Raw genomic sequence first — 1,136,201 nt, 5'->3', positions numbered from 1 at the left:
TCCTGGATGTGATGAGTCAGACTCTAAATGTTAAAGCATCGCCGTGGGCAACATCCATTGCTCAGATCTGCCCTCTGTGGGCAGCGACTCTGGGAGGCTCAGGTCCCCAGGCCCTTATCCACCCTGCCGCCCTCCCCTTTCCCCTTTCAGGGTTCGCCCTCCCCGGAGGCTGCCTCTGCACTAAGAGGGAATCTGCAGATGCACGGGGTGGACTTTATCCTTTTCCGCTCCACCCTCCTCCATCCTCCTCCACCCAGCTGTCCTCCCAGGAGCCCAGCTGCCATCTATTAGCCAATGGGCTCTCCTGGCCTCTTCCAGTTGGATCTGGCCAATGGCAGAAATTGGCAAGACCTGGAGGCCAGGAGGAGAGAGAACAGGGTACTTACCCCCTCAGCCCTTCCTGGTCAGGATGGGCAGTATTGTGTTCCTCTGCCCAAGGCCATGGTTCCTCTCCAGGCCCTTCTCCCCAATGGCCAGTCTCGCTGGGTGGGCGACCTCCCGGTGACCTTGCTCCTGGAGGTCTAGGACAGATGTAAGGGAGTCCCTGCCACGGCAGCCCCAGGATGGGTCCCCGTGAGAGACTGAACTCTGCCCGCTCCTTGTAAACAGTCCCTTCATAAAGCATTCTTCATCGCCCCCGTTTTCTGCCGAGATGCCAGCAATTAATAGGCGTTACCATGGGTGAGTGGGATTGAGACGGAATGATGGACAGTTTACCATTTTCTGCTCGTTATTCAGTTTTATATTTTAAAATGAGTAGGTATTACTTAGGTAATTAAATACACACACACTCCAAAAAAAGCAAAACTAAGCTAAAAGTACGTAAGTAATATTATTGATAATAGGATACATGTAGGATGTTTACCTATTTCTTGTCACCTAGAGGAAGAAGTTCTCACAAAGCTATAGTGGGTTCGTTCTATAGGACGTAAAGATTTGCATATGAGTGTATGTGCTTGTTATATTGACAACAAATACATTTTAAGTCCCTAAAGATGGAATTAATCACCAAGGACAGATTGGTGAGCCAAAAGAAAACTTTAAAATAGATGTTGAGGAGCAAGAAATTAAGTGATATAATATTACACTATTTACTCTGTAAACATTATTCCCAAAACGATGCATTTGCTAGAGATTTAGAGAAGCATCCACACTCAGGTGCAGCTGAAGGAGACATTCTCCCCCCAACCATTTCTGTTCGAAATATGTGCTTGTTGTGAAAGTGACATAGCAACGTTTTCCCAAGTTAATGTTCTTTCTCATTCATATTTAAAAGCACTTACTTATGGTTAAATATGATATTAACTCTGATGTTATATAGCTATGCTTTTAAAAAAAAACCTAGGGATGCATATTTTCAATAAAACATTTACTTAATATACGAGCGTATTATTAAATTCTCTCTAACAAAAAATTAGAAACCCCTAATTAGGTACAACCATTAGTAATCAAGTGGCCAAGTAAAACACATCCAGACAATGGAATACTATGGGCAGTTAAAAGGAGAAGAACTACACCTATGTGTGTCATAGTGACTATATCTCAAAACCGTGTTGAATGGGAAAAAGCAAACACCACACTGAATACTATGCCATTTATGAAAAACAAAATCCACAAACAACTCCATGTTTTCTGCTTTGTTTTATTTTTAAACAAACACCTACTTCATTCCTATCACGAGCCAGGCGCTCCTCTGCGCACTTGACAGAGAGCAGCTCACTTCCTTTCCAGAGCGGCTGCCGGGAGGCTCTCCTGCTACCGACTTCCTGCGGAGGAGCCGATGGGGCCGGAAAGGCGAGGTTCCATCCCAAGGTCACACAGCTGGGAGGGGGAGGCCCTTCCATCCGCGTCAAGGGGGTCAGACTCCACAGTCTCAGCTCCTAACTGCACTGCCTCCGATGGTTCTGGAGAAGCCAGATGTTGGTATTAGACCATGCCTGGCAAAAAAAAAAGGCTGCTCTAAGTAGCTCACAGCTCTACTCTCCATCTCCACACATCTGCCCACAAGCCATTGGTCACTCTCCTCCCTTCTCCAGCCACACCGCTTCCGGGGTAGATATTCAAATGTCTTCGCGCCTTTGAGAACAGAATTTGGACAGCTGGAAAACTCCTACACTCCGGCAGAAATAATGCCGTCCGTTCTAGAATTCCATGTATGTCCTTACTGACTACCAAAGACTATGAAAACCTAGAGTTCCATCCTGTTACTAAAGGGGTGTGCTGTGCTGGAAATAACGCTGGGGTTGGAATCAGAATATCAAGTTGGGTCCTGGCCTCACCACCTCAGAGCTGGTGATGTTGGAGAAGTGACCTAGACTTAGGGATAAAGATGACCAACTGAACACACCTTCCCCAAATCCCACTGGAACTACAGAAAAGAAGAGGAATAAATACTATTGTATGAGACAGGGGAGCAGGTGTGGTGTTGTTGTTTGATCATTTTAAAGAGGAGTCTTCCATTATCACTCACCAAACAAATGCCTAGTGAAGTCCAGTACCGTTGGGAAAAGGGTTTTACAGTCTGCATTGGAGATATGAGACCAATATATCAGAAAGAAAATCAAACATTAAAGATGATAATATGGCCCTGACTCGTTTGGCTCAGTGGATAGAGCATCGGCCTGCGGACTCAAGGGTCCCAGGTTCGATTCTGGCCAAGGGCATGTACCTTGGTTGCGGGCACATCCCCAGTAGGGGGTGTGCAGGAGGCAGCTGGTTGATGTTTATCTCTCATCGATGTTGCTAACTCTCTCTCTCTGTAAAAAATCAATAAAATATATATTTTTAAAAAGATGATAATATGACCTTGCTTCCTTGTGTGGAGGAGGGTCTGATTGCTTGGAAATTTCAGAACAAAAGATCAGGGAGGCCTAAAGTGGCCAGAGAAAGTTTAGTGACAAAGGGAAACATTTGCTAGTTCCGGGGGGGGTCTGGAGCATGGTGTAGACAGGACACGATAGTCCACGGGAAGGAAACATGATCAAGTAGGAACATGTTTGTCATGGATCGGTGGGGACACGAGCCCGACTCTCACGTGCAGGAGACAGGCACACCTGTGCTGCACCTTTATGATCTCAACCCACCCACCCACCCACAGCACCTGGCAATGTGCAGGTCTTAGCTAATGTTTTCCAGAGTGTAACTCAAGACCAGAAACACAGACGCCAGGAAGAGGCCATTTGGACGTGATTCTGGAGGAAATTAATAAATAAATGTCTTGTCAACTGGGGACAGATGTTTCCCATGCTCCTCGGGGAAACTCAGTCCACAGCGCAAGTCACAAGGCAGACAAGGAACAAAGAGAGTCACAGGCACGCGTCATCATAAAAAGCTCTGGTTCTGGGAAGACCTCCTCTGGACTGTGTGCAAATGGAAAAGGGCAAGAAGTCCACGCTAGACAGCGGCCACAGCCACCAAAACCAAATGGTCACTTTCCCATCCGTGTTGTACAGCCCTGAAGCCAGTATTTCCCCATCAGCGACGAGCCGCTGCCCGTGTTCAGAGAGTTCCTAAAACATTCACCTAGCACGAGTCTCCCCTTACAGGAGAGGATGATGACTTCAACTTGGAAAATTCCTCATTTATTACAGACGTACTCACAGTTTTCTGACCATGTTGGTGCTGGCATGATGGACCATAAGGTAGGTGTACATCAATTCCCCTTCCCTTAATGTGACCATTATCATACTGACAAGTTACACAGAACTTGTATCGCTTCATTTTTTCCACCTTATCACCCAACTTTCGTGTCATTTACAGAGAAAATGGGCGCCTAGGAAACCTCTTGGCAATAGCTTCCCACTCGATACATGCACTCGATACACGCGCGGAACTGCGTTTATCCCTGTGAGTCCATCTAAAGAAGCACAGATTTCTACGACCGAGGTACTTGGTGCGAGGTACTCGGAGAACTCTTACCGACCCCTCTTCCCATGTGGGATTCTCACATCAAACCTGGGAGTGTGCATTCTTCTTATGTCTACACTAGAGGCCCAGTGCATGAACATTCATGCACTGGAGCGGGTGGGTCCCTCAGCCCGGCCTGCCTCCTCTCACAGTCCGGGATCCCTCAAAGGTGGGAGGTGACCTGGCGATCAGGGGAAGGCAACACCCCCATCACACCTCTGCTGCTGCCACTGCTGGCAGCACAAGCCTCGGCCAGCCCTGGTTACTTGCACCTCAGGCCAACCCTGGGTGGCTGGGCAGCCGCCATCCGAGATTTGCCTGTGCCTCGGGCCGGCCCTGGGTGGCTGGGGGGCTGAGGGGACTGGGGGACTCCGGCAGGGCTGAGGGGACTGGGTGCTGCCATCTTTGAGGTCATGGCAGTCAATTAGCATATTCCTCCTTATTGGCTGTGGGGCACTGCCATCTTTGTGAGGGTGTGACAGTCAATTAGCATATTTCCTCTTTATTAGATAGGATTGTCTGGGCACTTCTCTAACACAAAGCAGCTTACCCAAGACCTGACTCGAGGTCCATGACACGACAATTTTGCACAGTGCTCTTTCAAAACTCAGAACTCGAGAGAACCAACAGCGGGGTGGCTGTACTGTACACAGTGCCACCTCGGGCCCACAAGCTCACCTGCTCGGGAATTCTAGAGACATAAAACTGCTTTGTTGTTGCTTTCCCTTTGTCGAATGCTTTCATCAAGACATGGGAATGAGTCAACTTTCAGGCCTCGGATTTCAACTGAAAGCTTAACTTGATGCTAGTAGAACTCGGGCCCAGTTAATTGGGTTTGAAAGTCCCCCTACAAAATGCATTTAAGTCTGGGAACCTGGGGCTCTGGCCTGCGCTGGCTCCAGGCCCGTACGGCTGCTCTCCGGCAGCCTCCGAGGCCCAGTGAACTTGAGCTGACCTGTTGCTGCCTCTGGTTCCCCACATGCTAGACATTCTCCTCATGGCTCCCTTCATAACATTACTATTTCTGTATCTTCTCCAGTTTCCATTTTTTCCTTTTATTTTGCTTTCTAAGTTATTTCCTCCCTCAGTGAACATACTTTCTTTCCAACACTCATGAGGGCATTTTAAGTGTGATTCCAAAATAAAACCAAAAAGGGCATAAATTGATCAGCTCAATTAGTAGAAATATTGGTGGAGTTGTCCAGAACCAAAATGGTTCTTTACATATATCACAACCACACACACACACACACACACACACACACACACACACACACACACTTATTCCACAAACACTATTGTGTAAGCACTTCATTTTACATTTAATGCAGTTACGACCCCCATTCTAGGAGCAAGAATCAGGTCTAATGAGAGGAGCAAGAACAAAATGTTCTATACATCTGTGGTGAGTCTGTCTCTCAGTACGTTTTATTCTCGTTCACTCCGATGTGTAAGAAATGTAGCTTTATTCTTCTTTAACCCATAGCACTTTACCTTTCAAGCCCCCATTGCACCATCACCATTACATTAGAAGCTAGATCTCGTCCAGCCCTTTGCTGAGGTTGTGTCCGGGTTTGGGTGGGGGCTACCAGGGGTCATGCAGGATTCCCAGGCGTCCAGGGGGGAGGAGCGTCGCCAGGCCTCGGTGTCGTCTGTCCACACAGGCATCTGCTTAGGCAGGCGTTGCCTCTTGGCCCCTGTCCTTTGGTCTGCACGGGTCATTACAGAAAAAGTTTCCTTTTCATCCAGTTGGGGGTCCTCTCCCTGGATTCTGGGCTCCTCGTGGGCACGCAAGCATCATGCTGCTGTTTCTGTGACACGCGGAGGGGTAGGAAACGTTTTGCCGCTGTCGAGCCCATCCCACAGCCATCTCTTCCCCGGGACCTGGGGGCCTCCCCGGGGCACGAGGAGGGCAGGGGACACATCCTCTCGGCCCTCGGACACGCCGTCTTTGGCTTGGCTGCAGCCCCAAACCGTGATCAGAGAAGCAGAAGCCGGCTCTCTTTCTGGAACCCGCCTACATCTACCCTCGCTGCTTTCTATCCCTTTCATTCTGTTCCTATTAAAGAAAAGCTTGTTCTTGCTTTTTTTTTTTTAAATGGCTAAAGGCAAAGATCAAATTGCAAGGCTGTTTAGATTCCTTTTATGAGAGATATAATCTGTATTTTAAACTACCTGTTGTATAATAATCTGGAAATGAAATCTTATGCAACTATTTAAACGTGATTTAAAAAGTGGGAGTGTCAACGTGATCACCTGCCAGGGCCTAGACAAAATCTTTTCAGGGTTTGTTGGACCGAAAAGTTTGAAGACCAACTACTCCAGAAATGAAAAGAAATTATTCTGAATGGAAGTTGGGAAGACTTGCGTTTGAGATGGATTTTGAAAAGTTAATCAAGCCCTAGCCAGTTTGGCGGACTGAAGGGTCCCAGGTTCAATTCCGGTCAAGGGCACATGCCCAGGTTGTGGGCTTGATCCCCAGTGTAAGGCATGCAGGAGGCAGTCGATCAATTATTCTCCCTTATCATTGATGTTTCTATCTCTCCCTCTCCTTTCCTCTCTGAAATCAATAAAAATATATTCTAAAAGATAATAATTAAATTTCAAAAATAAATATTAAATCAAAGGAAAGTAATCAAACGTTGCAGGGTGGAGATGGCTGGGAAAGAAGGCCCAGGTAGAGGCTGTCCCGGAGCCTTGGGGAATGAGGGTGCGGGCATGCTGAGGGATGTGTGAGTAGCCGGTGTGCCTGGAGCGTGCGCGGAGGGCTTGGTTTTGTCCCGCGGGTGAGCCTAGACTCGTGCCTTGGGCAAAAAGGAGAAATGAATATATCTTAATAAGACCAACCCTTGGCCAAGCCTAAGAGGACACTGGCTGAAACTTCTGGAAATGTAATCTCCAGAACATAAAGAACTCCTACGATTGAGCAACAACAACCCAACTAAACACGAACCAAGTTCTGGAGGCGATGGCGGTGGTGGTAGCACAGCAATGTGAATGTACTAACGCCACGGGACTGTTCGCTTATCAGAGGCTTAAAACGGCACATTTATGTTGTGTGTGTTTCCTGCGATTCTAAAACAGTTTTCAGCTGAAACCGGTTTGGCTCAGTGGATAGAGCGTTGGCCTGCAGACTGAGGGGTCCCAGGTTCGATTCCGGTCAAGGGCATGTACATTGGTTGCGGGCACATCCCCGGTGGGGGGTGTGCAGGGGGCAGCTGGTTGATGTTTCTCTCTCATCGATGTTTCTAGCTCTCTATCCCTCTCCCTTCCTCTCTGTAAAAAATAAATAAAATATATTTTAAAAAAACAGTTTTCAAATGGTTCAACTATAAATTTTAGGGGGTCGGGGGCTGGGTGGAGGTGAGCAAAGGGGCGGGGAATGGAGACATCTGTAATAGTGTCAACAATACAAATAAAGTAAGAAAACAATAAATTCTATGTTAAGTTAAAAAATACATTAAAGGTTTTGTGTGTGTGTGTGTGTGTGTGTGTGTGTGTGTGTGTGTGTGTGTTGTTTGTGAAAACCTCTTCCTTAGGGACTGGAAAAGGCCTGCGCAGGCTGTGCATGGAATTTGAGCTTGTTTTGAACGCACCCCCTTTGCCCTTGGTTAGGGCCCTGGCTCTGTGCTCTCTCCATCGCCGTCTGTCCCCCGTTTCCCTGCCACTGCAGCACCAGCTCGAGCTCCGTTCAGTCTGTCTGGGAAAAAGCCACCGTTACTCCTTAGACATCCCCTCGGCGCCTTCCCACCTGCTTAGGCCTCGTCTGACCTGCACTGAAGCCGGGGCCCCCTGGTCCCCATCTACCTGCCCGCCGACCTCCCTCACTCCTCTCACTCCTGAACAACAACCGCAAAATAAAATCCACACCCCCCGCCACACTGTCCGTGTGCGCGAAGCCGGCTGCCCAGGCCTGTGCGCCGAGGGCTTCTGGTGGCCCGGCCCACGCACAGGACTGCGCTCTGCTCGTGGCGGGGCTGAGTCACGCTGCCTCCACGGGCGATGAACACGGTTCCTCACGGTTTCCGCCGCGGCTCCCGGAGAAACAGATCCACAGGACCTGACAGCCCGGGTCACAGTGCCACCGAGGAGTGGTCCTGGGTGGGTGGGGTGCAGAGGCTGGGGTGTCCCAGGAAGAGGAAGCAGCGGGTGCAGAGCCCAGAGCAGAGAGGCGCCGGCAGGGGAGGGCTCGCAGGGTCCCGCGTGGAGAGGATGAGCGTGGGGGCCCGCATGCCCGGCCGGCGCTCTCCCTGGGCGGTGCCTGGCTCTCCGAGAGGCAACGGCCTCATTAACTTTTCCAGCTTTTCCTGTTCACACGTCACACGAAGCCTGAAGTCAGCAGGAGAGCAGCAGCGCGCGTCTTCTGAGCTTTGACGCCTTGGACGCACGCTGCTGGGAGGGCCATCCATGCCCTTGTGGGCTCCGCGCCCTGCTGTGTTCCTGCTTCCCTGCCCCCAGGGAGGGTGACATGGAGATCACAGGCATACGTGAAACCACCTGATGCCAAAAGCGCGATCCAAGTGCCGGCGTGAGTTGCGGGAGCCAATCGCAGGCTCCGTTCAAGTGGGAAGCGCGGAGGCTGGGATCCAGGAACCACGGGGCTGTCCCCTTCCCCACCGTGGGCAGGAGAGACTTCCAACCTCTCTGCGTCTGGCATTCTCCATCTCACACTCTGCGACCCCAGAGGAGCTGCACCCGACCACACACACACACACACACACACACTCACACACACACACACACACACACACACCTACACACACACATACACACACACATACACACACATACACACACATACACACACACCACACACACACACATACACACACACTCTCACACACATACACACACACATACACACACACACATACACACACATATACGCGCACACACACACACACACATACATACACACACACACACACGATGCAAAAACGGGGGTATGGTTAAAATTCTTTAACATAGATGATATCTGGGGATAAATATACTATTATTTTTATATATATATATATTTTTTTTATTGATTTATTACAGTGAGGAAGAGAGAGGGATAGAGAGTTAGAAACATCGATGAGAGAGAAACATCGACCAGCTGCTTCTTGCACACCCCCTACTGGGGATGTGCCCGCAACCAAGGTACATGCCCTTGACCGGAATCGAACCTGGGACCTTTCAGTCCCCAGGCCGACACTCTATCCATTGAGCCAAACCGGTTTCGGCAATATACTATTATTTTAATCTTCCTAAATGTTTGAGACTTTTATGATAAAATTTTAGAAAATAGCCCTGGCGGGTGTGGCTCAGTGGTTAGAGCTTCTGCCCCCACAGTGAAGGGTCTCAGGTTAGATTCCTGGTCAAGGAACCAAAATGGTTCTTACATATATAGGAGCAAGAATCAGGTCTAATTAGAGGAGCAAGAATAAAATGTTCTATACATCTGTGGTGAGTCTGTCTCTCAGTATGTTTTATTCTCGTTCACTCCGATGTGTAAGAAATGTAGCTTTAGTCTTCTTTAACCCATAGCACTTTACCTTCCAAGTACTGGTCTGGACATGTGCAGGAGGCAACCAATTGATGTGTCTCTCTCACATCGATGTTTCTCTCCCCTCCCCTCTCTGTTTCATCCTCTCCCTCCCTTCCACTCTCTCTAAAAATCAATGGAAAAAAATACCCTCGGGCGAGGATTAACAAACAAAACTTCCTCTCTTCCAGCTAGTCTGGCTGTGTGACCTGTGACCCCCTCCCTCCACGGCACCCTTTCCTGGGCTGTGCAACTTCACACCACCGCTTCCTCCAGTATCAACATCTGCTCAGAAATGCGTAGTTACCCATTATCACATCCCTCTAGCACTTGGGATATCAATGCCAATTCTTATCTGCAACCGAGACCTAATGGCTGTGTGTCCTCTTTAATTCCACCCTGAAGCCGGAGAGGGATGGAGATGGGGTTGTCTTCCCAGAGCCCACAAAGCACGTCACAGAGGCCGTGTCCACCTGTGGACACCCGGTGTGCACAGCACAGCGTCACTAAGCGCATGTCTCAGGTTTAAAGCAGATGCTGGTGCAGGTCCCGTTACCTCTCCGACCCCCGGCTGCTCGTGGTGTGGCAGGCCGTTGTCCCACCTGGGCATCTGACTAACTCAGCGGTCGGCAAACTCATTAGTCCACAGAGCCAAACATCAACAGTACGACGATTGAAATTTCTTTTGAGAGCCAAATTTTTTAAACTTAAACTTCTTCTAACGCCCCTTCTTCAAAATAGACTCGCCCAGGCCGTGGTATTTTGTGGAAGAGCCACACTCAAGGGGCCAAAGAGCCGCATGTGGCTCGCGAGCCGCAGTTTGCCGACCACGGGACTAACCCATCGGGGCTGCATGTTAAGTATACGTAGTTCTGGGCCCCACCTCCAGGTCAGCAATACAAGCAGCACCGGACCGGGTGGCCTTAGGACTCCCCGAAGCTAGAACCTGCCATGGGTTATGACAACCGCTGGGCTGTGTGGCCACAGGACAGCATGTCTCCCAGGCCTTCGCAGCCTTCTTCCCGACACACCCCTCCTCCCCGTCCATGACTCACAGCGTGAACCGATGCTGTCCTTCGCTCCCCGGGACGGGCTCTCCCGGACTCTGCTCACTCGTGATCCTAAAGCAAGAGAGTCCAGGACACAGTGGGGTTCGGGCAGGTATTCTACAATCCAGAAACATGGTTTTGGGTCATCTTTTAAAACACAATGGCTCATCTCTTTCTCATTGCATTACACCATAATGTAATGTAATTGATGTCCCAAATGCATAAACTCCACTGACTTAACTATGGTTTAAGAGGTACTTTCTGTTGTTCAGAACGTTCTTTTTATGCTTTTTCTTTTTTTTTCAAAGAAAAGCTTTGTAAAAGCAGATTTCAGTCTAAAAATATGAATACTTTCCTTTAGGAAATCACCACTCCCTTCCTCTCACATATTTGAGGAAACACGGCAGACCTGATGGTAATGATGTTTAGAAAAAAGGAAACCCAACCAACCACAAACAAGGTCCCTTCCCGTGTTTCCACAGGAGCCAATACAGCCGTGCCAAGACGAGGGCAGGTGGGCGGGGCCTCTTTCCCCTCCGGGTCAGGAACCACCTTCGGAGTTCCGCTGCTGAATGTTAAGGAAATCGAAATGAAAGTCAACAAAGGTCCCTTTCATTCGTGGGGCACACAGAAACACGGGACCGAGGCCTGACGTTCCAAGCCTCCCAGACCTCCCGTGGCTGAACAAGCTGCAGGAATTCACGTAATAATCCTCCGGAAGACCCTCCTTCAGAGCAGGTCTGTGCCCAGCGCCACCTGACCCCTTCGCACTGACCCTCCCTCTCCCGGCCGATCCTGGCCCTGACCCGTCAGGGTTGTGGGATGATCACCCGTCGGCACACGGGGGACCCTCCAAGGAGCCCTGGCGGCTTCCCCTTTCCTGCAGTTGAGAAAAGACTCAGGCCGGGAATACGCACACTCGCTCTCACTGTCCGAGGCATGAAGCCAACAGAACGGGGAGTCACCGGGGCCCGCTCCACGGCACCGTCAGCCACGGAAGCGAGTGTGCATCGAACGTGTGCGTGACACGTGCGTGTTGTCACTCCACTTCTTTCCAGGTGGAGGTCATCCTCAGTGGGCACAGCACAGTCCAAGGACAAAGCAGGGTGAAGGCAAGGAGCTGCTCCCTCCTGAGCTTGCACCTGAAAGGAGAGACCCGGGGAAGGCTTCATGCAGCACAAGCCGGAGGGCAGCAGGCCATGCTACGGGCTTCCGTCGCTAACTGCCTCGATCCAGGGCTGGGATCTGGGTCTGACTGGCTGTGGGACGAGGGCAAAATGCTCCAGCTAGTTCTACAGTGGCCTCATCTGTCATCCTATATAATAAAAGGCTAATATGAAAATCAACTGAACAGCAGAACGACCGGTTGCTATGACATGCACTGACCATCAGGGGGCAGATGCTCAATGCAGGAGCTGTCCCCTGGTGGTCAGTGTGCTCCCACAGGGGGAGCCCCGCTCAGCCAGAAGCCGGGCTCATGGCTGGCTAGCGCAGCAGCAGTAGTGGGAGCCTCTCCTGTCTACACGGCAGTGCTAAGGATGTCTGACTGATGGCTTAGGCCCGCGCCCCACAGGGGAGCCATCAGTCAGAGATCCCCTGAGGGCTCCCACACTGTGAGAGGGTGCAGTCCGGGTTGAGGGACCCCCCTCTGAGTGCACGAATTTCGTGCACCGGGCCTCTAGTATGGAGATAAGTACTTATCTCAGAAGGTTGCAATCATACACACATACACAACATACTTATGCATGTGTACGTATACGGTATATTCTTAATCCATTTTCTCACTACAGTGTCAGCGCCATGACGACAGGCCATCTTGATTCTTTGTTTCTCTGGGGACTGTGCTGTGAGATTTTAGCTGGAGCGTATTCCCAGTGTCTCTCCCCGCGTGTTTCCGAGTCGGGGTTGACCACGAGAGAAATGGGCTCGATACTTGGAAGTCACAAGGGAAGGCTCTGCTGTGTCTTTCTGCCCTGAGGGTCAGCGCGGGGCTCCGAGCAGCGTGTGGGCTCACACGCATGGCCTCTGATCTGCCCACGTGCCCCTGGCGTGGGACAGCAGCCAGGCTGGCTCCTCCAGGTCCCGCCAACCTCCTCCTTCGGCTGCTCCGGGTTCTGGGCCAGGCGAGTGCGAGTGCGCAGCTACGCGGGGGAGCCCTCCGGCGGGAGGCAGTGAGGGAGAGACAGGCCTGGTTTGCTCTCGTGGCCGCAGTCTGCCCCACCGATCCCACATCACATCTCGCTTTCCTTCCTCCTGGCTGCCACTGGGCACAAGCTCGTGCGATCACAGCATCAACACTCATCCATCCTTTTAACAGTCACCACAGCCCTTTTCGGCTGAATCTCCTTGTTCAGTTTGCCAGCATCAGGGATGGTCTCTTCTAAGGCCTCCACGGAGTAAACCCATTCAAATTCCAGCAGCCACTGTGGAAAACAGTACATGGTTCCCTCCAAAATTAATTAAAAATAGAACTGCCATATGACCCTGCCGGTGGTCTTGATCCGGCATCTAGAAGGGTTCAGGAATCTGGAGAAGGCGCTGTGTGTAAATTAAATAAGAGTCCAGAGACGAAACATAATTTTGGAGGGCATTTTGGGGGGCCAGAGAAGACTTAGCTAAAGGAACTAAGTTCTCCCTTGTCTCAGGACCCCTTGCTTTTTATTAACACAAATTACCCTAAGGCAAGGTAGATATACACATCAAAGGTCAGGGTTTAGTACAGAGAATCCCTTGTCATATTGGAGGTATTGCCTTCGGCTGTTCAGGTGTTTGGCCAGTAGGAGGCAATAACATGTAGATTGAAATGCCCTCAGCTGTCTGGCAGCAAGCAATCATCCATACATCCCTTTCAGGTTTGGGGAAATGCCCTCCGCCATTTCCAAATGATTCAGCCCTGCTGACATGCTGGAATTGGCTTCCGGCATGACCCAGCAACTCCACGTCTGGGTATTTATCTGAAAATATCCAAAACACTTTTAAAAAGATAGATGCACTCCTATGTTGGTTGTAGCATTATATACAATAGCCAAGATATACTAGTAAAAGCAACCTAAATGCCCACCAACAGATGAATGCATAAAAAAGCAGTGGTGCAGCCCTGGCCAGCGTGGGCCAGTGGTTAGAGCACCAGCCTGCACGATCCCTGGTTCGATTTCCAGACAAGGGCTCCTATCTGGGTTACAGGTCCGATCCCCATCCATAGTTGGGGCACATGTGGGAAGCAACCAATTGATGTGTCTCTCTCACACTGATGTTTCTTCACATCGATGTTTCTCTCTCCCCCCTCCATTCCACTCTCTCTAAAATCAATGGGAAAATATCCTCACTTTTTGGGTGAAGATTAAAAAGAAAAGCAGAGGTACGTATATACAATGGAATATTACTCAGCAAGAAAAAAAGAACAAAATCTTGCCATTTGTAACAACAGGGATGGACCTAGAGGAGATTATACTAAGTGAAATAAGTCAGACAGAGACAGACAAATACCCTATGATTTCACTTACATGTGGAGTCTAAAAAACAAACAAACTCATAGATACAGAGAATAAATTGATATTCATCAGGTGGGAGAGGGATTGGGGGGAAGGGGGGGAAAAGGTGAAAGGGGATGAAAAGTACAGATTGGCATTTATAAACATAGTTATGGGGATGCAAAGCAGTCAATAATACTGTGATAACCACGCATGGTACTAAATGGGTACTAGATGTATTGGGGTGATCGCTTCATAAGGTATATAATGTCTAATCACTATGCTGCACACTTGAAACGAATATACTACGTACGTCCACTGTAATTGAAAAATAAATTTTAAAAACATTTCCAACAGGCCCCAACAGGTACAAAATATGGCCTGTGAGGGAGCCGAACACGCCCAAAGAACTGATTCATATCAACAGAAACCTGGGAGACATGTGTGTGGACCCAATAAAGGAATCCCAGTGGAAGGAATAAAACGCTGGATTGGACTGAGTTTATCTGTATAAATAGAAAGTACCGTGTGTTATGTAATGTAAGTTGAAACGGAGATTCGATGTGTTCTTGATTCAATGTGTCAGCTCGAGTGGCTGGGAGTGACTCTAAGTCTCTTTATTTGCTTGACTGAAACCTGGACCCAGAGGTAGGCACAATACAACCTTCAAGAAATAGCTTCCGGGACACAACAAACGATGGGAAGGGTAACGCTGGTTTCAAAGACACCCCGTCTTGAAGAATCAGTGAAAAGGAATGGGGTGTTCTCCTTACCCAGGTCTGAGAGAGTCCGTGCTTGTGAGGCCAACCTCTGCCTTTCACACTGATTTCAAGCGTCACCAGCGTGGCTCATGTTCCCCAGCCTTGCGTGCCGTTTACAAATTGCAAACCATCTTGCCTGGGGGGTGTGGTTAATTTTAATGAGAGATTCTAAGGAAGTCAGTTGTTCTTCCGCAATGGACCTAGTCCAGGGAGCATTCTCCCAGTTCCACGGGCTATGGAGTCCGCCAGTTTGTGACTTTTCAGTGTGACACCAAATTTCCTATTTCTGTGAGTTCAAGAAGTTGAAACGTCTTCATTTGTATGGAGACTTTCATTAACAAGCTGGAAGCAGAGTCCAGCAGAACATGTGACCCACACTAGACGGGGAGGAGACGGGAGGGGCCTGGATTCAGCACCAGTTCTGGGGTTTCAGCACTCTCCCCACTCCTGTCCCCAGAACAGAATAGTGCTGGAATTTTAGCAGAAAAAGTCCTATTAATCTAAGGAGTAAAATCAGCTGCCTGAATTATTCTTCTTTTAAGCAGATTCAGGCCCAAGATGTTCTTCATATGCTTAAATTCTGCTTCTTATTTTGAAAAAAAAAAAAATCACATGCTTTCTTTTTAAAAATCTCTTAATGTAAAGGCCTTAGCCCTCAAACGGAGAACAATTATGCAGTCTCATCGTGAATCTAAGAATCTGAATCTCACTGTGGGAACTAAATGAAAAAAAAAAATTGTTAAGTGTAGGTGTAAGTAGGAAGAGGGAAATGTTCTGAAAATCATAGCCCAACGTTTATATCATGTATAATATCCATTACATAGTTGATATCACTTTTGTTCCATAAAATTATTCAAGGAGAAAGGTTTGGTCTCTTTCTCTGAACTTACATGAAATTTGCCAATTTAATTTTAACTTCTTTTAATCTATCATTTTTATTTTCCTTTAGAAAAAAAATCATTGTTTTTTTAATCACACCAATATCATAGTGGGAAAGTTCGGCTATCATACCAAGAGGATGTTAATTTAGCATCTGTTATTTATTTGAAATATTTAATTTTTTAAAGCCTAACTTTTGGTTGTATACCACACCATGTAACCCCAACAATATCCTAATCCCAGTTTATCGAATTACTAAATTCAGAGCAATGTATTGCAGTTTTACATTTTCCCCGTTGTAAGGTATGAAAATAGCATTGCCTGCTGCTATCACTGTCCTGGGAGCACGACAGCTTTGCAGGCACAACCTGCTGGTTAATTGCTTAATAAGCCTGCACAGATTTGTGCTATTGCAGCAGTTTTATGCTGGATTTTCCAGTATCAAAGCAGGGTGTGGCCATCCTGTAGAGATCGCAATTATGCAAACTTAGAGAATTCAGCAAACGGAGGCATCCCTTCAAAACAAGTATGGACTATCCAGAGCAACATATATATATATATATATATATATATATATATATATATATATATATATATATACACACACACACACACACACATATATATATATATTAAACACTTTCCTCAAAGGTGCCTTCATTTTCTTTTGTAAAACATGACAACCTTTATAGTAAATCTCATTGTGTAACCATCATTATGGAATATTTTATAATAACTTCTCATACACTTGAGCAAGTCAAAAGCATTTAAGGCTCACACGTGTGACCTTCCTTCAAACTGTTTCTAATCCAATGGCAAGATTCATAAAATGCAAAGATTAGAGGCTCTTATAAAATATCCAGTTCTTCTTACTTCTAAACACTTTGCATATTTTTTTTGGAAATGTTTAGTAATACAATTTAAACACTATTTCCTTTCTTCCTGATCTCTCTGCCTTGGCAGTTATGATTAGACTAGAGGCCCGGGGCAATAAGGGAAGGTGTCCCTCAGCCTAGCCTGCACCCTCTCCAATCTGGGACCCCTCAGGGGATGTCCCACAGGGATCGGGCCTAAACCGGCAGTCGGACACCCCTCTCACAATCTGGGAGTGCTAGCTCCTAAACACTGGCCTGCCTGCTAGCCTGATTGCCCCCTAACTGCTCCCCTGCTGGCCCGATTGCCCCCAACTGCCCTCCCCTGCAGGCCTGGTCGCCCCCAACTGCCCTCCCCTGCAGGCCTGGTTCCCCCCAACTGCCCTCCCCTGCAGGCCTGGTCAACCCCAACTGTTCTCCCCTGCCGGCCATCTTCTGACAATGTGGGAACGATCATCTTGTGATGACATGGGGGCAGCCATCTTGAGAGGGTGTGAGGATCAATTTGCATATTACCTCTTTCTTATATAGGATTTTTAAAATGGTTATTATTAAATCAGAAGTTCTTGGTCTTGCTTAATTGCTAAGCATTTTGATGCCCAATTATGTAAGGGCCCCTTTAAATCGCATTTAAATGCCATCTCATGAACTATTTCTCCTCACTTTGGGCTGTGGATTCGTGCTCTCTGAGACATTTACTTGAATTATAAGTAGGGTTACCTATAAAGTAGAGGACATCCAGTTATATTTGAATTTCCCATAAACCATGAAAATAGTTTTAGTATAAATATGCCCCAAGTATTGTGTAGGATATACTTATACTAAATTTCTTTTCATGGTATATGCAAAATTCAAATTTAACTTGGTCATATGTGTTTTTAAAACAGCTTTCTTAAGATAGTCACGTATGATAAAATCCCACCACTCTAATTGTACAATTCAATGGTTTTTAGTATAGGAACAGAGTTTTGCACCCATCACCACAATCTACTTCTAGAACATTTTGATCACCCAAAAAGAAGCCCCGTCACCATTATCAGTCACTCCCCACCCCTGCCCCCTTATTCCACAGCCCTAGGCAACCGCGAATTTACTTTCTGTCTTTATAGGTTTGTTCATTCCGGACATTTCACCTACGTGGACTCATGCCACACATGGTCTTTTGAGACTGGCTTCTTTCACTTCACGTGATTTCGAGATTCCTCCACATTGTATTGTGTATTAGTGCATCCGGTACTTTCATTTGCTACATCGGCAACCCTAATCCTAAGGCAACATGGAGGAGAAGCATCCTGCCTCGTCCAAGGCCTAGAATGGTTCTCTACTCCCAGACCCAGGGCCTGGAGCCACTCTTCCACCTTCTTACCCCTCCTTTGTACTCTCAGCATCGGCCCTTCCGGATTTGCAGGCCTGGGTTTGCACCTTTCCTCGGGGTAACAGGACTGGGGCAGTTAGAGGAGACGGTGACGAGAATCAGAGGTACAGGTTGGAGAAGGAGCTGGTGCCCCAGTTGGTGGCAAAAAGGACCTGCAGCAGCCGAATACACAAAACAACGAGCACCAGGGAGTCGGGCTGGAGCCTGCTTCCACACCTCCAGGCCCTTTCGGGTGCCTCTGCCCTCCTCTTTCCTTTAGAACGCCCCGGATGTCGGTGGGCAGCAGATTTCCCCTCTGTGGAACGCTGGGAGGAAGGCTGTCCAATGACACAGTGGGATGGACCCACAGTCGGAAGTTCAGGTTGGGCTGGCCTTGGTAGCGATAGCGGTTCTGGGGCAGGTGGATGTGATTTGAAGGAACAAAGCTGGACAAGTCCAAAGAGCTTGACTTCCCATCTGCCAACATTGCTTTTCCCCCGCGGGGGACCCCAGCCCGACCTTCCCCACACCCCAGCCCCGACTCTCCTACTCACGTTAGCTGCCCTCGGGACGTGCCACTGAAGACCCGAGGCCCCCCCTTTGCCCTGAGCCCCTCCTGCTCGTGGCCTCAGAGAACACTGGTCTGTGGCTGGCAAACCTGGACCTGCTCTGGGACTCTCCGGTTAGACTACAAAGGAGGAGCTTTAAAACCTCAGCCAACAACTTCGCCAAATGATTTCTTTCTTTTGTTCTTTCTCTCTCTTTTTAAAAAATACATTTTTATTGATTTCAGAGAGGAAGGGAGAGGGAGAGAGAGACAGAAACATCAATGATGCGAAAGAATCATGGATCGGCTGCCTCCTGCACACCCCCTACTGGGAACTAGCCCGCACCCCGGGCATGTGCCCTGACCGGAAATGAATCCGGGACCCTTCAGTCCACAGGCCGCCACTCCACCCACTGAGCCAAACCGGCCTGGGGTGTCCTTCCTTTCTTTGTGCAGCTTCCTCTGCCTTCCTCGGAGGTAGAGGATTTGCTTTTCTGATTGGACGGACCTCAGGAGAAGCTGTGTGACTCGCTCCTGAGGGTGAGCGGGCAGATCCTGCCTCTCCGGGGATGTGAGCAGGAAGTTCAAGGCCTTCTCTGCCTCGCGTGCCAGATGCCCTGTGCGCGCCCGACGGAATCGAGGACAGCCCCACGGCCTCCACTGTAAAATACGTTTTTCAGACTTGATGTACCTTTCAGCTAAGCCTCCGCCGAAGCTGCAGGCAGCACCGAGCACGCCCCCGGGGCCTCACGCTAACACTTCTCTCCCCCGCGGAGAGAGTAACCTGCTCACCCCAAACATGCTCAGCTGGCAGAGCGAATTTTTATCACATTAAAGAAAAAAAACACAAACTAGCCATCCCTCTCCGGAAACTCACGCAAAGAGTCCAACGCGTTGCAAGGAACCCAGGGCCTGGCGAACTTGTTCCCAACTTTAGGTTCTTAAGGTATTTTTTCTTGTTTGTTTGTTTTTTAATTCTCACCCAAGGATATTTTTCCATTGATCTTTTTTTTAGAGAGAGTGAAAGGGAGGTAAGATGGAGGGGGGGGGGGGAGGGGGAAGAGAGAGAAACATCAATGACAGAGAGAGACATCAGTTGGCTGTCTCCCACTCGCACCCTGACTGCGACTCAAGTGTGTGCCCTTGACTGGGAGTCAAACCCCTGACCCTTCGGTCTGAGGGCCACTGAACCAAACCAGCTCGATCCTTCAGAGAGAATGAGGTTCTGCTGACTCCTGGATTTCGGACGTCCGGCCTCCGGAACTCGGAGACAAAGCACTTCTGTCGTTGGAAGCCACCCAGCTCGCGGTACGTAGTTTGGCGGCCCCAGAAACATCGCAAAGGTCCGGCTCAGCCTGGTTCTCTCAGCTCCTGTCGCAGTGGCTTTTGAAACAAGCAGGTGCTGTCTGTTGAATGCTTACCATTTTCCGGACAAGCTTCTAAGCATGTTGTCTGGGCCACTTGCTTCGTCTTGACAATAACCTTCTGACGTGGACATTACTGTGATGAGAATAGTTGCAGCTCTGCTGTTACAGATGAGAATATGAGGCAGGAGGAAATTAAGGTCCTAGCTCAGGTTCACTTGACGAGTGAATGTTGGAATAAGAAGCTGGACTCGGGCAGACTGGTTCCAGAATCATGTTCTACTGCCCACACGATACACATTGGACACTGGATCACCCAAATCAGTGGCTTCCATAGAGTAAATGATCCAAATAATTCACTTAGCCTCACTGTGGATAAATCAGGCCAAAAGTTGGCAAAACAAAATGTGGTGAATTTTATGGTGCATTGGTGATTCTCTGCCACTTAACCTTTTACTCTAGCCATAGGGTGCTCGTCATTCATTCACTACCCATTCCGGCCATTCATTGGTGCCTTTGCAATCATTATTTCCATTTTTTCTGGAATGTTCTTCCTGGCTTTGGCGTATTTTAAATTGCATCTTATCTTTCAAGTCACAGCTCACATGCACCAGCGAGGTTAGAAGAACATGCACCTAACAACAGAGCTTCGAAACACGTAAAGCAAAAACCGATAGAACTTAAAAGAGACTTGAGCAAATGCACAATTTTAGTTGGAGACTATAAGACTCCTCTCTCAGTAATGGAGTTAAGGAGTAGTCAGAAAATCAGCAAGGCCTTAGAAGAATTGACCACCACCAACAACCCGTTGGACCCAATTTGACATTTTATAGAGCACTCCATCCAACAGCAACAGGACTCCAGGCCCCCTGGCCGTCGCTAATGAGCAAGGGGTGAACAGCTGACCTCATGAAAATATCTGGGGACAAACGAGAGCTGGCGAGGTTCTTCCATTCCCTCGGATGTTGGATGAAATGGAGGTCTGTTGGCTCTTCTCTTTGCCAAAGGTGTATATTTAGGACAGTTGCTGATCAGATTAGTTTGGGTTCCAAAGAAGCAGACCTGGAAACCCTGAGACAAATATCCAAGGACAAGCAATATATTGGAAAGGGCCCCCGGAAACATCTACGGTGAAGTTTGGAACTGAGGCGGGGAAAGGACGGCAGCCAAAACAGGTGTGTTACCCGGCACATCACTTTGTAGACAGCTGGACCTTCCTCCCAGGGGAGAATTCTGGGAGTCCCTGTAGGGTTCCCCCACCCCAAGGGCCACGGAGCTTTGGCTTGTGTACACCATTGCTGTCAGCCATTGGTTGAGGGCTGCTGGGGTTGGGGTGAGGGCTTCATTCTCCTGTGCTTTGTCTGCCAGACTAACATTCTTGGGGAGACAGGCTCTCAAGCCAAAGAAAGGCCTCAGGCATCAGAAGTCCTGCGGAGTGTGACAGCGGGAAGGGGAGGCGGGAGGAGATAGGTGGGGGTCCCCCATCAGGCACGCCATGGGTAACTCACCTCCTCAGCAAACAGATACCTAATAAGACAAATGTGGACTCCAGGGCTGGACCCACATCAACGTTCGTCTAGAGCAGTAGATAAACCACAGGTTTGGAGCCAGCCCAACTCGGGTTCAGTTATGATCCCTTCTAGTTCCCCGTTTGGTGACCCTGAAAAAAAGTACCTCGGTTCTCGGATTTTCCGTTCCCGCATTGACAGAAGGGTGCACTGCAGAGGGCTGATGAGGAGAGGAAGGTGTGCCTGGCGCAGGGTAGCACCGAACAGGGATCTACAGCCCTCCCCTTCTCCTGGCTTCACGCCAGAACAGCACATGATGGAATCCCAGGCATGAGTGCACTGGAGCAATTTGTATTGAGGGCATGAGGAAAAGGGAAGAGAACTTTCTGGCATTCTTAATTATGGGTGGAGAGAACACCTCTTTGCCCTACTTCCTAGTGTTTTGTTTGTTTGTTTTTTAAATATATTTTATTCGTTTTTTTACAGAGAGGAAGGGAAAGGGATAGAGAGTTAGAAACATCGATCAGCTGCCTCCTGCACACTCACTACTGGGGATGTGCCCGCAACCAAGGTACATGCCCTTGGCCAGAATCGAACCTGGGACCCCTGAGTCCGCAGGCCGGCGCTCTATCCACTGAGCCAAACTGGTTAGGGCCCAACTTTCTAGTTTTAAGTCTGAGTGCCCGGGAGAGTGCAGGACAAAGGACAGAAATGTGGAAACTAGGGAGAGAGCTGTTTCAGTGCAAATATTGGGATCCTTAGTCCCTGAGAGGTCAAAGGTGTTACCAACATAGTAGCTCACCGTCAGCACTGCAGGCCAATGGCCTTACTTTCACATAGATTTGAGTTAGCGAACCCAAGTTCACACCCCAGCTCTGCACTTTTCGACTGTGACTAAACAATCCGTTGGACTTCATAAGCCTCCGTTTCCTCACCCACAAAATGAGGTCACACATGCTCTCTCTGTTTCGTAAAGGCATTCCATGAAAACTATGTAAACTATAAAGTGCCACCATATAGATAAGAACATGCTATTAATACTTTATGAAGACATGGACGTTGTGACTATACACATTAAAGAGTATTTCTGAGGGCTTTCTGTCAGGGCACGATCCTCACAGCAACAGGATACTAACATTAAAAAAACCATCAGACCCTATTTTCAATGAAATTAGGTGACACGGTTGACTTAGGGACCTGCTCACACGCTTGGAGGGTCAGCAGCTACGTGAGGACTTTAAGGGAAAAGGAAGGCGAGTTCTGATGGTGCGGGAGCAGGGGATGTGCTGATAACTGAGCTCTCCAAAAACAAAACAAAGCAAACAGAAAGCAAATGTCCGAAACCAACTTGACTTGTAGCGTTTGCTGATTTGGGGGTACGCCTAGTCCACCATAGTTATTGGTACTGAGAAATCAACACGGCGGCTGGTTTGGGATTCTCTTGTGTCCCTATATCCAGTTCGATCGCTGAGCTAACAAGCAGCTGGTTGTTGATTTTGGAGTTCCTTCCCCATAACTGTCTTTAGTCAGGTCCAAGGACCGCTCTGGCCACTCACCTCTAAGTGACCGCACGGCCACTGATGGCTGTCCCCTGAGTGCTGTGCTAGGCACCGGAGACGAAAGAATTGAAGAAGAAAGAGCTCGCGTGCCGTGGGAGAAAACACTCCCTTTAAAACGCCACAAGGTGGACAGCCCGCACAGGGAATGCTAGAGGGTCTGGAGGGCCTCGAAGGACCCTGAAGGCTGGGGGGCCTTGAAGCGACCCTGTGGCAGCGACGATGCCCTGCGTCCCTTACACCACGTCCTCTGGCTGGGCCCCCCCTGCCTCTCTGGCCACGGAGACATGGGTGGACATCCCAGCGTGGCTTTAAGAAAGAGAATAACAAAATGTCTGTTTTCCTGTCGGTCTCCCTCCCCCTGTGCCCAGGCCCAGGTCTCTGGGTGGGATGCTTCTCGGGCGGGTCCCTCCAGTCACAGCTCACACATACTTATCTGGCCAGGAATTGAGCAGACCGCTCCCTGTCTCAGACACCTCACAGTGCCTGTGCTACCATGGTCATTAGCTGGTTATCAATAACGGGAAAGGGGCAAAGGGAAGGCCAGACATTAGAGGCATGTCATTTGGGCAGCTTCACCAGGGAGCTGCGGTTTCACTCTCCCCAGGGGAAGACCGGCCCCCTCCCCGCAGATCACCAACAAGGGGAGATAGATGCCTGCGCAGCAAAGTCTGGATGGCATAGGGGAGGTGCTTGCTGCCAGTCAAACCTGGGAACGGAAATCACTGGCCAGAGGCAGTAGGGCCAATGCAAGCCTGTGACCATCTGGGGCCGTGGTCAGCAAACTCATTGGTCAACAGAGCCAAATATCAACAGGACAACGATTGAAATTTCTTTTGAGAGCCAATTTTTTTAAACTTAACCTTCTTCTAACGCCACTTCTTCAAAATAGACTCGCCCAGGCCGTGGTATTTTGTGGAAGAGCCACACTCAAGGGGCCAAAGAGCTGCATGTGGCTTGCGAGCCGCAGTTTGCCGACCATGGATCTGGGGACAAAGGAGCTCGCCCTCCTGGCGCTCTGGTTCCCGTGGCTTTGCTCCGGCCCCTGTTCCCTGCACAGCCACGTGGCCCCGCAGACCCCAACGGCAATGGACCGGTGGGCTGCCGCGGGAACATGAGCTAAGCCAGCCCGGTGCTGGGTTAGACGGTGCAACATGGCGCGAAAACTCTGGGCCACGGCCTCCGTTCCAGCCGTTCCCAAGTCACCGCTGCACCTCCGTGGTGGGCCCAGGGCAATGGGACCGTGGAGCCAGGGGTGTCATTCCACAGAAATGAAGCTTCTACCACACCGCGCCTCCTGTGGGGGCCTCCAGAAATTCTTATTCCAGCAGCACCCGAGGACCCCCCTTTCCCCAGCAACTGGAGGGGACGAGGAGCCCTCCCCACCTACAACACTTCCACCAGAAGGGGATTTCAGCGTCCCATTTCTAGGCCGTGGGCCTTTCCAAGTCACAGTGCCAGCCCCCGAGTAGAACGTCCCGAGTAGGAAGGGAGAGTGCAGTGCGGGATGTGACCTGGAGCACTGTCCTCCCCCGGGAGCACTGTCCAGCTGCCACACCCCTCTCCTCCTGGGACTGTCCAGGCCACTAAGGAGCAGGCCAGGCACAGGACCCACCCCTGACTCTCTTCCCACTGCTGCCGGAATGGGTGCCTTTAAAAGTAACGTTCATCACCTGAAACACCAATCGGAAAGAATGTGTGCGCCCCTGTGTCCATAGCAGCGCCATTTACCATAGCTAAGATCTGGAAACCGCCCAAGTGCCCATCAGGAGACGAGTGGATAAAAAGCTGTGGGACATTTACACCGTGGAGTACTGGGCAGCTGTAAAAAAGAAGGATCTCTTCCCCTTTGAGACACCATGGAGGGACCTGGAGAGTATCGTGCTAAGTGAAATAAGCCAGTCAGAGAAAGATACGTATCACATGATCTCACGCATATGAAGAATCTAATGAACAAAATAAACTGATGAATAAAGTAGATCCGGAGACATAGAAGCACGGAACAGACTGAGGAATCTGAGAAAGGCGGGGGTTGGGGGAGGGGTGGAGAGTGATTAACAGGGGAACTTATATGCATATACGCATAGCCCATGGACACACACAGCCATGTGGTGAAGGCCTGGGAGGGGCGGGGGCAGGGGGGGCAGGGTCAATGGGGTGGGGAGGAAGGGGACTTCCGTAATACTTTCAACAGTAAGGACAAATTAAAAATAAATAAAATAAAAGTAACGTTTACCATTTTTTTTTCTTAATAGGAAAGAACACATGTACTATAGAAAACACTTTAAAACAGGAAACATGAAGAAAAAATCACTATAATCCAATAATCCAAGAGGAGAGCTGGTGAGTGCCCGCCCGGTCCTGTCCTTGGGTGTGAGTCCGTGGAGCGTTCGTCTTGGTCCGTCCCACGGACGAGCGTCGCACCCACGTGCTGCTCAGCGCTGGCTTGTTCCTCAACAACATGTCATGCCCATCTCCCCGGATTACTGAAGACTTCTCCGTGCCCAGAGCTACATGTTCGGAACGAAGGCGAGCCCGCCAGGGAGCAGGGCCCTTCTCACAAAGGGAGAGCTGTCTGCCGGGTGCGGGCCCGCGGGGAGCTGAGGCCCTGCCAAGCCAAACAGCAGGGAAGAAGGAAGGAGGACGTGGGTGGGCGGCTCCCCGGGAGCGGAAATGCCAGGGGCGCCAGTTTGCCAGGAGGCCTTGCCACCCACCGGCCTCTCACCCTTGCTGGGGGCTGTCCATGGAAGCATCACTTGCCCTCAGTGGGCAGCTGAGGCCGAGGCAGGGGGCTGGCCGGGGGGAGGGGGGGCGGTGCAGGAGCTCAGGGGGGGAGGGCCCTGCAGACCCAGCACCTTCAGGTGGCGGCATGGTCAGCTTTCTCCCCGGACCATGTTTCCTTCCGGGAAGAAGCTGGGGATTTGATCCGCCTGCGTCCCAGGTGAAGGCGCTGGGCCCGGATGCCTGGGCAATGTCGGGGGGCTGCGGGGGGGGGGGGGGGGCTGGGAAATGCAGCCGCTGGGCCGCCTTCCCGAGTGGCTGCGCCCTGTCTAGGAGAGAGGCGGTCACCAGCGGAGCAGACGTCCCCTGGGGGCTGTGAGGGCCCCCCGCAGCCCGGCCGGGGCCCTGGGGCCGGGGCGAGGGCGCGGCACCGGGTGGGAGTGGGGGACGCACTCAACCAGCCAACCAGCCGGGGCTCCTGAAGCCTTGACAGCCAAGGCCCCCGGGAGCCTTCTCCTTCCAGCTGGGCTCCCATCTCACAGCACAAAGGCTCCTTGTCCTGCGGTCGCCCAGCCTGTCGGACCGCTTTGGAGATTGCGTTCTGCTCCACCAAGCGGAGCCGGCCCCCTCCGGTCCTGGGTGGTGGGAGTTTTCCATGCCCCGGAGCCCCAGCCACGCGCACAGGGGCAGCTGGCCCGCTTTCCAGGCGGGAGAGCAGGCAGCACGGGGAGAAGGCCCTGCCCGCCCAGGGCTCAGACGTGGCCTGGCGCAGTCAGCACGCCCCTGTCTGGGAGGAGGCCTCATCCCGGAAACTGAAGGTCCCGGGGGGTCGTTCTGTGTATGGACAGTCGCTCTCCTCGGACCAGGCTCCTGAGCCAACTGCATTCTGGCCTGACCTTGGCCTTCCCTCCCTGTCCTTGGAGAATCCCGTTGGAGTAAGAGGCCTTGGTCTCTGACCACCCTGGTCGCCTTCAGCAAGTCCTCCTGCCCATCCACTGAGCCCTCCCTGCTCCTCGGCTGTAGTGGGAGTGAGTCCCCTCTCTCCCTACAACCCCCAGGCAGTGACGCCTCTGCCCGCAGGTCCTTAGCAAGTGTCCTGAGTAATGTTTAACTCTGTGTGCGGTGAGAAACCCCTCGGCCAAGGAGTACCTGTTTTTAAAGATTTAGTGTCAAATAACCGATTACACGTAATTCCATCTTCCCTTCACGTCAGGCTCCTGCACTGACTCATTGGGAACATCTGTAACATTGTAATTGTTGGGGCTGAAACGGAATTTTTGGACTGGAACCCGGATTCTTTGTCCGCCGGAGTCGAAGAATGAGTCCACGGACAGAGGGTGGTATAGCAAAGGTGGAGATTGATTGAAGAACAGGTACAGACTCCCACGTGGGGAGCGGGGGAGAGTCCCACAGAATGGATTCTCATTGGGGAGGGGGAAAGGGTCCCACCGACTTCCTGTTTCCATGGTTTATAAAGGCTGCCGCTCCTGTGTCCTGACATCCCTTCTCATTGGTCAATATTCCCTTTTCGAATTGGTTACTATAGTGACGCCTGAGGCCCTCCTCCCTCATAGTCCTTCCATTCCTTCTGAGCTTTCTTCCTTCTTCTTTATTTTGTAAATATAGACCTTTCTTGGCTACTTCCAGTTCCCTTGTCTTACGGAAATGTAGCTGCACCTGGCTTCCTTGTCTTATGGAGATGTACCTTCTCCCAGAATGTAGCCCTGTGTGTTTTTCATGGGCCCCAATTCTAAGAATTCCCTACACCTGCCTATATTCCCCTAAAGTTCCTGCTTCAGCGTCACTGAAAGGGTTAAAGCACCGTGAAGTGATTAGGTCATCTGGAAACCCGAGGGGCTGAGCCCCCACATGGCGTCAGCACCAGGGATGGGGAGTCGGAGTTTTTAAAGAGCTGTAGGTGAGCTTTTTGGAGGGGAGTTCTCTGGGCGGAATCCTCTGGGCAAGACCGGAGGGGAAAGTTACAGGTCTTAGCAAATGGAATGTGGTCTAAGCCTAAGGGAATGTCGCAAAATAATCTGAAGGTCAGTTTCCCAGGGGAGGGGCTAGCGATTCGATTTTTTTTTTTTATCAGACCTAACAGTAGCATCGATTTTAAGTGCAAGGTTGATAAAGGTTTGCAGGACTGGGTGCCTGCTAACAGTCTGTAGAGCTGTCTTCTTGCTTTCATTGTTCCGGCTGGAGTTCCTTGTAAGCTTCATTTTCAAAGCGGAAGCTTTAAAAGGTGGGCGCTGCAGGTGTGACCCTGTTCCCACGAAGCCAGGTGGGGGCGCTGGTCTCCCTCGGAGGCACTGACAGCTGCTGCCTAAGAAGTCAGAGCCATCACGTCCCACCAACCCCACATCCCTGTCTCCAGTCTTCCTTTCGCGATTATTTCCTAGAAAAGGGGAAAACGGGGAAGACAAACAAACAAAACCAAAGCTCCTGAACTGCATTAGAGAGAGCTGCAGGCGCCAACTCATTGCTCTGAAAATTATGCAGAGGAAGAATTAAGTTACTAAGAACTCTATTTTAGGGTGACTTAACGGATCTAATAGATGAGGGGGAGCGTTTCTACACAAAATAATTGCAGCCAATGAATGCAGAAGCGCATTTTAAAGTTACATTTTGCAACTTCTAATGAATTGATGCAGACTACTGCGAGATGGCTGTTTAGCTGAATCTTGTCATAAAGGGACTAGGCTGTCATCCTGGAACCCACTGAGGCAAGGCAACCAGACCTTGCGTGTGGCGGTAGGATGCTTAGCATGCCACCTGTGAGATGTCACTGCAAAAAGGAAAGGCGGGCAGGAACCGGGACGCAGGCACGCTGTGCTCCCTAACTCCAGTCCACAGCAAACACGGGGACAGGGACACAGGCCAGTGACACCCTGGGAAGAATCAGCCGCCACCAGAACGTGGAAAAGTTCAAAGAATGACTCCACTTCAACACCTCAATGACAAGGGATGGAAAGGGAGAAGAGCCCTAACCGGTTTGGCTCAGTGGATAGAGCGTCGGCCTGCGGACTGAAGGGTCCCAGGTTCGATTCTGGTCAAGGGCATGTACCTTGGTTGCGGGCACATCCCCGGTAGGGGGTGTGCAGGAGGCAGCTGATCGATGTTTCTAACTCTCTATCCCTCTCCCTTCCTCTCTGTAAAAGTCAATAAAATACATTTTTTTAAAAAGAAAAGGGAGAAGGGACTGTCCTATAGTAAATGAAACTTCAAAACGACTTGGGAGACATAATGATGGACTTTGTGTGGATGCTGATTCAAACAGGCCAACTACGAAAGACTGCTGAGTGAGGAAAATTGGGTCTATAGTGTGACTTAGACACAGTAAGGAATGATGGGTAATTTATCAACAATGCATTGTGGCTACCTGGTTAAGACGTCCTTTTATTTACGGGTGAAAGCATATAACCAGGGAATGGGTGTAGGTGCAAGACCATGTAGATGGCCAAGTATCAACAGCTACCAGAGCTGAGTACAGGCACCTAAGAGTGTCACAGTCCCTCCTGTTCTGTACGTTTGGAAGTTTCTACAGTAAAAAATGAAATGCAGTAAAGGATGGCGGTGAGGGCGGAGAAGACGCGGCAAATGTGGTGTGAGCGGCGAACAGCTCTGATAAAACCGGGAGCCATCACAGGGCTCCTCCGTGCTGGGCCCACATGATTCAGCATTTCCTCTCCAACACAGGCTTCTGCTTTGTTAAATTTGGTTTGGGGATTCAGCCCTTTGTTGAGACAAGGATGGCTGATTATCACCAACAGCAAACGTTTTTCAAGCGATAATCTCCAATCTGATGAGCATAATAAAGCTAAAGAGAGGCAAGCTTCACCCCCAAATCCTCCCATTCCAACAGAGAGAGCCCCTCCCAGAAACGGCGGCGGGGACAGCAGCTGCATTCTTTCCGTTCTGAGTTCCATCCCCTGATTCTCTTATCACCGAACGTGACCCTCTGGGGCAGGAAAAACAAGCCGGCTTCACTCAGCGGGGGCAGGTCCGGCGACACGGGAAGCACGCGGCGCCCGCCAGCACAGCCCTCATCCCCGGGAAGTACTTCGTGCATTGGTTTGTTCTGCAAACATGCATGTGCCCCCCAACCTCAGCTTCCATCACAGGACCCGTCAGGATGACGGGAATGCGCTTCCAGACCAGAGAAACACAGAGTCACTGCGTGACGGCTGTGAAACAGCTCCAGCCTCCCGCCCGCAGGAAGTCCTGCCTCCGCCGCTCCCTCACGCCCACCCTGCGGTCCCTCCGCTGGGGCTCCGTCTGCCTGCATCTGCTTTGACATCAGCAAAACATTCAGACATGCTGACGAGTACGGTGAAATGGGGCTCCCACGCCCCTTTTGTTCTGCACATTTCTCCCAGCCTGCTTTGTTCGTGTCTATTTCCGGAGCCCTGAAAAGTGAATCCCAGACATCCCCTTAGCCTCCCGTCCCACGCCCGCTCCGGGGCGCTGGTCACCCTGTGCGGAGCGTTTACACGCGGCCTCCTCTGGGCCATGGGTCTTCAGGAACGGGTCCCTTCACGGCTTCAGCACCGAAACTGGCCCCTGGTAGGCGCTCCAGACACTCCCGCTGCTGAGGGACAACCGCGTGAGCGACCCGCCCGGCCAGGCCTTCCTGGGTTCCTGACCCTCTGGAACCACCCGAGAACGCTTGTTGTTCTAGGCCATCTGTCTTGCAGCAATAGGTAACCAGGACATCAAGCAAGTCACTTAGTCTCTCCGTGCCTCAGTTTCCACATCTTTAAAAGGGGGACAGTAACAGTACCCACACCACACTGGGCTTTTACTAGAATTAAATGAGGTAAGCACACCACCACTGGCAGGTTGCAGCTCTCAACCAATGCTGGTGACCACCGTCTGGGGACACGGTTAGAAATCCTGACCAACTGAATACAGCCGGTCGTCACCAGTCCTCTGCCAGGCGTTCTGATTTAGGATGAGGGTGCGTTCCGCAGATGAGAATCCACCTCCAGGTTGCTGTGGGTTTGCATTCTCTCAATGGCTGGGGAGAAGACAGAATTTACCACACTTTGCGTGGCGCGCACACCCTGAAACCGGGTGTGCATGGCAGTTCTGACTTGGGTCCCATCACCCCACCCCCACCCCCACCCCCACCCCCCCTGTGAAACACTTTAGGAAGCAGAAACAGCTGGGTCCTGAGACCACGTCTCTATTCTGAGTGGAAGGGAAGGTTCCTCCCAGATCTGATCTTCGAAGAAAACCTGAACATGGCTCTGCTAGGACTTCCGTTGCCCTTCCATGGACACACGGGACTTTGTCCTTTCGGGGATTGTAGGCAGCTGTTTGCCTGAGTGAGAGGGTGGCTGTGGAGCTCATCGGAGGCAGGCGTGAGCATCGCTGGTTAGGAAAGTTCCAGAACAAACCCACAGCCAGACAACACCCACCTCTGTGCTTGATGTCCTGTACTCATTCGTTCAGCCATCTCTGGTCACGAACGTCGCCCCCACCTGCTTCTGAAAGTTAGTGGTTACTGCTTACTCACGTCACCATTAGAGAGCACACTCCATCTCGAAGGTTTTTCGACGAGCAGCCAGGACACTTTGGGGCCTATTCTGGGCTTTTGGTCAAGAAGGGAGATTCCGCAAGGTGTTTGCTGGGACTGCCTGCGTGAACCATCCCCTCAAGAGTACGAGCTTACCTTTTCCATTTGCCGGGTTTTGGCCTCAAACGTACTGTCTCTCATGCAATGCCAATGTGGGAATTACAACCCGGCCTTCTTAGCAGTATCACAGGGAGAATAGCAACTGGAAGACTTTAATGTTGTGGGCGGAGCTGTAACATGGGCCAGGAAAGAAAGCCCAAGTCAAGACTCTTTCCTTCAAGTGACGGGAGTCACCGAAAGCAGCGGGTCCCCTCCCTGCACCGCATGGCGCCAGGGCTCCAGGGCACCGCCGTGTCGCGGACTGAGCTCAAAGTGAATGAGAGATGTATGCAGGCGCGTTGAAAGAGAACACGTTTATTTACACCACCGTTGCCTTTTTACAATTCCCACACGTTTAAATAATCAACATTTCCAGGAAATCAGGTAGTTTTAAATTAAAATATTTAAACAAAGAGATTTCACAATGTGACTTTTATTTACATGAATTTTCAAGAACCTAAATGGTTGTTTTTAAAGTGCACAACATAACAAAAAGCTCTTATTTAGACCTTGAATCTTTTAAAAACTTTTCTGTTTAGGGAATTATGATGACGATCAGGTCCTTGCAGTCTGGGCCCGTACAGATAGGAGTCTTAATAACACAGACACAAACCCGCCCCACAGACGAGCCTCTGACATGACTTGATCGTAAGCAAAGCCACATGTTAGACAGTTAGACTTCTCCCACCAAAGCTGTCGGGAAGTCTCCTGGGTCGGTCACGGCTGGCTTCTCCGTTCTGTGTCCGCGCTGTGAGCACGCACTGACTTGTGAGGATGACGGCCTGGGGTGAGCCCCGTGGGCTGCTGGGGATGGAGAGCTCTCCCCTCCCGTCCACTCCTGTGAGGGCTGGATTTCCTGACGCTGCACATGCACATCACTTACGTTGAAAAGAATTTACTACTCACCAATGACTTTCAACAACAATGGTCTGACAGCTGTCACGTCCCACTGACAGATTTCAAAGTTTTATTAGTGAAACTATACAGAGGACAGGCTTTGCTAATCTCTTAATGCACGAGTGCCTCTGAATAGTTGGTATAACATCCATTAAAAAATAAAGACTAACGTTCCCCACGATCAGCGCTACAGTTCGGAATGAAACCCTCAGGGAGCTCTGTCCAGCGTCGGCGAGCACGGCCCAGCCCGGCGTGAACCTCACGCAGCGGCGATGGAGGCGTCGTCCCCGAGTCGGCCCTGTGGCTTCAAAGTGGGAAAATCAGATGGTTTACAGAGTAATAATGACCTGTCAGCTCACTTAATTGAAAAGATTTTTAAATTCTTAGAACTGTTCACAAAAACAGTATAAACATGTGCGAGGACCAAAATAAAATGTATTTGCCTTTCATCTTGGCTTCTTTCTTCACTTGAACCTGGGGTCGGGAATGACGTGCTAAGTCCCCTGTTCCTTCTGACGCCTGCACACACCACAGCAACTGCGTGCTAGGTCCCCTGTTCCTTCTGACCCCTGCACACACCACAGCAACTGCGTGCTAGGTCCCCTGTTCCTTCTGACCCCTGCACACGCCACAGCAACTGCGTGCTAGGTCCCCTGTTCCTTCTGACCCCTGCACACGCCATGGCAACTGCGTGCTAGGTCCCCTGTTCCTTCTGACCCCTGCACACGCCACGGCAACTGCGTGCTAGGTCCCCTGTTCCTTCTGACCCCTGCACACGCCACGGCAACTGCGTGCTAGGTCCCCTGTTCCTTCTGACCCCTGCACACGCCACGGCAACTGCGTGCTAGGTCCCCTGTTCCTTCTGACCCCTGCACACGCCATGGCAACTGCGTGCTAGGTCCCCTGTTCCTTCTGACCCCTGCACACGCCATGGCAACTGCGTGGTAGTTCCCGTTCCTTCTGACCCCTGCAGACACCACGCAACTGCGTGCTAGGTCCCCTGTTCCTTCTGACCCCTGCAGACACCACAGCAACTGCGTGCTAGGTCCCCTGTTCCTTCTGACCCCTGCACACGCCACAGCAACTGCGTGCTAGGTCCCCTGTTCCTTCTGACCCCTGCACACGCCACAGCAACTGCGTGCTGGGTCCCCTGTTCCCTCTGACCCCTGGAGACACCCCCAGCTGATCAGGCACCTCCACCAGCTGACCCACCTCAGCCCCTGGTGTTCCAGGGCCACTGCCAATCTGTCAGCACTGTTGGTGGGGCAGAGGGTATATGGGAAATCTCTAACTTCCTCTCAATTTCGTTGTGAATCTAAAACTAGACACTAGAGATCTAAAATCATGAATATGGCTTTTCTGTTTTGTTTTAAACAATCTAATGTATGGAATAGGACAGAAGCTTGGAAGGGTTAATAAAGCAATTTTTCTGCAGATGCAAAAAAGTGTGAAACCTAGAAAAATAAAAGCTAGAACAATTATGAAGGACACATGAGCAGAAACTGATCTGTAATTACCAAGTCCCAGGTAACAAAAACAAGGCCCAGTTCCCCCAAACGTGACAGACAGCAAAAAGGAACTGTGCAGTGGAACCTGCCATTCCCAAAGGGGCACCGCCGGAGAAGAGAGGCTCACACACACTGAGAACATCTGCACTACGGGGCGGGGCCGGGGGGGGGGGGCGGCACAGACTATCTGGGGCAGCCTCCGCTCAGGCACCGCGAGTGGCTGACTGGGAGGCGAAGCGAGAGCCACACGACCCACCTGTGTGGCCACCTCCCTGTCACACACTAGGACCACCCAATAGTTTTCTACTGCAGGAACCTGGAGTAAATCAGAACATTAAACACAGAACTGTGCCCGACAGATGGCCATTTTCAGAAAAGACCTGACCTATAGAACTTTATTAACCAATGTCACCCAATAAATTCAATGAAAAAAAGACTCCAATTCGGTATTACACAGTTAAACTGAGAGAATTAGGAGAATTCAGTGATCATATTTTGAAAGTTAATCCATTTTGATTAAAAATTAGTTACAAATTAACTATAATTTAAAAACATACTTTGTGAAAGCCAAAGAAAAAACACATTTAAGGATACTATAAAGATAAATCATTTACCTAAGGGAATAAACATTTTTTAAATTAGATTCTATAAATATAGTAACTTTATAGAAATGAATAGCAATACTGCCAAATTCATAGGGTAAAAATCAAAACTATCACTGTTAGTCTCAAATTATTGTTTAGCGATATTTACATGAAAAAAAAAACCTTTTGTTTGTTTTCAAGACAGTATATTTAAGAGGCAGGAGATGTCTAAGCCTTACCTTGACAAAAATACTGGTGGGTATGAAACGCCGGAGCAGCTGGTTTGTGAAGGTAGGAAATCTAAGCAAGTTGATGTTGAGAGATGGCAGCTGTTGGTATCCGGCCATGAGAGGATAGAAGTTGTATAACATTTCCTGCTCGGTGCCAGGTAGGATCCGTAATCGAATCTAAATCACAAAATGTCATAGATAATCAATACACAGACCTGCAATATCTTTGTTGTCACTCCTAGACTATTTACAAATGTTTGGACACCCAAATCTCTCTGGTGAATATTTTCTCTCTCCTATTCCATCCGCCATAGATTCCAAAAGGTAAGGCTGAATTAGTACCACATGGATAATACGTGTGTAAAACATATGTGCATGAGCCCGGCAGGTGTGGCTCAGTAGTGGAGCATCGACCAACACACCAAGAGGTCCCCAGCTGGATTCCGGGTCAGGGCACATGACCGGGTTGCAGGCTCGATCCCCAGTAGGGGACGTGCAGGAGGCAGCCGATCAATGATTCTCTCACATCTCTCATTGGTGTTTCAATCTCGCTCTCCCTCTCCCTTCGTCTGTCTGAAATCAATAAAAACATATTTAAAAATATGCACATGATTTCTGTTCTACCAAGACCTACAAGGCAACTGTGCCAGCTTAAAAATGAGCACACTTGACGGAGCGATATATTCTGTGTCGCAGGCCAGGTAGAGCTCACAGTCACAAATGGTAAGGATAACGTACAGAGAAGTATCTCTGTAAACATGATGTCCACATCAGACACACTAGTTGCTTCTTGTGTTTTCTTTTAGGGATTTCACCTTTGTGTTAAGGTGAGTAATTTCAGGGGGAAAAGATGTTTAGAAAATTTGAACAATCCTTCAGAAAAGAACACAAACTGGTAAGATTTTGGTATTTTACATCATCCAATTATTTGTAAGTTAATATGTGAAAAAGATAAAGACACTCAAGAAAAGCTTACTCGTTTGCAAATGAGTGCATACAGGTACATGCCACAGATAATACATGCACATGTGCACCAACATACAGAGCTAAGATTATACTTACTATGTAACAGTTTAAATTAGTGTATGAATTAAAGTATGCATCATATATAACTCTATTTTGCATACGCAGGACACAGATGACTAGTCAGGGTACGTACTTCTAGGTGTTACGATACATGTGTTCCTCTAATTATGTTCTATTACTAAAAAGTACTTACTGACAACAAAAGCCCTGAAACACTGCACTGATAGAGCTGAAGAGAATTAGGCTTTTAATATAGGTAGTCATGCCTCCAGGCCTCAAAAAAAAAAAAAAAAAAGACACACACACACACACACTCATTAGTAATTAAAGGGAAATCTAAGATTTTCAGGAATTCCATTATACAGCCCAAGGATTTGTGAACTCATTTCAAGGACAAAGGACCTACACATGCGATCTCAATGTGGAAAGGCCTGCCCACCGATTCCGCTCTGTAACAACGGACTCGATCCACAGAAGTGCCTGACACTGCACTCCTATCAGAATCCCAGGCCCACCGTCAGTCTGGCCAGTCCACGCGCACAGCTCTCCCTCCCCCGCCGCACCTGGTGTCTCCAGGAGCATCCCAACGAGAGGCGACCTCTACCTGCTTAAGGCCCGAGAACATGAAGGCGTCGCTGGGCTCCACGGAGATCTCCAGGTCCTGAACCAGGCTGGTCTTATTCTGCAGGTGGTAGCGGACGGGCAGCGACTCTCTGACACGGCCGAACGACGGCAGGTCTGCAGGGAGGACACGATCCTCTGGGTTAGAAAACAGCTCACCATCTGTGGGTCCTTCTGGCAAATGAATCTCATTCTACAGGACACGGGCTTATTTAAACTAACGGTATCCCTGCACTCGCGCTAAATAAAATTTCCTGACTGAAAAAGGCCACGGGACTATGAAAAAACAGACGAAGATGACTCAAAATCTCCTTTGAAAGTGACTGACTTAGAAAGGGTGTTGGCTGTCAGGGGCTACATTATATATTAGGAATAATTTTAAAATCTAACATGGTTCAAAAAGGGATGGCGGACACCCCGTGCCACTGATGGGAGCACATGCCATGGACTATGGTATTCCTGCCCCAAACTTGAACCTGAATCTGACCACGCCTACAGATCGAACTACCAATTTATAGGACACAGAAACACTTAGCAGTAATGCAGTGCAATCAGCAAAACCCAGCCTGCAGCAAGCTCCACAGGACAAAGGACTTGGTCCCTAGGTAAACAGACAGAAAGGCAGAGGGGAATGACGGTGTGGAAGGCGATGGCCCGGAGGGCAGAGGGAGTCAGCCTGCCGCCCGGTTTCACGGAGACCTCAGGCCAATAAGGAGCATTCAGAGTCGACTAGGAAAATTTCAGCACTGGAATTCGATAATATTAAGACAATTCTGCCAATTTTTAAAGTCATGATAATGTATTCTGATTAGGTTTAGAAAAATAACCACTAATATTACAGATACACTCTGAAATACTTAGAGATGAAATGATATCTGGGTTTGCTCCAAAGTGAGGGGGTAGGAGGAGTGTGCAGAGGCACAGGAAACGAGACTGGTCACAGCCTACTTTGGTAAATGTCAGGTATTTTTCACAATCAGAAGTTTTTAAAAATCTTAGCAGCTGAAACACCATTCTTCTTGGGTTCCGTTGCCCGTGAGCCTGAATGCGTTACCTGCGCTCACATGCAGGGGGATGTTCTCCACGATCACGTGTGGCAGGGTGATGACGGTGCTGATGGCAGGGAGGCTGTCCCCGGCCGAGGTCCTGCGGAGAAGGGCACCTCAGTCACATGTCACGTGCAAAGTCAATCCATCGCAACAGGGACATGGACATGCACCGGCTGGCTAAGGTTTATTCCTGACGTGCAGAAATCCAGTTGATCTTGTACACTGACGTTAAGCCCAGCCACCGCGCCGGGACTCTTACAATTCTAACAATGTGTTGATTCCCCTGGGACGTCTACGTAGGCAATCCTGCTAACTGCAAATAAGGGCAGCTTCCCCGAATGTGTTAATGGGCCAAGCATCAAACGTGGTTTGGTAAGACTCCCTCAGTGTGCAGGTCACAGATTGGGACGAGACACCGACAGAAGTGCGGTGACCCTTTCTCATCTTCGTGGGTGTGACCATGGACAGTGACAGCCCGTGGCTTCCCCTCCTTCGGGGACTGACAGAGCTCCCAACTATCACAGGACGACGAGCAACTAAGGCATGAGAACAGCACAGACGGCGAGAGAAACAGCGCTGACATATCTTACCTCTTCCAGCAGATGACGTAATGCCCCGTTGCCACTCCACCGTCCACATTCCCCGCCGCCGGGCACCGCAGACAGAAGCACTCGCTCGCGCTCTCTCCGGTCTGCAAGACAACTACAAGCACGAGCCTGTCAGTCCCCGGGCAGGACTCACGCGTGCGGAGAGGCCCACCCGGGAAACAGCGAGAAGAACCCTGGTTATGCATTCCTTAGACTCGGACACTGCGGCTCACAGCGTCCTCATGTCCCCATGCCGTGTCTTTTCCAATCCAGCAGTAAAAGCAGGCGAGCAGCTGCCTGTCTGTGACACGTTCCCCTGGGGACTAATGAGGGGGAGGAGTCTGGAGTCAGAATAACACCCTCTGGTGACTATTTTTATTTCTCCAAATTACTTCATGTCTCCAAAGGAAACATTTCCCAATAGGAAATAAAAACAAAACTGAGTGATTTTAGTTATTCCTTAAAGCAGTAAAAACGGCACTCCAGAGGACTCTGGACTGTCTCTGAACAGGCACATAGTGCTGAGATCACCAAAACGCAATACATCAGACAGTGTCTCACTACTGCCCAACGTGGCTACTTACCTCTCGTGAAAAGATGCGCTCCACTCCCCAATTTATAGCAAACCTCCTGATAACTAGATAAACGTTCCTCTAAACCAAGCCCTGCCTACCCCCCGGCACGTCCTGGCTGGCAATGTCACTCCTGTAAATGCCAGCTGGCAACAGTGCCATCTAATGCCAACTTCAGCAAATCTAGGAGCAACCCCGAGAATGACAGCTAAGCCCTACACATCAGTGACTGTTTCCATGGGTTTCCCAGCAGAAGGCTGTGATGAACTGATGGTTAGGATTGTGGGTCGATACCAGAAACGAGACGGAAAAAAGCTGGGTCAGTCTTTACTTGAATTAACTCCTTTTAATTAATTTTAAGGACTAGGATATGATAATGTACCCCAGTTAGTAGAACTCACATCAATTCAACCCTCTTAGAATCGCTTTTTAAAAAACCTGAGGTGTTCATATTAATTCCCCCAAAGTCCTCCCTAATTCTAAGTTATAACCAAAATGATCACAGACTTTCTTAACAATTAAGGTCAAATTTATGGCGAGGAAAGCTGTGATTTGTAATGTGTCCAACGCAAACCTGACAGTGCACCAGTGCTGGTGTTCTCGGCGGCGGCATGATGAATAATGTCCCCCGCACCCCGAAAGGTATCACACTCTCACTCCCAGAACCTTACGTGTGACCTCCCAGGGCGAAAAGGGCCTCCCAGAGGGGATTAGGGTCCTGAAGCAGGGAGGCCGTCCTGGACGAGCCAGGTGGGCCCAATGCAAGCACAGGCTAGAAGAGAGGGAGGCACCGAGGGGTCCGAGGAGGAGATGGACAATGGAAGCAGCGGGCACAGAAAGGTTTCTGAAGACGAGACACGCTGGCGTTGAAGAAGGAGGGAGGAGGCACGAGCCAAGGAATCCAAGGGGCCCAGACACAGAGAAAGGCCAGGGGAAGGGTCTCCCTGGAGCCTGAAGACACGCAGTCCTTGGTTTGGGGACTTCTGACCTCAAGATAAGAAACCTGGTGTTATCTTAACAGAGGCATTGCTCATTGGTGAACCAACGCCGATGGACTATGAGGATGCAGCAAGAACGGGCTGAGAGGCTGGTGCAGGAGGCGTGCAGAGGGAGAACGGCCACTCTAATGAGACGACACAGAGCCAGACCACGGGCTCCGGACAGAAACAGGATTCGGTCCCTATGGCACCTCATCAATGCTGCAACAACACAACCATGAACGAAGCCATGCTATTCGAGGACCTGCTGTAACCTTTTCAAGTACCTTTTTTAACAAGTAACTTTCTTACCGTAGCAAAACCCTGATTTAAAAAAAAAAAAATGTAACTGAAATTGTAAGTGATGCTGATTCCACCTGAATTCTAAAGGCATCTGTTTTTGTGAGCATAAGTCTCCCATTCCTTTCCTTACCAAAAGCTAACTCTTACATGGCCAGCCTACACACATGCACGCACACATAGGCGGGCAGGGGTGCACACACATGTGCATGCACACAGGCACACCCCTAACTCTTCTGCTAATTTAGTGCAGGATCCGTAGCCCCACCTTTGTCCACCTGGGACTCCAGCTGGTCCACAGACGCCATGGTGGGCGCGAGCTGGAGCTCGCTGGAGACGATGGTGAGGGCCCAGGGGGAGGCGCTCAGCAGGTCCGTCATCAGCAGAAAGGGGATGTCAGCATACACTCTCTCCAGGTGCTCGAACTGTCAGGCATGAAGACAAGGTAAATCCATTTTATTTTTTCTGTTAATTTCTATAACCTAAATGATTTCCAATCTGCTTCACAGGGACCTACCTTTGTAGAAACAAATTTAACTGCTACATCGAATGGAAAGACGGTTTCTATCGTTACGGTTTCATCCTGCAGGAAAATGTAAAAGGCACATGCAATGGTTTTCTAAATCATAAGCGTACGTCTAGTTTTCAAAACAGAAGGCATACCAAACAGTCTAAATAAGCAGTCCCAACATATATAGCAAGAAACGAGGATTTCCCCTTAGATACTTGTACAAATCCATGTAGAGAGACCAGGCTCTTTTTCTAATAAATTATCCCGCGTATTATCATCACACTGCGAAGTGCCTTCTTGCGCATTACTTATCTGAGGACCTAGTGAGGGGAGGCAGGGCAGGCACTGTCGCCATCCCACCGTAGGAGCCAGAGGTTAGGAAGACACTGACTGGCTCAGGCCACAAAGCCCGCGGTGCCAAGCACAGAATCTGGATCTTCTTCTGTCACCTCGACTCAAGATGAGTAAAATGGCAAGAACGATAACACAATGTGAGGCAGTGCTTTAATCACTGCCCGTGTAAAACGCAATGCTCAGAACTCAAGCAAACACATGCCGCTATTACCGCCACATGAAGATGAGATGGGCACATGGCTGGTAAGTGACCACGGCAGAAACGGAACCAGATCGGACCCTGGAGCCTGACTAACCACATGCTCCATCTCCTCCCAAGCGCTGCACAGAACTGTACCATTCTGATTTTACAGATGAGGAAACTGAGGCCAGAGAAGCGACACGGCTCGCCCGAGCTCCCGAGTTAGGAGGCAATGCTGAGACAGCACCCTTACCAGCTAACGCACCATCCAGGGCGCATCTGGTTACATCCCGCTAGGCCAGGAATGCTCAACAGAGCGCCGCAAGCATTTTTTAAAACATGCAATACCAGGCTATTTAGTCAGGGGCACTGACCCATTTCCCTCAGATTGAAAAATTAAAAAATGACAACAGCCAAACAACAATAGCCGTCTGGTGTGAATGAATCAAAATTATATTTTTGTCAGATAGGCAAAAATACGCTTTTTGGTGTGTCACAGAATTTCAGCAATTAGTTTCTGTGTCCACGAGATGGAAAAGGTTGAAAATTGCTGAGCTGGGTGAAATTTTGTTTTTCTTTTGTTAATCCTCACCCAAGGACATTTTTCCATTGATTTTTAGAGAGAGTGGAAGGGAGGGGGAGAGACACAGAGAGAAACATCAATGTGAGAGAGACACATCGATTGGTTGCCTCCCACACAAGCCCTGACCAGGGACTGGGATCGAGCCTGCAACCAAGGTACGTGCCTTTGACCGCAATTGAAGCTGGGACCCCCAGCCCAGTCAGCATGGCTCTGGTTGAGTGTCAACCTATGAACCATGTCATGGTTCGATTCCCAGTCAGGGCACATGCCCGGGTTGCAGGCTCAGTCCCCAGTGGGGGTTGTGCAAGAGGCAGCAGATCAAAGATTCTCTCTCATCACTGATGTTTCTATCTCTTGCTCCCTCTCTCTTCCTCTCTGAAATCAATTTTTAAAAAAGATTTTTTTTTTTAAAGAAAGAAACCGGGACCCTTCAGTCTGTAGGCCAACGCTCTATCCACTGAGCAAAACCAGCCAGGGCTGGATGAAACTTAACAGTACACTCCATGCCTTCCTCCCTCCCACTTGGGAAATACTCCTGATTTTCTTGGGATGGTTTTGCTTCCCAGTAACTTATAAAGAGCCCACTGCCTAGACTCTGCAGTGACCAAACGACAAATCCCCAGGTAACTAGGCCAACTCCCCTGCTGGGCTGAGAACCCGATTTCTAGAAAACGCTGAGACAACAGGGCTGCCAGGAGTAAGATACTAAATAGCACAGTTTTCCACTAATAGACGTAAGCATTACATAAAACATGGTTAAATCTACAGAAAAACATGCCCCCCGCCCCCATCTCTATAAACAGAAAGCAGACCACGAAGAACTCCATCCGAGTGGAGAGCAGCTGCCTCTGGTCACTCTCCTCAGCGTGCACTTACCGAACCTACTTGCCTAAGAGCCTATTTTCATAGAAAAATATCTCAGAAAGGGAAACCTTTCTCCAAAACCTCCTACACATGGGCCAACTCACCGATTTTATCTAGTGTGTGACTCTGTAAATAGCACAGGTTTAGACTCTCAGGATCTGTGTGCATGAGTGCTCAAACCTTTTGAATCTCTATGTGAAGAGCCATGCCGGCCAAACTCCTAAGGTGTGAGCAATGAATGCCTCACTGGACTGTTTATGATCAATTTAAGTGAGAAAAAAACAACCGAGGTTAATGAAAATCTGAACCAGACTATGAGCGCCTGCCTTTTGACAGTAAACTGAAACAATATGGCGCCTCCTGAAGGAGCTGCGGAAAACCATACCTTGTGACACTTGCAGACGATTTCTTTGTCTTCGATAGTTGTAGTGATCAGGTAAGAAACATACACGAGGAACATTCTGGAACCCACTGTTCCACAGCGGATGTATAATGTTTTTTCCAGCTGTAACAAAATAAAAGTATTTTAATTTAATTACTATTACAGATTTCCATCTGATATATTAGGGTGTCCCCCAAAATGTAGACACACACATTCTGAAAAATTATAAAGGCAGTGTTTATTTAAAATACATTTTCAAAATTGAGCTATCAGCTGTTAAAGCGTGCATACATTTTGGGGGACACGCTGTTTATTCGGGGATAATGTCCCCACCTTTTATCATTTACTGTAGCAACTGGTTAAATGCTTGGACACTTTCCACAGGCTGTTCCTGCAGTGTCCGAGTGGGATCTTTACTGCTCCATCTTTTTATCAACATGCCCAGCTCCTCAAGAAATCTTTGGGTTTGGCTTGGAATCAAAAGTTGACTGAAAAGTTATTTCACTAAGTTACACACACAGTGTTATTTAATATTACTTAGTTCTTTTATCAGGCAACTAAGTCTCCGTATCAGGGTCATTTGTTCTAAAATCCCTTGTACAAAAACTGAAGACATTTACACATTTAAGTGTGTAAACTGGCATAAAACATGCATACGTTAAGTCACGTTTCTCGTCTCAGGAAACACTATGAAATGCTCTAAGACTCACTCCATTTAAACTACAAGCTAGCAGCCTTTCTCCCCGGCCTGTCCCCCTGGTTACCTGCTCCCCGGGACGCAGGTCCTCCACGGGAATGTCCGTGAGCAAGGCCGGGCAGGACTCATCGCACAGCTCTGTCCCGTGGAGCGTCACCTGCGTTTTCTGAGTTAGATTGGCATCTTGTCCTGAAAGGGTTAACATTGTTTTAGAATCCAGAGAATTCAGAGCTCACCCTCAGTCAACACTGCACAAAGTGCGCTACGTCATGACATTTTAAACAGACTTCTGGAGCCCACACCACGGGGTTTAGGTGCATTAATACTGACACTGAAAGGCACGCTTACCGGGTTTCAAACCAGCAGTGAGCTTCACGTCGCGGATCTGGGCCTTCTCGTGGGACTGCACAGTCACAACCAAACAGTACATCTCGTTCGTCAGGGCGGGCGGGTCATGCCGCAGATGCACCGAAATGTTGGGGACTCTGGAAATGACCCTTTGGGGGAAACCGCAGTAAGGAACTGGGCGCTTTAGAAACAAACGAGTCTCAGGGAGACTCACACGAAAGGAGCCGCCTGGCACGCCCGACTCACATGGTGCTGGCCTGGACGAGGACGCTGTCCCAGTGAACCTCGCTGTCCGGGAGCTTGGGCCGGCGTTTGAAGGAGCGCGAGGCCTGGAGGGCCTCCTGGGCGGAAGCGGCGTCGCCCCCGCCGCCCTGCCAGTTTAAAACCACGCACCGTCCCGTCTCGTGGCCCAGCACCAGGTCCACGGAGGTGATCTGAAAGGGGGAGGCGTGTCAGCAAGGCCAGCTCGCTCCTGTGTGTCGCCAACCCCTCTCCACAAACTCCATCGGAGACTGCTGGTCGTGGAGTTCATGCAGAAGCCCGGGAGCGAGAGGTCAGACTCCGCTGCCCTGGCCGGGCGGCTCAGCTGGATGGAGCGCCGTCCCGTACGCCAGGCGGGGCACACACCCAGGTTGCAGGTTTGATCCCCAGTGGTCCGGGTGCAACCAAACTGATGGATGTTTCTCCCTCTCCTCCTCTCTCTCCCCCTTCCTCTCAGGAAAACCAATTAAAAAGGAAACAATAGAGAAACTTGCTGTTAAGAGTCTTACCCTGGCCATTGATGAGCTGGGACTCGGGCTAACACTAGGTTTAAAAATCTATGCCTTTAAACAGAGAATAACTTGACTTTTTAGCTAAGACACTGACTGCTATGGTTTAGCACCTGGCATAGTGCCTGACACAACAGGTGCTCCATTAGTGGTTGCTGAGTGAAATAAACGAATGTTTTTGATAACCATTAATATATTCACAACCTCGTTCCACACATTTTTCCTGAAGACATCTCGGTATTAGCCATGAAATTCTTTACTAATTGAACAAATGTTCCTTTCAACTAAATCCACCAACAATGTACTCAACATAATATTATTAATTACGATTGACGTCTAGTAGACTTCCTTAGGTACCTTGTAAAAATATGTAATTAGAGATTTAGTCAAAATCATGAAGATTTCTTTTAAATGAATACACAAAATCTCTGGATATTGGATACTAATAAATTCAAAAGACTCACAGAAATTGTTATGGGAGTATTGGTAGTACAGTCTAAAGTTTCCATCTTAGAAAGGGTCCCAAGTTGACATTAGCCGATCATTCTCATTCAAGCCATGGAAAGCATGCACTTAATGAGTGCTTACTGCATACCAATAACTGTTCCAAGCAATTTATGTTAGCTAACTCATTTAATGCCCACGAAACACTAAGAGGTAGGTCCTATTATTACCCCCATTTTACAGATGAATAAACTGAGACACAAAGAAGTCAAGGAACTGCCCAGGGCCACACGCTAATAAGCTGGAGAGTTGAAATTTAAACCCACATAGTTTGGCTTCAGAGTTTATGCTCAATAAAACATTACTTTCATTGTATATGCCTGAAAGGCATTTAAATTATCTATATTTTATATATATATATATATATATATATATATATATATATATATATATATCTTCCTTTTTATCTTTAAAATATGCAATCAGCAATGTTTAAACATCAAAATGACTGAATTGTCACATTATACAAAATACAATGCTATATTATATATGTTTTGTTTATAATTCCTTAAGGGATTATGTTACTATTAAAAAATAAGGTTGGTCTTATGTACTAACAGGAAATGACGTCTAACATTCACTATGAAGTAGAAAAGCCAACCACTGAATACTAGGCAGTGTATTCTCAGTGAAAGGAAACCCCCAAACCATTATGAATGGATTCCCTTGGCAAGTCCAAGTGGCAGACTTTCTTACTTAATAAACATTTACATCACTTGAATTTTCTCTGGCAAACACATATACTTTTATCATTTAAAATCTCTCTTAAATTTCATAACTAACCTCAATTTTCTTTCCCACATCTTCAGTTTTTGCAACAAATTTGAATACAAACTTCCTCGTTTTACCAGGAACTAAGCACATCTTCCCCTGAGTCAAGTTTTCTAAAACTTCACTTGCTTTGGATGCCTCCTGGATCACACAGAACTGGTTGTATTCCTGAAAGAGAGGTCAGCGAGAGCCACGTTCATAAACATCAAACGTCACGCTGCGCTTGCACTACACACCAGGGAGCTGGCGCTTGTACGGCTGCCTCCGCTGCACGGAGCACGACGCAGGGCTACCAGGGGAGGGAAGTCTGTATGCAAGGCAGGCGCCATCCCCGCACTGAGCCGCAGGCTGCGGTGTCCGCGCTGGGCTCTCACTCTCCTCTGTGCGCTCACTGCACTGCAGCCTCCCGTCTACCTACTCGGCACCTCGGCCATTTCCCACACAGAGGCCTCCCATTCTGTCCTGTTTCCCGCCCCAGAAGCTCACATCCACACTGTCTAGGCCAGTGGTCGGCAAACGCGTTAGTCCACAGAGCCAAACATCAGCAGTACAGCGATTGAGATTTCTTTTGAGAGCCGAAAACCGACTTCCGCGCATGGGCCATGAAGTTTCAATCGCACTGTACGTGCGCGTCCGCACGTGGTATTTTGTGGAAGAGCCACACTCAAGGGGCCAAAGAGCCGCATGTGGCTTGCGAGCCGCAGTTTGCCGACCACTGGCCTGGGGGTAGCTGCACGTGATCCAGATTCAGCACGTCCAGCTGCACGCCCACCGCCCACCTTCCTTCGCACAGCGGCTCCTCTTGCCGACCGCCACCGCAGACCCGCCCTGTACAAACCCGGGACACATCACTCCCGCCCAGACACCAAGAGCGCCCCGGAGCTGCCTGCGCCCCGGCCGGTGAAGTATCTTCCCAGAAAACTCCACAGGTTATGTGTTACCTTCCCTCATTTCATTTCCAATCCACGCTTATGAAATCTAAGAACGAGCCACGACGTTTCCTGTGATTTGTATCTTGAATTTCAAATAACACACGTTCAGAATATAATCTAACTCTAAAACTAACTGCTTTACATTTTAATATTCTTATTAGTTTTTCATTACAGAAATAGTCTATGTTTGTTATTTAATAAAGGAAAGAAATAGGATAGTAGGATATGAGCAAAGTAAAATACGAGTCTCTATACTGACCCTAATTCCGGATTTAGAATATTTCCTGGTGAGCAAAGAAGTTACCTGTCCTGTGGGGCTCATGTTCTAGAAAGGAAAACAAGTCCTTACCGAACAACCCCCACAGTGAAGCCACGGCTGTGACAAGCCCTGGGCAGGGCTGTGGAGCCTGGCGAGCCCAGGGGGGTCCCATGGTCAGGGATGTGACCCCGAGGAAGTGAGACTTTAAGGGGCCACAGCACCAGGAACTGAGCAGACACAGAGAGCAGGGAAGCCAGGCCAAGCAGGGAAGCAGCATGTGCAAACGCCCCACCCCGACAGCGCACCATCCCCCCTACAGCTGAAATCTGTAACCATGGAAACAGGACTCACAAAAACAGCAGAATGGTGGTTACCAAGGGTGGGGGAAATGGGGAGATGCTGGTCAAAGGCACTAACTTGGGGCAGATGTAATACTTTCAACAATAAGGATTAAAAAAAAAAACAAAAAGAGCACTAATTCCCACTTATTGACGGATAAGTCCTGGGGGTGGGGGGGGGGTCTCATGCACAGCGTGGTGACGATAATGAACACCACTGTATGCATCACGGAGAGTGAGAGCGCAGGTCCTCAGTGTGCCACCACACACACACACACACACACACACACACACACACAGAGAGCGCAGGTCCTCAGTGTGCCACCACCACCACACACACACACACACACACACACACACACACACACACACGGTGACTACTACGTGAGGTGATGGATGTGTGAGCTAACCTTACTGTGGTCATCATTTTGTAATACGTGTGGGTACCAAAGCATCATGTTGTACACTTTAAAGTTACACAGTTTATGTCCTATCTCAATAACGCTGTAAAAATTAATTAATCAGAAAGTAAATAAAATGTTTTGGCTCTTTTTACAATGGCCCTGCCCTTTATTCATCCTATCCCCCCTCTTTGTCCTTTATCTACACTCAGGAACCCAGACTATTGAAATGTCTTGTATCCCTCGCCTCCCACCACTGGCAAACTATCCAGTTCCTCACCGGAAAGGTCAGATGCCCCAGGGGAGGTGACCTCTGCACCTGCCTTCACAACAGCAGCCTCCGGTTAGTTTCCATAACATTTCTTTCCCTCTGTTCTGTTACTGGAATAAAATTTCTTAAAGATTTTCCTTTAAAATTCTCCAACTTTTCAGGTTCACCATGATATCAAGAATATTGTAATTCTCAATAAGTGCTTGCTGGTTAAAGGCACCAGACACTTTAGGTAATTATCTACTAAGTGAGCTTATAACTGAAAGTTAGAACGCGCACGTGACTAGACTCCATCACACTCCAGAAGTGCTCACACAGGGAATACCGCGCGGCCCCTTCTGCAGAGCAAAGCTGCTGACGACGCCGCGCCTATTCACGACGGTGACAGTGTGAGCTCGGGGCGGACGTGAGGAGCACCGACTCACGCATTTACTCTGTTTACATCTAGCCCACCTCAACTTCTTTAACTTCACACCTAGTAGCTTACTGATGAAAAACTATACCAATGCTATATGCAGAGCAAGTGATTTGGAAAATTATATTCATTCTGAAGGTATCTTATGTGGAATTCAAGTTACATATTACAAAAATGTATAGACACAAATTCTTAGATGTCATAAGCATGGGGTGAAAAACAAAAATTAATAGTAGGAAAAATGTTAAATTTGAATTACATTGAGAACAACTATACACGTTGTTTAATTTCCTACCAAATCATTAAGACCTACAGCTCACTAAGCTCACTTTCTCTGACCTACGGAAGCTGCACTAAGATTCACACGCGGTGAGGCCCTGTAGCAGGCACCGTTACCTGGTTATTAAAGCTGACGCAGAGCTTAGAGAACCTGATGGGATGCGGACAGTCAGCCTTCAGGTAAATATCAAACTGCACAGGAACATCGACGTGGAAACTGGGGGCGTGAAACTTGGCTTTGCATTGCACTGGAAAGAAGCAGAGGGGCCGAGTCCACACCAGCACACCTGGCCCTCACCATCCTCCGCTGCGGCAAGGACCACCCACAACGCACGCCCTCACCGGCGGCTGCAGGGGAAGTGCGTGGATGCACACCAAGGGAACTCACGTTTTAAAAACCAACCAAATGTAAGTACACTACAGTTCCCAAACCAGCACCAACTTCAAACACGCCGCTGCTCCTGAAATGTAACTAACAGAGCATCTTAAAGGAAAAGAACCATTTTGTTACTTTTCATTTCGTCCAAAATACCTACCCTAGACAGTAAAGCACGTGTTTTAAATAAGACTTTTCAAATAACATCTGAACTACAAATGAACCAAGTAAATTTAAGACAAACTATTTAAAATTTTGATCATCAATGGGGAAAAATAAATAAAATTAGTGTATTTATAAAATGACTATACTTTGAAAATTCTTTGATTTTTATCATTATTATTCTGCACCTATTCGTTTTGTAGAAATAAGGATAATTTCCCTGAAATAACACCACAGGCGCTGGCTACCCACCAAATGGCACGAAGTCCTGTACTCCGATAGTGAACACGTTGCTGCCGGCCAGGGAAATCCGGTCCGCCCACAGCTTCTGAGCAGTTTTCACAGCTGCGCTGTCACAGTCAGGCTCAGGCTCAGGACTTTCGTTCTGCACAACACAGTTAAACACTCGCTCAGCTAGTTAGAGTACACACACATGCCGGATTCAGATCCAAGCAGACACAGCCTCGGAACTCGCTTTACATGAAGAATTCCAACCTACCATTAAAACATTTATGAGGTTCTTCTCTATCCGAGATTTCTGGTCATCTTTCAGAGTTGAAGCTAATATGAAGGAAGAGGAGAAAAAAACCAGAACTGTAAGACAGGCAAGTCCGCCCACCGCCCCCACTGAAGGCACAAAAACATTGCAGCATAAATGTCTCTGCTAAGTATGATTCCAGAAAATTGACAGACAGCTTTCTAAAGTTAACCCCAACACTTTATATATTTGCACTGAAGTCTATGGGAAAACTTATTTTATGACAAGTTTTAAAGAAGCAGAAGAATTTTATTTTTCTCAATTACAAGTCCCTCAGCTATTTAAGTTCCATGAAAGGTATGAATGCCTTCACTTTGCAGTGACCTGCACACAGCAAAAGTACTACTGAATATTTGACATAATTATTCCTCCAATTTTAAGAAGCTTCAAGTTGCTGAGTAACCTTAAAAATTCAGAATTTAACTGGAAGAACAGCACGTTACCCCTTCCAAGGAGTTCTAGGGAATAAGTAATGTAATCTTTTAACTGGGCCATCAGGTAGGAACACTTGAGAGCTGTCGTCAATATCGACGTGAGCAGAGTCCACCAGCCTTCGGTCCGGTAATCACACATCACATAGTCCAGCAACCTGGAGACGATGGAGTGAAAGACAGGCTGAACAGCTTCACAGGATGAAGGAGGAGTGGGGGGGGGGGTGGGGGGGAAGAGTTCTGGGAGAAAATAAAGTGCCCAAACTTCAGAAAATCTTACTGAAATAGTTTAACAAGTATTCTCACATTTAGCTAAATCTGAGGCTCCCTAAGACTTTGAAAAGGATTGTACTAGCAGATAGTACTTGAAAAAATATCACAGAAATGGAGTTTAATAGAAGTAGAGATAAACAGGGAAATATTAAATCCTTCAGTACAAATTTCTAATTGTGCTATAAGGTAATCATAATACTTGTAAAAATACAGTGAGGGGGATGGGGGGTAATGGGGAAATAAGGACACATATATAACACCTTAATCAATAAAGAAATTAAAAATAAAATAAAATGGAAAAAAATAAAAATACAGTGAACATGACTCACTTCAAAGCTTTGGTGTAATCCTTTGCATAGTAATATTCCTCTCCCATCTGGACCACTACAAAAGAAGAAAGATTTGATGGAATAATTTAGTACATAAAAAGCATTCCAACTTGATGAAACTGTGGCAGGTTACGGATACATACTTAGATGACTTTTCATTCTCGGACACTTATACTTCTTAAACTGCGCAACAGCATTGCTCAGAAGAGTTATTATTATTTCCTGTTAGAAAAGATAAAGTGTGAAACATTCTAACAAAAATAATCCCACCTTTTACTTGAATACTGTAAAAAACAGTTGGCACTGGGGAAAAACTTACCGAGTGAACAACATTTCTCTCCTTCAGCTGAATGGCAAGAATTCCCACCTTCTCTTTTTCAGGATCCGAAAGGTCAAAACCTGTATTAGGTAAGACCCAACCCATTTTAGATAGCACATTGAACATAACTCCTCCACATGAAGAGTGGGTGTGCACACTCCTTGAATCCTTACTTCAATATAACGTATTTACAATTCTCAAACATTCTAGAACTTTAAAGATTGCCAGGGACAGCTTTATTAGCGTGGCAACTTCTCTGTGACCTCTGTTTCAAAGAGAACATCACTGAGCTCAGGATTCTTTGCCAAGTGGAATCGACCACCTGAAGAATAACACCAGCATCATGTTCTAGACAGAATATCCTTCCTGGAGACCAAAGTAAATAATTTCTCAACACTTGCCACAGAAATTGCTCCAAATGAATTAAGGATACATAAAACACAGAAAAAGATGCAGAGAAATTATCTTTAAGGTGATATAAGTGCTGTTTTAAAATATCAAACAAATCATTAAAGTTAAGACAACAGATGTCCAAATACTTTAATCCTATCCCATTTTTAATTTTAAATTATTCTGAGGTAGTAATACAAACAAAACATTCTAAAAACTGAAAATCTTTTAAAAAGTATTTTAAAAACACACATTTTCACCTCAACATAATTGCTCTGCCTAAAGCAGCCAAGAGAAACGTTATGAGAGCGATCTTTGCCTTCTGAGGCTGAGAAAGGGAGGGGAAGAGCTTACTCAGTACTCCTTGCCGCCAGGACCGCTGTCCGTAAAAGTCGAGAGCGCCTGTTTGTGTTTCCAACGGGTCAGGACTGGGATACGTCACCGCAGCCTGCGAGTGAAAACACACCCTCAACAGGAGTCCGTGTACCCACCACAAACCAGCTCCCCTCATGTGACAGAATGAAAAGTGTTCTCAAACACAAACACCAGCACACTCAAATAAATACCAACGAGGTACTGCTGATAATATTCCCGTCTTCAGAGAAGAAAACTAAACTTTATGTGAAAATAAACTGATGCCGCTATATGAATGTAAATGTATGCACACACATACCCACCATGTGCTTATTTTAAAGGTGCTTATGGGGAAACCGGTATTTAAATATAATCATCCAAGAGAAAGGTAAAATGAAATGTCCAGTTTAAGAAACTATACAATTAACATGAAGTCTCAGATTCTTAGGAGTCCTCCCCAGGGGAAACCTCGGAAAGAGAAAGGAGTCCAGGCATCCGCTCCGGTGGGTCAAAGTGATGCTCAGGTCTGCGTGCCCTTCCAACTCCTGCAGCCGTGCGCACAGAAACGAAACACTGGACTTACAGCGTGGCACGGGCTGACCTGTGGCTTTTATAAGTAATCTTCTCTTGTCTAAATCACTAGCTTATTGACCACCTAAGTCAGTTCTTCAAAGAAAAACTGCTTAATTCACAGGCGAAATGGAGTACTCAGGCTAAAACGGAAAATGATTACAATTCCTGAAATATAAAAAGCCGATTATATTCAAAGGCTTGGGAAAAAAATTACCCACACCATTTAGTTTATCTTCTTTCAAGAGAAGAGGAATCAACTTCCTAAACGGCAGATCGCACGGGGTCGGTAACTTACTTCATGGCTGCAGAGGGTTTTTGCGAGCTGCTTCCGCTCCTGGGCGTAGTACGCTGCCTGCTGGTAATAGAAACCAGGATTCTGAGTTTGAATAGCTGTCAACCCTAACTTAATAGCTTCATCAAATAAATCTCCAAAGGCCTGGAATCTTAAAGAAAAAAAAAATCAAGAAATAAAAAAAGAATGAAAAAGCAAAAGCAAAAGCTTACTTTTATAATTATTCATCCTGGAACCATAACCTCACAAGACTGGATTAACATGGTGCTACTGATGAACCATAAGTGAGTAGGACTTCCTGCGTAACTACTAATACACACTAGTCAATTACAGGTAACAGATTCTGTATCTAAGTCCACTCTTCTGAGCTGCAAGCCTTTACCATATCCTCCCAAACTAGATGCCAGCATAGTTGCCACCATCAAATACATCCGTGACTCTGGGAACAACTTCATTTTAGCAATTTTTAAACATGGGTCTCAAGTAGGAAGTTCCATGTCAGTAGAGATTTTGTTTTGTTAGCTGCTATATTCTCAGTACCTAGACACATGTTAGAAACTCAATAAATATATACTAAACTAGAGGTCCGGTGCACGACACTCATGCACTGGGCGGGGGGCGGGGTGTTTCTCCCTCAGCCTGGCCTGGGAGCCTGGGGAGCAGGCCTAAGCCGGCAGTCAGACACCCTCCAAGGGGTCCTTAGTGCTGCCGCAGAGGCGGGAGAGGCTCCCACCACTGCTGCACTCCCCCAGCCATGAGCCCAGCTTCTGGCTGAGCGGCGCTTCCCCTGTGGGAACGCACTGACCATCAGGGTGTAGCTCCTGCATTGAACATCTGCCCCCTGGTGGTCATAGTGACCGGTTGTTCCGCTGTTCGGTCAATTTGCATATTACCCTTTTATTACATAGGAGGATTACTAGAAACATACTTATGCAAGACCATTAAAAACCTACTTACTGACAAAAATCTTAGTTTAATTTAAATCAAAGTCCATGCCAATTCTAGCCCTCATATCACACGTATTTTTTTTAAATTGTTGACAGTATTATAAATGTCTTCCATTTCCCCCATCCCAAGTATTTAAAAAAAAAAAGACATTCTAAGAGTACAACTGGAAACATACTGTTTAGACATCCATGCAGCATGCTCAAAGGACAACTCCGCACTTCCGATCTTCTTCTTACACAAGTCTATGTGTTTTCGGAACTGGGCAATTGCATCCAATGGGGTGTTGTGCTGAAAACACAGCCTACAGATCTGCAAAATGTAAAATCAAACCAAAAAGAAAATCAAAGTCAAAAGGCATATTCATTTTTACATGAAAAGATATAAACATTGAGACTAACTTTCAAAGACTATGGAGCTTCCTTCTCTTAAGTTCTTGGAGATAGAATCAATTTTCTCTATGACAAGGGCTATGCTAAAACCAGAGGTTATGCCCCTGTGATAAATGAATAAAATTACTCAGTATTATACTGAGTCTATTCTATGCCTTAGAAAAAAGCCTGGAGTTATCATTTATATTAACCAGTCACTTATTTCTGGGTTGTTTCCAATCTTTTCCTACTACAGGATGCTATCCTCATATGTATGATTTGCAAGTTAGCACACATGTCAGATAAATTTCCTGAAATGGAATTGCTAAGATCAAAGGCAACATCCACTTTAAATTTGTACAGTCATTGAAAAATATTCTCTATGGAAGCTGGACCAATTTACATTTACAGAAACAATGAATTAAAGTTACCATCTGCCCTCACATCACCAACCCAGTGCCAGCCATCTTTAAAATACTGAGTGTGGGAAGATCAAAAATCAAAACAAACAGTTCTCACCTGCCTTCTGGAGGCATCTATTTCTACCATACATAAACTTAAAATGCGTAAATAATATGAATAAAAGTTTCCACTATGGTGAATAGATACACCTTTCCTATGGCTGTGCGTTAAACCAAGGAAGTCTTACATGGTTCTAACATGTTAAACCTTTTAAAATTCAATAATATAGGCAGCTTTCTTCTCTCTCCTTCCTGCTCCCACTTAAAAACAGACAAAGGACCCCCTTAGAACTCTGACACCCATAAACTCAAAACCAAGCATGACAATTAGGCTGCTAAGCACTAGGCGTCCTTGAGATAAAGGACATAAAAGAGGTGCATTATTAATCTAATACTTTTCAGAGCAAGCAGCTGATTTTGGTTTTCAAATTTTAAAAAGATAATGTGATACTTAAAAACAAATTTTCTTTATATGGAATTAGAACTCTTACCTTGTAGTTTATAAATCCTGCAATAGTCTTAATTTCCAGAATATTAGTTTCATGGGCTCTCAATTCATGTACAAGATTATAGGCGGTCCGATAATTCCTAAGAGAAACACGAGGAAAGGGATTAAATACGTTATAAATTAATTTTAAGAAAAGGTTCCCAAGAACAAAATTATTAAAAATAAGAGAGAATGGAGAGTCAACATTTCTTAGCACTCAACAGCTCAATAACATATACATATTAAGCTCTGATTTCCTGAAAAATGATATATGGATTAATAATGTGTGAGCCCTAGCTGCTTTGGCTCAGTGAATAGAGTGTCAGCCTGCGGACTGAAGGGTCCCGGGTTCAATTCCAGTCAAGGGCACATGCCCAGGTTGTGGGCTTGATCTCCAGTAGGGGACGTACAGGAGGCAGCCAATCAATGATTCTTGCTCATCATTGATGTTTCTATCTCTTTCTTCCTCTCCCTTCCTCTCTGAAACCAATAAAATATATTTAATAATAATAATAACAATAATGTCTGAGAAACGCCAATGACTTTTCATTAAGAATAGTACCGTCACCTGCACTTTGTTCTGTCATGAACATCTGTCAATAACTGATAGAAAAAAAGTTGAAAAACTGAAGAAAAGTAGAAAATTGGCCAGAATTACATTTAAAAATTAGCATTGTTGCCCAGCTGGTGTAGCTCAGTGGTTGAATGTTGACCTATGAATCAGGAGATCACAGTTTGATTCCTGATCAGGGCACATGCCTGGGTTGTGGGCTCGACCCCCAGTAGGGGGCATGCAGGAAGTAGCCAATCAATGATTCTCTCTTATCATTGATGTTTCTATCTCTCTCTCCCTCTCTGAAATCAATATTTGTTTTTAAATTAGCATTGTTAAAAAATAAGTTATTTCTTAAAAGCATCACACAAGCTTCTCAAACAAATAGAAAGTGTACTAGGAAAGAAGGTGTTACCAAGTCAGCACAGGTCAATAGCTTTGAAACCCAAGTGTCTCTACAAGGTAAGTGGGTATCACTGGTCTCAGGAGCAGGCTGGAGAGGGGAAATGTTCTAGGGTGGCTGGCGCTGAGGGGGAGCGTGGGACACAGGAGAGTCCGGTAAAGGAGGCCTCCCCTGAACATGGACGGTCAGGAGGAAACCTCGGTCTTCTCCAAAGAAAATGCTCCTGACTGCTCCAGGTGACATTTTTCTTTCCAGAAGTGTTTTTGGACAGAATTGGAATGCAAGGTTTTTAACTAATACCCTGGATTCAAAATACACTACAGTAAAGCCAGCTATAATTATCTGAATTTGTTGAGATTTAGAGAACACAATTTGGTACTTAGCACCTCAATAATAACACACAGAAAAATTTCCTCTGAATAACAGACATACTATATTTTTGTTTATTTCTCTACTAGAGGCCCGGTGCACAAAATTCGTGCACGGAAGCAGGGGTCCCCTCAGCCCAGCCTGCACCCTCTCCAATCCGGGACCCCTTGGGGGATGTCCGACTGTCGGTTTAGGCCCAATCCCCGGGATCGGGCCTAAACCGGCAGTCAGACATCCCTCTCACAATCCTGGACCACTGGCTCCTAATCGCTCACCTGCCTGCCTGCTTGGTCGCCCCTAACTGCCCCCCGCAACAGCCTGATCGCCACTCACTGCCTCTGCGTGCCGGCCTGATGGCCCCTAACTGCTCCCCTGCCGACCTGGTCGCCCCTAACTGCCCCCGCTGACAGCCAGGTTGCCCCCAACTGCCCCTCCCTACCGGCCTGGTTGCTCCTAACTGCCCCCCTGCCGGCCTGGTCGCCCCTTACTGCCCCCCCCCCCCCCGCCAGCCTAATCACCCCAAACTGCCCCCACTGCCAGCCTGGTCACCCATAACTGCACCCCCCCTGCCGGCCTGGTCACCCATAACTGCACCCCCCCTGCCGGCCTGGTTGCCCCCAACTGTCCCCCTCTACCGGCCTGGTTGCCCCACGCAGCCTGCTTGTTCAGTCGTTGGGTCATCTCTCACTAAACCCCCTGCTGGCCTGGCCGCCCCATGCAGCCTGCTTGTTCAGTCGTTTGGTCGTCCCTCACTAACCCCCCTGCCGGTCTGGTTGTAGGCAACCATCTTGTGAGGGCGTGAGGGTTATTTTGCATATTACCTCTTTATTATATAGGAGGATTTTTCTCCCTGTACACTTAGCCTGTCCTGAACTTGAGAATATACTGCTGTTTTTATCCCTTTGTTACACTGCCACTGCCAAAGCTAGAACGAGATCATGTTTTATTAAATTGTGGCAAAGGAATAAAAGGCTTAACCTCTGCCAAGACATCCCCAACTACTCATCAAAGCTCTAAGCAGAGAATTGAATGAAAAATGATGCTACTGACAGGCATTAAAAACTAAAAAACAACTTTAATTAAAATAAAATCATGCCCTTGCAAGTGTGGTTCAACTGAAGTGCTGTCCTGTACACCTAAAAGGTTGCCGTTCGATTCCCAGTCAGGGCACAAACGCAAGCTGCAGGAGGCAACCAATCAATGTTTTCCCTCTTTCTCTGCCTTCCTCTCCATAAAATCAATTAAAATACAAATAAATAAGTAAAATCATAGCTTAAGTGAATAAATGCACTATACAACTTAAATTCATAGTCTGATTTAGATAATGTTTATATGTAAATTTAACTCTGAAAGAAAGCAGTCTTAACACAAGCATTTTACGGAATACACAAATAAGAAGTAGAAAGTGGGGACATTTTAATATTGTTTCTTTAGGTCATATCATTTAATGACAGTAGACCAGAAAGCCTTATAACTTTATGAAATTTACTTACAATAACAGAATTTTTTTAAATCTAAAAATAATATATTCCACTCATCTCTAGATAAACTAAATACTATATACCTGAATCTAAATCAACATAAACATTTTAAAATTAGTTTGATTGTGATTCAGAAGTTGCCATTAATATAGTATTATTAACATCAAGATAAGAAAAATTTAGTTTGACAACTGTTAGAAACTTACTTCAGCGCATTTTGTGTATCTTGTTTCAACTCACTGAAGAAAGCTATTTTAAACTGATGTCTAACAAATAAAAGCTGAAAAAAGAATAGAAAAAACATCATTACACATATTCTCTTAAAAATATAAAATTTTTAATAATTTTTATTGAGACACAAAAGTATAAGAAAATATTAAAAATTAAAGTTCAAAAATTATTCCAACAAATAAGTATAGTTAAGAAGGCTATAAAAGTCTATCTACATTTAAGAACATTAAGTGCAAAGGATACAAAAAAGAATTAGCTCTTAAATGCTTTAAAAAGTCCTGGTCGGGTTGTTCAGTGGTTAGAGCATCAGCCTGCAGACTGAAGGGTTACAGATTCAATTCTAGTAAAGAGCATGTACCTAGGTTGCAGGCTGGATACCCAGCCCCGGTCAGGGCACATTTGGGAGGCAAACAATTGATGTATCTCTCTCACATCGATGTTTCTCTCTGTCTCTCTCCCTCCGTCCCTCTCCTTTCCACTCTCTCTAAAAACCAATGGGAAAAATATCCTCGGGTAAGGATTAACAAAATAAGTAAGTAAGTAAGTAAATGCTTAAAAAAACTTTAAAAGTACTGAAGCCCTTTAAAAACATTAAAGTATTAAAGACATTCACTATCTCCCTCAAATTAATCAGCTCTAAAATCTTTATTATTTCCTTCTTCAGGGAAAAACACGTACCTGGTGTGTTGTTTTATTCAAAAATTCTTTATGAGATTTCACTCTTCTGATTTCTGTGTAGTAATAGGTCTGTGCATGTTCATAAAAGGCATTTTCTAATCTATTAAAAAAAAATAGAAAGTTGCTTCTGTGAACTGGACAATGGTCACATGATTTGTGAGATAAGGCTACATCTGCAGGCTAAGATACGATGGGACTCAGACCCTTCTTAAAAATTATTTAAATATATACATAAACATATCGAAAACGAAGTAAAACACAGGCCAGAAATAGAGACACTGTCATATAAAAGGACAAGTCAGAAAAGGCCATATGGTAGTTACCGAGAAGTATAATTTAAAATATGAAAAAATTTTTTAAATGAAGTTGACCTAGAGGTACATATGGTGTCAATGAGGTGATGTTACAAGGCAGTTCAGTATAAGTTATATGATTATATTTATTTTTGTAAAAAAAGACATTTTTAGGAAGGAAACTTAATTCATTGCTAGTGGAATCACTTCTTAGCCTTTTGGCGAAGATCAAGTGTAGTAAGATGTTGATAATGGTTATCCCAGGGAACTGGAGAAAGTTAAAGAGTGGACTAAGGGAATTTTACTTTTTATCTCATATCCTCAACACCATTTGAATTTTTTCCCCATGAACATGTTTGTTTTTATAAATGGTTCTAAACCTCCAATTTCTCAATGCCTAATGAACTATCTACTAAAGAGAGATATTTCAAAGACCTTCATTTACCTTATAATATACCCCACAAGGTGGTCCGTGTGGGGCAGGACAAACAAAGATTTTCCTGAGAGTTCACACGCATTACATAAAGCTGCGGCCCTTTCTGAAGCCATCACATCCTCTCCTGTTGACACGGCCCACGAAGAGAGAGGAAATCATTAATGTGTTCTTCCCAACGAGCATTTCCCCAAACCTGAGCAGTGGAATTAAGAATAAAAACCCCAACCACTGCCACCATGCCAGGAGTCCTGGGGCCCTTGGGGCACTGTGGGTTCTTAGAAGTGACACAGTACACGATCTGTCAGGAAGACACTACGGAATTTCCTCCTGAGCCAAGATACACTAAGCAATGCCAGCACAGAGCCACATTACTATTTCAAAAACCGTAACTAAAGATGGAAGCAGTAATTCATGAAAGCGGATTTAGGATGCTACAAGTTTCAACACCGAAACAAAAAATATTTTGGCCTCTCAGTAGGTATGTGGCCGGACCGGGAATCAAACCTACGTACGATCTTTTTGGTGCATGGGACAACACTTAAGCAACCGAGCCACTTTGGCTGGGCAAAACCTAGGCATTTTCTAATGAGAAATTAGAAATACTATTGCATTTTCCTTGGCCCTACTGCAAATTAAGAAAAAAAAACATTACACGAGGAATATAATTTTAAACAGATCTCAGATAAGTAAGTAAACAACGTTGTTTAAAAATCAAATGGTAACTATTTTGTCAATTGCTATATGCTACATCAGGAGATAAGTGACGGAGAGCAGGACTTAAGAAGATCTGCACTCTTGAATATTCTTAAATTTTTACAATAAGCACTATGCATGCGTTACTAGTACTTTTTAAGTTAACACACTATCTTTCCCATAACTGAATGCATGAAAGATTTCAACATTAACAATTATGCTTCTTGGTAATAAGAATTGGAGGCATAAAACAATTCATTATTAACGTTTTGATACCTGGGGGCAACGGGGTTTTCTTCTGAATCAGAACCACTGCAACTTTTGTGTTTCTCCCTTGTAAACTCTGCCTGCAATGGAAAAATTTTAACATTAAATAATTAAATTGGTTTTTTTAGAAATATACTAGTATTCAAGCCCAGATGGTGTCGCTCAGTGGTTGAGCATTAGCCCATGAACCAGGAGGTCAGGACACATGCCCAGGTTCAAGCTCCATCCCCAGTAGGGGGCGTGCAAGGAGGCAGGCGACCAATGTTTCTCTCTCATCACTGATGTTTCTATCCATAGCTCTCTCCCTCTCTCTGAAATCAATTAAAACATATTTTAAAAATATACATGTATTCAAGACCTTACATAAAATACATCTGATAATTCAAAGAAAGAAAATTCAACTAAAAAATCCACAAGATTAGAGGAAATCTTTTCCTGCAAACAAAGAAACATATATGCCACAATGATTTCAATTTCAAAAATAAAAATCTCACATCAAGCTTTGAATCCTTACAAAAGTCTGTTTTGGGAAAGTAAAAGTTTAATATATACTTGCATGTAAAAGTTATAATACAAAAATATCCTTATAGTGATACATTACAGAGGAGTCATTCAAAAGAATTATTTTGAAACTGAACTGGTGCTAGAGCAAAAGTATTATGAGACTAACGAGCAAATTACCGTATCTTCAAAAAATATAAATGCAAGAAAAAGCATTTGGAAATTCAGACCAATCTGTCTTCTAATTTCTTCCTCCTGCTCAGCATTATTTAAGTTAATAGGAATGCTTCCTGTTTGGAACTGAACACATTTCCCTGGAGTTCAGCAATCCCCAAAGCGACCGCTGCAGCCTAAACAGTGCCCGGCTGCCATCAACCGAACCGGCCGGCCCGACAGCGCAGACCAGACCTGACGATTTCCACTCGGGTAGCGCACTCGGACTGCTTCTCCTTCCACTGCGGCTCGTCCCAGTCCAGCTCGTAGAACACAACCACCAGGGCGGGCACCAGGTTCAGATGCTTGTTCATCCAGCCCGTCTTCAGGATCCCTTTCGGAATGTACCACTCATAGGAAGTTCTCTGCACGTATTGGCAAAAGTTGGAGAGTTACTTGATGACAACAGCAGCAGAAACCACCTGTTCTTGAGCCCCCGGCACTTTACGGGCATTTATCTCACTCAGTATATACCCAAGCCATCTATAATAATAAAAGCGTAATATGCAAATCGACCGAACGACCGAACAGCAGAACAACCATCTGGACGACCTTCCGGACGACCACGCTATGACATGCACTGGCGCCAGACCAGCCAAGGTGGGTGTGATGCAATTAGTTGGGGGAGGGGGGGGCCGCCATTGCCCCACGATCGCCCCACAGAGGGAGGCCCAGGCCACCCTCTGCAGGGCAATTGATGTGGGGGGGGGGAGGGCTCCGCAATTGATCACCCCAAAGAGGGAGGCCCAGGCCAACGGCCAGCAGGGCAATCGATCTGGGGGCCCCACGATCGATCACGCCATAGAGGGAGGCCCAGGCCACTGGCCAGTGACACTGTGGCAGGTGTGCGGGACAGGCCAGTGATCATCCCACAGAGGGAGGCCCAGGCTAGCCAAGCGATCGCACCCCATTCCGCACCACATCCCCGCAGAAGGAGGCAACCTGTGGCGGGGGAGGAGGGGAGCAGCACCCACACAGATGGCAAGCAGCGGCGGAGGCGGGGCCAGCTGCTGGCAGCCGGGGAAAGCAAAGCCCCGATAGGCCCTGATCGCTGGCCAGGCCTAGGGACCCTACCCAAGGGGTCCCGGATTGTGAGAGGGTGCAGGCTGGGCTGAGGGACACCTCTCCCCCTAGCCCCCACGCACGAATTTCTTGCACAGGGCCTCTAGTTGTTAATAAGATGAGGAAATTCGCCCTAGCCGGTTTGGCTCAGTAGCTAGAGCATAGGCCTGTGAACTGAAGGGTCCCAGGTTCGATTCCAGTCAAAGGCATGTACCTGGGTTGCAGGCACATCCCCAGTAGGGAGTGTGCAGGAGGCAGCTGATCGGTGATGTTTCTCTCTCATCGATGTTTCTAACTCTCTATCCCTCTCCCTTCCTCTCTATAAAAAATCAATAAAATATATTTAAAAAAAAAAAAAGATGAGGAAATTCCAGCTTATAGAGACCAAATAAGAGCTAGAAAGTACTAGAGGTAGGATGTCAACCCTAGAGCTGTGACAATTTTCATTTAAAAAATGAACAAAGCCAAGAGTTTCTAATGATATTAAGTTTCTCAAATACCCTGGAAGCAAACAGCCCTTTTCCCGGTAAATTTGACTTGTATTCCTCACCATTTCAAGTTTCTGTTCTTGTAAAAGCTGCTCAAATAAACTATTATCTGAAACCCAACATAGCTTCATTTGTTTCAAGACATATTGCCAAGATGGCATTTTGCTTTACTTGTAAATTGTGAAGACCATGGATTCTACAACGATACTGGTAATGATGAATGGGGAATGTGAAACCTTCCTAAGCAGAGAGGCCCTTATGGAGATTTGGGTTTTTTTAAAAAACAAAGGAAAAACTAGGCTCATTGTATAAAAAGCTTAATAGTTATAAAGTAATTATTCTGCTGGGTTTAAAAAAATAACTATTATTAAACACTAGTAGTCCTGTGCACGAATCCGTGCACCAGTAGCTCACTGCCCCGCCCTCCTGTAGCTCCCCCCACCCCCTCGCCCTTTTCCCTCCCCCCTCATAGCTTTCTGCCCTGCCCCCTCCTGTAGCTCTCCGCTGCCCGCTTGTAGTTCACTGCCCCACCCTCCTGCAGATCTGTGATCCTGTCGTTATGCGGTCGGTCGTAATTAGCATATTCCTCTCTCATTATATAGGATACCTGTAGTGTATTACAGACTTGACAAAGCCCAGGGTTTTCTATACCCATCACTGTAACCATCCCCTTAATAAACTCAGGGGTTTTCGAGCTCAGACAATAGGAACAAAAAAGATATACGCACATATAGAGGGAGAGAGGGAGGACAGCCCCATGCAATCATAATGCCGTTACCTTGGGTCTACATTTGGGATACTCGTGGTCACCTGGGAGCACCTTGAAAGAAATTGGCACCCGATCAGCCCTCCGATTGGCACAGAAAGCATCCCAGACTGCTCGATGGACGGCATTATACACCACATCCAGGCCAGTGAGAGTAACAAAGGCCATAGGCCGACAACATAATTCCACAGGGAAGTCCCACTGTGTGGGACCCATGTTCAAGGCGTTCTGAAAAATCTAAAATACAAATGGTGATACATTCATAACTCATTTTTCAAAAGCCCAAAGCCCTTTCTAATATGTGAACCTCCACCATTTAGAAAACATTACAAAAAGGCAAGAGAGCCCTAACCGGTTTGGCTCAGTGGATAGAGCGTCGGCCTGCGGACTCAAGGGTCCCAGGTTCAATTCCGGTCAAGGGCATGTACCCTGGTTGCGGGCACATCCCCAGTGGGGGGTGTGCAGGAGGCAGCTGATCGATGTTTCTCTCTCATCGATGTTTCTAACTCTCTGTCCCTCTCCCTTCCTCTCTGTAAAAAATCAATAAAATATATTTAAAAAAAAAAAAAAAAAAAGGCAAGAGACTCTGAAGTGTCTTCAAATACAAAAGAAATCAAAAGTTTTTAAAAACTTTAATTCCTAAATTGACCTATTGAAATTTGGTAACTATTGGTACTGTATTTTTTAAAAATCTTTCATATTACAAAGGTAGTCAACTTTAAGACTAATCAGTATTTTCAGTAACATCTCAAAATGCACACAGAACTTTGGAATGAGCAGAGCAAGAAAGCAGAATGCCATCCAATTAAAAGAGGCCTCATGACCTACTTCAGCTATAAAGAAAAATAATTATTGACATAGATATACAAAACTGTAATTACCTATAATTTCTCTGTAATTGCTAACATCTAATTTCTGAACTCCTGAGATATTATTAAAATAATATGCTAATTATCTAGTCGGTCCTCCATATCTCGGGTACCACATCAGCAGATTCAATCAACCCTACTGTGTAGCTATATGCATACTCTCGCAGTCACACAAGAAAATACAAATAGGTGGAATTAATTTTAATGATATTCTATTTAACCAATATATCCAAAATAATACTTATACTTTCAACATTAATATAAAAGTTATTATCAAGATATTGTCCTTTTTTTGTACTAAGTTTTCAAAATCTGGTGTGTATTGTACACTGAAAGCACATCTCAAATTGGTCTAGGTCAGTGGTCGGCAAACTCATTAGTCAACAGAGCCAAATATCAACAGTACAACGATTGAAATTTCTTTTGAGAGCCAAAAACCGACTTCTGCGCATGGGCCACGAAGTTTCAATCACACTGTACGTGCGCGCCCGCAAGTGGTATTTTGTGGAAGAGCCACACTCAAGGGGCCAAAGAGCCGCATGTGGCTCGCGAGCCGCAGTTTGCCGACCACTGGTCTAGTGACTCTAGTCTATTCAAATGTTCAGTAGCCACATCTGGCTACTGGCTACTATAACGGGCGGTGCAGCTCTAAATTATTGTAATTCTGTCCCCAGTAATGAAAATTGTATCTGAAATTCTTGCACATTCTATCCTAAAAGCTTTGGCACTTGAAATGGGACGTGCTTATTCTGCAGCAAAGGAATGGGAGGGCAAAGGACAGGTACAGAGGGGCATGGGCCTGGCTGACAGCCGCTCCTAGAAGAAGCCAAGGGCGTGGACGGAGGCGCAGAAGGAGTAACACCCTGGACGGGGCACCATGTAGTGGCAGGGAATAATCTGGAAGCTGGCATGCACGATCATAAGGAAGACTCTTGGAAAGAAAGATGGTACAAGGCAAAGGAAGGCGACCTGCTCAAAGTGGAAGATAAATGTATGTGGTCACTGTTTTTTAAATTAACGGAGGTTCAGGGTGTAGGGCAAGGCGAATGAGGATAAGACTCAAAGAAGTTCAACTACAAAACGACCAAAATAGGAACGACAGTTTGAGGCTTGGATGATGGGGGGGGGGGGGGGGGGGGGCGGGGGAGCCGATGTTGAGGATGTGAACCAACAACTGATTTCAGAAAAGGTACCGTCCCAGGATCGCAGAATTCAGGAAAGGCAGAGAAATGACGCTGGAGCCCTAAAAGCAGATTCTGCCTTCCTCCCCAGCCCCCTTCAACCTGGAGGCCCTAGGAACAGGTGCACAGGGGCTAGAGGAGAAATGCCAGCATTGCAGCCGCTGACACCGCTGGAAAACGCAGGCCCCTAACATCAGCCAGCGCTCCCCCAAGGCGGTGTCGCCTGGCCCGCAGGTCTCCGGCCCGGACTCACCCAGGCCGCGTGCACGGCGCCCACTGCAGCTGTGGCCGGTCGCCTCCAGCCGGGGAGGCCGAGGGGAAGCAGGCAGGGGTGCCTGAGACCGCCAGGCCGGGTCCTGCAGCCGCCGCCTCACAGCCGGTTCCAGCGAGCAGGACTTCCCTCCGCCCACCTGCGCATGCACAGGAAGCGCTTTCTGGGCCTGAGTGACAGCGCTCTACACCAATCGCTACTCGGGAACTTGACGCTGCTCCACGAGACGTAGGGAAGACGCTCCATTTCCTACTGGAGCTGGAGCTGGGCGGAGCGAGGCGGAGCCAATAGGAGGAGCGAGAAGAAAGAGGAGGCGGGGCCTCTGCCTTACGGCTCGGCTGTCTCCACACGCCCCGGCGCCCCGCCTGCCACGGCCTCGGGCTCCGCGCCCTCAGCCCTTCCGCGGGCGGCTTCGCGCTGCCCGAGGGCCAGGGGTGCGCGTGACTGCCGTCTGCGGTGCGAAGGGTGCGCCTCCCGCGGCCGAGGGCGCGGAACAGGGACGCCCCGGCCTCGGGGCCACGGCTCGCGTTTCTCTTCGTGGTCGCCAACGCCGTCCGCCCGCTCGGGAGGCGCCCGCGCCCCGCGCGATGAGTGCCAACGAGGACCAGGAGGTGAGTCCGCCCCGCACGCCCCTCTCCCCCGCGCAGGCGCGGGGCCCGGCCCGAGGGAGGGTGGCTGCCTCCCCGCGCCCGGACGAACGGCCCCGCACGTGCGCCCTCGCCCCTACGGCGGACAGAGCCTGGCCGGGGCCCCAGGCCGACCGGTGCCCGGCGAGCCCGGCCGGACGTGCGCCGCCCCCGCCGCCCCAGGCCCCGCCGTGCTCAGTCCCGTCGGCCCGGGGTCGCCCCGACTCCTGAACGGCTGGGATGCGTGTCCTTGGTCCGCGACCCGTTGGACTTGGCCCGCCCGACGTGCCGCGTGTTGGACGCCTGTCCACCGAGTTGTGCCCCATGGGATCCGATCGCCTCTGAATGTTACATCGACGGGCGTGTCATCGAGTTACATCTCCGACGGAGGACCACGTGGCGCCGGTGTCCGCGGGCTCCGGCCGCGTCCTTTGGTGGAATGACTCGTCCATCTGAGAGCCGTCGATTCTGAGCACACGTCACGTTGAAGGGGGTGCGACGTGCCCTCTGGGGGTGCAGGGGGGCCTTCTGGGGGTGTGATGGGGGCGGGTGAAGAGCAGGTGTGCGGAGGCAGGAGCGATGGTGCAGGGGGGCCTTCTGGGGGTGTGATGGGGGCGGGTGAAGAGCAGGTGTGCGGAGGCAGGAGCGATGGCCCCGGCGCGGCACAGCCAGGACGGGGATGGGAGTTTCTTTTTTTTTTTTTTTAATATATATAGATTTTTTTTTTTAATATATTTTTTACAGAGAGGAAGGGAGAGAGAGTTAGAAACATCGATCAGCTGCCTCCTGCACACCCCCTCCTGGGGATGTGCCCGCAACCAAGGTACATGCCCCTGACCGGAATCGAACCTGGGACCCTTGAGTCTGCAGGCCGTCGCTCTATCCACTGAGCCAAACCGGCTTCTGCTGGATCGTAGTTTCTTAAAAAACGAGGAGTTCCCTATATTGGAGGAAAGTGAGCGCTTTACCTTGACGGAGATAACAGAGTCGATGGATGGATGGTTAGCCAGCTGGGATCTGGGTCCTTTCTGAGATGTTCTTGCCAGGCGCGTTTCCGAGCCACGGCATCCAGAGTTCTTCCTGGGAAGCAGGGAGCGCAGAGGGTGATGTTTCTCCAAGTCTGGCCCCCGGACCCTTTGGTGGGGTTTATTTGAGCTTTTCTCCGTGTCCCTTTTATAAAATTCTCCCCGGGTCGTGTGTTTGTGGGCAGAGTACACGTGTTTCTGTGTCCTGTTTTGAAATGGTGGCATCCCAGTTCTCTACAGTTAGAATTACTGTCCACTAAGCCCTTTAGGCCAGTGGTTCTCAACCTTCCCAATGCCGCCACCCCTTAATACAGGTCCTCATGTCGTGGTGACCCCCGTAAAATTATTTTCGTTACTACTTCATAACTGTAATTTTGCTACTGTTAATGGATCGTAATGTAAATATCTGTGTTTTCCGATGGTCTTAGGCTGTACAGCAGCGGTTCTCAACCTGTGAGTCGCCTAAGACCATCGGAAAACACAGATATTTACATTACAATCCATTAACAGTAGCAAAATTACAGTTGAGAAGTAGCAACGAAAATAATTTTATGGTTGGGGGTCACCGCGACATGAGGAACTGTATTAAAGGGTCGCGGCATTAGGAAGGTTGAGAACCTCTGCTTTAGGCACTTTATGCAAAGCAGTTGGCCTTTGCCCTCTACTTGTGTGTTTAGGTATCCAAGGACTTTAGCCTCTCAAGTGTCATCCTGTAGGTTGTTGGGCAAGGACTGTGTGAATTTTCGTTCTGCGACCAGCATGATTCACTATCCCACCAAATGTCATCCACAAAGTTGGGAAGCCTGCCTTCCACTGTCGTGCCTGTCCAGGTCAATCATGAAAATGTAGGAAAGGATTAACGACCCACAGAATAGCACTGTATTTTGTGTAAGTTTGTTCCAATCTAATCTTAGTTATTTTTTGTTTGTTATTATTATTATTGTTGATATTTAGGGAGAAAAAGTGGGGAGGGAGCGAGAGAAGGAGAGAAACATCAATGGGAGAAACATTGATTGGCTGCCTTCCACTTGCGCCCTGACTGGGCACGAACCTGAAACCTGGGCATCGAACCCCCTACCGCCTTGTGGTGTACGGGACGATGCTCCAACCAACAGAGCCGCACTGGCCAGGGTCCTGCTGTTATTCCTGAATCTAGTTTGCATTTCTGTAAAAGTAGCAAGAGAAATTGTGGGGCCTTTCTGTAATCAAGGGACCCTCTCTGAGAGGGGCTGTTGACATAGATGTTGTTTTTCATATGCTTGCTAGGTCTTAGGAACTACTTCTTACTTTCAAACACTTTTTTAAAAAATATATTTTATTGATTTTTTACAGAGAGGAAAGGAGAGGGATAGAAAGTTAGAAACATTGATGAGAGACAAACATCAATCAGCTGCCTCCTGCACACCTCCTACTGGGGATGTGCCCGCAACCAAGGTACATGCCCTTGACCGGAATCGGACCTGGGACCCTTGAGTCCGCAGGCCGACGCTCTATCCACCGAGCCAAACCAGTTAGGGCTCAAACACTTTCTTTAATAATCTGTTCTAAAATGTTGTCCACATAGATCAAATCCGCCCATCTTTAGTTTGTGGAATTCATGACAGGGTTTTTTTTAAACTAAAATATGTATCCAAGTGCAGTCTCTCCTGGCTTCTCTTCTCAAGTGTTCCCCAGTAATCACAACAGCAGCGAGTCTTCTCCTCTAAGCCACGAGGTCCTAAGACATATTTCCAGGCAGAGATTCTTCGTCACTCTTACTATCCTTTCTCCCATCTAGGGTCGGTCCTTGTCAACCTTTTTCTAACTACCATTGTTTCAAAGTTCTTTTTACTGTCCTTAAGTGTTTTTACCGGTTTTATATCATTCTGTGGGAAGGGTTACAAGCATAAGATGTATAAGTAATGCTTTTTCACGCTCTTTGTGTCCAGGCTACTCGTCAGCAGAGAGATCAAGGGCATGTGCTCTGGGGTTGCTTTAATCCTAATCTTATTCCCCCTCTTTGGAAGGGGAAGATAGTGAGATTTTCTTCACAGGACTGATGTGAGAATTAGGTGAGATAATACGCTGTAAAATGCTTCGCAGTGCCTGGCGCATAGTTTTGAAGTATTAGTATCAGTGTTACTGTGTTGTGTTGGTATGTCCCTGTATATTATAAACATCTAAGGCTACGTTAGTCAACTTTTACATAGTCAACTTTTACGTAGTTGAGGGGGCTTGAATCAGACCCTCTACTTCTAACCCATTTGTAGCACTAAACAAAATGCACTTGATTCATTTCTTTCAGATGGAACTGGAAGCATTACGTTCTATATATGAAGGAGATGAAAGTTTCCGGGAATTAAGTCCAGTTTCATTTCAATATAGGGTAAGAGTTGACATAAGTAAGAGCATTTACTACTTTGCTGGAGAAGACTAAAGGTTGCTATAAATGCTGAATTTGTTTTTAAATTTAGTGGTTTGGATTTATTATGCTTTTTGATTTTCTGAAGCATTTAAATGAAGACATATCACCATGGCATCAATTATTTATTTATTTATTTACTTACTTAGTTAAAGCCTCGCCTGAGGATATTTTTTCCATTGATTTTTAAAGAAAGTGGAAGGGAGGGGCTGAAAGAGAGGCATCAATTGGTTGCCTCCCACAAGCTCCCTAATGGGGGGTGGGGGAATGCGCAAGCGCGGGTGTCAAACCTACAACTCAGGTACATGCCCTTGACCAGGAATCGAACCCATGACCTTTGGTGTGCAGGCTGATGCTCTAACCACTGACCTGACCATGAGCATTGGAAAGGATTCATCCCAAAGATCGTAATTAAATATTCTGTCTTTGTATCACTTTTTACAAGCCTGAGATTTCCCTTTTCTTCAGATAGGTGAAAATGGTGACCCCAAAGCCTTCCTCATAGAGGTTTCGTGGACGGAAACATATCCCCAGACCCCCCCAATTATCTCCATGAACGCTTTCTTTAACAACACCATGTGAGTAGTGTTTTATTTTCATTGGGGTTTTTGTTTTACACTCTTGCTTTTCTGCTAGCAATATATTTCTTGTGCACTCCAGATCCTCAGCCATAAAGGAGAGCATATTAGCCAAGTTACAGGAGGCGGTGGAAGCCAACCTCGGCACGGCCATGACCTACACGCTGTTCGAGTATGCCAAGGACAACAAAGAGCAGTTCATGGAGAATCACCATCCCGTGAACTCCGCGGTGAGTGTGCCATTTGTTTTTGCCAGATGTTCTTATTGTTTCCATTTCACTGTTAGTAATTAATTTGAGCTGGTTATTTTTTAATTGGAAAGAGATTGTTAGTTTAAAGTGAGTTACATCTGAGTTACATAAGAACAATGAATTATAGATTTCTTAGCTTCCATGTAACTTTAAAAATTTTACTCTCCATATTTTACCATTCCTATAAAACTAGAATACTTCATGTGCCCACCAAAACTGATATTGTAGAATTCACATTTCCAAGTTTATTTCCTCATAAAACTCAGAAAGGGGATTTCTTATGTAGAGCTAAAATATGTATGACATTTTTTATGAGGATTATTTCATTGTAAGTGGTCTTGCTACAGTTCAGTTTGAAGGTATGGCAATTTAAGGAGACTTTATTAAATGGGAAAAGTATACATTTTTTTCTAGAGTTATTTTAGGGAAGAAGCCTCTTTGATGACCATGAGCATCTGTGTATTAGCCCCTTTGCACCACGTCCTGCTAAAAAACGTTGGTGGTCAGTGCTGAGTTTTGTCTGTGAACCAAGCTGTACACTGACAGCAAAGGCCACGTCCTGTGCTTGAGCAGTTCTGGTTTCCACGGGCCCAGCAGAGCACAGGACACTGGGAGGCAGCTGGAGAAGCAGTGAGGGTGGGAGCTCAAGTCGAGGACGGAGGCAGACCACGTGGGTTCAGACCCTCACCGCACCACTTACTGGGTGACGCTGGGTTCCTTCATCTCACTGCTCAGTTTCTTCATCTGGAAGATGGCAGTTATAGCAGCACCCACCTGATGAGACTGTAGTAAATGACTGAATGTACAACATTCATTGCAATGCCTGCACCTCGTAAGCATTTAAAATTTTGCCTCATAATCTCTGGCTGCATGAACCGAAATCCAGGGGTGGGCAAAAGTAGGTTTACAGTTGCAATACAAATAAATAACTAACTAATAAATGATAATACAAGAATAAACTTTCATGTACTCACAACTGTAGATCTACTTTTGCCCAGCTGTATTTTAAATATTTCCTTCATTTCTTCAGGGAACTAGGGTACTCTTAAGTATTTTTCTAAAGACTTACTTAAATTTCCAAATAATAGCAAATTAAATTGTAAAATTACCTTGGAACTTCAGAGCTTCTGCATCATGCTGGTGTCAGATCTCCTTGCTGAGGGACCTGGTTGCAACAATGGCACTAGTATTGTGCCCGTCAATGTGCATTCTAGTGCATCCAGTACGCTAAGTTCACCTGTACTAATAAACGAATATAACAGTGGAGGTTTCTTTTATTTCACAAGTCTAAAAATTATCAACCCATTTCAGGATGTAGCCATATTTTGTGTAATTCAGTAAGCTTTAAGACATGGGTCTAAGAATTCTTTTTTTCCCCTAGACATCCATAAGCAATATCCTCTCAGTTGAAACTCCTAATGTAGCCCCATCCAGTAAGAAAAAAGACAAGAAGGAACAGCTTACAAAAGCCCAGAAACGTAAGCTGGCAGATAAAACAGGTTTGTGTTTGTTTTTTCCTTTTATAACACTGAGAAATGTGTTGCTTTTTATTGCTCTGTGGGTGCTTAGTAACTAGGTTTCCATTCAGAGGATTAGTCTCCACTCTTTATTCTGGGGACACTTGGATCAGAGATTGTGTCAGGGCACAGACGTGTATTGAAAATACTTTCTCCTTCACCACAAGAGAGAACCATGTGAGAAGGTAGATGCGCGGCAAAGTAACTGTAAATCAGTCCTGACTTTCAGGAGCATTAGAATAGCACACAGGACCCTACCTGGTTTGGCTCAGTGGATAGAGCGTCAGCCTGTGGACTGAAAGGTCCCGGGTTAAATTCCGGTTAGGGGCACATGCCTGGGTTGCGGGCTCAATCCCCAATAGGGGGCATGCAGGAGGCAGCTGATCAATGATTCTCTGTCATCATTGATGTTTCTATCTCTCCTCCTTTCCTCTCTGAAATCAATAAAAATATATGTTAAAAAAAAGAATATCATACAGGTGTGTGTCCTACTTGTACCCTCTCTGTCATGTGTGGGATTTTCCTGTTTGTTTACCTCTATGGCAGATATGTGTATTACTGAAAACTTCTTGAAATATAGCTTTCATATGAAATGAAGTCTGGTACACCATTTGATCTTAGCACGATAAACATTGTAATGTTTTTGTCTATAGTTGACTTACTTACACAACAGCAGTGAAACCTAAGAATGGAATTCCTGCCCTGCCTGGTTTGGCTCTGTGGAGAGAGCTTCGGCCCCCAGACTGAAGAGTCTTGGGTTCAAATCCAGTCAAGGGCACATATTTCAGTTGCAGGCTCAATCCCCAGCCCCAGTTGGGGTGTGTGTGGGAGGCAGCCAACTGATGTGTCTCTCACATGGATGTTTCTCTCTCTCTGTCACTCCCCTCCCTTCCACTCTCTAAAAAATCAATGGAAAAATATCCTTGGGTGAGGATTAACAACAGCAACAAAAAGGTGGAATTCTGTGTGTCTTAAACCAGAGTCATTTCGGGTGGACCTTTAGAAGGGTATTATAAACCCCAGCTTATGTCAGCAATAATGTTTTACCCCTTTTCTTATTTAACCTGAAAATTGGCAAATTATATCAATCCGTAACCCTTTTCTTATTTTAAGTGATACCACCTTGTAGACATTTATATACATGGACACAGTGTGTGCATATATTTACGTCTGTGTGTGTGTTATTGGTGCAAGTTTACAAGCTGCTCTTTATTGAGAAGAACTGATCCTTTTACTTCGGTGGTAAAGTTTTAAATAGTGCCCTTTTTAAATATAGTGCTGGTAGTTTTCTGGTTATCTATGTTTTGTTTAATGTCTGTGGCAGAATAAAAAGATAGCAATCTGTTTTGAACCTCAAAATACATTTTTAAAATTGTAATGGTTTGTGAAATAAAGTCTGGGAATCTGTTATACCAAAGTCAAAGCAGCGTGAAAGTACAGCATCAACAACTACAGCAGCCTGTTTTCTAGAATTTGGGTTCACCGCTTTTTGGAATGTTTAGCTCTGTGTCAGTTCATTACCTGTTGCTTTCCTACCTGATGACCTCTGGTCATTCCCTTTTATTACTGTCCCCTCCCTCCATCTCCTGATGATGCCCTCCTAAGAGCCATTATCTTCCTGTGATTACAACACAGGGGCTGTGACTTGGAGCTCGCATTCTAAGTAGAGCTGTAATGGGACAGCCATGGCGGGCACTCTGAGTAAGTCTTGGTTCCCAAGGCTGGTGATCTGCCTCCTTCCCCTCCTAACCAGGATTCGGGGGGATGAGACTCTTCCTGGCAGGAAGGAGAAAAGAACCATTAGCATCTAAAATTGAGCTCCAGTAATATTGCTTCTTTCCTATAATAATCAAAGAGTTGGTTTCCGTTTCCCTTGCTATAAAATTAATATACTTGATTCAAATACAGATTTTATGTTTTCTAAAATGAGACATATATCAAGCATAAAGGAAATCAAGCCATTTTAAATGGAAAATTATTTAAGTGTACCTATTTATTAAACTGTTCTTTACATTTGAATATTCTATTAAAGGAATGAAATTCTTTTACTTTATAAATTCTTATATAAAAGTCCAGCTTGCCTTTAAGCACTCCCAATAGATTAAAGCCCTGTTTAAAAAAATGTCAGATTAAATGATGACTATTTTATCAGAACACAGGAGTTGGTAAGTTGGCCAGGCCTCCTCTTCATGTTGAGCCGCACGTTTGTGTGTAAGGCCTCTTGTCTTGAGCTAGCTGCCTGGAGGGAAGCGCGAGCACATGGGACAGTGAGCCAACACGGCTTCTCACGGAGATAAGCAGTGCCCGTGAAGGCAGCAGATCCTTTGTGCGAGCACTTGAAGCTGATGAGTTGATGGGTTCCTCTTTCTGGCATTACCAGCGCCCCTCCGTATTTTTCCTGGACACCAGGTTTTGTCTAGAATGAAATTAGGGGACCGTCAGAGGACACACCTGAAACGCTTGGCAGGTGTGCCCAGGAAAGCAGTGCCTCCAGGCACAGTGACGACGGGCTGTTTCAGCTTGGTGTTATGTCACTTAGATTTTATCTGCTCTGCAGAATGGCATATAAATCCTATGTATCGAATATTACCTTAAAAGTCACTGATTGGTCTTAAAAATAGTTTCTGTATTTTCTCCTCTAGATCACAAAGGAGAGCTTCCTCGAGGCTGGAACTGGGTGGATGTGGTGAAGGTACACAATACTTAATTCCAGTCTTCCGACATCCTATGGCATTGCCATCGAATACTGACACTTTTATCTCCCCTTTTCTCCCCTCCGCCTCTGGATTCCCCTGGGACGTCCGTTTCCTCTTCCACATCAGCATGTAAGTATTTATAGCTACAGTGAGGTGTGACTGTGGATGTAAGTACAACGTAGAATGGGCATGCTTACCTGTAACTAAGTTAGTGATGCTATGGAAACTGAAGAAACAGCTCACGGGAAGAAATGCTTTGATTTCTTAGGGGGAATTAAGCATTTTAGTTCGATCAGACCCTAGTTGTAGTTTCCCATCGTTATCAAGGAAGAGTTTCTGTTTTTTGTTGTTTTAAATTGTTTACTTCCATTTTGAGGTTTTCTGCCGACTACTCTCAGTATTTTTCTTGCACGAATTGTAGCTTCAAATGTATTAAACTGATACCTAACACAGTAAGTTCATTCTCTTTGTAGAACTTAATGAAATGAGTTTTGCATGCTGCTTAGTGCCAGTCCTGTCAGAAGTAACTCATATGATCCAAGGAGAGTTAAAGACTAGCATTTTAGTGAGGACCTAATGGGTATATTCTTACAGTTTATTTTAAAGCCAGCTGTTTGGGCCATGGGACGCCCTTTCCATAAAAACTGTGTAAAATAATCTTTGTGCTTCTAGTCTGTAGTATAACAATAGGGGGTGGAAGCTGGAGGTGGTTTAAGTTCCCAAACCTCGCCGTCTCTGGTTCCAGTAGCTGTAAATGTTTACCTTTGCTATGAAGTGGAAATAACTCAATATGGTAGCTTAAACTTGTTGAATATTTCTTTTATCTTTTTTCATAGTTAAGCAAAAGTGGCACTAAAGATGATGACTAGCACTTGGAATTGGAAACAAGGGAAGAGCATCCTTAAAAAGTACACTGGGTTCAAACTCTTGTCACTCTCTTCTGGTATTGAGGTGGCTTTTTATAAAACCATTTTTTGTATGTTTCTTACATAAAAATGTTCTAAGCTGAAAATTCCTGAAGAGATTTGGTTGTATTAAATTATTTTCACAAACTTGCCTTAATAAAAGGTGAAATGTTACTGTTTAATATACTTTGGAAGCCTTTTGAGCTTTGTCAGTGGAATAAGGGGAATGATAAGTAATCAGTGTTAATTTATATGATCTTATTCTAGTGGATGTGATCATTTTTTTAAAAGACTTTTCCAAAACTCCTGTCCCAGAGAATAGAGTACTGAGTGAACAATTATTCCAAAGGATGATCCAGATTCATAGGCTTCTCATCTTAAGTGTTCATCTCTTCTTTCTCTCAATTACTGAGGCATAAATTGCTTCAGAGAAACTTAAATCCTGGTATTTGAGCTTTACACATAACATTCTTTGTAATGCCTTCCCAGCCCCCACCCCAGGGTGAACTGCTTCCCTTTAATAAGTGAATATTGGTTTATGCTTTCCTCTTGGTTTGGGTCATGATGCTTGATCATGAGAGCTTTCCATGGTGTGTGGAAGAGGAGAACATAAAAACGGATCTGTCTAATACATCAGACAGCATCTGAACAGAAGTGCTGCTTCCTATTTAAACGTTTCTCTTCACTGCACTACCAAGATGGGAGTACAAGATGCCTTAATATTTAATTTTTGTATTGTTGGAGCCAGTGGTCTTAATAAATTCCTGTTTATGTGCTATCGTATATCTTCTCGTTGTTTGGTAACTGAGGTCTTGTAAATGACTTAGCATAAAACTATGTTTCATGTTTTGTTCCAAGTATTCAAATGCATTTCTCACCCAGAGCATCATTGTAATAATAGAAGTGTTTCAAATGCTGAACTGTAGTACATGCTTGATTGTTTTTTAATCATTAATAGAGGAAACCGTCAGTGCAGTTTTACCAGGGGGTTACTGATGCCTTTGTGCGTTTCACAGTGATTCTGTTTCTGCTCCCAGCTTTAAAAATACTTAGGGCTGCTGCTGTGGGGTCCCAAAGGGACGTTGCTGGTTCCTCGGCTGCACTGTGCAGTGTGGGTCTGCATTGTTAAGGAACAATTAAGGTTTTCAAAAGTTTCTTTAGCATAAGAGCAGTCTCAGTTGTGTTCATGGTTTTTACTGAGCCAACACTGGCTTCAGTTAAGTCATTTAAATTATGAAGTAATCATAATTATGGTAAAGACATTTAACCTCATTTTTAAAAGCTGAGTAGCATTTTATTTCCTGAAACTAGAGGTCTGGTGCATGAATTCGTGCACAGGTGGGGTCCCTCGGGGTGGCCTGTGGGGATTGGGTCCCAGCTCATGCCCCCAGCCTCACAGCCCCGCAGCCCCGCCTGGTACCCCGCTGTGGCCTGACACCGCCCCCTCACCTGCTCCACCATCCTGCCTGTGGGGCAATCAATCAGGGCCAGGCTCCCCGCCCGGCTCCCTCAGCGCCTGGGAGCTGGGCAGCAGCCCCACGCCCCGTGTCCGCCACTGGTCACCATCTGCGGGGTGATTGGTCGGGGTTGCCGCCCCCTCCGCCCGCTGCCACTGCTGGTTGACATCTGCGGAGTGATCGGCGAGGCAGTTGGGCCCCCGCTCGCACCCCCTTTGGCCTGGTGCCACCCGCTCACCAGCTCCACCATCCCGCCACAGTCCCGCTCTTGTCAGGGCCCATCGGGGTCGGCAGAGCCTCCACTGCCACCTGCTGCCAGCACCACTTCACCGACGCCCTGGTGGCCAGCGCACATCCTGGCGAGCAGTAGAACTCCCGAGGGGACAATTAGTATATTAGGCTTTTATATATATAGATAATATGATAGAAACATTAAAATTCAGGGCCACTGAAATATGCCGACTTTGTTTTGGGGTTGTGTCCGTACTTTTTTTGTTGTGTTGATTTGTCTGTTGTTTTTAAAGAAGCTACTACATCTGCTAGTGCAGTGATGGGCAACCTTTTGAGCTTGGTGTGTCAAACTTCGCCAAAAAACAGCATAACTCGGGTAGTGTGTCACTTTGAGGAAAAAACATTATTTCGCAAATGTTTCATCCTCAGGAGCAGCAAATGTTTCATCCTCGGCATGCGGCCTCCTCAGCGGCCGCGTGTCATCAGAAATGGCTACGCGTGTCAGTGCTGACACGTGTGTCATAGGTTCGCCATCACTGTGCTAGTGGAAGAAAAGCCCTTGTTTTGCTCCGAAGAGTCTGAAACTGTTCAAGCTTATCACGGTTCATAGATTACAAAGAAAAATGCTAGTAAAATGCCAATGAACTATTTTTACTCTTTTATATGAAATGTACAAATTCCGGGAGGCGATGGTGGCAGTGGTGCCTCTACTACCTTATGTGACACTTGAACATTCTCTCATCAATAGTGCCATCACTGTTCAGCACTCCCAGTATATTTTCTCAAGCTGTTTACTTAAAATTGTATGGAATGGCATAATTAATAAGCAATAAAATCTGGACTACACACAATGGTTTTTCTATGTTTTATTTCAAATGACTTGAGGGAGAATTGTTGACTTTGTAAACGTGCATAGTCTTATAGTGCAAAGTGTACCCTCCTACTAGAAACTGTTCAAGCTGTTGGATTAAAAAAATGTTTTTAAAATGAGCTGACGAGAAGGTAAGGAGTACCCAGTCTAAAACATTACATGAAAGCTGGACCCTTGAGGTTAAGGACAGCTTTTTGTTTTCAAGCTTCAGGGGCCCAGCGGCAGGAGGTGAAGTCCAGGGTTAGTCGGGGGGAGGGATCACACATACACCACCCCCATGCTTGAGGCTGAGCACTGTCCCCTCCCCCCCCAGGGGAGTGTCCGTCTTGAACTTTGCTGACGGAAGGTAAAATGTAAGTATACATGCATGTGCTCTCCTGACCACTTGTATCAGGGTGCCTCTCGAATTTCAGCCCAGATTCCTCCCCATATGGACCATCTGAGAAAACAAACAAAAACCTCAAGCCGGGATTTCAGTTTAAAGTGGCACCATGTGGGCAGAGCCCTGACACCATAGAAACGACCACAGTTTCTCTCTGGAAGAACCCACCTTCCGAAGAAGCCCTGCCCATAGAGGCCGGGGACTGTGCTCACGGTCACAGCCCGCAGCACGGACGCGGGCGCTGTGAGAGCCTGCTGAGAAGAAACGGAGTAAGAGCCTCAAGAGTAGACACTCAATTATTCAGAAGAAATTGAATAAGGAACAGCAAGCTATTAAAGTTACCAAGTAGATTTGGAAAAGAACCAAATAGAACTTCTCAAAATGAAAAAGAAATTGACATTCAAGCTGCAGATGAAGCATTGCTGGCAAAATGTATAAATAAATGCCCTGTGGAATGAAATCTGGTTTTGGACTTGCTCTTATTTTGATCATAGCATTAGCATGCCCGTCCTTCCGCGTCCTTTCTCACAGGCCCCACATTTTAGATTAGCTGGGTGGGTCGAGCCTTCACAGAGCTCTGCTCCGACCACAGATATGCCCCACCTGGATCTTGTGTGTTTTCATTATGTGATAGAAGAACAAGGAAGTGATATATGCATGATCTAAAGCGTGTGTCAGGCCCGGCCAGCATGGCTCAGTGGTTGAGTGTCGACCTATGAACCAGGAGGTCACGGTTCAGTTCCCCACCAGCGTATATGCCCAGGTTGTGGGCTGGATCCCCAGTATGGGGCATGCAGGAGGTAGCTGATCAATGATTTTCACTCATCATTGATGTTTCTGTTTCTCCCTCTCCCTTCCTCTCTGAAATCAATATATATATATATATAATTTTTTAAAGTGTTCATCAGGCTGCAGTTTGTGATCCATGAGTGACGGGATCACTGAGGGACTTGACCAGCAGCATTTTGGTGGAATGGAAGAGGAGGAGGAACAGAAAACAGCAGTGTGTCCTGCAAGCCTGAAGGGTATTTGTGTGCGTACGTGTGGATACTGTGTAAAAAGATTTCTTAAAGGGAGTAATGGTGAAAGGGAGGTTTGAACAAGCCATTGTCAGAGTATGCAAAAGATGGAACAAACTATATGACGATCTTTTTAAAAATGCAACATGTGCTGTTCAACGTGTCAGGAACATTAATCATTGATTTTGCATTTTTCCTAAAGACCAATTCAGTAAAGCTACCTTGCATAGTGTAATGGGAGAGGAGCAAAACATTTGATTTTGAGTAGGATCCTTCAACAACTACACTAGTAATGATGAAAATCCTTGCCTGACAGTTTTTGCTTACTGAAGAACTGAGAACATTTTAGAGCTAATGCCTGAGTAAATAATTTTAATAGCTAATTTCTTACTGATAAGAACCAAGAATTATAAAATTTAGTTCTATTATCCCACTATTTCTAGAGGAAACTTATTTTCCTGAGTTTCCTATATAAATCCAGTTCCCAAATTAAATTGTCATAATCGTCAGATGGTGGCGAATAAACAGGAAGCATTCCCACTGCCCATGTCTCCCTATTTTACTGCTGGTGTCTGGGAAGTTGTAGGCGATCTTGCGTATTCTGTGAGGCCTTCTGGACCTGTCATATGTCCCTTTCTGTGGCTCCCACAAATATTTGGCCTGTTGGGACACTGTCGATATTTTAAGGAACAATCCATCTCTGCCCAATTTTCTCCATCAACAAAAGAGAATGCAACTTACAAAAGGAGGAAACTTAGGGAAAAAGGCGCTGATGGAAACTTTTTTGCTTCATAATTAAGTGCTTAGAAATGAACCTTGAATGGTTTAATAGCAGGACTGTTTAGAGTACAGAAAGAGACAAGGAGAAAGAGTTCCTCACTATGTGGACTTGCAGCCGGCAAGCCTCACTGTGTGTGGACTGAGACTTCCCTCCTGCTCCTGCTGCGAAGTAAAACTGAATCCTGGCTCCCCCAGAGCGGGGAGGTATTCTGAATGACTGTCACATTAGCTGTGAAGGGACGTGCAAGGGTGTGGACTCTTGTATCCTGGGAAAATAATCCCACTGAAGTTTCATTGCAAGCAAACACTTTATTAATGTCTACATTCTTTTGACTGTTGTCTTCCTAAAAAATCACTATTTTCAAATTCTACCCAATCCTGTGATTTTTTTCAAACACACAAAAAAAAAAAAGTAAAAAAAAGTAAAGGCGGTTGAAACCGTTTCCTCCTCTGTTCTATTTCTCTAAAGATCACTCCGTCTAGAATTTGCCAGTTTGCCATTTCACTTGGTCAACACGGACTACACTAAAACATTCCTTACCTTCCAGGGGCTGCTCAGAGGTAGCTGTACATTGATGAGTGTTGGTCATTTAGAACCTTGGTGATAACAGAAATCGGGGAGTGTCACTATATCAGTGGCCTGCCATCTGCTGAAGGAAATTGTAACTCCCACGACACGCTGACAAATGCCTTCTGTTAAATTTCCCTTCATTTCTATATTTTTCTTTTGTATGTTAATGTTTTTAAATTCCTTATTAATTTGATATTTTTATCAAAGTCATACATATATGTAGTCTTAGAAGTCAATAGTTCTACACGGCTTTTAACGTAAAAGATCGCTTTCTCTGCTGCACTCTTCCTACTGACTCCTACCCCACAAAGGTAATTGCTCACAACAGTGTTTACTTAGACTGGCCCACCCCCTGGTTGATGAGTCAGACAAAGGGTGTGGGAGAAATAGACATGCATCAAAAATGACTCCCAAGTTTTTGACCTGAGCAAGTGCAAAAAATCAATTGATAGAATTATTTATTCTCCCTACATTATTCTATAAATTTAAAGTGATCCCAGTGATTACAACTGGAATTTTATACACACACACACACACACAAAACAACAACAAGCTTGCCCAGCTGATGTGGCTCAGTGACTGAGCATCGACCTATAAACCAGGAGGTCATGGTTCAATTCTATCTCTCCCTCTTCATTACTTTCTAAAATCAATAAAAATATATTTACCAAAAAAAGCTTATTTGGAAGTTCTTAAGGATAATTAAGAATTGCTGGGAAAAGAAATATTGAAAAGGAAGGGTAATAAAATGAGATTAGTTCTACCAATTATTTCAGACAAGAAGAATTAAAGTGATGAGGTGCTGGCACCTGCTCCCATCAATGACATAAAATATTCTGCAGAAACAGACTAAATCTGTATAGGGATTTGACATGTGATCACTCTGTAGAAACTATAGTGTCTTCAATAAATGGTGTTAGGACAACTGGATAGCCACCTAGGAAGAAGAAAAGAAAAGACACTAGTGGATGTGACACTAGTGTGTCACATCATAGTAACTTCCAGATAGATGGAGAAAAAAGGAAATGTTGAAGAATTTTAAAGGTATAATCTCAGGATGAGACAACCTTCCTTAACTCTGAAGTCATAGAGAAGATTCTAAGTTTGATGACATAAAAGTAAAAAAAGTCTGCTTTGAAAAAAAAATTCCGTAAATAAGATAACAAACTTATTTTCAATATGCACATTATCCTATATAATAAAACCCTAATATGCAAACCGACCAACCAGCGGAAAGACTGGTGGAACGACTGGTGCAACGATCAGCAGAATGACTGGTCGCTATGATGCACACTGACCACCGGAGGGCAGACACTCAACACAGGAGCTGCCCCCTGGTGGTCAGTGTGATCCCACAGCGGGAGTGCCGCTCAGCCAGAAGCCAGACTCACAGCTGGTGAGTGCAGCAGCAGCTGTAAGGAGCAGTGAGCCAAGCAGTAAGGAGCAGCGAGCAGGTAGGTGGTAAGGAGTGTGGGTGCTGGACTGTGAGGGGGATGTCCAACTGCCGGCTTAGGCCCAATCAGGTCTAAGCCGGCAGTCGGACATCCCCCAAGGGGTCCTTGACTGTGAAAGGGCACAGGCCGGACTGAGGGACGCCCTCCTCCCTCAGTGCATGAATTTCATGCACCAGGCCTCTAGTTTATCTATATATATAAAAGCCTAAGCGACCTGTACAACCGATCAGAACGACTGGAACGACCGGTCGACCAGTCATTATGATGTGCACTGTCCACCAGGGGGCAGACGCTCAACGCAGGAGCTGCCCCTTGGTGGTCAGTGCGCTCCCACAGCCAACCTCCCATGGTTCCTCCCCCCAGCCAGCAGGCCCTGATCAGCCCGCTACTCGCCCACGCTGGGCTGGTGGTTGCGCGGCAGTGAGGGAAGGAGGAGCAGGGAGGCGGGAACTGCGCAGTGTGGCAGGGCATTGACAGTGGCGTCGGTGTTCAGCGTCCATTCCTTCCACACCTGGCCCAGCGACCATCGCCTCCTCTCCTGACCCTGCAGGGGCCTTCAGGCCTGGGCTGGGACGGGGAACAGGGGGTGGGTGGCGGTGGACACGGCCCCTTTCCCAGGGGGGCCGAAGACCGGCTCCCTCCTTGGGGCCAGCGGCCAACCTCCCGTAGTCCCTCCCCCTGCCCCTCCCCCCTGCCGGCAGGCCCCGATCAGACTGGCCCCAATCGGTCCTGATCACTGGCCAGGCCTAGGGACCCCACTCATGCATGAATTTGTGCACCAGGCCTCTAGTATATACATAATGTGCATATATATATGTAAAGCTCTTGGAAATTATCAAGAAAAAGAACAACTTAATAGAAAAATGAGCAGAGTATTTGATAATTTCAGAAAAGGAAATGTAAGATAAAATTGTGATAAGATTCTATTTTTCTCATGGGATTGGCAAACACGGAAGAGTTTGGTAACACCATGCATTTTTGAAGGTGTGAGGAAACCGTTCTCCCTTTCAAAGGTTCTGAGTGGAATCTGGCACAGCCTCGATGACAGACAATTTAGCAGTATCCCAATCACACCAGCATTTGGCCCAGAAATCCCCCTGTAGGAACGTCCCACCTCTGCACTGGTCTGTGTGTGAAATGTCCGAGGGCAGGGATAAGGACTGGACTGTGACTTGTCCGTACGCAGTACCAGTTACTGTCTTTACCTGTTTCCTGAGCCAAAGGCCCCAGTTGCACGGGGACCAACGAGAGGCTGCGTGGTGGACCAAAGGGGCACTGGCATCGGGATCAAGCCAGGGCGGAAGCAGGTGTGGCCTACCAGCTGTCTGGGTGAGTTTAAAGGGTTCCTCTCAGCCTCGAGCACTGCAGCTCTCAATGGGGAATTGTTGGGGGCGGCAGGCCTCGCCCAAGCTCGCAGAGAAGGCCAGCCTGCAAGGCTTCCCAGCTCCGCCCTCTTCCCTCTGAGATTCATCAGTCTGTCCCATGTTTCCGTGCCTGTGGTTTCCGCTCCCGCGTTGGACATCTGCCCCCTGGTGGTCAGTGCGCATCATAGGCCGGTCACTTAGGCCAGTGGTCGGCAAACTCATTAGTCCACAGAGCCAAAGATCAACAGGACAACGATTGAAATTTCTTTGGAGAGCCAAATTTTTTACACTTCTTCTAACGCCACTTCTTCAAAATAGACTCGCCCAGGCCGTGGTATTTTGTGGAAGAGCCACACTCAAGGGGCCAAAGAGCCGCATGTGGCTCTCAAGCCGCAGTTTGCCGACCACTGACTTAGGCTTTTATATATATATATACATCTTTGTCACCTTTGATTCTCAAATCAGATGTCCTTGAAGATCAATATCAAGTGTTTGCCCGGTGACAGTCTTGGCCGGCTACCACTCCACCGTACCGATAACTGGAAGAGAGGCAAACACATTGCTAACCCTGTGTTTTCAAATGGGTTCCCAGCCATTAGTGGCTATAAATCAATGCCGTGTGCTTTCGGCAGCATTTGTTTTAATGAACAGAAAGAGTAGAATGGAAGAGATCAGAGCACAGCAGTGTATGCTCTGGCATAGCTCCTGTTTTCCGAAACACGTTCAGCTGTTCCAGAGCCAGTGTGTTTATGTGCTGGGTTGCAACAGAAAATGTACTGTGAGTTCTGTTTTGTATTTTCAGTCCAAAATCACTCTTCTAAATCCTAAGTCGCTGCTTGGCGTAAACATTTATTTGGGTTTCAAGAGACTCAGATCAAGCAATCTTGTGTTTAACCAGAACAGTGCTTGGATGGGACCCACGCTGGAGGGAGGTCAGGAGGAGTGAAGTTTAACACATCAGCCGACCGGAGCGCTTTGCTTTACCCTGACACCCACCTATCTAACAGGGTCCCAGGGAGTTCAGTTGGAGGGGTTGCAAGAAGCAAATTCAAGCGTTTATTGCCCACACGTGGAGCCTTGCTTTAAAATTTCAGTTGCCGCCCATCTGGCGTAGCTCAGTGGTTGAGCGTCGACCAATGAACCCGGCGGTCACTTGTTGGATTCCCCATCGGGGCACATGTCCAGGTTGCAGGCTCCATCCCCAGTAGGGGGCATGCAGGAGGCAGATGATCAATGATTCTTTCTCATCATTGATGTTTCTTTCTCTCCCTCTCCCTTCCTCTCTGAAACCAATAAAACATATATTTAAAAAATAATAAAAATAAAATAAAATTTTAGTTATCTTCTAATGTAGGGGGCAGGATTGTGCGTTTTCATTTAAGCCTCCTGTTTCTTTAATAAACCTGCAGAATTCATTTGGTTCCCACTGTTTCCCACCTGAGCTGTACCTCGGAGTCATTCTAACCGTGCTGTGCTTTATGGCCAGACACCCACTTTATTACTTACTGGGCCGAGTCAGTGATTAAGAACAAAGATGTACTCCATGTTGGCACCCACACTGTGATTCCTTGAGCAGCATGTCCTTCTGCAGCAGGGATAAGCAATTTATAATTTCTCCATCTTTCTAAGTTCCGCCTTTAAACAATTCCCCTTTTCCATACGCAGTGATTTTATTTACTATTGGAAGAGAGGCGGAGAGGCAGTGTTTTAGCAGGAAAAGCCTGCCGGCACCTCCACGGAGCCAACGGGCCCAGGTCTGGCTGCAGAGCAAACACCTGAACCTGTGTCAGGATCTGGCGACATGGACGCTTGTCCCTCTTCCTTAGGCCATTGGGCCGATGCTGTTCCCAGCACAGTTCTTAACTTCTCTCCCCGGGGAGGACTTTACTCTTTCTTTTTAAATATTTATTTATTTATTTATTTTTATAAACACATTTTTATTGATTTCAGAGAGGAAGGGAGAGAGACAAAAAGATAGAAACATCAATGATGGGAATCATCGATCGGCTGCCTCCTGCACACCCCCTACTGGGGATCGAGCCCAAAACCCGGGCATGTGCCCTGACCGGGAATCGAACCATAACCTCCTGGTTCATAGGTCTACGCTCAACCATTGAGCCACACCAGACGGGAGGACTATGCCCTGTTGACCGTCGCTGATTCACTCATCAGAACGTGGTTCCTGTAAGGATTACAGTTGTGACCGAGGCCAGGCAGTCCTAGAAGGTCAGGAAGAGGCCACGTCTGGACACTGCAGGAACAGGACAGTCAACTACGAAGAGTGAGACCTGTGTTCCCACCCGCTGTCTGGTGTCCCCCTGTCTGTCTTCCTCCTCTGTTCCACAGACACTGGGAGCCCAGAGCTGCTGTGAGACCCCAAGTTTCCATGTCATGCCCCCATCCTCTTCCATGCCCCTCAGCCTTATCCAAGTTTCACGTCCCCTGCCCCCATGAAAACTCATACTAAGGCCTCTGATTACATGTCTCTCTTCCGTTGGAAGGAAACCACTTGTTTAAAATAACTTGTCTTCCCACCCTCACAGCCACCCGCCTCGTCCAAGCGAGCTCACGTTCACCGCTGTCCCCTGGCCACCGAGTCCCACACCCAGCTCTTTCTGCGCCCCCTGCCCTGCGGCTGAGAATCCGCCGCCTCTCGCGGGAGGACGCCTGCGGGTCCCCCTTTCTGTCTTGCGTCTTCAGTTGCCATCAGCCCTTATGCCCTTCAGCCAACATCACGCTCCAGCATCTCCTCCCAGACAAGGAAAACGAAAGCCCTTTATGGCGTCCCCCCATCTCCACCTCCTGCCCCTCTGCCACCTGCTCACCATTGCTTCTGCTCATGCCTGAGCTGTGCTGAGTGATGGACAGGCCATCACTCCCACTTTACAGGATCCATTCATTCCAGATCGCCTCTCACCGCCCGGGTCCGTGCTGTCCAGCTGCAAGCTGATGGCACTCTGGTACCTCTGAACCCGTCATTTCCCGGACAGGGCGCTCACTGACAGGCCAGCATCCTCCCTGATCCGAAAGGGACGCATTCGCACACGCAGTGGGACCTGCACGACCAGGAGCCTGTACTCTACTGCGAGGCTGGGATCCTGGGATGGGGGCGGGGGGCTCGGGCCTCCCTGGCTTCTGAACCCCCTGAAGGCCACGAGTCAAGGCAGGTCTTCCTGGTCGGAAGGAAGTTTCTGTGTGCATTCCTCGGGAGATCCCTTCAGCCTGGCGCGCAGCCAGCAGGACAGATGGCCTTGATTTCAGCAAATGCTTCTGGCTGACAGCTTCCAGAAGACGCGTGTCACAGACAGCATCAGCTTCTGCGGGAGGGGGCGGGACACGCGGGAAGCCCGCAGGAGTGCGGGCAGCCCGTTCTCCCTGGCGCATCCCCTCACTCGGAAATGTTATCCAGCTCCGCCTCCCCAAACACGTGGCTCAGGAACAAGGCCCTCCTAGGGGCCTGGGACAGCGTGAGTCCTCCGTCCTTCCTTCAAGCCACCATGCCCCCGAGGACGTGGGAAATGTGAGATCTGCTGAGCACCCGAGGCTGCCAGGTCGGAATTTGCTGCTGTCACCTGGGGTCAAAGGAGAGTCCGACTGAACAGGCGCCAGGCAATCACAGAAGTGACTCAGACAGATGGGGTTTAGGAGAACCACGCCACGCGCCAAGGAAGGACGGGGCCGGGCACTGGGTGCTGCCGCCGCCCTGGGAGGAGGAGGAACAGTACCGGAGCTTTAAAGAAAAGCCGGTGCCCTGGCCGGAGCGGCACCTGCACCCAAGTGTCTCGGGTTTGATTCCCGGTCAAGGGCACATACCTGAGTTGCAGGTTCGAGCCCTGACCCATGTCGGGGTGCATGCAGGAGGTAACCAATCGATGTGTCTCTCTCACATCACTGTTTCTTTCTCTCTCTCTCTCTCTCTCTCTCTCTCTCTCTCTCTCTCTCTCTCTCCCTCCCTCCCCTTTCCTCCTCCTCCCTTCCACTCTCTGTAAAACAATATACCAATGGAAAAAATATCCTCAGGTGAGGATGAACAAAACAAAAAATGACAACAACAAAAACGAAAAGCCCCAAATCTCTATTTCTATGTAGACTCTCCTGAATTGTAACATTAGTAATTAAAATACAGAGTGTCCCCCCAAAACGGTATACACACTTCAACAGCCGAAAGCTCAACTTTGAAAATGAAATGGATTTTAATAAGCACTGCCATTATAATTATTAATAAACACTGCCATTATAATTATTAATAAACACTGCCAGTATAATTATTAATAAACACTGCCAGTTTAATTATTAATAAACACTGCCAGTATAATTATTAATAAGCACTGCCATTATAATTATTAATAAACACTGCCATTATAATTATTAATAAGCACTGCCATTATAATTATTAATAAGCACTGCCATTATAATTATTAATAAACATTGCCATTATAATTATTAATAAACACTGCCATTATAATTATTAATAAGCACTGCCATTATAATTATTCAGCGTGTGTGTGTATATTTTGGGGGCACAGCCTATATTTTAAAAACAGGCCAAGGAAACCGCTGGGCCACGCTTGTGGGTCCCCGCACAGCAGGGCCATCTGGAGTGCTTGTGCAGCGATAAAACCGGGGAGTTCACAGGCGATCTCCCCACGGCCACCACCCAGCCTCAGTCCCCGTGTCCATTCCTTTGGTGTGAACATGGCTCCTTTATATCTGTGCACACTTTCATGTTGAAAGCGAAAGAAGTAATGGGTGTCATAAGATTATTTCTTCTTTTAGTTTTTATTTCGAAGTCATTTTAGATCTACATAAAAATGGCAAAAATAATACAAAGAAATTCCTTATATCCTTCACCCAGATTCGCCAAATGTTGCATTTATTATATTTTACCACATTATTCATGGTATCCCGTTCTCTCTCTGCGCCCCTCAGTCAGTCTCTCTCTCTCTCTCTCTCTCTCTCTCTCTCTCTCTCTCTCTCTCTCTCTCCTCACAGATACATATGTACATACATATTTCTGAGCCATTGGAGACAATGCCCTTTGCTCCTAAATTCTTTAGCATGTGTTTTCAAGGGCAAGGATACTCTGTACAACTACAGCACAGAGATCAAAATCGGGAAATTAACATCGATACCGGGCTATTATCAATACACAGACCCATTATCAATACACAGATCCATTATCAATACACAGACCCATTATCAATACACAGACCCTTTCAGGTTTCATCCGTTTTCTCCAGTGCCCTTCGCAGCGAAAGCAGAGCAGTGTTCTCTGTGCCGGGATCCAGCTGGCACTGTGTTCCCTTGTCCCTTGCCCTCTCGTCTGGAACCCTTCCGGAGTCTGTCTTTGTCCTGCGCGACCTTGACATGGTCTAGCAGCGCCGGCCCGGTTTGTAGCATGGCCCTCGGTCTCGGTCTGTCCGCCGTTTCCTCGCGATCAGACTCAGGCCATGTATTTGGGCAGGAATTGCTCAGAGGTGGCACTGTGTCCTCGGGTGTCCCTTCGGATGGCACACGACACCTGCTCTTCCCATTCCTGGGGGGTCAGCTTTGAGCACTGGGTTCAGGGTGTGTCTGCCAGGCGTCTTCACCACGAAGTGGCTGGCTTTGGCCTTTGCAGTCCTTTAGGAGGAGATGCTTAGACACCATGCGAGTATTTTGTCCCGTCTCCAGTTTCCACCCGTCATTTCTATTGCCGACTCCCGCCTGAAACAACTGTGACTGCGGAGGCAGCCGAGCGGGGATGCTCGCATGCGGGCGCGCCTGCATTCACGCATCGGCACTGCAGGATGGCACTCTCCTCCGCGTTTTTACCTACATCAGCGTGGACTCCTTCCCGTGCTGGGCTTATTCTGCAATCCATTTTATCATTACGTATTTTGCTGTTCAGTTGCCCCCCTATTTGGCCAGTGAATAAATACCCCACCAAGCCGGCACCCATGTCCTTTTGAAAGGGCCCCATTGTAGTCCTAGCCTGTTTGGCTCAGTGGATAGAGCATCGGCCTGTGGACCGAAGGGTCCCAGGTTCGATCCCGGTCAAGGACACATGCCCCGGTTGCAGGCTCGATCCTTCAGTCCGCAGGCCAATGCTCTATCCACTGAGCCAAACTGGCCAAGGCCTCAATTCTTCATTTAAAGGAGCTTACTGTCATTTTAATTTCTATACCCGCATGTGGCGAGTGGCTACCCTGTTGGACACACAGATAGAGATGGATGGTTTCCGATGACCTTGACAGAGGATGGAGATAACTGTATTAGAGGAGAAATGATTAAACGCAGCCCTGAATGGTTACACAGTTAAAGGATGTTTGGAGTTATTGAGCTCCGATCATGTGAGTGTTGTGTGTATGCATTATTTACCGAGCAGATGGTGAAACCACTGTGTCCCATGAGGCCGCTCCTGATGGTGACAGCACCATCCCAGTGTCAGCTTCTGGGTGTTTATCCCGATGTTCTTCCTGCGGGGGCCAAGCATGCGGGTCATCGAAGACCAGTGCCGGCCGGGGCCGTGATGGGAGGGAGGGAGGCAGAAATGAAAGTCTTACTTTCTGTGCCCTTACCTAAATTTCACTTAAGTGTCCCTTATTTATGAATTGTCTCTATACTGATGGAAAGACAAACTGGGTTGTCTGCCGTCGAAGACCTAGGTTGCCTGGCAACAATGTGAATGGTCCAGAGGCCCCGCCCCCCGCAGAAGGGGCCACGAACCTTCCCACAAGGTCAACAGGTGCTGGCAGCAGGCACCCCAGACGACGACCTCGTGAACAGCTGCCATCTGACCTCAGCCTGCCTGATGCCCACACAGACTTTGTGTCCCAGTTGGCAAGGCCACGCTCGTGCTTGCTCTATAAACGGGGAGAGCCGCTGAGTGAGGGTGGGGGTTCCAGTGCTTCTCTCGGAGTCTGAGTCTGACCCGGATCAATGCAACCCACCCCCCACACACACACCCCGAGGTGCCGCCCCCACCCAGGCGCCGCACTCAGAGTGGAGACCTTCCGGCCTGAGGATGGGTGGGACAGCTTGTGCTTTGACCCCCTTCTTCGTAGCTGGGGGGCGGGAGTGAGGCTGCAGAGAGCCCTCACCGTGTGCTGATGAGGCCCCAGGGTGGGAGTGGAAGCCGGACTCCGAGGGCCAGCGGGTAGGACTGGGCGGGCAGCAGCCGGTGCCTGCGGGTGCCTGAAGGTCACACGGCTGCTGGGCCAGCTTGGACCGCCCTCCCCGCTGCTCCTCGGCTGCGGCCAGTCCCCAGGTATTTGCAGCGGAAGCATTTCTAACTAATGCACCTTCTCCATGGGTTTCCCTATGTGTGTATGTACACACGTGTGTGTCTCTGGGTGTGCCTGTTAGTATGTAAGGCTAGTGGATTTTAAATATAGAGTTGGGTCAATCCTCCTACCCACATCGTCCTGCGTGTTCCTCTTTTTACTCCACAGGGTATCTGAAGGCTCTCCCTAAAGCCGTCCTTTAAGCAGAGTATACACAAGCCACCCTGGGTCTGTTCACTTCCCTCTCGATTGTTTCCCATGATTAGCTGTGGCAAGCCACGCAGTGTGCTCTCTTCTTGGACGTGCGTCTTCCGTGTGCATCAATATTTCTTTTTAAAAATATATTTTATTGATTTTTTACAGAGAGGAAGGGAGAGAGAGTTAGAAACATCGATGAGAGAGAAACATTGATCAGCTGCCTCCTGCACACCCCCTACTGGGGATGTGCCCGCAACCAAGGTACATGCCCTTGACCGGAATCGAACCTGGGACCCTTGAGTCCGCAGGACGACGCTCTATCCACTGAGCCAAACCGGTCAGGGCTCATCAATGTTTCTGTAGGAAGGTCCGGGGAGGGGGGCCGCTGAGTCAGAGACCATGTGCGTGTGACATTTGCGGAGCTGCCACCTCGGGACTGTCCCTCAAGCTCCGCCCCACGAAGTCGGAGCCCGTTCACCATAAGCTCAGGCAGCTGAGGGCCGGCTGCTCACTGAGCAAAACAGGGCCCGTTGCTGTCCTTCTCGTGTGCGTGGATCCATCGTTCCCTGGACTTACAGGCCACTGGTATGTCTTCGGACGGTTAGTGTCTGCGAGGCACACGCCTACGGGACTGTCCGCCCCTGTCCCGTGGGTTTGCAGGTCTTTCTGTGCTGGGGCAGAGGCAGTGTTTCTGGCTGCGCACCGTCTTTGAACGAACGCCGTGTGTGCGGCTGCAGGTCCTGAGCTGGAGGGCCCCGGGCCGCCTGCCCCGGGGAGAAGGCTGCCCTCGCTGACAGTCCGCTCCCTGCCCGTGTTGCGTGTGTCTCTCTCCGCCGTGGTTTCTTCATGAATCTGAGGCCCTTTGCTCTCGATATTCCAGGAATCTCCTCCCCACCCAAATTCTGATTCATGAGCAACACCCTTTCTTTTGAAGGGTCTATATTTAAACAAATGTATTGTGTGTCAGGTGAGTCGGGTTGCTGGTGCTGGGAAGGGGCGGTAAAGACAAACACTGACGTGTCGTCCTGCACTGGCCCCATCTCGCCGGCCATTGTCCAGGGCAACTTTTCCAGGAGTGCCGTCAACGAATGGGGTGTCACCCCAGGAGGAAAGCAGGTCACACCCCAAGAGGGGCCAGTGGAAAGGTGTGGATTTTTCAGAAAAGAGGGAAAATGCAAGTCATTTGTTCCGAAAGGTCAGAGCTACTATATGCTTCAGTGGTTCATCATAGACTAATAAATTATTACAGAAATGTCTCTCCCGGTTGTTTTTAATTCAATGGGAACATCCCTGGGATGCTGATAGATGACCCGATGTTTGAATCTTTAAATGCTGGTGAATTTGAACATCAGGATTAGGACATCAAAAATGGAAACTAAGGCAGGTGATTGAAAGTCCGTGCAAGGTGCAGGAGGCAACGTGAGAACTCTCACATGGGAGTCTGTCCAGCAGTACCAGCCTGCACCGGAATGAGGAGATACAGCAGACCCATCGCCTGAGGTGGGAGACCCCGACCCCATCGCCTGAGGTGGGAGGAGCAGACCCCATCGCCTGAGGTGGGAGGAGCAGACCCCATCCCCTGAGGTGGGAGGAGCAGACCCCATCCCCTGAGGTGGGAGACCCCGACCCCATCCCCTGAGGTGGGAGACCCCGACCCCATCGCCTGAGGTGGGAGGAGCAGACCCCATCCCCTGAGGTGGGAGGAGCAGACCCCATCCCCTGAGGTGGGAGGAGCAGACCCCATCCCCTGAGGTGGGAGGAGCAGACCCCATCCCCTGAGGTGGGAGACCCCGACCCCATCCCCTGAGGTGGGAGACCCCGACCCCATCGCCTGAGGTGGGAGGAGCAGACCCCATCCCCTGAGGTGGGAGACCCCGACCCCATCCCCTGAGGTGGGAGGAGCAGACCCCATCGCCTGAGGTGGGAGGAGCAGACCCCATCCCCTGAGGTGGGAGGAGCAGACCCCATCCCCTGAGGTGGGAGACCCCGACCCCATCGCCTGAGGTGGGAGGAGCAGACCCCATCCCCTGAGGTGGGAGGAGCAGACCCCATCCCCTGAGGAGGCAGGGAGCAGGGCCGCATGAGGGCAGGGCTCGGGTTCAGTAAGTTTGTTGGAGAAGATCCCTGATGGGTGTGACATGGCGTGGGCCTGGGGGGCTGCATAGGACTCCGCTGGCATAAAGAAGCACGCTCCAAGCAGATCCTTAAAAAGCCTCCGAGCCTCATAAATTAAATGGCTGTGTGCGCCCAAAATAGCTCAAAGGACAGACAGTGGGTGTGTACGGCGGATTAGTGTCTGCAACCTGACTTTCCGGTCTGGGTCTGTCTTTGAGTTTGTGGCGAGCGGTCGTATTGTGATCCCTTTAATGAATCGACAGCCTCTATCCCTGTGTCGGTGAGGACTGCGCATAACCTGGAGGGACTGGGGCGCGGCGCCTTTGACGCCAAAGGCTTTTGTGCAACTCGGTCAGCTCTGCCTGCAGCATCTGGATTTGAATCGACATTTTATAATACAAATACTGACATTCTGCCAGCAACCAGGAACATGATTTATTTAAGTATCTTGGCCTAATCACTTATCAATTCCTGATTTGGAAAGGTTTTTTTCCTTCGGTCTTGATTTGGAGCTTACCTGTACATATTACTATGCTGATGAGTATGACTGAAAAACCAGATGTGCTCTTTCTGTATGTCTGCATTCCAGAGCGTGGCATTCTCCAAAATGTCACTCATGCATTTGTGCGCACGTGCGCGCGCACACACACACACACACACACACACACACACACACACACAGACACACACACACACACACAGAGCCAACCCTCCCCAGGGCCCCATTTAGAATAAAGGACACCTCTAACCACACTCACCTCTACCCAACACTTACTAATAACTACTTGTGAAGAATACAGATGGAGGCTTTGGCAAAATAGGTAGCTTTGCATGCCCTTTGGAATTTTACCCGCAGGCAGCACGGAGCAGTTAACATTGTAAGTTACCAGGGGCTGAGAATTACGGCGTGCGGGGCACTGTTCTAAGTGCTTTTGTCAACCCATTTAAGCTTCGCAACAATCCAGTAGGTGGATTCTGTTATTATCATCACCGTTGAACACATGAGGCAACTGGAATAATGGAGATGACTTAATGAACCCAAGTCTCACAGCTCAAAGGCCGCCGTGCCTGGGTTCAAACCCAGCAGTCTGGTTCCGGGCCTGGGGCATCAGGAGAAATCTATCTGGTCTTTGCCCCTGGTTCCTGCCTCCGAGTAGAATGGTTGGAAGTTGCTGAGTGGCAGGAATGTCTCTTGTTATTCATAATACCGCCACCCATCCCATCTGGGTGTTCGCTGATGAGGTCACGCGGGGTGGGGCCCTCCATTAGCCTCAGGATGGGGCTGGCCACCAGGAAGGCTGAGTTATTAGACGGTTGGAAGTCCGGCTCCGAATGCCCACCTCTGGGGAGGGTGGGGAGGGGCTGGAGATTAAGCTCTATAAAGGTTCTTGAATAACAAGATTGGATGAGCTTCCCGCTTGGTGAGCATATCCAGGTGCTGGGGGAGGTGCACCCCAGAGAGGGAGTGGAAACTCTGGGGCCCACCCCCACCCCTTGCGCCCCGACATCTCTCCCACCGGCTGTTTCTGAGTTGAATCCTGTGTGTGTGTGTGTGTGTGTGTGTGTGTGTGTGTGTGTGTGTGTGTATTGATTTCAGAGAGAGGAAGGGAGAGGGAGAAGGAGAGATAGAAACATCAATGATGAGAGAGAATCATTGATGGGCTGCTTCCTGCACTCCCCCTACTGGGGATGGAGCCTGCAACCCAGGCATGTGCCCTGACAGAGAATTGAACCATGAACTCCTGGTTCATGGGTTGACACTCAGCCATTGAGCCACACCGGCCCGGCCTGAGTTGAACCCTTTATAATAAACCAGTAAACCTAAGTAAAGCGTCTCTGAGTTCTGTAACATGTTCTACCAAATTACTGAACCCGAAGAAGCGGGGTGATAGGTCCCCTGACTTACAGCCGGTCGTTCAGAAGTACAAGTGGGAAGGACTTTCAACTGGCATCCGAGGTGGGGGCAGTCTTGTGGGACTAAATCCTCAGTCCGTGGACTCTGATACTAACCCCAGGTCGTTGGAGTCCAAACTGAACTGCATCGTGGGACACCCAGTTGGTGCCTGGAGAATGGGCTGTTGGGCTCTCAGCTTCTACCCTCGCCCCTCCCCCAGTGGGGGGGGGGGGGCTGTGAAATGGGTGCTATCTCCCAAGGAAGTGGCAGAGAAGGAAGAAGAAAAGGTAGTTGAGTACAAAAAGTTGTTTTAGGGACAAAAGGCAAAGGAGCCAGGAAAACGGTCCCAGTGCGAGGAGAGCCCTGCACCGCAGCGTCAGAGAAACCCAAGAGCAGTCCATGTCGGGGCTCAAATGCCTCCAAGACTTCAAGAGGGAGGAGGTCCAGGAGAACCCCTCCTGGACTTTGGGGACATGGGGGACTTCCAGAACTGCAGGCCCCGAAGAGGACCAGCGTCAGGATGCACAGTGCAGAGGGCTCGGGGGCGGCCCACGGCGAGGAGGGAGAGACGGCGGTTACGGGAAGAGGCGTCGGTCAGAAACCTGGCTGTTGAACATGAAGAGAAAGTGGTATGGAGACATAAGCTCTGAGCACAGTATAAAATCTCCGTTTGTATGTTCGCTTTTGTTGAGTTACACACTTGAAGCCTCTATAGTTTTGTGAACCAATGTCACCCCAATGCATTCAATTAAAAAAAAAGAAAGAAAGACATAGTAGGTGCTCAGTCAATTCACAAACAAATGGAAATAGTAGCTCGCATTTATTTTGTGCTTTCTATTTGTCAGGCACTATTTCCTAAGCACGTCCTGTGTATTAGCTCATTTATTATTTCCACCCACACGATAGGAAGTACTGTTGTTATGACCCTCATCCCAATTACACACGAGGACACGGGCACAGAGAGGCTGTCACCTGTCCAGGTCTGTGCTCTTCGGCTGCACACCCCGGCCGCCATGATGGATTTGAAGATCAGATGGCGGTAAGACTGTTAGAGGGTCTTAAAATGTAAATCTACAGTAAATTACATTCATCTTCATTCATGATTTCATTCAATATCCAGGGAGTGGGTATGACAAGGAGAGGCATGGGGGAGAAAGCCTGGCAGATGTATACGATACAAGAGCATTATAAAAACCACTCTCTTCCTGCCCACTGTACCCTCAGCACCCAGCACCATGCACGGCATGGGCATCCCATAAATATTTGTTAGAGAATAAATGAGTCCCGGCCGGCATGGCTCATTGGTTGCATGTCAACCTCTGAACCACAAGGTCACAGTTTAATTCCTGGGTCAGGGCACATGCCTGGGTTGCGGGCTCGATCCCCAGTGTGGGGTGTGCAGGAGGCAGCCGATCAATGATTCTCTCTCATCATTGATGTTTCTATCTTTCTCTCTCCCTCTCCCTTCTTCTCTGAAACCAATACAAAATATTTTTAAAAAAGAATAAATGAGTACCTCCAAGCTATGAATGATTATGATCAGATTGGTAATATTTATTGATGATAACATAATTTTTAGTCATGATGAAAAGGAAGAAGTAAAGAGAATAGTAGCTGCTTTTCATTCTTGTAACTATTTTCTCTCTTTTCCGCGTCCAGCGCAGCTAGAGAGCGGGTCCAATTCCTGAGTAGAGGCGGCTGGGGATTGAGAAATACAAGAAAGAGACAAGACACAGAGATAGAAAGAAAAGCTGGGGCCGGGTGGACCGCTGCCCTCTTCTGATGGAGAGACAGGGACCCAGAGCCCAAGCAGCGTGTTTGTTTTATACCCCAAATACCAGGAAGTTTCACCAAAAGTCAAGACAAAGGAGATTATTTGCATTCTTGAGTAGGCCCAAGCATTCCTGGTGCTTGACTCGATTTACATATCAAAACACACTCCCCGAGGACACCTGGGCTGAAATGAAGGTCAAGCTGATAACACTCTTGCCTTTTTGGCAAAGCGTGTCCCCAGGGCGTGGCTTTGCCAACGCCACCGGGTTCAGCTGACAATAATTAAAGAATGCCCATGTGCCTTCCCAGGCGCTCTCTACACATTCCATAACTTCTTTCGTTTTTCACATGACGATTGCTTCTTTTTAAAACCTAAATCTAAACGCTATTCCTCCCCAGCCCTGTCTTAGTCCATTTGGGCCGCTGTAACGAAAATACCTCAGACCGCATGGCTCATAAGCCACAGAATTTAGCGCTCACAGCCCTGGAGCTGGGAGTCCGAGACCGTGGTGCTGGCAGTCGCGGTGTCTGGTGGGAACCCGCCTCCTCAGAGACGGCCCTTCCCACTGTGTTCACATGATGGGGGGAGGGGGGGTGGTGGGTCTCTCTCTGGCCTCTCTTATAGGGACACTAATCACTCCCAAAGTCCCCTCCTCCCACCTGCAGATACCGCCACCTTGTGGGGTAGGGTTTAAACATATGAATTTGGGGGGAGACATTCAGACCATAATCCGCAAATCAGTTTCTGTTCTTTTCCTCTCCTTAGAGTCCCTGGGAGTGTTTTGTTGGTTGGTTGGTTGGTTTTGCTGTGTGTGGTCTTTCGGTTGGGGTTTTTTGGGTTTTTTTGGTGACCTCTGTTGCTGAAACAGCAGAGGGAGCTCACATGAATACACGGAGGTTGCTGCTGTCGTCATCGGTGCTTCCGCGGCACAGAATACTCAAACACCAGCCCCGTCCGTTTCTGCTTCTCTAGAAACAGGGTTTGAACAGGACGGGGAGGGTCACCGTCATTGAAACCAGGTGCTAGAGCCAGAGCATTGCTTTCATGTGTGAGAAAACCCAACTCACCCCACCACACATTCCCGAGGGGACCTGCAGGGCAGTGCTCTGAATTCTAGACCCGCCAACCCACACCCTGAACCTCACTCCCCTGGGAGAGAAGTTGGGCCCAGAGGTCTCGTAGCGTGCTATGTCTACGTCACCTCCACCAGCTTCAGGCCTCCTTGGAGGTGGTCAAGTTAGGAAGAAAGTTCTGGACCGCAACCCATCTCTTTTCACTGCACCATATGCTCACTGCATGTGTCATGTAACTACTGAGCTATTTGGGTTTAACTGTACCTTTCTAGTCGTCCCGTCTGTTTCATATGTTTTTGTGATGGTTAATTTTATATTTCAACTTGACTGGGTGCCCGGATATTGGGCCAAACATTATTCTGGGTGTTTATGCCAGGGCGTTCTGGAGGAGATGAAATTTTAATTGGTAGAGTGAAGCAGATTGCCCTCCAGGATGTGGTGGGCCTCATCTAATCAGTTGAAGGCCTGGATAGACCAAAAGACTCACCCTCTCCCGAGTAAGAGAGAACTATCCAGCAGGTTGCGTCCCGGCTTTATCTGAACCGTAAGACCCTGGAGTCTCCAGGCTGCCAGCCCATGCTTCGGATTAGCATTTGCCAGTCTCCATAATCTTGTGAGCCAATTCCTTGTAATAAACTTCTTTTTATATATAACCACATCTTAGTCGTTTGATTTCTATGGAAAAGCCTGACTAATAAAAGATTTGTTTCTCTCCTTTCATTATTTATCATTTCTACCCTCTTTTATCCTCTACTTGTTGGGAGGTTGTTTCTGTATTTTAGTGGCTATCCAAGAAATCATAAGATATGTACCTAAATTTTCAAAGGCTAATGTTTATGAATCTCTTATTTTCTTCCAGACAATACATTTTATTGTTTTAAATGTTAAGACTTTATTTGTCCCCAGTCTACTTACATTATTAGATTGTGTGTTTTAGTTCTCTGTTGTTTTTTTAACTTCCCAAGTAATGTTCATTTGGCTTTTCCCAATGAAAATCTGATGTCACTGCTTCCCGGAACATGGTAAACCTGCTCTTCCCCACCCTCTGAAATTGGATGTGATCATGTGACTTGCTCTGGCCAATGAGATGTGAACATTACTAACCGGTGTCACTTTTTAGGGGTAGCCATTGAAGGCCACTCTGCATTTTTGCCATTTTCTTTTCTTCCTGCCATGGCAACCGCCGTTCTAAAAAGTGGAGCCAACATTCCAGATGTTGGCTGTTCCCTCAGCCTTCATCCCTGACAAAACTAACATTTCAGAACTTAATGAAATAAGCCTCCGATGTTTAAAAAATACCATTCCCTGATTGTGGTGTTGAATGCATGAGCTGTTAACTACCCACTTGTTAGTCTTCCTAGGCTGCTTACTAGTTCATATCCCACCTCCTCCCAGAAGGAACAAGGCCAAAGCCACCCAGTAAGCCTCGGTGACGTAGGGGGTAAACCTCAGTTTTCTGATTCTCTATTTACTGATCCAGACACCAAACTGATTGAAGCTCCTGCACGAGCCTTTCTTCTTGCTACGTCTGAGCGAGTTCTTGGCATTCTCCATCCGTGTCAGACCTACTAACACGCACGGGTCACTGCGTTGCTCCTATTAATATGCTGAAAATATTTGCTTCCGACATCTGTCATTTTGCATAGCTATGAATACAAATCACAGCCACCATCTGGGATGTCAGAGCAAAGGGGAATGTGACTGCATTTCCCTTCCGATTTAATTTCACAGTTTTTTTTAAAAGCCTTGTTTCCCTCCCATGATCATCCCAGGGAAAAACAAACAATTATCCTCTGCGTGATTAAATTACTACAAATTAAGAGACAGTTATGAGCATAATTTCCAACTAATTATGTCACAGGAGCATGAAAAGTGCAGAACTAATGAAACACACTGAATTCGAGCTACTGAGAGATCGTGTGCTTTTTATTTATCTGTTTTGGTCCCTTAAGGACAGACTGTCTCAAGCTGCTTTACTGCACTGAGAACTCTGATTCCGAAAGAACCCGAAGAGCTCGCTCCCAAAGGGACGGGCGAAGGTGTTGAGTTGCTCGCCAGTGGCGGATGGCTACCGGTCAAATCAGAACCCCAGAAAAACAGAGCTAGCCTAACGCAAACGTAAACACTGCTCACAGGAACAGGAAGTAGCGGCGAAGAATATGATGACGTCTATACCAGTGCTTCCTGTTGGGGCGTTGATGTCAGAAAAATAACAAAATAAGACCTCTGAGAACTATTTCTTCGATAAAAACGATGAGAAAACTCGTTTTTCAGAACATAGTCTTTTCAGCAAATGGTGCTGGAAACAACTTGGACATCCACTTGCAAAAGAAAGAAAAAGAATCTAGACACAGGCCTTACACCCTTCACAAAAATTCATTCAGAATGGACCCTAGGCATGCAGGTAAAATGTGAAAGTATAAAACTTCTAAAACAAGAGAGAGCTTAGATGACCTTCGGTATGGCTGTGACTTTTTGGACACATCTCCAAAGGCACCATCCATGAAAGAAATGATACGCTGGCCTTCACTGAAGTTAAAACTTTGCTCTATGAAAGGACATGTCAAGAGAATGAGAAGACAAGCCACACTCTGGGAAAAAATATTTGCAAGACATACCTGATAAATCACTGTTATCCGAAATATGTAAAGTACTCTTAAAACTCAACTATAGGAGTACATAAACACCAATTAAAATGGGCCAAAGACCTTAACAGGCGCCTCACAAAAGAAGATCGACAGACGCACATAATATCAGAAGATGCTCCTCATCACGTGTCTTCAGGGACCTGCAAATCGAAAGAGCAGTGCTTCTGGTGTTGTCAGTGTTAGGGATTTCCACCATTCCGAGAGGTGTGTCGTGAACACTCATTGCTGTTTTATTGGCGGTCCCCTGATGGCCTATGAGGCTGAGTGTCTTTCCATCTGATCTTCAGGGAGGTGTTCAGATCCTCTGCCCATGTTTTCCTCTTTTAAATAGACTTTCAAAAATCTATATATGTGTTTTTATTGATTTTTAAAGAGAGGAAGGGAGAGAGCTAGAGATAGAAACATCAGTGATGAGAGAGAATCATTGATTGGCTGCCTCCTGCACACCCCCTCCTGTGGATCGAGCCTGTAACCTGGGCCTATGCCCTGACTGGAAATCGAATGGGTGACCTCTTGGTTCTTGGGTCAACACTCAACCACTGAGCCACACCAGTGGGGCTAGACATTATTTTTAAAGCAGTTTTATGTTCACAGTATGCACATAGCCTTTTCAGATTGACTTCCTTTACTTAGTAAATATACATTTAAGGTTCCTTCGTGTCTTTTCGTGGCTTCATAGCTCATTTGTTTTTAGTGCTGGATCACACTTCATTGTCTGTCATCATTTTATATAATACTAGAGGCCCGATGCACGAAGATTCATGCAAGAATGGGCCTTCCTTCCCCTGGTTGCCAGCACCGCCTTTGCTCTGGCCGGAGCCGCCTTTCCGCTCCGGCCCGGAGCCACTTTTCTGCCTTCCCACGCTGCCCAGAGGCCCTGAGCGGCTGGGGTGGTGTGGAACGCCTGCATCATCGCCATGGCGATGACGCAAGCATCCCACCCCGCCCCTGGCTGCTCAGCGCCTGTGTATGCAAATTAACCCACCATCTTTGTTGGATTAATTTGCATACTCACTCCTGATTGGCTGGTGGGTGTCTCGAAGTTATGGTCAATTGGCATGTTACTCTTTTATTAGGTAGATGATGAATAATGGATACTTTAAAAGTGTGCTATCTTGATTGCACATGAGATTTTTCTGGCTTCTTTGCTGTAAATTCATTTATTAGATCACCAAAAATGATCATTTTGATCGATGATGACCCCCCTCATATGTTTTCCTGGGAAATCCGAACAAAATGAGGGAGAACTCCTTAAAAAAATTATAACTAGCAATTTCCTTTTCAATCAATATTATTGAAAGCAACATTAGTCACTCTTGACAAGCACAAGATCACAAATAACTGGCGAATTTTTAATTTTGAGAAGGATGTAACCGCTCCTGAAGCGGTTAAGAGTACTTACGTTCTGACAACATCGGAATAAATGTGGATAAATTATTTTGAAATATAACGTCCAACCAACCTAGAGATGATGATTCTCAGAATAAATTTCCTAAAATAGATGTAATTCTTCATACCAACCAATTTTGTGTAAATCTGAATTAAATTTAACGTTTAAAACCTCCACACTGGTGTTTTGAGGTTTCTCTGACATTTCCTCTAACGTGTGTGGAAGTTTCTGAAACTGGCTTCATGACTTTTGTGTAACTTAAGGCACTCATTTACGTATTCTGCAATGGTATCTTCAATTACAAGGAAAACCTAATTGAAAAGTTCTCTTCCTCATTAGTAATTGGTTCATTGGAAGCTTCTTATGAAAACAGTGCTCTTTCCAGTTGAATGCAACGACCTTTAAATGGAACGTGCAAGGCTGTGGAGATTTGCTTTGCAACATCCCAGCAGTTCTAACTGGAGATCCTCAACTCTGAGAATGCTGCTAGCTTCCCCCGTGCTCTGCCGCCATGCCCTGTGCGTGCTTTCCTTCTGGAACAACTTACTGACAGGCTTACTGCCTGAGCCCCGCAGTGCCTGCCTCACCCCCTCCACCCCCAGGGGCCTGGCACTGCCCCATTCGGAACACTCTCTTCTCCTGGGGCTGCTGCCACTGTCATCGCCGCCCACGAGGCCCAGGTCCTGGCCTCGCCACCGTGGGCCTCCACGTGCCAGACTGTCCCCCCGGCATATCTGTGTGCCTGGCCCCCCAGCCAGGTGCTCCGTGCCAGGGCCCCTGGCAGCTCCCTGCTGCTCACAGGCACGTTCCCTTGTCCCACGGGACTTCACTTACAAAACACAAATGCAAAGACGAAATTATGAAGAATTTCAAGATGGCAACAGCAGAGCGTTAAACCACATGCTACGTGACAGGAGCTCGTCAGAAAGGCCACACAGCATGTGGTTCCGTGTCTACGAAGCCCCGTCTCACACTCAGGAGGCCATCCTGGCTTTCCCCTGCCCCTCCCCCACTGGGTGCCACCTCCCATCAGCAGCCCCTACGGGTCCCTTCAGGGGGCGGCAGGCTTCCTTTACCCCGTGGTCCCCGCCCCCCACCCGCTGTCACCCCGGGCAGTCACCCCACCTGCTCCGGAGGCCCCTGCTGGGCACATGTCAGGCCGTCCTCCCACGTGGCTGTGCCTACCGCCTCCGTGGCTTTCGAGACTCTTCCTCCATGGACCCTGGCAATCCATCCGAGCTTCTGATCGACGCCCTTTCTCGCTCCCAGTCAACATGCTGCCTGTCTGTCAGACAAAGGACTGCCATTCCTGGCATGAATGGGACCACCCGCTCTTCCTACCCGTGGCCCCTCAAGCCTCCCCGGGGGTGGCAGTGTCTGGAAGGGAGGGGTGCACACAGCATCCGAAGAGACCAACAGTCTGGCAACGCAGGTATGGAATTTGGCATCAGCCCAACTGGAATCACGCAACCGTCGTGGTTGGATTCAGTGGCGCCGTGCCCTGAAGCTTCGGGCACCTTACACACAGCGTTTCGGTTCCCCATCCTGGCGGCCATTGCACCCCACGCTCACGGTGGAGGGAACAGACATGGCCGCCTGGTGTCACCCTGTCCGCAGCGGGGGAGCAGGACTGAAAACAGCGCTTGAGTTTCCAGCGCCCCGTCGCCCGTGTCTGAGTGTGGCTGGGGGCCCCTAGGACCTCTAGGTCCTAGGCGCCACTATTTTATTCGGGAGGCCTTCCCATCCGTCCAGGAGCCTCTAACTGCCATTCCGTTCCACAGTGAGTGGCCGATGCCACTCGCCCGGGGATTGTAACGGGGGCTCCTGGGCCGAGGCAGCCATGTTCTGAGTACTCGTGTTTAGGCGAAGAAATAGCACCATTTGTGAAACTGATTACTGGCAGGTGAGCTGCACATCTCTGAAAACATCGGTCAAGGTTATGTTTGCAAATGAGCCCCAAGGTGTCCTTTACAGACAACTAGAGGCCCGGTGCACGAATTCGTGCATGGGTGGGGTCCCTCGGCCTGGCCAGCAATCGGGGCCATTCGGGGCTGATCAGGGCAGCCCGGCCGGGGGTGGGGGGGTGGTGCGGGGGAGAGACCATGGGAGGTTGGCTGTGGGAGCACACTGACCACTAGGGGGCAGCTCCTGCATTGAGCATCTGCCCCCTGGTGGTCAGTGCACATCATAGTTACCAGCCAGTCTTCCGACCTAACGGTCACTTAGGCTTTTATATATATAGATGAGGGCTTCTCGAACGGCCAGTTCAGACCTTGCTCCTCTGCAGCCTGAGACTCCACGCAAACCTCCCCTCCCCGGAGTCGGGACTGGGCCACGTTTGCAAGGCTGGACTCGAGAGACTGGTCTCGTTTGGGAGAGTCTGGAAGTTCCTGGCTGCCTAGGACATCCTTGGGGAAGCATCACCAGGTAAAGCAGGGGTCCTCAAACTTTTTAAACAGGGGGCCAGTTCACTGTCCCTCAGACCGTTGGAGGGCCGGGCTATAGTTTAAAAAAAAACTATGAACAAATTCCTATGCACACTGCACATATCTTATTTTGAAGTAAAAAAACAAAACGGCGAAAACACCCGCATGTGGCCCGCGGGCCGTAGTTTGAGGACGCCTGAGGTAAAGCCTGCAGGGACTTAGCAGCGGCATCCCTGGCAGGCTGGTCCACCCGGTCAGAGCTCTTCAGAACGTGCTGGTCCCGCTGTGCTAAGTGCCACCAGAGGTTGTCAGAAGCGAGGTGAGCCAAGGGCCGAGGGAAGGCTCTGCTCAGCCAGAAACACCCGAAGAAAACACCTCACGTCCTGCAACTCGTTTTCTGCATCCCAATTCGTAGCCGGCCCTCTGGGTGAACTACCCTTCAACTGGGATCTAGAAATTATTTTTTAAAATATATTTTTATTGATTTCAGAGAGGAAGGGAGAGGGAGCGAGAGAGAGAACATCCATGATGAGAGAGAAACATTAATCGGCTGCCTCCTGCACGCCCCACACCGGGAATCCAGCCCACAACCCAGGCATGTGCCCTGACCGGGAATCGAACCGTGACCTCCTGGTTCATAGGTCCACGCTCAAGCACTGAGCCACGCCGGCCAGGCAAGGATCTGGAAATTCTTTCAGAACACATATAACAGACAGCCAAGATAAATGCCATGGCTATACACGAGCCACTATCTTTTCATATATGAACTTTCTGTGTAGGGTGCCCAGCAGCTGAGGAATGGATAAATGCAATGTGTAGATCCACAGAGAGGAATGTCATTCATTCAGCAATAAAAATAAATGAAGTATTGATACGTCCCACTACATGGTGAATCTTGAACACATGCTCCGCGAAAGAAGCCAGACACCAAAGACCACATGGTGTCCGATTCAGTTTCTCTGAAATGTCCAGAACCGGCCAATCTAGACAGACTGGAAGGCGATGAATGGTCACCTGAGGCTGGGGTGGGGGTGGGGGAGAGAGAATGGGAGTGACATCAGGAAGGGACAAAAACCCCTGAGCCCGATTATGATGACGCTTGCACAACCTGGCGAATGTACAAAAAGATGGTGAGCTGTAGACTTTAAATGGATGGTCTGTGCCCTGCTGGTGTGGCTCCGTTGGTTGGGTGCCATCCCATGCACCTAGAGGTCCCTGGTTCAATTCCGGGTCAGGCCACATGCCCAGGCAGAGGGTGTGCAGGAAGCAGCCGATCGATGTTTTGCTTTCATATTGATGTTTCTCTCTCTCTTTATCTCTCTCTCTCTCTCTCTCTCTCTCTCTCTCTCTTCCTCTCTCTCTCAAAGTAAAAATATATATTTTTTATCATACAATCCATTTTTTAAATATATATATTAAAAAAATGGATTGTATGATAAAAATATATATTTATATATATATATATATTTAAAAAATTGATTGTATGATAAGAGGATGCTATCTCCTTAAATATATATATATATATTTTAAAAATGGATTGTATGCTGAGACCGGTTTGGCTCAGTGGATAGAGCGTTGGCCTGAGGACTCAAAGGTCCCGGGTTCGATTCCGGTCAAGGGCATGTACCTTGGTTGCGGGCACATCCCCAGTGGGGGGTGTGCAGGAGGCAGCTGATCGATGTTTCTCTCTCATCGATGTTTCTAGCTCTCTATCCCTCTCTCTTCCTCTTTGTAAAAAATCAATAAAATATATTAAAAAAAAAAAAAGGATTGTATGGTAAGTGGATGCTATCTCCTTAAAGCCATAAAAATTTATTTGGGTTTTAAAGTATCAATGGATTGCTTCAAATTATAATTTGACCCTAAAAATCACAACAGCCTCACTTCAGAGCTGCATGTACATGGATCACCGTATGAGTAGGCCCCGTTCGTAGTACCGAACATGACAATTTAAAAGGGCAAAGTTATAAATAGCCTGTTCTCCTACTCCCCGCCCCCCTCCGTAACGTTACTCCTGTCCCTCCCCGCCTCCCTGTCACCTTCTGATGAGGACGGCGCGACAGCTGTCACAACGCCCAGGAGGGCGAGACGGCGGTGCATGTGCGCTGGGAATGGAAGCTGCTACATGAGGCTGAGAGCTGGTGAATGCACAAGACTCACGGCTCCTGTGAGGGTATGCTAACCAGCCGCACGTGGACACCGACCGGCAAACTGAGCTCCATCTTCTCACACAGCCCGTTTCACCTGCCAGGCACAGCCTGAGGGGAGCACAGCCTCTGGGGAGCACAGCCTCTGAGGAGCACAGCCTCTGAGGAGCACAGCCTCTGGGGAGCACAGCCTCTGGGGAGCACAGCCTCTGAGGAGCACAGCCTCTGAGGAGCACAGCCTCTGGGGAGCACAGCCTCTGGGGAGCACAGCCTCTGAGGAGCACAGCCTCTGGGGAGCACAGCCTCTGGGGAGCACAGCCTCTGAGGAGCACAGCCTCTGGGGAGTACAGCCTCTGGGGAGCACAGCCTCTGGGGAGCAGGAACGGCCGGGTCACATTTACACGGAGCCTCCGGGAACCCAGCCCTGCAGAGGCAGGAGGCAGGGGGCAGGGGGAAGGGGGCAGGAGGGAGGAGGCAGGAGGGAGGAGGCAGGAGGCAGGAGGGAGGAGGCAGGAGGCAGGGGGCAGGGGGCAGGAGGCAGGAGGCAGGAGGGAGGTGGCAGGAGGCAGGGGGCAGGAGGCAGGAGGCAGGAGGCAGGAGGCAGGAGGGAGGAGGCAGGAGGCAGGAGGCAGGAGGGAGGAGGCAGGAGGCAGGAGGCAGGAGGGAGGAGGCAGGGGGCAGGGGGCAGGAGGGAGGAGGCAGGAGGCAGGAGGCAGGAGGGAGGAGGCAGGAGGCAGGAGGGAGGAGGCAGGAGGCAGGAGGGAGGAGGCAGGGGGCAGGGGGCAGGAGGGAGGAGGCAGGGGGCAGGGGGCAGGAGGGAGGAGGCAGGAGGCAGGAGGTAGGAGGGAGGTGGCAGGAAGCAGGGGGCAGGAGGCAGGAGGCAGGAGGCAGGAGGCAGGAGGTAGGAGGTAGGAGGCAGGAGGGAGGAGGCAGGAGGCAGGAGGCAGGAGGCAGGAGGGAGGAGGCAGGAGGGAGGAGGGAGGAGGCAGGGGGCAGGAGGCAGGAGGCAGGAGGGAGGAGGGAGGAGGCAGGGGGCAGGGGGCAGGAGGCAGGAGGCAGGAGGCAGGAGGCAGGAGGCAGGGGGCAGGAGGGAGGAGGCAGGAGGCAGGGGGCAGGAGGCAGGAGGCAGGAGGGAGGTGGCAGGAAGCAGGGGGCAGGAGGCAGGAGGCAGGAGGCAGGAGGCAGGAGGGAGGAGGCAGGAGGGAGGGGGCAGGAGGGAGGAGGCAGGAGGGAGGGGGCAGGAGGGAGGAGGCAGGAGGCAGGGAGCAGGAGAAAGAGGCAGGAGGCAGGGGGCAGGGGGCAGGAGGCAGGAGGCAGGAGGGAGGAGGGAGGAGGCAGGGGCAGGAGGCAGGAGGGAGGAGGCAGGAGGGAGGAGGCAGGAGGTGCTCCAACAGGTGCCTTGGGCCAGAAGAGCGGGCGAGGAGACCCACTAACTCGCTGGGTCCCCAAAGAGCAGTGGGAACCTCGGGCCTTGCGTTTAACTCCATATGATGCTTTCGGACAAGGACAAAGGCGCCATATGCCTCCCCGATGAAAGCAAACCCCGGGGCTCTCAAAGCTTCTGAGCAGGATCCCTCAAGGCCATGGGCTGGGGCTCGTGAGCGTCTCCCTCCAGCGCTGGGCTTCTTCTCTGTTTGTCTAATGCACATCGCAGCACGGAAATGGCTCTGAGAAACAGCCGGAGTCCCAGCCCGCTCTCAGGCATCTCCACGTGGGGGTAACTTTGCCTCCTAACCCTGGTCGGTAGGGCACGAGCTCTCTATGGGGTGAGCCGCGGGAGACTGGCTAAGAGCCAGCCCGCTCCGGACTTCTGTTCTCTCTGTGGAGCGCCCTTGTAGCTGCCTGAGTCAGAAAGGGAACCCACTGCCTGGCGGCGTTTCCCTCTGGACCACCGGGGTTTTGAATAATGACCTAAGGTCCATTTGTGTGCGCACAACCCCTCTGCGTTTTGCATTCACGGCATTGGTGTTAGTGTTTGATGTCCTGCACTTCAAATCCCCACTTCCTGTAGCTTCAAGTGCGTCTGGTCTTCTGCGATCCATCACTAGACGGAGGCAGCTATAGGACAGCCCGCTGTCTTTACCTGCTGCCTCTGCCTCGAAGTTTAAGATTCAGGTCCCTTCTCCCCCGACTTCCTTGTATTTTAAGGGTGTTTTCAGGCCTGATTGACACCGGGTGAGGGCTCCGAGACTCTACCAGCCGTAGGTTTTCCTCTGTTTCCTCCTGCCCACAGCTCTCATTCTCCGGTGCCCCTGTTTTAAAAACTGGCTATAAAATTTAAAAACTTCACTCACTATTCTAGATATATATGCCCTAGGACCATGGTTGGCAAACCATGGCTCGCGAGCCACATGTGGCTCTTTGGCCCCTTGAGTGTGGCTCTTCCACAAAATACCACGGCCTGGGCAAGTCTATTTTGAAGAAGTGGCGTTAGAAGAAGTTTAAGTTTAAAAAATGTGGCCCTCAAAAGAAATTTCGATCGTTGTGCTGTTGATATTTGGCTCTGTTGACGAATGAGTTTGCCGACCACTGCCCTAGGAGACTTTACGTCCCTATTCTTAGTTCAGGAAATGGGTTGATCTAACGTCATGTATTCTAAACTCTTATTCATTAAACAACCTTCTAATCTAATTTGATCTTTTAAGTGAGTTAATTCATACCTGCTACATTAGTGGATTTAGCTTTCATTGTTAGTTAATAAATGAGCAGTCTTGTTCATTTATATGAAAATGGAGAAAATGGAGACAGAACCTGAGAAGGACGATAATGAGATAAAAAGACAAGATGACTAAGAAATCAATTCTAACGGAGGCTCTCTAAGCCCGCGTTTACTATATAGTAGACGAATGGGACATTTCATGTCTTCAAAGCAATACTTATTCCAAAGGCTGGTTGTTATTGGTTTTTATAAAAGCTTTATTAAAATGTATTTCACATACCATACCATTCGCCCATTTACAGTATATAATGTAGTGGTTTTAATATGTGCACAGGGTTGTACAGCCATCACTAGCTAATTATAGAACATTTCACCCCTCAAAGAAGCCCCATCTATATTAGCGGTCATTCTCCATCCCCCCGACCCCCCCGCTGTGGACACCACCAATCTACCCATGGATTTGACTATTCTGGACGATTTATGTAAATGGAACCTACAATATGTGATCCTGTGTGACTGGCTTCTTTCACTGAGCATGTTTTCAGGGTTCATCCATGTTGTGGCATGTATCAATACTTCGTTTTTTGATTATTACCAAATAATCGTCCACTGCAGGGATATTCCACATTATATTCATCTGTTCATCAACCGATGGACATTGGGTTGTTGCGACTTTTTGGCTACTAGTGAAATGCTGCTGTGAACATTTGTGTACACGTGTTTGTGTGAACACATGTTTTCAGTTCTCTTGGGTACATGCCTAGGAATGGAATTGCTGGGTTTCTAGAAACTCGGTGTTCACCCTTTGGAAATTGCCGGATTGTTTGCCAAAGTGGCCACACCATTTCACGTTCCCACCAGCGGTGTCTGAGGGTTCCGATTTTTCCACATCCTTGCCAACAGCTGCTATTATCTCTCTGTCATTCTAGTGTGTATGAGGTGGTACCCAATTGTGACTACTTATTTTTGAGGGGTTGTTGAACATAACTGGACCATTATAGGTGAAAGGAAAAGAAGACTTTAGCAGCTCCAGTCGCCTTTGTCGCCAGGTGGAGTGTATGTTCCCTGAGCTAATCCCATCCTTCTTCAGGCTGGTGTTTCTCCATTTCCCTCCTAACTTATGCTCCCCTTGGGAAAATATTAAAAGTTCATGACACCCTGACATTCTCACATTCTTCCTAGGTTGAGAAATCATCTTAACCTGTTTTCTGAGGCTTTTTTATTTCACAGGTCAGAAAAACAAAGTTCCCCGTTTCATATTTGGCCAATTATCAACTGTAGTGAACATACTTTCATCAAATAAGGAACATTTAACATTCAAAATAGTAAAGGAACTATTTTAGGCTAAAAGTATTTTTTTCCAACCTTATCTGCACACACACACACACACCTATTGTCCTTAATTTCCAATATTACATCCTACTTTCCCCTATGGATTCCTGCAAAACCCTATGGGTTCCTCCCCTTGGGAAAATATTAAAAGCTCACGACACCCTGAAATTCCTCTGGTGAGGACCACATTGAGATGGTGTTGGAGTTCTCACAGGCAAGCGGCCTTCTCTGGCAAGTGTACACACATCCAGAGACAGGCACGTGGGCGGCTGAGCAGAGAAGCCGCGGAGAAAGGGGTGTGCCTGTGCACGAGCCAAGAATACTCCTGCAGCCACCCCTGCAGCCACCCCAAGCAGGTCCGTGCCCAGACCCCCGGCCCTGCTAGTCCTCACAATCTGGGTGTAAAATTCTGCTTCTTTGCCGGAGACCAGGACCATTAGATGAGAGGCTGGTGGGAAGCTTCTGACCGTGGGACAAGAGGTCAGTCATCGTGGGTCACAGAGTGTGATGCGCACAGCACCTCCTGTGAGGGATTCTTGACCGCGACATTGAACCTGAGCCCGTCATGTAGATTCTAGGTCTAACCACCAATGTCCAGGAAACACGGGGGTTTGCAGGGCAGCGAAATGATACCGGAAGGAAACCATCGGCCACCGCAGGCTGTGGGAGCGCCTACAGACCAGGCCTCGTTTTCTCTGACGCGTCGCGGCTTGCGGGAAAGGGACCAGCGTGGAATAAAGAGACTCACGAGTCATAGCAACCACCTGTAGTTGGGGAGACTTACTTGGGTCCTGCTTCAAACAAATAGCCTGTAAAAACACATTGTTAAGCCCTAACCGGTTTGGCTCAGTGGATAGAGCGTCGGCCTGCGGACTCAAGGGTCCCAGGTTCAATTCTGGTCAAGGGCACGTACCTTGGTTGCGGGCACATCCCCAGTAGGAGGTGTGCAGGAGGCGGCTGATCGATGTTTCTCTCTCATCGATGTTTCTGACTCTCTATCCCTCTCCCTTCCTCTCTGTAAAAAAAAAATCAATAAAATATATTTTAAAAAAAACACACCACATTTTTAAGATAAAGTGGGGCATTCCTAATCGGTTTGGCTCCGTGACTAGAGCATCGGCCTGCAGACCAAAGTGGCCCGGGTTCGATCCCGGTCAAGGGCACGTACCTCAGCTGCAGGCTCCTCCCCGGCCCAGGCCCTGGTCAGGGCTCCTGCAGGAGGCAACCCATCCATGTGTTTCTCTCCCATCGATGTTTCTCTCTGTCTTTCCCTCTCTCTCCCACTCTCCCTGAAAATCAATGGGAACATACCCTTGGGGGAGGGTGAACAACAAACAACAAAAGGTAAAGTGGGCGTTTCAAATACGCTCTGGCTACCCGTTTACATGGAGCAATGGTCATTCATCTTCGTAAGTGGTAAGTGCCAGAGTGGCTGTGCTCTTTGGAAACCCTTTATCAGTGACGCACACTGAGGTGCATCTATGGGGCACGGTGTCCGACAGGCTCGACAAAGCTCCGTAACTTGCGGCACAGCCAGGGCGTTCCCCGCAGCGGCGTCCCGCACGGAGGCCGCCCTCAGAGGCCACCCTCGGCTCTCACCCTGCACAGTGTGCTTCCGCATTCCTCTGGGAAGATAATCAGATGCTAACCCACTGATTTAACTATGATAGGCATCCGTGACTCTACCAGCCACCAAAAGATTAAAATAAAACAAACGTCAGCCCCCTGGCCCCGTAGCTCAGTTGGTCAGAGCGTTGTCCGCGTACGCCAAGGCTGTGGGTGTGATCCCCAGTCAGGTCACAAACAAGAACCAACCAGTGAATGCACAAATCAGTGGAAGGACAAGTCAATGTTTCTCTCTCTAAGTCAAAATCAAAGTCAAAAAATAAATAAATGACGTAAAACAGCCCGGCTGGCGTGGCTCAGTGGTTGAGCGTCGACCTAAGAACCAGGAGGTCACGGTTCGGTTCCCAGTCAGGACACAGGCCCGGGTTGCGGGCTCAGTCCCCGGTGTGGGGCGTGCAGGAGGCAGCCGACCGATGATTCTCTCTCATTATTGGTGTTTCTATCTCTCTCTCCCTCTTCCTTCCTCTCTGAAATCAATAAAAATATCTTTAAAAAAGAATAGAAACAAAGTAAAACAAAATTCACCTTTGACTAAATGGAAGGCAAATTACAGAAAGCCTCCCAGGGACCAAGCATGAAAGGGAGGTTTCCTTCTCTCCGTAATTCTCTTACGACTGAGAGCCCAAGATATAGCAACTGTGTAGCCAGTGGGGACAGCCAGATGGGGACAGGGGGAATACAGTGCCAACCCGGAGCCATAACGCCCCAAGGTTGCTAGGTAATGCCTCCCCCCCAGCCCCCCACCCCCGATCCCCTAAACCTGTTACTTCTGAGAGCCACATTGCCTGCTCAAGGCTAGAGTTACCATTTCAGTTGAGCAGAATGGGTGGGCTCGGCCTCCTGCATGCACAGGTCCTGGGATTTCATTCTGTTACCCTGGCAGGAAGGTAACTGGCAACATGTCCAGTAACCTCAGTAACCAGAAACCAGTCACTGGCTCCAGTCCCTACTGACACCTAATTGCTTTCTTGGACAGTGTTGAGGGGGGGGGGGGGGGTTGAGCCACGGGGCAGAGCTCACACCAGGGAGGATGAGATCAAGTGTCCTAACTCAGGTCCCTGGGCCAGGCATTGGTGCTGGGAGACCCGGAGCCGGCCTCTGGGTCAGTCCTGTCTAACAGAAATGCGGGGGCTACACGTGAAGTGTTAAATGTTCTAGCAGCCATAGATAAGATTAACTTGAATAAGATTTGTATGTCATCCAACATCTCCAAAACAGGATCACGTCTATATGTAATCGATAGTTTAAACAGTACTATTGAGATATTTATATTCTTTATATACTAAGCCTTCCGAATCTGGTGTGCAAATGTGCTACAGGGCCTATAGTATCGTATAGGCCCATATCAATGTGGATGAGCCACATCCCAAGTGCTCAATGGCCACTGTATGGGACAGCACAGTGTTCAATGATGGATGGGGAAATTGCTCAGATCTAAACTAGGAAACCGTCAGCAATACGCAAGCACAAATTAAATATTTTTATTAGCAGGGGAAAAATATTAAGTTCTTACATGTTCACTTCTGTCCTGTGGCTGGTGGGGTGGTGGGGGACGCCAGCCAGCATTAGACGCGAGCTACGCCGTCTCCGCCTGGGTCAGAAGACGGGGCGTCGCTGCGGACGAAGAATCGCGAACTCACACGCCCAGTTCCTACAGGCTCATCCACGTGGGTCACGGTGAACGCATAGTTCCTAAGTCCTGAGAGGAAAAGGAATTGGTAGCAACTAGAGAATTACTGAGAGAACTAAGCCAAAGCTACCCCCCACGTTTTAAGGTTGACTAACATTCACAGAGCCCAGCTCTGGCTGAGAACCAAGCTCTGGCGGGGAAGTTACAATGTCCAGACAGACCCTACCCCCCCAGGCTCCATCCTCACGCTTGTAGTTACATTAAATTCACAGCCGCCCTCTCCTCCGCCCCAGGGTCTGCCCGACCTGTGCGCATTTCTCTGGTTTCCAACGAGTGTGTTTTACCAGCTCAGCTCACGTGCCCGGAATCCTGTTCATTGAGATGCAGGAGAAGGCACCTACCTCTCCCCACGGCAGCCCTTGCCTCATTGTACAAAGGACCAGGCAGGTGCCGTGTGCCGGTTCAGTGTGAGCCAATCAGTGGCCACCGGTGCCCACAGGGGCACAGCCGACCCGGCTGTGAACACCACTCTCTTTCTTGGCTGGAGACAATGAGCACAAATCAAAATACAGGGTTTAGGCAAAATTCACGAGGGCCAGATGGGGCAGCCGTGAGCCCAGGGGACTGCGGCCAACGGGGAGCTGCTCTGGTTGGAAGCTCACGTTGATCAAGATCCAGCCGAACTGGCACGATGTTCGCCAACAGCGTTTTAAAACGCGGCACAAACATCTGCTTCAGGTCTGTGAGTGCCGGCTTGCCTCACACCGTTGTCATTGTTTTACCAGTCCTGCGATATTGCTGAGACAAACTCCCCCTTCTCCATTTTCCCCGGGGGGTGGGGGGGGGCCCAAATACAAGGATTTGCCGCCTCCTAAGAGTATCACCCATCTGGCCCCTTCTGCGGGGGACAGGGGAGGTGGGACAGGCCGGGGACCCGCAGCAAAGCTGTGCTGTTTGCCAGTGTGACTCCTTCATCAGGGAGAACGCGGGCCTGCTACAGTGTTGCGAAGTCCCAGGAACGCCACGTTGCAAGGTCCGGGCCGTGCCATTCCCCACGGATGATGAATCTAATTTGTAGCGAAGGCGGGAGCACCAAGGAGGAGGGTGCTGCAGAACTTCTCCCTCCGTCTCAGAAAGCCCCTGCTGCTCACGAGGAAGGAGAGGTCCTGAGAGGGGGAGGGTTGGAAGTGCATGTGCCGCGGCATGAACCCCAGTTATTGTTCAAAGGGCCAGGAGCTCCCCCAGGAAGACAGGGGCCAGGTTACGGCCCGAAGCCCGGCCACGGATGAAATAAATTCTCTGTTGTTTTACTCCGGAGACACAAGGAACCTTCTAAATTTAGACGTTTCGGACAAAGAGAAACCAGCAGAGAGCTGAGAAATTGGTTGTGTATGGCAATCGATTGCAGAGAAAAGAAAAGGGCTCTGTGGGGGGAAAAATGAAATTAGATTTGAACCTTGGATCGTATACTAGACTCCATATGGCTTGAAGCCTTTATTTGTAAGTGATAAGAGCTGTGCAGTTAATAGAGACATTGTAGGAGAACATGTCTGGGCTTAGAAAATGAATTAAATATTCCTATTCAACAGAGAACACCATGAAAAAACTAACATCGCAGATTAAAAGAAAATATTAGTTTATTTCATTGATATTAATAAATGTTATTCATATCCTGACTATTTTAGAAACTCCTGCACATCAACACGAAACCCAATGGTAAATGCACAAAGGATGCGACATGCAGTCCACAAAAGAAAAAGGCTATGTAGCTCGCAAGCAGGTAAAAAAATACTCAAGTTTGTCAGTAACAGAGAACCATCCTATATAATAAAAGCCCAGCGGCCGAACGGCGGAATGACCAGCACGACCGGTCAGCCAGTTGTTAAGATGCACACTGACCACCAGGGGGCAGACGCTCAACGCAGGAGCTGGTGGTCAGTGCGCTATCACGGTGGGAGCGCTGCGCGGCTGACGGGGATGAGAGGCTGCTCCTGCACGAACCCCGGGCCTACGGGCAGGAACCCGGGCTGCGATCATTGCCTCCTCACCCCAGGCTCCTCCTCCTCACCCCAGGCTCCTCCTCCTCGCCCCAGGCTCCTCCTCTGGACGCCTGCAGGCTGCACAGCACCAGCCCCCGGGCTCACAGAGCTGACCACAGAGGCTGGGAGGCGGGTTTGTGGCCACCGTGGGACTGAGGCCTACTCCGCCGCCTCTCAGTGCTCTTGCCCCTGGGCCCGGCCCCGACTGGGTCCCTGGAGAGGCGAGTGCTCCGGCTCCATGGAAGATGCCGGACCAGTGAGCGGCCGCTCAGAGGGCGGGTCCACAGCCGCTGGGCTGACTGGGATGGGCCAATCCCCGCAGGCCACGCCCCCCACCAGTGCACGAATCCCGTGCAACGGGCCTCTAGTAAATAAAATAATGCGATATCGATTTACATCCATAGATGGGAGAAGTAGAAAGCTGGATGCAGGGGAATGCAGGAATCCTTGAGTACCACTTCTAACTGTATATAAGGTCAATAGTGTACAGACATTCCAGAAAAAAGTGTGCTAGCCTTTAGTCACATCAGGTTTGCGCGTGCCCTGTGATCAAGCCGCCTGGTCCTAGTGAGGGAATCCTCACACAGGTGTGGTGAGAACACTCATTAGTGTGGCTTCCATCAGAGGGAGTTGCGGACAGTCTGGGTGACCACCTACGGGCAAATGGACACGGACCAGGAGGCAGCAGCGTGGTGGCAGTGAAAGCCCTTCCATATAGGGTAATAAATGGGAGAAGTGAGAAACGGGACACTGTCTAGAGCACAGCGCCAGTTCTTAAAGTGCCCCATTACGACAGTCCTCAAATCAAAGGATTCACAGCCAACACACTGGAATGATTGCCTCTGACAGCTGGTGGGAGAGGGGGGATGGGAACGAAACAAGCGAGAGGGAGCCTTTAATAGACCACAACGGAAGTGCCATGAACTGGGGGTTATGATGAGCCCAACCCAGACTTCTGCATCTAAAAGTGTTCAGAGCCCTAGCCAGTTCGGCTCAGTAGATAGAGCCCCGGCCTGTGGACTAAAGGGTTCCAGGTTCGATTCCGGTCAAGGGCACATCCCTGGGTTGTGGGCTCGATCCCCAGTAGGGGGCGTGCAGGAGGCAGCCAATCAATAATTTTCTCTCATCATTGATGTTTCTATCTCTCTCCCTTCTCCCTTTCTTTCTGAAATCAATAAAAAAAATTTTTTTAAAGGGAAAATAAAATACAAGTCTATAGAGAGCCCTATCCAGTTTGGCTCAGTGCCTAGAGCATTGGCCTGCGGACTGATGGGTCCCAAGTTCGATTCAGGCCAAGGGTCCATGCCCAGATTGTGGGCTTGATCCCCAGTAGGGGGCGAGCAGGAGGCAGCCAACCAATGATTCTCTTTCATCATTGATGTTTCTCCCTCTGTCTCTCCCACTCCCTTCCTCTCTGAAATCAATAAAAATATATTCTAAAAAAAGAAAGTAAATAAAAGTGGAGGGAGAAAAACAAAGCGGGAAAACCCTTTAGATTCTTGTACCTCTGAGTGCTAAATTTCCGACTTACTTAAAAAATAACAAAAACAGGACAATGATGAATTTCTGGCAGCAGAAGAAGCCTTCCTTAATCTTTGGCTTGAAGATTCCTCTAAAGCATTGCAAACCTATGGAAACTTCTGCATGAAAAGAAGCAGCTCCAGCGTTTGCAGCGGCAATCTAAACAAGGTTCTATCTTTGGAAAGCCCCACAAGCTTTGCATTTTAGTTTGTATTATAAAGACAATTCTGTTTCATCTTCTACAACATGAAATCTATACTAATAAAAGGGTAAGGTGCTAATTAGACCAAGAGACCTTCTGAAAGACATTCCGGACAAAGCCATGGTGGCGGGGCCGAGGCAGAGGCGGTTAGAGGTGATCAGGCCAGGAGGGGGCCAGTTGGGGGCGAGCAGGCCAGCAGTAAGGGGCAGTTGGGGGCAAGCAGGCCGGCAGGGGGGGACAGTTGGAGGTGAGCAGGACGGCAGGCAGAGTGGTTAGGGACGATCAGGCAGGCAGGCAGGTGAGCGGTTAGGAGCTAGGAGTCCCGGATTGTGAGAGGGATAGGGCCTAAACTGGCAGTCAGACATCCCCCGCGGGGTCCCAGATTGAAGAGGGTGCAGGCCAGGCTGAGGGACAACCCCCCCTCCCCCGCCCCATGCACGATTGCGTGCACTAGGCCACTAGTAATATCATAAGAGTGTATGCCTTTTAAGACTGCTTACATGTATATGAATGATCTATTTTTGCATACAAATTACTCCAAAACCTAGTGGCTTTAAACAAGCTTTTTTTCCTTTCATCTCACAGTTTCCAGGGTCAGAAGGTGGGCTTGGTTTGGTTGGATGCTGTGGCACAGGGTCTTCTGAGGTGCAGCCAAGCGGTCATCAGGGCTGCTGTCACCTGAAGGCTGGACTGGGGCTGGAGGGTCTGCTTCCCCGGTGGCCCCTCCCAGGGCTGAGGGTAGGAGGCCTCCGCTCCTGGCCATGTAGACCTCTCCATCAGCCTCTGGAGTGTCCCCATGACATGGCGGCTCACTTCCCTCCTGGTCAGTGAGCCAAAGAGAACACTAGGGGACACCACGGCACTTTTTCCCACCCAGACCAAGATACACTAATGGGTCAAAACCCCAAGTTTCAGAAGCACTGACTAGGCTGTTCTTTCCGGCGCCTGTGCCAGGAGGCCTGGAGGTGGTTGGAGAGGATATACCGTACGGACCGAGAGCCTTCTCGGGGTGCTGGAAGCCCCCCACCATCAGCTTCACTGGTGAGTTCCAGCCTGGCCTGTGTGGCTCGGTTGGTTGAGAATCATCCCGTGCACCAAAAGGTTGCTGGTTCGATTCCCGGTTGGGGCACATGCCTGGGTTGCGGGCTCGATCCCCAGTGAGGGGCATGCAGGAGGCAGCCGGTCAATGTTTCTCTCTCACATCAATGTTCTCTCTCTCTCTCCCTCTCCCTTCCTCTGTCTCTAACATCAATTTTTAAAAAACAAGAAGCTCCAAATCTGGCCCCCACTCAAGGAGAGGGAAATTAGGTGCCACCTCCTGAAGGGAAGAGAGTCAAAGAATCACAGTGAATATTTTAAACCCCCGCCACACTCCTCGGGGGCTGCTCCTGGCCGTCCTCACACCCAGCTCTACGGTAAGCTCTGCAGCACCCCGAGAAGGCTCTCGGTCCGTACGGTTTATCCTCTCCAACCACCTCCAGGCCTCCTGGCACAGGCGCCGGAAAGAACAGCCTAGTCAGTGCTTCTGAAACTTGGGGTTTTGACCCATTAGTGTATCTTGGTCAGTTTTTAAATAGATGAGATGAGAAAATACATGTGTGTGTTCACATAGGAAGGCTAAGTTTCACGAAACATTTATGTCAATGCAGTTCATTCATTTGCTTAAATATTTGTTGAGGACATACAATATGCTAGGCACCATTCGGGATACTTGGGATAAATAGTGAACAAAATAGACAAAGATCCCTGCTCTCCAGGAGCCTACAGGCTGGGGCAAAGATTCAGATCATAAAGATAAACATAATAAAATCAATTATTTAGCATGTCCAAAGTCTTGCTGGGAAAAGGAAAAAGTAAAGCAAGGTAAGGGGGCTCCAGAGCCAGGGGTGTTAGTTGTAATTGTATGTAAGGTAAGTAAGTAGGCCTCCTTGAGAAAGCGGCAAATGAGCGATATGTGTGCATAAGCAAGTGCATACGTATGCATGCATATATATGTATGTGTGCACTGAGCCTACTACAGAATTGATTTCTGGCTGTGAGTGGGAAAGCCACAGCCACTAGCCCACAGTGGGCCCAGGTACAATGGGAAGGAAGAAGGCAGGGAGAATAGGAAGAAGAATATCTTTTCGTCCCCTCAGCTCCCAGCTCCAGAGCTGGTACCTCTATGGTGAAGAATGAGGTTGGTGAAGAACAAACTTGCTAAACCTAAGCCTTTGGGTTAAAAACTCACCCCAACTTTTAGCAAGTTCACTAGTAAGTTCACAATTGCAATGAGCTACTATGTATGTTGCATAAAGAACAAATGATTCATCCCGCTGGAGTGGCTCAGTGGTTGAGTGTTGACCTATGAACCAGGAGGTCACAGTTCGATTCCCAGTTGGGGCACGTGCCCAGGTTATGGGCTCGATCCCCAGTGTGGGGTGTGCAGAAAGCAGCCGATCGGTGATTCCCTCTCACTATTGATGTTTCTCGCTCTCTCACTCTCCCTTCCTCTCTGAAATCAATAGAAATATTTTAAAGAAGAAGAAGAAGAACAACAACAACAACAACAACCCCTGTTATGGTAGGGAAGCATGAGCAGGTTCCAGTCTTGACCAGGTGGGAGGTGGAGCATCATCCCGTTCACCAAAGAGATTCAGGGAATTTTCTGGAAGTTGCAGTTCTGGGGGAGACCGTGGAGGGAGAAGGATTTCTATTGAGCAGGGAAAGTCCATGCCAAGGCCTGGGAGGAGAAAGCGCGTGGTGCAGAGAAGACGAACACTGTGATTCTGAATTATGGGACAGGAAGGTGATGAGATCAGAGCCACACTGACTTTGAAACCCGTGTCAGGGAATGTGGACTTTGTTCTGAGAGTAACTCGGTGCCATTGCAGGATGTTAAACGGGGAGAAGTTTGCATTTTAGATGAGAAAATACATGTGTGTGTTCCACATAGTAAGGCTATATTTCACAGAACATTTATTTCAACTTATGTTCACTCTGGCCAAAGTGAACAGCAATGATCTTCAAAATGCAACACAAACAACTTACAAGGTATGCAAAAGCGTCTGCTAAAGAGTGGAAAGAACGTATTAGGCCGAAACCAGTTTGGCTCAGTCGATGGAGCGTCGGCCTGCGGACTCAAGGGTCCCAGGTTCGATTCCGGTCAAGGACATGTACCTTGGTTGCGGGCACATCCCCAGTAGGGGGTGTGCAAGAGGCAGCTGATCGATGTTTCTCTCTCATCAATGTTTCTAACTCTCTATCCCTCTCTCTTCCTCTCTGTAAAAAATCAATAAAATATATTTTTTTAAAAAAGAACGTATTAGACCTACTTTTCCTGAAAAAACTATATTAAGTTTTACTATTTAATATGTATTTAATCTATTTCATATTTAATCTAGGTATATAATATATAATATTAACATTTAAGCTTCATAATATACTTAATCTATTTAATAATATAGATTTTGTCATAGAATTATATTTATTTATCTTTTTAAAAAATATTTTTATTGATTTCGGAGAGGAAGGGAGAGGGAAAGAGAGATAGAAACACCAATGATGAGAATCATTGATTGGCTGCCTCCTGCATGCTCCACACTGGGGATCTAGCCCACAACCCAGCATGTGTCCTGACAGGGAATCAGACCATGACCTCCTGGTTCTTAGGTAGATGCTCAACCACTAAGCCACACCAGCCGGGGATATAATTTTATTTGTAATTTATAAAAATATATATATTGGGGGCACATGCTCCAAACTTTTTTTACTGATGGGAATGTGCAATCAAACACAGGGTGAGAAGGAGATGGGAAGGGTCCCGGGCTGGCCTTCCCCTCAGTTCCTGTAGGCTTCCTCCCAGCTCTGTGAGGAAGGACTCCAACCAGGGTCTTTCTTTTTTTTAAAGAGTTGGGGAAGCCTCAGGGTTTGTTTGTTTTTTAAACATATGTGTGTGTGTGTGTGTGTGTGTGTGTGTGTGTGTGTGTATACATATATATAATGTATTTATATAGATAATCTTTTTTTAGAGAGAAAGTGAGAGGGAGAGAGAGGTAGAAACATCAATGATGAGAGAGAATCATTGATCAGCTCCCTCTTCGTGCCCCCTCCTGGGGATCGAGCCTGCAACCCGGGCACGTGCCCTTGACCGGAATTGAACTGTGAACTCCTGGTTCATAGGTCGATGCTCAACCCCTGAGCCACACCAGCCGGGCTCCAATCAGGGTTTTGTCACAGCTGAGGAGCCACTGGCTCAGTGACATAAGGACTAGGTGACAGGACTTCACGCCCAGCAGAGGGGTTTCCAGGAAATGGAGGAAGCTGGCGGTCCAAGCAGAAGTCCGGGCAGGACCCAGGGGTGGGAAGCTGGCGGGGCCGCTGGGCAAACACCCTCAAGGCCGAGAGAGCCCCCGTGTTGGCAGCCATTCAATAGCAAGTGTGTGCCGAGGCACAGGATAAGGCCTCTTCACAAAGGAAGAGCTTGACCTTGAACTATATTCTTTTCTAAGAGGCGCCGCTGACGATGATCGAGGCTGTTGTCATGGTTACTCATGTTGGCCATCCACGGTGATAGTGCGGAGCTGTGGCCACCCAGGCTGTCCTGCTGGGAGAGAGTGTTCCACACTGAAACCCCTCCCACGCATTGGATGACCTCTCTCCGGGAGAGCACGCCGAGGTAGGAAAAGACCATTTAATTAGGTGTGCTCCTCGGCGCTGTGAATGCATTGCCAGCGAGGGGCCTTGGGAAAGACACATTTCCTCATTTGAAGCGGCTTTGCATGAAGTTCCCACTTGTATCTCCTCTTCCCTCAGCTTTAGAGTGAGTGTATGCAAAGTAGGATTTTTGCGACCAATTTTTGTGTGTTGGTGCGTGCCCCTCTTAAACATCTGCTCGCTCCGTGCACGATTCCCAGCCCTTTTGAATCTTTCACAATCCTCATCACTTGCCACTAAATAATGAGTAGTTGTCAAGTACACACTGAAGTTTTTCAAATGGCAGCCCTTTTCAGAACACAATTTAAGTGACATGTAACCAATGAATAATGCAAGCATTTAGATATTACAGTTTTATACATTTCTATTTTGCTCATGATATAAAGTGGTTAAGCATCACTTCATTGCTGTCCCGTGGTTCATTATCAGATGCCGTGAAAACCCATGACCACTGGTACCAGCTAAACTGTGGGTAGGAAGGAGGGTAGCTTCAAGAGAGGGGACCTCAAAAAGCCTGTCTGTTACCCGTTTCACTGAAATGCCTTAGAAGTTGTTTAGACTAGAGTGTGACAGTGGAGGACCAAGCAAGCCCCGGTGAGGCGGTTAAATCAGCAGAGCTGCGTTGTGTTGAATTTGGAAGGTGCAAAGCCACAGGGTGAAGACGTCCCTGGTGGGTTCCTGCTTGTGCCCTTGATGGTGGGTCCCGTCCCGTCACGGAGCGAGGAGCCCACGTTTGGGCAGGAGGAGGACCAGCTTTGAGTGGGAAGGCAAGAAATTCAGTGCTGACCCTGAGAAACTTTGAGACCTCCAAGGAGAAAGGCCAAGTCAGCGAGATGTGGAGTTGAGAAGAGAAGCTTGGGCTAGAGAGTCCCCTTGGGGGTCACCCACCAGCACATAGATGGTCACTGAAGCTCTTGGCAGAAGTGGGACTTACCAAGGAGAGTACAGCATGAGAACAGGGCTTACGGCGGGGCATTAAGGAATCCTGACATTTCCTGGCCAAAGGATGGAAGTTTCAAGAAGGAAGATAAAATGTTGTGTTTACTGCTGTTCGGCCATCGGGTAAATGAGCACGGAATGATGCAAAGGCCCGGGAGACCCTGACGTAAACCACAAGGATGTGATGTGAGTGGGTTGAGCACTGAGAGGTGAGGAAATAGAAAACATAAGACTGTTCACATCTATCCAGTGCAGGAAACCGAACATTGAGACATTGGAAGTTAAATGTGAAAAGGGAATCCGGAAGGCTGGTCAACCTTAATCGCTCTGAATGGTCGGAGCTAGTCACTCATTGTTTAGTTGAGACATTGGTAGTTAAAGCAACTCTCACCTGTTAATCATATGTAAATTTTTGCTGATTGTCTATTATTGGAATTTCCTGCCTAAAGGATATGGGTGTATCCCAGAACCCCAATAAAAGGGATGGCAAAGGCCAGGCAGGGGTACTCCTCCCCCTAGAGGTGGACTCCCGCCTGGCCCCCCATTTACCCAAATTAACTCTTTTCCAGTCTCTTTTCATTTTGATTGCGGCCTTCTCCAGAAACCGGACCTGAACGGGAACCCTGAACCACGCGGGACGTGAAAGGGGGGTCCCACAATCCAGAAATGTAGTTATCAAGGAGAGAAGAGAAATGTGGGGGTGTTTGGAGGGTGTGCGAATCAAGACATCGTTTTTTGGTTTGATTTTGCTTTGCCTGAAGATGAAGATGAACAGGCTGGGAAAGGGGGAGGTGGAAGCCACAGAAGAACCAAGAGATCACTGTGAGTGGCCGGAGTGGAGGCCACAGGCCGGGAAGAAAGACTAGCTCCTAATGTACCACAGAGCGAGAGCTGGACTCGGGTGTCAGGTAGTTCGGGGAAGTTGAGAGATTTCTTGAATGAATGCTTCAAGTTACTCTAAGAAGCTGAGCATAAGAAGGGAGGTGACAGGATCAGAGGTCTGAGGAACAGGAGAGAGTTTCAAAACAGTCACTGAACAGAGGGGATACGTGAGGAAGCCAGAGAAACCAATTAGGACTTCCAGGCAGTGAGTCCTTCTGAGATGGGTGATGATTAATTTATGAATGCCCCTCTCACAGGCCTCGGGGAAAGGTTGCCAAATGTTTATTCAATTATGTTCGTATCTTTCTTGATAATCACTTTAAGGAGGACATCATAGCAATTGTTTTCTCCTGCATATCTTTTATTGTGTATCTTTTTCTTTCATCACCCTTGAACATCAAACCCAAGTCCATGAAGAAGAGTTAAGGTGACTGAATCTAATTCTTTTTTTTTCTTCTTTCTTTAGTTAAAAAAAAAAAAAAAAAGTACCAGAGTGGCTGAAAAACTAATCCTTGAAACCTCCAAAAATACTCATCTCAGAATTCGTATTTGAATGCCAACCAGGGCACGCAGGCAAAAAGACAGGGTTCTCCAGGGGTGGGCTGGGGGGGGGGGGGATTAGCTAAAAGGGCGCAGAATTCATGATTCATAAGAAATGAAGGAATCAGTAAAATGTGGTTAAGGAGAGAGTCTGCAAAGCCAAGCTCAGAAAATTAAATAAACCCAGGAATTTGAGTGTCCAAAGCAAAGTAGCTCTGTGGTCTTGAATAGGACTGTATGAGACCTATAGTGAAGGACTGTATGAGACCACCGATGGCCAAGATGGTAATAAAGACAATGAAATGAATGGGGAAGAAGATGGTGGATGTTGAAGAATGGGAAGAAGACGAATATAAAGAGGAACAAAGGCAGATTTACAGAAAATGTTGTAAATGTACCAGCATGCACTGTGTCCTCTGGGCTCTCACCATCAGGAAGTTTCTGTCTCCTGGAGCCCTGGGGAGAGAGGCAGCGAGTGACCTTTTTCTAGGTGTTTCCATCCAATCAGTGCATCCGCTGCCACACTGTTGAAGGTTAGGCGAGTCCTAAAACGGGCCGGTAATTATTTCCATCTTGAGCTTCACTCACTCCCTCCTCTGCATTCTCTGTTGGGAGATGACCTTCTCCTCAGACGTGCACATCCGTCTCCTTTAGTGTCCGTTCAAGAAAAGTCTGAAGGAAAGACCAGGATCTAGGTCAAGAGGTTCCTTGCCATCCATCCACTCCGCTGCCCAACCCCGGAGCCTGCCTGTGCTCAACTCTGCCATCTCCCTCTCCTCCCACCCACCCTCAATCCATCTGCAAGCCCGCTCAGTTCCACCTCTGGAATGCCTTTCAAATCCGTTCACTTCTCCCTCAATTCCCACTGTGTCTACCTCGGACCACCCCTGTTTCTCACACAATCTACCGCTGCCTTCAGATTGGCCTCCCTGCCCCGTTCTGTCCACTCCCTCCCCTCACTCTTCCCCCGTTCGGTGACTGCACGGCCAGGGAGTTCTCCCCAATGCAAACCTGACCATGCTGGTTCACTGCAAAGCCATGCAGTGGCTCCCTGTCAACCCCTTCGATCCTGACCCCCGGGCCCTTGGTCTACCCTGTTGTGCCCCTCCCCCAGCATTTAACACGCCAGCCTAACTGAACGTCCCTCTTCCCTCATCTCACCCCGCCTCTCTCCCCTCATTCCTTCTCTCTCTTCTCCCTCCTCCTCCCCTTCCACTGCGAAAACTCCTGATTCCAGTCTCCCGTAGACACCGTAGACCCCGTTTCCTGCAGAACGCCTTCCTGACCCCAGTCATTTCTTTAGCTTCGCTCTTTTGTCTCTTTCTAAGCATCGATGCCAAACCGCCTACCCTCACCGCAGCTAACACGGCAGGCACATCAGGTATTTCACATTTTTCACTTGTTTATGATAACAAAATGCGACATCAGTTATTTGCTTTTTAATCCCAAATAAACCGATAGAGAACAAAGGAAAGGAACAGTGGGAAAAAGTGATAAGGGAGATAATGGCTTTTCAAACTTGACTTCCTGAAGCTCAGTTTTGAGTCACTCTTGAACCCTATGTTCACCTTTACAGACTAAGTAGGCCACTTTCGTCTTCTTAGCGCCCTCCTCTATATGGCGATATCAGAAGGTTGTGAAGATAACATCACTTGAGCGCCCGGTCAAAATGTTGTACAGAGGTATCCTGGTACGTTGATCTCTTCTTGTCTCTAGACCAGAAAGGCCAGGGTTTTGACATTTCCACGGAAGTCCCTGCCTCCGCTGTGCAGGCCCAGGACCAGCTTCCCTCGGTTGGATACCAGAAAGACCTGGCGACATTTTAAATGTCAACTAACAAAAGGCACACAGATCATCAGTTGTCCTTGGCTGCCATGAAGCTCAGAGCTAAATGTTGGGCTCGACTAAAACTGCCCTTGGCTTAGACCCTGGCCCAGGAAACCCTGGGTTAGAAGTGTTCAGACCGTGTGCTTGAGCGTCTGTAACGTCCTCGCTGTAAAATCATAGAATGGGCGCACAAGGAGTACTTTACTCACGCCACTCAGTCCCACGGTGAGCTCCAGGAGGAACGCAGTCTACACGGATTTTGTTTTCCTCCGTCTCTCATGGAAGTTCACTAATTACTGCCCCACCCCTTTACAGTGGGCATGCTGGAGAAGACACGCTGTGGGACGCTGTGCTTTGTAGCGGTATTTTAAAGATAAACTATACAATTTATTTAACTTATGCATGCTTTTTACACAATGGTCGTGGTTACTGACAAGCATCTTGGTTGGATGCCATTCTCTTACCTCGTAGAAGTGTGTTTTCATGCACACAATTCCGTTAGGTTCCAACAGGCAAGAAGGTCTCATTTCAGGAAAGTAACCCTTCCCCAATCTGGAAACTAAGCTGTACAATTATCTCCCTCCTTCACCACGTGCTTCTCATGAAACTATCCACATTTTAATCATTCTTTGTGTAGCTTTGATTGCAAATTCTTGGAATCTTCTTGAGTGGTCTGGCTTAACAAACGCATGAATTGAAAACAAAATTAACCCTGCATATTGCACGTGTCAATTAAGTCAAAGTTCCTTCACAGACAAGCTGAAATCTTTGGGTGTTGAAGCTTTAGTGGTGGATGGGTCTGTGGCTTACTAGTCATTTCAACAGCGATTTATCTCTGTATTTCTTAACTACCCTCCTGTTTCCTGTAGGTCTGACTAGGCTCAGAGGTGGAGAGCAACATTAAAGTAATAGAATAGAATTTTCTTTTCCTTGAAGGATTATAGCCTGTGGAGGTTAAGGAGGATGGAATCTGGCTATCTGGAAAGTTTTTTTGTTTTTTTTTTTAAAGCAGAATAAATATTAATTATATAGGTTTGCATTTTGGTTGGTCTTGGATTTAGATGAAGAGAAATAAGGAAAGAATTCTTGATCTAGGCCCATGGTCAGCAAACTGCGGCTCGCGAGCCACATGTAGCTCTTTGGCCCCTTGAGTGTGGCTCTTCCACAAAATACCACGGCCTGGACGAGTCTATGTTGAAGAAGTGGCATTAGAAGAAGTTTAAGTTTAAAAAAATTGGCTCTCAAGAGAAATTTCAATCGTTGTGCTGTTGATATTTGGCTCTGTTGACTAATGAGTTTGCCGACCACTGGTCTGGGCGAAGGAAGAGCATGAACAAAGTTTACGTGAAGGAAGTCGGGAGGGAGACGTGGTGTGTTTGTGCCCAGAAGTGGGCTGGGTGAGAGCTCGGGGGCAGAGTTAGAGAGAGAAGGAGGACTCTTCCCACAAAACGCTGGCTGGAGGGCTGCCGCGGGGCTGGGGAGCTGGGCGTCCATCTCTCCGCCCATTTACACTGAAGAGCCATCGGAACTCTTGATCAGGGCGGTGAGCTAGAGGGAAGGATGCTTCGGAAAGAAGCCGATTGTGGAGCGGAGAGGCTTTGTAACTGCGAGACAGGAACAGTGTAGGAAAGCTTCATCAGCGTCCAGAGCTGTCTGGGCTGCAGGAAGCCTCTGACCTCTACAGAAAACTGAGGCTTAGCACAACGGAGAGGAGGGAAAGGGGGGTTCCATGATAATTTTGTTGAAAGACTGAAGTTTCCAGCCAGCACGGGTGACACAGTAAGGCTTCATAAATACCATTGTTGTTGTCATCTATGAAGCACGATGCTCTCAGAGAAATAGGAAGCGAGGGAACCTTACATTTGTTGCCCACCAGCTGGGTAGAATCAGATTTATCTTTACCCCGGAACCCCGATATGTGGATGTTAATATCTCTGTTTTTCACCGTTGCAGCTATAGACTCAGCATGGCTAGGAAACACGCATACTCCCTCTAAACCCGGCTGAATGACGGAGCCTGGATTTGGAACCGGGTCCGCTGGCTCTGAAATCCACGCCTTTTCCTTCCTGTCTCTGAGTTAGGAATCACAAGATCGCCAGGAGCGGGGAGAGCAAACGCACAATTGGAAACGGCGGATGCAACAGGACGTGTCCGTGAAGGGGAGCGCGGGCACGGGGTCCGAGAGGCAGCACGGGGCGTGGACTGGGCCCGTGAAGCAGGAAGATGGAGCTCTGACGGGCACACCCAGGCCGGTGGTTTCCTCTGAAAACACGCGGTGCTCCCGCTCTACTCGCCCGGGGAGCACTGTCCGAGCGGCAGCAGAATGACACGGGGACCAAGGCGTGGCTCCCTGTCGCCACAGCGGACCCGGTCTGCGGGGACACGGGCCTGCCGCCTGCTCCGAGAGGCACAGGGGCCCCCCGCCATGGCATGGAGGAAGGGATCGAAAGAAACCACCCCAAACCCAGGTTTCTGGAGTCCCTGCTGCGGAGTCTGTGGTTTCCAGGGACTGGAAGCACTGGAACTTCGTTTGTTCGTTTGTGTTCACACTTCCTGAAGGAGAAGAGTTAGAGGACAGTTGGTGGGGGAGCTATTCCTTCGGGGCCCAAGGCCTCACTGCCCCCCAGGGGTCTCCTTGTCAAGGGCAGAGAGAAAGCACCAGCCATCGCGGGGGGGGGGGGGGGGTGTTTCATACAAATACACACTGAGTGGCCGGATTATTCTGATCTCTGAACGCATAATCATCTGGCCACTCAGTGTATATCTTATAGAATAAAAGGCTAATATGCAAATTGTCCCCTTGACCAGGAGTTCGACCAGCAGGCAGGCCGGCCAACCACCCATGTCCCCTCCCCCTGGGCAGGCTGGCCGGACCCCACCCATGCACGAATTCATGCACCGGGCCTCTAATACACACACACACACACACACACACACACACACACACACACACACACTGAGCGGGCAGATTATTATGCGTTCAGAGATCAGAATAATCTGGCCACTCAATATATTTTCCCTTTGAACAGGCCTCTCCCAGACTCCCTGTTCCCTCTGCCCCAGTCCCTCCGAGCCAGCAGGCCTGGCCTGTGGCTGTGACAGGAGCCAGCACAGCTCTGAGCCACCCTCCCGGGCCTCCCTCCAAGGGGCCGCAGGTTGTCCCCGTGGGCCTGGGGCGAGGGGGAGGATGTGGACGGACCCCCCTCCAAGGGGCTGCTGGTTCTCCCCGTGGGCCTGGGGCGGGGGGGTGGACGGAGACCAAGTACGTTTCCTGGAGTGGTTTGCCTCCTGGAGATCCTCTCCATGGCCACCCAGAGGTTCATGCTAACAACCCGCCTCCCTGGAGGAAACCCTGCTGACCCCTTCCCTTCTCACCCACCTCCCGCCCTGCCAGGAGTCTCCAGCAGGACCAGCCGCCCCCCAGAGGGAGGACACAGGCCGGGTCCCCGGGAGAGGGTCCCTGCTTCTGCCACAGGCAGCGAGGAACAGACGCATGAGATGGGACTTCACGGGCATGAAGATTCCACATCAGAATAAATGCCTTTGAAGCCACGGAGCGGCCTCTTAGCAAACTCTCCCTCATGCCCATCCCACACTCACGTAAGCAACTGCGTTGAGAACTTCTGAGAGCCCGCATCCGTCAAACATGGGAACAGCATATCTCTGAGAGCCCGCATCTGTCAAACATGGGAACAGCATATCTCTGAGAGCCGGCAGGGTCAGGCTCCAGACTCACAATCAGCGCCCTGACGGGGAGCGAGGCGCCCGAGGCGGAGGTGCTGCCGAGACCACAGGGGCACTGACACCCCAGGGACAGCCCCTTCCAGTTGTTAGGGGCTGGATTTTAGTCTGGCCTTAAAGAAACACTTGTTTTCTTTACTTCTGATAACACAGCTCCGTGGGCATTTGGAAACAATTTTTTTTTTTGGTAGAGGAGTAACTAGAACTTTTTTTTTTTTTTTTTCAAAAAAGAAAAAAATATATTTCCATTTGAAGGAAGTATTAACATTTTCCGGAGGTGTTGGCTCCTAAGGGTGGAATTAGCATTCAGATTCAGATTCGACCCCTGGGGGTGGGCCGGCGCAGGCCTGCAGGCCCGGCTGAATCCTCCTGGGCGGTCGGGAGAGCGTTACTGAGCGAAGTCAGAGGAACAGGGACCGCACATCATCAGCTTAGATCTCATTGTGCTGACACTGACACGAGATGCCATTGCAAGATTTGACACAGAGGAGATATGTATGTATATACACATACACACGTATAACACATACTTAAATCACTCATGAAGGTGGAGTCGTGGAGATGGGCAGACCTGGATGGATTAAGTGCGTGTCTTGGAAGCAAACGAGACCGAATTTGCTGTTGGACTAAGCATGGATGGGGGCGAAGAAAAGAGAAATGAAAGATAATTTCTACCTGTGAGTTCTTAGCCCCCCAGCAAGTCCACCAACTTCCTGGTGTGAACTGTGGGTGGGGACAGTGCGGGGAGCTCTGACATCAAGCCCTCAGCATCTCTGAGATGAAATCCCGGCAATGCAGGTGGAAACATCTCCTCTGACAGGAAGGCCAGGAGATACTTGTTCACTCGAGATGAGTAGACACATTCCCGACTGTCCACGCTGACTGTCCACGTGGTCCCGCATTTGACAGGTGAGAGAGGGGAGCTCACAGTAGCACCAGGATCGGCCTGCGTCTGGACAGCTCCCAGGGTTCCATCGCTGATCGTGGGTCCCAATTCTACGTCCAGGGTCATCCCACAATCTGCAAAATATGTGCCCATTTCGGGAACAAATATTTAAAATTTACATGCGAAATTATAGAGGGGGAAATAAATAAGATTTCCTTTTTTCTGGCCCTTTTAAGCTGTCATTTTACAAAAATTAGTTCTGCGTGAGTAGGTACTACATACACATAATACAAGGCTCAAAATGAAGAGACGGGCACACAGTAAAAACCCATCCCCCTCCCACACCTGACCTCCAGGCCTTTGTCCCCTTCCCTTGTGGCCAGCAGTGACACTGTTTCTTGTGTACCCTTTCAGACAAATGTTAATAGCAATCTTTGCTTTTTTAATCATTTTTTAAATGACAGTAGACATACAATAGAGAGTGAGGGCTAATTATGTTAGCCTCAGGTGTACCCCCAGTGACTAGACATTATATAACTTACCAAATGATCATCTGGATAGATCTCGTACCCATCTGACACCAGACACAGCTGTTCGAATATTATTGGCTGTGTCCCCTATGCTGTGCTTTACATCCCATGACTATTCTGTGACTGCTATTTCGTACTTCTTAATCCCTTCACCTTGTTCACCCATCCCCCCCAATCTTTTAAAAGGATTTAAAATGCACTTTTGTTACTTTTTTCTTGTGATCAGAACCTCCTCTATGGACACTCTGATGGAATAATACATATAGTTGCTGTCCGGGTAATTTCTCAGGAAGGCTAAGCAGTGCCAACCCCGAGGATTTGAAAGTTGCTGTGTTCTTTCGATATTTTGTGCCTAACCTCTACATTTTTCTCCTCAACTTTCTGTGTCCACACACAAATGAACACGCAGAATGAAGCGTTCACAACGTGGCTGTTGAGAATGTGCAGCTTTCAATCACCAACCTTTAGTAGAACAACCAACAGAAAGCCAGTTTGTTTGTTTTTTAATTTCTGAGAGACGAAAGTTCACAGCCTTGTCTTTTCAGATAACTCTTCACGGTCTGTGACCTAAAATCAAGAGCCTTAAGGAATTCAATTAAAGGCAGAAATCAAGGACCAACCCTGTTGCAGCTCTGTCTGAAACGTCGCAAATATTTGAGCACCTGTACAAACACTCCTTACCCCAAACCCCAGCTGTTCCAGCTCACGCCCTCTTTCTTTGCTGGGACTATTAACATAGACTCCCTTTGTTATCCCTGCATATAATCCAGGCTGAATCCTTCTGGGCGATCAGGGGAGCGTTACTAAGTAAAGTCAGAGGTAGTAACAGGGACCGCACAGGAGTTTAGATTTTATTGTACTGATACTGACACCGAGATACCATTGCAAGATTTGACACAGAAGAGAGATATATGTATATACATATACACACGGATAGCGTATACTTAAGTCGTTCATGAAGGTGGACTATGGTAGGAGTAGAGGAAATAGGGAGACCTGGATGGATTAAGTGCATGTCTTAGAAGCAAAAGAGACAGAATTTGCTGTTGGACTAAGCAAGGATGGGGGTGAAGGAAAGAGAAATTAAAGACAATTCCTAGATATTTGACCTCTGCTACTGGATAGATGCAGTTGTATGTTGAATTGGGATGGGATATGGGAGGAAACAGAATTTGGGAAGGGTCGAAAGTTGTGCTTGAGCCATCTTAAAACTTAGGGACCTAGTGGGCATGCTCACTTCCATGCCACCTCACTGGCTCCTTCTCCCCGTCTTTTCTCTGGGTCTTCCTCGTCTCTCCCATCTCTTCCCACTGGAGGGCCCCAAGCTTCTTCCTTAGACCTGTTCTCTGTCCACGCTCACGCCCTCGTTGACTTCCTCCCGTCTCATCGCTTTAGAGGCTACTTTATGCTGATGTCTCCCAAGTGCTAATCTCCAGGTCAAACTCACCCCTGAAGTGCAGGCCCATCGATCCAACTGCCTACTCAGCATCTCTAACAGACAACTCAAACTTCCCTCCAAAACTAGGGTTACCAGATAAAATAAAGGACACCCAGTTAAAGTAGAGTAATAGCAAATAACTTTTTAGTGTAAGTACAAATCATAATACATGGGCCTTATTTTTCAAAAAATATTTTTTTATTGATTTCAGAGAGGGTTAAGGTTAGGGGGAGAGAGAGAGAGATAGAAACATCAATGATGAGAGAAAATCGTTGATCAGCTGACTCCTACACACACCCCCAATGGGGATTGAGCCCACAGCCTGGGCATGTGCCCTGACTGGGACTCAAACCATGACCTCCTGGTTCATAGGTCGACGCTCAACTGCTGAGCCACGCCAGCCGGGCCACAGTTATTTTTAAAGATGTATGCTCTTAGACTGAGAGGAGTGGTACAGTAGAAATGAAGTGATGAGGCAGGGGATGAAGAAGGACACTGGAAGAAATAAGTCATTAACGAGACTTGTTAACCCTAACAAGACAAGCGATGGGACATAGTGGAGAGGTTGGTTTAAGATATGAGCAAACAGCCGAAACCGGTTTGGCTCAGTGGCTAGAGCATCGGCCTGCGGACTCTAGGGTCCCAGGTTCGATTCCGGTCAAGGGCATGTACCTTGGTTGCGGGCACATCCCCAGTAGGGGGTGTGCAGGAGGCAGCTGATCGATGTTTCTCTCTCATCGATGTTTCTAACTCTCTATCCCTCTCTCTTCCTCTCTGTAAAAAAATCAATAAAATATATTTAAAAAAAAGATATGAGCAAACAGGAAGGAAGCAGGGAGTGTGGCTGGAGGCACCGTACTTCGGTGGTTGTGATGATGGGAAGATGAGGGTGGACCTGATTGCTTCTCTGCAGGTGTGTGCGCGTGTGTGTATCTCCCTCTCCGGTTATAAGCTCTGAAAGAACATTTGCCCTGTAGCCCTCTCCCTGCCCACCCCCCTTAGTACTAACACGAAGCAGCATGAGAAGACAAGAGGGTTTCTGTAATGAATCAATGTACAACTGAAGGGTGCGGTACCCCCCAAATATGCCACTTCGGCTAAGGATTACTTTGAGTTAAAGGCACTTAAAGGGCGATTGGCAGAGGGAGCTGGGCCCTCCTATCCCTTCCCGAAGCCAGGCGGTGCCGCGCCAGGTGGAAGATGTCCTCCCGCACCAGGAGGAAGAGAACACCCCATCACCTAGAGGGGAGTCCAGGCCGAGGGCAAGTCTGCACAGACAAATCTTGTTCAACCAGCCCTGCTCTTCCTAGCGACTTCTCCTGACTTCTCCATGATGAACTGCCCGAGCCAAAGTCCCTTTGTCTCATCCCATTCTCACAGTTGACTAATTTGGTATAGTCTTTGTCCAACTTGGTGTATAAGCATTAGGTTCTAACCACTTCTTTAGGTCTTCATTTTCCTACGGGGGCTCCCACATGCGTGTGAAAATCTGTGTCCTCTCCTCTTGTTGCTGTCTTAGGTCAATTAAATTCTCAGGCCCGGCCCCACCAGTATGGCTCAGTGGTTGAGCGTCGACCTATGAACCACAGGGTCATGGTTCAATTCCCAATTAGGGCACAAGCCCAGGTTGCGGGCTTGATCCCCAGTGTGGGGTGTGCAGGGGGCAGCTGATCAATGATTCTCTCTCATTGTTGATGTTTCTATCTCCCTCTCCCTTCCTTTCTGAAATGAACACACACGCGCGCGCGCACACACACACACATATTTTAATTCTCAGGCCCAGCTGGAGACCCTAAGAGAGTAGAAATAACCTTTGGCCGACCTGCCCTACATTACTTTCTTCTAGCAAGGTTCCACCCGGCAGCCCTGTCTAGAAACAACTGCAGCTCACGCACCAAAACTCTCCTGGAGAAAACAAGGTGGAGAGAAGATCCCACACGTTGTAGATGGCACATACCTGGAGCTGCACTTGGAATAGCTAACCGTTATTTAGCTGAACTCCTGCTGAGAGGACCGACAGCTGCAGCAACAGGAGGGAGGAGACGTGATTAAACTGCGTGCTGGGTATAGATGGGGAGCATGGCTGTCCTCCATGCCTCAGTCAGGGTGCCGTTCGAAGTCCCCTGTCTCTGTACACGCTGTGACAATACATGCTCCATTACATGCTAACACAATACTGCATGGTCTCAGAAGGAAGCCGTTTAGGACAATATGGTGAAAGAATGACAGTGGCCCAGCCAGCTTAGCTCAGTGGATGAGCATCGACCTATGAACCAGGAGGTCACGGTTCGATTCCTGGTCAGGGCACATGCCCAGGTTGTGGGCTCTGTCCCCATTGTGGGGCGTGCAGGAGACAGCTGATCAATGATTCTCTCTCATCATTGATGTTTCTATCTCTCTCTCCCTCTCCCTTCCTCTCTGAAAAAAAAAAAAAAAAAAGAATACCAGTGTAAGCAGAATGCACTAGACCAGTGGTCAGCAAACTCATTAGTCAACAGAGCCAAATATCAACAGGACAACGATTGACATTTCTTTTAAGAGCCAAATTTTTTAAACTTAAACTTCTTCTAACGCCACTTCTTCAAAATAGACTCGCCCAGGCCGTGGTATTTTGTGGAAGAGCCACGCTCAAGGGGCCAAAGAGCCGCATTGGCCGACCACGGCACTAGACGAATTGTCCTGCTACTGATAAGGGCCTTCCCTGGAATTATGTTCTGCCTCCACTGGAGCAGACCTAAGGGGTGGGAGGGAGGCAAGTCCTGGGCCTTGTGTGAGTCTCCTGATCCTGCCCCTCCTCTTAGATGGGCCATGTCCCTGACGCCAGAGCAGAGGCTGGTCTTCCTGTAGGGAGGCCACATCGGCGTGAGGAGAGCTGTCCCGCTGGCTGCTGTGAGGGGCAGGACGTGGGTACCTAACTAGGGTACTTTTGCTGGATGGTTGCTGTTCCTACAGCTCCCTTTCCCCAAACCATACAAGACTCTGGCCAATCTGTATCTTCCTGGCTGTAGCATTCTGGGCGTTTCTCCTACCTCCCTACCACCTCGCACACTTGCTGCCTGGTCTTGCTTCTCTAGGTGAAGAACACCTGGAAAAGAACGCCTTTGTACAGACAGCCGGGGTGGCGGGGGGGGGGGGGGGGGGGGGGGCGGGCAGCAGGGAGAAGGTCCTCCCGGATTAGAGCCATGCAGTTTTGATGTCTGGATAGCAGAAGATGGCTTTCTACTTTTTGACACCGGAAATCGAAGGTCGTAAGCTGACCCTTCATCTTTCCCAGTGGAAAAGCAAGCCCTGTGCAGATGGCTTGGACATTAGAGAATCTGAGCTCACAGCAGGTGCCAGTAAGAGTCAGCAAGCCCTGTCTTCCTTTATTCAGGCCCACCTGCCCAGCAGACAATAGTATTTTGTGATGGTGACTATCCATTTCATGCCTCTATAGCCGGTGTGTATTATGTACTATTCTTTGAAGAATTAAGTATCATTAAAATTAATTTCTCATGTCCTCTACTCAACATCAAGTTTTACTTCTTGCTTTGGAACCAAAGCATTCAGGGAACGTGGGCTTGCTTGTAGTCATTGTTTTTCTTTCATGTTTTTAATACTGTAACACTACATGCCAGTAGAAATGTAAGTCTGCTTTCTCCCAAACATGCTTTCTTCCAGAAGATGAAGTAAATACATCAGTTTTTAAATTTAGGTAAAGAACGCAATAGCTAAATGCTCCCATGATGCCATGACAAGTGGACCCCACACCAGAACCATCGGTGTTACTTAGTAATGTGTACAAGCACTTGGTCCTCTCAACATCTTCATTCTAAGGCAATGGGCCTACTGAGAAGGGATGACATGTTTAAAGACCAAAGACAGCCCGGCCTCAGTGGTTGAGCGTTGACCTATGAACCAGGAGGTCACGGTTCAATTCCTGGTCAGGGCACATGCTCAAGTTGCGGGCTCAATCCCACTAGGGGACATGCAAGAGGCAGATCAATGGTTCACTCTCATTGATGTTTCTATCTCTCTCTCTCCCTTTCTCTCACTAAAATTAATAAAAACGTATTTTTTTAAAAGACCAGAGACAGGACTAGATTAACAAAAGTTTCATGACATTCATTAAAAAAATATTTATTAAGGACGTACGGTGCATCTGCACTATTCCAGGCACTGATGACACAGCTGAGAACAACAGACATGGCTCCGCCAGGGAGGTGGAGAGAGAGTCCAATAACCAGAAGCTATGACGGAAAATTAAAGGTAAATGGCAGATAACATTGGGAAAATGTCCCTTTTCCTTGTTGTTCTTTCTTTTCTTTTTGCATACTCGTTATAGACTATCTCAAATTTCCACAACTGCAAGATACGTTTGGATCAATGTCACAGTAGCAGGACTAACGATATTAAAACTCTCTGAGAAGGCCAAGTTCAGGTAAACAGCCTTGCATGAGAGGTTCATAGGTTATGGTCTTCGTCCTAACCTAGGTGGAGCTGGATGGCGTTTGGATGGGTCAGAGGAACCGGAGGCATTCCAGGGCATAAAGAAGGTATCTGTGGAGTAGCTGTGGAGGGAGCGAGTGAGATGGAACTCCGAGCAGTCCATCGCAGGCAGAGGGAGGAGGAAGTGCAAAGGCCGGGGAGTGAGCCACGTGCCCAGGGCACAGCCAGGTGGCCATGTGATTGGAACAGAGTGAGCAAAAGGAGCGTGCTAGGAGAACTCAGAGCCTGAAGCCAGAGTAAGTGAGGTCTTTAAGGCATCGTAAGGACTTTGGATTTTACTATAAGACGGGTCTGTTAGCAGAGGACTCTAGCGTCTTCGTAGGAAATAAACAGAAGGGCAAAGGTGGAAACACGAAGCTGGTGGGAGGCTATTCCAGCGGTCCTGGTGGAAGTGATTGACACTGGTCTCGGGGAGGCCAGGAGCAGAAGCAGCAAGCTGCGAGTATATCAAAGGTCAAACCATCAGAATTTGCAGACAAACTTGTCTTGGAGTATAAGAGAACAGAAGCAGTCAAAGGTGACTCCAAGATTTTGGGCATGAACAACTAAAAGCTGGAAGTGCCTTTTACGTGAAGAGGAAGACTGGGAACTGGGAACGGGTAGGTTCATGGCCAGGAAAGAGTATATAAGTCAGGAGCTACATGTTAAATTTTTTTTTTCAAATACATTTTTATTGATCTCAGAGAGGAAGGGAGAGGGAGATAGAAACATCAATGATGAGAGTCACTGATCGGCTGCCTCCTGCGTGCTCCACACTAGGGATCAAGCCCACAACCCAGGCATGTGCCCTGACCGGGAATCGAGCTGTGACCTCCTGGTTCACAGGTCAATGCTCAACCACCGAGCCATGCCGACTGGGCACTATATGTTAAGTTTGAGACAGCAAAGGAAATGCTGAGGGGGCAACTGGCTATGTAAGTCTGGATGTGGGGCTGGGAGCTGATACACATTTGGGAGTCACCAGAGAACGGAAGTTGTTTATGCCACCAGATGGGGAGATGACCAAGGGCGTGATGGAACAGGCTCCTGAAGTCTGAGCCTGGGGCGCTCGGAATTTGGAGGAAAGGGTTCAGCGAAGCAGACCACGAAGAAACGATCCAGAGCAAGAACACTTTGTACCCCGGAGGCCAAGTGTAAGAGAAGCACTTGAAGAAAGAGTGATCATTGGTGTCAAATGCTGGCAGGAGAAGATGATGGCGAGGACTGACAATGCTTGTGATGACATGAAGGCAGTTTTGTTGGGATGCTGGAGAAAAAGCCAATGTGAAAAGAATGAAGGAGAGAAAGTGAGACAAAAACGGACAACCCTTTTAAGGTGTTTCTCCCGAGGTGAGCAAAGAAAATGGGACGTTAGTTGGCAGGGGACTGAGGGCTGTTTGTTATTGTTTTTCCTTCTTATTTTTTTAAAAATTTAATATATTTTATTGATTTTTTTACAGAGAGGAATGGAGAGGGAGAGGGATAGAGAGTTAGAAACATCGATGAGAGAGAAACATCCATCAGCTGCCTCCTACACACTCCCTACTGGGGATGTGCCTGCAACTAAGGTACAAGCCCTTGACCGGAATCGAACCTGGGACACTTCAGTCCGCAGGCTGACACTCTATCCACTGAGCCAAACCAGTTAGGGCTCCTTCTTGTTTTTAAGATTGGAAATATAAAAACATTACAGGCCAATAGGAAAGTCCAACGGAAGGGAACACGAATAGCTGAGACAGAGGGAAGAGTTGCAGGAACGAAGCTCCTACACACGAGAAGAGGGGCGTTGGCCTTAAAAACACATCCATCAGAAGGCCGAGCGTCTGCTGGAGCTGGCAGGTGACCTCCGGCTCACTCTGTGGTTGTTTTTAGTGAAATAAGACGTGGGTGAACCAGCTTTCATGGTTGTGAAAGGAGGAGCGGTCCTGGAGGGCTAAAGAAGAGAAGAAAGTAGAAGAGGGTCTCAGCGAGTGAAGGGTCGCTGGCGAAGAAGCTGTGGGAAGGTTGCCAGGACACTGCAGAGCCTGCGGAGCCTTGTCGTGAAATGAAGGAACAGCAGTCAGCACCGTTGTGCATTAATCCAGCGTCCTTTCGCCACCCGGATGCGGAAGCGAGGTGGGCTGAGCGGGATTGAATCAGGGCTGAGGGAGGGAGACCAGGGAGCGGAGAAAGCAGGAAACAGGTGGTTAGCATGGTGGACTGAGGAAGGAGTCGGGTGAAGAAGCAAAAGCCAACCTGAGAAGGTGGAAGGCTGTGGGGGGTGGGGGAACGGTTAGTGGGTCTATTTTGGAGGTCCTGGCTCAGGTCAGAGCACAGAAGGGAGTGAGCTAGAACCACAGGGGGTGGAGGTCCGAGGGCAGGATGCTGGGAATGGAAAATCCATTTTTGGGCGGGAGGTACAAGATTTTGCAGAGTCTAAGGTAACACCATGGAAACGGGTGGCTGAGGTAGCATAAACCATGTGAGGTGAGAAGGTCAAGGCCAACGTATTGAACAGATTATTTCTGTCAATGATTTCTACTGATTTTGCTCTACTAACCTAAAAAAACAACCACTGTGTCTTTGCTCACACATATAAGTTGACCTCTAAAATGTTTCATCATACACTTACATGACTGCAAAGAATATATATCCTGGCACATTTTCTATACTGACATTTAAAAATAAAACCAGTATATCACTCAAATATATCCGATGGAATAGAAATATACCATATATTTTAAATATACCAACAAATTAAATTTTAACATTATTTTCCCCCTGAAATTACATTTTTATTCCACTTTCCTGACAAAACAGTATCCTAATGATGTATTTTTATCCTTAGGTGTCATTTCATTACCCTATTATAATTCTTTGCCACAAAAATATGTATGTCTCTAAATAAAAACTTTCTCCCAAATTGAGTATTACAATTATTAGTTCACAATTGATTAAAATGTTAAAACATTGATCATTTATTAAAAATAAGTAAAAATGTATTAAACATGGTAAATATTTGGGAGTGCACGTTATGATGCTCCGAGAAAAGGGGGGATCCCAAGATCAGTATTTCAAATGTTCCCTATGGCGCCCCGGAACCTTCACATTCGAGGCACCAAAGTGGGTTGTTGTCTAACCCAGCACGGAGTTCAAGAGGCTAAGGAGGCAATGGGAGGAAAACTGGTTCTTCTTCACTGTTTTAGAGGCGACGGTCACCGTAAGATGGTGACAGGAGAGCTTTGCCCTTTTTTTCAGTGAACTGAGCATGACTGTGAAAAGGGACATTCCCCCTTGCCCATCATCCTCACTTGCACTTGACACTTTATTCTCTTCGGAATAACCATTAAACTATTCTCAAACTAGTTTTACCCAACACACCTACAGAGACTGACCGGGAGCCTATGACTTCTCAGTAGAGAGACGCCATCAGCACATCAAATACCACTTTGATGCCATTTTCTGGTTTCTAGAACAATTGGATTGCCTCATTCTTCAGTTATTGATCATCCTGACGACCCCAACTAATTTCAAGATGAAACAAACTACGAGATTTCCCACTTTCTCACTAAACGGCTGGACATGCGTTCTGCCAGTGACTGGGCTGGGGCTCTTGGGCAGTTGGCCACCCTTTTCCCTAGAGGCCCTGTACGCCCCCCCGCCCCCCCCACACACACAATTCAGGTTTTGCTTCTCTCTACAGACAATTCTGCCTTTTCAGTAAATGCATTTTACAGAAACCAATTATACTACTATGAAATAACAATGAAAATCTCCAAGGAAAACATCGAGTTGATCTTTACAGGGTCTAGAGCCAAAAGAGTACCATGATATTAAATTCTAATAAATTTCAGAGCCCAGTGGGAGTACAAGATTATTACCCTGAGGTCGCTTCTCACGCCTACTTGACCCGCTTGGCAATAATAAGATTCAGCTTGAATTCAGATCCTCGTTATTACTTGCCCTTTGTGGTCCACGCTTTCCCAGAAACAGGTACAAGATTATGAACAATGGTCTCTTATAGAGTTTCTCTGATCAAATACAAAGGTCACAGTCCCTGTGTGCATAGAAATCTAGGCCAATTCTAGTCAAGAAATAATTGAACGAATTATTTTCAAGACTTAGCAGATAGGCTGTAGAACCCAGTTATATTTGACAGACAACTCTTTTTTAAAAAAATATATTTTATTGATTTTTTACAGAGAGGAAGAGAGAGGGATAGAGAGTTAGAAACATCAATGAGAGAGAAACATCGATCAGCTGCCTCTTGCACACCTCCTACTGGGGATGTGCCAGCAACCAAGGTACATGCCCTTGACCGGAATCGAACCTGGGACCTTTCAGTCCGCAGGCCGACGCTCCATCCACTGAGCCAAACCGGTTTTGGCCGACAGACAATTCTTATTTGAACAGTATTGTTACTCGTTCCATCAGCTTCATTTAATCTGCTCTTGGAAAGATAAATCTAATTGATCTAAGATGAATTTGAATACCGTGAAGACTTAAATAGAAGGAAAATAATGTAGAGCCTTCTTTTTCCCCTTTTCTTAACTAGCCATGGAATTTCCTTTATTTTTTCACCGTCCAGTTAGAAAAGGTCTAGATTGCCAGCTTCACTAAGTCAGACCTTAACGTTAGTCAGAATTATCCCAAAGTGACTTAAACTGGCGTGGAAAATACCCAGGGCGACACTCAAGCACCCAGACACCCAAAGCCAAAGCTACTGCAAACGTTTTGTGCTCAAAACGGAATACCTTTCCAGTCACTATTTCGCTACCGTCTTAATCACTTTTCTTAATCTGTGAGGGTTTACTTTTTTAAAAAGTTGATGGGAAATTAAAGTTTATAACCAAAAAGTAATAGATACTCTATAGATCACAGAGGAAAACTGACAGTTGGGGGATGTTATCGGTCTCAGGAAGGCACAAAAGTGCAATGAAAGTCCATCGTGGAGCCTGGGGTTGCTATTTGCTACCAGTTCACGTTCTGGGGAAGTACAGCGGCAAGTCCTTCTCTGGGCACCGAAGCCATGCCGCCCGCTGGAGGATGAGCCCAGGTCACTCACCTCACGCCTGCCGAGAAAACTGGCCAGCTGGCCTACCCCCGCGGCTTCTAGATGGGAAGTTAGTGAGCTGTATAAATACGTTCAGGGCTCTGGGCAAATAAAGTGATTGGAACTTGCTGTTCAAAGCAAGTCTACAGCAAAACGGTGCTATTTGAACACAGTCACGCACAGGGAAGGAAAAGCCCACATATTTAAAAAATCAAAACCATACATTGAAGCTCAAGCACTAGAATCTACTTGTTGTGAAGCTGGACACACCTCTGACTAAATGCTGTTCCAACACACGATGAGCCAAAAGGGGAAGACAGGCTCCTGGGCAGGCCGTGTTAGCAGCCAGGGAGAACGAAACTCATTCAAAGCAGCCGGACTACGTTAAACGCCAGCCTGGGGCTAGAGTACAGGATGTCGCTGTATGTTAACTCGCTGCGGAGTCCAAGGATGAAGACCCCATGTGCTGAAAGGGATGGAAGGACATATGTAAGACAGGACCATTTTTATTCAATATGATAAAAACGTGAAAGCCCACTTTAGTGCTTATAGATAGATGCACAGCTACCCAACATACCAAAACACACCGCTGCACCACAAATCTCATCCCTTCAGTGCTTATGACAGGCATGGGCCCAACTCATAAGGAGACTGGAATTTTTAAATTAACGGAGACTGCTAAATCAATAACCTGCCAGCAAGTGGGTAGGGGCGGAAGGAGCCTGAAGATTCTAAGGGGGTTTTCAGGGCTGGAAGGCTAGGCCTGGAAGCAACTGTAGACAAGTCTGCCCGGAACTCTGGCTCAACCCCAAAGAACCGCACTGGAAGGCTGCGGTGTTTGTCCTGAGATTAGAGACTCCTGAGGAGTCGGGATAATGTCAGTTCCTCTAATACGGACACAGATAACGCCCGTGATACCTCGGGGTTTGCAGAAACCTTTACTAAGAGGCACATTCTGTCTGCACGTAGCAAGGTAAATGCCTTTAAATTCAGACATGTTAATATTTCTGTTTTAGGCGAATAAGCAAGAAACTGCAACGATTAACCTTTTGGTGCTAAAAGTGCTTCCCAGACCAAGATGACAGTAGTGCTCAAAATTCTCTTCAAATCCTGATTACATCACGCAGAAAGATTAAATTTGCTGTTCCTGTTTTTTACCCTCACCTGGTATTACTTACTAGCCACACCTTTTCATGAAGGGAGGGGAGCCCAGCTGGCGGGGCTCAGTGATGGAGCGTCAACCTATGAACCCGGAGGTCCCGGTTCGGTTCCGGTAGGCGGGTGCAGGAGACAGCTGATGGATGATTCTCTCTCATCATCGATGTTGCTCTCTCTCTCTCCCTCTCCCTTCCTCTCTCTGAAATCAATAAAAACATAGCAAAATATGTTTTAAACATAAAGGGAGGGTAGAGTTGGGGCTGGGTCTTCATAGGCAATACTACATAGCTGGAATTTAATAACTGCTTTGGTTTCATTATGTGTTTACATAATCTCCTGTTCACAGAAAGGGATACCAATTTTCCATTTATCAAAGCGATATGCTTCCTTTTCCAAATAAATTGACATCAGAGTGAGTTGTTCTTAAGAAAATTATTAAGCCCTAACTGGTTTGGCTCAGTGGATAGAGCATCAACCTGCGGACTGAAGCGTCCCAGGTTCGATTCCGGTCAAGGGCATGTACCTTGGTTGCGGGCACATCCCCAGGAGGGGGTGTGCAGGAGGTAGCTGATCGATGTTTCTCTCTCATCGATGTTTCAAACTAACTATCCCTCTCCCTTCCTCTCTGTAAAAAATCAATAAAATATATATATATTTAAAAAGTATTAATTAAACAACACTTTAAAATATAAAATTAGAATGGTATGTGGAAATGTCAGAATCCACCCAGATCGTTCTGTCCGAAGTTTAGAAAGAGCTGCTTTAAAGTCATTACCACACACGTGAATTAAACGCTGTTCCTCTATAAACCATCCCATTAACTGTGACTAGACCCCCTTCCTCTGACTGATGTAAAGGAACGTGAGTAATAACCTTTTCAGGATAACCATATATTAAACCCCTCATTTCACAGTTGACCCAGCGGCAGGGCCAGGACAAGGGACCCAGTGTGGCCCGAGAAGTCCACAGCTCTGGAATTCTGGTCCAGAGCACAGCCTCGGGTGGATGTGGGGTATGGTAAAGGAGCGTGGGTCCTCCTGACTGACGTATGGAGATTAGGAACACAGTAAAGCTAATGGCGAGGTAACTTATACTTGACTTCAAATAGAGTAGGATGACGTCAGTCTCTGAGGACATGGCTCTGGAAGGGATGGAGAGCTGTCTAGCGCATTTATACCAACTGCTCCTTGGACAGGCGCGTCTCCTTTCAATGGGGGAAAGAGGACCCATCTCTCAGGGAAGCCACCTACCGGGTGTATAAGAAGGGCTGGGGAGCTGCGCTTTTCTGGCTTACTGTGAGGTTTTGAAACGTTAAGAGGTTTTGTGCTCTTTTGTCATGCCTGCATCCAGGCAACAGGATGAGTTATCAGTTCATTTGAAGTTATGCGCAAAGACTCCAGCTGATCTCCAGTTCTGACTGGCACTCCTGGTCCATTCACTTTGCTGCTCTCAGTGAGAGTCACACACACGCCTCTCACCTCCTGGAGACTTCCCACAGGCCATCCCCGCCCAGCCCTTCACGGGGAAAGGGAAGCTATTAGAAGAGAATGACCTCATTTCCCCACTTCCAAATACAGCAAGCTGTCTGCCTTCACGCCCATTCACTGCAGAATCCACGTACCTCAAGGCTACAGACTTTTGTCTTGTTTTGGTCACTGCTTTATCGCCAGTGCTTAAAAGGGCGCTTTGTAATAATACCTACGTAATAAATATTTAAATGTGAGTAAAAGCACCGCCTTCCTTTTTGACACAAGAACTGGAAGTGACCCTGTGCCTAGTGAGACTAATCGGTCATGAGTCCTAATTCTAACTTCTGGTCTGCCTGCTGATTTCACTCCTGCAATAATCCACTCCTCCCGACTACATGCACCTGTCCCCTTCCGATGCAATATTCCAATCCGCATATGCTCATGCTGTCTTATCTCCTTACAAGTTAAAACCTTCCTTTAGCTCAGCTATTGTATGTATCCCTCCCCATACATGAAAACTCGAGTTGTCCATTTGCTGACTCTACTTCAATCCCTTTCTCTCCAGTCCAGTCCTTCATCCCTTAAACTTGCATTCTGTTCAACGTAACAATCCGCCAGTCTCATGGTTAATTCGCAATCTTCTTCTTACTGGACAGAACCTGAAATCACGCTTCTTGAAACTTCCTTCATTTTTGTTTCTTTTAAAAATATATATATATTTACTGATTTCAGAGAGAGGGAAACATCAATTATGAGAATCATTGATTGGCTGCCTCAGGAATCGAGCCCACAACCCGGGCATGTGCCCTGACCAGGAATTGAACCTGTGACCTCCTGGTTCATAGGTCAATACTCAACCACTGAGCCACACCGGCTGGGCTCACTTTTGTTTCTGATGTGCCGCATTTTTCTGGCTTGCCTCTCTGAGAGATCTCAAAGTCTCCTTGGCTGGCTCCTTCCTGTTTTATTTTTAAATATATTTTTATTGATTTCAAGAGGGAGAGGGAGAGGGAGAGATAGAAACATCAATGATGATGATTGATTGGCTGCCTCCTGTATGCCCCACACTGGGGATTGAGCCTGCAACTCAGGCATGGGCCATCAGCAAGAATTTAACCATGACCTCCTGGTTCATAGGTCAATGCTCAACCAGAGCCACGCTGGCTGGGCTCCTCCCCATTTTAAATGCTGTAGTACCACAAGCTCCCTTCACCCCCTTTCTGGATCTACATGGTTGCTGCTCAAAATGTGGGTCCCTGCACCAGCAGCATCAGCTCACGGAGCGGCTGTGAGAAGTGTTGCATCTCAGGCCCCATGCCAGACCTCCTGAATCAATCTGCAGTTAAAAAAACAGGTGACTCATAGGCAGATTAAAATTTGAGAAGCACTACTCTACTTATAGGAGTGATTTCAGTCACATGACTGAACTCCTTTCACAGGCTAACTCAGAAATGTTTTATCTCCTGTCCCTGCCCCCAACATCAGCCCCCCACCTCCATGGGCCAGAGTCCTGATGGCTGTACCTTCGCAACATAGGCAGAACCCTACCACTCAGCACTCCCACTACCCTGTAAGTCTAAGTCATCAATATTTTTGGTGCAAGGCTTGAGTCTCCAGAATCTCTTTTCACCAGGCTCCCTACAATAAATTGTCTATGTTGTATCCAGAGTGATCTTTAAAGAACATGGACGCTTTCCAAATTTCCTACCCTGGCTTCCAAGAGCCAACGTTTTCTAGCCCCTCCCCCAGTCAGACGCTCTGCTCAACTCAAACTCACAGGCTCGTCCTACTCCTCCCTCCCCTAACCCTTTGTCTGCCTCACTTCCCAATTTCCTCCTGTGCTGGGCTTCCCTCTCAGCACTGACCGTTCCCTGACATGATAGACACCTGGCTCTCCCACCAGAATGTGCGGCCCACGAGCAGGGACCTTTTCCGTGTTGACACCACCACTCTCGGCGTCTAGCACACAAGAAGCACTCAGGACGGAGTCTTCAGGTGTTGTTGGTGGAACGGTGGGGGGCAGGTACAATTTTTTGTATGTCCCAGCACTTATGCTTGTAACACAAAAATCTGGCTGTAGAGAACCCACCAGCAGTCTTCAATAGGTTCAAATTTCCAATATGACAGCTGGTTCTACATTTCTGTACATTAGAAGCATCTGGAGACCTTATAAAAATTCCAATACTTAAGCTACATTTTAAATGAATTAAATCACAGTTGCTGGGGGTGGGACACAGGTACCAGTATGTTTTGAAGCTCTCAAGGTAATTCCATTGTGAGTTAAGTTTGGGAACCACTGGTATATAGTATGCATTGGTAAGCATGACGTAAGATACAAAATCTAGCCCGGTCAGTGTGGCTCAGTGTTGAGTGTTGACCTATGATCCAGGAGGTCCGGTTTGATTCCCGGACAGGGCACATGCCCGGGTTGTGGGCTAGATCCCCAATGTGGGGCGTGTAGGAGGCAGCCAGCCAATCAATGATTCTCTCATTGATGTTTCTGTCTCTTTCTCCCTCTCCTTTCCTCTGAAATCAATAAAAATAAAAATCATGTTTTTAAAAAAGATATGAAATATATAATACATTAAAAAAAAATCCCAGTCATAATGTTATGCAAACTTAAGACTTCTATTCCTTTTTGGTATAGAAAACAAGAAGAAATTCATGAAAATAAAACTGTTTCAAACGTTAGGTCTTCAAGAGAGCACATCTTTCAGGATTTTCTACATTTGTTTTCCTGTCCAGACTAATCCAAATTTGGGCACTTCCATTTGGAAGTTTACTATTTGCTGATATGCTGAATCAAATTTATGTATTAAAAAGTGTTGACTGACCTAGCCAGTGTGGCTCAGTGGCTAGAGCATCGGCCTACGGACTGAAGGGTCCCGGGTTCAATTCTGGTCAAGGACACATGTCCAGGTTGCAGGCTTGATCCCCAGTAGGGGGCATGCAGGAGGCAGGCGATCAGTCAGTAAGTGATTCTCTCTCGTCATTGATGTTTCTATCTCTCCCTCTCTGAAATCAATAAAAATATATTTCTTTTAAAAAGAAAGAAAGAAAAAGTGTTGAATCCTGTGTAAGTCACATTTAAAAGCTTTTGGAGGTTTTGCACATACTCATATTTTTAATGGCATCAGGTAAATAGCTCTGTCCTGGTAACAGGATGTAATTGTTAAGACCAAATGCTATATTCTCAAGAGAGAAAAGGATTTTAAAACTCAACAAGTTACAATAAAATAAAATCTTAATCATGCTAATATTCCTTGTTCAAGAAGTAATATAATAAACTCTAGTCATCAAATATTGTGCATTTACCTGTCTCTAAGCTTGCCTTTAAAGTGTCTTCAGAAAAAGGAGGACCTATGTATTACTTTCAACAATAAAGATTAAAAGAAAAAGAATAAAGTGTCTTCATACCTCAAAATGAAGGACAAAATTAATGAAAGAGAAAACCAAGTCATGTGATTATTAAAATCCTCACTACAGTGAAAACACTGAAGATTCCCAAAGAACCTTGGGGATATTTAAGCCAACCTCATATTACGTGCACACAAATAACCTGACACCCAGCTGAGGTGGAATGACATGCCTAAAAGTCACACAGGAGAGCTAGAAGAGAAGAAAACAATTTTTTCCCAAACCAGCAGACAGAATTTTTCACATGTTAATAAAAAAGAATCAAGATCATCAGATTAGGAAGAAATGAGAAGTAAAAAGTATGTCAAACATAAATTTAAGGACTAGTCAATCTGCTGCTCCCCCCACCCCCCAAAAAACCCCCCAAAAATCCCCAAATATATGGACATACATCCCTTACCCTTAAAATATTAGGATTTTGGAAAATTCTGTTTACAAACACATTATTAATTGCATTGTTATAATTAGCTAATTAAATGTGAAGACATCAAACAGCACCAATACCAGAAAGTTAAGAAAGTAAATGCACTGTTACTTAAAATAATATATAATCACTGATTGGGACAGCAATGAACTATAGCCACTAGCAAAACTATTTAAGCGACTGTTTGACATGAAGGCAATATTTAAAGACTAGTAGATGCCCTTTGCCCAGCGAGAGGCCTGGGTCTAGGCATCCCAGCAGTGGGTCAGCATAGAAAATATTAAATAGGATGGATTTTTTTTTTTCATTGCTCAACCTTGAACCATACTACATAACCCCAATTTTGCCAATGTAAGTCAGTGACAGCATTTTTGGTATTCTAACCACTCCCTCTTACCTGTCCCAATGAAAACCAAACACAGTCCCTTATGAAGCATGAGACTGGATGTGTCTAAGCAGCAGCAGCAAGGCATTTACAAACGGGCCTCTCACAGTGCATCAAAATGCTACTCATGAAAAGACAGCAGCAAATACCCCTGTAAGAGCACATTATTCCACATGGAATCCCAAGTTATTATCTCTAATCCTTAAATTCTAGGAAGACTAGAGATGAACAAGTGGCTGTATAAATGGGGTCAGGGGGAAAGCTCTAAATGGTATATAGTGTTCATATTTTAAATCACCCACGAAAACTGTAATGCTTGCAGAGAACTCCAACTATTATCTAAAATTTTTTAAGCACGTAGAACTTAAAAAATGCCAGCAACACTTTGGTGTTAACCCAAAACAAAGAATCACACTTTAAGTGAAAATGAAATAGGCATGGCTTGTGAAGTTTTCCTAATGTTCACCCCACCCTCTCCCTCTTCCCTGCTCCTTTCATCAGGTGACCTACAGACCGCCTGGTTCAAAATATTTGGTAATTCAGTGCAGAAAATTAAGGTCACAGACAAAGTACAACAACTTTTAATACATCATTAATACTAATGATTAAAAATTATTGCATAGTCTTATGCATTTACCCTAAAACATTTTCTGAAAGTAAATTCTCAAAGAATTATATAAAAGACAAATAACCCTTTAAAATGTGGATGGCCTTTACTACCTCGATCTTCTATCCTTTTTTGTCTTTTCAGTACTTTTGTCCATTGTTTTCTCATTATCTCCCCTGCACTTTGGGCAATACCATTTCCCCTTTGGTTTATAGGTAAGTGAAACACATGAAAAGTGAAACCACTCAATTGGACACTGTTCATTATCACATCCGATCATCTCCCCATAAGACACTTGGTTACACAGACAGTATGTAGGTTCATTGGGATCGATTGCAAACTCAACAGGTGACGTTTCCCTTTCCTGCTTGGCCTTGGAGCGTTTCTTTTTCTTGGCGGACTTGGATTTCTTTTCTTTCGGTGGCTGATCATCACAGTCTTCAATGCCATTAGTCATGTGACACAAATCACGGCTCTCACTGGTTCGCTGTCTTCTGGGTCTCCTGGAAGATCTTTCTGGTTGGCTGGCATCTATCTTTGCTTTATCTGAGACTCGTTCACTTTCAGCAGGATCTTGAAAACACTGTGAATGTAGCTCCATTTGCCTTGCCCGATTTTCCACCAATTCGAGCATTTGTGTGACAATCTGAATTTTTTCATCTCCCAATTCTTGGCTATTGATTAATGCTCTTTGGAGATGCTGCTGTAGGCGTTTTCTCTGGTTTGAATCATCTTCTTTCTTATATTTTTCATAGACATCATCAATTTCCTTTAATGTTTCTAAAAAAGAAAAGGAAAAATCAGAAGGTTATTGTGTATTAGCACATACAGCATTTTTCAAGTTAGTTATCTTTCACAGAATTGGAAAAGTTAGAATGAACTCAAAGCATAAGACCACACTCTTTAGTATGTGTACATTAAAAAATACATTATTTCTCATACAAAGACCTTATGTTATTAAATATAAAAGTATATTTAGAAATAAACTAATAAAAAAGAGAACACAAAACTCTAATATTCATTAATCAATATTAAAAACAAAACGTGCCCTAGCCAGTCTGGTTCAGTGGATAGAGCGTTGGCCTGAGGACTGTAGGGTACCAGGTTCGATTCTGGTCAAGGGCACATGCCCAGGTTGCGGGCTTGATCCCCAGTGGGGGGAGTGCAGAAGGCAGCCAATCAGTGATTCTCTCTCATCATTGATGTTTCTCTCTCTCTCTCCCTCTCCCTTCCTCTCTGAAATCAATAAAAAGTGTATTTTTAAAAATGTGTGGCTACCTAATAATCAAAAGTATTTTATGTGTCAGCCTGAGGGCCCAAGGATCACAGGTTCGATTCCCGGTCAAGGGTACCTTGGTTGCAGGTTCTCCAGCACCAGTAGGGACAAATGTGGGAGGCAATCAATCCACGTATCTCTCACGTCAATGTTTTTCTCACACCAGTTTCTCTCTCTCTCAATCTCTCTCTCCTCCCTTCCACACTCTCTAGGAATCAATGGAAAAAATATCCACAAATAAGAACTTTTTTTAAAAAAAGTTCACTATATACCACTTTACAGTTTACTTACTTCCATATTGAATCTCAAAAAAATCCTGTATATAAAATTTACAGGCCAGACTCTAGCTGTAAAATTTAAAGAAATTCAAGGACTATGCTGCAGATTACTGTCCAATTGCATCTGCAAGATTTACAGTTCAATCAATGACTTGCATGACTCCAGAGAGACACTATACCTTTATAGATGATTTTTTTAATACATTTTATTGATTTTTTACAGAGAGGAAGAGAGAGGGATAGAGAGTTAGAAACATCGATGAGAGAGAAACATCGATCAGCTGCCTCTTGCACACCCCCTACTGGGGATGTGCCCGCAACCAAGGTACATGCCCTTGACCGGAATCGAACCTGGGACCCTTGAGTCCGCAGGCTGACGCTCTATCCATTGAGCCAAACCGGTTTCGGCGAGACACTATACCTTTAATTTCCTATCATACCCCTGGACTTCCTTAAAGCAGACAGAAGCTCTTAGCTTCCCATCATATTAGTTTTATATTAGTTTTAATCATATTAGTTTTAATGGCTCGTTTATTTTGTCACGAGAGATAATTCTGAAACCTAAACTATTTCCAGAGTAGGTTTAGGTTCATGTTCTGGCATCAACTGACTAAGCTACTAACAATATAGTGACCCAAAGTCAGCATTGGGTCACTATATTTTTGTAGATAACTCAGCAGATGGTTCTAAGTAAGCTTTTGGAATTGCTGATTTAGTTATTGTATAGCACCTGGAACACATTCAAATCAATTAAAAATAGCTGAGTCACTAGAAGGTACACGAAAACTAAAAATATAGCTCTAGGTATCACCAAAATTTGCATAAGATTAGTTTTTATTCAAATCTGTTCTGTTGTTTTTTTTTATCCTTATGAGATTTAACACTATTTGAAAGAGTTCTTAGTGAAGATGGAGCAACAAAAAATTAACTCTAATTTATCACACCACATAGCAGATCACTGTTTCAGATCCCAATATTATTATTCTAATGATAAGAACAGCAATGTCAGACGGGGCTGTGTGCAAGCAAGGTGATATAAAGCAAGTAGCTCCTCCCTGGAAACGGTAGGCACCGACAATGGAGGGACGGCTCTGAGCTCAGACACATGACAGCGTGGCCCTACACCTCTGAGGTTCTCACACCCGCACAGCATACTTCTAAACAACGGTCTTATCTAGCCCGTTGGCCCGGGTAGGTATGTCAGTGGGTTTCTTAAGAACTTAATTTTCCTCCAGGAAAAATAAGGAAGTTATATATTTTCCTGTACAGTCCCCCCCCCCTCCCCGCCCAAACACACACAAAATTTGAAGGCTGAAAAATAAAGGGGAGCCCTAACCGGTTTGGCTCAGCGGATAGAGTGGAGGTCTGGGGACTGAAGGGTCCCGGGGTTCGATTCTGGTCAAGGGCACATGACCGGTTGTGGGCTCGATCCCCAGTAGGGGGTGTGCAAGAGGCAGCTGATCAATGATTCTCTCTCATCATTGATGTTTTTATTTTTTCTCTCCCTCTTCCTTCCTATCTGAAATCAATAAAAATATATTAAAAATAAATAAATAAAATAAAGGGTAACCTTATTTCAAATATTCTTTATCTAATAATCTAATAATCAGGACTTAGAAGCTAATTATAGCATACCAACACATAGAACTATACACGAGATAAAAATTCTCATTTTTAAGACACCTTAATGATGAAGTGAAAGAAACTAATACTGAGACATGTCTATGTGATGAAGGTTTTCTCCTTTAATCCCCACGGCAACCGCACGAGGAAGCCATCACTGCCACACGTACAGAAAATGAAGCTCAAGAGACAACAACCCCAGACTTTGTTTGTTTGTTTTTGGTTAATCCTCACCTGAGGATATTTTTTCATTGATTTTTAGGGAGAGTGGAAGGGAGGGAAAGACAGAGAGAAACATTGATGTGAGAGAAATACATCGATTGATTGCCTCCAGCATGAGCCATGACTGTGGTTCCGGGCCAGGGAGGAGCCTGCAACCAAGGTATGTGCCCTTGACCTGAATCGAACCCGGGACCCTTTGGTCCGAAGGCCAATGCTCTATCCACGGAGCCAAACCCAGTAGGGCAACAACTGCAGACTTTTAACTCTTCCAGATCTGTTTGTCTGGCTTCACCACGTCAGCATTTTCTATTACGCTGAAAGGAAGACACTTGAAATTAAGTATTAAATTTTAGTTCAAAGGTTATTTACCCAGGAAATTATGAACAAAAATACTAAAACAAAAATTGAGGTTCTCTAACAATCAAATCCCATAATAAATACTTCATTATCATAATATTTTCTTCATTTCTCTATTTTTAACCTTTTTAGGTTACTTTTAAGGTTCCTGAGTAATTTCTAATAAAGTGTCTCAACTAGTTAGGAAATTTCTTTGACTGCTTAGGTAATTTGTATCACTAAATATTACAGTATTAGATCCAGAATCAGAAAATACTTGAAAACTCGCAAATAAACTTTAAAAAAACACAAGTATTTAAGGCTAATAAATGTAAAACAGAAAGCTGAACCCAGTACGCATGTGCAAAGTGAAAACTAAATCATTTTATTTATTTAAAATATATTTTTATTGATTTCGGAGGAAGGGAGAGAGAAACACAAATGATGAGAGATAACCATTGGTTGGCTGCCTCCTGCACGCCCCCACTGGGGACTGAGCTTGCAACCCAGGCATGTGCCCTTGACCAGAATCAACCTGGGACCCTTCAGTCCACAGGCCCACACTCCATCCACTGAACCAAACTGGCTAGGGCAAAACTAGATCGTTTTTATATTAATCTTGAAACTAATCACAATCTTAACACAGCTGAAAATTTTTATGATCTCTCAATCATCTAAGGCCTAATACTGTTTCTCATGTTAACAGAGCTACTTTTGACAATTCTAGATGGTCAAGATGAAAGATTTCCCTGTAACAAATTGTCCCTCCCCAAATAAAATGAAAAGAAATAGCTTCACTTTTGTGAAGGCAAATGTAGGTAATACGTTTTTATAGAGATGTGAAAACCTTTACTACAGTGTTATCGGAACAACTAAAAATGCTGAATATACAATTCTTAAGCATGTATGTATCATTTTCAGGTTACAATGTATGTACTGTGTATGTGCTCCAAGTCTGTCAAAAATACCTTTGGAGAGTTTTTCTTTGAAAAAATAAAAAGTTAAAATAGTTCAAAACCAAGCCTGGCCCCCAAAGTAGCCAGGCTGTGGAGTCAAACACTCCCCACCTAATTGAACAAGTTACTTAAACTCCCTGTACATTTTAATTTATCCGCAAATTTTTACTTCATAAGGTTATTGTGAGGATTAAATGAGATAACGTTCTAGACTTGACACAGCACACGACACACGGTAAGTAATCAGCATGAATTCTCTTCCCCCTAACATGGACCAGTCCTATCAGAAGACAGGAGTAAATTATAGATTCTAAAACAGAGACATTTAAGTATCTTAACATGCTAAGGGCCTGACAATGCCACCCCAGAAGTGGGTTCCTTGGAGACTAAATCATTAGATTTACGACGTGTCTGGAAAAACAGGGGATGGGCCCCAGAAGTTCTCTCTCTAATGTCCGCATGGCTGTCTCCAGTTGTGTCCAGGTCTGTTCCTGGGCCCGGGATCAGGAAAAGCACAGCGGCCCCCGGTAAGCGTCTCCGCTCCGGGGAGCAGGTGAGGGGCCCACGGTCAGTGGATGGTAACGGTCCTCTCCGTAAAGGCCGGCTCCCTGTCCCAGCGCCTTGGGGACTGACCACAAAGGGTGGCGTTTGCCTCCACACTTCAACTTGGCGGAGGAGGGAGGGGTTAAGGGACGCCAGGCGGTTGCCGGGTCAACCACCCACTTCCTCCTGAGACCCGGAAGTGAGACAAGAACCGGAACCTACGCAGAGCCAGGGTCAGCGACGCTCCCACTGGCTGACCGTCCCCGTCACAGCTGAATGGTTGGGAGGGAGTCGAAACACAAGCACAGACCTGCCCCGCACACTGACAGTGACTCTGCTGGGGCCGCGCTGACGCCCCGCACGCCCGGCCCAGCCTCCCAGCAGCCAGCCATTTTCGAGGCGGGCGAGAGCGCGCGGCCGCGCCCCGCCCATGCCTACGTCACGGCCCAGGCCACGCCCCCCGGCGCCGGGGGCCCTCCCCGCCACACACACCCCTCTTCCTCCACCCGGGGGACCCCTCCCCTTTTAACCATTGGGCCGAAGGAGCTGGGGAAAGGCTACAGCCCGGAACTCTCCCAGGGGCGGCAGGGGAGGACGGACGCCCCGATGGCCGAGCCCGGAGCGGAGAGCGGAGGGAGGGACCTCCCCCGAGTCCGCCTTCGCGGCCCCCTCTCGCCCCCTCCCCCCGCACGTTCCAATGCATATGCTCCCAGGGGGTGGGGGCCTCAGGGGCTGGGAGAAGCCAGGCCCGGAGACCAGCGGGAGCCCGGCCCCGCACTCCCTGCAGCCCGCCGCCCGGCTGCACGCTCCCTCGCCTGGCAGGAGGCTTGCGGCACGGGGCAAGCCGGAGCCAGAACAAATGCTTGCCACTTAAAATGGCTGATTCCCCTCCACGCCAGCTGCAGCCGCTGGGTCTGCAGCGTGGGCTGACGAGCGGCCCCCACCCCCACCCGGGAGACCCCACCGAAGTCCTCGCCGATCGCGGGAGGGGAAAGGGAGGGCCGCGAGTCCGGCCTCCCGCCCCTCTCCCCGGTCCCACACATCAGACCCCCTCCGCGCACTCGAGGAGACTGTCACCGGAGAAAAGGAAAGTGTCACTCCCTCGGGCTGGCAACGAGCGCCCTGCCCGGAGGCCCGCGGACCCGAGGGCGGGGAGGACCCGCACGGGCAGCCCCGCGGCCCCCTACCTTGATATTTGTTGTCCAGCTCCCGCAGCACGGACACGTTCCTCTGCATGTCGTGGGGCAGCGACTCCACGCACTCCAGGTAGTCCTGCACGTAGCAGGTGAGGAGCCGGCTGCGCTCCCCGCTCAGGATCGCCGCCGACGAGTAGAGTTGCTGCTGCTGCTGCCCTAACATCCTGCCGCCGCCGCCGCTGCTGCTCGCCGCCGCCGCCGCCGCCGCCTCCGCATCCAGCAGCCACACATGCAACAGCCACGGCCGCCGCGGCCACCCTGCTCCGCAGCCCGCGCCGCGGGGACCCCGGCAGCCGCTCGAGAGGGCACCGCCGAGTCCCCCGATCTCCACTCCCCCCAAAAGCAGCCCTCACTCCCCGCCCCCGCGGTAACCAGCCCAGGGGCGGGGCGAGATCAGGGCTCCCTCCTTTTTGTCCGCCCTCCGCGGGACCCGAGCAGCGGGGATCCCCCCAGCGGAGCGGGCGCTGGGGTCTCCGGCGGTGACACTTCCGGCCCCCCTCGGCGTCCCCAGCGGCTACCAATGCCGCCTCGCAGCTCGGATCCCCATGACAAGCCCTCCGCCGCCCCTTTCCTCCCAATCACCCTCGGAGCCTGTCCGAGCGTCTCTCACTGGCCTATCCCCGCCCCTCCGCGGCGGCCGCCACTGCGCCTGCGCAGGGCCCCCTCCTAATAAGGCCGGGGGCCCGCCTCCACCGCCCTACCGGAGGGTTCGCATTCTCCCGCCTTCCCGCCGCCACCCGGGCGATTGGTCTGTCAACTCTCGGCCCGGCCAAACGGCAGGCCGCGCCCCGCCCCCTCTTAAAGGAGAACGACCGGCAGGCCCCCCCCTTTCCGCCCCGGCTCGGGAAGGGACTGGCGAGCGACGGTGGGGTCCCCTGCCTGGCCTCCTTCCCACAGGGCGGGGGGAAACACGGCCCGGGTCCCTCGGCTCGCCATTACCGACTTCTTCCCCATCGGCGGGTCTAGCGCGGCCCCAAGCGAGCCTTAAAAGGAGCAGCAGGCGGCCGCTTTTCGCTGCAACCTGGAGTGAGTGAGGCCGCGGGGACTACGGCGCCCGGCGTGCAGCGCGCGCACTCCCGGCAGGCGCCGCGGCGGTGCTCACCCCGGCGGGGCCGCCGCCGCCGCTGCTCGCCGGGCCGCCGTCTCGGCGCTGCTCTGGGCTCCGCGCCTCCCCCCGCCCCGGCTCTCGGGCCCGCGGGGCAGCGGGGGGCTGGTCGCGGAGGTCGGCGGCGCGCCCGCGGGCCCCCAGAGCGCTCCTTCTCTTCCAGGCGGCCCGCCTTTTAAATCTCCCTCCCGGCCTCCGCGCGCGTGCGTCTGCGGGCGCCCATGTGCCTGGCGGGTTCCGTGCACCCCGGCTCCTCGGGAATCCGTGTAGCCCGGGCTGCCTCTGCCCCGGGAGCGCGTTGGACCCACAGACAACCTTACATTCCCCGCCCCGCCCCGTGGGCTGGATGGTTAAGCATTGAACGCCGGCGAGGGCTTACCGGCGGCGAAAGGCGCGCCCACCAACACCTTTTCCTACCTTTTCACCCTCAAACCGCAGCCCCCGGAGCGGCCGGAGGGCGGGCGGGGTGTGCAGACGGGAGCAAGCTCCTCCGGAATCGGACCCACGGGCTGAGCTGCGCGATCCACGGCCAGCGTTTGGCTTCTGCGCCGTGATCATTGCAGACCCAGCTGGGGGGCGCGTTCCCATCCCAGATGGACGCCCCGTGTGTGACCGCGTGCGCCGGGGAGACAACCGGGGTCCGCGGGGCGCGCACACGGGCGCTTTGATGGGGTGTCTGTGTACACAGGCCCTCCTGGGAGCAGGGCCCGGAGGGAAAGGAGAAAACGTGAGTGGGAGACCATCCAGGTGGCAGCGATGGTACCCCCTGGATGGTGGCCTACGGAGCGCGTGGGACACAGCTGTTACTAGTAAGGAGCCATTGACGAGTCCAGAGAAATTTAGACCTTGATCTAGACGAAGTTTTAAATTTCAGCTCCCCGAAAAGCACTCCAGGAAACTCGAGGTCTTGGAAACAACATATATATATATATATATATATATATATATATGTATATGTATATATGTATATGTATATGTATATGTATGTATCAACATAGATGTTTATATTGCACCAGGACGTGGAGATGGTCTTGCGTTATATCCTGTGGTCCTGGAGGTTCTGACCACTTGGATATTAGTCAACCCAGGCAGGACCGTGCACTGTATTTCTGAGAACCGCGGAGGGATTTTATTGTCGTTCTTTGCATCGTTCAGATTAAGCAGATGGGTCTTGTAAAAAAAAACCAACACAAACAGTCGCAGTTAAGAATAGGAATGGATTGCTTTTTATCTGAACCCTGCTGTTTTTGTTTACTCATAGATTGGGATCGGGTCTTCCTTGAAGGCCCCAAATAATGCAAGATGCCTCGTTTTCCGTTGACCCGGGTAGACTGTGAACGCACCGACGGATTTTTTTCAGCCCGGGAAGTGATCTGCAGGCAGAAGTGAGCAAGGCAGGGGGGCCGAATGCTGAGAGCCCTCCCTCAGGAACCCAGAGCGAGGTGCGAGGAAGGAAGGATGAGTGTGGAGAGGGAGGCCTTTTCTGGCGTTATTTTCACCTTTCATAATCCAGCTGAACAGGCAGAAAGGAAGCAAAATATGCACATGATGATTTTTTTCCAGCTTGTGTTGGTCTAAACCTATAAAGAACACTCTAAGATGGTAATATGTGTGTGTATGTGAATTATTTCAGATGCGCTTTTCTTGCTATATCAATTTATAAACGTTAATCAAAGGCGTGGCTTATTCCTACCGTACTTGTGAAAGCATACTGTGGAGGGATGTACCCACATGGGGAAAGAAATCACCCTGCTCCCCAAACTCAACTTGTGACCTTGATTATTTGCCATGTCCTTTTCTCCTCATTCGTTAGTTAACTGGAAATTTTAGGCTTTTTCAGATTGGGTTCCCTTATTCTGTTAAATGCAATGTTTAAAAGTTCCCAATTCTCGCCCTGGCCAAGTGGCTCAGTGGGTTAGATCATTGTCTACACATGCCAAGGTTTCGGTCTGGCCAGGGCACATATAAGAAACAACCAATGAATGCATACATAAGTGGAATAACAAATCAATCAATGAGTGCAGAAATGAGTGGAATAACAAATCAATGTTTCTCCTCTCCTCCTCTCCCTATTTCAAATAAAGTAAAGTTCCCATTTCTCTGCAACAGGACGTTAATTAGTGATATTTAATCCTGTGAATAAAGCAAAAAAAGGTATCTGATTTGCTCTTCAATATATTTTCTACCATAAAGTAACCCTAAAAAGAAATAGCAACTGAAATCCCCGAATTAGTAGAAGTGTCTGGGATCACCTTTAATTTCTAAGTCAGCTACTTTGAGAAGTACCTGGTAGGAAATGTTTATGCTTCTAAACCCATGTCCTGAAGCCTTTATTTATACTTAGAGAACAAAGCAACAACTTCAAACTCTGATGGAAAACTAGTAGCAAATAGTCCTGAAGAATTACTCAAGACGCCTCCTGAGAAAATTCAGCTACTGCGTGAGTCAGGCCAATTAAATTTGGAATCTTTTATTTTTTCAACTTTTTAATTTTAAAAACTTTTTATTATGGGAATGTCAAACACACAAAAGTAGAGGTAATAGTACAATAAACCCTAATATACTATTCACCTAGCTTGAACATTTATTGACATATGGCCAATATTATTTCATCTATGACCCCCTTACCCTTGCTAGATTATTACCATTTTATCTCTAAATACTTTAAATCTGAAATGAATAATTTTCAAAAATATCTACAATTCCATTGACCCATAAAAAAATATTACCATCATTGAACATGAGACAGTTTGAATTTCCCTATTGTCTTGATACCTTTTTATACTTGGTTTGTTCAGTAGCATCCAAGCAAGTTACACACTTTGCATTTGGTTAGTGAGGTCCTTTCTAAACTAATAAGCAGTTAATTCCCTATTTAATTTAGGGAAGCAGATTGCAGTGTTTCTCTAAGGAAGATATTTAGATGGTTGAAAAGCACTGTTAAAAATATAGGGAAATTCGGGAGGAAAGAGATCAAAGAACTTACATGCATAACCCATGGACATCGGCCATAGCTGGGTGAAGGCCTGGGGAGGGGACAGGAGTGAGGAGAAGGAGGAAGTCAATGGGGAAGAAAATGGGGCATCTGTAATACTTTAAACAAAGATACATTTTAAAAATTATATATAGGAAAATTCAAGAAAATAACTTTAAACAAAATCTTCATATAAAAAGTTCACCATTTGATAGCCCACCGTAGAAATGTAATTGTACCTAATGCAACTAAATAAATCCTTAAAAATCTAGGCGTTTGTTAATTTAACACATTTATACTAATAAAAGAGAAAGATGCAAATTGACTGTATCTTTGTGATGTCCACCAGCCAATCAGGAGTGAGTATGCAAATTAACCCAGTAAAGATGGGTTAATTTGCATACGCAGGTGCCAAGTGGCCAGGGGCGGGACACTTGCCATGGCCACGATGCAGGCGCTCCAGGCCTCTGGGCAGGTGGGAAGGCAGAAAGGCGGCTCCGGCCGGAGCAAAGGCGGTGCAGGCAGCCAGGGGAAGGAAGGCCCATTTTTGAACGAATCTTCATGCATTGGGCCTCTAGTTATAGTATAATGTGTTTTACAAGTCCAGTGAAGCATTTTAAATTGTACTGAAAATAACCTAAAACTTTTAAGTCAGTTCATTAGTATAGCAGGCAACTAAAAAAAACACTGCATTTCCAGTGAGCTCAGTTTTAAAGCGTGTTTAATTGTGTCATTGCATAAGTAGTACACACTAATTATAGGGAAAAATCAAACAAAAAATAGAGCTAAAATGAAGCTTTTAAAAACTGACTACAAACTGCAGATAACTCTTCTCAGTAAATATACCCCTAAGATGCAATTCCATTTTAGTTTTTTGCTTTAAGGAAACACTAGCTAGGACTAAAGGACATAGTTAAGAAACACCAGGTTCCCGAAATAGAATATTACAAATCTGAGCAATGTCAGCCTGTACATTCAATTTATGAAGTAGACAGCACAGAGTTAAAATTGGTTCCTTAAATCAATCCTACTATGGGTTATAGTACTGTTCAGTATTTAGAATGCTAATAGCAAAAGATGGTCCTAAAACATTTTAATGAAGGAACTGAATTCAGACTGGAACTGTAGTCAAGAGAACATTCAGTATAATATCCCTTAACCAAGAAGAAAAACACATATTATCTACTTATCCCAGAGAAAAAAAAATAAACATATGGTATACTTTGCATATTGCTGACCAGAAAAACATTTAAACATTTTCCTAGATGGTTACCATAGTTACTTGAACTGTTTATAACATCAAGATGGGGAACTAGGTCACAATATTGAAGGAGTTTAAATTATGCAATTATGTTTCCTAAACAGGGGGAAAGGGTTTAAGATTTAGGGAAGAAAGATATTATATGTGCAAAGTTCAAACTCTTGTCTAATTTTGATGGTGAAACTTAAAAAAATTTGTCCAAAATTAAATAGAAATAAATTGTTCAACCTATACAAATAATGTATATGTGATGAAAGAGCATTCTGTCATTGTAGATACCCCTTTATCTTAGTGAGCTATCTTTAAATGTTTTTGTAGATAATCAAAGCCAAGCCTTTGATTACCTACAAATCCAACAATAGCCTAGCATCTTGAAGTTGCCAAGACACTGTAAACTGAAGCTTTGACCTCTTACCATCTTTGAAAGCTTGAGATTAAAGTTTAACTCAATGCCCGTCAGATGCTACTCTTAATTTTGGAGATTTTCCTATTAATGTCATCAAATGGACACAGCAGAGCAGTGCGGAGGGAAGATATTGAAAGCCCTGTTAGCATAGACTTCCCACTTCCTTCAAGTTACTGTTCTGTGTTTTTTTTTAATTATTTTTATTTTACTAATAATCTCACAAAAAGATGGTTTTATCCAGGAACCATGTCTGATGTATCGGAGCCGTACACAGTGCTCAATGAAGAGGTTGGATGAGGGAAAGGAAGAGGAAGAGAAGTGCCTTTCAAGGTGGTCCAGTTTCAGGTGGTTAATTGTCTTCTCAGGCGCAGACGTGTTAGAGCTACAAGTAATCTTAGATCAGTGATTCCCCCAGAGGAGGAGAAAGCAGGCCAGGCAGCCTCACTGAGCTGCGTGAGCTGCCGCTGATGGTAGTTGATGGAGACCATCATGCCCATCACGTCTGTAGGGATGGGGAGGAGGCTGAGGCTTCCTATTACAGATCATCTCTAGACCAACTCTTCTTTACAGGTAGGTGGTGATATGAGGACCCAAAGCAGGTAAGCAACCTGCAGAGGGTCTCATAGCAATTCATGAAATAAGTGTATACCTAAAAATTTAAGACTCAAACAAATATTAGTTAACCATATTTTCTGACTGATATTCATTGGAAAGGAAAAAAGCAAAAAATAAAAATAAAATAAATTAAGAACTTGGGATATTATAAAACTTTGCAGAGAAGTCTTGTGGCAAGCTTACCTCTAAGGGGAAATTAGGATTTCCTGAACAATAATATTCAGAATATCCCAAAGGTAGAAGTACTAGAAACCACGTGTGTTTTAGACTTATTTCATTTCAACAGCAAATGCTTTATACCATCAGCTCCAGCTGAAGTAAGAATGGTCTTTTAAAAATACACTAATCCATCCTGGCCGGTTTGGCTCAGTGGATAGAGCTTTGGGCTTCGGACTGAAGGGTCCAGGTTTGATTCTGGCCAAGGGCACATGCCCAGGTTGGGGGCTCGGTCCCCAGTGGAGAGCGTGCAGGAGGCAGCTGGTCAATGATTCTCTCTCATCATGTTTCTATCTCTCTCCCTCTCCCTTCCTCTCTGAAATCAATAAAGATATATTTAAATCCTATCTAATAAAAGAGTAATATGCAAATTGACCATCACTCCAACACACAAGATGGCTGCCCCTATGTGGTCAAAGATGGATGCCCCCATGTGGACACAAGATGGCTGCCACTAGATGGTCAGCAGAGGAGGGCAGTTGGGAGGGACCAGGCCTGCAAGGGAGGACAGTTGGGGGCAATCAAGCCTGAAGGGGAGGGCAGTTAGGGGTGACCAGGCTGGCAGAGGAGGGAAGTTGGGGGCGACAGGGGTTGCAGGAAAGGGCAGTTGGGGGTGACCAGGCCTGCAGGGGAGGGCACTTAGGGGTGACCAGGCCTGCAGTGGAGGGCAGTTAGGGCAATCAGGCTGGCAGGGGAGCAGTTAGGCATTAATCAGGCTGGCAGGGGAGCAGTTAGGTATCAATCAGGCTGGCAGGGGAGTGGCTAGGGGGTGACCAGACTGGCAGGCAGAAGTGGTTAGGGGCAATCAGGACGGCAGGCAAGTGAACAGTTGGGAGCCAGCAGTCCTGGATTGTGAGAGGGATGCCCAACTGCCCGTTTAGGCCTGATCCTACTGGACAGTTGGACATCCCTCGAGGGGTCCAAGATTGGAGAGGGTGCAGGCTGGGCTGAGGGACACACACCCCCGTGCATGAATTTCATGCACCAGGCCTCTAGTAAATAAATAATTAAAAATAAACTAATCCGACTGGCCAGGCGTTTTTTGCTAAATCTTTTTTTCCTTTTAAATGATTCTAATTGATTATTTAATGAAGCTTATTGGAGCTATTGTTACATAATTACTCTTGCCATGGTTAATTTAGTCCAGCATTTTGATGACCATTAATTTATCTTCTGGGGGTAACACATTTTTTTTTAAATTGCTTATCTAGTTTATTTTTATAAATTGAGGTTCTCTAGCTCATTTATATATGGAAACCAGTATATCTCACCTTATATACGTGTTTCTGGAAAATGGTGTTTAAACCTTATTTTGCAACAGGTGATTTTAAGTGTGCCAATTCTTTAAAATAAGACACTCAAGTTCTGAAAATGAAAATATTTATTTAATACAAACAACTAGTCTGATTTCTTTCACTTTCTAGACTGCCTTCAATTGCTTTGTTCTGCTTGAGAACACGGAGGCTGTGTCTTCACTATCGAACTGCGGCCCAGGTGTAGTTACCTCTGCTTGTCCTTCTAACTGGTGTTCATTCCAGATCCTTTAGCATAACGTCCTTTGTCACATCTCCAGGGAGAAGACTTTGTAGAAAGGCCATCTGGCTAAAGTAAGTACTAGAATTAGAGAGATTGTTTTTAAAGATATAAAAGATACGAGGGGAATGTATATGGAGAGTAATAGAGGCTAAAAAGCTTTCTGTTGTGGGAAAAATAGAAGAATCAGAGAAAGAAGTGGTTATTTGAGCCATTAATGATGGTGGTACAATATTAGAATTAAAATTTAGGGACCATAACATATAAATTTTATCTATGGAAACTACTTTTATTATAATAAAAAAAAATACCGTTATAATTCTGTAGGGTTGGACTAATAGCCTATCTGACCTTATCTTTGAAAACTGGATGTTGATTCTAAAATAATTCCAAAATAATAATAATTCCAAGAGCCTAGTGACTTCTTTACATGATGTTCTCTTAGTATTCAGGCAAAGTCTCTCCGGAAGAAGACCGTGTAAGTAATTGCCTCTGATTTAGGGCCTGAGAATCTGGAGGTGGAGGGAGACTTAGTTTTATAAATGCCATTTCGCCTATTTGGTTTCATTGCTATATATGTTACTTTAAATGTATAAGAAGCAAAAAATACTTTCTGTACCTTCTGGAGTAACAAAATGCATATCTGTATTACCTTCTAGGAAAGGAGCACAGAAGCAGATGCACTAAATATGTAGGTTCAGTCCAACTTATGAGAATTGTATACTTTGCATACTGGCATACTAATGGCACACATATTATTATTATACAAAATTAAAATCAAGAAATACCACACTTGGTAAGTTTGAAGCTTTTGAGACTCCCACTTTCGGAACTAATGTAGGCAGTTTGGACACAGAAACACATTTTTTGTGAAGGTTTTCAGCAGTTTAGAAGCTTCAGGGTAGCCTTTCTCTCATTCAATATAGATTTCAGTGTGTTCAGAGCTTTCTTAATTTTTATGTCATCTCAGTTGAGTATTTTAAGTGAAGGTGGAATAATTTTTATCATTTTTGTGAATCGGGTGTTGAAAATTCATAATAAGGCTGATGTTACGTTAATGCCATCTATAACTTCTGCCTGTGGCCTCAGAAGGGCCCTATGAAATGTGTTCACCCAAGAAGGAGTGTTTCCTGGAAGTCTCCTGTTGAACTGTGGTCTTCTCTACAGGCCTGGGATTGAGCAGCAGTGTCTAATGAAGAGGACCTTGGACACAGATAGTAGTTGAGAAAGGAAGACGATTGGGTGGAGGGCCCAGATGGCTTGCAGCAAAGAGGATGCGGTGCAGGAAGCAGCTATTAATATTCCTGTTGTGTAGCTCAAAGAACTCCAAGAAATTAGTTCTATCCCACCGAGCATATTTTTCCATTTGGGATAGAAACTAATGTATTTTCCCAATAAAATAGGTATTAGTAGATGAATATCATACAGAAGGACACTTGGACACAGTGGCCTGAGTGGTTACAGTACCTCCTCTAGGATCTTGCTCAGAAAATTATTCTTCAGTGTTGGTGTCACTTTCTAGGAAAGAATGGGGGTGAAGACTCTGCTGTAGTGAATAATGAATGGCCTGTGGGGAGAAGGAAGGAGAAGCAAGGAAAGAGCAGTTAACGGAAATGAGGTCACATGGAAACAAGGAGAAAGATTCAGGAAGTTTCTGGGAGGTAGTAACTGGATTTAGTGACTGCGTTTGGGGGGTGGGGGAGAAGAGAAGTCATCTAGGGTTTGGGCTTGAGCCGCAGGTAGATCATGGCAAGGCTGTGTGAAATAGAGCGTCCAGGTTTGGGGGAGAGGTGCAACTTTAAATCATATGAGGATTCTAGCCCTATAGTTTTGGCATCTTGGGGCTTAGGCCTCTTACTTCAAACAACACCAAGTAGTGCTTCCTACGTGTTTGTCAGAACATTTGAATAGCCAACCATAGAAATTGGTGACTAGGGATGTGTTCGTTGGGAAGGTTAGCCTAGAGCCCTGGTCAGCAAACTGCGGCTTGCAAGCCACATGCGGCTCTTTGGCTCCTTGAGTGTGGCTCTTCCACAAAATACCACGGCCTGGGCGAGTCTATTTTGAAGAAGTGGCATTAGAAGAAGTTTAAGTTTAAAAAATTGGGCTCTCCAAAGAAATTTCAATCGTTGTGCTGTTGATATTTGGCTCTGTGGACTAACGAGTTTGCCGACCACTGGCCTAGAGGAAATGATTTAGAGATGGAGTGGTCTTAAAAGTATCTTCCCACATGACGGGACTAACTAGCTTTGAGCCGTTTTTCTTGGCGAGCCAGGAGTTGGTAACGGTGACAGCAAGGATGTACAGGCCTTGTGGGGAAGAGGTCACTGCAGCAGGTCTGGTTGCTTGTTCCTCGCATGTCTCCGGGGAACCAGGGCTGCCCCGTGGCCAACCCTGGGAGTTTGGCTTTTGGACTATTCTTTGTGTTCGTGAGGATTCTGTTAGGTACACCTGGGGCAACGTCATGCGCATTGGATTGTCAGGCTGCTTTGCACAAACAGGTTCCACTGTTGGGATGCTGAGTTTCAGCTGCCGTGGCTGGTTGCAGAGCAGAATATGCTGACATTGACTAAGACTCCAATGGGCTCGTAGTTTGCTGCTAGAGAGAATTCCTGTGCAGCTTCCAGCAAAGGGCGCGGGAAGCCTGTGCTGAGCCTCTCTGGACTTCAGAGCATCTTTTTCCTGTTGCTTTTGCTCTCTGTCCTTTGCTGGACTAAATCTTGGCCATGTGGATAGCCTGCTGTTAAGTCTTGTGATTCTTCCCGGCTTCACCAAAGAAAACAGCCATATACAAAGTGCTGAATAAATTTAAAACCCAATTTGTCCATCCGAATCTTGATAGAATTCACTGAAAAAAAGAATGGTCAACATCTGTAAGCATCTGCTGTGTGCGGATTTAAACTAAATCAAATCTTTCTTCCATGTCCCGAAAACATAAAACATTTATCGTCTCTATAGAGATACAATCTTCTATAGACATGTAAAGTGTTGGGAAAATGCTTACAGGCTTAAGTATAAAATAAAAAAAAGTTCTCAATAAATGCAGAAGTGGTAGAATAAAATAATAATTGTTGAACATGTATTGGTTTCTTAATCTTTTGTATACCTATTTGTGCATTAAACTATCATTTTTGAAACTAAAAAAGTAAAATTTACTCTTTAAAAGAAACCTGTACAAATGTATTATAGAATTGTACCCCTGAAACATAATTTTATTAATCAATGTCACCCCAATAAGTCAATTAGAAAATAATAATTTAAAAATACTCGGAAAGGAAGGAAACCTGTGCTTATTTTGGGTTGCACAAATACCTGGTCCGGGAATACATTTGAAATGTGCACCCACAGATGATTTCATTTTCAGTGGAAACGAGGCTAATGCCCTCCTTGTTCTTGTTAAGCTACTAAGTAAGACGTTGAACATTGCAGCAAAATTTCCATTGCTTTGCCTATGAGTAGCAGAATCCTCTTCTTGGGCAGAAATCCAGAACTTGCCTGGGGAGAGATCAGGAATCTTACATAGAGTGTCCTATCAGACTGCAGTTGACCAAGTTCCTTCTCTTCTCTCAATGTCAAGTTCTCCAGCCGAGCAGAAGGTTCAGAGAAAAGGCCCCCACCTGGTCCTCCCGTGGCTGGTGTTGGCATGGAAAACCCTGTTCCACTTGCTTGCATTCTTCCAGGGAGCTTCCAGAGACTCGAGACCGATCCCTTTCCTCACTCTTAGGGTCAAACAGCATGGAAACGTTTCAAGATGTTATCAACGTGATTTTTCCAAAACCCAAGAATCTTGTTACTTTGGAGTCAAAACATTTCTCCCAGGCCTCAGATACCTGCCCAGCTAGATCGTGTGATAAAGTGTTTGCTAAATAGTTTCTGCTGACCTTCTTTATCTACCAAAAATCCGGCTTACTGTGTTCTCAAAAGGAGGCGTCCCCTGTCAGTGCAGACACCAGGTTAGGAACGCTTCCTTTGCCAAGACCCCGATTCTCCTGTGTATCAGGAGGGGGATGTGCCCGTACCCAGGTCTCCACGGGTTTCAGAACACCCGCAAGCGAACTGGCCTTGGTTTACTTGCCGTGTACCCGTTTGTAAATCGCTCCGAACTCTGCGTTTCACCCCATGAGGTTTTTCCCTGAGGCCGCTCTGCGAGGAAAGTGTGTTGTGACATCCTCAGGCTTTCTTCGAGGGGAGGGGAAACTTCTTATGGAGCCATCCGTTGCCGCGACACCCTCAGCACAGACTGTGAACACAATTCCTTCAAGACAGACTGGTTCCCAGAAAGGAAAATACTCAAGGTATCTTGCTCTTTGCTTGTTCCAGGGGGATCTTTACCGCAGGCAAGTAAAGATTTATCACCATTTACAAATCTTACCAGCGCTACACTGTGATTATTTATTGGTAAAATCTGTTGACTCATCAACCTGAATAGAGAAACTATTGATTTTCAGTTCATGACACAAAACTTTTCAGCATCATGGGACATGTCATCATTACGTCAACTGATCATTCTATTGAAAGTGGAATCTTTTCCGTTTCTCCTATTGAATCTTTTCCTAGCATTTTACATGGTGGTCTTAGGATATTTTCACCAACTGTATGACTTCTCCTCTTCTGAGTAATAAGTTTGGCTACTAAATAGTTCCTTGAGCCTTTCTACTGAGTGTAACTTTAAAAAAAACAACAACACTGGACTCCCTTTATTTTGAGTTTCCAGTATTTACTTGAGAATCAGCGCCTTTATTATCAAACAGCTGTGATTTGTCGTTAGGGTCTTTTCAAATTTTTTGGCGGCGCTGCTACATTTTTAAGTTGTTTGACGACACACAATGGAGTAGGCAGCTTGGATTCCAGCCAGCCTAAACTCATCGGTAAGTAACTTTGTGTATTCTTTGTCTTGTTAGTGCAAAGACTCCGAAAGTTGTAATGGGTCTTACTTACAGAATTGTTCACAGGTGGAGGTCCAGAACGTTCCTCTTCAATCCCATGTATTTTCCTAAAATAATAGCCATATTGGACCATCAGCCATTTTAAAAAATCAAACACCAATATAAAACAGAAGCATAATTTAAAAAATAAAATGAGAAACACAAGCCAAAAAAAAGCTAACAATTTACGTCTCTTCACAATCCACATTTTTCTTCCTTTAGGTCATCAAAGCAGCAGGGATTGGGCAGCTGAGTCACAATGCATTCAAAAATGTCCTTCTTTAGAAAGGAAATTTCTCTCCAACATTCTACCTGGAGGAGCTTTCTTACTGCTGTCAGTCCGTGACGTGGGGAGATTGGGCGAGTTGCCATTCAGGATGGAGAGGCTGAAACCTTCTTCCCCTCTCCACTGCCCCTGAATAGTGCTGGCCAGTGATCAGATGGACTCCCTTATACAGTGTCAAAAACCCACTGAGAAGGGCTCCCGTGAACACTGGCCTGAAAGACAATTGATCATTGTGAGTGCTAGCATTGATTGCACAGTGCAAAGCTTTTTAAAGAATGATTTGTTTTCAATCACAGGCTCTTGTGGAACCCCTAATAACATCTTGCAGAACCCAGGGTTCCCTGGAATTCCAGTTGAGAACCCGTTCAAAGATAGTGCAGTTGGATGGGAGCTACTTTATTTATATTTAATCCTCATGAGGATATTCTTCCCATTGATTTCTAGAGAGTGGAAGGGAGGGAGGAGAGAGAGAGGAAACATTGATGTGAGACACATTGACTGGCCACCTCCCGCTCATGCCCACTGGGGCTGGGGAACCTGCAACCAAGGTACGTGCCTTTGACCAGGAATCAAACCCGTGAACCTTCCCTCCACAGGCTGACGCTCTAACCACTGAGCAAAATCAGCCAGGGTAGGGACTAGTTTATTTTATTTTTTTAATTTTTATTTCTTTTAAAATATTTATTGTTCAGATTATTACAGTTGTTCATCTTTTTCCCCCCACCCGGTTCCCACCCCACCCCATGCCCTTACCCTCCCCCCACTGTCCTCATCCATAGGTGTATGATTTTTTTTTAATTTAATAAATCTTTATTGTTCAGATTATTACAATTGTTCCTCTTTTTTCCCCCCCATAGCTCCCCTCCACCCGGTTCCGCCCCCCCCCCACCCTCTGCCCTTACCTCCCTGCCACTGTCCTCATCCATAGGTGTACGATTTTTGTCCAGTCTCTTCCCGCACCCCCACACCCCTTTCCCCCCAAGAATTGTCAGTCCACTCCCTTTTTATGCCCCTGATTCTATTATATTCACCAGTTTATTCTGTTCATCAGATTTTTTATTCACTTGATTTTTAGATTCACTTGTTGATAGACATGTATTTGTTGTTCATAATTTTTATCTTTACCTTTTTATTCTTCTTCCTCTTCTTAAAGAATACCTTTCAGCATTTCATATAATACTGGTTTGGTGTTGATGAACTCCTTTAGCTTTTTCTTATCTGTGAAGCTCTTTATCTGACATTCAATTCTGAATGATAGCTTTGCTGGGTAGAGTAATCTTGGTTGTAGGTTCTTGCTATTCATCACTTGGAATATTTCTTGCCACTCCCGTCTGGCCTGCATAGTTTCTGTTGAGAAATCAGCTGACAATTGTATGGGTGCTCCCTTGTAGGTAACTAACTGTTTTTCTCTTGCTGCTTTTAATATTCTCTCTTTGTCTTTTGCTTTTGGCATTTTAATTATGATGTGTCTTGGTGTGGTCCTCTTTGGATTCCTTTTGTTTGGGGTTCTGTGCGCTTCCTGGACTTGTAAGTCTATTTCTTTCACCAGGTGGGGGAAGTTTTCTGTCATTATTTCTTCAAATAGGTTTTCAGTATCTTGCTCTCTCTCTTCTTCTGGCACCCCAATAATTCTGATGTTGGTATGCTTGAAGTTGTCCCAGAGGCTCCTTACACTATCTTCATATTTTTGGATTCTTTTTTCTTTTTTCTTTTCCGGTTGGGTGTTTTTTGCTTCTTTGTATTTCAAATCTTTGACTTGATTCTTGCGATCCTTTAGTCTGCTGTTGGATCTCTGTATATTATTTTTTATTTCAGTCAGTGTGTGCTTAATTTCTAGTTGGTCCTTTTTCATATCCTCGAGGGTCTCACTAAATTTATCAGCCTTTTCTAGGAAGTTCTTGAAAAACCTTATAACCATCGTTTTGAACTCTATATCCAGTAGTTTGCTTTTCTCCATTTCTTTCATTTGTGACCTGTTTCTTTGTCTCCGCATTTTGGCTGCTTCCCTGAGTTGATAGAGTGGCTTTGTGTGCTAGGTGCACTATAGGGCCCAGTGGCTCAGCCTCCCCAGTTACCTGAGGTGGACACTCTTGGTGCACCCCTTTGTGGACTGTGTGCACAGTCTTGTTGTAGTTAAGCCTTGATTGTTGTTGGTATCACTGGGAGGAATTGACCGCCAGGCCAATTGGCTGTGAGGATCAGCTGTGTCTACGATGGGAGAACTTCTGTGCTGGAGACACCCTTATGAGACAAGACTTGCTTCATTGGGGCTTTGGTGCTCACTGAGTCTGCCCCCTGAGTGTGTCCCTTATGGATCTGAGGAGTTGTAAACTGGATGGTCCTACTCTGACCCCTGGGTACACTGGCTCTTGGATCTCCAAGGAGGTGCTAATTTAGCCTCTGCCTGAGGCCACCCAGCAGGAGCTATGGAGAGAACTGCAGATTCCTCTTCTTTGTTTGGGTTTTGGAGGTGCCCAGATGAGGCCCAGCTGTGAAACTACCAGGCCTTTCATGCAAGCTGCTGTGGGGACTTGGGCCTTCTTTTGGATGTTCTGGGTTTCTCTGACTCAGCTGCAGTTTGTTAGGTAAGTTTAGATTTCAAAGGACCAGGCCATTCATATGCAAAAGCCTCTGCACACAGCTTGGATGGGGCAGAGTCTCAGGGTGGAGCAAACAGCAATGGCTTCCCGTCAGCCCTGCCCTAAGAGGCCCCTGGGTCTCAGTGTCCTTTGGTAATTGCTGCAAGCACCTCTGAGAGGAAGCCGCCCTCGAGTTCTGCCCGCTGCCAGACAGTCCAGTTTCTCCCTGTATGAGTCTGGGTTCCCAGAGTCTTGCCCGGAACTGGAGTTCAGAGCAGTCAGGAGCTTGTGTCTCCCTGCGGATGGAAAAAGCCAGCTGCGTACTCAGTTGCCAGCCCTCTCCGCACGTGTACCTCCGTACCTCTGCCTTTACTTCCGCAGCTCCTCTGAGTCTCAGTGTGCTTTTCTCTTCCCTTCTAGTTGTAGAATTTCCACTCAGCCAGCCTTCCTGTGGTTCTGGATGATGTCCGCTTTGTCTTTTAGTTGTAGTTTTGAAGTGGTTGTGCGAAGTGGCAAGTTCAGGTGTTTACCTATGCCGCCATCTTGGTTTCTCCTTGGGACTAGTTTATTGATGTGGTCAGGTGCCTTCTGAATTGAGACCTGAAGGATGTGAGCTACCAGGCCTTTCATCAATCAGGGTCTTAATCTTAGACTCCAGTTTCTTTCAAAGTTTATGTTTTATTCATTCTCCTCATTGTTTTCGGTAATGGAAAACATTCAGGTGTGGGTTGAAATGGATTTGAATATATAAAAGCAGGGTTCCTCTTTGTTGGCTTTCTATCTGAAGACAGGGAAGCTCCAGCATTCAGGGAAGCCTCAAGCAGTCACTAGTTTTTTTGTAGGTGCTTTTTTATGTGTAAGGGTGGTGGTGCTGCATCACATAACCGCAGTGTGGTACATATACACATATGTATATATAACATGACTGTGTGTGTGTGTGTGTGTGTGTGTGTGTGTGTGTGTGTGCGCGTGCGCGCTCATGTGGTTTTAGAGGCTGAGAAATCCCAGGATCTGCAGCCTGCAGGCTGGAGACCCAGGATAGCCCATGGTTCCAGTCCGAGTCTGAAGATCTGAGAACCAGGATAGCAGATGGTATAAATTCCAATCCAAGTGCGAATCTGAAAGCAAGACTGCCGTCCCAGCTTGAACTCTCAGGCAAAGAGCAAATTCTCTCTACTCCACCTTTTTGTTTTACTCAGGCCTTCACTGGATTGGATGAGGCCAACAATGGCTTTCAAAGTCCGCAGATTCAAATGTTAATCTCTTCCCTCGCAGACACGCCCAGGATAATGTTTAACCAAATATCTGGGCACCTCTGTGGCCCAGGCAAGTTGATAAAATTAACCTTCACAACACAATTATGTATACTATTTCCAGATGATTGATTATGCATACTATTCCCAAATTCATTATTTATTATAGTTGATTATATTCTGTGTTTACCTTTGAACACTTAAAAATGTTTTGAAAGTGGTGGAACAATGAAATATATTCTTTCCAAATAAAGTCTTTCTTTGAACACATAAAATTGGGGCTTGTAAATTTTTTTAAACAATCTCTGATAATCTGGAGTGAAACATGCTGTTATGTTCCATATTATCTGGAGTGAATCATGCTGTCATGAACACTCCCTTTGACCTCTAGGATACTTGCAATGAAATTTTAGGTCTTTAATGTGATTTTTAAATGCCTGGGATGGATTTTACTGTTACGGCTATGAAGAATGTATAATCAAGTGTTTTAATAATTAGATGTGGCTTTTGGCTATTTGTCCAACCATACTTGAGAGCTGTAAATTTAAGATGTATTTTGCTCAGCAGTGAGAAGTTGATATTTAACCTTTAGAGGTCCGTCAGGCAGTAAGTAAACGAAGTTAGCCATGGAGCACTCATTTCACAGCTCTTCCCACACCCTGTAGCTTCATTGTGGCATAGTTGCAATTCTGTCCTGTCCACTGTGCCCCTGAAGTCATCTTAAAAAACTCAACTTGTTTGCCATTGCAGCTGAGATTTTCCTTCCATTACTTGACTCTTAAGAGAAAGTCTTTCTCACTTAAGGACACCTGGCCCTGGAGGCTCCTTTATTAGACCTTTAGGATTCCATGGCAGTGAGTACTTGTGATCAGACATCGTTTAAAGTAAGTAGATCAGTCTTTCAGCAATTACCGAGCGCACGGCAGAACTCATTTTTAAGCTGTGCCACTTTCTATACTGTATCTTGCTCAGAAGCAAGACAGTCAAGTTATTTGTGAAGTTAGAAAGCCAACATTTTAAAGATAAATAGTGGTGGTGGTAAATTCAGACCTCTGTGTGGTAGGCAGAATAACGGACCCCCAAAGAGATCCATGTCCTAATCCCTAGAACCTGTGAATATGCTGTTACATGGCAAAGGAGAATTAATATTGCAGACAATTAATAAAGCTGGTCAGATAACCTTAAAATCTGGAGGTTATCTGTGTGAACCCAATATAATCAATCACAGGGGTCCGTATAAGTAGAAAAGGGAGGCAACAAAAGTGGAAGAGAGGCAGGGAAGTCAGGGTCAGAAGAAGGTGTGACGGCAGCAGGAAGATCAGTGTGATGCAAGGTGAGGCCTCAACCCACCATTGCCAGCTTTGCAGACAGGAAGAGGACCCTGAGCCCAGGAATGCAAGCAGCCTCCGGAGGCTGGAAATGGAAGGAAGCAGGTTCTCCCTCAGCCTCCAGAAGGGAAGCCAGAGCTGCCAATACCTTGATTTGAGCCCAGGGACACCCAGGTTGGATCTAACCTTCAAGTTTGTATTGGTTAAGTCCCAGAATTTGTGGCAATTTGTTAAGCAACAATAGCAAATCAATATGCTGTTAATGTTACTTTAGTTCGTCTACTGTAGGCCAAGGCTCAGTTGGGAAACTTGGCTTTGATATATGGTGGCATGGATTCCCTTACAATAAAAAGGGATAGATATTTAAATTCTAAAAAACCACCAAAGTCTACAAAAAATTCACAAATCTGTTTCTTGGGAACAGAGTTGACCTGACCTTTTATTATTTTCTATGTACCACGCTTCCCCTCTTGCTTTATACTGACAGAGATCAAAAGGGGTCAGCAATTTTTGTGTTGTTTTTTTACCCCCAAAATTCTCCCAGAACCAACATCACATTGAAATTTATAGGGTGTCTGACTTCTGAAGTATTATCTCCTGTGGTTGCAGACAGTAAACATCTTAAAATCTTTAGGCACTGACATTAGCTTACGTCAGCAAAAGGTGACAACCAAGAAAAAAAAATTAATGGAGCCAAGAAAAAGATGAAAGGGAAACTGAGCAAGAGAGGGTAGGTTTACATCAAATGTATAGCAAACGGTGTAATTGAGGGACAATATCTGTAGGAGACCACAAAGCAGACGTGAGTTTTATTCCATTCTTGAGCTGACAATTCTTCATCTGCCTGGTTCCTGAAATTCCTCCAAGGTCTGTGAGTAGAGAGAAAAAAAATCCTTAACCTAACTCAAGCAGCCTTACTTCACTTGATGTAATTTTATTTTAGGTTACCGTCTTGAAATAATTCTCTATATAGGAGAATGTTGGAAAAAGTAATTTGTTATTGAGCATTTATAGTGCCCCCAGCATCAACAAATAACTTTAGCATATGCTACCTCCAAGAAGTTTGTTAGAATTTATATGCTATCCATGCTTCACAGAACCAATATTTAATTCAAATTACTTTAAAATGTGTATTTTGATTTCAGAGAGGAAGGGAGAGGGAGAGTATAGAAATATCAATGATGAGAATCATTGATCAGCCACTTCCTGAATAACCCCCCACTAGGGATCGAGCCTGCAACCTGGGCATGTGCCCTGACCAGGAATCAAACTGACCTCCTGGTTCATACATAGGTCAACGCTCAACCACTGAGCCACGCTGGCCAGGCTCAAATTATTTCTTAAAAGTAAGATTTTTCTCATAAGTTTACTCATATGGCAATTGCAGGGATTCCCAAACTCCAAGGGACATTATCCATTGTATCAAATAATATCCATTGTATTTCATGTGAATGGTGCCCCCTGGTGTTGTGCAGCTCAATGGCTCTGTATTTAAGTTCCTGATGCCTTCGGTATTTCTTACTCAAGCCTCTTCCTTTTTCTCTTGGAACTTCCTAGAGAGTGATGCATTCTTTACTAGTATAGTTGGGGTAAACCAGGGAGGCTCATTAAATGAAAATTGTCAGTACTCCCACCGCTGCAATTCGGACACAAGTGAAGTTCATGTTGTAGAGTAAGTCAGGACCCACCGTCTCAAATGCCTGCTTCCCTTTACACTTGTCAAAACCTCCCAGGGCTGGAATGAGCGGACTTTCACTTCCTCACTATCTCTGGTAGGGACTTCTGTAGTCACATTATCCTTCTCTTTTCCTATGAGTCATAATAGGAAATGACTGCTAACAAATGTGAATCGCAGGGGAAAGGAATAATTTCAAAATAGTATTCTTATTTTACTTGTATTTCTCTTGTTAATTGCATTTATTCAAAGTTTTGAAACCTGAGTACAGAAAGGTGCACATGCTTTACCCCATATTGATTTCCAAACTGCAGGTTATTATGTGTGATAACTCCCTCATTAAGTATGGTCTTCCACCACAGTGCAGATAAACTATGAACGCCTAACATGGACCTATATTAGTTTTGATTTCACGTGAACCATGTCTTCCTTAGCTAGTGTAGAAAAGTATTTAAAAAGCAAATGGTGAAGAGCAATGAGGATTATGTTTCAACTGCTGATTACATCTTTAACTGTAAATTGTTCCTTTGCATTCTACAAGTACACTGTCTAGGAAATATTTTGCAATGATTATTTCAGATACATATTTGAGTAGTTACTTCTTTAGAAGTTTCCTAATTTAAATAAATTTTTTCCAAATTTCCTGTGTAATTACACTTATTTTCTGCAACATAGGAAACAAATATGGGACAGCATGTCTCACTGATATTTACATTCAGTGCCCCAAATTAGAACCAAGTCATTGTTCATCTTCTCTTCAACATTTACCAGTTCTGTGAACTGAGGGAAACAATTCATAACGGTCATCAGTTCCCTCATTTGTAACACACAACCAATACCAACCCACCCGACAGGCTTTGGAAAGCCTTAAATAACACGTGCAAAAACATCAACATATTGTGGGTATTCAATAAACAGTAGCTATTCACAGGTGAGTTCTTGAATTGCTGATAGTTCTGTTTTTTGACCTATGTAAATGTTATATGGACATTCAATTAATAATTGGACGAAATATATAAATGGACCTCATGGACTCCTATATTTCACAATTAAAAATGAATGGTAGCTTTTAGTGTTATTTAATGTTAATTTATGTAATGGTCCCTTAAGCCTGACCTGAGTCCCTACTAATTACAAATTCTAATAGGGCATATTACTTAAAAATAGATTAGTTTCATTTTGTAGTAAACAGATGACTTTCCTCTTACATCCACTCTCTGTTGCAGAAGGAAGCTGGCTGTCTACACTGGGCCTCCTAGTTGCTAACCCCACTCCTGCTCATAGTCCAGAGGTGTTGCAGGAATTGAGAATGGGAAGTAGGAATGATGTAGCCTCATGACAGTTATCCCAGCCAATGGCAGCACCAGCAGCCCCCAAGAACTTGGGTTAAAAACTCACGACACCACCATTCTTCAAAGTCTACTTTCTAACTTTTTTAAAAATATATTTTTATTGACTTCAGGGAGGAAGGAAGAAAGAGAAACATTAACGAGAGAATCATTGATCAGCTGCCTCCTGCACACCTACTGGGGATCAAGCCCAAAACCCTGGCATGTGCCCTTGACCAGAATTGAACCTGGGACCCTTCAGTCTGCGGGCTGATGCTCTATCCACTGAGCCAAACCAGCTAGGGCCCAACTTTCTAACTTTACCATTAAAAAAAAAGAAAATTCTGATTTTAACAATGTTAAGAAAAATCGATCTTGTTTTTGTTTCCCGTCTTAATAACCTATTTTACTCACTAAACCTGATTGCAAACTATTTTAGGATTTATTTTATTGATTTTTTACAGAGAGGAAGGGAGAGGGATAGAGTCAGAAACATCAGTGGGAGAGAAACATCGATCAGCTGCCTCCTGCACACCTCCTACTGGGGATGTGCACGCAACCAAGGTACATGCCCTTGACCGGAATCGAACCTGGGACCTTTCAGTCCGCAGGCCGACGCTCTATCCGAGCCAAACCAGTTAGGGCTATTTTAGGATTTTTAAAAACAAACTTCAACTGCACCCATAAGGGATAATTCCCTAGTTGAGAATATTCAAGACAGGCAAGTACTAAGGAGAAGCATTAATAAAGAGCTACTGATGTGACTCATTTCAAGGAACCGAAGCTTTGAAGATGTGGTCACTAACAATTAACTAGCTGAAAATCAGTCTGAGGGGGATTTTCAAAAACTTTACCATTTGGAGAAGGTAAGCAACACAACATAGTGTAAAAGCTTGGGCTCTGGAATCAGGGGTTTGAAATTGATCTTTGACCAAATTACTTTTTTCAGTTTCTTCATCTGAAAAATGGGCCAAATGAGCACAGCTACTCATAAGGCTGTGAGGAAATCAGAACACATGTCTAAGCAGTTAATAAACTAAGGAATACTGCATTACAGTGGGCACTTGCAGTATATTACCTTGCTTAATCTTCAATGCGCTCTGGGGCAGCTATTAGTCCTACTTTACAGATGACGTTTAAAGGCTCAAGTCCCAGAGGGAGCCTAGATTCTCAATACGATTCCCAAGTTTGCTTTCTTCTGCACTATACTATCTTAAAGAATTACAAAGTATGCATTTTTCTTAAATCATGAATTCTTTAAAAATTTCAAGGGATTGAAGCTTTTAATAAGTTTATAGCAAGTAAATGTTTAAAAATTAAACAGTATTTGTTTTTACACTAAGCAGCTCCCTCCAATTCTACCATATCAAAAGGTTACTAGAATTTAAAATATTTTCAATAACCTTTAACTTGAAACAAGCCAATTTAGGAATTTACCAAACTACCTAGATACATTATAGAAATTTATTCTTTGTAATATTTGGCTCATTTTTCTGACAATCGTCGTCCAACAAAATACACATTCCAAGAATAAGAAAAGCGAGGTAATTAAAAGTGCTTCCACTCATTCATGTTATTGCTTCTCACAACCCATTTATAGAATATGGAGATAACGTCGATATAAAATTTAACATTCTCAAGTCATTCATTTTTAAACGTTATCTGGTGAAACAGAAACAACTCTGATTATTTCAAGTACATAAAGTATCCTTATCTATTATTTCTAGAATATAAAATAAAAATAACTTCTACATATTTAAATTGTGCTACTTATGTTCTGTTTACCTATTCTAATATTACTGGCATGAGAAAGGTCATTTCTTGATTTTTCTCTTACATTATCACTATTACTGCTCAATTTGCAGTATCTCAAAAGCCAGAAGAAAAGCCACAAAGATAACAAGACATCTTGGGCCACTGAAGAAAAATGAAACAATATATCACAATGGAATAATACAATTAGAATCACCCAAGACACAAAAACAGGATTCCATTTCATGACTAACAAAGGTATGTCAATTGAACAAGCTCATTAAAGAGCTGAGCATGGCTCTCTATTCTTCCCTGTATTAAGATTTGTAAACAAAAGACCATCCAGTTCTAGATTGGCCAACTGTACCTTCTCTATTCATAAAGTTGTATATCAGCTATGAAAAACTACTCGGTTGTAATTTACAATGACTAATAGCAGGAAGTTTATTTGTAGGAATTAGTTCTGACTTAAGGGGAAAAAAAACACAACTTCTTGAAAAGGTAAAATAGCTTAAAGCATTTAATATCTAAACAAATCAATCTGTTAATAGCAGTAGTCACAAAATATGTTTAATATAGAAACCCACATTTGTCTTAAGAAAAAGTGTAAATTGTATTTTACCTCAAAACATAAATTATTAACCCACTTAAAGAATCTGCAGTGGTCAAAATCATGAATTTTAAACAACCTCAGAATAAAATAACCTTAAGTACTTTATACTGCTTTATAGCTAAAAAATGCTTACAACTTCTCATAAAAATAGTCTGAGGCAACTATTTTTTCTTTTATTATTTAACAGACACATTCAACATTATGGGCAACATTCTTAAAACCTTAAGCTTCAGACTTTCAAATACTATGGTCCCCTTTTCTTGATGTGGGAGGTTTAGTCCGCTAGGAAAAAAAAAAGCATGGTAGACAACTTAATGTAATTTCACCAAATCAAAAGCAGTACAAAAGTTTTAAGACTCTACAGAACTACACACCGTACCTAATGCATCATTAAAAATAGAAGACAGTATTTCCCTCAGCAAATAAAACAGCATACTGGTATGCTGTTAATGCGTATCTTTTAATGTGCACTGTCATTCATAAGTTATTTACAACTTCTACTGTGTGAAGAGAACTAGAATGTAAATTTTCTGCAAAACTGGAAAAAAGCGATACAAAATTTGTGAAAGCCTGTTTATATGATACAAAAGTCAGTTTTTCTCTTCCAATACCAGATACTGTATGCGGTGATATTTTGCACATATTATAGTAACTCTTGAGGATGTTTTAATGCTGGAGGTAAGTTTACAGGCCTTGATTCTTCATCAAGCAGCACTAGGTCTTCTATTTCACTGCCTCTGTACTTCCTTTTACATATTTTTACTACCACCTTTTTCTTGAGAAATACCTTTAATGCTTCTCTTGATGCAACTGCTTTTGCATTTTCTTTGCTTTTTCCACAGCCAGTGCCCAAATACACAGACTTGCATCTCAATTCACAAACAATACTTTCTTGAGAGCTCTTACTCTGAGGCAGATCGGCCAGTTCTTTTAGCGGGACAAAAAACACATCCAGTGTTGCTTTCAGAGCCTCAATAGCCGCGTTTAAGAGCTCTCCGTGATTCACACTGGGACTAAAGCCACCAACAGCTACCAACTTCCACGCCACCGTTTTATACAGTCTATTGAAAAAAGGTTGCTTCTGTTTCACATCTTCATTGGTTAACTTGCAGTACGAGAATCTGACAGAACTCTCACTCGACTGGGAAGTACTTTTAGAAGGCAACTGGGATGTGCTAGTCTGAGAACTACTCTTAGAAGCCAGTTGGGACACACCTGCTAAGGAAGTGCTTTTGGAAACCAGAGATCCACTGGCCTGTGGGCTGCTCTTAGCAGCTAACAGCGATGCAGCTACCTGCGAAGTGCTTTTGGAAGTCAGCATTGATGTGTTTACTGACGTGCTGTTCTTGGGAGTTAGTAAGGATGTGCCTGATGCAGAACTGTTTTTAGAAACCGATGGTGAAACGTTTGCCTCTGCACTGGTTTTGGAAGTTAACCCACTTGAAGCTGTCTCTGAACTAGGTTTAGAAGACAACAGTGGCAACTCTACTTCTGCGCTTCCCGAGGAGCCCAACAATGGCACCTCAACCTCTGAGATGCTTGGAGAAGCTGAGACGGAAGAGCCTTCCAAAGCACTCTTTTTAGGTGATCCACTTTGCTGACGGGAATCAGTGGCCTGGGTCACATGACTATTCACACTGGATTTCAACAACGAAGAAACAATCGATGCTGAACCATGTTTATCTGGGGCTTCTGACTCAGAAGCCTTTCCAGACCCTGCTGCTGTTACCTGAGAGGAAATGCTGCTCTGGCTGGAAGCTGACTGATCGCCATCACTTGGAGAGCTACTCTGATCTGAGGTGCCAAAGCTCCGAGTGGAGTTCCCACCACTCTCTGATTTGGTAGAGGACCCCGTACACACTGAGTTGTTTTCCTGCTGAGCTGATGCGTGTTCTGTTTTGGCAGAAATCTTTGCATGATCTTGCTCAACTGCAGAATTGTTACTTCCTTCTACAACTCGTTTTTTCGTTGGCTCTTCTACCCCTTCTAAAAAAAAAGAAAAGGAAAACAGATATGTGACTAGTCCACCTCATACACATCAGCTAAAAATTTAGAAGACAGATACTCATTAAAATAAAGGCACAAGGCAAATATATTTTAGAACCAGTAGTTTCTTTAAAACGGGTGGAATAGCCTTGGCCAGTGTGGTTTAGTTGGTTGGAGCTTCATCCAGTACATCAAAAGCTGGCTGGTTTGATTCCCCGTCAGGACACATCTCAGGCTGCAGGTTCAATCCCAGTCAGGGTGCGTGTGATCTGATCAGCAACCGATGGATGTTTCTCTCTCTCTCTCTCTCTCCCCCTTCCTCTCTCTAAAATCAATTAAAAAAAAAAAAAAAAAAAAAGGCGGCCTTCCCCGGTCCCTTAATTTAAAAATAAACAAAACATGTGAAATAACTTCATTAATTTCTTAAACAGCACTGAAGAGCATCATTCATTTCTAATATCAAAAAATCAACAGCAAAGACATTTGACACTTCAAAATCTAAAACCAGTTAAAGGAAAACTATCAAATTCAGAGCCTAAAACACAGACACACAATTCAGTTTTGACATTTCACTTGATCAACATTATATAAATGCCAGACCGTTAAAAAGTAGTAACAATTCCTAATGATATCAAACTTATATTCTAAACTCCTATGTATGTTCACATCTATGATCTGCTAACCATTGCTACTTGATATCCCTCTTTTCTTCACCTTGGCAACCAGTTCGTCTCGTGTGGTATGGATTGGAGCATCTGTCACTTTGATGCCTTCAGCCATACTAAGTATTTTATCCATAACTTTTTGAGGGTACCTGGAAAAGAAGGAAAAGCCACTTTTAAGAGGTGTTTTTTCTCTAAGCTACTACTTCTGGGGTGCCAAACAGGCCGCAGGAACGGCATTTCCTGGTTGCAATGGAGAAAGTGTAACCAACCGCCGGGCACTTTCCCGGAACCTCAGGAACCTCAGGAGCCAGTGCGCCGGCGTCTGGGGGGCGGGCCCCTCCGGATCCCCCGTAAACTCGGTGCCGGTCCCCAAGAGGGTCGTCCGCCAACAACTCCGCCAGCAGCGCCCCCACCCAAGCGGGGCACCCACGGACCGCTCGGCACGTCGGCTTCCGGCAGGTTCGCCCTTCTTACCCTAGAGGGCAGGCGGCCCCGCCATTCCCGCGCTCCCCCTTCCCCTCCCCGCAGCGGGCCCCGGGCCGCCGCCGGGGCCGAAGACAAAACCCGGGGCTGCTCGGGGGCGCGCCCCCACTCACCGGCACCCGAGGAAGACGTGGTTGGCCCAGGCCATGGAGAAGGAGATGAGCTGCTGCAGCTGCCGGCCGCGGGCGCCGCTCTCGGCGTCGGCAGCTTCCTCCGCGGCCGTGGGGGCCGCGCCGGCCGCGGGGGCCAGGTCCCCGGCATTGCGGAGCAGGAACTCCCGGCGGTGGCGCCAGTGTTTGTCCGTCTCGCCGTCGCAGCGCAGCGCCTCCACCCAGGCGGCCGCCCGCGGGTTCTGGCTCAGGAACTCCGACACCTCCTGCGCCATGTTGGGCCTGCAGGTCGCGGAGGCCGCGAGCGGACGCGGCGCCGGGAGCGAGGCGGGGGCGCCGGGCGAGCGGCCCTGTCACTGCGGCCTGCACCGCCGGCCCTCCGGAGAACGCCCCTCAGGAGGCCCCGGCCCCAAACAACAGCGCCCGAGCCGCCGATCCGCCCACTTCCGCCCGCCGCCGGCTCCTTCCCTTTTATAACCTCGCCGCCGCCGAGCGCGTGCGTCCTTCCGGCGCGGCTCTCCCAGGACGCTTTGCGGCGCGCGAGCCGCCGCGACGCCGAGACCCCGCCGGCGGCGGAGGGCGCTCCCTGGGGGCGGGGCGCGCGGGGCGGGGCGGCGGTGCTCGAGCTCCCGCCCGCGGGGGCGGGCCGCCTGGGGGTCCCTGGCGCCGGGACCGCGGCGCCGACCCGAGCGTTCGGCGGCCTTTGTGACGCCCGAGCTCCGCCGCCCTCCCCCGCGGGCCGCCTCGGCGCCGGGAGTCCTGGGTGCAGGGCGGCGGGTTCCCGGCCGGGCCAAGCCCTCCTCGGCGTGCGCCTCCGCCCGAGACGCTGGTTTTGAGCGGAGCCAACCCAAAAGCCCGCCTCCATTTCGTTTTAATTTAAATTCTTATTGTTGAAAGTATTACTTATGACTCTTTCCCCTTTGACCTCTCCGGGGCGGGGGACGATAACCTCGCCTCCCTCTTCGGATCCTGCCGGCTGCGCTCCGAGCGCTGCGTTGGAGGGAGACCCGCGCGGCGCTCCGAGGCCGTCCGTCCGGGCGGCGCGTTTAGGGAGGGAGTCCGTGAACACAAACAGACGGGAAACAACGCGGTTTAACGATTAGCCCGGCTCCGGGGGCCCTGGGAGCCCAGTCTGACACTCGGCCTTCCCCGCAGGGTCGGGTTCCGGGTGGTCTCCGCAGTTCGCCCGCGATCCCCGCTGCCTCCCGGGGGCGATGCTGGTGGTGCCCACGCCGCCTCCGGGGGGAGGGGCGATGCTGGTGGTGCCCACGCCGCCTCCGGGGGCGATGCTGGTGGTGCCCACGCCGCCTCCGGGGGGCGATGCTGGTGGTGCCCACGCCGCCTCCGGGGGGAGGGGCGATGCTGGTGGTGCCCACGCCGCCTCCCGGGGGGAGGGGCGATGCTGGTGGTGCCCACGCCGCCTCCGGGGGGAGGGGCGATGCTGGTGGTGCCCACGCCGCCTCCCGGGGGGCGATGCTGGTGGTGCCCACGCCGCCTCCCGGGGGGGCGATGCTGGTGGTGCCCACGCCGCCTCCGGGGGCGATGCTGGTGGTGCCCACGCCGCCTCCGGGGGGCGATGCTGGTGGTGCCCACGCCGCCTCCGGGGGGAGGGGCGATGCTGGTGGTGCCCACGCCGCCTCCGGGGGGCGATGCTGGTGGTGCCCACGCCGCCTCCGGGGGGAGGGGCGATGCTGGTGGTGCCCACGCCGCCTCCGGGGGGAGGGATGCTGGTGGTGCCCACGCCGCCTCCCGGGGGGGGGGCGATGCTGGTGGTGCCCACGCCGCCTCCCGGGGGGGCGATGCTGGTGGTGCCCAGGCCGCGCCGAGGACAGGACGTCCTGCATCTGTTTGCTGAAACAGGGACTCCAGCTGCACCGCAGCCGGGAGCGGCGTGGGAAAGGGCCTGTGGGTCCCCACCGCCCACACCTGCCCCTCAGAGCTCCTTCCCCCTCTGCCTAGAATGCCCCGCTTAACATGTGCTGCCGCTCGGTTATTCTGTTTCCAATTTCAGGTGTATGTATAATGTAAGATTAACAATAAGCTAAAATAGGTGATATATAATAAGCTTAAATTACGAAATGAAAAAATCTCCTTTTACTAAATGTGGGTTTTGAAAAGTGCTTGAATCAGAATAAGCAAGAAAAAAATGGTCACTTAGGTAACAGTTTTTAAAAGCCACGTAATTTATACAGGGTGGGGCAAAAGTAAGTTTACAGTTGTTTACATGGAAAATAATACAATCATTAAGAATACACGTATACAAGAATAAACGTTCGATTAGACTTTTGCCCCACCCCATATACATGCTGGAATAATAAAAATTCAACTATTATGTGAACATCATATTGCCCACTTTGCTGCCAGGCCAAAAGAAACTGCATAGAAACATAGGCAAACAAATTTTTTTTTTTTAATTTGGGATTTTGCTTCAGGTTTTGCTCTTCTTTTCAGGGAAAATTGCTGAAACTTTGGAGGAGTGAAAGGATGAGGAAATCCTTTAACTTAAGATGCAGTTTAAGATGGAAACTATTATGGTCTTTCCTTCCATGAATTCTTTGGCCAGGGGGAGATCAAGTAAAAGAATCTATGATTACATACCTAGGTGATATTTGTGCTTTTTTTTTTTTTTTTTTAATCCTCACCTGAGGATATGTTCTCATTGATTTCTTTTTCTTTTTTTTCTTTTTCTTGTTTTTATTGGTTTTTAGAGAGGAAGGGAGAGAGAGAAACATGGATCTGCTGCCTCCCATATGTATCAAGACCTTTTTTAGGTTCACGGGGTGATGTTCCAAGCAACTGAGCTGCCTGGCCAGGGCTTATTCGGGCGTGCATTTTAAACCAAGAATGTTCTCACTTTTTGTTGTTGCCCTCTAGCCTTCCACCCATGGTTTTCATTGCCTTGGGTGGAGACCAAATAGAGCCTGAATTTCAAAATTATTTTTTTAACTTATAATAATGGCAATATAATCTGAAAACTGGAGTTCTTATTTGAAAGAACCAGATGCTTGACAGAAAAACTACATGTTTTTTTTTTTATTCCTTATACAGTTGACTTTGCATATAAAGATTCAGGGCGTAGACCATGGACTACAACGTCGGGAAAAAATCACATTCACTTATTTTTTAAAGGCCTTCTCACCCTAAAGAGACGAATTCCAAATTTCCTTCTGGTCTGGAGGGATTCAGAGAGAAAAGATGAGGAGATAACAAGTGAAAATCAATGGGGTTTAGGGTGGGGTGGGGTGGAGGAGGGAAGTGGCTCTGCCCAGACCATTTTGTTTTATGTTAAACCTTAACGTTCTGGGTCCAGGAGAGGCCACGCGCCCCTGGGTCCAGGTGAGGCTGGGTCCCGGGCCCTGGTGAGGCCGTGCGCCCCTGGGTCCAGGTGAGGCTGCACGCCCCTGGGACCGGGTGAAGCCATGCGCCCCTGGGTTCGGGTGAGGCCACGCGCCCCTGGGTCCGGGTGAGGCCACGCGCCCCTGGGTCCGGGTGAGGCTGGGTCCCGGGCCCGGGTGAGGCCGCGCACACCTGGGTCCGGGTGAGGCTGGGTCCCGGGTCCGGGTGAGGCCTTGCACCTCTGATTCCGGGTGAGGCCGCGCCCCTGGGTCCGGGCAAGACCAAACCAGAGGGAATCGAACCTGCATTACCACCATTTGTCCACCATCCAGAACTGAAAAGTCAGTGCTGACATGTACACATAAGGAACTGTTTGACATTGAAATTGGGACTCAAAAGAACTGTTGGCCCAGAAAGACACTCACTACAGACTGATTCATTTGCCTGTCAGCATAACTATTATTGCTCGTCTCACATTCGGTTCTTATAAGTATATTTCTAGTAACACATGATCTCACTCATCTAAGGGAAATGATGAACAACATAGACTGATGAACAAGAACAGACCCAGAAACAAGGAGGCATCGACCGGACTGTCGGGCCTCAGAGGGAGGGTAGGGGAGGGTGGGGGGAGGGGGGAGAGATCAACCAAAGGACTTGTGTGCATGCATACGAGCCTAACCAATGGTTAAGGACAACAGAGGGTTGGGGCATCCGTGGGGAGGGGTGTGGGATGGGAATGGGGGGATGAGGACAAATATGTGACACCTTAATCAATAAAGAAATTAAAAAAAAACAAAAACCTTAACGTTAATAAATGTCAACACATCTGTTTGCTGCTGTGAGAATGAAACCGACATGTGAAGGAAAGTCAGATGTGATTCCGCTGTCCAGGAAGGCCTCGCGTAGAGCCTCATTGAACTTTATTGGCAGATACTGCATTTTAACAACATCGAGGCGAGACCCTCCACCAGCAAAAGGATTACAACTCACTGAAGGCTCAGAGTTTATTTCTTAGCAATAAAGTATTTTTTAATCAAGGATTGTACATTGTTTTTTAGACATGATTCTGTTGCACACTTAATAGCCTACAGATAGCATAGTGTAAACGGAACTTTTATGTGCACTGGGAAACCAAAATATTCATGTGATTCACTTCATTGTGATATTTACTGGATTGTAGTGGTCTGGAGCCAAACTGGCAATGTCTCAGAGGTATGCTATACCTTCCTTTCCTGTGGCATAGCGATTACCTCAATTGTAGAAAGGCTCCCTGGGTACCTACTGATGGGAAGAAATGGAGAACTATGGACTTTCTCTACAGGCTCACAAATTCTAGTTTGACTAATTTCAGTTACAAGTGACAAAAATTATGATTTAAAATGGCTTTTGCTTAAATAAAAAGGGAATTTATTGGCTGTGACTGACAGTCCAGGGAGTGGACTGTGGGCTCCAGGTACTCAAACAATATATTATAATCAGGCGGCCTGTTTCTCCTCATCTCTAGACGTGGCTTTCTTTGTGTTAGCTTCAATCTTGGGCAAGCTCTTCCTACATAGTCCTGAGGTTCTGTTAAAAATCCATTGGTTTTGTTGGGTCATGTGTGTATCCCTTAAATAAACACTCACACCAAGGGTAGGAAATATTCTGATTGTACAGATCTGAGTCATGGGTACCTCCTAAGGATAATAAAACATCTGAGTAGGGTCAATATCATGCAAGGAAAATAAACTCAATAATCCAAAGAATTTACACTCGAGGAAATGGAGATAACAGCCATGTGAATAGAAAAGTCACTAAATACCAGAAAAATTTTTTCAAAAACAGATGGTAGGAAGCAGTTTCTTTCTTTTTTTTTTTTAAAAAAATATATTTTATTGATTTTTTACAGAGAGGAAGGGAGAGAGATAGTTAGAAACATCGATCAGCTGCCTCCTGCACACCCCCACTGGGGATGTGCCTGCAACCAAGGTACATGCCCTTGACCAGAATCGAACCCAGGACCCTCTAGTCCGCAGGCCGACGCTCTATCCACTGAGCCAAACCGGTTTCGGCGGTAGGAAGCAGTTTCAAATGACTAAGGCAGTTCTCATGTGGGAGGGTCTGTTATCAGGATGACTTCTTTTTCTTCACATTTAGCCAAAATGTGGCTATAAAATCTTTTTATAGCACTTATGTTTCTTTACAAATTCGTGCACGGGTGGGGTCCCTCAGGGTGGCCTGTGGGGATCAGGCTGAAACCTTCAGTCCAATGCCACCTGCAGCTGCAACCTGCCGCTCCCACTCATCCCGGCCTCCCTGCACCTGCCTCGGGCTCACACCAATCAGTCCCCATCTAGAGAGGCTCGCCCTGCCACAGCAGCGCTCTCCAGCCGTGAGCCCTGCGTCTGGGGGGAGTGGCTTGCAGGATTAGGATGAAACTGGCTCTCTGACTTCCCCCCGGGGGTCCCAGATTGGGGGGAGGGTGCAGGCCAGGCCGAGGGACCCCACCAGTGCACAATCGGGGCTAGGGAGAGATGGCAGGAAGGCTCCAGAATGTGTTCGGCCCATCTCACTCAATCTCTATAGGCCAGACCCCAGCAGCAAGCTAACCTACCGGTCATAGCGAGTGGTTGAACGGCCTTAGCATATCATTAGCATATTACACTTTGATTGGTTGAACAGTTGACCCAGTCACCAGACGACTGGACACAACATATTAGGCTTTTATTATATAGGATATGAAGAGCCTTCCTGAAAATGATTTTTCCCTTTTAGTCTTCATACTCCTCCTAATACCAACAAGATGAGATACTATTCTATGTACTTTCCATCCCTTTGTGAAACCCTTCACCTGTGCCTGATCCCAGAATGTGGGAGATTTAAATCTGGGAGAAAGATACAGATGGAGATCAGAGAAGAGTTTCTAGTTGAAGAATTACAGTTTAAGTTCCCATAAAATAACAGCTTCATCCTGGTTCTTCAGAATCATGGGAAGTTAGAACTGGTCGGGACCTTAGGACTGTTTATTTTATAGATGAGGAAACTGAGATCAGAGCAGTTAAGTGATTGGAAGGGAAGAATGAGGAACCAAGGAGTGTAGTCTACTGACTTTGGGTCTAGAATTTTGTCTCCTGACACATTTTGCTCCTTGGTGAAGTTTAATGAATTTTGATTAACAAGATGTAGTGGCTGCAAAAGAAATAGGAACTGAGTTAACTCTAGGCTCCCTGACCGGTGTGGCTCGGTTGGGCATCGTCCAGTGCACTGAAAGGTTGACGGTTTGATTCCCAATGGGGGCCGTGCAGGAGGCAGCCTATGGGTGTTGCTCTCTTGCATCAGTGTTTCTCTCTCTCTCTCTCTCTCTCCTTCCCTCCCTCCCTCCCTCCCTCCCTCCCTCCCTCCCTCCCTCCCTCCCTCTCTCCCTCCCTCCCTCCCTGTCTTCTCCTGCCCCCCTTCTCTCTCTAAAAACCAATTTTAACCCTTTGCACTCGCTTGCTTTTTTCTCGATTCCTTTATTCTAATGCTAACCGTGTCGAGTCACACTTGACATCCGAGTGCAAAAGGTTAAAAAATCTTTAGAACTTAAGTCCAGGCACTAAAATTACAACAGTAATCAATTATTGGGCAATTTGGAAACTAGGAGTCGGGAGGATAGGAAATTTGTGTTTGTTTTCTCTAGGGCTCTATACACAAATGTGTGATTGTGCAACCACAGAACCAGCTCAGAATGGCCCTCTCCTGTTTAACAAGAGACTGAGTTGCTTTTAAGAGATAACGGACCACAACCTCATGTCAGGCAGCCAGAGGTTTCACAGATGAGAGAACTTTGACCTCCAGCTGCACCCAGAACCAAAATCTTGCCACTCCCCACCCCCTCCCTACACAACCAGGACATAAGCTAACGGACCAGGACATAACCGTCAGAAGCAGAGTCCACTGCCCAGGAAGATCTGGTGTTGATGCCCCTTGATCATAAACGGCCAAGTTCCAAGGTCCTTCAACTAGAACTTGCCCCACAGCACTTCCCCATACCTGTGCCTCCTAACCCCTTAAAATCCCTTAGTCTAGCCCAGTGGTCGGCAAACTCATTAGTCAACAGAGCCAAATCTCAATAGTACAACGATTGAACTTTCTTTTGAGAGCCAAATTTTTTAAACTTAAACTTCTTCTAACGCCACTTCTTCAAAATAGACTTGCCCAGGCCATGGTATTTTGTGGAAGAGCCACACTCAAGGGGCCAAAGAGCCACATGTGGCTCGCGAGCCACAGTTTGCCGACCACGGGTCTAGTCCAGTAGCAAGATAGATTTGAGGTACCATTAAGTCGCCCAACTTCTCAGTTGGCACCTTCTCGGTCAATAAACCTTTCCTTACTCCAAACTCTGACGTTTTTTATGTTGGCCTTTGAAGAGTTCCTGGGAGCGGGTGCGTTCCTGTCTATAGGACCCGCGCCTGGACGGGTCAGCTCCCGGGTCAGCCGGGGACTCGCGTCCCTTCCGCGCTGGCCGGCAGGGAACGCAGGGAGGTGCTGAGGGCTCCGGGCTTCAGGCCCTGATTAGCTCCATCCATCTGTCCAGCTCCCCTCGGCCGCCTCTGAGGACTCAGGGCTGTCTCTGTGGCAGCGCGTGTCCTGGGCCGAGCAGCAGGTGCAGGGCGTCGGGCCAGAGGCCCCCGGAAGCCAGGCTGGCCTGGTCGCTCCGGCCGTCCTCAGCTGCGTTCAGCTGGGCAGAGGCACGGGGAGGGCGAAGCCTTCCTAGCGGCCTGCACTCCACTCTCCTGGCCGGGGCCTGAGCCCCCCGAGGAGTCAGTGAAGCCTCAAGCCTGCTCCTGGGGGCGGGCCCCAGAGCCCTTTGTCCCAGGACCGGGGAGTCCCCTTCCGCCTGCCCTCCCACCCACAGGCAGGGCGCCTTTTCTCTCCTGCTCCGCAGGGACCCAGGGCAGCCGCACCCGGTGCTCAGGGCACAGGGGTGAGAGGCTCCGGCCCGAATCGCAGGGCAGTTCTCAGGACAGGCCCTCAGTACCCGTCCCGATGCCCCTGAGACAGTCACCTTGGGGCTGCTGTGAGGTGACTGTCCGCAGGAGAAGGCTCTGGTGGAAAGGGACCCACCAGTTAAGCATCTGATGACGAGGAACAAAGCAAGAAGCGGTGGCGCTGTCTCCCTGTCCTCTGGAACCTGGCGAGATGGGGCCAGAGCCCCTGGGCTCCCTTTCTCCGAGGCTGCAGGACCCTGGGTGGAGTTTGCTGGTGGAAGGTGGGGTCTCCGTGGGGCTGGGAGGGTCCTAAAGGGGTTGGTTTTCTGTGGTCATGTCACTCACGCCAGGGTGACTGACTGTCTCAAGGGCGTCTGAAAGGATATTGGTAGCCTGTGTCCTCAGAATTCCTGAGGCCAACCGATCCAGGGCCCGGGCCAGGGGGCCCCCTTCCCTGCGCTCTCCCAGGGGGAGCCACGATCCCTGCCCTCGTGTCCCCAGGGCCAGGCATGGGCAGCGAAGCCAGTCCTCCATCTCTCGTTCTCATTCACTAACCCTAACCCTGCCTCGCCTGCTCCCTCGCCCCACTCATTTCTTCCCACAAAACCCAGAGTGAAGGCTCTGCCTCATGGCCCCCCCCCCCCCCCCCCGCTTCCTCCGCCTCCTGACTGGGCCCCCAGTGGCCCTGGGAGCTGGCGTGCCCCTCCTTTGGGAACTGTGAGTGACAGCTGTCTCCTGTCTGCTGGCCTCACCAGACCTGCATCACAATAATAAAAACCACATCTTACAACATGCCTTTTGTGCGATCCCATTTTATCTTTAAAAGAATCTATAAATACATACGTGTTTGCATGTGTTTCAAAAAATTAACGGAAAGAGACGCAGAAATGGCTCGCAGTAATTCCGTTGGTGGTAGGAGGTGTTTTCCGACATTGTGGGATGGGAGACAAAGACCATGCTTATCGCTTCAGGCATTTCAGTAGCAACAGAATTTTCCAAGGCGCACATGTCCCTTTTGTCAGAAAATCTGTATTTTTTCACGTCCTCAGTCTACCTCATCTCACCTTCTCCCCCTGTGGGAAGAGCTGGGAGTTCTGCAGGGCGCTCGGCGGTCCCCTGGGCCACATCTCCGATGGCAGGTCCCCCCCCGCAGGGCGCAGACCCGTCCCCCCGCCATAGCGTCCAAGTCGCTGGTCTGCTGTGTGCCCCGCTCTGTGTCTCTGACATGGTAGGATCGGTGCTTTTTTATGACCTGTCACCATTTCAGTGGGATCGCCACCAGGGACAGAATATAGATAGGGCCATAAAGGCCTGGAGGTCTGTGCACACAGCACGTCCCCGAGTAAGGGTTGATCACCCAGCGTCTTCTCACACCTGAGGGTGACTCGGTATGGAATGGCGCCACCTCGGACGGGTGGGAGGCGTAGGCCTGCTCTGATGGGGACTCTCACGCTGGGAGACAAGGGACCCTCACTGCCGGGGCCTCAGGGAACCAGTGCCGCAGGCCAGGCCGCATGCAGGTGGAATAGTTGGGGCCCGTCGGCCGGGAGAGGGACACGTGGTGTCTCCGTCTGTGCGGGCTGCTGTAACAGAACGCCCCCCACAGGCTGGGTGGCTTACTAACAAATGCCGACTTCTCCGTGTGGAGGCTGGGAAGTCTGAGGCCAAGGTGTGGCAGATTCGGTGTCAGGGAGAGCCTGGCTCACCAACGGCGGTCTCCTAACCCAGGCCTCTCTGGCAGGGGGGCGGGGCTCTGGGACTCTCGCATGAGCACTCATCCTATCCAAGATGGTTCCACCGTCGTCACCTAATCACCTCCCAGCCCCACCTCCAAATACCACCAGATTGGAGGGTAGATTTAAAAATATATATATTTTGATTGATTTCAGAGAGGAAGAGAGAGGGAGATAGAAACACCAATGATGAAGGAGAATCACTGATTGGCTGCCTCCTGCATGCCCCCTACTGGGGACCGAGCCCACAACCTGGGCATGTGCCCTTGACTGGAATCGACCCGGGACCCTTCAGTCCACTGAGCCAAACCGGCTAGGACTGGAGGTTAGGGGTTTTTTAAAAAAAATTTTTTTTAAAAAAATATCTTTATTGATTTCAGAGAGAAAGGGAGAGAGAAAGAGAGATAGAAACATGAATGATGAGAGATAATCATTGATTGGCTGCCTCCTGCACGTCCCCCAATGGGGATCAAGCCCGCATCCCAGGCATGCGCCCTTAACCGGAATAGAACCCGGGACCCTTCAGTCCGCAGGCTGATGCTCTATCCACTGAGCCAAACCAGCCAGGGCAGAGGTTAGGTTTTAATGTGATTTTTTTTTGGGGGGGGGGGGGCACATCCACTCAGTTTATAGCACATAGTAGGCCAGCAGATGGTGGGGAAAGGGCGGGGCTTCCAATACAACTAATATCCCATCAGACTGTGAGGCAGAGCCGCGGGGTCTCGGGCAGGTGGTTTCAGTGGTCGGGCAGCCTGGATGAGAAAAGCCCGCCCACGTTCTGGGCAAGCAGCCACTTCTATGTCGGATCATAATTTATTGTCGATGTTGCCCGGCCCCAAGCCTCGGGGCAGGGCGGAAGGAAGCCGTCCCGGCGATGGTCTGCGCGGAGCTCGGAGCAGCGTCCGCACCGCTCCTCTGCGCGACGGGCTAGCCTGCGGCTCAGCACACGGACAAGAGCCTGCAGACCAGCCGTCGAGGACAGCGACGCGTGCACCAGGCGTGGGACCGGCAGGCAGCGACTGTCCCTCTCAGGGCCTCATCCTTCTTGCTTCCCAAATAAAAACCATGCAGCAGCTCCTGGGGCTGCTGGGGCACGAGGAGAAATAATACTGCGCCCTGAGCCAGCGCTGCGTTCTGTCACGGAGAGCTCACCAGTGCCCTGGGCGCGGAGTGGCTGGGCCTTGGAGTCCCTGCCTTCGGAGGCTGGGCTGTGAGACCTTGGGAGGCCTGAGTAGCTCATATACTCGGGGCCCCGGGGCCGGGGGCAGTCTGCAGATGTGACAGAGACTATTGCAAAGGGGGGACAGGTCCCCGAAGCTCTCTGAGACAGTTCCACTTGCCCGTCCAGGTGGAATGGGAGGGGAATAATCAAGTCCGTGGCTCCCAGGTCCTCCCTGCGGTGGCGGGTTTAGCACAGACTCGAAAGGGAATGCTGACGGGGCCGTTTGCCAGCGAAGGGTTGATGAATAACAGTGCTGTGTTTATCTGGCTCCTCTGATCGGAGGCTTTCACAGAACGTCAGACAAATGCGGAGCAGCGGGTAAGATGGTTCTTTATCTTCCAGATGGGAAGTTGGAGGCTCAGTCAACGGTAATAGAGCCGCGATGTGATCGAGGTCAAGTGCTGGGCGCGAGGAGGGACGCCGCGGACAGGCCAGCCCAGGGGGTCCCAGCGGAGTGTGTGGGAGCCCCCTGAGCTTGCTCCCCGTGCTCGTTCCCGGGCCACGGGGGCTTCTGAGTCAGAGTCTGGGCCTGGCCCCGGGTCTGGGTTTCGAACCGGACTTGCAGGTGGCGTGTGCATCACACGGTGAGAAACTGGTCCGGTGGGGGGCAGAAGCCATGGCTTCTGTGTGCAGCGTGACCAAGAGGGACGTCTTCACCCACGTTGTCCGGGAACGAAAGGCGTGTCATTTACTCCCGAAGCTCTGTCTTCCGGGGAGAGGCCCGTCAGAACACACACTTGAGTGTCTGGGGCTCGCTCGGTGTTTGTGAACGAGGCAGAGCGATTCCCTGCGAGGGCGGCTGGCCCTGCGGGTCTGTTCCCACACGTACCCGCACCCGGGGCCGCGCCCTCCCTCCGGGCCCGGGCCTGTCCGGCTGTAAATGGCCCCGAACGCAGGTGCTCACCTCCGCCTGCGGCTGGCGGTTCCAGCTAAGCCCTGCCCCCGGCTGCTCTCTGCCCCCGGCTGCTCTCTGCCCCCGGCTGCTCTCTGCCTCCGTCCCCCCCACCCCGCCCCCGGCCTCCTCCTCTGTCTGTCGCAAATCTCCGCCTTTCACTCCGGCAACTGCATGGCTCCGATGGCAGCTTTAACAATATACGTTGTAATAGATGAGCTTACAAGCCTCTACTCTCGTTCCTCAAACAGGTCTTCCAGGTGAACAGGGTGTGAGTCTCACTTCTGTCAAGGATCCGGCCACCAGCAGCCACCACCACCCGGACTCATCTGAGAGGTCGAGTACAGGTCAGTACAACTGGAGTCCCCCCAGGTCTGGGGCGCGTGGGAATTAACCTGGGAGAACCGCCCGGGAAGACGCAGCGCACTGCAGAGAAATGGCAGGCCTTTCATTCGGAATAGATCTTCTTTTTCACCTTCGTCCCCCTGGCCTCTTGGGCGCACCGTACACGGGAGGGCGCACCGTACGCGGGAGGGCGCATAGGAGACTTTGGCTTGGGACCCATTTGCACAGTTTTTCCTCTTGCTCCATAGGCTTCGGCTAGTGTTTTACTTGGAATGTGTGCATCTATCGTAAACGGTATTTATTGGCCTTGTGTGTGTGAAGACTCTTGTCCGATGCAGGCACCTGGGTATGTTACAGGACTGAAGGGGTTCGTTCCCTGCACACATCGAAGGCCAGTCAAATGGGAGCAGGAGTCTGCAGCCCAGAAAGAAGGGTTTTCTAGCTGAGGAAATGGTGCCAGCCCAGAGTCACGGTGAGCTGCGCTCAGAGGCCTGGCTCCCCGACGGCGTCCGGGGAGGGCTGTATGGAAGGGAGGTCACTCATCGCGGTGACTGAAGGAGTCAGGGTCGTGGCGCTACGGACTGGTTGGGCCAGGGTAGCTGATCACGGCATCAGGTCCTGACGTCAGCACGGCGTGGTTCTGTGTGGTTTCGTGGGGTGGTCCCTAGGGTCTTTCTGCTTTCAGGGGCCTGGGGTGACACAATGAAGTCCAGATGTCATCTGTAGCTTGACTGGAACGCTGTTTGTGTGGCCAGCAGGCCTGAGGCTTTGTCCTTAAGACAGCGTGATGCTGCCCAGAAGCCGATGTCCGAAGAGCTCGATGAGGAAGGAAGCGGGGGGGGGGGGGGGGGGAGGACGGGCAGGAAGGAGGGAGGGTCATGGCAGAGAAATGGCGTTGCGGCGAGGTCACAGTGATATTGGCTTCGAGGGACGAGCTGGAAAGCTCCTCGTTCCTGTGCTCGGGCGCGCCCCGAAAGCACACGCCTCCAGGAAGAGCCTCTGGATCCGGAGTCAGCGAGTGTGTGCAAACACAGCGCCGAAAAGGAGCAGCTGGCAGTGCTGCGCGGGCATGGCCTCCTGGCGGGCAGCGGGCCCGTCTCCAGATGTTCTCCAAACGAAACACACGTGTCTGCACCTTCCCCGCTGGCGCAGGAGGGCAACCCCCGGACCGCCTGCTCGCCTGTCAGGGTTTGGCAGAACCCTCCCGTGTACGTCCGAGCCATGCCCCCCCCCCCCCCCCCCCGCCTCTGTGCTATCTCTCTCAGGGGGGCCCCCCTCCGGAAGGCAGAGGAGCCTGAGGGGCAAGGGCGACCGGGCCTCCCGGGCCTGCGAATCGCGGCATTTGCCACGGTTGGGGGAGGGAGGGAGGGAGACTCGGACCCAGGCAGCGGCCTCTGTGCGTGGAGGGCAGGTGTATTGTGCAAGTGCGGAGTTTCGTTGTTGCTGTAAAAGGAATGCTCCCAGCCTGACCGGAATAAAAAGCGCCGTAAGATGCGAGGCAATTAGGCTGTGGATCCCGCTTAGAGCTTTTATCGCCAGCAGGCTGCGAGGCGGCTGTCGACACTGGCTCCATGGTAAACGGGGCGCAGAGTAATAAAAGCCTCTCCCCGCTTTATAGCCGCACCTGCGCCCGCGGACCCACGAGAGACCAGGCACCGTGCGGGCGATGAGAACGGATGGAGGAGGAACAAGAGGCCCAATGCCTGGCAGTCTCTTCATCTAGGGCAGTGGTTCTCAACCTTTTTAATGCTGTGGCCCTTAATACAGGTCCTCATGTTGTGGTGACCCCCAACCATAAATTATTTTCGTTGCTACTTCATAACTGTAATGTTGCTACTGTTATGAATCATAATGTAAATATCTGTGTTTTCCAATGGTCTTAGGCTCTACAGCAGCGGTTCTCAACCTGTGTGTCGCCTAAGACCATCGGGAAACACAGATATTTACATTACGATTCCTAACAGTAGCAACATTACAGTTATGAAGTAGCAACGAAAATAATTTTATGGTTGGGGGTCACCACAACATGAGGACCTGTATTAAGGGTCGCGGCATTAGAAAGGTTGAGAACCACTGATCTAGAGCCTGCTGTTACATGTGACAGGTGAATAAGACATGGAATATATGCTATGAAAAAAAAAATATACATGGGAAGTAGAGAGAGTGCCATTTCTTTACGAAATAAACACTGCTCATGTCAATATATGGACATTTCAGCTAAATTGCATGAAGGTTTCTCTCTCTCAATGTCACCTCTGGGCTTACCAATTCAATGCCATTCTGACATGGTTGCAAATGACCAGATGAAGAGGAATTACAATGTGGATGGAGTGATGCTGACATAGAAATAATTGCTTTTCCACATGTGGTCCTGCAGCTCTGTGATGGGACCCACACATTCAGGGTCAGTGAGCTCCCTGCCTCCCCTACTCCCCGTCCCCTACCCCCCCACCCCCACCCGGCAGCTCCCCTGAGTTCAATGGAGGACGACCTGCTTCTTGGAGACCCGCCTTCTCTGGACCTTAGATATGGGGACAGCGAGGGACCCAGAGTCCCAACGAGACCCTGCAATCGCTTTCCCCACACGACAGCCGTGCAGGTGGTGCTGGGACGGATCCCTCCCGCCCTGCCTTCTACTTTGCATACTTGGTTATGGAGTTTTCCTCTTCGAAGCTGGCGGACCCTTTATTTTGGAGTAGTTTCTCCTGAATTCCTTCATGAGACATTGAACTCTAAGGATTCGGTCGGTGGCCTGCGCTGGAGGGCGGGTTCCTCCGTGGAGAGGGGGATGCTGTTTCCCCAGCAGGAGGGCGAGGGGCAGTTAAGGTGTCACTCATTACACGCCCCAAGCTCACTTGCCCTGCACCTTGCAGGGAAGGGAAAGTCAGGCTCAGCGACAGTAAAAGACTTTCTCTAAAAAAGAAGAGAAACACCTGCAGGCGAGGCCTCTGTAGCAGTTCGGTACCCCGAACAGAACAACCTTTGACACCCCCCCCCCCCCCAGGGGAGCTTAAATATGTCCCCGCTCTCCCCGCAGAGTATGGATGGCGGAGGTCACCCCTGCACCGAGAGGCCACCCCAGCAGCACCGGGGGCTGCTCCTGCGGGAAGGAAGCGGCCTGGTTTCCAGGGTGCTCCTCCCGTGCCGTCCCAGGGCGGTTTGCTTTGGCAGGAAGATCACCTGAGACGGAGGGTGATTTCACCGGGTCCGGGGAGCGCGCCTGATGTTCCGCCCGGGTGCCACTGGGTGGCGCTGCAGGAGCCGGGATGGCGAGGCCCTGGCTTCCCGCTTCTGTGGGGTGCAAACTGGACGCGCCAGCCCCGGGGCAGTGCCCACAGGTGAGCCAAGGCCCTCCCAAAGCCTCTGTTAATGTGACTGTTTTCTCCCTCCTAGATAGAGAAGAAATAGGAGGAAATTCAGGAAAGCTGTTTGTCCTTGAAAATGCTATTTTTATTGGTCTGTGAAAGAGCATCTGTGTGAGTGAGCAGACACAGCCCTGTGCAAAGGCAGGCTCCAAGCAGCCTGGGCCGGGGGTGGGGGCGGCTGGGGGAGGTCCGCGTGCCTCCTGGGCTTCCCCCAGGCCTGCTGGTCTAGGGCTGCAGCACAAATCCCCCCCCCCCCCCCCCCCCACTCCCCTTCACCGATGTTAGCACTGCGAACACTGTACTCCTGGGGTTAGATCGTTGCCGAGCTCCAGGTGAAGAGTAGAGGACAGAGACCCCACCTCTTTTTAAAAAACATCTATTTTTATTGATTTCAGAGAGGAAGGGAGAGGGAGGGAGAGAGAGAAACATCATTGATGAGAGGGAATCATGGATCTGCAGGGAGAGGGAGAGAGAGATAGAAACATCAATGATGAGAGGGAATCATGGGTCAGCAGGGAGAGGGAGAGAGAGAGAAACATCAATGATGAGAGGGAATCATGGATCAGCTGCCTCCTGCATGTCCCCTCCTGGGGATCGAGCCCGCAAGCTGGGAATGTGCCCTTGGCTGGAATCGAACCTGGGACCCTGCAGTCCCCAGGCCGACGCTCTATCCACGGAGCCAAACCGGCCGGGGCAAGACCCCACGTCTTGATAGGAGCATCAAAGAATTGGGGAGCAAGCTTTCAAACAGCACGGCTGGATACTGGCTTTACCCACTCTCTTGCCCCCCGCCCCCCCCCCCCCGTCCTCGGCCCCCCCCCCCCCCCCCCCCCCGCTAACTCTCTGTCTCCATCCTTTAAAGTTGGGGCTGAGTGGGGACAGTCGCTAGACTTGAGTCAGAGGCTATGGCCTCACACCCCCTTTCCTTCCCACCCCCACGTTAGGACACTCCCCCGCGGTGGGGGCCAGCCTGCAGCGGGGAGGGAGGCTGTGTGGTTTGCACAGCCCCTTCCGGAGGGTGGGGAGGAGGCCGGTGAACAACTGGAGCTTCGGGGAGTTCCCCGCAGCCCGCACCCGCGTTCGGGGCAGAGGGTTATGGGGTGAGGGAGCGGGCCAGAGGAGCTGGCTGGCGGGTCAGTGTTTCTGAGGCCTCGCCCAGGCCTGCTACAGGGTCAGAGGTGGGTTGTTAGTGTTGGAATGAGCGGAAGCGGCTGTTGCTTGTTCTGTTGTTGTGCCTCAAAGTAATGGAAATGAGCAGCCACGGCCCGGCCAGGCCAGCTTCTCCCTCGGAGGCTGGTGACCAGGAAGTGAGACGTGCCAGCTCCGGTGAACATCCGTCTCCAGCCGAAGCCACTAATCTCCCCACGGACGCCGCCAAGCCGCTCTGGGTAGCGAGTCTCGCTCGTCCCAGACCGACTTTGAGCCCATGACCTTGCGTGACCCGGTCCCTCCCACAGCCATTCCGCGGAGAGGAGAAGGGTAGCGGGTCAGTGGGGTGGCTCCTCCCCATGTCGGAGGTGATGAGGGGCTCAGCCAACCTTGACAACGCCTGGCGCTCGGGGGCGACGGCCGGGCCGTCTGCTGACCCTTTCACGGGGGTCGCTCTGCCATCCCTTGTACACTTTATGTCCCTCTACATTTACTTGTTCACAGTCATTAAGAAAAATTATTCTGGCCCAGCCGGCGTGGCTCAGTGGGGGAGCATCGACCTAGGAACCAGGAGGTCACAGTTTGATTCCCGGTCAGGGCACATGTCCGGGTTGCGGGCTTGATCCCCAGTGTGGGGCGTGCAGGAGGCAGCCAATCCAGATTCTCTCTCATCATTGATATCTCTGTCTCTCTCTTCCTCTCCCTTTCTCTCTGAAATCAATAAAAATATATTAAAGAAAGGGAAAACTGTTCTGAAAGACACATTGCAATATGACCGTCCCGTTAAAAACAGAGGCCAAATAACACTATAAACGTTGAGTCTTGCTCACCTTCTCCTCCAAAGATCAGGTAACCACAGCAACGAAAGGCAGGGTCCTCGGACTTATCAGGACAGACCACCCAGGCTTCACCTCGAAGGCCCAGGCTCCGGGCTCCCCTGGCCGTGGGCCCTCCCACGCCGTCCCTCCCCACGGGTTTCCCTGGGAAAGGAAAGAGGGCGAGGACTGCTCAGCCTTTGCGGCGTCTCCACAGCTGTATTCTCGCTTCTGCAGGGCTTTGAGGGGCATCCTGAGTGGGAAAGCTCTCGGAAGGGAGGGATGGAGGGATGGAGGGAGGGATGGAGGGAGGGATAGAGGGAGGGGTGGAGGGAGGAAAGGAAGGAGGGAGGGAGGGAGGGATGGAGGGAGGGCTGGAGGGCTGGAGGGAGGGGTGGAGGGAGGGATGGAGGGCTGACTAACAACACACTGCAGGCGATCAGCATCCCTGACCCCAGACATCAAATGCTACTTGTAAAAACCAAAAGCAAACACGAGGAGCTCCTGTACACTTGCAAACACCCCTCGGGCATGTGCTGTGGAGAGCTGGAAACAGACTCTGCCCCGGCGGGAGGGGGTGCAGCTAACTCCCCACCCTCCTGGGAGGCCTCCCAGGCCAGACTCGGGCTGTGGAGATGCCTCTGACGGTCAGGGTGTCTCCCACGGTTGCTGGTGGTCTACGAGTGTCCAGCGAAATGCCGGTGCTCAACAGGCACGCCACAAACAGCCGCTGATTAATTGCCACGTCTGGCTTATTATCATTCGCTCCTCGGAACCAGACATTTCGCATCCTCTGTGCTGTGACAGCCCGCGGTGGGCTTACTCTCAGGCCAGGCTGCTGACACGGGCTCGGGAAACGGTCATCCCTGTTGATGAAAGCGGTGGCTTCTTTAATGCCGATGCAAACCGCCAGGAAGGCCGGCACACCCTCCCTCGGCTGCCGCCGCGGTGGCACTGGGAGAGGCCGGTGGATACAGCCTCACAACCAACCACCTGTCCTCCCGTCTCTGGCACCTGGACCTCGGGCACTCGGGCCACCGAGCAGGTGTGTGGGTGGACGGCAGCCTTGCCTGGCATCTGCAGCAGGGCTGGATTTGAAGGCCTGGGCATCTTGGTAACGATGCCCCAGGAGGAGCCAGGAGCCAGGCCCGGGCAGGCCAGGCCGAAGGAGGGCGGGGTGTGCCGCCCACACCGGAGGCTGGGCGTTACCTGAGCTGGCAGAGGGCTTGGGGCAGGGCTGGGGTCAGCGCGGTGTGTCCCTTCCCGGCCTGGACTCCGTGGAGCTCCCGTTCCACCTGCAAATGCGATCGTTATCTTGCCGAGTGCAGGCCAGATACCAGCTGTAGCCGGCATCCGAATGTCCCTCCCTCTTAGTAAGTCAGCACCGGGGGTTCTCGCTCCCTGCCCGTGGGGAAGTCATGAGAGTTTCACTTCCCGGGTGGTCACTAAAATATGTTGGGTAAATGCACAGTGATTTCTACACAGAAAAAAGCCCCAGGCAAGACTACAGCATTTTATTTTTTAAAATCTATTTTTATTGATTTCAGAGAGGCAGGGATAGGAAGAGATAGAAACATCAATGATGAGAGAGAATCATCGATCCGCTGCCTCCTGCACACCCCCTACTGGGGATCGAGCCCACAACCCGGGCATGTGCCCTGACTGGGAATCGAACCATGACCTCCTGGTTCATACGTTGATGCTCAAACACGGAGCCACGCCGGCCGGACAGGACTGCAGCTCTTTCGAGAATGAATGCCACCCTGAGCTTTAAAACAGAAATCCGCTCTGATTGTCACGAGCGCCAGGTTTCCCTGGGCGCTTCTGTTGGAGACCAGGCGCTCGGGTTCATGGCAGACTTGCAGATTACACTCTCTTTTTGTTCAGCTTCTGACAAAGACAGTAACGTGTGCCAGTGCCTTCAACTCCCTGGTCTGACGCTCCTCCAATCTCCGGCAAAAGCAAGCCCAGTTTGTTCTAAAAATAAACACATAAAAGGCGTGGAGGGTTGTGTTTTCAGTACAAGGTTTACCTTCCCCCCAAGTCCAAACGGCAATTCCTTTTTAATTAGCCAGGGGTGTTGAATCGCAGAAAGCTGTGTTTTCTTCTTCCTTCCGGGCGAGTGGGATGCGAATCAGTAAATTCTGGCCGTTCCTCTTTCCGGGGGATCGAGTGACAAGACCCAAGGCGGGATCCCTAACCCTGCCTGGGTGTTAGTGACTTTGCTAGAGGTCACTGGGAGGGGTGGGAGGGGGCGTGTTTCAAAGACAGGCCGGCGGCAGTGAAAGCTCACACCCGCGCGCTGAGTGACGTCCTGGATGCATCGATAGGCGAATGTACGCAGCATGGGGATTCCTAGGAAATGAATGACGTGTGGAGCCCAGCGTGTCCCTGCCAAGTAGGACGAGGGCACCTGCCCTAGACGCCCGGCCCTCTTCTCTGACCGCGTGGATCGGGGCGCCCCTAGCTGGCCCCTGGGGGTGTCAGCTAGGTGGGTGGGATGGTCAGGATCGCCCACATGCTTGTAGAAAAAGGAACATGCCTCGTGTGTGAAATTCAGTTTGTATGTCTTCCCAGGTCACAGGCCATTCTCGTCTTCGTTTCTTCCTTTGAGTCAAATAGCCTTGGCTTTGAGTCTTGGCTCCGCATTACGTATTCACTATGGAATCTTGGGGGAAATTCTGTAAACAGTCAAGTTCTCATGTATAAGATGAGGGGTGTTAATTTCTACCTCATCAGGTTAGGTCAGCCTAAAGGCTCGTGTGCATAAAGCACCGGCAAAGAGTCTTGGTACAAAGCAGAGGCTCAGAACTGGCAGCGAGATGGCTCTTTGTCCCCCGGCCTCAGCCTCGGGCAGAGGAGGTGCTGCTGTCCCAGGGCCCCGAGGGAACATCTCAAAGGGCGGCATTGTGATGGGGACACTGGCGGGAGCAGGTTCCTGCCGCTTCACAGGTCACTGGGATCTGCTCAGGTCACTGGGATCTGCTCAGGTCACTGGGAGCGGAGCCACGAGACAACGCCCTGAAGACAGCCGGACCGGACCGGGGAGCGTGCCAAAGGGAGGAGGAGGGCCCTAGCTGCTGTGGCTCAGTGGATAGAGCGTTGGCCTGCGGACTGAAGGGGCCCAGGTTCGATTCCAGCCAAGGGCACATGCCCAGTTGCAAGCTTGATCCCCAGTAGGGGGCGTGCAGGAGGCAGCTGATCAATGATTCTCTCTCATCATTGATATTTCTATCTCTTTCTCCCTCTCTCTTCCTCTCTGAAATCACTAAAAATATATTTTTTTAAAAAAAGAGAGAAGAAGGAGGTGCCAGGAAAATGATCTCCCATCACCCCTGTAACGGTGCACCACCATAGTCTACATCACGATTTACCCTTCCCCCGGGGCCCCGAGGGAGGGGCTGTGTTGCTCACAGCTGAACTGGTGCTCGTCACAGTGCCCGGCACTCCGCTGTGGGTGCCTCATCGTGACTGGTGACTGATGGGCAGAATGAATGCCTCCCCCTGCCTCCCCAGGACCCTCCTCCGCATTTCCCTAGCCCCTGAGAAGCAGTGGGTATTTTACAGGGCGCCAAGTTCCCTGAGTGAGTTTCTGAGTGTGTGTTTCTTTTTTATTTATTTTTTTAATATATATTTATTGATTTCAGAGAGGAAGGGAGAGGGAGAGAGAGAAACATCCATGATGAGAGAGAATCATTGATGGGCTGCCTCCTGCATGCCCCACACTGGGGAGGGAGCCCACAACCCGGGCATAAACCCTGACCTGGAATCGAACCGTGACCTCCTGGTTCACAGGTCAACACTCAACCACTGAGCCATGCCGGCCGGCCGCCTAACTCACTTTAAATAATTCCTTCCCATAGCACACGCATACCTGAAGGAGCCATTACACAGGCCGTTGCCAATTTGTGAAAACAGAAGCTTCCGAACCAGCTGACTAGAAACAGCTCCTTGTAAGACGCCTGGGGAGCCCGCACTTGAACGAGGGCCCTGTGTGGCCCTCCACGGAGCGGCACAGGCTGGGCGGACGTGCACGCGGGGGAGCCGAGGAGCCAATCAGGAAGGGACTCGGCCTGGCCTGCTGCTGGGGAGCTGGCAGGTGACCCGGCAGAACTCTGTCTGCAAGAGCCAGGCACCGGCCAGCGCGGCTCGGAGGCTGGGCATCGACCCGTGTGCCAAGAGGTTGCCAGTTCCATACCCAGTCGGGGCACATGCCCAGGTTGTGGGCTTGGTCCCCGGCGGAGGACGTGCAGGAGGCAGCCGATCGATGCTTTCCTCTGACCGATGTTCTAGCTCACTCTCTCTCTCTCTAAAAATCAATCAATAAAAAAAATCTAAAAAAAAAAAAAAAAAAAAAGCCAGGAGCTCCCCGGGGAGAGACTCGCCACAGGAAGCAGAACCTGGTTCGGTTCTACACGCCGTGGCGGGGGCCGTTCCCCAGCTGCTCCCCGTCTCCTTCACACACACGTGCGGAGGGAGGAAGGGGAGAAGGCTGTGCGTCCGAAGAATGGGGAGACCTGTTTCAATCCACGCCGTGAGGGCCTGGGCGGGGCAGCAGTCTGGCTGAGCTGACCCCGTTGGACAGGGTGCTCTCCCATCGGTCGGGAACGGTGTGCGTTCCGGACATCAGCGACCGCGCTGGCGAGGAGCCGTCGGACCGGGGACCAGCAGGGCGGGCACCGGGCCTGGTAGCCCCGTGGCAGCCCAGCGGGCGGTGCCACAGCTGGTGGTTTTCTGAGGGGCCTGCAGAGATAAGCAGATGGGGCTGGGTCCGCACTCACAGCAGCAGGACCCGTGTGAGTCCTGTGTCCCCGGACAACCCTGCCTCTCATCCTTACACCTTGGCCAAAGGATCCGCTTTTAGGACCTTAAAAAATAGGACCTACTGACTGTCTAAGAGCCTGGAGCCTGCAGGTCAGTAGCAATTACTGTAATTGCTCTAAACAGATGAACTGCTGGAGCGTTTTAGTTTTTGTTTTCTATGGAGAGGATTCTCTTTCTTTCTTTTTTTTCTTTACAAACTATCCAACACAGAGAACCAGGGTCTTAAGGGCAACGCATTCCGGGAATTCCCTGCAGGGTCCTGAGTACCCGGAGCTGGTGTCGAAGAGACCATTAAGAGCAGAACAACCCTCGGCTCCCTGGAGCGCCTGGCAATTCGTGTTTAAAGACCTCGACTCCGGCGGAGTTCACGTTTACAGGGAGGTCATACAGTATTCGCGTGGACTCCAGACACCAGAACATCTATAAATTCACACGTAGTTAACCTCCTTCTGCTCCTTCCTTTCTTTACTTTTAAGTCAATTCAAAACCTGGTCTATTATCACACGTAACGTTCTTCCAATAATTTTACCCACAAGCCCTGTAAAAGGAAAATGAAAAATATAAAGGACTCGCCGAATTCTCATTTACTAGGAGGAACCTTGGCAGACTTCAGAGGTGGTGCTGGATGGGTGATAAAAATGTGAAAGAAAACGGCCAAGTTGCCCTTTTGTCCTCTGGAGTTCATGCCAATTGCGGGGGAGGGGGTGGGTTCCAAGGGCTGAGCTCTTTCCCTAGAAAGTAACAGGACATGGCTAAGGATTTCCAGGAGACAAGCGTGTGTGTGCACACGAACAAAGCTCATCCACGAGGGGCATACATCACATAATTACGTATTGTTCAAGAATTCTTAAGCAAGAGTTCTCAACAAGTCATAAGACCCAGCACCTCCTGCAGCAGCTCAGGGCCTCCAGGTGCGGGCTGCCCCCATGTCCCGGTGACTGGGAGCCTCAAGATTGCACCCCAGCTTCATCCAGCTCAGGCGGCATGATCCGCTTACCTCTCAGCTGTGGAGAGCGGCTACCGCGTTTGGACAGGTTCAAGCCTGGGACTAATGAGAGGGCACGATCCTCTCGTGGCAAAGCCACGTGCAACTCCCAGCATAATTATAGCCACAGGCTGTGGTTATAAGCTTGAACCTATGGTCCGAACCCGTGGTCCCACGTGGCTGAGTGATATGGGCTGCGGGAGGTGCAGCAAGGAAACAAAGCTTGACCAGGTGCGTGTAACAGTAGATTCGAAACCTGAGAGAACGTTGTAACCACGCCCTTCCTTTGCCTCGTGGGAACTGGCTATAAAATAAAGACTCGGCTTGTCCGTGGCACTGTCGCTAGCTCTCCATCAGAGAGGACAGCGTCCCGCCCAGACTCAGTTTTCTTCTCTTGTCTGTCTTTTCTTAATCCTTCACCGCCCCCTCTCAGGCTCACCGAACCTGAACCTGGCCGTGCTGGCGCGGCACACTCAGCCACAACAACCAAGAGGATCTCAATTACACAGCGATCAGGAGGTGAAAGTTGGTAAGTGGGGGGGGGCCTGTTGCAAGCCAGTATAAAGGCTAGAGGCGTACACACCAGAACAGGTACATGAATGTTTATAGCATCACTGTTCCTAAGAGCCAAAACCTGTTAACGACTCCAACGGATACATAACATTTGGTATATATAAATGCACAATGAAACCTCACTCAGCAGTAAAAGGGAATGAAGTGCTGATATATGCTACTACGTGGATGGATCACCATGACCAGGAATGAAAGGGTGGTTATCACTACAGATCCTACAGACGTTAAAAGAATAACAAGGTGATATTATGAACAATGTTATGCCAACAGATTCAACAATTTAGATGAAATTGGACAAACTCCTTGAATAATGTATAAAAACGGACACAGGCTAAAACAGAAAACTTGAATAGCCCTCTAAATATTAAGGAAATTTACATTTGTTATTAAAAATTTCAGAAAACTTTAGGCTCATCTTGTTTCACTGGTGAATTCTATCAAATAGTTAAGAAAAAAAATATTTTTGAAAAGATAGTTGGAGGAAACACTTCTAACTCATTTTATGAGATCAGCATAGCTTTAATTATAAAACTTAACAAACATTACAAAAAAAATTAGAGGCCAATATCTCTCATAAATATAGACACGAAAATCCTGGACAAGATATTAGCTTATCAAGTCAAGCGATACATAAACAGAATAAATATCATGACCAGGTAGATTTTTGTCTCAGGAGTACAAAGTTGATTTAACACTCAAAAATCATTTTGTAAAATTAATTATAGTTATGGACTAGAAGACAGATACCATGTGACTATTTTAATAGATGCAAAAATAGTATTTAGAAAAAATTCATCACTCGTGATAAAAACCAAAAGCTACATGCCCAATAGGGGTAGAAGGGAACTCTGTCAAACGGATAAAGAGAATGTCTAACAAGCCTGGGGCTAACGTCACATTTGATGGTGAAATAGTGCATGTTCTTCCCCTAGGATCAGGGACGAAATACGGATGTCCAGTCGCTTCATTTCTATGCGAGGCCCCAGCCCTTGCAAAAAGGTAAGAAAAAGAACAAAGGGCATAAAGATCAGGAAGGGAATGACAATTATCGGTTGCAGATGCAAAAGGGAGTTGTTACTTGGGATAGAAAATTACAAACAGTCCACGTGAGCTTATGTACAGCCTGTGGGAGTCCTTGGCTGAGGCTTTCAATTGGAGGCCAGTGCGGCTCAGGCCTCCACGGCTCCAGGGCCGCCTGGGAAGGCCTCCTGGTACCGAGGCTGCATGTGCTGCTCAGCTCCTGGCCCTCATGGACATGGCGCCCTCCCTCTCTGAGCAACGTGACGGCCCACTGAGTGGAGTGCAGCTGGTGCCTGAGAACTGAGCTGGTGATGGGGAACCCCTTCCTCACATTGGGGTAATTGGTGATCAAAACCTAGTTGGTGTCAGAACCCTCAACACACCATGCACACCACCACACACACCACACACCACACACCACACACCACACATCACACACACACCACACACCACACACCACACACCACACACCACACACACACCACACACCACACACCACACACCACACACCACACACCACACACACACACCACACACCACACCACACACACACACACACACACCACACATCACACACCACACACACACCACACACCACACACCACACACCACACACACACACACACCACACACCACACACCACACACCACACACACACACCACACACACACACCACACACACACACACCACACACCACACACACACACCACACACACTCACCACACACTCCATACACCACACACACACACACACACACACACCACATACCACACACACACACACCACACACACACACACACACCAGCACCTACAGGGTAGGAGAGCCATTAGCTGGCCACAGTCGTGCAATTTTCTGAATTCCCCCAACGTGTTTTCTGACATTGATGGCGGCTTCTCTTTCATGATGGGGGATAGGACGAAAATCATCAGGACTATTTTATGAATAAAGCCATCCTTCTGAATCTTATACTAAAAATATTCACCAAAATAAAAATCAGGACAAAATACTCAGAGGTGCCAGGAAGTGTCTTTCCTTTCGGGTCTGCTGCTGGCATTCAGGAGTGGCTTCTGCCTCACCTTTCTCACCGCCCTGGAGGTGCTGTGGATAGGAGAGCTGCTGACAACCTGTGTGTTCCCATCGCGACCTCGCCCTCATCTCCTCCGACTGTGTTTTCCTTAAAAAAAAAAAAAAATCAATAAAAACACAGATTTAAGATGTTAAGTGAGGACTGACTGCATCTGCAAATCAGCCACTCAGGGAGGGAGAGTGAGGCCAGGGCAGGAGGCAGGCCGCTGGCCACATGGCGCCGGGCTTCCCCTCCCGAGCTCCAGGCCGCCTGGCGGTTCCTCCCCCCGTCTCCCAGCTGTGGATGCGGGGTTGGGGGAGGAGGCGGCCTGGTCAGTGCACAGAGAAGAGGAGAAGAGCAGGGGAGCTGGGGACCCAGGGAACAGCCCCGGGCAGGGAACCTGGGGTGATGTAAGGCCACGGAGGGGAGGGGTCAGATAAGGCCTCAGGGCCACTGAGCGGCTCCCCACCCCCGTCAGGGAGTAAAGGCGAGATCAACCTTAGAGCCACCCACAGGCGAGGGCGTGGGCACGGGGCCCCTGCACCCTGGTGGGCATGGACCTGGAGGGCTGGGAGAAGGGGGGAGGAATCGCTGGTGAGGACCTGGGGCCTGGGCCACCCACAGTCCTCTCCTCCGCCCGTGGGGCACTTGCCCTGCCAACCAGCCACCCCTGGTCCAGCCCTTATCGTACTGTCACTGTCTGTCCTTCTCGGTTTCAGCCGAGAAGACTTGCTCCTGGTGTTATATTGTAAATCAGCAAGTTTAACAGAAGACGCCTTAGTGAGCCAATTAATTTGGAGTCTTTTATTACGCTAGCGGGCCCAGAATGCTCCCGAAGTCTGAGCAAAGCAACATGGAGGAAGTTCTCCCTTTATACCGCCCCCCAGTCCCTTGGTCTCCCAGATATGGAGTGTCCAGACCTTGGCAAGTTTTCAAAGAGCCCCATGTGCGCGTAGTAGATATCTTCTTGCAGGTAGCCTGTGACCTTGAGTACGACACAGTTCTGTTCAGATCACTAAAACACCTGGCCTGAGCGTATGGGAGTATCAGTCCCTCGCCTACAAGGCCAGACAGCTGAGTTTATCCTCCCTATTATTCAAGTAAGCGAAAACGCGTATGTTTAGAGGAGCTAATAAGCAGAGCTAATTCGCAGAGTAAGGGACCGCCTAGGAACAGCAGAGTTGACTCACAGGACAAGGAGCCATCTAAAACAGCAGAGCATTTCAAACAGCAGTTTTACAAAAGAGAGATTACTGTGCTTCCCTGGAAGGCTGTCCCGGACCCCGAATGGTGTCGGGGGGCCCGGCACCCTGAGTTCCTCCCATCCTCCCGTGGTTATCGTACTGTCACTGCCTGTCCACTTCTCCGCGGCGCCACCCTGACCACGAGGGCACGGCCTCTATGCCCATGGTTGGCAGCTGTACCCAGTGCTCAGAACAATTCCCAGCACTCATGTGGGCCCCACCACGGGGCTGCTCGGAGGGTGAGACACCCACCTGCCTCGAAGCCCCCGCCCTCCTCTTCCCTCCAGATGGCGGGTCGAGGCCGACATGCCCACGGCCGCATAGACAGTGAGGCGCAGGCTCGCACCGGGCCCCCGACCGCTGTTTCTCGCCTTCATTACCCTCTGGGCCCATGGGCGAGGATGCCAACCGCGGGCCCTTGGACATCGTGAGCAAGCTGGTACGAGGGTTTGTTCTCCGCTTCCTGCTAGTGTCAGGTCCGAACTGCGCTTATGCGGGTGATGCGTATCGGACCTTTAGTGACAGCAGAGAGCACGGATCCCGCCTCCTGATGTGACCGGAGCGGGATCGGCTCTCACCGATCGCGCAGCTGGCGCTGGGCGGCTGCCAGCGTGTGCGACGTGACTGCTGCTGTAGTGCGCCCGGAGGGTTAACAATGGGACATTTTTAAAGTCTAAAAATAAAAGCCAACCAACAAACAATGAGGTTGTCAAGCTACGGTAACTCCCACACAATTGAATCTTTTTCAGAACCCCGACAGCTTGTTTCCAACGCTGACCACAAACACTGAGCCACGGTTCAAACTGTCCCGGCCCCCTCCGCACGCCCAGGGCTGGTCTGGGCGGCCGCGCTTGCGGCCCGGCGTCGGCAGAGCCATGGCAACCGCGGGCTGGGCTGGGCTTGGCCTGTCTCGGCATCGATTTCCTTCCTTCGGCCCGGCCAGCCGGGCAGACAAAGGCCCGGATTTCCCTGTCAGAGCGAGAGCACCAACAGCCGGTCATCCGTGAGACGTTCATTTACGAAATCACAAGGAGAAAATCGACGACCCAGGAACTGTACTGAAATTAATTAAACACGGAGGCCCTGCCTCTGGGATGTGGCCCTGGGTTCCAGTGCGCAGCTCTGCCTCGAACAGCCCCTCTGTCGTCTCCCCGGGCCCTGAAGCCAAGGGTGTCTTGCGTGGAAAGAACAAAGCCCTCCTGTGATGAAATCAGGGCGGCATCCTCCTCCCACGGAAGTGAGAACCCTCGGGAAGAGCTGGTTCCGTGGGGTGGCAGCCCTGGGGCCAGGGTCAAGCTTCCTGTTCCCCGGTGGGGTCTCCTGTGTCTTGGTGGGGTCTCAAGAGGTCTGGCCACTTCTCAGCTTGTTATTGTGCTATGGGTTGTAACAGGGTGGGGAGAGCTAAAAAAAAAAAAAAAAAAGTAAAAAATAAAGGAGAAGGAGCAAGAGGAAGAGGAAGAAGAATATTATGGTGTGGAGGGAGGGGAAATCAACCGAGTCACGTGGTTTGATTCCTCTGCCCATCCCCACCGAGCTCGGGGGGAGCTCCTCCAGCCCCACAAAAGGAACTCCAGCCTGAGCACCCACAGTTCCTTTCCGAGGTGCCGCACAGCACAGAGGAGACAAGCTGGCATTTTCGAAAGGGCATCGGCGAAGGAAGGCAGAAAGGAAGGAGCTGCAGGCAACACCAGTGTCTGCGAAAGCCACCTTTCCAAGGACAGACTGCTGACCCTCCGCAGGGCAGGGCCACCCCCTGGGCACCAGGCTGTCCTTTTAGACTCCGTCCAGGTCCCCCAGGAGCCGGTCTCCCCTTGGGACGGAGGAAAGCCCCTCCAGGTGCTCTGCTACTGAGGTCTGGTCTTCCAGGTGAGGGACTTGCCAGGTAGACTTTGAAGATGGGCATCATGACCTAGTCACCACTTGGTGGGACCTGCTAACCCCAGTCACTGGAAAATGACTTCCTGAGTCTGCAGGTCCATTAATGTACAAATGGCTGAAATATATAAAAAGTGATCTTCATACAATTAGATAGACACATTGCACCCTCAGACACGGGGCCTTGCACAGAGGAGGAGCTCAATATATATTAGCTGAGCGAATGAACAAATAGCACTTTATTTCCCAGACTATTTACAAAACAGAAATGATTGACATGCCTGTAGCCCAGCACATCTATATATATAAAAGCTTAAGTGACCATTACAACCGAACGACCAGAACGACTGGAACGACCAGTCAACCAGTCGCTATGACACACACTGACCACCAGGGGGCAGATGCTCAATGCAGGAGCTGCCCCCTGGTGGTCAGTGTGCTCCCATAGCCAACCTCCCACGGCCAGCCAACCTCCCCCAGTCCCTCCCCCTGGCCAGCAAACCTTCCGCGACTCCTTCCCACTCCCCACCCCCGTCTGGCAGGCCCCGTCCAGCAGGCCCCGTCCGGCAGGCCCTGTCCGGCCCATCCCTGATTCAGACTGGGTGAGACAGCCCGGATAGGCCCTGATCACGAACAAGGCCTAGGGACCCCACACATGCACGAATTTTGTGCACTGGGTCTCTAGTGGTTAAATAAGCCTGTTGTGGGATTTACCAACAATGCCCAGGTTCTTCTAGACTGGATCCTTACCCAAGCCTTTACCCTTTTTATTGCTCCTTTCCATCCACCCAAAGCCTTCTGCATGGATGCATCTTGTGCAGAAAGAGTGAAGAACAGCTGTGCATTGGCGAGAAGGCCTCATCTGAGTTCTCCAAAGCTGTGGTGGGCGATCAGGATGAGGAGGGCTCTGAGCAGCCCCTGCAGGCATGGAAACACTGCTGCCGGCCACGGAGCATGGCGAAGGCAGGGAGGCTCGGGCCAAAGAGGCTTACAGGGACCATCTTCAACTTCTGAGCAATTTGCTTGAGGAGTGAAATGTAAGCATGTCTCTGGGGAATTAGCAGTTAGCGTTCTGAAACCACAGACGTGTGAAGATAAGGTTGCTAAGTGTCTTTTTACAAATGGACAGGACAACGAAAAGGTAAGCGGAAGCCTGTACACAGGATTGCCATGACCACGACCACAGCGTTAGCCTTTGCGGTTGGCCAGGGTTGAGAAGCATGTGGGTTCACGGAGGTGCCGGGGAAGGAAGGACGGATGCAGGTGCTTGCACACCTGCTGGTAGAAGGCGACATGCACACAGGGTTCTGGGGAAACAGTTGGCGGAGGTGTAGCAAGAGCCTTTTGAAAAGTAATCTCCTTTGAACCAAGTTACTCTGTACTTCCCCCGTGAAACCACTCATCCCACTTCATTTGAGTTCTTTGTCTAATACCCAAGTTCTCTACCAGATTGACAACTCTGAGGGCGGGACCGTCTTGATCATTGCTGTGTTCCCCCCAACAACAGAGATGTGCAGCCCGGCTGGCGTGGCTCAGTGGTGGAGTATCGACCTACGCTCGGGTTGCAGGCTCGGTCCCCAGTGCGGGGTGTGCAGGAGGCAGCCGATCAATGATTCTCTCTCATCATTGCTGTTTCTCTCTCCCATTCTCTCTGAAATAAAAAATATCTATATTTTTTAAAAAACCAGCTATGTATTACCAGGCACTCAATACATGTGTTAATGAATTATGAATACCTCCCACTTCTAGTGTTAATCCCCAGGAACAATCGAATGAGTGTGCAAAAATGTTGGCACGAGACCTTTTATCTCTTTATGGCTTCTAAAATGTCTAAAAATGATAGCTTGGTTAAATAAATTAAGGGAATCTACCCAATAGAACACTAGGCAACTACTTAAAATCATGATCTGTATTAATTGACATGAAAAGTATTCACCATACAGAGCTATTGAAAAAATAAAACCAATTTCACACCTGCGCACCATTATAGAATTTTTATAAAAGAAAAAAACACCTGTGTGGTAGGAAATGAGGTATTTTTTCTTTTTCTCCAGGTTTCTGCATTGTCTGACATAAAAAGAAATTTCGTTTAAAAATTCCTTTTAGAGTGTGAAGAGCCGGTGAAACCACTTCCATTTGAAAACAATGCAATGGTTCACTCGCATGCGGCCTTTCTCCATATAGGGGGCACTTCTGTGTTGCATTTGCGAAAGGAGGAAAGATGGATTCAATTAGAGAACACAAGAAACTAGCACCTCGTTAATCGAAGGAAGTAAAAAGAAGGAACTGAGTCCCACTAGCAGCTCTCTCCAGTGGAGAAACAGAAAAGGCATTTTTTCAAAGCCAAAGAAGTAAGAATGCCTCGTGGGCCATCAGCTGGCTTGGTGCCCAGTGAGGACTCAGAACGGCAGCTCTGGGGTGAATGAGGGGTCCCTTCCTTTTCACCCCCACACACACCATGCCTAATTGTCACCCCAAGTCTTCCAGCCTCCGGCAATCTCCTTTTCCTTTCATATCCAAACTCGCTTGAGCCCGTAGGCCGGGGTCTGGCTATAGAACATTCATGGCCTCGCCCAGATTTCTGATGGCTGCCCAGATTTGGGGGTTGGGGTACAGCTTCTATTCCTACCCATGTTTCTTGCTACAGATTCCTGCTTTACTGCCTGGGCGACCTGTCATCTCCTCACTTCCTAAGTCAGCTCCCTGCTCCCACACGGCTTTGCCCACCCCAAATAGGCTCTCTCTCTCTCATTTCCCAACAGGACCAGACTCTGATGAATGTCTTTACAGCGCTGCTCAGAAGAGGCCACTAAAGATCAACCAACTGGCAGCTAAAGAGCAACCATCACAGCCCTCCAGTCCCTTCAGGTCCTTGCAACCGGGACCTTCCCACGGACTGCCCCTCTCCCTGTCTGTGCTTCCTCTTCTTTCCTAGGCCCTTCCCTTCCACGCCTGCTCCTCTCCCGTCGTGTGGGCCTACGGAGCCTCTTTCTCTGGAGCTGCCAGGACATGCCTGCGCTGTCCTCGCGTCCTTAAGCAGAGCCGTTGGTTCTCTCCCCTGCCCACACTCCCCTGCCCTCTCCCAACCCATCTAAATATACGTTTTTATTGACTTCAGAGCGGAAGGGAGAGGGAGAGGGAGAGGGAGAGAAACATCAACGATGAGAGAGAATCATCGATCAGCTGCCTCCTGCACGCCCCCTACTGGGGGATCGAGCCCACAACCCCGGGCATGTGCCCTTGACCGGAATCGAACCCGTGACCCTTCAGTCCGCAGGCCGACGTTCTGTCCACCGAGCCAAACTGGCTAGGGCCCCAAGCCATCTAGACCGGACAGGAGCTTCATCTTTCCTGACCGAAGGCATATGTTCGCCAACACGGGGTGATGCTTTTCTCCCTGGGATGCAAAAATCCTATAGTAATTTAATTGTTTAAATAGATCTGCCATTCTGAGTCCTCACTGGGCACCAAGTCAGCTGATGGCCCACGAGGCATTCTTACTTCTTTGGCTTTGAAAAAATGCCTTTTCTGTTTCTCCACCGGAGAGAGCCGCTAGTGGGACTCAGTTCCTTCTTTTTAATTCCTTCGATTAATGAGGTGCTAGTTTCTTGTGTTCACCTCACTGCATGGATATCTGCTACAGTTCTGTATTTCTGGATTTCCGTGCTTATGCATGTACAGCTTTCAGAATAAACAAACGCGGCTGGTACACGCTTAAAAATCTGATCCCGTTTCTATTGCACATGCTCCAGGGCTTCCGAGGGCGGGCAGCAAAGCAAGGATGCAGGGGAAAGCCATGTGGGGGTGGCACAGACGTTCTGTAAGAGATCTCAAAGCGGCTGTTTCTGAGTCTCTGCGGAGCGGGGTCTAGGCCCGTGGAACCCGAGCCTCCGAGGCTCAGCCGGGAGGCCAGCCGCCTGTTCCCGCAGGTGGTCCCGGGACCTTCCCCCTCAGCGGGGCTTTTCCTCCCGGACCCCCGTGGGGAGGGCACCCCTGGGACCAGAGGTCCGAAGTGGCTCCAGGATGCAGAGCGACGGCTTCTCCTCGGCTCATTCCAAGCGATGGATAATGTAGGGGTGCATTTGAACCCCTGCTCCCCATGGACTATTTGACACCTCTCTGCTTCCCCCTCATTGTGCCCTGGAAACGTTTAATAAAGTCTCTGGCGTTGGGTCTGTGCCTCAGCATTCAGGGAACACTCCTGAAACCCCCCGAGCACTGGCATGTGCGTTGGCTGGAACCAGCATGAACACTGTCTCGAAGTCACGTCCGGGAAGCATGGCGGACGCGTTGTGGGCATCCACGCTCTGGAGGGACGTTTCTGGCAACAGCGAGAAGGCCAGGCAGTGGCCCCATGCAGCACAGCCACTTAGTCCCGTAAGTACATTTCCTCAGTAAGTCTGCTGATCACCTGGCGTGGCCTGGACGCTCAGCGAGGGCTTTGCCCTGGATGCTGCACAGGCCGCCGTGTGTCCGACCACATCAGGGACCCTGGGAAGAAGCACAGTCGGTGGCCCTGTTTGGAAATGACTGCACAGAACGAGGAAGAACTGGGGGAAAGTCGCAGGAGCAAGCATTCATGGTCTAGCCAGCTGCCTGGATGCCGTCGGAAGTACCGCTTCGGGAAAACCGGCCACAGTCCGAGACCCAGACAGGCTTACCGCAAATGCTTCGACGACAGGAAAACACACGTTTTCTTCCGACCCGCTGTGAAGAGGGGCGGACAGTGGAGTGCTGGTTTGTTAACCCCTCGGGGGCCGGCTGGTTTGAAATCCTGGGGCCTCCCTTTGGCTTCCAGGGTCCGTTCACATTCCGTGGGAGGGAAGGAGAGACCCTGCTGGCTCCGCTGCGTCCTCTCTGCCCTTGGCTGCCTTCCGGGTCTGCCCCGACCTCACAGGTCCTCCCGCAAACGCCTCAGTGCTCTGGAGCTTCCCCCCGCCTGTCCCGCCTCCCTCCACCAGGTGCGGCCTTAGTGCTGGGGACTCTTTCCTCTGGGCAGCCTTCCCCGAGTCTCTCCCACGGTCCTGCCTGACGGGACGCCCCCCTCCTGGCTCCCCGGCACCGGGCTGCCCCGGTCACCTGGGTGGTTTCTGCCCCTCTTCCCGCAGCTGCGAGGAAGGGCCGTGTTCCCGGTGCCGGGAGGGAGTAGGTGCTTGATAAACACGTCTCAGCTGGTCAGGGAGCATGGCTCATTGCCCGCGGTGTGCTGTGCGGCACTGTCCTCACCGTCCCCCCACCCTCATCTCCTCACCCCTCCCGCAGCCTGCGGGGGGGGGGGGGTGGACTAGGAAATGCCTCGCTGTACAGGGAGGGAAGGAAGGCCCGGAAGGTCTGAGCACCACTCCCAGGCCAGGCGTACAGCTAGGAAGGCTTGGGATCAGGATTCGAATCCGGCCAGTTGGGCTCTGAGCCGCTATTTTTACGTACCAAGCTGGGCTGAGTGGAGAAATGGATGAATAAACACGTGATGGGGAGACACCTTGCTGATGTTATTCTCCAGAGCGGCCCAGCTGGTGTGGCTCAGTAGTTGGGAGTCGGCCTATGAACTGGGAAGTCACGGTTCGATTCCCGGTCAGGGCACATGCCTGGGTTGCAGGCTCGATCCCCAGTGTGGGAAGTGCAGGAGGCAGCCGATTGATGATTCTCTCTCATCACTGATGTTTCTCTCTCACTCTCCAAATTACGTATTTTTTCAAAAAGAGAGAGAGAGGGACTGGGGAAGGGGAGCAGAAGCTGGTCCCTGGCCTCAGGCTCCGGTGAGCCCCTCGCTCTCTGCACTCCATCCTCCTGTGGAGCCAGCGGGGTGTGGGGAGCTGCTCTTTCTCTTAGACATCTCGCTCCTTTGACTTCTTGCCAATTAGTTCCTTTTGGGGGTAAATAATGATAGATGATAGGGGTGGTAAAGACTAAGCTATCTCTATATATAAAAGGCTAAGTGACCGTCCGACCTCCAACCGGCCGTTACATATGACGCGCACTGACCACCAGGGGGCAGACGCTCAACGCAGGAGCTGCCGAGCTGCAGTGACTTGGCCGTGGCAGTTCTCGGGTGACGCACCCCGAAACCAGAGAGGAGGGAGCCGATTCCTCGTGGGGCAGTGCAATTTCACCTTCAGCCGTGGGTTATGTTGCTGCTGGGGCGCTGTCGGCCCCGAATCTCACGTGCGCTGGTGATTTAAAAATAAACTTTGACTCGTGCATGCGTGATACATATAAAGCTCTCGCTGGCACCCATCGCACGCGTGTGTCTCAATCTGTCATTGTCAATTGTGAATTTGGTCGACACTTCTATTATAGAGAAAGAGCGAATAGCAATATTAAAATATTTCTTCTAATTAATTTCCTTTCAATGTGCACGAATCTGTGCACCGGGCCACTAGTAACTAATAAGCCCCACTTGTCCCTATTACTCCTACTCAGACACAAAATCTTAGACAAAGTCCCCTCCCTCCCGTCCAGACGTCCTGAGACTGAAACTGCTCCGGTCCCTCCAACGGCACGAGTGCCCCAGCCACAACCCCCGTGCACTGACCGGACCCAGGCTCTGAGGGCCAGCCGCTCGGGCTGGGTGGGGGTGGACTGAGGGGTGGCCGGAGGAAGGGCAGGAGCCAGCCTGGGAGGCGAGGTGGCCGCTGGGCTCCAGGGGGCTTCCCTCTGGTTTCTGCGGAGAGCATGCCTGTGGGACGGGACTCTGGGAAAGGGCAGAGGGCGGACCTGCAGACCATGGCCTGGGGGCATTTCCAGGGCCTCTGCCCCCAGAGCAGTGCTGGGGCTTAGCAGGCCCAGGCGTTTGCTCTCCTGTGGAAGGTGAGAGGGAGGGGAGGGAGGGAGGAAGGGAGGGAGGGAGGGAGGAAGGGCCAGGAGGACACACAGACTTGGCTACTGAAGAGGTGAGAGTTAGATCTGAGGGAAGAAGAGCGTGGCTCATGGTTAAGTCGCATCTGAGGGTGGGGTGGTCTGTAGGATGGTGGGCTGTATTTTCAACTTTAAAAAAATGTATTTTTTATTGATTTCAGAGAGGAAGGGAGAGGGGGAGAGAGATAGAAACATCATTGATGAGAGAGAAGCACTGACCGGCTGCCTCCTGCACGCCTCCTACTAGGGATCGAGCCCCCTACTGGGGATCGAGCCTGCAACCCAGGCAGGTGCCCTTGACCGGGAATGGAACCTCGGCCTCCTGGTTCATAGGTCGATGCTCAACCACTGAGTCATACCAGCTGGGTTTATTTTCAACTTTTTTTTTTGGTTAATCCTCACCTGAGGATATTTTTCCATTGATTTTTAGGGAGAGTTGAAGAGCGAGGGAAGGACAGAGAGAAACATCGATGTGAGCAAAACACATCGATTGGTTGCCTCCTGCACACGCCCTGACCAGGGCCTGGGCCAGAGAGGAGCCTGCAACCGAGGTACGTGCCCTTGACTGGAATCGAACCCGGGACCCAAACTGGCTAGGGCTATTTTCAACTTTTATTTCAACATCTGTTTCCTGTAGCCTGCCTGATCTCCTTTAGGTCTTGGATACATGTTTATCTTCCTGTCTGCAGGACTTGGGTTTTGGTGAATGAACACATTTCTCCCTTGGACGTTTTCTGAGGCATCACTGACATGCAATACCTCGGGGTTTTAAACAGCCCTGGGAGGTCCCACGGTGGCCACGGGGAGACCCCCTCAGTCCCAGCCCTTTCCTGTACGCGCCCAGCGTCCCATGGTCCAGACCTGCTCGCGAAACTTGACATGGGCAGTGCGTTTCCGACAGGCGAGTTTTCCTTTCGGACGGAATTGTGTTTTAAGCAGCCGAGAATGCCCGAGAGTTCAGCAAAGGTTATGGAATGAGGTCACTGTAATGCAATTCCCACCATCTCCCCACAAGGGCCTCCTAATGAGGCGATATCTAAGCATTGCCGAGTTGCTCGTTTTTGTTTTTTTTTGTTTTTTCCCTGATTTGCCCAGATAGCCGGCGATGACGAACCGGACTGGGATGATGTTATCACCGTGAGGTCAGCTCAGGGAGAGGTCCCAGGGCTGAGGCCCGGGAAATGCCATCACTCACTCGCGATCAGGTCAATGTCAGGAGGAAAATCACAAACTCTGTAGTGAGGACAGCCCTCCTGCGGGGGTGGCCATCGCTTTTCAGACATGTCCTTTAATCAGTTCTTCCAAACAATGCCTTCTCTGTGTGCCGGGCCTGCCGCCTTAACCCCGGACAATAATGGCCATTCACTGCCGCAGGCCCGCACCGCCTTCTCCCCGCCGCCGAAATCCCTTCCGCGCTTCACCCTCTCACTGACCTAAACGCTCATCACAAACCATGTCAGCAAGCTCCCGGGAGCCCGAGGAGGGGCGGCCTGGCCTCCTCTCGTGGAGATGCTTTTCTGCTCGGGGAAGCTCCAGTCACCCTGCAGAACGCGAATTTCTTCTGCCCTCACGTTCACAATGGGCGGCTTCGAATTTAGCCGCAAGACCTGGGACTGCTCTGTCATTGCGTTTCCGTGTTTATCCAACAGGTTGCTTAGAACTGGTGCTAGGACCTAGGTTCCTCTGATGCCTGGTGGCCCTGGGGGCAGGGCCCTGACACCTGCCCATCATTCCAGAGGGCACTTTTCCATCAGAAAGCGGTAGCTGTTGCCCTAGCCCCGTGGTCGGCAAACTCATTAGTCCACAGAGCCAAACATCAACAGCACAACGATTGAAATTTCTCTGGAGAGCCAAATTTTTTAAACTTAAACTTCTTCTAACGCCACTTCTTCAAAATAGACTCGCCCAGGCCGTGGTATTTTGTGGAAGAGCCACACTCAAGAGGTCAAAGAGCCACATGTGGGTCGCGAGCCGCAGTTTGCCAACCACGGCCCTAGCCGGTTTGGATGAAGCGTTGGCCTGGGGACCAAAGGGTCCCGGGTTTGATTCCGGTCAAGGGCACGTATCTTGGTTGCAGGCTCCTCCCTGGCCCGGGTTCTGGTCAGGGCTCGTGCAGGAGGCAACCAATCGACGTGCTTCTCTCACATCGATGTTTCTCTCTGTCTTTCCCTCCCTCTTCCACTCCCTCTAAAAATCAATGGAAAAATATCCTCAGGTGAGGATTAAAAAAGAAGCGTGGTAGCTGTTTTGGAATGGGCATCCTCAACGCATTTCAACGTGCCCTCTTGAATGTGTTTCTTCTATTTCTGAATCTCAGTTTCTTCCTCTCATTTCCTCTCCTGGGCACTTCCCACTTTCTGGCACCCCTTGACCTCTGACCCCTGGAGAGGTCCGCAAACAGCAGAGAGGATCTGAGAAGAGGGGTGCTGTGCTTTGGGTCCCCCCCGTCCCCCAGCGTCCCAGGGCCCCACTGTCACGGCCGACCCCAGGACAGAGCTCCTCTTCCATCCTTTGACCCTTCTCTTAGAACCTGAGCGAGCACCTGATTCCTGTTTCCTGCAAGGAGGTGGGGTCCCCTCCTAAGAAGCTTAGCAGAACTCTTTCACTGTTTGTTCCCACGGACTTGGAGGGACCCCTTCTAGCCCCACAGTGAATGGACTCCCCATCTAGCTCACTTGCTTCATAGGGCTGTGCGGTTAGTTGTCGGTTCAATACAAAACGGAAAGCCATTCAACTTGAGCCTGAGGGGTGGGAGGTGACGCCGGTGAGGCAGAGGCAAAGGGGAACCCAGAGCCAGGAGCCAGGAGGGAGGGGCTTGCTGGCAGGGTGAGGTCACTGGGTCTATTCCGCCCTGCGGGGTACCAGTCTGGAGCGCCGTGTGTGTGTGTGTGTGTGTGTGTGTGTGTGTGTGTGTGTGTGTGTGTGTGGTGATGCACTTCCTTTTTAAAAAAATATTTTTTAATTGATTTCAGAGAAGAAGGGAGAGGGAGAGATAGAAACATCCATGATGAGAGAGAATCATTGATTGGCTGCCTCCTGCACGCCCCCTAGTGGGGATCCTGCAACCCGGGCACGTGCTTTGACCAGGAATGGAACCGTGACCTCCTGGTTCATAGGTCGATGCTCAACCACTGAGCCACACTGGCCGGGCTGTGCCTTCAGTTTTCACTCCACTTTAAAGAGACCAAGAGTGGAATTGGTGGGCGCTGCGTCCAGGTGTGGCTCATGCACAAACGTGAGAGATGCTCTGGTCACGTGACCCGTTCTCACAGAAGAGCCTGCCCGGAGGTCGCAGGGTGAGCACGTGAATGGATCTTGATGTCTTCAAAAGTAAAATAATGGGATCAGGTGACCCTGTACTGTTTCCCACGATCCCCCACTTGAAGAGGCTGTTCTCATTAAGCGACTGGCTACCCACGCTGACGGTGTCTGGTGAGGGCTCCCGTGCAGCTCAGCCGGTCACAGGTCCTTGGCCTCCCTCCGGAACGGACTGCACACGTCGGCGGTGGCCGCAGGCTAGCGTGCATCCCTCTTAACCGTCCTTGGCTGTCATCGGCCTCTGAGTCAGGCCTGCGCAGTATTCGGCAGTGAGGTGACACGTAGACACTCCCAGGGGCCAGGCAGGTCACGGTTGTGAGCAAAGTGGGCCAGTTGTAGGGAAAGCCCCACGGACGCGCGTTGTTTTCATTTTAAATGTGCAGGCGCACTCCTTACACCTACAAAAATACACCTTTTCTTTCCCTTTTTAAATGGAGTGTGAATAACATTCCCCAGGTATCTCCTGTTTTCCCACTTTGGCTGAAGACACAGGGACCCAGCAGGGGCAGGTCCAGGTTCTGTGGGGCCGGAAGCAGATACGGTTTTGAGGGTCTACTTTAGGAAGAGAATTGCAATATGAAGCCACACTCATGAGCAAGTCAAGTGCCTGTTTTAAATTTATTTTTTAAAAGTTGTTATTGATTTCAGAGAGGAAGGGGGAGGAGAGAGAGAGAGAAACATCAATGGATGAGAAAGAACATTGACCGGCTGCCTCCTGTATGTCCCACACTTGGCATATGACCTGACCGGGAATTGAACCTGTGACCTCCTGGCCCATAGGTCGATACTCAACCACTGAGCCATGCCGGCCGGGCTCAAGTGCATTGTAAGTTGTTCTTTGTTGTGTTGAGCTGCACAGAGGTGACATGAAGCAACTCTTCGCTGCATCCCTTGGCTTCCTGACGAATTGTGCAGCTTCGTCGCTGGGAATGCTCCTTCCTCGGGGTTATTTCCCTGCGTTCGAACAGCTCTCCGCGTTGTTTCATCTGGAGCTGCCAGACTTCATCATGACAAAGGGTGTATGTATCAGACACACCGACACCAGACATGACATGCTGGGTCCCTCGCGCACGTGACTTCACGCCCGGATGCCCTTTCCGTGCGAGGACCTGCTGCAGGGGTGTGCCCTCCAACAGGAACCGGTGAGTTCTAGCTCACGCCATTTCCCCCCAGGGGAACACGGCCGTTCGCAATGGTGTGCTGTGCGTTATGACTGTATTTCCAGCAGGAGGGACCTTGCACCTGGCAGGGCAGGGCGCCCGTGAGCACTGAGTCCTCGGCTGATGACGTTGTGTGTCTGAGATCGAAGGCTTTCCCAGGCAGCTGCGGCTCGTACATTATTTCCAGCCTGGTTCTCCCCACGCCGCTGCCTCTTTCTGGTGCCACCTGAAATGCTGAAGCAGGAGAGCGTTTCTGGTTGCAATGAAGAGCACCGTCGCCGAGGGAGGGTGCGGTGTCAGAGAGGGCGGCGGAGGGAGCCGTGAGAAGATGTCACTCAGGTCCAAAGCCCCGGGCGGGGCCCTCTGCCATCATAACCACTCCGAATCCGCAGCGGAAGCCAGCGATCTCCTTTAAAGATGTGGACCCCCAGCAACTTTAAAAGTTGTCTCAGTTGGCCCGGACCGGTTTGGCTCAGTGGATAGAGCGTCGGCCTGCAGACTAAAGGGTCCCGGGTTCGATTCCGGTCAAGGCATGTACCTTGGTTGCGGGCACATCCCCAGTGGGGAGTGTGTAGGAGGCAGCTGATCGATGTTTCTCTCTCATTGATGTTTCTAACTCTCTATCCCTCTCCCTCTCCATTCCTCTGTAAAAAATCAATAAAATATATATACTTTTAAAAAGCTGCCTCGGAACGAAATGCTAGGCAAGGCGAAGAGAACACGGCAGGAGCGTCTCTGGGCTCCTGGTGGGCACATTCTCAGGCGCCTGGCCGTGACGTCCTGGTGAATCCCGCGGACTCACCACGTGGGAGGCGCCGACAGCCTGCGTGGCGGTCCTTCACCCCGAGGATCAGTTAGAGCCTGAATAGCTGGAGGTGGGGTTAGCCACACCCCAGCACACAATAGGCTACCATTACCTAAGGCCCAGTTGGTGACAGGTGCTTGCATATGTTATTTCATCTGATCCCACAACCACCTGGACGAGAGCGTGAATAACGTCTCCACGCTACCGCCAGCCGAGGCTCCGGGGGACAAGCAGAGCTGCGCAGACGTGGGCTGGAGACACAGGGTCCTGCGTCGGGTCAGACGTGAATATGCAGACAACAGTGGCCGGACCACAGGTGAAAATCGATCCCTGGCCCGCGGCAGCCAGGCCAGGAGGCCAGCTGCTCCCTCTGAGTCAGACTGGCCGAGGAGCCAACGATAACCCGATAACCCGGGGCAGGCAGCCCCACAGGTGGGAGCTGGATGAGCCACTGACAGCTTTGTCTCTGATTCTGACTGAGGACAGCCAGGGGAAGCCCCGTGTGTACCCACACCCATCACCCGCCCGCACCCATCACCTGCCCCCACCCATCACCCGCCCGCACCCACCACACGCCCGCACCCACTTCCAGTTAGCCCACCTGTACCTCCCGGCAAGCAGCCTCCATTCAGGCCCCCGAGCGGAGCCGGCTGCTTTCCCCCTGCGAAGCTCCCCTCCCTCTCCTCTGCGGCCCTGTGGTGAGTCCCGCCATAGTGCCAGTCACGGCGCCGAGTCCCTCGCCTGTTCTCCATTTACTTCCACAGGCCTCAGGGGGGAAGCTGGATGGTTTGAAATTTTAATCCTACCCAGTAGAGAGGAAAACGTAGAAATCATGAAGAAATTTCTTGATTGAAAAGAAACCTCTCTGATAAAAAAACAAACAAGGAAAAACCCCCCTCTCTCTCTCTCTCTCTTTAACAGCTGATAGCTCAATTTTGAGAATGAAATGTATTTTAATAAACACTGCCTTTATAATTATTCAGTGTGTGCGTAAATTTTGAGGACCCTATAAATAGGTTATTAAAAATGGTGAATTGTATATGGCATATGAAATTATCTCTATATATAAAAGCCCAAGTGACCGAACGACCGGTCAGCCAGTTGCTATGATGTGCACTGACCACCAGGGGGCAGGTGCTCAATGCAGGAGCTGCCCCCTGCTGGTCAGTGCGCTCCCACAGCCAACCTCCCATGGCCAGCCAACCTCCCACAGTCCCTCCCCCAGCCGGCTGCGCCCCCCCCCCCCCACCTATCAGCCCCGATGGCCGGCCAGGCCTAGGGACCCCACCTGTGCATGAATTCGTGCACCGGGCCTCTAGTCCTATCTAATAAGAGAGACATATACAAATTGACCATACCTCTGCTACACCCACAAGCCACGCCCACCAGCCAATCAGGATCAAGTATGCAAATGAACCCAACAAAGATGGCTGCGGCCACGGAGTGAGCAGGAGGCTTGAGTTTCCCTGGTGATGGAGGAAGCCAAGCTTTCTGCACCCCCTGGCCAGCCCTGGACTCCACTCAAGGCTACAAAGTTTCAATTATATCCTATCTAATAAAAGAGTAATATGCAAATTGACCATCACACCAACACAAGATGGCTGCCCCCATGTGGTCAAAGATGGCTGCCCCCATGTGGACACAAGATGGCCACCACAAGATGGCCAGCAGGGGAGGGCAGTTGGGAGGGACCAGGCCTGCAAGGGAGGAAAGTTGGGGGCGATCAAGCCTGCAGGGGAGGGCAGTTAGGGGTGACCAGGCCTGCAGGGGAGGGCAGTTAGGGGTGACCAGGCCTGCAGGGGAGGGCAGTTAGGGGTGACCAGGCCTGCAGGTGAGGGCAGTTAGGGGCAATCAGGCTGGCAGGGGAGCAGTTAGGCATCAATCAGGCTCTCAGGGGAGTAGTTAGGGGGTGATCAGGCTGGCAGGCAGGAGCGGTTAGGGGCAATCAGGAAGGCAAGCAGGCAAGCAGTTGGGAGCCAGCAGTCCTGGATTGTGAGAGGGATGTCTGACTGCCCGTTTAGGCCCAATCCTATCTGCATCGGGCCTAAACAGGCATTTGGACATCCCTTGAGGGTTCCCAGATTGGAGAGGGTGCAGGCTGGGCTGAGGGACACCCCCCACCCCCATGCACAAATTTCGTGCACCGGGCCTCTAGTAGCTAAATAAAGCTGTTAACAGTGAAAGTCTTTGGATTGGAATCTAATTCAATGAAGACAAGAGAGAAATGGTGTTGGCTGTTTTCTGAAGGCCCAAGTGTACAACCAGGATTGGTGCCCATGAGCTTCTGAGTGGGTAGCCCCTAAATATCCTAAATGTCAGGGTGCTGCTCCTCACTTCCCTGTGTGTGACGGCTTCTTATCCAGCACAGCAGATGCCAGCCCTGCTGGCCCGGCTGCCCTGGGGGAGGGGGATTTTAAATCAAATTGAAACCCTCCTGCCTCCCCCTGTCAGTTCCCGCCGGGCTCTGTGTGAGGCAGAAATGCCACGAGCATTGGGCTGGCCGGCCTGCGGGGCTCAGAGAAAGAGACCCGTGTGTCCTGTGGGAGGCAGGGTGCCAGGACCCGTGGGGTCAGAGACCAAGCGATTCACAAACACAGCCTCAGTCCTTCCTTCCTTCTGGGCTGTCTTGTCTGTAGACGGCGGCCATGCTTTAGAGCCATGCTTACACTCAGAGCGCATGCTGCTTTTCTACGCCCTCGTGGCTGAATTGTCCAGCTCTGGACGCCTCCACGCGGCCCCGTACATGTGCTTGTTAATCCCTGGAGTAGTTCACGTCACGGCACAGTTCCCATAGCCGCCTCCCTTACTGTTGTGTGTCTGGGCCGCGTCCAGTTTTAGTCTGTAGATTGCAGCTGCTGTGTGTATATCTGTACATGTTAGGTGTTTATCTTTTCCCTTTGGAGTTATTTTCTTGTAGTGTATTCCCCAGAGTGGAATTCCTGGGTCACACAGTTCTGTGCTTTATTCTTTTATTTTATTGTATTGTATTGTATTGTATTGTATTGTATTGTATTGTATTGTATTTTATTTTATTGATTTTTTACAGAGAGGAAGGGAGAGGGATAGAGAGTTAGAAACATCGATGAGAGAGAAACATCGATCAGCTGCTTCCTGCACACCTCCTATGTGCCCGCAACCAAGGTACATGCCCTTGACCGAAATCGAACCTGGGACCTTTCAGTCCGCAGGCCGACGCTCTATCCACTGAGCCAAACCGGTTAAGGCTGTGCTTTATTCTTTAAAAAAAAAAAAAAAAGTGTGCTGGCTTAATAGCTGGGAGGTTAAGTGGCATTTCTGTCATTGCTGGGGGGTTGGAAGCTATCAGCTTGACGTGGGGCCAGGTGCCCACAGTCTGTGTAAGGATCCCCGCAGGAAAGAACACAGCAAGCTGCACCGGGAGGAGCGGGGTCACCTTGGAGGCAGCCCCGCCCGGGCCCAGTGTCCTTGTATCACCCGTGTGAGGCACTCAGTTGGAGCTTCGTCAATGAGGACTCCATGCATTTTTGTCCCGGGTGGGAGAGTCCAAGAATTCTTTTTCTCTAAATGTGTTTTTATTGATTTTCAAGAGAAAGGAAAAGAGAGGGAGAGAGAAACATCAATGAGAAACATCAATCAGCTGCCTCCTGCACGCCCCCTACTGGGGATCAAGTCTACAACCTGGGCATGTGCCCTGACCTGGAACTAAACTGGCAACCTCTCCATGTATGGGAGGACATTCAACCAACTGAGCCACACTGGCCAGGGCACTCCAAGAATTCTTGATATTGGGTTGGGGGTGGATGGGTGGGTGGATGAATAGGTGGTTGGATGGATGGATGGATGGATGGATGGATGGATGGATGGATGAAAGGATGGATGGATGGATGGATGGATGGATGGATGGATGGATGGATGAAAGGATGGATGGATGGATGGATGGATGGATGGATGGATGGATGGATGGATGAAAGGATGAAAGGATGGATGGATGGATGAATGAATGAAAAGATTCGGGGCAGATGCAAAGCTTTTCACATTTACAATCGCTGAAATCAAGTTTTCTCTTCTTAGGAATAAAATTTTCCTTCCAGCTGAGACTGATGGAAATCTCTGTTGGTAACAGCTATAGCCCTTCTCCCAAAGCAGGGTCCCAGGGGAACTTGGCAAGAAACACTGACTCTGGATCCAGCCTCCCAGCCTCAGCCCCAGGTGGAGCGGGTGGGCCGGTGGCCACAGGAACCACAGTTGATGACTAGGGTATCGGATCCCCTTAATCTAAAGGCCAGTGAGACAGTCCCACAAAACAGCCATGGGCACAGCGTGAGAGAGGGCAGGCGGCGAGGGAGCCATTCGCTCGTGTCTGAGGAGAAAGAACGGGTTTCACAGGCAGGCAAGCCGAGCCAAGGCCGCTTGCCAAGCCTTTCTCGATGGCACAAACTGGGTCCAGGAGAATCCAGTTGCATAAAGACTCCGGGGAAGGCACCTGGTTCGGCCGGTGGGCAGTAACTGATAGTCCAGCACAGAAGAAAGCAGATCCACGCCATCCAGAGACAAAACACAAATAGTAGCTCATTTACGAAGAGCCTCCCGTGTGCGCCCAGGTCTCCGGCTTTATCCCACTCCTCCCAGCCGCCTGTGCGTGCTGGCCTGCAGTTGCTACTGTCGCTACTTTACGGCCGGATTTGGGGGCTCAGAGACGTGAAGGGAGTTGTCTCCCCGCACGTAGGTGTCAGCAGCAGCGTCAGGGCTTGAACCCAGGGCTTTCTGATTCCAGGGCCCACGTTCTCCCAGTTCTTCGGAATAACCTTTGATTCATGGAAAAGTCCCTTCTCTTTTGGGGGAAATGACTCCCAGCGTGGGTCTCCGGCTCAGATCTCCGAGCACCGGCTGCTTTCCCCCAGCGCCTACTCACCTGTGTGCGAATGGCAGGGTCTCGAGTGTCACTCAACCCAGAGGGCTGCTCCTTCTCATCCTTCTCTCCTCTCGGCTCTCCCCATTCTGCCCCTGTTGCCCCTGAGACAGGCTGAGCCTCTCTAGGTGGATGGACGTGCCCTGCAGTTATTATTATTGTTGTTGTTGTTATTTTTGAGCATCTTCTAGAGAAGACTGAAGTTTCTCTTACGGCACCCCCAACACCAACACCTCTGCGCCTGCTCCAGGCAATGCAGCCCCTGCAGGAACCTGGGGAACAGAGGGGTCCCCTCTGCGCCTGAGGGAAGAATCCAGCCTTATAGAAGCCAGACCCCGGGCAGTTTGGGGAGCCATACTCTTGGCTAGTGTGTGCTCAGTAAACCTCTTCTTTTTGAATCTGTTTCGCCTCCTCTATTGAATTCTACCTTGGGGTGGGGGTGGGGGGAAGAACCCCAGCACCAGGGACACCCAGAGGCTAAAGTCTAGGTCCTGAGGGTCACCGTCTGCTCCTCATCCCCCACTCTGGCCCTCAGCAGGACCTGAGAAAGCACCTGCGTTCTCCCATTTCCCATCACCTCCACCAATCCGCCCCAGGCTGAGCAACATCGCCTCCACCCCAGGATCCATTCCTTCGAGCAGCCACGGTCGTGGTCGTGTCATGCTCCAGGCTGCAGCGAAGGGAAGCAAGTCCAGTGCACCCCAGCCCTGTCCCCCCCCACCCCCCCCCGCTCCCGCCCGTGTGTGGTGGGCCCCACCCCCTGCCTGGCCGCACCTGGTCCCGCCGCACCTTCCTCACAGGCCTGCTCCACTCCCCGCTCTCCATGGTTCCCCAAACCTGTCAAGCATGTTCCCACCTGGCTTCGAACTCACAGCCCCTCTGCCTGAAGGGCCCCAGGTCTTGGGTGGACTTCCTTGTTGGTTAACCCTCGGCTCCCATGGTCCTTTCTCAGAGACCTAGACCCGTGGTTGGCAAACCAGGGCTCGCGAGCCACATGCGGCTCTTTGGCCCCTTGAGTGTGGCTCTTCCACAAAATACCACGGCCTGGGCGAGTCTATTTTGAAGAAGTGGCGTTAGAAGAAGTTTAAGTTTAAAAAATGTGGCTCTCAAAAGAAATTTCAATCGTTGTCCTGTTGATATTTGGCTCTGTTGACTAATGGGTTTGCCGACCACTGACCTAGACCATCCTTCAAAGTCTCATTGAATTGGGGATTTTATCGTTCTTTCATTTTCGTTTTTTTATTACCTATCTCCCCACCTCTAACCCCTGGGCCTCGCATGGTGCCCATCCATAGTAGCTGCTCGATAAATCGTTGTTGAATAACTGAATGACCGTGACCCCAGATTACTGTTCTAGTGTCACTCCTGTCAGCCCCCTGCCCACCTCATCGTCCCTCTAGCCACTCACCAGGCTCCTGGAAGAGGGCTCCCTCCCTCCCAGGCTCTGCCCCTGCTGCTGCCACCTCTACCGGGAGTCACGCCCTCCCACTTCTCTGCCCCTCCCCCGGTTCCTAGCCCAGTTCCCAGCACATGGCAGGGGCTCAGTGTATGTTTGCAGTGTAGGTCTCTCTCTCAGAGAAAAGACAGCTACTCTGAGAGGAATATTCGGTGCCCTGACTGGGAACTGAACCGCGGCCTGGTTGAAGCTCAACCACTGCTCCGAAGGTGGGGGTGCCAGCTGGAACCCCGCAGTGCAGGGATGGAGAGCCCGGAATAGGAGCCTGGAGTCCAGAGCCGAGTCTCCACGTGGTCCTGAGCAGGTGAGCCGGGTCTTGGGGCTCAGCTCCGGGTGCAACGAAGCCACGCCGGTGGTGTCTGAGGCGCTGGCTGCCTGGGAACCCCATCAGGTGCCAGGGCTGTCACTGACTAACAGTGGTTTTCCCTCCTGTTACCTGGAAGCTAACTGAGCCACCAGGGTGTGCGCCTAGATTAATATTTAGAAAGGATTTACAAAGAAAAGAAGTCAGTTAATCCTGAGAGAGAGAGAGAGAGAGGGCCTTTCACTTCTGTTTGTGCAGCGGGTGGAGTCCGCGTCCTGGCTGGGACCTCCGCGCTCCTTCCTGTAAGTCGCTGCTGGTCTGCCTGCCCAGCCTCCAGCCCTCCACGGGCCGATGGCTCGGCCTGACTCTGGTCCAAGGCGGATGCACTCGGACTGACTCGGGCTCCATGCGCGGTGGACGCCGAGGTCAGCAGGTGACCTGGAGGCAAACGGGAGGGGCGGCGTGGCAGTGGCCAAAGATGGCTTTCTGCAGCCTAAAGCCATCGCCCGCGGGACCTCGGTGTCCCGCAGGCTGCGCTCAGCTCTCCGCTCTACGGGTGGCAGCTCGCTGGCTTATGTAAGCCTCAGATTCCTTACCTGATAACTGGAGGTAATACTAGTGTCTACATCATAGGGTGCTTGTGAGGACGAGTTAACACAGATAAAGCCCTTGTCCCAGTGCCTCGCAAGCAGTAAGTGCTCAATAAATACTAGCCATTCTTCTTTTTTAAAAAATTACATTTTTTAAAATTGATTTCAGAGAGGAAGGGAGAGGGAGAGAGAAATATCAATGATGAGAATCACTGATCAGCTGCCTCCTGCACACCCCCTACTGGGGATCGAGCCCACAACCCAGGCATGTGCCCTGACTGGGAATTGAACCGTGACCTGGTTGAAGCTCAACCACTGAGCCACGCTGGCCAGGCCATTATTCTTTATTCCGTCTCCTGGGCCCATGGGTGGACACAGGACGGGACGCTCCCTTCACTGTCTGGAACTGGGATCTCGCCTGATTTTTCAAGCCTTAGCCCTTTGAAGGCTTGAATAGACTCTCAGCTGGGGCCGCAGAAGACAGAACGTCAGATCACTCTCCCTGCCCACACCCAGCCATGCAAGGGGCTTTCAAGCAGCCGTCCCCCACACCAGCCCATGCAGGCCACAGCCGGTCCGCACTGGCCTGGGCTCCCTCCTTCCCCTGAAACCGACGAGGGCACCGGGAGGCTCCTGCACCAGCGTGACTGGGGGCGAGGCACCCTGTGTGCACGCAGCCCCTCTGGTCTGGGGGCTGGAGGGCAGCTGTAAGAAGGCCCCTGGCAGGGTCCGCAGACTCCCCCGACGCACCCCCAGATGCTCTGCCAGCTCGGCTCAGCCTCGGGCTGTGGAAAGAGGGTGGCTGAGCTGCACGGGGCTGGCTTCCCCCACCCCTCTTCTCACCTCTGCATCTTGGCTGCGTTGCTCAAGGTGACCTTTCTGAAATATGGACGTGGTCCCTCACGCCTCTCTGTTCCAGTCCCCAAACACCGCCCGCTGGAGGACGCTCAGGCCTCCCGACGTTTAGGATGTTGGCGTTTTAAAACCCACAGCCCTTACCAACGACTTGAATTGCCGGGTTTGATACTGTAAGTGCGAGGCCGTCCATTAGCTGAGTGCCCTGAGGCTTCGGTCTAAGGGTTTTGGGGAGAGGGGCCAACAAATCCAGGCCTTGCCCACCGGAGAAAGCAAGGAAAAAGGGGCGGGGGAGAGGGGAGCACCATGGGACTAAGGAAACACATCAGCAAACACAAAGGACGCAGCCCTGCAAACCGAGCAGGTGCCGGAGACGCGGCCAGGACTTCCTGTGGGGGGACCTAGGAAGTCACTCCCCAAAGTGGTTCCCGCTGACCTGGCACGTCTTGTTCGGACATTCTGGGGGAGAACGGACTAAAGCAAGTTACCTTTTCTTCTTTCACAACATTTTCTGTTTCTTCTTATGAGAATCCTACATGCTTTGTAGGAAGTTTAGACACTATAGTGAAAATGGGGCGGGCGGGGGGATCATCCGTCTCTGGCACCCCGAGAACATCATTGATCGGCTGCCTCCTGCACACCCCCTACTGGGGATCGAGCCCACAACCCAGGCATGTGCCAGCGGCCTCTTTCCCCAGGCCTACCACCTGTCCATCAGCTGGGACAGGACACGCATGTTTGCCACCTGGAGACGTTTTCGGGGGTTGAGCGCGTTCATTCTTTGAGGTTCCCCCCAGGCTCACACACGCCAGGATGGCCACCGACGGCCGTGGGAACCCACTTCTGTGTGGAAATTCTGCATTTACACTTGCCACCACCTACGGACCCTCCTCAGCCACTTATTATGGATCCTGTTTGCTGAAAACACAGGAGACAGGGCGTCGAGCCGTGGAGGCTGAGGGCAGCGTGTCTGGTTGATCACTGAGCTCACGGTATTGATCATGACAATAACACGCAGCAGGACAAGACCTCGTGAGAAAAAGAGTAAACTATGGATGTTCTTTTAATCAAAACAGTTGTGCTTGGCAGGAGGAGCCCCGTCTTTGTCCCGACATCCAGGGGGCAGCCCCGTGGGAAAGGGTGGTTTTTCATGCTCGCTGGAGGGGCAGGGGACTTGCTGGTTCCTTGGTTAATTGTCCCCAGGGCCCGCCTCTCACGGCTGCTTCTAGTGTCTGAAGGCTCAACGGACACCTTTCCCACAAGGGGCCTGGCCACGCCAGCCACATCGTCTGGTGCTCACCCCAAGGACAGGGAAGGCCGCCAGCCAGACTCACGGACATGCGCACTCGTCTCCAGGGCCTTGGGGGTTTTTAGGGATAATTTCAACAACATGGGGTTTGTGTGTGTCTGTCTCTCACTCTTAACGTTCTCAAAAGACACCTTGCACCTCTACCCCTCTCTCTTCCACCCCTCTTCCTGGACTCCTCGTCCGGCAGCAGGGCCACCAGCTGAGAGGTGGGGCTGGAGCCGGCCCTGCCCTGGGCGGGGGGCACCTGCCACCCTCAGCACGTGGGGCTGCAGTGGCTCCAGGTGGCCTGTCTGTGTGGCGTTTGCGTTTTAGATGACACAGAGGAGCTCATCGCTGGAGCCACCAGCAATGCACACACGACTGTGTCACACGTGCACTTATGACCCTTCTAAGGCTCCTCATCACCCGATTCTAAAGTCCGGAAGATTGAGCTGCACATAGCCGAGCCCCGCAGCCTCCTTTCCTGTGGGCGCCCCGCCCTGCCCCCCAGCACCGGCTGTTGAGACCACCAGCTCCCTCACCATCTTCAAGGACCAGCCTTCTTTTTAAAGACATCTCTGCCTGCCTCCTTCCCCTGAAATGGCCAGCCGGCGCCATCCGAGTAGAGTGTGGACACCCCGTCTTAGGTGTGGCTGGTCTGGCCTGAGAACGAATCTTTGCGGCTGGCCCTGGCTCAGGCTGGTCACCGGCACCGAGCAGGAGCCTGGCACGGAGCCGCCTGGGGACTTCCTTCTCTGAGGCCAGCCCTGGACTGGCAGAAAGGGCAGGGGCAGCCGAGGGCAACGGCACAGGCCGGCGGCGGCAGGAGTTGGTGCCAAACCTGTCAAAGTCTGCATAACCCAGGGAAGCTGGCGTGACCCTAGCTCAACCCTGAGCATGAAGCAGAACACGAGAGAAAGGCCATCCCTCCTGGGCCGGCGGGCCAGGCCTCTCCTGGCACCCAGGTGTGGCCGGTGGCTTCATGAACGGGTCAATCTGATTTACTTTTTGTGACAAATTCATTTTCCAAAAATGACCACAAAATATCCCCAGTCCCGGGCCCTTCTAGAACCTTGCTATCCCCGCACCGAGAGCCGGAGCCTGAGTTCCCTCCCTGTGGGCGGGCGGGCCTTTGCGGCTGCCTGTCTAGGAGGGTCTGGCCCAAGTGATGCCCCGTGACTTCCGAGACCAGGTCACCCAGGGGACTCAGCCTCAGCTCACGCCACGGAGCGGAGACGAACGGTCCCTGAGGAGCCACCCACACTGCGGACGCACGAGCAGAACACAGACACGTTGCCCTAACTGGTTTGGCTCAGTGGATAGAGCGTTGGCCTGTGGACTGAAGGGTCCCAGGTTCGATTCCAGTCAAGGGCATGTGCCTTGGTTGCGGGCACATCCACAGTAGGGGGTGTGCAGGAGGCAGCTGATCCGTGTTCCTCTCTCATCAATGTTTCTAAGTCTTTATCCCTCTCCCTTCCTCTCTGTAAAAAATCAATAAAATATATTAAAAAAAAAAGAACACGTGAGTATTGGTTTCAGTGACTAAATGTGGGGACGGTTTATCTGGGGACATTTATGCACCCTGGCCCCGGACTGAGGCTTCTCAGAGTGGGTGGCTTTGGGCCAACGGGGATGGTTGGCCACCTGAACCTTCAGTCCATGAGGAAGGTCCGTGATCTGCTGACTCGCGAGTCTGTTGAAGGTGGTTCCTCTTCTTTTTTCAGGTTCAAGTTCCAGAGACAGAGGTAATGCCGTCCCTGCTGAGCAGGCGTCCTCAAACGACAGCCCGCGGGCCACATGCGGGTGTTTTTGCCGTTTTGTTTTTTTACTTCAAAATAAGATATGTGCAGTGTGCATAGGAATTTGTTCATAGTTTTTTTTTAAACTATAGTCCGGCCCTCCAACGGTCTGAGGGACAGTGAACTGGCCCCGTTTAAAAAGTTTGAGGACCCCTGATGCTGAGCAAAGGTGGTGGGAATAGAATCTGTTTTGTGGCTTAACTTCCCCCTCCCCCGCCCCCACCTCAGGTCTCAGCAGCTAGTCCGTGACCTGACCCGGAGAAGGGGAGCCCCGGGTTGGGGGTGTGGGCTGGGGGCTCCCTGCTCTTCAGCCTCGGGGCTTCCTCTGCCTGGAGACACCCCCACCCACCTTTTCCACTCATTTGAATTCTTTTATTTTCTAGTTTTCCGGTGGCCTCTTGCCCCTGGGACGCGAGCCCCACGGGCAGGGCAGGGCCGGGCTGCCTCCGGCTGGTCCTGGCTGTGTCCTCAGCTCTTCACTCCTGGCCAGAAGGACGGGCTCAAGACTATTTTTTTTTTTAATGCTGAGAGAAGAAAGGAGCCTAGAGGTCACTAAGGTTACTCAGGTCCAACGGCCAGCGCGGCGGAAACTTCTTCCATGAGAGCCCGGACCGGTGGGCACGGCCCTGAACACCGTTGGGATGGAGGGCTCCCCGCTCACAGGCAGCCTGTCCCAGTCCATCCGCAACGAAACATCTCAGGGTGATCTGAAGGCATCCCTGAGCCCTAGCTGGTGGCTCCGTGGTTAGAGCATCGGCTCTTGGACTGATGCCGGGTTGTGGGTTGATCCTGGTCAAGGGCACGTACCTCGGCTGCAGGTTCGATCCCTGCCCCGGATGGGGCCTGTGCGGGAGGCAGTCGCTGTGCCTCTCTCTGTGTCTCTTCCCCTCCCTTTCATTCTTTCTAAAAAAATCCATGGGAGAAAGCATCCTCTGGCGAGGATTCACAAGAAAAGAGCCCCTCCCTGTAGCTGCTGGCCACGCGCTCAGGAGCTCTCTGCATCCCGCGGCTGCTCTGCTTCCGTCATCCCATCTCCCGGTGCCGGGGCCTGGGCAGAGCTCTAGCCCTTCTGGACCCCAGGTCTCTGTGCAGACGGGAGCCATTCCTCATTTTGGTCCACGGGGGCCAGCAGGAAGGCCGAAGGGATTCTGAAAACCTGTACGAGTTAGGAGACTCCATCTTCCAATGGTGGAGGATGCTGAAGCAGCCACGGGGCGGCTAGCCCGGCCCTTCTGCTGAGTTTGGAGACAGCAGGACGGCCTTCTGTCTGATCTGAGGAACCTCACACAGCTCAGCTCAGGTGCGGGACTAGACTCCCGCGCGGGCGAGTGCCGGAGGGGAATCTGTCCCTGAGGGTGGGCCCAGGCAGGGGCTCTGCAGGTCTCGCAGGCCCATCACCCCGCCTCCCAGCCGGGGGTGCCGGACGCCCCAGCCCTGGAGAGGAGCCACACCCTGCAGGCCCTGCAGCCGCCCTGGGAACCTGGCCCGGCCTCTGTCCTGCCTGAGGGGCCAGATCTGCAGTGTGTGCTCAAGGTGTGGCCTCAATCAAACACCAAACAAGACGAAACCTCAGAGGGCAGCCAGGTGGCCCTTGTTTTCAGAGTCTTGTGTCCTGAACGGCGGGATCTTCATGCGGGCGGCTTCGTCTCCCAAGTGGCTGAACAGACGGCTCAGCTCTGGGCAGGAAAACACCTCTGGGAGAGTAAAAACCAGGCTGTACCCCAAGTCCCTAATGAGGACCGGGGCATCGCCCAGGGACACCCAGGACTCCGGGACGCTCCCTTCCTCGCCGGGCACCTCTGGGCACCGGCCTCCGTCCTGCGGTTTTCATTAACCCAGGGAACCCGTGCCCACCTTTCAAAGGAATCCGAGGGCACCGCTCCTGCCAAGTCCTGACCGCGTCCCCGGGACCCTGCGGAGCGGGGCCAGGCCTGTGTAGGCTGAGGAAGTCCGCGCAGAGCGGAGATTAGAGGCAGAGCCTGCCTTTCCTCGCGGGGGCTTGTTCTGCATCCTGAACTCTCAGGTTCAGCTGCCACAATGAAGTCCTGTTACCCAGAGAGCTGGCCCTTTATCACCACTTAAATCTAATTAATCCATACGGGGGCACAAAGATTCCTGTTGTCCTTTAGGGTGAGGGTCACAGAGGCCCCTTTGTTCACCCGCAGCCTGCGTATCCCCGAGCGTTGGGGGTATAGTTTCACCAGCAAATCGGAAGGCGGCGGGTCAACTCCTTATCAGAAGGCCCAACGCGCCCCGTCTCCACGGAGCCCCTCATCCTTTACATGAAACACTATATTCCAGAACAAACACGCACTTCAGAGCGGCCAAGGAGCCATGACCCAGGCAGCGATGCCCCGCGCTTATATCCCAGGCAGCATCGCCCCGGGACCGGCACACGCCGCCCGCCACGGACTGCGGTTCCCAGAGGGGCGGCGGCAGGCGCGAGGTCGGCTGCGATGGCTTTGGTCGTGAGAGTGGGCATGCAGCTCGCTGGACTTGTGCTGTCTGTGCTGGGGTGGGTTTTATCCGTGATCACAGCCTACCTGCCGCACTGGAAGAACCTGAACCTGGAGCTGAACGAAATGGAGAACTGGACCCTGGGGCTGTGGCAAGCCTGCGTCGTCCAGGAAGAGGTGGGGATGCAGTGCAAGGACTTCGACTCGTTCCTGGCCCTGCCCGTGGAGCTCCGGGTCTCCAGGATCCTCATGTTCCTGTCCCACGGGCTGGGGCTCCTGGGCCTGCTGGTCTTGGGGTTGGGGCTGGACTGCTCGAGGGTCGGAGAGGGACAGCGAGAGCGCAAGAAGCGGCTGCTGGTCCTGGGAGGGGTCCTGCTCTGGGCGGCGGGCACCGCGGCCCTGGTGCCGGTCTCCTGGGTCGCCCACGTGACCGTGCAGGAGTTCTGGGACGAGACGGTCCCGGAGGTGGTGCCCCGGTGGGAGTTCGGGGAAGCCCTCTTCCTGGGCTGGTTCGCTGGGTTCTCTCTCCTCCTCGGGGGGTGCCTGGTCACCTGGGCCGCCTGCTGCGCCCGGGCCCCGCGGGCTGCGGGCCGCTACCCAGCGGCAGAAGCGCAGGCTCAGTGTCCATGCCTGGAAAACGGGGCTGCGGCTCCGATAGTGTGACTTGGACAAGACCAGGGAGACCTACTTTCCGCACCAACCGCGCCGCAGGGCCCGCGCGGGAAAGGCCGCTGTGTGGTGTAACTCCATCTGTGCGGCTCACCTTCTCTCACTGAGTAATTACTTCTTTGTCCTAGACCCCCCTCCCCCCAAAAATCTGGAGAAGAGGCAGTGTCATATCTAAAAGGAAATTACTCTGTTAAACATTACATAGGTCTGAGCAAAAAGAAAAAAAAAATGTCATTGACCTGGTTATGGAAATAAAACTGTGGTGGTGGTTGTCCGAGATGGTCCGCATGAAGCTTTAATGTGTTTATTTTACATTAGAACCGCTTTCGTTTGTTTTTGTTGGTACCTGGAAATGGTAATTGCTTTGTTTCCTAAAGAGAAAGACAAGAGATTCTACACTGGCAAAGCCACAGGTTAAACTCATTCCGAAGAGTCATTTCCACAACAGCGACTTTGTTCTTTGATCAGAGGTGGTTTGTGTTTAGGAAATTACAGGGCAACGGGTGTGAGTGACAGGGTTTATGAGGCTTTTACATCAGGATGCTCTCAGATCCTAAATCCTGGCCAATTTCCTCTCTTGTCTCTTCCCGCAAAAGCTTCACATTAAAAAAATAAACCATGAAACACTTTTGCTTGATATTGAGATAGTGACAGTTCATTTGCCCTGAGAAAAACTTTCCTTTGTTCAATCAAAGATTACAAGCTTTAGCCCTAGAGGGTTTGGCTCAGTAGATAGAGTGTCGGCCCGCAGACTGCAGGGTCACGGGTTCGATTCTGGTCAAGGGCACGTACCTCAGTTGCAGGCTCAATCCCCAGCCCCGGTCGGGTGGTCGGGGGGAGAGGGCATGTGGGAGGCAACCAATCGACGTGTCTCTCTCACATGGATGTTTCTCTCTCTCTCTCTCTCTCTCCCCCCCCACCCTCCCTTCCACGCTCTCTGAAAATCAATGGAAAAATATCCCCAGGTGAGGATTAACGACAACAAAACAGACGGGCAAAATTACAAGCTTTATACTTTAGCGTGGCAGCAAGAGATGCTGGCGCTGATCTACAAAGTCCCGCTGCTTCCCTCTGCCGCTGCGGGGCGAGCACACGGCAGCCAGAAGAAACGCGTGCTCGTGCACCTGGGCGTGCTCTGGCAGAGCGGAATGTGGGTAAACAGACTCGAGAGCGTGTTTCGTATGGTTTCAGATGTTATGTGGTATATGTGGCCTGAGGAATCTTTAAAAAGTAGGCCTGATTTAAGATCTAGAGACATTTCTGGGGAGATCGATTTGGTTAAGAAATACTTTTCTTGAACCTCTTTTTTTTTTTTTTTTAATGCTAACACTCGGTGTTACCCCAACCCACGTCCTGAAATGTGAGAGCCGTCACGGATGGAGGCCCGGCAGGTGCGATTAGCCAGAGAGAAAGCGGCAGGAGCTGAACCCGAACTGTCAATTACACGTTTTGCATTCAGACTTCTTCTGTTCTTTGACTTGCAAGGGAGGCTGGGAATCGGACGCAAGCCATTGAGACGTTAACAATGAAAGGAGGGTTCTCACTGCTCCGTGTTATTTCAGGGACACACTGCTTTACTAGAAAATTGATCTTGGCCACTCCTTGACATGACTGGCTTGCAGAATTAGTTCCCTTTCCTTTCCTGAAACCCATTCAGCATGGAATCAAACAATAGCCACTCTGGCAAGACTCCTCTTATACACACAATGAAAAAAGGTTTCTGAGCTCTGCAGGTGATAGCCAGAGTCCGTCACACTTTTCACAGCAACCGAGAGGCAGCAGTTCGTTGGGCTAAAGCTCACGGGACCTTCCTAATAATGGCTTTCGTGTTGAGAACCGTGGCCCAATTAGCCGGAGTGTCGTTATCGTTGCTGGGGTGGGTTTTAGCCTGTCTCACCAACTACCTGCCGCACTGGAAGAACCTGAACCTGGAGCTGAACGAAATGGAGAACTGGACCCTGGGGCTGTGGCAAGCCTGCGTCGTCCAGGACGAGGTGGGGATGCAGTGCAAGGACTTCGACTCGTTCCTGGCCCTGCCCGTGGAGCTCCGGGTCTCCAGGGTCCTCATGTTCCTGTCCCACGGGCTGGGGCTCCTGGGCCTGCTGGTCTCGGGGTTGGGGCTGGACTGCTCGAGGGTCGGAGAGAGACAGCGAGAGCGCAAGAAGCGGCTGCTGGTCCTGGGAGGGGTCCTGCTCTGGGCGGCGGGCACCGCGGCCCTGGTGCCGGTCTCCTGGGTCGCCCACGTGACCGTGCAGGAGTTCTGGGACGAGACGGTCCCGGAGGTGGTGCCCCGGTGGGAGTTCGGGGAAGCCCTCTTCCTGGGCTGGTTCGCTGGGTTCTCTCTCCTCCTCGGGGGGTGCCTGGTCACCTGGGCCGCCTGCTGCGCCCGGGCCCCGCGGGCTGCGGGCCGCTACCCAGCGGCCGAAACACAGTATCTCCGTCACCCCCTGGAGATGAAAAACACTCGCCTGACAGTCTAAGCCCGAGGATCCGGGCGTCCAAGCCTCAGGGGACGCCTGCTCCACCCCGGACCGGGTAGGAATCCCTGCTACCTGGTCACCCAGGCACTATGCTAGCAACATTCTAACAGGCATTTCCCCCCGTGGCGACTGGCTCCTTCAACTGTGATTTCTTTCTAAGACGATAAACCACTTGTATCTTCTACTCTGAGGCCAAAACCAATCAAGACTTAACAGTAATCCTGCTCGTTTCTGTGGAGGCGTTTCCTGGGTTTTAAAACAGGTCCAGTGATTGCTCAGAACTGGTAAACAGAACATTCTACCAGGACTTACGCCCCTGAAGGTGTTACTCATAGAGACGGGTCATTCTGGCCATGGGAAATGTTACTGCTAGCCGATCTCTCCTCTCAAGTGTTGAAGATTACCTACTATCCAGAAACAGGCTCACGGCACATTTATTTGCAATGTATGACACCTGCTTATACTGAAAAAATGGCTCTTCTTTGAAAGCTGGAGAGGGGAGAGACGTGGGCACATCATGTCTTTAACCAGAGACCCCAGGGCTCCTGGCCACTCGCTTATGCCTCCGCCCCAGGCCGGGGGCCGAGGAGGGCAGCCTTGTGTATTGGAAGGGTCACTGAAACCCACCCACCAGCCTGCTTTTGCATCTGAGCCCTGTGCTCTGCAGCAGATGGTGAACGCTCACCCACCCCCTGCAGGGGGCGCTGCAGGCCAGCCCGGTCTGGGTGTGTGGGCAATGCTCAGATGGAGGCCTGGTTTTATTTGCACAATGAAAATACTCTGCTTTTTTTTTTTTTTTAAATCAGCAATGCATATCGTCCAACCAAGAAGTATTCACAACAAACTGCTGGCTTGGGGGATTCTTCATGTAAGATTTTATATGTGTTCTGTACACAGGCCAAGTCAATTCTTGTGTTTTGAGCCAATCAGGGAAATTACCTGAACAACAAACGACACAAATAACGTCTTAGGGAATATGTATCTTTGTTGAAAAAAACAAAAGCAAAAAAACCCCACTGAATATTTTCCACCCACAAACACATGAAAAGTGCAGAAACCAGTTAGTCTATGTGATGTATTTGCACACTTTTACAAACAAGACAAATTAAAACAGAAACATATTCAGAATTTAACCTGATTAAATATTTAGTTCAGTCCTGAGCTTTTGATATTCAATACAATATAAAGTAATAGCAAAAAAAAAAAGATTTTAAATTTATTTGATTTGCATGCGACAGAGATTCAGCTCAACTTTGTTCATTTGGCTAGCAGTATGCTTTTTGTACCTGTAACACTTAGATTCTGATATACAAAATTGTAGTAACATGTTGATAATTCAAACTTGAGAACTAAATATTACATTCTTTTTACCCTGTGCAGAATAAATTCTACCTTTAAAAAATAGCATTTATAATATTAAAATTCATATTGTCCATATGGTTTTGTGATCAAGTTATTAAAATGTGTCACTGTGAATCATTTGGGTTAGTACAAATATGACAGGATTGTTAAAAGCTTCCTATAAATGCATAACACTATTGCTGATTTTTAAAGTGTGGAAAAGGATTATATTAAAATAAGTTCATCTCTCGTGTTAGAAATGAGCAAATTTTGTAAAATAAAACTGAAAGCTTCTTGGTCACAACTGTTAACTACCAGCCTGAGACAGATTTTATTCTTTTATACTCATCTGATGATTTATAAAGCTGTAAATATTCCAATATAGCTTCTTCTATGTCAAACATTTAAAATGACCAGAACCGAACTATATATTAAACAGAACATAAATAAGACCGTAAATAAATAAATGAAGAAAATAAAATCGTACGGTACAACTACACATAATTCTATAAACATTTCCACGGTCAAACTAAGAAGCTGAAAACAGCTGACCTTCATTTATCTCTACATTAAATAAACTTCTCTTTCACATTTGACCTTGACAAGGATGAATGGTATTCTTTTCTAGTTTTCCTCAATCGGCTGAGAGAATGAACTGGGCAGACCCGAAGGACTGTATGTGGTCAATTCCTAAGGCTGGTGTTTGCTCAAAGTAGTGTCACGTCCAGTTACAGCTTCAAAGACATTTGTATAAAGTGGTGGGACACTCAGGAAATGGTAAAGTTCAAGGCTCAGAAACTGCTTCATTTGAATTTTGATCCTGGTAAAATTCACTTTCTAAAATATGTGTAATTGCTTTCAAGAAAATAAAAATTCTTGCTATTGAGGATTCTTGCTTAAAAATAGAACGTGTGTGTGTGTGTGTGTGTGTGTGTGTGTGTGTGTTTAAAGGGGCCTGTTCCTTTAAGATGATTTTTGCATCTCTAAAAAAAAAGCGTTTAGTTTGCTATAAAAGGTGGCTGGCCAAAAATTGCCTCTTCCAGTATTACAAACTGAGTATTAAATTGCATAGGACTATTTAAACGCCTTCATGCTGGTGGGCTACACTGGGGTTCCTTTTAGGGAGGGCCGGGCTGGGCCAGCTGAAATCCTACACTGGGAGACGCTGTAGGGACGCTGAGACAGCTCTACGCGTCCATCTGCAATGGCTTTTGAGACAAATGGCTTAGCCAATCCTTCAGGTTAAGTCTCCCAGGCACCCTCTTCTCTTTGCCTCCCAGCTCCTCCCCAAATAGACAGGATCCCCTCAATGAGGGCTGCAGGGAGCTGCTATGAAATGTTACAAATCTGTTTAATAAAGGACTTAATTTTTTTTTTTTGGCACCTTTATTCAATCAGGATACCCTTTCCTCTGTTCCTGGTTTCACCACACGGATGCCGATGGGTTTCCCTCCCCGTCCTCAGTGTCTGTCCTTAGGATGAGGGCCACCGCGTTCCTCTATCGACACCATCCCCACACCTCGGAGAGCCAGGCTCACACCTGAACGCCCCCCACCACCCTGCGGGGCAGGGGAGCCTGTTTCCGTGGCTGCAGGGCACCCTCCTCCCCGCCCTCGGGGTCAGAGGCCGCGAGGCCTTCGTGCAGCCAGGAGCCTGCTCCCAGGTCTGCATCGGATGTGCTTGATCTCAGCATTTGTTTTCTTTAGACAAACGAACAAAAAAAGACAAAAAAGACTCTGCCTTGAGGAAACAGGTGCTCCCGCATAGGTGACGGAGATGAACACAGCACCTGCTTCCGGGGGCCCTGGAGCGCTGCTCCGAAGCTCGTTCACGTGGAACTCGCCGCTCTCGAGTGCAAGACCCCGCGGGCCGGGCCAGCCTCCCGGCCGTCGCAGGGAAACCAGGAAGAGCAAGAGCCGCCTGTGCGGGTTCGACAGGACAGCCCTGGGCTCTGCCCGAGTCCATGTTTCCAACCACTCCTGCTGTACACATCTGGGTACCAGACTCGCCCGCTTTGGTTACCTGATTTTTCTTGCTTTTTATATGAGAATTATATTCAAAGTACTTTAAAATTAGCATGTCGGAATTCTGATGAGAAATAACAGCTCTTTAGAGTTGACAATTACACACCCTCCCCCAGACAGACCCACCAGACCACTGCTCAGTCTTTCCTCCCTAAGGGGCCGGGAGACGCTCATTTCCGCAGGACGCTGTCACACGTCGTCGGCCGGCAGCGATGGGATGCTGATCTTGGCTCGGGTGAAGTAGGCGATCTTCTCCCTAGGGTCAGGGCGAGGAACAAACACGCTCAGTGGGTGCTGGGCGCACTGCGACCAGCAGGAACGGTCCCGGCCTCCTGCGGCGTCCCCGGGAGCTCCGGTCCCAGGGAGACCTCTGCTAAAGTCAAGGGCCTCTGCCCTTCACGGTGGGCCAGGGACACCAGCTCTGGCTCCAGCCCGTCACCAGCAGACCACGCCCTCCCCGCAGACCGTGTCCATCGCCCGCAGACCACGCCCTCGCCCGCAGACCACATCCGTCACCCGCAGACCGCGTCCCTCACCCGCAGACCGCGCCCCTCGCCCGCAGACCACGCCCTCGCCCGCAGACCACATCCGTCACCCGCAGACCGTGCCCCGCAGACCGCGCCCCTCGCCCGCAGACCACGCCCTCGCCCGCAGACCACATCCGCCACCCGCAGACCGTGTCCCTCACCCGCAGACCCCGACAGTGACAGGGCCTTCCTTGCTGGTTCCCAACGTGAGGCAGCTTTTAAACCATCGGGGTCAGCCCAAGTAGAAGTGTTCCTGAACCCGGGAGGAGAGGGCTCAGAGGCTGGCACCCGAGGAAACTTTGCAGGAACCTCAGAGAGAATTCCGTGGTGCCGGGAACACTTTAAAACCAGGACGGCGCAGCTGCAGCCCCGTGAGCGCACCGTGCCTCCGAGGGAGAAGACGGGAACGCTGCGCCCGGGGCAGGACCAGCTGCAACCACCCGAGGGGGCAGCTGAGGAAGAGGCGGCTGGCGGCTCTCCAGAGGTCCGGGAGGGGAGCAGGGAGGCTTGGGGACCCTCTAGCTGCCAGACAGGAGCCCCCTGCCCTTCCCCACAGAACCTTCCCCCGGTACGCACCGTCCATCAGCACGCTCACTGAGCGGGTCTAGTTCGCGGACCCGCTGGGAGCCAGGAGGACAAGGCACCGCCCACCCGAGAACCACACGGTCTGGACGGGGAGCAGGTCGGGGGTGGAGGCCAGAACCAAGGTGGAAAGACCCCGGAAAAGAGACAGCAGGAAAGGAAGAGGGAAAACGTGATGGAAACTGGAGCGAGAGTCGTTTTGCGGTGTGAGGTCCTGGTGGTTTGTTCCGTTCCGTAAGAGAGAAGCGTGAGCATCGAGAAAGGCAAGCGGGCGTGGTCGGGATGCCGCTGAAGCCAGAAGGGCCGGCTGGACACGGGGACCCGGGAACGCGGCCTGCGGCGTTGGCTCGCGTGGGGCATCTGGCTGCTCGCTCAGCTGCCAGCCAGTGAGAGACCCTGCACGTAAGACTCCCGACTCCTCACTTCCCCGGGCAAACCCCAGACCAGGGACCCGGGCTGGCTCTTGGCTCCAAGTGAACGGCAGCCGGGGTGCAGTCAGCCGCCTGCACGCCAGAGCGCCCAGCCCTGCCCACCTCAGCATCTTTATCACCTGCCGGGGGGTAACGGGCTTGGATGGTAAGGAGTGGGGGAGAGTTTATAAACCTCTGTTTTGGGTTTAGCAGCAGCCAGGTCGTGCGATTTCCCTGCTGGGCTGCCTCCTGGTCCCACAGCACGGAGGGCGGACAGACCCTCTCTCAGCGGAGCGCCAGGAACCGACTCCTCACCATGGAGTCTGTGGCACAGACTCGTCTTTCAGAGTCTGAAGCCCACGTCGCCTCCCTGCCTTTCCCTCCGTCGGGCGCACCCCGCCGGCACCCCGCCAGCTCCTCTGGGCCCGGGAGGAGCAAAGGGAAACTCATCCGTCCCACCCGGGAGGAGAGGGTGGGGTGTCTCGCACCCTGACACTAAGGCCCAGGGCACTCCGAGGGGACCCTCCCCCACGTGCCCCGGGCGGCCGGGTACCTGAAGGACTGCACCTGCCGGGGCACCTTGCGGCTCTGCTCCCGCAGCCGACACACGTCCTTGGAGACCTGCCTCAGCAGCTTCTCCGCGTTCAGGTCCTGCTTCTGCTCCTCTTTGGACTGCTCAGCCTGGCACAGGAAGCGAAAACACAAACCCCCACACGACACGAGTCAGAGACGCCCAGAGGCGCCGCGAGGCTTCCAGGATGCGGGCACCTCAGCAGCCGGCGGGTGGAGCCGTCTCTCCACCGGGAGACACCACGGGCCAGGCCCTGCGGAGGGCGGCGGCCACGGATTCGGGGCTTGTTCGTGGCAGCGCACTAGAAACGCCCTGTTACCGAGGCAGGGTGACTGCTCACGCGCCTGGAAAACCTCAGAGCCCGCAAAGGGGAAATGAGAAGCTGCCACAGCAGCGTGTCCACGGAATGCCCACTGCTGACGTTTGGGGAAACACACTTGCACCCCCTTATTCGTGTTTTCAACCCCCTTTCTCTCTGTCTTAGCCGTTTATAAGCTGTTAACGGTAGACTTCACATTCCCAAAAGGTGACATCAGTGTACAGCTCAGAGAACGTCTACAGTCTGGACACCCCCAGGCCACCCCACCAGATGGGGAAACAGAACACCCCAATTCCCAGCCCCCTGCGCCCCCTCAGGGACCAGCCTGAGGTCACCAGCCCTGACTTCGAACAGCACGCCAGTTTGAACACCATGGCGGGCTTGTTTACAGAAACGCGAAGGTGTGAAGTCCTGCTCAGGTCTACAGTCGTAAACTCGAACCCAGCTGTGCAAACCTCTGACCCATGAGGGTTAGAGACTGCATCGCTTCTCCAGGATGGTAAAGTTGGTCAATGTCAACCAACCGTTTGGAGTTAGTGCTAATGCTGAATTAAAAGACTCGAGAGAGTGACGACGACGATGGTCATTAAGGTCACAAACACAGGACTAGGTCATTTCAGCCTTTAACGCCACACCCCGTTTTGCAGAAAGACTGCTGTCCTACAGGTTCCGCCCGGCCCTTCCCTGCCGGGAGCACTCTGGGGCCTGGGCTGTTAGTGCTGGGACCCACCTGCTGGCCTCTGCACCCTCGCCTGGGACGAAGTTCCACCACCCACTTTCCAGGCCAGGGAATGCCACTTCCTCCAGGAAGCCTTCCTGGCTCCTCTCCTCTAGCAAACCACAAGCCCTTTAAGGGCATGACGGTGTCTGATTACCCTGTTATCCGCTGTGGCATCAAACAGGAGACCTGCCATTCAACTCCCCGCTGAACAGACATTCCCTGAGATCCTATTGTATGTGAGGGTTCTTTCTCTCAGGTGGGATATAATACAGATATGTAATGGGTTTTGTTGCTTAAACTTTCTTTAAAAGTCATTGGTACCAGTTTGATCTCTGAAATTCATACGTTAAGTTTCTGAGTTCCATCTAGAATTAGTAGTGCTAGTCAGTTAAATGACTCAAAGTTTCACTAAAGTACCAGACACTATATGATTAAGAAATCGCTTTGGGCCAAAAAGAGGAGTTTATATTATGGACAGAAGCTTCTATTACATTTAAGGAGGCGACGAATCTATTTCAGATTTCCATCCGAAAGGGTTAAAAGAAAATAATGTTTTGGCAGTTGTAGTATTTCAGCTACGTGGAAAATTCTATTTGTATGTTATATATTGACAAGAGGCCCGATGCATGAAATTCGTGCAAGGGGCGTGGCCCCCACCGCCGCTGTGGCTTCATCTGGAAGGACAACCGGTCTAATTTGCATATTACACTTTTATTATTATAGATTATAGATGTAAACATATGCTCCTAATCTAAAATATAAACTCTACCCTTGAGAGAATAAACCAATGTCACCAATATGAAGGCTCTTGAACTTTTTACTTAGGAGGGAGACTAATGGAAATATTCCTTTAAAATACCCTGTTTTTAAATCGGTGATTTTCTATGCTGTTTTATACAGTTGTTTGTAGGATGAATGTGTGGAGGGAGAATGTGTGCAGCGTGACCTTCCTTGAAGGTCACAGAACGTGAAAACTCAGGAGCGTTAACATTAGCGGTACATCCACAGTGATGTGGCCACGCAATTTCAAACGCAAGCGACCACGTGTGTTAAAAGCTTTACTGTGTTTATCTGCCAAGTCTCATGTAGAGACGAAGGAAAACGCTGAGCAGAAGTGACGGCCCTGACTGGTTTGGCTCAGTGGACAGAGCGTCGGCCTGCGGACTGAAAGGTCCCAGGTTCGATTCGGTCAAGGGCATGTACCTTGGTTGCGGGCACATCCCCAGTGGGGGGTGTGCAGGAGGCAGCTGATCGATGTTTCTCTCTCATCGATGTTTCTAGCTCTCTATCCCTCTCCCTTCCTCTCTGTAAAAAAGCAATAAAAAAAAAAAAAAAAAAGGAAGTGATGGCCGCTGCCCTCGCTGCCATGCCCCCTGGGTCAGGAGGCCGGTGCCCAGAGCAGCAGCTGCGGGACGGGGGTGCGGAGCGGCGGGCGGGCACCTGACGGCACCGGGTGGAGGGACCACCCTCAGCCACATCCTGGCTTAAAAAGGCCACGACAGAAAGTGCTCCGAGTTGTAGCAGAGGAATTGAAGAGCCGAGCAAGCTGAGGAGGGAGCTGGCACCTCCCCATGGCGGCCTTGGAGGGATGGCTCTGCCCCCTCCTGCCCCCCCCTCCTCGCGCCCCGGGACTGCACCTGCTTCTCGGCCTCCCGCAGCAGCCTCTGGAACCGGTCGTCCTCCAGCACGCCGGGCGGGAGGTCCGTCTGCCCCTGGGCCTTCAGCTCCTCCAGCCGCTGCCGCAGGTCCCGCAGCGCCTGCAGCTCGTCGTTGAGGCGGCTCTGGCGCGTGAGCGAGGCCTGCAGGTCCAGCTCCAGGTCCAGGGACGTGCGCACCGGGCACTCCGGGGCCGCTCTCCGGAGACGGGCTGGCACACCGCCTGCGGGGTTGGAAACAAACCACCCAACACCTGAGCGCACGGCCCTCACCACCCGCCGCCCCGCTCCCGGCACCACCCTGAGCGCACGGCCCTCATCACCCCGCCGCCCCGCTCCCGGCACCACCCTGAGCGCACCGCCCTCACCACCCGCCGCCCCGCTCCCGGCACCACCCTGAGCGCACCGCCCTCATCACCCGCCGCCCCCGCTCCCGGCACCACCCTGAGCGCACCGCCCTCACCACCCGCCCGCCCGCTCCCGGCACCACCCTGAGCGCACCGCCCTCACCACCCGCCGCCCCGCTCCCGGCACCACCCTGAGCGCACCGCCCTCATCACCCGCCGCCCGCTCCCGGCACCACCCTGAGCGCACCGCCCTCACCACCCGCGCCCCGCTCCCGGCACCACCCTGAGCGCACCGCCCTCACCACCGCCCGCCCCGCTCCCGGCACCACCCTGAACGCACGCCCTCATCACCCGCCGCCCCGCTCCCGGCACCACCCTGAGCGCACCGCCCTCACCACCCGCCGCCCGCCTCCCGGCACCACCCTGAGCGCACCGCCCTCACCACCCGCCGCCCCGCTCCCGGCACCACCCTGAGCGCACCGCCCTCACCACCGCCGCCCCCGCTCCCGGCACCACCCTGAGCGCACGGCCCTCACACCCGCCGCCCCGCTCCCGCACCACCCTGAGCGCACCGCCCTCATCACCGCCGCCCCGCTCCGGCACCACCTGAGCGCACGGCCCTCACCACCGCCGCCGCTCCCGGCACCACCCTGAGCGCACCGCCTCACCACCCGCCGCCCCGCTCCCGGCACCACCTGAGCGCACGCCCTCATCACCCGCCGCCCCGCTCCCGGCACCACCCTGAGCGCACCGCCCTCACCACCCGCCGCCCCGCTCCCGGCACCACCCTGAGCGCACGGCCCTCACCACCCCGCCGCCCCGCTCCCGGCACCACCCTGAGCGCACCGCCCTCATCACCCGCCGCCCCGCTCCCGGCACCACCCCTGAGCGCACGGCCCTCACCACCCGCCGCCCCGCTCCCGGCACCACCCTGAGCGCACCGCCCTCACCACCCGCCGCCCCGCTCCCGGCACCACCCTGAGCGCACCGCCCTCATCACCCGCCGCCCCGCTCCCGGCACCACCCTGAGCGCACCGCCCTCACCACCCGCCGCCCCGCTCCCGCACCACCCTGAGCGCACCGCCCTCACCACCCGCCGCCCCGCTCCCGGCACCACCCTGAACGCACGGCCTCATCACCCGCCGCCCCGCTCCGGCACACCCTGAGCGCACCGCCCTCACCACCCGCCGCCCCGCTCCCGGCACCACCCTGAGCGCACCGCCCTCACCACCCGCCGCCCCGCTCCCGGCACCACCCTGAGCGCACCGCCCTCACCACCCGCCGCCCCGCTCCCGGCACCACCCTGAGCGCACGGCCCTCACCACCCGCCGCCCCGCTCCCGGCACCACCCTGAGCGCACCGCCCTCATCACCGCCGCCCCGCTCCCGGCACCACCCTGAGCGCACGGCCCTCACCACCCGCCGCCCCGCTCCCGGCACCACCCTGAGCGCACCGCCCTCACCACCCGCCGCCCCGCTCCCGGCACCACCCTGAGCGCACCGCCCTCATCACCCGCCGCCCCGCTCCCGCACCACCCTGAGCGCACCGCCCTCACCACCCGCCGCCCCGCTCCCGGCACCACCCTGAGCGCACCGCCCTCACCACCCGCCGCCCCGCTCCCGGCACCACCCTGAACGCACGGCCCTCATCACCCGCGCCCCGCTCCCGGCACCACCTGAGCGCACCGCCCTCATCACCCGCCGCCGCTCCCGGCACCACCCTGAGCGCACCGCCCTCATCACCCGCGCCCCCGCTCCCGGCACCACCCCTGAGCGCACCGCCCTCACCACCCCGCCGCCCCGCTCCGGCACCACCCTGAGCGCACGGCCCTCACCACCCGCCGCCCCGCTCCCGGCACCACCCTGAGCGCACGGCCCTCACCACCCGCCGCCCCGCTCCCGGCACCACCCTGAGCGCACCGGCCCTCACCACCCGCCGCCCCGCTCCCGGCACCACCCTGAGCGCACCGCCCTCATCACCCGCCGCCCCGCTCCCGGCACCACCCTGAGCGCACCGCCCTCATCACCCGCCGCCCCGCTCCCGGCACCACCCTGAGCGCACCGCCCTCATCACCCGCCGCCCCGCTCCCGGCACCACCCTGAGCGCACCGCCCTCATCACCCGCGCCCCGCTCGGCACCACCTGAGCGCACCGCCTCACCACCCGCCGCCCGCTCCGGCACCACCCTGAGCGCACCGCCCTCACCACCCGCCGCCCTGCTCCCGGCACCACCCTGAGCGCACCGCCCTCATCACCCGCCGCCCCCGCTCCCGGCACCACCCTGAGCGCACCGCCCTCATCACCGCGCGCTCCGGCACCACCCTGAGCGCACCGCCCTCCCGCCCGCTCCGGCACCACCCTGAGCGCACCGCCCTCACCACCCGCCGCCCCGCTCCCGGCACCACCCTGAGCGCACCGCCCTCCACCACCCGCCGCCCCGCTCCCGGCACCACCCTGAGCGCACGGCCCTCATCACCCCGCCGCCCTGCTCCGGCACCACCCTGAGCGCACCGCCCTCATCACCCCCGCCGCCCCGCTCCCCGGCACCGGGCTGGCGGCTCCTGGCTCCCGAGTGGCGAGCCCTGCCAGTGACGGTCAGCGGGTGTCACGCCCAGCGGAAGCTTTCCAGTGCGTGTTCAGTCTGCACGCTTCTTGCACCTGCTGCGTCCAGAGACGGGTCCCGAGTGAGGACCACAGCACAGGGCCCCAGTGAGCGCGTGCTGAGCGAGAGGCAGGCCTTCCCGGCTCCAACCTCAGGCTTTCCGTTACCACCACAGGGAGCCTGCTCGGCCCGCCCACTCGACGGCACGAAAACAAACACGTGTGCCCTTCGTTTCAGGACACGTACTCCCCCCGCGCTCACACCTGCTTTCATGCCTGTGAGTGCCGGCCGGAAGGCCGCGGGCGGCGGGGCTCAGATCTGACCCCTCCTCTAAGCGACGCGTCAATCCCGGCCCCTCCTCGGTTTCCCATCGTCTAATATCAGCTCTCACCCCCGCATGTCGGCTGTTCTTCCTGCAGCCAGTCTTATCGGTTTAATAAGAAATAACCTGAGTATGTATGAATGAATGTCTGCTGGGGGTCTGTAGGCAAAACCCTAGGGAGAGGACAGTGTGTGACCTTGAGGCGGAGTTAGAGGATGTGGGAGACTGTGAGGTGGGGACCGCAGTGCCACAGGACTCTGGGGAGGGGAGGTCAGAGTGTGACCTTGAGGAGGAGTTAGAGGAAATGGGAGACTGAGGTGGGGACCGCTGTGCCACAGGACTCCGGGGAGGGGAGGTCAGAGTGTGACCTTGAGGAGGAGTTAGAGGACATGGGAGACTGAGGTGGGGACCGCTGTGCCACAGGACTCAGGGCAGGGGAGGTCAGAGTGTGACCTTGAGGAGGAGTCAGAGGACATGGGAGACTGTGAGGTGGGGACCGCTGTGCCACAGGACTCCGGGGAGGGCGGTCGCTCAGCCTGGGCCGGACTGGCCTGGGGACAGGACTTCAAAGGAGGCCGGGTGAGACCATACGCAGGGAACAGGAGGGCATTCCTGCCTACAGAGCCGGCAGTGGGAATGGAAAATAGGAGATTCCTAACAGAAGCTGGACCATCTGACAGAAGAGAGAAGGGACTGAAACGTGAATATTCTGGCTCGAAGCTCTGGAACATCGGCATCCCTGTCATCACAGCGGCTTCACGCAAGAGCCCACGGGCCAGTCGGCGGCGACGCGTGGCAGCCAGGACTCCGGGTGGGGTAGGCCTGGGCTGGTGCTGACGGAATACGTACCCTTTTGACCCTCAAACTGCGCCGTTCAGTGGAGTTTCTCACAAACAGAGACTTTTTAGCCAGGGTTGAGCTGTCACTGTCACTTCGATTTAACTGGCAATAAAGGATAAAAAAAGAAAGTCACTGCATGACAGGCTGCTGACAAAGGGGCGTCCAGCAGATAAAGGGGTGGCGATAACAGTTCATCTCGGACAGAAAACCCTCCCCAACACGCTTTGCCCTGCTCCATTTTTTCTTAAATGACATACTCTCCAGGAATAATTTAAACAAGTGCCTTCTGGTGGCAGTTATCAGAAGTCATGGTTAAGATAACTGCACAGACTCTGACATAAAATGATCCCTTTTGTTTTCAGCTAATACGCAACATTTATTTATTTTCCCCGCAACATTTATATAATTTTATTTTTTTAAATTGATTTCAGAGAGGAAGGGAGAGGAAGAGATTAAAAACATCAATGATGAGAGAGAATCACTGATGGGCTGCCTTCTGCACGCCTCCTACTGGGAATTGAGCCTGCAACCCGGGCATGTGCCCTTGACCAGAATCGAACCTGGGACCCTTCAGTCCATAGGCCGATGCTCTACCCACTGAGCCAAACTGGCTAGGGCCCACAACATTTATTTTTAAAAGAAAAGCTGATGTTCAGGTTGGAGCTGTGACACAGTTTGCACAACGGAGACAACTCTTAGCCCAGAAATCCCATCCTCTCCCCGTCGCCGGCACCAGGGAGCTGCTGAAATGTCACCTCACTAGTGAAGGCCACTCGAACCTACTTAAACCTGCGCCCCTCGCCCTCAGCATCCCAGCCCCTCGTCTTCGCAGCCCCCGTCCCCATCCCAGACACATCGTGTCCACTGCTCATCGCTGGGCACGACCCACCAGGACGCAGCTCTGCAAGGGCAGAGCTTGGGTCTCTGGTTCAGACCAATCCCAGGGAGCTAGAAACATGCTTAGCAGCAGGTGCTAATACACACATCTGTTGGATCAAACGAACACACTTTAACAGTTTTCTAACCCATTTTTTAAACATTAAACCTATATTACTAGGAGTCATAAACTCCACTGGAAATAGAATTGGGTAAATTGGTATGAATCCCACAACCATTCGCCACAGAACTATGAATCTGATTCTGTGCCTAGCGCCATGACTAAAAGATGACTTTGTTCTAAAACCCAATTCACAGTTTTGGGTCCAGCAGGACCAACGTGGCATATAATGTACACAGAGATCTACAAAAGATAACCCGCAGATCACCTGAAGCTTCTAAATACAGACGGAAGTCCAAGTATACTTAGTAGCCAGATCTGCAATTTCACGTATTTGCCAAATAAATGGCCCTAGAGCCAATGAGACATTACATTTAGGAAATGGGGGGAACCCCAAAACCAAACTAAAACGAACCACAAGAGTGTGATATTTACGAGTATCTTAAAGAAACATTTCTAGCGGTTCATATCTGTGGTCGGAGTCTGAGATGCCCACCACATGTGCATGTCCCGGGCATGTCCCATGTTCCGCCTGGGCAGGGGCCGGTCCTTACCCGGCAGATGTACTGGCTGCGCTCCCCGGGCGAGAAGGTCTGCGAGCGCACGATCACGCTGCTCCTCACCAGGGGGCGCTGCCGCGCGCTCAGCCCACTGCGCTCTTTGGGCCGAACCGCCAGGCCAGCGTCCTCGGCCTCCTCTGTGTTGGTCTCCTTATCAACCTGCAACAGAAGGCCTTCGTCAGGAGCTGACACACGTGGACACATTCACGCCCCGTTCTTCCAAGGACACGAGAAAGACCTGACCTTACACTAGCGACCCATCTAGCACTCGGGCCTCTTCTGAGGGAAGGACCTCTCGACTCCTGATGGGACCCCAACCGACGACCCACAGAGCCGGTGGGTAGGGTGATACCTGTCCTAACAGGTTAGGCCTAAAGAGTGAAGGCTTCCATTCACAGAAGGTAAACGTGGCGCTATAAACAATTTTATCTGGGCACGCCTCATCATTAAATAGCACCCAACTGATTAGTGCTTTCTCCAGAATCTTACCTAATAATAGACAAGCATGTAAATTGACCGTACCTCCACTACGCCACCAGCCAATCAGGAGTGATATGCAAATTAACCCAACAAAGGTGGCAGTTAATTTGCATACACAGGTGCCGAGTGATGGGAGCGGGATGCTTGCATTGTCGTCATGGTGACGACGCAGGAATTCTGCCCCACCCCCGGCCTCTCAGGGCCTCTGGGCAGCGTGGGAAGGCGGGGCCAGAGCGGAAAGAGGCAGCTCCCTGAGTGGAAAGGGGCTGGGCCGGAGTGGAAAGGCGGTGCCGGCAGCCAGGGAAAGGAAAGCCCATTCTAGCACGAATCTTCGTGCATCGGGCTTCTAGTAAGTGATAAAGGTAATTAAACATGAAAATGAAATCTACTGTAAAGTTATAGGTTTACGTAGACTCTGCAATTACACGTATCCACCCACACGAAGTCTTCAGTCAGGGACATGCGGTACTGCTTTCTCAGGATAAAGGGATTGTCTAAGCTTGTTACAGCATCCCACGTTCGCCAGCATCCTCAAAGCCTGAAAATAATGGCCCCTCAACGTGTCTGCCACTTAACGAGCGCCTGTGCCCGGTCTGGTCCTCTGCCACCTCCAATCAGAACACCCTCCAAAGGCGTGAACTGTAAACGCTCACTGCATGTTTGAATGGAAGTAAACTTACAACATTTATGAAACTTAATACTATTAGGTCATCATCCCGGTGTTACCCAGGAAACTCTGAAAATGCTTTTAATGAACACTCACAGAGCAGTGACCAGATCTAAGTACCACTATTTACCTTCTCACAGAAAAGCTAAGTGGGGAATGAATCTTTGGGGCCCATTTAAAATTTTAAAGCATTTACGATGCTTCTGATAGCCAACTCCACCAATGCCTCTGGCGATCAGCTTCCGCAAAGCCCTGGTGTGGAGTTACACCCGAAGAGACAAACGCAGCCGACGGGGTGCCGGTCAGAGCCCTGCCTGGGGAGAGTGCAGCGGAAGGAAGTACTCACGAGGGTGGGCATTCCCGGAGGGGGCTGGCTGCCAGGGCCGTTGGCACAGCTGTTCTCTCCCCTCCTCGTGCCTTCAGCTGTCTCGGGCACACTCGGGCATGAGCTTAGGTCTCCCATACACCTGCTGCCCCCTGGCAACGCCACGTCGGCCTCTTCCTCAGCCACCACTTCGTCAGAGGCCTCTCTCAGCATCGCCAACCTTCGGAGAAACGAAACAAGACACACTTTAATCCCAGCCGACGTGTCCCAGCACAATGCAACCTGGGACATCCACCCGGCACCAGGACAAGGGACCTGGGCATGTCCACCCGGCACCAGGGCAGGGTACCTGGGCACGTCCACCCGGCACCAGGGCAAGGGACCTGGGCACGTCCACCCGGCACCAGGGCAAGGTACCTGGGCACGTCCACCCGGCACCAGGGCAAGGTACCTGGGCACGTCCACCCGGCACCAGGGCAAGGGACCTGGGCACGTCCACCCGGCACCAGGGCAAGGTACCTGGGCACGTCCACCCGGCACCAGGGCAAGGTACCTGGGCACGTCCACCCGGCACCAGGGCAAGGGACCTGGGACATCCACCTGGTGCCAGGGAAAGGGACAGCAGACACAGATCACGATCCAAGCCCTTTCTACTAAAATGATCGTGAAATATAAAGTTATCTCTAGCAATCGACAGCGAAGTCACCATAGTTAGGTACTAAAATGTCAAACTCATGAATGAAATTTGACCTAATTCCTAAAGATTAAAATAGAAATATACAGAAAATCAAATATTAAGGTTAGCCCCGCCATTTAAAAATATTGTCACTTCCTAGAATAAAACTCGGTGTTAGCTGTCCGTGTCTTGTAAGAAATTTTTTTAAATATATTTTTATTGATTTCAGAGAGGAAGGGAGAGGGAAAGATAGAAATATCATTGATGAGAGAGAATCATTGACTGGCTGCCTCCTGCACGCCCCACACTGGGGATCAAACCCGCAACCCAGGCCTGGGCCCTGACCGGAAATCGAACCATGACCTCCAGGTTCTTAGGTCAACACTCAACCACTGAGCTGTGCCGGCTAGGCCGTGTCTTGTAAAATTAATCGTACAATGGAACAGAGTGACTCTCTGCTAAGAGTGGATAAAGACATGAGGAATAAAAATACCCATGACCCCCTGTGCTCACGGTCCGCAGGGGTGGACCCCGTGGGAAGGGAGTTTTACTACTGAAATAACAGAAGACCCTTCAAGCCGTGTGACCTTGTCGTCAACAAAAGCCATGGCACGGGTTTGGGTGCTGTGGTAAGTGGGGGCTTTACAACACATATGTGTTCTGTACAAACTCCACTGACAGGAGAGCAGGAGCCCCGTGTGTTTAGAATGTCTCATGCTGGGTTGTGTTTCATGTTCTTAGAATGCGAACATTTTCTCTACTGGTAACGAAAAGCCGAGCTTTAATTGTGACTGGTGACCAACTGGCACAGACTAGACATGAAACGCCTAGTCACGAAGTGAAGTCGGTGGAGCTAGCAATGAATACTGTGAGTTGCAGATTTCTTTATGGTACATTCCAAGTGTATTTTTGAAATGCGTGTGAAACAAATTGCACTTTACATGCACAGGCAGGCTCATCATCTAAAGGAACCTTAATGAAACACGTCCTCACTCACATGTCCTTTGTGTGTGTGCTTTTGCAGTCTCTGATTTTATTCACTGTAAGGGCTTGTAATGAGAACCAAGTGCACCTGTACCTTCTGCCATCACTGCAGGACGCTGCGCCTGCCACGTGCCCATGATCTTATTTGTATCTTGTTATTCTAACTTGTAAAGAGTTTTCTACACACACACACGCACACAAATGCATGCTATATATGTGTACGCACATGTGTTAACAGTAGCTCGAACACTCTAAGTAATTATATATAAAAATTAATTCAAGTAATTTTCCATGTGTACTTACAAAGCAGATGTAGTCACTAAAATTGGTTTTTAGAGAAAACAGTACAAACCAAGAAAGATACCATTCTTCATACAGACCTGAATCCAGACAAAAGCTGTAATAACCAATCCCCCCCCCCAACCTTTTTTTAAAGGATGGGGTGTGAGTAATGAGATGAGATAGCAAAGGAAGGTAAAGGTGATAACAAATAGCGAAATGGCTGCTCAGAAGTCGTCCCCTAACATCTGACTGGACTCACCAAAGCCTGAATGGTACTTGCAGTTTAAAGGAAAAGAGCCAGTTTTTAAACTTATCTATAACGCCACAGTAAACCACTACACCTCTCAGAATCGATCGTTTGGACCTAGAGTTAAAAAAGCTCAGGAAATAGTGTTAAAATTACCAAAGATCTCGAGTCTCGCTGATGTGTTAACTTTGCTGACAATCTCCCATGACCCCCTTCCACCTCTAGGGACCGAGGACGCCGCTCCTCGGGGGGCAGCTCCCTGAAGCTACCCGCTGCCCCTGATTCCAGAATGAGGTCTGGTCCCACAAAGGTTTCCCTGAAAGTTTCTTTAAAAAAAAAAATTTTTTTTTAATTGATTTCAGAGAAGGGAGAGGGAACGAGAGATAGAAACATCAATGATGAAAGAGAATCATCCACTGACTGCCTCCTGCACACCCCCTCCTGGGGATCGAGCCTGCAACCTGGGCATGTGCCCTGGTCAGGAGTGGAACCGTGACCTCCTGGTTCATAGGTCGACGCTCAACCCGTGAGCCACAGGCCGGGCTGAAAGCTTCTTATGAGAAACGGAGCGTCCTCCCTGAGCTCCCACCGGCTCAGGAGGGCAGGCCTTACCAATCTCCCTCCGGACCCCGGAGCTCTTCCCCCGGCCCTGCTTCTTCGTCGTCTTCTTGTGCTAATTCCTGTTCCACGGCCAGCAGCTCAGCCGACGTTCTTGCGAGTAAGGCTGACACTGCATCCTGGGGAGAGTGAAACAGATGGCCATGAACAGACGCCCTTCCGGAAATAAGGGAGACACTCATCAGGTGGGACTTCCAGCTGTGAAGAGGGAGCCGGACTCGACCCGATTCTCCTGCTGAGAATATGCAAGATGAACAGAATAAAACCAACAGAAACTCCAGGTGTTTTAAAGCGATGGAGAGCCACCAAGGCTATGGGGACCAGAGGGCCAAGGCCCTGGCCGAAGGGGAATGCAGGCAGGCGGACCGACCACCACTGCACTCTTTTCCCGGGGAAGTGGGGGGGCACGTGCCAATTCCGGTGGGAGGCACTCAGACCAACAGACGGTGCTGGCAGCACGCGAGGGACCGGAGAAAGCGACTCTAAAGTGAGCCCAGTTCCTGCAGTTCCCACAGAGGCACCTCCAACGTGCAAGCAAGGAGCTGAGAAACAGCAACACCCAGCAGCTGGAGGCATGCCCGTCAGCTCGCCATCCTGGGGAGAGGAAAACGGGGACTGCGGTTCCCCCCCCCCCCCCTTGTGAGCTGCCTCCAGGAGAAGAGCACCCCTCTCTGGAGGAGGCCTGCACCAGAGCCTCCTTTCACACGTGACACCCAGCACCACTGACCACAGACCGCGACCGAAGCCGAGAGAAACAGCAGGCCAAAGAGGCAGACTCCCCGGTGATCTCCACACGGCGTGACTCAGAGCAGAAGTTTGTAACTTCACAATTAATATGTTTAAGAAAGCAGAGGAAATGATGGAGAACTTCACTAGAATAAACACACACACAAATCATATGAGCACATCAGAGTAAAACTGCTGGAAAAAAACCCTAAATCTACTAACATATGAAAAGGATTATACACCATGACCAAGTGGGGATGCAAGATGGGCTTACTACCTGGAAATCAATAAACCATATGAATAGCATGCAGGACAGAAACCCCATGATCACCTCAATCAATGCTGAAAGCTCCTGTCCCACCCAACAACCTGTAAGGATAAAGACACTCAGCCAACCAGGAGGAGGGCTTCCCCAGTCCGAGGAAGGGCATCTACAAAAACCCACCGCAAAATCCCACTTAGCGGCAAGAGACGGCAACTCCCCGCGAAGGTCAGGCACAGGACAAGGAGGCTCTCCCCACTTCTCCCAGTACTGCGCCGGGAGCTCCAGCCAGGGAAACGAGGCAAGAATCAGAAACACAAAGTGACTGGGAAGGAAGAAGCAGACGAACCCTGTTTTCAGAAGATATAATCTTATGCATAGAAAATCCTAGGGAATCCACTAAAAAACACTATTAGCACTAATAAATGAGTTCAGCAAGATCGCAGGATACAAGATAAGTAGATAAAAATTAATTATGCAACGAGTAATCTGAATATGTAATTAAGAAAACAGTTCTATTTACAAGAGCATCAAAAAGAACAAAATTAACAAAAGAAGTATAAACTGGGTCTCTGACAAATACGAAACCGTGTTGGAAGAAATTAAGGAAGACCTAAGTAGATGGGAAGACATCCTGTACTCACGGATCAGAAGACGAACACTGTTAAGGCAACAATGCCCCCAACTGACCTACTGACTCGGTGTAGTCTCTATCAAAACCCTATTTTTTTTGTGTGTGGAAATTGATAAACTGGTGCTAAAATTCATATGGAAATGCAAGGGACCCTGAACAGCCCAAACCATCTTGAAAAAGGAAAACAAAGTGTGATGACTCATACTTTCTGATTTCAAAATAATTACTAAACTACAGTAATCAAAGCAGTGTGGTGCTGGCCTAAGTACAGACATGTAGGTTAGTGGAACAGAATTGAGAGTCCAGAAATATAAATGCTCACACTTACGTTCAATTGATTTGGGCAAGATAATTCAATGGGAGAAAGAGTAGTTGTTGGTTTTTCTTTTCAATAAATAGTGTTAGGACAATTGCATGCCCACATACAAAAAGAATGAACCTGAACCCACTTGTTACATCACACATAAAAAAACAAATGAATCAGAGGCCTAAAAATAAAACTAAACTTTAAAACTCTCAGAAGAAAACACAGGAGTAAATCTTTGTGATGTTAAGTTTGGCAAAGCCTTCTTAGATATCACATCAACAACATACGCAATAAAAGAAAAAAATATATACAATTTGATTTTTATCAGAATTGAAAACTTGACTGCAAATAAAACCATCAAGAAAATGAAACGATAACCCACAGCATGAGAGAAAATATTTGCAAATCATTTACTGGATAAGAGACTTCTATCAAGAATATATGAGGAATGCTCATAACTCAATAATAAAAAGATAAAATAACCACATTTAAAAAGCAAACAAGGGATCTGAATAGACAGTTCTCAAAAGAAAAAAAAAGACATACTAATGACCAGCCATGAAAACATGCCCCACATCTTAGTCATTAGGGAAATGTGAATGAACCCAGCCATCCCCCTTCCTCCCCACTAGCCTGGCTGGAGGGAAGACAGATTAACCTCATGGGCGAGGCAGTGGGGAGCGAGCCTCAGACCGTGCTGGCGAGAACATAAAATGGGGCAGCCACTTTGGAAAACAGTTTGTTAGCCCCTCAACACGTGAAACATAGAATTATGTCCAACATTTGACCCAACCATTCCACTCCTAGGTATGTCCCCCCCATAAATGAAGACACACGTCCATGTAAGTTGATACAAATGTTCATAGCAGCATTATTAGTAAGAGTAAAAAAATAGCAACCGCCCAAATGGCCATGAGTTGATGAACAGATAAATAAAAGGTGGGAGATCACTACAACCGAGTATTACTTGGAAATAGTATTACGTGGACAAAATAATACGTTACTTTATGGATGGATCTTGAAAACGGTATGCTAAGGGAAAGAAGACAGTCACAAAAGAACAAACACTGTGTTACTCCATGTATATGGAGTGTCCACAATTAACGTACTTTCCTGCGTATAAGACGACTGGGAGTATAAGATTTTCCTGGGTTAAAAAGCCGTTTTATATGCTGGAAAATACGGTATATTGGACTATATTGATGGGATTAGATATAATGGACTAGATATATTGGAGGCATATAAGATGACTTTTTAACCCAGGAAAATCTTATATGCCCGTCGTCTTATACGCCGGAAAATACGGTAACTAATCTATAGAGACGGAAGGGAGATGAATGCTTGTCTTGAGTACAAGGGTCGGAACTGGGAGTGACTGTGGGCTAAAGGCGACGCGGCTCCTTTTGGGAGGATGCGATGTTCTAATGTTAGGCGTGGTAAGGAAGGCTGTGAATCAACTAGAAACGACTGGACTGTGTGGTCCCGAAGGGGAACCGCATACTTTGAGTGGGTGGGCTGTGTGGTACGTGACTCATCCGGCATAAAGCTTATTGAACAGCTTGCACTCGGGGACATGATGGGAGCGTTCTGGCAGCCTGAGCGTCGACCACGAAGCCGGTGTGTCACGTGGGCTCTCCCACACGTCTGTCTCCCTCCGCCGCCCACCAGTGCCCACGGGTCCTGCGCAGATGAACAACTGAGCTCTGGGCTTTAACCATCTGCCTCAGGCTGAGCGGGGTCTTCCCTCACAGACAGTCTGACTTAATGTGACTCAGCAGCAGCCACAGATGCCACGTTCTGCGAAGTGGTGAAGTATGACTATTGGTGACAACGCACTTTGTAATAGAAAGCATTTGTGGAGCTCGATGTTACAAACGGAAGCTAAGGTTATATTTTAACCTTTGCAAAAAATGTAAGTTTCAAATGTATAACTTGACAGTGAACACCATGTGTAAAAATATAAACTTAAATCAAAAGGTTGCTCATGTCACCCAAAGCTACGTGCCTCCACGTCAGGTGATAGTTATGGGAGGAAGTGTGAGCAGAAACAAGCGATTCTTTTATCAGCTTGAAACAGCGGGAGATGATCTTTCCTTCTTTCAGGAGGCGGGAGGAAGGAAGGATAGCGAGGGAATAAAGCACGCTGGCATCACAGCTTCTGTCCCGTGTTGGCTTATTAAACCGCAATGACTTTCTTCTCTCATTCTGACTCACCAAGTCTATGGGCTCCACCAATGGCTGGCTCGGCTGGAATACCGAATCCTCGTGTTCTTCTTCGTTCGTTTTGGGAGGCATTTGCTTAGAAGGAAGCAGATTATACCACAGAGTGAAAATCTCACTGGAAAACGGCAAATCGGCCAGACTGATCTGAGTTCCAGCCTATGGGAGGTGAGAGGAAAAAGAGGAGATAAAGTGTTTAAATCCATATTTGCTCCTGATATAATTCAGATTATGGGGCAAGCTTGTTTTAGGATTAAAAAAAAAAAAGCAATAATCATGATATAAAGCATTACATTTTTTAAAAGCCTGAAGATGTCTTATGTTTTCAGGTGTGACTGAATAAGAAATGATGCCAATCTAAAAGCCAACTCTGACCCAGTCGGTGTGGCTCGGTGGTTGAGCGTCGACCTATCAACCAGGTCACTGGTTTGATTCTCTGTCAGGGCACATGCCCGGGTTATGGACTTGATCCCTAGTGTGGGGCATGCAGGAGGCAGCAGATCAATGATTCTCTCTCATCATTGATGTTTCTATCTCTCTCTCCCTCTCCCTTCCTCTCTGATATCAATTAAAAATATTTTTATAAAATATTAAAAAAGTAAAAGCCAATTCTGGGATTGTTTTGTGAGATACTATTTTGCCACAACCTAATGACTAAGCATGCAACATTTTGTAAGTGTGAAATTATTATTTTTTAAAAAGTTTAAAAATAAAAATACAAATGCCTACGTATAAACCATAATACATCTTATGTTATGAGTGATCTGATTATTATTTACAAAAGTCCATTATCTACTGAAAAATGTAAAAACTAACAAATAAAAAACTCCATTGTGGTTCTTAAATGAGAAATTAGAAAAAATTTTCTTTAACTAAATTAGTAGAATGTAAAAAAAAAAAAAAAAAGGTTAAAAGCTTTTATATTTCACCAAATCACACTTATTAGCCAGGATCTAAATTAAACTATCATTTTATAAGAAGGTCACTTAACATATTTATTAACCTTACGGAGCTGCTAACACATATATTTATACTAAGCCTTTCTGACAGCCTAATTAGTCTATCTTTGCTTCTTGCTTTTTAAAATATTTTGTTAATCCTCACCCGAGGATATTTTTTCATTGATTTTTTAGAGAGTGGGAGGGAGGGGGACAGACAGAGAAAGAGAAACATGGATGTGAGAGAGGCACATGGATTGGTTGCCTCCTGAACATGCCCAACCAGGGCCGGGATGGAGCCTGAAACCGAGGTACGTGCCCTTGACTGGAATTGAACCCTGGATCCTTCAGTCTGTGGGCCAGCGCTCTATCCACTGAGCCAAATCAGCCAGGGCATCTTTGCTTCGTTCTAACTGTCTTCATTGTCAGACAATACCAGGTATTTTTGTAGACAGACAAGATATTAACCAGAGATCTTTCACTCTCTTCCACTTCGTGCGTCTGTGTCTCCCCTGTCCTGCAGAGAAGGGCTGGGTGAGAGACCCACCGTTCACCTAGCGCATTTGAGCACCGCGTTTTACTGGTGTGGAATGGCTGTCTGGTATGACGCACACAGTGCGTTAAAGTCGCTGTCAGCTGTACGCAGTCTTCCGCTTTAGCGTTTAAATATCATATTTACCTAACTAACAGCGCACTTATCTTCCTCGATGCTCTGTTACCAGGCCGGGAGAGTGAGCCGAACACAGGGACTCTATACTCAGTGTCTTGCTCAATTTAAGTTTGTGACAGTGACTTATGTGTGGGGTTATTTGGTGGCTGTATGTTACCTCTCTCTGCAGTTCTTTATTGAAATCTCATGGCCCGATGCACGAATGAAGATTCGTGCAGAATGGGCCTTCGTTCCCCTGGCTGCCGGCACCGCCTTTGCTCCGGCCAGAGCAGCCTTTCCACTCCGGCCCGGAGCCGCTTTTCTGCTTTCCCATGCTGCCCAGAGGCCCAGAGCGGCTGGGGTGGTGCGGAATGCCTGCGTCCTGCCCCATCCCCGGCTGCTCGGTGCCTGTGTATGCAAATCAACCCACCATCTTTGTTAGGTTAATTTGCATGCTCACTCCTGATTGGCTGGTGGGCATTGTGAATGTATGGTCAATTAGCATATTACTATTTTATTAGGTAAATAGGGGCAACCATACCTTTTTTATAAAAGTGATGAGGTCTTCATGAGATACTATGTACAGAGCACCCAGCACAAGACTCGTACTGAGCAAACATGCTCCAAGGTGACAGTCAGACAGAGGTCAAAGGGTGGAAAGGGAAAGCAGCCTTTAGAGAGTCACCATGCAGAGGCAGAGGTCAAAGGTGTGGAATAAGAGAACGGAAACCTGAGATCATCCTTCACATGGAAACCGCGACAGCCCCGTGTCCGGGGCACTGGGCGGGTTTGGGTGACGTCGGGGCTGGCCCACGGCAATAGAAACACAGGGATGTCCGGGCGAGGGGGGTGCGGGAGCAGGGCCACCCACCAGGCACTCCTCCGTGCGGTGCGCGCGGGCGCAGCACAGGTCCACCCGCAGCGTCTTCTGCTGCAGGGCCGCCTGCGAGATGGCCACGCGGAACATGTCGTTGAACAGAAGGGGTTCCGTGGCCGGGTGCACCTTCGTTCGGAACAGACAGCTGACGTCCGTGGAGGAGGGCAGCAGAGCGACCCTGAAATACCTGCAGAGACGGGAGAGCAAACGACTCAGGGCTCTGCAGCCACGGCGGGTTCACGGCGCCTGAAACTATCCGCGGAGAGACACGGGGGCGGGGCCATCGCCACGTGGAGCCCTGCGGCCGTCCTGGTCCTGGTCCTGGTCCTCCCGCTCAGCGACACGGCCCTGCTCCCAGCCGCCCGCCCACCCGCCCGCCCGCGCCACCAGTGCCCAGCACAGGCCCCGGCCCGCCACCCCCCCTCCCCGGGCCCCAGCCCTCCACACCCCCCGGGCCGCAGCTCTCCACGCCCCGGGCCCCAGCCAGGGCACATGGCAGGAAGGCGAAGGCAGACAGCACCAGGGGACAGACATGCTGAACGTCCCACCCGCCCAGGTACAGCCCACTCCACTGTGAGTGATTTCTGAGCCTGGGGCGTCGGGACACTAGGTGATGTGGTTCCGAAGAGCATCGTCCTGAGTCCTTAACGAGAGACGGCGGTCAGCACGTCCCCGGAATTGTCCTGCCAGAGGAGAAGGCCCAGGAGCATTCTGGGACAAAGTTTAAAACAGATGGACTTCCACAGCCCAGGCTAGCATCTCAGAAGTATCAGAAATGACAGCCTGTTAGACGATGCTTTGCAAAATTCAGAAGCTAGAGAGAAATAACGTGTAATGCGACCTTAAAGTAACTTTCCCGAGCACACATTATATAGGACTCATGACTCTAGGAAACAGCACGAGGTACTTCCTTTTAAATCCCAGGAAGAGAACACCCACCGAGCCCCCCGCCCACGGCCAGGCCTGTGGATGCTGTTCTAGGAGCTGCCCTCCACGATCCACTCTGCAGACGCACATGCGTGTCCTAGGAGCTGCCCTCCACGATCCACTCTGCAGACGCACATGCGTATCCTAGGAGCTGCCCTCCATGACACACTCTGCAGACGCACATGCGTGTCCTAGGAGCTGCCCTCCGCGATCCACTCTGCAGACGCACATGCGTGTCCTAGGAGCTGCCCTCCACGATCCTCTCTACAGACGCACATGCGTGTCCTAGGAGCTGCCCTCCGCGATCCACTCTGCAGACGCACATGCGTGTCCTAGGAGCTGCCCTCCGCGATCCACTCTGCAGACGCACATGCGTGTCCTAGGAGCTGCCCTCCGCGATCCACTCTGCAGACGCACATGCGTGTCCTAGGCGCTGCCCTCCGCGATCCACTCTGCAGACGCACATGCATGTCTAGGACGCACATGCGTGTCCTAGGAGCTGCCCTCCACGATCCACTCTGCAGACGCACATGCGTGTCCGAGGAGCTGCCCTCCACGATCCACTCTGCAGACGCACATGCGTGTCCTAGGAGCCGCCCTCCACGATCCACTCTGCAGACGCACATGCGTGTCCTAGGAGCTGCCCTCCACGATCCACTCTGCAGACGCACATGCGTGTCCTAGGAGCTGCCCTCCACGATCCACTCTGCAGACGCACATGTGTGTCCTAGGAGCTGCCCTCCACGATCCACTCTGCAGACGCACATGCGTGTCCTAGGAGCTGCCCCTCCACGATCCACTCTGCAGACGCACATGCGTGTCCTAGGAGCTGCCCTCCGCGATCCACTCTGCAGACGCACATGCGTGTCCTAGGAGCTGCCCCTCCACGATCCACTCTGCAGACGCACATGCGTGTCCTAGGAGCAGCCCTCCGCGATCCACTCTGCAGGCGCACATGCGTGTCCTAGGAGCTGCCCCTCCACGATACACTCTGTAGACGCACATGCGTGTCCTAGGAGCTGCCCTCCACGATACACTCTGCAGACGCACATGCGTGTCCTAGGAGCTGCCCCTCCACGATCCACTCTGCAGACGCACATGCGTGTCCTAGGAGCTGCCCTCCACGATACACTCTGCAGACGCACATGCGTGTCCTAGGAGCTGCCCTCCACGATCCACTCTGCAGACGCACATGCGTGTCCTAGGAGCTGCCCTCCACGATACACTCTGCAGACGCACATGCGTGTCCTAGGAGCTGCCCCTCCACGATCCACTCTGCAGACGCACATGCGTGTCCTAGGAGCTGCCCTCCGCGATCCACTCCGCAGACGCACATGCGGCCTGAGGAAGGGCGCGCGGCTGTGTTACGTGCACGTTGATCATGGACTTCGGCGCGGGAACCTGCGGGTCCGGGCTGCTGCCGGGGCGGGGTGGGCAGAAACCGTTCCCTGCCCCGGGGACTGGCGAGGAGAGAGCTGGGCCGGGGAAGCGTGTGCTCCTTCTCCAGACCTCATGCGCCTGTACCAGCGGCCTCACTAACCACTACGCATCCTAAGACGTTTCCTTGGAAACTGGTTCTTCTGGGTTAGAGCCAACGGCACAGGGGAGAGGAGGGGGTGCTTTCCTCTGTCTGCGGGGCTCCCCTCCAGCCTGCGGTCAGCAGCCCCCACAAACGCTGGCCGCTGCGACCAGGCCCACTCTGCAGGCGATAACCCGCAATCAACAGCGAGTCCGGACGTTGGAGGAAAAGGAGCTGTTTTAAGGCCACGCCATCCTGTCGCCGTCTTTGGCGGCCGTTTTCTGGGTCAAGATCAAGGCTAAGCATCGCAGCTCCTGCCACTCGCAGCCAGCATTTTACAGAGTTTCTGCTTGAAAAGTGAGATAGAAAGTCCTGGCTCCTGTTCTTCATAATGAGTCGGTTGAATAACCATCAAAACCCCAAATGCTTTTCCGCATTCTCCCTGTCTCTGGTCTGGATCTGCTGCTGGTAGGTCGGGCGGCCCGGCTCGGTGCCGGCCACACCTCCCCCGGAGGGACCGCGTGGTGACAGTGTAAATGTCACCTGTGGGGTTTGATGGCCGCCATTTGCTCTTCACTGATCTTACTTACACTTTTGAAGTATGAGGTATCAGGAAGGCATGAAGATTCCGGAGTTGTGCTATAATCACCATGAAACTGGCCCTTTTCCCGTCGTATCTGTGGAAAGAGAAGCGGATGAAGCGGGGAGAGCCCAGGCCGGTGGTCCCCGCACTGAAGGCTAGGCCGCCCCTGCCCGCGCACAGCCTTTACCTGAGCCCGATCTGCACCTGCGCCGTCTCCATGACGACGCCAGCATCCTCTTCACCGTAGGCAACGTCCCCCACTTCACTGGGCCTGGGAACCGGAGACGGGGCGCAGGAGAGCGGCTCATTACGGGGAGCTCGGTGGTGCGGTTACCGTCTGCCCCTGGGCCACCCGAGTGAAAACCCCATTCCCAGCACCCCTCCCCCGGCTGACCCCGGGCGCTCACCCAGCTCTCCCTCACCTTGTCGAGAGGGTCTGTCTCCGACCCTTTAGGGGAACGGCTTTCTGGTGCCTCCCTGGGGTGCACTGCACCCCTGCCCACGTTCCCAGCTCCCGAAACCTCCTCGGGAGCTGATGGCCACGCAGGTGGCCAGCCCCTCAGCATTCCCATCCAAGTCAGGTTAGGAGATGTATCCGAGGAAGGACAGCCCCTGCTCGTCCCTCCCTGGCTGACGTGTCTGTCCCTGCCTGGCTGACATGCTGATCCTGTGACATGCCTATCCCTCCCTGTGACATGCTGCCCCTCCCTGTGACATGCTGTCCCTGTGACATGCTGTCCCTCCCTGTGACATGCAGTCCCTCCCTGTGACATGCTGATCCTGTGACATGCCTATCCCTCCCTGTGACATGACTATCCCTCCCTGTGACATGCCTATCCCTCCCTGTGACATGACTATCCCTCCCTGTGACATGCCTGTCCCTCCCTGTGACATGCAGTCCCTCCCTGTGACATGCTGTCCCTCCGTGACATGCTGATCCTGTGACATGCCTATCCCTCCCTGTGACATGTTGCCCCTCCTTGTGACATGCTGATCCTGTGACATGCTGTCCCTCCCTGTGACATGCCTATCCCTCCCTGTGACATGCAGTCCCTCCCTGTGACATGCTGTCCCTCCCTGTGACATGCTGCCTCTCCCCGGCTGACATGCGTGTCTGTCCCTGGCTGCAGATCATCTTTGACACAGAGTGACATGTCCAGGCACACGTTTCCTCAGTGCTGCCCCTGAGGCTGCGGGAGCGGCTGACGGTGGGGGGACACCTTGGCCTGTGACCCACACACGCACTGGGGAGGGGTGACGGGGGAGCCCCCGCTGCACGGGAGCCTTACTGTTTCACGAAGGCTTCGTAGACGCCACTGTCTCCCGCCACCGACTCGTCAGACACGGCCGCCGACACGCACGCCGTCCTCTCCCCGAGCAAGTGCGCGCCTCTCCTTTTTGGGGCCGCCTTTTCCACGTCTGAGGGGGGAGAGGGGCGCAGTAAGTATAACATACACACAGTGCAGTTCTGAGATCCAAACCGCAATCCCCACCTGAGGAGCAGGGATGTTACCATTCCAGCCCACGGGTGTGGGGCCCGAGGCTCCGGACTCACACGGCCCCGGGCCAGCTCCGGGCTGTCTGACGGAGATGTGGCTTCCTTCGCCGGAGCCAGTCCGGGGAGGGACCTGCACACGCTCACTGTCCTGTGTCTGGTTGGGCACTCACCGCGGTACCACGCGGGGGGAGGGGGCACCGCCCGCCCCCAGCACCAGAGAGGTTTCCCTGACCGCACCCAGCGCCCCGGCAGGAAAGGACCCTCGGCTCCCCCTCGCCACACGCACGGCCACACCTCCGCAGACGGCAGAGAGGAAAGCCCTCCACGTGGAGAGCTGCTCACCGGCTACCGCCGTCCCAACCACGAGACCCTCTGTGCTCCTGGGCCCGGGGCACCACGACCACCGGGCTGAGCTCTCTGACCGGCCGGTGTGCCCGCTCCTGCTCCTGACTGCACTCAGCGAGAGGCTGGGGTAAGGCCTCAGAGGACGCCGGTGGCTGGGGGCGGGGGGCTCTTTCTCTCAGGAGGGAGTGCCTTCGCTCCATCCACCCCCACAGGAGGGGGAGGGTGACGTGACTTATCCACCAGCCCCAGGAGTCCCCGGGCAGCCTGAGACCGACTGACAGAGAGAGGCTGACCACGGAAGGACGGGGACTTGTTCCAGCTCCGCGTCTGTCACCAGCAGGGGCTGCTGGGAGCAGGTGAGTATAAAAGGCCCCCCGGCTACACCCGCAGGAGACCCCAGGGCACGGAGGGTCAGACGGCGCCCCTGGTCCCTGGCTGAGCCGCCCGCCCCACCCGGAGGTCACACATCCCTGACACGTCGGAGACACGAAGGCCCTCCGGCCCCAGCACAGCAGAGGGGCCCGCAGCACCTGCTTCTTCCCGCCCCTCGCGGTGCCAGGGGTTAGCGGCAGGACCAGGGCCGGCAGGGTGACCACTCTCGCCACACGTCATCGTAACTCCCACGAGGCGAGGGCGGCCCAGCGCCGCTGGAGACCGCACCCCCCCCCCCCCACTTCAGTTCCCAGACGAGGAACCACCCCTGGAGAAACGGGGTACATGGGGCCAGGACACGGCAGCCAGCGGGCAGCCACATGTGAGCAGGTGAGGCTGGCTCCGGGGAGCCCCCCGCACCCCGAGGCAGAGGGGGCCCCTCGGCTTGGCGTGAGCACCTCCTGCGCTTATTTCCTCGCGGCGATGATCTCAGAAAAGCGTGACGTGGGCTCTGGCACCCGCCAGGCAGCAGCACGGGAGCCACAGATTCTCCCGTGCCCGCCTCTGCCCCCGCCCCGGGCCCCGGGGGGTCTCAGTCTCCAGGGATTGAAACCACGCCAACAAGATGGATTCTTCTAACTCTTTAACCATCTGAACTGGCCAATCCAGTAACACTTAGAGCCCTAGGACCACGAATACCAATTAAATATGCTCCTTGAAACGCAAGAAAACGCTCGCGAGGAGGCCGTGCTCCTGCGTGTCGCACACACAGTCCCGCGTGCAGATGCGGACAGGGCTCCGGGGCCCCGCGGGGGGGGGGCTCTTTCCGTTTGGTTTCAGGCCAGCGCCACGACAGACGCCCTCCTCGGCCACAGCTGCTCTGTGTGCCAACAGGACACCACCCTGTCCCTCTGCGGCCACATCCGCTCCGCAGGGGGAAACGCTCAGGGAAACAGAGATCTCAGCTGCTGTCGGGGAGCGGGAAGCAGAGGAAGAGCTGCTGCCTCCCCGGGCGGCAAGGAGCCCGCAGGCCAGCAGGTGGCAGCGCGGCACCGTGTCTGCGGAGCGTCTGGCTGGAAACAAACCCGTGTTTGTACAGGACCCCTGGCAGCGTGAACACCGCGCCCGGCACTGATGAGCCGACTGCTAACGGCCTGGCTCCTGTTTCGGGCCAGCTTTGCACAGAAAGCCCTCTCTGGGCCGTGTTCTTCCAGAACCGGAGGCTGCCCCAGTGTCCCATGTCCACAGAGCACGTTCAGGTCACGGCCACACACAGGGTGTCGGACAGCAGAACAGAAGCCGGCGACGAGATCACCACCAGGGACGGCGATGCTTATTTGATGGAGAAAAGTGTCTAGGGGTATCACCTAACACTCCGGAGACGAAGCGAAATAAAAAGAGCAGCGGGAAGAGGGGGACCCGCACCACTGGTTTAAGTGGGAAAAGGAACCCTCCCATCTTTCCCCTTAGCACGGCTCCGCGGGGACCAGGCCGGCGAAGCCCACGGGTACCTGCAGCGCCTTCGTAGAACGGCTCCCTGGCGCCTTCGCGCAGGTCTTTGTCCTCCGACAGGGCCGGGGGCGCGCCTCCCGCGTCGGCGTCCAGCAGGGTCTGACTGTCGCCGAGGCCCATGTCTGCGAAGTGGCTGCTCACGTCACAGTCGTCGAAGTCGGCGGTGAACCGGTGGAGGGGGACGTCGTGGGAAGACATGGGGAACGTGCCTTCCAGCACCAGCGGGGAGCCGGGAGGGGACAGGGAGGACAGGGAGGACCTGGAGGACAGGGATGTCACAGACTTGGGGGCCTCGGTCGGCGGGGGCGCGGGGCCCGTGGCGGCCGCCCCGCTGGGACCGCTCTGGCCGGGCGACTTGACCACCTCGTTCTCATGGATGGTGGTGATGGGCCCGGAAGGAACGTAACCGCCCTTCTCCTGCAGGAGGAAGTCCAGTTTGTACTGATAGTCCGCGTCCAGCTGGTCGCCCGGACTGGTGTAGTAGAGCTCGCTGGAGCTGAGGGAGTTGAGCGAGCCCCTGCTGGAGGTGTTCAGGGAGCCCCGGCTGGAGGCCAGGGAGCCCAGGCTGCTCCCGGACGACATGGACAGGGTGCTGGCGGAGAGGCTGCGAGAAGAGGAGCGCAGGCTGTCAAAACCGGACTCACCAGGAAACCCAGGCCCAGCCCCGCCGGCTCTCCAGGCGCCGTGGGGACAGCGAGAGAGGCTGACCACGGAAGGACGGGGGACTGTTCCCATGACGGGTTTCTTCATGAACACTTCAACCTGGCTCTCTGCTACTCTTGAAGCAATAGCCCTACTCTGATTCACAACCATCCCTCTTCCGCAACGGACACAACAGCGGGGGAATCAAACCCCTGCTGGTAAACCCACCTGCACAGGTATCCAGAAGCAAGGCTGTGGTTTCACACACAGACGGGGTGCACAGTGCAAAGTGCGAGTGCAGCCACTCTGCTGAACAAATGACGCTTTTTGAGGGAGAAACGAGGTGCGGTGCGGAAGACAGAGCTTCCAGAGGTGGGCTCACCCTCCTCCCTCCTCTGTGTGTACTGAGATAGTGACTGTGCTCTCTGACGTAGCGCCCCCCCCCCCCCCCTTTAAAAGAAGGGCTGATGCGGAGAAAATAGGTCATTCCCGAAGTGTGTCCTCAAGCTGATGCACCTGCTGCCCACTCCATGTCTCAATGTGTTTCAAACGCAACCCTGAGGCTCAGGGAAGAGAAACCTGTGCGACCTTCAGTTCGGCCGTGCGCGTTCCCGTTGTACTAGCACAGTGGTCGGCGAACTCATTAGTCAACAGAGCCAAATATCAACAGGACAACAATTGAAATTTCTTTTGAGAGCCCAATTTTTCAAACTTAAACTTCTTCTAACACCACTTCTTCAAGATAGACTCGCCCAGGCCGTGGTATTTTGTGGAAGAGCCACACTCAAGGGGCCAAAGAGCCGCATGTGGCTCGCGAGCCGCAGTTTGCCGACCACGATACTAGCAAAACTTACGTTCTTTTCTTCTAAACGGCCGAGCATGAGAGGAATGAACAGTAATCAGAGGTGACGGAAACACTCCGGAGCGGAGTCAGGAAGACGGCCCCCGAGAGCCGCGGAGACTTGCCTTTTCAGCTCTGAATGCAGGTACGTGGTCAGTCTGGTCGTCTCCTCGAGTTTCTGGAGCAGCTCCTTCCTTCGCTCTTCCAGTTTCAATCTAGAAAAACCACAGAAAGGAACGCATATTTTCAAACGACGATGATAAAACATGGAGACTGAAGGGAAAGGTTATCTTCACACAGACATTACGTGCCACGGCGGGGGGGGGGGGGGGGGCGGGCAGTGAACCTGACGGAGAGGGAGCAGCCGCAGCAGGAAGCGAAGTGGGCAGAAGCGCCCAGGGCCGCGCCTCGTCAGCACACCTGAGGATGCTGTGAACGTGGTTCTCTACAGATTTCTTTCTTTTTCTTTTAAAAGATAACCCATAGAATGGGAGAAAGTATTTTATTTATTTATTTATTTTATTGATTTTTTACAGAGAGGAAGGGAGAGGGATAGAGAGTTAGAAACATCAATGAGAGAGAAACATCGATCAGCCGCCTCCTGCACACTCCCTACTGGGGATGTGCCCGCAACCAAGGTACATGCCCTTGACCGGAATCGAACCTGGGACCCTTGAGTCCGCAGGACGACGCTCTATCCACTGAGCAAAACGGGCCAGGGCTCTATACAGTTTTCTTCAACGGGTGAAAAACCTCATGCTCGTATGAATTTCAGGAAGAGAGCGAGAAGGAAAACAAGACACTAACCAAGATCACAGGCTCCCGCAGGCCGTGCTGGGCTCACGTTATTGAAGCAATGCGACAGCAGTAACAGTCACAGAAGGTCACCCAGGTACTGAACACGGCAGAGACTGTGCCAACAGGGTATTTAGCGATAACAGTGCCAATCTTAATTTGACGAGAACGTTAGCGATTAAGGAACCAATCAGTCCAAATGTTTATGCAACAGAGACGTAAGTACGACGTTCCCTCCGTCCGCAGGACCACCCATCGCCCGCACCAGGTCGTCACGGAGCTCCGTGCACTCGGCTTCAACGGCACTGGTGTCAGAGGCTGGTGGAAATCAGTGTCACGGAACGGTGTCCGCGAACAAGCCGTCTGAACACACGCAGCTCCCCGGGGTGTATGCAGCTGGAGCCTGTGCGAGGGCCGCCCGTCAACTCGGGGTCCTCAGGCGTCATGGAAACGAGCCCTTCGGAGCGGTGCCCGGCCTGCAGCCGGGGGCGCGCAGCACCTGGGACCCAGGCCGTGCACCCTGAGGAGAGGCCCTCGCCCAGGCCTCAGCCTTCTCATCTGTGCAATGGGAGCACAGTGCCCCTGAGCCTGCCTGCGAGGCTGTGGAGGCAGCCAAGTGGGGAGAGTGTGTGTGAGGCGCTCGCCGATGTCAAAGCAGACCCGCCCGCTCAGAGCCTCAGCCCTGCAAGGTGGTGACATAAACAGGAACGCCTCTCCTTGGAAGAAAAAGAAAATTTCCCTAATTTTCAGCTCCTTTGAAATTATGTATGTTTTAGGCAGTAAGAACACATGCCCATGTTTTATTTATAGGTATTTTTCCTTTGATGTGCCACCAACACAATTTCATTATAGGTTAAAATAAAAAAAGTAATTCTTGTCATTTTGTTTAGGACTTCAAAGGGTGGTAAATTCTTAATTCACAGCTTTCGAAGGTAGATTTTGAAAAGGAGCACAGTCCGTACTTTTTAAATCTCTTAAACATAAATCAGAACCCAACAAGGAAAAATATTAAGACAAAGCAGATGAAAGGAAGAGAGGACTGGAGAAGGCCCACGTCTCCTCTGAGCCGAGTCTCCGAGGCAGCAGAAGCGCTTCTCAATTTCGCCTTAAATCTCAATAGCGCACAGGAACGAAGGCTCCTTCTGGCGTGTTGAGGAGGCATCGGCATGATGTTAGTGTGCTTCACGCTAAAATGTAAAATCCGTCTGGCTGGCGTGGCTCAGTGGTTGAGCATCGACCAACGAACCAGGAGGTCACAGGTTCAACTCCCGATCAGGGCACATGCCGGGTTGCGGGCTCGATCCCCAGGGTGGGGCGTGCAAGAGGCAGCTGATCAATGATTCTCTTTCATCATCGATGTTTCTCTCTCCCTCCCTTCCTCTCTGAAATCAATAAAAATATATTATAAATAAATAAACCAACAATAAAATGTAGAACCCTGGCCCAGTCACACGCAACGGTCCCCTCCCGCCCGCTGCTGGCCGTGGCTCAGGTACCGCCCGGGGCCGTGGCGCGGGCACTGAGCTCTGAGGCCCTCTCTGTGTTCTGTTCGTGCGGGCCCATCGGATCCGCTCCCGGAAGGCCCTGTCACTCTCGCGCCGGCACCCCCTTTCGGCGGGGTCTAACCTACACCTTCCTTGGGAGGAGCCGCGTGAAGACCTGGGAGCCACGGGCCCTGCGGGCGCCCTGGCGCTGCCCTCAGCTGGGCGCTCTGCGTCCGTCTCTGATGGACTCAGTGAGCCTGTCCCAGTGGGGGCGCAAGTCACCCTCAGATTCCAGCTTCCTGCACAGGAAGCGACCTCCCCCACCCGCTCCGGGCCAGGAGCCAGACCTGCTCCAACATCACCCCTTCAGAGGGCGCGTGCCTGTCTCCTCGCCTTTCTCCGCTCCCTGTCCTTTAGTCCTCCTGGGGGGACAGATCTCCTCAGCTGGTCCCCGAGATTCCTCCCGCTGGTGCTGCTGCCCCAGCCATCCGTGCGGCTGCCCTCGGCACGACGAGGGCAGGTCCCCGCTCCCTGCTACCGGCCCCTCCCGATTCGGACCATCCAGAACTTTCCTTGTAGGCACGTTTTCAGGTCACCTACTGAAACACTAAGTCCCTTTACGTTAAAACATAAGGGACACTCATACCCCACCTACTCCCTTTAAAATTTTCTCAGGATCAGTGGCAAAAACATTACACAGTCACACGCCACGGGTGCGGATGCGTTCTGAGAGACGCACTGTCATTCACGGCCGTGCAAACACGGCCACGCACAGGCACACAAGCCTGGTGCGCAGCCCGCTCCACGCCCAGGCCACGCGGGGCAGCCCGTGGCGCCGGGCCACAGCCTGCACAGCAAGCCGCTGCGCAGAACCCGGAGCAAACCCGGCACGAGAGGAAACGCTGCGAGGGAGACCCCTAAGCACCAGATGTGAACGGCTACGATGGTGTAACACGCACGCCGGCGGTTGTTTTGAAGTGCTCTTTTTTGAAGTGCTCTGAAAATGTTGGTTTTTAACAGCAAACTTTTAAAAGTACTCTCTCTAGAGTACACGCAAACGTAACGAGAAGAGTCTAATACGGGGGTGTACGCCGCCAGGAGCCTACACGAGGGCCGTCTGCGTCCTCCCAGGGTCCTCAGACGTCACGGGAACGGGCCACTCAGAGCGGTGCCCGAGCTGCAGCCGGGACCCGGAACATGGGTTCGAGGCCTGGGTGTGCTGTGCTGGCTGTGCATCCTGGGGAGAGCCACTTGGTCCAGGCCTCAGCCTTCTCATCTGTGAAATGGGAGCACAGTCCTACCGAGCCTGCCAGCAAACTTTTTCAAAGTGCTCTTTCCAGAGTGCGTGCAAATGTAACGATGAAAAGCACAGTAGGGTAAATACACGCGGCAGTCACAGCCACTCAGCGCCATCATCAGCTCTTCTGTGCTGTACATAGCTGTGGGTGCTCTGTGCTCACACGACGGGCAGCGCCGTGGGCTGGTTACGCCGGTGTCACCGCAAACACATGAGTGCCGTGTTGTGCCACAACCCTACGATGGCTGTGGCGTCGCCAGGTGTAGGAATTTTTCAGCTCCATTACAACTCTGAGACCACCTTTGTATATGGGGTCCATCACTGACTAAAACGTCCTTATGTGGTGCATGACTATAATGAAGAAATAATGAAAACATCTGGGCAAGATGTGAGATAAAGCCTCTAAGATTTGTGAGAAAGTAGGGAGCCATGTTAAGACCTAGTCAGTTAGGGACAAGCACAGAGTTTAAGGCATCTTGGTAACTGTTTGGAAAGAATGTGGAAAGTCCCACACTTCTTTCATTCGGGAGCAGTTTCTCTTGGCTGGGGGTCCCTCACTGAGCAGGCCTCTTTCCGATATGCTTTGCCACCACCAGGGGGCGAGCTCAGCCACCGCTGTCCGGAGTCAGGGAATCCGGGACGTGGGGACAGTGCTGGAGGGCACCGGTCACGGATTCCTGACAGTTATCATACGTGTGCGAACCAAAGCTTAAAAGCCAATGTCTAAGCAGTTAGAACAAAGTAAATATTGAGTGCAAATCATCAGTGATCTTTAAGCTCCAGCCGACAGGAAAGCTGATTACAGCAAACAAACAAATGGCCTGCTTCTCTCTCTCCCAGGACACAGGTGGGGGCCGTGTCCCAGCCCCACAGTCTCCGAGCAGAGCCCGAGGACTCAGTCTTCCGGCAGGTGGTCCGTAACCTCAGCAAGTGCTATGCACCCCTCCAAATATCACCGGCGTTTTGTCCACGGGGCCGCACGAGCCTGCCCGTTCTTCACCGTTACTGATGTCTGTCACTTTCATCCTAGGAATGAAAGGCACCCAAACGCACACACCCACCACAGGAAACAACCGACTCCTCCTCACACCCTCCCTTTTCGTTCCTTCCGTCTCGGCCGCGTGGACCCTTCCCCGCCCGCTGCTCAGTCTGCCTTGGGCTGAGCTCCACCAGCTCCTCCAGACGCCAGCGCAGGAGCAGGGGCAGGAGAGGGGCCGGCGAGGTGCTGCGGTCCTCTAAGACAGGCCAGGGACGGCATCTGCAGAGGCTCCCCGGTCACACTGTCTTCTGCTCCCTAAGGGGTGAGGCTGCAGCTGCGCCTTATCTTGACCAACCTTTTCCCTTACCAAGGCCAGTTCTCCCAAGGCGGCATACGATGCCACCTAACCTGGGAGGTCGAGATTTATTTTCCCCTTCCTCCATCCTCCCCACCACACTGTTCTTATCTTTATTGATGTCAGAGAGGAAGGGAGATGAGAGAGAGAGAGAGAGAGACGTCAATGATGAGAGAGAATCATTGATCAGATGCCCCTGCATGTCCCACCCTGGGGATCGAGCCCGCAACCAGAAATCGAGCTGTGATCTCTTGGTTTATAGGTCAACACTCAACCACGGAGCCACGCCGGCCGACTCAAATGTTTTGATAGTACGTAGACACATGGCCTTAAACACTTATTATAGAGCACAAGGAATTAGAAGGCAAGAAGCCGAGAAGTTACAAACAACAAGGGATTGGGTACGGCTGGGTGTCGTGTAGGTACTTCCAGGTCACTTGGAATGACAGGAGTGCGAGTTTCCTGCCTGTCCCCTGGGACGGACCCTGCTCCTCCCTCGTTGGTGAGGGTGTGGGGGGCTCCGGTGTCGGCCGTGTCAGTCATCAGGTGCACGTGTGCGCCTGTCACACCGACACCCGGGGGTCCCCTGCCTAACAGCCCTGCTCATCTGATTGCAGAACCGGGTTTTTAAGATTAAATGATCAAATTACACCTTCCCGCAGAGAAGAGAAAACTGCTTCACATCTCACCTACCTCAGAGGAGGGTTTCAACGGACAAAGTCCACGAGGACATTCTGTGACCTGGTGAGAGGGTTGAGGCCGCAAGCTGACCTGTCCTTGTGAAATGAGGAGTAATGCCTTGTGCATCCTTGTGAGGAATACGCCCAGAATAGGAAGCCTGGGCTGCTCCAACAGCCCCGGTAACTGGGGCATCAGGGGCTTGGTTTACAGCTACAGCTATCACCGCAGTCCGCCGCTCTGGGGCCCTGCGCTGTTCGGTCAGCGTCTGCCTCGGCGTCTCCCCGACCCTCACAGGCCAGGGGAGCTGCGGGACTCGGGACTCGGAGGGACAGCAGGACGGGAGCTGGATGGCTGGACAGGAAGAGCCGCTGAGCGCAGCGCACCCGAGGGCTCCGGGACCGGGGGCCTGGCACCAGCACGGCTGAGACACACCCACAGGTTCCCGGCCCGGCCCCGGGGACACCCACCTCTCGGCCAGCGCCCGGCTGGGGGCGCCCCGCACGGACAGCAGCTCCGCCTCCAGCCGCTGCCGGTCGGCCTCCAGGCGCTCCAGCTCGTCGCGGGTGCGCTTCTGTGGGGTGACGAACTGAAGCTCCTTCAGCAGTTCTTCTTTCTCGTGGATCAGCATCAGCTTCTCCTTCTCAACATCCAGCGCCCCGGGCCAGGCTTCGCTGTCCAGTTTCGACAGCTCGATTTTCAGGTTGGCCATGCTGGAACAGAGGAGAGGTGAGCGTGAACGCGGAGCTCCAAGAAGAGGGAACAGGCGGGCTAAGGCGGGCGGACAATGGGTTCCTGGGAGCCTCGCCGGGGGCGTGAGCCTCGCCAGTCTCTGGGCCCGGCTCTGTGCTTAGCTGTCACCGTGTCCCTGTCCCACCTTTAAAGTGTGGTGAGCGCACCCCCTCTCTGAGAAAAAGGTGAAGGTCACAGCACACAGAAGCTCCAGCAGGGGGCTCTGGGACCCTGGCAGGTGGCGGAGAAGACCCGGAGGCCCCCGTTAAAAGCTGCGGTGCCCCAAGTTACAGATTTGTCCTGTAGGGAAGACGCTGTCCCCAGGGTCGGGAAGGAAGAGGGAGAAGAGCGGCGGGTGGGCGAACTGGGATTAAGACCATCAACCCACCCAGCTCCACGGCACCGAGCGTGGGCCAGGCCTCGCCGCTGTCCCCTGGGCTGTGCCCGCGACGCCCTCCCTGCCGTGCTGGCGTCCACGCCGTACGGAGCAGCGCCGGCATCCCTGCCTTCGCCGGCTCTCCCCGGCACACAGGCACCGAGGTGCCCAGCAGCAGACGGCCCTGTGGCTGCATCACCGAGTGACGACAGGTGTGAGTGGGGGGCAGGAAGAGGAGGAAGGAAAGCAGGAAGGGAAACTCGGCCGGTTTCATAATCTCGCCTGACCCTGCATTTCCCTGTGCAGAGCCTTCCCCTCAATGGTCGAGTGACCTCCCGACTCACGGAGGCTGCTCGGACCACCAGCCAGTAAGTGGGCTGCGGCCCGGGGAGGGCGCCGTGGTTCACACGGTCAAAGGCACGGGGCCCCTGGACCATCGGCACAGGACCGCCTGTGACCACGGCCGGCCTCGGCACACGCACGCCAAGTCCGTAAAAAGTGTGACGACTGCTTCGGCTTGTTCTAGAGCACGCCAGAATCTGAAACCCAGAAACGGGGATTCTGTTTTTCCTTTTTTATGGGAGAAGTTGCAGAAGAGGAGGAAAAAGGTGAACAAACAGGAAATAGTATCAGGACCGAGATGGAAGCGGCTCCACAAACTCGTGCCAGTTTCTTGTTTTCGTTAAAAGTAAAGTCGCCTCCTCCAATGGGCACGTGCCTATCGCGGACTCTGACTCCACCCCCGTCTGCACTGATGGATGCGGCATCAGCAATTCCTCAGCGGCAGCCGCTGAACCACACACAACCGCCTCAACGTGCAGGAAAATTAGTCACCCAGATGCTAAGTAAGCACCGTGTCATTAGCTTCATTAAGCACAGACGAAGGCTGGAGGAGAGAGCAGCCTCCAGACACACCGCCGCCTCCGCTCGTCCAGGATCGGGGAGAAACAGCGTTTCCAACACGTGCGCGGACCCTCGCCGTGCCCTCGTCAGCACCGCTGTCACTGAACACAGGGCCCGAGTCAGGGAGCAGGACAGCCGCCCCTCACGGGCAGAACCGGCCTCACGCTTCCACGGGACCGAGTGAACCAGCTGAACCCGGAGCGACAAGGCACCAAGGAAAGAGGGCGCCTGACTCCGCCCCGGCACCAGGCAGGTGGGGTTTCATCTGGAGAGGGTGCACCACGTCTGGGGACAGAACAGGAAACGCGGGGACCCCTGGAGCAGCGCTGTGAAGCTCCCGATGGAGGAACTGGTCGGAACCGAAGTGCAGCGAGCGCTCCAGCTGCCCCGAGGGAAGTTGGGTCGAGCCCCAGAACTCGGAGCACGGGCCTGGCTCTCAGGTTCATTCTGAGTGTGGCCGTCTCCCTAGAAAACCAGGCGCCAGTCCTGGCGTGGCCCACCGCAGACCCGGTGCCGACGGCTGATGGCCTGGCGTGGCCCACCGCAGACCCGGTGCCGACGGCTGATGGCCTGGCGTGGCCCACCGCAGACCCGGTGCCGACGGCTGATGGCCTGGCGTGGCCCACCGCAGACCCGGTGCCGACGGCTGATGGCCTGGCGTGGCCCACCGCAGACCCGGTGCTGACGGCTGACGGCCTGGCGTGGCCCACCGCAGACCCGGTGCCGACTAACGGCCTGGCGTGGCCCACCGCAGACCCGGTGCCGATGGCTGACGGCCTGGCGTGGCCCACCGCAGTGCCGACGGCTAACGGCCTGGCGTGGCCCACTGCAGACCCGGTGCTGACGGCTGATGGCCTGGCGTGGCCCACCGCAGACCCGGTGCTGACGGCTGACGGCCTGCTTGCTCACAGCCCAAGGGCTGCAACCCTCCTCCAGCTGCTTCCACAGCCCGGGGCCCCGAAACCAGAGGGTCCGAGCCTCCGCCTGGGCGCTGAGGAGCAGGCGGTAAAGCCCACAACACGCTTCCCGACCTCGGGAAGCTGACCACCTCCCGGGACAAAGTCACAGGCATTAAAACTAGTCGGTAAAGTGTTGTTGGGAGAGACCAGGTGACCTGCTCAGCTCACGTGGTTAATAATTTGTGGCGCAAAGCCGAGGACGCGTCCAGGAAACTGAGTCACGTTCGTAACAGAGGCTGTGCAGAGGCAAACAGTGTCTTTAGGCGGATCGAGCGATCACTTTGTTAGTCAGGCAGCCTCTAAGAACTCTGGTAACGCTTATAAATGACATCACCGACAGCAGTGCACACACGTCAGTATCCCCCCCACCCCAGGCTCCCAGCCACAGGACCAGGCGCTCAGCAGGTTCTCTGTCGCGTGCCGAGTGATAATGCAGCCCACCCCGTCTTCCTAAATGGCACATCAATAGCATTATTAAAATCTTAAAAGGAAAACCACGACATCCAACGTTTCAGTGCGGCTCTCGCCCTCCAAGTATGCCAGGTGCCCTGTATCGCGGGAACAAGCTGCGTCTGCCCAGCAGGCAGGAACGGCGAGTCCCTACGCTTCCCTCGCAGTCACAGGGAGAAGACGCGCCGGGTGTGACGGGGCTCGGGAGGCACAGGAGAGGAAGAAGGTCTCCTGTCCTCCTCCGGGAATTAGGCACCGGGCAGTCCCCTCGGACCTTCGAGGACATTAGCAGGAGCTCCCCCACAGAGGAGCATGCTGGACACTGTCTACCGTCTACCTGGGGCCCGCACGTCGCTACCCAGTCCTGTACCGGAGCCGCTTTTAACTGCCAGCACGGTGCAAGCTCAAACCTCCTCGCTTCCAGAAGAGGGGGAGCATTTCGCCCCCACACTTCTCATGAATCCTCCAGGTTCTTCGGCTTCTCGGGGAGGGGAAAGGGGAAACAGCGAGCAGAGAGGGGCTCTGAGCCCTGACTCCTAGACACCAGGGAGCCTGAGCGAGTGTGTGTGAGCGCCCAGCAGATGGCACTGCAGGAGCGGAGGTGAGCCGGACGCCACGCTGGGGGAGCCGCACGCTGATGGAGCCCCGGCCGCCGGCTGCACCCTGCCCAGGCTCACCTTCTTTTGGCTTCTTCATACTGTAGACTCAGCCTGACCTTCTCAGCTAAATTCGATCTGCTTCTCACTCCGATCTAGTGAAAAACAAAAGGGAAGAAGTCCATGACTCTGCTCAGGAAGTAAGTTCACCGGTTCTGTTTCTGGGAAGCCCGAGTCCTGGAAAAGCTCAAGGGGACGGTACCGACACAGAGACTCCGGTGGGAGAGGCTGAGGAAGGCACCTGCTCTGCAGTCTCCGTGGGGCAAACGCTGCCTTTTTAACTCACACTTGTCTGTCTTTCAAAGACTTTCACGTCGTTTTCTCCACACATTAAACTTAAGATTAAAAATATCAGGTAAATGTTTCTGGTGCCCAAGCGTTTATGAAGGTGCACAGGTCGATAAAATTTATGGACTGGAGCTAATTTCCTCACTTAGCACAGGGGCCACATTTTCCATCCTTTAGCTCCCAGCTGCATACAATGTGAAGTAAATAACTTCAGAAACTCATTTCTCAGACAGGCAGGCCCTCTGCTGACCTCTAACTGTTTTACTGTCACAGCACATAATTCAAAGGCGCCCGAGAGAACACGAAAATCACCAGGGGGGGGGGGGGGAGGGGGCTCATTGCAGATCTGCGGATGGCACCCCGAACGGGACAGCACCCCTACGGGCGGGGCTCACCTCTCCGGAAATGCTGGTCTGGGACCCGGCGTCCAGCGTCTGTCTGGAGAGAGAGAGGTGAGAGCTGGCGGGACTGGGCCTCAGGTCTGGCTCCGATCTGCCGATGCTCTGGCCCAGGTGGAACCGCTCCTGCAGCTTGGCCAGACTCTGTTCGGGAAACACACAGGGTCCGTAAGCTCGGCGCGAAGGGCACAACGCCCCACCGCAGAAGCAAATGCAGAGAGAGAATCTTCATGGAAGAAACCATGGCTGCATGTTAGCGGGTACCTAGCACTTTAAATTATTGAAAAAAGAAGAGCAGAATATAATTTTGCACATACACGTGTGACTCTGGAAGTACGTGAGAGCATATGAAATGAGTTATCTTAACTTTCCCAAGATACCCTGGGAGTTCTTCGCCCTGCGAATAATGGTATCGTTGTATTTAATTCAGATGTTTCTTATTTTTGGAATTTCATTCTGAAGAAGCCTCTATTTTAATAAGAACTGCTCACTTCACACAGCCGAAAGGAGGGAAGCACGGAATCCCTATAAGGCAGTCTTGAGACACAGCAAGGGAACGTCGTACTTGGCCGGCGTCTCGCAGGGCGCCATTCTACACCTGGACCGGACCCGAGGGATTATGTGGCTCGCATAATGTTAGAGATGGGGAAACTGAGGCCCAGAGGTCCCGCCACGCCGTCAATCTGAGCCCGCCTGTGCCGACTGCACGGCACCGCTACGGCGACACGCTTGGCTGGGAGAGTGAGTCAAGGGCACGTGCCTCTGTCAGCACCGGGGGCGGCGGACTGGGCTGGCCTTAGCAGGAGGTGCGAGCCAGCAAAAGGCTGGAAAAGGAAAAACGGTCGCTAAACGGCCACCAATGCAAAACAAACTCACAAAACAGTAGTAAAAATGGTGAGAAACTTACCAACTTTATGAAGAACCAAGACTTGATCCTGATATTTAAAATTCTCGTAAGAAATTAGAACCATCAGATATCTGATATATATATATATATATATATATATATATATATATATATATATATATTTTTTTTTACCTAATTTTCTCTATTTTCTTTCAAAGGGATATTTATACAAAATGTGAACACAAGAGGGATAAACCTTAAATGATCACATCAAATAAGATGTCACAGAAAAGAACCCAGAAATTGCTTAGTGACGCTGGTAAGTCTTTTCAATTTTTCCATCTGTGCAGGGAAAAGACTAGCATTTTCCAAACCTGCCTGTGGTGACAATGCACTCGACCCTGACTAGTTTTTTTTAAGAAACAGAAGGGCCCAGGAAAGGAAGCCTGAGTGCATTACTGCCACTAAGCGCAGGCCTGTTTCTGTGAGATTTGCTCTGTGTGTACCCACAGGGAAATATATCTGTGTGTGAGTGGGTTTGGACATTAAATATATTTCTTACTGTGTGTTGTGGGCAAAGAGGTTTGAAAGTCACAGAAGATACCCAATGCCACTTCAGCTCTACTGCTGATTTCTGTATTTACTGATTATTTTATACTAGGGGCCCAGCGCGGGATGGAAATCGCACGAGGAGGCACCTCGCCTCCCACCTTCTCGCGGGGCCACCCTCGCGTGCCTCGCTGCGCACGCAGCCTCCTGCTGATCGGTCGTTACGGCGTGACGACCGTTAGCATGTTAGCTCTTTATTATATAGGACACTGGAGAAATTAAAAGGGAATCTTTTCCTTCCATTTAATCTGGCTTGTGTATAAACCCAAAGTTTATAGGAAGAATCAAAGATGACCTAACATTGCTGACTACTATGAATTGGTTCAAGTTCCATTAACTTTTTTCAAGTGACCTATATTATGTGCATTTCAGAAATTATTGATTTAATCAGCAGGACCACTGTGAAACAAAAGCAGAATACATCCAAATAAAGTCCTGTCTGTGTTATGATTGTGGTAAAACCACTGGGTGTGAATTGGAGTCCTGTCATCAGCTGTGTGACTTTCAGTGAGTTACTTACTTTTCTGTGCCATGACTTCCTTGTCTGTAAATTTGGGATAATAAAAGTGCCCATCTTTAGGTTGCTGTGATAATTAAGTGAATTATTTCTATGCAAGGTGCACAGAGATTGCCTGGCACAGAGCCAATACTTTAAGTATTTGTTATTATTACTGTTGTCTTTCCTATTTGATCTCTCAAATTATTTCAAAACTGCCATAACGCAAAATTATATGGGTTCAAGGATATTTACCTATGTTCAGCTAGCATTTTGAAAACTGGCATGAAGTAGCTGAATATAGTATTTAAGTTTAGAGGTTCTATTAGGAATGCAAACATCACCACTGGCTCTAACATTTTCCCAAAGACACAGACGAAAGCCTCATTGGGCTGGGGGAAGACTCCAAATATCTGAAATACAGAGACTTCTCCGCGCTGTGACGGTCATGGATGGAGGAGGGGCGGAGGCAGGGATATCTGAAATACAGAGACTTCTCCGCTGTGACGTCACGGATGGAGGAGGGGAGGAGCCTGAAGTTTCGGGGAGCCGCAGGGCGGGCACGGATGCTAATCTCCTTGTGTGGCTCCGGGACCCACCACTCCCTGACTCACAGGTCAGGGACCTCGGAGCGGCGTTTCCCTCCAGGCAGCGCTGGGGACATAACCATCTGCTCCGGGCCACACGGAGGGAAGGGTGACCCGGACGGAGAAGCCTGCCTCCAGGGTCCTGGGCCCCGGAAGGTGGTGGTCGGACTGGGCAAGGTGCCCCTAACATACCTGCATCAGATCCTGCTTTTCCTTCTCTCCCGAGCTGATAGCCTTTCTGATGGACTTCAGTTCCGTGAGAATGGCTTTGGCCTCACTAAGCTCATAGCCACTCTGGCCTCCAGACATTTTTTTATCAATTCTATTAAACGAAGAAAAAGAGAGAAGGAAAAAAAAAGTTAAAGAATGACCGAGTACAAGTTCAACAGGCAGGAGGGACTGGTCTGGGTTGGGTTGGCTGGCTGACGGTTTAGTCCTTGACTCTCACAGGCCAGGTCTTCCTTCAGAGAGGAGAGCGCCTCGGTCTTCCAGCCACTTCCACCGGACTGCACCCTCCCCGCCTCCCACCCCCGCCTCCCCCAGGCCCTTTCCCATCCCTTTCCTGCCTCTTCGCTTTCCGTCTGCTGGGTGACCCCACAGCCAGCAGAACTCAAACCGCATCACCGGCTGGCCCCGACTGGCCCTGACCGGCCCTGGGAAAGGACCTGGCAGAGGAGCAGGCACAGGGACCCCGGGCTCAGACGGCGCCGAGGTTACCGCGGAAGGAAGGCCCGCAGCCCAGCCGCAGCCCAGCCGAGCCCTCCTACACGGCAGCGCTTGCTGCTCACACCGGCGCGCGCCCCAGGACCTCTGGACCGTGCGGCGGTCTCTCCTTCCTTCTAAATACACGAGGCGTGTCTGCCCCGCGTTTGTCAGGGCGCTGAGTGGGGTAAACTGCTCGCCTCGCTGAATGAGGTCAAGGCCAGGGGTAAGGCGGAGGGCAGGCAAGCGCACGTGTCCACCCCACTGACGGGTCTTCGGTGGCTGCCGTCCTGCCCGGGTCTGCTTCCCCAACACCCTCGCAGTCCACCCGCCGCCCACGTCAGACCCAAGTCTGTGTTTGAGGGCTCACCCGGCTGACCCGGCCCTCCGCAGGCGATGTCAGCACCCTCCCTCTCACTCCCGGCTCTCCCACCACCTGCCGGGGGCCACTGGACACAGCCCTGCCTGTCCGCAGCCCCGGCCCTCCTCTCCGAAGTCTTTCCACAGCGAAGAGCCGGCCGTCACGTCACGGAACCCGGGCTCTCCGCTCGCTGGGCTTCAGCATGGAACCATCTATGTGTACTTCAGTGAGACAGGCAGCACCGAGGAAACAGCCCAGGCCTTCGCGTCCCTCGTCCAGGCTCCTCAAACAAGCAAACCTGGTGCGAGCTTAGTGAATGTTTTGTGCTGCTCAACAAGCAAGTAAAGTCTTAAGGAGCCTAGGAAAATACAGTCAGTTTCATCAGGAGGCCACGTGGAAATGGAGTGCAGCGAATGAAACCACCGCTTTAAGCCCGCACAGTGTTGGGGGGGAGGGACCCTGAGACCCCCATCACCTCCTCCCAGTGAGGACGCCAAGGCAGAGGGGATGCAGACTTCGCCCCGAAGTGGCCTGGACACGCAGCCGCTCAGGGACTCCTCCCAACGGCAGCCTCGGGTGTGGGGTCTTCGGACCGTGACCCTGAGAGCGTTTGATGAAAACACGGGGAGCACTCTGGGTGTTGGTTAATTCCATTGATTTGGGAGGGATTGATCGGTGAAGTCCATGGGTCCCTGAAGTATTCAACTTAGTGGAGGCAAAATTCTTATTTTGATTTTTTAAAAATTCTGTTTGATTTTAGGAAATGGCTAGTAATAGGTATCTCAAACTGTGTCAAAGTAAATTTCTAAAGCCCAAGGAATTTCTCCCTATTTGGGTAAAACCTTCAGAATTCAACAGTAAAACAAATCTCTAATTCAGAAATCAACTTTGACATTTGAAAATAAAAAAGCAGCCTGGCCAGGGTAGCTCAGCGGTTGAGCACCGACCCAGGAACCAAGAAGCCACCAGTTCAAGTCCTGGTCAGGGCACATGCCCGGGGCTGCCGGCTCCATCCCCGGTGTGGGGTGTGCAGGAGGCGGCCAATCAATGATTCTCTCTCTCTCATCATTGATGTTTCTATCTCCCCACCCCTTCCTCTCTAAAAAAAAAAAGAAAAAGAAAAAAGTCAATAAAAAAAAAAAAAAAGCAGGTAAGCTGTTTTCAGGAATAAACTTTACCTTTTAAAAATAAAAGCAGAACTCCCTCAAGACTGCAAATTTAAATGTCAGCGAGCATCACAAACAGAAGAACATGGCCTGGCTGTGGGCGGCTCACCGAATGCTGAATCTGAAAGGCAGGCGCAGCCCAGCCCGTCCCGCAGGACCCTCGGGTCCCTCTGTCTCCCCCACTCCGGCCCCTGGAGCCTCTCTGCTCTCCCTGTCCTCCCCTCTGCCCCCCGGAGCAGAATGTGGGGGGCACGTTACCTCTACCTCTCTTCCCTTCCTCCTCCACCTTTCATCTCTTTTGACCCTAACTGACAATATAATAAAATATTAGCATTATTTGCTGATTTCTAAAACAAAGTACTGTTTTTTTGTTCTTAATTTGAGAAATACCATTTTATATTTCTCCCTAAATTTTTTTTTAAAGACCTTTAGGTTTGTGTGTCCCTGTAATTAATGTTATCGGTGTCGTAGTCTTTGCTGGAAGAGAAGAAACTGCCATCTGCACGCCTTCCCGGGAAGTAAGTCCCCGGAGCCAGGCTGCCTGGGACCTGTGCTCTCTTGCTGGGGCCTCACCATCTCCCCTCCGATCCGAGTGAACACGCAGGGGCAGGGCAATATGCCTCTTCCTGGTCTCCATCTGCACTCACGCGACACTGTCGCTTGGGCCAAGGCCACAGAGTGAATGACACGAATAACTTAGCGGATAAAACCCCATTCACTCACCCGGCATAAACGACGGTACCAAGTAAATGAAAGCCCGGGCTTACGTTACACTGTAACTCCAGATTCAACAAAAATGCTCCGTTCTATTGTAAGTGAAACGTTGCAAAAGCCCGCACTGGGATTCTATTGAAATCTTTTCTTGAAACATACTTTCTGTCCTAACCCCAAGGAAAAGTCCCTTGATAGCGCCAGGAATGTGGTTTCTTGAAGAGTATGGTCTCTGGGCTCCATCGATTTCTATCCAATGTCCTGGCGGTAGGGGGCTGAGGCGGGAATGGGGACAGCTGCCCTTTGTCGCCGGGGGAGATGGACCAGGGAGGCTGCTGATGTGAGATACCACCTCCTCCTCCTCCGGCTGGCGGGACCAGCATCATGGCAGGAGAATGCCTGCATTTTTACAACAAGCGGCTATTGTTTCCTTGTGGAATGTTATTGACAGATTCTTAAACATGCCTCAGATTCCTATAAAAACGGAGACAATACGGCTTTGTTTCATCAATATAACAAGACAGCAAGTTTGGCTAACCTTCAGCCCCCCGTGGTGACGCGGGTTACACTTTCACGTGCCTGGAAAATGTTTAACGTGTGGCTCAGCATCGGGCGGCGCTCTCCCCAATCTGTCTCCCTCCCCACTCCTGCCACAAAGCCGCCTTATGCTGCGACGCAACTACTACACCACACATGGGTGTCCCCTGGGTCTGCCCGCATTTCAGGGGCCCTCAAGCCACGGAACTCTTAGAAGAGCTCCATTGAACCCCGCCTGGGGCTCCTGAAATACACCCGGGGCCAGACCAGACACAGGGTATTTTAGCCCGCCCCCCCCATGACTCTAACATGTGCTCATATCTGAGACCCACGAGGGTGGGCGTGTCTGAGAGAACATCGCGGCCGGGATTCCAGGAGGTGAGTGGGCAGAAAAGACGAGCCACCAAACCACGTCTGAAAGTCCAGTCACATGACTGGTGGTCCAGAGTGACTGGCCTCCGAGATACAACTCACCGTCCAACACGTGAACCATCAGTGTGTCTGCCCGGCCACGGCACGGGGTCTTTAGAAGGGGGGCGCCCTGCTAGCTGGGCCAGCCACTGAGGGAGACACGGGGGGGGGGGGGGCGCTACGGGATGGAGGAGATCCCGGCCAACACTGCCCGTGGCGGGAGCACGAGCCCTGCACCACAGGGGAGGGGAGTCCAGGCGGCTGAACGCCTTCGGGGACGAGCCCTCCAGCCTCTCCGTGGTCACGGGCTGTGAGCCATGCTTCCTCCTGCATGGGAGGCCCTGTGGGTGGGGGCGGGAGGCCCTGTGGGTGGGGGCGGGAGACCCTGTGGGTGGGGGGCGGGAGGCCCTGTTGGTGGGGGGCGGGAGGTCCTGTGGGTGGGGGGCCGGGAGGCCCTGTGGGTGGGGGCGGGAGGCCCTGTGGGTGGGGGCGGGAGGCCTTGTGGGTGGGGGCCGGGAGGCCCTGTGGGTGGGGGCGGGAGGCCCTGTGCGTGGGGGCGGGAGGCCTTGTGGGTGGGGGCCGGGAGAGCTGGGGGGTCGGGGGCCGGGAGAGCTGGGGGGTCGGGGGCCGGGAGAGCTGGGGGGCCGGGGGCCTGTCGGATCAGCTGGGTCGGCCTGGGCAGCAGGGGGAGCAGTGGCTTCGGGGCCGGGAACGGGCCTGGGTTTCGGGTTCCCGCACCCTGCGTCTCGTCCTTGAACCCGCGAAGGGCCTGGGAAGGACAGGGCACCGGGAGGTGGGGGACTCCTCACCTCCTGTGTTGACAGGCCCCTGCCCCCTGAGGCCAGCCCCGGGGAGACTCCAGGCCACGCCCAGGGTGAGGGGGGCAGAGGCACCCGAGCCCCGGGGATGCGCTCAGTGCAGCTGGAGGAGGATGTGGGGGGCACGTCCCTGCTGTCTCTCAGCCCCACACCTCGGTCCTGGAGCAGCCCCAGCACCAGGAGATGAGCGAGCTTTCCACTGCTTTCCCTGGTCTCCGATGAGGAATACAAACGTCAGCCCTTTTCAGAGGACACAGATTTCCCCACGTGTGTAGGCTGTTGGTGGATTTTGTTTCTCGGTGCAGAGCTCTGAGCTCTCACCCGTGTTTCCCTGAGAAATGTCATGTGGGACCTGCACTTGGTTTCCTTTGCACGAGTTCGGGGGCTGGGGGGTCCCCGAGGCCAAGTTCAGGATCGTATACTCACTGCTGCAGGGTCTCGAAGCCTTGTTCTTTATAGAGCAGCTCCTGCTTCATCTGCGACAGTTCCCTCTTCAGCTTTTTAACCTTTTGTGAGAAATCAACGTAGATACGCATGTTTGTAAATAATTAGCAGTGCTGTTTTAAAAGATAACCCGTTAGTAAACTATTAAACATACGAACACAGCCCTTAGTTGAACATTCACTCTGCTGGTTTCTCCTTGGCATACATTCTGTGCCCGGCAGATTAATTATGTATAAGTTATCAGTGGCCGGCGTTACTGCTGACATTAACCGTCAGCGTCCACTTAGCAGCGTTCCTGTGAGCGCCACATCACCACTGTCTCCCGTTTGTGATGAACAGCCGGGAAGGGAGAGGCGGGCTTTCAACCAAGGCATCGCTAACTCTAGGAGCTTGGACGCCTCCTGCCCGGGCTCCAGGACCTCTGGCCACGCCTCTGCCTCTCGGACAGGCCAGCAGGGCCGCCTCAGGACTCCCGCACATGCTGTTCCCTCTGCTGGAGCGCCCTCCCCTCAGATGGCCAGTCGCTGACCCCTGGTCACCCAGGTCTCAGCCACACGTCACCTCTCCTAGCCACCCACGCATGCACTGCTCTGTTTCATTCAGTTCCCAGCATTTTTCAAAAGCGACACTTTGCTGTGCCCTGGCTTACGGCCCGTCCCCGTGGGAAAGGACCCCGCACCACACCAGCTGTGGTCCCGGCTTCCAGAACACGACCAGGCTAACAGATATGTGATGTCAAACTGATAAAAAGTATTTTTTTTTTCCCTACTGCCAAATACATTCCTTGGTAATAACACCACTCAGGTCTGGTGGGTCAGACGAGCAGCGGCCTGGAGCGGCGAGATCAGCCGTCTCCGCCGGCCGTCACGCTTGCCTCGAGGCTAAGGCACAGCCTAAGTTTCAGGCACTTCCCGTTACACATTATTTCTATGTGCTTTTGGACTTTTATTTCCTGTTCATTCTACCGATTCCACAAATATTTACGGACTCTGCACCGGGTGCCAGGTCCTGGGTCTGCTGTGTGAACAAAACAGACACAATCTTGGCCCTCAATGGTCTTCAAACAAACAAAACTTTATAACTATCTGAACTTTCATGGGTACTTACGGTGTTTGTTTGTTTTTATATTTTTATTGATTTCAGAGAGGAAAGGAAAGAGAGATATAGAAACTTCAACAATGAGAGAATCATTGATCAGCTGCTTCCTGCATGCCCCCTACTGGGGGTTGAGCCCACAATCTGGGCACGTGCCCTTGACCTGGAATCGAACCCGGGACCCTTCAGTCCGAAGGCCGACACTCTATCCACTGAGCCAAACCGGTTAGGGCTCAGTGTTGTTGTTTTTATAATTTTACTTTTTTTCAACAACATCTACCCACTTTGCCCTCTTCGACCTCCCACTCCCACCCCTGCCATCACCACACTGACGTCCATGTCCATGAGCTCTCTCTCCCCCTTTTGTGCTCAATCCCTTCCCCCTCACCCCCCTCAATGGTCTTCTAGAGCCATGGGGCAGGCAGACACCGAGCAAACAATTACCCAGTGAAATGAGTCTCGCCAGGGACCACAGGGACATAAAGGGAACGTTCAGGACACTTCAGGACACAGAGGGGCTTGGGCCCTGATGTGGTCTGAGGTCCCAGACGGAGCCTGCTGAGGAAGGGATGGGTAGGCTGAGAGGCTCGGTGGCCTGCACGTGGTGGGAAGGGTTCTCAGAAGGCAGAGCTTGTGGACAAACCCCTGCCCGGGGGAGGGGGAGCTCAGCAAACCTCTGGGGTCCCACAGGTGGCGTGTGACATGAGACGGGGCTGGAAAAGGAGGCCTGGTTACATAGGGCTTGCAGCCATGTGAAGGAATTCTGTCTCATCCTCCGAACAGTAAGAATCAAGGAGGAATCTTAAAGGATGACCTGCTTCAGATTTTAAAGGTCACTGTGGTGACTGGTGAGCGGACCAGAGGGGCCAGCAAGGGCACCAGCACTGCGGGCTGGCACACGGGCCGTGCCATAGAGGCAGAGCCCAGAGGAAGAGCATCATGGATGTAGGTCACCAGGACGTGGTGATGGACCCGGTGTGGCGGGTGGGGGAGAAGATGTGGCAAAGGGCACGTCCAAGGTCTTGACTTGCCAGTTGGGTGCACGAAGGTGCTTTCCTGAAGACTGGGACCAGATCGGGGGAAAGAGCAGGGTCTTCTCTAAGACATTTTCCGGAGACCCGTGAGACTTCAAGGCAATTGGAACACGTGGACCTGCTGCTCGTAAGAAGTGTCTGGACTAGAGATACGAAAACAGGACTTCACTGCTACTACGCAGAGCAGAGAGCAGCTTAGGATCCGGCAGAATTTTTTAAAAACTGCAATTTTAAGTTTTACTAGTATCCTGGCATCACAGTGCTTGTAAGATCCAAGACAAACGGGGATTGTAGCAAAATGACCCAAACAAATCTCTGGCCCTCATTTTAGTTTAGGAACTTCGTTATTCCTAGATCCCACCCCAACTGAAGACATGAAGAGCCCTCAGCCCTGGAGCCTGTGCTGTCTTCCCTGACGTACTGGACTTTCTGCAGCCCCAGCCAACGATCTCATTGTCCAGACCGCTCCTAAGGAATCAGATCTCACAGCCCAGAACTCTGAAGTGGAGGCGAGAGAGCCGTGACTTCACATCCCCTGCTTTCTATGCTGAAGACACCGAAGCAACTGGCATTTCAAACTGATTTTCAAGCTATTTCTGAAAGCCAGGAAGTAGCTGTGATTAAGTGTGATACCGTCTCTCACAACCCTAGCGTAACAAGTTTTATTTCAGAGGAAGGAGAAAGATGATGACAATGAAGGAGAGAGTACATTCCAGAAATGTGTGGATCCTGGAAGGCTCCTGAGACAGGCAGGTTTCATCTGTCTGCCTGACAAGGTAACCCTGCAACAGTAAAGCCAGGATGAGCCGACGGCCTTTTGCTGATGACCTCGTCCCTCTGCACCCTTTTTCCTCGGTCTTGCCGGGGCCTCTCAGCAGGCCAGCACAGGGCCCCTGCAACCTGCTCCTCAAAGAGCCTTCTCCCCCTTCCATCCACATCACTAACACCCTCACACTGAATGGAAACGAGACGTCAGCTCGACAGTCACAGGATTAATAATGAAGACATTTCTGCCCTGACTAAGGCACAGAGGCAAACAGAATCCCAGGTACTCTCAGAGCCACCTGTGATGATGAATGAATGAATTCAGTCATCAACAACAGAAAGGAGAAAAAAAAAAACAAAAACACACACCCACAAAGCCAATGAGAAATATTATATGAAACATTTATGAAATAAGCTACTTGAGATACAAATAATAGATAAAAACATGGAAAGTCAGTGCTAGATTTCTGCAATTCAAATAAACCAGTACGTTCCCATAGGACTCGGCATAGCCTAGAGGGCGGCGTCCTTTGTAAATGTTCCACGTGCACCTGAAAATAATCCGTATTTTGTTATTTTGAGGTGGTATGTTCTACACATGTTCATTTCATTAGGTTGGATGATGATATTGTTCACAATTTCAACAACTGTGCTAACTTTTGTATATTCTATCAATTACTGAGAGAGGAGTGTTGATATATCCAACTATAATTGTAAATTTGTAGTTCTCCTTTCAGTTCTATTGGTCTTTTTCAGATCTTTAAAGCTCTGTTATTATATGTATAACACTCTAGGGTTATGTGTGTATATATATCATTATGTCCTTTGATGAACTGACTTATTAGTAGAAAATTTCTAGTAATATCCTTGTTCTAAAGTTTACTTTGATATTAATATGGCAAGTGCAACTTTCCTTGCATTTGTATTTTCATAGTATGTGGTTTTCATTCATTTAATTTTCAACCTATCTGGGTATTTATATTTAAAATACATCTGTTATAGCCATTAGAGAGCTGTTTCTTATCTTAACCATTCTGATAATCTCTGCCTTTTGACTGAAGCATTTAGACCATTTACATTTAGTGTAATTACTGACATAGTTGGGTTTAAATCTACTATATTTTTTAATTGTCACATATGTTCTTTTATACTTTCTACTTCTATTCCTGCCTCCTTTTGTATTGACTGCATCTTTAAAAATTCCATTTTATCTCCACTGTTGGTAATACCTCTGTATTGTCTTAGTAGTTATTCTAGGGCAGGGATCATTAAATGATAGCTTGTGGGTCAAATCCACCCTATGGCCTAATTTTTTATGGCTCATGCGTTAAGAATGGTTTTCATGTGTTTACTACTTTTCTCAGAAAAAAAAGTGAAAAGAAAAATCTATGACAGAAACTGTATGTGGCCTGCTCTATCAGTTTTCTGTTGCTACAGAACAAAATATCCAAATTAGCAGCTTAAAATAACACTCATTTAACAGATCACAAGAAAGGTCTGGCTGGTTCTCTGTTCAAGGTACCCAAACACTGAAACTGAGGCGTCGGCCAGGCTGAGCGCTCACATGGGGTCAGGGGGAAAATCCGCTCTCAGCTACATTCCGGCTGTTGGCGGAATTCAGTTCCCGTGGCTCCAGGGGGGACTGAGACTCGGTTTCCTTCCTGGCGAGCGGCACAGGCCCCTCTCAGGGCCTTTTCCTGTGGGTTATCCACCTTCAACACAGCAACGATGCCCTGGGTGCTCCTCGCACTTTGAACTCTGGCTTCCTCCTCGCCAACCAGCTACAGAAACGCTGGCTTTTGTTAATCCTCACCCAAGGATATTCTTCCCATGGACTTCAGATGGCACAAGCCCTGACTGAGTTAAAACCGTAGGTCCCTGGCCTGACCTCCTACAAGAAGCAAAGCTAACTTCTCTCTGAAGGATGACAAGATCATCCCAAACCTTACATCATCTTTACGTGTTTTCATACATAGGGCTCTTACTACAAAGCAATCAGCTGTCAGAGGTCAAATACTGACCCCAAATCAAAACCATTCTTCAGACCATATTGAAGAATCCGACCTATAAGAAACCTAGGTATTATCCTAATCAAGACAGGAAACTGAAAAAGTAAGTGCGATTGTTTTGTTTAAAAAAAAATTACATATCAATGTTCAGAATTTGGGAACTTACCCAAACAATTAAATAAAAACTTTAGAACTAAAATCTTACCCTTAGTCGCGTGGTGGAGATCTCCGCTTTCAAAATGTCAGGATCGTACTTAGTACTCGACGAAGACCCGGAGAACACTTTCCAGAGAGAAAGGAAAAACAAGGCTGCATAACCAGAGCTCGGCTCAGAATTCACAAACTAAAAACGAGTCACGTGCTTTCACGGGTACTTTATCATCTCGTTATGTCATTTATCAGACACCTAAATATGAAAAGTAATCTTCAAGCCTTCATAATTTAAAAAAAAACACCTCAAGACACGTGTCCTAGGGACCCTGGTACTTGTTTTCTTCTGGGTTTACACCGAGAATAAAGTCTGAGCGGTCCCTGTGGCACATGCAGCCTATCAGCTTCGTATTACCCGGAAAGCCACCGTTTCAGGGGGACTGCTGAGCCCCGGTGCTGCTGCTTTCAGCAAGGCCAGCCCGGTGCCCAGTTTGGGAGAGGAGGGAGAGCCAAGTCAGCTCGGTGGTCAAGGGAAACGGCATTCCAGCGAATGGCTCCGTTTCCTCCCACTACAAACAGTGTAAGGGTAGCCAACGGGCTACTTACTTGCCTCCCTCTGAAAGGGTAAAAACGGACTCGGAAATAAATAAAAGGCCAGCAGGCAGAGGGGGAGCAAAAACAGAAAGGATGCGTGATCCCCCGAGAGGAGGCTTCCGTCGGAATGTGGCCGCGGGGCCTCACGGAGAGGTCTGCGGGGTGCCTGCCCCTCTCCCCGCTGAGAGGGAACAGGACCCAGAGGAACCCCCACGGAGCCCCAGGGTCCTTCCCTCCCTGCAGTTTGGCCCGTGTTCCCGTGAGCGGCCACGCTGCACTTACAGCTGGTGTGGGAGCTGGACTTCTCCTTATAGGCGTCATTTAACCGCACGTACTCGTCGAGGGCCAGGGCCAGCCGCTGCTCCTTCACGTGGTACAGCTCCTTCTGCGTCCGCAGGGCGTCCTGAGCCACCGAGAGGTAGTCCTTGAGCATCTTCTCCTGCTCCCCCCGCCATTGCTTCCTGGGGTCTTCGATCTGTGTGGTTTCTGAAAGCACATTAGGCAGGTCATTCTTTAGCATTCATGCTATTATTATTATTTAAGCTTTTTAAAAAAGTAGCTGGCTTTAATTCTTACAGCCTCTAAGTAATGCATTAGCATACGCGAAGGGACGTCTACAGGAATTGGACAGTTTTTGTTTTGTTTTGCCCAGTCCCCCCTCCCCGCCCCCGCCCCGGCCTCCCCTTTCAGGTCCTTGTCAACAGTGTCTTGTCCCTGTGAATCCATCAGACCCCACTGTCACAGTGACAGCGCCCACACGGAGATGGGGTCCTTCCTCGCAGAGTTCCCCGGCTCCCTGGCTCCCCAGCCCCTAGGAAGAAAAAGCCTCCTGTGCCAGCATTCACGGCCCTGCATGGCCCGAACCCGCCCACCTTCCCGGGCACACGCTTCCACGTGCACACACGCTTCCATGCACACACACTTCCATGCACACATGCCTCCATGCACACATGCTTCCATGCACACACACACCTCCATGCATGCACACACCTCCATGCACACACACACCTCCATGCACACACACGCTTCCACGTACACACACGCTTCCATGCACACACCTCCATGCACACACATGCTTCCACATACACACACGCTTCCATGCACACACACACCTCCATGCACACACACGCTTCCACGTGCACACACTCTTCCATGCACACACATGCTTCCATGCACAATGCCACGCTGCCTCCAATCAGCGCTGCGCAGGGTCCCTCTGCAGACCAGCGCCCGGCCCGGAACTGCCACATGTCCATGGCGATGAGTAAGGCACCAAGAGGGAACGTTTACACATTTTATACAGTTACTGTTTAGCTGCTGACTCTAATAACACTGGGGCTTACCGTCTGTATTTCCTTCCCCAGCCCAGTTTTCAAATAATTAATTTTTATCGTATTTTACAAAGATAGTCACTCCACAGTGGATTAGCAATTTAAATGCGAACAAAGGAGGAAACCCTGGGCCGGTCCCAGGCGAACGCTGGGGGCACGGCTCTGGCTTCCGCCCCTCTGTCCTCTAGAAGCACCCCGCGCGCTAAAGCCCCGGCCGGTGGGAGTTCCTGCGGGCGGAGCCCAGGCCACGGCCGTGTCAGAGCCCCTCAGAGGTTCCGTGAGCAGCCGAGGCCGAGCGCCATGCTCTGCCCAGCCGGCACACTGCTCCGCCAGGAAACCACTCAGACTTCCCAACCGAACCTGCTCGCACTCCCCTCCCCGCCGCACCCACACCTCCCGTGGAGGCGCAGTAAGCCCTGCCCACGCTCTCTCCCCTGCCCCTTCCGTGTCCGGATCGGTGCTTCCCCGCGCCGCCTGCATGCTGTGCATGCCCTTCTCCGGGAACTGGAAGTTGTATGACGCTTTGGATGCAGTCTCTCTGTGTTGTCACTGCAAGTTAAATCCAGCTACAATCGGAACAGGCGGGTCATATGGGCTGGCCACTGTGTGACTATGAGAACCTGTTCTTGACAAATTAGGAAGAAGACTCAAGTTCCCAGTTTGCTGGAGTGTCTCGTGGCACGCCCTGTCTCCAACCTGGTTGAGCCCAAAGGCTGCAGTGAGTCAAAACCCAGAGACTCGGGGTGATCTGCTGTGACCACACGGGTCACTGGCTCTGGGAAAGATGAACCTGGTGTCCAGGGATGAGGGACAGCACTCAGCAGTTCCGGCTGAGCAGCCTGGGTCCCCTCGGGGCCAAGACAGGCCCGGGTGGCTCTGGAAGTGGCCTGGGTCAGCCACACAACTGCAAGCGCTGCCTCAGCCCGGCCCTGCTTCACGGTCGCTGGGTCACCGAGGGGAGCTTTCTCTAAAGCGGCACGTGTTCTGAACACGCGTCGTCACAGACGTAAGTATCCTATCTAATAATAGAGTAACATGTAAATTACCATCACTCCGCTACGCCCACGATTGGGCGGCGGGAGGCTGGGGGGTGGGACTCGGGGTGGCCTATCCAGCCATTGAGAGGCACGGATCCGCTGCCACTGAGGGGGGCTACCCTGCTGTTGAGAGGCGCAGGGGGCGGGAGTCCCGCCCCCTGCGCCTCTCAACGGCCAGATCCGCGCCGCTGAGGGGGCCTGCCACGGACACCCAGCTGCTCCTCTCAACGGCAGGGTAGCCAGGTGTCCGTGGCAGCCCCCTCAGCGGCCGCGGACCATCAAAAGCGTGGGAGCTGGGTGCCTGTATGCTCTGGCACCAGGCCTTTCAGAAGCCTCCGCCGAGCCGGAGGCTTCTGAAAGGCCTGGTGCACCAGCGGACAGGCACCCAGCTCCACCGCGAAAAGCGAAAGCGTGTAGGGGACCCTACACGTGCATGATTCAATCATGCACTGGGCCTCTAGTTTCAATATGAAAAGGAGAATAGCTCATGTGGTGTGGGGGAAATGGGCTAGAGTCCATGTCTAGAGAAGAGATCCGAGGGACATCCCCACCAGCCAAGAATTAAGAACATCATCACGGCAGGGGTAGCCCAGCCACACGGTGAAATGAGAACAGGCAGAGACCAGCCAATAAGGGCCTAAACTGCTCCCTTTTAACTATCCTATCTAATAAAAGAGTAATATGCAAATTGACCATCACACCAAGACACAAGATGGCTGCCCCATGTAGTCAAAGATGGCGACCCCCATGTGGATACAAGATGGCTGCCACAAGATGGCTGCCACAAGATGGCCTGCAGGGGAGGGCAATTGTGGGAAGTTAGGGGTGACCAGGCCAGCAGAAAAGGGCAGTTGGGGGTGACCAGGCTGGCAGAGGAGGGCAGTTGGGGGAGACCAGGCCTGCAGGGGAGGGCAGTTGGGTGGGGACCAGGCCTGGTCTCCCCCCAACTGCCCTCCTCTGCCGGCCTCGTCACCCCCAACTGCCCTTTTCTGCTGCCTGGCCACCCCTAACTTTTCAACTGCCCTCCTCTGTTGGGAGGGAGACCAATGGGATCGGGCCTAAACAGGCATTCAGACATCCCTCAAGGGGTCCCAGATTGGAGAGGGTGCAGGCTGGGCTGAGTGACACCCCGCTCCTCTCCAACCTCCCGTGCACGAATTTCGTGCACCGGGCCTCTAGTTCATTATAATAAAAGGCTAATATGCAAATCGACTGAACAGAGGAATGACAGGTCGCTATGGTGTGCACTGACCACTAGGGGGCAGACGCTCAACGCAGGAGCTGCCGCCTCATGGTTAGTGCACTCCCACAGGGGGAGCACCGCTCAGCCAGAAGCCAGGCTCATAGCTGTCGAGCACAGTGGTGGTAGTGGGAGCCTCTCCCACCTCCGAGGCAGCACTAAGGACATCCATCAGTCGGACATCCTCCAAGGGCACCCGGACTGAGAGAGGGTGCAGGCCGGGCTGAGGGACCCCCTCCTGAGTACATGAATTTTGTGCACCAGGCCTCTAGTTCATTGTAACTCAGGTCTCTGGCTATCCAAACATGTACTATTTATAGTCCCTTCCGACAGTGATATATACTAATGCAACCCGCCTCAAACACTGAACTCACCCTCTAACACACAGAAGTGTTCGGTCTTCCCAAAGCTTCGTACCTGGCCCACAGTAACGCTCCCCTCCTGGCACCCACGCCCTCGCACGTGGGCTGGGCCTCCTGACCTGTTTCTAGTGACTAAGGGACGGGACGCCCCTGAGATGAGGCTCCACAGCCAGTGATGGCATCTCGCTCTCGCCCTCTCCCTGGCTCTCGGCTTTCCTGCTCCAATGAAACTGCCAGGTCCTGAGCCGCCCTGTGGAGAGGCCCGCGTGGCAGGGAACGCGGGGCCACTGGCCCGCAGCCGGGAAGGAAGGGAGCCTGCCCCAAGCACAGGAGCATGGGGACCAGGCCCCCTGCGGCCGAGCCCGGGCCACCTCCTCGAGCCTCGCGTGGACGTCTGAGCCAGAGGGTGCAGCTTGGTCCTGCTGGGGCCCCTGACCACAGCAACCAGGAGGCAACGAATGTATCTTAAGCCACTAAGTTTGGGGTAATTTGTTATACTGAGATACAGAACTAATGAATGAGATAAAGACACAGCGAACGGAAAGTGTACGTGAAAGCCCAGCCCGTGTGGCTCGGTGGTTGAGCATCGACCTAGGAACCAGGAGGTCACGGTTCGATTCCTGGTCAGGGCACATGCCCGGGTTGTGGGCTCGGTCCCCAGTTGGGAGCGTGCAGGAGGCAGCCGATCCATGATTCTCTCTCATCATTGATGTTTCTATCTCTCTCTCCTCCCTTCCTCTCTGAAATCAATAAAAATATTTTTTTTAAAAAAAAGGAAAGAAATGTACGTGGAAAACTTGAAATGTTTATGTTGTCACAGTTATGCTAAGATTTGTACGCGTGGTTTCCTCTCAAAATCTTTATGGCTTTATCTCACCACCCCCCTACTTACTGGGGAACTGGCATCCTTCCAGTAAGATGCCTGTCAGCAGCTGCACGGCCACAGCGCCCTGATGCCGACGGCTGTAGTGCAATTATAACAACAACAACAACCGTCGTGGTAACAACCGTCAGCGCTGGTTTGGACAAAGCAGTGGCTGCGGCACCGCGCATGCAGGAGACTCGGCAGGAAACCCCGCACAGCACCAGCGCCCACGGGGGAGCGCGCCCCCGGAGCCAGGACGCTCCACACAGCCCAAGGCTCCGTCTCCATCAGCCGTATTAGCCGAACAGATTTGTGAATATTTATTCCACGTAAATATTCAGAAAACTCTACTACACAAGCGTGGTGTTTCTGTTGTTGGTAAGACCGGGCGGCCTGGGGAGACCACTGTAGTCCAGTGCATCGAAGGGCCCCGTGTCGCTGTGTGAGGGACACAACGTAGGTCTTCCTGTGCCCGCCCAGTGCCCCCAGGAGCTCACCCCACACAGCCAGGCCACGTCGGAGCTGGGGCACCTCTGTGAGCTGGCGTTCCCCATGGAGGTGACGGCAGACTCTGCGGAAGAATATTATTTCTGGCCCTAACCAGTTTGGCTCAGTGGATAGAGCGTCGGCCTGCGGACTGAAGGGTCCCAGGTTCGATTCCGGTCAAGGGCATGTACCTTGGTTGCAGGCGCATCCCCAGTGTGGGGTGTGCAGGAGGCAGCTGATCGATGTTTCTCTCTCATCGATGTTTCTAACTCTCTATCCTTCTCCCTTCCTCTCTGTAAAAAAAAATCAATAAAATATATATATTTTTAAAAAAAGAATATTATTTCTGTCTGCCGTGCCTGTTTCTGTCCCTGGCGCTGTGCTCAGGAGAATGAATGACATGAACAGGAGCAACGTGCCTGACCTTCCTTTCTGGAAACCGTCTGCTGTGCCTGTGTACGATCCGTTTCTACAGACCATCACGGACCACCCCACCCGCAGCAGGGGGACAAGAGGCCCAGGCACGACCCCCCTTCCTAGAACTTACATGGGAGACCCCGGGACGTGAGGATTGTAAAAACACGGAACCGTCTTCTGCAGGAGGAAGTCAGGAGCCTCGGGAGGAGCCTGGTAAATGCCAGGGCCGCTCAGAGACCAGGGCTTCCTGGACGGACAAGCAGGTCCCCGGCACAGGCAGCGCCTGCAGGGCTTGGAGGGCTCCCAGACAAGGGCCCCGCCGGCCCCGCCCTCTTCTCTCTCCAGCCCCCGCCGCCCTCAGCGGCACCGACTTCCTCTCCTTCCTCGCAAGCCCTGCCTTCCGTGGCCTCACCAGGCCTTTGCCTCCGCTGTGGTCTCCCTTCTTGCCGGAAGCTTCTGGTTCCCCCGTCCCCTTGTTCTGGGGCCTGGGTAGCGCATTCTCGTCCGGGGCCCACGCCCCTCCCTAAGCAGCCAGCTGCCCCTGGGGATGGCAGGAGGCTTTGTTCCATCCTGCGATGGAGGTTCCTCCATCCGCATTCCACTGCCCTGCCTCACTTCCCTCCTCCAGGAGGGACCAGCCTGAGGCTCCTAACTCCAGGTGAAGGGAGACTCCTGTGTGGGCCGCTGGGTGCCACGGAAGGCGCCAGGGCAGGGCAGGGTCTCAGCGGGACTGCAGGAAGATCGCCTCCTAAACCTGTGAGGTTCTGATAGGATTGATCGGACGGTTTTTTTGATGGAAGATTGTGCATTAAGTGAAAAAAGCGGTTTATAAAACCGTATGTATAATATAATCCCACTTGAGGTATATTTAGAACTGTGTGTGTGTGTGTGTGTGTGTGTGTCTCAACATGGAAAAGTCTAGAAGGATACACACTAACAGGTTTAGGCTACTGAGTTATCTCTGGGTTGTGTAACTATGGATAATATTTTATTTTGTTATTTACCTGCATTTTCTACTTTCCGCCCATGCACATCTATTCCTCTTACACAATTTCTTTTTAAAGGGAAAAGAATAAAAGACACAAGGTAAGGAGGGTCTGAATTAGGAAAACGGCTGAAGGACCGAATCTGAGATTATGTAACAGAGAAAGATCATCAACGACCGACAAAATGGTTCTACATTTGTCAAGTCAGTAACCGTGAGGACCAGAACATTCAAAACAAATCATACAATCAAAGGGGAACTGAAGAATCCCATTTTGTATCTGTCTGTTTTGAAGTTTTGACAACAGAATAGGCCGCCGTGTCCTAACCTGGAAATGTCAGCCAGGACACCCAGGATCAGCCAGGAATCCCGGCGGGAGCGGCCCTGCTGTGGGTGAAGGGCAGAGGCGAGGGGGAGGGCACACCTACGGGGAGTGACGGGACACAGGACTCACCAAGGAGTGGAGGCCACTGAGGAGAGAGAACAGCGTGAAGTGGGGTGAGGGCGGGTTCAGGGGACGGCGTGGCCGCCTGCGTCACCCCACACCCAGGCGGGGAAACGGGGACCCCGGAGAAGAGTCCCTGCCTTGGACGACGACGGGAAATTTGTCAATGTTCACACGGTAGTGACACCGCTACCAATTGTGAGTCATCACCACCCGGTGTAAACTTCTTCTTTATAAAACACCGTAACAGCTTATGCTCCCAGGAAAACATAAAGGATGAAACAAGGCAGGGATGAATAGACGGGCCCGTTTTATTTTCTTCCCTCTAAAGCGGGGGTGGGGGACCTGTTCTCTGCCAAGGGCCATTTGGGTATTTATAACTCCATTCGCTTAGTTTCAATGTGCGCTGCTATGAGAAAGCTCCCGGATTTGTGGAATTTCGAGTCCCGCCTGCAGTTGCCTCGGCAGGGCCAGACCAAACGATTTCTGGGGTCTCACACGCCCCCCACCCCGGGCTCAGGGAAACCACCCCACAGAGTGTCACCTAGCTGGAGGAGCTGCACCAAGCCAGGCCCTCCTGCTGCTCTGACGCTAACACAGGGGAGCTGGTTGGGGTGATAAGGAGGCGGCACACACCACCCAAGCTCTCCCACTGACGACACCCCAAAACCACGGACAGAGGACGGAAAACACTTGGAGCCAGGCTCTGCAGAGCCATCATACGCCGGTGCCTGAGGAGGGAACTCGGGGCTCACACAAGGACCGCTGGCCGGCGGCTTCCCCGCAGCCCTGGGGGGCAGTGAGGAGTGTGGCGGGCTGGGCCTCAGGGGCTGGGCCTCGGGGGGTGCATGAGCCAGACACCAGGAAAGAGGCTGTGGGGGCGCAGAAAGGAGGGGAGATGAACTAGAGGAGGGTGAGGGAGTTTCTAGGTTTGTTGCCCATTTTTAATTTGGGTTGTCTTTTTAATGTTGATTTTCAGGAGTCAGTCATCCGTCCCGGATCCGGGTTCTTTGTCAGATATGTGTACTGTAAATATTCAACCCGGATATTGTATTCAGTAGTACATCCTTGAGAATATGTCGCGTGAAGACTCCATTCACAAAATCAAACACACTCCCTCGTGTGAAGACTCTATTCACAAAATCAAACACACTGCATCTGCATGAAGGTCTAGGCCAGGTAAAACGAAGCTGCGATGACAGAATTTAGGACACCTGGCCGCACTGGAGGGGGGTGGGCGATGGGAAAGGGGCAGGAAAGAACTGACTGAGGTCGTGAGCACACTCTGTATCTGAACCAGAATGGCACTTGTCAAATTTCACTGAAATACACACTTAAAATCTGTGCATTTTCTTATATGTCAATGAGACCTCAATTACTGAAGAAAAGACAGAAAATTAGGGTATAAGTCTGACCTTACCAAAAAGTTATTTACTTCTGATTTTAGTCATAATATCGAAATCTTACAAACAGTATTTCATGATTACCTTCTGGTTAGTTAACCTCCCCCACCAACACCTATACCCCCACTCCCCCTCCTCACCCACTCACAGGTGGATTCCGCCATCAAACACAAGACCTATGACAACTACCACTGCCAAGGTCAAACCTTCTACTTACAGACATTCAGTGGTGTTACACAGAAATGGTATTAAACAGCCAAACATGCTCTACTTCATTTTTTATTAAAATGAAGAGGAAATAATGCTGAAACCATACAATGTCAAGACACAACATATGTGTGGACAGCTGTTCTGAGAAGATAGCGCCGGGGCTGTCTCTGAGATTAATGAGCTCCCGGAGCGGGCCTATTAGTGGGGAACGCCGCCTGTGCGGAATCGGGGCCCTCAGGGCCAGCCAGCCCCTCAGGCCGCTGGGAGACCTAAAAGCGGATATTCTGATCATTAAGGTTTTAAACATTCCGAATGGTGCTTTCCGAAGCCCAATTTTACTTGAAATGCACTTTAATCTCTTCAGAAACAAACGAGAAGCTTCCCTCTCATCTGTGAGTTAAACGATACGCTTTCTCCCTCCTAACCTGTGAGAGGTTATCATCACACCAAGGATAAAGAAAGATGCAGTCCCTGGCCTCAGTTTAGGAGAGAAACATACGAATAGGTCATCTAATCCAACATGAGGAGAGACTTTTAAAACCCCTGAGGACCTGGTCCTACAGCAATACCGGGACCGGGCACCTCAGTCGGAACGGGGTGGGGACCTGCGGGGTGGGGGCTGGGTACAGAGGGCCTGGGCGGGCGGACCCCAGAGGGCGAGGCAGTGGCCAAGAGGGAGGGCCCAGGGGTGGGCAGACAGCGCTGGGGCTACAACCAACAAATGAAAGAAAGGCCACGGAGGCCCGGGCACAGCTGAGTGCCCTCTGTGCCAGGCGGGCAGGGCGGGCAGGGCAGCGCGGAGAGGGCCAGGCCGGCCTGAGGGAGGAGGACTGCGTAGAGCCTTCCGGAAGGAATCAATGCACCTGTCCTCTGGACACGACCTCAGAGACCAGCTCGCCAGCCGCCAGCCTCAGGGAGAACTGGGAGTCATGGTCCCAGGAGACGTGCGGTGCAAGCAGCAGACTGCTCCAGCCCGGCCCAGGCCCGGCGAAGGGGGACAGGGCAGAGGAGACCGGGCGGGGCAGCCAGCGAGGTAAAGAATGCCAACATGGCACCATGAACTCCAAAGCAGTGAAGAGCCAGAGTGACGGGGACGGTCAGATCCAGAAGACGATGGACGAAGTGAAGTCCCCGCAGAAGGTGGTTTCAGCAAGTCTCACGGCGAAGGGGAAAGAGGACCCCAGTGGGCAAGGCATCTGGGTTGAAAGATGGTTTTGAGTGGGAGTGAGTGGGAGGGAGGGAGGGAGGCAGGGAGAGGGAGAGGAGGGAAGGAGGGAAAAGGGAGGGAGGGAGGGAGGGAAGGAGAGAGGGGGAAGGAGGGAGGAGGAAGGCATGTATTGAGAGTTTTATATTGAGAGTTTCCAGTGTTTAAATACTAAGACAAAAGAACCACTAGAAATAGAAACATAGAAATGGTGGAGAAAATGTCAAGACGGGGAAATAATTGGTAAAGATACCAAGGGGAGAGGAGGTGGGATATAAAGTTACTAAGAGGGGTCTGGGTGCGGGGGAGAAGGACACCTCTTCTGCTGACACAGAGAGAAAGCCCGGGGGGGGGGGGGGGGGGGGGATGATGCTCAGAGACCCGGGTCTGCAGCAGGTGGAGGGATAGGAGGGAATCCGTCTTCTCATTGTGGTGCCACAGAGCTTACTTCCGTTGAACCAAGACAGGTCGGTTTGTTCCTGGTTCCCCAAATTATTTAAGGGGGAAAAGTTAAATTCTTATGGATAGAAAGTACGTATAAAAGTGAGATTTAAATCGTTATACATTGCGGACATTCCACTGCCTTGTTTATTTTCAATGACAGAAAAATGAATTATCACTTAAAATGAACTTAATTTTAACAAAATTAGTCCCTTCCACCGTAACATTAAAGCATTTGGCTGTCCATCATTAATAAGCAAGAACATAGCACCGTGAAGGGTTATTACAAATACAAAGGAAACGCTAACTTTAACGCCCACGATTACGAATCCTTCACGGAACCTGCAGAAGCCTCCGGAGCGACAGCGTCTCCGGACGCAGTGGCGTTTCTCCAGGCGGTTTGTCCTGAGCGGAGGCAGGACGCCCGCGGCATCGGTGTTTGTTCCGCGCCCTCTGCCCCGAGCTGCTCCCCGGCAGCACCCGTTCCACCGGGAACCCCCGCAGCCTCTCCCTGGGCCCTCGGACCGGCTGGCACAGCCCAGGGACCCCAGTGCCGCCCGCGTGCCCGGGGCGGACATTCACCAGCCAGGCTTCTCCACAGCCACCTCCTCCAGGCCCGGCTGGGGGCGAGCGTCTTACTGTCTGACCTGGTTGTCTCCTTTCGGTGGGAAGTGCTGGAGTGCGACCTTCACCCCAACCCCACGTTTCCCGGAGCCTCGCGTGGGCTCACCGGGGACCCGAAGCCGCCCACCCCGCCCAGCGCGCAGCCAGGCCTCCAGCCGCTGGAGCTCAGGCGCCGGGCGCGCGCCCATCCCATCGGCCGTCCTGGGAGAGGAAGGTCCGCCCGGGGAAGGAAAGGCCCGGGGAGCCAGGCACGGACAGTCCCCACCCGGTCTGAGCGGTGACAGACCCCGCTATGCACACCCTCAGCTACGAAGAGGCCCCGTTCCCACGGCTTTCTGTGCCCCCAAACGCCACGGTTTACACAGGCCGCTGCACGGCCTCGCTGATAAACGAGCACCAGCTAAATGATCTCCTACTCGACGGCGTTCCCAACGACCTAACATGGGCTCTGTTATGTAGTTTTAACAGACCTAAGGGGTTTAAGATAAGAGAATACAAACTTACCAGGTATTCCTCAACATCTATACAAGCAGAATAATGATTCGTAAGTGAAATAAACAAAATACGTATCAGTGAGTGTCATATGCATGCAACCGTCTAAACAACATCTCCAAGAGGTAAACAGCTTACTATAATATAAACACACACGTAAGCAAGCACATAAAACCCTTCAAGCAGGTGTTCAAAAGCGTCCATGGCCGTGCCAGGGGCGAGACGGACGGAACAGCTCTCAAAGTGAGAGGTGCTCCCCCCGCCCCCACTCCGCCCCCCAAACCACAAAGAACTCAGGAAGCAGAGGCAAGACGGGGGCAGGGCTTCCCCACAGCCACCGCCGGGCTGCCAGGCTGGGCACAGGGCAGGCCTCCCTCCAGCCCACCCTCACCGCCCCCCCACACACACCCTCACACACACACACACACACTCACACACACACACCCCCACCCCCCCACACACACACCCTCACACACACCATCAGACACACCCCCACACACACCCTCACACCCCCCCACACACACCCTCACACACACACAACCCCACACACACCCTCACACACACCCCACACACACCCCCACACACACCCTCACACACACCCCCACACCCTCAGATACACCCTCAGACACACACAACCCCACACACACCTTCACACACACACCCCACACACACCCCCTCACACCCCCCCCACACACACACCCTCACACACACCCCCCACACACACACCCTCACACACCCCCTCACACCCCCAAACACACACCCTCAGACACACCCCCACACACACCCTCATACACCCCCTCACACACACCCCCGCCACACACACCCCTCAGACACACACACCCACACACACCCTCACACACACCCCCACACACACACCTTCACACACACACACCCTCACACCCCCCACACACACCCCCTCAGACACACACCCCCCTCACACCCTCAGACAGACACACACACACACACACCCTCAGACACACACACCCCTCAACCCTCAGACACACCCTCAGACAGACACACACACACACCCTCACACACACACCCCACACACCCCTCAGACACACACCCCACACACCCCTCAGACACACACCCTCAGACACACACCCCCCACACACACACACCCACACACACCCCTCACACACACACCCACACACACCCCTCACACACACACCCTCACACACACCCTCACACACACCCCTCACACACACACCCTCAGACACACCCTCAGACACACACACACCCTCACACACACCCTTAGACACACACAACCCCACACACACACACCCCCACACACCCTCAGACACACACACCCCTCACACACCACACACACACCTTCACACACACCCCTCACACCCACACCCACCTCACACACACACACACACACACACACCTCACACACACACACACCCACACACCCCTCACACACACACACACCCCTCACACACACACACCCACACACCCCTCACACACACACACACCCACACACCCCTCACACACACACACACACACACACACCCCTCACACACACACACCCCTCACACACACCCTCTGCTGGGCGGGCAGACAGACAGATAGACAGACGGCCCCTTTCTCTCTCTGCCCCAGAACCCCAACCCTACACACATGCCCCGAACTCCTGACTGGACGTCCCGCTGAGGACCAGTGCTGAGAGCGGGGCCGCCATGAGAAGCCCCCTGTGGAGGGCCCCCTCTCTGCGTGGCCCGGAGCACTGGCCCACACGCCGCGCCTCCCGCAGAGGAACACTTACTGTTGACGTGGTCGATGTAGTAGACACCGATCTGGGGGTCAAACCCCGCTTCCCAGCCCCACGGCAGCTCATCCCCAACACAGTCCGCAAACGACAAGGGCTTCGTCAGCCTGCAAGACAGCAGAACAAGGCCGTGACTCTCCGTCCACGCACCCAAGCAGCCCGCCCCGCGGCGTCCACGCGGCGGCCCCTCTCCGTTCCGCTGTTTCCGGAGTTTGCACCACTAGTTTGAAATCTTAAAGAAAAAAAGGGAGAACATCCAAAAAGTAGCAATAAGTCATAACACCCTTCGGAACGCTCGCAGCTTAGCACTGGGCGATGCCTGTGGACAACAGACCAACGAGGCTGCATGAGGAGCTCCCCGCGCCGAGAGCCGGAGGGGGCCAGCTCTCCCAGCTCTGCGGTTCCACGGCCACCGTCCCGTCCCGTCCCGTCCCCCCACCAAGAGAAATCCGCCCGACGTGAAATCCTCCTCCCAGCACCTCTGTGGCAAGGTGCCTGCGGGCCACACCGACCTCAGGTTAGGACGCTCTTAGGTAAGTCACGGTCCTGAACGCTCGATGGTGAGGTCCACTAGTTCTTGCGAGGAGACACAAGTACCTATTTCTGTAAGTATCTTGTATGTAACAGTCATCGAACAAAAACAGTTCCTTTAGCCCTGACCGGTCTGGCTCAGTGGACAGAGCGTCGGCCTGCGGACTGAAGGGTCCCAGGTTCGATTCCGGTCAGGGGCATGTACCTTGGTTGCGGGCACATCCCCAGTGGGGGGTGTGCAAGAGGCAGCTGATCGATGTTTCTCTCTCATCGATGTTTCTTATTCTCTATCCCTCTCTCTTCCTCTCTGTAAAAAATCAGTAAAATATATTTAAAAACAAAAAAGTTTCTTTAATATTTTTTATTAATTCCAGAGACACACCAAGTATTTACACATCAGTGTGGTCTCCGCTTTTGAAACTGCCTCGTACTGTCTCTTTAAGCTGTAAAACCAGCGGGAAACTAGTTTCCGAGGCAGAGGGCAGGTTTCAGACCTAACTGTGGCTGATTTCCCCTCTCCCCTCCCCCCATCATTCTGAGACTTCCCTGGGCTGCAGAGCAGCGACCGCCACAGACCAGGGATGTCCTGTTGTGGAGTGACCAGCAGCAGCGGACACAGCTTCTAATGGCACCCAGCACGGCTCCCTCTAAATCACCTGGAACCCTATAATCCATGCAAATGAACACCAACTCTCGTGTGGCCCAACTGAAACACGCGTCGCTTGCAGCATCACACCATCCATCAGAATAACACGCTGCGCCGTCTGCCCTCAGGATGCTGGGAGAACAGTGGAACGAGGGAACCCCTTTCTCCCAGGCCCAGCCCGCAGCAGCCTCCTCCAAGGACCTCCCCCCCCCCCGCCCCCGCCCAAGGATGGAAGGAAGGACGCGTCTCTCCTTCTCTCGGTCTTCCCTTCGCATGGAGCCCACTCTGAGGACGCCCCAGAGCTATGACCTTCAAAGCCAGTGCAGCCACGGACTCGCTCCCGGGGAGCCCCTCCCCGACTCCTCCCTGGTCCTCAGCTTGCTTCTCTGGGTGGGGAGCACGCCATCCTGTCCCCACGCTCTCCCTGCCTCCAGCGTGGATGGGAGGAGAGGAGGGGATTGCTCTAGCACGGTGCCTAGGACACGGTAACGGCCAGTGCACGTTGGAGATGGTTAATGCGAGCACGATGCGTGCACGGTCTCACGTACGCTCCAGAGGAACCGAGTCAGTCTGTCCTCACCGCCGGCCGCATCGACACCCGGGGACTGGCTGGAATTGACCTCCCTGGACCTGCAGGCGGCCCTCGGATCCCGAACCCCCGGGGCCCAGCAGTGCGTGCTTCGTCCGGCTCTCCAGGGAAGGCTGGGGGTTGGGAGTGAAGAGCTTGGAGTTTGGGCCGGAGAGACCTGCGTGGAGCCCTGCTCTGTCACTTACCTGCTGCACAGCCCAGGCCGGGTCTGCAACCTTAGACGCCCGTTTCCCAATCTATTTCCTAAAAAGGCGGGGAGGGGGGGGGGGGGGAGGAGTTTAAATGAGAACTGAACAGAAGAATGCCTGACAAGGGCTAAGCTTCAATATATACTGGGCGAGTAAAATGAACCTCAGACACGGTAAGCAACCTGCCCGAATAAGGCAATCTGCCCTATTTACTTTGCAAACCTGGAGTCCATTTGAACTCAATCTGAGTCGGAAAAAAAAACACCCTGCGTTCTTAGAATTGTGCTCAAATTCCACGTTGTGTAAACTGCCCGGGAAAATTGAGTTTTCTCCTGACAAAGGAATTGGATACCACAGCCAAACATCCCCTCGCCATAGGAAGCGGCCTGGCTCCGTGCCGTCTACACGGCTGGTCTCTGACCACTCGATGAAGCCGGGCAGATAAGCCCTGAGCAGGGAGGCCTCGCATGGCATTCTGTCTGAGGATTCTCTCCCCCGACGCCCTCAGCATCGCTGTCGGAGAGGTACGTGTGTCCTCAGAGAAGGACGAAGAGGAAGCCCCGGGAACGGTGCGTTTAAACGACAGGAGAGATGCTGTGCGGGCCCAGTCCTGGCGCCAAATGCACGCAGAGGCCCGGATGGGACATGAGCATGACCAACCGCCGGCATCAGACGTCACCCACCCCGCGACACCTGCTCAGTTACAAGCCCCGGGAACACGACTCTCCTTGGAAAGAACCCAGCTCTCCCATCAATTGTGCAGCAGTAATAAGCCGTTTATTGCCTGTCGCTGTTCTAAGGTGGAATTACATCTCCCAGGTACGTGTCCCTGTGAACGCGGTTAAACACTCGGACGTCCCCATTCCTGGAAAGTCTCACGTGAAAACTTGTTCTGCAGTGTCGCTTCCAACATACAAGCCATCCTTTATTTCCTGCGTCTGGGTGAACACGTATCTTTTCTCCACACTCTGTCATTCAGTAAACCCATTGAATAAAAACGGGTTCGTTTCAAAATTTTAGGGTTTAATTCCTGAGAGCTTGTTTGGAGGTTCTAGCAGAGGGAGCGCAGCTACTCGTATGCCCCTGACCGAAGACCGGTCCTCTCCTCTGGGGGGAAGGTCGTCCTCTTCGACCGAGCGCGCAGCTTCGGGAGGGACGCACGTGGATCGGTGAGGGAGGAGGGGGACACCCGCCTAGCCAGCCAGATCAGCCGAATCAACCCTGGCGATCAGTGGGGTGACAGATGTCGCAGCCAGATCGCCCTCACATCCGTCGGGTTTAATCCTTATCCAAAGGACAAGGCGTACACAGAAGAACATTCTCAGGGAGCAAACAAAACCCAGCACTGGGTTATGCTGCGATCCTGCTAAAAGGGACACATAACGATCACACACGAAGGAGAAACACAAAACAAAAAGAAGTCATGGATGTGTTCCAAAGTGAAAAACAACGTGAATCCCAACAAATACAGCAAACAGAGAGCAACAGTGTCCATGAGCTTGTGTCTTCCTCTTGGTTTGCGCCCAGAGGCCCTGACGTATCCCACCTCCTTGGCCGTTAAGGGAGGAAGCATGGACGGAGCCGGTTTGCGCCGTTTCCCGCAATGCAGCAACATCCTGCAGCAGGCCCAGAGTTAACAAGAGCCTTCCTGCAAAGTTCCAGAGACGACGATTTGCTTAACGGTGTCCTCCTGCGCACCGTGACCGAAGTAAAGAAAATGGTAACTTTCTGCAGCTCTTTGCCAAAGTTTACGCATACAATTTGAACGTCACGTGGCATTTCCTCTCCGTCGGGCACGATCTCCTTCTTTTACACAATCTGTCCCTGAGTGTCACTGTCACGTCACGGATACCTGTCCGACGACATGAGGGGCCACACGTACACATATTTACTCGCCACGATTGCATGAGGTGAACACCACGCGTGGGCAGGCACACGTCCCGGAAAACCGAGTGTGCGCTGACTGCACTACGTGAAAAGGCACGTGACGGCGAGAAGCCGTTTCCAGGTTAGTGACACTCTTGCCACGCTTCAACCCTCCCCGGGCACGGTCCAAGGTGAACGTGACAGGTCTTACCGGCTGCCTTTCCTGGGCAGCACCTGCCACTGTCCAGCCCATCAGCTCGAGGACTGTCCACTGTCTGATGCCAACAGAATCGCCACGTGAACTCCACGGGGAAGACGGAAGGATGGGGTTTGCAATTTGAATCGTAACGGGAGGGGGGGTACTAGGAAGATTTCCCCTCCCAGGAATGGTGTTGATTAGCTCCTCAAAACGACTTCTGTCTGTCTGTCTATTACTGTTCCGGCCAGAGAAACCAGCCGCACCCAGGAACAAAAAGCTGGGGGTGGGGGAGGGGAGGGGGAGGGGTGGGAGGGGGCCAGAAAGAGAGGATGGGACAGCAAGAAAGCAGCCTTTAGGAGAAATCACACAAACTGGCCTACCAAGCGCAGCTCTGTGTCTTGTAGAAACGAACCTCCAAAGGAACCGTGTCAGGCGTGCCCGGGGCCGCGGGCCAAGGCGGCGGCTGCTCCCAAGGCAAAGGACTCGCCCCATGAGCACAGCGGGCAGCAGCGCGCCGGTGGCCTAACCGGGCTCCTTTCCTCAGGTTTAGTGGGTCATCGTGTTGGCCCTGGCTAGGCCCACCTGCCACAGCCTCACCACTGGTGCGGAGAGAACTACACGAACCCCGCTTCCTCGCGAGGGGCTCAGATACTGGAGCGCGATGACCTTGTTTCCCAGCCCGCGCTCCTGGAACCCCAACGCCATTCCCCGCTCACCGGCTCCCACGTCCCTCCCCCCTCAAAAGCCTGCGGCCTCCTGCCCTTCACCCCCTCCCTCTCTCCAGCTCGGCAACTCCCCTCCATCCACGCTATCAGGTATTCCTCTCCTCTCACAGTTCCTTCTCCCTCCTCCCACCGGCCTGCCCACCCCTTCCTCGGATCTTCTGAGGTTCATTCCCAACCGTTCCCTCCCTCCAACCTGCACCCTCACACCGGGAGCACTTCAGGAGGCCCCACCCACATCGCCCTGATGCCAGCCAACGCGTTCCATGATTGCTCGTGAGTATTACTTCTGAGAGGCGGTATTTGTGGGTGATTCCCCTTGGTCAGAGCACCTTGCTTATGCTGTTGCTATGGGGATACATATGTTATTTGCAAAAATGTCAATACTTATAATATTTTATGTAAAAAAAGTCCATTTTTCTATCATCATACTAATGATATGAAGCACTTCCCGAGTGTTTACCACGTACCCAGAGCGTCAATACGTATGAGCGTGTGAGTTAAATCCTCATGAAACTCTGCAGGGCAGGCAGAACTATCATCACCATGGGAATGGCCTGTGAGAAAACAAAGCTTCCGGGAACCAAGTAAACACGTGATGCTGCAGCACACGCCTCGCACGGGAGGGCACCCGTGGGTTCCGCCAAGTTCACGGTGCAGGCTACGGCGCCACCGTTACCGGTGCACGGGCGTGGCTGCTGATACCCCACTTAGATCTGACCGTCACCCGTTTCCGGAAGAGGCGTCAGGAAAGGGGTCCCCTGGTAGGTTCTGGAGGGAGCAGACGGGAGCGGCCTGGCCTGAAGATGGCACTGGCTGCCCCGAGAGCCGCTCTCCGAGAGCCGCGGCTGCGTGCGGCTGCCCAGGCCCACCGCCCCACCTCCCAGCAGAGGCGCCGAGGGGTGTCAATTCCGATCACAGATCCAGGACACGCAACTCTTCAATTCCTTAGAGCGTTAGCCAGAGATCAAAAGTAGCTTTTAAAACACATTTCTCTCTTAAATCCAGTGAAGCCTCGTTTCTCGAAGGCTGTTCACGAAGCGGTCTGTTCGAAAACTGGATCGTTTTTCCCATTAGAAATAATGGGAACTGAGTTACTGTCCCAGACCCCAAATGACCCCATGTTTCAACCTTTCTTACATGCAGTACACGTCTCATGTGCTGTTTAGTTGATAAACAAACACTTCTCTTATTAAATTCACAGAACCACCCGTTACTAGCCTTGCAGGAATTTTCATCGGTCACTGCCTGGTCAATGCTATCACCGGCTAACGGCGTTTCCTTTATCCAAGCAGCAACAGGGCTTCCACCTCTTCAAGCGCCTGTGATGGCCGTGTTGTGAGCACTCTCACACTCTTAGATACATTAGCACTCTTGATGGCCTTGTCACGTCCTAAAGCTGCTAATCCTCCATTTCTCCTTCATTGGTTGCCTTTGAGATTTTTTTTTTGCCATGCTGAGGTATCTTTTAAAATATATTTCAGCCCTAAACGGTTTTGCTCCGTGGATAGAGCATCAGGCCTGCGGACACAAGGGTCCCAGGTTCGATTCCGGTCAAGGGCATGTCCTTGGTTGTGGGCATATCCTCAGTGGGGGGTGTGCAGGAGGCAGCTGATTGATGTTTCTCTCTCATCGATGTTTCTCTCTCTCCCTCTCCCTTCCTCTCTGGAAAAAAAATCAATAATATGTGTGTGTGTGTGTATATATATATATATATGTGTGTGTGTATATATATATATATATATATATATATATATATATATATATATTTTAAGAAAAGAAACAGAAAATAAGCCTTGATGCGGACGGGAAACATGGGAACCTGCACATTGCTGGTGTGAATGTAAGAGGTGCAGTGTCTGTAGAAGGCAGGATGGCAGTGCCTCAAAAGGCTGCACACGGATCTGCTATATGGCCCCGCCATCCCACTCTGAGGTCAGACCTAAAGGACCTGAAGACAGGTACCCAAACAACTACATATGCACACGTGTTCATGGCAGCAGTGGCCACAGTCGCCAAAAGGTAGAAACCACTCAAATTTCTGTCACTGGATAAGTGGGTAAACGAAGTGTGGCACATACATGCAATGGAGTATTATTCCCTGCTACAATGTGGACGAACCTCCAAAACATGCTCAGTGAGAGCAGCAGACACGGAGGGTCCCACAGAGACTGAAGTATGGCTGTACATACGTGGAACATCCAGGACCGATGGATCCAAGAAGACAGAAGTACGTCCGTGGCTGCCAGGGGCAGAGAGGGGCAGAGGGAGAGAACCGACCCCCTGGGCGTCGGGAGTGTGGGAAGCATGTTGAACTAGCTGGATGGAGCCGGTGGTCGCACAACACTGCGAATAGACTGTGTCAGTTTAACTAATGAATTTGTGGTATGTGAAGCTCACCTCAATAAACTGGTTTTTTCACCTTTATCATTGAGATTATTAGAGGTGTCCCTCTTTTTCCCCCCACTGCCCCCCTCCACCAGTTCCCGCCCCGCCCCAGGCCTTCGCCACCCTCTTGTCCGTGTCCATAGGAAATGCATATATGCATATAAGATCTCTGAATAAACTGCTTTTTAATAGTAATAAGTTAGAACAATGCTAAGACTCCAAGTGAATAAAATATTTCCACAAGAGGAAGTAGAATAATAAAAACATGGGAAAATGTTCAACTTCACTAGAATAAAACAAAACGCCAAATGAAACAATAATCAGGCTTAATGGTAAGCTTACACGACGATCAAATTTTGTTTTGTCTTAATAGTAATGAAACTTAGCTCTGGTGAGGATGTGAGTAAGCAGACACTCATTCATTGCTGGTGATTCAGTAACTCGATACGATCTTTTTAAGAAACAATTTGGCAATATTAAAAGCCATTCAGATGCTGATTACACGTAACCTAGGAATGCTATTCTCACACGGTGCTCCTGCATCCTGTCCCACCTGGCACCCTCAGGAAGACTCAGCAGCCACACACGGATGCCCCTCCCTCCAACCCCCAGCTTCTCCTGGGCCCGGCCCTGCTCTGCTCCCCGAATCCCTGCACGTGCCTGCCCTGTAAATAGTCAGCAAGTAATCCATGTCGACCAAATGCATGCACCTTGGACAGGAAGACAGCGATGAAACAATTATATCATGGAAGGATGGTCACTTGTTTTTAATTTTCCATGTATGTGTATGTCACGGTAAGTGCATTTACTAAAAAGACTATGAGGGCTGATGTTAAGTTGAAAGTTGATAAATGCGTTTCCTGACAATGGGACCAGGCAGGAGAAAAATCTTTCCAGACTGCATCGAGATCAATGGTCCTGTGAAAGTTTAGTTTATTCTAATTTACATTTAGGCATCGTCAGTGCATAGCCAAGTAGAACACAGAATTTTGGTAACAAGGAGGTAGAAGAATTTACCTCAGGTGTTTCAGTAATTCAGAAGGTGCTGTTTTTAAGGGTTTACCCTTCAGAAGCAAGCAGCGCGCTCTGCAAACACTTTCACCCCAACCTCTCCTCTCTCCTCAGAGCCAAGAAATGTTTGCTTGTGAGATAATCTGGTTTTGGGAAATAGTTTGAGAATTTAAGTGGCTACGCCGGCAGAGAAGGTAGGAATGTTTGAGAGAGGAAGAAGGCTGAAAAGAATGTTGTCTAAACAAACCACCAGGCCTGTCTCATTCTCCCACCTACGGTTCCAACAACCCGCAGCCGCTCCGGGTCTCAGCTCAGCGAGCAGCTGCTCCGGGGCCAGCCGGAGCGTCACTGAGGAGGGCGCTCGGCCAGCACAGCGGGGCCCGCCCTGGCACCCCGCTAGGCGGAGAGGGCCTTGTGCTGCTCAGCCTCCCTCTTAACGAGGTTCATCAAAAGGAGCCTACACCACTTTCATCCGCGTGAGGATCTGGGAAGACGGTGTTTTCAGGCCTATAACCTTATTCCGTAGGCACAATCCCAGTGAACACTTCCATTCCCAGCTACATTTTTTCTTACGTAAATATATGCATATGTATACTGATGCACAAATAACACGATACACATTTTGGCAAGATTAGTATTAAACTAAATAAACTATACATATACTATAGTTTTGAGTCCTGCTTTAAAAGACACAAGTATTGCCCTAACTGGTTTGGCTCAGTGGATAGAGCGTCGGCCTGCGGACTGAAGGGTCCCAGGTTCGATTCCGGTCAAGGGCATGTACCTTGGTTGTGGGCACATCCCCAGTGGGGGATGTGCAGGAGGCAGCTGATCGATGTTTCTAACTTTCTATCCCTCTCCCTTCCTCTCTGTAAAAAATCAGTAAAATACATTTTTTTTAAAAAAGACACAAGTATTATATTCTCATTATGAGGAATACACAAAATAGGATAAACTATTAGTAAAGTCCCTCTTTCATTTCCCTATAGAATGCTATATATATTTCCCCCCAATATTTTGATATCTTTTCAGTATATAAATTCATATACTCCACAAAGCATACAAATAGGCTGATACTACGTGAATTTTACACAACTTTAATCAGTTGGCATGCAAGTTAGAACTCTTTCAAAGATCACACATAGTTTACCTTCATCTTCCTCTATATACATTGCGTAGATTACAGTCTACCATTCAACTAACAGACATTAGTTTCCATTTCTTTCCAGAGAAACTAATTTCAATTAATATGCCTGTAAATATTTTCAGCTGTTTATTATTTTTAGAATGAATTTCTGGCAGTGAGTCAATAAATATATACACTTGCTATTATTTTTATTATATATTTTCAATCCTCAACCAAGGATATGTTTTTACTGATGTCCGAGAGAGGGAGGGAGGGAGGGAGGGAGGGAGGGAGGGAGGGAGGGAGGGGTCTACAAATACTAAGCATCAGAAGGAAGAAAAGCCATCCAGTACTAACAAGATGCCCCGTTAACACCAGGAATTCACCAGACAAGCTGGCACAGGGCGGCAATGTCCCCTCAGGGCTCAGAAGCGGGCCTCTGCCCGGCAGATGCCAACTCCCGCTACTGAACACCCTACCGAGTGAGAGCCGGGACAGGGAAGGAGCCGTCAGCTCGGCACGGGAGGAAAGATGCTTTTCTCCTGCGCTCCCTCTGCCGGGAGCATCCTCCCTGCACCTGCTGCCTCGCCTCAGGGCTGGTCTCGAAGATTCCGCGTCCTCCAAAGGGAGCCCTGTCCCCTCGGCTGTCACTGCTGAATGGCACCGGGTGGGCTCTGACTGGGGAGGTATTTTCCTGCTCAAACTGGGCTCTTTCTTTAGTTTACCCGTCCATGCAGCTCGCTGGGCTCCTGCTGGCTTTTCCTCTCTGTTTGCCATGGGTCAGCATGGCGCTTGGCTCACAGACATTTGTTGGAGGAAACTCAATTACAGAAGAAAAGCAAGTGGATTCTAGCCGGACGCTCTGTGGAGATCCAGGCTACTCAGAGCCAACATCTACCTGATCACTCGGGGTGCCCGAGAGCCACGTCCGTGTAACTCGGAGAAAACACAACTCCTGACCCCTCACCCCCAGCCAGTTCCCCCAGCCCCTCCTTCCCCCGACTCCCCATCTCAGAAAATGACACCCACCCACCCAGATGCTCAGTCACAACGCGAGGCAGGCACCCTCGATGCTTCCCTGTCCAGCACGCCCCACGCTGGATCCACCATAAACCCTGCCGGCTGGACCCCAGCACGCAGCCTCGGCCCAGCCAGGTCCTCGGCCACATCAGCCACGCCACCAGCACCGCACGCCTGCACCGCAGCCTCACTCCCGCCGGCTGTGCTCTACTCGTCACCCTGCAAGCCGCTCTCCACGCAGCAGCGGGCGATGTTTCTTACATAAAAGTTTAGTTAGAAACTACGGGGATCCGTCCTCCGTGTAGAACTCGAAGAGACGGCCAACAATGCTCAGGCTCGTTCCCTCGGCCACCAGCTCCCCTGCTCCCCTCCTCGAAAGCAGAGGTCTGTGTCCGGGTCGCCGAGACCTGCAGGCTGCCCGTGACCGCAGCATGGCCGACCACGGCTACCTAAGGGAATCGCGTCCATCGCACCACCCAGCTGGCTTCTGGGATGTTACCGGCATGTCTGGTGTCTCTTGTTTATCGCTGTCGTCTCTCCTCCTCACCCCGCAGCCCGTCCGCCCACCACGGGGTCCTCAGTGCCTAGAACACGCCGGTGCTCATCCGCATGTGCGACCCCCACATCTGTACCGGCCACCCCGTCGACCCGTCAGCTTTGCATGTGAAAGCACCTCATCCTGGCTGGCCCTGAGCACAGCGAACACACAAACCAGAAGAATCAGGTATTTTTTTTTAAAGCTCGAGGGCTGGAATTTCAGGAATCAAATATCAGAAAATAAGACAGGCTCCTGCGCAGCCCCAGGGATGGCTAACAGGCTGCGATCGATCCCACTCCTGGCACTGGCCCTGCTGAGCACGCGATCGGGTCTGCCGCTCGGAGGAAGGCTTCCCTGGCGGCATTCCCTCGCGCCCTCCGGCCCGCTCCCCTCCGGCGCAGCGCCAGGTCCTCCGAGCACTGAACATTGGACGTATGGCATGGCAGGAATGTCTGATCACTATACTAACGGCCGAGATCAGCCCTTAGTCATAAACAAAAATGCATGCCCTTCGACCTTCGACTCAAATTCAACTGGAAGCAAACAAGAGCCAAGAGCTGAATGCAGGCTCAGGGTGCGTGTCGAGGGGTGGGCGGGGAAGGCTCTAAATATAGCTCCTCGTCGCTGAGGAGTTAAATACTGTTTATCTGTCTAAAGTGTTAATGCACCGCCATCGCAAAGCACTGCTTGGTTACCTCTTAGATGGGCAGCGCCTGAGTTGGAGAAACAAGCCATTGAAAGCACTTGATAAAATAAGGACCAGCCCATCTCCATCTGCCCTCACGAACAGGTCCGTACCTGGGCCTCATCTGGAGTCACTGACCCAGTTCTGTAGGGGCCGGTACAGTTCAGGATCGTGCCTTTCTAAGGCCACGCCACCAGATGAGAGGAGACACCAAGGAGGCCGGGCAACGTGGGACAGCCAGGAAAGGCAGATGGGACCTGCACGCCGGCAGGAAATGGAGGCTCCGTGCGCCTACCACCCGCGCAGCAGGCAGAGCGTCCACTGATCTGGATGGGAGACGGGGGCACGAGGAGCGGGCGAAATGGGTCCCACACCTGTTGTGTCTGAATGCCCTGAAAGGAGGTTATAATTCTGGCAGCAAGTTGGTGACAGGGACATAAAACGTTAAACCCATGGGGAAAAAGAGAGAATGATTAACTATGGAGAAAGCCAAAGGAAACTCGATTACAGAGCATTAGATTGGTCATCCGGAAACAACATTCACACAGTCATAAAAGTGTACACATCGAGGAGCGATTTCTCTGCCAGGTGACACAACACGCCAAGGTGACTGGGGAGGGGAAGTGTGTGGACGGCGGGAAGGGCGCCAACTGGAAAACCAAGATATGTAAACATGTTGTTTAAAAATACAGAGGTGACCATTCAGTAGCCAGTGTGGCTGGCTCGGGGGAGAGAATCGGGTGTGGGTCAGGGGACTGCCGTTTGGCCTTGGGAAACCATTTCGTGTTTATTAATCATTTACAGAGACAACTTTGATTAAAACAAAGTTGTAAAATCTCCCACAAGCTTCCAATTTTGATTTCAAAAGTCAAAAAACTTTATCGGCTGTTGCTACTCACTGATTCAAATGTATCCCTAAAGAAATCTCATACATTTTTAAAGTTACGTTTGCTCAAAATTCACATAAAGCACATCTTCTGTTTCTCTAAAGCACGTAACCTAAACATGTGACGACATTACCGATGTAGTCTCTTAGTATAAACTAAGTTACAGCGAACCTTAAGTAAAATTGAAAATATAAGTATTATACCTATTTCTTCTAGCTTTTATTTAGAAGTCCTGTTACAGCCAATACAGAGATGCCAGGTAATATCTCAGTATTGTTTCCTTGGCCCTGTCTCAGGAGGCCACCGTGTGATTGGAAGGACCCGGCTTGGGAGGGGCACCGCCCGGCAGGGGGGCTGCGGGCCCTGTGGATGGAGGGATGCAGAGATGGGGCCGGTGGTCAGCAGCTCCGCTCTCCTCAGCTCCCTCCGCTCTCCATGTTGTAAAGCAGGAAAACGAAGCCACTGGAAGGAAGTGCTCTTCTAAGATGTCATCATACAATGACCGTCTTCCTGCCCTCTTATTTCTAGCATGCGCCCAAAAAACAGGACTGAAGATCATTATCCGCCCTAACTGGTTTGGCTCAGTGGCTAGAGCATCGGCCTGGGGACTGAAGGGTCCCAGGTTCAATTCCAGTCAAGGGCATGTACCTTGGTTGCGGGCACATCCCCAGTAGGAAGTGTGCAAGAGGCAGCTGATCGATGTTTCTCTCCCATCAATGTTTCTAACTCTCTACCCCTCTCCCTTCCTCTCTGTAAAAAATCAATAAAATATATTGGTTTTTTTTAAAAAATCATTATCCATGAAAAGCTAGGTCCAAAAAGTGCTTTTCAACGTCTGAGGCTCCACCTGGCTCACCTCCAGGGTGCCGTTTTCCCTCCCCCCTCCTGCCCTGGGCAGACCTGACCTGTCTCTGAGCTGCTTCCTTACCACCCACCACCACCCCGCCTTCCCCACCACCAACACGCCAGGACCTCAGAGCTGGCAGGCTTGCCCACGGGAGCCCCTGCGAGTCAGGCGTGTGCAGGTCATACTCACGGGAGGTTGGCAAGGTTTTCTGTCTATACACCCTGAGCCTGTCCCCCATAGTGACGTCCCGTCTGCCTCCTCGCTCTGAGGGCCAGCCGACGTGGATCAGAGGACCCAGTGTTTCCTGGAGCGCACATCATCCTCTGGCCCAGGGCACAGCAACTGCTGTTCCCCGGTGTTTGCCTCTGCGGGCTGCTAAGCATCGGGAAGAATCCTCCAGCATCATCACTTCTGCAGCGGCTTTGTGTTCGTTTTACCCAAACAACCTACTATTCGCTAAGTAACTTGAAAACCTATTTTCCAAAGAAAACAAGATCATCCTTTTGAAGTGCACTCTTCTTTTGAAGCCCAAATTGGTGCCCACGTATTGATTTCATAGCAATTTCTCTGCCTCCCTTAACATCTACCTGATTGTTTAAAGTAAACCAGAATCAGGTTTCAAAGGTGTTCCTGGAATGAAAACATAAATCTACACGGTATGTCTGTTTGATGACGAAACAATTCATTCTTGAGTAAATCACTGGTTTAAGAGAAGAAGATGTAGCATTTGATTTATTTACAACAAGTCCTGAATCTCCAAAAGGACTTAACTCTTTTAACACAAATTCAATGGGACATAAACAAATTGGGTTTGTATGCATACAGATATGCATCCCATTGTTTGGGTATAGCATGGTAACTCCAAAATTGTATTCCCATAAGATTTCTCAGAAGGACATCCAAAAACGTAATGATAAAAAAAAACAACACTCAACTTTCCATAAAGGTATAAAAAATATACAAAACATACTTGTCAGTCTCCCTCAAACCTTCACAGCTAGTAACATATCTAATTTCAATGAGTATCCATAATTATTACATGTAATTACAATAAAATATAGTTCTCACATGCCAATGATTTGTAAGTTTGTACTTATTTGATCTGTTTTGTTCATTTTACTATTTCAAAAGTGTTTTAAAAATACAAAGATACTGACTTAATACTTTATGCTGTAAAGAGATGAATTTCACATTTAACGATAATTTTTTAAAACTCTTGTATTTCTTCACATACCATAATTTAAAACCCCATTTTAATATGTGAAAATGGTATTCAATGTCCTTTTTAATTTTTATACTTAAGGATTTCTACCACAGCCAGTGTTCACTCGGACACTCAATGGCATACAGGGAGGGAACAATGGGTTTAGCAATCTCCCTTATTTTTTAAAAATATATTTTTATTGATTTCAGAGAGGAAGGGAGAGAGAGAAACATCAATGATCAGAGAGAATCATCAATCAGCTGCCTCCTACACCCCCTTCACTGAGTATCAAGCCTGCAACCCGGACATGTGCTCTGACCGGGAATCAAACCAATGACCTCCTGGTTCATAGGTCGATGCTCTACCACTGAGCCATGCCAGCCAGAACTTTTTTTAAAAAAATATATTTTTATTGATTTCAGAGAGGGAGAGGGAAAGAGAGAGCGAAACATCAGTGATGGGAGAGAATCACTAATAGGCTGCCTCCTCATGTCCCCTACTGGGGATCGAGCCCACGCCCCGGGCATGTGCCCTGACCAGGAATCTAACTGTGACCTCCTGGTTCATAGGTTGACGATCAACCACTGAGCCACGCCTGCCGGGCAACAATCTCCCTTCTTCATGTTTGCTCTCTCCAAAGAATTTCTAGGCACTAGAGATCCTTAAAAATAAGCTTCAGCAGCCTTGAAGTAGAGTAGACCTCTTTACTGTATCACAACTAAGCCAAGGCACACAGACCCTGAGGGGGCTGGGCCGAAGTTCACCACAGAGTCCCCCAGACACAGCTCTGTGGGGAAGTGAAGCACCCAACACGAAGAATCAGAGCGCCAGGTGCCCCGGGCTCTGCCGCGGCTTACTGGGGAGCGTCAACTCGGAACAACCCCTGTGCACGTTGGTTTCCTAACCCAGAGAGCGACAGGGTTTGAGTCAAAGACCCAAAGTCAAGCATGCTCTGAAGCTTAGTGACTGTTTAGGTTCTGCAAAACTTCACCGGAGCTGCGGGCATTCCCGCCTTCCTTTCCCACTGACCTACACAGGAATCTAAACCAGCCTCAATTGGCACTCGCCCCGACCATTCTGTTGGAAACCCAAAGGAGCCCTGTGCTGTATCAGGCAGGAAACACAAGGGTCTTTTTAAATCTTTAAAAACAGCAACTGTTCACTGACTCCCACTGCTAACGGCATAGACTCCGAGGTGTCTGGTCTGCACTGGGACCTCAGCATCTGGCCTCAGCTCGCCTTCCCACCTTCTTTCTAGGGATTCCTTTTGCTGTTCCGAAGGCTCCCAGCTAAACGTGCTTTCCCCAACTCCACCAGCGCCTTCTTCTCGCTGCCCATGTTGTTGTTCTTGACCGTCCTCTCTGTCCTCAGAGGCAAGTTTCACCTAATCCTCAAAGACAGGAGCCCACGTACTTTGTCATCCAAACTGGGACAAAAATTTTTTAAATATATTTTTATTGATTTCAGAGAGGAAAGGAGGGGGAAAGAGAGATAGAAACATCAATGATGAGAGAGAATCACCGATCGGCTGCCTCCTGCACGCCCCCTACTGGGGATCAAGCCCACAACCCGAGTATGTGCCCTGACTGGGAATCGAACCGTGACCTCCTGGTTCATAGGTCGATGCTCAACCACTGAGCCACGCCGGCCAGGCCAAAGTGGGACCATTTTGACAGTGAAAGGAGATATTAATTGGATGGGACAAGGGATGCTAGCCGTAAACTGGGGCTTAACACACAGGCGGGACCCATGAGGGTTCTACACAGAGCCCAACTCAAAAGCACAACTGCTGGATAACCTGTCGTCTCACTTTACATCTGCACCCCCTGAGTATGCTTCTGCTGTGCATCTGAGCTGTACGTCCAGTAGGCTAACCAGTCTGCGTCCTGAATGATTCAGCGTTACACTTCCCACAATGCCTCGCTTGTAGTGGTAGGTTCCCAATAAACACTAGATGCAGGCCTGAGCTCTAGGCCTGTCTAACTCTCATATATAAAAGTCGCTGCTTCAGATCAGGGGGTGCCTTTTTAAATCAGCACCAGCCACAGAGAAGAACCACACTCCGTGGCCACACCAACGTCCTCTCACTCAGAGATGTTCACAAGCTGTGATGGCGCGTGTCCTGATAGGAAACGTCCCTGGTGCATCTGTCAAGTGCACATGCAATGGATCCACCCACGTGGGGCCTTGTTCACAGCTCCACAGACTCTGCTTCCCATCGCGAGGAGGCCCTTGAAAAGCGAGGCTCCACTTCAGGAGCGCTTCTGGTCACGGGATGGAGAGCCGAGACACTACTCCGACCCCGCGGGGGTCCCTGCGTCGCACCCCACAGCATGTCCTCTCTTCCTTTCTTCAGACAGTGACTACCTCCTGGTTCTACATCCCAGCCACCTCGGGGTTCAGACCCACACTCGCTGATCTCGGTGTCCTCCAGAGTGCAGAGACCAACGCACGCAGTACATACTCAACAGACACTGAATTAATATTTAAAAACCAACGAGTAGATGGCTTGAGGCTGTGCAGCAACGAGAAACAAGAACTCCATGGCCCTGCTGAAGCGTGCTTCACCCACGCACGGACTCAGACCTGCTCCGGCCACGTACTCTCACGCCTTAGTGTGCAAACAACCCGGGGAGGTCACAGGAGCCCCCACTTCCCAGAGAGCGCTGTCCAGAACGAGCTGCGACGTGATGGAGCCAGGTCTCCAATCCAGACACTGAGCAGCAAGACTGCTTGATCCACAGGGACACTGCAGTGAACTGGACAGACGTGGCATGTCCATCAGAGAAAGTATCTACACGCCGCGCGTTACTCTCGTCCCCGAAGTCCACAGGCCACCACAGACAGCTGCCCCACGTGTTCTCTTAGTTTTCTGAAAACGAGACGGAAAAAGCTTTCGTTGGCTGCTTCTTCCAGCCACTGGTACAGGCAGGCCTGGCTAGGTCAAAGCAGGGAGACACAGCAGGAACATAACTGAGCGAAAAAAAGAGTCTCACACACGACGAGACGAGAAGTGGAAGCCCAGGCCGTAACCCCAGCCTCGCACTTTGTTCCCCCAAACACACATGGCACTATTGCTGCGTGAACGCACCGAGTTTATTTTTGGGTCAAAATAAAAGAAGCCCTTTAGGATCCGGAAGGTCCACCCGGAGATGGACTCCTTGACTAAAACAGAAAGTCTTATGCATTAAACAAAGAGCACTTAAAAAAAAAAATCCAACACTTATTTTTGCCCAAGTGCATGTCATTCTGCCACGTGCTCCGACGCCACATACGGGGATTGGCTGAGAAATGGGAACGCACGCTCGGTGCCAGCTTTCCAGACTCCTTCGTTACCTACACAGTCCTGCAGTCTTTCTCTGCAACAGCCATCGCATGGACGCCTCAGCGGCTTCCTGCCCGCTGGCTGCGCGTCTGCAGGCACGAGAAGCATGCAGCATTTATATAACAGGAAATGTCTAAAAGCATTCTGCTGCGATTTCCTTCCCCCACACCCCCTTCCACGCCCGTTCCTTAAAGTGCCTTCCAAAGGCCTGCTGTGTTCTCGCAAACTTAAACTCGAGTCACAAACAGAAAGAGCGTACCCGTCCTCAGTGTGTGTGGACCCACATGGCCACGGAGGCCGCCCCGGGCCCGGCCCAGCGGCCCCTCCCCCGGCCCCTGACCCTTAACGCCCGGCTGTGTCAATGCCACGTGGGTCAGACGTGCTTTTCTGCCGTGATCGGGGTGGAATGCGGGAGGAAAAGAGGCAAGCTTCCCAACCCGGCTCCCCGGTCTCCGCATACCAAGCCCTGGTCAAGAGGCCCTGGCAGCGGGGCACGAATGTGGTGCTGACTCTCGGGTCGGCCCCACCCACCCTCACAGCAGCTCTGCCCGACCCAGGTCTGCGTTCCCACGGGCGTTTCCCCAGGAAAGGCGAGGCTCTGGATGGAATGGAATGCGAAGGCCCGGCTCGGGGTGTTTGTCCGTGGTCTACGAGCAGGAAGGCGTGCTCACACGGGGCCTACCTGAGTCTGACATTCATTCCTTATGAGGACCCCACCCCGACAGCAGGCCCCAGTGACAGTTCTTAGTCCTCCTGGTTGGTTAAATGTCCAAAATGTGCCTTTCCTACAGGATGTCACTGGACACAAAAGTCACTCTGGTCACGAGAACGTGGGTGTCGCCGTGCCAGAGGCGGGCACCTGGAGCTGGCACGCAGCCGACCATACATGGCCTGGTGTTCTGAAACACCTAGCCGTGTCCCCAGAAGCCAGCCAATGTCGGGGATGCCTGGAAGGTCTGGCCCCACTGAGCAGCATCCTCACAGGCGGTGGGCCGAGCTGGCCGCCCCCCGCCTAGTCAGGGCCACACCCACAGGAAGGACGTCCTCTCTGCCAGCTCCAAAGCCACACACAGCACACAGCTCCTCCCCAGAGCAGCCTGGATTAAGAGCTTCCCAGACTGCCTTGATTAAAACAGAAAGAAAAAAAGAAGAATCCCTTCGTTCTAGCTTTCTCTGTCTTTTGAAGATCGACTCCCAATCTCTCTTTTCTCTTCCCATTACGTTAAAGCACACACACACACACACACACACACACACACACCCAAATCAACAATGACAAAAAAGCACAAATCGCATAATGCAGAGGACACTGGCCTGCAGAAAGTCACACATTTCCCCGTAACGGGGACCCTGGATAACTAAGTCTTACTAAATGAAATTTAGAGCAGAAAGTGAATTTCTCACATGAACCTTCTTCGTTGCTGCTCACAGAAATTATTTTGTCCAAACTGCAAGAGAGAATCTTAATTTCAGGTCCATTTTCTCATAACTCTACAAGTACCATTTTGTTAAACTGAGTCAGTCCCAATTAAATAGCATAATTCGGTAACGTGGCTGTCCACAGGAACGCTCATTTCATTTTATCTAAAAGTAATACAACCTGCACCAGCCAGGCCCACCACACCCACTCCTCTTGCTCCCTGATGCGATGACTCACGTCTGTATGTACCTGTGCTAGGAGACCGTGAGGCCCAGTAGCCAGATCCCAAACCTCCTTTGGGTTATGACCTAGAAAATACCCAACAACTAACTCACCAGATGGAAAACATCTGTCATCTCCAAGGTTTCTTTCACGGGAAGATGTTAGTGGCATCACTTCCTCTGGGGCATCTTCACGCTCTCTGTCACAGACAGTTACCTCATTTCTAGGAAGAGGACCTGACTCCACTGAGTCCCTGTGGCCACGTATCTCCCGTCTCTGGAACGGTGGCAATGTCAACATGAGCATGGCCAACTGCAAGGGCACATGCCTTTATCCTCACTGGCACCTCCTGCCATGATGCCTGCGTGTATGAATCTAATGTACGTCATCCTCCTTTCAAAATTCAGCTACAGAAAATGCCTGAGCTCCAGCTGTGGCATCAACCGTCCGGCCCGAGTCCCTGTGAGACAACAGGCTCGGAGAGCGGGGAGAACTCCTCGGCCACCGTTTCTTCCAGCGAAGTTGTATTTGCTCGTGAAAAGCAACTTTTCACTCGAGTCCCCAGGAGACTCAGGGCGACCACGAACAGTGGTCACTGTGCTTTAGAACAGAGAGCACCGCCAGCAAGGGGACACGCGGAGCTCACGGGCCCGAGGGACGGCTTGGGAGCACGCAGAATCACTTCTGGGTCTTTGTAGCAAAACGCATAACCTGAATCCAATCATGATTAAACACTGAGCAAACACAGATTGTGGGCCATTCCTTATACCAAATAAATAGCCCGGACTCCTCAAAACTGTTAAGTTCACAAAAGACAAACACGAAGAAACCATCCCGGGTTAAAGGAGAGTAAAGAGGCGTTACAACCACATAAAACAGGGGAGCCTGGCTTGTAGAGCGGATGGGGGAGAGGTCCTACAGAGGACAGTATGGGGGCAGGTTAGCACAATTTGAATGAAGTGCATAGGCCACATCCTTGCACTGTGACTGTGGACGTGAATGTCCTCATTTTGAGAAAATGCAAACTGAAGTATTTAGAAGTAAAGGGTATTATGTCTGCAACTTACCCTCAAATGGTTCAGAACAAAAATTGTGTATCAGGGAGTGTGTGAGTGCATGTGTGTGAATGTGTGTGAGTGGGGGTGTGTGTGTATGTGAATGTGCATCAGTGTGTGTTGGGGGAAGGGGGAGGGTTGTGTGTGTGTGTGTGTGATTGTGTGGGGGTGGGGGTGAGTGTGTGAGGATGTGTGTGTGTGTGTGTGTGTGTGTGTGTGTGTGTGTGTAGAGGGAGGGAAAGGGGAGGAGGGAAAGAGAATGATAGAGCAAACATGGTAAAACGTTAACATTTGTGGAATCTGGGTGAAGGGTGTATGGGGATTCTTTGTACTCTTTTTGCAACTATTCTGTAATTATTTCCAAATAAAAAGTTAAGAGAGAGATAAATTATGCCTGGCCTTCCAATGTATACTCTGGTTAGGTTCTTATTCACTGAGAACAGCAAGGTCATGGCAGAGTAGATGGGAGTACAATTCAAGAGCAAAGAACAAAAAGGAATGGAAATTCACAAATAACACCATGACATCATCTTAAAATGTGAATTCAGAAATTAAAACAAATAAACCTGCAAAGGAACCGGGCTGTCATCATACAGGCTGGGAGCCCCTGGTCTGAACCACCAGCCTGGCCCGGTGGCATGGGGACGATCACGCGGCCTGGGCTTGGGTCTCTGGGGCCAATGGCCAATCAGTGGGCACCCCCACAGAGAAGGGCCCGGCGGAGGGCTCACACGGTAAGGCACTTCCTTAAAGCGCACCTTCTTCCTAAGTGGACGTGGCCCGAGCGACTGCGGACGGAGGAAGAACAGAGTAACCGCCGCACAACTTCCTTCCGGGGCCAGCGCTCGGCCCAGGCGACCGCCACCCCTGGAGCGCAGCGCATCTTCCTGACCCGTCTCCCTGCCTCCAGTCCCCCTCCCCCTCCGGTCTCCCTGCCTCCAGTCCCCCTCCCCCTCCGCTCCCTCCAGCTGCAGCTCCCAGCCTCTTCCTTCTGAAATACACCCTCCATGCCAGCACTCCTCTGTCAAGGCCTTCAAAAGAGCCTTAAAGATTCAGGCTCAAACACTGACCCTCCATACCCAGGGTCTCCTACCATCTACCTAGTCAGTGGCTTCTTTTCCAAACTTACTCTCTAATCTCCCTCCAGCCAAAACTAGCTGCCCTGTCTCTGCCGCCCCCTAACACGCCCTGCTGACCCTCAAAGCCCCCCTGTGGGCCCACCAACCCCAGAAAGCCTTCCATCCTCACCACCTCAGCCACCCCCTCTCCGTGGAGGGTGCGGTAACGAGGCCCTGCCGCCTGTAAGGAAACGGAGTATCGAGAAGCCCTGCGAAGCTCTGCTCTTTTTGAAATGAATGCCCTAATTCCCGCCCATCAACCCCCTCATTCTTCCTGCTCCCGCTCTGCCCGGGCCTTAGCCCACACTCACCCTCCAATGTGGCAGGAGAGCAGCTTAGGGCACAGACATATCCAAGGGACTGCAGTTCTCAAGGGAGCAGAAAACCCCAACCGGTGCGGGAGAGCTGGGGCCTGGGGCCTGGAGGGGCAGAGTGTAGGGAAGGCAGCAGAGCCTGCAGGGTGAGCCCGCCCTGGTGGGCACGCTGCTTCCAGCTGGGGAAGGGCGATGGTGGGTCAGCAAATAACGCCACCATAGCCGGAAGGCTGAACTCCTTCCTCATCAGTCCAAATTATTAAAACTTATCATTAGAGCCCGGCCAGTGTGGCCCAGTGGTTGAGCATCGGCCTATGAACTAAGAGGTCACCAGACAGAGTCCCGGTCAGGGCACATGCCTGGGTTTTGGGCTTGATCCCCAGTAGGGCCAGGCAGGAGAGGCAGCCGATCGATCTCACTGATGTTTCCATCTCTCTATCCCTCTCCCTTGCTCTCTCTAAAAAAATCAATTTAAAAACGTATTTAAAATTTATAATTCAAGAAATGTAAATTAATGAGGTGCTTGCCACCCTGCGGGGGGCGGGGGGAGAGACACTAAGACTGTACCTGCCCCTCCCCCTCTTCATTCAGGACAAGGGCTTCCAGGTCAGCTAAGATACTCCCGGGGGTAACTGTGTGGTGATGGATGTTAACTGGACTTACTACAGCGATCATTGTGCAATATCTACAAACATCGAACCATTAGGTTGTCCACCTGAAACTAATACAATGATATATGTCAATTATATCTAATTGAAAAATAAATTATTTTTTAAAAAGAAATAAATTCTGGTGATTTCAGTCCAGTTCTACAAAATCAAAAGCTGAGCTCAAAGAGGGACTTTTTAAAACGTGTTTTCCTCTTGCAAAGGCCTTGATGCTAAGAGGAGATTAAAAAGCAGCGAGTGGTGACGGTCTGCAGCCCCCCAGAGTTCCCCAGGACACCCTCACCCTAACCCGAGGTTCCCCCTTCCCTCCCCAGCACGGTCCAGGCCTGAGAACCATTCAGACTGCCTGCTACTCGTCCCTCTGTCTGCGGCTCCCAGCCCATGTAGGGCGCAATAAACGTTTGTTACAAGAATAAATATTTATCAAGAATGGCGAGATTATAGCAAAAGCAGCTGAGCATTTGGATTTAAAACATTTCATCAAAAAAGAACGAGAAAAGGAAAGAATCTTCGGGAATGGCACATCACCCACATGCGCAGCCTTCACAACTCCAGGTCACCACAGTCTCAGGTAGCGCACGCCGAGCAGCTGTCTATCATGCAATCCTCTCCGCACACCTTTGAGTCATGCAAGCCTAGGGCCTAGCAGAGGAGGAAACTGAGGCTCAGAGAGGATGAGTGACTTGCCCCAAACCCCACAGCCAGCATGGGGCGGAGCCAGCATTCAAAGGCAGGCGGTATCTAGAGTTCACATTTTCAACCATTGCCCAAACACAAATGATCAAAAAGGATAAATAAAAGCATTCTAAGAATTAACCAAAAAGTAAAAACGATGGGTTAAACATTAGAATGCAGCCTAATTTAAACAGTACTAAATGATGATTTGGATTTTTTTTGTGTGTGTTTGCTTTTAAAAGCTACCTTAAGGCACTGTTAAAATGGGGAGCCCATTAATTATAACTATTTGCAAGGCAATAATACTAAAAACTGGCATTTCAATTATTAGCTTAATCAAGATAACAATATAGTATGAATATTTTTCTTAAATAACAGCAATCATTTTTTAAATAGGCACACATTTTAAATGTTAACTAGTAATAAATATAAAATTATAGTGTCTTTTAAAACCAAAATGAAATGAACACAAGTGAAATAAAATATTTTGGCCGGGTTTCCAAGAAAAGTATCTGGTATATGACCCAGTCTCCATCCCCTTTTTCCTGGAGGCACGGGACTAGGCCCAGGCTTTGAGGCACTGCTTGGCCCCCAGCGGGTCCCTTCTCCAGCTCTGTGACCTGAAGACAAAAATAACACAACAGCAGACCTAAAAGAAATAAGTGCTAACTCCTTTCCTTCCTTGTAAGAGAAACAAGGCCAGCTGACTTCGTCTCTGGGCATCAGGAAATCCAACCACATTCACACTTTCCAGATCCATGAGACAAGCAATGCTGTCCCATCCCAGTTTTCATTAATGAAACTTTGGGGAAAACAAATGCATTAACATTTCCCAATTCCAGATTCCAATTAATGCGGATGACTCACACAAAACTGTCTGTTCTAAAATTTCATCTTGGAAATTATTTCATTAAGAAATGTTTCCTTTGACAAAGGTAGGGCCATAAGGTATTGAGTGGTTTCATGCAGCAACATAGATTTTCAGTCTTTCAACAACAGGAATAGATCCAGAAGCACGGGGGGCTCGAAGGGAAAGGTACAGCGTCCATTCTTTGGGAAAAGGACTCACCAGCAGCAACGGAGTAAAGACCGACAACTTGCAGCCCAAGAACAGACCATCCAATGGCCCCTCCAGACGGCCGGGAGACCCCTCAGCTAGGAGACCTGCAGCCCCAGGAGCAAATGAAGGGCAACCCCTCGTTACAGGAACAGTCCAGCTAACGCATGAATAGGAACGACTACGTAAGATCATCATTTTGCAACCCCCAATTAATTCATAGATCAGACACTGAACATCACCCAACCCCCAATTAATTCATACATCAGACACTGAGCATCACGCAACTCCCAATTAATTCACGGATCAGACACCGAGCATCCCTGGCTCAAATACTGATCGCTTTCTCAGTCTCACTGGGAACATCTCAAACACTGTGTGCTCTCACCACCAAATTACCTGTAGATCTGTATCTACATCTGTGAATCCTGAACCGGAACGCACCTCTAGACCTGCTATCAGTTTATAAGAAACACGAAATAGAGCAATGGGAGAAAAGGGATGAAGAGAGAAGCTGTGGATTAAAAAATACTTAGGGGGCAATAAAAAGAAATCTCCCCCCGGTGTTTGTAGTTTTATCGGGATGATTACTTTCATGACAGGGGCTGGCGAAGGCTTCTCATGTCCGGGGTGGCGTTAGAAGGGTATTTCTCTTTAGGACAGGTCATTAAGCCATGTGTTTGTTTTATGTGGTGTGTGTGTGTGTGTGTGTGTGTGTGTGTGTGTGTGTGTGTGTGTGCATGTATACATTCTGCAATAAAGAATAGTGAGATTCTCCAACAGGCAGATTAAGTATGTGCTGAGGTACTCAGAGGGTTAATAATAGACTCCTCCGCCTCTCCTGCCCCCACCCCAATTTGCTAAGCATCATTTTTATTTAATACTTCAAAAAAAGTAACTGAAGATGTACATGAGAAGTCAGAACTCTGCGGAGGCCCTCACAATTCCTCTACCATTTGGTACCCTATGTGGAGTTACACTGAAGGGACCCCACATAGTCTTTATAATGCCTGGGGCCCCTAAACGTGTGTATCTGCCCTGCCTTTTCCTCAAAACAAAACCTCTCCCCTTAGCTGGGTGAGAAGGAGCTCCGGTGAGTCTATTCTCAATTGCTCATCTATCCTAAATGCTTTTCAGATCTTTTCTTCTAACTCATTCCAGACAGCCTGGCTTGGGACGGAGAGAACTTCTTCCAGACATTCGTTCCCGCTGATGAAGCACATCCTCCTGCAAAGGGTCGGGCTTGGGAGGGAAGTGGCAGAGAACACGGATCTGGACCATGAGCTACGCGCCGGAGCCAGGACGCCCAGAGGAGCAAGCTGAGCCGTGACTCCCGCAGGCCCGAGCCCGCTGTCGCTGGTCCAGGGCCACCGCCGAGGGGAGCCGGCCCGCTGGCCTCAGAGGGACATGAGGAGGGAGGGAACATGAGGCAGACACGGGTCAGCATCACACCAGCTTAACCGAAGTGCTCCATGTGCGTTATCTAGTATTCAAATGGGAAGGAGCACATCGAGGCAGCGTGGTAACCTCCAATGTGATCAGTTACAAATCTTACCTCCTATAAATGAGGCTAACCAGGCTTTTCACTCCGAGGTCATGAAGTTTCAATACTCATTCCTTAGCAGCGCTGCAGATGGGAGGTGCCTCCTGACCGGAGGAGGCCGCGGCGAGCTCTGTGGGCTCTTTCACAGTCCTCTCCAGGAGCACTTTTCATAAAAAACAAACCAACCACTGTTTCGCCAAAACCGACATTTTTCAATGAAGGGGAAACGTGCATGCCTAGCGAACTGTGAGAGCCACGGCCTCACACACCACATACACCTCTTGTACTCGGAGGCAAAGCAGAATGTGAGGGCGGCTTTAGGAAGATCAGCTAACTGCAGAGTGTAATTTCACAGAGTTCTAACATTTCTTACAACCGGCTTTTGTTTGTTTACTCAAAACAAAAGGATTATTCAGTACGATCATGCTAAGTATTTTTTTATAGAGGCCGTTCCGATTCATATTGAACAAGGAAGCAGAATGAAATATATTAGCATGTTTCACCTCACTCTTCTTTTCATTTGCCTTGATATGCTTTTCTGGTTGTCTTTATGACATTTCAGAACACAGAACTTGAAATAAATTATTTGGGCAATCCTTTGTTTTAACATCATTCCAAGTCTCTCACAACAAAATTGAACTCCTAAATCTAAAACATGCCAGAAATGTCTACACCATCTTCAGATTGATCTTAAACTTTAAAAAATTTCATTATTTTCTTTTTTTTAATTTAAATTCTTTATTGTTTAAAGTATTGCATGAGTCTCCTTTTTCCCCCATTAACCTCTCCCCAGCCACTCCCACCCCCCAGCACATGTCCTCACCCCCCTTACTGTCTGTGTCCATTGGTTATGCTCATACGCATGCATACGAGTCCTTTGGTTGATCTCTTACCCCCTCAACCCCCGCCTCCCCTCATAGGTTGGACAGTATGTTTGATTGTTTTTCAACATCACCTTTATATAACATGGTTAAACAAAAAGTTGAAGGGCTTTTACCAACTCCAAATCTCTGCGATTCACTTGGTACCTGCCAGATTCTACATCTTTACTTTATAAATGATGATTTCAATACTACAAAGCATGCATGCAAATGAACTATAATCCTATCTAATAAAAGAGTAATATGCAAATTGACCATCACTCCAATACACAAGATGGCTGACCCCATGTGGTCAAAGATGGCTGCCCCCATGTGGACACAAGATGGCCACCACAAGATGGCCAGCAGGGGAGGGCAGTTGGGAGGGACCAGGCCTGCAAGGGAGGGCAGTTGTGGGCGATCAGGCCGGCAGAGGAGGGCAGTTGGGGGTGACCGAGCCTGCAGTGAAGGGCAGTTGGGGGGGACCCAGGCCTGCAGGGGAGAGCAGTTGTGGGGAACCAGGCCTGCAGGGGAGGGCAGTTAGGGGTGACGAGGCCTGTAGGGGAGGTCAGTTAGGGGCAATCAAGCTGGCAGGGGGAGTAGTTAGGGGGTGATCAGGCTGGCAGGCAGAAGCGGTTAGGGGCCATCAGGAAGGCAGGCAGGCAACAGTTGGGAGCCAGCAGTCCTGGATTGTGAGAGGGATGTCCGACTGCCCGTTTAGCCCGATCCTACTGGAATCTGGGCCTAAACGGGCAGTCGGACATCCCTTGAGGGGTCCCATATTGGAGAGGGTGCAAGCTGGGCTGAGGGACACCCCCCCCCATGCACGAATTTCGTGCACTGGGCCTCTAGTTAGAATATAACATGTGAACACTATTTTTAAATATTGAGTATACGGATAATTATTTTTAAATTCTTCAGTACTGCTGATCTGTCATCTTTTCAACAACAGTGAGAGAAAAAGTGGTTGCCATGTACATTTTCAAATAGCTTGAAAATAAATATGGCCTGGAATTTCCTTTACTTAGTTAAAGTCATTTATATCCACTCCCTAGGGGGTGGTTGTGATCCTGTTTTCTAAACAGCACACACTGAATCCCTAGGAGCAAACAGGCAGAGAGACTTGCTTCGGGGCCACACAGTCAGAGACCCCCAGTGCAGGCCTGAAACCACGCTGTCCGCCACCAGGCCACTCTGCCTCGCACCTGCCGTGACGTCATTAAACCTCCTCTCCATCCCTGGTCCAGAGAGAGATCCTAGGAGCACACTCCCTCACCTATGACTGTATTTCCTGGGGCCGCGATTTCTGTTAGATTGCATCAGCTACATAAAACAAAACCTAACCAGTATGCAGAAATACCAAAAAGACGCACAGTGGCTTCAAGAATGCCCAAGATGCTCCTGAGGTGACACTTCTTTCCAATGTTGAAACAATAATTGTTTGTTTGCATATTATCTTCTAATTACAATGCAATGTGTATTTACAATGAATGGTGTTGCATGTACAATGAACATTATTAAACAAATCGTGTCCTATTAGCATGAAAACAACTGAAACCAATATAAGCTCCTATTAGTAAGACATTTCATGAATGAATAACGGCATCTGGGATCATACATTTTCTCTCTACGAAAATTTCAATTAGTCCTGGCAGCCACGGCCCTAATTATGATTTTCAAATATTAATTTTAACCTTCAAAAGAATGATTTAGCAATGCTCATGGAATATGAATGAATGCCAAGCAGTTCTTTTTGCCTTAGTACATTTCAGCACTAGTCTTTTAGTAAAATACTCTCTAAATTAGTGAATTTTTTCAATTTGCAGTTGAAATTCCGAAACAGAATACTGAATGAAACACTAAGGTTTCACAGTAAACCATTATTATTTACTCAAGTCAAAACGGTGACATTTCACAAAATTCGTAAGGCAAAGAGCTTCTGCAAACAACTCAAAGCGCATGCATGCCCCCCAGAGGCAGGCACCCGGGTCAGACTGAGCCTGAAGTACTGAGATCACTTAACCAACTAGCTAACAGAAACTTCACCTTGTTATTTTTCAAACACTAAAAACTCAAAGTAGGGAAACAAGTCATCCGGAAGTCCTGAAGATTCGCAAATGGCTTATCAATGGTGCCCATTTCCACAGGAATCTGAAATACAGGCACCTCAGAAGACGCCTGAAAAGAGTTTCTTACAATGTCCTTCTTTACACCTCTGTACCCTGTATCTTCGTTTCATAGTCACTGTGTCCGGCCTTTCCATTAAGAAAGAGCTCATGTCAGGAACATCCATCCATAACACAAGGGGAAGTTTCTGTTAGCTAGTTGGTTAAGTGATCTCAGTACTTGCACCGTTTGCATTTTGAGGAAAAACCTTCCGTGTAGTGAGTTTAATAGTTTAGAAATAAAGAACTTAACCTGATTCTTGCCGGAAAGTGCTGGTATATTATTAAAAATGTGTGAAACATAACCAGTGGTAACGAGAGTCCACTACTTACAGCTGGTTCCCAGTTACCCACAAGTTCATACACACTCAACACGACCGAGCTGGCCGTGACCAGCTGCTGGGCAGCGCCAGTCAATGAGAAGTTGGCGAGAAAGCCGTGGCCACGCAGGGGCAGGGTGCGGTGGCCTGGGGGCCATGAGGCAGCCACACCCACTATTAATAAATACCCAGAGACTCCACGTTCCTTTTAACATGACTTCAATGAACGTGATTTGAAAGAGGAAATCAGCCTGCCAGCGTGACTGGCACCTTATAAATGCCAAAGCCAAGTGGAAGTGACTGGGGGACGTGCTTGCGGCCTCGACTTCCCCTCTTGGGACTCTCTTCCCGCAGGGAGCCAGGAGGAATGCCACTCTTGGGAGGGGACTGCGTGTCCTTACGCTTCTCTTCACACTGCTCGTCTGGGAAGAAAACGGCATTGCTTGGTTTTTACTTTATATATAATTTATGGAAGGAAGTGGAACATTCTTGTGTTTCGCTTTACAGGATACTAACAGCAAAGCCGCCCAGCCACACCCGCGTCCCCCTGGTGACATGAGCCCGCGCTGAGCGCCGGCCGGGACTGCACCACAGGGCCGCCGGCCAGGCTTCTCCTGCGGCGGGGACCGTGCCTGGAGGCCAGGCTGTGCACACCCACAAACAGACACGGCATTGAAAACAGCATTTCCACAGCAGAAGGGACACAAATGTATTATTTAGGAGATCACAAATGGGCATGCATCTTCAGAAGAAAACAAGAGTGTGCAAAGAAACGTTCCCTTTATGGAAAGATCTAACACACACACACACACACACACACACACACACACACACGGGTTCAATCCTCTTTGCATTAAGAACACTCTGGGGGCAACGCAGAGGCGCACACGTGGCTCCGTTGGTGTGCATAAACTGAGGACTGACCTGGAGGGTCCCAGCTCCCAGGATTTTGAAAGGGGAGGAGGGTGGCAAGCTGATCCCTGTAACCACAGCTGCCCACAGGGTACATGTGGGCAGAAAAAGGTCTGTTTACTGCAGTTATATCTGCACCAGGATGACATGAATGACAGCAGTACTTCACATTTATTGAGCATTTCGAGGCAAGATGACCCCAGATCGTGGAGGTGTCACGCACCCTTACACGACTTGCCAAGAATATTCCAACTAGTAGGCTCTGTACTTCCTATAACACCCCCTCTGTCCAGAATGTTCCCCTGGCCCAGGCCTTTACCTTCCCACCGTTTTCCTAAGCCAGCACCCCACCCGAGCCCACCGACGGCCCCTCAGTCACTTCCCTTCTGCACGTGTCTTTACGGACGCAGACGCTGCACTGTGCGCTGCTTTGTCTACCTGGTCAGCAGGTGTCCCTGCTGTGTAAACACGCCACAAGGGCAGCACCTCGTTCTGTCACGCCTCTCACCATGTTATCAAGCCTGCAGGCAGTGCGTGGCATGCAGCAGGACAACGGGGCATCTGTTCAACCAACAGTACCAGACTGATGGACTTGCTCACAGATGTCTGACATGAAATGGAAGGTATCAGATGTGTACGTCCACCTACTGATGCCGGAGAGCCATCCTCCCCCCACCCCCAGTCCCCACGGCAATGCCACGCCTTATTTTAGCAACACAAGACTACCTCCTTGCCTACACCAATGCTGTGACGCAAGCCTGTTGGTGGCACGTATGTGAACCTAATCGTTCTGGTGATACCTTCTTTAAAAAGGTATTTCACTGAATTTTAGAGAGAAAGGAAGGAGGAGAAACATCCGACTGGCTGCCTCCTGCATGCCTCCCACCAGGGATCGAGCCTGCAACCCAGGCATTTACCCCGACCAGGAATCAAACCTGCAACCTTGCGGGGACACGGGACAATGACCAACCAACGAAGCCACACTGGCCAGGGCTTTTTTAAAAACGGCTGACACGCACTAGAAGGTAGTAGAGAACCTAGTGGGCGCAGAAGATGTCATATTTGTCCCTCAGGGTGGTTGTGGGTGCTATGGACTGAACTGTGTGCCCCCAAAATTCATTTGTTGAAGTCCTGAACCCGAATCTGACTGGGTGTGTGGGAGTTAATGAAGGTTAAATGAGGTCATCAGGGGGAGGCCCTCATCTTGGAGGACTGGTGGCCTTAGGAGAAAAGCAGAGAGGTCTCTCTCTCTCCATGCACACCCACCAACACAGGCCACGTGAGGACAAGGGAGAAGGTGGCCATCTGCAAGCCAGGGAGAGAGCCCTCCCCAGAAATCAAAGGGCCAGCCCCTCATCTTGGACTTCTAGCCTCTCGAGCGAGTGGGATTTTTAAAATATATATATATATTATTGATTTTTTACAGAGAGGAAGAGAGAGGGATAGAGAGTTAGAAACATTGATGAGAGAGAAACATCGATCAGCTGCCTCCTGCACACCCCCTACTGGGGATGTGCCCGCAACCAAGGTACATGCCCTTGACCGGAATTGAACCTGGGACCCCTCAGTCCGCAGGCCGATGCTCTATCCACTGAGCCAAACCGGTTTCGGCGAGCGAGTGGGATTTTGATAGGACAACCTGAACTAACACACAGAGAGAATGGAAATCAGATGGTCGTTAACAGCCCTGAAATCCTTCAGAAACCATTCCTCTTCCCGTTCATCCTCCCCCAGGGGGCTCCCCGCAAACCTGCCCATCCTCAGGAGGAGGGTTCACTCGGGTCAGGATCCCCCTTCAGCAACAGAGGTCAGCCGTCCTGGCAGGGCTCTGGGGCTCCCTCTGGCTCTGAGCCCCGGCACACCGACTAGTAAAACGGGGATGCTGACAGTACACTTCAGGGTGACGTTTAACCCGTGGTAAATGTCCACAGCGGGGTGTGGCGCAGCGTGAATGCTGCGTTCTATCGGCTGCTATTATTAGGAGCACGATGACCCCATTTTGCTTCCAAAATAACAACATGCTGTGGGTACAACCAGCACCCTCGTTCCGGGAAACTGAGGCACAGGAAGGGCAGCAGCTAAGCAGAGGAGCCCAGATGCGCAGTCAGTCCGCCTGACTCTAGGGTGAGACTCTGAACTCAGGGCCTGGAAGGGTGAGAGCTGACCATGTGCTGCTTTCACGACGAGGTCACACTCCCATATTCGGAAGGCAAGCACAGGGGCCTAAATCAGGAAAGCAATGTGCTTTTCCTTTCCGAAGCGGCTCTGAGGGTCACATCGATCATTTCACCTCACGGTGTCTGCGTACTGAAAAGAGTGCTTCTTGTGCACACTAACCACAGTCACTCCCCAATGTATCCTCGGAAGCCTGGAGAAGCTCTAAGCTCGTCGTTCATATGCATGACTCCTGTGTGAGTCCATGCCTTCCCGCCCGTGAAATGGCAGCAAACCTGCTTCAGCCCTCCCGTCTGTGGGGGACACGGCCACTTCCCTCCGAAGCAGTGACCTCCCGTTCCGTGGGGAGTCGCTGTGCCAGCGGCCTGCGGAGACACACGGCTCCGGCACACACGCAGTCCTCACCACGACAGCCACGTGCCGGGCCAGCACACACGTTTCCGCAAAGTCAAAGGACGGGCACGGGACACACACGTTCTCTGAATCCCATTCAACTACATCAGAATCAAAACCAGTGACAACGGGCCGTCGGAAAATCCAGCAGGATACATCCAAACAGTCATGGGTAAGAGAAAAGAAAATAGCTAGATACAACTAAAGTCGTAAAACAATAATAAAGAAAAGCCTGCATGAAAAATACACGGGTTTCACGCACAGCACCGTGTAGATTTACTACCTAGTAAGTGCATTTTTAAAAAGAACAGACCGAAATCTGATACGTTAAGCGTCCCCTTAAGAAGTTTTCTTTTTTTAATAAGTAAAGTCAACCCAAAGTAGAAGAACGGAAATAACAGGTGCAGAAAATAATGAAACAAACAAACAAACAAAAAACAACAGATAACGAGAGTGGACAATGTCAATACCAAAACTCATTTCTTTGGGGGAAAAACAAAACTGACTAACTCTAACAAACAGTTAGAGGGGGAAAAAAAGGATGAAAATATAAACTGACAGTGGCAGAAATGAAGAGGGGACAACTACAGATGCTACTTACATTAAACATAAAAATTTAGCCTAACTCACTTTATGCTAACAAATCTGGACATATGGATAGAATGAAAAAATTTCTAAAAAGTAAAACTCAAACCAACTGAATGAGAAGAAATAGAAAACCTCAAGTTTCATGAGCATTAAAGAAACTATACCAGCAGTTAAAATGCTGCACCCATATGGTCTTACCGGCTTGTTTAACCAAAGAGTCAGGAAAGAAATAAGCCAATATTACATCAATTACTCAATAGTACAGAAAATGCGGGCACATTCCTCCCCTCATTTTATCACGTGTGGTGCATAACCTTAATACCAAAATTTGATAAGAAAGAGGAAGGACAATTGTAGGTCAAGTTCACTTACAGACACAGATATAAAACACGAAGCAAGAGGACAATTTACTTGGCACTAAGACATACATGTTAAGATATTTTAAGATCTCTGAAACCAGAATATATTTTACAATCTAAAACATTTTATAATCATTATTGGCCACCTAAAAAGAAGAAAATTTCACATCCATGAAATACGAGTGTATCTTATCTAAATGGCATTTAAAATCCTTTTTTAAAAAGTATTGGCAAACCAAGCTCTGGCAATAATAATAATAATTCATAACCAACTTGGGTTTATCCCAGGAATACAAGGTTGGCTTAACATTAAAATATCAATTAATGTAACTCATGCCATTCACAGGGAAAAGAATCATTTGATTATCTCAAAAAGAACAGAAAACCTTTTGACAAAATTCAACATCATTTAAAAAAAAAACCAAACTCAGCATGCTAGGAACAGAAGGGAACTTCCTTAACCTGATAAAGGAGTCTACAAAATACCTATTTACATTGAACGCGTTTCCTGTAGGATTTAGAACAAAACAAAGATGCTCATTATTACTACTTCAATTCAACACTGTATTCCAAGTCCAAGCCAGGACATATGGCAGGAAAAAGAAATAAAAGGATTAAGGATAAGCAAGGAAGAACAAAAGTGCCATTATTTGCAAGTGTTATCATTGTTTTCATATAAATAACCTAGGAGACTTTCCCTACCAAATATTAAGATTTGCTATAAAACTATAATGTGTAAGACAGTGTGATAATGGTGACAGAACTGAATAAACAGAATAAAGGAATTGCATAGCAACACAAAAATAGACCCGCACAGAGACTGACATTTGATCTACAGAAACTGACATGGAGGAGAATCATTGCTGCGGCAGGAAACGTTGGGTTTCTGATACACAGGCTGTGGCGACAGGTTAGACAGATGCGGGGAAAGGGAAAGTGTTCCCCTCCCCCTCCCATACTCAAAACCAAGCCCCTGTGATGTGAAGACCCCAATGTGAAGGGCAAACCTCTAAAGCTTTACCAAGATGACGTAACAGAATACCTGGTGACTTCAGGACAGTCTTCCAGAAGATGGGCAGATCTGACTATATTAACTTAAGAACTGCTATTCATCAAAAATTCCATGAGGCTCAATTTAAAAAAAACCCTCATGGCTCAGTGGTTGAGCGTCGACCTATGAACCAGGAGGTCACGGTTCGATTCCCGGTCAGAGCACATGCTCAGGTTGTGGGCTCGATCCCCAGAAGGGGCCACGCAGGAGGCAGCTGATCAATGATGTTTCTATCTCTCTCTCCCTCTCCCGTCCTCTCTGAAATCAATTTTTAAAAAATTCCATGAGGAAAATAAATATTTTTTAAAAAGCAACCAACTGGGAGAAGATATTTGCAGCATATAAATGTCACAAGGATTTGTTTCTAAAATATATAAAGGACTTTTAACAATTAATAAAAAACTATCAATCCATTAGAAAGATGAGTAACCCCAAAAACAAACAAACAAACAATGCGCCCAAGTATTTCAAAGAAGGAAACAACTGGTCTCAGAACATACAACGATATGCTCAACCCCATTGATAAGGAGGGAAATGGGGCATTAAAACGCAATGGGGCACCGGTTCCAACCCGCCCAAATGAAAATCATTTAAAAAGCAAATTTCTTTTGAAAAGTTGGCTTTACATAGCAAGGCAGCCTTTGCAACCGTACAACCCAACAAATCCACTCCTAGACGGACACTCTGGGGCGTGTGCTCGGCACACGTGCCCGAGGAGCCGTGTGAAAATGCTCACGGCATCGTTCCTAGAAGAGAAAAATGGGCACACTCCAGTGCCACCCCGGGACCTACGGGAGGCGAGACTACAGAGCAGTCATTGCACATGAGCAAGCCATCCTCATGGGCAAATTAAAAATTTTAATTGTGTTCACCTTATTGTGTTCCTTTTGTTATTACCCACGAATATGTCTCCCCATTGATTTAGGTATTCCTTGATTTCCTACGTCAGTGTTTAGGCATTTTAAAGATTACAGTTTCATGTACATGAGGTTTACACCTGAGTATTTCATTTTTTAAGCTATTATAAGGATACTAGAGGCCTGATGCATGAAATTTGTGCAAGAGTGGGCCTTCCTTCCCCCAGCTGCTGGCACCGGCTTCCTGCTGGCACCTGGGACCCGGGCTTCCCTCCTCCGACTGCCGACAGGCACCTGGGACCCAGCTGCTTCCTCCCAGCCACCCGCAGGCACCAGGGACCCAGGCTGGCTGCCCTCTTGGTCAGGAAGGACATCCGGAATGACATCCAGAAGACGTCCAGTCTAATTAGCATATTACCCTTTTATGATTATAGACTGTTTTATTTTATTTTTTATTGAATTCATTGGGGTGACGCTGGTTCACAAAACCATGCAGGTTTCAAGTGTACAACTCAACAACACATCGTCTGCACAAGGTATTGTGAGCCCACTGACCCCAAGCAAAGTCTCTTTCCATCCCCATTTTCCCCCTTTGCCCACCTCCACCTACTTCCAAGCCCCTGTCCCTCCGGCTGGCCCCACTGCTGTCTGTGTCCACCTGTTTTAGGCCTAATCCCTTCACCTTCTTTCACCCCAAGCCCTCTCCCTGGTACTTTTTAATTTCGGTTTTCCAATTGTCCACTGCTAGCTTACAAAAATACTGCTTTACATTTACTTCATACTTCCCCCTCAAGGAGGTAGAACATCACTCCAGCTCCCTAAGTGAGGGCTGTACATGGTGGCCTCTGTCCCAAAGGGACACTCTGCGAAGGGGGAAAAGTAACTTCACAAAAAACAACGGACAGGCACCATCTCAGCCCAGGAAGGCCAACGTCACCAGAGAGGTCTCACAGGAGCACCTGTGCTGAGGCGGCCGGTGACAGGTTAGGGGGCCGGGGGCCCTCAGGTCAGTGGAACAGCGGTTAGGTGTGAAGACCGCGTGTCTTCAGTTTCACTTGTATCCTCTGTGTTTCTAGAAAAGTGTTCTCTAACCCCACTTGTTGGTAAATATCCACCAGCAGCACTGACAAGAATCCGTGTCCCTGTGGTCGCTGAGGGCAGCATCTCCTCGTGACTTTCCGAGACACGGGGATACGGACCGTAGGGCGGGGTCCTGATCTGTGCAGTGGGCGACGGCCTTTTCCACAGGCCCGGCACCTACCACTGTGGGACAGAGATTACAAGCAGCAGCATTTCCTTATGCCACTCTGTGGGAACTGCCCGAAATACCCGACAGCACAGTAAGGGCTTTCAGAGGGGAAAAATAGCTCATTTGTCACCAGATCGCTTAAAATACAACATTTGGCATCGGAGTCAGATGCTTACAATGATTATACAGAAGAACCTTAATGGAGGAGGAAACTCCATTTCTTGGCCAACACCTACAAATTCAAATGGCTTGTTCAAGGTATTCCGAAGGCCAAACCTGTATTTCCACCACCCGTTTCTCTCCGGCTCCTCCGGATGCGAGAGGAGGGCACACTCACTGGAGCGGGCAGGAAGGGAGAGAAGTCGGCTCTCACTGTAAAAAAGCAAGTGCTGCATTAAGACGTGTTCCCCTGTTGGCTGCCAGAGGGACTGGGGAACTTCTACTAGAGTCAGACTGAAAACAACAAGCCACTCCCACCGAGAAACAGGGGCAGCTTTGCTTCAGGCCTTTCTCTTTATGCAGATTACATCTCCACGTGGCGTCAGCAACTCCCGGGGAGACAGGACTTCCAGAGTCCAGACCGGCCTCTGTGCTCAGGGGCCGGGCCCCACACCTTAGACACCCCACTTACACGATTCTCTCACTGCCCCTTCAGTGCGACGTGTGTGTGTGTTTCCTTGAAGGTTTTTGGCTTTATTATGATTTGTATGTGACTCTTTCATCATACAGACCACATTTGGGGATAGATGATTCCAAAATGATCAGCTTCGGATGCTTCCAACCTTCTCACTCCCATTACGATTCAGAGTTGACCCAGACCACTCTGGAAAAGTCGGGCTTATTAAAGGTATAAACACCATAAAATTCACCCTTTGGGGGGACAGTTCAATGAATTCTGACAAATGCGTACCACTACACAACTACCACTCCAGCCAAGGAACAGAACGTTCCCATCACCTCCCTGAATTCCCACATCTGCTCAGGGGGTCAGTCAACCCTCCTCTACCCCTGGCAACCACGATCTGTCTCTGCTGATAGCATTTCCTGTTCAAGAACGGCAACTAGCCCGGCCCGCTAGCGTGGCTCAGTGGATGAGCGTCGACCTATGAACCGGGAGGTCACGTTCAATTCCAGGTCAGGGCACATGCCGGGGTTGTGGGCTCAATTCCCAGTAGGGGAAGTGCAGGAGGCAGCCGATCAATGATTCTCTCTCATCATTGATTGATGTTTCTCTCTCCCTTTCCCTTCCTCTCCGAAATCAATAAAAATGTATTTTTTTAAAAATTTCATGAGGGCAATGGACAATTAGAGGGGGAAATACGTAAAAGGGATGGGGATGAATAAGAAGAAGGATGAGAAACAGAGATTTAGCACAATACATCTGCAATTCATCCATGTTGTCCCAATAGTGTGTTGCTTTTCTGTTGATAGTACCTTGGCACAGAAGTGCCAGTTTGCTTATTCATGCGGTAATGGAGGATGGCATGTTTTCATGTCTTCTGAGTAAAGACCGAGGCGTAGGGTTGCTGGGTTGAGAGGTAAAGGTAGAATAAACTCTTCACCAAAGTAGGCTGTACGACATTGCATTCCCACCAGCAATGTGTGCGAGTTCCAGAAGCTCCCCATCCTCACCAGCACTTGGTATGATCAAGTTTTTGCTTGTCTGCTTTTTTCTTTAGCCGTTCCCATAGCTGTGTAGTAGTATCTCATTGTGGTTTTAATTTGCAGTTCCCTGGGGACTACGGTTAGCATCCGTTGTGCATTTATCTTCCATTAACATATCTTCTTTGGTCAAGAGTCTGCCCAAATCTTTTATTAGGGAGTTTGTTTTTACTATTACTGTGTTGTGAGAAAGGGGTCTGTTTTAATATGGTTAAAATTAAAAGCGTCTTAGAAAGTTAAGACTGAAAGGAAGGAATGTTTATAAAATAATAAGCTTAGCATCTACGATACTACTTTTCTTATGAAACTATTATACTTTAACTACCATAGTATTAATAGTTCTTAAATAGTTACATAATGTTTTTGTTTTGTAATGTCTTTTATTTCTAAAGTATTTTTGTTTTGTTTCTTTCTAGGGTAAGGACAAAGCCTGTATCATCTTTTTAAGTTAACCCTTAGGTCAGAGTTGATGGGCACCACACTAGGTAAGCCAAGGTCTCGGACATCTTTGACTGTAACCACTTTAAAGAACCTAAATTCCTCACGAGCCATCTCCTCCGCCCACCGTTTCTACTCTTTTGTGGAAAAATAGCTCAGTACTAACAGTAACATGTGACTATATAAGAAAAGTCTTGGGAGACCATTATATATATTTCCCTGTTTAGAGTACGCATATGTACGGGATGTTTTATATTTTAACCACAATTCATGCATGTCTGAAGTTTTGTTAACAGAAAATCCTGGGTAAAAAAATACCATCGTTGTGAACATGCGTCACTACATTGAGCTAAAATAACTCAGAGGACTGAGTTAAAGATAATGACACTCAGCTAACTGAAATTAATCACTAGAAAGCAAAAGAAGCCACTGGAAACAATGACTACCCCAAAACAACGCTGAACGTGAACGGGCCCCGAACACTGCGCTGGACAGGAAGCCAGGCCTGCTCAGTCTGCGTTGAGTGAGTGAAGGCGTGACGGGGAGAAAACCGCTAACTCCGAGCCGTCTGCTCGGCACTGGGCATAGACGAGCTTTGCAGAGTTGTGTGGCAGCCAACTTCTTGGCAGACTCCTGAATTGAATTCCTCAGAAAACTCCACTAATGTGCTAATTGTTGTTAACAAACAACAAATTGTAATGCTCTCCACAAACTCATTCAGTAGGCTTCAATAACAGCCCTACAGAATTGTATGTCGATTTCTGAAAGACTAAAGGGACATGCCCTTTTTTAAAAATATATATATATTATTGATATTTTACAGAGAGGAAGGGAGAGGGCATAGACAGAAACATCGATGAGAGAGAAACATCGATCAGCTGCCTCCTGCACACCCCCTCCTGGGGATGTGCCCACAACTAAGGTACATGCCCTTGACCGGAATCGAACCTGGGACCCTTCAGTCCACAGGCTGATGCTCTATCCACTGAGCCAACCCGGTTAGGGCGGGACATGCCTTTTTTAAGCACGGTCCGCCACACGGACATTTGGACTAGGTCACTGACCAGGATGATCTCAACCATTCCCAAAAGTTCAATTACCACAGTCATAGAAGTGCATTGCTCCACAATAACATCTCCCGGATGTACGTCTTCACACTAACCCTCTCTCTTGAGACTAGACTCCAAGAGCCAAATGGCCACTCCACATCTCCACCTGCATGTTTCACAAATGCTTTCAACTCAACAGGTCTGCCATTGAGCTCGACTTGGGCCTTCGTTTAGTGTTAACCAACTCACTAGATGGCCTCATCCAACTGCTCAAGCCTGAAAGGCCGGACGTCACCCCTGTTTCACCCCTAACACCCCATCGATCCACAGATCCTCTTGTTGCCTAGTGGTGAGTCTCTTTTACACACAGCTACTTCATCTCCGTCTCCACGGCCACTCTCTGAGCCAAGTCAACACACCCTCCTGCCCTAACTACGGAGATGGCTCACTAGTTATCTTCTGCCTCTATCTACCATCTTGCCCTTCTCCCTCACTCTGTTTTCCACTTCCCGTAGACTGGCTGATCTAGAGGGTATATTTGCAATGGAATATGCAGCCATAAGAAACAATGAGACAGCTCTATACCGCCATAGAATGGTATCTAACATACATTAACTGAGAAAAGTAAGGTACGTAGAACAGGCATATGATATTTTACTATTGTTTCAAAAGGGTGATGAAAAACAAAGAGTTGCGTATTTTCCTGTATGTGCACAGAATACCTGTGGGAGGGTAAACAGGGAATGGAAGCTTGATGTCTCCAGGGAAAGGAATTGGAGGAGGAAAGACAGAGACAGGAAGGAGATAACAGTGCTATACCCTTTGTTATCTCCTGAAAATTATTTTATGTTATACTTTTACCTATTCCAAAAATAAGTAACATCAAAAGGAAAAGAAAAAACATGCACTCAGGTTAAACTACCATGACCTTGATCTAGCCTTTGCCTAACTCTCCAATCCTGTATCAAGCCGCCTCCTCTCTCTCCCTTCTTTCTCCTCTCTCTCCCTCCCTCTCTTTCTCTTTCTCTCTCTCTCTCTCTCTCTCTCTCTCTCTCTCTCTCTCTCTCTCTCTCTCTCGATTCTTTCTGAGCCTCCAGGGCATCAAGTTTCTGTGGAGATTCAACACATGCTCTCTCTTCTCTGTCCCCACAAATGGTCCCATCTCATCCCCTTTCTAGCTCACTCCTATTACACTTCAGGTTTCCATTTAAATGTTGCTTCTGCTGCTCTGCAGTGAAGAATGAATGATACACCTGTATAGAACTGCTGCTCTACATGAGTTTAGTGCTCTGGAGTCCAAACGGCGTGGCAGCAGGGGCGGGCCTGTCTCACTGACCAGGCAGGAACGAATCGGCAGCCCGAAGCACAGGAAATGCCCCTGTGGCCACCGTGTGTGTCTGGGGAGGGGGAAGGTGACTTATGAATCCGTTCCGATGCCTCGCACCTCCAGGCTCGGACGCTGGGGGATGAATAAACACATGGACACATGCAAAGACCTGGGTTCGGATCCCGCTTAGACACCCACCTCCTGGCTGGGTCCCCTTCCTAAAGCTCATTTACAAAATGCGGACAGTCACACCTCCCCTTGGAGCCGCTGTAAAGGACTAAGCAGGCTCCCGGGAATCCCGCGCACACCGGTGCCCTGGGGACGCCAACGAAGGACCTAGGCAACACGTCGAGACGGAACAGACCCGAGTTCATGTCCCCGAATGTTTGAGAGCTTGCTCTGCCCTGAAGATGAAAAGGGACATCTTCCATGGAGCATACAATCCAAGCCTCACAGAAATGAAAATAAAAACGCAGGCGCTTAGGAACAGAAAGACGCTCTGTGAACAAGGCAGGGGCAGGAGAGGCTACAGCGGCGTGGACGTAGGCCCCCGGGCAAGAGAGCAGGTGCTGAGAGTGAGGAAAAGGCCAGAGACAAAGGCCTTGCGGCCCTGCGCTCTGCTGAATGCAGGAGGGGGCTCTGCCCCACACAGAACGGACGCTCCTGCAGCTGCCACAGAAGATCAAAGGAGTGGGTCTGTCATCGAGGCCCCCAGAGACCTGGAGCACAGCCTTCTCCGTGAAGGGAGCACATAAGTGGTTAAGCTACAGGGAATGAGAAAACGGGCATCTGCACAGTGCCTGGGACGGACACGTACACAAATATTTGATAGATTGTACAAACTGATTCACCTGAGCTGTGCATTATCGAGACTGTGAAAGGGCAGCGACACGAATTCTTGGCATCTGCAGTGATGGGAAACATACCACCTTGCCAGGCAAGCCAGTCCCTTCTTCAAGAACAATCAGACGGTGGCTCCTCATAAGGAAAAAGATGCCTGTCTTGTAGCTGCGTCTCTCCCGCGGCTGAGGGCTAAGCTTTCTTTCACATAAGAGACCTTCACATATTTGAAGACTGTTGTCACCAGGTGACTATACGTTCCCATTTGCCCAGGACGGTCCTAGTTCATGCCCAGCAACCCAGCAGGATTGCCAGCAGTTCACTCGTTCCCTCTCAGAGCCCTGGTTTGGACAGTGAATGATATGATCACCCACATGTGGGACACCTCCCCACCCTCCTGCCCCCGGGCACGCTTCTTCAGGCTGAGCACCCACCTTCTCCCCACCCCCTAGCTCTGAGTCTGAATGAGCTCCAGGTGACTAGGATCCCTAAACCAAGGACAAATATAAGCTAGGTAGAGTGTCACAGGAGAAAACAGAGTTCACTCTCCCGATCACGTAGAGCCCCTTCGCATTTCCAGAAGCCGAGTCGCGCTGTTTCCTTCTATTGAGCCCAAGTGATCCATGAAAACTTTCCGGTCCTTTCCCCTGGTATTTCCACCGGGCAGGGCTGTACTTACTCAGCAGACTTTCAGATTCTAACGCTAGGCCTTACATTGCTGCATTAGATTTCATTTAGTGCATCACTTCAACCAAGTCTACAGTACATTAGGAAACTGATTCTGTCACATACTTCATCTTGCCCCGCTTTATCCTATCTGCAAGTCGGATAAACACACGTTTTCCTCTAAGATAGTGATAAACAAGACTGAACTTAAAGCGATGATCAAAACCCTAAGACAAGCCAAAGAAACCCCTTTCCAGGTACCACTGACCCCCCACGGACACCCGAGGGTGCAGTCACTCCATTCCTACTCTGCCCAACTAAAAGGTTAACAATCCACACTTCACCATGTTCTTCCTAAGATACAAAACATCTTGTTTTATGGCCCGGTGGATGAGTTTCATGGTTCAATTTCCAGTCAGGACACATGCCTGGTTGCGGGCTTGATCCCCAGTAGGGGGCATGCAGGAGGCAGCCGATCAATGACTCTCTCTCATCACTGATGTTTCTCTCTCTCTCTCCCTCTCTGAAATCAATAAAAATATATTTTAAAAATCTTGTTTAGACATTATCCCCCCCTTACCTGCAGGGAATACATTCCAAGATCCCCAGTGGATGCCTGAAACCATGGATAGTACTGACCCCTATCTATACTATAGTTTTCCAATTATAACAATATATCTTAATAGAAGTTATGTAAATGTGGCCTCTCTCTCTCTCTCTCTCTCTCTCTCTCTCTCTCTCTCTGATAGCTGAGACAGCTCTAAGTGATTAATGGGTGGGTAATGTATACGGTTCAGATACACTGGACAAAGGATGATTCACATCGCACCGGGAAAGCATAAGATTTCATCACGCTACACAAAATGGTGTGCAATTTAAAACTTATTATTTGTTTATTTCTAGAATTTTCCGTTTAACATTTTCAAATCACAGTTGACTGCAGGTCACTGAAACCATGGACAGCGAAATGGCAGATAAGGGGGGACTACTGTACTATGTCCACTGCCTGAGACTATTTTGCAATATGTTATCTTGGAGGTCACATCTGGATGTCCATGTGGACACACCGTGAATACAGGAACAAGGACAGAAGTACATTCACCCACAAATATTCACCAAGCCATTCAATAACTACAGCCCCCCTCAGGTGGCAAGCATTTTGGCTGGCCCTGATGATACACAAAGGTAACAAGTATGGACCTCGGGGAATTACAGCGTCCACACGCCCCGAAGGCAGACTGGTCTGCCAAGGAAAGGGGAGAGTATGGCCTGGACTATGTTCAATGGTCACGGGGGAAAATATTCCTGTTGATTTGAAGAGTAAATGTAAAAAATAATTCCTTTTAAAACATACTAGAAGAAAATAACATGAGTATTTTCATAATCTTCACATAGAGAAAGCCTTTCAAGGCATTTATAAAATTCAGAAGCATAAAGGGAAAGACTGGGAAATTTGATTAAATAAAAATAAATTCAAAACATTCAACCCTGCACCTACTCAAAATGCAACTAATCTTCCAGAGTAGTAGTAAATAACAGAGAATTTCGGTATAGCATTCTGCTTCCTAATTACAACTCTCCCCCCTTTCTCCCACAAAGTAAAAATAAACTAGTGTGTGTCCACATGGGCTGCAGAAGTCTTTCCAGATCAGTAATGCCTCATCTTCACCCAACCTGGTGAGAGGCACAAGCTACTCTGTCCTCTGACCTGAACACATTAACGTGCAAATCCCGGGAGGTGCTAAGGACTTGGCTCCCATCCCATCCCCAGCAGCTCCTCTGCTGTTCCTAAGACGCCCCTAGCTTTACTGGCCTTGGAAATGGCAGGAGTGGGTGGAGAGAACACTGCGTGTCCACCACCGATCACACTGTGAGGTGAGGCAGGTCCTGAGTACTCTGAGGAGCCCAGATGCCTGCAGAAGGACAAGGCTCATCGCATCTGACCCCTTCTCGCCCTGACAGGATCCCGGGGGTGAAATCCACAGGAAGCTCCCAACAGCACGTCTCCACCTGTGAACACACAATCCCGGGAGAGGAGCACGGAGCGCGGGCATCACCCCCAAACGATGCACGACAGTACCTGGTGCTCACCCAGCTCTGGTCCGAGGTGGGCAAACGCCATCCGAACGGACAACTGGCGGCTTCTCGGTGGCTCTGAGGAAAGGGAGGCTCAGGAGACAGTGTCTGCAGAGCAGGAAGGAGCGGACGGGGGAGGAACTCACAGGTCGAAGGTGAGCCAGGGGTCCAGGCCGACAATGTGAGGAGGCTCTGGCCTTAGAGCCTCGCAATGCTATGGTGACCTGCACTCACACCCGCACCCGCACCTGCACCCGCACCTGCACGAGCGGACAGTGGGTGCCTTACATCCTGCGCCCTGGCCTCGCCCGGTGAGGTGCGGGGCCACCCTGGTCCAGCCTGGGCGGTCCAGGGCCAGCACTTGCCATCGCGCCAGCAGATGCGTCATTAGAAAGTCCTGAAGGCTTCCCCTTGGGCCCGCGGGGGCGCGGGGGTTACTTCCCTCTCCGACCTCGCCGGCAGGGCTGTGGAGAGCATGGGTCCTGCTGGAGCACTGACCACAGGGAAGCCTTCAGCCCAGAGGAGGGTCAAACAGGAAGGAAAACACTCCGAAAAGGGCACACTCCGCTGAGCGTGAACAGGTTTACGTGGGGGCAGCAGGAAGAAGCAAAAACCCTAGACAATCTGATAAAGTTTTAGAGCAATATTAGGTAACATAAATAGCTCTCATTTTCTTTCACAACTGAACACATAAGCAACTGCCCTAAATCAAGTAAGTATTTGACTGACGGGAAGGATTCATCACGTTTTTCACTAATATTAGCATTTACAAAATTTTTAGCATTCATTTTTAAAGTACATCAAATTAAAAATATTTCAATAAGTATGAACTATAACATAATAACATATATTACATATTTATATAATAAATACAACAATATAATAATTATGAAAACAGTGCTTCATAGGCTTCGATACCAAAACAGGACGTTCTTAGGGCGCACCCATAGGCAGCTAAAACTGTCTGTCATCCTCTGAACTCAGCATGTGAAGGCAGGTTCCACGGTGCCCTTGAACTTGAAAACAGAACTAGCAGAACCTGAGGATGCACCTGCACCTGGGTCCCAGAAAACATGCCTGTTTCGTGTGAGAGCTTCGAGCCTGGGCATGAGGAGGACTGAGAGGGAAAGCCTGCAGTTGGAGACCAGCCTTTCCCCTCCCCAATCCCCACACACAGGAAAAGCAGCCGTCACCACCCCGCTCAGCTCCAAACCCAGGGCAGGGGCCAGGCACTGGGGACATGTTCTGCCCTTGGGACAATTTCTTTGAGCAAACATTCCATCAGGAACATTGAGTGCGTCCACTCATTTCTATGCTTTGTGGAGACCTTTGTGCTACCACAGATTCTAAAGTCTGGCAAAAAGAGGAATTCAAAACCAAATATGGATGAATAAATACAAAACAACGATGAAACCGTAACGTATCAGAAGCTCTGAGACAAGTAAAGCAGTCATCAGTGACCGGTAAAGAAGGAAAGAGCTTTAATCCACCCCCCTCAGGGTCCCCGGCTAGGACTGGAAATTAATCTGACAAAGACAGATTAACAGGAGAAAGCACACGTTTATTTATTTAATAAGTTGTATGTAACACCGGAGCCTTCATAAAGGGAAGAAGACCCAAAGGAACAGTTAGACCCGAGTATTTTTTATGAAGGTTTGATGAAGAGCAGACAGTTGGGGAGGAAAGACTATGTTGGGATAATATGTCCTGAACCTCATCAGATCAAAAGAATATTTAAAATACTTAACTATTAATATCAATAAATAATAATGAAAATAAAATAAGCAATCTCAAATAGTTACCCAAAAATGAAAGAGCAGAAGGAATGAAAAAACATAAAAACAAAAACTACAAAATTATAAAAACAGTAGTTAATAACAATAAATTCAAGAGCTGGCTGCTTTAAAAAGAAATACCCAAGTAACTGAGCCATTAGGTGACCTAAACTAGAAAGAAAAAAAAAAAAAAGAAGCACAAATACACTGAGTCACAAATGAGAACAGGAAAACAACCACAGATGCAGTAGAAGGAGAAGAGCATTAAAGGATTATCTTGCCCAGCAAATTGAAAAACACTGCTGAGTGTCCAGGTGGTATAATAATCAGCCCTATAGATACCAAAAGATGCCGATATCCAAGAACGAACCTCCCTGGAAAAGTGAAATCAAATAAGTTATAAATGTGAGCTCCACCAAACTGCCAGGCACATGCGGTTCAATGACGTTTCAGCTGTTCCATGAGAAAGAATGAAAGCCTCCAAATTCTTTTTAGGAAATCAGCATAACCTTTGAACCACAATCTAATCAAAAAAAGAAGACAAAAAATGACACTATTCTCCTGAATGTAAGTGTAAAAATCCTAAATGAAATGTTGGCAAACAGAATCCAGCAATACATTTTTTAAATGTCCAAAATTCAAAACTAGGACATTCCTTATATTCACAGCTTCAAGCACAAACTATCTGTCTATGGTCAAAAGGCACGTGGAAAAATTCAAAATGTATATTTAATATGTATCAAAAAAATACAGAGACAAATGAACACCATGTTGCAACACCAAAATTTGGGTAATGCTTTTCCATTCTTGCCTGCAGACTTAAAAACACAAAGAAATATAGATGTTAGGACGGAGCCCCTGCGCCCTGCCCTCCTCAGAGGCGATTACGGTCCTGATGTCAGAGTAGATCGCTGCTGCTTTTCCACCCTGACCACACGCACCCATACATGTATCCTCCAGGTGTGGGGGGTTTAATTCTTACATGAACGGTAGACATACTATGCATATGATTCTGAAACTCGCTTTGTTTCTCTGAACACCGCCCTCCTGACTGGTCTGTGTTGATACGTGTAGGAAGATCCCAGGTCTTTATTCTAACCGCTGTAATTTATCCGTTATATGCAAACTGTTTCCCCCTCGTTTTTTGTCTTTTCATTTGTGCCTTCTGTCACGTCCGAGTTTTCCTGTAGTCGAACGTACCCCTGCTACTATGTCATACGGACACCCACCTACCGACAGCTTTCTAGTGGCTTAAATTCTGTTTCTCCATGTTGACTTGCCACAAGTTCTCGCCCGTGGGAAAGCAGAGAAATCCAAGCTTCATTTTTTAAAACAGATGGCCAACTGTACTAGCACCGCTTACGGAATAATTCACGCTTGCCCTCCTGACTTGGTAATTCGACTCATTTGTACATACTGTTTACACATCAGGAGTAAAAACAGCAGCCATCCAACAACAAAAAGTAAAGAATACGAAGACTTAGTTCACAGAAGAGTCTTTTTCCCCAACCCGCAGCCTCACTCCCCAGAAGTCACCTCTAAGAAAGATCCCTTGTGCAAAACCAGCTGGTGGCAAAGGTCGGACCACGTGAGGGGATCAGTGCCTGATGCGTGTTTTCCCGCGATGAAGTCACAGAGGAGACCTTGTCTCAGCACCCATCCGTCTTTCTTTATCAATCTGTGCTATTTCCTTCTATGCGCCATGATTACTTAACACGAAGAAAGGTGTTTTTTCAATAAAATTTATATATACACACACCCCCTTTCAGGCAGCCGACCTTGGCGATTCTAACATAACTGGTTTTCCAACAAAATGTTCTTCATTTTCCTCTTCAAGACCAGAAAAGGAAAACCAACTTTCCTGTATTTTCAATCCTCAAACTGTTCATTAATTTAGAAGGATTTAATCTTAAAGTGGTAAAACATCCTTTTTTTCACTTGCAAGGGTAACTCTTCATCTCCACAGCTAGGACATCACTGATTTTTTTTCCATACATTTTTTATTTTAATTTTATTTTTTGTTGTTGTTGCATATAATTTTAAACTTCTCCTTTTTTAATATTTATTAAATTGATTGGGGTGACATTGGTCAACATGAACATACAGGTTTCGGGTGTGGGTCTCTATGTTCCAAGATCTGTATATTGCACTGTGTGCCCACCACCCAAAGCCAAATCTTCTCCTTTCACCATAGATTAAGATTCTTATTCCCCGCACCCCGACATCACCTCTGATATCTTGATGAAACCAGATGTTCAGATGATTTCCATTTCCACTGGGACTTGCTTTAAAACCTACCAAGTTTTTTTGCCCTAGCTAGTTTGGCTCAGTGGAGAGCGTTGGCCTGTGGACTGAAGGGTCCTGGGTTCGATTCCAGTCAAGGGCACACGCTGGGGTTGTGGGCTCAATCCCCAGTAGGGGGCGTGCAGGAGGCAGCCGATCAATGACTCTGTCTCATCAGTGATGTTTCTATCTCTCCCTCTCCTTTCCTCTCTGGAATTAAGAGAAAAAAAAAAGTTTTTTGGATGGACTGCTTAAGAACAATATCATTATCACTATGGATGAATATCAGAATAAAGAATATGGATGTTTAAAGACGAACCGTGGAACGAGAAGTGAGAATAGTAGAAAGGAAGTGAACTTAGTCTACAAGAGGCACAGTCTGCAATGATTTACACGTAAGAGCTCTCTTTAATGGTTCCAGAACGTCCATCTCAAATACCACATGCTCACTTTACGTTCCCACTCTGATCCCAGAGAACCTTTTAGAATTAACACCCTAACACTAGATCTGTGTTTAAAACTGCAGGTGCCTCTCGTTGTCCCCTCCGCGGTGCCCTGGACCCGTCTCTGGCTTCCACAGTGTTTGGCAGAACAGACCCAGGGACGCCCCTCTTCCAGCCTCCGCCCACCCTCCGAACTCCTCCAGTCGCCACCTTTGGAACCATCTCAGCCATCCTTGGCCTCCGAGACCAGCCAACGCCAATTTTTGAGCTTATCTCCTTACTGCCAAGGAACCATGAGCTCCCAAATCCACCAGAACTGTCCCACCCAGAAGGAGGCTGCAGCAACCGCGTGGAGCCTGACATCTGCGGGCCTCCTACCCCTTTCTCTCCCTGGGCTTCCATTTCCCGGGACCACGCGGCCCTGGAGGGCGTGGGCCCCTTCTTCCGAGAGCTGGGCCCAGGAGCAGCCCAGGGCACTGAGCATCATCTCTTAAAGACGCATAACCAGCGTGCGGCCACATCCTCTTCCCAAGATGGCAGGAACTTACCCCAGATGAGTGGGGCAAAACGCGGAACGCCAGGGAAGCCGGCTGCCAGGGTCCTAGAGCAGAACCTGAACCAGGCCCTTTTGGAGCTGCAGGCCCTGGGTTCTGTCTGCAAAGACCGTCAGCTCTGTGACTTCCCGGGGAACCGCTTCCTGGATGAGCAGGTGAAACTCCTCAAGAAGGTGGGCCACCCCTGGCTCACCCCTGCAGGCTGGGCTGGGCCAGCATCTCTCCCAAAGGGGCACACAGAGGCCTTCCAGGGGCTCCTCCCCGCCCCGGGGTCTGGCTTTGGCCTCTCCCTGCAACCACCAGGAGCCTTGTAACCACCCAGAGCCCGCTCCATGCTGTGGGTCAAATGGATACAAATAGCTTTTTGCAGCAACAAAACAACAAAAAACCCTGGTATTTGAGCAAAAAAACATAAAAATCTAATTTAAATTTTTAAAATTAAGACTTGTTATTTTTTTTTAAATCACTGTTTTCCAACATACCACGTGTATGGCAAATAGAGATGCAGGTGGGGGAGCCTGACTCCCCTCCTGAAGGCTGACTCCCGGTTCCTGCAAACTGTGCAAGGACCAGGGCTCCAGAGCCAGCGGTGGGAGAGGGAGAATGCGGGAAGGTACAGGGCGCTTCTGGGCAGATCCCCGTATTCTCAGAGGGAGAGCGGATTACATTATTGCTCAGTCCCTACACCAGCCCAGTCCCAGACCTCCTGCCCCCAACTGGGGAGCGAGCCTCCGTGGTCCGGCCAAATTCCCAGGCCTCCTGGAGAGGGACTCCCTGGAACCTACCTAGCGATATTCTTGCTTGAGCAGGGCCAGGGCAAGGCACTAATTTCCCTCAAACGGACCAACCCTAACTTAGGTCAACACCGCTAGTCTGACCGGCACAGGGGAGTAAAAATAAAAATAAAAAGCTCACACAGCAGAACCTGCGGCAACTGGAAGCCACCTCCAGGGGTCACCAGGAAGGGTAACGTTTAGGCTGAAGTGGGGTGGAAAGCAAAGAAGCAACAGGGCAAAGACGTCTTTAGGAATGAGATCAGGTGGCGTGTGGGGAGGACGGGAGACCAGGTTTACAGAAAGAGAAGACGTCGGGCCGGTTCAGATAAGTCCCGGCCTTCTGTGCAAACCCCACGGGCCACAACAGTAAACCCCGTCAGAGCCTGGCTGAAAGGCCTCAGCGCCTGGCTACCCAGCTGCAGGAGGGAAGTCTCCTCATTTGAATAGTATTTTAGGAATGTTTTGTCAATGTGCTGGATGATTACTCACTTCTACTGCATTCTTCCCCTCACCGAGATAATTATGGCCGAAGTAGCCATTTAGTTTACAGGCAGAACATTCACGAAGCTAAATGATGACTTTTTTAACCTGCTGGAAAATGCATATATTTTATGTGTCCACACTTCCCTAAAAAAAGGAAGGCTAACTTGAACAACTGTTGCTCATAGCAACACAGGAACAAAAGATTTTTCACATGCAAAAATCTAAGCATTTAATTAAAATTCACAAACTTGGATCTCAAACCAAGCCAAAAGTAGAAATGTAAGACTACTAGATTCCCAAATAGAGGCCGATACACAATACATTGCCAGCTATGACAAAGACAAGATAAAAAGCGCAGCTCCCGTGACGAGTTAAAAGAGTCCTTTATAATCACCGTGTTAGTGACTGCTTGTGTTCTTACAGGTAAGCTTCACGGCATCAGTAAACCGAAAGGAAACACGTTACCCTCCCGCTTGGTTTCTGTCACTGCCTATTCATGAAGCTAGAGCCTGAATCCAAGTCTAAGCCACTTAAAGAAAACTATGTAACACGGCAATTTACAGAGATTATTCTTCCCCCAAGACTTAAACTCAACTACAAGAGTCAAGGTAAAAAAGAATTCCCATCAAGGTCTGTAATGAACACATTTGTGGTGAAACCAAGGTATTCTCAGACAACAGATGTCCACTAGGGTTTATCAGGGGTGGGGAACCTTTTTCCTGCCAAGGGCCATTTGGATATTTATGACATCACTAGAGGCCTGCTGCACAATATTCGTGCAAGAATAGGCCTTCCTTCCCCTGGCTTCGCTCCTGGCCACCTGGGAGCCTGCAAGTCCTCACTCCTGGCCAGAGCACCACTCCTGTAGCTCCCTCCGCCCCCCTCTTCCCCTCATAGCAGGTGTCCTGCCCCTCCCGGCTGCTCCGCATATGCAAATTAACCCGCCATCTTTGTCTGGTTAATTTGCATACTCCCTCCTGATTGGCTGTGGACATAGTGGCAGTACGGTCAATTTACATGTTTGCCTATTATTAGGTAAGATTCTCAGGCCATAGGAAGTGATCTACTTAGAAATTAGCCTCCTCCCCTGAAAGGTCCTGGGCTCGATTCTGCTCAAGGGCACATGCCCGGGTTGGGAGCTCCATCCCCAGTAGTGGGGGGAGGGGGGAGAGAGGGAGGGTCGTGCAGGAGGCAGCCAATCCAATGATCACTGATGTTTCTATCTCTCTCCCTTCCTCTCTGAAATAAATTTTTTTAAAAAGGCATATAATAAACGTGAAGAAATACAGGAAAGTGACATACTATAAAAAAAGAAAGTTAACCTGCTATATTTGGCCAAACATTTAATTAACTCACCCCTAATACCTGGGCAGGGCCAGACCAAATGATTTCTCGAGCCTTATACGGTCCGTGGACCGGCCATTCCTCATCCCTGGTTTAGACGAGCGCTCTCTCTACAGAGGAATCTGGAAGAGCTGGGACTCAGCCTGATCGCTCGGAAAACTCTCCCTCCTCGGTAATCAGTTCCCCTGTCCTCAAATGGGAGAGGGGGCGCAGAGGGCACAGCAGTGCAGGTGGCATACTGTATTTAGGAAAGCCTGGGTTGGGAGAGGCTGGGGTACAAGGTCAAGGGTTTTAGAACCAGAGACAGGGATAAAGGATGCAGAGCACGTGAGACCTCGGCCTCTGAAGAAACCTACAGCACGGGCCGGCGGCCCAGGGGACAGACCCAGGCGGACGTGGTGTGGGCGTCCTGGGAGGGGCGCAAGTCAAGAGCCGGGTGCGTGATTCCGCCAGCGGACACTACCGACGTGTTTGGGAAAATAAAAAATTCTGAAAGAGCAATAGTTCAATTTGAAGAGTCAGCACGTGACGGATTGGTTTTAATACAGATGCTAAAACAACTACCACGAGAGTGGAGCGCTGGGGACTGGGTGTGGCCAACGGGCTGAGGGAAGCTTCCAGCATCTGCGACTTCCTCACCCCAGGAAGGTGGCCAGGAGCCCCCTGGGCAGTGGCTGGAGGCAGTCCGTAGTTACAGACACAGCTCTGAAGTCAATGACCCGGCTGAAACCTGTCTCCACTGCTCCACCGCTTTGTGCCCTGAGACCAGTCACTTAACCTTTTAAGCCTCGTTTCCCAAAGTGGGGGCAACGGCAGTGCCTACCAAAGGCTTCGCTCATTCCACAAACACGCGCCGAGAGTGTGCACAGAGCTGGACGCTGGGGCACAGCAGAGAGAGGCAGACCGGGGCGGAGACAACGTATGTGAAGGGCTCGGCAGGCGGTACCTGCACATGATCACCGTCCCCATCACCGCTTCGGCGCAGTGGGGACGGGGTGCGTTCCATAGAGAACGAGTAAAGCATCCTAGGTTTCACATGACCTAAGACCTCTTCCTTCTCTCCCAGGAATCCCATCCCATCCCATACGTTTTAAGCCCTGCCCATGTGGACCCAAACCTAACATCTGAGACAGTCCAGCCGGCTCCCAACCTCCAGGCTCTGTCCGCCGCCTGCGAGGCCCTCGGAGGCATCTCAGAGCGAGTCCGGACCCACCTGGACACGAGCCACCCCACGTTCCTCCTGGTCCTTCCCCATCGGTGACCAGCAAATCCTTGGTCCTTCTGCCCCCATCCCCCCAATGCTCTCCGCAGCCACAGCCGCCATTCCAGCTAAAGATCTGACTGTTCTCCACTAGATTACCTCACTGCGGCAGCCTCCTCGGTTGCTTCTCCCAGAGCAGCGAACTCTTGCTTAAAAACGGGGAGACTCTATCACGCACACACAAGCCCCATCATTCCTCCATTCAGCTTAAAACTCCCCAATGCTGACTGTCTAGAGCAGTGGTCGGCAAACTCATTCGTCCACAGAGCCCAATATCAACAGGACAACGATTGAAATTTCTTCTGAGAGCCCAATTTTTTAAACTTAAACTTCTTCTAACGCCACTTCTTCAAAACAGACTCGCCCAGGCCGTGGTATTTTGTGGAAGAGCCACACGCAAGGGGCCAAAGAGCGGCGTGTGGCTCGTGAACCGCAGTTTGCCGACCACGGGTCCAGAGGGTGAACAGGGTCGGGCCCCTGAGGGGTCCGCACTGCCCCCGTCTGCTCGGGGTGCCTTTCCGTACTTGGACGCAGCACCATCGCGGGCTTTAGGCAGCGCACTGACGGGGGCGTTCGGTCCGCCCCGGGGCTGGTGACCCGAGGAGCTACATGTGGATGGACTTGTGACTGAAGCGGCCACACGCTCCCCGAGGCTGGTGCGCGGCAGTGCAGTGCGGGGCCAGCTTCTCCCCGCGGGGCTCGTCTCCTCCCAGATCTCCACGTGGACGGCTCGCTCTCGTCCTCTGCCCGGCTCGGCCAGCTCCTCGGCACAGCCTTTCCTGACCTCCCCACCCAAAGCAGCCCCCACGAACCCCATCATCACGTTGCCGTGTTTACTGCCATCAGAACACGTTCACTAGCATCTTCATGATTTGTCTTCGCCAAACTAAAAAACCCACGAAAGTAGGAACCTTGTCTATTTTATTCAATGCCATGTCCCCTATATACTGGTATGTGCTTGGCATAGAGTGTCTTCATTGGATATCTGATGAAGTTGAATGAATGAATGAATGAATGAATGAATGAGGGAGTGAATGACTAGGGCAGGGGCGGGGAACCTTTTTACTGCCAAGGGCCATTGGGTATTTATAACGTCATCCGAGGGCCATACAAGATTATCAACTTAAAAATTAGCCTGCTGTATTTGGTCAAACATTTAATGAACTCACCCCTAACGCCTTAGCAGGGCCAGACCAAATGATTTTGAGGGCCTTACACGGCCCGCGAGCCGAGGTTCCCCATCCCTGGACGAGGGGGTCAGCTCAGGAAAAGCAGGCCGGGACAGACACGTGGCTGCCAAAGAAGCCAGGGTCCCTCCGGAACTTGCATTTCACGGACATGGGCCCGGGCCCTGCGGTGTTGAGCGCTGCGGGGACAGGCGGGCTAGCAGAGCAGGAAGTAACGGTGCTCGTGCCACGCAGGGCCCAGCCTCGACGGCCGTGAACCCACTGAGGACGTCAGCGGTGCAGACACACAGGCTCCCCACGCCAGAGACACCGGGGAGCCTCTAAGGAGGTGTCTAGCTGCACACCCTCCACAGGCGTGCCTTCCAGGGGACCAGGACCGAAGGGGCCTCAGACAACCAAGTTAGCCGTGTAGTCTCCGGATCTGCAATAGCGAACCGGGTGTCGATGTGACGTTAACCACTCGGCCAGGCTGGACACGGGCGTGGGGCCACACCGGGCCAGGAGAAAGGTCATTAGCAGAAAAGGAGAAAGGGAGGCAATGAGGGAGGCAGGCATGGCGTGTGTCCAACCAGCTCACACACCTGCTGATGAGCAGGCGGGAAAGGACGCCGCGTGGACAAGCCTAGACGTAAAAGCCGACAAAACTGACGGCCCGGGAGACTGTGTACAATATGGGTTCCACACATCCACTCACTGTCACCATTTCCAGAAAGGAGCCTGGCATTGTAATGTATCGCGATTAGAAGCAGGGAAACGCAGGGTGGGATTCTGCACCGCATGGAACCGCATGCGCTTCCATCTTTGGCAGGAAACGTTGCCCACCAGGCTTTATTTTATTTTATTTTTTTTAAATATATTTTTATTGATTTTCCACAGAGAGGAAGGGAGAGGATCGACCAGCTGCCTCCTGCACACCCCCCACCGGGGATGTGCCTGCAACCAAGGTACATGCCCTTGACCAGAATCGAACCTGGGACCTTTCAGTCCGCAGGCTCTATCCACTGAGCCAAACCGGTTTCGGCATCCCCCACCAGGCTTTAAACTTGACCGAATACCAAGGCCACTGCTCCTCCAATGGAGCCATGTCCCTAGTGCACACACGCATTCCCCAGGCCGCCACTCAGCGGGGATGTGATCAGGCATTTACACTGCAGATGCCTGCAGGTCGATGTGCACCCCTCACCCCGCCATCAGCACGCGCGAGCCCTGACAGACCCCCGAAGGCAGCGCCCCAGGAGCGGCCCCTGGCACCTGCAGGCAGAGCCTGCGCGCCCGCCCAGCCCCACACCCTCGCTCCGGTTACAGAAACGCCAGCGACACTGTCGAGCCACAAGTCGGTCGCTATTTTAGCCATCAAAATAATGTCTGCGTTTCCTTCACATGGAATGTCCCACCTCCGGCCCCGGGAGCCCGGAGCAGGTTCAATGCCCGCCTCTGTTCACAGCCTCCGTCCGGCCTGGGACTGGGTGCCTGTGACGGGGAAAGGGCTCCCTGCGCCTCACTGTGTTCTCACTGCGGCCCTGTCCGCCGCCCGCCCGCTCCGCCCCAGGGCACGCCCCCCCGGGCACCCCCCACTGTCCTCCGGGATCCAGGACGTCTTTACTGCGCAGGAAAGATGATTCGGAGTTACACAATTTTACTTTTCACGGCATCTTTGGGAGAGCCTTAACTGCAACAGATACCTGCTTTATAAAGATAATACGTGGAGGTATTTTCTACTTGATCAACGGTGATTTTTCTTTTTCTTTTCTTTTCTTTTTTTTTTTTTTGGTGTTAATCCTTACCAGAGGATATTTTTTCCATTGATTTTGAGAGAGAGTGGAAAGGAGAGAGGGGGCAAGAGAGAGAGAAACATGGATGTGAGAGAGATTCATCGATTGGTTGCCTCCCCCACACACCCGGATTGGGACCGGGGGCTAGAACCTACCACCCAGGTATGTGCCCCTGACCAGGGATCAAACCAGAGACCCTTCAATGCTCAAAAGTGGGTCTACAGAAAGCAGAATGGACAGGGCTCAGACTTGCTTTCGCTTTTAAATGATGATTATGCAAACTGGATCGTGAGCAACCTGAGCTGGGAGGAATCTTATCGGCTCTTTATCTCCCCGAGTCCAGGGGACCGGGCTGGCTGACACCATAAAAACTATCGGTTAATTGATGTCTACACCTTCAGAGTTAAAATCATCCCGAGCCTTCGGACAGGGAGGAGCAATGGGAGACTCGGGAGAAGGAATTTCTCTTTCCTAACTTTTCTTGGTCAAGAGGGCACGGGAAGGTGGGGACAGTGTCCAGGCGAGAGGCTGGAGCAGAGGGGAAGCCTGGGTCAAATGAAGGCCAGCAAAACACTGACGAGGGAAAGGCAAATGCAGACCACAGGAAGACACTACCTCACGGCCGCCAGCAATGCTCTGGGAAAGAGAGAAAATAGCCAGTGCTGGAGAGGACGTGGAGAAACCGGAACCCGCACACACGGCGGGTGGGGTGTAAAGGGTGCAGCCCCTTTGGACGATCCTCACCAAGTGGAACCTAGAACTGCCGTATGACCTAGCAATTCTACCTCTAGGTACAGTTCCCAGAGGACGGACACATACATTCGTACAAAACGACAGGAATGTTCATGCAGCATCCATCTCCATAGCCCAAAAGTGGAAACAAGCCGAATCCAATCAGCTGAGGGGTGGGTAAACAAAGTGTGGTGTGTCCATACGATGGCACGTTATCCAAAGTCTTTATATAAAGGAACGGAGTGCTGACACATTCTACAGCATGGATGCACCTTGAAATAGTATGCTCAGCGACCGAAGCCAGACACAAAAATTATATGATTCCGTTTATGTGAAATGTCCAGAATAGGCAAAACCAGAGAGACAATAAATAGATGAGTTAGTGGCTGCCAAAGGTAGCAGGGGTGGGAGAAGAATGGAGGATGAGCTCATTGTGGGTACGAGGTCCCTTTTTGGGGTGATAAAAACGTTCAGGAATTACACAATGGTCATGGTTGCGCACTGTGAATATAGCAAAAGCCACTGAATTGTACACTCTACAATGGTTAAAATGGTGAATTTTATGTGATTTTTTTAATATCACAATAAAAGATAAAATAATGGAGAAAAAAAACACTGAAGAGGTTGAAAATATTCTGAGCCTCTATATCCAGTAAATCATTTTTAACCCACAACTTCTCTATACACCATGCCCTTAAATATCCCCTTCCACCTGGCCATCCTGTGCACGGCCAGGTTGCCGGTTCGAGTCCCAGTCAGGGCATGTACGGAAGGCAACTGATGGATGTTTCTCTCTCACACTGATGTTCCTTTCTCCCTTCATCTCTTTAGGATGAAGAAGTCAGTCTACAATTCTAACAGGAAATCAGTTCAACCAGCATCCATGATGTGCATAGGCTGGAACATACACAGACCCGGGCCCTGTCTCAAGGTATTTCTACTGTGCTAGGCTAACATAACAGCTTCCTGCCATTTCAGGAACTCCCTCATCAGCGACGTGAGGCGGACACGCCCCTCAGTGTCGGCATCCCTTTCCCAGACGCCTGCTCGTGCCACGGACCGGGCAGCACGGCCAGCTCCCACGGGCACGGCTCCCCCCAGGAGCTGGAGACAGAGGCTGGCTTGGAGCCCTCCCTCACAATGGCTCACTATGCAGCTCACAACTTAGTGACGTGCGGCTCAAAACTTACCTATGAATAATCGTCTTTCTTGAAAAAGCAATTTTTGCCTTCAGTCTCCCAACCAAATTAAACTGCAAACTATGGGCGGTTCAAGTCACCGAAGAAATCTTAGCCGTACACGGAGCAACCACAGCTCCCTCCAACAGGCAGGATAGCAAACTGCTGAAAGCAAGAAATACTTCCTGGGGAATTTGGGGGAGACAGTGCAGTTTCATTTAACTTAGTGCTTCCCAGAGTGATTTTTTATTCTTAAAAGAAACCTTCTTTTAACAACCTCTCCACACTTCACATGCTGGCATCCCTCAGGTAATCCATCAGGAACCGCTCGGCGCCCAGGCGGGGAGCCGGCTGTGGGAGGCTGTCCGGCTACGGCCATGGCACTTGCGATGCAGACGAGGAGCGCTGATTTTGTTTCCTTTGCTCTCATAAGCAATTCACATCCGCGTTAGTACCATTAGACAGAATGTAGCGGCTATTTCTCTCACTATTATTAATCTAACTGGAATATCAATGGTTTCCAGTTGTTGGATGGTGATGGGTAACATTTTTGAAAGTCCAACAATAAGAACTGGAAACAAGAGAGTAGCTCCATTAATATTCCTTCATTTACTTAATATTAATGAAGAAATATTAAGTGACACGCAGGTAACACCTGCCATACACAGGATACAGAGAGCAGCAGTAGGAAACCAGGTAGGGCTCGAGTTCACACTCGAGCAGGAGGGTTAGCCAAATTCCTCGCTTTGACCGTCTTTCAAAGTCAAAGCTCCCCAACGATGTGCCAGAAGTGACCTCAGTCATTGATGACACCCAGCTGATCTGATCCCCTCTTCCTCCTCACTGTCACCTCCCCGACCACAGCATTTCTTCCCTTCCATTAGAAAGTACAGGTTGCCTGGCCGGTCTGGCTCGGTGGATGGAGCGTCGGCCTGCGAACTGGGAGGTCCCAGGTTCGGTTCCGGTCAAGGGCACATGCCTGGGTTGTGGGCTCGATCCCCAGTGGGGGGCTTGCAGGAGGCAGCCAATCAATGATTCTCTCTCATCAATGATGTTTCCGTCTCTCTCTCCCTCTTCCTTTCTCTCTGAAATCAATATATATATATATATATATATATATATATATATATATATTAAAAAAAAAAAAAAGAAAGTACAGGTTGCTCAACATGACACTAGCCATAGGCCAAAGAGGACGATCTATTGGCAAGTTTTAAGGTACAGTCGCTTTGTGTGGTGGTAAATCTTCTAAGTTCAAGTACACAACGTTATGGTCCACTTGGGTAATAGTCAATCCGAGAATAGAAAAGGGGGCAGAATTCTCCTGGGAGTTTGTAAAACCATTCACCCCGTCTCTGAGGCCTGCCTACCGTGGCCCCTTCCTCCTCCAAACAGCAATGAATCCATCCAACCTTTTTCTCCCGTGTTGAATATAGCTTTTTTATTTTTTTAAAGCACCAGGCCGTTTGGCCATGATCGATGGCCCACCATAAACACCAACTGGTGCAGTCAAAGGGTGTCCCTGGTGAGCCAAATAAAGGTGAAGGAGGGAGCAGACCTCAGAGCAGCGCTCCTGGGGGAGTGGCTCTTGGGAGGGGGGAGTCAGGCCGGGGCAAGAAATGAAGGATGGGGAGATTTCCCCAGGATGAGTGAGAGGGGGGGAGGAGGAGGGCAACGTCAGGACTGTTTACAGTAAAACTGTAATGCATTCAGGGGTGAGGCAGAGCACCTAACTCTTCCCCTAAATAGAACTTCTGCTGTGGTCAACCTGATGGGTCCCCAACCACCCACACCCCCAAGGCATTCATGAACCAGACCCTTCGTGCGGCTAACTCGGGGGTCACAGGATTGTCAAAAGCTGAAAGGGACCTTAAAGAGTAGTAAGGACTGGCCAATCAGCCGGGAAGACCAGCTGGACAGACAGGCTGTACCCGACCGGAGGGCTGCTGAGCGAGCAGGTGGCCAGGCAGCCCAGAGGCAGGAAAAGGGCACCAGATCGGGAGCCGGACTCCCTGGCTTCAAATCCTGGCTCCACCGTCAGCAGCAAGAGCAGTCTCCCCGGGACTCCATCTCCTTCTCTCTAACTGGGAGAGGGGAACAGCGCCTCCCTCACAGGACTGAAGGGAGGACGGAGTGAGATCACAGTTAGGGAGCTCAGCTCAGTGGCTGCCCCACAACGAACGCTGAGAAGTGTGTGCTGGTGTTTCTACTCTTTTCCGAGGGAACCCGAACTACCGCTCAGTTCCCAAACTGGAACAGCACTGCGACGACTGCTATTTGGCTGGGCCCCCCTGATGGGCCCCCAAGCACCCCTATGAGGCAGGGGCGTTATCTTCATCTTGGAGTTGAAAAATGGACGTCTGGAGGGATTCAGAACCCCAGGTAAGCTGACTCGATCAGGGGGAGCGATGAACGCTCTGATGGCGCCCACAAAGTCTGTGCATTATTTCACCCACCTCCAAAAGCTTGAACGTATTGTATTTTACTTTTTAACATGGTTTTTTAAATTGATTTTAGAGAGAGAGGGAGGGAGAGTCGTAGTGAGATAGAAACAGCGATGAGAGAGAGAGAGACATCAGACCAGGAATCGAACCGGGGACCTCTTGGTTCATGGATCTACGCTCAACCGCTAGAGCACACTCGCTGGGCTTGAAATAATTTTAAAATGATACTTCAGTATTCTAAAAACCGCAACGTATTCAATGAAATAATGTTCCTATGAAATCCCCCACCGTTCCCGCATGAAATCTGCATTATTATTTATACAATCAGAAACACCTCTTAAATTCTGACAGACCATCAAAAGCACAAAGTTCTTTTTCTTAACATAAATATGGATAAATAAATCATCCTGGTCATTTTAATTAAATGGCTTTAAACATTCAAAAGTACTGCGGACCCACAGTGCCTCAAGCCACTTTTCTTTCAGGCCTTGTCCCTGGACCCTGTAGAAGAACCGGCACCTCCAAGAGGCCCGTGTAACCTCTCCTTCCACATGTCTGGTGAGTGTGCACCAAGATTGCCTAGTTAAGAGCGACTCCGAAAAGCCTCTCCCAACACCTCTTACACTATTTAGCCAGACCTGCAGACACTTCATTGTCCTAAAAGGAAACACAAATATGTCAGTGTTGACTCTGTTAATCGTCTTTTAACACTCGGATACTGAGATCCAGAAATAATCGGTCCAATTGAAAAATACTCAAAAAAACCCAACAACTTCAAGAAAGCTGGAAGGATAAGTCATCTTAGTCAAAACTGTTTGCCTCCATCAAATGAACTGGTTACCCAGTTTCTTGAAAACACAGTTCCTAATCATTGGTAATCCATGGACAGTTTAAAATAACAGACATGCTGGACTTGTTTAAGACGTAGTAAATATGGATAAGCCAAGCCATATCACTTAACTTCCCTCCACTTCCTATTTGCTTTACCCAGGCATTACATATGCTTATAGCCCTTGTTGGTAAACACAAATAAGATGACATAGTAAGATCTGGGAATGGAAGCAGAAGAGAACTTGACGTGCCTGGAACATTTCAAGAATCCATTGCAACTTCAATAACCCGACACTCCAAGGATCAGAAAGCAGAAAGAATTCCCACGTAACTGTCAAGGTCAGATAATTACCCAGGTGCCTTAAGAGACACCGCTGGGTGCACACCATCATCACGGACATTACTGTCTGTTACGTAGTTTCAAAGCGCAATCCCTGGCCTGGAGCAGGCAGTTTATGGCCACAGCCCTGCCTGGGGCAGCTGGGGAGGTGCGATGCTGGTCATCACTCTCAGGGGGCGGGTAACTGGCGGCCAGGCGCACAGCTGCCTGCCTGCCTTCCCTCTCCTCCGGAGGGAAACCGACACTGCTGCCTTCATGGATAATTCAGTAAGGACTGCCCCGTACATTGATAATGTAATTCATGACTTTCTATAATTGCTCTGTAATCGCTTCCAAAAACAATACTCTTAGGATAAAAGTAACTGGGAATATCAAGTGTGAAATGATTTCAGCTTCAGTTTGAAAAAAAGGGTAATGTTTTGTGGAAGCACCTAGAAAAGGTTATAAACCCCTAAGGCTGCATTCCATAAAGAGCTGGGAAAGAAGTTTCAGAAATGTTGAAGTTATCCCTAATAATATATGTATTGTTTAAAATTACAATTAGAAATACCTCCTTAATGGACAAATTACAAGTTTGCAATTAGGAGTATCTCATATTATTCTTATAATAATTCTAACTATACAAGTTCCCTGCACTGGCCCATATGGATCAGTGGTTAGAGCGTCGGCCTGCGCACCAAAGGGTCACAGGTTCGATTCCCGGTCAAGGGCACGCAGCTAAGGGGTTTTTTGGGGGGGGGGGGGGGGGGGCGTGCGGGAGGCAACGAGTGGATGTGACTCTCTCACTGTGATATTTCTCTCTTCTCTCCTCTCTCTCTCTCTCTCTCTCCCTCCCTCTCCCCCCCCCCCCCCACTCTCTCTCTGAAAAGCATGGCAAATGGCAAAAATATCCTCAGGTGATGATTAACAAACAAACAAAGTTTGCTTTTAAGAATTTAAACAAAAAAACAACCACGATGGGACAGAGGAGTAACATTTGTGGACATTCAGCTACACTGAAGCTCCTGAACCTCTGATTTTGCCATGCTTCCGCGCTGCACCTCCCGGGGGAATAAAAGTGAGCTGGTAACTACAAGAAATCAAGTGAGAACCCTTCTGGAACCCAGGTTCAGCGCCAGTATGCATTTCACCACTTCTCACTGCAAAAAAGATCTGCCTTTTCAAGGTCTGGAGTCAGGTCAAGTCTTCAGGTGAAGACGAACAAACAAATGTTTCCAAAATCCGAGGGGCAAACCCAGGGACACCACCACCAGGGGCCTGGCCGGGGCGCGCCCCGCCGGAACCTCCCAGTCCAGGTGGGGAGCCAAGGACGGCCGGAGCGATGCCCCAGGTGGCCTGGACGGCGGGCTCCCCCCTTCACCGAGGCCTCCGCCGGGGCCCAGGGCCGGTCCCCTCCCGCCAGGCCCAATGTGCCCTCCGGTCTCACTTGGGCCAACTTTAGACGCCGGGGAGCTCGGAACGGGGCTCCGGTGCCCCTCTGGGTCCGTTACCCAGACAGGGGGCCCGCCCCAGGCGCCCATTCCAGCCGCCCCTCGGGGCGCGCAGTGCCCAGAGGTCCTGGGGGGCGTCGGGAGGTGGGTGGGCAAAGGGGCCCCGGAACAGGCGGTCCCGAAGGCCCTCCTCCCAAGTGCCTGGCGGCGGACTCAGCCCGGCCCGGGCAGACCTTCCCGCGCCTTCTCCCCGGACCCCTCCCCGCACCCGGGGCCCGCGCCGCCCCACGCCCCCCGCGCCGCCGCCCGGCCGGGTCTCCCGGACAACAAGCCCCCGCCGCGCTCCCCCCGAGGCGGGTCCGCGCCCCCCGCGCCGCCGCCCACCTGTCCCGGGGGTCGATCCAGCTGGTCCTCCGGGTGTTGTGGTCGATGTAGAAGACCTTGCCGTCGTAGTCCCTGGCCTCCTCCCAGCCCCGGGGTAGCGGCAGCTGCCCGCTCCCGGCCCTCCTAGGCATGGTCGGCGGCCTCGCCGGCGAGCGGCGCCTCCATAGGGACCGGGCGCGGGACGCGGCGGGAACGCGACTGTCCGGCCCGGACGCCGCACCCGACGCGGGCGCCGGCGAGGGGCTGCGGGGCGCGGGGCGCGGCGGGGCCACGCGCGGGGGGCGCCTCGGGAAGCAGTCCAGGAATCCGCCGGCGATCAGTCCACCATGTCTGCGTCGGAGCCCGAGATCGAACCCTCCTCCTCCTCTTCCTCCTCCGCCGCCGCCGCGCGGCCGCCGCCGCTGCCTCCGCCTCTTCCTCCTGCTCCTCCGCCCCGTCCCCCTGCGGCCGCCGAGGGTCGCGGTGCCCGGGCTGCCCGCGCCGCCGCCGTCTGGGGCTCGGATCCGGGAAGCGCGGCGGAGCGGCGGCCGCGGCGGCGACGGGCCTCCTCATTTGCATGCTATTTGCATGCGCCCCGCCCGGGCCCGCCCCCCGGCCCGCCCCGCCCGGCTCATCTGCATGCACATTCCTCGCCGCCACATTCCAGGGCTTAACCCTGCCGCTCCCGGGGCGGCGCGCGGGGAGCGGGGCCGGCGGGCGGGGGAGGGAAGCGGGCCCAGGTGGGAGGGAGGGGCCTGGAGGGCGCTGCCCGCTCCCTCCGGGGTCCCCAGGGTCTCCCCCGGGCCCGGCGTCTCGGGGGGCTTCGGGTTTGGGGACTGGAAAGAGCTACGGAGAAGTGCGCGCCCTGCTCAGCCCTCTCCGACTCCAGGGAAAGCGCAGGACTCGCGGCGGAAAGGGGTGGGGAGCTCGCTCCCTGCGGAAGGAAAAGGCCCGGCAAACGCCGAGGGCACAAAGGGCCCCCCGCGCCGCGCCCCGAGCCCCCTCGGACCCGAGGGCGGGCCCAGGCGGCGGCCAAGTGTGCAAAGCACCCAAAGCGCGACCGTGGCGCGTCCGGGCGCCGTCGCCCCGGGGGCCTCCGCAGGGCGCCTGGCCCTGTGACCTCAGCCCGGAGGCCGCGGCCTCGCGGCGCCAAACGGAGACGGCCCCACGGTCCGGAGCGCCCGGCACGCCCGCCCTGCCGCCCGCGAGGAAACGCCGACCCGACCCCAGCCCCATCCCCCGCGGCCGCCGGCGCCCCTCGAGCCTCCCCACGGGGCCGTGCGCCCCACCGGGGTCGGCCGCCCCCGGCGCCCCCTCTGCCGCCAGCCCCCGCTGCAGGGGTTCGGACGGCTGGACGTGGACATGCCCGGTGTCCAGCCCCTTCCGTCCAGCCCTCGCCCCGGGAAGTCCCCGCCCGGGGAAATCCCCCACCCCAGCCCCGCCGAGGCCGAGGAGGCGAGGGCGCGCCTGGAGCAAGCCCGGGCGGCCGCAGGCCAGGCCTCCAGGCCCTGCTGTCCCCCGGAGGACCAGGGGCTCCGCATGCCCCAGGCTCCGGTTTGTGCAGCAGCTGCTCAGGCCTGGTCAGCGCGGAGCAGCGGCCGGACACCGGGCTCCGGGACGACAGGCGAGGCCTGGGCACAGCATTCACCGCCTCCAGCCCCTCGGTCTTGGGGGGCAGCCTCCCAGGCCCCACACTCCTCCCCGGCAGGGTCCACACCACCGTCGCCCACTCATATTCTCCCGAGCTCAGCCACTCTCCTGGTGTGGGTCCTGCCAGCTGGTCAGTGATGACGCCCCCCCCCCCCCCTTGTGCAGGGCACGCATTGGGCAGGGGCCGCACCTCCCCTCCTGGACTCAGACCTGCAGGGGGGCAAGTGCATTGAGACTCACTACAGCCCGGCGCGGACTGACCCTGGGTCCCCAGGCGGTCAGGGTGCCTGCTGTCCACCCCCAGGGGGTAGGAGGGTGGTCCAGGGGAGCATGGAGGAAGGGCCGGCTTGGGGCAGTTCCCCTGCAGCGGGAACTGGACCTGCCGCTTCTGCTTCTGACGAGGGCCTTAGAAGCGGCTGTATTTGCCCCTGAGCTGCCTCGAAACCACCTGAACTCTGGAACGCTGGGAGTCCCCAGAATGGGGTGGGGAAGAGTCACCCCAGACCAGCTAGCTCCCTTTCTCTTTGGGGGCCTGGCTTTTACACCAGGAAGCTATGCTGGGCCCTGGGAAAGAGAAGCCGCCCCCTTCTGGGCCAGGCCTCTGCCCACTCCATTCGTCAAGAGGTGACAAGTCTCCCCAGTCCCCACTGAGATGCGACCTCCTTGTAGGTAATCTTAAGGTAGGACTTCTGAATGAATGCTAGGGGGTGAGGGGGGGGGGGGGGGGGGAGAGAACTGTCTAAATTAATCTCTCACCCTGAGGGATGTGCTTTATTTTGGACCCCCCCAACTGGCCCACTTGCATTGTCAACATTTGCATGATGGTATACTAGTAACACGGCTAGCAACCCAACAGACCCTTCCGGTTTATTCCTTGCTTTTGGGCACCCTGTCCCCCAACAATGAGGAAACATGTATTATACTAAAATGTCCACATACTACTATTTTTTTTTTTTTTAAGGAACCTACTTTGCTGCTGCCACAATTTGATTTGTTTCTCTGGGACAAATCGCAGCACAGTACTTCTCCGTGTAACTTCACATTTGGTCAGCTTTCAGCTAAACATTTTTACCCCACTCCTAAAACCGTCGGGAAATCCCAAATAGCACGCAGCGGTAAATGGCGTTTATTGTTCCATAAATCCTGAGACTTCAAACAGGAACGCTAAATAGGAAAACAAAACTCCAAAGCAGTTAAAAGAGGAGCGTGTGTCTTCCCTCCCTCCGGCTGGCACAGGAACGTTTGGTCGCACAAAGGCAGTTAAGAAGACAGAACGGGGAGTGGCTGCTCCGGAGACTTCTTTGTCTTGAACAGGTTTGAACCCTGCTGTTCCGAGTTCACACGTTCTACATCCATCCCTTCGGGACAATTCCTAGTGGTTCAGACAATGAAGTCTCATTTCCTTTATGTGCGTATCTGTAAAAACAAAGTAAGTATAAAGACCATTCCTTTTCGATAGTCGGGTACATTTCGATTGGATCAGGGCTTCGGTCGATCATTGGCAAAGAAAGGTGGGTGACACACTCTGCCAACACAGGCCAGGTCCCCCCATTCTGGAGGCAGACACGAGCCACCGAGAGTCTGTTTTCTGACCTTCAGTTCCCTTTTCTCTTGCTTTACATTTTCTCCCCTAATTCTGGGTGGGAAAGAACCGCCCTTAAACAAAGCTCCCCCCTTTGTCAGTGTCCAGATCCTGGGTGGCAGGAAAATTAGTGATATCCAAAATGGGGGCGGACAGTGAATATTATTTCAAAAGGTCATTTAGTTATGTCTACGCAAATTTAAGATGTACATATATGCTTTTTAAAAATGTGTTGTTTTTTAAAAAAATATTTTTTTATTGATTTTTTTACAGAGAGGAAGGGAGAGGGATAGAGAGCTAGAAACATCAATGAGAGAGAAACATCGACCAGCTGCCTCCTGCACACCCCCTACTGGGGATGTGCCCGAAACCAATGTACATGCCCTTGACCGGAATTGAACCTGGGACCTTTCAGTCCGCAGGCCGACGCTCTATCCACTGAGCCAAACCGGTTTCAGCTGGTTTGTTTTTTTTTTATAATTGATTTCAGAGAGCAAGGGAGAGGGAAAGAGATAGAAACATCAATGATGAAGAGAATCACTGGTCAGTGGCCTCCTGCACGCCTCCTACTGGGGACTGGGCCCCCAACCTGGGCATGTGCCCTGACTGGGAATTGAACCGTGACTTCCTGGTTCATAGGTCAGTGCTCAACCACTGAGCCACACCAGCCGGGCAAGATGTACATATATACTTTTAACCCTGCAACCCCATTGCTACAGTTCTACCTATGGCTCTTAAACTTTCTCAAGATATGCAAGGGTGTTCACTGTAGCATGTTTGATAATAACAAAGCTGCAGAAACCACCAATGTCCATCAGCAAGGCACTGGTTAAATGAATTATGGGATGTCCATACTCAGCAGGTGTTTAAAAAACATCAGATAAACATACATGCGCTGATAAGGAAAGATGCCCAAGATATGGTACGTGAGAAAGCAAGGTGCAAAAAGGCACTTGCTTACGTCACTGGAGACAGGGACAACCATTAAATGTAAAGAACAACACAGACGCCTACGTAAGTCCTGGTGTCAAAAGGATTCAGAGAGTGAAATAAGGGAGGTGTTGCCGTGAATGGGGGCCTGTCCGGGAGGTCCCATCGAAGACGTGTGAGGAAAGGGGACATTAATGAAAGGGGATGGGGCAGAGATGGGCGCAGACACGACTCCAAAGCAGACAGGCGTAGCGGGCATGCTTGTAGAAAGACTTGGCCGTGCAGAACGCAGAAATGAATCTGGCGTGAAAGAGCCCAAGACTGGCTGGAGCCATCTGGTTAGGAGGCTGGCCTGTGATAGTGTAAGTATGAGACAGATAAAGGTCTGGATTAGAAATAAGGTAAGGCAAGGGGTGGGGGTGGGAGGGATGAAAAGGAATGATCTGGCAAGAATTTGCTACTGATTAGATTAAGAAGGGAGAGGTGAATAGACCAGCAGGAGGAATCTGGCATGGTGCCAAGAGTTTAGGCTGTGGAGGGAGACTCAGAGAGCTGAAATAAAGGCGGAAGTCCAAAGGGGGATCTGATAGGGCCTGTGCTTTTGGAAATCAGAGATACCCAGCAGAAAGTTAAAGGTCAGGACTGAAGCTCAGACAAAAGGTCAGGGCTGCAAATATGTGACTGCATGTCCCCATCCCGAAGTCTGCGGAGGGCCGAGGGCTCAGCACTGAATCTTGGAAGGGCAACCTCAGGGCAGGTGGAATAGAATTAGGTGACCCACGTATAGTTCTATTTTGAGCCCATAACTCTTCGGCAAACTCTTCGGCAATTTGATGTGAGTTCGTTTATTTCTTTGTAAAATGCGATCTCCATTTCCAGCGATGTGTGTGAAGAATCGGTTGCTATTGTGTAAACCATCTCTGAAGGAATTCGTGTTATAACCTTTGTAGTTAGGCTGGTGAATCAACTCCCGTGTAGGACAAGATGGACTGATTTTCAGTATTTCAGCACCCCTGTTTCCTCGAGGAGATCGGGGATTATATAAACCGGGACTTTTATAGGAAGAGAACGCGGCTTTTTTTCCTGAGTCACACTGGTGACATTTTTGGTTTTGTTTTTCTTCTGCAACCAAACTGATGAAAGTAAATAACATCTCTAATTATTGAAAATGGGTAACCCTAATCCACAAAAGTTTTATTGTCTAGACAGTCCTTACGAAGACAGGCATGTGATCTTGAAGAATTCCCAGTTCTGGGCCAAACCAGAAACCTCCATTACCCTAACCACTTCCCCTCCAGTTAATTATTACACCAACACCTTAGGCAACAACAGTCATTCCAACTCCGTAATAAACAACATCAAACAGATTGGTTTTACCTTCCTCACGGCAGACAGGAGACCCACGCTGAGCAAATTCTGTGGTTGCTCACAAGATACTGAGCATTTAAAATCTCTTATTAGTGAAAAGGAGCAAAAGCTCAAATGCCATGTTTAAATGTGTGAGGCTCTCAGAGGGTGCCTTGCATTTCCTGTGGGATAGACTCCTAGAAAATATTATTCATTTACATCCTTTCTTACATAATAAAACTAGAGGCCCGATGCACGAAGATTCGTGCAAGAATGGGCCTTCCTTCCCCTGGGTGCCAGCACCGCCTTTGCTCCAGACCACAGCCACCTTTCTGCCTTCCCACACTGCCTAGAGGCCCAGGGTGGCTGGGGGGGGGGGGGGAGTGCAGAATGCCTGCCCCCAGCTGCTTGGTGCCTGTGTATGCAAATTAACCCTCCACCTTTGTTGGGTTAATTTGCATGCTCACTCCTGATTGGCTGGTGGGTGTCACAAAGGTATGGTCAATTTGCATATTTATCTTTTATTAGTGTAGATAACATGAGGTTCTATTTTCCTTTTACCATTTTTAATTTGCATTTTCCCCCATTCCAATTTGCAGTCTAAGCAAAACCCATCCTGTCTCTTAAAACCATTTTATATCTCCTTTCCAATCTTCTGGATTTTCCATTAAAATGTTTATTTTTTACTTACTATTTATCCATCTATCGCTCTTCTCTACTTCATCTCTCTCTTCCCTTCAGTTCTTGATTTCCTGATGTTGACTCAATACTGTGAATTTGGCTTTATGAAGTTTAGCTAAATTATAATCTCCCAAATGTATCTGATTTGGGGATATTCAAATGGAAGGGGGGGGTCTACATAACAAAACATGCTCAAAGAAATATAGTTTGCCAATAAACGTATGGAAAGGTACTCAACATCATTAGTAACCAGTGAAATGAAAACTGAAACCACAATGAGATACTCAAACAGCCACTACATTGGCAAAAATTTTAGCAGTTAATAATGTCAAGTATTGGCAAGAATGTGAAGCAACAGGAATTCTCATCAATGATGGGGTGGGATACAAACTGGTTCAGCCACAATTTGGCCTTATTTAGGAAAATTGAGGATCCATATCCTATGACCTAGTGTTCTACTCCTAGGAATATTCCTAGAGAAACCCATACACATGTGCATCAGATCCACATACAAGAATGCTCATCTACACTAATAAAAGAGTAAGATGCAACTTGACTGTACCTTTGCGATGCCCACCAGCCAATCAGGAGTGAGTATGCAAACTAACCCAACAAAGATGGCAGGTTAATTTGTATACACAGGCATTGAGCGGCCGGGGGTGGGCGGGACGCTTGCGTCGTCACCATGGTGATGACACAGGCGTTCCACACTGCCCCGGCCTCTCTGGGCCTCTGGGCAGCATGGGAAGGCGGAAAGGTGGCTCCGGTTGGAGTGAAGGCGGTGCCGGCAGCCAGGGTAAGGAAGGCCCATTCTTGCACGAATCTTCATACATCGGGCCTCTAGTAGCAGTATATAGCCCCAAAATGAAGCATGCAAATGTGCAATATGAGTGTCATGGATAAATACGTTGTAGTATCTTTAGACAATGGAGTGCAATATAGCAAAGATAAAAGAATGAACTGCAGTGATACAAAATGCCTAGGGTGACTCTTTATAAACATAATGTTGGGTAAAAAAGAAACAAGAAACAAAAGAATTTGTAGCCCTAACCAGTTTGGCTCAGTGGATAGAGCATCGGCCTATGGACTCAAGGGTCCCAGGTTCAATTCCAGTCAAGGGCATGTACCTTGGTTGCAGGCACATACCCAGTAGGGAGTATGCGGGAGGCAGCTGATCGATGTTTCTCTCTCATCGATGTTTCTAAGTCTCTATCCCTCTCCCTTCCTCTCTGTAAAAAATCAAATATATATATATATATATATGTATGTATATATAAAGAATTTGTATAGTATGATTTAATTCATACAAAGTTCTCAAAAGCAGGTAAAACCAAACCATATTGGCTAGGGATGCATACACAATAGATAAAATTATAAAGAAAAACAGGAAATAATTACCACAAAGATCAAGATAGTGGCCCTAGCCAGTTTTGATAGCATGTCGGCCTGAGGACTGACGGTCCCGGGTTCGATTCTGATCAAGGGCATGTACCTAGGGTGCAGGCTGGATCCCTGGGCCCATGTGGGAGGCAACCAATCAATGTGTCTCTCTCACATCGATGTTTCTCTCTCTGTGTCTTTCCCCCTCCCTTCCACTCTCTCTAAAAATCAATGGAAAAATATCCTCAGGTGAAGATTAATAAAAAAAAAGGAAGAGAGGAAGAAAGAAAGAAGGAAAGATCAAGATAGGGCTTACTTCCAAAGATAGAGATAATGTTGAAGCTGAGGAACAGGATGTCAGATGGGAGATTCTGATCATGTTCTATTATTTTTTTTACCAGTTCACTTTATATTTATTTGTTAAATGGTATGTGCACATTTTATACACTTTTCTGTATGTTATATTTCTTTCTTCTCTTTGTCTCTCTGTCTCTGTCTCTCACTTTCACACACACACACACACACATACACAGAAATACTATAGTTCTACCTTGAAGTATGAGGACTACCCAGCACCCATCCCAACACCTGGGAAGTCTGCTTTAAAGGACAGATGAAATATCTATACTAATAAAAGGGTAATATGCAAATGGTCGTGACGCCCTCACACCGTAAGGATCGATCAGCAGGAGGCTGCATTCACGGCAGGCGCGGGTGGGCGGGGCTGCCTGCCTGGCAAGGCTGGGGAATGTGAGGCTGTGTCCCACAGGTTGAGAACCGCTAGCAGGGTCGCCTAAGACCATCGGAAAACACAGATATTTACATGATTACAGTTATGAAGTAGCAACGAAAATAATTTTATGGTTGGGGGTCACCACAACATGAGGAACTGTATTAAAGGGTCGTGGCATTAAAAAGGTTGAGAACCACTGCTATAGAGGATCTCCTGAGGCAATTGGGGAAATTTGAGCATGGACTGTATATAATATTTATTATATCGATTTAAATTTGTTAGGTTTGACAAAAATACCTTGGTTATGTGGGAGAATGTCCTTATTTTTAGGAGATATGTACTGAAGTATTTAGGAGTCAAATGTCATGATGTCTGTAATTTCCTTTCAAATGGTTGAATGAAAACACCTACGTCTCAAAGGACTTGTATGCATGCATATAAGCATAACCAATGGACACAGACCGTACGGGGTGAGGACGTGTACTGGGGGGCGGGAGCAGGCGAGGTGGGGAGAGGTCAATGTGGGGGAAAATGAGACATATGCAATACTTTCAACAATGAAGAATTTAAATAAAAAATTATCATAAGCCCTAGCCAGTTTGGCTCAGTGGATAGAGCCTCGGCCTGCGGACTGAAGGGTCCTGAGTTCAATTCTGGTCAAGGGCACATGCCCAGGTTGCAGGCTTGATCCCCAGTAGGGGGAATGCAGGAGGCAGACAATCAATGATTCTCTCTCATCATTGATGTTTCTATCTCTCTCTCCCTCACCCTTCCTCTCTGAAATCAATAATAAAAATATATTAAAACAAAACAGGACACAGTCAAGGACAACATATTGTACTTAGCTGTCCTGTCTTTTTAGTCTTCTTTCATCTTGAACTTCCCTCTGGTTTTTAAAAAGTCTTTCATGACGATGACAGAGCGAAGCCAGCAGTTTTGCAGAAGGTCCCACGATCTGGTTTTAGACGAGTTCCTCTCGATTGGCTCCATATTAAAAGTCTCGTCAAGGAAGCTCCATGGGTAGGTGTACACTTCTCTGTTCATCTCATCAGGAGGCGCATGCTGTCCGTTTTGTCCCATCAGTGCTGGGGCTCCATTTGATCCCTCAGCTAACGTGATACCTGGTACCATTCTGGAGGGACTTGGAGACCACACGCACAGCCTGTCCCCAGCAACTCTTTCACCCACCGGGTCTACATCGTCAGTTCCAAATGGGTTTTTCTTTTTCTTTTTTAATATTTTTTATTGATTTTTTACAGAGAGGAAGGGAGAGGGAGAGGAAGAGAGAGTTAGAAACATCGATGAGAGAGAAACATCGATCAGCTGCCTCCTGCACATTCCCCACTGGGGATGTGCTTGCAACCAAGGTACATGCCCTTGACCGGAATCGAACCTGGGACCCTTGAGTCTGCAGGCCGACGCTCTATCCACTGAGCCAAACCAGTTAGGGCAGAACTTTATTACTTTTGCCACTACTATTATTTTTTTTATCATTAGGGATTCATGAATTACTTTTAATTCAGTGTGTTACAAACCATTAGCACCGTTTCTTACTGTGGTAAAATACACATTACATAAAATTTACCATTTTAACCAACTTAAATGTATAGCTCAGTGGCATTCAGTACGTTCACATTGTTGTGCAGCCAGCACCACCATCACCTCCAGAACTGTTTCATCTTCCCCAAATGAACTCTGTACCCACTAAACACGAACTCCCCATCCTCCCCTCCCCCAATTCCTGGCAACGACAGCATCTTTGTTTTTATGCTCAGATTGTCTCAGATTTGGCCCAGGGGAGCGCCCCCCCCCCCCCCCATCTGTTTCCTGTGCCCTCTGACATGTCCCCATCATTCTTTGAGCACTTCCTTGTTTTCTGGCACAAAAAGAGATTGCGAATTCCTATGCACGCCCCATCCCGGAGCTGGAATCCGCCATTTCTCCAAGGACCCCGTGGCCTTCCAGTGGGATGTGGTTTTGAGAAAATACCGAGCATCCGGGTGAGCCCACTGCTCTTGGGATGCCAGCTGGGCCTCTGAGAGACTCTGTCACACGTCCATTCATCTCACGCAGTGGTCGGCAAACTCATTAGTCAGCAGAGCCAAATACCAACAGGACAACGATTGAAATTTCTTTTGAGAGCCGAATTTCTTAAACTTAAACTTCTTCTAACGCCACTTCTTCAAAATAGACTCGCCCAGGCCGTGGTATTTTGTGGAAGAGCCACACTCAAGGGGCCAAAGAGCCGCCGTTTGCCGACCACGGATCTAACGTATGAGAGCCATGAGGTCACTGGGACTCCTTCCGTTCAAATCCCACGTTCATCCCAGTTTTGCTTCCTTTCCATGTCTGTAACTTCCTTCTTGAACAGGGAGAAATCTGACTCTCCTCACCCGTAATGTCCTTACGTGTTCGATCAGTAGCCCTGAATGTAACCGACCTCCAGGGCTGCCACTTGCCCTCCCGCGAGGAGCTCTCCTCCCCTCTCACCAGCACACCTCCCGCCTAGGGCCCCCCACCCCCAAAGCCTTTCTTATCCTTGGTGCTGGGCCCCAGGGCTGTGCGGGAGCCCTCCTCACCCCACCTGAGCTCCACCTTCCCATACCAGGACACCCTGCCCCTCAATGAGACCTCTCGTCTGCTCAGGCTCTGACGCCCCTTTCTAGGTGCCCCTCCATGGGGACACTGTTTGCACCTTGCTGGTTCTAGTCCCCACCTGTGCGCACACTTTTCTTACCCTCTTGGGCTCTGTTACCCACACCAGCGGCCCTTACTCTACCAGGGCGCTGCCTCCATGCCTAGGAGGGCAGCACTTCTTTTCTTTCTTTCTTTCTTTTTTTAATATATTTTTATTGATCTCGGAGAGGAAGGGAGAGGGAGAGAGAGATAGAAACACCAATGATGAGAGAGAACCATTCACTGGCTGCCTCCTGCACTCCCCCACAGTGGGGATGGAGCCTGCAACTCAGCCATGTGCCCTGATCGGGAATCCAACCGTGACCTCCTGGTTCATAGGTCGACACTCAACCACCGAGCCATGCTGGCTGGGCTAGGGCAGCATTTCTTTCTTTCTTTCTTAAATATATTTTATTGATTTTTACAGAGAGGAAGGGAGAGGGATAGAGAGTTAGAAACATCGATGAGAGAGAAACATCGATCAGCTGCCTCCTGCACACCCCCCACTGGGGATGTGCCCGCAACCAAGGTACATGCCCTTGACCGGAATCGAACCTGGGACCCTTGAGTCCACAGGCCCGACGCTCTATCCACTGAGCCACACCGGTTAGGGCTAGGGCAGCATTTCTTGAAACGTTGCTGAACAGAAGGAGTTCCTGCTGACCTTGTTAAAATGCAGATGGCCAGGTCCCACACCCAGAGATCGGATTCAATCGGTTGAAACGAGATGTTGAATGCCCACATCTTCCACAGGAGCCCCAGGCTGCTTCGGAAGCAAGTGGTCCGAGGGACCCTGTACGAGATGCTGCTTTGCTCTGGGAGGACGGGGTCCCAGGAGAAGCACGCTGACTGTCGGACACGTGGCGCGGCACTGCCCGCTGCAAGGCTGCACCGACTGGCAGTTCCGGCGGCAACGCATCGAGTGCTCCGCCCCAAGCCTGTCTGTGGCTCTCTCCCGGGCCCTGGCGCAGGTGCTCCATGAATACTGGGGGGTCCTCTTCCCCGGCCTCCATGTCCTTATAAAACAGGACCGGGGTGAAACCAGTGTTTCTATCTTGCCTGACGGTGCACATCGCCTGGAACACTTGTTAGAGATTCATATCTGTGCTCAGGTGTGCTGGAGCGGGCACTGCAGGGGAAGGAGGGGACTCTATGTGTTGACAATAGTCCTGAGCCTCTCTTGAATAAGCCCCACGTTATTCCTTTGCTGGAATTTTGTAAAAATTGCTCTGAGGGACTCTGTGTGTTCTCTCTGGTTCTATGCTATGTTGACTTTGCCTTACTATGCAAGACCTCATTTAATTATAAACCAGGAGCCATGAACTTTAAAACAAAATGTGTGGGATTTGTGCAGAGCAGCTATGGTGCTCAGAGGAGATGTGAATGAAGGGTATAGTCAGAACATATCTTTTATATTTTTGTTGGGGCTGAATACTTTAGATATTTTTCATTTTTAAAGAGAATGCCACTGCAAGGATAGTCCTAAAATGTGAAGGTTGCATGCCGACACTCCTGTGTTGCTTTCGCATCGGGAATATTGAAGCGATGGAATGCTACATCCCATATAATAAAAGGCTAATATGCAAATAGACCGAACGGCAGAACAACCAAACAACTGAACAACCGAACAACTGGTCGCTATGACGTGTGCTGACCACCAGGGAGTGTGAGCGAAACATGGTGGGCATCGGCCGAGGCAGGATGGTGGAGCAGATGAGCGGGGGCGCCAGACCGAGGCGGGGAGCCAGTCGCTGTCATCGGGGCAAGCCTCTGGTGGTCACTGAAAATTCTTTGCTTCTGTGTGCCACAGTCCCACCTGGTGCTCACACCTGCTGCCAGCACCAGAGCCGCCGCTCACACTCGCTGCTGGTGCCAGCCCCAATCACTCGGCATCATCAGTGGGTACAAGTGGCTGCCAGCCCCGATCGCCCCTGAGGCCTTCTCCACCTGCCCCTGCTCCTGAGGGGCCATCAGGGCAGCAGCCGCCACTCACACCTGCTGACGGCATGGAGTGACTGGGGCCGGCGCTGGGTGCCGTCAGCCGTGGGAGCAGCGGCAGCAGGAGCAGGGCTACCGGCAGACAGGGGACTGGGGGCCGCAGCAGAGGGGCCAGGTGGGGGTGCGGAGGATGGGCCGAGACCCGCCCCTGTGCCCACTGTAGCCTCGTGGCCCACAGTTCCTTTCAAGGTGCACGAATTCATGCACTGGGGCCCTAGTAATAAAATATAAACTTCAGACCCAAAGGAAGATCTGACTTCAAGGTAAAACATGTCAACTTTCTCAGCAGAAAGGAAATATGTCTAGTAGAAAACAATAATAATGATAAAAAGGGATTGGAGGTAGATCCCGTGACAACATGCTGAAGGAATGAGGTGTAATTTGAAGAAATTACAGTTTACCGGTGTGCCACAGAGGGAAGCCCTGATTCATACAGAGCAGATATGAAACCGCTGGAGATTTTCCAGACTGAAATCATTTTATGCACTGTATTGAGTTATAGCTCATACTTACAAACACTTTTAACATTCAGAGGCACAGGTTCTAGTTGGCTATTAGATACTTTGGCCAGATACATCTCCTGGTGGAGGCTCGTTCATCAAAGTTCATTACGGAGCACTTTCCATGAGCCTGGCACTGCTCCAATTGCTTTACTCACATAAGCTCATTTCATCGCCCCATCACCCCTTCGGAGGACGCGCTGCTGTGACTCCTGTGGGAGAGGGGAGGGACGGGAGGCACAGGTCATTTCGCTTGTTGACCGGAGGGCCCACGACTGTTACGCGGAGAAGCTGGGGCCCATCCAAGGAGGCGGGGTGCAGTGCCTGTGCCCTTGGTAGAGGGGTGGTCAGTTGGGCAATTATTGTGAGCAGCACACCGGCTCTTTACTTCCTGTCTTTATTCAAAATGGCGTCCTGTTATTAGTAAAGGTCTGGGTAGACCTGAGCCAGGTTTCTCATTGTCAAAAACAAACAAACAAACAAACAAACAAACCCCAAAGAAAGGAAAAGGAAGTTACAAAGAAGCACGGGGAAGTCTAGGATGAACCTGGGTGCTGGATTAGTGTTGGAGACTTCAACATGAACTCCTGTTTGGTTTCACATAGGCCACGAGACAGACGGACAATGTAAAATATGGATGTACTTATGAGTTTAGATACACACACGCGTCTCAGTCCGTCTTCTTAGAGAGCCTAGACATAACGACACCTCAGTAGCAAGGGCTGTACCTAGATATTGGGTCAAATGCTCAACCATTATAATTCTGAAGACCGAATACACTGCATTACTTAAGACATAAACATGAGGTGTGTATAAAGGCCGGTTTAAATACGTAATGCAGCACATCTGTGTGCACAAGCCTCCGAGACAAGCGTTTGTTTGTCCTTCAAAGTTTAGTATCATGTAGAGCAAGCAGAGTCCAACCATTTAGGCAGCCAAATAGCAGATGAACAGATGGACTATGAACTGTCCTAAAGGCCAGGAAATTCTCCCGACTGCGTCGGCTCTTATATTGTAACTGGCATGGCAAGTCCATCCTTCTGCCACTGTGATGGTCAGCTGCATAGCCGTATGCCTTCTCATTCTTTCATGTTGACGGCATGGAGTGACTGGGGCCGGCGCTGGGTGCCGTCAGCCGTGGGTAACGGCACCCAGCGCCGGCCCCATGGGTAATAGAATAATGACTTATAAAACATTCACTTAAAAGTAAATATGGGAGCCCTAGGTGGTCTGGCTCAGTGGACAGAGCATCGGCCTGCGGACTGAAGGGTCCTGGGTTTGATTCCTGTCAAGGGCACATGCCTGGGTTGTGGCTTGATCCCCAGTAGGGGGCATGCAGGAGGCAGCCGATCCATGATTCTCTCTCATCATTGATATTTCTATCTCTCTCTCCCTCTCCCCTACTCTCTGAAATCAATAAAAATATATTTTAATAAATAAATAAATATGGGAGATCGAGCACCATAAGACTAATTTGGGCACAATGCCCAGAGGAAGCGCATGTTGAGATGTCCTTGACTTAAATATATCCATTAGGCTACATAATAGCTAACCCTCTTGGTGGGTTTCTGTTTAACTCCACAAAGGCAGAGAAATGCATCACAGGTCCAGTAGTGATCTACATGCAAGTGTAGAAAGGTTGTCCGTGATACAGTGATTTTGTATGTGAATATACACAGGCAACCTACATGTATATCTGCAAACACGCAGGAAACGACACGGTCACCTGATCACCGCTGGCTTCTCAACAACCTGGCTGGTCTTTGGCTTTTGAGTGAAACAGCTACAAAGTTCACTCCTATGTTTTGCTCTGGTTTCTCAATGCAAAAAAAAAAAAAGAAAAATGTGTTGACAAGTGACAACAAAAAGTATGTTGACCGGGGCTTTTCTGTTAGCAGAGGGCACTCTCGGACTCTAGAAAAACCCAAGGTGAAAGTCGGAAGACTCTCCCTCCTGCGCGTTGGCCTGGTGCAGCCATGGGGTCCACAGCGATGTTGCTGGGTGTGAGGCCTTGGCTGAGCCGGCTTCTCTGGGAATCCGTGGCTGCCCTGCTGGAAGTCTCTGCAGGTGTCCGGGTCGGGACCACACAGGGGCGGGGCCAAGGGCTGCGGGGGGACTTGAAGAACAGACCAGTCCTAAGAAGGAGTGAGCCCAATCCCACCACCCTGGTACCGGCTTCTCCCGGGAAAGTCTAACTATCGTCAGAGGAGTTCACACCGTTATCTCTGATTCAAGACCAATAAAACCCAAACCGTGGAAAACCCAGGATTCAGAGATGCTTGTGCAAACCACAATTTAAATTTCCCTTTTTATTTTAGGCACATACGTTCACTGTGAATATATTCTCGCTGCATTTTACAGTCACTGTGCGATGGCAGCCACCAGGCAGGAAGCACACTTAAATAGCCTACAGTCATCACAGATGGGATACAGCTGAAGCCATAATAGGGTTGCCTTCTTTGCATTTTTCAATCAGAGGCATCTCAACCATCTTATTAGTAACTGGTTTTTTTTTCCTTCCTCCTCAAGCTGCTGTACGTCACCACCAGAATTGACCTCCCACTCTGGGAAAGCCTGCAGTCCGTGTGAGCTCGGGAAAGGACGCTGTTCCCCTTAGGATTCGGCACCACCCCCACTTCCTTAGGTCCCTGCTGCCGATGGCAAACTAAGAGAGCACTGACCCACACCCCGTGCAGAAGCCACGCTCACGGGACCTGCCAAGCTGTGACCTCGGCGGGTGACCTCTCGGTGCCTTCGGGTCCTCCTCTGGAAAGGCAGGCGATGGTGCTACGACCCCAGCTCCACGGGGTTGCCGTGAATATTGTTTGAGTTGATTCGGGTGAGAGTCTCCCAGCTTGGCGCAGCCTATAGCCTGTGCTCAGCAAGGGTTAGCAGTGACCATTGAAATGCACGGCCCTTAGTTCACCAGTGAGGAGGTCTCAGCTCTCCCTGCCTGCGACGGGCCAGAGTTTGCCCACCTCAAACTCAGATGTCCAGGTCCTGAGCTCCAGTGCCTCGGAATGTGACTGTATTTGGAGAGAGGAGCTCTGGAGATAGTCAGGTAAAATGGGCCCTAATCCAATGTGACTAGGGTCCCAGTCAGAGGAGATTGGAGCTCTAGCTGGGTAGCTCAGAGTTGTTTGGAATGATGAAGGTTTTGGGTTCGATCCCCAGTCAGGGCATATACGAGAAACAACCAATGAATGCATAAAATCAGTAAAAATTAAAATAAAGTGAAAGAGGAGATTAGAACAGAGACCCACACGGAGGAAGGACCCGGCGAACACAAGGGGAGAAAGTGGCCGTCTACCCGCCGAGGAGAAAGGCGTCAGAAGAGGCCAACCTTGCCCACAGCTGGGTCTCGGACTTCCAGCCTTCAGAAAACACGTTTCTGTCGTGTAAGCCGCCCAGCCCGCCGTATCCATCATCCGATGCTCGGTTATGATAACCCCGGCAAATGGCCGCACAGCCCAGCCTCAAGCTGCCCTGGACCCTCGCTCCCCCTTGGGTTCGCTGTCCTGGAACCCTGCGGACTCTCCCTCTGGGGGCCCCGCCCTTCCCACTGGTTCCTCTGTCACGTTCTCTGCCCCGAACGTCAATGTCCCAGGGTTCTTTCTCAGGTTGTCTCCTTCTTCCTACACGTGCTTTTTTCTCTCACCAGGTCATTATCCATCTTCTGGGCTCTGCAGCATAAAGGCTGAAGAACTCCAAAGTAATAGCTCTCGTTTCACTCCCCCTAGATCTCCACCTGCCTTCCAAATGCCCCTTGGAATCACTTATCAGCGAGCTCATCACTCCCCAACCAAGCCCACTGTCTTCTCATCTGCACCCTCTCCTCCCGTTCCCCTCCCTCCCTAACCACCTTCTTAGGGGCCCAACTGAGAAGTCGCTCAACTGTTGTTTACTTTCTTCCCTCATCGCCCTTTGTCCCCATAACTCATACTCCACCGTTTCCCTTACTTTTCACCTTCTCCCCTTTCCCGGTCACGGTGCAAACCAGGACTCATCATCATCTGCCCAATATTCTGCCTGACTTCCTACTTCCCTCCCTTCAGTGTTAGACCCTCATCCTCCAATGCGTTATATTCCTAAGACACAAATGACATTATTTTCCTCTCAAAGTATCAGAGTGGTTCTTTGATATGATAGGTTCTTCGTTGCCCACGTTAACAAATTAAACCCAAACAACTGCCATTGGCCCTCATGATTTGCTGTGATCCTTCCTTTTAAACTTTAAAGGGTATTTTTTAAAAAATCCACAAGATCCTCAACACTTTATACTCAGAATCAGTTGTCAACCCTGCAAACACCAATCATTTATATCCTGCAAATATATTGCTCTTGACTTCCCTTCAAAGTAGGTCCCATATGGTAAGTGAAACAAAGGAGAATTCTGATATTTTTAAATAAATGCTATTTTTAACTGTAAAAACTTTTTTTTAAAACTTCATTACATCTTTTTTTGTCTTTGTTTTTCCTCATTTTATTGAGAGGTATTTGACATACATCTCTGTATACATTTAAGGCATACAACATGATGATTTGAATTGTATATATCATAAAATGATTATTATAATAAATTTGGTTAATATTCATCATCTCATATAGGAACGAAGAAAACATTTTTCTCCTTGTAATGAGAACTTTTAGAATTTACTCTCTTAACAACATTCAAATACACTGTACAGCAGTGAGCTAGTCACCATGCTGCACATTACATCCGGTACTTATTTCTACTGTCACTGGAGATGTGTGCCTCTGATCACCTACCTCCAGTTCCCATCCCCCAAACCCCAACTCTGAAAATCACAAACCTGATCTCTTCTTTGAAATTAGTTTTTTTAAAAATATATTTGTATTGATTTTAGAGAGGGAGAGATAGAAACATCAATGATGAGGGAGAATCATTTATCAGCTGCCTCCTGCACGCCTCCCACTGGGGATCAAGCCTGCAACCTGGGCATGTGCCCTGACCAGGAGTCGAACTGTGACCTCCTGGTTCATAGGTCGATGCTCAACCACTGAGCCACGCCGGCTGGGCTCTCTGGTCTTTTTTGACAGAGGCCATTTTAACAGGCATGAGGCGATATCTCTCTGTGGTTTTGACCTCATCACATCTTCTCCACATTAACCCATAGAGATGAGGGTAATAATTTGCGAATATGTATGTCATTCATTTTTTTGGCCTATTCCCAACAGTTCAAGGATACATGGCCCTGCACCTGCTATTTCACGTGGTCGGCACCGGTACCACTCTGTGGAAAGTGTCAGGAGTGCAAGACCCTGGTTCCTTGCCATCCAATGCATTTCCAAGGAGGCCCATGACTCTGGCACACGTGTTAGAGTTCCTGCGAGAAATCCTGCATAGTGGCGAACAGGAAGTGGAACCTCACTTCTACCTTGCTCTTGGGGGATCCCAGCGGCAGGTGTTGGGGTGACAGAGAGCCCAGTCTCGGCAGAGAAGAGGAGGTCTGTGTGAGGCATGCCATTTTGGAGTTTTCTACACCAGGAGATGAACAGAAGGGTGCCGATGGGCGCACTGTTAGCCGAGGGGCGCGGAGGAGAGGAGGGCCTGCACCTTCAGTGTGCACACGGGCGAAGGGGGATTCACAGAGAGTGACCCCGAATCACGCAAATTTCCCTGATTGGGAAGAGTGGTCCCAATCTAGCGATCAGTGCTTAGACCAGTGATGGCGAACCTATGACACACGTGTCAGCACTGACACGCGTAGCCATTTCTGATGACACGTGGCCGCATGCCGAGGATGAAACATTTGCTGCTCCTGAGGATGAAACATTTGCGACTAGAGTCTTGGAGTTAGTTTTTTCCTCAAAGTGACACACTACCCGAGTTATGCTCAGTTTTTTGGCGAAGTTTGACACACCAAGCTCAAAAGGTTGCCCATCACTGGCTTAGACAAACGAGAGATTAAGATGAAAAAAGGCGTATCTCTCAGTTACGTTTTCTCTCTTCTTAAGGGTTTATCCAAATCTCAGTCAACACATTCTAAGAACATTTTGTTTTACTTTCTCCTTGACTTGCTTTAAACTTCCAAACTCTGTGTTTGGTCTCCTTCTCTGGCATGGGCAGAGAGAATGTTTTTGTGAAAAGCGGTTTCTTTGGGGACCATTAAATATAGTTTTTAATCGGTTTCACCTGATTTTTATCTTAGTAATACCCAGAGGAACATCCATGTATGAACCAGCCCGAACTAATGAAGCCTGGAATAATTGTATTTTGGGGAAATAGGTCAGTTCACAGCTACCGTGAACAAGGTGACATCTTGTAGCAATAGTTCTCTGTGAGTGTGGGTTATCAAGGCTATGGCTCTGTTACTCATTCCATGTGTTTTTAATTTGATTTTAATATTTAGAAATGTAGAAACGTAGGTTGTTGTTGTTTTTTTTTTTTTTTTGAGGGGCAATTTTTGAAGAACAATGACTTAAGGTAAAAATATGTAGGTAGTTTGGGGCCAAAATTCCATCAATAAGATTACTTCAACCTTACTTCATGGATTCTTCCCAACTTATGAATACTTGACTAATGAACACCCATGCACAAAAATCCGTGTTTGAGCCCTAGCTGGTTTGGTTCAGTGGCTAGAGCATCGGGCCTGTGGACTGAAGGGTCCCGGGCTCAATTCTGGTCAAGGGCACATGCCTGGGTTGCGGGCTCGGTCCCCAGTAGGGGCCGTGCAGGAGGCAGCCAGTCAATGATTCTCTCTCATCATTGATGTTTCTCTCTCTCTCTCCCTCTCCCTTCCTCTCTGAAATCAATAAAATATATATATTTTAAAAAATCCATGTTTGAAGGCTGGCTGCATCCCTGTCCCCTGGGTTTTACCTAGGACACTGGGGGAGGAGGGTGTGTGTGTGTGTGTGTGTGTGTGTGTGTGTGTGTGTGTGTGGTGGTGGTGGGGTCTTAAGATAGTGCTGCCACCTGGTGGTCAAAGGGCTAACTAACACCTACCCCCAACCAATTTTTTCCAGGGCATCCTACATCCAGTTCAGTTGGATGTTGCCCTGTTCATAAACATTCATTGAGCTTACATGAGGGCCAGCCAAAGTGACAATTACTCAGGGACAGACCTGTCTCGACCTACTTTTCCTTTGCTTTTTACCATTTACAATCCAGTCTATTTAATCTCATGCAATTGCTCTCTTGGGGCAGACATGCTATTGCATCTTCCCATCTCCTTTCTCCTCTCAGTTCTTGCCAGGTTTCCTTGGAAATGGTCATTTCCCTTCTCTTTCTTTTTCAGGTTCCATTTGTGCACCAACAGTGACACTGATCATGACTTAACCCTTTGCACTCGCTTGCTTTTTTCTCGATTCCTTTATTCTTATGCTAACCGTGTCGAGTCACACTCGACATCCGAGTGCAAAAGGTTAAAGTAAAAATAGTACGCTGTCAGGCATTGTTCCAAGAAAAAAAATCATATATACTTTTTATTTTTCTAAGAACTTCCAAAGGCCTCAGAAGGGCTCAGAGTTTACCAAGAGGCTTTCTGTCTTCTTCTTTTTTAAAAAAAATAAAATATTTTATTGATTTTTTTACAGAGAGGACGGGAGAGGGATAGAGAATTAGAAACATCAATCAGCCGCCTCCTGCACACCCCCTCTGGGGATGTGTCTGCAACCAAGCTACATGCCCTTGACTGGAATCGAACCTGGGACCCTTCAGTCCACAGACACTCTATCCACTGAGCCAAACCCGTCAGGGCTCTTTCTGTCTTCTTATCTAATTGGGTCTATGCCACCTTTACCCACTTTTCCTGATACACCAACATTCGAGAAAAAGATTGCAATTTTCATCCATTTTTTTTATTTTCTAACAATAGTAGATGTTACTTTTTACTAGCTTTCATCTTAAGTATTGACCATTTAAGTACATTGTGGGTTAAATCTTGAGGAGGTTATTGGTAAACATCCTATCTAATAAAGAGGTAATATGCAAATTGACCATCACTCCAACACACAAGATGACCACCCCCATGTGGTCAAAGATGGCCACCCCCCCTGTGGACACAAGAGAGCTGCCACATGATGGCCAACAGGGGAGGGCAGTTGGGAGGGTCCAGGCCTGTAAGGGAGGACAATTGGGGGTGATCAGGCCTGCAGGGGAGGGCAGTTGGGGGTGGCTAGGCCTGCAGGGGAGGACAGTTGGGGGGACCAGGCCTGCAGGGGAGGGCAGTTGAGGGCGAACAGGCCTTCAGGGGAGGGCAGTTAGGGGCGACCAGGCTGGCAAGGGAGGAAAGTTAGGGGCAACTGGGCCAGCAGGGGAGCAGTTAGGTATCGATCAGGCTGGCAGGGGAGTGGTTAGGGGGTGATCAGGCTGGCAGGCAGAAACAGTTAGGGGCAATCAGGCAGGAAGGCAGGCGAGGGGTTGGGAGCCAGCAGTCCTGGATTGTGAGAGGGCAGTTGGACATCCCTCAAGGGGTCCCAGATTGGAGAGAGTGCAGGCTGGGCTGAGGGACACCTCCCCCCCAATGCATGAATTTCGTGTTCTGGGCCTCTATTAATGGTGATAAAACTGTGTTTAGGGAAAATTCATTTTGAGTTCCATCAAGTAGTCAAGGGCTTTTGAAATACAGTCCACTTCAACACAAAAATTTTCTACAATTAAATTTTGTTTATAATATAAAAAGATTTTCTACTTCTTAGATTAATTTATCATGGAACCTGTAAGTAAAATAATCTCTTGAATGCCTTTTAATTGTGATTCAGCTGTAAAACATTTAGAAATAGAAGCCGTTATAAATCTAGTGGGGATAAACACAGATAAAGCCAGTAAGAATCAAAGAATTTGGTAAGAATTACACAATTTCAGAATCTGTTAGTTCCACTAAGTGCACACATATCTGAAATATCCTTACCTGCAATAAAAAAAAATTGGGAATACTAATTATTATAAAAAAGATGTAACCTTCAAATAAATTCCTAGAATTCCTGGTGGAATTGCTAAATCAAAGAGTACAAGTATGTACTGCCCTGGCCGGGTTGGTTCAGTGGATAGAGCATCAGCCTGCCGACTGAAGGGTCCAGGGTTCGATTCCATTCAAGGGCACATGCCCCGGTTGTGGGCTCGATCCCCAGTGGGGAGTGTGCAGGAGGCAGGCAATTCATGATTCTCTCTCATTACTGATGTTCCTATCTCTCTCTCCCTCTTCCTTCCTCTCTGGGGGCAGGGAGGGGGGGGCGGGGAAGAAAGCCCATCCTGTGTCTTGGGGCTTCCTGTGTGCCTGGTGATGAGTCAGCCTCAGTCTGCCTGCCACTCCTGCCGAGGTAATTCTCTTTTCCCCTCTGGCTGCTTTAACACTTTGTCTCTTTGGATTTTGAAAATAATTGTTATTGTTTTAACAAAGTTTTGTTTAGTTTTCGTTTCACTTGATGCGTGTAGATATGAAAATTTTTTTTTCCTGCTAAGGGTCTGATGAGCTTCTTACATTTGTGGATTTGTCTCTTTTTATCAGTTATAACCATTTCCAATATTATCTTTTGCTAGAGGCCTGGTGCACGACATTTGTGCACTCGGTGGGGGCATCCATCAGCCCGGCCTGTGCCCTTTCAAAGTCCAGGAGGGCTTGGGGACATCCTTATCCCTGCTGAGGAGGCAGGAGAGGCTCCCACCACTGCCACTGCGCTCACCAGCCATCAGCCCAGCTTCTGGCTGAGCCGCCCTCCCCCTGCGGGAGCGCACTGACCACCAGGGGGCAGCTCCTGCATTGAGCGTCTGCCCCTGGTGGTCAGTTGGCATCATCGCAACCAGTCATTCCACCATTTGGTCAATTTGCATATTACCCTTTTATTCTATAGAATTATCATGTAGGATTCTTTTTATCCTGTTTCTAGACTCTCGTTAAGAGTATAGTAGACCTTCTTATTCTAACTTCTATGACTTTTACCCGCTTTTCTGTGGTTTCCGTCTCCTGTGACGCATTCTAGAGAATTCCTTCTGGCCAACATCCAGCCCAGGCATCTTCCCTCGCTCCGGCTAGCCTGCCTTTGGACTGTGTTGGAGTAATGGATTTCAGCTGTTGAGTGTTTCGGTGTTAGAAGTTCTGTTTGTTTGTTAACGTGATGCTTATGGTTTCCGGTTCCCTGGAGGTATTTTCAAGCTAATTTTTTACTTCTTAATACACAAAGCAGTCGTTTCACAGCCTGCACCTGGGTCCTCCAGGAGGCGGTGCCCCTGCGGCACGTGAGACCGCACCTGCCACCTGCCGCTCGGCTGCGGGAGGCGGAGGAGGGGATGGCGCGGGCTGCGGGCCCTGCCTCCATCTCCACTTTCACGCGGGCCCTGCCTCCATCCCCTCCTTCACGCGGGCCCTGACCTCCATCCCCTCCTTCACACGGGCCCTGCCTCCATCCCCACCTTCACGCGGGGCGCGGCCAGGCCCGGGGGAAGCCTGTGTCCAGGAGCCTCGGGCGGGCGAGCTGGCCTGAAGGACTCCCGTCGCCGCTGCCCCTCCGGGGCCCGCCTGGCAGGTATGGCTGCTGCTCAGTGGTGCTGACGCCCTGAGCGGGATGCGGGGCACTGAAGGCGATGACAAGCAGGTGGGGCCCAGCCTGCGCCCAGGGGTCTGCCCCCCCTCCCCCAAGGGCCATCCTGCGGGAGGAAACCTGGGCTCTGAAACGGGGAGGGACATGGCATGAAGGCCCCTGGGTGTTGGCTGGGTGATCCCCACCCCATCCTCTGGGCTGTCAGCGTGGCCCACCCTCCCTGGTAAGCTAGCGCGTCTGCTATATTGGGGGTGTGTGTTAATCCCCACCTTTCCATTGATTTCTATTTGTTTATTTATTGTTTATGTATATTTTATTGATTTTTTACAGAGAGGAAGGGAGAGGGATAGAGAGCTAGAAACATCGATGAGAGAGAAACATCAATCAGCCGCCTCCTGCACACCCCCCACTGGGGATGTGCCCGCAACCAAGGTACATGCCCTTGACTGGAATCGAACTTGGGACCCTCAGTCCGCAGGCCGACGCTCTATCCACTGAGCCAAACCGGTTAGGGTTCCATTGATTTTTAGAGAGAGGGAGAGGGAAGGGAGGGAGGGGAATCGTAATGTAAATATCTGTGTTTTCTGATGGTCTTAGGCGACCCTGCTAGCGGTTCTCAACCTGTGGGTCGCGACCTCTTTCACAGGGGTCGCCTAAGACCATCGGAAAACACAGATATTTACATTACAATTCATAACAGTAGCAAAATTACAGTTATGAAGTAGCAACGAAAATAATGTTATGGTTGGGGGTCACCACAAATGAGGAACTGTATTAAAGGGTCGCGGCATTAGAAAGGTTGAGAACCACTGACCTAGATAGTTCTAGTTTGTAAATAAATTAGAATGTAAACCACCCCCCCCCGCCCCCCACCAAAAAGAGGCGCTTGGTCCAGACTAGTAAGCATTTCTTGGAACTGGGATTTCATGTCCTGGCAACCGCACCCCCCCCCCCCCCCCCGCCTCGCCGGAGATGGGGCGCACTCCTTGCCGGGGCGGCTCCTGTTAGCCTGGGGAAGGGGTGACCTTGAAGACACCTCTCAGGGGAAACGCCTGATGGCAGGATGTGCCACCCCTGGGGTAAAACAGGCCGCGGATGGTAAGGGTTTGCCTGATGGTTATCACCCCCAACACAGGGGAGAATGGAGGAGCAGGGGGCCAAGGGCAGGCATCCCCAAAAAAGGCCACAATCCCCTGCTCCGTTCCCAGACCTGAGGCCAGCCTCCGACCCAGAGCCCAGGACAGAGGCGGCCAGGGCTCCGGGGGAGGCCCCACCCGCCATGTGGGGCGCAGATGGCACCTTAGTTACTCAGCCCCTCCCAGGAGGGACCTGCGGCCGATTCACTTACTTCCTCTACGGTCACTCTGCCCTGTTTCATAGACGGCCTCCTCCAAAGCCTGGCATTACCTCTGTGCTCTGCAGCCCCGCAGCCCAGGCGGGCCAGCTCCCTGAAGACCGTGGCCACAGCGGGTGCTGCGTTTATGTTTCCCACGCAGGGACGTCTGGAGTCGCTCAGGCTTCTCTTGAGGTTCCTGGAAGGCAGAGTTGCTTGGTTCCTAACAAATACTATTTTCAAAGTCCTCCCCCCCTCCACCCCCCTGCAATCCCAGCACAGGGGGGATCAGGCGCTGGGGCTGTGTCAGCACATTCCCAGGGAGACAATCCTGGCGACCCCTGCTGGTCACCGGCGGCACTTCACCCCGGAGTCCCCGTGAGAGATTTCTGTCCACAGGGACCTGAAGGATGATGAGTCAGAACCGTCCCGATGATGCTTTCTAACAACGGAACAGGTGTGCCTGTCAGAGGAGGAAGGAAAGGAGGATCCAGCCCCAGATCCAGGCAGAGGCCCGGCTGGCGGCCCCTCCAGCTCCCCCACCCCTCCCACAGCGCCCGGCCACGCGTGCACGGCGTTGGTGGCTGGAGAGCTGCGGTGCAAAGCCGCAGGCAGAAGGGAAGGGAGAAGCCCAGCGCCATCTCCGAGGCTGCGGCTGCCAGCGAACCCCTAGCTGCTTTCCCCGCAGCATCCTCTGATGGTGCAATAATCGATAGCAGTCAAGTGCTCTCAACGTTTCCTTTTTACCTGTGCAATGCCTCCAATAGAAAGGATGCCTGCAGTTTATGCGCAGGGAAAGCGAGCGACAGGACAAACATACTTGCAGCCGCCTGAACCAGGAAAGAGGACTTGGCACCCTGGCCGGTGGCTCAGTGGTTAGAGTCTCCGCCCGCGGACTGAAGGGTGGGGTTTGATTCCTGGTCAGGAGCAGGAGGCAACCAATCGAGGCGTCTCTTTCCCATCACATCGATGTTTCTCCTTCTGTCTCTCCCTCTCCCTTCCATTCTCTCTAAAAATCAATGGGGAAAAAAATATACTCAGGTAAGAATTCACGAGAGAGAGAGAGAGAGAGAGAGAGAGAGAGAGAGTAGATAACACCCCCAAAGGCCCTCTCGTGCCCCTCCTGTCTCCAGCGGAAACAATACCCATTCCTCTGGACTTTTCCAAGAATCATTTCCGTGCCTCTCTTTGCAATGTTACCATCTGTGAGAGCATAGTTTTGCCTGTTTTTGAATTTTATTTAAGTGGAATTTTAGTGTATGTGTTATTTTGTGATCTGCTCTTTTTTTAAAAAAAAAAACGTGGTAAAAACACACAACAGACAATTGACCATTTTTAAGGGTAGAGTTCAGTGGCCCTGCGTGCAGGCCTATGATCATGCTGTGACCACCACCATCCATTCACGAACTCTTCTTCGTCTCACAAAAGGGAAACTCTGTGCCTGCGACCGCACGCGAATTCCTCATTTCCTCTCCCCCCAGGTCCCTGCCAGCCACACCCTACTTCTGTCTCTGTGCACCTGACCACTAGGTGCCTCAAGTAAGGGGACTCATCCGGTATTTGTCCGTTAGTAACTGGCTTATTTCACTTCGTACAATGTCCTCAGGGTCCATCCATGTTGTCGCATGTGCCAGGATTTCATGACTTTTTAAGGCTGGAGAACATTCCATTATATGTGGAGACCACATTTTGTTGACGCATAGGGAGCTTCGGCCTCTTGGCTATTGCGAATAATGCTGCTGTGGGTATGGATGTCCGAGTCTCTCCTCAGGTCCCTGCTTTCAATTCTTCTGAGTCTATACCCAGAAGGGGCACTTCTGGGTCCCACGGTGGTTCCAGCGTTAAGATTTGGAGGCACTGCCACACTGTTTTCCACGGCAGCTGCCCTGTTCCATGTTTCCACCAACAGCACCAGGGGTCCCCCGTCCGTCCCACATCCTTGCCAACACCCGCTGTTCCCTTTCTTAGAATGCCATAGTCACCATCCCGGGGGGAATGCCTGTCTGACTGTGGGTTTGGTGTGCCTGTCCCTAAGTGACTAGGGATGTTGAGCATCTTTTCATGTGCTTTTTGGCCATTTGTATAGCTCCTTTGGAGAAATGTTGATTTGAGTCGTTTGCTCATTTTAGTATTGGGTTGTGGTTGTTGTATTGTAGAATTTCTTTATATCTTCTGGATATTAACTCCTTATCAGATACAGTATTTGCAAATACTTCCCCCATTCTGTAGGCTGCCTTTTCCCTCTGTTAGTTGTATTTTTTGATGCACAGAAGCTTTATTTATTTTTAATTTTTAAATAAAGTATATTTTTATTGATTTCAGGGAGGAAGGGAGAGGGAGAGAGAGAGAGAGAGAGAGAAACATCAATGATGAGGGAGAATCATTGATGGGCTGCCTCCTGCATGCCCCCTACTAGGGATTGAGCCCACAACCTGGGCATGTGCCCTGACCAGGAATTGAATCGTGACCTCCTGGTGCATGGGTCAATGCTCAATCCACTGAGCCATGCCGGCTAGGGTCAGAGGCTTTACATGTTGATGTAGTCTAGTTTATCTAATGTTTTCTTTTTTTTTTTTGTCTGTATTTTTGGTATTCGTTAAGTGGCTGAATGTGTGTGAATAAATATTGCTATTTTTAAGACTCAAAGACAGATAACTAATGAACTATCCTGTTCATTACAGAATTTTAATATTTACAGACATCTGTCACTTCGCATTTTAAGATAGTCTTAGCATACGTGCATGGCGGCAATGAGAGTTCGGGAACATACACTGTGAAATGCAGCCGTGACATCGTCAAACCGATTGTCAGGAGGCTTTCTCACTGATAAGCTGTCTATTTCTAAGAGGGGAATTATTACGAAGATTAAGCTTGTCCTAGAACTCTGCTCCCCTTCTGTTAAAAAAGTTTGTTGTCCACTTTTCAAGTCTCTTAAAATTCAGCCTAAACATACACCCCCAGCCCCGGGGAGGTGGCTGCGCGGGGGTCATGGCTGTACTGGGTGTCATTATGTGTATGTGAAAGGGGTCAGGAACTGGCCAGGATTCCTGCCGACTGAGGAAACGCTTGTCATTCCGCATCCTCACTAACCTTTCCGTTTCTCCCGAGGCAGCTCTGAGCCCTCCAGGTTGGGGAACACCCTTCCAGGCGGGGACACGCCCTCCCGGCTGCCGTCACTGCCCACCTGGTGGGTGGGGGGAGGGTTGTTTCTCTCTTTCTGAGCTCGTCGGAAGTGCCACCCCAGTTTGGATTTGAGTCCCAAATCCAACTTAGATTTGAGTGAGCCCTGAAGCTTTAAAAACACTAGACATATTTTTATTGAAGTTTGAGCAACCAAGAAACGGATTTCTCAATACAGCATGGGGATCCTATGCAGTACCGACTCTCCCACAGGGAACGCCGGCCATGTATGCAGGTGCCACGCACTGGAAGGAGGGGAACGCCCAGGTCTCCCCGGCTCTCAGGGGCAGCACTAGAGTTGACGTTGAAACGGGGCCAGATGTTCCTGTCACCTCTCTGTCATTGCAGGGAAACGTGATTGTCAGAAATAACGTCCCTGATAAGGCCCGTGTCACATCGGGCCCATGGATCCTGCCCACTCCCTCGCCTGCACCTTCTCCCCACCCTGCCGTGGTAATTCCCTGGTCTCACCACACATAACCAGGAGGTCGCACGTGGCCGCGGCAGGGCCTCATATTCCTTGACTGAGCTGTAAGAACTATCGTAGCGGGAAAGGCCACAGACTAGGTGTACCGGTTAATAACAGCGGATTTTGTAATCAAAGAAAACACGATAATTTCAAGGGAAACATAAAAAGTGCTTTGTTTAAAGTGATGTCCATCGCTAGCTACACATTTCCCCCATCTTTCAGGTAATTTGTGGATACCGTCCCAATAGAACTTTTCTTGTTTTGAGGCAAACCATTCAGAGACCCAATTTTCCACTTCTTCGTACGTTTTGAAGTGCTGCTCAGAAAGTGTGTGTGCCATCGATCAGAACAAGTGGTCATCTGAAGGAGCAAGGTCTGGTGAATATGGCGGGTGGGTTAATACTTCCCAGGCAAGATCTTTTAACATGTCTTTAACTGGTTTTGAAGTGTGTGATGGTGTGTCACCATGAAGAAAAATTACTTTGCCGTGTCTTCTGGAACATTCTGGTTGTTTCACGATCAAAGTGTGGTTCAAATTGATTATTTGTTGTCGGTAGTGATCAGTATTAACGGTTTCACCTGGTTTTAGAAGCTCATCATACACCACACCTTCCTGATCCCACCAAACGCAGAGCATTGTCTTCTTTCCGAAGCGATTTGGCCTTGCAGTCGATGTTGATGGTTGACCTGATCGAGCCATGATTTTGTGCATTTGGAATTCTCAAAATAAATCCACTTTTCATCGCCAGTCACAATTCGATGCAAAAAAGACTTTCTTTTGTGCCGTTGAAGCAACATTTTACTGATGACTTTTCGGTTTTCCATTTGTCTTCCGTTCAGTTGATGTGGCACCCGTTTTCCTTCCTTTAAAATCTTTCCCATTGCTTGTAAACGATCAGAAGTTGTTTGCTGAGCAACGTTTAATCTTTCTGCAAGTTGTTTTTGAGTTTGACACGCATCTTCATCCAATAATGCTTGTAATTGTTGGTCTTCAAACTTTTTCAGTTGACCTGGACATTCTTTGTCTTTCACATCGAAACCATCACTTTTAAAGCGTTTAAACCAGCATTCACAAGTATCTTGAGATGGAGCATGTTCACTATAAGCTTCCCGAAGTATTCAGCAGCACTTTTCTTCAAAATAAAGTAATGAATTAAAACTTCCTGCAAATGCTCTCTTTTTGGCACAAAATTCAACATTTTTAAGTGTAAAAATATCTATGGTGTTAACACCTTCAGAAAATTTAACATATGAGGTTTTGAAGTTTGTTGTCAATACAACAAAATAGCATACATATCAAATCGCATATATATCAACATATGTGTAACTCCATCTATTGAAAAAAATCCGCATTATTAACCGGTACACCTGGTAGAAGCTCTTTAAATGACCCTCCTGACCGTGATATCTCATTTCAGAGGGAGAGAGGAGATTCGCACCACCCTCAAAGACCTAAATAATTCAAAGTTTGACCAAATAATTCAAAATGATGATCCTCATTGGAGCCCCATTTATCACCGGTCTAACTCCTACAAAATCTGGGCGGATCCTGGCAGATAACGGACCATCACAAACCTAACGCCATAGCCCCATGTGAGCTGCCGTTCCGGAATGGTGTCCTTCCTGGAGCAAAGGGTCTACGGTGTGCAGCTGTCGCTCTGGAAAATGTGCTCTTTCAGTGCCCACCAGGACGGAGCGTCGAGTCTCACTCCTGGGAACTCCGGGTGCTCACTGTCTGGCCCGGAACTCTGCCCTTCTCTCACCCTGGGGATTCCTGCTCAGTTCCAGGGTTTCAGGCAGCAAGCACCTGACCGAGTGTCAGCCAGGGCTGCGTATGAAGATGGCACACAAACCTAGAACGTGCGATGAGCTTTTCAGCGAAACCTGTGCTCAGTATTCCGTGGGTGCTCACCCAACAAACCTCTCATATGTACCTTACACACAATTCGGGGCCCACTCATTCCAGCCCTGCATGCGGGCCCTTCCGACGTTCTGTTCCACGCATTGATCACTCATTCTGTTCTTGCGCCCGCACTCCACGACTACATGTAGCTTCATATGCTTTAATATTTGGTAGTGCAAGAGCCACTTAATTTAAAAAATAAATAAACAATAAACATTTAATGGTGTATTTTATTCTTTCCCCAGGGATGTGTGCATTACTTAGTGGTTTTTTGGTTTTTGTTCACCAGGCTTTGGAATAAGTGAGAAGGAAGCACTTTACAGATAGGAGAGATTTTCCCTCTTGTTGTCTTATTATTACTATTAACAGGAGAGTTGAACAAAATAAAAAGTATTACCTCATTTTTGACCCCTCAGGTTCTGATAGAGCGAGAAATGCGGAACATTTTATAAGAACCCCTTCCCACCCAGCCGGTGTGGCTCAGTGGTTGAGCGTTGACCTATGAACCAGGAGGTCACGGTTCGATTCCCGGTCAGGGCACAGGCCCGGGTTGCGGCATCGGTCCCCGGTGTGGGGCGTGCAGGAGGCAGCCGGTCAGTGACTCTCTCTCATCACTGATGTTTCTCTCTCTCGCTCCCTTCCTCTCCGAAACCAGTAAAAACATATTTGAAAAGAATGAAAAGAGCCCCTTCCTACTGTGACCCTAAGTTTCCTGGCCCGCGATGTTGAGCATAACGAGCGGACGTGCACGTTATCAATGAACGCGTCGGGCCGGGCGGTTTCTCGGGCGGACGGTGGGAGTTCTGCCACAACACGCGGACCAAAACCCCGCGGCTCAGGCGACATCTCCGGGATGCTGAAACTGCCTGTTGAAAAGTAAAAGCATTCGGACAGCCCAGCGGTTTCTCTGTCTCTGTGATGCTAGCCCAGGGGTCGGCAAACTCATTCGCCAACAGCGCCAAATGTCAACAGGACGACGATCGAAATTTCTTTCGAGGGCCACATTTTTTAAACTTAAACTCCTTCTAACGCCACTGCTTCAACATAGACTCGCCCAGGCCGTGGTATTTTGTGGAAGAGCCACACACTCAAGGGGCCAAAGAGCCGCATGTGGCTCGCGAGCCGCAGTTTGCCGACCACGGTGCTAAGCAATCAGTTTCTCACATCCTCCCCTCCTCCTAACTGAATTAAGTCACTCAGCACGTTGAGTTTGGGCCCAGGGAGGCCCAGCTTTAAAGTAGCACCTTACTACACATGCACACACATGCACACGCACGTGCACACGCACGCCTGTGGGTCTGATGAAGCCCGCGCATGTTCTGGAGTGCCTCAGCAAACATCTTCGCGGGCCAGGTGGCTCCCGAAGCATCTTGTGACGAAGGGATGGGAAGCAAAGGGCCCCTCGATGGCCTGGGGTTGTGAGGAGTTAAATCTGAGTCGGCGTCTGGACTCAGAATTCATGCCATGAAAACGGGGGGATGCTGTGGTTTGTACTGGCGGTGCCACGTTAGCGTTCTCCGTGGGCTCCGAGCGCTGTGCTTCCGTGGTGTTTTATTACATTGGTAATTAGCCCGTGAAGACAGGCTCCTGTGATTCTGCAGCGAGGCATTGCAGCTCGCAGCACAGCAAACAGCCGTGACCCCGCTGCCTCCCGTGAACGCGATAGCTACTGGCCCGGCCTCGTTAGGAGCCGAGCAGATGGCGTATGGAGTCCTCGTTGGTGTGTTAATCCGCGTGCGGCTTGCGGTGCACGAATGTTTACCTTTAAACAGTGTAAACCGTGTCAGAACGGTCTGCGTCCCGCTTTCATCGGCTTTAATGAGTCGGATCCTAACAGGAAACATTTCTGCGGTTGCACCTTCTTTGTTGTTTGCTTGCTTACTCTATGCGAAGCCATTCTCCGATTTTTTCTTTCCTGGTTTCTTACTTTTTAGGAGAACAAACAAACGTTTGCCAACTTCTTCCTTTTAACCTTTACTCGTGCTACAAGTCTCTGCTGAGCTGCTAAGGCCAGCCAGGCTAACCCAGGAGAGATGGAACGATGGATACACTGTAGTAGGTGCTCCACAAATACTTGCTGAAAGAATGAAGCTAAAGTTAACGGTTAGTTTTGTTTTGTAGAATGACTAGAGGCCCGGTGCATGAAACTTCATGCACTGGGTCGGGGGGGGGGCCCTCAGCCCGGCCTGCCCCCGCTCACAGTCTGGGAGCCCTCAGGGGCAGGAGGCGATGGGCGATCAGGGGAAGGCGACGCCCCTATCACACCTCTGCTGCTGCCACTGCTGGCAGCACAAGCCTCGGCTGGTCCTGGTTACCTGAGCCTCGGGTGGCACTGGGCAGCTGGGCAGGCACCATCTGAGGCTTTTTTGCATCTCTGGCCGGCCCTGGGTGGCTGGGGGACTGGGGGACTGGGGGACTCTGGAGGCAGGCGCACCTGCCACCCCAGCGGGGCTGAGGGGACTGGGCGCTGCCATCTTGTGGCTGTGGGTGCCGCCATCTTTGAGGGCGTGGCATTCAATTAGCATATTCCCTCCTATTGCCTGTGGGCGCCACCATCTTTGCGATGATGTGAGGGTCAATTAGCATATTCCCTCTTTATTAGATAGGATGGTCTCCAGCTAAAAAGGACTTGAACACTACTTCGTAGACACAGGACCATATCCTGTTTGTCTAGAAATATTTCCTTTAAATGACAAGGTGTTAGAAGCTGGAGAAAGTGCTTTGTGTTCAAGACCTTTCTTGGTCCAACACACGAAGTTTTCAGCGGTAAGAGTTGACCCTGTGAAATCACGGTGGACTTAATTAAGTACCTACTAGGTGTCCCCGCTCAGTGCTTCACAGCCTGGCTGTCAGCAGCTGTTGCAGAGCTCAATCTGGCCTGGACTCCTGCCCTCGGCGCTGCCTTCCACCCGTTTCCAGCTGTTCCAGCTGCCGCCCCCGGGTGCCCTCGGGCAGATACAAGGATCTGAGATAGATCTCTGTGTTGGAAAGCTCAGTAATGGCTGCTGAGTATCCATGCTGACTTCAGGATAAATAAATGAAAGGATTCATAGGGTTCAGTGAAGAACCCTGTGCAGTCAGAGATGGCGTGAAGAAAGTGGGCCGTTCTGTATGCACTGACCACGCCTGTCCTCCATGGAGTCGGGGAGGGCCGCATGGACTTACACGCAGCAGGAAAAACCGTGCATGGTGGGCTCAGCCCCTCTCACCTCTGTTGGAGAATACCACGCTCAGCTTGGTGTGTTTACGAGTGATCGCACGTTCTATTTATTCCTCATTCATTGATGTAGCAAACAGTTTATTGATCTCCAACCACGTCCCAGGCATCATGGGTGAGGGGGTGGGGCCCTGAGGTTACAACAGCGAACAAGATACAGTTCCTGCCCTTAAGCAGCTCAAGAGCCAGTGGGAGAGGCAGGCCGTGAAAATAGATGCACAAGAATGAGAACGAGGAGGGGGAGAAATCAGGGGAGGCGTCATGGAGGAAGAGGCATCTGTCTCCTTTATCTCACAGTGAAGTCTGTATTTTCCAAGGCGACCCTCCGTCTGTCTGATTGGAAGGGGGGATGGCCAGGCCTGAGACATGGCTTCCTTCCAGAGATGGGAAGGCAGGCTGTCCCAGGAGGTGTTATTAGGATAGGGTTAGCGGCTCCTGTGGTGCTCCCCACCTCCTCCAGGGCAGGCCCTATCCTGAAGGCACTATGGTTTGGGGACCCCCTGGCCTCTTCCTGCGTGCCCCGGGATCTCTCCATTCCTCTCCTCCCCCCTCAGTCTAAACTTCTTTGTACGGTTCTCACGGCTGCCTCTTGCTCCGACTCTCTCTCTTTCTCCCTTTGCTTGCCTCTCCACCGCTCCCTCACTGCTTCGGAGGGGAGGGCATTTCCTTTCCTATCAGGGTCTGGGGTCTCAGCCTCCTGGTCCCCGGTCCCCTGCGGCTGGGCTTAGCAGCCAGGACTCTGCCCTGCTCAGGCCAGGGGCGCCCTGCAGGGAGTTCGCTGGGGGAGCGGCCCGTGGGAGAGGAAGTCTCTTCTCTGAGGCATCTGCCCCAGCCTGGCTCTCTCTGGGGGTGCCGCGGGGGGTCAGGCAGCCGAACTGTCAAGCAATGACTCTGTCCCAAGGGGAAAGGCTGCCCGCGCACGCACGTCCCGCTCAGAGCACCATTGTGCTGGCGGCTCCTGGAGAAACGGCGGCTATTTTAGAGGAAGCGCAGTTCTTAAAATAGGAATGCTCACTTCCAGGAATTGGAGAAAGACCAGGATTCACTTCTAGGCACCACGTGGGGGCAGGGGGAGGGCTGATGGAGGGAGGGTCATGCCAGCAGATGCTGGGCGTGGGCCAGGATGGGGGTGGGGAGAAGGGAACTAATGACTCGGGCTGGAGTGAAAACAAGAATGAAAGGCTCCGGCTCCGTATTCGATTTCCTCTCCCTTGAAACACCCCCCCCCCGGCAGGGGGGGGGCATGCATAATGAGTGATGCTGCCCCGCAATGCTGCAGGAGGCCTGCGGAGGCCACTCCTTCGGGTGGATCCTTTTTCGTTTTGATTGCTCTTTCCCAGTCTGCCAGAAAGCATTACACGTTCCTAGGAGGAAAAACGTGGCTTCGCCGTGACTGACCGCAGACCTGAACGTGCGTTCGTGGCCCCCCGCTCCCCAGCCCTCTGCGCTTTGGGACCGTCCCACTTGTCGCTCTCGGCCTTCCCAGAGGTCTGGACGTCCCGACACACTCTTGGGTGGGGGTATTGGCCTTTTCCAGAGGCAACGTGGTCTCGGGGGACTAAGACCCATTTGATTCTAGAAATACTCTGTGGAAGGAATAGACATTGGTAAATAAGATGCTGAAGGTGTCCGCCGATGAGCCTTCATTAGATCAAGAAATACTGATCGATACTTCAAGCTTGCCTTTCCATCCTCATTAAGACTCCCACAGAGCGGACTGCACAGGAGCTGCGCCCGGGCCAGCTCACGGCTCCCACTGCTCCCGCCAACGGCGCTGAAATGTTGTTGCTCAAAAGCAGGCCGGGTGCAAAGCCCTGTATGCTACGTATTTTGGGGGAAATAGGCTTCCAATCCTTTAATAAATAATTCTAGTTAGCCCTATCTGGTTTGGCTCAGTGGATAGAGCGTTGGCCTGCAGACTGAAGGGTCCCTAGTTCAATTCCGGTCAAGGGCACATGCCCGGGTTGTGGGCTTGATCCCTCTTTCCCTCTCCCTTCTTCTTTGAAATCAATGACAATATATTTTAAATAAATAATTCTAGTTGGTCTCCCCTGTCCCCCAGCACGCACACACCATCAACAGGAGGCACAGTGAGGAGGAGCCTCACGAGGCACAGGCCACAGCCGGTGACCAGAGTCTGTTGCTGGATTCAGCCGGACCTGCTCTCCGCCTCCTTGGGAACGTCACCGGTGGGTCTGTCTCCCTCACAGCAATGGCAACCAGCTTCAAGGAAAGGAACAGCGGCTCCCTTCCTTACGCAGGTGGGGACACCTGACGTGGGAACGCTCTCCAGGGCAAAGACCTCGCCTGTCTCCCGTTCACGGAGCCCCCAGGGGTGGCATCGGCCGGGGCCAGGTGCTCTGGCCTCCGGCTGCTCGGCTGTAACTGGCACCAGGAGTGGAGTCAGAGGAAGGCTTTTCAGAAAATGAAACTGACCTTTAGGGCTCCCCGAGGGTTCCTCCTGTGAGCGCTGGGTCCGTCCTCTCCTACAGGGGCTGTGGAAATGGCTACAGGAACTTATTCTTTTGTTGTTGTTGTTAATCCTCACCAGAGGATATTTTTTTCTATGATTTTTAGAGAGAGTGAAAGGGAAGGGGAGGAGAGAGAGAGAGAGAGAGAGAGAGAGAGAGAGAGAGGGAGAGAGAGAGACATTGATGTGAGAGAAACACATCGATTAAACCCATCTGCACCATGACCAAGGGTGGAGAACAAACCTGCAACCCAGGTGCATGCCCTTGACCGGGAATCGTAAGCTCATGGGGCTGATGCTCTCACCATTTAGCACACCGGCCAGTGACTGATTCTTTCTTTTAAAAATATATTTCATTGATTTTTTTACAGAGAGGAAGAGAGAGGGATAGAGAGTTAGAAACATCAATGAGAGAGAAGCATCGATCAGCTGCTTCCTGCATACCTCCTACTGGGGACGTGCCCACAACCAAGGTACATGCCCTTGACCGGAATCGAACCCGGGACCCTTCAGTCCGCAGGCTGACGCTCTATCCACTGAGCCAAACCAGTTAGGGTGTGACTGATTCTTTTGACAGATCAGAATGTAAGGCAGGCACCTCTGGATTATGGTCCTGCCCTGTTGTCATTTTAAAAATGGCATCAGCCCTAGCCGGTTTGGCTCAGTGGATAGAGCGTCAGCCTGTAGACTGAAGGGTCCCGGGTTCGATTTTCTGTCAGGGGCACATGCCTGGGTTGGTTTTTAAAATATATTAAAAAAAAGTGACATCCACGGTGGTCCTAGGGACAATAAAAAAGAAAAATCAGCAAGAAATGAAGCCAAGGAGCGCCTTCCAGGCCTGCCTCCCGCGCTGCGGCGGGCGCGGTGCGTTCTCCCCGCTCATCTCTATCTGGAAGGAGGAGGACAATGACCATCGTTTAAACGGGAGATAAAGGAAGAGCGAGTTAATGGGGGAGGAGAACGGGACATTCAGGTCACTCGCTCACACACTTGAAAGAAAATGTCTCCGGTGACCATAAATAATTGGATTTCTTGCGGGGCACAGGCTCAGAGGACGCCTCTCCCCTTTATCTGGGTTCCGCTACCTGGCGGGGGGGACAGAGGCAGATGAAAGGGAAGATCTGACGTTGCCATACTCACCGGGGTATCGCTTACCTCGGCCAGGGTCCCTGACATGCAGGGTCACCGCCAGGCCGGGGGAGACGGAGTTCACACAGCCCCCCGCGGGGGTCGGGGGGGCTCATCAAAGTGGACCACACACAGGGGGGACCGCACACTGTGGGGACCGCACACTGTGGGGACCGCACACAGGGGAGAAGATCTGTTCGGGGGCAGAGAGCCAGAGGACAGGCTCCCCCCGGCAACATTCGGCTGCTTTGGCGGGAGGGACGCTTTGAATTTCTACATCCGTTCTCTCCCAGCTTCCGAGAAGGAGCAAACACAATGAAGGGTAGAGAGAACTATTCCTGTTCCTTTATTTTTTTTTTTAACTTTAATTTAAAAAAAAATCTATTTTCTTTGATTTCAGAGAGACAGGGACAGGGAGAGAGAGAGAGAAACATCAACGATGAGAGAGAATCATCCATCTGCTGCCTCCTGCACGCCCCCTACTGGGGATGGAGCCCGCAACCTGGGCATGTGCCCCTGACCGGGAATTGAACCATGAACTCCTGGTTCATAGGTCCATGCTCAACCCCTGAGCCACACCAGCGGGACTACACTGGGGGTTTAGAATGTACCCCCTGCACTATGTTATTACTTGATTTATTCCGTTAAAAAAAAGGTGAGTTTCTGTGTTCCTGAAATCCCCCTTAAGGGCACACTGAGCTCATGGGGTCACGGGCCTGTCCACTCCGCACCGTCACTTGGACGTCGGTGCAGGGCCCAGCCATCCCGCAGGACCTGGGGAACCAGTGCTTTCTCCTCACAGGGCTTCTTGAGGTTGTTCTGACAACTCCAGACGGTTCCAGCCCCACGGCTCTACGGATGGATGCACGAGGTAACTGTTTCCCCTGTGGCCATGGCTAGAGAGAAGAATGGGTTAAATTAGGAGACATCGTGGGCCCACTTCAGCCTGTATCGCATGTATTTTAACATATGCTAGTCGGTTATTATTCTATCCTGAATATTTTATAACTTCTATTATGGTATCTTCTTTGAACTTGTTTAGAAGGATGCTTTGTATCTCCAAACGTATGATGTTTTTCTACATTCTTGTTATGGATTTCCAGTGTAATTGTCTAGTGGTATAAGAATATGTTCTGAATAACGCCAACCCACCGGAATTTATTTAGGTTTCCTTTAAGCCTAGCATGCAGTCAGTTGTTTAAGTGGGTAGATGTCTACTTGATAAGAATATGTATTCACAGGGAGAAAGAGAGAGACTGCAACTGGGGATCAGGCCCGCAACCCGGGCCTGTGCCTGACTGGGTATTAAACCAGTGACCCCTTGGCTCATGGGTCGACGCTCAGCGCCTGCCTGAGCCGCCCCGGCTGGGCAGGCTGCGTATTTACAGTGCTGTTCAAATTTTTCACATTATTACTGCTCCCGCCGGAGTTCAATCTGTGGAGTTACACCTTCTGACACTAGCCTCCTCTCTTAACTTAGCTTTCATGTTTTTCAACTCTTGGTCTGTTTGCTCTGTAGTCTGGGTTTTTCTCTGACTCTGTCTCCTGGATATGAAGACAACCAGACATGTCTGTCTTCTTATTAACTTCCCATTGCGTTTGTAGTTCAACCATTAACTTGTCTCTGTAAAAGGTCAGAGAATTCTTACTCCAATTCACTGCTTCTACCATGTACATCCCCACATTCTCACCAGCATTTGGTGTGCTCGCATTTCTATTTTTTGCCATTCTAGTGGATGTGTAGTGGCCCTCAAGGTTTTCATTGACATTTCTCTACACACCGATGATGTCAAGTATCTCTTCAGGTATATTTTGGCCATTTCAACATCTTACCTTGTGAGTATAAAACACGTGCACCTATTTTAAAAAATTATTTGACACTAAAGGCCCGGTGCACAAAATTTGTGCACGAAAGGGTCCCTAGGCCTGGCTGGCGATCAGGGCCAAGCTGTGGGGCAACCAGCAGGCAATCAGGGGGCCCCCACTGGCACCCGCCTCGCCGGCCAGACCTGCCTCCCCCCCCCCCCCCCCCCGATTGCCCTGCCACCAGTCACCTCCCTCTGTGGCCCACTTGCCGGCTGGCCTCGCCCTCTGCCGCCGCCTGCTCACCAGCTGGCCCTGCCCCCCGCCACCACCGCTGTTCGCCTCCCTCTGCGGGTGACTGGCGGGGTGATTGGGGAGGTCCCCCCACTGGCACCCACCTTGTCTGGCCTGGGGCCTGCAGGCTGGGGGCAGCTCCTGCATCGAGTGTCTGCCCCCTGGTGGTCAGTGTGTGTCATAGCAACCGGTTGTTCCACCAGTCATTTTAGTTTTGGTTGATTTGCATATTAGGTTTTTATTATATAGGATTATTATTGAATTGTATGAGTTCTTTATATATTCTGTATACAATTTCTTTGTCATATATGTGTATCAAAATTATTTTCTTCCAGTTTGTAGTTATCTTTTAATTGTTTTTGGTCCTTTTTTTTGGCTTTGTTGAAAATATCTTCATTATTACTATAAAGCAGGGGTAGAGAACCTTTTTTTCTGCAAAGGGCTATTTGGGTATTTATAACATCATTTGTGGACCATACAAAATTATCAATTTAAAAATTAGCCTGCTATATTTGGTCAAACGTTTAATTAACTCACCCCTAATGCCTTGGCAGGGCCAGACCAAATGATTTCATAGGCCTTATATGGCCCACAGGCCAGATGTTCCCAACCCCTGCTATAAAGTTATATTCATTGTAAGAAAGTTGAAACAATTCAGAAAAGTATAAAGAAGTAATATTTTAAAGTATATCTTTTCAAATATCTTCCTGCATATATATATATATAAATACATATATATAAATCCTATCTAATAAAAGAGTAATATGCAAATCGACCATACCTCCACTACACCCTCAAGCCACGCCCACCAGCCAATCAGGAGCGAGTATGCAAATTAACCCAATCAAGATGGCTGCGGCCACTGAGAGAGCAGGAGCCTTGGGTTTCCCCGGCAATGGAGGAAGCCAAGCTTTTCGCCTGCCTTGGTGGGCCTAGGCCACCGCTTAAGGCTACAATGTTTCAATTATAGAAAATAAATAAATTCCAACAAAAATGGCTCTCTGCACCCCAGAGGCCCACCCACGTTGCTTGCTCTCAGCAGCCACGTCCCCCCTCCTCCCTTCCCCCGGGACTGGGGGACTCTGGCAGGGCTGAGAGGACTGGGCGCCGCCATCTTGTGGCTATGGGCACCGCCATCTTTGTGACAGATAATTTGCATATAACCCTTTTATTAGATAGGATGTCCTAATTGAATTAAAAAACAACAATGTAAGACGTGTGATATTTCCAATTATTCTTCATTTATTGCGGAAATCAGATCGAGTTTGGTCTTTAGCCAGAATATATATGAAATATGTCCAGTGGATGCAATATCAGTTCCCTTTATTGTACGTATACATCTTGGTTAGAGGAAATAACTGGATTTATTGAGTGTTACACAGAGGAGAAAATTAGTAAATTATGGCTTGCCAGGGCTCTTCCTTCACACCTTTTCTGGAGGAAAATTGTCAACTCAGAATTTCTCTTATGGGTCTCAGAGGCTAGTAACTTATTGAGTACAGAAAATGTCTTGTTTTAAACTTATATGCATGTGAAAAATCACCTCCTGAAAGTCTCCAGGGTGACATAATGTACAGCGTTGCCACTGCTGCAGGTAGATTTAACTATATTTATAGAGATGCACAGAGATATATTCTGGAACTCTCCACACGCCTTCAAGAATGTTCCTTCGGAGGCCATTCCCAAGGCCTTTTGTTTAAATGAAAGGAAAGATGACGGTTTGGCCTTCGCTGACAGTCCCATCATTGATGAGTTTCCGTCTGAAATTTGGTCTGAAAAGCCATGCTCGCTTTGGCAGCACAGAGACTAAAACTGAGTCTGAAAAGCAAAACGATCCTTAGGAAAGGCTCGAGGCATTGACTATGTATAAGGTTTTGGAAACTGAGGATCTGTATTCGTAGATTTAAAAAAAATATATATATTTTTTATTGATTTCAGAGAGGTAGAGAGACAGAAACATCAATGATGGGAGAGAACCATTGACTGGCTGTCTCCTGCCTCCTGCAAGCTCCCCACTGGGGATCGAGCCCGCAACCCAGTCACCTGACGGGGATTCAACAGCAACCTCCCAGTTCATAGGTCAACACTCAACCTCCGAGCCACGCCGGTGAACAGGTGCACTAAGAAGGAGGGTTTTACCCTCCTAACATTGACACCCTTGGTGCTCCAGCTGTTGGATGGGCTTCTACCGTCTCTGGTAATGAAATGATGATTCAGAGTCACGGTTTCGCTCAGGGCCCCCAGGAAGAGGTGACCAGACAAATCTTCCCTGGGTTTGATTGGCAGCCATAAAGCTCTGCGGTGCAACCACACCATCAGGCATTCATTCATGTAAAGACGTGCCGCTGGCAGGGACTGATCCTTCTCGGGTGTCACCCTCTCACACAATATTAACCTTAGGAAATATGGTTACATGGGGCTTTATGTTGGATTCTGATGACCTAAGCCTTTTTGTCCATACACAAATAGAAAGGATTTCAGGACTGCAATGTAATTTTCGCAATCCTGGGAACTTTGTACTCACAAGAATACACCCTCAAAAGCACCCCCCTTCTTGTCTGTGCTCAGATTTTTTTAAAGGAGTCCTCCTTGAAAAGCCTCGCTGGATTCCAAGTGCCTCCGGCCGCGTGGCGAATGCCAATGGGAAACGGGAGGTTCCCTCGCTTCTCATCTGATAGTAAAGGGACCATGAGGATTCCGGCCCAGTGTCCAGGTGCCACGGGAATGAGCTCAGCCAGCTTCACGCACATAGAACCCACCTGCCCATGGACACACTGAATGAAATAAAACCGTAAAAGAAGAAAAGGCGAGAACTAGAATCAATGTATTTTTGATTTCAGAGAGGAAAGGAGAGGGAGAGAGAGATAGAAGCATCCATGACGAGAGAGAATCATTGGTTGGCTGCCTCCTGCACGCCCCACATTGGGGATCAAGCCTGGATCCCTGGCCGAGAATCGAACTGTAACCTCCTGGTTCACAGGTTGACGCTCAACCACTGAGCCACGCCGGCCGGAGCTAGAATAAATATTTACGTAACAAAGTAGATTTGCTTGGAAAAACTCACGTTAGACTTGTGGGCACAGTAAGAGAGGCAGTTTCTAGCTCTTGGTTTGGTGGGAGAGCAGAGAAAAGAATTGCAAATATGAGGAAGGAAGTCTCCCATGACAGGTGTCATTGATGTTGGGGAGGAGATGGAGAGCCTGTGGAGTCTGGCTGGATGCCAGCCACACGGTCTTTTTTCTCGTTCAGTAGCTGCTTCCACCCCTCCTGGCTTCCAAGGGGGATTTTCCTGCTGATTGATGCCTATCAGGAGCCGTAGCTTCAGGGGAGGGATTGATCTTGAACTCCAGGTTGGATGAGAGGATGTCGCCAGAAGGCAGAGGAGTTACTTTCCTTCCTCTGTGATTCTAAAGAGTATTCTTAGGGTAGAGTTACCTGCTGTCCCTGAGGGCACAGAAAACTTGGTGCCTCCAACAAAATAGCCGCTGCCATTCCAGTCGCAGTCCAGGGCTCGTGCTGTGGGCGGCCTGGGCCTCCTCCCGCGTGGCTGTCATCCAGGAATCAGGCTGACAGGGGCTTTGCCATCTTCAATACATGACGTTGCGGGTCAGTCAGGCTTCGCTGTCCTGGCCGACAGGAACCGTGGAACATGTCCGGGGTGAGGGATTGTCTCTTAGGCAAGTGAGAAAAAAATGGCCCTCGTTACTTCTGATCTCATTTCTTCAGCAAGAGCTGGATTGCCTGGGCACACCAGATGGAGGAGGGCTAGAAAGAGCCGCCCCTAGCTTGCGCCATCTTTGAGAAAGTCTCTGCACTGCCTTGTAGATCCGTGCATGGGAGGTTTCCATAAAAATGTTGACTCGAAAACTGTGCTGGGTTGGAGATGTTACCTTACTTCCTTACACAGTTACACACACACCCTCTCTCTTTCCCTCTCTCTTCCTCTCTACATTTGACCTCTGGATCAGAGGGAAAAAGTGCTTATTTGCTCACAGAACATTCCCGCTCCAATTCTTAGGAGATGTATTCTAAAGTATTTAAGGGTAAAAATGTCATGATGTCTGGAATACCTTTTTTTTTTTTTTTTTTTTTTTGGTAACAGCTTCATGAGATAGAATTGATCCATTTAAAATGTACAATTCAATGTGTTTTTTGGTATACTTACCAAGTTGTGCAACCATCGAGACAATCCATTGTAGGACATTTTTATCGTCCCCCCAAAAGCCTGTACCCTTTAGCTATCATACCCTATATCCCCTCTAGCCTTAGGCAACCATTATCTGCTTTAGTTAACATCCCTTAGAGACTCCCCTGTTATGGGCATCCTATCTAATAAAAGCCTAATATGCTAAGTGTCCGGTTGTCCATTCAACCAATCAAAGCGTCATATGCTAAAGATATGCTAGGGCCGCTCAACTGCTCACTATGACATGCACTGACCATCAGGGGGGCAGAGAGGCGATTGGTCAACCAGTCGCTATGATGTGCACTGACCACCAGGGGGCAGACACTCCAACTGGTAGGTTAGCTTGCTGCTGAGGTCCAGCTGATTAGGACTGAGTGAGATGGGCTGGACACACCCTGGAGCCCTCCTGCAGTCCCTCCCCAGCTGGCCAACCTCCCGCATCCCTCCCCAGCCCTGATTGTGCACCGGTGTGGTCCCTCTGCCTGGCCTGCGCCCTCTCGCAGTCCAGGACCTCTTGGGGGGTGTGTCGGTTTCAGCCCGATCCCCTCGGGCCAGGTCAAGGGACTCCACTGGTGCACAAATTCGTGCACCAGGCCTCTAGTTTCATATAAATGGAATCAAACAATATATGTTCTTTTTGTGCCTTTCTGCTTTAACTTAGAACAATGTTTTTAAGGTTCATCCACGTTGTAGCATGTATCAGTACATCATTCCTTTTTATTGCCAAATAATATTCCATTGTATAAATATGCCACATTTTGCCTCTCCATCTATCCATTAATGGACATTTGGGTTGTTTTCATCTTTGGACTCTTCTGAATGATGCTACAATAAACATCCTTATACAAACTGATGGATGGACATGTTTCCATTTCTCCTAGGAGGGGGTTGCTCTTGAGTGTTTTTATCATGAAAGTGTACTGGGTTTTCTCTAAGTTCTCTCTCCAACTACCCAGATGACCATGTGGTGTTTTTCCTTTCTTCTGTTGGTAAGGTGTATTACATCAATTGATTTTCAGATGTAAAACCAATCTTGATTTCCTAGGATAAAACCCACTTGGTCATGGATTATAAATCATGTTGCTGAATTCGTTTACTAGTATTATGTTGATGATGTTTGCATCTATATTCATAAAGGATATTGGTCTGAAGTTTTCCTTTCTCATGATGTTGTCTGACTTTGGTAGTAGGGTATGTATGACCTCATTGAATGAGTTGAGCAATTCTCCCTCCTCTTCTGTTTTGGGAAAGTGTTTCAAAACACATTTATAATTATGTTCTTACAGCATCTCTCAGCCCAAACTAGAAATAGCCAAAATGCCCTTAAACAATGGCATGGATGAGTAAATTGTGGTATCCTCATCTGATGGAATGCTACCAGTGATGGGAATGAATGAACTATTGTTTTACATAACAGTGTAATCTCACAGACATTGCTGAGTGAAAGAAGCCAAACACAAAAGAATATATGTCTACTTATGAGTCCATTGCATGAGAATACCTATGAGTCCATTTATAGAAAGTTCAAACACGGGCAAAACAATCCGTGATGCTAGAAGTCAGCGTGGTTGGGAACCTCAGGCAGAGGGAAGGCGTGATTGAGTGGGAGCAAGGTCAGGGGTTCCAGGGAACTGGTCATTTTTACTGACCCAGGTGCAAGCCACATGGGTGTGTTCACTTGGTTATAGTTAATCAAGATAAACACTTATGACCTGTGCCCTTTCCCACATAATGCATACATAATATCTGACCTGTGCCCTTTCCCGCATAATACACACTTCATGTATGACCTGTGCCCTTTCCCGCATAATACACACTTCATGTACGACCTGTGCCCTTTCCCACATAATACACACTTCATGTATGACCTGTGCCCTTTCCCACGTAATGCATACATCATGTATGACCTGTGCCCTTTCCCACATAATACATACGTTCTATGCTATAACCCAACAGTAAAATGTTTTTTTAAACTAGGCCTGAAGAACTGAGCAGAGTTTCAGCTGAAAGATGCAAATCACTGTCACTTTCAGTGACCAAAGCCTCGCCTATTCCCAGCTGCCAGCAATTTAAAAAAATGTGAGGATATTTTCTAGGAGTGAACACACTTCTAAAGGTTGATTCTGCATACCGAATAGGCTATGAAATGATGACCAACATCACAGGTCTTCACATGTGCGCTAACATCCAGACACAAGGATCACTGAGAAACATCTTGGATGAAGTTCCTTAACTTTCTTACCCATTTCTTTTCTTTTTTAAAAAATATATATTTTTTATTGATTTCAGAGAGGAAGGGGAAGGGAGAAAGAGAGATAGAAGCATCAATGATGAGAGAGAATCATTAATCGGCTGCCTTCTTCACGCCCCCCACCGGGGATCCAGCTCGCAGCTGGGGCATGTGCCCTTGACCGGAATCGAATCCGGGACCCTTCCATCCACAGGCCAATGCTCTATCCACTGAGCCAAACCAGCAAGGGTTTTTACCCATTTTTTTGAACTCTGGGTTACTTTTCAAATCTGCAAATGGCTGCTGAGCACATACCAGCATTAAGTACATTAACATTCCTCAGAACAAATGTCGGCGTGAATACAAAGCCTGTCCCCTTACCTAGAACATATGGCTTTGACAACAACACTGCTAGTTTTGCACGTGCTCGAGATGAACAGTTTGGCTTGTGCCTTTTTTTAGGAATTCAATCTGTTCCTGGTCCCCAGGCTGTAGTCTGCCTCTTACTTCCTGAATGGCTCTCACAGATGAGAGGACAATATGTTGATATCTCCCTTCCCCACCAAGGGTTCTAATCTTCTGGAAGACTCGGGGACAGATGAGAGTGTTTGGTGCTGGGAGTGGGAAGTACAGATGGATGGAATCCCACGACAATGAGCCTCGCTGGCATTTCCTACGGAGCAATTAGCCCGTGTTGAGTGGAAACGCTTCCCTCCATGTCCTGAAGGGAGTGAGGCAATATGGGCTCTTATTTATTCCAGGAAAACAAATATTTTGTATTTCCAGTTTCTTTACATTTCAGATAGATGCGTTCTTTTGCTAAAAGGATGCTTTTTCACATTGAAGGCTAAGGCTGTGTGTGTGTGTGTGTGTGTGTGTGTGTATACACAGTGTGTATCCCTTTTCTTGTGACTAAACTATAAATATGACAATAAAGAAAAGGTGTATTGGGGGTACTTCTTTTTTTCATTAATTTGTTTGATCTAATCATTAAAATCCAATTTAATCTAATTTTTAACCCAGTAGAAGCTACGTGCCATAAGGTTGCATGACAAAACGCTGTATATGATCACTCACAGCAAGATTTTTAAAAAATATATATTTTATTGATTTTTCATAGAGAGGAAGGGAGAGAGACAGAGAGTTAGAAACATCGATGAGAGAGAAACATCCATCAGCTGCCTTCTGCACACCCCCTTCTGGGGATGTGCCTGCAACCAAGGTACATGCCCTTGACCAGAATCGAACCTGGGACCCGTCAGTCCGCAGGCCGACGCTCTATCCACTGAGCAAAACTGGTTAGGGCTCACAGCAAGATTGTGTAAGTGTCACAGGCACAGTAAAAGTCTCCAGGTGCCTCTTCTGTGGGTAGATGCTGTCTTTAGTCAAAAGTAAACAGACACGCAAGTAAAAATACTCACAAAGACTTACTTGTGCTGAAACCGGTTTGGCTCAGTGGATAGAGCGTCGGCCTGCGGACTGAAGAGTCCCGGGTTTGATTCCGGTCAAGGGCATGTACCTTGGTTGCGGGCACATCCCCAGTAGCGGGTGTGCAGAAGGCAGCTGATCGATGTTTCTGACTATCCTTCTCCCTTCCTCGCTGTAAAAAAATCAATAAAATATATATATATATTTTAAAAAAAGACTTACTTGTTTTGTGAAACTGACCAAAATATTGATGGCATACCTCCTTTCTGTGGATGCCCCGAGGCCTTTTAGAATAGGGGTCCTCAAACTTTTTAAACAGGGGGCCAGTTCACTGTCCCTCAGACCGTTGGAGGGCCGGACTATAGTTTAAAAAAAAACTATGAACAAATTCCTATGCACACTGCACATATCTTATTTTGAAGTAAAAAAACAAAATGGCAAAAACGCCCGCATGTGGCCCGCGGGCCGTAGTTTGAGGATGCCTGTTTTAGAATAAAGGGTATCCCATACTTCTACGAGTTTTTCTTGGTCTTTAAAGGCTGTATGCTACTACTCAGACACGCAAAGAACACACGGCTTATTTTTACAGCTGACAGAGTCTTGTTCTCAAACCTTAGTCTAGGTCTGTGGTCGGCAAACTCCGGCTCGCGAGCCACATGCGTCTCTTTGGCCCCTTGAGTGTGGCTCTTCCACAAAATACCACGGCCTGGGCGAGTCTATTTTGAAGAAGTGGCGTTAGAAGAAGTTTACGTTTAAAAAATGTGGCTCTCAAAAGAAATTTCAATCGTTGTCCTGTTGATATTTGGCTCTGTTGACGAATGCGTTGGCCGACCACTGGTCTAGGTATCCAGGAGCCTTGTGGGAGGGGGAGGAAGGACTGGCCAGTTAAAGCCTTCTTTTCCGGGTTAAAGAACTCCCACCCAGGTGAATGCCCAGGAGTTCAGCGTTTGCTCCTTTGCCCTCTTCTCCCAGGACTGTGTGTGTACAGAGAGATGCTCCGGTGCCCTCAGGGTGGCCCGGAGAGGGGGCCCCAGGTCCTCAAGTTCAGCTCGTTGGGCTGCCCCTGAGCCTTCGCTGGCCTCAGTGTCGATGTCCCCATCGCCTGCTCCCTGTGCCCTGTGGGCAGTCGCTGCTGACACCTGTGGGCTGTGCTCTTGGCGTGGTCCCTTGCTGCCCCTGCAGGGCCCCTCTCCACGCAGCTGCCTCAGTGCGACCTTAGCTCTTCCTGCCTTTGCTGGCTGTTTGCTCAACGGTTTCCTCCTTCTTCTCATGCTTCCTCTTGTTACTCAATGGTTTCCTCCTTCTTCTCATGCTTCCTTTCCTTTCCTTTCCTTTCCTTTCTCCCTTCCTCCATTTCTCTCTCCCTCCCATCTATCTTCTCCTTCACTAGTACTTACTGCGTACCTACTATGTGCAATGCACTATGTGAGGCACTTGGAATAATGGATAAAACTGAGATCCCTGCCTCCTTGGTTCCTGTGTTTTATTTTTTTAATTATTTTTTTAATTAGTATTTTTAATACTAGGGGCCCAGTGCACGAATTTGTGCACCTTGAAAAGAACTGTGGGCTGTGAGGCTGCAGTGGGCACAGGGACGGATCTTGGCCCATCCTCCACGACCCCGCCCAGCCCCTCCCGCTGCGGCCCCCAGTACCCTGTCTGCTGGTAGCCCTGCTCCTGCTGCTGCTGCTCCCACACACTGACGGCACCAGCCCCACTGGTACCCACCGATGTTGTGGAGTGATTGGGGCGAGCGCCATCCGTGGGTGTGAGGTGAGGCTGCTGCCCCAATGGTCCCTCAGGAGCAGGGGGAGGTGGATCAGGGCTGGCAGCTGCCGCTCACACCCACTGATGGCGCTGAGCAACTGGGACTGGTGCCGGGTGCCAGCAGCAGGTGTGAGCAGTGGGTGCAAGTAGGGCCATCACCGGCAGTGGGTGCAAGAAGCGGCTGCTGGCCCCGATCGCCCCGCAGGAGCAGGGGTAGGTGGAGAAGCCCTGAGGGGTGATCGGGGCCGGCATCTGCTGCTTGCACCTGCTGATGGCACCAAGCTATCGGGGCCAGTGCCAGGTGCCGGCAGTGCATGCAGGCGGCGGCTCCAGCACCAGCAGTGGGTGCGAGCAGGGCCAGCGCCGGCAGCAGGTGCGAGTGCTGGGTAGGACCACGGCGCACGGGAGCAATGAATTTTCAGTAACCACCAGACGCTTGCCCCACTGACAGCGACCGGTGCCCCGTCTTGGTCTGGCGCCCCCGCTTACCTCCACCATCCCACCGCGGCCGATGCCCACCATGCTCTCCACGTGCCCCCTGTTGGTCAGCGCACATCATAGCAACCGGTTGTTTGGTTGTTCCACCATTCAGTCTATTTGCATATTAGCCTTTTTATTATATAGGATGTTTTTATTGATTTCAGAGAGGAAGGGAAAGAGAGATAGGAACATCAAGGATGACGGAGAATCAGCATGTGCCTTGACCGGGAATCGAACCGTGACCTCCTGGTTCATAGGTCGACCCTCAACTACTGAGCCACGCCGGCTGGGCAGTGCCTGTGTTTTAAAGAGGGGAGTTAGTCAGAACCAAGAAGCGAAGAATTGTATGGTGCACTCAAAGGTGATGTGCGCTGTGGGAAAATGGAAGCAGGGTGAGTAAGATCGGGGGTGCCAAGAGGGGAAGGGCAGGTGTGGGTGGGAAAGGCAGGGCAGCCAGGTTTCGTGGGACCCACAGCTTGTACAAGCGGGCATCCTCCTTGAGAGTCAAACACAAAACTGTGAATCAAAACTCAGCCCCGGAGTGAGTCTTTGTTTAGAATGAGAAAAGAATCTAAGACGTTACCGTCACCTTGGAGCTGTAGGTCCCTAGCTTCTGCCTGAGCAACTTCCGAGGGATGTTTCCATAGCGATGCTTCCCATCTGTCAACAGTGGCCCCGCTCCACGCAGCACAGCCCTCAGCACCGTCCAGCCCGCGCCGGGGCTCATGGGAGTGACGCTTCCTGCAACTTAAGCTCAAACCTAAGTCTGCCCCCAGGTGTCTCACTAAGAAGAGGCAATTTGTCCCGGACTGGAGGCGGGAGGGAGTTCTTCCCGGACAGAGGTCTGGAAGACTGTCCAGGCAGAGGGAACAGCTCGAGCAAATTCCGTGAGGGCCCTCCATCTGCGCCACAAGTCTGTGCTGTTCAGGGGCCCCCTGCAGGCGCTGGGGTGGCAGCGACACAGCTGGCTGGCATCAACCGATGAGCCGCGCCACCTGCCTGGGTGTTGTTGGTTTGTTTGTTTGTTTTTAAATATATTTTTTATTGATTTCAGAGAGGAAGGGAGAGGGAGAGAGAGAGAGAAACATCCATGATGAGAGAGAATCATAGATCGGCTGCCTCTTGCACGCCCCACACCAGGGAATGAGCCTGCATCCTGGGCATGTGCCCTGACTGGGAATTGAACCGTGACCTCCTGGTTCATAGGTCGATGCTCAACCACTGAGCCACGCCGGCCGGGCTACTTCAGTGTTTAAGGCCTCTTTTGTAGTAGAAGCTCTTCGGTAGGCATTACCATGCCTTGGGAAGGTCTTCGCATCTTGTGTCCACGTCCCTCAGGTGTCTGCCCTGGACCTCCTTGTCTCCTTCCAAACATATTCCTTCCTTGCCCTTAACAAACCTTCCCAAACCACTCACCGCTGTGCAAGAGACAGAGTCCATGCGTACTCGGGACCCCTTCTCTCTCCATCCAAAGGGGCCACTGGGGAAGGTGCCCATTGCCCGCCCAGTGGGGGGTTATTCCGCGTCACCATCTCTCAGGGCCGGTGGGTGCATCTGCCCGGCACCAGCAGTCTATGTTTGCTCGCTTCCACACCCACCCCCGTTGACTCATCTTTGAACCAGGCCACTTCTACTTGTCGGTCAGTGGGCCACAGGAGTGAGAGGAGGGAGAGGTGATGGTGCATGACGGCCGCTTTCCAGAGTATCACCAACTGGGTGACTTAAGGTAGCAGAAAGTGGGCACTGCCCAAGGGTGTCTGGCCAATGGTGAGCATGGCACGGAAATGGATAGTACTTTGGGGGTGACATCTGCACGAGAGGGGGACCTCTTTATTTGCACATGGCTAGCAGAGGTGCTGGGGGAGGTTGAGGTGCACTGTGGTCGTGTATTGTGTCCCACTTTATCATGGGTGGAGCCAAGGGTAAGGTGATTTGACAGTTACCCAAAGATTTTTAATCTTTTTTTAAAATATATTTTATTGATTTTTTATAGAGAGGAAGGGAGAGGGATAGAGAGTTAGAAACATCAATGAGAGAGAAACATCGATCAGCTGCCTCCTGCACACCCCCCACTGGGGGTGTGTCCGCAACCAAGGTACATGCCCTTGACTGGAATCGAACCTGGGACCCTTCAGTCTGCAGGCCAACGCTCTATCCACTGAGCCACATCAGTCAGGGCAAGATTTTAAATCTTAAACATCCAAATTATTCTGTATCTTTGGAATCACAGGAAACCCAAAGCAACATATCCACATTAAAAATCAGAAGGAAATTTGGAGGAAAAGACTCAATGGCAACAACAAAAAACTCTTTTATTATATGTTTACTAACAGAAAATAGAGGCGAATTTCAAAGCACATCTTGAAAACAGGAGAGGAAGAACCTGAGCAGTCTCCAGTGTATCATAGCCGGCAAATGGAAACTAGTTTATAGTCATTATTATTACCAATTACATATAGGTACATTGTATTGACATTTCCTTAATTGGTTGCTGTTTCTTATCTAATATTTATTACTTATATCTAATATTTAATATTTATTTGCTCCATAATCCTATGTGGTTTTTTTTCCCCTGTAAGGTTATTAAGTTATTCAACTATATATTTCCTACTGTGGGGATTTTTGGGATCTTAACTCTTAAGTTCAAGAAGATAATACTGCAGATTCTATATTATTTGTGGGCCTTTTTGTCATTGTCAATTACAGCGTGGTCCGAGTCCCATAACCGACGCCCCTTGCTTTTTTCCCGCTGAGCTGAAAATGGCCACACATTCGCTGACCTTTTCCCACTGCTAATACTTGAGAGTCCTCTTCTGCAACACCTCTTGCAACTAAGGCTTTCTGTTTCCCCAAGGCCACCAACGTAGTTGGTATTTAGATTCCCGCAACAGCCTTCGAAGTAGTCTTCGGAGCGCCAACACTTACTCTTTGCCGTCTCGCCTCTGTCTTGCTCTTAGAAGGTTTTTCCTACAATTCCCCTTGCATCGTGTCGTTACCCTGGCTGACATTTCCAGTGGTGCCCCGTCATCTCTAGTAGCAATATCAAAACTTACTGGATATTGATAAAAGTATTATGAGCACCCTGGCTGGTTTGGCTCAGTGGATAGAGCGTCGGCCTGCGGACGGAGGGGTTCCGGGTTCGATTCTGGTCAAGGGCATGTACCTTAGTTGTGGGCACATCCCCAGTAGGGGGTGTGCAGGAGGCAGCTGATCGATGTTTCTTTCTCATGGATGTTTCTAACACTCTATCCCTCTCCCTTCCTCTCTGTAAAAAAAAAAATCAATAAAACATATTTTTTAAACAAGTATTTTGAATATACACCCTTAATAAATAAGCATCCTAATATATATAAAGAGCTAGGTGGCGTCACGACCGAACGGGCGACGGGTCACCATGAAGTGCATGGAGCACCTCTCAGTTCCCCCTCTCCCCCAGCCCCCCCCCCCCGAGCTGCTCACCATGAGGGGGGGCTGGCGGTGGGGTGGGACTGGGGACTGTTGAGCGGCGGTGGCGTGCTGCTTCGCGGGGTGGCCATGAGCTTAGCGGAGCAGTCACCCAGGCAGCAGCAAGTTTTGTGAAGCAGTCGCGGAGCAGGGGAGTTTCACGGAGCAGATGTGGGGTCAGGGAGCCTCGTGGAGCAGTGGTGGGGCGGGGGGAGTTTTGTGGAGCAGTTACGGGGTCAGGGAGCCTCGTGGAGCAGTGGCGTGGCGGGGGGAGTTTTGTGGAGCATCCAGCAGCGAGCTTCGCAGAGCAGTCGAGGGGCTGTGAGCATGATGGAGTATCCCAGGGGTGGTGAGACTCACGTAGTGTCACAGGGCGGCAGAGGCCATGTGACAGAGGCCAGGCTGGGCCTAGGGACCCTAACCGTGCACGATTTCGTGTGCGCTGGGCCTCTAGTTTATTTATAAGTATACACACGTACTCCTGTCTATTCATCTTTCACATCACTTAAACTTAACTTTTTCATTCTTTTAGATAACAATAACTATAAATGGAATTTTTAATATTTTTCTTCTGGCATCCCAAAGGATCACTGAGTGCAATTGATTTGGGCTAATGGTATGTAGGCAGAACTTTATTAAAAGAGAAGAAAACAACAGGGATGGGGCAGTGGCCTGCTGTCCCCCTGTCCGTGGTACTGAACTGTCATTGCGCCCTACCCTATCATTGTGTCTCCTGACCTATGCACACTGGAGACCCCTGTCTAACGTTTCCCATATTTATGAAACAAAAGGAAGTGTTACCAACTATAACCACAATAGGATTCTAGCTCCTAAAATGGCATCTCACAGGAGAAAATAAGGATTCCCTCTGTCGTTCGTGCTAAAGGAACAAAGTGCCTCTTTCCCGTGGAAAGAAGCAGATTGATAATGAAAGAGAAGGGTTTGACTACGTCTCCATATTAGCTGAATCATTTCACTTTTCTCTTGAAAAACGTAGTCTAGGAAACTGTTAAAAGAAGGTTCTAGTCCTCATATTTTCATCATTTTATAGCTTCATAACCAAGAAAGAACTGCTGTCAAAGTTTGTATAGTACAATGAAGTTGTACAGCGAGGTTCAAGAATATAAATGTGAGCAGGTACATGAATACTTCTGTAGCTGTTGGCTATTAGAAGCAAGGTGTAAATTTCTTCCTTGAGGAAGATTTTGATGATCTATAAAATGTCAACGGGTGTTGTCAGAAATCAGTGGTTCATATGGCTCTCATAAAGATTATAGAGACAGAGCACTTGTTATATAAAGATGAAAGAGTATTTCCTCCCTAAATCTCCAGTTGGCTACCGATCAACTGAATGCAAGTCAGAAAGCTTAAATGATACCTAGAGTGTTAAAAAATAGTTACGTTTCTTGTATAAGTAAAAATGTACTGAGAACTTGGGAAAACAGAACAATACCTGTTATGAATAGTTCTACCATAATGCCATTAGAGAATTTATAACCATTATAGCAGTTTTCTGTAGACCATTTAAAACGTACTTTTTCCTTTCTGTGTAACAAATCTCTTGTGACTTGATGCTGAGAAGAAAATTGATGTTTGATTGTGGGAATCATCACCATTGTTCAATTTCAAAATCTATATATATAAAAGCCTAAGTGACAATCGCAACCAAATGGATGACCGAACAGGCTGTGTGGCGCGACTAGGCCAGCAGGGGGGTTAGTGAGGGGCGACCAAACGACTGAGCAGCAGGCTGCATGGGGCTACCAGGCCCACGGGGGGAGGGGGGGCAGTTGGGGGCTACCAGGCTGGTGGGTGGGGGCAGTGAGGGGCGACCAGGCTGGCAGAGGGGGCAGTGAGGGTGACCAGGCTGTAAGGGGGGAGCAGTAAGGGGCAACCAGGCTGCTGTGGGGGGGCAGTTAAGGGCGACCAGGCCAGTTGGGGGGGAGTTGGGGGCGACCAGGCTGGCAGGCAGGTGAGCAGTTAGGATCCAGTGGTGCCGGATTGTGAGAGGGATGTCTGACTGCCGGGCCTAAATCGGCAGTCAGACATCCCCCGAGGGGTCCTGAATTGGAGAGGGTGTAGGCTGGGCTGAGGGGACCCCCCCATGCACGAATTTTGTGCACTGGGCCTCTAGTTAACCTATAATCCTTGAATAACCCAATGCACTGAAACTCTTCTTGCAAATATATATATTGATTTCAGAGAGGCAGGGAGAAAGAGATAGAAACATCCATGATGAGAGAGAATCATTAACTGGCTGCCTGCCTCCTCCACGGGGATTGAGCCCGCAACCTGAGCGTGTGCTCTGACCGGGAATCGAACCATGACCTCCTGGTTCATAGCTCAACCACTGAGCCACACCAACTGGGGCTTCTTGCAAGTTTTTAACATAGATTTCCATTAATAAATGTTTGTTTGCAAATGTTATATGTCAGGCCATGTAGATATAGAGATGAATAGGAAGAATCTGACACTTAGGAATTTTACAATTCAGTGAAGGATACAGATTAGAAGATAAACCAATATCCTTATATTGCATTGCATGATGGATGTATAAACAGAACAGGTCACAGCACCTAGCGAGATACCTAATCAGACTGAGCTAGTCTTCCCAGAGGAGACGATGCTTAGGCTCACTCTTTCGAGGACAGTAGGAGTCAGCGAGGCAAGCGAAGGGAAGAAATCATTCCAGAGGAAGAAAGCAGTGTGTGCAAAGAGGTGAGGAGCAGTAGAGGAAGATCTGGAAATTAGATGCAGTTCACTCTCATGGCACCATAGGTGTGAATGGGCAAAAGGCAAGACCAGAAATAGCTGTGTAGAGTATTGGAAGGAGTTTGGATATTTTTCTGAGAGTAAAGGGAGGTGTTAAAGGACCCTGCACAGTGAAAGGACATGACATTGTTTGCATGTTAACAAAATACTCCTGATAAGAATGTAATGAGTAGATTCACAAATAGTCTCTAAAAGAGGAAGACAGTTTTGAATATTACAGAAATATTGAGTCATCAAAAGTGAAGATGGAGAATAGAAGAAAGATTTAAAAGGTAATGTAGAATCACCATGTTATACATCTGAAACTAATGTAATTAATATTGTATGTCAACTATAATTAAAGATAAATAAAATTTTAAAAATATATTTAGGCTGTCACTTCAATAGGACACATTAAACAATTCGTTTTGGGGCAAGGAATAGAGAGAGGTCTCAGATCACCCCAAGGTCTCATGTTAGGAAAAGGATATGCCCGCTGAGCAAGTAGATGCAGAAGGGGGGACGTATACGTGGGGGAAGATGACACGGGTTTTGTACATTTTGTGTTTGAGGTGCCCATGGATCATAGAAGTAGAGATGTTCAGCAGGAAGATCTTCATTGTGAAGATCGGAAAAGCAATCTTGGCTCAAAGAAGATATTTGGTAGTCCTCAGGGAGAGGTAAGCCATGAGTGGGAGCCTCAGCGAGAGTGTGTGAAGTGAGGAGAGAGCAGGTCAAGTCTGCAGGGAGAGGTAAGGTTTAAGTATAATTGGAGGAAGAGGTGGCATCAAAGGAGAATAAACGATGCAGAGACAGAGGTCAGAAGAAAACAAGAAAATGCATATCACGGAGGCGAGTGGAGGAGGAGTTTTCAAGAGGAGAAATAATCACGGCGAATGGGAAGACTGCAGACGGATGCACCTCACTCACCTTCATTGTAATTTCTGGACCAATTAAAATGTCCCGTGGTATGAAAATAGGTTTAAATAAATTACATAAACGATGCAGTCGTATTCTATAGATAGTGCAGCTAACCATTGTGGTCATATCAGGCCACACCTTCGTCCTGTGTTCCTATGGTAATGCCAGAGGCATTCTTTTCCATTGTGCTCGAAGCAGAGCCTGGATCCATATAAAGCAACCGTTCCTGAAATTCCCCGGAGTGAATGTAAAATTTTATGTTATAGAAGTGAACTCTAATATATGACTGAATGGGTCCTTTTGAGAGATGCTTTATAACGCCATAATGTAACTACTTTGTACTCACAGGTTCAGTCATTCGGGCTTTTATATTTTTCATAATGTCAGAAATTACCCAGAGGTGTCCAGAGAGTAGAAATACTTTGAACACGGTGAAAACGTATTCAGAGTTCTCAACCCTGTCACATAAACGTTGAACCTAAATAATTGAATGAGGAAAATACATTTGAAAAGGTTTATTTCATGAGTTAAGGTCACCGCATTTGAGAAGAGCCTCAAAAAGAAGGCTGGATCTAAATCTGGGGTACTGGTCTTTCGGGGCTGAAAGACAAATTAGTTGAAAGTCAGACAATTCCTTGTTAGGTGTGGTGTTCACATACGTGTGTATGCAGGTTTTATGGGAGTCTGCCAGTGGTACACCTGAAGTCTAGATTGCCTCAGAGGCAGGAGGACATTTGTGAGCAGCAACTGGTACACGCTTCCCCAAGGATCTAAATTTTAGGTGGGTTGCCCTAGCTCAGTGGTCGGCAAACTCATTAGTCAACAGAGCCAAATATCAACCGTACAATGATTGAAATTTCTTTTGAGAGCTGAAAACCAACTTCTGAGCATGGGCCACGAAGTTTCAATTGCACTGTACGTGCGCGCCCGCACGTGGTATTTTGTGGAAGAGCCACACTCAAGGGGCCAAAGACCTGCATGTGGCTCGCAAGCCACAGTTTGCCGACCACTGCCCTAGCTGGTTTGGCTCAGTGGATGGAGCGTCGGCCTGCAAACTGAAGGGTCCCAGGTTCGATTCCGGTCAAGGGCGCATGCCTGGGTTGTGGGCTCGATCCCCAGTGGGGGGCATGCAGGAGGCAGCAGCTGACCAGTGATTCTCTCTCATCATTGATGTTTCTCTCTCTCTCCCTCTCCCTTCCTCTCTGAAATAAATAAAAATATTCTTAAGTTTTAGGTGGGTGGCCTGTTCCCTGCTGGTTTCTCAAAGGGAATGTATTCTTATATCTCTTATATCCACCCACTTCAACAAGATGTGGCTTGAACAAGTCAACCAATTTGTTCAGAACTAGTTAGTTTATTAGAAAATGCAGGCTTCATGTTTGTGAAAATGTGATGGTTGCCACAAACCACCACCCACGAGAAATGTAATAGTTCCTCCAATTTATTATGTTGAAAATTTTAAGAACTACAGAAAAGTTGAAAGAGTAATGTATATATACCTTTCGTCTAGATGACCAGTTGGTAACCTTTGGCCACATTTGCTTGATCAGCTGTATATGGGTACATGTGTGTATGCATTGATTTCTTCAAACCATTTGAAAACAAGTCGTAGACATCATGACATGTCTCTCTTAAATACTCTGTACTCCTAAGCTTGAGGAAATCTGTGTAAGCATAGCATCATTCGCAAACTCAAGAAGCTTAACATTGGTACAATACTATTATCTATCCTTCTTCAAATTTCTCCAATTGTCCCTTTAATGCCCAGGAGCTAATCAAGAGTCACACATTGCATTTTTTTCCAAAATACGTTTTTATTGATTTTTAGAGAGAGAGGAAGGGAGAAGGATAGAAACATCAAAGAAAGAGAAACATCACTGATGGGCTGCCTCTTGCACACCCCCTACTGGGTATTGAGCCCGCAACACCAGCACATGCCCTGACCGGGAATCAAACTGTGACCTCCTGGTTCCTGGGTCAGTGCTCACCACTGAGCCACACTGGCTGGGCTCACACATTGCATTTAATCATCATGTCTCTTTAGTCTCCTTCAGTCTGGAATAATCCCCCATCCATTTCTTGTGTAGTTGTTGTTTATGACATTAATATGTTTAAAGAATTAGCCTAGGGCTTCTGTGACAAAGTACCGCGGATCTGGGGGCTAACACACAGAAATGTGTTGATTCACAGTTCTGGGGGCTCGAAACCTAAAATCCAGGACTGGGCAGCATTACACTCCCTCCAAAGGCTCCGGGGGAGAATATGTTCTCACCTCCCCCAGCCACTGGTGGCTGCCGGCGCTCCTGGGTTTGGGCAGCATGGCTCCAATCCCGTCTTCTCTTCTGGGACACCAATTCAGTATTTTGGCTAACCAGAGCTCCCTGTTTTCTGGTGAGCTCCACACGTTCAGTTAACCTCACTTTCTAAAAACTGTAAAACTAGCAACGCAATTGGCATACCTTGGAAACAAACGTAATGTTTAAAAACACCGTCATCATTGATCGCTAAGAGTTGCTGAGCACTTCACGTGTATTATTTCAGTTAGTTATCATAACGCAGGAGAAATATAATTATACCCATTTCACAGATTAGGAAATTGAGGTTATAGATGTTAACTCACCCAAAGTCACAGAGACAGTAATGGTGGAGTCAGGAGTGGGTATTTTGACCCGGGCGCCTTCCACTTTGCTATGCTGCCTTAGTTTCTACTTTATGTCCTTTGGTCATAAGGTAATGGCACAGACCCCACAACAATCAATCTCATTATTTTTGAGTCACACCTAGAATGCTTACTCTCTCCTGGAAATGAGAAGTTTTGGTGAGCCTATTGATTATGTCCTGGGTGTCAGTTTATGATGCATAAAAGTACACACATCTATTAATATGCTCTCTGGCTTCAAGCCTGCTTCTAAAAATATAATGTAGCATATGTCATACTGGTTTTCATGTGATCACTGAACTCATTATTTCCCCCAGATATAATCTCCTATTTGATGACTCAAGTACTAATGAATTCGGTACAATATCTGTTATTGTCAGAGAAAAATCCTGGTAGGTTCTTAGTTATTATGTCAGGTGATAATATCAGCCTGAATTCAAAGATGGGATTCGAGTTCTTTGAAGCTGTGGGAGCTGTGTGCTTCATCTTCTGCTCCATACACGGAGCAATTAACTCTGGTTATAGTAATAGAACAGAACACTGTCCCGTACTAAAAGGAAAATCATTCCAACTTTCTTCAAACGTCTTAAAGTACTAAATTCATAGAATAGACCTGGAAGCATCAAAAGTAGTGGCAGGCAGAACTTGGCCAAAGGCAGCACAGCAAAGACACTTAAAACTGCTGCCCGCCAGCCGCTGGGGCGCTAACCCAGGGGTGGGAGAAGATTGTGCGCCTCTCGCGCCCCTCCTTGGACGGGTCTTTTCATGGAAACACCGATGGAGAGCATTTGCACCTAATGGTGAAGGCTGTGCCTACATGAGGCCAGGAAGTGGATTGAATTGTTCAGAACGGTCTGCAGTCCATGGTTTCACCTTCTGTCGTCCAGAGTCGTAAAAGCATCATGTGTAATGATAGATTACCCAATGACCCTACGATCGCTAAATGGGGCTCGATTACATTCACTGGAATAAGAGCCTGTTTCCAGATGGCGGTAGAACACAAAGAGCAGAGCCTGGTGCTAGGACAGCAGCTGTTGCCACAGGATGGAGCCCACAGGGCCCAGGACTAGTTCTCAGTCCTGGGTGTGTGTGTGTGTGGGGGGGTATTGAGGGGGGCGGGGTGCTGCTGCCCGTGTCTCCTCTACGGAGTCCTTTGAGAGTTTAAACATCCTCATGACAGAGGTGACTGCGAAAGTACATTTGATTGACCCTCAGGTCTGTGATTTGTATCGGTGAGTTTTTCCCTTTTTCTTCCTTTTTTTAAAAAAAAAATCTCAATTGTTCCATATTTCTTCTTTTCACCGATTTCTTCTATTGTCAAGACTCCAGGCAGGCTTCCCTCCCCTTGTGTGTGGGCCTGGCATCTGTATACATTTTTGACAAATATTTGCACCTATAACCCAGGTGAGGCCTGGACCTGGCTATGTGTTGGGTGTCCAGTGAACACACATGTGCTCAGTGCTTCCCAGTACACAGCGCTTGAACCTCATCTCATTCCCCAAAACAGTGACGTCCGCTCCCAAGACGGTTTGAGGCGCAGCAAGGGCATTCGCGCCGTCAGATGGACGGACAAGCTAGATGTGCTTCGCATTCGAGTCAGAAATGCCTTTCACTAATAAGCCTCCTGGACCAGCACGAGGATTCATTTAAACCCAAATGCTTCCCCATTCGTTTGATGATGCACAGTATGAAATTACACAGCAGAGTTTAACTGGTTGTAAGTGTTTTATGGGTAGCAATACAAGGACTGGAAAGGCACGTTTGCTCATAAAACCTTGGCAGAGATCCAGGCGGTGCTGGCTGCAGCGGAATCGTCCCTACCTTGCCTTTCCAAGACACCTCCAGGGGTGAGTCCCGGCCACAGTCCCGGAGCATCGGAGAGTTTACGTCCCTCCGGCCACTAGAGAGCACTGGGAGACTACCAAACCTCGGCGTGGGCACCGGGCCTCCGTCTGAACCCCGGTCTCCCGTGACTCAGGAGCTGCGCCGTTCCGTTTCGGCTCCATCTCGCTGGGGGTGGCTCACACATGGCCATCAGGGCTGATGGATGCCTTTGCTGAAGCTCAGTGACCTGTGGTGGTGATAATGAAGCATTCCGCAGGCCAGACAACATTTTATTCTGTCACTGCGGTTTTCCGCCTCTGGTGACATCACCGAATTTGAACTGCCTCCCGGCGCGTTGGGAAGGCAGGCCTTGGAGCCCGGGCCGGGTCCCTGGCTGCCCCTCTCCTCCTGTCAGAGGGAATGTCTCTCCAAGAGAAAGCAGTGCGTGCTACTGACGCCAGGGTGCGGGATCCTTTCAGGTTCTCCCGCAGCCCCGTTAAGATCTTGACAAGGTTTTCCCAGGCTGAGGCGCCGCCGTTCAAAGCACAGCCCTTCCCTGTGTTTAAAGGGCCCTCGGCAACGTTTGCTGGTGTTTCATCAGCCTTTGCACCGATGCACTTTCCACTGTTATTACAACCGAGCCCTATCACGGGGAGTTGTACCAGCAAGACCATCAGTTTCCTAAAAGGCTATCAAGTTTTGATGTGTGCTGGCCTGTGTCACACTGTGCTCTGAAACGCGTTTGGCTCTGAAGGCCTGCACGGTGAAAAACTCTTCGAGTGGCCGGTTAGAGCTGCCGTGTCTGCGAGGCCTGCAGCGGGTGAGATGCTGTTTAGATGAAGCAGGGGGAGGGGTGTTCTCTGTGGCGGGCCTTGTGAATGAATAATAGCAACTGTCGTGGGCCTCGGCCCATCAGTGCTGGCGTCTGGCTGTGGATGTACGAGCTGAATCTGCTGACCCTTTTGCTGAGTGTTTCCCTGAGCCATTCCATTCCGGTGTTATTGTTTGCATCAAAGCAAAACCAAAGCTGTGGGTTCCATCCCTGATGCCTACCCTGAAGGAGCGTTGGTGAGGGCGGTTTGCAGGGGACACCTCACCTTTGATGTTGTAAGAAAATCCTAAACACGGCTCCCCCGTGTGGATGACACTTGACTTTCAAGTAGAGAACATGTCTGCAGGTGAAATGTCAGTTCTGTCTGATAATCACCTGCTTCACATGCCCCTGAAGTCACGGAGAGAACTTGCCACCGTGTTTCTAAAATGAAGTTCTTTCTTGCCTCCGGGTGCCCGGCTGGTAGAATCTGGTTAGGACAGTGGCAGATGGTTGCCAACAGATTGCTTCCCAAGGAGATGACACGCCACGAGGTAAACGTGCTGCCTCACCTCTTGCCAGCACGCACCGTTTGTGATGTGGCACCAGAATAGCAAGGCGACGAACAGGCTGTTAACAAAGCCTCCCAGGAAGGAGGCTCCTCTGGCGTCACAGGAGCCGTGGATATGAAGACAGAAAGGCGTGGGAGGCGGAGATGAGGCGTTAACGTGGGGTCTGTGCGTCATTGTGTGGTATTGTTGCTTTTCTGCAGCCAGACTTCCTTTCCAGCTATAGGCCTCCACGCCCGACTCAGACACAATCCTCTCCTGTCCTAAAGGGGGCTCCCTGCACCCTCTTATTCCTTTATTTCAGGTGATGCTTTTTTGGGGTGGGTGTGTGAAAATAGTGGACCTCTATCGACGGGGTAATGCTATCCCTGGGATTTCAACAAGGATTGAGTTAAAGATTACAAAGCCGAAAGAGCGCATGCTGGCGTGTCTGTGTATATATTCCCTTGCCTGAAACGGCAGATTCTCAAAGGCGATGATTATGCGGATGTTTAGGGACAGCACCCACTCTTCCCTGTGGCCTTCGCCGCAGCTCTAGAGGCAAATGAAGAGTTCCCGAGATGCGATCTTGTCCCCAGGTTGTTCGGACTTCGGTTCAGGCAACTTCTTAGAATCAAGGCTGAGATGCGAATGTCTGTGCAGACTCTGTATGTCTGTGCAGGCTCTTTGCATCTTGTATTTGCACTTCATAAAAAACACACACAAAAAGCTGGGTTATAAACAGATGTTGTACTGAAGGGAAGTAATAATGTCGGGATTGGGGGAAACTGTGTCCATAGACTGCTTCCTGGGTGGGCAGAAAGGGTTTTTAGGTAGAAGACACAAGACATGCCTACCTTGGGACAGCTCGTTTGTTGTCTTGCGCTGCTACGCAACCACTGATTGGTTAACCTGTTACGTAGCTTTATCTTCTCTTAGGCAAGTAATCAGAGAAAGCTGGGTCAGCTTTCTGATGTTCCTAGAAGGCTTAGCAGAGTGCCCGCCAGCGGCTGCCAATAAACAGCTGTGGTTTGATTCAGAAATGCCACGACGGGGGCTGGAGGGGGGTGGGGGCGAGCAGTGGGGCAGGGAGGAAACGCCACCAGATCAGCAGTGGGGATGGGGGCAAGGCATGCGATCTTCCCAGGCCACTCGCTCCTCATCTGTAAAGGGAAAGGGCTGGACTCGGCGTTGCTGAGGTCACTGCCAGCTCTGTAGAGTCTGTGCTTTCAAAACTGCTCGCATCCTGAAAGAAGACAACCTTCGTGGGTTTCCCGACAAAAGAGCCCAGAGTGTATTTGTGCTTGACCTCCTCCCACGTAGAAAGTAGACTTTCCACTCTAACGAATTCAGGTTTATTCTTCAGTGAAGTGGCTCAGTTCTGGGAGCCCTGGGTGTGACTCTAACACTATGTAGATATTGGTTTTTCTTGCAGGATAGTGGCTGCTGTAACCCCCGAACCATTCACGCCTTCCCATTCTTCTAAGGATGATTTCACCAGTGTCATCCGGTCCCTTTGATTGATATTTAGCTCAACCCAGGACTCATTCGAAGATAGCATCACTATCAAAGTATCTCAGAATGCTTCGTGGCTGACAGTGCTGCACAGTTGCCCATCTCCGGGTTGTCCATCAAACACAGCATCAGCCAGAGGTTGGTAAAAACGAGGCTGTGGGAAGACCCTGACCTTGTCACTGTCATGTTCTCCTCCATCACCTCCTCCATCACAGCTTAGAATTTCTCACTGTGAACAGCGTCTACAGCTACTCAAATGGAATAGGCTTCCTTCCTCCTTTTGTTTGCTGGTGCCTGTGGAAGTTGACTTTTCACCTCCTGGCATTGATTGTTGTTGCCGTGTTGGGACCACAGATGTTACCCTCCATGCACGCAGACTTAGTGGGCTGCAGTGCTGAAATATTGGAGTCTTGATTTCTCCTTCTAGAAGTGGGAGCCCCCAGTGAGCTCCCCAGTGAGCTGATGGAAGGCACGACATGTCAATCAGGTTATGATAGCCGTTGACTTCCAAGTACAACTTAACAGGGGCTCTCATTATTACAGTGACTCTCGGGCACTCGCCTTGTTAGAGCAGTTAAAGTACACACCACGAAATGAGCGGGGACTTCGATGTCGGTAAAGAATTCCACATGCAGAACCATAATATCCTGTTGATTACCGTTCAGTGGATTCCACCCTGCCCCCAGAGAAGAGGGGATAATGTAATGATCGCGAATATTTCTAGGAAACCAGCAATCCGATCCATTCTCCTTTGGTTGGCACTTCGCAGAGCCAGCATAAGTGATGGTTCCGCACGAAGCATTATCTCTTCTTGTACAACACTGAAAGCTTACATGCTGCTTGACAAATGTGAATTTTAAAAAGTAAGAATGATTGGCACTTGGTAACTTACACAGAAATATAAAGTGGTACAAGAAAATTGCCCATCTCTTTTAGATTTACATTTTATATGTGTTTTTTTTTTCTTTTAAGGAGTGATAAGACATGTAATTTCCATCAACTTCAACCAGTTATGTCTGAAAGAGGCTACAAGTTCAGCTCCGCAGAGGAAAAGCAAGTTGTGGAGGAAACCGACGAATCACAGAAAAGCACACGGCCTTCCCACTGCCTTCCGTCCTGGGACCAGAGCTGCTTATTTGCAGGCAAGACAAATCCCGAGACTGAGATGCCACCCGCCTTGAACACAGCGCTGCTTGCCCTTGCTTCTGACCCACCAACCCCAGTGTCTCACCTATGAAATGTCTTCCCAGATCCATTAAATGCAAGGAGAAAAAGGAAGCAGATAGGGAGGTATAACTACAGTTTACAGATATGCATTGCTGTCAAGCAGTATTGTCTATTAATTCCTTTATTTAATTAACAAATATTTATCTACACCAATAAAAGAGAAATATGCAAATTGACCATCACTTCACAATGCCCACCAGCCAATCAGGAGTGAGTATGCAAATTAACCAGACCCCCCAGCCGCTCCAGGCCTCTGGGCAGCACACATGCAGGCGTGGAGCAGCCGGCAGGGTGGGACGCCTGCTATGAGGGGGAGGGCGGGGGCAGAGGGATCTACAGGAGTGGTGCTCTGGTCAGAGCGAAGATGGAAGGAGGCAGCCAGAGTGAAGGCCTGGCACTATCAAAGTATCTCAGAATGCTTCGTGGCTGACAGTGCTCCACAGTTGCCCATCTCTGGGTTGTCCATCAAACACAGCATCAGCCAGAGGTTGGTAAAAATGAGGCTGTGGGAAGACCCTGACCTTGTCACTGTCATATGCCGGAGGAAAACCGGTGCCAGCAGCCAGGGGAAGGAAGGCCTATTGCACGAATCTTCATGCAACGGGCCTCTAGTTGACATATAATAGCAAAGCACCCAGCTCTATGCAAATGACAAGTGAACATTTCCTCATTGACCCTCACTATGGTTTTGAAGATGTGTAATGATAAAGATAATGGGCCCTTGACTCCTAATACAAACCCTATTTAGGAATCTTGAATTTTCAATAGGAATATCCTGGCATATCAATTTGTAGTCTGCATGTCTTTTATTGAACATGAACAACTGACCTCATGCTTTAACAGTGAGGTCAAAATACATTTAACAAAAATGTATTGACAAGATCATCTACTTAATTTTTTCTAGCATTTCCATTGACTTGTTTTCTGGCTTAGCAGATCTTCCAGTCACCCCGTTGCAGTTACACAGGGCTCTCTCCTGTGGACAGCTGCATGGAAACATGAACAACTCTTCCTTTGAAAAGCGGGCAGAGCGGTGCTTGGCCTCTGAGCACAGTTGCTGGGCTAGGAAAAGAAGTTTTAACTCCTGACACCCACTGGATTGGGGACAAGGCTCTTCCCAGAGGCGATTTATCCCATGCTAACGGGCATTGTGTTCCCTGAGCCAGCAATGAGGTTCATTTATTCAGCATTTATCGGAGACGGGGAGTGAGAGGGCAAGAACTGGTTTATTTCCTTCATTGCTGGTATCCACAGCACCTAGCTCATAGAGAATGAATTAAAAATGATGGAATGAATGAATGTTGTTGACTTACAGATGAGAAAACAAGGAACCCAAGAACCCAAGTTCCTTCTGAAGGTCACTTGGGTGGTAAGAAGTGGAATTAGAGGCCACGTCCGGGTAGATCCCAAGGCCTGTGGCCTTTCTACGATGACTAACTCGACGAACAGGCAACTTTCCAGGCTCCCTGCCTCTTTCCCGGTCGCCAGTCACACCCTTTCCTGTGCCAGCAGAAGAGACGTGGTAGGGGCATCTTGGTAGACGTCCATGAATGCCATCGAAGCCCCATCGGAGGTAGCCCCAGAAGAATCTCACCTTGACTTCTTTTCAATCTGGATCCCCTACCTTCACGGCACTGAAATATATCAGACACAGAGAACCTGCAGGCCTGTCAAAAGAGGAGCCAGCCAACGCCGAGACAATAGTCCTTACAAATGTCCGATTGTGTTCACGCCTATCGAAGCCCCTCCGTGCCCTGGAGATGGCTGAAAACACAGCCAGCCGTCAGGACAGAAAGATCCTCAATGACAAACCAAGACACAAGGTATTGACAGGAGAGATTTCACACCTACGGTCACATTTGGACTTACAAAGTGTTAACGAGCAAGATAAACCAAGAAATGCATCTCCCCCCTTCTTGGCGGCCCGGGTTTGCTGTGGGTGCAGAATAATTGAAACCTCAAACTGTGGAACTATGAATAGGAGGGTTTCCTGTACGAAGAATGATGTCATCTTAGGAGATGGGAGACTCTCAGCGAAATGCAGGCACATTCAGGGTAAGGTGTTTGCAGCCAGCAGGGCCCTGAATTTATTGCGGAGGGGAGGGCGTGAGTTGACCAAAATGGAGAATGATGAGAAGTAACTAAATTATGTATGGCAGTCCTTACAGAGCAGACGAAGGAAGAAAGCTTAATGATGTTGTGGTTGAAGGACCAGCGGCAATGGGTGATGTATAGGCTGGAGGCTGGGAAGGAGAGAAATGGATCTAGGAAGACTCAGACACTCATGACTGTGACAGAGACCAAGCAGTAGATGTGGGAGTGGGGGAGGGGAGACGGGCGCTGGGCCTATCGTACATTCCCGTGACAACAAGACAGCCAAATAAAGTTAACCTGACATTAAACATCATCATCTTAATCTATGTCGCCCTTTCAAGCCCGAGCCTTATCAAGGAGAGAAAAAAAAAAAAATCTACAGTTAACGATGAAGTATTTCCCCGCTTTGCTTTCCCGGCATCCACCAAATGCGGTGCATGATTTAATTATGGAGCCTACCGGCTGGACCCTGGAGATGAAGAGGGATGTGTCTGCGGCGGTGAGAAATGAGATAGAACCAACTGCTTATTCTCATCACTCTTCCCCCGTTCGGCTAAATTAATATAGTTAACAAGCTTTTGTTTGGATTAGTGGCTCAGATCTGGGCTGTGCCCATCCGAACCGTGGCTGTGAGAGTCGCTATTATTTATGGGGCGCCGGGGTCTCCTCCAGCCCCGCGTGGGGCTCTGTCAGGTTCTGCGCTGGAGCCCACGCTCCCGTCAGACTGAGGAGCTCGACGTGGGAACAGAAGAAGGCGGTGGGAGAACGTCAGGTGTAGATCCTCGGGGCACAGGAGTTCAGAAACATCATGGGGGGCCTTTCCCGTTGGCCTGTGCCACGTTGTTCTGATCTTTAAAACAAGAGTTAACAACATAAGCACCATTTCATAGCCGGCACGCGTTCCCTGAGCAGTACCACGACGGGTGTGTGGACAGGGGCGGGGTTGCGCGGGGGGCGCAGGCTTTAACCTTTTGCACTCGGATGTCAAGTGTGACTCGACACGGTTAGCATCGGTAGCAGCTCGTATGTCGAGCCACACTCGACACGTAGTTTCACCGCGGGGGGGGGGGGGGGAAGGGGGATTTTTGTCTATTTTTCCAGTATCTTTTCTTGTTTTCATGAGCATGAAAGGGCAAGTAAAATGTAAATGCCGTCTCAACTGATGCCAAAAAAGAAAAAATGAAAACCCGATAATGCATGTGAAATTTATTAGGAAACTAGTACATGATCTTGTTGGAGAATTCAGAGATGGTACACTCACTTCCAGGGGTAGATTATTATTATCCACTAACTTAGAGCAACGTTTAGATGGAAAGCTCCATATAATCACACCTCACCCTAACAAAAAACACAAAGATCGTGTTGTTTGTTCTAACAGAAAAATCAAAGGAGGAAGAAGAGAGACGATTTATATTTGCGAAACATGTGAATGTAAACCAGGTCTTCCTGTGGGTGCATGTTTCAAAAAATAATCACACCATGAAAAATTATAGAGATTAAAATTACTCTTTGAATGTATCAATAATTTGAAATATAAAAAAATCCAAATAAATAAGTTTGTATGAAAAGAAACTCCAGTTTTTTATTCTACTGCCACGCTTTGTAAAATCTGGGGTATTTAAAAAATTAAATCCCGAGTAGAATAAAGGAATCGAGAAAAAAGCAAGCGAGTGCAAAGGGTTAACACACATCTCCAGCTCTCCAGCTCTCCCACAACATGTGAGCAGAAACAGCAAACAGAGCACAGATGCAAAAGCAGCTTCCAGGCATCTGCACCTGGAGGCACCTGCACCTGGAGGCACTGGTCCCCACCTGATCCCGGACTACCCGCCCCGAATAAGACTGTGAGGCTGCGCGCGGGTCAGCATTCCCAGGAGCACAGGCACAGCGCGGGCCCACGGTGTGTGTGTGGGGGGGCAGGGGGTGGGTGGAGGGGGGTCACACCAGGCCTCCCACTTCCTGCGCCTCCCGTTTCCCTGCACTAGCCTTTTTCATGTCTTTTATTCACCTATTACATGTAATTACAGCGAGAGTTTTGAGTAGGTGACGGTAGATTCAGGTGTGTGTGTGGGGGGGGGGGGGGAGGGGACCTCACCATCAACGACAACGACCCACCCCTCCGATTCAGAGACCTGAGAAATGCCATGACTATGAAGCCAGATCCTTGGAGCGGCCGCGAGCAGTGCCCCCCGGCGCCGCCCGGGGTCCCGAACGCGGCGGAGGCTCCGGGGTCCTGGGACTCGGGGAGGCGGGGCGACCGCGCGCGCCCCCGTCCGGGGGCCCCGCCGCCTCCAGCGCAAAGTCAGGGGCAAACCCGAAAGCGGGGGGGTTCCCAACCCGAAAGCGGGGGGAGGTTCCCCACCCCTAACCCCACCGCTAGTCAGACCGAGGGCTGAACGAGGTACCCGCGTGCCCGGGAGCCGGAAGCGGAGGGGACCCCCTCCCCGGGGCGCGCGCCGACCCGGCCCCCTCTCCAGGGCGCGCGGCTGCCGGGCCGCCACCTTCCGGCCACGCGGCGGCCCCGCCTCCTCCCCCACTTCCTCCCCGGGCGCGGCGGGGTGAGCCGGCCGGAGGTCGCCGTGCGGGGCCGGAGGGACCCGCCAGCGCGCCACGTGGCGCAGCCGGGGCGCAGGGTGCGGGGCGCGGGCTCGCGGCCGGGCCGGGGGCGGGGGGCCCGAGGCTGTTCCCCTCCCGGGCCCAGCGGCTCGGCTACCTCCGCGGCCTCCGGGAGGTTTCCCCCTCGGGGCCCCGGGGGAGGGAGGTGCCTGCGGGACCCTGCAGGTGGCCGTCGCCGCTGCGGCCGCGGGCGCGGTGGGTGCGCGTGGTTCGTCCCGGATCGGAATCGAGGTGGTGGGAGGAGCCTGCGTTCTGTCCCGCGGGTGAGGGGCGTCTCTCCCTGGACGAGGTGTCCCTCCTGTTTCTGCAGCTGGGTTTGGGGCACCGCTGAGCCTTAAACCAGACTCCGGGAAAGCGCCCCCGAGAGGATAAGTTCATTTCTTGCCTCTCCTTCCCCTCCCTGCCCCCTCCCCCTCCCCCTCCTGTGTTGTGTTTGCAGGATCTTTCCTGGCACCCTATGGCAGATAGGGTGCCAGCCCTTGAGCCGGTGCTAAACCAGTCCTGTCCGGCCTGGCTGGCTGTTGAGAGGGTTCCCAGGACTTGGGCAGCATCATCACTGGGTGACCCTGGTTCCCAGACCGGCCTGTTCCCGGCATCTCCGTCCCGGCTGCCTTCCTTCAGCCCCGCTGTCTAGGCTTTCTGGAGACTTCTCTGACACCCACCCAGTTCTTGTGCTGACCTCCTTCCTTGTCCCTGAAAGGACCCTCTCCCCTCTCTGCCTCCGGGGGCTCTCCCTGCTGTAGAGGTTGTGCCACTTGCCATGCCCATCTCACTAAAACCTGGGTTGAGTGACAGCAGGTGGCACTTGTCAGAGTTGCTCCTCCTTTGATTCAGTCCCCACCTGGGGAATCTAAGGGGGCAGGGAAGGGACGTAGGATCTAGTTAAGGTCAGAGTTGGGACAGAGCCAGGTGGAATCCGACTGGCATGGATGATAATCCTGCGTGATTTAGGGCGCGTTACCTCAGTTCTCGCCGTCCCTAAGACGGGGTGGGACTGTCTGCCTTAGGAAGGCAGCTTGAGTGAGGTGATGGATAGCCTTTAACCGTATCTGAGATGTATTAGGTGATCAATAAATGTTCTCTTCCCCACCCCTCCCCCCTCCCCCTTGTCCTGGCCCCATTTTAGAACTGAGGTGCGGGATGAGGACGATTTGTAGGGCAGGCATTTGTATTGACTTTTTAAAAAGTGACAAAGCAGTACATAGGTGTACTCTTTGGGAATGTGAAGCTCTTGTGTGCCAAATGCAAACTTCTGAAATAGTAACTTAATTTTTTTTTTTCCAGAGACCAGAGACGGGCGGGGGCGGGAGGGGGGGGTCCATGTCCTGTGATTTCTGACTGGTACACGCACCGGAAGTTGTCCGAGCCCGGCTGTGCACAGTCTGAATGGGGTTGGGGTGGACTGGAGAGCGGATTTACCCGAGTGCTCTTCCCCGCTGATGTTCGCTGTGTGTTTCCTTCTAGACCCAGCATGAGCGACGTCCCCTGCAAGAAACGCGAGGACTATTTGGAATGGCCCGAGTATTTCATGGCCGTGGCCTTCCTGTCGGCACAGAGGAGCAAGGACCCCAATTCCCAGGTAAGACCCCAATTCCCAGGTAAGTGACCTTCACAGGAGGGCGATGGGGCCCTCGCTGACGCAGGGAGGCCCGCACATGAGCACGATGCAAAGGCCGTTTACGGGGCAGCGTGAAGCCGCTGCCCTCCGTGCTGCCCCCCTTCGCGTACGTCTTCCTGTGGTCGGTGCCTCTCCACCCCCCTGGGGCCAGGGCCGCTCTTTCTCTGGCTCCTGGGAACCGCCACCGAACAGAGCGAGGACGCAGAGCTCCTCGCACCCGCTTTTGCAGCTCTGCGGCCTCTGGTCCCATGTACCACCTCGAGCGTGGCAGCCCGGCCAGGCAGGCCGTCACCAGGCCTTGGGGCATGTTTCGCCGCAGGTGGGAGCCTGCATCGTCAACGCAGAAAACAAGATCGTGGGGATCGGGTACAACGGGATGCCGAACGGGTGCAGCGACGACCTGCTGCCTTGGAGGAGGACGGCGGAGCGGAAGCTGGACACCAAGTACCCTTACGGTAGGGCGCGCCTGGCATCCCACCCTGCTTCCGTCAGAGGGCGGCTTTCCCCGTTCCAGTCAGCAGCAGCTGGAAAGAAAGAAAAAAGGCCTATTGAACGACCCCAATTTCCTGTCCCCGCCTCCTAAGTCCCACAGAGAACCAGTGAATGGGAGGGAGCATGGTGGTGGCACACAGCCTGGCCCTGAGGGCCGGGGCTCTGCGGCCTGCGTGGGCCGGGTGTGTTTCAGTGGAGACCCGCCCGCTGTACCCGCCCAGCATTGGGGGTGGCTTCTGTGCAGAGGGCCGCCGCCCCGGGGAGGACTGTGCCCGGGGAGGACTGTGCCCCGAGGAGGATTGTGCCCCGGGGAGGACTGTGCCCCCGGGAGGACTGTGCCCGGGGAGGACTGTGCCCCGGGGAGGACTGTGCCCGGGGAGGACTGTGCCCCGGGAGTACTGTGCCCGGGGAGGACTGTGCCCCGGGGAGGACTGTGTCCCAGGGAGGACTGTGCTCGGGGAGGACTGTCCTGGGGAGGACTGTGCCCGGAGAGGACTGTGTCCCGGGGAGGACTGTGCTCGGGGAGGACTGTGCCCCGGGGAGGACTGTGCCCGGGGAGGACTGTGCCCCCGGGGAGGACTGTGCCCGGGGAGGATTGTGCCCCCGGGGAGTACTGTGCCCGGGGAGTACTGTGCCCGGGGAGGACTGTGCCCCGGGGAGGACTGTGCCCGGGGAGGACTGTGCCCCCGGGAGGACTGTGCCCAGGGAGGACTGTGCCCCGGGGAGGACTGTGCCTGGGGAGGACTGTGCTCGGGGAGGACTGTGCCCCGGGGAGGACTGTGCCCCGGGGAGGACTGTGCCCCCGGGAGGACTGTGCCCGGGGAGGACTGTGCCCGGGGAGGACTGTGCCCGGGGAGGACTGTGTCCCAGGGAGGACTGTGCCCGGGGAGGACTGTGCCCGGGGAGGACTGTGCCCCGGGGAGGACTGTGCCCCGGGGAGGACTGTGCCCGGGGAGGACTGTGCCCCGGGGAGGACTGTGTCCCGGGGAGGACTGTGTCCCGGGGAGGACTGTGCCCCGGGGAGGACTGTGCCCGGGGAGGACTGTGTCCCGGGGAGGACTGTGCTCGGGGAGGACTGTGCCCCGGGGAGGACTGTGTCCCGGGGAGGACTGTGCCCCGGGGAGGACTGTGTCCCGGGGAGGACTGTGCCCGGGGAGGACTGTGCCCGGGGAGGACTGTGCCCGGAGAGGACTGTGCCCCGGGGAGGACTGTGCCCGGGGAGGACTGTGCCCGGGGAGGACTGTGCCCCGGGGAGGACTGTGCCCCGGGGAGGACTGTGCCCGGGGAGGACTGTGCCCGGGGAGGACTGTGCCCGGGGAGGATTGTGCCCGGGGAGGACTGTGCCCGGGGAGGACTGTGCCCGGGGAGGATTGTGCCCGGGGAGGACTGTGCCCGGGGAGGACTGTGCCCGGGGAGGACTGTGCCCGGAGAGGACTGTGCCCGGGGAGGACTGTGCCCCGGGGAGGACTGTGCCCGGGGAGGACTGTGCCCCGGGGAGGACTGTGCCCGGAGAGGACTGTGCCCCGGGGAGGACTGTGCCCCGGGGAGGACTGTGCCCGGGGAGGACTGTGTCCCGGGGAGGACTGTGCTCGGGGAGGATTGTGTCCCGGGGAGGATTGTGTCCCGGGGAGGACTGTGTCCCGGGGAGGACTGTGCCCGGGGAGGACTGTGCCCGGGGAGGACTGTGCCCGGGGAGGACTGTGCCTGGGGAGGACTGTGCCCGGAGAGGACTGTGCCCGGGGAGGACTGTGCCCGGGGAGGACTGTGCCCCGGGGAGGACTGTGCCCCGGGGAGGACTGTGCCCCGGGGAGGACTGTGCCTGGGGAGGACTGTGCCCGGGGAGGACTGTGTCCCGGGGAGGACTGTGCTCGGGGAGGACTGTGCCCCGGGGAGGATTGTGTCCCGGGGAGGACTGTGCCCCGGGGAGGACTGTGTCCCGGGGAGGACTGTGCCCGGGGAGGACTGTGCCCGGAGAGGACTGTGCCCCGGGGAGGACTGTGCCCCGGGGAGGACTGTGCCCGGGGAGGACTGTGCCCGGGGAGGACTGTGCCCCGGGGAGGACTGTGCCCGGGGAGGACTGTGCCCGGGGAGGACTGTGCCCCGGGGAGGACTGTGCCCGGGGAGGACTGTGCCCGGGGAGGACTGTGCCCGGGGAGGACTGTGCCCGGGGAGGATTGTGCCCGGGGAGGACTGTGCCCGGGGAGGACTGTGCCCGGGGAGGATTGTGCCCGGGGAGGACTGTGCCCGGGGAGGACTGTGCCTGGGGAGGACTGTGCCCGGAGAGGACTGTGCCCGGGGAGGACTGTGCCTGGGGAGGACTGTGCCCGGGGAGGACTGTGCCCGGGGAGGACTGTGCCCGGGGAGGATTGTGCCCGGGGAGGACTGTGCCCGGGGAGGACTGTGCCCGGGGAGGACTGTGCCCGGAGAGGACTGTGCCCGGGGAGGACTGTGCCCCGGGGAGGACTGTGCCCGGGGAGGACTGTGCCTGGGGAGGACTGTGCCCGGGGAGGACTGTGCCCCGGGGAGGACTGTGCGTGACGGCCCTGCAGGTTGGTTCCTGGCTCCTTGGACGCAGGGCCCGCTCAGCAGGCACGGCCGGGCTTGGTGCTGGGGAGAAGCCGGGCTCCGTCAGCCGCTCTCCCGCTCAGGAAAGGCGGCTGGAGCTCCCCTCGGCGAGGCTGGGAACACACCGCGCTGGGCCTGGGGAGGAGGAGGATGCCGTCGCCGCCGGCCGTCCTGGGGGCTCAGCAGTCCCAGGTGGGCTGTGGTCAGAGCACAAGCCAGATGGGTGGGACCGGACCGCCTGGGCCTGGCCGTCTGTTTTGTGTGTTTAAATTAGAAAAAAGTCCCTCTGACTCTCATCCTGTGCGGCCTACCTGAGCCCCAGGGAGAGTCACTTCGGAGAGTGTCGGGGAGGGACAGGCTACAGCTTCACTTTTCCCTTAACTCCTTGGAGATTCGGGAACGGAGGCGTAAACGAGGTGAAGGGGGCTGCATGTGCTTCGTGTCGAGTCTTTGTAGTGTCGGGACCTGCACGGTGTCTGGGAATGAACAGGCCGGCCCTGGGGGCAGTTGGTGGGCTAAGACCAGCCCTCAGGGGAAGCGTGCGCCTCGGGGGAAGCGGTCCCGGGCGCGAGGGGAGACCTTTCGCTCGTGGGCTCTTCCCTGCAGCTTTCCTTGGGGTTTTTCTCCTGCGGAATCCCAGGTCTGCAGCTAGCCTGACTTACGTACTTTTACTAATGTTCTCGGACCTCAGTCATGTTAACTGAACCCCATCGATTTCTTGTCAAACTGCTTCAGGCAACTGCTGTGTTTTGGAAAGAAAAAGAAAGATGCCCAGGGGTGGAAGAGGAGCTGAGGAATGCCGGCGGGGAGAACGACCGAGCACTCAGGGTTTCCAGGGAATAAAGCACGGTTTAGTGATTACGGGCATTTCATAGTCAGACTAGAGGCCCGACGCACGAAATTCGTGCAAGGGGCTCGGCCCTCGCAGCCACGGCGGCTTGCCTCGGCCCTCGCAGCCCCGGCTTCGTCCGGAAGGTCGTCCGTCCGGCTGTCCGGTCTAATTAGCTTTTATTATTATAGATGAGCCTTCGTAGGAGCAGGACTAGTGGGCCCCACTGGTCGGGAGAATGTGAGGCTCCGGCTCAGCCTGCGCTTTCCGGCTGCGTGGAGTGTGTGAACTGGAAAAGGTGCTAACGTAGTTTGGAAACGTTTTGTCATCCTGCTTGGATCGTAAGCTTTCGGTGGTGGGAAAGAAGGGAAGGGATTCGTCGTTGGTCGGTGCGTGCAAAGGTTCACGGCACAGTTCAGTGTCCGTATACGATCGCAGACTGAGAGGGTCCACGCGTTCGGTCAGCAGCGGCACTGAAACGTAGGGCCACAGTCGTTCCTTCACAGAATCCAGACGGAAACGTGGGTCCTTGTGCTGAACACCTGCACAGAGGAATCCTCAGGGCGTCAGTCTGTGGCATTGAGGCTGGTTGCAAAAGATGTCAGTGAGGGGAGGGGGGGCGGCATAGAGGGGTCCCTGTTGGTTCCTGAGGGGTCCACCGCGGGGGACCCATTCTGTCCTGTCACTGTGGGCCCCGGGCAGATGGGTGGCAGTGACCCAGCAGCCAGAGGCCTGCAGCTCCTGCACAGTCCCGGCTTCCCGGTGTGCTGGGATCTCGAGAGGAGCTGGTTTTGTTTGCCAGACACACTGCCTTCTGCCCGAGTTGGAGAGAGTACCTGTCAGAGCTCCTTTCCAGAAGGAATTAAAAACCCCCACCCACACAGGCATTGGCCCAACCTCACAGGTTGTTGTTTTTGAATAGTGGCTGAGTTTCTGGTCCCTGGCTGGCTGGCTGCGTTATTTTTTACTCTCCGAAGGATACCTCTAGGTTTTCAAAGCTCTTTGCCGTCACTTACCAATTATCCATTTTACACGCGGCTGTGTTAGAATGTCGACCGTTTTCTTCCACGAGAGCACGCTTGTAATTTGATGTACCATAAAAGTTATGGAAGGTATTAAATGGTTTCTAAAAGGCATTTAGTGTTACTACAGTCGTGAAATACACAAAGACGGGCTCTCCGTCTAGATAACGATGACTGGCTGTAAACCAGTCTTGTCTTTTCCAGGGATTTCCGCCCGCAGAGTAAAAAAGGTTTAGAGCCCCTCCAGTGTGGTTCAGTGGTTGAGCGTCGACCTATGAACCAGGAGGTCACGGTTGGATTCCTGGTTGGGGCACATGCCCGGGTTGCAGACTCGATCCCCAGTGTGGGGTGTGTAGGAGGCAGCCAATCAATGATTCTCATCATCGATGTTTCTATCGCTCCCTTTCCCTTCCTCTTTGAAATCAATAAAAATATATTTTAAAAAAATGTTTAGATAGCCTTGGGTAGAATAGAAATGTTTGGTGATAACTGACTAAAATGCAAATTCTCTTTACTTTGTTTTAAGACTTCAAACATCCTATCTAATGAAGAGGGAATATGCTAATTGACCATCACACCTTCACAAAGATGGTGGCGCCCACAGCCAATAAGGAGGGAATATGCAAATTGACTGCCATGCCCTCAAAGATGGCAGCGCCCACAGCCACAAGATGGTGGCGCCCAGTCCCCTCAGCCCCGCAGGGGCAGCAGGCGCGCAGCACAGCTGGGCCTGACCCCAGGCAGGTCTGGCCACTCGGCGCACCTGCCTCCGGAGTCCCCCAGTCCCCTCAGCCCCCCAGCCGCCCAGGGCCAGCCTGAGGCGCAGGTAACCAGGGCCGGCCGAGGCTTGCGCTGCTGGCAGTGGCAGCAGCAGAGGTGTGATGGGGTGTCGCCTTTTCCTGATCTCCGGGTTGCCTGAGGGCTCCTGGACTGTGAGTGGGGGCAGGCCGGGCTGAGGGACCCCCCCTCCAGTGCATGAATTTTCATGCACCGGGTCTCTAGTTCACTTACAAAAAGAATCGCTGGTGTCTGGAATTGGGGAGGCTCACACTTTCTTTCCTCCCTGACATCATGGTGGCTGCGCTGCTCTATCAGGGTCAGAGATGATGTGTAAATCCCCATAAGGACTGTAGAGATTATCCGAGCTTGTAAGACCAGTGACTCCTACGTCTTGAATATCTGGGGACCCTCTCAAAAAGCGTTCAGGCCCCCCACCTAAGCAAGGCTGCCTTAACTTCCTCCTCGGAGCCATTGTTCAGGCTCCCATTTGTAACAGGGCTCACCTGGCTCATCGGGCTCGATGCCTGTGTTCGCACACCTGTTGGTGGGGGGTTGTGGGTAAATGTGCCTCTGCCTGGCCTTCCCTTCCATCCGGGCACTCCAGAAGCCGGGGTGGCTTTGCCGGTGGCATCACACTGCTTCCCCGCGGGAGGGACCGGAGTCCTGATGTCCCCAGAGTGGGCGGTCGCCACCCTGTAGACGCATCGGGCAGATGTGGCGACTCGGGCTGTTTCCGGCGTCAGTGCGTATTTCTGCGGGAATGCTCTGGAAGGCCATCGTGCCGGGAAGGGGAACGCTGGGCCCATCAGGGCGGGAATTCCGCACGGCAACCTTGAACCCTTCTGCCAGTGTGAAGCAGCGTGCCTTTACATTTTATATTTAAATTTAATCTTTCTCTCTCAGATTTAGCATATTGCTAAGCATGCACAGATGTCATGTTAGTGATTCCATAACCGTTTACCTTACCCGCTCGAACACTGGCGTTTTCCTCACTGCCATGTGTGTGATGTATCCAAAAGGTTCGTCTTGAGAAACTAATTTATCAGGAAGTCAGGAGGCTGATCCTGGCTAAGCTGTGTCTTCGTCAGGACTTGTAAGAGCTTCTTGGTAATTAAGATGGAATTTGTTCCTGCAGCCGGCTGGAGTCCAATGCCCCCTGGTTTTGTTAGGCAGATCTGTGGATTTGATGACTAGCTGTTTCTTTTCCTGCAGAATTCTTAATTTCACTTATGGCTTCCCACCATCCCTCCCCTGCCTGGCCAGCTAGTGGTTGCGGCCCGACGGTGGGTTTCATTAGGGATTTTGTACAAAATAATCAGCAGAAAACCTTCAAGCAAGTTTACAGGAAAGAAGTAAAGTAGGTGATTTTTATGAATCAAGAAGCAAACGCAGGTTTCACTGTGTGATGTTTTAGATAAACAGGGAAACCTGATGGCTTATGTATGAGGCTCCACCCCGCCCCCCCAAAAATATATTAATCAGCTTGACATAAGCATATTCCACTTTCAGGTATAATTGTTTGGCAACAGTTTGTTTTTTTCCAGAAAAAAATGACTTTTTTGTTTAATTTATTTGATTTTCATCTATATATTTAATCTGTGGACTCTGGGTTAATTTTTGAGGCGCTGGAGATCCCTGTTTGTTTTTTTTTAAATATATTTTATTGGTTTTTTACAGAGAGGAAGGGAGAAGGAGAGAGAGTTAGAAACATCAATGAGAGAGAAATATCAATCAGCTGCCTCCTGCACACCCCCTCCTGGGGATGTGCCTGCAACCAAGGTACCTGCCCTTGACCGGAATTGAACCCGAGACCCTTGAGTCCTCAGGCTGATGCTCTATCCACTGAGCCAAACCGGTTAGGGCTGGAGATTCCTGTTTTACTCTGAACATCTACAAGGGACCTACACTAACAGCTCACGAGCCGGAAGAGCTGAGATGTTCGTCTGTAGGATCTAACCTACCCGAGAAACGACACATATTTCTCTGTTTTGTGAAGAGTCAGATTACCTCGTGGAAGTTTGTAACAAAACTTGAAATAATTCATGGTTAGGGATTCCCACGTTGATGGTCCGGGAAGTGACCTTCATCTTATCTCTCAAAAGAAAGGGTTTGTTGAGAAGTTAATCTCCTCAGAAGCATTCCAGGGTCGCATGCAACCGACTTCAGGTTGTAATGTTACAGAAAACCAGAGAAGAACCAAGCAACGCTTAGAGAGATGGAGTTACATTTATTATTATTATTATTATGTGCGGGCCCAGAAGAAAATGTCTCTCAAATTCTGGGTGAAGTCACACAGGAAGTTTCTGGTATTTATATGTTTTTACCTTCTTTGTCTCCCAAATAAGGATTTTTCCGGTCCCCTTTGCAAGTTCTTAAAGGGCCCTATGTGCTGGGGCTTTGAGACCTCAACCAAAGGCTTGGCCTGGCAGCAGCACTGATAACTTCATCTGGGGAAGGTTAATGGCCTCTTTGGAACAGGGAGTAGTCTTATTTCCTTATTATTTAAGCAAGCAGCATTTACAGAAGCCAAAATAGCAGGATTAAAATTTCAAACAGCAGTTTTTATATAAGAGGGATGCTTCAGTAGTATGTGAGCACAGGACGTATCTGAGTGCAAGAGGCTTTTTCTGGAGATAAATGTAACTTCTTTAATTTCTTAAGTCTGGGAAGTCTTTGCTGAGACGCTCTGGGTCCCCACGCAGCGGGGTACAGGGGGACCCTGACAGCGGTGAGCCTCATGGTCTTTATTCTGTTCATCGGTCTCTGGCCCTTACGCTGATGTTGACTGATCTTCTGGCCTGAATGACTTGTCTTATTTTACTTTGCTTTGTGTTTTCAAGAATCCTTCCTCCGTCAGCTTTGCTGACACTGGTGTTAACGTGGGACGTGTAATACTGTTTGCTCCCTGCAGGAGGCGCTCAAGCCTGGTTCCTGGAGATATCCGCAGGTATTTGTACTGGTTTTTGCTTTTACCTCTGAGGACTGGGGTTTCCTGTTTGGAGGGGAGGACACGTCTTTAATATGCACAGCAGCTGGTTACCACGGCAGTGACCAGATTCCCGGGAAGGAATCCCGGCCCCGGGCCCTGGGTCCGGGTGTGGTGCGTTTGAGCCCAGTGCCCGTGGGCTTGTTTGATTCGTGGCTGGACGTTTGTTTCTCAATGTCTTTGTGAAATAAGTGACCCCCGAGGACTCCTCCCGTTCTAGAATTCCGAGGGAAAATTAAACTGTAGCTTTGGTCGCCTTAGACTACGGTGCTTTCCCCCTCCCGGTGGCTTTGCGGGGAGTCCTAAAGCATCCTGGGGGGAGGGCGGGGGCCCAAGCAAAGCAGCGGGTGGCGGGGGCAGAGAATGCGCCTCTGCATGTGGACGGGTGAATAGACCCGGGCTCCGTTCCCCCCTCCTCGGAGGCGCGGATCCGCTCCTGATCTCAGGTGAGTGTGAACCAGACAGAGACGCGCGCACACGCAGGAGGGCCTGGGGCGAGCAGGCCCCCCACAAACACGGGCTTGGGAGACGGTGAGTGAGGAGGAAGGCTGGAGGACGCAATGAGGAAAAGACGGTTCCTAAGGACAGGAGGACGTCGGACTTCTATAACTTATTTATCTTCTGTAACGGAAGAGGCACCCTCAGAACCCTGCGGAGACAAGTGGCTGTTCTGGAACCAGATAGAAAGAAAGGAGCAGCGAAATCCGTTTGCAGACCGGTCCGTGGGACAGTGTTTGTGGAAATACAAGACTTGCCTGGCGTCCGGACCGAATGGAGAATCAGTGGGAATGAACCCGAACGCGGAGAAGGCGGAGAAGGCCGGTGCGCGGGGCGGGGCATGTGAGGGGCTCGCTGTCCCCGCAGCTGGCGGGGCCGGTGCCAGCCACTTAGCGGAGGTGTGACTCTCATCTCTGCGCCTCTTCCAAATGATAGATGCCATAGCACATTTAAAATACCGCGTATGATAACGGAGCATGAATTTTTAAATTCTGCAATTAAAAGACTTTGTCCCCAACGCCATTAATTTTGCGTGTAGGTGGAGAAGGGAAGCAGAATTCCTCCCTGTCGTTTTCCCCTCGGTGAGCGAGTTCTAACTCTAGGAATGGGAATAAACACTCAGGAGCCACCCGTTCTGTTACCGGCGAGCGTCGTCTGTGGGTGGCGGGGGAGTTCCGCGTCCGCTGGCTTCCTGTGGAGAAAGGATAGCGACTTGTCCTGCGTCACGTCCCCGTCCTCGTTCACTCACCGCGGCTACTCCCCGGCGGCTGTCCTGTGCGGTCTGCGCCAGGCGCTCTCCGGGGCACAGTGTCCCCAGGCCCTGTGGGTCGGGAGTGTGCAGGCTGAGCGTGGGGGAGGCAGACACGAAGGAGACACACATATCATTGAACATTCCTTCCCGAGGAGGTGACTTACACAGGGATGTGCTGGATTGGATGGGCCCCGGCAGGGAAGATGGGTGGGCGGTGTTGGGGGATGGGAACAACGGGGCAGGGCCTTCTCTGCAGCGAGAGTGCGGGGTGGGGTGCGGGGTAGGGTGCGGGCCCTGGGACCTGAAGGCGCTCGGAGCGTCCTGTGGAAGGAAGGGGCTTGGCTCAGACTGAGGGGGTGAAGCTGGAGGGTGAGGTGAGGTTGAGGGCCAATAGGGTGAGGAGTTTGGATTTAAAAGATGACACGGGTTGTGCGTGGGAAATGGGTTGTTGGGGGCAGGAGGGGAAACGGGGAGCCCAGCAGTGGGGTGACGCTGCAGACCTGGTGGGGAGCCTGGGAAGGTGGGCGTGCTGGAGACGGGGAGGCTGGGGGGTGCAGGGAGTATTTTGGAGACACATCCAGAGGGCAGGGGGGCAGGGGCGGGGGATATAGGGTGGGGGAGGGAGATGGACTTCCCCAAGCAGTTCAGCCGAGCACCTAGGCTTGCGGGGAGACCAAGGAAGACTTGGGCCCTGAAGTTGGGTGGCCTGTCAGGGAGTCGGGTTGGGTCGAGGAGTATGGGGGGATGTTAGCAACTGCAGGTTTGGCATTTGGGTGACATCAGTGCTGTGGAGACGGGGGAGGTGACCTGGGGAGGGTGTGCCAAGGCTGGGCCTGGCCTGGTCCCCGAGAAGAGCAGCGCTGAGTGGCTGGGTGGGGGAGGAGGGGGAGAAGGGGCCTGCGGGGAAGGAGAGGGACACGGTGGAGCACAGGGCAGCCCTGAGGGAAGGAGGGAGGTCCTCCTCGGACCCAGCTCCCCTGCTAGCCACGGCCCATCGGTCTTGCCCTCGTCACAAACATCTCACACCACCTCCATACACCTCTGTCCCCACTTCCTTGTGCTCCTCCTGCCACAGGCTCCCATCTGCCTTCCAACCCAGCTGCTGAGAGGTCTAGGAGACTGGGACACGTCCTTGGGTTAGCAACCCGGGGTCCTTGTTGACGTCTCAAAGAGCACCTCTGATGGAGTGGCAGGGTTGGAAGGCAGATGGGAGCCTGTGGCAGGAGGAACAGAAGGAAGTGGGGACAGAGGTGTATGGAGGTGGTTTGAGATGTTTGTGATGAGGGCAAGACCGATGGCCTTGGCTAGCATGGGAGCTGGGTCCAAGGAAGGTTTATGTTGTCTGCAGGAGGGGAGGGCCTGGTGTTCGTTGGTTTTTGCTGACATTGTTCGCTGATGGGAATAATCCAGTCGAGAGAAAGAGAGATTGCTGAAGAAGAAGGGGAAAACCTGGCCAGCATGACTCAGTGGTTGAGTGTCCACCTGTGAACCAGGAGGTCACGGTTTGATTCCGTGGTCAGGGCACATGCCCAGGTTGCAGGGTCAGTCCCCCATGTGGGGCGTGCGGGAGACGGCCCATGGATGGTTCTCTCTCATCAGTGATGTTTCTGTCTCTCCCTTCCTCTCTGAAATTTAAATATATATATATATGAGGCCCGGTGCATGAAATTCATGCACAGGGGGGAGGGGGGTGTCCCTCAGCCCAGCCTGCACCCTCTCCAATCTGGGACATCCCTCTCACAATCCAGGACTGCTGGCTCCCAACTGCTTGCCTGCCTGCCTTCCTGATTGCCCCAACCACTTCTGCCTGCCAGCCTTATTACCCCCTAACCACTCCCCAGCCAGCCTGATTGATGCCTAACTGCTCCCCTGCCAGCCTGATTGCCCCTAACTGCCCTCCCCTGCAGACCTGGTCACCCCTAAATGCCCTCCCCTGCAGGGCTGGTTCCCCCCCAACTGCTTTCCCCTGCAGGCCTGGGTCCCCCCCAACTGCCCTTCCCTGCAGGCCTGGTCACCCCCAACTTCCCTCCTCTGCCAGCCTGGTCCCTCCCAACTGCCCTCCCCTGCTGGCCTGATCGCCCACAACTGCCCTCCCTTGCAGGCCTGGTCCCTCCCAACTACCCTCCCCTGCTGGCCATCTTGTGGTGGCCATTTTATGTCCACATGGGGGCAAGATCTTTGACCACATAGGGGCAGCCATCTTGTGTGTTGGAGTGATGGTCAATTTGCATATTACTCTTTTATTAGATAGGATAGAGGCCTGGTTCATGGGTGGGGGCCAGCTGGTTTGCCCTGAAGGATGTCCCAGATCAGGGTGGGGGTTCCCTTGGGGCGTGGGGTGGCCTGGGCGATGGGCCTGTGTTGGTTTGCAGGCCGGCCATGCCCCCCAGCGACCCAAGCGGAGGCCCTGGTATCTGGGATTTATTTATCTTCTACAATTGAAACTTGGTAGCCTTGAGTGGAGGCCTGGGCCCACCAGGGTGTGTGGAAAGCTTGGCTTCCTCCATTGCCGGGGAAACGCAAGCCTCCTGCTCGCTCCGTGGCCGCAGCCATCTTGGCTGGGGTTAATTTGCATACTTGCTCCTGATTGGCTGGTAGGCGTGGCTTGTGGTGTAGTGGAGTGATGGTATATATATATATGTGTGTGTGTGTGTGTGTGTGTGTGTGTGTGTGTGTATATGTATATATATTTTTTTTTTAAAGGGGGAAAAGAGGAAGGTGTCGGAGGATGTGAGCGGGAATGGCACACTGCTTAGTAACTGGGACGCCAAGTGGGGGCAGGGGCAGCTGGCACGCAGGCTGTGGGGTCGCGGGTGGGGATGTGATCAGTTCAGCATTGCCGGGGAGGGCGGACGAAGCCGGGGAGGGCAGGATGAGGCTGTCGGTGGGAGGCGGGGAGGAGGGTGAGCAGGCTCAGACACGGGAGAAGCAAGGAGAGAGTGTACCCCGCCCTGGAGCAGGGGTGCTGGAGAGACGTCCTGGGAATGTAGGGCCCTGTTGGGAGCTGACCTGGTCCCCGAATCCCGGGTTAAGTCAGCAAGGCCCCGCTTTCTGCCTGCTGGACGGGACCAGGGAGTTGCCTGGGCTGCCTGCGGCGCTGGAATTAATTGGAACACGTCCGGCTGCTGCTCCAGCGCCCACTGCTCGGGCCGTGGGCCCTGTGAGCCTGTTAACACCAGGAGGGGCGGGGCCTGGCTTCCTTCTCCCGGGACCTGTAGCACAGAGCTGTCGAGCCTGGTTCGTGTTGCTTCTAGTGGTGTTTCTTCAGGGCATGTGGGCATCCAAGCTGTTCCAGGGACAGCGGGGAGGGCGCTGGGCCTGGCTCACCCGTCCGTCGCCGAAGACACCCGGCATTTCCACGCCCCCCTCCTTCGGACCTGGGTGTGCGCCTGGCACCTCGGGGAGCAGTGTAGCTGGGGTTCCGGGGCTTTTTATCCATCATGGAGGCACTGTGGTCAGAAGTCCCTTTAGCCCTGGGCACTGCCACTGCGGCTGAGTGCCTCCCCCGGGTGCCCGGAGCTGCTGCCAGCAGTCTGGCGAGAGGAGCGAGGAGGGGCCTGGGGGGGGGAGAGCAGGAGAGAGAGGAATGTTTGTTCCCCACCGCAGAGCCCAGCAGCCTGTGCTGCCTGGCCTCAGGTGGGCGGGCAGGAGAGGCGAGGGGCACTGTGTCTGTCTGTCTGTCTGTCCTCCACAGGCCTCTCCTCCCCCCTTCACAGGTCCAGGCTGAGGCCTCACCAGGTGGAATGTTGCAGAACCAGCAGGTGGGGAGGCGGCACAGAGAGAGGCAGAGCGTGGGCGGCTCTGAGGACTCGGCGTGTTCCCACAAGCCCACGCTGGGTTCCAGGAGCGCCGACGGGACGGGGACCTGCCGTGGTGGGGCCGGGAGCGCCGACGGGACAGGGACCTGCCTGGTGGTGGGGTCGGGAGTGGAGACGGGGCGGGGACCTGCCTGGTGGTGGGGCCGGGAGTGGAGACGGGAGGGGGACCTGCCGTGGTGGGACCCAGCCATCCCCAGGTGGGCGCCCTCAGAGCCGGGCTGCCCGTGGAGGAGCCTGGAAGGTTCGGCCGCTTTTTCCGGGAGCAGCTCCTCTCCTTCTCCAGGCCCAGCTCTGGCCAGAATGCCTTCCTCTGACAGACCTCCCCGCGGGCACCGGGGCGCAGTGCCAGCTCAGACGTCCTCCAGCGCAGGGCGGCTTCCTCCGCGTCACCGCCGTGGCCTGTTGAGTTTCACCTGCCAACGTGCACTGTCCTGTGAATGTCTCCCGCCCCCTGGATGGCACGCCCCTCGGTGCCAGAGCAGCGGCTCCATTACCCTCTGCAGGAAGGCCGCTGCTGTGCATGGGGTGGGGCGGCCCGCAGTGTCGCCAGGACCCGAGGGGTCGCCAGGACGCCAGGACCCGCACTGCCCGATTCTGAGCTCATGCAGGGGGGTGGCCTGTGTGCTCAGGTGGCACCAGGCGCGGTCACCTGCCACCTCTGCGAGGGAGACCCTGTCCCGGCTCCCCTCCCCGCTCTCCACAGGGAGGCCGCGGGGCTGGGACTGTGGGTCCTCGGGGAACAAGCCCAGGTCTGACATGGGCAGCTTTCCCCGCCGTTCGCCTCGCGTGCTCTGCACCGTGACGGGCGGCGGGGAGGGAGGCGATCATTCCCGGTGGCGGCCGAGCGAGGCTGGGACTCGAACCCTCGTGCAGGCGGAGGCTTAGCCGCCGCCGTTCTGAAAAGCCGTGTGTAATCCAACCACATTTTCCTATAGAAACAACATCACCTGCAGGTCCAGGTCCCCGTCCGCCTTCAAAGAGGGCGTTGAACCCCTGTGTCCCGGCTCTCCCCAGCGCTCCCCCTGTCCGTGCTGTGGCTGTGCCTGTGTCTGAGCGTGGACACCTGTCACCTGCCCGCCCCTGCAGCGGCGGCCCTGAGGGTGCTGTGCCGGGGCCAGCGATGTCGCCATGAGGTCTTATCACTGAATATGTATGGGAACCGTGTCCAGTTTGAGCCCTTTCCTCTCCCGGCCGCAGCCCAGCACCAAGGGGGCGCCTCTGCCGGGGGGTGAGGGGGGCAGGGCTCTGGCTGAGAAGCCACGGGAGTGAATGGGCTTTGCACACCAAGAAGTCGTCAGGAGGGGAGACGGGGGGCGGGTGTCTCTGGGGCGAGGAGTGGGGAGCAAAAGCCGAGAAGGGCTGCGTGTGGCTGCTTGGGGGGCCCTGGAGGAGGGCCAACCTGTGGGTTCCCAGGTTGCTTCTCCCGTCCCCCTAATCCCCCGTATGCCAGGGCCTTGGAATCCCTGACAATGAACCCCACTGCTGCCTTACGGATGTGGACACTTCATTAGGGGGATGGTGGAGGAGCGGGATTGTTTGGGGCCAGATTCTAGAAACGTTTGCTTTGGGTTTGGGGGTCCCCATAATAACGAACATGGTATGACCTTCTGGGGAGGGTGCTAGAGGTGGTGGGGGTTGGAGGGGCTTACATTTCGAGGCGACCCTATCGTTAATCACCGTCTGGAAGGATCGGTACCTGGAGGCTGGCGTGATGTATGAGGCCCTGCCAGGATATCTTTCAATAATTAAGAAATAAGTCCTTGAGATTCCATTTTAGCTTCAGAAGCTGCGAAAGTTCCCGAAATGGATCTGAGAGGAGCGAGTGCATGCCCTCCCCGCTGCCCCCGCCCCCGTGTGTGCCCATCAGGCGTCTGAGGCACCCAGGGCAGTGGTGTGTGTGTGTGTGTGTGTGTGTGTGTGTGTGTGCGCGCGCGCGCGTGTGTGTGCGTGTGTGTGTGTGTGTGTGCCGTGCCCGAGGGAGATGTCCTGCGTTTAGTGACTCTAGAAGTGGGTATACTTAGACCCGTACTTCAAGCAGTAATGACACACGTTTTGTCATCAGGACAGGAATATCTTACACAAACCGGCATCGAGTTATTTTTAAAAATGCACAGGCCGACCTTGGCCTGGGGTACCCCCTTCATGTCCGCTGTTAACTGCGGGGTGAGGCCTCCCCCCTCACCTTTCTTCCAGAAGGCCGTGAGCAGACGCTCCGGGCTCCGGGGTCCTGGCCTCTGTCGTGTCCGGGAGCCGCACTGTCTGTGCCGTGACCGAGGGTGGCCCCACCGCCGAGGACCTTCAAGGTCAGGGGCAGGGGCGCTTCCCCAGAGGAAGTGTGTTGGCAGAGGTGGTGCAGGGCCGGGCTAAGAGGCCCAGGGGCCCCTCGCCGGGCCCTCTCACCTGACCCTCGCAAAGCTGCCACTCCACCTCCGCTCCGCCCTGGCAGAGTGCCCTTCAGGCTGAGGGAGGCCTTTCTTAAAGCGCCACGCCACTGAAAGCGGGGGATTTTAACAGTCCGGAGAGTGTCTTTACCTGGAGGAGAAGCTTAGTTTTCCCGTCTCCAGATCTCCTCTGGCCCCGGTTCCCGTCCCGTGCTGGGCGCACCTGCCGGTCAGCGAGGGCAGCCACACGGTTCCTGCTCAGTTACATGTGCAGCACTTAGCATTTGTTCAGCATTATCCAAGTTTCTGGGTATTTTTAGAGAAGGTGCTGTGTTTTAAACACTGTGCTTTTACTGATTTCATAGCGTGAGGAAGGGAGAGGGAGAGAGATGGAAACATCAGAGATGGGAGAGAATCACGGATCGGCTGCCTCCCTCACGCACGGCCCTCCCTGGGGACTGAGCCCGCAACCTGGGCATGTGCCCCTGACTGGAAGTCGAACCATGACCTCCCGGTTCATGGGTCAGTGCTCAACCACGGAGCCACACCGGCCAGACAGGTGTTTTTTTGATTAAACCTATTAAAGTGACCTTAGAAATACTGCTGTCTAAAATAGATATCGTGTGAGTCTTATATCAAATGAGATGCAAGTCAAATTTATAAAATGTCGAATCTCTTAAATCTAAATCGAACCGAGGATGGAATGTATCCTGTTAATTTGTCAAACTTGCAGCCAACCGCCTACCCGAGACAGTAAGGATTAATCAAGCTCTGGGGAGAGGGAATTTGAAGAATAACAGTTTTCTAATTATGCAATCTCTGCTGCGCGGTCCGAGGTTCATGCAGTGCTGCACTCTGACCGTGGGTGATAGAAAAGAGGGAAGGACAAGACCGAAGCAGAGGAACTGGCCCGTAACTACCCGAGCAGAGGCCCGCCCCCTGGCCGGGGAGGACTTGGAGTGTTGATCCGATAAGCTCGGCATTTGGCTCTGTTCCCTTCCAACAACGTTGAGAATAATCGGAGGGTTTTGCGGGACGCTTGGTGCTTAGCAAATACACTTGTCGTGTTCGGGGAGTTCTTTTGCTTATTGCCTAGCCATTGATGAGTAGTTCTAGGCCAGTGGTCGGCAAACCGCGGCTCGCCAGCCACATGCGGCTCTTTGGCCCCTGGAGTGTCCTAACGCCACTTCTTCAAAACAGACTCTCCCAGGCCGAAAACCGACTTCTGCGCATGGGCCACGAAGTTTCAATCTCACTGTACGTGCACGCCGCACGTGGTATTTTGTGGAAGAGCCACACTCAAGGGGCCAAAGAGCCGCATCTGGCTCGCGAGCTGCGGTTTGCCGACCACTAGTTGGAAAATTTGCCTTTTTTTTTTTTTGACAATTTAACTATCTTACGAATTACATCCTAGACACTCTCTCGTTGGGGTCCTGAGTCTTTATTCCTATGACTATAAAACCATGGCGTTCTCAAGATGCCTGTGAGAACCCTTCTCCTGGGTTGGCTCTTGCACTCATCTGCGCGTAGCTCTTGCCAAATTTATCCCAAGGCGGTCAGAATGCCAGCACCAGAAAGCGATACGTTTATGCTCGACCTTCTTGCTCGCAGGTCGCTGTGGAGTGTGTGTCGTAGTGAGAGAAGTGATGGAGAAGACTCGGGCCACCAGGGAGAAGGCCTGAGGAGAAGAGGGGACATTGGGGTTAGAAATGTAGATTTGGGGGGGTTTACAACTCGATCTGCTCTCCGAGAATCTGAGAATGAACGCATTGAAGAGCAGGACTGAACCTGGGGACGTGCCTAGAAAGTCGAGAGAGAGAAGGACCCATTGGAAGTAGGAGACCCCAAAGGCCCCGGTCCAGAGAAATCGAGTGTGCGTGGACACTCCACGAGTTTAATTTTCTTATATTTATTTATTTCAGAGAAGAAAGGAGAGGGAGGGAAGGAGAGAGAGAAAGATCAATGATGAGAAGGACTCGGCTGCCTCCTACACGCCCCACCCTGGGGATGGAACCCACAACCCGGGCATGTGCTCTGACTGGGAATCGAACTGTGACCTCCTGGTTCATCTCCTAGTTCATAGGTTGACGCTCAACCACTGAGCCACGCCGGCCGGGCTGTTTTCCTCATTGTCTAGCTTGACTTTGTGGGTCGTGAACTGTTCCTTTGAGAGAGCCCACGTGTGCCTGGCACCAGCCCTCAGGTCGCCAGCAGACCTCATGTTTTTCAACAGGAAGCTTATCGCTTTCATCTTGCGATGTTGTGGGTCAGAGAGGGGGGAAGTCTGTGTATGGTCCTGCATGTCATTTCTCTGAACCACCCTTTACCCAGGCGTGTTGGACGTTGCCCAAGAAAGGCTGCTTCCTATGGTAATTTTCTTCATGCACCCAGGCGCACAGCGTTGCCTTTTGCCCCAAAATGAACTTGAGGAAGACAGTTGCCGTCCACGGGACAATGTAGAAATCAAGAGAGGACAGTGCACTGGGTTTTCTCACAGATTCAGGAACTCTGTAGCTCTGGAGTAATACCAACACCACCGAAAAGCCTTTATTGGGCGGGAAGGCCTGTTTTTGATATTTGAATTTAAGAGGACTGTCTGTATTTCCCGGCGTCGGCATCAATCACTAGGATCTGCATTACCCCCCTTTATTCATTCAATAAATATTTAACACCCATTATGTTCATGGCGTCGCCTTAGACTCCGGGGGAGTCACAACAAACCTAGAAGACTGGTCCTGCCCTCGAGGGGGAAATAGAAGAAATAATTACATCTAATTGTTTTTAACGCCGAGCGGGGTTATTCCGGGCTTGGGAACGTCTTGGTCGTGGGAAGGACGTGGGGGCAAGGGGACTTCTGTGAGGCCGGCATCCTCCTGGGCCCTGAGCCTGGAGCCCATCTCTCCTTCCTGTCCTCCCCTCCCCTGGGGGGTGTATGGACTGGGGGGCTCAGGGGGCTGGCTCAGGCCCCTCTGGCCCGCAGGGGTTCTCTGGTGGGCTGCCGTCTGATTAAGTGCAGCTTTTCTTTTCCTTGAGATTTTCTTCCAATGCCTGAGACTGTTGGTTCCCACACACGCCTGAGACCTCCTAAATGGTGGCCTTCGTGGACTAAAAGGAGTGCTCCCAGTGTTTCCTAGGAGGGCCTGGTCAGCTTCCTGCCCGCAGCACCGCAGAGCTGCTGCCGGACACGCACAGTGGCCACCCCACCCGAGACCGGGAGGCCCGGGAGGAAGCTGGGCCCGAGGAGGCCCTCAGTAAAGGCTCGTTGACCGAGGAGGACGTCACGGCCCCAGTGTGCCCGGGCCGAGAGGCGGCCTCGGCACGCCTGGGGGAGGACGTGCGTAGGCTGGTGGTGGTGGGAGAGGGCGAGGAGGCCCTCGGAGCCCCATGTTTATAATTCCAGGAGGTTTGTGTGAGTTGGACCAGGGCCAGATAGTCATTAATTCGTTCAACAAACATTGATTTTAGCACTTGCATGAGTAACGTGTGTTGTTAAGTCACCTTGGGGCTGCCAGAGGGTTCTGTGAGGCAGTGTTTCCTAGACGCATCTGCATGTTAGAAACACGTGAGGGAACCGCTTAGACTCTAGGTTTCAAAGCCCAGTCCACACCCAGGCCATGTCAGGTTCCGGGTGTGGGACCCCGACAGCCGTGTTTTGGAACATCCGAGGATTCCAGCCTGCAGACATTGGTGAACCACTGCCTCAGGGAGATATAATATAGTCTTAGATAACGCACCCAGAAAAGGAAATAGCAATGAAGAGAGCATACAGTGCCCTGGCCGGTTTGGCTCAGATTATAGTGTCAGCCTTCAGACCGAAGGATCTCGGGTTCGATTTCCGGTCAAGGGCACGTGCCTGGGTTGTAGGTTCGATTAATGGCCTCGGTCAGGGTGCATTGGGCAGGCAACAAGTCAGTGTGTCTCTTACATCAGTGTTTTTCTCTCTCTCCCCCTCCTCCCTCCCTTCCACTCTCTCTCTAAAGATCAATGGAAAAAATATCCTTAGGTGAGGATAAAGAAAAAAAAGATAGCATATATATATATAAAGGATAAAGAAAAAAAATAGCATATAGCCACCGCGCAGAGCAGGCAGGAGATTCCGAACTAGATTGGAGTGGTGAGCACAACTCCTGCCTTGAGGGGAGCGCCCCGTGGATTAGGTGGTGCGAACCCCCAGCCCAAGGCCCTGGGAAGGTGCGTGGGCTTTGGCAGGTGCGGGAGGGGAGAGGAGGGAGCTCCCTTCATCCTGGAATTCTGGCAGGTCTGGGGATGAATAACCTTGGATCCCGTGTAGAGATCTTAGGTGGAATGAGCCAGTATAGCAAGAACTTGACTTTTCCCACGACCGGCGTGGCCCAGTGGTTGAGCGTTAACCTATGTATGCACCAGGAGGTCACAGTTCGATTTCCGGTCAGAGCACATGCCCTGGTTGTGGGCTCGATCCCCAGTGTGGGGCCTGCAGGAGGCAGCTGATCCATGATTCTCTCTCATCATTGATGTTTCTCTCTCTCTCTCCCCCTTCCTCTCTGAAATCAATAAAACAAAACACAAAAACAAACTTGACTTTTCATTGCCATTGAGTGGATGCATGTTTTTCTTATGAAAGACGAACTCCTGGGCACCCACTGGGTGTGCGTGTGGGCCGGGAACCATGAGGCCACGCAGATCCCGCGGGTCAGGAATGCTCAGCTCCACGTCTTGATTCTCTTGCTCTTACCATTGCTCCTGCCCTCTCAGTGGCCACAGAGAAAGCACATCCCTGCGTGTGCATGTCAGCGCACCAATGAGCCATTTTGTGTGGGCAGTTCCACGCCCCAGGGCCTGTGGCTGCGCGTGGGGTGGGGGAGGTGTCCGACCCCGGCCCCTCCTGGCGGCTCTAGGTGCTCACAGGCCCTGGGCTGTTCAATCGCCAAGCCTTCGGGCCACATGGCCCTCATTGGCATTCTCAGCACTTCTGGTTTCTAATTATTATTATTTTTTAAATCGAGTCTGTTATATGTTATTTCAGAGGGCGGAACGGAACGCTTCGGCCCTCTGTGTGCATTCTTCCTGAGCCCCAATCTCAGTGTTTCTCTTTCTTCTCGCTCCCGCCCGCAGTGTGCCACGCCGAGCTGAACGCCATCATGAACAAGAACTCGGCCGACGTGAAGGGCTGCACCATCTACGTGGCCTTGTTCCCGTGTAACGAGTGCGCGAAGCTCATCATCCAGGCAGGTAGGCGCGGGCGGCCCCTCTGTCACGCCTGCGCCGCGGCCTGCCCCTCGCCGCCCCTCGCCGATGGGTTTGATCCGACATTGCTGCTGTTTAGATCTAAGTTAATTGCACGATCGACTTCGCAGGATGCTGCCCGTGTTTTGTTTCTGAACGGTGCCAGGTATTCTGCGACTAATTGCATCCTCTGCGATTCTTAACATGCTCCTAATTTCGTTTGCAACTTCTTAAACTGCAAGCTGCCGAAAAGCAACGCGGGCTTTGCATATCGTTACTGTCAGTTTTCTGTCCTCTGGCATATCGTGCATAGATTACGGGGTGGCGGGGGGGGGGGGGGGGGGCGAGAAATGAGTTTCTGTCAGATACAAGGTCAGCTGGGAGGCTGTATGTGAAATTTTAATGTGTAGCTAATGTAGGGTAGATATTTGAGGACCTAACCATATCTCTGCGTTTTAATGTCATAAGACTCCAATGGTACCGTGTTAGAGGCGTGTTAAGTTTTTCTTACCCCAAAGCGACAGCATTGTGTTCTGAACAGTTCACCTTTTTCAAATTGTCACATCTAAGATTCAGCCACACTCTGTCTCCATAAAACTCTCGGCGTGAGATTTAAAGGCTCACCGTGTGGGCCAGATGTGCGGCTTAGAGGGGCTGTTTGTCACGAGCCTGTGGGTCTGTGAGCAGAGGGGGTCTGCCGGCGTTAGAGCCGGGGTCTCTGTGGCTCCCCCGCGGGCGCTGGAAGGTCCTTGGGGACACAAGCACGAGACGGTGCAGGCGTGGGCAGAGCCGCGCGTGTCCTGGGAGGCCAGCCCCCCCCTCCCCCCCCCGGCTGTCCCTGGGAGCCGGTGTGGGGAGTGCCGGCCAGGCCCCCGCCTAGGGTCAGCGCTGCTGGGGAGACGGGAGAAGCCCCAGGTGGGTCTGCAGAGCCGTCCAGGGAAGGCGCTGGTCTCTCCGATTTTGCCAGCACGCTCCCCTCCCGCCATGAGCCTCTCGAGTTCAACAGTAATTGCCTCGTGAGGAAAGAATGTCTGATTGCCCGCAGTAAAGGAAATTTGGAAATTTGTTAATCGGATCGAGGCTTGAGGACTTGACATGTTTTCACTTTGCATTTGTTAAAAAAAAAAAAAATCCATAAAGGCTGGAGGGCAGATTCCACGCCGCCTGTCCTGTCCGCTGCTGGACCGGAGCGGGCTCCTGGTTGCAGCCACTGGGCGGTGTGGACGCGCCCTCGGAAGAGGCGGTTCGTCGCAGACCCCGCCATTAGGTGGATGCGTGCTTTTCTTACAGAAGATGCACTGCTGGGCACCCACAAGGCTCCGGGGCAGCGCTGCCATCCGTGGCGGCGTCACTGCTTGTATTAATGGGGCTTCTTGCCTTGTTGCCTTTTAAGGTATCAAAGAAGTGATTTTCATGTCTGATAAGTACCACGATAGCGAGGAGACCACCGCCGCCAGGCTCATGTTTGATATGGCTGGGGTCGCCTTCAGGTGAGTGGAGGGCCCGAGGCCTGATGGAGAAACGGGGTGGTCTGAGGCCTGATGGAGAAACGGGGAGGCCCGAGGTCTGATGGAGAAACGGGGAGGTCTGAGGCCTGATGGAGAAACGGGGTGGCCTGAGGCCTGATGGAGAAACGGGGAGGTCTGAGGCCTGATGGAGAAATGGGGAGGCCCGAGGCCTGATGGAGAAACGGGGTGGCCTGATGGAGAAACGGGGAGGCCTGAGGTCTGATGGAGAAACGGGGAGGCCTGAGGTCTGATGGAGAAACGGGGAGGTCTGAGGCCTGATGGAGAAACGGGGAGGCCTGAGGTCTGATGGAGAAACGGGGAGGCCTGAGGTCTGTTGGAGAAACGGGGAGGTCTGAGGCCTGATGGAGAAACGGGGTGGCCTGAGGCCTGATGGAGAAACGGGGAGGTCTGAGGCCTGATGGAGAAATGGGGAGGCCCGAGGCCTGATGGAGAAACGGGGTGGCCTGATGGAGAAACGGGGAGGCCTGAGGTCTGATGGAGAAACGGGGAGGCCTGAGGTCTGATGGAGAAACGGGGAGGCCTGAGGTCTGATGGAGAAACGGGGAGGTCTGAGGCCTGATGGAGAAACGGGGAGGTCTGAGGCCTGATGGAGAAACGGGGTGGTCTGATGGAGAAACGGGGTGGTCTGAGGCCTGATGGAGAAACGGGGAGGCCCGAGGCCTGATGGAGAAACGGGGAGGCCCGAGGCCTGATGGAGAAACGGGGAGGCCCGAGGTCTGATGGAGAAACGGGGTGGCTGAGGCCTGATGGAGAAACGGGGTGGCTGAGGCCTGATGGAGAAACGGGGTGGCTGAGGCCTGATGGAGAAACGGGGTGGCTGAGGCCTGATGGAGAAACGGGGTGGCTGAGGCCTGATGGAGAAACGGGGAGGCCCGAGGCCTGATGGAGAAACGGGGAGGCCCGAGGCCTGATGGAGAAACGGGGTGGCTGAGGCCTGATGGAGAAACGGGGAGGCCCGAGGCCTGATGGAGAAACGGGGTGGCTGAGGCCTGATGGAGAAACGGGGAGGCCCGAGGCCTGATGGAGAAACGGGGTGGCCCAAGGCCTGATGGAGAAACGGGGAGGCCCGAGGCCTGATGGAGAAACGGGGAGGCCTGAGGCCTGATGGAGAAACGGGGAGGTCTGATGGAGAAACGGGGTGGCCTGAGGCCTGATGGAGAAACGGGGTGGTCTGAGGCCTGATGGAGAAACGGGGAGGCCTGAGGTCTGATGGAGAAACGGGGAGGTCTGATGGAGAAACGGGGAGGCCTGAGGCCTGATGGAGAAACGGGGAGGTCTGAGGTCTGATGGAGAAACGGGGAGGCCCGAGGTCTGATGGAGAAACGGGGAGGTCTGAGGCCTGATGGAGAAACGGGGAGGTCTGAGGTCTGATGGAGAAACGGGGTGGCCCGAGGCCTGATGGAGAAACGGGGAGGTCTGAGGTCTGATGGAGAAACGGGGAGGTCTGATGGAGAAACGGGGAGGTCTGAGGTCTGATGGAGAAACGGGGAGGTCTGAGGCCTGATGGAGAAACGGGGAGGCCTGATGGAGAAACGGGGAGGTCTGAGGTCTGATGGAGAAACGGGGAGGCCCGAGGTCTGATGGAGAAACGGGGAGGTCTGAGGCCTGATGGAGAAACGGGGAGGTCTGAGGTCTGATGGAGAAACGGGGTGGCCCGAGGCCTGATGGAGAAACGGGGAGGTCTGAGGTCTGATGGAGAAACGGGGAGGTCTGATGGAGAAACGGGGAGGTCTGAGGTCTGATGGAGAAACGGGGAGGTCTGAGGCCTGATGGAGAAACGGGGTGGTCTGAGGCCTGATGGAGAAACGGGGAGGCCCGAGGTCTGATGGAGAAACGGGGAGGTCTGAGGCCTGATGGAGAAACGGGGAGGTCTGAGGTCTGATGGAGAAACGGGGTGGCCCGAGGCCTGATGGAGAAACGGGGAGGTCTGAGGCCTGATGGAGAAACGGGGAGGCCTGATGGAGAAACGGGGAGGTCTGAGGTCTGATGGAGAAACGGGGAGGCCCGAGGTCTGATGGAGAAACGGGGAGGTCTGAGGCCTGATGGAGAAACGGGGAGGTCTGAGGTCTGATGGAGAAACGGGGTGGCCCGAGGCCTGATGGAGAAACGGGGAGGTCTGAGGTCTGATGGAGAAACGGGGAGGTCTGATGGAGAAACGGGGAGGTCTGAGGTCTGATGGAGAAACGGGGAGGTCTGAGGCCTGATGGAGAAACGGGGTGGTCTGAGGCCTGATGGAGAAACGGGGAGGCCCGAGGTCTGATGGAGAAACGGGGAGGTCTGAGGCCTGATGGAGAAACGGGGAGGTCTGAGGTCTGATGGAGAAACGGGGTGGCCCGAGGCCTGATGGAGAAACGGGGAGGTCTGAGGTCTGATGGAGAAACGGGGAGGTCTGATGGAGAAACGGGGAGGTCTGAGGTCTGATGGAGAAACGGGGAGGTCTGAGGCCTGATGGAGAAACGGGGTGGTCTGAGGCCTGATGGAGAAACGGGGAGGCCTGAGGCCTGATGGAGAAACGGGGAGGTCTGAGGCCTGATGGAGAAACGGGGTGGTCTGAGGCCTGATGGAGAAACGGGGTGGTCTGAGGTCTGATGGAGAAACGGGGAGGTCTGATGGAGAAACGGGGAGGTCTGAGGTCTGATGGAGAAACGGGGAGGTCTGATGGAGAAACGGGGAGGCCTGAGGTCTGATGGAGAAACGGGGAGGTCTGAGGCCTGATGGAGAAACGGGGAGGTCTGATGGAGAAACGGGGAGGTCTGAGGTCTGATGGAGAAACGGGGAGGTCTGAGGTCTGATGGAGAAACGGGGAGGTCTGATGGAGAAACGGGGAGGCCTGAGGCCTGATGGAGAAACGGGGAGGTCTGAGGTCTGATGGAGAAACGGGGAGGCCCGAGGTCTGATGGAGAAACGGGGAGGTCTGAGGCCTGATGGAGAAACGGGGAGGCCTGAGGCCTGATGGAGAAACGGGGAGGCCTGAGGCCTGATGGAGAAACGGGGTGGCCCGAGGCCTGATGGAGAAACGGGGAGGCCTGAGGCCTGATGGAGAAACGGGGAGGTCTGAGGTCTGATGGAGAAACGGGGTGGCCCGAGGCCTGATAGAGAAACGGGGAGGTCTGAGGTCTGATGGAGAAACGGGGAGGTCTGATGGAGAAACGGGGAGGTCTGAGGTCTGATGGAGAAACGGGGAGGTCTGAGGCCTGATGGAGAAACGGGGAGGCCTGAGGCCTGATGGAGAAACGGGGAGGTCTGAGGCCTGATGGAGAAACGGGGTGGTCTGAGGCCTGATGGAGAAACGGGGTGGTCTGAGGTCTGATGGAGAAACGGGGAGGTCTGATGGAGAAACGGGGAGGTCTGAGGTCTGATGGAGAAACGGGGAGGTCTGAGGCCTGATGGAGAAACGGGGAGGTCTGAGGCCTGATGGAGAAACGGGGTGTCCTGAGGCCTGATGGAGAAACGGGGAAGTCTGAGGCCTGATGGAGAAACGGGGAGGCCTGATGGAGAAACGGGGAGGCCTGAGGCCTGATGGAGAAACGGGGAGGTCTGAGGCCTGATGGAGAAACGGGGAGGTCTGAGGTCTGATGGAGAAACGGGGAGGTCTGAGGTCTGATGGAGAAACGGGGAGGCCTGAGGCCTGATGGAGAAACGGGGAGGTCTGAGGTCTGATGGAGAAATGGGGAGGTCTGAGGCCTGATGGAGAAACGGGGAGGTCTGAGGCCTGATGGAGAAACGGGGAGGTCTGAGGCCTGATGGAGAAACGGGGAGGTCTGAGGCCTGATGGAGAAACGGGGAGGTCTGAGGTCTGATGGAGAAACGGGGTGGCCTGAGGCCTGATTGAGAAACGGGGAGGTCTGAGGCCTGATGGAGAAATGGGGAGGTCTGAGGTCTGATGGAGAAACGGGGTGGCCTGAGGCCTGATGGAGAAACGGGGAGGTCTGAGGTCTGATGGAGAAACGGGGTGGTCTGATGGAGAAACGGGGTGGCCTGGACCCGTGTTTCGTTTCTGCCTGTGATGCCCGCCTCCCCTCCACCTCTGGCGCCTCTTTCCCAGGGCGGTGGGCTGAACCTCTCGGTGTGTTTTAGGGGCGGGTCGTTAAGAGCAGGGATAGAGGTAGTTGAAGCCGATCTGGCTAATAATTGTGCTTTTAAAAAAAGATTTTTACTGATTTCAGAGAGGGAGGGACAGGGAGAAAGAGAGAGAAACATCAAGGATGAGAGAGAATCATTGACCCACTGCCTCCTGCACGCCCACACTGGGGGCTGAGCCCGCAACCCGCGCTCGTGCCCTGACCGGGAATCGAACCGTGACCTCCTGGCTCATCGGTCCGTGCTCAGCCCCTGGGCCATGGCGGCCGGGCGGGTTGCGCTTTAATGTCAGGAGCTTTCCAGGGCTTGAGCTGATGGCTCTCCTAGCGAGAAACTGTTAAAAACTCACAAGTTTGACAATAGAACATTAAGCCTTTGTACATCTAGCCAGGGTGACAACTCCTGCACAGAGCATTCAGGGTGACAGTACGCTGCCGGGGGAGAGACAACAGGAACCCTCTGGACAGCAGCGTTTGAGACCGCGACTGGAAGCCACTTAGACGTTTATGATTGTCTCTGCCAGGCAGAGCGTGGGGGGCAGGTTTGACCTGCAGGTGCGTTCCAGCGCCTTCGATTCATGGTGGACACCTGTTCTGAGGCTGTGAGCTTCTGAAGCAGGCTCTTTGCGGTACTTACGGTCAGCAGTGGGGCTCTTGGAATCAGTGACACCCCTGGCCCCTCGCGTCCGTCATTAGGGATACAGGTTGTAGGCTGTGAATCTGTTACGCTTTTTGAGACACTAAATCCACATTTTTTTTTTTTAACGTACTAATAATTAGACATTGACTCTTTATTGATTTTTAAAAGAATATGTGTGGTCCCCAGATATTTTCTTTTTAACTGTTACAGGAGGTACATCAAGGAGTAAAGAAATGATAGTGGGTGTATTTCACGTCTGCATTTTTTAGAACACGCGTTTAAAAAAGACTCCTCGCTAAACCTAGCTGTTTTCTGGCGATATGTGTAAGAGGCAAAAGAAAATGGACTCTTATTTGCGTTCGAGTGATTTCACGTTGGCTCTAGAAATTTCCTAGAAATCAGATAAGTCTGGTAGAAAGGTAGTGATGGGATATCATGTTGTGCAGCTAACTTGTTAGGGGTCCTTTGCCCCCCAATAATTCATGTGCTCAGCCAGCCGAGGAGCCTGCAGCCACGCCCCCAGCATCGCCTGGGTCTGAGTCTTAGGGGCCGTGTTCCTGTCTGCACGGGGCCCTGAAATTGGCTCCTATAGGAGAAAGTGCGTCCCCAGAAAATGTGTGGGTTAAGCCAAACCTAACAGATAACTTTAACTACTCACTGGATAATGCCATTATATATATATATTTTAATATATTTTTTATTGTTGATAGTATTACAGATACCTTCCATTCCCCCCACTTTACACCCCTCCTCCTAACCCCTACCCACCCCCCCGCCCCCAGTCTTCACCACCCTGTTGCCCGTGTCCGTGGGTTATGCCTGTAAGTACACAAGTTCTTCAGTTTATCTCTTTCATTATATATTTTGCTTCTTCCATTTAGGAAATTCACACCCAAGTGCAGCAAGATCGTCATTGACTTTGATTCCATCAACAGCAGGCCCAGCCAGAAGCTTCCGTGAGTCCCATCCCATTACACCGCCGGGAGTGGGGACCCCCTCCTCCAGGAGCCGGGGCGCCTTTCACCTGGAGTTACACGCAGCCTTCCCGTCCGGGCGGCACTCGGAGACGCACATCTAAAGCACGCAGAGCCTCACCTCCCCGACTCCCTCCCGTCGCCCGGAATCTGCGTCTGATTAAGCTGTTGCTTTAGGGTTAAGATAACGGGGCCCGTGCCCGGCCCATCTCGAGGGGCTGGCGCGGGGTGCCTGCCCCTTTGGGTGCTGGTTTTCTGGGGTGCAGGAGAGCGTCCCCACGCGCGCCGTCACCCACCGCACGTCACCGCTACTGCACGCGGTGGGCTAGGCGGACAAATCATAGCCATCGTGTTCCTGCGGCAGAGCCGGCACGCTGATGGGAACATCTGGCCCACATGAAGCAGAGCGTGTAGTGCCCGTGGGAACACGGAGGGCCCGCATGGCAGCGGCATTGAGCTGTGTGCTTGGGAGTCCGGGGTCCCCCCAGACACCCGGAGAGGACGGCCGCCGTGGTCATGGTGGTGGCGGAGCTGAGTTCTGGACCCTTTCTTCGCTTTGCTGTCCTGCTCCCCCCGGGGGAGTGGCCTCCTGTCCCTCTGGGGGTGGGGACTCTGGTGCTTTTTGTTGTTTTTTTCTGACTCCTGTGTTTTTATCTCATTTTTGGTTTGTGGGTCACATATTACATCGTCGTTCCCGAGCAGACAGCTCATCTTGTCGCCCCCAAGACCACATCCTGCTGCGGGGGCGGGGACTGTGTGGAGGGGCGGCCATCACGGGTCATTCCCAAGACCACTCCCAAGGCCTCTCCCAAGGTCATTCCCAAGACCACTCCCAAGGCCTCTCCCAAGGTCATTCCCAAGACCACTCCCAAGGCCTCTCCCAAGGTCATTCCCAAGACCACTCCCAAGGTCATTCCCAAGGCCTTTCCCAAGGTTATTCCCAAGGTCATTCCCAAGGCCTCTCCCAAGGTCATTCCCAAGGCCTCTCCCAAGGTTATTCCCAAGGTCATTCCCAAGTAAGTGATTCCTAACCTGTAAGTGAGATGTGCGGAGATCCAGGTGCCTCCAGGCGGTTTTCGCCAGATCTGGTGGCCAGGCCTCATCTGCGCCCCCGGCTCCAGGCCTTCCTCCTCGGACACTGATCGCACCTTCCTGTCGCTGTGAGCGGGGGTGAGGTGGGGGGGGGGGGGTGGCTGGCTGGACACTTGTCTCTAATCCCACTTAGTTTTTATTGAACGTGTTCAGTCAGCCCCTCTGTGGAGAAAGTGGTTTCTTTACCCTAAAGATGATGACTGGCTTTAAAGGGCTCTTATATTTTTATGAGTTTTTATTTTGTCTCTGAGGATTTGTACTCCGTATTCCGGAGCATTTTGTAATTTGGCTCCTTACCAACATTATTAAAATCTTATTAAAACCTACCCCAGCGAAGGATGTTCATTTTTATCTTGTAATTATGTGCCTGGTTCTCGGTTCCCGTCGTCCCTGCATTGTCTGCGAAGCACATTACATGTGTTTTAATGCTCGGGGGACAGTCTGAGACGGGACGCCGCGTGCTGCCCGGGGCTGGCGGGCGGCAGCGCTGCTTCGTGGACCAGACGGAAGCCGTGAGGAAGGTTCTCTGACGCCCCGTCCTGGGCCCCTGCTCTCAGGGAGCTGAGTCCGAACTGAGCGGCCTTGCAGCAGCCCAGCGGGCGTCCTGAGAAGCGCTCGGAGGTGCGGGGTAAAGCCATCCCCTCCTCAACGTGGAAACTGGGTCCAGGAGCCCCAAACAGCCCACTCTGCCAGCCTCTGCACTTTGCCAGCGGCCTCCACCCGCATTCACTCTCTCGGGGACCGAGTTGTCTGCCCTTAGTGTCCACATCCGAGTGTGGCCCGTGGGGGGGTGGGGGGGGCAGGGCTCAGAAGTGAGTGTCTGCAGGTGCCCAGCTATTACTCATTTCCAAGCCAGAGATTTTTTAGAAAGGTTTAAGAAGTCTTCGTTAAGTTAAAAGAATTGGAGGAGGGGTTGTGTGCACTGCTTACCGCTCAGTCGTGGAATTACGAGTGGAGCCATGGGACTCACAGGCCTGGGGCCCAACACAGGGTCACCCTTATTTTTGGCACCCAACTGCCACCTCTCCTCTGGAGCTCTGAGCTCCCTCTTGAACCCCAGTCTGTGTCTTTGCTTTCCTCCTGCTATTCTCTCTCACTCGCTCGCTCTCTGCTTTTCAATGTATCCTATATAATAAAACCCCAATATGCAAATCGACCGAAGGGCAGAACGACCGGTCGCTATGACACGCCCTGACCACCAGGGGGCAGACGCTCAATGCAGGAGCTGCTCCCTGGTGGTCAGTGCACTCCCACAGGGGGAGCACCGCTCAGCCAGAAGCAGGGCTCACAGCTGGTGAGCGCAGTGGTGGTGGCGGGAGCCTCTCCCACCTCCACAGCAGCGCTAAGGATGTCTCACTGCTGGCTTAGGCCTGCTCCCTCCCCTTTCCCCCTCTCCCCCCCCCACACACCTAAGCCATCAGTCAGACATTCCCTGAGGGCTCCCGGACTGCAGAAGGGCTCAGGCCAGGCTGAGGGAACCCCTCCCAAGTGCATGAATGTCGTGCACCGGGCCTCTAGTATGTTTAAAATGTGGTAAAATACACATCACATCTTAGCTTGAACCATTTCTAAGTGTGGTGTTAAATACATGCACTCTGTCGTTCAGCCATCGCCACCACCCATCTCCAGACCTCTTTTCCTTCACAAAACGGAAGCCCTCTGCCCTGAACCCTAACTCCCCACTCCCTCTCCCCCAGCCCCCGGCCGCCCCCGTTCTGCATCTCTGTGTGTGAATTTGACGGCGCTAGGTCCCTCCCGGAAGTGGAACCCTACAGAACTTTCTCTGTGACGGGCTCATTTCACCAGCATCATGTCAAGGTCTGGCCATATGGAGAACTTGTCCATGTTGTCAGGACCTCCCCCTTTTTGAAGGCTGTCGACCACCTCTGGTTAGTCTGCTCATGTTGATGGGCTCTTGGATTACCTCCACCTTTTGGCTGCCAGTGTCTTTTGAACGTCCAATGTTCCTCTACCATCACCCCCCTGGCCCTGCCTCCCTGCCTACGCCATCACCCAACGTCCCAGAGGGTTCCTCACTTAAAAAAAACACACAACAGGAAACAGGACCAGCCCTCCTGAGAGGCTGTTAAAATGCTCCCTTTGCTCACCCGCAGGTGTCAGTGCCTCTTGGAAGACTGAGCGGGGATCCCGCTTCCCCTAGTTCCCCCACGCCGTCCTCCGTTCAAGGTGATCTCTCTGAAATCCTCCGCAGCGCCCGTCAGCAGCAGTCTCCGTGGCCATAAATCATGCATGGGTGATGCCATCGCTTCTGCGTCTCCAGCTATTACGGAGGCATTCCATTGACCTTCTCTCAGGGACCTCTCCCTGCTCTGCCGGGACGGTGAACCGAGCACGTGTGTGTATCTCAACGCCCACCTGCCCCCCTCCCACCACTGTTGGCCCCGTATCTCACGCAGAGGTGCTCAATACATCGGCGTCACACTCCCATTTAAAGGTTAGGAACCCGATCGCCCTTTGATTCAGTCAAGCAGCTGATCAGCAGCCAACTCCCTAAATTATCTTTCCGTGTTGATTTCCTCGTGAATGGCTAAAAAAAAAACCAAAAAAAAAAAACCAGTCAAATAGACTCTAAGAGAAAGAAGTCTCCCTGTGAGCCTCGGGGTTCATGGACACATTTGTCTCTGAGAGAGAAGGGAGGTTACTATTTAAATGTCTTCGTTTTAACTTCTGGGTTTCCGTTGACACATTCTTATCTGTGGTTTTGAATTGGGGATTTGGCAATAATACAGGCTCTTGGCAGGACGCCCAGAGATGAAGTTCCCGCTTAAACCCATCTGGTCAGGGGATGTCTTGATCTTTGCGGGTCTTCGATTCCTGTAGAATGCCAACCGTCGCCGGGGCTCTCTATGTTAACGTTTGCTGGTGAAAGTTCTTATATCTTGATGTTGTCAGAGATGCCATCGGCCCCGGGTTGCAATGGGCATCTTGTTACGGAATTGCTTCCTTTGGTGCGTGCCACGCGGCCTCTGTATTTCTCCTGCCTTTCCCCAGGTTTCCCCAGATAAGCAGGCATCGGTCATCTACGCAGCTTTACCAGACACCTGACTCTCCGTGGCTTAAATAAATACCACTCTAGTTTTCTCACAGAATGAGTACAGTTGTGAGCATTGGTTGGAGTTGGTTCCGTTGCTCAGTGATATCGGCAACGACGGAGACTTTATTTCTTTTCACTCGGCTCTTCGGCATCCTGTCTCCCAGCTCGAGGTGTCTGCATGAAGGGCAAGAAGGAGATGGGAGGTGGGGTGGACATGAGGTCTCTCCCTTCTTTACCAGGGAACTTCCAGCAAGCATTCTTTTATGTCTCCTTGGCCACAGGTGGACCACGTGGCCACCTTAGCTGCAAGAGAGGCTGCCAGGGTGCTTGGCATTCCAAGTTCCATGGCGGAGGCTGCATGGGGGCAGGGGGTAACACCTGTTACTAGTCATGCGCTGCGTAATGACGTTGTGGTCTACAGCGGACCGCATATATGACAGTGGTTTACCCTACAGCCTGGGCGTGGCTGTCCCGTCCAGGTTGGGTAAGTGCGCCCTATGATGTTCACGTAATGATGAAATTGCCTAATGATGCATTTCTCAGATTGCTCCTGATTGGTTAATTCTTGGTACCAGAAATCCTTATGTTCCTGTAGAGGTACCTTATTTTTCACAAAGTGCCTTTGGAGCAAAAAGGGTAGGTAATTACTAATATATATATATATATATATATATATATATATATATATATATATACAGTACATTTTTTTGTAAATCAATCAAAATTACACCTATTTTGTTTTCAGACCAGCAAAGAAGATACTTTCTGGTGTGCCTCAGAACTCAGGAATTAGTTTATGTGTACCATCAGACAAAAAAGGTTGAAAATCAGATTTAAAACAATAACTCCTTTACATGCTAACATAAATAACATATTTTTTATGGAAAAAAAGCTATTTTCCAGAACAGCAAAAAACATATATTTAGAGAAAAGAGTAACGTCTTACTTTTTGATGTCTGACTTCAGAGAAAACCATTAGTGTCATTTCTGTGCGTGTTTTCTCTCTCTCGTGATAAGTTACTTTGATGGGAGTACATGAGGAAAATCCTCCCACAGAGATGTCGTTAGAAAAAGGCAGGGGTTCTAATAGCCTTTACAGAAAACGGGAAATGTTCTCCTTGGATACCACACCACCACCTGACGCGTGGCGGTTTCTCACAGCGCAGCTGCTGTGTGGCATCGGAAATCATATTCACGACCGTTTCCCGTTATTTTACATTAAGATCCATGGGTCTCCCTGCTCCTTGGAATGGGTGTGTTACTCATGCACGGTACGATCTCCTTTGGAAAAGCATGCTTCGCCGAGTGATGTAGTTTTTCCGAACGGGGACACATTTCATTGTACAACATCCCCAAATCACGGTGGTAAAGAGCACAGCTGATCTCATCAGAAACATCTTCTAAATACTGAGGTTGTCAAACTCACGGCGCCGGTCACAAGGTTCCCCAAACTCTGCGTTTATTTTGAAAGCTCGAGTTGCGTTACTTCATTGCCCTTGTAGTGACAGGCTTACTTTGTTCATGTTCAAGACAAAGTTTGTCCTGTCCCCGAATCTGCGTAACCGTAGCTGTCGGCCTTTCTAGAAAAAAACGCTCTTTCGTGACCCGAGAGGCGTGTGGCGCTGGGGATCCAGCAGTGGAGCGGGTGCTTTCCTGTCGCCAGAGGCGGGGAGTGCAGACCAGTGCGCCCTTCTTCTCATCCCGGGGGGCAAGTGGGGGGGAAAACGACCCAGGGGTGGGCCCTGGCCAGGGCTCGGCTTGGTTGGTTGGAGCATCATCCAGTACACCGAAAGGTTGCGGGTTCGATTCCTGGTCAAGGTGCATGCCCACATGGGTTTCTCTCTCTCATGGATGTTTCTCTCTCTCCCTCTCTCTGTCTCTGTCTCTCTCTCTCTCTCTCTCTCTCTCTCCCTTCCTCTCTCTCAAATCAAGAAAACATATCCTCGGGTGAGGATGGGAAAAGAAAGACTCGAGGGTAGAGACTTAGTGCAGGTCCTACTTTACTCAGGCGCCGTCCAGGACATTCTCAGGGGGAACCGGCCCCCTTTCTCCCTCCTCTCTTTCTTCTCCCCCAGGTGTGTGGCGAGGAAGAGCACTCACTTGCACACGCTGGTGCCGCGGCCTCGATTCACCCACCAGCACTGCAGCCGCCACCGCCTTTGTGACATCGGTGCAAATGTCAGCGCACTGACGGGCCAGTGGCACCTCCGCGGTGTCATGGCAACCGCGTGGACAGCCGGAGCCCCTGGACGTGTCGGCAGGACCCTGCTTTGAGAACCGCTGCCTGAGGTCAGCACCTTTCAACCTCTTGCATCTCCGGGCACGTGAACTAATTACTGAAATTCTGCGGCACGCCAAAATGTATGTTTGCCACGCTGGCAAAAAAAAAAATAGGTATAGTTCTAACGCATTCACGCCGGACGGCATTGTTGCGTTGGCTAATGTCCTTTCTTTATTGGGCCATCCACGGGAAGACAGGTGCGTGCCCCGGACTCAACAGTCAGGTGCTCCGTGTTTGAAAACGCGTGCGGCACACCGGCTGGGAATCGCTGCCTTAGCTGTGACACCGGTCTGATGGGCACTTGGCACCCTTCCCCTTCTATTGATGCATTTCTGGGCCTGAGTGCCGTGGCCGAGATGTTTTCAGAGTCGATCATTTCCCTTCCACCCGTGCGGTCCCTCCCGTCACATCACAGTGCGAGGACGGTGTGGTGAACATCATCGCTTTAAGGAGAGAAGACAGGAGCCGGGGAGATACCGCCTCTCCTGCTTCGCTCCGTTGAACCGGGTCACAGTCTGCTAGGGCAGTGGTCGGCAAACCGTGGCTCGTGAGCCACATGCGGCTCTTTGGCCCCTTGAGTGTGGCTCTTCCACAAAATACCACGGCCTGGGTGAGTCTATTTTGAAGAAGTGGCGTTAGAAGATTAAGTTAAAAAAATTTGGCTCTCAAAAGAAATTTCAATCGTTGTACTGTTGATATTTGGCTCTGTGGACTAATGAGTTTGCCGACCGTTGTGCTGGGGTTTTGCACGTTAGAAGGCCACAGGCGCTCTTCTCACTCACGCCCGTGTGTGGAGGTGCCGGGGAGGGACAGCAACTGAGTTGTTTCCAGAGGAGGGACTTTCAGCATCATCTCCCCGCGGCCCCGGGAGCCCCCGGAAACGTGGGCTCTGAGCTCCAATGAGAACTCTGCCCGCACCCCCACCTTCTTGTTTCTTGCTTTCTTTGCAAGGCGTGGGGACAAGAGCTTTTCTTTCTGAGTCCAAGGAGGCTGATGGGCCATCTTCGTGGCAGTCGGAACTTCTCACTCTCGGCGGCGGCCCGAGAAGAGGCGTAAGCACAGAGCCATCAGCACCTGCACGTGGGGCGCTGACGAGCGCGGCTGGTGAGTGTGGGCTAACGAGGCTGAGGCTGGGGACGCGGCCCGACAGCCCAGGTAGCCGGGCTGCCCTCCAAACTGCCGCCAGGCCCGGCCGGCCAGCTGCCTCGCAGATGCTCGCTGCCCCTGGAAGGGGGCCAGGGAGGCACCAGCCAGCACCCAGCACGCGCTCCTCTTGTTTAAGACCAAATGCAATAAAAACGGGTTCTCCACTGTACCTCCCCCTGTGATCCCTCCCGAGGAGTATCACACTCAATTATTTAAATTTAATTTGTTAGCCAGGCGGTGGCGAATCTTTTAAAAACCTAATGATTTATTAGCATTTTTTATAGTAAGCCGCATTTCATATCTATTAATGAGAGTTCAGATGGTTCAACTACGCATTTCTTAATAAAATGCATCAGAGGAGTATTACTTAGGAGAAACTCCCTACTGTGAGCATGTTCTCCGCGTGCCGGTGACCTCGGCTCTTTCCTGCGAGAGGAAGCGGGCAGAGACGGGAGCGGATTGGCCCTGGTGCAGCAGCTCTGATTCCAGAGGGGAGCGTGGGGCTGGGGAAGGGGTTTCCCTTTGGTCGACCAGTAGCCCAGACTTGGGACAGCCGATGGTGTCGGCCGCGTCCCCTCCCCTCTCTCTTCCACTAAACACCAATGGTTAGCTGGGGCAGGCTGGGCCGTGCCACACCCAGCAGAAACCGGCAGAGGAAAGGGCCTGACAGCCTACCGCGCGGCTCAGCTGGCTAGAACGCCGTCCTCATGCGCCAAGGTTGCAGGTTCCATCCCCAGTCAGGGCACGTACGAGAAGCAACCAATGACCGCATAGGTAAGGGGAATGAATGACACATCGATGTTTCCCTCTCCCCCCCTTCCCCTCCCTCTCAAATCAAGAAATAAAATAAAAACGTAAAGAAAACAGAGAAGAAAGGGGCACGCACACCCAACATGAACGTGGGTCCTCATTGGCTAGGAGTCGTTAAGCAGCTGCTAAAATCCTGGAAAAGGGAGGCGGCAGGGAGTCGGTTCCAGCTGGTGGAAGTCAGAGGAAGGAGGTACCGAGCAGCCTCGTGACTTGGGCCTTCCCTGCCCCCCAAACGGGGTTATAGGGTCCCGTGCCAGCAGCAGCAGCGCCCGATTTAAACTCAGCGTGGCACCATCTGGCGGGGTAACAGGTGTGGGCACGGAGGACCCACTGAGCAGGTGTCTCCTACCACAGAGCCCCTGGTAAGCACCGTCCTCTCCTGGGTGGCGAGTGGGCGGAGCGAGTCAGAGCAGCGCAGGGGGAGGCGGGCCGAGCTGCAGGCTGGGGCTTCGCAGCCTGGACGTGGGTCTCCCTCAGGCCCTCGGTCCTCCAGGGAGAGCCCACCTGCCTCCTCCAGAACCCAGGTCACTGAAGGACCAGCCGTTTCAGCCCTGGAGGTGGTGCCGGTGAACGGTGCGTCCGACCTCCGAGGCGCCTTGGCCCGGTCAGGGAGTCGGCGGCGGCCTGGGCGCAGCAGCCGGGCGCCCGCTGTCTGACGTGTGCCCACTCGCTGTAGGGCAGTCACTTGCTGGCCGGGATGATGTTTCAATTTAGACGCCCGCCCGCCCGGTCAGGATCTTCAGCCGCATTGTCTGGGGCGGGCGTCCTGCCTGTCGGCTCCCTCCTCCTGCCTGTCCGCTCTTGGACGCGGCCGTGACACCGCTCACCGCCGAGTGAGTTGTCAGTGTCCCCGCTGCGCTGGCAGGTTTCCACTCCCTGGAGCGGGCAGGCTCGCCGGGGAGATGCCAGGCTCTTCGGATGCAAGCGTGGGCCTGACGCGGAGTCCTGGCGGTCCTGGTGGCCTGCGTCCGCCCCGGTGTGCCGGAGGGTATCAGTGTTCGCGCCCCTCCGGTCTCCCGTTCTCTCGTCGATGAGGAGAGGCAGTTAAAGGGCTTACCCAGCTTTGAGGTAGCACCGGGATGAGAATGCAGACGGCCCCATTGGGGCCCGGATCCTGGGCTAAGCCACCTGGGCCAAGGGTGGGGTCCTGGAGCTGGGCCTGGAGCCGGCCCAAAGTGTGATTGTAAACATGGCTGGTGCCAGGGGCCGGAGGGGAGGGAGGGGTGAGCAGGCAGAGGACAGGATATGAAGGGGAAACCCATAGAATGCACAACACCAAGAATGAAAACTATAGGCTTTAGTTCATAATAACGTGTCAATATCTGATCATCAGTTGTCACAAATGTGCCACACGAATGCAAGATGTTAATAATAGGAGTGTGTGCATGTGTGTGAGTGTGTGTGCGTGTGTGTGTGTGTGTGTGTGTGAGTGTGTGCGTGTGTGTGTGTGTCTTGGGGGGCAAAACTGAGGGAATCATATGGAACTTCCTGTACTTTCAATGTTTCTGAAATGTACAACTGCTCTAAAAAATAAAGCCTATTCATTTTTTTAAAATATATTTTATTGATTTTTTACAGAGAGGAAGAGAGAGGGATAGAGAGTTAGAAACATCGATGAGAGAGAAACATTGATCAGCTGCCTCCTGCACACCTCCTACTGGGGATGTGCCCGCAACCAAGGTACATGCCCTTGACCGGAATTGAACCTGGGACCTTTCAGTCCGCAGGCCGACGCTCTATCCACTGAGCCAAACCGGTTTTGGCTATTCATTTTTTTTTAATCTGAAAAAAGAAAAAAAAGCTGTGGCTGGTGCCACAGGGAACAATCCGAGAAGCCGCTTGGAAAAGTGCGAGGGGCCCAGAGAGAAGAGCCGTGAGCCCGTTCCCTTTGCCGCTTTTCCTGGTCGGAGACGACACACCGCGAGGACGCACCTGGCTCCGGGGAGGGCGGCTCGCGGTTTGGCTCGGTGGCCACAGTGCAGAATTGGGAGTTCCCCAGGGGGACAGGCATACCGCCAGCTGAGCCAGGAAGCCGAAACCACCAGAGTGACTATCAGGACCACCGGCCCACTCGGCACCCTGTGTCTGTTGAGGTCCGTCCACCCCTGGGTGTGAGATGGAGGAACACGAGACAAGCCTGACTTCCAGGGAACGTACAAGAGGATCTTCGAGGTGACAGGACGGGAGAGGCAAGGGTGGTGCTGCTGAACTCAGAAGAAGGGCTTCAGGGGAAACCGGCCGAGGGGGCCGAGGGGGCCGAGGGGGCCGAGGGGGCCGAGGGGGCCGAGGGGGCCGAGGGGGCCGAGGGGGCCCGGGGTTGAGGACGACACGGGAAAAGGTGGCTCTTCGGCAGGCCTGGCACAGGCAACGATGGAGACACTGCGAGGGAGGGGCGCCCGGGAAGAAAGAAGTCACGATCGATCGGGATCCGCGCCGACCAGGCTCCCGGCTGCTCCTCCCCACACCCCTCCTGCCTGGGCACCCGGACCGCCTCGGAGCGCCTTTCCGTCTCGCCAGCTCCCTCCCTCGGACCCGGCCCTGCAGATGCCGCTGTGACCACCCCGGGCCTTCCTCCCGGGCCAGCCAGCCGCCTTGCTGTCGTGGCATCAATACGAGTGCAGTGTGGCTGCGCGGCACCCGGGGGGTGGGGGGCGCAGGCCCTGCGCGCTGGAGGATTCCAGGCGGAGCGGCGATTCTATTGTCACTTCGTAATTGGAGTTCCACAGGCTCGGGAGTCCTGCTAATGGGAAGCAAATGGGCTAAGAACCCAGAAATAAGCACTCGGGCAGCCAGCACCTCTCAGGAAAGCCAGGAGGCTGTTCTGCCGCTTTGTGTGGCTAGAGAGCATCGGCGCACACCTAGAGTGACCAGCACAGACCGTCTCAGCCCCTAGACACGGTGCCCCCTGGCTGCCCGGTGGCCCTGCCCTCCGCGCCTGGAGCGGGGAGTGGCTGCCCGGCTAGGAAGCCTGGTCTGCAGCGTGGCCAGCTGCCCGAGGCCTGGGGGCCCCTCCTCCTCCTCCTCGTCCTCTTCCTCCTCGTCGTCCTCTTCCTCCTCCTCCTCCTCCTCCTCCTCCTCTTCCTCTTCCTCCTCCTCCTCCTCCTCCTCCTCCTCCTCTTCCTCTTCCTTCTCCTCCTCCTCCTCCTCCTCTTCCTCCTCCTCCTCCTCCTCCTCCTCTTCCTCCTCCTCCTCCTCCTCCTCCTCTTCCTCTTCCTCCTCCTCCTCCTCCTCCTCCTCCTCTTCCTCTTCCTTCTCCTCCTCCTCCTCCTCCTCTTCCTCCTCCTCCTCCTCCTCCTCCTCCTCCTCCTCCTCCTCCTCCTCCTCGCAGGACCCAAAGCACTTCCACACGCTCCTCAGACTTCCCGAGCCTTGTCACCAGCCACGGCCTCCCCTCCCCCCGAGGACAGCCGGTGACTAGCCCGGGATGGGGCCGCGGTGGGCAAGGAGCCCAGGACAGCGGCTCTGACTCCCGGAGAGAGAAGCGGGCACGGAGTGACGGTTCCCCGGGGTGCTGACCCGCGGGCTCCGGCGGACCTTGCCCTTTCTCCTGCGTGGGGCCGTGTCACAGTCACACATTTACATGAGGGGCCCTTCGCCCACAGATCACGCCTCCCCCTTCCCAGTGGCTGAGAGGCCATTTAATATGCAGACGCTCCGCGAGAGCAGCAGCAGGTTCTGACACGAGGAAATGGAAAGCGAAAAAGCGAAGGGCAAACTCTGCCCTTCAGCTGTCCTGAGCGGGCGCTGGCGGGGCCAAGGACAGCGCCGTGCGTGCGTGTGCGTGTGTGTGTGTGTGTGTGTGTGTGTGTGTGTGTGCGTGTGTGTGTGTGTGTGTGTGTGTGCGTGTGTGTGTGTGTGTGGTCCTGGGGCCAAGCAGACGGGAGGGAAACTGAGGCACCTTCAGCTGTTTGCCAAAGACTCCAGACTCAGGTGAGCTCTGTGTTCACGGCGGTGTGAGGCCTGGAGGCCCAGGCCCTGCCCCCTGGTGCTGGCGGGCGCGCGGGGACATTGCCAGGCAGCCTGGGGTCAGGGGGGATGGGGGGGGGATGCTGACTGGGTCCCTGAGCCCCTGGGAAAGGGGCTTCTACTCCGGGGGACACCTTGCTGAGCCATTAAATGTCACCGCCGCCGGGCACGCAGGGGGAGAAGCTACATCCAGCGGTAAAAGAGGCGATGAAACGGACGTTGTGAAATGATTTTTTTTTCCAGCAGGTTTGTCACATCGCCCGCCTGGAGGGAAATTGCTTTCCGTAAATCTTGGTCCAACAGAACAACACCCCCATTTCTTTCCCTTGGGGAGACAGCCGTTCTCCCGGGGAATGGAGGTACTGCGAGCGGCGACTCTTACCAGGTCGGCGGGAAGCCACGTGCGGGCTTCCCAGGCTGCGCCGGCCGTTCCTTTAGGCCAGTGATGGGCAACCTTCTGAGCTCGGTGTGTCACACTTCGCCAAAAAACTGAGCATCACTCGGGTAGTGTGTCACTTTGAGGAAAAAACTAACTCCAAGGCTCCAGTCACAAATGTTTCATCCTCAGGAGCAGCAAATGTTTCCTCCTCGGCATGCGGCCGCGTGTCCTCAGAAATGGCTACGCGTGTCAGTGCTGACACGCGTGTCACAGGTTCGCCATCACTGCTTTAGGCCAAGCGAGGCCGCAGTCAGTTCAGGAGCGAGGCCGGCCGGCGGGGTGCGAGCCGGGCGCGGGCCAGGCGGAGCCGCCCCTGTCGGAATTCGCGTGCCGGTGATTTTAAAGGATTTATATGAAGCTTCTCTTTCATTTTGAGAGTAGATTAAAATCCTAATGGAAACCGTTTGTGTGCATTTGTTGAACTGAATGGTATTTACGGCCGTGGGAAAGAAAACGCTGCTGAACGTTGCCGGTAACGAAGCCGGCGGAGCGAGAGCCAGCGTGCCAACAGGAGGAGCTCCGTGGAACCCGCACCGTGCCCCGCGCAGAACGAGGGCGGAGCCGAGCGGAACGGCCGGGGATCAGGCCCCCGAACGCAACAGCGTTCCTCATTCAGTGCCAGGTTTTTATAGCCCTTTTATGACTTAAAACCACATTTAAATTTCAAACGAGGCCAGGTCGGTCCTCACAAATCCCACGGCCGTGTCGCCCTTTCCCGTCATTCCTGAACCCTGACCCGTGTCCGGGACACCGGGGCGGGAGGGAAATGTCAGAAGAGATGCTGAGCCCGGGGGAAGACGCCACGCTGCTCAGAGGAGGTGGGAGCTCAGCGAGGAAGGCGCGGGTCCGAGCTCAGGGGTGTCACACAGGTGGAGGGAGGCAGCCTGGCGCCTTCCGGGCAAGAGCAGGGACGCCTGCCGCTCGGATCTGTCCCTGTGCCCCCGGCACCTGCATTCATTGCCTGGGGCCACTTGCCTGGGGCCTGGACCGGAGCCATGGCAGTCCCCGCTGCAGGGGAGGGTGAGGCTCCAAGGGCCGCCCGGGCAGTGGCCTCGCGGGCCACCCGAGGGGCCGGCACCCACGCAGCGGCGGCCGGGAAGGCTCAGGGTCACCCTTCCCCAGAGAGAGGCAGGAGGCACCCTGCCCCCTTGCTTCTGGGAGGCAGCGAGCCGTGACGTCCTGCCAATGTCCGTCTCAGAGCCGAGAGCAGGGGTTCCCCAGGAAACGTCACCGCAAGGACGGCGGGGAGAGCATCTTGGAGCCGCGCCCCCGGGCGCGATGGGAACGGCGCGAAGTGAGGAGAAGTGGGAATGTCCCCGAGCCCGCACAGCCGTGGTCCCGGCTGCGCTTCCCACCCAGCTGCCAGCATGTTCTTTTTAAAAAATTTATTTAAATATGTTTTTACTGCTTTCAGAGAGGAAGGGAGAGGGAGAGATAGAAACGTCAATGATGAGAGAGAGAGAATCATGGATCGGCTGCTTCCTGCATGCCCGCTACTGGGGGTTGAGCCTGCAACCCGGGCATGTGCCCTTGACTGGAATCGAAGCTGGGACCCTTCAGTCCGCAGGCCCGCCGAGCCACACCAGCTAGGGTGCAAGCATGGTCTTCAGCAGAGCTGCAGGGGTGTCCTCACGTGCCTTCTGATGGAGGAGAGCGGAATTGTGCATGAGCAGATCTCACATGCAAAGCCGTGCGGCTCTCAACAGAAGCTGCATGGAAAATCAGGGGGACCTTAAGAAAGAACCGTCTTCTCAAAATTACACCAGAGCCGGAAATGCAAGAGTTCTGGCCTGGGCGTGTTCTGGGGTGAATAACACGCCCACACTGCCCAATGCACAGGCCCCTGGTGGCTCCGTGAGTCTCATCGGCCTCAGAGTCCGGTCACTTCTACTCTGTTTAGTTCATGCTGTCTGTGAGGCCAGACAATGGGTGTGTCTGGCGTATAGCACAGTTCCTGGCACACAGTAGGTGCTCAGTACCTGCTTGTTGAGCTAAACCAATATGTGCAAGGCCTCATGGGAGTCTACAGAAGGAACCAGTCCTGCAGACACCTCAAGTTTAGTCCTGTAAGGCTCTGACGTCCAGCACTGTAAGAGAATACATTTGTGTTGGTTTTCTGTTTGTTTGTTTTTAAAATATATTTATACTAGAGGCCCAGTGCACGAATTCATGCACAGCAGGGTCCCTTGGCCTGGCCTGCAGGATCGAGCCAAAACCACTCTCCGACATCCCCCAAGGGGTCCAGGATTGTGAGAGGGTGCAGGCCAGGCCGAGGGACCCCACTGGTGCATGATCAGGGCTGGAGAGGGACACAGGAGGTTGGCCAGCCAGAGAGGAACCGAAGGAGGGCTCCAGGGTGTGTCCGGCCCGTTTCGCTCAGTCCTGATCGTCTGGACTCCAGCAGCAAGCTAACCTACCGGAGCGTCTGCCCCCTGGTGGTCAGTGCATGTCATAGTGACTGGTCGACCAGTTGACTGTCTGCCCCCTGTTGATCAGTGCACGTCACAGTGAGCCGTTGAGCAGCTTTAGCATATCATTAGCATATTATGCTTTGATTGGTTGAACAAATGACTGGACGACCAGACACTTAGCATATTAGGCTTTTATTATATAGGATTGATTTCAGAGAGGAAGGGAGAGGAAGAGATAGAAACATTAATGATGAGAGAGAATCATTGATCAGCTGCCTCCTGCAGGCCCCACACTGGGGAATCAAGCCTGCAACCTGGGCATGTGCCCAGACTGGGAATTGAACTGTGATGCTGGGCACATCTGTGTTGTTTTAAGCCACTAAGTGTGTGGTCGTTTGTTACAATAGCAATGAGGGAGCTAGTTCACCACATACCTTCTTGTGTATATGTTCATCACCTGTCTTCCTCCTGGCATATGAACCCCGGGAGGCCAGGGACTCTGTCTCTTGTTTTGACTGTTGAGTAGTTCCCGGGACAGAGGTTGTACAAGAGTGGCACCCATGAGTGCCTGCTGCACGAACGAAGACAGAGGCCATGGGGGAGAGGGGCTGCGGCCTGGGTGGGGGCCCCGAGGTAGGATGCTCGTGGTGCTCTCACCGTGGCAGGTGGGCGTGGTTCTTTCTGGGCTGAAGTGAGGGAGGTGGCGGGCGTTGGAGACTGTGGAGGGATCTGCAACTGAGGAAGGGCTGGTGATGGGTTTTCTGGAGAACAGAGGCTTGATCCTTTTTGATTATTGCTTTTAAAGTAATTTTCCCTGTTTAATGTTAAAAATTGGGAATATATAGAAACATGAATGAAATTATAAAAATCCCTCATAATCTCACTTCCTAGAGATAGCCCCTGCTAACATTCTGGTGGGTACCTGTGCACGTGGGTGTATTTCTGCCTTCAAGATTGGGATTATTCTTTATGTAGTTCTCAGAAACTGGCTGTGTTTCTCCGTGAATTTTTCTGTGTTATTAACTACTCTTCCAAGAACATGGTATCTAATAACTACATAGTATTCTGTCATACAACCATAACTGAATTTATTTAACCAATTCCAATTGGCTGGTTCTTTAATCCCCCCAATATTTTGTTATTATAAGTAATAACGGTAGTGCCTGGCCTATAATAGGCATTCAATAACTGTGGAATAAGTGAACAAATGATTCAGAGAATATTCTCATAATAAACCTATGCCTCTCTGTTTCTCTAGGAAAAAAGCTCTCCCAAATACAAGTGCTGGGTCAAAGGCTGCCTTTTGAGTAGCAGCCAGTGTCTCCGAGGGCGAAGGAGGGCAGAGCAGCAGGTCCAGTAAACATGCCCCCTGCCTACTCCCATGGGGGCAAGTGGGGGATGACTCGGGGTTCCATGGATAACAAGGCCTTGTTTCCCCATAAAGCCAAGGAGAGCAGCCAGGGGCCAATCCCACAGGCTCCCAAGAGACCAGAGACCTTTGCTGGCAAGAGTATCCGATCTAATAAAGAGATAATATGCAAATTGACCATCACACCATCACAAAGATGGCGGCACCCATAGCCACAAGATGGCGGCACCCAGTCCTCTCAGCCCTGCCGGGGGGTGGGGGTATGGCAGGTGCGCGGTGCGGCCGGACTTGCCCTCAGTCCACCAGCCACCCAGGGCCGGCCGAGGCTTGTGCTGCCAGCAGTGGCAGCAGCAGAGGTGTGATGGGGGCACCACCTTCCCCTGATCGCCCTGTCGCCTCCCGCCCCTGAAGGCTCCTGGACTGTGAGAGGGAGCAGGCCGGGCTGAGGCCCCCGCCCCCCCCCCCCCCCCCCCCGCCATCCAGTGCATGAATTTTCATGCACCAGGCCTCTAGTTACAAATAAAACAACAAAGCAAAGGCTCTTCACAGGAAACTGAACTGGCCCCGCTGGCGTGGCTCAGTGGCTGAGCATTGACCTATGAACCAGGAGGTCACAGTTCGATTCCCAGTCAAGGGTACATGCCCGGGTTACGGGCTCAATTCCCCAGTGTGGGGCGGCAGGAGGCAGCCGATCGTTGATTCTCTCTCCTCATTGATGTCTCTCTCTCTCTCTCTCCCTCTCCCTTCCTCTCTGAAATCAATAAAAATATTTAAAAATATGAACCGCATGGAGGGATGGACCTGTGGGTTCGGACAGGCCTGAGCGGAGACGGCATTTGCTCGTGGACATGGGGACCCGGGTTCGCGCAGCTGAGCTGGGACTCACTCCTGCACTGAGGAAGCTCTGTGGCAAAAACCCTGTGAAAAGCATAGCGTGGTCTCGCTGGGCTGTGGGCAAGTGGTTTTCCTTTCAATAGAAAGAGAGAAGCAAACAGAAGCCATGCGCCTTTTAAATCTTTCACTGTGAATTTGGACTTGGAAAGTAAGGAGGTCAAATTCAGAACCAATGAAAAGCATCTCTTTGTTTGCCCATGGAGATCGGAGGTTGGCAAAGTTGGGAGGCCTGAATTTGGGGGGAACTCTGCTTGCCCCCAGCCAACAGACCTGGGGCTCCTAACCGCGTCCCCGGGAAAGCGCTCTGGGGCTCAGAGCCTCCCTGCCTCGGGGTATGAACTCCGCAGGCCCAGCCAAGGCAAGGCTTTGTTGACTCGATTTTCTGCCTTTGGGGCCGTAGCAAGTCCGTAGGTGCTCACCCAGATGTGCTGGGTTCTAGAAAGGAACCGGGAATGTTTCTGGCCGGAGAGAGGGGCTGGCGGCATTGACGGGGATTTCAGGTTCGAGGACAGAAGATGAGGGAGTGTGGCCTTGCTCCTGACAGCATGCGCTTGTGTCTGTCCCGTAGGCTTTCCTCCTGGGCAGGCACCTCCGGCTGCCTCCCTTGGGGTGGAATTCCTCTATTTTACGATGGAGGGAGGACAGCAAGGCCGGTGGCTGTCCCCTCCTCCCGGATGCGGCCGGTCGGCGCTATGAGGAGATGGGGACGGAAATGGTTATTAACTCCCTGGGCGCCCAGTCAAACCCAGCTGTGACCTCCAGTTCCGGGGTCTGTCTATGGCTCCCCATGGCCTCCCAAGAACAATGACTTCCCCTGTCCTCCTCGTGGGAGGAAAACGAGCTTCCCGTGTCCTCTGGACGGGGAGGTGGTGGGGATGAAATGACCGCGTTTCAGTCCGTAACTCAGGCCGTGGCTGCCCCGCCCTGTTCTGATGGGTCCTGACTTCCAGGGGCTTTTATTTGGGGCGTATTTTCTGGCGCAAGTGGAGAGGAAAGCTGGCGTCTGTCTTAGACGCTGAACTTGGCAAAAATCGAAGGGAGCGTGTGACGTGGCTCCCGGCCCCTTGGCGTCTGTGGTCCTTGCTGGGGTCGGACGCTACGTGGCACCTGAGGTTTTCGTAAGAAACCTGGGCACCGCGGTTCCTTTTCTCCAGCGGCGTTTCTGGGACTCGTCTCCGTGTGAGCGGAGCACAGGGTGCGTGAGCTACCAGGTGTGAGCTGGCCCATCTGCCAAACCTGGGCAAGACGCAGTGTGTGCCCGGCCAGGCTCTCAGGGGGTGTCCGGTCCCCGGCTCACCTCGTGCCGTTTCTCTAGTGTGGCTGCTTATGGTCCCCCCCGCCCAGTCACTGCTGTCACCATGAACACATATGAAGTGGTTTTGTTTTTGGAAGGTGGTTTTAAAGCTGAGATCCTTAAACATTTTTTTCCCCCCAGGGACCCCGTGGCAGTCTATGGATTCTTTTTCAGACAATATTTTAAAGTGCATAAACAGAGCCCATACCGTGACAACGGAAACCAGTCACAGTGACATATAGTTATCAAGATATTTTTAAAGCTTCATCTGTGATAAAGTACATGTCCATGGGGTTAAAGGACAAGGTCTGGCCCAGGTTTAATGACCGCCACCATTTTGGAGTGGTGACCGGGGTGAATGCAGTTTTGGGGTATTTGCAGCAGTTGGTCACAGGATGTGAGGAGATGGGCGGTTTCTGTTGGGAACAAACCGCAGGAACTGCCGAGCCGCCTGTGGGTCAGCCCCACGTTAGGAACGGGAGGAAGGGCCACGTTTCAGCCCAGGTTCGTGAGCCTGAAGGCGGATTGCTCCCCTACCCGAGGTGGATCTTGGCGTGGCCAGGATGTGGCCTCGGGCGGAGAGGTGGCTGCCGCGATGGGAGAGAGGTGGACGCAGGCGGAGCGGTGGATGACAGGTGGCAGGAGGAGGCCGAGTCCGCGTTCCGCGCTGGGGCGACCTCCCTTCGAAGATTCGAACACTCTCCTCGCCTGGCTCTCAGGGCCCCTCAGGACCAGTGCATTCTGGGATGGTCCCTTTTGTGGTGTCCTAGCGGTGTTTACACTCCAGGCGACTTGGGACGGGTGAGAGGAAGGCCTTACTTTTTTGTTCACGGAGAACACAGACGTGCAAGGGGATGAGTTGGGGCGGGGGGAGGAGGGAAACCCCATATAATTCTGGCAGCTTTTTGAACGGATCAATTGCAGACGCTGAGAAGCTGGAAATGGGGTCCCTTAAAGCCACCCTCGTCCGCGAAAGAGCCTTAGTGGGTTTGATTTCTCTGAAGACTCGTGCAATAAAGGGGCGCAGTCCCCTCCTGATTCACCTCTTTATATCCATCACGATGGTGAGCACTATGCACTTCTTCGTCACCGGAGATTCGATGAGGACCTACCATGTGCCAGCATGTGCGGGCTGGGGGGAAACCCAGCCACAGCGTGTGCTCTGTCTGCAGAGTCAGGGTGGGACATGGAGCACAGAGGAGAGGCACGCAGCTCAGGCGGGTGGCCGGGGGTGCTCTGGGGGGCAGGGGGACCCCCAGGGAGAGGGTGTCCACTCTGAGGCCTGAGGGCAGGTGTGACCAAACCAGGGGCGGGGGGTGGGGGAGGGGAGTGGGGAGGGCTCTGCCAGCAGAGGAACCAGCCCGGGCACAGGCTGGGCGCTGGGGAGTGAACTCGAAAAATCACAATGTGCCAGGACCGCCCATTCAGACAGCAGGACGTGGTAAGGCAGACAGTGCACGGCCCGCGGTGCCGGGAGCCGGGAATGCCGAGGCCACGCCCTAAAGTTGGTGGCTCGTCTTGGGTTATGATCCAGACATCTTAGCTGGAAGGCCAGAGCATGGCCCCTCTTCATGAGAGGTGCTATGTATTTTAGCACTTTTTTATTGTTAAATTTCAAGGCATTTAAATCGCTGCCAATTAATTAAGCTCAAGACACAGGAGTGTGGATAGAATGATCTCTCCCTGGACGGTGTGTTCAGTGGTTAGAGCTCCATCCCTGAGCACGGAAGGGTCACAGGTTCGATTCCCAGTCAAGGGCACGTACCTGGGTTGCAGGCTCGATCCGCGGCCCCAGGTCGGGCGCATGTGGGAGGCAACCAATCCTGGTGTCTCTCTCGCGTCCATGTTTCTCTCTCCCTTCCTCTCCCTCCCTTCCACTCTCTCTAGAAACCAATGGGAAAAATATCCTCCAGGGAGGATTCACAAACAAAAGACAGGATGATCTCCAGCTCGGAGAGAAGGCAGGTCCGGTCCACCGGAGCGGCGCAGCCTGACCCAGATCGGCTTCGGCTGGGGCACCGGGGAGTCTGGGATTGCTCTCGGCGGGCGGCAATCCTGGTAGCTCCCCGGCCCCGCCTGAAGGGTTGCAGGTGCAGCTCGCGGTGAGGCGGAGGCCTGGCCGGCGCTGCTCTGACCGCTGAGAGCAGGCAGCCTGCCACCCCCAGCCCGGGCCCCGCAGGCTGGCGCCTCTGCTCCTGCGTTTGCTTTTCTTTTCTGAACTTGGCACTGAGGAGCCGGTCCCGGGAGGAGCACGCTTTCCCAGGAGGAGGCTGAGCGTGTTGGCTTCGGTCTTAAATACGACTGGCTTCCCTTCCACTTCCCAGAGCTAAGCGGACGTCCCACGGGTGGTCAGCTCTTGCCAACGGACAGGAGCGCCTGGGCCTTGCCAACAGGCCGGAGAGCGGTGGCCAGGTGGCCAGACACAGCCTGAGCCGCTGGCCGAGGTCACAGACGCCGGGCGGGGGGGTGGTGGGTGGTGGCTGGGGTTGTGGGGACCCTGGGGGACACCTGGGGAGTCCTGTGCTTGGACGGGGTGTCCCGGGCGTGAGCCGCAGCGGTGGCTTTGCCGTCCTGTCCCATAAAGGCTGTCAGCGGGTGCACGGCGGGGTCCATGTTCGTCGCCGGTCTGCGGGAGCAGCTGCCTCTGGGCTGAGGTGAGACCAAGGCCTCCCCAGCTCCCCGTGGCTGTGCTCACCCACGTGAGGCAGGCAGCGCCACGCTCTGCCAGAACTCAGGCCTTGGCACGGGGCCTGGCGGGGAGGCGTCCTGGAGCCAGAGAGGTGCTTTTTCTCCATTTGGCATCCGAGTTGCAGGCGAGCAAGCCGCCTTCTCCGTAGCAACCTTGGCTTTGCTGGGCCACCTGCCGGGACCTAAAGTGGCCGCAGCCACAGGCCAGCGCAGGTGTGAGCCGGGGGTGGGCGCGGGGGATGGATGGCAGGCTCGCTCGCCTCTCGCCGCCCTGGGCCGGCCTCTGTGATGGGCTTGCCCATGGCCCTCCGCCCGGTGCCCCCGGAGACAGGCGTGTCCTGGAACAAGACACCACGTCCAGCTCCCTCACGTGCATGCTCTTCGCTAAGTCTGGGGGCTTTAACAAAGCACCTCCCAGCAATGATGCGGACGAGGGGCTGCGTGCTTCCGTGAACGGGTGAGCAAACTACAGTGATGGCGTGCGGCATCTCACGTGGCCTTGGACGCAGGGTCCCAGAGCTTAGGGCCGTGCGGGGGACGGGCTGTGTGAGCCCCTGGCACATGGAAACGGGAGTTTTGTAACGTTTTCGATGATGATGACGATTAATGCTGCGATACCGCTCTAAAGAATGAGGGAACAGCGGCGCTTGCAAAGGAAGGCTTGTGTGTATTCCTAAGGAGAACCGGATGGAAAACCGGACATCAGGGCATCCCGGGAAACACACGAGCCCCAGACAGGGGGCCCCTCAAGGCGCCTAAGGGTCACGTGCTTCCTTTCTCTGTCCCGAGGTATCCCTTCCGGTGGCTCCACCCACAGGAAGGTACCGCCTCACCGGGTCCGGGTCCGGGTCCGGGGCTGGGTTTCTCTGGGGGCTGGAGGAAGAAGCGTCCATGCCTTCGCCCCGCTCCTGGTGACCTGCTGGCCCTCCTGGGGTTCCTGGGCTTGCAGGAGCCTCACCCCGACCTCGCACTTCATCTCCCCATGCCATTCTCCGTGTGTGTATGTGTGTGTATGGGTATGCGTGTGTATGTGTATGTGCATGTATGTATGTGTATGTGTGTGCGTGTGTATGTGTGTGTGTGTGTGTGTGTCCAAATCTCCCCCTGTATAAGGACACTGTCATATTGGTTTAGGGCGGCTCTCCTCCAGTGTGACCTTATCTCAGCGTCATTAATTATACGTGTGGTGACCCTGTTTCCAAATGCAGCTGTATTCTGAGGTGATGGGTTAGGGCAGTGGTCGGCAAACCGCGGCTCACGAGCCACATGCGGCTCTTTGGCCCCTTGAGTGTGGCTCTTTCACAAAATACCACGTGCGGGCGCGCATGTTCAGTGCGATTGAAACTTCGTGGCCCATGCGCAGAAGTCGGTTTTCGACTCTCAAAAGAAATTTCAATCGTTGTACTGTTGGTATTTGGCTCTGTTGACTAATGAGTTTGCCGACCACTGGGTTAGGACATCGACATGAATATGGGGGACACAATTGAGCCCCCAGCAGAGCATTTCACAGCTTTGAGAAAGGAAGTGGGAGGCATGTAACAGGCAACTGCAGGTGAGGGCGATGGGGGAAGGAGGGAGACGGGGAAGGAGGGAGCGAGCAAGGCGGCGGCCGTGGTGGCAGGAGGATCCATCCCTCCATCCATCCCTCCATCCATCCCCCCCTCCATCCCTGAGCCCTGCTGCCTGCCAGGCAGGATACTAGACAGGGAGCATGAGGTCCATTTCCTCAGCGAGCTTCTCATTGAGCTCATTTATGTGGTCATTAACGTCAACGGAAATGAACGAAAATTAAAAATTCACTTCCTCGGTCTCACCAGCCTCACTTCAGGGGCGCCCCGTGATGGCCATGCTGGGCAGCGCAGACACAGAGAACGCCCGGCATCACGTTCTACTGGACGGGCCAGCCCAGAGGACTGGACATGGGAGATGGGGGGCGGGCCAGGCTCCAGGGAGGGACGTGTGGCTGGGAGGAGGGAGGAAGGGCTGGGAGGCGGGGAAGGGTGGGGTGGGCAGGCCACAGCTAGCCTCGAGCTCCCGGGCCAGGAGTGAGCTGCAGGGTTCAGCCATCAGCGAAGAACCGATGTAGCCGGGGAGCTGGAGGTGGGAAGTAACGGGCTGAGAGGCTGGGTGACAGTCAGGTGACCTTGGACTTGTGCCTTTTTTTGTAAATTGATTTTAGAGAGAGGAAGGGAGAAAGAGAGATAGAAACATCGATGAGAGAGAATCACTGATTGGCTGCCTCCTGCACGCCCCCTACTGGGGGTCAAGCCCACAACCTGGGCATGTGCCCTGAAGGGGAATCCAACCGTGACCCCCTGTTCCTAGGTCGACGTTCAACCACTGAGCCACACCGGCCGGGCCTTGGACTTGTCCTTTATTTCTCAGCCCACTTCTGAGAACTGTTTGCTTTGTCATCATGACTGGGGACGCTCTGGAAACACCCCAGAACTCCGGCGTGGGACACACCCGGCCCAGAGCGGAGCACAGCAGGGTCGGGGCCCTGGCTGGCCACCGGCTTCCCCGAGGTCCGGAGACCTGCAGCCGGGGGTCCCCTGCCAGGCTGGGGAGGCGGCCACGTCTTTTCCACGCGCTCCTGCAGGAGCCTCTAAATCGGCCCGGTTCCGAGGACAGAGAGAAGCCAGCGAGGCCTCGTTCCGGCAGACAGACGGCTGCTGAGTCATAAGGGGCCTGTCAGTAATAACACGGATAACATGCGTTTCAGGACTGGCTACAAGCTATTTTCTGCACATGCAGGTGGGAGACAGTCCAGCGGACAAAACCTCGGGGACTGTTGGGGCTTGGAAGCAGGACGTAACGGCCAGTGCCAGGGGGTACTGACAGAGGGAGCGAGGGGCCCGGGATGAACCGTGACGCGGGGTCGCCGGGGGCAGGCCGCGGGCTGTGCGGACACCGCGGAGGTCGGGCTCGGTGACAGGACCTCCCGCTGCGCTCTGCGCTCTGCATTTTAAGAGCAATAAAGTGAAACCGCAGCAGATCACAGGCAGAAAGGAGCGAAGGTGACAGGGGAGCTGAAGCTGTTGAACTGGTAAAAGAGAAATGCAAGTTGCATCGGAGCGTCTTACTCGCCCGGCGTGAGGAGCTGAGGAGACGGAGGACAGAGGGTCAGCGAGCTTCCGTGCCTGCGTGAGGCGGCGTGTGGGTGGCAAGGGACCCCGCTGAAGATGCCAACGTCCGTCAGCGGCATCTCCTAGGGACAGCTGAAGCTTGGGGCCACCTGGGCCCAGTGCCTGGCAATACATTAAAAAATATATATATATTTTGTGTATATTTCAGAGGTATATATTCCTTCCCCCGGCTGCCGGCACTGGCTTCCCTCTGGCACCCGGGACCCGGGCTTCCCTCGCAGCCCCGGCTTCGTCCTTCCGGACGTCCGATCTAATTAGCATATTACGCTTTTATTGTTATAGATGGGGCCATTGCAGATGCAAAGTAAGGTGAGGTTACAGGGTGGGCCCTCACCCACCATGGCTGACGTCCTTATGAAAGGCGGACACTTGGACACAGACACGCAGAGGGGGACTCTGCGAAGGGACGCGCTGCACGTTAGATCCCCTGTGCCTATCACCGGGTTCCCGGTGTGCACCCTAAACAACCTCTTCCGCGTCTCCTCCCCCCGCCTCTGCCAGCACCCTCCACTCTCTGCTCTTGCCAGTGTGGCTTTTCTTGGGTGCCACGTACGAGCCATACGTGCATATTCATCTTTCTCTGCCCACCTCCCTCACGTAGCACAACGCACTCCGGGTCCCCCATGGGGTGGCCGATGGCAGGCTTTCCTGCTTCCCAGGACTGAGTCTATCCCACTGAAGGCACACACAGCACCAACCGCTTTGACCCTTCGCTCCCTGACAAGAGTGGGCCCTCCTTGACTTCACTAAGAAGTTTCTGTTGTCGCTTTCATTTGACCTGCTTCTTATCTCCTCCCCGTCTCCTGCCCTCCTCTCTTCATCGCTCAGTCTTCGCTTGATTAAAGGACTAAGGAACTGGATGGGGTGGGTGGCTGACCCCCGGCCAGGTGCAGCCATTCAAGAGAGGGAAGGTGGGCGATGAGATGGGGAAGGAGCAGGTGGTCGGTGTGACGGACAGGCCGGTGCCCTGGCGGGGGCTGGGTGACCCCTGGCCTCAGGTACCCCCAGTATCTGTGTGGAGTGGACACTGACTGCCGCTGCTGATTAGTGGGGCGCTGGTGACGGACACTCTTGGAAAAGGAAACAAACAGGGGACAATGGACTGGGTACAGAGAATTAATTAAAACCAGATTGCGGTGGCGGACAAGAGGAGGAAGACGCCAGGATAACTGAGAAGCATGGAAGGGGGTCACGGAGCGGCCGCTGTAGCAGCACCTCAGCCATCGCCTTGAAGGGTGAACCCACCATCGTCGTCAGGGTGACCCCACGCGTCCCAGTTAGTTAGTGACCCAGCCGGAGCCAGGTGCTCCGGTTCACCGGCTCCCCGCGGAGGGGCAGCCGGGACCAGCTGTCCCTGCGTCACCAGGTGGCCCACGCGCCCCCTCTTTTCCAAGTGAAAACAGGAGCGTCGCTATTCTGAGGCTCTCCAGCCGCCGCGCCGGGGTATCCAGAGTTTCGCCAGCTTCCCCGTCCTCTGCACAGGCCCGCTCTGGGGAGAGCGGACGGGACGTCCTCTGGAAGGAGGCAGACGTGCCTAACTTGGACTCGCCCTCTTTTGATCTCTCTGAAGGCGCGGGCCCTGGATAAATCAGCTCCGCAGCTCGGGTTCCGGGGGTGACTGGGAGGGAGAGGGAGGCGCTGCTGAGAGGAGGGGTTGGGAGAAGCTCATGTCCAGGCCGCAGCCGCACCTTCCTGCCGGGGTGCTGGCTCAGCCCGGCCTCTGGGGTGCGTCCTGGCTGGCAGGCGAGTGGGCACCGGCAGGGCCAGGCCCCTCTTGGCAAACATGGGGTTTGGGTTCATTTCCTACTGGACGCTTCTGTGGCGGCGGCTTGGCCTCTAACCTAGCTCCTACGCTGTGAAACGGGGCCAGTGGCGGCGTTTAGGGCCCAGGCTTCCTGAGCGGCCGCCTCGGCCAGGTGGCTGGCCCTCCCGGTCTGAGGTGATGTTCATGATGGCTTTCTGAGCCTGCCCACGTCCATGAAGCCCGAGCCGCCCACAGGGGTAAGCCGGCTGGGGCTGGCGCCCAGAGGGGCATCTTCCTCTCTCCGGTCACAGTGCCAACCGGGCTGTGCCCTAACCTGGCCTTGCTTCCCGCCGGGGGCAGGGGGTCGGGCCACCCAGGAGCCTGCCAGCACCGGCCCAGCCAGTGGCGCTGCCTCAGTGGGCAGCTTGGCCTTGGGGAGCAGGCCAGCCCAACCCCATCCGCACGGAGGGAACGGGGTGAGCCCCACAGACGGGTGCTCCCTGGCGCGGGGCCTGCGTGGCGGGCCCCGGGGAGGTTAAGGCAGTCGCGCTGTCTTCCCCGCAGCAGGCGCATCTGTCTTCATTGAAGCAGGCGCTCCGTAAGTCCGCTGTGGGATTTCCCGCTACAAAGTGTGATTAATTCCATAAATATTAAGATAAGACAGATAATTAGAACCCAGGTACTCGCTGTGCCACACAAGCAGGGAAGTCTGCACTAAATTATTATTCTTCTAATAAGCACTCACACCGCAGTGGTAATAAATGCACAGGAACAAAGGCCGCAACCACAGTTATTAACGTGGCCCCCCAGGATAGTCTGGAGGGGGGTACAGCGCGGGGAAGGCACGGGCTGGGACGAGCAACATCGACGTGAGACGGACACATCCTGAGGTTGCCTCCTGTTCGCACCCCGACGGGCTGGGGATCAGGCCTGCCACTGAGGCACACGCCCTTGGCTGGGAATCGAACCCTCGACCCTTTGGTCCTTGGGCTGACGCTCTAACCACTGAGCCACTGGCCAGGGTGGATGTCTCCTGGCACAGGAAGTGGGCAGGCACTCAAGGCCCCGTGACGGCAGAAAGCCTGTGAGAAGATGTGGAGATGAGTGCGTTGCGCGGGTCCAAAGGCATTCATTCCAGACCCTGTCGGGGGTGGGAGAGGCTGAGCAAGCGGGGAGCACGGCCAGAGCGCACCCCTGCTCTGGGAATGTGGCCGTAGGCCCGCGTCCGCTGTCTGTCCGGGGGAGGACCTTCAGGTGAGAAGGTGGAAGACAAGGTGAGAAGAGGAGAATGAGCTCCCAGACAGGAGAGGGGGGCGAGAGAGCTCCCGATTGCTCTAAATGTGCTCTGCCAGCCTGGGAGGCCGGAAGTGGGGTGGGGCCACACCAGGGCCCCCCGAGAGCCCCGGAGAGCATTCGGCTGCTGGCAGTCTGGAGGGACGATGGGGCCCGAGACCAGTTCTCTCCAGCTGTCAGGAGGAGAGGAACGTGGGACCGCCCGTGAGGATAGCATCATGTGGGTTCCAGTCAACTACTTACACACCAACCCAGCTCTGTGGTCATCCCGAGAGGAGGTGGTCAAGGTCAGCGTGTGGTTGCCAAGGACAAATCCGGTTGGAGAACCCTTCATATTTCCGGGGCTCTGAGCCTGCGAGGTGGCAGGCTCATGATAGAGCTTCCCGATCCATCTCCTATCGCTACACTTGCCCTTTAAACAATCCTGGTCACTGACCTTTCTTTTTCTTTTCTTTTTTAAAAGTATTTTTTGACTGCTTTTAGAGAGGAAGGGAGAGGGAGAGATAAAAACATCAATGATGAGAAAGAATCATTGACCAGTTGCCTCTTGCACCCCCCCCACTGGGGACGGAGCCCGCAACCTGGGCATGTGCCCTGACCAGGAATCAAACCGTGATCACTGAGCCACACTGGCCAGGCCACTTACCTTTCTTTAAACCACTGTCTGAAGTTACCTCATTGAATCATTTACTTGTTTGTTGACTCCACAAGAGAAGGAACAGCATCCGTCCTTTTCAATACAGTGTCTCCGGCCCTGAGAACAGGACTCAGCACAGAGTAGGAGCTCAGTCACCGTTTGTTGAATGAATAATGCATGAACGAGTGAGTCTGGATTTCGGCAATGAGCAATTCTGATGTACAAGACAGAGAAGGAAAACAGACAGACGGCACACTTACGTGGCCAGTCCCCTGGGTGAATGGATAAGGAGTGTTGCCGGATGGGTCCGGGGGTCGCTAGTGGGATACCACAGGGCTCTGGGCACTGCCCATCGGCTGTCAGCGACCTGTGTGTGGGCATCTTCGGACGTAAGAGTTGAGCTGGTTCCCAGGCGACCCTTTTAAATGGGCAGACATCCCGGAGAGAGTGCTGGGTAAGGAATGGAGGAAGGGCAGACCTGATGGGGGTGGTGGCTGGTGTGGGAGGTCATGGGCAGCCAGGCCACCCCGGACCTTTGTGGAAGGGGGATCAGACTTCCTCCGTGGGGTCCCAGGCTGCCAGTGAGGGCCAGAGGTTGGAAGTGGCAGGTATGCTTTGGGCCAGTACGAGCCGGATGTTTCTCACCATGGGCGCTGGCGGGCACGGGACCGGGACCCCTCGTGGGGTTGAGAGCTCCTGTCCCTGGGCACCCAGCCCGAGGGCCACCCTGGCGGGGATGGGTGGAGGCAATCCTTCCTCTAAGAGGGGCTCCCCGGAACCCGCCGAGGTTCCTGCGCAGTAAGTTCATCTGGAGCCCACAGCAACTGGCGCTGTCCTCAGCAGAGGTCTCCTTGACCTTGGGCCACAGCACGCCTGGCGGGGGAGGTGCCTCTGGAGTGCGGCTGTCCCCCGGGCAGCCTGCTTGAGTGGCGATCCGGCTCCGTGAGAAGAATGTCCGCGGCCACTCCGTGCTTTCCTCTCCTGCGAAGGAGGCACGCGAGGTGGGGAAATGGAAAACCCTCAGAAACCTCTCCCTGCTCCCCTTCCTTTGTTCTGTTTGCTTGTTCTTTTCTTAATGAACAAACTCTTCTAAAAGACCAGACATTCCCCCCAGGAGCCTGAGCGTCTTCACAACCAGAGAATTTTCCAGATTAATGAAGCGTTCTGAAAATTTTGCTTTTGGGGAAGGGCGGGGGGGAGTTGGGGGGACTGAGTGGAGTAAAGGGATTTGTAAGAGAAAAAGTGCATTATTTTTCAGGGCAGCGGTGAAGGTCTTAAAAGCCCACAGCCTGGGGCCCCGGATCTGGGCATCTGGGGCTCAGAGCCAGGGCCAGGCTGATGGTCCCACATGTCACTTGTTAGCCAACGACGCTGAAGGACTCGGGGGATGTGAAAGACGCAGGCGTGGTGGCAGGAAGTCCCTGGCTCGGGCAGCACAGCGCCATTTGCGTATGATATCCGCACGGCAGGAGATCCATGTGTCTTTAGCCTCTTCTAAGACTCAGTGTCTCCATCTGTAAATTGGGAAGAAAAGCAGCTCATTTAAGGGTTGCTGTGAGGATGGAATGAGGGAAGGGAAACAGCAGGCTTAGCCCAAGGCCTGGCGGCGTTCAGGGCCCAGTTTCTCCAGGAAGGGGGTTGGAGGAGTTTCGTTGACCGCCACTAGGGGGAGCGCTGGCCCAGTGCCTGCCGCAGGGTCCTGGGCGAAGTGCACTGTGCATCCACAAGATGAGTGGAAGCAGAAGGCAGTGGTGGTGCCAGGGATAAATATAGATGTGATGCCCTGGGGACCCAGGGCGTTTGCAGAACCAGCTGGCAGAGACGGGAGGATTAATGGTGCCGGCGTCTCCGGGAATCGCCAGCAGCGCGCAGAGGAAGCCGGTCTCGGGGGCCCAGCCGTTCCCTGCCCTCCACGCCCCTGCCACCCCACTCCTCACGTCTGAGCCAGTTTGCAGCGACCTCCATCCATAGCGTTGGTTTAAAGCTCACGTTTCCTGTGAGGCATGCTTCGTAGGGTGGTGTTTTGCAAGCGTCCGGCAGAAGGAAGTACTCTGCTCTCTGGTAGCCGATTGCAAACACTGTGGATGCTCCGGGCGTTTACCCCCTCGCCCCCCCCCCCCTCCTGCCCTCAGCTCTGGGCTGCTCGGGCTGGGCCTGCAAATGCATTTCTTCTCTGCAGGTGACGCCTGTTAGTCCAGCCAGAAGGGCCCGCTGGGAGCCAGACAGGGACTTCCTGGCTCTCCTGTGTTCCCTGTTTGCCACGATGCTCCAGCAGAGGCACCGTGTCCTGTCCTGGCGGCAGCATCCCTCGCCCCAGCTGCCAGTGTCTGCCAATGTCCCAGAACCAGTCTCGTGGCGCCTCCTTAGAGGAGAGGCCCCAGCCGACCGTGCTGGCGGCACCGCGGCCGGGAGCTGTGTGTGCCAGGCCTGTGAGGCAGGCCCTTCTCCACGCCTTCCCCTCGCCCCCGGGCACGACAGGCACCTGCTTCTTGTAGGTTTTGTACTTGGGTGGCCCTCACCTGTCTGCTCCCCCTCAGCCCTCCCTTCCCTGCAGGACCAGCTCTGTGCGCAGTTCCTCTGCTGAGAGAACTGGTTCCTGACGCAGCCTGCGGGGTTCTTGTTGTGGTTAATCCTCACCTGAGGGTTTTTTTCCATTGATTTTTAGGGAGCGTGGGAAAGAGAGGGAGAGACAGAGAGAAACATCCATGTGAGAGAAACACATTGATTGGTTGCCTCCTGCACGTGACCAGGGCCTGGGCCGGGGAGGAGCCTGCAGCTGAGTTATGTGCCCTTGACCAGAATCAAACCCGGGACCCTTTGGTCCACAGGCCGATGCTCTAGCCACTGAGCCAAACCTGCGAGGGCCCTGCTGGGGTCTTGACTCTTGCAAATGGAAGCGGTTGACACCAAGGTCGCCTGTCTGGAGGTCGGGAGGAGCTCTTTGGGGTCGGGAGGTAAGGGGAGCGGTTCAGAGGGGCAGGCAGCGCACACGGACACACTGGGCTAATTTTTGGTTTTGTGCAGAGGGAGCGTGGCCAGGTGGGACCAATGCCAGCTTTGAAGATGGTAAAATTTATTCCCCAAAGTACTCATGTTTCTCACATGAAGAAAAGGTGAGAACAAGAACAAGAAAGGACAAGAAGAGGAAACGGAGATGTGTCCTTTCAAACCCCTCCTTCATTTTTTATTCTGTTGTGAATATAGGAACATACACTGTTGGGAGACCTCCTGACTCGGGCTCAGCTTTAGGAGAAAGGAAGTTTTGGGGAAGGGAGAGAGAGAAAAAGCAATTAGGAATCACAGGGCTCTGAGAGAGGCAAGGGCCAGGTGGGGGTGGGGAGGGAAGCGTGGACAGGTGGGGGCGGGGAGGGGAGCATGGGCAGGTGTGGGCAGGGAGGGGCGTGTGGGCAGGGAGGGGCGTGTGGGCAGGTGGGGGCTACACAGAAGCTCTGGTTTCAGAGAAGCAGGAGAAAGAAGATGGAGTTGGGGAGATCTGAATGTTGGGGAGGGCGCCTTCAAGAACACACTTCACTTTGAAGTTTTGATACAGCCTTGGTTTCTCTCTAGATATCTACACTAATAAAAGAGTAAGATGCAAATTGACTGTACCTTTGCGACGCCCACCAGCCAATCAGGAGTGAGTATGCAAATTAACCCAACAAAGATGGCGCATTAATTTGCATACACAGGTGCCAAGCGTCCGGGGAGCGGGATGGGACGCTTGTATTGTTGCCATGGCAACGATGCAGGCATTCCACACCGCCCCAGCCGCTCCGGGCCTCTGGGCAGCGTGGGAAGGCAGAAAGGCGGCTCTGGCCGGAGCGAAGGTGGTGCCGGCAACCAGGGTAAGGAAGGCCCATTCTTGCACGAATCTTCATGCATCGGGCCTCTAGTACTAGATAAAAAAGATAATAGATTTTTTAAAAAGGCCAGATACAAAATCCTTCCCACCACATATTTTCTGTGGGGTACCATCTGGAATTCCTCTACGTCTGTGCTAACACAGAGGCGGCGCTGGCCAGGCGGGGTGGTGGCCTTTCCGTTGTTCGGGACGCTGGGCACGAGGTGCGGGGTGGCTCTCTGGTTAAACAGGGTCACTGAAGGCGACGGGGCTTCGACAGGTGCACGGACAGCCTTCCTTTAAATGACGGTTCCTTCTTAGTTTCTGCTGGGAGAGTTTGCAGGGGAGCAAAGGCAGGGGAGCCGGAAGCTTTAGTTTTAGTTCTGGGGGATCCTCACCCCCAGTGCGGGAAGCTGGGGCCTCGTGTGTCGGGAGACGGTGACGATGCTGCCGGCCTGGGTTCCCGCCACAGACCCAGCGAGGCGGTGTGGCAGAAAGGCACGTAATTGCAGGCACTAGGCACATGACTACCACCAGGCTGAGTGCCCGCAGCTCTGAGGCCCCGGCCCAGCGCCCGTGTGGAGGGCCGGCTGGGAGCTCGATCCGATCACCGCGCTCTCCTGCCTCGGCCCCGCACACTCAGGTGCAGCCAGTGTGCCCCCGGCTTGTCATGGCCCCAGGAAGGCCTGTGCCCGCCCGCGCTCTGGGAAGCGGCTGTCACTTCCCCCAGAGGACAGTCCCTCGGAAAGGAGGTCCGAGGGAAGCCGCGCCCTGGAAGTGCAGAGCGTGTTACTCAGAACCACGGCTCCTCTGACTGTGAAAGTGCGCCCTGCATTCCTCCGCCGCGCTCACGTGGCGGCTTTTCCATGGACGCACAGTCGTGGCGCCAGGTGCCGCCCTGCCAGCTGCTGTATCTGCTCCCCCTGAGGCACGAGGACCCCGCCAGGTGGAGGGAGGCAGAGGGTCCCTGAGAAAGAGCTGTCCACGGTGTGTGTGTGTGTATGCCTCTGTGTGTGTACACGTCCTTGTGTGTGATTATGTGTGTACATGCCCCTGTGTGTGTGTACATGTCCCTGTGTGTGTGCATGCCCCTGTGTGTGTACATGTCCCTGTATGTGTGTGCATGCCCCTGTGTGTGTGTATGCCTCTGTATGTGTGCATGCCCCTGTGTGTGTGCATGCCCCCGTGTGTGTATGTGTCCATGTGTGATTGTGCATGTACATGCCCCTTTATGTGTACATGCCCCTGTGTGTGTGTACATGTCCCTGTGTGTGTGTGCATGCCCCTGTGTGTGTGTACATGTCCCTGTGTGTGTGTGCATGCCCCTGTGTGTGTACGTGTCCATGTGTGATTGTGCATGTACATGCCCCTTTATGTGTACATGCCCCTGTGTGTGTGTACAGGTCCCTGTGTGTGTGTGTGCATGCCCCTGTATGTTTGCATGCCCCTGTGTGTGTGTATGCCTCTGTATGTGTGCATGCCCCTGTGTGTGTGCATGCCCCCGTGTGTGTATGTGTCCATGTGTGATTGTGCATGTACATGCCCCTTTATGTGTACATGCCCCTGTGTGTGTGTACATGTCCCTGTGTGTGTGTGCATGCCCCTGTGTGTGTGTACATGTCCCTGTGTGTGTGTGCATGCCCCTGTGTGTGTGCATGCCCCTGTGTGTGTGCATGCCCCTGTGTGTGTGTACATGCCCCTGAGTGTGTGCATGCCCCTGTGTGTGTGCATGCCCCTGAGTGTGTGCATGCCCCTGTGTGTGTGTACAAGCCCCTTTATGTGTGCATGCCCCTGTGTGTGTGCATGCCCCTGTGTGTGCATGCCCCTGTGTGTACATATCCATGTGTGATTGTGTGTGTATGGGCCCTGTGTGTGTGCATGCCTGTGTGTGTACATGCCCCGTGTGTGTACGTGTCCATGTGTTATTGTGCATGTACATGCCCTGTGTGTGTACATGCCCCTGTGTGTACATGCTCCTGTGCATGTGTACATGCCCCTGTGTATGTGTGTACATGCCCTGTGTGTGTGTACATGCCCCTGTAGTGAGTACATGCCCCTGTGTGTGTATGTGCCCATGTGTGATTGTGTGTGTACATGCCCTGTGTGTGTACATGTTCCTGTGTGTGTACATGCCCCTGTGTGTGTGTGTCCATGTGTGATTGTGTGTGTACATGCCCCTGTAGTGTGTACGTGCCCGTGCGTGATTGTGTCTGTCCAGGGATGGCTCCTGGCCCACAGGGCTGCTTCTAAACCTACTCATGCTGCCCCTTGGGGCTCCCTGAGCCTGCCCGCCGCCTGCAGTCTGAACATCATCCCTACCAGCTGGAGACAGGCCTGGCAGGATCGGAACAGACGGGAGGAGGCAGGAGGCGAGGCCCTGGAGCGGGAGGAGCCGGCCTCCCTCTGCGGATTCCCGCCGAGCCACCTGCTGAGCCGCACTGGCTCTGCCTCTGCTCTTTGCTTTGTTCTGCTCTAAAGCGGCTTCACCTCCCTCCTGGGAAGGAGGGGTAGGCCCTGGGGGGTTGGAGTGAATGGGGACTCTGCGCAGTTGGGAGAGCGGCAGCCAGTGCGGAGGGAGCTGTGTGGAGTGGAAGGAACGGGGTTCTTAGGCCAGGGTCGGAGGAGGGGTCGGTCGGTGTGGCTGGAGTGGGGGTCCCCGGGGGGCTGGGGAGGGAGCCAGTCCTTGGCTGAGGGGACGTGAGCGCCCACGCCTTTCGGAAGGAATCTGTAGGGCGTGGTGACCCATTGGGCTATGGGCTCGGGGGACGCTGAGAACACCAGCCTGCGTGACCAGGGCACGGTGGTGCCGTTTCCCCAGAACCAGATCCAGGGGAAGAAGGAGGACAGTTAGAGGCCGAGGGTCCATCCCAGCGGAAATGCCCGCCGGCGGGTCCGGGGCCACACAGTTAATCGGAGGCGGCACCTTCCGAGAGCCCGGGCCGTGGAACGGGCACCCACCGTGGGGCTGGGTGAGCCCCGCCTGCAGCTGCCCAGGCTCACCTGTGGGCGTGGGAGGCCCGCGCAGGGCTCAGGGCCCGCAGGGCCAGCCCCTCCCGTGAGGAGGACGCCTGGCGGAGGGCACCGTGAGGAGGGACCCTGGTACAGTGCGTGGGGGGTGGTGGTTCTGCAGGCATCGCCGTGGGCCGCAGAGGCACAGCCCCAGGCCTGGCGCAGGGCTGAGGGGGAGCTCCTGGGGAGGGGGGGCTGTGGGCTTGCTGGCTGGTCCCTCACTTTTACTAAAACTGGGAGGGGCCCAACCCCAGGTGGAGGAACACATCCGAGCCCGCCCTCGCCCCCCACGGTTCAGTTTGTCTTCTGTGCGTGGTGTGTTGGTGGCACCTTAGCGCCTGGAGTCCCAGCCCGGGTGGCTCCCGGGGCGGGGTCTCCGTGCCCAGCAGGGCCTGCTCCCTGCAGACGAAGGAACTGAACTGGCACGAAGACCCACCCCGAAAGCCCTTAGGATCGGGGGACGAGGGTTCTCCGTGGCTCCTCGGGCCCTGGGCTCCGCACGGTCCCCTCTGGCTTCCTGGGATGAGGGGCCAGGGATGGAGGTGGGGGCCGCCTGACGGCCCGGGGCCTCCTTATCTGGGGGCGCAGAGAGCTGCTGGCTCCCTCCTGACAGGGACAGAGGCAGACAGGAAGGAGAGTTGGGTGGCAGCCCAGGGCCGTGGGCGGGCCCGGAGGGAGCCCACGGGGCTGGGGCCTGGGTGAGTCGCCCTCAGAAGCTTCTAGCAGGCAGCACCGCGCACCCCACCGCCCAGTTTTAGAGAAACAGGAGCTGTTGTTTACTGACGTCACAAGGGAACAGAAGGGCCCCACACGATGCAGTGTCAGTGGAAGCTGCCAGCTTTTGCTCCCTTCCCGGCCGGCCGGTCCAGGGAGAGAGGAGACGGAGGAGGAGGAGCAAACGGGGGCTCCCGGGAGCGGGGAGGGGCCCGGAGAGGAGCCCACAGCCCCGGCTGGGGCGGGGCCTGCGGGAGCTCCGGTTCATGCCCCCCCCCCCCCCCCCGCCCCCGTGCAGCTAGCTGTGCCCTTCACTTGGAGCTGGTAACTGGCTCTTCAGTCATTTAGACGGCTGCTTTCTAGGCCATAGACGGCTGATGTTTTCAAACTTAAAGTGTGTCTTTGAAATAAGGGTAAAATTTCCCGATGCTTCGCAGAACCGCAGTGTCTTAGGATTTCAGTGTGATTGGACCCCCGCCCCCGTGGGGCGTTTCTAACCACGCCCCCCCCCACCCCCCCCCCCCAGGGCCAGCGCTGCCTCGTGGGGCGGAGGAGCCGCTCCTGCTCGCTGCCGGTGGGCGGGGCTGGGCTTGCCACGGGCCACCACGCAGGTGCCAGTCCAGGGGCGCCCGGCCAGGTGGGCAGTGCCCCAGCCAGGCAGGGGGTGTGGCACGTGGGGAGGCCCGGGTGTGAGGGCGGAGGTGGCCTGGGAGGTGGGGGAAGGCCCGCTTTGTTGGCGTCGGGCAGTGTCCAGCGCGTCCTGGCCGGGAGGGGCCAGAGAGCAAGTCGCCTGGGATCTGCAGCGGCGTCCGACCTGAGGCCCGCCCAGGAGCCCGGCCGTAGGGGCGGCCAGGTGAGTGGAAGCGCGTGGGTTTGGAGTCAGTGCCCTCAGCTCCCGCCACTCGCCCGCCTTGGCCCGGTGCTCCCCTGGGAGGTGGGGACGCCTGGCAGGGAGCCCAGGGCCACCTGGACCAGCGCCCGGGGCACCCGCCCCCTGCCCCGCCCCCAGCGAGTGCCCACGAGGCCCGCCCATAGACCAGGGCTCTGTACCGCGTGGCGCCAGTGCGTGGGGGGCCCAGGCTGCACTGTGGGGGACCACATGCCAGGGCCACACGTACCACGCCCTGAGCCTAGGTGGGCGCTGTCCCAGCCTCTAATTCTTTGAACCTCACAACGGCCCCCATGGAGCCATAGCCCTTAGTTTACAAAAAGGGCAACAGCCACAGAGACGTGAAGTAACTCCTTCCAGTGGCGGAGTGGGGAGACCCAGGCCCCGGCCTCTGCCGGGGGCCCCCAGTTCCAGCTCAGCCCCAGCTCAGCGCCTCTGCCGGGGTCCGCGCCCAGCAATGGCACCCCGTTTAGAAAGGACTGGAAGGAGCCCAGGTCTGCCTGCGGCTGGACGCGCAGTCCTCGAGGCCTGGGTCCTTCTCTCCTGGGCCCTCACAGCGCCTCCCCGTGGAAGGCCCCGCCACGCTCCTTCAGGCCCAGCCGCTGGGCCTGCGTCTGCGGCTCCGTGGGAGCCAATCGGCCTGGAGGCCCACAGCTGCGAGCCGTGAGGACCACGGACCGGGGTGCTCCAAGGCCCCTCGGCGGGCCCCTCTAAGGCCCCCTTGGCTCCCTGTGGAGACAGACACCCGAACCCCAGGCAGGGACCCCAGGCCACCCAGGGTGTCCCTGGTCACGAGACCATCACGGAGGCTTTTCCTGTGGACAGGCCCCTCAGGACCGCCACTGTCGGGAGGGAGGTGGGGGGAAGGAGCTGTGCCCACCAGGGTAAGGAGGTCCCCAAGCCACCACGTGTCCCCCCATGTCTGCCCCTAGGCACCTCCCCTACAGGGGCCAAGGCAGCTGGTTTAATGACTGCAGCCTGGGGCGGCGGGAAAGGAGGCTGGTGGGAACCCTCGGATCAGCATGGGCTCTCTTCTTGAGTGTTTTCTTCTCTCTTTGCCACACACACACACACACACACACGCTCACACACATGCACACGCACACGCACATGCACACGCACACTCACTAACTCACTCACACACTTTCTGGGCCTGGGAGGGTGGGAAGGCGGGCCAGGGGCAGAAGCTGCGCGGGTGGGAGAGGGGCAGAGCTCAGGTGGTGGCCGGCTTACCAGCCCCACTTCTCCCAGCTCGCCGCCCCTCCCGGAGTGGCTCAATGGCTCGGCCTGATGAACCCCCACCAGCTGGGGGAGGGGAGGTCGCAGGAAGGGCTCTGCCTTGTGGCCAGGCTGGTCCTGCCTCCCGCTGATGGAAAGAGGGAGGCGAGTCTGCGCCCCTCATTTAACAAGCACCGAGTGATCGGGAGTAATTGCTCCAGGAGCCCGAGCCCAGCGTGCCCCCCACACAGGCGGGCTCCTCCATGCCGGTGGGGTGAGGGGGGCGGGGCGCCGGCGGGGGCAGGTGTGGGAAGGGGGCCTCCTGTCTGGAGGCTGGGCTCTGCCTGCGGGGTGAGAACCTGTGCTGTAGGACGGTTTCCTGAGCAGCCGCCAAGCAGACACTCAGACACGGAGCGCTGGCAGAGGCCCGGGGAGCGAGGCCGCCTGGCCGAGGCCACGGGTTCCTGGGGGCCGCATCGGGGCCCGAGGGTCTGGGAGCTGGTGCTCTGTGCTGGGTCCTGCTGCTTCCTGAAAGCTCCTAGGGTTTGTGTGTGCGCACGTGTGTGTCCATGTGTGTGTGTGTATGTGAGTGATTCCGTGCCCGGCCTCTCTCCCCAGCACTCAGCCCCGGGGGAGGGACAGGAGCTCCCCGCACTGGGAATTGGGAAGGATGAATGAACAGGGCACTGGGCTCCTGCAGATTCGGGGCCACCAGGAGGGCTGCTGTGGGGGGGGGGGGGCAGGACTGCCAGGGGAGTGGGTGCCATCTGTCCGCCCCCTGTCACAGGAAGCTCCATTCTCCAACCCGGGCTTGGTCTGGCCCAGTGGTCGGCAAACTCATTAGTCAAAAGAGCCAAATACCAACAGCACAACGATGGACATTTCTTATGAGAGCCAAATTTTTTAAACTTAAACTTCTTCTAACGCCACTTCTTCAAAATAGACTCGCCCAGGCCGTGGTATTTGGTGGAAGAGCCACACTCAAGGGGCCAAAGAGCCGCATGTGGCTCGCGAGCCGTGGTTTGCCGACCACGGGTCTAAGGTGATGCTTCAGCTTTAACGTGCCCGCTCTGGTCCTCTTTCTCAGTCCCGTGAAAACTCGGGTAGGAAAACGGGGGCTCCGTGTTGGGTCCCCGCAGCCTCCCACAGGGACCGTGGGCTCCGGCCACGGACCGCTGCTGAAGTTCGGCCACCGCTCAGGCTGCCCTGCCGGGGGGCACCCACTGCCTTCTCTGGGCGGCCGCGCCGGGCCCTGAGGTCGAATCCCCGATCCTCCCGGCCCTCTCCCCTGGTGGCCGCTGCAGGGCTGGGCAGCGGAGGGAGGGAGATGGTGCCACGGCTGGGAGGCCAGGGGCCGGGCCTGCTCAAACCAAAGCGGCCCCGAGAGCCAGCAGGGCGCCCCCTTTCCCAGGCTGCCACTCCCCAGGAGACGGGCTCCCTCAGGAGGAAAGCGCCACCCTGCATGCCAACCACCTGCCTCTCGGGGAAATCCCTCGGAGCGACAGGGCTGTTCCAACATGAAAAGCAAAAGGGAAACTGTGATGGCTCAGAAATGGCTGTTTTCGGGGCTGCAGACCCCCCGGCGCCCGCGGACACTTCCGGGGAGGAGAGCCTCGGTTTGATCTGCCAAGCGCAGGGACATGGACAGTTTCCACGTGACGTGAAGGGAAATCGTATGGGAGCGATTTTTGTTTTTTTTTGCAAGGATCGGGCCTGAGATGGCACATGGGGCAGAAGCAATGGTTTTATGTGGAAACTCTGCGGGCAGAACAAAGATGGGAAAAGAGAGGCCATTTGGAACTGCCCTGCCAGGGAGCAAGCGCGGAGGGTGCCCCGCAGGTGGTGTTTTGGGTTTAGGTCCCCGGAGTGGCCCCTGCTGCTTCTCCAAGGATGCGTCCCACCAGGGGGCGCTGGAGCCCTTCGGAAGGTGCCTGGGGCGCCCGGGTGACCGGGAGGGATGCGGGAGCACAGGCCGCTGGCCCCGGGCCTCCCTGCCCCGCATCCTCCTCCTCGGGATTCCAGCGGGAGGAAGGGTCCTCTCGGCCCTGTCCACGGGCCTCCTGATGTCAGGACAGCTTTTCACCCCGCAGGAGCCAGTCCCCGGAGACGGAAGGGGAAGGCAGGAGGGCCATCTGCGATGGAGGGCGAGCCTCGGCGAGGTGCTGGGCCCTGTGGCACCTCCCGGGGCCGCTTCCCTCCGTGCCAGCCACCCTGGCCAGTTCTCCTTCCCTGAGAGATCCTGGTTAATTATTGGAAGCCCATCTGGTCTACCCAGGGAGCCCTATGCTTGTGCTTTTAAGCCTTAGAACGACCTGTGGTTAGACACCTGAGCAGTTGCAGCCAAGACAGTTTTCCCAGGGTAAATCCGGTAAAAGAGAGAGGGAGAGAGGGAGAGAGGGAGAGAGGGAGAGAGGGAATCATGGGTGTAGAGACAGGAGCCTTGTGGGAGAATCTCCGGGTAATTAACTGTGGTGGAAGTCTGGGGTAGGGCAGGATCTTCCCTGATAAGCTCATCAGTCTCCGTGTGATAAGAACCCCGGGCGGAAGGGAGCTGTGGGTGAGCTTCCTCGCAGACTCCCCCCAGCAGGTCCATTTTCAGCCTTGCAGTCACACAAACACCTTGTCACTCGAACTCCGTGGGTATTTGCGCTCCCCTCACCCCCCACTGATGAGTGAGCCTGTGAAAATGGTGAAGGATTCATTCTGACCCAGCGGACCACTTGTGTGTCCTGTCGGTTGTACACGGTGAGTTAGGCTACACAGAAATGGGCACCGTGTGCCGAATCAGGAAATCTCCGTGTGCGTGTGAGATCTCCGTGTGCGATTTCCCTCCCTACACACAGGCCGCACGCCCGTGGCCAGGGCCGGCTCACAGCTCACCCCGGAGGAGGCAGGGAGACCCGGCCGAAGCCATGCCACTGTCGTGCCCCGGAAGTCACAATCTATGCTTCTAATTTTCATTCCCTCAGCCGGGGTCCCAGGAGGATTTATTGAATTTGCTTTGTGGAGCCCGTTAACTCTAAACCGAATAGTGGTGTTACTCTGGGCTTAGAATCAGTGTGCAGCACATTCTCGGTGCACAGGACTCTTCCTCCATGACGGAATTTTAAGTCCGTTGGTCAATGAAAAGCTTGACTCAATTCACCTGAAAGTTAAATTGATTATGTGGCTTCACTGAGCAGGTAGAAAACTCCAGTGGCCGATCAGTGCCTCCCTGGCCCGCTGGCTTCCCCTTGGTGAAAACAGGGAACAATGACTACCGCTGATTTTCATTCTGTCCTGGGTTTGGTAGGACGACCCAAGCCAGGTGAGGAATTTATAGTGAATCTAGCCGACTAGCCCAACACAGGCATTATGCACGTCAGTGGTCTTTCTTTAGAAGTCTTTTCGGATGTTATGAGGTCATTAGCACTGCATAGCAGACTTTCTTACCCAAGACGGGGAGGCGGGGCGAGGGGGTGGCCGAGGAGCTAGAAATCCCAGCGGGCAGAGGGGACTGAGGACACACCGTTCATGGGGCTGGGGCATCTTCACATGCGGGCTGTGACTCTATCTGACGGCAGCTCTGGACAGACCTAGGGCTCCCGGGAACGGGGTGGAGAGGGAGAGTCCCAGGAGCTTCCTGGGAAGTGTTCCTAGACCAGGACGTCGTGCGAAGTGCTTGCTGATGGGCAGTCTCTGCTCGCCTTGGCTGAGCTGCGTCGGTGAACGTGGACAGCTCACCCAAACGTCTCTCAGCCCCTTTGGCTCCAGCTGCTAGAGTTGGAGGCGTTCCAGTGCCGGGTGCTGGAACCGGCTGGCTCCGCTGAGGGAGCGGAGAGGAGACTGGGTGTGTGTGGGAGGGGGGAGGGCTAGGCTTCCCGGATGTGGGCTCGCTGGGCTTGGGGCAGTTCTTGGTCCCAGGGGGCCTCTTGCTCCTCGGAGTGACAGCAGGTGAGCTGTGTCAGCACTGTCCACCGACAGGTGGGATGTAGGCCAGGGCTCCCCAGGGCCCCCCTTTTGGGGTTCCCCATTTCAAAAGCACCCCCGCTGAGTCGCCGTCTTCCTGTGAGAAAAACAGCCTCCCGTGGGAGCAGGCCGGACAGGAGGAGAAAGGAGCGGTGGTGCATTGAAGGCAGCACCCCTCCTCATCCCTGGAGGTGCTCGGGGGGACCGGGTGCACTCGAGGTGTGTACACTAGCAGTCAGGTGTCGGGCTTATGTTCAGGCCTGGCACTTAGCCCCGCGCGCCTACCTGGTACTGCGTGGGGCCCGTCATGGGATGCATGTGGCGTTGGCAGGGAGCGGCAGCAGGACAGCTCAGAACATTCGCCCCTAAAACACAGTTGTTACTGACAGTGTTCCTTCGCATTGGTGCAGATGCTGCTTTTAAAGAGAGCGCCGCGGACACGGAGAGTAGGAATTCACAGGCATGTTTCTGGATTTCCCCGGGTCGGGCCTGCTCCACTCGAATGTGACGAGAAGACAAATAGGCCAGTGTGCCAGGCGGGGTGCCCCGCTTCTGGCTGGATCAACATGGGATCCAGTGGGGGTTGTCACCACAAGGCGAGGGTGACGGATCTGCCTTTCTGACGACGGCCACAGCCCCGGCCCGCGGCCGGCCGGGAGCTGCTGAGCCACACGCTCGCATCGCTGGTCTCCACGCGGGTTTAGCGGTCTCAGGGCTGGGAGCCCGCCAGGCCCCGACCATCGCTCTAATCAAGTGTCTCAATTAAGCACGGAGTGCCAGGACCACAGAAACAGCCAGCCTGCTCTCAGGCAGTATTATTATTATTATTATTATTATTATTATTATTTGTTATTCTCCTTCCCAGTGATAATGTTTGGTGCTGCGGGCGTGTATTCAGTGTTTTCCTAAAGTAGGCCACAGGAGAGTCCCCTGCCAAGTGCATTCTGCTGAGATGGCAGGCTGGCCAGAGGACAGGGACATAAAAAACAGGCTAAGAGCGATTACCAACCGGGTCGCCGATGAACCACTGCCCCGGCAACTGTAGATGTCTGCGTCCTCCCTCCGCTCACACACAACAGCACTGCTGGCTAGCCCGGATTTATTTTTTTTAGAAAAAAAAAAATATAAACACACACACATCGGGTTGGCTTTTATTGGAATGCCTAGATGCAATCTATAGTCATCAAGTTATGGAAAATTCAGGTCACATAGAAAGTTAAGAAGGCAAATGAAAAGAACAATACAAATCAGACAAAATTTACATCTCAAAATATCATGAAAGCATTTGGACTGGCTTTGCCTAAAATACTTGGAATATCAGTTTCTTTTTTTTTTCTTCCTGTCACCTAATTCTTTTTCATGACACAGTCCCCCCCCACACCCTCAACTCTTAGAAAACGGTCTTTTGTTTACATAGTCCCCAAGGTCACTGTTTCTCGGAAAAGCTCGTCCAGATCACAAGTCCTTTTTTTTAGAAAGAAATAGGCTCATGATACCTACGAACAAGACACGAATTGGGTTGGTTTGACTTCATCTAAAATAAGCACCAGGAGGGACTGTAAATCTGTCGGTCACGGGGCCAGGGGCACGGACCGGTCTGTCGGGAAGAGGGGAAGATTAGGATTTCACCTCTGAGATGCGGCACGAGCTTCTCAGGGTCAAGACGTCAGGAGCGTTTCTGAGGAGTGAGACTCGGAGCCCATTCCAACCAAAAGTACGTACAGCATGCTACGCAGTCCCGCAGAGGCGGCCCCGCAGAACGGCAGACACCTAAGCTAACAGCTGAAAAAGAAAACGGGGAGCAGCCGTGGTGCTGTGGTCTGAAATCTCATAGTTTTCTAAGTCGGGGCTTCGTAATACTCGCAAAGGATCTCCAGAATAAAAAATACCAATGCTAATCTGTGCTTTCATTCTAATAAAATATCAGCATTCATTAGGAGATTAATGACCTCAGTATGCTCTACCAAATACACACAGACAGTCATAGCACTGAGACGGTCAATTCAGCAGCTATTTCGAGACTCTTCCCAGCCAAACCTGTTTAATAAACACGCCTACTGTGCAATTTCGAGTATGTGATACATACAAAGCAGTTAGAAAATTATTTTCAATACATCACTTGAACCTTTATAGTTACGACATGTTCACTTGCTATATTTTATCACCATTATACAGAGAGGGAAACAGTGTGTACTATAGCTCAATGAACTGGGAAATCTTTTCTAAAAATATTTTTGTGGCTGAATTTAGTGCTCACGAAAGAGGTTGGCGAGAGCGGCCGGGCCGGCACGGAGGTGCAGCCGGCGGCTGTGCGGGGCCCGCGCACACCCGAGCGGGAGGGCACAGCGGCCGGTTCAGCTCCCGCTGCATCTGCCGCCCCGCTGCCCCAACGGGCAGAGGCCGCCGTTCAAAACGGCTCCCGCGGTGGCTGGGGCCCGTGGGCTGACGGGAGCTTTGGTCTCGCCTCTGGGGTCCCTCTTGGTGACCCCGGGGTCCACACCCAAGGCTAGCGGAGGGACCCTGACCTACCCCATCTAGCTCTCTCCCACCTGCTGCGTTTCTGCTGTCTTCCCTAGACCTTAAGCCACATGTTTATGGTCTTGGCCACATCGGATCCTTTCCGTCTCACGGTTTCCTGGAGCACCTGATGTGGTCTCTCAGCTCCATCAAGGAACGGAGCTGGAAGGAACCCTGTGGTTAAATTCTGTCAACCCCCCACGGACTTTTAGGGCCCAGGGACGGCAGCGGGAACGCCTCCTGCCTGTTCTGTTTTTTATTTTATTTCGTATCTTCCGTTACATTCCACCAGCCTTAGTTTTCTAGGTGCCTCTCAGCGGCTCTTGGTGAGGACAGCGGCCTGAGAGAGAGGGAAGAAGAAGGAGCAGGTCTCTGGTGCGCCACCCACCTAGGATTGCACTGTCCTACCCACCTAGCGTTAGAAAGCTGCACGTCTCTTCAACCGAATACAAAAATATTAACACTTCTGGACATTATAGGCGTCAGTCGTTATATCTCTACAATATAGTCATTTATACTGTACAGCTATAACCGATAACAAAAGGTGCAATCCTTTTATTTTTTTAAAAAAATCACACAGTTCACATGTTTTTATCGTTTTATTTTTAAGTATAAACTTTTTAAACACTTTACATAAATTAACTCCTCTGAGACTAATATTTGATGTACAGTAAATTGTAATTCATATAAAAATCCATAAACAACTTGTCTCACATAATTTACAAAAAAATCAGGGTTTCCTTTGCTTATCGGTGGCAAGGATTGTATTTGCCAGTTTTTTTGTTTTTGTTTTTTTTTTTTGCCCCTGCGGCAAGCCACCGGAGCACTGTGAGATGCCGCAGGGAGTCCCCTCGGAGCAGAAGTCCTTTCACAAAGCAGCCCAGGCGCGTAGTCGGGTTGTCTATCGACTGGAATTTCGTCCCACATTGTAACAATGAACACAGATATATATCACATCCTATGCAGAGACTACTTCCTTGTAAGCCAAGGTCGACCACGCGGCGGTATGGGGGAACGCTGTACGCATCTTTACCCTCTTAGACACAGCGCCCCCCAAGGAACAGAGGGCCCAGGGCAAAAACGGTGAGGCCTCTTTGTCCGTCCTCTTCTTATTTGTTCCTTTGATTCGTACCTCCCGTCCAACCGAGTGCAGCGATATGCATATGTAAACATATTCGTTAAAGCCGATCACCTTTAAGGTCATTCAGAAAAGGGGTTCTGTTTTTGTCTTTTTTTTCTTTCCCCCCGTGAAATGTTTCTGTTTAAAATAGCGGTCTCATTCTGGCGGAAGGCTCTTCTGCGCCGGAGAGAGAGTCCCAGTCGGATTGTGCTACAGACAGATCTGAGCCGTGGGGGGGTGCGGCGGGCCGTGCGCCCCCCGCCCGCAGACCGTCCCTGTGCCCGTCCCCGCGGACAAGGGGTTACCTCTTGCCGATCTCGCTCTGCCGCAGGAACTGGATGTTGTTGGCGCTGTCGGCCAGCTCCGGGTACTGCTCCACCGACAGCACGTAGTAGCCATCGTAGCCCTGCACCTTGCCCGCGCTCAGCAGCTGCCGCTTCTCGCCCTCCGTCCAGAGGCGCGCGCCCTCCTCGCCGTCGCGCACCCGCTGCTGCTCGCGCGCCCAGGCCCGGGCGAGCGCGCGCTGCCGCGCCTGCTCCAGGATGCGCGCCTTCTCCTCGTCCAGGGTCATGCCGTAGCGCACGTGCAGCGCCAGCGCGCCGAACTGCATCTCCACGTCGGCGAACCTGCGCGTCCTGCCGTTGACCACGGTGGTGGACTGCGACACGGTCACGTTGATGCCGTTCTCCAGGGCCTTGCGGCCGCTGGTCAGCCGCAGCGTGCCCAGGTCGCTCTCGGGCGTGCTGGTCTTGATGAAGTAGTGCGTGTCCTTGCCCTCGATGGTGAAGTGCAGGTTCTCCAGGTAGAAGGCGTTGTTGAGCACCGCCGCCACCTTGATGCAGTCCTCGTTGGCGATGTTGAGCACGTTGGTCTGCACGCGGCCCTGGCTGACGGCCAGCATGACGCCCTTGCCGATCAGCGACTTGACGGTGGCGAACCACAGCCACGACGGCGCGCCGCCGCCCTTGCGCCGGCTCACCTGGACCTCGGCCATCTTCCCCAGGGACAGGAAGGCCTTGGCCTGCCTCGCCACTTGTTGCTGGACTCCAAAAATGGGCTGCAAAGGGAAACAGAAGGGGGTTCGGTTTAGAGAACAGCGGTGGCTCCGGGTGGGCGGGGAGCCGGGCTGCCTGGCGGCGCGCCCACTCCGGACAGGAGGGGGAAGGGATCTGGAGAGAGCTCCAAGGCACATTTATTAAAACCTCCGTCCGTTCTTTCGAGATGAAAAGGCTTAAAAAAACCCTGCGTGGAGGAATGCACTCAAGATGCACACCCCTCCAGCTGATCCAAATGTGTTTTGAAAGGCAGGAAGAGCGCACGCCATCGCGGATTCAGAGCTTTTTAGTTTCTAACGTGGGCAAAATGCTCATGTTTCAGCTTTTCTCTTTCAATTTCTAGATGCCCGTTTCCTGCGTCCATCCCATTTGGGGCACCCAGCTTAGCGGGTCCGTCATCCCAGCAGCGCTGTCCCCGGGAGGGTGAGGAGCAAGCGGCAAACGGGATGTGCAAAGCTGGGGGTGTTCAGGGCCAGCTCACTGCGCCCCAAGTCACATGCTCTTGACTTATAAACTCCCTAGCCCCTCCCAGGGAACACGGTTTCAATAGCATTTCATCAGTGAAACTGCAGAACTGAAACGTACAAGCTGAGTGTGCCGTGGGACAGCTGAGGACGAGGATTTATTACTTTGGGAAAACATTTATTTTTTTGGAGACTTAGGGACAGGGCACAGACTACTCTGGCAAATGATTTATTTTATTTATTATTATTTTAAAATATATTTTATTGATTTTTTTTACAGAGAGGAATGGAGAGGGAGAGGGATAGAGAGTTAGAAACATCGATGAGAGAGAAACATCGATCAGCTGCCTCCTGCACACCCCCTACTGGGGATGTGCCTGCAACCAAGGTACATGCCCATGACCAGAATCGAACCTGGGACCCTTCAGTCCGCAGGCCGACGCTCTATCCAGTGAGCCACACCGGTTAGGGCCTGGCAAACGATTTAAACCAGGGGGCATCTTAACTCAGCCATTTCCTGTACTACCAGATGTCTGTCTGGACAGCGTTCCCCAAATGGAAACATCTGTTTTATTTGCAGCCGTGAAAGAAACATTTGTTCTCCCGCAGGTGGGGCGGCCTCCACGTCTCTGCCGGAGATCCCCTAAGCTGTCCTTATGGTGCGTGTCTCTCGACAGACAGCCCGAGCCGTATTTAAAAGGCCGCCTCGGAAAAAGAGTTGGCAATTCCATTTGCACAGTCAGACGTAAGTGTTTTCAGACATGTTGGGGAGTCGCACACCATCAGGACACGCTTGTTCAAATGCACCGGGAAACTCCAGTATGTCTGCATGGCACCGGCATCAGCGGGGAAGCATTTGCAATCAGAAATGTTAAAATGGCCCCCCGGCCCTGGACGCCGATGGCTTTTTGCTTTTTGAAATGTAAAGATGACATCTGAAAAAGGGAACTGCTTTTATGTTATGAAACATGTACCAGAAAACAGAGGTATTGACGCGGTATATGTGCTGTGTGTGTGTGTGTTTTAGCCACGGTTGCCTTTTCTCTTCGTAGTCATTGAAATTACAGGAAATTGCTCAAGGGGCAGGGGGATGAGTCTTTCTAACAATCTGCCCTCTCGTCTTACCGTTATGGGGAAGCCCAATTTCTTGATCTTTCCTTATTCTTGCTTTAAGCTAGAATTCTGTTGTTCTGTTGTGTATTCCTTTCTGATCTTTGAATGGTGCCGAATTAAAAGTAGCATTTTCCGAAAGGGCAGCTTTGACTTTGCAATTTTCCATTCTCTTTTCCCTTTTATTTCTCAGAACAGTTACAGGCCTCCGGATCTGTTATTGTCAGGAAAATTCCAGAAACACCGCGTTGTGGGGGGAGCCTTGCATTTTCTTTTTTTCTTTTTCATCGTTTCCCACGAAACGCGGTCACTACTTTTTAAGAGGTGAACTCGGTGGTGTTGTTTGTGGGCTGCTAATTTGTAATGGGGATCCCCTGCCCTCCTGTTTATTGTGTCTTTGCCTGCAGGTCCCAGGGGCCATAAATGTGCTTTCCTGGGGTGCTCTGTAGAAACCCTGCCGTTTATTACCTTTTGATAATGTCTTTCTACGTTTTTATTAGCATCGCTAAAAACAGATTGAAGCCCGTTTCATGGGCCCCTAGTTTACTGAGCAGAAATGTTGTTTTTTCTTCCCTCAAAGAGTCAAAAAATGAAACACTGTTTTTGGTACAGGTTTCACAAGTACAGTTTGACTGCATACGTGGGGAAACAAGACCCACGTAAGACATCTGTCACCTTTTCCTAGTTTTGCTTTTCCGGTTCTTACCGGGACATCGTCCCACTGCTGACTCTTCACCAGCTCGTAGGAAGGCTCCGTCAGGTCGAACTTGGGGACCGGGAACCCAGGGATCGCGTTGTGCAGGTGGAAGCCAAACGTCACCAGCCAGCTGTTAACATCTGGGAGGAGAACGTTACAAAGGACAGGCGTGAGGGTTTATTCCGTGCCTTCATACATTTAAATTCTTACCTGAGAGAAAGGCCCGGTTCACAAGTAATAACCAGGAAAAGCGCACATGTTTACCGTCACCCTACAATTCAAAACCAACTCTCCCCTTTCAGACGTGAGGACAATAACCCCAGCCAGGGCCGTAGGACACGCGGAGTCACAGACTCGCACGGAGACAGACGGAATACACGGCCACGTGCGCCGGCTGCCTCCCGAGTGGGTAATGGCGATGAAGCCAGGCAGGCACGGCACAGCAGTGGGGGAGAGCCAGGGTTGTTGAAGACAAATGGGATGTGTAGTGTAGTTAGCAGAGGCTGGTCTTACAGCGAAGCTGCGCGTTACTGTCGTTCAGAAGGCATGGCCCAAGGATATGCCGCGGCCCCCAACCCATTGTCTAAGAATCAAAGCCCTGAGTTGAGAGAGTGGAAAACAACGGTAGATGCTTAATCAAAGACCAAAGACGGATGCTGAAAGCCGCCAAGGGCGCAGCACGCTGATCAACCTCAGCGAGGCCTTCAAAGGCGCACTCTGCACAGGTGGGAACACACTTTTGGGGGAGAAAACCTGGAAACCTTTAAGATGGTAGTTAAAAACATTTGCACGTGACTCTGAAAGCCAGGAAGGTCAGGAGAAGGCGTCTCTTCTCCGGGAGGTGATGCTCTTGCAGACCCGCTCACGGGCTTGCAGCTGCAGGAGGCCGGTGGGGTGTAGATGGTTTTATCTATTAAGCTGGGAAACGGGAAACTGCATTTCACCGGATAGGGTTTATGTTAGTCCATCTCTCTTTGGATGTTTTTAAGAAAATGCTGCTGTGGCATTCCCCGCAGTCCACGTTGCTAGGAGAGGAGGAAATCGGGAGCTGTGGGCGTCCCCGCCTTCCAGTCAGCCCCTGTCAACACCTCTCAAACAACCCGGGTTAACTGCCTGTCACAATGCTGGAGTCACTTGTCTCCTATCTCCTTCTCTAGGAAACCAACTCTCACCCCATTGCAAGGCCGGCCGGCTCTTTGTCCAGGTATCATATGGCTCCAAAGCCAGCGGTATTCTCCCTCTTTTAACCCTTTGCACTCGCCTGCTTTTTTCTCGATTCCTTTATTCTAATGCTAACCGTGTTGAGTCACACTCGACATCCGAGTGCAAAAGGTTAAGTGGGGATGGTGGTGGTGGGAGAGATAAACCTCAAGTTCATCATGTAGGACAGAAAGTGATATCTATCTATCTATCTATCTATCTATCTATCTATCTATCTATCATCTATCTATCTATCTATCTATCTATCTATCTATCTATCTATATTTCATCTATCTTGTATTTAGAGAAAATCCTTTCTCATGATTGATGGAGTGTTGGAGGTAAGGACTCTCCTACTACAAACAATGTCTGTGTAGCAGTGAGAATCAGAGGGTCTTAAGTGTTGAAAAGCATTGCCCCAATAACGGGACATGAACATGGAGGTAGACTGAAGAACCCTGAAAGAGGAGGCCGTGAGGGCGTGGCTGAATTAGGACACGGAGTGAAGGGACTTCCAGCGGGTTCACATGGCAGACAGCTACGAGTGGCTTTAGGAATTCAGGAGAAGCAGGAGGCAGACGTAGAATGAACAGGGGGCAGCATTTGGAGAGCCGTCCTGAGAACTGAGAAAACAGACATCTCGGTGCACCTGAAATGCTGAGCAAGAAAGTGACAGCCCGAAGGAGCATCTATCTAACACGAGCAAAGGCACAACAGAAAAAACCCCAAACTAAACCGAACCAGACGAAAGACAAAAAAAGAAAAAAAAGAAAACGGAACACACAGCAGGGAACCGTAACGGCGGAGTGCAGCTCAGGAATGAAAGGTGGAGGCAGAAGGATTCAGAGTCTTGGCGTGGAGGAGGAGTGGAGAAGGCAGCTACATAAGGGAAGGAGGGCATGCTTGCTGGGTCCTGTCTCTGTTTCATGGTGGCAGAAGTGGGATCTGATGCTTTCAATCAGATCGTGCTCTAACCCTGGAAAGATCTTAAATCTATGCCCCGAAGACCAGTGTATCTATTAGTAGTCCCAGGACTGCACCCCACGGCAATGAAGATGGTAGTATAAGGGGACAGGAGCGAGGACAGACACAGGGTCCCCTGGCTAAGCAACTGATGGGAGCAATTCCTCTGTTGTCCTGAGGTGATGGTGGTGGAGAGTTAGTTCAACTCCTCCCCGGGATGAGATGCTGAGCCACCCTGTGCTGTATTTCACATCCATCCTTTCCATTAGAATTGACACGACTTGTCTACAAAGCCACACAGCTGGTAGGAGAGGGGGTGGGCCTGGAACCCCAAGTTCTAGGGTTTCTGCATCTCCAGGTCACTTCCCTTCAGTGACTGGATTCCATGTCATTTCAGAAAATTGTGGCCTTGGGCATTGGCAGGCAGAATAGAAGTAACAAACTATGCCTCCGTTTCCCTTTTTGGTTTCTCTGTGGTTCCACAGAGAAATGAATACATGTAAGAGGCGGGGCATTTGATTTCGCATGAGTAAAGTATCAAGTTAAAAAGAAAGCGACTCCCAATTATTGTGTGCATGAACCTAAGGATTAAGGTAATTCAGTCCCCGGCAAGGAAGTAAGATTACGCTCACCTGTGATGTAGTCTTTCACATCATGGATTTTGCTTGCAGGATTGTTATTCCGGAACATGTACAGGTTAAAAGGAGCCGGGTCCTTCCCGATTCTCCTCCAGATTTCTATGTCGGGCGTTGTCCACCGTCCTGCCAAAATGTCGTAATCCCTTTCTCCAAAGTGGATTAGTTTTGTGAGTGGGTCATACAGGCCACCATGAAACCCAATGACCAGCTGAAAGTCAATATTGGAGTCGAAGTAGATTTCGCCGTAGGCGGTGTACTGAATCTGCTTCAGCATGAGCCCGTTGCTGCTGAAGACGGCCAGCGGTGTCCCGGTGTTGTCGGACGCGATGTAGAACTCATCCCCGCTGCTGATTTCCATGGCAAACAGGTGTCCCTGGAGATCGTAGTAGAGGGAGGTGATTTCTGAGCTCGAGTGGTTGTAGACGTGAGTGATCCTCGTGGGGTAGATGAGGTCGGCGTAGAAAAATTGCAGGTGCTGTCCCAGGCTGGTCTTGCTGGAAACGCGCCTGCCCAGGCCGTCGTAGCGGTAGATCACGGTCCAGCCGCTGCCTTTGCTGTAAACCCGCGTGAGGAGCCCCTTGGAGCTGTACTCGAAGATCTCCGTGCCTCTCTGTCGCAGGAAACCGTCTTCGTCCAGCCGGTACTGGACGTCCCCCAGGCGGGTGATCCTGTCTCGCAGGTCGTAGCGGAGCGGGGTCAGGCGCGCGCTGTTACTGGGGTTCAGCAGGTGGAGGTTCCCGTTCAGGTCGTAGTTGTAACGCCACATGATCTTCTCGTTGAGATACACGGTCTGGAGCTGGCCATCCACGTCATACTCGTACGCGTACTTGGTCGTGTTGGCGAAGGGCCCTATTTTGATCTCCCTCTTGGTGACCCGGCCCATGTTGTCATACTGGATGGTGATCCAGTACATGAGGGACCGGAAGATCTCGTACTGAATCTCCTTGATGCGGCCGTGGGCGTCGAAGTGCTTCGTGTACGTCATCACGGCCGTGGAGATGATCTGGTTGATGTCGTAGTAGATGACGCCGAACTTGCCAAACTGCTCGACTTTGCCGGAAATGTCGTCGAACTGGTAGAGGTCGATGGGCAGCGGCGTCTCGTTGATGACCCCCTGCATGCTGGTGACCCGGAAGCTGTTGTCGTAGCTGTAGTCGAACCGCGCGTTGACCATCCCGTCCTCGCTGAAGCGGAAGATCTGCCTGTCGATGAGGGGGCCGATCTGCCGGTACCGGATGGTGCAGATGAAGCCGTCGCTCTGCAGGTTCACCGTCTTGAGGACGCCCGCCGCCTCGTCGTAGGTGAAGCTGACCCGCGTGCTGTCGTAGAGGATCTCGGAGAGCCGCGTCTGCCGCCGGTACTTGAACAGCACCCGCCGGCTGGTGCCCAGGAAGGCCGTCTGCAGCAGCAGCCCCTCCTCGTTGTAGTCCGTGATGACGGAGGCGTTGCTCTCCGGGGGGTTGTAGATGTTGCGGTAGTAGCCGATGGAGCGGACCGTCTGCATGGTGTGGCGCGCCACGCTGGGCATGGTGATGGCCGACAGCCGGTCCCACAGGTCGTACTCGAAGATGTACTGGCGCTGGCTGTGCAGCAGGAGCACCATGGACTGCAACGAGAGGACACCCCGTTACCCGGCGCTGTGCGCGGGGAGCAAACGCAAGGGCCCGCGGCCACGGAGACGCGGAAACATGCCACCCGGGAAAATGATTTAAAAAAATATATATTTTTATTGATTTCAGAGAGGAAGGGAGAGGGAGAGAGATGAAAACATCCACGATGAGAGAGAATCACTGATCGGCTGCCTTCTGTACGCCCCCCTTCCCCCCACTGGGGATCGAGATCGCAATCTGGGCATGTGCCCTGACCGGGAATCGAACCCTGACCTCCTGGTTCATAGGTCGACACTCAACCACTGAGCCACACCAGCCGGGCTGATTTTCATTTGAATCGAGTTACCTTTGACCTTGCATACTGCTAACGATTCCCTGCCTGCTTTGCTTAATTGGGGGGGAGGGGAGGGAGGGGTTCTGCAATCAGTGGCTCAAGATTCATAATGGGCCACGTGTCAGGACGCACCCTCCTTCCCAGGCACGCCCCCCAGTGGCGGGCTGTCGATGGGTCTGGGTAAATCGGAAGGCCGGCCTGGGCCCAGCTGCCTCAGAGACACCATTTCCAGGTGCAAACGGCATCTGGGAACGGCGGTGCTGTTCACAATGAGCAATTCCTCAGGAAGGTGGCTTCCCCCTCACTTGACTGAAGAGCCACTCAAATCAGGTTTCCATTTCCAGTGGGTTTGGGGGAGGAGCAACACCTTCAAGACATCATTTTGTGAAGAAGAGACATACAGCGAGGCCCACGTGGATAATGTGTCCGTAAAGCATCGGCGTCAGCGGCATCGCTAACGTGAGCACATGGCGAGCGAGAGCCACACACTCCCTCCCAGACACGCGGGCCCGGACGTGGGCTCTGCTTGCTGGTTTGCAGCCCCTCGCGTGACATCTGTCACCGCAACGCCGCCTACATTGGGAGTCGCCTGTTGTGCGCCCCACCTCCTCCGGACCTCAGGGCCGTGAAAGGCTTCTGGGCTGCACCCCGCTTCGGTGGTAACGACCAAGTGCACAAATATGTGCCTAGACGTGAGCTGTGCCCGCAGGAAGACACAGGTGCCTCTGCTGGGCCGGCAGGCGTGGGTGGGTCAGTGACGTGCTCGTCACCCCCAGGGCGGCTCTTCCTCCAGGGAGCCCCCTCCGCCCCCGTGAGCCCGGAGGCAGGGCTGCAGAGCCGAGGTGCTGCGGGGGGGGGGGGGGGGGAGGGGGGGGACTGCTGTGTGCATGACACGAGAGGAATAACCTCTGTCCACCATTTTGTGTTGTCCCCACTGTCCCCCACCGGCAGAAGCAGCGGGCTCTGGACCAGCCGCTGTGGCACCCCCGTGGGCAGGTCCGGGGTCCCCTGGGCACAGGCTGAGCCGGCGGTGTCTGAGCGTGGCTCCGGTGTGTGCGTGCCTCCGAGGGGCTGGGCGGCTGCGTGGGACGGGTGCGCGGTCCTGTGGTCGCTCAGCATCCCCTCCGAGGCAGGTGGGGGGATGCTCCCGGTTTCGCTCTGACGGAGGCTGGCTGAGTGCCCATCCCGGCGGGAAACGGAGCGGGTCCGGGTGGCTGGGGGGTTTGGGGAGATGATGAGCGAGTCCCCGCAGGCTTTCTGACACCGCGGACGTGTGACGGTGACGGTGACCTCGGTGACGCCGGGGTCGTGGTCAGTGACCTGCTCCCAGGCTGCCCGTCCGCGTTCCCGTCACCGCTGATCCCTCTTTGCAGGTTTGGGGTCTGGACACGGTGTCCCTGGAACTCTGTCCCGTGTCCGGCTGGGAAGGGTGTTCCAGGAAGAAGCCATGTCCTCCCCCCGCTTCCCCAGGAGACGTGTCTTGGGGCGGGCGGGCGGGTGAAATGTTTTCCAGGGTCAGGGTTTGTTCCGGGCAGGCAGGCGTGTTGGGGGTTTACTCTGTGGTTTCTCACCAAACAACCAATAGCGTGACTGTGCGCAGAGGGACGGCTGGTGTGGGGGGGAACCCTCATCTCAGGGCGCAGACCCTGTCCTCGGGGCGAGTCTCCTCTAAGGAGGTCACATGGTGGGGTTGCCAGAGGCCAGGTTGGCAGGCAGGCCCTCGCTGGGGCGTCCCGGGTTGGGGGGCTGCAGCTGGTTCTCAGGGAGGCCAGACTTAGACGGGGTGGGTGCAGGGCAGGGGTGGGGATGGGGTGGGTGCAGGGCAGGGATGGGGACGGGGTGGGTGCAGGGCAGGGGTGGGGTTGGGGTGGGTACAGGGCAGGGATGGGGTTGGGGGGGCGGCAGGGCAGGGATGGGGTTGGGGGGGCGGCAGAGCAGGGGTGGGGATGGGGTGGGGGCAGAGCAGGGGTGGGGATGGGGTGGGTGCAGGGCAGGGGTGGGGATGGGGTGGCGGCAGGGCAGGGGTGGGGTTGGGGTGGCGGCAGGGCAGGGGTGGGGTTGGGGGGCTTCAGGGCAGGGGTGGGGTTGGGGGGCTTCAGGGCAGGGGTGGGGTTGGGGGGCTGCAGGGCAGGGGTGGGGATGGGGTGGGTGCAGGGCAGAGGTGGGTACAGGGCAGGGGTGGGGATGGGGTGGGTGCAGGGCAGGGGTGGGGATGGGGTGGGTGCAGGGCAGGGGTGGGGATGGGGTGGGTGCAGGGCAGAGGTGGGTACAGGGCAGGGGTGGGGTTGGGGGGCTGCAGGGCAGGGGTGGGGATGGGGTGGGTGCAGGGCAGAGGTGGGGATGGGGCGGGTGCAGGGCAGGGGTGGGGTTGAGATGGGTGCAGGGCAGGGGTGGGGATGGGGTGGGTGCAGGGCAGGGGTGGGGATGGGGTGGGTGCAGGGCAGGGGTGGGGATGGGGCGGGTGCAGGGCAGGGGTGGGGTTGAGACTGAGGGGCCGCACAGAGCACCTCTGGTGACAAATGAGTGTGTGACGCGCCCCACAACGATGCGGACATGAGCTGGCAGCCAGCGTGGAGGCAGGAGCTGCGGGAGCGGAGTCTGCGGCTCGGGCCGCCGTGTCCCGGTGGCGCCGGAGGGCGGCAGGTCTCAGGACTCACACGCAGCCGTTTCCCAGGCTGGCGCTCAGGGCCCAGGCGAGGCGGCGTCCCGTGAACATGCTCTTCGGGGGCCGTATTTCTTGAGAAGGAATTATAGGAGACAGGCCTTCCCTTCTCCTCTTCCTTTGCCCCCACCCCTCGGGCCCGTCACTGCCCCAAACCCCGTGCCGCCTGGCTCTGCGCGTGGAGCGGGGACTGTTTGGAGCCGCGCCCTTGCTCCCGTGCTCGGGAGGGGCCAGGCCTGAGCGGGACGCTGGCCTCCTGCACGCGGAGGAAGGAGAGCGGCTCAGAGGACTGAGGGCAGCCTGCGGTGACCAACGCATCACCAGCGCCCACACAGGGTCTCCGCTCTCCACGGCCATGTCCACGCCCGCTGCGTTCCCGTGCCGATGGCGGGCTCTTACACCGCAGACCCTGCTGGAGGTTATTCACCGACGACCCACAGGCCCAGCGTCTCATCTGCGAAGGCGGGCCATGGACCAGCTTGGAGGGGACAGGGTTACGGCGCGTCTGTTTACAGCCTAATCAGGAGTCCTCAAACTGTTTAAACAGGGGCCAGTTCACTGTCCCTCAGACCGTTGGAGGGCCGGACTATAGTTTAAAAAAAACTATGAACAAATTCCTATGCACACTGCACGTACTCATTTTGAAGTAAAAAAACAAAACGGCAAAAACACCTGCATGTGGCCCGCGGGCCGTCGTTTGAGGACGCCTGGCTAAATCACTTAACAGGGTCTCAGCGAGGGGGACCCCGCTCGGGAGGAAGTGCTTCGCTCACGCGGACTCATCTCTGCTGCACGGCTGAGACCACACAGCGATGCCAAGGGTGGTACCCGGGGCTCAGGCGGCGTCGCTGTCCCCTTGTCGTACGTAGTGCTCTGGGAGGTGGCTGAAAAGGACTAGTCACTGCCTCCCTAGTTGTCTTTAAAAAATATGTCTTGTTGATTTCAGAGAGGAAAGGAGAGGGAGAGAGAGACAGAAACATCAACGATGAGCGGGACTCGTGGACACGCCCCACACCGGGGATCCACCGCACAACCCGGGCGTGTGCCCGACCGGGAATCGGACCGGGAATCGAACCGTGACCCCCCGGTTCACGGGCTGACACCCAACCCCCGAGCCGCACGGGGCTGGGACCGGGAGCGGGCAGACCTACCTTTTCCAAGTAGGTGTAACTCCACGTTTTACCGTCCGCGAAGACCCGGGACACGATGCGGCCCTGGCCGTCGTAGTCCACCTTCTCGCTGGTGGTGCCGCGCTGGATGCTGGCGATCTGCCCCGTGGACGCGTAGGTGACGTTGACGGCCATCAGCTTGCTGCTCGGCAGCCAGAGCGTCGGGTGCCCCGACGTGTCGTAGGCGATCCGCAGCAGGAATTTGCGGTGGTCGTCGTAGATCTTCTCTGTCTTCGTGGTTCGATCGAAGTCGACGGAAAGGAGGTTCCTGCCGTTGACCTGCGAGAACAGCCACGGGGCGACAGGATGAATCACGCGGATCCAGTTCCCGCCCCTGGTTACCCTTCGGCGCCCCCACCGTGGTTTAAACACCATTTATGGTGATTGATTCTCTTTGTCAGTAAATTAATTTCGCAACTTCTCGGGTCCAAGTGCAAGGCGGTAGATTAACTGCTCCTTTAAAAGGTTTCATTAAGCAGAAAGACAGCCTGGCATTTGTTCAAAGCCCTTTCAATTAAACTTGGTAAACTCGAGCAACCGATAAGAACAGCACCGAAAGTTTGCCTTAAAGTTGGTTCAGACGATACGACCGTGGGAAATAGGACATCGAGGCAGACGGCTCCCGGCCCCTCCCACGGGCACCGGGAGGGACCTGCTCAGCCGGGTGATCGGGGTTGCATTACATAGAACCGTGGTGGGCGGGACGGTAGCCCTCTCCAGAGCAGCTGAGTGTAAGCTGGAACCCACATCACCGTAAATTATTAATGAGCTGAAATAGCAGGAGGCTACACACACGATCATTGCTTTTGGCCGAATGCTGTTACTGTCGGTGCTCCGCGGCACACCCAAACCAGTGAGCGTCGCAGCCGCGGGGATGTGGCCTCGGGTCAGTTCTACCTCACAACGGCCCACGGTGTTCGCGGCCTGGGGACCCCCTCAGGGTGAGGCCGGGACCTCCACTCTTAGGTCTGCCATGTGGCCTGGTGGCTGGTACATAACGGAAGTCTTGTTGACTGTTTGGATTGTTAAAAATTCAATGGGGAGATCTTAATTTCACGCGACCATGTCCTAGCTCGAACTTTCAAAATGGACATCAGCAATCAGTTATGCACACACACCCGCCCACACCATATATGTGTACACACACACACACACACACACACACACACATGGCGGGGCAAAAGTAGGTTTACAGTCGTGAGTACACTAAAAAAGTCTGTTACACAAGCCACGGCTTGAACCATTCTTACTTTTCCAGCCACCAGCCACTGTGATTCAACATGTAAAATTTCAACAGATACCAAAGAAAACCCATTTTCTTCCTACCCCTCCCAAACGTGTCCGAACTTTCTCCTCTGGGTTGTGAACAAAGTGCGGAATTCAGGGGACATCTCCATCGTAGGACACAGTCCCGCCTGATCACACCTTCATGATGTCATGGCAACGGGACAGTCGTATGTTCCATTGCCCAGTGGCCTTTGAAAAAATGCTTTTAATATACAAATACCACGTTCAATGGGATAGTTCACCTACGATAAAAAAAGATCAGATCATTCCTCCAGCTACGCGAGTGACCCCAAACGCGGGTCTGGAGGAGGATCCCGGAATTCCTTTGTGACGTCCAGCATTCCTCTCGGGGAGCATGGAAGGCCCCCTTTCCCACGATCAGGCGCAGCACGCCCGTCATTAACCACACGAGCCTTCGGTGCTGGGGGGGGCCTCAGTTGCCCGTGGAATGCTGGCAAAACGAAGGCACAAAGACGTGAGAGCACGTCTTCATGCTTAAAGACACACGCACCATCGGATCCTATTCACGTGTCCGGACGTTACGGAGGGGAGGGAGGGCCGGCTCCTTGCCCGGTGCTCTCGGCCACAGTCTCTCGACGCCCTGGTGTCCCTGTCGGAACAGCCACGGGCTGCAGACTGGTTTGTGTCTGCCCACACGCCAGCGAGTGCTAACGCTCCCACCCTAGGCCGTGCCACGCCGATTAAAGGGACAACCAGGATGCCACACGGCGTGCCCGGCGTCGTAAGGTTTAAATGTGCCGTCATGTTACGTGTGCCTTCAAAGGCACTTTTGTCTTGCAAATTCTGAGAATTGCTTTTTAAAGAATTGACTGATTTTTTTCCCCCTTTTAAGCATCTGAATTCTGGGCAAGTGTAGAAGGTGAATTTTCTGATTGGAGTGCCACTTTTTTTTTTATTTATAATTGATGACAAAGGCCAGTTCCAAAGTCTAACCCTGAAAAAAAATAGAAACATTTACTAAACGTTATAAGACAGCGGCCAGCAACTATTATGCACGTGGCTTCTTAAAACCAACTCAAAGGAGTAAGGAGCCGTCTGATCTCCATTCTGCTGTGCCTGCCCTGGTCTCCGTCCCGATCTCACTGGTGGGTTACTTCACAGAAAGGGCTTTCACGCTGCTAGTGCCGTCGGCGTGTTTTCCTGGTCGAATCCTCGCCTTTCTTTACCGTCTGAAACGACTGCATCCAGCGCCCTAGCTGCTCTGTCCACGCGATCTCCCGCCCGGGGCCAGGCTTGTCGGTGGCGGCCAGGCGTTTGCAGGGGTGAGCGCTGCGCAGAGCCCTCTCCGGAAGGTGCAGATGCAACGGGAGAAAGAGCCAGAGGATACCCTTGGCTGGTCCTCCTCCTCTCCGTCACCAGGTGCACACGGGAGGTCCCCCTGCGCCAGGCCCCGGCCTCCACGGAGGCCAGAGTGGAAGAGCGAGAAGGACGTCCTGCTGGGAAAGACCGAGGGAGAGAGGAGACGGTCTCCCTTCCAGGGAGGACTCGAGGCACACGGTGGCTTTCGCCGCTTCCCACGACCCTTGGCCTGGGGCTCCCGGCACCCCTCCCCTCCCCAGGCAGATCCAGGGCCAGTCCTGAGGCCAGACTTTCCCTCCTAGCGCTTCCCTCTGAGTCCACCGAGGAATGCAGCGAGCAGGCGAAGCTGGCACACCCAACCTTGTCTTGGAGGAAAGCAGGGTCCCTGGTGGTACGGGCACTGTGCCTGGAGCCGGGCACACACAGTGGGAATCGGCCCCTGGTGGTGCGGGCGCTGTGCCCGGAGCCGGGCACACACAGTGGGAATTGGCCCCTGGTGGTGCGGGCGCTGTGCCCGGAGCCGGGCACACACAGTGGGAATTGGCCCCTGGTGGTGCGGGCGCTGTGCCTGGAGCCGGGCACACACGGCGGGAATCGGCCCTGGTGGTGCGGGCGCTGTGCCCGGAGCCGGGCACACACAGTGGGAATCGGCCCCTGGTGGTGCGGGCGCTGTGCCCGGAGCCGGGCACACATGGCGGGATCGTCCGAGCGCGGCCACACACCCGGGGGACAGTGTCCTCTGCAAGCTCTCGTCCGCCCTGTGGCCAGCGACGTCCGATCGGACTTCCCTTCTTTCCCTCTGCTCTTCCCAATTTCCTTTTACGTCTAAAAAAGCAGTGCTAATACACAAACAAGGATACACGTATACACAGCTCGGCACCAAGAACAGCCACATGTGCTCCGGTGACTGGCCTCCTCCTCCCTCCCGGCACCTTCCTAACCTGCGGCCGAAACAGCCCCTCCCCGTCCCTGCGCTGTGAGGGTCTAAAAGCCGGCGTCCGCGGACGGGGGTGGGATTCTTCAGGGTTGGGGTTAGGAACAACCAGGCCTCTCGCTGAAAGCGTACTTGCCCACCGTCTCGTGTGATTCTGTGACAATGGTGAGGAACAGGCAGGGGAGGGTACATTTCTTTTATCCACAATACAGCTCTGTCTGTCATGTCTGCTTCGTAAGGGAGCATGTAGATGATATGTTACTCAGATCATGCTATAGACAGCCACACTACAGATAAGGAAATGAGGTTGACGGATGCGATGATTTCCCCAGAAGGCTAGTTATTAGTAAATAGTGGAGCCCGGTCCAGAACCGCGGGTTCTGAATTTCAGGTGGGGCTGTCTCTGGGGTGCAGAATGGGGAGCACGCGTGGGAGCGGCGTCCTTGCGTGTCTGATGAAGGCAGCCCTGTGCCTAAGACTGTGTGTGTGTAATCCGCCTGCTTTAGGGACAGTGAGTAGGAGACAGCCTGGAGCTGGCTTCTGGTTTGCAACGGCCCCAGGAGGCAGGGCCTGGGGAGAAGAGAGGGATGCAGGCAGAGGGGTGCAGGCAGAGGGGTGCAGGCAGAGACGGGTGCAGGCAGAGGGGTGCAGGCAGAGAGGGGTGCAGGCAGAGGGGTGCAGGCAGAGAGGGATGCGGGCAGAGACGGGTGCAGACAGAGGGGCGCAGGCAGAGAGGGGTGCAGGCAGAGAGGGGTGCAGGCAGAGACGGGTGCAGGCAGAGGGGCGCAGGCAGAGAGGGGTGCAGGCAGAGGGGTGCAGGCAGAGAGGGGTGCAGGCAGAGATGGGTGCAGGAAGAGGGGTGCAGGCAGAGGGGTGCAGGCAGCCACTGAGGCCAGGCTCCGCCGAAGGAAAGGCGGCAGCTGGAGTCGACTGTGGCAACAGCCTGAGCCCCTCGCCAAGTGACCTGGGGCAAGTCCGAGCCTGCTTTCTCGCCATCACCTCACCTCCTCCTGGCGCCCCACTGTTCTCCCTTCTCACTCCTCTGCCCGAACCGCCCTCCCCCCGCCTCCCCAGCCCCTGCCTGCCTCCTGATCCGAGGGGCGGGGCGCGGGCATCCTGGCTCCACAGCCTGGGTGTGGGTGGGGTGTGAGCACGTGGCACTGGTGCCCGAAGACCCTGGCTTCAGTCCCAAACACCGGCATTGCTCCTGAAGCGGAATCAGACTATAACCCGTAAGTGTCATACACACTGTATTTGACCCATTGGTTCTTTTCTCACTTCATTTTTGTTTCTTGGGAATAGAGACAGGATTGTGGTCAGTAGCTGTGTTTTTTTTCCCCTAAAGGTCTGTCAAGGTACATAATGTTGGATTGTGATAATAACTTAACCATTTTTGGCATGGAAAACATGGACATTTTAATGGCATGCTCTGTGTTCTGTTCTCTCTCTTTGATTGTAAGTACTTCTGCTTAACGGCAAGGCAAGTGATTTTAGGAATAGTTACCTAGTTACCTGGTAAACTAAACCCTGTTTACTGGTAGAAAGAATGGGTCAGGTTCAGTTCGTGGTGGTCTGAAGGTGGTTTCCCTGGAACCTGTGGTTTAGCCCTAAGTCTATGTTGTTTTAGATTAAGCACTAAATAGGCGTCCCACACCACAGCATGCTTCCCAGATATACACGGCTCGGTGTGAAATGGTCATGCAGAGAACACTCTGCAAAGACCAAGGTCACCAGCATAATCAGGAATGTCATTACATTCCTCTTCAACGTTACATCAGTAGCGAGGAGGTGGGTGTTAGGTCTGACGCTGATACTCTCCCATGTGCCCAAACTGTACTTTAAAAAAGCCTATCTAATAAAAGGGTAATATGCAAATTGACCATCACTCCAACACACAAGATGGCCGCTCCCATGTGGTCAAAGATGGCCACCCCCACGTGGACACAAGATGGCCTGCAGGGGAGGGCAGTTGTGGGTGATCAGGCCAGCAGGGGAGGGAAGTTGGGAGGGACCAAGCCTGCAAGAGAGGGCAGTTGGGGGCAATCAGGCCAGCAGGGGAGGGCAGTTAAGGGTGACCAGGCCGGCAGGGGAGCAGTTAGGTGTCGATCAGGCTGGCAGGGGAGTGGTTAGGGGGTTTTCAGGCTGGCAGGCAGAAGCGGTTAGGGGCCATCAGGCAGGCAGGCGGGCGGGCGGTTGGGAGCCAGCAGTCCTGGATTGTGAGAGGGATGTCCGACTGCCCGTGTAGGCCCAATCCCCAAGGATCGGGCCTATACGGGCAATTGGGCATCCCTTGAGGGGTCCCAGATTGGAGATGGTGCAGGCTGCACCATCCTGCATGCATTTCGTGCACCGGGCCTCTAGTTGAGAATATAAAGAACTAGCCCACCTCCCACTGGCCAGCCCTCCTTTCAATGCGTGTCTTTATGATCTGGAAAACTTTCCATATTGAAGTCCATTCTTAAGGACCCCCAGCCCCACATTAGGGTGCAGAATGGGGAGCACCATCCTGAGCGGGTGAAGGAGAAGCTAAGATTTAAAGAAAACATTAGTAAAATAAGAATCAGTCGACATCCGGGCTGCTGGAAGTTGTGCTCCATGCCATTTCCCGACCTCCCGGAAGAACCATTTATCGTCACAGACACCGCTCTCCGACACGTACCCTGAGCTTTCGGCCAAAGACGTTGACTTTCCCTTGGGCTTGCTCCTTCCGGAACCTCCACTCCACCAGGTTCTGGCCGTTCTCCCCCGGGAGGGTCATGTTCCTCTTGGCCATGGTTGGGTTGGCGGTGCCGGCCAGCACGTGCGGCTCCGTCTGGTAGTGGGAGTCGAGCCCGCTGGCGTAGATGATCCTCAGGGAGCCGTCGTAGCCGATCTGGTAGCTGTTTCTCAGCTGGTCTGCGGGACAAGCAGCAGAGAGCGTGAGCCACAGGCGTGGATGAAACACTCGGCCAGAGGTGCCGCGAGAAGTGACACCGATTTCTAAAATGCCGACCGAACTGCATTCGTAAGGAAGTAAAAACGTGTAAGGACGTCCGCTTAGAAAACAGTAAGACCACTCTGATTCCTGGCATTTCCCTGGTGTGGCCGACTGCGAGAGGAAACGTAGGGGGTTTACAGGCTTCTCCATGTCAATGGGTCCCTGTCCTCATCTGCCTGACAAGCTAAATGGGGGCCCAACCTCCGAGGGTCGGGCAGTGAGCGTTCTGCAAAGAGCCGCGTATGTGCTCTTCCGGAGGGTGGTGTCACCCCCAGGGTCTAGGGGACCCTCCTCCCCCATCCCTGTACCTTTTACCAAAGAAACATTATGTACCTTGACAGACCTTTAGGGGAAAAAAAACACAGCTACTGACCACAATCCTATCTCTATTCCCAAGAAATAAAAATGAAGTGAAAAAGAACCAATGGGTCAAATACAGGTTGAAAAGATTTAATAGCTATACCCTCTCTACCCCAAATATAATGTGATTGTTTGCCTGAAATGGACTTTAAAAACAAGAGACTCATCTTATATTTGGTACCAAAAACATTTCATATTGTAAGCTACTGCTTCAGCTTAAAATGCTCGCCTAACATAGACCAGTGGTCGGCAAACTCATTAGTCAACAGAGCGGCAAACCGTGGCTGCGGCTCACGAGCCGCGGTTTGCCAACCACTGACATAGACGACTTGGAGAATAAATGAATTCAAGCAATACTAATGTCAGATGATTGTGCAGACTACCTGACAGAATTAGTAACGAACAAAAGAAAATGGGTCGAAGAAGTTTAACTCAGAGTTAGCAATTCCTCTCGGGGCTACGACCTCACAATTGCAGTTGTCACTGGAAACGGGCTTTTTCAGGAGTGCGCCGTAAAGGACTCTGGCGGGAGGTCCCGTCACGGAGACGTCGGGCTCAGATGCCTACGGAGCGAAGAACTCAGAGTGCAGACATGACGTACGTGCGTGTTTGGAATTGGGATAGAATCTCCAGCGACCACACCACAGGGCCATTCGGAGACCGTGTCCCGGATTCCCAAAGCGCCGTGCCTCCAACACGGGATGCCCGGCGGTGAGGGTGACGGGCTCAGGACACCAACACGGTGACCCAGGCAGGGTCTGATGACGCCCGTGAAGCGTGGGAATAAACTGTTTTATTAAATGGGAATGGAAGGTTTCCAGGTTAACATATTGTTTTCTATGCTACATAACTTTATAATATAATGTATTCGATGTCCCCAAAACTGAATACACACTTTAACAGCTGACAACTCACTTCGTGCTCATTCCTTTTCAGGTTTAACTGATCTGAAATAATGGGTGAAGCCAGACTAAGCTTTGAACAGAGGAAATGTACCCTAAAGAGCCACTAGACTCTTTTTTTATGGGGATACATAGAAGATAAAGTTCACGGTACAAAACAGGCAACAGGCAATGCACGGAATGATGCTTGATGCTTGTGATTCCATAGCTTTGCGTGATCAGCAGCGTCTGGACCGGAACGGGCATCCGTGTGAAAACAGGCATTGATAGAAATAATTATTCATGTCTGTAGATGCCTGTACATTTTGAAAACGAACTGCATGTTAATGAACAGTGACTTTATAACCATTCAAAATGTGTATACATTTTTCTGGGACACGCCTGTATGTACATATAACTCGACAACCATCGCATGCAGACATGAGGCCGGTTCCTCACTACCTCTGGAGGTTTCTACTTTCACCTCCCCTGGTTCCCCTGAGACCATGAGGTGGCCGCACTCTCTCTGGGGGCCGGGCCTGTGCTTATAGGCTGCGTTCGTGTTTACCTTGAACCATGGTGTAGAAAGAGTCGATGGAGGACAAATTGGAAGTGATGCTGACATCCTCATCTCTGCTGGACGACTCCAGGTCCACGGTGATGGCCCTGTCCATGTCGCCGTGGAGGTTGGTGACCACGCCCGTCGGAAAGGTGACGTTGGTCAGGCGACCTTCGCTGTCGTAGCTGCAGACAAAGGCAGGGGCTCGGTGTTAAGTAGGAAACGGGGTTCTCCTAGAAGTGTCACGTGCAGCTCCATCAGCTGCACCAAGTGGGAAGAATGTTTGTCTTCGTGCGAGAGCGATGCAGATGGAGGACTTCCAACATGCTTTGAAGTCACCAAAGCCCGTTTAACACAGAAACCCGCCCCGGCGAGCGCGAGCCAACAGCACGCTCGCCCTCCCAGCGCACCGGTCTTGGAAGTGTGACCGAGACCTGCCTGCACATCCAATGCGCTGTTTCAAAGGGAACCTGTTTGCTGATGTTAAATTCCTAAGTGCTCCCCCACATCGCCCACAAAGCAGACTTAATGCGCTGTCCTATCAGATTTTAAAGTTTGACTAACTTCTGCTCTATATGGCCGTGCAACCCGAATACATATACAGCTTTGTGAACTAGTGTGTATACATACATGTATGTATTTGTATTTCTACACATACTCTTTGAGTATCTTGGGACATCTTTAGCAAACTACTAAGATAAAAGTCTATTAAAGACTTTCTTATTTCTCAGGGATTGACATGGTTTATCCTGGTAAACCGGAGCGCAAGTGTTGGGTGGGATAGTGAGGCTCTATCTTGTCCACACTGACATGGTAGGAATGGGAGGCATTTTGAACAATCATCCTATATAATAAAACCCTAATATGCAAATCAACTGAACGGCAGAATGACCAGCCGCTACGACAGGCACTGACCACCAGGAGGCAGACGCTCAATGCAGGAGCTTCCCCCTGGTGGTCAGTGCGCTTCCACGGGGGGAGTGCTGCTCAGCCAGAAGCTGGGCTCATGTCTGGCGAGCGCAGCGGCGGTGGCGGGAGCCTCTCCCGCCTCTGTGGCAGTGCTAAGGACCCCTCGGGGGCTCCCTGCAGGGAGCGGGCCTAAGCTGGCAGTCAGACATTCCCGGAAGGGTCCCAGACTGCGAGAGGGTGCAGGCCGGGCTGAGGGACCCCACCCCCAGTGCACGAATGTCATGCACTGGGCCTCTGGTTTATTATATTTACTGAAATGAGGTATAGTGTTTACTCACATTTAATGATTACTTGCGTTTCTATTATACTTATTTTACTTTTTATACCTTTATTACTTTTTAAGCATATAACATCAGAGGCACTTATAATTTAAATGTTAAGATACATTTTATTTATTTTTTAAAAATATACCTTTGTTGATTTCAGAGAGGAAGGGAGAGGGAGAGAGAGAAAGATCAATGATGAGAGAGAATCACTGATCGGCTGCCTCCTGCCCACCCACCACTGGGGATGGAGCCTGCAATCCAGGCATGTGCCCCAGCCAGGAATCGAACTGTGACCTCTTTGTACGTAGGTCTATGCTCAACCACTGAACCACACTGGCCGGGCCTTAAGATACAGTTTAAATAGCTGTCCCATAATCATAAATATGCATTACAGATGCAACACTTCACTAAAGAATTGATTTTTTTGGTGACTTTTCCATTTGTGGTAGCATCAGAGAACATTTCAAAAATGACAATGTGGTTTGAAGAAAAGCAAAAGCAAATTATGGCTGAAAAAGTAGGGATTTCCTTGGGACAACCATATCCTTAAGATTGGCTTTCAGATGGCACTAAGGCTGCCTCACTAATAAAAGGTCTAAGCGAACGGGAGACTCTAACCAAGCCCTACCTGGGTCAGCCCAGATGTGGACCTTCATAGTGACAGGCAGGGGAGAGAGCGTGGAGGGCATCTTAATCATAGGTGTGAGTAGGGGGCAACAAGGGGTAGGGGGTAGAAGAAGTACCTGAATGATATCTATATATATATATAAAAAGCCAGCGACTGGAACGCTGTAATGACGGGAATGACTGGTGGCTATGACGCCCACTGGGGCCAGTGAACCAGCCAGATCAGGGGTGGGGCCGGCTGGCCAACCTCCCGTGGCCCCTCCCCTCGGCCGGCCCTGTCCCCGATGGGCCCCCACCACCCTGATTGGCCTGAAGCCCCTACACCCAGCTGGCCCCACCCCTGATTGCCCCCACTACCCCAATAGGGGGCGGGGCCAGCCGGCCAACTTCCTGAAGCCCCTCTTCCCACCCGATCCCACCCCAGATCGGTGCCCCCACCCTCCTCAGGGGCAAGGCCAGCCAGCCAACTGCCTGCAGCCCCTCCCCCAAGCCAGCTTCACCCCCGATCGGCCTCCCCAACACCAATTGGAGGCGGGGCTGGCTGGCCAACCTCCCACAGCCCCTCCCCTGGCTGCTGACCCCCGATGGCCCCCTCCACCCCAATCAGGGTTGGGGCCTGCTGGCCAATCACCCTCGGCCCCTCCCCCTAGCTAGTCTGGCCCTGATCGGGCTCCGATTGGGGCAGGCCGGCTAGCCAACCTCCTGCCATCTCCTCCTCCTGACAGGCCCGGCCCCAATCTGCCCCGATTGGGGTCAGGCCAGCCAGATCCCACCCGTGCACGAATTCGTGCACTGGGCCTCTAGTTCTGTTATAACAGGACAGAGAGCTTTTAACCTTTTGCACTTGGATGTCGAGATTAAAATTACTCTTTGAATGTATCAATAATTTGAAATATAAAAAAATCCAAATAAATAAGTTTGTATGAAAAGAAACTCCAGTTTTTTATTCTACTGCCACGCTTTGTAAAATCTGGGGTATTTAAAAAATTAAATCCCGAGTAAAATAAAGGAATCGAGGAAAAAGCAAGCGAGTGCAAAGGGTTAAAGTGCAAAAAATTAGCTTTGATAGCTTGGTTAATAATTAAGCGAAGGTTCTAGGCCATGAGAGTAGAGAGGACAGCGTCACGGCGGGGCTGGGTGGGGAGACGGAGGGAGAGCACGGCGTCTGCTCAGCCCTGGTCGCTGACCCAGTGCTCCCGCGGCGGCTTCGGTCAGATCACGGTCGGACCGACGTGTTCTGACACTCGGCCACGCCGCTCAGCCAGCAGCAGGGCCGGCCCCGAGGAGAGAGCAGCGCGAGGGAGGAGCGGAGAGAAAGAAAATGCGCCTTCAGTGTGACCACTGGGCCCGTAAAAGGCAGAGCTGCAATACAAGGGGAGACCCGCCCTCCCCCCGGCCCGCACGCGGGAGCCCAGCCCGTCCTGGCTTTCCTGGAGAGATGGCTGCTCTTGAAGACACACACACACACACACACACACACACACACACACACACACACGCAGGTTCTTTACGCAGAGTCACGGATAACACCAGCCGGCGGGCACACCTCACCCTGGCCGTACTCTTAGACCATGGTACATTGCTCCCAGCACAGCGTGGAGACGCCGTGTTGTGAAGGAATGAGCATCCTTCTGAAGGCTCCTATGGAACGTGGCATTGATACCGCGTCCTCCCCGCCCCGCCTTTTCCACGCCACGTGGACATGGGCGGTGGTCAGGCGAGCGGGTCAGCCTCTGGCTGCATCTCACGCCCGGGCCGTCCCTGGAGCCTTCACGCCTGGGCCCAGGCCCATTATCCTCGTGCCAACCTCGTGCTTGGTGCACAGGGAGACCTCGGCTCCCCGCAGCCACGCCACCCGCCAGCGCTCCGCCCCCTCACCTGCCCCCTTCAGCCCGTGGGCTGGCGCAGGTTTTCCGGCTCCATTCAATCTAACGCAGGAACAGCCCGTCTCCTGCAGAGAGCATCGCCCCAGCCTCCGCCTCGGCTCTTCACGGCTCACCTGGCGGCTCACCCCTGTGCCGTGTCCCGCTGGCGGGCATCCCTGCCACAGGCAGCCGGGCACATGGCATGGAACAGGGTGCCGGGCACGCAGACCCTAACCCATCAGCCCTGGCCCCCTGGGAAATAAAAAGGAGTCACGCTGGCAGGCGGGGCAGGTAGTGACCCGGGGGAGCTGGGGTCTTCGTGGCCGCGGCGCGGTCTGGCCAGGCAGTTCTGAGTCGGCCCTGGAGGAGCGGCTGAGCGTCAGGGGAGGCACCAGGGGGCTCCAGTGCACAAGGCAGGCCTGGCCGGCGTCCAGGCGCGAGGCCCCAGCGCTGCCTGCCCGTCCCTCCCAGCGTCTCACTAGGCGCACAGGGCGAGGCGCTGCGGACACCAAGAGCGACTGAAGACGAGTGCCACGTGGGCCTGGGGTGCACGGGGAGACGTCCCCACGCCGAGCAGCGCGGGGGGCCCACCTTGGCGGGGACCTCGCCGAGCCTGGACCTCGACGCGGGATTTAGGCAGAGAAGGCAGGACGGCATTCCGGCCACGGCCACGGCCACGGCCACGGCCACGGCCGCAGCAGGTGAGGGATGGAGAAGGAGCGTGGAAGGGCAGTGAGGTCAGGGAGAGGACAGCCCGGCTGACGCGGAGGGTCCTCTTAGGGTCCATTCCGCGGTAGAGGGAGGCCCGGGCGGGTTTCACCAGGGGGGTGGGGGGCAAGGGGGACCGTGGGAGCTGAAGAGCGCCGTGAAGGAGGAAGCGTGGATTGAAGGAGGCTGATGATGGCAGCATGCGCAGAGCCTGGGGCGAGGGGCGGGTCAGGTGGAGAGTGCCTCGCAGACCTGGCGGTTTTCCACGCCAAGAAATCCTGTCTATTCATGCGATCGTGTGTAGTGATTAAGAATATGGGCATTGCCACCAAACAGATCTTATTTAGAACCTCTAATTTATCAGTACTGGCAGTATGAAGTGTGGCAAGTCACTGATCCTTTCTGCAGCTTTGTCACTTAGGAAATGAGTGTAACACCTACTTCGCATGTAGTTACTTTACCAGGTAGTTCTAAGTGCCTGGTGTATCGCTTGTACAAAGTTTTCAATAAATAGGAATAATTATTATCCTAGTTACTTTATTTTTTTAAAATTTAATAAATCTTTACTGTTCAGATTACAAAAAAGAAAAAAGAAAAAAAAAAGAAATAAAGCCAGCGACCAACACGGGGTTTTAAATGACAACGATCACTGGCTTCCTCCAGGGTTCCCTCCAGGGTTCCCTAAAGAAAGGCCGGCAAACAGATCAAAGACAGAGGGCCTGACTCAGGGGGAGCGCTCTTTCCGAGGAGTAAGTAAAACTGGATAAAAACTCCTCCCGTCGTCATTTGTTTCATTTCAGTGGGGACCGGGACAGCTTCCCCACAGGCCAGCGCCCAGGTCCGGAGAAATGAAAGCAAAGCAAAGCGGACGAGGCCATCCGAGGCACCGGGGGCCTCGGGACTAGGGCGTGAGCCAAGGCGTCACGGGCGACTTTCGGGGACTTTCCGAATGCCCGTGACCCCTTCCTCACCCGACAAAGACAGAAACACAACGCCCAGCAAACGGCCACCGTCCTCTGAAATACGGGGACCCTCAGGACGGAGGGAGGCCTCCCCCAAACCTACGCCGGTGGACAGGCTCCCCACTTCCTGCGCTCTGCGGCTGCCTCACTGCGGCCTGCGGTGGTGAGCAGCCCGGCCCGGCGTCGGTTTCTGTCTGAGTGCACTTCCATTTGCTCTGGGTCCTCACAATGCGGCAGCCCCAGGGAACTGGAAGGGAACAGCAGCTTCCCGGCTCCTTCTATTCATGGGGCCCAAGCCCCGGGCTTCCAATTCACGACCCAGCACATCCTCTCCGCTCAGATGCCCCCTCCCAGAGGCTGGCTGGGAAAGAGCTGCTCCCAGGCCTCAGGGCCTCCGCTCGCTCACTCACCACAAATGCCCTTCTCTGATGCTTATCTGCTGTCTCTAATTTTGTTGCGTTTTTGCCTAGCCTTGCTGTTCTAGCCTTTGTGGGATACTCTACTACACTCTCTTTTCAAGTTTCCTAAGCAGGGGGATTACGGACAAATGCCCCAGAGATCGGGCTTCGGCCTTTCTCGGTGGAAAACGATGTATTCCTCCAGGAGGGACATTCTCTCTCTCCCCCTCACAGACGCGGAGTTCCCCATCCTTCCCTTTGTCTTCATCACGTCTCTCACGGCTTCCCACCCCCACAGCTGCCCTAGATTTAAGGCTGGCCCTGCCTCTCCCCGTCGTCACGGGAACGCCAGGCGACACTCCTCTGTGAAACCTCCGCCGCGGCCCCTCCCCTGGGAGAAGATTGACAGACTCAGACTGTGGCCCACCCATGTCAACCGACGATGGATCCCGCCTTTATTCACGAGGCAACGTTCTGCAGGATTTCCTCTGGTCCTGAGTGCTTCCCGGGGAGTAAAACCCTTTGATCTCCTTTGATCAAATGTTTTTAAAATTCATCTTCTTTTTTTAGAAAAAACCCGTGTAAATCAGAGCAGGGATCGAGAGAAGCTGGAGAACCCGGGACGAGAACGGGAGGTGGAGGACGGGCTCACCCCTCGGGCCGCGTGTCGGCCTCTGAGGCAGCCCGACGCTGAGCGGGTCTGTCTGCAAACGAGGCAGACTTCTGTACGGATGCCATAGTCTTGGCAGTGCCCCGCGCCCACCCCTTTCTTCCCTTCGCTGTGGAGGAGCCCATGAGAGCCTGCCCGGTGTGTGTGTGATCACCGAACGGTTTCTCAGGCAACACGCCAGTTCTGAGAAGGCAGGACGGCAGCAGAGACTGGCTGGGCACAGTCTAGGGGCCTCGGGTTGGGGTCATGTTCCTCTGTGTCTTCCCCACCCCGGCACCAGCCTGCCCTGAGAGCTGCTTAGCCGGGGACACCCGTCTTCCTGCAGCCTGGACCCAAAGCGAGGACCCCCACAAAAGACCCACCTAACCTGTCTTTCCCCCCAGGGCCCCCTCACGCAGAGCGATACTCTTTTCTTCCATCTATTGGAGTCCCTTAGGTTCAGATTTCCTTCAGCTGAACAGCCAGCGAAATCCAGAAAAGCCCCCTCCATCTTGCCACCTGTTGGGCAATGCTTTTTCCACAATGCTGACGTGTAACAGCCTCTCGTCTGCCATTGTGAGGTAGACACACTCACTAACCCAGTGGTCGGCAAACTCATTAGTCAACAGAGCAAATATCAACAGTACAACGATTGAAATTTCTTTTGAGAGCCAAATTTTGTAAACTTAAACTATATAGGTAGGTACATTGTTATTAACTTAATTAGGGTACTCCTAAGCTGGCCTTTGCTAAGAACTCAAGGGGCCAAAGAGCCGCATGTGGCTTGCGAGCCGCAGTTTGCCGACCACTGCACTAACCCATCATAACAACAACGCACGCGTCCATCACACCTGGATCCCCGTTCCCGAGGAAGGACGCGCACCAATAGCAAAATCAGAACAGAATCCCATATAAACGCGGTGGGCGGGATTGGGGTCCTAATGCCGTCATGTGACTTGTAATACTAACACCCGGAGGATTTACCCTGGAGCATTCCCGTTCTGAGTCTGAGATTCACATATCCTGGCAACGATCTCACGTATCCAACAATGATCTTGCAGACAAATCGTAACTTCTTTGAATTCTGCAGCTGAGCTGTCAGTGGGGAACCCTCAAAAACGAGGCTCTGTTAGAATACGCAAACTGCTTCCGTCAAGTGAACCAGAGTGACCCTCCGACTCCGGGGTCATGGGCTCATCGGGTACTCAGTTGACTGCTATCTATGTTCTACCAAAGGAGACAGGGAAAACGCAAAACAAGGCAGCATTTTATGTGATTTTCATCTCAAGGGCTAAGAGGATCTCAATGAGAAAGGGTCAGGGTCCCAGGGGTGGCAGGGAAGGTGGTTAACACCTGCTAACATTTCTGTGTGGCGGCTGCATGTCTCTCAGAGGACCCCCCGGTGGGCCAAATTCCCGCCAGCACTTGGCTCCATAAACCAGAGAGGGCAGAAGCCTGCAGTTCCAGCCTCTACTCTCTTTTTCAAACACCCCAGACAACACGCGTTCAGGACCACAGCCAAGGACAGCTCCTTCCTCCTCCCCGCGGGTCCCGCCCTTTCTTGGAGCATGGAGCCTGAAGAGAGATGGTTATAGATAGGACATAGTTTTTCAAAACTGAATAGAAAAAGGGACCCTGTGTCCCTGCCTTACATAACCACATCCGGGATAAATGGCCGAGGGACGAAGCCCGGCTCTGAAATCCGGAGGCCTCGAGAAAAAGGCATCCACGTCAGGACGTTCCGGAATGAGCTCCCTTTGGGGTTGGGAAGATTCTGGGCTGGCCGTCATTATGGGGAGGACCGTCATGATCATTGATAAGTCATTAAGATATTTATTGACTGAGGACGGTTGACATGAGCAGGACACAACTTACTTGTTTAGATAACAAGTCGTGGGCAGGTCCTGAAATGTACACTTACTAGGCAGCGGATGGCAAGGGACATTTTTGCTCCAAAAAAATCTGTGAAACAGAACTGTGCATGCCCTCATCCTCCTGGACTTATTCCAAGGGGCCCCGAATGTGCTGAGGACAAACTCATCTTTCTCTCTTGTCTTCCTCTCTGTCCCCTGGCTGTGTCTGTCACACACAGAGCCCCACGGGGAGACGGCTGTGCGGGGAGAGCAAGGAGGCACAGGGGCGGGGGTGGGGGGTGGGGGTTCTCCCAGTAAGTCGGAGAGGCTTACATAGAAAAGCAGGGAGCCCACTCGGAAAGAGAAACCTAATTTATTATTATGATTTGCCACCTCAAGCTCGGGCATCATAAAAAAAGTGCGATGTTTGACAGAAAGGCAATACACCTAACCATTTCCACAAAGGAAATGTGGTAATTTGAGAAATGATGCTTCTTTCGAAACAAGCCTTGGTAGGGGCCTAAGCAAAGTGGAGGAGAAACACCAGAATCACAGGTTTTCTAGCGTCGGAAGAGAGCTTTAATGATTAAGCAGTCTCTCCTTCCACAGGCGAGGGCGGCACGTGTTGGAGAGGGGCTGGGACTCGCCCACAGTCACCCTGTTAGGGGTACCTGACACTTCGGGGCAGGAACTCAGGATTTCAGTCTCCTGTGGTCCAGTCTGCCTGTGCTGCCTCTCGGGAGAGAGACCAAAGAGAGGACAGTGAGGGAGGAGGGCGCCGTGGACAGTGAGGGAGGAGGGCGCCGCGGGCAGCGAGGGAGGAGGGCGCCGCGGGCAGCGAGGGAGGAGGGCGCCGCGGACAGTGAGGGAGGAGGGCGCCGCGGACAGCGAGGGAGGAGGGTGCCGCGGGCAGTGAGGGAGGAGAGAGGAGGGCGCCGCGGGCAGTGAGGGAGGAGAGAGGAGGGCGCCGCGGGCAGCGAGGGAGGAGGGCGCCGCGGGCAGCGAGGGAGGAGGGCGCCGCGGGCAGCGAGGGAGGAGGGCGCCGCGGGCAGCGAGGGAGGAGGGCGCCGCGGGCAGCGTGGACGGCATCCCCAGTCATCTCGTCTCCTTCATGGCCTCCCCCGACCCTGGGAGGGAGTTCGGGAAAGAACAGTGCCCACCCCGTGCTGCCCTGCAGCCCCCCGACTTTCTGAAACCCTCCCAGGACCCCGGCACCGGGGCGAGGGCCGGGGAGGAGGGCGGCCAGGAGCAGGGCTGCTGGGCTTCTCGGATTGAGGTCACGGGAGGAGCCAGCGATGCTGACCGCCTCCAGAAAACCCCAACTGCCCACCTCCAGTTCCGTGGCTGTCAGAGAAAACAATGAAAACCTCCCTTCCACGGCTGCAGCGTGTCAGTTCCTGCTCGGTTACCCAACAGTCCTTTACAACGGCGGCGGGGGTCGCCCGGTCTCAGGGTGAGCCGTGTGACGGCACTGAGGACCGTGACGCAATCAGTCTGAGGAGGGAGTCAAACTCTTGGCGACTGCATCGCTCACTCCTGGACCTTCAGGAGCAGTTCTGCACAGCAATCCCCAAAAACGGTACCCAGGGCGAGAGTTCGTGCAGCCCTGTGACCAGTGCCACCTGCCACGTCCACCAGAGACCCCCGAGACGTTGGTAACTTACTGTGTGCTGGGACAGACAGGGACTAGCTGACGCATCTGTTCCTTTTTTGTGTTTTTGGATTTTTTTGAATAATCTTAGGAACATACAATCTCCTCATTTCCCTTTCTGCTTGGACACCTGCACAGAACGAATTATTTCTTAAAACTGGACTGCGGAAGGGAACTGTCTCACATCAGGTGTTAGTGACAGCACCACCGCGGTCGCGTTCAGGCTGTTGTCTGAAACGGACAGCGGCCCTTCAATCAATTGCGTGCACATTTTTTTAACGGATGTTCCTGGGATTACACATTCTGGCTAAACATTTAAAGCAAAAATCATTTGTTACTGTTAATGGATCCAGTTTAAAAACATATAGCTATTAAACCCTAACCAGTTTGTCTCAGTGGATGGAGCGTCGGCCTGCGGACTGAAGGGTCCCAGGTTCGATTCCGGTCAGGGGCATGTACCTTGGTTGCGGGCACATCCCCAGTAGGGGGTGTGCAAGAGGCAGCTGACCGATGTTTCTCTCTCATCGATGTTTCTGACTCTCTATCCCTCTCCCTTCCTCTCTGTAAAAAAATCAGTAGAATATATTAAAAACAAAACATGTAGCTATTAAACAAAATAGCAAAATTGGAAATCAAGCACAGCATTTTCCATGCTTTTAAGTGATTTGCTGCTAAAAAAATCTCTCAAAAATCATTCTGAATGCCCCGAATGTTTTTTCCATGAAGGCAGAAAAAAGAAAAAAAAAGGGCCATAGAGGAGGTGAGCCGAGTGCCATACTTGGGTCAGAATGTATCCAGCGGGCCGTTCTATCTTTAACGCAGCTCTGGCAGAAAGAACAACGGACGTGGTTTGGACGTTGCGTCCTCGGGGCTGGATGTCGGCGTCTGTCTAAGGAAAGGCGACGCCCTCAGTTCTGTCCGGGGAAGATGCTCCATCGTCTGCTAGCAGCGCGGTTACGGCAGCGCACGCACACGGAGAACACAGCGGGGCCCCCACGGCCGGCCACTCAGACGGAGGCAGGACCAACGCGCGGGACACGTGGGCCTGGTTTGCAATGACTGCCGTCGGGCTTCCCCAGCGACCTGCGCGGTCGGCACCGGCCCGTGTGGCAGACCCTCCTCCCCGCCTGCCCTCCTCCGCTGAGACCCTTTCTTACATCGTCTCAGGCCGGTGCCAGCGGGAGCCGCGGGCGGGCCGCGGGGGCAGAGCTGACTCGTCCTAAAGAAACGGCTCAGAAGCTCGTTCCGGAATGGCTGGGCCTGAAGGAGGGGCAGCAACGCACCCCGCCGCGCAGCCCGAGGCCCACGCACCCCCGCACACACGTGCAAAGGCGGACACGCAGCTGTTCGCTGTGAACGCGACGGCAGCACACACACCACTACACGCAGCTCCACACACGGGAAGCTCCACGCGTTCCAGGTCCCGGGTAGCAAACCTGCCACCACCCGGGCGCCACCCCCAGACCACTGGAACGCGGCTCCCCCCCGCCGTCTTCTCTCCCCAGACACGGGGCCGCTCCGACGCCAAGACGCTTGCATTTCTGGGGGCAGCAGCGGGGAGCCGTGCAGCGCCCTTCTCTGGGAGATGACGTTCCTATGGCCCCGGACGCTGCCCTGCCTGTGCTTCTGTGCACTGGGCCGGACGAGCTGTGGTGTCACGTGTGAACTTTGTGAGTGACACATGGTCAGCAGGTGAGACTTTCTGTTTATATCAGTGGTCGGCAAACTCATTAGTCAACAGAGCCAAACATCAACAGGACAACGACTGAAATTTCTTTTGAGAGCCAAATTTTTTAAACTTAAACTTCTTCTAACGCCACTTCTTCAAAATAGACTCACCCAGGCTGTGGTATTTTGTGGAAGAGCCACACTCCAGGGGCCAAAGAGCCGCACGTGGCTCGCGAGCCGCAGTTTGCCGACCATGGGTTTATACTAATTCCACCAGTGGAGCCTCGCCCTCTCTAGCTTTGCGAACGTGGTGAACACTCACTTGCAGGCCCTGGGAGGACCCCTGCGACCGCGGCCAGACGTTCCTGTGTCAGTGGTGGCCGCACGGGAAACCGCTGTGCGGGGTCCAGGCCTGGGAGCCAATGACACCTTCAAACACGGCCCCAGAGCAGGCCCGTGTCCTGGACTGCATCCCCCCTGCTTTCGCCCAAGCTGAACCGCTCGGCACCCCCACTTCCCGAAGGTCTTACGGTCCCAGTGCTTTTCTGCCCAGTCTCCCCTGACGGGAACACCCTCTCTGTAATCTCCCCCAACCCCCGCTGTCGGCAATACAGCCTGCTCCCCCTTTGAAAACGGGGCACAGGTGTGCCGTTTTATAACTCCAATCTATTCCTTCCCTATTGCAATCCTACATTTCTAATGTAACTCAGTGGAAAGGTTTGGTCCCGACAAAATCAAGCTGCTGGTCACATGCATTTTACTAAAGGGGAGTTTGTCAAAGAAGAAAAGCAGACCAGCTGGTGTGGCTCAGTGGTTGAGCACTGACCCATGAACCACAAGGTCACGGCTCAATTCCCGGTCAGGGCACATGCCCAGGTTGCAGGTTCAACCCCCAGGAGGGGGTATACAGGAGGCTGCCAGTCAATGATTCTCTCTCATCATTGATGTTTCTAACTCTCTCTGCCTCCCTCTCCCTCTCTCTGAAATAAATAAAAACATATTTAAAAGAAAAAGAAAAGCAATTTGAGCTGCCGTGGGACTATGCTTTACATTAAGACCCACTGGAGCAGTGGTGTGGAACGTATTTGTATATTGGATCGTTTCTCCTACTGAATTTTACTATAATGTCCGAGGCGTGTTCCTACCGAAAACAGTTCTGCCTCGGCATCTCATGGTAAAGACCACACTAAGGAATTCAGTGCTCATTGCCGGGGTGATTCCGCACTTGTCAACACGCCACTTCTGGACATCCCATCCCCCTCGCGGTGTGTGCCGTGAACAAGGGACGACAGTGACTTTACACGTGCGTTCCCCGCACAGTACACGTCCGGCCACTGTTCCACACGCTGGGGAGGGTGCCGGGCGGGATGGACACACTTTTCCACGTGCTTTCAGGGCGACCAGCGATTCCTGATTTGCGTTTAGTGGTCAGGTTCTTTTCAGCTGTCAGACTCTATGGTGACTGATTATCAAAAGTTCAGCTCTTCTATTTGATAAGACTAACGTGTGTGGGCGGGGGCCTGAACACACACTTCTCCAGAGAGGACATACCGGTGACCACAGGTATATGAGAAGCTGCTCCACATCACCAATCATCGGGCAGACGTAAATTAAAGCCACACCTGTCAGAACGGTGTCATCAATAAATCAACCATCAGCAAGTGCTGGTGAAAACACGGAGAAAAGGAAACCCCGTGCACTATCAGTGGGAACGTCAACTGGAAAACAGTATGGAAGCATGTCAAACTCGCGGCCAGCGGACCACAGGCATGCAGCCTGCCGGCCACGAGTTTGACGTGCTTGGTATAGAGGTTCCTAAAAACATTAAATACAGAACTTCTATATGACCCAGCAATAACACCTCTGAGTATTTATAAAAAAAAAATCCAAAACACTAATTTGAAAAGATATAAGCACCCCTAGGTTAACTGCAGCATTATTAACAATAGCCACGATATGGAAGCAACCTAAGTGTACATCAGCAGACGCATGAATAAAGAAGATGTGGTGCATGTACACAACGGATATACATATACATCATTCAGCCATAAAAAGAATGAAAGCTTGCCATTTGTGACAACGTGGATGGACCTAGAGGGTGTTATGCTAAGTGATACAAGTCAGACAGAGACAGACACATACTACATGACTTCACTTACGTGTACAATCTAAAAGACAAAACAAATAAAACAGAAACAAACCTATAGATACAGAGAACAAGTTGATGGTTGCCAGATGGGAGGGGGGGCGGTTGGAGGGCCGAGTGAAAAAGGTGGAGGGATTACGAAGTACAGATTGGCAGTTATAAAATAAATATGGGAGTACAGTGCGGCATAGGGCAGTGGTTGGCAAACCGCGGCTTGCAAGCCACATGCGGCTCTTTGGCCCCTTGAGTGTGGCTCTTCCACAAAATACCACGTGCGGCGCGCACGTACAGTGCGATTGAAACTTTGTGGCCCATGCGCAGAAGTCGGTTTTCGGCCTGGGTGAGTCTATTTTGAAGAAGTGGCGTTAGGACACTCCAGGGGCCAAAGAGCCGCACGTGGCTCGCGAGCCGCGGTTTGCCGACCACTGGCATAGGGAATATAGTCAATAGTGTTGTGATAACGATGTAGGCTGAGAGATGGGTACTAGACTTCGAGTAATCGCTTTGTAAGCTATACATGTCGAATCACTATGTTGTACACCTGAAGCCAATATAGTATTGTATGTCAACTGTGATTGGAAAAGAAAAGGGAAAAAAGGAAAAGAATACCATTTATGGAACTGATGCACTAACCAGCTAAGTCACTGCACGTGTTTTTAAAGTTCCTCTTCACTGACAGTCACAATAGCCTTAGCACATGGCGAATGTAAATCCACAGGGTTCGGCCGAACCAAGGCTGTAGCGTGCGCCGCAAAGGCCTACGGCTAATATATCGGGGCTGCACGCAGGCAAACGTGACACGGCAGGCAGGAGTGGCCTTCCCTCTGCGAATGGAACGTGGGCTTCGGGGCGTCTCACTGTATCCCGGGTCCCTCCCAAGACCCTGAGTCCCTCTGTCTTCCTTTTTAGAAAGGAGGAGCCCACGTTCTAGGGCAGGCGTCCTCAAACGACGGCCCGCGGGCCACATGCGGGTGTTTTGGCCGTTTTGTTTTTTTACTTCAAAATAAGATATGTGCAGTGTGCATAGGAATTTGTTCATAGTTTTTTTTAAAACTATAGTCTGGCCCTCCCACGGTCTGAGGGACAGTGAACTGGCCCCCTGTTTAAAAAGTTTGAGGACCCCTGTTCTAGAGGCTCCAGGATCCCCCAAACCTGGATCCCTGGAAGGGATTATTATTTCCTATCAGATCACCATATTATTTCCTATCAGATCACCATATTATTTCCTATCAGATCACCATATTATTTCCTCTCAGATCACCATATTATTTCCTCTCAGATCACCATATTATTTCCTCTCAGATCACCATATTATTTCCTCTCAGATCACCATATTATTTCCTCTCAGATCACCATATTATTTCCTATCAGATCACCATATTATTTCCTCTCAGATCACCATATTATTTCCTCTCAGATCACCATATTATTTCTTCTCAGATCACCATATTATTTCCTATCAGATCACCATATTATTTCCTCTCAGATCACCATATTATTTCCTCTCAGATCACCATATTATTTCCTCTCAGATCACCATATTATTTCCTCTCAGATCACCATATTATTTCCTCTCAGATCACCATATTATTTCCTCTCAGATCACCATATTATTTCCTCTCAGATCACCATATTATTTCCTATCAGATCACCATATTATTTCCTCTCAGATCACCATATTATTTCCTCTCAGATCACCATATTATTTCTTCTCAGATCACCATATTATTTCCTATCAGATCACCATATTATTTCCTCTCAGATCACCATATTATTTCCTCTCAGATCACCATATTATTTCCTCTCAGATCACCATATTATTTCCTCTCAGATCACCATATTATTTCCTATCAGATCACCATATTATTTCCTATCAGATCACCATACTATTTCCTATCAGATCACCATATTGCACCGTCCAAGTATCATCCCGATGTACTTACTCAAAGAAGGTCGTCCACCCGGTTTCGTCGCTCTTGGTGGCCAGCAGGCCGCTGTTGCCGTGGTACGTGAACAAAACCAGCTCCAGCCCTTGCGCCGTCATGCTCTTCAGACAGCCGTTCGTGCCGATGGTCAGCCATATCACCTGGTTGTCCGGCGACACCACGCGGACCGGCATCCGGTTGGGGTCGCGTCGAATCCGCAGGGTGTTGCCGTTGCTGTCGGTCACGGCGGTGACGTCGTTGTCGTTGCTGTAGCTGAAGTTGTACAGGTAGTCCCCGGTGACCAGGCTCATCGTGTACTGGTGCGTGCCGTTGATGTCGAAGATGTAGAGCTCCTGGTCGGTCGGGGAGGCCACTTCGTAGAAGTTCATGGAGTTGAGGAACGGCCTGTTCTTGGACACCGCCCGGATGCGGATGTTCCCCAGGTCCGCGATGTACAGGGTGCCGTCCGGGGAAGCCGCGAGGGACGACGGGGCGCTGAGCTTGGCGTCTTTGGCATAGCCGTCGCCCGTCTGGTAGCAGTCGCAGTTGGCGTCGTTCTTGCAGTCGCACTCCGACGGGATGCCGGCCACCAAGGAGATCTCGCCGTCGGTTGTGACCTGCCGGATGCGGTTGATCTTCTTCTCGTCGGTTTCCGTGATGTACAGGACCCCGCTGTAGGACACGGCGATGGCCGTGGCGGACTCCAGCGTCGTCTGGACGGCGTGCTTGCCCACGGAGTACTCCACCCCCGGCACCTGGCAGTGCATGGGCCGGCCGGCGGCGATGCGCACCTGGCGGTTCTCGGTGATCTGCAGCACCACGTTGTTGTCCAGCACGTAGATGGAGTTGTCCATGGGGTTGATGGCGAGGTCGGTGGGCCACTCCAGACGCACCTTCGTCCGTAAAACAGAAACGGTCTGGTTAGTCAGCGGCTGCGCTGCCGTGAACGTGCCAGACGTGTAAATGAGACGGTTTGGGAAAACGACACTTCACGTGAGAAGCTGTTTCCAAGTTGTCTTTTGGACGGCTACCGTAAAATAAACTGGAAAAGTGTGCATGAGCACAAGGGTAGGGAACCGCACTTTATTTAAAAAATGCAGCTAATTGAAAGATTTGCAAGTTACAGCCAAACAGCCGATGAGCCTCTAAATGGAGAGTTAATAGATATCAATGAGGTATGAACACAGATGTTTCCGTTAGCAGTGATAACCAGCAAATGGCAGGCGTTCTACCTCGTAAATACATTCAGGTTCTATTGCATTTCCAGTAAGGCCCATAGTGAAGTTCCTAACTCTAAAAGTAAGTCCCTCGGGGCCAATCGTAGTGGGCTCTCTCTACTGCCTAAAGAGGTCGTGCAATAAAAAGATTCCAGGTTTAAGTGGTTTTGTGCTTTTTGGAATCTCTGCATGCTGCTACTTTACTGGTATTTTATTACAAATGCTTAGCATTTCTTAGTTGTAATTATTCTGTATCTCATTGAATTCATCAAATGCAGAACTATAGAAGAAAGTAACTTGTGCCCGGCCAGCGTGGCTCAGTGGTTGAGTATCGACCTATGAACCAGGAGGTCACTGTTTGATTCCTGGTCAGGGCACATGCCTGGGTTGTGGGCTCCATCCCCAGTGTGGGGCGTGCAGGAGGCAGCCGATCAATGATTCTCTCTCATCATTGATCGGCTCTCCCTCTTTCTATCTCGCTCTCCCTTTTTCTTCCCCTCTAAAATAAAAAAAATATATATTAAAAAGGAAATAATTTTTTATTAGCTCCTAAGATACACTTAAACGGGACCGCTTTATCACAACACTGCCAGCCATGATACCGGCAGTGTGACCCGGTGCCGCCACAGCCTGCTGACTCAGCAAGTGAGGCCCCAGAGAAGAGAAACCGTTCGGCTGAGTCGGAACTACCTGGCTGATGTGCATGCTCGTGTCACAGGTTAAAGGTCTGGCTGACGTCAGGTCATTAGAGCCCAGGAGGGTCGAGATGATTCCGTTCTGATCAACTTTTCTGATCATGGTTCCATCAACGAAGTAGATCAATCCATTCTTATCCACTGCCATTCCTTGATCCAAGAGAAGCAAGGGTTAGTAAGGTTTCCAAAAACGACTCAACGTTTGATCCAACGTTTAGGCCCATCACTAAACCGAACAGCTCACCCCAGTGATATCGTGGGCGGTAGGCAGCAGGTAGGGCAGTAGACTGCGAACACATTGGGAAAAAACCCAACATGGGTGTGTCCACAATACAAATACATGTAAGCGGTAACAAAGAAATAACCCACCTTTGTGAGAATTCCCACGTGGTGTGTGAAACATATTCGTAGTGCTTGGGCGTTAAACATAAGACTATAACGTGGGGGTTAAATATAAAACTATAATGTCTGTATAATGTTGTCTATAAATTATAGAAATAGGTCAAATTCAGTCACATCGAGCTCACAGTAACTAGCATAGTCCAATGAAAACAGATGCGAGCCAAGGTGAGTATTCTGTTGACCTTGCTACAGTGAAATTGGCTATTATGAATAATTCAGGGCAGCAAATACTTTTTGCAGTCGCTGTTCACAAAAGCAGCTGCTAGCTATAATGAAAAGAAATAGAGCCCTCAACCCCAAACACCGTAATGAATGGCATAATACACGAACCAGGAGTCGGTCCCCTCGGGCTTAAACGCTAGAAACCTTCATCACATAGAATACAAGCTCTTGTTCTCTCCAGAAATTCCTCCCAGCAAGCATTTTTCCCAGGGCATGGAAACAAAAGTCTAACAGCTCCAAACGGGGTGCGGGCGAATAGGGCTGCTCAGTGGTGGTTTTCAAAGAGGCCTGGGACTCATTCACGACAAGGAAATTCCAGGACAATGAAAGAAGTTGGGCACTTCCTTGACATTTCACGGGATGTGACTGAGTAACAGTGGCTGCTTTATTCTTCGCAACGTTGAAAAAAAAAAGGTATGACAATAAAAAATTGCCAAGAACCTAATATTTACTGTAACATCAGCTTAGGATTCTAGCAGGCTCACGTTCAAGTTCAACGGCTTTTACAAACGCTGGGTGAGCAGCAGCGTCCTAGACAGAGCTGAGGGTGAAACGTGAGACTCAGCAGTGAGCCCCACCCGTACTACGTGGGTTGTCTACCTTTTTATTTTATTTTATTTTTTAAATAGAAGGAAATCCCCAAATTGGTAAATGTCGGTACCTTTGGGACTCATGAGTGTTGCCTCCACAGCCTTGCCCCCGTCCCCACATCTGGCTTCATCGAAGGGCAGGCATTGCTCCCCCGTCCCCGCGACCACGTCTGCATTTTTCGTCAAGTCCTTCGCCCCCGTCAGCGACTTGGGGCGATAAATCCTGCGGGTGTTAGTGTCCGAAACGTACAGGTCTCCGGTGACAGGGTCGGTGGCCAGGTAGTATCTATGAGCTGGGTTGCTGCTGTAAGAAAGGATCATACGTGAGCCCCACCATATATGGGGAGTTACTCCTAATATGCAGAGAAAGAGCAAAACAGCCCACCCTGGGCAACACTGTAGCAAAACAGCCCACCCTGGGCAACACTGTAACAAAACAGCTCACCCTGAGCAACACTGTAACAAAACAGCCCACCCTGGGCAACACTGTAGCAAAACAGCCCACCCTGGGCAACACTGTAGCAAAACAGCCCACCCTGGGCAACACTGTAACAAAACAGCCCACCCTGGGCAACACTGTAGCAAAACAGCCCACCCTGGGCAACACTGTAGCAAAACAGCCCACCCTGGGCAACACTGTAACAAAACAGCCCACCCTGGGCAACACTGTAACAAAACAGCCCACCCTGGGCAACACTGTAGCAAAACAGCTCACCCTGGGCAACACTGTAGCAAAACAGCCCACCCTGGGCAACACTGTAGCAAAACAGCCCACCCTGGGCAACACTGTAACCTGAAGTCAGTACCAAAGACCTGAAGATGAGCAGCGTACTCACAATGACCTACAGGAGAGACTTGGTAGCAGCCTAGCCGGCGTGGCTCAGTGGTTGAGCATTGACCTATGAACCAGGAGGTCCTGGTTCGATTCCCGGTCAAGGGCACATGTCCGGTTGCAGGCTTGATCCCCAGTGGGGGAAGTGCAGGAGGCAGCTGATCAATGATTCTCTCTCATCATGGATGTTTCTCTCTCTCTCTCCCTCTCCCTTCCTCTCTGACATCAATAAAAATATATTAAAAAAAAAAGAAGTGGTAGCAACTTCTGACATGACTGTTCCTTCCTTCCCATCTTAAAAATAATTACCTTTAGAAGATGATCTGCTTCTTGCTTAAAAGACAGACGCAAGTTCTCTAAATCTTTGTGGTTTGGGGCAAAGCCATTAAAAAGTCGCCCTTGAGTGACAGGCACAGAGCTCCAGGAAGGTGCTGCTCTCAGACTCTCCCGTGAAGTCAACACACCTTCAATTTCACCTGCACCTCATCACGGGGGCTTCTCCTCTCTTCTCCCCACAAAACCCAACCAAAGAGCAGCTGCCCCTCAAACACCGTAGCATCATGTCTGTCCTGGTTGCACTATTGTAATCTGGCAAAGTCAGTTTCAGAACTATTCGCTAGTGCAAATATACACTATTTTATGTCCTGCTAGAGGCCCGGCACATGGAATCCGTGCAAGGGGCTCGGCCCCGCTGCTGCAGCGGCTGCCTCTGCCTCGGCCCTCGCAGCCCCGGCTTTGTCCGGAAGGTCATCTAGAAGGACGTCCGGAAGGTCGTTTGGCTGTCCTGTCTAATTAGCATATTACACTTTTATTATTATAGTGAGAAATGGTAAGACCAACATCATCAACAAATGGACTAATTCTGGCAGCTCCCTACAAACACAGCCCCACGTTCTTAGAATTAATGTCATTTTGTACTGTGTGCAAATACGGCCTCTGGGGGAAAAATTCTCAAGAGTGTCAGTGACTGGGAGTCGGAACAAAGATGACAACAGGTAGGAATCCACCGGGTTCCATGTGTCTCCTGCTAACAAACTTGGTCTTACTGCTTCTCATCCTCTCTCTCCCTCCCTCCCTCCCTCTCTCTCTCTCTACACACACACACACACACACACACACACACAATTATATGCTTGTTTCCATTTAATTCTCACAGGTGGCCCATGTACTCTATCGCCCCTGCAAGATTCCATTGTTACAGTAACGACTCTGGTTTCCATAGTGATTCCCACGCTGGCAGGGGCCCTGCAGACCCGACCTGGTGTCTGGGAGACGCACCGCAGCCCTGGGGCTGAGGTGATGGTGCAGAGAATTGAGGTCTCCTTCCCAGTTTTCATCTTCCGGGGACAAGGGACAGATGAGGGCCAGAGCCTTGCATGTGAAAACATGTGTGAGGAAAGGGCGAAAGAGAGAGGAAGAACTCATCAAGAGATGCCTGTCCTTTGAGGGAAAGCCATTTCAGGACTTGGGGTTACACCAAAGGACCAACGGGCGCTGCTGAGAGCCGGGCTCCCGTTTTCCTACGCGGGTGCCTGGAGCTTTAAAGGCAGCACGACACAGCGTGCTCCTCACCGTGGCTGCTTCTTCCTTTGTAATGATGTGAAAAGTCACGCACGAATGTAAACATTCGGAACAACTTTACAGACTCTCCCTTCTCCCCCCAAACAGTCTGATATTGGCAGCCCTGGTCTGTCAGGTACACAGAGCAGGTGACAGGTCGGCGACTCAATCAAGCCGGGTCTATTTTGGAAGACATACATTGGAGGGGTTTCTGTACTAATGATTATGTACTAATGATTATGCACTAATGAGGAGTGGCTGTACAGTTGTTATGAATGCACATGCGCGTGCGTACACACACACACACACACACACACACACACACACACACACACACTTTCTTGTCACCTGTACGTCTAGGAGCATGACTTCTAGACCAGGTTGCCTGGGTTTGAACCTCACTTCATCACAAACTGTGAGCTTGGGCAAGTAACCTCGCTTCTCCGTGCCTCAGATTCCTCACTGGCAATGGCGGTGATAATAATCCATATTCCATAGGCTGCACGGATTAACCCTTTGCACTCGCTTGCTTTTTTTCTCGATTCCTTTATTCTAATGCTAACCGTGTCGAGTCACACTCGACATCCGAGTGCAAAAGGTTAATCCATGTAAAATGCTCAGGACACGGCCTAGCACACCATTCACACTCCGAAGCCTGAGCTACCCTCCTGTCTGCTTGTGTCCCAGCTCCTCGTCCACGGCCATGTATCAGTTGCTTTGTAGCGCTGTTCCGTGTTAACTGACATACGATTTGCCCTCTGAAAATCTTGGTAAGAAAGAAAGGAATGACCTGCACTTGGACAGGTCCGGGTCTGCTCCCTTAATCCTGCTGTTGCAACAGCAGAAACAGCGGGACAATGCCGACCCTTTTACACACGTCCGCTCTGGACGGTCTGTGTGGTCCTGCTGGGAACGGTGCACGAACGACGCCTGCTTTGGGATGCTGTCTCTCAATCTGAGAAAAAACAACGGGCGCTGGAGCTGCGGCTTGAGCAGCAGTGGCACCGCCGTTAGCGATGGGACATGACTGTTCCTGGTGCAAAAATCACGGACGGACACTCACGCCATCGGCTGTGGCCGTCTCGGCACCGGTGTCACCCGGTAGGACAGGGATGAGGGAATGTCCAGCGTGGCCTGCTGTCGCACCTCCTGCTCTGAAGATGGACCTGTCTCATCCAGCAGCACAGGCCGGCGGCTTCCACCATGTCTGCCCAGGAAAGCGCTGACTCTGCACCAGGCCGCTGCCCAGAACAACCCTGGAGGGGCACGTGACCCGGGCAGTGACTGTCCCACAGAAGGGCAGGGGGTGAACTGAATGACCCCCTGCAGGGCAGCCTGGAACAGCAGAGAGGGCTGCTCAGAGCCGGCCCCTCCGGAAGGAGGGGGGTTTGTTCCTGATGCACCAAAAGAAAAAAAAAAACCACACACACTTGGGTTTGGACAATTTTGTTGCCAGACCTGTGGCAGGAGGCTCTGGGTCATCTGTGCTGGGCCTGGGGTTCAAGGACGCCCACTGAAGCCCGGGCTTCCTGACAGCTGGCGTGTGGGCACTGGTGGGGGGCGTGTTTAGATCAGTCATTGATCTCGTGTAGAAACGGGCGCCACACTGCCTGGGAACAGCGTGCTGGCGGCGGACGGCTGGAATCCGTCGGCGGGAGGGCCATGGTGACCTTCCCGGGGGTGACTGAGGCCCCCATTCCAGAAAGGTTTCCGTTCGCAGTGAGATCCCCACGAAGAAAAGCAACATCCGAGAAACCGAGGTCCGGTTTAGACCTTCTAGCATTGTGCGCCTTGGTTCTTCACTCACCCCAAACCGCCTGGGCTATCCTCACTGCCCAGCCATCCCTGTGGCCTCGTTCCACTGGACCCGGGCCCAGGGGGAAATGCAAACTAGAGGTGCTCACTCGTTCGGCCATAATTCAACCTCTTGGACTAGAGAGACACCAGCCCAGAACAGGCTTCCCACCGGCATTATCAGCACTTGCATCTGCTTAGTCGGAAACGGTGGGGAGCCTGGGACGCAGAGCATTTGAGGGAACAGGAACCAGACTTACATGTGAAGGTACACTGTTTCCCGGCTGCCACACGATGGCTGAGGTCATGGAAAGCAGGGGTGTGGGTGGAATTCTGGGCCTGCTTCGTGCTTTACATGTGAAGCTGATAAAACGTGTGGTTTTATAATTTGTATCTCAACTTTAGTTGATTCCGAGTCACAGACCTGTGTCCTTTTATCTTTTAATAGCGATATAAAATCCACAAGGTTGATTTTCAGTCCCTACATACTGAAATGCCCCCTGGCTTTGGCTCGTGTCAATAAGTTTAAGTTCCTTTATTCCAGGAATTTTAAGAATTGTAATAGAGTTAAAATTTACTACCTGCAAAAAGGTTTTGTTAGCAGATGAAAACTACAAGCATCGTACGGAGAAATTTTAGCATATCTAAGAGAAACTTATCTTGTAAGCATCTCAGAAGCTCCCACCCATATAAAAAATTGAACATGTTGATGGGGGTAGTATTTATATCTATTTATTCATTAGAGCATCGCTAGGAACTTTTATTTGATATAATAGCCTGGCAGTACTTACTAACTTTGGTATGCGGAAATATTCCAAATTTTAAAATAATAAGACTGTGTTTTTGTATTTAACATTTAACATTCATATTAATTAGTTCCCCCACTAGTGCAATTAATGAGATGGCTGATAGTATATGAAACATCATAAGAAAACCAGAAGCATGCATTTTTACATTTTAGTTAATTATTAACAACTGACTACACCACTCGTTTTTATAGAGGTTGACACATTTTTCAATTTATTTTTTTTCCGGTCACCTACTCCTCAGTCTTTCGTGACTTTTACGCTAGCCAGGAAAGAGGGGAAGGACAGGCCAGGGGACCCCCCCAGCCAGTATCCCCTCAGCTGTACGAGGAAAGTGGTCTAGGCAGACAAATAGGAAGAAGCATCTGAAAGGAATTTTAACTTTTAAAGCTAAATTAAGAAGCTCCAATGAGCTCCAATATCCTGGCTTTGATTAATTAATTAGCTAATTAATCAAGTATCAATTTTGATTGATTACTTATTAAGCAAGTGGAATTCCTATTCTGGTCAATGATTTATCATCTGATGACTTGGGCTCAAAAACCTTGGAGAGTTTCTACATCTCCCTGTTCCTTATCGCCCATATACAGTGTCCACTCCCTTCATTTCTTCGTTTCATTGGTTGATTTCCTTCATGACAGCCATACTAGTGTAGGCACCTAGCATCTCCTAGTTCCCTAACTCATCACCAAGCCACCCTGACCTCTGACACCAGACTGAGCCAATCTTCCTGGAAGGCTGCCTTGAGTACGCCGCCACCTCGTTCAAGGTCAGGAAAGGGTTCCCACCGTCTCTGCTATCCTCTGAGAGAAGAGCAATTCCTTAGGGCGCTCAGGCCCTCAGCAACCTGCCCTTACCTGCCTGGCCCCCCCCTCATCCCCCCTCCCCCGTCTCCCTCATTATTGCCAACGTGAGTCCCCTGCTCAGATTCAGGTGGGTCCGAGTCCCCCAAGACATATCTTGTTGGTCTCTTCCCCAGACCCCAGTAACTTCACTTGCTCTCTCTTCTTGCTTCATGACCCCCCCGCTCCTCTCTTCTGGTTGTTCCATTTAAGACTTCTTTTTTGTTGTTGTTAATCGTCACCAGAGGATATTTTTCCATTGACTTTAAGAGACAGTGGAAGAAAGAGGGAGAGACAGAAACTTCGATGTGAGAAAGACATATCGATGGGTTGCCTTCCACACATCTGGACCAGGGGCTCCAAGGAGCGAACCCACAATCCAGGTACCTGCCCTTGATTGGGATCGGACCCCTCAGTCCGAGGGCTGATGCTCTATCCACTGAGCCAAACCAGCTAGGGCCAGACTGCACCTATTGACTTACATCGAATACCAACCCAGCAAGGAAACTGCTCCTCACCACACTCGCCCTCCCAGGACCCTCTTCCTCCCCAGCACTGCTCTCTCCGCACGAGCCGTGGATGTGATGAAGTGTCAAAGAATGACACGGAAATACATGGTCTGTTACATCTCTATCTTGCTTCCCCTACGACAGTGAGCAAACTCATTCGTCAACAGAGCCAAATATCAACAGCACAACGATTGACATTTCTTTTGAGAGCCAACTTTTTTAAACTTAAACTTCTTCTAATGCCACTGCTTCAACACAGACTCGCCCAGGCCGTGGTATTTTGTGGAAGAGCCACACTCCAGGGGCCAAAGAGCCGCATGTGGCTCGCGAGCCGCAGTTTGCTGATCACGGCCCTACGCGATTCCGAGGCCTGAGAGCATGGACTTCGTCTTCTACTATTGCTTGTCAAAGTGGTTAAGTGATGGGTTAACATCGATTGAGTAAAGAAGAACACCAACACAGAACCCGGACATGTACTTCCCGTGCAGGCACGCGGAGGTAACAGGCAGGAGCACGCACGGGGCCGGGATGACGTGCAGAGGAGGAGGGGGGGGGGCTCGGAGCATCATGAGAGAGGGACCAGGAGCATCACCGCCAACCACCACGAGTCAGTGCAGCACGGGGTCATGTGTAAAGTGCTGTTAATATGTAAAGTGTTGTTAATATGTTGTTAGTATGTAGCTCTAACCACAGGGACTTCTTCCAGAGAAAGAGGTCAGAGTGCTGACGAATTTGTCACGTGATTATGAAATCCATCTAGCCTTTTGAAGACCCAGGGAATGACCGCACAGAAACCTAGCCATCTGGGCCCATAGACACGTGGTGCAGTGGGGAGCACACGCCCTGTAGAGTGGTTCAAACCCCCGTCCCCCACTTCTCAGTCTGGATCTTGGGGAAGACAGGCGCCCCCTCCCCGAGCCTCAGGGACCTCTCGTGCACCCCGAGGACGGTGGGGTGGCTCTGCGGTGGGTGTGGAATGCCTGCCCCGGGCCTGGCAGGCAGCAGGCGGCTGGTGAAGAGGGCGCTGATTTGCTAGTTTTTCCTGCGTCGCCTCCGGCACGTCCACGTTCAGGTGGAGCCACGCCTGTGTGTGTCCCCTCTGTCCTCCGCAGCCCCCAGGAAGGCAAGGCCAGCGCCGTGCTGACGTTCTGCTGGGCTCTCACGGCGCAGCACGGCCTCGAGGACCTCCGTGTCCATCTCGGCCCGCAACTGAGCCGACAGTCCCGACCCACGGGGGATCTGCAGAGGCCCGGCCCACGCCTGCTCACATCGGCATGCGACGGCCACACCCTTCCCGGTGGGGTTTATTTCCTAGTTGCCAACCTCTACAGGACCCTGAAAAGGTCACGTGGACTTATCCCTCTCAGGGGTCTCAGGTAACTCACGGCCAATCTTCCCATCCGATACCATGCATTAGGTATTGGCATGGCCACGCTGGGCCTGGCGGTCTTGCTTTGTGCTAGTTTTACTTCAAACACTGTTTTCGCCCCTTTCCTGCTGCCCGGAGGAAAGGGTTCCGTCAAGTGTCCCTACACAGCACCTCAGACAGAACCGGAGAAGCCGAGCCTCCGTGCTTGCTCAACTACATGCATCCCGGGCTTCGAGGGAAGTCTCCTCCTCCGTAAGGAAATGGGAGCAGGGCTTCTTCCTCCTCCCATCCGGTACCCCTCTTGGCTTAGGGAAACAGAAACTGCACAGTGAGAACTCCCCGGGGCTTAAACACGCGGGAGCCCTGGGGAACCCACACGCGGAGGACTTCCGAGCCCGGCAACGCCTGTGGCGGCCGTTCCCACGATCTCAGGTTTTTAAGGACTTGCCAAAGTAAGACATTTGGAGATGCTTTTTCTCGACCAGGGTGCCCTACACTGAATCCGCTTTGGGCCCCCTAAACCGGGCTCTGCCCCGGCTGCTGGTCAGACTCCCCTCTCCTTCACCTCCCTGCTGCGCATCATGTTTGTTCCGCGCAGTAGGCTCAGCTGCTGTGGGTCCGTAGCGGAAGTTTGGAAGTGTTCTTTGTTATACGAAGATGTTCATTATAATAATTTTTGGTAACAAAATTTCATTGATCGACATGAAAATAGTTTTCAGATCGTATGACGTAATTTGCTCTGGGTCGCATGACGCTAGTTCATTAAGTGGTTTTACTTCCTCAGATGGCCTGTGATACCGAGTGTCCTCTCTCATGATGAAACAAGGTCAGAGCATCACACGGAAATGCAAGGACATTTGAAATATACAACGGCCTTTACGCAAGGAGCTTACCTATGTCTAAAATCTTTATTTCTTGGTGGAAGCAGATAAAAGAGGTGAAAGAAAGCACAGTTAGAAAAGGTTTCTAAAATATAATGAGTCGAGTACTGAGGTTTAAGTTATTTGTATGGAAAATGGCCAACGTAAGCAGAAATATCACTGGAAATTAATTGCGTAGGTCAAGGCTCATCAAATAACGTACAGTATAGAACGATTTTGATAATCGCACTGAAATGAACAGAGCCGAGACAACGATTTGCTACTTTCACTATTGGAATCATCGCTAAGAACGTACGAAAGTAACTGTAGGAAAATACTGTATGCCTTAATTTCACTCACTGTGACATAACAGAGTAACAATATACAGCACAAGGTTATTCGAAAGACAACTAAAGAGATTTAAAAATCGTAGTTTCATTGTCTGGGAGAATAGAAAATTCACTAAAACCAGTGAGACATTTTATAGATTAGGTGACTTCATACTTATTTATATATTTGCGACTATATATATATTGCTTTCCCCCAACTTTAACCAAGAATCCAACTTCCATTTCTGGGGAGAATTGTAAACATTGGGAAGGCATGTTTAGATCAATAAATTAGGACAACCAGATTGACCTTTTACGAAGGCATGCTCAGCTGTCACGAAAACCCCAAACGGAGGAAAGACATACCTTAGCTCGAGAACGCTCGTCACGTTTCCGGAGGGGAGTATGCGGCGAACGTAGTTGAAGTCCCCGACGTACAGGCTGCCGTCGGTCCCGCAGGCCAAGGCCACCGGGGCCAGCAGCTTGTTCCCGTCCGCCTGCCCGTTGCAGCTGGGGCAGGAGATGCTGCGCCTGCGCCCGTTGCCCATGATGCTGCTGACCACCGGGGGCTGCTGGGAGATGAACTGGTTCTCCCCGTTCCCCTTGTACAGGATGCCTAGGAGGAAGGAGACGCGACCTCACAGCGCACAGATGGAGAGCCAGCAGGTCGCCACAGCTCCGACTCTCACCCAGTGCCACCCAGGTTGGGCTGGGAACACTTAAAAAAGTAGATTTTTATTGATTTCAGAGAGGAAGGGGGGGGGGGGGAGAGAGAGAAACATCAGTGATGAGAGAGAATATTCTATGTTATTCTGTTAGAGGCGTGGGCTTTCCCCGAGCTCTTGGCCTGTGGTCTCCCAGCCGGTTCAGTCTCCTGGGGGAAGTGCTGGGCTAACTGGTCATTAACTTCCCGCTCTGTTCTCACAATGACGGAGGTGCATCGAGACGGCGTTCCCCTAGGTGTGTTTGTAAAGAACTTCTGAAGGCATAGAGCCATCTGCCAAACTGTGTGAAACGGAATCTAAATAATCTAATCAGGAGCGGTTCCGGCATGGCTGGGACGTGGCTCTGCACCCTGAAAGGCCACCAGGAAGCCCGTGTAACTAACCCCGCGCACCGCGGCGCCCGCACCGCGGCCAAGAGAAGGAACGCAGACAGCACCTCCTGGGCTGGGAGGCGCACTCCTCCAAAGCGCGTGCTGCAGGGGCACCGGCTCGCGGCTCCGCTCCCAAACCTCTGAGGTGCCCACTGAACTGCCCTTCCTGCCCAGGACCCAGCGGGAGGAGGAGCGGAGCCAGGACTGCTCTGGACGGGGCCGTGTGAGGGCTGTTCGGTCCCGCTTCTTCCTGTTGGTTTGCTGTCGTGTTCTCTTCGGGAGGGACGGTATCGACCGGCATTTTCAAGCACTGGCTTGGACTCTGCCTTAGACTGAGCATGTTTGGAGGTTTATAATGCATCCTCTCCAAAGTGAATACATTAAAAAAAAAGAGAGAGAGAGAGAATGGCTATCAAAGCCACCTTAATCTGAAAAAGTGACCACTAATCACACTCACGTATTTAGTTCTATTGGATGCTAAATTCATTCTGAACTGCCCCCAAACCTCTGCAAAGCCAAAGCCGGACTCTGTCATCAGGGCTGAAATCTCTCGAGCTGCTGGCAGGACGGGAGTCCGGAATAAGGCACCTTAAGGTCCTGGTCTTCCAGGAGAGGATTCATAAAGGGTCTGAGCTGGAGCCAGCATGTGGACAGTAGGTAAAGGCAACAGAGTTTGCTTAGTGTGAGTTATATGCTTTATGAGATGAAGCTGCTCAGAAAAAAAGAAATTAAGCTGGTCAACTTTTGCAAGTAATTTGTTTCTTTTGTTTTGTGATAGCTAAAGTATGTTTTTTTCAAAGCATATTCACTTGTATTTTACATTAGGTCTACGACAAGTTTTACTCTGGATTCTTGCTTTTTCCCCCCTCAGATTCTGGATTCTTGCTTTTTTTTTTCCCCCTCAGAGTATTCTTCCCCCCCCCCCCCCCCAATATTTGAAAAGTCAAATAACAGTATATGTGACCCAATTTGAGTGCAAGAATATTTTTTTTCCTCAAATACACTCTAAGAAGAACTGAAAAACAATTTAATAGACCAATTAACTAAGGATTAAGATCTATTAAAAATATCTTGGAAAAGTAACACAGATTTTTATTTTTTCTTTAAAAGAAAACCTCCCTCTCTCCGTTTTGGGTAAACCTGCAGAGAGCACTTCGGATCAGTGACTCAGTGACTTGCTGTAGAAGGAGACACTCCTGGGCGCATCCGTGGTGAAGATGCCTTTCAATGCAGCACCGGCCCAGCCCCTTCCATTCTAACGGGAACACTACTTTGGTGATAAATAGCTGAACGTTTACAAAGTTGATAGAAGACTATTATGTAGTCCCCACTCCAGGCTTTTATAGACTTCAAAAGTACAGCGGACCCTTGAACATGGATTTGAACTGTGCAGGTCCGTGATACATGGATTTTTTTTTTGTAATAAATACATACAGTGTGTAAATGTATTTTCTCTCCCTTATGATTTTGTCTTTTTAAAAAAAGAGTAGACCGTTTGAAAAATAAATTTAATTGATGTTTTTAGAAAGAGAAGAAGGGAGACGGCGAGAGAGAAAAACATCAATGTGAGAACAAAACCCCTATCAGCTGCCTCCTGCACGCTCCCTATTGGGGATTGAGCTCACGCCTCGGGCTTGTGCCCTGTCTGGCAATGGAACTGGCGACCTTTCAGTGCATGGGATGACACCCAACCCACTGAGCACACTGGTCAGGGCCCTTATGATTTTCTTCATAAGATTTTCTTTTCTCTAGGTGACTTATTGTAAGGATACAATATAGGACCTACATAAAAGAATAACATGCTAATTGACCGTACCTTTGCGATGCCCACCAGTCAATCAGGAGTGAGTATGCAAATTAATCCAACAAAGATGGAAGGTTAATTTGCATATGCAGGCGTTCTGCTCCACACTAGTGGCTCCGGGCCTCTGGGCAGTGTGGGAAGGCGGAAAGTCGGCCGCAGCGGAAAGGCGGCTCCGGGCCAGAGGGAAAAGGCGGCTCCGGCCAGAACGAAGGCAGTGCCGGCAGCCAGGGGAAGGAAGGCCCGTTCTTGCACGAATCTTCGTGCATCGGGCCTCTAGTACTAATATAACATGCAACATCTATGTTAATGGACTATGTTATCGGTAAGGCTTCTAGTCAACAGCAGGCTATCACTAGCTGGGTTTTGGGGAGTCAAAACTTATACCCAGACTTTTCACTGAGCAGGGGGTTGGTGTCCCTAATTCTGTATTGTTTAAGGGCCGATTGTGTATCCTTACCTTTCCTTACTAACGCTAATCCCATCACACATAGAATAAACTGTTGCACAATCTAATCAGTGTGAAGGTGAGCAATAGTAACTAGGAACAAGACCTTACCGTTCTGAACATCCAACACGTGATGTTTATCCAGTGTCCAGCCGCCCATGTTGGAAGCGTCCAGTTCGTAGCCTTGCAAAATGGCAGTTCTCTTCTCCCACAGGGTCAGGTCCAAGCATGACTCGTACTCATATCCCACCGACACTGCAATGGAGACAGACCACGTCCCTCTGTCAGCGACAGCGGAAATACAGCACACTTCCTTATTTTCCACAACTGTGTGCTGAGACTGTATTTCCACTGATTTATGGGCAGAGTGTAGTTTTTTTTTTAAAATATATTTTATTGATTTTTTACAGAGAGGAAGAGAGAGGGATAGAGAGTTAGAAACATTGATGAGAGAGAAACATCGATCAGCTGCCTCTTGCACACCCCCCACTGGGGATGTGCCCGCAATCAAGGTACATGCCCTTGACCAGAATCGAACCTGGGACCCTTGAGTCCGCAGGCCGACGCTCTATCCACTGAGCCAAACCGGTTTTGGCCAGAGTGTAGTTTTTTATATGAGAAGATTTGATCGCATAAAATATTTTTTCCCCTAAAAAAATGACCGCCAAATATTATTTTTGCACTGGTTTTGTTGAAAACTAGTATTTTTACTTTACCATAGTCTTCTTTATTGGGGGGTCATAGCACACAATGAAGTTCAGGTTGGGCACCTAGTTAAGTAGTTAGATCAGATAAATCAGCCCCGAATGGTGATCAGTTCATAACAACTATAAATCTTACTTGCTATCTGAATTATTAGAGCTATTTAGTGTCCAAGGGTATTAAGTTATGGGAAACATTTACAATAAGTAAGACTCAGTACAGCAAAAAAGCCATATTATGACATTATATTCACGTTGTCAGGAATGAACAACAGAATTAACAGTACATTAATATGAACAAATCACAAAGAACCTCAGAGTTCACAATGCAACATGAATTTTAAAGTTCAGAACAAAGCGAAGGGAGTAGTGGCAATTATCTGGCTGCTTTGAATTAATTCAAGTCCACATTATAGATTAACTTCAGAATACCATGTTTGCTCTATGAAAAATGAGTAGAAGGAAGCACATTATCCTTAGTTTTTGATGTTTTCTGAGCCAGAGTTTGAGCTATTTTAAGTATATCTCCACATGTCAAACTTGGATTACATCATCCAGTCACTCTGTAAAACAACTGGTTTGGCTGATGTTTTAAGAATAGCCTCTCCTTGAATCGATCTTCTGATCAAAAGAGTTAAAGTAATTTTTAGGCACAAATGTTGTCTGATACCCTGATAAATATCACTATGAATCAAAGTTACACTAGTTGTGAGATACAGAAAGACATGAAAAAATAAGGAAAGCCAGGGAGTTAAAATTATAAAGAGGAAAATAAAAAAAGGAAGGGACACAATAAAGAAGAAACATGAAAAAAAAAAAAAGATTATCTGAAATTTCTTCTAGAACCTTCTTCTAAGATATAATTTCAGCCAGAAAAGATGATGACCTTTTCCTGGCCACCTGGAATACATTCCTTTTCCTGGTGCATCTGAGCCAACCAGTGGGCAACTTCCCTCTGACAGTCCCACTGCCTTCCTGTCTGCTCACCCATTGGTTTCCATGGGTTACAATTACTTTTAGGTTAATTCTGAATGAAGACAATTTTTCGTTGTTGTTGTTAATCTTCACCTGATGATATTTCCCCCCCATTGATCATTATAGAGAGAGAGTAGAGGGGAGGAAAGGAGGGAAGAGAGAGAGAAAGATCGATGTGAGACTGACACATCAATGGGTTGCCTCCCACACGCCCCTGACCAGGATCAGGGATCGAACCTGCAAATGAGGTACATGCCCCTGACTGGGAATCTAACCCACAATGCCTTGGTCTGTGGGCCAACACTCTGACCACTGAACAAACCAGCCAGGGCAAGACAATCGGTTTGACGCAGGATATATTTACACGGAACTCACCGACAGCTTCAGACAGACCATAGACCTTCTGATTATACGCGTCTGTTTTGTCCCAGATGAAGGTGTAGGCCAGGTTGGGCGAGGCGGGAAACCACTTTTGAAAGAGTCTTCCTACCACAGCTACCATGAGGTGGACCTTCATCAGATTGAAGGGTATCACGGCCTGGGTCATGGTGACCTTGAGGACGGACTTGTACCCGGCAGCTCTGGAGCTCAGGTAGGACAGTCTCAGGTCTGTCCCCGGGATCGTGGTCTCTTCATGGAGCACCTGATGTGGATAAAGCACAAGCCCACACTGGGGTCACCTACAGCCACCAGATAAAATACATGGGAAAGAACCGCGTAGAGCAACCGAGACACCAAGGAGGCACTGTTCCTAAATGCCCAGGTGAGCTGTGATCTTGCTGGACAACCAGGGATGCACCTGCGGCCAGCCCAGTCTCACTCCTGCTCCAAGCCTCTGGTCATTCATTCTGAGTCCCTCCGACCTCAGGGGCTCCCCCTACAGGAGACACTGTGACTGCGCCACCGGGTGACGTGCACGGACCTGCTGGTTTACAGTCACCCGGAGTCTCGCGAGCCCGTTTTTAACCCGTTGCCCGGGAGAACCAGAGCAACGTGTGTAAGATGGTTGGCTCAGAACAGGGATGTGGTCTAGGCCGGAGAGCTGGTCCCCCCAGCTGCACAATTGGGGATTAAACCTCTGCTCTGGCCTCATCACCCGACTGGTCCCAGCCTACAAAGGCAGGAATGATGACAAAAAAGGTCAATTCATTTGGGTTCAATTGTCGCACATTCCAGATCCATGTGGAAAGGTAATATAATAACAGCACATCCTCATAATTAGCTCAACACTGAGCTAGGACTCACCACTAATTTTTATTTTTATTTATTTATTTATTTATTTATTTATTTAAAAAATATTTCTTTATTGATTTCAGAGAGGAAGGGAGAGGGATAGAGAGATAGAAACATCAATGATGAGAGAGAATCATTGATCGCTGCTTCCTGCACGCCCCCCACTGGGGACCGAGCCCACAACCCGGGCATGTGCCCTTGGCCAGAATCGAACCTGGGACCCTTCAGTCTGCAGGTCGATGCTCTATCCACTGAGCCAAACCAGCTAGGGCTGATTTTTTATATGACAGTAAATGAATTAGTAGTTTAAAGCTGTGAAAAACTTCCTCTGTGAACAATTAATGTGTTATTGAATGCACAATAAGACACTCAATATATACCTTTTGAATCGAAACCGGACTGTAAAAAGTTAATACAATTATCCGCATAAGAATTATCTACTGTACACATTAAAAAAAATTCTTAACCCTACCATTTACCCATTGATGTGACTAGTTCAATGAATGCCAACAAATGTATACTGATGCATACAAAACATTACTTATTTTGAAAAATATACTTAAGTAGCATATACAAGTCTTCCTAAATGGTTCAGACTCTCCTTGCCAACACTCCTATGAATTTGGTAATAATGGCAGCCCTTCAATGCCTTACTACATATACTGTAAGGTGCAGGCTCTCTCTGTCCCAGAACCTGGGCAGGAAACGCCCCTTTCTCAACTTAGAATTACGTAGTGTTTTCTTTTTTTTGTTTTGTGAATCCTCACTGGAGGATATTTTTCCATTGATTTTTTTAAGAGAGAGTGGAAGGGAGGAGAGACACAGAGAGAGAAACATCGATGTGAGAGAGACACATGGATTGGTAGCCTCCCAGCCTGCAACCGAGGTATGTATCCTTGACTGGAATCGAACCCAGGACCCTTCAGTCTGCAAGCCTACGCTCTACCCACTGAGCCAAACTGGTTAGGGCTGCGTAGTGTTTCCAGAGGCTTCCTCACGTTGCCCTACCAGGATTCATTACGCAGACAGAAAGGATCGCCTTTTATGTTACAAAATCATGGAAGGGAGAGTCAATGTTCAGAAGTGTTTCTCTCCCCCAACTCCTCTCACACAGGACACAGGAATGATGTACATCTGTCATCTCCAAATTTTAATAACTTAAGTAGAACACTGGACCCTGGGGGGAGGGGGGGGAGCTGTCAGTGTCAATGGAAACAATGGAATGGCTGAACTGGCACAAAAGAAGGAGCTCAACGAGCTTCCCTTCCGGTGTGTGAGCGGAGTTGGCATGAATCTACAACAGGGCCGTGCCGATGCCCTGCGGGAGAGTAAGCAGGCATTGCTACACTTTAACAGACACGCCACGTTGTTCCAGTCGGGGTTCTTTACCAAACACACGGACTGAGCTCAGACACACACTGTCTGAAGCAAAACAGTTCTGGAGCATACAGAAACTTTCTAGAGCTCACTCCACTCCGGGAGACCACGGCGTTAAAGATCGACTGTGGGGTATGAGGTGAATCCACGAAACACAACGCATGGTTCTCCCCTCACTGGGTGGAATATCAATGGGTTCGTCTGAAAAACAGGTTCTGTGACTCCTGAACAGCCCTGAAAATGTAAGCGATTGAAACCTAAAGCATACACTCTATTTCCTCTTAGTTTATTTTGAAAATAACTTCCCATACATTTGACTGGTTTTCTATGTGGAAGGCAAGCTCTCATTCATGTATTTCCTGTGACCTAGAAATTGCTTTTCTCTTTCAAAGTAGCATGTGTTATCCTAATTTTAATAACGGATTACTGGCTTGACCGTCATTGACCTACTTTCATGGAACACATACCTGTGGTTTAGCTCATTAAAGCATGCTTTCTCCCATGTAATTTAACGGGACCCCGTTATTCTGCATTAGTGGGAAGGGCAGTCCAGCCAGAGGGGAAACAAACCGTTGAGCACACTTTTGGCAGCCGCGTGGTCTGTGAGGCCTGCTCTGGACCCCACTGCACATCCGGTTAGAAGCTACATCCTGCCCATTTTACCGTCCAAATCTCTGTCTAACCCACTCCCTCGTCTCCATTTCCCTCACCGCCATGATGGTTGGGCCCCCTCCACCTGTGCGCGGGATATGCATGGAGCTACGGGGAACGCTAGCCTGCTCACTGATCTCTGTCGCTTCGTTAGCTGTAGAGAAATGCTAAAAAGACTTCATTGGTCCTCTGGCTCCCTATTTTTTTTTTTTTTTTAATCTTCACCCGAGGGTATTTTTTCCATTCATTCCTAGAGAGAATGGAAGGGAGGGTGGAGGGGAAGAGAGAAACATTGACGTGAGACAGACACATTCACTGGTTGTCTCCTGCATGTGCCCCTCCCGGGGCTGGGAACCTGCAACTGAGGTACATGCCCTTGACCGGGAATCAAACCTGAGACCCTTCGATCAGCGGACCGATGATGCTCCAACCACTGAGCCTGGTTCCTTATTGCCTAAAGAATGCAAGGTCTCCATCGTATGGCCTTTCAGGGCCATTCACAAACTCCCCCACTCTTTCCCCTTATATGCTCGACATTTAAATTGCTCATCAGTTTTTATACTACACTAGAGGCCCAGGGCACAAAATTCGTGCACGGGGGTGTGTCCCTCAGCCCAGCCTGCACCCTCTTCAATCTGGGATCCCTCTCACAATCCAGGACTGCTGGCTCCCAACTGCTCGCCTGCCTGCCTTCCTGATTGCCCCTAACCGCTTCTGCCTGCCAGTCTGATCACCCCCTAACCACTCCCCTGCCAGCCTGATTGCCCCTAACTGCCCTCCCTTGCAGGCCTGGGTCCCCCCCAACTGCACTTCCCTGCAGGCCCGGTCGCCCCCGATTTCCCTCCTCTTCTGGCCTGGTCACCCCTAACTGCCCTCCCCTGCAGGCTTGATTGCCCCCAACTGCCCTCCCTTGCAGGCTTGGTCCCTCCCAACTGCCCTCCCCTGCTGGCCTGATCACCCACAACTACCCTCCCCTGCTGGCCTGATCGCCCACAACTACCTTCCCTTGCAGGTCTGGTCCCTCCCAACTGCCCTCCCCTGCTGGCCATCTAGTGGAGGCCATCTTATGTCCACATGGGGACAGCCATCTTTGACCACATGGGGGCAGCCATCTTGTGTGTTGGCGTGATGGTCAATTTACATATTACTCTTTCATTAGATAGGACTGTTTTTACCACCACACCGCTGCTCATACATTTTCTTCAAACTTCCTCAGTGACACTTTCTTTGGCTTCCTTGGGAGTTGACCTCTCTTTTGACCTCCCATAATTCTTCATTCACATCCTGATCCTATTTAGCATAGCAAGATGCGTGTCTTAGTATTCTTTTATCCTAGCGGAGTGCCTTGTACATAATAGGCTCTCAGTACATTTTGCTAAATGTTAGATGTCTGTATGATGGAACGGGGAGAAAAAACCCCCACCCTCCATGTATTCCTGGAACTGTTGACTACTTGAAACCTATTTCAATGACCTGGTTTGCTAGACATCTGCCACCAATGGACAGACAGTGCCTCTAGGTTAAGTCTATTTTAGGACTGGCTAAGGAGGTCAGTAACTGCCAAGTGGACTCTGGGGAGGAAGGACTAAATTGAATAGGTTGCAATGAATTCCTTAAAGCTTCAGCTCCAAGTCTGCTGGACTGATACGCAGCAAATGAACGAGGTTTCTCGTCTGCAGCGTATTTGCCTGTGAGCAATCTCATATTGTGTTCTCACCTCCTCTCATCTCCACCTACACTTCCTCATCCCAGGCTGTGAATGTATCTGTAACGCCGATGACTCCCTCACACAGCCTTACTTCCAACCTCCTCCCTGGACTCCACTCTCACACGGTCACCTCTTACCACCTCACCCCTCACGTCTGTCCAGGCCACACCACTTCTCCTGTGGACTCATCTCGCCTCCTGTCTGGGCTCCTCGTTTCAGCCTCCAGTGGCCTCTCACTCAAAGTGAGCAGCTCTTACCCGCGCCGTGGCCGTCAATGACTTAGGATTGGTGCACCACGACCTTCACTCCAGCCACACCTGCTGCCTCTGTGCTCTTCCTTGAACACACCAAGCAAGCTCTTCCTTCGGAGCCTCTGAACTTGCTCTCTGCTCTGCCTGGAATGCTTCTCTTTTTAAGGTTTATTCTTTCACTTAACGTTTCTGCTGGAATACCATGTCATCAAAGGGATCTTCCCAAACCACACGCTGTAAAATTGCTCTCCAACCACATTACCCTGCTTCATTCTTTAAAAATAAGTCTTATTCACAACCTGACCCGTCTTTGCACCTTTGATGTTTCTCTCTCCCTCTTAGCTGGTAAGCCCTGGAGGCAGGTGCTCCTCCGACTGGTTTCTGACCTGCTCCACTCGGACAGTGCTGGTGCAGAGCAGGTGTCCCATGAACACTCGAAGAACGGACGTGACGAAGCAGCGGTGTGCTGCTGTATTTTTGAAAGTTAAGTACTTTTACTTAGCTTTTTATGAATAAAGTCCATCATTATGGTGCCAAATGTCCTGCCTTTAATATCTGAAAGTATTACTTTTTTTGTTTAATCTAAAATATATTTTTATTGATTTCAGAGAGGAAGGGAGAGGGAGAGAGAGACAGAAACATCAATGATGAGAATCATTGATCGGTTGCCTCCTGCACATCCCCTATTGGGGATCGAGCCCACAACCCGGGCATGTGCTCTGACAGGGAATTGAACCATGATCTCTTGGTTCATAGGTCAACACTCAGCCACTGAGCCATGCCGGCTGGGCTGAAAGTATTTCTAATTGTAACATATAGGAAAGAAAAGAATGCCCAGATAGTTCAGTAGATAAAATGAGTAGTGAAAATATGGCTGTTTCAAAGAAAATTATAAGGCTTTTTTTTTAACCTGTGAGAATAGGACTTTATAAATTACGTATCATAGACCTTAAGACAGAATATCAAGTTTTAAAAGTGTTATCTTGAGAAAATTAATGAACATTTTCTGTCAAAAATAATCTTTTTGAAAACTTTTTTTACTTATAATAATAATCATCAAATGGTGAGTTATTAAGAAATGACCTTGGGCAAGGCAGTCAGGAGGTCAAGTACCTGTAGGCACTAAAACCTTTTCCCAACGAATGAGTGAATTCACGAGCAAGGACGTCATTGCTATTGCGTTGAGGTTGTTTTTCCATCTGGCTACAACTGCTACATTTATACAGATGCAGCCTGAAGGAAAATAGACCTTTAAGAAATAACAGAGATCCTACTATAACAGTATCTAATGCATGCATACGGACTCACCCCCCCCCCCCCACATTCTATAGTTCACTCTACAGAATGACGAAGGGCAGCACCAGAATGATGCAGCCCTGTTTAAACAGCCTTCGGACACCTCATGACCTGACGTGGCTTACTGAGAAGAACGGCTAGCACATCTACCTGCGTTTCAGGGATGATGGGACTGTCTTCGGGAGAAGACCGGAAGAAGGTGGATAAAGGCGATGACACGATGATAGGATTGGGCCTCACAAACCCACTCAGATCACAGCTGGGGATGTCATTCTCCTCTTTCTTCATGACCAGGGTGTCCATCACGTAGAAGACGTTCCAGGGGATCCACACGGTGTGGTACTGAGTGAGGAACGGGGATCGCTCAAACACCAGAGTGAGAGAGGCCCCGCCATTTGCCACCAAATCAAACCTAAAGAAAACAAGATACACCTAGTGAATCACCTGGGTCCCATGTAACGACTCCCAGTCCATCTAGTTTAACCTCCTCCAATTAATATGCTTGACAAAGAAAGTCAACTTCTCCTCCCAACTTTCCTATGAAATAGTTTCAAATCTACAGGAATACGAAAAGAATGACCCAACAAACACTCATATACCCTTCACTTAGACATACCAATTTATTTACATTTTTCCACATTGACTTTATCATCTACCTATCGTCTCCTTTCTCAGGACCACCTGAGCTTACGTTGTACATATTACGCAATGTCACTCCGAAATATCTCACCCAGAATCCCCCAAGACAAAGAACTTGCTCGTACAAAACCACAACACTGTCATCATGCCTTAGAAAAGGAAATCAGCTCTTGAAGAACGACATGAATAGATGACTCTAAGTTTCTGCCCCGTGTACCGTCACAGATTTCTGGAGCCTAAACGCTGATGTACTTCTCTATCACGAGGGACAATAAAATGTGCTGGGTGATTGAAGAATGTCTAGTTCTTTTTTTTTCGATTTAAAAAAATATACATTTTTATTGATTTCAGAGAGTAAGGAAGAGAGAGAGAGATAGAAACATCAATGATGAGAGGGAACCATTGATCAGTTGCCTCCTGCACATCCCTCCACTGGGGATTGAGCCTGCAATCTAGGCACGTGCCCTTAACTGGAATCGAACCCGGGACCCTTCAGGCCGCAGGCTGACGCTCTATCCACTGAGCCAAACCAGCTGGGGCAAGATGGTCTAGTTCTGCTTCTTAAAGTACGTCAGAGACTGTGCACTAGGACGAACTCACATGCCGTCCTGCCGGGTGATGGTGTAGCCATACTCTGGGTAATGGAAAAACGAGACGTTGACGCCAATGAGTGGCGTGCCGTCCGCAGTCAGCACTTGGCCTCTGATGACGGACGCGAGGCTGTGGGAGACGAGAAGAGCCGGAGTGAACAAGTGTCTTCTCAGCCCCACCCACGCCCGAGTTAGAGATGATTCCACCTCAGGTAACATCACACGCAATGCTTATTCACAAAGCCAGAGCCCAGAGGCTCCCAAGGCTGTGTCCCCTCTAATTCCCTGTAACCCACCTCCTCTACATGCCGAGTGTCTGGCCCTGGGTTTTTAATTCGCTGCAGTCTGGTTTTGGAGACTTATCCAAACCAGTAATTTAGAGATGAATTTTAAAGTGATAAACTGCCCCCTTTTTTTCATAAGTCATATGTCTGGTGCTTACATGAAGAAAAGTATACTTTCCAATTAATTCCGAGGCAATCTGTAAATCTTCAGGGAGCGAGCGATACAAGATTTAAGGGGCAATAAGGAACATTCGTGCAACAACTTTTAATCAGCCGCTGGGTCTCGCCGCATTAAGGCTGCGAAATCGCTGCAGACCCAGGAGTCCGGAGGCAATCACCCCCGGGCGCAGTGAGACGCGGACCCCTGCCTCGCCGTCCCGGGTCCGGCCGGTCATCAGCGCCCCGCACAGCACAGCCGCGGCCACAGTCTGCCTGCCGTCCCCTCCTCAGCATTTATATCACCGGGTGAGCTCAGCTAAAAGTGAGAGTGCGCTTCTCTTTTGCCTTTTGGGGTTTTTCGTGGCCTCTTTCGAAACATTTCCAACTGTGCCAACGAGCTAAAGGACGATTTACTGACTCCCTAGTGGGTGTCCCGTTATGGCGTGGGCCCTGAAGTTGACAAAGTACAGGAATCGTGTCAAGGACGCTCGCAATGCGAGGTTTGGGGAAGACTTTGCCGGAAGAGGAAAAACTGCCTTAAAAAAACAAAAGCACTTTCCTCATCTGCACAGCCAGCAGCAGATCCGTGTAAGCTCCCTAGGAATCCGTGGAAGCTCACTGGGCACCCGTGTCAGCTCACTGGGAACCCGTGTCAGCTCACTAGGAATCCGTGTCAGCTCACTGGGAACCCGTGTCAGCTCACTGGGAATCCGTGTCAGCTCACTGGGCACCCGTGTCAGCTCACTGGGAACCCGTGTCAGCTCACTAGGAATCCGTGTCAGCTCACTGGGAATCCGTGTCAGCTCACTGGGCACCCGTGTCAGCTCACTGGGCACCCGTGTCAGCTCACTGGGAATCCGTGTCAGCTCACTAGGAATCCGTGTCAGCTCACTGGGAATCCGTGTCAGCTCACTGGGAACCCGTGTCAGCTCACTAGGAATCCGTGTCAGCTCACTAGGAATCCGTGTCAGCTCCCTCAGAAGCCGAGTCGGGAGGAGGTGCCTGACTCACCTCTTGTTGAAAGGACTCTCCCCGGGGATCACGTGGGTGCTCTCAGCCCCAGTGAGGAAGCCGATGCGCTCGTAGAAGGACTTGGCCGCCTGCTGGGACGGGGACTGCGGGCTCTGGCCGATGACGTCCTGCGGGTCGGGCCGCCCGCGGCAGTACGGCTGGTTCTGGCAGGAGCTCTGCAGGCAGCAGTCGGGGTCCATGCAGTCGGCGAGGCCATCTGCGGAGAGAAGAGTCAGCGGTGAGAGAGCCCCTCCCACGCCGAGGTGTGGACAGCGCGCTGGTTGTTGGTGGGTTTCCCCATCCAGCGCTTTGTCCCTCCCACCCCCATCCGAGAGTCATTCCCGTGAGGTCTACGTCTGGAACCGATGGAATACAAACACGACCCTCGCAGCTGCTTTCGTCGGGAGTAAATGTTTAGATTGGAGACGGCTGAAAAGAACATGTTGATTCTGAGCAAGAAATAAAAAAGGACTAATTAGAACAGTCCATGAGCAGGGTGAAGCAATATGGACTAGCTCTCTGTGCAATCGCTCCAGCCCTCTATAATTTAGAGAAAACGCACGAGGAGGTAACACAGTGTGTGTGGCGAGGGGACGGGCCTCCACGGGCGACGTTGTAATTTGGGAAAGGCTCAGGAAATACGGTCTGTGGGATGAAGCCAATGCAAACCAACACCAACGAGATGAGGCGAGCCCACCACCTCCCGAGGATCCTGCTCTCCCAGGGAAGATAAAAGCATGTTCCAAATAAAACGAAGGCGTCTCTCAAACTTTAAACAGGAGCCTGAGCCCCGGGTATGCCTCCCCATAATGGACATATTAATTTAAAACGTGGCAAATGTAAAAATGCTACGTATCGGAAACAATGAGACACTACCTCAAAAAACCGACCAATAGCGATGGGGACGTAAAACAGTCATGGACAGACAGGCTTTGCCGGCCTTCTCCAGGAAGCCACACTCCATGTCCATTTAAGCATTTTGTTTGAAACATGTCCACCAACCCATTAGTGGATAAGGCTGCCGCACGCCCCACACTGGGGATTGAGCTCGCGACCCGGGCATATGCCAGGACTGGGAACCGAACTGCGACCTCTGGCTCATAGGTTGATGCTCAACCACTGAGTCAGGCCGGGCTAAGTTCATTTTTCACTGAGCAGTTGATACCCAAGTTTTCACCTGCCTGCCAATTACATTTTTCAATATACTAGAGCCGTGGTCGGCAAACCGTGGCTTGTGAGTCACATGCGGCTCTTTGGCCCCTTGAGTGTGGCTCTTCCACAAAATACCACGTGCGGGCGCGCACGTACAGTGCGACTGAAACTTCGTGGCCCATGCGCAGAAGTCGGTTTTCGGCTCTCAAAAGAAATTTCAATCGTTGTACTGTTGATATTTGCCTCTGTTGACTAATGAGTTTGCCGACCACTGTACTAGATTAATAAAAAGCGTTGGTTTTTGAAGACTTTAATCACTCTTGGGAGGATGGATGAAATAGTTTTAAAATCTTCAAACACATGTAGCAGGTCTTGGTGTGACTCTCTTAGGGCAAATCAGTTGAAAGTATCTAGTTGACCTATATATTTTATTTACACAAGTGTTTTTAAAAAATAACTTTTATTTAAAAAAACAACACACTAACCATTTTCTTTCTTTTCTTTTGCTTTAGGCTACTCTTATTAATCCTATATAGTAAAAGCCTAATATGCTAAGTGTCCAACCGTTCGTTCGACTGTTCGCTATGATGTGCACTGACCACTAGGGGGCAGACGCTCCTACCGGTAGGTTAGCTTGCTGTTGGGGCCGGCCAATCGGGACTGGGAGAGATGGGCTGGACACGTCCTGGAGCCCTCCCGTGGTCCCTCCCTGGCCCCGATCGTGCATCGGTGGGGTCCCTTGGCCTGGCCTGCACCCTCTCGCAATCCGGGATCCCTCAGGGGATGTCAGAGAGCCAGTTTTGGCCCTATCCCCACAGGCCAGGCTGAGTTACCCCACCGGTGCATGAATCCGTACACCGGGCCTCTAGTAGAATATAAGCTTGCCCTTCGTTATTTGACAGCAAACTGAGACAAAAGCCAACAGACTACATGAATGGTACTGCGCATCTAGAAGTGGGTGAACAGCAGCCCGGGAGGTGAGAAGCGGAGATCGGGGGTCCTGGCTCGGTGTGTTCTGCCCGCCTGAGGAAGACTGTAGGGAGCCCTTGTGATTTCCCCTGACACCCATTTCCCGTCTTTGGGCAGCAGCTCTAAACTCTCACTGGGTGCTCATCTTTCCCCGCCTCAGTCCAGGCACACAGGCCTTCATGTGTGCATCAGAAACGGACATGTGACCTCCCTGGTCTAACCGGAGTGAATTTCAGGGGCGATCTCCGAAGAGAGCCCCGGTCCCCCCGGCTTGGAGCTGCCAGCTGTGGAGCTGCTGTTACCTGGGAACCCAGCCATCCCAGAGGACGCAGAGCCAGAGGCTGGAGGGGACAAGCGGCAGGTCCCGGGGGCATCTTTGGGGTTTCTGCACCTGACCTGGCCTCCTGGGCTCTGCAGTCCCAGCAGCGAAGGCCTTCTCTTCTCCCTCTGCTGCCTGGGTTGGGCTTTCTGTCACTCGAAACTGCAAGGACTTAGTTCATCAGGAGACAGTAACCACACCTCTCTCACTGCTGTCCTTGTGGTTCGAAGGGAAAGCTTACGGGGCGAGTACTTGCGTTACGGTGATGCTGTTGGACTGCCTTTACATGAGTATTTTAATTTCTGTCTGACCACAATTTCTATACACATGAAAACATGGTCAGAACTGCCCACAGGCAGATCTTATGACATACTGTTTCCTTGCGGTAGGTTTTCATGTAGATGTCTGTTACACGCCTGAAAATGTGTTGCATGTGTTGCTAATCTTCTGACACTGCGTATTAGTCCTCTGGGAAAAAATATAAAATCATGTTTTAATAAAATCAAATGAAACTGAACTTTGAAACTTAATATGAATTCATCGAAATATTACTTTCTTAGCCAAAAGGCCACGGAAATGAGAAATGTCTAAATATTTCTCAATATTTCTAGTGGAAGAAAGATGAAACTACGCTACAGGCTTATTTTTCATGAAGATAAATTCTAAGAGTGCAATACAGCGCATTTCCCCTCCATCTCTTTCAAAGCAACAGGAGCACAGTTATTGCGATTCAGACTTTAAAGTAGTCAACTGTTGAACCATTGCCCCAATATCACTACTGACTTAAAAAAAAAACAATTAAAAATAAAACTCCATGGATTGAGAATGCATCTGGCATGGGAGAGCTATTTAACGCAAACATTTCCTAATATTCCTGCAGGTTCGCCCTTACATTCATTCTTTAACATGAGTAGAAACTAATCAACAAAGTACTTCCAAGTACTGTATTATATTGTATCTCCATTATTCTGATAAATTAAGGTTTAAACGTCCCCCACTCTCTTTTTCCCCACCACACTCCACCGTGGCTGCCTGCAGGCACTGTATGGCTCAGTGACTGAGGAGGAGTGCTCGAATTCAGCCATTCATCTTTGTTAGTTTATAAAAAGCACATGTACATCTGGCATGCAGTCCGCAGGTCATAAAACTGCATGAGATCGACACCTTCTGAACGAATCAGCTGGGAATGCATTTTTACAAGCCTCTCTGCGAACATCCATCAGAGAAGGAATCTCCTTTTCAGCAGCCTAGATGCAGGGACACACTGTTTGTTATTTTTTTCCGCGGGAGTTGATCAGTAACTTGCCCAAGCAAATGAAGGATGGTTATGAATCTGGCTCCCCACAAATGGGGAAAACATTTTTCTTTCTTTGTCTGTACTTATATGGCTGGGCTATCTGGTACCTCCAAGCTGATGACCCACTTGCCCAAACGTATATTGTGGCAAAATTGTCCTGGTGGAATAGCTTCTTAAAATCATCGAGATTCCATTTGAATCTCAAGAATATTAGGCTGGCTTAAGTTTATATTGGTGTAGAAGCCATATCTAGTAGAATGAATCATAAAAAAATCTCCAGAAAATCAGCAATATTCAGACGCACTGAACAACATCAATAGCAATTAAGAGCCTTGCTCTTTTCAGTTGAAGCTTTGCGATATAAGTGGTACTTTGAGGTAAAGTAGATAATATCATTTATGCTTTCGCTCAACCTTTTCTTAAAAATATATTTTTATTGATTTCAGAGAGGTAGGGAGAGGCAGAAAGAGATAGAAACATCAATGATGAGAGAGAATCGTTGATGAGCTGCCTCCTGCACATGCCCCACTGGGGATGGAGCCCGCAACCCAGACATGTGCCCTGACCGGGAATCGAACCGTGACCTCCTGGTTCATAGGTTGAGGCTCAACCACTGAGCCACGCTGGCTGGGCTCAGTCTTTAATATTGTTGCTCCCGTTTTCATTTTTAAACATGTTCTTGTCGCTCCTTAGGCTTCCATTGGGCTTTTAAACAGTGGTTGGGAAGCTTATTTTGCAAAGGGCCAGACAATACATATTTTAGTCTCTGTGGGCCACTGAGTCTCTGTTGCAGCTCTTGAGCTGCCTTTAGAGCAAGCACTAAAGCAGCCCAGCCGTAGAAGGCATGTAAACGAATAGGTGTGACTATGTCCCAATAAAACTTTATTTACAAAACCAGGTTTTAGCTTAGGGGTCATAGTTTGCCAACCTCTGGTCTTGCTTTAAAGTTTCTACCCTGCTCTATTTCCTTGTGTGTGTGTGTGTGTTTTTTTTTTCCAAATCATTCTTGATTTTTTTTTTTTTAACAAGGCACACTTTGCCAGATCACTAAAGCTTCTGACTCCTCGTCTTCCCTAGGCTACCCTCTACGCTGGCTTTAACCTGCTTGTCCAGGCTCTCGCTCTTCTTTCAAGCAGCTTTGGCTATTTTCATTGGTTTCTCAAAACCTTGACATACTGACTGAATAACAAGTCATAAATCTCCTTTTAGTGAATCTTCATCTTTTACTCAAAAGGTAATGCCCAGCCCCCACCTCACCCTCTATCCAGTCCAAGCCAGAGGGAGTGGTTGACTTGGCATCATGTTCAGTTCTCTGTATCTTCTTGGTTTGTCTGTAGTGGCTTTCTTGGTGATTTTAGTCTCTATGTTCCATGCTAATGCCTCCAGGCCGATCCTTCTCCTGAACTCCATTTCCACAAGCTGCCTTCTAGGGCTTTCCACTCGGATAGCACACAGACATCAAACACGTAACATGCCTAAAACACCTGTACTTCTTCTGTACTGCCCACATCAGCGGGCGGGTCCACCATCCGCCCACCCAGTTTCTCTACATAGAACACGAATGTAATCCTCGCCTCCTCGCCTCCCTTCCTTTTTCTCTGCACATAATCAATGACCAATTCCTTCTTTTCTTCACCCCAAACATCTTTTGAATCAGTGTTACTTCTTTCCATTTCACTGAAATTACCCTTCAGGCCACCGGGGCCACCTTCTGACAAGATCTCAACAATAGCTAGGTTTCTCAGGTTCCAGTCTTGTCCTAAATTTAATATTCATTCTCTACGCTGTAGTCAGAGTAATCAAATCAGATTTCATTATTCCATTTCTTTGGCTGAAAGGCTTCCTTTACTTGGTCCCCGCCTCCTTCTGAGTAGTTAGAACTCCTGAACACAGCGTACAAGACCTTTCATGATCATTATTTCCTCTGCCCGGAGACCTGCTCTCACTCCCCACCCCGCATCCTTCCACACTCAGCTCCATGGCCTCAGGAAGCTCCGTGAAGGGTAATCTAGTTCCCTGCTGTATCCTCAGCATCACGTGGCCCCAAGCCGGGGTACAATATATTTGCTGAATGAAGAAAAGAGCGACTTTAGTTCCTAAGGATTGTGAGATCTGAACAAGTCAGAACAATGTCCTAAAAGCACATTAGAAACACCGACTGGTTTGCCTTTATCACCTTTACTCTACGTTTAGGTACGATGCCACTCCTTGGTTTTGTTTTTACTACAAGAGGTATTTTTAAATGCTCAGTTGGTTGAGCGCCATCCCATGCACTGAAAGGTCACCAGTTTGATTCCCTGGCATGTGTTTGGGTTGTGGGCTCTATCCCAAGGTGGGGCATGCAGGAAGGCAGCCAATCGATGTCTCTCTCTCTCTCTCTCTCTCTCTCTCTCTCTCTCTCTCTTTCCCTCTCAAATAAGACATATTTTAAAAATGTTCTTGATTAATTGGACATTAAGCAATCCACACAATTATAAAAAGCATTAAGACAAATTATATGAAAGACTATAATTTTACAAAGGAAAAGTCCTTGTTTATGAAGACTTATAATTCAGAATTCATCAACGAAAAGATAAATGTTATGAAAATTTACCTCATCTGAAGCAAACACTTCTGCATGACAAAGGACACCATAAACAAAGTTAAAAGATAAACCAAAACCTGGGATTAAATATCTGCGACACGCCTAACAAAGAGTTAATAAGCTGAATAAACTAAAATGAAAAAGGAAAAGTTAAGCAACTCGACAGAACAAAATGGGCAAGAGAAATAAATAAGTAGTTAGCAAAAGAAGAAATACAAATGGTCAAGAAATGTATATAAAGATCATCAATCTAACTAGCAATTAGGGAAATGCAAATTAAAACAATAAAAATGGAGTCGTTTTGAGCTGTCAGACAAAATTCATATTTTTCATTTTGCTGGACGGCTTTGTTTATGTGAGGAGCAGGAACAGGGGACATAAACACGCTCATGCTGATGAAGTAGAGAGTGTGAAAGCCACTTACAAGGCAATTTGGCAGCAGCTATTGAAATTAAAAATTAAAAAACCCCTTGACCCAGCAATTTCACTTCTAAAAATCTGTCCAAAAGAAATATTTGTACATTTACAAAAAGATTTATATGCAGATACACACAGATAGAGAAATACACAGATTCACTACAGATTTCTCTTTATACTAATAGCAAAAAGTAAGAAACAATTGAATTATATTTTTTTCCCTTTAATCGTCATGCTAGGATGTTTTTGTTGATTTTTAGAGAGATAGAAAGGGGGGGAGAGAGAGAGAAAGAGAAGGAGAGAGAGAGAGAGAGAGAGAGAGAGAGAGAGAGAGATATCAGTTGCCTCCTGTACATGCCTGAACCTAGGTATATGCCCTGACAAGGAATTGAACTTGCAACCTCTGGGTGTATGGGACAACGACTCCAATCAACTGAGCTACCCAGCTAGGGTCAACTACGTTATTACTAATGTAGTAGTGGTAACATTAACTAGTGCACCCGTATTTCTATTAAAAAGAATGAGAGACGCCTACAGGTATTGGCATGAAAAAACCCTTTTGGGTATACTCTTTGGCAGAGTCCATTTTGGGACGTACCTATCCCATTTAAGTTTAAAAACATAGCTACGCATGTAAGTTCACTGAAGGAGGAGAGAGATGCACACCGAGTTGCTGACAGTGGTCAGCTCGTTGACAACGAGAATGTCGTATCCGTGCACGACCATTGATGACAACCCTCCCACCAATGCAGAGGCTCTCACCGTGAGCCAGGTGTGACAGGAGGCCCACTTCTAAGAGGCACTCCGCAAGGCCCATGTCTACCCTCGAAGCTCGAGGAGGCAGCTAACGGCGGTGGGTGCAAAATGAGGGGGGGCTTCTAGTGCCAGCCTGTGGGGCCGAGTTCCCTCCCCTTCTACAGCTCACTCAAAAAGCGCGAGAACCCCCATGCTCCTTGTCAACGATCAGGGAGCTACTGGGGTCCTCTGCTTGTGAGCGCACAACATGGACTTCCCTAGAAGGGGGCTGACCACGCTCCAAATTCCGTGGAGAGTCAAAGGCTCAGACCCCCCTGGCTCTCTCCCCTGAAGGAGGATCCAGTAGTAACCCGGTCCCCCCAGGCCCCCCAAATCACCTCTACCAGGAATGTATTCTCATGCCCCAGACCCCGAGTGCCCCTCTGTGTTCCGTTATCTGATCCTTTCTGGGAAGTGCTCCTGAGACCTGGTAATTCTGTCTCTTCCTTTTGTTCTTTTAACTGCTTTCCCTCTCTCTTCCTAGTTCTGTTACTCTCATTTTATTTAGTTTCTATTTTTCAGTATGTTTTTTGGAGAACACAACAGTATCACCTTCCTGCTAGAACTTTAAAACATATATTTCCCAATAGTTCCTTATTTTCACTTGGTAATCTCCAGACTTAGCCCAACCCTACCATCCGTCCTACTCATTCTGATGCTTAGTTTTCATTCATTTCTGTGCTTCTCTTTTATACTCCTAGGCACATTCCTACTTTTTGACCCTTTGCAGTTTGACCCTTTCATTTGTATTTTCTTTCCCTCCCTCCCTCCCTCCCTCCCTCCCTCCCTCCCTCCCTCCCTCCCTCCCTCCCTCCCTCCCTCCCTCATTACTGTTTCTATCTTTCTAATTTCTGAATAACCTCACTTCAATTGTGCTCTCTTCTGTACTATTACCATCTCCAAATCCTATATAATAAGAGGGAAATATGCTAATTATCCGTTACTCCGTGAGGCGTTAACGACCGACCACATAATGACCGGATCACGAATCTGCAGGAGGGTGGGGCAGCGAACTACAAGTGGGTGGCGGAGAGCTACAGGAGGGGGCAGGGCAGTAAGCTATGAGAGGAGGGAGGGGGGCGGGGAGAGCTACAGGAGGGCGGGGCAGCAGGCAGAGAGCTACAGGAGGGTGGCAGAGACCTACTGGCACACACGTTCTTGCGTAGGGCTACTAGTACTTTAATAAAAAGCCTGTTTTAGGTACATCTTCCTGACACATCCCCAAAGGACAAACACAACGCTCTCTACTTACAGGTGAGATGTACCGCTCCTGCAGGAGTTACACAGTGGCATTCCACCAGGCTCACACAAGGTTCACTGTGAGGCTTCAAGTCAGGGTTGTGCCCTCAACCATCCAATACCCACGTGGGCGTCCCCAGAGAGCAGGCGGATGAAGGAGGGCGTGCGGGACACACACCACCCACAGAGCAAGGGACCGCAGGGGCCCAGCCCCGCTAAAAACTCATCCCGCAGGCATGTCACGATGGGGCAACTGCGAGGTCTCGCCTGCCTCTCCCCGTCTCTGACACTAACCCGGCAGCACAGGGTAGGGGGTGTGCACCGCGGGGAGAGGGATCCTCTCCCACCGCCTCCACGGCCCAGCAGCAGGACCCTTCCCGCAGGGAGGACAGGGAAGGGTAGGACAGGGAGGACAGGGAAGGGTAAAGACAGGGAGGACAGGGAAGGGTAGGACAGGGAGGACAGGGAAGGGGAGGACAGGGAGGACAGGGAAGGGTGGGACAGGGAGGACAGGGAAGGGGAGGACAGGGAGGACAGGGAAGGGGAGGACAGGGAAGGGGAGGACAGGGAGGACAGGGAAGGGGAGGACAGGGAAGGGGAGGACAGGGAGGACAGGGAAGGGTGGGACAGGGAGGACAGGGAAGGGGAGGGCAGGGAGGACAGGGAAGGGGAGGACAGGGAGGGCAGGGAAGGGTAAAGACAGGGAGGACAGGGAAGGGGAGGACAGGGAGGACAGGGAAGGGGAGGACAGGGAAGGGGAGGACAGGGAGGACAGGGAAGGGGAGGACAGGGAGGACAGGGAAGGGTAAAGACAGGGAGGACAGGGAAGGGTAGGACAGGGAGGACAGGGAAGGGTAGGACAGGGAGGACAGGGAAGGGTAGGACAGGGAGGACAGGGAAGGGTAGGACAGGGAGGACTGGGAAGGGGAGGACAGGGAGGACAGGGAAGGGGAGGACAGGGAGGACAGGGAAGGGGAGGACAGGGAGGACAGGGAAGGGTAAAGACAGGGAGGACAGGGAAGGGTAAAGACAGGGAGGACAGGGAAGGGGAGGACAGGGAGGACAGGGAAGGGGAGGACAGGGAGGACAGGGAAGGGGAGGACAGGGAGGACAGGGAAGGGGAGGACAGGGAGGGCAGGGAAGGGGAGGACAGGGAGGACAGGGGAGGGTGGGACAGGGAGGACAGGGAAGGGGAGGACAGGGAGGACAGGGAAGGGGAGGACAGGGAGGACAGGGAAGGGGAGGACAGGGAGGACAGGGAAGGGGAGGACAGGGAGGACAGGGAAGGGGAGGACAGGGAGGACAGGGAAGGGGAGGACAGGGAGGACAGGGAAGGGGAGGACAGGGAGGACAGGGAAGGGGAGGACAGGGAGGACAGGGAAGGGGAGGACAGGGAGGACAGGGAAGGGGAGGACAGGGAGGACAGGGAAGGGGAGGACAGGGAGGACAGGGAAGGGGAGGACAGGGAGGGCAGGGAAGGGGAGGACAGGGAGGACAGGGGAGGGTGGGACAGGGAGGACAGGGAAGGGGAGGACAGGGAGGACAGGGAAGGGTAGGACAGGGAGGACAGGGAAGGGGAGGACAGGGAGGACAGGGAAGGGGAGGACAGGGAGGACAGGGAAGGGGAGGACAGGGAGGACAGGGAAGGGGAGGACAGGGAGGACAGGGAAGGGGAGGACAGGGAGGACAGGGAAGGGTGGGACAGGGAGGACAGGGAAGGGTAAAGACAGGGAGGACAGGGAAGGGGAGGACAGGGAGGACAGGGAAGGGGAGGACAGGGAGGACAGGGAAGGGTAGGACAGGGAGGACAGGGAAGGGGAGGACAGGGAGGGCAGGGAAGGGGAGGGCAGGGAGGACAGGGAAGGGTAGGACAGGGAGGACAGGGAAGGGGAGGACAGGGAGGACAGGGAAGGGGAGGACAGGGAGGACAGGGAAGGGGAGGACAGGGAGGGCAGGGAAGGGGAGGACAGGGAGGACAGGGAAGGGTAGGACAGGGAGGACAGGGGAGGGTGGGACAGGGAGGACAGGGAAGGGGAGGACAGGGAGGACAGGGAAGGGTAAAGACAGGGAGGACAGGGAAGGGGAGGACAGGGAGGACAGGGAAGGGGAGGACAGGGAGGACAGGGAAGGGGAGGACAGGGAGGACAGGGAAGGGTGGGACAGGGAGGACAGGGAAGGGTAGGACAGGGAGGACAGGGAAGGGGAGGACAGGGAGGACAGGGAAGGGTAAAGACAGGGAGGACAGGGAAGGGGAGGACAGGGAGGGCAGGGAAGGGTAGGACAGGGAGGACAGGGAAGGGTAGGACAGGGAGGACAGGGAAGGGGAGGACAGGGAGGACAGGGAAGGGTAAAGACAGGGAGGACAGGGAAGGGGAGGACAGGGAAGGGTAGGACAGGGAGGACAGGGAAGGGTAGGACAGGGAGGACAGGGAAGGGTAGGACAGGGAGGACAGGGAAGGGGAGGACAGGGAGGACAGGGAAGGGGAGGGCAGGGAGGACAGGGAAGGGGAGGACAGGGAGGACAGGGAAGGGGAGGGCAGGGAGGACAGGGAAGGGTGGGACAGGGAGGACAGAGAAGGGGAGGACAGGGAGGACAGGGAAGGGGAGGACAGGGAGGACAGGGAAGGGGAGGACAGGGAGGACAGGGAAGGGTAAAGACAGGGAGGACAGGGAAGGGTAGGACAGGGAGGACAGGGAAGGGGAGGACAGGGAGGACAGGGAGGACAGGGAGGACAGGGAGGACAGGGAAGGGGAGGACAGGGAGGACAGGGAAGGGTAGGACAGGGAGGACAGGGAAGGGTAGGACAGGGAGGACAGGGAAGGGGAGGACAGGGAGGACAGGGAAGGGTAGGACAGGGAGGACAGGGAAGGGTAGGACAGGGAGGATAGGGAAGGGGAGGACAGGGAGGACAGGGAAGGGTAGGACAGGGAGGACAGGGAAGGGGAGGACAGGGAGGACAGGGAAGGGTGGGACAGGGAGGACAGGGAGGACAGGGAGGACAGGGAGGACAGGGAAGGGTAGGATAGGGAGGACAGGGAAGGGGAGGACAGGGAGGACAGGGAAGGGGAGGACAGGGAGGACAGGGAAGGGTAGGACAGGGAGGACAGGGAAGGGGAGGACAGGGAGGACAGGGAAGGGGAGGACAGGGAGGACAGGGAAGGGTGGGACAGGGAGGACAGGGAAGGGTAGGACAGGGAGGACAGGGAAGGGGAGGACAGGGAGGACAGGGAAGGGTAAAGACAGGGAGGACAGGGAAGGGGAGGACAGGGAGGACAGGGAAGGGGAGGACAGGGAGGACAGGGAAGGGGAGGACAGGGAGGGCAGGGAAGGGTAGGACAGGGAGGACAGGGAAGGGTAGGACAGGGAGGACAGGGAAGGGGAGGACAGGGAGGACAGGGAAGGGTGGGACAGGGAGGACAGGGAAGGGGAGGGCAGGGAGGACAGGGAAGGGTGGGACAGGGAGGACAGGGAAGGGGAGGACAGGGAGGACAGGGAAAGGTGGGACAGGGAGGACAGGGAAGGGGAGGACAGGGAGGGCAGGGAAGGGTAAAGACAGGGAGGACAGGGAAGGGGAGGACAGGGAGGACAGGGAAGGGTAGGACAGGGAGGACAGGGAAGGGGAGGGCAGGGAGGACAGGGAAGGGTAGGACAGGGAGGACAGGGAAGGGGAGGACAGGGAGGACAGGGAGGACAGGGAAGGGGAGGACAGGGAGGACAGGGAAGGGGAGGACAGGGAGGACAGGGAAGGGTGGGACAGGGAGGACAGGGAGGACAGGGAGGACAGGGAAGGGGAGGACAGGGAGGACAGGGAAGGGTGGGACAGGGAGGACAGGGAAGGGTAAAGACAGGGAGGACAGGGAAGGGGAGGACAGGGAGGACAGGGAAGGGTAGGACAGGGAGGACAGGGAAGGGGAGGGCAGGGAGGACAGGGAAGGGTAGGACAGGGAGGACAGGGAAGGGTAGGACAGGGAGGACAGGGAAGGGTGGGACAGGGAGGACAGGGAAGGGGAGGACAGGGAGGGCAGGGAAGGGTGGGACAGGGAGGACAGGGAAGGGGAGGGCAGGGAGGACAGGGAAGGGTAGGACAGGGAGGACAGGGAAGGGGAGGACAGGGAGGACAGGGAAGGGTGGGACAGGGAGGGCAGGGAAGGGGAGGACAGGGAGGGCAGGGAAGGGTAAAGACAGGGAGGACAGGGAAGGGGAGGACAGGGAGGGCAGGGAAGGGGAGGACAGGGAGGACAGGGAAGGGTGGGACAGGGAGGACAGGGAGGACAGGGAAGGGTGGGACAGGGAGGACAGGGAAGGGTAGGACAGGGAGGACAGGGAGGGCAGGGAAGGGGAGGGCAGGGAGGACAGGGAAGGGTAGGACAGGGAGGACAGGGAAGGGGAGGACAGGGAGGGCAGGGAAGGGGAGGGCAGGGAGGACAGGGAAGGGTAGGACAGGGAGGACAGGGAAGGGGAGGACAGGGAGGACAGGGAAGGGGAGGACAGGGAGGACAGGGAAGGGTGGGACAGGGAGGACAGGGAGGACAGGGAGGACAGGGAAGGGGAGGACAGGGAGGACAGGGAAGGGTGGGACAGGGAGGACAGGGAAGGGTGGGACAGGGAGGACAGGGAGGACAGGGAAGGGTGGGACAGGGAGGACAGGGAAGGGTAGGACAGGGAGGACAGGGAGGGCAGGGAAGGGGAGGGCAGGGAGGACAGGGAAGGGTAGGACAGGGAGGACAGGGAAGGGGAGGACAGGGAGGGCAGGGAAGGGGAGGGCAGGGAGGACAGGGAAGGGTAGGACAGGGAGGACAGGGAAGGGGAGGACAGGGAGGACAGGGAAGGGGAGGACAGGGAGGACAGGGAAGGGTGGGACAGGGAGGACAGGGAGGACAGGGAGGACAGGGAAGGGGAGGACAGGGAGGACAGGGAAGGGTGGGACAGGGAGGACAGGGAGGACAGGGAAGGGTGGGACAGGGAGGACAGGGAAGGGGAGGACAGGGAGGGCAGGGAAGGGGAGGGCAGGGAGGACAGGGAAAGGTAGGACAGGGAGGACAGGGAAGGGGAGGACAGGGAGGACAGGGAAGGGGAGGACAGGGAAGGGGAGGACAGGGAGGACAGGGAAGGGTAAAGACAGGGAGGACAGGGAAGGGGAGGACAGGGAGGACAGGGAAGGGTGGGACAGGGAGGACAGGGAGGACAGGGAAGGGTAGGACAGGGAGGACAGGGAAGGGGAGGACAGGGAGGACAGGGAAGGGTAGGACAGGGAGGACAGGGAAGGGGAGGACAGGGAGGACAGGGAATGGTGGGACAGGGAGGACAGGGAGGACAGGGAAGGGTAGGACAGGGAGGACAGGGAAGGGGAGGACAGGGAGGACAGGGAAGGGTAGGACAGGGAGGACAGGGAAGGGTAGGACAGGGAGGACAGGGAAGGGGAGGACAGGGAGGACAGGGAAGGGGAGGACAGGGAGGACAGGGAAGGGTAGGACAGGGAGGACAGGGAAGGGGAGGGCAGGGAGGACAGGGAAGGGGAGGACAGGGAGGACAGGGAAGGGGAGGACAGGGAGGACAGGGAAGGGGAGGACAGGGAGGACAGGGAAGGGGAGGACAGGGAGGACAGGGAAGGGGAGGACAGGGAGGACAGGGGAGGGTAAAGACAGCGGGTGCAGCTCCAGGGGATGCTTCCCATGTCACCCACGTCCTGCAACCGAGGCTCCTGGGAAGACCTGGTCTCCCGGGCCGTTGTATGAAAACACTGCTCAGAGCCCGTTCACAGGGCCCTGATCGCCGTGGCGAGGACCACCGTCACCGGGGATTCGGAAAAGGGGTGGAGACCGGCTCGGTGCACAGCAGCCTGGCGACCCTGCCCTTTCCCCGGACGGTAACCAGCTCAGGGAAAAGAGCAAACAGAATCCCTCAGCCCTCGCACATCTTGCAATCAATCTAATCTACAGGGGTCTGATGTTTTTTGTTTTTTTTGGGGGGGGGCGGCTGGTAGCTACGCACTCGCCGTACCTTCTACGCCCCTGCCCCGCACACCGGTGCTCTCCGGCTCAGCGTCGCCTACCTCCTTCGTTGTCCTTGCTGTCCGTGCAGAGGGTCTCCATGGCCACGTCGCAGCCCGCTCCGCGCCAGCCTGGCTGGCAGACGCAGTGCCAGCCGTTCTGGTCCAGCGTGCACCTGCCGTTGCTGTTGCAGAGCCCGGGGCAGCCCTCTGTCAAAGAGACGAAGAAGGAGAAGGCACGGGAGTTGAGCATGGAGAGTTTCCGCAGCCCGGGCACACAGATAAGGGACACTGAGTGGGAACAGGCCTTGGTCAACAGCACAGAGACTGTAATTGCACACGGATAGGAACAGCAACCTTGTCCACGGAATCTCATTCGCATCCAAGTGGCATCTTTGATTGGCCTGACCCTGAGACACCACTTACCTGGGCAGGGCCGAAATATATGCAACGGCCCGCTAAGTCGCTGCAGGCCAGACAAAATCAACTTTCTTTTGTTCCCCCCTTTGGCAAAGCAACAAGGCTGATGGGTTGATTGCACGGCGTGCCGAAGCATCTCCCCACGACAATTTCGGAACCCCCGGCCTGGATTTTTTTTGAATCTGTTGTGAACAGACACTTGGCCACTCCTTAGGACGTGCCTGCTCGGAGCGCCTTGTCGCTTTAAAAAAAACCCCTCTCAATTCAACGGCACGGAAGCGGGCACGAGGAGGCTCTGCGCGATGCCAGCGCGAGAAGGTCCATTTTATCTGGCCCCAGAGTTGCCGTGTATTCATGTGGAATTACAGTGCGTCAAGTTCACTGCACAAAGTATAGGCCGGTGCCCGTGGCTATACTTTATGCCCGGAGTACATTCCTCGTCACAGGAGAAGCACAGCCCGGGGAGGAGAAGCAGCTCAGCGTCTATTCTAACAAACATCGGGGTTCAGGCTGCAGACGGATGGGACAGGACCGACAGGATTTCCAACTCAATGTGGCAGCTGTGCAGGTCTGAGTACTGAGGACGGACGAAATGAAATACCAGGAGGACCACAATAAAACATCGATAGACTGAACAAAAACACGGTAGTGACTGACGTGCTTCAAGACAGAGCGCGGAGAGTGATGTCTGGTGACAATCTCCCTAAGGCTTTTGTGCTGTTACCTTTATATCCTATCTTGTCTGCTTTTATGGGCAAGGAGGGAAAATTTGGGAAACGATTAAAATAATTTAATATATCCAGAAGCTATCATTGTTTCAGTCTAACATGACATTTAAAAAAAAAAAAAGAAGAACAATTTTTGTCACTTTCTGATGATGGTCTCTGGCATGCGGCCACCGTGATCTGCTCATGAGGATGACCCCCAGGGAGGCCCTGGGCTCGGAGCTATGAGTTTGACAGGACACTGACAGAAACAAGGATCTAAATGCTCGGAAACGGGGATAGATACATCAGACCTCTTTGGACAGAATTATTTGTAATTTGGTATGAAATATGTACGAGTAAAAAATACTTGCTCTAACAATTGGGGTTTGTTATACAGCTTCTTAAAATCAGAATGCTACTCTCGGGCTGGGGACAACATGTGAGGGGACGATCTGTTTAAAGATGTTTATTTTAGGTCTGTATAAAAAGAATTATTCATAGGGTGGCTTCCCCTCCTCCAGTGCGAAATTGCAAAGTATCTCAAAGAGACCTTCTGCCTCCTAAGATTAGCATTAACAGAAGGCTTTTCGGACAGTCCTGGCGGGAGGTGGGAAAATCACTCTTACGGACATCATCGGGTCAAGATGAGATTAATTTTGCTGCTTCTTTTCTTTCAGACAATTATTGTCTGCATTTCTAGACTGTTTAATACCTAGGAGGTGAACTTTCTTTATGGATGCCTTTGTTTAGTTTAGTTTTTTTTTTTTTTTTAAAGGGAAAGGAAGGCTGAAGTGCAGCGCTGACGGGGTGTAACAGGGGTTATTATATGAAAGCCTGGATATTGCCATGAGTCTTTTCATATTCTAATGAAAAGCACGAACAAGGACTAGAAAATAGGTAATCTGAGGAGAAAGGGAGAGGGAATTTTCTCTTCGGGAAAAATGGTTTTCACCTATTTCTACGATAACTGAAGACATGGGAATCTGCTGTTTTCTGCTCATCACTCTTTATTTTATAGAACCCATGATATTTTAGAGTTTTTAAGGGAATAACAAAGCAGGTTATGATACTGCATGCATTTTGATACATTTAGAAAAAGCCAAAGGAATTTTCATGTAAGTATAAATGGGATTCCTCTTAACATATGTTAACCAAAATCTTTAGATTGGCAATTTCTTTTTCTGCGATAAGAGAGTGGGCCATTGCGAACTTTAATTTAGAATTTAAAGCTCATTAGCTGAATTGCCAATAATGAAAATCTTAAAACAGAAACAAAAGATAATAAGTAAACAGAAAACAGCAAATGCACTGTTATCTTCAGTGTTTTTTTGTTTTGGATTCCGGTGAAGGCCTTTCACATAGGAATGAAATCTGTGATAACCCAAAATTATAAAAATGAGACACAGACATTTAAGTCTCACTACTGAAAATCCAAGGCATTTCACATCATTGAGCCTCACTCATAATTCACAAAAAACTATGCATGAAAACCAACCTATTTTCATGGCTAGTGCAATCGGATACATGGTTCTATAGATAGATATGGAGAAACGTGAACAAAGAGCAAGCATACAGTACCTTTAACTATCTTATCCAAATAGTGAGCTGGAGGAATTAAAAAGGAGAAAAGAACAGACAGACATTTCAGAAGTGTCACATGGGACAAGGAAATTTTCAGAATTTACATGCAAATCGAGTCGCTGCGGCTGACACGAGACTCACATCACATGACAGATGCACCTCGGAGCTTCTCAAAACGCAACCGATTCATGTGTGAGCCCACGCGGTCACGGCTGCAGGGGACACCCAGCATTTGCAAGCCGCATGTGCAGGTCAGCGGCCACCCCCTTCCCAGGCCGCTCAGAACACGCCCCCCACCCCGAGAATTGACACAGTGGCCTCCATTCTTTAATGCTAGAGAATTTTGGAAATTTATAACGATGAGATCTACCAATAATCAAACTTAAATTTTGTTTTCTTTGGGGGGAGGGGGAGGTTTGAGAAAAGACTTCTGTGTTTTAAAAGTCTGTTTTGGACAGAGTAGTTGCACAAGGGTTCCTCCACAGGGGAAGGGGGGAGACCACCGCCCGGGAGGGACCGTTTCTGCGGCTCTGGGCTGGCGTTCCCCACCCGAGACAGACCCACACAAGTCCTGCTTTGCGCACCTTCTCCCTCCAGTTACTTGCGTATTTACAAACTGTCAAGCTATCGTGGTTAATCAATAAGCAAAAAATAAAAATACATTGAGAATCCTTGAGCAAATGGAGCAGATGTAATCTATTATCAGAAAGGTAGGTTGTGTAGAGAATGATTGCTCAGTAGCCTCAACTCCATGGCAGGTGGGCAGTAATGTGCCACCTGGACGGCCCATGGGGAAATGTTCTAAGACCCCGTTTCTTCGCAGGATTCTCAGGGGAGCAGGCTCCGTTTCCCACACAAGCTTTGCAGAAACAGCTGGGACGGAGACTGTCTTTTCCATCGCTGTCCACCGACTCTCGCATGAGGTTACAATTAGCTCGCACCTCTCTCTCTCAAAGGGGCATGGATATCTCTCTGCCTTCAATGTAGAGATCCAGCATATTCTTCTTTAAAAAATATATATTTCTTTATTGATTTCAGAGAGGAAGGGAGAGGGAGAGAGAGCTAGAAACATCAATGATGAGAGAGAATCATTGATCGGCTGCCTCCTGCACTCCCCCTACTGGGGATCCTGCCTGTAACCCAGGCATGTGCCCTTGGCCAGAATCAAACCCAGGACCCTTCAGTCTGCAGGCCGATGCTCTATCCATTGAGCCAAACCGGCTAGGGCCAACATATTCTTAATAAGCCCCAAATCTTCTTGCTTTGTCAAAATGCATACATCTTTAATGACCTAAAATTGCTTTTCAAAGATGCTCCTGTGGATTGTTTTTCATTACTGACACATGCAAGGGTAGCAGGACTCTTCAACGAAGGATTTAAACTAGGACTTGCGGTTGAGCCTCTCAAGTCTGCCGGTTCTGTCATGTGTGTAAGCGAAGCCGTAAGTGGTTCTGACACATCTGTAGCGTGTGTGTGAGAGGCTGCTGCACGTTGCCACAGGAGTCCATTAGCGGCTCCTGAGCTGCGGGGAAACATGAGCGTGTGTGCGGCTAATTGACAGGAGACTCGGGTGGGGAAGAGCAGTGAGCGTTAGGCACTACTCTGAAATTCTATTTTCATAAAAATACTTCCATTTTCAAACATGACAATACAAATGTATTACTGAATAACATCACCCACAGAGTTTCTTAATAATTCATTCTGCACATTATGTAATCTGCTAGAGCCCCTTAGTAGCTCCCTGAAAACCCCGATTTGGATGGGGTAGGATTTCTGAGGGAATTCTTAGTTCCTAAGAATTAATAACACCGGTCATAGTTGGAGAGTAAGCCTTTTGCTTTCACACCAGGTCCACTCCAGTTAACACAACCAAAATGAGGAACGCAATGAACTCTGGCCGGGATTAGCAGTCTTAAAGTAGGAATAAATTATTTCCCATCTAATTAATCCCATTACTTGAGCGAACAGAATCAATTATGCAGAACTGTGGATGGCAAAACAGTGGTAAGGGCGCGTTTGTCACGGAGCCTAGAGAACAGCAAAAGTGAAGCTGAAATGAGAAAACACATTGAAAATATACAGAAGGTCAAAATGTGCAGAACACTTTAAATAGGAAAAATAAGTAGCACAAGTTTTGCAAAAAGCTAAACATGGGCCATAAGAAAATATAGGTACTGAGCAAACGAGAGCAAGGTTTGGCATGTGCATTTTACATCAGCGGCAACAATGATGAGACGGAGAGTTTAAAACTAAGAAAGAGGGCAAACCACCACCACCAACTTGGCCTTGAAGAGTAACACTTCTACAAGACCACAAAAGCCTGGTTCTAAATAACAAAGACGGTAAAGGGAGAGGTCGACATAAGAGGTTCAAATAATGATTAAAAATGATCATTGCAACAATACAAACAGCCTTTTTAAGCCACGGCAGGAAACAATCAGAAAAACGCGGGCATGCTGTAAGAAGCCATTAGGCACAATAGTCGGAAAGATACTACAGTGTATTTAAAAATTAAGATGCCTGGCCAATGCTGACATGCACATTACATTGCCACAGAAATTACGGATGCTCAAGTAGCGTCATACCTATTCGGTCTACTAAGAAGTGTTCCATTTGTTTTACGGAAGAAAACTCCTATAAAAACGAGTGCTAGACATAGGAATTGGAGCCTTTAAGAAAGGATTCTCCAGGGAAATGTATGCCCGACATCCTTTCCCTGGACCTCCACTTGTTTGTCTTTTAGGAAGACCCGCGTGGAACACAGCGGGGCAGCATTCCCGTATTTCCTGTAAGATGGTGGTTCTTGACCTCTCTGGGGTGTCAGATCTGAGGACAGTGGAGGAAGTCATGGATTCTCCCCCAGAAGAAAGGCACGCATGCTCACAAACACAAAATGCGGCCCGTGGTCCCAGCGCCTCCAGGGGCTCTCGCTCCACACCTGCCGCCTCTGAACACCCGGCTGATGAATGAACGAGCTCACATCTCCACCCACATCTCCAGCTGCGGCCGGCGAGGTCTCCTCTGGCTCAGAACCATCCAGGACACACCTAACGGCTCTGTCCCAGCCTTGCTCCCTGGAGATACCACACAGGCTTCCACTGCATCAGTACCGCCCGCGTGCTGTGTGCTATTCTCTCCTTTTACCTTCCCACCATCCCTGGTGCCCACATGGCAGGTACCGTCAGTGCAGACGGACAAACTGCCCCGGGGAGATGGGCAGGCCGCATGGCCCGGGCGATGGGCTCCCAAGCTTGCTCTACACCGTGATTCGGCTTCTCGGAGATTTAGAAAACATTTTTCCAGCAGAAGAAATGGATGGAAGGATCGAGAAACATGCGCAATCAGCTCTGACCTACCAGGAATTTAAGCAGCTACGGGATTTCTTTCCCTGAAGCCACAGGGTAGCACCCCCCATCTTTTCGGGGCCATCTTCGTGACCTCCTTGGGAAAGCGCAGGGGGCTCTCCTTTAAATGGCATAACGCAGGTGTTTTAAATGCCAGGTGTGTTTTACAATCTCGGCCTCCATCATATCTCTCTCTCTCTCTCTCTCTCTCTCTCTCTCTCTCTCTCTCTCTCAAAATACATTCAGATACACAGTCCTCCCTGATACAGATGCTAAGCCCAGGCACTGGAGGTTCTCGGTCTACCTGCTCTCCAGGTAGATAAAGGCTCAGCAATCTTTTCGATGTGGGACAAAGGTTTGGATCATCAAAAATGTTATTTATCGGCCCAAACCGGTTTGGCTCAGTGGATAGAGCATTGGCCTGCAGACTGAAGGGTCCCAGGTTCGATTCCGGTCAGGGGCATGCACCTTGGTTGTGGGCACATCCCCAGCAGGGGGTGTGCAGGAGGCAGCTGATCGATGTTTCTCTTTCATCGATGTTTCTAACTCTCTATCCCTCTCCCTTCCTCTCTGTAAAAAATCAATAAAAAATATATTTAAAAAAAATGTTATTTATCGTATTTCCCCGTTGGCATTCTGGGGAAGATGGGTCGGGGTGGACACAAAACGACTTTCTCTTGTCTGTCCCCTTAGTTACGGACGGGGATTCTGAGGTCCCGTAGGAGGGACTGGCTCAGACATCGTCTCCTTGTAGATTAGGGAGGAACCGCGTCTTTTAGGAAATTCTCCCTACATCTTGGTGCCTCATTTGCTTCTCTCTCAAAACTGTGGGCAGCCCTCCCTCCATTTCCTCCAGTAACCCGACTCCCCCCGCCCCCCAGCCCCCTGAGTACTTCTCGTGGACGGAGTCCAGGAATACGAACACCAGGTAAGCGCACAAAGAGAGGAGGGTCAAGAACGAGCTGTGGTCATTTCTCTGAAGAGATTCCATGACAATACCTGGCTTCAAGGATGGACAGACACGTGGGACCGACGTGTACGTCTTCTCCGCTAGAAATGAAAGCTCTGCGGCGGCCAAGCTAACCACGGTGTCTTCACTGCCGGCTCAGCAGGGATTCCCAATGTCTCCTGACTAAAACCATCACGTGTACCTATTATGGTTGTCCTAGTAGGCCGGACACGTGTTTGCAGCTTTTGAGGGAATTCTATGAACGATACAGGGCTATCTTTTAAGAAAGAAGCACATACGAGTAGTACCCCATTTACAGCACCCCCCCCTCTCCGTGGTCCATCAGCTCCTCTTCCCTCGCCCCATCCCTCCATCCCAACGGCAGGCAGGAGCATCAACTGTAACTGCCGTTTCCTGCCTCTGACTAGGTGCTGGAAACGACGCTAAGCTGACTTAACGTTCACCACTCCCTGGGGTCCCAGGCACTAGGAGTATCTTCTTTACTTCCCAAGTGAGGAAACCGAGGCACATGAAATTAAATAACTCTCAAGGTCAAGATCATAACACGTGACAAAGCCAAAATTCCACCCAGGGAGTCTGCGGCCAGAGCCCCTATGTGCAGTACGTAAGCTACGCCGATGATTCAGCAGAACCGTGCACGTGCGTAAGGTCGATTAGAAGCGTCGTCTCTTTTTGGATTGGTCAGTAAATTTACTTGAACGAAAAAATAAGACAAAGAATACGGAAATTCTCAATTCAACACTGACACGTAAAGGGAGAGGCCAGGAGATAAAATTAAAATCCAAACTAACTTGAAATATTAATCTGTTGACACAGCCTCATAAATCGAGTACCGTATTTTCCGGCGTATAAGACGACTTTTTAACCCAGGAAAATCTTCTCAAAAGTCGGGGGTCTTATATGCTGGAAAATACGGTAAATCTATCTTTTGTGGACCTGAGAAGGCTTCCTGAGAACTGCTGTAGCCTGTCCTAAGAGCCCACAGCATGGAAAACCAATTGGCAAGATACTAAAACGGAGGGAAAACAGCAGGAAAAAACCACAAACAAACGAGTCTGAAAAATCAGAGAAGCAGCTCAGTGGGCAGATGAATGCTGTGTGAGCAACAGCTGCCGAGGAGTCCCAGAGAAGGCTGCTCCTTTACAAGGAGGTCAGAGGAGTGTAGGTGCCTGCTTGGGGAGGGGCTGGGACAGTGGGAGGTGGATACGGAAAAGCACTAATTCCAAGTTTGCTTTCCTTTTGCTCTCCAACTGATGCTTAAAAACACAGAGAAGAGACAAAGGCAAGCCAGGCGGTTATGTGCACGTGAGGCAGCGCACAAAGGGAAAGTACCAATGGTCGGCCGGTGTATACGTAGCTGCTGGTGCGTGTAGTCATGAACGAGTCGCACTGTTTCTGCTCCCGACAGTGTGCGTGGTTAGAGCCTATTCAATAGTGCGGTCTAGTCCACTGGGCCGCTGCACTGACTCCTGGGGATGGCCGAGACACAGGCAAAGAGCACAGCATCCGGAATGCTGAGGACCCCTCTCAGCTTCAGTACAACAGGAAGATCTTGGAGGCCCATCTTTGAAAGAGGTTAATCCAGTCAGAGACGCGCATCATGAAATACGACATAGTCTCCACTATGGCGATGACGGAACATCCTCGGAGTCCAGGACACATTTTTATTTCGCAGTGTGCGTTTCCTAATACTTCCTAACGCAGACTTTAAAGAGTGACCCCCATGAGTATCTCGCTAAAGCCATAAGTAGGTTTCATTCTCAGGTTACTCACATGCCAGTTCCTGCAGGATGGCAGGAAAGCTACCGTCTGAAAACACGTGCACGTTAAATCTGTTTATTCCCATCAGCAGCTGTCTGAATCAGCATGCGGTGGCACCCCCTTTGATTTGATGTCCCTTCATTGGCACGCCCTGCGCTGTTTTATCACTGATTACTCTGGCATAAAGGATTATGACCCTGGACATAATTTTGCACATCATAAGACAATTTACGCAATTTAAAGTGTTCTCTCTCTCTATGGAAGCCTCATTCTAAGATTAGGACCAAACATTGCTAATATTTTAACCCATTTAGGAGAGTCCATTCATTTGAATTCTAACAACTAGTGAGCCCGGGCCAGTGAAGAAAAACTGTGTGTGTGTGTGTTCATGTGTGCACATGTCACAGAAAGAGCGTTTGCTCCTTTGACATTGACAACACTTTTGAAAACCTGCTTCAAAGAAACTGTGTTTGAAAGTCTGCAGATTTCACTCCTTTTACAGTTCGGAAATTTGGTGTAAAAATTATCTGTACAAGTACCTCGCTTCTTACACGCACCCACCCGAGCAAAACACCACACTTCAGCTGGGAACATGATTTATACGAAGATATTCCAAAACAATGAAATAATATTTTTCTTGCGTGAAGTCAGCCCTGAAATATCTGCCTTCTAAGGAAACGGTGCTCTGAGATGAACCACATTCTGTGAAGTCAGCAGTGCTGTAAAGTGCCATTACAAGCGACAGAGCTTTGAGCATTCAGCGGGTAGAACACTGTTTGGTAGCTTCCTCCCGTTTAGGATTTCACGCCTGGCTGTGGACCGCATCTACATAATGGGAATAACGGGAACACTCGGGGCTGGCCGGCACGCTGCAGATGCCGCGCCTGCATGCCTATGGGCAGAGAGGACTACTGTTCGCCGTGTGATACAGGAGCTTTGTGGCAGTCTTTGCACATGCGTGATTTGTTACATTGGACCACACACGTCAACATGTTAGTAACCCAGGTCTCCTTTAGATTTTTACTTCCTTTAAAAAAAATGTTTTTTATTGATTTTAGAGGGAGAGGAAGGTGGGGGTTGATTTGAGAGAAGAGAGAGAGAGAGAGAGAGAGAGAGAGAGAGAGAGAGAGAGAGAGAGATCTGTTGTTTCCTGCATAGGCACGCCCTACTGGGGATAGAGCCCACATCGCAGGCACGTGCCCTGACCAGGAATCTCACTGGTGGCAGGATGATCCTCAACCAACGGAGCCACGCCGGCCAGGGCTAGATTTTCACTTCTTGTTTGAATTCAATGAATGACATAAGCCAAGTCACATTTAGTGATTTAGTCTAGGACTTCCTAGACTAAAAAGATAATCAGATCTATTTCAGCACTCTGATTCGGGAATGAAACTATCCGAGAGAGTTCTTAACACTACTAAGCAAAAGTTCTAACAAATATTTTTTAGACTAAGTGAATATTTGGGTCTTTGACATTTTGATCTAATGAACTTGGTTATGACAACTAGTGAACTGGTCACTGAGCAGTACTAGTAAGTCTAATGGCAGGAAACCATAAAAATGGTTTATCTGCCAATCAGCTATGCTGATTAGGTCAATGTCAATGAGTAGAATTTCTCATCTATCATCACTATTTTTGTGTTTCCATAAAATTTGATATTTAAGAAAAATGTGTAGAATGAGGCCGGATAAGTATGTAAAATATACCGAGGGCTTTCTTTTGCTAGTTTTCTTGAAGACATCAGGGAAAATAAGGAACAACATTGAACAGTCCTTTGACCTCACCTCTGATAGACTAATTTATTTGGGAAACACCAATAAATGGCTCTTTTCAAAGGTGAGTCACAGAGAGTAATTTTTCTTTATTCGTGGGTGAGAGTGCCCGGATGTTGGGCAGCTGTATTGGGGCGCTAAGCTCTCCTGAGCCCTTTTCCTGAGCTGAGCCTGGCTCTATGGGCACCTGCCCACTCACTGTGTTTTCCACGGTTGATGTCTGTACACGGCATTTGGTCTCAGCTGATGAAAAAACTGGAAGTAAATTTAAATTTTAGAAGGTGCTATGTCAAGTTTTCAATAACTACTTTACACTTTTCTTAAATCCTTCACAGTATAAATAGATTTTCCTGGAACCCTTTTTTTGTTATTATAATTGCTATTATTATTATTTTTTTGCCAACTATGTGTCCTGTTATCAGTTATAATTCAAACTTTCCTGAATAAAAAAGTGACATCTCATTATTAAGACATCATCGACATCATTACTAATGCGTCCACTCCTATGACAATCCAATCTTTTGGTGACAGAAACATAGATATTACTTTCTCTTTATCACAGGGAAAATTTAAATGTCACCGATTCCGCTAAACACACACACACACACACACACACACACACACACACACACACACACACTGAACAACTGGAAAGTACTGTGGGAGGCGGCAGGGTCTAGTGCTTCAGAGTATGGGCTCGGGAATGGTTCACGCGGGTTGGGTTCTGGTTCCGTTACTTCCTTGCTGAGCCTGGGTTCCCTCCCTGGAGTTTTAATAACGCCCACCTGCCCAGGCTGTTGGGCGCATTCTGGAAAATAAGGTAGGCAGAGAAATCCTGCTGTGTGCCTCGGCACGTAGCAAACACTCAGTAACTATCAGGTACCATTAATTTATTGTGTCAACAAAGGAAGTTTGGAAAGCTGCACATTCATGAAGTAGCTGGACTCTCTTAAGAGACTCGGAAGCAAGGAAGGAAGCTGGCTTTAAGCAAAGGAGCCTGGCCCTGCCAGTGAGGGGCTCCCTGGGCCAGCAGGGGCACTCTGCCCCAAGCAGGCCGGGTGAACCCCGCTTGCTCCGCTCCTCAAGGCACCCTCTCTTTCATGGGAACCTTGCTTACGTGAACAAGCTAGCGCCCACAGTGGGACAGCTCCCCTTTTGTGGGGGAAGTTTTCTCATTCCCTCTCTCACATAGCCCCCTGCGGGTGCTTACGCTCTGTTCCCCATCAGAGCTCGAACTGTCACGCGGTGAAGGGACGGGAAGTGCGGATCGGTAGTTATTAAAAAAGGTACAGTGCGTGGGGAATAGAGGCAATAACACCGTCATAACGAGGTTCGGGGCCAGGTGGGAACATATGGGCGGAACGCTGTGTAGAGTATGTGACTGACTGACCACTAGGAAACTATACAAAATAATACTGGATGTAAACGGTAATTGAAAAATTAAAAACAAAACTTTAATTACAGAAAGGAACACATCACAACTTGTTCCCATATGATTTGTGTCCCCTCCTTAGTAATCCTGTCTGGGCAAGGTACACTCATCCTTCCTCAGGAAGTGTACACCTCTGTGTCAATAGTCACGTAATCTGCCCCCAAACTTAGAACTGCAAGTCACCTTTACAGTAACTACTTTCGAACTCAGGCATCAACACTTCACACATTACATGCGTAGTTCTGTCCTTACATTGACATTCTGCTGGAAAATGTTCATTCTGGAATGTACTGGGCAGAAGCGATGGGATACAAATGGCTAGCTTTTGCAGCAGGAGGATGTGTGTGTGTGTGTGTGTGTGTGTGTGTGTGTGTGTGAGAGAGAGAGAGAGAGAGAGAGAGAGAGAGAGAGAGAGAGAGGACATTCCTAAACCCAGGAGGAAACCCACGCCCCACTCAGAGACGCTTTCTCGGTAGCTAGTGGCACTTCCAGTGGGTGCCATGCAGGTAAGTGAGGCCAGGACTGCCCGTCCGGGCTGTTCCCAGGCACCCACACGGACCACAGTTCAGGGAGAATATACCGGGCAGGAAGGGTTAGGGGCCCCTGAGGTAGTTTTCTCTTTGCTTTGATGGCAGCGGCCGGGCGATCTCCCCTTGCACACGCCCAAGCATTTGGATGGATCGCTCCCAGGCCCAGTCACCCACACAGGGACTCGTCCGAAAAGCCAAGAGTTGGAGTGTCTGTAAAAAGCACTACTTGACGCTTCCTTGTCCACGTGGGGACTGATGAATGAATACCTAATGCCATGAATGCACAATTAGATCACGTATGTTTAACCACATGCTTTCCATGCGTACATCTATAAATATTAATTCTGGAAAGGATGATCATTCGGCACCATAACAATTAAACAGCTGTAACCTGTCTCCTGTGTTAAGTGATGGAGCTGCAGGAGAGCTGGGCAAGCAGATGGTCTGACCCACCCAGGCTTAATGTTAAAGACTTTAAAAAAGCAACCAAAAAAGAGGTGTTGACAAATCAGAAGAAGTAGGCGTAGTTTTCATGCAAATTGGCCCATTTGCAATGTAGATTACCCTGAAAACTAATTTGGTGGATAGGGGAAAAAAAAATTAGGCTCTGTTGTTAAAGGAAGACGCTGTATTACATTGGGATATGGTAGATTCCCCACCAACATAATTATTTCCTAATTTCATTCAACCAACAGGGTTTAGTGGAAAAGCAGCTGGCAAAGGACTCGTATTTATGGACCTCCTCTGACTGCTCCTTAATTTATCCAAGCCACATGTCTGTGAACCCCCAGAAATAGTAGCCAGATTCCAGACAGCTGCTCTCCAGCTTCTCAGAGGCGCTCAGAGGAGCGAGAGGGTCAAGGACCCTGTCGCGAGGAGGGGCAAGAGAGAGACGGGCTCTCCCACTCTGGACCGGAGCAGAGAGGGTGTTCAATGTGAACGGGGAGAGAGAGGAGCCGTAGCCTTTGCGTGGACTATACCATAACCAAACTTGTATTTCCAAAACAGGCGGGGGGAGGAAGGGGGAGGGGCTGTTTTAAGATGAAAAGAGGCAATTTTCAAATTCATATTCAAGAAAAAAAAAGAGATCTATCCCACCACTGAGAGGATACTAATGTGCCCTGTGGGACGGAGTCATCATAGTCCTTGAAATCGTGGGCGCATTCCCTCCACCCTGACATGGAACCACATGCAGAGTCCCGCCTTTTCCTTTACCCCACTAGGGCCGTGGTCGGCAAACCGCGGCTCGCGAGCCACATGCGGCTCTTTGGCCCCTTGAGTGTGGCTCTTCCACAAAATACCACGGCCTGGGTGAGTCTATTTTGAAGAAGTGGCGTTAGAAGAAGTTTAAGTTTAAAAAATGTGGCTCTCGAAAGAAATGTCAATCGTTGTGCTGTTGATAGTTGGCTCTGTTGACGAATGAGTGTGCCGATCCCTGGGCTAGGGGAACAGGGATCTCTGCACGTGATGAACACGACTTCACATGCACACGGACACTTCACTGGGTCTCAGTTTTGGGGAGAATGTGACCTATTCATCGGCTGGCGCTAGCCACACCCCTTCTCTCCCTGGCTAACACTGGAAAGCAGCCCACAGCATATTGGCACCCGGTTCACTCCCAAATGCCTGGCGCCCGAACTTCTCAATCACAGGCTTCTTCCCATGAGCGTGGGGAGGATGGAGAGGAGTGATTTTCATCGTCAGTTCTGGGCAGGCTGTGTGTCCAGTCCACTGAGCCTGAACACCGCCTACATTCTAGATTTTGGTGGAAATTAAGATCTCCGGTGGTTTTTAAAAGATGCAAATCAATGAGGTGTTTCAAAGTGAAAAAGATCCTGGGTAGTATAAGAGTAAAGGTACACAATGGCACACTTTTAATAAAACAATATAATACAAATTTGACATGTAATGTACCTGGCTTTTATTGAAATATGTCTCTCCATAAGTTTTTTTTTTTTTTTAATTTAAACGGACTGCAGCTGAGAAATGAGGTTTAAGGAAGCAGAAGGGAATGCCCAAGCTCAGGTATATCCATATTTTAGAAATCTGTCATGGCAGATAATATTCCAATTCCAAAGGACAGTTACAAAAACCTCCTCGGGATGATATAGTGTGTGAACTGCCCCCCTAAGACACGGAGCACCGACATAGCACATTCCTTTGAGAAGCTCAGACTCGCTAGAAAACGACTAAGTTCGTGGGTTTAGCAGAAAACTAAGAACCACAAGACTAGGAAGACAGGAGGCAGGTTCGCGCAGCCTAAAGAAATGAGGAATCTTACAATCACGCCCACGTGATCACAAAACAAAGCCGATAGCCAGCACCGCCTTCTCCCCTTCTCCCCGCCGAGAGCAATGACAGGGGCTAACCTTCATGTTCCGAACACAGCTGCCTCCAAAGCCCGTAGGCCTGCGGTAAGCCGAGGAGAAATGCACTTAATGTAGAGCAACGACTGAGGCCAAGTGATGCCACAGGCGGAGAGTGGAGAGAAAACCTGCCCACTAACAGCCGTCGTCGCATAGAACTCATTCTCACGGGACACCGGAGGAGGTTTCTCCTCATTCTCCTCCTCCCCGGTGATCTGGAAATCAACTCCATGGAAAGATACCTGTTAAATCCAGATGTATTCACCCACAAAATAACCGCCTACACCCAGCACTGAGTTTTAGAAGTCCTAAAAAAAAATGCCCCTTGTCTAAAGCACAGAGCACATGGGACATTGCCCAAAGCAATACCACCGGCGCTGAAACTGACCTTAGCCACGCACGGGGGCGGTGTCAAACCCTCGCCGCCGGGGCCCGAAGCCTTTCCGCAGTGTAACTGAGCGGCCTGCAGTGCTCTCTGAACCCACGACCCTGGAGAACTACCTGTGATGTCCTCGGGCGGAACAGCAGGAGTGCAGGCTGTCTTTGCCAGCATCAGTACTGCATGTTCCCACAACTCGGGGTGCACTGGGACGCGTGATGGGCATGGCCTCTCCCCCCACCCCCCCGGGAAGCTCACCTTTCTGGTACTATTTACTGTTATAGGCTTGTGCCCCCCACATGCAGGAATTCCGATGAATCCCTCACAAATATTCACCCCACCGAGGAGATATAAGCGTGTAAGTCCCATAATCAAGCCTGTTTCCGGCAGGAGAAAACGGCTTCCATCAGGCATGTTACCACCTGTGCGATGACAAGAAGGGTTTCGGCAGGTTAACTTGTTTCTGTACATTTCTGATGTGCTCTCTCCTCGACCAGACCAACCACCTACTTCGTGGGCGGCTCCACAGGACACGTGCAGAGCCTCACGTAACCTCTGGCCCTTCCCTGCATCCGGCCGGTCCGCGGTGGCAGGAACAGTCCTAGTGGCCAGCGCAGACAGCCGTGACTTCCCACCGCACACTTCCATCCAGCTACCTCGGAACTAAATGCACCCCCGCCCGGTCTCCTCAGTGCACCCCGCAAGTGCCAGCCACCGGAGCCCCCCCAGCCCCAGGGAAGTGGGAGGGGAAGACACTCAGTGGACAGAGACACAAAGGCCTTCCATGAACACAGGACCGCATCGCCCAAGGCCCCCGCAAGACCTGAGACGGGGCCGGTGCAGCCAGGAGCCTGGAGCCAAGCTTCGCCAGGTTCGGTGAACACCCCCAAGCCTGCAGGAACCAGGCAGGGGGCGCCAGAGACCCCTTTCTCATCTGCTGAGTCACACTGCCACACGGGAGGCCCAGTGTCCCCCAGGTGGCCCCTGGCAGGTGTAAACGCCACCCTATGTCCACTTGGGAAGGGGAACCATAAAGCTTGCGTGAAAATGTAAAAAAGACAGATTCAGACTGTCCCTGTGCTATATTACTATGAATACGATCACCAATTTGGGGACATGACAAAAGTTACAAAAAATATTGATTTTGTAATCCAAGTAGTGAAACATTTCTCAGAGTGTCTTCTCCCCCGCCCCCTCCAAAGGGTCACCCACTTTGGAAATTTAACCATTACAATACGACCCCTTCACCATTTCCCTGAGAAAAAGAACACCAGACCGGGGCTTGTCCCCGGGTACAGTTTTGGTCTTTCTTTTACCCCCTGTTGTTCAGTAGGAAACTCCCCAACGGTGTGAAAGGAGGTGTGCTGAGCGCTGTGTGCCTAAGTTTCCCCTGAACACACAAAGCATGTCTTTGTGATCAGTAATGATCGTGTTTTCCCGTGTACTAAAGAGTTGGAATAAAAACAAATAGCTGGTCTTTTGTAGCTTAGAGGAATTAGGATTTCCCCTAGGCCACATTTCCATTTGAATTGCCTGAAAGTACATGGGAATCAATGCAGCTCGATAAACAGCTCTGTGTGTGAGGCATGAGCAGGAGGAAACACCACACAGGCGCCACCTGGCTCACCACCAGGATTTTAAACGGCAGCGTCTCTCTAACCCCGACTGGACGACAGGGTGGGCAGAAGTGGGCTTATAGGGGTGAGTACGCAAAAGTTTCTCCTTGTATCACTTAGTAATTATTGCATTATTTTCTATACAAACAACTGCAATCCTACTTTTGTCCACCCCTGTATGATTCACGAGAAGAAAATATGAGCATCCTAATAAAAATATCAGGAACCCTGCCCAGCGTGGCTCACTGGCTGAGCATTGACCTATGAACCAGGAGGTCACGGTTTGATTCCTGGCCAGGGCACATGCCCGGGTTGTGGCTCCCCCACAGGGGGCGTGCAGGAGGCAGCTGATCAGTGATTCTCTCTCATCATTGATGTTTCTATATCTCTCTCTCTCCCTCTTCCTTCCTCTCTGAAACCAATAAAAATATATGTTAACAAATAAACTATCAGGAGCCAATCCTTTCAGATAGATGGTGTGTTCAGGGAATACTCCAAATTCATAACCTGTTTTAGCATCAAAATCCCTATGGTTTTATGAAAAGTGTAAACAGCTATGAAGATGGGAAGACGACGGATGACGAACATCCTTTGCTTTCTACTGGGAACTTCGGTGTGCTCCTAACTTTAATTTCTCCTTCATCTCTCTTTCAATCAAGCTCCCTGGTTGTATTCAATGAGCGACACATCCTATGGCAAAAGGAAAAACAGCCTGGCTGGTGTATGAGGAGTCTCTCACAAAGTGGCAGCGCCTTCCAGACGGATGCCCGCGTGCTGAGACAGCGGGAACGCACCGCGCAGTGACCGTCCGGAGCGAGAGCACACTCAGCTCCCTGGGCTTCTCATCAGCGCCCCTCGAAGGCCAGCCTGCCATGGCCCCTCAGCGTCACCGTGGACAGACACCCAGGCGTGTCTAGGGGACCCCCAGGGGGACCCCTGCCTGCCAAAACCTGGAGCGATACTTCTCATCGTATGAAAGAGCAACAACAATGCTTTCCAGGTTCTCTACTACTTTAAAAGGGTCCGCTTCTAGGATTTGTGCTGAAATGACGCAGGCCCTTTATTTCCACGTGGTTACTTACAGGGACGACAACAGCAGCCACGTAGAGGGAAACAGTAGGAGCGGAATTGGGAAGGACCGCGGCGAGACGCGTTACCCGATCACAACAATCCCGCTTGCTGCCAGACACGGAACCGCTGTTCAAGAACCGCGCAGCGTGAGAAAACTAACAGTGTGGCCTCGCCAAGGTCAGTGAGGGCGGCAGTAGGGTTTGGTGGCTGCTGGGCGGCACGTTAAACCTGCCTGTTCACTTTACAGTTCGCTTCCCGGTCTTCTCCACTAGATACACACGCGTGTGCTGCTCTCCTGGGACACAGACACTCAAACAGGCAACTTGTCTCCAGCTGGAATGGATTCACTGCTGACCGGGCAGGGAGGGCGTGGGGTCAGAACATACAAACACGGGCAGAGCCCTTTCCCCGCCCTCCGCTGGTACGCGGGCATCCTGGGACCTGCAGTGGATCTGCGTGGGCACAGGGGCATTGCGCGGTCTTCTGTGCGTCCACAGGACGAGACACACACGGTGGCTGTCAGCCGTTCTCTGCCTCCACGTCGTTCCCATGGACAGGAGGCGGCCACTGCCCTGCGCGGCCTCTCCGAGCGCAGGGGCGGGGAACGCCGCGCGGAATCGTGGGCTGAGCACCCATGGGTGCTGGGCATCCCGTGTCCCCAGGGCTGGCAGTGAGCTCATCTGGACAGTGAGCCCTGAGGATGCCTCTCGGGGGGAGGTGACCTCTGGGTGTGCAGGCTGCCCTGGCTGCCACCCGGGGGCTGGCTGTTCCCTCCCCACGAGGCTCATTTGTCCACCCGAAGCCTCACAGGCCCGCTTTCCTGTGGAGCCCCTGGCGTGTTGGGGGTTTGCTCGTGGCCGACAGAGGCTGCCTCTCTGAGCAGCTCCATCAACACCTTTCACCCCGAGTCTCCAAGGGGCTGCCCTGGGCAGAGCCATGGCCCGCGCTGACGCATGTCACTGCTGGGGAGAGGCACGCTGCAGGGGACCCCTGGGGGGGGGGGCACGCCTGTGGGTGGGTTTCCCTGACGCCCCCTGCTGGCTCCTGTGCCTCTGGTAACTACTAGCTGTGAGCCCGGCTGGTGGGCACCGCAGGGGGTGGGAGTGGGATCCTGGAAACAAACGCAGGGGCGTCAGCAGGATTAGAGAGAACCCCGTGACGTGTTACAAAGACACAACCGGGACAGTTTACAGGACGAATGTGGTTTCAATGTTCCCATGAAAACTTCCTGGCTGACCAATCCCTGTAAGCAAAAAAGCGAAGTCCTACTCCTTATAGGTGCATCAAAGAAGAAACCTTTCAAGATAACAAGACTCCCCGAAAGCTTTATCAAGTTCTACCCTACAGCCACAAACCGGTGTGGAGAAACGCCGTCCCTCAAGGGTTATGAAATCGCTGTAGGCCTGTGCATTCATAATTAATACTGCACACTGTCACTGAGCTGAGGTACACATCGGTTACCCTGGACCCTTGAATGATGCACGGCTTGGGGGCACCGACCCCCACGCAGCCAGAAACCCACATATAACTCTCGACTCCCTGAAAACTTGAAGCTGTGACTCAGGCTCCACGCAGGCCTGGTTCCGGGACCCTCAGCAGATGCCAATCTCTGTAGATGCCCCGCCCCCTTCGAACCGGGGGAGGTCGATGCATGCATTCGGCCCTCTGCATCACGGACTCGCAACTATGGGTCAAACACAGTGTAGGGATTTTTTGGAAAAAAAAAAAAATCCACCCACACAGTTCAACCCATGTTGTTCCAGGGTCCCTTGTACTTATTTTTGTTGTATTTTTTTTAAATTAAATGTTTCCATTTTAGTGACTCAAATGGTAAAAGCAAAACAGACCCTGAATACCCTGAAAATGGGGTACTAGGTTTATTACCCAGTGCAAAGACGTGGGACTCTGCAACCTATAGAACCCAAAGGGGCACGCGGACTTTTCCTTAAAATAAACATAGTTTTTGTTATGCAGGTGCAGTATGGAACACTAAAAGGTAACATCCAATGAACGCTTATTTGTAGGTAAGAAATGAAATCGCCTTTACGGGCGTCCATTTTTGTGGCCATCACAAAGAAACAATGGATGACAATTCCTTATACTTCGCACTCACATCAGTTGTTCTAAAAAGAACTAAACTGCCATTGTAACATGAGAACGTTACCGAAAAACAATTCCTGTTTCATAAAGGTGAGTAAAAGTTCATAAGAAGAAACCAGCTTTTCCTGTTTTTGCAATTAAAAAAATCAAAAATGTTAATTAAGTGTATTGGTGTGACGTGGGTTAATAAAATTCTGAAGGTTTCAAGGGCACATTTCCATCATGTCACCTGTATGTTGCACTGTGTTCACCCCAAGCCGAATCTCCTGTCACCATATAACGACCCCCTTTACCTTTCACTACCCCCAGCCCCTTCCCTCTGGGACCACCACACGGCTGTCTGTGTCCACGAGTGCGTGTGTGTCTGTTGTGTTTACTGCTTTTCGGGGTAGAAACCCAGCCAACACTAGCTCTTCCCAGGGCGCGGGGGTGCGCTGGGGGGGGGGGTGCGCGGGGGGCGGGGGCGGGGGGCGCAGCCTACCGATGGTGCAGTGCTCCCCGTTCCAGCCCTGGCTGCACTCGCACTTGCCGTCCTTGCAGGTCCCGTGCTCCGCGCAGCGAGGGTGGCAGGCTCTCTGATTGCAGGCGGGGCCCGTCCAGCCTTCCTCGCAGCGACACGTGCCCCCCATGCAGACCCCGTGCGAGCCGCAGTCCACGGAGCAGATTTCTGCAGGGAGAGGGGAGCGGACGGGAGAGAAAGGCAGCAGGGAGTGAGACGGGAACGAAGAAGCCCTGTGAAGGTGAACTTCACCAGCACTGAGCAAAAGTCACAGGACTTGTGTACTAAGTCAGTGTCGGTGCCACCTGCCACGCACAGATATGGTAGAAGTTCAGTTTTTGTCCATCATTTAATTCTACGTGCTGCTGTAACTGTGCATGAAATACACATGGCCGTTTTACACACCATTTCCTATATTATACATACGTGTATATACACATATGCACGCGGGCTACTAACGAAACAGAACACGTGATGCGTAACCAGAGGAAAACACACACATATGTTGCCGAGAGTACCTTTTGGCAGCCCAGAGCGCATGCACACGTGTGTTACCGCCTCACATGAATAGAAAGTCAGTGAATTATGTCAGGGCCTAAGCGGGCGGCTAACAGTGGTTGGGTTTCACCCCTCCAGCAAGAATGGAAAAGGTGTTATTTCTTAATCCTAGAGTTTAAAATTTTAAAATAGTCAGGAACTTTAATTAAAAAGGGTCTATTATAGTGTGCGCGTTAGCTTGCTTCTGAGGCACAGGCATGCTGGCTGAGCGAGAGGAACGGCCTTTTTCCTGTTCAGTAATGTGTACTGTTGACAGATACAAGCCGCCTCGCAGAACCACGGCGGAAAACCAGGTTAATCACAGAACTACCGAGTGTGCTGTTCCGGAGACACGGCTTCCAGGGACTGGAACTGCTGAATGGAGCACAGAGACCAAAGGACTTAAAGACTGTAATTGGCCCTGGCCGGTGCTGCTCAATGGTTAGAGTGTTGGCCCGCGCACTCAAGGGTCTTGGGTTCGTTTTCAATAAAGGGTGTGTACCTGGGCTGCAGGTTCATGCCCCGCACCTGTTTGAGGCGTGTGAAGGAGGCAACCAATCAATGTGCCTCTCACATTGATGTTCCTCTCCCTCCCTCTCTCCCCCTCCCTCCCTCCATTTCCTATATTATACATATGTGTATATACGCATATGCACATGGGCTACTAACGAAACAGAACACGTGATGCATAACCAGAGGCGTGTGAAGGAGGCAACCAATCAATGTGCCTCTCACATTGATGTTTCCCTCCCTCCCTCTCTCCCTCCCTCCCTCCCTCCCTCCCTCCCTCCCTCCCTCCCTCCCTCCCTCCCTCCCTCCCTTCTCCCCTTCTACTCTCTCTGAAAAGCAATGGAAAGGCTATCCTCAGGTGAGGATTAACAAAAAATGTGAACACCCCTGAAAAAAAACCAGACAAAATGAAAAAACAAAACAAAACAAAACAAAACAAAAAAACACAACAACTATAATCATAGGTTAGGTCTTTAAAAAGAATTCAGGTACAGAATTTTTTTTTTCTTAAAAAGCTTTCTTTTACTAGGATCCGACTGAGGGAGAGACAGAGACAACTCGGAAGGGCGTTTTATTTTCTACTGTCTACATAGAAAGCTAAAGAAAATTAACTGTCACTCTTTTCTAAGATCGAAAAAACGATCCTTTAGTTTTGACTTCCTTGCAATAGAAATGCTGAATGCTAAAACCCTGAAATCATTCCGAACACATAGAAAATGGACTACAGCACTCTTTTCAGACTAAAAGATGGTAACTGTTTATTTAGGGCCCCGTGTCCCCCACTCGCTGCCCAAATGGCATTTCTCAGACACCACCCTTCTCTGTCTCAGTGCTGCAGGATTTCAACACCCCGATCAGGGCGGGAGGTGGAACGTTTCTTACAAACAACAGCCGGGGCGGCGAACTGGAAGGGAGCGGGCGGTGATTTTTTCGTGCTGCGTTTTCTCGCTCGTAGGAATTAAATTTTTGATTAAGAGATCTAAGATGGTTTGATTAACTTCAGAGGAACAGAACCTCAACCGAGCGCCAGAAGAGAGGGTTTCTTTCCGAGGCCCGTTTTCCTTCCATCTAATCAATGTTTCATTAGGGCCAAGGTGTTTATCAGCGTTTAGCACACTAGCTTTGAGCAAGGTGCGTCGATCTTGGTAATGAACTTATTAATTAGAGTTAATTTAATTGAAGTGGAATTGAAGGGCTAATTAATGGGCAAACTGCTGATGGAGATAGAGGCGAGTTCTATTGCTTCCAGACCCATAAACTTTCCGAGGGAAAGAATTCCTTTCTTCTCTTTTAGCAGCTTAACCAGGTGTTTCTTTGGGGGTAAATTCTTGTTGAATTTAGGTGCCTGAAGGTCATTTCTGCAGTGGCAGCAGGGAAAGTGCCTTGCTTTAGGATTCGGTTAGACATTCAGTATTATTCTGCTAGTTAACTTAGCCACAAAGGTAAATTAACAGCATTTTTGTAAGCTGTCAGTGAGAACTGTACAACATGTAGCTACATCTGAGGCGCATGATTCCAGTTATTTCCCCAGGATGTGTATATGCATAGATGAGACCCTTACTAATAATTCTAAGTGAGTTTTCTGCTTTTTTTTTTTGCCACTAATAGAAAAGTTTATTCCATGTTCCCTTTCCTCCAAAGAACAGGACTATTCTCGTCATTCAGCTCTATGTAATGAGAGAGTTTAATACATGCTAAGTTTCTGCTTTGCAATGAAGATACAGAGACAAATAGGATGAAGTCATTTTTGTATAGCGACAAAATTAGATTTTCCAATAGCAACAATAATTACATCAGCATAACAATTAGTCTAAATATGTGAAATAATGACTTGCAGTTGTGGCAGCCAATCTAATATTTTGATGAACGCTTGCATCTCTTTTTGCTACTCATAGCAATATCATTTTATGAAGAAGACTGAACTGCCTTTTGAGTTGTTTACTGGAAATTACAAACAGCCCTTTGCCCAATAATTCAGGTGATGTCAAATAACTTTAGATGAAATAAAAAAGGGCTATTACGTTATTTCTTTTCTCCTTGTATGATTGTGGGAAACAAATTAGAAGGATGATATTTCAAACAAGTATTATTTAAAAGCAGGATTATCATGCCCGTTTTGCTGACTGAGGCATAAAGGACCCAAACCAATAGTTTTACGGTACAAGTGATTTTATCTATAAACTTTAAGTGGATATCTTGGTGGGGTGCATTTTTTTTTCTTGTTGTTGTTTAAAAGCTGGAAGTGTAAATAAAAACTCAACAGAAATAACTAAATGCCTATTTTGATTGTTGTAATTATAAACTGTATTTTGAAGGACAGAGGGCAGGACAAGTTGGAGTGTTATTTAAAATAATGCCACGCAGCCCGGCCAGTGTGGCTCCGTGGTTGAGTGTCCACCTATGAACCAGGAGGTCATGGTTAGATTCCGCAGGTTGTGGGCTTGATCCCAGTGTGGGGCGTGCAGAAGGCAGCCAATCAATGACTCTCATCATTGATGTCTCTATCTCTCTCTCCCTCTCCCTTCCTCTCTGAAATCAATAAAAATATTTTTTAAAAAATACAATACAATATCATAGTGCCATGCCCCTGTTTGAGAATGCTGGTTGGTGATGATTCCAGAAACCTTCCGTGAGACCTCGCAGCCCGCTCCAATGCAGCCCCCAGGCCCAATGTTTGCCCTTCTTCACCCTGGATGTTACTTGCTCTGTGAGTCACGCACTTTCCAACAACTTTCTCTCTTCTCCCAGCTTCTCCTCCACCTCCACCGCTCCTTTCCCTCCTGCTCCATCTTCCTCTTCTTTCTTTGTACTATTTACTTGTGCTCAGAGAGTCTGAGCATCCAAGCAGAATCCATCATCTCCTGTTTCTCACCTATCTCCCCATCGCTGCTGTGACATCCTGCTGACCCCGAGCCTCCGCCCTTCCCAACTTTCTCGCTTCATTAGAGACATTCACGTGAACACCCATCTCCTTGCTTCAGACTCTCAGCTCTTCTCACCCCTAGCGACACTCTGCGTTCTTAGCGAGTCCTGTCTCTTGCCTTTACTGTGCCCCTCAGATGTATCCTGCTCGTTTCTGCCAACTCCAAACGGATCCATCCTCTGTCACCTCGCCCTGGGAGGAGCTCTCTGCCGTGTCTCCGGTCGGCAGCCTCCCCGTTCAGACGCTGACATATATACAGCCTCTCCTCCAAGGTCCTAAAACACTGTTCTCATCACATCAGTGGGTGCACATCTTTACTGCGAGCCAATTCCCCGCGACCTAAACCATCATTTCTAAACTGCATCCCCATAACGGCCCAGCCCAACTTCCACCTCCAAACACGCCGCCCTTGCTGTCCCACGCTGTAGACTCTCTCACGGTTGGATCTTCGCTAATGTAGCAGTGCTGGCAGCTACGTTTAGAATTCACTACGAGCTCAGCGCTGTACCTAAGTCCTTCATATGCATAATTCAAGGAATCCCCACAGCATCGCTGCGAAGACTGTCTTACGAGAAAGTCCATTCTACAGGCGCGGAAAACTGACGCCTACAGTCACTGCCTGAGGTAGCACAGCCCAGCAGCAGGGACTGGATCGGAACCCCAGCCCTGATGTCAGAGGCCGGGCTCTTATGTACTTTGTAATATTTTTCCTGAGTCAAAAAATACACCTCCCCACCCCTACACGCACTACAACCTGTAAAAGGAAGGAAGGCACACTGGTAAAAGTCTCTCTGAGAACTCTCAGTGGGCATCCAGGCGCCGTTCCTCTGGATGGTGACTGAATTTCGCGTATCTTTCCATGTGAAACCCAATGAGCTTGAACTGGAATGGACTCGTTTCTACGCGTTTCCTGTGTGTTCCTCTTAGTTCCCCAGTTTACACTGTCATTTTCTAGACCAGGACAGCCTCCTTTCAAACTGCGGGACTCATGAGCGGCCATGAAATTAAGTCATGGGCTGCAATCAGAGTTTAAAAAGCAGAACAGACTTGTAAAAAAGTATCCGTGTATGTACCCCATTGGACGGCTTTTCCTTCAGTGATGTGAGCATATGCACACATATGTACACTGGGTCACAGTACACATGTAGTTAAGACTGTAGGTCATTTAGGTCAAACATGCGAAAGTCCCCCTGCTAGAGGCCAGGCCTGATTCATTACCCATGGATCCCTGAAGGCCCAGCACAGTGCCAGGCACACAGCGGGCACTCACCAAGAACCGGACTGATCAGATGAAATGACTGCCTGCCATTTCTATTACAACCACATTACAGGCAGACCTCATTGTATTGCGCTTCACAGATGTTGCATTTAAAAAAAAATATTTTTATTGATTTCAAAGAGGAAGGAAGAGGGAGAGAGAGAAACATCAATGATGAGAGAGAATCATTGATTGGCTGCTTCTTGCACGTCCCCCACTGGGGATCAAGCCCAGAGAGGAGGGGAGAGGGATAGAGAGTTAGAAACATCGATGAGAGAGAAACATCGATCAGCTGCCTCCTGTACACTTCCTACTGGGGATGTGCCCGCAACCCAGGCCTGTGCCCTTGACCAGAATCGAACCTGGGACCTTTCAGTCTGCAGGCCAACGCTCTACCCACTGAGCCAAACCCGCTAGGGCAGATGTTGCATATTTTACACATTGAAGGCAAGATCTTCCGCCACCAAAGATTATAACCTGTTTTCTTGCGATATTCGCATTACTGCAGTGGTCTGGAACTGAACCCACAATATCTCCGAGATATGCCTGCATTATAATTAAACACTCAGTGTTGAACCATTATATACGTCACAATACCTACAGATGCATATCCTTTAGTATGACCATGGTTAGCCTTAGGTTGTCAAATAATTTTTAAGGGCGGCTTCTTCGTTATGAGATCATGTGCTTAGATCCCCACGCTGGACACAGGCCTTGAGAGTGCTTTCCAGAAGTGAAAGATTATTCTTTACAATGTTGCTAGAGAAGAAAGCTTAATGACAAATTACTAAGCCCGTTTCTTTCCTTTTTATAAGACAACAAATTTCATTACGTTTAATATTTATTTCTATAAACAATCACTTTAATGAAAATCTACATTAAATTTAATAAGTGTGCTGTAAAATTTACAATATCTCAGCCCAGCCAGTATGGCTCAGTGGTTGAGCGTTGACCTATGAACCAGGAGGTCATGGTTTGATTCCTAGTCAGGGCACATGCCTGGGTTGCGGGCTCCATCCCCAGGAGGGGGTGTGCAGGAGGCAGCCGATCAACGATCCTTTCTCATCATTGATGTATCTCTCTCTCTCTCTCCCTTTCTCTCTGAAGTCGATAAAAATATATTTAAAAAAATTACAGTATCTTAATCTTTAGCTAAACAGTCGTAAGCCCGCCATGTGCTGCATTCAGGGACCTCACCGTTGGAGCAGTCTGGGCCGGTCCAGTTGGGGTCGCAGGTGCAGGAGCCGCTCTCCTGAAGGTACGTCCCGTGCCCAGAGCACTGGTCTGGACACATGGTCTTCAGGATCTCACAGTGGCCTCCTCCCCAGCCCGGGTGGCAGTGGCACTCGCCGTGGATGCACACGCCGTGATTCGAACAGCCGGGGTCGAGACAGTCAGCTGGTGTCAAGAGCAGAGGACATTTTGGTGATCAATCTAGAAGGCATCATACACAGGACGTGCAACAGAAAGAATGAAATCCCAACCTAATTTCTATAAACATTTTGGATCCGCTGATATATACCTGCCATTTTCAAGAACTCGTTGCTGAAAATGCCAAGCATCATCCAACCAAGCACGGAGAACCGTGCCACTCAGGGAACCGAGCCTCTTGCGAGGATCTGTGACTTTCATGAACCACACACACACACTCTGGGACTTGGGGCCACTGCTCTCTGTCCTGCCTCATCAGGGAGCCACCCGCATTGGCTTCTCGGTAACAACGCGGGGCTGGCTGACCTGACCCACGGCCACTGAGTGCCGGCCGCGGTGCGGCCCCTCGGACTGTGTGAGAAACAAACGAGTTGCATACTCTCTGTCTCTCTTAATCCACTTTAATGTGCTTTAGATGACGAAATTTAATTTAGCAATTGGACTCAATAAAACTTTACACTTATGGGGTCAATGGCCTGAAAATTTAATTCCGGGGACTTAATTGTATTACTTTGTGTGTGTGGATCTATAAAATCAATTTGATTGAAGACCAGAAATGGTGTTTTTCTGCTTTTTGAAAACACACTTCGACCGCACTGCACAGCGGAGTATCCCGACGATCGCCATCACACCCAGGGTGGGACAAAGCCATGGCGTCGTCCTTTTGTTCACTCGTTACTCGGTTCAATAGTCGTTCTGTTCGCTAGTTGCTGTGTCTTTCTAGAGATGCCAAATGCCCGATGGAAACGCTGGCATCCATGTGAACATCGGTACCAAAAGCACCCATAAAACAGGCTGCTCTTGGTTTCTAGACACAACTGTTTGCTTGCTTCCTCAGAGTTACAAGAAAGAGAGTCATTCACACGACTGAGAGAGAGCGAAGGGGCCCTGGGTATTTGTCTTTTATATCAGCTCACACGCTGATCCAAGCGGCGCACCCCTCAGTGTGGAAATCGAACTGACTCTCACCAGGAGGCCAGCGAAAGGACTTGTCGGCCACCGTGGCGGTCACGCGTTCAATCTGTTTCTTTCCACGAGGGTGACAAGGGGCCCCTGCCCACACGGACGTGCTTACCTTCCTCGCAGTTCTCGCCTTTGTAGCCCGAGTTGCAGGCACAGGAGCCCATGATGCAGATGCCGCGGCCCCCGCACTGCGGGTCGATGCACTGCGTGGCGGGCACGTCGCACTCGGTGCCCTTCCAGCCGCTGAAGCACAGGCAGCGGCCCTTGGAGTACTGCCCGTTGCCGCTGCACAGCACGGGGCAGGCTGCTGGGGAGGGACACGCACAGGTCAACGGTGCCCCTGCCGGGGGCTTGGAGCGAGAGGCAGGCCGGGACAGGGGTGCCGGGTCTCCCCCCTCCTCCCCGGCTCGGGGGCTTCCTGGATGAGCCCAGTTGCCAGGGCGTAGGGACACAGGCTTTAGGAGAAACAAGGGGACTCACGTACCTCTCGAACAATCCGGACCCAGAAATCCCGGGAAACAATGGCAAGTGCCCGACACACACTCTCCGTTTCCATGGCAATTTCGGGGGCATTCCACCACAGACTCTGAGGCAGAGAGAGAGGAGGAGGGCTTACTGGGTCGCCTGCCCCTGGCCCAAGGTGAGCAGTGGCTCTCCGGGAATTTTAGCTGCACGTGACCAAAACAGGCCGCAGGAGCCAGAGTTTTTACTTATGGAATCTACAAGAAATATACTTATATCGATTTCAGAGAGGAAGGGAGGGGGAGCGAGAGAGAAATAGCAACGAGGAGAGAGAATCATTGATCAGCTGCTGCCTCCAGCACGACCCCCCACGTGGGATCAAGCCCACAATCTGAGCATGTGCCCCGGCCGGGAATCGAATGGTGGCCTCCTGGTTCACAGGGTGATGCTCAACCACTGAGCCACACCGGCTGGGCCGATTGTCTAGTTTCTAACCAGCGAGGCAAGGGGCGGCCATTCCCTGGCAGAGTTCTTAGGGGCTAACCTGATGCCAGGCCTTTTCAGATGCGTCCAAACCACACTAATCCTGGTGCTGCATGGTCTGTCCCACACTCAGAAACGAACAGTTCTAAACGGTTTCTCACATCTCCCAGCCGGCTTCTGCAGCCCAGGGCCCACTCCGTGTCGCCAAGGCCAACGGCGTTTCCACCCAGCGCGGGGCGGGGCTGTGGCCCGGAAGGGGGCCCGAGGCCCTTACCTATGACGATGGTGTTGAAGGACACCTGCTCCGCGTTCTTCCCGTCGTTGTAGAAAGCCAGGTGCCAGATGCCAGAATCCAGGTACTGGATGAAGCCGGCCTCGTGGAGACTCACGGACCGCGCCCGCCGCCCGGCTCGCTCTGATTCCAGAAGGTTCCGCTCTCTCGCGATCAACCTGCTGCCATCCAGGAGCTCGACAAAGTCGTACTGAGGACGGGACAAGCAGAACGGTTCAGTGGTCAGAGACACTACGATCGTGGCTGCTCCTCCCTGCTGCAAACTCTTCTCCTGTGCTCTAATGAGTAGGGTATTAGGACAAAAGTTCTGGGGGGCAGGTGTCCTGTGCAGAGTTCTACCGAGACGGGAAAACTACCTACTGTGCACACTCGTTGCCTTTACACTGCACACTTTAAAAAATACGTTTTTATTGATTTTAGAGAGAGAGGAAGGAAGAGGGATAGAGGGATAGAAACATCCACGAGAGAGAAGCATCGATCAGCTGCCTCCTGTACGCCCCCCATTGGGGATCGAGCCAAAACCCTGGCATGTGCCCTGACTGGAAATCAAACCAGAAGGACCTCTTGGTTCATGGATTGACACTCAACCACTGAGTCACACCGGCCGGGTGCATGTTCTTCCTGATGGGCACCATGGCTCCCACATTTATGTAATTCATCGACGCGTGTGGGCAGTTTGGGGATAGGAACCCAAACCCAATGGCCTCCTTTCCCGTAGACCACTAGATAACCTCAAGTTGTCTTAGTTCACACTCACGTAGTAGCAACCACTCTGGAATGCTCCCTCTGTGCCAGGAGTATTTGTAATCCCCTGCCCCCCCCACACCCAGCAGCCCTCCTGGGAAGGCATGAATGTCACACCTCACAGAGGAAGGAGAGGGAAACTTCAGGAGCGTGGGCAGGGTACAGGTCTGGTACAAGGTGGTAGAGCTGGGACGTGAACTCAAGGGCACCTTCTCAGAGCTTCGACTTGTCCTCCCCCACCCGCCACCCACCTCCACGGACACACACATGGGCTTTGACGGTGGTTATGGCTATGGCTCGATAACAATATGCCTTTAGATCTTTAACAAAACAAAACAAAACAAAAAAAACTGCCCTGGCTGGCGTTGCTCAGTGGTTAGAGTGTCGGCCTGTGCATTGATGGGTCACGGGTTTGATTCCTGGTCAAGGGCATGTACTTGGGTTGCAGGTTTGATTCCCTGCCCTGGTTGGGGTGCATGCGGGAGGCACCAATTGATGTTTCTCACATTGATGTTTCTCTCTTTCTCTCTCTCTCTCTTCTCTCTCCCTCCCTCCCTTCCACTATCTCTAAAAATTAATGAAAAAAAATATCCTCCAGTGAGGATTAACAAAATAAAAAGTAAAACAAAAAATTACACAATGGAGGGCTTCTGAAGGAACGGCAAACACAGAAGCATGCCCAGCTATGCTATGACTATGTCACTCATCTTTACACGTACTTTCTGTTTTAGCAAGATCTGTCGTGAACATTGGGTAGCTAGGATTTAACTGGAGAACTTGAAGATAATGGGAAGTATGGGCTGTGAGTGGTACCAGTGGGGTAACATCTTGTAACCCGAGATAATGCAGTGAATTTGGAAGGCATCGCAAGGACTTTCCAACATGGTTTTAATAAACTTGCTAGATAAGTTTCTTAAAAGCAGAGGGATTTTCTTAAAAGCAGAGGGATTGGGTTTCTAGAACCTCCTACCTAGTTTCATTTTATTCCTGAGGCACGTGCTTATGTGTAAGTATACTCCAGTACTATATATACCAATCATTAATGCTGCAGTACTGTGCCTGTGAACTATTAAAATTCCACTTTCAGATCTCCTCCTTAAATGGAATTTCATCAGTGTTCTATTTTGAAAAAATGGTTATTACATGAATCCCTTAATGCAATCAAACAGGAATAAAATCAGTTGCTGGGATTCTGAGAGTCACAGTTAAACACTGTGCTGATCACAGACCCTCCCGTCACCACTGAACAGAATTTAGAATATCTAATTCAGTTTCTGACTTAGTAAAGATTTCACTTTAATACAAAAGCATCTTTCTGTGTAGTAGGACGGTACAGTTTAACTGTGAGAAATATAAAAAGCTACAACTTAATTAACATTCAAAAATTTTTTTTATATTTATATCTTAACAAAGATGAACATAATGACTAGTGTGGCTATTTGACCTGCAAGAAATTCACCAGGATTGTATTCCAAAATTATCAGAGGAAAATTAATGCCGCCCTTTTCAAAGGTGCTTCTACCTCAAGGAAGCCCTTCATTCCTCCTCAGGTTGAAATGTTTGACGAGCCTGGGCCCAGGGCATAGAAACATCATGTCCACTGACATTCAACACAGTCAACGAGAAACGAAAGGGAGAAGATGCCGGGCTTTAACTGGTCTCTCAAACCCTTACTCCTAATGATCACCTTTATCACGGAAAATACCATTTGCATCACGCTACCAACAGCAGGATGAGGCTGGAGTGCCAGGTGTGGTGGTGGTGGTGGTGGGAGTAGCTCACAGGTGTTGAGTCTCTGCTCAGTTTCAGGCCCTTCTGTCAGCACAGTTCACGCATTTCAGGAGGTTACTCAACTACCCAAAGACAAATTCCCTACTCAGTGCTAAAACCATCTCTATGGCAAGTAAATACATTGTACGGAGTAGAAATATTTAAAAACTTTTGTTCTGAGGCCGCAAAGCAATCACTTATGGGCCAACTCGAGAGACCGAGGTTTGCGTTGTGTACCTGTTCACGACGTGGAGACGAGGATGTTTTGTGCAGCTGAGTCTTAAGATCTTAGGCTACTTTTAGGACAAGATTCAGTTCCACCACGTTAGGGAGTGACTATGAAGACGATGCTTATAGCCGATAAAGATCTCTTGGTGGTTCATTGTCTGAATAGGCTGTCCATAGGCTTAACTCAATTTAGTTATTATAATGAAGAGAACTCAGAATCTATGAATACTCGACTGTGTTCTCCAATCAGCTGTGTGTGATGGCGGCATAGTCTCGCTGCAAATCTCTGGAGTAGAGAGGAGGAAGCGATTTTACAGATCACCTGATCTAAGCCTTTCATTTTACAGGGAGACCCCAAGGTGCAGAGATGTTAAGTGATTTGTTCAAGGTCACAAGGTCAAAAAGTGGGTGGTGTGTGCTTGGAACCCAGGTTTCCAACACCCATTCTAAACTAGCCTTCATGCACCTAAATGAGACAGGACACTATTAAGTGTAGGGCATTAAATTGCCTCCTTGGGCGCCTACCGCCAGGAGCATGAACTGGACTTCAGGGAGAAGGAAGTCCCTGGATTCCTCGGCAACAATCAAATGGACAGTTTCATAAAGGATCACAAAGACTTTCAACACTCCAGCAACTCTCCTGAATGGCCACTTTTAATTATTTCAGGTTGATTTATTTCATGTTCCCCAGAAACAGAGAAATGTTCAATTTGGGCTGCTTTATAGCATATTTCATGATTAAACAGCGAAGTCAGAAATAGATGTTGGCTCTGCTGATCTCGAATAAACCAGAGAAAGGACCTCTAATAACTGTGGGGCTTAAGAAAACGTGTAACCTACTTAAACCCACACATGTGGTAGCAGAGAAAGTAGACGTCATGCATACTGTGTTTAAATACCAGAAGAATGATGAGAAAACCTGAAACTGCACCTTTTACTTCTCCCGTCTTATAGGTACATGTAACTTGCAAAGAATCCACCCCAAATCTCTGAATAAACCTTTGAAGTGCATGACATGTAGAAAATTATTTTTTGAAATTATTTTTGGAATTTATAGGTTACATGCTCACTGTTGTGTTCTCGATGAACTTACAGGTGTGTGTCTTGAGTTATAAAATAACTTAGTCATGTATGTGGTTCCAATGATTAAAATGTGTTTTTTCCTATCTCACTGTAATCTATAATAATAAAAGCATAATATGCTAATTAGAACGTCCGGCCGAACAGCGGAATGACCCTCAGGACAACCTTCTGGATGAAGCCGGGGCTGTGAAGGCCGAGGCAGCCACCGAGGCTGTGAGGGCCGAGCCCCTTGCACAGATTTTGTGCACCGGGCCTCTAGGATTGCTATACATTCCATCTATCTGTTACACGTGAAGTTACAGAGGCCCCCTTCCATTTGAGAAATTCTGGCTATTACATCCTCAGTGTCGCCTATAAGGGGAGTCAAATGTAGTTTAAAATTTAAAATTGAATACTAATATACAATGGGAAGTATTTTATGTCTAAGGATTAAAGACATTTACTTTAATAATCTAGATTTGGAAAATGTTAAATTAGAAAAATGAATACACCAAAGCACGATATTCAAAAATTTTACAACTATGTAATTTATGTATGTACATGACATTTCCCCTGAGCCACAATGACATGAGAGAAAGCATGTTCAAATATTGTTGGCCACCTTTTAAAAAACATGTAATTTTTAATAGTATATGACCAACTTTTCTTTATAATTTCCTATTTTAAATTTCTGTTATAGAAAAAGCCTTTCTCACAAAGTTACATAATATAAAGAGTATATGAAAATCTTCCAGTCTTCATTTTATAAATCCAATTAAACTCAGCATGAAATTCCATGGGTGAAAAAACTGATTATCAAGTATAACTTCAAGTTCATCCAACTGTCAATTTTAATTAACCATCTATTACATTTTGGGAATTCCTGTATTTACTAACATAACAGTTGATCTTGGGAAAAGTCTGAGCTCCTATTCATGGTAATTTAAATAATTCCTCTTAGACATCATGGGGCCTCCTTTAAACCGCCATTTCCCTCTTATACACCACTGATGCTGTTGCAATAACCGAGTTATTATTTAACAGCCAAGGAGGAAAAGAAGACCGGCCAGACACTTGCCCAGTAAGGTCTGAGTGAGGTGGGAAAGTGCTTGTCTGTCAATCACACCTGGAAACAGGTAATTGGCCAGGATGGGCGTGGCCAATGCAACATCTGGAACCCTGAATATTACAACTTCCAAATTTCTCTCTCTTCTCCCTCTTGGGACTCCTGTGGCAGGGGATGCTCTCCCTGAGCCCACGTGGTGCATGGCCCTGTGGGGCTCCAGCCCCGGACTAGTGGGCTTTAATCGGCCTGGATGCTGAACTGCACCGGGTGCAACATGCAATGGACACTCTGGCCCCTGGCCTTGTGTCTGGCTCTGCTGGAACCCCAGCTGCATCCTTTCCAGGCCTGGCCTAAGGGACAGGGACTTTGGACCCGAGAAATGCAACTCCACGCCAATACAATCTTCCACATCCCATCCTCCCGTGGGGGCTTCTGAAAATGCTTGTTTCAGCGGCGCCTCAAGGACCTCCACCTCGCTCCCCCAAATGAGAGGGGAGTTTCATTCTCCGGACCCAGTATTAGATGATGATAAAGCCTGTGGAATTACTGATAGCGCCTAGCTGTGACTGTGACTGTGAAGGGATCTTCCTGCAAGCAGAATGACTTCAAGGTTCTTTGAGTCTAGGATGTACGAATGTTTGAAGGGTTTTGAGTATCACACTCAAACATGTGATCATCCTTGGTCATCTATGAAGCTCTTTTGCCTCTTTATTTAATTGTTCATCATGTGTTGATGAGAAATTATGGCTTGAGTTAATGAAATTCATATTATGGTATTTATGTTTGTGTCCCAATAATTTCTTTACTAAGAGCAAATCTGGCATAAAGTAAAAAAAAAAGTAATATCTTTTCAATAGAATCAATACATGTTTGAGATAAAAATGTAATGCATCTATTACATGAAAGGAATAAGATCACCCCAAATGACCATAGAATCTTTGTAAAACACTTGAAAAATCCCTGGTGTTTTACTAGGTGCTGAGCTGATGTTCAATATTCATTAAGTTGCTCACAAATTTTGGTACATTTTAATCAATCAATAATGGTTAAAGCAAGCCAGGAAGAAAATGGTGTTCTTCCTACTAATTCAAAAACCTCAAGACACGTGTAACCCTCCATCCGAAATTCTTCTCACCGTAAAGGATCAATACAAAAGTGGTCAAACAGTTAAACAGCCCAAGTTAAGAAACAGAATAACTTTAAAAATGCACACGGGCAGTTTCACTTTATTGACAACGAAGCCTACTTTTACCTGAGTATGGGAAGGCGGCAAGCCTTTTCGGCCGTACACTCCGATCAATGCATCCTTCTGAAGAGAGATATTGAATTTCAGAAACTGTGGCTGGTCGATAAAGAGCTGTGATCTCCAGAAGACTCCGGGAGGCACCTCTTGAATCGCTCTCCGGCCGATATCAAGTTCTCCGGAATCTATGGTGTTATTTTCTTGTGTGAATCCGCCTAATTTTCCTGAATGGAAGAGATCCAGGGAAGGACAAAAAAATTAAAACGGAAACAGAACACAAACAGCCTGCCTTCCAGAAAGTTCTCTGCGCGCGACGCTCTGACAGCTCATCGTCCTCGCATAATGAAATACTCTCATGTAATGTTCACTTAAAAAACCTTTTTTGGTTAGCTGCTGTGATTTCAACCAACACATTCTTGAAGATACTTAAGTCAAAATCCTTTGACTTCCCCCAAGGTATGCCTATTACGGAAACTGTTTCCACACCTACAGTGTTTCTTGATCACTTCAAACATAATTATCTTGCAAACGATATGTCTTGCTATTTCTTGGGAGAGATTAAGTCTGGTAGTGATCAGTCATTCTAAACATACTGAAGTGTAAATTAAGGCGGAGTGGATTATGGAGATTTTCAAATCAATCCTTAAGCAAACAACAGAACCAATCAATGGCACTGATTCAAGTAGTTCCCTCTAAACTATTTATTAGATTGAGTGAGAAATCCGATGCTGGAAGGGAAATAGACAGGGGGGGCTGTGGGAAGACCATGGAGAAGGGAAGGAGGCGCAGAATTAAATTCTTACAAAGTTTCTGACGTAGGCTGCTACAACTTTTCCTTTCTTTTGACCCTCACCTCAAATTCACTTTCAGCCCTAGCAGTGCACTTGATTACCCCTCCCAGTGACCTTCAACCTATAGGAACAAAGACTCCGCTGTCGGAATGCCCCCCCCCTCCGCAAGCCGGGTTTTCGGAGACAGATCCGAGTCCTCCTTTCCGTAGGGTGCTCCCTTCCCCTCCTTGCTGAGGTTCTTTCTCAGTTATCCTCGGGGGATTGGTGAGAGAAGCGGTTTTGTAATTTTCCTTAAACGGAAATAAAATCACACTGTTTCTCATTCAGAAAGGGACTGTGAAGACTAAGGAACAGAACGAAACTGGGCAAATGATCCTCTGTAGATTCAGTCTTTTTACTTTTTATCTTTTAAAATATGTTTTTATTGATTTTTAGAGAGAGGAAGGGAGAGGGATAGAGAGATGGAAATATCGATGAGAGGAACATCATTGATTGGCTGCTTCCTGCATGCCCCCCACTGGGAACCGAGCCCGCAACCCGGGCATGTGCCCTGACTAGGAATCAAACCCGTGACCTTTCGGTTCCTGGGTCGATGCTCAACCACTGAGCCACACCAGCCAGGCAATTCAGTCTTTTTAAAGTCACAAAATTGACTTACTACTAAGTTTATCTTTTAAAAACATTAATCTGATGGTTATTTCAGATATTACATCATATTATACAATACCTGTTACATAAGGGCCTCCAGAGAAATGGTCCATTCAGCATTTGGAGGCCTTAATGTCAAATCAGAGAGTTCTGAGCGATCTTAGTTTAATGACAATCTAAAGTAGCATATGATTAAGGGTCAGAGGAGGTGACAGCACTGTGGGCTGAGAGATGGCACAGGTGAGTTAAGCTCTAGGTCAACTCTGAAGGTCGTGCAGGACACGGTTTCTGAGTTGCGGTGAGCATCAGGACTAGTCACATGGCACAGGTCAGGCTGCTCCTGAGACAGAGATCCGTGTGGCTGCAGCAGTTAGGAAAACTGGCTTTGGAGGCAGACGAACCTGGGTGTGAGTCCTTGCTCTCTCACTAACCAGCTGTGTGACCGGACGGAAGATACTAAACGTCGTCTGCAAAATGCGGACAGATATTATATCAAGCGCTGGGCCCGCGGTAGGTTCTGAACGAGTGGAAGACAGCGATGGTTTGTCACGGGAGGAATGGGAAGGAAGGCTGGGAGGGAGAAGGGCAGCAGCTTGTGAGGGCCTGGGATGCCAGGTTAAAGAATTGGGTCTTTATACTTCATGCTGGGGATGTTTTCGTATCTTGTATTTTCATCTCTGTCCATAGTGTTATTTTACCCTTTTTCCTGCAGATGCATATATTTACTAGCATTATACTACTACTACCAGAGGCCTGGGGCATGAATTCATGCACGGGTGGGGTCCAGCTGGCCCACCCTGATTGGAACCGATCGGGGTTGGGCCAGCTGGGGAGAGGGGCTGCCGGAGGTCAGCTGGCTGGCCCCACCCCTGATCGGGGTTTGGGGGCTGATCTGGGCTGCAGTGCATGTCAAATCAACCGGTCGTTCTGGTTGCTTGGCTTTTATATATCTAGATGCATATAATGTACGGCGTGTTCTAAAAAGAGATACTTCAAGTAGAATTAATATGAGTACATTGTATTTCAATGCCACAAAGACACTTGCTTGTTCCTGTGTTGTGTGTGTGCGCATGTGTGTATGCGTGAGTATGCGTGTATGTGTGTGTGTGTGTGTGTGTGTGTGTGTGTGTAATCAGGAGAAACAGAATTCAAGATTACTAAGGGACATGGCTTGCAATCACCCATGAGCATGGTGATCTCCAGTTTATGGCCATTAGGATCCAACGTGATTCACAACATATTCACGGATAGATGCATGTGAAGTTCGAGGGAGAGGATATTACTAGGAAACGTTGGGATTGTTTTCTGCCTGGACTACTGAATCCTGTACCAGCAGCTGCGAAGGAGAGCTAGAGGGAAAGGAGACTCGTTAAAGGTGTGGCCAGGCTAACGGAGAGACGAAGTCACTGCTCCAAGGACATTGGAGGCCGCAGCGGGGGAGCCTGGGAGTGGAGAGCCGTTAGGATGCAGCTGCCGATGACCAGGTAGAGGCAGGGGGAAGGGATTGTCCAGGAAAGTTTAATAAAAATACATTATTTACACCATCGATTCCTCTCTTTTTCCCCTCGATGTCCATAATCCTGGCAGTGAACAGCTCCTTAGCTATCAGGGTCTGTTTATCTTGAACTAAATTCGTAATATAAAATGCTCTAGGGAACCAGAGTAAAAATTGGGCTATAGGAATCGTCATTTTTCATGTATCAACTCAAAGATTATACATTATGCATCACTCACTAAAATTTTAAATATTTCTCTTACAATAGTTATACATATTCATGCTTGCTCAATCAGAACATATCCTATATAATAAAAGGCTAACAGGCAAATAGACTGAACGGCGGAATGACCGGTCACTATGATGCGCACTGACCACCAGGGGGCAGGAGCTGTCCCCTGGTGGTCAGTGTGCTCCCACAGGAGGAGCTCAGCCAGAAGCTTGGCTCATGGCTGGGGAGCACAGCCACGGTGGCGGGAGCCTCTCCCACCTCCAAGGCAGCGCTAAGGAACACTCGGGGAATGTGCGCCTGCCAGCTTCATGGGGAGCGGGCCTAAGCCGGCAGGCAGACATCCCCTTGCAGTCTGGTCTGAGGGACACCCCCCCCAACCCCCCTCCCTGCTCAGTGCACGAATGTTGTGCACCGGGTCTCTAGTATTTAAATAAAAAGATAAAGAATACAGTCCTTCCACGCAGACCAGAGATGGCTGCTTCCCGTCTAACCAGAGAGCTTCCTTTGTTCATAGAAAATATGAAATTTCGGAGCCCAGTCCCTGCTTTTCGCTTTACACGCTTCTGCACAGGCACCTACCCTTATCCTAAATCAGCTTCTACAGAAATGGTGGAGGAGAAGAGACGTGAAAGTAACCTGCACCGAGGACCTACAACATGCCCGATGGTTTCACCTCTATTATCTGTTTGACAAAAAATACTATGAGGTTGATGGTATTTTGAGCTGAGCAAACTAAGGCTCAGAGAAATAAATTATGTGGCCCAAGTGCTGGGTAGAGTCAAGAGTCAGGTCAAGGTCTGCATGATGCCAGAACTAAGTGTGTTCTATACAGTCATAAGAATAATCCTTGCTTCTTATTACAACAAACGTGTTATTTTAAACTACTAAGTTTTACATTTGTCTATTTCACATGAAATCAGACATATGAACCCATTGAACCAAACTGAGACACCTGCTTAGCCTTAACTTTAGGACAAAGTCATACCTATTTTTGCTGTGAAGAAATGACCAGTCTTGTGACATAAAAACAACCATGAATACTGTAACATCATATTCCTTGTGCTGTAACTTGTAAGAGAGTCCTAGTAAGTTCTGTTTTTTGGTTGACTTCCACATGGAAATATTTTTAAAATACTGGAGTGTTAGTTCTTTTCACCCACTAAGATCTGTTAGTACACAAATCATAATTAAATATGGAAATGGTTCGTATTTGGACACATTCACCAAGTTCATACATTTCTAAGGCTATTACTGTACTTTACTGTTATTAACAACTCTACTGCTATTCTCTAAAGCCAGTGTGATTTCATCGACTCTGTGGAGTTGATAGTGTCTGTGGCCGCCATTGAGGTTTTTAGCGGCTTTGGTGGAGACCTGTGCTCTGAGAGCTGGTAAGCATAAACGTGCGAACCACAGAATTTCCCCCTAAAACATCAAGCTTGGGAAATAGCAATCAAGTTCTGACTTGTAGAGTGTCAGGGTTTTGCTTTATTGGTTTCTCCAGCTACCGATTTGAAGAGGTTAAAATCTTTGTCACTGAAATATGCCTGCCCACTGTTGTTAATAAGTGTATGTCCTTATCCAATTATTCCCACAGCTCATTTAACAGGTGGCCCTTTTTCATTTGTTAAAAAAAGAACAGGAAAAAAAGAACCAAGGTTGACTACATGTGCTTGAGTAGGGCGCAGTATTACAATAATTGTTTTTTTCCTCCAATGAGAAAGCCTCACTAGTCATAACATCGTAGAATCTCAGAGCTCAAGGGTCATGGAGGGCATTGGTCCAGGAGTCCTCCAACGAGTGCAGTCACACGCTGCGGAATGAAGCCTGCATGGAGACGTGCCATGAGGAGAGGGTAGACTGTTCTAAGGGCATCGCTTTCTAGAACTTCAACAACTCCCACACGTGGACTTTGTTTGCACATAAAGGCTTGCCTCTCGCACACCCAGGACCTTCCCATGCACCCTGGCGGGGAGCACGAAGCTTCCAGGGTGCCAAAGACACGCTCTGAAGTGTTTTTGCTGACAAAGCCTCTTTTATTCTAGACACCATGAGTGCAAGGGGAGGGTCAGTGTCTTTCCCCGCCTTACACGTGTTTCTATCCAGGTCCAAGTGTGGAGTTAAGCAATGCAGCGGGAAGGCTGGTCGTGGCCCTGAAATAGGCTGTATCAAGAGGGAGGGAATACACTTTTGTTCAGTGCCCGCATCACCCACTCCGGCTGGCGTCCAAGAACCATTGTCACCTGCAGAGGGCTGCATGACTGCACAGAGAACATCAGTAAAGTAGGAAATACCACGGCAGTGAGGCATCATGTAATCCAATTACAAACTGTGTAAAGATTCCTGGTCTATCTATCTATCTATCTATCTATCTATCTATCCATCATCTATCTATCTATCATCTATCAACTATCTATCTATCTATCATCTATCTATCAACTATCTATCTATCTATCTATCTATCTATCTATCTATCTATCTATCTATCTATTATCTACCTAGAGTAGGAATTCAGAACTGAGATGCTTGTGAAAAATGTCCATTAATTTATTTGAACTGAAAAATATAAAGTCAGACTCTTTCTGACCAAAAGTAAGTTGGTTTTAATGAGTACATGCTCTGCCAGTAAATTACATACAGATACTTCCCTAAATTAGATGAGCTAATTAAAGAGAGATATTTAAAGCATGTAACATGATAAAAAGCCTTCCAGAAGGATTCTAATAACAAAGGTGAGTGTAAATGAACAATAGCTCAATTTTCTAGCAAATTCTGTGTGTGCCAGTGTAAACCGAGTGCCGCTTAGTAAAAGTACCACGTGTGAGGAGTAGCATTGTGCTCAGCCTGGGATACTTCACAGAACCAGAAACGGCTTCAGAAAACTCCGTGACAAATCTTTCTGGAAGCAGGCAGGTGCCAACTCATTGCTTTCACTAAAATGGAAGAGGAAATGGGATGGAACTGACAGCTTATAGACCGTGGCACACACTTTCTGGAAATAAATCACAATGTGATTTCTGAAATACGAGTACTAAGGATGTCACATAATGGAATGGCACAACTCTAAAAAACATCCTTCCGTTTCCATCTGCTTCTTTTATCCCAGACTTCTTAAGTTTATAATAACGGAAACAGGAATAGAGTGGATACTGCATCTTGCTTTGCTCTTATAAGAAGCAATATTCATCCACGAATACATAAACTATTTGAAAAAGCCCCCGTTCATTCATCTCATTCAAGTGGGGATTTCCCACTTTTGATGTTGAATAATTATTAAAATATTTAACCTATTTAAGTAATACTTAGGTTGAATTCCGTTGTGTGTGCAACTAACGAATAGTTACAAGCATAACTCAATGTAGAAGCAAACAGGTTTTGTACAACACGTAGGAGTTTTACGGTCACAGGAAATCAAACTTAAATTTGTGCCTCAATGTCTTAAAACGCAGTTGTCAGAGTGTGAGAACATAAGGAGACCACGTACACAGAGCCACTGCCATTCCTCTCCTGACTCCTGTGACACCCCGCTTACAGGGAAACACATCCGTAAAGTGGGATTTTCAGACAATGCCATAAAAACGGTACTTGGGCTCAGCCAGCGTGGCTCAGTGGCTGAGCATCGATCTATGAACCAAGAGGTCATGGTTCGATTCCCGGTCAGGGCACATGCCCAGGTTGTAGGCTGGATCTCCAGTAAGGGGCGTGTAGGAGGCAGCCGATCAATAATTCTCTCTCATCATTGATGTTTCTATCTCTCTATCCCTCTCCCTTCCTCTCTCTTTAAAATCAATAAAAACTTATATAAAAAAAGTACTTTGTATTCTGAGATATTTTATAGGTAACAGTTTAGCAACACTAGATGTCGTAATGACACAACAGAGTACTTATAATCAGACTGATAAATCAGGAGGTTTGGGACTGTTTGATCATCATCCTGTGACATCAGAAAACCCACCGGAAGTTAAAAAATACTAAATACCTTTCCATTTAGCATACATTTGCTGCTTGCCTGTGATGCAAGCGAACAAGCGTAGAACGATTACAACGGAAAGGCAGGGAAGAAATCCAGCTATAAAAGTCTGACTCAGTTGTTGAAGAGGGTAAGTGATAATATCTTAAGTCCCATGGAGGCACGGAAAATGAAGATGGCAGGAAGCCAGGCTAGGCATTTACAGCCCGCAGCCCACCCTGCAATCCTATGCTCTAACCTTGGATTCCTTCGTTGACTCTCAGATCTCTGCGTGAGCAAGTCCGTCTGTAAACCACCACGGGCCAAACACGGACACAGCACATTACATCCCGAGTGACGTGAGAGAAGTCGTAACTGCCTTGCAATGTAGCCTGATGGCTGGAAGCAATATGGCACCCAATGAAGGGACTACTCTGACTTGCAAGTTCTATAAACAATATTAAACAAACTCGACGCTCCTGCGGACACTCGTCCCAGCGCTTCAATTCACAATCTTCCACCCGCTCAACTCTAATTTTCTGAAATTGTCTAGTATTTGAGAGAATCGACACACGATGAACAATAATGAAAATTTAAAAGCAATTTGAATTATTTTGTTTAAACAGTATAAATCACACACACACAGATATACACACATGTACACTCATACAGATGTAGTGTTTCAATCTGTACTCACACAAGAGAGCATATATATAAAGTCATTTGCCAAAGTTATTACTAACCAAAATTTATGGATTTTCTTTTGTCTTTACACTATCCCAAATGATCATATACTAAATGCTGGCATTTGTCTCAATGCTTTCTTCATATAAAGTTCATGTTGAAATGCCCTGGCATGGCACGCTCTGCTTTTCCCTGCTGTGCATTTGCTAACACACTGCCACTGCCTGCTCCGCGTCGGTCCTGCCTAGAAATTCACTTGCTCTGGGGACAGCTGCGGCTGTCTCTTTTTCACTGCTCTATTCTCTGAACCTTGGTCTGTACCTGGCACATAATATGTGCTCAGTAAGTGAATGCAGAATGAATGAATACTATGCATTCAAAGCAAGAGCCAAGAGAAGCTTCCTTTCATACAATCCAAATAAATAAAAACAGAAATAACTAGTGACAGGGATTCCTATGATGGCTTCCGAGGATATTATGGATGCTGATTTAAGGACCTTCCTTCGTAAGAAATTTGCTACAAAAGTACAAGTACATGATCATGACTTGTAGGAAAAAGAGTGAACGGATAATTACCGACACGTATCAAACACTTGTCATGTTCCAATCACTGCCTGGCAGCCTGCATGCATTACCTGGTTTGAATCTCACTACCACCCCGGGAGGAAGCGGGTTAGAGAAGGTACTTTGCTCAGAGCCATCCCGCGATGGCAGAGCTGCTGTTCTTACCCACGACACTGCATCGACACCTGCTTCCTGTCTGCTTTACAGAGGGCACTTCCTGTCACTGGACCCTTTATATACTTTATATCGCTTGTCATGCTGTTTCCATGTACTCACTCAACACACGCTTGTTGCGCACCTATTACACGCCAGGAACTATGCTAAAAGCGTAGGACGGAGCAGGAAAAATAATCTTTGCCTCATACCCTAGCAAAGAAGGCATACATTAACTAGGGATATGAATAATCACCGGCGTTTTCCAGGCACTTACCAGGTACCGCACACCATTTTAAGTATTTACAATGAATCCGCAGCACCACTCTAACTGATGAGAAACCAGGCACCAAGGGGCGATGGAACTCGTCCCCAGTAACAAAGGCATGAACGGTCGGAACAAGGATATGAAAGCGGGTGGTCTGGTCTCTCCCTCGGCTACACCGCTTCTGCATGATGGCACAGGGCCATGCACGGCCACTCATGGAGAGCGCTGTGAGCCACTCAAAGGCATCAGGTCAGCCTCTAGCCACTGAGGGGGGTCCGGCAGGGCACTGGTATCTCAGATTTGTCTCTGAAGAATGGGTGGGCGAGACTAAAGACATACCTTCCAGAGAGAAAGTGGCTCCTATGATCCAGGTGAGAGCCCGTGGGATCCGGGAGATACTCTGGAGCTAGAATTGGCAGGACTTGGTGACTGATTGAACGTGGGAGGTGAAAGTATAGAAGGAGTCAAGTGTGACACCTAAGCTTCTGGCCTAGGTAACGAGGTGAACGGTGATGCCCCTTGTTGACACAGAAAGCCCCGAAAGAGAGGCCGATTGGGAAGAAAGATGAGACGCCAACTGTTTACCAAAGACGGTCACAACGTCGTCTCCCCCTCAGGCCTTCATGAAACGTGTCCTTGCCATTTCCCCAGTCAAGAGGGGAAGGTTTTTTTTTAAAAAATTTTTTTTTATTGATTTCAGAGAGGAAGGGAGAGGGAGAGAAAATGGAAACATCAATGATGAGAGAGAATCACTGATCACCTGCCTCCTGCACACCCCGCGCTGGGGATCGAGCCTGTAACCTGGGCATGTGCCCTGACTGGGAACTGAACCGAGACCTCCTGGTTCCTAGGTTGACGCTCCACCACTGAGCCACGCCTGCCAGGCTAATTCTCCTTTCTATAAACCTGGGCTGATCTCACTGAATTTTCTGACGGACAGGATGTGCTGGAAAGGACACCCGGGAATGTCCACTCTCCTAGAAAACTGTCTCTGGGAACGATCCCTCTTGGACACGCTTCTTCGGAACCACCGGCTATGCTCTGAGAAGCCCCAGACACACAGAGGGCCGTGCTCAGATGCCCCAGCCGCAGCCACCGCGCAGCTGCAGCCGACAGGGAGCCCACTGCCGCCGTGTGGACGGGCTGCCGCCGTGTGGACGGGCTGCCGTGGACTCCAGCCCAGGGGCGCTCTCAGAGACCAGCGGGCATCTGGAAGCAGCCGCCTGAGAGACCCAAGCGAAAACCCAAGAACTGCCTTGTCCATCTGCAGAACCATGCGAGATGGTCACAAATTGGTCTCGGAAGCCTGAGTTCGGGTGCGGCTGGCTCTGCGGGAGCAGATAACCAAAGCCGGGGTGGGTGCAGCGTAGACACGGAGATGCCAGCTGGGTGCACGTGTTCCAAAGCCTCTTGGTCCGGTTGCGTGGCGTTGATGCCCGGACTGAGGGAGCGGGTCTAGGCTGCACTTACGGATCCGGGCGCCCACGGCCTGTAGCACAGCACGCAGAAGGCAGCTGGAGCCGGAGGAGGGAGAGGGACCCAGCGTGATTCTATTGTGAAGAGAGCAGAACCCAGAGACACAGCCACGGTGACGGATCGGGTAGAGGAAGATGAGTCAACTGAACACACTACAACGTCCCTGCCGAAAAGTCAGGAGCAAGTGCATGACCGTGGGGTCACAGAGGCCGAGGAGAAGACCATTTCAATGAGGAGGGCTGGGTTCACCGTCACATGCTATAAAGACAGAGGGGGATTTGATGATGCCCCTGACACAGCGACGGATGACTCTGGAAGGCATCAGCTGCGTGAGTGGTGGGCAGAGGACAGCCAGGAGAAAGGGGCAGGCTGGAGGGGTGTGTGGGCAGTAAGTTCTGAATCTGCACACTCTGTTCCAGAGGGCTGGCTGCAGGGGGAAGAGAGAGACGGGGCTGCAGGGGAAGAGAGAGACGGGGCTGCAGGGGAAGAGAGAGACGGGGCTGCAGGGGGAAGAGAGAGACGGGGCTGCAGGGGGAAGAGAGAGACGGGGCTGCAGGGGAAGAGAGAGACGGGGCTGCAGGGGAAAGAGAGAGACGGGGCTGCAGGGGGAAGAGAGAGACGGGGCTGCAGGGGGAAGAGAGAGACGGGGCTGCAGGGGAAGAGACGGGGCTGAAGGGGGAAGAGAGAGATGGGGCTGCAGGGGAAGAGAGAGACGGGGCTGCAGGGGAAGAGAGAGACGGGGCTGCAGGGGGAAGAGAGAGACGGGGCTGCAGGGGAAGAGACGGGGCTGAAGGGGGAAGAGAGAGATGGGGCTGCAGGGGAAGAGAGAGACGGGGCTGCAGGGGGAAGAGAGAGACGGGGCTGCAGGGGGAAGAGAGAGACGGGGCTGCAGGGGGAAGAGAGAGACGGGGCTGCAGGGGAAGAGAGAGACGGGGCTGCAGGGGGAAGAGAGAGACGGGGCTGCAGGGGGAAGAGAGAGACGGGGCTGCAGGGGGAAGAGAGAGACGGGGCTGCAGGGGGAAGAGAGAGACGGGGCTGCAGGGGAAGAGAGAGACGGGGCTGCAGGGGGAAGAGAGAGACGGGGCTGCAGGGGGAAGAGAGAGACGGGGCTGCAGGGGGAAGAGAGAGACGGGGCTGCAGGGGGAAGAGAGAGACGGGGCTGCAGGGGAAGAGAGAGATGGGGCGGAGCTGGCCCAGGAGGCAACTCGAGGGTCTATGTATGGATCTTCTCGAGATGGCAAGTGGCCTCAGAATGTCCCAACGCTGACTGGATGTTCAGGTAGAGTGGGGACACGCTGAAGCACAGGTTGGGACCCAGAGTCCCCACGGGAAGACGAGCCTTGGGTACGGCGCGGGAGGATGAAAGAAAACACCCGGACACAGGAGGACCGGAGGGTTAAGAGGACTCCCTCTGAAGGCTTCGCTTCTTTTGTGGTTGCTGCTGTTGACCAGGGAGCCAGGTCATCAGCTGAGGAAGCCGACGGGGCCGTAGGAAGATTCTAAGTGACTGTTAAGAAATGTGGAAGAATTTGCAAGGGACATAGAGTAGGGCAGCCAGACGGTGGGAGCTGGTGAGCCAAGAGACGGGCATGATTACTCCCTCTTCACGTGCAAGGAAATGGACTCAAAGAGGTTACGTAACTTGCTCAAGGTTATACACTCAATAAACGCAGGCGCTACGACTGGATCAGAGGACTGTGTGGTTCTTCCCAGCGCGTTAGGCTAACGGAATGCCCTGGTCCAGGGGAATAACTGCAGTTTCTGGAAGGAGACTGGTGTTGGAGCCAAAAACTCCGTTCCCACCCCCTTCCCTCAGGTCTCCTGAGACCGGTGCTCCTGACCTCATCTCTGCAATCTGCAGTCTAAGAAGGTCTCAGGGATAATCAGTGAAGGCCCATGGCACAGGCAGAAATTCCTCTTTAACTATGAAACACCCTTTGGAAGTGTCTTCCGTCTTCGCTTAAAAGCAAGCAGGGAGTTCACTGAACCCTTAGCACCAAGGTTGTGCCTGGGAATCTCTCTCTATATAAAAGCCTAAGCGACCATCCGACCGTTTGACAGGGTACCTATGATGCTCACTGACCACCAGGGGGCAGACGCTCAACACAGGAGCTGCCAAGCTGTGGTGACTTGGCAGCTGCGGTTCTTGGGTGACGCACCCGGACCCAGAGAGGAGGGAGCCCGATTCCGGGGTGCATCACCCGAGAACCGCCACCACCCTCTCACAATCTGGGGCCCCTCGGGGAATGTCGGAGAGCCGGTGTCGGCCCAATCCCCACAGGCCAGGCTGAGGGACCCCACCTGCCGGAGGGACCCCGCTCACTCCGCAGACGCCTGTTGAGCCCCAGCGCCGCCCCAGGTGTGGCTGGCCGGGGAGGGACCGCAGAAGGTTGGTCTGACCCAGTTCTGCCCCGCCCGCCACCTTTCCATTAATTTACTTTCAATGTGCACGGATCCGTGCACCGGGCTCTATTTGTCGTTATGAGAGCCAGGCTACATCATAAGAGGACGGCGTTTAGAAGCTGAAAGCAATCTGCTCATGACGCTCAGCACAGTGATTCTCCGGGTGAGCTCTGCTCAGGTCAGGCCTGCTTACGGGTGTGAGCTAGAATTTCTAGGGACGAGGTGCGAAGCTCGGGACGCTGAAGTGGGGAGGGACGCTGCGGGTCCCTCCTGGAGACTCGCCGCGGTGTTTTTGAGGTGTCCCCTTCTTGCAAATAGAGCCCCTCATGCCCCCTGCACCCAGGACTATACGTATTTAAGAGATAGATGCCAAGAATCTTTACTTGGAAAAGTGAAAATAAGATTCCTTTCAGTTTAGTTTTTTTTTTTTTTTGGCTGTTCCAGAAAAAACAGAAGAGACACTAGTGACTCTGATTCGGACAGGGACTGAGCCCAGACGCAGAGGAATTCCCGCAGACGGCCCAGTCTGGCTGGCGGCTGGGGGGTCGGCTCTGCAGCGCCCACTCGTCCTGGGGCATCGCTGCCTGCTCCTCACCTGGGCGGCGAGGAAGAAGGTACCTGCCCAGGAGCACACGGCCGCTCCGTGGCGCACGGCACTGCACGCGGTGCCTCCAGGGCGCGTGGGCACCTGCAGCCCCTCGCAGAAGGGCGCCGCAGCAGCGTTTGTGAGACGGTGGAGCACAACCCTTTGTGAACTGTGAGGTTCTCTGAGTGAGTTCCAGCTGGCTTTTGTATACCTGGCAGAGACCATAAGACAGAGAGCACCCAGGGTGCCTTCCACACAGGGGGATGTGTGTTATCCTGGGAAACACTCACACGTCTGTGTGCACGCATTTGTGCTTTCGATGCAGCAGCACCTCCCTGCATGTGGTGAGCGGTTTAGAAGCCCCTCAGCTCCAGAGAGCTTTCTCAAGCCGTCGTTATGGGACGTCTTCCAAACGCCTGGGGCTGCGGTGCCCCGGACAGGCTTTCCCGGGCTGCCCTACGCTTTCCTGCAGATCTGAACCATGGACCAGGGCCCAGAGTCCAGGGAAGGAGCCGGGGTCTGAATGTGGGCTTCTGGGAGCCGAGGCCTGCGGATCCGAGCAGAGGCTCCTGGCAAAATCCCGGCCCAGCAGCAGGCTGGGAAGGGCCTGGTCCCGCAGCTCTCTGAGGCATGCCTGTCTGCTCCAGTTCAGTCACAACAAATAAATGGTTAGGGTGTGTGTCTTCTTAAGTAAAACATTTACATACACATTTTCCTTTTTAGTATACTTCAGCTGATAAAGTCCCCTACATGTGCGATTAGTAAGTGCTGAGAGAACATCTAAATTTCAATCTATATAAACCGGAAATAAATACTATTAATTTCCAGGTAGTGACCCGGTCTGTTCATATGTGTGTCATCACTGCCTAAAACAACAATTGTTTAAGTAACTGTATTTTATTTCACTGAGATTTCCCACCGACAGTGTTAGTGAGGAAAGATGGCTTCACGCCTCTTTACTCTGCCCGTTTTCCTCAGGTGCAGTGTCGTCTCAATCACCAGCTTAGAGTTTTGAGGACATGAACTTGGTGTCAAAAGGCCCCATACAGGGGTGGGACGGGGTACTTATAATTACTATGAAAATCTTGTCCAATTCCTCAGCCTCTTTGAGAGAGAAGAGAAGCATCACAAAGTATTACTGTTAAAATAAAACAGAAGATGGGAAAGCAAAGAACAAAAATACAGTCCATGTGAACCACAACAGATACATAAATACTAGAGACCCGGTGCATGAATTCGTGCACGGGTGGGGAGGGCTAGTCAGGGTGACAGGAGTCTGGGGGCAGGGCCAGTCACGGGGAGGGGTCGAGGTCGGTTGGCCGGCCAGCCCCACCCCCTGTTTGAACTCCGGTCGAACTCCCGGTTGAGGGGATAATTTGCATATTAGCCTTTTATTATGTAGGATAAGCAAGTATGTTCTATATAAAGATACAGTAGCTTCTTTTTAATCTCTCATGGAAACCCGTCCCAGGAAGGGGACCTAACTGATGTGGAAGCAGAATGCAAACATAAGAAGAAAAAAAGTGGAAGACACAGCAGGGAGATGCTAGAGGCAGACGACATATTCATCACGTGGCAATAGGTGGCTTTGAGATATGAAGTATTATGACATTTTTGCAAAAAGTCAGAGGACGTCAAACGCCAAGACATATCTGCATACCACAAACATATATAAAAACAGGAACACATAATGTAAATATTCATTCACATGAATACATTTTCCTGCGTGTTTATACTGGAAAAATGAAACACAGCATTCTGGGTGTTTACGTTGAAAAAAACTAGCTACAACCTCTTAAATTCCACTTTTCAGTCAGAGTCAATTGATCTGCAAGCCTGTCAGGTCAAAGGGCAAGCTTGTGAAGGTCAGAGAAAGGGCAATACATTATAATGCTTTAGTGTGTGCTGTACTTAAAAGCTCTCAGATCAAAACTAATACAGTATTCCAACCCACCCAGGCGCTGAGTGAGAAAGCGTCACACACCCAAGGAGACAGCGATGATACGCTGAGTTACAATCTATTTTCAGACTGAAAAATAAAACAAAATGCACATCTGCAGGAGGGGGAGGTGGGGAGGCTTGCTGTCTAACCAGAGGGCACACAGTATTATTCCCATAATAACAGTGTACATTTTCAACTGTTCACGTAAATGAGTAACAACTGCTCATTAAAGTACGACATCAGCAATTTCAAAACCTCTTCTCTCCTCCACATAACACGGGGTAAAGACAAACGTATGGAAAGAGACGTCCACAGAAACACACAGGACACGCAGCTCTCTGCCTTACCGCTGTCGCCGGCAGGCAGCGCCACGGTGTGCGTGGGCACGGTGTCCGAGTTCACTTTCCCGTTTTCAAACGTGTCGTTCTCCGTCTGCTGCAGCTGCCAGTTGAGGCCGAAGAGATGCATTGCTGGGGGGAAGGAGACAGGCTGGTTAAAGGGCCGCTGATTTCGCTGCAACGCCGATGGCGAACATGTTGATAACAAGTCACGTAAAGTTAAAATGCGACACCCAGTGTAACTGCACGACGAAGATCAGAAAACAGGCAAGCCTGTGCACGAATGCAGCGGAGGCGGCGATGCGGTACACACGTGCTCTGCTGCTTCCCCGTTAACTGTACCAGAACTCCTAGGCAAGAACGCTTACCTTCTCTGCTTTGTCGGCGTTCCATCCCCCCCACCCCGGAACCATGTGGTGGGTGCTCTACAGCAGCACCTGCCAAACTGCGTGACCCCGGGCCACGCCCGCGTGCATAACACTTTGTTGTAAAACCTATAGGTTCTCAAGAGACGCGATGCTATTCGTTGGATTAAGGTAAAACTAAAAACTGGGCTCACAGATGGATTAGTTGGCATATGAAATGATCAGAATGGATACTGATGCACAAAATATAACATTTTAATATTCTAAATTTAAGAGGACTTTATAACATAACTCAGCGATGATCCAGATCAAGCCACCTGTATATCTGTCAGGTAGCTTCCTGGAGGATTTCTGTATGAGCGTGATCCTCCTATATAATAAAACCCTAATATGCAAATCAACCAAACGGCGGAACCACTGGTCGCTATGATGTGCACTGACCACCAGGGGGCAGACGCTCAAGGTAGGAGCTTCCCCCTGTTGGTCAGTGCGCTTCCACAGGGGAGTGCTGCTGAGCCAGAAGCAGGGCTCAAGGCTGGCGAGCGCAGCGGCAGTGGCGGGAGCCTCTCCCAACTCTGCTGCAGCACTAAGGACCAGGGAGCGGGCCTAAGTCGGCAGTAGGACATCCCCTGAGGGGTCCCGGACTGCAAGAGGGCATAGGCGGGGCTGAAAGACCACTCCCTAGTGCACAAATGTCGTGCACCGGGCCTCCAGTAATCTTATAAATTGTAAAAATGTTGTTGACTAACTTTATTTATATAAAATATTTGGAAAAGATAACTATAAGATATATAGTTATGCATTTCTAAATCTAATTAAAATTGTTATATGTTATTTAATAACATCCGATATACGTAGTAACACAATTATATTGGCACAGTGTACAAACCTTGGCTGTGTCCTCAATCGAGGATTTAACCCTGGACAAGTGACGTGATATTGTTAAACACTGGGTTTACTTAAACAGTGAGGCTGGCTGCCCAACCTTATTTAATCGATGTGAACTTCCTAGGCAGTGCATATGGAGGGCAGCAGGACAGTTCTCAGGGTAGAGGCATTTCATTTATTCATTCTTTACCCCAGATGACTGAGCTACTGGACGTCACCTGACCGACCATGGTACCTCCCAAGTAATGGTCCCTCTGACCGCGATGCGTCCCATCCCCTGTGGAACCCCTGCACCTCCCTCAGACGGAAGGTGCCCACTTCCTGGGGAACCTGCACGCCAGGATGGAGCATCTTTCCCATGACTGTTCCATTCACTGTTGTATTTCATTTACCTTACACAGTGCCTGATACCTAGTAGGTTTTCAAAAAACATTTTTGATTTCAGAGAGAAAGGGAGAGGAAGATAGAGATAGAAACATCAATGATGAGAGAGAATCATTGATCAGCTGCCTCCTGCATGCCCCACACTGGGGAGCGAGCCCGCAACCTGGGCATGTGCCCTAACTGGGAATCAAACCATGACCTCCTGGTATATAGGTCGATGCTCAACCACTGAGCCATGCTGGCCGGGCTACCTAGTGGGTCTTGATAAATATCTGTCAAATACATGAATTTTATTTCCTGAGGTTTTAAAATCTAAGAAAACACTTGTGTATAAAAATATATAGTCAGTCAAAGGAAATTTTAATAAATATAAAACAAATAAGTGGCTAAGACAAGAGTACTATATTATTCATTATTTGACTGCCTTAGGGCAGTGGTTGGCAAACTCATTAGTCAACAGAGCCAAATATCAACAGTACAACGATTGACATTTCTTTTGAGAGCCAAATTTTTTAAACTTAAACTTCTTCTAACGCCACTTCTTCAAAACAGACTCGCCCAGGCCGTGGTATTTTGTGGAAGAGCCACACTCAAGGGGCCAAAGAGCCGCATGTGGCTCGCAAGCCTCAGTTTGCCAACCACGGTCCTAGGGCATATGAAAAATAGTGAGTGAAAGTCCCCTAGTATTATGTATAATTGATTGAATTTTTACAAAAAGATGCAACAGCTTGGGGACCTTCCATGACCAGTCTCCCGTTTTCCTGTTGCCGATACCTGATATAAAATCATGACCTAGTACGAAGTATAGCAGACACAGATGCCAACGTAGCTACATCTACCCTGTGTATGTGTCACTAACGTTTATACGTATGCTCCCTGCTTCAATCGCAGTCTGTCAGCAATTTCTTTTAAACTCTGATTTTTCAAGGATTAAGATATAGGTTACGGAATGCTTGAATTTACAAATTGTCAATGGGCAAAGAGGTATAACTTCGGATGTCATTTTTGCATTAGACTTTGCAGTGTTTGAGTGGCAAAATGTCAAGAGCTATCTAAACACTTATCACGTCATACGTTTGTCAAGCTTCAGCTATTTCCGCGAGTTCTGAATAAAACAGTGGGAGCTACTTGGGCACAGAGCAAAGGTCTGACATACTTTGGTGGAGCAACAATAACTACCCCCTCAGGGTCAAGGCTCTCACACAAAATAACGTGTCATCACCGTGTGCTTTCATGGAGCATAAAAAGTCCTCTTAGAGATTAGCTCGTTTTATTGGTCTTAACAGACTTTGAAGAGGAGAGATAATCCATAGATCATACACAGATGTCAAGGGTTAAAAGTAATGTTATGTTTATGTTTGGAGAGCTATTTTATTTTCTGCCAGATGGGCAACATCTTATTATATATATTCATTATAGAAAATCTCAATGAAACGGGATTTCAGTTCTACTTAAGACATCATCTAATGAGAACCATACCCAATAATATCACATCTTGTTTAACACTGCATTGAAATCAGAGGCCAACAAGTTGTCTGGCCTTAGAATATTATGTACTTTGAAAATAATGCTGGTTGGAATTTAGTGAAGCCCTTGGCACTTACTATATGTAATTTAAGATATTTATACAAATTCAGAGTGTCAGGGAGATTCACTCCAAAGGTAGTGTGAGAGAGAAGAAGAAAAGAGGAGGAGGAGGAGAGAGAGAGAGGAGTAGAGGCAACGAACTCATAAAAGTCAAAATGCTCCAGAAATTACTAAGCACCAGTTAGTAACATGGCATGCAATGTCTTGGCAGACAAACAAAGAGAAAAGTAGTGAAGTAAAACACATCTGCAGGTGAAGGAGGATGAGAACAACTCGGCCACGCCCGAGCGGGAGGGCAGACGTGAAGCCACAGGGAGGCCTGTGCTGCCAACCTTCAGGGTGGTACCACGGATCCCTGGCTGACGCAGGACTGAACGGAGGGCGTGGGACGAGGGTCAGAAGAAGCTGGAAGTCCGACTGGAAATATTATCTCAGTCCATGAGAAGGCCACGCAGGCAGGAGCCTAGCTACTGAAGAGAGGCCACATGCAACTACAGATACTGTCACGACCAAGAGTCAAGGAAACGGTCCATTTGGAGAAAACTCTGAGGAGGCTTATGCAACCAGGGAACAAGTCCGAGAAGTCCACGCTGGAGAGACGGGCGCTCATCCAGAGCCAGGACTAGCAGAGGTGGAAAACGGACATCGCAGAACTATAGTATTTCAGGTCTGAAAAAGAGCAAGGTGACAAAACGAGAGGTCCAAGCAACGGTGCTGAGACCCCGATGCAAAAACCAGGGAGGGCTGCCTAGTTCGCTATGAGGTGTCCACTGCCCCGCCCTTGCGAAGTGTACAAAGGAAGCTGTGCCCTGGCCGGGGTGGCTATGTTGGCTGGGTGTCATCCATGCACCAGGAGGCACCAGTCCCCATTGTGAGCCCCATCCCTGGTAGGGGGTGCGCAGGGGGCAGCTGATCAATGTTTCTCTCTCTCTCCACCTCCCTCTCTAAAAAATCAATAAACTATTAAAAACGCTGCGGTGTGACAAAATAAATTCTACATGGAAAGAACTGAAGTTTCTAACACCAGTTAGACCTTCTCAACGTCTTTAAGGCAAAACTTCTAAATTGCCAGGTATGTTCAAAGCCCGTAATCCCTGTGTGCCTCCAGCGGAACAGTTCACAGCGCTGGGAGGTGAAAGTGATGCTTTTACCTGCCGCCCCAGTGCAGCTCTGTGCCGATGGATTTGAGACTGAAACAACAGAAGACAGATCAAGCCGTAATAAGGAAAACGCAAACGGATGTGGCTGGGAGCCCTGTGCGCTCCGGGTCCCTTACCCTGCTGGGCTCATAGCCGAGGTGGGGAGACCCGGGCTGGCAGCGGAACCAGGCATCTGTCAGCCACAGACCCGTTCTCCGGCCGCTGTGAGAACACCGCGATGCGGTATTTCAAAAATAAAACAGTCACGAACACCTGCTCTGTGTCAAGTGCTGTGCTAGTGTGACCTGCATTATCTCATTCAATCTTCACAAAGACACAACAATAGTGGATGTTACCTTTTTTTTCATGTTAAGTCTCAGAAAACTGAGGCTTTTTTTGAGAGTTTAAGGTTCCAAACAAGTAAGCAGTGGATCTTGACCTTGAACCCAGACCTTCTGAGAACAAAGGTCACACCACAGCACTCCTCTCCATGCCACCACAGGGTTTCAGAGTGAACCCACAGGGAAGGAAGTGAGATAGGACTTCCCCGAGGCCACAGGCTAGACACAGCTTCTCCCCGGGGTCTGGGAACCCGGGGCAGAGACAGTGTGTGGGGTGAGGGGGCAAAGGTCACACCTGTGCAGCTCAGGCACTCTCCTTCTGAACAAGTACTTCCCCATATACCTATATTGTCCTAAAAGAAATTTTTACAATAATAATATGATGCTGATGATGAAGCAGATACTGTGGTTAACCCAGAGTCTTAAAACAACAATTTAAAACTTACATTAGTGAACACTAGACTTATTAAAGTTATAGAACTAGTATTTGTGTAGATTTAATGTTTAAAAAGTTTATGGTATTACGTTTTGTAGTTTTATACTGTTATTTCCCCATATTTTTAGGAGATTTTAATGGGGCGGGGCTGTATTCATATCCTAAATGTTATCCGAGGAAGAGTGGAATTGTGGATGCCAGCGATACTATTCTATGTCTAGTCAGTGCGCTTTTCAGATTTTAAAACACCTTGAAGTCTGCAATCTATACTAATAAAAGGGTATTATGCTAATTAGGGTGGATGTCTTCCAGATGTCCATCCACACGTCCATCTGGACAAAGCCACAGCGGCTGCAAGGCCCAGGGCTCAGGCAGCTGTGGGCTCAGGCAGCCGAGAAGCCCAGGGCTCAAGGCCTCATAGCCGCCGCGGCGGGCAGTGGCAGCAGCAGCTGGGTGATGGGGGCGTCGCCTTCCCCTGATCAGCCCAGTTGCCTCCCACAGAGCGGTCAGTAGGTCATCTCCTGAGGGGTCCCGGACTGTGAGAGGGGGCAGGCCGGGCTGAGGGACCCCCCTCCAGTGCACGAATTTTCGTGCACCAGGCCTCTAGTCTTTCAATAATGTGCATGTGACAAGGATCATTGTCCCCACTGTATGAGGATGAAACACAGGCAGAGAGGGTGAGTTACCCAATGTCTTAAGTTACTGTGTAAGAGGACTCATGATATCAGATTCCTGACCCAATTGCAGGTTCCTTTATCTACACTGTGCTGCTTTCCTACTTATCAGAAGTGTATTGAATGAAAATTGAGCATTCACATTAAGGAAATTTAAAAAAATTTAACACAAATTGATTGTAGCAAGTATAATCACAAGTTATTCATTTGCTAAAATTGGCTTCTACATACAAGATATTTACCAACTATAAATGGTTGCATTTTGCAAGATTATTGGTAAGCTGCTTGTTTGGAACGGAATTGTATTTGCTCTATATTAAAAATCTTAGAAATGGTGGCTGAAGTCCCCACTGACTTCAAAAGTCTGCCTACACCCCCTGCAGAAATATGCACACACGGCACCCAAAGGCAACGAACAACAATGTTCGCAGAAGCGTTATCTGTAAAAGCCCCGACTGGAAACTCCCCGATGCTGCCAGCACTGAGCGGATTCACATCTTATAGTGAAGCCACCAATGGCCTCCACACAGCACGCAAAGGGGTTCCACACAGCACGCAAAGGGGTTCCACACAGCAACGCAAAGGGGTTCCACACAGCAACGCAAAGGGGTTCCACACAGCACGCAAAGGGGTTCCACACAGCAACACAAAGGGGTTCCACACAGCACGCAAAGGGATTCCACACAGCACGCAAAGGGATTCCACACAGCACGCAAAGGGGTTCCACACAGCAACGCAAAGGGGTTCCACACAGCACGCAAAGGGGTTCCACACAGCAACACAAAGGGGTTCCACACAGTAACACAAAGGGGTTCCACACAGCACGCAAAGGGGTTCCACACAGCAACACAAAGGGGTTCCACACAGCATGCAAAGGGATTCCACACAGCACGCAAAGGGGTTCCACACAGCAACGCAAAGGAGTTCCACACAGCACGCAACGGGGTTCCACACAGCACGCAAAGGAGTTCCACACAGCAACACAAAGGGGTTCCACACAGCAACACAAAGGGGTTCCACACAGCAACACAAAGGGGTTCCACACAGCAACACAAAGGGGTTCCACACAGCACGCAAAGGGGTTCCACACAGCACGCAACGGGGTTCCACACAGCACGCAAAGGGGTTCCACACAGCACGCAAAGGGGTTCCACACAGCACGCAACGGGGTTCCACACAGCACGCAAAGGGGTTCCACACAGCAACACAAAGGGGTTCCACACAGCATGCAAAGGGGTTCCACACAGCACGCAGAGGGGTTCCACACAGCAACACAAAGGGGCTGGCCACTGCCAGCTGCAACAGCATGAACACATCTCACCAGCATAACATTCGCCAGACAACCCACTCACAACAAGCGTGACTCCTGGGCAAGTCCATGTGCATTCGGTTCAAAAGCAGGAACTATCAGCTGGTGGGAACCAAAGTCACCGGAGTGATTGACTACCTGCTGGGAGGGGAGCAGGTGGAGCCGGGCGAATTCTCGGGGCTTCTGGGGTGCTGGGTAACATCCCAGTTTTCTACCTGGCGGGGGGCTCCCTGGCTGTGCCCACTATGCGCTGTGTACTTTTCTAAATGTGTATTACGCTTAAATTAAAATTTCCATCTAAAAGTAGTCCATCTAACATGGAGCTTAGCTCAAGAGGGTATGTCCCTACCTTCCCTAAACCCTTTCCAGGATAATTCCCAGGCACGGATCTTCTAAATTGGTTGTAATAGCTGACATTTGCCATCTACACTCCAAAACCAATAAGCATACATTTTACACGATCACCCATATCAGCGATAACACAATCACAACGGTGGCCACGGTAGGAGAGGCTCACATGCACGCTAACCCATCAATCACTATTGCCACCTGTTTTGCTAACAGCCAAATAGCTTACTTTAGGTTACATCTTCTTGGGTTGCTGGTGGCATCCTTAGAGTGTAACGGATTAGGAACACATTCCCTGCAGAATTCAAAGGCATTCATCCCACAACCTCTTACAGTCTTTCTTTCTGTAGGCTTTGCCAGAAAATGTTGAGGAAAAACACCTCATTAATTGAAATAATTTTGAGACCGCATGCTTGGAACGATCCATCGGTGCAATTGTCTGAAGACTGTTCCTTCCGGGCGCCAAGCCCAGGCAGGTGAGAGCAATTACCGTGCGCCCTCCTAGCGTCTTCAAGGCTGATGGAGAGGCAGGGCCCGGTGGCTGCAGATCGCGCCTCCGCCCGGAGGAGAAGGGCACGTCGTTGTTTCTAACCGATAGCGTGTTGGCTCGAGACTCAAAAGCCGGCGTGCGGAACACTGGAAACCAAAATGTGTCATTAAAGAAAATTGCCCGGCACCGAGGAGCGACGCCGTGCGGGTTCAGCTCCCCGTGAGAGAGGAGGTGCCAGAACGTCATCGCGTCTCCGGGGACCAGGCCACGGGCGGGAGCTGTTCTCACAGCGGCTGCTCTTTCCACGGCGAGCCCCCGCTCTCGGGCCTGGTCCTGCCAAATACCGATGCGAGGCGGTGGGCGGGGGGGGCCGCTGCTGACCAGGTCCAGCGATCTGCCAGGACCCTGGGGCACATTCCGGGGGACATGTGGAGCAGGCACAGAAGCAGGCACCCTCCCGCCCCAGGCCCTGAAGGGAGCTCATGCCACCAGAACCCTGAAGACTGCACTCCGGTTCTGGCAACTTAAGAGTGTCGTTCCCAGCATGACTGCCATTACTGGCTAAACGCGGTTGAATATTACTAGGTCAAGCATTCTCATAAAGACAAAAATATGAGACATGAGAAAGAAAAACCGGTAAGAAAAACCCACTTAAAAATATCCAGAAAATGCCTGCAATTCCGTGTTGTTTAGCCTTCGAACCCTTGAGCGTTCACTCACGCAACTTTGGGTGTAAAGTTTCCCTTTCTTGTAATTCACCTGGGGGTCCACTGTGGTACATTCCCCCCACACACCCTTCCCGAGAAAGATTCGCTAAGAGCATGTTATCAGAAGTTGCAAGCAAAGGAAATCCGGATCCGAGGTTTCAGAGGTAAGAGCACAGTTTTTAGCAGATTGTCCGGGCGTCTGGGAGAGGAGCCTTCTGTTTGTATGAAAAGAGACGCAGGTCCCGGTCTCCATTCGGGCTCCACCTGGGGCGGTGGTTTGGGAAGTCGCCGGGCCGCTCGCAGGCTTTCTCATTCACATGAACATCTCAAGTCCACGCCAGAGGACCTCTGAGGTCTCTCCCAGATCTCCCACTGAGATGTCGCTCTATGTCAAAGTACAAATATTTCCCAGGCGAAATCATGGAGCCTCAGGAAAACCCCACCAGGCGTAGGAAGGATATCAGTGTATCTGAATACAAATGCTGTTCCTTTGTTTTTATTTTAAAATAGAAATGTAATTACGTGAAGTCCAACTATCATTGCACGCATATGTTGCTTCGGTACCTTGGGTTTTGAAAACAAAATTTCTTCGTTTCATGTTTTAGTTTCATGAATATATAAATATACATAATGCACATGTGCAATGGTTAGGTTTTACAAAAAATATAAAAATACCTTTTACATATGGGGCGATGATTTGAGGTGATACACGCTTCCGGAATGCAGCCCCGTCTCAATGCAAGATGAAAGCAGGTTGGGTAACGGGTGTGGTGGAAGTTGGGACCCCCTGCTGGCCTAACGTGTCATTAGAAATACATAGTTTTCCATAAATTAGCTTTTGTTTTGGATTTCCTGCTGTGTTCACATACATGCTGACGGAATGTGTTAGGCAACGTTCTGGCATTCCACTCCATTATTGTTCGTTATGAGCTCTAAGGCTAATCTAATATCAACAGCTCCGACCTTGCTCACCCACATAAAGTATTTTAAAATCAATATTTCTTTTTAAGGCTTTCACATTAACACATCCTCTCATTGTCATTAGGAGGAGGGAATTATCCCAACTATAAGGTGTTCGAATATTCCCAGCAACGAACCACCGGTGCAGCAAGTTCCCCTGAGTATTTTAAGATAACATGTGAAATCATAATTTTTATGAGCTATTTTCTCAGGGTGGGGTAGGGGGAAGGAAGAAAATAAGAGGTAAAAAAATGATTGCTAATATTTTCTGTTTCTATGCTGTGTATTTTTCCTTTCTCTCCTTTTGGCATGTTGTCACTCATAAAGGAGAATCACATTGGCTGTCAAAGTATCTAACGGTCATGTAGCTGGGCAGGCTTGCTTCTGCCAGAGTATTCGACTCATCCTATCTAATAAAAGAGTAATATGCAAATTGACCATCACTCCAACACACAGATGGCTGCCCCCATGTGGTCAAAGATGGCTGTCCCCAGGTGGACACAAGATGGCCGCCACAAGATGGCCAGCAGGGCAGGGCAGTTGGGAGGGACCAGGTCTGCAAGGGAGGGCAGTTGTGGGCAATCAGGCCAGCAGGGGAGGGCAGTTGGAAGGGACCAGGCCTGCAAGGGAGGGCAGTTGGGGGTGATCGAGCCTGCAGGGGAGGGCAGTTAGGGGCGATCAGGCCTGCTGTGGCCGAGAGAGGCACATGGAGATGAGGCTGGGTCTGCCTCTGGGGGGAGTCAGGATTTCCCCGGCAGACAGCTCTCCTAATGCTGCCTCTGTTCCCCCATCTCCGGGTTCTGTTCTCCAAGTGACGGAAGCATCCACGCTCCACTCGGATGGGAAGCATGGAGTGTGCACCATCCCGAAGAGCTGCCCAAGGGGGCCAATCGTGATCAAGACGCTGGAGGGTCTTTGAGGTGACAGACGCCAACATTCAAGAATACGGGAAGAGGACACAGAAACATTCCGAGTGCAAAATGAAATCGTTCACAGGGCTGATGGGTAATTCCCTGCTTCCCCCAAACACGGGGTTTGTTGTGCCGGGAAATGTACGTAACAGAGGCTCTTGAGTGACAGGCGTCAGCAGCTCTCCCGCCGAAGCCCGTGGTTCCAGTTGGTCCAGAGGCTGGCGTACTGACTCCCTTTCACGACTCCTCTCCTCCCGAAGAGCTAGCAGGGCCGCAGCCTGCTGGTAGGGAACGGCCTGTATGTACGCTGATGACCTGCTCACGCACAAAAGTTCCTCTTGGCTTGGTGTGACTTTGTACAAAAGTAGACTAGACCTGAAAATCAGAATTCTTCGAAAATTTACGGCACTTAAACCATCATTATTCAAAGATCCCACCATTAGGGATATGGAGATGGTTGGCGGGAGGTTGGTATATTAAAATGTGGCAAAATCCAGAAAATTGTCCCCTTCCTATTAGTCCACGTCTCCTCCAAAAGTTTACGTTTGAGAAGGGTAATATGACCTGTGAAGTGTGTGTGTGTGGGGGGGGGGAGGGGGGGTGCTGGTGCATTTTTCTAGTTGCAACTTTAAATAAAACCAATGACCTTTTAGAAATCTGGGCACAACTCATCCATGTAGCTTGCTGTTCGTCATTCATTCATCAACAAACCCTTCGCCTGCGTCGCCCTTACCCAGTCTGTTTCTCAAGAGGAGCAGGGTGAGCTGCACCCACATCACCACCTGTGGGACCCGGTCGGGAACGGGAACGGTCACACGGGTCTCCCCTGACCACCTCTCCCCCCAGGCGGGGCGGGAAAGACGTGAGCGCCCAGGGTTCCAGCTCCCCCCACCGATGTGGCTTCGGGAGAGGAGTGACCCTTGGTTACACACTGGCCGTAACTATTACTAATGGGCATTTATGTGACATCTGTGGACATTTATCTCAAAGCAACATCCACAGGCAGGTGTGGTCGCTGGTCCCCAGGCGGCGGCTCCCACTGCCAGCTGGCCTCCGTGCTTGCTGGGCTCGGCCTCCCTTTCTGAAGGTAAGTGGCCACCTTCCCCGCTGCCAACTTGCCTCGCTTCTCTGCTAAGATCTCAAAGGCTCTCTTTGAAGAAGGAAAAATCCCCTAAAAATATCTTTATTCTAAAAATAGAAAATGATGGTACAATTTGGGGTTATTTGAAGTGATTGATGTTTCCATGTACAAATTCGATGTAACTCACATAGGCTCACTAACTCCATCGTGCAGTGAGCTTGGTAAAGCCACCAATGTAGTTAATGAGGGGAAGAAGGGTCTAGAATGAGGTTACAAGACCCAAAGGAAATGCCTACAGCAGCTCCAGTCCCCTCAGCAGTGATTTCTATACTTTTTTAAAAAAAAAATGTGTTTATCACCTTTATAATTGTAAACATTCTACGGTATAATTATACTATACACATGTTTATATTTGCATATTTAATTTATTTTTTCCTTGAGATAACTGGCATGTGGGCTTCACTCGCACAATGGGAGGGTCTCACAGGAATTGCCTTTCTGCTTCCAGCCCCGCTCGGGGCTGGCACTGGCCACGCTGACCTCTTTGCTTATCAACTGCAGAGCGGCATGACCTCTCTCTCCCAACAACTACTGACATACAGAAACCATGTATGCCTTTAAAATGTCGTCAACACAGATACATCGAGCACTCATACATGTTTGGAAAAAATCCAGAGATAACATTTCTTTGCACAGTTTTGAAACTATTTTCTGGGGATATTTTATAAATAAGAGTAGAAGCCCGATGCACAAAGGTTCGTGCCAGTATGGGCCTTCCTTTCCCTGGCTGCCAGCACCGCCTTCGCTCTGGCCGGAGCCACCTTTCCGCCTTCCATGCTGCCTAGAGGCCCGAAGCAGCCGGGGTGGTGTGGAATGCCTGCGTTGTCGCCATGGCGGAGATGCAAGCATCCCGCCCCGCCCCCAGCTGCTCAGTGCCTGCATATGCAAATTAACCCGCCATCTTTGTTGGGTTAATTTGCATACCCACTCCTGATGGGCTATTGGGCATCGCAAAGGTACGGTCAATTAGCATGTTACTCTTTTATTAGGTAGATGCTTAACACATGCATGCCTACTCTCTACAACCCAGGGGAAGGAACATACAGGAACAGACTGCAAACCCTCACAGTGGTTTTCCATCTCATTCCAGAGCCAGCGTTCCCACAGTAAGGTTCCTTCCCGCTTCCTACTGTGACTGCTCCCTCCCTGCAAAAAGGGCTGTCGCTGGACCCACTCAACAAAGAAAACCGATGAGCAATGCAACCCGTTCTCCTCGGACACAGCGAGGCGTTCTTTTTACTAATCACACCATATTGGCCTTGGTACTCCTGAGGATTGATTTTTCAGGCCACCTTCGGCTTATGTGGTCACACTTCCAATTTGTCCGCATGTCAGCATCTGTCAAAACACACAGCCCTCGTCACTGTCCTGGTTTTGCAGGAAGGCCTTTCTGTGGTGCTCGGGCTCGCTCAGCTCTGTCTTCTGTGCCCTCCTCCAGCCCCCTTTTAAACAGTCATCGTGGTTATAACTAAGTGCCCGGTGTCTGCTTCCTCAAGGTACAATCTATGTTGTTCCCTGCTGTGTCTCTCATCCTGCCTCCGCCAATAAATGCCGTCACTCAATAAACAAATGTTGAATGCATGAAGGATGGATGGATGGACGGTCCCTCCTTTTTCTGGTGTTATATCAGTAATTTAGTACGAAATCACCGAGTAGAAACCGTGGAGTCTCATTGTTGAGGAAGAAGGACGAGGTGTGTAGACATTCTAAGATTATGTAGGACAATACATAAACTGAAAGAGTATATGCATTTGGAATTTATTTTATCTCAGATTCCAGGATAAGACCTTTGTTTGAATGCAGATCCAATGGAACGTAGAGGTTTTATGCCGAATTCATTCCTAAGATTGCTAGCAGTCTGTAGTTTTTTCTTTTTAACCTTATATATGCCAGTTACTCTTCCTTTCACTCCTCTTGATGTCCATTATGCTCTGAAAACACACTGCCTTCAGTACCACCAAGGTGAAAGCAAGTGACATACGCAACGCCGATTCAGTATTTATGTAACGTAACATGGACATGGTATAAATGCTGTATTGTGCTTTCCTCTTGACATTAGTGGGGAAATGCAGCTACATTCTGAAGAGATGAGAGCCCCAAACAGAAAACAGCACCGCCTTTCACACGCAAGGTATTTATGTTCCACACATGCTCAAGTTCAGCTGATGCTAAAGGTATACAGTATATTTACTGATTTCAGAGAGGAAGGGAGAGGGAGAGAGGGAGAAACATCAATGATGAGAGAGAATCATTGATCGCCTGCCTCCTGCACACCCCCTACTGGGGATCGAGCCCGCAACCTGGGCATGTGCCCTGACCAGCAGTCAAACCAGTGCCCTCCTGGTTCATAGGTCGACACCCAATCACTGAGCCACGCCGGCCGGGCTAAAAGCATTTCTTATTGTCAATGTCCTTGAACCCTTTTCAACTCAGGAGCTCCTCGTAGCTGAGTGGCAAAGAACAGTCTGTTTGTGCATAGAACTCCTCATGTTATTTACTCCGCTGACCTTGTATCGAGGTAACAGTAAAATAAGTCATTTTGGGGAAGGAGAAGAGGAGCATACTCCCTACATTTGCACCCATTTGGCAGTGACTTCTTCCTGATGTACAGTAATAAACACATACCAGGGTAAGCGCAAAGCTCCACATGCTGCTGCTGTCCTAATAAAAACCAACAACAATGCGTAATGTGAAAAAAACTGAGGGTGCGATCTACCAGTATAGCTTTTTCCCAGTGTAGGGTCCAATTCAGACATCGCCTATATGCTCGTACAGAGCTGGCTATCGAGTGAACTGGATTTTAAGTCTCCTCTCGATCATTTCTGGGTCTCTATACGATATGCTAGGCAGAGAAAACTGGTATTTTCTGCAAATTAATAGAGCCCACACTGAAGTTAGGACAGAGTGCAGGCATGGCAGGACCGCCAGCATGCCTGTGGGTCGGAGTGTGTGTGTTTGTACGAACACATGCACCATTTCACCGCACGCGCCCCTTTCACGGGAGGAGTGCCGCCATCCGGAACGGGTTTCAGTATATTGTCTCCTTTTTGCATTGGCAGAATCAGAGTCCTGCAGGGGTTGCTTTATCATATCACCATTTCCTCCTCTCCCAGGGGTAAACGGGTTTATTCTGAGTCTTCCTTCACCTTTGAATCAGGTTTAAATATGTCTTTAATTTCATATATCCAAGGATAGCATAAAACACCGATTTGTAAGTTTTCCTTTACAATGTTCAATCCTCTAAACTACAGGCAGTATATTTTCCTCTACAAAGTGATGAAGTCACATCAGCATTAAAATGCTACCGTCGCATCTCAGACAAAATGCATTTTCCAAATGTAATGCAACTAGGAGTTAGGGAGGAAGCTGCAGTGAGGAATGGTGTGTAATTCATTGCTCAGCTGTGCTCTGTAACCTAATAAAACAGCGCTTTCACTGCACAAACATGTCCGAAAAGAAAAAGGAATGTCACAACACATTTCATTTTGCCATATATATTGAAATGGCCGATTTTTCACGAAGCACAAAGGGCTGGCGTGTTTTTCTTTCTGACCCTGCGTTGCATATAGATAGCTAGTAGCATAATCAATCTCAAGGTACGCAGAGAGGTACACTGTTCATAAAATGCAAATAGACCAAGAAGTAGGACAGACAGCTGCTGCCGAACCCCGACTGCAATGAAGCTGCACTTGACGGGTTACCTTTTGCTGGGCCTGCGGAGTGCTCGCGCTGTGACACCGCCTTGTTAGCACACACATGGCAACAGCTATTTTAGGAGTCACTTGGTAGCAGCTGTTCATGTATGTTTTCAATGAAACAGAATATTGAAAATGCACGTCCTCCTTAGCAGCATGCGCCAGGAGTTCATCAGAGAAACGGTGCTGAGTTATTTCACGTCATTGGGAAAGGAATTAACAACCAATCCCTTGAAAGTCCAGATATTTTTTTTTTTTGGGGGGGGGGGGAACAAAAAAACAAAACAAAACTAAGGAAGGTTTAGAGGGAATGGGAATATTGAAGAAGGCAGGGTTTTTGTTTTGGGGGATGGAAATGTTGTTGAAGAAGGCAGGGTTTCTGTTTTGGGGGATGGAAATGTTGTTGAAGAAGGCAGGGTTTCTGTTTTGGGGGGATGGAAATGTTGAAGAAGGCAGGGTTTCTGTTTTGGGGGATGGAAATGTTGAAGAAGGCAGGGTTTCTGTTTTGGGGGATGGAAATGTTGAAGAAGGCAGGGTTTCTGTTTTGGGGGGATGGAAATGTTGTTGAAGAAGGCAGGGTTTCTGTTTTGGGGGGATGGAAATGTTGAAGAAGGCAGGGTTTCTGTTTTGGGGGGATGGAAATGTTGTTGAAGAAGGCAGGGATTCTGTTTTGGGGGGATGGAAATGTTGAAGAAGGCAGGGTTTCTGTTTTGGGGGGATGGAAATGTTGTTGAAGAAGGCAGGGTTTCTGTTTTGGGGGGATGGAAATGTTGAAGAAGGTAGGGTTTCTGTTTTGGGGGATGGAAATGTTGAAGAAGGCAGGGTTTCTGTTTTGGGGGGATGGAAATGTTGAAGAAGGTAGGGTTTCTGTTTTGGGGGATGGAAATGATTTAAAGTTGATTGTTAACACTGTGTGAATATAAACATCACTGACTTGTGCACTTTAAATGGGTGAATTGTAGGGAATGAGAATTGTATCTCAACAAAGCTATTATGAAAATTGTCAAGAGAATTATTGGTTGGGGATAAACTGAGCCAAAAATCGAGAAAATGTGCGCGCACAATAGAATTTGATGGCATTTTTGTCTTCTCCAGTTTTCCTTAAATATAAAGAACAGGTGCAAATACTGTTGGTGCTACCGCACGTGGGAAATTGAATTTTCAGGTTCTGCCTCGCCATATCCAAAATGTTCATGAGGTGAAATGTCCACAGTGGTGTTATCTGGAGTCTGACTTGACTTTGTTGCCGTTTCTAACGGTGCTAATCTAGTAACGCAAACTAGATTTCCCTTAATGTTTCAATAATGTTCATGCTTGATGATAAGATTTCTGGGCATTTTAATATGTTTACAGGTTATCCCCACCGACTGTGAGTACAGAACAATAACCAAGCCTGTGACTCATCCCATAACCAAGCCTGTGACTCATCCCATAACCAAGCCTGTGACTCATCCCATAACCAGGAGCAGAGGGAGAAGCAAGGGTGACTAGTAGGCTCCGCCTCTTTAATCCATTCGTTGGCGAACCACCGCTATCTACTACCCTTCCTTACGATCTTCTGATCATTAGAGCAGAAGAGAGAAGAAGCGAGGGCCCAGAAAAAGTAAGGACAGGTCATTTCTTTTAATCCTCGCCTGAGGATATTTTCCCATTGATTTTTAGGGAGAGTGGAAGAGAGGGGGAAAGACAGAGAGAAATATCGATGTGAGAGAAACACATCGATCGGTTGCCTCCTGCACGAGCCCCGACTAGGGCCTGGGCCAGGAGGACCCTGCAACCAAGGTACATGCCCTTGACCGGAATCGAACCCGGGACCCTTCAGTCCGCAGGCTGATGCTCCATCCACTGAGCCAAACCAGCTAGGGCAGGACAGGTCTTTTTTTTTTGATAGGTCTGTATCACTAACTATTATCATCAAACATAACGTGTGTGTTTAGAAATCAGCAGATTTTCACTGTGTAAAGACACACCAACGTCAGTACTAGAGATGGTTTGTTTGTTTTAAAATATATTTTATTGATTTTTTACAGAGAGGAAAGGAGAAGGATAGAGAATTAGAAACATCAATGAGAGAGAAACATCGATCAGCTGCCTCCTGCACACCCCCTATTGGGGATGTGCCCGCAACCAAGGTACATGCCCTTGACCGGAATCGAACCTGGGACCCTTTAGTCCTGAGGCCAATGCTCTATCCATTGAGCCAAACCAGTTAGGGCTAGAGATGGGTTTTAAATATATTTTATTGATTTTTTTTTTTTTTACAGAGAGGAAGAGAGAGGGATAGACAGTTAGAAACATCAATGAGAGAGAAACATCGACCAGCTGCCTCTTGCACACCCCCTACTGGGGATGTGCCCACAACCAAGGTACATGCCCTTGACCGGAATTGAACCTGGGACCCTTGAGTCCGCAGGCCGACGCTCTATCCACTGAGCCAAACCGGTTAGGGCTAGAGATGGGTTTTAATTGGGAGCTCAGCACTCTACAGTCACAACGTGGCTGTTGCAAAGAGGTTTGCCATCTGTCCAAGTGTGGACAGTTGAGGTTTAAGAACAAGAGATGCTAACCGCTGGCACGTCTGTCCTGGGATGGGTCAGCGGTAGCTTCTCACTCCTGCTCACTCCTCTCTCCCCACAGGGCCTCGTGATCGCCCACTGAGGGGAGGGTCTAACAGGTTGTCTGTGCTTGTCCAAATGGTAGCCAAGAGCCACACGTGGCTGCTGGAGTTTAAGTTCACGAACAATAATAAAACTGAAACTCCAGTTCCGTAGCTGCATTAGCCACATTTCGAGTCCTCATGAGTCACACGTGTCAAGTGGCCATTGCACTGGACGGTGCAGATTCAGGGCGTCTCCCTCACGAAGAGCAGCGTCTGACGTGCTGGCTGGGCCTGCTGCTCCAGGTGGGGTCCGTGGCCACCGCAGCGTCCCCCGGGCCTGTCTGAATGCGGACCCGGGTTCCTACCGCAGACCTGCTCCATCAGAAGACGCACTTTTACAGGGTCTCCAGGTGACTCCTGGCACATGGAAGTTTGAAAAGTACAAGTCTGGACTTCCTCTCTTCAAATTCCATGCTCTGGAATGCCACTCAAGCAATCTTTTAAGAACATAACGGCTCTAATTTCTTAGTTTCTTCTCTATGGCACGTCTTTTGAAACCTCGTGGGGGGCGGTCGAGTGAAACGGGTCCTCCATAGTTTCTGGTCCAGCTTCCTCACTGACAGGCGGTGTGACTTCACACCGGGGGCCCCTCTAAGCAACAGACTCCTTTTTGTTCCATGGAGGCAGGAACTCAGGGGCTGCTGGGAAAATCCAATGAGGCGATTCCTACGCAGCTCTCAACGTGATGTTCGGTGCCCTGTGAGCAGCCATCACCACGCAGACCCTGTGAGCAGCCATCACCACGCAGATCGTTCATGCTCCTTCCTTTCCTTGCCTTGGATGACCTCTTCTCAAGGTCATCGCCCACTAACCACGTTGACATGAAACCCCGTGAACTGACCTCCGCTTTACCTCTTAGGGATCACCTGCTAGATCAAGTCATTTTCCCAACATCTTCAGCCTGAGGGAGTTTTCTTTTCTCGTTTATGCTTTGCTCATATGGACCTTGCAGCTATGAGAGCATACGCCGTCAATAGTATGTTTACGTTATTGTCTGTATCACCTGATGATGAGTTTCTAGAACGGAGAGCTAATCTGGGCCTCTAATATCTGTTAAGATTGTCCAGAAAAATGTTGACCTAAAGTAGTTATTGAAAAACCATAGAACTGAAGAAAATAAAAAAAAAATACTTAGAATAAATAAGGACTTTACAGGTATAATAGGAATATCACAAGTTATCAAGAAAAATTGATAAATGTGATGAATTAAAAAATTCTATATGGTAAATGGCATAAAAATCATGAACTAAGTTAATAACAAACTGGAAAAACTACATAACATATATGATAAATGATTCACTCCTATATAATAAAACCCTAATATGCCGATCGACCCAACGGCAGAATGACCAGTCGTTATGACATGCACTGACCACCAGGGGGCAGATGCTCAACGCAGGGAGCAGGCCTAAGCTGGCAGTCAGACATCTCCCAAGGGATCCCAGACTGCAGGCCAGGCTGAGGGGACCTCCCCCCCCCCCTGCAGTGCACGGATGTCATGCACCAGGCCTCTAGTCCTTAAATAAACACTTGCAAGTCATAAAGAGGAGAATATACCCAACAGAAAAATGGGGAGGGAGGGAAACTAGGCTATTCACACACACAAAAAGAAATACAGATGGCCAATAAGTATAGAAAAGATATTTAGTACTACTTGTAATAAATGAAAACAACAATAAGATGTTCAGCCTAAGAGACTGGCAAGGGTTAAAAATACTGATAATGAGCAGCATCGGTAATTGTGAAAAATGGGGGTAATTTGGCCATGGTTTGCAACATTTAAAACATGCCTATCCCTTGGCGCTGCAAATTTCTTTCAAAGAATTTATTCTGATAAAAAATTTGATCAACTGAACCCACATGCACACATAAACACACGGGTGTGTAAGAAAACAGTCAGTACATTTTTGGGAACTGGCAAATTAAAAACAGCCACTAAATAAGATTACACACACCCATTATCAGCAAGAAAGCCTGGTACAAATGCATTAAAAAGCGTGGGACTCCAGATGTACTTAAGCATGGAAATATCTGTAAGGGTATACACCAAAACGTTAACAGTGGTGACCTATGCAGAGTTCACAATGCTCGATGGGGATTGATTTTCACTTTCTTCTTCCTCTTTTATTATCTCAAAATTGTATGGGAATAGAAAAGCAACAAAACCCCTCCCCCTCCCACCGCCCCTCCACTTCAGAAGTTCCACACCTGGCCTCTCCTGAGGTAACGTCACCTTAGAGAAGAGACAAGTTAAAGCTACATCCTCATGGCTTCTCACGACCTCACTGGAAGGCGAGAAAGAAAATTCTGGGGTAGAAGTGGTTCCTCAACCCTTTTAGTTGATATATCTCTTTGACTTCATAGTGATGGTCAATGTGAGAGGATGGGGGAGCGTTTAAGGAGCCTGCGCTTGGTTAACAGTTGTGAGGTCACGCTGACGAGGACACTGGTTTCCCCACCGATTCGGGGTTTATCGGAGGGATCCCCCTGGACAGGCAAGCGGCCCTTTTCCTCCTCTGCGTTACTCGCACACTCAGGGGCGTGCACGCCTTCCCGGAGAAAGGTGCCCTATTCTACTTTTTCCAGAGGTAAAGGCGGCATCTTCAGTCCGAAAAGATGTGCGATGCTAACGCACGAAGAAAAGAAATTCTTTAGCTGATTTAAACTACAACAACGGAAACCACTGCAGAAACGTGTGCCAGCTACTTAAGCACAGGAGGAACAGTGAACACTGGAAGTATATTGGAGATTAATTAAAGTCATCAAACATATGAGATAATTCTTTGATGATAAAGGTAATTTTTAGGAGGTAAGCCTTGGGTTGCATCACCTTGATTTCTAGCACAATAACCAGACCATCAGAAAAACGCTCCACTAATACCTGTGCATGAGTAGATGAACTATGTAATTTGTACGTTTCCTTGTGGGGAAAGATAAAGCCAGAGGGAGAATTTTCGGAGTGTGGTACTCGGAGGAATATAGGATGATGCTAACTATTAAACAGCAACAACGGGCCATTTGAAAAAAAAAAAAAAAAAGAAACACTGAGTTTTCACTTAGAGCTCTAATACTCAATTATATTTATGAAAGGATCCTTGAAAAGAGTACGTCTCACAAACAGCAGTGCCCTAATCACACATTAAAGCGCTATTTTTCCTGCCTCTCACACGGGTAAATAAAATTGAAGGGTGTCAGAGCCGATACTCAGAGGTTTAACAACTGGGGGGACCCCAGGCACTTACATCAGAAAGGATGTCCGACAACACCTGGGCACCACCTGGGCACCACAGACATGGCACCCCGGCCCTGGGCACCCCCTGGGCACCACAGACACGGCACCCCGGCCCTGGGCACCACCTGGGCACCACAGACACGGCACCCCGGCCCTGGGCACCACCTGGGCACCACAGACACGGCACCCCGGCCCTGGGCATATCTATCTGTTCGGCACGCACTGGAGTTCAAATCCCCCCCACCAAAAACATAGGCTGAATTTATTCCATCCCACTGATGACTGATGGTCTCAGGACCCTTTAAGATGCTCCCGCAGCACAATGCTGACAAATGTACATAATTTATCCAGCTAACTAGAAGAGGCCCTCCTAATAGATGGGCATTTTCAGGCTGAACACGAGCAATCCATCTCTAAAGAGTGATGTCTGTTGTGGGGTCGCCCTCATTGACCTTGAGCGTTATGAAACAGTGTAGCGTGGCTTCACGGGCGTGTGATCTCGGCCCAGGGAAACCCCTTTCGGTGGCTGGTTTGACCCTTTTTACAAGGAGGGAGTTCCCTGAGATGGAAAACTGACGAGAAGGTGCCATCCCGACCGACGGTGGCTCCCCGGGGCTAAGGAGGCTGTGCCCAGGGTCCGGGGGAGAGAGGGCCTGATGGGGGAGTGATGTCGGCGGGGTCTAAGGACCGGAAGCTGGTGTACACAACCAGCCCACAGCTACCGTCCCTGACTCCATTCTCTCTCGAGCTCCTTCACGCTCTACAATTCTATTTCTCTCTTCAACGTTGCGGCTCAAAACGGCTATTTCCGTCTCCAAAGCACGTGGTTTATAACTAAGGAGTGTTGTAGCCGAGGACAGAAACCGGTCCACCGCACACGCACACGCACACGCCTGTTCTAGACGCAGCTCTGGGGCACCCTCCCTCAGCGACAGAATTTCACGGGGCAGCACCCATCGCTCTGCCAACCTGAAAATGCACCGGGGACCCTGGTTCTTGTGGGACCCGCCACGCAGCCCGGGCTTTCTCTCGGTGGGCACCATTAGCATTTCAATGTCGTAGGCCTCTCCCTACACCTAGAAGTCCGTCCACATCGGAGGTGGTCCCGACAGTTAAACAATCTCCCGCAGGTTGAGGGCTCCTCTGTGGGACAGAGGCGGCAAAGGTAATGGTGACCACCTCCACAGCCCTTCCAGCAGGTGGGTGCTAGGCCGTGGAAACCTTGGCCGGGGCTGTGTTAGAAGAGCTGACCAATCCACACCCAGGAGCAAGTCGAGCATCCTTTCACGGATGCCCGGTTCTCAGGAGAGTGTTCCTGAGGGGAAACCACGGTCCCCAGGGCGGGGACTTACACTCAGTGATGGATTAAAGCAACAACAAGTCTGAGATAACTCTGGGAGCCGAGCTGGCGGGAGATGGGGACGTGGCCCGTCACAAGCAGCAGAGTCGTAGGAGACGCCTGCCCCGCGTCCATCCTGGAGTGCGCGGATCGCTTTGTGAACGTGGAATGGCACAGGCCACCCATGTTTCCTCGAGGGGTAAGCCAAAAGCAGACGTACAGACCCTAGAGTTTGCTTCCAAGAACATAACTTGCTCTCCATGCAAATGCAGCTTTTTCTATTTACCCAAATTTGCTGAAAATCACTTAAACTACCCTGTAATTACAATGGATCACGACCAACTCCTGCCCCAGAAAACATAACCTCAGCATAGACTTCTGGGCCAAATAAACAGATCAGTGCAACAAAACGACAACACGCGGCGCTCACCGATGAAGTAGGACAGGAGGACGGCCAGGAGCACGGACACGCCTAGGGCGCACAGGGCCGTGCACTTCCAGCTGCAGTACTTGGAGGACTTCTTGAACTTGAAAGCGCTTCTCGACAGCGTGTTTCTGGGCAGCGGCCGGGTAGGCGGCGAGTACACGGAGCCCGAAGCCATGGTGTATCCCGGGGTCGCGGTGCTGAACAGCGGCGTGGTCCCCGTCCCTGTTTTGAAGAGGAAATGCCTGTGGGACGGGAGAACAGCGTTACACATCACTATCAACAGCAAGACACACGTGTGTGGACACGTGGAGACAGGCGGCCAGGCGTTCGCTCTCCTCTCTGTCTCTTTCATCGTTTACTTCCAATAGTTTTAAAAAACCTGGAAATTAAGGAAGTATTTTAGCCCAGCTGGTGTTGCTCAGTGGCTGAGCGTTGACCTATGAACCAGGAGGTCACAGTTTGACTCCCCATCAGGGCACATGCCCGGTTTTCGGGCTCGATCCCCAGTGGGGGGGCGTGCAGGAGGCAGCCGATCCATGATTCTCTCTCATCATTGATGTTTCTCTCTCTCTCTCCCTCTCCTTTCCTCTCTGAAATCAATAAAAATATATTAAAAAATAAAACTATAGGATTCTTCTAAACACACACACACATACACACTCCACCCAAAGAAAATATTTTAACCAAAAAAAAAAAAAAAAAAAGCCAACTCATGAAAAGACTCCGAGGAAAGAGGGTTTGTAGTGCAGACAGCGTGCTGAGGCCCGACAATGCCGGCTGCTGTCCCCTACATCAAGCAGGGAACGCGGCAGCCTGGGAAGTTATTCTGAGCGGACCATTCCTGCACAAACCATCCTGGAACTGCCCTGTACGAATTCCCTTAAGGACTTCTTCCCATTTCCCTGCAGACAACTCATCTTCCGACTTGACGGCACATGGGTTCTCGCTACCACGTGAGAGCACGCACTCCTGTAAACACACACAAGTGCGGCGGCCGCGCTCAGGCCGCGGGCGGGTTCATTCCTGGCGTCCCTGACACCTCCTAATCCTAGCCGCTCTCCGCGAACGGGACCATCCGGCTGGGTGGGTAAAAGAAAGGAAATAATTAAATTCTATGTAACGCGTGTTTTTCCTCCTGAAATTTCCCGTGTGCCCCGGCTCTGCCCGGCCTCTCAATGCCAACAGCCGCTCCGCTGCCTCGCCGCCAGGAGACACGAGACAAGATGAGAAATAGAAACAGTCTGAGTGCCTGCGGGTTTCCTAATGCCCAGACTATGGGGGGGGGGGGGGGGGGGATGGAGCAGCTGGGGTATAACCGTGTAGTTTGGGAGAAACATGGTGGGAGATAAAAGGGGTCCCCCCCTGACCAGGAGAGGGGACAACAGCCACAGGTTCCCCAGCGTGGGGAGCGAATCTGCCCAGTGCTCTGTGGCAAGTCTGGGGGGTGACGGGGAGAGTTTCCAGAGATGTTTGAGGCTCTCGCTACCACTTCCAGGACACACCTGAGGGCTGAGGGCACAGAACGAGCAGAGAGCAGCCGATGACGCCAGCCACACAGAACAAGTGTGACAGCCAATGTGTAGGTCCGGGCCAAACGCAGTCCCTAGTTCTAGAAAGGATTTCTGCAGGAAAGGCGAAACAGAAAGTATGGGGACATAATCAAACCATTTGAAAGACAAAGACTCCAGGAGGTAAAGATTCCCCCCAGATGAGGATACTTCCTCAGGATGGGTCCGGGAGAGGGACGAGGGGGAGTGGCTGAGGGCAGGAGATGGCCTGGTCCCTGGAGACAGAGGCCCCGCCTGGCTCCCCTAGAAGACGGAGCCTGGAGAATGACCACCTGGTGCGTCAGGAGGCCAGGACATCGGAGAGCTGCAGAGGCGATGGCATCCCATCGAGAAACGTGACGTGTGGAGTGTCTGGGGCACATTGCAGAGAGCTCCCGAGGCTCCTGCATCTCAGCATTAAGTGTGCGAAGTAGAATTACATCTATGGCTTCCAGAGTGGCAAAGACATGGCAGAGCGCGCCACTGGCCCCGAGAGGCCACACGGAGAGCAATGCGGCCACCTCGGCAGCAACGTGGGGACCGATAAGGAAGGAGCACGGAGCCGTGGAGACGCAGCGGCTTCCCGGAGAAGGCCCGAGCACCAGGCACCCCCGCCCTGCGACTCGCTGCCCGGGAGGAGGGAGAGGCCCAGGCTGTCTGAGATGAGGGCTGCGGGTAAAACACAGGGACGTGAAAAGAGCAAGTCGGTTAGCGTGCCGGGCCGATGGAGGAGAACGATCTAGCCACTGCACACACCTGTCGTCTGTCTGCTCCCATGTAAGCGCTAGCACTTCCTATTTCCCTGAAGGAATTCCAGGACGACAGGAAGTTCCTGGGACACAGTAGTTGCTCAATAAATATCCTACCTAATAAAACAGTAATATGCAAATTGATCGCACCTCCGCTATGCCCAAGCCACGCCCACCATCCCAAGCCACGCCCACCAGCCAATCAGGGTGAGTATGCAAATTACCCAACAAAGATGGCGCCTAATTTGCATACGCTGAGGGAGGGAGGAGTGAAGACTGAAGACAACTTAGAAGGAAGAGGGAGGAAAAGCAGAAAGCAAGGTGGCTGCCAGAGGGAAAGCCAGGGCGGGGCGGGGCGGGGCGGGGCGGGGCGGGCGGCAGCGGCCCACGGGTGCAGGCGCGGTGGCCGCAACAGCCGTGGCAGTGGCAGCGCACACGGCCGCAGCAGCTGCTTGCAGGATTCTTCCTGCAAATGGACTACTAGTTGTAAAATAAATAGAGTGGTGACCATTGTGCCGATGCAAAACGTGAGTCCGGGGGAAGTTAAGCACCTTGGACAAGGAGCCACAGCTAACAATAAGTAATTACAATCTATAATAATAAAAGCGTAATATGCTAATTAGACCGGATGTCCTTCCAGACGAAGCCGGGGCTGCGAGGGAAGCCCGGGTCCCGGGTGCCTTTCTTCAAATAAAGAAAGAACTGGACAAAGTCTATGAAACATCTGTTTGCAAGCACTGGACAACTGGCAATGCAGAGTTTTGATCGCTGAGAGAAGGGAAACAAAGGGAGAGAGCCCTAATACGTATGTCCCTGATTTTCTGCATGGAGAAGCTGTCTGGATCATACACAGTACGTGGAAGGGGGTTCTAAACAGAGCACGGTGGTCTCCCTGAGTTGGGGAAACAGGTCCGGGATCAGGGAGGCTGCAGTGGCTGGACTTTGTGGGTCAGTGTATCAGAGAGAAGGCATTGCCCAGATAAAGAGCCCCAAACATGCATGGGGTCTCATTGCGTCTCTAGCTGAATACTGTGCCCTGCAAACTTACAATGAGATTTCAAGTGGTTGGTCAAAGAACAATTAATTACTGAGAACGGAACAAACTACTAGGAAGCTGTAGGCTAAACAAGTCCCAGCACTAACAAAGAATTGAGAGATGGTCAAGTTCTGATCCCACACAGTAATGAGACCTTTTTGAACATCTGGTACAGTTAACAGAGACGCCAGAAGGGCCATGCCTTGATATTAAGGCTAAACAGCCCTAGATTAAAGGCCACTGTAAGTCCATACCAACAGAGCTTACATTCAAGTCTTGAAAGCTGATCTGTAGGCAATTTAACTGTCTTCCAAGTAAAGCTGCTCTTTAAAGGAAGAACAAAAAATTTAGACACTTAGCACTTACTGGGAAGAAGCAGGAAAGTGGGAATCAAAATCAGGAAATATAGACTAAAAAAAACCCAATAATGATCGAAAGCAGACAAGAATTTTAGACAGCTATTATAAATATGTTGAGGAACTTAAAGAAAAGCATGAACATAATAAGGAGATAAAGAGAAGATAAAAAACAACGTGTGCCCTAGTTGGTTTGGCTCAGTGGATAGAGTGTTGGCCCATGGACTGAAAGGTCCCGGGTTTGATTCCAGTCAAAGGCACATGCCCGGATTGCTGGCTTGATCCCCAGTGGGGGGCATTCAGGAGACAGCCAATCGATGATTCTCTCTCATCATTGATGCTTCTATCTCTCTTTCCCTCTCCCTTTCTCTCTGAGATAAATAAAAATATATATAAAATAAGAAAAAAGAGCAAAGTGGAACTTCTAGAAATAAAAGATCCTATATAATAAAAGGATAATATGCAAACCAAACCAAACGGTGGAACAACCGGTTACAATGACGCACTCCCACAGGGGGAACGCCACTCAGCTAGAAGCCCTGAGCCGGGCTCACAGCTGGTGAGTGCAGCAGCATTGGCGGGAAGCCTCTCCCACCTTCACAGGAGCGCTAAGGATGTCCGACTGACGGCTTAGGCCCGCTCCCCATCAGCCAGACATCCCCTGAGGGCTCCCAGACTGCAAGAGGGTGCAGGCCGGGCTGAGGGACCTCCCCCCTCCGAGTGCACGAATTTTGTGCACTGAGCCTCTAGTAATAAAACAAAAAACAGACAACTAAAAGTTGGCAATCATAGGGACCAAAATGAAGACCTTCCCTGGGAACTATGTTATCGTTTTATTCAAAGACATTTGGGTCATTTCTTCATGGGAGATGGGATTTGAACCCGGGCCCGTGGGACTCTACCACATTATTTTAGCCTTGACACTAAAAACATGTTCTTGCTGTATGTAAACACAATGAGCTGGACACATGCCAACTTCAGCTTAGAAGTTGTTTCAACTCCGGAAGTTTGTGGAATTAGTACCAGATGCTCATCTGCTTTGGTGATCACGGCAAAGCACTCTTACAAGACCTATGCTTGAGTTAGTGTGAAATTACTTTTCTTAGAGCAAAAGGCAACTTTGAGATATTGCCAAAAATAAAGATGTAATAATATTAAAAATCCACTATCTGTAATAATAAAAGCGTCATATGCTAATTAGACTGGACAGCTGAACGACCTTCCGGACGAAGCTGGGGCTGCGATGGCCGAGGCAAGCCACCGTGGCTGCGAGGACTGAGCCCCTAGCACGAATTTCATGCATCCGGCCTCTAGTTCATCAATATTAGTGGAACTGAAGACTGCTTTATCTTAAAAGAGTTTCCAACTTATTTATATACAAATTTACTTGTGTTGTTGCAAGAGACATATTTTGGCCACTGACTTTCCATCCCAGGGTACACTTCCCCTTGCTCTAGTGCCCACCCGTCTCAGGGGCCATGAGGCAGCTGTGTGTCCTTAATAAACACAGAGACACGACGAAGCATTGAAAGACGAGCCAACTCACCAATGCACTGTATTCTAAATTCACTGTCTCCAACATTTCCAGGGGGCCTTCTAGTGAGGAAGTATAGAAAGAATTTGCAAAGATTGTTTAAATTGATGTGTCTTTGAAACCCATCATCAAAAAAGGGTGTCCCACCTGTGAGAACAATTTATTTGGGTAAAATCAGCCCTCAAAATAGATGTGTGAAAATACACATGTGAAGGCCGCTCACACACACACTAGCGTGGTGGGAAAGGCCGTGTCCGCATGTCCGCAGAGGAGAACTCTGCCTTCAGAGCTGGGAGAATGGTGCGATTTCCTGGATTCGGACAGGAGGTCTTCTCTCCAAAGTCAGCCATGTCTCTCTTTCCACTGCACCACAGAGAACACGCAACGCTGGCAGGTGTGTCCCGTGACGACTGCCCGTCTCCAGCCCAGGACTCCTCTTTCACCGTTCACGGGCCACCACGGAGCTTAGCTGGCGCCTAGACCTCCCCAAATACTTTGAGGGAACCAATACGTTAATCCTGAAACCCAGCTGCGAGAAAGTGATTCGACCCCTAATTCTTTATAAGGCACATCATGTGTGGTTCGTCCCCATCCTGTGACTCCGGCCAGGTCCTCCAGCCTTGGGAATATGCTTCTCACGTATGAAAAATTCTGCAGAAATGACTACCAGACACCTATGGTTGTGATTGGGCATCCACATGAGGTTTACAGAATAAAGGCCCAAATTCCCTTTACTTCTATGACCATCTTTGGGAATGAAAACCATGAATCCGGTGAGACTATCCGCCCCTGTATCGTGTGACAGAGCAGCGGCGGCGACAGATGACATGGAGCAGGCGGGGCAGGCTCTGCTCTGATGCCCCTAATGATGCCCGCGTGCCGCCTGCCTCCAGGGCCTCGGCGATCGCACCCCATCTCCCCCCTCCCCCCCCCCCACCCTCCGGCGGGGAACCGGAGGCTCACTCCATGGCAGGCGATCAGACACCGAGATGAGGAAAATCCATTTCAAAGCCCAAAGGCAGCAGGGCAGGAGGTCACTGAACACTAACAGCTGCGGGGTGGCTTGGGATCTGGCGGGGATCCCATTAACAGCACCGGCCGGGGGACGAGGCCGGGGGCCCCGGGCATTCACTGAGCCACAGACATACACGGCAGGACGGTTCCACGCCGCGTACCACCAAGAGTTGCGTGTTCTTCTTCCCGACTCGGAAGGCCTGTTTCTTCGGGGATCGGCCTCCCGACCAGCCTCTGCATTTGGGCTCCCACCTTGCTATTCTTCTGACGGACTCTCTGATGCACCTTTGTAAGGGTCGTGCCACAGATTTAAATTAGTGGGACACAGGCCGGAGCTGCTCATCCTTCCTGCTGCCCCCTCCCGCCCCTGGGCCACTGTGAGCGAGTCTGTCCGAGGCGCAGGGGTCATTGTCCATGACCCCTCCATCCTGCCGCCCTCCTCCCGCCCAGCATCCCGCCTGCCGGACAGTGAGAATCGGGCATCCTCTCCTTTCCAGCGTTTCTTTCTTTCTTTGCCTTTTTTTTTTTGGCCGGGCTGGAGGAGGTCTGGGTTCTCAGCCTCCTCTTTTTGTCTATTTGGCAGAGAAGAGACAAGAGTAACATCTCCATTGCAAACTTCCATCTTCTCTCAAAGGCAACGTCACGTGTCAGACGCTGGACGTGCCCAGGACACGGAATTGCTTCTGTGAGTCCAGTCATAATATCTGTCTCTGAGCTCAGGCCGCTTAGAAAATTTTTTTTCCCCAGCCCCCTCTCTTGGCAGATATGCTTTGTTTCTGAGTAATTCTTCACTTTTGATTGACTTTTGTCTTTCAAAGTTATAATCATCAAATCACAGTCCTAAAATATTTAGAAAAATAATCAGATTTTTGGCGGTAAATTGAACTGTGCCTTCCTATAGGATATTAGATATAATATCTACGTATCGATGCTCGTTTAAAAAGATCCTAACATCAAGTACAACATTAAACACATTCTAGCAGGAAACAACAGGTTCATAGTGGTGCCTTGTTCAGGAGGTTAACCTCCTTTGATAAACCGGAAATGATACGGCCCCCAATGAACGGCATCCCTGCACCATGTGTTACCCAGCACGATCCAAAGTGGCCCGAGGCATGTCCTCCACGGGACGTTAGAACAGGAAAGTGAAGTCAGAGGAGCGTGTGTAACCGCTGAACTTTCAATTCGTTTGACCTCATAAGTGGTGCTCTTCACTGAAAAGAGGCTTGTTTCTTCCATGTTTTCTGCAGTGTCAAGAACCTTCGAGATGAGAAAGCGGATACTTAGAATAAAAAGAGTGTAATAGTTACAGCGTCCAGTTTCGGTCCCTCAGGCACATTGGAAACCTCTATTAGTGATACGCAGACCCTGAAGAAATTCTTCTGTTGCAGGTAACCTGTTATACCTTAGGAGGGGAGAGGCTCTACTACACAGGAAATATTGGTGTTTCCTCCTCCTCACGTTCTTCACTGAACAAAGAGAGCAATTCACACCAAACTATAGCTAAACGGCTTAAATAAAAGCTCTGGACGTCCTGCATTCTACCTGTGTTTCTAGGCAAATCCATAAATATTTTATCTAGAGCACAGACTGCTTGCTTCAAATGAGATGCTCTGATTTCAAAGACAATGGTGCCAACCAGAAGATAGATTGGCTAGATTTGGTCAAATCCAGCGCTTCCAGAATCCAAAGTTCTTACCTACCAGGCTAAGAGCAAAAATATTTTAAGGGATGGGTTCCTCTCCCTTCAGGCAAAATATACCTTCCTGGATTTAAGAGGCTTATGAAAGGTCTCACAAGATTGCCTCAACATCAAACGACTCTTCCAAAATGCCATTTTCAGACCCGAAGGAAATGAGTCCCACACTTGTGGATGGAATTTACCTTGGAGTATATGAAGGCTAAAATTAACTACAGAGTTCAAAAGAGTTTCAGTCACTCCATCATTCCAAAACAACAGATGGTGTGCCCAGAATTCACTTTAAGATAAAATACATCTTAAAATTTGTCAAAATACTACTAATAATTGTGTGTTATCTTCCTTCCATATTGCCCATTACCACTCATTTAATTACTGGTCTGTAATTGAGAGTATGGTTGCTAAGTACTGCATGAGTTAACACAGCCCCACATACTTGTCAGTGTACATGTTTAAAAACGCTCTCCCGGGAAGATGGAAAGGTGATGGTAACTGCCGCCCCAGCATTCTGAACCCCTCTACTGCATGGCCACAGGCTTCCGAGTTTTCACTACCCAAGCCTGAGTTTTAAGTTCCACAGCCAACTGGCTCATCTGTGGAATGTTTATTTAGCAATGTGTTTATAACTAATTAAATAGCTGAAAAAGCAGTTCATTTCGACGGCGTGCTTTAGATAATGAGGCAAGGAAACACGGAATTCCTGGCAGCTCAAGAGGCAGAAAATGAAAGGAAGAAAGCCTAAGCCCCTACCGAGAACCCCCTGCTCTCAGTCGAGGCGGGCTCGTTTGTTTTCCTTCTCTTTTAGCAACCGATTCTCAACAGACACCCCGAGACACCTCGTGTGGCCGCTCACTGTGCGCACACACCTACCCCCGGGAAGAGGCCTCCCTCTGTGCGGGAGGCCCGCACAGCTCCGCACGCTGCTGAGCCCAGAGATGGCCAAGGCTGCTGCGAACGTCCCTAGCATCTGCCTAAGGCTGCAAAGGGATTCATTCCGCAGTCGCGACCTCTCCTGTGCAGGGTGTCACAGCCGGACCCAAAGCGGGCCCTGATCCGGGACCAGTCCTCCAGGCTGGCTATGGGATCGCGGGTCTAGGCAGAGCCTGGTGAGCTCAGGTAGTGGAAGGTCAGGTCACCAATATGAGGGGAAGGTACGCCACATGCCCATTCCATACGTTAAACCAGGGGTTCTCAGATGGGAGCCCGCATCCCGACTCCTTGGGAGCCTTGCTGAAAGGGAAGGTCTGGGGGCCTGGCCCGGGGACCCCACTTGGAGGACCACGGCAGTGAGGACCAGGCATGTGCGTGTCTCAGCTTCCATTTCACTTCAAGACGCGCATCAAGACTGTGGAACAAATCGGCGCATCAATTCCAAGGGCGCCTGCTTAGCCAGTCACCGCTGGCAGCTCCCTTCCAGGCGTCAATTTAGGGTAAATGGGATTTCTGCCCCACGGAGCTCAATCCGCCTGACCCCAGAATCAAACGGCTTCGACGGTCTCCCCTGTTTATGTCACCTCACTCTTAATTTTCACTTCCAATATCCCCTTTATTGTTCCTCCCTTGGAACTCTACCTGTTTGCTGAGAAATCCGTTTCCTCACCCTTTCTAATCTCATTGCTATCTTCAAACATCTACCACCTCGATTTTCAACCAAGAATTTTTAAGACATGCAATACCTAACTATTTAGATGATCAAACAAAAAAAAAACGACAACATGCCCTAGCCGGTTTGGTTCAGTGGATAGAGCGTCAGCCTGCAGACTGAAGGGTCCCAGGTTCCATTCCAACTAAGGGCACACGCCTGGGTTGTGGGCTCCATCCCCAGGAGGGGGCGTACAGGAGGCAGCCGGTCAGTGATTCTCTCTCATCATTGATGTTTCTACCTCTCTCTCCCTGTCCCTTCCTCTCTGAAATCAATAAAGAAATATATATATATATATATATATATATATATATATATATATATATATATAAATGACAACAGCCAACACAACAATAACCGTCCAGTGTGAATGAATCAAAATTATAACTACTTTTTGTCAGATTGGTAAAAATATATTTTTGGCATGCTGCAGAATTTTAGTAATTAGTTTATGTGCCACGAGATGGAAAAGATTGAAAATTGCTGATCTACCATATTTACTGGCCTTTATCTCTAAATGAGACACCAGTTCTCCTTCGGTTTTTCTTCCCTGTATTTGTGGCGATAGTTCCATGTGCTTATAAAACATTTGCCAACATCCTCTCCTATTCCACAAGTACCTTCTTCAGGGGCTCTCTTGCTTGTCTCTTTGAACTTGATGCTTGGGCTTGTGAGCACACAGAAGTCTAGCTGATAACTCACCTACAGCTTCCCAAGGTTTCACCTGTCTTCACGCAGACCACACTGTCTCTCCTCCCTTACCCTCTCTGGCTGGAGTAGCTTTTATATATTCTTTTTTCCTCTGAAAACTTGGGTTCAATTTATTGTATTAAAATGTATCTAGGCAAGAAAGAGCTGCCTCTACTCATTCCTTTTACTATTAGCAGAGACTTCTGGAAAACTCAGTTCTAAGTATTTTAAAAGCACTGTACACACACACACACACGCACGCACGCACGCACACACAACCTCCCTACCCCTTTCCACATCTGCTGTTTTGAAGGGAAGGAAAAGAGAAGTATTTTTCTGTACAACTTCCCTTCCCCTTAACGTTCCTCCTGCTTTAAGGTGCCGAGAACAAAGAAGAGACCATCGAGGCGATGTCCCCAGCGCGGGCCGCAGGGAGGCACTGCCACCCCTGGCCAGGCTGCAGAAGTGGTAGTCTTGGATCTACCCAGCAACGTAAGGAAAAAATTCTCTTATCGAGCTTCCGAGGGAGCAGAAATACAGCAACATTGAAAAAAAAATACACCCACACCGAATCCTCATTATTACAGTTAAAGAGAAAGGTTTTTTCCCTTCGTCCTGTAGATACCATTTTAAATCATGCTTTCAGGGGTGGGAGCAAGAGAACCTTGGGGAGCACTGGACTTGAATGAGGAAAGTAAGAAGTTTGGGACCGTCTTTAATTAACCCTTTGCACTCGCTTGCTTTTTTCTCGATTCCTTTATTCTAATGCTAACCGTGTCCAGTCACACTCGACATCCAAGTGCAAAAGGTTAAGTCCTTCAACAACCACTGCGCTGGCCGTTGTACTTGACAAAAGCTATCACCAAGAACAAAAATTAGCAAGTGGAATCTAACAACTGAAAAGGCCCGTCTCAAGAACGGAAAAGCCCTGGCCGGTTTGGCTCAGTGGATAGAGCGTCGGCCTGCGGACTGAAGGGTCCCAGGTTCCATAGGGCGCATGCCTGGGCTGCGGGCTCCGTCCCACGTGCAGGAGGCAGCCAATCAATGATTCCCTCTCATCACTGATGTTTCTATCTCTCTCTTCCTCTCCCTTCCTCTCTGAAATCAATAAAAATATATTTTAAAAAAAGAACGGATAAAAATGCTAAAACACTTAAGAAATGATACAATTTACCTACACTTCACTGTTTCTCTCTTTGCATTTTGGTAATTTAATTTCTGCTGTTTTTTTAAATAGGATGAGTCCAGAAATGGTTTATGTGCACGTGGGGGCACATTTTCTAAGAACGGGCTGGGGCCTGTTCAAAATGGGCGGATTAAAAAAAAAGAAGAAATCACACATAGAAAACAAAATGGGTGGATTGTTTTGCTTCTAACATCAAGGAATACATGTATTACAATAAATTGAAAATCCTTTACAGAAAGTAATATCCTATGCACCCCTGAATGATAAAAAGAAAAGATTTGAGACTCTTCCTAATTAAAAAGACTCTTCTTTTACAACTTGTAAAGTAATTACGGTATGCATTTTGAAGAAAAATATTCTAACTAAGGAAGTGAAACACCCCCAAGTGAGTAATCAACATTAGGATGCAGATTGTATATTTTGACGTGGAAACAAAAGAAGAAAAGTGTAATGATTCTAGCTGGGACACAGCGAGTTAGTGAGACTGATAAACTGCCTCTTCGTGCCGAGAGCATGTGGTGATCTCAGATCTATTACCCTTCTCAATTGATGTGCTATTATCTTTGGACCACTTTCATGCTAGGAGGTGATCCCTGCACGAAAGATGTCTTAAATGAAAAGCTTATAAACAAGACACATTTCACTGCTGGTACCAGAATTAATATGAGCGATCAGTGATTGAACTAAAGGTGATTTGAGACAAAAATTATTTTAATTGTTTACCCAAACAATTGCAATATAAATGAGTGAATAATTATACATTTTAGCAACTGCCTCTGTATCAATCTGTAATTATGTTAAATACTAGAGGCCCAGTGCACGAAATTCGTGCATGGGGGGGAAGGGGGTGTGTGTCCCTCAGCCCAGACTGCACCCTCTCCAATCTGGGACATCCCTCTCACAATCCAGGACTGCTGGCTCCCAACTGCTCGCCTGCCTGCCTGCCTGATCACCCCCTAACCACTCCCCTGCCAGCCTGATCACCCCCTAACCACTCCCCTGCCAGCCTGATCGACGCCTAACTGATCCCCTGCTGGCCCGATTGCTCCTAACTGCCCTCCCCTGCAGGCCTGGTTGCCCCCAATTGCCCTCCTCTGCTGGTCCGGTCACCCCTAACTGCCCTCCCCTGCAGGCCTGGTCGACCCCAACTGCCCTCCTCTGCTGGCCCGGTCACCCCTAAATGCCCTCCCCTGCTGGCCCGGTCACCCCTAAATGCCCTCCCCTGCAGGACTGATCACCCCTAACTACCCTCCCCTGCTGGCCTGATCACTCACAACTGCCCTCCCCTGCTGGTCATCTTGTGGTGGCCATCTTGTGTCCACATGGGGGTGGCCATCTTGTGTGTTGGAGTGATGGTCAATTTGCATATCACCTCTTTATTAGATAGGATATAGATACGCTCATGGTCGGTACAGCAATATGTGTTCATTGATGTCTGGAAACTGGGAAGCAAAATTCTAGAGACTATTCAGGTGATGTGTGGGAAATACACTTTAGTGAATTCTTCACCATCTTTTACGTTTACTTCTCAGTCTTAAGTGTGTGAGAGACATGTCTAGTGCAAGCATAAGCACAGCTGTGTAAACATATAGGGCTACGACAAGAAGCAGGCCATTGTTATAATGGCTTATTTTCACTTAGAGGTGTCTAGAATCAAGCACCGAATCACGTCACAGAATTTGTTTGGGAGCATTAAGAACTGAACCACAACTAAACAATATTAATTCTGAAAATATGAAGTGCTGTTTTTTTCCTATTATCAAGAAGGCTAAAATAGCCTCGCAGTCTTTGCTTCACATTTCAGTTATTTTGGTGGGGTAGCCACGGCATCAATGCTCGAGTCTATAGTAGACATTTTCTTACATGTTTTAAGGTATCAATTACCCCTACGGCTGGTAGGTAGTGCACACTAAAAATATATTACACTTAAAATGGAAATGAAAAGGAACATCCTAAAATTCCTACGTGCTATCTGGACACGACTTAATATATTTAATTATTAATTCATTTAATTATTGATGGCCACCCATGGTTAAAAGTACTCAGCAAAGTTCTTTCTGTAAATTCGAGACGGAAGTGTGAACTAGATGCAGAGAAGAATTTCGGGTGTAGATGTGCGTTTAGGAAGAATAAAAGAATGTCAAGGTTGTAAGAGACTTTGGAGCTGCTGTCCATCTTAGCCAATCAGATGAGTGATCGTGAATAGTAGTTAACAAATCAAAATAGAAAACCAGTCCAAAGGGTGGGAGGTGGTTTAAATTAGGCTTATTAAACACCTATTCTCTGTGTGCAAATAAAATACGGGATTTCCCAATAAAATGGACACACACTTTAACAGCTGATAACTCACTTAATTTTCATTCCTTTTTAGAAATAATGGGTGAAGCCAGACTAAGCTTTGAACAAAGGAAATTTACCCTAAAGTGCCACTAGACTTTTTTTTTATGGGGATAAAAAATAAAAGATAAAATTTATGGCCAAACGGGCAACAGTTTATGAATGGAGGGCGCACAAATACCAGATGAAAAGATTCTTGATGTTTGTGATTCCATTGCTTCGCGTTATCAGCAGTGCCTGGACCAGAACACTCATCAGTTTGAAAACAGACACTGACAAAAGGATTGCTCACTTTTGCAGATTCTTTTAAATTTTGAAAATGAACTGTATGTTAATAAACATTGGCTCTGTAATCATTCAAAGTGCATATACATTTTTTTGGGACACCCTGTATTATCTAATTTAAACATCAAAGCGTCGTGTGTGGGGTGAGGCTGGGTCCCGGGCCCGGGAGAGGCCACGCGCCCCTGGGTCCGGGTGAGGCCACGTGCCCCTGGGTCCGGGTGAAGCTAGATCCCGGGTCCGGGTGAGGCCATGTGCCCCTGGATCCGGGTGAGGCCACGCGCCCCTGGGTCTGGGAGAGGCCACACGCCCCTGGGTCCGGGTGAGGCCACGCGCCCCTGGGTCTGGGTGAGGCCACGCACCCCTGGATCCGGGTGAGGCTGGATCCCGGGTCCGGGGGAAGCCGCGTGCCCCTGGGTCCGGGTGAGGCCACGTGCCCCTGGGTCCGGCCGAGACCCAACCAGAGAGAATCGAACCTGCATTACCACCATTTGTCCACCATCCAGAGCTGAGGGGTCAGTGCCGACATGTACTCATAAGGAACTGGTGGACATTGATATTGGGTCTCAAAAGAACTGTTGGTCCAGAAAGAAACTCACTACAGACTGATTCATTTGCCTGTCAGCATAACTATTATTGCTCATCTCACATTCAGTTCATATAAGTATATCTCTAGTGACACATGATCTCGCTCATCTAGGGGAAATGATGAACAACATAGACTGATGAATAAGAACAGAACCAGAAACAAGGAGGCATCGATCGGACTATCGGGCCTCAGAGGGAGGATAGGGGAAGGTGGGGGAAGGGGGGAGAGATCAACCAAAGGACTTGTGTGCATGCATATGAGCCTAACCAATGGTTAAGTTCAACAGGGGGTTGGGGCATCCGTGGGGAGGGGTGTGGGATGGGAATGGGGGGATGAGGACAAATATGTGACACCTTAATCAATAAAGAAATTAAAAAAACAAAACAAAACAAAAAAAAACACACAAAAAAAACACGTCGTGTGTGTGTGTGTGTGTATGTGTGTGTAAAAATCTACTTTTTTAAGATAAGGAAATTGAGCGGTAATATGCCAGAACTGACACAGAGATAAAGCCAGGTCTGTTTTGCCCCCAAACTTATGTTTTTAACCAGGTACCTAAAAGAGTAGTAGTTTCTATAATGAGGGATGTGCCTTAGCACTGGTATAGAACACACTTCTTTTTTTTATTTATTTTATTTATTTTTTATTGATTTCAGAGAGGAAGAGAGAGGGAGACAGAGAGAGAGAGAGAAACATCAAGGATGAGAGAGAATCATTCATTGGCCGCCTCCTGCACGCCCCCTACTGGGGGTCCAGCTCACAACCCAGGCATGTGCCTTTGATGGGAATCGAACCCGGGGCCCTTCAGTCTGCAGGCCGACGCTCTATCCCCTGAGCCACCGCGGCCAGGGCTAACACACTTCTATTTGTATTTATCGCTTACCTAAGACGTAAGCGATGTCAGCTGTTGTCATTTAACGCGCTGAGGACACTCAGCCTTCTGTGGTGAGGCCTCGGGTGGCCGGGAGGCGTCCTGAGAGAAGAGGTACAGGAGCTGTGAGCGATACCCCGCCCCTGGCTTTGCAGCTTGTGGGCGATTAAGCACAAGCCTCTCCGTAAGACTGAGGGATGGGTTTTGCAGTAATCTGAAAATCTTGTTTAACCACATAAATGTTACCCAGTGAGCTCAGGGCAAAGTGCTCCAAAGAGTTATAAACCTTAAAAAACGAGTTCAATAACTAAAAAGGAGAAGGCTCCAAACTGGCTGACCTTCTCTGTGATGACCAGCGGCTGCGGCAGTAGCTACGAGAATATATATATATTTGATCAAGCCCATTTTATGGGGGGAAAACACAAGATGCAAAGGTATGAGCACTCCGCCCCAGGTTTCGTAGCGAGTAGGGTGTTGAGATTTGAACCCAGATCTGTCTGTCCCCAAACCGAAGCTTTTTCTAGTACTCTAGTACTTTCCTTATCTGATGGAAAGAAGCGGTATTATATTCGTGCAGGATGTCACCGGCACACGATGACTTCCGGGGGTGTTTTAAGTGGGTCAGAATATGAGGTGAGGTGCTAAGAAGTCATAAAGAGAGTCAAAGCAGAATCAGAGGGTTATCAAGTGAAATTTGTGAAGCTCAGTTGGTTAATTGCATGTCCCAGGATTTAATCTTATGGTGTAGAAAACAGGCTTGAAATTAAAGGACGACGACATGAAAGAGGCAAACACATGTCAAGGCACAACAAAGAAGTGCAGGGAGAGATACGCCATTACCTTTGGCAGGGTCCGTATGAGTTGGTAATGAAGCCAGAGGATGAAATTTCAGAGGAAAAACACACCACAGTTTTAAAAATGGATAAAATTTAATTCTAGGCACAGGTAAAATCACCAGGCAGTAATGACGTGAAGTAGAGATAAAACACTCGCATTTAAGGAAAAGGACTGGAACGCATTTTCACAGACAATATGAGTGAAGAGTAAAAACATAAGAGAAATCTCACAGAACAGTTACTGAGAAGGAGAAGTACCCAAAATGAACAGATCCCACTCAGAAAAAGACCGGATTAAATCCTCATTGGCTATGACCAAAGTCCTACGCTGAGACCCACGGCTGTCCACTCTGATCCTGTTCTCAGCGACCAGAGATGTGTTAGGAGTGAAGAATCCACTTCCCTCTGTCCCACGGATATCAAGGTCATTATATGAATATTTCATACAGATGGCTGGTTATCCAAGACCGAACATGATCAGAGTGTACAGTATTTGCAATTTCTTTCTTTTCTAATCCTCCCCCGAGGATATTTTTCCATTGATTTTTTTTGAGAGTGGAAGAGAGAAGGAAAGACAGAAATATCGGTGTGAGAGAAACACATCGATTGGTTGCCTCCTGCACGAGCCCTGACCAGGGCCAGGGAGGAGCCTGCAACAGAGGTACGTGCCCTTGACCGGAATCGAACCCTTTAGTCCCCAGGCCGACGCTCTATCCACTGAGCCAAACCGGTTAAGGCGATTTCTTAAAATTAACTCTCTAAAAAGCATTTAGGCCTATTGCCTAATGCCTAATGACTAGTGTATACTTTCTTGGTGTCTTCATTGCTCTGAAAAGCAAGCTGGTTCACTTCAATGAAACAAATGAACACCCCCCAACCCTAGCTGGTTTGGCTCAGTGGATAGAGCGTTGGCCTGTGGACTGAAGGGTCCAGGGTTTGATTCTGGTCAAGGGCATATGCCCGGTGGTGGGCTCGATCCCCAGTAGTGGGTGTGCAGGAGGCAGCCAGTCAATGATTCTCTCTCATCACTGATGTTTCTATCTCTCCCTCTTCCTTCCTCTCTCTCTAAAAATCAATAAAAATATTTTTTAAAAAAGAACCCCCTCGCTCTAAGTGCGGTGCCTTCACCACGTGCAAAAGCTGCCAAGCCTGAGATGCCCGAGACGCGGGGGCTCTAACTTCTGACCAGAGGGGAGACCGCGTGACTCCCTCCAAGCATTTCCGACCTCCGCTAACGACACCCTCAGGGCTCTGAGGAGCTGCCTTTCATGATAATCTGAAGGTGTGTGTTTTTTCGTCTCAAGAACAAAATTAGCAGACATGGGGTTCCTTCCTTCAAACATTCCCCTACTTTTTGTTGAGTGACAGGAATCGTGAAAAACAAAAGAGGTTTTATTCCGATAAGAATATGGTTTGTGCTTGGCCTGCCTAGCACATAAAGGTAAATTTGTTATTTATTACTATACATCAGGGATCCTCAAACTTTTTTAAAAAAAATATATTTTATTGATATTTTACAGAGAGGAAGAGAGAGGGATAGAGAGTTAGAAACATCGATGACAGAGAAACATCGATCAGCTGCCTCCTGCACACCCCCTACTGGGGATGTGCCCGCAACCAAGGTACATGCCCTTGACCGGAATCGAACCTGGGACCTTTCAGTCCGCAGGCCGACGCTCTATCCACTGAGCCAAACCGGTTTCGGCAGGGGTCCTCAAACTTTTTAAACAGGGGGCCAGTTCACTGTCCCTCAGACTGTTGGAGGGCCGGACTATAGTTTAAAAAAAACTATGAACAAATTCCTATGCACACTGCACATATCTTATTTTGAAGTAAAAAAACAAAACGGCAAAAACACCCGCATGTGGCCCGCGGGCCGTAGTTTGAGGACGCCTGCTATACATATTCCAGTTATGACAAATATTTTCCTTATCTGCTGGAAAGAAGAGAGTTACTTGATGATAAAATATATTTTGTTCAACTGTTAACCAATTAGGTTATTTAATCCTATGCAATGGCTGTTGTTGTTGTTGTTATTATTATTGTTATCTGGTCATATTTTAAAAAACATTTATGGAGCATCTATCACATGCCAGGTGCTTTACTTATAGTATTTAATTTAATACAACACTCTTTTGAGTAGGCATTATTATTGCATTGAAATGGACCGCAGATCTCAATAATTTATTACATAGTTTAAATGATGGGTCCAGGAAGTGGTCCCCAAGGTGGGGCACACGCCCCAGAGGGGGGCAATTTAAGAATGAGTTATTAACAGTGATTTTTTTTGCATTTCTTATGGTTCTAGGGGCCCATATACAGTATATAAATATTTATGCACTTTTATGAATTTTTGTGACATATTTATGCATTTCAGTTCTCTATTTTATGTTTTGAAACTTTATTTGCTATTTTTCATGCAATTTCATATTGTTATCATTATTTTTAATTTCTTAGTGATTTCTTCCTCAGGACTTCAACTGTCCTTTCATTCTTTTTTGTTTCTCTTCCATGGATGCCATGTTCTTTGGAAGCTTGTTTAGACCAAGTTAATGGCCTTTTAGGCTTCCTCCACACGAGTAGAAGTTCACTTTTTGAATAATAAGAATTATATGTCATGGGGGGGCGGGCAGGGAGCATCAGGATTTTTGAGATGCTTAGGTGGGGCATGGCCAAAAGAAGGTTGGGAACCACTGGTCTAGGATTAAAACCAGTCTGTCTGCCTGCACAGCCATGTTCTTCTCACGATGCTAATCTGTGCTTATGTTCCCACATGGATCTACTAAGATCTACTCATGAATATTCATGGCAACACTGACCTTGGGGAATGACTCATTTTGATCATGGATGCTGCCTGCTACACAGCCAGGCGGAGGCTGCAGCATTACGATCCTATCTAATAAAGAGGGAATATGCTAATTGACTTCCACGGCTTCACATCATAGCGGCGCCCACAGCCACAACATAGCAGCACCCAGTCCTCTCAGTTCTGCCTCATCCAGCTGGAGTCTCCCGTCCCCCCAGCCCCGCCTCACCCAGCCAGAGTCTGACAGTTCCCTAAGCCCCGCCTCATCCAGCCTCAGTTCCCCAGTCCCCTCAGCCCTGCCTCATCCAGCCAGAGTCCCCAGTCCCCTCAGCCCCGCAGGGGAGGGCAGCTGGGGACGATCATGCCGGCAGGGGAGCAGTTAGGTGTCAATCAGGCCGGCAAGCGAGTGGTTAGAAGCCAGCAGTCCTGGATTGTGAGAGGGATGTCCGACTGCCGGTTTAGGCCTGATCCCTAAACCGGCAGTCGGACATCCCCTGAGGGGTCCCAGATTGGAGAGGGTGCAGGCTGGGCTGACGGACACCCCCCGACCCCATGCACGAATTTCGTGCACCAGGCCTCTAGTTGGTTAATAATCATCTCACACTGAAAAGTCATGCTTTCGCCGTCACTTCCCTGAGGACCCCTCCGTGCATCTCCATTGCACACTTTGTAGAATGAGATCTCGACTTCGGTGACTGGTTGGGAAACCAAATCGTAGGGCTGCCCGAGACACACAGATCTTGTGCTTTGAGTGGACTCAGGACCAAATCTTATCTTTGTTTCACATTTTAGTGAAAATAGGGTTTACATTTAAATCTAACATTTTACATTTAAGAAGTGAAACTGGACTATTTTGGAAAAATCTTTATTCAGTACAATGATTTCAATAGACGCTCCCCCTTGTTTTCTTAATAATGTGAGGAGAAAATAAAGACGCTAGTTTATGCACCATTTTAGGGGTTACATGCTTTGGTCCACAGAAGCTTTTCTGTGAAGGGGATGACAATGGGCTGAGTATGTGCTATGAGCTGACAAAGGAAACTGGAAAAGTTGGAGCTGGGGTCACACCTGTGTTCGGCTACTGGCTGCGTGCCCTGCTGCCCCTGCTCTGTCTGATGATTTCCCTGAGGCGTAAGGCAGCGTGGGCCTCGAAGCGACTTCACCCTTGGGAATAACGTTTAGCAGGACAACCGAATGCCCTTCTTTGCCCGGGGCAGCCTCAGTCCGTGCTGTCCTTCCGGGTAAGTCTTCACTTCTCCTTTCACTCGCAACCTGTCCTGGTTTGGCGATGAATTACGGTTACCATAGTGCCAGGTAGCCCCCTCCTCTCCCTGGGAAGTGTGTAAGCCACAGATCCACGTGAGGCTTAAACGTAAACACCTTCCAGCAAATCATTAAGACACCACGGCTCACGCTCCCCCTTTCGGCCTATTGCTCTTACAGGTAGGTGCACACACATCTCTTCATAGGCCTTTTAAGAAACACCGTAAGTTATTAAAGATGAAATATTTCAAAAGATCTAGGACCCAGTTGACTTTGACTATTTATTAGTATGTAATTTTACAGGAATTTTCAGGGTTTTTTTTATGCTGTTGTTTGTTTCTTTGTAATAAATGCAGATGATGAGATTCTCAAAGATGAATTAAGAATTCTGAGCCTGGCTGGTGTGGCTCAGTGGTGGAGCATTGACCTACGAACCAGGAGGTCACCATTCGATTCCTAGTCAGCGCACCTGCCCGGGTTGCGGCTCAATCCCCAGTAGAGGGCGTGTAGGAGGCAGGCGATCAATGATTCTCACTCATCATTGATGTTTCTATTTTTTCTTTCTCTCCCCCTTCCTCTCTGAAATCAATAAAAACACATATTTTTGAAAAAGAATTGTTAGCCTAGGAGGCCTCCGTACAATCTTAAAGTTTGTGTTCAGTAACCTTACTTTCTTCATTCTTGCCTCTCTTTTCCACATTCTGGGATAGTCTTTCCCCACAGGTACCCTGGGTCTCCCCAAACTTCAACAAAAGGGTAAGGCATCCCATAGTGGACCTACGTCAGTGGGGGCTTCCCCGGAATATTCACTGAGCATCTTCAGTCACGGAGACTCCGACTCCTCAGCACTGGCGGCAGGGGGCTGGCCATCAGCACGTGGGCGGGGGCCAGCTTTTCAATGGGGAGAGTGCTCCCCCTGCCTCAGTGGGCAGGGCGCTGCCTACGCTTCTGATTGGCGAGGCTGCCGCGGCCCTGACGCTCCTAGGATTTCTCGCTTGTGTCTAGAACCATTTCGATTAAAATTAGGGGAAAAGGGAGTACCAGTTTAGTCCGTGATACTTCTGGTTAGGGATTTTATTTGTTTTTAAAGATGCAGCCATTGACTTCACGTTAAAAAAGCCCAGGACCCCTCGATACTTAAATTAAACATGCAATAATAAAAAGGTCATTTCATATGCAATTTCATACATTAATAATTAGCAAAGCATTACTGAACTGCAAGGTAAAAAGCTATGGGAACATAACTAATGAACTACCAATGCCAAAGTACACTTTATAATAAAACAAGACGTTAATAAATGTTTTATTAAACGGCTACAAATGAACCGTTTTGTTAACATCTAGTAGGGAACTACTAGGCTACTTAATTCACCTCCACAAACGAGGGCCTCGCAGGCAATTAACTTCACAATTGCTGAAGGTCAGGGCTTCCGAGGAGAGTTACTGAGCTACACCGTTAAGTGCCGTGCTGTGGGGGTCAAGTCTAAGCCTTCCCTCAGCCGCCTGGAGTCTGGCTGTAGCTGCGATTGTGCCCAGAAGCAGCTATCGGATGGCCTGCAGGTGAACTACAGAAAGTATAAGGAATACTCAGCTCAAAGAAAAGGAACTGTGAGGAGGAAAATTCCACGCGCGTGGTCACTGTATCTGGGCACCGACTGTTATTTGTAGGCGATGGGTGATGAGGAACCAGACAGGTGTATCAACTGCAGGTGCTTGTTTGCGTCGTACTGTGACTGCAGGGGATCTGGAACTCACCGAGAGTATCGACCAGCACTCGTCTACTTTCTGAGCAGAAATGTGCAATACAGAGGTATCGATGGTCTCCCGCAGCAACACATGTTAGATTCATCAGAGAAAGGAAATACACATTTTTATGGACGCAAGCAACTGCTGGTGAAAAAGCCTGCTTTTTAAAGAAATCCAAATGAAAGCTATGCTAAACCAGACAGGACAAGGTAGGAACTATTTTACGTCTGCTCTCCAATTTACATAAACCGACCGTCTACACAGGACTGCGATTTTCCTGGATTTATTACACGCCCATGTGTGACCACCCGCTATCGATATACGCTGACAGGAGAAAAGGGGAGGGGCCGAAGGGAAAGACACAGAGATTCTCAGCTACATAAAGAATTTGGCACTTTATAGTTTATATCTTTTAATTATTTTTTTAAATATATTTTATTGACTTTTTACAGAGAGGAAGAGAGAGGGATAGAGAGTTAGAAATATCGATGAGAGAGAAACATCGATCAGCTGCCTCTTGCCCGCAACCAAGGTACATGCCCTTGACCGGAATCGAACCTGGGACCCTTGAGTCCGCAGGCCGAGGCTCTACCCACTGAGCCAAACCGGTTTCGGCTATAGTTTATATCTTTTAAAGGGCAGTTTCGGGACAGCCAGAATCAGTAAAATGAGTGTATAGAAATAACAGAAATAATTGCCAAAGATGAAACTCTACAGTAGATTAACAACTTGTTAAAGGCAGACACAGTGCAGATAAAGTTGTTCACGTAGCTGAAACGGAGCCTGAGACTCCTGCTCAATAGGGAACCTTAACTAAAAAAAGGAAAAAATCAATGATAAGGAAGGCCGGTTCCTCCTCTCAGGAGTCCCAACCAAGCGAGACTAGGGAAGAAGCCACCGCTCGGCTGTGTCAGTGCCCCGTCCTGCTCAGGCTGGTGCCACTCGGTGCCCGCAAGCGGAAACGCCTCGTCTTTTTTTTTTTAGTCCTCACCCGAGGATAATTTTTCCATTGATTTTCAGACAGAGTGGACGGGAACAATGAGGGGGATGAGAGAGAGAAACATCGATTGGTTGCCTCCTGCACATGCCCTTGACCGGGAATCGAACCAGCGACCCTTCAGTCTGTGGGCCGACGCTCTAACCACTGAGAAAACTGGCCAGGGCTAAAATGCCACATCTTTTTTTTTCTTTTTTAATCCTCACCTGAGGAAATTCTTTCCATTGATTTTTAGAGAGAGCGGGAGGGAGAGGGAGAGACAGAGAAACACCGATGTGAGAGAGGTACATGGATGGGTTGCCTCCCGCGTGCCCCCACCAGGGCTGGGAATCTGCAACCACGGTACGTGCCCTTGACGGGAATCGAACCCAGGACCCTTCAGTCCGCAGGCTGATGCTCTGTCCACCGAGCCAAACCGGCTAGGGCTGGAATGCCTTTTGATCATCAATAGTTATAAGGTGTGAACATTAAAAATGAGAAAATAAAGCCATATTACAAATTAACATTTTTAGCATGATAGACAATTTTTAGATTCATTATTTGTTATGCATATATGAGATAACTAGAGGCTCAGTGCATGATTGAATCATGCACATGTAGGGTCCCCTACACGCTTTCGCTTTTGATCACGGGGAGCTGGGTGCCTGTCCGCTGGTGTACCAGGCGCCGGAGGCTTCTGAAAGGCCTGCTGCCTGAGTGGACAGGCACCCAGCTCCCACACTTTTGCTTTCGATTGCGGGGGAGCTGAGTGCCTGCTGCCTGAGCGGACAGGCACTCAGCTCCCCCGCTTTTGATGGTTCGCGCGGCGGGATGTCAGCTCGCTGCCCCAGAGGCCCCTTCTGTGCCGCAGCACAGCCATGGCGCAGACGCTGAGCTCGTGACACTGCTGGCGACGCAGCTCAGCATCCCGCCGGCCCAATCAGCTACCCCGGCCACCACGAGTCCCGCCCCCCCGCGCCTCCTGGCCAATCATGGGCATAGCGAAGGTACGGTCAATTTGCATATTTGTCTATTATTAGGTAGGATACCATCGGGTAGATTTTCTACCTATGTCAGTTCATAAAACCTAAGATGCAATTCCATTGGTGGTTCAATAACTATATTGCTCTGAAACGGAATTTCCAATGGTATTGCTTTGCTATCACCCTCAGAGTGATTTCTGAATACAGAGATATCAGCTACGATTTCACACACAGCCCCAATGGGCTGCACTCTGAAGAGCTACTTTCTTTCCTGACTTTTACCAACCAAAAATTCAGTAGTATAACATGACGAATAACAAGAACACAGCTTATCTTCTTGCAAATTATTCCAGATCTCGTCACTCTAAGACATGGCCTGAAGGAACAGCGACCGTCCTCATGACAATAGAATTTTTGAGTCTCCTGTGCTACAGAGAACACCCCTGAAATTAAACATGCTTCTGATGACTCAACCGGACATATTTCAAAAAGATTTATCAAAGCAATAAACACCAACTACAACACAATTATCCATATTCACTTGTATGACTCCACTGTAAAATTCCTTCTTTCCTAATAAAATTTTTCCAAGTGACAATAGTGAGTCAGCACTGATGAGTGGTTCGGTGGGCGCTAATCAATGACACTGGGTAGAGTTAGCTCTGTGCTCGGCACCTGGGTTGGGGGGGGGGGGAGGTGTGTGCACATGACTCCGTGCTCAGTGAGGAAATCCGCCAATCGGCCGACTTCTCCTGTACTTCCTCTTTCTAATTCCTCAGGAAGAGGGTCCACAGTAGAAAACAAACAATACAACTGCAGCTACTCCTGGCTGCACTACAGATAAAGGTACAAGAGTACCTGGCACTTCCCAGGTCAAGAGTAAAAGAAAACACAGCAAGATTTTTATTGTTGTGTCCCAATTTCAATGTCAAACAGTTCCTTATGTGTACATGTCAGCAATGACTTGTATGCATGCATATAAGCCTAACCAGTGGTCACGGACAACAGGGGGGGTGGGGGCATACATGGGGAGGGGTTTGGGATGGGAATGGGGGGATGAAGACAATTATGTGATACCATAATCAATAAAGTAATTTTTTTAAAAAAAGATTTTTATTGTTGACAACTAACTGTGAGGCCCTCCTGTCCTGCTCATCCTCAGGGCAAAATTCCTTTAGATGGTGCATTTAATGGCAAAAAAAAAAAAAAAAAAAAAGGAATTGATGCATAGTGAGACCATTGTGTCATCCAAGCCTGATTTAGATGCTGACACCCACAAAGGGGGGTACTCAGGAGCAGGCACTGTAGGGGACACTCTCCCTGGGTATCCAGTCCTCTGTTTCTGGGTTTTATATGGTGACCATGCTTTCCCTCTAAGTCTAATGGGAACTCAGGGCAGAGCAGAACTAAATACTCATGGGACTGTCAGGGTCACGTGGCTGCAAAGCTGCCGATGAGAGCCATGCGGCGGGACCCCGCCCTCTCTGCTTGTGTCGCACATGATGAACGGAGACACGGCCGTGGAGGTTCGGGCCAAAGACAGAGGTCAAGCCTCCTGCATCTGGAGACATTTAATCATGAAGAGGATCGGCTCCCACCGCTCTCCCTGGTCTGCACTTTGGTACGGACAGGCTGCCAGCCCCGGGCCCGCCGGTGCCGCGGTTCACGGAAACACCAGCGCGTGTGCAGACCGAGCACGCGGCCGGCGCAGCTCGGGAAGAGCGGGAGACGGGCCGGCACGCAGAGGCGGGGGGAGAGACTCCGCGGGTGACAGGTCGCTAGTGGCCTGATGACGCCCGAGGATGAGTTTCAGAAAGGGAGCCGAACCGTTCACCATCAGGAAGGACTGCAAAGGCCCTGCCGAGGGGGAACGGGGTGTTTCAGGCAAGAAAGATGGAGAGCAGGTCCCACCCCTCACCCTGCAGAAAACGATAATGTCCCAACCGTCCCCTGACTGGTGCTCAAGTTCCGTACGTGGGAGTCCACCTCGAATTTACGACGGAATGGACACGGTCCAGTTGGGGAAAGTAGGGATGTCTAGTACAAGGTAGACACGAACCGTGTTCACAGAGCCCTGAATCCCATTTTCCATCTCTGTCCTTGTCTAAACATATGTGATGATTTGTGCACAAGGAAGAAAAAAACAAACAAAAAAAAGGTAGTAAGGGAGAGTTCACTGGCCCCATCACCTGGAACCGTTCTTAGAAAAGAGAAAACAGCGTACGCAAGTTTGGTAAGTTGCTTTTCCTACGAAAAAGGCGGGGCGTGTTTAACTGAAACTCTCCGTGTGGCCGTACTAAGCGTGTGGCCCTACTAAGCGCATGGCCCTACTAAGCGGGCGCCCCGAGCCGCGGGAGGAGTTACCTGCTTTCCAGTGGAACATTACTGCCAAGGACCCAGCTGTCCTGCAGCTGGACGGACTCGGGTGTGGTTTGCAGCTCGGCGGGCAGCGCAGCCGGCGGGGCCGGGCTCTGGGTCCTCCTGCTGGTCAGGGAGTTCCTGTTGAGGGAGGTGACGGACGGGTGGTGCTGGGCGGCGTGCTGCTTGTGGGCCGGGGGCAGCGGCTGCAGCGTGGACTGGCCGTGGCCGTTGGCAGGTGGCTCTGCAAACGGAGAAGGAAGCTCGTTACAGGTGTGTGTGCGCAGCCACACCTCCGCACGCGGCCCCGCTTCCCGGGGATCCGCTGGGCGTGAGTCAGAATGGAAAACGGCCTATGAACCCACGGCCTCGTACATGTGCATGTTATTCTATTAAGCGGGCGTTCGGCGACATTCTCTAAGCGCGGCTTTACCCTTGATACGCAGAGCTCTAATTAATATACAACAGATGGCAAAATGGCTTTTGGTTCTAATTTGCTTCAGACTTTTTTTTTTTTTCATCTGGCTTTATTCACACCTACAGGAAACACACCCGACAGCTCCCCTAATGCGCCTTTTGATTCCAGCTTTATTTAAACAAACCAACCCTGAAATTAAATGGGTAGTTTCGGTAGAACACAAAGGTTTTCGAAACGCGTATAATCTCTATAATTATTTGATGGCTTTTTTTTTTTTTTTAAAGAGTTATTTAACCGCAATAAATTATGCCAAGCTCGCTGCTCGACAGCGGCGGATCTGCTTTAGTGCGTCCCGGACGCGCAGGTCTGCGCCGCGACCCGCTCAGAGGCGCCCAGGGCTCTCCAGCAGAAGGTCGCCGGGAAGCAGACGCTGTTTCATGGATGTTTAACAGAATCACATCTGGCTACCGCGTCACAACACCCGGAGACGTAACGACCGTGACACTCGTTAGGACGCACAACGGATTTGCCGATTTCACAGCGGGCGGCAGGACTGCGGGCGGAGTCAGTGCAGGTGGCCAGAGCGGCGTGCGCCCCTGTGTCAGTGGTACAGAAATTCTGTCCTAAACCAGAATCCTAAGAGATCCAGAAAACGTCCAAATATAAATACAACGTTAGGCTGTCACCAGAAAAGGGTTCCCTCACGCTAAGATGTCCTAAGTTAAAGGTTGCAGATTCTGAGCCATACTTTTCAACCTCATGACCTAGCGTTGGAAATGCCAGAATTCACACATACGACATTTTAGCAAGCAGACAGAGGACTCCTTAATTTCATGCTAAACTTATGATGGCTCCACACACACAGATGTCAATTTTTTACTAAATGTAGTTCAAAGGGCAATATAATTTTAAAGTGATGTATTAAGCCATGCTATTAATATAAATGCACCTATTAAAAGGGAATCGGAACCACAGGGACTATCTTTCATCGACAATGTGAACTCCAGCAGTGAGGAAGCCAAATAATACAGTCAGGCATTATAATTCTGGTCACATGAAATGAAGGCATGCTATATAATAGTCTAAATATATCTTACTAAAGCTCTTTACAGGGTACACCAATTAAAATAAGCCCCCCCCCCCCATAGCATATAATATCAGTCATTACTGGGTGCTCCGATTGGTCTCAAATAATCCATTTCACATCATTTAACAAGTAATAATTTCTTACTCTTGAAACGAGGGCCAGAGATACCGCCTAAATATACGAAAAAAGCTGCTTCCCCGCCAGTCTCTATTCGTGACGATCCCATACCAGACACTGGAGAGACCTTGCCCAGTCCATTGCTTTGGTGCTCATGAAAAATTATGTGTCTAAACCTCAGTTAAATTGAAACTAGCCTTTGGGGGAAACGGCAGAGTTAAACCAGCACACAGTTTTCATGGTGTTAGAAAAAATGAAACGGGCAGTTTAAAATTCATAGAAGATTTATCACTCAGGTACACTGAGTAATTAACTAGCTCTGCCTTCCCAGCATCCGTGCATGTGCGTGTCGCTAAGGGACATTTCAAGCTGCTTGTTGGACGACAGAATAAGCCACAGTTACCGGGGCCTCAAGGGTGTATACACCACAGGGTGGGGTCAATGGAATGGAAACAGGGAAAAGTTCTAAGATTGTGTCTGAAAAGAGGAAGAGGGCTGGGTCAGATGACTCCGTGTTTTTAAGCATAGTGCCGTGAAAGAGTGGTACTGTAAAATACATAATGTATTCTCTATCTCACATATAGAATTATAATAATTTGTTCCATATAATTCTATATTACATGTACTGTGTACTAGAGGTCCGATGCGAGAAATTCGTGCAAGGGGCTTGGCCCTCACAGCCGCGGCTTCGTCCGGAAGGTCGTTTGGCTGTCTGGTCTAATTAGCATATTACGCTTTTATTATTATAGATGAGCTACAGGTTGCCCCCAAAATGTATACACACTTGAACAGCTTACAGGTCAATTTTGAAAATGAAATGTATTTTAATAAACACTGCCTTTGTAATTATTCCAAGTGTGGGTATGCATTTTTGGGGAATACTCTATGCAGAATAAATTATAAGTAAGGTATTACAATACATAAAGGAAAGAGCTGTGTAGCAGCAGCCACAATGCCACATTAATTTCTAACTCTGTCAGCAGCACGACAGGGGGCCTCCGTTTCCTCATCTGTAAGATGGAAGTCACACTGCCCCATCGAGCTATTAGTGCAACCTAAGGATTCAATGAAATACACTCATTCATTCATTTATTCTCCCAGCCATCCTGCATACATATATCAGGTCTCTATGTTCCAAGGATATGCTGTTAACAACAGGTGAACGCACTGTGTCAATGGGAAGGCATTATGAATGTTCAGATTGTTATTGAGAATTAAATGATTTTAAGATATATTATCACTGTCAAATATTTCAACAGGTTGAACCTAAGATTCTCAATCTTAAAGCAAATAAAAAGATAAACAGCGAGAAAAAGCTTCCATAGAAGGTTTCAAAAACAGTTTGGGCCACTGTGGCTTCCTCTAGGTTCCCTCGTTCCCTCAGCACCGATGTCTGGGAACGTAGAATGTACATCCTGCAAAGACCCACGCTCTTGCCAGCTGTGTGTCCGGGCTATTTCCGCTCAGTGCGTCCTGCCTGCTGGGACCTCGTATGATCGGACTACGTAATCAGGAGACCTACCAGCAACACAAATCCAGATGATAAAAGCTCGGGCCCATCTAAAATTTGATGGAACAGAGTTAAGGGCAGCGCCTGAGTGGATGAGCTGAATGGCCAGAAATGTAAACTCTGCAGCAGCCCACGAACAGAAGCCAGGCCGCGGCCTCGGCGGGCGGTCAGTGCTACCTCCGGCGTTTTGGACTCATTAGGACACAAACCTGGTTGCGTATGTGCTTATCTATACCAACGTTTTCAAGACAGAGTAAGTTCCCACAGGAGAACAAGATAAAATAAAACTAAACGTAGCCCAAAAGGAAGACAGAATAACAGAAAACGGAAAGATAAGATAAAGCCAGGTGTGAGGTGAGCGGGCAAAACCCCGGCTGTGTAGTTCTATGTATTTTTAAAGTAGGATACAAATGTGGCTCTACATTATCTAGTTGTCAAAACAAGGAGAAAAACAAGTCCAGTTACATAATTTGGAGTGTTTTCGAGATTAAAGAGTTTGCTTAGAAAAGTGGAACTATTACTGGCACTGAGAATGGAGAGAAAATTCTCAAGTCCTCGTACGAGGAACTGAACATCCAGGGAAAGTTTTTTTTGTTTTTTTAAAATATATTTTATTGATTTTTTACAGAGAGGAGGGGAGAGGGATAGAGAGTTAGAAACATCGATGAGAGAGAAACATCGATCAGCTGCCTCCTGCACACTTCGTACTGGGGATGTGCCCGCAACCAAGGTACGTGCCCTTGACCGGAATCGAACCTGGGACCTTTCAGTCCGCAGGCTGAGCTCTATCCACTGAGCAAAACCGGTTTCGGCTCCAGGGAAAGTTTTATGACCGAGCTTCAACACTGACAGGAAGAGGCAGGAAGCAGGGACGAGACTGGGAGACCAGCCCCAGAGTCTAGCACAGGCGGGCAAATCCACACTAGAACCGCCTAACCGTTAACTGCAGGCTTTGCGGTAAGCTAGGCCACTGACACCGGCTTTGCGCTGACGTGGGAAGAAAATCGGGATGCAATGGCTGTTCCAGATGGGACAGCACATCACAGTCACCAGGTTTAATGCTCCCGAAACCTAGCTCTCAACAGGTCACTTTACTCCAAAAGGCCCCCTTGGCCTCGGACACCTAAAGGTGAGTGGTGTACTTGTTCAGAGAGAGCCCCAAACATATTCTTGCAAATGTTTTCCCATGAACCCTCTTATCTTTGTTCACGTCAAGCCTGCTGTCCCCCTCGTGTCCACTGATGCTTAGTTGCTTCTCCCCAGAAAGACATGTTCCTTCTTCTTTCTCTACCCAAATCCCAGCATTTCAAACTCTAAGGTGACAGCCTTCCGGTTCTCTTCAACAGAGGGCAGTGATCGCTTCTCTGAGACTTATTTTAATTTTTGTTCATCTTCACCCGAGCTTTTTTTCCACTGATATTTAGAGAGAGTGGAGGGGGAGGGAGAGACAGAGATACACACCGATGTGAGAGAGAGACATCGATTGGTTGCCTCCTGCTTGCACCCCGACCAGGGCCCAGGAACCTGCAATCAAGGTGTGTGCCCTTGACCGGAATCGAACCCGGGACCTTCAGTCCACAGGCTGACGCTCTAGCCACTGAACCAAACCGGCTAGGGCTCTGAGGTTCATTTTAGCTGTTCCTTTTCTCACGGCTCTCTCCACTTTCCCCTCGGTATTACAACTCATCTTAGGGGTCTCATGTCCCCTGCTAGAGTCTCCATGGGACAGGTTCATGTCCACTTCACTTCGGAACCCCCTAAAGCAGTGATGGCGAACCTCTGACACGCGTGTCAGTGCCATTTTTGATGACACGCGGCCTCTGAGGCGGCCGCATGCTGAGGATGAAACATTGATGTTATTTAAACTATAAATATCGCGAAATAATGTTTTTTCCTCAAAGTGACACACTACCCGAGTTATGCTCAGTTTTTTGGCAAAGTTTGACACACCAAGCTCAAAAGGTTGCCCATCACTGCCCTCAAGACCACACAAGGATAAATACTCAATAAATTATTTGCTGAGTGAATGGTGATTTGTGAAGAAGTCAATGAAGAGAGGCTGAGGTGGTGAAAATTGGAGCCTGCCCATACTGTCTTTAATTGTAAAGCAATTAATTACAAACATGTCTTATTTCCCCAACTAAATTCTTTTTGGAAAAAAGAATATTTTTATTGACTTTTTCTTTTTTTTTTTTTAAGAGAGGAAGGGAGAGGGATAGATAGAAACATCGATGAGAGAGAATCATTGATCGGCTGCCTCCTACTGGGGGTTGAGCCTGCAACCTTGGCATGTGCCCTGACCAGGAATCGAACCGTGACCTCCTGGGCCGACGCTCATTCACTGAGCCACACTGGCTGGGCCCCGACTAAATTCTTAGATCCTGAAAGGCAGGGACTCTCACTGCAGTTTCCTTGGATTTCTCAGGACCTTCACGAAGCCGTGAACTTCAAAGACTCCTAGAAATGTGCTGACTGGTTAGTGACATGAATACAACAACAGCATCTTGGGGAGACGGTGGGGGGGGGGGTCATCTCATCCAGGCAGGGTCCATGCCACCCACCCAGAAACTGGCTTTTAGGAATATTTCTTTGGAACCATGACAGATGTCCCAATATTTAAAATCTACCTTTGAAGTGCAAATAATGGGAAGATTATATATAAAATACACCGAGTCTTAAATATCATTATATAAGATGTAATATATAAAGTATATATTATCAGTTACCAAGTAAAGTATGTTTTTCTTGTAGTTTAAAGCTTATGATTAGAAATGCTCCAAATTAAATATTTTAGAAAAGGTGCAGGTTCTTTTTTCAAAACAGTCTTCCCTGCCTTTCTGTGTTTAAAATAAAAATTTTGGCACTCTGCTGACTAACAATTATGTTATCATATCCAACCAGTGTCTTAACTCAGTTCGGTCTTCCTTTTGCAAGTTCCTACTGCTTGCTTTTATTGGATAGATTGAGCAAAAATTAATAAATATCAGACAAGCTATTGTTCATTTCGCTCAGCCCTTCCCCACCAAACAGTTCAGCTTTTCAACAGTCATGAAGGCTGGCCCCTGACCCGATCCGCAGGGGTAGCAACTTGGGTCACAGTCCACACTCAGTACGTGTGGGGACCATTAGGCCACAACAGGGCTGGTGGCTAACGGGGTACACATTCCAGTTTAAGAACTTGTAAACCCCGCCTCCTGACAAATGCAGCAAGTGCTGACTGACCCTGCAGGGGAAGGAAAGAAACGTTTGACACGGTTCCTAACCAGGCTGCGGTCATGAGTCAGGGAGGTCAAAGGTGCCACGGAGACAAAGGGCCATGGATGTGGGATTTTCCGTGTTCCTGGGATACTCAGTCTTCTGTGGGGTGCTGCCCCGATAAGCTCCCCATCGCCAGGAGCCCCATTTCTTTGACTGTGCTTACTGAAAGGAGGTGAGAGACTGGGCCTGGGCACAGAGTGGTAACTTATCAGGGGCGGGAAGATACGGGCACGTGGTGAGGAGAAGAGAAGCCACTGAAGAGCCGATCACAGGAAGTGAGAACACAATCAGATAGGTCTGCGGAGCAAATGATTTCCCGTTAACAGGCAAGCAAACAAGACTCAGAAAGGTCGTGGGAATAAAAATGAAACCAATGTCCTGCCGATTCCCACACAAGAGGAATCTGATCGCATGATCCTGACGCTGGTCCGTCCCTCCCGTCTTGTATGACCGCAGGACCGTGTTGAGGAATAAAAAGGGGACACCTGGTGTTTTCATGTATCCGGGCGCATGTGCTGGTTTGAGTTTTTAAATGAAAAGCCGCCCTGGCAGCTTCCAGTGTGTGCAGTGCAGCTCCCGGCTGACGGACGGCCTTGGGCTGTGGTCTCCGGGGAGCAGAGCGAAAATGGGCTTTCAAACAGGGAAGCTGGGGGGAATGATACCTGCAGGCAGATCAAAACACTGAGTGTGGGCGCGCTGGAGTGCGGGCCTCTGCTCACCCCGGGGGATCGGCAGAGGGGCTGGCACTGGCTCTGAGCAGGGGTCCCATGGCCACAACCCCTGCTCGTCCGCCCACTCCCTTCGCTCTGTCCTCCTCTTCCCTCCCTGGATCGCCCTCCCTGGAAGGCAGCTGTGGGCTGGCTGCAAAGGTCCCCTGGGAAGAAGTGAGGGAGAAGCTAGGGGCGGGGACCTGGGCTGCTGGGAAAGAACTGTCTGCAGTTGAGTCAAATCTGCAAACAAAAGACAAATGGGAGCTGGAGAGAGGGAGCTGGAGGGAGGGCAGGAGGGGGAGAGGAAAGGGGGAGGGGGAGAGAAACACAAACGAACAAAAACGTTTTTAACTTGACCCAACTGAGAGGAACATTCATCCGTGCTTCGTCTTGGCTACTAACGGTTGCTTGTTTCTATTTGATAAAGGGAACAGAAAGTATAGCGGGTGATTTAAGCACTCACATGACTGCCAGCTGAATCAATGAATACGCTCAGCTCCAGAACGAGACACAGTTAGAAGGAGCCACGCCCATGGGCTGGTGATGAGCAGGGGTGGGTGGATGTCTTTGCTTCTGTATCAGGAAATGGACTCACCCTCACTTCACTTCCTGGCCACACCGTTACCTGTCCTCCTACCCGTCTCAGAGGAAATGCAAGTTTTTTCCAAAACTCACCTCTCCCTAGAGACAGGTCACCCACACAAAACCCAGAAAGCTCTTCTGTTGTCCACTTCACTGTCACGTTAGTTGTGAGAACCCTGAGAAGGAAGACACCTACCAAGAAAGGCTCCTGGTGGCCAACCGGGCTCAAACGTGCCAAAAAGCAGAGCCTAGCAGCCACTGCTGCTCTGGGGCATCTCCCCCAAACTGCACATCAGGGAGAGGCCTGCCTGCAGGGCCCCTGCCATCGGAGCCAGCCCTCAGGAAGGAGTTCCCGGGGCCCTATTTCCACCAATAGGGCGGAGGCTCCCTCTGTCCAATCAGAGCTCCACAGCTCTGACCAACACCAGCAGCTCTATTCTGACCAATCAGAGCAGCGCCTTGTGGACCAATCGGAGTTTGAGTATTTGGAGTCCTCGTTTGCATGAGGATGGACCCATCAGGCGCCCAGGGTGGGGCCTTGGGTCCATGTAAGCCAGCTCCCCGCTGCTCTGGAAACCCACGTCCCCTGCAGACTGCTCTTCCCTGGCTGCGCGGGCACCTGCCATGTCTCCTCAGCTCTGTCTCCCTGCTCTGCCTGTCACTATGGAGCTGCTCTGCCCTGAACAGTTTCCTTCTTGGGGATTCCTGTTGACACTGAATGGGCGCCAACAAGCACCCGTTAACAGTTTTGACTACAGTGGCCAGCTCCGAGTACCAGGACAAATCACAGCCAGCTTTTGATCTTGAAAATCCCAGTCTCAATGTGGGGTTTGGCTTCACCTTTTGTTCCATTCTCGGCGAACTCAGCGACCGCACAGAGGAAGGTGCTTTCCTGGATTTTCTGACGGGAAATTTAACACCACCCCCTTCCTCCGGCTACTTCTCAGGATTTATCCGGAAGGATGTGTTATACATTCAAAAACGTCATGACACCGAAAAGAGTGAATTAGATATAAAAACGTCTCCTTTGCCCAGAAAATAACCTATGTATTGCAGGCCATTCGTTGCCACTGCTTCCCTAGGAAGGAAAAAATTAAGTAGCAGGAGTTTTCCTTATACATGGGGAGAATCTGAGTCAGGGAGATATGGGATTTCAGCAAGACTGCAACTCAGCTGAGTTCCTACTAGAGCAAAACATTTAGACGGTCAGAGCGCTTTCTCCTCTCCTTTCCCACCTGCCCTCCCAAATCCTATGTTAATAAGATAACCACCTGCAGTGGTATAACGGAAACTGGGAAAGAAAGACCTCGCCTCACTCAGAAAATCACTTTCCCATAAACCTGCTCCTCTGGATCATTATTTTATCCAGTGATTCTCACACAAGACAAGTATTCGGAAATGAATTGTCCACTGACGTACCTCTGCAGGTCTCTGGTTAAAATAGCGTAACAATTTTCACCACTCATTATCTGCCACAGACATTTCAGATAGTACCATACAAGTCAAATGAAAAATTTTAAAAATGTGCTTTAAAACCATAAAATCCCGTATAAGTAAACAATATCCTTCGTATCACCATCATCAGCCGATTGATTGCGAGGCTATTTATATAAAGACGCATGGTATGAAAAAAAAGCCCAGAGCTGTGGAAGGAAGCCGGGTACTGACCAGAGGACATTATGTAAGTGAGCACAGATGGAGTCATTTACCATACCCACTGAGTTAGTGAGAATTTGGTTTAGTTTCTCTAGGGCCATGCTTTGAAGATTAGAAGAAATCATCAAAGGACATCTTTAAATCTTTGTATTCTCTTTTTTTCTTTGAGAGTCCATTGTACTCTCTATTTCAAGCAATGTGGTAACCTAGATTACCTAGCATCTCGTTGCTATAAAATACCCAGAACTTCCCTGACCGGTTTGGCTCAGTGGATAGAGCGTCGGCCTATGGAGTGAAGGGTCCCAGGTTCGATTCCGGTCAAGGGCAATGTACCTTGGTTGTGGGCACAACCCCAGTAGGGGGTGTGCAGGAGGCAGCTGATCGATGTTTCTCTCTCATCGATGTTTCTAACTCTCTATCCCTCTTCCTTCCTCTCTATAAAAAAATCAATAAAATATATTTTAAAAAAATACCCAGAACTGCTGGGTAGAATATAATAAATACCTTTTAGGTTACTTGCATTTAGTATATCTATTGAGTGTCTAACATGTGCCAGGCTTTGGTTCAGGCACTGAGGATAGAGCAGTGAACAAAACAGCCAACAATTTCAGCCCAACAGCAGAACTTACACTTTAGGTTAATACAGCTGAACTGAGAAGAAAGGATTGGCCAGAATCCGAGGGGGGAGAAAGGGTGCTGAGAGCCTGTGAGGAGACACTGTCGCTTCCCAGTGGAGATTGGCCAGTCTCTGTAACCATTTCATGATGAAATCGGAGAGAATGCCTCCATTGTTACTAAGACCCCCTACCTGACGTGCTATACTCTCAGTCTAAGAATAGAGTTAAAAAAAAAAATCTTCTCATGGCAGCTGGAGCAATAAGGAATCTTGCTGTGTTGTCTTAAGCTCTGGCCGAGAACAAAACAACTCTTGAAAATGTTAAACACTGGCCTGGCCTTCCCTGGGAAGTATGAGGTTGAAACTTATACTATCCAGGAATTCTGGAACCCCCCGGGCCAAGCAAGTCGTATAAAAAGGGGTCCTGGGCTGGTCGGTGTGTCTCACCTAAGAACCAGGAGGTCATGGTTCCATTCCCGGACAAGGGCACATGCCTGGGTTGTGGGCTTGATCTCCAGTGGGGGGCGTGCAGGAGGCAGCCAATCAATGACTCTCTCTCATCATGGATGTTTCTATCTCTCTCTCCCTCTCCCTTCCTCTCTTGGAAATCAATATAAAAAAAAACACACTTTAAAAAAAGTGGTCCTGTATCAGCAACGCTCCTTCCCAGTGACCTGGCAGAAGCAAACGCAAACCTTCTTTAAGAGACTCTGTGCTGGGCCCACGTCACAGAGGATTCCCACAGACAAAACACTGCTTCAACGCATTCACAACCCAAAATTACAAAGCTCAAGAGGAAACAACCCATGCGGAGCCAAATGCCACATACGAAGTAGACAGCAGGGATTTTCATCGAATCAGATAAAACCACAAGCATGTTTAGAATAATGAAGGGCTTAAACGATTTAACCAGTTAACTGCCATGACATTTTGAATTTAATTAAAAAAGGCCCGCCGCTTGCGTCTATGGACGCTTACGGCGTACAAATGGTTAGTAATATACGCATAAGGCATTAAGAAAAATAGGTGGTAGTTTTGAAACAAAGTAAAATGTGTAAAAATATGAAAAATGCGGCCACTGAAATTAGAAATGTATTGGATGGTTTAAACAGCACATTATTAGACACAACGGTAGAGGCGGCCAGTAAATTGGGAAAGAGATGTAGGAAACTCAGTGACGTGGCATCAGAAAGACCCAGAATGCTTAAATATGTAAAACAGTCCAATGACCAGAAAGCTAGGCTGAGAAAGTGCAATACACAGCAATTAAGAGGTCCAGAAGGCTAGAAGGGCATATTCCTTAGTTACTTAAACGTTCCTTCAAAGTTCCTAATATGTGTAATGTAAAATTACATAGACCATGAACTTACTCATCTCTTTCTCATTTCATATGGATTATCTCTGCTACTAGAGGCCCAGCGCACGAAATTTGTGCACTGGTAGGGTCCCAGTGGCTGCCGGCCACCGGCTGGAGCCTCCCCTCCCTTCCCTGGCTGGCCCCGCCCCCCTGGTCGAACTCCCGGAGGACCTCCGGGTCGAGGGGACAATTTGCATACTACGCTTTCATTATATAGGGTTCTTTTTTGTTATTGGGTAACAGCTGTTTTGCTTGTTTTATTTAAAAGGTAACTTCTCTTGAATGGCAATAGGTTCTCTTTGGAAGATATTCTGGCTTCTATGGTTGCTGCTCAAAAGGGCATAGTTCATCTCACGTGCCAAGCACCCTGGCCTATCCCAGTGGTGGGAACAGACGTCAGGTACCTTGCTTGTTAAGCCGTTCATCTTGCGCTGTGCGTACGCGAGCAACGCCGCAAACGTATTATCCTCCACTGAAATTCTTGGCTTTGCGTAATTATTTCTTACAGAAACATACATAAAAGCCACCTATTACGCATGCATACAAACGGGATAAAAAATACCTTTGAAATGTTTCAGGTGTATATTTCAGGATATTCTCCTACCCATTTAAAAAAAAGTCACCTGAGAGTAATAAGCCAAAGAGGAAGAAGCTATCCCAATCTTGACAATAAAAAATTGTGGATATACAATCATTAACACTCTTCTCTCCTCTCTCATTACCTAATAAACACCTGATTTTTGCGCAAATAAATTTTACTGACGTTAGTGGAATATCTGATCTGATATAAATGAAGCACATGTTTGACTACGGATAAGGACAGACTATAAAGACAACTAAACCCATTACCATGTGACCAGTGGCTTACAAAGAATAAGAAAAGCAAATCAAATATTCGAAATCACGCAGAATTTGCAAACTTTTCAGATAGCTTACCCCGTGTCACAGAGAAATGTGCGGACGGGAGAAAGCGCTGGGACAGGGTCGCAGGGTGGAGCGCTCGCTTTCACTAACCGAGGGGAACCGCACACAAGCCGACCTCAGGGCCGCAGTGCTTCTGCTCGGAAAAAGACGGCCGTGGGGGCAGGCAGGGGGCTCTGTTCAGTGAGTGCTAAAGACTTTCAGCTTTGAAATTCTCTTTACACAATACGTAATATTTCCTTCAAACATATTAGCTTGTGTCATAAATATTAAACATTAAGATAATTTTTAAAATCCATAATATCTTTAGTTATGCATATAAAACAGTTACAAAAAGTAAATCACTGCTACAGCCCTGGCCAGGTGGCTCGGTTGGTTGGGGCATCACACTGCACGCCAAAACGGTTGCGGGCCGACGCCTGGTCAGCGCACACACCTAGGCTGCGGGCTCAGTCCCCAGTCAGGGTGCATGTGGGAGGCAACTGATCCGTGTTTCTCTCTCACATCGATGTTTCTGTTTCTCTCTCCCTTCCTCTCGTTCTAAAATAAAAAAAACATATGCTCTGGTGAGGATTAAAAATGTAAATATTATGAAAAGTTCCCCATGGTAACTCATGCCATAAATACCCTCCCATGCTATCTTATGTTAAAAATATTCAAAATAAACCACTCTGCCTTACCTGTCGTTGTAGCCTGGAACATCTTAAGGCATAGCTAGTGATACTCACTTTGCACCAAATTTAAATTTGCTTCAGATTTCAATATTAAAATGGCTTGTGAAAACAAGTATGCAAAAAGCCAGGATGCAACTTTCAACCTTAAATGAAAACTGACCTGTTTTGTAAATGTTCTGATGACAATTATAATACGTTTTTAAAATTACAATTAATCAGGAAAGAGATTCTGCCTATTTTACCTGAACCTTATTGTAAATGTTATTTTTTAAAATATTTCAGCAACTATCGGAGAAATAATTGATCTGACAACAACCTGCTCATCGTCCTTCCCCCAAATGTTAACACTGCCATTGCTTGATATCGTATTTGCTACCCGCAGTTTACGGAGTCCATGCTGTCTGGAAATATCGTACCTTAAACTATAATCAATTTCTTAAAAAATTATTTTAATATATTTTTACTGATTTCAGAGAGGGAGGGAGAGGGAGAGAGAGGGAGAGAGAGATAGAAATATCAATGATGAGAGAGAGCCCTAGCCGGTTTGTCTCAGTGGATAGAGCATTGGCCTGCGGACTGAAGGGTCCTGGGTTCGATTCAGGTCAAGGGCACGTACCTCAGTTGCAGGCTCCTCCCCGGCCCAGGCCCTGGTCAGCGTGAGTGCAGGAGGCAACCAATCGATGTGTTTCTCTCACATTTATGTTTCTCTCTGTCTTTTCCTCTGTCTTCCACTCTCTGTAAAAACTAAGGGAAAAATACCCTCAGTTGAGAATTAAAAAGAAAATGATGAGAGAGAATCATTGATTGGCTGACTCTTGCAAATAAGGGGATTTTTTGGGATTAAGCCCCAACTTGGTCATGTGCCCTGACCAGGAATCGAACCCTGACCTCCTGGTTCACAGGTCAACACTCAACTATTGAACCATGCTGGCTAGGGAAACTATCATCAGTTTTAAGCCATATCCTAGCCAGTGAGCAGGATATTCCTTCCAGATCTTTTGCATTCTTGCCATTTGCAATGGGAGTGACCTTTTAAATGGAAACCGAGTACTGATGCTTTTTTAGTTTTTTCCAAAGCTATGTTTTTATTGATTTTTGAGACAGAGGAAGGGGGAGAGTCAGAGAGAGAGAGAGAGAGAGAAATATCAATGTCTGAGAGAAACGTTGATCGGTTGCCTCTGGATTCACCCGGCTGGGGATCAAACCCACACCCTGGGCCTGTGTTCTGACCAGGAATCGAACCAGCAGCCTTTTGGTGGAAGGCAGTGGTTCTCAACCTTTCCAATGCCGCGACCCTTTAATACAGTTCCTCATGTTGTGGTGACCCCCAACCATAAAATCATTTTCGTTGCTACTTCATTACTGTAATTTTGCTACTGTTATGAATCATAATGTAAATATCTGTGTTTTCCGATAGTCTTAGGCGACCCTGCTAGCGGTTCTGAACTGCTGCTGTAGAGCCTAATATATTTTACCATATATATTTTTTTCGGCCAAAGATGTTTATGTGTGAATATGCTCATAAGATAATTTCTTCCTATGAAAGTCTTTAAAAACATTCTTTTAAAATTTCTAAATGTGTGCAGGCAAATATATACACCTAATTAATTTTCAAAAGTGCCTCTCACCATCATTTAGAGTGTTTACTTAGGGTGATGTTTCCCCAGAATAAAAGAGAGAAGGAATGTACATTATTACAGAAATAATTCCCTGTGTATGCAGAACGGCTGGTTAAAATTGGCTTCCATCCTGCTTCCTGAACTCATACATTTTAAATACTGAATTTGTATTCTTTGCATTTAAAGGAACATACTCGAAAATCCCACCGAAACATGTGAAAATGTAAAGATGAATGAAACAACTTTATGTTTTATGGCATTTGCTTTGAAAATCTGATTAAGATAGATGTCTTTAGCTGGTAATTCTTCAATGTCACGTTGTCATAGTTCCCATCAGCAAGATGTTTTAAAGGCTTTCGATTAATATTGCATGCCAGAACTGAAATTACATCCTTTGTCGTTTAGTTCTTAATGGTGCAAGTGATATCTATCAAGTAGAGTTTTATGAAGCGTGTGTGATTTTTATTGCAGGCTGTTTTCACAAATCTCTTTCAGGTTTCAGAAACGCTGCTTGGGGTTTACAATAAGTGTGCCTTTCTGCTGAAAATCATGATGATCCTTAAAACTAAGGGGAAACGTATGATCAGTATTTACTTATCAATAAAAAATCTACTTCAATTGGTTGCATTCTCATTTGCACAGTCTTAAATATGCTTGCTTTCACCCAAATATTTTAGTAAATCACCTTATATGATTATAATATAATCAGAATATGTGCCAAATTCACAGAGCTCACAAAACCTTCATTGGCGTGCATGCACAGTATCTGCCTAGTAAGAAAAATATAGTACACATTGTTGACTGCTGACTGGTTTATGCTGCAAAAGCACGTTTTATTTAAAAAATACAATTACTAATTTATGTTAAAGGGGAATCTAGTGTCCTGACATTAATTCCTAAATCTCTGAAACTCAAGCATACCAAATATAAGTCATTTTCATGGATTAAAGACCCAAAGTCATAATAAAATTTTACCTATAAATAAGTTAGGAGGATACAAGTGGGGAAAAAAAAAGACAATTCTTATATTTGATGTTGTTTGGTTGTTGCTATTGTTTTGCTTTAGACATAAACCAACATATTTAGGTCCTGGCTCTGTCACTAGTGTGTCCTACTCTTCCAGTCTTAGCTCCCTTCATCTATAAAATTACGGGATAGATGATGATTTCTCCAGTCCTTTTCCCAGTTTAAAGAAATAACCCATAACTCTGTAGTGTTTTAAGTGTGTGTGTGCACACAAACACACACAGTTTAAAGCGTTGGTTGCTAATTTTAAGTCTCAAATGCTGTTATACTTTATCACTTTGCATTTTACAAAATATAGACTACTTAAGATAAACCAACTGATCAAAGAAATAAAAGAACAATAGCAAGGGCTTATTCTGGGGTGTTGCCAGAGCTGTGAGGTGCTGGCCATCTCTCCGGGGCCGCTGTGACCTGTAGGGCCCCGTCAGACCTGTGGCTTTGGCCAGTACAGGCCTCTTCTAAGGGAGAATTAAAATGTTCACATTAAGATCGCCGTTCTCAGCCGGCACGGCCCTGCACGTTCATCTTGTTTGGATAATTGCACATTTAAAATTAGAATCTACTTATCTGGTTCTACACGAGGGAATAATGTGCATGGAAAAGGGTTTTCAAATTCCAATGCCCGTGGCAGATCACTGCGGTTCTCGTTAATTCTGTCAGGAGAGCCCCCCACCCGCCCTGCAATGCTTATTTGAATTTTTTTCTGCTGTATGTGGTTCACTTTCAAAACATTCTCTCCATTAGATGGCATCGATTTTTTAAAGCATCCCAACATGTCCATACCCAGTCTGCAACAATTCCTTTAACCCCTGATACTCAAGAACACTGTGCTTAAAAGATAATGCTCTTTCCTTAATAAAAGAGAAAGAAAAAAGAAACTAATGTACACATTTCTCCTCTATGTGTGTGTGTGTGTGTGTGTGTGTGTGTGTGTGTGTGTGTGTTTTGCTGGCTATAAGTAAATAGTTAACCCAATAATTACAGAAAGGAATTACTAAAAATCTAAGATCAATTCGACATCACAGACCCTAAATGCAATAAGGGGGTGCACAGCCGGGGCAGGAACCCACAAAGAAAATTCACACCCATGAAAGCCCATGAGACTCATTACGCTCTGTGCTCCACATACACTTTATTTCCTCTCACAGCCCACTGACGTTGTCAGCACGTATTCCTGCTTCCCACGTCGGGGAGAGAAAGTCTGGAGACACGGCGGGCTCTGGCAATGGTCACAGAACAGGACTCCGAAGCTGTCCAGACTAATTTATACAGGGATGTTTGTTTCAAGCATGTTGTCAAGAAGAAAATGAAGAAGAGGAGAAGTTAGCTTTAAGACAGTATGTACCTAGCTCTGGCCGGCTGCTCAGTGGTTAGAGAGCTGGCTCATGAACCCAAGGGTCGAGGGTTTGATTCCCAGTCAAGGGCACGTACCTCAGTTGCAGGTTCCCCAGTCCTGGTTGGGGCATGTACAGGAGACAACCAATTGATGTGTCTCTGTCACATAGATGTTTCTCTCTCTCTCTCTCTTTCTCTCCCTCCCCCCCCCCCCCCCCCCGCACTCTCTTACCTCCCTTCACTCACTAGAAATCAATGGAAAAAGCATCCACCAGTGAGGATTAAAAAAAAAAAAAAAGATGGTGCCTTAGAAATTCCATTTTAAATGGAAGGAGTGTTTGCTTTGAGTCTGAGGTCAGAGGGCCAACTAGGAAAGGCCGGAGTGAAGAACAGAGGGTGGTGATGGAAGAGCCTGCATCCCCGGAGCGCTGTGCTGCATGTGAGATGGGGACAGATGGAAAACAGCTTGCACGTCATTCTCCCGCCGCACAGAGAGGGTAACGTTATTTCCTACCTGGGCGGTGTGGAGTGTCATCTTTTAAGGTTTCTGAAGCCGGTTCCTCTCTTTCTCATACTGGGAAATAAAAATGTACTAGGCCAAAAAATATCTAAAATTAATCAACAAAAAATTACACAATCCTAGATATTCTTCCTTTTCTTCCTGTCCTTATCATACATATCGGGGTTGGCAGATTATTGCACAAACGCACAACGGTTGCTAATGGAAGCATGAAACACTTTTCCTGCATTCTGCGGGGATTCCTGGGGTTACCAAATCAAAGGGCCCCCAAAGCCCAGTCCCCAAGGCTTAGCTCATCAGCAGCACAATCAAGACAAATATTTGAGACTGCATGAGTAAGAGTTAGTGGCCCTCGGGTTTATAAGGAACCGTTAACTCTTTAAATTCTTACTCTGATTCTATATTGCCCTGCTTATTTCTATTTTTGTTTTTAAAGATGTTTAATTCATTTGTGAGGGCCTCAACATAGGGTCAATTTCATATACTATAGTTAAAACAAATTAGTGCCTGCTTCCCTTCTTAATTTCCTACATTTTACCTAATTATGTGAACATACTGGGCAATTTAAATTTTTTAACTGATACATGCTATAAAAGCAGTGTTAGAAAAGAATAAAAGTGAAACTTACATTAGCAATGGCCTTTTCGCATGCCAACGCAAGTAGGGGCAGCACACGACAGATATATAATTTGACTTAAAAAGGCAGCAGAATCAAGTTCCTCAGACAGATGTGATCACATGATTCCTCAAGCAAAGTGGGGGCTATTCCGACAAAGAACCCTAATTAACTTGGAAACAATGGAGATGGTGAAATCCGAGTGCACGTGACACATGGCTGCACGCACCGACATGCCAAGTGGCCCCAGAAACACTGTAACTTCTGGAGCGTCGCGCACCACTGGCAGGCAGCGCCGCATCCCCGGGGTGGCAGCCGGCACCGCCAGCACCGCCTGCAGCCGGAGGGGCCTCCGGGCGGCCCGGTGTCCCCGCCTTCATTCCTGCGTGCTGCTCACCGAGACCAGCGCAGCGAAACACTTTCTGATTTCCAGGAAGTCAGAAATGTGAAGATTTATCACTGGGCCGAGCGAATGGGACTGTAACAAGGCAAGTTACACTCACAACGGAACGGTCACATTGTGATCTGATTTTCATCCTCATTGGAAACAAGTTCCTATGAGAAACACTCTCCAAATGTCTTTGTTTTTTCTTAATGAGGTCACATTTCTTTTCATTTTTTAAAATATATTTTTATTGATTACAGAGAGGAAGGGAGAGGGAGGGAGGGAGAGAGAGAGAGAGAGAGAGAGAGAGAGAGAGAGAGAGAGAGAAACATCAATGATGAGAGAGAATCATGGATCAGCTGCCTCCTGCTCGCTCCACACTGGGGATCGAGCCCGCAACCTGGGCATGTGCCCTGACCGGGAATGGAACCGTGACCTCCTGGTTCATAGGTCGGTGCTCAACCACTGAGCCACGCCAGCTAGGCACACTTTCCAAATGTTGTTGCTAAAAGGGGGAGATTAAAAATAGAGCTGGAGGCTGAGGTCAGAGATGATGTGGGGCGCAGGAGACAGTGGAGTAGTTAGGACCCTCCTTAAATGCCTCCCTCCCCTTTCCCTTAGAATCCAGAGGAGTCAGAACAGGACAAAAGGAAAGAACCCAACTTCCAGAATAGCATTGCTCCACGTTATTAATAGTGTCGCACCGAGAGCAATGACAGCCGGGGAGAGTGCTTTTGTCTCTACTTAAATTAAGCTCCCTAGGCTTTACAGTGAACTTGAACCTTCCTTTTTTAAACAGAAAAAAAACCCACACATCAAGCCTGATGAAGATCTGATATTTGTCCTCCACTGGCCCTCAAGCCCCCTCATGTCCTACTTAAAGCAGCAGCCGCCTCCGCAGCAGAAACAAAACTCTGCTCCACGCAGTTTTCTCCCAGGAACCAAGATGTCATGGGCTGCCCCTCTGCCCTCTCACAGGTACAGGAGTTCCCGGTGTGTCCTGCCTCTGAGGCAGGAACCGATCCCTCCTATCTGAAAGGAGAATTACCACCGAAGTACACGTCCATGGATGTTTCCATGAACTCTCTACCAAGCACCATCAGAACCTTGCTTTGAAATGACGAATGCGACTTTTAAAAGATCGGTGTAAAGTAGGTTCCCTGAAAATGGATCTAGATAGCACATCCATACTGGGGGGGGGGGGGGGGGGGGGGTGGAGAGGGGGGAAGAGAAGTTTTCAAACCTGTGGCCACAATTAAAAAAACCCACTTCAGCGAATGTAATGTCATTATTCTTATCCTAAGACACCTCAAAGTGAAACATATTTTCTGACTTCTGTGTGCAACCTGCCCCAGACCAAGTTCATCCTCCTCCTGCCTGCCCCACCCAGTCCGTCTCTTTCTCAGCCTTTCCACTTTTCCAATGAAATCACCATTTGCTAATCAAAAGCTTGGGGACACTTTGACGCGTACTCTCTCTCTAATCACCAATGCTGCTTGCAGCTTACTGGAACTGTGTCTTGGTCATGTACTCGCACCCTCCCCCCCGCCGAATTCCTACTGCATCGCACTATTCTAGACCCTTCCTCTCGACCTCTCGTTTATCAGTTTATTAAATACAATTTGTCTGTGGAGTAGGGAGAGATCCGGAAAAAAAACTGTATGCTGACCTCTTTGCCTATTGCCTTTTTCCATGCCAATCTCCCCTGCATACACCTGACTACTTCATTTTCATAAACTCATTCTCCTTCTTGACCAGCCATGGTTCGCTTCTGCCAAGCCACAAACCCAGATTTTATTGACCCAGTTATGTGCAAGCACTGAGGAGATTCAGGGAGAAGACAGGTTTATTGGCCAAAAGGAGCTTATGCTCTTTTTGGAGCCAGGACTTAACACACCTGACGTAGCTAGAACACATATCTCAGACAAGTGCAACACACACACACACACACACACACACTCAGACTATGAGAGAAGAGTGAATAAGGGATACTGGGGTAGAGCAGAAGGCTTGCAGTGAATAAGGGATACTGGGGTAGATCAGAAGGCTTGCAGTGTAGGCTCCACTTCAGCTGAAATTTGAAGGGAGAAGCAAAGATTGATGAAAGTCAGGCAGTGATATGCTGTGGACTTGAGTAGTGACACCGGTTTGGAGAGCACGTGGGGAGAGTTCTAGGGAGACCAAGTGGGGCCAGTGTGTACTCCATGCGGCAGGCCATGTGGGGTCCTTGGATGGGACTAATGATGAGAAGTCGGAGGAAGATGAACTGGGGTGCTCTTCCTGGCTACAAGGATCTTGGGGCAGCAATTTAGCTCCGAGGTCACGGCTCTCTTTTTAAGTGTGTGAGCTGAGCAGACTCATTTGGTCAAAGTTCATTCATTCACCCCACCGATATTTACTGAGCACCTACCACAGCATGAGGGACATACTGGTTTAAAGAATAATAAATTAGGTCTTAGCTATGTTGATAATAGTTTAGAAATGTTCATGTATTAGTTTATTTTGGTTAAATATCTTAAAGGTCGTTGAATATCTGGTGAACTGTAAAGAGTTGAAGATGGAAACAAAGAAGTGCTATTATTTACGTGCATGCTAACCACAGCTATTAATGCGAAAACCAATGTGTTCCCCAAGTTTATATTCTTTCCCAGATTCATTATATTTTCTGTTGTTAATATAGCAGAGCCACTTGGTTACTGAGGACTCCATTGCCATTTCTAAAATTAACTAGCAGAGTTTCCGATGTAACCCACTGAAGGATTAGAAATTCCCTGTAGATAGCCATTCCTTCACTACAGCAATACTACAGAACAAGCCCTCCGTATCTTTAGAAGTGCCTCCGAGGCTGAGACTCCATTCAGTTCCAGGAAGTAAGGCACAAGGATCTCTTCCACGGATTCACTCACTGATTCCTCCCTCTGACACCTACGCCCTGAACGCCTATGTCAGGGCCTCGCCAGGTGCCAGTAATGCAGTGATGACTTAAACAGTCACTCGCCTGCCCTACGGAGGCTTCCACCATGCCTGACTCCGCAGCTTTCTTTCCATCGCACTGCACGGCCTTCCCCCTCTCCAGTCTACAGCCATCGAAGAGACCAGCTAGTAGGTGGTACGCAGTCTGAGAGATGAAATGTGCTCAGGTCTAGAAGGTTCACACAGAGCTCTGCTGACAAGACCACACTCTGACGAGACCCCACTCCTGGCTGGAGGGGTGTCTGTCAGGAAGAGAAGCCTTAGGAGAACTGGGACAGAGGCCCACACACGCGGGTGAGTGGGTCCCAAGGAAGCCAAGTTCACACCGGCTAGAGCGGAAGGGTGTGGGTGGATGTTGGGACAGGGCAGGAGACAGGCAAATGAGACAGGAACTGAAGGTGGAAAGACAGGAAGAGAAAGATTCGGATGGGCCTTGCCTTGTGCACTGACCAGAGAATTTGTGTGTTATTGTATTAGAAACAGGGGGTCGCTCTATGGTTTTAAGCAAATGAACGACAAGGTCGCAGATGTATTTTTTTTAAATTGATTTCAGAGAGGAAGGGAGGGAGACAGAGATAGAAACATCAATGATAAGAATCATTGATCGGCTGTGTCCTGCATGCCCCCCACGGGGGATCGAGCCTGCAACCAAGACATGTGCCCTAATGGGGAATCAAACCCATGACCTCCTGGTTCATAGGTCAATGCTCAACTACTGGGCCAAGCTGGCCAGGTGGTCACAGATGTATTTTATGAAGATTTCTCTGGCATTAGCATGGAGGATGTGTGTGTGTGCGTGTGTGTGTGTGTGTGTGTGTGTGTGTGTGTGTGTTGTTGTGTTTGGGTGAGTGGTGGGTAATGAGAGTTAGTAGCTATTTGCAGTATTGCATTGAGCACATAATCGAAAGCCCTGGCAATGGGGATAAAATTGTCGGGTCAGATTCAAGAGATAATCAAGAGGCAGAATACATCGATTGCCATTAGCAACAGATTAAATGGAGGATAGGGTAAAAGAGAGGGATGTGCATAGAATTTTTAAAGTATTTTCAAAAATACCTTTCATAGTTTAAAATTACTTAAAAGTCATGAGAACTCATCTGGTTAACTCCATTTGCCTCTCACTGCTCTAATTATTATGCAAATCTATACAGGATTGACTTAAATTTCTATTAACATATGGCCATTGAAAAACTTCCTTTTCGCACCAGTGCATTGTAGTGTTTGTATTGCCTTTTGAATTACAAAGTCTATCTTTATTTGTAACCCTCCACAGCACTGAGTGAATACTCAACACAAAAGGTTCTCTAAAGCAAATTCTTTTCATTTTATCCCACATTCAAGGTGCTTTTCCACGCACACTATTCATATTAAAACCAGGTGAAGAAGTGTAAGGAAAAAGGAACACTCTGGGAGAGAGAAATTTGAGATTGATGGGAACCAATGTGACTTCTTAAAACAGCTCACGAGGTGGCAGGGGGGAGAGAACACAAACGTTTACCCAGAAGAACTGAATAAACATAAAACCATGGAGTAAATACCTTGTAGATTTTCTGAGCATTGTCTGAAACATAAGCCCAGTGCACTCTTATTTAAAGTTAAACTCTTGCTTGTTCATTTGTTGCTTTCAGTTATATATCCCACATGAGTGAAATCATAGTATTCTCAACTTTTTCCGCCTGACTTATTTCGCTTAGCATGATGTCCTCAAGGTCACACATAGCGATGTTGCATTCTCTCTTATGGCTGAGTAGTATTCCATCGTGTATATGTACCACCACTTCTTTACCCAATCTATGGAAGGGCACTTCAGTTATTTCCAGGTTCTGGCCACTGTGAAAAACGCTGCCATGTGTAGGGGTGGATATATCTTTTACAAATAAATGTTTTCAGATTTTTTGGGTAGAAACCCAGAAAGGGGGGGGGGGGGGGCAGCTGGGTCATATGTTAACTCTATTCTTAATTTTTATAAAAAGTATATATATTATTGATTTTTTTACAGAGAGGAAGGGAGAGGGATAGAGAATTAGAAACATTGATGAGAAACATCAACCAGCTACCTTCTGCACACCTCCTACTGGGGATGTGCCCGCAACCAAGGTCCATGCCCTTGACCGGAATCAAACCTGGGACCCTTGAGTCCACAGGCCGACGCTCTATCCACTGAGCCAAACCGGTTAGGGCTATTCTTAATTTTTTGAAGAACCTTCATACTGTTCTCCATGGTGACCTTACCAGGTTGCATTCCTACCAGCAGTGAATATGAACAAGTGAGACAAACATACTTCGCAGGCTCAGACAACAGTATGGTGGCTGCCAAACGGAAGGGGGTGGGGGTAGTGAAGGGTAAAGGGGTCAACTCCACGGAGACAAAGGAAGATCTGACTTTGGGTGGTGAACACACAATACAATAGACAGATGATGTATTATAGAATTACGCACTTGAAACCGGTTTACTTTTATTAACCAATGCCACCCCAATACATTTAATAAAAAGTAAAGTTCAATTCCGCTTAGAGTGATGCGTCATCACACTGAAAACGAGAATGACTGAGCACAGCCTCAACTCTTCCAGGGGATGCTCAGCGGGCAGACGTTATAGATAAAAAGGAAAGGAAAGCACGGAAACGTCAATGTTTTAACTGGAAACCTTGCTCTTTAAATGATCACTATTCGTGTTTAGAAATGAGAATTTTAGGGTAGAAATTCCATGTTATTTCTTCCCTTAATACAGTGCTCTAAAAAAGTTTTCTTATTTTTCTAAAATAAATAACTAACTTATTTTGATTTCCCCAAATAGAGAAACTTGACACCAGGCACTGCTTTGCAGAGTACTTAAAATAAATGGCAGTGTATGTGTAAACTTCACATCTAAATACACATGCAAATCAGGAACGTTCTGCAGACGGAGGTAAGCTGCAAATTAAAACATTCTAAATATATACTTAGCTTTTAATATTTTTTTTTTCTGCAAGGGAACAGGAGATAGACTTTCCAAAGCTCCTGTCTCCTTTTAAATGAGGCCTGGGTACTTCAAGTTTACAGCTGGCTGTGTTTGTAAATAGTTTCCAGTGAACAAGCCCACACCCATTCCTTTGTCTGATGGCTTTTGCTCAACAACAATGGATCTGAGTGGTTGCCAACATATGCCCTGCTCCCCAACCAAAGGCCTCAACTATTACCATCTGGCCCTCTAAGGAGAAGTTCGCCAACCAGCTAGTGTTTTTAACTGGAATTTTGGAGAAGACTGTAGACCCACATGCAGCTTTAAGAAATCGTAACAGAGATAAGTGTGTTCCCTTCACTCAGTCCCCCCAAGGTAAAGTTCACGGTAGCTTCAAGTTTAGCAGAAGCTGGGGAGGAAACCTGCCTAAAGACACTCAAGGTTTAGGCCTAAACGGTAAAATCATTTTTTAAGAAAGGAGATCCATGCTGTGTCTGTGAGCCGAGTGAACCGTGCTACCACCTGAAATCGCACCTGAGACCGCGTGGGGGGGAGGCGTGCAGAACACAGGCCGGGAAGAGGACAGAGAGAGCAGCGAAACTCACCCAATGAGGTGTGTTCCTAAGTTGTCACGTAAAATTCAAGCTTTATCTATAACTACCGTTTGAAATCATTGTCAGAAAGGCACAAATAATATATGGCACTATGTGTTCCATTTGAGTTTAAAATACATAAGAGATAGCACCTATAAATGGATCCATAAGGTGCTTTAGCATTGAAAATAATTTTTCTATAGTGGTTCAGAAGAATCCATTTGCTTAAAGATGTTTTCTCATTAATTAATTAAGTAAGTAAGTAAGTAGGAGCTTCCTCAATACAGTTTAGTCGAGACGGCAATAAATAACTGCACGAAGTAACGCACATCGAATTAAAACAAGCCCTAAGTAAATTCTCCCTGGGAGTATCCTTTCTGGAATAAAGTGGAGAATGAATGAATGAATAAATAAACAGCAAATAATAAAGCGGCGGAAAACTGCAATTGTGATCAGAACAGAAAGGCGCTGGTTATGGGGATCAAGTTGGCATGACCAGACATCTTGAAAGATTGAAAAAACGCACTGGAGAGGTCACCAAACTGAACTGTCATGTGTGTTGGAATAAACATGTATGGGACGTTGGGTAACTGGTGAGAAAGCATTTTGAGTCACAAATGGATAAAGCAGCGTGTTGAAGCAATATGTCTTTTTGAATTAAAATATTTTTCTATGCTTGAAATGAAACAGAAAATACCTTGAGCTAAAGGCCTTTAAGAAGAATTCATTTTAGTTGCTGATAGTATTTTATTATAGTTAACCTATTTATTTTTATTCCTGAACAACAAAATATATGTTTTCAGCTCTGAAACATAAGTAATAACAAATACTGATGAATGTGAAAGAATTTCTTCTTAAGTAAAATCATTCCAATGATGTGTGAAATATGAATTTCAGTATTTTCCTTTTTTAATAAATAAACATTACAGCATGGGAATATCTGGAAGTGAACGATACATAAACTTTCTTTTAAATATTAAATCACAAAAAATTTCAATTCTGATCCTATATCTGTTTTGCTATTCCTCATCCCAAATCCTTGAGAAAATCCCCAGGAGTTTTAATAGATACACTGCGTTGAAGTCATAAATATGTGTGGCATTCATTCAATGCAGAAACTAGGCTAAGACACAAATATACTGGATTTTCAATATTTCTTTGCTTTCATTATCTCACTGTTTCTTTTATAAGTAGTTGTTTCTGTTGGTGTCTCACGGAATTTCATCATTATCTTCTTGTGATTCTCTCCTAAAATATGACTGAGAACAAAAAGTGTGAACCAAGATTAAAAACAACTTTCACCAATGGGAAAAAAATATGATTGAGAGACTTGATTCCCACGTCAAAATGCTTACTTAAATGTTTACTCAGAGAAATATACTTAAAAACTTGCCGAGACACTTTATAGAAATCTCTTCCCAATTAATATTTTAAGTTAATTTGATAAATGTATGCTGTCATGATCAGATATAAGTTCAGTTCATTTGGGTGCACACATTAGGGGCTATGTTCCTCAAAGTCTCACTATCAGGTGCGTCCTACTACGCAAATCTCAGCAATACTGAGATGCAAACCCTGAGCCAGGTCTGGATCCTGGGCGGCATTAAACCTCTGAGTCTCCCTCTTCTAAGGCAGAAGATGTGGATTAACAGCTACTACCTCTGGAGAATTTCAAGGAGAATGAAATTCAACGAAACAATGTCTAGCCCAACTTGTAACTGATAGCAGATGACCAATAAATGATTGTTTATGAAATTACTATTGGACCTACTCAGAACCAGGAAAGCCCTAGAACAGAGCGGGACTAAGGAAGCCCTTATTATCCCCGTCATGGCCTCATTCTCACCCTAGGTCTGTGACCTTAGCATGTATTATTAATATATATAGTGCTCTTGGCCCCTAACAAGGCCCTAAACATTTCTCAAAACCCTGGATCAGGTAGTTACCAACAATGAATTTGAGAATGTGAATTTAAGCTTCTTCAACAAGCCTAGGGCCAACGATTTCTTCTGTCTTTTAAAGCCGAAGAAGTTTCTTTAACCTGAATACTTCTAATTTATTTATTTTTGATGTTGTTGTTTTGTTTGTTAATCCTCACCTAAGGATACTTTTCCATTGACTTTTAGAGAGTGGAAGGGGGGGGGGGGGACAGAAACAACGATATGAGAGAGACACATTTTGAGCCCTGACTGTGCCTATAACCAAGGTACGTGCCCTTGGCCAGAATCAAACCTGGGACCTTTCAGTCCTCAGGCCGACGCTCTATCCATTGAGCCAAACCGGCCGGGGCTCACTTGGTTTTTGATTTATCTCTAAATAGAAGTAACGGAAATATCAGTTTGGTAAAATATAGGGAGAACCCTAGGTCACTGAAAACAGGTACATCCATCTGCAAGTCAGTGGGTTTCTCCACACGATGCCATTGAGGTCACCTCCACGGTAGGAATTACTCAAGGGCACTGTGGTTCTGAAGGAACTAACTACTATCTCACGGGAGACCTGGGCCCGAGATGACCACCACGGCTGCTAGGAGACTCTGCACTGAAGGATTCGAGTGCCATCGCTGGCGTTGTAATAGATGCTCCTTCAGACTGACAGCCGCTTATGTGTGGCTGAAAAGACAATGTGAGAGATAAGCAACTGTCTCTGCAACAATGTCCCTTCTCGCTGTGAGACTAATCTTCGGCTGTTTGTAAAATGTGCTTTTGCACGCAAACCTGCCACTCACTCCCGAGTCGTCGGAAGTCTTTGTTTGAAAATGGGTCACATCATCCCTAATTGCCCTGTGCCGGAATGGTCTTCGGCTTGGGTTTCAGAGCCATTTGTAATTATGTCACATTGTTTGAAATCCTGCAGTCTGGTGCGTTAATAATACACATCGGGGAACGTATTCTTCTTAAAGTGCGCATACCAGTGGTTTCTTAGATAGGTGTTCTCCAGTGGCAATGTATATTGTCTGCAACATAGATCGCATTACCAAAATGTATTACCAGGAAAAATCTAGCTCTAGTAACTAGAATTCTCAGTTAACTGGGATTGTTTTTCTATCCTTCGAATTTTTAAAGAGGAGGAGATGTAGTATGAATTATAAGTATTGAAAAGAACATGAATTACGTCGTGCAGGTCCCCGTGATAACAGATTCATGTTCATAGCCTGTATGTTTACCTCTAAGATCATAATAAGCACAATACTTCTTATTTACCGTTTAATATAGGCAGTGTCCTTTACATGTATTTGTTTGAGCTGTTTGTATAAAACAGTACAGATTTTGTAATTTTGCCCTGAGTTAAGAATCACCCCCCCACACCCCCCGCAATGAATCTTGCCATTTCTGATCATTGTATTCCGGATTCATATGTCCGTTCTTACAACAAACTCCAACTATGGTCCATGGCCCTCTCCCAACTGTCTCAGGATATGCACCCCTGTCACTACTTACAGAACCCCCATGATCACCTGCTCATGGACCACCCCCAGTTTTTAAAGTCGTTTAGAACCAGCACTGCTGTAGGCTAGAATCCTAGGTCAACCGCTTTCTAGCTGACGGACCTTGGACAATGTTCATCGCCTCTCTGGGTCTTACATTTGCAGGCAGAGGTTAAAGGGATGGAATGCATGACAGGTGGGCGGTGTCTGGAACTCAATACCTGGCCGTACTCTCCTCCTAAAGCACTTCCAAATCTGCTGCTTCTTTCCTGTGTTTTCTCTGATGTGGTGTGAGACGTCCCACCCCAGCCGGCATCATTCCAGTGAGAAATCTCAGAGCGACCTTTGCCTCGTCCCCTCTACAAGCCTCCACCCACCAGATGGAACCACTGACTGAGGCCAACCAATTCCGCCCTAAGAAACAACTCTGCTGTTTACTGCTCCTCTTTTCCTGCTGCCGTGTCTGAGCCAGGCCCGCATCATCGCTGGATGAACGGCAGTTGTTTAACTCACCGTCATGCCTCAAGCCCAGCATGGCTCAAAGAACTATACTGTGAGCTACATACATATGCTACCATTTTCTAGGAGTCAAAGAAGGCAAAGAGAAGCAAGGGGAGTCGATTTTAATAATAGTTTGTGATTGCCTGCACTTTCTCTATGTAGTAAAATTCACCTTATTCTGCAAGGCCAAGGTCACACCTCACCTCTCCTGAGAAGACTTCCAGAAAGACACCAATACCCCAGATCCCAATGGCCTTTCTGACTTCCTAACCAGCAGTCACCGAACTCCTTCGCCCTTCATCACAGCATCCTGCTGACCGGTCCCTGCGGCAGTCACCCTGTCTGCCCGGGCCAGGCCGCCCTTCTGCTCACTGCTGCTTCCGTCTGGTCCTGCTGACTTCCTGTCACGTTCCGCAGGGAGCCGGTCTAGGCCTCCTCTCGTCTTCCAATCTGATCGCTCACACATCAGGCTCCGGAAATGGCTTTGGTAGCTTCAGATGTGAGTTCTTACACTTTCCTTCCTGCTGACCCCGGAATCTCACAATATATGCTCAGACATTTTCATTATGAAGGTTTTTATTGAGGTATAATTTGCATAAAGGACACCGATCTTACGTGCTGAGTTTGGTGATTCTGGCCATTGTGTACACCGCCTAACTACCACCCAAAACAAGACAGCAAGCATGGCCTTCACCAGGAAGTTCCCTGTGCCCTTTCCAGACGATTCTCTTCTTCCTGCCCACCCCGACTCCAGGCTGTGTCTTCATGTGAGCGGGTCATACAGTGTGCATCCTACAGTGTGCCCTCTCCCACGTCTGCCTTCATTTGTTTGACGTGATGTCTCTGAGAGGCAGTTACAGTGTTGTGACCGGCAGCGGGTTGTCCTTTTTTATTGTTTAGTAGCATTCCGCTGTATGCATACACCACAGCCAATGTCTGCGTCGTTTCCAATTTTAGGCTATGATGAATGAGGTGTAAACATTTTTGAACAAGTCTTCTTAAATATATGGTTCCCTATCTGTTTTAGTAAATTCCTGGATTACTGGATCATAGATGCCGAGCTTTATAAACAGCTGTCAATCAGTTCTCTAAGGCAGGGGTCCTCAAACTTTTTAAACAGGGGGCCAGTTCACTGTCCCTCAGACCGTTGGAGGGTCGGACTGTAGTTTAAAAAAAACTCTGAACCAATTCCTATGCACACTGCACATATCTTATTTTGAAGTAAAAAAACAAAACGGCAAAAACACCCGCATGTGGCCCGCGGGCCGTAGTTTGAGGACGCCTGCTCTAAGGTGTCTGACCCACCTAATCCTCATCAGCAGCGACCAGGGAGGGACATGAGAGCTCCAGTTCTGCACATCCTTCCCGATATTTGGTGCTGCTCGTCTCTTTGATTCCTCGGGGGTAAGATGACTCAGACCTTCTCCGTCTTCTCAGGCCATCCCCTAACAGCTCCAAAGAACAGGCAGCCTGCTCTCTCTCTCCTTCTCTTCCCGATCTGAGCTTCTCCAACCGCCTTCCAGACACCTCTCCCCTAACTGTTCCCTCTCTCCCGCAGCTCGGCTGCTCCCCCCCCCCCCCCCCCCCGCCACCGCCCGTCCTTGGTCCTTGCCTTCCAACTCACCGTGTTGAGCTTATAACATGGTGAGCAGAAAGGGCCAAATCAGGAAGCTGGTTATGGGTGCTGGTGCGATCGAACAGGTGGGAATGACGTGGCTCGCGTGAGCGTGACGGCGAGGGGGCGAACAGCGCTCACTTCCGAGGAGAGGGAGGTGGAGCTGGTAGGGTTGGCTGGTGCATTAGAGGCACAGGACTCCCGTCTCTGCACCTACAGCCCTCTCCCCTTCCACAGCTCTACTGCTCACTTCCAACACCGACACGGACCAGACTGAAGGCATGTCTTTCCCTTAAAACCAACTCGTCGGCTCCCCGAATGGATGTGATTCAATTCATCTCTCAAAACAGTATTTCTGAGCCCAGTACGCCCTGTGTGTGTGCCAGGCACTTTTCTAGGCACGTGGGTCACTCCTGGGAACAAAACAGAGTAACCTGCTGACTTGTTGAGAATGGTATCATTTTGAGGGGAAAAGAGTAAATAATAAATACAATTACAGAGTAAATTATGTGATAATTTCGGAGGCAGCCAGTGCCTTAGATAAAAAAGAGTGGGGGAGGGGGACTCCAGAGTGTGGAGGGGATGGGCTGGAATTTAAACGGGGAGGTCAGGGTGAGCTCCCACCAGCAGGGCCCGGCTGAGGGCATGAGAGAATCACACAGGAAGGAAGCTGGCTGAAGGCCGTTCCAGGTGAGGGGCCAGGACCGCACCAGTATGGAGGCCCAGGCGGGACCAACCTGGGGTGTTCCAGCACCGGAGGAGGGCAGCACGCCGAGGGGCACCCGTGGGCAGGAGGGGGGTCAGAAGTACGAGGAGCCACGTCACAGGGGCCTGTACGCCGCTGGGAGAGCTTCTGCTCTGAGGGAAGGGATCTGGCAGAGAGTTCTGGGCCATTTCACTTGTACTGGAAGAATCTCCCCGGCCACGGTGTTGAGAAAGGAGGGGGAGGGGAGGACAAGAGTGAGAGACAAAGTCCAGGGCTGACCTTTCTCTGGCTGAGGGTACCATGAGAGCCGCGGAGGTGGTAAGAAATTCTGATTCTGAACGCATTTGGACAAAAGAGCTGAGCTACTCAAAACTTACATAGGCAAGTCATTCCATCACACAAAAAAGTAAACCAAGTTTTAAAAGCAACCTCTATTCCGAGTTCGACTACCTAAATGTAAGTTTCAAGGGCACATAGACTAAATAATGCCTCTTACATTACCTCTTTATTGAAAAGTTATGATTATTTTATTTCCCTCTCCCTGTACGCTTTGTGGTATAGAGTAATACAGGCTTCATTTCTTTCAGACATTCTTTAGGGGGAAAAAAACCCTCATCACAGTAAAGAAGAACATGGCTTTTCTAAGTCTTAAAACATGCCACTCTATGTACCAATCCATGTAATCTGCTTGCCTGATGACTTCTTTATAGCGAAGGACCATAAAGAAGATCAGTGTCCAGGTGAGCAGTTTACTGGGCATCTGCTCCAGAGAGAGTGCAAAGACATTTGGCATCCGCTATTTGAGAAAATAGCGTTAGACGTAAGATTCGTGAATTGTGCAGACTTGAGAGCATATTCCAAGAGAATCTATCTTCCCACATCCACACTGACCCGCGGGAGGCGGGCTTCAGAGGGAGGGCACCCGTCGTGCCAAGGCAAGGGCTCCCGGGCTCTGCCCACAGTCGCCAGGCGACACAGCCACTATGACCCGGGAGACAGAGACAGCACACCGACCCCCGCGTGAGAACTCAGCGCAGCCATCGCTTTGGAAGCAGGCAGGATGTGATGTTCACATTCAGGCACTAAGAGGGTGTTTCCCAACGAAGGGCCGGAGCTGTGAGCCTTGGCTTTGCATTGCTCATTCCGAGCCACGTGGTGTGTATCCCGGGGTCAGACTCTACTCCGCGGCGACAAGAGGTCACGAAGCCAACAGCAGAGAGGAAACCCTCAACATGATGAAAGCCACCGGGGAGGACGCACAGCTGTTGGCACATGTGTCTCTGGCAACACGACCAGATCATGTTCCCAACAGAAAACCTGCTCCCTTTCCTGAACTGTTTTCCACTGACTGCAGACATCACACCGGCAGTGACATCTTTTTAAAATACATTTTCTATTGATTTCAGAGAGGAAGGGAGAGGGAGAAGAAGACAGAAACATCAACGATGAGAGAGAATCATTGATCGGCTGCCACCTGCACGTCCCACACTGGGGATCGAGCCTGCAACCTGGGCCTGTGCCCTGACCTGGAATCGAACCGTGATCTCTTGGTTCAACCACTGAGCCGCACCGGCCGGGCGTGATAGAGAAATCTTCCGCAACCGAAGAGACAAGCGCGGGCACGCGCGAAGGCTGAGGCAAAGCGCGCCGGGCGTCTGGGCACCCACCCACGTCACACACAACTGGGAGCCGAGACTATCCTCAGAGGCACCATGAAAGCAGAGGGAGACACGCTCCCTGACCTTCCACAGAACACTTCAGAAGCGGCATGAGCCCGGGAGGAAAGCTTCAAACACGGGGCGGACCGAGCCCTGGGTTCCTGTGATCAGGGTGGTGGAACGGCGGGATCCTCTGCGAGCTTCAGAAATACCAGTCATCCAGGGGCCCTCAGGTTCACTTCACCAGCTGGGCTGACGTTGGGAGGAAGACAGCAATTCAGTCCTACATGCTAATGATTATTTAACAGATGTGCGAACCCCCTCTCCCCTCCCTTCCTCCTAATGCACGCCGAGAAGAATTCTCTGTAAGGCGGGGACCTCGGGCTGCCTAATCCATTTACGTGTGCAGGCAGGAAATGTGCTTTCCCAGTGTTTCACTTCCGAGTAATCTGTGCGCTGGCAAGGGCACTCTAACACGAGACACTGTGATTTAAGACAGAAGGTTTGAGAGCACCTTGGTAAGTGGCCGGTGGTAGGAGGGACGCGGATTTCAAAGGTGCAGAGTAATTTAAAGTAATTTCTCAGGATTTTGGCTTCGTATTTTTCTTTTAGACATTCTACTGTTGAAGAACCAACTTAATTTGCAACACTACATTATACCCGTAGAGTGGACTTAAAATAGCTGCTCCTGAACAGTAATTATAAGAAGTTCAACTACAGCAAGTTTTTGATTATTTGTGATAATTGGATGTGGGTATGATTAAAAGTCACATATAACTTAATTTGTAGCTTCAGTCTTCACAGCCGATACACTTATCAGAAAATAATTAACTGACTTATTACTTCCCCAGCTATTTTTGGTTTTATTATCTTGGAGGTAAAAATAAAAAAAAGTCTAGACAGTAGGAAAAATAAGCAAAGGCAGGTAGTAATCAAGACTATAATTTCACCAGGAATAGCTCTTACAACTTAGTCTTATTGCACTTTATAAATTGTGCAATGTAGTGTCTTTACTAATATATTAGCATTATTTTACTAATGATAATATAGTAACATATATTTTACTAATGAACATGTGAACAAAGCCTTATTGCCTTCTTCTGGAGATGGCCTAGTTATATATGAACACTAATGAAAGTGGGACTTGTCACACTCTGGGTAAAAACTCCAGCCAAACCAGAAATATTTCCTGTATGGGAGATAAATAAGACCGTACATATTCATGTAGGGCATTTATACTTTAGTGTGGGCATGTGCTGTCCAAAAACAACAGATAGGAAAGCAAAGAGAGGGAAGGAACCTACAGATTTACCAATGACCCTGGCACAGGAATACCTGGCATTTCCGTGAAGCTAAAAAGGAGAGAGGAGCAGGTGTCACATCACCACAGGAGTTGCCACAGATCACCTGCCAGAGGGAGGGAAGGTAGTGACACTTCCCTTTACAGATGACAAACCCAGGACCCAAGCCATACTGTGGCGGCAGGACAGGGACCACTCAATTCGCTCCCCAAACACATCGGTATTGTATGGTTATTTTTGCTGAAAGACTGTCATCTAAAAGAAAGACTGGACTCATCTTGCGTGGAAGTTACAGGGAAACCCTGGGCAGAGCAATCAGAAGGAACCTTCTGACGCTTTCACCTGGCTAAACACAGGACCAGCAGCCTCATCGAGTAGCTAATCCCTAGCCAGCCGCTGGAGACAAGGCTGGAAAAGCACATGCCAGGGGTCCCCGGGACAAGAAGCCTGAGCTACGTGAGCCGCTCTGATGATCACATGCTCCCAGCCATGTTTCAGTAGCGGCCCCGGGGGAGGAATGCACCAGAGCAGGATGAAGAGCAGTGAGAAAGGCGATGGCGGCGGCTGAAACATGAAGCCCTGGAGACCGGGACAGAGAGATACCTCTGGGAATGAAAGGATGGACGCGAGCTGTTTCCACGGAAACGTCGATCTACAAAATAACCTGGGAATGCTTTGTCATCAACAAGGGCTTACAGAGACATGAGGGGTTCGAAGACCTTTTTAGTAGCTTCTTTCCGAGCACGTGCCTTACACACTGAAGACGCGCATTACGTTTACCCCCCATTTTTTTCTGACTTGTCCGAGATGAAGGATAATTATAATTTGCATGAATGAACTCATTCCTTCATCTGTTAAAATGGAGACAATAGTAACTGCCCCGGCTACATCTGAGTATTATAACAGGGATCAACTGACATGAAACTCATGGAACTGCTTACTTTTTTATTAAAAAGGGATGATTATTTTTAGCAACTATAGAATTATATAAAGAAGTGGAAGTCCTTCCTTCCCTCTCTAATCCTAAATTCTGAACATAACCAGTTGGACCAGAGTAAAAACCTGAAATATTAATGCTGCTTCCCTACCATCACCTCCATTGCCTTTCCCCGTTATCTTTCTTTGTATCCCGAGACTACATAGGATCTTAGGGAAAAGTTGTTAACGCAGAAGCAGAGTATAAATGAATACATAATTCAGTCCCTAGCATTCTGCTCCTGGTCCCCCAAATCCATATCCCTCTCACATGCACAATGCATTCATTCCAACCCAATAGCCTCAAACATCTTAACTTTTTCCAGCTTCAACTCTAAAGCCTAAAGTTCCAAGTTTTACCTAAATATCACCTACATCAGGTAAGGGGGAGACCCGCAGTAGGATTCATCCTGAGGCAAAATCCCAGCCTAGAATCTGTGAAGCCAGACCGGTTCTGTGCTTTCAAAACACAGTGGCGGGCAGGCATCGCATAGGGTTCTTGTCCTAAAAAGGAGAGCAGGCCAGCGTGTGGCTCAGTGGTGGAGTGTCCACCTATGAACCAGGAGGTCATGGTTGATTCCCAGTCAGGGCACAGGCCTGGGCTGCCTGCTTGACCCACAGTGGGGGGCATGCAGGAGGCAGCTGATGGATGATTCTCTCTCATCACTGATGTTTCTAACTGTCTCTCCTTCTCCCTACCTCTCCCTGAAACCAATAAAAACATATTTAAAAAATACATTAAAAATAAATAAAAAGGAGAAACAGGAAAGAAGAGTGGGGTGATGGGTCCCGAGCTAGTCCCAAAGCTAGCCAGGCAAGTGCGCCGGATCTGAAGGCTCTACAGGGGTCCTCAAACTTTTTAAACAGGGGGCCAGTTCACTGTCCCTCAGACGGTTGGAGGGCCGGACTATAGTTTAAAAAAAAAACTATGAACAAATTCCTATGCACACTGCACATATCTTATTTTGAAGTAAAAAAACAAAACGGCAAAAACACCCACATGTGGCCCGCGGGCCGTCGTTTGAGGACGCCTGCTCTAGAAGGATCCTCTTTGCTTTGATGCTCTGGCCCTGCACCCCCGGGGTAGTGCTTGGCCCCAGCTCTGCTGGGTCCGGCTGTGCACACCCCCGGCTCTGGGTGGGGTGCCTCCGATGCTTCGAGGACAGACCTCTGGCCGCTGAAACCCAGGCCGTGGCCCTGATAACCCCTCTTCCCGTTTCCTGAAGAACAGTGCGGGGCTGCAGCTGACCAGCGGCCTGTCCAGGACCGCAGGGTCTCAGAAGTCTGATGGCCCTCCTCGATTTTGTCTCCGTTTTCCCTTTCCCATCCATTCCACCGGCCAGTGTCCCGCGGGAATAAACCCCTCTTTGTCTGGCTGCTGGTGAAATGGCTGATTAAATCCACACCCTCAGCGCTCTCTTCAGAACACGCTCTCTCGTTCTCTACCACACGGGTGGGCTGAGAATCTGCCAAGTCTTCAAGTTTTGGTTGCTTTCTGCGCAACAATTCCTTCTTCGGTCAGCTCTTCCTGAAGCTTTTCCCCATGAGCACGGAGAAGGAACCGAGGGGATGATGCTTCAACCCTTGGCTCAGACGTGTCCTCTGCTAAATATCCAACTTCATCATTCGGGGTTCCACCTCCCTCCAAACCCCAGGACACGTTCAGCCCCGTTCGCGGCCACTTTACAGCAAGGGTGGCCTTTCTGCCAGTTTTCAGTGCCATGTTCCTCCCTGTCACGTGGGACTCACTACAATCACTTGAACATCCCTGTTTCTAGCCTGCAACTCAAACCTCTCCCAGCCTCCGCCAGGACCACATGTTTAGGTGTTTGTAATGGCCGTACCCTATCTCTTGGTACCAACAATCTGTATTGGGCTGCTACGCAAAGTACCATGATTGGGTGGCTCAAACAATGTACATTTACCGCTCACAGTTCTGCAGGCCGGGAAGTCAAGGTCAAAGTGCCGGCCAAGTGGGTTCTTCCTGAGCGGACAGCTGCCTTCCTGCTGTGTCCTCACTCGGCAGAGAGAGCTCTGGTGTCTGTTTTTCTTATAAGGGCACTAATGTCATCATGAGAAATCCACCCTCAGGACCCCACCTAAACCCAAACACCCCCCCAAAGCCTCACTGTATACCCTAACTGGGAGTCAGGGCTCGATCACGGCACTCAGAGGATGACGTTCACTTACCCCTACTTCCTAGGCGGGGATTAGAAAACCGATAAGGAACCCTGATTTGACTATTTGAATGGGGGGGGGGGGGGGAGGAGGGGTCAAAAGTTAAAGCTTATTTTATTATTATTTTTTTAATATATTTTATTGATTTTTTACAGAGAGGAAGAGAGAGGGATAGAGAGTTAGAAACATCAACGAGAGAGAAACATCGATCAGCTGCCTCTTGCACACCCCCCACTGGGGATGTGCCCGCAACCAAGGTACATGCCCTTGACCGGAATCGAACCTGGGACCTTTCAGTCCGCAGGCCGACGCTCTATCCACTGAGCCAAACCGGTTTCGGCGCTTATTTTATTTTAAACAATAAAGACAGTTATGTTTCTTCTATAACCTCACTTTGCCCACACAATACATATATGTTCTTGGAAGGCAAGCAATCTTCATATTTAGTTTGGCGAACTGCTTTGTAACCCACTCCACAACAGAACATAGGTGCCCTTCCAAGTTAGTGTGCGCACACACACACACACACACACACACACACACACGCACACATGCTTGTTTACATGCATATATACACAGAATATCTTATATATACTTTAGAAAGTTCTCTTTTATAACAACTGAATAGTATTATTAAATAGCATGAATTACCTTTTGTTGAGCATTTAGGTTGCTTCTAATGTTTAGCTGTTACTTCCACTTCTTTTTAAAAAAATATATTTTTATTGATTTCAGAGAGGAAGGAAGAGGGAGATAGAAACATCAATAATGACACAGAATTATCAATCAGTTGCCTCCTGTATGCCCCCTACTGGGGATCATGCCTGCAACCTGGGCTTGTGCCCTGAGCAGGAGTTGAACCGTGACCTTCTGGTTCATAGGTCAACTCTCAACACTGAGCCACACCAGCTGGGCCCTCCCACTTCTAATCTCTTATGTAACTACAGGGTGCCCTGCCCCCCCAAATGAATACACACTTAATACCCGATAGCTCAATTTTGAAAATGAAATGTATCTTAATATACCCTGCCTTTATAATTATTCCAAGTGGGTGTATACATTTTTGGGACACCCTATCTTTCTATAAGGTGCAACCAGCGCAGTAAGAAACTGAGACATAGCTCATCCATAGAAACAGTTTTGATAGGTACTGACGAAAGCTTTCTCATTGAAAGTTTTTTTCATGACAAAAACATTCCATGGTCCACAGAAGAGCTGGGGAAAACAGAACTACAGGAAAATAAAGAAAACCAGGAGAAGAAAACAAAGAGCATCCACCCCCAACCCACATACCCAGAAGCAGTTCGGATTACTGCTTTCCCGTCTTTTCTTTCTCATACAAACGGCGATCATACTATATAGTTCTGCTTTGCTATTTTCTATGTATTATCGTGGCATAAGCATTTTCTCATGTCGTTAACTATTTGGAAGAATTTTTTAAACTGTAAAGGACAATGAAGATATACGCTAATGTTTAAAACACCTTTACTTAGGTATCATTTAGATACTATATTACTGTGAAATCTGAACTCATAAATTCAATATTTAATAAATATACAGGCTTTTCCAACCATTAGCCAATCCGGTTTTAGAACATTGCCCCCATCAATGCTGCCTTAAGCCTCTCTCCTATATTCCACTAGTTCAATTATTAATTATAGCGGCTAAATCCTGTTTGGCTCTTACACTTTGCCTGCCACGTCTCTTCTCACTTGCAGAGTGACAGCAAAGGCCTGGCAGTCACCCCAGCTGGAGGTGGCACACAGAGGACTCCACGCTTTCTTCCACTCAGGCCTACACCTTCCCACACCTACGGACAGGCAGATGCACCCAACCTTACGCCACTAATTCCACAGAACACACGCACCCGATGTTCATGGCAGCATTATTCACAGCAGCCAAGATAAGGACGCTGCCCAAGTGCCCATCAGGAGATGAGTGGATAAAAAGGTGATGGTATGTCTACACACTGGAATACTACTCGGCCATGAAAAAGGAAATCTTACCTTTCGTGATAGCACGGATGGACCTAGAGAGCATTATGTTAAGTGAAATAAGCCAGCCAGAGAAAGACAAGTATCACATGATCTCACTCAGATGTGGAATCTAATAAACAAAATCAACTGACACATAAAATAGAAACAGACTCCCAGATACAGAGAACGGACTGACAGCTGTCCGAGAGGAGGGTGGTGGAGGGGCTGGGTGAAAAAGGTGAAGGGATTAAGCAAAACAAACAAACAAACAAACAAAAACACACAACCCAAACTCACAGATACAGACAGCAGTATGATTATCAGAGGGAAAGGGGGTGGGGAGGTAGAAGAGGGTAAAGGGGGGACCAATGGTGATGAAGAGGCTTGACGTGGGTGTAAACACACAATATCAGATGATGTGTTACAGAATTGTACATCTGAAACCTAAATGATTTTATTAAATAAAGTCACCCCGAGAAATTCAATAAAAAAATAAAAGACAAACACTCAGACCTTACCCCACACGGGGAGGCGACCTCCCACACCTGCCTTCCTGACCAGCTGTGTCGGCCCATTTCTCTTTTCTCCGCCACGGTGTTTGCATGTGGCTGTCCTGTGACACGTTCTCTCCCACCCTCTTTCCCGGCAGGACCTCTTCATGTATGAAGCCCTCGCCCTGTTTCTCTCCTGGTCCCGTGAGCACTGCCTGATCTACGTGGCGCCACCCTGGGGCTTGTGGGAGCCAACCTGGGGGCTTGGGGGAACCACCCTGGGGGTTGGGGGAGCCACCGTGGGGGCTTGGAGGAGCCACCCTGGGGCTTGGGGGAGCCACCATAGGAGCTTGGGGGAGCCACCCTGGGGCTTGGGGGAGCCACCCTGGGGCTTGGAGGAGCAACATTGGGGGATTGGGGGAGCCACCTTGAGGCTTGGGGGAGCCACCATAGGAGCTTGGGGGAGCCACCCTGGGGCTTGGGGGAGCAGCCTTGGGGGGTTGGGGGAGCCACCTGGGGCTTGGGGGAGCCACCCTGGGGCTTGGGGGAGCCACCCTGGGGCTTGGGGGAGCCACCTTGGGGGGTTGGGGGAGCCACCTTGGGGGGTTGGGGGAGCCACCTGGGGCTTGGGGGAGCCACCTTGGGGCTTGGGGGAGCCACCTTGGGGGGTTGGGGGAGCCACCTGGGGCTTGGGGGAGCCACCCTGGGGCTTGGGGGAGCCACCCTGGGGCTTGGGAGAGCAACCTTGGGGGGTTGGGGGAGCCACCCTGGGGCTTGGAGGCGCACACGGAACAGATGTGATGCTGGTCAGTGTGATTCCTGCTGCTTTGTCTAAGAACAGAGCAGGCGTGACCATCCACGATGGCATTAACCAGGGACGGAACGGGGGAGCTCTCTGCCTCCTGGGAAGTCTGCTCCCTCTGAGCAGCTGCAGGAGCTGAGCCTGTGCACCTGCTGGCTTCCCCGGGAAACCCCTGTCCCTGTGGGAGCAGGCGCGGCCTCTGGGGAGGACCCAAGTTCGGAAACGGTAAACGGCTGCCTCTCCTCCCCATGGACTCCCCTCTCCACTTAATGTTTAAGAAGAAATCTGAGAAAAAATTGTGGGTTGCGTACTATGATCCCAATTTTTCTTGGCATTTTTCAGTGTCTTAGCTATTCACTTCTGGTTTTTAACGAACAGAAGTGTGTGTGTGTGTGTGTGAGTATATGCAGTTGTGTGTGCTTAAGAGAACGTGCTTTTGGAATTTTAATTTTAAGGAATGACTTGTGTGCACGGCACTGTTGCCAGGATTAAGGTGTGTGTGTGTGTGTGTGTGTGGTATGTATGTGTGTGTGTGTGGTGTGTGGTGTGTGTGTGTGTCTGTGTGTGGTGTGTGTGGTGTGTGTGTGGTGTGTGGTGTGTGTGGTGTGTGTGTGTGTGTGTGGTGTGGTGTGTGGTGTGTCTGTGTGTGTGGTGTGTGTGTGGTGTGTGGTGTGTGTGGTGTGTGTGTGTGTCTGTGTGTGGTGTGAGTGTGTGGTGTGTGTGTGTGTGGGGGGTGTCTGTGTGTGTGTGTGTGTGGTGTTACATCGCGCGTAGTGCTATGGTATGGGATGATTCCTCCTGATAGATGGTAGGAGGATTCCCACTTCTCCATTTCTCAAATTGAATTTCAATAAAGGCGTGCGCTTGAAAGTCATTCTGAATGAAATAAAGCTTCAAGTGACCAGTGGAGTGAGAACGCTTTAAGAATAGAACACGGCAAAGTGCGGGCGTTCGAGGAATCCACGGGAAAACCTGTTTATTGCGGGCACAGCCTGAGGGCGCACAGCCTCCTCACTTCCGGCTCGGGCTCTGCTGGGGGCCAGGAACCCCAGGAAGGCGGGCGGCCCCTGCTCAGGGGAACGGACCTTGAATTCTAAACAGAACAAAGCGTCTTTCGATGACTGTTACTCCTCTATTGTAATTAAACAAAAGCAGTGTGAGCTGAGCAAGGACCAGAGAGCAAGAAACTCATTTCTATGGCAACGGGCAACGTGAGTCCTTGCAGAAATTTTGGAAACTTCGCCTTATACCACTTTTGACAACTTTACTTTAAAAAACTCAACCCTGTACACTCTGTAATTTGCATCAATAATACATGTATGTGTATATATAGGCTGCTTTAAAGATACACATCAATGTAAGACCCACCAAACTCTTCCCCTAGGTCCGTGGTCAGCAAACTGCGGCTCATGAGCCACATGCGGCTCTTTGGCCCCTTGAGTTTTTAGCAAAGGCCAGCTTAGGAGTACCCTAATTAAGTTAATAACAATGTACCTACCTATACAGTTTAAGTTTAAAAAATCTGGCTCTCAAAAGAAATTTCAATCGTTGTCCTGTTGATATTTGGCTCTGTTGACTGATGAGTTTGCCGACCACTGCCCTAGGTTGACACAAGGAAGGTTGCTTTTCGTAATACAAAACTAAGATATGAAGAAAAAAGACCAAGAAGTGGAAGGAAGAGAACAGACAGAAAATGTGGAGAGGAGCGTACAGGGAGGAGAATCTGACGGGACTGGAGACGCGTGGTCCCAGCCGACAGCCCGGAGGTCTGGCCGCCGACCACGCCTCCCTGAGGGGCCCTCACTGGCCCGGCGGGCCCCGCACACTGCGTGTGCCTTCTCATGCTGGCAGACTGCCCATTGACCCGCTCTACAACGATAAGGTCTCCAATTAAAAAAAATAAAAAACCCACGAGGCATTAAGCTTCTCCGGAAAAAGCATAAAAACCGATTTCTACGTAATGACATCTCAGGACCCGGGTCCGAGAGCCCACAGATACTACGGAAACACAGAGCTGTTCTTTGCATGGGGACACAGAGTCTCACGTGAGCCACTCGGTATCACAGAAGATTAAAACTGCCGTCTCTTTCATGGTGTTGCCTGGGTGAGGTTAACATCAACCGTCTTTGCTGAAGAACAAACGCCTCCTTAAGCATCCCCAGTCCCCGTCCTCTTACCGAATGGATGGACTGTGTCTTTAAGAAACCACACCTCCCAGCTTTGCCACTTTTATCACCTGCACCTGGCGTGGCTGCTGCGTGTCAGAAACGGCCGAGGGACAGGAAGGCACACGCGTGTACACTGCCTGATGCTCCCACCACGCCGTGGATTTCGGTCACTGAGCCACGAGTCCTTCCTTCACCCCCGTGTTGTGCCCCTCCCCCCAGCAGCAGCCACAGCCGGTCCGCTGTGGCCCTGACAGACACTGCGGGGACACGTCCCCGAGCTCCGCGGGCTTTCCGCAGCGTCCCCAATGCAGGCGTGCGGGGCAGGCCCGGCCCCTCCGCCCTGCCCTCTCCTCCGCTCCCGGGGCGTCCCCTGAAAGTAACGGAGAAACGCAAGGTCATCTCCATGCCACCGATGCCCTTCCCGATCACTTAGGGACGTCAGTCCCACCGAGGGGAGCCCAGCCTGGCAGAGGCCAAGCCGCCACGCCCGGCCTCCAGCTCTCTCTTTCTAATCCCTCCGGAAAAACACCCAACAACGGGGCTCTATCCCATCAAGCCAGAAGCAACCCGCGTTTGCAACTCGGCAACAGGCAGCCAACTCCAGGGAGTTTTGCGGTAAATAGTGCAGATGGTGCAACATCCAGGGAGAGTGTTTCGGATGCACACGAACCCTTTTATGCCCGAGCTTAGCGGAGGGACACCCTCCATTCAGAGGTGATTCTGAGACTCAGTGGGGGTGGCGACAGCAGCAGTGGGAGGGGGTGGGGAGCAGAGGGGGTGCAGGGCTGAGGATGCGCCTGTCTGGCCTGGGGGGTGACTAGAATCTGTAGCATGAGGAAGGAGACTGTGTAGTTTGAACTCCAACTCCCCTCCTTTTGTGCCCCGTGGCTTCTCTGGGTACCACTGGATGGAGACCATATGCCCACGGAGCGAGCAGGGGGCGAGGTCATCCATAAGGAACTATTAACACGTGGATTAACAAGGTCTTGCTTAGGTTCTTTGTGAATGATGGCTCACTTGTTATCTTACATAAGATGTTAGTGCTTTATTAAAAGAAATAAGCATTTGAGCCCTGGCCGGCATGGCTCAGGGATTAGAGAGCATCGGCCAGGGCACCAGAGGGTCTCGGGTTAGACTCCTGGTCCAAGGCACGTACCTGGGTTGCAGGTTCCATCCTCAACCCTGGTTAGGAGGCATGTGGGAGGCAACCAATCAATGTGTCTCACATCAATGTTTCTCTCTCTTCCCCTCTCACTCTCTCCACAAAAATCAATGGGAAAAATATCCTCTTGTGAGGATTAACAATAAAACTAACTAATTAACTAACTAACTAAATAAGTATTTGAAAATATTAAGGTCTGAGCCCCAGCTTAACAAAATTCGAAAAATAAACATAATTGCAGATATTCAAATATATTGTAATTTTCTTATCAACAACAACTTTAATGAAGCTCAGAGAGCTCAGTTCACACAAACAAGTGATTTCAGCTGACATATGAACAGTGAACAGCGTCCAGTTAAATGTGTTAATCATTACGTACAGTTTTGCTAATATCCCCTTGAAATTTGCAGTTTAGCCGGACTAGTATAAAGAGGATTGATTTATACACCGATAATCACTAGAGGTTCGTTGAGTGGAAATGAGAAAAATCATTTCATTTTACAATTTACATGAGAATTTATAATTTTTTAAAATATTCCCTCCCCTAAAAGAAAGCCCAGATATAGAACTTAAGAATCCAGTAGAAATAATAAAGTCTGGTAACCATATTCAGTAGCTCAGGCTCAGCACACAATAAATGCAGGTAAGATTTGGCTGCAGGAATAAATGCTATCGCTGACTGAATTAGCACAACTGTGCTTGCCTATCTTCTAGGGACGCTGGTAACGTGAAGGGACGCAATGTGTGAGCCGTTTTACCTCGCTCCGCATGGCAGCTAAACGCTTTGGTACGTCCAGCAGCTGTGCCTCTCTCTGCCTTTTAATGTAAGAACATGGGGCTGGCGTGGTCAGCCATGCATCCAGTACGAGGGGGTCATCCCCATTTCCATGTTTGCCTTGTGATCTAAGGCGCCCCCAGATTCACTCAAACAAAGGTCAGCTCCGGGGCAACGGGCAGGGGGAGGGGGCACTTGCAAAAGGAGGACCTTTAACCTCAACACTTCATCAGGAAAAACTTTTGAGCGATACGTTGTCCTTCTCTAAATATAAATCTTCTGGTGATTCTCCAGAAAAGAAAACAGTCACTATTTTAAACAGGACATTTCTTACTTACGAATTCTAACAGCCACACGATTTCGCTCATTACTTGGTTGCGTTCGATTTGGAGTAATTTGCAGAGTTGGGTTTGTGATGCAGTAAACTGTGCCTGAACGGTGTGCCGACGCCACTGCCAGCTGCAAGCAAAACTCCTGTTCCTGAAAGGACTTGCCTCCTTGAAGTGCACCAAGTGGCAAGAAGCCAGGGGGAGCTGGTGCTTGAGCAGCCAAGACGGAGCAGTGCCCGCACCCGCCTCCGCAGCCAGCCCAGGGGATGTCACTGGAGCTTTTGTGCAGAAACGGCTGCTCTCAGGCCACTGCGTCCGTCCCACAACGGGAGTCCTTGGTCACAGGGCCCGGGGGTGCGTGCCCGGGAGTCCTTGGTCACAGGGCCCGGGGGTGCGTGCCCGGTAGTCCTTGGTCACAGGGCCCGGGGGTGCGTGCCCGGGAGTCCTTGGTCACAGGGCCCGGGGGTGCGTGCCCGGGAGTCCTTGGTCACAGGGCCCGGGGGTGCGTGCCCGGGAGTCCTTGGTCACAGGGCCCGGGGGTGCGTGCCCGGGAGTCCTTGGTCACAGGGCCCGGGGGTGCGTGCCCGGGAGTCCTTGGTCACACAGCCCGGGGGTGCGTGCCCGGGAGTCCTTGGTCACAGGGACCCGGGGGTGCGTGCCCGCCAGCAGATTTCTCCATTCCGCGGGAAGGGCGCACCAGGGGGCAAACTCCTGCGCTCCAATGGGCCTGCAACAAGGAGGCTCAGGCCAGGGGCGCATTTGGACAGAGAAAGAGACTAAACAGAAATAAAGTGCTTCGGTTATTGGTTTGCATCGAGTATTGGGAAAGTTATTCTTTCCCAGTAACTTCCAAGAGTTTGTAAAACAAACAAAAAAATTAACCTGGGAGCGTATCAATGAATTGTTCTTTTAAATTGAATTTTCCGAAAAATTTTAAAGTATTAGACTTTACAAGTCATAAAATCAAGACAAGTGCATTACTGAAGTTTGAAGGGTGACAACTTAAAAGTTTGTATAATGCATTTAATATCTGTGCTTGTTAGAGATTACATTTCCTTGACATGTTATTTACTTGTATGGCTTTTTGGTTTACGTTAATATTTTATTAGAGCATTCATCTATTGCTCATTTACTCAGCTCCTCCTATGAAGCAGGCACAAAATTTCATTTATAATGTTGCAGTTTTAAATGTATTTTAAGACTCAAATCTATGTTTAAGCCTTAAGCCACACAGATAATTATTTTCTCTTAAAAATAAAAAAAAATTTTTTTTAAAGCATCCACTGGTACTATCAGACAACTAAATTTTTTTTTTTCTGAATTATGGCAACATAATGTCTACCCCATAAGCATGGTATTTTAAATAAGACTTAAATAGCATTAGAAAAAACACCTTATGATACGTTGGCAGTGGTTACAATACACAGGTGAATTTATACCTGATATCAAAAAAGAATTGTACTGAACACCATGGAATAATCTGGAATCACTTGCTTCATTTAGCCGATGACTAATTCTATTAGAATGGCTGGTTGTGTCAATTGTGCCCTCACTTTACATGTACCAGACACGCTCAGCCAGGCCACGCATGCGAGCGAAGTAAGTAACCACGTCCACTGCTTTTTTTGGAAAACGGGGGTATTATGGCATTGTGCGCTCGAGGCTTTAAAAACAGAGACCACAATAGATTCCGCCTTCCTATTCTCTTTCTTCCTTAACCTTTTAAGCTGTTCACTGCCTCGGTTTTAGAAAGGGTAAAGGAAAAGAGACGCGTAAATCACAAGAAAAGAAAAAGGAAGCGTAAAAGGCAAAGGAGAGAAGTGGAAATAGAATTAAAGCTGCAAAAAGACAAGTCAGACTTCATTGTCTCCCGAGTAGGCCTGATGACGGAGTGGGCTTTGTTTCCCGGGTCCTCTGAATATCCCTTTCTCAGTGGATTTTAGGGAGATCTGCATTTTAACTGCCACTTAACAATCCTATGACTTTGGGCAAGTTATTTAACCTTTCCACGCCACAGATTCTTCATCTATAAAACCGGGTTAATGATACCAAATCCTCAGGGCTGTGACACGAAATTAAATCGCACACACACTGCCTGGCTGCTGGTGTGCTGATAGTAGGCAACCATAAATCATCTATCTATCTATCTATCTATCTATCTATCTATCTATCTATAATAACAAGTCTAACATTTCACGAATTAGCAAATCAGTAATGTTTTTAACCTAACTTATTTGAAAGAGTAAAAAAAGATTAAAATTAATAATCATTTTGAGTGTTTAAATGTGAGATTCAGAATTAATTTGGTCCTCTTAATTACCCCTCTAATTATGGAGGCTTCTGAATTTTATATTTTACTGCACGTAATTCCCCCCCCCCCCCCCCCCCCCCCCGCACATTTCAGAGTAGCTCCAATAAAACCTGAGCGGGTAGCAAGAGTAGTACAGATACATGCATTTAGCTTCAGCTCTCTGAGTCGATATTTGGGGCCAAGTTTCTGGTTCCTATCCTCGTTAGTATTTGCAGATAATCTTGCCCTGTTGTTTGAGTGTCTCTTTTAAAATCTGAGTAGATATCACTTCCGCTATAGAATCAATTATGGCCTTTCTCGAGTCTTCTGGATCTCACCTTTTCTCATTACATGTTAATGGGACGGTATGTTTGGATATTATCCTGTCTCTAGTATGTTACACTTCTGACAGGTTGGGCCATCTGGTGACAGACATCTCGTGGAAGGAATCACTCGCCATTCCAACTTGTTGATCTGTGAAAGGGCGGAATTCATTCTTAGAGCGAGACATGCCTTTAATGGTAGGTGTGTAGGGAACACTTGTCTCTGAAAGTGGAGAAGCCCACAGTGAGAGGAGAAAGAACTGGTCTCTATCAATAAGGAGAAGAGGTAGAAGGCTATAATTCTTCAAAAATATGAATTACAAGGATGATGTGGTTCAACTAATTATTCATCCACGCTACGCAATGAACATTTTTGCAAGTCAATGGTCAGATGTGATGAGGACAGTAATTGCCTATTGGCAAAAGTTGGAATACTTAATTAAACGGAACAAATGTAGTTTTCATACATCAGAAGAACAGTACAAATGACTCTGGCATTGAAACTGAGGACTAAAAACAAAACAAAAACAATCAAACCGGAGATCAAAAAGAGATTTTCAAAAGTGGGCCGATCGTCGGAAAGCCTTAGTCATGTGTCAGTGCTGCTCTGTTCTCCCCAGGCATGAGGAGGAAAATGAGCAGCTTTCCCGCCACGGGATCTTCCCCTTCCCACTCACTTCCCGTCGGTGCCAGACAGGCACCCGCATCCGCGCCTCAGAGCAGCCGAAGTGAAAGGACACAGAAGGTGTTTGCGAGGGAAAACGGCAACCCTATCCTGAGCATGTCCCTGCATCAGCAAGGAGAAGACACACAGCTGTTTTCCTGGTAAACAGGAAAGGTGGAGGGAAGGGGACCTGTGCTCTGAGGGAATTTGGCACTTGAAGCAAAAATCAGAGGCTCTGAAGTCAGTTAAATCAGCAAGCAGGTGAGCTCTCTCCCTTTTCTTGGAAGGCTGGGCCCTAACCCACTTGCCCCGCTTCTGTCATCTGAGTGAGGGCTCAGACGCCCACAGCCAGGAGGCCTGCCGCTTCTGAATGACAGGGTTCACTCTTTAGCCAAGATCTCCCCTAGCAACCTGCCGCTGAGCACAGGAATGAGAAACGGTGTAAAACAAGCCGTAGTCGTGAAAAGGATCAAAATCATGCCCTCAAGTCGATCCACAGTCAATGATTTCAATTTCCTAAATGATTATAAAGATTATAAGAATCTTACGACAGGGCCGCCCCTGCTGTGCCCGTTTTTTAAAAACGGATTGACTGTCCCGCACGCCCCGGAGCCAAGGCTGGTTGGCTCCCCGTGGGGGCTCCCTGCTGTCCCGAAGGGCTTCGGCGAGCCAGGGCACTCGTCCGCGGCTGATCCCTAAACTCAGTCCAGTTTCAATTTGGGAAACAAAAGGTCTTTTGTATAATTTTAAAATATCCTTTTAACATGTCCAGAGTACATTCATTCATAGGGCCCATATTAAAATAATCTACTTGATCTTAAACCTCCAAGTCTAACCTAAATATTTCATCCTGTAGTTCAATCCACTTTTCCCTTTTCCCATCCTTGGTCACCAGGGGGTCACCATCCATTACATCTTCAAAAGACAACTCCCTCCAGCTCTCTCTCCTCCCTGTTCCACACTGCAATTCTTCCCGAGCTCTCTTCACGCGAGTCTCCCTGGCCAGCGCTCTCTGGCCAGCGTGGTGGGCCTCGGATCGCCCTTCCAGTTTCTGAATCCTGACACAGGACCGGCCAACACCAAGGCGTCCTGTTTACGTATCACTCCGCGAGGCTGGGAGGCCCCTGGAATTAGAGGCCAAGCTCTGTACCTCTTTGCGGCATCGGAAACACAGGAAGTGTCAACAAAAGAAGAATGGATGCGCCCGCCGTCATTGGGACTCAAAGGTTAGCTCCTATTGTAAAACAATTCAACGGGCTTTGTTGTTGTTGATGTTCTTTTTATTTTATTTTATTTTATTTGCATTTTCACATCTTGATTGTTGAGACTATTACATATGTCCCCCCTTTTCCCCATTGCCCCCTTCTAGCCCGCCCCTGCCCCCCGCCCCAGGCCTTCCCCACACCATTGTCGGTGTCCATGGGTCTTTGGTTGATCTCTTCCCACCTCTCCTCACCCCCACCTCAGCAACAGTGGGGGGAAACGCTAACACTGAGGAAAAGCTGATGAGCAGTCTTGTCACTCCCAAATGTCACATGTCGTTTACGGGCAGTAAAAGATGCGACCTTATCATCCTTCCGCACGATCACCAAGTTTTACTAGTCTGCATAATGAACAGGGGTCACACGAGTCGGGTAAGGCAGTAATTACATTTGGGGTGAGTCTGATTAAGTTATATTTACATGATTAACTTTATCCTTACATTATGAAGATCATTACTCGCTCCTTTTGTAAACGGTGTAACAGATGCAACGCACATCATCAGCACCGCTGCTGATCACCAGAGTTTGAAAGTGACTCCTAGTTGAGCGTGCATCTGTGCAGTTTACATGGCTGACCTGCGACCCCTGCTCTTATATTTTTATAAAAATGACTAGAGGCCTGGTGCACAAAATTCGTGCACTGGGGGTGGGGGTCCCCCCCCCCCCCAGCCTGGCCTGTGCCCTCTCACAGTGCGGGAGCCCCACGATCAATCGCTCCAAAGAGGTAGGCCCCGCCCACCCGTTCGGGGCTCCTGGATGGACTGCCCCAAAGAGGTAGGCTGGAGCCGGGGGTCCCACCTCTGCAGCGGGCGTGGGGCTGCAGGAACCCCAGCGGAAGCTGTGCAGAGCAGCAACCAGGACCTGTCCCCTCCGTGCGAGGTGGCGGGGACTCTCCACCGGGCCCTGCCTCCACTGCGCACGCAGCCATCTTGTGACAGCGTGACGACCACCTAGGCTATTATTAGCATAGATGATGAGCACAAGCAGACTGCTGTCAGAGTCAGAAAAGTTAGCATGAGCGTTCAGTTTAAAAAAAGAAGAGGTAGCGTCATCGTCTTTGTCTGACTGAGGGAGGACAGAGGTACAATTATATAGGAAGATTTTTTTCCAACAGAATCTACTTAAACCAATTCCCAACGGGCTTGCTCCCCGGAGCACCGCTCACCCCCCGCAGCAGGAGTTGGAATGAACACCTGTCTTCCCCATCCCAGCACCTCGGGACACGCGTTCATTCAACAAGCCCTCACTCAGTTCAGTGACTACGCCAGGCTGAACTCGTCTTAGGCCCTGGGGTTACAAAAAGAGACACCTTCCATGCTGACCTCAAACAGTTCACATCACGGGAGGGCAGGTTTATAGGATTAGGGAACAGAAGGTCCTCCAGGTGTCCGGTAGCCTGTCTCCAGCCAGGGAAGCCCGGGACACGGACATAAACATTTCAGGCAAGCTTCAGAGACTAACAATGGAAGCAGAAGAAGGCTTCACAGAGCAAAGCCAAGACCACGTCCTCCAGATGCTGACAGTACTAACATCTGCAGAAGACGTTACCACCTGCGAGAGGAGACACAGACGTGCCTAGAGCAGGAAAGGGGACGGGAGGCAGGCGCTACTCCAGGAACTGGGACCCCCGTTTTAGTTTTCGTCACAAGAGAGAAGCGGAGTGACAGCCCTCTGTGACGTTATTCTGTGACGTTATTCTGTGACATGACTCTGTGACGTTATTCTGTGACATGACTCTGTGACGTTATTCTGTGACATGACTCTGTGACATTATTCTGTGACATTATTCTGTGACATTATTCTGTGACATGACTCTGTGCGCTGGCCCTCAACAAACAGGCTGTGAGCACAGCTACTTTTCGTGTGTTTGTGAATCAAAATCCACTGAACCTCTTGAGTCCGGCCATTAAATTATAGGCTCATTTGCATACATTACATACATACGACCAGGTGAGCTATTCCAGGAATTGCTACTTTCTGTTCTGAATCCCGTATTAACAGTTTACGCGGAGGATTTTAATTTAAATTTTCCAAAAAACTCTACGGTCATTGTGGATAATGTTTTAAAGCTGCTCTTTGTCACATAACAGGTGCTGGGTTTGAGTAGAAGTCTTTAGAGACCTTTAACTATCTCCATGTGCCAGTACGACCCCAATACGGAACTGTAACCCTGAAGAAGGGGTTCCACTTTGATTTCCTAAGGAGCTAAATATATTACAAAACAAAACACACTGCAAACCCTCAAAAAAAACCCCAAACCCAAAATTTCTCATTCTCTTTGCCTAAACTCCTCTACAGTCAGACTAGACCAGTGGTCAACAAACTCATGAGTCAACAGAGCCAAATACCAACAGGACAACGATTGAAATTTCTTTTGAGAGCCACATTTTTTAAACTTAAACTTCTTCTAACGCCACTTCTTCAAAACAGACTCGCCCAGGCCGTGGTATTTTGTGGAAGAGCCACACTCAAGGGGCCAAAGAGCCGCATGTGGCTCGCAAGCCGCAGTTTGCAGACCACTGGACTAGATTAAAAGGAGGGGGCATGGGTGTGTGGGGGGGGGGTCGATTGGGGAAAAAGGAGATGTATGTAAAACTCTAGACAATAAAGAAGAAAAGGAGGGGGAAGCAGGGTTATAATTAGCCGCTGAGTCCTCCTTCCGGAGCCTCGCTCTCCCTGGCCTCCAGGCCGAGGTGTCCAGCCACACTTGACAGATTACAAGAACCCCGTCCCTTTATCCTGCCTCAAAGACCGCCGCCGCTGAAGGAGAATGCCCCCATCTTAAAAAGAAAACACTTGTGAGGGAACCTCAAAGGCGAAGAAAATTAAGCAAAGGAAATGCTTCAAAAGCAGGCTCGTCAGGCAAAGTGCTGAGCCCGGAGAGCCCCCGGACAATGGGGCGCGTCTGCTCCCAGCCTGACAAGCCCAGCGTTTGCCCCCCATTCTCCACCTCACACCTCCGGATCCCCACCACCAGGGCTGAGGCTCAGCGGCAGACCCCGACCCCAGATGAGCCAGGACTGGAGGGATTGGGAGCAGGGGGTGGGGGGGGACCCTTCCCTGCAGGCCGCCGGGGTTCCGCCCACCTCTCCCTGGCAACACTTTCTTTTTGAAATGCCAGTTTCCAAGTCAGGAATTCGCCTTTGAACAGACTTAATCCTTGAAAGGGAACTGTTCCGGTCTGTGATCACCACGCTGACGTACTGGATGGTAACCGCCACCCATGTGCACACACAAATCCACACACGTGCACACACACAGCCACACACGTGCGCACACACAGCCACACACGTGCGCACACAGCCACACAGCGCCCTGGAGGAAGCGGGCTGCGCTGGGTGTCCCTGGCCTGTGAGGATCCACCTGGGACGGACTTGGCAATGCTCTCTTCCCTCACCCCCCGCCCCCATGACCCCATGGAATTATTCCTGCATGTTACTGCCGGGTGAGGTACTGCCAGCTGCAAAGTAGGAGACACAAAATCACATCCTCTCTGTTTCTCATTCTGGAAAAGCCAATGGCAGGTTGCTCAGGAAATACTGTAAGGTGACCCTGGGGCGGAGAGTGCAGGGGCCGAGGGGGGACAGGGGAGTGAGGGGGGCCGCCCCGAGCAGAGATGGGTGACGTAGGGCTTCGGGCTGGGCTGTGAACCAAGGCTGGCGGGTGGTGGCGGCTGCTGCTAAGGAAGGTTCCCTGGCGCATAGGAGAGGCCTCAGGGCCCATCGCTGGAATCTGCTACGGGGGTGGGGGGGCATATGAGACCCTTGGAATCCTTTGGTCTGGCCCCGCCAAGGCAACCACAGGCGGGACTCGAAATTCCATAAATCTAGGAGCTTTTTTCATAGCAGCATACATTTCCATTAAGTGAGTTGTATGAAGCGAATGATGTTATAAATATCCAATGGCCCTTGGCAGGAGAAAGGTTCCCCACCCCCGTGCCAGAGCGCCCGGGGTGGGAGTGTTGACCCTCTGCCGCGCATCTGCCATCCCCGGAGCAGAACACCGCAGTCCGGTGAGGAGCCGGAGAATGCCCCCGTCACGGGCCCCCCGCTGGACCACACGGTGCCTACTCCCCCGCAGAGGGGCAGCGGCCGGGAGGCAGGGAGGTCCCGAGTCTCATTCCGAGTGACAGCCTGTCGGAGCTGTGAGTCTGTCCTACATTCGGACTTTCTTCAAGTTCCTAAAACTCCCGTGTTTACTGGGAATGCCGGGAATCTGAAGGCCTGCCATGCTTTTCTAAAACAAGAGGGGCTGGGCTGGAGGAATTCTGAATGGGGGGCAGTAGGTCTCTTCTATTCCAATCAGATATGGGAGACATTTTTTTTTTTTTTTAGGGAGATGGCAAAGAAAACTGCTCATGTGGCTACTTCTTCTCCATCCCTTGGTAGCTATAATATCCCTAGGATATTTTATATTGACATCATGTACGTTTAAAATAACCTTTTGGTTTCCTACATGATGTGAAAAATAGAGAATTTAGTCAAACTCTGAGTGAGATGCCATCTTCTTTCAGTGGAGCGGCTCTCTGACCAGAACGTCCCAACCCACACGGAGAGGGGCTGGTCCTGTGCTCTGTCCGCACTGGCATCCAAGGGCCTGGATGAATCCAGCACGAGCAACCACCTCAGGTTGTCATGGAGACTGGATCATGGAGAAAGGGAAAGTGTAAGTTCAACAACTGATGCACCAGAAAAAGAAGATGATGTAGAAGGAACCAGGGGAAGAAATCCAAGAGCTAAAATATGGGGTAGGTTTTATACAAGGGAAAGAGCGCAGGCTCACCATTTTATTTGGAAGAAGTGTTATTGATTAACACTTAATAAAAGTGAATTCACATTCATGATATCCTATAAATGACTTATCAAACAGTTAAAAAGCACAGTGAGAAAAAGTAACTATAGTGTAGTTTAGAAATGAATCTATAAAACATTGTACTCCACTTCCTATGACCAACAAATCCAGGAAAACCTAGAACCAAGGGCTCCCCGCAGGTTCTGGACTGGAGAGGGGAGGTGTTTGCAGAGCAAACGCAGACCCTGGTCCCGTCCTCCGCGTCCCCCGGAGTCTCTGTTCCACTGAACAAACAGGCAGATGCAGCAGCCACAGGTCAAGATCCCTGCTTGCTCACGAGAATTAATCACAGGAGGAAGATCAAGAAATGGAAGAGGAGATATGTATTTGGTAAAAATGTATATATTCAATATTTGGAAAACTCACATATAGGAATAATTCCATGGGATCATGCATATTAGGCATCCTATATGATATCCTATACAATAAGAGGCTAATATGCAAATTGTCCCCTCGACTGGAGTTCGACTAGGAGTTCAACTGGGAGTTCGACCAGGGGGCGGGGCCAGCCAGCCAACCGCCAGCGGCCCCTCCCCCAAGGCAGCCCCCCCCCCCTGATTGGGGGTGGGGCCAGCCCACCAACTGCCCACGGCCCCTCCCCCTGGCCAGACCAGCCTAATAGGCCCCTGGTCGGGGTTGGCCAGCCGGACCCCACCCATGCACAAATTCGTGCACCAGGCCTCTAGTATCTCCAATTAAGAACTTGGTCATAGCCCAGCGGTCATGGCTCAGGGGTTGAGTGTTGACCTATAAACCAGGCGGTCATGATTTGATTCCCTGTCAGGGCACATGCCCGGGTTGTGGGCTCGATCCCCAGTAGGGGGCATGCAGGAAGCAGCCGATCAATGATTCTCTTTCATCATTGATGTTTCTCTCTCTTTGCCTCTCTCTTTCTCTCTAAAATCAATAAAAATACATATTTTTAAAAAAGACCTTGGTCCTATGTGCTGGGATGTCAATATGCACCTTTTCTGAAGTGCCCTCTTCTCAGTAAGAGAAGGGGCGTGGGTAGAGCATTTCGAAAACAGACACCTCTCGGTCATTCTTTGGATTGTCCATGTGTAACTCACCCACTTTCTGAATGAGCTGTGGACAAAATAAAACTCTGGCAGGCTTCCCTAGTTGTGTGTGTGTGTGTGTGTGTGTGTGTGTGTGTGTGTGCGCGCGCGCGCCCATTTCCAGACTATTTCAGTTGCCTGGATGGGCTAGGTTTTCAGAGAAAAAAAGAAACTTATGTTAATTAACTGAAGGAAAACACAACAAATATTTGTGGGGCACCCGCTGTGTCCCTGGCATGGTGCCTGGTGCTTGGGGTACAGAAGGGAACAAAACAGACACGGTCCCTACTATCAAAAGCTCTCATCGTTCTCAGAAGGAAAAAAATAGCAAATTAATATAACTGCCATGAAAAGAAACACACAGGACAGAGGAATGGAGCAGAAATGGAGGGTCCACCTAGACAGGGCAGTGACGGAAGGTTGCCATTCAGAGCTGACATTAAGCTGAGCTCTAAACAGAGAGAGGTACCCTACCACGTGGTGGCTACAGTGGGGCTGAAGGCGTACTGCTAGATTTGAAAGCTATTACGGAGGCGCTCACAGGTTTCTTGAAATATTACCTATAAAAAAATATTCATTAACGAATTCTTACAAACCAAAAAGAGGTATTTCCATGCAAACCACAGGCACATCCAATAAATCAATTGATTTTTGTTGTTGATGGTGGTGTCTTAACATTTTCTTTCTCAATTTTATTATAATCATGTGATGGAATCACCGCTCCGTGACTGGAAAACTGGCTGGCACCTCAGAAATCACCTTAGCTAAAGAATACGCCTATCTGCTGCGGGGCAACGACATCCCATCGCTTCTTATTTCTTCCGAGACATAAAGTAAGCACGTCAACCCCCGAGGGGACTTAGTCCAAAGAGGGCCAGCACCACGTCACCTCTCTATACTGCTGGATCCTGATGCCTGCTGGGGAGCTCCTGAGGGGACCCACCTCCTGCTCAGGTGAGGACGGTGATGCTAGGAGGGTCCAGAGATTGGCTGCCATCCACGCAGATCAGAGCTAATCGCACACTGCGTGAAAGCCGTCTCATCTATCCCCCCGGCTTCCGTTACCCTCCACCTAATGATCACGTCCAAATGTATGCCCGCAGCCCTGGCATTGCCCTTGAGCTACTCAGCTGTCCGTCTAGCTGCTTCTTTGCTATCTCCACTTGATGCTGCAAAATGCTTCATTCTCACTGTGTTAAAACAGCACTCCTGGCCGTCCCCCTGCCCCCACACTCTGCCCTTGTCCGGTGTGCTCCGAATGAGGAAACGGCACCCTGCCCACCCCGTCGTGCGAATCGTAGTGGGGGTGTCACCTCGGAAATCCCCCCCCTCACTCCTCTATGCGGTCTACATTGCTATCTTCCCATAACTATCTTCTAGACCCACCCACTTCGCTCCATCCCCACTTCCACCTCTTTGCAGTCTCCAATGTGTTCTTCTACATTGTAGTCAAAGGGATAGATAATTCAAAATACGAATGGAGCCCCATCCTTCTTCAAGGCCCAGCACTCTTTCGTGTTTTTGGCTCAAGATCCAAACCCTTGGACACCGCCCACCACGGCATTAGGCTCCGCGCCGCGTTGCAGCCACCGTTCCCGTCTCTCCGTTCCTCGAAGGAGCTGCTCCCTCCTGCTGCCTGTGCGCACGCCCTGCCCCTCTGTGATCGCCTTCCTCCTCTGTCTCCTCTTCCTCCTCTTCCTCTCTGCCCTGGATATGCCCACACACCCTTCGCCTCTCAGCGCAGGTGACAGCGCCTGGGGAGGGGGCCCTCTCATGGCGACGCACAGGTATTAGGGAGACATTTCACTGGCATGCCTTGTTGGATGAGAGCCCCTTCAGGGTGGGGACCCTTGTCTGGACGGGCTTAGCTCTGTATTCTCGGCACTTAGCACAATGCCTCGTGCTCTGAGCCCTCCATACATATTCATACATAATGCTGTGTCATCGCACTTCCTGGAGACCTTTGGGCAAAACAGCTGTGTTTCGGCCCAGGACAGTCAATTACTCTAACCTGCCAAATAAAGGGCATGACCTACCTGCACGAAAAGTGAATTTTAAAGAGGTCCACTGAGAAGTTTACATCGGATGCATGCACCTCTCCGTTTTAACATTCAAATGCCAGGCAACCCCCGCATGTGAACTCCCGCTGGAGAAGGACAGTTAAACTAAGCGAATGGGAGGTGCTTCAGAAGCTCCCCGTGTGGAAACTGGAGCCACTGGGAAGGTTGGAAACAGCACGCGCCCCACGGCGGCCAGGGCGCGGCCAGACCTTCAGAGGACACGCCTGTGTCCTGGGAAACCTAAGAGGGCACTGCAGCATGCAACATACCGGACAGGCACACACGGATCCACACGCAGCCAATGCAAAGCCCACATGAAGTCTCTCGTCGTAGCTTTATCACTAAGCACCAGCGGAAAATGCAGAATTACTGGGGGCAGCGGGACTACGGGGACAGGATCACGGGGGAGTCTGGAATCAAGGCTAACAGGGTCTCTGCTGGGGAGAGGGGAGGGTCCGCACGTGGGGGAGCGGGTTTGCAGGAGCAGAGGTGGAGGAAGAGGAGAAGCGGGCGGCTGAGGAGGGCACGGTAAAGCCACCGCTTCTGAGACCGACGTTGACAATCTGGTTTAAGAGACAGATGGAGTAGCCGGTGCCAACGGGCACACTTACAGATCCCCCAGGGCACAGAGCCCGCCCGGCAGAGCAAGAGCCCGCGCTGTAGGAGGTGAGCGCTGAGGTCCTGGGCTTACAGTCCGGCTCCGGGTGAGGGTGCAGACAGGGCGGCCCTGAGGCCGAGGAGGGAGACCCCACGGCCACTGAGATGGATGTGAGAGCCGCACGGGATGCGGAGAGCAGGACCAGGATGAGGCTGGGAAGGCCGAAACAGAACCAGGTGTCCTCGCAGCCAGAAAGTGGCGGATTTGTACAGAAGCTTCCGGAACACGTTATCCATGCTCTACTCCTTTCTAACGGAAACATGTCCTTAGCTGCATTTCTGCCTTCCATGCCCCTGGACCCTCCTTCACAGCATCTAGCCTGTCTATCCCTCACCAACGACCAGCTCTTCGGGAACAATCCCTGAATACATGGACACTAAAGAAGCGGGGGGAGGGGGGGGGGGGCGATGAGGTTCCCTGACAGACGGGAAAGAGGGAGCTACTCCACCGAAGAAACAAACAAACAAACATCTCATAACGAAGCGAGTCCGACCTAAGCTCTCCGAGACCAGGGGAGGCGCGAGGGGACACTGCCAAGCAGCGACTCCACAGAAACTCACCCCTCGAGTGGGCAGGCCGCCCCGGGCTAAGGAGCGAAGCCGAAAGGAACCCCAAGCGTTTCCAAGCGAACAGGGTTCCCTAAGTCATCAGAGCAGGGAACGGGCCGGGAGCCCAGCCCGAAGGCCCGCACAGTCCCTGCTGCTCATGGTTTCAGCAACACGATGTTGTTGTTTTTCCTTTCTTTGCAGAAGGAAAGGGGGAAAGGGCAGGCTTGCTCTGGCAGCCAGGACGCGATCGGGATCCTCTGACCCACTGGGGACGGCACCCGCCGCCGGGAGCCCTCCCAGGGTCTCTGGTGAGGTCCCTGGAGCTGGAAGCAGGCAGCCTCCGGCAGCTGTTGGCTCAGATGCGGGGCCGAGGCCTTCGAGGCGACATCCCCCTTCAGCGGCCGCGGCCCTGCTGCTGGAACTGGCCACGGGGTACAAGAAAGACTGGAGAGGCCACTGGGATGGAGGTTTTCTCAGGATGGCTTATAACCCTCAACCCGCGCCTCCTGGCCTGTGCCACTCGACGCTGGCGGCCCTCACCCAGTGACAAGTGACAGACTTGATGGAGCCACAAGCCACGCGTGGGGGACAGAGAAAATAAAAGCCGCAGTAGTAACAGTAACAATGGGAACAACAGTGAGCTGTGCAAATCTAACGTCAGGACAAACACACGGTGCTTGGTGTTTGTGGCACTAACTTATCCTCCGGCTGAACAGCATTCTCCATCACCGGGAAGGGAACACACTTTTTAGAAACACGGCTCAGCGATGCTCCGATAGCAGTGGCTGTGTACCATCACTGTTCCACGTGTTTTACATATATTAGCATATCCTAACTCATGCCCACCTTAGTTCTGAGAGGGAGGCCCTTCTGCGAGGGGGTGATATTACTATGAACATTGTAATATATAACAATTCATTACGAAGCAAATGCCATTAGAATAAAAACCCTTCATAAACATTATAAAGATCTAGAACCATACATGCCTTGCCTATATATTTTAGAAATACATGCTAACGCAAAATAAAACACCGCCACCACCAAGTTAACAGTCACTGGAGAGAAATAACACGAGGTTCTCTCTTTGGCCCAAACCTGGCTCATGCAGTATTGTGTCTGCTGTCGAGTCTACTCAGAACAGTTCTTTCAAAAAAAAGTGTAAAATACCAGTAAGAATTTCAGGGCAAATAACAATATTTACCCCAATACATACTGGGGATAGTGAGCAAAGAGTAAGCACCCAGTCCTACTGCGAGCCTATTTCCATGGGAACGGGGAAAGCTTTCCTGTCTGAAAGTCCACCCCGATGCCCCGAGGCTGGGCGACCGTGGCCGCTGTCTTCCTAGACTCCGCCCCACGATCCTGCCACATACATGTATTCAAGGGCTGATGGGCAGTGTGAGGCCAAGGGAGCAAGTTACACGCCAGAGCAGGCCTGAGTCAGGTAACAGAGCAAAGACGCTTGTCCAAAGCAGGACTCGTTCACCAAACTTCAACCTGCTTGGACAGTGAAGAACGGCTATCCCAGGGACAGACAGATACACATTTATTTGTTTACTAAATATGTACTTCATATAGATTTAAGTAAATATATATTACTATGTTCTTATAAATATATACATATATATTTAAATCCTCACTTAAAGATGGAGGATCTTTTTCCGAATGATTCTAGAGAGAGTAGGAAGGAGGGGGTGGGAGGAGGGGGTGGTGAAACATAGATGTGACAGTAACACATCGATTGATTGCCTCCCACAGGCGCCGAACCGGGGTCCGGGATTGGACCCGCAACCCAGGTACGTACCCTTGACCAGGAATCGAACCCGAGACCCTCCAGGGCACAGACCAACACTCTAACCACTGCACACACCTATATGCATAGAAGGTAAAAAAAAAGGTCCTTTTTGTTATCTGCACATCTTTAAAACCATGATCACTGTGACATCAATGACTGCCCCACTTCCATTCCTAATCAATTCAGCTACAAATAGAAAACATGGTGTGGTCTCCCTTTGCAAGCCAGCATCTCTGTCCCCCGCCCCCCAACCCCCGCCCCCCCAATCACTCTCTGTTTTAGTGCTTACAAACCTGACTTCTGTATAGTGCTCTAAGTCCAGGGCGATCATGTAATTTATTACCCCACGGAGCGTGAAAGCTGGTGTTGTTAGCAACAGTGCCAGCCCAGCAGGTGTCCGTGGGCACGGGCCAGGGAAAGCCGGCTCTGTCGCCAGCGTGCCAGACCACGTCCCGCTCCAGCAGCCCAGGCGAGCCCGGCGCTGTGACTGCCCCCTCGCTCAGCTCCCTAAAAAGAATCCATTTTCAAAGCTACCCTCCTGCAAGGAAGGAAATTAAACGGAATCCTTGTTCAGCCACTCACTACGTCATCCTGGGCAAATTATTCAATGTCTCTGGACCTTGTGTTCTAGAATCCCGCAGGACTGAGTCCCGCCTTCACCTTTTATTGTCTCTGCATCCTTAGGGAATTTACGTACTCCTTCTAAACAACAGGTTCCGCATCTGTAAAATGGGAGCTGTAACAGTACCTCCCTCGTGGGTTTGGGGGGGGCGGGAATTGGGTACAATAAGGGACTCCAGGAACCACGCTTAGCCACACAGAGTATGGCGTATGTATGTACATGCATTACTTCCTCTCTCCAGTCAGGTTTAAAAACCCCGCAGATGGAAACCAGAGTGTGACCCTGACCGGACGGGTCCCTCCCGCTGCAGCCTTGCTTTCTGCTTTGCAAGTGACGTTCGCAAAGCCAAGCCAGGACGGTCCCGCCAGCCCGACGCCCGCATCCTATTTCTCAACGTTGCGCCTTGGGACTGTCCTCTCGGGAGGAAATGCCGTTGTCCTTAGATGATCCCCATCGGCGCGGTGGAGTCAGCTCAGGGCACCCCCTGCAGGTAACTCCCTGACTCCTGCAAGCCCGGCCAGGTCTCCCGCTCTGACCTGCCTAGGTCGCTGGGCAAGTTCCAGTTGGCGCACTGCTACAGCTGCAGCGGTGTTACGATGTCATCGTCCATCATCTCCCCGAACCAGTGGTCGGCAAACTCATTAGTCAACAGAGCCAAGTATCAACAGCACAACGATTGAAATTTCTTTGGAGAGCCAATTTTTTTAAACTTAAACTTCTTCTCACGCCACTTCTTCAAAATAGACTCGCCCAGGCCGTGGTATCTTGTGGAAGAGCCACACTCAAGGGGCCAAAGAGCCGCAGGTGGCTCGCGAGCCGCGGTTTGCCGACGATGGCCCTAAACCAAACTTCAAGTTCTGTGACGCTTCTGGTGCGTCCTTTCAGAGCACACTGCACACAGCGGGTCAGGAAGTGAATATGAAGAAATGACTGAGCCAGCACGTCATACATGCTCCTGGGTCACACCAAGCACTTCACAGGGTGTTACACACATCGTGAGGACTCAGTCAATAAATCCTTAGTGCCCCCTGGGTTATCAGACCGTAACATACCAATGAAAAGACAACCTTTTACATGAAAAAAAAAGCTACTATTTCAGAATTCAAGTACTCTTTCCAGGGAGTGGGGAGGATTTTTCCAGGATACCTGAAATAATGTTTGCGTAAGAGATGTGATCTGAAGAGCTGACTGCAGGTCTCTACCCACGAGAAAGGAAGGGCCATCATTGCCGAATAACTAAAAGCCGCATTAGAATGAGTGGTGAAACGCCTCCACGGGGGGCTGGCCACGTGTCCATTATGAAAAGGCAGGGTCCCTGGCACACGATGCCACATACACTACCACAAGGCGTCAGGCCCTGGTGCTCGAACACTTCGGCACATCACCGTGCCCTCTCGCGCTCACATCATGATCCCAGGATCCCCTGCGCCCTCTGAACACAGTGCCCGGTGGGTGACAACTCTGTGAGACGCATGTGTCATCCCCGTCGGGTTTAGCTCCCCTCTGACACAGTCACCACCAGCACCTGCGTCCCCGTAGGAGGCTCGTGAGTGACCTCGTCGCACCTCCTGGAGCGCAGGAGGTCTCTGAGAAACAAATACCTGGAGCCACTATTTCATCCTCAGAGAAAACGGCAATCACAGGAGGAGAAACACTTACTGCCACGAGACGGAGCTGACGGCGAGCAGCCGTCACCGAGCCGTCGCGGCTGCGTTATTAACTCCTTCTGGCCGCGCGGGGAACATTTCCGGTGCTGATCGGAAAGCGGTAATTTACGAAACGGCCCCCCCGGGGCCAGAAAGAGTTAACGTGGCAATCAAAGATGCGCCATTCGCTCCTCATCAACTAATCAAGCTCAGTAAAATTTTTATTAAAATGCCTCTGATACTGTTCAACTGAAGTTTTAATTGAAAAACGGAAAGCCATTTAGCTGGGAACGCGGCGGCGTGGATATCACCGCCAACTCATCCAGGAGAGAATGGCACGTCCCACAGAAGACCGATGGTCACAAACAACCAGCCTGCAATGATGGCACCAACACCAACGCCACCATGTTTCTGAATGCCTATTACCTGCCCATCACTCGTCCAGACCGGGTCTCCAAAACGGTAGGCTTCATTACCAGAAACGGAGGTGCCGAGAGGTGATCAGGGGCTGAGCCATGACCAAGAGCCAGGCTTGCCGGGTTATCGCAGCCTCCGATGATTTTATTATAGACCGAGCTGCTTCTCAATACTTAGAGACCACGTGTTTAGCTCCCTAGCGATCCAAACGACCTGGCATTTGTTGGACAGCTGACTCATCAACTGTCCGTCCCCGAGGAATCAGATGAGGGTTAGTGCTGATTTTCCCCTGGTTTTGGACAGGAGAGCGACCACAGCAGGCTGCGAGGGTTTCCTCAGCAAGGCCTGCCTGTGTGATGGGCCTGCTGGAACCTGGGAGCCCGGATTTGGGGTGAGTTCCCACCACTCCCGGACGCTAAGAATGGCTCGCTGCGCCTAATCCGCTTTACGAGCAGGGTGCTTTAGGGGACACCCGCTTTCCTCCCGTGAGTCTGGGTTTTGGGGACACGCTTGGCTGAGGGCGCCTCTGTGACCAGCCCAGGGAAAACCTGGGCACCGAGTCTCCAAGGAGCTTCTCTGTAGACAGTTCCACACGCCGGTCACGCTCCCGACCACGGAGTGTAAGTGTGTCCTGTGTGACGAGCAGCAGAGGACTCCTGGGCGCTTGTGCCTGGGTCCCTCTGGGCGTGGCCCCGAGCGCTTTTTCCTCTGCTGATGGTGCTTTGGGTCCTTTCGCTGTAAGAAATCTTAGTTATAAGTGTGTCTGCAGACCGGATCCTGCGAGTCCTCCTAGCAGATCATCCAGGCGGGTGGTCCCGGGGCCCTGGCCCCACCACGGTCTGTCTCTACCTTGTGGGTACCGTGAGCATAAGCAACTACCAGCTCCTCGTACGAAGCTGTAGGGCAGGGGTCCTCAAACTACGGCCCGCGGGCCACATGCGGCCCGCCGCGGACATTTATCCGGCCCGCCGGGTGTTTTTGCCACCACTGCCTGTCCTGCTTAGCAGCCGACTTAGCAGTGTGCATAGGAATTTGTTCATAGTTTGTTTTTTTTAAACTACAGTCCGGCCCTCCAACGGTCTGAGGGACAGTGAACTGGCCCCCTGTTTAAAAAGTTTGAGGACCCCTGCTGTAGGGTGTGGAGGGACCAGGTGTGCGGGTCTTTGTGACGTCAACTTGAGCATTTCAGTTTCATATCATGGCCCATGTACGTCTCCATGACTGTCTTTTACTTTCTTTTGGACCTCATTTTTTAAAGGCTAAAGATAATTTTAGTTACGTAGAAGGATAAAATAATAGCTCACATGTCATACTGAATGTCTCAGAAGCCTTTAACACAGGCCACCACTCCCCCTGGACAGCCTTTCCTCCCGGGGTTTCCCTGGTGGCAGGGCCTCCTCCACGGGCGGTTCTCTGCTCTTCTGACCACGATCAGGGCGCGGCTCCGAGGTCCCCGTTCCGCTCCCCTCCATCTATACTCGCTCCACAGGTTTCTCACCTAGTCCAACTGCTTTAGGAAAGTCTCCCGTGAGCTTCAACTAAAATTCCATTTGACATCTTTCTTGGAACTTTTTAAAATCCTCACCTGAGGATATGTTTTCTTTAGAAATATTTTTTATTGATTTTTAGAAAGAGAAGAAGGGGGAGAGAGAGAGAAATACTGATGAGAGAGAAACATTACTGACTGACTGCCTCCTTCACACCGCACACTGGGCATTGAGTAATCCAGGCATGTGCTCTGACTGGGAATCGAACTGGTGACCTCTTGGCTCCCAGGAGGATGCTCAACCACTGAGCCACACCAGCTGGGCTTCTTTCTTTTTTTTTTAAGGGAGAGGGAGGGGCTGGGAGAGGGGGAGTGGGAGTGGGAGACAGACATTGATTGGTTGCCTCCTGTACACACCCTGACCAGGAATTGAACTAGCAACCTGGGTATGTGTTCTGACCTGGAATCGAACCTGTAAGACACAAAGTATATGGGACGACACTCCAACCAACTGAGCCACCGGGCCAGGGACCTTCTGTATTTTTAATACACCTCTTAAACTTGGTATACCCAAATCAATCAAAACTCGTTGTGTATAATGACGGAAGTATAGAAGCAAACTAGATGCCCATCAACAGACAAATAGATAAAGATGTGGAACACCCATAAAATGGAATATTACTCGGCTATAAAACAGAATGAAATCTTACCATTTGTGACAACATGGGTGGAGCTGGAGCGTAGCATGCTAAGTGAAGTCAGTCAGACAGAGAAAGACAAATATCATGGACTTTAAAGAACAAAACAGATGAACAAAACAGAAACAACTTCATACATACAGATAACAAATTGATGGAACTGGGTCGGAGGGGGGTTGGAGGGGACAGGTGAAAAGGATTAAGAAGTACAAATTGGCAGTTATAAAGATCGGCACGGGGAATCAAAGTAATAATTGTGTAATAACTATGTATGGTGTCAATCAATGGGCAGGAGACTTACTGGGAGATCATTTCATAAGGTATGTAACTGTCTAACCACTATGTTGGACACCTGAGACTAATATAACATAGTATGTCAACTATAGTTAAAAATTAAAACACAACCCCGCCCATCCCCATCCCACCTGGTACTCCCCAGTCCTCCCTATCCATCTATGTCTAGAAAGCAACACTAGAATCCACTGAGCACACAAGCTGAGAATTAGGACTCATTTCTGACTCTGTCTTTTCCTCAGCCTCCACAGGGAATCCATCAGCAAGTCGTGCCAATTACACCTCCAAAACAGACCCGCTTCTCTCCATCTAAGCTCGAGGCCAGCAGCTCTCAGCCGGGCAATTCCGCTCCCCGGGAGGCCCTGGCCATCTGGAGACATTACTAGTTGTCACGACCAGGAGGGTGTCGCTGGCATTGGGTAGGGAGATTTCAGAGACGCTGCTGACCACCCTTCAATGCGCAGGACACCCAACAATAGCACCTGAGCAGCACAACGTGTCAGTGATGCTGAGACGGAGGGAGCCCGCGCGAGCCCAGGGAACACCGGGTACGGCAGCATTTGACCGCTTCTGAGTTTCATGTGCGCATTCTGGGTCTACTTTACATACCCTTCCAGGCTAGCGCCGATCCTGTCTGGAACAAGACAGAGTGGAAGTGAAATTGATATTATAAACAGGGAAAGGAAAGTTCATCTAAAATCTATGGCGTTTCTAAGAGCAATACATTAGAGAGATATATAGAGCCTGTTGAGAAAGTTTGACGCGCATGAAATTTAGAGATAGTTTCAATGACAGAAAGAAAATATGAGCCTGCTATCTTCGTGCCTTTGGGTAATATTTTTCCACATGGACCAAAAACAAAACAAAATTAGGGAAAAAGTCACTCAACCTGCGATGGATGTGTCTGTGAGCAAGTTGAGATAGAAGCCACACCGAATATGTAACTTTCACACAGAGGAAATTTCTCACTGACCAGTCTGAGATTGCCAGTTATCTCAGAGAGAAACCGTCCTGTGCTGGTTGACATTAGGGTATCCTGCTTACACACATGCCAAGTGAACACACACACCTGCTGAGGCGTGGGGCGGAGCAAAGGCTTAAATTAAAGCGATGCTGGTCTCTCCCTCACTGACTGGGTGTAGGTCACCGGCACCCACACACACTGCGCTTACCACACCGAGGGCAGTTGTTGGCTTCCTTTTCTCTCGACTGGACTAGGTGCCATGACTGTGGGGTCAGTGGCTAATCTGAATTTCTATCAGAACATTGGGCCCCTGCGTTGCTGCCGAACAAACGTTTATTCAATGACCATGCCAACGGATAAATGAACAGATGAGTCAATGAGAAGGTGGGTCGGAAAGAGATTGCTCACTGGTAAAGGCAAGGGAGGGGTCTGGGGTGCCTCCCGTGTTATCTGGGCTCCTGAAGCAAATGGGATGGAGCGGGGAAAATTTATCCAACTCCAGCAGAAAGCAAGAAGAATGAAATGGGACCTAAAACACGTCCTGGGGCCACAGCTCTAGGTAAACATTACAAGTTGGTATGCCCAACCGGTGTGGCTCAGTGGTTGAGTGTCCTCGTATGAACCAGGAGGTCACGGCTCGATTCTGGCCAAGGGCACATGCCTGGGATGTGGGCTCCATCTCCAGCAGGGGGCATGCAGGAGGCAGCCGATCAGTGATTCTCTCTCATCATTGATGTTTCTATCTCTCTCTTCCTCACTGACATCAATAAAAGTTTGTTTTTTTAAATAAGTTGGTGGAGCACAGCAGAGAGAAGGGGCTTGTCTCTCTGACAGCCTCATAGACGCCGACGTGATTAGAAAGTGTGCAATTAGTAACCAGAGGAAGATGGACAGGTTGGGCAATTTTTATACACACGGAAGTACAACGCCATTCATCCATAAAACAGAAAATAAGACATGAAGATGATATTTTACAAGACCAAGTGATATTTAAATGTTGGTTCATGTTGGGGTTCCTCTCTAGAACACCCACCGCCCTAGTGCTCGTCTCCATCTCTCCAACTCCTTTCAGGTTCCATTACTGCCCTGACCCCAATCTGTCAGGTGCTTCCCCTTTCGTGTGAACATTCCGGAAACGGCAATCTACCCTGAAATCACTTCGAAATGAAAGGAATGGAAATCGGCAGGCTTGGGCCTCGGTGAGGTTTAGCTGCAAACACAGCAATCGCAAAAATTTGTCACTGCACTGAGCACTGATGGGTTAAACGGGGCACAGCCGTGTCCTCAGTACTGAGGGGGCAGCGTACGCGTGAGCACCGAACTTCTAGAATCAAAGCAGATCCTCTAAGTAACCCAAAGTCACACTCCGAGGGGTTCATATTGCTACAAAATGGGCTTGTTTTAGAATTAAAACATAATCTGCCACGATAAATCACTGTGGTAATAAAAGAAACATCCTGGTAGGAACAAATGTGACCCCATGCGTCCTTAGCCTTGAGGTTAAGGTCTTCGTTGATCAAGAGTCCTTTCTGGCTAAGTTTGGTTTACTCATTTTGAACATAAGAATAGATGAGTGTTAGGTTTGAAGGGGTCTTGAAATACCCTTGGCCTAACTCCTTCTATATAGATAAAAAAATAAACATGAAGGTTAAATTACCAATCCAAATTCACACAACGACTACATTCCCTCTGTGTGTGACATCATGGATTATAACCTCAATCACTCATTCAATCAGATTTTGTATGGGCTAAAATGCAACATTAAGTGTGCACAGTGGGACCTGCCCGGGTGGCTAAGTTGGTTGGAGCATCCTCCCGTGCACAGGAAGGTTATGAGTTTGATTCCCGGTCAGGGCACATACCTAGGTTGTGGATTTAATCCCTAGTAGGGGTGGGCATGGGAGGCAGCCGATCGATGTGTCTCTCTTACATTGATGCCTCTCTCTCTTTCTCTCTCTCTCTCTCTGGAATCAATAAAATAAATGTACAGAGTTGTTGTGGGTTTTTTTAAAATATCAACAGGCAATAGCTACCTTTAATCCATATAATTAAAATACCATCTTTGCTTTGGTAACATGATCACACGCCTTCTCCTCATTAAAGTCTAATGATTCTTCTGAATCACGTTTGATCATCTGTAATTAGGCACAGCTCCATGGTGACAACCGTGTCACAATTTACTCCTCTACCTGGCAACAAGGCACGTTTCTTATTTAAATGTCAATTAATAAAATACATCCCAATTCCACAAACTTCAAACGAAAGCACAGAGATGTTTCAAAACGGAGGGAAACTAGGAGGTGCCGGCAAAGACCTGGAGGACACTTCTCCTCGCTTCTTCTCCAGCGTGTTCCCTCCTTTGCCTGTGAACTGCCTGGACTCCTTTCATGGGGATATTTGCTTTCAAATCTAACACTGCAGACACACATGCTTACGCTACATAAAAACCACCCATTGATCCAAATTTCATTTGTCAGAACGGATTCTGCACACGAGCAAATTCCACCCATTATTAGGGGCTCAGGAAAAGTCAAACAACTCAGGAAGGAGACATAAAGGCCAGTCTCGGCGATACAAGAGAGACTAGCGACCGCCTCAGCCACACGTGGCGGCGATTCACAGGCACCACGACCGTCAGGTGGACTCGCAACCAGGTGAGTCATATGCAGTTCAACAGGCCAACACAAGAGCGGCAATTTCCTGCATGTTACATCAATCAAGATGTGTTGCCATGGTGAATCTGCCAGAAAGGAAAAGAGGAGAGAGCTGAGCAGCTAGTGAGGCTTTCTGGTAAATGAGTACAATTCATTCATTCATTCATTCATTCATTCATTCAGTGTGTTGACCAAGAGTCAAGTAACTGTAGGCCTATCAGCTTTTGCAGGATGGTAAAGGGACACAGTGAGTTACAGGCATGGAGGCACAGGAGGCTGGCGTCACGTGGAACATTCATGGCTCAAGATAACTGCTACAGGCAGATATTAGTGGACGGGTAGACCTAACCACCGCTCTAGGCTACTTTTCAGGAGTTTGACATTCTTATTCAAGTAGACGTACGTGTTTTGTTTCGTAAGAGACTGATTTTGTGGGAAGGATCAAGTCCAAAGGGAAGAAAGCGGAGGTCACGGAAAAGTGTTGGCTCGGAAGTCAGACAGGATCTGAACCCTAAGTTCGGGCCGCCGTTATTGTACGACACTGGATGGACACATCGTCCAAGCAATGCCCTCTCCAGGCTCCATACCCTGACCTGTGAAACCGGCCGTGACCCGCAGCGAAGGGCCCGGTGGTGACGGTGACCCGCATGCCGGGGACCAGCAGCTCCTGGCAGTGACATCGTCCACGCGCCGTGGGGGTCTGCCCCGGAGAGGAACCCGGGGTCCGTCCTCGTCAGTGTCCTGAGGACACGTTTGTCCTTTCCTGAAGTCAGAGGCCCGGGGGCAGGGACAGGGGAGCCCAGCGATTGTGGGGATCACTGAGCTCACCTGGGTCAGGGGGAGGGGAGGTTATTTGCCTGGAATTTGACGGACTTCCTCTTGTTTTAAGAAGCTCCGACTCGAGGGCTGGATTTACAAACGCTGGTTTGGTGCTGGAAGAGCTTCGTCCGCGTGGAGGTGGAGTAAGTCATTTTTCTGAATGGACGGAAGGGGGGTGTTCCGGCTTCCCACGCGAGGTTTCCGATGTCACCGTGGAAATGGCCACACGGTGAAGTATTTGGCAAAACAGCAAATTGCGTAACTTGACTTTCGCTTTCTTGTTGTAAGCGTGTTCTTCTTCCTCTTGTCCCAACAGGCCTGAGTAACCGCAGCCTCTTAACCAACCGTAAACGCGAAAGCATGGTGACTTCATCCCAGTTCCAGAAAAACGAGGGGGGGGGCAGCGGTGGGAAGACGGCACGAAAGGGATCAGGGACAGCTAGACTTCTCGCTTTCCCAGCTCCTTTTATACCCCATTCTTCCCTCTAACCTGGTTTTCTTCCCTTGTCGTATGTATGATTCATATGAGGAGACGCAACACGCTGCTCACATATATCCCAAGAGGAAGTAACAAAGCAAAATGCCTTGTCTCTATCCCCTCCAATCACCCGGCCTGTCTCTCACTGTAAGAATCATGTTCAAATGAGAAAGGAGCGAGGGTTGGCTCCAATCCTATCCCCTGCAATCGAGTGTGCTGTGATACATCCAGAAAGGCTCAACCCAAACCCAAAGCCAACCAGAAGACACCAGAAGACACACTGCTATCAACACAAACATTCTCAAGTCGCCCAATACCCTCTCGTGAGGAATACAATTTGCCATAATATTACACTTCGATCGAGAAACGGCAGATTGTGTTGTTAAATTTAAGTTGCTATGGCACGGCACGGCACGGCACGGCGATTCTTTTCTCTTCTTCGTTCCCTCACATTTACTGCAAGAAGAGGGGTGGGGGCCGCCCCACCACCGGACTGCGCATAGAGGGGCCCTCGCTGCTCCAGGAGGGTGTGCTGGGTAAAACACGGAAGACAAAGCAGCAGGAACTGCTCGGCTGGCGGTGAAGGCAGAGGAGAAGAGGGGGCTGGGACGTCCCAGCCCCGAGGCGAGAGCATCTTCTTTGATCTGTGCGCGTGCAGGCTGGCTTCAGCCTGGAAATCTCAATTAAGCCTTATTCAAAAGGCACCGAAAAATGGGATAATAGGCCCCATGAATAAATAATACAGAATTATTTCAACTTCATTTCCCCCTCTTACTTATAAAATATTCCTCGCCACCAGTTCTGGAGAGCTCGTCTGAGTTAGAACGTCTTAGGGGTCTCTTTTCTGGGCGATTTTTTCTGGGAAGTAAATGAAGACTATCTTCGCTTTGATCTAAATCACTGGGTACGAAAAATTCTTTTGTGAACACGGAAGGACAATCCTGACGCTAATGAATCAGAGAGAAATGAGAAACAGATTAAATGTACTTGGATCAGAACCTTCGTGTCTAAGATTTATTACCCAGTTTAGAAAACAAATCATGAGCTGGAAAAAAAAATCTACAGGGGCAGCAACATTCAGAAGACTTTCAAAAGGCATTCGAAGGAATAGCAATTCTTAAAAAAAAAATCTAAGTGAGTGCAGGTCCGTATTTTGGAATGATGCATTGAATGAGGAAGAAGGGACGGTGATGCTTGTAATCACAGACCTATTTCATGTTCCCGACCCCCCATTTGCTCCCCAACCTGCGGGACTTGGCACGGGCACCGCTCTCCCTCTGCGGGGGATGGTCGCCTTCTGCAGCCAACCCGCGGCGACGGTTATCTCTTAATTAAAACTCTACATGCGAATAGAGCGGGATTAAAATGTGCTGTTGCAAAAACACACACAAAGCATGACCAGTTACACTGAGTGGCCAGATTATTGTGACCTCTGAACGCATAATAACCTGGCCACTCAATGTATATCCTGTATACTAAAAGGCTAATCTTCAAATTGTCCCCTCAACCAGGAGTTCGACCAGCAGGCAGGCCAGCCAACTGCCCATGTCCCATCCCCCTGGCCAGGCTGGCTGGAGCCCACCCATGCACAAATTCATGCACCGGACCGGGCCTCTAATACACACACACACACACACACACACACACACACACTGAGTGGCCAGATTATTATGCGTTCAGAGATCATAATAATCTGGCCACTCCGTGTATAACCGTACAATCCCTTTCATCCTGTGTCTTAACCCTTTGCACTCGCTTGCTTTTTTCTCGATTCCTTTATTCTACTCGGGATTTAATTTTTTAAATACCCCAGATTTTACAAAGCGTGGCAGTAGAATAAAAAACTGGAGTTTCTTTTCATACAAACTTATTTATTTGGATTTTTTTATATTTCAAATTATTGATACATTCAAGGAGTAATTTTAATCTCGACATCCGAGTGCAAAAGGTTAATACCTTCTTTTTTTTTTAAATATATTTTATTGATTTTTTACAGAGAGGAAGGGAGAGAGATAGAGGGCTAGAAACATCGATCAGCTGCCTCCTGCACACGCCCTACTGGGGATGTGCCCGCAACCAAGGTACATGCCCTTGACCGGAATCGAACCTGGGACCCTTGAGTCCGCAGGCCGACGCTCTATCCACTGAGCCAAACCAGTTTCGGCTGTCTTAATACCTTCTAGCGTGGGTGGGGACCTAGCCTGCAGCGAACCTCTGCAATGCCAATTCTTCCCACAGACATGAGAGCATGAGGCAGGAGGGTCTTCCTGCGGCCATGTTTCCCTGCAGGAGATGGCACCTAGATATGTGACAATCCTACCGAGCACGCAACCCTTCCTTCCACAGCCGACGGTGACCCGTTTGGCCCTGAATTGTGAAATTTGTTTTCTAAGTTTGAGATACTTCACGTGCTAATGTACTGTCCTTACCTATCTGATGCAAGTCTGAAATAGAAAAGGCAAGCCACCTTTCACGGGCCTCTGTACCCTGAGCATTTATGTACAGAAGAAGTACGTCATTTTGACATATATTTGAACTTGGAGGTTTTTTATTATTCCCATGAAAGCTAAGAGCAAAAAAAAAAAATTCTATAAAGCTGCAACAGCAAGGGAATTCACCTGGTTATCAATTACCATTAGAAAAAATAATTAGAACTACGGCCCAGGAGAGAAGGCAAGAGCTGATGTGTGACTTTCATGATACCATAATTATTTTTCTTTTAAGCCACTTTGTTATAAAAATAAGAAGTCACACACCCTGGAAAAGACACCAGCCTGCAAGAACTTGTCCCAAACGGATTCATAAAGCAGGCAATTCAAATCTAGGGGAAAAGTGTGTGTTTATTGTGAAATACCAGCATCTGTTGTGCAGTAAAAACAGGAGCAAATGTCATGCAGGCTCCCACATTTCCCAGGAATAATTAATGCCTAACTCTTAAGTGTTTGCTTTTTGGAAAAGCTAGTGTGGGAAACAAGCTACTCAGTTAAATTCAGAAATGCATACTCAAACTGCGTCATATATATTCTGAGATCAAAGCCACAGGCAACGTTTTAATTTGAGGGTAAAACAGCCGAAATGCACACCTCAGGTGCTGTGTGGACACGGGAGGGTTGTATCAGCCTGGGGCAGGAAGGAAGCTGCCAATCCCAGACTGGACTCACTCCTATGAAGGATTGTTTCCTTAATATTGTTTTCAGATGGTTTGTTGCCAGAATATAGAGATGCCGATGATTTTTTTTTTTTTTTTTTTTGGTATATTGGCTGTGTGTCTTGTGACATTGCTAAGTTCTTATTAGTTCTAGAACTTTCTAAAAAGCTTTAAGATTTTCTACAACATAAACGCATGCAGTCTGCAAATGAAGTTTCAGTTCTTCCTTTCCTATCTGGATGCCTGTCATTTCTTTTGCTTCCAAATTACATTTTTAAAAAATACGTTTTTATTGATATTTTTAAAGAGAGAGGGGGGGGGAGGGAGAGGGATAGAGAGATAAAAACATCACAACCCAGGCATGTGCCCTGACCCGGAATTGAACCACGATCTCTTGGTTCTTTGGTTGACGCTCACCCACTGTGCCATACCAGCTGGCCCCAAACTGCCTTTTAAAAAAATAATTATCTCTAAAGCAGTTATTTAATCCAGCCGTTGCCAACCTTTCGGACCTCACAGACCACCAGTGGTCCGCGGACCACCGGTTGGTGACCGCTGACATGATCAATTGTATACATACCTAGAAATAACTGTTAGCTTTAACAAGCAAAACCGATGATGATCAGTAGCCTGCCCACCCATACCTCTTGAATATATTCTAGAAAGAAAATTTACAATCAACAATATAAACATTGGTGACTACTTAAAAATTCCAGAAATATAGCTTTATTTTTTCCAAATAAAATATTCCTAAAAAACTGCAGGCCCTGTTGAGTTTTCTCTCTGTGTTGACCACTTCCTACAATGTAATACAGGGAGTTATCTTTGAATTTTTCCTGTGAAGATTTTCCAGGAGACGTATGGCGGGCGGTAGAGCAAAGAGAACATGGATATTGGAGACAAATGGATTTGGAGCCTCAAAGACAATGGATTGGATTTCAGCTCCTTCATTTAACAAATGTAATATCTCAAGCAAACATTTTAAGGTCCCTGGGGTTTCTTTCTCTTGCCCTAAAAATGTCTCTTGATATACTGGAATAAACTGTGGAGGGAGAGAAAAAATAACGGAAGTACAAAAAAATATTAACAATGGTTATTTCTGGGCAGCGGGATGGGAATTTTGCATTCCTTTTTATTTTCAAATTCTCCTCTGTCCCATAGAAATACATGAGAACCACATATATAACTTTAAGCTTCAGAAGTCACATTAAAAAAGCAAAAATAAATAGGTAAAATTGATTGTAATAATATTAATAAATTTATGAATAAACTTATTCTAATTTATCAAACATGTCATTTCGGCATGGAATCAACATCTAAGAATGATTACTATCTTACGTTCTGGGGTCACTAAAGCTTAAAATCCAGCGTGCATTTCCCACTTAGCATCTCCTTCAGCCACGCTCCACCCCGAGGGCGCCGCTGGGAGCTGAGGCCAGTGAACATCACTCGGCAGGAACGCAACACACGCAAGTTGTTTCTCTGAATATGTTTGGGATTCTCCTGTCATCTCCGGTTTTATTCTCAGCGTTGCTCCATTAGCTGTCTGTTGCTGAGTAACAATTTGCCACTTGATCTTAGCTATTAGAAACTATTCTCTCACCGTGGATCAGGCTGGCCCAGGTCTGGCTGCACGGGGACCTCACCAGATTGGAATCGAGGTGTCAGCCAACCTGCCGTTCTCACCTGGCCCTCCAGGTCCCTTCTGAACTCCCTGTGGACAGAACTCAGTTCCCTGCAGCCACAGGACCGTGAGCCCCCTCTCTCCACAGGCAGCTCAACCCCGGCTGCTTTGACCCGGAGGCTTCCTGGACAGCATTTCCTGATCAGGTCAGGCCCACCCAAGGTCATCTCCCACGAGATGGATGACTGACTACCTGATGAGGGACCAACATGACATCTGCAAAATCCCTCCCTTATAATGCAACCCGAGCATGCGCTCTGACCAGGAATCGAAATGTGACCTCCTGGCTCATAGGTCGACGCTCAACCACTGAGCCACAACGGCTAAGCCCTTTGCCTTATAATGTGAAATAGTCCATCCTCCTCTCACAGCCTTCTCCCACTCCTGGGGAGGAGGAGAACGTGTACACCAAGGGGCGGGAATCTGGGGGGTCACTCACAGGTCTCCAGACTCATTCATCTCTGGTTAATGACCAGTGTTTGCCGACCATTTATTTCGGCGTCTCCAGGGGGCCGGATTCAGATACTATTCCCAAAGGTTTGGATGGCTGTGAGGCACCAGGATCATGGTTAACACTCCCTGTCCCGCCCCCCTTTTCTGGACCTACGTCCGTGCATGTGGAATTGGAGGCTCCCAAGGACTCGGGATGTGATGAGAAGGAACCAGAGCAGGAAAGGAACAGATCAAAGAGAAGAGGATCTGGGGCCTTTGAATGAGCAGTGTCCGGGGAAGCCAGCAGGCAGGTCACTAGTCTGGACATGTGGGGATTAGCTGTATTTATTCCCGTGTAGATTAATACCGTATTTTTCCATGTATAAGACGCCCCCCACTTTTCCAACCCAAAATTAAGAAATCAGTATTTTAAACATAAAACAGAATACATTTTTATTTAGTAACTAGAAGTCCGGTGCACAAAATTCGTGCACAGAGGGGGGTTGTCCCTAAGCCCAGCCTGTACCCTCTCCAATCTGGGAACCCTGGAGGGATGTCCGACTGCCCGTTTAGGCCTGATCCCACCCACCGGGATCGGGCCTAAACGGGCAGTCGGACATCCCTCTCACAATCCAGGACTGCTGGCTCCCAACTGCTTGCCTGCCTGCCTTCCTGATTGCCCCTAACCACTTCTGTCTGCCAGCCTGATCACCCCCTAACCACTCCGCTGCCAGCCTGGTTGATGCTTAACTGCTCCCCTGCCAGCCTGTTTGCCCCCAACTTCTCTCCTCTGCCAGCCTGGTCATCCCGAACTGCCCTCTCCTGCAGGGTTGATCACCTCCAACTGCCCTCCCTTGCAAGCCTGGTCCCTCTCAACTGCCCTCCCTTGCAGGCCGGGTGCCTCCCAACTGCCCTCCCCTGCTGGCCATCTTGTAGTTGCCATCTTGTGTCCACATGGGTGCAGGATCTTTGACCACATGGGGGCAGCTATATTGTGTGTTGCAGTGATGATCAATCTGCATATTACTCTTTTATTAGATAGGATAGAGGCCTGGTGCACGGGTGGGGGTCAGCTGGTTTGCCCTGAAGGGTGTCCCAGATCAGGGTGGAGGTTCCCTTGGGGCGTGGGGCGGCCTGAGCAAGGGGCCTGTGGTGGTTTGCAGGCCAGCCACACCCACTGGCAACCCAAGCGGAGGCCTTGGTATCTGGAATTTATTTTCCTTCTACAATTGAAACTTTGTAGCCTGGAGCGGAGCCAAGCCTGTTGCTCCCTCTGCAGCCAGCAGCCATTTCTGTGGCAGTTAATTCACCTTCTATAATTGAAACTTTGTAGCTTGAGTGGAGGCTTAGGTCGGCAACAGCTCGTGGAAAGCTTGGCTTGCTCTGTTACCTGGGAAACCTTGCTCTCTGTGGCTGTAGCCATCTTGGTTGGGTTAATTTGCATACTCGCCCTGATTGGCTGGTTGGCGTGGCTTGTGGGCGTGGCTTGTAGGTGTGTCGATGGTACGGTCAATTTGCATATTACCTTTTTTATTAGGTAGGATTACCACAGGTAATGTTTACATACCAGTGCTATGATATTATGCAGCATATCATTTTATCCAGCCTCTGCTGCATCACTGCTCTCTTCTTCATCACTATTAGTTCCAGACATATCACTTTCTTCAGCTTCTATCGTATCACTGCTGTCTTCTGAGTCACTGTCTATATACACTGAGTGGCCAGATTATTATGACCACCCCATCAGTACTTCGTTTGGCCACCTTTTGCCTTCAATGCTGCAGCGATTCTTCTTGGCATTGACTCCACAAGAAGTTGAAAGGTGATGCTAGGAATCTGACACCGTGCCTGATGAATAGCACTTTCCAGTTCTGTGAGATTTGATGGTTGTGGAACCAGCTGCCTGATGGCTCTTTTAACTTCGTCCCACAAGTGCTCAATTGGATTGAGATCTGGTGATTGTGGGGGCCACCTAAGCAAGGTAAAGTCTCCCTCATGTTCTGGAAACCACTCCTGCACAGTACGAGCACCTGGCATGGCACATTGTCTTGTTGGAAGAAGCCATCTCCATTGGGATACGCCATCACCATGATAGGATGAACTTGATCAGCAACGATACTCAGGTATGTTGTGCTATTCAGACGTTGTTCCACACGAATTAAAGGGTCCAAATCATGCCAGGAAAACACGCCCCAAACCATATCACTGCCCTCACCAGCTTGAAGGGTTGTACTCATGCATGTGGGGTGCATGCTTTCATGCTGTTTCCGCGAAATTCTCACTCTGCCATCTGCATGATGCAACTGGAAATGTGATTCATCAGACCACATGAGTTTTTTCCAATGCTCGACTGTCCAATCCTTGTGTTCCTGTGCAAATTGGAGACGTTTTATCTTGGTAACTGCAGACAGCAAACGTGTTCGAACAGGCCTTCGGCTTCCATATCCCATTCAATGCAATGTACGGCTAATTTGCCTACAAACGTCAGGTGGTCATAATAATCTGGCCACTCAGTGTGTGTGAGATCATCCTTAGAAACTGGTGGCATTTTCTGAGCTAACTTTGTCCGTGTTCTCATGGCCAACCCTTCTCCCTCATGAAACTGAAGCACCATTTTGCCTTTGCTGTGAAATCAACAATGTTCATTTCGCTTGCACACGTTCTTGCCTGACATTGAATAAGCTTGGTTCACACACATAAGCCACTCTGGCGCTGCTCCACAATCCAAGTCTTAAGCCTCTGCTCCAAGTTCGCCCATTTTGCTGGTTCTCCTCTTAAGGCCTTCTTCTTTTTTGGCATCTTCAGGAGTTGCTCTTCCTGTTTTCTCCACAGCGGGAGGAGGTCCAAGTTCTCTCTCTGCAGCTCCATGTCCATGCTCTTTGGCATAGCTGATTATATCCAGGTTGAATTTTGCAGAGTAAGACAATCCGCTGACCGGTATTTATCTTTTTATTTTTTGACATCTTTATGGGCTCTGAACGCTCCGGTCCCTGTTGCATCTGTGCACTCTCCACCTCCACCTCTAATTCGGGCATCCGCTGACGTCAGTAACAATAAGGCTCGTGATTGGACGAAGCCAGTTTGACAAGATATGGGCAGCTATGCACGCGCGGCTCCCTCCTGGGCTGACTTCTGTGTATAAGACGCCCCTTGATTTTCAGTCTAACATTTTAGAAAAAAAAATAGCATCCTATACACGGGGAAATACGGTACATTGTTCTCCCAGGAGTTACAGTCTTCTCCTTCTGCCCCAGGTGCATTCTAAGAGTTCAAATAGTCAGGGGACTGTTGGCAGCATGGGCTTTGAAGGGATTGAAGACCAGTGTTACCTTTCGGTAAACAAAGTCTAAAAACTGGCTAAACGTTAATTTCTTCTCTTGGATCTGCATTATGTTGACCCTCAATCTATTACATTACGATGAACTGTGCGTGTGCATGTGTGCGTGTGTGAACGGTAACAGGCTACAGAAAAGAGGAAAAGGACTCCGCGGGCTCCAATGCTGCTCTGAAGCTCTGAGATTTCCAACAACTTTGGGAGTTCTCCCCCTACTTCTAAATTATGGCTTGAGCAGCTCCCAGAAGTTTGTCCAACTCCTATTTTTTATACTTTTCTTGGCTGGCTTTGGACATATCTTTGCTTCCGGCTGCATGTTAAGATGATGAAAGAAGTTGTTTAAAAATTCAGGGTTTATTTTATTCCCCCTCTCTCTTTTCTTTTAAAACCCTAAGAATCATTTTACCTGCCTCGTGTTTTGAAATCCTGTAGGAATTCCCTGTCTTGAAATTCTTCGTTTTCTGCTATAAAATGCACTCATTCTCCTAACTCCACGAGCCCAGAGAAGACATGGAGAAAACTCGAATCAGTTGCTTCCCGGGTTTGTCCCTGTGATACATGCGAAGCCTCCACAACATTTTCCACCTGATTACATGCCACACACTTCGTGAGCCACCACCCACAGAGCCCTGTGACCTTCTCCCCCCACTAATGCTTAACAGGGAGGGTCTAGTGCCTCTGAAACAGCGCAGGGTGACCTTGACAATGAACCTGGTGAAAGCCTCCGGCGACATGGGATTCAGGCAGAGGATGAGCCAAGCCTGCCTCCCTGTGATGAGCGAATCTGACCGTGGTGTTTGCGTAGATCTAATCAAGATCATCACAATACCACTGCCATTCAATTAACTAATTACTTCTTCAGCTATTGCTCTCTTTGTTTACAGGTCTCCACAGTCATTAACTTATTGAATCACAAGCCTAGAAGATAGGAAGTGCAATACAACGATGACATGACATGACTCGCTTGAGGTGGTGCAGAATTGCACCTGCCTCTCAATCCAATGCTACTTCAGGCAACATCCCCTACTTCACCATTCCCTTCTCCCCTACAGAGGGGGTGGGGATCTCTAGCCAGCCCCGCCCAGGATCACCGCTGACCGATGGTACGTTTACAGATGTGGTGAATGGACAGTTACCTTAGACTTTCGCATCCACACGCTTGTCGCTTGTCTCCATCAGTCGGCAACGACCTTTGAGTTCCAGCAGGACCAAGACACGCCTTCCATTGTGGGTTAAAGCAAGAGTGGCTCTGATAAGAGTGCCTTCTACAGGATGTGTGTGAAACCACAGACATTTTTCGTTTACAACGTGAAAACGTCTAGAAGGTAGGTTCTAGTTAAACCTTTTAACCACTATTAGGTTAGACGTTTACTGTAACCCAGAGAAGATCACAGACTCCGAGAACTGTAAATAACTCACAGCAGTAATTTATCACTTCCACTCAGTAACTGATTCCAAATCATCCAAAACCTCCGTCTCCATTAAACCTCATTCCTGTGCGTAACAAAGCTTAGAGTCATTAGCTCTCTCCATGTATGTATAAATGTATATGTTATATATTATTAATAAAAACATTCATGTATGTACACATACATATTCAATTTCTATTCATCTAACTAGACTGTTTTTCATCTTTCTTAATCTGCTGCCATAGCTATTATATGATTCTTGCTACTAGCTTCTAGGTTGTCCATTTCTGAGCTAAATAATTAAATAATTATAATCTTATTTAAGTTTTTCTACCTATTGGTCACTCTCATCTATTTCCTCTGAAACTCTTTAAATTTCCTTTTCAATAAAAAGTCAACAAACATTTATTCGGCCCTTCACAAGCTCCCTGGCAAACAAACCCGCCCGTTTCAAGGAATTCACTTAAAGCGTTTTTCTGCCTCTCCCAGTTGCTGTCACCCACATATATATTCCCCTTTAAAATCAAACTCTCTGGCCCGGCCGGTGTGGCTCAGTGGTTGAGCGCTGACCTATGAACCAGAAGGTCACAGTTCTATTCCCAGTCAAGGCACATGCCCGGGTTGCGGGCTCGATCCCTAGTAAGGAGCGTGCAGGAGGCAGCCAGTCAATGATTCTCTCTCATCAATGGTGTTTCTATCTCTATCTCCCTCTCCCTTCCTCTCTGAAATCAGTAAGAAATACACGTATTTTTTAAAAATCACACTCTCTGAAAAAGTTCAACTTCTTTGCCTCCCTTTCTTTACCTCCCATTCATACCCCCCCCGCCCCCCCTCTGCAGCCCACTCTTCCAGGGCACCCACTGGAATGTTCCCTCCCGACCACCAGTGCCGTCTGCGGCTGCAAATCCATCTTGCCATTCTTCATGCCACCTGGTATCAGGGGCCCGTGCCACGCCTACGTATTCCCTCCTGAAGTGCTCCTCTTTCTCACTCCTCCACATTTCCGCCCTGAAATTAGGATTTACTCTCCTTCCCCACTTTCTCTGGCGGCCTGCCCTTCCTGCATCTGCGCGGGCCTTTTGAATGTTTGCATTTCACAGAGCTCTAGTCTGGGAAACGTGCTTGCTTCCCACCGTGGTCCTTAGAAAACGTCCCACAGCTTCAGCTGACATCAGTCTGGGCAGGGCCTCCTAACCCCTTCAGGTCCGCGTTCCCTTTCTGCTCCGCACCAGTGTTTTGCAGAGAACGGCGTGCGACCTTTGAGTGGCTCCTGAGCGTAGCGGCTTCTAACACAGGTTTACAGTAAAAGCAAAAACAAAATGCATGGCACAGACAGAAACTCTCAGAGCGCATCACACGAAGACAGGGTCCTGTTCTGTGGAATCATGCCCTGGTATAGAGTCGGAGGCAAAACGCGTCGGTTACCATGTGTCATGCTCATAAAAGATCCAGGAGAAGTACTTATTACCCTATTTTCCGGCGTATAAGACGACTTTTTAACCCAGGAAAATCTTCTATACGCCCAGTTGTCTTATACGCTGCAAAATACGGTACTTCCTGCTACATATCTCTTCATGGAAGTCTTCTGGGCACCTCAACTCCACAAGTTCCAAACCAAGTCCATTACCTCTGCCCCTCAAAGCTTCTTCTCCTCGCTTCTCACTTCTCACGGTTAATGTCATAAAGCTAGATACCTGTCCGTAGTCATCTCCATCCACTTCCTTATTCCTCACACCCACCCCCTGTGGAGACCTGTCATTCTGGCTCCTAACCATCTCAGTCTTCCTCTCTCCCTGCGTTCACTGCTTTCATTCAGGCCCACACAGATTGCTTTAAAACAGAGAGCTCTAACAGGAAGCTTGAGGTCGAGTAAGGACAACAGGGCAGGAGACGATGATCACTGACCAGAGGTTGTTACCCACAGTTGCCAAGAGGAGGGGCACGCCACACCCTGGGGAGTGCATGGGGAGCATCAGGGCCAGCCAGCGGCCCAGGGGAGTGGGAGTGGCAGGGGTCTCCACTGTGGTTTTCACAGCAAGAAATGGGCCAGGCTGGTAAGCGAGCTGAGGCTGTCTGGTTTAAATAACTCCTGCTGGCTCTGGGGAACAGGGGCTATCCCCAGCTGTCTGGTATGTGGCCTGGGGGGGACTGGGTCACTTGGATGACAGCCCAGAGTCTGAGAGCCTGACAAAGAAGGCAATGCGCTAAGCTCTCAACTGGCTGGTTTGCCTCTGAAAAACGTGCTCCTGGGCCAGTAGTTTATTATGTCTAGTGATTGGCCAACCCTGGGAGGGACGGTCCCTCTAGGCCAGTGGTCGGCAAACTGCGGCTCTCGAGCCACATGCGGCTCTTTGGCCCCTTGAGTGTGGCTCTTCCACAAAATACCACGGCCTGGGCGAATCTATTTTGAAGAAGTGGCGTTAGAAGAAGTTTAAGTTTAAAAAATTTGGCTCTCAAAAGAAATTTCAATCGTTGTGCTGTTGATATTTGGCTCTGTTGACGAATGAGTTTGCCGACCACTGCTCTAGGCTAAGCAAGACAGAATGAAATCCAACATTTCCCCCCATTCCAGATCCTTTAATCGCCCCTAAGCTCGTTTCTAGCCTCTTCTCTCATTTGCTCTACAAATCAATTGAAAGGAAAAACATTTCCATAATTCTATCACTAACTTATCAAACTACTTCCGATTGCCCTTTTAATTCTTTAGTAAGTGGAAATGAAACATTTCCAGATCTCTAATAAAGACTCAGCTCCAGTTTTGTGTTTGAGTTATTCATACCCTAGTATAGTTTGTGTTAACCTTTTTTTTTTTCACTTATTTCGTTTTTACTGTGGAATAACTGACATAACATTCCATTAGCTTCAGGTGTACACCATCATGCTTCAGTGTCTGTATATGCTGCAGAACGAGCAGCACAATAAGCCCAGATGACATCCACCGCCGCACACCGCTCCAGTGTTTTCCTCTCGATGAGAACTCCATAGATCTACTCTGCTACCTGCCTTCCAGCATGCAGTGAGGTCTGATTAACGACAGTCACCTTGAGTGACTTACCTTTCCACAGCAGGAAAACTGTAGCAAGTGAGTCTGCCGTACGTGACCACATCACGCCATTAGATACTTAGACTATTTCCAAAGGCTAAAGCAAGGCTCTGTGACCCTAGCCCAGTGGTCGGCAAACCGCGGCTCGCGAGCCACATGCGGCTCTTTGGCCCCTTGAGTGTGGCTCTTCCACAAAATACCACGGCCTGGGCGAGTCTATTTTGAAGAAGTGGCGTTAGAAGAAGTTTAAGTTTAAAAAATTTGGCTCTCAAAAGAAATGTCAATCGTTGTCCTGTTGACATTTGGCGCTGTGGACGAATGAGTGTGCCGACCACTGCCCTAGCCTATCGCACTTCTTTTGCTTGGATTATTCAGACATAATGTTAGATGTTAACACTGGGCCAAGTGGAATAGATCTACCTATGGCTTTCGGTTAAACATGCTTTCTAGAAGGATATCATGCTCTGTCCCACCAGAAACCCATCCACCGGACATCACACATCCTCCGTGCTGAAACAGCACACGTGCCGACACACAGATACACTGAACAGCGTTCCCACGGGCCAGAGGCAGACCCACCCCCGGACTTCCGCACAGGACCAGTCTAACCAGTTCCCTGCCATCGGAAAGAGGCCAGGTTATTCCATTTTACAGCTTTGGAAACATAGACTCGTAGAAATTCAGTGACTTGCTCAATTAAGCAGAGTCAGTTCATGGATGAGGTGACGACTATCTTGACACCACACCCACTACACTCGTGTTTTCAGAGTTCTTTTCTTTTTATAAAGGTAATAACGACATTTATGCTTTCACACATGCAAGGTAATAATCTAATCTTCTCGAGGTCTCAAAAACAACTAATGCCATCACTACTTCATCAGACACTCACATATCTTCTAATGCTCCTAATGGTGATATTTGATCATTTCCGTTTGTACCAGTAATGTGACCTGCTGCACTAGATAAACTCTGGATATCAGTGGTGTGACTCAGTCACAGGTTTCCTTTTTTATTCTGTTAGCTCGACACTGGTGTTGAATGGGGTGGCCATCCACATGATGCATCAGAGACCAGTGCTCTTTCCATCTTGTGACTCTTCCACAGTCTTGGAGGTCTTTTGCTTTTAGCAAGGAGGTAGAAAAACAGACCACAGGAAAGACAAACTTTTGTCCTGGAACATTATTTCTGCTCACATACCATGTGTTGACTTAGCCACATGTCCAGATGCAAACGGGAGGAGCAGGGTTGGGATATGTAGTCTTGCCCAGGAAGACAGGAGAACAGGGTCTGGTGAACGTGTACCAGTCTCTGCCACATCTCCCTCCACTTTATTACAGTAGATGAGAGTTAATGCTGAATTGCCAGGAGCCAATTCTAGCATGTCATAATTGCAAGAGTTCCATCAAAAGGTTGATGGGTCTTAGAAGACTCAACAAGGGCCGAGTCACATATGTAATTACCTGTAGGAACGGCTAAATGGCACTTCCCCCAAACCTGAATAGGATTGCTTGCTGCCAGACAGTTCAGGGGATTTTATTGCCTCCTGTTGACCAAACACCAGAACAGCTGTAGGCTATTCCCCCCACTGACAATGCTTCTGTACCCTACCCTTTGAAACTCTACCCTTTGAAGTGTATTATCTCCACCTTGCCTCTTGCCTTAGGACAAATTGTGTTAATAAATAGCACGGGGACCTGAGTCAAGGGGTAGTCTTTCAGTTTCTTTAGGTGAAGCTCCTCTGACCCCCAATGCCTTTCAAAATTATCTTTTGTCCTTCGACTCCTTCTTGAATCTGTGCATCAGCCCCTTTCTCCAGATTGCTGAACCCTATGTAAAGCTGGGACAAGAACCCCGGCACTGAATTGTCTTTGGTGTTGATGGCTAATCTACCTGGGTTGGAATCAATATAAACTTGGGCTGGTTACCTAACTCTAAGCAGTTGACTTTTCCAATAGTCGGGTTTCTTCTAGTAATACTTAACTCTTTGATGACTTGGGGAGTTAATGATGTGATGCAGGTATGCACTTCACAAGGCCCTGGTCCTTGCTCAGTGATCCATCAATATTCATGCGTTCACACCTCAATCCTTCAGAGGCTATCTGTGATTTATTTCTGTGCTCATAATTTCCTTTTTTTCTTTTAAGGCTAAAGTTTAAAAAAATATCTAAACACTTTAAAAACATATGCTTTTTATCCACATAGAAGTGCTACATTCTCAAAACTGCAGTGAAAATGAAAATCAAAATATGACCAAAAAAGGGGATAAAGGGATGAACACACTTAGGTAAATAACAAAAACTCTTAATTCTGTACTGAAGTGCTCTTCAGAAACCTCCCCAGAAGAAAGCTGAAGTTAAATGTATCCTCTAGTTACCTTTGTGATTGAAGCAGAAAAGTCCAAGCAATTTTAATAGCTTGAGTATTCTCAATGCAATTCTAAAAAATGACCAATTTAATTATCATTACTGCTGCCATGAATTTATAAAATACAAGCTCTGCACAGCACAGTTAGTATATCCTTACATCGAATTACATACTCAACATGTTTAGGACAGTGCTATGCACAGTGGGTTTGTTTAAAAGGCTCGAAACACATTTATTCCTATCAATTTATAGAATCGTTTCTATCTTTCCATAAGGCATGGTTTGCTCGAAGATTTCCTTTGTCTGAATTATAATCTAACAAGCTAGCCTGTTGCAGCCATCAATGTTGACAGGAGACATGCAGCTGCCAGGTCCGAGGTAAAGGACTTTATTACGGGACAGCCAGCAGCATGAACATCAGCACGTGTGTGTGTTCCTTTGGGTTCTGCACGCCAAATGGATGCTGTACGCACAGTAGGTCTGTATCACAGCTGAGGAACGTCGAGCTTGGGGAACCCACTGTTTTATAGTAAGCAGTAAGCAAGCCTGCTCTTAGTTAATGCCCCATCCCTCCATGTTTCTTGCTATCAACACAGCCCCGAGAAACGGTCTGGGGAAAGGGCTCCACCTTCGGCATAGCCAGCAAGAATGTGCAGAGCCACGGAGGGCCCATGGGAGTGATCTCTCCGAACAAGGATCGGAGGTGGCTTGCAAGGAGACAGACGCTACAAGGAGGTTTAAAAATGAGAAGGAATTGTTGCCAAAGGGAATCACTACCATTAAGACAATGCTGCAGGGAAAGTTAACACATAGAAACGAATAGCGAAGATTCTCTGCAATTACTAAAGATCGACCAATAACTCAGCCCTTTTAAGAGCAAACAGAAAAATGTCATTGATTTTCAGACTCCCATTATCCAGAAGTTAAATGTAATTAAATGTTAAATTGATGCTACACACACTATGGGCTAGAGGATTTCAGAGCATGGGATTACCAAGGAGACCTGGAATGATCAGAAAATTAATCAGTCCTTGGGGCTGATCCTGAAAGGATAATGAGGATTTCAAATCTGAGAGCTGGAGGGAGCGGTCTTTTAGGCAAGAGCAACACGGCATAATCGTATTGGAAAAGGACCGAGCAGAAGCAAAGGGGTTTCGTCTTCAGAGTAAATAAAATAAGGTTGGGAGTGAGTGGAAATAGATGAAGAAAGGCTTGGACCAAGGGAAATATTTAGTATTGATAAGGAAGAAAAAAGGCCACTTGTGTAAATTTCTAAGCAAGGTAGTGAGGGATACAGCAATATTTAAGCTAAATTAGCATGACCTTTTTATTAGGGAAAAAAAATCAAACCTATGTGATGGATTGGACCAAGGTGGTGGCAATGAACTAGAGATTTAAAAAATGGCTAGGAGTGATCATTTGAAGAATATTTTATAGGATTTGGTAAAAACACAGCTAAGATCTTAACTAGCACATTTGTATTCTTGTGTCAAATGTTTTCATGTCTTTTGGTTCTGATGTACAAAGTGTGTGTCTTTATCTCCCTGAGCCAAGCATTCTATTTTCCAAACAATTCTATTCTTCTTGTTTTTAGACATGGTATTTGTTCAAGAGAGAGATTCAGTTCTCTAACAACAGTTATTGAAATGAATTACACACTTGAAAATAAAATTGTAGTATTTTCCTCGAGGTATCTTAGAAAACAGGAATAATTACTTACAAGTGTGGTTTGCATATTATCATGGGAGCCCCACATACTGGTACACGTACAAAAAGGACAGTTAATAAAGAACTACCAATGCTTATTATATTATTATATTATATAGTATTAGAAGCTCGGTGCACGAATTCGTGCACGGGTGGGGTCCCTCTGGGTGGCCTGCAGGGATCGGGCCGAAACCCACAGTCCAACACCACCTGCAGCTCCTACCTGCTGCTCCCGCTCATCCCGGCCCTGCTGTGCTTGCCACAGGCTCTCGCCCCATCAGTCCCAATCCGGAGAGGTTCGCGCTGCCACAGCAGTGCTCGCCAACCATGAGCCCTGCATCTGGCACCCTCCCAAGGGGAGTGGCCTGCGGGATCGGGCTGAAACTGGCTCTCCGACATCCCCTGAGGGGTCCCGGATTGCGAGGGCACAGGCCAGGCTGAGGGACCCCGCTGGTGCACAATCAGGCCGGAAAGGGACTGCGGGAGGGCTCCAGGGCGTGTCCGGCCCACCTCACTCAGTCCCGATCGGCTGGACCCCAGCAGCAAGCTAACCTACTGGTCGGAGCATCTGCCCCCTGGTGGTCAGTGCATGTCATAGCGAACGGTTGAGCAGCCTTAGCATATCATTAGCATATTACGCTTTGATTGGTTATTTGGTTGTTCTGCCGTTCTCTCTATTTGCATATTACCCTTTTATTATATAGGATTATAGTGCTTATTCTATTATTCTTGCTAAGGAAGGCAAAACAGTTTAAAACAGACTTTAGATCTCCCACTAGAACATGTAAGTAGAAATTACACACAAAAAAAGATGGAACTGTGACTGACAATCAGTGGTTCCGTGCTGCCTGTCACTACTTGAGCCAATTAAGCAGATTCAGGGTTGATCATATATGAGTGTTTATTCCAATACTGCCGGCAGCATGGGAGAGCAGCAGGCCATCCACAGAAATGTGCTCTGCCTCTCCCCTTAAGCCAGCTGCTTATATTGGGTAGAAGGACAAAGATTACATGGGGAGTAGGCAAAAGGGAATGCCAAATGGGCAGTTTATAGGTAATGGGGGCTGGCGATGTGCAAAGGCCTGCGGGCATGCAAAGGCTGGGGGTCTTCAAAGGGCTGGTGGCTCTGGTTTTTGCAACAAGGTTGATTTTTCCATGATGATGGGGAGGATGGGCTGCATTTCCAGGTGAGCTCCCAGGTCCCACGTGCACCTCCGAGCCAGGTTAGAATGTGCCTTCTTCAGTCAGAACAACACACTCCTGGTTCACAGAGCATGATGACTGCTTCTTAAATCCTAGCTACTCCCAACATTCTATGTCTGCCCCTCTCAGAACCACGGAAATGGAGTGAAACACACCCGGGGACTCGGTGGCTGGCCCTTGATCCACGTGTCTGGCTCCCTGTCAGCAAAGGTAATTTCCACGCAGTGCGGTGAGAGAACCTTTGTCCTGGGCCGCGGGGCGGGCTCCTGCACGCTTCAGTGACTCAGAAAGCATCCCGCTGGACCGTCACAGTCATGGCCACCCCCGGGTGCCGAGGGAAAATGGTAACTCACTGATCCTTCTGTCCCATTTACTCACATCACAATTCACACGCGCATCAGAAGCCAACATTGGGGAATTAACAGTAAGTAATTATGGACTCTTACTCCGACTGCCACATTTCTACAAGCGAAAGGAAATTTACTAGACGGCTGATGTCTCATTATGGCCGGCATGTAATTTATTTCCCTGTTGGAGTTGAGTTTATCAACTGTTTCTGTCCATGCAGAGAAAATGTGCCTACCTCAGGAACCAATACAAGAGCACAGGCGGGGAGCTGGAACGCTTCGCTGAACGTCTAAGTTAGGCCGTGGGTTTGATGCAAAGAAAAAAGAACCTGGTTTCAGCATGTCTTATTCACCTGCACAGAATCCTGCGGTTCACTGTGTACTGACCGGTATACAGTACATTAACACCGAGTCTATCAGAATATGCTCATATACAATATATCAGAAGAAAACGATCACATTATATTATTTATTATTCAACTAACTGATATCCGAAAGTAAACTATACTGATTGGCTATAAAGAAAGACACATGATTTATGAATTTCATGAAGTTCAAATATTAACAGTGATCCTTTTGACCAAACAGCCTTTCTATAGTTGTTGACGGCAGGGCACCGTTCAGGTAGCTCAGCCTGATCTATGATTATCACATTATTGGTGCTTCCTCGCCCAACTTCATTTATACCACCACAACCACAATGGAGCAAACTCTTAGAACAGTCATTTTAATGAAAGCTACCTACCGCTCTGAAAATCCCAAATCGAAGAAATCATTCCTTGGGAACGTCGGAAACCAAGGTCCATAAAAGCGCCCGACAACATATTCATAACTAAGAAAAGGCAAGCTCACCCCTCCAAGTCCATCAACACCAACAATGAGGGTGACGACTGACCATTGTACACTGCCTGGGAGCCATTGTTGATTTCCTGAGTTCTCACCCCCAGCCTGCCTCCGTGGGATAAGCAGTGTTAATCCCCGTTTTACGCGGAGAAAAGGGAGGCTTAGGGAGGTGAAATAACTGTCTCAGATCACCCAGTTCCTTAGTGACAGGACCGGGATTCCAACACACGAGTCCCAGGCCGAGAGGCTGTGGCACCCACCCTGCAGGGGCCCCTGAGCACAGAGGGCCACGTGACCAAACCGGTCTCTCAGGGGCAAACTACATTCACGATGTAAGCATGGGGACGAGTCCGTGGACAACATGTAAAGAAGTTAACGTATTATCTTAAGATATCGATGTTAAAAAATGATGCTCCCGAGAGACAGCCCTCAGATTTCTATTTGCCAGCATCTGCAAAAGGAAAAGACAGGAAGGATACAGGTGACTTTTAGGGACCTGGGCTTGGAAGCACTGTTATTTCAAAGGTGAAAGTTGCCCAGATACTTGATCAAATGTTCCGCAGAATCTCCTTCCCCAAACTGAACATCGATAAACCTCTGCTTCCAAAACTTCACCCCTAAACGGAGTGCACCCCGGCGATACGCTGTGCTCCCCGCTCTGCGGGCAGCTGCCTGTCAGCAGCACCCGCTCGCAGCTTCCGGGCCAGGCTGGGCGCAGACACCCGCTGCCCACACCCGGGTTTGCAGTGAAAGCGGACGCAACTGCCCCCAATTGGAGAACATTATGCTAAGTGAAATAAGTCAGTCAATGAAAGAAAAATACCACATGATCTCACTCATTTATGGATAATAAAGAACATTATAAACTTGAACAAAAAGATAGATACAGAGACAGTAAAGCATCAAACAGACTGTCAAATTACAGGGGGAAGGTTAGGGAGAGGTGGGGGAGATAAGAGATCAAACGAAGGACTTGTATGCATGCATATAAGCATAAACAATGGACGCAAAACTCTGGGGGGGTGAGGGCATGTATGGGTGTGGGGTGGGGGGGGCAATGGTAAGATATGTACACATATAATACCTCAATAAAAATAAATAAATAAATAAATAAATAAAAAGAATGGCCCCTAAAAACAATCACACTGGGGAGCGGATTCCGTTCTGAACTGCCCCCGAAAGATGACCCCTAATCACACTGGGGAGCAGATTCCGTTCTGAAATACTTAAGTCCCGAAAACTGATTTTTTAAACACATTTGGCAACAAGTTTCTGGAGTAGAAAGAAGACACAAGGGCACAAGGAAGAAAATCGGAGACACAAAGCTGGCCGATTCTCCGAGATCTTGAGCCCTGACGCTCCATGAACCCCACTTGGTCGGCATGACAGAAGAAAAAGGCAAAAGGAACATTGTACAGCCTTTCCATTTTGCATAAGTCAGTCTTTATTTGATCTAATTTCCCTGTGCTTTTTTCTCAGCGATAGCCTGAACCCTGAAGACGGGGGGGGGGGGGAGAACCGCTTTTCCATTTCAGATGTGGATCCGGGGTGTCTCTCAGGACCGTGACCTACTTCGGAGCTCCACCTTCTGTGACCTGCCGCCTCTGCCGAGCCGCTCCTGGCCGCCCCGTCGCAGGGGCCTCTAAAGATTGAACACAGATGACCTAACAGCCCAGACGCACCAGCATCCGGAGACTAACGGCCAGGCATCCTCAGCGGGAGGAACCACAGGACGGACAGTGCTGCTGTCAAAAGCTACGGATGCCGGCGAGGAGCTCTTCCCTGGGAGATTTGGGGCGGCTCCTACCCCACCTCCTCCATCCTCCCTAAAAGGTGATCCTTTCACTTTAGTTTTTTATGTACAAAGCTATTAGTTCACTTAAGAAAACCTACTTAGAAATACACTGGGAGTGTATGTGCTTATGTTCTATCCCAACCAGAGTTTAAAATACTTGAGACCAGGCATTTTCAGCTTTTGATTATTTTTCATTTTAGCACAGCATGTAAGACAGAGATGAATAACTACACACACACACACCCTAACCTTATTATTTACCAACTAATAAATAAGGCACAGGGCAATAGCCTGACATTTTAAAGCACCCATCATTGTACCAGGGCATTGCTTAAAACAGGGGTCCTCAAACTTTTTAAACAGGGGGCCAGTTCACTGTCCCTCAGACCGTGGGAGGGCCGGACTATAGTTTAAAAAAAACTATGAACAAATTCCTATGCACACTGCACATATCTTATTTTGAAGTAAAAAAACAAAACGGCAAAAACACCCGCATGTGGCCCGCGGGTCATGGTTTGAGGACGCCTGGCTTAAAACTTCTGAATCTTAACAGACATTGTTTTCACTTACTAATATTTAACTCCCTTATGGAGATGCTATTACGCTCATGTTGCAGATGGGGAGATTTAGCCTCAGATGAAAACAAGATAAAACCTCTGGTTTTCTGATTCCTAGACACGCACTCTCCCGACCATATGAAGTCTCTCTCAGTACTCAAGGCATTTCAGATGAAGCAGGAATCGGAAAACAAAACCCAACAACGGAAGGACCTTAGGGTTATCAACACGGTCTCGGGCTCATTCGGGGAAAGGGCCGGGCGCTGCTGGTGCTCACTGGGGCTTTCTCCTTGACTGTCTCCTGCGGGCTCAGCGAGGAGTTTCCATCCCCTTCCAGAACGGAGCTGCTCATTTATCCTCATTAGCAATCACCACGGGTCCCTTCCAATTCTAACATTCGGGGGTTTTACTTTGTGAGGCCTCGTCGCTGACGTTCAGTTCCTATTCAATTCCTACCTTTCCCGAGAGAAACTTAACGCTTCGGTTTTCATAAGAAGAAAGCAGAGCCCTGCCTACCGGCCGTGTTTGGAGGGCGCGTCTCAGTAAGCACAGAGGACCAGGCCAGCGAGGGGGTGATGTATGCGGTCGGTGACAGCATCGCGGGAAACGGGGAGTGAGGCTTGGAGTGTGAAAATGAAAGCAGGAGACAGAATGAGTGGCTCAGCGATAGAGTGAGGAGATGTTTTTAAAAAGCAAACGTAGTAACGCAGGCATTTACTGAGTGTTTCCTTTGCAGGGAGCGCTCTGGCACGCTCTCAGGCAGCTTGGAGAGCTGTATCACACTGTTTTATGTACGAGACAGATCTCCATCTCTGTGGAACGGGGTTTATTTTTCCAAGTTAAAAAAAAAAATGCTGGGGAACGTAGATGCTCGTCGTGTGTTAGCATCGCTTCATTGGTGAAGAGAGGCGGGAACGTAATAACGAGACATAAAATGTGGCCTACACGCCGACTCTAAAAGTATTTCTACAGGAGGCGTTTCAAACTGTTGGGTTGATACTGAAGACACTGGCAAAAGTCTATGGCTCCCTTGACTGTAAACAAATAAACATTATGATGTTATCAAAAGACGGCAAACAAGGTTCATCCATCTCTCCCAGGAATAGCAGGAATCGGGTCACCGTCACCGTCCCCCTCAGCTGACTTGGGCAGAATATGCAACAGCCTGGTGCCCACACATCTGCTGCCCAGCGGCCCGGCTGGGGGGCCACAGGCAGTGAGGACCGAAGACCGGGCACGAAGCAGCCCCTGAAACACAGGCTGGGGGATGAGGACGACCTGCTGGGGGCCCTGGAGCTGCGGCGCCGGGCGCTGAGCTGCGGGGCGGAGCGCCAAGGAGCAGAGTTGCTTTCTGCCTTTACACAGTTAGAAGCCACGCCCCATCGCCAATAGTCCTTTGAATACAGATTACAAATGTTATATGTGTAAGTATAAAAATGTTCTTCTTTAAATACGTCTTTACTTATCATTTTTTAGAGGGAGGGAGAGGGAGAGAGAGATAGAGACATCAATGACGAGAGAGAATCACCGATCGGCTGCCTCCTGCACGCCCCAGACCGGGGATCGAGCCCGCAACCCGGGCAGGTGCCCTGACACGGAATCGAACCGTGACCTCCTGGTTCACAGGTCGTCACTCAACTGCTGAGCCACACTGGCCGGGCAGTACAAAAATATTCTTGATTACATGTAGGCCCTTCACTCACTGCTGCACAAGAATGAATTCATGTTCAAGTGGGTTGCCTATAATGCTAATTTTTTAATTGAAGGGCAATCATAAATCACCCATTCTCAGGGGGCGGCATCACCAACCCAAACATCTCGTCACGGTTATTATGTTGAGCAATTTATTCACTCCAGCCTTGAGAGAGGACCTAACTCTGTCTCCTTTTCTTTGGGAAAAAAAGATCCCAACCAAATCTGTGGTTGGTAGTTACTTTGTACGAGAGCCAGCAATTTAAGAGTCTTTATTTAATAAATACTTAAGAAGTCAGATTTCTCCTGAAGGATGGCCTATTTCATAAAAAGTGTTACCTCCTCTCCCTTTGCAGACCCTTTAAAGGAACAGTGGCGGTAAGAATCACAAAGTCAAAGAGAATGGAAGCAGATACCCCAGTGGGTGAGTGATTTCAACACACTGTCCAACAACAAACATCAGCCCGCGGGGGGTGAAGGCCTGAGGACCACGCAGCGGCTCCCAGCGAAGATGGGGCCTCCAGATCAGGACATTGTTGAGCATTTCCTGTGGTCCAGGCACTGTCTCAGGCGCCGAGGAAACAGCAATGCACAAAACGGAACATTTCTGCCCCCACGGAGCTTAGAGATATTCTTGTAGGGGAGACAGTCAATAGGAAAAACAAATGGCCAATTGTAAACTACGTGGGATGCTATGAGGAAAGTGAACCGGGGAAGGGGAATAGGAAGTGAGCGATAATAGAACTTTAAGGAAGGGGGGAGCTTGAGAAGGCACCACGGAGATGATGCTATTTGAACAAAGACTTGCAGGAAGGGAGACAGCACGTCAGGTGATATCTGGGGGGTAGTCGGTTGAATGATTTGTTCACAGTTACGTCTTCCCTTGCTGGCCTCATCCCATTTCCCGGGTATACTGATGTTGGGTTTGGTTATGTGACTGGCTTTGACCTGTGGAATATGAACTTAGGTGAGGCAAGGCACATCTAAGTAGATGCTTTCAATGCACTTGCCAAGTTTGGTTCTGTCCCCCATTTCGTGTTTACCCTTGACCACCAACCATTACCCAAGACAGACGAACTGGATCTTGCAATGAGATGTGTGGGGCTGAGCCTAGCCAACCCCAAGTAATACAAATCCACGGGGTTCTGGGGTTGCTGGGGCAGAGTAATTGTAGGCGAGGGCATTCTGGGCTGCGGGAACAGGGAAGGCAAAGGGCCTGGGCAGGAGTATGCCTAAGCTACGTAAGACAGCAAAGGGCCAGCGCCATGAACGAGGAATAAAGAGCAGCCGTGTGGGACACTGAGTCCACGGAGGCAACAGGGAGAAAGTGGATTCAGTCCTTGCCGCTCTGGAGGAGCTAAAGACTGGGGGGTCCAGGGTAAGACACATGGCAGAGGGAATGTTGGGGGCAGAACACTGAGGAACAGGATGGAAGTCTACGTACAGAACCAGTCGATTCCCACCTCCGCCCCATGCAAAGAACCCCACAGCCCTTCTCCACTCGAGGCAGAATCCCAGAGGTCCCCTTTCTGCAGACAGAGAACGGGGGGAAGACATGGGACTTGAGGGCACCAGACACGCTGGGAGGCAGCGGTGGGAGGAGACTAACACACCATGGACTGCAGCTCTGAGGACTGCTGGCTCAGGACTCCCCTTCTCACTCTCTGCACGGCAGCATCAGCAGGGGGCGTGTGCAGAAGACTCTTAAATAAGCCAGCTTCAGTCAAAAGAGGTTCACATAGACTTAGGCCTAATAAGGGGGGAAATGGGGACTCCCACCCAGTCATGGAACGAGGAACTCCACCAGTTAAAATCTCTAACCCACGGACCTTGGTCCGTTTGCGCTGCTGTATCAAAAATGCCACAGACTGAGTGGCTTTAAACAGAAATTTATTTCTCCTGGTCCAAGAAGATGGAGTCCAGGATCAAGGTGTTGGAGGTTAGTGTTTGCCGAGAGCCCTGCCCCCTCCCTGGTTTGTACTCAGTGGAGGACAGCAGAGAGAGTTCCCATGGCTCCTCTCTTTAGAAGGGCACTAATTTCATCATGAGGGCCCCACCCTCAAGAACCCAATCTAACCCAAATCCTCTCCCAAAGGCTCCAACTCCAGATACCAGCAGATTGGGGGTTAACATTTCAACAGCTGCATTTTGAGGGGACACAGACATTTAGTCCATGACACCATGCCCACAGAGCTCCCAACTGGCTTTAGTATCTCGTGGTTTAACACCCATAAATCACCAAGGAGCACCTGAAAAGATTCCAGCATGAACAAAAGACTAAAATGAATGATAATTCAGGGAACGGGAAAATTAAACCACCAAAATTCTAAACATTGAGAGTTAAAGAGACCCTACGCCCACATACAAAACCAGTATGCTATGATAAATACATAATCAGAAAATATGAAAGAGCTCCTGGAAAGTAATGCCATTATGTCAAAATAAAAGAAAGTTCAATAGAATCCCAAGCAAAAGCTGAGAAATCTCTGAGAATGTAGAACCAAACCAAACCAAACAAATAAAACAAAACAAAACAAAAACAACAACAACAACAACAAAACAACCCACAAACCTGACAGGGAGAAAATGTGACAAAGAAGAAAAAAAGGGGGCTCAATATCCAATGAATAGGAGGTCTAGGAAGAGAAAAGGAAAGGTGGAAATTACCAAATTCTCTAAGAAAATCTACCATAACAGAGAACGTGAGTCTCCAAATTAAAGGACCCAAGAAACAGCAAACCCAGTGAATGAAACACACACACATACACACACACACACACACACACACACAAACACACACACACACATACACACACATACACACACACACAAACACACACACAAACACACACACATACACATACACACATAGACACACATACACACACACATACACACACACACACACACACACGCTCCCCAAGGTAAGTTGTCATGAAATGTCATTATTCCCAGAACAAAGTTACCACCCTAAAAGCTGCCATGGGAGACAGGGTGGGTGTAAGTTGAAGATAAACAAAGAAGAATGAGAATGGCATTCAATGTCTCAACAGCTGGAGTGTGAAGTAGGAGAGAATGGAGCAACACCTTCACAATTCTGTTGGGAATTCCATGCAAACTATCCAACAAATGTGCAGGCAGGGAAAAGGACGTGCTAGAGACACCAGACTCAGCGAATCTGCTTCCCTGTACTGAGTCTTCGGAACTTGAGTATGCGCTCGACCACAAGAAGGTAAAACAAAGAGCACCCACTCTCTGCTCTGAAGCTAACACAACCTACTCAACGACACACGTAAAATAGCCTGTGACTATGTAGGAAGAACGGAGGGAAGGAAGAGGAGACAAACCAAGAGCAACGTCCTCATGTCAAGTCAACAGATCACATCTAAAACTGATAAATGAGGAAGGGATGGTATATTATCTAGTAACATGGATTTAACCATCAAATAGCAGCTCCAAGTGTTAGGAGTAGGAGTAGCCGTTTCTGGCCATGGAAATGGGCTGGGTGAGGGACTGCCTTTCTCCTTGAGGGGTCTGCACTCCTGAACTTTTAACTATGTACTTAAATTCCTGGAATCAAAAATAATTTATAAAAGAACAAATACTCTAAAATATGACCCAATTCATTCCCACAAAAGACCCACCAATAATATTATCTAGTAGATATTTATAACATCTGAGTATATCACCCTGTCAATGCCCCTAAGATGTCATGAAATAAAATAAATGGCAAAGGCTAATTATATGGGACTAGAGGCCAGGTGCACGACATTCGTGCACTGGGGGGAGAAGGGGTCCTTCAGCCAGGCCTGCACCCTCTCCCAGTCTGGGACCCCTCAGGGGATGTCTGCCTGCTGGCTTAGGCCCGCTCCCTGTGGGAGCACACTGACCTCCAGGGGGCAGCTCCTGCATTGAGCATCTGTCCCCTGGTGGTCAGTGTGCGTCACAGCGACCGGTTGTTCCACTGTTCGGTCGATTTGCATATTAGGGTTTTATTATATAGGATACAATGTTCAACAAGTATCCTTTACTTTAGATATAACCTTTAACTATTTTTTAATCAATATATTTTCAAACTGAATTTTTCTCTCTTCATTTTCTTTCAATGTCTATCAACTGATTAATTCAATGTTGATTATCAGTATGGCTCTGATAGGCCCTTTGCTAAACATAACCAGGTACCACTCTTGAAATAAAGAAATCTGTATTATTGGGCTTTTACTACCCAAGCCAGACAAATACTTGGTTGGCATAACTTTTTGGAGGTGATAAGAATGGATTAAGTCATCTGATCACCAGCACTGAATGGCTTCCTCTTTTGTTACCTATATAAATGCTCACCATTCTAAAACACTTAGAAGAGACAAAGAAATCAAAAGACAAAATAAATAAATAAAATCTCCCCATCTCTCCGCCCTGAAATATATATTATCACTTAGATGTTCTCATTCAGACTTTCCCCATTCAAATAAACACAGTATATGCATTAAATAAAAGCATACTCTATGCACTCTTCTATAAGCTATTTTTCTACTTAGTAGATCATAAATTCTTTCAAAAATTATTAGAGGTCACACAGCTCTGAATCAGTCCTTCGAAGATTATGTGATGTTAAATTGTGTACTTTTAAAAAAAATATCTCTTATTTTTCATTATTCAGGTTTATGTGGGGCTTTTTTGGCATTACATACAATGCTGACAAATGTTCTTGCACACACACAAATAAACACACAAATGCAAACACACACATGTGCAAAACACACATGAACAAAAACAAGCAAATATATATAAACATTTTCTCCCATTATTTACTTAAAATTGCAAATATAAATCTAAATAATTTTCCAATTATTTACTTATAATTCCAAACTAAACCAAATGATACATACTTCAAAAGATTTTAAACAAATATTGCTAAATTGTGCTCCTTCAACTCTTCACCGGGAAACATTCTCACTAGAAGTGTAGGAGAGTGGCATTTTAGTAAGCTTTTAAAATGTTTGCCAATGTGAGAAATGAAATATGGCGTGTCACTGCTGCTTTACTTCCATTTCATTGATCAGCAATAATGCTGAGTACTTTTTCATGGCTCTTAGCTATCCATATGTCATCTTCTATAAATTTGCCATTTTTCTATTCTTACTGAATTGTAAGTGCTCTTTATATATCAGGAATATCAACCCTCTGTCATATTTGTAAATAATTAACTCATTTATTTGCATCTTTCTGAAGCTTTTTTTTCCCCTCTTAGTCGCTGGATGAAGAGTTTATGACGACAATTTAATGCTTTCTTTTCAGTACGCAGAGCTATTTTGACTAGTGTGGAGTTAGGCACCACGGACCTGTGCCTTTGATGAGCAGCACGTGATACGTCAGAGTGGGTATGGCTGCTGCATCACCGTAGGCCTGCGGTGTGTCTATGCCGAGGTGCAGGAAGGTGACATTGGTCAACCACCATCACTCCTCCACCACTGGACGTCCAGTTTCTCCTAGCCTACAAACCTACGTGGCGCAAGAGTTTTCAGCATGAACCATGACTCAGGGACCAGAAAAGAACGAAGGTAAACAAAGAAGTAGGTGCTAAATCTAGTTTCAGGAGTAAAAGTTAAAAATAACTGCTAGGGCCCTAGCCTGTTTGGCTCAGTGGCTAGAGGGTCGGCCGGTGCCAATTCCAGTCAAAGGGCACATACACCCCGGTTTCGAGCTCGGTCCCCAGTAGGGGGCGTGCAGGAGGCAGCTGACCAATGATTCTCTTCCATCATTGATGTTCTAGCTCTCGCTCCCTCTCTGAAATCAATAAAAATAAAGTTGCTAGGACTGGCACAATGAATTATTTAAGGCTGTACTAGCTTACTCCTTGGTAAAAAAAAAAAAAAAAAAAAAAAAGACAAGGATTCCCTTTTGGGGGAGAAGAGATGGAATGGGAAAGGAGAAAATGCGTGCCAAATCCAAATATACATAAGATAGAAGTAAGTTATAACCATGTGAGAAAGCCCTTTAACTTTTATATATATTGATTTCAGAGGGGAAGGGAGAGAGAGAGAGAGATAGAAACATCAATGATGGGAGAGAATCATTGGTCAGCTGCCTCCTGCATGCCCCACACTGGGGACCAAGCCTGCAACCCAAGCATGTGCCCCTGCCCAGAATTGAACCCGGGACCCTTCAGTCCACAGGCCAATGCTCTATCCACTGAGCCAAACCAGCCAGGGCTACTTTAACTTTTAATCCGTTGGGCAATATCATTGTTAAGACGGTCTCTGGAACAGGCTACCTTCTTAGTGTTCACAATAATCCCACCATCACTGATAAACTCCCGAGTCGCCCAGCTCAGCATGTCTCAGCTACTGGAACATTCCCTCCCGGGATCCACACCGCTGTAGCCGCTCCAGGCCCAAGCCAGACCACTGACACTCAGGAACAAGATTTTGACAGTTATATGAACCAGAAGCCACATACGTGTCTTCTTTAAAATAAATATTTCCCACTTCTTTTGGATTCCGGCCCTGTCTCTATTTCAAGAGGTACATGCTTTCCTAAGATTCCTTTTAAAAACACATAAATACTTTATGATGGCATGTGTTACCCAAGGTCTGCGTATCCCGCGTTATTATAGTCTGTAAACGTTTAAAAGAAGAAAAGAATTTATCTTGGGAGAAGGGCTGTAGGGGTTTTCGTAGCTGGGAAGCTGGCCTGTCGTTGCTGTATATACAATGTTCAGGTAGTCGGTAAACACGATTAAACGGCATATCCTGGTATCTATCGGCTGCCTATCTGTTTTAGTTCCCCGGCGCTGTGAGCAGGGAGAGTTCTAGAACTTCCAGCGGAGGCTTGTGGAGTTGTCTTGCAGATGCATGTGCTCGGAGAGCTCGCTTTTCGCTGAGACGTCACTATGTGCGATGACGCTGGGGCGAGCAATGAGGGTCTGGGGGAAGAGCAGGGCGCGTGGCGATGAGAGGAACTTACAGGAGAAACAGGAGCAGAACAGGTTCCCTTTCTTAATATTTCTCCGTGTCGACACCGACGGCCCGGTCCCCGGGGCCAGGGAGCGTGGGAGGCAGCTTTGCACCGAACCCTTTGGAGACAGACCCAGACCGGGGTTCAAACAGGACCAGCCGGTCTCATCCGTCCTGTGATGCTGGGGACACCGCACCCCTCCTGGGAGGCGTGCTCCTGCCCTCTGAAAAGTGGGAGCGGCACCTCGGAGGGTGAGGGTGAAAATGAAATGTCTTTTCCCATTTAATTTGTGTGCTTCTCTATGACCCTCCACGTTAGGTCCGAATGCGTCCACCTTCCCCGGTCCACGCTCCTCTCCAGCTCATCCGGCCTGCACCACCTCGGCCACCACGCACTTCTTCATGCCCAAGTTCACGACCACGGTGGATCACAGACCTGCCACGGTGGATCACAGACCTGCCACCGTGCAGGTGCCCGGGCGAGGGACTCTGCCGGGCCAACACTCTGCACGCTCCCTTTCAAGCTTCTGCAGGAATTCCACCACAGAGCACCAGCAGGTTCAGGTAAGGGCGTCCTATCCCTTCAGACGAAAATACTTCTTCTTCCAGGAAACGTGCCGATGGCCAAGTTCACCAGCTTACTGCTGCCTACACCATCTGGCGCTTTGTACCAAATCTAGACTTTAAATGAAAATCATTTCATAAAGTCCGGAGAAGATCACTTTTAATAGGATTTGAGCGTGCACAGAAGCCGCTGGAAACAAAAAACTAATCGGAGACAAGTTTTAGCAAGATTTCGCCCCATTTGGGGCATCTCAGCAAAACACAACTGGTGTGCTCAGAGAGGACCATGGCACAGGTAACTGAGCCCCAGAGCAGCCTGCCCATCCTCAAAGCGTAACGTTTCTCAGGGAGTGAGCATACAGGACGAGGAGCAGTTTGCCTAACAGCCCTTCATTTCTGAGCTCAACGTAACGTGTGTCAATTATCATCAAAGTCAAAGCTCTTAACATCCGGGTGCTGGGCTGGCTGTCAGAGAGAGAGATGGCAGGAGCCAGCGCCTTCCTCCCACGAGGTCTGTGTCTTCCATGTACTTTGATCCCACAAACTCTGGACTGAGAACCTCAACTCTGGTGACTATAACGTGTCATGTAGCCATGATGCTAAAACACAGAGAGACAGACAGACAGACACACACACACACACACACACACACACACACACACACAGCCCTCTATTATTCTGCACAGGAAAAGCATCTTAGGCATCCATGCCTAAATCAGCTTCAAACCATCCCTTCCTTATTTTTCATGACCCTGGGTTTTCATTGCTCAACTATTGATATAAAAGCATTCACACACTGGACTGACATATGGGACCTCTATCAAGATTCCTTTTTAGGAAAAGTTATACAGGGCGGGGCCAAAGGAGGTTAACAGTTGTAAGTACATGAAACAGAGTTTATTCTTGTATTACTGTTTATTCTTGTATTCTTTTCTTTTCTTTTTTATTTTTTTATTGATTGTTTTATAGAGAGGAAGGGACAGGGATAGAGATTTAGAAACATCGATGAGAGAGAAACACTGATCAGCTGCCTTCTGCACACCCCCTACTGGGGATGTGCCCGCAACCAAGGTACATGCCCTTGACTGGAATCGAACCCGGGACCCTTCAGTCCACAGGCCGATGCTCTATCCACTGAGCCAAACCGGTCAGGGCAATTCTTGTATTATTTTCCTGCCGAACAACTGTAAACCTCTTTTTGTCCTACGCTGTGTGCGTAGGACTCTGCAATTCCCCCTCATCTGTATACGTCTATGTTTAAATGTGTCCCTCGGATGGCTTTTTATGCAGAAGAATAAAACCTGACCGCTCATGGACTGGTACAACTGGTAACTGTGCCTAATTGGATCAAAGCATACAACCGTGTTTTTAACTTAGGTTTCCTGTAGTCAGTCTGCTGATACTAGAAACATAATTCCTGTGCCTGTTTGAATCGATTAGGAAAACTTGTGCGTCCATTTCATACCTCTAACCACTCAACTGCTAGGTGGGACTCCATATTTTTTACGAAACTACTTTCAAAAAAGGTATTAAAAGACATACTTAAATCCAAAGATTTTTCCTGTTGTTATTTAGCATCCCATCCACAGTAAATTTCTGGAACTAAGCATGGCTGACACTATTTTGAAACAGCTGTAGAGACACCACTCCCAGTAGACGTTACTAGAAAACGCAACTGCTTTTCGGGAACCCAGCACTCAAACACACTCATGAATGCTTTGACGTTACAAAGTCTACATTTCTTTTCCTTCAATCTGTTGTATTCTACAAGGCGCCTCATTAGAAAATCCAGAAAACATCCAGGATGTGTTTTCATCCAGGGCTCACAACCGGCCAGTCCCTACCAATGACGGCTACTTGTCTGCAGAATCGAACTCTCCCCGGCTGGCCCGGGCGCTGCCTCGGCCCCTGCCTCGCTCGGTCCTGCTGCAAGTCCGCCGGCACACGCAGCCGGCGCGGTTCTGCGAAAACAAGTAGCCACGCTTCCCCGTTCAAGAGTTTTAACCGCACGAGACAGATTTTGAATGAAGTGACAACTGAGAAAGAAAACAAGTAAATGAAAGCTAGCGGCTACGCACGCACTGACATTCCCAATGACCATCCCAGCCGAAACCAGTCCGGTCTCTCATGGGCACCACCTCTGCTTTCTTCCTCAGCACCACATCGCTCGAGCTCAACAGACCACAGACACTAACCTGGGGGGACACTCGCGGCCACGGATCCAAGGCCGAGTCTCCCCAACAGGAGAGCATGCTCCCTGTCTCTCCGTGTCTGAGGAAATGCATGCTTTTCCCTCTTTCTGTGGCTTGAACACATTCCTGTGTACCATTTGTGTGCAGGGGGTGGGCAGGAGGGAAAAGCAGGCAAAATAGCATTCCTCGTCCCTAAAAAAAAAAATTAGCTCTGTTTAAAAGGGCATGACTAATTCACCCCTTTTTCGGTGGCTTCCATTAAGCCGAGGCGGTAAGATGAAACCGCTTCAAACTCCCAGCAGAATCCCAGTAAACCAAGAAGAGTGGGACTGGCCCCTTTAACAAAAAAAAAGGGGGGGGGTTGTCTGGCCAGACACACCAACTCTAATCCCATTATGCAGCAAGAAAACGCTGAATAAATGGGCTTTTGCAAAGGGCCATTATAGCGCGCTCCTCATCACAGAGCTCATTACAGACTGTCTGTCCCGCGCTCACCTGACAACATCGGGGCGCCGGCTCCCCGGTCACCCCAAATCAGAGAACAGCCGCTATTTACAGCAGAGGGCCAACTTCTCTCATTGAGGCGCGGACGCGGCTCACCCCGGAGTTGAATGTAATTAGGGAAGGGATATTCAATTTACAGTATCCACGAGCAACGATAATTAAATTGATCCAAAAAAGCTGTTGGTAAGCATAAGATACCTTTGTAATTACATCCCGGTTTCCGAAATGACTCCAGTGCTGTGAACTTGAAGCATTCCAGCAAATGAAGGCCAAGTCAAATCCAAGGAGAACTACAGTGGCTTCAAAGCCGGGCTGCTGAACGTAATGAGCCACACGACCGGGGGGCTGGGGTGGATCTGTCACTCACCGCGGCGGTCTATGCTCTCTCCACTCGGCTCACACACATCCATCCAAAACAGGCACGATGGTCTTCATTTTTCACCCAAGTCTTCATTAACAGCCCCCCTCCAGCCCCTCCACGGCGAGAGGAAACGGAAGCACCCGGTCTCCTTCTCTCTCTGTTAGGAACGTGGCCGGTCCTACCCTTTGGTTGGGCTGTGTTTGTGTTTGAAAGAGCAGGCGAGAGCTATGAATGTGAAACCGTGTTCCCGGCGAGCCCGGAAGATGAGCTAGGTCAGCATTCCCCCAGGACCAAGGTGGGAAATAAACAAATAAGCACGCTCCAGCCGCGGCGCAGTCTCTGGGAACTCACCCCGTTAGGAGGGAGGCGATCTGAAACGCGCCACTTGCAGCCGCGGCGCTCCGCATAGTCACATCGGCAGAGGGATGAGCACTTACGGGTATGGTCAGAGCGCTCGCCCACCGGAGCATCTTCCATTAAGTTTTCGTCTTGGAGGGAGGAAGGCGGGAACCTCTGCCTGACAGGCAAAAGGCTTGTCATAATTCATTAGGATCACAGCCCTGCTCAGCTCAGGCTCCTTTCAGCGCGCCAAGAAGCCCAGGAGAAAGTGCTGAGCCCGCGACTTCTCCAAAGACGCTGCTGGAGAGACTGGGTACCACTCAGTCCTGCGCCCCAGAGGCTCCAGTACTTCACTACCGAGTGCCTCCCGGGAGCAAGGTGAGCTGGTAAGCGCCATCTCACTGCTGTGTCAACCACTGATTTCTACCCCCAGTTCCAAAAGGGTGGGGAAGAGAAATAGTTTTTAATTTATTTTTTATTATTTAAAAATATTTTATTGATTTCAGAGAGGAAGAGAGAGGGAGAGAGAGATAGAAGCATCGATGATGAGAGAGAACCATTGATTGGCTGCCTCCTGCACACTCCCTACCAGGGGATCGAGCCCTCAACTCGGGCATGTGCCCTGACCGGGAAGGGAACTGTGACCTCCTGACCTCCTCATAGGTCGACGCTCCACCACTCAGGCACACCAGTCGGGCAGAGAAATATTTAAAACACTGCCAAAATAGGAATGTAAGTAACACACAAATACAATGTGTTAAGTCAAGGAAAAATGACCAGTCTTAAAAAAAAAAAGACAGGAACCATTAAGAATAGGGTTTCTCTATATTGCCGTTTCTCTTGACAAATAAAACTATTTGAAGGAATTGTAAAGAAATGTTAATTCTACATCATTTCAATTAAATGAACACTTTAACATAAAATACATTCTATAACAAAAAACCCATGTAGTATTACCCATCTGTTTGCAAAACAGAATGTCATATTTTGGTATCTTTATTTTCCTCCCCCATCTTCTTCCTTAACATACTGAAGAACCAGGAACCTGTTAAGTGTCTTCATGTATGTGGCAGGAAGCAGGAAATTAGAAAGTGGACGAGTAATAGACCATCTGCAAATCAGCAGCAGTACAACTAGTTATAAAAATGGCAGCAGTAAAAGAGGAATAGTATAAAGACCCACATTACAGTTTTACTAATTTGTTTGTCTATTTACACCATGTAGCAAACAGTACACTGACGATGTATAGCTCCACATTTTTTTGTTGTTTGCTAATACTTGCCTGAGGATATATTTTCCATTTATTTTTAGAGAGAGTGGGAGGGAGGGAAAGGGGGGAGAGAGAGAGAGAAACATAGGTGTGAGAGAGGGAGAGAGAAAACATGGGAGAGAGACACATTGATCAACTGCCTCTTGCACGTGCCCCAACGGGGGCCTGGGGTCGACCTGCAATCCAGGTACGGCCGACTGGGAAATCGAACCCGTGACCCTTCGTTGTGCAGACTGACTCTCTACCACTGAGCCATACCAGCCAGGGCCTAGCGGCATCAACGTTATTTTATAATTCTACTAAACATAATCTTGACGAGTAAACCAATCAACAGGATTTCTTTTCCGTAATTGTTATTATTTTAACCTCATTGTAAGCTCTAAGTTCAAATATGATATCTATTATTTAAAGTGCATGAAATCCAGACGGAGCATTAATGTATACAATGCTCATAAAATGAAGGTACGAGCTAACGGGCCGAAGAGAAATCAATAATGGCATTCAATGACTTCACGGGGAACATAAATGACCCTCGCACCCTTAATGGATTAATGTGGGTTCTGAGCCACCCGGCGTGGCGGAATGCTGACGCAGTGGCACGCGGAGCGCGGTGGCTGCTGCGGGAGGGCCTGCGCGCCTTGATGAACGGAAACTGTGTGTTAATGCTATTTGGGACGAAGTTTTGAGAGGATTGTTGCCATCCCAGAGCATAAAGCATGCTCTGCATTGTTCCGAGGGGCTTTTGTCATTGGCGCACGCCCTCAGTCACCCTCTGAAAGCTTCCCAACGAAATGAAATCCTAAATATCTGAAAAGGGTAACAGCTCCACACAGGATTCCCACACCCAGGGGTGGCTTGTCTTCCTGAAAACATACGCCCCCATGTGACCCCAGAATTCCCCTCCCCCCAGGTAAGGAGAGAAGGCCACGCTATTTGTTTGCCTCGTGGCCAATGCCACAACCTGAAACACACGTGCTTCACGTAGAAACTGCTTGATGGTCAAAGCCACACACCCTCGCCGATGACTCGATCTACGGCGATTAATTGGCGACGTCATCACATTTCCCGGGAAGGGCGCACAGGGCGGACTTTACTTTTTTTCTAGTAACTTCCTGTCCTTCGAAGGAAGAGCAGCATCTCATCTGGTTGTGATAGTACAATCATGGGAAAGTCCAGACACTCCTTTTCAGTCTATACATCGCTAACGCACCCAGCCTTCCAGTCTCACTGGCAGATGCTGTGGCTTTTACCTGTTTAAACCAGCTGCAGGTCCCATGTGAAAAAGGAGTTAATGCACATGCAACCTTCTGCATTTTTCGTTTCTGTGGGGCCTGAGAAACCCGCCCCAACAGGAGGCCCAGCGATGTCTGAGGCTGCGGCCGGGCTGTCCCTGTTTTCTCCAGCGTGACTCACAGCGCGTTCTGACCGATTCCGCAAGCACCGGGCAGAACTTCCAGGAACCTCGCTGAGGACCTGGCCCGGGGGAGCGGCTCAGAATAGGAACAAACACACGTCCAGAAGCCAGGACGGTTCCTGCTAAAAATAGCCGGGGCTCCGGCCTCCAGCGGCACGGGCGGCTCCCGGAACGCAACCGAGATGCGCTGAAGGCAGAGCCGGGAAGCCGGAGCCGAGGATCCTGAGTGACACGGATATTACTCCCTTCATCCCAGAGGATGGAAGAGCTGCTCGCGCGAACGCAGCATCCTAATTAGCTGTAATTGACTTTGCCTTTTAATTTCTAAGGCAATCTATAAATTATGGATTGTTGTGTCAACCAGAAGACAGTTTCTGACACCAGACCGTATATCTCGTTATTGTCATCAAAACCAGGGTTCCTAATGGGATAACTTCACAGTCGGCTGGATTTTAAAACCGTCTCAGGGAAACGTTAGCTTTACGTTACTAAAACCACGCGGCACGATGTTAACACGGGCTGTCGTCATTCGAATGTGACTTCACATGCCACAAAAGGGCAGTGTTCGGGATGGCAGGGGAATTACTAAGGGCAAGCTCGTCAGGAGAGATCTGCCCCATGGTTTGCTGCTTTGAGGACCACGCTCTCTGGGCTACCTCCGCCCTGCTCTGACCTCCGCCCCGAGGCCTCAGTCTGCCCGCTCATCACACCCGCTGGGCGGACGCAGCCCACCGACGTTCCTTGGAAATGAACGGGATGCCAGCATGGACCTGCTCTCAGCCGCCCAGCAGGGGCACTTCACCTGGAACACCGGGAACCAGTGAGGCAAACGAAAGGGAGGGATTTATTTCTCCCTTTCCAATTACTGCTCCGCATCCCAAGCCCTCCCCGCTAACGTGTGCCGATGTCCAGGGCAGCACCTGCTGACAGAGTAATGCAGTCCTACCCCAGCCTTCCCCGGGTCAGAAGTGGATTCTGTAGGTGTCCCCATTAAAGTCTGTGGGACACAAGTTAGAGCTACTAGAAAGTACTCCCCCGAGACTTCGTACAACCAACTGAATGCATTCCACCTTGGAAAGATAATGTTGGGGGGAAAAACAATTTTCGCTGATGTGTTCCACAAATTTCCATGAAATCCTTGAACAATTTGAAAATACACCCTCCCTTTAACATGAACAAAATACACTGATGGAAATATAAATACTCTGATGGAAATATAAATACTCTGATGGAAATATAAATACTCTGATGGAAATATAAATACCCAGAAAATAACAGAGTACCACCTTATATGAGTTCGTTAAAAAATCGGAATTTGAGATTAGAATAGGGGCATGTACCACGATATGAAACATAATCAAAATGAACCAAATAAACTAACAAAGTGGAGACAGACTCATGGATACAGAGAACAGATTGGCAGCTGTCAGACAGAACGGGGTAGGGGGCTGCGTGAGAAGGGTGAAGGGATTAAGCAAAGAAATAACAGAAAGACTCATGGACACAGACAACAGTATGGTGATTGCCAGAGGAAGGGGGGTGGAGGGAGGGGGCAGGCAGAAAAGGGTAAATCGGGGATAGATGGTGATGGAAGGAGACTTGACTTGGGTAAACACACAATGCCATATACAGATGATGTACTCTAGAATTGTATACCTGACACCTGTATAATTCTATTAATCAATGTCGCCCCAGTAAACTCAATTAAGAAATAAATAAAACTTAAAAAAGAAACAATCAAAATGATACAGAAGAATATCGGGTCATCAAAATCCTATGGCTAATGTCTGATTAAAACTTGTAACAACTTTTTAAATATGTGGAAAATATATATAATATATTTTCATATACAGTTTCATATAATATGAATTTCACTGTAAATTTTTAAGGTGATGAAATTAAGCACATCCTATCTAATAAAGAGGGAATATGCTAATTGACTGTCACGCCCTCACAAGATGGTGGTGCCCACAGCCACAAGATGGCAGCGCCCAGTTCCCTCAGCCCCGCCTCATCCAGCCGGAGTCCCCCAGTCCCCTCAGCCCCGCAGGGGAGGGCAGTTGGGGATGATCATGGCGGCAGGGGAGCAGTTAGGCGTCAATCAGGCTGACAGGGGAGCGGTTAAGGACAATCAGGCAGCCAGGCAGGTGAGTGGTTAGGAGCCAGCAGTCCCAAATTGCGAGAGGGATGTCCAACTGCCAGTTTAGGCCCGATCCCTGTGGGACATTCCCCAAGGGGTCCCAGATTGGAGAGGGTGCAGGCTGGGCTGAGGGACACCCCACCTGTGCATGAATTTCATGCACCAGGGCCTCTAGTAGTGTTAATAATATCCACTACATACATGTGGTGAGATTCCTTCATTCATCTGACAAACATCCTGTTCCAAACTGAATTATGATAAATATCTCCCAACGTTTACATAAAAATATTGTCCTTTAATCAGTTTTCAGGGTAATTTTTGCCTTACAGTTTACTTTGTTAATGAATAAAACTACTGACCACGTTGCATTCAAAGAAAGACATCATTACAAACCTTTCTTTGAAAAACAGTATTTAAAAACCAAGAGCTGTATTCCTTGCCTCCCAACTGAGGTCAGTAAAATGTGAATTTCTTGACCTGGCCAGCACGGCTCAGTAGGTGAGCATCGACCTATGAACCGGGAGGTCACGGTTCGATTCCCAGTCAGGGCACATGCCCAGGTTGTAGGCTCAGTCCCCAGAGGGGGGCGCACAGCAGGCAGCCAGTGGATGGTTCTCTGTCATCATTGATGCTTCTATCTCTGTCTCCCTCTCCCTTCCTCTCTCTGAAATCAATAAAAATATATTTTTTTAAAAAGCGAATTTCTTGTTGAGTCATTGGAGTATTATACTAGTAGATATAAAGGGCCATATACATCTGCAAACGTGTTAAGTTCTTCCTCTTTTCTCAGAATTGTTCCCGTATCTGTTCTGTGCACTAGATTGGAAAGCAGGAGGAAAGATGAGGAAAGCACAATTAGGCACGAAACAAACTGGTGGGGGCCTGAGGCTCAGGACACAGAGTTTGCAGCTCGGCATCCATGCTGCGTGGGAGGCTGCACAGCCTGGAGCTGGTAGGGTAAGCTCCTGCAATGCCTCAGGTCACCTGGAGTCTCCATTCTTTCATCACGTACTAAAAGTGCCTAGGAACCACCCCAGAAACCCTGCCACTCCCCAAATCAGTTAACATGTATTTGTTTAGCCATTATTTGATATAAAGTAAATAATGAAGATATCTAACCTCACACAACACACTGAGCACAACCCGTCCAATTTATCTTTCCACGAAATCAAAAGTTAGAGCCTCTCAGAGCCACCCCTTTTCCCCGAAACGGACGTATTGTACGCCGACTACATGTGACTTCGTGTCTGGTGAGCTCCTGACTCCCAGCCGGCATGGGAGAGAGCACGGGGTGCTGTGAGCCACACCATCCCTCCCCAAGGCAAAGAGGAGGAGGACGGCATTTCAAAGATAATCAGAGCACTGCACAGACGTACAGACGCAGAAATCAACCACAGGGTAGCCTGCGTCAGCCCTGCAAATGTCGGATGGTCATTGTGGCGACTTACTCAAATGGAAACGAAGCTATCTTTCTTTTGTATAAACACTTGTGTATTAATGAAATATCTGAAGAGAGTTATCTTTTGTATAAACACTTGTGTATTAATGAAATATCTGAAGAGTTATCTGAAAAGTATTTTATAGAACAACTAGAGGCCTGGTGCACGAAGATTCGTGCAAGAATGGGCCTTCCTTCTCCTGGCTGCTGGCACCGCCTTCACTCTCGGAGCCGCCTTTCTGCCTTCCCACGCTGCCCAGAGGCCTGGAGCAGCTGGGGCAGGGTAGAACACCTGTGTCATTGCCATGGCGACGATGCAAGTGTCCCACCCCGCCCCCAGCCGCTCAGCGCCTGCGTATGCAAATTAACCTGCCGCCTTTGTTGGGTTAATTTGCATACTCACTCCTGATTGGCTGGTGGGCGTCGCAAAGGTACAGTCAATTAGCATGTTACTCTTTTATTAGTGTAGATATAATAAGTATAAAGATGTCATCCCCCAGATGTCGACAATTTATAATCCTGCGTTGTCAGTCTGGCGGTCAGAAACGTCTGCTGGAACATGGTGAGAACTATTGGACTGCACTGCGTTAGGTGCTGGCTTTTGTGTTTCACCATCAATTCGTAGTCTGCTGTATACACAAGGAAGTGGTGACTGGTTTACCAGTTTCTAAGTAGGAGAGAGGCCCCTGGTGAGTCCCCCTCCCCCCCCCCCCAATAATAGTGAGACCAATAGCAACCACCACGGAGTGTTATGCTTTGACATGAATTCCTGGGTTAACTGATAACTAACATCTCATCTACCCTCTCTTAGTTCATACACATAGAAAAAAAAAAAAAAAGCCAGGCCATGTAGAGAAGAACTGTGTTCAACAGTGTATATTGACTAGCAGCAGCAGGGAGGAGGCATTCGGAGCCTTGGCTCAGCTGGCATTGTGGATGTGTTTGAAAAGCGAGCCCACAACACGGGGGCCCACAGAGCCGGGGCCAGGGCAACAGAGAGACCCTCACCGCGAGTAGTGCTGTCTGCAGACTGTCCACCTCTACTCCATGCTAACGTAAGGTGACCAGATTTTAACATTGGTAAAGCGGGACACCATTGATCGGGGGGGGGGGGGGGTGTTCTTGATTAAAAATTTGGTCTATATGGAGCAACAAAAATTTTCATAGAACGCAAAAATAGTATTGTAATATATTTTTTTAAATTTCAACATAAGTACAATTTACAAATATAATAAATAAAAAAATTATGTATAGTATTATTTTATTCTTAGGCATATTTCTCATTTGAGTGAATTTTTTTTAGTAGATTGCTGTCGTTGTTTAAAAGGTCATGAATTTGCCGTAACGTAAGTGTCACTTTCAAGGCCGGCGCTAGACTTTTTGCCGCCACTATAAAATATAAATAATACAAGTACTGTCTGCTAAATTCAAGAAAATTTATGTATTTATGAAATAAATAAATAAATTACTTACCTAAATTATCTGAATAGCTGATTTGTAATGACATCGCTTGTTTAACTAGCTTACTAGCACGCTGTACGATGTGTATCGTCTGAGAGACAGTTACAAATGTTTTCGTCGTTGCCAATCCCAAAAAATGCCATTGTTCATTAAGTCCAAACAATGGTGGTCGAATTCTAACAACTGATCAACAATGCGAACTTTGATAAGCAGTTCTCGATCATCAGTTCTCAACAATTATTTGTTATTATTAAAGTTTAACATTATAAAATTAACAAAAATAATATAAAACTCATATCCTGGCTAAATAGCCACATGGCCGCCAAAAAACGTATATTCCCTTCCCGTTCTCCCGCCGTCCCCTAGCTTGTCGTGCGTTCTTTCCAAAAAATCGGGACTTTTTTAAAACGCCGCGGGACGCGGGACAAATTGTTAAAAAAATCGGGATTGTCCCGCCAAAAGCGGGACGTCTGGTCACCTTATGCTAACGTGATGAATGGGTTTAACCGCCCTGCCCTTCAGAAATCTTTCTGGTGTGTATTGTAGCGAAAACCACAGCGTTTTAAAAACAACAGGGACCGAGAGGACAAAGACCAAACCGAGCAACCTGGCGCCCGGCTGCAAGCTGGTCAGCAGCAAAGTTAACGCGGACGCCCCCCGTTTACCCACCTTCCACGTCACTCACGTCTGCGAGGCGCCGCCACCCCATCTTCCCGGCCCCGCGGCTCCCGGCGCGCTCCAAACTCCTAACCTGGGGTTCCAGCTCCTCCGGGACCTGGTCCAGACGCGCTTGCCGCTGAGCCCCCCTGCCAGGGGCTCCATCCAGTGTTTTCCCGTGTCCACGCGTGGCACACCGTTCACACGTGTCTCCGCTGACCTGTCCCGGTCTTCACCTCTCTTTCTCGGCCTGTGACTGTCCACTGCGCATTCTGTGACACGTGTGTCGTGCACGTCCCTACTGCACCGGAACGTCGGCTACGGCGACACCTATTCCACCTCGACCCTTCAGTCAGAGTGATCTTTTAAAAACACGGGCCAGACCGTATCATTCCCTGTTTAAACCCAAACCCTTCGGAAGCCTGGCACAGCCTGCGTTTTCCATCCCTCCCCTACGCCGCGTCCCGCAGGCCCCTCTGCCCGGCTCACTCCTCCGCGGCCACTCTGGCCTCCTCTCATCTTCCTCCAAGTCCCTTCCTGCTCCCAGGCTTGTCCGTGCGCTCCTCCCTCCTGCCCCCTCCCAGGTCTTCGCGGGGCTGGTCCGTCCTCACCCTGCAGGTGCAATGTCACAGCCACGCAGAGCCGTCCCCGACCACCCCATCGGCTGCGTCCTTTGCTCAGGGCCTCCGCTGCCTCGTGGCCTCCATTACCAGGAGTCCTAATAGGATTACTTCTTTATTATCTGATTGCAGAACTGGAATACGAGTTCCATTACGGCAGGAACTTACCCCGAGTTGTTCAATGATAAATTACCACTAACTGGCACAGCAGGCACTCAGAGATGGCACGGAATTAATGAATTAATGAATTCTCACCCGCTCTAACCACTCTGGGCATCGTATTTCATGCGTGCCAGTGCTAAAAACAGCTATCTGGGAAAGGAAGAAGTCAATCATTTTAGTTTCCTACCTTCCATTACAGCTTTCCTATGAAATATTCAACAACTAAACACATTTACCAAATTACATTCTTAAAGATTTTTATCAAAACAAAAATATAAAATAAATTTTAAACTCCAAAATCAGAAAGAGAAAGAAGGAAGGAGGGAAGGAAGAAGAAAAGAAGGAAGGAAGGAAGGAAGGAAGGAAGGAAGGAAGGAAGGAAGGAAGGAAGGAAGGAAGGGAGAGAGGGAGGGAGGGAGGAATGAGGAAAGGAGGGAGGGAAGGAAGGAAGGAAGGAAGGAAGGAAGGAAGGAAGGAAGGAAGGAAGGGAGAGAGGGAGGGAGGAATGAGGAAAGGAGGGAGGGAGGGAGGAAGGAAGGAGGGAGGGAAGGAAGGAAGATCTTGCGTAGGGAGAGTATCCTGCTATCTTTACTGCAAAAGAATTGCGGATAATTGTAAGTGGTAAGCAACCGTTTTGTGAAATTACGTTAGTCTGTTACACTGAGGAGCGAACCATCCATCATGCCAACAGCGTGCTGTTCTCACTCACACTTAACTCAATGAAGGCTGGGTTTCCCTCCTCTCACAGTCTACACATCTCATACATGCCCACTCTGTGACTCCGCATGCTCTCCCACCCGCAAGCCCCCCAGCCCTGAGCGCTCACTGCACTAAAACCACAGAAGGCGAGTTCAGAGGGCATGGGAGACACCGTAGTGTTTTGGAAACTTCTTTCACCGCCTTACGTTATCGTAATATTTACCTGGTAAGAATAACTTTGGAAGTGAACTTTGGGAATCATGGAAACACAAGAAATTAGAGAATAAATTACATTATTTTGCAAGGAAACATTTCCCTCTTGGTTTGGCAGAGCGCATTACAAAAGGGAATAGCTTTCCTAAGCTTTTGCTCTTCCAAAATAAAATCGTGGCTCCAAAAGTCACCTTAATATGTTTATTACCAATTTCAGGGTCTCCCTCGACCTGAAAGATGAAGCAGGAAATGTCAGGAATTCCAAACACTTTATGTCCATAAAGGCCTGGCTGCTCTCAGGAGTGTTAAAACCACTTTCCAAAAAGTAATGCATTCATTTAAAACGAAGCATAGAAAACGATCTCTTAACTGCCGAATAACATTTATGTGATTAGAGTCATTCCAAAGTGAGGATGAAATGAACACATTTGTCAGCAGCTGCAAAGCACTGTCACGCCCAATTCCTTCAGCTCCTCACCTCCCGCTACCTCGCCCCATGGCCTATCCCCCATCCCCCAGACTGGTGTCTGACCCTGGCATTCTCCCGAACTTTTACATGGTTAATACCTCCCGCTTTCATTACACTTCATTACAGTAGATCTTACATACCTTTCTGTATATAATCTCCTTTTTAAAAAAAAATTTTTTTTGTTAATCCTCACCTGAGGATATTTTTCCACTGATTTTCAGAAAGAGTGGAAGAGAGAGGGAAAGACAGAAATACCAATGTGAGAGAGACACATCATCGATTGGCTGTCACCTGCACAAGCCCGACCAGGGCCTAGGCCGGGGAGGAGCCTGCAACCGAGGTATGTACGGTCAGTGCCCTTGACCATACATGCTCTTGACGGGAATCAAACCCGGGACCCTGTGGTCTGCAGGCCAACGCTCCATCCACTGAGCCAAACCAGCAGGGCTATAGTCACCCTTTTAGATCCCTCAGTTGAAATGAGAGCCTCTCTCCTGACAGCCTCCGTCTTAGCATCCTGTAACCCTGGACGGTCTGAGCCAAGTTCCAGAATGGCCCTGGAATTCACTCGCTGCCACTTCCCACCTTCCCTTGATTGGATTTCCTTCCTTTACTCGTCTTCTTGGTTTGATTTCTCTCATGACTTCCTATACGCAATATGAGTATACGAACGACATACAATGAACGCCGCCCCCCCCCCCCCAGACTCCCCAGCATTCTGTCCAGTGTCTGTTTGCATAGAATACATTTACGTAGATAACGTGCCAGTTCCTAACCCTGAGCTCTTTATTCCCGCCTCCCATTAGCCACCCATCTCGTCAGTGACTCGCTCTAAAGCACACTCCCTTCTGCATGGAACTGAGGACCCCACCACCCCGTGCCTCCCCTCCTCCAGCACCTGGAGCTGGTGCTTCCCGCTGGGCCGCCGCCCTCCGCACTGCGGGCCCCGCGCCTCCTCGGCAGACCCGGGTCCGGGCTCCCGAAGCCAACTCTCCCAGCCACGACCCCCCGTGAGTCACACACCCGCTTCTTTGCACTTGTCAACGCATCCTCGCCCATGCCTCCCCACGTGCGATGCAGATGGCTCCCTGCACCTGGAAACAATCAATCGCCACCATCTCCATGCCTTTGCCATCTCCTGCCAAACGCGCTCCTTCCTGATCACCCGCACCCTCTCTCCCCGCCCTGCGAGGCCCGGCTCACAGCGCGAGCGCCACGCGTGCCTCCCAGTTCAAACCGGCGCGCTCTGGCATCCGTGACGTTCTGCCCAACAACTTAAAGGCTCTCTCTGAACTACAATAAGCGATCTCCCCGCCTGTAATTAATATGCACGGAACACCTCCTGTGTGCGCCGAGCAGACCCGGAGATGCAGGTGGGAATAAATCCCTCGAATCTCACCGAGGTCTCGTTTTAAAACGACCTCAAGCCTTTCCCGGGCACGTTGCCTCCATTAACTCCTGGAAGGCCGAGGAGAACCTTCTTACATGTTGTGGAACACGCATGGGCGGCCCGCACCGGCGCCCTGAAGCTGCGGCGGCCGATGGCACTGTGCTCCAGGGGCTGGCTGAGGGGTACCCGCCACCCGAACAAGGCCGGCACGCCGACGCTGCCACGCCTGCCGGACAAGGTCTGCACCATGAAAAGAAAATCACGTGAGTTATCCTCAGAAACTGTGGTTTTACCAACTGCTGCCTCTGCAGGGGATCGTGAGACACAATGAACTCATCTTCCGTGGAAACGCCAAGGAAACAGACAGAGGCAAACGCACCCACTGGCGATGGCCAGCCCCACCGAGAAGGCAGGGCGGGCACACGCCTCGGGCGCGGGCTCCGTTAACCCCGGCTCTCGGGTCCGGCGACGGGCACACACAGCCGGGGTGACACTGGTCTGCAGCGTCACCTCCGAAGCCTGGGATCGGTGCGGAGCGCGGGCGGACGCGGGCAATGGCACCGTGGCTTCCCTCCGCCCGCAGCCGCAGGGCTCAGCTGTGACACGGGAGGGGGACCACGGGACCCCGCAGAGGGAGGCAACGAGGAGGCACAGGGCGTGTGTCCAAGCGGGGAACACAGTGTCTGTCGTGTTCTGTGCTGCCCGGAACTGGATCCTTCCTAGGGTAGGTAGCTCGCACCTTCTGGAACACTCGAGGGACTAGACGGGTCATGAAACCCTTGGGGGAACTCCCCTTGTCTTGAGGACAGGGCTGTGCACGTGGAGGGCCACCTGCAGGAAGGTGAGCCCTGGAAAACAAGGCAGACCTGCCTCCCCCCACCCCCCACCCCCCGCCCCCGCCCACCCCGATGCACTTGGCTCGGCGGGACACGGGGTCCAGGCGGAAGCTCTGGGCTCCCCTGGATGGAAGGAAAGCAGGTGGGAGTTCTTTCATCCCCGTGTTCTGTCCGTGGCCTCTGTGACCCTGGACCCTCTATGAAGTTTATCACCGAGGTTTTTGCCGGTTCACTTTGCTCAGCCTCATGCTCTGGGAGGAGCGGTGCATGGAGGCAGCACTGCCTTCGAGGCTCAGGCCCCGGGAGCAGCCACTGCAGCTGCGAACCAGCCCCGTGCCCCGTCCCACAGGCGGCGCCCCGGGCCTCAGCCATCCCGCCAGGTCACAGTTCACCGCTCCCAGGAATCCAAACAATGCCCACCAAGGACCTGCACCACGGGGAAACACTGCTCCCGCTTTCTTAGATTTGTCTTTTCAAGTTTACTATTTACAGGTTTTAAAAAGCCTTAGATGGCGGCTTGAAATCCTCAATGGCTTTCCATCAGCGTCAAGAGAAAGTCCCGCATCTCAGGCCGGCCTCCCGCACCTCGGGCCGGCCTCCCGCACCTCGGGCCGGCCTCCCTCCCGCACCTCGGGCCGGCCTCCCACATCTCAGGCCGGCCTCCCACATCTCAGGCCGGCCTCCCTCATCTCAGGCCGGCCTCCCACATCTCGGGCCGGCCTCCCACATCTCAGGCCGGCCTCCCACATCTCAGGCCGGCCTCCCACATCTCAGGCCGGCCTCCCTCATCTCGGGCCGGCCTCCCACATCTCGGGCCGGCCTCCCTCATCTCGGGCCGGCCTCCCACATCTCGGGCCGGCCTCCCTCATCTCGGGCCGGCCTCCCACATCTCAGGTCGGCCTCCCTCATCTCGGGCCGGCCTCCCACATCTCGGGCCGGCCTCCCACATCTCAGGCCGGCCTCCAAGGGCCTGTAGGACTGACTGCGGCGGCCCAGCCTCCTGCCGGCCGTCCTGCCCCACCCCCCCACGCCCTGCACCCCAACCACGCTCCTCCCCAGGCGCCAGCTGTGCTCTGCCTTCACTTCTGGGAGCCAACAGCACACAGGCACCAGCCTGCCTGCCTGCTCCTCCTGCTTAGGTCTTCCCTCACCTGTGGCTTCCTCCCCGCCTCTGAGCCCACCTGCCCTGTTCCCACTGAACCCCGTTACCCCTCAGATCTGGTGGCACACCCTAAAACCTTCTGTTCCCTCCACTGTGTTTATGCGGAGACGTCATGACCTTGAGACCCGAGATTTTGTCTTCCAAGGCGATGCACCCCCGTGCTCACACAATCCCGAACGCCAGCAGTCAGTCAATGGTTATTCGATATATTAACAGTGTTAAATAAGCCTCCAAAAAAAAACAAAAACAAAAATGTAAGTCATATCCAACTACATCTCTCTTTTTGGCATCTATGTTGACTGTTTACTTCTAGGGCCAACTATCAAATATTGAAAACTTTACTGAGATTCTAGGGAAACATTTATTTATGGTTAACTTGATTAAACTTATTGATTGCTTGGTCAGGATCAATTGCTTGAAATTGGGTGTGAATAGATATATATTATTAGATATCTGGACTTGCACATGATACTTTTTTGAGTTGGGGAATGAAGAAATAGAATGTGATATCTGAAATGTGCATTTTCATAAAGTTGTCATTAGGCAAAGGGTCCTCTATTACACTCATTTTTACAATTAAGCAGTTATTAATGTTTAGGATACAAATGAAGCATTAATAGCTCTTACAAGTCTTAGTATGTTTAGTGATATAAAGAAAAAATGTGATGATAAACGCTTATGTATGTTGCTCCTAAAAATACTGCAGTGTTGTGCAAGCCATTTTCATATCCATTACCACAAAATACTGATGTGCACACTCTACCAAATTTTGTCTCGATCTGAAAGGTACATAGTTACACATTTATTTATAGCACATGTAAAATAAAATATATTCTTGAAACTACTTGAATTATTAATATAAAAAACTATAAAAAAACATAGCATTTAAGATAAAGGTATTACATTTCTAAGTTAAAATAAAACATGAAATTTCTAATAAGGCTTAAAACATGGGGGGATTTGTGCCAGTTAGATGTGTCTTAGTTATCACTGTATATGAAATGATAATTGCATTCTTATCAATCATACTGAATAAAAAGTTAATTTTGTCTTTAATTTTTTAAATAAATAATTCAAAGATAATATAAACTCTGGTAGCTTTCAATATCATTAGTGGTAAACCACCCAATTACTTATAACTCTAATAAGGAGTAATTTGCAAAGTAATTTAACATATTCTAAAACAGCTACCAAATCCAGAAATAACACATGATCAACATTAATTTATCATTATTGTTTCCTTTAAAAAATGCATATTGCCTAATATTGATCCTATTTTATTTTTTAAATGATATTTTCTAAATCACTTTTTATTTTTCAAATACAGTTGAATACAATATTATATTAGTTTCGGGTGTACACCCGTGATTAGACAGGATATAACTTACTAAGTGACCATCGTGGTATTTTATCTCGAACCCATCTGACCCCAGACAGACAGTTATTAGAATATTACTATGTTCCCGATGCTGTACTTTACATCCCCGAATACATCTTCAGGACCTATCAAATTTTAACAAACGTTCTCCAACTACCAGTTAAAGTGAATCCTATTCGTAGGGCAATTTACAGCAAGGAACTTTTAAAACTTGTCTTCATGCTCTCTATGAATGCGAAATAACCATGTAGAAAACACAAGGTAAAATGTAATCACCATTTTATCGGTCGCAAAGCCTCTGAACTGCTGTGGAACGGCTCACTCCCATCACTGTGAACTACTGGGTCAAGGTTAAGAGCGCAGACCTTCAAACCGCACCCTCAGGGTTCCCACCCCGCTCCACCTCTGACCAGCAGTGTGACCTTGTCAGTGCCTTAACCCCTTTGTACCTCGGTGTCCAGTCAAACGGCTGGTGAAAATACTGCCCGTTTTCTAGGGCTGATGTAAGGGTGAAATATCTTAAACTCTGCAGAATACCTAGAACAGTGCCTGGCACCCAGTGCTTCCTGTTATCACCACTTACATTTCGCCGTATGGCAGGCACTATGCTACGTGCAGAGGAAAAGACTAGCCATACGGGATGGCCCCACCATCACCAAGTTCTGACCCAGATACGGATGGACAGACGGACGCTTCTCTCACGGCTGCGCTGCTCGGGGAACCTCCCTGCCCACGGGATGGGATGGTACTGAGTAGGGCACAGGGACACACCGACCTTTCTGCTATGCGTAGTTCCTTCTCTAATTCCTAAACATCGGTCTGGTCACCTCCACGAGAATCAGGGTCTGACTTCTCAGTTTCTTTGATGTTAGAATTAGGGTCTAATATCAAATAAACTCAGTTGGTTGATCACTTAGGCCAGTGGTCGGCAAGCTCATTAGTCAACAGAGCCAAATATCAACAGTACGACGATTGAAATTTCTTTGGAGAGCCACATTTTTTAAACTTAAACTTCTTCTCACGCCACTTCTTCAAAATAGACTCGCCCAGGCCGTGGTATTTTGTGAAAGAGCCACACTCAAGGGGCCAAAGAGCCGCATGTGGCTCACGAGCCGCGGTTTGCCAACCATGGACTTAGGCCATTCCATTTACATGTTGGGCCGTAGACAGCATCGAGCAGGTGGGTTGTAACTGCCCTTGGATGGCATAACGTGTTGTTGTTTAGTAAGGACCCTGGAAAATCATACTTCACACACACTGACACGCACTGACATCACACTCACACACATGCACTCACATGCATACACTCACACTGACACACACTCTGACACGCACTGACATCACACTCACACACACTGACATGCACTTACACGCACTGACATGCACACTGACACACACTGACATGCACACTGACACACACACACTCACACACATACACTCACAGACACACACACTGACACACACTCACACACATGCACTCACACAGACACACACTGACACACACTTACACGCACTGACATGCACACTGACACACACACACTCACACAGACACACATGCACTGACACACAATGACATACACACACACACATGTGCGCGCGCGCACACACACACACACACACACACACACACACACACTGTCCAATCCTCATCTACTACTTATTCCTACCATCGACTGTTTGTCCTGCAGACGCATTAGAAAGTGCGGCGTGGAGAAACAATAATGCTGTTTTTCCACTTAAAACCGGCATCACTAGTTAGAGCAAGTACAAGATTCTGCATTTGGGGGAATCCTCTCCAATAAAATGGTAATATGCAAATCAACCATCACTCCACTACATAAGCCACGCCCACCATCAAAGCCACGCCCACCAGCCAATCAGGGCGAGTATGCAAATTAACCCCAATCCAAGATGGCTACAGCCACAGAGAGCAAGGTTTCCCAGGTAACAGAGCAAGCCAAGCTTTCCATAGCCGTTGCAGGCCTAAGCCTCCACTCAAGCTACAAAGTTTCAATTATAGAAGGTAAACAAATTCAAACAAATGGCGGCAGAATGGAGCTTGAGAGAGCAGGCCAGGGTTGCCGGCGGCAACAGGGGAAGCAAAGCTTTCCGCACACCCTGGCCGGGCTCACCCGCTTAAGGCAACAAAGTTTCAATTGTAGAAGGTGAATTAACTGCCACAGAAATGGCTGCCACCCCGGAGGGAACAGCAGGCTTGGCTCCACTCCAAGCTACAAAGTTTCAATTGTAGAAGGAAAATAAATCCCAGATACCAGGGCCTCTGCTTGGGTTGCCAGGGGGCGTGGCTGGCCTGCAAACCACCACAGGCCCCTTGCTCAGGCCGCCCCACGCCCCAAGGGAACCCCACCCTGATCCGGGACATCCTTCAGGGCAAACCAGCTGGCCCCCACCCGTGCACCAGGCCTCTATGCTATCTAATAAAAGAGTAATATACAGATTGATCATCACTGCAACACACAATATAGCTGCCTCCATTTGGTCAAAGATCCTGCCCCCATGTGGACACAAGATGGCCACTACAAGATGGCCAGCAGGAGAGGGCAGTTGGGAGGCACCCGGCCTGCAAGGGAGGGCAGTTGTGAGGGACCAGGCCTGCAAGGGAGGGCAGTTGAGAGGGACCAGGTTTGCAAGGGAGGGCAGTTGGAGGTGATCAACCCTGCAGGAGAGGGCAGTTAGGGGTGACCAGGCTGGCAGAGGAGGGAAGTTGGGGGCAAACAGGCTGGCAGGGGAGCAGTTAAGCATCAACCAGGCTGGCAGCGGAGTGGTTAGGGGGTGATCAGGCTGGCAGGCAGAAGTGGTTAGGGGCAATCAGGAAGGCAGGCAGGCAAGCAGTTGGGAGCCAGCAGTCCTGGATTGTGAGAGGGATGTCCAACTGCCCGTTTAGGCCCGATCCTGGTGGGATCGGGCCTAAACGGGCAGGCGGACATCCCTCCAGGAGTCCCAGATTGGAGAGGGTACAGGCTGGGCTGAGGGACAACCCCCCGCCGTGCACGAATTTCGTGCACCGGGCTTCTAGTGCATATATAACATGCGTTAGTGAGCCCTGTTTTGAAGCTAGACTACAAGATTCATAAAGAAAAAAATCACACGAAGAACAAACAAGTACCCTTTTCCTGTGTGGGTTCCTAATCTGGATAATATCCTAGTTTGAATGCAAACATGAAGAAAGCGGAAACAAACCCAAAAATGCTGCCTTTGGAGATGGATCTAAAAGTCTAAGGCCGTTCACAGACTGCAGATCTGCACGGGCGCCTGCTTCCCCGCTCCTTTCCTTCGGTCTGAAGTCTTTGGAGTCCGTGGCCACGTGTCACACCGAAGCATCCCGTGGGAGACCACGAAAATAAACCCCGTCCTGCGAGGGTCTCCTGGACCGTGTTTCTGAGGAACCGACACGGATGTACAGAGCTCAGCCAGGGCGTGGCTCCCAGAGGCCGCGCCCCCTGTCCCCTACAAGAGAGCACTACAGGTCGGTGTTCTCAGTTAGCAGTGGAAATCATTCTCCAATTGCCAAGGAGTAAGAAACACAGACCCTTTATCTTCTCTTATTCTAATGTAAAATGCAATGAGGACTCTGTCTGCAATGCCCCAAGTTAACCACATGAGTATTTCAACAACATCAACAATATCTGAGGCTCAGACTTAGCGTAATGCGTGTTTTTTATAAAATCACAGTTCGCGGTGGTACCTCCACATTACCTTCTGCCCACGTCATTGGAAGAAAAATAAAATCAATCTGCACCATTATGTTCATAAGAGTAGATCACAAATTTACAACAGAAATACGCATATTAATCATTGAGTTTCCTTTGTTATTTTGTAAAAAAAGGAGCTACGAACTCAAAAGCACTAGGGTGACAAAAAAGGTGTATTTACAGTAAAACGGTAATTATTCTCCCGAACTTATTAGATGAGCGCTTAGTCTAGTTCAGTTGGTTCAAGTAGAAACTATCCTATTTTGACAAGTTATAGATAAATTCTATAAATATATTCCCACTAGTTCAAGTGTAAGGTTTAATAACCGTCCGTTGGTAACGGATGGCTTCTGCGTTTAGGTTAGCAGAGAAGGACTAAGCTATAAATGTCATTCACGCTGCACTTTAACGTGATCCCACTGAGATGCAGTGTGCGCATTTGCCGAACTGAGCGCTGTGCAAGAGCAAGTCCCTTCTCGGGCACACTGCCTTTCCCCTCAAGGAAAGCAGCCGAGGAGGGAGGGAACGAACAAGAACAAAGGTCGCCTCTTTACTTTTGATATAAAGTTAAAAAAGCATCAAATTATTATTAGAAGTAAATTACATTTTAATTAGACATAAACTAGCATTTAAAAAATACTCAACATACATACAAAGTGGAGGATTCACCTAGGAAAAGGAATCTTTAACACAAAAAATCGTTTGCATACCACAAGAAACAACCCTGAAAAAGTGACTGTATCAGAATACCAGAAAAGTCAAAGTAAATGAAAAGAGGAACTTAAGTGCCTTTTTTATTGTTAAAGTGTAATATAAAGAAAAGCAATATAAATTTTATGTTTATATCAGGATTTTTTTTGGTCTCTTTATGTACTGTTACCTTTAAAACTTAATTTAGAAAATCTTAGTCTCCCTCTGAAAATATTTTTCAGTCTATTTAAATTACATTTACATTTTGACTTAGAACATACAGGGGGAAAAGTAGGTTTATAGTTATTTGTATGGAAAATAATACAATAATTAATAAATAATACTACAAGAATAACCTCTGTTTCACACTCAGAATTATAAACCTACTTTTGTCTGCCCTGTATTAGCCTCTCCTTTATTTTTCAGAGTTTGTATTGTAAATACTCAATGATTCACTTTGACAAAATGAAATTTCTTAATCCAAGGTCTCAGGAAATAGGTAATTCTTAAAGGTGATTATACTAAAAACAAGTATTTTTCAAAAACACTAATATTTAATAGAAAGAAAAGGGAATTAACTCCTGTATCTTTCAAAATCAACAAAATGGCTCAGTATACATCTCAAAATCGCTCCCTGGATACCCAATCCTCCTTTCTCTGAAATAATTACCTAAAAAGAAGTCAGCTGAGATTTGACATATTAAAACCATACGATAGTCACGGATCAAGAATTCGTTTTGCATCTGAAAATCCACCAAACCAACCCAGAGTTAAAATAAGAAGCCTCAGAATATTTCACAAAATACTTAAGTGTTTGGTTTTTTAAAAATGTAAAAGAAGAAAAAGGACACAACGAAATGCTCACTGAATCAATCATTCACTAATGTTTTCAAAGACGCACACTTCCAACTGAATTAGAATCCAATGTTCGCGTCCTTTTCCCACAGTCTTTTCAAATAAAAAAAAAATGAGATTTCTAAGGCACGTGGGACACGATTTAGATATTTAAGACCTGCAAACAAACGCGACAACTGTATTTTTCACAATGCTTCCTTCCCCCGTGGGCAGAAAGCAAGCTGTCATTTTGAAAACCCCGTTAGGAAACTGGCCTGCTGTACTCCCAGGGAGTTGAGCAAATCCTTGCTGGGCCTCCAGCTCCCGGCTGCGTCCCTGGCGACCCTGGAGAGGGAAACTGAGGCTGTTCTGTCAAAATACCAAAACACTCTGAGTGCCACCGAAGATTTTGTTAAATAACATGATTACTGGGCTTTGCATTATTTTTAATACCGATTTCACAAAGCGTAGTGTGACCAAACGAAGTGGATCTACCCAGCCTGCGGAGAAGGAAAAGATGATGGCTTGAAAACCACTTCCAATTCTGCAGGAATCCAGAGCAGACCTTCTCACGGCACAGTCACTGCTGAGACGCATTTTGAAAACATAGCGAAGTACTTCCTGTTGTTATCAATCAGATCCCCCCAAAAGGAGTGTAATAGAGATTTCATTTTCAAAAAATCACTATGCCTTGCTTTTATCTTCTCTCCTTATATTTTCTAAAATGTGCAGGCAAAACTTCAGGAGAAAAGACTCGTTATCATTCTATCCACTGACTTATCTTTAAAGAATTCCTACCATAGCATCAAAAAATACTTTCTTATGGACTGGAAATCCTACATGAATATATGGGTAGGTCCATCAGAAGAGGGTGACACCCCATTTTAGAGATCAACAATGTTCCCTTGTAATTTGGCAGCTCTGTAGGGTTCTCCATGGAACAAAAAAAAAATGACCAAAGGCAATTTATTAGTAGACAAAGTAAACCTATTTCTTGCAAGCCTGGACTCTTAACCCTTTGCACTCGCTTGCTTTTTTCTCGATTCCTTTATTCTACTCGGGATTTAATTTTTTAAATACCCCAGATTTTACAAAGCGCGGCAGTAGAATAAAAAACTGGAGTTTCTTTTCATACAAACTTATTTATTTGGATTTTTTTAATATTTCAAATTATTGATACATTCAATACAACTCGACATACGAGCTGCTACCGATGCTAACTGTGTCGAGTCACACTCGACATCCGAGTGCAAAAGGTTAACGTTTATTTATAAAGAATGAGAGTATTGTAAAAAATAATATTTTTCAACACTGCATCTGAGATTACCTCAATGTTAAAGAAATGCCTCCCTCACTGCTTTCTTCCCACGTCTAAATCCCAGCTTAATAAAAACAAATGGCATTCCTCATTTCGTCAAAATTGCACACTCAATATCACAAGCTCTGCTTCTGTAACAAGGCTCTAACACTTCCAAATTCAGTAATTAGGTATTCACAGCCTGAGTGCGGGCTGCAGTGTTTGGGGGATGATGGACTGACTATGAGAAATACCTTTATAACTTTCAAACTAATGAATTTAAATACAACAAATAAAATAAGAAGGTAAGATAAAATGGTAAAATGCACAGGCTGGCTAATCCCGAAAAGCGGTTTTTGGTATTTCACGGGACTAAATAAATCAGGAGAGTATGTAGTACGACTGGAGATTTTTAGAATTTTTATCACTCAGTAATTTCACTTCTGAATTAGAGAGCAGTAATACTCAAAATAACAGAGACTTTGAGCTGTTCAAGCTAAAGAAAGGCATTTTCGTGTCTAACGAGAAACTGAACACTTACTATATTGAGTTACTGAAAAATATGGATAAGCATTGGGCTTCCAATTATTTTACTTAGCCGGTGTGGCTCAGTGGGTTGACCATCGCCCCTTGTACCTAAAGGCTGTCGGTTGGATACCTGGTCAGGGCACATGCCCAGGTAGTAGGTTTGAGCCCTGGTAGGGGCACGTACATGAGGCAGCTGGTGATGTTTCACTCTCACATAGATGTTTCTCTCTCTCTCTCCCTCTCCCTTTCTCTCTAAAAAAATCAATGAAAAAAATGCTAGTCAATATGCCAAATAAGAATCTATCCAAAAAAATTTTGTCAAAAGCCATCCATCCTAAAGGCTTTCAATTCCTAAAATAAACCCCAATGTTAATAAAACAAAAGGAATACTTTAAATCATGAATTGCTAGGAACTCTGCACTATTAAATAACCTTTTTTTCTGGAACCATGATTCACTTAATACCATTAAAAAGATTTTAAATTACAATCTATGAAGCTACGCAGATACATTTCACTCAGGTTTGTGTGTTTCCTCTCCGACAGCAAAGCAGACACCCAGATACACGTTCCTGGGGGGGGGGATCATCCTAGAACAATGGCATAAGAGCTTCAAGAAAATGCTACAAATGATGTCTAATAACATCAGTTTTGTTACTGCCCTCTAGTGGCAGAGAGTCAAGTCACCGTATGAAGAGGAGAATGATTTGGAAGGCACGTGAGGGGGGCTATAAAAAGATCTTGGAAAACGGTAAAATTTTGCACCATATGTCATACTTCTTTTCAGGAGATTGACTGTTAAACAAAAACTCTCTGTATGAAAGTCTAATTTTATGCGATAAAAAATTAAAGAATTACAGGAGGAGCATGGATAATAGCACACCACCACACCAACCACTCAACACAGCCAGTGTTTATCTGGCCCTACAGCAACTGGTTAAACATTTAAAAGCTCAGTCACATTTGTCTACCCGACATTAGAGAATATTTTACTGGAGTGGTTACTTTTAGGCCGTGGAGGCAAGCTGATAAAAGTTATTTTTAGTGTTCTCTAAAATTCTACATTCGAAACAAATGAAAATGTAAAGGTATTTAAATTCCACAGAACCAAGTAAACTAAATTTATATTCAGATCTGCTCAGGGATGATATTTTACAAAATCATTTTTTTAAACACTTATCACCAGGTATAAAATTGACATTTGGTATGATAAAAAAAGCATATATAATTCTCAAAGTAAAGTAACTTTTGTTCTGTGTTTTTTTTTTAATGAAATAGGTCCTCTCCAAGTATTTTCCAGTGTATCTGCATAATTTTATTCATTATGTGTGGTTTTATTTTTCAATATTCATCTTCCATAATCAGAAACAATAATTTTAGAAGGACATAACACACTTTATTTATGATTATTAAAAATAGATAATGCTAAAGTAATAAACTGGGATCTTTTCACATATGAAATTTCTTAAATAGCTTTACTATATTAAAAAAAAGTGTAATCTTGTAAATGTATGTAGTTTGTTCACATAACCTGTCTTAGAGGAAAAAAAAATCATAGAATGCAACAGAGAAATGAGCCAAAAAAGGAAATAAAAAGCTATAAAACCCGACAGAAGCTACTAGCAGGGCCTCCTTTTCAGGTTTCTAATTTTCAGGAATTCTACGACTGCAGGCGATAAATTTGGGCTCGTTATTTTTACTTATTTTTCACACAGCGCCCGAGCACGGTGCCAGCATCTCCTTCGGGGGTCTTACTAAGTGGTGGAGGCTGGCCAGGTCAGGGGGGGAGGCGCGTCCTTGCACCGCCTCTGGCCCAGGCTCCGGACACCGGCAGCGGGCACGTCCCTGGCTGTGTCTACACCGGCTGCACATCCTACCGAGCGAGGGAGTCACTTCGGGGCTCAACAGCCTGAGGCGCTTGCCTAACCGTTGAATGGAAAATTTGAATGAAAAAGAACATTTTTAAAGCACTGCCTTTAGCCATTCTACCAATACACACCACAGACAAAGACACTGCTAAACATTTCCTCAAGAATATTGATGACGGCAAGGCCCTCCACAGTAACGTGTGAAGTAAAAACATCTCAAGGAGGTGCTGTGTCCCATGCACGTTCTGCTGCAGGAGCAGCCTCCCTGGGGGGAGCTGAACACGGAGCCACCCCACCGAGCTCAGGCACATGTTCAGGAATGGAACAAGACTGTTAGCAAAAAGCTGGTGATTTTCTGATTGCAAACTTTCTACAAGGTGTGCCAGAACTAAAAAAACAAAACAAACAAACAAACAAAAAACAGCCTATAACAAGTAAGTTATTTATAATCTGTCTTTAAGAAAAGCACATACACATTAAAAATCAGTTGTCAATCAAATCTAGACAGCAAAGCAAGACTAATGAAACAAGAATGAGGAATTGAAAGAGCAGACACAATTTTGAACTCTCTCTACGCAAATTTCAGCAAAATAATTTAGTTTCAGCCCTACGTCCACTTTCTAAGATGCAGTGTATATGACATTTAAAGTGAATTTAAGAGTAAGGATGAAAAGATAGCTCAAACTAGCATGCAAATGGTTTTGTTTTTTTACCTAATACTCTGTATCTCATAATTAGAATACATAGCATACATTTTGCTAATGCATTTCCCCTGCACCTTGCACTAGTTAAACACATGAACTCACAAATGTAAGATCTGGAGGAATGTAGCTTTAAGAGAGTGTATCTGAAACAGCTCAAACATTAAGAAGTGGACACTAGTAACCTTTCTGAAGACTCAAGTGTGAGAACCAGCATCAGCAAGGACTCCTGGGAGACGCTGGGAGACGCTGGGAGACGCTGGGACAGCTGCTATTATTCTATCACAGACATCCTGGCGGCATTTGGAACATCTGGTTTCCAATGCCACCCCCTCCAGCCTGGGCAGGTGCTCACCTCACCGTGGGACCTCAACTCTCACCCTGCAGGGGGGTCAGGTCCTTTAAGAGCATGAATGAGTGCATGCAGAGCATTAACTCGGCACAATAACAATTAAATATTCATATACGTATGTACACGTGTATACACACACGTGTGTGTGTGTGTGTGTTTATAAACCCTCAAACACTGCTATGGGCTGCTGACATGTAATGCTCTTAAAACAACTCTTCACTCTAAACGCCAACATTTCCTAATGCTTGAAAAAGGCATGTTGAAGACATCATTCCTCCAGCATTAAGGAAATCAGCAACTTCATTTCTTCACCAATTCTCTTCTCCTCCCCGAGCCCAAATAACCCCAAAATCAGGCACAGCAGCCACGGCGCATCATGCACTTGCTGTACCGACAGGACACCGAGAAAAGAAATGAATCTGTGTGTGAAATCTGAAAACGGGGGGAAGACAGAGGTTTGGTAGGAACTAACATGGCCTTGGATAAAAGCATTCGTCTGCAACCGCGCTCGCGGTCTCCGAGGAGGGTGAGCGAGCACACGAGCCTCCACGTCATCAGGGTAGGGCACCGTGCACTGAGCCCGGGATGCCAGCAGGTCACACTGAGGAATGTCAACGCCACTTTTGCAAAGCAAAGAGGTTACACTCAGTGGCTTCTCCGAAATCTGTTCTAGGTCACTTACAGCAAATGGCACCTCCAGGAATCCCACTTGAGGAGGAGTGGCCTGAAGGGTACAAGACGGGCAGAAGCAGAGTGCGCAAACTTTGGACAGGACCGTCCCACAGAGCTTCAATTCTCTTTGGAATCTAATGGGCTCGGTATCTGTAACTTCATCATATTGGTGACGTCCCTGTAGTATTTAAGGGGCCATAGCCACAGGTTCTGGGAATTAAGACATACACAGGGTGTGCGTGGACATTCTTGTGTCCACCACAATGCCCATTTTATTATTTATTTGTTTCCTTATTTATTTTTAATCCTCACCCGAGGCTATTTTTGCATTGATTTTTAGAGAGAGAGTGGAAGAGAGAGGGAAAGACAGAGAGAAATATCGGTGTGGGAGAAACACACGGACTGGCTGCCTCCTGCACGCCCCCCGACCAGGGCTAGGGAAGAACCTGCCATCGAGGTACGTGCCCTCGACCGGAATCAAACCCTTCAGTCCACAGGCCGACGCTCTACCCACTGAGTCAAACTGGCTAAGGCGATTTCTTAAAATTAACTCTTTAAAAAGGCAGTATTAACATCAGACAAGGTAGTGCTTACGATATAAAAAACATTAACTTGGATAAAAAGGATGTATTAAGGTTGCAATCTACAATAAATATACACGGAGTGGCCAGATTATTATGATCTCTGAACGCATAATAATCTGCCCACTCAGTGTGTGTGTGTGTGTGTGTGTGTGTGTGTGTGTGTGTATTAGAGGCCCGGTGCATGAATTCGTGCATGGGTGGGCTCCGGCCAGCCTGGCCAGGGGGATGGGACATGGGCGGTTGGCCGGCCTGCCTGCTGGTCGAACGCCTGGTCGAGGGGGCAATTTGCATATTAGCCTTTTATTCTATAGGATATACACTGAGTGGCCAGATTATTATGCGTTCAGAGATCATCATAATCTGGCCACTCATTGTAGAGTAGGCATGAATGCAGTGTATCAAATAAAGCAAAGTGGTAAGGAACATTAAAAAATGAACCGAAACAAAATAATAGTGGAAAACTTTAAAGTTTAAACAGGCCTTGCAAACAGATGAAAAAGCCAGCAGGCTGACGAAGAATACTGAGGATTTCAATCCATGGTTTTCCATCAGGGGCAGTCCCAGTTACCTGAGAATGTCCGGTAATGGGGTGTGGAGAGGGGTGTTTGGGGTGGCACTTCGTCTGTTAATGCCTAAGAACAAGAGTCAGGAACACCAGGTACCCTGAAACACAAGGGACAGTTCCTCAAACAGAGAGTTCGCCCCATCCACAATGCTAAACAGTGGCCCTACTGGATTACACTCAATCAATCATCCAATAACTAATAAATATGAGTCTGGCTAAATAAATACAGAGCAAAGGCTGACACCTACAAATAAAGATTATGCTTTTAAAGAAGAGTACAACACATCTATATAATAAAAACCCAGTGCTCGTAACGCCGCAGCGACCAAAGACAGGTCCCCAGGAGGCTGCGTGCGCGGCGGGGCTGTGTGCACGGCAAAGCGCGCACAGGTGAGCGGGGCTGTGTGCATGGCGAGGTGCGCACGGGTGGGCGGGGCTGCGTGATTTCGCGTGCTGGGCTTCTAGTATATTCATAAACTCATTCCTAAATATGTACCATGTATCAGACAAGCGGCAGCTGGAGTCTGGAGGAAAGGAAGAAAACTTTCCTGAGGGGTCTGCAAACCCACGTCAACGTCAGGCCTGGATACTGATTTGCCTGAAGAGGTTCCTGCAGACGAGATTTGCCTTTCCTACCTTCACCCTAAAATAGGAAGACGCTGCCCTGACACCTGCCATAAACACTCCAGGCAGCAAAACAAAGAATAATGACCAATTAGAGGGGTTCCCAGTCAAACACACACTGCAAAGCCACCCTATTCCATTGAGATACATCTCCAATAGTATATATATATTTTTGTCAATACATTTTTATTAAAACATGCATACTTGTTTTCAGATTTGGGATTACATTATATGAAAATATATACTAATAATAATTATATAAAAACTTCAAAACTGAAATTTGGTTTCTATCTCTTAGAACCTTGTGGCCACAGGAAATTTTTTTAATTAAATTTTTGTTTATATATTGATATGTGTGTTGCAGAAGAGTACAATAGGGTGGACAATAAAGAACTTGCTAGCGTAAAGGTAAATTTCATTAAAATAAAATACTCTATGGGAAGTGGAATTATAATACAAGTTTCAAAGAGAACATGACATCATGTAAAATAGCCTACTATCAAAGAGTTTAATTTATCTGTAAATAAATGATGGTGAGCATAAAATTTATAGGACATTTATTATTTATTTATTATTAATGGACATTAAAATTATGATGTGACAGCTTTATTTTAAAATGTCAGTATTTGTCATACATTGTAAATTAATCCTTTGCAACTATTTTTACTTGCAATAAAAAAACATAAGATTTCCACTAAAAATATAAGGGGAGATTTAGCTTATCAAAATTCTTTTAGTGAGAATGTAAGCAAAATGTTTGAAGAACACTGTAAAAAAATGCAAAAAAAACCCTCAAATCCTTAAAAAACTAGCATTCAAGTCACATTAACTGATTTAAATGAATTAAACCGAGAAAAATAAAATCTGCAGTCACAACTGTATGCAGAATGATTTTTTTAAAAAAAGGAATAAAAAAAGATTACCCCCACGTAGAATGGGGACAAAGCTGTATTCAGCAGCATATTAAGAGCCATAATTATGTCCACGGGAAACAAGCAAAGGGATTAATTAGATTAGAACAGAGGTTACTAATTAGTAAAGAGAAAAAAGATAAAAAGATAATTATCTAAGGACATAAGGCTTGAAAAAAAATATGTAACACAGAGACCTACGGCTAGTCTAATCAAGAAAAAAAATAGAAACAAATATAGAAACGTCAGGATAAGAAAAAGGCAGTTACATTTAGGCAGAATAATACAAAAAGTGCAAGGTGCTAGAAAGAATGGAAAACCAGGTTCTAGCCTCTACTCTAATGTCCCACAAAGCAAAAATCTCTTGAAATTTCTAAAACTAAAAAGTCCACTCAATCAACTCCCCCCACCCCCACCCCCACACACACACTTGGGTATCTTTAGTATTAAAATGAACTACTCTTTGAACTTTTACAGAAATTTTAATTGGAAGTAGTGATAAAAAGGGAGAGTCCAGAGGAAAGTATTTCATTCAAATGAAATGTGACTATCTTAATCATGGCTGGTTTTAATAATGATTTAATGAGGTTTTCTAAATAAAAAATGGACTTCTGAACGTATTTTTAAGAAAATGACCAAATAAGATATGAAGCACTGTGATATCATGAGGAATGACCGATTCACTCTGATTATCTCAATTACCTTTATATTAATTAAGAAGTACTTATCTTGGTAAGCATCTAATTTAGAAGAATAGACATACGGAAATGACAGAATGCTTGCTTTTATGTATCTGAGAACAATCGTTGTCGTATAGATACAAAATACACGGTGGCCTGTTGACTCTCCTAACTGTGGCAGGGGCTTGGAAATATTTTTATTTCATCGGAATGTCCTTGCACTTGCCCTAGTACAGTGAAGTTTGTATTACACGGAGGACCATCCGGCTTGTTTTAGAATCTCTTTCTTTTCCTCCCCCTGGCTGTCTAGCGCTCGGTCATTTCCCTGCTCACTGGGGTGGGAGGGGGGAGGGGGGTAATGGGGGAATAAGGACACATACGTAACACCGTAATCAATAAAGAAATTAAAAACAAACAAACAAAAAAGACATGGTCAGAGAAACAATGCACAGGCACTCTGAGGCCAGCACACTACTTCTCCATCGCCATGGTAGCTCCTGTCCTGAGGCTCCTGTCCTAGAAAAACAACACCCAGCTTTGTCTAAGCCACTGACAATCCTGTTCCAAATCCAGTTTACTTCCAGCCCCGTCACTGTCTCATCCCTGTGAGTAACCCTGGACGTGGGAGCTCTGCTCTGAGCCCGGCCCCTAATGACCGGCCATCCCCAGGCCTCCCTGCCCAGGCCTCCCTGCCCAGGTCTCCCTCCCCAGGTCTCCCTCCCCAGGCCTCCACCCCAGGTCTCCCTCCCCAGGTCTACCTCCCCAGGTCTCCGTCCCCAGGTCCCCACCCCCAGGTCTCCCTCCCCAGGTCCCCACCCCCAGGTCTCCCTCCCCAGGCCTCCCTCCCCAGGTCTCCCTCCCCAGGCCTCCACCCCAGGCCTCCCTCCCCAGGTCTCCCTCCTCAGGTCTCCACCCCCAGGTCTCCCCCCCCCAGGTCTCCCTCCCCAGGCCTCCCTCCCCAGGTCTCCCTCCCCAGGCCTCCATCCCCAGGTCTCCCTCCCCAGGTCTCCCTCCCCAGGTCTCCCTCCCCAGGCCTCCACCTCCAGGCCTCCACCCCAGGCCTCCCTCCCCAGGTCTCCCTCCCCAGGTCTCCCTCCTCAGGTCTCCACCCCCAGGTCTCCCCCCCCCCCCAGGTCTCCCTCCCCAGGTCCCCATCCCCAGGTCTCCCTCCACAGGTCTCCCTCCCCAGGTCTCCATCCCCAGGTCTCTGAGGGCCCAGGCCAGTAGTCTTGCACGAGGGCTGCAGCCTCGGGAGTGAGGACACACTCACCCCAGGGCAAACCTTGTGTTACAAGGGTTAAACAGGAGTTCGTGCATAACCCTCCAAACTACGGGACTGTGAGGAAATACTTTCTGAGTTCCAAGCTGACGTTTAAAATACAGATTCACCTAAATTAGGGTTTGCCTTGATTTTGATAGCTTTACATAGTTTTTGATCATCAAATTTACACCACAGTATTTATATATGATTCTCACTATTTAATAAGCAATCACTTAGGAGGTCAGGATAGCCAGAGAAGTGACTTTAAGGGCACAAAACTAGTTCTTACAGAATACGGAAAAAGTCCGTAAGTTTTAATGATGACCATACCCAGGGGATAAGTCCGTATTCATGGCCACTTGAGATTCTTCCCAACTCCCATAATTCTATTACTTATTTCTAAAAACGGCCCAGTCCCAGCTGGATGTTTTGTAATTAAAAAATTCAAATTTATAAGAACTCTTCCAAGTGTCCTGGGATATCACACAACAGAAGAAAAAAACGTTATTAAAATCAGTCCTGTATACTTATGTGATAAAGCAGGATTTCACATATAAACAGGCAAGAAAGATAGCTATTGTATTTTCTCTAAGGCAGGCGACGTGACTTGAACGAAATGCTGGTACAATAAACAGAGAGACTAGGTACCTCTCTACCGACACCCACATGTCCACGGTCAGATTTCTTAAGCTCCTGGGTGGTGAGTTCCTCGTGGCCCTAGAATTGTGATTCTTTTGAACTTCCTCATATGAAGTATGAATGAGGTGAATTGAAAACGTGGCAATTAATGCTTTACTTTTATTTTATTCCTGTCAAGTCATGAAACCGGGGTATACGGTAGCAGAGCTTAATACTAAACAAACAGCTAAAACTCCCGCTTGTACGCTAACTCTGGCTTGAAGAATTCGTTTGTGCAGAAACTCAAATGCTTATCAGTGACATTCACGAATAAAAACTGCTTATCAGGAACGGGGCTTCCACGGGAGATGTACACCAATAACCGAATGTTTTTAAAAACCAGCTGATGACCCTTCTGGTTATATATTTTAAAAACCCTACAATCCTATCATCATCGTTGATTTACTGATCTTTGCTTTAGATCACTTATTTTAGACATCTATTTTTTAAGCTCAAAATAATTGGCTAATCATTCAAAATATAGGTGAATTAATGACTACTATTACTGAAAACAAAGGAGATAAAATGTTAATAGGCTAATTAAAACACACATGTGCACACACACACACACACTCACACATACACTCTCACACACACACTCACACACACACTCTCACACACACACTCACACACACACACTCACACACACTCATACACACACTCACACAAACACACACACACACAGGATCTTTTTGTTTGTTTTCAATTTACTTAAAGGCTCCTGGGAAATAACTAAAGAACTGTGGGCACGAAGCCTAATGGAGCACTAAAGGGGGGCCTATTAAAATTAATGTCAGGTTGGGTGATTTATTCCTAAACAAACCTACACAACCGAGAAAGCAGTTCCTGAAAAGGGGGTGTTTTCTTTGCATCATCGGGGCGTGCCGTAGGTGCGGACAAAGAACCCGGTCTGTTCAGCCAGAGCACACTTGAAAAGGGGGACGCCGTGTCCCAGTTTAAATGAAAGGGAATGGAAGCATTTCAGAGCTAAACGCATCCCTGGCACCTCACAGTCCAAACCACGCCCCTTTTGAAGGTCTGTCCAGGCGTTATTTGGGACTCTGTGGTCCGACCCACGTCAGGTTGTTGGCATCAGAGCCCAGGGTAGACCCATAGCGCTCACGTCTGACATCACGTCCTGGCATTGCTCACGGAAGGCAGAACCCCGACCAACGTCAAATACCCTGGGATCCTCATCCCGTAGGGAGACAGGGTAACAAAGTGACTTTTGTTTTTCAAAGAAGTGTGAGAGGTCACAGGTTTGATTCCCAGTCCGGGCACATGCCCGGGTTGAGGGAGGGGGTGGGGGGTGCAGCAAGCAGCCCATCGATGATGTTTCTCTCTCCCTGATGTTTCTCCCCCTCTCTCCCTCTCCTTCCCCTCCCTCTAAAAAAAATCAATAAAAACATATAAAAAAATAAGTGTGAGAACCTGGGTATTTAATGAATAAATGGTGGTAAACCTTGTATTTGTTGCCTCTGAGCTTACAACATGGTTAAACTGGCAAATGTTTTTTTTCCCCTCATGTAAATTTAATGACTATGAACATTATTAGGAATTTAAGTTTCGTAGGTCAGATTATCACCCCTTCCTCCTCTTCCTGGGCAACCTGCAGCAGGAGAGCCAAGCCCTGGTCCCCTGCCTTCCGGAGAGCCCTGAGCTTCAAGGTCAAGGAACATTACATCCATGCACACAGCACAGCAGAGAAGTGCGCTGAGCGCCCCAGGTTCTCCCAGCCCGTCACGGTTCAGCCGCCCGGTCGATGAATATTCTGTGGTCGGCTTCAGCTATAGCCTCTCACAGAGTCATCCAGCATACTTCTTTTAGAAATCTGCCAAACATTTTTTAAAACTAATGACTTACTTAAAATTAATTATACCAAGCAGAGTGGGAGTAAAGGGGGGGAGGGGGGGATGGGAGACATCTGTAATAGTGTCAACAATTAAAAAATACTTTAAAAATAAAACCGATTATAACTGAGAACGGTATTACATAAACAAGGAAGGAAGAGAAAGGTGTGTAACTTACAACACACCCCCGCCCGCCCCCAAGCGGTGCGTGGGCTGACATTAGGGAGCCGTGAGCACGTCACGCCTGGGGAGAGCGTGGGCTCCGGAAGGCGGGGGGCTGCGGGGACCCCCTGCCTCAGGTAGGAAAGCACCCCGGCGGCTGAGAGAGGGCTGACTGGTGATCCGGAAACGTAGTGGGCATGCTCTCCTGTCTGAAGGGGAGGCCTCATCGATCAGCACGGCAGAGTATCTGACTGGTGGCCAGTTCCTGGGTCTGCCCCCCTCCCATTCGCCACCCCCCTCTGCGAGCGAGGTGCAGACTGTAACAACACCGGGGAGACTGGATACGGGCAGGGCGCCCGTTCACAGAGGGTTAGACTGTATTCCAATGATCGCATCTCACAACTGTACTACTGTACCCCCCGACCCGGAGGGGAACAGCGGCAGCTGCAGGGAGCGCCCCCTGCTCCCCCGTCTGCAGCCCCCCTGGCCCACCCCGACAGGGCCTTTCCCACGTCTACGCGGCCCCCAGCTGCTCTCGGACAGACCGCAGCCAGCCTGCCCTGGATGCAGCACGCGGGCTTCGGGGTGGCCTTTATTGTCTTGAGCGGTGATGACAAACCTCCGGAAGTCCCTGGCCTAGACACCCATTCATTCTCACAGAGACACAGCTCACGTGCCGATGAAAACACAGTTGGTTTTAAAAAGCTGTTTTCTGGTATCTATCTCCGGATATTACCATTTTGCAACTCAAATCGAAAGCCAGGGGTAACTGTGTGGATAAATGACAAATAAGCGTTGTTCTTAATCGTAACATTTCTTTATCGTGCAGCTTACTTTTCTCATTAGAAAGCGGTTCACAGGTTTAAAACTTGGCGGGAACTGGAGGCCACACCCCACACCCAGGACGCCTATCTGACCTCCTGACCACGGGCTCTGCCGGGCGCACTACCTGCGGGAGGAAGTCTTAACAGGGTGACTGCTGCGTAACCTGTCAAGTTGCCGATTGCGGTTAAAATGGCCATCGGACGAGGACAGGAGAGAGATGATGCGTCAGCGACCGCAGAGGGGCTCTTTCCGGCCTGGTCGGGGTGCAGGTGAGCACAGGTCACAGCTGGGCTGCCCTCAGACACCCTCTTCACCGGCTCCGATGGGCATCGTGTGGGTAACGGTGGGCTTCCGGGGTTTTGATGGGGCATCTTGGTAGCCAGGTACCTTAGTCTGCTCTCACCTAATTCTCACAAGAACCGCGGGTGGGGGGGGTGGGGGGGGTCAGAGTCTCCTGAAGCACAGGATTCATCAGGAGTGACCTGGGTCTCAGTGCAGGCTTGAATTTCCATTGATTCCAGGAAGCAGTTTGGGATGGGGGGGGTGAATCGGGGCTTCTCAGGTACCACACGAGGAAGAGGGGTTCTGAGCATCAACCAGGAGCGAGGCGGTGGGTCTCCGCCAGGTTCTGGACCCGCGGTGGCGGCGGCACCACCCGGGACCCGTTAGAAGTGCTGTTCTCGGCCCCACCCCAGACCCACGGGACAACCTCGGGGGCAGGGCCCGGGGACCCCGCTCCCACAAGCCCGCCGGGGTTTCCAACGCCCAAGCACGGAACCCCTGGCTACAGGACAAACTCCACCCTGCTATACAACTCCGCATCGGTTTGATAGTCAAGACGCGATATGCAAAACATGCGAGTTTTCCAGGACTGGGAGGGAGATGGGGAGGGGAAAATGGCTAAGAGAATCCTTCCTTTTTAAAAAAATTATCTGTATTGATTTCAGAGAGGAAGGGAGAGGGAGAGAGAGAAACATCAATGATGAGAGAGAATCACTGATCGGCTGCCTCCTGCACGCCCCCCACTGGGGATGGAGCCCGCCACCCGGGCATGTGCCCCAACCAGGAATCGAACCGTGACCTCCTGGCTCACAGGTCGACGGTCAACCACTGAGCCACGCCACTTGTGGCTGCAAAGAACTTCTTTCTAGAACAGTGGTTGGCAAACTCATTAGTCCACAGGGCCAAATATCAACAGCACAACGACTGAAATTTCTTTGGAGAGCCAAATTTTTTAAACTTAAACTTCTTCTAACGCCACTTCTTCAAAATAGACTCGCCCAGGCCGTGGTATTTTGTGGAAGAGCCACACTCAAGGGGCCAAAGAGCCGCATGGGGCTCGCGAGCCCCAGTTTGCCGACCACTGTTCTAGGGCCCTGGCTCCTCTCTGGAGCCACTGGGAGACTGTGAGAACGTTTGCCGCCCAAAAAATACCTCAATGACATGACCACAGACATTCTGTCTCTAAAATATGCTTACGGACCTTCAGAAACTAAAACCCAGTTAATCCAGGGACCAAACATCCGAGAATGAACACAGGCGGGTAATGCTGAGCACTGGGCGGAGGAGGAGCTTATTCCAAAAGCTTCTAATTCAACAAACAAAAGTACAAATATATCCATCTTCCCTACATACAAAACGATGTTCACTGGCGATGAGGGTATGGGTAGACAGTAAAAACGAATACCACGTGCCGTTCTGATTCACAGAATCTCCGAGAGCGTATCTGTCCCTGAGACCGTCTTTCTCCAGTCCGGGAGCCTGACACGGTTCCCTCTGCGATTTCAGAGCTTTTGAACTTCTAAAGCAGCGCCTTGTAGAACCACAGTTCCTACCACGTTCGCCGGAAGCCCGGCTCCTATTTCAGTACTTTTAATTCATTCCGAGATGAGATGAATTGTAAAATTCTCTCTAAAAAAGTTTTACATCTCAAAAGTTACAGTGATGTCAGGACTACTTTGAATCACAGATGAATATTTCATATGATGGAGAAACTCATTATTTCACGAGAGCAGTATTCCCAGCTTTTCTCCCTTCAACTGTGAGGGAAACATCTGTAACTCGAAAAGTTAATGATTCACTGACAATTATAAATGTTTATAAACGTGCGGCAATTTCTTGGTCTATTTGAGAACATTTATTCCTTAATATTTTATTAATCATAGTAAGAGCCTCTGTTATACTTAATGAGTAACTCTTTTTCCAGGAAAGAAAGAATAACAAACTAGTTACACAATAAGAGATACTTGGGTTAGAGCACTCCAGCAATTGGTATTCCACTAAAATACAGTAATACATTGACAACAGAGTGAAATTCTTACTGAGTAAAACCCAGACAATATTAGTGCACCACCTATAATTTTTGCCATGGTTTCAAACAATAATTCCCCTCTATGTGGCATTATATTTCAATGTGGTTTCACAGATTCGGATGGAATAACACTCTGAATTGTTTTAATTTTGCTTTTAACTTGAAAAATAATAAAGTAGTTATTTCAATTCAGAAGACTATTGCTTTGAGAGCGAGAAAACCCTTAAACATTTCATTATTTATTTCAACTATTACAAAAAATATAGTATATATCAGTGATCCTTTACCAACAAAATTAACTTTAACTGTATGCTTGTAATTCCTCAAGAACTTGAACTAAAAGACAGACTTGAAGGTTGCTAATAGAATCCTTCCTTTTTTAAAAAAAAATATCTGTATTGATTTCAGAGAGGAAGAGAGAGGGAGAGATAGAAACATCACTACCCTGCTCAGACAAAGGTGTCTTGAGTACAGGGGGTCTGAGAGAGGAGGGTGCTGAAAAAAACACACACAAAAAACAGCAAACAACAGAAAACACAGTCTCTGACCTCGGGGTGGTCACCCCCAAAAAGCGACAGAGGAAAGCATTTAACCAATTCCATATGGGTGTGAACGCAACCTCAGAGGAGGTGGTCGTGAGCATACAAGGTCGTGTGCAATTATTTCTCGGAAGAAACGAGTTAAGAAGCTAAGATAAGAGATGACGAGGAGGAAAGAAGCTTTGCTCACAGAAATGGCCTGCGTGCTAGCTTAGCATGTCACTATTAGCTGTGGAAACTCAGAAACGTCACCGGATCTTTCTGGATCCCGTGTGTCCTCATTCATTCAAGTCAACGAGAGTTCCCTGAGCAGCGCCAAGGCCCAGGCGCTGTCCTAGGCTCTGCGGATACTAAAGTGAACAAAGCGCCTGCCTTAGGGAAGCGTTCACGGGAAAACTGCCACATTTAAGACATTTAGGCCCAGCCGGCCTGGCCCAGTGGTTGAGCATTGACCTATGAACCAGGAGGTCACGGTTCAATCCCAGGCCAGGATACATGCCCGGGTTGTGGGCTTGATCCCCAGTGGGTGGCCTGCAGGAGGAGGCAGCTGACCAATGATTCTGCCATCATTGATGTTTCTCTCTCTCTCTCTATCTTCCTTCTCCCCTGAAATCAATAAAATCTATTTAGAAAAAACACACAGAAATTTAGAGAAAGTCATGAAGTGAAAATCAGAGTACGAAAAGCCCACTATTGGTTTCCGACTTCTATCTCCCTTTCATAATTCATCTACCAGGGAGGTCTTACCCCAAACACACTCTACATTACTGTGTTCTTTGCCGAATCCCCAGTGGGTCCGAAATGAACCTCTCTGCCCTTTCATCTGAGACTAGAGGCCTGGTGCACGAAATTTGTGCATGGGACGGGGGAGAGTCCCTCAGCTCAGCCAGCACCCTCTCGCAATCCAGGTCCCCTCGAGGGATGTTCGACTGCCGGTTTGTGGGTTTGGGCCTAAATCGGCAGTCGGACATCCCTCTCGCAATCCGGGACCACTGACTCCTAACTGCTCGCCTGCCTGATTGCCCCTAACCACTCTGCCTGACTGCCTGATCATCCCTAACCACTCGCCTGCCTGCCTAATCTTCACTAACCACTCTGTCTGCCTGCCTGGTCGCCCCTAACCACTTGCCTGCCTGCCTGCCTGATCGCCCCTAACCATTCTGCCTGCCTGATTTACTGCCCCTAACTGCCTGTGCCTCTGCCCCTGCCACCATGGCTTTGTCCAGAAAGACGTCTGGAAGATCGTTCGGCTGTCCAGTCTAATTAGCATATTACACTTTTATTATTATAGACTCAAGGTCCTCCATGTCCCAGCTTCAACTAACTTTTCTAGCTGCTACCTTCCAAAACTCTCTTTCATGAACCTCCTGAGCCAAGTCGACTATTTGATATTCTCACAAACATGCTTCACACGTACCAACTTTATTTAAAACCTTGCTATGTGCCTCCCTAACCCGGCTGACTTATGTCTGTCACTTGTCCATAATCCTACCCCTTCTTCCACCAGCTTGATACTTTCTGGGTATGATTTTCTGAGCAGGAGAGAGAGAAACACCAAGGTGACCCCAAGAAAGAAACATTTGCTTTTTTGAATTGAAGAGGAAAGTTAAAGATGGGGAAGCCCGTGAGGAGGACGTTATAAAATATAACCACACTGACATTATAACAGGTATTTCCAAAAACAGCTGGCTTGTAGACTCAGCAGTTTATGATTACTGATTGAGTACATTCACAAATGGGAAGAATTGAGTCTAAATCAGCGATGTTCACCCGTTGTGTTGCATGAATTTTTAAAACATGCAGTACTTGAGTATTTAGTCAGGGGCACCGACCTCTTTTCCCTTAGCTTTTCAAATAAAAAAAAAATGACAACAGCCAACACACAATAGCCATCTGGTGTGCATGAATCAAAATTATACACACATATATATGTATGTATATATATATGCACACACATTTTTAATTTTTTGTCAGAGCAGTAAAAAAATCTAACATATTTTTTGGTGTGCCTCAGATTTTCAGTAATTAGTTTGTGTGTGTGATGAGTTGAAAAAGGTTGAAAATCACTGGTCTAAATGAACTCAAAATTATATGATTATAAATAGCACTACAGAGCATTTCATATCATAGAATTATATACCTGATACCTATATATTTTTGCCAACAATGTCACCCCAATAAATTTAATTTAAAAAACAGAAAAAGAAAGAGCTTTCCAGGTGGCACAGTACTTTTGTGATTTTTTTTTTTAATTTATAAAATGAATTTCCTCAAGAAATTAGTGAATTCCTAAATTACTCTTTAAATATTCTATATTGAGTTTTAATTTTGTAGACAGATATAAAAAACAAACTTTGCTACAGGAATCATGACTATGTAAAACTTAAACTCACTGATTCCTGGGTTACACAGTATCATCTTAAAAAGAAATAGGGTTCAACACTAAGACTTCCACGGAAATCTATAAAATGGGTGCCATTCCAGTGAAGTCAGGGTTGTGTGACAAATAGCACACACAGGACGATATCACCAATGGTTGGTGAGTTTAGATCTCTTGATTGAAGAGGAATAAAATGTTATTTTATGAGAGAGAGAGAGAAAGGCCACTCCATTCCTCCCGTCTCTCTCCTCTCCTCCCGCGGCAGCCTCACAACCACTGACTGGACTAGGTGTGCGCCCTCCCAGCACACAACCTGAGCGTGTTCGCCTGGAGTCAAAGCAGGCCGATTTTCCTGGCGGATGTATATTTTGGCAATCAGAATCAGGCTCTCAGACACTGACATTTCACTGGATGATTAACTAAATCCTGAAAAAAAAAAAAAAGGGGGGGGGGGACATAACAGAAGAATTCTCCTAAACACAGCAGTCTAATACAGAATTTTATTCTTGGTGAATGTAAGAAATGAAGAGATAATGTGATATGTTGTCTCAGATATGCCTTTATTAAATCCTAATGATTTGATGACAATCTATTGTTTGATCAGAGCCTAGAACTAGTGTTTCTGTTTCCCAGGGTTTCCATTCCCGCGCGGCAGAGATTAATACAATCCTCCCGAGGTCGCCTGCAATGAGGCACCTCATTAGAGTCTGAGGTACATCCTGGGCATTGCGAGGTAGATACCTTGTTATTGCTAATTGAGGTATTCCTGCAAATGGGGGCCAGACAGAAGGTCTGTAAAATACACTCAAGGAGATGTTTTGTTTTGTTTTGTTTTTAAAATATATTTTTATTGATTTCAGAGAGGAAGGGAGAGGGAGAGATAGAAACATCAATGATGAGAGAGAATCATGGATCAGCTGCCTCCTGCACGCCCCCTACTGGGGATTGAGCCGCAACCCAGGCCTGTGCCCTTGACCAGAATCAAACGCGGGACGCTTCAGTCCACAGGCTGATATGCTCTATCCACTGAGCCAAGCCGGCTAGGGCAAGGAGATGTTTTTTAAATGAAAAGATACTATCAACTTTCAATTACACTTTGAAAATCTTTAATATTTAATTCTATCCATGTTCCGCCTCACTGAAGGTGGAAAGATGCTGTAAGTTCACAATTCCAATGCTTACTTAGCTCATGAGAAACTGAGGCACTACTGAAATAAATGAACATTATTAACCAGCATTTTAATAAACTAGGTGTTCATACTGATATCTGAGCATGAAAGTAAAAGAATTTGCTTCAATTTATGAAAACCCTGGTGCCTGGAATCCGCATTCCTAACTGGAAGCATAAACGTAAAGATTGAGTGTAGTTTTCTGTAAGAAATGTAATGCGCATGAAATTTAAATAGAGCTTAAGGAAATCAAACATGTTATCATGGACTCACAGACCCGAGCAGTTTGAAAAAGGCAAAGAATCCTTAAAAATGAACAACGGTACTTTAAAAACAACTATCAAGTTTGTGTTTCAAAACTTCATTGTTCTGCCCATTGAGGACACCATTTGGGTTCAGTCCTGAAGCTTGACCTGTGTACCAGGGGCCATAATGTCATGTCACTCAACTCTAAAATGCACTACCCTGAGTGGCCAGATGATGATGGTCTCTGAACGCATAATAATCTGGCCACTCAGTGTGTGTATGTGTGTGTGTGTGTGTGTGTGTGTGTGTGTGTGTGTGTGTGTATGAGGCCCGGTGCATGAATTCGTGCATGGGTGGGGTCCAGCCAGCCTGGCCAGGGGGAGGGGACATGGGTGGTTGGCCGGCCTGCCTGCTGGTCGAACTCCTGGTCGAGGGGGCAATTTGCATATTAGCCTTTTATTATATAGGATATACACTGAGTGGCCTGATGATTACGCGTTCAGAGATCATCATCATCTGGCCACTCAGGGTACAATTCACCCAGGTGAGTATGACTGCCTTCGGAGTGAGCCTCTCAGGAGTCACTTGCCTGTTACAGTTGACACAGTCATTTCTCAATAAAACATGGACATTTCTCTTTTGAAAAGGCCTCAAAAAATATCTTCAACTGCAGTAAATATGCTCTTTCTCTCCCTCTGAATATAGATCTAATTTTCTGAAATAGCCCACTGCTGGTTAGGAGAGCCTGTGAGGGAAGGTAAACAATGAAACTAGCTCAATTGGTATTTGATCAAGACGAGACATGCCTATGCAACACCAACTATTTTTATCTGTGTCTTGCAAATAAACTTGATTTTAAGAGACTGGCTTCGAAAGAGTTTCCATGAAGGTAAAGATGGAACGTGGGGATAGTAATAATTATTCGTGATGAAGAGCAATAATCTATTCAGGGTGAGGGCAACCAAAGACCCAACGTAGCAAGCGTGCATAGTCCATAGTCCATGAACCACTTCCCTGGTGAGCAACGGTGTTCCTTCCTACTGTTCCTCTGCGGGGGGCGCTCTCCCTTCTTATTCCTCAGGCAACGGAATCAAACAAAAAGCCAGCACAGAGCCTGGACTTTGCTAGCCAATGACATCTTCACTGGCAAACACACTCACAGAAGCAGCAGGACGTGGACATAAGAATAAGCTAGCCCAGTAGCACAAAATGTAAAAAGTTATATAGTTCATTGTGCAGGCTTGTTTTATTACCATTTTTAGTTTGATTCCCCCCCCCCAAGAATCTTGAATCAACTGAAGATATTCTAGAGAACCTCTACGAGAGTCTATATTGTTTTATCTTATTTTTTAATGTTTATCTTTATTGTTGAAAGTATTACAAATGTCCCCCTTTTTTGTCCTATTGACCCCTTTGAGCCTGTACCTGCTTCCCCCATCCCCAACCCCACCCCTGGCTCAGGCCTTTACCACACTATTGTCTGTGTCCACGGGTTATGCATATGTGCATACACATCCTTTGGTTAATCTCTTCCCACCCACCCAGCCCCACCTTCCCTCTGAGATTCCTCAGGCTGTTCCCTGCTTCTACGTCTGATTGTATTTTGTCCGTCAGTTTATTTTGTTCTTTAGATTCCACAGATGAGCGAGACCACGTGATACTTGTCTTTCTCTGACTGGGACCTGGTTTCCTCCCTATCCTCTTACATCTACAACTGCTGAAAGCCCAGTGACTTTTCCAAGGTCATACACCAGCTAATCGTTGAGATGCAAATTTACTGAAGTTCCTAAGCAGAAGTCCTCAGCAGACCAGAACTATAGAAAAACAAACAAACAAACAAACACACCCACAAACCCACCCACCAATGGTCAGCCTTGGGCACAGAGGCCTAAACGTGACTTATCATTTTACCAGCTTCCATAAATACCATTCTGATGTGTTAATAGCCTTTAATAGTGAAGGCATGAGCTATCAATTAAATAAACAAACCATTAAATAGGGAAGAGACCTGTCAATAAAGGCATAATCTGCTAATTTTCTAATCAATGATGCTAGTCATTGCTGGGCATCGACCAGGGAGTGGACGTCAGCCACGCCAGAGAATCCATGGCACGGAGGATCCTTCATGATCATGCCTCACCACAAACAAACCTGGAGACGGTGAGAAACAAACTCCGAGGACAGCAGTAGACGCATCCTTCCTCAACAAGTAATGCTGGTGAGCGTTCACTTTGAACAGAGGCGCAGGAAAGTATCTGTAACATTCAGTGGTTCCAATGTTTATGAAAGGTTGCATATTAGCGTAGTTCTAGTCTACAACAGTAAAGGGAATTTACACGCAAAGCAAAATGAGGGTTAAAGTGAAAACAAAGCTATCTGGCAGGTAAACAGGAGGCAGAATTCAGTCAAGAAGGACATCAATTTCAGAGTAGGCCCCACATTCCTTTGTGCTTTAGTAGCTGAATAGCCTTATACAAAATACTTAATCTCCTTTAACCTCAACTTTCTCATCTACGAAATAGGGCCCAAGAATCTTTACTTCAAAAACCACCCGCTATGTATGAGGTGTTTTAACATGTCATAATCAATATCTTTTTAATGTATTTTTATTGATTTCAGAGAAAAAGGGAGAGGGAGAAAGAGATAGAAACATCAATGATGACAGAGAATCATTGACTGGCTGCCTCCTGCATGCTCCAAGACCAAGCTCACAACCTGGGCATGAGCCCTGACAGGGAATCGAACTGTGACCTCCTGGTTCATAGGTTGACGCTCAACCACCGAGCCACCACGGCCGGGCATAATCGTTATTTTTAATGCAAAAAGTGAACTGGAACTCAGGGGCTTGGGGTCCTTACTTCTTAGGGGCGGGGTGCGGCCTTCCCAGCCATTCCCAGGGGAGACAGAAGTGGGTCTTAGGTATGTGCTCTACCTCTAACTAGCAACTGCCTTAGCTCTCCCAAGCCTCGGTTTCCCCATCTTTACAATGGAGGGTGTAAGAATATGGAACTCCATGAGTTGTTCTGAATTCAAGCTGAAACAATGCTTATATGAAGGTTTTAGCACTGAGACTAGTACTCAGCAAATACCTAGTAAATGTTAGCTATTGCTTCTCCTCCTATAAAATGTGTCCTCTGGATTAGATTAGGTGACTTGAAGACTCCTTTCAGTTCTGAAAATCTCTAATTTATTCACTTCCAGAGGAGAAGTTAGTAAAATTGGTGTTTAAATTTCTTGAGTTTGTTGAAGGTCAGTAAAGATAAGGCAAGAGAGTAGAAATGTGGGGGGTTTGTTATGGTTGTTTTATCCTAACAATCCCCCCCTGTAATCTCTGAGTAGCCAAAACACCGGATTCAAAGCACTAAGTCTTGCTCCAAATTATCATACTAAAGATATATCTTCCCTACTTTCGTCACCGAGAGTCTCATTAGATATAGTGTTGAACAGTTTTAAAAAATTAGAAGAAAAAAAACCAAACTCACAAATGACAATGTGTTTAAATTTCAAATGTATCCATGCATGCAGCTTTAGCCTATTTTTTCTGACTCAAATTTAGTGTTATGATTCCTTGAACTACTGGCTTCTTTTAAAAGCCCTTCACTGTGGAAACTAACATTTTGCTTCACCTAAACCCCTAGCACCTAATTGGAACTCAGCTACCCCAAAATCTCACCAGACAAGAAATGCGAAGAAATGGAGGTATTAGGTCAGAGAGGCTTCTTAAGAGACGAGAGGAGGAAAGCTCCCAGGATCAGCCCGGAGAGCAGCCTTCGCCCAGAACCGCTCATTCCCACCGAGATCACCACCCCCGCCCCCCACTAACCAGCGGCTTGGTGACCAACAGTGACTGGAGGTGGCGGCTGACAGCCGAGGGCGGAAAACGCAGCACTCACCTTGGAGATGACACCGGGGCCTGCGCTGCTCGTGTCTTTGGAAATGCTCCCGCGCGGGGAGTGTGACATTTGGAACGGCTCTGGAGCCACATAGCACCTCACTGAGGTCACCCTTTCACCATTCGATACCGTGCAACCTCGAATTTACTTAACCTCTCTCAGGGACCTTTCCATCAGCAGAAGGGAGAAATCCCTTCTGGAAGGAATGCTGTGAGAATAAAATACAGTGGCATGTATAAAGCATGTTGGCCCGTGCAGGGCTCAGAAATGGCAGGTACCAGTCATGCTAGACTGTCCTAGGGGCCTTCGATGGGGGACACGGAGCCCTCTTCAGCTCCTGAGTACATTACTCTGTTGTAACACAAAGTAACTGATGCTCATGACCATGATCGTCTATTAGCAATTACATGGACTCATTCGAGACGCACTCAACAAACACCACTGAGTAACTTCTTTTCTCAGCACCGGGGTTAGTGCTGGGACACAGAGGTGAGTAAGGCCCGCTGTGACCCCACAGGACTCGCCCCCTAGTGGGGGAGCGCGAACTGTGCACGGGGACTATTGTCCACAGGCTGAGAGCTGCAGGGGCAGGTGCACCTGGCGCTATGGAGGACCCAGGGGGCAGCCAGCGCCCCCTCCCTGACCCCCCCCCCCCCGCCCCAGGGCCATGGGTGAAGGTTTGGAGAAGAAACCCAGCAAGGACGCTCTTGAAAGAAGTGTGAGAGGCCGAGCAAGGGCCAAGAGGCACTGACCGAGCCGGGGTGTGTGGGTGGAAAGGGATCAGCCCAGAGGAGAAGTGGGCAGAGGGGCCATCACGAAGGTTCTGGTAAAACATGCTAGGGGATTCGGACGGTGCCCAGGCACGCCATGAAGGCTTTGGGCCGCGCCGTGCCAGGCTCGGGGCTCTGACGGGGAATGACAACTAAGAGGACGCCGTGGAGGCCGGACAGAGGCAGCGACACGGGTGAGAGGCTGATGAAACCGTCCGGGGACGAGAGGGGAAGACCTGAACTCAGGCCCTCACGGAGGGACAGAGCAGGGAGCGGTGAGGGCGAGAATAAGTCATGGTAAACGTATTTCAATTACAGTTCTTAAGAAATCCGCACCTGAGGATATGTTTTCATTGATTTTCAGAGAGACAGAAAGGGGGATGCAGGGGGGGGGGGGGATATTGACTGGCTGCCTCCCACAAGCACCCTGACCAGGAATTGAACCCGAAACCTTCTGGTGTATGGGAGGATGCTCCAACCAACTGAGCCACCCGGCCAGGGCCAATTGCATTTTTATTTCCGTAAATAAAAAGTTCTTAAAGGAATACGTCCTTTGTAGTCAAGAAACCGTGACTCTCCCGGTGGAACCGTTTTTGGTGATCTTGAGTTCCTCACACTGCAGCGTGACATAATTCATAGCATGATGAGAGGGTGGTATTGCTGAGGACGTTTAAAATAACATTTTAGGTATTATGATAATGGGCCAAGTTTTTTTTTCTTTCTTATGATAAGATTGGTATTTGGTTCTGGTTAATTGTAATACGAGTTTCAGTAAAAGGCTAAACTCCAATCGGTAACGTTTAAACCCTTTTACGTAGGAAAAGCTTGCACGCAGTGCTTAATTGTTTTAACTGGAGTTTCCAAAGAGGTTAGATCTCGTACTGTGTTTAGTAAAACTCTTCCTATTATTAAACAAGACTTGTTCAAATATTTAAACAAAAAATGCTATTTTAATGGAGCTGATATAAAATGCACCACAAGGAAAACATTGGCCATAAAGCGAAGACATATACCCTACAAATCTTCCGGTTTTGTTTGAACATCTTGGGGGAAGTGATTACTAAAACAGCAGCCACGGAACTACTAAAACTCGAACCACCTTCAAGTAAACATACGCAGGCACGTGTGAGCAGTACTCCCGCTGCTAACGCCGAGATGCCCAAGTCTCTCCCCCGATCAGCTGACCAGGGAAAACCACCTGAAAAGGAGCAGAACAGTGGCCTCTTTGCGAAGAGACGGATCGTCATCACGAAGCCATTCTTAAAAGCCGGGACAGAAGCGTGGTCAGCCCGGCTGAGCCCCCTCATTTTTAATGAAGGCCTATCTCCATACAGATCAACGCGTGAAATAAACTCACGAAGGAAAATCTATCGCTAAAAAGAAGCTAACTGTCATGTTCCCCTCCATGCTGAAGATCTACAATCCGAGGGGAGAGTCGAGAACAGAAGTCAAGAACCAGGGTAAAGGGGCATGTGACCGTCTGCCGGTGCTCAAACAAGCCGGGCGGCTGCCGTGAAACAGCCAAATGGCTCTGCCCACCTCCCTCAAGGTCACGTTCCTGCTGAAGCGCTCACGGCGACGAGAACGCACTTAACCGCTTCCCCTGCACCTGACCTGACCTCACCGACCCAGACGGCCCTGGCTGACTACCCAGCCCTCCCAGCGTCTCCCGGACAGAGACGGACAGAGACGGTTAAGGAGAAGCTCTGCCCTCATTGCCCGGGAACGGAAAGACAAACAAACTCTGAAGAGCACAGCCAGGTGTCCGCCTCACGGGGGCCCCACGTTCAAGCAGGAGGTGAAATCTCACCATGGTCAGGGAATGATAAGAGAGGAACCATGTTAAGTGTGCTATGTGCGGTCACTCTGTCTTATTTAAAAGAAAAAAAGCATGCCGAAACCGGTGTGGCTCAGTGGACAGAGCGTCGGCCTGCGGACTGAAAGGTCCCAGGTTCGATTCCGGTCAAGGGCATGGACCTTGGTTGCGGGCACATCCCCAGGAGGGGGTGTGCAGGAGGCAGCTGATGGATGTTTCTAACTCTCTATCCCTCTCTCTTCCTCTCTGTAAAATATCAATAAAATATATTTTAAAAATAAAGAAAGAAAAGAAGTAAATAAAGAAAAGAAAAAAGCACAGGAAGAGGTGCGGGCACACTGCACAGGTCTCCATACAGCAGGCCCCCCGCCGCCGCCGAACGGTTCACCGGGGCTGTGCAGAAACAGCCAGCAAACGGAGTCGCTGCAACTCCCACACGGCATTTCGATTCTTTAAAATTTCAGCTTGATACGTCTAAATAGGAAAAATGGATGTGTTTTCCTGCATCGGTGCTGGATTAGTCATTTTGGTATGCTCTAGAATTCCATCTGCCTTGTAAATGAATAAAACGACGCGTTTATGTGAAAGAGTATTTAATAGTAAGCGCGGGGAAGAGTCCTACTTAAGAGAGAAGCTCTTTCTCTCTGAACCACTATCGTCCGTGGTTCCCCAAAGCTATTTCCAGACGTGAAGGGCCCTCAAATATCTGTGTGTGCTTTTCAATTGTTAATCTTCCCTCGTGAAATGCATTTACCATCAGTAACGCTTACGGCATGAACTGTTTCTAGGTTACCGAAGAGCGATTAATTTTCACCCTATTGTAAAAATTAAGAGCAAATATTTCAAAATTTAAACACACAGGATTTGTAACTTAATAGCTAGGTTTGTAACTAAAATAAAAATATAAACACCAATTTTAAAACAACTGGTTTCTTAAGTATTAAAATATATGCCATCTAAAATAAATGTGATCAAATACTTCTATGCATCCAATTGTTATTCTCTATGGAAAATACTAATCTTGACATTTCAGAAAACAAACAATACATTTCTAATACATAATCTCTAAACTGAGACTTCAGTTTAAAAGGCCTTAGATGGAAATATGACATGATTTTTCATTTTAGACAAGACTACAAGTCGTACAAACTTCATTCATTCTACATTACCTATTGCTGGAGAAATCGATAATAGCAAGCAACCTGATAAACCCGATGAATAAATATAATGAATTTCTAATGTAAAATAACTTTTAAAATAAGTTTTGTTTTAAAATGTTCAATGTTTGAGGATATGGAATGACTTCATGTATCATTACAGCCAAAATAGCATTTGGGATTGATAACTTAGTATTGGTAATTATATGCAGAGAATTGTCCAGATCAATGTAACAGAGCAATAATCTTGCTAATAACCCTGCCTAACCCTTTGGGAGCCCTCTTGCTCCGCCCTCCTATTCGTCCAACAGTCCCTGGCCTGCTACTCCTTCCTCTGTGGCCAAGTCCCCCGCCTGCACTGTGACTGCCCCCACCTGCCTGTGTGACTGCCCCCACCTGTATGTGTGACTGCCCCCACCTGCCTGTGTGACTGCCCCCGCCCGCCTGTGTGACTGCCCCCGCCCGCCTGTGTGACTGCCCCCGCCCGCCTGTGTGACTGCCCCCGCCTGCCTGTGTGACTGCCCCCGCCTGTATGTGTGACTGCCCCCGCCTGTATGTGTGACTGCCCCCGCCTGTATGTGTGACTGCCCCCGCCTGTATGTGTGACTGCCCCCGCCTGTATGTGTGACTGCCCCCGCCTGCCTGTGTGACTGCCCCCGCCTGCCTGTGTGACTGCCCCCGCCTGTATGTGTGACTGCCCCCGCCTGCCTGTGTGACTGCCCCCGCCTGTATGTGTGACTGCCCCCGCCTGTATGTGTGACTGCCCCCGCCTGTATGTGTGACTGCCCCCGCCTGTATGTGTGACTGCCCCCGCCTGCCTGTGTGACTGCCCCCACCTGCCTGTGTGACTGCCCCCACCTGCCTGTGTGACTGCCCCCGCCTGTGTGACTGCCCCCGCCTGCCTGTGTGACTGCCCCACCTGCCTGTGTGACTGCCCCCACCTGTATGTGTGACTGCCCCCACCTGCCTGTGTGACTGCCCCGCCCGCTTGTGTGACTGCCCCCACCTGCATGTGTGACTGCCCCCGCCTGCCTGTGTGACTGCCCCCGCCTGCCTGTGTGACTGCCCCCGCCTGCCTGTGTGACTGCCCCCGCCCGCCTGTGTGACTGCCCCTGCCTGTATGTGTGACTGCCCCCACCTGTATGTGTGACTGCCCCCACCTGCCTGTGTGACTGCTGTCCAGGAGCCAAGAACCAGGTCATGGGAAATCTAGCTCTTTAAACATCTAATAGTTGTGATTTAGGTTTTAGCCATAACTATTTAAAAGTTCCGGTCTAACCCAGAAGAGTACATAGACTACTTTATGGTAAAAAAAAAATTAAAAAAAAATTAACTAACAGCCCTGTCCGGGTAGCTCAGTTGGTTAGAGCACTGTCCCCATACACCAAGGTTGTGGGTTCGATCCCAGGTTAGGGTACATACAAGAAGCAACCAATGAATGCGTAGATAACTAGAACAATAATCTCTCTCTCTCTCTCCCTCTCTCTCTAAAATCAATTTAAAAAAAAATAGTATTGTCTCTAATTTACTTTCTCACTTCCACATACCACTCTACCTCCTTCACGGTACCAAATTCACAACATCCAAACATGCTTAGGGAAGAATACCCTTTCCCGGGTGCTCCGTGCTAAAGCACTCACATCTACGGTAAGAGGATAATTACCACTCCGCTGCAGTTTAAACTACAAAGACGTGTGTATGTATGTGTACATGCACATATATTTGCAAAAGACACAGTAAGGAATGCACAGGAGAGCAGTAAGGTACCATGTCAGTGTCTAATTTAAACTTTGCTAAAATGAGGGAAAGTTGTATTTTTTTAAAAAATGACTCCTCTAGTTAAAAATCTCAAACAAAGACACTGCCCTTTATTTAGCATTTACGTTTAGATTGCTAGGAAGATGGTTTGTTAGAAATCTTTATTCAGAATTGTTTCAAGTCTAGCAAACAAAATACATTATAAAGAGACTGATGTTCCAAAGCCCAATCTCTTAATTGCTGATCAGAGCTGAAAATAGACCCTTTTTCCTCCACTAATTGAGTGAGTCTTGTTAAAACCTTTTGAAATGCACTTTAGAAAATGCAAGAATACAGCCCAGAACGGGTTCTGTAATTTGGGTCATTTTCTGTTAACGTGCAGTAGTGACGGGTGCTTAGCAACGTGGTGTTGGTGGCCCTTTTAAGGAAAACGAATACCTGGAATACAGCATTTTAATCTATTTTCTGGCATTAATTATCAAGATCACCGTGTTTGGACAGAGCCTCCTTGGCACCTCCCCGCATTGTGAGAGCACGGAGTCCCGTGATAAATGGAACCCATCATCTCAGATGACAGCAGGCCCGTGCCCGCCCTCACCGAGCGAAGAAGCGTAAGGACATGACAACAGCAAACAGACGCCACAGAAGGGCCCGGGTTTAAATGTTTCGAGGAGGCTCTGACGCTGGAAATCGGCGCCAGACACCTACAAGGATCCATGTTAAGTTGCTTCCCTTCCCCTAAATCTTTGCCGAGAACTACATTTTGCTGAGCCACACACGAGGCCACCGCTATCTAAGAAACAGGATGGGGCACAGCCAAAATGTAGGCAGATTTGCTGAAATTTAAAATGTGGGTTTCATGGAAGAGGACTTCCACACGGGACATGCTAACACGAATGAGTATCACTGAGATCATGCCCGACCTAGCCACTTCAGACTTATTCCCATGTGCTCTCACGATGAGCAGGAAGACGGCAGCCAGGTGAGCTGTGGAGCGATCGAGTCGCTTTTTTAAGAAAGCAAACTGCCATGTTACCCGGTACACAAGCCCGTTCACACGTCCTTCATCATCAGGACAGCAGGTTTGAGAAACCAGCCATGAGGAGTATCAGTGATGTTTTTCTGATCTCCGCGATCAGTGTTAAAAGTACACGTCTTCTAACTTTTTCCTCGTGACCACACAATTCATCTCGGATTTCAAGTCCCGGAGAGGGGGCCCGGGAGGCTCTTAGGTCTCACCCTTCCTCTCTAGCTGCAGGGCTAATAGAGAGATCAAGTGACTCCCCCTCTTTGTCTAGCAGCACCCTGATTTCAGTCTCCCATCGTCCCATTTTTCAAAAGCGTTTCCAACTTAGCCCCCAAAGATGAGAGAAGAACCAGGGTGACCACTTGCAATCACCTTCGCTGAGTTTCAGACCGCCGGTCCCTGTACAATCAGCGCCCCTTTCCATGAAACACACTCCGTTCCTGATTTCAAACGCACCGTCCAATTTTGTCAATCAACAGCATACAATGGGATAACACCAACATCTCCCAAGTTTTTCAACCTCTGAATAATAGGGCGTCTGCTTGAGGTGTGGGGGGTTTAAATGCTTAAGAGTTGCATTTCAATGCGTGAGAGTCTGCTGGGGACACACACACACACACACACACACACACACACACTCACACACACACACACAGTGTGGCACAGCCCGTCCATGCGGCACTAAGACCTTCTGGAGGGCTAAGTTGGCTGTGTTTCCCCGGTGCCTCCCGGGGTAGCTGCGTCCTTTCGGAAGGCCCCCTTTAACAATTAGCGCGCAGGGGTCCCTGGATGGCTCCCTGCAACATTTTTTAAACCAGAGAACAAAAGGTTTATTTTTTAAAAAAATGAAAACCTTGGCTTGTCCAACTCCAGACGCGGATCTGCTTTCAATTACTGGGAGAATTTCCACTTCAGGGGAAGGGGATCAAATCTTCAGCGACACCATCTCCCGGCGCTGAACCTGATGAGCGGCGGCTTGCGGGGGACAGCGGGGCTGTGATGGGGACACGGAGCCCGTGGCGGGAGGGATTCCGGAGGGAGGGAGGGGGACGCCGGCCGGGGAGGGGACCGCGTCCCCCCGAGAGCGGGCTCCGACCTTTGTTTCCCGTTATTAAAACGCACCGCAGGCGGGGAAAGGGCTCGGACTCCCGGACGCAGCACAAGTTGGTCCGCGGGAGGGACCTGCAGGGGCGGCCGCCGCTCCAGTTGGATTTCCCTTCCAGACTCTGCCCCGCAAAACTCTCTCCCTGGACACCCGCCACGCACATCGCCGTTCGCGGGAGGAGATCTGCTCTTTGATGAGCGAGAGGACTCTGTACCTTCCCCCGTTAAGCAGTCAGGACGACGTTGTTAGCTCCGGGGCGCACGGGCTGGCGGGTTTCTGCGCCGCTCAGCGCTCAGACACAAAGTCTCCAAACGCACGGCGGCTGGGGTTTGCTCCCAGGAATCCAACACCACACGGCGCCCAAGTCACAGGGCGCCGGGGAGCAGACCGCACCTCCTCGCAGCCGGAGCCGGCGGGGCTCCGCTCCCCACAAACCCCCCGATTCGAAACTGGGGAACAAAAGGCGGCGGCGCCCGCGGCGACCTGTGCGTCTCCGGGCGCCCCGCGGCCGCGAAGTTCAGCCCCCGCCGCCCGCCGCGCCGGCCCCAAACCCGGCCCCGCGGGGGTTAACGAGCCGCCGGGTTCCACGGGCTCCGGTCGCCCCGGCCCCGGTGCCCCGCGCGGGCCTCCTCCCCTGCCCGCCGCCCCGGAGCACCGCGGGGCCGCCCAGCCCGCGCCCTCACCCACCTCGCCGGGCGCCTCCGGAGCGTGCGGAGCCGAGCCGCCGCCAACTTGCTGGGTCTGAGCGCGTCGCGTTACAGCGCCGGGCGCGGCGCGGGCTGCGGGGGCCGCCGGCCGGGATAGGCTGAGCCGCCGTTCGCCGCGGCCGCGGGCGGGGGGCGGCGCCTTAACCCCTGCGCGCCCGGCCGGCCAGCGCCGCCCCGCCGGCCCCCTGCCCGCGCCCGCCGGCGCCCGCCTCCGGCCCCCTCCGGCCCCGCTCACACGCACTCACACACACAGACACGCATTCGCACACACAGGCACACACAGACACACATCCGCACACACACTCACGCCACTCGCGCGCGCCCGGGCACGCCGCAGCCAGGCCCGCGGAGGGGAGCGCTGCGGGGAGCGGGGCCGGCGGCTCTCCGGCCCCGGAGGAGGCAGGACGCGCGCGCGCGCGGCCGGGAACACCTCGCTCTGCCCCCAGCGCGGGGCTCCCGGGCTCTGCGGGTCTGCGGAGCGGATCTCCCCGCAAGCGCGACCCACGCTCTCCCGGCGCGTGGATGAGCCAGCCCCGGCCCGCCACCATCCACGCAGCGCCCAGCTGGGTGTTTACTTAGCGCGGAGCTGGAGCGCGGTGCCTGGACCCGCTCTCGGCCCAGCCAAGCCCCCGCTCGCCGGACACGCTGCGGGGAATTCCGGTGGGCGGGCGGGTGTCCCGGGTGCGGGAGGGGAGGCCGCCCTGGGCCTGAAGTCCCGCGCGGGGCGGGAGCTGTGTGAGTGGGGGTGTCGCTGGTGCACGCGGCAGGGACCCGCTGGGCCGCTGGCCCCGGGGCCTGGGCTGCGGGCGGGGCGCTGGCGCTGCGGGACCCTCCTCCGCGCTAATGAGAAAGCCAGGCCCGCACCGCAGGGACCGGGCTCCTCGGTTGGTGGCAAGGGGTCAAGGGGTCCGAGCTGGACAGCCCTCATCCGCAGCAGCTACTGTGGGGCCCCAACTCGCTTTACTTTTAAAATTACAGACAACTTAAGATCGCGGCTCTGAAATTTGTATGTAAAAATTGTCTTTTTGTCCCTTCCAGATCCACTTTTATCATTATTTTTGCATTGCCTCCAAGCCAAAGTCCCTCCTTCCCTTAATTTCCCTTTTTTTTTTTTCTAGAACATTCCACCCCCTTCAGCGTCTTCCTCCATTAAACTGAGAATTGAATGAATGTTCCTGGGATTTTTTAGATTCACCGGTGTTTTCTTCCAGGTGCTCCAAAGCCCTCAAGTATTTTTATCCATAAATAAACAAGAAGAAAACCAGGAGCACTGGGGTAGCAATGCCAATATCTATCAGCAGCTCTATATTATGTGCAGTCATTCCACATTTCAACCATCATCTAAATACAGACCTAAAACCAACCAAAAAAATGAACACATCCGAGAATCAGTGCTCTCCCTCATCCATAGGTCCAAATAACGACTACATTCCTCCCTCACTCCCGTGACTCAGTGACAGTCCCTGCCTTCTTCCTCTCTGGCATGCTGCCTTCACCTGACTTCTGTCACTTTGTACAGCTAATGCTGCTGTGACGGGAGACAGTTCATCTCCCTTTTCCCGGGTACTTTTCCTTCTCAATTTTCACCACCATCCAACACACCCATCATCATACATGGAAATGTCTGATGTTACTTGTTTCAGCAAAGTCTCTACACCTTAGTTTGTGTGTGGGGTTTTTTTGTTGTTTTTTTTTTTTTTTAACAACAATGGCTCTTGGAAAATCATGACTCACAAACACATACTAATACAACACAATGAGCATAACCATAATGTCGCTTCTCCCCTGAAGGATCAATATGTTTTCCCTTTAACGAGGACATTAATAAGATATCATAGACGTTATTTAAACATTCCTTTGACACAGTCTAAATGATATGTTATTTCGGGGTTTTGAAAATCTCTTTAGTAAAATTGGGTCAAAAAAACAGAACAATCGATACTTTGTGGGGCACAGAGGGACGTCTATGTTCCGAAGCAGATATCTTCCTAAACCGAACTAGTTTGCCAAGGATCCTTTCCCAGGTCACTGGGAGGCATGTCAGGGGGCTGGGGGCCGGACGTAACTGCAAACAAACGCTGGATCCCTTTCAGGCCAGACTTCCGGAAGGTGGGGTTCACCTGGAATCCAGAAGAATTAAATAGGTGGCACTAGCAGGTTGCATGAGTAGGATTTGCCAGGACTGGGGGGAGGGGGGCGAGTTAGAGGAGGGGGCTTGTCTAGGTTTCAGATACTTTCTCCTGGATTTTTGATGACACAGATAGAAGGTTTGGGATTTAGACGCGAACATTAGAAGACAGAAAGATGAACATTCTAACGGAAGAATGAAAGGCATTAACATCTTAAATCCCTGTTCCAGTCAAGACGAATCTCAAGACTGGTATTCGGCATGCTCGTTTCCCCAGATAAATGCTATTATGTACATCGGTCGGTGATTGATAGCATTTATCAAAATTCCAATTTGCAATGCTGATGAAGCAATGCCCATCTATAGCAGATCAGGTTAGGTACATTTTTATGTTGGGTGATATTGGAACACAATATACTAGTATAATCTTTTCTGAGTACAAAACTAATTATTTTCAAAGCGGACAAAGTATCCCTTGGGTATAATCAAGGAGCAGCGTGGCAGCAGCCCATGGGGGGGAGGGGGGGGCGGGGGGGGGAAGAGAGACTCCAGCCTGCCATCGTTTAATATAGGCGCCCACCAAAGGGGTCTGTGGAGACCGAACGAGGCACACTGAGCTTCTGTTTTCTCTACTCCAGTTTGCCTTGCGGATGATGTCAGGGATAATTAGCTTCATCACACCGCCTTCTCTAATGAAGCATTTCTCGTGGAAGAGCTGCAGAATTCCCCGCCGTTCCACGCGCAGATACGACCCTAGAGGCCGAAGTATGTGGCTGTGTTATGTTGTGAATAAATGGCGTGGATTCAGACCTGCACTGCCAACTGACTTGTACTTATAGCTGAACGCACTTCTCTAGGCATAAAGGCCCAGTGACTGCACACCACCAGCAACTGTTTTTGAAAGGCTTGAGCCAACCAAATGAAAGCAAACTGCATTTTTTATTTTTTTTTTAAAGTTCACGAATGAGCTGTTACTTCAAACTGGCACCAACTTTGCTTTCAAGTAAGAGCTCTCCCGGCCTCTCTCTGCTTAGCCCAAAACCCCGAAGGAGAACCAGAGTTTAACCCAAAGCAGAATGATCAAGCCAGAGATGCGAGCAGGAAATCGAAATCCAGCCCTTTTAGCTCACGGAGGGTCTGACATCAACACCAACACGCTGCGCGGCTCACTCTGCCCAGCATTGGACACATGCTGTTTTTATTCTCTCTCTGAGGCCCTACGGGGAATCACCGCATCATCCCACTTTACAGATGAGGGCATTGGAGCTTACAGGGGTGAACCGTGTGCACCCACAGTTACAGAGCACCAGGGCCCGGCGCCTGCCCCTAATCCGATTTCCCGGAAAACGAAGCGTCGGCTCGGTCGCTTAAACGGGTGTTAGGAGTGCAGTTCACATTCTAAGTCAAGTTCACGGGGATGAGCCACACCAAAGGTTTGAAAACACGATATTCTGTTTTCGAAATTGACAATTTGTTGACTTGGGATGGGGAGCGAAAGGCACGGCTCCCGATTCCTCCCGTTTCAAAGCTACCTTCCGCTTAGGAGTGAAGGTAACAAGGCACACACAAGTCAGTGTTCCCCGCAGGCCTGGAGCTTCGCGGGAAGGACGGTAGGTAAGAAACACGCCTGCACGCCTGCCCGAGGGGCAGTTTAGGTCAATGTATACGTGTCACTCTACAGTGCAGCTCATCTAAATGGACTTTGTTAAAAATCAACACATTTATTTTTAAACATTTTTTTTCTGTCTTAAAGAACTATGTCAAAGAAACTGTTTATGTCACCAAAGTTACAGAGCACTGACATCAACCGGTACCTGGTAACTGTGCCATGAGTTCAGTCCCACGCTGTGAGCAACAGTTTAGGTCTCATCTCGTTCCTCGGTGCTACTCTGCCAGTAGCACGGAAGTCTCTAACAGTTATGTGGGCTACGATAGAAGCTAACATAAAACTGTACTTAAAGTCATATTTCTGGGTCCCTTTCCAATAAAGTTAAATTATCATTTACACTGGAGCAGAAGGAAAGGTTTGGAAAGCGAAAAGGCTTGTAATAAAGGCCAATTGGTAATCTTTCACAGATGGCTACAGAAAATCTAAAAGGCTGGCGTAAGATCCGGCTAATTCTTTGATTGAACCCACGGAAAAAATCCACCCACAATATAGCTATTTATTTCACAACTGTCTGCAGTGACCCACATCCCAAATCGTTTCTACAAGGTAAGTTCTTTTTATTTTTAAAGGTGTTAAATTATTTCACCCAAACCACAACCGCTCTCTGAAACCCGATACACGAGGAAGACCCAAGACTCTGCTTTAGAGCTCCAGTCCTGTTTGTTAGGTGTCAGGAGAGCGGGTTCTTGTTTTTGTCCTGATTCGGGTGACCTTGGGCAGGGGCCTGCTGGGTCCTCCACAGCCTGGGCAGGCCGGGGGAGCAGGAAGCAGGATCTGGGGGGGGGGGGGGGGGGGGGCGGGTTGGAGGTCTGGGCTCCTCGCAGGGGGCAATCAAGCAAGGCACTGCATCCAAGAGGCTTGAGCTTCGGCCCTTTGCTGGAGGGTATCCAAGAGGGAGGGAGATCATCCCTCCCTAGTGGTGGGAGCAGGGCAGGGGCGGGAGGGCAGAGCTTCCAGAGAAATCCAGATGGCTAGCAAAAGTTAGCTGGAGCCGGCCTGCCAGGAACAGAGCACATGGTGTGAGCTGAGGACCCGCGTGGTGCCACCAGGTGTCCACCAGCACGCGCCGAAGGCCCTGCAGCAGGGCAGTGCATTGAAGCTTCTTGTAGGCGGGGAACCCCACCTCCAGGATTGGGGAGGCCCGGGAGGGGCCAGGATGGAGGGAGCAACAGGCCCTGGGCAGGGCGAATGCAAGGCCTGCACGCAGCACGGCGAATTCCCAGGCCTACCCAGGGAGGGCAGTGTTTGTCCATGCTCGGCAACTTACGGGGCTTAACTTAAGTTCAGGTTTTGAAAACAAGAATGTATTTTGGGAGGTGGAGGGTGTCCTTTGAACACACTCCTTGAGCGCCCATGGTTAATGTGATAAATGAAAATGATAGAATTGTTTTAACGGTGGAGTGATTGCGTCAATCCAAGCTATCGGCTTCAACCATCTTTCCATGCACTGACACCCAAAGCGTCTTTGAGTGTTAGCTCTCGAAAACACGCTTGCAGTTAAATGTCAAAGAGCTAGGCGACACATCGTTGAAATGAAATCTATTACTGGAAATGCGCTGTTTGTTCAGACACCAGGAAGCAGTTATCCACGGATGGCCAGAGATGGAGTGATGTTGTCCGGTGGGTAGATGTCTACAGGAACAGTAGCATGTTGAGGGGTGAAGCTGAGAACCACAACCCCGGGGCTCCCGGCTCTAGAGTTAGAGATCTGGGCCCAGCCAGGGAAGGAGGCTCAAGGACAAGACAGAGAGAAAGCAACTGGAAGGAAGCGAGCGTCTCATTGGCTGTCAATCTTTCCGGGTGCCGGCGAGTAGGGCAGAGATGGGAAGAGGGATTCGGCTCTGCCCTGGGCCTCTGCTCACCCGTTTCCGAACAGTGGCCCTCCTGACCGCAGACGGTGAGCACCAGGAGAGCAGCTGAGATGAAGGGAAGGGGGTGCCCCAAGAGAGCAAGGGGCCAAGGCTCAACCTTGGCAGATGCTGACATCCGGGCTCACCCAGAGGAAGTCCAGGCGCCAAGGGAGATGAAGGCGGGTTTGGGAAACTGGGGAGAACCAGCAGGGGAGCCCCACAAGGCCGCCCTAGAGGCGCGCTTGCCAGAACTGAGGCAGGGAGTGAGGTGGGTGAGGGCGAACACGGCCACACGTCACAGACCAGCACTTCCGGACATTGGCAGGAAGAAGCAGCTTGGGACCTGGAGGAGAACAATTCCCAGCGGGGTGATGGGGTGGATGTCACATGGACCGGGGGGTTGGAAAGCAAGTGGGTGGTTGTTCGGAAATGGAGACAGCTGGCGCCCAAACCAGTTCTTTTCGTCCAAAACTTTTAGGTTTGAATTGGACTCAGTGAATGCCTATTATGTGCCCAAAACACCTTCAGTGCTTTCACATGAAATGCCTTTCCTTAAACCGCACAGGGAAAGACTAGTTTAAAACCAGTGCAGAAAACTCTATTTCCATTATTTACAATGCTCTTCAGGGGAAAATAAAACTAACATCTCCGTAGGCAAAAGTATACTGGTTCTTTCAGGTGAATTTCTACCTGGGGTCCGTCTCGGTTTGTAATAAGCGAGGGTCTTGCTAGGGGTGACCGCAGCAGCTGACGGGAAATCGCGCAGATACACGTTGCGTGCCGTGTGAGAAGAACTGAGCTCTTTAAAAAGTGGGGGGTGGGTAAGGGGGACAATGACAGGCAGAGGCGGAGGCTGTGGGTAAGGAAAGCTCCTAGGCAGGTGCATCCGGCCTGGGCCTTCGAGCCTCTGAGTGACAGCAAGTTCAGGGACTGTCACTTTCTTCTAGAAGAACGTTGCAAAGGGAGTTGGGTCCTTCCAAAGATCTAGAATCATTGAAAGACGAAACAAGCGCATTTCATCGATGCTAAGCAAGGAGAATATCAGTCCTGAGGCCATGGCGGAGGACAGATCCTGGGCATGAGCGTGTCAGAGCCTTCGGGATGGAAGTCGCTGTGCAAACATGTAGAGTTATATATATAGTGTCTTTGGCCAAAGGCCTTTGCAAGATCTTCAACAAGAGGTCTGTTGTACAATATGATCATTCAGATGGATTTAAAGGCAAAGGCAGATGAGTTGGAGTATTTTATAATTAATTCCATAATATGACTCATTAGATCAATACGCCATGGTGTCATTTTAACTACAGAGTCTAAGATGGCTTTCCTTCAGAGGACATCAGCCAGGACAAGCAGGAGGGTTCTTGTAGTCGGGTAGATGTCTATGTTGAATAGCTGTACCTTTTCGGCTGGTATTCCAGGATAGATGTCGGGTCAATTTATCTTCCAGGAAATTCTGGCATTGTGTTTCAGAAGGATGGTTAGAAAGAGGCGCTTTCTAACAGAAAAAGAGCAGTTAGGTTAGGCCAGTGGTCAGCAAACCGCGGCTCGCGAGACACATGCGGCTCTTTGGCCCCTTGAGTGTGGCTCTTCCACAAAATACCAGGGCCTGGGCGAGTCTATGTTGAAGAAGTGGCGTTAGAAGAAGTTTAAGTTTAAAAAATTTGGCCCTCAAAAGAAATTTCAATCGTCGTACTGTTGATATTTGGCTCTGTGGACTAATGAGTTTGCCGACCACTGGGTTAGGCTGTGATGAACAGCAATTGGCGATTAGGGAGAAAGGTCCTAAATTAGAGCTAAGGATCCCATGGAAAGCTTTTTAGACCTCTTGGTGATTATTTCTAGCGATTTTAATAAAAACACGTAGTGTCATCATCAGTGTCAGGGAACCCCAGGGCTGTCACTCGGATAAGCAGGCATCGTTTGGGCCCTGCCTTAGATTACGTGAATCGGCACCACTGAGCCCAATGCTAGTGCGCTCACTGCAAGAGAGAAGACCGGGAAGGGACAGAGTGGCCTCAATGGTTTGCACTCCGAAACCAGTGAAGAAACACCCCAGCCCGCCTTCCGGGGATTCTGCACTTCTCTACAAACTCTCGAGGCGCCGGGACATCGGGGGGCCAGACAGGACCCTTCTAGCTGGCTGTAGGGCCTGGGGAACCTCATCTGGGCGTGCAGTTGCCCTCTGTGAGAAGGAAGCCTCTCAGGTCTCTTGAATCCTTTAAACAGCCATGCAGGAGTCTCTTCCAGCGTCTTCAGTGTCTGAGGATAATAGGTTTCAGTCACTGGATATTTAAATTCACTCATTTCCTTAACGATTTTCTTGTTTCAGTCTTGGTTTCCCACTGTCCTGATTGTTTTGTTGCCTGTCCATCCACGATCAATGATCAACTTACTGACCAAGCTTTTCTTTGTTTATTGGGAAGGATGAGTTAAAGGGCCCACTGAGTCATTCCCAAATGTTGACCTATTAATGCAGAGGTGAGTGGAGTTTAAAAACAGCCATTTTCATCTTTATTCTACTCCATAGATCTACATTCTGTGTAAGATGCTGGCCACATTCCAATGCCTAGGAGAGGTGCATCGGTGTTTTTTCAGCAGCCAAGAGGGGTGAGGGTGTGTGGAAGCTATCTATAACAATAAAAGCGTAATATGCTAATCAGACCGGACAGCCAAACGACCTTCCGGACAACCTTCCAACGACCTTCGGGACGAAGCAGAGACAGCTGCTGCCGCTGCGAGGGCCAAGCCCCTTGCATAAATTTCGTGCATCGGGCCTCTAGTATTATTATATGTTTGGTGTCACATGGTTGGTGGCAATCATGTGTGTTTATCTTCCTAGCTAAGTGTTACATATCTTGCAAGATCTCTTTCTTCTAATGCCTCGGTCTCCTAGGGCAAACTTAAGGCCTTCTCCCACCAGGAGGCACGTGCAGAGATCACCTGCCATCCTCACCAATGCCAGGACCTACAGAAACACAGAGCTCACTGCCTATGTGCAGGCAGCTGGGGAGTAGGACCCTAACAACAGCCATCTCCCTATTTATTAATTATCCTAAATATTATAAACACGCCCCCCACCCCAGACTCCCTTCAGCAAACGAGAGCGAGGTCTTACGGTGTGCCTGTTGGCATCTGTTCAAGCAGAAGAACCGGGGTCAACAGGAAAGTTAGAATCCCCGTGACCTTCCGTCAAACATGAAACCGCCCAGCCCCCTGTGGTTAGTGTGCAACTTAATGAACGTCCTTGTCACTAACAGGGAAAAAATATAAACTCTTCCTCAGCCTAGCATTAAAACGTTTCTAATGTTTCACGTCCTTTTTCACGTCTTAAAGGATCAAGAAGACTTTCCAAAGAGTAGAAGACAAATCCACAGTGAACGGTCTTCCAATGAGGAAGAAATAAGCCAGCGTCAGGCCCTTCGTATACCTGTGCTGACGGGGAATCTGCTGCCCCCGACTCTCAGAGGGAATACTAACTGAAGACCCATCCTCTTCCCCGGCGGACACAGCAACGACGGATGCCTGGAAAGGGCATCTCTGGAAAAGTCTTCGGTTCACGCCTCTGCCTCTTTCCCGGTCCTGTTTCAAATCAGTGTCCTATTCTCTCTCTCCCGCCCGGCTGCCTGGCAGCTGCTCCGGCTGGGCCTCTCTCTGGGCCGAGGACGGCGGGCAGCGGCCGTCGCCTGCGCAGCCCATGCCAAGCCCTGCTCCCAGGCCGGACCGGAATGTCTAATCTCCATATTCCAAGCAGCTTCCGAGGGCCCCATCTTCAAAAGCATCTTCACCCTTGGGCCCACAGGCTGGGGTCCCCTGTCTCCCTTTTCAATGAGAATCAAAGCCTCTTTGTCTGGGAAGAAAGGCTCTGCCTCCGAAAGGGAAACCATAACAACCACCAGCGCAGGAGTCAAGTCGCTGAAGAAAAGAATTCACCTGCGTTGCAAACGCGGGGGCCGGGGGAGCCGTGTAATAAACATCGTATTTGCAGACTGTCTGAGGCAGCACAATGGCAGGAAAACGGCTCTCTGTGTCGGTCTGCCAGGGAGAACGGACTCGCCTGAACAAAAACGCAGCTCGCGTTAAACCGTGGAGCCGCCGGCCACCAGCGATGGCCCTGCGCGGCCGCCCTCCCCGCTCAGAACAGACAGCCCCTTGCGTGGAATTGGCAGCCGGCGCTCTGGATGTTGGACTTTGCAGAAGGCTCCTGTTGGGGCAGACCCAGAATTACGTTTTCACAGACTTCGAAGATGCCAGTAAAAGGACAACCTGGGTCCCAGCGATTCACGCCCACATCGGGGCTGCGCGCATCCTTTTATTGATCCCAGAAGAAGGGGTGCACTCGGACTGCGCGCATCCTTTTATTGATCCCAGCAGAAGGGATGCCTGGCTGCTCTTTGCCTCCCCCCCCCCGAGGGGCCCCGCCCAGCAGAGACCACTGACCCGCCGCTTGGTGAGGGCCACTGAGTCCTCTCATTCCCGTCTCTCCCCCGATGGCCCTCTAACGCTTTAGTTCTCTCGTAGTGCACAGCCAAAACAAGGAAACAAAGAAAACAACCTGGTCTGATTGATGGGACATTGTTTGAAAAGCTCAGGGAAAACAGGAGACAAAAAACACTTCAAAAATAAAATCGACAAATACGCTATTCTTCTCTTTTAATTCTGTGCGTATAACCACGGAGTTCCACAGGCAGCACAAACCACGTGTTTCCTGAAACCTGGTCCTCTTCTGACTTCCCCTCAAAGTCACCAGGATTTTCCTCGTCATCTCCGCCCCGATTCTACCAGGGTCAGTCGGAAGTAGCTGGAGCATTCTTGTTTTTACAAGGACCCCCCTTCAAAAGCTTTCATATGATTTCCCATTAGTCGACATGCTGCCTTACATTCGTTCCAGGTGCACATCAGAGTGATGGGACCCAAGAGAGCCAGCGACCGGCAGGCCCAGCGCCAGGCAGCTCCGCACAACACGGTTGGCCCTGTCTGTTCCTGAGGGAGACCGGACTGGGGGGCCAGGCCTGCCTTTGGGAAGCAGGGTCCGGAGACAATTCGGGGGAACATCAGTCAGTGGTGGTGGGAGAAACAGAGACAGAGGACACGGGACCTGACCGGGTAGCTTCGACTGGGTGGGGAGGGAAGCTCAGTGCTCACTGCACCGTAGCTGATGTATCCTGATCGAAATCGGTCTCTTCCAGGCTTTTTGAAACGGGACTCTGTGTTACTCTTTCTTTGCCACGTGCCTTTATCATAATTCCGCATCTCCTAGGCCAGTGGTCGGCAAACTCATTGGTCCACAGAGCCAAATATCAACAGCACAACGATTGAAATTTCTTTTGAGAGCCAAATTTTTAAAACTTAAACTTCTTCTAATGCCCCTTCTTCAAAATAGACTCGCCCAGGCCGTGGTATTTTGTGGAAGAGCCACACTCAAGGGGCCAAAGAGCCGCATGTGGCTCGCGAGCCGCGGTTTGCCGACCACTGTCCTAGGGTAACCTGGGTACCTCTACCTCCTTCCATTCCAGAGGCACCGGGCGCAGCACCCATCAGCATCCAGCATGCACGCGGGCTTCCTCCAGGCCTTCGGTTAGTTACTATTTACCCCCCAAAACCCAGCTTATGAGTGATGTCTCTTTAAGGATATGTTGCATTTATAGCAAACACATTAGCATGCATTTTTTTTTTTCCAATTGCCAAAATGTTTTGAATAGTCATCTGTCAGTCACATTTTCCTTTGTGGGAACAGAAAGGTCAGCAAGTTGGCAAAAAAAAAAAAAAAAAAAAAAAAAAAAGTGATCGCTCTGGACAGGGTTTTGGTAGGTGGGATAAAAAGTCACTTTTCATGTACACAGCTGTGTGTAATGAATGCAACATGTTTGAGGCCTGTTCTTGGACCGGTTCCCCTACGTTTGAAACTCCACTTTTCTTGGCAAGCATGCCTGGGCCATACTGTGTGTGTGTCTGAGTTCCTCCAGCCAAAACCTCTGAATGTGAAAATTCAGCAGGATTGCGTTTTGCGTAGATGCCGTGGCTCCACACCCGGCCTGTTTCGTGTACCGCCTGACGCGGGGCCGACCTCTGCGTTGCTCTCTGCGTATTTTTAGTGCCGAGTGGCATTTGTCTCTGTCATTTCCTAGAGCCACAGATAAAGAGGGGCGCATAGATTACCCCGCGGACGTACAGTTCATGGGGGACACATATGGAGGGAAAGCATTTGTAAGTGAATTAACAGAAAGTACACATGTCCCAAACCACAGGCTGACTTTTACCGTAATGAGTAAGGATTCTGCTGCCAAAGAGAGAGCCAGGGAGTGCATCCGGGGGAATCCGGCTTCCTCTCTCTCCCCCAGGAGACGTTCCTCTCGAAATGTGACCGCCCCTCCCAGAAGCAAACAAAAGCTCCCTCTCGCCTGTGCAGTTTTTTTTTTCCTCTGTATTCTGGAATTAAAGCTTTATTTTAAAAAATAAACTTTCAGCCCAGCCGGCGTGGCTCAGTGGTTGAACATTGACCTATGAACCAGGAGGTCACGGTTCGATTCCCGGTCAGGGCACAGGCCTGGATTGCAAGCTCGATCCCCAGGGTGGGGCGTGCAGGAGGCAGCCGATCCACGATTCTCTCTCATCATGGATGTTTCTGTCTCTCCCTCTCCCTTCCTCTCTGAAATCAATAAAAATATATTAAAAAAATAAACTTTCAGAAAGATTGCATGCTCATAATCATGAATATATTTGAAGATCCAAGTGTAAAAACAAAACAAAAGTAACAACAGACCCTGTGTTTAATGGGTATAAGCAAGATGTTGAATATTTTCCCAAGTGAAAAAAACCAAACATCCACAATAATGTTTCAAGTTAAAAATTATGAACCTGAAAAGCATTATTGATGAGGTCTCCAGAAGTTGCTCAGCCCGTAAAGAATTTGAATATCAAATCCAAACATTAACCCAAAAAGATTTTGAAAATAAGCTAAAATCATGAACAGATGCCTCAGCGTGGAAGGAAATTAGACATACAAATATGCAAAACTGAAAGGCAAATATTTGAAAACACGTTCGGAAATTCAATATTTTTCAACAGAGAACGAGCATGGAGGTATTATAGCTTCTATCTGAAAGATTGGGGATTATCTTATAAATTCAATAGTTAATCATGTAATTTTAACTTGTACATGTCAAAGTATTAGGTCTAGGTTCAGGATCACGTGAAGTTTAAAACAGATCAGTTAATGGGATCATAATGTGGTTTTATACAATACTAGCAAAGGAAAATGATCTGGGTGCTAAAGATATTAAGATATTGGAATAAGGGCGAACTATTCTGAAATCAATTACTTTACTACAAAATAACCAAATTAATAATAATTAATAATAATAACTAAAGTAATCCCTATGTGGTTTTAACCTCTGATAAAAGTAAGCTCCTAATTGTCCAGAGTCACTGGACAACACAATCAAAATGGTTGATAAATCACTCACGCATGTTTTCCTTTACGGTATATTTCTGCAGCGATTTGCCTAAGTGTCAATGATGGAGTGAGTCGTCAGTCATTATCTGTGGTAGCCGTCGTAACTGTCTTCCGGTTGTCACTTTGATTTTATAACTTTCTAGGGTAGGGTCTCCGTTCCTCATTTGTTTTTCAAAGTCAGAGATTCGAACCTAGTCGAACACTGTGTTCTCAGTGGTTCTCCAATATGGACTATTGGCTCCAATACCCACGCACCCAATTATTTTCTCAAGCAAACGCACGCTTTGTCACCGTAGAACATTGCGAAATAGCCATGAGAACTGAATTGATGGTCCATGTGTAAATACCGGCACTGCTAAAGCCCAGAGAGACATCAAGTAGGAAACCAAATTATATTTAAAACATTTCGGAGGGAAGTATGTAATGGACCATTGTAGACATTCTTACATGTTCGATGTGCCCTTGGAGGATTTTGATTCAAGCTCAGCGGAGTTCATTCAGCAGGAGAAGGCCATGCATTTTGATCGGAAGGAGGGAAGCGTGAGCTTAACCGGGGACCGATCTGATCCGGCTAACCATCCTTGTGGGCACAGTGGAACATCTGTGTTTCATCAGAAACTCCGGAGAACGCAGCGCATACCACAATGGGAACATTTCCCCCAACCTCTCTCCCTTCTTAATGGAATGCTTGACCAAGATTTGTTTTCTATGTTTGACAGAAAATAAATTACTAAAATACAGGAGATTATCTGAAGATTTGTGATCCTTACGGCGAAGGTTAATATGCATTAGAGAAGGTCGGCATTTGGGGATGTGAAATAAATTTAAATGCTTCCAGGACCTGTCCTAGGCAAGCAGAATCATTTGGGTTGTTTGACCTTTTCTTTTTTGGAGAAATAAAAACAACAAATATCTTCCTTGATTGCTCCGGAGACTATAATTGAGTTGCATACAATCCCCCCGACGTGATATAAAATGTTCTTTATTTTCTGAAGCCATTATTTAAACAGCACCACGGCTGCGGTGGAATGAAAAAGAAAGAGTTAATGAGTCCTCCGGTTATTTCCTTGGGCGATTTTCTTCATTAATAAAAGTCAAATAATATAGGAAGTGGATGTTCTCCAAAAATCGGAAAACAAGGATAAATGTGCAGGCACTAAATTTTGATGAGACATCGCAGACATCTTCCTTTTCTATGTCGTCAAAGAGAAGAGCCAGTTTTTACATAACGTTTCTATATGCATTTGGTGATACCTAGTGGGGTTAAGTGCAATTTTAAGAGACAATGTCAGCAAAAATTTAATTAGCTCACATAATGGCACTGTTCTCTCCATGACTATTTCCCCCTTTTAATTCCTCTTGACCTCAATTATTTAAAACAACAAAAATTCTGTGGCTGGAGTGGGGGGGAGGAGGATGGTGATACCCTCTCTTGCCGCCAGCAAACATCCTTTTCAATGAGATTAACTTAAAAAGAGGTCAATTTAGTCTATTTTAGGCAGTTTCGTGATTTGTCCATGCATTATTTCGTTTAAGGGTGGTAACTTGGCAAGATTTGTTCAAAATCTCCAGATTAAACACGTGCTTGAACATTCTTACATTAAATATTTTGGTCACATACATTTAAAAAAATTAGGCCTAAACCAGTAAAAATATCAATAAAACTGTCAAAATGGAAAAAAAAGGTGTAAAAATATTAAAATCAACAAGGAAAATAATTTCCTTCACTATTTCCTTTCTAAGGGGTAAATGCTAGATAGAATGACTTTAACTGAAAGCCTCAAGCCTGAGAAAGATGAAAATGAATATTGCCTTTAAAGATTTATTAAAACAGTTTCCCATGAAAATGTATAGAAAACATTCCACTTACTTTTTTTTTGCTTTTTCACGAAGAGTTCCTACTTGAATTGCCACATTTAATGTGTGTTTTTTTAAAAAAAATTTTAGTTAGCTTTTTCTATTTAATGGTAGACAATCATCGTATTTCACCCAAAGAAAATATAGGAAAATGGGTCAAGTCAGTCCTGTGAAATGGAAAGGAATGACTCCTCTTAGATTATTTAGATTATTTACCTATAGGGTCTCTTTTCTCCTGTGTTTTATTTTAGCACTTATACACTTTTACAAATGAGAACTGCTTTTTAAAAAATATCTTGTATTGCCTGGTGGCTTAGCTCAGTGGTGAGCATCATCCTGTGAACCAAGAGGTCAGGGCTCGATTACTGGTCACGGGCACATGCCCAGGTTGCGGGTCTCGATCCCTAGTGTGGGGTGTGCAGGAGGCAGCCAATAAATGATTCTCTCTCGTCATTGATGTTCCTATCTCTTTCTCCCTGCCCCTTCCTCTCTGAAATCAATAAAAATATTAAAAAATATATATTGTATTACTGGGTCACTGATAATCCTGCCTTATTTTTTTTTCCTTGAGAAATAGAATATAGCAAGATAAAATGATAGAACTGTTAAGTTTCATTTTTCATTGATTACAATTGTAAAATAATGACTGAAGTTGATGTTAGTACACATTTAATACTCAATAAACTTAACTGAAAGCTAAGAAACATCTAAATATATTTCCTCATGCCTTCGAATATATTAAAAAACCATTTTAAGTCTTAAAATATGGCTTGTTAGCAACTGCCAAGAAGACTTGCTCAAAATTAAACATATTGTTATGGTTGATAATAAACAGGTGTTTCTTATTTCTTGCTTTAAAAATAAACTGGCCGGCTTGGAGTTTGGGGCATGAGCATATGAAGTTTTGCTGATGTTTCAGAAAACAAGGGCTTGTTGCAGTGTGATTGTCCTCTCAGTCACTGCCGATCCCTCGGTCTCAGCTACCATTTCACTGGGCCCCGTGGACTCCGCTCTGGAGGTTTATGGAGTGAGCGGGGATTTTCAGAACGCACATCCTTCACACAGGACATGCAGACAGCCCGAGAGGACGATGCGGCCATATTGACCACAGCTGTGCAAACGGCTATGCATTTCGTAGGTTCTGAGCTATTCCGGCCTAAACTTGAACTTGTGCAAATACACGGTGATCTGGAAGAAACCATTTTCAAGATTTGAAGGAATCATAGTTTTTTTTTTTTTTCCTGCCTCTCTCCCTACCTCTGTTCCCCAAGTCCTACAGAGAAAACTCTTCCTACAACCTGAGCAGAACCCGGAAAATACAAGGACAGCAATGACAATTTCTAAAGACTCTCTCTCTCTCTCTCTCTCTCTCTCTCTCTCTCTCTCTCTCACACACACACACACACACACACACAGAGAACAAACACACACGGAGAAGAGATGTGGACAGATTTCGGAAGGTGCAAAACCAATGAACACATGCTAAGTGGCGAGGCTGCGAGAAGAAGGTCAAGCTCAAGGGCTGGCCAGCCGGAAGGACAACCAACCAAGGGCAAGCGGGTTCCTGCCCCATCGCCTCAGAAAGGCCTGGGGAACGGACACGTGGTGACCCGAAGTGCACTGTGGGAAATGAATTTACAGTAATCTTATTGGTCACACCTCAAAAACTATCCACCACTTGCGTTGTAGGCATAATAAAGGAGAGTGCGGAAACTGAGTCAAATTGTGGAGGCGGTATCATCCCAAAGTTAGGAGCCAAGACGATAAAGTGACTGTCCCGTACCAGCGCCGTGCCCTCCACCAGTGGAACTTCCCAGGACTCAGTTGCATCATCCGTGAAATGGGAGTGACAATCATTCCCACTTCCCAGAGCTGCTCTAAGTCTTAAAGGAGCTTACCCGTGGGACACCCTTTGAATAGCACATGCCAATCATTAGCGAATATCTTTTAATAAAGCTGTGAGCATTGTGCCATGAACGGCAAAATAAAATAACAAACGTGGTCCACACACGTGTGGCACGTTCTTTCCCAGGAAGGTCGATGGGAATGCGCAGTGAAACAGGAGGCAAGCCGCTTCTAATTTCCAGTTCTCCCCCCAGCGGGGCGCTTTCCGGGTCTCCGCCAAGCCCGGGGAGAATTCCTAAATTGGTTTCTTGGGACCCTCGGTGCTCAGTGATGCCCTAATTTACACTTCCTCATTTGCAGCCCGCACGCGAGGCGTTTGTGAACAGTCTGAACTGAAAAGACACTCTTCTCATAATTAATTTTTAAGGCAGCAGGGACTTGGTGAGGAAGATACCTGAAGCCAACAACGGAAGCAGCGATGTTATCGTTACAGCTGGTCAAAAGCACGCACAGATGCCTCCCACGTCACAGGGAATGAATGAGCCTGGGTTCAAAGATGCCATTCTCAAAGGACTTGCCCGTTGCTCGCCTGGCTTTACTATCTTCTAACATTACAGCTCCCACTCTTTTAAGAAGTATAGCTACCCATATATATGATAACAAAAGTGTAATATGCTAATTAGACCGTACGTCCTTCCTGACAACCTTCCGGACGAAGCCGGGGCTGCCAGGGCCGAGGCAGCCACGGTGGTGGCGGGGGCCAAGCCCCTTGCAGAATTTCGTGCATTGGGCCTCTAGTTGGTAAATCAGCACCTTCATTGCAGGGGAAAATTTGCATGCACGGCTTCAAAATGTTTGACATCAGAGGAAGGAAGACATTGGCATTACAACTCGTGTTTTACACAGACACAAAGGGAGACTGAGACGGGAGATGAGGGGGCATTTAACCAGAGCAGTGAAGAAGTTACAGCTTAAAACAGGCTCCTCTAACCACAGTGGGATTTGTGTCCCAGGGCAATTGCCTGGCCGAGCAGCAGAGGTGCAAAGCCTGGGTTACATGTGACCTTCAGGGACTGGTGACCCACAGGATGCGCTCCTGCAGGAACCTGGGGGTCCTGAAGGGCCCGTGGGATCCCCGAGGTCATGGTTGGGAGGACGTGGGTTAGCTGGTTAGACCCAGTTAAGTTGCAAATCAAAAACTGAACACTCCCTTGCTGATTAGAAAGAGCTGTGATTGTTGCTTCTTCCTTTTTCATGGCTCATTTCACTTTATTTTCTTTTGTTTTAAAGAATCATAATAAGCATAAAAATAGAACTGGTTCATAGGACTGAGAGCAGAAATCCCACTTTCCTCTGATTCTTAGTCACACTTGGCTTTCTGGCCTGCCCACACTGCACCAGCAGGAGCACAGTGGTGAGCAGAGGCCAAACGTTGCCCACAAGCCCTCTCTTCCAGATGCTTTTGGAAATAGTCAGAGTAAACAGCAGCAAATGGGAATTAGACTATGCACCTCTTATTTATTTCATCTTTCAAAGTCACAGAGAAAGCTTGAAATGAGGGGGGATCTTTGATTGAGCAGGAAGAGTATATTGCACCAGGGCTTAAGTTTATTCCCTCGGCCACTAGCTCAGGTTGGTGACACGATGCACCCATGCATCTCTATGTTGTCCCTCTCTGTCTACTTTTCCCAGTTTGGAGTGAGGAGACCATCCTCTATAATAAAAGCCCAGCGATCCAATGGCGGAACGACCAGAACGACCAGTTGACCAGTCGCTATGACACACACTGGCCACCAGGGGGGCAGACGCTCAACGCAGGAGCTGCCCGCTGGTGGTCAGTGCGCTCCCACAGTGGGACAGCTGACCGGGATGAGCAGCTGCTCAGAGGGCAGGTCCACAGCCACTCTACTGACCGGGATGAGCAATGCTCCCACAGCGGGCTGATCCCCGCAGGTCACGCCCCCCACCAGTGCATGAATCCCGTGCACCGGGCCTCTAGTGAAATAATAAAGGATGATGATAATGAAGGTGAAGATGGGTGAGAATGATGGAGAGATACAATGGCTCACAGAATTTGGGTTCTAACTCGTCTAACTGTGAAATGTGTACAGCATTGTCACTTCCCTCGTGACACTAGAGAATGACATGATTTCAAAATGACCTTCTGAAAGCTGTTGTGCAAGGTGTCCACCGAGGAGACCTCTCCAATCTCTGGAGTAACTGGATTTACTTCTCTGGCGCTCACCTTCCCCCCAGCTCCCTGCATTTAAATCAATCCCTGGTCACCAGGGCAATGTACTGGCAAAGCAAGTGGCTTCCAAGATGGAGTGGAGTGATGCACAGGCATAAGGAACCTGCTCACCACTCCAACGTGTCTTCTGAGTGGGTCAGACAAAAAACAGAATTTTGAACTGACGATTTATTAACGGTTTGATGTTACAGCTCTAACCCAGGATATCTTTACAACAGCCATGACCTTGGACAAACCTATAGTTTAGCGCATGTCCATTTATACATCACCATATGAATGTGAACGGGGTGTAATCATAGCCACAGATTCTGCCCCCGAAGCAGCGATAGCTAACATTTTCTGTTAATTGCTCTGAGCCTATCCTTTTTCAAAGGATTTATCTCGGCAAGTCTTACCATGAAACAATTGTCCTCACGTTCCATTTTTTAATTTTATAAAGATTCTAGAAATTTCTGGACAAAACTCTTCATTTTGCAGATGAGTCCGACAGGCTATGGCTCTCAAATAGTGGGCACATGTGGCAACCAGTATAGTACACCAGTGTGTGTGTGTGTGTATGCGTGCGCACGCATGTGTGTGTATGTGTTTGAAAGAGCGAGAAGGGGGAAGATAAAGAGATGTGTATGAATGAATTATTCTGAGTGGATAATTAAGGTCAATCATGCAGCAATCTAACTGACAGTGCCTGAACCAAGTCAACTGTAGTTGAGTATTAATTTATTTCCTGGCCACACATAGATTACATTAAAGCAATATTTCACTCATTTTACAACTGCAGAATACCTGCTTTCCAAGCACCAAATTCATATTTGTAAGAACTAAAATCCATTCAAAATAGGCTGCATAGCACGTTGGGCAACATTCTAATAATCAGACAGACTTGCTCAAATCCCCATTTCTACCACTTTCTAGATGGATACGATTGGCCACATTTCTTATTCTTTCATAAGCTCAGTTTTCTCATCTGCAAAATGAATATAACAATAGTATTTACGTCAAAGGTTTTATGTAAACATTAAATAAGATTGTGAGTAACATACATTTAGGATAGACTAGTACAATATGCTCAGGAAGTATTTATTTGCTATGATGATTATTTTTTTAAACATTTTTTTTATTGATTTCAGAGAGGAAGGGAGAGAGAGAGAGATAGGAAAATCAATGATAAGAGAGATTCATTGATCAGCTGCCTCCTGCACGCTACCTCCTGGGAATCGAGCCCACAACCCAGGCATGAGCCCTGACAGGGAATCGAACTGTGACCTCCTGGTTCATAGGTCGACGCTCAATCACTGCGCCATACCGGCCAGGCTGATGATTACTTTTAATAATAAAAACCTTACATAGAAAGCTCATGGATTGGAAGGATTGTACTGTTACGATGCTCTAACCACCTAAAGCAATATAGAGATTCAATGCAATTATCAAAATACCAGTGGCATTCTCAGAGCTAGAATAACTAATCTTAAAACTTATATGGAACCACTAAAGAGCCTGCATAGCCAGAGAAACCTTGAGAAAGAACACAGTGAGAGGTTTCATATTTCCTGATTTCAAAATATACTACAAAGCTACAATAAGCAAAACAGTATAATACTGACATATAGACAAATATATAGATCAATGGATTAGAACAGAGAGCCCAGGAGTAAATTCTCACTTGTATGGTCAATTAATCTATAACAAAGCAGACAAGGATGTACAATGGGGTAAAGACAGTCTCTTTGATAAGTGATGCTGGGCAAAGTGAGCAGACACATGCAAAAAAATGAAATGGGACTACTTTCTTACACCCTATACCCGTGGTCGGCAAACTGCGGCTCGCGAGCCACATGCGGCTCTTTGGCCCCTTGAGTGTGGCTCTTCCACAAAATACCACAGCCTGGGCAAGTCTATTTTGAAGAAGTGGCGTTAGAAGAAGTTTAAGTTTAAAAAATTTGGCTCTCAAAAGAAATTTCAATCGTTGTACTGTTGATATTTGGCTCTGTTGACTAATGAGTTTGCCAACCATTGCCCTATACCCAAAATAAACTCAAAATGGCTTAAAGACTTACATGTAAGACCCCAAACCATAAAAATTCTAAAAGAAAACACTGGCAGTAAAATCTTTGACCAATTGGTCTTAGCAATATCTTTTTGAATATGTCTCCTCGGACAAATCCTCCCTAAAGTAAAATATAATGTCCAAGTATTTTAAACATTTTCCTATTTATTACTAAACAGGTTCACATTAGTAAAAAATAATTGTTTGTTTTTGCTTTTGTTGGGCAAGGGCAACAAAAGCAAAAATAAATAAATGAGACTACATCAAACTGAAAACGTTTTGCACAGCGAAGGAAACCATCAACAAAACAAAAAGAGAATCTATTCAACAATGATACCCCTGCTAAGGGATTAACACCCAAAATATATAAGGAACTCATACAACTTAACACCAACCAACCAATCAACCAACTAACCGACCAACCAACCAACAAACAACGGATCCAATTAAAAACTGGGCAGAGGACCTGAGTAGACATTTCTCCAAAGAGGGCACCCAGATGGCCAACAGACAAATGAAAAGATGCCAAGCATCACTAATCATCAGGAAAATACACACCACAACCACAGTGCATACCACCGCACACCAGTGAGAATGGCTATCATCAAAACATCAATCAACAAGTGCTGGTGAGGACGTGGAGTAAAAGGAACCCTCCCACCCTCTTGGTGGGAATGTAAATCGGTGCAGTGACGACGGAAAACAGTAGGGCGATTCTTCAAAAAATTAAAAACAGAGCTGTTCTACTGCCCAACAACAACGCTTCTGAGTGTTGGAGCGAAACAGACACACTACTAGGAAATTATGTATGCAGCTCTATGTTCACTGCAGCATTATTTACAATTGCCAAGATAAGGAAGCAACCTAGCCGTCCATCGACAGATGGATGGACGGATAAAGAAGCTGTGGTATATCTATACGATGAAATATCACTCACCCATAAAAAAGAACAAAATCTTACCATTTTTGACAACACGGATGGACCTAGAGCAGCGGTCGCCAACCTTTCAGACCTCACGGACCACCGGTTGGCGACCGCTGACCTAGAGGGTATTGTGCTAAGTGAAACAAGTCAGAGAAAGATAAATACCACATGGTTTCACTGACATGTGGAATCTTTAAAAAAATGAACAAACAAAATGAACCAGAAATAGACCCATAGCTAAAGAGAGCAAGCTGATGGTTGCCCAAGGGGAGGGGAGCAGGGCAACGGGTAAAAAGAAAAAAAATAAAGAAACTAGTGCTGCCCACAAAAGTACTATTACCCTACATTTTGAGGCTACTTGGGTCACATAAAAGAATTTTTAAAACTCAAATAATTTCATAGACAGAAGGTCCTTGTCACTCAGCATCGTCAACATTGATGTGAAGACTAATTTTCCAAAGACGACTTTCAAAAACCACCTTCTGTGTGTGCACTCTCCTTGGGACTCCCACGCATACCCTAAGGCCAGGACGGGAGACAGATGCGAGGGCTGTGAGAGGCGGCAGGTCCCGTCACTCAGGACGGGTCTCAAATGTCCAACCCTCAGTCCCCAAGGCCTCAGTTCCTGTGTCCCCGGGGTCCGTCCCTCTGGAACCCTATCCCTACCACCAAGCAGCAGTAATTCAGGTGGGAATGACTTCTGTGCCCCGGAGCCCTAGAAACTCCGAAAACCCGCTTTCCGGATGAGTGGGGGGCACCAGGACTTCCACGGGAGAGCGGAGAGACGGAAGGCCCAGGAGCTGCAGCTGGCTCCTGCGCCCGGACCTGGTGCCTGACTTGTAATTTGAAAGCAAAGGTGAGCCTGTGCCCGGAGGAGCGGTCTCACCTCTCAGCATCCTCGCCGTCTGCAGGGATCCCGACCAGCTATACATTTGGGTTGAAATGTTTCCCTGCCTTTTTGGCCCGCTTTTGTTCACCAATGTTTTCATAAACATCCGTTCCCAAGGCAGATCTGGGAGCGCGGCTTCGTTCCTGTGCTAGCACCTGCACAGAGAGATGTTTCCGAACCGCCATCACGACTCATTTTTACTGTCCTGTAGGCCCACGTTGTGGATTCCTCTTCACAATCAGGAATCTAAAAACACGAACCCGTGCCCACGCATCTGCGGGCAGACGTCCAGCTTTGGAAGCGTACGTCTTCCTTTTGGAGAGAGGCACAGATCGCGAGCCTCTCGTGACAACGCGGAAGAATGGCCTCGATCGTCTACATGTCCAAAGAGCCGTGTGAGAACATAAACAGGGATCAAAATGATGGACTCCCGGCGTTTCCTCGGCGCGGTCCGGGAGCGGGGAAGGTGACACTTCACTAAGCTCATGTGGAAACTGAACTATCACTTAGAGAAAAAACCTCTATTCTTGTCTGATCGTTACTTTTCTCTTCGCTTCTTGATCCTTGAAGATGCCAAAGGGACAATTTTTTCGTCTTAAAGTGACTTTTAGGCCTTTATTGGATAGTAAGTCATTTCTGGCATTGATTACTTTTAACTACAAGAGACGGTGTTTTATGAAAGCTTTTTTCTCTCATCCTGCACATCGATGTTAGCAACTACAAAAAGATGAACGCAAGCAAACTGGAAGCCAAAAATGCCATGTAAGGGTATGCTATCCACTATAGTTAAAGGTTGGATACATTTTTGCATTGGTAATAACAGTTTTTATATTTGATTTACTGAGAAACGAACGAACATTAAAATGTTACATATGATAGACCAATGAAAAGCGAAGTCAAGGATTGATTCACGATTATGTTTTCTATTCTGCATACTCTATTGGATATGGAGACTCACTACCTTGGAATTAAGTGTTTTGTCATTCGTATGAACAATCCACTGAGGGACAAAATTTTGATCGAAACATAGTTTGATACAGACAGTTACACAGGCAACGTGTTACTGTAAGATTAAAATAAACTGCTCTCTCAGGCCTAGGTGTTTCTTGACCAATAAAATCATCTCCATGTTACTGGTAGCAAGAACACTTATTCGAGCGTGCTTGGCCTAACTGTATAGACAGATTTATCATTTCACAACAAATTCTACCAGAAATCATTTCGTTACAGTTGCTTTGGGATGTTATTTGTGACCTTAGGAACTGCACTGACTTGGTCACAGGCATATAGTCAATGATCTGATTTAAATCATGAGTTATTAACCTCGAGTGAACTCAGGAGTAAAATCTCATAAATACCTTGAAAAATGTACTGAATCAGAAGAAATGTTAAACTGAAATAAAAACAATCATGAGACAGCCAGATCATGAAAAATTGCCCGATGCGGAGAACTTTAAAGGTTAAAGCTGTATTACAGGTTTCAAAAAAAGGAAAGCAATATGAGAGGAAAATACAAAGAAGAAAAAAGATTAATATGCTAGCTGCCTACTTTTTGTTTTATTATGCTCATTTTTTTTTTCCTAAGAGGTTACCACTTTTGCAGCTGGTCAGAAATATCACATTCCTTGATGTCTCCAAAGGTTTTATATGACTAAGCTTGACCAGACTTTAACTTGAATAACACATTAAGCAGCTGTTGAAAATAAAAATGCATTATGGATCTTCGAATGGGGACCCCGACGGGAGGAAAGCGAGTTCCTCTGGGGTATGAATTAAGACTATTTCACTAGACTATCCATTTCCTATAATATTCAGATTTTCACAAACATTACACGACTAACCATAGGTATTCTGACACAGGGGCTCCAGGTGCTTTTAAGGCGAGACAATTTCTTGGTGCTTCCACAAGTATAGTTAAAAGTTTTATTTTTAATTAATTTGCCATGCGGTATATTGGGGAGGTAGGGGGATTGGATTTATTATAAGGTGTCTCAGGATGACATGCATACCAGAAAATTCCATTTAAATGACTACAAGGAGCTTAGTATAACTGTACTCTCTACTAGTAATGTGAAAAAAGCATATCACATAGGACTGAAAAATCCATACTTAAACATGTCCATGCTCACCCTGAACTGTGTTTTGTAACTTTCAATCAGCAATTTATTTTATCGTTATGCATTCTATGTTTTTCTGTTTTCAGACATATTGGCAACTTGGTGTATTTAAAGCACTTAGACTTGTACGTGATTTCATTCACTGTCACGTATGAAAGCAGGTAAACGGGGCCGCTATGCCCATGAACCTTCCTTTACATCCGTTTAAACGTTTCATATGGAATTTCCTTGTTTCCAGCATTGCCTTCTCATGCCAAATGCATGCATGGATACATGCACGTTGATTTCTAGTAAAGAGAAATGTTCAAACCTGGCTGCCAGGCCAAGGATTTGGGTGCCACATGATAGATGCATATTAGCTCCTCTCCATTTCAGAGCAACATAGTTTCAGATACTAATTTTGCTCCTAACATTATATATTTCATAAAGGCACGACAGTCAAACCCGGTTCCTTGTCCTGCCAAGAAATCTATAGCACATTTCCGACATTTGAGATGCGACGTTCCCGCTGGGAATCGAAGACTCTGGTGCCAGAATGAGGAGGAGGCGGCCAGCAAATGGCTGTGGCCCGACAGCAGCGAAGAGGCGAGGAAAAGCTGCCCTCTCCCCACCCTCCTGCCAGGGCCCCGGCGGAGAAGCACCGCCCAGGAGACACAGACTTCAGGGCATTCAGAAACTGCGGAATGGCAGGCTGGTTAACGGGGTGTCACCAATTAGTGTTCCAGGCAGGACACGCACCCACGTCTTCAGACGATGCCGCAGGTGGGAAGCCAGGGCAGCGGCACAAATGAAATCACTGAAAAGCTAGACATTGTTTGAATCTTCAGTCACATTAATAGAAGATTCCAGAAATCAAATGGGAAGCTGATATCTATTTTTTTTTCTCTCTACGTGAGTTTGGCCTCTACATGTATCTCCGTGTGTGTGTGTGTGTGTGTGTGTGTGTGTGTGTGTGTGTGTGGTGAATGTTCTGAACAATACAAGGATTTATTTCACACATTTCTTCGGGTTAGTCCAATGTCATCCATGTTCTAAATGAACTACATTGCCATGCAAGGGCAGCATCAGAACTCCTATGTTAAAGAATTCCTATTTCAAACTATTGCTTCAAACCCAAACTGCTGTGGTCATTTTCGGAAATGTAGTTTCCCGGCTATGTTAAAAAATAAAGCTCATGTTTCTTTTTTCTTTTTTTTTTTTAATATATTTTATTGATTTTTTACAGAGAGGGATAGAGAGTTAGAAACATCGATGAGAGAGAATCATCGATCAGCTGCCTCCTGCACACCTCCTACTGGGGATGTGCCCGCAACCAAGGTACATGCCCCTGACCGGAATTGAACCCGGGACCTTTCAGTCCACAGGCCGATGCTCTATCCACTGAGCCAAACTGGTCCTAGCCAAGCTCATGTTTCTTTTTCTCATGCACACACATCATGAAATAACTAGATTACTAAGAACTCCTTTTTCCGTAAAGCGTGGCATTTTTTTCCATACCGGTTATAAAAATGGTAGATTTCGCTTAACTCTTCTTTTGGAAGGAAATTAATCTCAGTGTCCCCTTCCAAACGGATTGCGGGGACTTTGCAAAGCTAAACAACATACACAATACACAACATGCACAACTGGGGATCCGTTTTTCCAGAGCTTCAGGCAGCAAGGAGCATGGGCTGGCAGCAAAACCAATCCTGGTCTGGTCTGGTGTGAGCTCCAAAAAGAGCAGTCCCCACAATTATGCACAACGTTTGACGAGGAGCTTCTCAGCTTTTACAGGGAAAATTAAAATGGTACGTGAGACAGTTCCCACTTTATGACGGAGGAAGTCAGATTTATTTGTAAGGATAACGTTTCCCAGGAACTGACCTCAGGAAGGAATATAGGTGACTTCTCTGATTGTCTCATTATGCTGTTTTCTAACCTCCGCACACGTTGGCGCCGATGGAGTAAATTCCATTCTCGCTGACATTATTACCTACTAGATTGCAGGCATTAATGACAGTCAGTCTTTACAGGAATGAGTCCCCAACTTGGTCCAACGTTCCTCTAGGACAGGAACTGGCTTGGGTCTGCACCCTTCGCTGCGTTTATTAAATGAGAGATTATTTCCCCTGTCATTAGGAGGCTGCATTCATAGCCTTTGTGGCAGTTTAGCTGGGAATAAAAATCACTTCCTTCCTCTCTGCACTTCAAAAGCATGTAGGCAACATCGTTTGTTTTCTACTAATCCTCATGAGAAGACTTCTGCTGGAGGGTTGTTCCTTTGGAGGTCAGCTGTCTTTCTCTCAAGTTGTGTTAATATTCTTCTCTCTAATCTCCGCGTTCTAACTGTCCTTATCAAAGGTGTCCTGTGTTCCCTGCTCTGCACATGGTATGTGCATTCAGCATGCGGGTCCGTGTCATACTGCCGTCCGGACACGCCTCGCATTATCTCTGAGTGCGGCATCCCCTCCGTGGCATTTATTCTCTTTCTGGTTTCCCTGAAACTTGTGTTTTGTAACAGACGCGTTCAATCTCTGTATTTCTCTGTGCTCTATTCTGGTTGACTTCCTTAACACTACCTTTCTGTGCCAACTATGCTGAGTCTACAACTAATCTACTGAAATGTTTAATTTTAATAACCATACTTTTTCAGAGTTTGAAATGGTACTTTTTCATTTAGTCTGCTCTTATTTCATTCCTGTCTGTTTTGCTTCACCATTTCTTACCCTTTATGGATGTTATTTCTTCCCTTATCACTTGGAGGGCAACAGGCATATTTACTTAAAATGATTTCATTCCATAGGCAGTAAACTCATTTCCCAAACATTCGTTTCATCGGGTTTCTTAGCATTAACCTTACTCCTCTATTTTGGGATTTTGTTGTGCATACTCATTTTGAGTAGTATTTCATCTCTCTCTCTCTCTCTCCCTCCTTCTTCATCCATCTCCCCCTGCTTGGTGGTGTTTGGTTGCCTTCACCCACCCCCCTGCACCCTGTCCAGAACCAGATCAGTACCCGGGAGCCCTAGGTTGGCCATGGAGCTGGAGGTACTACCCACCCAGCAGCCACGTCAGGGAGTTTGCTGGCTACCAGCCTGCGTCTTCTCCATCCAGCCACTGGGGACTCCGCTTTCTAGGGAGCAGTGTACAGGCCTTTACCTTCCTGAATCCTTTTGCTACTTTTCATCTCCAGCTCAGTCCCGGGTTCAAGCACAGAGGCTGCCTCAGGTCCAGGCCTCTGAGGAAGCACGTGAGCCCTCGTCCCCCTGAAGGAGGCAGACTCCCGCCTGCTCCGCCGGCCTTCCCCCCACACTTCCGCAGGGCCTCGCCTCAGCTTCGCTGACGGCATATTTCTGTGAGTTTTCTCAGCCACAGAGCTATTTCTCTGGTTTTTGGTTACAGATATGGCTTCAATACCACACCCCCCTTTTATATTTTGTTACCAGTTTTGGTGTTTAGAAGCAAGGAGGCAGTAAAGAGTGTATGAGTGTGGGAAGGCTGGAAGTCCGAACGTGAACATGCAATGCCATCTTCCCAGAACATCTTTATTGTCTTTTTAAAAAATATTATTTTCATTGATTTTTAGAGAGAGAGGAAGGGCGAGGGAGAGGGAGAAACCTCGATGTGAGATGGAACATCAATAGGCTGTCTCCTGCACACCCCCTACCAGAGTCCCAGCAGCAACCCTGGGCATGTGCCCTGACCAGGAATCAAACTGACAACCCCTGGGTACCCAGGAGGAGCCACAGGCCGGGCTCTTCACCGTCCTTTAAATTACAACGTGAACCTATTAGCACCGTGGTCGGCAAACCACGGCTCGCGAGCCACATGTGGCTCTTTGGCCCCTTGAGTGTGGCTCTTCCACAAAATACCTCGGCCTGGGCGAGTCTATTTTGAAGAAGTGGCGTTAGAAGAAGTTTCAGTTTAAAAAATTTGGCTCTCGAAAGAAATTTCAATCGTTGTACTGTTGACATTTGGCTCTGTTGACTAATGAGTTTGCCGACCACTGGGCTAGCATAATGCAGACCCGACAATGTCACCTCCTGGCTCTGAGCTACAAAGGAGCAACAGCTCCATCCTCCCTCCCTTCCCCATCAGCTAAACCCGGGAGCCCACAGGACTGGCCTGAGGATCAGCCCCAACGCTCCTCTGAAAGGCGGGCTCTGGGCCCGCAGGATTGAGCGTGCGGGTGTGTGCGGGGTGTGTGCGGGGTGTGTGCTGGGTGTGTGCGGGGTGTGTGCGGGTGGGAGCCCAGGGCTTCACATTTCTAATGGCACTGACGCTGCGGCCTTCTGCAAAGGGAAGTCTGAGAGCCGGGCACAGCCAGCAGCTCCTCACGGGACGTCCCGTTCCCACGAACCCGCCACGAGCCCCTCGTTCGATCCCAAGCAGGACAGCGAGGGCACCGGGCCCAGAAATCACCATCCACCACACTCCTGACTTCGCACGGGAAAGTAAACACGTTCTGTCAAAAACCTTCCGTGAAGTGTCTTAAAAGCAAGGAAGTGCGCTCACACGGGTATCTCGTGGGTCCCCATCAGGAAATCACCTTCTGTGTAATCAGCGGGCGCTGCCTGGAGACAGAGCCCTGAACGCTGGGGAAGGAGAAGCTGGGAGGGGCGGGCTGACCACTGGGCAGGGCTCAGGGCTAAGTCCACGTGTCAAAGACCGCAGCTGCCTGCCTGGCGTGGCTCAGTGGTTGAGCATCTACCTAAGAACCTGGAGGTCGTGGTTCGATCCCCGGTCAGGGCACATGCCCGGGTTGCAGGCTCGATCCCCAGTGTGGGGCGTGCAGGAGGCAGCCGATCCATGATTCTCTCTCACCGTTGATGTTTCTCTCTCTCTCTCTCTCCCTCTCCCTTCCTCTCTGAAATCAGTAAAAAGATATCTTTGTAAAAAGCCCCACAGCTGATGGCACTCATGGCAGGTTGATGCCGGTCCTAACTCCCTCCCCTACGCCTGCTCGGGGCAGTGACATGGGAAGAAACGTGAGTGAAACAGTAAGACAGGATGGCAAACACGGGTCCCTGCACATGAATGTGCGAGCAGAATGCCTTTTAAGGAAAAGTAAGAGAAAATAGTAAAACTATACTTGAGTTCAAATACAGCGGGGATTTTCAACGGGTGAGCCCCAAGGATGTTTGAAACACAAAACACCTGACTGTGTACTAGTCAGGGGCACTGGCCTCTTTCCCCTCAGATTGTCAGATTTAAAAAATGACCACAGCCAGCACAACAAGAGCCATCCAGGGCGAATGCCCGTGTGGAACCGTAAATATATAGGTCAGACCGCAGAGGGCATTTTATTGGTCACGTTGCATAAAAAAGTGGTGTCTGATTGGTTAATTCTTCGTACCAGAAATCTTTATGTACAAGGATAGGCATCTGTTTTTTGTTGTTTTTTTTTTTTTTTTTACAAAGTGACTTTGGAGCAAAAAGGGTAGGTAATGACTATTATTATTATTTTTGTAAATCAATCAAAACCATACCTATTTTTTTTCAGATTGGCAAAACATATACTTTTTGGTGTGCCACAGAATTTCAGGAATCAGTTTACGTGTGCCATGAAATGGAAAAGGTTGGAAACCGCTGAGATAGACGGAATGGAAGCCAATGTTTCCATCCTGCCCACTGGCATGCAATATGGCGTATCAAGGAGAAACAGGGACGCTTATGCCCGACTATTTCCATAGCGTGGGGACACTTTTCGTTTTTGTCCGAGCGCCTTCCACTGGGGTCCTCATTTAAGGCAGTTTCTCCTCCCGGTCCTTGCCTGCGAGCCCCTCCTCATCCCTCGTCACGTTCCTGAGCCACCGACGCTCCGAGTTGAGTTTCCAAGTAGGGAGCGAGCCCATTAGCTATGGCAACGGGAAAGTGGCAGAATTACCTTACGTGAGAAGAAAAGAAAAAGCCTTTAAGAAACCCCGCGTGGCAGCCTGCCAGCGAGAGCTCCGCGTGAGCAGGACCCAGCAGAGGGGAGGACCGAGTCCGTGCAACACGACGCCTGCCTCTCAGGGTCCCTCGTCCTCCGTCACAGCTGCCACGGAGGGAGGGTTATTGTCATGTCAGTGACCAAAGACAATGTCCTTTTATTTATTTACGTACTAGTGGCCCGGTGCATGAAATTTGTGCACGGGGGGGTGGGGTGGGCGGGGGGGTTTCTCCCTCAGTCCGGCCTGCACCCTCTCCAATCTGGGACCCCTCGGACATCCCTCTCGCAATCCGGGACCACTGGCTCCTAACCGCTCTCCTGCCTGCCTGCCTGATCACCCCTAACCACTCTGCCTGCTGGCCTGCTTGCTCCCAACTGCCCCCCCACCCCACCAGCCTTCTTGCCCCCAACTGCCCCCCTTGCCAGCCTGCTTGCCACCAACTGCCCTCCCCTCCTGGCCTGATCACCCCTAACCACCTCTGCCTCTGCCCCGCCACCATGCCTTTGTCCGGAAGGTCTCCCGGTCTAATTAGCCTATTACCCTTTTATTAGTATAGATTTATTTGTTTATTTACTTACTTATTTTGCAGCTCATAATATTGCCAGGACGGTATTATCACTGGGATGGATTTAAACATAGAAAACAAACAAGTCCCCCTCTGGTTACTATGCATCGGACCAGAGCCCGTCACGTGGCGGGCAGGGCGGGTGGAGGCGGACGGCTGTGCTGGGAGCACGCGTGGTCATTGGTGCTGGGAGCACCAGCCGCGCCTGGACCCGTGCCCAGCAGGGAAAAGGCGGCAGCCAAAGCTCCCGGGGCTATTTCAGTTGAAACGAGACCAGAGGCCTCTGTTTTGGCTGCTGGGATGAAAGGAAATATGCTCCTTGTAGCTCCAACTGGGCTGGGAACTGCGTTTTCTCAGAGAATCGTGTTAGGACAGAAGGATTACATTGTTCTTTTTTATCCAGGGCCCTGACCGTCTCCTGAGAGGTGACCCAGGGTGCTGGTACCCCGATCAGACAGCAGCCAGCGCGAGGCTGGGAGGCAGGACCACAAACGTCCGGTCCTGATGGGGCGAGTGGCCTGGGCCTTCCCTGGACATAAGGGTCCCTGGGAAGCCGACGGTGCTAGGAGCCACATGTATGTCCACTGCTCCTTCCTTTCCTTCCTCTCCTCTGGCGTGTCCAGTGCCCCCGCGTGGAGGAGGCAGGTTTTACTTCTCTGCAGCCTCTGCCTGGCCTGCGTGGTTTATCTGCTTGCCGCCGGCCCCCCTGCTCCCCCCGCCCCCCTCCAGCCTCAGTTATCTGGAACTGAACTCTTGGCGGAGGTCTCACTTCTTCAAACAACGCCCAGACTGCTGAGCCAACGGGACCAGGGCTGCTAGGGGTACGCAGGCCACCTCCTGCGGTGCTCATTGTGAGTTACACTGGCCAGGGGCATGGATTCTTTTTTTAAAATATATCTTTATTGATTTCAGAGAGGAAGGGGGAGGGGGAGAGAGAAACATCAATGATGAGAGAGAATCTTGGATCGGCTGCCTCCTGCACGACCCCCTACTGGGGATCAAGCCCGCCACCCAGGCATGTGCCCTTCCCTGGAATCGAACCTGGGACCCTTCAGTCTGTGGGCTGAAGCTCTACCCACTGAGCCACACCGTGGAGAGCGAGGTATGGGTTCTTAAGGGAGACCGCTTCTTGAAGGAATGGATACGTTGCTTCATCCACACGGAACCCCCTGAATTTTAATGGGAACAGAGTGTACCATAAAAGGTGACTCTGTATTCTCAACTTTTCCGCCGCTTATGTTCTCTTTGGTTTTGTAAAACAAGAGCCAAGTGTGAAGGGACATTAACCCAAAAGCAGGCTTGTCATTAACCCCCCGCCATCCCACCTCTGCCACGCCCTCATGTCAACAATTCTTCCCTTTCCTCCTCTTCCAGGACTGGCCCCTTTTGGTCCGTGGAAGATAAATATTTGCACTTGGTCCTGAGGTTTTTCTCTAGGAGAACTGAATCTTTCCAGCCAACGAGCTTTCAAACCTTTGCCCCCAATTCCCAGGAATATGGTATATATTTCTGCCTGATTTTATTTATGTTTTATTGTCACCGACGGAAGTGTCTACTAAGGAATTTGGAGGAAAAGGCCTCTGGGAGGAATGGTTGATAAATGGGTGTCTTTTCTGTGTATGGAATTTGGAAGGGAAAGTTTAAATACGACTAAGTTAATATTTATCTCTACCCCTGCAATGATTTACTAAGAACAGGACCCGAGAAGGCAACCCCCCGCCCCATCAATATCCTAACTCCCACTGCACACTGGGGTGTTAGGTTTCCACCGTTTGCCTTTTTCCCAGGGTGAGTTTATGATTATACTTCTAGAAGGCTCGCCCTAAGATAGGATTAAAGATGAATTCATTGCCGAAGAAAGAATCCACAGGTACATTCGAACTCAGTGGTTCAGGTTTATAAAAGGGGCAGGAGTTTGCACTAAACCCTTAAGGATACACGTGTATGGATCCTGAAAGGGACTGTCAATGCATTGGCATTGCCATTGTAGCACTTCTTAATACTTTTTGATAAAACAGAAGGGAGATCTGGGAGTGAAGAATTGATTTTTAAAGATAGCATACAGCAGCCAAGATATTATAGAAAATCAAGTCATTTGCTAGCTATCTATTGGGTTGTCTTTTTATTTTTTATTTTTTTTAAAGGACGCAGTGTATTGTGAACAAATGTCAACTTCATTATTGGAACTTTTAAAATTCAGAGTCATTCTTTACAGCTTTAATATCTTCAGTCCCCAAGTCTTTCTCCTTAGTGAAGGTCCGTGAGTAACAAAACCTATTCATTCATTCATTCATTCATTCACTCAACAAATGCTTAAGGTCCAGGGCCCAGCACCAATGTCACTCAGGTTAAAATGTTATAAAAAGTAACAAACAATGTGACATTTTCTTTCTCGTGGGAATGACATCATTTAAAATATCTGAACTACTTACTACCAGCTTGCTCTTCATAGAGGTTCCCAGGGTCACACTCCCCTGTAATATATTATTTTGACATATTTTGATAAATTTAGTTGCTGTGAAAGGAGGCAGCTGACCCAAGAGTCTCTGTCCATCTTTAGGTGAATATCTCCTGGTTGTATTAACATTTAGCCTAAAATGGTAAGAACCAACCTGGGGATACAAAATTAGTTTTCTAAATTGATAACCAAATGTTCATTTACTCCGTCTCACATTATTGAGTTTATTTTACATGAGATGGGCTTTTATGTTATAACTCTCTCCACCGGTACTGGATTGAGATATTAATGGAATGAGGCTAAAGCAAGAACACTGAGTTCCAGACTAGACTTCAAACACCAATCCTCTTCCTTTATGGTCCTCCCCTGGACAGAAAGCTCCTCAGATTGCCTCCCTCCTTATCATTCTAATCAGCGCGCGCACGGAATAAACACATTCTGATGCGAAGGTCATCGTCTCTTTGTTTCCCACCAAACCTCTAAGTTTGTTTCATCGCCTTCCTTTCTCCTAAAAATCTGAAGATGGCAAATCTGCTCGCGACGAACGGGACAAGAATGAAACAACGGAAATGCAAGCAATCAAACATTTCAATCCCCTTTTGTTAGTGGACTCGCAGGCACACATAAAAAAACGTGCTTTTGCAAATTTCCTCGTTCCCATTACAGCCCTGCCTTTGGCATTTCTATCTCCCTAGGCTCTCGGGGAAGTTACATCGAATCTGATGTTGCGACAATAACAAGCCACCTTTAGAGGCATCCCATGACTTTAAGAGGAGGAGGAGTCTGTATGGGTCATCTGAAAATGCTGACAGATGAAGAAACTGAGGCAAGGTGCTCATGCTCAGAGCGGCCTCAGCCAGCAGTGTATGCTGAGTTCCTCTGGGGGGGGGGGGGGGCTGTTTCTTACCACTGGGTACCTCCTGAGGTGCCTCATGGTCCCAGGCGCTCAACATGCATTCGCTGTATTCCCGTTACAGGCACAGCCTCCAGGTAAAGGCTCATCCGTTTACTAGGACCCGGGGCGGGGAGGAGAGGCCTTTGGAGGACGATCCCCCCCTCACCACAGCCGCACACCATGGAGGGCGCACAGTGAGGGAGGGCGCACAGGAGAGCCAGCGCAGTGCGCAGGGAGGCCTGGCGCCGACTCCCCTTAGGGGAGCCCAGGTGGAGACCACAGGGGAAAAGGAAGCCTTTTGGTGGGGAGTCGTGAGCAACCTTTTCCAAGTCTGGCGTCGGGTTTGACTTCTCAGACACAGATCCACAAGCCAGGGAGAGTTAGCAAACAGAGCGCCCCGTTTCCATAACCCTATGAGCAGCAACTCCCAGCGGCCTTCGGGGCTCTCCAAGCCGCTTAGGGAGGGGACTGCCCCCCCTGGGCAGTGTCAGCGCTGGCGGTGACCAAGGGGATCCACGGAGAGCGAGGCCAGTGACTGCGCCTCCGCCTCCACCTTGGCCTCCGCCTCCCTGGCCTCCAGCCCAGCACCCGGTGAGGGTGCCCAGGCTCCTGGGAGAGGCGCTGTGCAGTCTCATCCACAGCAAGCTCACGGGATGCGATTTAGGCGCCCCGTCTGAATCACCGCCCCAAAGCGCACTCAGGAGTACACGTGCCGTGTGCGCTGCGCTCGGCGCCCCGGGGACGCAGAACTGGGGCAGAGGAGGCATGCGCCGCACAGCGGCCCCGACACCCTCCCCAGCCGGCCGCCTGCCCGCACACACGTGTGTCCACATGAGAAGGTGGAAGCGCCACACACAGCAGCCCTGACACCCTCACCAGCCGGCCGCCTGCCCGCACACACGTGTGTCCACATGAGAAGGTGGAAGCGCCGCACACAGCGGCCCTGACACCCTCACCAGCCGGCCGCCTGCGCGCACACACGTGTCCACATGAGAAGGTGGAAGCGCCACACACAACAGCCCTGACACCCTCACCAGCCGGCCGCCCGCGCACACGTGTGTCCACATGAGAAGGTGGAAGCGCCGCACACAGCGGCCCTGACACCCTCACCAGCCGGCCGCCCGCGCACACGTGTGTCCACATGAGAAGGTGGAAGCGCCGCACACAGCGGCCCTGACACCCTCACCAGCCGGCCGCCCGCGCACACGTGTGTCTACATGAGAAGGTGGAAGCGCCGCACACAGCAGCCCTGACACCCTCACCAGCCGGCCGCCCGCGCACACGTGTGTCTACATGAGAAGGTAGAAGCGCCGCACACAGCAGCCCTGACACCCTCACCAGCCGGCCGCCTGCCCGCACACACGTGTGTCCACATGAGAAGGTAGAAGCGCCGCACACAGCAGCCCTGACACCCTCACCAGCCGGCCGCCTGCCCGCACACACGTGTGTCCACATGAGAAGGTAGAAGCGCCGCACACAGCAGCCCTGACACCCTCACCAGCCGGCCTCCTGCCCGCACACACGCGTGTCCACATGAGAAGGTGGAAGCATGTCTCCAGCTTCCGCTCTCAGCGCTGCCCAGGCGCACGCCGTGGGCTCCTCGCTTTGCGTGTCCTTCGCGTGCCCTTGACCCATGGAAGGAGCCGCGTGCTGATGCTCCCGCCTTTCTGGCAAGCATGACTGAGGCTGGGGGTCCGAGCTGCCTCTGCTTCGGGGGTGACCTCCAGTTTGTGTCTTTAAAGGGGCGGGTGACTTCGCTTTGCAGACGTGCCTTCCCGTCCCCAGACCATGTCTCTGCCGGCAGGATGGAGATGGGACACCCCCTGTTAGCCCCTCTCCCCCCCCGCCCCCACACACGCACCCGGGGCTCCTCACGGCCAGGCCACTGTTAGGAGCGTCCCAGGAGCGGTCTCCCCACATCCCGCCGCCTGACTGAGGCTGGGCTGTCGCTTCTCCGCGGGAACAGAAGGGGAAACATTTCAGGATTTTTTTTTTTTTAATCAGAGAGTATGGACCGTGATTGAAAAAAAGAATTAGTAAATTCTAACGCACAACGCTGTCTTGGTTTTTATGGCTAATTAAGAAAATAATGTTTTACAAGAGGATCGTGCGCTTAAGGGAGCGCCGGCCTGGCCAAGGCCCCTGTGGCCCCCGGGGGGGAGGATCTGCCCATCTTGGCCGCGCCCCGCCCTCTGGCTGAGAAGCAGGCTCCTCCTCTGAAGAGCAGATCAGAGATCAGACGGGAGCATCACTAGGCTGCGGCTCCGGCTCCCTATCCCGCCCCGTCCTCAGACTGGCGGGTGGCCCTGCTGCCCACATCCTTCAGGGTGAGTCCCCACGTGGCCCCCCTCGACGCACAGCCCAGACCCCCGCATCGGTTTCCAGGAGGCGCAGCCCGAGGTCTGAGCACACAGAGGCCGGCCTCTTCCTTCCTGCAGACCTTCCCGAGGTCACCCTGACCGGCATTCTGCTCCAGCATGGTCCTCACGCTGCTCTCCTGGCTGTGAGCACGGAGGCAGGGAGTCTTCCCGGGGAACTCTCACTCCTGAGCCTCCCACCGTGGACTCCAAGCCCACGGCAGCTGCCTGCCTGCCGTCTTCCCAACCCGGGTCCGGATCACACGGACACGGCCGCGCCAGCTGAACGCTCAGCTCCAGGTGGCGTTTGCGTCCTATCTTGGGAACAAAGTATACATGGGCCCGAGCGAGCATCTACAATTCTAAAAATAATGTTGAAATAATTGAACCCACAGAGATCTAAGACGCAAATGGGCTTTGGGATGGAAATGCACTTCCATCCCGGTTCTGTGTTTCCTTTTATTCTCAAATCAAATCTGTCAGAAACGACAGAAAAATCCTTTCATTGAAGAGAAAGTTAGGTTTTGAGGACATTTTTAAAATTTTATTTTAGGGCTTGTCTTTTCCACTATAGGCACATATCATTTTAGCTCACAAAAATGGGAGTTGTCTCCTGAAACACACATGGGGCCCACGGAAACGGATGGAATAACGTCTCTCCGGCCTCCACGTTCACACCATCCCTGTGGGATCAGAACCTCTTAGGAAGGTTTATCCACGTAAAGATGCCGGTGAAAGCCAAACCGCCCCCTTCACCCACCCAAAAGAGAGGTGAGGCTGATTCGGTGTCCTGTAAGTGCGGTGGGAAGTTTTCATTATGTCCTCTTTCGTTTATTTTGGGCCATGGAGGCGCACAGGTATTTTTATGGTGGGTTATGTCTACGTTGACCTAGAAAACAGACAAACTTACTAACATCCGTGCACAAACACGGTGTGTTGTTTTTACTGTCAGTCAGTAGGTGGAATGACTATACAAAAAAAAATAGTGTTACGCTAATTAAGTGAAATAAGCCAGTCAGAGAAAGACAAGCATCACATGCTCTCACTCATAGGTGGAATCTAATGAACAAAATACACTGATGAACAAAATAGATCCAGAGACATGGGAGCATGGGACAGACTGTGGGAATCTCAGAGGGAAGGGCGAGTGGGTGGGTGGGAAGAGATTAATCAGAGAACTTGTATGCGTGTGTGCATGACCCATAGATACAGGCAATAGGGTGGTGAAAGCCTAGAGGTGATAAAGGGGGTCAAGGGGGGAAAATGGGGGGGGGGGCACCTGTAATACTTTCAACAATAAAGATTAAACAATTTCTAAAAAACCATACACTGAAGGAGTCTGCATTTTGGCAAAGCTGGTATTTGCTCATTACATTAGAAGCAATTAAAGGACTTTCCCTACAGCTTTGAATGAAAGAGTGGAGAATAGCAAAGGAAAGGCCCCTGCACTCTGTTCCAGCACAGGGCGCAGAGCGAGGTCAGTCAGACGCCGGCCCGTCACCTGGACCAGGGCAGGGGTCGGACGGCCATCCGTGCAGCGCAGGAGGCGCTCGCAGGTGTGCGAGAGCCAGCGTTCCGCAGCGTCACACGGCGCTGGCGCCTCTGCCTCTCCTGACCTGCGACCATTTGTCTTTGTGAATCACTATCAGCAAACTCTGCTGAGCTCAGAGAGGAAGAGTTACGGCGACGGGGGCTGGGAAATAGATAAAGGGTCTCAAAGCGGAGATGGTCGCAACGGACCACGCCGCCCCCTTTCCACCCGCCGCCGGTGCACTCGTTAGGTCTTTGTCTAAGTTTGGAACGCTGATGGCTAACAGAATAAAGAGAGCAATACATGCAGACGTTAAAGGAATGTCTTTAAAATGTTAACCCCACAATACCAGACAAAAATAACCCCAACTCTACCAGGCTCAGCCATTGAAGGAAGCCGGTAGTTCTGCGGCGACGTATAACGGAGAAAGGCAGGGGCCATTTGCTTATGAAAGATGTGACTCAGTGTCTCACTTAATATTCTTACTCATCTGTGGTCCTGAAAAAAACACACGCTGAAAACCATTTTGATTAACAGATGTTGAATGGTCTCAGTGGAAAATGATGGAAGGCTTGCACCGTGTAATTATTATGAAATATCACACATCTGGTACAAAGTTTGGCCTCTATCAAAGGGCATTTCGGACAACATGAGCAAGGGGACTTCTGGTCTGGTGGACGTCTGAGCTTGCAGTTCCCAGAACGATTTCAACCCTAAGTTCCCTCTTCAGGAAACGTAATCGATTGCAGGACGGAACAGCCAGTTTCTCCAAACCACCAAACAAATAATTAGGATATTAAAACCGAACGACTGCGAGCTATTCATTCAATGAAAATATAGCAATGTAAAAGTGTACAAAGCAATCTGGTGCCGCAGGGAAAAAAAAATAATGAAAGTGTGTAGAACATTACAAACGACCTTTTCATTCATGAAAAGCTAAGGTCTCGAAGGAACTTTGGGAGTAACTTGCATATGAGTTTATCACTAATCCATCATCAGGAGAAAAACTCGGAGCTGAGAGAGGACCGTGCTAATGTATTCTGCGCCCACTGGAGCAGAAGCAGGAATGTCTGGCGGTAATATTCCTCTCCCTCGCTCCAGCCATCTGCCCGTCATGGGTCACATCACTATGTACCCTCAGCAGACAGTTGCTTTGAGTTTATATTCATCAAAAGTTTGATCTTGAAACTGATGATGCGTTGCTTTCCTTCCACCCTCCAAGTGCAATGAGTCCTAAATTAACCTGATAAATAAAAATTCCAGAATATTACTATGTCACCCCTTGTAAATAAACATGTCTTACAAGAGGTGGTTTTACAGGGGAAAGAAGAAAGCTTTTCGTAAAGAAATGACACCAGTAAGAGTGAGTCAGAAAAACCCTTGGAGCTCCCTATTTAATAAGAAAAACTGAGCTTAAAAAACTGTTTGCCTTGTGAGTGGTTTTTTTTTTTTTTTTTTAGATTCATTTCAAATACATGATTTTCCTATGTATTATACTTCCTTAGACTGCTAAATTGTTACAAGTTTATCTGGCTTCTGAATTTTATTTTTCTCTTCCACAAAGATGTTACATCTTAAAAATAACTTTAATGTTATATGGAATATGCTAACTTTGCAATATCAACAGTACTTGGAAATAAATGAAACGTGCCTTATTTCACCAACAGAGAGTGTTTTATCAATATACAAACAGGAAAAAAAATGTCATGTAATGAGATGATTAAAAAAAACATGCGCTTTGTGTCTTAAAGGTTATCCATTTTGGGTTGCAGTAATTGATCCCAGTCACTTCGAATGTTTAAAACATTCCAAACCCTCAGCCAAATGCTGGGGAAGTCGTGCTGCCAGGATTCCAGCCGAGAACATTTCAGATGGCTGCTTGAATCCAAAGAGAGAGAGAGAAATATATATCATTGCTGAGCGCCGTACGCGCGCTCCGCTCCCAATGAAAACCAGCGCCAAATCAGCTTTCATTAAATTGGAACAAGATGACAAACACCGAAGCTGGAAATGCATACAGTCAATGGAAACGTTACACATTACATAAGGTCTCTCATGGATAACGGGGGGGAAAAAAAACCGAGACAGCAAAGACAAGAAAATATTTTCAATATCTTAACAGCTGTCTCCTCTTTCCCCGGAGACACACAAGGAACAGAGGTAATGGCCCTGGAAGCCAAACTTCAGTTCTTTTAAACAGCGAAGGAGGAGGATCGGTGGATTCATGAATTTCACGAGGAGAGGCTACACGTGTAGGAACATGTACAAGAGTTGCAGACACAGGCTGCCTGGAGGCCCTTTTCCCGGAATCAGGTGGGGGAGGGCCTCGCTGGCTATGAACTTGCCCTTCACAACAGTCACACGCGCGTACGTGAGACGACACGCTGCAGGCCAGCAAGGACCTGACGGCGCAGCGGTGTGGGCTCCACTCTCCATCCCCTGCAAAGGTCCACACACACGGGTGAGTGGTGCGTTGTGCAGCTCAAATGGGCCGTGGCCTGGTCCAGAGACGGCAGGGGAGACCTAGTCTGCAGGGGCCCGCAGGCCCGCACAATTTTCTTCTGACCAGGTAGTTGAAATAGCACCCATCGCTGATGCCAACGGCAACCCAGGCTACTTCCCGCACGCAAAAATATACACTGGTAAGCGACTTGTACCAACCGGGGAGCCCGCTGCTCACTGGCCCCGCGCGGCCAAGGCACCTCCGTGACCGGCTTCGGCCTGGCTGCCGGCGCTCTCGGGCACGGCTCACCTCCTGGCAGGACGAAGCGGGACAGCACGAGATGTCATCATGTTTGAAACAGCGCACAGAAAGGACGTGTGCACCCCTGTGTTCATAGCAGCACAGTTCACCAGAGCTGAGATTTGGGAACAGCCTAAGTGCCCATCAGCAGGTGAGTGGATTAGGAGACTGTGGTACATCGACACAAGGGAATACTACGCTGCTGTAAAAAGGAAGGAACTCCTACCATTTGCAACAGCATGGATGGACCTGGAGAGCATTGTGCGAAGTGGAATAAACCAGTCGGAAAAAGGTATCACATGATCTCACTCATTTGTGGAATATAATGGACGATGTAAACTGATGAACAAAAACAGATCCAGAGACATAGAAGCATCAAACAGACCATCCAACCTCAGAGGGAAGGCAGGGGAAGGTGGGTGGGCGGGGTAAGATATCAACCAAAGGACTTGTATGCGTGCGAATAAGCATAACAAATGGACACAGACAGTAGTGGGGTGAGGGCATGTGCTGGGGGTGGCAATGGCAGGGAGAGGTCAATAGGGGAGAAAGGAGGCCCATAGGTAATACTTTAAACAATAAAGAATTAAAAAAATAAAAAAGAATGAAAGAAATGGGGCTTTTATAGATACTGAGCAATGTATTAGTGTTCAAAATACCTTTATAATGTGGAATATGATAAACTGTATGGATATCATATTCCACATTTATCCATACTCCTAAATATCCATTCATTGTTAACCAAATTAAAGCATCCGTGTCTACTTCAATAGTGCTGTTGATAAAGGCATATGAGTAGAAGAAAAGAAAAACCAGCGTGGATTTAAAACTCACAAATTATTTGTTCTGAAATTTTCCTTTTACTATTTTTGGGTGGAGGTTGACCACAAGTGACTTAGCCCATGGAAAGCAAAAGCCTGGACGTGGGGGAGGGGGAAGGTGGCTACTATACCCTTCTACTGCCTCTAGGAATACCAGGCTTCGTCCTTACAGGGACCACTGACTCAGCCCCCCACACTCCACAGAGGTGTGGGGAACCTGGAAGGAAGCCAGGGATCCATGCAAGGTGATGAAAGGAATGCGATGAATGACTTATGAAAAAATGAGAAAAACCCAAATGTGCTTAGATTGAGGGGGAAAAAATGAAAAATGACATAACTGTTTATGGAGCACAATGGAATTATTATCGTGATTTAAAATAGCCTAATCTAGGAGAAAGAATGGACTGTTTCGAAGAAAAGAATTTGTAGACGAAATCTTCCCCTTCCCTAGCCACCTCGGAGGGCGTCTGGATTTTAGCAACTTCAGAAAGGAGTGAAAATGATCTCTGGGCGCATGTCAGACATTCCACACAAATGTAAAAAAAAAAAAATGATAGCAGTTCTGCAGAGGCAGGGAGAAAGTGAGGGACCTCCTGCTTCTTGTCAAACGTTAATTTTTATGTTTTACAAATAAAACGTGTTTAGTTTTTAAGAGTATATGCATTTATCCTCCCAGCCTCCAGTCTCTTTGCTAAACAGCATTTTTAACTTGGAAGGTTTTCATTCTCCTTTTAATGGGCTTAGTATGTAAGCCACACCCACAATGCATAGGGAGAGCAGCAGAAAAACACAATATTTGAAGTATAACATCTCAGGCTAGCGGCTAGAAGTGGTTGGAATAGTCTTGGTCCAATTGGACTTTTTGGTGTATGAATTTAGTACTTTCATTCTGCATATGTAGCCATGAGAGCAGCATTTTAAAGTGATATTTGAAAAATGATTCATTAATACCCCCCCTGCCCCCCCGCCAAAGCATTCTGAATCTTTAACATTTTCCTTTTTATTTCTGTGGTAACAAACATTGGTTGCGATGACGTGTTGGAAGTTGCTAGACACATCGGCTAAGGGGTTAATTTTCTGAAAGAGCCAGGCGGTACGGACGTCCCAATGCCATTCCTAAAATGCTTAGTATATGCATTTGTTCCAGAAGTGTCATATCAGGGACAAATCGATGGGCTAGGCGTTGTCTGGCCATATTGTGGGGGGATTAATCTCGCAGACTAGATCCTCAGCACGCTTGCCGCTGGCATTCCGTGTGCGCACGGTTCCATTTTAAGCATGAAAAGCCTCCTCGGGCCAGGCGGCGAGAGCCTGCCCACGGAACGACCCGCCGCCATTCAATATTCAATCCTGCAATGGAGGCCACTAACGGGATATCGCGAAGTAACAAGATGAATGGATCGTGACCTCAAACTGGCAAAAAGACAACCCAAGCGATTCATCTTTCCGGCCCGCGTGGCATTTTTTTATCCAATATTCCCATCACTTCTGCTCAGTCTGGGAATGGTGGATTGATCGATGCCACATTAGCAAATCCTGGAAACGAGAGCTGGGAATTGAGGCAACCCATTCCTTAGGCTTCAAGAATATTCTGGTTTTGTTTCGTTTATCAAGTCTAAAATCAGGAACTCATAATTAAAGATCAATTTGATCCTCTGGACGTACTGTCAAGCTGCTGCAGAAAGGACAACGTAAAATAACCCAGCGTCCATGAAAGAAGAAATATATAAACGGCGAAAGCCCACAACTCAGAACTTCCTGTCTCAGCGCTTACACGGAACTCTTTGAAACTGTACTGCTCTCAAAAGAAATAACACTTCAGTTATGACGAGCATCAATTCCACCCCAATTCACTGGTTAATTGCTTAACACCACGTCGCTTCAGCGTGCAATCTTATGTGCTTCACAAGCTAAGTGGGGTCAACCGGATGTACATGTGGGCAATGCTAATCCATATCACTCTTGGTTTCCGTCTGCATGTATGTTTCCATTGTGCAAGGTTAGGTTTCTTAGTTTTTGTTTTTTTAAATATTTTTATTGATTTCAGAGAGAGGTAGGGAGAGAAAGAGAGAGATAGAAACATTCAAGATGACAGAGAATCATTGATTGGCTACCTTCTGCATGTCCCTTACTGTGCTCTTACTGGGAATCGAACCGTGACCTTCTGGTTCATAGGTTGATGTGCAACCACTGAGAAACACTGTTCAGGCTAGTTTTGCTTTTATAGTTAAGTTGGGGGAGGGGGGAGGTAGGTCAATGTGCTTTTCCCTTCTGCTAATCAAGTCTCCATAACAAAAATCATTCTCAGACCAGTTGTCTAGATGCAAACATCAAGCAGGCAGAAAGAGAAACCAGTGGGTTGTTCCCCAAGAAGGTACAGACTAAACACAGCTCACCTTAGATGCACGCATGACTTTCCTAATAAAACTACATTGCGGGTTTTGAAATAGCCTGAGGGTGGTGTTTATTGTATTCTATTACTAAATTTTGTTGTGAATCACCGTGTGCTAACTACAGACGATTCGTGGCTGGGATTGCGACTATAAAACTGTCATTATTCTCTCCGCCTGGTGTGTGGTTTCTGGTCAGTGAATAGGAACTCTAAATGACTCATGTGTCATCATTCTGAGCTGGCCACCGTTCAGTCGGTATCTATTATATCCAAGAGTTTTGAGATGCGGAAGGAAACTGTTAACGTGTATTAGAGGTACCATTATTATTATGAACATGCCAGCAAGCCTCTGTGATAAAGTGTCATTGACTTCCTGCCAACTCTCATGGATTGATGACATTTTGTTATTCAGTCTACTAAAAAAATCCATAGCAGGATATTAGAGGGTATTTAAAAATAATACCAAAGCCAGGGATTAAGGTAAAGGAATCTTGCATCTTAAAAAATAGTAACTGCAAAGTCCACTAATGATGTTGTTCAATGTCTCCTCTGGCTAATTTAATTAGTGCATATTATGAAACTAGAGGCCCAGCACACAATTGAATTCATGTGAGGCCTCGCCTCCCGCCATGCGAGGAGGCACCCCGCGGGCCACTGTGGGAGTCAGGCCGGACCAGAGCCGCTGGTGGCTGGGACCCGCACCTGCCTTCCACCCCAGGCCCCCCCTGCCCCCTGCCTGTGTCTGCTCTGGGCCACTGGAGCCACTGCGCCGGCTCGGGCAGGTCCCCCGTCTCTGTCTCCATCTCTGTCCGGGCCTCACCTGTACACACAACCTCCTCCTGTCCGGTCATGACCCTTTATGACGTCCAGGCCTAATTTGCAATATATATATATATATATATATATATATATATATATATATATATATATATATATATTTATATTCTAGAGGCCCGGTGCACGAAATTTGTGCATGGGGGGTGTGTCCCTCAGCCCAGCCTGCACCCTCTCCAATCTGGGACCCCTCGAGGGATGCCCAACTGCCCGTTTAGGCTCGAGCCCGGTAGGATCGGGCCTAAACGGGCAGTCGGACATCCCTCTCACAATCCAGGACTGCTGGCTCCCAACTGCTCACCTGCCTGCCTTCCTGATTGCCCCTAACCACTTCTGCCTGTCAGCCTGATCACCCCCTAACCACTGCCCTGCCAGCCTGATTGATGCCTAACTGCTCCCCTGCCAGCTTGTTTGCCCCTAACTTCCCTCCCCTGTAGGCCTGGTCATCCCTAACTGCCCTCCCCTGCAAGCCTGGTCACCCCCAACTTCCCTCCTCTGCCGTCCTTGGTCACCCCTAACTGCCCTCCCCTGCAGGCTTGATCACCCCCAACTGCCCTCCCTTGCAGGCCTGGTCCCTCCCAACTGCCCTCCCCTGCTGGGCATCTTGTGGCAGCCATCTTGTGTCCACATGGGGGCAGCCATCTTTGACTACATAGGGGCAGCCATCTTATGTGTTGGAGTGATGGTCAATTTGCATATTACTCTTTTATTAGATAGGATAGAAGCCTGATGCACGGGTGGGAGCCAGCTGGTTTGCCCTGAAGGGTGTCCTAGATCAGGGTGGGGGTTCCCTTGGGGCGTGGGGCGGCCTGGGCGAGGGGCCTGTGGTGGTTTAGAGACAGGCCATGCCCCCTGGTGACCCAAGCAGAGGCCCTGGTATCTGGGATTTATTTATCTTCTATAATTGAAACTTTGTAGCCTTGAGCAAAGACCAAGGCAGGCCAGGGCTGCGGAAGCTTGGCTTCCTCCATCGCTGGGGGCAACGCAAGCCTCCTGCTCTCTCCAGCTCCATGGCTGCTGCCATTTTTGTTGGGATTTATTCATCTTCTATAATTGAAACTTTGTAGCTTTGAGTGGAGGCCTGGCCAGCCAGGGTGTGCAGAAAGCTTGGCTTCCTCCATTGCCGGGGAAACCCAAGCCTCCTGCTCGCTCTGTGGCCGCAGCCATCTTGGTTGGGTTAATTTGCATATTCACTCCTGATTGGCTGGTGGGCATGGCTTGTGGGTGTAGCAGAGTGATGGTTTATTTGCATATTACTCTTTTATTAGATAGGATAGATTCTAAGATACAAATCTATTGGTAGCATATATACATTAAATAAAGTACACTTGTGAAATGATTATTTCTAATCTTTGATTATATGATGTTCGCATACATCTTTAGCCATCTAGTTTTTAAGTTCTCTAGTTTTCTACTTTATTCTTCTCCAGCTTCTTTTCTTGTAGGTACCACTATAGACGCATATATGTATGGCTTGGAATAGAGACAGGGCCATTCACAGCATTTTTGCTTTTTGTTTTTAAAGTAGTATTACTCCATCACATTTTTATTTAAGCAGCACAACCCTCTTAGATGCCACATACTACTGAACTAAACACTCTTTTTCCTAATGACTTGTCAACAAGTGCAGGAAAATAAGTAGGAACAGGATTCAGATGCAAAGACCGAAGTAAACGAATGTGTCACTTAAAAGGACGTTTTCTGTTAGTTATTTTTAATGATGTGCTACACAGAGATGGTGATGGAAGGGGATCTCATTAGGAGGAAGCTCTCTGATAGCATCTTATCCCACTACGACAAACTGCCATTCGTTATTCTTTACTCTTTCTTTCTCATTAGACCTTTAACCTCAGCCTGCACAGACACTCACAAATCTCACGATCCTTAAAAAAATAAATTCCTCTATCTTCAATTTTGCACCCCAAATAACCCTCCCTATTCACTATTAAACTTTATTTTAAAATAACCAGGGCATTTCTCATTGTTTCCTCACACCCTACATTCTAAAGACCCACTTCCTTAAAAAATTAATTTCTCTTTTTTTTAAAAAAAAATATATTGTTATTCATTTCAGAGAAGATAGAGGGAGAGAGAGATAGAAACATCAATGATGATAGAGAATCATCGACCAGCTGCTCCCCACACTCCCCCTACTGGGGATTGAGTCATAATCCTAGCATGTGCCCTGATTGGGAATCTAACTGGTCCACACTCATCCATTGAGCCCCACCAGCCGGCCTAATTTGTCTTTTAATCTGTGTATCACTGTACTCTCTGTAGTCTCTCCCTCTTTCTCTCCTGTTTGTCACCTCTCTCCTTTTCTGTTTCCACTCCTACCCTCAAAGGTTGGTGGCTGACACTCTGTCTTCTTCCTACCCCCACAGAACCCCCCACCAGAGCCATCAATCATGGCTCCCCAGCTGCGTCTGGCACCCCAAGTCTGCAGCTCCAATCCCCACCACTCTCCTGACCACTGCTCTGTTTCTCCAAAAAGGCTGGCTACAGATCGGTGGCTGGATGTACCAGGAAGCCAAACACATATTTCAAGTGGCATGTAATCAAACCCATTAACGTGACGTTGGCCTGTGAGCCGCCCATTTACTTCATCCTGCAGAAATGACTCAGGTTGGGTGGTAAGGTGAGAGACGGTGAGTGAATCACTGTGACCGATTCACAGTTCCGGCTGGCCCACTGATTTCGGGTTCTCCCTCTCCCCAGTGATTCCAGACGTGCTAACGCCTCCTATTAGTTGCCTCAGCTCTGCATGGCCAGGCAGGTGGCTACAATGACGTAAAGCAGCCCCCAGGAGGAACTACCCTTAACGGTTTAAATCCCATAGCTCTTATACCGAACATATGATTTTTAAAATATATTTTTATTGATTTCAGAGAGGAAGGGAAAGGGAGAGGGAGAGAGAGATAGAAACATCAATGATGCTAGAAACTCATTGATCGGCTGCCTCCTGCACCCCCTTCACTGGGGATCGAGCCCGCAACCCAGGCATGTGCCCTGACCAGGAATTGAACCCGGGACCCTTCAGTCTGTAGGCTGATGCTCTATCCACTGAGCCAAACCGGGTAGGGCTGAACATGTGAGTTTCTAAAAAACTTGAGATAAAAGGACCTAACAGATAAAACAGCCCCCCAACGTGGTCTATCATGGACCTGAGCATACATATAGTTGAATGACAAGCACCTAAAAGGCAGGGAAAACTCTAGTCAGATCCTATTCTCCAGAGCATTTTTTTTTTTTTAAATTGCGGGATAAAACATTTGAACCATGTGGTCAGCTTATGCCTGAAATTGCTTTAAACTAAATATGCCCAACTCCCCCAACTTCAAAAGTCAGCCTTTTTTGTCCATTTTGTAGAGAAAGAAAGCAATTATAGAAAGGATAAACACAGAAACCTAGAAAACATCTCTAGGGAGGTAGCTCATAAACACTGACTAAGTGCCAACTGAGCCAAACGGCAGGGCAGTGCCATTACTTCTTCACCGTGGACAGTCTCCTTCGCCTCTGATCCCCGTCAGGGACAGACAGGAAGCAGTGCACAGCCTGTGGGAGCGGAACTTTGGGTAAAGGACGCCACACGCTGAATAACCACTCAATGCCATTAACGTGTTGGACCCGCTCAGTTACTGAAATGCCTGCTGCCTCTCCGTGGGCACGAGCCTGGGCCCCGACGACCATCCACAACAACCAAGCCCAGCGCTCTGCTCACAGGGGCCTCCGCGGAGGTCCTGGTGTCCCTGATGTTCCGGCTCCGCAGCATCACACAGACTCCACTGGGAGGAGGCGCAGCCTTCCTCAATGGCCAGCAGGACCGGGCAGGACCAAGGCTGGCCCGGCTCCGTCAGACGCAAAGGGGTCTGTGAATCTGAGAGAATTATCCGCGCGAAGGAGCTGCTGGCCCGGCAGATCCCAGATCCCACCTGTGACCCCCGCCCTGCAGCCTGTCACTCTCAAAGAGCTTCATGCTGGCGCAGTCCATGAAACCTGACACAGACAGGGAGGTGGGCCAGGGCCCCCCTCAAGGGTTTCATCTGATGCTTCGTGAAATTCCCTGTAAAGAGTCATCCAGTGACATGGGGCTTTGGAACTACGGCGTTGTGCCTGCGCAGAAATCATGTAGTAATTGATATCGGTGACTTCTTTATAATAGGATGCACCGTTGGCCACGTTTCTATTTTGTCCTATTTCTCGTCACAATGTCACATTTCAGATGTGTTTGCCTGTGCCAGAGCCTCTGTGGAAAATGACTAATTCTTAAAATGATAATGTCATGTGTTTTCTCCCAGACAAGTGGAATGGCTCCAAAATGACCTTAGCCACTTCCGTGGCCTGGGCGTGGTTCCTGAACCTCTTTCCTCCACCCACCGAACCCACACGGCCGCCCTGTGTGACCGGCTCTGGCTCTGACCGCTGATGGAAGGTGTACGCTCAGAGCAGAGCCGGGGCAGGTGGGAAGGCCGGCTGGTGGGGGGATCAGATTAGTGGAAACACAAAACTGGGACTTTCATCTGTGCCTCCCTCCCTCCCAGGCACCAGCCACTCCTCTTGGGGTCGGGATGAGAAGTGGGAGAGCGTCCCGGTCTCATGGGAATGGGAGAGGAGACCCGACATGTTGATGACGTGGCGTGCATTGAGCTCATCCTTCCTTCTTCACTGACGACTGTAGCCATTGCTGTGGGGCATTACAATGTAATTTCCGTGGGAGATGTCAGTTAGGAAAGGGACCAGGTTTAATAGCGCTGGCCTGGGCTGGCCACACGAAGGGGCGGCTTCCCGCGGCCCGTGCCCACGGCGTCGTCCTCATCTATCTTGGGGCGGGTTATCTGTCCGCTCCTGCCACGGGGTCAACGACTTTTGGTCACAGATTCCCAACCCTTTCAAAACGGTTCTCGGGCTTGTGATATAGATAAATGTCTCCGGGAAATTGAGGTGGCGAGAGAGCTTCCCACTCCGTTTCATTTATGATCTAAACTTGAGATGCAAAGGCATGATAGCATGAGAACGTAACAGCACACATTCAGATGCTCTTCCAAGTTCATCTTCCTGCGTCCCAGTCAGAAATCCCACACAAACAGCAAGCGTGTTGCTAGGTGAGCGGGATGGGTGCAGGTTCTGTGGATGCTGGGATTCCAGGGAGGCGGGCATCTTCCCTCCCGGGGGGAGAGCAGGAGGGCGAAGGCTCCCGCAAAGGCCCTGACCTGCGGAGCCTCCATCGGCACTTAGTGAATGCGGACTCCTCCACCCTGCCTGGAAAGATTGTTTTGAGGATTGAATGAGATAACCTATCGAACGATTTAATACAGCTCAGTGCACAGGGCTGCTCAGTAATTATTTATTGCATTATTATTGTTATTACCATCTTCATCGGAACACTGTTTTCCAGGGAAATCACAGGATAGAAACAACTTTCAGGAAGCGTGACGTGGCCCTGGCGGCGGGCTGAGAGCGAAGAGGTCAGGTTAGGGGGGCAGGTAGGAAGGGGTGCCTGGATTCCAGGGAAGAGGGGACGGATCTCTGACCTGGGGATGGGATGGGTAACCTTGATGGAGGGGAAGAGAGGGCAGCCACACAGAACAGAGCAAAACAAAACAAAACACCCAAGATATCCAGCCGGTCGAAACCACCGTCATTCCCGGGCGTTCCCAAGCTCCTCCTCACGGGGAAGCCCGTTCTCCACCGGGGCAAACCGCTTACACATGCCCTTACCCACACAGAGGAGGACCCCACAGCCAGCCCAAATTGTTATCCCTTTCATTTCCAATTATCATCCCTCACAGCCTAGAGTCCTATTTTATATGTCGCTCTTTCTCTTCCAAACACAGATACTCCCGCCAACATCACAGGTTCACGTTCGATCCCTCTCCTGGTCACAGAGGGCAGTCCCCTGGGAGTCCCCTTTGGTGAGCGCCTCCCCGGTGGGTGCGCTGTCACTGACCGCTCACGTTCCTCGCGTCCACCCCCCCTGAGCTGTGTGCACTGAGGTTCCTAAGCCAAAGGGGCCAAGGCCCTCCCGTGAGCTCTGCCCGATGTCACGACTGACGCCCTCCACACGGCCGCTGCCGCTGTGGGCAGTGCCCTCCTCCTCTTCCGGCCTCGAACCCAGGCCACACGGAGACCCCGCCACGCAGGACAGAGCACACGTATTCCAAATACAGTTCGGAGGCTCTTGGCGGAGCTTTTATTTGTAAAGGTAAATGCTACTTTTCCCAGGTCTAGGATCAAAGGCGACACGCTTTTCCAAAAGGCGGCGTGGCTCTCAGTGTAGTGGCTTTATGAGCATGCCACGGAAAAGCGTGATGTAGACTGTAACAATTCATCCTTTCAAGAGGAAAAGAAAACCTGCCTCCAGTGGAAGAATTTACACACACACACCTATCACCTCCTAATCGTTTTAAGAAGCTCTCCACTTAGATCAGTTTCCTGAGGAAATAATGTATCGATGAGGCAGAGAAAAGAATAAACAGATTAATTCATAAGAATTCCAAACTTTTTACATTTTACTTTTAACTCCTTTTTTTTTATTTACTTAAAAAATAACTTTCGAAACTAAGAAAAAAAAAAACCAAAAAACTTTTAACGAAAGCCTGTCCCAAATATTATACCAAGTATCCCAATAGATTTGTTTGTCCAACAGAGTGACCCTCACTGGTTATTTTGTAAGATACACAAGAACACGTCCAGCCACCAGCATTACCTCGTCAGGTTCCTGCCGGGACAGCCGCACGCCCTCAGCATCCTCTCCCTCCGTGTCTGCACCGATTCTCACCGGCACATGGCAAAGCAGAGGCCTGCTCCCCGGGTCCCGCTCCCAACCAGGCCCGCTCCCAACCAGGGCCAGCTAAAGGCTGAGTAATTTCCTAAACGTGAGAGGAGTCTGGGCTGCAGAGCCCTGAGCCCCGCGCACCCCCAGCCCTTCCCCTGGGCTGGCCAGCTGCCTTTTACATTCCTCTGCGCTGAAGCTACAAGGCTGACTTTTTCAATAGAAAATCCCTAAAACTGTTTGGTGGGAGCGGGGGCTCATTCAGCTTGGAGATGAAGAGAGGAAATACTAGTCCTAAGCACTTGTACCCAAACAAGGCGGGGGGAGGGGGGCGTGTAGGCAAGAGGGAATTCAGGGGAGAAGAAAAGAGAGGCCTGAAGAGTCTGAGAAGGGAGAGCCATGAGCGGAGGGAGCAGGGAGCGAGCAGGAAATCCCGGAGACAGGGACGCTGCGGCCGGGCTCAAGTTGCAGGAGGACTGGAAGCTGTATTTTCGGAGAACACCCACCGTCCACTCTCTCCTCATCTGTTATGTTGCTGGCACCGCAGCAAGGAAAACACCAATATTTCAGTGTCGGTGGTGTTTTCAGAAGCTGGTGGGAAGGAGCGAAGGGCCATTTCTCCTCCCTATTTTCTAGCTTGTTCAAGGGCAACTCAAATGCCAGTTGTTGGGGGGGGGGGGGCAATGCATACAAGGGATGCGTCTCCTGGGTTACACTCATTGTCCAGAAACACACGTGACCATGAGATTCTCACCGCCACCTGCATTTACTCTGCGGTCCAAGGAAGGCTACTAAATGAAGAACAGTTCGTGCTTTCAAGAAAAAAAAAAGAAAGAGAGAAATCAACAGCACACGTCTTTTTAAAGAAACCTAGGCCAGTTTTTCTGAGTGTAAACACACGGACTCCTTTCCCTTGTAATTTGGCTCTGAATAAAATGTCACGGGGCGGGGGCATGTGTCTTCATCTGATAAAACCTACGTGGCGGGGTGACTATGAAAGATCTGAGCACCATCACTGAGCCATTCGCCAAGGCTATTCTCAGATCCTGCCCCACAGACACTCGTCCTCACTGGAGCCTGAAAGCTGCCCCCCCGGCCCCCCCCGCCCCCCCGCCGCCCAGTGAGGAAGGCGGAAGGCGGAAGGAACCCCCAAAGTGCCGCTGCCTGGAGAGCATTATGCTGAGCAAAATGAGCCAGTCAGAGAAATACAAGGATCACATGATCTCACTCCTATGTGGAAGCTAATGAACATAAACTGATGAACAAAGTGGATCCAGACCCGTAGAAGCATGGAACAGACTGTGGACTCTCAGAGGGAAGGCGGGGGAGGGTGGGAAGAGGTCAACCGAAGGACTTGTTTGCAGGTAAGCATGACCCAGGGACAAGGCAATAGGATGGTGGAGGCCTGGGTGGGGCTGGGGTGGGCTAGAAGGGGTCAATGGGGGAAAAAGGGAACATATGTGATACTTTCAACAATGAAGATTTTTATAAAAGACTAGAGGTCCGGTGCATGAAAATTCATACACTGGTGGGGGGGGGGGCTCAGCCTGGCCTGCCCCCTCTCACAGTCTGAGAGCCCTCAGGGGCGGGAGGCGACCCGGTGATCAGGGGAAGGCGACGCCCCATCACACCTCTGCTGCTGCCACTGCTGGCAGCACAAGCCTCGGCTGGTCCTGGTTACCTGAGCCTCGGGCAGCCCTGGGCGGCTGGGCAGCCAACATCTGAGGCTTGCTGTGCCTTGGGCTGGCCCTGGGTGGCTGGGGGGCTAAGGGCCGGTCCAGCTGCACCATGTGCCTGCCACCCCCCTGGCTGGGCTGAAAGGACTGGGGGACTCTGGCGGGGCTGAGGGGACAGGGTGCCGCCATCTTGTGGCTATGGGCGCTGCGATCTTTGTGATGGTGCGATGGTCAATTTGCATGTTCCCTCTTTATTAGATAGGATGCCGCTGCCAGAGGGTGGGAGCATGTTCCAGGGACGTGCAGAAGAACAGTCCTTCCACGGGCAGCACTGGAAACAGCTGCATTTATAGACAAATACTTAGGATGAAACTGCTGCTCCTCACACTGACCTAGACGCTCTCCTTGCCCGGATTGGCCAGGCTCTTCTGAGCCCGCCTCCCTCCCCATGATGTCCACTCAGAGGGGCTCTCTCACACTCCCTATCTGAGCAATGCCCTCATCCCCACCTCCGATTTATACATCCTGGCCTGCCTTCAACAGGGGACCCTGTGAAGTCGGCTTAGCAAGAATCTCCCTTCCCTGAAGGTCTTCTCTTAGTCACTTCCCATCTCCCAACCCCCTAACCTGCTCCTTGCCTAGAAATTCCTACTTGTTCTTATTTTATTCAGAGCTCAACCCAGAGGCAACACTTCGATCATGCGACACCTGGGGCTGGTGGAAGGATCAGGCCTCTATCCTGGATCCCGGGGTCTGGGACCTGAGAGGCAGGCTGAGCCCCGGAGAGCAGAGACCTGAGCAGAAAGCAGCAGGAGTGAGCACCCTGATGAAGAGCTTGGAGAAGGAATAGGCCACAAAGTGAGAGAGTCCCTCTGAATACTTCTCGCACAAGCCCTTCACCCCCCGCGTGAACAGGGAAGGGCTGAGGGGGACGCTGCTCAGCTGTGATTTTGGATGTGAACTACGCCACGAAAGGACTGGGTGTGTTTTGAAAATATCCAAAAAAAAAAAAATGAAAAATGAAAAAAAGTACCAGACAATCCAAGTCAGTTCACTTCATCAGCCATCTCGTTTAATGGGATTAAAACCAAGATAAATTGCACAATTCCTTTGAGGATTAGCTCCCTTTTTCTTCTTATCAGTGATGAAGTCTAAGCAGGAGAGAACCAATTCAGATTCCATTCTCTATCTCTACTTGCACCTAAATATGATCTTATCTTTGGCAACAAAATTCGTTGGCTCTCCTACATGGCTGCAGAGAGTCGGTTGCCATGTATTTCACCTTCCAATAGGCTCTTGACTAAAATCTACCAGAGCACCATCCTACGGCGTTTCTCTGCTCTCATTATTCCAAAAGCAACATGCATATTCTTAAAAAAAAATGTTTTTATTGATGAAGAGAGGAAGGGAGAGGGAGAGAGAGAAACACCAATGATGAGAATCATAGATCGGCTGCCTCCTGCACGCCCCCCCACTGGGGATCTAGCCCGAAACCCAGGCATGCGCCCTGACAGGGAATTGAACTGTGACCTCCTGGTTCCGAGGTCGACGCTCAACCACTGAGCCACACGGGCCGGGCCACATTCTAATTCTAATCGTGCAATGTCAGAAATATTCTCTCACAGCTTCACTGTGGCAAAAAATGAGCAAACTCTGAGCAAGACCCCCTTCTTCCCTTTGCGTACGTGAGACTCAGCGCTTCCTTGGGAAAACAGTGAGCACAGACCCTGGCGTGGAGGTTTCCATCTCTACTCCAACCTTCAATCCTAAGAGTAAGGATTCTTCTTCCTCTGAGTTACTATTCCTTTGACGGCTACGGATTGTGTCCCCCCCGCCCCCCCAGGACCCCACTCCTCCCACTGCTCTGAGTCTTCGGTCTCCATCCCTGTCCCCTCCGCCTCCCGTATGGACATAGATATCCCGGGGTGGCCCGGGAGCTAGGAATACACACGAGGGACCAATTTACCGCGGGCAAGGGACTTGACTAATAGGTGTTTTCCTGTCTCTAATGTCTGCGCTGTCCCTTTGTCAGGGGCATTCCCAGACCCATTCTTTCCTGGCTGTCAAAAGCACCTGCTGTCCGTCTTGGCCCAGCACTGGGCGGCCAGCTGTCTGGTCTCGTCCCCAGTCACAGCGCTCACCCTCTCCCGGGGCCACGTCGGAGGAAAGCCTGGGGCCCAGGGTCACGGGCAGACGTGCGGGCAGTGCTGGCCCTGCACTGAGCACGGAGCAGGGAGGGCTGCCCATCGCACGCTCGCAGGCCTTGGTCAGCCACCCCCCTCCCCCCCCAGCCCCGAGCTCTGAGGCCAAACCAGAGGAGGCTGGAGGCGAGGTCGGGAAGGCAGGGGGCAGGCAGCGGAGATGTCCAAGGAGCTTTCACTAAATGAATCTGGGCTGCCGGCCAGCGCCTGGGTTAACCTCAGTTGCGTCACTGGGAAGCTAATCACCCTCCCGCTGAACTGGGAAAAGCAAGCTGTGGCCTTGGTTCCGTTTCGGGAAAGTGGCGAACTGCATCGCCTCTCAGCATCGGGAGATGATTGCATCTTCCTCTCTGTTCGTTACCGTTGTGCGTGGTTCAAGGCGTGTGTCCTGATACTGTAAAAACTAATCATTATCGTCGTCAGCATGTGCCTATGCTATGCACAGGCATCAGTATCACCCAACTGACCACGTACGCAATTATGAAACACCATTTCTGAGTCAAGCCAAATGCACGCATGTGTACCGCGTGCTTCCTCCATGTAAAGGGGGCAACGTGGGCGTGGTGCCTGTCTGTGGAGTTTCCGGTCCCATGTCATCCATCCTGTCCCTGCCTCCCTTCCCCTTGGCCTCCGCTCTGCTTGACCTCGCCGTGCCCTTGCGGAGTTGCTGCCCCGGGCCCTCTGTGGAGCAGCTGATATGCATGGAGGCTGACTGCCTGTCGGACACATGGTGGCACTTTCCCTGGCTCGCCCGGTCCACTCCGCCCAGCAGCCTTCGGAAGTGGCTCCCGTTATCAACCGCACGTAGGACGAGGGGACGCACAGCTGCCTTCCCTTTACTGTGTGGGTCATCCGCAGGCCTGGACACAGAGCACACACTAAGCTGAACACGGGTCAGAGGTGGGGTGACCACTTAACTTCATGACCGGACAACGCAGTGTGAGGGGGAGGGGCAGCGTGGGCTGCAGACGTCGCCTGATCGTCCAGGCTGCTGACTGGTGTCCTGGATTTGTGGGACACCCAAGTCTAACCACCCGGCCCCCACAAAAACGAAGGTGTTTATTTCCCCAGCGCTCTCCCTGCTTCTAGCATCTCAACTGTTGCTGCTTCATTCCCTTTTGATGGTATCATAGTAGGACAGCATGCAGCATAACATATCATCAACATAACAGCGGATCCACCCCAGGTGAAGTTCTCAGAAATAAAAAAAGTCACTTGACCCCAAACCAAGCAGAACCGGGTGAAGGAGAGGTGTGCTGCCCACCCCTCCTGTAGGGCACTCGGGGGCTCAGCCAGCTCCCCGCCCCATGCCACTGCTGTGTCCCAAGGCTTTGGGGCCCAACAGGGCCGGTTTGATCACCCAGGAGAACAAACCTCAGCTTACCCCTGAATTTGCATTTTCAAAGCAGGTAGGCTCATTACAAGATTGCATTTCAAATGATATTTAAAACGGAGGTAAATAATTGCAAGAGCTTGAGATGGATATCTGGAACTCTAAGGCCACCAGGTAGATGTGTCTGTGGTTTGGGGACAGGAACGTGGCGAGACTGAGTAACTACTGACAATTAGTCAGAAGATGGAGCAGAGGTCTTAGGAAAATGACTCCCAAGTGGCAACATATTGAAAATTCAATTAGACTCTGTTTATTATAGGCTTACGCCAGCAACTATATTCCTAATAAAGACCTGGATAATAAACAAATTAATGGGAACACAGGGGAGTGCTTTTAGAAAAAAAATTTTCTCCTCATAGTATTCTACAATATTGATTTCTAAAGTGCACCCGTGATGTGTGAAGCTTGCTGAAGAAATTTTTAACATAAATTATGTGTATAAGAAGATAGAGATGAAAGCACTCAAGATTATGAAAATAATTCCAATATGTAATGACAATGTGCAATACATTTAATGTTGAAAATGTCAAGTTATGCCAGTCCACAAATCCTTTAGGAAAGAAAACCTAGCAAACGCAAATTGGAAGAAGCCATTATGAGGGACGCACACGTGGTCCGGATTCTAATGAAAGCAGTACGTCACAGCAGGTCAGGCGTTCTTTCTCCTTTTTACAAATGTGCTTTAGAAAAAATCCACGCCCTGGCCGGTGTGGCTCAGTGGGTAGAGCATCGGCCTATGGACTGAAGGGGTCCCTGGTTCGATTCTGGTCAAGGGCACATGTCTGGGTTTTGGGCTTGATCCCCAGTAGGGGACGTGCAGGAGGTGGCAGATCAATGATTATCTCTCATTATTGATGTTTCTATCTCTCCCTCTCCCTTCCTCTCTGAAATCAATATATATATATATATATATATATATATATATATATATATATATTCCACAAGATAAAACTCTTTGTAAAATATTTTTACAAGTCCGAGTACACAATTATCTACTTTCCCAACGAGAAGATCAAGATGCTTGTCTGCATAGACCTAAGATTTTCTATTTTTGCCTCCCACCCTTTTCTGACATTATGCCCAGTGCAATGGACACTTCATTCATTCATTTATTCAGTTGTTGTAAAAGCTTAACTGGGCACCTGCTTTGGGTGTAGCTCTAGTGCTACACAATCCAAGGAATAGAAGCCTAGTTTCTCTGTCTAGACATTTATGATCTCACGTAGGGAAGTAAGACAGACACAGATAACTTCACAATTGTGTAGTAAATGCTAAAGGTCGTGGAGGGGTGAGGGCGCGCAGACACTGTGGGAATTTACGGGCAGTCAGCTCAGTTACCCTTTGGGTTATAAGGACGACGCAAAGGAAGAGGTATTTAAGCGGAACCTCGAAAGATCGGCAGGATTGTGATACATGAGTAATGCGGGGGAGGGGGGACGGTATTGCAAGTTGTCAGCACGCCATCAAGGCAAAGAGGCAAGAAGGCACGTGGTCTAGTCACGGGATGGCGAATGATACAGAAGAGTCCACGGTAATGTCTTCACAAGAAACCTCCAGGAAGAGGAAGATAAGATTATCTGGTGTTGAAACAACAGGAACAAATAAGCTTAGAGAATCTGTTTCCTAAGAAGATTGATTCCATTTTGTCTGTCTTCTCCGGTGAACAGATGTTTTAGGGGCCAGAAATCAAGAGAACTGGCAGAAAGAAACGCAGATTTCTAGATGAAGGGAAGAACAGAAGGAGGACAGAAACGCGAATTAAGGAACATACAGGCTCCCTGTAAGCCGGAGAGGAAGGAGCGCTTTGGAATACATAAACCATGGGAACCAGGTGGAAGTAGATGGCAGTGGAAGGATCTCAAGCAGGGAAGTAAGGCTGAGTGACAAGCTTGTGGTTTGGGGAGTCACGTGGGAATGGTAAGCGGGGAATGAAAAATAGCAGATGGAGCTCCACTTGGGCAGGTCAATGCAAGTGATGTGCGTTCATGATGTTGGAGCCTTTTTATAGAAGGTTATGGTTGAAACACTTGAAAAATGTCTCACTGTGAAAGAGATAACGTGTGTAGCTCACCACTTGGGCAGGAGGATGCTCAGTAGGAAGAAAAATAGGAAGGATAGCAACGCAGCACCCCGAGTCCCACTCAAAAAAAGCAGAATTCAAAACCAAGCACAACTCAAATTCAGTCTAGGAAATAAAGAAGATTTGGTGACTCCCTTAGTAAAAATAAAAAAAATAAAAAAATAAAAACCCCACTTTGTGAAAGGACTGACCTTCAGAGAAAAAAAAAAAAGCTATCTGAGCGATTGCTGTATTGCCCCAAATAATGAGAAATTAATTCAGAAATATTAAGAGAGAGAAACATTTGACTAAAGGGCTTTGAAACGCACAGGTGATTCTAGCCTCTATTAGAGTCATTTCTAAAATACACAGTCTAGCCCTAGCAGGTTTGGCCCAGTGGATAGAGCGTCAGCCTGTGGACCAAAAGGTCTTGGGTTCGATTCCAGTCAAGGGCATGTACCTTGGTTGCAGGCTCCTCCCCCGCTCAGGCCCTGATTAGGGTGAGTGCAGGAGGCAACCAATCGATGTTTCTCTCACATCAATATTTTTCTCTGTCTTTCCCTCTCTCTTCCACTCTCTCTAAAAACCGATGGAAAAATATTCTCGGGTGAGGATTAAAAATAAAATAAAATAGATCAAATAAAAAATAAAATACCGCAGTCTACACCCTGGTAGGTCCTGGTTTGCAGCTGTAGCCCGTGAAGAATCAGAAACAACGCCTTGGCTGTGCTTGGTGAGTGAATACACACAACACAAAGTCAACTTGGATAAGGATGTTTTTGCAAAGTGAGGGCGTCTGAGATAAACTCCAAAAATGTTTTGCAGCTGGGAAGAGAATTACAGCGAGATGCTGAGAGGACTCCCTCTCAATGGGGTCAGGATGCCAAGAGCTCCCCACAGGGATCCCTGGGAGCCGGCTGGATGCAACCCCGCCCTGTCTGCCTCCGGAGATGCAGAGGGGAAGGCGGACAAACTTGTCCAGCAAGACCAGGCTCCAGGGAGAGCTGCAGCGGGCTTGCCTGCCGGCCCTCCCAACCCACCAGGGGCTTGTTGGTCTGGGTGTTGCAGAAGCAAAGACAAGGGAACCTTCCTCTCCAGGCAGCTGGAGAAGCTACAGAGAGGCAGCTCTTCTCTCGCTCTCTGGGGGTGGGGGGGGTGGGGTTGCTCAAGGTATGACAGATGCCGAGCAGCGCCAGGGCACTCCAATTACAAAGCAGTTTACTAACTTAATAATCAACGAAGCAAGTCATGGTGGGGTTGGGTCCCCGTGAATGTTCCTTCCAAATGGGTTGTTTGTCCTTCGGGACGGGACAGATCACCGCTATTTATCGCAGAAAGACAACATGGGAGCACCCTGTATTTATAGTGACTCTGATAACGTTTAGAAATGTGTTTTATAACATGAGCTATGTTAAAATGCGCCCAAAGGCTTATGGTTTTTTGCATGTCTCTTGTACGTTTCACCACAAAAAAAAAAAAAAATCCGACCTGTTTCATTGGTCAAATATCTGTTTGCAAACAAATTGCTCTTGGAATGATATATTTTCCAAGCGAACTGTGAAAGAAACAGAAATAATTAAAGTACATTTCAAGCATAATAAAACAATTTGAAGCTTTTAATGATGAAAATCGCTCTGCCGAGTATTCCTTAAAAACTTGTAAAGATGTCACTGTCATACTTAATATAGAAAATATGCAAAGTATAGTTACAAGAAACAGACTACTGGCTTATCCTTTTCACAGCATAATGAATCTGTTGACAGTACGTATATTACTGTTATTTATAATCCCATAGTGACAAGAAAATGTCACCAATTACTGGCTACAATGACAGAACACAATTTATTCCTAATGATTTATACCCATTGGGGGTGGGGGGAGGGAAGAGGCTACTAAAAGACAGCAACCAGTCTATTCCCCGAGAGGAGTCTTCTAAATGAACGTGTATTTGCAAAGGAAGGCACGTTATTTTTGTTAATGAGAGTTTGCATAATTCACCTATGTGACACCTGAAACTACAGGCTGAGATGACACCCTCTAAGGTGTATTTTTAAAACAGATATAACAGAAGCAGCATGCTTGGGTTGCAGGCTTTCACCAGCTCACATACTGGATTCCCTTCGAAGCCCAGATCTGCCTAAAGCGCATGGGCTGTTAGTGTGGGAAATGAGATCTGGAAAGGTACTAAGTCGGACCTTCACCTAGATCGGTGCTGCTCATCCTGCCTTCTGAAGAACCGCAGGTTGAGAGAAACATACATTCGAATACCCCAGCTGCACAGGCATTTACAGTGAGGACGGGAGAAGGCAGCGAGAGGCTCTGATAAGGACACAGAGGATAGTAACCAGACAGGACAGGACAGCTTTACAGATCAGCAAGTTTAGAGGATGCGAGAAGGGAGTTAACAGGAAAGTCTGACCTAGTCATCTACAGTAGGAAATAAAAATCTGAGAAATCAGAGTTTTATGGAAAATTCTAAAGAAATCCAAAGTTGAAATTCCAAAGAAATTTGTGAAGGAGGAGGAGGAAGGGAAAAGTAACAAGCGATGGACTTTTTAATGGTTACAGTGACAGCACAGTAAGACTTAGCTCAATAAAAGGGCCATAAAGAGGGGATTTAATCACTGAAAACATATTTTGAGGACAGACACCTTGTTGTTTTTTTAAACCCTCACCTTAGGATATTTTTTCTATTTATTTTTAGAGAGAGTGAAAGGGAGGGATGAGAGAGAGAGAGAGAGAGAGAGAGAGAGATCACAACCATGTAAGAGGGATACATTAGACACATTGACTGGCTGCCTCCTGCACGTGCTCCAACCAGGGCTGAGGATCAAGCCTGCAGCCCAGGTAGGTGTCCTTGATTGGGAATCAAATCCACTACCCTTTGGTCTGTGGGCCAAAGCTCTAACCACTGAGCCGAACCGGTTAGGGCAACACCTTGTTTTTAAACATACTGTTGATACACAGCATATGAACTCAAAATCACGGGGAGCAGAAATTTGGTGTTATTATCATTAAAAGGGTAAGAGGAAGTGTGTGTGTGTGTGTGTGTGTGTGTGTGTGTGTGTGTGTGTTCTGAGGTCACCAAGAAAGTCAGGAGACGTAATGAATTGGGGGAAAAGCTCAGTGAATAATGAAAATGATTAAGCTTAGGTGGTTGAATCCATTTATCAAGGAGTGAATATCGGGCCTAGCTAGTTTTAAGGAAAGAAGGGCATCAATCTTGTTTCTCAGGTATGAGAAAGATTATGACATGAAGCTGAGGGCCAAACGTTTTCCACTTCCTACCAAGAAGCTAGGATAAAAAAGTCAGGGGACTTTTCTCATGAAACACAGATGCAGGTCAGCTCATGAAGACCACGCCATCTAGCCCAGCGGCCTCTGCCCAGGCTTCCCCCAGAGAACAGAACGCGTCTCCCCGGGTCTCTGCTAGACCTACGATGCTGCCCAGTGACCGGGCAGGTCCTTCAGCAACTCGGAGCATCTCCCCCGGAAACCAGCCGATCATCACAGGACCTTCCTGCCGGGACACGTTAACTGAACCAGACGGTGTTTGGAGAGCCTGCGGTATCTCGGGAGAGACACAGAGAATAACACCGTGCATGGGGAAATCGGGGCAGCGGGTGGGGAGGGGCAGGAATGACTCAGTACGGAAATCATGTGTGACGACGGGTAAAACAAAACAGCCTGTTCCAAACCAAATCTTCCTCTTTGAAAAAGTGCATGAAAGAGGAAGAGAAAATGGCATTGATTATGTTTTGCTTGTTAAAACGGGCTTGATTATCTTTGTGAAAAAGATGGATGGAAATATTTAGCCAATGTCAGCTATGTTTGTATTCATCCGTTAAACATTTCAGCTCCTGGTGAGGTATGGCAAGGTCTTCACCAAAAACATTCCTTCCCGAGTTACCACTATGGAGGAAATTTTGTAAACTTACATAATAATATAGCATAGAATCCTTAATGCTTACTTAGATAAAATACTTCACACCAAAATGAAGTTATTTTAGCAATCTGCGGTAACTGAGTAATATGTAGGGTCCCACAAAAAATGTACACACACACTGTGAATAATTATAAAGGCAGTGTTTATCAAGATACATTTCATTTTCAAAATTGAGCTGTCAGCTGTTGACGTGTGTATACATTTTTGGGGGACACCCTGTAGATGATATGTCAGTCAAAACGAAAGATGAACTGGGTAGGCAACAGTGTACCTTGTATTAGTCCAGGGTCAGGATCCCATTCTTGGCAGATGTAATGCTTGTAAGAGACACACACAGAACAAAGGAAACTTGGATGATGTTTGATTAATACAAATGATAAATCTAATTTTTTTTTTTTGCCACTTTAGGTGGTTCATTAGAGTTTTATGAGTCATATCTTCACTTTGCTGGACCTATTTCCTTGAGGGCAATCCTCAACAGAAAACGTTGCAACATTAGCTTTGTAAAGTTAAACAAAGATAAAACAATGCATATTAAAAATTATGTATAACAAGGCACAGTTTGAAAAAAAAACTCAGGCCCAAAGATACTGGGTGAATTATCCAAGATAAAACATCGAGTCAATGACAGAACCAGAATAAGAAACTAGATCTCCTAACTTCTAATCAAGTGTCATGACCATCATGCCTATGAAACTCTTTTTTTTAATATGGTAGGATTACATCTATATATATAAAAGCCCCAACCGGACAACTGGCTGGTCACTATGATGTGCACTGACCACCAGGGGGCAGATGCTCAATGCAGGAGCTGCCCCCTGGTGGTCAGTGCGCTCTCACAGCGGGAGCGCTGCTCAGCTGACGATGGGTGCCAGATGCCGGGCTCACAGCTGGCCAGCGCAACTGTGGTGGTGCAAGTCTCTCCTGCCTCCGTGGCCGTGCTACCGAGTGGCGGCAGTGGGGGCATCAGGCACAGCGGGGCCAGGATGAGCGGGAGAGGCACGGCGCCCAGCCCGGGCTCTTCCCCGCCCACCCGCTGCTTCGTGCACTACTACATCCCCCAGGGGTCCCGGATTGTGAGAGGGCGCAGGCCAGGCTGAGGGACCCCACTGGTGCACGAATCCGTGCACTGGGCCTCTAGTCTTAAAATAAGAAACATGAGACAAACGTAACTACCCAGAAGCTCACAATGATATGGAAGACATTTAAATGCACAAGGCTTGTTCCTTCTCATTGAAAAGTAAGTGACTTGAAGGGACCTACACCCTCCCTCTTATTGTCTGGACACCAGTATTTCCACACAAGAATAGGCAAGGTTCTCTAGTGGGTCTTGAAATGAGACCATGGCTTTAAATCTTGGCTTTGTCATTGGGTGTCTGTGTCACCTCGGCAAGATATTTAGAGTCTCTAAGGCTTCTTTTTTGTTCCTTGGTAAAATACGGAAAATAGTGCTAACCCCAGCATTTGGTATGTGGAATATAATAGGTGCTCAATAAAATCCAAGCATCTATCTCTGCTTCCACCTCTATCAGCTTCTCTACCATGTAGATCCTCTGTCGTGAGTTTTCTAAAGAATAACAACATTCGCATTCAGAATCCTTAGCAATCATCCCTGGGATTGTTACAAAACGAGTGCTTTCGAATACTTCCGTTCTGCACGGACCCTGACCGGGGGAAGCCATAGGGTTTTGGAAGGAACCCAAACTCGTCCATACAAGAACGGCATCCTCAGAGCAGAACCAGCATTGGCTGGGGTAAGAGGACATTTCCGGGGAGACATTCCTAATCGAAGTAGAATAAGAAACGTTCCTCATGGAAGGGGCGACCTAAGCTCCCACCTTTCTGATGCTTTTTTGGGGAAAGAGGTCTCCTGCCAGCTGCCAGCTGAGGATGAGCTGCACCTTCAGGGCAAACTACCTGAACGGGGGGCAAGGAGCCAGGCCTCAGGGCGCACATGGGCAACATGCTCCTCCCAAGACGCACCAGCTTTCACCCCCACGTGGAGCCCTTTCCACCAATTGTGTCCCATTAGAGATCCACCTTGGAACCGACAGGGAAAGATCTGACAACACTTTAGAGAAACACTGCCCCCCAGGCTCCCTTCACACCGTCTGGGCTCCTCTCTCCATGTTCTGAGGTAAAATGCTAAGCGCACTCAGGGTGCCACATGGTGAAACCAGGAGGCCACCATCTAGACCCTCGAGGATGCAAGTGCCGCAGTCAGGCCGCGGGCCTTCAAGTCCTTGGCCCTGACCACATTGAAGGGCTGGCGACTCTATCAAGCCCCCTGGCACTCCAGCGTCTCCTTTAAAGTCTCCATCAGGACTGAGCCCCACGGTGGAAGGGGAGGAGGCCTCGGGATGACTAACTCTGCAGCCGCCCTGCCCGCACCTCCTCACTCAGATCCCGGGTTCGCAGGTAGTTCCTGTGGAAAGCGCAGCCACTAACCAACTGGCCTCATGACTGTGGTGACCAGAAACGCGGTCAAGAGAACAGGAAATCAACTTTACGCAGCGATGGTGCTGGGATTTGGCAGGAAGCAACGGAAAGGGATGAAGATAAAACATGTTCAGATGCCCCCTTCAGCCGCCCAGGCTCTCAGTCTAGTCTCTGAGGAGCTTGCCCGAGGGCACCTCAGGCCGGGGAGGTGCGGGGGGCAGGGGGGTTTAGGGGGGGTAGGTGCCGGGCCTCAGCGCCAGCAGCCTTATTGCAGGCTGGCTGACAGCTGGGAGACATGGCCCCACCCGACCTGCCATCACTCACCGCCCAGATCACTCCCTAACGAAGCCCTTACCTGGTCCATTGAACCCATAAGGATTGTCAGTTTTCATGGCGTCCTTTCCAAGCTGTTCGCTATCGCACAACGTGTGATGGGAACTCTTCCGTGCTGTGGCTTTCAGCAACTGCGCAGCCGTCTATTCTAACGATGTTCCTGTTTGTTCCCAGGTTCTGCCCTCACAGCAGGAGTCCTCTTGGCTCCTTGCTCTACCCTCTCACATGGCGGGGCCCAGCCCGCACCTCTACAGCCAGTCCTTCCCTATTCACACACCACCATGGGCTCACGCACGACTCTGGCTCCTTGACGGTCCGTGCACCATGTCTCATCTCCGCTCTGGGACGTGCACGGGACAGAACCCATCGAGGCGACCTGACACCTCTGGGCGGGACACTCACAGCTCTCCGCAGGCGGTCCCACTCAGCCACCCGCTTCCCACGGGGCTCCTGCCAGGCCAGCCGCCTCCTCACACCGCCCCGCTTCCCCTTGTTGCTCCAACTGCAAGCGCCACCACTCTTCCCGCCACCTCAACAGGTTTACCGCCTCGAAGTCCTGCTGACATTCAGTAAGTTCTGCAAACCTTTCCTCGCTGAGTCTGTGCTGCGGCATGGACTCACTGTGCCATGTAGCTGTGTACTTACTTCACCGAACATGTACTTCACCTCGCATGTACTTCACTAAGCATGCACTTGACCTCCCTGTGTACTTGACCTCCCTGTGTACTTGACCTCCCTGTGTACTTGAACTCCCTGTGTACTTGACCTAAACTATACTTCACCTAGCTTGTACTTCACCTAGAGTGTACTTCACCTAGAGTGCACTTCACCTAGGGGGTACTGCACCTAGCATGAACTTAACCTTGCGTGTACTGCACTTCAGGTGTACTTCACATAGCATGTACTTCACTGAGCTGCTCTGTCTTCTAGTTGTCCCCTCTGTAGAACCCTGTATCTCCAAGTCTATAAGCCTGACAGCCAAGGGTACATTTTCTTCCCTAAAAGCATCTTAAAATAGTTCATAGCAGGATGTTCACAAAATATGTGCATAATACACCCAGACTTTTCAGGGTTAATGCTTTATTTTTTAATAAAAAACTGGATCTCAATTAACTGCTGCTGACATCCTATCTAATAAAAGAGTAATATGCAAATTGACCATCACCCCAAGACACAAGATGGCCGCCCCCAAGTGGTCAAAGATGGCTGCCCCCATGTGGACACAAGATGGCTGCCACAAGATGGCCACCACAAGATGGCCAGCAGGGGAGGGCAGTTATGGGCAGTTATGGGTGACCATGCCAGCAGAGGAGGGCTGTTGGGGGAGACCAGGCCAGCATGGAGGACAGTTGGGGAGGACCCAGGCCTGCAGGGGAGGGCAGTTGGGGGGAATCAGGCCTGCAGAGGAGGGCTGTTTTGGGGGGGAAGGCCTACAGGGGAGGGCAGTTAGGGGTGACCAGGCCAGCAGGAGAGGGCAGTTATGGCCTAATTGGGCAGTTGGACATCCCTCAAGGGGTCCCAGATTGGAGAGGGTGCAGGCTGGGCTGAGGAACACCCTCCTCCCCCCCTCCCATGCACCGGGCCTCTAGTTATATATAACTTCCATAGGCCTGTTTAAATCTGTTTTTCTACTAGTAGATATTTTGCAATGACGAAAGGTTATGTATTTCATGGCCAGTGGCTAATTGTGTATTCCTGAAAATGCTTATTTTTCAGTTAGCATTCTAGGTCTCTCAGAAACTACCAAACCTAAATCTAGTATGTAAAGACTAATATTTATAGAAGATATTTCACAAATATCATCCCATCCCACTTCTTTGCAAAGATTTAACAGCACCATTCTTTATTGATGTCTTCTTGCTGAAAGTTAAGTAGATGAGAATACTAGTATACTTATTAGATATTACAAGCACCCACTAATTAGATTCAATGGCATTTACAAATGTGAATTGTGTGAAGAAAATCAATTTAAATTCCTATACCACAGATTACCTTAAAAGTTTCAGATAGACTCAATGTAAAAAGGAGGAAAGAAATATAAAATATAAAAGTAAGAACATTTAAATTATGATTTGCTCTGGGGGTAAAAGTCAGTATTTCTAAGCATAAAAAAAGCCCCGTGTAAATAATATAGTTGACTATATTACATTCTTTTTATATAAAAATATCTTAAACAAAATCAAACTGAGGAAAATATTTGCAAAAGATTAAGATATGGGTCTTTTAAAAGAGACAAAGTGTAATTAAGATGCTTTTTATATAAAACCACTTGCAATTCAATAAGAAAAAAGTATATCTATCTATAATAATAAAAGAGTAATATGCTAATTAGACCTAACATCCAACCAATGACTTTCCAGATGAAGTGGGGGCTGTGAGGGAAGCCCAGGTCCTGGGTGCCAGAGGGAAGCCAGTGCCAGCAGCTGGGGGAAGGAAGGCCTACTCTTGCACAAATTTCATGCATCGGGCTTCTAGTGTATACATATATGTCTATGTCTATCATTATATAGTTTTACTAGAGGCCTGGTGCACGAAATTCATGCACGGGGGAGGGGGTGTCCCTCAGCCCAGCCTGCACACTCTCCAATCTGGGACCCCTCGGGGGATGTCTGACTACCTGTTTAGGCCCGATCCACCAGGTAGTCGGACATCCCTCTCACAATCGGGCAGTCGGACATCCCTCTCACAATCCAGGACTGCTGGCTCCCAACTGCTCGCCTGCCTGCCTTCCTGATTGCCCATATCCGCTTCTGCCTGCCAGTCTGATCATAGTCTAACCACTCCCCTGCCAGCCTGATTGATGCCTAACTGCTCCCCTGCCAGCCTGTTTGCCCCTAACTGCCCTCCCCTGCAGGCCTGGTCACCCCTAACTGCCCTCCACTGCAGGCCTAGGTCCCCCCTCAACTGCCCTTCCCTGCAGGCCCGGTCACCCCCAACTTCTCTCCTCTGCTGACCTGGTCACCCCTAACTGCCCTCCCCTGCAGGCTTGATTGTCCCCAACTGCCCTCCCTTGCAGGCCTGGTGCCTCCCAACTGCCCTCCACTGCTGGCCTGATCGCCCACAACTGTCCTCCCCTGCTGGCCATCTTGTGGTGGCCATCTTGTGTCCACATGGGGGCAGGATCTTTGACCACATGGGGGCAGCCATCTTGTGTGTTGGAGTGATGGTCAATCTGCATATTACTTTTTTATTAGATAAGATAGAGGCCTGGTGCATGGGTGGGGGCCAGCTGGTTTGCCCTGAAGGGTGTCGTGGATCAGAGTGGGGGTTCCCTTGTGGTGTGGGGCGGCCTGGGTGAGGGGCCTGTGGTGGTTTGCAGGCCGGCCATGCCCCCAGACGACCCAAGCAGGGGCCCTGGTATCTGGGGTTTATTTATCTTCTATAATTGAAACTTTGTAGCCTGGAGCAGAGCCAAGCCTTCTGCTTGCTCCATGGTGGCAGCCATTTCTGTTGGGGTTTATGTATCTTCTATAATTGAAACTTTGTAGCCTTGAGTGGAGACCAAGGCGGGCCAGGGCTGCAGAAACTTGGCTTCCTCCATCGCTGGGGGCAACCCTAGCCTCCTGCTCTCTGCAGCTCAGTGGCTGCCGCCATTTCTGTTGGAATTTATTTGTCTTCTATAATTGAAACTTTGTACCCTTGAGTGGAGACCTGGGCCTGCCAGGGTGTGCAGAAAGCTTGGCTTCCTCCATCTCCAGGGAAACCCAAGCCTCCCTCCTGCTTCGCTCCCTGGCAGCAGCCATCTTGGTTGGGTTAATTTGCATACTCGCTCCTGATTGGCTGGTGGGAGTGGCTTGTGGGTGTAGCGAAGTGATGGTTAATTTGCATATTACTCTTTTATTAGATAGGATGTATATATATGTATTTGTACATGCATATATTGGCATATCTATATACAGTTATATGTGTATAATTTTTATACTTGTATATGTACATGTATATGTATATGTGTGTATGTGTGTATATATATATATATATATATATATATATATATATATATATAATTGTATATCTCCTGCACTTCTCCAACAAACTATGGATTGATGGAAAGACATGTACTCCCCCCTGCTATTATCACCTGCTTAATGTTTTTAATTTATTTGATAAGGATACAGCAACGTTGTGGCCATGCATTTGCACTCTGAGCTGGAGTAAATACAGACTTTCTTGGCATCTAGAATCTCTAACAGGAGTGTACAGTGTAAGCAAGGGGGGGGGGGTCCTGCTAGACTTGAGGAGCACATGTTTGGGCTCTGCCCGCTCTTCTGCACGATGCCTGACCATTCATCACTACTGTGCACCTTACACATGTGCCCCAGAGCAGAGGCCTGCATTTAGGGAGATGTTTACACATACCAGATCCTACTGAGACCGAACCTGTCTCACCAAGGCCACCTGAGTACAAGGGGGAAAAGCAGAGTCCACGTCTCTCCCTTCACCGCCCTTATGTCCTGAGACCCATTTCTTCACATACCCCAACAGGATGATGCACAAAGGGCATAAACTGGCAATCCACAAAAGAAGCACAAATAGTACACACACCTATAATGTAAGAATATATTCAACCTGTTAATCAAATGGATATAAATTACAACAGTAACATATAGGTCTCAGCCATCAAATTGCCAGAACTTAAAGCATGACAACATTGGTTGTCAATGGCGTGTGGGAAGAAGACACCTTTCAATACCGCTGGTGGGAGTATAAATCGAAACAAGTCTGTCTGCAGGTCATTCTGACAGTGTATCAAAAGCTTTAGATTGCATATACCCTTTGGCTCTGATGTCCCACTTTCAAGAATTGATCCTAAGGTAATAATAGAATTAGTGGCAAAGATTTAGCCACTAGGATAGTTATTACAACACAATTTATAATAGTGAAACGATCTGTAATGAGGACGTTGCAAAATTTTAGATGTCCAGAATAGTGGATATGGGAAACAAATTATGATCAATCACAGCATGAAAAAGTATTATGCCGTAGAAGACTATCTAATAACATGGGAAACCTAGGTCAAAACAGAATGTGCAAATTTAAGATAAAGATGAAAAGTATAAGTACCAATATAGAGACTGGTTAATATTATCCATTTTCTTCTTCGTGTTGTCCAATAAACATAGAATGCTAAGTAATTAGAATGGATAAATTAAGGACATGAATTTAAACGTTCAAATATTTTATACTTAAATTTGTTTAACCTCAAGTTCCATGTTTATCATTCTGTCCTTACCTATCATTTTAATTGGGTTATTGAGGCAGAACAATGAAAATGGTGATTAAACACTTAAAAGATTCTAATGAGTATTGGAAGCATGAGACTCTAAGTAGGCTCATGTAGACAATCGCGTTCCCTTATACGCCCACTGGGTACCCTACAACCCATGCCACGGTCTTCCTGTCACAGTAAATGACACAGTCCATTACGAGGGGATGTTTCAGACTTGTTTTCTGCAGCAACTGACATTTCACTCAAGCGCTTTCAAATCCCCTAGGAGCCGCCATCTGCTGTGTGGAAATTTGAAGGTCTCTCTCCGTGAACTTTAGCACCTACAGAAACCATTTGGAAGGGAAAGTTTACTTCCATTGATTGGTATGATACTAACCAATTCAAGACAAACCGATTATTCCATTTAGTCTGATAATTCTTTCACCAAGACACAACTTTCCAAATGCCACTGGGCAAACAGCTACCAGGCTGGCTGTTCACGGCCTGTTTCCCTTTCTCCTGGGCATCCCACTTGTGTAACACTGTTGTGTCTCTCGGTTGGTTTATGATTTGGTCCCCTCTGGTGTATTTTTTAAAAATTAATGTTTAGTAATGTCTCAAGAGTGTTTCTTGAAAATCCAATCTGTTATATAACTTTATGTTTGTAGGCATGCATCTTGTTTTTAAGCAAAAATAGACATTTAATATAGCTAGTGCAAAACCGTGTGGCAGTTACTAAGGTGGAAACTCTTATTTTCTAGCTATTAATTTAATCTTACCTGTTTATATGTGCCTGCTTACTTACTACATATCTGTACATTTATGTATAGACCACACACACATCAAGGATCAAGGGATGGAATGAGAAGGTTCCCTGTATCTGGGGCAGGACAACAATCCTATTAGTTCAGGCCCCAGAGTTGAAAACTATCTGTTTTCCATTAGACAATATGTGCTATGTTGTTGTTGTTGTTTAGTTTTATAGAACTATTTAAAATAAAATATCAATTTTGAATAATAATGTACTTTCTCCAAATATTGTGATGACACGATGACATAGAACCTCAGTTCCATCGAATACCATCAATACCACGTGACTTTATATTTTCTATGATTTTAAGCTGTATAAATAGACAGGGATCTCTTTAAAGCATACGTTTTCTAGGGCAAACACTAAACTAGTTATGTACACAAAGTTGCGAGATAAAAAGCTACCTTAAGAGATAAAAAGCTTTGAAGAATGCATAGCTGCATACATTTATATTCTGAGGATGCTCTGCTCCTGATCCCTCAGAAGCCAGACTCTATTAATTTCCTCCTGAATCGTCTTTGCTTTCACCTTCTCCCTACTGCACTTGCTCCTTGCCTTTCCTCACAAAGATGCTGACACGTCCTCCAATGGAAACACATCCCCGCCCCGTGGTCGCCTGGAGGTTCCAGCCCAGCCCCCGGGTCCTTAGTTGAGCTTTGGGAAGAGGAACCTACACTTGCTGGCGCCACCTTCTAGGCTTGTGTCCACCTCTCCGCCCTCTGCACTTTGACCCCCATTACCATGTCCACTAGTCAGAACTCAATTCCTCCCTCGCAGCCCAAGCGACAGGGACATTGCTGGCACTTAACCTGCGAGGCTCTCGGAAGGCGTGGCTCCGCTGATCAGGCCTGTCTCTCCAGTCTTCTCTGAACTGACGTGGTTGGTTCTCTTTTTGTCTCTATGGACGGCGCCTCTGTTTCTTCAGAGGGTGCACCCTCTGTTCCCCGTGCTAAACAGTGATGGCCTCGGGATTTCCTCTTCTTTTCTCGTTCTGTTTGCTTTGAGAGGTTGAATCCTGCCCCACGGCATTCACTACAGTCATGCACCTCCCTCAGTACAGGGCGGGCAAGAGTAGGTTTACGGTTGTGAGTACGCAAGATTCTTGTGTTTTTATCTATTAATTATTGTATTACTTTCGCCCCGCTGGCGTGGCTCAGTGGTGGAGCATCGACCTATGAGCCAGGTGGTCACAGTTGGATTCCCTGTCAGGGCACATGCCCTGGCTGTGGGCTCCATCCCCAACAGGAAACATGCAGGAGGCAGCCCATCAATGATCCCCTCTCATCATTGATGTTTCTCTCTCTCTCTCCCTCTCCCTTCCTCTCTGAAATCAATAAAAATATATTTGAAAAATACTGTATTAATTTCCATATGAACAACTGTAAACCTACTAGTATACATTTTTAAACAAAATATAACATTATTTATATCTGTAAATACATGTATATAGACATATACATGTATAATTGCTTAGTAGATCCTGAACTTGGTGTCACGCAAACGCCTTAAACGCAACCTGTCCATGCCTGAATTACTCACTTTACCATGAACAACATACTCTAACCTCCAACGTGGATGATACCATCACTACCCAGTCTTGCATATTCAAGGTCTTTTAAAATGTCTTCCTCCTCCCCAACCCCAAAGCAATGAATTAATCATCAAATCTTCATTCTATCTACCTGAATCCATCTTCCTTCCCCCCCAGATTCCGGATTCAAACTTTTATATGTTATCACTTTGATCATTGTGATATTACTTAATGGATGAGTTTGATTTCAAGAGTGACCTCCAAATCCATTCGATTTTCACTCGGCACCAACTTCGGTTCCAGGTTGAGGCACTGGCCGAGGAGAGCACAGAGCTACACCCCTAGAGCTCACTCTGTGGGAAAGGCCCTCCACCCTCCACGGGCCTCTGAGCACTTTGTAAAATGTAAGCATGACCCTAAGATTACGCTGTGAGAAATCCTTCAGGGTCTCCCCATGACCGAGGGTGGGGGGGAGGGGAACGTCTGGCCCGGGGGTTGCATAAGGCTTCTCAAGAAATCATTTGGTCTGGCCCTGTCAAGGCATTAGGGGTAAGTTAATTAAATGTTTGGCCAAATATAACAGGCTAACTTTTAAGGTGATAATTTTTTACAAGATATTGTGTTATTTATTTTATGTAGTTCTGAAAATCTCTTTTCTTTCTTTTTTTGTTAATCCTCACCTGAGGATATTTTTCCATTGCTTTTTAGGGAGAGTAGAAGGGAGAGGGAGAGACATAGAGAGGGAGGCATTGATGTGAGAGAGACACATTGATTGGATGTGGGTCGAGCCTGCAACCGAGGTACCAGCCCTTGACCGGAATTGAACCTGGGACCCTTCAGTCTGCAGGCTGATGCTCTATCCACTGAGCCAAACCGGGTAGGGCTAAGGTGCTCATTTTGTATGGCCTGGGAATGATGTTATAAATACCCAAATGGCCCTTGGCAGAAAAAAGGTTCCTGACCCCCGACCTAGAAGAAATTCCTCAGCAGGCCCTGAAGGCCCTTTGTGATGTGGTCTCGGCCACTTGTGCAGCCTCAGCGCTCATCCCTCATCCCCACACCCTGTCCCGGGCTCCGCACAGCTCAGGGCTGTTGGAACAGCCCTCAGGGATTTACACTTTCTCCTTCGCTGTTTTGTCTACATCTTGAGTTGCTACACACCCTGTAAGCCTGAGTGCCAATGCCACCTCCTCCTCCATCCGGCGACCTTCTCTCCTCTCTGTTGGCAACAGCGTGCTCTGTGCCGACACTGACTTTGCATATTGTAACCCCACGTACCACACTCACCTACAGTTACCACGTCTACTTTCCTGTCTGCCCAACCAGCCTATGGATTTCTGGAAGCCAGGGGCTGTCTGACTCACTGTTTCACCAGCACCTGGGACAATACCCAGCATGCATTAGTCATCGAATGAAGATCCAGTTGATCCACTAAAAAATCACAAGAAACCAGAAACACCAATCAGAAGGGATATGTGCACCCCTATGTTCGCAGCAGCACAAATCACCATAGCTAAGATTTGGGAACAGCCTAAGTGCCCATCAGCAGATGAGTGGATTAGAAAACTGTGGTACATTTACACAATGGAATACTACGCTGCTATAAAAAAGAGGGAACTTTTACCATTTGCAACAGCATGGATGGAACTGGAGAGCATTATGCTAAGCGAAATAAGCCAGTCGGAGAAAGATAAATTTCACATGATCTCACTCATATGTGGGATACAATGATCAACATAATTTGACGAACAAAAATAGATACAGAGACAAATGGCAGGGAGGTGGTGGTGTGGGGGTGGGGGGCGTTAGAGAGCAACCAAAGGACTTGTATGCATGCATATTAGCATATCCAATGGACACAGACACTGGGGTAGTGGGGGCTTGCCCGGGGTGGGGATGGCTGGGGGGGGTGGTCAGTCGGGGAAAAAGAAGACACATGTAAAATGTTAGACAATAACAAATAAAACAAAACAAAGTGTACAATTAAAATTAAAAAAATCAACTCAAAAAGTCTCCCCTCATCTTTGTTCAGTTTCAGTTTCCGTGTGACTTGAAATTATATTTAAAGTCAAGGTAATATTCATAAGACATTTTTAATTGACTTTTTCTCAAGTTTATATGCATCTGTATCCATTTTAATAGGCACTTAAAAGGCTCTTACACATAGTTCATGTACAGTCTATTCATTACAAAACACTATCTCAAGTCAACTGATAAATACAGCAAAATCCCAGTACGAAGAGACCATTATTCACACCGCTCAGTAAGTATGTGTAAGATTTTCATGGGGTGGGGAATGTCCGGCCCAGGGGTTGTATAAGGCCCAAGAAATCACTTGGTCTGGGCCTGCTAAGGCATTAGGGGTGGGTGAATTAATTAAATGTTTGGCCAAATATTGCAGGCTAATTTTTAAGTTGGTAATTATTGTATATGTATGCAATGTTAATAGCAGAATTATTATGACTTGTGAAGGTAGCTATTGAGGTATAGCTCTCACACTTCTTTTTTTCTGGGTCAGTGATAATCACATCAGTAAACCTGATTCAGCATTCGCTGATGCTCAGTTCGTTCATTGAAACAATGTACTGCTACCACTGTGGTTTTGAAGGATATAAAAACATGCTCAAAAATCAAAGTAGTGACCATCACCAGTTTTGATATGTGCATAGGATGCTTGACTCTGGATTCAAATCTACAATTAAAAACATTTAGACTTTAAACAGAGCTGGCTTATGCTCTAAATACTTGGAGCAAAAGCACCTAGAACACACGTTGAATTTTGTAGAAATGGCAGTGCTCTTGGGAAGATCTGCCAAAGGCCAAGAGCAGGGGTCCTCAAACTTTTTAAACAGGGGGCCAGTTCACTGTCCCTCAGACCGTTGGAGGGCCGGACTATAGTTTAAAAAAAACTATGGACAAATTCCTATGCACACTGCACATATCTTATTTTGAAGTAAAAAAACAAAACAGCAAAAACACCCGCATGTCGCCTGGCCAAGAGGTTCTGAAAACCCGCTCGGCATGGACGATATTAACGCATGTAAACATGTCAGTGATAGCAACGTGGTAGGAGACTTTACAGTCCTCTCCATTCCAGTTCCCTGATATTAAGCCGAAAAAGTTCATTTAAATCATAACTTGCTGTGCTCAAGCGACTTGTAACAGGTCCAAGAAATGAATATATTTCATCCTTAAATGAAATATGAAAGTTTTTGCTAAAAGAGTGACAAGTTGCAATTGAAACTATAAATGTATCCCTATCAAGGCACCACAATTTTTTAAAATATATTAGAAACTATTGGGCTATACTTTTGCAAAGCAGCACTTTAATGCAAAGCTTGATTTAATAACCACGCAACATATTACTTTTGCGATTTTTGACATCCCAGAGCACCTAAAACATAAAATATAATTTACAGCCGTTGAACATGCCAGAATTGACCATTACATGCCAGAAGAGCGCCCATAATGGAATTTATATTCAAGTTACAGTTTAGTATGTGTAATGGAATCTCATAAAATTAGAATAACACTGAAACACCATTTATTTCTCGCAGCAAAGGAATTCCACCTTCATTCTCACAATCAATTTCCAAAGTGGGCTGAAAGGTTCTTGGAGGAGGTTTGAAGAAATGGGATTAGGATAGTTAGGCAAAATAATATACTCTCTTCACATTATCCTCGGGAAACCCAAACAGTACCCCCTCTGTGACCAGAGCCAGGAGAGAAGTGACGGGTGTCCCTGTGGGGAGGGTCACGGGTACGTGACATCACAGGGCGCCCCAATGCCACTAGCGGTTTCTCCCAAACTAGGCTGGAACTGAAGTGGAAATCGACTAGCCACCAGTGCGCCCATTTCCTCTCTCTCACTGAACACAGTTGCTCAGAAAGAGAACAATGTACACTGCCCGCCCTATCTGAGAACGCGCTCGGCCTGACGTGGTAATTTCAATGGCAAAATGGCTCAAGGTCTCTGTTGAGAGACTGAAGCAAGGTTATCACCACAATAGTTCACCCAGTGGGTTGAAGGGGCATCCCCTTTTCCTTCTAAAGTACAATAACTTGCCCTAGCCAGTTTGGCTCAGTGGATAGAGTATCGGCCTGTGGACCGAAAGGTCCCAGGTTCGATTCCCGGTCAAGGGCACGTACCTCGGTTGCAGTTTTGATCCCTGGCCCTGGCCGGGGCATGTGCAGGAGGCAACCAATCCATGCGTCTCTCTCATATCTATGTTTCTCTCTCTCTGTCTCTCCCCCGCCCTTCCATTCTCTCTAAAGATCAATGGGAAAATATCCTCCGGTGAGGGTTAACAAAAAACAAAAGAAACAAAAATAAAATAAAGTACAATAACTCAACACTTAGACTTTATCTATCCACACGCAAAGTCAACTCATTGAAACACTTTTGAAAAGACAAGTCAATTGGTTCCTTGAAGTGCTTTAGTTGGCAAAGCAAGGATCTATTGCATGTAAAAATACTGCCCTTCAATGTCAGACCTTCTGTGAGGCTAAAGAGCCCTTGGTACTTCAGTACGGTGCCTGGTTAGCGTGGCATGAGTGAGGTCCTGTGGTAGGTGTATTACCAAGAGCCCAGGTGAGAGGCAGTCTTCCAGGACTGGTTTCTCTGATGGTGGGAACTGCTGAGCATCAGTGAAACTGTCTTTTAATGGACGGCTGTCTAAGCACCATGCCTTCCAGGGAACCACTGCTTTTGAAACGCCCTCTGGCCAGGAGGGGAGGGAGATGCTACCGCCTTTGAAGTCTACCGCATCACACTAATTCTCATCACCACTCAATGTACAGCCACTTCATTACAGTAAACTCAAAGGATGTGGGGTTTTGGAGAAAAAGAAAAGAATCCATCAATGGTGACAGAAATACCTGAGTCTGCAGATCACCAGTGCCCGCCCTGGAGGAGACCGGGATTCCCCCTCATCTTCCCAACCATACAAACACCCCTCTAATGCGGACAGAGGGAGAGGTGGGGGCATTTCCTGTGGGCCAGAACTGTATAGGTGCCTGACATTCTTTATCTAATTTAAACTTTATAACCATTTAGGATGGAGATATAAAAATAATTTCCCAGCCCGGCCGGCGTGGCTCAGTGGTTGAGCATCAACCTATGAACCAGGACGTCCTGGTTTGATTCCTGGTCAGGGCACACGCCCAGGGTTTCGGGCTCGATCCCTAGTGTGGGGCGTGCAGGAGGCAGCCTGTCAATAACTCTCTTATCATTGAGGTTTCCTCCTCTCTCTCTCCCTCTCCCTTCCTCTCTGAAATTGATAAAAATATATTTTAAAACATGATAATTTCCAGCTTTTATAAATACTAGGACCACACACTTAATCTGGAATTCATCCGACGCCAGGCTCTGTTCTGAGCGTGTTCTGAACCTGAACTCAATGAAGCCTCATAACAAGCAGTAAAGACTGCACACTGTTTACCACGGTCTCTATTTCAGCCCTGTGGAAACTGTAGCACAGGAAGGTCAAGTAACTTGCCCAAGGTCACACAGCCCGGAGGTGGGAAACCAAGTCAAACCCAGGTGGTCTGCCCACTGCAAGGTGACATTCTCAACTCTGGTCCCCAATGGAGGCTCTCGAGGTCCCGAATCACCATGAGGCACAAGAGGCGTGCCAATCCTCCTCCGGATCTGCCTCACCTCACGGTCATGGCTCCTCCAGGTGGGGAGGAGGCTGGAGACAGGGAGGAGGAGGAGGAGGAGGAGGGCCTGCAGGGGGAGGGAGGGCACGCATCTCTAGAACTCAAGGTACAACCAGGCAGGGATGGGAATTTGGGAACTTGACCTTGGGGTGATTCAGAAACAAAGAGTCGGGAGTTAAAGAAAAGACTGAACCCCAACTGGTGTGACCCAAACCCAGGCATCTTCCAGACACCACACTGCGAGGTGGCAAAGGACGCCCATAGATGCTTGGCTTCTTCTGGGAAAAGATGCACAAGCTGACATTTTTAAAGCTTAAAGGTGGATGTTCTGAAAAAAGTTCTTCGTTCCCGGCATCTATGGAGATAGTGGGAACGGAGGCCAGGTCACTTGCAAAGCTGAACAGTCGGACGTCAGTCAGGGACCTCCGATGAGGACAGATGCGTGCACCAGCCCAGAGCAGACTGCTGGAGTACCCTGGAGTAGGGCCTGCCCTCAGCGATTCCGCAACCTCGCCACAGCTTGCTAGGACCGCTGCCACGGGGTGGTCACCCACCACTGGCCCTCCGTGTTTGCCCTGGCGCATGGCGGTGTCTCAGGACAACAAAGACAACCACGGCCATGGGTCTGGGTCAAGAAAGGACAGACTTCATATCCTTAATTTAGAACAAAATTAACACTTGGGATTCCATATAAAACTCAATAAATACACTGGAACAATTTTGCCTCCTCAAAATGCTTCCTCATTTCAAACCCCCATGGTCGGGGAAGAGTTAGTTTTGTGAAAGAATACATTTTATCGCTTGTTTTCAAATCTCTGCTAGCACGGAGACGTGTGACACGGTCCGAACATTCTTCCACTCTCGGGGGATGCGCAGACCATCAAAATTTCATTAGCCTCCCAGCAGTTCCAGCGCCGTCTTCACTTGAACTGGTGGCCTCCTTATCAATAAGTAAGTGAAATTTAATCCCTGTTAGTTGCTAAACTCTTCTTTGAAGTTATAACTAGAACATCCGGCACGCGGCTTGCATAATTTTACAAATGTTGAATAACATTTTTTTTTTCCTGGGGAAAGCAGCCTTATTCACGCTTATTTCAAATGATGAACATAGTCAAGCAAACTCCCAGGCTTAACAGAATGAAAACAAGTCCATGTCTGGTCCCCAAATTCCTCTCTTTTTGGTAGGATGGCCTGCACGTGGCCTTCCCCTTTCAACTTTAGTCACGCAACGGGACTTTCAAGGACACAACTCAAGCTCACGCACAGACTGGATAAAATGGAACAATGACAGTAACTAGAAGCCAAAGGCAAATGGAACTGGAAAATGAACCGTCTTTCAAAGCTGGAGCAATGGACATACCCATGGAGGATAGAACGGAATTGTTTATAATAATTTTAGATTGGAAATATTTGAGAAGGAGCAGTGATGCTAAAACACTGTATGAAATAATGTTGAGGATATCTATATATATAAAAGGCTAATATGCAAAGTGTCCCCTCGGGAGTTTGACTGGGAGACCGGGAGTTCGATCGCTCGCTATGATGTGCACTGACCACCAGGGGGCGGTGTGGAATGAAGGAAGGCCCTGGCCGGCAGCCGTAAGGCCCAGATCGGTCCCGATTGCTGGCCAGGCCTAGGGACCCTACCCATGCACGATTGGTGCATCGGGCCCCTAGTTGTTTTACAAAGCTGTGAGAAGACCGTGAGTATGATTGCAACTTTTAGTTTTTACCATAACCTAGCTTGAGGAAAAAAAAAGTCATCTTTTTATATGAGAAAAGAAATCCTAAATTCACTTGTTTAATTCCATAACTCGAAATTCTAAGGTCCACTAAACACCTCAGAAAAGGATGCTTCCCCAGATCTTAACATAATTAATGACTTTAAACGGAATCTGGTTCCTCCCGACTCGTCACTGGGAACTCAGAACAGATAAATTATTCTGAAATGTTGCCGTGGACACACAGCGGAAATCTAGGACACAGCAGTGGGCAAAGCAGCTGTATCTACCGCATTTCCTCTGTTGTTTTCTTCCGTCAGCTGGCCTCCCTTGTGAGGAGTTCTTAGACCATCACAATGTTTACCAAACAACCACAGCCAAGCCTCGGGAAGAGAGGCCACACAAGCGCCCGTCATCACTGCCCCACTCCACACACATTGCTTTTGACACTTTATCCCCTTCCCTTCGCGACCTGTTTACTCTCCACAAAAGCTGCCAAAGGCTCTGCATTTCAGCGTGAGGCCCCGGGCACCCTCCTCCGCCTCGCCCGCGTCCTAGCAACCTGGGCCCCTGCGAGGGGGCGGCCCCTCCTGCCTCCCAGCCCTCCGAGCACACGGCCCAGGCGCGTCCTGGGAGCCAGGTCCTCCTCTGGGTAATAGTCATCCGGCCACGGGGAGAGCTGGGGGTGTGGGCACGCCCAGGTCTCCCCCTCGCTTCCCAGGCATCCGGATGTAACACCCTGTTCACTGAAGTTTGCACAGTTTGCAGTTTTATATTTTCTGCCCCCGGATGCGCCAGCCTCCCGCTCATGCTCTTCCTCCCACAACCGTCATCAAGGCTGTCCTGCATTTAGGGACACCCAGTGCCAAATGCCACACGGGAATCTAAGCATTGTATCTGCGCTCGCCCAGGGACTGTTAGGGGCAGACACGGGCGGACAGGAAGCACAGGTTAGGCCAAATCGCACGTGTTGACGGCGAGTGGCTTCTGAGTCCACCATGCACACGGGTGGAAAGCTGGTTTGCCCGAGGCGGATGGGTTAGCGGGGGACATGGAGGTGGCGGGTCCTAAGACGCATGCTGTCAGCAAGCACCGCCCTGTGATCTCCTTGGGGCTGGAATAAAGGCCACCTCCATCCTGACACTTCCAGAATGAACAGAGTGAGTGCGTGTGGTGAACTGATCTTGACTTTGGTCTAACCCAGTGGTCGGCAAACTCATTCGTCAACAGAGCCAAATACAAACAGTACAACGATAGAAATGTCTTTTGGGAGCCACATTTTTTAAACTTAAACTTCTCCTAACGCCACTTCTTCAAAACAGACTCGCCCAGGCCGTGGTATTTTGTGGAAGAGCCACACTCAAGGGGCCAAAGAGCCGCATGTGGCCCGGGAGCCGCGGTTTGCCGACCGCTGCGCTAAAGGATGCCACATATGCCACTGCTCCCGCTGGCTGAGACTGCACTGCCGTTTCAGGACCAGGAAGAAGATGAGGATGCTGAAGGGGGCGAGCGCTGGGTACCACCTCCCACTGTCCCCGGGCTGAAGCGGAAACAACACGCCGGCTTTCCCATCACGAAGCGAAGCGGCCAGATTCGCTCACAAATAATGAAAAGGGAACATCATTGGCAAAACAACGGGCCTTCTTTTCAAAGGGCACGCGGTTCCTTCATTTTAATGTTCTCTCTGCTCTCTGAGGCAGGGTGCCCCAGAGCAGCCACAGCTGGACCGAGGGGCAAGGACGCTGCCCACACGCAGTGCGGACGGAGAGACGCCGCTCTGCCGTCGGAGGCATGGGCACCGACTGAAAACCAAGTTTTCCTTACAATCTATTATCGCCTAGACATTAGCCGTTCTGCTCGCCGGCGTTGGGCGGCAGTCAGAAAAGAAGTCCCAGTACTTTCTAAAGGCGTTTTTCCTTCCCACACGCACAGCTGCTGTCGGGACGGCCTGGAATCCAATTTTGTGCGTGGATTTAATTGCACAGTAACCCAGCCCCCAAAGCACATCAAAGGCCACGCTCCCCCGCTTCCCCAAGATTTCAATTGCTCTCATCAACCAGGAAGTTTGCAGCATGATCAAATTTGTTCTTCAGACACTTGAGCCCGGTTAATAAACTATTCTGTGTGCTCACTCATCCATCCTAAGATTCTGCAACTTCTTTGAGATGTCTTCAAGAGGAATCTACAAAGACGTGTTTGATTGCAAGCTGGCTCTGGGGGGGAACTCTATCGCCTCTGGCTTTGAGGCCCCACAGAGGATAATAGGTGACATGGTCCAAGATAAGTCAAAGCTAATCTCTTTTTTTTCTTCTTCCTCTGTACACGATTAAACTGTTTTTCAAAACGATAGCGAACACATCATAGACCCCTTGCGTAATTGAACCATCTCATTTTGAATATTGATCTTTTTTTTTTTCCAGGGGAAAAAAAAAAAAGCATTCGTCAAGGTCACCTCTCAAGTTCTACTGCCTTAGAAACAAAAAAGCAGAAGGAAGAAAGAGAAGGCAGGACAGGAGGAAAGAAGAGAAAGAATACCGAGCCGCCATCGCCCACCAACACAGAAGCCCTGGACGCCGACATCACCAAGCCCACCGTGGACTCACCACTCTCGCTGTCCGACTTGTTCTCGTGCTCCGTGTCGGTGAGCGTGAGGGCCGAGTTGGAGCGGCTGGACAGGCAGGAGCTGCGGCCGGACTTGACGCCCCGGCCCCACAGCCGCATGGCGTGCTCCGGGGACATCGCCGCCTCGTTCTCGGTGTCCGCGTCGGACCCTGCACTGAGAGAGTAACCTCTGTGGGGCAGCCCCATTTCCGCACAAAAGGCCAGTCCTCGTCGAGTTGCTGGTTCGCACACGCCTAACTGCCTTAGGGTAAAATTCTGTCCTGATCAGGGGGAAAAAGAGACAACAACCAGTGAGTATATGCTCAGCGGTGGCTGCAGTGCTTTTGTTTTCTTTAAAGAAACCCTCCAAAACACACCCCCTCAAGCATCCAGCTTTCTCAGCTAGAGGCACCCGGTGTTTGCATGAACACGGCATGGCACAGGGTCAAGGGGGTGCGCTGATGGAGGGTCGGGGGTGGGCCTCCCCGCTGACTCTGCACGCACCCCACCTAGAGCTCCTTGGTCAACCGGAAGCACCCGGAGAGGTGGGCTGGTGAGCCCGGGACCAGGAAAACCCGGCCCAGAGGAAGGAGCTGCTCTCAGGGATGGAATCGAGCTCGGCAGACTTCCGAAGCAACAGAAAGCGTCAGAATTATTTTCTGTGTCCGGGTGCTCGTCTCAAACAATAGGGTTTTCCCACCCAGATGTGACCTCTTTGGAAGAGAAAAGATTGCCCTCAAGAATAAGCAGAAAAAGGGCCTGGCCAGTCTTTCGTGTTCCTTCTCACCTGATGTTCACCCCCAATACAAGCATGTAGCATGGGTGTACGTATCCTCAATTTCAGAGTATTATACCTTGAAAATTTGCCGACATCTGACTTTCTAAATGTTTTGCTTTAATCAACACCTGGACATTTGTATTGATTAGAGTAAACCAGTTCTTGCCAATAAAGTGGAACCTGAACACATACTGGGAGTGTTACGTACTTAAAAATTAATGATAAAATCAGGTCCCCCGCAGAATAAATGGCTGTGAACTCTGCAGGCCTCCCCTAATAAATGGAGCATATTAAAACTCCTGACACGGCAATAAGTTAAAGCAAAAGTGTTTAAATTAGGTGACACTTTCAAATGACCGCTGTTATTAACGACGTTCCCAATTCTGAATTTATTTTTGAAGTTTTGCATGTCTGTGATACTCTGGATGAGAAGACAGGGAGGTGTTTGCTTGTAGGATGTAGGTACAGGTGGCTCTTCCGTGTCTGTTGCTGGCATGGGAGAGCCTGAGACTTAGGCGCCACCCAGAATCAAAATACATGGAAAGAATATAGTATATAAAGACTGATTTAAATGCTGCCACATGATACAAACCGTTTAAGAATAGTGAGCATTTATAGTACTCCTAGATTTCATCTTCCTACGGCTATTGCTTAAAGGTAATTGGCTGGTGTGAGAAATCACATAGATTATACAGGGGTTGCAAAAGTAGGTTTGCAGTTGTAGTACCAACAAATAATACAACAATTAATAAATTATAAGACAGGGATAAACTCTGTGCTTCGCATACTCACAAACATAAGCCTACTTTTTTGCCCACCACTGTATATTAAGGTATTACGTAGTGTTTGTGATAAAATAATATGTAGAATCTTCTAGAAAATGAACCAAACCTGATGCACGATACAGTAACTATGTGCTGGTAAAGACATTAGTGCCCTCCAGACCTCCGCACATTTGAACCGTGTGGTTAATCGCTTGACTCTGTGGTCATATCAGAAGCTGGAATCGGCTGCATCTCGGCCAGACTTCCAAATGGATTCTGACAATGACACTCATCAATAATGAAAATCTGCTGCTGCAATTAGCTACCAATCAAACTGTGCTTATCAGACAGATGCGAATAAGTATCTGAACCAAAAAGTATGCACAAAAAGGAAGTAGCAGAAAAGAAAAAAATGGGGAGGAAAACAGGGAAATAGCCTGCTAACCGTGAGCCCGGGGCCAAGCTTCCTGAGGCGAGACCCGGCTGCGGGTGTAGTTAAGAGTTAGTGTGGATGGTACTTATAAATCCACATCCAACAAAGGTCAAGGTCACGGACAGTTAATGGAAAGGCTGTGGAAGAGCTTCCCTGTTGTTACTTGTACTGTATATCACATGTAAAGTGGGGAGAGGGGAAGAAAGGGACTAAAATAGTTAACTATTGCCATCCGACTTGCTGATGTTTCAAAATAAGCACACAATCTCCTGTTTAAAGGGTGAACATGAATGATAGGATCCTTGGCATCGTTCCTGTATTTGGGGAGGTGCCCACATTTAGAATAAAAATAAGAGAAGTTAAAAGACAATAAAAACTCCCTTCCGAGTCTCTGAAATGTAACTTGAAACGTTTCTACATTATTGACTTTTCACACTGTTGCCATCTTGATGCAAAAATCTATGAGGTGAAGGAAAGCAGAAAACGGCAGTCTTTGCTATTGGCTATCCGGGTACGTAAACACAATTCCCTTTGCAAATGAGTGTCTAGCCGATGATGCCTATGAATTGTTATGTGGTGCATCCCAAACTCCTTAAACACCAGAGCCTGGGAAATCAATGTCTCAGTGACTCAAGACTGCTCAGGGCTGCTTCTGAAAGGCAAGCTAGCAGGCAAGCTGTTGGGTTCCCTTGCCGAATTCAAGTTTGCTTTTGTTTCCACTAGGAAGGAAGACTGAACTTGACCTCCAATGAACCTAACTTAAAGCCAGTTACTAGCTGTGTTCCAGTCACTGTATCACCCTACTTTTTCATCTTTCTGGGCTGCCATGGCTTGGTTTAAGCGATGCTTTATGTAAATGTGACAGCATTAAAGAAAGGCTTAAAGAAGACACAGGTTAAAAATAGACCCCTGGGTAAATGACAGTAATGATCATAGAGAAATGTACAGTTCGAGGGTGGACAGAGGATCATTGTCAAGTCACTTCAGAACAGCCACCCCGCCCCACTTTCAGGACATCTTTCTTCGCCAGGCCTGCCTCAGCACTTCAAATTCTGCTGTTGTCATTAATCCTTTTGGGTGACAGATGCTTGCTTGTGGGATTCTGTGCTTTGATACAAACACCTATTATACTAGAACTAGAGGCCAGGTGCACAGACTCGTGCACTCGGGGTGGGGGAGGGGGTCCCTCAGCCCAGGCTGTGCCCTCTTGCAGTTCGGGACCCCTCGGGGGATGTCCACCTGCTGGCTTACTGGCAGTCAGACATCCCTTTGGCAGCCCAGGGGCCCTCGGGGGATGTCTGACTGCAGCTTAGGCCCGTTCCCCGAAGCAGGCCTAAGTGCAATCGGATATCCTCAGCACTGCCCAGGAGGCAGGAGAGGCTCCTGCCACCACCACTGCACTCGCAGCGTCAGCTTGGCTTGTGGCTGAGCGGAGCTCCCATGTGGGAGCACACTGACCACCAGGGGGCAGCTCCTGCATTGAGCGTCTGCCCCCTGGTGGTCAGTGCGTGTCATAGTGACCAGTCAATTTGCATATTACCCTTTTATTATATAGGAGGACTAGAGGCCTGGTGCATGGATTTGTGCACCGGTGGGGTCCCTAGGCCTGGCCTGAGCCCTCTCACAATCCAGGAACCCTTGGGTGATGTCGGACTGCCAGTTTTGGCTCCATCCTTGCAGGCCAGACTGAGGGACCCCACTGGTGCATGAATCCATGCACCGGGCCTCTCGTATGCATATAAGATCTTTGGTTAATCTTTTCCCGCCCTCCCCCCTCCTCCCTTCCCTCTGAGATTCATCAGTCTGTTCCATGTTTCCATGCCTGTGCGTTGAGCATCTGCCCTCCTGGTGATCAGTGCGCGTCATAGCTACCGGTTGAACGATCGAACGGTTGGTCGGTCGCTTAGACTTTTATATATACAGATAAATTTGTCTATGAGGTTATTTCCCACAATTCAGCAGTGTTTAGCAAGATGGGCCAGACAGCTAGAAAGCACACGCAGGCAGTGTTAACCAGCAGAGGGAAGATGAGCAAAGACAGTTGACTGAAGGTCATTGCAGCCAGAGGGTTGGGGGGTAAGGGGATTGTTGAGGGAGGACTTCAAGCCACTGCTAAGTGGAAAGACAAAGGCAGAAAAAGGCAGCAAAGATGCGTCTGAATCCAGGCTAAAACCTGACCATCATGTCTTACGTCAGCTTTGGCTTTAATAGACCAAGAGATAAGGATGCATTTGTCTTATTTGCCATGGCTTCTTCCTATTGAGGTCTTTGCAATGGTTCTAATGGCATTTCCTTAATTTCTTTCTTTGCCCTTTGGAGTCTCCATGTGAAGTCGGTTTGGCTGAGGCTGGTGAAATAAGTACTAATGTCCTGCATGTTGAATGTTGGGTGACCCTGATCAGCAGGGCCAACACAGTTTCCCATTGCAATTTGAAACAGTCCCAAAACAATAAATTGCAGCCAGAGTCAAGTCCACCCGAGGATGAAATCCGTTGTGATTAAAAGGTAAGTTTAGCTTGGATAAGATTAGACATTTTTGTTTTATGACACTCATACATTTGAACATATGTAAAAGGAAAACTGAATGAACACAACCTAGGAAGGCTGTATCATTAAAAAAAAAAAGCCCACATTTTCAAAAATGGGTGAGGGTATGTGACAAGGTGGAAAAGACCATGAGAGAACAAATGTTGTAAGTGAGCCTGGCACACAGCACAGCTGGCCCTTTCACAGAAGAAGGGGGTTGGATAGCGATTTGGCCTCTTCCTCATGTAGTGTCTACAACCTAGTCGGAGCAGGGACGGCTCTGTCAAAGCTGCAGTGCAATGATGTTCACCAACAGGCAAGACATCTACTTGTGAGTTCAAAAGAACAAGACTCTACATGAGGGACACAAGTGCAACTGTCATCACACTTTTGTCACCCTCCAAAGGAACCTTGTACCCGCAATCAGTCATCTCCCATCTACCCTCTTGTTCTCCCTTTCTCACGAATCCTAGGTAACCAGTAATTTACTTTCTGTCTCGATAGATTTTCCTATTCTGGACATCTCACATAAAAGTGATTCTACAACGTGTGGGCTTCTGTGACTGGCTTCTTTCACTTAGCACAGAATTTTCAAGGTTTATCCATATTGTAGCATGTGTCAGTACTTCATTCCTTTCTATGCTCGCATAATATTCCATTGTATGGCTAGACCACAGTTTATCCATTCATCCGTGAATGGGCATTTGAGTTGGTACCACTTCCGGGCGATTTCAATAAAGCGCGTACAGATTTTGATGTAGACATGTGCTTTTCTTTCTCTTCACTATAAACCTGTGGGAATGTCGCTGGGTCAGGTAGTTGCTCTAGGTTTAGCCTTTTGAGGAAGCACCAGACTGTTTCCCACAGTGACCGTGCACTTTGACATTCCCACCAGCAGCCTGTGAGGGCCTTGATTTCCGCATGTCCTCACAAACACTTATCAATGCTATTGTCGATTCTCTCCTGTGCCACACAGCAACTCTGCAATGAGGAGGTGGGCTATGGGGCATGGGTATTTGAGATCTGGGGGGCAAACCAAGAATCCCTGTTCTCCTGAAAGCAGGTGATCCCATGGGCCTGCTCTGAGAATCCATTATTACTTTATGCTATCATTTATTTCCTTTGCCTGCTATGCTGCTTTAGTACTTGAAAATATTTTTTTCTATTAAAATTAAAAATACGTTCTAGATTAAAAAGTCTATTTTATTTGAGGTGATATCCTATAGAAACAAAATCACCTGATCTTAAATATACTGGTTTTCTATGCACTGTTGCAAAAATTAAATTAATTGGAAAGTGTACCGTAGAGGGAGTGACTGAGTAGGCTGTAGACCCCTTGCATGTGGCTAGCAGACAAGACAGAGTGAGGCTGCGCCTATATCCTCAGATCTGGAGGGAGGCCTATTCCATATATTTTAAGTAAAAAGACAAGTTGCGGAGTATGATCCCATTTTTGGAAACTAAGGTAGAGAGCCAACGAATTACATAAGTGCTTCTGGGTTTGAGCATGAATAAAAGTGAGAAAAGTTAAGTAAGTGTTCTGAAGGGTCATGTAGAAGGAGCTGTAAGTGAAGGAAATTAATAATCCTTTATTTTATAGCTCTGAATTTTTACTTTTCATAATTTCACTAGTTTAAAAACATAAAGAAAAATGAAAGTCTATCTTCTTTTTAAAACGATGTTTTCCTGACTTGCTGCTTAATAGCTTCTGTTCAGTAATTAGAAATAATTAATTCATTACCTTCTCTTGGAGATGCTGGGCTTTTAAAACCCTTCCTCATTTATGGTAAAGAAATGAAGTAGTGTAAGAAAGAGAGGAGCAATGTTCATCTCTCATCAGTTCTTGAAATATCATTTCAATTCTTCCTTTCCCCATTATCATAAATGGATTTTTGAAAAAGGTAATATACTTATTATATGATAACAACCACTTATTATATAGTAACAACCCCAAAACTGAGTATGGGAAATGGATAGAAGAATCAATAGGAATTTAATACACAGAAATAATCTAGACTTGTCTTCACGTCTTTTCCTTTGTAATGGTGAGCTTGGAATGGAGTTATCTGTTCTCAGACACGGAGTGACATTCCCTCCAAGGGTGCAGTGTAACACAAAACTACAAATTGGGCAAACAGCCCGTATTTGATATTTGTAGAATTAGTGTCACCACCACCTTATCTGGAGTTACCTTTCCTGCTGTGTTTGCAAAATGATAAGGAGATCACACAGTAATAGAAATGTATGTAACTTTTCCCCTTCAAGTCCTAATGCATATTTTATGGGGCACTCCAAACGCTTTAACCTTCTTAAGTTAAATTTGTCAACTGTTTGAACAGCACACCCATCTTTGAACATGCAATAGAAATTTCAATGAGGGTATAAATCTTTACTTATAAGTCCCTACACAAAACTACATTTTAAAAATGACTCTACCCAGCAAAGCTATCATTTAGAATCGAAGGACATATAAAGAGCTTCCCAGACAAGAAAGAGCTAACGGAGTTCTCCATCACCAAACCTGTATTACAGGAAACGTTGCAGGGTCTTCTTTAAGAAGAAGGAGAAAAAAAAAATATGAACAATAAAATGGCAATAAATACGTATCTATCAACAACTGAATCTAAAAAAAAAAAAATAATAATAATAAATGAACAAGCAGAACAGAAACAGCCTCATAGATACTGAGAACATTTTGAGGGTTGCCAGATGGGAGGACACGCGGGGGATGGGTGAAACGGTGAAGGGATTGAGACGTACAAATCGGTGGTTCCGGAAGAGGCACCAGAGGGGCAGCTCAGCATAAGGAATACAGTCAGTGACCGTCTCTTAGCTGTGCAGGGTGTCAGATGGGCACGAGAGTTATTGGGATGATCCCTTAGGAAGTTAGATAATGTCCAATCCCTGGGTATACACACCCGAAACTAATATAATAGTGTAGGTCCAGTGTTGTTGAAAAATAAAAAATGGTTTAAATTAAAAAAATAAAATTAGCCCGGACCGGTGTGGCTCAGTGGATAGAGCGTCGGCCTGCGGACTGAAGGGTCCCGGGTTCGATTCCCGTCAAGGGCATGTACCTTGGTTGCGGGCACATCCCCGGTAGGGGGCGTACAGGAGGCAGCTGATGGATGTTTCTCTCTCATCGATGTTTCTAGCTCTCTCTCCCTCTCCCTTCCTCTCTGTAAGAAATCAATAAAAATATATTTAAATAAAATTAAATGAACTTGATGAGAAGCGTGAGAAGGAAAACCCGAGTATGTGTGCGAGGAGAGAACGCAGGATTGGAATGAAAGCCCCGAGCAGAGGCCTCTCCTTCGGGATGAGACTTGGGAAGCCCCAGGGGAGGGCAGACGCATGCACCGCAGGTCTGAGGGCTCCAATGGGAGCACGCAGGCGCCCCTGGGAAGGAAAGCATCTTCTTAGGCACCCATCACGAGGATTTCTATTCTCAGCCACAAGAGCGCGGGTTTCTGATCCTGGCAATCCCTTGGCCACTTTCGAACTGGTTTTGATCAAGTGCATCCTGGAAATGAACTTGCTTCTTACTTTTACTTAGTAATTACCGCTGTGGAAGAATCCAAGACGCAGGGATGATCACATGCCCACAACAGACCTGCTGCCGTCTGCCAGCGACGCTGCAGGAGGAACTGGTATAAATACGCGTGGGGTTTGGCAGGAAGCAGCCGCTCTGCAAGAATTGTGACGGAAGCCCTAGCCGGTTTGGCTCAGTGGATAGAGTGTCCCGGGTTCGATGAGGGTCAAGGGCATGTACCTTGGTTGTAGGCTCAATCCCCGGCCCTGGTCGGGGTGCATGAGGGAGGCAAGTGGTGGGTGTGTCTCCCTCACATCCATGTTTCTCTCTGTCTGTCTCTGCCCCTCCCTTTCACTCTCTCTAAAAAAAAATAGTGAAGGAAGTTGTGCAGTGATTCACAGCGTGGATCCCCACCTGGCCATGTGGCCAGGAACCAGGTCCAAGTTCAGCAGTGAGCAGGGCGCTGTGTCAGGCGGAGGGCTCGAAGCCATCTCTATCTCCTCACTCCTCTGCTGGGTCATCTACAAAACCAGCTGGCCGCCAAGCCACAAGGAAGCCCTGGCCCACTTAACAGCCCAAATTAGTTAACCATCAGTGGGCAGGGGAGCTGGGGAGGGGGCCAAGGAGGGAAACATTAACTGGAAACAGTGATAAACCGGGGCTATTTAACTTGTGTCTTTGAGTGCAGAAGTTTAAGGTTGGGCAAACATGACCCTCTAAACCCTTTAATCCGGCCGCTGACATTTATAGGGACGGAGGCGGATTCATCATTGTGCTCTCCACAGGAATCACTTTAAGGAGTTAATATTTAAAAGTCATAAACCTCGGCGTCGCAGTCATTAGCCCGGCGGAGCTGATGCGTGCTGCAGGTTTCGGTCTTTCTTTTTACCACCCCATTTTCACAAAGAAGGCCAGGAAGGACAGTTTCAGAAAACGCGGAGAAGGGTGCAGATTCCTCTCGTGTTTGCACGATGACAGAGGTGAGGAGGCACGCCGGGAAGTGAACCGTTTGGGGCCGAACTGGAAATTCAGCGCAGCATTAGGAGCTGAATGGGAAGACCATCTGGTCATATTTCTTTTGAAGTCTAGGATCGGTTCCCATTATTCACCATAATGGCATCCAAGACTAAACTAAATCGCAGTCTTTAAAATTAAAAGCATTTTGCTCTTGGCTCTCAAATCTTCCTCTTTCGCGATTTCCAACATGCCCGAATGTGTCATCTATTTTCATAATGCAAAAAACGCAAATAAATAACACAGAAATAAGAAGAGTAAGAGAAAATAACGTATCTCCGTCTCACTTCCAAAGCGGAATAAAATGGTACCGGAAGACACAGAATTAGTGTCCTTAAAGCCTTTATTCGTATTATTTTCACATCTGTCCAAGGCCACCGGTGGAATTCTAAAATGATATGCACTCCTTTCATGGTTTGTATTGAACAAGGAGGAACTTCATTCTGCTGACCTGTCTGGAACAGGTAGCATGGAGAAAGATTTTAAAATTATTTAGCATTTTAGTGCTATTCTGGCAATAAAGAAAATACTCTATATCTAAGAGCTAAAAATGGGCGTTTATTTTTTTCTATTTAGAAATTGATGGAAATATCTGAAAGGCACAGTTCCACGTGCATGCCACCAGCCCCTCATTCTCCCTCAGCACAATCCTGAGTGGGCTGTGGATGCTACTGCCTTGATGGGAGACATGTCTTTATCCAGCAAAATGTTACACGCAATGGCAGCAGCGACCGCGTCCAGGCGGACCGAGGCTCAGCAGGGACGGCGTGAGCCCCAGCACCGAATGAAGCCTCACGGTTCGTGAAGCTGGAGGACAGGGCGAACTCGAACCCCAAACATTCCATGAGCAACCACACCCGCTTCACGTGCTTATTGGCTTTGGTCCTTTAAGGGATTGCTGCTCAGGTAAATTTTCTCTGCAGGGAAATCCACAAATCTGACCAGCACACTTCAGTGCATTGTACCAAATGTATCCACCAGGAGCCCAAACAAAATGGGGCACATCTACCCCCCCACCCAATTCTCCCATCCCCCACAGTCAACCCCCAGCCCCACAGGCAACCGGGGCCCTAACTTCTTGGACTACAGATTCGTTTATCTCTGTTCTTGAACTTTGTATAAACGGAGTCAGACAGTATGAACTCTGGATCCCTTCGCTTACTGGAATGTTGTTGAGATTCTTCCCGGCTGTGGGGGTATCAATCAACGCGTCCTTCTTTTGTACGGCCAAGTCGTAGTCTACCGCGTGAATATGCTACAATTTTTTGCATCCGTTCACTTGGTGATTCCAGTTTGGGCCGGCTATGAATACAGCTGCTATGAAGATAAGCTTTCATGTGTCATGAGTAAATACTTGGGACACAAATTGCTAGGTCAAGGGGTTGGGGGAGATGTTATTTTTGACTTTATATAAGAAATTGCCAGTTTCAAAAGAAATTGTGCCTTTTTTTTTTTTTTAATTTTACACTCCCATCAGCAATGTATATGAGAGTTCAGCTATTCCACATCCTCACCAATATTTGGTGCTTTGGATCTTGTAATTGTAGCCATTCTCATGGGTGAGTGGTAGTGTCTTATTGTGGTTTTATTTTTCAGTTCCCTGATGGCTAATACTGTTGAGCATCTTTTCATGTGCTCATTAAACATTTTTGTCATTTCTATGTAGTTTCTGTCATAAGATTTTTGCCCATTTGAAAACTGCACTTTTGGTCATTGATTTATGGGAGCTCTTTATATATTCTGGATACAAGTCCTTTGTAACACATGTATGATTATGTACAACTTTCAGATTGCATCTTGCCTTTTTATTTTCTTAAGGATAGCTTCTGATGAGTAGAAGTTTTAATTTTGATGAAGTCCGATTTATCTTTTTTTTTTTTCTTACGTTTAGTCCTTTTTATGACTGCTTCAACTACCCATGCTTACTCCATGGTTGCAAACACACTCAAGAACACATTTACTTGTTTGCTGTGGCTTTCAAAAAGTTTTGTAGAAATGAGGTGAAATAATCGGAAATGATGGGCTTTGACCCCGGGTATTTCTGGCTCTGGAACTCACCAGCTTTGGGCTGAGGAATGTTTTAAGTGAAGTTTGGTCTCAGTTGGATTCATCTGAGTCAATATGGACTTAGAGGACCTCGCAGACCTTCCATCAGATCCGTCTGTGCAGACAGAGGCAGAGGAGGGCAGCCATGGGACCCAGCAAAGCTGAGAACGTAGAACAGCATTGCGGTCCAGGGAGGAGGAAACGGAGGGATAAGCCGCGGGGGGAAGTGTGAGTGAACTTGCCTTTAGTGCCCGGAACTCTTGGTTTATATTTCTCCCCTAAACTAATTCAGAACCTTTGTCATCTCCCGCCTTCGCTCCCACAGTGGAGCTCACCCCGAGTTGAAAACCACGTGCAAGACAGCGGGACATTAGCACCTGCATCTGCCTAAGAGGCGCTTCTTCCCGCTCACTGCATGCAGACCCGGCCTGCGGGCTCCAGCGGAATTATTGTTGGCCTTTGACCTTCGGTGATTTAAAATCCGCAGGTTTTCCCTCATAGCCCCACTCTCCAAAGACAACCTGTCAATATTTTGCCTGCCCGCCCTCCCTTCCTCCCTCCCCATATTTCTACACATAGATTTCATTGTGTTTATTCCACATACTTTTAAAGCAATTTTGGGTAAAGTTTTGAGTAAAGCAGTTGATAAGTAAGTGTTGCTCTTTTTAAAGATTCTTGCTAAGCCAAAACCTCACAACTGCGCAGCAGGTCCTTGCTTTAGGAATGCATCCTGTTAGCTGTTGACATGGATGGGTATGTATTTTCCCATGAAAATGAGATGGAGGAAGCCAGGATGGAGCAGGCACATCTGTGCAGTGACCTGTCTCCTAGGAACTGACTGACAGCACTAGAGCGGGACTCCACCCCATGAGGCTGTGGCTGAGAAACGCTGGCCCAGCCAGGAAACCCTCTCACCACAGCAGCCTCTGCCATTACTTTCCTGCTTCCCAGGCGGAGAGGTTGGCCGGCTGGCCCGTCCCCTGGTCGAATGCCTGGTGGAACTCCCGGTATAGGGGACAATTTGCATATTAGCCTTTTATTATATATATATATATATATATATATATATATATATATATACACACACACACACACATATATATATGTATACCCTACCTAATAATAGACAAATATGCAAATTGACCATACCTCCGACACACCAACAAGCCACGCCCACAAGCTATGCCCACCATCCAATCAGAGCGAGTATGCAAATTAACCCAACCAAGATGGCTACAGCCACAGAGAGCAAGGTTTCCTAGGTAACAGAGGAAGCCAAGCTTTCTGCCTGCCCTTGCCAGGCCTAAGCCTCCACTCAAGCTACAAAGTTTCAATTATAGAAGGTAAACAAATTCAAACAGAAATGGCTGCAGAATGGAGCTTGAGAGAGCAGGCCAGGGTTGCCCCCGGCAACAGGGGAAGCAAAGCTTTCCACACACCCTGGCTGGGCCCAGGCCTCTGCTTAAGGCTACAAAGTTTCAATTATAACCCCAACAGAAATGGTTGCCGGCCTCGGAGGGAGCCCCAGGCTTGGCTCCGCTCCAGGCTACAAAGTTTCAATTGTAGAAGGAGAATAAATTCCAGATACCAGGGCCTCCGCTTGGGTTGCCAGGGGGTGTGGCCAGCCTGCAAACCACCACAGGCCCCTCGCTCAGGCCACCCCACACCCCAAGGGAACCCCCACCCTGATCCAGGACACCTTTCAGGGCAAACCAGCTGGCCCCCACCCCTGTACCAGGCCTCTATCCTATCTAATAAAAGAGTAATATGCAGATTGATCATCACTGCAACACACAATATAGCTGCCCCCATGTGGTCAAAGATCTTGCCCCCATGTGGACACAAGATGGCCACCACAAGATGGCCAGCAGGAGAGGGCAGTTGGGAGGCACCCAGCCTGCAAGGGAGGGCAGTTGAGAAGGACCAGGCCTGCAAGGGAGGGCAGTTGAGAGGGACCAGGCCTGCAAGGGAGGGCAGTTGGAGGTGATCAACCCTGCAGGAGAGGGCAGTTAGGAGTGACCAGGCCGGCAGAGGAGGGAAGTTGGGGGCAAACAGGCTGGCAGCAGAGTGGTTAGAGGGTGATCAGGCTGGCAGGCGGAAGTGGTTAGGGGCAATCAGGAAGGCAGGCAGGCAAGCAGTTGGGAGCCAGCAGTCCTGGATTGTGAGAGGGATGCCCCAGATTGGAGAGGGTACAGGCTGGGCTGAGGGACAACCCCCCTCCGTGCACGAATTTCATGCACCGGGCCTCTAGTATGTATATATGTATATATATGATAGATGATATATGGACTGTAAACACATTCCCAATACGAATACTAATTTTGCTTATGGCACTTCTATGCACATATAAAAGATTTTAAATTACAAAAGCCTTTGAGGCCTTTTCTTCCGGATTGCCTGTTTCTATTGGAATGGCTCCCCCCATTCTCGGGCGTGCACAGAGTCCCCAGGGCAGGCTGCGTAGACTCCCTGCCACTTCTCCCGGGCCTGCCGCTCTTATGAAAGCTGGAAAATAAACATAGTAAACGCTCCCTCTCCTCCTGCAGCTCGGCGTAGCCAAGTGGAACGGCTCTGAGAAAGAGATGTCGGCGGAAGGCGCAGGGGAGCAAGAAGACACAGCCTGCTGCCGGCGCCTTCTCACCTTCGCGGTCTCCATCTCACCCAGGAATACAGAACCCAGCAAACACCTGCGCATCCCCGGACAAGCCCACAGGCCAAGGATGGCGGAGCAAACACCCCCGGGGGGAACCTGGGTCCTTGACAGCAGCCTCCGGGCTTCCGTTTGATGAGAAAGAGATTGTGTTAGGTGTTGAAGCCATTGCTTCTGGAGCCCCTGCGGCTCCTGGTAGAGTCCTTCCTGTGTTATTCAGCCTCTCAAGCCAACTTCTAGAGTTCTTACTGCTTTATTTCTCACGTTTGACTTTAACCCATCTTAATTTATTTTTGAATATGCTGAGATATATGGGTCCAGCTTTATATTCTTCCAGATGGATGGCCAGTTATGCCAGTACCATTTATCAAATCCTACTGAATAGAAAAAACATTTTTTTGTTTTATACCAAATTTTTCTATATACTGAGATCCATTTCTGAAATTTTAGTTTATTCCATTGATCAATTTGTTGTTATTTATGCCAATATCATATAGATGTGATTACACTGAGTTTATAGCATATATATATATATATATATATATATATATATATGCCATTTGTTCTTCACTATTTATTTTTAAAATATATTTTTGGCTATTTTCAGACATTTATTCCTCCACATGAATTTTAAGATCACTTTCTTCAATTAAAAATTAGCCTGACTTCTATGCACTTATTTTTTTGAGAATTGATATTTTTACATCATCCTTTCTATCTAAAAACACTATCTTTATATTTATTCAGACCTTTCATTTTTACATCTTTCAGTAATATTTTATAGCTCCCTTCATATTAGGTCCCACACCACTCTTATAAAATTTGTTCCAAAGAATTTTATAGTGTTTGTTACCATTCTGTAGATACTGTGTTGACTTACAAGTTAACCAATTAGTGCTTAATAATTACTTAAAAATAGTATGGGGCATGCATCAGATATTATTCTAAGTAGCTGACCTATAATAACTCATTTTATTGTCAACAAACTGCAGATGGAAAACTAAAGCACAATCCACATAGGAGAAGACTGAAGCCCAGAGGAATGAAGTCATTTGTCCACACATGTTGCTTGGCCAAGAATGTGTCACTTGCCACTCAGCTAATGAATGGCAGATCTAGGACTCAAACACAGATCATTTCTTAACTGCTGTGCCACAGTACCCGTGATGTCCATATACGTACCATGTATTCATTCAAGGAACAATTTGCTTCAACTTGTATTGCTAGAGACACATGGTTTTTGTATGTATACAATGACTCCTATATTTAACAAAAGCACTAAATTAGCTTTTCCCAAATAATACATATTATTTCATTATCTTCTCTTACTAAAATTGCTAACATGCCTAAAACAATTTTGAATACGAATTGTGAGAGGAGATGAGCCTTTCCTAAGATCCCGATTATAACTGAATGCTCATAGGGTCTCACCATTGACAAAGCTGTTTAATGTTTTCAATGGGCCCCCGTACCTATGATTAATGTCTTTGTTTTTCCTTCTCATGTTACTGAGTTTTATGGTCTCTAATTTTTACCCCATACCTTTTCATCATCTATTGATAAGATCACATTTTTCTACTTTGATTTATTAATCGAACCAGAGGCCCGGTGCACAAAATTCATCCAAGAGCAGGCCTTCCTTCCCCCTGGCTGCCAGCAGGCACCCGGGACCTGGGCTTCCCTCGCAGCACTGGCTTTGTCCGGAAGGTCGTCTGGAAGGATGTCCGGTCTAATTAGCATATTATGCTTTTATTATTAGAGATTAGTTTGGTGCATTTCCTAACATTGGGAAAAAAAAACTTGCTTTATCATAAAAAAACAACAACTTGCTTTATCATCAAATCATTAATTTGGTCTAGCCTATTGCTCCTTTTACACAGTGCTAGGTTCTTATGTGCAAGTATTTATTGAGGATTTTACACACCTATGGAGAAGAGATTTTGGTCTAGGTAGCTTCTTTTATGTTCCGTTTTAATCAAGTTTTTTAATTAAGGGCATGTCAACTTCATGATGCGTACTTTAATGCTTTCCGTTTTTCTTGGTGTGTGTTGTGTTGAATAGCTTTTTGGACATTGTACTTGGTTGTGCTTTGAAGGTTAAGTAACATTCTCTTAGGAACCTGGGAATCTACCTTTTCCTTTTCCACCGTGCCCCCTTTCATGGCCTTTTTAATCTTCTGAGGTAACTGATTTTGACAAGATGTGGCCATGTTTTGAGATAATTTTGGGTTAATTACATTTTGCTAAGAAAAAAAGAAAAATTCCTCTAGAGCTTTAAAACTTGTTGTAAGAATAGCCTCTTGTAGTTGTTGCAATGTCCCCTGTGTCTCCTTACTTTCTTCTCCTTATTCTTTAACAGGAATCATGAGGGGCTTTCCATTCCCTTAGTATTTTAAAAGAATCAGCTTTTATGTTTGCTTTTAATTTTAGTTTTATCTTGAATAGCTACCTCTTTCCGTTTCCTTTGGTTTATTTTTTCTGATATTTTACTCATGTCTTAAGATGTATGGTAAATTCTTTTTGTTGGTCTTCAGTCTTTAAATATGTTATTTGACAAAATATTTTCCCTCTGATTATGGCTTTCAATGACTCCTTATACATTTTGGAATCAGATTTTTATTTCATTGCTTAGCAGGGTCTAAGAGTGTCATAATCCAGGGGGAGAGGTTTTATTTGTTTATCTTTTTGTTATCTATTTCTAACTTTACTAAATTAATATGAACAAATATTTTGATTTATAAAGTGTCTACTTTTCTGATATTTTAATGTTTCTTTTTGTGATTAAATGCACATTGGTTTCTGTAGATATTCCAGTGATATATGAGAAATAGCGTCACTTCTGACTGTTAACAATTTCTGTATTTATATCTTTGCTGAATTTTTATTGATAGTGTATAATTGCTCTTATTTTTGAGATTTACCTGATTTTGAAAGAAGCAGACCAAACTATCCCACAACAAATGTATTTTAATACCAATTTTTTAAGAAAATAGTTTTTGCTTTACTAAATTAGCTACTATTATATTGTTTAATGTATGCAATTTAAGAGTGTTCAATCCTTCTATCTTTTATCCCTTACTCACTGGTCCTCTTTAACCTGTTTCGTGTTTTTAATTGTAAATTCTACTTTTCCTCATATTGAAATTGCTATTCCTGCTTTCTTTTTGTTTGTATTTACTTAATATATCTTTATCCATCTCATTATTCTTTTAATTTTTTCTTTTTTCATTTCTGTTTTTTTTATTAAAAATTTTTTATTGAATTTATTGGGTGTGACATTGGTTAATAAGATTTTGTGACAGCATGGATGGACCTGGAGAGCATTATGATAGCTGAAATAAGCCAATCAGAGAAGACAAACACCATATGATTTCACTTATATGTGGAATCTAATGAACAAAATAAACTAACAAAACAAAACGTAAACAGACTCATAGATACAGAGAACAGACTTGACAGCTGTCGGAGGGGAGGGTGGTTGGGGGCTGGGTAAAAAAGGCGAAGAGATTAAGCAAGAAACAAACAAACAAAAAACTGCAATAGTCATAGACACAGACCACAGCATGGCGATTAGCAGAGGGAAAGGGGTGGGAGCAGGTAGAAGAGGTAAAGGGCGGATGAATGGAGATGGAGGAAGATTGACTTTGGGGGTTGAACACACAATACAATATACAGGTGATGTGTTATAGAATTGTGTACCTGAAACCATCTCATTATTCTCAACTATTTCTTACCATTGTGTCTGTTTCTTATGAACACCCATAACTTTTATAAACAGACTGAACAGTTTTGGTCAAAGTCCAGCGCATGTTCATTTCATGTACATCTACATTCGACTCCTTCCATCTTGTTTCATGGTGATTCATGATCTTACAGGTTTCCTTTTTCCTTGGAGCTGTTGTTGCTAAATCGATTGGATTGCTATTCGTTCCCCTTTCCCCCTGCTAATTAGCTAGGTCTATTGTGCTTTTTTAAAAAAATTCCACTAATGATTACCTGCCTTTTCCTGACATTCATATTCAAATACATGTTTTTCATTATTACGTGAGTGCGAGATAGCAATTATTTCCCTGCACTTGGGCTCCATTCCATAACCCGCCCCCCACCTCCCTTTTCAGCTTTGACTTTGGAGCAGCTTCCCTCCCCCTTCCCTCCCCCCGCCGGATCTTGCTGGGAGGGGGGAGTAGATTTAGTTGTAGTGTTTTTGTGTTTCCCTTCTAGTGCTTCGTACACATTTCTAGTTGTGCTGTCATCACTGGCATTCAACAGCGTATAGGGTGGGGCAAGCGTAGGCTTACAGTGGTGAGCACTCGAAACAGGTTATTCTTGTGTTATTAATGATTAATTATTGCGTTACTTTCCATACGAACAACTGGAAGCCTACGTTTGCCCCACCCCCCCTATAACATTTCAGTTTGTAAATCACTGTTTCCCCTCCTTTTCAGAGCAGAGTGTCTGATTCCATTCCGGTGGGATGACTTCTTCAGTGCTTCCTTAGATCCGTGGTCGGCAAACTGCGGCTCGCGAGCCACAGGCGGCTCTTTGGCCCCTTGAGTGTGGCTCTTCCACAAAATACCACGGCCTGGGCGAGTCTATGTTGAAGAAGTGGCGTGAGAAGAAGTTGAAGTTTAAAAAATCTGGCTCTCCAAAGAAATTTCAATCGTGGTACTGTTGGTATTTGGCTCTGCTGGCGAATGAGTTTGCCGACCACTGGCTTAGATGGTAGACATTGGCGATGCAGTCTCTGAATCTTCACCTGCTCTGAAATATCTTGCATTTACTCTGGGAGATGAAGGATACCGTCTCTGTCTATGAGATCCCTGAGTGGTAGATGTTATCTCATTGTCTTCTAGCTTCCATTGTTCGCAGATGAGAAATTCAACCATCTTGCTTGTGTTTCTTTTGTAACTAACAAGAAAAGTAACATTTTCTTTTCTCTCTGGATTCTTGAAAAATAACTTTATCCATGAAGTTAAATAATTTTTCTAGGATGAGCTTAGGTGTGTGTGTGTGTGTGTTTACTTCTTAATTTTACCTGGAAATTTATTTTCTGTTTTGAGTTATTTCTTCTCCATCGTCTTCCAAACTATTGATGTGAAGTTCAGCATTGACCACCCTCTCACCTTCAACTAAGTCAATGAATCTATTATACCCTTGTAGTTTGTAAATTACAGCGTTCTCCCTAGCATTTAGCTGTTATTGTTGGTTTTGTTGCTTCCCCCCCCCCCCCATTCTCTTATATAACTTTTTATTTTGGTTCTCATTTCCTCTCTCGTCTCCATTGCTCATTTTCCTTGGGCGCTTCCTGGTGTTTGTTTGTATCCTACCCCCCACCCTGCCCCTCCTGTGTGCTGGGTGCCATGAAGCAGGTGCAGCTCTCCTGGGTGCCTTATGACACCTAGGAAGTCCCGTGAGACCCTAGGGAGGCGCCACATTGAGAGATCAGGGTGGGGCCTACACTTGCACTGGCCTCGGACCAGCCACGTCATGAGCTGAGAAGCAGAGGCAGGTTTGTAAGAGCTGGGGCAGCCGGGGACCAATGATGAGCAGCAGGAGACAGACGCATCCCCAGGCAACAGGAGGAAGGAGGAGAGAAGCCTGGGGTGAGCCCCCTCCAACATCAGCGCGCGCCTGCCCTTGCCCACCTGCCTTCCCCTCGCCCTTACGACTTTGCTAATTTACTTTCTATCTTGATCTCAGGTGTGTATAAATGTAGACATAATGCTACTTGTGTTTTAAATGTAACCCTCCCCCCCATGGCCAATCTATAGCTTAGAGAATACGTGCTGAACTTTTCAGTTTGAAATTCTGGAATTCATAACCCCAACACCGAATTCTAACTGGTGGACATGCTGGGTTAAGACGGCTCAGAGGTGTTCTGCTCGGGCTTACGGCTCTATGGATCACGTGTCCTTATTCCAGTCACCCCCTCTTTCAAAGGTCACCCTCACGGCCAACATTCCTGCTTGGAGCGGACAAACATTCACGTTCGGTCAAAAACACTACCTACAGGCAGTGTAATTGTGCAGAGAGAGAGAGAGAGAGAGAGAGAGAGAGAGAGAGAGAGGTCTTTTATTTTATCATTGCTCCGAAAGTGTGGGACGATCTTATGCAGCTGTTTCCGAAGAAATGTGTCTCAGACCTGACAGGATAAATTCTCTTCAAGGAGGAGTCAAAGAAAATAGTATCCGAGAATGCAAAACAAGCCACTGTCGCCCTCACCCCGTCACACCTACAGAGAGCTCCCCAGCGGCTAAGAGAGCTGTTCCCATGCCCACTAAATCACATGAAGACATTTAAAGAGAAAGATCTGTGAGATCCAGTCAAATCACACATTACTGTGCAAATGAAATCAGCCCGCTTCCCAGGATCTAAAGATAACCTGGGCCCGAGCCAGTTTGGCTCAGTGGATAGAGCGTTGGCCTGCGGACTAAAGGGTCCTGGGTTTGATTCCCATCAAAGAGACATGCTGGGGTTGCAGGCTCGATCCCCAGTAGGGGGAGTGCAGGAGGCAGCCAACCAATGAGTCATCATTGATGTTCCTATCTCTCTCTCCCTCCCTCTCTGAAATCAATAAAAAATATTTTTAAAAAATCTTAAAAAAAATAACAAAGATAACCTGGACTTAAAATAGTCACCTGCCGGTGGGGAAAGCCACAAAAATGATTAAAATCAAGTTTGATAATAGAGCATAGACTTGGTGAATCAGAATATAAAGCATCGCATTTCTGGATCGGAATCCATGTACTCGCATTCACGGGGCCTCCCCGGCTCCCTCTCGCAGCCCACGTGGCCTCTTCCTGCGTCAGGCACAGGGCACGTGGGTTTGGGACTAACACTCCGTGGCCAGGCTCCGTCAGCAAGGCTCTCTGGAACTGTTTCAAAGGTCTTTGGCGACTATTAACATTCTTAATCTTTCATTTTTATTATGTGTCTGCTGTCAGGAGCGGTGGCAGGAAGCACATTCTGTCAATTAAATAATTAATCCCACAGCATCCCCGTCAGGGAGGAAACACTGACATGGGTCAGGTTCAAAGAAGAGGAGAGTCTAGGAGGGTTTTCCGTGATGCTGGCGCGAGGAAAACACACCCCGAGAGCCGGCTTTCCTTCCACTGTTCCCGCCACAAACCCGCCCCGTAGCCCAGCCCGGCAGGAAAGGGGTGGCCACGCCTCGTCCTCCCTCAGCCCCAGGGACCCACCCCAAGGCCATATCAGCTCTCCTTTCTACACCTGCCTCAGCGCCCTCACCTCCCTCCAGCCCACCGTGAGAACATGGAGCGTGGAACAGACCGCTGAGCCTCAGAGGGAAGGCGGGGGAGGGCGGGCGGGGGGGAGAGATCAACCACAGACCTCGTATGCAGATCTGCATAACCCATGGGCACAGGCAGGAGGGTGGTGAAGGCCGCGGGGGGTGGAGGGCAGGAGCAGGCCACAAGGGGTCAATGGGGGAAAGAAAGGGGACATATGCCATAGTTTGAACAATAAAGATTTAAAAACTAAAAAGAGAAACCCAAAATGGGCTGACATTGACTCTGATAAACCAACAGGCACTTAGCCCTTTGCACTCGCTTGCTTTTTTCTCGATTCCTTCGTTCTAATGCTAACTGTGTCGAGTCACACTCGACATCTGAGTGCAAAAGGTTAGGATGCGGAACGGCCTGTTTCCGGCCTTGGCGAGGGCACCGAGGTTAGAAGCCTGAGCGCTAGGGACAGGCGGCATGGGTTCCAGTTCCAGCTCAGCCACGGCACCGCCACGGGCCTCCCCAGGCCCCAACGTCTCAGTCTGTGACAGGGAGACACTGCCCCCCGGGGCCTTCCGCGGAGGTGGCCGCGAGGGGGGATGGCAGTGCCCAGGCCTGTGTCTCCGGATGCCCACTGAGGAGTCAGGGCACGGGAGCTCTACCCAGCAGCATAGTGTGTGTGTGTGTGTGTGTGTGTGTGTTAAATGCTTTCTTTTCCTTTTTAAAATAAAAAATATTTTTATTGATTTCAGAGAGGAAGGGAGAGGGGGAGAGAGATAGAAACATCAATGATGAGAGAGAATCACGGATCCGCTGCCTCCTGCACGCCCCACATTAGGGATGGAGCCACACCCCGGGCATGTGCCCTTGACCGGGAACTGAACCAGGACTTCCTGGTTCCCAGGTCGCTGCTCAACCACTGAGCCACGCAGGCCGGGCCCTGTCTGTGTTTGACACTCTGACGTATGAACACGCATGTGTAGGGACCTGTGGCTTCGCCTGTGCCCTCTGCCCTGAAACCTCTCATCGTGACTCCATCCAGCTGCTCCGGCCAGGCCAGGCGCCCCCACCGCCCCCCGGAGGCTGGCTCGCTGGCTCTCCTGCCCCTTTTCCTTCTCCCGGCCATGGCTGGGGAGCTGAGCCATGGTGCTCCCGGGTCCCCTAAGAATGAGACTCCAGGGTTCCCACAGGTGGTACCGCCATGCCGTCCACAGCCGGCGCTGCCCCGGTTGGCGCTGCCCGGGGGGTGAACGCGTCAGTGCGCTGTCTCTCACCCCCAGGCACCCTCGCTCGGCCACGGGCACCCTCGCTCGGCCACGGGCACCCTCGCTCGGCCACGGGCACCCTCGCTCGGCCACGGGCCTGCCCGCGTGGGGTGGAGATACGCCTCCAGCGCAGCCGCCTCTGGGCCTTTTCCTTCTAATCGTCTTCCACAGGCGGTGTGTCCCAGGAGGGCACTAACCAGTTGTTTTTGTCACAAAAAGCAGGAGTTTACCCTGGTTCAGAGTGCACGCCTGTCTACAACTGCCGACTGCTTTTTAAATCGGTGAAAAATGTACCCTGATGGTCTACATCGGCTGTGTCAATAACACAGAAGAAAAGAAAATGGGGTTTAGAATTATAATGCATCATACAATGAATTAAACTCCACTTAACAAGATCACGTATCTCTAGTGCATGTACTATATCTTCCCATAAAAACGGGATGAAAAATCTTAAGCTGTTTTGCCCCCTTCTGTAAAATTGACACCTGTAATGAAGGCAGGCTTTAGGGGAGAAAAAAAATCCACTCTTTGGCAAATCAAGGGAGTGAGTCTGCTTTGATGTAAACGGGTTTGGGCGAGCGAACGGTATTTCAGTCTAGTTAGGATGGCTCTTCCCATAACGCATAGGAAATTTTCAAACGTTTGGATGATTTATTGCATTGTTACTTTTCCTTACATTTGTTCCTGCCCAATATCAAACTGTTAGTCACAGTGTCTGTCAGGTGATTGGAAAAGGCTGAAAATATCCTTTATCGTTGAAGTTTATTTTTCTTCGTTTCCTGATTAAATTAGGTAAGGGATGCCAAGCTCTATGTAAATTGACTGTGCAATGCCAGTATGAGAGGATTTTATTTTTATTAGCAGTAATCTTGCCCACAACTCACGGCTGTATTAGAAGAAACAATGTAACCCCGTGTGCCTAATTTAAAATCAGCTACTGTCTCAGAGCGTAGAAATCGGTGGTTCCGGGTTGTGAACGGAAGCCGCAGAATCACTGGCGGAATTTGCAGACAGCGGACAGAGCACAAACACGTTCAACGAATATACGCGGCTGAGCAAACTGGAGTGGGTTGTGCCCTGGGAAACGAGGATGTTCAAGTACAGCCTCAAGGTCCCCGGTGGCCTGCGGGAGGCGGCGGAGCCCTCGCAACAGGCTCTTGTGCAAACGCAGAGGCCAACAGCAGGGCGGGATGGGCCGGGAGAGGACCCGGAGACTTCCTCCTTTCTCCCAGGGAAAGGCCAGCTTCCCCCCCAGTAGTCCTGCTCCCCGCCCCAGTGCTAACTACATAAGCCACGTTCGTGAGCTCCCTCACGAGGCTGCGAGACAGCCCTGGAGGCCTGGCTTCAAGTTCATGTGCAAACACCTGGCCGCATCCCGAGCCCCAGACCTCACACATGTGACCTGGCCGCATCCCGAGCCCCAGACCTCACACATGTGACCTGGCCACATCCCGAGTCCCAGACCTCACACATGTGACCTGGCCGCATCCCGAGCCCCAGACCTCACACATGTGACCTGGCCGCATCCCGAGTCCCAGACCTCACACATGTGACCTGGCCACATCCGAGTCCCAGACCTCACACATGTGACCTGGCCACATCCCGAGTCCCAGACCTCACACATGTGACCTGGCCACATCCCGAGTCCCTGACCTCGCACATACACTGTGGAAGTGTTGCCCAGCCAGCATGGCTCAGGGGTGGAGCGTTGACCTATGAACCAGGAGGTCACGGTTAGATTTCCCATCAGGGCACATGCCTGGGTTGCAGGCTTGATCCCCAGTAGAGGGCGTGCAGGAGGCAGCCGGTCCATGATGCTCTCATCATTGATGTTCCTATCTCTCTCTCCCTCTCCCTTCCTCTCTGAAATCAATAAAAAAAAATATATTTTTAAAATGTGGCGTGGCTACCTGTATCTGGGGTCCCTGTGCGTGCAGGTGGTTTTCTACCTCTAATATGGATGGAATAGCATGTGATCATCTGAAGAAATTGTTTCAAAATCTGAGTCAGAGGATAGGACTGCGACCTAAGGATATAGCCACGTCTGGGTGAGCGGGGACAGGTGCGCGCTCCGGTGCCCAGCGAGCCCCCCCACCCCCGCCTCCCCGCCCCGAGCAGGCCTGGCTGGCCCGCAGGCACCTACCTTGTCTGCTGTACTCATCCGCTTCCCGGTGAACCAGGTCCTTCACCCTGTTCCCGTAGAGCAGGCGGGAGGAGTCGTGGTCGAAGGCCTTCAGGGTCTCGCTGGAGCTGTAGGACTTCTGTGTGGGCACCCTGCACTCCTCGTTGTCGGCCGAGGAGCTGGTGTGCCGCCGCTCCTTCTCACGCCTGCCCTTGGTCAGGGAGCAGTAGGGCCTGCGCTCCTTCACATCCATGCTTCATTCCTTCCGGGCGCACATGGGGCCGGGGGCGGCGGGCGCTGCTCAGGGGGCGGCTCTCATCGGCTCTCTGCAAGGAGAAAAGGGGGGCAGGAGGTCAGTGGCCCGCGCATCTGAACACTGGCTCGCCCTGGCTCTGTGCTCAGTGGGCTGAGCATCCTCCCCTGCACCTGGAGGCCACAGGTTCCATTCAGCTCAGGGCACCATGGCGGGCTGGATGCCCAGTAGGGGGCGTGCAGGAGCAGCCTAGGGATGGTTCTCTTGCCTGGATGTTTCTCTACCCTCGCCCCCCCCCCCCCCCCCCCCCCCCGCCTCGCCGCTCTCTCAAATCAATTAAAAAAATACTTTAAAAATTCACTTTCAACAGAAGTGAACATTGGTGGAATCAGTGTAAGTTATCCTGTATGACTAGGAATTGAGGCACGTTTTCTGGTAGTGAGTTATGGGTGCTTGTTTAAGCTACTAATCTGAATTTTCACATGAATACAAAAAAACCCCACCAAACTGAATGCAGCATCCATGGACTGCCGAAGCCAGCTTACAACTGGCCTCAGTATGTTTGTTACATTCTCCACAATGGAAATATTTCCCCTTGTAGCATTTTCTTCATTTGTAAGTACATTCCCTTCCTTTTTTCTTTAAAAACAATATTTTTATTGATTTCAGAGAGGAAAGGAGAGGGAGAGAGAGATAGAAACATCAATAATGAAAGAGAATCATTGATCGGCTGCCTCCTGCAAGCCCCGCACTGGGGATCGAGCCCACAATCTGGACATACGCCCTGACTGGAAATCGAACCGTGACCTCCTGGTTCATAGGTCAAAGCTCAATCACTGAGCCACACCGGCCGGGCTCCCATGGTTCTTTAATGTGCTTCCAGCGTGGAGTCCTACAGCCGCTTCTCCCTCAAGTCTCAGCTTATGTCTCCATGGTCATGAGTCTTGATTCTTTCTGAGCAACGTTACCCGTCCCTCACCTTTCATGTGCAAACCTCTGCCCTCCATCTGTAAGGACGGCTAGGCTCTGAGCTGGAACAGTCACAGCTCCCACAGCGCTGCTCCTCCTGCACCCCTTCTACCCACAGCACCCGCTCCTCCCCGAGCCGCCAGTGCCCGCTCCTCGCAGGTCCTCGCTGCACTGCCGTGGCGCTGAGCTGGGCCAGCGGAGCAGTTGCTAACCTCTTAGCTCCCTTGTTGAAATGGATCTTGACTTCCCACCTTTTCCTTCGATTGCATAAATCTGATTTTCAAAAACTAATATTATCCACGGACTCCTTCTGATTTATTAGCCCCATTATTCTCTTTACAAATTCTCCTAATAGCTCTTAATAGAAATTGGATTTCTCTTTGTCTGGCTTTCCTTTCAGTTTAAGACCATCAATAATTTTAAGGTACGGGGACGGAGACTATTTTTATACATTCGGATTAAGACAACAATACATGGATTCACTCTTTTTATGCTAGCGAACAGGATACTTTAGACAAGTACTTATTGAAAGACCAGTACCGTCTCTTCCGTGCCCTGGGGACCCACCGGTGGCTGGGACAGTGTGCCTGCCCTCGTGGAGGGAACATTCAGTGGGGCTCGCAGGCGCCTTCTTTCGAATAGAGCGAGCAAATACGTCTGAGTTCCACGCAAACCTTGTCTCCAAGGCAGTCTGCATCTCATTGGCTGAAGGCCCATGTCGACCCTCAACACTAAACGATCATCCAAAAGCTCTTAATTGACCAGAAAAAAATTTATAATTCAAGCATTTTTAGAAACAGAGCGTTGGGATTTGAGATCATTATAAAAGTTCCACTTTTTTTGCCCCACGTTGCCATCTATTTTAAAATAAGTGTTTCTATAGATACACTGATGGATGCATTTTTATACTTTAAAAGGGACTGATTGAAGCAAGGGAAAGGTGTTTTAGGGTGTTTGTGTGTGTGTTTTTCTCCTGCAGTTTTGCTTCCGTTAGTTAGATCACCAGGCACTGACTGGTACATTCTAGTCTGCCGGCCAAATCCATCCAATCAGCTGTTTCCGTAAATAAGTTTTACCGGAACACAGCACGGGTGCTTCCTTATGGGCTGTCCTTGGCTGTGCCCAGGCCACAAAGGCAGAACTGAGTGGTTGTAACGGAGACTGCAGTAAATGGAATCGTGTCTCCCAAAAAGACATGTGGAAGTCTTAATCCCTAGTACCCGTGCATGTGACTTTATCTGGAAATATGGTCTTGGAAGTTATAATCAGGTTAAGCTGAGGTCATGCTGGATTGGGGTGGGTCCTAAATCCAGTGACCGGCATCATTATGAGAGACAGAAGAGGGAGGTATGGGTACAGGACATACAGGCAAACAGGAAAGTAGGCCGCGTGAGGCCCAAGGCGGAGATGGGAGCGCTGCAGCTACTATACGAGCCGAGGAATGCAAGGGCTGCGGGCACCAGCAGACGCTGGGAGACAGGCTGGAGTAGATGCTTCCCGAGAACTCCAGAGAGAGCATGGCCCTGCCACCACCTGATTGTCATGCTTCTGCCGTCAGAGCTGAGAGAATACACGCCTGTTCTCTAAGCCACCATGTTGGAGGTAATTTGTTACTGCAGCCGAGGAAGCGAAGACAGAGACCTGAGGGCCTGCGAAGTCTAAACTACGTACTCTCCGGCATTGTTGTTGTTGTTGTTAATCCTCACCTGAGGATATTTTCCATTGGTTTTTAGAGAGAGTGGAAGAGAGAGGGAGAGACAGAGAGAAACATCCATGTGAGAGAAACACATCGATGGGTTGCCTCCTGAACGCATCCAAACCAGGGCCCAGGTCACGGAGGAGCCTACAACCAAGGTACGTGCCCTTGACCGGAATCAAACCCGGGACCTTTTGGTCCGCAGGCCAATGCGAGGGCTACCCTCTGGCTCTTTATAGAAAACATTTGCCAATGTCCGAGGCAGACCATGCATACTTCCATTCTGTCTTTATTTGTCCCTTTGGATCTATGAATGTTAAGAGCATTCTCTTTTCTGTATAGTTCAGGATACCGTTTACAATCTTGCAAATGAGATAATCAATAAGTTCTTTAACAGAGTGATATGAGCATATATCATCACTTAGTAAAGATGTATCCTTGCGGTAATGTTATGAATGTTTACAAATCAATACCAACTGCATGTTAAAAATTAGGGACGAAAAGATGATTTTAGGTGTTCGTGAGCTTTACAGAACATGTCTAGCACCAAATACTGTATCTGAGTCGTCTTTATTCGTGAAGCAATTCTCAAGTGCCATGGTAAGTCAAGATGTAGCATTCAAAGAAACCGCCAGAGACAAAGCCATTTTGATCTCAGAGAGATTTCCAACGGAAAAGCCCTTTGCACCCGGCCGTCCATTTGGTTCAAGCTCTTCAAGGAGTCCGATTGCACTGTAATGTTTGCAGCCACTGATTTCCCCCTGAAGCAAGTCACTGAGTTCAATGTGACTTCCAAGGCAAACCTTTGCGACCTCCTGCACTCAAGGCTGGAGACAAGACGGTCAAAAGATGTAGCGCTAAGTTACTGGAGCACTTTGATGGCGACTGCATGGTCTCCACCAAAAAGAGGGTCACTGTGCACTATTTAGCATAAAGCATTTAACCTTCCTGCCTGGTGGGCAGGGCTTGTGAAAAATAAGGAAAGCAATTAGGGAGAAAGTTGACCAAACACTTTTGATTGAATTGGCTGCTGCAAGTATGTGACAATACCAATCTGATTGGGTTCATTGTCATTAGCTCCTTGAAAAACAACTCCGTTAAAAACCATAATACTCCTTTAGAAGACACAGCTGGTCTTAAAGCAAAGGCCATTATATGGTTATTTGCTTTCTCTCAATCTCTTGCAATGTATCTGATCCACTGAGTGACTGGGCAGGTAGTCCCTGACTTAGGGACTCTAGACATAGGGTGATCATATACTCTATTTCAGATATATTATTAAAACATGCTTTGAAACTTGGCTAGAGAACTTAGTATGACTACATTGTTTCATAACATGTTCCTAATTCCAAAGAAAAAAAATTTTGAAATCGTACTTTAGGAAGTAATCTGACTTGAATTGGACTTTCTATGTCTTTAGAACCCTTGATACCAATGATTACAATCTATCAGGCCTATAATAGACATTCGTAAAATCACTTGTTCTTCTAAAATTCCAGGAGCTTATGTGTCTATCCAGCAACTGGAATAAAAGCACACATTGGAACCCAAAGGATTAAGTAATCTTTTGGTCGATGTCACTAATGCTTCTGTTGTTATTTATTTTCTGTAAGAATTGCACATTTCTGATTGTTTCCTGGAATAATTTCTGCATACACTGTCCTCCTGACTTCAGAATAGTTTGAAAAGCTCTCCCAAAAGAATAAGCAGACTTCAGAGAAACACTAGTTCACCCAAACATATTTTAGATCCAAGATCTGAATTAAGTTCTTTATACACAATACTGAGAAAATTTGCCTCTTATTATTCACAATCCATAGTTTTCCCTAATAAGTTAGTATTTATGGTTTATCACCAATTACATTAACCAAACAGTAAATACAGCTTTATACACCATAAGAATTTCAAAGTGTTTCCTTTCTCGAATAACGAGGTTGAACACAAGAGGAAATCAATTACAATTGTTCATTTTAGAGGAAACTTTGGTTCCCGAGGCCAAGTTACAGATCAAAGAATTGAAATAATTAAACACCAACATAAAATCATATTGTGGTAGTTTATTTTTGCAATGCTAAACTCAAGCATAAGTCACATTAGAGCTTACATTTTCAAAGAGAAGAATGCAAGTGAATTTAGCTATTGCGTTTGAGGCACAAAATTAAAACACAAAAAAAACTGTGGGAAGAAAGATAGAGAAAGGAGGGTCTAACATGAGTAACAAGTCTGAGGGGATGAGAAGACACAGGCAAAGAGAAAAATAAAAATAGTAAATAGTGGTTGATAAGGTTAAAACAAGGCAGGTTGCTTTCTTTAAACATGACAGGAAATAAAGAGATCATTTGATGGCAATCCTCCTATATAAAAAAAGACTAATATGCAAATCAACCAAATGGCAGAATGACCGGTTGGTATGACATGCACTGACCACCAGGGGGCAGATGCTCAATGCAGGTGCTTCCCCTTGGTGGTCAGTGTGCTCCTAACAGGAGGAGCGCCACTCAGCCAGAAGCCGGGCTCACGGCTGGTGAGTGTGGCAGTGGTGAGAGCCTCTCCTGCATCCACAGCAGTGCTAAGGACCCTAAGGGGGATGTCTGACTGCCGGCTTAGGCCCACTCCCCACAGTGGGACATCCCCTGAGGGGTCCTGGATTATGAGAGGACTCAGGCCAGGCTGAGGGGCTCACTCCTCCCCCCAGTGCATGAATGTCGTGCACCAGGCCTCTAGTAATAAATAAGAAGTCAACTTCTGCTTCCAGACAAGATGGCGTAGAAGAAACTGGATTGTACCCTCCTGTCTAAACAGCAACCACAACAAAATACATGAAGTACAGTTTTCGAGTCATTTCCATGAAGTCATGAAGAACAGCAAACCTTGAGAAACGGGAAACAAACAAGAGTGCCCTCAGTTACCCATGCTCACTGCCCTGAGGGAATTTCCAGGCCACAGCACAGCGGGGGGAGGGGGAGGGTGTGGAGAAAGGCAGGGGGAGCCAGCAGACTCCCTAAGCCAGAGACAGAGCTGAACATCTGGTAGGCCAGGTGATAAGAATCTGCAGGGCAAAGTGCTGGAAAAGGGGAGCTACATGGAGAAGGAACTCTGGGGTCTGCATAGGGTCCTTCTTGGGGATTCACCCAGCACTGACCAGCACCTGTGTGTGAGGAACTTGCCAGAGGCCAGAGAAAGAAGGATTGGGAAGAATTAGCATGGAGCTTCCCAACCTCAGCATCACTGACATTTTAGATGAAAATGAAAAATCCCCTTTTGCTGGGGGTGATCCTATAGTAGGATGTTTAGCAGCAGTCCTGGCCTCTACCCACTAGATTCCAGCAGCACCCCTAGTCACATCAATAAGACATATCTTCAGCCATTGCCAGCTGTGCTCTGGGGGCAAAATTGCCCCCTGAAGGGCCCCTGAATTACAGAGAGCAGTAGCCAGAGCTCACCCAAGGCCATGAGCACTGTACTAGTACATTCCCACCAGCCAGACTGGAAACATCTCCTAATGTATTAATTAGGCAATGCGTGCAGAAAGGCCTGACTTTGGCTGTGCAGAATAAAAAGCACTAGACAAACCATAGTTCTGGTTCCACCTAGACATCTTCAATGCAGGACCAGAAAGGGGCAAACTGCTCAAAGTAGCTTAACTGCCCCATGGGAAGCTCAATCATATAGCAGGAATACAAAAATACCCAGCACTCACATCAGCCATCCAATCAAATATTAGCGGCATGCCAAGACACAGGAAAACAATGAGGAGAAAATCAATCAGTAGGACCTGACTCAGAACTGACACGGGTGTTACCATTAATAGACAGGAAAATGAAAACTGTTATTTTAAAATCACTCTATATGTTCAAACACTGAATGGAGACTTGGAAGATATAAAAAAGAAGACCCGAATCAAATTTCTAGAGATGAAACTACCATGTCTGAGGTAAAACAATGCAGTGGGTGGGGTGAAAGGCAGAATAGAAACTGCAGAAGAAAAGGTTAATAAATTGAAGGTATAGCCACAGAAACTACACAAAATGAAGCACAGAGAAAGAGAATAAATAAATAAATGAGATGTGGTACTACTTCAAGAGGCCAAGATGTAACTGGAGACCCTGAAAGAGAAATCAGAGAGCAGTGAAGATAAAAGTGCTTAAAAAAATAAATAAATGAAAAACTCTTAAATTGGATAAGCACTACAAACCCACAGGTCCAGAAGGTCAACAAACCCCAAGCACCGAAAAAAAGTAAAAAAATAAATAAATTACCCCAAGATATTTTATTCTGATTAAAATTTTCAAAGCCAGTCATTGAAAGGCCTAGAAAGTAGATACAAGGAAAAGGCACATCACATACAGAGTTTCTCACTGGAAAGAATGGAAGACAGCAGTAGAGAAACACCTTTACAGTACTGAAAAAAATTGTCACCCTACATATCTATACCCAATGAAACTATCTCTCAAAAATGAAGGTGAAATAACTGTCTTTACAGACACACTGCATTGACTCTCATTACAAGAGCTATAATGGAAGTCCTCTAGGCAGAAGGAAAACGACATCAGATAGAAACATGGATCCACACAAAGGAATGAACTGCCCTGGAGATAGCAGCTACCTGCATACATTTATCAGATATTTTTCTTATTATATAAATCTCTTTAAAAAGACAGATGACCGTTTACAGAAAATCATAATTATGGTGGATTTTGTCATGTATGTGTGACTAAAATGTATTGCAACAGCAGCATAAAGGAAGGGAGGGGAGAAACAGAAGTACACTACCGAAAGGTTTGTACACTACACGTGAAGTGGCATAATACATCTAAAGGTAGATTGTGTTACGCTAAAGGTGTCCACTTCAAACCCTAAAGCCATCACGGAAATGAAAGCAAAAAGTTAGAGCGCATAAGCCCACAACAACAGAAACAATGGGATCATAAAGAGGGGGAAGCATCAAAACAATCAACTCATCCAAGGAAGGCAGGAAAGGAGGAACAAAGAACCGATGGGGCAAATCGGATACAAGTAGCATGATGACAGACTTAAAACTAACCAGGCTCACAGTCACCTTAAATGTAAATGGTTAAAGGCAGAGATGTTCAGACTGAATAACAAACTTATATGCTGCTTCCAAGAAACATGCTTACATACCAAGACACAAACACGTTAAAGGAAAACTTAACCTTGATAGACGAATGCCCACAGTGCTGGGGCAGAGTGAGTGAGGAGGCCAGGCCAGCGGGGACTTAGGGTCCCGGGGTAGAGCTTCACAGGCCAGGCTAGCATTTCATTCATGTTCTACCAGTAACGGGCGACCAGCGGACAGTTTTAAGTGGGGCCCTGGCATGGTCAACCGCGCTCACAGTTGGGAAATAAATCACTCTCTGGCTGAAGGGGGGAGGGCAGGGAAGAGGGGGGTCTGGAGCGGAAGCAGGAACACTTATAGGCAGATTTTTGCAGATGTCCAGGCAAAAGAAGGATATCTTGGACGAGGAGATTTAGAGAAGTGGATAGACATGGGGAGGGGGTGGGGTGGGGCAGCAATGCTGTGACAGGCGGGAAGGAGAGAGAAAAAGGAGAGTTGAGGACTACCAGGTGGCTGGCTGGAGGCCTGGTGAGACAGGCGAGGGGCCAACTACTGAGACAGCGAGAACAGGAGGCTGTCCCTAAACACCGTGTAATGGACACTCCCAATTCTTACTTTCCTTTCATTTGAAACATGTATTAAGCAGTAATATTTATTCTTTGTGAAAACTAGAAAATACAAATAATTGCCCTAAAATGCCTAAAATTATTGCACTCGGCATTTTTCAGACTTTTTTCTGTGCATATGTGTGTAAATGTATGTGTCATATATATATTTAATATAGATGATCTTGTAACCCATTTTTACTTAACATATTGTGAATGTTTCCATGTGAGCCAATATATGTATGTCTTTAATAAATAATAAATAGACAGCTTATTGTTTCAAAACTCAAAATCCTTCTCCATTCGTTATCCTGGATAGCAAATAGGCAAACGTAGCTAATGAAACAAATAGGAGAACATACTAAAATAGCTACCGAATAAGTGAATGCTGGAAAATCTTAATTGGAAAATATATAGAACAGTGCCTTAGGCTATAAGAAAAGTGGCTTAAATCTGATCAAATCATTAAAAATTCTCTCAAAATTATTTATATGTAGAAGGAAAAGAAAAATGGAAAAGATCAAAAAAGAAAAAAATGTGGATAATCAGGCTAATTTACCCAGTAATGGAAGGTGGGGATATATTCTTATCTATACTAATAAAAGCCTAGGTGGCCCTCGCACCCTCGTGCAAATCCCTCATGTCATCACAAGATGGCCGCCCACATGTCATCACAAGATGGCCACCCACACGTTGTCACAAAGATGGCCACCACAAGATGTCCACCACAAGATGGCCAGCAGGGGAGGACAGCTGTGGGCAATCGGGTGGGCAGGAGAGGGCAGTTGGGGGTGAGCAGGCCTGCAGGGGAGGGCAGTTGGGGGTTACCAGGCCTGCAGGAAAGGGCAGTTGAGGGTGAGATCAGGCTGGCAGGGGAGGGCAGTTGGTGGCAACCAGGCTGGCAGGGGAGGGCAGTTGGGGGTGATCAGGCCAGCAGGGGAGCAGTTAGGCATCAATCAGGCCGGCAGGGGAGTGGTTATGGGGCAATTAGGCAGGCAGGCAGGTGAGTGGTTAGGAGCCAGCAGTCCTGGATTGTGAGGGGGATGTCCCAGATTGGAGAGGGTGCAGGTTGGGCTGAGGGACCCCACCACCCTGTGCATGAATTTTGTGCACCGGGCCTCTAGTTTAAAATAAAAAAGCAATTCATTTGCATAGTTGAAGTTAAAAGTGATTGCTTGTCCTGATAAAAATGTATGGACAATAGTAATATAACACATGTCACAGCAATACGTGCTAATACCCAGTTTATGGCTACCATGGCATGAATAACTTAGGGAAAAGACCATACTCTCCAGACTTAGAATAGAAGGGAAGGGTACTTGAGAATCCAATACAGCTGAGCCCAAAGCAGCTTCCTCACCGTGCAGATCTGTAGAGTGAAGTGTAAATAGCAGCTCTCAATTTGTCTGCCTGCCTGGATCAACCAATATCCATCATATTTAATTAAGCATTTTTATGATGATTTAAACCAGAACCCTGAATCCACTTGATTCTCCTGTGCTTCAGCATGAGCCAGGCCTTCGAAAATATTGCCAAAAATACCATCTAGTTGAAAAGAAAAATCAAGCAAACAGTATGTGTCATGCAGCTGATACTGGGTTTTCCAAATGACTTTCAATATACACTAGGTAGCCCAGCTGGTGTGGCTCAGGAGTCACAGTTTGATTCTTGGTCTCGGGTTATGGGCTGGATCCCCAGTAGGGGGTGTGCAGGAGGCAGCCAATCAATGATTCTTTCTCATCATTGTTGTTTCTATCTCTCCCTCTCCCTTCCTCTCTGAAATCAATAAAATCATATTTTAAAAAACTCCTACCTTTAAATATATATATACACACACACACGAGGTAAAAAAACAACTGTAGACAACTCTGATGTCATTTCATGTGTTGTTCTGACTGACATTAGGGACTGTCCTGTACCTTCAACATGAGGAAATATGAGACACTAATCAAAGTTTTCAAGTCAGACAACCAGCAGGGTGAGGCTGGACCCACACTCCCACACGGTGCCCCTCATTTATTTTTTTGAAAAGGTGTCAAACTGTAAGATCTGTGTAGCATCACCTCCACATTCAACCCTTTAGTCATAATGAGAGGGAAAAAGAAGCAAGCCTTCTCAATGACGTAAAAACAACTACGGCTTGCTCTGCCATGGGAGTGACTCAGAGATGACCTGGCGACAGCGGGGAATGCTGTATGCAAGGGAGACGCTTCCTAAATGAAGAGCTGGTATTATTTCCTTAAGTGCCGGGCAGACTCCTCTCTTTAGAGTGGACATAAAAGCTCCTGGATGAATTATTAATTTCAATCTTGATTATTTATTGAGTGCTTAAAATATGCCAGGTGCTTCACCTACGTGACCTCACTGAGTCCCCCCAGTCCAACCTTGCTGGGTAAGAATTATAGACCCCACTTTCCCATGAAATTCACTGACTGCCTCAAGGACACATCGGGAAGCAGCCAGGCGGAATTTGCACACATTCCAGTTTAATTCCAAAGATGTACTTTTAACCACTCAACTCTACTTCCAAACCTCAGAACCAAAAAGGAATTTAATCAATTAAAAAAAATTCAACATGATCTCACTTATGTGTGAAATCGAATGAACAAAATGAATTGACCAACGAAATAAGGCCCAAAGCATGGAGGCATGGAACAGACTGCCATACCTGGGTGTGGGGTTGGGGGGATGAGAAGAGATAAATCAAAGAACTTATATATTTACTAGAGGTCCGGTGCATGAAATTTGTGCACGGTTAGGGTCCCTAGACCTGGCCAGCGATCAGGGCCAATCTGTGGGGCAACTGGAGGGGCAATTGAGGGGTCCCCACTGGTACCTGCCTTGGTCAACCTGGTGCTGCCCACTCACCGGCCCCACCCCCAACCACCGGTCACCTCCCTCTGTGGGGCAACTGGTAGGGTGATTGGGGGGGGGGGCCCACTGGCACCCGCCTTGGCTGGCATGGGGCCTGTAGGCTGGGGGCATCTCCTGCATTGAGTGTCTGTCCCCTGGTGATCAGTGTGCATCATAGAAACTGGTCCTCCACTGGTCATTCCACTGTTTGGTCGGTTTGCATATTAGGCTTTTATTATATAGGACTAGATGCCCGGTGCACGAATTCATGCATGGGTGGGGTCCCTCAGCTTGGCCAGCGATTGGGGTCCATTGGGGCCCATCAGGGCAGGCTGGCAGTGGGGAGGGACTGCGCGAGGTTGGCAGGCCACGGGAGGTTGGCTGTGGGAGCACACTGACCACCAGGGGGCAGCTCCTGCGTTGAGAGTCTGCCCATGTGTGGTCAGTGCGTGTCATAGCTACTGGCCAGTCATCTGGTCATCTGGTAGTAACAGTTGCTTAGGCTTTTATATATATATAGATAGGCATAGCCCATGGACTCGGGCAATAGGGTAGTGAAGACCTGGGGGGTTGGTAGAGGGTGGGAGGAGGAGGATAAAGGGGGGGAGGATGGGAGATATCTGTAATACTATCAACAATAAAAATATATTTAAAAATTTTTTTAAGTTGAGAGAAAGAAATAACAGCAAAAGTTGGGCAGACTGTGTCAAGATGTCAACAGATCCATACTAACAAACTGAACGAGGTTGTGCTATGAAAACACCATAATTCTATATGCAAAGATCCCAGCACTGGGGAGGCCAAAGAGAAGGGCAAGTGAAACTCAACTGAGGAGTAAGAGAGGAGGAAAGTTCAAGGCCAAGTTAAAAAGATAATAAACTGGAAACATTTGTAAGCTTCTTTAGGGAAAAGACAATTAAGAAAGGAATAGACAATACCTCATAGTGACAGGTGTCTCAGAGGAGGACACTGTCACAGTTCTCTGTGCTTGTCTCCCATCCCATGTGCCATAGTTACCAAGGGGGTTCAGGTCACCTACATCACCCACATCCCTACATCACTTACATCACCTACATCACCCACATCCCTACATCACCTACATACCTACATCCCTACATCACCCACATCCCTACATCCTTACATCACCCACATCCCTACATCACCTACATCACCCACATCCCTACATCACCTACATCCCTACATCACCTACATCACCCACATCCCTACATCACCTACATCACCCACATCCCTACATCACCTACATCCCTACATCACCTACATCCCTACATCACCTACATCACCTACATACCTACATCCCTACATCACCCACATCCCTACATCACCTACATCCCTACATCCCTTACATCACCCACATCCCTACATCCTTACATCACCCACATCCCTACATCCCCCACATCCCTACATCCCTACATCCCCCACATCCCTACATCACCCACATCCCTACATCACCTACATCCCTACATCACTCACATCCCTACATCACCCACATCCCTACATCACCTACATCCCTACATCACCTACATCACCTACATCACCCACATCCCTACATCCCTACATCACCTACATCCCTACATCCCTACATCCCTACATCACCTACATCCCTACATCACCCACATCCCTACATCACCTACATCCCTATATCACCTACATCCCTACATCACCTACATCGCCTACATCACCCACATCCCTACATCCCTACATCACCTACATCCCTACATCACCTACATCACCCACATCCCTACATCCCTACATCACCTACATCACCTACATCCCTACATCCCTACATCACCTACATCCCTACATCACCCACATCCCTACATCACCTACATCCCTATATCACCTACATCCCTACATCACCTACATCGCCTACATCACCCACATCCCTACATCCCTACATCACCTACATCCCTACATCACCTACATCACCTACATCACCCACATCCCTACATCCCTACATCACCTACATCCCTACATCACCTACATCCCTACATCACCTACATCCCTACATCACCTACATCCCTACATCACCCACATCCCTACATCCCTACATCACCTACATCCCTATATCACCTACATCCCTACATCACCTACATCACCCACATCCCTACATCACCTACATCCCTACATCACCCACATCCCTACATCAACTACATCCCTACATCACCTACATCACCCACATCCCTACGTCACCTACATCCCTACATCACCCACATCCCTACATCAACTACATCCCTACATCACCTACATCACCTACATCACCTATATCACCCACATCCCTACATCCCTACATCACCTACATCACCTACATCACCTACATCCCTACATCACCTACATCCCTATATCACCTACATCACCGCCAATATTTCTCTGAATCAATGCTCTTCTGTTACATTGGTTTCCAAGAGGTTCAGGGGCAGCAGACTCCAATCCTGGGAGGAACCACACAGAAGCTCAGTGTTGGTTCAGGAATGGACATGTGACCTAATTCAGACCAATCAGGTCAGCTCCAGAACAGGTGACAGAGCTACTGGGGATGTGAGCACTCAAAACCCGCGAATGTGGAGTTGCTAATGTGGGAAAATGAAGGCCAGGGGCCTGTTTTCATGTTTGTCACTGTAAAAAAGGCCGTCCTGCCACTGAACATCGAGGAAAACAAATCAGAGAGAGAGAGAGAGAGAGAGAGAGAGAGAGAGAGAGAGAGCTGATTTTGAACCAACAAGCTCTTACCCTGACTTTTAAACTAAAACAAATCTATGCTAATACAACTCGGGAGGAGACACAGGGCAGGCTTTCGACCAGACAGGTCTATTGTCTAACGTCGAGCTCCACAATTCACAATTAATGTGACTCATGACCTTGGACAGGTTATTAAATTCCCCGAGATTTTGTTTCCTGCACTTCATTCCCTAAAACGCATATGGCAGTTTCCTTTTTATGGAGATACTGCGAAGATGAAATGAAATACAGTTTTAAAAGCACAGCCTTTGGCACATGGCATACGATGGACTTGATAAGAACCCCTGATTCTAATTAAATTCAACAACATTGTCCAGTGTCCAAGAATAATGTCAGTGTCATTAGGCTTATCGGAGGAAGCTGGGATGGGGAATGAACTAAAGCTCCGTCCTTTCGGGTGAGAACAGGGGGTTACACATCCGCAGTGAAACCGGTATTTTGCTAAAATGTCTGAATGGAATTCGGGTCTTGAATTTTTATGAGCTTATTCAGAAATGCTATGTCATCCAATGAGACAGAAGTAGTTCCCACACTGATAATATCAAAATGAGTCCGTCTGTAATGTTACCCAAATGTGCATGTCTCGGTAGCGGAAGGCAGTGGGCAGACAGGAAGGGCTTTCCGGAGGCCAGTGAAACTGATTGAGAGTCTCCAGATTCAAGAACGATGTGAGGCTTATTTTAGTAGCAACTCGGAGGAGAGCTGATAACTACCCACCAGTATTTGGAGAAGGGATAACGGCATTTACGCATGCCTCTGTAACCCACAGGCAAAGAATAAACATATCCTTGGTCTCCTGCCCACCAGATAGTTTTCTTTTCTTTCTTTAAATATATTTTTACCGATTTCAGAGAGGAAGAGAAAGGGAGAGAGAGAGAGATGATGATGAGAGAGAATCACTGATGGGCTGCCTCCTGCACACCCCCTACTGGGGATGGAGCCCACAACCCAGGCATGTGCTCTGAGAATCGAACCGTGACCTCCTGGTTCCTAGGTGGATGCTCAGCCACTGAGCCACTCCGGCTGAGCTCCAGCCGCTAGCTTTCATCTCAGTCTAAAAACCAGCCAAGCAGTCCCTTTCCTCAGACCCCGGAAGCAGGGAATTGCGGTTCGTCAGCGCTGGAGGCGAGGGTCTCGCTCCACAGGCATCTCCCTGTGCAGTGAGGAGGGAGACGGGGACCCAGAGATCCACAGCCCCGCCTCCCCTGGGAGGGTGATGCTCCGGGAGGGGAGGTCCATTCCCGAGCTGCTTCAGGATTTCAAACACCTGTGTCCAGTCCTGCTGTTCGAGTCATCCTGAGAACGAAGGAGACGTGGTGGAGAGCCGCGGAGCCCGCGGGGCTGGGTCAGGTCTGGACGCGGTCCCCCCGGGGGTGGGCAGAGGACCAAGGTGTCCGCAGCCCGTCTGGCGTGGGGTCTGTGCGCCGGCTCCAGAGGATTTGAGTCTCTTTCACATCTTCCCTCTGTGGTGCTCACTGTTTGCGCGTAAACGAACCTTCAGGCAACACCATCAGGATGCATAAACACGCTTGACTGGGTTCAGCCTCACTCAGGAATAGAATGCGTGGACGCCTCAAGTGCAGGCCCCCACCTGGAAGCGCATATGGATAATCCACTCAAATATCCACTGGGCCAGAGAGCCCCGGAAAACAGAAAAAGTGCGCCCCATTATTCGGCTGCTCTGGATCTCCTGAACGTTTCTATCATCAGGCAAACATGTGCGTCCTTTATAAGGCTCATAAAGGGTTTTACAAGTCAGGTACACAAGGCCCGACCCAGGCCTGCCTTGTTGGGGGGTGAGTGCTGCTGCCCAGCCCAGCACCCCCAGGAGGGGGCTGTGTTTGCTTAAAGGAGGCCCCTTTCCATAATTAGCACAGACCCTGGAGTCAGCGGCCCAATCAGAAATGTGGCTTTCCTGCCATTCCCCAGGGGGAGTGATGAGCCCAGGCACAGGCTGACATGCAGACACGAGAGGGAAGTGTCCCCAGGTGTCTGCTGCAGTGGGGGTCCTCCAGCGCCCCTCCTCGCCACAAAAGGGCAGTGCAGGCAAGTGTCCTGCAGGCACAGGAGAAATTCAGGTTCCCTGGTTTCCAGCTGGCTGCCTGCCAAGTCCAGAAGCTGGGCTTTGCCACTGTGTTTGTACCTTGAGGACATAGACATTTGTTAAAGAGCCACCTTTCAGCACTGCTACCTTTCCAGGTAAGCCAGTCAATGGTGGTGACTCAATACACATTAAACCGCAACAATAATTTGGCATAAGTCAATTTGGCCCGTGTTTCTTGAAAGCAAGGCATTACTAAAATGCATTGGTCACTGCTGAGAAAATATGACCTCATTTTGGCAAGTGTGGCTTTGCTTTAAAAAATAATTGAACCTTCTATTCATCTCATTATAAAATAGTTGGATATCAGTTTAGTTAGAGTTACAACCCATATGCCAGGAGGGTTTTCAAATTAATTTGGATGGAGAGCTAGGGCAAGGATTGTAATGTACAAAAACACCTTCCACTTTCCCATCGCCTTCCAGGCTGGGCACAGCACGCTGTCCTAGGCCTGTAGGGGGTCAATTAGCACTGATTACAATAATTATTTTGCATAATGGACACCTGTCACCTATGAACTTGAGACGACTAGCCTAATTTCATGTGAGTCGCCAAGCGGTAATGACTACTAGTTGCAATGAGTCTACGTTGCATTTCTTCTCCCCAGCCCCACCCTCTGCCCCCTCCACAGTCGCCACTGTCCTCAGTGTACACATACACACACACACACACACACACACACACACACACACACACACACACGGTGATGCCACTATGCCCAGAAGACAGCGTGGACGTAAAGATCTCCATGTTCTGTGTGGGAAGCAGCGGCCTTTCCTGGGATCATCCCTGCGGCAGACAGCAGGAAGCGTGGAGTGCGGAATCTGTTTTAATTGCGATGATGTAAATGAGGCTTTGGGGTCATGTTAGGGAGTGTTAACTGAGAGATCCAGCTAGGACGTCAGCAGCCTGCAGGCCTTGTAAACTGTTATGGGAAATTGCAGCATTCAATCGAGTAGTTTCAACACTGAGCTCCCCAAAGGCTTATTACAGTTTGGCAACATGATGCCGATTTCAACTAACGCACACTACGCTGTCTTGCTCTCACACTTCACCTGCAGATCCTCTCCGGTAGGTGCAACTGGACAACCCTGGGACTCTAGGCGGATAAAGACCCGCCTACCGGAGGCAAGTTACCATGTGTCACCGGCCGAAGACTTCAGGAGGTGGCGACTTCACTCAGGTGGGTTCAGAAAAGCATGGGAATCGGTCCAATGAATACTAATTAGAAATGCACAGAAAATGCCCAAATCGATATCGTTTAATTTTGCATTAAAATCTTTTGTGATAAACTCTCCACGAGGAACACATCCAGGTGATTCTGGAAAGTATGTAGATTAGCTTATGATCATAACATATTGACCAGTGTATTCTAATTTATAAACGTTTACATGTATGTTCTGGTAGCAAGTTGGCTGTGAAGACCTGGCTTCCTTAGCATGAGCCACTGCAAACAGAAAAAAGTATTTCCAGTGTAAGGGTGGCTCCCTCGGGGTCCGTCCTTCTTCTCCTTGGGCCCTCATCCAGGTCTAGGGAACTCGGGTGCTGAAGGGGACAGATGAGCCAGATCCCCGCTGCCTGACATGGCCAGACCCTGTTATGAAACATCTGAGCAGACAGGGCAGACTAAGGAGCCCAAAGTGGTTGCTATTGGTTCTGCCTTAGTAGGTCCCGCCACCCCCTCAGGGTGTGGCTCAGGCCCAGGCTGGTCAGATCCGCAGCACCGGGGAGGGGGTAACAGTGTTATGGGCTCGCCTTTCTCTCCCATGTTCCTAAGCTGCAGGAGCTATGGTAGCAACCACCTGCCTGGAAGGCTGACTACAAAAGGCATGAACCGGGCTCCTGAGAAGTAAGCCCCAGGCATCAAACTGGTGCTGGGTATTCCTACCAGGCCCCATACTTGGCTTGGAATTTAATACAATGGTGGGAGTTATCCTTCCATCCAAGGCCGAGGCAGAACCAGCGTTGCAGAAGCAAACGGTGCCGCTAGCAGACAGAACTAAGACCCAAACCGGAAGGTTTAATTGGACAACTGCAGTGAAGGAGGACAACCTGCAGCTGAAACGTCTGTGACCTGAATGCCATCGGAACACAGGTCCTGGATGTCATGAAACTCTCTGCCTTCAGGTGGATGGCTCGTCGAGAGAACGTTCTGTGAGTCTGATCACACCCCATTTTCTAGTTCAGCAAACTCTCTGTGCTTGGCACACAGAAATGCTACATATTTGGGTGGAAGAAAAGACTCCAAACAACACTGAAAAGTCGTCCACGCATCACTCGATTATTTCAACAGTAAATCACTGCCTTCCCGTCAATGACGGAGGAAGAGCAGTTCTGGTTACTCACACCTTCGTGTGCGGGCCCTTCAGGACTTGGTGTCTGTGACCACCCGCTGCTTTGGGGGTGGAGCTGCCTGGGGCCCTGGCCATTTCCTCTTCTACATGGTCAAGATGGCGCGCTCACAGGGCTCAGCAAAAATATAGTGATTGCGGTGGGAGAGATCAACCAATGAACTTGTGTGCATATATGCATAACCCAATGACACAGACAATAGGGTGGTAAAGGCCTAGGGTTGGGGCAGGGGCGGGCTGGGAGAGGTCAATGGGAGAAAAAGGGGACATATGTAATACTTTCAACAATAAACATTTTATATCTGTATACATATATAGTGATTCCTGGAGCTGCCTGACAACATGACGCTCTGTGCTGGCCAAGCGCACCCTGTTCACAGCCAACGATGCTAAAAACCCAGTCACCGCATGTCTTCATGGTGCAAAAAAAAGAAGGAAACCTGGACAAACTGAACTCCGTTTAGCAGCAGCCCTTCCTCCCGGGCAGCACTAAGAAGCCGAGGCACCGTGGCTAAGCCTGCGGATGGTAACAAAGCCGCAGTCCGGAGCTCTCTGGTTCTGTCCCGACAAGCCAGTCTTCAACCAGGTCATCCCTGTCCCACACCGAACACTGTTTTGGACGACCCCGAGGGTGACTGAGGGTTTCCTGTGCATCATTTTCTACTCAGCCACTGCCCGGCCTTCTCTTCGTCACAATTCACAACCACCCACCGGAAATCCTCTCTGATGCTGCCGACCTTTGTGTCTTGCACACAGTAGGTCTTCAATAGTCAACAATGTTGTCTGATTTACGTGAATGTGGATGTTCCCCCATACCCAAAGTGAGACAATAGAGCTGGTTTTAATAGAAAAATAAATGATCTTAAAAGTGAAGATACAATATCGTCCCCAGGGCATCTCTCATTTCCCACTCCTAGATTAGTTCGTTGGTTTCTGGATGTGTGTTCTTCCCTCACTATCCCCTGGAGAGCCTTCATACTCTATTTTGAATTTTCCTCTTGAATCACAGGGATGTGATGATCTAGCAAAGAAGCTACCAAACCAAAGCATGCTATAACGTTCACGTGACTCTTATTATGGTAAAATTTATATCTGGAGAAAATGGTTGTGCAGAACATTCTCATTATGACCGTGCCATATAAAAACGGGAGGAGAAATCCGCAAATTAAAAACGAAACCATTAACTTGCTTTTCTCGATTCCTTTATTCTACTGCTAACCGTGTCGAGTCACACTCGACATCCGAGTGCAAAGGGTTAAAAATTACAACAGATAGCTAGCCTGCGGATTGTATGGCCCTGGGATGCCTGCAACGTTGCCGAGCAGAGACTGGAGAAGTTTCACGTGCGCAGCTAAAATTGCTTGAGCACTCACTAAATGCTCACTTTTCATACAGCATCTCATTTAATTTCCACAACCAACGTACGAGGCTGGTTCTCTTAGTAACTCTCTTTTGCACGTAAGGAAACCTACACTCAGAGGAATTAAACAACCCACTCAAGGTCACACGACTGCTAAGTAGCACAGCCAGAGCTCAGTCAAACCCAGATCCCACGACAGGAAATCTGTGCCCTGGGCCAGGACACTATGCCGCGTGTCAGCCAGGGAGCGCAGTCACTTTAGGGAAAATAAAATGTAGAAAATATCAAGTCGCTTGTTTTACTACGGAAGCTTTTAAGGCAAAGATGATTACGTGCAGAAGTAATACAAATACAACTCTGATGTCGTAATATTCTTGTTCAGTGGGTTTTGGTCACATCCCCACATCTGCCAGAGCCCACCACAGGAATCCACAGGTGAGGCCACAGAGCTGGAAAGAGCTCAAACATCAGCGCTAGAGCAAATAACGTCAGCTCTTCGCTGTCCTACTCAGCAGTGACAAAAAATACATACGCTCGTTTCAACAAGGTGTGCTTGGATGGAAAACAAATCTAGCCGTGGCTGATGGCAGAGTTTGGAGAGCCGCCGGCTTCATGGATGGAATTAGGAGAGGGGCCCGTGCCGAGAAGCCCACAATTCACATCACGAATCAGCCATTACAAACAAACCCTGGGGAAAGCTCATCAAGCAGATGAGAGTGATGGGATTTCCACCCGATGACGGACAGAGTGAGATCTATCAAAACTCAGCGGAGCTGCAGAAAGGCCACGGGAAGGGCTGCCGGGGAGGAGATGGGTCGGCACCCTCCAATAGCCAGAGTGCCGCCTGGCCCGGGGTCAGCTCAGGTCCTCACACCTGGGCGCCCGGCTCCTGAAGACGGACGTCTGTCTTCCCCGTGGGAACGAGAAGGGATGCCCAACGCGGGCACTCTCAGGCAGAGATGCCTCTCGGCGAACAGCCCGAGAAGCCCTGGCCCTCCTTCCATTCCCGAACCTGGTGAAATCCTCATTTCTCACATGCTCTTTCTTTTCTTTCTTTCTTTTTTTAATCCTCACCCAAGGATATTTTTACATACATTTTTTTTTTTAATTTTAGAGAAAGTGAAAGAGAGAAAGACAGAGAAAAATATCGATGTGAGAGAAATACATTGATTGGTTGCCTCCTGCACAAGCTCTGACCAGGGCCCAGGCCAAGGAGGAGCCTGCAATCAAGGTACCTGCCCTTGACCAGAATCGAACCCGGGACCCTTCAGTCCATAGGCCGACGCCCTATCCGCTGAGCCAAACTGGGTAGGGCTCACATGCTCTTTAATGTGATGTCGAGTGTGACTCGACACGGTTAGCATTAGAATAAAGGAATCGAGAAAAAAGGAAGCGAGTGCTAAGGGTTAAATACTGATTTCAGCCTGGCCAGCGTGGCTCAGTGGTTGAGCATGAATCTATGAACCAGGGGTCACAGTTCGATTCCTGGCCAGGGCACATGCCCGGGTTGCAGGCTCCATCCCTAGTGTGGGGCATGCAGGAGGCAGCCAATTACTTATTCTCTCTCATCATTGATGTCTCAATCTCTCTCTCCATCTCCCTTCCTCTCTGTACTCAATAAAAATATATTTTAACAATTTACTGTTTTCAGAACCAGTTTCTTGGCTTCAAGTTTTATCTTTTCTTTTACCATTACTCTGGGTCCACCAGAATGAATGATGTTTCCATTTAATTTTTTAAGAAAAAGGCATTCAGTTTTATTAATGGGAAAATATTGTGAAATTAAAAGAAGACTAGCTGTCACAGATTATGAAATATCACATGTTATGTCTTACTCTTCAAATGGTTACAGGCAAGCAGAGCGGCCTTCTGAGTAGTGGGAACGCTAGATGACTATCTGGTGACTAAATATGTGACAGAGAGATGACCCCACAAAGAATGAGCCCAGGAACAGCTGATTTCACGCCCAGATCACAGACACATTTTCACAGGACCTTCACCTTCAGAGGCATCAACGTAAAACGAAAAATGCTAACTCCTTTTACAAAGGAAGGAGTATTCAAATCACACACGTGGGAAAAACGGTGAGGCGGGACATTAGCATGGAAAAGGCCAAGGAAAAAGGCTGTGGGAGAATTTTAAGGACCATTCCTTTTTTTATTTCTTTGGACGAATTACCTTCTTGCTTAGTTTTTGACAAAATAATCATTTTTCCAGAAAAAGAAACGAAATAATCCAGTCTACGGCACTCGGCTAGTAAGGTTGATAAAACAACTTCTGGGCCTTTCAAAGAAAATGTATTATTCGAGTGGGTGTTGTTGTTGTTTTTAATCCTCACCCAAGGACATGCTTAGAGAAAGAGGAAGGAGAGAGAGAGAGAGAGAGAGAGAGAGAGAGAGAGAGAGAGAGAGAGAAACACTGATCAGTTGCCTTCCATATGTGCCCCAACCAGGAATCAAACCCACAGCCCAGATATGTGCCCTGACTGGGATTCGAACCTGCATCCTTTCGGTGCATGGGATGATGCTCAACCAACTGAGCCACTGGCCGGGCTGAGTGGGATTTTAGACCAGCCTTCTCTCTGTGTACACTGAAGGCCGGAAAGCACATTGATGTGCATGAGGAAGCGCAGTGCCTTGGAGCGTCCCGGTCCTGCACGTTCCCCACCGGCCGTGTATCTTTCTTGTAGAGACCCAACACCACCCCGACCTCAGAGCTGGACGCTCCCCCCGCTCCCCGTGCTGCAGTGCGGCTGGGCTGTCCCTGAAAAGGCAAACACATTCTATGGCGGCACATCCTCAGCTTCCTCTTCGCAGGGCATCCGTCGTGTCGCTTCTAAAGAGGCACCGTTCAAAGAGAAGACCACGTCCTCCGCCAGCGCCAGGGTGTGCTCTGTCCCAGATAAAGCCACGAGGGGCTCCGCGCCTCATTCTTCCGGGAGGGGGGTTTTCAAGATGCTCTTAGGTGTACGTTTCTTTTTCCTTTCATTGAGTATTCATGAGTTAAAAATAATTAAAGGACAGAAGCTGAAAGTGACAGTAATATGTTCTAACCTTAACTTCAGCCTCTCTTCCAAATCTCATCATGCTCACTGTCAAAACTTAATGGGGGGCTCTGCCAAAAACGGATGGGGGATATGAAAGCTAGTAATACAGGGAGAGCTATATTATTAGTTTTTTCATTTTTTAAATATATTTTTATTGATATCAGAAAGCAAGGGAGAGGGAGAGAGAGAGAGAAACATCAATGATCAGAGAGAATCATGGATTGGCTGCCACCTGCACGTCCACACTTGGGATCGAGCCGGCAACCCGGGCATGTGCCCTGACCAGGAATCGAACCGTAACCTCCTAGTTCATAGGTCAAAGTTCAATCACTGAGCCACGCCAGCAGGGAAAGTATATTATTGTTATAGATATTATTTAAAATATGCAAATGATTTCATATAAACAAAGCTCTCAATGTTTGGTTGCAGTATTAAGTAAAGGAAGGAAGAAATTTGGGGGACCCACAGAGAGGTGATGGAGCCGTGTAAGCCTCCGTTGCACATAATGGACTTCACCCAATAGAAAAGGTCCTGCAACAGGGAAGGGGTTCTATGAAAGCCAAAGACAACGTGGGACACAGCGAAGGGAAACATGCTGTGGCTTAGTCATCTTCCTCATGCCTGGGGTTGAATAGGCACGAGATGCGGGCCTCTGCATTGTACTTTCAAATGTATGCTTTATTTTTCTTTCTAAGGGGTAGCTTTCTCACTCAAAAGCAACAGAGGACGAATAAATACAAGGAATACATCTTTTCCTGAAAACACAGCGAGGCTGGAAAGACCAGGCCGAGAGAGATCAAAGGTCATCTCAGCACAAACTGAAGTCAATTACGTCGGGATCCATCATTAAGTTGACTTATGAAATGAGAGCCTGTCATCACGCTTCTATCCTGTTTGAAAATGTCACTGTTTGCAGGCGTGTGGGGAGAGCTTGCAGGTGCAGAGCAGCGTGGCTGTCCTGCTGTCACGCATGTGGAATGGACGCTCTAGAATCCGTGCGAGGCAAATACACGGAATTAGCTAGAGTTTCTACAGCTGAGAAGACTCCCTCTGGGTATGCACACACATGGCAACTCAATTAAAAACTATCAAGTGAACATGACTTACCCATGTATACACTAGCACATGTAAGTCAAGAGAAAATTCACCTCAACTTCATTAGAGGCCACCTTCACCTCCCATTTCTAAGACCAAAGGTAGGCATGAGCCATCACTACTGTGTCCGTCTCACTGTGAACATTACATTCCCAAGGTGTGTAATGGTGTTGCAGATCTGTGACCTGGTAACAAGCACCCAACATCTCAATGGCTTTATATGTTGAAATGTGGGTCACCAAATCCCATAAAAATACAGAAAAGATCAAGTCAAGGTAATTGCTCTCCTCTTTTCGACCACATGGACCCAGAGTCCCTTGTTCCTTTCAGTCAAGGTTTCTTCTCTCCCGCCTTTCCTTCCTTCTTCCCTTTTTTCTTGAAGGAAAGGAACTATGTTAGCAAACAATGGCCCACTTGAATACAGCATGTCTTCTACTGGGTCCGGATCAAAATGGGAAACAGCCACCCTGCTTGTATGTAATGGAAGACACACCCTAATCACACACGGGCACCTGGCCCTTTCCAACTCCCCGCCACCCCACTACCCTTTGCAATCTTAGTCATCAGTCACTTTTCAGTCATGTGACCACAGCAGGTAACTGAATGTACTCATCCCTTCTCTAATACGGGGCGTAACAACACCTTGCCTTTCTAGAGGAAAGGGTTGGTGAAATAATCCTGAGGTTCCTGCTACCTCTAACATCTACCATTTAGTGATTTCTCAAGGAAAAAGAGTGTTCCTTCCTAACTTCCATGACCTTGGGGCACGGTAAAATGTCATCCTTCCTGTGGCACACGGGCAGAGATAAGCAGCATGATGTGCCATCATCTGTTTTCCCCTAAAAAGTGTTTAATTGTTTCCTTATCTCATACTCTAAAATAAATTAATCACAAGCCTGTGATCTTTAATTAGAGAACCCAGGCTGGATTGAGTCACGTTGTAAGAGGTAAAGCTGTACGCTAGCATGTCACAAAGGGGTCCCTCAAGGAGACTGCGTTTCAAATCCAGTTTTATAAAGAGGCATACGCATGCCCTTGCTTGGGTCTTTCTCACTTTTCAACAAGCGGTTGTTCATAACTTGCAGAAACTGGTTCAAGTACAATTTTGCCACAGACTACTTTGGAATGCCCCACTATTCTCTCAGTCCCCAGTGAGTCCTGCCCGCCAGTTCCACCCCTCCTCTCTCACACCCTGTCTCTGTCTCCATAGGCCACCTGCCGTGGCCAGTCCGTCATCCCTCTGATGCGCTTCGTTCTCCCCTCTTCATCATGACATTTCTTGCTCTTTCATTCCAATGCAGGCCTTCCCACCTGGCTATTCAACTCCAAGATGCACTTCCCCGAACACTCTTTCCACCTCTCAATCTGAGGTCCATCTATGGTGAGAGTTTTACTGAAAGTTTCGTTTCTGTGTGCTATCCACTTCCTTATGACAGAGGAAGAGCTAACATGTGAGAATGTGTTCCTCGCTTAATGGGGAGAAATGCCTAACGGAAAATCACAGGATTTGGCAAAATGTGTCCCACTTTTGGGCAGTACCCAGACCAACAGTGGTTCAAATATTCGGCTTGAAGAGAGTCTACCGGGCAGTCCCTCTCCCTGAGAAGTCTTGGGGTGTCTCCCATTGATGTCATCACAGGCCCTCAGAGGAGCTCCTTGCTCGTTCATGCAGTTATTCACTCAACAGCTTTTTCCCAGGCCCCGTGGTGCGCCAGGCACTGTGCTAGGTTCTGGGGTAGGTTGGTGGGGAATGAGAGACAGCCTGTCCCATGGAGCTTATAGTTCAGTGCGGGCAACACACAAGCAAATAAATACTGACAGATTGTGACAGGTGCTACGAAAATATCAGTTCCCAACATGGAGAGGAACGAGGTGAGTGTGGTGGAGGGGAAGATGGAGTGATGCTTAATCTGAGATGGACAAGGAGGTGCTGAGTGATGGGGCCTGGGGAGAAGCCAGGACCGGGTGGGTGCCGCACGGACCTGCCGTGCACAGAGGAGGCCAGAGAAAGGCCTGTTCTGGAGCGGAAGGGAGGGTCAATAGTTGCAGAGGGCGGAGCGGCATCATCCCACTGCCACTGAGTCCCACACCTGGGACAGAGCAGCTGAGGTTCTGCTGGAATCTTGATATCTACACTAATAAAAGAGTAAGATGCAAATTGACTGTACCTTTGTGATGCCCACCAGCCAACCAGGAGTGAATATGCAAATTAACCCAACAAAGATGGCAGGTTAATTTGCATATGCAGGCGCAGAGTGGCTGGGGGCAGGGTGGGACGCTTGCGTAGTCACCATGGTGACCATGCAGGCGTTCTGCACCACCCCAGCTGCTCAGGGCCTCTGGGCAGCGTGGGAAGGCGGAAAGGTGGCTCCGGGCTGGAGTGAAAAGGCAGCTCTGGCCAGAGCGAACGCAGTGTCGGCAGCCAGGGGAAGGAAGGTCCATTCTTGCATGAATCTTCGTGCATCGGGCCTCTAGTTCACCAATAACTTCCAGAGCTCTCTGAACCTCGCTGCCCTGAGACCCAAGTGCTATAGTCCCCCTGCATCACACAATAAACCACAATTAATGCAGCGACCTGACCTAACTGAATTGACCACCTAAAGGGCACTAGGACATAAATAGGGCGCATCAACGCCAGGGGGAGCTGTTGTCAGCCTGTGGTTAATACATGGTCTTGGACATGGACATAGATGTATCCTGAACAAAGCTGCCTGGTGGGCTAGGGCGCTGAGCATTGAGGCGTATTTTCAGTCATTTTATCTAGGAGGCAATGAAGTGATCAGAAGCCACAGGATGGTGAACTAAACGTCTGTTTTCATCGGGTATCACAGAAAGGAAGTATAGTAATAAAACAATCCATTCATCTAGAAGTAGCACCTTCAAAGATCAAGACAATTCAGGAAAACAGTTTATCCATATCATGTATATTAGCTGAATAATTGGGTAAACTGTTTATACCCATATTGGGTCAAACCATATGAAATCGCCAATACTGCATTGATCGATGGAAATGGCAACGTCACATGGTTAGACGAATACTTGTGCGAACGATCCAACAGCTGTTCTCTGATAAACATCACTCTGACCCAATCAAATCCTCTGAATCTGAGTTCTTTACCCCGAGAAAGAAGAGAAAGAAGTGTAGTGTGTTGAGTGGCATCACATGCCATGCATGGTGCTAGGTGCTCTCCATACATGATCTCCTTTATGCCTCAGAGTGTGGTACATAGTTCCTGGCATTTTACAGCTAAGGAAATGGAGATTCAAGGAGAGGCACGACACAACAGCGTGTGGAATGAGACTGATAAGGGGTCCATCCCTCCTCACTTGTCTATGTCCCCGATTTCTTCTGGCTCCTTTAGCTTCTCTCCCTTCCAAATAAAGGGAAGTTCTCATTTCCCAGGAGGCTATTCTATCAAAATCAAAACTAAACCAAGAATTAGAGCACAGAAAATTAAGGGCAAATTAGCACAATCTATTTGTTCCTTAAAAAATGATCTCGTTTGTTTTAATTTCTAAAGTGCTTTTGGTAAAGAGTAAGCAAGACAGCATAATCAAAGGTAGCAGCTTAGAGAAGTAGACTTCTTGTGCACACAGCAGTGCCAGACACTAACTGAGCTGAAACAGAAGATGTACACTTGAACTCTCAGTCTATGCAAACCGAACCCTAGTGTCTCCTCATCTAACAGGCTCCACTCCTTACAGACAATTAGCATCTAGAACCCCTTATGGTTGATCAAGGATTGCTCTGATTATCAACATCTCGGGTTCAGAAATTCCTGGTGTGATGTATAGCTTGATGATAAACCAAAGTAATCCACTGGTTTCAAGTGCCATTGGGGAAAAAAAAGTTCCCACATTTAATTTGCAACTTTATCAAGAAAAATCAGCTTTGATCAGATACTCTAAAAGAGCTTGCATATATATTTACCGGTAACAAATATTTGCAGGTAAAATAGGTTACCAACAGCTTCACAATGATTAAAATTTTTATTTTATGTATGCATGAACCTAAATCACTTAAGAAGTATAATCCTATTTTGCTTCCCCCAGCTGGTCAGTTCTCCGACTTTAACTTCCAGGCCCTGACAGCTCAAATATCCACGGTAAACAGCTATGTCCCCCCTGCGAATTCCTTGTCCAGATGTCAGACTTATTTCTTCCGGGAAGCAAAACATAAAGATAAAATCTCAAGTAGCACATGAAATGAAAAACAATCAGATGAAAGCTTGAATCACAATGTTTACTGCTTCCTGTAGTATTATTTGTCTTGCTTTGGCACGTCAGCTCTGCTTTTTGAAGCCTTACTGTATTAATTTTGCTGTTTTTCTACAAGAGCTATGATCTTGAAAGATAAGGGCTAGAAAAGCACATACCCCTCTTGTTTCCATATGCGTTCCTGCGTGAACGCAACACTAAGTCTTATAGCATCAATAATACGCATCACTTTTTCTATTGCAGGACATTTAAATATTACAGGAATGCATGTAAAATCAGTTAGCATTCACATAAAATAATTCTCTTAATCCTTCACTCAAAAGCAATTAGAAAATGCCAATGCTTTGTCAATAGTATCTATAGCTCCTGCCCCTCCCACCTGAACATGTTAGGAACATGGGACCATTAAATGCATTTAAAAAAAACACACACGGAAGTATGAATAAGTTTACAAAACTACAGCAAAACTAGTCATTGCAGCCCTAGCTGGTTTGGCTCAGTGGATAGAGGGTTGGCCTGCAGACTGAAGGGTCCCGGGTTTGATTCCCGTCAAGGGCACATGCTAGAGTTGCAGGCTCAATCCCCAATAGGGGGCGTGCAGGAGGCAGCTGATCAATGATTCCCTCTCATCATTGATATTTCTATCTCTCTCTCCCTCTTGCTTCCTCTCTGAAATCCATAAAGATATATTAAAAAAATAAAACAAAAAACTAGTCATCGTGTTAAGAAAGGACTTTAACAATGGGCATATAAATTATGCTTGTCCGTATTTTAATTTTGAGTCATATCTTAAAAAAAAACAACAACAAACGAGCAGCCTACACATTTAGGGCTTGTGTCCCTACATGGAAATCCCGTGTTTGATGGGAAATGATGATCATGTTTGGCAGTCTCGGTAAATTTGGGGCAGCGGGTAGTAACCAAGCGGCTTTGGGGTTGCATTCCCAGAGCAATTCCTTCACTTGGATCGTGCTGGAATGTCCTGCTTGACTCCTAGCTCTCAGGCCCTGGGAACCAACAGCCTTTATGTCTTTTCACAGAGCGGCCCCAGCCAGACCCCGTGGACGTCAAAGCTGCCTGGAACCCAGACCTCCTCTCTCTGGTCAACTCTGCCCCATGTCCATTCAGGGCCGGAATACAAATGCTTCTGTCTTTCTCGTATAAAAAAAACCAGAAACTCTTTAGGGATCAAAAATTAGGGTGGCCCAGCCAGGGTGGCTCAGTCGTTGAGTGTCAACCCATGAACCAGAAGATCACTGTGCGATTCCCAGTCAGGGCACATGCCTGGGTTGCAGGCTCGATCCCCAGTGTGGGGGTGTGCAGGAGGCAGCCGATCCATGATTCTCTCTCATCATTGGTGTTCCTATTGCTCTCCCCTTCTCTCTTCCTCTGTTTGAAATCAATCAAAACATATAAGAAAAGGATAATATAAAAACATTAGGATGAGAAAACCCAGAGTGATGGTTGAATGTTTCCGGGCAGCCACTGTGGCCGTTGTGGGTGGGTCTGGAAATCTCCTAATTGTGCCACTAGGAATCCTTAGATCTTCTCGCTTCAGGAGTGGAAGGCTGATGCTAAGAAAAGAAAGCTCTTCACGACCACGACTCAGTGCGAGCAGAAACCCTCTTAAGCGATGACGTTTTTCTTTTTTTAACTCTGCTAACCATCCGAGGCAGAGGGGTGGGACGTAGACTGCCGGCGTCTGCCATGCTGACTCCAGTCCTTCTACTTCCTGGTGAGGACATCCTTAGGGTAACCCGCCTGTGATGGCCCAGGCGGCCGGGGCCACAGGAGAGCCCCAAGCCCCCCAGACCTCCCCACCCATTCTACTAACCGTGGAAGCATCTGGGTTAACCAGCTCCTCTTTTAAAATGCCCATGCTCCTGGGAGGGTTAAGCCTCATTCATACCTCAGTGTGAATTCCTTTAATTAGATAATCAGATCTAATTAATTGAGGGCTCAGGGAAAGAGAGTTTTGATTGAGGTGGGCCGAAGGGAGGAAAACTTTGGAAGGGATTCAGGGTGGGGGCCTCTGAAGACCGAAGAGGCGGCGTGAGGGCAGGGGTTGATGGGGTGTTGGGCCCAGAAGGGAGTGCAGGGGGCAAGGCACACTCGGTCCAGAGTTCTTCTTGTCAGTTCAGACTCATTGGGTCTGGCCGACTTTTATGTATCAGGACAGGAAGACAAAGTAGGAGAAAGAGAAAAGGGAAGAGAGATGGGTCCTTCCACCCTCTTTCCTCTGGGTGGGTCCCAGACTGTGGTCTCCAGACGTCCTTGGACAGAAGATGGATTCCCAGCCCAGGCCCACAGCCTGTGCCCTCTGATGACAGACTGCTCTCCTTGGTGCTGCCCATGTCTACCAAGGCTGGGTGGGCTGCTGAGTCCCCCAGGAGGGATCTCCCCATGGTCATGGGCGGTATGTATAATGGTTACCAGGCCAGGTTCAACCATGGACTTGACTCGCTGTGAAAGCCTAAGAGAATGACCGGCGCTGCCTGGTGTGGCTCAGTGGTTGAGTGTTGACCTATGAATCCGGAGGTCATGGTGCAATTCCTGGTCAGGGCACATGCCCGGGTTTGGGGCTCAATCCCCAGTACGGGGAGTGCAGGAGGCAATCGATCAATGATTCTCTCTCATCATTGATGTTTCTATCTCTCCCTCTCCCTTCCTTTCTGAAGTCAATACAAATACATTACAAACAAAAACAAAAAGAAAATGGACCAGCTGCCTGACAACACGGCGCCCTCTCCCACCTCTGGGTCTCCGACACAGTCTGCCCTGGGTTTGGAACTCACCTCTCCCCTTAGCCAGCTCCTCCTCCCCCCTTAGCCCCCAGCTGCAATGGCCCTTCTATGGGAAACCTTGGGGCTGCACCCCAGGCCCAGCCAGGCTCCACGGCACTCCCTGAGCATGGGTCCCCCAGTTTCACACACGTGCTTCTTCACCTGCTTCCTCAAGCCCAGCGCAGAGTCTTTAAGGATGGGGCGCAAGTCACCTGGGCATTATGTCCCCCAAACCTAGCACGGAGCAAGTGCTCAACACCTATTTCCAGACAGAGAGGGAGAGAGAAGAGGTCAAAGTCTAAGCACTGACTCACAGGGACAAACAGATCTGTGATCTCAAAGGAACTGAGACAAAAACATGACTGAATTGGTGGCTGTCGTAGACACAATCTTTTTCTCACAATTCCATGACCATCACAGAACACAACATTTTGTACCACCGGAAAAATACAACAAAAAGTATTTTAGGAAAACATCTCCACCACTTGGCTGGACCCAAGGGACCAAAGTCTAACTCTGTGGAACATGAAATTCTATTGCCAAGATGTGCATTTTTCACTTTTAAAGGTGAATTTCCCGTGTAAAATACTCCTGGAAGTGTGTAAGACGCAGACCCTACAAGGGCTCTGAACCACCACACATCTCGGAAATAGCCCCGTATTTCTGGTTTTCTCTAAGCTCAATTGCAGGTGTCAACATGCCCACCTCCAATAGCCTACATCCTGACCAAAAACCTCTGTAGGCTTGTCTCTTTCTCATTGAAAGACACATAACAGTCCCAGATTGTTCTTTACATGGTAGTTTATGCCATAAACAACAAAGGCCCTCATATGGTAAAACCAGCTTTTCCATGGGCTGCCAAAGGAAAAGACAAGCAGAGAAAATGTTTGGGGGGAATCTTTTCTATGGGTCCTTATCAGAGACGTCCAAGCTTTAGTAAGACTGCTGAGAAAATCATCCTGAGAAGAGAGGGAGAGAGATAAAAACATCAATGATGAGAGAGAATTACTGATCACCCGCCTCGTGCACGCCCCCTACTCTCTCCCCTACTGGGGATCAAGCATATGCTGAAACCCAGGCATATGTCTTTGACCAGAATCGAACCCAGGACCCTTCAGTCCACAGGCCGACGCTCTATCCACTGAGCCAAACTAGCTAGGGCTGGTCTAAATACGTAATTAAGTGGATTCATAGAAGCCTTTTTGTTGTTGTTGTTATATAACTTTCTCTACATAAACAAATGGCAACCATTTTTTTTTAAACAAAATTTAGTAATTGGAAGCCAGTACATGTGACAATGAAACTGCATGCTGGATCCAACCAATGAAATGGACAAAAACATAGTCCAGAGCATTTTGTAAGGCAATTTGATAACCAATGTCGCCCCAATAAATCCAATTCCAGAACATTTGATGTGTTATCCAGTAAAACACTGTCATTATGAACCTCTTCCATTCATCCTCATTCAGGGATTCTAGAGAGAGAAGGACACATAGTTTAAAATAGTCTTTGCACTAAAAATAGTGCTAATTCTAAATTTAGAAGAGAATTTGGAACCTGTTTTATTGAAGTGCTTCTTCTGATTATTACTGGTGGCGATACAAGATTCGGACCAAAGCAAATGATAGCTTTTCAGGCGCTGAGACAATGCATAAATATTTTAGCCATTTGTTCCATAAGTAATTTTTTTTTACATTACAAGTCAGACTTTATGAATGCATTAAAGCAGAAAATAATGACATTATAATATGCAGTAAATAGTATAAAAATGTATTTTTTTAGGTCTTGATACCTTTTTGTGTTATTGACTTTGAATGAGAGAGAGAGAGACATTGATTCTCTTTTTGTGTTATTGACTTTGAATGAGAGAGAGAGAGAGACATTGATTCACCCGCCCACACATTCATTGGTTGATTCCTGCATGTGCAGCGAATGTCCATAGGCCCTGCACCCTGTAATATCAAGATGACGCTCCAGTCAACTGAGCCATCTGGCCAGCGCCAAAAGCGTACCAGTCTTTTGTTAATCCTCACCCAAGGGTATTTTTTCCAAGGAGGGAGGTGGGGAGGAGAGAGGGAGAGAGGGGAGAGAAAGGGGAAAGAGAGAGACTGGGAGCGTCCCACTTGGCTGGGAATGAACCTGCAACCTATGACCCTTTGGTGCCTGGGCCGACGCTCTGCCGCTGAGTCACACTGGCCAGGGCAAAAGGATAGCAGTTTTTATCTGAGGCTGCCAAAAATATAAACTATCATATGACTATTATTTTAGAAATTTCATTTTAAAATTGCAATTAATAACTATGTAGAGAATACTTTCTGTTAGGCCTCACGTCTCCTTCAACCCGTTATTCCGAGGATCAGATCATCTGCATAAAATGTGCAGCCCCCCGGAGTTCAGAGGGTCTGTGATGTCACCCGGGAGCCCAGTCCCCAGACAATGACCTGCTGAGACAGCAGGTCCTCCCTCCCGCCTGTGCGTCTTTGTTCCTTCGCTCCGCGATTCCAAAAACCTATGCAAATGTTCACGGTGCCTCTTGGACCCAGCTCTCCGAAAAGGTATCACACCCAGCAAAGGCTCCTGCAAGGGGTCCCCCCACCCGAATCCCCAAAGACGGTTTTCAGAAGAGACTCCTTTGATGGTTAATAGACTCGGACATTTGGCCTCACACAGCCCCGTCTCCCTCTGCGCGAGGCGCCACCCCTGCTAACAATCCTGAGCGTTCAGCGCCCTGAATAATTCACAGTCTCAGCTGCTCTCCTCCGCGGAAGGACAATGTTGGGAGCACAAGGTCACTCTCCCTCTTCCCGACGACTGACTCCCACCCGACACCAGCCGCCTGCGTGATCCATCCCGTGTTTGACACGCTCCCGCTGACGGCTCCTAACAGCTGTCCGCCTGCTTGGCTCAGGGTCCGAAGAAGAATCAGGGTGCGAGGAGTGTCCGATTTCCCCCACGGTCACAGACACAGGCCCAGCCTTCTCCCCGGCGCTGTCCCTCAATATACACTGCAAACGCCGCAGCCTCACCGTTTAGTGCAATGCCCACCAATAGCAACCCACAAGTATACAGACACTAACTACCAGGCTGCCTGAACGATACGCTGCTTTACACCCAACACCCATTTCTTGAAACTCAAAATTGCAATCCGCTGTTTACAAGAGATTAACACCTGTGGCTGTGGCCCTCTGGGGTCACCTGGAAGAGCCTGCAAAAGTAGAGGCAGGCGCCCTGCAATCTGGGAGCAGAAGGGAAAGGGGAGAGCGGGCGATGCTCAGATTTCATTCATTCATTTTCATCTGAAAGCCGCACCGGGCAGAGGGGAGAGGCAGGTTTTCGTAACCCTGAAATAAAACTCTAACCTTAAGCGTTCAATTATTTTTACTTTAATTAAACTCTCTCATGCCTTATAAATTCAGACTTTGTAAAGAGAAACGATTTTAAAGTTCTGAAAAGGCAAAAGCCGTGTAATAAACACTTACTTTCGGCAGAAAATCTGCGCTCTGAAGTGAGGTTGAGGTAATGCCCGCAGCGCACTTCAAGGCCGCAGTTCCGCCGAGGCTGGGTTAACATTTCTTCTGCTTCTTAAAAGCAAGTCACCAGTGTTCTTTTTCATTTGGAAAGTTTTCCAGCACATTAAAAAAAAATAGTCCTAGCCGGTTTGGCTCAGTGGATAGAGCGTCGGCCTGTGGACTGAAGGGTCCCGGGTTCGATTGTGGGCTTGATCCCCAGTAGGGGGGATCTGTGTTTTTTTTTTCCAAAAATATTTTATCATCATTGATGCTTCTGTCTCTCTCTCTCCCTTCCTCTCTGACATCAATAAAACTATTTTTGAAAAAAAAAAAACAACAGAAAAAATACTACAATGAACCCCATATACCCATTACCTGCATTCAAAAATTATCTTCCCAATTTGTCTTTTTCCCCCCTGAAATACTTAAAGGCAAATATTGATCCTGGGAAGTTTGCTGGGAATGAAGGATGAGCTGATGAAGGTCCACCACATCTAAGTGAATCCAAAAATACGGTCACAGAGCACAGCCTTCACTGTTTCAATGCATCTGACTGAGACCATGCAGAATGGCTGACACGGGTCACTCCTGGCACGGAGCGGTGACAAATAATTGCAGCAAAGCCAGGTGCCTAGGATTTGGGGGGGGAAAGCCCCACTTTAAATTCATTCCGTTTAATGGGAGGCAAAGTGCAGATCAAATAGATGCTCTTTGTTTATATTATTTACATTTTTTTACAAGAGTGGAATCGTGAAATTATGACACAATTAAAAATAAACTTTTAAAAGAAAAAGAGGAAAAGAATATTTGCCGTCGCTATTTAATTCTTGAAAATGCGAGAAACATCCAAACCTATCAAAATAGAAAACTCAGAGCTTCCTCGTATATTCAGATACGCGGCAGTATTTTCATTGTTATAAACTGTCAGTAGATTGTCAGCGCGAAGGCAATTCTATTTCATTCTTTGTTTAAAATAATAGTTTATGAAATATATTACGGAGGTAAGCCTATACCAGGAGGCATTTGACAATGAATTTTTATTCAGCTTCTTTTATAGTTTTATGACAAAAATTCCAGGTTCCAGACAAAGAACAGAACACTGGCACTCACACCTACCTTCCCTTCCTGATGGCAGATAAGCACTTTCGATTGTCATATTTACATGTTATTAACACACTGAAACTACTCTTGAAAAAAAATAATGCCACCTCAGGATAGAAGGATAATGAAAATTTTATCTCTGCTTTTTAACACAGACATGAAGACAAAGAGCACGCTGGTAGACTAGAGAAGTCAGAATTCGATATAAAAATAGAAATCCTGGCTGCTCTCCTTGAACTAAGTTTGCAATGACCTTGAAGAGCCTGCTCCCCCTAAACAGCGTGGGAATAGACGTGCCCATAGGAAGACGGCCACATTGCAAGACCTCTGGGCTTCTTGGTATTTGCATTCTAAAGCATATTATAAACGCTGCTTTAAAGCCATACATTTCATTGGCGCAAAGACAGTCTCTTCAATAAATGGTGTTGGGAAAATTAGACAGGTACCTGCAAAAAAAAAATGAAACTAGACCACCAATTTACACCATACACAAGAATAAACTCAAAATGGGTAAAGGACTTAATTAAATGTAAGATGTGAAACAATAAAAATCCTAGAAGAAACCATAGGCACCAAAATCTCAGACATCTCTCGTAGCAATATGTTTACCGATACAGCTCCTAGGGCAAAGGAAACTAAGGAGAAAATAAACAAATGGGACTACATCCAAATAAAAAGCTTCTGCACAGCAACAGAAACCATCAATAAAATAACAAGGGACCCCACTGCATGGGAGAACATTTTTGCCAAAGATACATCCGATAAGGGGTTAATCTCCAAAATATATAGGGAACTCATACAACTTAACAAAAGGGAGAGAAGCAATTAAAAATAGGCAAAGGACCTAAAAAGACACTTCTCCAAAGCAGACATACAGATGGCCAAGAGACATATGAAAAAATGCTCAAAGTCGCTAATCATCCGAGAGATGCAAATCAACATGACAATGAGGTACCATCTCACACCTGTCAGAATGGCTATCTTGTTGATTTAAAAAAACAAACAAAAAACTGGCAACAATAAAGATTTGGTTGTTGGGTAAAACCGGACTCAGTGCCAGGTAGAATTAAATTTTAAGGTGGCCATGTACTAGTATAAGCTCTTGGAATTTGGCCCCTGAGAGTTGTCGCTGAGCGTGTGGGTTTCAGCGTCCGTGTAAGAAATATTACCGGCGAAAGCAGAACCTAGGGGCACGGCTGTGTTCCAGTGCTGGGTGGTAGTGGGTCTAACACTGGGAGAGTTTATAACGGACAAAGGAGCTGTGGGGGAAAAAGTGAGGTATTATTTTTTCGTTCATGTCCAATCTGGGGGAAGCTCTAGGAATATAGCTGTTATTAAAGTGACAATTACACAGACATATGGTAACAAAATGCATGCTATTATAGTCTTCGCTGTTTCCAAATTGCAGGAAACCTTACCAAATCTGTCCCACTTAATATTACAGATAGGATGGCCATATGTGCCTCTCGGCCTGGGATGGCCCCTCTTTCTTTAGAAAAATGACAGTTTTTATACATTGAAGACAGGAACAACTCAACCTCTTACTCGGTGAACCTTTTGCTTCATTAAAAAGGATCAGGAAGAATAGGTGGGAGACATTATCCAAGGCAGAGGAGGGGCCGGCAGCCACCGGACAGCACTGCCCACTCCTGCCTTCTCCCGAACCATGTACGTCCAGACACGGAAGCGGTCTCTGGTCCAGGGCTTCACAAACGCCACCCCCTGGGCTTCCTGGAGGGCTTCCTGGGGGAGGCTGCGAGGCCAGGCGGCAGGGCCTTCACTCCCACGGGAGAACACCCTCCCTCGCGGGCTTCATCACGCCTCCCAGCGCTCTGTGGCTAACACCATTGGAAGATCCCCTTTACACATGAGGCCTAGAGAGGTCAGGTGACAAGCCCACCTGACCCGCCAGGCTCGGGCACAGCGGGAGCCCACGCCACAGGGAGGTGTCTGGACAGGGCTCGTGTTTTGCAAACCATGCCGACCCGCAGCCTGATCTGAAATACGGCTTCCGAGGCACATCGTGGGAGTGAGGAAAAAACGTTTATATTGATGCAGTGAGTCACGTTCGTACTTGGTAAGAATAGATTTCCCGTAAAAATAGAAATGATTTATCCTCGCACTTTTGTTAAAAATAAGCCCATTCTACTTAGGAGAAAAGTTATCCGTGCTCTTCTCCCCTCCTCTATTCAAACTGTCAGACCCCAGTGATTAGACTGTAACGCTAACGGACACGGAGGACCGATTAGACGCAGCATCCCGCCCAAAGTTTAAACACATGGGGATGCTGAGTAAAATACAAAAGTTACATGAAGTTTACTGTCTACTGTTTGATATATTCATGTTAATACATCTAATTTTAGCCCACCGGCGGGGCTCAGCGGTTGAGTGTCGGCCTATGAGCCAGGAGGTCACAGTTCGATTCCCGGTCAGGGCCCAGGCCCAGGCTTCAGGCTCGATCCCTTGTGGGGGATGTGCAAGAGACAGCCGGTCAATGACTCTCTCTCATCATTGATGTTTCTCTCTCTCCCTCTCCCTTCCTCTCTGAGATCAATACAAATATACTGTTAAAAAACCTAATTTTACATCAAGTCCATCTTAGAAACAAAATCGGAAAGCCTGCAGGGGCCACACACTGGAAACTCGGAGCCCAAAGGTGGGGCGGGCGGTCAGGTGCCCGGCCCCGGGGCGGCTTTGATGGGGCCGCGTCCCTGCCCCGGGCCAAGGGAGCCGGGAAAGCTCCATGTGCTCTTCCCATGAACCTGGGGGCTGAAAAGACTGTCCCATCTCTGACAAGGTCACCAGGAAAACTCCTGCCAATGGCCCATGGTCTGGCACAGAGAGGCCCAGACAAAGGTGAGATGCAAGTGCCGTCTAGGAGAAGAACTGGCCTGGGCCCCGTGGGGAGGCAGGCCGTATTGTTCGGACCGTGTCCCCTGTCTGAGATGCCAGTAGAAGGTATGTAGGAAGGGCCTGGGCCCCGTGGGGATGGGGGGGGGGGGGGCAGGCTGTATTGTTCGGACCGTGTCCCCTGTCTGAGATGTCAGTAGAAGGTATGTAGGAAGGGCCTGGGCCCCGTGGGGGGGTGGGGGGGCAGGCTGTATTGTTCGGACCGTGTCGCCTGTCTGAGATGTCAGTAGAAGGTATGTAGGAAGGGCCTGGGCCCCGCAGAGCAGAGGCAGCGCCTTCTGCAGGGCCCGGGAGCAGCCGAGCGCGGGGGACGCTGGTGCAGACGGGTTCACGGTAACAAATCGCAAAGCGTGTGGCCAGCGCCGAGGAGCCACGCTGGGCAGGAGCCACGCGCTGAGGGCTACCGGACAGGAAGGCATCCGAAGAGAATGAAAAAGAAACAGAGACTCCATACATGGTCACCACATGACACACATCGTATTTTCTGCCCGTCTTCTCAGAGAGGTCCTGTCTGTGTCACCGTGAGACGGGTTGTCCTCGGAGGCCAGCGTTCTGGAGCCAGGCCTCCCCGGTGGCTGCTCCTTAGCCAGGCTCCCGGCCCCGCCCTGCCCGCGCCGGGGAAGGCGGCAGCGCTACCAGAACCACGGAAGACACGGAATGTGCTTCATGCACTGCCAGGGCGTAAAGAGAACGCACCCATATTGGATCCTAAGGATAACACTACTCGCAATTCCAAGTAATCGCACTATCAGAGTCTTTCTCTCCATTCTCTCTAAATTATCTATGTAATCCCGACGTGGCTCAGTGGCTGCGCATCAACCTGTGAACCCGGAGGTCACGGTTCTATTCCCAGTCAGGGCACACGCCTGGGTTGTGGGCTCCATCCCCAGTAGAGGGCATGCAGGAGGCAGCTGATCAAAGATTCTCTCTCATCAATGATGTTTCTATTTCTCTCTCCCTCTCCTTTCCTCTCTGAAGTCATAAAAATATATTAAAAATAAATTATATATGTAAATACACATATGTATATCTATATAATCTGTATTCCACAGAACTATTTTTAAACCGCCCTCCAAAAATTCCATAGATGGCTCTGATGAGAGAGCTGGAACAAGTCAGAAAACTGTGGATCATTCGAGACAAGGTGGTCACGTTAGTAGCTGTGGTGCTCCTCGGCCCGGCTCAGCGTCTTTTCACGGCCGTTCTGTGCCATGCGGCGCGTGGTCCTGGTTCTCGGTCCCTCACCAGGTCCCCGCACGGCCCCCTGCCCACACTCGTGTGCTCCGTCTGCACGTCTCAAGCCCGGCCCCTGCATATGGCAGCTCGGCTTGTTCACAGCCTCCCCTCGGTGGCACTGACTCTGCGGTTCAGTTCTAGCCCAAAGCAAAGCACCGGGCTTGACATGGGCTTTGTCCTAAATCTCTTGTTCTCTCCCAAACCTCCCCTAGCTCCACCAATTTCCGTCTCTACTGACGACACGCCAGCTCCACTGGGCGAGCTTCTTGCATTAAACTGATCAGACCCGGCCATGTCAAAGAGGGGTGCCCACTGGGGCTTCTGGGGCTGGGAGGGTCCAGCAGTCACCCACCAGGGCAGAGTCAGGGCCAGGGCAGCGGGCTCCCAGGGACGTGGCATTTCCCTAACAACCACCACCTCCGTCATTATCACAACAAAAGCAAACAGGTCGTGGGGCTCATCGAAGCCCGTGCCCAGGTCAACCCCAAAGGACAGTGCGTCCCATGCTACCCTTTTACCAGCGAGGAAACAGGCATCGGAGGTGACTGTGCACAGATCCCCAGCCTGGGCCAGTTTCTTCCGGGCGGGGAGTCCCGCCTCAGTTCTGGTCGCCTGGGAAAGTACAAAGGCCAAAAGGGGGTGAGCCAGATGAGGCCAGGGAAGAACCACAGCGACAGGGCTGGAGGCAGGGGCTCCCTCCCTACGCTGTACACAGTATTTTAGTGTCACACTATTGTTTAACTGGATGGCTTCTTCTAAAGTCATCCTCAGCCGCCTAGAATTTAAAACGGCCCTCGGAGTAGCACCGATTCACAAAGCTGGACCACTTGGTAAAATGAAATAAAAGAAGAACGATTTTACTGGCCGCTAGAGTGGTTTCGCCTTCGGCTGTTGGACATGTCGCAGAACTGGGACCTTGTCCTACTCGGTCATCCCCTCACACAACAGCCCTGTCCGGCCTGGAGAACTCGTGTGTCCCCAGGAGATGTAACCAGACAACTCAGCCAAAAGGGTCTGTCCTATTCCGAGTGGCGAGCAGCCATACAAATACCAGCAAACCATAATAGCAACACTCCCTTTTCTTAAAACCCACAGCCCCAAATGTGATCTACAATTTTGCTTTTTAACAGTTGTCATATTAAGGAGTGCTTGGAAATACCCACGCCCCTGCAACAGATGGAGAAGAAAACAATTAAAAAAATGTTTAGAACAACAACAAAAAACACCCCTCTACCTCTCAGAACATACTTGCCTAACATAAGGTTTCTCCGAAATGAGGTATTTCCACCCCGGGAAAACCTGTGCATTTGGTTAACAATGGTTATCTAATCTTGCTCTGAATATTCAACATCAACTAATTCCACCAAACTCCTGGCATTCAGGCCACATGGCGGAATTTCTAAGTCTATTCTTATGGTCTGGCTTATGCTTTCTCTTTAAACATTCCCAAGCAATAGGACCTGACCTCACAGAGCAGCTATGCTTTCCGATCGTCCCGTTTCTCCTCAAATCAGGACATTTTGCTCAAACAGAGACAGCCAGGGCCAGTGCCTAGCAGGGCGTTTACAAACATTCCCTGCTCTCTTCTTCATAATCATGACATGAAATGAACACACATCTTACGTGTATCAAGGTGGTGCTGTGCACAGCCGGAGTCTAGCTCGCTTTATTAGGAGCCTTGATGCCTGGCCCGGCGAACCAAAGTCCGCATGTCGAAAGGTCTATGTCCTAGTACCGTGGTCGGCAAACTGCGGCTCGTGAGCCACATGGGGCTCTTTGGCCCCTTGAGTGTGGCTCTTCCACAAAATACCACGGCCTGGGCGAGTCTATTTTGAAAAAGTGGCGTTAGAAGAAGTTTAAGTTTAAAAAATTTGGCTCTCAAAAGAAATTTCAATCGTTGTACTGTTGATATTTGGCTCTGTGGACTAATGAGTTTGCCGACCACTGTTCTAGTATATGTGTATGTACACAGAGATGAAATACGCCAAATGTCCCTTTGAAAGACAATAAGCATAAAATAAAAGATGGAAAATCAGATAGCCTAAAGCGATGTAGCCGACTACTTCCATTGAAACGTTGTTTTCTGTAGGCGAGTAACAGCTAAACGCTGAACACCATTTTAAGGAATTGGACAGCAGTATTAGCAAGTACGGCAATGATGAGTGCATTTTCAATGGGGAAATGGCTTTGACAATTTTATTTGAAAATCTGTTTGTAATCGTGTGTACGGATTCTGGGAATCTAAAGAGGTGAGGCGCTCGACCTGGTCAGGGAGGCGGGCAGCATGTAGTCAGAGGACTGTGGCGTCCTTAGGCCCTGTCCCTGCCAGCATCCTTATCACGGCTGTCTGTCTCCCACGGAGCGAGCAGGGCCTGTGCCCTGAAGACTGTCCTAGCCTTTTAAAGGCTCAGACAGGATGTCGCATATGGTTACCTGGTCACTGTTTACCTTGACTGGAATTCTACTCTTTTCACTTGGCAAAAGGTCAGCGAGGGACGTCGGAGCAAAGAGAGCCAAACAGCCTCACGCCCTGTGGTTTAACCGGAAAGGATGTTTCCACGCAGGGACACTGGTCTCCCCGTTCCAGGAAGGACTCTCTCAGGGTCTCTGCTACCTGGTGCCTCCGCCAGGAAGCCCCTCCCTCAAGCCCTGCAGAGCTGGAGGCTACTTGTCATTCTGGTCTCAGGACACATGCACCTCCTCAGAGAAGCCTGCCTGGATGGATCAGCCAATTCAAGTAGCTTCCTTGCTGCTGTAACGCACTACACCTTTTGAAAAAGAGCTCTTACTAACCTCTAAAATCATCCTGTCCTCTTGTTTGTTTATTGCCCCACAAAAATGAGAGTTTCATGAGAACAAGGACCTCACATCCACTGTGCTCACAGGACCTAGAACCGTGCTTTCTACTCTAGAGATGTGCAGTCAAAACCTGTCAATGAATGCATGTGTCACGTTGAGAAAGTCTCGTAACATTTTCACAAACCTCGGTGGACGGTGATGCAATCACAATACTGCAGGTGCTGGGAACAGAATGAATGAGAGCCATTAGGCCGTCCGGGAGATGCCCAGCACAGGCCTGGATCGCCTCCTGCACCCGCCCCTCCCGGTCTTCCCTGCCCCTGGGAGGATGCCCCAGGCGAGTCCTCACACCAGGTCCCAGGCAGGTGGCCCGCAGGAGGGAACCCCTCACCATGACACAAGATGGCAACAAAAACCAAGTGTGCAGGAGGCAGCCAATCCGTGATTCTCTCTCATCATGGATGTTTCTATTTCTCTCTCCTTTCTCCTTTCCTCTCTGAAATCAATAAAAATATATATTAAAAAAATAAAAGTAATAATTATTTGCCAAGTTTTAGAACACAAATACAATGTCAAAAAATGCTGCCTTTAATTTCATAGCATTTCTATGTGTCCAAACTTATTTACATTAAAAAAAAAAAAAAAAAAGGTCGCATGCCCAGGATGTGGCCGTGACGCAGGCCTGCTTTGCTGCTTCCGGTGACAGGGAGGAAGGAGAGCGGAAGGGACCCAGTCAACATCACTCTCCCAACGCAGCTTCTTCCTCTCTCAGCTCGTGTCCCCACCACGGGCTGCACCGTCCTCGCTGAGGCAGCTTGTCTACAGACCGTCCTCTGGTCCAGCAAGGCCGGCATCCTCCTCAGTGCTCGGGACTCAGAGAAAGCCAGGCCCGCTGTCCCCCCAGGACGGGCGCTTTTCTCCTCTCAGAGGAGGTTTTGGGTGCAAATGACGCCTCTTTTTCCTGCACTCATCAGATGCGTTCTTTATGCCATTAAATAAAAAGACGTCGAAGACTGCCATTACAGAAGCAAGTCTAGCGTATGTGAATGACAAACTCACCAATTCAAAACATTTCCTTTTTTTAATATATTTTTGTTGATTTCAGAGAGGAAGGGAGAGGGAGAGAGAGAGAGAAACATCAACGATGAGAAAGAATCATTGATCGGCTGCCTCCTGCGTGCCCCCTATTGGGGATCGAACCCGCAACCTGGGCATGTGCCCTTGACCGGAATTGAACCCGGGGCCTTTCAGTCTGCAGGCCAATGCTCTATCCACTGAGCCAAACCAGCCAGGGCTCAACACATTTTCTTAGCCCAGATGTCTCCAGAAGCTTCTTCGCACGCGAGTAGCATCATTTTATTAGCCTTTCTGCTTCCTTCGGAGTCTATTTCTGGAGTCCCCTCACCTTCAGTGTGCCCTCCTCACTGGTTCTGGCCCCTGACGAGACGGTCCCCCGCACCCTCCGGCGGCTGGCTCCCCGGCCCGCGGCCACCTGGGAGGAGGGGACACCTGTGCGGACACCTGAGCCGCCGCTGCTCCTGGTGAAAGCCCAGACAGGCACAACCACCCGCCTTGAAAGACAGCAATTTCATGCTTTCATCTTCAGAATAAAAGGCTCCTTAATTAAATTTAAAGCAAAATATTTGTGCGCGGCTCAAGTTCCGCACTGGTGTTCCTGCCCACTCCTCCCCTTACACAGCCCCCACCCCTGAGAGCGGAAAGCGGGGTATTCGCTGCGGGGAACTGCCTTGTGCCCACGGCCTCCCCCCAGTCCCTGAATGGGCTATGCAGGCTGTCAGGGTTTCTCTCCGGGTCTTTCTTGCCTGCACCTGCCGCCTCGGAGAGCACACAGTTCCCGCCCTCGCAGTGAGCATGGACTATGGAAACCCGGTACCATCAATACCGCCTTCCTGAAGGTGAGGGAGAGGAAAGAGATTTCGTTTCGAAGAAACAAAGCAGGGACTTGTACCCACATCGTGTTATCGATTTGCTCACAAGAGCGAAGAATAGAGAGAATGCGCCGGCCAGTCTCGGCGGCCGTTTCCTTGCCTGCATTATCGGGCTCTCAAAGATGGGCAGGTAGAGGTCAGAAATGGGAAACGCTTAGTTTCCAGAAGTGACCTGAACGCCGTCTGGGCTCACCCCTCCCCCCCACTCTGGCTTTTAGCAGCGGCGAGACCCCAGGCCAGGGCCTGCCCTCGCTCAGCCTCTGGTGAGGGCTGCACAGCAGCTGGATGAGCCTCTCTCAGGGCTGCGGGCAGCAGCGAGGGGCAGTGCCTCCCGTGGTCTGAGCTCAGGAGTGTGAGTTATGTTGTCACGATCACGTGTGCTCAGTTGTCCTGTTTTCCTCAGAGGACAGTGACCCACACATTCTTTCCCATCTCCAACCTGGTTACAGCCTCCTTATTTTTTTAAATTATATTTTTAATGATTTCAGAGAGGGAGAGGGAGAGAGAGATAGAAACATCAATGATGAGAGAGAGTCAATGATCGGCTGCCTCCTACACACCCCACACTGGGGATCGAGCCCCCCAACCCAGGCATGTGCCCCGACCGGGAATTGAACTGTGACTTCCTGGGTCATAGGTCGATGCTCAACCACTGAACCACACCAGGAGAGCAAGAGCCACCTTTATTTCCCACCTGATCAGGGCTCCCCTCAATCCTCCCACCTCACAGTGATTCATCTTTTACACATTTAAGTTGGACCTCCTTGCTCCCCTGTTTAAACTGCTTTCAGGCCCTGGGAGCTGGCTGCCCTGTGACCTCTGACCCCGCCGCCCTCCCTGGCTGACCAACGGGAGCCAGCCTCCATACGCTTTGCTCCCAGTCAGGAGGCCCTGCCCTGGCTCTCAGCCTCTGCAAGTCTTGGGCACATTCAACCCCTGTTCTGAAGGGGCTCATCCCGCTCCGTCTTCTCTCTCCAGGGCGGGTTATCTCACGCACAGCACTGACCACAGCGGCTCCTTCCCGCATGCATGCTCCTGCACACGGACCTCTCTCCGCTCCCAAGCCCTCTGAGGGCAGGGCCCTGTCTGTCTCGTTCACTGCCGGAGTCCCAGGAGCTCACGAATATTCAACAAAGAGAGGAAGACGGTTTCCGTGCATCACCACCCCCGGAGCTGCAGTGTGTCCTTGAGGCCCACACACAGACCTGGGCGCGCGGGCCCGCAGAGGAGGGCCTGGTCCGACACAGACAGGCTCTGGGTTTACGTATTTGTTCTATTCTTGCGGATGCCTTGTCTCAGAGGCTCGGCGGTGGCTTCTGTGTGCTGGCCTCGCGCAGACTGGCCCCAGCCTCATTGTATTTGGTTCTTTACCTGCAGGTCTGGTTCAAGTCTGTAATCTCCACCTCTGAGCCTGCGGCTAGTCATCTCTGCCGAGTTTTTCCTTGAGCAACACACGCTGCCAATGCACTACTGGGTTACAGGGCTTGGGGGATCCTTGAGACTACTGGGCCTCTCACTAGTTCCCTTTTCCCACCCAAGGTCATGTCTATTATTGATTTTTAAAGGAGAGGAAGGGAGGACGGGAGGGAGGGAGAGGGGAGAGAGGGAGAGAAGGAGAGAGAGAGAGAGAGAGAGAGAGAGAGAGAGAGAGAGAGAGAGAGAAACATTGTTATGAGAGAAACATCTACTGGCTGCCTCCCATATGCACCCTGATGGGGCATCCAACCCGCAACCTAGGGATGTGCCCTGATGGGAATCGAACCTGCAACCTTTTGGTATTCAGGACGACGCTCCAACCGAGCCACCGGGCCAGGGCTCTTTTGGCTGAATTACAGCGTTGAGTCTTGAGATAATGACCTACAGACACATGAGTCATTATCATGGGAAAGAATGTGAACTAGCTATCTTAGTCTACCCAATCTTGGCAGAAATAAGCCTATTCCATAAATAACTAGCCTACACCTTGTCTGCATCAATGTGGACATGGGTTGACCACAATGTGGGGTCACTGTAGAGTCATCCACCCTCCATTTTTACAGCGTTGGCGACAGGACTCTGTGAACAAACGCCATCTAATCAGCTCAGACGGATGTAACAGCCACCAAGACCCTCCAGCTCACACCCTCCGCCAAGTCACCTGGCGAACCCCGCTGCCTCTGTTCCTGCAGGAAGAGAGTCACAATAAAAAGCATCTCCGAGCCGAGATTAGACTTTCAGACCCTCCTGAGCGCTAATCCTTCCTCCGACACGGACTTTCTTTGTGGGGCTTGGCAAATCAGTTTTCTCCTCCATAATACAGGGATAATAACGCTTCAGTCAACTGGATGCTGTGAGAATTAATTACTGTGATACAATTGATTGAAGGTGGGACGTCCTGGAAAAATACCGCGACTGCTTATAGGATTGAGGCCCAAAGACAAAGGCAGCCCACATAGCGAAGAAATCAAAACACCTCGGAATCCCACTGTTTCCCTCCCTCCCGGGTCGTCCCGCTTCACTCAGGGGAAAAGTAGGCAAAACAACTCTCAAGGACACGTCCCCTTCTTCTGTGACAAGAATTGCAAAGCACCCCTGGGCCCCCCCAATGACAGGAGGCCAGGGAGGCCGTGTGTCTGAGAACTGCAAGGGGTAGGAAAAAAGAGATTCCTTTCCCTATGCAAGTCTTCTGACCCTGAACCAGGGTCTTTCTGAATCAATGGGTGCCCTCAAGACTGAATTCCAGGGAAAGGTCTTTCCGGCATCTCTCAGGAAGGGGGTGGTTAGGCCGTGAGCTCTCAGGGAAGAAGAGAGCGTCCCGCTGTAAGGTGAGAATCAACTGGCTGTTGAGACGGAGCCCTGCGTTGGAGAAATGAGATCGGATAAAGTAAACACTCCGAGGCCACAAGAGCTGGCTGCCTGAGCGCAGGGAATTTCTATATTCCCACCCATCGATGCTAAGCGTCTGGAGATAAGAGAACACAGGCCCTATAGGGATTACGGAAGGCAAGGCCTTGATTCTGTTCCCCAACCAAAATCCAGCGGCAGAATGAAAAACACCACGCATTATCTGTGTTTGTGTGAAGCTTATTTTTATAGAGATAGCCGTCGACCCAGGATCCACTACTTCGGTCCAATGTAGGAATAGTACAGTTTTCCGAGCGGTTTCCTAGTAGCGCCATGGAGACTGCCATTCTGAATGGCCTTGGAGAATCGGAAGAATTTAACATACTCTGGCTAAACAATCCCTGTCTGTAGAGGGTCCAGAGCATAAGCAGAACTGGATTTAATGGACAGGGCTCCACAGGAGCATTTTCTAAAAGTGGGATTGTAAGCACAAAGCTTGGGCTACTGTATAGATCCCGCTATCCTGGGGTCCCCCGTCATTCATTCATTCATTCATTCACTCACTCATTCAAACTGAAGTAAGATAACTGTGTGCTCTTCTTTTGAGAAAAGATTAGATAATCTTTGAGAGTCTCTCTAAGTTCACATTGCAAGGATTAGTCCTTGCTCCTTTTAAACCTGAAATGGGGTCCTGGCTCGTTTGGCTCAGTGGATAGCGCATTGGCCCAGGAATTTAAGGGTCCCGGGTTTGATTCCGGTCAAGGGCATGTACCTTGGTTGCAGGTTCCATCCCAGGCCCTGGTTGGGATGTGTGTGGGAATCAACCAATCTATGTGTCTCTCTCACATCTATGTTATTCTCTCTCTGTCTCTCCCTCTCCCTTCCACTCTCTCTAAAAGTCAATGGGAAAATATCCTTGGGTGAGGATTAACAACAAAATTAAGGTAAATTAAGGCTTAGATGGGGAAGGAGAGAAAGCAAACAGGAGGCAAGAGTGGAGGTCTGACTGACTTTAGGGCTCTGAGGGGGAGGGCCTGGCCTGTGAGATCCTGTTATTTCCTCCTTCCTTCGCTCGCTCCTTCCTTTCGGCCCTCGACAGCAGGCGGAGAGCAGCTGCCACGCACCGCCTCCAGTTTCCCTGCCCACCCTCCGGGGCTCCACGTCCTACCTGGTGGGAAGAAAGCCCTGTCCTTTACCTTCTCCGCCCTGCGTGCTGTTCTCTGTTCCGGCCCCTGCGGACGTCTGCACCCCCTTGGGGATTCCAGGTTCGGGCTGGGACATGCCCCTGGGTGCTCTGATCGCCACAGAAAGCCGGCTGCAGAGCAACACCAACACCGCCACACAGTTATCTCCACACACGGAGTAGCCACCATCTCTAAAACCTGTAGACGGTTAGCGTCACCGGACTTTCTCCGTCTCACGATCTCTGCACGAATACAGTGCAGAGACAGGAAAATCTGAATACATCCCCCGTCTCCACAGAGTTGAGTAAATAGCGTATGACATTTAATAAAATTTCCCAATTAAACCCTTCATGTTCATTTCGGTGTTTCATCTCATCATCACCGATGCCACGTGGCCGCGACCTGACCGGGTTGGCACCCGATCGCTGTGGAGACCACAGTCCCTCCTTTCTGAGCAGATCCATCCCGGGAGCAGTGCCCTCCCCCCAACCCCGCCTTCTCTTCCACGGAGGCACTGGCTCCAGAAAACGGCAGGTGGTTCTCTTGTGGTCTTGGCAACTTTTGTTCAGAAAAGGACTAAGCGGTGGGAGCAACTTGGGGATCCTCAAAGCCACCTGTGGAGGTTCTCAAATGGGCCTCCTCCCTCAAAGATCCACCGCGATCTGGAAGCGCACAGACAGAGAGCGACTGCGGGAGGTGCGGCCCCACCCATGGAATGTGCACTTGCACCAGGAGGACGAGGGTCTGAGGCCCCCCCAGCACACGGCCCTTCACCCCCGGGTGTGGGACATCACCAAGCGGTCAAGTGGGGACTGTCCCCAACCTGGACAGTCCGGCTCCGGGCCTGGCCTTCTTGAAAACAAATCTTGGCGAGAAGTCTTCAAAGCTAAAATTACACTGAGTGGCCAGATTATTACGATCTCTGAACGCATAATAATCTGACCACTCTAAAATATATATATTTTAGAGGCCTGGTGCATGAATTCGTGCATGGGTGGGGTCCGGCCAGCTTGGCCAGGGGGAGGGGACATGGGCGGTTGGCCGGCCTGCCTGCTGGTCGAACTCCTGGTCAAGGGGACAATTTGCATATTAGCCTTTTATTATATAGGATATACACTGAGTGGACAGATTATTATGCGTCCAGAGATCAGAATAATCTGGCCACTCAGTGTATATCCTCCTACTTTTCTACTCTCTTTGATAAAAAAAACCCACATCATTTCTTAAAGGTATATTTGTTATTTGAAAACCTGAAAGTTTAGAGTTAAGTCCGATGAATAGATGCTGTCACTGAAAAAAACCCAAGGACAATCTCACACACGTTGGGGAACTCTGTCAGCAGGTGGGGTTCCGGCATGTCACCTGGCATGGCTGTGACAGAGTAGGCAGCATCAAAATGCTGGCTCAGCCGTCACCCCCCAAAGATGGGAATTCTCCGAAGGGCGATGCTGCTTTTAGTGCTGGAGTTCTGGAGGGATTTGTTCTAAAAACACTCAGATTTTTTACAGCTACGACTTACTAGCTGACGCTACTGAGTGTCCAGATGGGCGCCTAGAACTTTAGCGCGTACTCCGTACATATTCACTGAATAAGCAAGTAGCTGTTTCCAGGGCGCAGGAGTTAAGCTCCAGGTAACACATTTTATTCACTATCTCCTGGCATCAGGGTAACCACTGCGGTCCAGAACCTATCCTTTTTTTAGAGTTATCGATATTACATTATGAGTTCAGCAATTTGATTTGCCTTTCTATGCTGTAGATAATACGTAAGAATAATTCACCCATTTGTCAGTGAAAGCTACACTTACGTAAAGAGAAACGTGAGGATAAGAAATAACCTTGACTTGAAAGGGATGGTTTTCTTTAGCAGAACCAGTTCAGAAGTAAGGATGAACTGTCAAACACAAACAAGAGCTGGTACCCCAGCCGTTCCCCCAGCTCTATCATTCCTGTAATATCTCAATACTATTTGGTAGGCAATACATTTATTATACCACGTTATCAAGTTGGCTGTGTGCAGCCGTGTTTTAACACCACATGTCTGCTCTTTTCATATTACCACTCAACACAGCAGAAATAAGGAACTCATAAAATAACTTTCTTAAAATATTCATCAAATAACTCTTTAAATTTGCAAATGGCTCCCTGAAGTGTTCCTTACGTTATCTGTGGAAAGCAAACATCACAGTCAGGCCCGATTCCCTTACCCGAGAGCCGGGGTCCCTGAATCGGAACTCCGAGCCCCTCAATGGGCAGCTCCTGCTCCCGCTCAGCTTCCCCCGCTCATGCACGTCTGTGCCATCTCTAGCCCGGGCGCCACTGACATGTGACACGTATAACCAGCCTGACAGGCAAAGTGTCTGCCTTACCTAATTATGAAAACACTTCAAAGCGATTTGTTATCCTCCCAAGCAAATTCAAGGCCAACCGAACAGTAAGCACGTGGGGCAAACGCAGACTTTTCAACAGACACGTGAGGTGAGTCAGGGTTTCAAGGCGGAGTTTCTGGAGCCCTTTCCCAGCAACGTGGGGGTTGATGTTTCTGTGACAAAGGCTGCAGAGAAGAGGAGGGGGCGGGTCTCTGTTAGCGCTCCCTCTCCAAGCAGTCCTGGGGTCTGAGGTCTATAACACATGCACAGTCACAAGTAACAAGCTGAAAGGCAGAAAGCAATGGGAATGCCCTGTCTGACTTCTTACATAACGGCCCTTTTTTCTTTGAATTGCAAATGAGCCCTTGGCCAGTATTCTTTCTTTCTTATTTTTTTTGCTTCGTTTTTGAGGGAAAGTGACGTTCCTGCAGTCACAAGCAGTTGGAAGTGTGTGGCCTTTGGGCACTTACATGGAAAACGCAGCGAGCACTTCTGCGGCCTGGCTCTGTTTGTGAGACATAAAAATGGAATCTGTTTCCCCCATGAACATTCCTCTTGGGTACACGCTATTGATGGTCTAATAAAGGCATTCGAAATCACTTAACATATTTCATGTAAAGTCGTTGGTGAGGGTTAGCAAACAATATATGTACCGTGAAATTCAGCAATAGGCTCAAATGTCAAAAAAAGTACATGTGGTAGTATTTCATTTAGACTAAGAAACAACAACTCCTGTACATACATGTTTGTTAATGCACAGAGAGAACTGGGAGCGTATACCCCACAGTCCGTACATTAGTCTCTCTACTTTGTACCTTGATTTATAGACTATATATTTTATATGGTATAGGTGTATAGGTACATACTACACCATGTGCATGTTTATCCTTTATACATTTACTAGAGGCCTGATGCACGAAATTCGTGCAAGGGGTTTGGCCCTCGCAGCTCCGGCTGCCTAGCAGCCCCACAGCTCCGCCCTCCACCCACTGGTCATTCTGGAAGTTTGTTCCGCTGTCCGGTCTAATTAGCATATTAGCCCTTTATAACATAGGATACTATATACTCCTGAATTCTACAAATAGTTTACAGTCAGGCTATAGTAATATGTAGCTCATGTAGTCAACTCAGTAAGAGTTGGCAATAAAAGTTATTGGCGGGTGGAGGAATGAGGTAAATGTAAGTGGCAAGGCCTTCTTGCTTTCTAGACGCAGCCCTGTGCAAAGTTTGGGGACCAGATGAACAGTCTGACTCTCAAGTCTACCAGAGAACAGTTTTGTGGCCTTACGCAATCATGCATTTTCTCTGCATTTAAATTTCTCATCAGTAAAACGATGGCAGAAATACCCGGCCCCAAGGCTGAAATCGGACAAGACTGTTCCCATAGGAAGTGCAGTGCTGTTCCTATGGGGTCCTGCAGTTGGAGACCCTTTCCTTCTGTCACCAACTACAGCTCCACCCACGTGTCTGCAGGTGAGTGGCAGCCATAGAAATGCACCCGTGGGCAGTGTTCAGGCATAGTACACCGTGTCCTCTGGACAGTCACACTTCTGTCACCTCCAATACCGCATTCTCCACATTCCCTGGGGTTAGTTTGCTTTTCCCAAAGGGCTAATTGTTTTAAAGACATCACTGGCCTCCGGGTCCATCCAGGCTGTTGCAAATGGTAAGAGATCTTTCTTTTTTACAGCTGCACAGTATTCCATTGTGTAGATGTACCACCGCTTTTTAATCCACTCATCTGCTGATGGGCACTAAGGCTGTTTCCAAAGCTTAGCTACTGTAAATGGGGCTCAGAGGGAAAGCAGGGGAAGAGGGGGAGAAGAGATCAACCAGTGAACTCAGAAGCATATATGCATAACCCACGGACACGGAAAATAGGGTGGTGAAGGCCTGGGGTCGGGGCTGGGGGCAGGATGGAAGAGGTCAATGGGGGAAAAGAGGATATATGTAATCCTTTCAACAATAAAGATTAAAAAAAAAGAAGACATTACTGGCCTGGCCCCTTCCAAACAGTCATTACCCACAGTGCCCTCCACGGTTTGCAGGGCAATGACAGTCAGCTTCGTAGGTCTGCCTTACGCTGCACTGCTGTGTAACGTGCAAAAATATAGAGACATATGACACATGCACACACCTTACATCTGAATGCAGACGTCACCCACCAGAAAGCAGAAGTTCTCAAAGAGCGGCCTCTGACGCCAGGGCTCAGCATTGCCTGGGAACTTGCTAGGAATGCAAATTCCTGAGCCTCAGTCCGGAGCCCGAAGTCAGAGTCTGAGCTGGGACAACAGGCTGAGCCAGTCCTAGAAGCGACTGTGCTACAGGCTGACGTGTGCGCACCTCCACCAGAGGGAACAACCGTCACGCCCACAGGAGCTGTGCACCACGAGTCACCCGGAATCTATCAGACACTTTTTGGACACCGTTTCTTCTCTAAGGGAGTTCTGTGTGAAGCGGAGAAAAGAAAATGGTACTCAGGGGTATGGTGGGTAATATATATATATATAAAACACACACACACACACACACATTTTAGAAGCAGTGTTTGAAGAAAAGAAAAAGCTAAAAATAATAATCCAACCGAATTTGGCCTACAACTATTTCCATTTAATTTGATTTAACTTAGCTTTACATTGGGCTATATTACAACTGGCAATGCTCCAACCGCATCTAAAGTCTCGTTCTGTGTGGAAAGAACACCGAAATTCACAAAGAGCTTTAAAATGAACACCTGGAATAGGACCTATAATTGCAACGTTGTCGTCTTTCTTTAGACAAGGGAACCGACGACCACAGAAGACTTTACAAGAGAACAGCAGAAACGTGAAATGACGGGGGGTTCCGTTGGCAACTCCTAAAACCCGGTGTTGAGATTCCTCGTGGCTTAGACAGCACACTTTTTAAGGAGTAGATGCATGCACCAATCTTCCTAACTGCTGGACGCACAGCAGCTCCACACTGATCCCGGAATCAGACCCGGGCCCGCTGACCGGCTGACCGGCTGACCGGCTGACTGGCCAGCAGTTGCTAAAGATGCTCGCATGAGACACAGGTAATTCTGGCCTCAAACTCTCTATTGAAAAGTAAAAAACTGTAAAATTCTCAGAAAGTTTTGATTAGTTTCTTTCCCAATGCAATGCTGCCTGAGTCAACAGGAAGATGGGGCAGCCCTTAATGCAGGCAGGTCCTGGGTTAGTTACCTTATACTAATACGCTCTTCTCACCCATTGTTTGTTTGTGGTTTGGTTGTGTGGGGTGTTTTTTTATTTTTTATTTTATTTTGTGCCAAAAATAAGTGGTTTTGTTTCTTTTTTATTATTATTTTTTAAAAATCTTTATTGTTGAAAGTATTACATAAGTCCCCCTTTCCCCCCATTGACCTCTTCTAGCCCACCTCTGCCCCCTGCCCCAGGCCTTCACTGCCCTATTGTCTGTGTCCATGGGTTATGCACACCTGCATATAGGTTCTTCGGTTGATCTCTTCCCACCCAACCCTGCCTTCCCTGTGAGATTCCACAGTCTGTTCCGTGCTTCTCTGTCTCTGGATCTATTTTGTTCATCAGTTCATGTTGTTCATTAGCTTCTACATAGGAGTGAGATCATGTGGCACCTGTCTTTCTCTGATTGGCTTATTTCACTTAGCTTCATGGCCTCTTGGACTAAAGGTTTGAACATGCTGATAACATGTGTGCTTTGGGGGCACATTATGATGATGGGCTTATAGAGCTCCTGTACGTCCAAACTGTCTAAGGCGATTTTCCCAACAACAGAGACCTGGGTCTGGCGAACACGCAGAAGGGAAAAGCCAACAGCATCCCAGAGGGCTGCCCCCCTGCCAAATGACTCCAAAATTAAGCTGTCAAATTTAAGTTGTATATAAGTCTTGGAGGTTAGGGGAAAAACTAGTTCCTTCGTCCTGCATTCAAATTCGAGATGGTTTCCAATTTTCAGAATGTATTCGAGTGCATCAGTGTTAAAGTTACCCAAGTGTCGTCTCAATCACAATGTTTTCTTTCAGAAAAAAAAAAGGACTCTTTGCTCCAAGCTAATTTTTTTTAATGCCACTTACTGGGTTTGCGGCTTCCACTATCGCAGTTTAGAGGCAAATGGCAGGTCATCTTCAATCACTCTTTTAAGTATTAACTTTGTTTAAACAAAACAGATTAGATAATGGTGATTCATCGTAAGTGTTTGCTTCAATTCGAGAAGATAATATCATCACATTTCAGAGAGCCTGAGATTGTGGGGAAAAGAGGAGGCCAGCCGACTTAAGAAAATAAATATCATAAAGAGAACTCGAGCTTTTTATTATCAAAGAACGTGTTTGCCCAAGATATGGAATTATGCCTTCAATTGGAAGGGCTCTCCTTGGCCTGAAGCCTGAGAAATGCTGCCTGGTCCCATCACTCCCTGTACAATTCCTCCTGGGAATAAGGGAGCCACCAGAAGGCCATGCATTGGGCTTCCCATAGGCCAGATCAGACCTAAACTAACACATGCGGCACAGAAAAGATCAAGGGCCTTATTTAGTTAAAGAGCCCACTTGGTCTTTGCTAAGGGGGTGTGGTGTCCGGAAGCAGGACTGATGAGGAAGAAGAGCCAGGCTTTCCCTGCAGAGGATCTGGGCCCACGTTCTTGCTCTGAAAAGTATGTGACGTTAGACAGACAGACATCTCACCTACAAGAACCTGGGTTTCCAGATCGGTCGCCCCAACTACTGTTCCAAAGCGCAAGGCGATGTGATTCTCTAAGACACCCGGCAAAGCTCCTGCACTTAGGAGACAACGAGCAAATGCCATCGGCTTCCTTTGATTAGCCAGGTGGCACTTATGTATACAATGCCTCAACTAAAGTACTGAGCCTGAAGGTCTCCCGGAGCCTTGTTACAGTAATTATGTCAGTTTCAATACGAAGGTGAATTCTATGAGCAGAATAAATCTCTACCTAACACTGATCTTGAGAAATAACAGTGGGAGGAACTCTGAAGGTCTATGAAGAAAATTATTAGTGGAAAAATATCTTATTTAAAAGTCAGTTGCTCGATAAGGAGAAAGTCATTAAGTTTCTCGAATTCTTTATTTTTAATATTCATGTATTTTAAGTATGCTGATTTGCCAACTGCGCACTAAATCACATCGTTATTTAAATTTTTTTTCCCTTCCAAATCTCCATGAAAGCAATTTCTCCTTTCACAGCAGTATACATCTGATGGAGGGATTTTAGAGGTCTTAAAAGCTTTGCACTTCATATTTGTTTGACTTATCAGGAGCACAATAAGAGAAAGTTGTGTCTATACTTAAGTCATTAAGCGTGACTGATAAGCCTAGGCAGGTGACATTATCAGCAATCACATATTTTAATTCAAATGTAGATATTCAAATTAATGCCCTGAAAGGAATAAAATAAGTCACTATCTTTGATGGATCTCATTCACAGTGAGTGACCAAGAATTTTATGTTCCATACAAGCTTTAACTCTGAGTTTGAGGGAGTTTATTTACTTGCAAGATATACACTATGTCAGCATATATCAAGAACATAAACAAATTTCTCCCATTAAGGAAGAGAAAACTTATGCCTTGGGGAAAATTGGAATTCTAGTGATTACTAAACAATCAGCCATCTCATTTTCCATCTTCACTTCAGGGTTGTGACAAGGTGACTCTAATTATACTGGAGACGAAGGTCCACTTAGCAGGGTGAGCACAGCGGTGAGTTCCTTTCCTCCCCACGCCCTTCTTTTCAACAATAAAAGACGACTTCTAGGATGAATTTCCCAGTGGGAGGCCATTTTGGTTCCCAAACTGATATCCCTGAGGGATCACCTGGAAATCCCAACCCCCAAACACAGCCATGTAATACGGAAGGCCACAGGTCCCTTCAGAAGAAAATATCTGTGGCTATGGACATTATGAAAAAACTGCTGATTTGATGGAAAAGTCCTCATCGCCTTCAGCAAATCTTTTGGACCTGGAGATATCTGAGACAATCAAATGTAAACTAATCCTTGTTTGCATAGCAGATTATTACAGCCATGGGAAAATGCTGCCCCATTAAAGCTGTGCTGGCATCAAGTGGGGGCTGGTAGAAGAAATATTGCCAACTCATAGGTCCATGTTTGCTATCCTACATGAGAATTTCTACTCGTATGTTTGTCGGTCAATAGAAATAATAAAGTCCTTATTTTAAGATTGAATCTTCAATAATTTGTAGCACTCAGCCAGAATGACTAACTGCCTTATAGGTTATAGACAATTACTAACTGGCAGTCATTCACATACAAGAAATTTTTATCTGTTCAAACCTGAACCAAATTCATGAGCAATTTCCTTACCAACAGGCAATATATTGAAGTGGAAAGGGGTTTCGGAAAGGAAAACCTGGGTTCAAAATCTGACTTTGTCCTTCAAGAATTAAGACATGGTAGGCAAGTTCTATAACCTTTCTGTTTCTTTTTCTAGTCAGTTTCCTCACCTATCAAATGGGGATAATAAGGCCAACAGGGTCAGGTAAAATAAAAGACTTTAACAGTAGAAAAAGGAATAAGACAGTGCTAGTAGATTGCAAATCAATTATTTTTAATAGGTAACTAAACAACTGTATAAGAAATGCTTCACAAATGCTCAAAATAATGGCAACTCCTCTCTACCAGCTCACCCTCGCCTCCCTGTGCCCTTGCTGGGATAGGTGGACACTCCCCACCCCCCTGACTGTGACACCTGCTTTGGCCAAGATGTGAGCAGAAGGAGAGTCACCTGTGTCCAAGCAGAAGCCCCGGGAGCCACGGCCGGGTCCGCCATCCCTCTGGGTGCCTGTCATCCGAGCACGGCTTCTCCTGGTACGAAGACAGCATGAACGCAGCCACAGCCCACCTTGCCACTCACGGAATACGAGTGACAAAATAAACCTTGTTGTTGTAAGTCCTAAGATTTTGCTGCTTATTCTCACAGCTTCATTGCTGGGTGCTAGGCATCTGGTGCACTGAGTCAACCACTGGCCTTGAACTCAGAAAGCCCAACTTCAGCCCACTGCATGGCTCAGTGGTTGAGCATGGACCTATGAACCAGGAGGTCACCGTTCGATTCCCGGTCAGAGCATATGCCCAGGTTTTGGGTTCGATCTCCAGTGTGGGGTGTGCAGGAAGCGGCCGATCAATAATTCTTTCTCATCATGGATGTTTCTGTCTCTCTCTCCCACTCCCTTTCTCTCTGAAATCAATAATAAAAATAAGTAAAAAAAACAAAAAACACACATCATCCAACTTCAGCTTCCCCCTGGCTGTGTGCCCTGGGCCACCATGAGCCTCACCTCCCCATTCTACGGGCAGGGCGCAGTGGGTCAGAGCACGTAGTCTACCAATCACTAGCCATGTAGCTATGGCAAGTTATGTCTCAAGTTCTTTACCTGCAAAAAGGGGGTAGTAATATCTACCTCACAGGGTTGCTATGGAAGTTAAAGGAGTGACTATATGTAACATTTTCAGAGGAGCATCGGGCACATGGTAAACACTCAGGCACGTGTTATTATATGACCACGCTGTCATTATTATTATTGTACTATAATACCTTTTGATAAATATGGGGCTTAAAGGGAAGAGTGTTTGTGAAGTCCTTTGTTAACTATGAGGTGCTATGTAGGAACATATGATTGCTAGGAACCATTCACCATCTCATTTGCAACCTTTAGTACAGGCGTCCTCAAACTACGGCCCGCGGGCCACATGCGGGTGTTTTTGCCGTTTTGTTTTTTTTTTACTTCAAAATAAGATATGTGCAGTGTGCATAGGAATTTGTTCATAGTTTTTTTTAAACTATAGTCCGGCCCTCCAACGGTCTGAGGGACAGTGAACTGGCCCCCTGTTTAAAAAGTTTGAGGACCCCTGCTTTAGTACTTTGAGGAAGCCTATGGGACAGGAATCTCCATGTGCTGTGTTCATCGCTGTCCCAGCCCCTCAAACACTACCTGGCACCGAGCAGGCTGGCACACACGTGTTGAATTAATGAAGGGAACTCACGGTCTCCTTTGGAATCCATTCGATGCCTGTGCCATTTTTAAATTCTATGCTTGCAGACGAGTCTCAGCCAGTTCCACAAATCAAAGCTTCATGCATGCAAGCTTATTTCAGGTACTGGGGATATTTAACCATCTACTTAAATTATCCAACTTACTAGATCTTTGTTAAGTAAAAATACCACATGTCATCCCTTCTCAGCAGAAATCTGAATAATTGGTGCTATGCATTAGAAGAATCACCTTAAATTAAAGAATCTACTGTAATACTGTCTTTGATCAACGTACAATAGAGTACATGTCAACATTTTTTATGCTGAATTTAAAACTTGTCTAATAATTTCAATGTTTTTTTTTCTTTGACATTAAGGCTAAGACTATTGAAATTATACATTTTTATAAAAAGGAATGACAGTGTATTATAAAAGCACATTTTAACTGAAATATAATGAATAAAATAATGTCATAATTTGCTTAATATGTGTTTGGTTAAAAGCCTAAAGGCAATTATAAATAATACATTTCAGATCAACTTTCAAACCCACATTTAATGGCCAAATTATCAGAAAATCCTCTGTAACTTAAATCATATTTTCTGTTATTGCTAAACAGCAGTGGTGTTCTGTACCTGTGCTTTAGAAAACTTGGGAGAGTTTGCTGGGTGGCTTTTATTGTGCATTTGCTATAGTTTGAGAAGTTGTTTTTTGGTTTCCCACCGTAGTTAACAGTTTTTTATCAAAATAACTTTTTAAATCATTAAAAGTAATGATGAGTTTATGCATACCACAGAATTATAAAATCCTAGAGTTAGGTGTGTTCTTAGAGGTCATGTAGATCAATCCTTGGACTGAGTGTTGCTGCATTGTTTTTTTTCTATTGTTCATCTTTTTAGCAAACATTAGCAAAGCATCCCCACGAGATACTGTGCTAGAGTAATAACACACAGTCATGAAACATAGTTGCCGGCCTGAGAACTCTTACGTCCAGTCTTGTGGCCAGCACTTCTTACTGGACACTCTCAACCTTGCGAAGCTGCTGTTTCAGTTTTGCACGTGGCGAGTGGTCCAAGCTCTTCCTTCTGAGCAGCGGGAGTTCTGCCTCGCGAGGGCCCGTCCCATGGCCGAGGGCTCCTCTAGGGAGCCCCCTCCCCCAGCTCTTCCTGTGGAGCGCTTCTCAATGCTCAGGCATTTTTCATTCTCTCTTCCCAAAGTCTTCTCTCTGAAGGTGCCTATCTCCAGTGCCATTCGCTATTGCCCAGATCACTTAAGAAAAACAGCTGCTCACCATTTGGTGTGCGCCCTCATATATCAAGTCTTGCTGAAGCGCCCTGGGGCCGCATCCACACACAGTGAATGAAGCTCACTGCCTTCCCACTTCCCTTTCCAACATCCTCTCTAACCACGCCTCCCTGCTCACCATATCCTAGGGGTGGGGGGGGGTGGGGAGGGCTCCCTGTTCTTCCTGAACACCCTTTCTTCAGCCTCTGACTCTTCCCATGAGCCATCTCTGTGGCTTCTCACATGGCAGGTTCCTCCCGCTCCTTCAGTCTTCAATGAGCAAATTAACCCCTCACAGCCGCATCACGTATGAACCCAACTCAATAGCCCCAGTCACTCTCCGATGTCTCTGTTTTATTTTCAATGAACAGTCACCATGATCAAATGTATCCTGTTCACTTGTTTACTTGTTTATGGGCAGTTTCATTGGAAGTGAGTCCATCCCTGCTCTGCCAGAGCCCAGCACAGCGCACGGCAAAGCAAGGAAGCGGGGCCGGGGAACGGCCCTGCTCTGGACCCCACAGACCCGTGTCATCACTTTTTATCAACAGAGTCAAGGTTGCACAAGCTTTTCTGGCTCTCGGACCACACTGGTTATTCCAACTGTCTGAGGCCCCTGGAGCTGTGTCCCTTTCACATATGGATGTGACACGTGCTGACATGAAATGTGATGTGGCTGTGATGTTGAATTTTAGAGGGAGGCCGGGGTTGTTGGATTCAGCCCACACTGTTCTAGCGCTATGCGGATTCTCTTGCCAATATTGCTCCCTTTACCTGCTTCCTGTCCACAACAACTCTGGCAACCACACCATCTGTGTCCTGGAAAACAAACACACTGGCACCTCTGGTATCTTTCGCAAGCGAGGCAGGTACTGTGTCCACTCATGCAGACGTGGATCAGCCACATCTAAAATGATATGCTAGGGCAGTGGTCGGCAAACTCATTAGTCAACAGAGCCAAATAGCAACAGTGCAACGATCGAAGTTTCTTTTGAGAGCCAAATTTTTAAAACTTAAACTCTATAGGTAGGTACATTGTTATTAACTTAATTAGGGTACTCCAAAGCTGGCCTTTGCTAAAAACTCAAGGGGCCAAAGAGCCGCATGTGGCTCTCGAGCCGCAGTTTGCTGACCACTGTGCTAGGGGGTCAGGTTTACTATAACAGGAGTCTGATGAGTCTGATCAAAGCACTTTTTTGTTTTTCTCTCTTTTGCTCCCTCCTCCTTCTTTCCCTCCTCTTATTCTAATTCTAATTTTGTCTCTCCCCATGCCTTGGGGCTGCTGGTGCTGGTGGTAAGCCTGCTGGTGATCCTGGAGAGGAAGAATTCTCTGACACCCGGGTTAGTGTGCACTGTATCAGTGAGACAACTCCTAGGAACCTCATTTCAGGCCACAGGTGAAATGAGAAAAGCACATTTCATCTATAGGTGCCACCCTCTGGTACACCTGTCACTGCCTCTGTTGGTTCAACACGAGAGCCAAGTGGCCGCTCTCTGTAGAACCAGGGAGTACACGCCCGGAAAGAAATTACTGGTCGCTACAGTGAAATGTTATATTGGTACTGAATAGAAACTAGGGATTGCTTTCCCCAAATTATTGGATTTATTAACTGGCACTAATCTATCAAATCAATGAGGACAGTTATTGTTCTATTGGTTTTATTGATTAGTGATGGAAAAGTTAAGAAGCCAGCTCAGAGTCCTAAAGCAAATTCAGCGTTGACATAGCAACAGCAGCCTCCCGACCCCTCTCTGCCATGCGTGGCTGGCCCAGAAGGAAGGAACGGCTCAGCCCTATGGTCAGGCACACACCGGCATCCTGGGGTCCCTGTTTCTGAGAGACTGTGGCAGGAACCACGGCTGTCACCTTCATCTCAGGAACCTGCACACTCCTCTGGATCGCCACAGTTCAGAAAGACCACGGTTGCTAAACAGAGAAATAAACTGGGCCACGGCTCTGGCTTCATTTAGAAGATGGGACAGCATTTAAAGGGAAGGACTGCGTGCTGGAGAAGCAACGGGAAATCCAAACAGAATTTACAGCCTCAATAGAAAGGCGTGACGCACACGTGGGACCACTTGAAAAGCAATATGTGCCACAAATAAACAACTACCAGAGATGGAGACCGGACAAACGGCTGTGCCCTTGCCCTCGCGCTTCTCTGAATGAGCTGGGAGAAGTTCGCCACGTCCGCCGGGGGAGCAGTGGGAGCTCACGCTCTCAAGGGACCTTGGAACCAATTTTAGGAACAAAGGCCACAGATTAAGTAAACTCATCCAATGACCCAGGTATGACTTCAGCATGTCACAGGCTGTCAATATCCCCATAGCAACTGACCTTTGCTCATTAAACAAATGATAGTGTTTGCTTTTTTTTAAAAAAAAAAACTGTTCTGAAGTCTTTGCGTCACATCCCAAACACTCCAAAGTGTGATATCATGTGAGGGCATTAAAGGCATTGATTGATTATAGACGTTAAAATAGAGGAGATTCTGGAAATTTAATTTGATGAAGAAATGCAAGATGCTCATTCATTTAACTGGAACATAGATAACATCAGGTGCAGTTAATCAAGTTCAATAGGGATGGTTTCATTTGCAAGAAAATACATTCAGGTGAGAGGTGAGGTGATATTTGCAGCCTCTCAGGACACCGAAGTAGTGAGGGTTTCCTAGACAGTTCGTATACTGCTGGGCTGCACAATGAGGCACCTCTGCATTTGTGTCCTACCATGGAAACACACGAATCCAGGACAGGCGCATGCGTTCCTGGCCACCGGGGAAGGAGCTTGTGAATGGAGGACTCCAGAGTCTCTGCCTTCCCCTTCATTGTCTCCTTCTGTCCACCAGTCTAGGTGGGTCAATGGCCAAAGCGTCCATCTTACAATCACAGAATGGAAAACAAATCAATGCCAGCTGATCTGGAGGCCATGTAAGCTAATGCCTCTGAATGTGAGGCACAGGGGCCTGCCTGGTGCCCGCGCTCCAATCAAACCCTTACAGTGAGTGGCTGTGAATTGTTCCGACCTGTACAGCCGGTTCATACAATTCCTTTTGTCAACATGATACCATTTAAAAAAGTAAAGTCAACCCAAAGAAGACCAGTTCAGGTTATTTTTTGATTGTCTTGACTACCACCATGGTGCTATAATACCCTTAGCTACTTATTTTAACAGAAAAGACAGATGATGTCATTCTTGAAAGGGTCTTTGAGTTTGCACACGGAGAAGACCCTCAGCCACGAGTGGCCTGCCCTTCTTTGGTTTCCTTATCTAAGTTCTGAAACATCAGTAATAAAAATAAAAACAACATTTGAAGTCAACAGGCATTTATATTTAAATTATTCTGCTAATGTGAATATCAACTTTACATTTTACCTAAGGAACCATGACTTGCTGAATTAGTTAACAGTACTTTTGATGTACATTCCACTTGAAATATCTTGAACGACTCCTTTCCTTGTCTTCCATGCCCCAACACTATCCAAATTGCCCCCCTACATCTTGATTACTATTCAGTCTCAAGAATTAGACTTGTCTCATTCTCTCCAGCACTGGCACTTTTCAAGATTCCATCCTCACCTCCTCTCTTGAGTCTGGACCTTCTCATCCATGACCTCAGTTTCCACCTATTCACAGATAACTCAGCAATACACCCTTAGTTCATCCTTAGTTCGTTCTCTTCCAAGCTCCAGACTGATCTTAAGGCTTATTTAGTATATATTTTGGACATTTCAAAGACATCTCAAACTCATCTGTGCAAAGTTGAACCTATGGTAGCCTCCCACCATGTAGCCTATGTGGACCGTTTTCTAACTCAGGCAATGACACCACCATCCAGTTATGCAAGTCAGAACCCTTGGGGTTATCTTGGTTACTTCCTTCTCTTGCTCATCACTTCCAAGACATCATCAACTCTCACCAATTTCATCCCTTAAATATTTCCTCAATCAGCCACTTTTCTCCATCTCAGATAACCACTACCTAAACACAACCCACCGTCATCTCTTACCTGCACAACTCGGGGGGCAGCGGGGGGGCGGGGGGGGGGGAGGATCCAAAGTGCGATTCAGAGAAAATGGTCAGGTAGGAGAACCAAGAAAGTTTTTAAGAAGGCAAACTGATGGAAAGGGTATGTAGCCAACAATGCAAAACAGACTGGATTGGGACTGAAAAGAGAACACAGGATGTAGGAATTAGGAGGTCACTGGTGGCCTTGGAGAGTCATTTCAGGAGAGATGTAGGTGAGATGGCAGTGGGATGAGGGGTGGCAAATGCAGTGACCAATAAAAACTATTCTTTCTAGACTGTTGCCATGAAGGGAATGAGACAGCTGTTTCCGGGAGAGACAGTGTTGAAAGTGTGTTTTTACAAGGATGGTTGAGACTTGTGCATTTTATAACCTGAAGATCAGGAAGCTGCTGAAGATCTGGGAGTTGGAGAAGAATTAACAGAGTAAGCATTTAGTGGAAGCAGAAGGAATCCCATCCAGGGCACAGGAAGTGGGGGAAGCTAAATGCTGGATACATTGCAAAAAGAGGAGTGGGTGAAGAGGTACCTTTTTTGTTAAAGAGAAGAGAAACAGATGGAGTCTATATGTAATGGCTTCTCATTTCTTCGTGAATTAGAAGGAAGCATTATCAGAAATGAAAAGGAAAGCTCTTATAAGACAGCCAAGCATTTGGATATTTATTTTAGGCAATAAATATTTATTGAGTGTCTACTATAAGTTGAGCACTTGGCAGTAGACCAGAGAGAAGCCACCACTCTTGTCATGAGGATTCTGACTGTCCAGGGGGTGAGAGTCCAGCAAACACACAGATTCAAGCGCCAAGGAGGGGCCCCATTAAGGGAACTAACTATGTGGAAGGAAAATCTTCAAACCAGATGCCCAAAGCCTCGAAGAACACAAGGGGATGATCCTGGTGGATGATGACAGAAAGTGGGCTTCAATGATAGTGTCAAAGAGGCAGTGACAATGCATGATCGTCCCCAGGCCCGGGAGGCCAAGCGTGAGGGTCCATCCACGGGTCTGCTTCCCCAGCCATGGAACATGGCATCCATACAACAAACAGGCAAACAAGTAGGTTCCCAAGTTGCATTCTCTATGAGGTAGTCATTGTGCCTGCACTCAAGGCTCTATGGGAACAGAGAGAAACCCTTGAGGACGCCACTCCCTGAATGTCACAGGGGAAGAAGCCCTGCTCTGTCCTGCCTCTCCTGCTCTCAGACCCCGCCTCGCAGGGAGGGGTGCGAGGGTCTGAAGGAACCACCCACCTGTCCCAAGTGCCCTGCGATACCTCCAGGAAGAGTAGAGGCATCTGCACTCCCAGCTCAGTATGCTGATGACACATGGTGTGCATCGCCCCTTTCATCTTTAATCCCGACACCACAATTTTTGCAATGTATCCAGCCTCTGAGGGGCCCCAAGGGGAGGAGGATCCAAGGGACTCAGAAGAGGATTAATCCAGATAAGACAGAGGTTATGATGAGAGTCCGGGGGAAATATTTCAAGAATGTGGCACGCGGGCTTCTGTGTTTCTCATGTGAACACAGCTTTCTCTGCTTCCACGGTGACTTCTGGCATCTCAGTTGATCTCAGCTGATGTCCGTGACATGACAGGCCTGACACAAGCAGGCCTATTTATAGCGCCAGGCGCAGAGTCGGTGACAGACTGTATCTGAAGGGACTCTCTCTGGAATTTCTTGGTAGCTGTGGCTGCCCAGGGTCTTGTTAAATAGAGAGTTTCAGGCCAGGACCAATATCCTTTATTCCCCTCCCCAGCCCCCCAGAAGTTCCTTCACCAAAGTTACCAGATAGCAAGGGGTACTCCTCAACTTCGTTTCTCCTTTACAGCTGTAATTAGACTATTGTTTTTCCAACCATTTTAATTCATGTTGTTTTGTGAAATTTCTTCTGAATCCATTTCTCTGAGTCTAATTTTAGAAAGTCAGAATGAGCCAAGCAATCTGAAATTAATTGCCCCATTTTACACTTTGAAATAGCAAACTATTCATCAGTTTTGGTTTTCTTTCTAATCAGGACGTGTAATGATTTTCCCCCCATTAAAGGCTTTTCATGATTATTGGGGATATGATATTCCTATCAGCAACAAGCATTAGTTATTGTTTTGTTTCCTCCTTATTTCACTTGAAATGTCAGCGATGCTATCTGCTTCCTCCCCTGTCTCTGACTCGATTTGGTTTTAAATCTTTTCAATCTGATTTGCAACTAGATCTCATTCCGGGAGGAAACTCCACAAAGTAAATCTTTTTTTTTTTTTTTTTTTTTTTTTTCTGCAAGACAAACTTAACTCTTAAGGAAGCCACTTACTCACATGACACAAATATCAAAGTTTTTGCAGCATGCTAAACGTCAGGTTGTAGGATTGTAATGAACTTCTGCCAAGTTTTAGACACTAACAAAATATAACTTACTCATAATGGAAAGAACTCAACACACTGAACACTGAACGGAGCAGCAGCTGTAATGCCACACAGGACTATAATCAAGATTTTGAAAAACTCCACACATCTTAGAAGGTTCTCAGATAATTTGTTTTTCTTACCGAAAGAACATTTATCTAGAAGAAAGAGCTGTTCAGAACGTATGATCTCAGCCCTTTATCTCTGTCTCCCTTTTCTCTTGTTTGTTTCTGCCATAAAAAGACTCAGACATTTTTAGTATGAGTCACTGGAGCAGGTAAGTGAATGAAAAAAAGAGGAGGAGAAAAATTACTTGTGTTTGCACTAAAAAAAAAAAAAAAAACCAAACCAAAACCCCACAACTTTTAATAGTTTTTAAATACTGTCATCGCCATTGTCTAAAATAAAAATAGGGTAAAGTTACAAGTGAAAAGATGCTTCCGTCCTCACACAGAAGTGTCTATTGTGCACCAACAATGATGGAAACATTCATTTGGTTATTTATTCACTTAGTACATGGTGATTGGGGGCTGCTGTCTGCTGGTCACTGGCCTAGGTCCCCAGGGATTCAGAAAGAAGAGAAAGTTCCTGCCCTAATAGGGGGCCCATGCCAGTGAGGGATTCAGATGAATGGGGAGGGAACACACGCAAGAATTCCTGAGAGAGAGGAAAACAAAGCAAGTGAGGGGCCAGTGCTGGTAGCATGGGGCAGGACTGAGGACTGCATTGGAGCTGAGAGCGCAAAGATGGTAAGAAGTCAGCCCTGGGAAGCAGGTGAGAATGTTCCTGTCAGAGGGAAGAGTACTTGCAAACGTCATTAAAAAAAAAAAAAAATTTTTTATTGATTTCAGAGAGGAAGGGAGAGGGAGAGAGAGAAACATCAATGATGAGAGAGAATCATCGATTAGCTGCCTCCTGCATGCTCCCTACTGTGGATCAAGCCCACAACCTGGGCATGTGCCCTGACCGGGGAATTGAACCCTGACCTCCTGGTTCATGGGTCAATGCTCAACCACTGAGCCACACCAGCTGGTTGCTAAGATCTTGAGGAGGGCATCAACTTGACTTATCCCAGTTTTTAAACTGACATTCAGTTGTTGGAAAACTTTTGGAAAGTCACTTTGCTATAGAATCCTGTATGCCTGGGGAATCTGGGGCTCACCTGATCCCAGACTATCATTCTGAGGATAAAGCAAGTAAGAAATGAAATTCATGCACGGGGGTCGGGGGGAGGTGGAGGTCCCTCAGCCTGGCCTGCACCCTCTCGAAATCTGGGACCCTTCGGGGGATGTCAAACTGCCATCCGGGACCGCTGGCCCCTAACTGTGCACCTGCCTGCCTGATTGCCCCTAACCGCCTCTGCCTGCCTGGTTGCCCCTAACTGCTTCTGCCTGCCTGATTGCCCATATCTGCCTCTGCCTGCCTGATCACCCCTAACCACTCTGCCTGCCTCCCTGATGGCCTCTAACTGCTCACTGGGGGGCGGCCGACCAGGGTGAAGGGCCGTGGTCGTTCTGGTCTCTGGTCATTCTGCCATTTCAGTTGCTGGGCTTTTATTATAAAGGATGTCTAATTTGGGACTCTGGCACCATTTCTTCATTGCCACATTCATTCGTTCATTCACTTATTCATTTCCCCAACTTATTTAAAGGTAACACTATTCGCCCTGCCACCTTTAGTCTTAATTGTACAGAAAACAAAAGAAACCTATGTATTCCAATAGCAATAACTAGTATGTACAGACATGTCTGACATTCCTTAGGCTGAATGCCATAGGCCAGACTTGAGAATTTTCCTTTGCAAGTTGACTGCAGGACCACAATCTCTTATCTGTAGCCGAAAACCTGGAAAACTCTGAAAATAGAATGAAGGAAACTCACTGAGGACACAACCACCTGGACTCCTTATACTCTTTACCTCACCAATTCTGAATATTCGTGAGTTTTATAGAAGACATTTCAACACGTTTTTTGTTTTCAAATTTTTAAAAAATATTTTTATTGATTCCAGAGAGGAAGGGAGAGGGAGAGGGAGCTAGAAACATTAATGATGAGAGAGAATCATTGATCGGCTGCCTCCTGCACATCCCCACACTGGGGATCAAGCCCGCAACCGGGGCATGTGCCCTGACTGGGAATCGAACCGTGACCTCCTGGTTCACAGGTTGACACTCAACCACTGAGCCACGCCAGCCAGGTGACATGTCAACACATTTAATTCTCAAATGTGGCCCTAGCATTCATTAACTGTGTTATATATTAGATAACGCCTCCACCACGTAACTGTTTTAAAACCCAGAAATCCTGGATTCTGAATGGGTTTTGGTGAAAGGATTCTATAAGGAAGGACCCATGGGGCTTGACAGCATATCCAGGATACAGAGCAAGGTCAGTGGGCACCGCCCCCGCTTTATTCATGATTTAAAATGACGCCGCTTCGTGCCCGGACGCCTATGGCTGCCGGTCACCATCGAAGCTCTTCCGGAAGCCACGTCTGACTTCGTCAACAAGGTATCTCACTTCACACCAAAACTACCTTGTGAACACCGTCTCACATACAAATGGTCTGGCACAAACCCTTGGCATGCCAGTTGCATGTAACCTTTCTTAAAGTCTGCAGTGGGAAGAGCAAGTTGGCATGGCCCATTATACAATCCCCTGAAAGAGCAGTGATTGCCTGCGGGCAAACACATCGTGAAAGGAGATTGCGCATTTCTCATCGCTGAAGTAAGTGTTTATGAGAATTAATGTCCATGTCATGAATAGGCAGATGGTCTATGTAAGCAAACATATTATAGTTTGTCACTTCTTATCAACTGCACTGATTCGAGAGCAATGAGGAACTGCTGGGAGATTTGTAGGCGACTGTCCGTCCAGAGGCATGCCTGCACCATGCTGTTGCACAAATGTTCGCTTCAGAAATATGACGTCTTATTCAGTGTACAGCATCCCGTGTTTGGTATCTTTAAACAACAGCTACAACACCTCTACAATTTCTGTTCATGGAGGAAACAGCAGATAACACTGACGTTTATGGGTTGGTGAGAGCATTGAGTTAAAAGGGATTCCATTCTATACTCACAGATGGTCCCTCCCTAAAACTTAGTCAGACGATGAGCCAAGGCAAATACGAATTTCCTCATGTCACTTGCCTATCTTCTCTTTGCCCATGAGGTCAAGTTCCCCTAAAAGTAAACTTCACGAGGAGAGAAAATGTTGTAGGCTGTTTGGTTCTCTGCTCCATCCTTGCTGACTAGGGCAAGGCTTGTACATAGTAGGTGCTCAGTGTTTCCTTCCTGAATGGTTCCCTATGCGCGTTAGCTCCCACCTTTCCCCTGCCTCCCTGGCGGTGGGTCCCTGTAATGCACATGGCGCGAGCGTGACCGGCAGGCCAGGAACCGGCCACTGCAGAACAAGGCCACCGTGATGCCACCCTGATGCCACCGTGGGAACGCGTGCGTTTGGTCCCAGATGCTCAGTTTCTCCTGATAGAAACTGTTGGAGGCATCGAGAATGTTCCCTCTGCTACCTATCAGGCAGGAGAGGGAAGGCTGCCTTAGGCCTCAGGTGGATGGCAGCCGTTTCTGGGTGCTGGTCCCTTCCGGGGGCGATTTGGAGGAGCTGATAGGGTGGCATATGGAGGAACTCCTCTCTGGGGTGCCCTCTTCTGCATCCTTCTGAGACTGTCATGTCTACAAGTGTCCTCATTGGCTGAAAATAACGGTTTACTCATGCGCACACTGCTGAAGTTCCACACGCATTTTGCTGAGGTTCCGTAAATCGGACCTGAAATTGGGGTGGCAGCTGCTCACGCACCTCCTCCCTCTCCTCCTTGGCTTTCTCAGCCTGCCGTGAAGGAGGGGGCCTCGCCCAGGCCAGCCCCACGGCCAGCTGGGAGACCAGAGCAGCGTCTGGCGGGAAGCAGAATTCTAGGCTCTTTAGACCAGGGCGGCAAGGGGAGCCACAGCCAATTGCCTGAACGCACGTGTGTATAAGCTGACAGCAATTAACTCCCCCAAGATGTCAAAACATCAATAACAGCAACACAACTCTAGAGATTCCTGCAATCCTGGGAATGAGAACCTGAAATGCTCCTGAGAAACTGGTGGAAAGTGTAGGTAATGATTTTAAATGTCCATCACAGCCCGGCCGATGTGGCTCAGTGGGTGGGCGTCAACCTATGAACCAGGAAGTCACAGTTTGATTCCTGATCGGGGCACATGCCCAGGTTGCTGGCTCAGTCCCCAGTAGGGGGCGTGCAGGAAGCAGCCAATCCATGATTCTCTCTCATCATTGATGTTTCTCCCTCTCCCGTCCTCTCTGAAATCAATACAAATATACTGAGATGCACATCACAGACATGCTAACAATATGCAAACCAGGCAGGGCCCTGGCCAAGTTCATCGCTAAGGTGCTCTCCAACGATGTTTTTCTCCTGCAGATTCCTCTCGCCCAGAGCTTTAGGGATTGCAGGGAGAGGTGTGGACCGCTCAGTGGTTTCCTGAGAACCTGCCCTCCCCGCCTGTGCAGCCAGGGCTGGGAATGCCAGTGACATACACACATCTCACCAGCTGCTCCTGAGCCCAGCCCCCGTGGGAGAGCACGATGTAGCCAGCCCTCCGTGCCCGGCGTGGCTATTCTAGGAGAAGAGCCACTCCTCCAACAGCTGAGCGGTCCTCCTGGGCGAGAGCCCAGAACATTCCTGCTCTGGGCACCACCCTCTGGCCAGAGCCTCTCGGTCCTGCTCGCCAGAGCGCTCCCGCTTTTTAATGTTGGGACTCGCTGCCCATGAAACAGAAACCTGAGCAACTGGACACAGAGGTCCAGTCTTCAGTGGACTCCAGTGGAAGCTCGTGGCCAGTCCAGCGGACCCACAGTTAATAATAGACACAGTGATGAATGCCAGGAGAGGCTGTGCACCCAAACCAACCTGCTTTCTAGTCCCCCTCCCGCCAAGGTCATCTCAGGTGATAATCAAAGCTCATCTGCGCCAACTCCGCCTTCCACAGCCAACACCTGGTGGTTCCGTGAGGCCTGGAATAGAACAGGGCAGCCCCTCTCCGTGGGCAGCAGGCCAGGGAATCGCACGCTCAGCAAGTGGGAACAATACTGAGGAGAACAAAGGAAGAGGATGGAGCGTGGGGAATTGAAATCGGAAACACATTTCTGGAATCTGCTGGAAGAAAGACAGATAATGCGAAGACAGAAGGGGACTCGGGGGTCCTTCTGAACCAACAACACAGGGAGTCCCTGGCAGCCACCTCTCTCCTTCCCCCACAGAAGAAGAGCCTGGGGTCTGGGAGGCTCCCAGGTCTGGTCCAGGAAAGATGCTCATCAGACAGTTAACCATGAGGCAGGCAGCACCCTCCTCCTGCTCCTTCACTTGCTGTGATTATGGGAGGAGAGGAGGGAGAAGGGAGATGTATGATGTGAGAAACCATGTTTGATACAGCTATTGCTTTTCTTCCACAAAGTTCAACATTAAAATAATACGAACTACAAAAATAAAAGCTAACAAATATCTGTCCCTCTGATAGAGAGAGGCAGCAAATGGATGGGAGCGCCATTGTTACAGAAGGTGGATGCCCTTCCTGGTGGAGGAGGGTGTGGATGGAGATGGGGAGGCTGTGAGGAGCAGGAGGGGTGACCGAGGCCACCTTTCCCTCTAGGACACCAGCACCACCACAGCGGGCCCTGTCTGCTGGTCACTGCTGAATCCCACCCCTTAGAAAAGAGCTTGCCACGAAGTGGGCATTCCAATACATGCTTCCCTAATCCAGAGGTCACGGAGAGTTCAGAAGGAATTCCTGTGAAGGGCGAAAGAAATGGTATCTCCGCTCCGTCCTCGGCTCCCTTGCTGCGTAGCTGGAGGTGGCAGGCCAGGATTCAGGACTAGGAGGTCTCTGTTTGCTAGAAAGCTTTGCCAGCCTAGGTGCATGGGGTTCAGTGCGGGGATGTGGGCGGGGCCTTTTGCCTTCCAGGGGCTACGCTTGGTGCTGAAACGGGACCCCTGACAGTAGCTGCTCAGAGACCAGGTTCACTGTGTTCTTTCTCCCGGTTTCTGGGAAGAATTTTTTTAGTAGCTCCAAGCAGGCAGGGGACATGAAGTTTCTCTGTCTGCTTATGTCTAATTAACGTTCAGCCAGTCTCTGGCTATTTAAAATAGGGAAATAATGCATATTTATTCACACATGCTTTGAGATCTGTGGGTAAAAATGCTATATTACTACTACCCACAATGAATGCACATACTTTAAATATAATTATCAATTACCAGCTACCACCTGTTGAGATAACTAACTATACAGCGCCTTTAAACGCCATCCTTCCAAATTTGAGAACTGGAAACACTCTTGTGTTATATGCACTACGTGCAAGCAATTCATTAAGGAAACTCTTTGTTACTTTCATTATGACACGTATCAGCAAGAGGGATGGAAATCAGGCAGCACGAACGACGCGAACGCCCGGGGAGCTACAGCGCGTCTGGTCTTCCTACAGAGTTGTCCTCCCTAACACTTTCAAGGCGCACTTAGTGGTATCCATACGGTCTGAGGTGAGATTGCTGCATTTTAAAAACAAAATTTTCCCCTCCCTGCAAATCCAATATTAAATGGGTAAGATGCATACAGAGCAAGACGCATTTTCATACGCACAAAGCCCCCTGTGCGAATCAGTTCATAAACCATGCATACACAGAAGGCATTATGTTCTTCCTTCACCACTCGGGACCAGAGATTGCAGCTAAAACCATAAGACTCTGCTTATAGATGGCCAATTACTACAGGGTTTCTTTTCTTTTTTTTTTTCCCCCTCTAAAAGCTATTAACATTTTTACAGCACAAGCAAAGTTATTACAAACAACCTCTAAAATGTAAAGAATGATTTTCCTAAAACTCCTCCCAAATCCTCGCCTCTACCTAAGGCTCTATATTTGTTTACTGAAAAGGGGGGGAAAAGAAGAGTAAGTAGGTTAAAAGCTGAAATAAAAATGCTGCTGGCACAAAGACAAGTCTCAACGAAGCCCCACCGGCGTCCTTGCTGCCGCGCAAGGAAACAGGATAAAAAGCAAATATACTTGGCTGTTTAAGTCGTCATCCACATTACCGAACACTTATTTACACAACCTGACCCATGGACCCCACGTCTCCAAGCTAGCAGGCTCTCGGGGCGTCAGGAGCTCCACCAGCCCACCGGAGTGGAGCTTGGCAGTGACCTCTGAGCTCCGCCCACTGCCAGTGCCCCTGTAGCAGAACTTGAGCTTCTAAGCTACAAAGGAAAAAAAAATATCAGTGCCTCCTGCTGAAGTCCACAAGGGCTTTTTCCTCTTTATGTTGCTTACCCCCTTCACTTTTTTTTGCCTAGTTCCCCCAAACCCCTGCCCCTCTGACAGCTGTCAGTCTGTTCTCTGTGTCTGTGAGTCTGTTTCTATTTGGTTTGGTAGCCTACGCTGTGCATCAGATCCCACAGAGGAGGGAGGTCATATAGCACTTGTCTTTCTCTCACTGGCTTATTGCACTTGGTGTAATGTTTTCCGGGTCCATCCATGCTGTCGCAAAAGGTAAGATTCCCTTCTTTCTTTATAGCCGAGTAGCATTCCCTGGTGGAAATGTACCACGCCATGTTTACCCGCTTACCCGCGGACGGGCACCCGGGCTGTTTCCAGATCTTGTCTGTTGTAAATAACGCCACAATGAAAGAACATCTCGTGGCCACGGGAAACATGGTCACCAGAGGGAAAGAGCGGTGGGGTTAGAAGTGGGATAAATGGTGATGGAAGGAGACTTGACTTTGGGTGGTGAATGCACAAGGCAATATACAGATGATGTATTATAGAACTGTACACCCAAAAACTATATATTTGTATGAACCAATGTCACCCCAATACATTAAATAAAAATAATAAAGTCTACAAAGGCATTTCATCTTACAGAACAAGACCAAGGCAGAAATCTGACCCTGACGCCAGGTGGGAAAGGCGAATTCCTGTGCCTCAAGAGCTTGATACGTCACTCTAAAGAAATAAAAAATCTGCGAGCGTAAGAATACTTTCGCTGCACGTCCTTAATGAAGTTTCTTGATGCCATGTGGCCACAGAGGGAAGAGCCACCTAATAACCAGATAATTTATCTACATATGACACCACCGAGCAGTGACGAGGCCAACTCCTTTCTCCCTCTCATCTCGGAACTGGTGGGACCTGCAGGGAGGCGCAGAGGCACCGGGGGACAAATCAATAGGCCGAGATGGGCAGGGAAATATCCTCAGCTATCCATTCTCCAACATGCAGCCTCTGAGTTACAGATTACAGAGCCGCAGTGGATCCTAAAGAGCATCAAGTCCTCCCTTTCATTCCTGAGAAAACGCAGGCGCAGAGCTGAGAAGGAGGCGATTTGCTCGCAGTGAGCAGGTGCCTTTTGGCCGCTCCGCTCATTCTCCCGGAACACGGAGACCTCCCCCTGAGGACGCTGTCCTGGAAAGATGGCCAAGCCCCCGGGCTCGGGCTGATGGGGGGGAAAGGAAGATTTACACGTGCTGAAGAGGCGATTTCTATTGGGACAGGCATGGTTGAGATGAGAGACCATTTTCTTCTCTACCCTGAGGCCATGTGCAAAGGAACATTCTGAAAGGACAACAACATTGAAAGAAACAAAACAGGAAGTCTGCGCACAGGCACAGAGAAAGCATGAGGCTCAGGGCAGGACTTCGGAGTAGCTAGTTTCACGGAAACACAGCTTCCCACTCAAGGATCGGGGCCGAGAGTGGACAGCGGAGAGGTCACGGCCCCAGCATTCCGGAGAGGCCGTGGGGCTCTCATTGTGTGGCCAACAAGGGCCATGATGCCATCCCACTGAGAGTGGCCACTGGCCAACGCCCAAGGTTGTCACTGCCATCGGGGAAGGACCTGAGACCTTGAAGGCCTAGGGACCCTGGGGTCGCAGGGAGCCTGTGGTCACGTGACTCTGCGTGGGCCTCCAGGGCACCGAGAGAAGACAGATCCTCGAGGGTAAACTGGGAAAGGACAGCTGGGAGAAACAATGGGGAACCCAGACAGAAAACGCTGCCTTGCCGCTCCCTGAGGTGGCAGGAGAGAAAGTGACTTCAGCAAAGGCAAAGGGGGAAAAGCACAGGAAAAGTCATGACCACCCTGCTCCATGGAAAGGAGTGTCTACCATGTGAGCCTTCTCATGCAACGACTGAGCTTACACATCCAAAGAGAGAGGGCGGGAGAATAGCAGCGGCAGCAGGAGTCGGGGCAGAAAGGATGAGTTAAGACAGCAAGTTTCAAACCACCCCAGGGACCTGCAGGAAGATTTCCGGTGACTCCTTCAGGGATGCACCTTGGCCGGACTGTCCCAGTCACTGCTCCAGCGCCCAGGGTGGAGCCAAGGGGGAGGGTGGCTCCGCCCCCCAGGAAGGCCTAAGACTCAGCCTCCCCATCCTTTAGCCACCACATAGGGCTTGCTGATGTTCAGGGCTCAGCTGCATTTATGCAGTGCCATTGCTCACATATAACTAACGAAGCTTGCTCGTAGCCGGCTCAATTCCTGTTCCTTTTAGTGATGTTTTCGTTTTTCTCAATTGATGGTTTTATTCTTGATGAACAATATTAAAGAAGCCTTCTTGGGCATCGTTGAAATAGAAACTCATCCCATTCCATCAGACACCTTTTCTGTACAATGCGATGCCCGGACTGAGGAAATCAAATGTACAGCCAGTCCCTGGCCCTGGGACCCAGGTCTCCAGGGCTGGTGCTCCAAGCTTTCCTTTCCTCCTCACCAAAGTCTGCCAGGAATTCCACCTTACTGTTTTTTTTATTCCTTTCATGGACTGGTACCTTCTCTACTTTTCCAATCTCCTTTCTCTTGGCCCAGCCATGGGGTAGGACGCCCCACCCAACTTGTCTTTGCCGCCTCTGGGTATACACAAGTCTGTCTCCATTTGTCCAGTGCTCTATGATTATACTCACACCCACATACCCCAGAGCAGGCACTGGATGGTACAGAAACGCCTGTGCAAAGGGCAGCCATGCCGATTTACTCCTCTCCCTTAAGCTCTCTGAGCCCGTTTCTCATTTGTAGAACAGAGACAATACTGCTGGCTTCTGTGACGAAACAGTGCCACAGACTAAACCTGGCAAGCGGAGGGAAGCGTCCATGGCGGCCTCACCAACTCAGAGAACTGAAGTAACCACACAGGAAGGTCTGAAATGAAAACTTCGGAGCTAAAAGCCAGTCAAGTCCCAGGCCGGTATCTTCCTCGATGAAGGCCAATCTTTACCTTAACTGAGCCTGTCTCCTGCCTTTTTTGCATCTAAGATAAGATACCCTTGGAATGTCAGAATAAGCCCTTTTTCCAGACCCCTCAGGGCTCAGTCTTTACCCATGCAAAAACAAATATCTGTCTCTTCATTGTCAGAGATTTCCCCACTTTGCTTTCTCCTTCCTCCTCATCTACCACCCATGACTGTAACGCCTCTGATTCTAATGGGTAAAATGAGCTGCAAAGCTGCCATTCTCTGGAGCAAAAGCTCAATCCATTGCTTCCCGGCAATTGTCGCCAGTTTGGCTCAAATACACTCATAAAAATTCTCCACAGGTTTGGCCATTTCTTGTGTTAACACTTTCAAAAGGGTTTTTGGTTTTGTTTTTTTTTAGGAACAAGTGAGGTCATGTCACATGTGTTAAAACATACTGTAAATTGTAGGGTGTATTAAAACGTGCATATGAAAACATACACTTATTGCTACTTCTACAATTAATAATATTAATATTACTATTAGACTGATTTCACTGCTGTTTTGTAAGCCACCCTGTGCCAAGCAGGAAAGTTTCACCACCAGTACACTATAATTAAAAAATCTAGCCCAGCCGGCGTGGCTCAGAGCTTGAGTGGCGACCTATGAACAGGGGGGCGTGCAGGAGGCAGCTGACCAATGATTCTCTCTCATCATTGATGCTTCTCTCTCTCTCCCTCTCCCTTCCTCTCTGAAGTCAACAAAAATAGATTTTAAAAAAATCTATAACATCTTTTTGTTGTGTTCTGAATCTCAGACTAACTTTATGCATACATTTCCTTTCTTGTGCTATATTTCTGTTTCCCAAGTCAGTTTTGAGGGGAAAAGACGTGAATCACTGTGGCAGATGAGACCGGAGTAGAACTACATTATATCCCGGTAGGAAGGGGAAAGAGATTAACTTGTTTTTAACCAAGCGGAGAAGGCACTGTACTCTCACCATCTCATTTTCCCCTACGGCCCTCTCTCATAAGCATTCCCCCCTTTCTTCTCTTTCCTTTGGTCCCTCTTGCCTACTGATTGGCAAGGCGCTGTGTGCCCAGAGACACTGCTTGGGTGGTCAAATCCCCTCCCATTTCTGCAGACTCAGCAGTCTGGGCTCAACCAGTGGGTGAGGGCCAGGAGAAACACAATGTTTGACCCTCTCTGGCAGATGCTTGGTCCACAAGATGTTCCTGGGGAGGCTGACCTCGTCACTGTCCCTGCAGCAAGAGCAGGCTCTTAATGGCGACTCCCTGGACACTCACATATATGCTTTCAGTTCAGGAAATTTCTCCAGAGCAGACATAGCCTGCAAGACCCCCTCCCATCCCATGGCAAAGTAAAATCTATAATAATAAAGTGTAGTATGCTAATTAGACCCGTCGACTGAACAGGAAATGACCTTCTGGACGACCTTTCACACAAAACCAGGGCTGCGAGGGCCTAGCCCCTTGCACGAATTTTGTGCACCGGGCCTCTAGTGTACTAATAAGAGAGGAAAGAGCTAATGGTCAGACAGAAAAATGGAAAGAAAAACACAGAGACAAGTTCTTAATCAAAGTCAACTCTCTAACTGCCCCTGAAAATGACACTCATCATGACCTGTGATTTATTTTCTCTTCAGAGGAAACAGACCACTTTGCTGGGATAAAATACTCCCCAAGTGCAATTCTGGTTTCCTTTACTCATCCTGCGGAGAACACTCCTGTGGTCGCCAGGTGTATGAACACGTTTCTCCTGATAATTCCAAACATATATGACTGGGAAAAGAAGAAACAACAGGCGAAACACACACGTGTGCACGCACACGCACACAGAAACACTGACCACTTCCCTGGGTATGAATTCTGTGGCTGGTCTGAATCGTGGGGAGAAAGGGGTTAAGGGAGGTCGGGTGACAGCAGATGTGCAGATAATTTTGTACAATTCCACGAGTTTGAGAGACCTCCATGCTTCACTGACTATTGTTAAAAACAGACTGAATTGGTTATGACAACCTGTGGGTTAGTTTATACCGCAGTCTAGAAATTGGGAAATTCAGTTTAGAAATCTGATCAATATTCATGCCATCTTGCATCATAATTCAATTGGCAAAAATGCGGTAGAAATCTCTGCAGGCGGTCCCGGGGAGCAAGCTCCATCCCGGCGGTTTAACATGTGTAAACCTCCTGCCCACCATCTCGGATGGGGGTTGATGGATGCCTTGAACTTGAACCAGGACTTCCAGGTGATTTGATGGAGGGTTAACTGGGATGGAGCAGAAACGAGCACATGACAACGAATATGCCAAAGCAAAAACTCAAGATGCTTTTTAAAAAAACTCCCCACAAGAAAGCTCCCCCAAAAAGCATAAAGAACTGTCAAAACAGGATCTTGCTGGAAATGCAAAAGGTATTTTCAAAGTGAGGATGACATTTGCATACAATATGTGCTGAGCGCTGACGCTCCGTGAAAAATGTGACTGGGAGATTGAGTCTGTAGGACATCAAATGCCAGGAGGGAAAAAAAAAAAAAGATTTCCCATTTTAGATTTTAAACAATATTTCTTGATGTAATTCTCTAATTAATTTAGCATGCACCTATTAGCAAACACCTGCATTTTGACCTTATAGATGACATCATCGAAGCCTCTGAAAACGAACCAGTATGTACTGGAAGGTGGCTGAGTGCTTATTAGTTCCTTCTGGAAGGTTACAGTTGAAAGACAGGGACTAATATAGCTTCGTGTTAGGCTGGCGGCTCATCATGATTGAGCTCTGGTATTTCTGTCTACAATGTTCTCCCTCCCTCGTGGCTCAGCACCAGACTAGGGGTTGCGGCCACCTTCTAGCTCTTCATCTGGGGACAGCAACGCCATGTCAAGACCACTGTTGCAAGGTTCAACGTCAATCAAGTTTCTGGTCTTTAGAAAATAAATGTCATGTCAAATCCCCACCAAGCTCACATGTTCTAATGTTCTTCACCTGACTCTCTGGGCTGACCGTGCCTACATTTCAGCAGGGGGCTCTACACGAGAAAGCGGCTTGTTTACCACACGTAACAAAGACACAGTGTTCCCCCAGCCCCCTTATTTTGATAAAAATCGGTGCAAATGAAATCAAGACCTGTTTTAAAATGTTAACATTCGTGAGCAGCGGTGTAAGTGGCTTGAGCTAAGACTCTTAGCCCAGACAGAACAATCACGCCTTTCATCAGGAACTCTCAGCGACTTGATGCACATGAGGCTTCATTACTTTTGATGAAGTGAAGGTAAAACAAAACCCTGCTGACCGGTGTGCGGGCAGAGTGGCCAGCCCTGGGCAGCCGTGTTCGGACAGTCCTGTTGGGTCAGACCCACGGGCATGTTTCTTATCCACAAAGAGAGGTCCTTCGGAGTCTCTTTGGCTAGAGCTCAAACCTTATGTAATAATCATTTCCCAAGAATAAGAAGAGGAAAGTATGTTTTATGGTTCATTTTTTAAAATATAATTTTATTGATTTCAGAGAGGAAGGGAGAAGGAGAGAGAGATAGAAACATGCATGCCCCACACTGGGGATCAAGCTCACAACCCAGGCATGTGCCCTGATCGGGAATTGAACTGTGACCTCCTGGTTCCCAGGTCGATGCTCAACCACTGAGCCATGCCGGCCGGGCAAGAAAATACGTTTTATGTGCTGACCTTCATAGAGGCGTGCATGACTGTTTCATACCAGACACTATTCATTGCCAGTTACTAATGGAAAACTCAAAAGGGGAACAATTATGATCTCGGGACACACGTAGGATATACACTGTACTACCTGCCAGCTATCAGGTGATTATAAATATATCCCACATTACAATCGTTAAAGCTACTGTTTTTAGCTCACCTATGGCTTGCGAGTTACATGTTTCTCCCTGCGAGGTGACCTCTGGCTCGCTGCCAGTGAGAAACCTCGGTGCAGTTTGCTATGAATCAGCGGTGACACCGGGGCCCCTTGGAAAGGCGGCCGCTGCCCGGGCCCAGGAGAGCCGGGAGGAAGAGGAGTGGGGAGGGAAGATGCAGTGGTTAGAGCCGAGGGGCCCCACGGGATCGCTGAGGCAAGTCCCGGCTCCTCTTCCCCAAGCAGACGTTTCACAAGCCAGCAGAATGGAAGGCTCTCCTAAGGGCCAAGGGCTGGCACCCTGAGTCCTCGCCTTCCTTTCCTATGGCCAAATTGAAAAGTGAACTGGGCAAACAGACAAACCCAGCACATACAGAGGCATATTAAATACTGCATGTAAAGTACAAAAATCTCGACAAATAATGTAAAAAACATTTTCCAGATTGGACTTCCTTCCTTCCTTCCTTCCTTCCTTCCTTCCTTCCTTCCTTCCTTCCTTCCTTCCTTCCTTCCTCCCTTCCTTCCTTTCCTTTCCTTCCTTCCTTCCTTCCTTCCTTCCTTCCTTCCTTCCTTCCTTCCTCCCTTCCTTCCTTTCCTTTCCTTCCTTCCTCCCTCCCTCTCTTCCTTCCTTCCCTCCACCCTCCCTTTTTTTAGCAGAGTGAGCAGACTTTACAATTAGACTGTCAGCAAAACTTGAAAAATGTCAATTTGCAATGTAAACGGAAACAACTATTTTACACTATCACTTCGGTAGTTTGAAATGGGATTTTAAAGAAACATGACCACATGTGTTTTCTTGGGTTGAATTTTAACCTCCATTATTGAAAGCTTTCAGATTTTAACTCCTATCGTGTGGTTTCGAACAAATGTATTTGTTGACAATGATCAAACTAATAGAAAGGAATTAGTTTTCTTCATTTTCAATGACTTGGTTCCTATACAAAACATATTAGAGTTTGAAAAACCACAATGCCAGATATTACATATGTGTGAGCAAATGGAATTTTAACACTCTCTTTGGTCACCTACTTATTAATATCAATTCACTTCCAGGCTAATCAAGGCACTGGTTCTGTCAAATTTTCATGCTTTTTTTCTTCTTATGCAAATACATTAGGTACACCCTCAACATATTTAACATTAACAATAGGGAAGGGTTAAATCAACTCTCACCCATTAATTAGGTAACATGAAATTGCCAATATTCAACCATGTTTTGACCTACCAAAATGGCAAGCTCATATAGTTTAACCCAGTGGTCGGCAAACCGCGGCTCGCGAGCGACATGCGGCTCTTTGGCCCCTTGAGTTTTTAGCAAAGGCCAGCTTAGCAGTACCCTAATTAAGTTAATAACAATGTACCTACCTATATAGTTAAAAAAAATTTGGCTCTCAAAAGAAATTTCAATCGTTGTACTGTTGATATTTGGCTCTGTTGACTAATGAGTTTGCCGACCACTGGTTTAACCTAATATATGAAGAGATAAAGCTCATGGGTTTTGAAGTCACTTATTGTACAAATTTCAGCTATTTTTTTTTTTTTTAATTCTCGCTAGGCCTCCATTCCCTCCTTCATAAAACAGGGATAATGATACCTACTCCTCAGGGTCATCCAGCAGTTTAAATGAGATGATGTATGACTTTGCACAATGACTGACATACAGTAAAGCTATCCTGAATTATCGCAAAAACTGGACGCCTATAGAACACATCCCCATCATAATTACAGCTAAAATAGCTTTAAAAGATCTTGGGGTTCACCACAACAGCGAGCACATTCTCTCCTCCAGACTGTGGCTGGGAGGGGAATGGGGTGAGATGCCCAGCTGTCTTCTCTCCCCCGGCCATGGAGGCAGTGCAGGTGGGGCAGAAAGTGCAGACCGCGGAGTCGGGTATATTTGTGTGGGGGACCCTGCTCTGCTGCTTAGAACCTATGGGACTTCAGGCAACCAATCGCATCACCTATAAAATAGGACTCATTACACAGAGGGCACATTTATTCCGTGCCTGTCAGACAGAAGGCACCGAATAAATGTTACCTGCTACTTCAGTGTTCGTTATCTTTTCCAGGATGCCCGTCTTCCCTAAGTGCTTTATCTGTGGCTGGACTCTAAGGAAACAATTTTATCTCCACTGACATGCTTTCCATATTTAATGAAAATCTTTATTTTTTTTCCTTAGGCATAATACCGTTCTATTTATGGAGCTTCAATAATACCTGCAACGTTATTATTCACTTTTTTTCTGCCTCAAAGATAGAAAGAACAATTGAAAAGGGGAGTCCCAAATAGTATCACAAAATAGTAGTAGTCCTACTGTGCATAGGTGAAAAAAACACAGAAATCAGGCCAGACCGTCTGGCTCCAAGTCTCAGTTCTGCAATGTATTGGCTCTGTAGCCTTGGGAAAATGTTATAATATCTCTGGGCCTCAGGGTCCTCCTCTGTAAAATGGGTATAACACTGCTACTCATCTCATAGGAGTGTGAGGAGGGTGAAGAGTTAATGCAAAGTGCTTAGAACGAGTCCTGACACCGTGAGCGCTCAACGCATATCAGTTATTCTTCTCATCGGAACTAGCCAGGCCAGTCCTCCTACAGAGTGTGCCTTACGCACCCTCAGAGCCGCTCTCTGCTGCGGCCACGCTACTCATTTAGTCACTCCACAGGAAAGTGACGGAGAGAAACGACGGGAACATTCCAAAACGGACTTACACGTTGGAGAGGGCATTTTACACAAGAAATGTCTGAACCACACCCACTCTCCTCTGTGAACACTCTGGCTACAGAGATGGCTCTTTAATGGGATGCAAGCCCGGCATTGTTCCAGAAGGGCCTGCCTCCTCTCCAGGACTGTGAGCATGTCAGCACTGTCCGGACACCAGGGCTGAATGGAATTAACAGGAAGGCCCCTCCGTCCCGCATCCATCACACCCCACCTACACGCCGGACACGATGCTGGGAGCGAGGAAGTCAGCGGTAACTGAGAGAGACGTGGTTCTACTCTCAGGAGGCGTCTAGGAAATACGGCCTAAAATTCCACATGCCTGTCCGTGTACATCCCTGTCCCAAAGGGTACGAGACCTGCATCTGCTTCATCTCAGCTTTTCCTGTCTGGGGAGGATGGGTGATGGAGGTGTGGCAGCCACGCTGACAGGGGAAGGATAAGCAGTAGGCGTAAACGATGCTGTGATGGCTTAGCTTCTCAGGACTGGCCGCAGGTGACAAAGGCCAGCGCCTCAGACCATGAATCAGTTGACCTGATGCAGCGGAAGTGCAAGGCCCCGTGGGAACTGAGCTGGCATGCACGAGGCCAGCCCCCTTGAGGGCACCCGGATTCCCCTGGGGACCTAGTGGCACCCTTGACTTAGGCCCAGCCATTAGAACCCAACAGGAACCCGCCTGGAGGCCTGGCATCAGGAATACTTCCATCTCCTTAGTGGACAGAGTCTGACCCACGGAAACCCACCCATTCTGGGCCCGTGCGCGGGCCTCGCCTCTGGTTGGTAAGTCAAGGCCAGATGCACAGCAGAGTATCTACTGCTCTGTCATATTACATGCAGATTGCTCACTGGCCTTTGGAGAAATCAACTAGGAAAAAAAAAATTAAAGGAGAGCGGATCTCCGGCAGGGAGTAAGAAATTCTACCTGGACCCTGAGATAGCGGGGGTGGGGTGGGGGGGTGGGGGGGGGGATGGAGAGGCCCCCGGCCTCCTTCTCCAGCTTTCCTCCCTCACCCACAGTCAGGTGCTCCTTCCTAATGAATGCTTCAGTCCTTCCCAAAGGAGTTCTGTTGGGGATTCCTGGAGCCAGTGGGCCCTAATCTTAAAAGGTATCTAGAGATCGATGGGAGCGGAGCCCTGATTGCCAGCCACCAGAGAAAGTAAATGAAATCGTGTCCTTTGCAGCCCGAGATTACGTTGTTGACATGCTGGAGGTACGAATGAAAAGACCTGTTTGTGAGCAGCAATCTCCCCCGGCGTTCAAGGAAAAGCCCGTGGCCACTTCTGTGCCTCCGGCCCAGAGAATCTATAGGTTTCCGTGACCCTAGGGTCACAGGTAACTTCATTCCAATGTTTTCCTCCACGACCACTATTGTTATAAAGAAACACGGAAAGGCCTTTTCCGTGCATTTTGATTGGCTCTAGAAAGCGGGGCAACTCGTCCTGGTTTTTGTTGTTGGTGGTGGAGGTTTTTTAAATTAAAGTCGTTGAAAAACAGCATCCTTTTTAAAGTAAAACCACAACCTCTGTTGGGCTCAACAGAATGCTCTATCTGACCTCAACCGCGTCTTCCTTAAAAAGGGGATGAGTGAAGTGGTCCTCGAGCCAGAGAAGAGGGAGCTCGCCACAATTCAACGGTAACGGCCTCGCTTTGCAGGCATCCTGTGTTCTTCTTTTCATCAATAAAGATGCAGTCACTTGCACGACACGTTGCCTCGGACTGCTTGTCCCTGTCCTCGACTGAAGCTCTCAAAATACCACTTACAAGCCTGCGCCAGCGACAGGGCCGGCTCTTGGCATTTCATTTGCACTCCAGCTCAGAGCCATTTCTTCAGAAGTTTCTGATGTGCTCTTTCACTACAGGTCCACACCTGTAATCAAGATAAATGATGCCGGTCTTGCAAGCACCTTCCTTATCTCTAGCTGGAATTTCATTTGTGTGCCATGATGTAGTTAAAGGGTGATAACGTAGAAAATTAATGTATTTGTTTCTATTGCAAGAATGTGCATAAATCTAGGAAATCGACAGTGCATTTGTTTGTACTGATAACGTTGCTAACGCCAGTCTCCGATAACTCGACAGATGAATTTAATTGTAAGACTGCCCTGCAGTCATTAACATTCTTATGTTCAAAATATGATCGCTGTCAAAATTCAAGGACTTTGTTTACATCATTCTGCTAAACCTTATAAAACTTGAGAGAATTACCTAGATTTCATGAGGTAGTTTTATTTTTTTAATAAAAAACAAGAATATAAGTTCCTGAAATAAAGGTTAATGTTGGACATTCGTAAACAGTGCTATGTATGTGTTTTTGATCAAGAAGGAAAGGCAAATGAGTTTTCCTATCTTAAGCCACAATGCGCATTCAACTTTCCAGATTTTCAGAGGACATAGCTAAACTACAGATCAGATATCAGGTCAACAAAAGCTACTGGCTAGCTTACAGGTCAATTTATTTCACTTTTACTAAAAAATATATATTTTATTGATTTTTTTACAGAGAGGAAGGGAGTGGGATAGAGAGTTAGAAACATCGGTGAGAGAGAAACATCGATCAGCTGCCTCCTGCACACTCCCTACTGGGGATGTGCCCGCAACCAAGGTACGTGCCCTTGACCGGAATCAAACCCGGGACCCTTCAGTCCGCAGGCTGACGCTCTATCCACTGAGCAACACCGGTTTCGGCTATTTCACTTTTTTGAAGATCACTAAGTAAGTGCATTTTTAAGAAACATCAGGGGTCAAGAGATTAGAATTATATCTCTGAGTTCCAAGCGGTGATGTACTGAGCCTCCCTAATACATTCAAATTTTCATGCAGATTCAAACCCTAGTTACCTTAACTGCCCGCATTTCTTCCTTTCATTTAAGGAAAGCTGAATTTCTTCTCTCTAGACAATAGCCAAAAAATATGGACTAATTTTTACATTCTATTATCGTGGCGGGGTTTGTAGGTGGCTCAGAGTCCCGGGCCTGCAGACAGGGCTTAAGCAGCGGTGTTTCTGCTACTGAGACCCCATGAAATGGTCCTCCGCATGGCCTGTGCTGTATCGCTCAGTAACTCTTCGTAATGAGACATTCCCAAGCAGCTCGCAAAAGGCAATAAATCATCATGGTCTTGAATTGAATCGAGATAATAATTAAGCACATTCAAAACAACCATGTTTGTGATGAATTATGGAAAGCCTATCTTCATTTCTCTACACCTTTTGGGTCAGAACAGCTTTATTCCGAGGGTAAGAAATAGTGCTAACCAAGCCTCTCACGGAGTAATTAGGAAAAAGGATGACTAAATCACGGTGGAATGTGTTAGTGGGTGGCATGGCCATTCACGTCATTTTCCCCCCGTATTCTTTTTAGCCCGTGTTTTATCGCTCACACAGAGCATTTGAACTGACGCACAGGTTATACGATATTCTGAAATAGGGTGCAGCTATAAGACCGAAGGCACTCTACTTTATTCAATTACTTAGTAAGTTCTTAGAAGTTCTTTAGAAGCTTAAACAGAATATCCACTTAGAACAGGCCTGCCAATTACAGGGGAGATCTGTTTTGCCTGGTGAAGGAAACAGTGTCGCGCTGAACTAGAGGCAAATGCTTTTAACTGCTAATCAATGCGCAAATCCTCCGGCGGGAGGGGAGGCTGGCGGGTTTCAATCCCTCACATCAAGCGAAAATACTGGGAGCGGCAGAACGGGCCGGGCGTGGTGTTCACGACGTGGCCTGAACCTCAGATTTCATTTCTCTTGTTCTTCCCGAAAAGGAGAGAAATCGCCTCGGATTGTCTGCACTGCGTCGGGCCTCTTCGGCATTTCCAGGCCCAAGACAAGGATCAAGAACATCTGTCTGCGGCTGGCGAGCTTTTGCGCCCCTGGTTCTGCCTTTGGGAAGTCAACATTGATTTTCTTCCACTTGTCACACTGAAATCCCCACCCCGGCCTTTCCGCCACACTCTCACAGACTCCGGGTCCGGGATCAAAGGATTAGGACGCCACAGCTGTAGGGAGGCAAGTGGCGGGCCCTGCAGAGGGCTCTAAGTAAGCAATCTATTCCAGCCGCAGAGGGCCCCGCTGAGTGGGTGAACAACATGCAGAGTGCTCCCTTGACGTAAGGTTTTTTTTTTTTAATAGTTGAGATAAAGGGAGCCTCCGATGGCTGGCCTTTTCTTCTTAGTCTGAGCCTGGAGTGTGTCGGCAGAGGTGCCAGCAGGCGCCTGCGGGGCGTCCAGGGCATCCTCGCTGCTGGTGCAACGTTGGCTGCTCGATCCTCCAAGCTGCTTGTCCCAGGCACTGCCCGATGCTCCGGGATCTGATGCCGAGGGCCGTGGGGAAGCCACATGCTGGTCCAGTCTGGACTTGAACGTAGAGGAGCACATCCCTCCTCCACGAGCTCCCAGGGGCCAGGCACAACTGGGTACCGGTCTTGGTTTCACTTGAGAAATGGACAAACCTTCTGTACATGTTATGGAAGAGATAAGGGCATCCCTGTGCGTTCATGTCTCCCTCACCATGTCTTCAACACAGTCTGAGGATGAGGATCAAAAACATATATTCACAGCAGCTGGGAGAAGTGCATGGGCTTGGTTCATTGTACATTTTCATTTAGTAAATATATACGTATTTAGTGAATACTGCTATTTGCTGTATCTCATTAGCTAGCCTCTATATTTCAGCTTTATAGATAATAACCCAATTAATCCTAGCAACAAAGCTTCCAGTAATTATTCTATCTCCAATTTCCCACTGAATAAACTGAGGCCTGGCAAGAATTAAGAAATTTGTGCAAAGAGACATAAGTAAAGGATCGGTTTTCAAATAATTAAAAATCACCACAACAAATAAATATATTTAAAATAACATAATTTGGGGGAAGGGGTTAAATCAGAAGTACATATTGCTTCTGCCTCATCAGACGCAGATAAAATCAACGTTTTCAGCATTGCAAAAAAATAATTTTAGTATACTGTCTTCATGTGAGGATTAGGGATCTTTTAAAAAATTAATAAGCTGAATTATTTGATAGTGATTTTTTATAGGTGGCAGTAGATATAATCTACCAAGTCTTAAGTGTTAATATTGGGGGCTTATTTTCATGGACACATCAAATTTCTTTTCCAGGTCAGTCTCAGGATACAGCCTATATTTTAGACAGAGTTCTATATATAATTAAGAATTTTCAAATAGAAAAGGGAGCCACTGCATAAATATGGCATACTATAGTGGTTAATATTTAATTATGGTATAATTAATCATAGAAGCTCACATGAATCTAATTTATTAGTGTTCTCCCTAAAAACGCCATCTTTGATTTCCACCAGTAAAACAAAAAGACAAAGGCTTAAAAAACAGTGCATGCACGATATTTACACTTCTTGGAAACAAGAGCCCTGTCTTTGGCTCACGAGTTCAAAGATTTTTCTGAATGTTCTCTTTACTCTTAAGAAGAGTTCTGGGTTTTGTCCTTATTCCAGGGAAAAGAGACTAGCTTGAAGAGACGCAATGCGCCTGTGCCTTGTGCCCTGTGTTGAGGACATTTCCTCTGAGGGTGGGGTTATGCATCCAGGAGAGATAATGGGAGATGGTGACTGTGGCCGGGCCTGTGTTGACTCTGGGTTGTCCTGTCTGGTTCGCCCTGCATCACCTCCCTTATGGGACGCCACCACAGGGGAAGAAGTGAATTCAATGAGTAATGACGGTCGGTCCAGTGGCCATATAGAGTGAAACAACGGAGTGATTACAGTCCCGTGAGACACCCTCGGCAGAATCTCAGGCCTTCTCCACCTGGAAGGTCACCTTTTTGCTAGGAGCCACACTCATTGCAGGGAAGGTGTCTGGATTGAGGAAAGAACATGAATGAAAGCAGAAGCAGGAAGAGAAAGGGTGTGAGTGTGGAGTCGGGAGGGCGGGGAGAGTGAGAAGACCTGCCTGGGAGAATGAAGAATGCAGTGCGGGGATCCGTGGGAAATGAGATTAGAAACACAGGCCCTGTTACCAATCAGGGAACTGGGAAGCCTTAGAAGGTGATAGAGCTTGATGGACAAAGAGCTTTGAGAAGATTAGTATGACAATGATTACATACAATAAACTTGGGAGAAAGAAAATGACAGCAAGGCTGAAAAAACTGTGTACAAAGCCATGATATCATAGAAATGAGATGAACCCAGGTACATGTAATTATAAACTAAACAGAATCAGAATATGTACCATAAAAATATAAAATAATTAAAATAATCAACTAAAACAGTTAAAGGACTGGGATACCAGACATGAAGTGAGAGGAAAGAACAATTATCAGGTTTCTGGGCTTTGAGATGAGAATAACAGGAAAACAACGGAATAAAATGGGTTAGGTGGGATGAGAAACATAATTTCACGGGGATCTCTTTTCCTTCCATTTTGACAAACAGAATTAGCAATAACTGCTTGGAATCCAAGTGCAGTGAATTTGTTAGCTTCTCCCCCATTAAAAATGAGAGTATTGAGGGCAAGAGGTCAGAGCTGGGCTTGTAGATGTAGTAGCCAATCCAAAAGGTGGTGAACGAAGGCATGAGAGCAGGTGAGTGTGCACAGGTGGGGAAAGCTAGGAGAGAGAAGGGTGGGAGGGCAGGTACGATGTGTTGGTAACCCCCATGGCTTGGGGCTGGGGAGGGGAGAGAACTGAAGGAAACAGCGTTTGTGACAGAAGATGGAGGAGTACAGTTAGGGTGTTGCGGGGACTAGAGCTCCTGAACCTCCTCACATTCTATGTGTCTCCAGGGTCGCTGGAACATGGAGTCACAGATTGAGACATGAACTAGTTAATTCTGACCGTCCTGCTCCATCAAATGGCTTCAATCACCCAGGTCTCATCACCTGAGAAACAGAGATCTGGTCTGGGATCCACATGCTTTTGCAGACTTAATGCACATTAGTTCACCCAGGGTCTGATATGTTCATATGTTCAAACCCTTCATATCTACCACTCAGAGCCCTAGACTCACGCCCTGTGCAAGGGCCTCTTTATCTCCTGCACCTGAGCCCAGTCAATACGCCTTCGAATAACTAAGAGAATCTGAGGAAATCATCTACAGCACCAGGTAATACTTCTTTCAAGGACCTTACCCCGGGACACCGTGAAAAGTATTCACAAAAGAAAGCTATTCGGGGTAGTTTCCACCAGTGTCAAGTGACAGGCAGAGATTTAGAATAACAAACCCCTGAGGAACTGGAAGAGTGGTCTTGGCAATTTGGGGGTACAGTTTTGATAGAATGGTGAGGACAAGACCTCGATCGTGGGTGGATGTGAAGAGCTCATGGTGGGAGAGGCGATGAGCATGGGGGCGCATTTTCAGTGTCCAGCTTGAATGGGGCAAGGGGAGGGTAGCTGGAGCCCAGGGGGTCAAAATAATGTTTCTTTTTAGATGGGAGGAGCTGAACCTATCTGCAGGCTAACGGGGAAAAGTCCAAGCTGGATTTCCTAAAGACGGGGATGTACTTTGCCCACTAAACCGAGGTTGGAGGAGCAGCAGGGAGAGGCCACAAACCTGAGCTTGAGAACCTGCAGGGAGGACCGAGGGCGGCATGTCTAATAAACCAACTCAGTTGCGCATCAGCAGACAGTCCCAAGGCGGCACCCTGAGAAAAGCCGCCTTCTAGCCGGGGTCAGCATGCTACTGTCCGGTGGCCAAGTCCGGCCTGCTGCCTGCTCTTGTGTGGCCTTGAGCTCAAATGGTTTTCAGAGCCAAACGTTGCAATACTGGTTCTGATGCTAGGGAACGCTGTCTTTGAACCCCAACTAAGCAAAATGTTAACTTTCCCAAAAGGCATCCCTTCTTTTCATGAGCAGACCTGTACTCCACAGAGTATACTCTATTACTCTTACTGTATTTGGAATTTTGTCAAACAAGTCTTCGGAGAAATGTGTTTTCTCTCTTGGTGAGTACCGACGGACTCCCTGATGTGGCCTCTTGCCCGCAAACCCTGAACTCTTTATTATTTGACCCTCTACACAAAGTGTGCTGACCCCTGCCTGCCTTCGAGTCTTGGTAAGAAGCAACCTCTACCTCCCGAGACCAGGGAACTGGAGGCAGATTCACGGAAAATGCGCTACGGGCAGATTCGCAGACTGCACTACGCCAGGCACATACAGATGTGGCTTCCGACGGCTTGTTGATGTGAATCCTGCAAGATTATCCACTGCTTTGTATTTTGAAGAGGCAAGTTCCCTTACTTCTCGCAAATATTTAACATCATGAAGCATTTATAAAGTACAAGTCTGTTGCTAGGAAAAGGCATGTTAGACATTATTCTGTGCTTGAGCAGCTGCATTATTGAAAATGCCGCCAGTAGACAGGGAAGGCCACCTTTCTCTCGCATCATTTATATTTTTTGAAGCTCGAGACACCCCCTGAAATGCTTTGGGCAAACACACGAATATCCCACACGGGGATTCTCTACCAAATCATGGCAGCGGCAGCCCCCTTACCCAGGTGGACATTTAGAAGCAGCTCAGAGCAGCCGCTGACACTCGGGGAGGGGTCCTCAGCACACCTGTGATGCCTCCTCCAGAGAAAGGAGATGCCTATATGCCTACGGCCAAGCTTTGGGTAGAAGACAACACAACGCCAAAGATGACATTTTAAAATGACGACAAGAATACGTTCCTGTTCTGTAGAAAATCAGCATTAGGGACCCTCCAGTCACGACACTTAAACTACTTTGGATCCTATTTTCACAATCTTGAGCATATTGGGGAAATTTTCAGATACTCCAAATATGCTTGCTTGCTTTCTTTCTTTCCTTTTTTTTTTTTTTTTTACATTTTTATTGATTTCAGAGAGGAAGGGAGAGGGAGAGAGAGACAGAAGCAACAATGATGAGAGAGAATCATTGATCGGCTGCCTCCAGCACGCCCCACACTGGGGTTGGAGGCCACAACCCAGGCCTGTGCCCTGACCGGGAATCCAACTGTGACCTCCTTGTTCATAAGTCGATGCTCAACCACTGAGCCACGCCAGCTGGGCCAAATATGCTTTCTTAATGGCTCACAGAAAGGCTAAAGGAAATTTAGAGGAAGCTGTAAATTATAGCTGATGTTCCTGGTGTTTTTTTGGATGCACATATTACAAATTGAAGCTGCCATACAAGTAATTTACACACCATGGAGGGCATGTCATTTTTCAACCCCGGAGAGGGTCTGTTACCTACACGATGTGTAGGTTCCTTCTGTGGCAGCTTCAGTTTGTAACACACACATCAAACACCTGGAACAGCAGCTCTAGCGTTGGTGACAGCCCTACTTACCACTCCCAGATCTCTCTGGACAGACGTGGGGGGACAGGGAGAGAAGCAGGGGCTCACCTTGAGCTGAGAGCATAAAGGTCAGTTGCCACTATAAACAGCATTTGCATTAAAAAGGAAGTAAATAACTTGATTTGCAAGGACAGGAAGCTCCCAGTTTAGTTATAACAGATGACTCACCCAGTGAACCTGGAGCTGCTGCTGTAAGGGCTGCCCATTTTCCAGCAGGTGAATGGCCCACAGCGACACGAGGACATTCTCCCTGGAAGGTAATCGCTCCGTGGTCACCAGGTGACACATCCAGATTCCACGGGGCCTCCCCTGAGTGAAGCACAGCCCGTCCTTTGGGGTCAGAAGGTCCGCGTGCGGCCTCCTCAGAAGCACAGCATAATAGCCCCAAATAACGAGCAAACGCGTCGCTGTCTTAATTTGCCCGGCTGGGTTCCCGTAATAAGTACTTAACAACAGTGGGCTCCGAGCAGCGCGGCAGACATCAACGAGACCATTTGCCAGATGATTTAGCAAACACATCTCCGAGCCTCACGCTTAGGTGGAGTGCAACAGAAGACAACGTGAAGGGACGTTAGAAAATAGTAGAGTTTTACAAATTCCAAAAAGAGAGAGACTGAGAATGTTTGAGTCTGGAGGACTTAGGAAGACGTGCCAAGTCCTCTCTCTACAGAGAAACTCCCAAATGAATATTCCAGTAACTCCTGCTAATTTTTTCTTATTTCTTCCTTGAGCAAATAACCTGAATTTGACTTCCTGGGAAGGGAGGCAGGCACCAAGGAATCTGGAACTGACTTGGAGGGAAGGAAATGCCCAGATTTTTGGAGACAAGTAGCTGACACTCAGCAAGCACAGGCCATGGAAGGTTCTCCACAAATACTCGTTGGATGAATGCATCCCGGTCTATGACACAGGCGGGAAACAGACTCATCCTAGAACTGCTGGCAGAATTCACAAGAATAACAGGGGTGAGGAACAGGGGAAGGCATTCATAAAGGAATCCCTGCCGCGTGTCAGGAATTCAAGGCTTGACCATAGGAAGTGGGAGGCACTTTCTTGAATCACAATAAGTAAGCAGCCCCTGGCTTTTCCCAACACGAAGGGGCCAGAGTGGAGTCCGCGATGCTTCTGAGGGGGGAGAATCTGGGCGGCAGTGGCACTTACCAGATTAGAGCGAGAGCAACCCCTAGGCTCTGCAGGGAAAGCGATCAACACCAAAGAGGCAAACAAAACGTAAAGGGAGCAGGGCTGGCCCTCCCCACTCTGTACAGCCACAGGCACTAGGAGCCCAGGAAGCAAGTCTGCTCTGAGGAGGGAGGACAGGTACCCACCACACGAGGTTATAGTCAAACTGTACTCTGTTCTTAGGTCATGTTTTAAAATGTATTTTTATTGATTTCAGAGAGGACAGGAGAGGGAGAGATAGAAACATCAATGATGACAGAGAACCAGTGATCGGCTGCCTCCTGCACGCCCCACAATGGGGATCGAGCCCACAACCTGGGTATGTGCCCTGACTGGAATCGAACCGTGACTTCCTGGTTCATAGGTTGATGCTCAACCACTGAGCCACACCGGCTGGGCTTAGGTCATGTTTTAAAACATGGATGTGGACATTGGAAAATGTGACAAATGCAAGCAACCATTTCTATTAGATCCCAAGTTAGTTTAGCGATTATTTTTTTTCCATTTTATGTATTCCTTCTTTCTGTGCATTGACTAACTTAATGGGCGGCTCTTCTGTCTCCTGGCTAACCTCGGAGAGGAATAAATGCCCAGTGGTTGATGAGACGCTGGCCACATTGCAAATGGGAAGTATGACTTCTCGGGATCAGTTGTCCGTTGGCTTACCTATTTCCTATTCTGCCCAATACACGCCAACTCTGCACCAGCGGACAAAGGCACCCCCGAACCTGGTGAGCAGGGAGCATCCGAGGAGACTCTCCTGAGCTTCCAGGATAAAACTCACACAGGGGGACCATCACAGTCAGATGTGAGAAGAGAAATTTGCAGATAAATAAACATGCAAGTAAATACAACTGCTCACGGCCTGGTCTTCATGATAACGATGTGCCAGGGCACACTGAACAACAGGGAAGCTTTACACTGAGTTCGGTTGCAGATGCGGCATGGTGATTTGGGGAGGCCCCGGGGAGCACCCAGGAGGGGAAAGGTGGGGTGTGAATCAGTCACAGAAACGCTCGCTGCACCTGGGGGCCCTGAGGAAAACTGGGACCAGCCGCAGGGAGACAGGAGTCTGTCGGATGCACCTGTGACAGGTGGGCCCGAAGGACACCGGTCATCCTGGGCTCCGAGTTCTGTAGGCGATGACGCAAACAGATGAGGTCAGCGGATGCCCCTGCTGGGAGGGACAGTAAAGAACCACTCAGCTTCTGTGGACTGTTGTGGTTAGGAGGGCAGCATTCTCAAAGGGGGGGACAGTGTGAAAAGTCTAAGGTGGGGAAGAGGGTGTGAGCAGGCAGGGGTAGGAGAGTTTACATTTCATTTTTAAAAAAATATATTTTATTGATTTTTTACAGAGAGGAAGGAAGAGGGATAGAGAGTTAGAAACATCGATGAGAGAGAAACATCCATCAGCTGCCTCCTGCACACTCCCCACTGGGTATGTGCCCGCAACCAAGGTACATGCCCTTGACTGGAATCAAACCTGGGACCCTTGAGTCCACAGGCCAACACTCTATCCACTGAGCCAAACCGGTTAGGGCTACATTTAATTTAAAAAAGGGAGATGGAGAGAGAGCTAGAAACATCAATGATGAAAGAGAATTATTGATCAGCTGCCTCCTGCATGCCCCACACAGGGGATTGAGCCCGCAACCCAGGCATGTGCCCTGACCAGGAATCGAACCATGACCTCCTGTTTCATAGGTGATGCTCAATCACTGAGCCATGCTGGCTGGGCTACATCTGATTTTTTATGCCAGAGCCAGTATGTGCTTTCGGAGCTCAAGTATCAGTTGCATGCTCCGATAAGCATTAGAGAATTACTTGAAAACTGCATTTTATTGTAGATGGGGTTGTTTCAGATTCAGAGAAGCTACAGAGAATGAATGAGAATGTGGATCTGATAGGACCCAGGATCAGCTGACCCACAGCTGCTGAAATGGAAAAGTCGCAAAGCCTGCCGGGACATGGGGAATAGCACACACGGTTTTCATGAATATCTTCTGTGAATTTATGTTTTTAGAGAAAGTTCTTACCAGATCACTTAATGCAAACATATCTATATATATAAAAAGCCAGTGTCCATGATGACCGTGATGACCAAATAACTGGTCACCCCAGCCCACGAGCAGGGCAGGGCTGGGGACTGGCTAGCAGGCTGAATGGCTGACCTCTTGGTCCCTGCCTCTGGCCTGCAGGCTCCGATGGATCAGCGATGGTGAACGGAGGAATCGGGGTGGGTGGTGGGAGGACTGGGCTGGCTGTCAGGCCGTTGGGATCACCAGCTCATCCCCGTCTACTCGGGGGTTCAGGCCTGCAGGAAAGCAGGTGCCGGAGACTTCACCTCCATGTGCGTGCGCCAGGCTGGCCACTGATGGAACACGCTGCCTGCTTGGGGCTGCCCACATGGGCACTGCCGCCACCGCCACTGCTGCTGGGGCTTGAGGCGCTGATAGAAGCTGCGGGGTGCACCCATGACCTACCCGCCCTGGCATGAACAGCCCGAGCGGGCAGTGTGTTCCATTAGCAGCCGGCTCGGTGACGCACATGGAGGTGAAGTCACCAGCGCCTGCTTTCCCGCAGGCCTGAGCCCCTGAGCAGCCAGGGATGAGCTGGTGATCCCAACGGCCTGACAGCCCAGCGGCGGAGGCGGTGTTCAGCCTGGGGACTGGAGAACAGGCAGAAGATGGCCCTGATCGCAGGAGGCTAGGGCCTAAGAGACCCTACTTGCACAATTTCGTGCACTGGGCCTCTAGTTTTGTATCAAGAAAAAATAAAGCTGTAATTTTATTTGAACAGACAGAATTGCTTCTTTTCATTTTTGCTTTAAATCCTTTCAACTCGCATTTAGTTATTATTTTCCAAGAAAGTGAATTCTGTCTAAGCATTGCAGAAAATGGTATTCAGGAGTCTGCAAGAGTCCTTTACTGTGCCTCTTATTAACACAATGGCCAGAGAATAAATGTGTGGATGGAGAGAAGATAATGTGGTGACTGTTGAGTTACCGAGCAGAGCAGACTGTGTGACACAGAGACTGTGACAACCTCGTTGGAAGCGAACTGGTGGATGGTGACACAGATGTGTGCATCGTGCCCAAGACAGTCCCACAAGGAAGTGCCAATGTGGTCACATTTATTTTAAGTGTGTTTTCAAGATAAACTCACTTCAAATTATTCACTCTTTAAAAAAACACACAAAAAAAGCAAATCCAATTATGAGTCAGTTTGGAGTGAATGTTTTCATCTTGCTGTACCATACACACTTAAAATAATTCTCTTAAACCTTCTGAAACTATTTCAATTCTTGTATCAGACTGAACCACTGTCACTCCTACTGTATCCAGCTGTCTCTGTGGTCCTCATGTTTTTGTAACTGTAATGAGCTCAAAGTCCATCAGACACCTTGACTCTTTTCTTTCTACTGTCCACACAGCCAGCTACTCACCGAGTCAGATGATCTTGCCCCTATCTACTACCAACAGCACGAAGATGCTTCATTAGTGTTTAACCTTGATAGCAACAGCTTCCGAACCATTTTGCATCTTGCATGAAATTAATTTTCTTGAAACATCGCATTTTTTCCCCTGTCATTCCCATGCTCTAAAACTCTGAATGAGCCCAGGAGGTCTTCTGGGCTCCCACCATGTACAGGAGTGAGGCCCAACGCCCTACACTTGGACAGATGTCCTTGCGGAGGGGATGTGAGGCATGCCCATGAGGAGAGGCCACCGGCCAAAAACACTCCCCTGGAGCAAGAGCTGCAGCAAAATCCTGCAGTGCAGCACTGAAGCCTTCGCTCTCAGGCTAGGGAGGAAGGGAAGGGAGGGGAAAGGCCCGGCAGAGCTGGGGGATGTGGGCTCTGAAGAGCAGTGTCTGCCCAGAGCCCAGTGTGTTGGCTTAAACTCCTGGCCCCAGACAGGAGAGCAAGTCTCCCAACTGCCTGTGTCATTCATTGAAGACCTCCAGGCAGCTATTGGGGCTCCTGAAACCACGAGGCAGTCTTTGTTCTCAGTTCTCCGGGAAATGTCCTTCCTTGCACTACCTTCCCTTCTACCACTTTGCAAGGTTGGGTTGGTGGTAGTGGAGAAAGCCAACACTCAATTTCTCTCCAACATTTTTTTTTAAAACAAATGTTTATTGATTTCAGAGAGGAAGGGAAAAGGAGAGAGAGATAAAAACATCAAAAACGAGAGAGAATCATTGATTGGCTGCCTCCTGCACGTCCCACACTGGAGATTGAGCCCACAGTCTGGGCATGTGCCCTGACCTGGAATTGAATCGTGATCTCCTGGTTCATAGGTTGACACTCAACCACTGAGCCATACTGGCCTGGCTCTCCCACAGTCTTAGCATTGTCCATGCTTACACAAAGCTACCTGCCCCCTTGAGTTGAGGTGTGAGTTATAATGGTGAAGTGGGGGGGAAGGGGAGAAAGGACAAGACATTATATGTGAACCCACTTTAATAATAACGCTACTGTCTCCCAAGGCTTAGGGCAGTCGTGCAGGCCTTCTACACGCCCCCCCCCCCGCCCCCCCTTCTTCTAGCCTCTTGAGTTTTCACCTCATTTCCTGGGCCTTACGTGCCAGTCTCTCTAGATCTGCCCCCTGCACTTCCTGTCCGCCAGCCTGGCTGTGGGCTGGCTCAGTCCGTCAGCATGCTCTCAGTCCCCCTCAGCCCCTGCGCCCCCCTCCACGCAGAGGCAGGGCCACCGTGAGCAGGCAGAATTGTACACTTCGATTAAAGAAGCACAATGCACACACCTTAAATGTGCATTCAAGTTCACCAGGAACTTCCAACCACTTTTTAACATGTTTAGTTCTCAAGTTTAGTTCTGAAGTACTCCAGTTTCCATCAAATCGAGCTAACACGTCTCCTGTTTTCCAATCCAGCTGGACCCTGTGGCTGCCACAGGCTGCGGGTCCGGTTTCACAGTAACCCCCCAGGCTTAGCACTGGGACAAGCGCAGACAATGGCTCCCGCTGATGAATGAATGAACGGGCTTCCCACAAACCAAGGGTTTTATTTGCCCGCTGTAAGGAGTGGCACCATTTGTTTGCTCTGATTGTAAAGAGCTTTGGAGAGCACGGGGATGGAGCATTCCGGGCTGCCAATCTTACCAAAATGTCTTTAAATGCATAGTTACTATCCTACTTCCTAACAGATCTTGGAGAGAGAGCTTCCACAGAGACGTAGCACTTACATCGTAAGACAGCATGCCCGGGCTGACACACCTAACTCCTGGGAGGTTATTCAGGGGCAGTGGGCTCTGAAATGAATGCGATGAACAGCCCGGTGAGGAGACAGGTGGGACCTCTAACACAGGAGATGCTCCCCCCCACCGGCCCTGCGCTCCCTCGGACCGCCAGCCCCTCCCGGGGAAAAGCGGACCAACTGAGACCGCCTTCTGCCGCTCCCGGAGATGAGCCGCTGCCCTCACTCCCGGGTCCTCTGGGGTCCGCCGTGTGGCCGCCACCTGGCCCATTCCAGCCTCGACCCACGCGCTCCGGGCCCTGCCCTTCGTCTTCCTTTGGCGAAGCTCCCCCGGTTGACCTCAGCCCCTCCTTGCACACAGTCCCCGGATACTGACCCTGCTTTCCCAGACCGAGCTGTCAAACAGCATCAGTCATGCCCGGGTCTCGGGAATGTCAATCTGAATTGAAAACGTGTCAGTTTTACTGACATAAACACGGAGATAGCTTAATTCAGCCCCATTGTTACCAGACGTTTGTTTTTCCTTAGAAAATAGAGATGCTTTTTATCCAAAAAAAGGTTGTCATGAGTATAGATTTAAAGTGGTCCTTGAGTGAGACCCAGCTCCCCAAAAGGGAGCCCGTGAGACCTTTCCTAATGTACTGTTTGGTTATTTTAAGTGTGCGTGGTCTCTGCTTTTTTTAAAATATTTTTTTTTATTGATTTCAGAGATGAAGGGAGGAGGAGAGAGAGATAGAAACATCAATGATGAGAAAATCTTCGATCGGCTGCCTCCTGCATGCCCCACACTGGGGACTGAGCTTGCAACCCTGGCATGTGCCCTGACCGGGAATCCAACGGTGACCTCCTGGTTCCCAGGTTGACACTCAACCACTGAGCCATGCTAGCTGGCCCTATCTCTTCTTAAACTAAAAGCAACTCTAGTTTCCAAGGTTCTTCTCCTTTGCTGATCCTGTTGGTGTGGGACGCCCATTACATCACAACGAGGGGATTCAGGATGCTGGAAGGAAGTGTGTGCTTTTATAATGGTCTCTGCCAGTCTGCCTGCATCCGAATCTGCCCGGCCAGGAGCACGTGTTCTATAATCTGTGTTCTTCCTTATGGACTTGAGCATAAAGTACAGAAAAAAGAGCATCCGTCTGTGGAGAAAAACTTAGCCAAGGACACTGTGCTCCATCTTTATGATGAAATACGTATTTCCCATTAAAAAGCAAATCTGTCATTTTAAAAGGTTGAATTGGATGTGCTATAAAAATAATTCCAGCTGGTTAAAATGAGAGCATTGAAATAAAGCTCAATAAGAATGTTCTCTGGGTCTGTAGTATTTTCATTTTCCTGAAGTGAGAATTGGATATATTTTCTTTCACTTAAAACGCTTTATTCTCAGTGTTTGATTTTGAGTTAGTGGATTAAGTTTTAAAGATGAATTGGGCTCAATAACACTACTTCTAATACTTAAGGTCTCTATTTCTGAACCATTATTTCTAGCAACAAAACTGGCCATTTGAATTGCTTCCTTTTCTATGATTATACAAGAAATGTTGATATTTTCCTATGTTATTCTGTTCAATATGTATAATTTCTATAGCTTCTATAGATATTCCTTTGGAACCTTTGTCTATTTAATGTAATGTTTTTTCCATAAACTAAATGACTAATTACATACTGGTAAAATATAAGAAAAGGATACTTTAAAATATGTAATGATGCTCTATAAAAGCCATCGATGTGTGTGTATGTGTGTGTGTGTGTGTGTGTACACACATATGTACATACATACACACTAGTACCACACTTCCAGTGATTTGAGATTTATTCCTGAATTTTTATACCTGTAGTAAACTTGGGTGCTGAGCTATTATTTTTTCCAATAAAACAAATATGCATCATACTTTCCCACCAATTTTCAACTTATCTAAAATTTTGTCTATGCAAGTTTAATTTTCCTCACTAACCTGCAATGATTTTTGCGTCTAAGACACTGAATAGTGAAATGTGCAACACCTCTCCATGTATCGCTCTGGTCCACCCCCTCAGCCACGTGGGTGCTTCCCAGGCTTGTGGCAATGTTTCTCCTGGCTAGCTCTCTCCATTGCGTCCGAATACTACCTAACCCACACTTGATTTTTTGTTCAGATCTCACTAATGTAGACGCTTTCCTACAGTTTGCAAAATGAGATAGAAGCAGAAGTTGGCAATGCCCATCATCTTCCTTTATATGTCAAGAACTTTTTCTGGTGATGATTCGACCTTGGCTTCCTGCGGGGTTCAGACTCCGCTGTTCCCTTCCATGTAGCTCCTGCCCCATTTCCATTTGTGTCTTCATAACACATCGGACCATGATATTTAACCTCTGTCCGTGATATTTCTGTCTCTACTCCTTCTCTTCCTCTGGCTGTCCATCACTGGGCCATCAGTCACTCTCTGTGCAGTCTGGGTATGACCAGCAGCCGAGACATCGCCCTCCTGACACCGCTGTCTGACACCTGCCTGCCTGTGTGGCTTCACCCATTCCCACTGCCATTGACTTTGCTCACCTGCTCCATGCCAAGTGTCCCTCATCCATGGCCATAAGCCATGACAAGCTATTTGTCCTTTCTCCTCTCACCAAAGGGGCAGATGTCAGCAACATCCCTTCACAATTCACACCAACACCCGAAAGGGTTAATGGGGTCTTCAAGCCAACCCAGTGCCTACATGTTGGACTCTGGCTTGGACAAGCCACTCAGCTCACTGCGTTGAGTTCCCAAATGGCCTCACTTTACCCTCCATCGATATGTCTCTCCCGCAGGAAAAGTCATCTGATTAGTTGATTAAAGTGATAAACACCAAGGTGTACATGACTGATAAACTAAGTCATCTCTACAGAGACTCCTTGTGGGGGTTTATTCATGCAAAAGAATCTCTACTCTATAGATGTATTGATTGCAGTTAGGGTAAGCATTGGGGAGCCAGCAGTTTATTCTAGGCCTTCCCATTGATTCTTTTATATTGATTTCAGAGAAAGGAAGAGAGACAGAGAGATAGGAACATCAATGATGAGAATCATCTATCAGGGGCCTTCTGCACGCCCCCTATTAGGGATCGAGCCCACAACTTGGGCATGTGCCTTGACTGGGAATCAAGCCATGACCTCCTGGTTCATAGGTCGATGCTCCATCACTGAGCCATTCCGGCTGGGCTCCCACTGATTATTTATCTCTTTGCCAAATAGGAGAACTGGCTTAACAAATGAACACCCCTTTCTGAAAAGTTGAGAGCCCCCACTCTAAGGCTACTCTAGATGATTTACAGTCGGTAGCTGCTCAAAATCTATTAGATTAAATAACTAAACCTAGGTCACTAATAGCTACTGTCACTGTTCCAACCATTTACCCATATACTGCCCTTCACACTTTGTTTTTGTCTTCCTGAGCTACAACGTGTTATCTCCCAAAGCCATACCATGGTGGGATAATGGTTTATTCTTCACTAAGTAATAAAGCCATGGTTTGGAACCTCTCCTTGGTCCTCTGAATAACGCCCTCTGTGGTGAAGTGACCCCTCATGGTGTTAAGAGCAGAGCTGCTCTTGTTGGTCTGGGAGTGCAGCCCCAGAACCCAGACTCCCTGTGGCTGGGGAGGGCCGGGGTGCCATTGTCTTTAAGCCACCGCTATGGATGATGCCTCGTGGTAAGCAGTTAACCACAGGCCTTGACTTCAGATGTATGGGGGGTTGGGGGTAATGGGGGAAATAAGGACACATATGTAATACCATAATCAATAAAGAAAGTAAAAAAAAAAATTTCACTTGGCTTAGCAAGCCAACAAATGTGAAACACTGAATGCCCGCTTCTTCCATGTAACTCTTAACATCTTGTAGGAAGCAAAAACAATAAACATGGGTTTGCCACCTGTATAAGAAATAGATTAAGGAATAAAGTAATCATAGATAGAATGACAAAGCTGCAGACATCAAAACTTTAAGCTGAAAAAGGTGATAGGAGGTCACAAAGGACTTCTTGGGGCGCCAGGTGTTGAGTTCCTTGCCCCTGTAAAGATGACCAGAATGGCCCGGCCGCAAAGGTCACAGTCCCATTCCGGGTCAGGGCACATGCACAGGTTGTGGGCTCAATCCCCAGTAGGGGGCGTGCAGGAGGCAGCCGATCAATGATTCTCTCTCATCATTGATGTTTCTGTCTCCCTCCCTTGCTAAAATAAATAAAAACATTGGAAAAAAAAATAGATGGCCAGAACCGGTAGGTTGCATCTCATGGGGAGAGAAATGAAAACACAAAGTCTCAAGGCAAGTATGAACTTAGTTTGGAAAAGGGGAATGTCCTACAGCAGTGGTCGGCAAACCACGGCTCACGAGCCACATGCGACTCTTTGGCCCCTTGAGTGTGGCTCTTCCACAAAATACCACGGTCTGGGCGAGTCTATTTTGAAGAAGTGGCGTTAGAAGAAGTTTAAGTTTAAAAAATTTGGCTCTCAAAAGAAATTTCAATCGTTGTACTGTTGCTATTTGGCTCTGTTGACGAATGAGTTTGCTGACCACTGTCCTACAGGTTTTTGTGAGACTAACAAGGTATTACCGTCTTAAAAACTTCCTGGCTGTTCCTTTGACACGTGTAGGAAATGATACAGAAAATAGGGAAAAAGTCTTCAAGGATCGGAACTGTTCTTGCGAAGCAATGGCATAGGTAGAGGGTGTACATCAGCAGAACCCCCTGATTTTCCGCAGCGCTTGGCCTGGTTACCCATCAGCGAGATCACTTAGCAATTCTGCTCAGAAACATCGAGGACAGAGAGCAGCTCGGATCAAGGAGACCGTCTGATTTGCCTGCACTAATAAGGACTATAAATTATTTACGGGACTTCAAAGTCTCGAAACTGGTGAAGTACGCCAGGGCAAAAGTAGATTTGTTTGTTTATTATCAATTATTTACGCAGTATGTTTTACAACATCAGATGTGTAGCAAAGGCACAATCCCGAGGAATGGCGCACAATAAAAAGTATATTATGTTAATTCCGTGAAAGCTTAACATGGGCCGTTCAGCGGTAGAGGCCGTTGGATGCAGTGTTCATAGAGGTTTCATAGCCATCTCAAGCATAGCAAGCCCTAACAAGCTTTCTGTAATACGAATCTATTTGTAATATCTAGGTACGTGGCACACACGACTCCTTGTCTCACAGTAATAGGGAGCTTTCACGTCTTTAGTAAAATGGTGAGTTCGAAATCAAACAGGATTCTTGCTCAACCAATAAAATGTTGACCACGTATGGTCAACACATGTACACCACAGGCGAATGCAATCCACATCTACCCAAATATGTCAGCCCAAAAAGAAACATGTCAGCCTTTCTCATCAGACCAGCCCTTCAAATCTAATGGAGTCATTAGAGATGAAATGTCACTCGGATTAAGAGCTCCGCCCCGGGACCGAAGGCCTGTCTGCTCGGTTGTGATGGTTTTTGAACGTGCCTCGGTCAAACGCGGTACAAGTCCCACTTTTAACCAGTGTTGTTTGTCATGGCCTGAATGAAGCAGGTCCACAAAAGAATCGATAAATGTAAAGGCTGGGAAGAATGGGAGAGGCCAGCGGACTGGGACCTATTGTCTGGGGGAATTAGATGTCGGTTTGAGTATTACAACTCCCACAAAGGTTGCTGGGCTTTAATTTACTCCAGCGTATAATGGGCAAAGAAGAGGCTGGGAAACACGGTCAGACGGAATACATTATTTAACAAACACATTAATGAACATTGCACACTTTCGTAGACTCCTGACATATTCTCCCATTCACTTTCCAGAGCCTTGCTTATTAATGAAACACTCTTCGCCTAGTTCCTTAAATTCCAAACCCATGATGGTATGTATGCCGAAGGCCGCAGGATACACTCATGGGAACATAAAATGCTTACCTTCGTGTCATGATGAAAGAGGTACTGGAAACCCTATTGCTAACGTTCAGCAAGCAAACAAAACACGATAATGATAGGAGGATTAGGGGCATAATTCCTGGCTCAGGGAACATGCCTGAGTAGAACAAGATTTCACAGGAATTCTCATCTGGCCTTTCTTTTTCTAACGACAGAGAAAGTTGAGGAGATCGCGGTGGCTGGCAGACAGAAGAAAGATCCAGTGCCTTTTTATTTATTTACTTTTTTTTAAACCTAAATCTGTGGACTTAACTGTGCTTAGCTCCCAACGCAGCTGTTCAGCCCTTATACACACACCAGATGCAATTTAGATAGGGGGCACCCCCCTCGCTTATCTGGGGAAAGGAGAAAACATTCCATTAATCAGAAACTAATGCATAAACACCCTTGGGACTGAATGGAAACCACACTGGCAAAGTGAGAATTAGTGTTTTCTGTAAAACATGAAAGAAAGGCATGTCAGAAAACTAGCCAAAGTACCGAAATAGTCATCGACGTGGAGCAGGCCAGAAACGCCTGGCGTCTCCGCTGACGGTCTCTGCCAGGGAGGCACGGAAGGCCCAGCCACACGGCAGGGACAGCGCTGTCTGTGCTCCAGGCTGCTCTGACCAGCTCCCAGCAAACATCCACCAGCCAGTCAACAAACTGACATTGAAAGCAGAGCCGAAGAGCCACGCATGTGAAGGGGTGCCGAAGACACAAAGATGGCCCTTGTCTTCAAAGAGCTTACCATCTAATAAAATATTACCCAGGTGCCCAAAACATAGTCAAAAAAGCTTTTCATGTTAAGAGCCACAGAGGAACCAGGTTCCGTGGGCCAGACTGGCTCTGTGGGCCAGACCAGCTCTGTCACAATCCCTGACATTCCCATCGCGACACAAAGGTAATCCAAGTCATGATGCCAACAGACACAGGTGACCATATTCCATATAGACACTAACATTCCAACTTCATACGATGTCCCCACGTCATGAAATATTATGCTTCTCATAATTTCTTTCCATCTATGTAAGAATGTAAAACACGTGTTTAGCGCACAGGCCATATGAAAAGGAAGGTGACCATCCTTGGCTGAACCTTCTAAGAACAATCACAAAATTCAAACTATAATCAGTCAGGGAGGAAAACGTGGATCAGACATAGTGTCTAACCTAAAACTCACGTACAATCGATTGGAAGACAACACAATGATTCTAATGATGACATTGACATAAAACCCCAAGACAAAAAGTGCTTTGACTCTGGTGGCAGAGTCCCTGGCCAGTGGTCAGAGTATTCAGGGCCAAATTCGGACAGGAGACTGGAAATCCATCCTGATTTCTATTGAAATTGCGAAGCATGTGTGAGTCAACATGGTGTGAATGTAAACTAGGAAGCCCTGTTCCTCATACGTAGGTGCTAAGCATCCTGAAAGGATAAACAAATACCTGCTTCAAGAATTCCAGATAAAACCAACTGCACGAAGTTTAGCAGCGGACACACCTGTGCTGAGGAAGGAGGATGTCCAATGAGATGACCTGTCATGACATATTAAGGGGGCAACCTCTGAGTTTGTCCCGTCATCACGGCGTGGACTTGAGTGGAAATGGCGGAGGGGACGTTGTAAAGAGGAAATAGCTTGAGAAAAGGCAGAGGAGTGGGAAGTACAAGGAGAAGTGAGCACTTTAAGGGAAAGTGGGTAGTAGACAGAAAAAAAGGATGGATTCCTAGTACAGAGGGCTTTGGATGCGGCCATGAAAAATATGGACTCGGTTTTTATGCAAATGAGTACCAAGAATTTCAAGCTCATCTTAAACAAATGAAATTTCAGTAAAGCTGAAATCTTCTTTATAACCCAAGTTTAAGAGTACTCTGATCACAAAATGAAAACTTCCATACAATGAGGCATATTTTTTTTTCTAAAATCATTCTGCCACGGCTCTGAGTAAAAATCAACATGACTGCCAAAACCGGTTTGGCTCAGTGGATAGAGCGTCGGCCTGCAGACTGAAAGGTCCCAGGTTCGATTCCGGTCAAGGGCATGTACCTTGGTTGCGGGCACATCCCCAGTAGGGGGTGTGCAGGAGGCAGCTGGTCGATGTTTCTCTCTCATCGATGTTTCTAACTCTCTATCCCTCTCCCTTCCTCTCTGTAAAAAATCAATAAAATATATTTTTTAAAAATCAACATGACTTTATAAGGCGGGGTTTAGGGTTTACATGGTCGAGCAGGACACCTGTGCATTGTAGAAGGGGGCCCAGCACAGAGCAGGTGCTCAGAAACAGGTCAAGGATTTTCTCTTAGCTTTTGTGCCGGTGCCAATGCCAGGCGCATGAACTAAAGTATAATTTTCCTTCGATATAATATGAAAGTTTGGGAGCCTGCCACCCCAGTTTTCAACCTATCACTTGTGTGGGCCAATTGGGAGTCATACCAGGGTTATTTCACTGGGGATAGATCGCCCTTAATTTTTTTCAATGAAAAATTTCATTAAGTAAGACATGGCACATGAACAAAAAAACAAGTTAGAGCTTAGCAACAATCCTGACATTTAAGCTTGACACCTCCCTGAGAATTCAGTTCTCAAATATCCACGGGTCTGTAATTGTCATCAGAGAATAGTTATTCTAAATGGATTCTTGGCTCCGGTTACCCTGTGAGCCTGTCCCTTTAGGAGCCATACGAAGGGAGGTGCTTAGAGGACCTCCAATTATAACGCCGAGGGGGGGGGGGGGGGCAGGCGCTCTCCTGCGGCCAGGTGTCAGGGCGAGCCTCCAGGGCTCAGGTGCACAGAAAGGGCCACGAATATTTGCTCAAATATTTGTGTGCTGGTTTTTGACAGTGTTATCTGAGTTACTGATATATACTCAGAGCCATACTAAAAATACCGAAGAATGTCGGCACTGTCAGAGAAAATTAATTTAGGAAGCATTTGGAGAGCTAGAATGAATGTGTAGAGGGGAAAAAATTTAAGGACCAAAATGAGGAAATAAGTTTCTTTTTCTTTAAACTAGCAACTAAACTCAATTTTTTCTCAAGCGTATATGCAAACAATGATATATCTGTAGAAAAAAAGGAACTGTGATACAGATCTCAAAATAGAATATTTACTCATCTTCCCGTATCATTAGTCCCTTTTAGTGATTATTTCTGAGGAAACCACTGAACAGGTTCTAAGGCTAATTAACGTCCTTAACAGACAAACAGAACAATAAAAACATCGTTAGGGTAAAACTCACAAAACTGTGCTTGCAAAGATGCAGATGCCTGCGTACCTACGCATAAATGTCCCATGTAGGCGAGACACTCCTGGCCAGAGAGGACTTGGGACCGCCCAGGTCTCGGTCAGACCGCCCTATGGCCAGGCTCTGGGTAGGCCATGTGAGCCCACTCGTGCACGGGGGCGTGTGGCCATGGACACACGTGCTTTCTAATTAGCAGGCACGGCCAATTATGCTTCTTCCAAAACCTCAGTGCACACCCTTCAGACCACCAAATACGCCCACTTTTGAGATGTGGGGGGGCGAACATCTCAGCATGGAGCCTGGGAGGAGCCTGAGCCTTTGCACCCCACACAAGGGCAGTCTTTCATCTCAAGGTCACGTGCCGCACAGTCTCCAGGTCTGGTTTCCTAATACCGGATTTTCCGGCGTATAAGACGACTTTTTAACCCAGGAAAATCTTCTCAAAAGTCGGGGGTTGTCTTATACGCTGGGTGTCTTTTTTTCTTTTATTGTTTAAAGTATTACAAATAGTAGTACATATGTCTCTTTTTTTTTTCCCCTTGACCTCCCCCCAGCCTCCCCTACCCCCCAGCACATGCCTTCATCTTAATTTGGTGTGCGTTGGAAGAGGGGTAGTCTTATACGGCGAGTATATCCCAAACTCTCTATTTTAACTGGAAAATTGGGGGTCATCTTATACGCCCAGTCGTCTTATACACCAGAAAATACGGTAGTTCTTTCCCCTCAACTTTTGGCGTCCTTATAAGCATTCATACCAAGCACACATCCCAGCGTGTCTGGCTGGCGGCACTGGGATGCGGGTGGTATTCAGAGTGAACACCTCCCACTCATGACGGAGTCTGTGCCGCAAAGAGGGTGTTTTGTAGGAGACACACGGGTAAAGCACTGGTGTGCCGGGGACATTTGAGCAATCACGGCCACTTAATCCAGGAAAATCTCACGAGCTAGAGTTACAGAGTCTTCCAGCACGAGGAGAGGGAGGCCACCAAGCATCACACATCAAAGTCACCTGTTACTCTCTATCACGGGGAAACGAGAGGGCCAACACTGAGGTCTCCAGGAGACTTAGTGGGCATAAACACATGGAACAAAACTGGAATAACGTATTGATGCCTTATATTTACAATTTCTCCATTTACTTTAAAAGTTTTCCAGCTTTTACTTAAATATGTGTCCCCATGAAATATTTAATAAAATCCTCTCTTAATTATACAGTTTTAAAGATGAACTCATGGGCATGAACAACAGTGTGGTGATTGGGTGGGGGGTGAGGAAAGGGGGAGGTTGGAAGATGGCATAGAGGGGATAAATGGTGATGGAAAATAAAATAAAAATTAAAGCACAGGCAGTGTTGCTCAATGGTTGAGCGTCCTGTGAACCAGGAGGTCACGGTTTGATGCCTGGTCATGACACAGGCCCAGGTGGCCTGCTTGATCCCCAGTGTGGGGCGGGCAGGAGGCAGCTGATCAATGATTCTCTTTCATCATTGATGTTTCTATCTCTTACTCCCTCTCCCTTCTTCTCTGAAATCAATAAATTTTTTTTTAAATTTAAAATTACAAAAAAGATGCTTATAATCAATGAAGTTAGGGTTTCACATTGGCACACTGACCTGACATGTAGACGTATGACGAGCAAGGTGGACACATGTCCATCAGCAAACAGTCATCGCAGCTCTGGAGCCTCAGCAGGGCCTGTGCTATGGGGAGGACCACCGGCCTCGCCCCAAGGGGCTCTCGTATCTGCAGACTCGGGCCGCAACGGACCAGGCCTCCCTCTTTGCAATTACTTAGAGTCTGACACCTGACCACTTGATACTGTCAAGTCCTTATCCTTCATGTCTTGTCACTTTCACTTTTACTCACTCGCTTAATTATATGCAAAAGCTCAGCAGCTCTCAAAGTCACCGTCAACCCAAACAGAGATATCTGCCTCCAGCCGTTCTTTACAACATGTAAGAGAGGCCCCCTACAGCAGGTTACACACCTATAGGGGACCCGGACAAGATTTTATTAGGGCATTGCGTGTGCGGAGAGGTACTGAGCCCCTTCTGGGTGTTCAACTTAATGTCAGAAGATGACCTGAATGCTAACAAGAATCTTTAGGCACCCTCAGACTTCAAAAGAGGCATCTAAATATGGAAACTGAGGCCCAGGGAGTGGAATGAACTTAGCTAAAATAGCGCATGTATTGACATAAATTCTGAGTTAGGATGAAATTTTCCTGACTCTCCAAAAGTACTCATTGTATTTATCTAACTTTCAAAATGCCTATAACAAATGATGTGAGGCAGAAATATAGAATGTATATGCACATATGTTATGCATAATGCGCAACACGATACATAACATTATATTTGGTTGTATCTCACTTTATCTCCCCTGCTTTTGGGGACTTTCACGGTTGTATTTTGAAACAAGCTTTCTGAGGTACACATTTCAGTACTGTGTTACATTACACAAAAGCCTTGGAAACACAAGCTTCATTTTTGGTGCTGTTTCACATAGATTGTTGTTAACACGCCACAAGCCGTAGACACTTAAAAATACTGTTTAATTTTCTTTAATCCATTTCGTTTTATGGATCTAAAATGGCCATCAGACAATAATACAGCAGTTTCCATAAGGAATAAATTGTCACTGCTTGACAAAAAACTCTTTTTATGTGAGAAGAGGGAAATATAAAAATGTCTGTTTCATATAATTATATTAAAAAATGTGTTCGTATGTTCTCTGATATTACAACTGTTAGAACGTGGTGGTGTTTTTGTTTTTTTAAGCCACTGACTTAAGAGCTTTCCTTACCTTTCTCATTTTTTCCTACTTAATTTCTGCTCAACGAAAGAATTCTTTCCCTTTATGGCTCCTGCCACCGTAGTAGTGCCTGCATAAAACGAGCAAGCCCGTTTCTGAGCTCTCACTCCTCAAAAAAGGGGCAGAAAAGTAAAAAGATTTCTAAAGATGGATTCTTTCCCATTGAGGTGTTATTCTTCACTTGAAGACAGCTGGCAAATAATTATTCTCCTCTGCAAAAATGGATATCTCCTGCTACCCAGAGAGGGATGAGGTTCCGGGGTTCCTAAACAGAGCGGTGGGACCTTTTGCAGATATTACCAAACTTGGTTCCATAGGGAAGCTTCTGCTATCAAAACTTTTCCTGCAGGAGTTCGAATAATGGTCTTGCTTTATGCTTTTTTTTTTTTTTTAATTCCTCACCGAGGAGTGAGGACACTTTTCTCATTGATTTGTAGAGAGAATGGAAGGGTGGGGAGAGGGAGACAGAGAGAGGAACATCAATGTGAGAGAGACATGATTCGTTGCCTCCTGCTGGTGCCCTGACTGGGCCTGGGATTGACCTGCAATGGAGGTACATGCCCATGACCGGGAATGGAGCCTGAGACCCTTCAATCCGAGGGCTGGTGCTCCGACCACTGAGCCACACCTGCCAGGGCCTTACTTCATGTTTATAATTATCTGTTGAAGTGTTTAAAAAAGAACTAGAATAAATTTAAAATCTTGTCTTTTCTACAAAAGATTTCTGTTCTTGTAGTTTCTCATATGTATTTTAGATTTTATTTATACTTTAAAAATGCAGGTTTTTAATGAATTTTCCTTATGTACTTTGCAAAGTTTAAGGGCCATTATTTTTAATCTCTTTTTTTTTTTCATTTTATACTCTGAATAACTGCTTTTCTTTTCCAAGAATAAGGGAGGAAAATCTGTTTTATTAAATAACACAGTCAAACAACTGCTCTTTTTACACTGCGATTGCTTCACTATTTAAAAAAAAAAGGCGAAGCACAAATCTCAACTAATTACATTTATTAAGATCGAAGGAAGTGGTGCTATCTCTGCCAATACCTCCCACCTCCACCCTCACGCCAACTGCCTGGATATTGGGAAATCTGGAGTCATTATTCAATGGGGGGGGGGGGGGATCCTGTGTAAATATGTCTAATGGGCGTGAGATGCATTTGTGTTTCCTACCCAAACAATTTGAGCTCACATATACAGGATTTTTTTAAAAAAACATCTCACTGACATGAATTGGCACTCAGTTAAGAAAAATATAATGACCAATATTGACCAGAAGCCAAAAACTTGGTTGTTTGGGGCCCTATGCATTTTGTACATGTAGATATGGTTTAGCGTCACTTCCCAGTAAATAATATGCAATAAATATAACAAGTTCCAGGGAATTAAGTAATCATTACCAAAAACAAGTAAGTAATCTATTACTAAAAACATAAGCCCATGCCCTGGCTGCTGTGGTTAAGTGGCTAGAGCTTCAGCCCAAGCACAGAAGGGTTGTGGGTTCGATTCCCAGTCAAGGGCATGTACTTGGGTGGCATATTCGATTCCTGGCCCCATCAGGGCATGTGCTGGAGGCAACCAATTGATGTGTCTCTCTCACATCAATGTTCTTCTCTCTCTCTCTCTTTCCCTCTCTCTCTCTCTCTCTCTCTCTCTCTCTCGCTTCACCCTCCCTCCCTTCCACTCTTTCTAAAATTAATGGAAAAATATCCTTCGGTGAGGATTAGCAGAAAAGAAACAAAAACATAAGCCCGTTTTTTTTTCTTCAAGGTAAACTCAAGGGCACTGATCAATAAATATTACAAGTTATTGTTTGAAAGAGGTAAATTTTATCAAAGAAATATTTCAAACAACTACACATTTCAAAAGTGATTATATATCAAAATTTCATCCAAATATTATCTCTTGAACTCATAAACCAACGAACTTTCTCTACCTTTCAATAGATACTGACATAAAGTTAACACGAGTGTTTCATCCCCTATGTACTGCCTATACACGCACACATACCCATGTGCGCGCGCGCACACACACACACACACACACACACGCATAGGTGTGCACACCTGCAGAAAATTGATCATCATCATTCTTGAAGTCAAAAACGCCATTTACCAAAGAGATTTTTTCTTTTCCTTTAATTAATGGCGCCATTTCCCCATTTTGGCTTCCCCCTGGAAAGGAAGCCCAAGTACGCGCTTATAATTATAGCAGGCCAGGCTAGAAGCCATTACTTTAATGAACTTCCAATGAGCAGGAAAACCTAATGTATGGCAAATGTAGCTCTCTTAATAGAAAAGCAGATTTTTGAAGGCATTTTCATTTTCAAAATAAGCCGGACATATTAGAGTCAGGTTTTTGTATTTTCTATGCACAACTGGCATTTCATTTTGAATTGCTTGAGCACATTGCAAAGTGGATGGCCTCTCCCAAGAGGTCAAGTTTCACTCAGTGAATCGATTCAATATGAGAAGCAGGGATTTCCACAAAGGGGAGGAAACCGCCTTCCAGTCAGCCGGCACCCTTGTGTTGCAGCGTCTTGCTCGGAGCGCTGGGGCCAGCCAAGTGCACGGGGTCGAAGGGCTGTCCCCAGCCTGGAACCAGGGACGAACCATCACCGCGTCGCTGGCTGCGGACACTGCTCGGAAAAGACGAACAAGTCAGCCCTGGCTGAAAGGCCGCTGAGGTCTCAGTGAGAAGGAACGCCCTTTAGTTTTGCTTTGTGAGTTCTTCACTCCAATGTCATGTCCTCACAATCGGCCAGAGACTCGGTGTGACTCCCAGGCCTTTCATCAGCTTCCCAAGGCAGTCCAAAGAACAGGTCAGTGGGAAGAATATGCAAACCAGTTTCTGCTCCGACACTGCTAAGTGTTTGGAAAGATCTCTGTTTATGCCAGCCGGCCATCGACTTAGAACTTTGTTCAGCTGCTGATCAGAAGCACAAGTTGACACTTAAGTTCATGGGACTGAGACAATAGGTTAGATTGCTTGGATGACTAGATAGATTTTTAATAAGAGTAAATTCAATGATTTGGAAACGGGTGGAAGATACCCCCAGCCATATTTGTGTGCTTTCCTTTGACGGCTTCTGTCCTGCTTCCAAAAATCTGAGTAAAACAGGTGATTTCTCACGACCATAACAAAGTCATTTTACATCAAGAAAAAGAGACACTTTCATTCATCAGGACCATGTAATTTCTGTGAGGGTAAGTTAGGTAGTTCAAACTATACCTCCCCCCAAATAAGACGAAGAATACTGGGTTGTATAGGACAAATAATAGAAATAGGCTGACTATTTGGGAAAGGTGTCTTTAAATTTTAAAATACACTTTAATTTTTCAGACACTAAAAATTTGCATTAATGCCATAAGAAATCCTTACATTTTCTAAAAAAAAACACCCCAACAACAACAAAAACCAACTCAACCATGTATCCCTTGGTAGTTATAGTTTTAGCATCATCAAATCTATTTTACTAAGTGTCTACATCTGTGATACAGTGGTCATTTCTGGAGAATTTGTGGGCTTCCGTGCGATTTCGTCTTGCTTCTACATCAAATTGTAAACTGTTTAAGGAGAGCAACATCCCCAGGAACTCTCCAGAGGCCCAGTGGAGTGATTTGCATACTCAATAAAAGGATCTGATTAACTTCTATCCCAGAAATTTCAGTCTTAGAAACGGAGAGATCTACTGGGAATGAACTTGTAATAACCTTCTAGTTACAGCCTGTTTAAAAGTCTTTGTTGTACAAAAATATTCTGCTTGTCTAACCTAAAGCACTCTCGCTGTCATCTCAAACCATGTCTTATAATATTGAACTTTCTCAAGTTGAGGACGCAAACTGCTGGTCAGCGTTTTTCACAATTTAGAAAACATTTATTTTGGATTAATAAAATAGAGCTACCTCTTCTATATCAAAATGAAAACTTATAACTATTGGTTTTTCACATCAATGTAGCAAACTACATTTTTAGTTTTAATATAGACTATATTTTCAACTTGAGTAAACTCAGATATTGGAGGATACGTACAGGTTTGTTATTTATTCTCCACTAAAACACAAGTAAACTAGATGAATGTAAAATAAATGCATGTTGTAGTAACATAATACCATCGAGACCAGGTTTGTTGCTTTTTCAGAAACTCTCCCCACAATCTTGGCCTGCTTCTGCAGGGGGCAGTCTGTAAATGTGCACATGGTTCAGGACATGGGAAAAACGAAAGTGCTGATGAAAAATGGACATGTGTTATCTGGTCTTCTGGTACGTTGAACTTCCGCTGAAATAACTAGAAAAGAAGGAAAGGAAATTACCCTTCCCCAATCCATTCCTTATCATTTTTGAGTTCCTGGGAGAAGAAATTATTTCTACCAAAGTAGTCCTTGATTCTGCAACTGCATATTAATGAATTATAATCAAGGACCATTCCTCAAGCAAGAAATATGGATGAGGACCTCTGTCTCCACTCTTCTTGAGCCTGAGGGCAATGGATCCTTTAAATAATGGGTTGAAAACAATGCAGTATCACCCAGGTTGGCTTTGTGGTGATTAAGGTCACTTTCATTATTCTCCAGGAAATTCTGGTTTCCTCTAATATGCAGTTCTAATCGTAGGAAACCCAATTTCATTCTTAATTTTATCCATACTTTTCAGTTGTCAATACTATAAGTTCAGTGTTCAACTCGCATATAATATTCTCATCTAACTGATGGATATTCCTCCTAATTGTAATAAAGATTTGGGCCTATAAACATGTTTTCTTCATTTTACCTTATTTTTCTACATATTATAAAAGTCAACCAACTCATTTAATTCAAATTCCACAGTTTCTTAGCATTTCCTTTAGTGACTAATATAGTTTCTTTTTTACACTCTTGAAGTGAAAATGTTTTGGAGAAAACAATAAGTCACACGTCAGGAGATTCATTGCTTTGAGTTGGGTTCATGTTAAATATGCAAACATGTTGGTTCAGTCTAGCAATATGAATGCACCATTGATTTCATTTTTTACTTGAGTCGTTTAACACCTCAAAATGTTAATAATGATATTTACACAGATGAAAAGTCTAGGAAATATTTATATAGATTATCTACACTAATAAAAGAGAAATATGCAAACCGACCGCACCTCCACAACGCCCACCAGCCAATCAGGAAAGAGTATGCAAATTAACCCAACAAAGATGGTGGGTTAATTTGCATATGCAGGCACAGAGCGAAGACTGAAGACTGAAGAGGCTTGGCTTCTCCACTGCAGCTGTATCCAGAGTGAAGGCCTGGGCCCTGGGTGCCGAAGGAAAACTGGTGCCGGCAACCAGGGGAAGGAAGACCTATTGCACAAATCTTCACGCAACGGGCCTCTAGTAATTAATAAAATTGCAGAATATAGTGACTGTCTTTGCAGTAAATCCTGGTTTGCACAGGAGTGAGAGTCGCTACAAAGTCCAATGAAGTGAACTAAATGTGCTAACTTCTGGCTGGAAACCCCTCGATGGTGAAACCAACTGCTAGGTTGTCATGAGGGTCTGATGAAACCTAATATATCAGCACTCTGACTCACCATATATGTAGTTTTAAGTTATTGCATTCTGGATCACACTTATCTGAATACCTTTTGAGTTCAATCATTTTTTTTTAATTAGAATAATTTAATTAAACAGGAAAATGTCTGCAAGGTGAAAAGGGTTTGTCCTGGGTCTTCCTTAGCTAATCATAATAGATTAGCGGTATGTTGGATTTAAATTATATTGCATGTTTGCAGTACTTGAATGACTTTAAAAATCAGCGATAAGCCCTAGTTGGTATGGCTAAGTGGATAGAGCATCGGTCCTCAAACTGAAGGGTCCCGGGTTCAATTCTGGTCAAGGGCACGTATCTTCGGTCCTGGTCAGGGTGTGCGGAGGGCAACCAATCGATGTGTCTCTCTCACATGAATGTTTCTCTCTCTCTGTCTTTCTTCTTCCCTTAAACTCTCTCTAAAAATCAATGAAAAAATATCTTCGAGTGAGGATTAAAAAAAAAAATCAGTGATAAAATAATTAACCACGTATCTTGTAGGTTCTTTTTTACACATACACTCTCACTTCATCCTTCCGACAACCCTAGCAGGGGGGCATTTTACGGAGGTGGAGACTGAGGCTTATAGAAGTCCCCTGCCATGGCCTCATGGGCGGGAGATCCTAGGTTCAGAATCATGCTCCTGAACATCACTCCTTTGGTGGGCAAGCTCATACCGCTGTCATTCAGAAGAACAGATCCCCGAGATGCACATCATGTGATCCGTCACCCTGTGTAGACATACACTGTGCCTGTACCTGAGCCATTCCAAGGACTTCCCACTACAACGATTCCTACTCGGGTAATCTTATTTTATTTTCCCATTTATGATCCTTATCCAACCAACCTTCTGGCATGTCTACACTGACACCAAGAAACCCAGGCCTTCCCATTGTCTTCACTTCATCACCCCCACATTTACTCTCTCCTTCAGAAAGGACAGAATTTGATACTTAAGAGTTCAAGCTTAGGAGTAAGTGACCAGATGATATTAGACATAAAAGACCGGAGATATTAACATTTAATAGGGAGTAGTTCATTCACTCCAAATAGGAATGCAATTCCACTGGGATAATGTAGGCATCACAGATTAATACAAGTGGCTCTTGAAGGAAAGGGTTGCCCTTCAAATGATATCATATCCCCAAAACCTGCCCTTTGTTAGAACCAAGTCTGAAAGATCCCTACCCTCTCTCCTTGCTGACTAGGAGGGCACAACTATCCAATTGCTAGTGTAACGTTTTCCATCAGCAATAATTCCTCCAAGGGAGAAACTGAATTTCATAAATGTAGGTCAGGATTTCCTAGATCAGTCAGATAATCATTTATACCTGAGGATACAGACACATGACCACTGATTGATGTTTTAAACCCAAAGGACATGCTACCTATTATCTCCATAAAAAAATTTTAGAACCAAATTAAAACAAACAAGCAAAACATCAGCCAAAATCATAACGGGACATGCACAGCTGATCGGTTTTTTAATGAAATAGCATTGGTGCTTATGCATTGTACTACATTTTTACACTTGTAATGTGATACAAAAATAAAGCAACACTGAACATAAATAATAGGACAAATTACTATAACAGATATGATGTAACCTGACACGATGAGACACAATTGCTCTAAATGGACAAAGCTGATCTACACATAAATGAAGTTACCCTTTTAACTCAACTGTCCTGTTGGCTCTGTTGAAAATCAGCTGAAAGTTTGTTTTTTTTTAAGTAAACACCTACCGCAGGGTCAAGCTGTTGGAATTTTTTTTTTATATTATATTATGGAATTTGCTTCCAGAATATTCCATCCTGCTACTTTACATTTTTCTTAACAGGTTTGATTAACTTTATGAAAAGGTAGTCAAATCCTGACCACATTAGAGGTTCAGTTTTGATCCCCTCACTAAGATGGGTTTTGTTAAAAAGCTGAGCTCCGGGGCTCCTGCAGAGAAAAAAGAGGAAAACAATTAAAGACTCCCGCAGGAGGCCCGATCTTTCTGCAGAAGATTTGGGGAACAGTCTCATTCATATCCAGTCACAGTCACATGCCTTTGAAGGGTGTTAGTTTAGTGAGCCATGGCAGGGCTTTGCTTTTCTATTCTTTCTTATTGTTAGGTTCAAGGTTCAAGGAAAACAGTAAAGAAAGAAATGAAACAGTCCTGATAGTTTAGGGCCACAGAAAACTTGCTTGCAATTCCTGAGAAAGTTGTTTCCTTCTCTAAAGATCTTAATTGTCTGATGTGTTAGTTGGTTTCTGGGTTTAGATCTGTTTTAATGTCACAAAGCCGACTCATTCATACATCCATGTAGACAAGGAAAACAAGGCTATGGCTACTAAAATGCTAAAAAAAAAAAAAAAAAAAAAATGCATCAAGAAGTCTTCTGAGGTCAAATGATAGCCAGAAAGGGGAAAAACAAAGTAAAATAAAAATGAGCACACTGATGTGATTTGTAAAGGGGAAAAACAGTAAGATTTTACTAAAATGAAAGAAGTCTAAATTGTGTTATTTAATAAATGTAATTTATACCAAAAATTCTGAGAAAAAATGGCTGTTATCTAGAAGCCCAATAAAAAACAATTTATATGTTACAGGCATACTGAATAATATTGAAATAAAAAAGTCCCGACCATTTATTCACACAGAATGACTTTCTGAAACGTATCCAACTTAAAGTAGTGTAAGCAGTGCCCTTTACTCTCTTGTCTGAGATGTAATCACCTCCTAAATGTACGCTAAAGTAAGATGTCAAAGTAGGATTTCAAAACTACTAAAGTGTAGCGGCGGATAAACATCACGTCTCCCCTCTTGGGGAAAAACACAAAGGCAAGCAAGGCAGACACATGGCTGAGATTATCATCCTCCATTAGTATGTAACTAAATATCCGCATTTTCAAACTCAAGTCATTTAGTAAAAGCCAAAAAAGGAAGAAAAGGAGTCCCCCAAAGCATTAAAGTGTTAGGAATGAAAATAAACTTCTCAAAGCAGCATTTTCCTAATTCAAACTTCACATTCTTTCAAAAAGAAAACCCTTCGATATGTTTTTTGGTTTTTTTTTACCCTGAAAGCAGGTTTTATTTAAATTTCTAGTGTGCATGTAACTGAAACTATTAAGGACTCCAGTCCCGAAACACTTAAGTAAATACTTAAAACACACTGTAATTTAGTGCCGTGGGCTCCTGCCCATAAGGCGCCGCCGATGCTCTGGAACCTTCTGGGGGAAGAACGCAGACGTGGGTCTCTGAATATGATGCTGGAAGAATGGACCAAGGCGGAGGGTTTCTTGGCTGAGCCACAGACATATTCAAAACTCACGTCAGAGTCTAAAAGGAAGGAAGCCTCTTCTCCCATGGTATTAAACGTGGGGAGGTTTGTATAGTATGATTTTTCTTTGTTTTCTTTTTTATTAAATGCATTGGGGTGACATTGGTTAATAGGATCGTATAGGGGTCAAGTGCACATTCAATACTTAGAAGGCAGAGTTCACATTTTTTTTTTTTTTTAAAAAAACCTCCCTGTTTCACACATACACACACTCAAAGGTGCTTTCTGAACTTGGGAGTTGAATCAGAGGATTAGGTGCACATACCCTGTGGGAAGGGACGGTTTCTGAGCGGAGGTTACTTTGAGATTTGCGGTACCTTTTGTTGTCCGATTACGTAAATTGTCACGAAATAGTTTATAGTGCTGGGATGTTTAATAACGACGCTGCTTTTAAAAAGTCCAGCTGCATTCTCTATGGCCACAAAGCATGCAGCATGCAGTGTGAGGCTGGGATACAGCATTTGAATGAAGAAGTGCCTCTACAGTACTTTTTTTTTTTTTTTCATTCCTGCGGTGGGAGAGAGGAGTGTTTTAAAATTAATTCCATGGAAAAACAAGAGCAGGCCCTGCCGACCGCTCTGGGTGGGGTTCCTCCTGGCCATCCTTGCCCGTGGAGAGGGCTGAATGAAGGGGCGCTATGTAAATGGCTCTGAATGAAAGGCAGCCCTCCTGGTTAATCCCAGCCCCGGGCGGGCGCCTTTGGAGCGGGCTGCAGGCAATCCCGGACACCTGGCTTTGGAAAGACCACCAAGAGGATCAGGGAAAGGCGTCCGGAAAGCTCCGGGAAATGAAATCTCACTGAAATACGAGATGTACACGTGGTTTTGCTCGCCCATTTTTTAAAGTGCATTTTACTTAATCCAAAATTCTCACCTGGAAGACACTCAGCTGTTCCTTAGTCAGCGAATACTTAATATATAATCACATAAAGAACCTGAGTGAAAACGAATGGTAACACTGCTTCACATACATACTCCGGTCCATGTCTGTCGTTCCAGCAGTGACCGTGCTTTTAAGTATTTGGAATCTAAAATATCCAGGTACATATAGATGAACTATTGCAACCACATCGCTGTGTAAGAAGCTGATATGCAGAAATTCACTAGAAAAAAATCTTCGAATGCCTAATTGGTCCCAAGATAAAACACAGAGTAATAATTGTTCGGGAAAAGTTGGAAGCCTCACAGATACTATAGGAAAATGATTATGAGTTATTTTCCTAAGAAACTAGTAATGCGTTCAACTGCTAATTTTTAAAAACCATTTAACTGAAATACTATCCCATAGCTCTCAAAATGACTGTCATGAAATTTATAAGGGGAACAAATATGAGAAATGATCAGGCCTATAAAAAAGAGATCAACCAAAGAACTTACAGGCAGATATGCATAACCCAAGGCCACAGACAATAGGGTGGTGAGGGCCTGGGGCAGGGGCGGTCTAGAAGGGGTCAATGGGTGGGGGGGGGGGGCATCTGTAATGTAATACTTTCATCAATAAAGATAAATTTTTAAAAAGAGAAAATTCTTGAACAAGAAAGACACAGGTTTTATGCCAAGTTGATGTATGTATTTGTGGGTCCATATTTCTTTAATCCCATGAAACTCTTCCTTGGGGGATGGATACTGTCACACTGCTTGAATCACTGCGAGAGCCACGGGGAAGAGCCACAGTGTCGTGAAGGAAATGATCTTTCTCGGGCCTCCCAGGAGCTGGCGGGAAAATTTATAAGGAAAGTTCCATCCGTGGCCTACATAATTTTTTAGTGAGGCAGTAGAAATTGATGCCATCTATCTCGAAGAATAAAAGTGGGCAATTCTGTTATCTGAATGCTCCCAGCCGCCACAAATCTTGAAGGCATTCGGGGTTATGTAAAGGCACAGAACTTTAAGTTCGGCATGTCTGATTCGATCGCTTACTTGTGAACTAGTTGATATAAACTGGGGCTCTGTTTTGGAGGATGGATCATAATGAGAAAATTCCACTCCTGCCCGTGGGCTGCTTACAGTCTGTTAGAAAGATACACACCTCCCGCCTACGCGAAACACTCAAAGCGTGCTTTAACAGGCACCGACTCTTATCAGAGCAAAAACTTACACCAAATGTATACAGTATTGCACAGGAGTCTGTCTTTTACCCATAGATTAGGTCCTATGACTTACTTGTTGGCTCATCTGAACCTCAAAGCTTGTCACAAGCAACATCAATTTACGTAGTGTTGAGAGAGGAAAAGAAAAACACCTATGACAGATATATTTTTTTTAATTTTAAATAAAATAAAATTCCTTTTTCATTTCCATCATGATTTCAAGATCATTTTATAATCACCTAATGTGAGAATTTTCAGGGATGCCTTGGCGGGTGGTGGGGTGGGGTGGGGTGGGACAGGGACTGGAGACCTGGTTCCCTGTGTGGCTCCGTGTGTCATGCTGAGCGGGAACTCCAGACACAGCGAGCAGAATTTGTAAGACAAGTTGTAGATTGAGAGAACGGAAGAGTTTGGTGCGCCTTCATCTGGCTCAATCATCTACATGTACATTCAAAAGAATTAAACTTATCATTGGATCTCAGTATCTTTTAAAAATATATATATTTTAATTGATTTCAGAGAGGAAAGAAGAGGGAGAGAGAGAGAGAGATAGAACATCAATGATGAGAGAGAATCATTGATTGACTGCCTCCTGCACACCCTACTGGGGACCGAGCCTGCAACCCAGGCATGTGCCCTGACCAGAATCGAACCTGGGACCCTTCAGTCCACAGACCAACGTTCTATCCACTGAGCCAAACCAGCTAGGGCGGGTCTCAGTATCTTAATCTGATGATGGGATGGTAGCACCTCATACAAGCAGAGGGGAACAATGAGACTTTATTAAACACCTGACCACCAATACCAGCCACACAGGAGAGAGCCCTCTGCTCCCCACTGGACCCCAGCGGGGTTCCCACGGGCCTTATCTCACTTGTAATTGACTCTCCTATGCCACCTTTTCTTGGGACGCCTTGACAGGAATAATAACCATCTCTACATTCCAACATCTCTCCTGGCCGTCTCGTAAGGCTTAAATTCAGTCATATATCCAACTTTAAACATACATACGTGAAGAGTTCTGCCAACTATACAACACGACTTAAATGTCAGCGGTTGTTTTAACAAATGATTATTACAGTTTACTTTAGAACTTGTGATTCTAAAAGAATATTCACCTTTAAACCAAAGAATAGTCTATGTATTCACGTATACAACGTTCATCATAAATCACACTTATTGAGTGTTAATTATGTACCAGGCATGATTCTGATGTCTTTGTAAGTAGGAGCATTTAAGCCTCACTACAAACCGAGGAGGTAAGGACTGTTATTATCTCCACATAGGAGATGAGACTATGTGAGTTGCCCGAGGTCATACAGGCAGCGAGTGCTGAAGCTGTTAAGTCAAACACAGGAGCTTCATTCTGGAGTCCACAATCTTTTGTTTTTAATATTTTTTATTGATTTCAGAGGGAAAGGGAAAGGGAGAGAGAGAGACAGAAACATCAATGATCAAAGAGAATCATTGACCAGCTACCTCCTGCACACCCCCACACTGGGGATGGAGCCTGCAACCCTGTCATGTGCCCTGACCCAGAATTGAACTGTGACCTCCTGGTTCATAAGTCGATGATCAACCACTGAGCCACGCCAGCCAGGTAGGAGTCCAATCTTAACCACTGTGCTACACGGCCCCTGAAAAGTTTCATTTGTATAATCGCTCATTGCGGTGACATCACCTATGACATGCCTACTGGAGACCAAGCCCTATGTTACCCATTGGGCCTTGTGTGTATGAGGATGTTGGTCTCACAGTAAGTGGCCTTAGAGAATGACATTTATGCTGTACATTTCACAAGCCCTCACTCATCAACAACATGGACTGTAGTTAATTTTGATGGAATAAGTCATTCACCAAGCAACACAAAATAGGTGAAGCTACCGTATTCATTAGCTGTTGGACGGGGAGTTATCACGTCAACTGTGTAGGCAAACTCTACTCCCAGAGCTGCTGAGGCACTGTCCTGGGGCTCCGTGAGCACCCACGAGCACCCATGTGCACCCATGTGCATAAGACATGCAGAGGCACCCTGGCCTTGCGTGGAAGATGAACCGACTTTTCAAATGCAGGGGCTCTGCAGACCCACGGCCTGGCCCTTCCTCCATGGCCCTCACGAAGCACCGGGCTCAGCCTGCATTGCTGGCAATGGACACATCACCGTGGACCGTCTGTCCCTCGTCCAGGAGAAACACTGACAAGATAATAGCTAGAAGCTCTCCCCTGCTGTCAACGGCTCTTTGGCAGAGGAAAGAGTAGGAGGGTCTTCTCTCAAGTTATTTTCAGATGTTTTAAGTAGGCCACGCTCCTGTGGGCCTCTGGACTCCGTGGCACATCTGTGCCTGCGCTCTGAGGGACTTGTCTTGATTTTAGATTATGCAGTGGAGTAAGGAAAGAATGGTATTCAAAAAACCCACGGCCCAGAATACTTCTGCGTGCACACTAGCATGTTGTGGTTGGTAAATATATGTACGGGGAGAGCAAAAGTAGGTTTACAGTTGTGAGTATGCAAAACAGTTCATTCTTATATTATTTATTAATTATTGCATTATTTTCCATAGGAACAACCCTAAAGCTACTTTTGCCCACCACATATATAATTAATGTTGATTAATTATATGCATTTATATATAATAACATATAGTTATGCATTATCTATTTATATATTTAAATTAGGCAGAGCACATATTTCTGTGTTCACTACATATATAATTATAAATCTTCATGTTCATTCAGTAATATATATTTAAATTAGGCAGACCAGAGGCGTGAGGTGATGAAGGTAAAAATGAAACATGCTAAAACAGCACATCAGGGCTTGGCCCACTGCCAATGACATCCTATATAATAAAAGGGTAATATGCAAATACACCGAATGGTGAAACGACCGGTTGCTACGATGTGCACTGACCGCCAGAGGGCAGATGCTCAATGCAGGAGCTGCCTCCTGGTGGTCAGTGCCTCCCACAGGGGGAGCACCACTCAGCCAGAAGCTGGGCTGATAGCTTGTGGCTGGTGAGCGCAGCAGCAGTGGCAGGAGCCTTTACTGCCTCCGCAGCAGCGCTAAGGATGTCTGACTGCCAGCTTAGGCCCGCTCCCCGCTGTCAGTTGGACATCCCGTGAGGGCTTCCGGACTGTGAAAGGGCACAGGCCAGGCTGAGGGGTCCCCAATGCCCCTCCCAAGTACATGAATGTCATGCACCAGGCCTCTAGTTCTTAAAGAAAAATGCCACAGGAGGTTGTGAGGAATCACTAATAAAATTAATTTCTAACATGGTGAAAAAAATAATATGTTTATGATCATGTTCTCTCCTTCAAGTGCATTTTGTGGGCGTTGACCTGGGCCAGATTCTCGCTGGACAAATGTAATCCTCACACTTTTCAGACACAGAAAATGGACCGCACGTTCATCAAGCTGCCTGCCCTCTTTAAAGAGTTCCTTCCCCACTTACAGGCTGTGTATAGCACATTAGATATCCAGCCGACATAATGAAAATGTCAACACTTGTCATAAAACTTTTCAAAAAATGGAAAATGAGTGGAATAAAAATGTGTTTTTTTTTTCTTTTCTTTTTCTCCCTTTAGACGCTCTTTCAATTAGAAAGGAGACCAACCTTAAATTATAGCTACCAATTAATTTTTCTGCTCTGGAAAGTAAAATAAGCATCTTTCATTAAATTGGATATTAAAGCTCATTGGCTATACAGGGAACCTCCAAATTAATGGACTAGAGTTCTCCAGTTTCAATTATTTTCTCTATTGTCCTAATATCAGTTCCACTCACCCCCTCTCCCTGATGGGGCTCACTCTGTCTCCTCATGACCCTCAGCACTGAACTAACCCTTCCCACAATTGTGGGTCACTCAGGCCATCTGAGCTGGAGGGCCACACAGTCCTGTTAAAGTGTGTGTTTGTGTGTGTGTGTGTGTGTGTGTGTGTGTGTGTGTGTGAGAGAGAGAGAGAGAGAGAGAGAGAGAGAGAGAGAATTAGTAGCCAAGGAGGCTTTCTTTAGATACAATCAGAAGAAGGAAAAATTAACACAAAAAGAATGCCAGCTGTGAAAGTGGGCGGAACCCTGAGCTTTTGCTCTGTAGCCATAAACACTCACATTAGTATATGTTTCAAGGATCCCAAGGGAATAAGGAGGAAAAATAAGGAATCAGTTCTGATTTTATACTGTATATAAATTAAATTTCTGATAGAAGACCTATACATGTACCTATATTTTCATGGAGCTATTAACTTAGGAAACATGTCTGACTCTCATAGATAGTACTCCTAGGATCAAATTTATTTAGTTAATGGATAAGGAGAAATTTCTGAAACGAGAGAATTTTCTCGTCAAGGTAAGCTATATACAGAGACCATAGCCTTTAAGTAAATCAATCTTAATTTCTGGGAAAAACAATTTTTTATTTATCAGTTTACATAAATCCTGCTTTTCACATGATGCCTTACAATTTACCAAAAAAAAAAAGTAACTGTAACATCTCTATATATAAAAAGCCAGCGACCAGAGCGCCATAATGACCAGAACGACCAGTTGAGATGACGCCCACTGTGGCCAGCAAACTGGCCCAATCAGGGGTGGGGCCAGCCGGCCAACCTCCCACGGCCCCTCCCCCAGCCACTGACCCCTGATTGCCCCCCCACCACATTCAGGGGCAGGGCCAACCAATCCACTGCCCACAGCCCCTTCCCAAGGCAAACCCCACCCCCAATCAGCTCTCCTCACCCCAATGGGGGCGGGGCCCACCTGTCATTCACCTGCAGCCCCTCCCTCCAGCCGGCCTGGCCCTGATTGGGCCCAGATCGTGGTGGGCTGGCCGGCCAACCTCCCACTGTCTCCTCCTCCCAACAGGCCTGGCCCCAATTGGCCCCAGTTGGGGCAGGGCCGGCTGGAACCCACCCATGCACGAATTTGTGCACTGGGCCTCTAGTATTCTTAATAAAAATAACAATTTTTACCTATTTTGTATGACAAAAGAAGCATTCCAAAGTCAATATTGTTAACATTAAAATAAAAAACCTACAAAAAAGAGGAATTGGTCCAAATATTTATCCACAAGTCATTTTTAAACCTGTAGCTCTCCCACCAGTTGTCACCTCTTTTCCCTGTTGGGTCTGTGTATAAGGTGTATTTGATTTTCCCATGTTCCCCCATGTTCCACGCCCCATGTCTCCCCACTGTGTCCTGGAGTCCACAGGCCCACGATGCCCATTTCCTCCTCCTCACGTATACAGGCTCTCATCCAAGCCGCATTCTTCAGAGCCTCTCACTACTGCCTGTCCATTTCCTATTTTGAAACCTCTGGTCACGTCCGCCCATGTCTGCGCACATGGCCTTGTCTCTTTCCCAGACTCCATACACATGACTGCCCTTCCCGTGCTGGCTTTTCTTCTCCTTATAGCTCCCTCAGGCAACGCTGCACTCAAATTTTAGCCCTTCGGCCATCACTCCTTTATCTCTTTCCAGGGATCCATTCATTCACTCCCCGGGTTTACTAGGGACTACTTCTAAAGACGTATCCCCAAAACTTCTCATGTGTTTTCCCCAAACTCTTGCCGTGAATCCTCAAATCCTGCCTGAGTTTTCCTCTGATGTCCCACTGTCACCTGCAACCAGGTTGGCACCTCATAGACATTGCTAAATGAATTTGTAACACAGCTGTCGTTCTCCGCTCTCACTGCACAGGACCGTGAGAGTCGGATAAGAAATAGAAATAGCTTTTTATTTTTTTAAATATATTTTCATAGTGGAAAGAAGAGCGATAGAGAGATAGAAACATTGATGATGAGAGAGAATCACTGACTGACTGCCTCCGGCACGCCCTGACCGGGAATTGAACCTCAACCTCCTGGTTCATAGGTCAATGCTCAACCACTGAGCCATGCTGGCCGGGCAGAAATCTCCCACAGCCAAAAACATTTACTCTCATGACTCAGGACAAAACTATCAGAATCTTCTTTGGGTTCTTCGTTTTTTGTGCTCACATGGTCAACTCTTCACGTTTATTCACGCTGGTATGCGGGGCAGAATTTTTAAATCTACTCCACATCAGGCATACCCACGTCATCATAATGCAGTCAGGATTCTCCAGGGTCTAGTTTGGTTTGGGTAAAATAGTCACCAAAATGCTATGGTTATTAACTTTGAGTCTGAACTCTGCTTCTATATTTTAACACAAGATCTTTACCACCCTATGTTTCTGGAGGGATGGCAGTATCCACCAAGATGATCTTTCTATCATTGTTCCTAACGTGGGTCTTTGCACATAGTAGGACTCAATCAGTAACTTACTGAATTTATAAGTAAATTTACCCAATCACTTTATGATTATAGTTCCTCAGCTGTTTGGGTGCCTTCATTTCCAGTACCCAAAGTAATCAATAAAAAATATTTTTAACATGGGGTGATTCCCCCATATAAATTAGCAAACTGATCACTGATTTGTGAAATCTTGGGCATTTGGTTCAACAGACAGGGAACCAAAGAAATCAAATTTCTATAAGGTTGATTACTAAACATAGGAATGGATGGTAACTCTACTCAACCTAAAGCATCCATCCAACCTCATCTTTTACTAAATCTCTCATTTGCACCTAACTGGGTATGTCTCATGTCATGTTCTGGCTGTCCACTGACTGAGGGTTTCCCTTTTAGCATTCTTTCCATGCCCCTCAGTTCTGCACATGTCCCTGTGAGGACCACACAAAACTCATCTTCAGTGAACACTCAGCATTAACACCCGACCAACGCATATTAATATAAAATGCATCATAAATAAGTACACATTCAAATTCATAAAAACCAAAATGATATCCTAGGTAAAACATGGACATCATACCAGACATTCACAAAGACCTAAATAAATATTTATAATGCTATACTATAAAAGCCAATTTAGATGTCTCGGATAATATTTTTAATTATGTCAGCTCATGAATATTTTATTTCAAATCACTTCTTTCTCCTTGCCAAGTGCAAATGATCATGAGACCTCTTTTGAAGTCAAAATAGACCCTTTACTAATAAGGTAAAATGAAGAAGGAAAACTATTATAGAAGAAATAGACATTTTAAATATCTTCTATACATTTGTAGTGAACCTGATTTCAGCTTATAAAAACCAGTTAGTAAGCTATGGAAATTCATTTTAATCTATTTAATAACCTTGTGATGCCAACTCACCCACTTTTACTAAGACGGCGCTATTTACCATGCACACTATTTCCTGAACTTCTCAATTTGTAATCTAAGTATTCTAAAGAAAGAGGATGAGAAACCTGATCTTTAATGTGGAAAACACACTTGTTCTGGGATTGTTTTGTGGAACACGACAGATCTACCTGGGTCGGACATTTTAGCTAAAAATAACAATACATTTCCTGAAAATAAAAAAGCTACTAAACATAAGTTTAACAATAGAAAGGAGACAGCATTTGGAACATATAAGAAAAAAATTAAAAATGCTTCTTATTAGAGAAAGGGATTGAAAGATGTAGGAAAACGCCAAAAGGAAATATCACCTGCCTCCATTTAGTCTTTGACTCCGACAGCCCAGTTACAAAGTAGCATGTAACTCAGAGAGTTTAAAATTTATTAAATTACTAATTTAAAAAGAATGTTTAGATTTATTTACATAGTACATTTTTATATTATGTTGGAAGTAGGCAATATTTCTATGTAGAATTTTTAAAGCTTGTCAGAATTCAATGAATTAAAGGTAATTTTCAAATTTATTAATAAAATTGCCTTGTGTTTTCACCCAGATGATCATCCTACTATAGCTTTTTATGAATAACATTAAATTCCATGATGCAAAATTACAGATAAGACATTTTAATGTGTGAGAAACCTTAAAAGTCCCATTAGATTACTGCAAAGTCAATAAGAAAAAAAAGCCACTTTAAAATATTTTATGTACTAGCTCAACATGACACACGCACATCACCACTGAAATTCTGCCTTGCCACTTAACATTTTCCATAATTTCTGTAATGAAATTAGCTAATGTGATTTTACGATTGCTATTTCTGTTGTAAATCTTACAGAGGTTTGATTTTTTTAAACTTGGAAAAAGATCAAAATGCTTGCAGATTTCAGATTGCTATTAGATGTAATAATTATACACTAAACTAATTACCACGAAACCAAAACCTGACTTACAACTAATTAAATTTTATTACATCAACACAGAGCATAGACTTTCAATTTAACAGAGGGGCGGCTATAAACACGAGAGTCTATCAGACTGTGTATTTATTTCAAGTAAAACGTCTAGGTCAGATTTATAAAGTTTGAACTTGGCAGGGTTCGTAGACTAATTTGTCAGTTTCACAAATCTACTAATTTGCCAACTTCTAAGGACAGGGAAGGGAGCTACTTGCACGGAGAGCACACGGGCGTGTGCCCAGTAACTCACAACAGCCCAAGGCCTATTGCCTGGCGATGACTGCGCTCTAAAAAGCTATGACACGCCAAGAAGAAATCATCCATTTTCAGTTCTGACATGCATTTTTAGCGGTGGCTTCCCTGCTTCTGAGATTACTGACACACAGCTCTGCCGAGTTGTGCTTTCTTCTGTGTAAAGTAAAAATGAAAACACGCCTGTTATTACAGGAGTGCTGGAAGCATAGAACGCGGAACCTTCAGCGGAGGTGGAAGTGCCCACTGGTTTGGTTTTCAGGAGCCAATGCAGATGCATCTGTGACTCCCATGGAGACCCAACATTCACCTCCAAAGAGGGGACACAGAACCGCCGTGCGGTGTTCATGAAACTGCCTTTCAGCTGGTCATGGGCAACAATTGGAAAGTCTGAGAGGTTCCCTTTACAAACTTTAATTTTATAAAAAATGTTTACTTTCCACCAGGTGGTGAGATTAAATGACATCAACGCTGTCAGCAAGTTGAATCCTCCGATGCCTGCCTTCCCACCGCAGCAGCTTCGGACCCTGCCCAGGCTCTCCTCCCTGCCGCCCGGAGCAGCTGCAGCTGACATGCTCCGTGCTGTAGACGTCAGCTTTACAGCCCTCAATACCCGCACCCCAGCAGCGGGGGCTTTTGCTGGCATCAAACGCTCCTGTAAATCACCCCGGAAGGCATCATTCCAGGGGAGAGGGCTCCCGCTCCGTGCTTGGTCAACAACATGGTCAAGAATCTGAGGTTTTTCATGATTGCTGGAAATTCTAGTTGGGGCAAAGGAAAGATTTTAAATGCACAGAATTTTTTTAAAATAACAATTATAAGTGAAAAAGAAAGCCCCTCACATATATCTTCATTCATATTTCAGATGGTAGTAAACTATATATTTTTCAGAAGAATTAAATTTGTCTCGTCTTTTATTTATTTATTTTATTTTATTTTTTTGGTGGCAGATTTCTGCTGGGATGTTGGGGACAATCCTGTAGTCTCTTCCATTGGAGTTCCAAACACTCTCCCCCACAAACGCTCAGGATGGATGTTGGAATTGGCAGCGGCCTCTGCCAGGCTCTGCTGGGAATTCTGTACTCCGTGTGTCTGAGAGAACAGGAGGAGCCAGCCGAACAAGCTGGACTGCCGGCTTCAAACCCATTTGATTTATGAATTAATCTAATCTAATTAATTTTAAAGAAGCATTGGTTAATGGCAGTCAGATGTCCATACACACACTTTTTGCCCCGCATATAATTCTCATTTTCAAACGCTAATTGCTATGGACTATGTGAATACTTTTTAAATCTGTAAATGTACATATAAACAAATGTTCTGAAAAATTTGGCACAGAGGGCAAATACAAGGAATGATTACACACAGTGTGTTCGGTTGGACACCCTATAACAAATGAAAAATGGCCCCCATTAATGACAAGATGAAATGGGCTGACGAATGGCACTAAAAGAGGTCCCAACCTTGGAAAGAAAATTCACTGCAAAGTACCGAAGTTTCAGCAAGCTCTTCCACATAAAAGTCACGTGACATTGAAAGTTAGATTTCGAACGTTTACACCGAGCGTCCTGACTTCATGAAGGTGACCCCCACTTTTTTTTTTTATTGGTAGTCACCACTAACAAAGGAGATATTTACAGACACTGAAAGAGAACTGTGAGATGTGATTAATTTCCTGGGGGCTTCTGAATCTAGTCTCTTTAATTTATAATTATATGTAACTCACCTAGCTCTAACTGAGAGGCGAACCGACTGAATGGAAATTCAGGTAATACCCAAATGTAAAGCAGTTACTAACACCCTATATTGTGAACAAGTGTGGCTCTACAATGGTTGTGATAAGTCATTTCTTTGAAAGATAAAGGTAAGCACGGGAATTCTCTTTCCTCCATGTGCCACGCCCATTCTCCCACTGGGATAGACTTCCTGAACCTAATGATGACACTTGGATGGTGAATTAGCATAATCAATGCATGGAGGCAAGGCATTTCCCAGAGAAATGAAGTGAAGCCTTTATGTAATACAAGGGAAAATGTTTGTTTCCACCTGCTGCCATTCATTCACCTTTCTACGAGTCATGTGAAATTTGTATTTTTAAGCATAATTGGCTAAAACAAGCTTTTTTGTACTTTTTTTTTTTAAAAGGCATCCTTTCAGATAAATGTCTACATTTTGTACTACCAGATGTCTTTCTGATCCTCTCACGCTTTCTGATTTTATTTTTGTAAGTGTGAGAACAGGGAAAATGCCAGCCATTGTAGTCAGTGGGCTCGAGCCCAGCAGAGATGGTATCCTGAGATTTGTCTTGGTGGTCTTTACATAAATACGGAACTTGAGGTACACTTTGCTTCTTGGGATCCAGTTAACCAGAGTACCCCAAACCCACCTTTGATTAGTTCCTTTTTATAGGCAGCTCACTTTAATAACCTCATTTTCAAACCAGCCAGCCTGACATCCACCCAACACACTTAGCTACAGTTCCAAACAGGGCTTGCTGTTGCTCTTTATCTGTATGATGCTCTAAGTCTTAACGAAACTCAAATGTAACCATTATAATAAACTAGAGGCCTCGTGCACGGATTCGTGCACATGGGGGGGGTGTCCCTCGGCCTGGCCTGCGGGGATTGGGCTGGAACCTGCTCTCCGACATCCCCCGAGGGGTCCCAGATTGTGAGAGGGCAGTTCTCGGGTGACGTACCCCAGAATCGGGCTCCCTCCTCTCTGGTTCCGGGTGCATCACCTGAGAACCGCAGCTGCCAAGTCACCGCAGCTCAGCAGCTCCTGAGTTGAGCGTCCGCCCCCTAGTGGTTAGTGCACATCATAGCTACCAGTCAAATGGCCGGATGGTCAGAAGGTCGCTTAGGCTTTTATATATATAGTAATTACACATGAGCAAACATCTGGATTTTCTAAAAAGCTCGCAGGAATTTGGTTAGAAATAAATTTCAAATGAAGATCATATAAAACTACTAGAAACATGACTTCCATGCTCCAGGCATTTTTGCTGAATGCTTTGTGGTTCGGGGTGAACTATCACAAAGACTCCCCTGGCAGCTACAACATGATGGGGAAATCTGCTCCAATCAGTGACGCCCATTGAAAGGATATTTCAGAATTCTCGTGTGCGGAATGGCTGTTCCATCTCCCTTCCATCTCATGGCAGAAGCCGGGGGTAGGGAGGTCCCCTTTCCTCTCCCCTCACTTATCTTATCTGGGCTGAGCCCACGTGAGTGACTGCGGAAGGTCCTGTGCAGTGAGCTGCCTGTACAGTTTCCCGGGGAAAGTTGCAGCCGTGCCTGAAGAGACCGTGGTTTAAAACCCGCAAGTTTACTATGCCCATGGGGAAATACCCTTTTCCAAACACCAGCACTGAAACCAGCGATCCTCACTAATGAGACAGTGGGGCGACCGGGTGGATAAACATGTGCGCACACCGAGGAAATCGCTGTTACACCTGCTGCCGCCCCCGAAGAATGAATGAGAGAGGTGCCCACTACCCAGTGTGCAGTAGGCTTCTGTCCAATTTGCTACATGCTGCAGACACAGAGCGACAGCTTAGGGGACTGCGTAGCCGCTGTGGAAATATTTTCTAAAAGTCTGAGGTCCGGATGCGAAGTTGGTTTTCCAAGCGGCCAGAGGAAATACCTGTGTAGTCTGCCTCCCTCCTAGCTGAAGCCTGAGTCCCAGGACCTCAGTGACCACGTGACTCAGGACAGCTCCCTAGAGGATCTCACTAAAGGATCAGGAATAAGATGGGGTAGATGAGAAACACTGGGTGGTATCTCCACCCCTAGAGACAGCCACAAATCGGAAGTCAGGTTATAAAGACAGATCTTGCTTATGAACCCTAAGTCTTTGTCAAGTGGCAAGCAGACGCTGGTTAAAAGAAAGGAAATTACAAAGCAACTTTTCACGTGTCAGCAACTTCCTAGATATAATCACAACCTCAGCCCTAATGGATCTAATAAGGTAGGATCAGAAATTCTTAAATAATACAATTAAGTCTTGCCCATACACCTGCTCTACTATACACTACCCAGCCCTAAGAAGAAATGGGGATGATCCCGGGCTTGTATGACTCAGTGGTTGGAGTGTCAGCCCGCACACCTAAGAGTCTCGGGTTCAATTCCCCATCAAGGGCACATGCCTGGGTTGCAGGCTCGATCCCCAGTGTGGGGCATGCAGGAGGTAGCTGATCAATGATTCTCTCTCATCACTGATGTTTCTCTCTCCCTCTCCCTTCCTCTCCGAAACCCATACAAATATACTTTGAAAATAAGAAAAAAAAGGAACTAGGCATTGTGAGGAACTGGATACAGGTTTTCAGGGAAAGATCTCAAGTTTGGACACACGTTAGTGTTAGAGACATCCAAGGGCATATGCCCAGTGGCTCCGCGTGCCCGTGCCGGCCACAGACATCGGTGCCCGGGGCACCCCGGTTTGTGGTAATGCCGGCCTTCTGCCCTTTAGCCCATCTCATCTCCAGGGACCCCTGTTTGCATGATAGGTTGTGTGGCCCCTAGATAGTAGACCGTCAGCTAAGAGGGGACGTTCTGGGTGGAATTTGAGAACTGTCCGTCTTTGGCAAGCGTGGAGGCCACGGGGATGGATGAGGCTGTGGGGCTGGGAGAGTGGACACAGGGCGGAGGGAGAAGGGCTGAGCTGGCTTCCGAGGAAGCCAAGATGTGGAGGACCAGGCGCCAATGTGGGGGACACGGAGCTGCGAGATGCAGGGGACAGTCTGACGGCGTACCAGGGCGAGGAGATGCTGCGGAGATAAACAGCTACAGGTCTAGCCTAGTTTTATCCCATTTTAAATAAGGTGCTTCCCCTGCAGGGTCTTCAGAGTCCTTCCTGTTCCTGGAAATCTGATCTAATAAACGAAGAGGCAATGCAGAAGGAAGGAAATGATACGTCTACAAATGCTATAGTACGGGGGGAGAGCAATAGATAGATTACAGATAGATGATAGATAGATAGATAGATAGATAGATAGATAGATAGATAGATAATAGATAGATGACAGATGATAGATAGATAGATAATAGATAGATGACAGATAGATAGATAGATGATAGATAGATAGATAGATAGATAGATAGATAGATAGATAGATGATAGACAGACAATTAATCCTACTGAGAGAATGAAGAGTCATTTCCCAGAGGATGTGACCTGGCACAGAGGGAGACCTGCCCTGAGTTTAGGGAAACAGCATGGAAGTCACCTGTGGAGCAGGCTGTGCGCGGGGCCCAGGGAGGTGGGTCAGCAGGGGCCTGGCCAGGCTGCGAAGAATACACTCCAACTACCACGCAGGGGTGTGGGCGTCACCCTGCAGAGGAGGGAGCCACTGGGGGTTCCCGAGGACAGAGACCTGCTCTGATCACGTAGAGGAAGAAACCCTGGGGGAGGGGGAGGCCAGCTGGGAGAGGTGGGGGTGGGGGCAGGACTGGGAGACACAGGCAGTGCTCAGGATGAGGCATGCTGGGAGCCCACGTGAGGAAGCTGAGGAACCGAACACTGAGGGTGGGTACGAAACTCGGCCAAGAGAGGAGCTGCAGGACGTGATGGGTGACGAGACCTCAGGGACGTGGGGAGATCTCTCCCACCTCCTCCCCTGGGACCCAAGGGGAGGATGTGTCAATCAGAAGGGGCGAGAGAGGCCATGGCGAGAGTGGCCGTGGACATGACGGGTGGAGGTGGAATGGAATTCATCCACCCCCACGTCCCTCCCTCTTCCTGGCTTCCCCTGCAGGATAGCGTGCTACACATTCCAGTTTAAACCCAGCGCCACGCTGCTGGGGCCTCTGATTACTATACGCTTCTCGGGAGCTTCTGAAAGATCCATCTTCTTTATGTTTGCACCTCTTTCTCTCAGCGCCGGAACCAGCGCTGGACCCCAAACAGATGCTTAATAAATGATAACTTAATGAAGGCATTAGCGCTGAATAAGAACACATGGGGCTGTCTCACGTTGGAGCCAACTAACATTTCACAGACGAATGTTCAAAATTTGCTTTTCAGCAAAACTTTAAGAAACCCAGTGGGCTAGCTAATATGCTAGTGGGCATGTTTTGTAGCCTACATTTTTTTTTTAAAGAAACAAATGAGATATATCAAAAAGCTAAGTAATTTTATTAAGGAAACAATTCTCCTTTACTATATTCAAATATTTTGTAATTATTTCTATTTAATATATCAAAATGTTTGAAATATAAAGTTGACCCCTAAACTGCAAGGGTTTGAACTGTGCAGGTGTATTTACAGGTGGGGCAAAAGGTTTACAATGGTTCCTGTGGAAAAGGATACAATCTACATATATAAAAGGCTAATACGCAAAATGTCCCCTCGGGAGTTTGACCGGGAGACCTGGAGTTCGCTATGATGTGTGCTGACCACCAGGGGGCAGCACGGAACAAAGAGAGGCCCCAGCCAGCAGCCAGAAGGCCCCGATTGGCCCTGATCACAGGCCAGGCCTAGGGACCCTACCCGTGCACAAATTCCGTGCACTGGGCCTCTAGTTCACAAATAATAATATAAGAATAAACTCTGTTTCGTGTACTCACAACTGTAAACCTACTTTTGCCCCATGCTGTACACACGGATTTTTTTCAGTAAGTATGCAGTTGGCCTTCCATCCAGATCCAACCGACCACGGACTGAAACAGTACATCCTTTGGTGGTGGTTGGGAGCCCGCAGGCACGGAGGGCTGACTGTATGCGCTGATTTACACAATTTTAAACAGCGAACTTGGGCATCTGCAGGTTTGTGTGTCTGGGGGTTCGTTCCTGGCACCGATCCCCCATGGAGCCCGTGGAACGAGTGTAGTCAAGTCTCCAGAGTCCAAAGTTGTGTGAAGATTCTCAACTGTGCAGGGGTCGTCAAGTCTACATTGTATGTTTGAACACAACACTTCCACGGGACATTTCCTCGAACTTCAAATACTGTGATTTGAATAGTACATACTTAGGTCATGACAACAGTAATGTGGGGGGAAACGTGATGTTTGTTTTCATTTCTTAAAAATATGAACCAGAATCTACTTAAAATTCTGACCCTGTGCAGACACTGCCCCCTGCCCTCCTCCCCCGCACCCCCCCCCCCATATCCCAGTGACCTGACATTAGGGAGTGCATCCCTAAGGACATTTTAAAGGTGGACCTCATGCTCCTTAAAATGCCAGGCCTCTTTCCCTCCTGTCCACGCAAGCATTTGTGAAGCGTGTCGCACACACGGCCTTCCTTCCCCTTTAAGTGACCCGGACCGCCCAGGAGCCTTCCCTGATCAGCGAGCCGGGCTGGTGTGCTCCCTGGATGGGCCCGTGTCGCTGCTCTAGCCGGGCACGGGCCACAGGTGAGCAGCGCCCCTCCAGCTTCATCCCCTCGAACTCAGAACTTCCAGTGCCTGACTCAGGTCAGAGGTCATGTGGCTAAGAATTGCTCATTAACTGTCAGTAAAGTCTGAGGCGGCTGCCCCAGGACAGTGCCCCCCTGCGCCTGCGTTTAGTGACTCCACCTGATGGAGAATTTGGTTGCAGGGGTCTGACTGCTGGGTGGGGGGTGCTGCCCCCCAGTGTGCACAGGGACACAGGTTCACACGGTGCTTCTGTGCGCTCACGACACACCCATGCCCCACGCGTGTCCTCTCCAGGCCTCAGCCTGTTCCATCCTCACCATCAGCCCACAAGTGGGCCCGTTAGCGCCTCTGTTTCCTGAAAGGTGACCAAGTGGCACACGGGAACTCGAATTCTGGCCAACAAATCCGACTCCAGCCTCTGCAGAAGGCACCCTAGTGCGCGTGACACGCAGTCCGAGGCGCCACGGACAACCCCCTGGTGAAGCCGGCACCACCGTGGTGGCTAAGGGAGCGGGGCGCGGGCCAGGCCCTGACCCCCCCCATGTCCCCACAGTGTCCCCAGACCAGGGGGTGAAGCTGAGTCAGAGCGACTCTGCCGAGGTCTCAGAGAGCAAGTGACAGAAACGGGACTCAGGCCGACCTCCCTCCCCCCGGAGCCCAAAGCAGCCGCCACAGAACCATGGAGAGGCCCTTGCCCAGGTCCTCATGCGACAAAGGTGGCGGATGTGCCCCAGGGCGGCACGCCAGGCTCACTGCATCCTCCTTTCTTATGGAATTTAGCGCCTGGACTCAGGGAATAGTCAAATGCCGGCAAAAATCTCTATTAGCCACAGCTTGTTGACAGAGCCCCCCCCACCCCCCATTATAGATAGAGTGAGGGTCCCCAGAGCCTGGGGGGGAGAGGAGAGCAGGGGAGAGGAGCGGAAGTACGGGGTCCAAGGCAAGGGCAGGCCCACACCTCCCGCTCCTGCCACTCAGCCCCTCCCTGCCTTGGTGGGGGTCCGGGCTCCCACAGGCTGCCTGGCAGCCTGGGCTGTGTTAACGCAGGGAGAAGTGTCCAGAAAACTGAAAACATTTTCTCCTCCTAAACGGGGAGGAGAGGGTGACATTTAAGAGCATCTACAATCTGGATCCGAGCTCTTTCTCCAAACTCAGCGCAGGTTTCTCCAGGGGGGTCTCTGCTCGCTCTCACGGCCTCCCCCTCCTCCCCTGCCCCCCAACTCTTGATGCACACCCCTGCCTCCACACCGCAGGCTGCAGGCTGCTGGCCCCACTGCGGGACCGGCCACACGGGTGGCGTTGTATCTCTCTCTCTCTCTCTCTGTCTCTCTCTCTCTCTCTCTCTGTGTGTGTGTGTGTGTGTGTGTGTGTTGGTTTTAATGAGCCAACATTTAAAAATCTAGAGATTTCACACCATTCCTATCCTGGCCTTTCTTGAAAAAATGAGCAAGCTGGCATCTGGCAGCACTGCTTCGCCTCCACGTGGGAAGACGGGTCTGGAGGTGCGAGGTGGTGACTCCCTGCCCGGGAAGTGGGTTCCCGGTCCCCATCCCCCGAGTCTGACTCTGAGGCTACGTCCACACCACTTATCGTCAACCTTGCTCCACTGAGGGAACACACACTTCTCTGTCCCCGTCTCTTCGAAAAGTAGGAAAACCAAAGGCAACGAGAACGACATATCTTAAGAAGTTTGAGTACAGCCCAGCCAGTGGGCCTCGGTGCGTGAGGGCTGACCCATTAACCAAGAGGTCACGGTTCAATTCCCAGTCAGGGTACAATCCTGGGTTTTGGAAGGCAGACGATCCATGATTCTCTCTCATCATGGATGTTTCTATCTCCCTCTCCCTCTCCCTTCCTCTCTGAAATCAATAAGAATACATTTTAAAAACGAAATCTGAGAACATCCATCTGTGTAGAAGTGACATTTTTATATGCGAATAACCTGGTCCATTTCATACGTCTCCGTTACCTGCCGACATTGCTGTTCCCTGCTCGTCAATTTGCTGGTGCTGATCCCTCCTCTGTTCCCTCTCCTGGAGCCTCCTTACCGCCCCAGGGCAACGCCTGTCCTTCTCCGAGATCTACAGTCCACAGCCGTATCTTTTGTTCTCATCCGAATGCTGGCAGATCGTTGCTGGTGCTGTGTGTTTAACATGAGTCACAGGCATCTTCATACAACAGAACCCTGTTGTGGAATCTGAGTCGCCCTAGACGAGACCTCTGTCTGCAGGTCACTCACCCTTTGTGGAAAGGAGCTGTTCTCTAGTGAGGACACTTGACGCTGATGCACAGTGAGTGACGCTTTCATTCCCGCACCAATGACCCCCTGATGGCTGCTCAGGGCCAGACATTTTGCCAAGCTATTCCATGGGGAAGGAGGCAACTGATCTACCTCTGTTTCCCCAGGTCACTGCTCCCAGCGCCCCAGCCCCTTGGGCTTCTATGGCCGTGCATGTGTGGAGTGGAGAAGGGTGAGGCATAGGTTCTGCCTTACTCAGCTATCTATGCTTTTAAACGTGTGTGAACCCCAGGGGACCTTTGTTACTTGTTAGTAGTTACTGTCCCGGGGCCTTTCCTAGGACCTGTAGAGTTTCAACGCACTAAGGTCTGCAGGCCGTAGGAAGGTTCAGTTTTTGTACTCCCTTCAGTTCTCTGGCATGTCTTAGGTCTGTAGACTACTAGAGTACAACTTGACCAAAGCAGTAATCCTCCCAGGACCTCTTGGGCTTCCTTCATCAACTTCATTCCTCTCCGTTAGCTCTTACCTCATGTCTCACCTGGAAGTAGAAACTTCTTAAGGGCCTAAGATCATGTCTTATTTCTTTCAATCTTGCCCAGGACACAGAACACTGACAGAACGTGTGGGGTTTGATTGTAAGGGGTTGGGAGAGGGAAAATGTCGGTGTAAGTAAGGCACGCATTAAATATAAACATGGACATCAAATCAGGGCGAAGCTTCACTACATGTATACAACCTCTTCATTTCTATAGGTTCGGGGGCAGTGGTTCATTATTAATTTCTAATATCTATAATAATAAAAGCATAATATGCTAATTAGACCTGACAGCAGAATGACCTTCCCGACGTCCTTCCGGACAAAGCCGGGGCTGCGAGGGCCGAGCCCCTTGCACGAATTTCGTGCATCGGGCCTCTAGTATTAAACATAAAAGAGGAAAATTCAAGTTTTAACTGAATGTAAGTAGAACATTTTCCCCCTGAAATATTCTCCAACGTTTCCCCAAAACTAAAGCATTTTCCGTATTTTGGCCTCACCTTTGACTACCTTTCCCCACACTCAATATGCTCACTAGCAAAGTCCCAGAAATACAATGTACTATGTATAAGTCTCCAAAAGAAACTCAACTTATCCATCCCTTATCCTGCCTTTCTTCTGTTCTAAAGAATTTTCACAAGGCAACAGATTCTCTCTAGAATCTCAAACAGAAGAAAACAAAAATGACTTTGTTCATATACAACATCTTTGTAGATATTGCCTACAATGATCTTCTCCACATTTCTAATCTCAGAAAGTACCTTTACTCATTCCTATAAACACCTAGTCCACCTATACATGGACATGGGAAACATTCAGGTATTACAAAAGAGGGATACTACAAATGAAGAAGGCAGGCTGTCCTTAAAAGTGGACAAATTTAACTTTTCTTAAGGTTTATATAAAGCTAGGGTTTCCAATTTTGTTGTATTAACAATATTAATGGGAGTAAATATGTCGAGTTTTCTCCAAAAAGGACTCTAGTCTCTACGGGGTGAAGTCACTGTACCTTTGCCGGCTGTCCACGTGACATTGAGCCTTCTCCAACGTGGTACATGAAGAGAAATTGGAGGGATTCCTACCTTTCTCCCTACAGTGTCATATTCTAATGGGTTTTTTAAAAGTGAAGGAAACCATCATCTGTTGTGTAGGGTTTAAGTTAGGGTCATCACTTTAGAAAACGTCCCATAGGAATGAGTAACCACTTGGCCGAAGGGAGCTAGACTCCATAAAAATGTCCTTGTTGTGGAGGGAGAAAGTATTGGCCTTCCAGTGATTTTTACTGCCCAGTATCAGGGAAGCCATGGTTGTGTTTTAACCTTTGAACTTCTTCCTAAGAACCACTGACAGGGCGTTTGAATTGCCCAGGGACCCACACCCAGCACATTTGCAAAATAGAAAAAAAAAAAAAAAAGTTCAAACAGCTGTGGAGACAGCAAAGATTAGAATCTGCTGAGAATAATGAAGAAAGGGATTAGGGCTCTCTGCAAGAGAAGACGAGAAACCTGCTCGGCCACAGCCTCAATCTGTGTGACTTCACACCCAGCATCAGAACGCAGAGAGCCGAAGAGTCAGAAACAGCGAACATGATGACTGCTGTGTTCCAACCAGACCATTAGTTTAAAATGTGGTAACCTTGTGTTTTACTAGCAATAAAGTGGAAATGTGACGATATCTACATAAAATATGTTACGGTCTTATTTACATTCTTCTGCTGCTAAAAATCTTAGAAAGCAACTGAAACTTGATTCTATCCAGCTAGCGTGTAGGTACTATTATTTATGTGTTAGCCTCATATTCATACCAATAATAAAAGTCTAGAATCCTTTAGAAGGCTTGAGTATTCAATTGTGATATTAAAGCGATTATAAAACAAGTCTTTTGAAATAGTTTCCTCATTATAAATATTTTCAATCTAATTTCTAAGAATAGAAAAAAATTTAGATTTGTATATCTTTCACAAGAGATACATATGTAAATACAAAACCTTAAGAGGATAATAATTCAGGACAGGAATATGAACATTATAAAGAGCCAGCCTTTGAAGTTTATTGTATGCTTCAGTGAATAAGCATAGAAAAACCCGAATTATTTAACTTGTAAGAAATTTACTTCTTCACTTTGCAATTTCTGTAATAAACGCTGCTACTCTTTTTGAACTTGAAGAAGCTAGTAGCCTCAGAAATAAGAACCCATTCATAAGGCAAGTTATTGTCTATAATAAATTATATTTTTTATGTGGAATCACTTGTGTTTTACAATTAAAATAACCTTAATTAGTCAATATTTGATATTTAATGGGATAAATTGTATCCTATTTGATTGACATTGACTAAATGAAAACTGATAGAAATATAAATGCAATTAATTGTCCATTCTGACCCCTCAATTTTTAACACATTTCCTTTACCAAAAAAAAGTCTCCTTAGAACATGACAACACTTTTGTGAAACTCGAAATGCCGTACAAGAAATTGTTCATTCCACACAGCAGAATAGTCTGCCTTTTTCTCGTTAATTCATGACCAAAGCATGCTACCATACCCTCACTCTTTTACATACATGTTCAGAGAAAATTGACTAACCTTCATAAGTCGTGATGGCTTCATTTTCACATCCTGTTATCTCTTTCTCAAGTTGCTTTCAATATCACTAACACGGGAAAGGTTTACAAAGAACTAACTCCGGCCCCTTCAGACTTGGGTGACTAGGTAAAGCCACACAAATGGCCGGGGACCGTGCATAATCAACCCACTGGTCACGTGGCATAACTTTGAAAGCATCCTTCAAACTTTTCTGGCTGCCCTAGCTTGCATTAGTTATTAACCTTTGCATTTTAGGAGTTGAATCTATTCATTCCTAAAATATCTATTTAGACTAAAATTCTACATAAATATTAGACTCAGCAAAGGAACCAATTAACTTTTTAAAGGAAAGGAAATGATGGCCAGGCCAGTCTAGTGCCACTTGATAAAACCATTGTGCAATAGATTCCTGGGTCAGAGTTTTAGGGGGAAATCTATAATCCTCCATCAAAGAGTGGCAGCTTATCCACAGAGCTTCCTATTCCGCAGGGGATATTCTTTTAAAAGTAATAACGAGGACTTAAAACCTATATAACACCCTTCCTCCAAAGTTAACCATTTATACCAATGATTCTTAATCCTGAAGGAACCGGAATCTCACACAGAAAATCTCATGATACTTTCCTTTGAGAGAAAAATACAGAATGTGCACTAATAATTTACATTTGTCCCTAAATCAAATGGTTATGCTCCAGTTTTAAGATTAAATGATAGAAATTACTCTCGAAGGTATTTTTTTCAAAGGTAAAAACAAAATAATAAAAAATAAACCAGTCCCTAAGAGGTCTACATTAATACCAATTTCTGAGGCTGAGAACTACGAATACTTTGCTTTCTTCAACATTCAAGATGATCAAACCTTTGAAAGCACAGGTGGTAATTATGCAGCCAATTCATATACCTTCTATGACATTTAAATGAAGTACGATTTGTTTTAAGTCACTCACATGAGTCTTTGCTGATGGGCAAATGTAACGTTCACTAAAGTTGATATGCAAAGACTCCTATCTGAAGTGCAGTGCCGCTTTTAAAGCCGCTTTCAGCAGAGGATGTGAGAGTTCACGAGTGCGTCTTACAAAACCAGCCCTCTCTTCAGCTCGCTCTCGTGTCAAAGGCATCGTGCACCTGCACAGCGGAGCTGAGCTGTGTTACTGGAAGGTGCAGGTTTCATAGGAAACTTGACGGAAAAGAGGTCAGACTTCTGTCAGGACTATCCTCAGGGTGGATATCCCTGGCTAAGATCAGATTTTAATGAAATGCAAGATCATATGAATTTTACTGAGATTATTTCAAACCAGGACATCAATAAGTAATGTATAAAATGTAACTTATGTTTTACAAGTGCATTAACACTATGTGACTTAAGGATAAAAATATAAATACACCACCCATCTTTCATTTTTGTAATAAATAACGTTTTGGTTAGCTATATGGATATTAATATATACTTTTCCAGGTGTCAAAGTTATGTAAGGTGGAATATTTGTTAAATTTTTGTATGATCTCTAGATTTGCCTAACCATCTTCATTGCCTTCGGTATTCTTTAAAAACTTAAATTGATGTTAGTGTAAATTTTGATTACTAATATTTTTAAATTCCTTAATTATGGACTATAGAGCACATTATCCATATAAATAAAAACCTGAAGTTCTTGTTAGTGGAAATATATAAAAGACAAAAGTTATATGTACATAATTTAACGATGAAAGTTTATTCATATGAAAAGATAAGATGAGAACTTTTCTGTTTGAGACTGTATGTACCTTTAGTTACAATATATTGTGCTTTAGATCCTTCTGTGCAGAATTTAAAAATACATTTAATTTTAAAATAATATCATTGCAATGATTTTTCATTTAAAGTTATCACACTGTACATGTACTATGCCACCTAATATAATACAGATTGACGCAATATAGAAAATTATGTCACAATTGAAACACAGCAGAGAAAACATGAGAGAAGTAATATATCTTTGGTAAAGTATTGATTCAAAGTCCCTGACACACATGTGATTTTAAAAATTAGTAATAATTAAAGAAAAAAATCTTACTGGCAAATCAACTGAACATGCCAACATTGCTTCTAAGTCTTGTTGTAATGTCAGAGTCTTATCATTCAGGGGTAGTGGATTCCAGGACAAAAGTAACACTAAGGGAAAATTTTACTTAATTTTTTAACCACAGGAAACACAGACTAGGCAGTCTATGCAGGCAGGAGAGAAAAAGCTATACTATTCGGACGCACAAAAAGTGAGGATTCCATTCTGGTTTGACAGGTACGATTTACCTCCAAGTCATAGGGTTAATTTTTGTTTAAACTGGAATTTATTTTAAATACTAAATGTGCCAGCACCTTCATGAGAGAAAGACAAGTTAAAAATTAACTCAGAAAAAAAAAATTAACTCAGAGCAGAAATATCAACTTAGAGACACAGCAGAGCTGGAAACCATATGCCCTATTTTAATTCGGAGAAAAACAACCTGGCAGAAGTTGCCTTCAACCTTCACCCCTCTCTGAACCCCAATTCATCAACAGCTTTGGAAGGAAACAAACATATTCATTTTCTCTTGGAAGGTCTGATTATTTTCCAAAGCTTTCTAATCCTTTTGGAATGTTTCCTACAGTGTTAGCAAACATGAAGAGGATTGATATTTCAGTTATTTCGATTATATCAAGTTATTCCCCAACTATTATTGATGTCATCATCAAATTCAGCAATATCACTCCAAGAAGACTGTCCTGTTCTGTGGCAATGAAGAGACAGAATATGCTTATTTATTCTATAGCTTTTATTCCCTTATCAGAGTGAGTCTCCTGTCTGTATTTATTTAAATAACTAGATTTGTTATTTTGCCTATATGTATTACTCTCATCGTTACACAAAATGCAAGTGAATAATGTTTACATTTTCAAATCTTCATTTCCTTTTTCCTTATAAATACAGGAAGATGAGCTGGAAGATGCTGCTTTTGTCCTTCTGAGGAGCAAGTCCCGGATCTAAACTATAGGACTGACAGCTTTCTTTAGCTGAGGTTATCATCAATTCCGAGAGAAATCTTTGAAATGACAAGCCCTGTGCCAGTTTTCTGTTTAGAGCTCCTGAAAAGAATCGTCCCTTGCCCAATTTTCCCACCTACATGTTGACAAATTCCAAATGCTCCGATAAAAGTATTAGCATAGAAGTTGCACTACAAAAAAAAAAAAAAAAGATTTGGTAGAGAAAATAAACAAGAAATATACTTTCCCATGGGTTGGCTTTTATAATTACCAAAAGAAACATATCTAAGTCTGAACATATTGGCATGTGCCCCATGCAAACCCATGAAAATACTTCGTGCATTTCTCGTTACAAATGACAGCAAAGCCATTTCAATGCTGTGTGTGTGTCTCTCTCTGTATAACGTACCGTTTGGTTCAACGAGGAGTCCAAGCACAGCAGCTATCCTGACGCGCCCTCCACAGAAGCCAAATGCTGGGCACAGTGGGGTGCTGGGGTGCTCTGGAGCGAGGGAGGGTCTTTCCTGTAGACACGTCCCTGTTATCAAAAAGAGGCCCTACCTCCTCCTCGTGACAGGGCGCCCACGATTCTAATCATAAAATATTAGTTGAGCTTAATTTAACTCAAGACGAAGTAATCCATTCCAATAAAGGAATACCTTTTCCTTTTTCTTTTTCTTTTTTTTCTGGGGCAAGCAGGAACCACAAACTCCCATAATCCTGCTATTCAGAAGTGCTTCTGAATCTGACTGAAGGAATAATAATAATTTCTTTCTAAATGATGGCAAACCGAAGAGGAGTTATCACAAGAATTCTGGCTACTGCACTAATAATAGGAATAATAGGAGAAATGGCAGAATGACTAAAATCTCTGGATTAAGAGCCTTATCTTCAAAGATAAGTAACCTTGCAAGTTACTTCTAATGATCTTTCAAAATAATTGGGTGTTTTTTTAAAAGTCTCTTTATAAAATCTAGGATTATGAAATTATAAGTGATAAGGTGTTCAGTCCCATGTGCAAATAAAGGATACCTATTAAGATCGAGGTAGAACTACATTTTCTCTTCCCCAAAAATATGAAGAACCAAGTAAAATATTTGGACTTTATTTAAAAAAAAAAAACAAACTGATTATGCTTTTACTCGCATGCAGGGCTCTAAAATGCATACACTTAAAAGTGAAAAAAAATTAGAAGTCAATTTTCTTCTGTACTTACCCAATTAACTTAAATGATCAATCTGCCTTTCTAGCCTGCTTTTGCTACCAGACACACAGCTACGCAGAGAAGATGCTCAAAGGACCATCACTCCTTGTAAACACAACTCCCACTCTTCCTCCTTCCTCTCCTCCACTTCCATCGCCTTACAGTGTGGAAGCAGAGACTCAGTAGACCCAGTTACGATGCAGCTGATCATTATGAAATACTAGGACCCGCCCCACCCCAGGGCAAACTCACTCGCAGCATCTCCCCTCTTCCCCAAATTCTCCAATGGAAGTAAAAGTATTCCACAATGTTTGAAAACACTTTATCAACAAACAGCACACCACCGCAACTTTCATATAACTGAATAGAAAAATACAAGTTTGAATATATATATATATGCACACACACACACTAGGGACTCTCAAAAGACTCACTTCATTTTCAAAGGGATAATAATCTCTTTTTTGCATAGTCCAGACTAAGCCAGACGACTGTCAATATGGGGGAAATAATTTTTAAAATGGCCACATGCCCATAAGTGATTATAGATTCCTTAACTTACAGAAAAGAATGTCCCCAGATTTTGTCATGTGACACTCACTCCACAGGGCTCCTGAACTTGTTAGACCCAGCGGCCATCTCGCTGAGTCCTCTCAGTTAAGGCTGGCACCTATCACAAACTTGCTTGAAAAGTCAGTGCCACCTCAGGCCGAGTTCTTCCAAGACTGCAAGAGTATCAATAGGGCAGTGAGTTTTATTATTATTATTATTATTATTATTATATGATACATTATATGATATGGTTTCAATCTTTTAGTCATAGTATTTATGAGTATCTTCTGTGATCCTGACTTAATTTGCACAGTGATTATTTAAAGTGGAAAGAAACAGCTTTGCATAGATCACTGTTTTTTATGAGAATTCTCTGAAGCCACTGTGACTACCCAGTGACCTGAGTTATTTAATAAAAATCATTTTAAAAATTATCAAAATTCTTCCAAATGAATATGTCCTGCTGTAGTTCTGGCGTATGAAACATCTATATGTATCATAGAGCATGTTTGTGGTTTGGTAGTTTATATTCTAAAGGTTGGCTAAAATAATGCTTTGAAAACGGCATTTTAAGTTGCATTATTTTAGCCTTTAAAACTGTTTTAAATGAATGTTTTTAACCAGAGATACACTAAGTCCATGTAAGTAATCTGTCATTACAGAGAAGAAAATTAAAGTATAATAAGCATATATCCTACCAAGTTTTGCTACCCTGAAAGCAAAGAACAGCTTCATGTGGGACTTTATATGCTCTATATAAAACAGTCACATCTTTATTTAAAAATCCCCTACACTATAGCTATCACAGGATAGTATTACCTATATTACCTGTATATTCTACACTTTTAATATTTCATTTGGTTGAGACTATAAGCATGTATCACAGGAAGCAATGCAATATGGACCAAAGCCGAGGAAATTGTAACATGCATGGTCTCTCGGTGGAGGTTCCGCAGCTGACCACGCTGAGGCCCACTGGTCACAACCAAGAAACGCATGCAGACATCACAGGAGGGACCAGCGTATTCACCCCTTTGCAGATTCCCAAAGAGGATAAAGAACTGCCTCCAGGTGCATTTTTTTCATTTGTCAGGGTTACACCTACCACCTTGTGAAATAAAGTTGTAATGCATACACAAGACATCGAGCTGTAAGTCTAAGAAATCCTTGAAAAACTCAACTAGACCACTGATATAAACAAAACAGGAAAACACCTAGGTATATGTCTACCACTTACGACTCAAAGGGCTATAAAACCCTTAGAAGAGCAAGAAAACAAACCTTGAGGCACATAGATCTTAGGGAGAAAAAGGGCTATTTTAGTTGAAAATATATTAATGAGTTGATTCTTCGTGCTGCAGATAATTCTTAGAGGAAGTTCAAATTAAGTCCCCAACAAGGATGTTTTAATTATGAGAAGCAATATTTTGAAACTCTCACAAGCCATCACACTTTGTTTGGAAACAAATGACTTCTCAAGATGTAGAAGTATTACAATCCATCACCAACAAGTTAATTCTCCATAATAAGGCAGGTTTGGATGCAAACTGATCCATTGTGGAATGCTGTATCTAAAATTGATTACAACAGCACTTAAAATGAATGCAGCCCTCCAAACCACTTCTTTGCTCAGAAACATTAATCTCAGTTAGGAAGAGAGCTTCGTAATGGTAATGCTGGGTATAAAAAAGTATGAAATAAATCAGTTTTTATAAGACACGACAATTAATCAGTTTTAAAACGAGAGGTTTTGTTGTGATTTTTAGCACCAAATTTCTATCAGGACTTTTCAAGCAGCTGACATGTCCACAATCAGGTTTTCACTATGTCCTAACAGAAGCTTCTAGGACATAATGTTAAAGACGTGGCTGTGGAACTTGGAGGTACGCACTGCATCGTTGTCCTGGCTTTCCAGTCTGCGTCTTTATTCTCGATGCACATGACCCTCTCCTCCGGAACTATCTCTCCACTTTACACAACAGATGCGAACACTGCCTTTCACCGACAATCCAAAGGGATGTGTAATTGAATGTGGGTCAGAGTACAAGTCTGACAGCAAAAGTATGTTCTCCAAGTCAACATGGACATTTGACTATCAAATAGAAACGTTGGATAGACAAGTACCACACAACTGACTGGGCTTAACAGGTCCCCACAGCACAGCTTCAGGACAGAGGCAGGCAACTCACTGATGCTGCCGAGCACACCGACTCACGGAGGTACAAGTATCCTACCTTGTGGCATTCCTCAGCCACCGGGCATTACATTGTTAAAGGGGGGGATAAAGTTGAGTAGAAAGGAGGTAATGCATTTATTAAAATAATCAATATCAATAAACTAATGAAGTTGTCTTTGGGGTGCTTTTATGTCGGACGGTGACCGTCTTCTGGACTCATTTCCCAGGACCTTCCCAGTGAGAACACGCTTCAGCATTCCCAAACGTACTTCCCCAGCGAGGGCAACAACATCACTTTTTGTACATCAAGCCCAAAGTTGATCAAGTACTTCTGACAGGCCATTCTACTCCCAGTGACAGCCATACACTTTCGCCTGGTCTCTGACTTGCTTGAGTCTTTACAAAGAGAAGAATTACTCGTGGCTCACAGAAGCAAAGCTAAGCAGGGCTAGCTTGAAGTTGATAACTGGATTATTATTACCGTCTAGCTAGGTTTTCTTCCTGAATACATTGAAAACTTTTCAGTCTATTTAGGTGCTTTCTTCTATTCAAAGATAAGCATCCTCCTGTTCCTTTGTCTTCACCCTAATAAAGCAAGTTCCTTTTTCCAACCAAAGACTCCTGACATGCCCACTAGATTATAGCAGAAAAAGCCTCGATGATTTACCTAAAACATTTCTTCCTGGAAAATAAACACAGCCATCCAAAATGATTCACTATGGAAAAATAGTCACAATTCTACCATAAACTTCTCTGCTTTATTTTAAGTAATCAAGCAATCCTCATTAGGGTCGATATTCTGTCTATGGGTGGTTAACATGAATACTATTGGAACAAGATACTAATATATTTTCCAAATTTATAAGCACTGGCACAGTCATTAGTATATAGATATATATTTTTTCACATAAATTGTGTAGTAATTGTAAAAATATATTTGTTTTACTCAAAGGAACTACATAAATAAATTCTTTAAAAATGATCTAAAATAAAGCATATTTTCAACTAGGAAAAAATAGTACTTTGAGTAAGAGGAATATTAAAATTCATATAAAAAAGGCAAGATTGTTAAGAAAAACAAAATGAGACAGGCAATCCTAAAACACACAATAGAATAAGCAAACTCATTATAAACCCCTATCTTTGAAGAATTTAGGAATAATTTGTGAATGCCATGACATTTTAAATTGGGATTAGCAAGTCTTATTACTGAACTAACCTCTCTCTTAGAGCAAGAATTAAATATTTGCTCTGCATTTAAAAATCACAAATAGAAAGTCTCAAGGCTCTTAAAGGAATTTCATGTATTAAGAAATGCAAGCTAAAAGTTTTAGATAATCAAAAACGGACGAAGGCATACACCAAGCAAGACTGTTGGTGTGTCTATACAACCTTTTGTGTTGACTAAAACATCAAAATCCATAATGAACGGCACAGTTACTGAATCCCAAACTGGTCTTAATAAGCCAACAGACCACAGAAACTTCTCCAGGTAGGCAACTGGGAGGGAGGGGTGTGGGGGGAGGACGCGCTTCATTTTTAAACAAACTCACTAAAGGGATAAAATCACACACCTTTAGGGGAACTCTTGCAAAAATGCCAGCCCTGTCCTTTCCTTGTCCTTAGGACAACAGAAGGGCAAGGTAACACCTGAACAAGCTCCTATTTCTAGGGAAACGACCACCCAGCGGCTTCTGCCGGAGCCTGCAAATGTTGGACCGGTGCATTATCAGAAGAGAAGAGAGCAGGAGGGAGAGGCGGGCGCGTCTGGTGCCTCCCAGCTGCCCGGGGCCCTGCGCAAAGTGCCCGGACAGCTCTCACTCTCTAACTTCCACTGCTCTCCCCAAAGTACCCGGGAAGTGCTTGGCTTTAAATCCTCAGGACTTCAGCAAACAGATGCCGGCGCTGTGTCACACAACACCATTTCCTGTTCCTCCTAATCGGCGATAGGAATTAGTAGCCCGTTCCCGCTACAGCCGCCTGGAAGGCGAGGCGCGTGGGACCCAGCCTGCACAGCCAGGTGCGCGCAGGGACCAGCCCTGCCCACCGCCCTCGGAGACGGTCCGAGCTCCTTCCAATCGGCCCTAACACACGAGGCAGACTGGGAGTGAGCTGCAGGCTCATAAACCTGTAATTTTTTAAGCGCCCCGTTCGGGATATCTGTCCGTGTGTCTCCAGCCCCGAGCCGAGTTTCCAGATCAAGTTGCCGTGGAGACCCGCGCGCGCGCGCCACCCCAGCCCCGGCTCCCCCTCCGTCACTCCTTCCCACTGGGCACCCCGCTCCTTGGAGCAGCCTCGCTGCCACTTCCCGGAAAGTGGGGGCATCCTGGGGCTCCCCGCTGGCTGGACCCCGCAGGATCCGGTCAGACGCGGCACCCCACACAAAACTGGGGATCACCCCCGATCGGAGCCAGAGCGGCCGGGCTCCCCGCCCCCACCGAGCGTCCGGCCGGCCGGCCTCCGAGCTGCCTTTCCGGGGAACCGGAGTGAACCCGGGCGGTACCCAGCTCCTCCAGCCAGAGGCCCCCCGCAAAGTCCCCACCGGAGCCAGCAGCCGGCGATGTCAGCTGCGCGGGCGGGTCGGGGACACGCTGGCCGGGAGCCCGGAGGCCGGACCTGGGGACGCGGAGCGGGCGGAGATGCTTGGAGGCCACTGGGGCTGCCCAACTTGCGGCTGCCTCCCCGGGGCAGCTGGGGAAAGCTCGGCCGTCCCAGCCGCGGCTGCCTGCCGGCCCCCCCCCCCCCCTCCCCTCCCGGCACCGAGGCCCGGGCACTAGGACCCCCGAAAGGAAGGAGGACGCGCCGGTGGCGGCGCCACTTACCGCTGTCGGCCCGCGCCACCGGCTCCGGCCCGGCCCACAGCCTCGGCGTCCTCGGGCTGCGCGCACGGCAGCTCTGGGCCAGATTCAAAGGCGCCGGGCGCAGGGGAGGGGGCCCCGCGGAGGGAGGGGGCGGGGAAGGGGCGAGAACAGCAAGTGTTACAACTTCCTCCCGTGCCCACCGCCTGCAGCAGCGCCGGGGAAGGCGAGGGAGGGCAGCGCATGCAGCGCCAATGAGTTCACTTTCTTTTTCTCCCCCCGCTCCCCCGCTCCCCCCCCTCCCCGCCGCCCCTCCAGCCTCCTCCCGGGCCGCCGAGGCCGGGAGGGAGTTTGGGGAGCTCGGCTGCGGAGCGGGAGGCTGGAGGCGGGGAGGGAGGAGGCCGAGGGGACGGCGAGCGGGCCAGGGCGCGGGGCCGGGGAGCAGCACCCAGGACCGGGGTTGCGCGGCGGCGGCGGCGGGGGGACCGCGGGCGGAGGGTGCCCGGCCGGCGCGCCCACGTGTCCGCGTGTGAGTGCGGGAGCCGGGCGCGGAGAGGAGCCTACCATGCGCTTCCCGGGGCGGATCGCGGGAGAGCCCGGTCCCCGGCGAGCCGGATGCAGCCGCGACCATTTATAATCCGGGACTCCTCCGCGCCACCACTTGTCAGGATGACAGGTACTTTATTTCTTCTTCTTTTTTTTTATTCAAAAAAAGAGACTCCCCGTTTACTGCCTTTTTCTGTCAAATGGGATTTGCGGGGCTGAACCACGTTCGTGCCCCTCCCTCCCGCCCGCCCTCCCCCCCCCCCCCCCCCCCCCCGCCCCGCCGGGCCGCGTAGGCCGGGGAGGCACGGAGGCTCCCTGGCTGCGACCAATCAGTGCCTCCGCGTCTCTCGCGGCGACGGAGGGGTCATCCCTGAAGAACACTCGGCGCTGATGAATGGCTCTCGCCGGCTCTCGGCTCTGATGAGGGGTCTGCCGCCGCTGATGGCAAACACTCCTGAACTTGCAGCGCCATTGGAAACGCACACGCGCGCACCCACAAAGTGCGCGGGTACGTGCGTGGGGGTCAGTCCTGTTCCTCCCCGGGGCAGGGGGCGGGGGCGGTGCCGGGGGCGGGGGATGGCTTGGGACCTCCGTGGAAACACTTACTGTGTCATCCAAACCCCTCACCTTCTTAGAAAACTACTTTTCTTGGTCTTCCCTAGGGTGGGCGCTCCGGGTCAGCTGAGTCAGCGCGCAGTGGAGGGAGTGGGAGATGCTGCGGGGAGACGGAACCGGAGGCAGGAGGGGGTGATGAAGGACTCCCCCCACCCCATGGGCCACCATCCTGCCCACAGCCTGCGAAAGTGCCCCGCGCCTGCCTTCCCTGCCAGCGTGTCCTCTCCTCCCAGACCGAAAAGCTCCAGTGACCTTCGGACCTGGGAGGGGACGCTGAACACTCGGACTTCCTTACGAGCCCCAACTCCGCAAGGTCTGCCCTTGGGTTTAACCTGAGGACCTCCAACCGGTGCGCACCTGCCCGGGATGAAACCTTGAAATCTACAGTCCGCTAAGGGCTCCATCCTCTCTCTCTCTCTCTCTCTCTCTCTCTCTCTCTCTCTCTCTCCTGAACATCACCCTTGCCTTGACTTTGCTGGGGGAGGGAATAAAAGTTTGCTGCTCTCTCCAAGTCACCAAACACTGTCACTGGCCACTCACTCAGGCTCCCTCTGAAACTCCGGCTCCGCGCTCCCACCCTCTATCCCAGGTGCCCCGGTGCGGGGAGCATGCCCGCCTGGAGCTAGAAGTCCGGGCCCCAGAATTGTGGATCTCCAGCCCGCAGCTTTCCCAGAACAGCTGTGCGCTTGGCTCCTCCTCCAGCCCCTAGAGCCTGCGGCCCAGGGGGTGGGTCTCACCGGCTCTGGGTGGACTCGCTTGGGTGGGTCCTGGGGGGGCACCGGAGCAGACCCCCAAGTGTAGCTGACACCAGCGGCCCAGGGCTGTCCTTGGGAGCCTGGCAGAGAGGAGTGCGCTCTGAGCCTTCTTATTCCACCTCCCACCCTGCACTTCAGAGCAGCGCACCCCACCACCAAGGGCCCGGATGTAACTAGGGTGTGAAGGAAAGGCACTTGCATTTGTCAAGACATAAAGACTAAGCGCTGGAAAAACAGAACAATGCCCCCTCTCGGGGAAGTCCCGAGCCTTTACCATAGAGTTTCTCCCAAGTTCGGGGCAGAGCCCACAAGGAGAGTCCCTGGACTTGAACCGGTGTGCCCGGTCCAGTGGTCTGAGTTCCTAAAGCTGCTGAAGTGACCCTGCAGGCAGGCTGGCAGGCGACGCCTGCAGCAGGACCCTGCTCCCTGGAGCCAGTGCCAACACCACCCCGGCACCTCCCCCAGGGGGCAAGAAGAGGGGGCCTGGGTGGGTCCATCTCTCTGCTGCCCAGTGCATGCCACGATGGGAGAAAAGACAAGAAGGCGGGAGCAGGTTATCACCCCCCTCATTCTAGCCATTCCCATTTGCTAAAGAAAACGTGTCAATGAGGAAGGAATGCCCCCTCTTTGGGGCAATCACACCGATGACTCCAAATGAGCATCCCTGCCATGGTCCTAGGGAACTGGCAGGGGCTTTCATGTCACTCTGTGGCTCAGTGCCCCCCCCCACACACACATACATACACACACACACAAATTAAGTGTTTAAAACTTTTGCAAGTGTCCAAGTAACACTCTCCCTCTCTCCTTGGCACCTTGCTATCTACAAATACATGAAAAATAAAACAAAGCAAACAAACCCCAAAGCACCGGACTCGGCCTCATCCTAAGGAGGCCGCGCAGCGCAGAAGAATGACATTGTTGCTGGTAGCACAGGTGGGAGCTGGGCCGTGGCAGGTGGCTGCCTGCTCTTTCTGGCTTTTTCCTGGCGCCCTCAGGATGGCTGACACGGGGAACAATAGGGGACCCCTGCCATTTAGCAATGGTAACCAGCCTTGCAGCCTCTGTAGCCCAGCTCCCTGTTACATGATATTCAAAGTGTTTCAGGATGAGACGCTGAACACTCACCCCAATTGGATACGGTGAGGACAAAATGCTGGCGAACTCCAGAACGGGGCCCTGTGCACCCCAAGCCCTGCCTCTGTGTTGGCGGACAAAGCGCGCAGGTGTCCCGTGGACTGTCCGCAGGCAGGAGGCGCAGCCCGCGGTCCAGGTCCAGGCAGCTGAAGTGTTAAATGAGGGGCTCCGCGGGTCTCCCCTCCCGAACAAAGAAGTCCCGCCCTTTGGAGCCCTCAGGAAAAGCTGATGCTGTGCAATGCCAAACTCCAGCACCTGCTTTCTCCTCCCAAAGCAACCCTGGGAAGCAGAGAGGTGGCTTGCAATGTGGCCACAGGGTTTTTAGCTTCAGGGAACTGTTGTCAGGGGAGGAGGGGGGGCGGAGGGGGGCGGTGAGGGGAGGTCCCGAAGTGCTCTCTGCTGGAAAAACAAAACAAAACAAAACAAAACACCATTGGAGGAGGAGAAGAAATGCAAGAAGTCCTCTCTGTTTTCCCAACCTCAGGCCTCAGCTCACTGCAAACTCTGCACGCCTTTGCTTGTTAGAGCAGCGCGTCATGGAAAGCATGAACAGGTATGAAGGGGCTACTGGAGGGAGCTGGCAGCATCGCCCTCCTGACCCCCCAGCCCACCGGAACTCCTCTCCCCAGTCACAGGGATAGGTATTTCTCCAAAAAGAAAAAAAAACCTGTTGCCCAGCTCCCTGCAGCCCCACCCACCCTGGAAAGGCATGCCTTTGGCCTTTGCAAGCCCCTAGAAAGTGGAGAGTGGGCTGGGACCCCCGTGCACGTGGGGACTGGAAGGACCTGAGGGAGCCCAGGCCCTCAGGGCTGCAGTGGGTGGGGGAGGGCCTGGCTCTTGTCTGGCTGCTGAGGCGGAGCCACACTCACATCCATGTAACCCCCAGTCAGTGTCCTCCCTCCTTAGGTGTGCTAGTTCATTACAGGTGCCTCTCAGGGCCAGCCCTGGCTGCTGCCGCTCTGGGGGGTGTCAGCGCGCCCCTCCAGTCCTGAGGCTCCAGCGCAGAGCTGAGGGGGCAGAGTGGCAGCTGTCCGCCTCCTCCTGTGGGGAGCAGCCACTTCCTCCCCTAACACAGGGCTCCAGGCCTGCAGAAGGGAAGGCTCAGACTCTGCAGGGGGGGGCTCCTGGACTCCACAGGCCCTCCTCGGTACCCTTGGGACTGTGACGTCCATTTCAGCAAACAGGAAAGAGTGGCCTGACTGCGGGGGACCCAAATCAAGACTGCAGCCCGGCCCGTGTGGCTCAGGGGTTGAGCATGGGCCTAGGAACCAGGAGGTCACCATTCCATTCCTGATCGGAGCACAGGCTCCATCCCCAGTGGGGGCCGTGCAGGAGGCAGCCGATCAGTGATCAGTGAAGCTCTCTCATCATTGACATTTCTGTCCCTCTCCCTTCCTCTCTGAAATCAATAAAAACATATTTTTTAAAAACAGTTTAAAATTAATATCCCCAAAAAAGCAGTTTCAAGGTGGCAAAACGAAAGATGTTTGTGGTATGAGGAAATGAAAGAATGGAATCAGCATCCTGGAAAAAAAAAGGGGGGGGGGGGCTGCAAGCTCTCCCAGTCCTGGGCTCTGAATGCTGACTGGGAAGGGAGAAATGACCTTCCAGCTCGCCCTTGGAAAAGACCAGGAAAGCCAGTCACCTCTGTACCCCCAACAGGAGGTTATGCCTCAGCTGAGAACTAGGGATGGGCTGCCCAAAACACAGGCTGGCTGGAGCCGGGAGGCCCCTGGGGAACCCCCGTGCCAGGCCCTGCAGTGCGGTGGTTCCACACATCACGGTGCATGTGGCCCCTAATTAACAACTGGCAGCCTCAGAACCCAGGAGTCCGTAGCGATCTTCAGGTATTTGGTGTTTTTCCCCCTTTGCAAAAATAAGCAACTCATTCCCCTTGGCTGTTAGATTGATGGAAACTGCAAAGCAAATATCCTAATTTTATCACTGACTAAGTCATAAAATGAAATGACTGCTTGGAGTGGAAAATATGCGTTCATGACTTTAATTAAGGGAGACAGGCCTCTGTCAACGCCCAGGCATTTTGGAGCCACCCAATGACCTGGTGATGAGACAGACCAACCTTTGCATGGGTCCGCGCCCGTGTCCACGCCTTTCGGGGACGCTGGTGCGTGTCCCGCCGCGTGAACCAGCCTCCACGCGGCTCTGCTCTTGGTGAAAAGGCAGGCATGGGCCACAGCCCAGCTGCTGCCTTGGTTTTGCTTGAACCTCAGGAAAGACCCGCTTCCCTGATGGAATTGGAACACAGGCATCTTTTCACATGTGGCGTGTTCAATTCTGGTTGAACTCCGTGTATGCCCTTCAAACCTGCATGTGATTCCACACTGAAAGATGCAACCTTCATAATAGTACTCAGGGAGTCCCTTTTAAAATCCATATACATGTTTAAATTGACTTTAGAGAGAGAGAGAGAGAGGATGGGAGGGGGAGAGAGGAACATTGATGTGACAGGGAAACATGGATTGGTTGCCTCCTGAATGCACCCCAACTGGGAATTGAACCCACCCAACCTAGGTATGTGCCTGACTGGGAATCGAACCTGTGACCTTTTGGTGCAAAGGATGATGCCCAACCAACTGAGCCACACTGGTGAGGGCTAAAATGTCATTTTTTCTTTTTTTTAGAGTTTTATTTATTGATTTTAGAAGAGGAAGGGAGAGAGAGAGAAACATCAATTTATTGTTCCACCTATTGATGCATTCATTGATTGATTCCTATATGTGCCCTGACCAGGGATGGGACCTGAAACCCTGGAGTATCAGGACGATGTTTTAACCAACCTACGTTTTAACTAATGAGCCAGGGCTCCTATTTTCTATACACAACTTTTTAGTTAGCATTATATATACATGTATATATATCTCCTATCTAATAAAGATGGAATATGCAAATTGACCGTAACTCCGTGACAAAAGATGGCAGTGCCCACAGCCAATAAGGAGGGAATATGCAAATTGACACAACAAGGCAAGAGGCAGGAGGTGGCTCCGGGCTGGAGCAAAGGCGGAAAGGTGGCTCCCAGAGCGAAGGCGGTGCCGGCAGCCAGGGGAAGGAAGGCCTATTCTTGCACGAATCTTTGTGCATCGGGCCTAGAGGCCCGGTGCATGAAATTCATGCAAGGGGTTTGGCCCTCGCAGCCCCGGCTGCCTCGGCCAGCCCTCACAGCCCTGGCTTCATCCAGAAGGTCTTCCAGACCGTCGTTCTGCTGTTTGGTCTAATTAGCATATTAGCTCTTTATTATATAGGACTGTATTTAAGGCACGCAGTATATAGTGTATTCCGGGTATAAATATATAGTATATTTAATGTAGGTACTAGGTAAGGCAATATTTATCCTAAATTAATGACATGGGACAAGTTTGTTAATAACACAATGCCCTTTAGCTATTTCAGGATCCCGTCTGTACGTTAACTTGTATATGGGTTAACAAAATAGCCATTCAGTGACGTCATTAATATCAGACCCCGGAACATGTCCTCCTTCCCCAGAAGGGCCCTCGTCTCTCCTCCCTTTGTCTGGGGTGTACTCTCCGTCTCCGGAACACCACTCATTAAAACGCCTGTGAATGGTACCCTCTCCCTTACAAGTGCTTTATCCCTATTTTCTTCACGTGATACACCACGGCCCTGTTGGATGGTTGGTTGGTTTTGCATGGACCTTTCTCAATAGCTGTGGCTTCACCTAGTCTCCCTCGGACCCACTGGGTCTAGCATAAAGAGCGATGATACAGGCTTTCCACTTCACATGGTGAATCTGGAGTGGAAAGCCTGTATACAAATGTTCAATAAATAGATGCTGAACGAAAGTGGATCATGAATACAATGTCTTCATTGAATTCTGCCATTCTTCCTATTTTAAAAAAAAAGATATATCATAAATAAGTTGGCTGTGAAAATATATTTATAACTGTACTTTTTGACTTTTCTGCCCCATCTGAATTGTAATGGCATCTAGTTTAAAAAATTCTGGTCATGATATTAAGCCATATCAAGTCACTTCTGGACTTAGTTGACTTTTCTCAGAAACATACGTTGAAGTCAAGAGAAATACCATGGGAAATGGCGAAGACATCAAATTTTGTTTTCCTCTTTTTTTTTTTTTTTTTCAGCCAGACGCAGGGAAATATGGAAAAAATTGTAGCAAGCACCTGTTCAATGCAGGCACTCTTGAACATTTTCTATTCGATGTGATGCTATTTATGAAACCCTTATTATTTTCCCAATTCCCATTGGATTTTAAACGGGAAGACGTGTAGCGCCTAAGACGACCGCTTTTCGTTTCTTCAAAGACAAGGGTTCGGGCGACGTGGGGGGAACAGGCCGTGTTGGTTGCTGTCTGCTCGGGACTGTTTCTAATCGATCTGGCATGGGGTTTCGCCGGAGATGTGTGTGTTGCAACCCAAGCACAGAGCCGGTGTGCTTTGTAAAGTGATAACCACATGGCCCTTATTTGAAACATTGGAGGATTTTTCGACATGAACCCGAGTTAAATTGAGCTATAAATTCAACTCAAACGTATCCGTCCTGACAGATTCATCCTCACTTTGGAGAGCCCCAGTCCGTGCTCCCCTCAGATTAATAAAGGTGACGGCCGCCGATCGCCAGGCCAAGGTTGGTGATGGGAAAGCACCAGCATGTTGCACTTCACACTGTTTCAATGCAAATTGCCCTTATTAAGCCGACATTTTCTGCTGTTACCACGTTCAGTGGGATGGAAATGTTTAAAAGCGGTCTCTGGGTAAAGGAAAGGCGATAGAGTCAAATCTATTTCCTCTCTCACTATTTTCGAGCGCACGCCGCGATCATCATGAAGATTTAATTAAGCAAGCTCAGCTAAGCTAAAAAGCCACGCGGCTGAAGTTACCAGCCTCACGGATGCATCTTCAAGACTTCGACAAAATGATGCCTTTCCTATTCTTCATGGAGGGACCCGAGCGATCGCGGGAGGTTAAACATACAACAGGATTCCAGATCCCTTCCCCTGGCCTCTGAATATCGAATGTGGAGTTTACACTTTGTTACAGATAATGGTACTAAGTTATGGCTGTCGATGGCCCTTCCCTCACCGCTTTCAATTGCCTTGAAAAAGATACAGTTTCTTTAATTAAAAAAGCTGCACAGAACTAATCCCTCTGGCTGCAAAAAGAAAAGTTTTAAGCAATCTCTTTCTGCTCGGAGAGAGAAAGGCAGACAATACCATAACAGATCAGAAACATAAGCTATAGTGTGCAGCTAGGGGCACAGCAGGGAACTGAATGCTGCTCCCGACTGTGTCATTTTTAATCCCCCAGCCCAGTTTCCCCGCCTGACCTCATGCTGAGATGAAGTTATCACAGAAGACAGCTTTACTCTCGCCAATGAAGCCAGCCCTGGGTCTGCATTATCCTTAGCAGATCAAAACACCGCTTTCATCAAATAGCATTATCTGCATAAAAGGCATGCAATTGCCCGATAATTTCACCCAAACTACGCTATTCATTTAAAGGACAAGAAGAGAAATGTAATTCATTCCTTTTGGGGGCGGGTTGGAGGGGGGTGGTGGAGAAGAGCGTGAGGCAGAGGCTGGAGAAGCTAAGGTACCCCCTTCACTCATGGGAACTTTTCTGTTTTTAGCACAAAATCCCAAGAAGGGGTCCATTTAACAGCCTCCCCCCGCCTCCCCCATGCCAGTGCTTTAAGATTAATTGTTGAGGCAATACGGTGCAGTTTGAGTGACAAAAGTGTGAGTTGTGTAGAAAACTGGCGGTGAGAAATCACAAAGCCTGCTGATGTCATTAGCCACGCTTCCCTGAACCCCAATAAAAACATCATAGCCGGTAGAGTCGGAGAAGCAGAAGAATTAGCTGAACCACTGGGTGAAGTTTAACACTACGCTGGATCCTCAGGTTGGGGAGACAAAGACTGTCCCACAATTTTGGGTGATACTTCGAAGAACATTTCAGGAATCTGAGGAGTAAATTAAATTGTTATTTAGGAAATACTTTAGCCTCCTTCACATGCTTTCCACTTTATGTTAAACAGTGCTCTCATTGCATTGTGGGTTGTATTACATGTGACAATGGGCTTCTCTTTAAGGCAGTGGTTCTCAACCTTTCTAATGCCGCGACCCTTTAATACAGTTTCTCATGTGGTGGTGACCCCCAACCATAAAATTATTTCCGTTGCTACTTCATAACTGTAATTTTGCTACTGTTATGGATCGTAATGTAAATATCTGTGTTTTCCGATGGTCTTAGGCGACCCACAGGTTGAGAACCGCTAGCAGGGTCGCCTAAGACCAGTGGTCGGCAAACTCATTAGTCAACAGAGCCAAATATCAACAGCACAACAATTGAAATTTCTTTTGAGAGCCAAATTTTTTAAACTTAAACTTCTTCTAATGCCACTTCTTCAAAATAGACTCACCTGGGCCGTGGTATTTTATGGAAGAGCCACACTCAATGGGCCAAAGAGCCGCATGTGGCTCGCGAGCCGCAGTTTGCTGACCACGGCCTAAGACCATTGGAAAACACAGATATTTACATCACGATTCATAACAGTAGCAAAATTACAGTTATGAAGTAGCAACAAAAATAATTTTATGGTTCAAAATTACAGTTATGAAGTAGCAACAAAAATAATTTTATGTAGCCCACGGCCCTGCCCCTCACCCCAGGCCTTCACCACCCTTTGTCTCTGTCCATGGGTTATGCATGTATGCATACGAGTTCCAAAGAACGTGTGTGACTGATTTTAGAAGAAGTCACCTTTCTGCCTGAAAATGCCCAGAGAGAAAAGCTGTTGACATCATCAATTCTGCTGCTCCTCTCCACATGCGCATTTAGGATGCAGTTCACGCTTATGCGCTATTTCCTCAGAAGAGCAAAGCGTGTCTTGGGCCATTGTGCTCATTTGAAATGGAGACAGCGGGACAGACAACTTCCTTAAGACTTTAGAAAATGAAAATCCAACACGGGATTTCAATACCTAATTCTTCTTCACTTCCACAGCAAGCCTGTGTTTGGCTCAGAACCGATCCCTCGAAGAGACTGAAACTGGACGTCAGGAGTGAATCCGGATGTCAGGATCAGTGAGCTCTCAGCCACAGGAGTTTGTGTCTGGACATGTAAGCAATCATCTTCCTGGGGCATGGAACTGTTTTCAACATGGCACTAGAGCCCGGCCAGCGTGGCTCAGTGGTTGAGCATCGACCTAGGAACCAGGAGGTCACGGTTCAATGCCCAGTCTGGGTTGCGGGTTCGGTCCCCCTGTGCGGGGCGTGCATGAGGCAGCAGATCAATAATTCTCTCTTGTCCTTGATGTTTTATCTCTCTCTCCCTTTTCCTTCCTCTCTGAAATCAATAAAAACATATTTTAAAAATGGCACTAGACACAGCCCTACTCTCAGGGTCAAAGCGTCCCAGGTGGGCCAGGTGAGGTTTTCCTCGCAACATCTTGGTGTTCTCTGGACCGAAACTGGCACACTTGGCTAGCAGGGCATGGAGGCAGCGGGGCCTGGTGTGCTGGGCAGTGTGATGAATTCTCCAGAGAGGAGAGTCCTGGGTTAAGGCCATGAGTGGAATAAAGCACGTTCTGACAGGCCGTGCGATCCTGATTCTTAGCCTCTCTGGGTTCTGTTTGGTTTAGGGGAAAAATGTAAGAAGCAAGACATTTCTCAAGCAGACTGTGAGAACGCAGTCTGGGCTGGGCAGTGAGTGTCCGAATTCCTCTCTCTGTGTACCTCACACGTCTCTCCCAGCCCAAATCCAGCGCTTTTAATCCACAGCATCTATGAAAACCCAGGATGCACCTTCCTCTCTTTTATCCTTGGATAAGATATCTAGGAGGGGGAAAAAAGTAGGCCACGAGAAGATTATGAGCTAAGCGACTATAAAGACAGAGGAAATTGGCAGAGAGTCTGCGTCATGGGCAGAGGAGGGAGAACGGGCTGAAAGTGGAGATAAAGGAGGGGTGCTGGGAGGAAGAGCCCAGGTGAGGGTCCTGGGTCGGCCCTGGGCTGATGCCCCGCTTGATGGAGTCTGTATCGACTCTAGCCTCTATTCCCACTCACCAGCGAGGACTGGAATCTTGCCTTGAGACTTTGCAGTGTTACTCACGAACTAGATTCACATCAGGCCATGGTACCAGTAATATTAACTTTCAACCTTATTAGAAGTCAGCCTTGCTCTGGCCAAGTAGCTCAGTTGGTTAGAGGATCCTCCTCATAGGCCAAGGTTGCTGGTTCGGTCTCCAGTCAGGACCCATACAAGAAGCAACCAATGAATGCATAAATAAGTGGAACAATGAATCAATGTTTCTCTCTCTCTCTCTCTCTCTCTCTCTCTCTCTCTCTCTCTCTCTCAAATTGATAAGTAAAATTTATTAAAAGAAGGAATTTATTCTACTCTGAAGAAGATTTTGATAATACAGAGCTTCTAAATTAAAATCTGAAATTATCTTGATAATAAACAAGCTGATGGAATCTGTGCTAGTCCTGTTTGTCTAATTTAGACCTTTAGACCCCCTGTATCAGATTCACCTGGGTGTTCTTAATGAGACATACCTTCCTGGGCCTAACCTGCTCTATGGAATCAGAATGTCCAAGGATGGAACCAATATATCAGCATTTTTAATAAGCCTTCAGAGCATTCCTGTGCACTGGGAAGTTTAAGAAGTATTGCCCTGGGCTAAATATTTTGCATAAAGTAAATTGATGTTTCAGTGTTTATCATTAGCCTATTAAAAGAAAGTGGTTTCAAATAAGCCCAGCTGAATTATTTTCAAAAAAGTGACACATTCCCATTTGAGAAAAATCGAAATTCACAAAATGAAGAGGGTGAGAGTACTTGTCTGGATAAATTCCACTGAAAATTCAGTGACACTTCATAATTAGATTTGGAGTCATTCTCTCCGAGAGTAGTAAAATCAATGTTACAAACCGAATAGCATTTTCTATGTATCTTAATAGTTGGATTCATGGGCACAAACTTTTGCCAATGATATTGTTCAATATTATAGGTATGATTCTAATATTATATATATTTAAAATAAATCTTCAAATATGTATTAGTTCCATTTATGATCAGAAATTAAAGAATTCCTTCTGTGAGATGGGATAGGAACTAACTCAACATGTAATGGGTTTTGACAGAAATCAAAATTACACACACCCAAGAAATGAAGAGCGGTCTTGGAAAGCGATGCATTTACAGGTCAGCATCCCAGGCTGCTCCTAGGATGGTTTTCTAAGGTATTGCTCGGGCAGAAAGCCCTTTCATCTTTCAATCAGGGCGTATTCTCTATCCTGCCATCATCGCTTCCTTGTCTTGCAAGTCCTGATTCCACAACCAAACACTTAACAAGGACACACGTTTCCTCTTCGTCGGAAACCGGAGGAACAGCACCAGTTCTGATTATAATAAGTTCGTTTATATTTCATACACACATATCAAATCATGCACACACAGAAATACAAATTCAAGCTCAATGAGAGAGAAATGCCTCTTAAACACACACACACACACACACACACACACACACACACACCAGTATGCACGCACACACACCCCTAATGAGAATTACACAAATTTTTGTGGCTTGAGTCTGTTTTTGAGGAAAGTTAGGTATCTTACACTCTGACAACACTGACCATGGCAACACCTCAGGCCCCGTGCCTCAGCAACATTATTCATCTTCCTGTAGTTTCTGTGTTGTAGAGATTTACAATAAAATTGCCCCCAATATCACATATTTTACAATTTCCTTATCTATCTCTTTAAACAAAATGACTGCGTCAACTGCACGTGTTTTAAAATGATGGTTTAAGGCTGAACTTGAAGACGATTTCTTCAGAATGATGGCTCTCTCTTCAACAACTAATACGTTCAGGATCGAGTTAAATCACCGTTTTAAGGACTGGATAGTTTTGGGGATGATAAACACTTCTGACTCTGATAAAAAATGACAGGGAAGGCTCTAACTGCTCGAGGCCTCTAGATGGTGGAATTGGTAATCCTCCTGAAAGGACCAGGAGAGGGAGACCGCGCGAATGATAAGCATGCTGCTCCTTGAAATGACAAATCATTGAAAAACTGCCCAGGAGAACACCTTAGGGAGGAAACGTGGCTAATAACGGTTTACGTGTGGTTGCAAAACAATAATGAACCTGTCTAATCAATTGTTCTCAGCAGCAGTAGATCACAGTGGAAGGAAAAATACACATCCTCACTGACCCCTGGCACCGTCTGCTCCTTTCCATTCCTGTGACTTCTGAACGCCTTCCTTTTATGCTTAGTCATGCAGTGACAGATTAACCCGAAAATTAGTACCCATCACTCTTCCTAAAGGCGGAATTTAATATAAATCACTGCAACTGGGGCAAAGAAGTAATCCATTATCTTGCTTCCTTATGAATACATGATGATGGGAGAGTTTTTCCAGAAAGGACTGAGTGAATAAACAGACTTACCCATAAATTGGAAGACAAGGGAACTATGGCCCAATCTCACTTTATTAATGTAGGTTATCTTCATAATGGATGCATATTAGTGCAGGTAAACATATTTTGTCATGCTCTGTGAAGACTGATACACTACTATGTGAATGACTGTGCTGGGCACATTAATTTTACATGTACGGACATGCCATATGTTCAGGGTTAAGCTGGAGAAAATAATTCCTCTGTCTGCTCCCCACTCCTCCAACCCCCACCACATTTGAATTTTCTATATATTTCAACACAGTTTATGTCATAGAAAGTAATTAAAAGGATTAAATTCGTTTATCAAGACAGCCATGGCCAAAAATCCACTTGATACACCAAAGATCAGTACCATCACCAATAAACTAAACTGTTTGTCAAATAACGATTTCACTTCATCCTGGGGTCAGGTCTACCACACAAGAGATAATAGGAAGTCCTCTCTCTGTCTGGTTATGCCCAGAGATGTCATGAGAATCAAACGAGAGCATCTTACATTGTAAAGGGTTATAGAGAATTTATTATGGATATCTTTCCTTTATCCAACCAATCATCTTTCAGTTCATCGTATGAAGTAAAAACCAAAATAAATATCAAGTGATTGAGTCATAGGCTTGATGTCATCATTTGTGTGACGTGATGCCACACCCTTTCAGTTTTGTCTTAATTTTAAACATTTATTAAAATCATCTGTTTAGATCCAAAGATGCAAAAATAAAAGGGCACAGGAGATTGATCAACTGGTTCTCTCTTCTTGAGGGGATATATCATGGTGAGCCGTCCATGCTCATTCAACAACGACTTCTTTAAGTTAGCAGCCTTTTTAGTGTCCCTGACCAGGGAAGCAGACTTCTCAGAAATGGGCCTACATGGTGTTTCATATGAAGCCTTCACTTATTACACTGTTTTGCAAGCACATGGCACAACATTTTGGTGACTATTAACACTATGACTGAGTATTAATCAGTGATAAAAAGAAATGTGACTTGTAAGTGTGTGAGTTTGATCCATTAATCTTACTAGTGTTAATCTGCCTTGGACTAATTTTATTGCCATCAAGTTTTAGTGAGAATACCACTATAAGAATTTTTTCATGTTTAGCTAGAAAAACTGTTTAGTATTTTAATTCAGTTAAACCCTTATCTGGAAGTGCTAACATTTATTTAATTTTGATAACTAAATTATCTCCAAATATAAATTCTAGATTTCAATGAAATTGTACATTATTTTTGTAATTATGATTTCTCAGACCTCTCTCTGTCTCTGTCTCTCTCTCTCTGTGTCTCCCTCTCTCAAATGTATTTAAGAAACAAGTTTGTTTTGCCTAAATTTAGAAAAATAACTCAATTTAGTTTGGAGTTATAAACTATTCTTATGATGGCTTTATTTCTTTGTAATATTATGATTAGACTAGAAGCCCGGTGCACGAAATTCGTGCACGGCGGGGGGTTGTCCCTCAGCCCAGCCTGTACCCTCTCCAATCTGGGACTCCTGGAGGGATGTCCGACTGCCCGTTTAGGCCCGATCCTAGTGGGATCGGGCCTAAATGGCAGTCGGACATTCCTCTCACAATCCAGGACTGCTGGCTCCCAACTGCTTGCCTGCTTGCCTTCCTGATTGCCCCTAACCGCTTCTGCCTGCCAGCCAGATCACCCCCTAACCACTCTGCTGCCAGCCTGGTTGATGCTTAACTGCTCCCCTGCCAGCCTGTTTGCCCCCAATTTTCCTCCTCTGCCAGCCAGGTCACCCCTAACTGCTCTCTCCTGCAGGGTTGATCACCTCCAACTGCCCTCCTCTGCCGGCCTGGTCACCCCTAACTGCCCTCTCCTGCAGGGTTGATCACCTCCAACTGCCCTCCCTTGCAGGCCTGGTCCCTCACAACTGCCCTCCCTTGCAGGCCAGGTGCCTCCCAACTGCCCTCTCCTGCTGGCCATCTTGTGGTGGCCATCTTGTGTCCACATGGGGGCAGGATCTTTGACCACATGGAGGCAGCTATATTGTGTGTTGCAGTGATGATCAATCTGTATATTACTCTTTTATTAGATAGGATAGAGGCCTGGTACACGAGTGGGGGCCAGCTGGTTTGCCCTGAAGGGTGTCCTGGATCAGGGTGGGGTTCCCTTGGGGTGTGGGGCGGCCTGAGCGAGAGGCCTGTGGTGGTTTGCAGGCCAGCCACGCACCCTGGCGACCCAAGAGGAGGCCCTGGTATCTGGAATTTATTTTCCTTCTACAATTGAAACTTTGTAGCCTGGAGTGGAGCCAAGCCTGCTGTTCCCTCCGTGGATACAGCCATTTCTGTGGCAGTTAATTCACCTTCTACAATTGAAACTTTGTTGCCTTAAGCGGGTGAGCCTGGCCAGGGTGTGCGGAAAGCTTTGCTTCCCCTGTTGCCGCCGGCAACTCTGGCCTGCTCTCTCAAGCTCCATTCTGCCGCCATTTGTTTGAATTTGTTTACCTTCTATAATTGAAACTTTGTAGCTTGAGTGGAGGCTTAGGCCTGCAATGGCTATGGAAAGCTTGGCTTCCTCTGTTACCTGGGAAACCTTGCTCTCTGTGGCTGTAGCCATCTTGGATTGGGGTTAATTTGCATACTCACCCTGATTGGCTGGTGGGCGTGGCTTGGCTGGTGGGCGTGGCTTATGTAGCGGAGTGATGGTTAATTTGCATATTACAATTTTATTAGAGAGGATGAGAAACTTTACAATAGAAAGTTGTAAACAATTAGCTAACAATATAGATTTGTATATGTGGAGATACCCACACATGTATATGCATGTGTGTATTTACTTGTATGTGTGGATGGACAGATAGGTGGATGGATAGATAGACACATGTGTCTATATCTATTCACATCTATATTTCCTACCATAGTTTTGTAGTTTGCCATTATTTTAATAAGCTAAAGTATCACAGCCTCTTGGATGCTTTAACAATGCTACAGTTAAGAATCCACATTCTTTTTCTTCATTTGCTATTTTCCTAATACATATTTATACCTATAAAGAAATCAGTGCAACACCAAAAACTTTCAATCTGACTTTTTAATATATCTCAGTTGTCAAAAGACTTACTTAAGAATGTAAAGTGCAATGCTAACCTTCATGTGGGTTCACTCTTTGATTACCTTTCCCCGTCAGATCTCCTTTTATATCTAGAGCTCCTAATTTCTGGATTTCTCCTGCTTGGTGATGTGTCATTCTCTTTCTAACAGGTAATTCTGCCAATGAGTCTGATCATTTCAGTTACTTTGTTTAGTAACTTTTTGATCATATACAATATCACACTCTTAAAATTTTTGATTCCTCTTTTCTTTTAGAAAGCAAGAATTCTGAAGAGTGAATTCTGGTTAACATTTGACAAATCAGATTTGCGGTACTCTAACAATACTTGTAGCCATATTTTCATTTTCTTTGTACTAGGGATGTTAGTAAATTTCCACATCTGTAACATAATGCCTAACTCAAATTATTTATGCTTAGCCCAGCTGGCATGGCTCAGTAGTTGAGCCTCGACCTAGGAACCAAGAGGTCACAGTTCAGTTCCAGTCAGGGCACATGGCCAGGTCATGCAGGAGGCAGCTGATCAATGATTCTCTCTCATCTTTGATGTTTCTATCTCTCCCTTCCTCTCTGAAATTAATAAAAGTATATTTAAAAATTATCTATGCTTAACCCAATTTATCCACTGCTTACTGCCTTTTTTTCTGACTATTTGCCTTGAGACATTTTATTTTACATTTATTTTTTATGTGAACTCAAAATGACTTGAGAATGATGTGTTCTGAGGGGTGCCAGCTGTCTGTCCCCTGGGAATGTAACCCGGCCCTCCTTTTTCCTCACATGCCGTGTGCATAGATCTTTCTGGGCAACCTTAAATTAAAGCCCTTTCCTTCCTCATGACCTGTAGTAATTTTTTTTTTGTAATGTCAATAATTCTGATGACAGAATTCATTTGAGTATGAAAATATGGGGGGGGGGAGGGGAAGTCACTACATTTAACTCAAATCAATTGTTAATTTTGCAAAACTGGATATTGAGAACAAACCAAATTTTACAAAGTCAAATT

At 49.3% G+C, this 1,136,201-nt stretch overlaps 9 protein-coding genes and 1 long non-coding RNA gene across 25 annotated transcripts; 5 read left to right on the top strand and 5 right to left on the bottom strand.

The window, feature by feature from the left end:
- Positions 1 to 31,494: 31,494 nt before the first annotated feature.
- TRAPPC11 (trafficking protein particle complex subunit 11) lies at positions 31,495 to 65,582 on the bottom strand. 2 transcript variants are annotated; one of them, XM_079779212.1, is made up of 30 exons: positions 65,438 to 65,582; positions 63,147 to 63,371; positions 61,014 to 61,183; positions 60,114 to 60,184; positions 59,154 to 59,268; positions 58,416 to 58,515; positions 57,713 to 57,786; positions 54,705 to 54,801; positions 53,560 to 53,693; positions 52,440 to 52,587; positions 51,572 to 51,665; positions 50,828 to 50,907; positions 50,652 to 50,730; positions 50,509 to 50,563; positions 49,919 to 50,064; positions 49,437 to 49,498; positions 49,190 to 49,322; positions 48,517 to 48,647; positions 45,517 to 45,672; positions 43,706 to 43,893; positions 43,460 to 43,608; positions 43,179 to 43,300; positions 42,418 to 42,537; positions 40,057 to 40,122; positions 39,808 to 39,964; positions 37,694 to 37,805; positions 37,109 to 37,200; positions 36,038 to 36,171; positions 34,417 to 34,584; positions 31,495 to 32,389 (listed from the first exon to the last, which is right to left on the bottom strand). In XM_079779212.1, the coding sequence occupies exons 2-30, from the start codon at positions 63,348 to 63,350 to the stop codon at positions 32,345 to 32,347; spliced, it is 3,402 nt and encodes a 1,133-aa protein (XP_079635338.1). In that variant the 5' UTR covers positions 63,351 to 63,371; positions 65,438 to 65,582; the 3' UTR covers positions 31,495 to 32,344. The 2 variants fall into 2 exon arrangements, with proteins under 2 accessions (XP_079635338.1, XP_079635339.1); XM_079779213.1 differs by having other exon boundaries at positions 31,495 to 32,383.
- Positions 65,583 to 65,789: 207 nt separating this feature from the next.
- On the top strand, positions 65,790 to 77,156 carry RWDD4 (RWD domain containing 4). 7 transcript variants are annotated; one of them, XM_079779161.1, is made up of 8 exons: positions 65,790 to 66,066; positions 69,391 to 69,471; positions 69,976 to 70,085; positions 70,168 to 70,315; positions 71,718 to 71,835; positions 74,496 to 74,545; positions 74,676 to 74,716; positions 75,386 to 77,156. In XM_079779161.1, exons 1-7 carry the CDS (start codon positions 66,043 to 66,045, stop codon positions 74,706 to 74,708), a joined length of 564 nt encoding a protein of 187 aa, XP_079635287.1. In that variant the 5' UTR covers positions 65,790 to 66,042; the 3' UTR covers positions 74,709 to 74,716; positions 75,386 to 77,156. The 7 variants fall into 7 exon arrangements, 6 of the variants coding, with proteins under 6 accessions (XP_079635287.1, XP_079635291.1, XP_079635286.1 ...); XM_079779162.1 differs by lacking the exons at positions 65,790 to 66,066; positions 75,386 to 77,156 and adding exons at positions 66,080 to 66,574; positions 67,784 to 67,994 and having other exon boundaries at positions 74,676 to 75,245; XR_013813882.1 differs by having other exon boundaries at positions 74,496 to 74,678.
- Positions 77,157 to 149,917: 72,761 nt separating this feature from the next.
- Positions 149,918 to 156,942, bottom strand: ING2 (inhibitor of growth family member 2). The gene is made up of 2 exons (XM_079779633.1): positions 156,381 to 156,942; positions 149,918 to 150,739 (listed from the first exon to the last, which is right to left on the bottom strand). Exons 1-2 carry the CDS (start codon positions 156,550 to 156,552, stop codon positions 150,069 to 150,071), a joined length of 843 nt encoding a protein of 280 aa, XP_079635759.1. The 5' UTR covers positions 156,553 to 156,942; the 3' UTR covers positions 149,918 to 150,068.
- A 21,414-nt stretch (positions 156,943 to 178,356) lies between these two features.
- Positions 178,357 to 183,993, bottom strand: CDKN2AIP (CDKN2A interacting protein). Of its 3 annotated transcripts, none has more exons than XM_079778452.1 (3): positions 183,486 to 183,988; positions 182,908 to 183,038; positions 178,357 to 182,224 (listed from the first exon to the last, which is right to left on the bottom strand). In XM_079778452.1, the coding sequence occupies exons 1-3, from the start codon at positions 183,755 to 183,757 to the stop codon at positions 180,882 to 180,884; spliced, it is 1,746 nt and encodes a 581-aa protein (XP_079634578.1). In that variant the 5' UTR covers positions 183,758 to 183,988; the 3' UTR covers positions 178,357 to 180,881. The 3 variants fall into 3 exon arrangements, with proteins under 3 accessions (XP_079634578.1, XP_079634580.1, XP_079634579.1); XM_079778454.1 differs by having other exon boundaries at positions 182,086 to 182,224; positions 182,939 to 183,038; positions 183,486 to 183,992; XM_079778453.1 differs by having other exon boundaries at positions 182,122 to 183,038; positions 183,486 to 183,993.
- A 52,407-nt stretch (positions 183,994 to 236,400) lies between these two features.
- Positions 236,401 to 240,208, top strand: LOC307104329 (putative claudin-24). The gene has a single exon (XM_079779219.1). It carries the CDS (start codon positions 238,481 to 238,483, stop codon positions 239,315 to 239,317), a length of 837 nt encoding a protein of 278 aa, XP_079635345.1. The 5' UTR covers positions 236,401 to 238,480; the 3' UTR covers positions 239,318 to 240,208.
- Positions 240,209 to 240,221: 13 nt separating this feature from the next.
- LOC307104331 (claudin-22-like) lies at positions 240,222 to 242,632 on the top strand. The gene has a single exon (XM_079779222.1). The coding sequence runs from the start codon at positions 241,141 to 241,143 to the stop codon at positions 241,801 to 241,803; it is 663 nt and encodes a 220-aa protein (XP_079635348.1). The 5' UTR covers positions 240,222 to 241,140; the 3' UTR covers positions 241,804 to 242,632.
- A 1,879-nt stretch (positions 242,633 to 244,511) lies between these two features.
- Positions 244,512 to 376,364, bottom strand: WWC2 (WW and C2 domain containing 2). The gene is given in 24 exon segments (XM_079779211.1): positions 244,512 to 245,424; positions 247,241 to 247,368; positions 249,936 to 250,162; positions 250,165 to 250,177; positions 254,073 to 254,165; positions 255,615 to 255,779; positions 257,114 to 257,312; positions 259,894 to 260,018; positions 264,043 to 264,207; positions 266,507 to 266,699; positions 269,549 to 269,635; positions 269,729 to 269,812; positions 270,831 to 270,960; positions 273,268 to 273,872; positions 274,877 to 274,966; positions 280,810 to 281,052; positions 284,437 to 284,510; positions 285,099 to 285,245; positions 287,833 to 287,962; positions 292,773 to 292,852; positions 297,899 to 297,975; positions 298,720 to 298,923; positions 311,748 to 311,857; positions 375,799 to 376,364. Coding segments are annotated over 24 exon segments (3,567 nt in total). The 5' UTR covers positions 375,930 to 376,364; the 3' UTR covers positions 244,512 to 245,357.
- Positions 360,753 to 371,488, top strand: LOC307104253. Its single transcript, XR_013813868.1, has 2 exons — positions 360,753 to 367,512; positions 367,722 to 371,488. It is a non-coding gene; the product is annotated as an uncharacterized lncRNA (long non-coding RNA).
- Positions 376,365 to 445,948: 69,584 nt separating the features above from the next.
- Positions 445,949 to 477,642, top strand: DCTD (dCMP deaminase). Of its 5 annotated transcripts, none has more exons than XM_079778809.1 (6): positions 445,949 to 446,072; positions 447,520 to 447,634; positions 447,903 to 448,128; positions 468,890 to 469,006; positions 470,394 to 470,490; positions 476,130 to 477,641. In XM_079778809.1, exons 2-6 carry the CDS (start codon positions 447,527 to 447,529, stop codon positions 476,206 to 476,208), a joined length of 627 nt encoding a protein of 208 aa, XP_079634935.1. In that variant the 5' UTR covers positions 445,949 to 446,072; positions 447,520 to 447,526; the 3' UTR covers positions 476,209 to 477,641. The 5 variants fall into 5 exon arrangements, with proteins under 5 accessions (XP_079634935.1, XP_079634937.1, XP_079634938.1 ...); XM_079778811.1 differs by having other exon boundaries at positions 447,993 to 448,128; positions 476,130 to 477,639; XM_079778812.1 differs by having other exon boundaries at positions 445,990 to 445,997; positions 447,993 to 448,128; positions 476,130 to 477,640.
- A 43,076-nt stretch (positions 477,643 to 520,718) lies between these two features.
- TENM3 (teneurin transmembrane protein 3) lies at positions 520,719 to 1,119,294 on the bottom strand (the record flags this gene model as incomplete). 3 transcript variants are annotated; one of them, XM_079779210.1, is made up of 28 exons in its annotated part: positions 520,719 to 522,800; positions 525,079 to 525,209; positions 527,865 to 529,476; positions 533,628 to 533,924; positions 539,846 to 540,081; positions 541,973 to 542,148; positions 557,669 to 558,543; positions 559,558 to 559,712; positions 560,848 to 561,080; positions 570,044 to 570,293; positions 573,134 to 573,277; positions 575,074 to 575,341; positions 581,365 to 581,626; positions 582,454 to 582,573; positions 583,898 to 584,114; positions 598,723 to 598,869; positions 619,191 to 619,376; positions 625,634 to 625,834; positions 626,943 to 627,137; positions 627,315 to 627,416; positions 628,050 to 628,257; positions 634,190 to 634,404; positions 649,719 to 649,841; positions 672,745 to 672,983; positions 699,248 to 699,485; positions 941,149 to 941,427; positions 965,538 to 965,842; positions 1,119,171 to 1,119,294. In XM_079779210.1, the coding sequence occupies 27 exons, from the start codon at positions 965,767 to 965,769 to the stop codon at positions 522,045 to 522,047; spliced, it is 8,097 nt and encodes a 2,698-aa protein (XP_079635336.1). In that variant the 3' UTR covers positions 520,719 to 522,044. The 3 variants fall into 3 exon arrangements, with proteins under 3 accessions (XP_079635336.1, XP_079635335.1, XP_079635334.1); XM_079779209.1 differs by lacking the exon at positions 1,119,171 to 1,119,294 and having other exon boundaries at positions 941,149 to 941,321; positions 965,538 to 965,655; XM_079779208.1 differs by lacking the exons at positions 965,538 to 965,842; positions 1,119,171 to 1,119,294 and having other exon boundaries at positions 941,149 to 941,353.
- Between the last annotated feature and the right edge of the window lie 16,907 nt (positions 1,119,295 to 1,136,201).

Source organism: Cnephaeus nilssonii (assembly GCF_951640355.1).
Source record: "Cnephaeus nilssonii genome assembly, chromosome: 8".
Taxonomy (NCBI): domain Eukaryota; kingdom Metazoa; phylum Chordata; class Mammalia; order Chiroptera; family Vespertilionidae; genus Cnephaeus; species Cnephaeus nilssonii.
This window is presented reverse-complemented; position numbering and strand designations above follow the sequence as displayed.

Bases quoted from the DNA above. Each gene is read 5' to 3' on its own strand.
- ING2 (XM_079779633.1), bottom strand. From the start codon at position 156,552: ATGTTAGGGCAGCAGCAGCAGCAACTCTACTCGTCGGCGGCGATCCTG. The intron at 150,740-156,380 runs GTAGGGGGCCGC...TTTCTTTTTTAG, and splicing joins GCTGGACAACAAATATCAAG to AAACATTAAAGGAAATTGAT.
- LOC307104329 (XM_079779219.1), top strand. From the start codon at position 238,481: ATGAAACACTATATTCCAGAACAAACACGCACTTCAGAGCGGCCAAGG.
- TRAPPC11 (XM_079779212.1), bottom strand. From the start codon at position 63,350: ATGGGTCCCACACAGTGGGACTTCCCTGTGGAATTATGTTGTCGGCCT. The intron at 49,499-49,918 runs GTAACGTGCTGT...CCTTCATATTAG, and splicing joins CCTAGAACTCCTTGGAAGGG to CTTCAACTCTGAAAGATGAC. The intron at 39,965-40,056 runs GTAGGTCCCTGT...CATGCCTGACAG, and splicing joins TTAAATTTGTTTCTACAAAG to TTCGAGCACCTGGAGAGAGT.
- LOC307104331 (XM_079779222.1), top strand. From the start codon at position 241,141: ATGGCTTTCGTGTTGAGAACCGTGGCCCAATTAGCCGGAGTGTCGTTA.
- DCTD (XM_079778810.1), top strand. From the start codon at position 447,527: ATGAGCGACGTCCCCTGCAAGAAACGCGAGGACTATTTGGAATGGCCC. The intron at 447,635-447,902 runs GTAAGACCCCAA...CCGCTTTTGCAG, and splicing joins GCAAGGACCCCAATTCCCAG to CTCTGCGGCCTCTGGTCCCA. The intron at 470,491-476,129 runs GTGAGTGGAGGG...TCTTCCATTTAG, and splicing joins ATGGCTGGGGTCGCCTTCAG to GAAATTCACACCCAAGTGCA.
- CDKN2AIP (XM_079778452.1), bottom strand. From the start codon at position 183,757: ATGGCGCAGGAGGTGTCGGAGTTCCTGAGCCAGAACCCGCGGGCGGCC. The intron at 183,039-183,485 runs GTGAGTGGGGGC...CTTCTTTTCCAG, and splicing joins CACGTCTTCCTCGGGTGCCG to GTACCCTCAAAAAGTTATGG. The intron at 182,225-182,907 runs GTTAGCAGATCA...CTTTTTTTTTAG, and splicing joins AGGGATATCAAGTAGCAATG to AAGGGGTAGAAGAGCCAACG.
- RWDD4 (XM_079779161.1), top strand. From the start codon at position 66,043: ATGAGTGCCAACGAGGACCAGGAG. The intron at 70,316-71,717 runs GTGAGTGTGCCA...TTTTTCCCCTAG, and splicing joins ACCATCCCGTGAACTCCGCG to ACATCCATAAGCAATATCCT. The intron at 71,836-74,495 runs GTTTGTGTTTGT...TTTCTCCTCTAG, and splicing joins TAAGCTGGCAGATAAAACAG to ATCACAAAGGAGAGCTTCCT.